Source organism: Augochlora pura, chromosome 4 (genome assembly GCF_028453695.1).
Source record: "Augochlora pura isolate Apur16 chromosome 4, APUR_v2.2.1, whole genome shotgun sequence".
Lineage (NCBI taxonomy): Eukaryota > Metazoa > Arthropoda > Insecta > Hymenoptera > Halictidae > Augochlora > Augochlora pura.
The window spans coordinates 6,656,531-7,763,741 of NC_135775.1; the positions used below are offsets into that span (position 1 = coordinate 6,656,531).

A 1,107,211-nucleotide genomic window follows, 5' to 3' on the forward strand; every position below is an offset into this window, starting at 1 on the left:
GAAACGGGTCTCGGATTGGTTAAGTGCATCAATCAGCACCGGAAGCATCCTCGGCGTACCAAAAGGATTTTCCTAGTGAACGAAGAGGGCCTATGTAATTGCGAGAGCGTGGATGCTGGGAGTAACACCGCGCAGGCTCTCATCCTGCTAAAGGTGAGAGAGAGAGAGAGAGAGAGAGAGAGAGAGAGAGAGAGAAGGAGAGATAGATATATATAGAGAGAGAGAGGAAGAAAGTGAGAGAGAGAGAGAAAGAGGGGAGAAGGACGCTGGACTTCTGGGAGAGGGAGCGAAGGATCCTCGTGAATTTTCACCAGTAACCCCGTGACCATCAAACCGTGCCCGGCGTGCACCGTTCCTGTTTAGTACTTTCGGCCCTCGGTAACCTGTTGCCCGACATCCACACCCGCAGGCAGCGTCCTGCCAGTTCGAATCGTTTGCCAGATTTTGACAGCGACCCTCTGTGACTGTTAGAATGATTTAGTTCTCTTCGATCGCCGTTGTTCCATCGACAGACCAGTGCGGTTTTTTCTTTTGTTTCCTGTCTTGTGAGAGAACGTTTGGATCTAGTTTCGGGGGATAGCAATTTTCTGACAGCGTGAAAGGGTTACTCGCTGGCGATAACATGTAACCTGTTGCTCGGCTATCCATTGCACTGGTAATTCGCAACGACGGTCCGTTTATATTCTCGCTAGACGAAAGTTTGAGGAATGGTAGTTGCGTTGCAGAATGACAGTGCGGCCGTGGGAATCGTGCGTATTGTGAACGCGAGCTGAACTGGCAAAGTTTATGGTGTGGCATTGCTATACGGGACAGGCGGAGTTCAACCGTCGACCACGCTGTGAGTATCGTTCTCGATTGAATTTGTTTGATTTGTTTGGTCCACTGTGGTTTCGTTTGCGTGCCAGCAGTGTTGTGTCAGTGCCGGATCGGACTCGTTTTCATTTGTTTGGGCTATCGGTAAAGCGAAAGTTGATAGAGGTGGAACACGAGACAAGAGAAATGTTAGATTTTTATAGGTGTTTTTAATTTTATATCAGTCGTCAGGGTAAAGATCTTGTTGGAATTAATGGTTCGAGGATATTCAAAGTGTTCAATCAATTTTGGGATATCCAGATCAGATTATTAACAATAACATGATTTTCTGACCACTGGGATCATAATTAAATAACGCGCAACTTTCTGGCTTCTCGCATAAGAATTCTTAATTAACAAGCTGTGCGAAACAAGAGCTTAGAACATTTTCTCTAAATACGAAGGAAGCAATTTAAGTGCTCGAGTTAATTATTTCATCAAGTCTAATCAAAATTGTTGTGTCAACTCTGAATAAAAAGTTGTTTCACAAAGTCTGAATAAAAAGTTATTTTATTAAGCTTCAACACAAAATTATTCCATTATTCCTGAATAAAAAATTACTTCATTAGGTTTGACTAAAAAATTATTTCATCGAACTTCAACAAAAAGTTGTTTCATGAAGTTTCAACAAAAAATGGTTTCATCAAGCTTTATCAAAAAATGGTTTCATCAAGCTTTACCAAAAAACGGTTTCAAGTTTCAACAAAAAACTGTTTCATTAAACTGTGAATGAAAAGTTATTTCATTAAGTCTGACTAAAAAATTCATCGAGCCCGAACCGAAAATTGGTTTTATTAAATCTGAACAAAAAATTGTTTCATCAAGCCAAGCATGCGTTGTGGGAAGAAAATTGCAGCGGGCCGTGCCGCGATGTGTTAACAGATTGACGCTGGTTCTGATAACGAAGGGATTAAGGTGCAGGGTAGCGGATAATTTCGAGATATACCTTGCCGGAAGTTCCGTCGTAAATTTGAACCGTAAAAAGATCCCCGAGTTCCCCCATTTTTCATAAATCGCACGGTAATCAATGGCTGTAACATTGCGCCGTGCGCCGTTGTTACGCTATTCATTACCCTCGATTAGCGAACTGTTCCTCGAAGTTATTAACCCGTTAGCCAGAACGCAGTCGTAAACGTTTTACAAATTGCCCTATGGAGTGAAATAAAATATCGATAGGTATGTAAAAATATAGTCGATCGATAAGGAATTCATTTAATTGAATGTTCGTAGAATGCAGCTATCTTGATTTTCCGCCTCGGCTGTATCCTGTAAATATCCGTTCGGAATCGTTTGTATTGAGCTATCAGGCGCACCATTTTATTTACTTGGTACATCGTGAGCAATTTATTGCACGAAGCTTTTCCTCGATAGTTGCGCATAGTAATTTTACTGGAAAGTATTGCGAAGACAATTAGAATTTCAAATTAGAATGCTGAACCGTGCTGAGAACTTTTATTACGAATCCGTCAAGATCCGCATATGAAATATTTTCAATATTAATTGGAATAAACAGGAGTTACTTTGAAATATCCGAGTGTTTCGATAGATACGCCGGTTACGATACGAAAAATGTGAATAATCTATAAGAAAATTCGTTTCGATTATACATGCGCATATGAATAAAATATTGATAGGAAAATCCGTTTCTGCACATATAAATAAGTGAGGAATCTAAAATGTGAACTCGTGGATATTGATGCGTGGAAACAGTGGAAACGGATAACCATGGTCGGACGTTCGTCCAGCATCTTTTCAATAGCACAAGCGTATCTTACGTTTGAATCATTTCAGCAAGCACAAAATAATGCAACAACATTTTCTAACATTCTTTTCATCCTCATTGTGACATACACTCGAAATCTGACACAGTAATTATTATAGTTTGTTTAATATTACACGATCCAGCACGAGATGATCATCCTCCAATTTGTGTTCCGCAATTACGTAGATAAAACAAATAAAAATCGCTGTCCTCGTTCGACGGTCTCTAGAAATCTAAAATATTACATTTTCCACTCGTGATGACGGATTTCCAATACTAACAATTTCGTCCTGGTTCGCGCGCGCGTTACTCGAGGCTCCGTGTCAGTGTACGCCCATCTTTGTCAGAACATTGTTGATTCAATGAAGGAAAAGAATTCCAGATCTAAAAATAAAATCTCTCGTTTCGCGCGGAATCGCGGCGAAATATTGAAACGCGTCCGGAAAAATCTCGACATCGTTTTTTTCACGTTCGCGTCGAAATAATAACATACAAAGAACAAACGAACCGGAATTCCCAAGAGCAGGAAGTTTCGCCGGTCAGAGGATCGTCTCGTTTAATCAGGCAGAACATTTTTAAAACTCGTTCGGGGGTGAAAAAAAAAAATAACGGGAAAACTTTTCGGAGGCAATAAATTGCGCCATCGATATCCATTAACGCCACCCTCGACGCGACACTCAGATTCGGGGAGAACCACCCTCGTCGAGGTTCGCCTAATACTTCCGTTTCCGGACCTCTCCACTCTGCGAGACGCCATTTTGTTTCCTTCGACAGCTTGCATCTTTCAATTTCCTTTCGATTACGCAGAAAATCTTGCTTGCAGTTACTCGTACACGGTCAGACCGACAGGAAACCACGAAAAGCTCTCTAAGTTGATCGTAAATCATCGGTATATACTAGGGTTATTAAATCATGGAATAGGCAACATTTTGGTAAGCCGGCATTGCTTAAAATTAGTGACAAGTCAAGGGTAATTAATTATTTTTGGACTAGTATTATTGGACGACTTTTATCACTGAATTCCCTTACGAATATTTGCGTAGTAACATAGTGTTTCCTTTAATAATTTAATTGTTTATATTTCATGAATACTGCCGATGATTTAAATACTTTGAACCGAATACGTGGGATACAGGATTATTTTTTCTATTACATCTTTCTACCTTCGTTAGGATCTGCAAGATGTATGAAAGAAAATAACTTTCCAATATTAATTCGACGAAATAAAGCACTTTAATCTCATGGAACTTTTGAAGCTTTGACGTGGCAGCGTTAAACGATTGCTCGGAATGTTTTAAATGCTCCCGAGTCTGAAACAATAGAGGGGTAAAATTACAAGCTCAAAAAAATCAGTAATGGTTATTTGAACAGGCTGGGATTCCTAAAGGAGTTGTCGAATGTGTTCAAGAACATTCGTATATGGGAGAAATCGATATTCAATTTCGAAGAACCACACCGTCTTCGTTTTACTCGGTCCTCGGATGGAGTCGCAGGTGCTCCTCCGCGGAATAGTGAAAAGTTAAAAACACAGAGCGGACCCCTGGAGGTTCGAGCCCTTGGTGGATCACGAGTGGATCGGGAACGTCGCGTGGAATTCCTCCACGGCGCGGCCGTGATTGATTCGGCGCGGACCGACACGACGATATCCAATCAGGATTTCTTTTCACCGGCGATTCCCTTTGAATTCGAACACTTTGTATTCCGCACGAAATCCAATACCCTCGAGCCCCCTCCAAGGGTGGCGCCTTTATTCCCCCAATGTTTCTTCAATCATGCTTGCGACACCCGGCCGAAACAAAAGGCCCCCTACTCGACCAGTCCTCGAACATAATAAAATAAACTCTGTTGTTAAGCTCTGTTGCTCGACGGAAATATATGCATAGCTCTTTAGCAACAAAGAACGGTGACTTCGTAGTTCGATCGTGATCCCATAGCTCGAAAAGACAAGAACGTTGAGAATTTTAAACGATCCTAATTTCTAGGCCGAGGACCGATCCCGGGCGATATTTTCCAGGGATATTTCACGAGTTGCTGCGTAATTTACCACCGTTATTCGAATCTCCAGTCTGGTAACCTATTTACCTAAAGCCAACCGCGTAATAATGCGATGTAACATTATACTTGCACGCAGCACGGTCAAGTCGAGCGAGAATAAACAAGTTGAAGTGAATAAACATCAGCTTTATTAAATTGGCGGTGCCGGAAACCCTGCGCAAAATTCTCCGGGACCTGGGCGAACCATGTAAAGCGTTATTTATTCATAAATGTACATATTGCTTTGTTAAATACTGTTGCAAAACCCATTTTTACGTATCGCGCTGCGCCTCCGCTATTGATTTTCTATTCGCATTTGCTTGGTCAATTATTACTGGGATACACATTTTCAAATGGATCGCAGAAAAAGCAAAAATTTTCCGCGTCGATGAGGGCAAACGGGAGACGTGGATTTCTACTCTTCTATTGTATAATTAAACTGATCTTTATTCGAGATCACAATTCCTGCATAAATTGCAGGTGAACCGTACCCTCTATAAGTGGAGTCATCCTCATGCAAAATAAAAGTCTCCGCATCAATTTGGCGAGGCAGATTTTGTTTCTACAATTGGACTCATTTGTATGCGGAATAAAAATTTGCCGCATCTGCTGCGAGAAATATCAGCCCGCCTATCTCTTCCTATACCGCCCTCTCCTGTATAGCGGCTCCGGAATGCACGTTGACACTTTCTCAAACAGAATAACTTTTTTCAAATTACTCCAAATTACTTGAATTTCTTTGCGAGAGATTTAATTTGCTAGATAATCAGTAATTTGTGGATTATGCACGATAAATATGCAAAACGTATACGACATTCATGCCCGAAGAATATAAAAAAAGAGAAACGAAAATATGTGAAATATGCATGATATTAAGTGTTAAATCTCATATTAAGTATCGATAAATATTTTACAGTTATTATGATGTATTACACTTCGAAATTTGGGTATGTTACATATTTGTTTCGATGGCGTTACGTGATGACATTTTGTCGGTAAAAGCTAATTTGCATGGAACTGATCGTGATATTCGGTTGTACTTTACACGTTTATGGTATGTTTGACGATAGATATTTTCTTAATTATTTCCATTAATATGATCGTATATGATCGCATTCGATCCAGTTTTTCGCTAATGAAATTCCAGATTTCCGAATTTTCGAAATTCTCAAATATTGAAAAACGCTCGCATAAAATTAATCCCGGCATTCCAATAATAAGACTAAACTGCATGATACCAGCGTTGACTAACAGATGGAATTAATTAAACAAGATAGATGATACCGACGGGCACGATGCACGCTTGTACGCGGCAAATGATATATGCAACGTGTCATTTGAAAACATACACAACATGCAAAATAAAAAATGTATTCTTAGAATCACTCGACCATAAATTTCTGTCCAGGTCCCATCGGTCTGTATATATTCTAAAAAAATATTTACGAGTGAAAAATTTCAATTGGTTGACATTTTAAACAGATCAAGAAATGATATTTTTGCAAGTTATTTATCCGAGCCTAAAACGATGGTTCTAAGACTGTGTTTCATAGATCATGATCATTCTAAACAACCGCAGTGTATTCAAAAACATTTTTACCCGCTACTTAGAAAACTATTTAACCTAACACCTTAAAAAAAATTCACGTCCTTTGATCCTACGTTTAATAAATTACATCCTTTTAAAAGATGTCGACATATATTCAGCGGTAACTGTAGATGACTCCTTTCATCCTTTCGTTCTCGACGGAACCGCACAAAAACTACAGCGTATGTAGTAGCCTAGTCATTAAAAAGAGTGCCCCTCGAGCATGTGCAACGAGCATATCCGCAAAGAGCAGTCGCTGATTACATTTTTGAAGATCGACAACGCGGCAGCGGCTTATCATCTTCTGCCCCGCTTCAGGAACTCATTATCCGTTTAACGAATCCGCCTGTTCCCTGTTGTTTGCAATGAAATCACCCGTGTTGGAGGCGCATCGATCATCGCGTCTCCCCTTTAACGGTTCCGTCCACGGAATACTCCAGTTGTCGTTCCCTCGGAAACTTAAGTGGCGAGGACGGCGCCGAAGGAGGCTTTCCACGAACGACAGAAATTACCGGTAAACAAAGACGCGACCGTGCGGTATCTATCGAGCTCCTGCACGGGCTACTCGAGTGATCGAGCCGAGATCGAATGCAGATGATTTTATGCGGAATAGCCGCATCGAAAATGTACGACGAGACCTTGGCGCGCCGACGCTTCGTTACCGAGAAAATTGACTTCGTTCCTTAAGGAAGCCGCCGCGCGTTAGATTTTAAAATATAGCGCTGACGTCGCGTAACAAGAAAGGCAAGATCACTTAAAAGCGCCGGCCTTAAACAGCTTGGCGAACGTGTTCGCCGCTTCCGGTTAGATGCAACGCGTTCGCCAGCTGATGATATTTTGTGTAAGCGTCGGACTCGTGTGATCAGGCGCGTATGATCAGGCGTGTGCGAGCAGACGCATGCGTTGCATATGATCTCCGTACGATGCATTTATATTCTGTATATTCCCGTCTATCAGATAGAACGACGCGTGTAGAGAATGTGAAATGACTTTTTGAAGAAGAAGATGACGAAGAAATTGTGCTGACAATTTTGCTAAAAGGAAAGAGAAAGGATATTAAAGATACGTACAAGAAGCAAAGAGGAATACTGTAGTATTTTAATAAGAAAATATTTAGTATAGTAGTTTTTTCGCTTGAGTAAAAAACAAGACAATTTCATTTCAAGATAATGATTCTTTGAGCTTTCTCATACGTTAACGTTGACGCGAACCGTGATACGTTAGCGTCTAGACTGCTACTGAAGCAGACGATCGTCAGACGCGCACGTCGGACGTAGACGCGTAGCACTTAAAAATCGTTTACAGGGAAAATTATTTTCCGTTACATCGGCACGATTAAATTTCTATTACATTTTCGCCATCCAGCTTTTCATGCGAGATCAGCCGCGCCTGTCGATAGGGAAATATCGCCACGCCCGTTGCAGGATCGATCGATTTTCCAGGGGTACATCTTTACCGGGCCGTGAGACGTCGAAGGAATGTTTAATCGGGAATCAACGTGATCGATGCTTAATATCGAGTGTCCGCGTCTCGGGAATTTATGTAAGAACGGTATTGGACGGATTGTTTTTTTTCTTGCAGAAATAAATGATGAGCCGGCCGGCGACATTAAGGCACAGTTATCGGTGAATTGCAAGAATCCGCGGAGCCGAACGGAGAATAATGGTCACTCGTTGCGAACCCTTCAGCGATAACGAAGGAACGCGATTTACAACGTGAATAATGGCGTGCCTAGCATCGGGTGATGGATGAATATCGGCGGAGAAGGGTGTTCTCGATCGATGACTGTATCTGGAAGCGAGCGGGAACCGCGCGGATCGACGCGTCGACTTTTACGTAACGCGTAACGGTCATCTTGGACAGTCAATTTTCTTCGTGACGGAAATAACGATCTCGTTACTTCAGCCAAGGTCTTCATTAAACAAGATAATGTTGAAAAATGTCTCTTAATTACTCCGCGAAGCCGCAATTTCTTCGATTTAAGAAGCGATAATGCGAGCGAGGTATCTTGTAATAGTCATTCGGGTCACTGCATTAAAGGAATTTCAACTATGAGAATGGGAACCTGCGGAAGATTTTGAAGACTCTCGTAGCTTCTTTACTTCAATTTGCACAAATATTTGCAATCTATTCGTTCGTGATCTACGCGAACGATTTTGCGAAATTTCAGAGACTTAATAAAAACCTATAGCTTATTTGGTAACCCTTTGTACTCGAGTGGCGACTCTGCGGCGCCATTAAAATTGTTGCAACACGTTCCAAAATTATCTTGACAGATATTGCCGAAGCTTAGATTTAATAAACTGTTGAAATATGAACTGTTATATGAGTCACGAGAATCAATTTCATATGCATAGAATGAATTTTGTTTTATAAAATGGAAATACCGGAAGCCAGAAATAATATTTTAGATTTGTAATTGAAATGGCTTCGAGCGAAAAGAATTAATATTGTACAAAGACCAACATTTAATTTCATTTTTCCATAAGTTTGCAGAAACGTTCTGTTTGTCGGCATTAACTATTCAATTTCCAGTAACGATGTGTAACTGAAAGGAACTTGCAATTCATGCTGTTTCTTCTTAAAATCACAATAATTTTGAGTAACTACTTGCGAAACTCCGGTTGCCTCTCCGGTTAGGAACAGTTAGGCCCAATATGGTCGATCCTCGTTGGGAAACGCCATTTTCATAGGAATCACCAGCGTGAGTGTGCGAAATCTTTAGAACGAGTCACGGTTATACTCTCTCGCACCGTTGGCCACGTCTAGACGCGACGTCATGAATAATTTATGCACCTGTCTGCGTGTGGGATCATGTTCGATAGATTCAATGGTGGTAAGACGCCATTTCTGCTAAACTCTAATGAGCCGAACGCGGATATTTGCTCGAATTGCCGTTTCCGAAACCGGTGCTTACGTTATCCGTTACAATTTCAATTTCTGTGATTATAAGGGATTTATTAATTCGGTAGCAAAATTTAGCAAGATTATCACTGACCGAAAATATAAATTGTTCTTAATTGATTAACGATCCTCGGTCGAAAATGATTACTAAAATTAGTGCTAGGAATATTTATGCAAATTGATATATTTATAAATTATTTGATAAAAACAATTTCGTTTTTTATCATTGCTTCTGCCGGCTCGAAGATTTCTTACAACTTCGTGTATACGGGTGAAAAATCCTTTGTTATAATATAAAAAGGTAAAAGAGAAGTTCTGTATACAGGGTATTCCAAAACTTTTTTACTTCCGGAAAATGAGGTGTTGCTGAGGTCCTTTGAAGTAACTTTCTTCTTACAACGATACGATACAAAAAGTACGAAATAGTGTGGTATATATTATAAATATATAATAATATCTAATAAATATAAAGTAAAAGAATATACAATATTAGTTAATAATAAATATATAATAAATACAATAAATATGTATAGTACAATATATATAATAAATTAAAAATTAAATAGATGTATTTTTGATTTTTTTGCAGCTATTTAGTTCAGAGGAAAATTATTATTGATTAGAAAATTCCTTACGGCAATACTAATATTTGATAACATAAATGCAATCACGAGCTTCGCTCTCCAATCGTTGATGTCTCCTAATGAGAAAGTATTCTCGCATTTTCACAGACACTAATCGGAGTTCGGATAACATCGCTGGATTAAATTGTCGGTTCGACCGTCGTCGCATGTCTCTCCGTTTCCTAAAACATAGTTCGCGTGTTATAGGTTCAGGACTGGTGCGGTCGCTGCGGCGGTGTTAACTCCAACGGGCGAGTAATTCGGCCAAAGGAAACTTCCATTTTTCGAGCACGCTGGCTCAGACGTTTGAACAGTGGACAGATCCCCTTTCAACTTTCGTAACTTCTCCTACAGCTTTAACGCGACGAAAGCCGCTTTTTCCGAAGTTCCAGATTCCGGGGAGGAGTTAGCCGACGCCATTTTGTCTTCGAGTTACCGGCGTAATCCACGATGTTTTCTCGTTACGTCCTGTTGTTCCAAAATTGGAGAGCTTACCGTTAGAATGCCCGGACTTTCGAGGCTGGGAGGCATCCTTTCGATACAGAAAGTTTCAGCGAGAATGAGCTATACATAATTCTGCTTTTTCCTCCTGTCACATTCGTTTCAATATTCGAGCAACGCCCCGAAGTTGGACAGTAAGAAATTTTTCTCTCACTTTTCCGATTCACAAAGATCCGTGATTCCGCCGCGTTACGGACGCCGGGACATTTGAAGTCGTTCGTCGTCCCGCAAGCATTATAAGTACGGTAATGGCAAAAAGATTCGGAAGAAAGGAGGCGTCTTATAAAAAAGGTAGCACGAGCGCTCAATAAAATTAACGAACTGAACGGAAACTTCTTCAACTCGTTATCGTCTCGAGGCACGGCTTGAATTATGATGGCGCGCGACTCGTGAATCTCACTAATGTAACTTTGAATGCGGAATTCTTTGACGCGACGTACAATAACAGAAACTTTTCTTTACAATTTAAGAAAAAAAAACTCATTGTCCGATTCTATTCCGTGTGCAGAAACAATTTTTCTATTAAACATTTCGCTGGTATCGCATTTCAAAATATTAACAGATACATAGCTGGATTGCAAGCGCATTTTCCACTATAATTACAGTATAATCATGTTACCGGACTCGGAATTTAATTTGCACTACATCGTCTTGTTCGAAAGAGTCTAAAGGTGTTATTATCGAAGTTAGAACCGTTTAATTGTAGCTTTTAAAAAAAAAATTTTTAAAGTTCTCTGAATATGTACACGTCACCTGTCCTTTGATCATTTAAACACGTTTCCGTACTCGTAAAGCGATATTAAACTACTTCAGCTTGCAGAGAAGAGTTTACAGAACATACTTACGTGGAGTAGAACTTTATAATTATTCCTATCAAACCGCAAAACACGTAACAACAAACATAGCACAAAAGTATGCATCCTTAAATTTGACTTCCTCATTGTCCAAAGTTTTCATTATCGAATATTTTATTCGATGAACAATTATTGAGTATTTGTAAAAAATTATTCTATTAATGATGAAAATAATTCAAATAATGATAATAATTTAAATAACGATTTCAATAAAAGTAACAATGAATATTATATTCTATAATGTTTATTCAAATCGATTATTTTTCGATTAATTCCTGTACAAATAAACTCGAATAATACATAACAACTTATTGAAATGAATTTTTATTCGAACAAATTGTTATCGAAATAAATATTTATTCGATTATATTTCAATGCACATCCGGCGAATTAAATATATGGTAATATTACTGTTTCGAATTGTTACCGGTATCGTGGGCCAGAAACAGCTTCGTCGATATCCTCTGGCATCTTTGTGCCGCATAAAGGAGGACAGGGTTTTAACGATTCTCGGCCAACAATGGCCTCCCATTGCCGTCGATGCAACGGAGGATGTCGGCTAAACGACGAGCATTTCGTCGGTCCAGTAATATATCGATCGCGGTTTGGCGTGTTTCTGTTAAAGGGTTCCGAGAACCGGTCAAAAGGTTATCAATGCTACGGGCAGAACGAAATCCTGGTCATCGATCGATCGTAAGTCGAAATATCAAACCTCTGCGCCACGCGCGGCCCGTTCGTACGCTCGTTAAACAGCACGCACCACGGCCGGCGGAGTTCGTACACCGTTTCCCAGCCGATTTCGCAGACAATTTCACAAACCCGGTCCGGGGCATCGTAAACATGCTTATTTTGTTTGCCGCTCGCCGCGCGTGTCCATCCGTCGTTGCTGCGCTTGCATTCGATATTAATTAACCGAGCGAGATTAATAAGCGCGGGGTCGAGCGGTGGCGATGTGCGAGAGACCTCCGCTCAAGCATTTTGTTAGGTGACTCGCGCGACAAATTGCTAGCGAAAGTTGAGCGATGAGCTGTAGAGATTTTTGACAGATTTGACGCGAACACACGTAAAAGAGTTATTACGGAAACCTTCGGAATAATAAAGGTAGAGCCAGGGGTAATGAGAATATTTATAATTAGATTGTTTCGAAAGAGACCGTAAAACTGCCTTTTTATATAATATACATATAATAATAAAATATAGATATAATATATAAATTTTCTGTTAATATTTCCAAGAGATCTCTTTACTCTAATATCGTATTATACATATAATATTAAGCCAGATTTTCTCAACAACATTTCAGTTACAAATTAACGTTGAACATACCGCGCCGGTCGTAACGTTCTTTACATTTGCTTTTTAATGTTGCCGAAATTATAAAAACTCTTTCATAGAAAATGACTAAGAAAATGTTCTAATATATATTGTAATCAAACTGGCGGACAGTAAAAACAAGTAATCTTACTTTCTAGATTAGAGATTATTTATAGAGATTACTATTAATATCCTCATAAATATAATTGTTATTCCGTTCTTTTAAGTCGGAATAAAATTCTGTCCTCTTGTGATCAATATTTCATTTTCCTTTATAAATTTCCTTTTCTTCCTACGAAATAATTACAATCGAAATGGCGTTTACCATTGTAACAATGAAGAAAATGATACGACAAGGGGTTAATTAACGCCGCACTGGAAAAACCGCGTCGCAATCGTTGAACAAGCAGGCGAACGCAAAAAAGAACCGAGTAAAACTTTGGTCATTTTACTAACGTGCAATTTATGTCGGCCGTGTTCCGCGGAGGACGAGTCGTTAAGCACGAACTGGGGCGCAGCTGAATCTGTTCGCGAAGCCTAAACCGTCCCCAAGCCGTGACAGCGCAACAAAACGCAACGAGCCACCCCCGGCAGAAAACTGCCCGGAGAACCGCTGGCGAACCGATGAAATTTTGAGCAAAAAATTCGCAACTGTCAGTCACGTCGCTCGCTGTCAGAACACCGGCGAGATATCAACTCCGGCCTCCGCGAGTCTTGTTCTAATAACGCACGCGTGCGCGAAGATCTGTTCGTTTCTTTGGAAATTTCGTGCGGAAACAAGTCGTCGAACACGCTCGGCTGTCGCTTTCTCTCTGGACGGGCGGTGAGGCGGAATAACGAAATTCTGTCGAACTCGATGTTGTTTTGCTGAAAATGAAATAAAGCGTTGATTTTTTTTAACGTTAAAATTGAAATGTTTCGGAATAAAGGAGACGCAGGAAGCATGTCATACGTATGGACATTTTTTAATTATGTTGAAATTAAACATTTACGTTAAATTTGGAGTTGTGATTTAATATCATGTACAGTTGATTCTTTTTCATTTGTTATGCATCATTTCTCGTAGGTTTCGACTCGCTGATTTTAAATTCGATCATAACATGTATCTGCCTAGTTAAAATTTTGAAAAAATCGATTTAAGCGAAAAAGCTAGGGATATCGTAGTTTCTTTCGTTGAAATAATATTTAGTAGCTTACTGATTTTTTTTTTAAATCCTGAAATAGTAAATCAATTTTTCGACAGCATTTCACAACTGTAACTATACGCTATTTGATAGATTGTAATTTTGTTGGAATATTTCATGTTCGATATCTTTTTATTTCAAATTCTTTGATTTCGAGCCTCGCATCGGGACGTGGTTGATCGAGAGAAAACACCGTGACCCTCCCAACAATTCCAGTATTTTCTACTATTGCGGCAGAGACCCTCGATTCTCTAATGGCTCTGTATTTTAAGGAGAAAATATCTTCGCGACCGCGGCAAACGAAAAATTGCATCGCGCTGCAGCAGCATCGCGAAACTAAACGTAAGTAATGTCTGCACGAAGATAGTTTTTCATTGGCGTCTTATAAAAATGTTGGGAAGTCGGCGGAGTTCGTGTCTGCGGAGTTTAATGCGCTTCTAGATTGCCCTTCGGCTAATGAGGCTCAGCGAAACGTGGTTTTCATTTGTTAACCTCGGCGTCCAGGCTTCGCGTGTTTCTTTCTTTTATTATTATCATCATTATTATTATTATTATACATAATAATAATATAGTATATAAATTTTGCGATTAACCGCGATCGTGATTCAGAATTATAATGCTCACACATGCACCATAAGTGCCCAAGTACACCATTTTTCAGCACAGCTTTCTCGAACCCTAGTCTTTTTTTAAAGAGCTCGCAGACTAGAAACATAATGTAACCCTTTGAAATGGCGACTTGGAGGCACTGAAAATTGCTATATGTCGGTATAAAATAATTTTTACGTTTATATTTCAAAGCTCAGTTCAATCAATCAGATAAGCTCAACTTCATACGCATGACATAGAAAAATAGTACAAAATAAAATATTTCACTGCGAAAAAAGTTTGATGTTTCACTTTAACCTAGATTTGAAACTACCGGTATTTATTCCAAACAAATTAAAGTCTTGCCTCAAAAATATCACTCGTTCGCTTTCAGTCTTGTGCAACAGAAACTATTATTTCAAGCACAAATCGCGATCGGCACTCGTGACGTTTAAAATGAAATCTGCCAGATAATTGGAATTGTTTCGGGAAGTTGTAACGCGCGTTTCCCACGTTTACACGCGGGACAGGATTTTCTTCAGCACTGTCGGTTAACTTTTCGAATGCAGTTTCGAATCCGTTGATTGAGACCGGACCGAAGTTATGACCGGCGGGAATCGAATTCGAAAGCATTTAAGCGTAACTTCTGAGTAGGTTATCGAGTGGTCCGCTTTAACTGTTTCGGTAATAAGTTTCCGTCGGCGATTGTCGTTTTAAATGATTTTGACATCGTTCGCGAAAAGTTCGGCCCTCGAAACTTTGCGGCGCGAATTCCGCGCTCACGCCTCCGCGGGTTGAATCGCCGGAAACAGTTCACACCTGACGCCTGTTTTCTATTGCTTTAGCTGTTGCTTTCTATTGCTTTAGCCACAGTTTCTATTGCTTTAGCTGCTGCTACTACAATTGGCGCGGAACGATGCAAATTTGAATTCTATCGGTGGGCAAAATACTACGAGCGCTCGCTATTGGATGGAACTTTTATTCTAATATTAGGTCAACAGAATTTTCTGAAAACGATTATTTGATTACCCATCAATTTTTGTTTCATTTGTCACTTTTGCACGATGAAATTTCTTGATTTCTCGCGCTGAAATGTCAATACGCACTTCTGACAAATGAAACAATGATTTACAAGATTACCAGTTTATTGAGGATCTTTGTTAATAATCTCATACAGCATGATTTATTTATTTATTTCTTATTTAGTTTTTGACTAAAAATGTTACGTGCATTACACCATTCGAGAGCAAAAGATTAAGCATTTCGGATGATCATCGGTAAATAATTCGTCAACAGAGAATATGGAAAACGACAGACAGAAACAGACGAAAACAACGCTTTAAAGTTATAAAGATGAAATTCGAACTTTTGCGCGACGTCAATAATGTTCCTCAATTCTTTGCTAACTCTAAAGAACCATAGAACTGTTTCAAGCAGTGTCTAAAATGCATCTGATGAAGTTTTGGTGAAATTTTATTTCACTTCGTTTCCCTCCGAATGTTTCTAACGAGATATCATGCCCGACTAAAACATCCTATTTATCCAACAATAATAACTAGCGAGGATGCGCGCGAGATGAGGAAAAAAAAAATTAGAACGTAAATGAAACACTCGTCGGAGTTCCGAGCAAGAAATTAGAACGCGCAGGAAACATACGTCGGAGTTTCTTCAGCGTCGAATTGGCCGTTTCTTGCGCCGAGCGGGATTAACCGTGCCGATTCGTCAGGAATTAAAGTTTAATGGAAACTACCGAACGGCGATACTAATTATCGAACTCATGTTTCACGGCGTGAATTCCCACTTGTCTGCTTCTCCGTCTGCTAACATCGTGAAATAGTTAGAGGGGCCATCCTCTTAAGCCCCATAGATTTAGTCACATTTGTTCCGCGTTGTTCAATTTTTAACACTGAAACTGCTAATCGCTAAAGGCGACTCGTATATATTCTCTATAATTAAACAGAAACGAGCGCTGTAATTTCAACAATTTCTAATGAAAATCTGTGAAAGGAATTACGTATAATTACATTGGAATTATGAAAATCATCCTCGGTATCTTTGCTATTTCAATTAACAAATTAATCTGCGATAGTACCGCGTTTAAAAATCATTTGTGCCAAGAGTGGCAATTACACGTTGCGCTTTTGATTGACAATACGCAACGGATTCGATTGGAAGTATTTGCACGTGATATCTCCATTCGAATTCAATCTTGAAAACGATCCCATTCAAACATTCAAAACCGATGTTTTATCCATCGTCTGCGCTTAGCAGCTGTTTGATTACGCGAAATACCTCTCCATGGCATACTTCGAATGTTTTTAAATATCGTGATGTAATATGTAACGCGCGCGAAACCGTGTACGCATCGCTGCTTTAGCGAGACCAGCGTCCGTGGAACATTAATTAAAACTTTATGTTGTAATGTTATTGGGCTCGAGAGGAAGCAAATTTGCGGATACACGTACTAACATGCTTTTATTGTCTTCCGTGATAGTTTACAAAACCGCCGATATTTCCTGAAGTTCTATATCGATATACTTGTCAAGTCTGTATTATTATTTCAGGAAGATTTCATTCGACTGTAAAAATTCGAGAAGAGTCGTCGGCTGTTAAATAAGTGTTTTGCCGCGATCATTTTTCTTCGGAGGCGTAAGAGTAACTTCAGATGAAAAGGGACCGATTATTCTCAGTCGAATACTTTCGTTCGAGTACATTTTTTTTCCATCCGCAATTGAGTTTCGTTGTAAAATAGTCCCGCCTCTGTTTCAATAATAGAAAAGAGGATTAACGTGGTCGTCATTGCAACATTAATGCGCTTCGGTCGAAGCCGAAAAAACATTTCGTCGGCCACCTAAACATCGCGAACAACCTAAATGGTTCCCTGACGATAAACCCTCGGAGATCATTACTGAAAATGTCCCGGCAAACCCGAGACGGGTCTCGGAACTCCGAGGGACTTCTTCGGAAACAAAACTTTCCTGATTTCTGTCTAACGAGACTACTTCGCGCTTGAGATTCGAGTTTCAGCAATGAGAACGCCCTACTGCAAAACTTTTTTTTATAAAAATTCTCCGGGTTTTTTTTTGCAACGAAACTTCAGAATTCCAACTTCGGCGAAGCCTTTGATCTCGCGAGAATTGTTTGTTTCGAGCTGGACGGGGGAACAAGTTTCACGTTCACTTAACGTTTTCCAGCTTTCGAAAGCCGAAAGAGTCGGGATTAATCAAAATGATTGCGTTTGTGCGACAGTTAACCCACTTGCCACGCAAGGTGGAACGAAGTATAATTGTCATCGATTGTTTTAGCATTATTTCGGTGCGTAAAGCTGCCGCAGTTTCCACGCTGGTATCATAAATGCTTATATGATAAGCGAACAATTATTTGCTTTCTGCGAATCTAAACATACGTCAAACAAAGTTGAATGGTTCGACAGAATTCACAAGATGCCATAAAGATATTTCTTCTTATGTTGTCTTCTTTAGATATATTATTATAATCCCCTTCATTTCGTTTGTATAAGTGTTCTTTTTCGTAATTTTTTTTCTATTTCTTCATAACGATAAAAACAGTATTTATTTAGATCCTCCGCCATTTAGATTAAAAATGAAAAATCTGCGGAACAAGTGAATTATAGCGGGCTCGGTAGGTTTAGTTCGAAACAGCTACGATAAGAATATTTTTCATTAGGAGTTCAGTGACTACAATTATTCTATATCATCGAAGATCAAAGTACATTTCATTTTCATACGGAAGAATACATTCATCATCGGTGAAATTTGTAATAAACATACGAATGTCGTTCAATATGATTTCGTATTTAAATTTCTCTGTCCATGATCTTGAATTATCGTTATTAATTATAGTTATTAAATTTCCAATAAAAGGGTTGTTCTCATGTAAAGAAAAAAACCTAGAAAATCGCTGAAAAAATAACAGGAAAACAAATATTGTTGAAGAACAATAAAGATATTTGAGATAAATATAGGATGAACCTTGTACACGAAGCATACGAAATAATTCTTCAATAATTCATGAAACACGAAATTCAATTCAAGAAACACGGAGAAAATGATTATACGAAATAGTTTCTGTTGGATATAACACTGTAGTATATTCCGTTCGTCGGCGGGAAAACAGAATATGCATCCGTAGTAAACCCGTCGCTGGAAATGAGAGGAATACACCTTAGGCTTGAGAATCTTCAGAATATAGGTTTCCCTGGTTGCTCTTCAAGAGATCATTGTAACATCTCGGTGGAAAGCCGTGTCGCAGGCTGTACCGAAGTTCCTCCCTTCCAAAACAGTGGAATAATGCGGGCGCGACAAACGTCGTTAAAACGTCGCACGTTCCCGTTTCCGGATTGTTACACAGCAGATCCCTAACTATTGTTCCACCACCGTCGCGGTAAACTCGTTGGTAATCGGATCGCGTGGAACCAACAATAGATTATCGTATCGTTTCCAATCGGACAAAACAATTTTTCTGGTGAACCGACGCTGTGAAATTCTGCGAGAGAAATTCCGGAAGATATTTCTGAATTGAAACAGAAAAATGAATCTTGGAACTAGGCATAGCATTAAAGTAAAAATGCCTAAATACGTGGTCCATGTTTTCTTCTTTAAATTATAATTTTCTGAAGAATAACGATACGTTGTAATCGATCCTAATTGTCAAAAAATTTGAATTTGAACCATGAATGACTCAATTTGAAAAAGACCAGTTCGTTGTAAATGAACGTAGGATTATAAATTAAATTTATAAATTCGGATCTTATGAATAAAGATTTATAAATACAGAAGAGTAAATGCAGAAAGCCGAGATTTATCCTATCATCCACTTTACGGAGTAACCTAAAGTCTTTAAGCAAAATGGCAGAGGAAATCTTGGCGGCTAAATGCTCTCACCTTAATACTGCGAACGGTATTACCAATCTTGTTTAAATGCGGAAGCTACGAAAGTCATTATCAATTTAGACTAAAGACTTTGTATCTCTCTTTTTTTCCCCGGACTGTAAAGTCACCAAGAAAAATGTCGCAAGAGATTTCGTTATGAAGAAGGCTCGTATAGCCTGGGAACTCTGAACGTAAAAACATCGTGAAGTTGGGAGTTCGAGTCCCGCATCACCTATTTGTTACATCCCAGTCCTTTTCTCCTCGTCCTTTTTTTCTCCCTCAAAGAAAGAATTTCCGCAGCTTTTATAGACGGTAAACAGTGAAGCTTCAAGGTTTATTCTTTTAGCCGGGAGCGCACGGTTTCCCGTGAATGAAAACTCTGCGGGAAAGGAATCCCTGAGTGCAGTAAGCTTCTTCATTTGTACGTCGTGGACGACTGTACACGCTCCAACCAAATTCTCTACGTGAGTTTAACGCTGTCTTCCGAAGTCCGCAAGAGTGCTCTCGAATCTGGACCAGATGGCGGGTCGCAGACACGATCGAATACACAATTTTGTACCTTGACGGAAACAATAAACGTCGTTCCGCTGTTAGTAACGCGTTGTTCGATGCAGCTTTATTCATAATAGACGTGTTCTAAACAATAATTCTTGCGGTAATAATTACGTGGTATTAATTCAAATAATTTGTCGAATCATGGACAGAGTTGTTATCGCTTTTGTGCAACGACAATCTTTTAATACATGCACAGTTCTCGGTCAGAAAAACTTTTGATAGCCTAGCCATCGAATCGAAAATCGATTCGCAGTCGAAACAAAAAGAAAATAGAACGATTGGCCGCCGGGTAGGATCTAGAACATTTTTTGCGTTGTTATCAATACTTGCAAAAGTACACAGTCGCGTTGGATTCTGTGTTCCCGCAGGTGCAACTGGCGCGGTGCAACGCAGACGTTTGATAGAACAAACAAAATTCGAAAAACTGGCAACCAGCGAACCGTTTTGAGCAAGCGATTCTAATGGTAACTGTGCTGTGACAGAATGATTTCAATTCGGATTGCCTTGGCGGGGATTATTCTATTTTTTTGACGAGAAAAACTCGAATCAAAACTCGAATTTTGGAAAGAAAGAAAATCTACTTTCTCGAAACTAAGTAGCAAATGGCTGCGTTTAATCTGTTAAAATTAATATATCGTTAATAACCTTGACACAATCTGAAAGAACCTGCTGGAAAAAACGGTAGACCAAGAAGTGTTCGATTTCACGCATAATGATCTATACGTGGCAGACGGATGAGACAGTCAGCGTGTCAATAAATTCGAAGGACAATGAAACGATGGATCATTTTATTCAATGCGTTGGAGCCCGTTGGTCTCGTATAAATCTCCGGAACCACGGGGTTCCCAATTTAGAATCCTCTCGCGGGTTGACTGCCCCGCGACACTCTTATTAGTATTTCCTGCAACCACGGCTGATTGAACGCAAACAATCTTTTCCAGGTCCAGCCCCGGGGGAGCACCCTCTCGGCGGGCAGAGGAGCGTAGAAGAGGGTTCGCGCTGGTCCACCCGAAACTTGGTAATCTTCATCGTATCCGTAGGTGTGGGAAAGGCGGCGGCGTTGTTCGTCGGCTCGGGGATCCTGAGGAGGTCGGGGAACCAGTCGTAGACGGGATCGATCCACGAAGGTTAGAGACGTCGCACTTCGTGGCCGTATCAATTCGTCACGAGTAGTCTTTGATGCGTCGTCCGTGGTCCGTGGGATTACCTACGCTAGGACCCGATGAAAGGATAGCACCATGGTATCTTGTGTTAAGAAGATCGCTGGCCAACATGAGAAGCTCTCCGTCCTCGAATGGGACGAACGCTGCGACGGCTCATTTGAAAATTTTTGGGGAAAGTTCGTTGAAGTTCGATCAGTATTCGCGTTATTTTAAAAAATTATCAAACGAATGAGGATTGAAGACGTGGGTTAAAACTGATCGGAAAGTATAAGGCGTTGAAGACTATATTTCGTAAGGCTAGATTTTAGTTCTTGTGTGCTATATTTTACCTCAACGCTGTTATATTTACAAAATTTATTGATTCCCAGCCAAGCTGCACAATAGCTTGGTTATCACTAAAACTCCATCAACCTAGCAGGAGTAGCTACATACTTAAACGAATAATTAGAAAACTAAGTGTGATTTTGGTACTTGGTTCAAAAATGACTTAGACACTGAGCTACGTAGTAGATTAAAGAATTGACATATTGAATGATAATTAATTACGCTTGAGCGAACGTTTGCTCTTTATCTCCGTGTATTGATCACTCCTACCTAGATCTTCGTGCAAGGAATTAGGAAATTAAACGAGAATTTGAAACCTGGTCCATAACTATTTAATTAAGAAGTCTAAATTTCGGTAGGAATTGAAAAAGGTTCAAACCTAACTCTGCCCACGATCAAAAAGTTCACCTGACTCTCCTTCGCGTATCGACGTCTGAGCAACGTCTCACCGAACCGATTTTTGGACATTTGAAAAGTTGAACCTACCAAGTATCTATTATCGATTCCTCGCTTTTCAAAGCATAGCGAACCACCAGTGACGCGTCGACCAAAAGAAATCAACCGATTGATTGGCAGAAGCGGGTTAGCTCGAGGCTGATTTATGGAATGCGGGAGTCCCGCGCGTCCGACGATCGCGAAACTGCTCGCGATATCCGCTCGGCGTTGATCCTTCTGGATCAAAGGAAAGAGCGTAGCGAAGCGAATAGAAGCTAAATGAATCGTCGGTATTAAATAGTCGACGTGAATGCAGATTTCCGGATTAGGGGACGGCAAAGGACACGGGAAACGCGACCTGGAAACGCCAATAATCGCGCGCGGAATAACATCCGGGAGGACTTTGGTAGGAGTTGTTCCCGGAGAGTTCTTCAAGGTCTAGGGTTTCCTGACGAGCCGCGAGCGAGGGAGCGCCGTCGCGAAACTTCCTCGAAGGGTGGGGAGGGCTCCGCCTGCACGTGCGGGAAGATAGAAAAACTTCGGAAGGACACGGGGAGAACACACCGCGTGGATAGAGCGGAATGCATCCCCGGCGCGTCGTAAGTTGCCCGTGGCGCGAACTTCCGCCGCGAGGTAATTCGCCGTGACATCGGGCAGATTTGTGTCGGGCCGCGAGGACAGGTAGACCGCCGCTGGGAGTAATAAGGGAAACGCTCGACCCCGAGGTGGTGCACAAGCCCAAAGTGCCGCGCCAGGCCGTGGCCAGGATATTGCCGAACGATTCGATATCAAGATCTTTGATCCCAAAGGAAGAATGCAATTCCTCGGAGAACGATCGAACGACATGCAAAACGTGACCTAGTCTCCGAGCTATCGCAAGACGGTATCCGTTCGTTTGATTCCGAAGATTGTTACCTCACGTCTGCCTCTGTCCAATGAGGAAAGCTTCGGGAAGCATCTCCGACCGTGGACGTAATTAGTGTCGTAAGAATAGGCGTGGATTGATGACGACTTTCGGATCCGCTAACTGGACGATCCTTCAAGCTTAGCTACTGACGATGATGTAGCAGCAGGATAAGCGGCGTTCGTGCGGCAAAAGTTCTGTAGAAACGATGCTGAAATGACACCGTATATATCGAGAATCATTGGATTGTGAACTAAGATTTAGGATCTACATTTTTACTCGTTCATTCTTCAAGTTCGGTGCCTGGTATTCTGGAATTCTGCCCCGAGGTTTTTCAGTAAAGAAGGACTGCGAGAGGAAGATGCTCTGAGTTAAGGAATATTGATTGAATCGGGAGGAGACTGCAGGGGTGAATTAACCAGTCCTCGGCGAACAGACTACAAATTAGGGTCGATATTTTTACGCCCTTAATCGGATCCTTGAAGCTCGATACTCTAATCCCATCATTCAGCCAGAACTCAATGGAAGATGAATCCTGGAAAGAATAAATTGATAAAGCATAAAGAGGCATTGATTAAATGAAAGGGGAAATGAAATAGCGGCTCATCTTTTTCTCGATAAACAGGTCGAGCTCCTGAATAGAGATTCGTATGCTCTCGATCTGATCCTTGGATCTCGATGCCTAAATCCGATCATTCCACCCCAATAGCGCCAGAAAAAAAAGGATTCTAAGAAGAATAAATTGAAGTAGGATAAAGTTGCTTGCATCTGGTGCACCTTTTATCTTTCTCAACGAGAAGGTTAAACTCTAGGATAAGGATCTTCGTGCTTCCACGCCGAACCTTAAACACATTAATCCAAAAAACGTATTGTTTGAATAAAGAAAAAAAATGGAACAGCGACTCGTTCTTCCAGGTTAGTAGACGAAACTTTAAAAGAAAACTTCCGATGCTCCCGGGAAGAAGAGAAGAAAACGGGACGATTTCCGAAGTAATAAATTCGTTCGGAAGGAGGATGCGTCGATCGAATCCCAGGATGCGATGCTCCGTCACGTCCTCCGCGAGTACACCTGGCACCGAGTGCACCTGAACGCAACCCTGCTGCATCTGAGGTCGCTGATCCGTCGCGTGACAATGAACCACTTGGAAAATTACACGGACCTGTTCCATAGGTGGAACATCACCGACGAGGACATCGATTACGTGAACAATTACAATTTCGAGAATCTGACCTCGCAGAAAACGACCGACGAGACCTCCGGCTGCTACTGCAACGGTACCGTCCGGAATCTTACCGTCGAATACAAGAATTATCACGGATACGTGTCGCTGATCGTTTGCTTGTTCGGCACATTGGCGAACATGTTGAACATTGTGGTTTTAACTAGGAAGAACATGGTCACCGCGCCGATTAACAAGATTCTGACCGGTCTGGCGACCGCGGACATGCTTGTCATGTTGGAGTACATACCGTTCGCCATTTACAAGTACATCGTGCTGCCCAAGAGGCCCACTTTCCCGTACGGATGGGCCGTATTCGTGCTGTTTCACATGCACTTCACACAGCTGCTGCACACCATCAGCATCGCCATCACCCTCACCCTTGCTATTTGGAGGTACATCGCTATCAGGTGAGTGGATAAAATGAATAAATAGAAACTACACATCTGCTGCAAACGATAGTGTAAAATGTATTGTTGTTGTTTTTTCACAAATCGATGCAGGTTTTATTGTAACAGTACTGCATACATAGTAGTACCGCATATAATACATTATTTCATTCACTCGGTGTATACATGGTACGCAAGATATTTGAAGTTCGAATGTAAATTGTAACTCGTACAATGTTATAAAAGTTGTTCTCTTTGAACCGTTTATTTTTTATTATATGAAGTATTGTTAAAAGCTGTGATTTTATTATTTGGATAATTTTCGCGAGTCACAAAATGCATTAAGTCATATCAAATGCAAATACTGTAGGTCAGAGAAAATATTTAGAATTAAAATGGTTCCGAGTGCGAACGATAAATATTTCTTTTGACAGTAAGAATATCTTAGCGAATAATTCCTGATCCTTGATTTAAAGGCTTGCACAACCTCGAGCACGAAATATCAAAGCTATTTTTGATCGACTTCGCGAGACGTTCAGTCTAACACGAACATTTTTTAATTTCTTTAAAAACCCAATAGAGAATCTGTCAGCTGCCTCGGAAATGAAATTTAACTCTTTGATATGTAATTCTAGAGGAAGGTTCTCCGCTATGCACCGGCTGGTACTCTACGATGCATCTAAACTGATCCACGGCATAGGAGTAACTGAAGTGCTAAAGCCGATCATACGTGGTCGAAACTGGCGAATAATAAAGTCGTTACTCGACGAAGATTGAATTACAGACAGTTAAACGCAGCCTAACTTGATCAGGAGCTAAATTCAATCCGCAGCCCGAAGTAACCTAATCGGGCTCTCGCGTTGTCGCGTCTGAATGTTCGTGGTATCGATTATTCGGTCAGTTTCTGATACCGGACATTATAACCAACAATTGTACGCTGTTAAAAGCAAAGAGTGGGCGCGTAAGCGTCAGGCTTTCAATTTTTAAAAAATCTTACCGAATCAAGAAAACCAAGAAGAATGGTCTTTGGAAATTTTCTTTTCAAAACATAAAAAATAAAATACTTTTTAATGGCAATACTCTTGAAATTAATTAGAAACGAATGCATGAAATGTCCGCCATTTTATCATAAAGTGACATCGCACAATTATTATCAAATTTTCAATTTCAAATGATCAAATCCACGTATTTTTAACGCGACATTTAGAAGAACAATCACAATTTTATCGATAAATATTTTCAAGCGCGACAATTATGAGCCACTCTCTGAAATAAGTCTTCGAAAATACGAAAACATTTTCTCGATAAAGTCCCGCGGTCCTCGGGATATAAATTCCTCAAGATCAATAACACTTCAGCCTGGTCCCAACCAGGCACGAACCCTTAATTACAGTTCCAACGGCCAGCCACACGTCGACGTTGACCGACGGTCGAAAGGTGTCCGTATATTAGGTACACACATGACATAATACGCTGTAAAGTAGTCGTCACTAATAAAACGCCACATTGAACATTGATTAACCGTCGCAATTCCCTGTGAAATCCCATTCAGTCCTTTGACTGGACGTGTATCCACTCTGCTCGACGAATCGAACGGAAACGGATCGGACCTCGCAATACATAGCGATGCTGCTTCACGGACACTTTCATTAAACAGAAAATCCTAATACGTTCCGAAGACTCTTTGAGCTCGTGCAAAGCTGAAACAATTTTAATTCGCGACGCTCACGCCTGAATATTCTACTGCACGCTAATAATATAATTGAATTTACGGTGACCTGTGATCGTATACTAAAGGGAATACACTCCTGGTCCTCGATAAAAAACGATTTCGAAAATTACCTAGAATTTTATAGTTAAAGTAAATTACTTTGATATACGACTTTGTAACTAACTGGCAGCAGACCTTTATTAAATGTAAGAGTGTAAGCAATCTTTAACACTCTTTGGGTAGTTTAAAAGCTCGAGAAATTGCGGCAACGTTTCCTGACCAGTCTCTTAAGTTTTCGTTATTTTACGATTTAGAAAATATTATAAAATGTGGGTGCAATAAAATTCGCGTAAAATTCTCGTGCGGCATACTGCGAACGCTATCATCGTCCTACATTATGCAGCAAAAAAGTACCGGAGGCTTTTAAATAAAACATGAACTACTTATTTATTCATGAACATTGATTTCGTCGCTGTCAAAGAAGAAATGATGAAGGTATAGCGTTCAATTTCTACGAATTCTCTTTTATGACTTCGAGCGACTCAAAATGCTTTCCCCAAATGGCAGAGTTAATGAAATAGGATAGGGTCACGCGGAGCCATACTCTTGAATTATTTGTTTCTTCTAAATCTAAAAATGATTAAGGACGAAGAAATGCTAATCAACGTACCGTGAAAGAGATCGTAGTCCAATTAAAAATATGACAGAACACTCTTAGGATTGACTGACATAAACAACTGCTACGATAGATAAAGTTTAATGACGTGGCGTGTCTACTGCGACATTATAATTTCGAACTATTTCTTTCGTGATAGATTAGCCATCAGAATATCTATATACTATGGGATATTAGTCACCTGTCCCGCTCGTTGTAGTTACAACAAAGCACAGGTGACGGTTTACACATGCATCGCAGATCCCTTTTCTACGTAATGTAAATCGCGTGTACAACGGGTGTTTATTAAAGCAATTTCATGCATGTATGCAACAAGTTCGAAGCGGTAAAATCGTGAAAGGAATATCTTTGGTCTTTGACGAGGTGGCGAGAATTTTCGAGAAAAGCAATTTAAATGCCGCTTTCGATTCAGCGAATTATTCGCAGACGATTCTCGAAGATCTTGCGCCGGTATCGATAATTGGAAAACTCTCGGCTGGCTCGCAATCTCGCCGATTCCGCGACCTCTGCTGTCATTAGGAAAACGCATTGAGAGAGTAACTAATTCCCTTCCACGGACTCCGATCGTCCACGCGAGCTTTATGCTCGACGATTAAAGGTCAGCTGCAATCCTTTAAATAAAACATGAAACGTCCGTTCGCCTCGAGTTTGTGGCCCTCGGCTGCCATAGTTCGTCGCGGGGAGAATTCTTTTAACGACATACTTCGCGAGAAAGCGTTGAAAGGAACCGGCCGACGCAATATCCCGGTTTAACATGATGTCCTTTTACGCTTTGGTTTCTTTGTTCGATTTTTACGAGCCACTTGGAAAACTTTTTTATCGATCAGAATTTGCCTGTAGACGTTTTCCAAGCGCAGCGCGACGACGATAACACACGCATACGAATGAACAGGACAGCTAAACTTACAAGTGGCCAAGCATGGAGCAGAAACTTGTACACGTTCGGGTAGCAGAGATTTCATTAGTTTGTTAAAGTATGGTGTCAGCAAAAGCTAACGCGCCCACGGTGATCGATACGTTACTTGTTGTGGAACACCATAAGAAACGAGAAGTTATTAATTATTAATTCATGGAATATTAATTTGTTTAACTACCACATCCTTCGATTTCTTTAATTCGTTTATTATTCGATCATGACAATCCTTGCACTTTATGCGGCTTCTGATTTATATACCTCAAGAGGATCTTCGATGTCTTGACTATGACGTTTACGATTTTATGAGTTTCAGCGACTTCCTATTATTTACTATATCGTTTTATGAAGCGTTCAAAATTTCTTCTACTGCGATTACATACTATTGTCTTTGCATTTCAAGTCCTGGACACGCTGTAACCCGGCTATGATTTAACTTGCGTAACCCTCTCTGTTTACCACTTGGGAACCATACCTCTAGGATTACCGTGGATTACAGTAACCGTGCCATGGTAAACCAGGTTACGGTTACTGTTACGGTTAGGATCAGGCACTGGTTAAGATCACTGGAACGCACAGGTCACGCTCCGGTTCATCCGCACAAGTATACCGTGCAGGTGAACTTTCGCAGGTATACTACGACGCGTATGACCACCTATGGCCACGCGGATTTTCTGCGCCAATGACAACGATAAGTATCTAAATTACGACACGGTTAAAGCAGAATTTCCGAGTCCCGTTAGTGTCAGCTTATCAACTCTTATCCAATCCTTGTTTCTGCAGTTTAACGATGAAAATTCAGCACGGTCAAAACCTCGGTTCGCAACTAATCAAACGATGTGCTGAACTTACTGTTAACCCTTTGCACTCGAAGCCATCTCAACTGAAAATCTTAAATAATTCTTCTGGTTTCCGGTATTTCCATTTTATATAACAAAATTCATTCTGCGCGTATGAAATTGAGTCTCGCAATTTTTTAATGCAAGCTTCGGCGATATCAATAAAAATATTTTTGTAACGTGCCACAAGAATTTTAATGGCACCGCTGAGTCGCCACTCGAGGGCAAAGGGTTAATTCGGTATTCGCGAGAACTGCGTCAAATTGATATAAGGAGCGGATAAGGACTAAAATCGTCGTGCTTTAAAATGTCATCGAAATGTCATCTTTCATTTTTACGGAAAACTTCTGTAGTTCATAGTGATTGAAATGTCGTAAACACGGACGGGAAGTCCGAGATTTCCAGTGCAAGAAGAAAGTTAGAATTGCGGAAGTTGTATACAGGCTGCAATTAACGGAACTTTTACGGGAAATTGGCTGGTCCGGATAGTTGAATTGAAAATTGGATTTAAAGCAAACGTGAGCAATGCTGCGAATGTTGTCTGTACTTTGACAGTTGTTAATTGTTTTGGTGGGACGGAAGTTGTTCGTTCTCCCCGTAAATGCATGAAATCTGGTGTCCGCAGTCTCATTGTAACATTGCATCAGTTGAACGAAAAGCGCATTCATAAATTATGTATTAAAAATTTTTATATCAGATATAGAAAAAGATAATTATTTTTTAATAACAATATATTGATATATTTTTATCGAAATAATCGTGCCTATTCTTTCAAAGTTTCCTTTCAGATTTTACGGTCTTATTGATTTTTGACGTGTATGCGACAGCATTGGACCATTAAGGGTTAATAGCAATTTCTGTTCGAAATAATAAACAATGTTTACAGTAAACAAAGCGGAAACAACAAATGTTTATAATCTTTGCCAGCAGGACGACGTTTCTGATTTACAATGTTTGGTGGGTAAATACAAGCAGGCGGTACAACAATATCAACACATAATTCTCAACCGTGCCGTCCACTGTACACTATGAGGATGTCGTGCGTCACTATAATAAACACTGTCGATAAAATGTTGTCTCTTCTAAAATTTACAAAACTAAAGTTTCCAGTGAAAATTTATATTTGTTCGATCCTGAAAACATATACTATCATTTCCATCATACTTCTTTCTTTTCATCCTCTTGTTAATAATTCATCACAATAATTAAAATTGTGTAAAGAAATTAATTCTACAGTAACAGAAAATCCGTTTTAGATCTACCTTATCACAGCCGTAAAAAGTTCCTGTATTTTATGAAAAGAATATCAAGTCGACAAAAATTCAACAGCAGCTGAAATGAGGATTAGATATAGCCGAGTAACAATCGTAGATTTCTCGGTAAATCCTCTCGTCTGGAAGCTAAGAGACGTTCTCAGACGCTACGCTCGGACCCTGGACTCGTGAACATAGATTTAAAAAGTGTTCCCAAGGCATTATGGCCGTACCCCGGCGCGGAAACGCGATCGAAAAGGCGCAATATCGCGGCGGTAAATACGTAGAAGCGCGGCACGATTCCGCGTTAAATACGTCAGCGCGAGGCAATACTTCGCCGACCGTAAATTGTGAACAAAAATATCGGGTATCCGTAGAACCAATATATCGATATAACACGCTTTCCTGAGGGCGGCGTTGCTTTTCGAAGCGGCGACGCGAATAAAATAAAGCCCCGGGCCCAGCCGTTGTTCGATCTAACTGTTTTCGCCCGTATTTATATCATCCCAATACCCAATATCAATTACCAACCTGGGAAACATTTTATCCGCGAAGTGCGTTCCCTGTTCCTCGAATTTCTTATGCGCGAATCCCGCGAGATTGTACTTTCTTACCGCGAGTTCACCCTTCGTTTGGATTGCTCGGGAATCGCGTGGGAAAATTGTCCATTGATCCTACTGATGGCGCTATTCGAATCGTAATTATCTTTCGCTTCAGTGTTACTTGCACGGTCCGGAGTTCAGAGGTGAAACGTGTTTTGGAAAGTTCATGAATAAATCGGATTTTGTTGATTTCATACGCGAAGTGCACAGTCACTCCAATAAATAAATAAAGTTTTGTAAGTACTTTAGAACAATTTCACGGAACAATGTCTGACTTCAGACTCAAGTCACTGACAATAGAAAAAAATAGCGAATCAAACACGCGCCGCCAGACGAATACACAACTGATAATATCGAGCCCGCCGACCGTACGGACTTCAAAAAAATGCGCCGGGTTGAACGTGTTAAATAAATACACATCGAAGAGAAAAAATACTTCACGGTATATTAAAGTGGAATATATAAATGTCAAAATACAACAAACTTTCAATTTCGTACAAAATGCTACCTACGTAATTGAAAAGCTATAAAAAAGCATCGAGTTTTCATGCCACGTATTTGTTTATGATCGGTGTCGTTTTATATCTCTATTTTATACGATTTTATGATTTATTTATAGTACATGTTTATTTTTGCTTCAACTTGTATAACTAAATTCTACTTATGGAAATGGATACTGAGACACAATACTTGCAGTCCGAAAGACAACGTGCACAGAGTAGGAATATTGTCTTCGCTGGCCGGCATACCTGTCACCAGTGGCGCGAATAATTTATCGAAGATTTAATTATAAACGTGGAGGAATATCGAACGTTTAATTAGGAAACGCTAAATAATAGAAGGTTTAACGGATACCGTCTGGAGACTTCATTAAAGCCGCCTACATATTTGTTGAATCGCCAATAATCATCGCGGTATTGGTAAATCACTGAACAATGCTGGGTAACTAATACACATATTTGCCGAGGCACTAATTAGGGGAGTCAGGAGGCGAGCCGAATTGCGTAAATTATAGGTGGACCAAAAGGAGATTGGGCTCCCGCGTCACCATAGATGACATTTATGTTGCTTCGAACAAAGTAGCTGGTTCTAGGTCGTCACTGACCTAGATGCAGTCCTAAACTATACACATTATACTGAACAACGTAACACGATCACCTCGAACGTCTCGTTTGTCCGAGATCAGGGACAAAAGGTCAGTGGAAGGCACGACGAGGCGCAGTCCTTTCAGAACGAATGTCGCCATGTTATCAGCAACAGGTTCGCGTATTTCATTGTTCGGTGAAAAAATAGATTTAACCCTTTGAGGACGATGATCTTGAAAAGTAGTACAAAATATGTTTCTTAGAGAATTAGATTTCCAGTGTTACGTTGATAAAATTATAATAAAAATACGTTGATAAAATTATAATAAAAATACGTTGATAAAATTATAATAAAAATACGTTGATAAAATTGTAATATCATTTAATTTGGTTCGTTTGATCAAGCAATTAACTCAGTAACATTTTGTTTAAGCTGGTTTTTAAGCGTAACTCGTTCTGAAAAGATTAATAAAAATTGATTATGAATACAGTTCTATATTATATGAATCATATGAAACAATAGAAGCGAGTGAAGGGAACAATATGAAACAATAGAAATTATTTCAACGGAATGATCAAAATGACGGTGGTGCCGGATATTTCCATTGCTAATCTCCAATTATTCGAATGTCCCGCGAAGGACGCAATATTAATCTGGTGTGACAACAATGAAAACCATATTCATTAAGTGGAATAATAACATTACGGTGGATTATATTTGTCTATTCGCGGTCTGCTTTGCTATTGTTGCATTATTCGCTAATTAAATACGGATATGCATAAAATGGTTCGAGAAACGCGAACGAGGGAAACCTTTTTTTTTTGGTGTTACAATCTTGACCCACTACATGCACAAAATTGACATTATTGATGAAATTGAAGCTGGTTAAAGATACAATACCATGGCCGTTACGTATTTATAAGTTATACATTTTAATTACAAATCAAATGTAATTTACGGATTTGTAACATACGGCATAATTTGTAAAGACTATTATGCTGGAATCTTTTGTGCTATTCCTGAGAATCCTACATGATCCAACCATTTACATTCTGGCGCATTGGAAATTTCTATAGCAATTTATTCATATTTAATGAATTATGTAATGTGGACAAACACGTTCGATTTCATACGAACCAAATTGAAACAAAGATTACGCCGGAAGGTCTGCGGTTAAAATAGCTTGCAATGCGGAAGGCTAAGGAACAAGCTTTTCCTTTGGAACGCACACGAACCGGAAACGCGAGATAAACCAATGACAATTCAAAATCCCGTCCATTCAACGAACCGCGAATCGGATTCGCGTAAGATTGCCCGTACATTCTTTCCGAAAGCATTATTCGACGTCAAACCAAAGCCAATCTTCGATTCCATTGAGAATAAGCTCTATATAATCCGGATATCGTACGGGACCAGGTTCGCTATTCGCGTTTCACCGTTTTGTTGAACCTGCTCGCAAAATCTTGCACGGTTGCGCGATCGCACTTCCGCAGAAAAAAATTGCTCCCTACAGGTTGAACGGAATACGCGGAAAGCAACGGGCGCGCCAATTTCCAAAAACAATATTTCTGTCTTTCAATTTAAACAATCGGGACTGCGCTGAATAACAATCGACCGTCCCCTTGAAACTAGAAACTTGTTCGGATTCGCGAAAAGCGGTCGTCTTCGAGAGGAAACGAAATAAACGGGGAAAGCTTTTATATTACATTTTCCTCGAGGCGCTTCCCGTCTAACAGGATTTCATACTTTCGCTGTAAACACGTTTTTCCGACGTTCTGTGTTACAATGATGCAGATTTAACTGGGATGTTATTAATAATTCTACGCTGTAACCCGGACGTCGACCAATGCAACTACGTAACATTCGTATGGGTATAAACAATATGGTATTGGATAATAGAGTCATTGCATATTAATAATTCAATGTCCAACTTGTTATTATTTACCATCGTCTTTTCATTTACTTCTTTGAACGAAATCGATAAACTATCTGCTTTATTGTATCTTAAGATGCATAATTGCATTCGCGATGATGGTAATGAAATCTTGGTCGCGTCAATTTTTTATTCGTTTTACATTATGTCCTTTGTAATTGTCCATAAAAATGTTTTAAAGCATCGCAGCAGAGAATGGCAACGCTGGCAAACAGCAATTACTAAATAATTACTTGCTTGTATAATGTTATCTTTCACTGGTTACAATACCTTTTACTTGGTCGTACAAAGCGATTGAAAAAAGGTGTAACATATTCCATTTAAAATATATCGAAAATTGTTGTGATAATATACCGAATACAAATTACCGCTCCAAGGTTCGTGAAATTCTACAACCGCGAGCCGAACTCGAGAAATTGGACGCTTTTAATTGTTGGCTCGCTGTGGGCGTCTACGCGATCCACGTTAAGAATAAATAAAGCTATGTGCAGAGCATCCCACGTATACATCGTATCCGAGTAAAAGAGATTGCCAGGACAAATATTATAAGAACGTTTCTCGAAATGGAAAGTCCGCGGAACATACCGAAAATAGATCGAATCAACAACGATTTCATTAAATTCCCCGTTTAATTCTAACGCCTTAAACGACGCATTTACCGGTATAATTTCCAGGATCGCGTAATTAAACGTTTAATTAGCAGTGTCCGCGAGCGATTAAAATGGGACTTGAGAATTTCAGTTTTGATGTATTTTTAACAGGATTATAATTGTAATTTACGTTAACCGAGCGATGGAACGACGGCGCTGTGCCCCCGCAGAATAAATTAAAACAAGTCAATTAAATAATTTAGCATTTAACATGAATGAAATCTCATTCCATGTAATCGGTGCGTCGATTATCGAACAAAATGGATGATCGAATTGGAAGCATAAATGATACATGAAGCGAGTGCCTCGCTAACGTTGCATAATGTAAATCGGTTACAGTTGGCCGCCATTTTGTTCGTAATTATTGTAGCTTCGATCCGGAAGCTTAGCTCGGAAATTGTCGTGGACGAAACGCAGAATGTGTAGCAGAAACTCGTGCGATGGCTATCCTCGCAATTATACGGAGAGATACGAAAAGCGATATTTACGCAGAATGGCGAACGGTTACACAATCGCGTGTACAGAGAACCTTGAACAATATATTTACCGTATAACAAAATCCAAAGAAATATATTCTTAATATATCTTTCTCTAAAATGTATTTATGATCAAAATTCCTTTTTTCGTCTTTATTGTTAATGATTACTCCGTTGTCGCTAATTTTGAAGATTTTCGTTACTACGAGGCAACAAAGAATTTTATTTTTGATACGTGATCGATTTAATGGGTAGCAAAACGAACATAAATTTGTTGAAATACTTTACTTAAATTATTTACAGGGGTCTGTAATTTGATGGCTGCCGTGAAATGCACACCGCGCTGCAGAATGAGAAAATCTATGCTGATCTCGGTGCATAGGATGCCTATTGACCGATTAAATCTCCCGCAATATGTCTATAAAGTTAACTGAACCGACGCGAATCATCGGCGGGTGTAACGCACGAATGGAATATTATGCGAATAACGCCTGTTCATCGAGCGTCGAATCATTCGTGATATGATAAGCATTTAAGCGTGTGCTCTAACGGCAGGCCAGACGATGGATGCCTGGAAACCAGACAAAACTTCCAATAGGGAATGTTATTAGATAAGATAATGGATTTCCAAAATCAACAGTAAAAAGTAATAGCAAATATAACAGATGTTCATAGACATATGCATTGATTTCGTTCTTTGATCATTCCAACGAGTTCGAAATAATACAACAGCGTCTTTAAATTCTTTTAATATTTTTACTGTTTTGTATTCGATCATTTTTGTGGTAAACGTATAAAATCCGTGGTCTGCTTATGGATTATGGTATGGTAATTTTTAGTGGCGTTTCAGCGTTGCCGTTTGAATATAAAAGTTTGAAGCTTCAACGTTGCAGTTTCCTTATACATTTATGAAATTTAAAGAGAGTCCACAATGTCTAAAGAAGGGACGCTTTTTTCTAACCTTCAATTCATCATGTTTAGGATCAAAATAACAAATGAATGATTAAACAGCAATTAAATGTGTCCTTAGTGGTAGTTCGAATTTTAAAACAGTATTTTATGAGATCATGTGAAAGTACAGAACCAGAAATTAATGCGACTCACAAATATGTTTTTCCTGCTGCCACGGTAACAGCGAATCTCCGTGTAACGCGGATGTTACAGGAGAGTCACGTTAAGGTTAATAGAGGAACGTCAAATATGCCATGGGATTACACGGCGACGGCGCTGTTTCATAAGTAGATTACACACATATCATGAATTTTAATTACAAATTTAAGAGGAGGATCCGCTTCCACCGTGTAAACAATTTGTTTCTGACAAGTTTAACGCTATCGCTAGATTCCAAGCGGCAGAGAGGTGATTTCGAGCCCGGTCGAATTTTGATACATTGGTCGACATCGAAGAACACGTATTTGAATATGTTTATTAACGCGAAGTTAAACCAGGTCAGAACGTTTCGCTTTGAGTCCGCGTTTTATCATTATGTGATCGTTGTCAGAATTACAATTTTATTTAGTTGTACGCTCGTTGCATTAACTGACGATATTATGCAGCGAAATTTGCTCGCGAACAAATTACATTCGCTCGCGAATTTATTACGTGAATTTATTTACTCATACAGCGCAGCGCTCTTATCATTTGCATACAGAAGTGAAACATATGGTCGGGGACATTTTATTTTGAATTAGACATAAAACAATCGTGCGACCAACGTATGAAATGTAATTCTGTGTTTTATGGCATTGTAATAAATTCGTTCGAAATAATTCTCCATTTCAAGTGCAGGGCACAAATAAAGTGATAAATAACTTGATGTAAAACGTTTAACGAAATCAATTAACCAACCGAGATGAATTTCTGTTATTAAAAACTTTGAAAAACACGTATGCTTGCTTTATTTGCTCGCGTAGACTTGGTAAACTTGGTGTCTGCGGGAGAGATTAATCGAAGTGAATATTCTATGCATATAGATATTTCATCTGCATAAAAATCAATATAAATGTTTTGTACGCGTGAAAATTGATACTTCGTGAGAATAAATATTATCATAGATATTTCATGTCAATAAAGATGGATATACATATGCCATGTGAATAAAAATCAATACCATCCTTTTGGAGGTATCATTTAAGTGAAAAAAAACAGGAAGTTAAAAAGAGAATGATAGATTCTATTAAACCTAGTGCTCTTTTCATGTTAAAAGTTAAATTGGCAAATTGCATTTTGACTTTGCCGATATATCTAAAGTAAACCACTTTCTCACTTAAACACTAATCAAATCGAACAGAAGAATTCTCAGACGTCGAGTCGATTGATATTCATGAATACGTAACGACATTTCTCCGTACTTATCGTTACCTCGCGCTATTACAGTCTTATTCTAACATGTTGAGCACTTTAGGTCGTTTGATTTGAATATCGTAAGTCGCGTGAATGGCCCTCGCATTGACTCGTATAGTAACCATAGAACGTGTCTGGGGATCGTCGAAATGGACGACTTAAAAAAGAATTTCTGAACGAAGATAATCCTGATCTAAATAGACGATCACATACTTTAGCCACTAGAATTAAAAGCTACAACTAATTGTAAGTAAACTAACTATGTGTTCATAATTAAACGAACAATAAATAATTATTTATTTATATGCGATCTGTAATCTTTGAAATAAAAACAAATTCTGCTGATTCAAAGTATGAAGCAAGATCAACTAAAACTCTTATTCCAATTTCGAAATCAGAATCGGACTGAATCAGGTTTCCCGAGAGTATAATGCTTTCAGAAGCACCCTTCCCCCCGGAGGTTAAGTATTAAAAAGAAAAGCCGTAGCCGAGGGGATTTCAACGTTGCTGTTCTCGGCTGCGTATCCTCGTAAGATAAAAGCACAATAGAAGCTTTCCCAAAGCCCGCAGAAGCGTTCGTCGCCACTGTCCCTCGGCATAATAGCGAACCATAAGCGGAGATGTTCTCGAAACTGGTGCCCAAGATGGTTTCTAACGCGAGGGGAGTCCAAAGATTCAATGGACCGTCGGAGCTAACGCGGTGCCGCAATATTTATTCGACACTTTGGTGTCCCGAGCGGCACGATGATCCCCTCGAAAAAACTAGGAACACACAGCGGGCATGGATGATTTAATTCACCGACTCTAAGTGTACCTCTCTCGTCCCGGAATATTTCCAGGTCATTTCCGGGAAACGACAGGACGGGGCGCTTTATGGACGCCTCGTTTGCCCAAGAGAATGGCGGAACTGAATTCAGGGGAACTGGTTCTCGACGAAAGGGAACCTAAGCATTTCCGACTAATTTAAAAATTTTTGAGGTTCGTTATCCGCCATCGTTACCGTCCATTTTGCGACACCAATGGAGACCACCGTTTAAATAAAGATATGCGCTAACCTATTTATTTTATACTGTGACGATAATTATCCGGCCAGTTTTGCTTCATACTTTAAGCGAACTTCGTCTTATTCGCAAGTTCATTGGATAAAGGAATACATTATTTTCAGGGATATAAAGCTGAAAATGAGCAGATTTTCACCGTGAATATTTTAAGGCTAAGTTCAGCAAAAGTGCATTAAAATTCAATCGAGATACATTGCAGCATAAGCGAAAGTTTGATCGAAGAATCGTTGATCTTTGAACTTCGGTAAATTCGTCTGAAAGAATCGTAAAGCATTCCGTCTACGTTCATTTTAGAGAGAAAAATGTTTGCTTCGATATTCGACTTACTTCGATTTCTATTATGATTTCTAATTATGCAAACCGCAGCAGCTACTTGACAAAATTACATTATACTATGTATACAAATCGAATAAAATTCGATAATTCAAGTAAGCGTAAAAAGTACAAAATTCAAAATATGTTATGAAAATACCTCATCAATTTTTATATAATTTTGCTGGAAGGTAATCCTGACTTAAAATATTTAAAAACTATCAAGATTACTACCACCAAACATGATTCAATTTTTCCTGTCTGCCAGCCATAGAATTTCTGTACCACACCAACTGAACTAGCTCTACTTTGGCTGTTACGCAAACATTGGCAAAATACCGTAAAAAGCACCGCAGCACCGTTGCTGATTTAAAGTTTGAAAATATTCTTCCGCTAGATCTACTACTACATACTTCAGGCTAGAAAGGTATCCAACCACATCGGAACGCTTGTTCATCTCGAGTTTACAGCCCTGCAAGGAATTTCAGAAGCCTCGCAATCTTGTTAGCTACTTTTGCTGCGGCACTGAACGGCTAGGCAAAAAAATTCACGTAACGTCGTTACGAAAGATTCACCACAGGACATATATAAATATCAGACCTGCGAGATAAGGGCCCAGCCTTGGGGACGACACGTCGAGTGGCCGCTATCTGTTTGCTAAATTGCATCTTTCTGCGACAGTTGGCCCGGGCTTCTGCAAGAATTATTGCGCAAAAACGACTGACTCGGTTAATCCGGTCTGGAGCATTGTTCGAGGGCCTCGTGGTTCGCTTTTTCTATTTCTTCTTTGACCCTGGAACGGTTACCGTATAGTTACATTGTGATTTCTGTGAAAAATAACAATTTTCTTCGTTGACTGTATTTATCTTTTCATTTCATTTATTTTATTTTCTTGAAAATACTGTAACAGTATTTTTGAGTTCTCTCAGCATTTTCATTGTCTCACGTACGAAGATTTTTGTCGTAACTGTATATTTGCGATCATCTTCGAGAAAATAGGGGCGCTCTGTTGTGGAAGATTTAGGTTATAGATCTTAGTTTATATTTCCGTCATGTCCGGCAGATCTAGACGAAAGAATAAAGCAAAGCGGATTTCCATGTTTCCTCGTGAACGGTGTATGTTATTCGTTGAATATGCACAGCGGCGCACGAATCATCTTATCGGCTGTAGGTCGATATCGAGGGAACTTTCGAAATATTTGTTTTACATTTAAAATCAAACCTTTCTCTAGCGTGGCTAGCAACGTTTTCAATATACTTGTGCCTCGGAAATTGTAACAAAATCGTTCTTACTCGTGCGAAACGACATAATTACTGCAACAATTCCACGTTATTATTTGCTTGATTAGAACGGATTGATTAATACGAAACGGCTAATACATTTGTCGCCTGTTAAACCGGTAGACTCATTAATAAACAATGCCCAATTAAATTATTGTTCTACTGAAATTGTTTCGAAACCGTGCGGTAATTTCTGAATCAACAGCGGAATAATATAACATTTGCGAAACGTTTGCTACTGTATCGCTTCCTCAATTTGTTATAGTACGCTTCTGCAGAAGTTCATTACCTATTATTTTGAATTAATTTACTTCTACCATAATTGCTAATATATTCCGAATTAATTGCTGATATATTTCGAATTAATCGTGCAGACATTTTTACATGTTTTACTGCGGGAGATTGAAACTGTTATTAACGCATCAACATTAACGCGTGCATTATCTTTCAGCAAACTGCTTCTAAAAATGTTCCAGAATGTTTCAAACAGATGAGTTCCACGAATTTTTTAAACGAAACAGTAAATCTGCTTGCAGCTCAAAAGTTTCCATTTCTTCTTCACGAATATATATGGACAAAAGGATTATAGAATTAATTATGTTACAATTTAAATATGCAATTTACGAAATGCTTCCACCAGAAAATAACGAAAAAGTAATGGAGTATGCAATAGTCAGGAGGAGGTTAAATTAAACGAAAATTGTGGACTGCTTTTACCGTAGGACGGCTACGTTTCGTTAAACATGTTTCTTTTGTGGCCACTGGTAGCCAAGTGGCATCAACGAGTCCGTTGTAAGCAGAGGATGGATAAAGGGAGAGCCGTATTACAAAAGAATTTCCATGACAATCGAAAAGCATTCCGCGAAGACGGCGCAAAATTAACAAATGAAAGAATAGCGTTCCCCGTGAAACGAGAAGGATCCTCAATGGCGGTCAGAATCGTTCGAATTGCGAAAGCAAAAACTCCGGTTTTCGAAAGACCCGGTACAATCGGTGAAATAATTCGGCAAACCAGGAGAAACGTCCGAACAGAAATACGAGATTATTGTTATCAGCGGTTCGGTGTTTACACAATCCTAAAACGAGTTCCGCCAGAATTCCCACGAAATATGGCCAAAATGGAAAGGATCGAAATTCAAACTATTTTCGTTTACCGGAATGTTGATCACATAGTGAAACCCAATCGCGAGCTTTTGCAAACAACAGCATCTAGAAATAATACAGCAATAATTTGAAAATGAGAAGATTAAGCAAGCGAAAATTGTATTTATGGCCTTCTCGAACGGTTCAATTGACGAATATCACAATACATTTCTCTCTTATCCTACTGTCCACCCTCTCAAATGTAATCGATCCTTGTTTCCCAATTTGAGCCAACAATTTGTAATTTTATGTAAAATCGTAATACGCAATGTATGAATAAATCGCGTACGAAATTTTAATGGTTTGAAAAAAAGGTGGTATAGATCGAGTGGAATTTTTTACCACCGTCGCTGAGTGAATAACGTGTGAAAGAAAAGTACGAAACAATTCCCTTGCCAGATAGAGAATATTGTTGTACAATTCGGTTCGAGGTGATCGTAGTTCGCGTTAATCCAGAATCCAGGCTGATTGCACCGGTCAGTCGTTTCCAGTAGAACGAGGGAGGCTTTGATCGGACACGAATAAATCCGATTCCGGATGCTCGTCACGCGTCAATCGACCATCGGCCAATGAAACTTAATAGCGCAGACTTTTCGAAACGGTCGTATAATATTCACTGCACCGACGAACGCTTCCTGTCGACTTTAACTCCTCGCGTTTAGAATAAAAACGAATAACCATACATTGGCCGGCTTAACTTTTTTCCAATGCCGTTACGGTACGGTTTTTTTTTTTTGTTTTTATTTCAATACGGCGTGCACTAAAAGTAATTGATATCTGCTTCGTCGGTGACATTCGAACTATTTTGATTTTGTAAAAATAAATCGCACGACCATCATACTGGATGCATTTCAGAGCTGTGTTTTTTATTTTTTAATCTCTACTTTCGAAATCAATCATACGATTCTATGCCGAGATATTTTATCGCGTGATATAATGGGTTCGATTTCAACGACACGTTTCATAGAAATGGAAAAAATGTTTATGAAAACATTGAAATGTTTGTAAAAAGATTGAAGCCTCCTTTTTATGTTGAGCCATTAATAACTGTTTTTTTTTCTAAAAACGGAAATAGTTCTCTGCGTTTCAAGATTATTTTCGATTGTAATAAGTTTGCGCAAAGCTGAATTAATTAGGATTTCCAGGATCTAAGAGGATTAAAGAGCCTCGCTAACCGAATTACTTCGTTTTCGTGGGTTCTCCCGGGGTGGTGGACCAACAGAAATCCACCTACTCGAATGCTTCTAAATTTCCTCGTTTCTAGCGGAAATATCTCGACAATCGTTGGATCAATTTGCTCCAAAATTTGCACGTCTATTTTTTCAAACATTAATATAGAATTCTTTAAGTGTATTTTTATCTGAATTTTTACTCCGAGAACAAAATGGACGAATTTTTTTGTTAAAGATTACGTTGTCTAAAAACAGAACAATTTACTATCTCCAGGAATGCGACATCAAATTGACAAAATCATGACGAACGTCAGTGAAAGAACGATTTTCCAAACACGGCATATATCTCCCGCGAGCTTTATCAATTTCAAATAAAAAAATTCTCGATATACGTGAAATATGTGCTTTACAAGAACCAATAACGTCTGTCAGAGGGAATCTAGTATTCATTTCCCTGTAAAAAGCTCGTAAAGCTGGACGCGCCTTTCGATTTCAATGCTTTATAATTAACATTGGAAATCACGCGCTCTAAATCGTCTCGTGAAGTTGAACGAATGAAAAGATTTCGTAAAATCACGGCCACGATCGCGCGGAAATTACGTCTTACATTGATTTAGTGTGGGAAATGGCCAAGGACATGTCCACGCGCTGAGAAGAAGCGATAACTGCGAATTTATCGGCCACGTGGAAACGTGTCGCGATAAAAGCGCGACCAATCGCTCGATTTTCCTCCGGGAATTTCCCACCGGGAAGAATCATGCGGCGCGGACCGACAAAGGGAAAACATCTCGCGTGTAGTTCTCGATATCCTGTGCACAAACAGTCGCTTTCCTCAAAAGGGCCGACAAAAGAAGAACACGTTTCGAAAAATGCAACAGAGCGCATCAATAAAATTCTCTAAAAACATTCGCTTGCTGAATTCCTGAGCCTCTGGAAATTCGGTCAACTTGTCCCGTTAACCGGATTTCTTTTAAACATTCATTACAATTTAAATTTATATTAAAAATAGATCGTTGTCTGCCGTAACAATTTTTTTGCGAGCGTTGCAATTACGTGGAACGTTAAAAAAAATTTTAAATCACATTTTTAAAATTTTATTTATTCTTTCTTTTTTTCTTTTTTATCATCACGCACAATTGCCACTTCTGCAAACATTTCTTTACTAATGTTGTTCCGATTTAAAAAGTGAGGTAAGCTTTGTTTTCCCTGGTACATAAAATGGTGACGGAGCAGCCCTCTTATTTTGTATATTATTTTGAGTCATAAAATTAGAAAAGTGAAATATTAATATAAGTTAAAAAATTAATTTAATATAAATTAAAAAATTAATAAACTACGACATTGTTGAATCTTTCAAGAGGAAATGGGAAACCGAGGTTCGTGACGAATCACGAGATCAAAAATGTCCGAGTTAGTTGACAGTGCGTGGACCTTAAGGCGAATTTTACTGGATCCACGGGATTACGGGGATCGAAGGTCGAAGATTATGGGGATTAAATGCAAATTTCGATGTTTATTGTAGAAAGTCCCGTGTCGTGGAAATCGCGTTTAGATCGATGAAACGTTGTGATCGGGAATTAACTGTTTAATGGGAAAATTCACGCACGAACAGTCTTATTAATCCCGTGTCCGTCCAGATTGAACAGAACAACGAACAGTCCCCGCGTATAGTACTCCCCGTGCTCAGATACACGCGTTTAATCTAACAAAACCGGCGGCCCGAACAATTTCGTTGCACCGACAACGTCCATTTTGATTCTACTTTCCTTCCCCTCCCGACGCAATTTCTAGAAAATGAACGTGACCCGCAGAGCTCTCTCTTTTCTGTTTCCACGTCGATGCTGGAGAATGAGCAACGTTGTGTCGGTCCTCGTGGTAGATAGACTTTTGTGTCATTCTATACGAAATCGATCGGTTCTCGTTGCCGACATCAATGAGATTTTGTTGCAAATCAAATGCGACGTAGATGCACGTGAGATCGAAGAGGTTTTTGTCACGTTTTATTGGTTTCGAATTCGTTAACAGAACACCGACCGCTGCATTTTCCAATTTATCCCGGCCACCCGTAAAAACTCCGTGTTTGTATGGTAAATTTATGCAGGCCGCGAGAATTGATCGAATAGAAATTTAATTTCAAATTTTAGACTCGCCGTGACATTCTTATAAACACGAATTTTAATGAAAATTTTATGCAGAAACATGCAGAAACGCGTAAAACAGTTTCACATTTTAATGCAGTGTTACGGAAAGTTATTAAATTTATCGGGGATTGAATAAATTAATGGAACTTGATTGAGAATTTTAATTATTTGAAAGTTGTTATAGAAGTAAGTTTCAATAAATATTTTAATGTAAATTCCGTGTATTTACATGAGAGATATAACTAACTTATAACTAAATATGAATATAATGTGTCAATAGAAATTGGAAATTTCACAGTGCTACACTCGAATTCCTTTCATGTTTTCTCCGAATCGTATTTCATCCAGTCATTTTGCCTGCACGCAGCCAACTGCGCCCGGTGCAGATTTTGATTTTAATAAATTTCATATTTAAAATCAGTATTACATTATCACTGTCCGCGAAATTCTAGCCACAAACCAGATATCAAAATGGCATATTCGTTCGAAATGACCTAGAAAATTTCGAATAAGAATTGAACAATGCGACGGAAAAATGTTGGTCGGCGTCGGTCGAAATCAAGGATTGCATGATGGTTGCTTGTTTGAAAATACGACCGGAATCAGAGATGGAAAAATCGCTTTTGGCATTGCGCGTGACTAGATTCGCGGATTTCCAAAAAATGGAACATGACATTCGAAAAGATTTCTATTGGGGTTGTTCAAAATTCATGATGCGGTTATTAATTTTTTAGAACCAATTTCGAAAACCAACGTCGCAAAAATTCTGTTTTACGTTTCGCCTGTGGTTGTCCAAGCCTACATAAACATTAAAAATTTCACGTCCCTGTAAAATTGATGCATGCCCTACTGTAGACTTTTATGAAAAATACAAAAAATATTTCACCCACGATAACGAAATAAGAATGAATCCTAAGACCAGTTGTCAAATAGAATTTTCTTCTTACAATAATCTTTATGACTTAAATAACTCTTCATATTTCCATTGTTTCAAAATTCACAGCTTAATCATGACAGAGTTTTCGGATAATTGAAAGGAAAAGATATATAATGTGTTATCTTATTAAATAAATAAGAAACAAACCGATGCGAATGTGTTTAGCAAGCAAGACTGACATTAAGAGATATAAAATGATTGGAATTCATAAGGAATCGTTTTATTGAAGCAGATTTCCGCAGAATAACTCATGGTGCACGCCCACTCGTTGCAAAGTGGCCCTCTGGAGCAGCTTCCTGGCGCCGTTCATCGCATGTGCGCCTAGCTACTTTGTGTTTGGCGTAAGTCTTCCATGGTTTAATTGTAGAATAATAGAATAATTGTAGAATAATAACCCGCTGTAAACAGATTCTACGAAACTTCGTCCGCAAAAGTTCCAATTCCACGTATACCTGTGCAAGCTGACATTAATTTCCAAGTTTCTGAACATTCAAGCAACCTCGCTGTATTCTGCATCTACTAGCGATTTTCAAAAGCCGCCTGAATAATATTTACTCGATACCGTACACTGTGTATAACTAGGACGATGCATGGACTAAATATACAGCAGCGAGCAAAAGTTTCGGGAAAAATATTTTTCAAATTTTAAACTTCCCTTCTGTAATCAAAATAACTCTGACAGTGCTGCAAATTCGGACTTGTTATTTTTGCAGAGACGTTTCAAAAACGATGGATCAAAAGATTATGCAAAATATGGAATATTTTTCTTTCCTTAGCCGTTCGAATGCCAACGTAGCAACCTCAAGAATTCAAGCCTTTATGACCATATCTAGAAACTTTGTGTCACGACACACTCGCAATACAGCAAACTGATTTGATTAGACTGTACGGTGTATTGGCTGTCTTTTAATCAGATTTCGGAACTTTGCGTCGTGGCATTCCCGAGGATACCAAATTTGATTAGGATTCGCCACGCATTCGCTGCCTTTTGACGACATTTAGAAACTTTGTGTCGTCACGTACTTGATCGAACTAGATTTGATTACAATTTGTGGCGTTGTTAACTGCCCTTTGATCAGATTTAGACATTTCTGTCGCAACCTGCCCGAACAGACTAAATGGAATCAGAATTTGTAGTGTACGGTAGGATTCAAGAAGCGATCATTCCTTAACTAAACTGTATCGAAATAATGGGCTGCTTTGAATAAACAACAGGTTAATATATTAGTAAGGATTGAGTCTTCTTGCATTTGCATATTCTATACATTGCAGAGAATGCAATAGCGGAGTCGGTTATCGTGAGATAGCCAATTGCTGCGCCCTTGGTTTATTTATTAATTTTTCAATATCAAATTTTTTATTCTTTAACTTTGTTTATCTTAGAATAGAAAAATTTGATGTGCTATTCAATAAACATAAAGTTAATTATATTCGAAAACAAAACACCACAGTAACCAGCTCCACTATTCTATGTTACCGCGAAGATTAATTTACAAATCTGAATAAATAATAAAGAGGCACGATACTAAAAGTGTGTAGGTTTAACGATACCCTTCGAACGAGATGTAAAGGGTGATGAAACGTAAAACAAGTTATCTCTATGATCGTCAGATAAGACAGCAGGCCCTGAATGACAATGGTACCGTGGAGATCGCGTACATCGTCGACGCGGATTACTCCCGGCACAAAGACTTCTTCTACCAGCTGAACTTCTGGGTGTTAGGTGTGGTCGTAAAGCTTCTGCCCTGCGTCATTCTCACAGTTATTAGCTGCTGGCTGATAAAAGCACTCTACAGGTAATCTAGCAATATCCCATTAATGGAGGAAATTGCTTTCCAGGAAACGAAATTCACAGGTCGCAGCGCTAAATCAACAATCTTAGTCGTTTCGTTCTATTCTGATTAAGGCCTGAGAAATAACAGGGATCTCCCTAGTTCGTCTAACATGTTAAAAATATATTCTTGAAATATACTCTTCCTTCAAACAATTTCATTTTGATAACAATATCACAGAAAATAATTGCTCAAGCTTGACAAAATTTGAGTATGCTACTCAGAGACCCCTTCGAATAAAACTAGGAAACTATGGTTGCCCAGAAATAAATTGCGGTTTTAAGATCAATGCATGTAATCGAAGTAACTTAAGTAGTATAACAGATCTGAAAACTTCGAGCCGCTTCAGGAACAATCTCTTAATTCCGATTTACCTTAATTTTGCGGTCCGCCTCTGTTGCAGAGCGAAGGGTAGAAAGCAGGCCCTGAAGAGCTACAACCAGTGTAAACCCGCAGTGATCTTGGGCAACGGTTTGCTTCCCCGGAAGCCGAGCAAATCGGACAAAAGAGCAGACAGGACCACGAACATGTTGGTGGCCGTGTTGCTGCTGTTTCTGGTGACGGAGATACCTCAGGGTGTCCTGGGTCTTCTATCAGGAGTGCTGGGCGATTGTTTCTTCCGCACCTGCTACCACAACTTCGGGGAGCTGATGGACATTCTAGCCCTGCTCAACGGCGCCATTAATTTCATTCTATATTGCTCCATGTCCAGACAGTTTCGCACCACCTTCGGCCAACTGTTCAAGCCCAGGATCATGAAGAAATGGCAGCAGCCTACCACTCAGCAGACAGATGTGCAGAGTACCTACGTATGATGCAGGCTGAAGGGTCTGGAGACCACGCGATTGTAGGCCTTGAAATAAGACAGTGTTAAGGGATACCGAGGTGTTTTATTCACCGAACTTGTGAACAGTGGATCTCGAAGAGATCTTGATCTAAGAAAAAGCACTTTAAGAGATTTAAGGGGAATCTTATATCCATAAACATTTTTTTACGTTGTTCGACATGCTCCGGTGGCACGTTTGCCCGTGTACTATGTCGTCCAAGTTTAAAGACACAATTCCAAAGAGCAACTGGACTGTGTCAAGGCTGTGTTGAGATCCCCTCCTAGGGGAACATAAAACAGTGAAAGTTATGATTGCACTGTGGACCGTGGGTCTTAAGCTAGCATGCGCCATCTGCCAACTGCAAATTAGCGAGAACAAGGTGGCTGGATTTCAAATTAATTTTTCTACTCGCGAGTTTCTACTCGAACTTCTTCGGAACTCCGAGCGAAACTTAAATCGTTTTCCCTTTCTTTTTTTTTCTAGGAAGCGTGGTAACGGGAAGCCTCGGCTTCGATTTCAATGAAACTTTGCTCCGAACGACAGCCAAATATTAGAGTTGTACTATTTAAAAACTACTTTTCGAAGTTCTATCCTTAAACAGTAGTTTTTGGACCGTCTCGTCGGAACTTGTTCGAACTGAGTTTACAACAGCGACTCCGAAGACGTATCATAGTTTACTTAATAAAATTTGTGCGACGGTAAAAGTGAGCTTGGTTTAACGCTTGGAGCTTCTATCTTTGTTATACATTGTTCGTCTTTTTTCTAAGATGATCGTGCTTAGCGTGGCTGAAGTGAAACTAATTCTTGGAGGTGTCATAAATTGTAACGCTTTCAGAAAGATTAGACCATTTTTCTCCTGGTTTAATGCATCATAGATTAGAATATTGCAGCTTCGTCTTTGAAAGAGTGTTTTCGAAATTTACGCACGATTTTTGTTGCTGTTTTCTGAAGAAGTAACGTATAAGAAGTTCAATTGTGCGAAAATCTTCGGTGAAATAAAATTGGTGGTACACCTTATGGTCAAAGTTCCAAGGACAAGAATGGAATCGTGTAGCACGTTGTAAGATATCATTGTAAAGAGGAAGATTCAATCTTCAAAGTTACAGTAGCTCCAACTACCGAGGAATATTTTCTAACGTTTTCGCAGATGTTTAAATCCGTAGCATTATGGAGAAAAATCATATCTTCAATTTCTCACCTGCTGTGTCGCGTTAATAAATCTTTCAAGAAAATAAATGATGTATAATAAAAGCAGGAGCCCCAAGCTTTAAGACGAGCTGCTGCCTTTCGCGTCGGAGAGAAAGTCGAAGAGAAATCCTGTTTGCAGTCATTTTCGAGGAGCGCTCGAAGGTTAATGTTAATAACACCATTATCGGATTATATACATTTTTCGCGTTATGGTATTTGCAGGAGCCATAGGGAATCGCCGAGATAATATCGCGAGCAAAGCGTTATTTAAATTCCACCGAGCCGACAGTTGTGATGTACGGCTTTACACGCGACTCGCGTTTCAGTGGAAGTCGGTGAGGGGCGTTCCCTGTGTGCTACACAAATTTTCATGAAATTACACCTGATCGACGGGTCTGGATATCGGCGTCAGTCCCTTTGTTCATTTTTGCCAGCCGGTCGATCGATATCGTCTGCACTTGACAACGAATTGTTAAGATTTTGGCGCGCCCGACGGCAGCGACCGAGAATTACCGGAACTTGTGTAAACGCCGCATTACAGTCGCGTTGATTAATGTAGCGCGACCACGCGAAATAACGGGATCGGTGTAGAATTACATATAAATACATACATATGTACTAGGAATACGCATATGCATTATACCGTGCCAACGCAAAACGTAGCGCCTGTAAATACGACGCCGAGCGACCGTCACGGCAACAACGATCCATGTACCTACGCTCGCGTTTAGTTTTGTATGATCAATGGAAATGAGACGATGGATTTTCGGCTAATGAGCCCGGCTGAAAGTCGATCGACTTCCATGCATGTAAACGTTAAGGACGAATTTATTTATATAGAATATGAATAAACATTTACGTATCAAACGCGACTCTGTTTTTTATCCTTTATATTATTCGCATACTTCTGCTCCTGGTAAATGCATCCTTTGACTTTACTTTTGCAAAGCTTTTCTTACGTAACATGATTTAAAATTTCACGCGGCAATATTCTTAAATAGAACTTCGATTACTTTTCTTCAACCTCCATATTCCTACATTCGCTTTCCAGTTCTTTTATCGAATAATATTGAGAATGTGTTAAGTGCATGAATATTTTCAGTGGCATGCTATTCGTTAAAAATGTTTTTAAAAATTGTCTAGTTCTAACCTTAATTTTAGCTTTCATCTGCTAACGCTCTCGTATGTAATCACCTTTTATTACACCCTTAGATTATTTATTTTTATATAGAAGAAAACTCGTCATAAGAACGTCGATGGAACTCTTCTCAATCTTGCAACTTTTCCATCTGTTATAGACATCCTGAATCTACGTGATCTTATGACACAGCTAATACATATAGCTGGATGTTATCATCCCGCAAATATTATTTCCTTTAATGTGGTCTTAGCTATGTCATCATAGTCTGCTCTGTAAGATTGAAGTTAGTTGATTTCCAACTCACAAGAATTGGATATTGATCTACGAAAAGCACTTTATAATATAGTTTTGCAACGATTGGATTCCAGTTTGCTGAACCATATTCATTTGTTGAACCAAATCTTAATGAAACATCGCCTGTATAATTCCCATTGATGTTTCAGTAGCAAGAAACCTATTCTCTAAATCTCCATATTTTACTATTAAATAACATTTCGGTGTTCATGACTCTAATATGTGAACAATGGACCTAGTTACTTGATATAACAGTTTAAAAGTCTGACATTTTATAATAATTACATCCTCCGCTAACGTTGCATTATTCTAATTAATTAATCCCTCTAGTATCCTCGACCTCGAAATTTTCAGTTTCACTGGTTCAATGCATCTCTATCGGAAACTCGCTCAAAGACGACCCAAGAAAGAAAAAAGACACCCTTCAAAAACGATTTCAGGGCTTCTTTGTTCTCTTTAAGGAAAAGTGGACCGTGAACGCTTCGAGCGATTACATACAGCCCTGGACAGCCATCAAAAAGACCATAATCAACCTTCAATAGCCTCGAAATATTCGCTAATACTATCCAAAACATTCTACAGATAATTTCTCGAAAATAAGCGAAACATAGTACACCATTTTTCAACAATCGATTGTTCAATTATGCGTATGAACGATCGATTCGATTTTACCCAGCCATAAATATAAAACCGCAGTATTTTATGTATAAAGGCCGCAACGTTTTTGTGCAGGGTAGCGCGCGTAATGATTTTCAGATATCCGTGCCCAAAATTATTTCTCGAAAATGTTTCGCGAGCCAGCCGTATGCCGCGTTTTATTCAATTCGTACGTCAACGGGTCCTAGTTTTCGCTATCAAAGCAATATCACTCACGAATTCACGTGATCGTGTTTTAATTAACGGAATGCAAGTGTCTACGTTGCTCCACACTCCACATAAATGTGTGACGTTTCCGAGCGAGGCAGAGGCATCTTTTTATTCGCAAGTATCACTCGAAACAATCGACCCACATAAAAAGGAACAATAGTTGTCACTAAACGGGGTTATGTCAAGGTTATATAGCGATCATTTTATGCACGATGCATTTTCCTGGCATTCGTTTAGGCTCCTTTTTGTGTCCGGTGATTAATTTATATTTATTGGGCCATCTGTTGTTGACTTGAACAAAAAGCATTGCATTGCATTAATTTCCTTTCCTTCCGTTGTTATTAAGAAAATGGAAACGCTTTTTATTATAATGTGTGATAAGTTCTTTCCCAGAACATAATTTGATTTCACTGGAATACTAAATAACTAGAGCATCGAACGAACTGTAAACAACTTCTTCAGGCGAAATAATTTAATCTTGATTACAACAAAGAGCAATGAATGACAAATTAAAATGTCCCTCATGTTTTAATTACTTCGTATTCTCCCCATTCAATTGAACCATAAATGCATCACATGGTATGTCTATTAATAATGTTCGAACGAAGTCGTGCTTGAGAGAAGCCTCGCATGAACTTACGTAATACGAAGTAAGTTAAAACATCCACTTCATATAAAAACGAAGTTGAACATGTGCTTCGCAATTTAAACGATTCCATAAAATTAAAAACTTCGTTGCTTGAATTTCTTTGCTCCTTCAAGCAAATTTACACAGATCGTGATTTTGCTAGAGAACAAAACTAAAAGTGGTTCATTTATTGAAGATCGCCGAACAGTTCAAATTACCGAGGGATATCTCGCTCGCCACATTCCCATGCGTTGTCATCCGGTCTAATACCCAAACACACCGCATGCAAATTGTGCTAAATATATTCAACGTGATTCTGTGATTCAACGATGCATTGGTTACTCCCAGAGCGCATAGAAAATCGTGTTGCTAAGGCACTCCCACGAACTCCACCGCCGTGAAAAAAAATTCTGCGAAAAACTCGTCCACCGAAATTTTCCGACGCATCGCTCAACTTTTCGCGTGCTCTATTATTTTGTTGTTGCAGCTTTTTGCGAACCGTGTTTTCGTACATCATTCAATTTACTGGCAAAATGCGGATCTTTTTGCGAAATATAATAAAGACTTTATAAACGAGGTAGAACCGATTGTAATTTGTAGTTAGTGTTACTGCACTCAATAGGATATAAATTTTAATTAACTTAATTAGTCTAAAAAACGTATTTATTAACAGCTCTGTTCGTGTGGTTAAGGGATTACTGTAGCTGGAACTCACCTATACATCCCCTAATCGATCAATCATCCCTTATCACCTAAGTTTCGAATGGTCTTCACGTGACATATAAATCTTGATGAACCTAGTTCCATGACAGCGAATGAGTCTGGATGATGACTATTTTATTTTTATTCTCTTTATTTCACAAAACAGAATAACTCTTCCTCCACGGCCCTTTCCCATCAGTCGATGCAACCCCTTTAGTTTAAAGATATATGATTCTAGATATTAAAGAAATTATTCAATTCCTATTTCCGATTACTGATGGTATTATTCCTTCTACTAATAATTTGTCAATAATATAGCAACTAGAATAATTGGTACGTATCCGTTTTGTGTACGTTATGCATATTCTATCACGCTGGAAACGATAACACAACCATCGTTTTCATCTAAAGTTAGGTCTGAAAACAACCTCTAGTTCTAGGTGTTCTCCGTCGATAAACATCATTAAGTATTTATGATTAATCAGAACCAAAGCAAACTCGATCTTTGAATTCGAAAATATTCTTCAGGTAAAAGAAGAACTTCCAACGGAGTATATTTCTTATCACTGAAATTACTCAGAATGTTTAAAGATACAGTCTTTCAGACACGAAATGATTTGCTGTTGAAAGTTTATTGGTACTTTAACGAAAAATTTCCAAAAACTGTGTTTCTGTCGTAACTGGAAATGGCCCTTCAAAGATAGTACACGCTAGATGAAGTAAGAGTACGAAAAAAACATTAAAGCGACCACCGTTACATATTCATGAAGATTAAGATGCATCTAAATGAACCTTATCCGCCAGAATTTCGATAAAAAGTGTCAAACAGGTGCTCGAAGATCAACTTGTGCGAACTTTAACTTAACAGGTACAAGATCATTAACGTAATCACGTGTTGCCGCGCGATAGATGGTAATCTGGAACAACTACATACTCGTGTACTACGTGCGGTAGGTAATCTAAAACGAGACAGTTTAATTACTTCCTTAATGCACTCATTCCGCGATCACGGCTCGATAAGCAAGCATTATGAAGAAGGGATGTCGAGGTTAAGGGTGGAAGTTTCGTGGGAACGAGGCAGCAAAAGGGCAATTAAGCGGGGTCTGTGTTCGAGATAAAAAATCAAAAGGAGTGTCCCCTAAACTACCAGGTGAGTTATCTGAGACGTATTTTTTCCTTAATAATTTTAACGTATTTTACTGTTATCCCAAATAAAAGAATACTGCTTCTAGATAACATTTTCGAACCTTGACAAAAGCCTTTGAAGGCAGTACAATTTTGTTACGGGTAACTTTGTATGCACTCATATAACGGAGGCATATTCACTTTCCATCTCAGGGAACTTGTCCTCGAGAATCTCCTTGACACTTTCAGAGGCACATCCTTCGAGACCAAGGGAATCGACGAGTCATGCGAAGGAAGTTAAATGAAAAAACTAGGTCCCCTTCACGCGAGGATGACTATACCTAGAGGGATAACAGTGGCTGATTCGAGAACTCGCAGCGGTCCTGAAGGGAGTAGAAAAAAAAAGTATCGAGGGTAAGGGAGAAGATCCCACGGAGTAGGTTGATCTTCATAAAGTCTTTGAAAAGAGAGTAAGTTGCGCGTGTAAGCAAGTTTTATTCGTTTCCATGGAAATTCTCAAGATTCTTTTCTACCGTTTCAAACTTCGTCTTCATTAAGGACCCTCGCGTCCTTGTTACTGGACGCCTTCTCCTGTTGAAGTTTCGTCGACAGCCTCTTCGCCATCTGCGTTATCTGGGGACACACAGAACCTTAGCATTAAGGAATACCTTCCTGTCTTGGCAACTCCAGAGCTGATTTTCCTTCTGTTCTATATACTTTCTTATCTTAAGAATTAATTAAATAGTTTTATATATTGATCTTAAACATTAAATAATTTTATATACTGCTAGAGAGACTCAGCCATGTTTTCTAGCTTCTACCATGTTCATGTTCATAGAATTTCCTGGAAGATCTTATTTTGAGGACTTTTATAATATATTCGGAGAACATATACATCCCTGGAATGATTTAGCTATTATCTATTAGCTTTTGCCTATCATTTCCTAGCATGCACATCTGTAGATATAGAACTTGCTAAAGGAAAACATAATTATACCTTTGCTAAATACATATCTAAAACGCTTTCTAGGGACTTGCCTGCTGATCCACGTCTAAAACGGCAGTGATATCGTTGAGGGCGGTCAAGAGTTCAATAGCAATGCTTCTCTTGTCCACTGCGTCCAGAACAATCGCATAATTAATTAGTACAAGTGGATCCTGGGGCGAGAGCGCGTGCGCCTTCTGCAGCACCTTCTCAGCACCTTCCAAATCGTCGAGTCGTTTCAATGCGACTGCAACAACCAAGATAGCGATTTAGCACATCGTCAACATAGAGGTGCTGGTCGAGTGCCGAAAGGAGGGGAGGCGCAGACGATACGATTAGAATTTCCTATGCGACAATGACATAGTAGTGTATCCGTATCGGCAAACTCGCTATCCTCTGTCTACTGTACAAGGCGGGGACATATTGCGATGGTAGTCGGAACTTGCGCCGCTATAACAACAGAAAAACAGGACAAATTGCGGGCCGAGTATGGTCGGAGAAAAAGTCGTGCGCCGATGGCTGTCGTTATAAATAACTTCGTGAGTCTGAGCCTGATCTTTCTCTTCGTTCCATACTAAAGACGTCTGTCTGATACATTATTGCCCTCGATATTTGAGAAATTCTTCAAGTGTAGCGGTTGGAAATTAAACAATTGTTAGAAACTATCCTTGATGGCTTGTTAACCGAACAGAAACTTGGTTTTTGGTATTGTTGCTTAGATTAATTACATTAAAAAATGATCTATGAGTTCATAATATCTACACACCATATCGGTGATTTAACGTACAACACCTGACACCTGACCTATGGTAGAGAAACTAGGCTACTTTCCAGAACTCTACTGAGTTTGGTGAACTTAGACAGATAATATTTACCCTGGGGCACCCGCTCAAATTGGAGTTTCAATCATCTCTGTGTCACTCATATTGCTGGTGCTTTCACTTTTGATTGAATTAACTGCACTAGCTATCCATAATCATTTGGACATTTAAAACGTTGCTATTACTAAACACGAACAGCGTATATGAATTTATCAGCGAAACAAGAAATCTTTGTAATAGCGCAGACTCTATTGATTCGTGTAAAAAATCGACTCGATCTGACAATTAAGATAACAATTCTCAAGCACGGACTGTTAATTTCAACTCGAAAAAGGTAATGATATTTCGAAAGAAAATAAAGATCTTAAACAAGACCTAGACAATATTAATATGGAATAACCCCTATATCATCTAAGCATCGCTTTCGTTTCTGAATAATGAAATATTTATGAAAATGAAACCACATATGTAAGACCTGTTCCAGGGAATTAACGATGCGGTGCCTAACTGCTTAAATATTTACTGAAGGCAAATACCAAATCCCGAAGTCGATGAAAAGACGTCGCACAACTCCGAGCCGCTATGCAGTTGCAGCTGCAGCGGCCAGAAATTAACAGACGTACACCGTGGGCTTCGATCGCATCGAATATTCGACTGCCTCCTGCCCCTTTTCGGTTGGCCGAAAATCAATCGAAGTACAAATTCCCCTTACGTCCTAGCAGTAGATACGGCATGGGGTTCTTGGGATCCGCGCTGACCGCGGCGCACAGATAAATAGCAGCTGAAGCTGGCTGTCCAGTGGTCAGCAATACCATGCCGAGATTATAGGCAGGCATGAAGGCCATCGGGCTCAGATAGTGGGCCCTCTTCAAGCATGTAATTGCCTGTAAGTAAATTAGAGCGTTAAACCGATTTTATTTGAAATTAATGATCCTCGCATGGATCGCGTGGGACAGTCGTCGGGCACGTAAATGCACGCAATTGTCTGATCCCCTCTGTGAATAAATCAGGATTTGCGAGCCGTTTTGATTATGCAACATGGGGCGATTCGATTATTATCACACGACCGCGGGTCGGATGATAAAAACGGAGCTGTCAAAGGGACCGAACGGGACGCGTGACCTGGCAACCCTAGTTTTTCTTATCCTCGTGTCCCCAACAACGTCCGTGAGTTCTTCTTATCGGCGACAAGGTAGCTAAAGCCGAGCTTCAAGCTTAATCCACTTAACTTCGGAACCTTAGCTCACTAACGCGTAACCACGTTCCGTGGAATGACAACGGACTGGATTAAGGAACTTCAGGCTCGCACCCTTGCATTCTCAAAGCAGATCCACTGTTTGCAAACGGTCCCTCTAACGTTCATGGTAGCCCAAAAATTCGGCAAAGTTGGCACAGTCGTTTTCTTCGTCAGATAAAACAATTATGCGGATCGTTTTGAACTGTTAGATGAATGTTTCGTTATTGAACGAAATTTTTTATATAACCTTAATTATCACGCTGTTTTTACCGTGTGCCTATGACATTTTTAGTACATTTCAAAATAGAACTTTCGTATTTTGCTATTCACGGTAAAATATTTCAGAAGCATCGTGCAAAAAGAATTTTCGCCTCAGACTGCACGTGCTAGGATAATAAATGGTGAATCTTTTATCAACATTTTCAGATTTCCGATTCGCTGAGAAACTTTATTACGGTGACGGAAATATTTAATCACGCTTTGCGATTTAATTCTACTTATCGTGTCGCTCCGACTCGATCAATCGGATGTTTTTCTCTGTAATTGACGCAAGGAGGACCACTTTGTCGGAGACGCTGCTTCGACTCTTTGAGATAGTTGGAAAGAAGCAATCAGTTCGATGCAAATGTCTCGATCGGCCTTCAGGCGACCACAGATGCTTGTCAATCATGTTGATTAATCTGTGATTATATGTTATCCACGCGATCGAGAAACACTGAACAGTGCCCGAAGCTTCGCTATGGATTCATTTCTCTCTGTCTCAGTCATAGCAGCTTACATAACATCGGCGCATGCAGTGACTCGCGACTAATAATAAATCGGTTATTACTGTAACTACTTTTTCATGCGATTCATAAACCGCGGTCCTTGGAATTAATCAGCTTATTGTAGTAAGACAATTTTAAAAAATCTAAACAATTTAAACAATTTGAATAATCTTCTTGTTGTAGAATCACTTCTGATTCCTTGGTTCCTTGATTCGATGGCATTCTTACTCGAAGACACTATGTTTTCTTCAATATTTCCACTTGATTATTCGTTCTACGTATTTACAACTAATTCTATTATTTACGAACCCAATGAACTCTTTCAAAAGTGCTTCCTTTAATCGAAAGGATGTTGCAACGAGCACTTAAAACAAATTTCGATAGAATCGATGCTGTTTAGCACAGTGGTATCGTTTTGTTCGGGTAAACTACAGTTCCAATTAGAGGAACCTCTCTGGCAAGTAATTTACATCACCGATTTTCTCTTAGTTCGGCAGCATATTGCAGTCGATGCAGTAACTGCATGCCTCTATCTTGTCGCCTAATTGAGTTCCTTCAGGACACAAGTGTGTCCCGCCCGTCATTCTGAGACCGAGCCGCGCGTGCACCGCCCTCTTTAATGGACTTTAAATTAATTATCGTCGTTAAATCCAAAGCAGTGTCTTCTTGTCATGGATAAAGAACAAGCTTATTGGATCACTTCCAACAATTAGTTTCCCTTTTGTGGTAGTGCGCATTTTACTCATTTCTTATACAGATTACTTTAATAGAATTTTTCTTGCAAGTGATCAAACGCTTTACATGCACCACATAACTGTTTTATTTTTCCAATGTAAAAAGGAAACTCTGCTGTAGCTCCCTCTAATGGTTTCTGTGCAAAAAATGTCTGCTCTCAATCTACCTTGAAAATGCCCGAAAAGCTAGTGCGTAAAAATTACTTCTCTCGTTTCAGACGTATTGAACGCGCCCACTTAAATAATTGCAACGATATATAAACATTATTATCTATAGAATCGGTCTCTGTACGAAATATTAGCTTAACCTTAACAATTAATGCTCCAAGAATTGTTACAATTAAAGTTTATAGAAATCCATCTGACAAAGAAGAACAGGTTCCCGAATCTTGGAGACTACAAAAAGAGTTGCAGCTGGAATATTGTCAATTGGAACGTAAAGCATAAAACTCGCTATATAATTTTGCAGCACGTGACAAAAAGATTATGAGGAATCGAAATGACGACTTGCATCCACCTTAGTTTCTCTATACCTAGAGATATAGCCAACACAATGTTAAAATAGGAAAAGAAGGTGTGCCCAACAACTGTGTTGTCAATCACGTCCATTACGGGATACTAACGGCAACAAACTTCTGTTTTCCATAGAAGCACATTCCTACGTTGTTCCACAGGGCGTGCGATTCTGGAATCGATTGTGCCGCCAGTTTGTACTTAGAAAGCGCCACGTCGTACTCCTGGTGATTCTAAAAAACAGAATGAATGTTTTAGCAACATTTCACGAACCGAATTCGGTAAAACTAATTAAATTTTTAATAAATATTACAGAAATGCCCAATATATTTTGTAATAACTTGCAGCGTTCAAAACGTGCCTATTACCAAAAAAGAAAATTTAGTTTGTAATAGCACGAGCAACAAATATTCAATGTGCTGCTTTCGAAATTGATTTTGCGTTGAAAGGCTTCAATCGCAACAGTTACCTTTAATATTGTTCTATTGACCAGCCTCTTACACGCTGAAAATTAATAGGAGAAATGATATTTGACACAATAGTTTGACGTATCTCATGTTCCTTGTGTTGTTTATATAACAAAAAAAAAATGGTTTCAAGTTTGTAAATTCTGTGACTATTAAAGCGTTTTGATGGAGATAGTGAACAACGATTGCACCGCAGCACATCGAACAATCCATTAAGCCCATTAGACAACAACCGCACAACCAATTTTCGGGTGGGAAACTATCGATAACATCAAATTTAGCTAATGCACTATTTCAATACACTTTGCGGAATGTTGTTACGCGTGGCATCGGTGTATGCTTGCTACGTGCACACCGTTTCATCGCTAAAATCAATTTTAAAACAGAATTTCTGCTGTTATTTTAAGACCTATGTAACAATATTACTTTTTAATCAAGGGAACGGTCTGCATCGCTGAACAAGCTATTGCATCAAATCAATTAAATAGGACCATAACAGAATCAAATCTTATAATTAGACTGTGTAGTTATGGCATGTACAGATTTTTAACATGCAAAGAAACACATCAATTAGCCAGGACCAATAGTACTTCATATTTTATTTTTATAATAAGGAACGTTTTTTTTTAGTTAAAAATGAGATTTCTCCTTAAACTCTAAGTATTATAAAATAACGTATGGAATCTGCATGAAAATACACATTCTACACGTAACAATAATTGAAACTTAAAGAAATCTACAGGTAAATACACAAATAAGGTATGGCTTGCGATTTCGGTATGCGTCTTCAACCGGTAGTATATGTATGTATTGTATCATATCGTTCGAAGTTGAGGGCGGGGTGAGCGAATGATCGTGTTACACGCGGAAACAATTTCTCTTCCCTTTGGAAATGTTTCGTGCTCGGCATACCGTACAGATCCGCACGCTCACCTGGATTACGTAGGCGATCGGCAGGATCGCTTTGGTGCAATTCGGAAAATGAGCAAGCGCGGTCCCGAATTGTTGAAACGCCCGTTGAACGTCTCCGGTTTTAAGATAGAGCAGACCCAATTCGCTCGCGGCTTCGATACACTCAGGATTCCCGCTGAAACCTCAGGAAAATCGGTCGGGAAAATTAAGACACGCGATGCGCGAATAACTCTCAGTCCCCCCCCCTCCCCGATTCAATTATCGGTGTCAACCGAATCAAATTTTTCGCAGTTTTCATACCACTGACAAATTCTGAGCAATCACTGATTTTCCCTACTGCTAAAATGATAAAATTTTAATTTTTTTAATGCGTTAATGTGAATATTTGTCGATTTATCTGGTTGACTTAACTTTACCTTTCACGAAAGCTAAACTAACTTTGTGAACGAAAAGTTCACAAAATTTCCTTAAAAGTATTCTATCAGAACGGACAAATGTGTCTGCCTCTCGTCGTCTTCTCTGAAGGAGAACTAGAATTTATAATTGTCAGAAGGTAGTCAAGCACAGATAACATTTGAATTTCCATTCGTTGGCATCTACGGTTATGAAAGGAGCTGGGAAACAACAATGGTAATCACCGCTGGGACAAATTATCTGCTGAACATCGTTTCTTTTTGCTCAACAAGTTCTTTTAACCCGTGATTCGACGACGAGAGATGAGAAGCAGAAACATAATACGGTGGAGCTTGGGTCGTAATGTCGTAAACAAGATCATTTGAGCCGACGCGATGGCTGCAGGAAATTAAATCCGCGCGTGCGAGATCCCCGCGAGGTCAAGCGCGCGTTAGTCGCGGGATGCATTAAAACGAACTACAATCTCTCGTCTCTCCTTCTGATCAGCCCCTACCTAAGAGCCGCAGAGTAAGCGTTCCGGGCCTCGGTAATATGATCCTCCAGAAGGTAGACCCGGGCTAAAGCAATATACGGTGACTCGTCCTTAGTTAGCTCCATCGATTTCTTCAAATGCCTTTTTGCTTCGTTCAAATCATTCAGCTTGGCATAACACTCCCCTGTAGAAAAGAGAATCGAATAAAAGCGGCTGTACGTTGTCGAGTGCGCTTCGATGATCTACGATTCACAGAATGGTCCATCGATGATGCCACCGTCGGTAATGCCTTCCCGTTGCTAAACGAATACTATATTCATAGTGCTTTTCTAATTGAATTCTCCAAAGCTACGAGAACAATCTGAAGACTATTGATTTTAGTCCATGATGAATTCTTAAAATTTTCATCGCGTAGCATTTTTGTTACCAGCAGCAAATCAATAGAATTTTCAGCAACTGTATTATTTTTTCAATAGATGATCCCGTATTTATTTTCAACAAATTTTCAAAGACTATTCAATAAATGTAAGTAAGCAATTATAAACTAAAAAAGCTTAAATATTTTCATCTTCCAATTAATGTCCTGCATTTTTCCATGAGTTTCTGTATCACTTTTAAGTGTCCCAAATTATTGTACAGAGAATTAATTATAAATACACGGTCAGAATGATGGTAATATTGATTAATTCATGCAGAACCTAATTGTAGATGGATGAAATTTCATGCTGCGAGCGATATAAGTATGTACTATACATTGCGAACTGTTCTCATTTATGTGATGTGCGTATACAATAATTTCATATCAATATGCATAGTTTAATTTCGCGCGTGAAAATATGTGCATCTTGATGAACCATCCCGTACGTTTTATCCTGGTTAACAGCCTTGCCTAGATTCAGATAAATTTCCCAGTCCGGTATATTGGATATCCTCTCAGCTTCCAGATACGCGTCGATTGCTCGTTTATGGCTGCCCATTATCAAACTGTAGATAACACAGTATTATTAGAAGTATGTCACATCAAAGAGATTAATGCTAGTAGAGAACATTATTTTTTAACTGTACAATAGTCATTTTAAATTTAAAAATGATTATATTTATATATGTTGTATAATTCCATTTTTAAACATACTAATGATGGTGAAATCTCGTAATAAAAAACCTTGAAAAATTCTACCCGCCATTGCATTCTATCCGCCTCTTGAAACAGTATAACTTCGTACTCAAAACTTGGCTTCAGTTTTCCCTTTGACCCACGCAAACATTTATACAAATATGTGTTTTAATTTTTTACTTGGATATAAATTGAAATATAACTCGACGAGTAAGGGTGATAAGTAACAATCCAATAAGATCGAGTACCGCTCGGCAATGTCCGAATCCAATTTAATCTGCATCACGTTGCTGAAATGTCATTCTCTTTACTTACAGTGACTTAGCTATCTGTTTGATGGTATTAACGTTAGTTGAATTGACGGTGTACGCCGCCTGAAAACAGTTCAACGAGTCCTGAACTTTTCCTTCCCTCCTAAGTATCAACCCCTATACGAAAGCAAAAAAAGAACACGTAGCTTGAATACTTCAGATTATGATCTAGCGTGAACATTTTTCATACTTTCAAATAATTCGCATATTCATTGTGTCCGTTTGAATTTAGCAGCTCCTGGTCGATTAAGCTCTTGCAGGTTTTATACTCGTGCCGCGTATAATGGCGATGCAGCAACCAATTGTTGCACTCTATGGCTGGTACTTCCGGTGCTGACCCAACAATCAGAATAATTATTATTTACCTATGTTGTGGTTAATCAATTATTAACTTGTCTGGTATCTTTGTATTTATAAAATTTAATAATATAATAATTATGGATTTTGACGTAATTTACTACGTTTCACGGTTTTTATTTCGAAGCCGGTAGCGGTAGAGTTAGCAATTGTCAATCAAATGTTTCGATACGATATCAACGAGTACTATACGAATTCCCAAAAATGATTTCGTCATCGTCTCATAAGTAAATTCTTATCTTTTATCAGCCTTGAATTTAATTCCACTTTTAATCCAGCCTTGTCAATCAAACTTTTAACATACATATGTACGCGCGATCGTTTCACGTATTACGCGAAAACAAAAAGAGAAACACCTTTCTTCCCTTTGTCGTTCCTGAGCCGTTGCGGAGCTGTCATTTGTTGTTGAATCCGACCATTACTAAGGATATTGTTTGCCATTGTTAGAACACTGAAATAACGTCGCACAATATACCTTCTCGATCTGTGCACCGTGTAGTAGCATGACATTAGTGGGTATGTGTTGCTATTCTTTGCCATGACAACCATTGCATTAAGCCCCTTTCACAATCCGACTACCTAATTAATTACCTCGATTCAAAATTATAATGAGACAAATTTTTAGATGCCTAATACGATACTTATCTGGCTTAACACGAACAGTGTTTACATTAACTTAAAGTATAACTTTTTACATATCTTTTGGTTTCCACTTACTTTCCTAATCTAATTAATTAAATCCCTAAATATTTGTTAAATCATTTGTGGAGACATTAATAAATAAATGGAGTAATTTTGTGTCTAAAAATAAACAGCAGAGCCTAATATACCTACTAGTGCTTTGTCAAAGGAAAACCATACAATAACCTGGAATGTCATCATAATAATAATTCTGACATGTCTGAATAAAAAGTGTATCGCGTAAGAGCTACGCTCTACAGACGCCAATCTTGTTAAAAAAAACTACTTATGTGACGATTAAGAGGAAAATGATTTATTACAAAAACCTGGTTGCATACTCGATTTAAAAGTCGGCTACACAAAAAGATGCACCGTGCGAGACTCGTAGCGCCATCGGGGTGATAACAAAAACTACGAAGCGTCTACAGCGCATCAACTTGGTTATTGGTGTAGTTTCGCCGACACGATAACGAGGGAAACATTAAAGAATTGCGACATTTCGATTGCAGGAGGGATTTTATCGTGAAAACTAAATTCAATCATTTCGGGGGTGTTGAAACTGTATCTCGTCGAGTGCACAGTGCCGATTGAACAGTTGATCGATGGGCATACAATGCTCGTGGTCCCGTGATAGCAAGATGTAGGCGAACTGCATAGATTAGTTGCCAGTGCTACTATTGTGAGTCGATTCTCTGTTGAACTTTCGTAGAACGTCACGTCCTGATATCATTGTTCACCCCCGTTACAATTTTTATAGGTTATCTTTACGATCCCACATATGCCGCTTATCCACCTGTTATCAATCACGAAACCAACAAACGCTTTTTTACAGATGCATATGTCCTCATAATTTCGATGTCACGTTATATCGAAACACCGTTGGACAGAAACTTGTAGCTGAAAAGAGAACATTAAAGTAGTGGAAACCTTGAACATTGTTTTTTTGCTCCCTGTTTTTAATCCATTGCTTCCTGTCTCCATGCTTTCTGTTGCCTTCCCCCAACATACACTCACATGATTTATGTGACAACGTTTTGTTCTTTTTCTATTGTGAGTTCTCGTTGTTCAATCATTATTATAAAAATTGATTCAATGTATTTAAATCATTTTTTCATTAATGTAGATAGTTTATGTTTTCTACTTTCTATTGCCACGCTTGACAAACAAGTCTGAACAGAAATTTGATTTGTTTTACGTTTTTAATGTTATTGTAAATTTAGGGTTTAAATCTCATAAATGTATACACTCAGTAAGTATGCTATATAACTTAACAAATCCTGTTAACATTTCAGCAATCAATTTTATTACAATGTCATAATCAAAGAAGAAGGGTTCTGGATACATCATGAGCTGCTCCGTAGAACTACGACAGCGAAGACAGCAGGGGATGGTGGAGGATCCTCATAAACTAGCAGCAATGATGAATAAATCTCAAAGACTTGTACTGGGACTTTTAGTTTTACTTCTGGTAGATATAATTTGGGTCTCCAGTTCTGAATTAACTAAAGTAAGCACTAACTTCAACATTACTATGATACATTATGAATTATACCTAATAATATATGGTTTACATTTCAGTACATTTATAGAGAGGCTGCATTTGAAAAGCCATTTTTTAGTACCTATGTAAAAACATCTATGTTTACACTTTATTTGCTGGGTTTATGTTTTTGGCCACCATGGCGGGATCAATGTAACAAACCTGCCACATATATGGTAAACTCACATAAAAATAAGCCTCTTAGAAAATTATATTTACGTTTGCTTTCTTATTTTCTTTTTTAGTTTATAGATCCTAATGTTGAGGATGATAACTTTTATTCAGAAGCCAATACAAGTCTGGTAAGCATTCTTTTGTTCACTATTGTATTATTAGTATTAATAGAAGCTTATAACATTCCAGAGTGATCCAACATTTGTTCCAATAAAAACACCAGATCATTGTGATCGTTCTTCAGGCACAGAAAGTGATGATTCATCAATACGTTCTGTCCGATTTAGTAAGTTAGCAGAAGTCAGGCATATGTCAGAAACTGACGCCACGGAAGCATTATTGGCGAGACTTAGTTACCAAGCTAGCTTAAGAGCTGGGGAGCATGTGAGGCGACAAGCCAATAAATTTTCTGTGCAAAAAGTTGCTAAGATTGCACTTATGTTTTGTTTACTTGTATGTAGCAATTTAGCAACTTACAGCAATTGTATAAGTATTGAGCTAACACTTGTCCATTATATTGCAGTGGTTTATGGCGAATTATACTTATCAGATCTCATTAGCAAAAACCGAAGCAGGAGTTGTAACAGTATTGTCATCGACTTCTAGCTTATTCACATTATTTCTTGCTGCTTTTTTCCCGAGCAACGGAGGAGATAAATTTACACTGTCTAAGCTAGTTGCTGTAACCATCAGCATTTTTGGACTAGTATGTATATTCTCATGTTTCGCTTAATCTTCATGACTGAGATAGTACGAATAATTTATTTTTGTTTTTCAATGTTTAAGGTATTAGTTGGTCTTTCAGATTTAACTATAGAAACAAATAGGATACCTACTGGTATAATATTAGCGCTAGTCAGTGCATTTTTCTATGCTGCTTACATTGTATTTTTAAAGAGAAAAGTAGATCACGAGGATAAGATGGATATACCAATGTTTTTCGGTTTTGTTGGTCTTTTTAACTTGACACTTCTATGGCCTTTATTCTTTATTCTTCATTATGGTCATTGGGAGGCATTTGAATGGCCAGATACCCATCAGTGGACATTTTTAATTATCAATGGTCTTATTGGTACTGTTTTAAGTGAAGTACTTTGGCTATGGTGAGTTCATGAAAGAATTTAAAACTATATATTAATACACTATTATATTGTTCTTTTATACTTTCAGGGGTTGTTTTTTAACATCGTCCCTTATAGCAACATTGGCAGTTAGTTTAATTATGCCAATGTCAATGATAGCCGATGTACTATTAAAGAAAGTCGAATATCCTTACATTTTCTACTTAGGAACAGTTCCGATGCTTCTAGCATTTCTAACTGTGTCTCTTCTATCCTATTATGATAATTGGGATCCAGTTATGGATTTAATTAAAAAAATTTACATCTGGATTTGTAGAAAAAACAGATCAACAAGGTACTGCCTATAAGAAACTCTAATTGAAGTATAATATTTACATGAATTTAAGTGTTAACATTAAATTGTTAACTTTGACATTAAAAATTTCAGAATGCCAGATCTTGAAGCAGAACAAACCGAATCGCTAATAGGAATAAATAGCGGTGAACATGAAGCTTAACTCGACAATAACTATGAGGAAACTGTGTAATAAATGTCCTTTATGTATGTATATTTCTACACCTAACTACAAATGCTTCATCGACGAGCATAATCTTCATTAATGTACTGTGTATACATCTTCTTGATATGAATATCTGTTTTGATGAAAGGATTCTGCATATTTTTTAAGTTAAATATTCTATGTATATTTAATTATGAAGCATTATCTAAAAGATAATGCCAAACAATGTCGTTACATAGTCATAATCTTTTGTAATGCATATGTTATTCTATTGATTTGCCATAAAAGAAAATTTAAATTTCGTTTGTATGCAGAATGCTACAAAACTGCCAGACAATAATTGCGCTTACTCGATATACACATTATTAGAGACAACAAAAATTAATCATTAAGCTTTTTTTCGTGTATATCGAATTAACATCATCAGCACGTTACTTTTTGAAAAAAAAATAGTAAATTGAGTTTGAATGCTTCTTTCTGCAACACAGAATTTTAGCTATTATGAGTTATAGTTAGCTTTCGTATTCATTGTATATTTTTCGATAGCATATTAAGCAAATAATATTAATTGTGATGTTTCAACTAACATGATGTACACATTGGTTGAAGGTATTAAGTTTCTCTGAGTAACATTATACGCTCCTCAAGTCACCATGCATTGCAGAACAGTTACATTCTATATGCTAAACTGTATCGTATTTACAGAAGCTTATAGAAATACCAGTGCTATATACACTATTTGTTTTTCCAATGTCCTTAGACAAATTACTTAATATATTCGTAATCGGAGTAAAGTCTGAGAAACAAAAAAATACTTATTTTATATCTTGTAATTACGTTAGAATTGTTATCATTATCATTTAAGTATTGTTTTGATAAAGTATTAGTTTATAAAGATCCCTCAGAAAAACTGTAAGCATCATAATAGAGCTTAACTTATATTTTTTGTTATATAATTTCGAGAAGGATATCCTAATCATTATTGTTATTTAAAAGTAGCTGTTAATTGTTACGTACTTATTTTTGGTACACAATGTACGAAGTATGCCCTCAATTCTAGGACAATGTCTGAGATATTTGTGCAATTTTTAATGATATAAGACAGAAATAATAAAGAATATATTTAGATTTTGGACCAATTTAAAATTCAATAATACTGTCGAACATACTGGCAAAAGAAAAAAAAATTTGAACAGTAATTGATAAATTTTATGGCATACAATTTTTGTATGAGTGATAACTATATCATCTTTCTCAAGTCTAGTCAAAGTAATTATACTGAAACATTCCTTTGTTAAAGTAGATTTTACATACATTACGATATCTGTAATTAATATATTTATTCACGGAGATACACTGTGCAAGTCATATACTGAATGAATGTGTGTACTTTATTATATTGAGTATATGATTTCTTCATGAAATACTAACTAGTATATTTTAACTAACAACGCGCACAATTTTTTTATTAAATGAACAGTCAAAAACGATTCTCAGATACAAGTGTTAATAAGTTCATGATTTTTAGGCAAACCTAAACATTGCACATATACTACTTACAAACACATACAGAAAGAAAAATTACATTTCTTAATTAAGAAAATTTATATAATATTTTGCAAATGAAAGATTAAAAAAAGCCACAACATAAATATAACAATATTAGCTTTATATTGTGATATAAACATTATGGTGCGCAAATATAATTCAATTTAGTGTATCATAAATCAAACTATAAATACTGATGTAGATCATAGTTTACTGTTCCTGCATCTACTACAGTTGTATATTTATTGTACATACAATATTTTAAAATTAAGATTATAATTATATACATATTATATAAATATATATGTCATTAATAAAAATGACTGATCACAATAACACATTAGCTCCTTTTGTACAGAGAACTCTTATTGCAAATAAAAAGAAATTTGTTTCAATACCAAGTATTTTTCATTGTATGTACTCAGAACATTTGACTCCAGGAAAACAAGTGTGATTCAACTTGAAGTACAATCCAAGTATTTTATATAACATGAAATTAACGTCAAGCCTGTACAATTTTTGCTTTTTTTATACTATTAATCATTTAAATAGTTAGTTTGTAAAGTATTTGGACAAATGTATTGAACAAAATATCAGAATGATTTGAAATGTTTGACTGCTTCAATATGGCATATCAAGATAAGCGAAATGCACTTCAGTTGAACATAAAAGGTAACAGAATTCAATCTGCTTATAGTTTTTACTAACAATATGATACTAAAATCGCATGTGTCATTTTAGTAAATAGTGAAAACTTATTACCACATCCACAAAAGTGCAACGCAGGATCATTGCGGTATAGTTTGTTAAATTAAGTCTCTAATGATAATGGAAGAATACGTTTTCTATCATTTTTAATATTTTCAGCATACCAGCTGATCCATCATGGCCAAAAATACCACAACGCAAATTAGTTGACGATTTCAGTGACACTGTTGAACCTCCATGTGTAATCACTTTAACTGGATCACCAAGAAGTCGTACTATAGTCCAAACACCATTAAATCAGTAAGTATTCATTTTACATTTTTTCAAGTTTTAGATAAGTGAACTTATATATTCAAAATTTTAGCTCTCCTAAATCTGCAGTAACAAAGGATAGTGCTTATTCTTCTTTTAATCATCAAAGAAATAATTCAAGCGCACACACATTAAAAAGACTCCCTGGTTATGTCGATCCTCGATTCAAAAAGTATTTTGTTTTCTTTCTACTTACAAGGCATAATTAGTTTAAAAAATTATTTATATTTTTTTTTATCAGAGTTACAAATATTAAAAGGAACCACGATCTACCAAAGATAAAAATAAATCAAGGAGACATGCAGACCTTAGACAATAAAAAAATAATGAAGATAGTGCCAGAGAGGGACATTAATCAGTACATATAATTTTTAATTGAGAATATCCTATTATGATTATGATTATTATTATTATTATTGTGTGATAATTTTTATACAGCAATTAATTTATCAATACAGAGATCGAATGCAGGAATTGAACAGACAGAAATTATATGATACAAGTAAAATTGAAGGTCTAAATGTGAATGTGGTAAGTAAAATATACTTAAAAATTAGAATTAATTAATTTTAACAATATCTTATCAATAAATTGCATAAAAGGCTATCATTAGGACAATATAAGAATTCTATAGCAATTAGAAATATAAATAGCAATGAAGAATCAATGTTAGAACAAAAGAAGAATGTGAACAATATGTTACAGAAAAGTGAAGACACTGAATTTGTAGACCAGATCGAAAATATGGAGAGCATAAGTTGCAATAAACATCAATCAAGGACATCGATGAATGACGCAAATGTACAAGTGGATGCAACTTCTTTACCAGTGCAAGTATGCATTATTTTGTTGACATTAAGAATAAATTTCCTTACTATTTCAATACGTTTAGGAAAATAATGGTCAATTGCTTTTTGTGATGGACTCAAAAGTACAACCACATCCTTTAAATGCAATACAACTTGACACGATTACTGTACCTCAAGAATATTTGAAACAGTTCTATAATGTGCAGGTTCCAATACTCGCTTACAAAAACATTCCAATTCCAATACCTACTGTAGGAACTAACAATGTAATGCAACAATGTGCGTCTAATTCCGAACAGAAAAATGAAACATTAATTGCATTTCCATTAAAAGAAGAAGTAGTACATGGTGTGCATGCTCCTGATAATAAATCTATAAATCAAATTAAACAAACATCATTGGGCCAAACAAAAGAGGCAAACAAACCGTTAGTTTTAGAAGCCGATAAAGTTATAATTGAAGAGAAACATACTAGTAACAGTAAGGCAAAGGATGCATTAAAAGTACAAGATACTGTAACGAATGAAAATAAGGAAAACATTATATATCCATCTAAGAATTTGGAGAGTTCAAAAGTACATAGAAAACTGCAAGAATCTAGTGATTCTGAATATTATATGCCAAACATAATTAAAAGAAAGATCCACAACGGCATATTACAGCATGCAGGAATAAAAAAACATGTTTGTAATACTAGTGGAGGAGAAACAACAGATTCGGAGTTCATTTTTCTAAAGAACGTTAAAAAAAAAGAATCTAATGATGCAAATAAGCTTTCAACGAAACATCACAAGATTAATGCGTGCAGTTATGAACAACCAAATGTTATATCAAAAGAAAGAAATGATTGTGTTCAATCAAATAAAGGTATTTCTGATCAAGATCAGTCAAACCAAGAACATAAGAAATGTAATTATGAAACAAAAGCGAGGAATAAATCAGAACAAAATTTATCTTGTCCAAGAAATGAGTGCACAAGGAAGCTTTATAGAAGCTCTGAGCCTTACATAACATTCAAGCAGAAGTTGACATCTAGGAAACTTTCTAGGAAAGCAAGAGTCTATCTTCAAAAAAATTCTCATTCTGCGTTAGTGGATTCTGATTACACGTCAGCGTGGCCCAATTGTCAATTCAATAAGTATAGATGTAGCCAAACAAATGTTCAAAAACATAACAATCGCAAGACAAAAAAGATGGATCATCATTCCAATGTCAAATTATCTGTTCATGAGAACCGTGCAATTGCACAAGTAGAGAATAATTTGAACTCTGTTGAACAAAGTTATTTTCAAAGTGATCAGAACCTAAAGACGTGTCGCAAATGTGATGTATCTCCAAGATCAAATACAAATGATACAGTCGAAAGTCCAAAAGGTATCCCTCCCAAAACCCAAGAATTACTGAATAAAAGTTATTGGGAATATTACAATAAATTGAAACATAAAATAAAAAATACGGACAGTCTAGAATCACAATATTTGTATAATTTAACAATGGATATACCAAAAGCTACAAATGAAAAGTCAGATGAAGTATATGATAAAAGTTGTCAAAAACAATTACCCTTGAACCCTGAATTCCAAACATTGCAACAATGTTCAGCTCTGTCTAGCATGATTAATAAAGCATTGTAAATTATATAAAAACTTAAGTTTTCCTAATAACAAATTATGTACTCGATTAATTAATTAATGATTTACGGTTTCCAGAGATGCAAAACTTCAATCCAATACTGTACAAACAAATCATTTATATTTGAATGGAAATATAAAGTCATCAGCCGATCCTTTGGTTGACACACAAAATATAAGTACAATTAATGTGGTTCCAAACTGGATTAACAATGATGAAACAGTATTTCAAAAAGTTAAATATCAAAAAACAAATGAAAATGATAAACAATATTTGGAACTTAAATCCATCAGTAAGTATTGAGTTACTATTATTTACAATACATGTATATTTAATAATTGATACATATGATTTCCAGTCTTTTTTGGTGGCATGATGTATATTTTAATCATATTCCTACCAATGTTGTATGACTACTTCAATTACGAAGAGTACGATGATTATGAAAATTTGAGTTACTTAGAATTCATAGCTGATTACATTTTATCATCATTCAAAGAAGCATTTGGTGGCATCTTCAGTGGTATAAAACAAATTTTTTTCTTCCCAGTAAGAATAAAAATAAAACTACAATAATATTTATGCTTACAGTAAATTAAACTGATCATATCAAATATTACATAATTTTATATCATTTTTAGCCTGCATGTAAAAAATGCAACAACATTGTATAAATTAGCGATGATCATCGTGCCATGCTGAAGCTTTAAAACTATGGTTTTGTTGATATAAGTTGATATCTGTTTTTGTAACAGACACATGTTTTTATAATTGCATTTTCATCCGTGTACCTGGATTTTTGTATCTATTTACAATTAAATTGTGTTTTAAGATCATTTATTTTTAACTATCAACCAATCAATCCTTACTGATATATACAGGGTGTATCAAAATTATTGTAACTCCGAGAAATGAGAGATTCCTGAGGTCATTTGGAGTAACATTTTTCTTAGCAAAAATGCAATCCGCGACTTTGTTTATGAGTTATTAACGAAAAACAGTAGCCAATAAAAGGCGGGCGCGCGAATTTTCAGCTGTGGTTATGCTGTCTTGCTCACTGGCTATTTCCTCTCTTTGTCATTGACTATAAGAGCAGCACTATTCAGATGTGAATCGTCAGCCAATCAGAGCACAGCAATTCGCTGCATTCTCTCAATCTAAGAGCCTCATTGCCCCCGGATGTGGTTCTTGAATTGAGAGATCAACTTTATCAGTCAATAACAGCAAAGATAGAATAGCTCCTTTACTCTTGAACAGAACGAACAAAACGCTGGGGGAGGATATTCATTATTATTTGCAGAACTTATGATTATCAACAAATTCATAGTAGCCACCTGGCATCGAACTATCAAACCACAAACGACAGCAGCGTCATCAGTATACGAGAAACGAAAACATAATTTACCCGCACACTACAAAGACACTGTACGCACGTTGATTTCGGTCATTTCGCCTGGCGATTCCGAGCGGATAACTACGGTGGGATTACCGTTGAAATATTTGTGCCAAAAGAACGTGAGCGGCGATCACTCGTACGCTAGTTACGTCTATCAATTATAATTTTAACGATTTTTAAAAAAAAAAGACTCGAAGTAATTAAAAAATCATACAGAATGGTAGACTATGTTATCGGCAACAAGAAACCGGCGGATGTACCACTACCGGATGACGGACTTTCAGCAACGCAATTATTTGCCAACGGTGACGGTCTTACATACAACGATTTCATTATTTTACCGGGCTACATTGACTTTACCGCCGACGAAGTTGAGTTAGTGTCACCGTTGACCAAGAGAATTCTCCTCAAGGCACCGCTTGTTTCATCTCCCATGGACACAGTCACAGAATCCGACATGGCTATTGCTATGGCTCTTTGTGGTGGAATCGGTATTATACATCACAATTGCACACCTGAGTACCAATCCAACGAGGTGCACAAGGTATATTCTATTTAAATTCAAATTGTTTTCCGTTTCTTCGGCAACAACCGCGCAACACTCCCATACCATTTTGTCTACCGCGTCTTCAATTTCATAGTCATATGGCAATACAGGTTTCAAAATTCACTAATTGAGTAACATTGATTAACATCGTTAATGTAATTGTTCGATGCACGCTAACGATTAAAAATAATTAACCATAAAATAGGATGATTCAATCGATCGATTAATGTAGTCGCGATTAGAAATTATAAATATTAATCGTTGATCACCGATTTAAAATATTAATTGCTAACATAACTTTTTATATTGTAATAACACAAATCTGTTTTTACGAAAATTTCTTTATGAAACAAATTCCGTTGGGCCGTTAGTGCATTTATTTTAATCTTATTTGTGACCACCTTTTTGTACGTAGGAGGAGATAAAAATAGACTTTGTAAACATTAGAATTGTTTGAATTTTGTATACTATTACTATTGTGTAGTAGACATTTTTTTTCAATTGTGCTTCTAGGTGAAAAAGTATAAACATGGATTTATTAGAGACCCAGTTGTTCTGTCACCTCATCATACAGTCAGTGATGTTTTGAATGTCAAGTCTGAGCATGGTTTTTGTGGTGTCCCTATCACGGATACAGGCAAAGTTGGGGGTAAACTGTTGGGTATTGTCACATCTAGGGATATTGACTTTTTAGAGAGTTCTCCAAATCAGCAATTAACAAAATTAGAAACAATTATGACAAAATTAGAGAATTTGATCACAGCAACTGCTGGTGTGACACTGCAAGAAGCAAATGTGATCCTTGAGAAATCCAAGAAGGGAAAGCTTCCAATTGTTAATGATAAAGGAGAACTAGTATCTTTGATGGCAAGAACTGATCTGAAGAAAAATCGGAGTTACCCAAATGCTAGTAAAGATGAAAATAAACAACTGTTAGTTGGCGCAGCAATAGGCACACGTAATTCAGATAAACAGAGATTGCAATTTCTTGCTGCAGCAGGTGTTGATGTAATTGTTTTGGATTCCTCTCAGGGAAATTCTAAATACCAGATTGATATGATTAAGTACATTAAGTCGGAATATCCTGAGTTGCAAGTGATCGCTGGAAATGTTGTAACTACTTCACAAGCTAAAAATCTTATAGAAGCTGGTGCTGATGCCCTACGTGTTGGAATGGGCTCTGGCTCTATTTGTATAACTCAGGAAGTTATGGCTGTTGGAAGACCTCAAGCAACTGCTGTATATAAAGTTTCAGAGTATGCAAGAAGATTTGGGGTACCCGTTATAGCAGATGGTGGCATTCAATCCATTGGTCACATCATTAAAGGCCTAAGTTTGGGGGCTAGTACTGTTATGATGGGATCTTTGTTGGCTGGTACTTCGGAAGCGCCAGGTGAATATTTCTTCAGTGACGGTGTGCGCCTTAAAAAATACAGAGGAATGGGTTCTTTGGAAGCCATGAATAGAAAAGATGCGCATGGTTCTGCAATGGATAGATATTTCCATAACGAAATGGATAAAATGAAAGTAGCTCAAGGTGTTAGTGGTTCAATAGTAGATAAAGGAACTGTTTTAAAATTCTTACCTTACTTGCAATGTGGAATTAAACATGGATGTCAAGATATAGGAGCTAGATCTATTTCTGCTTTACGAACCATGATGTACAATGGAGATTTGAAATTTGAGAGGAGAACACATTCTGCTCAGCAAGAAGGAAATGTTCATGGTCTTTTCTCATATGAAAAACGACTGTTTTAATTAGGTAGATATTACATGAGCGACTTGAAAAGGTACCTGCATTTAATGGCATATAATTTGTCAATTGTGAAGAACTGGTTGTCGAATTATATGATGTTATGAAAGTGTTTACCAGAAGCTAGACTAATATTTTAGCAAAAAAAAGTTTTTCTTAATAGTAGACAAGTGTAATGTATTTTATGATTATTATACATAACACACTTCATTTTAAATTTTAACTAGAATTCTATGTATAAAATGTTTTATCATGTACTTACATGACTTTGTTTAAAGTATAAGTACGTATTTCGTACGTATACATATATACAGGAAATACTACGCGATTTATTTTTGAGAAAGTACACTATCTATGGAAGTATGAAATTCTATAAAGAGTTTAAGTTACCTAATGTCTCTAATGTTTCAAAAAATTGTCACATGTACGTGTATATCATTCTTTAAGTAGTTTGTTCAGTTTACAAATTATACAATACCACAGCTACTATTCTATGCAAGAACAAATTGTAACTGTACAATATCGAGATATTTTTTCTTGCTGCATTCACTGTACCTGATTTATATTTCGAAAAATGTATAATTATTAAGGAGCCTCTAAAATTTCTAATTAAAATTTCTAATGATATCCTAATGAAAGTCTTTAAATCTTATAAGAGAACTACTTTTTGAATATTCATAATGCGGCAAGAGAAATATAACGTTAGCATATAGACAAATGTAGCAAATAGAAGAAATGCCAAACTGTGGGATCATTAAAAAGTAGATAGTTGATCAGGGTAATTACTTTTCAGCTGAATATTCATTCCTATAACACCATAGAACAACAAAACCAAACCACTTTCCTAGATTTCTATGTTAATTTATCATGTCCTATTAATCTAAACTATCAAAATATATTTTTATGAACCTCATTTAACATAAATTATCTTTTCAAGATAACAGACTTAGATCCAAATATTTAAACTAAGTCAATTAATTTTGTAGTTTTAATACACTGATTAACGAAAGTATATTACTGCAATCTTTTATTATCTATAACTCTGAAATTTTATACTGGTATTGTTAAAATAAATTGTATATTTGAAATAAACCCATTACTATCGTTGAAAGGTATCTATTGCGTTTCATCATAATTAACTAATGTGTATTCATTCCTTAGCCAAGGTTGTCTCAGTGAATAATAAGATTGTAAGACTATTATCTAGTACCTGCTACGTAGTTTTCTACGTCCTTATCCAAGGTTGTCTCAATTAATAGTAAGATCGTAAGACTATTATTTAGTCTCTATTACGTAGTTTTCCTTAGTTATATATTTTAATTCAAATTTCGCGCTCACTTCAAACATAACCTAACACTTTTTCATACATAACCTACGCCTACGATCGTCGTACATCAATACAAAAAGTTCAAAAGTTAAACGTATATAACATTCGCAACCATGGTTCTGTGTCCCGTCCAATGTTTAGAAAAGATTTCAAATTATTTGGAGGTATCACCAGTACAGTCAATAATGCATGACAATGTGAATAAGAGATTTTTATACAAATTGTTTTTGAATTTTCAAGGCGATTTATGTTATCGGTCCGTTTCATTTGATTTTTCCTTTTTTTTAGGTAGTTGGTATGGAACAAACATCTAATGAAAAGACTAAGACTGGGTTTAGCATGATGATTCAATTATTGACTGAGAATTCCAAATGCCCTGAAATATTTGGTAATAATAACGAGGAGGAAGCTTTATCGCGTCAATGGCTTGAGTATGCTATAGTCTGTTTTAATTGTGCTGACATTCCCGCTAACACGAAGAGGATTTTACAGGTAATATTGATCCGCTTATTTATGTAACTATAATGAAAGAAAACAGAAATTTTATGAAGTGCAAACTTGTTAAATATTTTATTGACACAGGAACTAAATATTGCTCTGAGGGACAACACATATCTAAGTGGCACAAAGAAAACTATTGCTGACATAACATTGTATTATTTCCTACACCCAATAATGGTAATAGAAATGAGCACTACATGATATGTAGGACAGGAATCCTTATAGATTACACAGATCAATCTAATCTATTTAACCTTCTTCTTTTTGTTGCAGCAAAAATTGACTTACCAGGAAAAAGCTCAGTATGTACATGTGTCAAGGTGGTTTGATAATATGCAACAAGAGAAAAAGTTAAGGCAACAATTAGACATGATCTCATTTTATCTGTTACATTTATTCATATGAATTTTTAAATAATTTAAGAAATATCCCAGAAAATTAATGCAGTTTACTTGGTATTAAAATATGAAAAAATGTACAACTTTTTGGACAAGTGTTTTTATTGCATATTCTCCTTCAAATAATTAAGAGCTGTGTTGAGCACTTAATACTTATCAGTTTTTAATAACAGTAGAAATGAAGATGAGAAACAATAGTATATAACAAAACTTTATATACTTAATCCAAGTGAAGTATAAGTGGATTATTATATGTGTACCACTGCTGAAAAATGCTTACATATCAATGTAATGCACTCCAAAGCTATTTATAACAATTTTAGGATTGAAGTATTAATTTCCAACAAAAGAATGGATTACTAGAAGTTTGTTTCATTCTTGTTTATGCGATAATTAATGATTGCATACAATGTATTAATTTGTATTCATAATATTAAATGGTCGGAGTAAAGAGTCAAGTAAAAACAGCATGGCACGGAATGTGTTAAATTTATGTTAATGATTATTTATCAATACACAATGTATATCAATATAACTAATTACAGATTTAGATACACATTTATTGCTTTGCTATACTTTAAATGTTGCAATGCAAAATTTATTTCTATTTACTAACGTGGCAAAAATTAATAGATCACATATAAATTCAGCTGCTGCATTTTGAAAGGTAGCACAAAAGTTTTCAGTTTCCTTACCAACAATAAGAAAAATAATTGGTCGATAACAATCAATCGATTGCGTCGTTGCACTTCTTATAGCTGTCGATAGATGACGTTAAACTGCCATTTCTACCATAAAGAACCAAAGATGTCCGTCACATCTGATTTCAGTTTCAGTCCAAGATCTGTGTAGTCCTTGGATTCTTGGACCAACGCGACTAGGATAGCGATTTTCCTTTCGTTATGAGTATGAGAGATGTTTGAGTGGATTTCACGGTCGTCTGTGCGCGCGTCCACGACGAAAAATGCGGAATTTTCACGGGCACCGCATATAATAACGCGTGCGCAATCAGAGTACTCGCGTATCGAGAAATTCTAACCATCGCCTAATTATTTTGGCCTAATCGCACTAGGTTCTTGTTCGTTTTCCCGTCGAAGTCACAAACGTTGTCACGTCTTAAAGAATTGCACAATAAACGTCGTTGAGATGGCTGATGACACAAGTGTACGCGTCGCCGTACGGTAAGTATCACAAATAATTTAGTACTGCTTGTTTTCAACAAATTTGAAAGAAGACGTTCTTCCATCGAGCAGGCCGCATTATTGCAGACTAAGATGTTTTACGCAGTGACAGCTTCTACCGCCAGCAATATTTGGTTAATTATAATCTAGGGACTGCCGCGAAATATCGTTCGAATTCAAAGTGTGACAATTTGCTTTTTAATTATCATCCTATTTCATGTCGATTTACACACTGTCTGGACATGTTTGCCCGGTATACCTTATCTATTCCCTTGTTTTTTTGTATGTTTTTGTATCGATACTACCGTTTTTACCAGTTTAATGAGTAGGGTTGCATCGTGTCGGCTCGTGTCACACTTTCACGATTTTAGAAAATTCTACTATCTAGACCGTTTCGCAATTTTGAAATGGTTCCGGGTTTCTCGTAACCGTAGCCGAATGATTATGCGGATTGCGACGCGGATTTTATATATACAGTTGTTCAGATCAAAGTTGCTGGCTATTAGTTCCGAATATTGACATCAAATCAAATTTGTATCATTGTCTTTAGTTTTGTTTTCCGATCTATTTTTCATGATAAAATATATTACTATTATTTGATCGGTATGTTTTCTCTGCGCAGTAGTTCGTTGCAAACTTCAATCACATAATATCTCCTTTTAAAGAGTCAGGTGCGTAGGCATCATTACCGGTTGTATAATGTACGCATATCCCGATCTTCGATGAATGAATTTTTTACCTCCCACTGCATTCTCCTTCGTTTTTGCGTAATCCTGTAATAGGCATCCGTTTGTTTGCATTTTTCTTGCACCTGTTTGTATCTGTTTTTATTTATTTCGCGTTGCGTATCCCCTCTTTCTTACCTTTGTGTGATTCTCGCGGGGTTTCCGTGAATGACACTCGATAACAGCTGATGCACACAATGCAGACTGTAATATCTTTCCCGTTATAAATGATATAATACGCTCTCATATAGCTACACCGGTCGATTGTACTTCTTATGCATAAGTTATGAATAATCGAAGTTGTATGACTAAATCCGTCCAAAAGCGACAGTAGTGGTTTATTAATATTTATCAATATTTCGAACAAAAATTTCTAATTGGAAATATTAATGCCTGATTGTGTATTGATAATTGATCTTTTTGAAATTACACTAAAATGTTCTATATTCTTAAAAAAAATATATTATTAAATAAAGTAACATTTTATTGATTTATAATTGAAATTAAAATACTATTTCAACTAGATAAATTAATGTTTTGTTCTTAATTACAGAATAAGGCCTCAGGTAGCACGTGAAGTGATTGACATGTGTAGAATATGTACTCAAGTACCTCCAGGAGAACCCCAGGTCTTTCTTGGACCAGACAAGGCCTTCACATATGATTATGTTTTTGATACTGGTTTTGGACAAGGCACAATTTATGACACATGTGTAGCAAGATTAGTAGAAGGTGCTTTAGATGGGTATAATGCAACAGTTCTAGCTTATGGTCAGACTGGTTCTGGCAAAACTTATACAATGGGTACAGGTTTTGATGTGGAAGTTGATGAATCTGTTATTGGCATAATTCCTAGAGCAATTAAGCATCTGTTTGATGGAATAGCAGAGAAGCAACAGCATGCTAGGGAACGTGCACAAATGCCTCCTGAATTTAAGGTGTGTAATAGTCTTTACTACTTTGTTTATTTAAAACATTGTTGATACTATAATTCATATTAATTTTCCAATAGGTTACTGCACAATTTTTGGAATTGTATAATGAAGACTTGAAAGATCTGCTAGAACCAGGTGGACCAAGAGGTGGGGCCCGCATTCATGAAGACACATCTGGCAACATTCACTTAGCTGGTGTTGAACCACGTGTTGTAACTAGTTTGGAACAAGCGCTCGAATATTTACGATTAGGAGCATTATCGCGCACAACTGGGTCCACACAAATGAATACTCAGTCGTCGAGATCACACGCAATATTTACTTTATACATAAGACAGCAAAGATGCGTTAAAGTTGAAGATCCGGATGCTGATATTGATACAAGCGGAACGGAACCAGCAAACGAGTTTGAAACTTTAACGGCAAAATTTCATTTTGTAGATTTAGCTGGCTCAGAAAGATTAAAAAGAACTGGTGCTACAGGAGATAGGGCTAAGGAGGGAATATCTATAAATTGTGGACTGGTATGGTTTAGACGGCTGTCTTATTTAAAAGAAATAGTATTTTCAATTTAAATAATTATTTCTTTTTTAAAAAATTATAGTTGGCTTTGGGTAATGTGATTTCAGCACTTGGTGACAAAACAAAGAAAGCTTTACATGTACCATATAGAGATTCTAAATTGACTAGACTACTTCAAGATTCTCTTGGAGGTAGTATAGTATCTCATATACAAGAAAGCTTATATTACATGAGTATCTTTCTTATATTTTTTTAAATTATGCTTGATATTTCCAGGGAATAGTCAGACTGTTATGATAGCCTGCGTGTCACCAAGTGATAGAGATTTCATGGAAACTCTAAGCACATTAAAGTATGCAAATAGAGCAAGAAATATAAAGAACAAAGTTACAATTAATCAAGACATGAGTTCGAGAACTATAGCATCTTTAAGAAGGGAAATACAACAACTTCAATTAGAATTAATGGAGTACAGACAAGGTGTTTACACAGAATATGAAATACTTAAAATATTATATAAAGCGATTATATTAACTCTAATCTGTTATATGTTACCTTAGGCAAAAGAGTTGTTGGCGAAGATGGTGTTAATGATGCATGGCATGAAAATCAAATGTTGAATAGTGAGCTACAAAGTCTACGTACTAGAGTCAAAGCTCTTTCAGAGACCGTTGAAGCATTAACTGCGAAGAACGTTCTCCTTCTAACAGAAAAAGCTGCTGGTAAGTGGATATCATCAGGTGGAAATGGGGAAGTTACAAGCTTGGTACAAGGATACGTTCAAGAAATAGAAGAACTGAGAGCACGTCTTTTGGAAGCAGAAGCTATGTATCAACAATTAAAAAAACGGCAATTGCAGGTACATTCAAATTCATAATTAACGTATTTAAATATATTGTATAACTAGTCATTTTATGATATAATTATTACTTTATGCAGGTTAATGCAGCAAATCCTTATGGTGACTCTGGATACGTATTTCAAAATGATTCTACATCAGTATTAAGCGACGCCAAAAAAGAGTTACAGAAGGAGATTGAAACACTGTCTGCATTAAAAGAGCAGCAAGCTTATAGCAGTAATACTGCCAATAAGGTGAGTGAGGAAGGAGAAGGCGATGATGGAGATGTTGTTCAAGACTCTGTGAGCGAAGATGACTCCGATGATGATTCTGATAGAAAAGGTATAACCCAAAACCTATCAAAATAGCAGTATTTGAATGAACACACTCGTAATAAGTGCCCAATATTTTGTAGAAGAAGACGAAGAGGAGGCAGCTATGGGTCGTGAGTTAGAGGCTCTAACATCGGATATAGATATGAAGCAGCGTTTAATTCAGGAGTTAGAACTTTCTCAACGGCGACTACAAAATATGAAACAGCATTACGAGGATAAACTCGCGCAGTTGCAGGCTCGCATTAAAGATACGCAAGAAGAAAGAGATAAAGTATTAAATTCTCTTCAACAACAGCCAACACCGCCGACGGAAAAAGTGAAGAAACTGCGTGACGAGTACGAGAAGAAATTGACCGCGATGCAAAAAGAAGTGCGACTTTTACAGTCTGCTAAAAAGGAGCATGCGAGACTATTAAAGAGCCAGTCTCAAAACGAGAATAGATTAAGAGGATTGAGAAACGAACTTGCAGAAATGAAGAGAGCTAAAGTAAAGTTGTTGAATAAAATGAGAGAAGAGGCTCAAAGACATAAAGAGAATGAGTTGAGGCGGAATAGAGAAATCGCTCAATTGCGTAAAGAAAGTAGAAAGAATGCAAACATGATTAGGACTCTGGAGGCTGATAAAAGGATGAAAGAAGTGGTGCTAAGACGTAAACAAGAAGAGGTTACAGCACTTAGGAAACGAGATAGAGGTCTCAGTCAGAAGGTAGCAGGTCGCGCGCCACCTAAACCGATTAATCCAAAAGCGTTGAAGCAAAGGTGGCAGACATTCGAAAGAACGATCGCGAAACAAGCATTAGCTAAACAGGCAGCTGCAGAAACAGAGAGAGAAATGGAAAGACTCCTTCAGGAACGCGAGGAACTAGGTAGAGAGCTTGAGAAACTCCAAAAACTCAGGAATGACTTAACAAGCAAAAGAGGAGATCCAAGTGATGTTGACGAAGAGATTGATAATGTAAAAAGTAAAATTAGTTATTTGCAGGTGCGTATTTTTCTTATATTGCGTTATTTGTTTCTACCGTATTCTTCAAGATATTTTCCACAGGATAGCATTTCCGAATGCCAACGAGATATGATGGAAGTGGGTGATGGAGAAACAGAGGGTGAACCAGGAGTTGAGGCTCTCATATCAACAGTTCAAACAGTGGATGAAGCTCAATACTTACTGCAAAGAATGCTGGCTTTCACTGTGGAACAAAGTTGCGTGGCAGCTCAGAAGCAGCTTGAGGTACGAGATATGGAATCACGGCTGAACCAAGTTGCACAAGAAAGCGATGTGCAGCATCAGTTATTGGAGCATGTACTGAGGGACAGAGATCTCCTATCCCTTACGAATAACCATCACAACAATACTATGAACTACAGCCCTCCAAGTTCGAGGAGCTCCTCACCGGATAAGTAAGTTATTTTACATGTCTTGATTAATACGCTAATGTTAATGTATGTGTATCGAGAATTGTATATTATTAATATTTCTATTGTAATTTAAAATATTAGCGAAAGTTATAGTCAAGTTATTATGGGAGAGGAAAGACAACGTAACAATAAAGTGAGGAGAAGAACTACACAAACTCAAGAACTTCTTTACGGAGTGCAAGCAAATCCTGACAATATAAAGACAGAAGAACAAAGTCAAAACCATAATCATCCACTTACGAGGGTACCTAGCGCGCCAGGTAGTTTGAAGTGAGTATAAATTTTCAAAAACGGAAAAAATTATATGTAGATAATATCTTTATAAAGTAACCGATATTCTTGTTGATTAGAGGATTGGTACTGACAAGAAGTCAGCACAATATTACTGGAGGATCTCCGACCTTAAGTCGACGAGATAGTACATCACCAAGGCCGCTCCGACGACCATTACATCCTGGTGGAGGCTCCATGTGAGTGATAACCCTGCAGCACATCTTTATATTTATATTTCTTACATATCTTTGTCTTGATGCTCTGTTCTACGCACTATTGGCAAAATTCTTTCCTTAAAAAAGATGTGTATCACTTGAAACAAGTGCATTTATCGGTGCCTTCACCAAAAGATTATACTTGTACTATACCTTGAACTATAGCCAAAAAAGTCATATTATTGCGACACAGTCTCTATCGCATGCATCGCAGTACAAAGGAAATATTCAAAAAGTTAATATATTTCTTTATTAATAATAAAATTGTTTTATAATTTGCACAAGGAAAATTCAAATCGTTAAGTTTTGTTTAAGTTAATGAATTGTTAAGTAAGATTACTAACTCGAGCAAGTTGTTATGTTAAGCAGAAGTATATGATTTGCATAAAAGTTGATACAATATTCAAAATTTTTTTTATTCTTGGGCAAGTTGCTAGTAATTATGATATTGTTTTACAATTATTATTTTAAGTGTTCTAATAAGTTTTACCTAACGAAGTACAATTCAATGTATTATATTTATATATATTTTTATGCATTTGCAGTATAAATATGTATAAATGTCACAAAGCTTCGTAAAAAAGTCGATAAAGTTTGTATATATGTAAGCAGATATTTTGTATACATGCAGTTAATAAATAAACGCTCAAATATTTAACGTGCACTGTACTACGGCAATACACACGAAGATCCTTCAGTGGATCACTGTTTGTTTGTTAAAATTATTTTATTACCTCATTGAATGAACCATAATTTATGTTTAATAATGTCTGATTAATATTCAGTACTTTTTTGTATTAATATATTACATAATACAAAAAATTACAAGCATTAATATACTTACCATTGATTGATGTTTTCACTAATTAAAACAATTTATCCTTCTGTCTCAGTACACTTGCATGATCCAAAATTATTTCTATTGAACCAAGATAACTTAGCCTGGTTTAGAATTGCCAAGAACCTGGCTAACTAACACGCTAACATAACAAACCCTCAACTAGGGAACAGGTAGCACATACAGATGTGTCATCACCTCCTGGATCACCGACCACTTATCGCCGGTTCAACAGTAGGGAAGAAAATGTATTCTCCAGACTGACAGCGAGTAGACAACCGGCGTCGACATACCCACAGCCTATGAAAGGAATCATTTCTCAATGCCAAGGCAAGGTAAAAGTAATAGAAGTCCAACAAAGTTTGTTAGGTGGTCATAACAAGTTGTCAAACTTTTCAGACGCCTCCGAGAGCCGTTTTGCAATGTACTCACGTAGCAGAGGGGCATAGTAAAGCCGTTCTAGCTATATGCGCGACAGAAGATCTATTATTCAGTGGATCGAAAGGTATAAACTTCAGAGTAATCAATACAAATTTCTGTAAATCTTTTTTCTGCGTGTTACAATGTGATTCTTTCAGATCGAACTGTGAAAGTATGGGACTTAAGAACCGGAATTGAAAATCTTACTTTAACTGGTCATCCTAACAATGTTGTTGCAGTAAAGTATTCACCAGTACAGAACTTGTTATTCAGCGTGTCTTCTGCCTATGTCAAAGTTTGGGATTTAAGAGCAGCCAACAATTGCATAAAAACTTTGTTCTCATCTGGCCAAGCTCAAAGTGGACAAATTGCATTATCAACTCAAGTTCCAATGGGTGAAACCGCTATCAACGATTTGGTACTTAGTCTTGATGAACAAGAACTGTACGCAGCAGCTAGTGACAAAGTTAGAGTATGGGATCTTAGAAAGTTGACGCACATAGGGAGATTGAGTACGCCTCATACGGCTGCAGTAATGTGCCTGGCTGTTGAGAATGATGGTAGAGTGATAGCTGGTAGTAAGGATCATTTGATATCGCTTGTTGAACCTAATATGTCTGGTCAGTCAGTGTGTTTGGCACCACCACATTATGATGGGGTTCAGTGTTTAACCGCGTGCGACTCTACACTTTTCTCTGGTACTTTCCATTATTTTTAGTTTCCGTTTATAAAATATTACCTCATTTAAAAGAAAATAGTACAGAACTGTCCTCTATTCCAGGCTCAAGAGACATGTGCATTAAACGATGGGATCTACAAAAAATGGAATTAGTTCAATCATTGAACAATGCACATAAAGATTGGATTTTGGGATTATGCATGATTAATAGTGGAACTATCATGGTCTCAGGTTGTCGAGGAGGAGTTCTAAAAGCGTGGTCTGTACCAAAGGAACAAGGTGGTGAGTGTGCACCAATTGGGGAAGTTCGGGCACATGGATCCGCTATCAATGCAGTAATAACTAATCAGCAGCATGTTTTTACTGCGAGCAAGTAAGTATATTTCATTAACTTTGCACTGTTCGATACATTTTAACTTCAATATCCAGCAGGCAATTCTTATGGATTTTGTTGCGCTATAAGAGTCGCCCATTACTTATTGAAACGTAAAATCGATATTGAACAGTGTCATTATTTTTATTCAACTGATCCGAAGCATACTCAGCAATGTAGATTAAATAAAATGTTTGCTTGGGTTCAGTGCCTGTAAACACTTTCTTGAATAGAATAACATCTTGAATGTTGGTTGCAGCTCTGGAGAGGTGAAGCTGTGGCGTGTCCCTGATTCCTCAATATCCATGTCCATTTCCGCAGTTTCCCTTTAACTTATTTTTTTATATTGCTGTATATACTTATTTTGCATTTATAGATTGTTAATGTGGTAATGCGCATGTTCGTCTAAATACATTTTGTAGTCCTCAAGATGTTGAGATTTTTTGTCGTCATTGAAAATAATTACCTAACTGACGGCTACAAATAACAGCAAATAAAGCTATCTCATTAATATTTACTATTTGGCTTCTTCATCTACATGATTTATGGATATTCGAAACATTTTAAACCTTAATGCATTTATTATTTAAGTATTCTTCAAATTTGTCATTTGATACAATAACAAAAATATGCAACCTAAAAGTCGTAAATGTAAATTGCATATTTACATCTATAATTTATTTTTTCCATTTCCGCCTATACTTGCTATTAACAGTTGATAGACGAGAGTATGTATATCTTGTTAAGAAACAGCACAGATTTAAAATTCCGCTCTAACATCTACTGTCCTACTCTACTCATTTCCATTTCTATCAAAACTGTGTGTATGATATACTGCTTTTTGAAACGTAACTAATGCCAGTTTGTAAGTCATTGATAGTGTGATTGCAGTTATGGATGTATCTGTATGTAAAAAGTGTTTTGTGCTTAATCGAATGAACTAGTTGGAGGTATTATCCTCGTAATAATTCACAAAGTTCTAGATCTATTAAACATGAGTTTAATTTAATTTTTTTGTTACTTTGCTTCTATGTTGTTTACACTCCAATATGGTGCTTTGCATGGTCACCGTGTCAACGTGAAGTGATGGAACGGTGAGACTATGGAGCTACTATAAGAGAGACGCAAGAACTTTCCAGAGAAGCAACTCGTTGAAAAGCTAATACATTTATTTAAATATTCATATTTATTTCATAACTATATATTTTTTCTATTTATTTGTTAATTTATTACAAAAACAGTGAATAACCAGTGTCGAAGAGTGATAATGCACCTGACTTGTTGCTTGCTGAGACATTAATATCGATATTTTTATGTTCCTGAACGTAAATAGTGTATTCTTATTTTTTAAATGTTTTTCGTTTTAACTTTTAAGTTTCGTGTTTACTGCCTTTTTACATATAGGCCTCGAATAAGAATAGAATTTATAAGTGAATGAATTTTAAATGATGAACCAGCAAATCTTTTCTATGTTAGATAAAAATATTACTTAATCCAAAGATGTAACAGTTTAAAATAAAAGTTCAGCAGTGATTCGTGCATTATCGTGAACCGCCTTAGCGTAGGATTTTAACGAATTTATTTAATAAGAATAACTTTGGTATTATCTAGCATTTATTTTATTATGAACATGAAGGTGGTAATAATTATATTTACTCTTAGTACAAACAATAATTGTTGGTTAATACTGTACAGTCTGAGGTCTCTGTAGGTCCCAAATGCTTGATATTGTCAGGGTTGGCTGTTATTTAGTTTTCTTCTAAAAAATTTTAAAACAGTATTATGTCTAATTATGTTTATAACTATGAAAGAATAAATGAATTAATAACCAAAATATGGGTATTATATACCTCTTCTTCTTTTTGTGCGCCGTCAATGATTCTTGCCCGCTATCATCGGCGCTCTCGTCTTCGGATTGACTACTACTGCTACTGCTCGAAGAACTACTTGATGATCCACTAGAAGAATCACTAGCAACGCCTGTGTCTTCTTTCACGTCTATTGTTTCTGCTAGGGCTGCCAGTTCTGGTTCTTTATCCCTGAGTACTTTTAACCATTTACGTGATAATTTTGGTCTTCCTCGTACCTAGAATAATTATAAAGAATTAGAAACATTTTCCAATCAATTTTAAAAGTAATCAATTACATTTTATGGACATATTTAACCCTCTTAGTGCCAGCTGGGCGATTTATCGGCCCGCGGTCCTTATGCGAAAAGTGCCACGGGCCGACTGCCTGGCGGGCTGAAATATATTTTATAACTAAAAATTTTGCTGCCCAACATTATATTCCATATTCTTTAAGTCTCCGAAGAACAAATAGTAAAATTTTCCTCCAGGAAATCGGATTTTTGTTCCTTATAAAGCTATTCATATAAGCGCGCATATCGAATCGGTCCGTGGCATTCTTCGCATATATTCCGTAAAATGCCTGGCACTAAGAGGGTAAAGATCTAAATATTTACCGTTTTATGCCAAACTACTGGAAAATTGGTACGAGAACAAAAGTTTTGTGTAACTGCTATAGTTTCATCAAGATTTAAAACAACATGCCACCAACCACCAGGAACGAACACAGTTTCACCAGGATTCTGTAAAATCTCGATTGGTAAACAATCCTGTGGCCAGGTGGATAACTTTGTGCGAGGATAGATAATGGAAAACCATGTGATGGCTTCATCCCTCTGTTTTCCACCCTCGGGTGCGGACACCTTAAGAAGTTCTCTAGGAGTGTGAGTAGGAAAGAGGCACCACCGTTTATGTCCTGAAATTAGTGCATTCCAAGCACTGGTCCCTAATGGATCTATGTGAATACCTGTACCTGTGATTATATTCATTAATTAATTTTATGAAACAATGAATTATATTTCCCTCAAACTATTAAATGTAGTAACAATACCCACCAGATCTTGCTGGTCCCATAACAAACCAGCGGTATGGTGGCCTTCGATGTTCTCCAGCATATTGGAAAAGATCATCACGAAAGTATATAGGAATAACATAATCTTCTAATAATTTCTTTCGTCTAGGATGTTCACCAAAGGAACTATCAAAGATGTACAAAGGTGAATCATCTTCATTATTAAGCATATAACGTACATAGTACTTCATTTTCATTTTAACACTATATCCCTCATTGTCTTCTCCACATTTAAACTTTTGATTCCTGTACTTCTTTACTAATCTCTGCAGTTCAATAGAAAATAACATTGTCAATAGATTTCTACAAGGCATCTTGTTTTTAAATAGTATGAATTGAGCATTACTACTTATGAACCTCTATAGTCCATTTGCATTGGGCTTTCCAGCCATTTTGAACACCTTGAATTATCACAGGCTTGTAGGGTTTCTCGTATTTCTCTATAAATTCTTCTGTAGATACTTTGGATTCCTCAATGCGATCTACATTATCGTTAACATTCCAGAAGGACTCGAACTTTTTATTGTAGCCATGTTGAGTCCATGCTGCTTTATCTCCAAGTTCTATGAGAAAGGATTTGTTTTGGAAGTAAGAAAAACAGTGTTCCAAAGCTTGGGTAAAGACACGTTAAGAACACAAATGTAAAAGCTCTATAGCATAAAACATTGAAAGTCTCATGAACATCCAAATTTGTTTACTTATTTACTGACATTACATGATAAAAAAATCGATTGATCGTTATACATAAGATTGAAACGATAAACTATTTACTTGTAAGCACGTCATGTTACAGTGTTACATATATGTTATCGTGATACTTTCAGTAAATTTGGAGTTACATCATCCAAGGTCGGCAAAGACAGTTTCGGTCTTGTGTCGCATTTTCCAAATTCAGTATATAACGACGAGCGTCACGAGAAGACAAACGGTGTCACAATTACTTCTAGTCATACTATCAATATAAAATAAATCGTGAAGAACAGTTGTTTGTTACAATTATTTCTACGCCCATTATCACGTCAACGTACAGGTTAGAAAGTTAGGTTATGACGTGTTTACCTGGCCTTGCCTTCCTTTTAACCTCTTTGATTCGTTTTTTTGCACGGTGGTCTAATTTCAGTTCCTCAGCCATGGCTACACGTTCGTTATATTATCTAATTAACCTAGTTACAATATATTTACAATTTACAAAGGAGAAATATGCGCAACACGTCATTCAACGGTAACTGTACTCTTTTAGTTCGTATAAATTCCGTGTGGTGTATCAAAACATTGGCCGATGATTTCATATGTTTGGAAAACATTTAGCAGACATCATTTTTCTGCTAATAGCTGCAAATACACGAATTTTTTTATTTCGATGTCATATTTGTAGTCCTCGTCGATCGCGCATCCGGCGTTCCATACACTTTTCCTCGTGATTACGGTGACACTACGGTCTTAATTAGTATTGAAAGTTCTATGTATCATCTACAGAGGCGCTGAGTCTTGTATAAGATTGCTTGCGATTGCCTACGTGACAAATACCATGTACATACATACATACTACCAATAGGTCATCCTGAAAACGTAATTGCGCTTTGCGCTTCTAGAAATATCGATATCGGTATATGTACTTATCAAGCATATTTATCGCACAGTAGGTAACACAGGTATCATAAAAAAAATCGATCGAACGAATTTTAACGATATGATTAGATCTATATTTCTAAATTTAATAGAACTTCTAGTTGCGAATACATAGTAACAACATTGTTTTTCTAATATAGTTCATTTTTATAATAAAACTAAAAAACTATAATAAAGAGGAGATGAATTTAAAGATTGTATTCCTATATAAATAGTAGATGAACTGTAATATATGTTAAAAGAGTTTTTGTATTGCGTTAGATGAATGAAAATTCTACTATACATGTGTATGTATATGTAACAATTTCATATTACATAGTATATTATACGTATATATATAATTACGTGAATGCAAAAGTTACATAAAAGTGTTGGTAGATAATGCGACCGTTATTATTGCTTGACAACAATAAAAAATCTTGTTTAAGTATTACATGCTCTTAGCAAAGTAGTAATTAATTTTTAATTAAAATAAAATTTTCATATAAAGATAAATATCGTTAAAAACATCGTATCAATCTCAACAAATTCCAAACATGATTTTTAATAATGTGCAAATATTTAAAAAAATGCGTGCCTTTATTGTTAGATAAAAAGATCGGGAACGAAGAATGAAACAACTGTCACAATATATAAAATATAATAATTATAAACAATGGCAACTATGTAGTTCAGTAAACAAATTATTTTTGGTAAGATATAATTATTTTTTTGTAGAATCTATTTCTGTAGGAGTCCATTGAAATTGTTGCACTCGTCGAATGCATTATAAAGTTGTATTAACGTAATAAGAAAGTTGTATCCGCGGTCGAAAGTTCAACGGTTCAGGCTGGCGCGTGCGCATTACTAGGTTGGCGCGGAACACCCGGATGTGCTGCCGCACGAGCACGACACGGTAGAAGGAAGAGGCATGACGCCATGTTTTGATGTCGTCATCCCCCCCCAAACCGCTGTTTCTCGAGCTAGCACAATAGTCTGTCAGTGTTTTTCTGTTGTGTGCGCCTCGTGTTCCGTGTTCCTGGTGGCCGTTTTCGGCGTGGCCCGTAGCTCAGTCCGATCGTCTCGACGTGGTTTGATGATTGGTTTCGCGGCCGCGACGCTCTCATCCTCGTGGGTCGACGGTCGCTGAAGGTGGCCCCCTTCGTCTCGTTTTCATGTCCGGGGAAGTGACCGCGGAGCGGGGGGGTCCTCCGCGAGCGTCGTCTACGTGGTGGTAGTGTCCTAGTGCGGGGAGGACGAGCGACAAAGATCCTCCGTTGCGAACGGTACTCGTTCCAAGTGGTTACGTCACGCGACCCTGAGAGCTGGGCTTACGGAGGAAACGGTTTGCCAGAGAAGTGGACGGCGACGACGACGGGGACGAGGACGACGGCCCTGCTAAAATGGAGCTGCGCCTGCACTCGCCAGCCGGAGCAGAACCGATCGTCTATCAATGGCCCCTCACTTCCGGATCTGGATCCGTGAGTGCAATTATTTAACTCTGTTTTTCTTTCACTTTTTCTTCCTCTTCGAATCGAACCGATGGCTGTACGTTAATGTGCCGCCACGAACGCCTACCGCCTATGACCCTGCCATTTATCCCCATTCTCACACAGCTGATCGTACTGTTCATCGCGCGATGCGAATTCTGCGGTTATAAACCAGAACAACATGTCACATGTTTTTACTTTGATGATGTCGCCTTAAGCCTTTTACGGTCTTCTCTCGAGAACTAGAAATGTTGGCGTATATCTCGCGAAAGTAAAGTGATCCTACTTCGTAGTTTAAGAAAAATTGTTTCATTCTAAAAACTTAAATGGATGTAATCATGGCATTTTTTTATTAGATCCAGGACCATTTAAATCGAATGTTTTTCTTCTTGATTTTATTGGGAAACATTATAATACATGCGCATGATTATAAATGCAACTGCAAAGAATTATTTTTTACAATCTAACTTTATTTTCATATGTAGATAATATTGTGTAAAATTAATTTTACATATGGAAATTTATCAAATAATTTTTGTTTGTAATTAAACAGAAATGAACATCACCAAGCAACACAGTGTAGTTATGCTGTTATGTTTACTTTCATTAAAGCTACTCATATCTTTTCCCTTCTATCTTGTAGTCATAAATAAATATAAATTAACTATATATGTGTATCTTATATACCTGTCTGTATGTGAATGAGAGAAAATGAGAGAAGAATATTTTAGGAAAAATAGAAGTGAAATAACATTTGTTTTTCAAATGGTAAATAATAAATAGGTTTGTTTATTGTAATCTGATAAAAGCATTGTTTTATTACATTCCTGTACAAATTTCTCTTCCAGAGTTACATAGTAGTAACATAGTTATTGATAAACAGAGATAATAGGTATACTTTTTGTAGGACATTTTTTTTCCATAAACAACATCAGGTGAATGGCACAGCAAATTTGTATTGTGGTCATAAATTTAGGTACTGTGATTAATGGCTTTAAGAAATGTCAAGAAGGAGAAGGTATAATTTATAGCATGTTGTAGACTTTTATTGTTATATTATTTTACCCTCATTAAAGACACCTTTTCTCTAAGAAACATCTGTAAAATTTACTGAATGGAAAAATTGTTATTGCTTGTGCCAAAGTATTGTACTAGCAATAAGTCTACTATTTTAAATAGAATATATCATTGTATTTAAAATAAAAAGAAATACTCCAAATCTAATAGCAAATTTTATTTAATATATGAGTACATTATATCTGTTAACCATTTATAGGACCGACACGATGGCGCACTTGATGTTGTTGAAACAATGCGATGGGTTTGTGAAGATTTGCCGGACTTGAAATTACCACTTGAGAATAATATTTTGTGTGATTATGATACTAGAGATTATGAGAGCATGAAAAATTTATGTGACAGATTCAATAGAGCTATTGACAGTTTAGTTCAATTGGTAAGTAGAATATTTAACAATTGCATAATTCAGTAACAATTTATTTTTTTGTTTGAAAAACTTGAAATTTACTTACTGCAGGAAAAGGGCACTAGTTTACCATCTCAAAGGCTAAATAAACGACCTAGTCGAGGTTTACTGCGACATATACTTCAGCAAACTTATAATCAGGCTGTAGTAGAACCTGATAAATTGAATCAGTATGAACCTTTTTCACCGGAAGTTTATGGGGAAACTAGTTATGAACTTGTGTGTCAAATGATCGATCAGATTGAAATAACAGAAGACGATGTATTCGTTGATCTGGGATCTGGAGTTGGCCAAGTAGTTCTTCAAATGGCAGCAGCAACATTGTGCAGAATTTGTGTTGGTGTGGAAAGAGCTGATGTACCATCAAGATATGCACAAGTATGACACTCTTTTAATGTGTAGGTTGTTTGTTTACAAATTATTGATGTGTACAAGCTTCTTATTTCTGTCAAACATTAGAGTATGGAAGTAAACTTTCGTAAATGGTTGAATTGGTACGGAAAAAGATGCGGCGAGTATCGTTTGGTAAAAGGCGATTTTTTAGCTGACGAACATCGTGAAAGCATTACCGGATCAACAATAGTGTTTGTTAATAATTTTGCGTTTGGTCCAACGGTGGATCACCAACTGAAGGAACGGTTTGCTGACTTGCGGGACGGTGCACGTATAGTATCATCGAAATCATTCTGCCCTCTTAACTTTCGTATAACGGATAGAAATCTCAGTGGTAATATATTTTATTTATGAACTTCATACAAATGAATGCTTAGAACTATGGTTACGAATATGAGTTCTTTGTTTACAGATATTGGTACAATAATGCACGTCTCGGAAATGTCACCACTGAAGGGTTCTGTTTCCTGGACTGGTAAACCAGTGTCTTATTATTTACATGTAATCGATCGTACCAAGTTAGAACGTTATTTTCACCGTTTAAAGAATAACAAACAAGGTGGCGATGAAAACTCTGATTCTGTGATAAACAACACTGCCAGCAGTAACAATAAGGTAACAAGTAGAGGCGAGAGAGGTGACAGAGCTAAGCGTGATCTGTCGCGGCAGTTAGAGAGTCCAAATCATTCGGAGCAGCAAGGGACAAATAGCGACTCAGATGTCGATGACGGTACTATTAAAAGTCGTCGGCAGCCAAATAAAATTCGTAGGAAATTGAATAGGAAAACAAACGGTATTGCAAGACCTCCTGCTAGAGGTAGGCAGAGAGGCAGAGGTGTAAAGAAGTCCAAGCCCAAGAAGGCAATTAATATCTCCGGCTTGGACCTGCTACACAGTCAAACGCTACTCAGCACGTCCCCACAAGCTCTAGGAAAGAAACCGCCTCCTGCGCCTGGTTGTGTAGATCAACAGCTATCTTCGTTATCACTCTCTTTGCAGTCACATTCCACCTCTGTACACGAAGAACTTAGCATACCACCTGCTCCGTCCGCCACTCCTTATGCTTTACAGATACTTCTGGATTTGTACAGGTATTGTTCATGTCTTAAGTGGGTAAAATACATTTATTGTTCATACTTTCATAATAATCGTTCTGTTTACAGGGACCAATTCATGCTCATGCTAGAATCAATGAGAACTCCGCAGTACAGAGTATCAGTAAATACAGACATCGCAAAAGAAAGGGAGAGAAATTCAAAGTTACAGTCAAGAGCAGCACAACTAGAAAAACAGATAAAAGTATTAATCGACGATAGCGTAGCTTTATTGAAAGCAAGAATGACTGAGCTAGGTATAAATGCAACGTCACCCGGAGACTTACTTGCCAAAGCTAAGGAGATAGTTCTTAGACATAAGCAGCTGCAAGCTAAGGCGAGTAAATTGCAAGCACAAGTTGCATCCATGGAAAGTGAGCAATCTAGACTAACGGCGCTTAGACACCAAGAGCTGCAGGAAAAGTACAATAGTTTGACAAATGCTAATGGTATATCAAATACACCTCAACCACTCACGCAGGATTATATATTGAAAGAGATATCAGCGACTCTTTCTCAGCGTAAAAGACTGCACTGCCAGGTATGTACTTAAAATTCATACGGACAAATGAAGAAAATACACATGATAATCTATAACTAGAACTTATTAAATAGGTATCCAAATTGGAACATGAGCTGAATGTATTAGAAAGAGCAAGTAATGAAAAACAAGCTGCAGCGTTAGTCCAACAGCAAAGGGAAGCAGCGGGTAGTAAGCATTCACAAAGTCAGCACCATCATCAGCAGCAAAATGGCAAAAGTGGGTCGACGAGAAAGAGCAGAGAGGGGCGATCCAGATCACAAGAGTGGCCGGATGTCCCAGACATCGGCAAGATACAAGAGAATAATCCGGAAATATTGGCGCAAAAAATTTTGGAAACGGGCAGACAAATAGAAGCTGGTCGCATGTTAAATAGGCAAAATACTAGTACAAGTAGCAATTCTAGAACCAGACTGCCACAAGCGTCTCTTAGCTTTTCTACGACTTCGTCATCATCTATATCATCTTCGTTACCGCAAACGAGTAATAAAGAAACAGCAAATAGGACCCAAGAGCCGCCCAGGGTCGCGAACTTTGAAGATAGACTAAAGAGTATAATCACAAGTGTCTTGAACGAAGATCAACAAAATAGAAATAAACAGCAACAAATGCAATTACAAAATCAGACTGAACCTGATAGAAAACGTATCGCGTTACCACAGAATGTTTCAACCCCAGATTATACACAGGTAATTTGTTGGAACTAGTGACACTATATTTCTTTTATAACCATTATTTGTGTCTTCATCAAAGAATCATAGTCCCAGGAATTACTCAAGGATGAATATCATTGTAGGTTTCACCTGCAAAGTTAGCACTTCGCCGTCATCTCTCCCAAGAACGCCTTTCATCTCACTTAACACCATCTGATAGGCCAACAATCGACTCCAGGCAACCGAGTCATGACAATCGTATTGTAGCAGGAGGAAATGGATTGCTGGGCACTAGGACAATCGGTGATTTGGTCAGTGGAGAAATAGAGAGGACGCTAGAAATTTCCAATCAATCTATAATAAATGCTGCCGTTGACATGAGCGCGATGATAAGACCGGAAACAGTGTATTCCCCCATCAGTAGACCTGCCAGCGCGGAGGGTGATGCTGGTTTATCAACCCTCGCGCATGTAGCAAGCTATGCACCTACTTCTTCTGCAGTGTCAACCTGCACACCAACTGCCACTTCAAGATCATCTGTATTATTCACCCCAGGAACACAGGCCCAGAGGTATTGTACATATACTACTGTGAACAAAAAGTAAGGTGAATTTGTTTATAAAATGTAAATTCTTTATTTATTCTTACAAATCAATTTCATCCCCTTCAAAGTAATCCCCGTCCCATAAAACGCACTTTTGCCAACGCTTTTCCCAGTCCTCGAAACAGTCGAAATAGTCTTTTTCCGGTATAGCCTTCAAGACCTTCTTCGATTCGGTTTTTATCTCCTCAATCGTGTCAAAACGGCGTCCCCGCATTGGCCTTTTGAGTTTGTTGAATAGCCAGAAGTCGCACGGAGCCAAATCAGGCGAATACGGTGGTTGCGGAACGATATGAGTCGAATTTTTGTCAAAAAAGTCGCGAACAACCAATGCAGTATGACATGGTGCACTATCGTGATGACTTTTGGTTGTTTACAAAAACACGTGTAACTCAGAGATAATTAAACCTTTTGACAAACAGACGCTTCGCAAATGTTATAGACAGTCCTACCAACCTAGGAAAAAAAAGAATAACTAAAGAATTTACATTTTATAAACAAATTCACCTTACTTTTTGTTTACAGTGTTATACCTGAAAATGGTTCCGGAAAGATTTCACTACAATTTACATCCTTTCCTATTTGCAGATACACACCGGTTCAATTACCTCGTGCAGATATTAAACCATACCATGAATCATACTTCACTGACAATCCTTCTCAAAATCTTGCACAATCCCATCCTCCGCCACCTTTGCATTCGTCTCAGACTGGATCAAACGGTGAAGTTCTGCCAGTAGAAGGACTGGCAGCATCCTTACACGCTCGCATATTAAACAATCATAACGCCAAAAATGAATCAATGCTTTCTACAAATCGAAGGTATTGCAACTTCTGCTAAATTTTTGTTTTCCTTTTTTCATCAAGTGGTTCACGACATTCAGAGTTTAAGAAGAGTGTATAACACATGTTTCCTTTGCTGTAGATTTCAACCATATCCTAGATATGCAACTAGTAGTAACAGTAATGGTAGTACTACTACGAATGGCATTGTAACGGCCATTTGTCAATCACAACCTTCGATGCCGGTGAAAACAGAGGCGGTCGTGTCGTCAATAAGTACAAGCGGAGCACCATTGAGTCCTCTGGTAGAACCACACTCGAATACATCTACACCACTAGTCGACGAACCCCAAATGACCACGCAAAGGCAACGAAACGGTATTGGCGACGATGGTAAGCAAAACAGCATCCCGTAATTTCACATTACATTTCCTGTAACGTGTTTTCCTACGATTGCAGGATTAGGAAATGCTTTGGAATGTATACACTCAAGTTTTTTTCAATATGCTTTTTGTATTGGCTGACCAGAGAAATAACAATATAAAGTTGATGTTACATGTATAAATAGATTGTGGATCTCTACGCATTCTTGTTTTATTTTTTATTTCATTTTATTTTGCCAAAAGATCCGTGATCTATTTATAAAGAAATAATATACTGGTTTTGAACAGTATAATGAAATAAATTACAAAACTAGTAATAGAAAAGTTTTTAAAAATAAGTTAAGCTCTGTATTTACCTTCTATTACCAGTAGTTCGATCCTACACTATAGTATAATTTTTTTTTTTCAGTACTCTTTTATTCTTTTCTATATCCTTGAACTTTATAAACCTTTTACTAAAAATACTCTGCTTTATCTTTTTTCCACACACTGTTAGATTCTGCTATGCATCTCCTATCATTTTTTTTCTTTGACGCACTAATGGTTTAAAATTGTTGTCTATGGTTTACCTTATTCTTATGGAGCTGGTACCCGATCTTTATTTATATTTATTTTTGTTGTTGTTTGCTGTATTTGTTAGATGCACTGTAGCTGTTTGTTGGTTAGCTCTGTCTGTCACATACTCAATCTCACTCACAACCCTTGAAGCTTGTTTTATTAGAGATTGAGACACAAATCAGAGGGAGAAATGAAAATGTACGGCAGCCTGTGGGTTGGTTCGTGGTTGCTGGTGAGTTGTCCCACAGGGGTTGTTCAAAATTTTTTTTCAATTTTTTTTCTTTAATTATCGTTATTACAGCCATTGCAAAACGTAATATTTTTATCCGCAATTATATCTCATAGAAGAACAAGGATACCAAATAATAGTAAAAAAAAGTATTTCCATGAAAATAAGCCAAAGTCGGACACACGGTCTTTCTGAAAAAAGTTATTTAACAATTACAGCATACTCGTACATATGAGAAACCCAGACAGAAAAAAAAAGAAAGCATGCTGATGATTTCCATGGGAAACAATCTATCTTAGTCAATAGGTTTTCGTAATTTTAGTGCATGTTCTTCTTGCATGAATATATTCCTTCCTTGTAAACATGTACATATGTAGCAGTTATATAAATCATAAGATATACTTTAAGTAAAGTTACATTTAAACAAATAAAACTTTTTTACTCTTACAATATTTACTTTTTTTGAATCTTTTTCTTCCATCAGTGCGCACAACAAGAAACACTATTCTTTTCTCTATTTCTTACAGATCATTCTTCCATCATACTTCCTTTTGTTATTTCTTCGATACAGAACATTATACAACTATATTTCTGCACATGCATACAAATTGATGTATGACAAACTACTTAACAGTAGACGTACTGCAATTGAGAAATGTTCTTGGCTTATTTTTATGAAAATTTGTCAGAGTATTGTGACGACTAATCGATGAATTGGCTAACTAACATGTGTTTTTCAGACGGAGAAGCGGATTGGCAGGATAGAATCAGTTCTGGGTTTGATAGATTGGTTGCATTCGCCTCTACTGAGCTAGACAAACGAAGAAGATCTACCGAGGGAGTGAACACGAGTCCAGACAGCGGACTAGGTTCTGATAGTGCTGTCACAGGACCTCCACCAGTGATTCCCTCTCCGGATGAAGCGCTAGGGCCTCCTCGCACTCCTTCACCGACCAGCCCTCGACCACCAAATCCTTCCAACAGCACCAGTAACAGTGCATCCTCTGTGCCGCTGAAGTATCAACGTCAACCCGACCCTGAACGGCATCATTTTAAGAAAAAATTTTTTCATAGAGATTGGAATAACTCTGGAGGCACCAGTAAGTTTCGTCCTAAAGGCAAGGATTGGGATTGGAATCATTCAGGACAGTGGCCTTCGAATGACGAACAATCTTAATCCGACTTTTATACTTGTAATCATTGAGTATGAAGCTTTTTAACTAAGGATTTCTCTTACGGTTGTTAGGTTTGCAGAATTGAGAGAATGCCGTCTGCGTTTCTTGATTGCGGATGATGTATCATTTCTTTTGATGATAACAATGTTATTACTCTCCCCTGCTCCCTGTAGTACGGTTAAAGTAATTTTTATTATCATTATTATTATTATTATTATTATTATTATTATTATTAAATAATGCATACAATGTTGCAGTACATTCGACACTTTACTTGAATGCGGACGAATCGCATTCAAATTTTATTAGATCTTTATTACGTGCTGGAGAACACGATGTCTGAGCTAAGACAAAGAGTTTGGTCATTTGTTTTATTTCTTTATATTTCATGAAGAAATATATATTTATTTCTGTGGAGAAAATTTACGAGGCTAAATGTACTGCGAAATTGAAAACCTATTTCAATGGTAAAGAAGCTATTTAATATTTAGCCGTATACACCCGCGTATATCGAAGAGACGTAAAGGTGAAGAAAAAATGCGAAGTCACACTGTTATACATTACTCACTGATAAGCATTTTAACACTTAATATTATTAGCTCATTGCAGTTTTCTGGGTGAAGCAAAAAAAAACAGATAAATCGAGTCTAGGGGATAAATATTAACTATTTGATATATGACATACGGTGAGAATGTGTTTGCCTTCGTAAATATATGCTATTATACCATAGAGATTATATTCCCAGAAGGATAATCGAACGGTTTGTAATGCGCGTCTGTAATTATGGTACATCACTGTCACACGTTTGTAGTGCAGTTAAAAAGGAAAGTAGAAGATAAGCGCTGTGCAAAAAATGTGCCATGTATTATGGATGCTGCACGTTAATGATAGTTGGTAAACGAAACAATGTGGACAGAAGCTACCAAAACCTATGTGTGTTCGTAGCAAATACTCGCCGTAAGTTTTATACACGCGGCTCTCATTAGAAGGCTGTTCAGGTGCTCTTTAGATTTTTATAAAACTTCATAGATTCTACTTAAATTATTTTAAATGTTTTGGTTTAAATACAAACCATTTGAAAATGTTGTAAAGGTACAGTTACTAACAGAAAATCAGTCAAATTCATTGGGTCCATCTTCTGAACTCACTATATTGCTCATCTAAGTAAGTAATAATAGAAAGGATAAGCAAAATTAAGAGCAAATTGTATATGTAAATTGCTCGATAGGGATCACAATAATTGGAAAAGAAATACTCCCGCAGGAATTAGGGGAATAAATAATGATAATAAGATAGATTGCAGTGGTAAAATGTGAGCACATCTAATCTTATGCCAAAAGTAGTAGTACCATTGGGGCGGGTTGAAATTCTAAATTCTGTACAAATGTTCTCATCCCAATTAGTATTTCAAATGTTTTATTTATTTCTTAATAGTAGCAGATAATATACAGTGTACGAATAATAAGAAAACTTACTGTACAAACATAACATTGTATTTTATATATGGATAGTGACGGAAAACGTCTGGTATACTTTTACGATATTTTTCGGTGGTTTGTAGTCGAATTGCAGAAGTATTCAATGAATACTAATTTTATTCTGAGATAACAATATAGAGCGACAGCTTAATAAAGCTCTTTAAAAATCAATATATCAACAATTAATGTTTTGCAGATCTATTCTTAAAGTTAATATTGTACATGTAGGAAGTTTTGTAAAAGTCTCATAGTGTCGTCTGTAATGGTCCTCCATCAACAATCTTCCATCGTTTCAGGAAGATTTTATATTCAAGTGTTCACTGCCGCTGATAGAACGTTACGGTGGCAGACAGTGAAAAGAATAGTCATTTCACCGAAAGTTAATTCGTTTTTTCATTTTCGGCACAAATTTACCCACTGATTTGTAAGATTGTGCAGAATGCATCCAAAGAATGATCTCTGCGTGTTTATCGAGTAGAAAAGTGAAAACAGGTGTTTTGTCGGCGGTGCTCGTTTGGATCGATAGCAACGATCGCTGCCGAATTAAAGAATGAATTTGTAAATAGATGCGACGCAACATCGACTATACGCGTCTATGTATAAAAGATTTTTTAGTCACTGTGTCGTATATGTAGCAGTATCGGAATGTTGTATAAAAAAAGCAAGGAAAAAGGAAAAAACGAGAACACAATTCCGAGCAATCATCATTCGATGAATCTTGTAAAAAAAGAATAACTTGACCGGCTCGCCGTATATAGTTGTAATTAGTTATCGAATTATTTAATAATCCTCTCTTTTCCCACCCCGATCCTCCTGACCCCCTCCAACGTATACATTAACACATAAAGGATTAAATAACGATGTAGGCACCTGCCAAGTTTAGCGTGTTATATACACTGCCGAATCTTCTATTAATTTTATTATTGATCATGATTATTTATTGTTTTTATTGAAATATTTTAATACTAAGGTTTTTGTAACAAGCAGATGCAGATAGTTTTCTCTTTCATTCCCATCTTCCCGGCGATTGTAATTATTATCACACAATGATACAGAATTTTACGAATCACGGTTACCTTGCGGAAATAAGAAAACTTGTGTGTAGTGTGCTAAACAGTTCTCTGTTTCGATTTCCATTTAAAGCGCGACGAGAAAAGAATCGACAAACACAAGCATAGAACGGAGGACACATTTTTAAGCGTATATCATCCATTGAAATGTTGTTTGATTATGCCTGTTGTAATCGATGCAATGTGAAGAATTTTGTTGTAATGGATCTAGTTACGTTTAGGTATAATAATTCATTTTTCATGTGAGTGAGTGACGACGAAAAATCTAGAAAAGGGGTAAAATGATATCTTTAGACATGTATGTATGCAGATACGTATATAATGCAAAATGCAGCAAAGTACAAAGTTCTACCTGAGAACAGATTATATTTCCTATAGCATCAGTTTTGTACGTCGAGCAACAAATGCATTCAAATATATTACATTTTTCACTTAACTCACTATATTCTTAACCGATCCATCACAATGAGCTCATTGTATTCTTAAAAATGTTTTCTACACTATTCTGGTGTTGTATAAAATCCTGCATTATTTCCATACTGGCGTAAAAATGTTTGTTAAATTATTAAACAATTTGTTTTTTTTTCATCTATTGTGAAGCAATTTTTGCGCAGATAAGAGAACGGATTTAGAGGAGCTGTGCAAGGAATTATAATAAACATCCGAAACGATCCGGAACATATAATTATATGCAGATTATGTACAAAATTGAAAGAGATTCCCATTTGTCAAAGTTAATTGTTTTGTATTTTTAGAAGATGGAATTATCCAAAATTCTTGTAAGACTATTATTTAGGAGATAAACCAGCTTCTGTAAATATGGTGCAATCATAGAAAATTCTATTAATAGTCTTCTCAAGTGATGCATATTAAAGATAACCGGTGAGGGTAAAAGTCAGTGATACATGCTATTCTAGAGCTCGTATAGTTTAATTCATTCAGATCTCGATGTGAACGACCCCCGTGATACAGGTGCCAGCATGCAGCTCATATTGTGCACGTTTTTGCAATGATAAACGACATACGGGTTTCACAACGCGTTATGCACCCACTCGAGTATATAAGAACATGTCCGTCATTCTTGCGCGTACTTGAACTTGAAATCTAACGACCATAATATGGCCTTCGCGTTAAAAACAATATTGCTGGCTTCTCTGGGTGCAGCAGCCAGGTGGGACACCGCGGACACGGAAATCGTTCTGCTACCATTATGGAACACGGAAGACAGTGCGGAGGTAGACGATCGTACTCATTAATAAAACATTACCACTGTGACCATTTAGGGTAAAGATTAGGACGTACGTACAGAACCAATGAAAACAAAATCTGCAGCGCGTAGTTTGTTTGAAGATAATTAGAGTACAGCTTAACTCGTGTATTTACCAATTTCCACTGTTATTTGATTTGCTATTTCTGAACACTTGTAATAGTATGGAGTTCTCTGCTTTCTGCTACGATTCAATAGTTCGATAAAGGAGAGAATGAAATAACAAATATTAAAAGTTTTAAAGAATCGTATAGTAAGGCTTATGCTGTAACTAAAAGGAGTTCGATGACCTTTATGGTAAAAATTTCTTTAAAAACTACTATTAGATAATATGTATTGAGATAATTTGTTGGTTTACAGAAGAAATTGCTTATTAAGAAATTCTTCGCTATTAACGATTGATTGCTTAAAGACTATTAAGTAACCGCCGGCAGATATAACGTTAAGTAATGGATGCTCAGTGGAAATAGTGAATAGTGCTTAGATCACTGAATTCATTCTCTAAAGGTTCTCGTTCACTTTTACTTCTGGGAATTCCCTGCGTAAATAAATTACAGGTACCGCTAAGTTTTAAGGCTTTCGATCGATCCATTAACTTGAGACTACGTAGAAACGATAAAATCATGGCACCAAATTTCCGTGTTTGGAAGCACAACGAAGATGACGAGTTAGAAGAGTTGCAGGATCTGAGAGAACCATCTTCTTGTCATTATTTGCACAGAAACGATTACAGTTCAGCAGCCATTAGTCTCTGCAAGGCGCGCGGCATGGTCAGTATTGCATTTTTAATGTCAAAAAACAAAATTAAGCACCGCAGATGAAGAAAAATGTATCTGACAGTGGTGTCTTTTGTCGCCATAGCATGGTCTGATTTTCCTGGGTAACGACACCTTTGAAATAACACCCTTGCAAACCGAGGATATTTCCTTCTTCAATGATCATCGTATCAAACAACGTTCGGAGTCACTCGGAGAACCGCACATCGTTAAAAGGGCCCAAACTCCGTCCATCTTCTTTGAAGATGAACTAATGCATAACAAGCGCAATGCTTTCATTAACAATATCCTCGACGAAGAAGAACTGCAGAAGATCAGAAACAACAACCTTGAAGAAACTTTAACTTTGGAACTGGCAGTCTTTTTCGATGAACCTGGCTACAACCTTTTCTCACCTTTTTTCGACAGGAACGACGAGGACATCCGGGATATGATGTTGGCTTACATAAACGGTGTTCAAGCAGTTTACCATCACCCCAGTTTAGGTATCTTAATCGATATCTCCCTCGTGAGGCTGGAGATTATGCAGAAACAGCCTCAAGATTTGCCCCATTTCAACGGCGAGAGGGGTAACTTGCTAGATTCTTTCTGCAACTACGCCATGAAGAAGAACCAGAAGGACGAATACCATCCTGATCACTGGGACATGGGGCTCTATGTCTCTGGATTGGATTTCTATGCTCTAGAGGCGGGACAAAAGAACAGCGCTACCATGGGTCTTGCAGCGGTTGGCGGAGTATGCATCGATCAGTATTCCTGCGTTATAGCTGAATTGGGTGTCACCAATCAGTATGGCAAGCCCTTTCCGTCCGCGGGATTTACATCTGTCTACATTGCCGCGCATGAGATTGGTCACAAGTAAGTATCGAATATCGTCTTTGAAATAAAACCAGGACAAACGATGATCTCCTTCCCAAAAAGCCTAGGAATGCATCACGATTCGACAGGGAACGCGTGCCCCAAGGACGGCTATATAATGTCGCCGAGCAGGGGCACCCACGGCGAGACAGTCTGGTCACAATGCAGCCGGGAGGTGGCCGAGAAGTTGACGTACACGAAGCCTTGCCTGAAAGATAGACCTTACAACCGGCCAAATAATCGGTTAGACCATGCGAGGTTCTTCGATCTGCCCGGAAGAGTGTGGACGGCAAAGAAGCAGTGCGAAGTGCTGTTGCGGGACAAGGATGCCACGGTAGCAACTTTATACAACGCTTGCGAGGCGTTACAGTGCAAGACGCCTCATAGAAGCGGTTACTACATTGCTGGGCCAGCTCTGGATGGGACTTATTGTGCACCTGGAAAAGAATGCCGGGGCGGAGAATGTAAGAATGCGTTACAGATCTCTTCAGGAGAAAATCCCTACGGTCCCGAACTGCCACAAGCGAGGCCCGTAGGATGGAGCGAATGGATCCCAGGAGCCTGCAGCAGCGGCTGTCTACTGAAGTCGAGTGGTGCCAGGAGTAGGCGCCGTTTCTGCAACAGCCCAACGTCAGAGAACGCGGAAGCAGACTGTCAGGGGCCGCGATACGACGTCGTCCTCTGCAGGGACGACAAGCTCTGTAGCAAGAAGAAGCGTAGGAGTAGTGTGGACTTCGCGACGCTTAGGTGCGCAGAGTTCAGCGAAAGCCTGCCAGAATTGGACGGCAAGGGTGGCGGGCTGCAGGCACCGCACGAGCCCGAAAGGCCATGGATGGCTTGCGCTATATTCTGTCGGCGAAAAGACATAGCATCTTATTACACGCCGCGTGTCGAATTAAACGACCTTGGCCTTGACCCATACTACCCGGATGGTACATGGTGCCATGCCGAGCAGGGACAAAATTATTTTTGTCGGCAGCATCATTGTTTGCCGGAAAACTTTCGTTTTGGAAAGACGGCGCTGAAGGGCCGTCTGTGGGACGATGCTCAGTTCGGGCCCCAGAACGCTCATAAAGACGGGCTGCATCTCACCGACCAAGTGATCAAGTATTTCAGCCTGGGGCCGGACGGCCGGCCACTCTTGACCTCTTTGTCTCGCGGTATTGGATTTCCACCCGACGAGGACGAATGGATCGATAAAGACTACGTCGAGTTGGCGAATTCGCCGCTGGAGGCTGACTTCAATCTGCAATACTTGAAGAAATAGCGGCGATTATTTCTTAACATGGCATTGATTGGTCTGATTCAAAGACGTTTTGTTTTTATTGTTGCACGTACGTATATTTAAGAATCAACGGTTCGTAACGGTACAATTATTTTGCTATGAAATTCGATTGGATATCATTTGATCGCGATTTGAGACCGTGTCAAAGGCTCGATACATGCGTATTTTTGACCTGTCCACCTACTCCCGCGTTCCGGTGTCCGAGTTATTATTATCTAACCCCATCCGCCGCTCGAGCATGCAGTGCAAGTATGATTACACCGGGAATTATACGCTAATCGTTTACGTGCGTAGCGCGCGCCAAACGAAAAACGAGGGGGAAACGTGAGTTTATATAAATACACGCGTGCACGTATTTTGCATTGGGATTCTACTGTTTCACCCATGCAACTGTGTGTGAAAGTATCTCGGGAGTCGGGAGATAGGACGATGACGTCACCCACTTCGGGGCCTATTTTAAGAGTGTCCCGACGTTATAACCAGCGTAGAAGCGAGAATCGGGAGACAAAAGGATCAAATAAAAAAGTACGGAACGTATCTATGGATTTAATTGTATCGATATTATTTTTAGCGTACAAATAATTAACCAACCATTAAAATTAAGAAAACGCACGACATAAGAAAAACAATCAGCTCGATATTACAAAGAGTTACTTTTTGACGCGCACGACTGCTTCTCGACATGACAGAACGTTTCACTGATCGTTGATGAACACGCAAATAATGCTGATTACATGTATTTTTGCTAATTTCACTTTTAAATAATTTAAAGCTATGGTCCTTTGGACTGTCATCATCTGGGGGCTTGTATTTGGATAGGAATCATAGAGAATGATTACGCTATGTAAACAATGATTGGACAACGATAGTGGTTCGTTTGTCATATTCCGCAGAGTTTGTCACTTTCATGTAGCTAGACATTTCCATTCATTTATGTTATGAACATAATACATACCATTCATTCATTGTCTCATTCGCTCCAACACATGCACAATAGACTACATACTCTGAATGTACAGAATGAACAAATTTAAACTCTCATTCACACGTAGTTGCACTGCAACAAACTCTCGCCGAAAAATCGCATTTAAATTAATGTAATATATTTAATCTTAGTCAGTATTTAGGATCTTTCTTTCTGCGTGAAGAGGCAAAGTACGTGTCATTTTACTAAGAAAGCAATTTATATCCCCTATCATTTCATATTTTTTTTCTTCGTTCGAGATTTCTAAAGAAAAAACGAACTTGCATACAAATACAAATAGGAAAAATTAATTTTCTTTTGTTCTTTTTTTTACATCTGACTAACGCGAAAATCACATGTTTTCGTAACCATGACACGAAATTATTATTATTTGCCTTGCCTCAACAAATATTTTTTTCACAGCTCTCTAATCACGCGTTATGTACTAGAACGTACACGTGTGTTTACTCTCATCAATCGGGACGATTAGAGGACTGTCGTTGTGATGACAATTATCCATATATGATTTTTGTTTCCTTCGATTTACGTGTTCAATTTGGCAGAGTATCGTACAATACTTCCTTAGCACTTTCCGTTAACTTATCGGGAAACGCGATATCGAACGAAACCAAAAGGTCGCCTTTCCTTGAAGGTTCTTTAGGCCATGGTAGACCGTGACCCTGAATCCTGTGGACCGTGTTCGGTTTTACGAATTTTCCCGTGAGATTCAAGGTGATTTTCTCGCCGGTTAACGTAGGAACTTCAATAACGGTGCCGCACAACGCCTGCTTTAAGCTGATCTTGCAGGTGTATCTTATATCGCTGCCCTCTCTTTTGAATAGCGGATGTGGCTTATCCCTGATGATGAATACTATGTCCGCTGGTACTTTTCCGCGGCCTTGGTCACCTTCTTTCTGAAAAGTGATTTTTGTTCCAGCTTTCCACCCTGGTTTTACATAAATCGTCAAAACTTTGTCTTCCTTCTTGGTGGTTCCGTCCTGTTGTACAACCCGCCTAGAGATCTTCATCTTCTTCGTGCATCCAGTTAAAATTTCCTCCAAACTGATACCTAAGTCGTGTTCTATGGGCGGATCTTGAGCGCGGTCTTTGGCTACACTTCTACCAGACGTTGGTCCAACAAAATTGAACGAATGTGATCTAAATGCTCCACCCGGCCCCCCGGCATTCGTTGCACGTCCTCGTGCACGCCCTGTTCCAACTCCCAGACCAAGGGGGTCATCGATAATATCTTCGTCGTGAAAACTGAATACATTGTTTCCTAATGGGCCAGTAAATTCGAAGAAAGAATTAAAAGGACTCGCGGAGCCAAAGAATTGAGCGAAGGTCGCCTTTGGATCTCCATGGAAGGTATATGGTGCTCCTCTTCCACTAGGTCCTTCATCATCAGCTTCTCCCTTTAATCCTTCTTCACCAAATTTGTCATACACCTCCCTCTTCCTTGAGTCAGATAGCACTTCATAAGCCTCTGCTATCTCTTTGAACTTCTCTTCTGCCCCAGCATTTCTGTTCTTATCAGGATGATACTTCAAAGCTAGTTTTCTGTAAGCTTTTTTGATTTCATCATCCGTGGCATTTTTTGTTAAGCCTAATATTTTATAGTAATCCTTCCCCATCGATTAATAATCTGCAACAATCAGAAAGAAGAATAAAATCGATATATTGCCTTTGTGACAACAAACACTTAATATGCGCATAAATTTGCGTCCAAGAACAATGAACCAGCTACAAAGCATACAAAGAGCCAAACCCCTTTCAATGAACCAAACAACAATTTTCTAATGAGCTACTCCGATTGACCATTTTGAAAATTCGAAATACAGAGTACCATTGTAATCTCATTGTTAAATTACATTAAATTACTTTATTTGCTATCCCTTCAAATCGATGCGAAGTTAAATTATGTGTACTTGCTCCAATTTATTTTAATTGTTTTTCGCTAAATCGTATACGGTTTTGTTAGACTTAAAGATAATTCGGGGTCCGGGCGTTTTTTCCTATCAAATTAAAAAATTATCGATTTCATCTGAGAAGGTTCCGAACATATCGAAATCACGACACAGATAGTATATCTCCTCTAGTCCCAATGTTGTTACATCACTGTATTCATATTTTTCGGGATCAGTGCGACATCCTACATCGACGATTTCGGAAACAGCGTTTAACGCAACGTGACCATAAAAGTACGGCTCTTTCAGAAGTTTCAAGTACGACTTCGACGTCATACGGCGAAGAACGTTTTTTTCTTTCATCTCATATGGATTACCTTCGGGCACGGAAATACGTATTTTTTACCCGCCTATGGTCACGGAAATTCTTCCGTAGACGGTGTTAAATTCCTCGTTCCACTAAAAAATCTAGAATCTTCCGTATGTGGCACAATTAGCACGAGACTAAAGTTTACCAACCTAAGATACACGAAATTTCTAATAGAGACCGTTTCTCTACGCTTGCTCCGTTTTCTCTCGACCGTGCTGGAACGTTACATCGACTGGGTGACTGGATTGCGCGACGTGTATCTCCTGTGATTATGAAAACAACTATATAATTACAAGCTAACGATATGACTTTTGCAGTTTCGAGACGTCGAGGAGACGACGTTTCTCGTGTCGACTGTCGTCCGCGACGAAACAGCAGCTTCGTTGTTGAGACAATCGAGCTGCATCCTCACGGAGTATATGTAGTAAGTCGATGTCAACGATTCACCACTTTTTTCCTCAATATGTGTATGGAAAAAGGAGCGCATGGATATCGTTCTAACGCACACCCACGTACATCTCTCACCGATATCTATTTCTGGCAATGATGAGCGCGTATGTGTCCGCTGTTACAAGCTTACAACGAATTCGAGCAAGCATAAAAATAAATTCATCCGTGTTCACGACACTGGTTCCGATTCTCCACCTTGAAAATCTCTTTTCCACTGTGGTAAAACGATACGTCGTGCCTACGCGAACGAATCCCCGCCACCCATATTTGTTCCCCTCCGTGAACATCTCACAGAATCTATCGATGAAATCCGCATCCCGTTGATCACATTTCCAGCTCGATACTTACTACTTTCGTTCCTGTAATCGTTCGAATTAGAAAATCCACTTGGCACTGAGTTCACTGGGCTCTTCGTGAAACGTAACTATGACCAAAGAAATACTCGCTTCTGACAGATCAGTCGAAACAACATTTAACACCTCTCGTCACGTACTAAAGTGTCGCGTAAGCTGCGCCGTCCATATATACAAACTTTCCTTCTGGCGGCTTCCGGAACTTTCGAGAATGGCTTGACGGCAGTTCCGTAGCGCTTATTTGATGACGTCAGTAACCCCTCTCTTGTAAAAGATCGAAACTGTCAGCATCGGCTGAGCGCGGTAAATTCGAATATTGAAATCGTTTTGCCGATGAAAAGTCAGTACTGTCGAAATTTTTAATTTTACTGGCAGAATTGATTTCTTATTCAGAGCTCTGAAATCATAATTTTGAAGAATTGTCGGTGAAAGTAAGAAATTCACGACGAAAGTTTGCTTCCTTTACAGTCTGAAGTAAGTTGACTGTTGTATTAATACATACTGGGTGAACGTAAGAATTCTACGCATATATGTATACAGTGTTTGTGAAATCCAACCGTAATAGAAAACTTGCACTTTAAACAATTAATGTGTATTACAGGAATCAGTAGTTTAAGATCATTAGTTCATTGAACGTCTATATGATCAGTGGAATCAATTGCTTACCTGCGAGAACTTTCTGTAAAGTTTTTGTTTTCTTTTTGCGTTTTATAATTTCTCGATTATATTTTGCTGGTTTTTGTGACACGTAAAGTGAAACAAAACGAGGTATCAGTTCCTTGCACTTTCACGGCGCTATCTGGTCCAAATGTGAAACAAAATTTAAGTGTTCCGAAATAGTTTAATCAATTTTCAATATATCACTTTTTAACAATGAATCGATACCTCTACCTTTTCACGAAATTAAAGTTAACAACAAAAGATCTGGTCACAGTCAATTTGGAGCGTATCGTATATAAATACTTCATTCGCAATACCACCGATTTATCAAGGCTTGTGCATTTATTCAAGAGTTTCAGGATTTTGCCACGAAGGGCAGCACTATTCATAAGAACGATATTTTAAAAACCAAATGATTTTTGCCGCCATTTGCATTACGTCTTATGATGAAGCTGACAAAAATCTCCATGGATTTAGTCATTGTATATATGTATATTTTTTACAATGTTCACAAGGGAACAATAAATAGTTAAATCTTATTTTAGTAGTTACACGAAATCAAACAAATTGATGATTTTATTTCGGCAAGCGACAAACGGAATCTCCGCAGTTGTTATACAATATAAATCACCTACAATAAAAGGTCACGAATTGTTCTAGAAAGAGTACTGTAATCGAAATTGCAACACAGTTAAAGATCAGATGGTAAAGTAGTAAGAATTATAATGCGATGATGTTACGCTGATATGATTTCATTAAATCAATATTGTATAAATGTAATTACAATGGTATTGTTGCGATAAAATAGCAACTGTTTAAGTTAGTATTTTGTATATTTTACGTGTATTGCGCAGAATCAACTTTCATCTATCTGCTCAGTCGTAAAAATAATGCATGTCTACATTCCTTTGAGTTTAGAGGCATATATTTGTCATAAAAATCCTGTATGAACTCCTCCACTTTAAAACCGAATTTCTGATACAAAATCAGCGCAGGGTTCGTCGCTGAAACGTGTAACGTAACATCCTTCCCCATACACGTTTGAATCAAATGATACAACATAAATGTCCCGATGCCGGATTTACGCCATTCGGGGCGTGTTAAAAAAAATGAAATGTACGCTTCATTGTAACCAACGTCAGGAACTAAAATCGCGAATCCTATGACTAATTTCTTGTAGAGCACGACGCAGCTAAAGTCAGGATACTGCAAACATTCTGTTACTGAAAGAAATCATATGTAAAATTGATGTATATATAAAAATAATTATTAATGATGCGACATCGTTACGCAATTGCTATATTTACTTACAATCGATGCCAGGCCAAAAGAACTGGCTGCACAGACTGTTAATCGCGGGTATGTGTTGTGGTCTAACGTAGGAATAGTCAATCGGTGCTGTCAGCGGCGGTTTCCACCTAGGATTCGACTTATTCACTTTAGTACGAAGTTCTTCCATTACTCTTAACCATAACGGACGGCAAGAAATATCTCTTCTTATGAACGGCTTTAGAAGTCTGTTGGTGTACGGACTGTGTACAGACGTAGGTTCGTTGTACCCTTGCAGTCTTTGCTCAAATAATCCTAAATCATCGCCGAAGAATCGGTCCAATACTCTGTCACATTCTTTTAATGATTTGTGGGATTCTTCTGCCTTAGATCCAAAATTATCAACGTCTAATAGAGGTAACCCGTATTCGCGTTTCAATTTTCTCACAGCTAATTTTCTATAATATCGCCTGATCTCTGGTGGCGCGGAATTGAGTGCAGACTTATTTACTTGCTGCAACAAGTAAGCTTCCTCTTGTGATGTCATACGTGGTACCTTTTCATCTGTAAAATGAAAAAGAGATAAATATAAATGTACAAAATTTCTGGGATAAAGGAAACTACAAAGTAATATATGGTTACCTATAATATGATTCCTTTGCCAGGGCCACGGACGTTGATTTGTTACGTTAAACAAGGAAGTTGGTGGCTGTTCCTGAATAGAGCTCATGCTATCGGTACTTTCAGCTTCATACAGCACCTCTCCTTCTTCATCATCTTCTTCTTCCTTGATTTGATCTGTTTTACAATTACTATTACTTTCAGATGTAGTATCTGTATTAGATACCCATTCAGTTGTAAAATCATCCAGTAATTGAGAGAAATGGAAATTATTAGATTGGTATTGGCAGTCCCTTATCAAATCTGATAAAGACGGGGTGTCGCTCTGTTCGTTAAGTATCGAATCATCTTCAATATCCATATCTGGAATTAAAAAATACTGAAGAATACATTTATAATTTATTCACCTTTATTTATGCTTTGTGCATATATATAGTACTTAGTTCATTCTCGTCGAGTAAGAGATCAAATAATGTCTTGTTAGATTGAGCATAGGGTTGAGAGTACACAGAGCACCCCTCATCTTTTGGTAACTCATTTCCACAAGTATTATCTTCACCAACTGATATACTTGATTCTGATGGAGTTGGACTACTATACATTCGTCCTGATGACTTTGTTTGACTACCAATTTGTTTCTTACGGTCTAATATCATCTTTTCATCTAGAATTGAATGTTACAGATTTAATTTTTTTTTTTAATTATTATATATAATAATACAAGTACTATAATTACTTTTGGCAATGAGAATTTCAGGTGGATCATTATCTATCAACCTCCACCATCCAGATTCTCCTAATTCTATTGTTCCTGACCTAAAAAAAATTCCACTATAATGGGAAAGTGTTCCAGATATGGTACCAATCCAGTTCTTTTTCCGTTTACTGGAAATATAAAAAGTTGAGTTAGTTGGTGCTTAATATATTTCACTGAAATATGCTTGAAAACTTACACAGTCTTTTTGAATAAGTAATCCCAATTACGGTCTACAAATGTACTGATATCAGACTTCCAGTGAAAATATCCCCTTTTACTGATACCACTTGATTTCTCTCGTAAATTGTATAGGGTCAATACAATTACATTTAGCCATGGCATTCTGTTACGTACTACCGTTTCCTCACCAAACGGACTACAATTAGAGCAATTCAATTCAAAGAATACATCTCCCACAAAGGACACTGGAACGCTTCCTCTTTTCAAACATCCTATATGAATTTTCCTCGAACATCCACCACATCGTAACGCAGGTTTTTTATATGGATCACACAAACTTTCACAGTTTTTACAAGTTTCGCCCTCGGAAAGATTAGCAGGTTCTAATTTGATTGTTTCTTCATCGGCTGTTTGAGACATTGTTTATTCACAAAATAAAATACAGATTATTACAATGTACAAATGTGCTCTATTAATTTAGGTTAAATGCTTGAAGTAGGACATTCTTGTCAGCTCGACATAAATTGTAAGTTAAATTCTTTTATTAATAAAATATTGTTAGGAGTTTCAAGAATTTGGGTACGAAAAAATTAAATATATTAGAAGAAAAAATTAGCATTTCGTGTGTTTGTAGGTTATACATCTGTATACTTTTATGATACAATGTGACAGCACCATAGATGATATACATACAAGAGTGAGTAATTTAAACGAACAATTCGACGCTGTACAAACTCTGAATAGTACTTCAAGAATTCGCTACAAGAGACGCCACTATTACTGGTGCAACTTACTCAATCGGTATTATTTGGCTAGCAATTTCAGCGTGTTACCGCTTACTAATTGGTGTTGTAGAAACTCTGAGTAGGAACTTCATGATTCTTAACGAATTTTATATTCTATCTTATAGCAATAATTATAAGAATAATTTTTAGGCAATTTTTTAAGAAGTTTAAGGCAGTTTTAAATATTAATACTTTTTTCTGTTATTTATTAAACTGTAAAATTACACAAATATATAAAATTACACAAATATATAAAATTGAGTACAATACATCAAATTGAGTACAATACATAAAATTGAGTATCAAATTTAGAAACAATAGTTTCATATACAGACAAAAACTACTATACTTATGTTATAAATACAATGATAGAAAATTATTAGCATGTATAAAAACTAATGTAATCTCAATGTTTTGTAAACAATTATATATTGATTTTGATAATATACTCCCTCAGTCTCAAAATCTCTGTATGGTCTTAAACCAGAATATGGATTCTGTCCTAAAAATGAACACTTTAAGTTACGATTTAAGACTACCTCAAGCCTTATTTGCTCTTTCCTTGCTTCCGCCAATGTGTAAGATGTTAAAATAAGTGGACAATCTTGTTCAGCAACAGTATGTAAAGATTGTGCCCATGTATCATTTTCAAGTTTAAAGTTTTCATATTCACTAATGCCTGCATTATATCCAACAATAAAGTTTGGTTTCACATATGAAGTACTATTTACATAATTTTTATAAAATACATTGTGCATTTGAACTGATAGGCGTTTCTTGTCCACCTGACAATTTTCACACAGATTTATTGACATAGAGTCTGAATATAATTCAGGCCCTACTAATACAATCTTAACTTCTGCTGATTCTGGTAACCAGTGCATTAAAATTTCCCACAAATGTATGCAACTAACTTCTATCATATTAGCTCCAATTACATGAATAGTTATATTTTTTTCCCATAGAAAAACTTTTAACTTCTTCATTGCATAAAAAAATGTCAATGGTCTTGTCAGATATTCTGAATCAATTGTTGTTTCTTCTTCCATTAACACGTGTAAAGACTTTCTTTTATTTACATAATGTTTTATACAATCCTCCATACATTCTGGCAGATCTGCACATTTTGTGTTACATGGCAAATTTAATTCTGGTATTATATTTTCATAGATTACTGAATTCATATCTAATTTGAAACATAATTTTAATTCATTACAGACACTTAGATGCATTGCACTGTTTTTATGCTTTCCACAGAAACTAGTTGCAGGACAATGTAGACAATCCACAAGTTCTTTTGCGTTTCGTTTGTGACACACTGTGCAAGATCTAAAGAATTTAAACATCTGTTCCTCATAAAATTTTAATCTTCTAGGAAGCTTCAGTGCTACTAATAACATGAAGTTCATTTTCATTTCAGCCCATACTTCTGTATTAACATTCTCTGTACTTTTTACAAAATTAGACATCTGATTATCATTCAAAACATTACATATTACATCACATAAATCTTTGTGCTGTGGCCAATGTTTTTTTTGATGTTCTTTACAGCAGTAAGCAATCATTGCACAGTTACCACATCTTTTCAAAGAAACTCTTTCACCATATTGTTTACAAACATGGCATGCGTTTGCATAAAAATGATTGTTGTAATGTTTTTCCAGCATTTTTATAGAATAATGTTCGTACAAAAACTTATAAATGCAACTTTATCAAAATCATAATTTTAAAAATTACAAAAACTCATATGAAGTATTTTTCCTTCTTGGTAAACACCGCTTAAAAGTTATTTTCAAAAACTTCTCTTATAAGTTGTTATTCGAATTTTCATGATCGTATAATGTTTAAATATATTTTTCGTTGACATACTTTTCTTGAATATATTCCAAATGTAAGTTGATACACTACGTTTTTAGCAGAAACTTATAAATTCTCGGGAATGAACCAGCACGTTGGTTTCTATAATACAAAATATGTTCTTTCAGTTTTTAATCAGTGTTGCCATCTGCACTAAGAAAGGCAGACTTTCGGTGCACTTAAATATTTACCGTTTCCTTTTAAATGGCTGGGGATTGGAGAATATTAAACACAGCTTAATGAAATGCGTGATCTGTAAAGAAACCGCATTAAGTAACATTTTACGCGGTACTATAATATTAATTTTCGTGTAAGGTACAGTTTCTCAAAAATCTCGAGTACATATATGTGATGACCTAACCTTAAACTATACTTGGACGTCATAAATGATATTTGTCAACAGAGAAAGCGTATTCAATACTGTAATATTTACAATTTGATATAATAACTTTCCTTTTTCGAACACAATAAAATGCCTTATATTTTTCTATTTTACTCGAAAATTATTATTTGGCAAGAATAACATGTTGTTGCATGTTTGACGAAATTTGCTTTTATTTGCATAAATTCCTAAGTAATTCAATTTTAATTATATCAGCAATATTATCCTATTACCTGTGTTATATATTTACAGATCTAATTGCAGAAAACATGATTACCCTTAGAGGAAAATTAAAAAAGGATGGTGACCTAGCGAACTCCAAAAATAAGGATTATAACAAACGTATTTCTGTTCGTGATAAATTACTCATAAAAGAGGTATAGTGTCTACTATAATACATAGAATTCTGAATTACATTAATCATTTAAAAATAATTGTGACTGACTATCGTATAATGGCTTAGTTAACACTGTTATTCTTTTTATCCATATAGGTTCAGGAAATGGAACAAACTTTACCTAGTACATGTCAAGTTACTTTTAATGATCCGCACTGTCTTCATGAGTTCACTCTTTTAATTGTTCCTGACGAAGGGTATTGGTTGGGAGGTCGATTTTACTTCCAGATTTATATACCTGAAGATTATAACATGGCTGTAAATACATCACTAATATCTATAACATAATCACTTACAACAAAGTAGTTACTAACAAACTGCCTTTACAGCCTCCAAAAGTCAATTGCTTAACAAAACTGTGGCATCCTAATATAAGTGAAGACGGTGATGTATGTCTATCAATATTAAGACAAAGTAGTATAGATGGAATGGGATGGGCACCAACACGTAAGCTTCAGGATGTTGTATGGGGCTTAAATTCCCTTTTCACTGTGAGTCCAAAAGCATGAAATTATAAATCCACAAATTTCCAGTTATACGAGCTTCATCGATTTTTAATGTTCTATCGAAAATAACTCATTGTTTTCTTTTTCAGGATCTCTTAAATTTCGACGATCCTCTGAATAAAGATGCAGCCGACCTTTTTATAAAAGATAAGGAATCATTTCGGAGTAAGGTGAAAGATTATGTGATGCAGTATGCAAAAAGATGATTGGAATCGGACAATAATGTTCTTATGATGTAATTTTACAATTATGGAGTTGATATCTGACATTGACAGACATTTATAATTTGATTGACAGTTTTTTGCGTTTCTTTCCTTTTTTCTAAATGATACGGATCAAATTCATATTAAATTTTTTGCTACTACCCTTTTTCATCGAGAAAGTGTATTCGTTGTACTTCCGTTTCATTAACTGTACGCGGTTTTTCGATTGTTCTGACATTTCATTGCGACCACGATACAATTTATACTTGTAATTATTGGTACAAGGAACGAGGACAGAAAAGTGTGTCATTTGTACATTATGCTTATTCTCTTTATAGAGCATTGTAACGATGGAAAATAATTTGTAAATAAATTCCATATTTAATAATAAGACATTTTTTAATTGCGTTATTCGTGAACACCATGGGACAATATTTGTGTTTGTTTAAATGTACATTTCCTCTGTCTTTATTACTTAGTATTTATTGGCGATGTTATTAGAATATAATTATAATTTTTGTACAATTTCAAACGGTTCCGGTTTGTACCTTGACTCGTTAAAACCTGGGGTGCCTTACGTTATATTCAAATATATCGATCATTTCTTTCGCCATCTTGTTCGTGAATCTTTCATGTTACCGATCTGTTAAAATAATTAAAAGTTGTAACAAATAAATAATAACAAAAAATGAGAACAAGGAGGCGAAAAAAGCTCTTGTGTTTCATCCTCCTTCGGTAACTGTTTCCTTGTCCTCCACAAGTCTGACTAGATATGTGCGTAAAGTTTTACGGTCACGTTAGGTAAAGAAAATTGGAAAAATCGTGGCTTAATCGTATCTTATTCGTTAGAACGTGGTAAGCAGTTCTTCCTGTATGCTAGTCGATCTGATCAGTTTCTGCGTCGAGCCTAATAGGCTTTCGCTTGCTAACGTTTGACTGTCGGATGCCACCTTCGACTTCTCTTCGTGGTACTCCTCACTGTACTCTTTTAATCTGTTGCCCAAAAACACAGCCCTCTCGCGTTTCTTGATCATGAAGTCAGACAGCTGAAGCCATCTGTGTTCGTGGCACTCTTCCACCAGTGGTCTTTTACTAAAAAACAAATACGAAATATATTTATAAACCGTGCAACAATAAATTTTCCCAAAAATATTTCTATCATATCTACGTACTTGGGTGCCCGTTTAAAGACCAGCATAAGGAATCTCGTGGCCTCCTGACTGAGCTCCTTGTACAGATGTTCAAATCTGTACCTAACGAACAGAATATTCTGTCTCGTTTCATCAGGGTCTTTGCCGCGGAACGGCGAGGTACCGGATAGAAGAACGTACATGAGAACACCGACCATCCAGATATCTGTCTGAGGGTGTGCCGGTTCCTCATTATAGACCTCAGGTGCTCTGTACTCAGGGTGGCCGAGCTTAGGCACCGAAGTGCCCAATTTGCTGACAAATCGGGCCGAACCTGTATCGACAAGTTTTATCTGAAGTGATCTAACAGTGGACATGACTACATTGTCGGGTTGAATATCCAGATGACTGTATCCTCGCCAGTGGAGATACTGCAGCCCATCCAGGATCTGCGAAATAGCTGTCGCCACACAGTTCTCTGTATACTCATGTCTGCTCGAGAAATACGTGAGTATATCTGCACCCTGCAGCTTCTCCAGGATGAATACCGCAACTGGAGCACCTGGTGACTTATACGCCGCTTCTAGCATTGCTATCCTTTCGTGTCTCAAGGAACGGAGAGCTTCGAACTCTCTGTTCACTTGTTTCTCAGTGTCCGAATTCAGTTCCAAGATCTTGGCTACTATCACTTGGTCCGTCGTTTTATCGAAGCCTTTCACCACGGCGGAGAACTGGCCTCTAGCTATCTCAGAGATGAAACTATACTTGCTGGTCAGATTCGTCTCGGTGGACCATTCGATCGGATGGTCCTCGATGGAGTAATCCATGTGCGGTTTATCTTCTTCGGGGATGATCACTTGTCCAGCTTCTGTTAACTCTTGAAGATGCCTCATTGCTCGCGTTATTTGAACCTTCGGGCACCCTGTTGGTCTGGTCTTGATCAGTTTCGAAGGTATTCCCTTCTCGCTCCAGCCGATGCGGTTGCGAGCCGCCAAACGGAAGTTGTAGCTGGAGTCCGGCTTCAGGTTCCTCACTAAGAAGAATTCGTGATCGATGTTCGAAGCAAGGTCTATCCACTCGATACCATCGCCATCCCTAATTTGGAGATTATAACACAGAACTGGAGAATTGCCGTCGTACTTGGGCTGCTTCCATCGTAGAAGGATCTCCGTGTCCGATAGGTCAGAAACCTGGAATACCAAATTGTTAGGAAAGTGTCATATGATTCATTGTATCTGATTAATTGTATCTGATACCTCAGGTGAGTCAGGACACGAAGGCACGGCTGCCTCTACTAGTCTGCATCGAACGACAGTCTGTCCCAACGTGTTCCTAGCTACAACCTTGTAGCTACCCACGTCGTGTTCCTTCGTCGAATTGAAGCTGAGTATAGACCGCCCGTCCTTATCTTCAGTGACCTTTATCCTGCTGGTCTCTTGGATCATTATATCGTTCTTGAACCACTGAATCAATGGTTTAGGACTTCCTACAGCTAGGCATACTAGCTGAGCAGGCTTTCCTTCTTCGATCGGTCTGATTTGCGGTTTCTCGCGGAAGAACGGGAGATGACCTTCTTTCTTGGATTCCAGCATCGCTTCAGCTTCAGCGTAGCTGTCCAGTCGCGTTCCCAATTCGCGTTTCAAACGCCTGAGTGTAAAGTTATCGGGAGCTCCGTATCTACTGATTCTGGCACGCCTCTCGTCGTCGATCTCTTCATCCATTACATCCGTGAAACGGCGACGTTCACGTATAATTGGCGCCTGAATTGAAGAAAGAACGAGTCGAGAATTGTCAGATAATGCCGTTGATTTGAATTAGGAGCTACTAATTACCCTCCAGTCGAAGTTTTCTTCGGCGATGGTACGGGAGAACCCTGGGCTGCGGTTGCAAGCGACCTTCATGTATTCGCGCAAACGTACAGGGAAATCAGTGTCCCGAAGCTGAAGAAGATAGGTATCTGGTCCGTTCTGATAGCTGCAAAGACAGATATGTATAGATTATTATTACAATGTAAGATTTAACTTGCAGCGAATATAAAACTGAGTCATTTTTTAATCTACTACTCACTGGCTTTCACTTTTGATGATTCCAATCTCAGTATCAATTGGCTCTCTTGAGGGTATCTGAGTGTCCCAAGGTTTCGCGGTTGGTTTCTTCGAGGGACTGTATATTCTGTCGTCGCTGGGCTCAGGAGTGTACTTATGACCAGGTGGATAAACCATTTTGGATGGATGCTCGAAAGCAGTTTCCAGTTTGCGTCTGCGGAACCATGTGCGGCAGGATGCGTTGTTGTACCAATCGCTGAAATAATTATACTCCGATTGAACAACGATCCGTTGGACGCGAATTATGGTATGTCATTTATGCTATGAAATTTACCGATATAGCTTGTAGTAGTTCTTCAAGTTCTCGGATGGTATCTTGTACAAATCAGTAGCGGACCTGTCAGCGTAACCAGTGATCCAAGAATGAGCAAGGGCAGCCTTGACGTCCATCCTCCTTTCGCAATTGTACATTAGTAGGAGACGAATGAAATCTCTCGCATCTTCGGAAATATTTTGCCAGCGGTCATCGAATTCCCATTTTCCGTCTCTAATTCTCAGCAGAGTCTCCTTGTCATTGAAGCCTCTGAAGGGCGAAATTCCAGACAATAGGATGTACGTGATGATACCAACGGACCACATGTCCGCGGCATAGGATACTCCTTCGTTGTTCGTCACTTCAGGAGCCACATACTCGGGCATCCCGTATGCCAAAGTCATCAGCTTGTTCTGAGTTATTCTTCTGGACAGACCAAAGTCACAAATCTTTAAGTCGTCGCCTCCCGTATGTGAAATTAACAGGTCTCCGAGCTGCAAACAAATTTTCGAGATTAAGACAGATCACGTTGTCGACATTGTATTGAACAAACTGACTGCAAAGGAAACAAACCGTGAGACCAAGATGAGCAAGGTGGTTGTCGTGCATGTACTCCAATCCCCAGAGCAGTTGCCTAATATAACCAGCGATTTCAGCCTCTGTGTAGTATGCTTGCTTGGTCATGGTGTCCACCAGTTCACCACCGGCAGCTCTAATATTTGGTTAAGAAACATTTCATTGAAACCGATCACGAAGCCGCTTAAAGAAACCAATAACAATGAAAGCAGAAGGTAATAAAACGATAAAAATATTTCTATCGAAGGATACAGTTCTATAATCAACGTGACGGTGTGGTCGGTCTCGTAAGCATCGTGCAATCGCAGCAGTTTCCTATGGTTTAGGCTGTTCATGATGTCCATCTCGTTGTACATGTACGGTTTCAGATCTCCTCTGCCATGCATGACCTTAGCCGCGTAATTTCTTCCAGTGCACCTCTCCACAGCGTGGTAAGTGACACCTTGGGTACCACGGCCAAGTTCGTCACCAAGATCATAGTAATCATCGTACGGTCTATCATGACGTGTTCTAATGTCGCTCTTCCTCTTGTACGTCCTGAAGCCGTACTCGTGCTCGTTCTCTTCCACGTGTAGCATTACGGAACATGATATCGAGCCTGCTACGTTTCCTGCGCTAATCGAATAAAGACCCTCATCCTTCACTATGGTATCGCTAATGATCAAAATCGAAGTATCCGGTTCTGTGAATTCGATCTGGAAGAGTAGAACCAATTTTTGTGAATTGAAGAACCTAAGTACCTAACCTACTGTAAATTAAGATTACTTTCGAACTGACCCTGATCCTTGAAGAGGAAGTCAGGGGCTTCCAATCTTTGTACCACTTAATCTCCGGGTAGGGTACACCGGTGACCTTGGCCATCAATTGTCCGGTTCTTCGAACCATCACGATCACCTCTTCCGGCCTCTGTATAAAGGACGGGTACTCTGCGATCTGCAAGCGAACTCTCTGTCTCGCCTCGCCGTGCTCATTAGTAGCTACAGCTTCGTACATCCCTTCGTCTCGTTCGAGCATCCTGTTGATGAACAAGGTAGCCTGTCCGTTCCTGGTGTAGCTTTGATCGTATCTTCCACCGGATTCTATCAGCTGATCGTTGAAGTAGTAAGACATCTTCGGCTTGGGGTAACCATAAACGAACCAGAACAGATTGCAGTTGTGATTCTTCACGCCGTACTGAGTGTCGTGTTCCTGTCGGAGGAACCTGGGCGCTTGGGCATAGTTATCGTGCGGTGGTCTCTCGATGTCAAAGTCCTTCGGGAAGTAAGGGCTGGTTTCCGGGCGGAAATCAATGCCAGGCGGCAGATAGGGGAAGAACTTTGGAGGATCGGGTTCGAGTTTGGCGCGGTACGTTTGGGCGAACGGCGATGGGTCGCTAAGCCCATATTTATTTTCCACGCGGATGCGGAACTTGTAGTCCCTGAAAGGTTCCAGGTTGCGGATATCGCAGACGCAACTGCGAATTCCTGAGCGAGCAGTGAACCAATCGCCGTCTGGCAGCTCGCACATCTCCACTTGATACGTGACCGGGATTCGGGGACCTATGGGTATGGACGGTTTCCAGGATAACGTTAAGTGACGATCCATCATCCTGCTAATGATTGGACGGTCGGCCAGCGGCAGCGGGACACCGGATTTCCGGTACTTGTCGAAGTCTGCGTACTGGTCTGCGAGCGGTTTCTTTGGACGGGGTTCCAGTGCTGAAGAGAGGAATATATAAATCAAATTGATCGGATTTAAATGAGGTTAAGAAGAGAAGATTCTTACATTCGTATATCAGCTCTGCCGTGCACGAGTCTGAACCGTGAGGGTTTACTATTTTCAGGACGTATTTGCCTGCATCCAGTTCGTCCACGTTGGCAATGACAAGACGCAACAGGCTGCCTTCTTGCTCTGTTCTAATCCTGTCCGTCTGCCAGATTCGATCGCCATTGCGATACCATTCGAACTCCGGCTCCGGATTACCCGTGATACAGGCGGTGAACTTTGCTGGCATTCCTCTATACACCTCGCAGTCACCGATCCTCTTCAAGAAGGATGGTGGTTCGATCTTCTGCATCTTTCCTCTGAAAACAGAATAGATAAATGACAAGCATGAAATGGAAACACTGATAACGATTGAATTGTTCCAAAGAAGCGTACATCTTATCAACCACAGCCAAGTTGGCGACGCATTCTGCTTCCCCGCTGCGGTTGACCGCTTTGCACTTGTACAGTCCAGAGTCATCGTAAGTACAGTCCTTCACATACAAGCAGCAAGCATCGCCGTCTCGTTTGATCTTGTACTTGTCGTCGTCTTGCACGATCTGCTTGTCGTTGAAGTACCAGCTGATATCTGGCCTCGGGACGCCAGCGACGCGAGCTGGAAACTTGGCGTCGAAGGTGGGAAGCTGCTGGAGATCCGTGAACCTCTGCGAGAAGCTCGGCGGTGTATAGACCTTTCTGATGTTAGCCGTGGCCTTGGTCGTGTCTTCACCGAGCGGATTGGCTACGCGACACTCGTAGACACCGGCATCCTTTGGCTCGCAAGGATTGATCTCGAGCTCGGTCTTCTTTCCGTCGCAGGTCACTGTCAAGCGACCAGAAGACGACACAGGCGCACCATCCTTGGTCCAGCTGACATCTGGCACAGGATTGCCAACGAACGAGGCGGCGAGATGCAAAGGTTGACCTTCCTCGACGTACACGTCCCTCATTGGGTTCACGAAACCGGGCTTTTCTTCGGGGACTCCCTCTTGCAGTTTGCTCATGATGCTGATGGTACCCTTGCACGAGGATGTGCCTTCCGTGTTACCAGCTATCACTTGATACTCGCCTGCATCTTCTGGCGTGGCCCGTTCGATGATCAAAGCTTGACTTCCGTCTGGTAGACTCGCTGTTTTTATACGTTGTCCATCAGGTTTAATCTAAAAATTTACGACGTTTCGAGGTCAATTTTATCGATTCCACGATTTCAACTGTAATCGAATTACCTCCTCTCCATCTTTGAACCACTGAAGCTGCGGCGCCGGTTTCCCTAGAACTTTGACCTCCATCTTAACTGGGAAACCCTCAACCACAGTCAGAGGCTGCAGACTTGTTATAAACTCTGGTCGCTTTTCTTTCTCTTCGACGGTTACTTTAGCGGATCCAGAGGTCTCGCCCAGCGAATTCGACGCTGTTAAGGAATAGGTGCCAGCATCCTCCGGACGAACATTGTCGATTCTTAAACCGATCAGTCCATTCGGCTCGTTCATGAAATAGATCTCCTTGGAGTGTCGCAATGGTAGTCCGTCCTTGAACCACTGCACCTGAGGATTGGGGAAGGCAACCACTTGGGCCTCCAGCTTCAGCGGTTGGCCAACTACTGCTTTGGTGTCTTCCAAGGGCTTCGAGAAAGATGGTTTCCTTCTTTGAGCTACAATGATAGTACAACAATGTATCATATTTTCTATTTTTAGACATTTTCTATTACTCACGTTTAATAGCTACAGCACAAAGAGACGTGTGTTCCCCTGTGGAGTTAGTGATCACCAACTTGTAAGCTCCGCAATCGGTGGGTTTTACGTTGTCGATGGTAAGCTTAATAGAGCCATCCGGAAGGCATTCAAGCTTCACGTGTTCATCAGGAACGATCTTCTCTCCGTCTTTGAACCAAGCGACGCTCGGCATGGGACTACCGTCAACTTTAGCTCTCAGCTCCAAGGGTTCCCCTTCGTCGACGTCCAGTGACCTTGGCAAAGATTGACCAAAGCTAGGTGTGATCAGTTCCATCTTTAACTGGCAAATAGTTTGTGCGCTTCCGGCAACGTTGGTCGCCTGACATTTTATAGTGCCAACGTCGCTTTGAGAGAATGTTTTAATAGAGTAGGTGCTGTCCACGATGCCGTCCACGTGAGTGCTGATCGTGTGACGACTGTCCTCCCTGACCTCTTGGTCGTCCTTTAGCCACTTAATCGTGGGCTTGGGGATGCCAGTGATCCGGACCTTCAGCTCCAAATCGTCGCGGTCCTTGATGGACGCGTTGCTCAGGGTTTTGGTGAAGATCGGTGTCTCAGCTGGAATATTTTCAAATTACAAATTCAAGAATTTGTGCAAGCATAAGATGATACTTACTGTGAGGTTCCAGTTTCGCTTGCGCGCTCGCTTCGCCAAGGTAGTTCTTCACCGACAAGGTATACACTCCCTTGTCTTCAACCTCGACGCTCTTAATGATGAACTTGAATTTATTGTTTCTCTTATCTTCTTCAAATTCGAATCTCTCTCCCTTCTCTAACTTTTGACCGTCTTTTATCCACGTGATGTCCGGCTTAGGGTTTCCTTTAACGATGGCTATCCATTCTAGCGAATCTCCAACCGATGCAACCATGTCCTTGAACTCTTCGATCTCCGGGCGTAATAGCAGGTTGAGGAAAGCCTGAAAATTAAAGCCTTTAAATTATTAATAAATTTGTCACAGTCAACGTACACCGTAGGTACTAATTGCTACTAACGCTGGCTTCCGCCTCGCCATATTTATTCTGCAACATCAACGTGTATTCTCCAGTGTCGTCATTGGAGCATTTAGGCACACCCAGCGTAATCGTTGATTCGGTTAATTTGTCATTAGCTGGTTTATTCTCGACTTTAATTTTCAGTCGACTGTCGTCCGCAGCGATTTCGTCGCCTTTGAAGAACCTGTTAGAGCAAATCGAATTTAAAACATTGAACGTTTTAAACAATGCAAGGTAAGGCGTTTCTATATTGACCTACCTAACGCTTCAATCTTTACGATGCAATAATACAACACAGCAATTATGTTTAATATTGAAAAATATTGGATATTGGAAGACTAGCGATTGTACTTACCACACCATTTCAGGAACAGGGTCGGCAGTGATCGTAGTCCTGAACTCCCCAGAATCACCTTTGGCCACGTCGACATCGGCCAAGGGTTCGATAAACTTCGGACGTCTCAATTCGTCGACGGTGCCGACGGTAAGGTATCCTTCGGCGGTGTCCTCGCCGAGTTTGTTCGTTAGCATGAAGGAGTAGACACCTTCGTCCTCGAGGATGGCTTTGTTCACTTCCAAGGTGTAATTTTCGCCCGTGCCGCTGATCTTTATGCGATCTCCTGCTCGCAATGGTTTTCCGTCCTTGAACCATTTCGCGTCCGGCCTCGGCAGACCGGTCGCTGTGATGTCGAAGTGGACCTTCTGAGTCTCGTAGATCGTTAGATCGGAGAGACTCGCGCTGAGGATGTGTGGAGGCGCTACACGAAAAATGAGAGCATCAGCATCGCTTTCATCGTGAATGACTCCGAGAGTCATTCATAGTATCTCTGCGTTTTGCCGTGCAGCTAAATGCATCTCGCTTACTACGTGCTGCTTTTGTTATTCAACAGTTTGTTAAGACACTTTTCGAATGCCAAACAATTTTCTACTTTTTCTTTTTACATATATTAGCAGTACCATTAAGTAAATAACAGTGTCGAAAAATGACAATTAAAACCTTGACAATTAGATATTATTGGATATCGATTTCGCATAAGACAGCTAATTACTTCTTGGCACACTAAATATTTGATTACTGTTTGCGTAATCATCTGTGCGGTAGGAACAAATCAAAATGGTGGCGATTCAAGTAATTACGCCCTACGTGACCTTAGTATACTGGGTTCAGCTGTAAACCATGGCAGTTTCGGGTATTTCAGTTTCCTAACGCATAAAGGATTCACTTCCTATAGTTACAGCATTCCAATTATCTGCTTACCTTAGGTTACCAACCTCCATAGCGTTCTGGCAGTGTTTTGACCGACTCGTTATACAAGCAGTGAGTATTGGGTGTTGGTCAGAAACGCTAACAAAATTTTCAGCCTTCCCAGGATCAACCATCATTCATCTTGCTTTCATTCACCCCATGGCGATCAACGATTATGACTCTTGATGTAAATTCAATTTTGTTAGACGCTTCCGACATTGACTGTTAACGTGCACAGGCGAGAAGCGTGTGCGGACATGTTAGGATGAAGTAACAAATCAGTTAGAACACATAGGGGCCAAATTGGGACAAACGTGTTGTAGAAATCAAAAGCCAGTGATCAACAATAAGCGAACAACGGCGAAGAATAACAGCCTGATCTCTGGTGCGTTGATCAATAAGATCCATTCTCGCAGCTGATATGACGGACCGATCCACTCGTACCTGAGTCTCTGCTAGATTCCTTCTCAAGTATATCGTCAAGGACGCTGCGTTGTCGTTTAACGCGGTCTAGAAGAGCCTCGAGCTCCTCGTCAACTTCCTCGTCAGCACTGAGGGCAGCCTTCAACGAGCTTTGCCTCGACAGCGACTTCTCCGATGCCTTCAGCGACTCTCTCGAGTCCATTCTCTCGATTCTCGAGCTCTGCCTCGACAGACCGTTCTGGACGGATGCTCTGCGCTCCTCTAAATTCGTTTCGACCGCCTTCTCGGCGATCGAGTTCGTTCGTTCTATCTTCAAGCTCTGTCTCTTCAGTTTGCTCTCTTCGATCGTCGGTGTCTGCGGTTGCTCCAGCGTTTTTTCGGTAACCTTCTCCGACGAAGGTCTCCTTTCCATCTTTTTGGTCTCCTTGGAATATCCATCAGTCAGTTCACCGTTCCTAGGCTCCTCCAACGTCTCCGCTACGGATTTTGTTGTCGACGTCTCCTCCAACGATCGCTCTTCGATGATCGTCTCCGTGAGCAGAGTGCCCCTGAATGGCTTCGCCTCGTCCTGAATCTTCTCCTCGATCCCGTTTCCATTGAACTCCACGTAGGACCCGTTCACGAGCTTCAGATCTTCGGACAGCTCGGCGCACTGGATGTCGTCAGTGCTAACGTCCCTGGAGATCGCCTTCAAGGTCGACTCATCGTCCGAGACGGAAACTATGGAGACACCCCGATGTACCTGAAGCGTCGCTCGGTTGTCCTCGCTGGTTTCCGAGTACTCCTCGATCAGAACACCGTTCTGCGGTTTCTGACTCGTCTCCTCATGTACGCTGTAATTGTACGAGGCGATCTCCTCGACCCGAGGACTCTCGGAGTACGATTCCTGACATTCGACCTTTGTCGCGGTCATCTTGCTGATCGTGTGGCTCTCGTCGGGACCTGCGAACGGCTTGGTACGTCACCGATATCCTCGGACGCTACTTTTAACGCTACTATTATAGACGAGACGCCATTTTTTTTCTCTTGCTGCGAGTTACCGGATTAGGCGAGAAACCCGCAGCCGTCTTTCGATATTTCAACGATGCTGTTGCCACCCACGTAACCGCTTTTACTCCGTCTGAGGCTCGTGAAAGCTTTGTTCGGTGTGGCGTTATCTGTTCTCGCGACGGCGGATTTGGCGACTAATAATCAGTGGAAGACGATACGGACTAGGCTATTTATTGCCAGGACTGGAAAGACTGATCAATTTTTACCAGTTATCGGAATTAATTATCTTTTAAGTTGTCTTGTTAAAAAATTATACGTTTAGCTGTTCAAATTTGATTGTATTACAGCTTCGCATTCTGATTTTGCTCGCGAAACCCGCCACCTCGAAGATTGTTACGCGTGCGTGTGCGATATTACCTGTGAGTATAGCTTCGTGGGTTGTCTTGGAGGCCACGGAGATCGTGATCGTGTCACCCTGGTCACGTATTACTTCCACACTTTGTGTCTCCAGCGTTACTCGACCTGAGATTTACACCAGACATAGTTTTTTCTGCTACGATCTAACGCTACGCTCAAACAGCCATCCCTCAACAACTTTAATCGCCGAGACTATCGTTACACATTGACGTTGGCGTCGACGGTGACGAGTTTTGTACATCGTATCGCAAGAATTTCGGCAGATAACGTGAACAAGAAGTGTGTAGATCAAAGTCAAACAATTAACAAGAAAATCGTAAGCCTGTGTTTGCGCGAGCTTCCGCTCAAGTGCAAAGTGTTCTTATGTTTCTCTGTGACCTTATTGCAAAACTTCAATTTTCGATCTTTCCGTTCAAACTTGATTTATTTACGTTCGATTCTTTTTTAAAGAAAAGGTTCTACGATCGTTTTGCATTACTGTCACAGGTCCATTTGTATAAAAAAATAAGCAAGAGCTTGAACAAAAAAGTCCCGGTGCGTTCAAAAATATCTCTTACCAAAATCTTGCGACATCGCGTCGATCATAGGACATAGATCGAAGCAATCGAAGCGTATCTATAGCATATTTAAAATCTCTCTATACAGCTCACTCGTTTTAGTACTCATCTCTTTAGATCTCTGATCGTGATTCCTGCGACAGATAGGATTACCTTCCGGTCCCGATTCCTCGGCTTGCTGTTTCTTCGAGTCCACTTCCTCCTCCACGATCTTTTCCTCCTCCTCGACCGTGATCTTCTTTATTTCCGTCTTTTCTTCGCTTTCCTCTGTTTTCGCTATGGAATTTACATAGACAGTGGGACACGGGTTTCGACAGAAACGTTCATAGTCGCGTCGTGTGTCGCGTTCAAAACAGGAGAAGTAAACACATGTCAAAGAGAAGGAGACACGGCGGAAAACGAGTTATAGACACGTGGAAACATAGAGAAATGCATGACACGAAGAAAAGAGAAAGAGTGTGTGAGTGATAGTAAGAAGTAAGGTTCACGTCAACTGTCGGGTGTCTGGCGCGACATTTCAATGTTTGTATAGGTTTCCGTGGTTTTGTTACAAAGAGAGTACTGTTGTGTTCTTGTTTCGTTCATATCGGAAACGATCAACAACAAATTGAACACGAAACTGTACCTGTGCTAGCAGTACTTACTGAACCTTGGAAAAACCCGGCGATTTGCTAGGGTTTCGCAGAAACTAAGAATACGTACGGACACGTTATGTATTTTGATGTATTGTTCCATCGAGACTTCACACTTTGGAAAATTATATTGCAAATTTGTCCGATCTTTTTACTAATCCCGAACTCTTGTTGATCAAGAGAATCTTGTTATCGATGGAACAGTGCAACAATTGGACCAAGAGGAACGCTTAGAGGTCTGCCATAATTCTTTACGTTTGGTTGAAATTATTGAAAGGTTCTTATTAATTGTATGGTTCTTATTATCACGACTAAAACAATTTCTAAGAGTGAATACAAAATTTTCTCATCTAGGATAGACATTCTGGTCCAATACCTAGTGCTATGTCAAGAATGATTTCATCTTTCTGAATCTACAAAGATCAATATGATTGACAAATATGGCAGACCTTAAAGCACCAATGATCTCTGAAAAATCAAATGGATCCTTACTCATGACGATGACTTTGCTCTTGCTGGTCACATAGCCGAGTTCATTCTCAGCTCTGACTTCGTAGACACCGCCATCAGCACCCTTGACCAAGGTGACCGTGAGATCGTAGCTTTCTTGACGCTTGCTGTCCCTGGATATTTTGATCCTAGCGTCCGCTGATACTTCCTGTCCGTCTTTGAACCATTTGACCTCTGGTTCCGGTGTACCAGCCACCTCGAACACCAGTTTCATGGTGTCTCCTTCTTTCACCCTCTGATCGGTGAGCTTCTTGATCAGTCTAGGCCGTGTGTTCACCGTCAGGGTCGAACTAGACTTGATCTCGCCGTACTCGTTCCTAAGTACGCAGCTGTAAGTTCCCTTCATCTCCGACTTGACCTCTGTCATCTGCAGCTTGCAGAAGTTCTCCTCCTCCGTGCGAATGTACTCTTTCTTCTTCTCCGTGATCTCGACGTCGCCGATGTACCAGTGGACGCTCGGTTTTGGAAAACCGTCGACCTCCACAGCGAATTCGACGTCCTTGGTACCCTCGTTCACTGTGACGTTCGTCATCGTCGATTTGAATCTTGGTATACCTCGTACCTGTGGAATTTATAGCATTGTTCGCAAAAATATGTATAGCGCTTTTAATCTTATATATATACGCGACTGAGAACATAAACGTTCGTTACCTGAATCTTTGTTTCATCGGATACAGTGCCATGCTCAGAAGACACTTCCGCTTTGTACACGCCAGCGTCCTCGCCCACCGTGCTCATGATCTTTAGAACGAACTTATTTCCTTCCTTCGCCATTTTTATACGACTATCTTGCTCGAGAATCTGTCCATCCTTGTACCATTTGATGGAAGGAGGCATTCTGGACTCAACGTCCACGGACAAGAAGAGGTTCGCGCCATTGTCGAGGATCTGGGGCTCGCCTAAACCCTTGACAATCTTTGGCGGACTGAGAACTCGAACTTTCCAGATTTCCGTAGTCTGATTGACGTCGTTGCGAGCGAAGATAGCATAAGAACCAGCATCATCTATTCTAGAGTTCTTTAATATCAGCTTGTAAATGTCGTTCTCCTCTTTTACGATAGTGATGCGACTGTCCTCTTTAAGCTCTTGTCCGTCTTTGTACCATTTTATTTCCGGTAGAGGTGTAGCCTCGATCTGTAACTTCATCGTTATAGTTTCGTCGACGGCGGCCGTCAGATCGGCTTGCTTCTGGATGACTTTCGGGGCAGATTTTACGATCAGTTCGATCTGCGTGGTGTCCTCTCCTAATTCGTTCTTCGCCAAAATCGTATAGACACCAGCGTCTTTTGCGGTGACATTCTTGATCACCAGGGACATCGATTCTTCGTCCTCCCAGAGATACTTGTACCTTCCACCAGCGACGATCTCCTTACCGTCTTTCGTCCACTTGATGTCTGGTTTAGGATATCCTCTGATCTGTAGCTCCAGCATCGCCGAACCACCTGCGCTCACTTCGGAGTGTCTAGTTTCTGAAGCCAACTTCGGCCTCTCCGGGTCTTTCAGGAGTTGATTCACTGCTCCTTGGACGGTCAACTCGGCGCTGCAGCTAATATTACCTGTTCATTCGAATCGGAAAGAAATTAATCACTCTTTTGACTGTTCTAACTCGAAACTATGACTTTAATCTTGCTTTAACTACCTGTGCTCGTTTGAGCCACGCAAGTGTATAGACCAGCGTCTTCCGGCCTCACATGTTGGAACACAAGCGCCAACGTATCTTCGTTATCCTGGAAAAGAACCTTGAACCTATCTTCCGGGTCGAACGGCTTTCCGTCCCGCAGCCAGTTGAACTGAGGCTCCATGCCGGGCTCGAGGAAATCTTCCGGGAGAAAAAGCACCTTCTCGTCGGTCACCGTCACGTTGGCTTCACAGGACGCCTCTCCGAAGCGGTTCTTCGCGGTGCAAGAGTACTTTCCGGCGTCCTCTTTCTGAACGTCCCCTATCACTATCTCGTAGAAGCCCTTGTCTGACTGCTCGCTAATTATCTTCACACGGGTGTGGCTTGCGTCGATCAGGGTGTCGTCTTTGTAGCTAAGATAAACGTAATTGTTAAAAGATTTGTTTTCAGATTTTTCCAATGGTAAAAGTATATTTTAACCGATCGTGGGCTTACAATTTCATTTCAGGGTTCGGATCGCCTTTTACTTTGACCATGAAGCGCAGGAAGGTGTTCTCCAAGAGTTCCGTGTCCTTCAGCCGTACAAGGAAGATCGGGGCGTTGGCTTCTGCTCTTGCTTTCTTCTCCTCCGGCGTCACTATGCCAGATAAAGTGATCAGTAATTATTTATTTAAATCACGTCACTCATCTCGACACGATCCAACGAAAAACTTACATTTCTGTACCACAAGCTGTGCCGTACAGGTCGACTGTCCCTCGCTGTTCATAGCTCGAGCAATATAAATACCAGCATCCGACTCGAGAACGTTCTGGAGGGTGAGTTTGAAGGTTTTCCCAATTGCGGATGCTGTTACACGATCAGCCAACTTGTCATCTAGCGGTTTGTTATCCTTCAACCACTGCACCAGCGTTGTTGAATCGGTGTACATCAGGGTGCACTCGAATGTGGCCGTTTCTCCGGCTGCTCGAAGAAATGGTAACCGGTCAGAAAATAATAATAAACGATGCAGACGAGACACTTTACCCTGTAGGCAAATTTTGTTATTTGCTTGATGGATCTTTGCCGAGGTTTGCTACACATTTATGTACAAGAGTATTCGATCTTTGCTAGAAAGATTGAGGGGGGCGGGGGGGATGTTCTACTGACAATTATTTCTCTGTTATCAGAGAGTCTTGGGGGAATTCTAAAATACTAAAAGAGTCTCGCTGAATGTACAAAGCTATTGTCTTCACGATTGATATATTACAATGACTTGTACTTTGGAAATCGGTACTCAAATGTAACTATTTAATTCTACGACAATTATGCATTTCGGTTCTAAACAAACTCTGGGAGCGACCGATGAATACTGATGTAGGAAATACGATAATAAAACAATATGTAGAAAGATAGTGGCTACGTAGAAAGATGTAAAGAAAAGAAGAGTGAATAGTAAAGCGTGTTCGTGCTAAGTGTGTGAGTGTGCAGAATGATTGAAACATTTTGTCTTGCGAGTACATATGTGCAGTGTGAATGTGATAGATCGACAACATCTAGGATTAGCAAATGAAGCTCAACCAACCGCCTAGTGGAACGTGTAGAAGCGTTTTACTCAGCTGGCTAGAAGATAAACAGGAGAACATAGAAAATAATATCAATGATACAGTACGATAGAAGACTGAGAGAGAAAAGTGCGCAGTACAGTGGATGATTCAGAATAGTAGGCAAATTGCGTGTCACTTTACCTACGGCGTTTATCAATTCCACGTTACTTTCTGGTATCGCTAGAACAGTAAAAATGCCTCTTATGTCACGTGCTCCGATCCTCCTGCTCTTTTTAACAATTTCCTCAATATTCTTAAAGTTAACATTCGAACGTTGCAAAGTTAAAGGATGCAGCAGCTATCCTGGAGATTCCAATATTAAACCTCTGACGATTGATCCGAGATTAAATGTTTTGTCGAACACTGATTTTATACCGTGTGTTGGAAATTAGGAATTGCTCGATCGCTTACGTTCAATACTGGAGCCTTCGATCGTTTTGACGAACACAGGTTTTGTTGTTGCGGCATCGGTGACTCTCGCCATGGTCGTTTTGGACTCGAGCGACGAGACATTTCCAGCTTGATAGCTCGAACTACTTTCCATTCTCATTGCGCTGCTCGATGACTCCACCGTTGTCGCAGAGACGCCATTGCGGCTGCTGGACACTGCAGAATACTCTGCAGAAACGTATAACATTAATATTACACCCTCTGTAACTTTGAGAAAGTTTATAGCGTTCTAGCGATCTCTTGATCCTGATAATTAATCATTGCAAGTGGAGAGTGTATCTTATTCCTTGCAGCCGATCATTCGATTTATTATGGGATATAATTAACTTTAGATTTATCAAATAAGATATACCAAATTGCTGTATTCTATTATTTTGCTTATTTTTTAATAAAAAGCACATTGAATTTTTGATTTATAAATAGATTAAAAGAATGTATCCGATAATTATTCCCGAAAAACAAATCAAAAGCACAGCTATCTGCTTCGCTACCCTAATCTAGTTTTCTGATGAAAGTACTCTTAGCACTTTGAAAAATTCTCATCCGCAAAGGGGTAACAATAAGTCGAAACATTTCAGTCTACTGGCACGCGAAAAGTCCAAATTTCATTATCTACCTTCCACAACTTTGGAGGAGCTGCTGTATCGACTGGATGAGTATCTGCGAGACATGTCTGCGGTTTCTTCTTCGACTTTAGCCTTCTTCGAGTCTGGATCCTCGGGATTGCCTGGATTGGCCCTTTTCTCCACGGCCTTCTCCTCAGGTCCCGGATTCCCTTCTTTCTTTGGTCCTGGGTTACCTTCCTTCTTTGGTCCCGGATTATCTTTGACTTCTTCCTTCGGCTCCGGTACTTCTGTCAATTGTAGATCGTCCGCAGCGTGCTCGGCAAGCGCTACCACATCGCTCGCGTACTGTCTGATCTCCTTCAGCCAGCAAGACTTCACAGGATCTTTGTGCGCCACCAAAGTGATAGGATAAACGGGATTTGCTGGACTGTGGAGCTCGAAGGATCTTATGTCTTCTGGGTGGTCCTTCAGCTCTACTTCTGGTAACTGGAAATCAATGTCGAAATGAGAGCTAGAACAATTGGTTCACTTGGTTTCTAAAATACACTTACTCGTATAATGTCTTTCAAGACGAAAACGGATCTGTCTTCCGATATTCGTCTGACTTTGCAGACGAGTATGCGAGCTTTGAAAAGAAACAGGTACCTTTCCTTGCTCTTCCCGTCCTTGTCAATCACCGTATACCATTCCTGTCGAACGAAGCATCGTGTACAGCATTCGAAATCGCTTTAATCGAAATAAACTTAAAATAACCAACGTGTGTGAGTAGTCTTCCAAGTTTATGGATGTTCCCTTTGTATCCTTCGATATTACTTATGAACTTGTTATCCGTTGCCCTATGGGGGATACCTAGCATCAACTCCAAAGCCTTTTGGAGGTCGTCGCAGTTTTCGCCTAGTCGGGTCGAATACTTCACCAGCTCCTGCAATTAACGTCCGGTTACAAGAAATATGACGAAAGGACGGCGTCAGGTGTTCTAGACAGTTTTATGCTCCGAAATGTTTGGGCGGGCCCCATTAATTTCGATTTCCGAGTAAGTTGTCTGAAAAAGGAGATCGCAGAGACCAGCTTCTGGCATCGATCTCGCTATAGATCTTCCGTCGTCCGAATAGATAACGTTTTTCCACGATAGATGAGGAACGAGCGAAAGGATAACGCCGTCGCGAAGACGACCCGTTTTTAGCTTGCTAAATCCGTACGACGCCCACTCCGCCCCACACCGACGTGGAACGCTCTGTCGCGATATTACAGCTATACATCGTCGAACTTTGTGGCTTTCCTTGATCTATATCCACCCCCTGCGGACCATGGGAACCGGAGGACTGTGTCGAGGTGAACGAATTCCGGATGATCCGACGTCATTCGAATCGAATATTCTTGGCGCTGTATAGAAACGATTTCTGTATCTTCACTGCCATCCGATCAATTCGCCGGTAGAGTTTCTTTCCACGAGAATCTCGCCGAGTTCCAAAAATATGTTGTAATATTGTCTTCGCGGTGAAAATCGTTGAATCTCCGTTAGAAATTCCTCTTCGAAATTAATTACAAGCGTCGAAATACCATCTAGATTCAATTCCTTGGGAATTCTCTGTGCGATAATCGAAAAGTCATTCAAGTCTGTCTGTCTGGTCATCTGTCGTAATTTATTTTCGTGTCTCGCGGTGTCTCCTGTCCAGCGCATCTCGTGCTCGTAATTCTTTTTGGGCAACGGGCCCAGAATTAAAGTGAACAACACGCTAAGCCAGAAATTTGCACGCAACAAAATCAGATCAACGGCGATCGTTGTAAATCAGGCGAGCGAACGATGTTCGAAGTTCCTTCGAACTTTGAGTATTATGAATGAAATATTTCCACGCTTTCTGAAGAATACGGTGGCAGTGTTGACGACTCGCTGCGGGCCGACGAGAGTGCCCTCCGCGAGGAAATAAAGTTCGACGCAACAATTAATCCGTCGGTATACGTTTTCAAGGCGAACCGGGAAGTATTTTAGCGCCGTGCTATTTTCATCCGACAGATTGAAATTTCGGCACGGATATAGGTCACATGCGGGGTTTTACAGGTCATCGTGTCTGGCTGCCGTCAGATCGGTTCTCTTTAAAGTTACATCGAGATTAACCACAGAGTAGCTGCGAAACGCCAGTTTTGTGTTCGTAAAAATTCGAATAGGTCAGATTCTTTTCGTTCATCGAATGGAGAACGAACGAAACGCTATTAGCGACTGGTTCAATGTCGGACTAACAACTCGGATGGCCTTGAAGGCTTGAAAACCATTTTCAAGATTTGCATCCTCGATGCATAAATGTTACAGGCGGTTAATATTTTCGCGGGACACGATTCTCTGATTTCATTACGTAGTTATTTTGATAGCATTTATCTTGGGATAAAGACCTTGATAATGTACGGGTCAATGATACAGATCCTACGGGATCTATATTTTATCGCAAAACGTGAATCAGGTCCGTAAATTCCGAGATTTCTGGCTTTGCAACTCAACTTGCGTCATTCGCACGCGGGCAGCATGCGAATCTAATAAATATTCCATGAATACGAAAATATTACAAAGTTTCTCGAGGGAGAAAGAGAACGGGTGAATGGTGGCTTTGGTGGTAATTGGGGATGGTGTAAAACTCGATGAAACGCGACGTAGCGAGACCTATCGAATTTCAGACGACGACGTTATATGACGATTAGCCGCGCGTGTAATTTATGCACAACTGCTGGAATGCTTTCAAGTGATACACTCGGCACGCTGTATTTCTGTCAAAACACCCTTGAAATGTATTTTGAAATGGATTCTTTTCGGAACGGGAGCAAGGAGCACGATAAACAAGGGGATAAGTCACGAGTTCATCGGCGAGCGTTACCTTAAGTAGGAGCTGGTAGTCGTTTATGCGTTGTATCGGAAGCTTCAAGTGTTCCGATAGACTTTTGTCGTCACGGAGAGTCTGGCTCAGCTCCTGCGAACAAGAATCTCAGATTAATGACCGTTCTCGCTAATTAACTGATTAATCGAGTCTACGTTGATTTACATTCTTGCGGACAAGCTTGAATGATCCGGCGTTACGTAAAATTTGCTTTTCGTCGCGATTCGTTTCGATAAATCACAGATCGTTTCTAACTCTATTAGAAGTTTTCGTTATATATTTTTTCGAAACTTTTGCGAGTTCCTTTTCAATTACTCGATGGCGAATCGTTTTGAAAGACCATAGTCTGCGATGCGCGTACAATTTTTAACTAGCCTATATTTGCGTTCACGAAATTGCGATTGATTAAAAACGATTGATCGAGATTGAGCGCCCTTCGTCCACGAATGCGTCAAGTTTGGTCCAGAAAAGGAAGACGCGCCCACAATATCTGTTGCATAGAGATTGGAATTAAATCGCACTGTCCGTCCACGTGGTGCCCGTCACTGTAATTCGACACCAAGATGAAGACTCGCGTATTTTTGGATGAGACTGGATTTTCCACGCAACTATTCACAATCAGACGAACAGTAAATCAGCAGAGTTCGACTAGGCGTTTTACGACGCGACGTACAGCTAGTTACAATAAATTGCAAAGCTCGTTGGTCGAGCAAAATCCTCGGCATTTCTCGAGAGTTTCCAAAGCTGCTTCAAAGATCTCGCAGACGTCTAGCAATCGTCACAGTTTATTTTTCAGCATTCTAGAAAGAACGATATTATTTTCATCGGACACTTCGAATCTTTTTATTCAAGACGTTAGAAAAATCTGAAACCAAATATTCAGATGTTCCAAATTAAATTATTAAAAGGTTTCGAATCTCATTAAATATTTCAGTGACACCAAATATGATATTTTTCTAGGTGGAACGAAGCCAAGGGTCAATCAATTTTCAGATTAACCAAGCAAGCCTACCAGGAGACGAACTATTTCCACTAAATATTTCAATGAACACCAAACTTACTGGAGTGCATATTATTTCAACTATTTTCACTCAACGTTTTAACGGCACCAAATATTATATTTCCAAGATGGAGGGAAGCCAATGGTCAACCAATTTCCAGATATCCCAAGTCAGACAGGATCTTACCAAAGTAGAACTATTTCAGTCGTTTTCACTGGGTACTCGATCGACACCGAATATTATATTTCCAAGACAGAGACAAGTCGATGAAAAATTTGAATATCTTATAATTAGTCGAACTATTTCAATCGTTTTCACTGAGCATTCGATTCGCACCAAATATTCTGAGAAGGAAACAGACCGATGATAAATCTTCTTGGTTCGAAGAAGTAGATTCCACGAGGATTCCAGGAAGATAGAACGAAGAGAAGTGATCGTGGAACGCGGAGAACGGAAGACGTGCCGACGAACCGGAAGGGCGGACGCACACCTTAGCGGAGGTCAAGGGAGGTAAACAACCGTTGTTCGTGTTTCGAGTCGTTGGTTCGATGAAGATACCGTGGCTGGTCGCAGACTGGACCAGGTCCCTGCTCCTCTGTCGATTCTCTTCCTCCGCAGTCGGTGGTTACCGAAAATCATCCGCCAGGAGACCAATACGGCCACGGCTATACTTAGACGCCGGACGAACTCGCGGACTGACCACGCACAAAAACAACGCGGACCGTCTCCGGATTGCTAGCACCTTTTACTTGAGACCCCGTCTTCTCTCGGCTTCTCCAAATTTTAGGAGTCACCCGGTATCGAGCCGGAAACGGAGCTTTCCCCACTATAACTGCTGATATTACGATAGAACCTTGATACTTGCAAACGTTTGTCGATATAGACAATCTGGTAGTAACAAAAAATTTGGAAATCAATATACATCAAAGAAAGATGTACATTGGACAAAATCAGTGGAACTTTTATTTTATTTTCATAAAAAGAAGTCCCGTTTGTGCTATTTAGTATAATTTTTATCCCCCATTTTTTGAGTTATATGATTTGTAAAATATATTAAGAAAGAATTCTGTTTGGTTCTGTCTAATGTTTGTTCCATATCCTATGACTTTTACAACATGACGGATAGACATTTGAATGCAGTAAAAGTTATACCACAATATACGGCGTGTTCCAAGTTTTTAATTTTATAAATGTATTCGAAGCCATTGGAAGCATCGGTTCGCTTGCATGTAGCTTCTTCGCGTTTAACGCAGTTTTTGCTCAGTGTTGAACAACAGGTTCTAATTTATTGCACTCAGACGTTGAAGGATCAGGCTTGTTCTCTCGGCACTTCGCCCACGGCCTCGTGTAATCGAATATTCGAACAGATTAATGGCTAACGAGATCCAGACGAATCATCCCATCGATGGCGGAACACCATCAACGGACCACAGAGACGCCTTTTCCATGTCGTTGACAATTCCAATGGTGGCTACCGAAATAACCCTAAATCGATTCCAATTAAAACACCGAGACAAACGGAAACGCGGCTCGTAAACACATCGAATCTACGAGTGTCCCGATGCACTTAGTGCAACCGAGCTTGAAACCGGACACGATTCGACCGATCTAATTTTAATGCCGTATCATTAAAACGGTCCCGGGAATCGTATGAAAATCTCGTCGAACTTGAGTCAAGTCTCCAGAAATAACAGCGCGGATCGCGTTGGAAAAAAAGCGAACAATGTAACGAAACACTGTGCAGTATAACTCTTGGCCACCCACGATTCTCGTGTATTATAATTATAATGATGAGTAACTACTACTGCGCGGTATCTAATTGGAACAATGTTTCGAGCGGGGCACGTTCATAATTACTTTCGATTTCACACTAATCCTATCGAGCCCTAAAAATAAATAATGTGTTCACTTTTCCAGAATGTCGAGATTTTATTTATCTAGTATTTATTTATAATATTCATTTATTTCTACGAAAGAATCTTTGTAATTTCAATAACTTTAGGAACTGGGCGTTTTAACTTGGTTTATTGTCCAGGTTTAGCGTTAATTATTTCCCAGAATCCACACGTATCTGGTTATATAAACTACGATTTTAGGGAGAATGCATAAATCGGATGTATCAATAATTTAACCGTGCCGCTGGGATTCCGCATCTGCTCTTGAGAAAATAAGCGATCATCGCGATTGTGCAAGTTTGTTCCTAACGCTCGCTGCTTTCTGTATCTTTCGAAAGATCTGAAATACATACACGATATTTGAAATAATATGAAACATAAATATACGAAATTCTGTACACTATTTTTCCAGAATATGCATCAAAATTAAATTACGAAACGCGATTGTTTATAGCACGAGAGTGTGCAATTTATTTAAACGTTTCAGCGAGAGAAATTTTGTATTGGTTCTTTCATTGTTTATAGTGATTCTTTGGCCTCTTTCGAGATGTTCGCACCAATAGATATCGACGTCGGTTTAGTGACGCTCTGCGGACCGTATATAGCATGCACCGGTGAACAGTGTTCTCCATCATCGGTGCGAGGATTACGCTGTCATCGCGTAATGACAGCGGCGCGACGTCACCGGCCGATAACGTGGCGCTTTCTTCCTTTTCTTTGCGGGGCATCAGCATTGTCGTGCATCAGCAAGAGGAGCGAAAGATGTTCCGCGCGTCGAGAATAAACCGAGCTATTTCGGGGGCTGGACAGACGCCCGCTTTTACCCCCGCTTGTTACGTAATCACGAGATTTCCTTCGATTCACATGGACAAGACCGGCTACCATGGAATAGCCCGGAACATCTTCCACCGTTCTACGGTTTTCCTGCCGTGTCGTAATTAATTAAAAATTCTCTTAACTGCAAGAACCGGAAGCTAAGATTTGATTAATAATTTTGAGATATCGGGGCATTTGATTACTTTTAAAAATGTTTATAAAACATGAAAGCGTATAGTAGAATGTCGGCCTGTGATTATTGGACGAGGATCTTTGTTTAAATTCGAAAAGAAACGACGCCAAAGTGCTACAGCCACCGGTGATCAAACGCGGAAATAACAAGATGGTGGACAGAGATCTTTCTTACCAACTATCGAGTGTTAGGAACATTCGGTTTTGAACACTTCTAATTTTGCTGCTTGATCGGAAACATTGCTTTTATTTTTTAGTTTTAGATGATTCAAGGGACTGACCTCAAAATATTCTCGTGCAGCGTTGTTCGCTTGTAGGAATTCCTGCGCAGCTGGCTCGTCCCTGCAGTAGGCCACGTGCTTGTCGAAGTCCCTTTCCTGAATAAAGAAATGTTCTACTTAAATATTAATTTTTTTTGTGCAGTAAAAGTCCGATTCTAAAATTGAATTTATGCTCAATTACACCCGAATACTTCGTGAATATTTGAAAATGAAATTATTCGGAAGCTTCAGCAAATAAATTTTTAACTTAGCAATTTGAGAAACAGATTTTTCTCAGGCTTCGCGTTTTGAATAATTTTGTAATGTTGAAATTTCTGTGACTATTTGCCGATTAGCAATACAATGCAAAAATCTCTAATTTAAATTATAATAAATTTTTTTCTTTGTTCAAAGTTGTTAGAAAGTTCCCAAAGACAGGGATTTTCTTATTTATTTTGAAGAAGTGTGCAAAGGCTTACCAATCGCAGGAAAGTCTTGCCCAGCATGCGTGGCTGATCCGCATAGTACTTGACGCCTTCGATCAACACCCTGCCGAACGATCTAAGTAAGGTTCGAATTAATTTCCACGCTATATCACACATCATGCCTACGAGCCTGGATCCGCTTCCTTCTTCTTTTCAGTGCGACATATAGGGGAGCAATTGCAACATTGACAGAGTCGGCGTTGTTAATCTTCACAGTTTGGTGCACCATTAGGATACTAAGTGTGCTGATTAAATAACAGTGGGTTTCGTCGAGTGTAAGTCACAGTAACATTATTCGATCGCCACGGCTACGAGATACAAATCTTTGGAGAAAAACTTGTTCTACAATCTTCGGTGGAGCAAAGGGGGATGAAAACTGACTACTACTCTCCAACGAGCAACGACACGGTTAAACACGATGCGAAATATTTTTCGGCAACCGTACGGAAAATAAGAGTTTCAGAACTGTCTTGTCTGCTTGGTTATTTAACACCGTCGTTTTCGTTGGACAAATAAATTTGTAAGGTCAATGAAAGCGTGCTCGCACATACTACGAGGGAGGTGCTCCAAACTTTCTAGGAACCAACAGTTTTAGTTCGACTACCGGATTACTTCAACCATCACGAAACACACGCTCACACAAACTATGCTTCGTTATCGGACTTACGCCATTTTATGATCTAAAGAAAGAGAGAACGTACGTTGGCGAATGTGTGCTGCGTGTATCGTGTACCGTGACGCTTGCTTTACCTCGACTCTCGTATAATTTTATTTCATTGAAACGGTTCGTGTCTTTTCTTTATTTGAACTACGATTGAAAATAGACATTCATTTTCTACGCCTAGAAAAACTAAGCTCCGAAATTTAATTATTTCATTTCCCAGAGAGCCTCGTGACTCTTCGATATAGACCCTGAATAAGCTACAATAAATAACTTTTAGGATAAAATAAGACACATATTTCGAGCATCGCGTAAATAATAGATTTGGAAAGCGTTTCTCGTAGTTTTTCCAAGAAATAAAATAGATAGGAATACTTTGTCATGTGAATCATAGAATAATAAATAGAATCTGTTCTGTCTGTAATGAATGTCTGGTTCAATGTGTCGCAGTGAACTTCGTTTCCCTTGCCAACGCGTTCATTATACGTACGTATTGTGGAAATCAGCGATCTGCTTCAGATTTGTGAAGATGATGTCTTTGTTGTCGCGCACGATCCGCGGAACTTCCGGATTGTCGAGCGGCTTCAAGTAACGTTCAACGACCAGCTGTAGGTCCCTGCCAAACTCCTCTTCGGTCTCGACCAGTTCTTTTACCACCGCCCTACGAAAAAACGATCATCATTATCTCTAGTAACATCTTCTAATTGTAAAAACTACGCTAACACGGTATCGCCAAAATCACAGTTCTAAAGTAACCAAAATGGCTCTTTCCCATACTCACTCCCTTCGATAATGCGAGTCCTCGGGTCGGTGTCCAGCCGCTGAGTCCTCGCTTAGGGCAGTTTGCATTAAAATCGACATGGGCAGCCATCCTTCCTTCGAGTCTGCTCTACGGACGTAGACTCTGTGAAAAAGTAGCAATGAGACAAAATGTTCTTTTATAACCTAATTCAATTTCACGGTCATACAAAATTAATATCTTTTTACTTGTAACGTTAAGGAAATGTTTAAACAAATTTTCGTAGACTGTGGATTCTACATATAAGATGGTAAGAAGATTAATACATTTTAAGGATAATGATTAGACTACGGATTGTATGCATTTATGATAAACGTGAATAGACGAAATTCGAAACAGTGACAGCTTTCAATCAATTACATTACGTTCATTAAGTTTACTATAAGAGGAAATAGATGTTACTAAGCTCTTACATAGGAGCTTAGCAAACCAATCATTTTTATTCCCCATAAACATCCGCAATCTAATAATGATATATTATTCGCAGCTTATTAAAATTACTGACAGAAAGAATTTTCTGTTTGACTTTTGGTTGACGCAATTGTTGCAGCGAATTTCTATTTTGCAACAAAGATGCGCAGTCTGTATATTACGTTTCCCAACTCTATAATAATAATCAACTAATGCTATCAACGAAAGATTACTAATAAATCTGAGGTACAGCGATCCCAGACATTTTAATAATGAAACCGCTTCAGCGACGAGTGCGCCAGGTTTCATATTCAACGTACGATTAACCGCGAACGTAAATTTAATACGAACATGTTCAGATCCTGCGCCAGTAATATCCACTGGCCCACTTTACATGGTACTGACAAATTCAAGGCCTAATGGGCCGAACGGATCGCCAACAAATTTTGCGTTCTGTTGAATGAACGACGAATACGAGAATACGCAGGCCCGTTGCCTTAGTCACTAAATTTAAATATAACTGTCGACCACCCACCCGCCTGTCTAAGTTGTCTTTCGTCATATTTGACGAAAGAAAGGAAAATCTCCCCGCGACGACGGTTACATCTAATTAATCCTGCGCTACTTCCGGCGAACGAGTAACACTCCGCCACGCGCAACTCCTCCGTTGCGCAAAACGAAGCGGAACGTTGGCTCCGAACATTTACTTAAACCATACATTCTGCTTGACAAATTTATAATTCACACGTGGTCCGTCGCGTCACCAGAAAACGCACAACAGAATTTCAGAATGTAACATGTTCGCGTAGCAAATAGTAAATAACTGGCGATCCATTGAACGGCGAGGCTGCCAAACCGTCGAATCGATGTTTCAGCGTGGATCCCTCCGCCACGCGAACTTATTTTCAGAACTGGCCGATATTTCGCCTTCCTTGGAATCGAGGTACCCTTGGCGAGCCAATAGAACGAAACGCAGCTCGTTAAATTATGCAACCGAATTTTATTTAGCCGTGCGACATTTCGTTTCGAGACGACGATGGCGAAAACGCCGCGTTCTCCAAAATGTCTTCCGAGCGCTGTCGTCGCGTCTTCGTTAACTGCGGATCGGAAACGTGTTTTATTTTTCGGGAGACGATTATCACGCTGTCGCGATTCCGCGAAACTCCTGTAGCACCTTACCGAACGATAATTTATATATTATCGACTCTGCAACTATTCTGGCAGCGGGCCAATCACGCAAAGTGTCTCAGAATATTATTGCCGTAGGGACGTTTATAAGCGTTTCATCTTCATTAACGTCGTCGTGAATTACCGTTGCCGGTATTATTGAACAGATACGAAACATCATCGATATTAATATAATTAATACAACGATACTCGGACACCATTGAACAGGACACTCTGGTGTTCGTCTCGATTAGACACGGGACTGCCGCGGTTTTATCCGAACAGGATTGTAACGCTTGTGACGCGCAAGTTTCGATCGATCACGTCGACCAGTCGGAAATCTAATTATAGTCGGATCGCGACGTTAAATTACCAGATTTTCCCGGTAAAGCGCGGCGAAACAAACGATCTCCTTCTCGTAATAGTTTGATCAAAGGGACTCTATCCTCGAAGAGAGAAATCGCCGCCGGTCTGCGAGCTATTAAATATAGATAATAACGGCGCGAGAGAATAAACAACGGGGATTATGCGTTCTCGTATAATCGAGTAGTATGATTAATGAGTAAATAGGCGTTTCCGTGGGTCCAGGGGGGGTTGAAATACGACCAGTTCATTGGCTCCGACGTCAACGTAATGCCCAGGCCACTGTTTGACCGGAGCACCTGTCGTTGCTATATTTCCTGCACGGATATAGTCGCGCCAGGCTACGTGAAAGTGTACTCGCATCGAGTCCTCGTCGTTCGATAGCGCATTTTACCTTTTCCGTCTCCGGCTCCCGACACCATTTGATCGCTTCAACCAACGTTTACACGTTCAACCTCTTTTTCATCGCTATGTCTGCCCTGGTTAGATTCTCGCGGTCTCTTCAGGACGGTAACGAGTTCGAAAGCGATTACGACTCGGGAACGGTCGAACGAGTGCAATATATTGCCCATCCAGCACCTGGTGAGGCAGTATTTCAACCACGAGCCCAACCTTGGGGTTTAACGATGACGCGCCCTTGGCGGAGTCTTCGGAGTTCAATGCGGAATGATGATCATCGTCGAGATTGGATCTTCAAGCTCTCTTGAGCACGCTCTGGACCGTGAGACTTTCGAGTGCCCCGCGATCGTGATCGCTGATATCTTGCTCGATTTTATTCCTTGATGTAACCAGATCCAAGGGGAATAATCAACGAGAAAGTTCTCTGTTCCAAACGGATATTGGTCTTCTACGTTCACGATGAAAATTCACTATGTTCGAGACTGGCAAAGGTACCTCTTTTAGTCTTCAATAGAGATTGCGCCTAAGAGCTTTCTCCTTATTTTTAGAGCTCTTGTTTTAATTTGAGTATTCACTCTAGTAGATTTACGTGTACTTGTCCATATTAAAAATTGGCAGAAGCTTTCTACTACTATAATTTCTTACCGTGCGACCGACGATAATTTACGTCGCACCTGGAGCTTTAGCTTTATCTATCACAGCTGTATTAACTGCGTGTCGCTACTAACATTGCGCGGAATCGTGAATAATCAATTTTTATAACTTGGCTGTTTCTTTTATACATATACCATTGCACGGTTTAAAACCGCTGCTTTCAACAGGAAATGAAATAATTTTTCCGTACCATTTCTGTATACGTTTCCTTTCGATATCTATGAAGGATTTGATCTTTCAATTTAACACCGTCCATTTGACGATTGTAGTAAAGAACAATTCTCGGTTTTCGGTTACTGCTTCTACAAGTTATCGCCTATTAATATCACTATTAATATCACTATTTCCTATCTTTTCATTTCCATGTAGCAATCAATATTTCAAATAGATCATCGTAATGTTAAATTATTCTACAAGTGATGTGACAAATTTAAGTGGCCGCATGATAGTCCGTGCGTAGTAGACATTGATCGTTGGAAACGACGCGAGATTGCGTACGCAGTACAGACATCGTGCTCGATGGGTTAACATAATTTCATGATCGAAGAGGTATGGTACAAGTATATTAGCCTGCTCTCGGCATGTCTCTCTTATTTCTACAGCTTTCGAGCTAGTCTAATTAGCGCTCACCGTTAAATGCAGTCTACACAATCTTCCGGCTAGTACGAAAGCAGGTGTTAGGTGCGTCTTGTCGGCTATCACGGCTAAACGGTGAAAGATACGATACCTCTGAAGGCTGACCTCCGAACTCGACCTTGAAACGCCTTTAGACCGAGGATCAGCGTGTTTCCGCCGCGGTCTGACCGATAGTTTGTGCCAAGCGGCCGAGTTATCCAGCACGTCGCCTATCTCGCCGATCTCCAGATCCGGATCCAGCTTGATCTTCCTACAACACGGCGAAACACCGAGAATAGAGGCAGCCATCGCGGGGCCTCATGGTTCCCGGTCGCGTTCCTCACGGTGATTTTAGACGGGCTTCATGCAGACTAAACATTATTCGCCGTTAATCGCAGCAAGCTTAGCCGTTGGTTAAACGCGCGCAGCCATTGCTGTGAACGCTCTCAGCTCCGAAACCAGGCCTGGTGATTTGTTATTCGGCTCGATCGCCGATATTCGCGGACATGCTAATCTATTCGTAGCTGTTAGGCGTCCTTCGTACGGACATTATGCGGGTTCCCTTGAACGTGCGTCCGTCGAGCCTCGATCATCGTAGGTGTCGTCGATCGTCTTATTTCCGTCGACGCGACGGCGACGAAACTGCCTGCCGAAGAACCGTTCGATGAACCGAGATGCTTTTCACCGACGAAACTTTCCATCTGCCGCAACGGTACAGCACTCGCGAGTGCTGTCGACGTATTTTATAAACGCGACCGAGATACGCTGGCGAAACATCGTTCGCGTAAAAATATCGTCGCGAAAATAAGCAAAGGGGGGCCGATCTCTCACTGTTTGACACGCGGACACGCCGTGCTTGAATCTTTCCTCGCAGATCTCCGGCCTGCCACGCGCAATGGCTCGAACTCACCCCCCTCGCTCCGAGCATGCATATTCTGGCGACATGTCAGAAACGTGCGGATCTATCGTGCACCAATGAGTGATCGCATATTGTAACAACATTGTAGGGAACAATAGTTGACAGGAATTTGATTTCTGGCGTTTGTTTCCTTTGGAAATTGTGAATCACTTATTGGTCCGCTTTTCCTTGCCTCGACGATTTCAAACAGATTTCAGCAAGCATAAATATCATTCAACAGTATAATTCTCTGCAGTTACCAAATATTAAAATGTCAGAATAAATATTCTTTTAACCCTTAGCACTCGAATGTCGCTGGCTATAGATCCTTTTTGTTAGCTCATTATATTATATGATACATTAAGGTGGCATATCTTTTTTAATTATTATTTTCTTTCCATGAGGTAACGTAATCGTATAAAATACATAAATAAAACACAAAATCTTTTATTCATTAATTCCTCTAAAATTTAGCAGCAATATAATGATTTTTATTCTAATTCAACTTTGCGTAGGAAAATCAACACAATTTATCAGAAAATCTTCCAAGTGCTAAGGGTTAATTATAAGCTGCAAATATTTTTCATGACATCCACGATGTTTCAACAAAAATCTTAAATAATTTCTCTATAATGATGAAAGAACTGTATTTGTTTAGATTATATACTTGCAAAAAATGTAATAGTTTCTTTGCAAAAAATTCCCTAATAAAATGTGAAACATGCGTCTTTACAGTAGACTATTCCCTTGAATCGTTTTCTATAAGTGTCAACTTTCAAATAAAAAATGTAAAAGCCGCTCTTTTGATCAGCTCGGTACGTTTAATGTTAATTAACATTTAAAAAAGCTTTTCCGACAAATTAACATCAAGAACGAAGCAATCACGAGGCACTCGTTGAATAGTTGCCGGAAACAAGACTACGTCCAAAGAATAAAATGGCAAGTAAGTAAGTAAAGCTCAATGAATCTTTTCATTCAGTGCAATGCGTTACGATAATGTGACAGTGAACAGGGTTAATGAAAGCAGCAGCTGTTAAACGGGAAGGCTGATTAGGTGTTCGTGAAGCAGAAGAGTTTTCCGAAAGTGACGGATTGCTAGCAACAGAGCCCGTCTCCCTCTGGCCATAGACTATATAGGGGCTGAGGATTATTTTCGGCCGCGCACACGTTGCACACACACGGAAATAGAATTTTAACGGCGCACGCAAATGCCCCGACACGCGGAGTCAACGATCCAACAAAACAAAAGAGCCGATCATTTGTTTTCCCTTCGTTTTATGAAGCTGGCTGGAAAGCTTACTTGGCTGGATCCGCGTATTCGAGGGCCTCGACGATATCGCCGACATTTACGGAGAAATTGTCCGCGTCGCTCTTGTAATCCTTCACGACGATATAGTTGTCCAGGGATTTCTGTAACAGAGGAGAAGAACAGGATGTAGGACGACGACCGTGACAGTTTTAAATTTTGACGAACAAATATATGGTAACCCGACGGGCATTTTTATCGCAACGTGTTAGACTTTTTTTTATTTAAACTCGGGGATCTAATAATAAAGTAAGTTTGACTGATGATCTAACAAAAATGATACCTTTCGAAAGCATTAATAAAATATAGAGTAGCGGAGACACCTTATATATCAAAGCCCTCTCCCTGAACATTACCCGCTCACAGCTATTGTCTTGCTGGATGCTGCTCAACCTTCTCAAGCTAGGCGTGTTCTCCCTGCTCGCGGAGTAACCGCGGGACCTGTCCGACCTGGACAGTACGACGCCGTTGTTCTCTTGTTTCTGACAGGTGCCGTTCCCGGAACCGTCGAGGCTGCTGGCGATGGATGTGGTACCCGTGAACGTGGACATCATCTCCACGTCCATGTCTTCTTCTTTGGCCACAGGACAACAGTACATTGAGAATCGATGAGCGGTCGGACGGTTGAGTCTCAGGGCGGAGAACACGTGCAAAGGTTCGAAATGGCTGATGCCATCCTCGTCGAGAACCGTATAGGCCACCTGACCAGTAAGCACGGATCTGGAAGCTTCTCTTGGCACCACGGCCTGCATGCCCTGCTTCAGGATCATAAAAATAGAAGACGATCGATGGCTTCTCCTCAAGAGGAACTCCTCCATCGCCAGACTGTTGTCGGAATTGAGCAGAACGCTGGGTACGTCTGCGGAGGACTGCAATGGCGCTTCTTCAGGGACGATCATCAAAGCGGCGCTCTCGCGAACGAGAGTTCTGAGCCTCGGGTCGGTTCTCGCCAATTCAGGATCGCTGCACAGCTGTGTCAGGGCGTTCATGAACGGCGGTCTCTCCTCTGCGAGCTTCCTCATCACCGTCAGTCTTTTCAGGACATCCAACGTCACCCTGTCGCTGGCTAATACCTGCGTCGATTTCTCGTCGCTGATCACTGCCAGGAGGCTGCTCGCGATATTGGCCATTCCCAGGGCTCTGGCCAGTCCGACTGCTTGAAGAAGCATCTCCCTGACGTTCTCTCCTTCGTCGTTCAGCAGTTCTTGCACTCTGATCTCGCTCGACTCGCGAACCGCGTGCACGATCGCCTTGTGAACAGTTTCCGCCGCCTCTCTCTCCGTTTCTATGGTGGACACCTCTTCGGACACTTTCTGGAGGACTTTGGAGACCAGTTCTGGATCGTTCTTGGAGACAGTTCTGAAGGCAGGGCCGACCAGGTCCGTTCCGTGGTCCTCCTCGAGAATCATCGATAATCTGTCGAGCACCACTTCGTCTTTCAAGGACTGACCAACCACGGTAGACTTCAGTATGTCTATCTTGTTGTTCTTGTTTTCGATCAGCTCCATTAGAGCCGATTGGCACAGATTGCTCCGATTTTGAGGGACCAAGAGTATCTGTAGGATCTCCTCCACGGATTCCTCGATGCTAGTGTTATTCTGCCGCAGGAGAACGTTGAAAGCTTCACTGATGGAGGAGTAGACGAAGTCTTGCTGCTCTTCGTTGCTGATATCCAAAGAATCGGTCGTAATCGCGAGAACAGCGCTAGACATTGCCGTTTTAATTGCGTCTCGCAACCACTCGTCGCCCTCGGCACCGTTTCGTCGATCTTCACCATTTTTGTTGCTGTTTACCGCGGCAGAAGATTTGTTACTCTTGAACACCTTAGAGGAAGCGAAATTCTCGTCTAGTTCCTGCTGCACCGCGATGTTCTTCGCCAGTTGAGCAACAGTGGACACGATTTGTGCCATTTTAACCGCAGTCGAGCCATGCAATCCCAGTTTCTCCGCCATCTCTAATGCGTGCTCGAGAGCCACAGCTTTCGGATCCACGTCAACGTCCACGGCTGGCAAATCGGTGGCAACCTTCCGTCCCACTGATAATCCTGCTTCGGACAATTGTCTCAGCATTCTGGCGTCGATGCTGGTCTCTCCTTGATGTTGCACGTGCGGATTGTAGTGTAAATGCTGCGGTCTCAGAAGCCTCAATTCCTCGGGAGTGACTTCGAACCCTTGGACAGAGAACTCCACTTCTCCCTCGGGCGTGTCGGTCAGGTCCGGGGCGACGAATCGCGGACCCTCTTCTGTCTGAACGATCTGTCCAGGCACAAAGGTTACTCCTAGCTCCCCGGACTCCACCACGCGACCTGGCACGAATCGGGGACCGTCTGGAGTGTCTACCACTTGGCCAGGCACGAATCTAGACCCCTCGTCTTCGGTGGAGATCACCTGGCCGGGGATGAAGGTGGGACCGACCTTGGTCTCGACGATTTGACCCGGCACAAAGCGAGGTCCGTCCGTAGTTTCCACTGTCTGTCCTGGAACGAACTTGGACCCTGTCCGAGTCTCCACCATCTGTCCTGGCACAAACTTTGGCCCGCTGCTGGTGTCTATCACCTGGCCAGGTACAAACTGCTCGCCCTTCTCAGTCATCACGATCTGACCCGGCAAGAAACCGTCCTCCGTCATCACGCCGGGCACGAACCTCGGTCCATCCTTGCCTCCGCGAACCAGCTGTCCCGGCACGATCCTCCTTCCTTCGGGAAGCTTCTTCGCATCTTCCGGGAAGAATTCCACGCCCCGCTCCGTCTGGACCATGTGCCCGAATATCTCGCTCTGCTGCAGAGAGACGTTCGCGGTCTTCGGGTCCACTGGTATGCCAACGGGTCCAGCATCGTGGAACATCACCTCGTCGAACTTTTTCGCGGCCGCAAACTCGAATCCTTCGTCGGTCAGCCGAGTTTGTCCTGGGAAAAATTTCTCGCCGTCCGATGTTCTCAATACTTGACCCTCGACAAACTTCTGACCCTTCGGCGTGTCCAGAGTCATACCTGGCACGAAAGTCGCGCCCTCCCCGTTGTCCTTGACGAGACCGGGAACGAAGCGACCCTCGCCGGAGTTGAGAGTGACGTATTGTCCGGGAACGAATTGCGACCCTTGAGGCGTTGGCATCGTCTGACCAGGAACGAACTTCGTCTCCCCAGTGGGCGACTCTATACATTGTCCGGGCACGAACTCCCATGATTCTCCAACCTGTACGTTTTGTCCAGGGACAAACACCTGCTCGCCAAGATGATCGGTGACCGTCTGACCCGGCATGAAGCGCGGTCCGTCCTGAGTCAGGATCGTCTGACCCGGGACGAACGTGCCGTCCTCTTTCACTTGACCGGCGACGAACTTGGGTCCCTCTTCGGTGAGCACGGTCTGCCCTTGGACGAACCTGGCCCCGTCGTTGGTGTGCAAAGTTTGACCTTGCAGGAACCTGTGGCCCTCCTCGGTGGGCAAGGTCTGACCCGCCACGAACACTGGCGTCCTCTTGTCATCCTGTTCTTGGACGGTCAGTATTTGACCTGGGACCAGAACAGGGCCGTCAGGAGTGTTCACGGTCAGGCCGGGAACGAAGGCAGGACCCTGAGGTGTCTGCAGCGTCTGGCCAGGTACGAAAATAGGGCCGACTGGCGTCTGCACGGTTTGGCCGGCGATAAATCTCTGCGCTGACTTTATGTCTAATTTCAGACCTTTGATTCGGTGCGCGGTTGTCTCCGTACCCCTGCCGATGTTCCGCACCAGTTCGGGGATCTCTTCCACCTTCGGCAGCTCCTCCAACGCTTGCTCGCCGGCCTCCAGAAGCTTCACGTTGACGTTCAATACTTCCTTGAGATCGCTGGCCGGCATGTTTTGTATGGCCGACTGCAGAGTAGGATCGGGTTCTATTTTTAGCGGCGTCAATGGTTTCACGACCGATATCGCCTCGAATCCACCGGTCTGCTCCGAAACAGGACTGGTGCACGCGGAGGAGGCACCCTGCTCGATGATTTGAGGGTCTATCTTGAGGGGAGTCGGCAGTTTGTCCACGACAGGTGACAACGTTGTCTTGGCCACCTCCTGGAACGAGTTCCAATCCAAAGTTTGCGGAAGAGACTTGGCTGCCTCTTTGAGGGATCCCGTTACAGAGACCAGCTCGCATGCCCTGATCCTGGCCTGCTCCAGGTCGACGCTCTTCCAGGTTTGAACCTCCTCTTCCCTCGTCTCCTCCTTCACGCTTCTCAATCTAAGTTGCTTCGTTCTCTTCAGCTCCTCCTCCTCTGCAGCTTTCTCCTTCTCCTCGAAGATCTTTTTCGCGTAGCTCAGTCCAGCTTGCCTCTTCCGCTTACGCTTTCTAGCTTCCGCTTCTTGCTTCTCTCTCTCTTTCAGCACGTCCTCTCTCGGACCCAATCCATCGTAAAGGTTCTCGAAGTTCTCCAAGTTCTTGAAGTCCACCGACACGTTCTTCCCTTGCTTCAACCGGAAGAGGACGGTGTCGCAGTCCCTGGACAGCATCACGTCCTTCACGTCCCCATCCCTGACTGCTGCCTCGAGCCGCGACGGGAACACCAGGCTGCATCTTCGCTCCTGAACGGTGTACACGAACTTGGCTATCTCTTCTTCGGGAGCCGGTTGCTTCGTGTTCAACAGGTCCCGCAGCGCTCTTTGTTGCTCGCCCTCGCCCTCTAGGACCGGGAACACGTAGCGATAATCCTTCAGAATCACGTGTTTCTTCTTCTCGCCCAGAACGAACCCGGCAGTGTAGTGGTGCGGCCCCAGCCCCGAAGCGTTCGTGATCCTGCATTTTGACTTGTCGTGGCTATGCACGCCCAGCAGAACTGGAATGTAATGATGCGTGGGCAGTCCATAGGATTTGCCGGTGATGCGACAGAAGCGTTTCGCGTCCGCTGGGCTGATCGGCGGCAGCAACGGGAAGTAGTTAGGCTTGGGCAGGCCTCTGCTCCGACCGGTTATCCTGCAGAAGGACATTGTCGCTAAAATTCGCTCACGCTCTCATCGATCCAACCCTGTCTTATATGTCCGTAGATTTGCGCGATTTGATCGATCGTCGGTGAAATTAGCGTCGCTCGGCTGCTAGAAGCTTGGCATCCCTTCGCAAGAACCCCTGTTCTCTACCACTGGCTCGTGACTTCCTCTTGGCGTCTGCGTCGACGTCAGTAAACGCGTGCAGCTGCGTCATCGCGCGTCTCGGCTCGCATTGTCCCTCTGTCGCCATAACTCGTCCACCACGTGGAGCCTGACCCAGACTCAGTCTCTCGTCCCACGGTTTCCCGCAGCTTCGCGCACGTCCGCCCGCGAACTGAGGCCGCCGCGACTCATTTACGCCTCTCCGGACCACCTTTGCATGCTATTCTTAATTTTTCTTTGGTTCGCTGGAAATAAAGAGGAACCGTTTCGCGGGACGGGGCCGTGCGTCACTGACAACCAGGCACGTTCGTAACCCAAATCGCTTCTGCTTCCCCCGAGGAACCCGTCCGCCGAGGGACGCGTACAGCCCCGGCAGGAATTTTAATTCGTTCGTCACGGGCGACCAGCGCGCCCCGCGGCTTTTCCCTCAGCCGTCTCCATCGGCTGCTCGTTAAAAAGTTTTCGTCGAACCCGCGATCGGCCCCCGCCGGCCCGACACCAGCCACGGTTTATTTTTACGTGCGGGATGCCTGCGAGGATTCCGTGGGAGCCCTCGTTCGTTCCGTTTCGCCTGGTAGCCGGCCAATTCGCCGGTTTCCTCGTCGTTGAAAAGAGAGTCTTCTTTTTCCGTGGCGACCGTTTCGCGTTCGCTGGCCGGCACCAAACCACCGATCGGTTCTTTTCGCCAGGTACGAGATTCTTGGCCGCCTCGATGTTCTCGCCGATTGGCAACCCGGGGCGTCAGGCGACGACAGACGTTAGCTTGACATATTTGCTCGCCGCGGTGTCAGACATCCCTCATCCTGTCCGACCCCGTTTTTTTCCACGATTTATCGGCCTGCGAGAAGCTCGGCTTTCCTCCCGAGTGTTTTTTCAGGTGTCGGTCTCCACCACCGTTGTATTATGACGCGCGGTGGTACCGACCGCGATCGATGATATTTATGTTGCCGATGACTCGGACACCAGCAGCCGTGAATTATACACGGCGGACGACACGCTGTCCTCGGTCCTCGCTAATTCACGATAACCACCAGCGGCGTAGCCCTATCCGTCTTCTCCCGGCGATTCAACGTGGCAACTGTTTCCACCTCGTCACTTTCACCGATCTTCACCAACCACCATCTATTTTCACGCCGGTGCACTGCACTCTATATCGGTTGTCAGACCGAAGCCGTTTCACGGAACACGATGCATTAGGGAGATCAGCTTTCTCCCTCTCTCTCTCTCTCTCAGAGGAAATACTGTGTGTCACCTGTTCGAACCACTTTCACCCTCTAGTGGTTCCCGGGCTTGGGATTCGTTGAGATCAATTGTGGACCCATCGGATACGATTAATCACAGATACGGTTTTCGCGAGGTCGAGAATCGAATGTGGAAACGTCGAGAACGCCAGCTTCGGCGGCGGTAAGCTTTCCCGGAATCTTGACGGATTTTGAGACGAGCGGGGCTCGACGGTCACCGCGGACCACGCACGGATCTATCTCCCTCGGATCGATGTCGTTTCTAGCCGCGTATCACTGCGAGGAGATACGGAGCCGGCACGCGTGTCATCCCGCGCTGTTCCCACCGAAATGCGTACGTATTGCGATACGCGGCGAACGCCAGACTACTCGATGTACGAAGTGGCTAAGAGCCGTTTGCGCGACGAGTCTCTCGGCTCCCCGCGACCAGAAATAGCTACCCTTCTTACAGTTCTCCAATACATCTTTAGAACGGAGTACGACGGCTCCGGGGAGATGCGCGCGGACGCGCGCGCTAAGGGTGTAGACGAGGCCCCAAGGGACCAAGTCTTTCCGCGTCATCGAGGGAATTCCCCAGGGGAATTCTCTGCTACACGATTCCCATCCAGATCCCCGAACTTTTTTCATCTTCTATTTCTTCACTTGGGAAAATCTTGGAGAGCGGTGTCTAACTTTAGCGGATTTTGAGCGCGTCAGTTCTTTTTCAACTACGAGCGTCTTCTCAAACTTTCGTTTAGATCCTGATGCAACAAATAATACTTTCATTTTGTTACATCGTAATTTTCACGTTTATTTTCATGTTTAAAGTAATTTTGTTTTTTGTTTTCAAGGGACAATGGAAGACGATTTTTTGATGTTATCCTGTCACGATTGGTTTGTTCCACAACCATTGTTGATAAATATTCGAACACCTCTTAAAACCTAATAATTTTTTTAAACTGATCTGACGAATGTTTTTTACGTTGAAGAGACTAGTATCTATATAATGATTAGAATACTTATTTAAATTTAACTATTACTAAGAATGACAAAAAGAAACGTATTTTGTAAATTTCAGTAACTTATATGCATACTGACAATTTCATCGAAATCTCTGTATTATCATACTTCATGAAATGTTTAATATGAGCTCATAGTGCCTGTAGTCCTACTACGAAACAAGTACCGTTTTATTGTTTGTTCTAGATCGATGGAAAAAATTCTAGACTGTACACCGATCAATTTTATCGACCGAGATGGCCATGGAGAACGAGATTTATTATTCCAGTAAACGTCGATAAAATAAAATGTAACAACGAAACGTTTTACGTATCTTGAAATGTCAAAGAATTGGAAATGACAAAAAGTTTTGTTGATGTTTTACGTTATAAACAAATTGCCGGTAATCAATCTTATCTTAACGGTTTGCTTAAGACTGTCCTCTCGTACGAAGTTCTACTCTACTTTCGAAAGCTGTACCTATCGAAATCGCACGTCCAGTGGATCGGTCAATGGAAACAGAAATATCGAAAACGCAATGGTGCAGCCGCTATTTAACAAACAGGGATGGAAAAGGGCGATGTTGATGCCCCGCTATTTAAAGCATGCCGATTGTTGCCACGACCGCCCACCGCAGGCCCGATTTCTTTCTTTAGGATCGGTTGCGTCATTATTTGATATAAATCGCGGCGCGCTTTTCCGGGCGGTACGCGCGTGAGAAACTATTCTCGACCTGATTACGCTGCGATATGAAATATCGCGTCTGATTTGATCCTCTAAAATTATCGCGGCAGCGCATCAGCCGCGGCGGACGCGCGCGAAAATCGTGGAAACCGTCGGAAACGAGGAAGCGGGAAGAGTGTATATGGAAAAAGGCGGGAAATTCGAATAATTGCGACGGGAACGGTCGCGGCTCGGTGATCGGTATTGTCGAGATAACTAATGTCGCCGACATGCGGGTTTATTTATTTCGATATGCGCTCGTGCAGCTTAAGTGATGTAGTGGGTGATAAATCTGGCGCGTACGCGTGTCACTGTACGCGTAATCTGCGAAAGATGAATAAGACACCTGTTACCATTTTTCAGTCACGCTCGCGTGCACCCCGTCCGCGCCCGTCTCCTATTATTATTGGTTTAATACTCGTTTCCAAAACGCCAGTAAATTTCGATAGGTGGGCACGCCTCGTTGCCAACAGATGCGCCACGATCTTGTCGCGAAATGTATGCGAGAAACGGTCGATCGCGATCGTCGAACGCTGTCTGCTCGCTTTCCTGCATCTTTTGCGGAAACGCCATAAACAGCGCGGAATAGATTCGAACGAACGATACGGGGAGCCTTGATGCTTCTAGGAATCGATAACGTCGGAATGACGGTTCTTGAAACAGGAATTCGGCTCGTTTCGGCTGTTAATCCCATAACGACCAGCAGACGGTCGCTACGCTGGCAGCGGTAGCTACGAACGATAATGTTTACGCCAAAAAGCGAGCGGTACGTGCCTCGGTTGGGCAGCAATCGGCACCGTTTTGAGATCTACGGTAATGAGAATGACAAACAATTTTGGTTCGGCGTCGAACTATTATAAGTCGGCTATAATAAGAAGGTCGGTACGAAGTGGGTTCGTTAGTTTTGCAGACTCCACTGTGAACTATTAATTGATACAGTGACCGAGTTTGGGACCAAAATGGCGACCACATAAAAGTATCGCATTTCTTGAACTACCCAGAAATCGATAAGGAAACCCCAAAATATGACATAGCAAAGCATATCAATTCACAAAGCATCGCAATAGGAAACACGTTCAAGAACGTTTTGTCACAATGATTGATAATAATGGTTCGATTTATAGCCACGTAATACCGCGCGACGATCCAAGGCTGATAGTGATTTATTTGGAATTGTTTCTGTCACGGTTTTGGCCGGTTCGACGGTGATAATTTACAAAAGCGACACGACAGCTCAATCCTACAACCGAAGAACCTGTCTTTCCAATGCATTTTACGTTGTATTATTTCTATACACGTTGAATAAATTCCGCGGGATAATGGAATGCATGCGAAAACTTAAGATTGTCGTAAATATCGTTTCCTATGGAAGAGACGAGAGAAAAACGAGCGCGGTTCACGTTGCTTCGGACCGCCAGTGGGACACGGCGGTTGTACAGTTTTTAACTTGCCAAACAACCAGTTGACAGGCTGTCGTTATTCACCGAGACTAAGTAGACGTTAAGTTTCCGCTCGAAGTAACGGCGTCGCGGCTTCTATTGGCACATTGACGCGTTCCTTTAATCCACCGCGTTGATGGTCTGCCAAAGATTACAAATTTCATCCTGGACGGAACCGAACGTGTTCGCGGCGGCGCCCGCATGATTCATCCTAATCGCGTCGAGTCGTTGACATTCGACGTTATCCTGGGACCGTCGTAAATCGTCCGATTATAATCGTCCTTCGGGATGGAGGAGCGAGCGATTCGCAGAGGACCGTCTTAAATCATTTGACGTGGTCTGCTCGCGACAAGAGTGGTGACGATAAATTAATTAAATCGTCCTCGGTCGGGGACGACTCGATAGAGTTATTCCACGTTAAGTGAAATATAAGTCGAGTCACCTTGAAAACCGACAACCGTGTGCAGTAATAGACGGTGCCGATGGTTTTACATACGCGAGCCGTTTCGAGAATGCTGTACCTACCATTCACGTGCGCTTCCTTGCAAAACACCGATTTAGTCGGTGATTTACGGTCAGAGGATCGCCAGTATCTAAACATAAATCCGGCTATTTGGATACTTGTCAATTGACTCCATTTGTACGCTTCAGTTGGCACGATGAGTCTGACAGTTTATGACGAGGGGATTCGTAAGATTCATCGCGAAGGAATTTCGCAGATTCTTGATGGCTTGGCGGTTCAAGCATCAGGTGGAAAGCTAGAAATACTGCGGGGCGGCTAGAGATCTCAAAGGACTCGAGAGTTCGCGCGATCCTTGAATCTGCACCTCTCGCGTGCAGTTTTACCGACACGGGGCATTCCTCGGGCGAGGAACGCTCCCACGGCAAATAAACCAAACTACACAGTTCCGCAATTAGAGAATCCCTCGCTGACAAGGGCCACGTGTGCGGTCATCGACACACAGAATCTACATTGTACGACCCACGGTTACCGCGATTTGTTTTCGCATGCAACGATGAATTCATAACGCTGCCACGGAACGACGACGAAAAGCTTTTGACTGTTTGTTCTGAACACAACGCCGCTCGCCGCTGGTTCTCGTCGACTGCCAGGACTATTAGTAAATACTGAACACTTTCTCCGCGAGTCAGGCGACGAACGACCATTGGCGCGGATCGGCCCGGTTTGATGTACTGCCAAAATCATTCGACTGTAAGCCCGATGAACTTTGATTCTGTAGGACTATCGAGGCTAGCGAGGGATCGGATGGCGATCGGGCACACGTGTTGACAGGATTCCAAGTAAAACAATTATAGAAGAAACAATTATCTTCACGAAGGTTGCGCTGGAAGAGAACTATTTCGTAATGAGCTACCTGCCGCTCTATTTTAACCCCGATATTTATGGGCATCTAAAAGCGCGATCGCGATAGATCAGTTCTGCGTAAAAGAAAGCGCAACGATTCCAATTGTACGCGTTTGTAACATTCGTTGCTACGTCGCGAGTGGAGAACCAAAAGGAACAAAGCGTTACTTAATCTTCGTCCCAATGCTTCGTCATCAACAAAACCGGGGTCCAGTTATTCTCGTTAGAGAAAGCCCGGCGATGGGACGATTTTTCTTGCGATCGCAAGTCGGCGCGTCGAGGGCCGGCAGATATTTTGCAATTAATTAAGGCCTAATTAAGAACGGATCCGAGACGTTTCGAAATCGGGTGGCATGCACGGCGTCTGCCGCGACGGATACTAACGGAACCGTTCTTCCAGGAAGCGTGAAACGCCGACAGAATGCGTTTTCGTATAAATCATGTCGTACCGGCCATGAAAAAAAGAATTTGCCCGTTTGAATTAAGGGGTGAGAGAGCCAGCGAAAGAGAACGACAGACGTGGAAGAGGAGGAGGTGAAGAAGGAGAACGATCCCCGAGAAGAATGAGGGACGTGTTCGTGCATTGCGGGAGTAGTTGGAATGGCGGTGAGTTCTTGGTTGTCTTCAGACTTTGGCATCGAACCAGATATTCTATCTACCTTCGTGGTGCGCCTTGGTTTTAGTTTAATTTAGATGGTGGTATCGTGACGTAACGTATTTAGCGTGGAGAGGCGTACGCGCCTTGTTACTTGTTGTTTAACCAATTACTCGAAAACGTTCGACGTTCCGCCCTTTATCCGCGTGGCCGTTCTTTTAAATCATCGAGTAGAAAATAGTTGCCATACTTGTTACCGGCCATTCCTACGGCAACCTCGTAAAACGGGTGTAAATGGTTAAAATTACGTTCATCGAACGCTGAATTGTTCTGTTTTCTTTGTTAATGCCGACTTTGACGGTGTTAGCTAATTATCGACTAATTTCTTAGAATTTTTCAATGTTTCATCGATGATAATTAAAGGAAGAAGCGTGAATAATACTCACTCGGCCTGATGACGCGACTGTGACTCCCTCTCTTCTGGTGACTCGAGTTATTTCCGAGACGCCTGTACACAAAGAATTGTTGATAATTTAAGTTCTTAATGGAATAGAAACGATGATGCTGTTCAAACGATCGAATTTACAATGGGAGGAAGAAATGAAAAGATAACTTGCCCTTTTTAGATGTGTTCGAAGCCATTGTAGTGATTTCCACATTACACCATCATTCTGAAATACAATAACACGAAGAGAAATGGATTAGCGTTTAGAGATCAATATAATCATCGTGATTATACGAAATTAATTTTATTCGGCAGGATTGCATTTGAATTTTCGTAACGGTGCTGCCACCTTAATACCAGCAACGACTTTCAGTATTCGTGGAAACTCTTTTCTGGCCTGACGGTAAGTTATCGACTTTGATACGCTCTAATTGGATCTCATAATAATATTCATTTTTGCTCGATTCTTCGATAAAACTATAATAATGTGCTATAACAAATTGGTAGATGTATTGTGCACAATAATTAAGGCGAATTATGCATCAATTTTTAGTCTACGCAGCAATTTAGAAAATTCGAAAGAAACTACCTCCAGATTCGATCTAGGCCGATGAAATCAAATTGATTCAATGTTAATGACGATGTTACACATTTTACAACGATATAATGTCGACGGAGTTATCATGATAAAAGCAGACGGTTTAAAGTAACCAAGGACCGACTAGGCCACCCAACGGTTCGATCGATTTCGTTGGGCGACAAATCGAACGATCCACGTAGATGGTTAACACGGCGTCGGTGGATCAACCTTTAGTTTAAGCGAAATCTATTTCCGACACGCAGCACCCGTATTCGTTCGTCTGATTGGCTGGCCCGTTAGCACTGTGCGGGGTTGGCCGCATTTTCTTGTGTTTCACTGCTAATCGGGTCACTTCCGCCATTGATTTCGACGTCGAGATCCATGCGGAGGTTCATATGGAGTTGCGAACAAATAAATACCACGATTTACGTTCACGCGGCCTGTAACTGCGAGATGGTGGGAGTATCGTCGATAATCCCCGTGCACCGGCTGCCCGACAAATATGCATCTGTTTCAAAAATTAAAATGTAAATTCCATTCTTCTATCTGATTTTTCATTCGAAATTGTTTAATACTATTCAAACGAGAATACATGGAACTGCATAGTTGATGAAAACAGTACCGGTTCTCCGGCACACCCCCGATCCCTAACTTCGATGACTCCTATTGCAAATATACTTGTTCCAGAAACCCAATTAAATTAAAATTATCCGATGATCCAAGTTAATCGCTAATTCGAAGAACGGAAAGTAGTTAACAAACGGGTGTTTGTACAAGCAACCGTTGCACATTTGGCGGCCATCTAGTTTTATAATTTCAATGTATACAAATCGATCGCGGATCTGATCGTTCATCGCGAAATCTGAGAATCTAGAGATGTCGTCTCATTGATTCGGAAGACAATTCTTCGCGATTAGAACCTCTTCGATTCAAAGTTCGATGATTCCGAACGTTCTCATCTTCACGGCCGTGCTCGTCCTCTCTCGATCTCTCGCGTGTAGTCATCTTTCCGCGAACCTAAAAACTTGGCCTTCGTATGACTGAACCCCACGGTTTGATTCACTGGACGCTCTCGACTCGCGGGGAAACTGTGCCAGTAAAATAGCACGGCTATTTTATGAGGCACCTTGAGCACGTAACACAGAATTTCATTTCGTCGCGATACGTTTATTAGGGGAGCGGACAATGTCATCGCGAAAAGCGGGTACGGCCACCGTGCAACCTTGTTTCTCCGGAACACGCCGCTTGGCAGACGGAAAGTTGCAACTTCATCTTTCCGGACATAGCAGCTTACTGCCGCGTGATCCATTTGTCTCTCGATTTCATTCATCGACATGCTCCTAATGGATTCGCGAGCTCGGATCGATACATTCGATCTTACGTGCTATTTCTTCGGTCTTGCGTATCGAGAAAATCATTAATCACTCTCGCACAATGCGAACCAATTAATCACAAGCGCGTCGGGACAACCACTGGAAGATTTCTTGCACCCTGCCCATGTGCTTCCGCGTGGCGATTTGACAGCATGTCATATCTGTCAACCTGCTGATCACCTTGATCAAAAAGTCGACGCGAGAGGTACAGTTAATTTTTCCGGCGATATTTCGATATTTCAAATTGCTGGTATATCTCTAGTTGGATATATAAGATCAAGTATTGTACTACAGCTATGAAGTTTCTAATTAGAAAATGCTAATCTTTTGAAAGCGACGACTTCTACACTAGAGATGTACCATAATCGGGATGCTACGAGTTGTCTAACTGCAACAGCAATGAACACATCATCGATGTAACCATTACGCGAGCAGTGCACGAGGATTAAATTCCATTCGGTGTTTATCGCGTTGATCGCAAGAGCGGCCCGAGGGCTTATGTCTATTTTAAAGACGAGCGCATTATTTCTCCGCGTTCGAAAACAAAAGTGGCGGGCCGCCGTGTTGCCGGTCCCAAGGCCGCACTCGTGAAGGTTCCAACATCCCGAGGGTCGCGTAATCGGTCACGATTTTTCAATTACGGGTAGATCACAGGTTCGCGATCGGTCGCGGTTCCGATCGAAGCGATGCCGGGCGAAGCTTGTCTCGCGGCATGTCCCGAAATAATCGGGTGAAATGATCGGGCACATCTTTGTCCAAGGCCAGGAACGGCGAACGAACGAAAAGCTGCGGTCGCGACCGGGGCTGCGCGGACCGGAAAGAGGGAGCCTCACCGGCGAGAGATCGAGGAAGTGGCGGCCGCTGGACGTGGATCGAACTCGATCGTTTCGATCCGGCGAACGCAGCCCGAGCACGGTGTTCGAATGCCGCTTGAATGCGTTCGACACTTGCACAACACTCACGAAAATAGCACGACGAAGAGCTGACACGGTGACGCCGCCGCGCAGAAAGAGGAAAGAGCGAGGCGGAAAGAGACTCAGGGAAATGATGGTCTCACCTAACAGCGAAGAAACGTTCGGGCTTTCTAGGAGAAAACTGGTTCTCTCGACGGGATCGAGGCGACCGGTGCCAAGCGATGATCACACTCTAAGCGCGATCGATCGATCGGCCACTGGATATATCGTTCACCACTTTGCGCTCGGAATCCCCGAATAAATCCCCCGAGGCGGCGAGGAAGCCAGCCGGCGGCTATCTCGAGACTGCTACCAATGCCAGCCGCAACGCGTCCCGACACCCTCCACGCTTCTCTTCTGCCTCTTCTTCTTCTTCTCTTTCTTCTTCTTCGTCTTCTTCATTGCCGTCGACGTCGTCTTCTTTCCTTTCTTCGTTTCTTTCGCCGCCGTGCGACGACCGCCGTCGCGACGCATCGCGCCGTCGGCCAACGGCGATCTATGTTGTTCGACGGTTATCAAGTTCGCCACCGGAACAACGCACCTGTTGTTAAACCCACGAGTTTCGCTAGACTGCTTGGTTTTTGTTTGGTTTCGCACTTTCTTAGATCGCGAGGTTCGTACCCATAGAACGGACGCTGATGACAACCTTAAAGCTTTTTCTTTTTCTTCCTTTGTATTTTCTTCTTCGTATTTTTCTTTTCCTATTAGGCCATTTGGCATTGCATCTTTATGGAAACTTCATACGTTTTAAATGGTGCTGTGGAATCAGATGAAAAACGTTAAGTATTCGATTCTTTCAAGTAGGAATAAAATTCTGTCCTCGTGTCTTCATTTTCTTTTAAATGTTTGTTGCAATCGAAATAATTACTGTAAATATTAATAAAATGGACTGTTAGATATAATAATGTGAATTCATCCAAAGACTACAGCGTATAATTTATAAGAAATAATTTTGAAACCTTACGTGATCAAAACGTGACATAAAGTGTCCAAATAAATTTCATATCAAAGTGAACAACGCATCTTTCTCATTCGAAGAATGCAGTCATAGTGACCTTTGGTAATCGTCCTAAAGTTCCGCTGTTGCGACCGCGCCAGACATTAATTGACAAAAGACCGTTACACAATACTGATTTATCGACGATAACGATATCTCATCCATTAGAGCCTGATTCCCGATCCGCAATAAATTCTGGTTTCCTATCATTGACGGGATTATTCCTTTTATGTTCTGATTCGCGTTCACAGAGACGTCTTCACACGCGCCAAGGCTTAATTGAATAATCAGAAGTGCCCATTATGCAATTAACAGAAATTAATCGTATAAAAATACTATGCTTTCCACGCCAATAATTTCAATTTTATAATATTAAAATATTTGATTCAATGACATTATCATTGAATAGTTAAGATGTACGACATAAATTATATTTTCAATGTTCTTACGTATTGCAAACCGTAATAAAATTAAGAGGAGTAGCCTAAAAATTAATTTTCAAAAAATTTGAGAAAATCATTCCATCACTCACATATGATTGACGCTGCAGACTAATTGTAAGCGTTGAACCGTGCCGTTTTCGTAAGCAGATTTGCTGTCGAATGACAGCTAACATCGTTATCGTAGTCGGTGTGCAGTGTTCGTTCCATTGCTCTGGCATGTCTGACTGCTGAAAGATCAACTCATCTTCATCAAAATAGCATCGACCGGAATTATTTTTGATTTCAAGTCGCTCCGCCGTCACGTGTTAACAGAATCGGTAATGCAGTCGATAGAATCGCTCGCTTTACCAGATTTTATGCATTTTTAACAAAAGTAGGCGCACGATATTTCAATTAGTAGAAAGATTAAAAAGAATTCATAATTCGCTACTTATTATACAAACAAGTAGGTAAAATTTAACATTGCAAAAGAATTGGAAGAATTTTAAGGATTCTATCGCGTTATTTTCAGTTTATTCAAATTAATTTCTTTCCACAGCTTGAATTAAGAAATATTATTTAGTTCTTGCGCCTTTCGATTGTTTCAACTAATTATTCTGCATAAAGATCTACAGTCTGTTCTTCGCCGTCTTCTGAAGCTATAATTACGTTTATTACAGGATATTATAGGACAAGAAAACGTTTGTAAAGGAGTCGGAGCAAGCGGAAATCTCACCACATGGAGAAATTGTGATCCAGAACGGCGAGGGTCGAGTTATCTTAGTCGTCCCATGCACTTACAATAACGTTCCCAGACGAACGTTAGATCGGTTGTACTTTGGCTGGTTCTAATAATAATCAATGCGTACGCGTCTCCAGGGATTTCTCTGCCAGTCCAACGCCAATATGTACGTTGTGTGTTGCGATCCGTTGTACCGACCATAATTTCTATGGACACGCTAGACGCTACTCGCGACTCGTCCTTTTTGCTGTACCCTCACAGCCGGCTTCTGTCCGGCGCCGATGGTACTTCGACGGATCGTCGGGAGTCTATTTGTGTTCTGACTTGGTTTTAATACGCGTATCGTGTGTACTTACTGCTTAAGTACTTGTACGACGGACGAAATATGCTTCCTCGCGAAACACATTATTCCTCCATCCCACCATTTTCGTCTCCTGCGGGGTACAAACGAACATTTCACACCTTTCAAAATAATAAATTGCTTTCAAATGTATGTATTTCTCTTTGTGCACCTAGCGCCACAGTTTCGCAGACCCGTGGGACGTTCACGATTCCCTGATAAATGCAGCTAAGACATCGTACGTGGCTTTATTCGGTGAGGAAGATGGCCATCAGTTTTCCGACAGTGTTCAGATGGTTTGTTATTCTCTCTCCAGGGTGATCGTTTATCTAAACAGTTCGTTAAAACCAATTCGTTAAACATTTTGTAACAAAAGTCATAAATGTTGCGTAAAATTTCCAGGGACGAAACTTAGCTGGATCCTCGGGTTAACAAAAAGTACCGAATTGCATCGTCCTCGGGCGATATTAGCCCGGCACATTGTAAAAAGGGCGAAAAAATGAAAGCACCACCACCGCAACAGACAGCTATAAGTTCATTTCCGTGTTATTAATGCTGAGTAGCCGTGTGTAGGACATTCATACGTAATATCTGACTAATTGAGGCCGACGCGTGTACTTGGCCCGGCTCCAAGTCACTTTGATCGCACGGGAATCGGCCCTATGCGAGAGATATACGCGCGCACACGCGTGCGTTGGGTGTCTCCGCGGATTTGTACACGCGCTAACGCTTCCCGGGAGAAACAAATGGAGTGGCGTCTTCGTACCCTTTATTCCACGTGGTCCTGAACGGCCACTTGTGTACGAGACGCGGGAGATAATTGTAGTGTGTGTGCCATTTTATTCGACGTGTGAACCCGGATTAATTGATCTGGCGAGACAAAAGTTGGTCGTTGAGAAACGAGCATCGAGTGTCGCGCGAGCGCCCTTTACGAACCTCTATCGAGGACATGTCACCGTGTGGGAGGGCATATTAGCGTAGAGAATATTTTCATCGGATTTTACGTGAACAGAAGTCGAAGGGAACGCTGGGATGAGCGTACGCGTTGACAAGTGAGGCACTATTCATTAGCGTACGTCGATTCGATGGAACCAGCGTCGATTTGCCGATCAATTCACCTTTCGGAGGAATGCTGCTAAGTTTATTTAGGTACGCGTCGGTTAATCGTCGCCGAAAGTGTGATATCAAGTTAAATGTTCATCGATTAACTAGGTTGACCATGATCGTATCGCTACTAATCAGCGCAGTCTGCATCGAAGCTCGCGTCGAATCTGCAGAGAGCAAAGCCGTGGCTGAAGGGAGGCGGGATGACCCCTTTGCGAGCGAAGATGACAGTGCTATCGAACGAAAGAGACATTTAAGTCGGCATAGCAGGATGCCCAGCGAACATAACTCGAGGCTGCACGGCCTGCACGCAATGGATGGCAGAGTCTCTAGATCCGGCAATGAAAATTTGGCAAGGAAGATGGCCAAGGATGCTCTCAAGTCTCCGAAGATGCAAGAAACCATGAAGAAACTGTCCCGGGGAGGGGATCCTAAGCAAAAAAAACTGTTCGTGTCAGTGAAGGTGCCTTCTTCTCCGAAGGGCAGTTCCAGATTGGCGGGAGACTCTAATCAAAATGGTCATCAATCGGACACGAAGGGCAGAAAAAAGAAGAAGAAGAAAAGGCATGCTTAAAGCAGTCGGAAAAATAATTTTGTACGATTGATTTTCTTCAATGTGAAAATGTAAAATAATTTTCGTTTACAGGCATCATCGACGACACAGGAAGCCGCATCCTGGCTGGCCGAAGAGTGGGTCTGCAAAGGTAGGTAAGCTTCGTTCTGCTTGTTTCTTGTCCCCTTTACTCTGTTGTTGCGATGTTTGACAAGCATCAGATAAATGCTTGAAAAATGTTCCTTTGATTAGAGAACGTTAACTAAAGGAAGGGAAGTTAGCGCAAAGAAATTGTCCGGAAACGAGGGCTCGCACAGCAAACGTAATCAGATAAATAAGTTTCATGCGAAGAGTGAACATTTAGTCTCTACTGACAAAATTGCCGCCGTTAAGGCAGACGACACCGATTACGTTGACGTCTCGACGACACTGAACGACAAGTTTACCAAAAACGATGATTCCGCGAAATTGCGAGAAGCCGAGACCATGATCGAGCGCCTCATGAAGACCACCACTGGAAATCCTTCAAAGGAGGACTCCGGCGATCAAGGAGTAGAGTATTCGGATTATTACAGCGAAGACGACGTTCTCCAGGATATAGTGGCGAACAAAATCCCAGTGAACGTGGCCGAAACGACGAACCCGGACAGATTTATACGGCAGACTCTAAACGCTACGTCCTATCAATGCCGCAATCAGATCCAGCCATGTTACCAGGCTGCTCGCAGCAGAGATTTCAGGCAGGCCGATTATCCCACCAATTCTTTCAATGGTTTTCAGCAGTATCCAACGGTCGAACGCCGCGCGACGTTGAACCGGAACTCTCGGCTTCACGGGACAGACGACTCCTCGCTGTATTATGATCCGAGTTACATGTCCCTGGACGATCGAATCGAGAATTCGCCATACGCTTTTAGCACCATGGTTCCAGAGTGGGTTCCAGGAGTGCCAGGATTGAACGATAACATCATGGTCCCTGAACTTCGCAATAATTTCGACGCGTCCGATCCGAATTTATTAAGCGAAGAGATCCAACGAGCCGTGGTTATTCCGCCGAATGCCGATCAGTACAATTTCTTGGATCGTAACAGCAAGCCTCTAGACGTAGTTGATCCTCCAGCCGTTCTACAAAGTCCAAATATTGTCGCGGAGGTTCCTCAATTGTCTCACAAGCTCACTACTTTCGAGTTGCAAAATTTGAACAATTATCATCGCGGGACTAGTCTACAACACTTGAATAACATCGATCAGAATGTATATAGTCAGCCTCAGTTGGGAGAGATTCCTACTGTGGATGAAAGTATTGGACATTTCCAGTCCAAAGACTATAATTTCCTTCCGGTGCAAGATAATAATAATCTACCTGCAGTAAACGTGCCGAACGCGATGAACCAGCCGCTGGGAAAGGTTCTGCAGTCTCTAGGGATTAATGTGCACATAGACTCGCCTGTTTCGAGCATAGAAAATAGCGTCTCTCCAACTTATCAAAACAATGGGGTGGATGATGCGAACGATGCGTTCTTGCTCCATTCTGAAATACACGATCAACCGGTGGATCACGATCTGACTAATTGCGACAAGGATGATACTCAGCAAGCGAATTACAAAAACGGTAATGCTAAGTTGCAAGGGAACCAGCGTAGAAGACATTTGGCTAAGAAAGGATCACAAAGTAGTAACTTGTTCTCGTTGCTAGAGGGTGAGGGAAACTCGAACAGTTCCGACACGGTACACGATACCAAAGAAATCGCTAATCAGGTACTGGACACGATCATGGAGGAGCTACAGGACCTGAAGCTGGATAGTTCGAAGAACGACAAGAAGGAAGGTAAACGATTCAGATCGATTTCGATTATTTAGAAACATCTATGCGGAGATTCTCACGCGAGGCTTCGCGGTCTGCAACTCGGCTGCCCCCCCACGGTATGTGAAACAAGCGATATTTTTAGGCTTACCTTGCCGTTTGTCAGGGTCCTGGTCAACGGCTCAGGCGGGCGTCAAATTGAACATGAAGGTCGTGAATCACAACATAATCGTGACGTTCTCGGACATGGCGCCTCCACGTTTTCACGAAAGCCTGCTCAACGGAACTTGGAATGTTTCCGGCCACGCACCGTTCAAGCTTGGCTCACCCTTCACTCTAACTGCTACAGACAACACCACCAACACCATGGCGGTATTTATCGGTACGTGCATTTTCTACGCACTTGCTTAAGGATATGGGTCTGAATTTCATTTTGACGAAATTGATCGCCCCCTCTTCGCGCCCAAATAATCACTAGACTAAGCTAATTAATACTAGGTTTTCAGAGCACTAAAAGCAGCTATTGTATGTTGTTTCATAAAATTTCGGATAATATGCTGATTTGATAATTGACGTTTAGGTGCATGCAAAGTGTGCCAAGGAATCGACACAATAGCAGGAGTTTGGTCGATCGCGCGATCTCCTAAGGACTGCAGGGACTTTCAGGTGGCCACCAGCGTATTCAACGATATATTCCGGAAGTCGAAACTCTCAAGTCTTAAAGAGACTAAGAACTCGAAGAACGCAACGACAGAGCTGAAGAAGAAACGGAGCTAGCTACTGTTGTCATCGGAATCCGTATGACGCGGAGGAATTCTCTGGAAACGAACACTGCGTCACCTTACTCGGACGGTGGAACTGATCAACGAATAATTGCTATAAGGCTACGATCAGTGTGACGCTTTTTGGTAATGCGTACGCAGATACACTTTAGACTATTTTGTATTATGATGTAAGTCGTTTCTAATAAACTCCAACTTTTCATTATGTGATTTTTAATGGTCATTGGAACATCACCGTTCGTTGGGCACAACAGAAATGTTCAGTTTTCCGTTGACATGCGGCTACATGGACATAAACAAGATTTTTGACGATCACTCGTCGGAATCAACCTTTTCTAAACGTTGGCGTATCGTGTCAACACCCAGCACTAATATCTGTGGTGATTAAGTAGAAGGAAGTATATTTTATAGGTCGATCGAAATGTTTTTTGTACCTTTATGAGGCCAATTTGTTCCGATTCATCTGGAGTGTATATTGGAACGGACGAAATCGTTTCACTTTTTCCCAACGCGAACTTCCTTATGTCGAAGTATGCATACCTGTAGTTGCATTTAAAGCCGCAATTTTCATTAAATTATACAGCACTGTAAAATGTTCGCTTTCCTCTTACCCAACTTCTATGCACTCCTTTGATTCGGTCTCCTCGGGAACGGGCTCACAGACAAGAATAAATTTTATTTTCGAATCCGCAGTTTCGTTCACCATTTCTCTCAGTATATTGTCTTGTGACCGGTGTTTCTTCGGGTCCACTCTGAACGCTGTAATTCAAGTTGTTGATACCATTTTTCCATTCTAAAAGGTAGCGCAATATAGCTTTATTTTCTGAGATTACTTTTCCGAAAGTTATACGTCAACTTCTGTTCAGGTGGCGTAGGTTTTTTCACAGAGATCGTCTCCATATCAGCACCGTGATACCCAAGGAAACAATACTCGACGTAGAGAAGCTGTATTTCGGGATTTTCCGACACAGAACATTTTGGAAACAGAATTACGTTTACAATCTCAATGATTATCGTGTTTTCCTCGATAGACTAAAACAAACAAACAAATTTAGTTTGAGCAAGAGAGCTGAAACGGTCCCGAAACATTGAAATTCTTACTTCGCTTTCGTGAGTCCCGTTTCCTTTAGTTTGTTGACCGTCCTCTTTTTCGTTCTGTTCTATAATTTCATGTTTAAACATATTTACGTTGCTTGTAATCCTACGACATGAATCGAAAGTTTTGTACTGCTTGCAATTAGAGTGCGAAAATATGTAACATTATAAAAAATAAATAAATTTCTGAGTGTAATTGTTTTCTTCGAGGATTGACATGAATAGCTGCAATCTAATAAGAAGCAATCCACAACTCTCGTATGACAAAGCTCGTAAATCGCGATGCCAATATTATTAAGCTAGTTCTACGTAACAAAACTTCGTCGTCGGTATTGCTGCCAGTTCTTTTCCAATAAAACATTGTTCACTTCTCGCATCGAGTCATCAGAGTCATCCTTGGAGACTGGCGGCTTGCTCGTGCCGTTCTTCAATATATTATCAAACTCTCGCACGCTTGTCGTCATAACGGGAATTCGATCCTCCGTCTCAGTCATCAGCGTACCGTTCGAAAGATCCCTAAACAGCAACGTGTTTTTCAATGATAATAAAAATAACATCGGAATGACGACGCAAAACTACAAATCGACTACACATCGTCCAGCTCAGTCCGGGAATCTCCTTTTTCATCGTCTAACGTGATAATCTCCTTTTTCGTTACTGCTTGCAGAGGTGAAGAGGTCAAGTGAAACTCTGATCCGCTCTCTTGCATTACGGTCAACGGATCTTCGCCGTTGAAAGGATGTTCATAATGGCGGCCCTGATGTTGGGATCCATCTTTGAATAAAATTATTCCATTTGGTTGAGATACAATCCCTAATTCCATTCGGTGTACACAAAGAAAGTCGGCTGTATAGCTCTCAAAACGTCGTCGTTTTTGCAATGTTAAAAATGTTGAGTCAATAATAATAATTTTTTTTTTTTTGGGCAGGGAAGTGGAAAAATCTTCCGCAAGATACGGCGGGGTGGGAATTCTCTGGAGTCAATAATAATAATAATTTAACAAAGAAATTTCAATGTATACGAATTAAAGCCGATTTGCTTTCTATACGCCTAACACAGCAATGAGGGAAATCTTGTTTTACTTGATGTGCTAATATAAGACATATTCTTGAACACCGCATCTCTGGCATCGTTAAACGTAAACTGATCCGGCAATTGTGGGGGCGACGTAGTATGAATTTTCGAGGACGATTGGTAAACTGGCGATAGTGATGTGCGCATCTGTGAGGGCCGACTTGATGACATCGGCGATCTCGGATCAGGATGCATCGGCAAGTTGAGTTTTTTCTTGAACGCCTCGACATGCTCGACATCACAGCTTAATCTGACCCACAAAGATAATTGTCCGAAGTTTATGCCTACCGAGCAAGGGAATACGCTGTGCATTGGGGCTACATAGTGCAGTTTGTTCTGCGGATAGTCTAGTATATCCTTGATGCTGAGTTTCCCTGAAGCCACAGTGTAGCTGGTGCCGTCGTCGCAGTGGACAAGCACATGAAATGTTACGAGCTCCGAGAAGACGTAGTTGAAGAAGCAGAAAAGATCGGGGATACGATAGACTATGGAAAAGTTGAAGTTTAACTGAGGACACTTGAGCGTGGGCGTGCAAGCTGTTTCTTGGTCCCATATATCCCAGCATATGAACACCGAAACATTGTTTATGTCGGCCTCCCGAAAAAGGATTTCCTTCGCCTGGACGTATTCGATATAAGGATTATATTTGCAAATAATCATCGCATTTCTATGATACTAACAGATGTTGAAAGTTGAAGGGACGAGACATGGAGTTCCATCAAGCCCTGGCCATCAGGTATCACCATCGGAAACGGATCGGACACTGAACTGACGTTATCACCGCAATCTCCTGGGCAATTGATACTGCACATGGACTCCGGAGTGGGCACTTCACCACAGCATCGCGGAAGTTCCAAGGCTTGCGTTATTGCTTTGACCTAAATAATATTTTCATTATCTACGTTTCAGTTTTCTAGTAAAAAGTTATAATTGTGTCACAGAATGGGTATATTCTTACTGGGATTCCACACGGACCATTTGTAGCAGGATGCTTGTCGATAAGCTGTTTACACCAATCTAGCTCAGTGATATACTCCTGCAACGCTGCTGCGTCATCCAATTCCTCATTCTCCTCCACCCCTGAATAACGGTTGTTCATGTCCCTCGACCTGTACGACCCCTTTTTATCCTCATCCAGCAGCTTACTTCAAAAGAATAATCATTTTTCTTTCGTGTAACCATTCTCCCCTTCCTAAATCGTTTATGGAAGATTATTTTTTACCGTGGCGAATGTATTGCGTCGACTCCATCCTGCCCGTTACTCGGAACTGTAGAATTAACTATGTTGTTTCTAATCGGAGGTACCTGTTCAGTGCCACATTTCATAACCATCGGTGGCAAGTCGTGTTGATTATTGTCGTTGCAACAACGATAGTCGCAATTGGAGTGAATGTTGCATCCAAGCGAGCTACTACAGTTGCAAAGATTATTCTCGGCAAATTCTGTAGTTTGTAAACTTCTCTTCGCAGTCGGAAAATATCCTTTTCTCTTCGATTTATTTTGATGTGACCTGCTACAACCTCTCGTACAGTACTTTTTTGAGCTACAACCAACTCGGGATGCTCTCAAGCCTCTACTTCTCCCATTCATGATGTCCATTCCACTTGTGTGAGACATGGTCTGTTGAAATCTTCCAGCACTATTCTTTGAAGCTCGAGGGCCCGTCGTATTAATGTTATTGTTACGATCAAGCAGATCGTTTTTTATTGCAGGACGATACAAACTGTTAGCCTCGTCTAGCACTTTGGCTGACAAAGAAAGCTCTTGAAAAACATTAAATAAAAAAGACATCATTTTATCGGTATCGGGTAATTGGCACCTCGTGGGACACGCATGGTTATCGTAATTCTGACGGTCATTTTGGGCTCGGTAATTTGGGATTTCTTGACTGAATCTTACCGCATCGCTGCAACATAATTAGTCGGTAATGTTTGGAATGGATATGCGGAGGGATTTTTAAAAATGTTATAAATTTCATGTAGACAATAAGTCTTAGGCAACTTTGCAGTTTCAATTGTTGTTATTGTGATATTGCAATATATTACAACGCAAAGTAACACTAAAACACATATACTTGTCAAATATTAAGAAGGAAACGTTAAGTAAAACGAATTCTTACCTAAATTAACTTCAGTCACGACAGCATTTTATTATGTAGCCTAATTATTTTAAATCTTATGAAATATAATCTTATTCTACCTCTTACGTTAGTATATTAAAATCTTAGATACGAATCTGGAAGCTCCTACTTGCTACTACACCTTCGGGAGAAAATACACCAAAATCAAAATTCATAACAAAAAATTAAATGACGCTTTAAAGAACCGCTGATAGCATTTGTCAGCAGCTAGTGTCACCGAAGAGCAGCTTTTCAAGGGAGACAACTTGCCTGTGCCTATTCAGGTCCAAGATGTCATTGCAGTTGACATTGTTGGCCATATCCTTTTGACTGAATCTTGATGCATCTGTGGGTATAGGAATTTGAGCTTGTTCCAGTAGCTTCAGCATCTTCTCCGGAGTCAATGGACTTCTTTCCATATCGTTTTCCACTATTTCTTTTATGGTATTCACCGTCGATGTCGATTTCTCTATTTTATCCGTGGTGATTATTTGAACGACATATTCCGTTTGCACGTGTTTGTCTGCAGATTGGCTGACAGGATGCTTCACACCCACGTAAATATTTTCCTGGAGATGTACATCTTCGGTCAATTCGCAACACTTGGTGCACAGTGCTATTTGGGTGGAAGATGTTTTTTGCGGTTCTTTATCAACCGCTGACGAAATTATGTTATCTGCCTGCTCCGCTGGTATCGGCGTCACTCTCTGTGTTTCCTGCTTCTCCGTTTGGCTTTGGAAGGACTGTAACATATTTTATTCTGATTCAAACCTTATGATTCTATTTACTATCCACTAATTAAAAAAACTCTAAACTGACCATTAACTGTACCGTTAAACTATCTATAGTCTTTTGAAGCTCTTCAAGCTTCGCAAGCAGTTGCGTGTTCGACGCCTGCAGGGCTATAATGTTAGCCTGCTCGCTATTATAGGCTGACCGCAAACTTTCTTGATCCTGCCGTTGCTCGCTGACCTTTTTCTTCAGTTCTGCGTTCTCGTGCTCGATTTCACCGTTCTTCGAGCTCAGTTCTATCAATTCGTTGTTATGCTGTTGCAGTATCTTTATCTCGTTCATCAGATCCCTTATCTGTTCATCTTTCTCTCGTAGAGCAAGCTCGCAGTTTTTCGCTTTCAACATCTCCTCGTCCAAATCGGTTGATCGCTTCCGTTCTTCCAGAAGCGCTGCCGTTGTCTCCTCACCGTTCCTAATTGCATTGTTATAATAATTCTTATATACTAGCTCAGTTCGTAAGTTCTACTACTTAAAACTATTATTCACTTAAAGTTAGCATTAAAAAACGTCACAACTTAATTTGTCGGAATTGACTTAACAAATTGTTTTATATAACTACAATAAACGACTAATGATATATATTTCACGAAGTGGATGTTTGTTTTATCAGACATCTTATGAAAAATTACAAAGCGCAGAAACAGGTGTCATTAGGGTAAGCAAAACTGTCTATTACAACGGAACCTCGGAAGCTGTACTCATGAATATCGTGGGAGACGTTGAGCATACTTTGTCGCCTCTTGAAGCATCCTCCTCAAATCGTTGGTTTGCGCGTTCAACGACTCGTTCGTGTGCTCGACGGCTATTAGTTTATCGTTCATCTGCTTCATTTGCCGCCAGCATCTAATGTACTCGACATTCTCTGCTACTTTCTCCCTCTGGTTGCAGACGGCGCGGCACGAGAGCTCTTTCTCCAGCTCCTCCATGCGATTCGCCATTTCTTTCTTTTCAAGTTCCAGTTCCTGTTCAAGAGGTTGAAACGTTTAACAGTTATACGTGCGACTTCTGAATTTTTTAGAACAAACTTTATTTCCTCCAAAATACCTATAAAGATAATTATCAGGTGTACAAAAAGATTTCATTAATAAGAATGCTTAGTTTAAATGTCATGAATTTAAGCTGATCTTCCCGATTTTTTCGACCTTCAATCAAAATTTAAAATGCAGGTTTTTTTATGATAAATAGGTCATATCGTACCACAACCTCTTTTTGTACATCTAACGCAATTATGTTGATCTTAGAACCTGGATTTTATTTCGCGCTTCGTTAACGTCGTCATCAATAGCTGTTTGAACGATGCAATGACAGGAGGGTATCTTAGTGCGGCTGCTGTCGCTTTGACTCGTTCTAAAACAAGGATTGCGACTCAGTGATCTATCGTGATTTGCGCTCTGTGAATCATAGATTGTCTCGGATCGCTTGTAATACGACGCTATGCACTTACGTGCGCGCGGACGACGGCCTCGTTTGGGGATTACGGCTTCTTGACGACGTCCTACTGCGTATCGTATGACTCAACAGTTGATTCCTCAGCACTGCGATTTTATCTTTCAGCTAAAATATCGATTGGGAAACGCCTGTTTTATTTGATTTTCGTGAGCAAAACGCATGGATCTACAAACTAGTTACAGCGTAAACCGAGTTAACATGAACAATAAATTGTCTAATAATCTCTTCTTTATTACTGTTTGAGAATAATTGTTTCGGATAATGATATTTTTAACGATCAGATGATACCTAAGTACCTTAGTATTTTCGAGTTCAAGGCAGATTATTCTATTCTTATCGTCGAAAGTGTTCAAACAACCCGGTGTCGCCCTTGGATTGGCGATCACTCTCATCAACTTTGTCGCCAACCGTTTGATCTTGTCTTCTTGACAATTTGACAGTTTCTTCAAACTGGTCACCTCGTCGAGCAGACGCAAATACTTGTCCTCCAGCACATAACGGTCGAGCTTGTAAACCGAGTGCCGCTCCCTGGGGTCTACAATTATTTTATCACTGAATCATATCTTCAACATTTGAATTTAAATCATTTAGCGAACATTATTATACAAACCTATGCTACTTCTGGAAGTATCCGCAAAGGAGCCGTCCTTCACGGGCAAAATGTCTCGATTTGGATCGTCCGCCATGTATTCAAATTCCTACTATTTTCGCAAGACAGTTACTGCGAAATTGAATTTCACGATCAGCTCAGTAAAATCAATAATAATTACTTGATTTTACAATCACTCTCATAATTTGTCAAAGTTCGGTCATTGAACTTTCAGTCCGCGTACATGTGGATTTAAAATATTTCAGATTTCGAGTTGAATGAACGGTTAGATTGCCATATATGGTAGTCCACGTATCTCGGGCGCGAATGCGCGGTACGATTACACCTCGAACTCGAACCCCATTTCTTTTTCATTTCGAGAGCAGTTCAAATTTTGGCGGGCTATCCGAGATACCCGGCGGCGAACTTTCAATGTAATGGAAAGCATGATTTCCCCGTGCGGTCGGTACTTTACACGAACGGACAAAAATATCCTGATAAAACGCGATATCGGCCAACACCAGAACCACGCCTGGTTGAGAACAAGCACGAGAGACCACGAATGCTATTCGAGGGTTATGCTCGCCAAGGTTCGTTGAACACAGTGGTTATCTTGGGCGCTGATAATTCTCCTCAGGAACTATCTACAGTTTGTTCTTTTATTCTTCCTCATATCAGAATATCATTTTTCGTAATTACTCTAAATTAAGTAAAATAAAACCGAATAAATTATAAAGTACTCATTTTGGTATACGCAGTTCCATTGTAAGCACCATCTATAATTGTTTATAGTAAACACAATACAAAGCTATACGTAATTTTCCACGCGAAGTAAATATTTTACTATATCTATGTATGTATTCGTTTCTCTACTCATGCAACAATTATCATGTACAATTTATAAAATATCATGCATGAAGTATGCAAATGCATTCTCGTGAGCAATTTCGAAACATTTACAAAAGATATGTGCGATAAGAAGTTGTTAGAAAGTATATCTGTTGTACAACACAGAAGTTCATAAAATAGAAATTGTTTTGACGAAGGAAATAAGGAAACTGTGATTTCCAGAGTCAATCATGGATTACGTGTCCCGTTTGTGATGCGTCACCGGGTATATGGGGCAGTGCTTCGATACGCCGGTACAACCTGCACTGCACTAACCTTGGTTTGACATCGCGGAGTGTGCGTGCTAGTGGAAAGGTAAGATGGCGGCGGACGGAGATGTGATTCCTGATCAAGAAAAAGTACGAATAGTTTCGGACTTTATACTACACTCGCCACCGGGCGAATTCAACGAGGTTTTCAATGATGTGAGAGTCTTGTTGAACAACGACAACCTGTTGAAGGAGGGTGCGTCCGGGGCATTTGCTCAATACAACAAGGATCAGCTCACGCCTGTTAAGGTACATCATCGACCTCTCTGGCGATCTTCTACGATTTTTTATGATAGTATCCGCGGTGTTGTCCCATATTTGTGGTAATCGTGGATCAGGGTATCTCAGGAACGCGCGGGATCAAATTTCAACGTCCAGTACAGTTCCTAATCGGGCGACACGCGTCCGGGATTTCGACAGGTGACGTTGACTTTATAGTGAAATTGGAGCGCGATAATGTTCATCTGGTTGGTGTGATTGTTTACTTAAAATATCGTCAATCTGGTATGAGGAAGTTCCACCGTGAAAATCGTCGTGATATTTCGATCGAAATCGTATGGCGCTGTAGGGTTAATTTTAGTTACACTTCCTGGTGGTTTTTTCACAGAAAATATTCAGAATCGATTTTTAATTTATTTTCTCGCGATTTTGTTGTTGCTTCGTTTTATTACATTGAAGCAGAGTGTACCTCATAGTTGAGTCAGTTTAATTCAGTTAAGGTTAGGCACTGGATTATTAGAAGAATATTTTGTGAGCAAATGTTACACGATAACACAAGTATCTTGCATTGTATTCACAAAGTTTTTCTTTGCTTAACTTCAGATTGAAGGCAGCGAGTATCCTGCACTTATAACAGAACACAATGATCTAGGTGCACAAAGGTTTTACGATGCTCGTAGTAAGCAAAGTTTTAAATATGATCATCTTAGGAAGGAGGCGCAAGATTATGAACCATATGAACCGGATCCAGTAGCTGAACCATGGAGGTCAGCCCTTCAGGATGAAATAACAACTTACACTCAAAGCCATTATAGACATGGTGCATGTTCAATTTTTGGAAAAAGTCAAGGAGGTATTATTATCTTCTAATATAGAATTAATACTTCTACTTTAATTTAGAACTAAAAATATATTTATGACATTTTCTTCCATACAGGTAACATTACACTAACAGCTTGCATAGAAGATCATCAATTTCAACCTAAAAATTTTTGGAACGGTCGTTGGCGTTCTGTATGGACTGTAAGTTTTAGTCCAAGTTCAGGAAATGCAGAATTAAGAGGTAGCCTTAAAGTACAAGTACACTACTATGAAGATGGAAATGTACAGCTGGTCAGTAGCAAAGAAGTAAAAGAAAGCTTACCAATCTCTAACGAAAAGCAGACAGCGAAGGAGTTAATACGTCTTGTCGAAGAATCAGAAAATGACTATCAGACTGCGATTTCGGAAAACTACCAAACAATGTCTGACACAACCTTCAAGGCCTTGCGAAGGCAGTTACCCGTTATGCGAACGAAAATTGACTGGAACAAAATTGTATCGTACAGTATTGGCAAAGAGCTTAAAAGTCAATAGAAATAGATTTTTTTATATAATATTAAGAGAAATAATTAAAAAGCGCATTTTGCTGCATGGGTGAAGTCTGGAGGTGTGATGTGCATGGGAGCAAATGTAACAATGCTATAATAATGTTTGGTTAAAGGTGTTTGACTGGAACTCATGCATGCCACTCAAGGTTCCTCTGGACCCCATACTGTATCTTATTGCAAGACCTCGAGCAATAAAAAAAAATAACATCACAGTCATATGCTGCTTGACAGAAAAAGGGAAGAGTATTGCTATATACTGTTTTCTTTCTTCATTAAGTTCTGTATTAACGACTTCTAATTGCTCAAAACGTACATTTACTACTTCGTATCTTTTTTTAAATGAATTCTTTCAGCAAATGTTTTGCCATAACTGATTTCACACATAGTAGGTTTGATATCCTTATTATAAAAACTTTGTTACTTCTTTCTGCATTTAAAATGTTGATTTACCCGTTTATCTTCAATCAATGGATCCGTGTTACATTTGTTTGTAAAATTAATAATATTTAATAATATACAAATTTGGGGTGACGGGGATCCTTGGTCTTACTTTTGGTAAGCATTTTAATTAGAATTATATTTAGTCAATCAAACCACGTTAAATCTGTAATTATTAGCAAAAATCAAATATGAATCTGAAACTTGGGAGTGGAATATTGGAATTCATTAATGCAATTAATGGATTCATTCAAAGTTTATCAATTAGATAGTAATCAATTTTGTTAACATTGGACAGATATAAAATAGCTAATTTATATTTTCCTGATCTCGTGCAATAATTAACAGAAGCCCGTTTGGTGAGTTGCATTTATTGAATTTATTCATTACGATTACTTATACGGATTATTGTCTTCTTGATAATTTGGATGAATGTATTATTCTGCTCCATAATTTCTGTACTATGCAATTTACTACATCACAGCTCGAAGTTGAAGCTACATTTACTACATCACAGCTCGAAGTTGAAGCTTTATACTAAAGAAAAAAAGGTTCAATACCTTTTTTAAATTACATCGATATTGTGGTGTTTACGGTCAAGGTATAGCATAATGAAAAATGTTGCACAGTGGAAAGAAAATAGCTGTCTAACATGTGCATGTTCGGTCAGCCTAATGAAATCATCGAGTTAAAATACTTGAATCAATGGGGGATTAAAATTTCAATTCGTTAGATGCACAATAATACAATCTCTTCTAACACATAAGCCTTGTAACACTTAAAAAGCACAATAACACATCTTGTACATCTTTAAACGAATATTACCGTACTGGTTTCGTGCTATGTACAAATATAATAGCATGCTGGGGCCACAGGTGATGTCAAAATATGTAATATCAAACAGAATAGGTATGTCTATCTTCAACTCACAATCCGGTACAGAATACCATTACGTGTTCATACCATTCAGTACACAAAGTATACAAAGGGAAAACTTAATTCTGAACAAATATTGGTGGGCAAGGCCTACTATTTTTGTCTAACTTTATATTTCATAAAGTATAAATTTATACATTTTTGTTAAGATGTATTGTTTTACGATAAGTATGTCTATTATGGCAGATACGTTGCAAAGTTTAATAATATTGAATAAAATAAATGTTAATCATTGCAACTTAATTTCTGTGTTAATCATATTGTAGTTGTATGGGTCATTTGTATCGAGTAATGATGTTGAAAAAGAAAAAGAAGAATCTTTTGGTGCTATCGCTTACCACACATTACACAACCAGACATGTACGCGAAAACGGAAACTAACAAAGTACATAATGCATTGTACATTGTAGAATGTAGCCTATAGCCTGCTGGAGCCTTAATCTGTTCACTTTATGTTGAGGGGGTATTATGTACATATGTTATTTGAATGAATGAATGCGACGAAGCACACTACCATTTGACTTCTCAGACTTTAGGATTCGAAACATGTTTGTAATATTATTCATATTTTGTAAGTTACATCGTAATTCAAAATATTTTATTTAACCATACCATTTGATAACTTTTGGAAAAAAATCTTTGGAGCAGACTATATGCACAATTTAAATATATAAGACTAAAAAAATCGTTTTATTAGTTGTGAAAAGAAATAATTAAAAAAGATGCAGGGATACGATACAAAGAAAAAAAAATTAGTATACTAAATATTGCAATAATGAAATTTTATATGTAAATATGAACGTGCATATTATTTCCACATTGTAATTTGTGTTACGTATGTAAATTACAAATGAAGCGTTGAAGTTTCGAATCTTATCAAACTTTACAGAAGAATAGTTGCCTATGATAATAAAATTAGGTATTACCTACAATCGAGTGTATCGTAAAATAAGAAACGCATGTCCTTATGTAAAAACTTAAACCAGAATACATTTATCAGTTAAATTATGTATTATTAAATGTTATGATTGATTAAATAAAGTGACACGACACTTTATATTTTGTTTGTCAACTTTTAAAAACTACACGATTCAGTGTAGGAAATTAATAGATTTAAACCCTGAAAAAATATGATTTTTTACTACTTAAGATATATACATATTAATGAATGTAGGTAATACGCTTGCAGAACAATTAAGGAAACCAAAAAGAACGAAAGACTTCAAAAATGTGTTAACTTTTATTTTTGTAGTTTACATAATGTAAACAGATGATAAGGAAGTGCATATAGAAATCTTTATTATGATATCATGGAAGATGATTTATTTCAACGTAAAAAGTAAGGCAGAAGACAAGCGTACTCACTTCATATTATTTTCTAACTATTTACTTGCAATTTATGTCATTAAGTTAATTTTTTCGTTGCTGTGCTCCAAATTAACGTGAGGTATACATGTGCTACCGTGTACAAACGGTAGTTGCAGTGCCAAATATGTATGTGGCTTTAATATGAAAATGCTTACCTTAATTTGTCGCGTTACAAGATTCTGAAATATCATTCCTGTCATGTTAAATCGAAAATTTACGCGTGTAATTGAAAGATAATGAAAAATCCGATTCCACGAATTTTGACATTCACAGCCATGTTTGTTTACAATGAGGCCGTTGCTAATGTGCCACGGATCACCGGTCACGTGACACTGTCATGTGATCACTTGCTTGATTGCGGGACGATGTACTCGTAGTAGTGCGTCGATTATCACAGAAGGTAGACCCGGTTAAAAACTGTTCTGATAGTGATTTGTAATTATTGGTGAAAAGAGCTGTGATCATTTCTTAACGATGACTCTAATGCCGAGAGAATCAGCGAAGTTGATAGCGAGGATGTCAAAGAATGTATTTATCGAAGACGAAGGCATTAAAAACCTTGCTTGCACGGTAAATAATTTTTTTCATTTATGATATTTTCTTTTAGTTATTCTGTAATTATACTTTTCATTTATACAAATTCTGTCTAACACATGTCAACAAATTAATATTGTGTTTTTGTCAGTTAACAAGATCATGAAAAACGTTAATACTTTCTAAAGATTAGTCTAAACAATGAATTTTCTTTACAGATTCTAGAAGGCCTTAAGAATAACAAAATAACAATGAATAATTATTCTCAATCTGAATTCCATCCTTGTATGAATGATGAAAGAGCTGTCGATTGGATATTTGTTCTGGACACATTAAATTACTCCTTTTGGAGCGAGAAGGATTCTGCAAAATGGTGGACTGTTAATGGTCAGAGCGGATATTTTGCATTGTGTACTGCTATTATGAGGGCCATAGATGTACGTCAATGCACTTTCATAATTTTAATACAGATCTAAATTATAATATCTTTTTTGCTGAAGAAACTAGAATATTTTACATTTGTTCATTTTAAGATTACTATGTTTAAGTTATTTTCATGTGTTCTCTAATAGCTTGACATCTACATTTCTCTGAAGGAGCAGAACTTAATGTTGTTTCGCTTGTATCTGTTTTCACAGTAGATTCTGATTCTTTTGTTCCTATTGATTCAACTTTCTCTTCTTCATCTACTTCTTTCTTCTGTTTTCTCTTTTTCTTTCTTCCTGCCTTCTTTTTACCACCTTTTTTAGTGCTAGCGATTTCCTTCTTTTTTTGCTTCTTTTTCTTCATTATCTTCTCACCTTCTATTTGCCTCTTCTTCTTCTTCTGTGTCTTTGTTTTCTGTTTTGCTTCCTCTTTTCCTTTTTTAGAAACATCTTTATCAGGATATTTTCCTGCCTGAGATAAAGTTGTTATCTGGTTATGTATATTTGTTTTCTCACTTTATCACTTTGGTAGAAGGAATTATAGACTTTACCTTCTTATCTCCTTTTATGCCACCTAGAGTCACGGGTGATGTCATAGTGCGATCCTGCAATATAATTTATGATATTAATAGAATCAATAACAACTAAATATGTGTATATATCTGTACCTCATCATCATCAGTATCTTCTACACAGCAAATACGTTCTCTACCACCATAGTGTCTTGCAAAATAACATTTCATGTAAATTTTAATATTTTTCAGAAGTTCTGCAAATATGTTATTTATGTATATTAATGTGCATCTATTAACTTATGTTTAGTATGTAATATATACTTTGCATCCTTTTTGTTTCATTCTCTATTTTCTCGTTGTACGTTTCTATGAATTTTTTACGCTGATCTTCTATACATTGCAGCAGAAGTTGTTCTTTCTCCATTTGTTTCTTTTGAAATTCTTGTCTCTCTTGCCACCTTAAATACAATAACAAATATTAATAATTATATACTGATTTCTTGTGTTATTTCAAAATGTACTTTTTCTCCAGTTTCTGGCGTTTCTCTTCTTTTTCATGGATCAATCTCATTTCTCTAGTCTTTTTACGTATACGTTCCTTTTTGGTCCATCCAACAAGGACACTAATTATTTTATGTCTTTCATGTTCTACTGCTGCTTTTTGTTTCTGTTGAATTAGTTCAGCTTTTGCTTTACTCTTCAAAAATTGCAACTGTCTATCTTCTTGCTTTTTCAACTTCAGAGCTATTAATCTTTCTTCTATTTTCTGTTGTTTCTCTTTTTGTCTTTGAAGTTGTAATCTCCGTGCTTGTTCGCGTTTCCTGATACTCGTTTGCATTATTTCCAGTAACTTTTCTCTCTTTTTTAATCTGATAAAATTGAACAATTACAATAAAATTGAACATTTAAATAATATGCATTTACACATTACACCATATGTGTTTCTGGTATATTACCTTTTCTCTTCATTCTGTGCTTGCTGTTGTGCATACAGAATAGCTCTTTCCTCTGTATCCCATTTAGATCTTCTCTTCAACTCCTTTTTTATATTATCACAGTGTATTTTTCGCAAGTACTTTCTGTACATATTATAATCACGCAAGGAACACATAGCATCCAAACTCTTTGTAACAAGTCCAGCTTTTATCAGGTGTCTAATATTACGTGGTCTAGAGAAGTATGGAACCAAATGTTTATCATGTAGTGAATCATAAGTTAGTTCCATCTCGTAGCAATATGGATCACTTAAGTTAAAGTCTGCAGCAGGTGCAGGGATCCATAATTCTTTTCCAAGTTTACGACGGGTGAAATTGTATGCTCCTTCTGGTCCAGGGACCATGGGTATCTTCGATTCTAATGGCATTACTTTCCATTTTGGTAAACCAAAATTTGGTATTGCTCCTTTTGGTTTAGGAATTGAATCCGCTAATTTGTCTAATCCTCTAATTTAAGCATAAAAATTACTTAAAAATGAAACAGAAGTATAACATATAAAAGCGATATAAGACAAGATAGATGTAGTGATGAAAGTAAATCTTATTTACTAGAGTACTCACGTGGGTTTTTTGAGACCAATTATATCGTTTATATATTTCTTGCACTCTGATTTCATTTTATCAATGAGGAAGGAGTGCTCTCACGTATATGTACATTAATAACATTCACGATAATATTTTGCATAGTGGTTACATTGAGATTTCATTCATTTCATTCAACTTTCATTCAAAGTCTACTCTCTTTTGTTTACAAACCATGTGTTCCCAATCAATAGATTAGTTTCCACGTGTATATTTTGCTCTACAATCCCCACTGCTACACGAGCTATACGTGGGTATATTATGTTTTCTTTTTTAATTTGCTTCGAACAGGAGGGGATACCTATAATCGACCCCAAGTATTATTCTCGCATAACAAGGTCCGAAGCCGAGCGAATATTTCGGGGCGATAATCAAACTAGTTGTATACCGCTTTTGGATGAAAGATTAAAGTCGTTGAGAGACGCTGGAAAGATTTTATTAGCAAAATATCAAGGTATAGGCTCGAAATCGTTTCCTGTAATTGTTCTATATAATATAAGGGGATACATATCTTGATTAACATGAAAAACAAGATTTTCTTTGAAGATACGTTAAAAGAAACTCCTGGGTAATTTAATTTATTTATAGAATGATTTATAAAACTCCGTTTCAAATTTAATGCAAGATATCAAAATTTTTAATTGTTAGAATCTGACAAGGGTATATGATTCCTTAAGTCTCGAGAATCTGGTACAGAACTTTACCGATCTTTGCAGAATCAGTGAATAATCTTCTACAAATATATATTATAAAAGAAGGGCCTCATTAAAGTCTGTTTGGGAAAGCTGTTATTCAGACTGTAAAGTTATACATTGGATAATGAAACGCTTTGTAAATATGTGTTTGAGCGTGCTTTTTGGGGACTAATCAACAAGCTCAATTCATTAGTCGTTAACGTTGACACACTGGGTGTTTCCAAAGCAGAGAGCTACGTTTTAGGGATGCATTTTACTCGGTGCAAACAATTTTCCACAATTGCATCGAATAGAATGTACGTCCGATGGTTCTTTAATGCCAGGCACACTGAGTATTAATTCAACCTTTTGATACAGTCTGATTCGATTGTAGGTACTTTTGCAGAATGTATCAAATCGTGTTCGCATTCGGCCGAACAGTTGATGAAACTCGTCGTAAATGAGTTTGAGTCTTATCAGGATGAGGCGGACTATGAAGGTCACAGAGGTATGTATAACAAACAGGTTGCATTGAGATCTGTGACACAGGTTTTACAGATACTCAGATACGCGGCAAAGGTTTAAGTTCGCATTTATCTGGTACACTGTATATTTTTATCTCGACTGTTTTTAAATAGTGTTTTCACCCCTTAAACTTGGATTTAAATGGTATTTGATTTTAAAATTCTAGTGCCAGCTACAGCTAATTCGACAAGAACAGCGACAAAAGTATCTGTAATGACCTGTGTTGGCTTTGATGTGAACTCATGAATTTGTTTCTGATAAGAAGCTAAATGACCGATTGATATTTTCTAGTCAGTTTTTATAAAAGAGCTCAAATACTGGTGGGTGACATTTGGGCTTGCTTTAAGGGCACGGGGATGGGCTATTTCCATGATATAGATTACATCACGATGTTTGCCGATTATCGAATTCCTCAGGTTCTTGTGTATTTTGGTGCGATACGTTACAGCAACCCGCTAATGAGTAGGTTGAAGTGTGGTAAGTCGTTTACGAAGCTGTTTATCGTCTTTGTAAGATAACGATTATAGTTGCCTAAGTTCCGTCGACAGTGTGAATTGATGCACTATCAAACAGTCATGATTCAATTAATAAGAACCGTCTAGTTAGATGGTATAAGATATAAATATATGTATTTTCAGATATAGAATTAGAAAATGGCGGGGACGATGAAATAGAGATTCGTGGTTGTTCAATAGAGGCTATCGAAAGGGTGAAGGACGAAATTAGAGCTCTGATCGAGCGTTACCCTAATCTAGAAATGGAAAAGTCCGATGTTAACGCGATATTGATAGATCACTTTTTATGGGACTATAGGCGAGAACACGTTATCGAGGTGGAGCACATACCGTTCCACAAAACCAGGTGCATATACTACTGATAGTCTTGTGTTTCTATAAAGACAGCTCAATCTACTGCGATGTATATCAATGCACGGATATTTTATAAACTTACACGTTTACATTGTACTCACATTTTTAAGACTAGGAAAAGATATATTCTTATTGTTAAACAATACTCAGACATAATACGTTCTCGTGATGTATTCCAAATTGTTCGAATAAAACTCAATAATTTTATAAGTTCTTCAGAAGTTCCTTGGTCCTGAATCCTATGGAAGTGTTCAAAGCATAGTATAATACGACGAGAGTTTTTCGTGTTTTTAATAATAAACAATATATTTATATAATGTCGATATAGTACAGGATTAGTGTACAGGCAACACAGAAATCGTTACAAATTTTGGTATTCGATTAAAGGACTGTCTCTGTTCACCAAAGAATAACACATTATATACACATAGATTTCGATATTAATAAATAATAAATAATATACAGGAATACATTGTAGTTCCCTTACACGCTGTTCTTGAAAGTGATTTATACAAATCTTTACCAATAGAGATTTATAAAAATTCACTTGGACGTCGAAACATGTATTGCTTATATTTTTTATATACATCAATAAAAATTTTCATATACAAGTTGATTAAAAGAGAAGAGAAAAATAGAGTGGACAGAATTTCGACTGTGAATTTCAGCTTTGCAATGCAGAAATCTTGTCATATTTTCTTTGGCTAATCGCGAGCGTGTATCATTTGGCACGAACGTCACCGCGTTATAGACGCGAAATGCTTTTACTTTTGTTGTCACGTTAATGAAACCAATCCATCGGTCGTGACATTGTTTCGCACAATTAATTGACTCCGTCTCGAACGGTGTTGCACACGCTTGCGTTCGCACAAGCGTGCCAATCCGTATAATATGCTTCCAAAAGCTTTTCACGGGTTGCCAATAAACAGCAAAGAAAATATGCGAATCCATCCAGGTCCTCATCTGAATTTCTTTCGCGTCTTTTAATTTAATTCTCCCGGCTTAACGATCTCATCAACAGGACGTTTACGAATTAATTACGATTCTTGACATGTCTACGATACGATTTCCTGGACTCGCGAGCAATTCAACTTTTCTTCTGCATCTGTTCCCAGAATATGATGTTCGACTTCAGCTTCCCCGGTAAAATGACTTTCGTATCGCTGGTCACGGTCTCACACTTCGCCGGGACCACTTCCGTTTGATTTTCTGGTATGTTGGTCTGTTCCATGGTTACATGACTAGCCGGAGGGGAGGTTACCTTATTGTGAATCTGCCGCAGGCCCTCCCGAAATTGTTTCGAAAGTGACCTGGCCGTCAAACTGTGCATCTGCCTCGGAGTTTCCACTATTTGTATCTCTGGCGTCGATGATCTGTCCTTGTTCAGGGTGGTTGTTTTATTTACCTGTAAAGCGAAAACCTGTTTCAAGGATTTATTTTGTCTACTTTACCTAAGGGGTGTGGTAAAGAAGCGTAACTGTGAATAAGAAAGATGCAGTAGGGCAGTGACATTAAAAGACTTAATCATTCCATTCAGTTGAATTAACGCTTAAATTATTGGAAACTTATTAAAATTCTGTTTAGTGGCTCTGTTGTATTTAAAACAAGGTTAAACATTTATTTTCAGACAACAGTTTGAAGAGTTGTCGATTGTATGAATGAAATTTCTGTTAAACAATGTATTAAGAAACTGTATTTTCTAATTTCTGACGTTTGAAAGTCCGATAGATAACTTGCACAATACATCATTATACATTTTTCATATTATTTATATTATCGTTGATTAAGTGAAGAGAAAAATAAAATTCACTTTCAACAAGCGCTCACCTTCGAAACGGGTGCAGGAGATGGCTCCGCCTGTTTGTTAAATGCCTGTGCCAATCTCCTAACAGACGGCAGCGGCAACACCTTGTTCTCAACGTTTCCGTCACCAGAAATCTTGTTCCCATTAGTCATAGACTGGCCCTGTTCCTTCTCAGAGCAATTATCTGTATCGATCTCCGATTCGTCGACGGAGGACACGCTGCTCTTCGCGTTGCTCTTGTCCAAGCTGTTACTGCTGGCTAGACTCCTGACAGACCCGTTCTTAATCGTTTCCAACTCCGAGTACGAATTTTGATTGTAGCTCTCGACCTCTTCGTCCTCCTGATTGCTGCTATTGTTCGAGAAACATCTGGCGATATTCGGCACCGACTTGGCGGACTTCAATCCGAAGCCATTGTACGGTTCGTCCCGGAGCTCGTTCAAAGTTTCCGAACTCTGGGTCAGGTTATTGTCTCCGGATGCCAGAGCCTGTATCACGTCCTGGTCGTTTCCGTAACCGTTGCGACGCGTCAGGTTCGACTTATTGGTGAGCCTCGGCTTGAAGTCGTCGCTCACGATGTTTAGATGTATATTGGACTGAGTCCGCCGGATGCCACCGTCGTAGCCGAAAGACTTCAAGTCTAATTTATTGACCACTCGGGGGCTAGATGTTTTCGTGACCTTGTTCGCTCGGAACGCGTTCTCGAAGCCGTATGCTTTCAAATCGATTCTCTTGATCTTCCTTTGATTGTCCTCCGAGTTCGTCTTCTTCGTCTCGATTGCTTCGTAATTCTCCTGGTTGTTCAACTTCGCGTTGATCTCGTTCTTACTGTTCTTTCTTTCGTTCTCCAGCATCTCTTCTATCTTCTGGACCTCCCATGTTTTCTGACCATTCGCTTTGGTCTTTTCAATCTCGATCGTGTCATCGTCGTTCCGCGAGGATTGGTACTTGCTGCTGTCCAGACTGTTGTTCCTCTGCCACTTCGCCACCTTCGATTTCACGTCGTTACTCTTGTTCATGAGGTACTCCGTCTCCTTGTACTGCGGGTCATCCTGAAACAGAAAGCGGTTCAGGTAGAATTAAAGATCGCGTAACTAAGCAGCAATCAGCTCCATAGTTCTCCGACGGATATTTGCGGTTATTAGCGGAATCAGTTTCGCAGCCGTGACGTAAAATCACATGCAGTTTATACTACGATTTGGATTAGATTGGTGGTAGCAATGTTGGAAGGTAATTCTCACCCGGAAAGAAATTGCTTCCTTGCAATGGACAAGCTAAATTTCTCGTTGAGAAGTAGGTTTTTTAAGCAAAAAAGAATAGCTTCTTGAAAAACAAATATTTTATAGAAAAGAAAAGTAACACTTTAGCAAAGAATAATATAGCTTTCTGATAGAAAGGCAGTTCTTTTAAAAATAGCGGCTTTGCTATTTCTGTTTTGAGGAGAAAGAAAATATCTTTTTGACAAAGAAGAGGCGTTTCGCAGAGAAAAGAATACATCTCCAAAAGGTAACAGTTTTGCCGAAGAAAGCAACTCTTTAGCGAAAGAGGAAGAATAGCTCTTTCACGAAGGGGAAAATTGCTGTCTCGTAGAACCCATGCATACGACCATTGCCTCCCAAGCTGTTCTCATCAATAATCCAAAACGAAAAAATCTATTAGTAAGATCGAGATACCTTGTATCTACATAGTTGGCGCCAGCCTCTTTTACACCGAGTAGCCTAGATAGTCCATTTTCCACCGTTACATGCACAAGCGAGTTAGTATTCCCAGCTGTTTGTTAGTCACCGGTGCATCGATTTAAGAACGCATGAAAACGGTACTTACCGAGCGCAGGATCGATCGCGTAGAGCGCAATACGCTCGGCCACGCTCCGACCTCGTTATCTATCGTATTGTTTTTGTCTCTACGATCTACATCTACTATGTTTATACAAGTCAGGTGAGGAATCGATTCATTTCGCTCGCACGAACGTCGACGTTACTCGTGCGCGCATCTACAAGAAACAGCCATAGAATCTTTATTTACAGAACTCGGCGGGAAAGGGATTGTTAACGGTCTGTTTAATCAGGATCGTTTTGTTAAGAGAGTCCGATCGATAGGTCCGACAGCCTGCACCAGTAGATTACCATGCACTTTCAAGTAAGGTCGAATCGTAATAATGAAACAATATATTTTAAAAATACAATATACATCCTCCGACATTCTTATGCTAACACTTTCACATGCTGCGCGAGCAATTACGTTCGTAGGTTTAGTAGAAAAAATATAGATTCTGTCCTATTGTTTCGGGATAAGGAACATCGTTGACAATATGGCACTGGTTTACTGTTAGAAAAGGAACATCGTGGAAACTGTACAGATTCGGGAGACAGATCATTATTTCGGATTAGTTTCATTCCATAACCGTGTTCACCACATAGTGACGCTGCTTAGACTTCTAACGTTCGGCTTTTTCTTCGATTCGTAGCTTTTCGGTTTCTTCGATTTCCTAGCGATTCGGAGGTCCTGCAGACTCTCGTATGTTCTTTCGACGACTTCCGGCACGATCGGAGGCTCTAGTTTCAAACTTTCGTTATCGTCGAAGAGACGATGCGCGTTTGGCGACCTGGCCTTCCTAGAATTGTCAAACAACTTTCTTCTAGAAGTGTTGAAGAAGTAGATAGGACTCACGGAGTTCCGCGAATTCGTTTTGTTGGAAACATCTTTCAGGAATTTAGCCATCACCGTTCTGTTCGGAACATTTGGATCATCGTCTTGCCAGTCATCGTCGGAAGAACACTGATTCGATGAGCAATCGATCGTTCGAAGTTGTTCCTTGTAAGACTTACTACTCTGCTTTCGAGGAGATTTCGGTTTAGACCGGTACGAGGATGGCGACTGCTTTGTCATCGAGAAATTGTCTTCGGGATAGTTCTCTCTTAACCAATGGGAATGTCCAATGATTCTGGGACTGTTATTACTATCGTTCTGCAAGTTGGTATCGCTTTGAGAACTCTTTGCGGTCTTCTGAGTTTTCGGGGATGGTTTTAACGTGATCTTCCTGTAGGTGGACACCCCTTTCGTGTCGATCTTTTTGCTCTTTTTGATTCCTCCAAAGGTTTGGAACTTTAGTTTAGCAAAATTGGCTTCCTCGATGTTCGAGGATTCGTCGGGTTCATCTTCGTATTCGTCGGACTCGACTAGGGACACTCGAGGATTCTTAATCCCTCCGAAAGTGTGGTACTTTTGTCTATCGAAGCTCCAGTATCTCCTCCCATTGGAAGTCAGGATCTGATCTTTGGACCAATCGCCATTTCTTAACCTCTTACACCCATCGTCTTGCCTCTTACTATCTTCTAATTCGTGCGGTTCGATAGAATACATTCCCGAGTCCTTCGAGTCACGATCCAACTTTGGCCTGTTCACAGGCGAAGCTAATGTCTGATCCAATCCGTAAAGTGGATTGTAAGCCACCCTCTCCGTTGTATTAAGGCTCCAGTTCGTCATTATCATGCCGGAATCATCGGCGTGTATGTGCAGAGCGTTTTCTAACTCTATCATTCTCCTTTTCGCCAGATCTTCGTAATCAGTGTCCCATAGTATCGAATCTACGGTGGTGGTATCGCTTTCCGCGGTATATCTGCTCGCACGATCAGTGCCAGCTGGTTCGTTATCATCGAGCTCCATACGTAGAAGAGGGTTGATCGCGAAGTGCGGACTGGAGTATGGATCGCGATAGGTCCATCTAGAAAGGCTGCCGCGCAGCGAAGCCTCCTCGAACTTTTCGAGCTGGAAACTCACCTGTTGTTCCTGGTCGGGCCCCGTCGAGCTCGATCCATGGGACAGAGAGCTGCTCGGTCTGCTCAGGGTGGATGCGGCCGATCTTCGCCCTTTCTCGTTTATCGACGATCGCGAGTCGTTAATGTAATAGTCCCTGCCGAACCTGAACATGAGAAACATTCGTACATTTGTATATATTATGATAAGATTAGGTGTTTAGCTTAGTCTCTCAAGACATAATTCAGCGGACAAACTTCGCATAATGATTGAGAACTCGAAGTTGTGCAGATCTCCAATGAGGTGCATTCATCGATAAATGATTGGAAAAATAGGAATGTTTAAATATGATATGGATAGTTCTTCTGAAGGATCTGATTACCAGGTGAAGGATTTTATCACAGAACAGTCATTCAGCAAGTTATATTCTTATTTACTAGACTAACATTACTAGACTAGATTCTTCAAAAGAACTCTCAAAAAGAGTCCAGTTGTAAGGTTCTTTTTATTATATTTCAAAAATTACCTTTTGATGTCCGGTTCTTGGGGCGTTAGAACCACTTCCAAATCCGTCCCGTTGCTCTTCGGCAATTCGGCGTGGATTCTGCGGAAGGCAATCGACGAATCAATGAACGATTCATTCCGTTTGTTAATTGTGTAATTTTAATTAACATTTACCCAGGAATATCGGACGATCTTCTCGAATATTGCCTGTCCCACAACCTCTTCTGGATATTCTCCTGGCTGTAGGGGTTGTTCTCAATGGGCGGAGCATTTTCCCACTTCTTGTGCTCCCGTTCGGCTATTGTGCCTTTATGGAAAACACGAAACTATTTTTACACTGCTCTGTATTCAGAAAAATGGCACATCACGCAATACTACAATACATATTCATAGTAAAGTTGACCGCACAAGTATTCGTCCTCTACCACAATCATTGTAGATAGAAGGTAAGATTATTTTGAGTATGATAATTGTGTATAGCAATAATTTCATTACCTCGTAAATGGACGAACACTTTTGCTTTCGAGTTTCCCACCATATTATTATACCTCATTTAATTTCCCGTTATATATAACAGTTATGAATTCGACAAAGTTTCATTGTATTTCGTACAATTTAAACTTCATTTCTGCTTTTTTAATTTGTAATTCTATCTGCATAGTTTCTTACTTTTACCTGGAAATACTCTGCGTACAGTTAGTGGATGAACATTTACGCGGCCGACTCTACGTATTCATTTAATTACAGTTTTGTTGCAAAACTATTGTGTTTACTGATAAAACAGTTCAATACTTTATGGAAGTGCGCACGATGTACCGTATAAACATTTGTTATGGGCGACTGTCGATATTGTTGGTTATAAATAGAAACATTTTTTGGTCACCTGGTCTGGGAGGAGTTGCCAGCTGTGTTTGCTCCTTTTCGTTCTGCAGGAACAATCCTGTAGCCGAGCTAGCCTTGGCGAGAGCCACAGCCTCTCGACACCTGACGCACAGAGGAATGTTGAAATAGGATTAAAATCTCATCCACAAGAAGAGGAACGCTTGGGGCATTTGGCAGACTGTCACCGTTCGCGTTGCGAAACGAACATTTCGAGATCAATGTTCGGGACGTATCGATAGGAAAAATAATCGAGAAGCAACTCGAGTTGCACGGTTCTTCAGACTTAACTTTTTGTGTGTTAAAAGACGAAGACGATGAAGGAATTGCGTTGAAAATTTTGACAAACGGAAAAAAGATAAAATATTAGAGATGTATGGAAAAAGCGAGATGAAGAAGGGTTATTGTAACATTTTAATCAGGAAACATCTATTAAATTATGAAGAGATCTATGGACAGTGTTTTAGATTGAGCAAAGAATAATTTAATTTTATCGTCAGTGTTATTGGTAATAATTCTATTCGTATTTTCGAATAGGTTCATGGAGTCCATTGTTTATCCCCACTATTTTTAACTTATCGTTGAATAACCGGAGTTTGCGTTTAGATTATTGTATCATATTCACCTGTCTTCGTCCTCTGGTAATTGATGATCAGCTTCGACATCGGCCGACTCATTTTCCGCAACAGGAATCTCAGTTTTTGTTAAACTGTCCAAGTGTCTTTGCGTCGCCGTGTCGTAATGCTCGGTGTATTCGCTCTCCTGTTGAATGTCTTCTGCTGCAACGATCAATTAAAAAATATATTTATCGTACCATTAGCAGATGATTTCGTAGATGCTTAATACAGTAACTGCCTCGACGATATATTTTATTTTTTCTTCGGGCAAAATTTTCTTTATTGTGTCAGGTTTCAAACAAATTTGAAAAAATGTTGGTATGCTTGTTAAAATTTCTACATTAATGTACAAGGTCAGGGAACCAAGTAGCTCGTCGCTTTCAACTTAAGAAGACCCGGGTTGCCGGCGGTGGTTTAATGAAACCACTTTGATTTCGCGAGATTTCTCGTGATGGTTCAGCAGTTAATGCATTAGTTCACCTACTAGAGCAAACATCCGTCAATTCCCTCGAATTACAGATGTGCAATCAAGGAAAATTACCGTGAAAGTCGTTTCTCCGTTCATCGGACTTTTCCTCCACCCCGAACGTTTCCAGAGCGTCTCCGTCAATGTCAATCGGTTTCTGAATACACTCCGTCGAATCCAGGACATGCTCCTCCTTCAAGGTGAACGTTTCCACGTCGCCAATGCTCTCCATGTTGACTTCTCTTTCGGAAGCAGGCGTGCCCTCAGGCGTCTTCTGCACACACGGAACTTTTTCCTCCAGACCATTGCAGATCGATGGATCATTCTGTTTGATTTCTTTCAGTTCCAACGAAGCACTATTCGTCGAATCGTTGAAATTCTGAACACCTCTCTCCGCTTTTTCCTCGAATTCTTCGGTAGCCGATCGACATTCCATCTCGATCTTCGGATTATCGTCAACATCGCTCGCGGAGTCTGGAACTGGTTTCGTCACGACTTTCTCCGAAGTTCCAACTTCCTTCTCAACTTCTTTGGCTTCGTTCACGACTTTCAAGGTTGCCTCTACATCGCCTGTTGCCTCCTTGACTTCGTGTTCGACGATTTTATCGTTCACCTTGGAGTTTAGAAACGCTTCAGGATCAGTCTTTTCCGTTTCTTCGATCTTCGCGACATCCTTCGCGCGGCTGTCCAAGCCGTTTTCGAATACCAGATCCGTGGGAGTCCGCGGCACTACGTTGTTTATGGCCTCCATCAATTCCTTTTCGATTTCTTCGTCGGACTGCGCCGAGGAACACTCGGACAAATCGGAGGTGTCTTCTGCGTCCTTGTCGCCGATCAGGACCTTGTAGTCGGCGCTCGGATTCGGTACCAACATGGCGACCGAATCTGCTTGGCTCTGGACCCTCTTCTTCTGGAACAACCAATTCTCCTCCCATGATTCTATGGGGGATACCAGACCTATGTGTGTCGTGGGTGTGTCTACCTCGTCTTGACTGTCCTCGGATTCTTGGGAAGCTGAAATATTACATTATTTATTAGTTTATTTTAATACAGGACTGTAATAGGTTGACTGAGGACGAGTAGGGTAGTGGAGCCGATTGCTGCGGGGTAATCAATTGTTGTGCTCTTGGTATAATTAAATTTATATTTATCGAATAAAACGTATTTAATTAATTAATAAGTAAGTATGCCCGACAATAACCTAAGTGGAGTTTTATTGTAAAGAAATTTTTAGTTAGTAACAGACATTATTCTATATCATAATTTATAAGAATGGGAAGTAGAAAGTGTAATTTTAGAGGAATTTTAAAATAGAAATTATTTTACGTGTAGATTATTGACGACCAAATTTATTTTATTTATCTAGCGAGTATATGTTCAGTGAAAAGTAAGAAACGTTGACTGTCGATATCAATCGATTATCACTAATGTAATAAACGTATTAGAGCAACAGGATACAGTCACCCTAGTCGCTATCCAATTAACGATGCTATGACGTTACTGTATCCTCACGCAAAGTTGAATCCCGTGATTAATGTCACTTGAATTCTAATCACATCACCGACCCCCGTCAAGCCGGAGATTGTTACGTATTCGATGATCATCTGTACGTGTCTGGCGTTGAAAATGCTACTTATATCGGACAGGTTCTACTAATTATTAGACACCGTATTAAAATCGTAATAGTTAATAAAAAAGAGCCCGTGTATCGATCGAGAATCCGGCGATCTTAATTAATGGGTTTTCAAGACAAGCCGGTTAATAACAAATAGTACACTCGCTCGGCGAACAAATGAAACGCTTACGATCGATAATGTCCATGCCAAGTTCCGGAAATGGCACTCGATGAGTGTTTCTAATGGCGAGGACATCGTTATCTCGTGGATCCTCGTCGGACGTGTACACCGTGGTTACCTCCTCGATCCGCTCCTCTATCTGGAACGAAAAGAACATGCGACTTTCTTTCATAAATTCTCGAAAACAGGAACCGGCTGAGCTCGTTTCCTGTCATTTCTGTTTCTGGAATCGTTTCAACGAGCAGCGGTCGTTCCAATTCCGTTGTTCATCGTCACCGTTTACAGGCGATCCAATCGTCTGCATACCTGGAAACTTATTCACGAAATTTTGCTTGCTGGTATCTTCTCTCAAAAAAACGTTGGCCATATTTTAAAATTTTGTACGTTATAATCAAATAATATTCATGCAAGCATTGTTTTTAATCCATTTCTTGCCTACCGGGTGGGTAAAATTTTGTAGTATAATCGAGCAGAGGGGATGACCCTACGTGAAAATATAAGATCCAAAATTCCGGCTCAACCTGCATAATAATGCGGGTAATTTTCAGATTTTTGCTCATAATTACATAATTAGAATATAAAATTTAGTATGATCTTAATTTATCGATTTCCTGCCTTCGTGGCTATTTAATGCCATGGATAAATGAAGGAGAGATAAGGGTTAAAGATGTTATCATCTTTAAATTATTGCTAAAATGCAACACTTGTACGATAGCCGCGCTGCTACATCGAAAACTGCATTTTGACCAACTATCTTGAAAAAAGTGCCACCGTGCGTCGTCACTTATCGGCAAAATCGCAAGGTACTTCTGTGTCGAATGCTCAACCACGCTTGAAATGTTTAATTGGCCTTCGGTTACAGGAATAGCATTCATCCTTGGGAGGACACTTCACGTTGGTCGTTTTACACCAATCGACAAGTCGATCTTACAGTTAGAAATACAATTTTTAAAACACGACTATTCGAGGCGCCGGCTATTACAGAAAATATTAAAGAGTTCAATAAAACGTAGGAAACATCGCGGAGAACCGTCCGTTAAACACGGATAACCATGGTCCGTTTGCTTGTTTTATGGACTCGCTCGAGCACGTTGCTCGTCATCATTCGTTTTAATGTAAGCATAGACCTTCCGTAATTCTGCTCAACTTTTCCTATCGTTTTTATTGATTGCTTTAAGATAAGAACTGTATACGTTCCTAGTCATCATCATATTTCTCCCCTTATTGACACGTGCCGATTCTTTATTTTGCCTGGAAGCAATATCTGCGCCATTTTTTTTGCATTTCTTTGTATTTATATTTCTAGGTACTCTATTACCCGTTCCTTCGTCCTGCCATCTATTTTCTCGTCTGCCCGTATTTTGCACTAATTACTTTCACCGTGCACCGAAGGGCTACCAGTGCATAAGTAATTATTTACTGAAGAAAACAACACTGGCAATCGTTCGACGTTCAGCAAATTATTTCCATCCGGAACCGCTCCACACATCAAACCTCGGCTTGTTATCTGAACGATCAGGAAGGTCGGATCGACGTGTTCGAATAAATTCTTCGACGCGTTGCCCAGTGGTCTGGGAATTCGTTTTCTGCGAGCAAAATTATTTTAGCGTTCTTTCGGAGTTGAAGATTATAGTATAGTAAGCCGTTCAATTCGGCTTGACGCCCTAGCATAAAACCTAGACACCGTCGGCTGCAGAAGGTTGTACCAAAATTTGATATCCTCTTTTTAGCAATTGTTTAAGATTTCATACAAAACAGGTCTAACGCTTATAATTCTTTACAGTTTTTTAAAACCCTTCACGAAGAATTATGTTTTGAATTAGAAAGCTTTAAAGAGCTTTGAAGAGTTTTCACTTTGTATCAAAACAAATTCCATTCACTTCGGCGCAGAGCGCAGGCCGATAAATAATCGTGAAAATCACCCACCGTGAGGGACAATGGTTCCGGTTGATTTCGCAGGTGCCTGGAGCAGGATGCGCTGCAATCGCTGCTGCACTCGTCCTGGGACAAAGGCTCCAAGCTGCTGCATCCTTCCTCGACACCTTCGTCGAGACCCGCTTCGATCTCGTCTGGGAGGAAAAAAGCAGAGGGAAATAAGAAAATAAGAAAATCGGCGTTCTCGCTTTCACCCTTCGCGGTCGGTTTCTAACTCGCGGACGGCTGTTTGATTATCGTCGCTTACTTATCGCATACTTGGCCGCTGTCACTGGTTTCTCGTGGAGAACGTTGCTATTACCGTCCACCTGTTCCTTTTGATACTTCTCGATGACCTAGAAAATCCAGTCATCGATTTATTCCACGAGTCGCGCGATCGCCACGGGACATCTCGAATTCCACGAACGGACACGCGGCCGTCTCGCCGTCCTCGAGACACGCGAGCACGCTTTTTGCTCACCTTGTTCAGGATCGCCGTCGCGAGCAGATCCTCGTAGCTATGGTCCACGATGTTCCGGTCCTCGCGAGCACTTCCGGTTTCGTTAGAGCTACCCAGGCCTGGCAATCTCCGGGCCTCGTCCACGGCCCGCTCCACGATCTCGCGCAGCGCTGTGTGCGCCATCGATGGCGAGTCCGCGCTGCGTTTGTCTGAAAATTATCATGTCAATATGATACTGATTTTTAAACGAAACTTTCGATATCCCACTGTAATCAGGCTAGATCGATGATTGAACTGAGTTTACTTGGATTTTGGCGAGACCGTAATTTCAGTTTTGTGACTGCCTTCGTCATTGAATTTTATATCGAGATCGATGTGATAGAAAGTGAAGGCTGCGTTAGATTTTGTGAAATTTTGTTACAAGTGCACGGAAATTTCGAATATTAAACTTACAGTTTTAGCGGAAAAATAACAATACACTGGTCAACGATGTTATTTAGCAAAGTCTTAAGAATCACTTGGTTTTGCTAAAAGAACTTTGCTTTGGAAACAGTTTTGGTGAAGTACATTCCGTACTGATCTTATTGACGATACTAAGAAATAATCTTATCGCAACACGGTCCAAAACCGATATTACTTTTCCACCACTGAAATGCTTAAAAACGTAATTAGTTGTCTAGAATCGAATATAATGAGAAACTTAGCAGAGTTTAGTAAGCAGACACTGGATGATTGTGGCAAGTTTTGTTTGCAGTAGATGATTGATGGCGGAGTGATTCGAGAGACGTGAATTGCATAGCAGTTCAATCTTCTTGGACATCGGTAATATAATTTGTCATTATATCAACAGTGCTACGGGCGTAGAATAAATGGCGATGCTTGGCAAGAAAGGAATGAAATAAAGCTGTAACGCAATGAGGAAATGAAGGAGACCTACAGCACTGAAAGCATTTATTACGCCACTGAATTATCGATAAAGCAGCTGTTCGTATTTATTACAAAATCAAACGGCCACTTCACGATGCAGAAGGATAGAAACATGAAACTGAATTGGTAACTATAATTATTTATTTAGTATGAAAAGAAGATAGTGCGTAAAATAAAATAAAGAAAATAATGGAAAGAAGGTATTAGCATAATAAAAGTTGGTAAAAGAGATTATAGTACAAAATATTGTAACGATAATTTCAGACTTGCTAGGGATTGTTCAATTATATCTGTTTTTGCTGATACCAGATTAGAAAGATTAATTATTCTGCTAATACAATTTTGTAAGCCAAAATACTGATTACTTTATCTGCAAACAAATATCGGTTATTTTTCTTTTATTTTGCAACGTTTGAAGATTTACATTTCTAACTGAGACTTCTCTATTATAGGAGACAGGAGGGTTGAGAATTTGTCCCGCAATCTTTCAATGTTATTAATGTGTGATTTATGATATACAGACTAAATAGTCCTGCCATATTTTACAAGTTCAGTAAAGAATTTTTAGTGTATTAGTGTTGTTGAAGAATGCGAGAACTCGATGAATACGTCTATAATACACGTTGACATGATAAGTTGTGTAATGAATGTTTCGATGAAATCGAACTGTTAAGTATCCTTTCTACCCGTACAGACTGATACAAACCATGGGAAAGGAACAAGATAGATACTCTCATAAAACTTTGATCATTTTTCCGCTATTTTTAACCTGTCACAAACTATCGACGTGATCTACAGAACTGGTATGCAAGAATCTCTTCGTAGAAGTATCCGCAATCTAATTAAAACAAATACAGATCGTCAGTGATATGTGGCGTTTCATAAATTTCTCCTGAACCTGTTAAATAAGCTTGTGCTCGCCGGCTACCGTAAATTCTGTTGAGAAGACGTGTCCCTAGAGTTTCCAAGCTCGATCATGCGAGAAACGTGTTCGATTGCGCCGATCGGCTCGAGGTTTCACCTCCTAGCGAAGAAAATAAATTCCCCGAAAGGGTTAACGAGTGTGTCGCGATGGGAAAACGCGATGGCGCACTTTCTTTGGATCGGTAATGGATCGGACGGCGAGTCCATCGTTCGGCCAGGCGAACCCGGCGACACGTAATTTCACCGACACGGCCTTGTCTCGGCCGTTCGTCATTCTTCATCTCCCTATTTCATCGGGTGAAATTCATTCGAACGACCCGGTGAACTCTTTCCTCGGAAAACTCGAGCCTGTAATAGGGTACGCCGCGATCTCGCGTGATACTCTCTTGCATCCACTATCGAGGCTCTAATGAGTTGTACAGGCTGGCTCAAGGAAAGTGTTACGAGTTCTATTCGAAACTTTTACGACTTCAATTTCCTTTTACATTAACCCACTGTCCCGTTAATTTTATCTGAAGTGCGCGCTCGACCTCTGCTGATCTGTCCAAGAATGGACGTTCACAAAATTCATATTTTCGCTTATCATCGATTAGAATCGGTAGTTGGATCGAGAATGTCTATTTCAACTTGCTGAGTTTACTGTATAATTAATATCAGTGTCACTTGGTTGTAATATCAGTGCAGATACATTTGCGAAAAAGGTTAAGAATCTGTATCGTTAACATTTTAACATAACTAAATACAGAAAAAACTAAAAATTAAAAATGAATAAATTATTGGAAAATGATGTTAATATTTTCATTGACACAATACAAATTGTTATGTTAAGAAGACTGTATGTGTGTAACAGGTCTCTTAATTTTTATCATTAAGTGTATATAGCTTTTGGATGTAGAGGAATTTTTTCATTTGGAAAACTAGAGATTTGATAATGTAGAAGAATTTATGAAGTGGAGAAAAGTAAAGATCCTGATGGTACAGGAAACCGAGGATGATATTGGCAGCAGTTGGAAATGTTCTGCGACGGTTTACACAGTCTCTCCTGTACAAGTTTCTTAAATGGTCGACTTGGCTAGGAAGATTGTAAGCAATACTTCTTAAGATGGAAGCTTCTCGGAACTCTGACACTGACGGCTTCTCGGAGGAAATTTCTTTTAGCAGTATATCGCGTTTCTGGGCGATGACGGAGAAGCTGCGGGCTGTCCTTAAGAGCATTCTATTCTTGTGACAGGGAGTTATGCAGAATTCTAATTGAATTACTCAAGGAAGTATAATTACAAAGTAATCCAATTACATGGTAATTCAATTACGTCGTTATTCAATTACATTGTATTTGATTTAAATCGTGTTGCAATTACGCTTGCGATTAAAATAAATAGCAATTGAATTAACAGAACTGGACTCGCGACGAGTGTAACAATCAAAACATTCTTAAATCTCGGTTCCTTTTACTTAAATAAGATAACATAAAATCGTTAGAAAGCTCGTTATTTTTGTCAGTTCATTATGCAAATTTGCAGTTTGATATCATTTTGCAAAGTTGATATTTTTGTCATCTTTCTTTTTGCGATCTTGATGCTGAGTTTGTAGCAAATCGGTCGAGAGCAATTTCACAGGTGTTTTACATGTGGTCCTTCGGGAGGTATGCTAATTCGCATTCTTCGCCGACGATTAGAAAGACAGCTTTTCACCTGGTCCGTGTACCAAACACAGCCGCCGTCGGCCAATGGGCTTTCTAACCCTGATCTTTCGCTAGAAGGTGAAGGTCGCCTAGATTTATTTCCTGTTGCCTCTCTCCCGCCGCTTAGCTATCTCCGCGGCCATTCATTAGTTACAACGTACCGCTCACTCGCCTTTCAATTAATTATCCCTCTATCGGCCTTCCACCACTTCGCAAGTGTTCCACATCTGATGGTGTTCATTTATTCTAATTCTCAATTTATCAGTCGATTTCAATAATTTCACTGCAGATTCGAAGCATACCAGGGTGGTAAATACAAGGTGAATTAGATCGCGCAATTATCTGCGCATTTAGAACACACGAGAGTGTGCAATAAATTATAAATCGGAACACTAAGTTGCTAATCGCCTGGATTAATGGTTAACGCGAATATAAATGACCAATATGGAACAAGAAAAAAAATAATAAAACACAAAATTATAATTTTATATTTTCAGCAATAGAATAAATTTATTTTTCGAGGGACAGATTAGGAAGCAATTTTTGCTTGCTACACGGTTGTAGACAATGTACACACGTAAAATTAATGCCTCTGTGTTCATAAAAAGATTAGGATTTCCGCCGTCATCGTTCTAGACAAGCGCAAAAAAGTTTCGAGCCGCGTCTATAAGTTTTTTCTTACGAAACTCTACGCGTCGGTTGTCACCCGTTGTTTTCTTACTTTCAATCGATCGCGCAAGCATGTATACATATATGTATTCATAAACTTACGTAATCGCCGGCCTCGTAATTAAACGATACGAGAAACGTCCTTTTGAATACGTTCGCACTTGAATGCACGCTCTTCCGAGAATACGATTAACTCGACAATCGGCTATAAATATTTATAAACACCAATGGATCGTCTGTCAACGATCGGCGAGCGTTGCTTCCTCAACCTTTCCACAGATTTTTATAATCTTCGTTCATTTGCAATCCGTTACGTACTAACAATAAACGGATGACTTCACTGGAGAGTGTGAACAATGGTGTAACGATAACGCGCAGACTAATTCGTTGCATAATTTCACCAACTTTTACATTCAAGTATCGAGAGAGAAAAACATAAAGTCCGAAAGCACGAAGTCCTAAACACATTTAGCCTACTGCACTATGATCTCTTTAATGATTGCGTTCATTAACACATCTTCGACTTTAATCCCTTGCTCTACCGCTCATTTCATGCAGTGACGGTTAGCACTTATTCGTATTTAATAATTTTCCTAGCGGTATAGGCAATTTTTGTTTCCTGTATTGTCTTTGTTTACCTTCGTTTCTATACTTTGATAACAGAAGAATTGATCTTTACTTCGATGTAGAAGAAATTAATAATATTCATATTTAGTAGAGCTTGTATAAAATCTTCACCAGGAGTCTTCACCAGGAGGAAAAACTCTGTTGCGTCAACATTATTGCAGCTTGAATTTCATTAATAATTTTTCTAATCAACTTTCTAGTATACCTACTTGATTAATGCAAGATTGTTAACAAAATTATAATTTAAAATAAAATTGTCGAGTTTCTGTCAGACATAGTTCAGCTATCGAAGAGCGTGGCTACCAATATGCAATTTGTAAAAGGTTAAACATAATAGTATGATTCCAAGCCAATAATATAATTTAATGCCAGACAGAACAAGTGCCTGCAACAGTCTAAATACTTTCATATTTAATCTATAAGCTATTTAGAAATTTTTCTATCGAAAGCTGGATGGAAAATGTGCAAATCCGCGGGAGATTTAAAATGCGTGTGATAAACACGACTGGACAATGGCGTCGAGAGAACCGTTTCGAAAGTTGATCTGTGAGATCGCGCGGAAAAACGGAATTCGATGGAGGTCTGACCCTTCAACATGCCCGAGTACGTGTTCCCACGTAACGAAATTATAGTGATTATCTGGCAGCTCGCGTAACCGCCGCGCGGAAAGGTTTCTCTCTCTGTCGAATCGGTTGGCAGCGGCGCAACAACTCGGGGGAAAATCGAGTTTCCTAGGAAGTTGACTCACTGTACCGCCGTCACCGTGAAATCCAGTGTCAATGGACTGGCAACGCGGCGAACGAATCGCCAAGCGTTACATGTATTGGATTCCCTAATGACAGTTTTGGTGAAAGGAACGATGACAATGCTCCGTCGACTTTCCTTTTTAAGACAGAATCAGTGACTCGGCGGTGGTTTTTTTCTCGTTTCCGATAAGTGCGCTTTCCGAAGCGAGATAAGATTGAACAATCTCGACTATTGAACTACCGTTGAGGCGATCGATCACGGCTTAGACACAATCGAATTATTTTAGCTTTGCTCATGGGACCATGATTCAGTTTCCGGTTTTCCCTCCTCGGAATTATAAAATTCTTGATAAAATAGCTCAATTAGTCAGGCATTTGAGTTGAAGAACTGAACTGATTTCAAAGAAATGTTGGCGAAAGTACGGAGAACGTCTCACAATGGTTTGCAAACGAAACATTCGCTGTTCACGATTTAGCATTGTTTATATAGGTCACTTTATATGAATCGTTGGATTCTTCTTAGTACAATCGACTATATACGATTGACTAATACGTACAATCAACCGAATTTTAATTTTAGAGATAAAAAAAGATAATCAAGAAATATTATTGAATATGTTCATCAGAGTATTCATAAGAAAATGAATAATTTTCACAGTGAGTGGTGAATGGTACTTGAAATACCACTCACTTACTAAACTAAACAAATTTGATACATTAAATCAATTTTATTCAAATCCATCGTTTTCAAATCTGATGAACATTTATAAAGTGATTATATAATTGATAAAAATTGATACGAGAAAGTTGATTTTTTAACAAACGAACACCTAATTCTTCGATTGGCGTTGCAGCAAATAACCTTGTAGAAGGCTAGCGGCGTTATCGCGTTAGCGTTGTCGCCCCTCGCGCGATTATGATCGAATAATCGAATCATCAGCTATAAATCCACAATGAAACAACCGAGGAAAGTATCGCGGCATAGCTAGTACAGATGCAGCATAGAAATCGGCGCAGATAACCGGCAGAAAAAAGTGAAATTGCGAGGCGCCAATGCAACAACAATGGAGTGAACGATTCTAAACGGATCGTTGCAACGTGTTCCTTTCGCGAGAAACGCGACCGACTGTTATTACGGAGATCCCTGCGAAACCGTAAATGGAGATGCGACGGATAACGATGATAGGAAAAGGTGGTAACAGCCTCTGTATCTCGCGACGGATTATTACGCGCAACCGTGCCAGGGACGTCCCCGGTGACAATTTACAATAATCGCGATGAATCTGTGCCGTGCACGGTGATGCTCTCACGACGGAATCTGGATCGCGATTTTGCAACCGGTTCTACACGGTGTATCATCGCCGATGCGATTATAGGAATCCTCGTGGACGAATTTTGGAAAAATTTTCTTTCGTGCCTCATTGGATCGTGAGTTAATTGCGAGATATAAAGTTATATTTGGACGGCTTAGAAGTCAATCGATGTAAGTCACTAATACTACAGAATATTTCATTATGATTAAGTAAAAAGAAATTAATATGAATATTTCACTTTTGCTTTTATTCTCTCTCTCATATATTTTTTTCATTTTGTTTAATCATTCCGTGGTCAGTGTAAGTGTTGCCAGCCGTTGTTTATTTATAGAGAAATTGAATATATTGATTTATCGACCGAAAAATCATACGATAAAGATATGTTTGTTCAGCGTAACTGATTTTCAAATAAAAATCAGTTTATTTACTGATTGGCTTCTGAACCGTCTACTTATCGTTCTCGTTATCAGTCGGTTTTATTTTTCATATAACCTTAATCGAGGCTATCTGTGTAACACGTATTTTGTTAATGAATGTTCCGAATTTTGATGTTTATTTGCTTAATAAGGGATTAGTTGAAATGGCATTTATAAGTCATACTCATTTCAGTCGGTAATGTTTCGAAATTATGTAAACCGAAGTTAAACTTTCGTTAATTATGGTCTTCGTGGCTACGTTGCAGGAAGTTATATTTTCAAAGAAAATCTATAGTCTGTGTGCGAATGAGTTATGTTAATTAATCGCTTTGAAATAACATTTTGCTTGTAACAGGGGATTCGCTATTTGAATTCTGTAAATTAATGGATCCAGAGTGTGTAACCGGAGAGATTTATTTGAGAACCATTTCCTGATTTCTGCATAGTCTGACTATAAAAGGGGCCATTCTCCTTAACCCCTTTCACAGCCTATTTCACTTTATCGGAAACTTAACTCGCTCATAAATATGTGTCGCCTTTATTAAGTTTGCAAGACGAACGTTCGGTAGAAGTATCTCAGCAAAGAATCTCTCATTTTCTCGGAACTATCTGGACACTTTATCTAACAACGTAACTTTAAATAAATGATCATTATGATATAATGCCAAGAGTTTCTACTTTCAAATATATTCGCCCTTCGACGAGCCTAATGAATTGTAATTCGAATGAGAACTAAGTACTATATAAATCATTATAATGAGAAAACTGTATGCAGTGTTTGAGTTAAAAATAATATACCCGTCATCGCTTACCTTTTGCGACACATCGTCGGTATACACTTGTCAAAGAAGCCGGAATAGCTAACTGATTAATAAATGAATTAAAAACTGAATGTCTTCGGGCTTAAATGTTTGTAGTTTTTAATAACCCGAACAGATCCGATGCTAGATCATTTATCTTAATCATGTTCGATGTACCGTAGAATGATTTATTAATAACGTATTTGCGAGCGAAGCGAACTCGGCAACGCAAACACCGATATTTACCATCTCTCCTGGTGACGAGAACGTAGACGAAGTAGATGACGATCAGTCCGCCGACCAGCGTCAGCATTTCTACGATGAGTTCCAGCAACATTTATCTCCTCTTTCGCATCGTATCTCACCGCGACGAACATTAAATATTTGTTCACACTTTCCACTATCCTGGAACGCGAATTCACTACGGCGAATCGCGTTTCGTCGAGGCTCCCGTCTCTCTCGTACAGTCTATCCTATCGTCGGTCATCTCGAACAGTCTTTGTGTCTCCGTCAATAGGAACTACGGTCGAGAAATGTTGGATTTTTCACGTCGAGCTCGGAAACAGAGGGAACACGACGACGATCCTCGGTTCACCGTGCCCGTTTATGATGCTAATGAACCATTTTGTCGCGCTGAACGTTCTCGGAGAAACGAGGAACGTTCCGGCAGAGTTATGCGAAAGTTTCGGGTGCTTCGGGCCGATCACCTGCGAACGCATCATTTCGAGATGCTACCTAGCAGCCGTAACTTTCTCGTTTTCTCATCATCGGTTAATACCGGAAGTTTTCGGGCGAGCTTCCCTCGACTGCCGTGGCTAACTGCCGGCAATTTCTGACGATTACGGAAAAAAATCTCGATGGACGGTGATATTTGGCTGTCCCGGAAATCGATGTTGCGCGCAACGATTGAAATTATTGACGGATACGTAACTTTTGCTCCCTGATTAAAACGCTTGTTTTCGGCATTATCACGGGCCTATCACCTTCTCACGGTACACCAGATTATTTTCGTACCGGCGAAACGAACTTCGTCGCTCCGCTTTTGAATGACGAGCGATCCCTTTTATTTTAATTATCGAAAATTGTAAAGAATCGAATATAATTATTATTCTGTCGGATTAAATATGTCTCTTTATTGGACAGAGGTCCCGAAAATTTTTTCTCAGACCGCAGCGTCGAACGATTTGACCCAAAATCGTCTTTACACGCTCACGCGATTTCCACCCATTGACGTAGTAGCGGTGTTACACCTTAACGACACGCTTAATTACGCGGCACCTGTACACACCAGCCAACTTAAAGATGTGTGGCGTGGACGTGGGGAAGCAAGAGGTGTGTGCGTCGGTGCGGACATGGCCTTTAAACCCTCATTTGAATAGTCGTCCGACGACGATCCTCTGAACTTTGAAATTTCTCGACTGACGACTTTTTATAAATCCGCACTGACAACCAGATTGTCGGTGCAATTGTCGTCCGTAATGATAGCACGTCGGTTTTCGCCGCTGGGAACACGCTGTTTCATACTCTTGGATCTCATTGTTTCAGGCTCTTATCTTCTCTTACAAAGGAAGATCGACAACCTAAAAATTCTGATTATTTTTTTAAACTGTGCAGGTTCGTTAACTGCTTTAAAAAGAAGATTCAAGCTATATTTATTACTTAAAAATTCAACAGGTTTTTTTATGTTTTTTAATGAGATATTAGAAAACCGATCCGAATTATTTGTTTAAATAAATATATACGTTATCATCATTCCTCAAAATAATCAAAATTTTTTCTCATTAAAAACTTCATTAGAAACGAAGACGTGTATGTTAAACTTATTGGATGAGCTGGTTTGTAAATATCCATCATTGCACTTCGTACAATGTCTCATCCGTTAACGTGTAGTTTTTTTCTCAAATCTAGCTTCATCAAATTACATTTAAATGCATGCAATTACGTGATATTTATCACATTTTTTCCAATACTATTTATAAACTACGTTGGCAGGTAAGTTTAAAATACGCATCTTCGTTTAGATAGAGGTTTTTAACGAGATTTTCAAAGTTCAAAGATTGAAATTTTTCTATACCGTACCGATCTAAATAACCGACTTTATATTTTTATTTAAAAATTGTTGAAGCTGCGAAGATTTTTTCGTAAGAAATGATTGAACAAACTTCTAAATCGAAAAATATATTCTAATAAAACCAAGGAGGGGTCTAAATAAATTCTGTCTGGCAATTCTGTCTTATAAAGCAACACAGTTCTTTTCCAGAGTTACTGTTCAATCGATTTGGCGTTAATAAAGGGACTAGAAGAAGAAGTAATAATTTTTTAAATATCTGTAATACGAACAGCAGAAAGCTACAACAAAATTAGAAAACTGGAGATGAAATTTTAAAGTCGACTAATTTTTGCAAGTAGTTCCTGGAACTTTCATTAGCATAGTACATCCTTATCAGATATTCCACCGCTTCCAGTGAAATGTATACTGCGCGGGATAATTTTTCTATTTCCATGCTGGGTCTATTCTCGTTTTTCATAATGTTAAGTGCCCACCCTCTCTTAATCAGTTTTAATGGCCGCGTAAATTATGCAACGCCCGCCGCGATTCGAACGTTTCCGCGAACGATTGCAGGTTCAATGAATTGGATTCGGACGAGAAGAAAACCGGCGATAGGAAATTTCAGGTTTCTCTAGTGATAAAACCTAGTTATCGTTGCGTTTTTTCCAGGCGCCACGGTGACCAGCTAAAATAGCTGCTTCCATTTTTTCCCCTCTTCTCACGGCTCCGCCGCGTTCTTAATCCCCGGCAATCGTCGTAATTATGGTTGCGCAACGCACTCTTTGATATTTCAACCGAGATTTAGCGGTACACCTCGGCTGTTTTCAGCGGGGACTGCGGTTATCGTTCTAGGGAAATGTTTCGTCGCCGTTTAAACGCTAATGAAAGCGATGATTGTCAAGACTGTGCACAGCCGTCTCGAGCCGCGTCACATTCGCTGCGTCCTTTCCTCAAAAAATGAAACGCAACATCTGACGTTCGATAGAAAGTATGCACATAGTTTCTCGTTGTCGAAGACACGGCGCTACGTCGCGATGATTCAAGGACATTTTCAATCGAAAGAAATCCTCTTTAGAAATTTAGAACGTTAAATACATTTTCTGGGGACACGAAAGCTGCTCGAGTCTAACGAGATACTGGCGAAATAACTGGGTTAAACATAGATTATTTCAAGGACGGAAATTTATAGAAACGAGTTCGAACGATTTGCGAGTCAACCTTGCAAAAGGCTGATTATAGGTTACGCTTATCACTGGTTAATTTTATGGGATAAAACCAGAGCTCGAGAAGTTTCATTAAAGGTATCAAGATCTATTCTAACAGAGCCCGCAAAGAGATTCATAAAAGGCAACTTTTTTCACCAAAGGATTAAAACTATTCTACGAGGATATTGTCTCCTTTAAATCCGTGTAATAAAACGAACCTACAGAAGGTACTTTGGAAGGCACGCGCGAACTACCTCAGCGTAAAGATTAACAGAGAACCATCGAATGGCTTCGTTTCTCCCCAGTTCCTCCCTTATCGAAGCCAGTTACTCGCCCGTGGTCGTTTATGCAAATGAGAACTCATTCAAATTATTTCTACAGATATACTACGGATCTTTGTACAAAATGAAAATGTATTTCAGCTCTAAACTATTCTAACTTTCAACTTATTAAGATACTAAAGATAATATTATAATAATCTTAAATTCTTGTAATATTTTCACTGTTTTATGTCTCGTTTATCCAGTTTTATTATATACTCATAAAATCCGCAGTCTATTTATAATTAAAACAGCGCTGAAACTTGTTCTCCCCCTTAATTATTTGTAACCTTTGAAAATACCGGATTGGACAGACTCGGGAAGATCCAGGATCGTATAGATTTTAATAAAATCCAATTAAGCTCTCTGTTCATCGATCAGCATTTTTTACCTTTAAACATGTCAATGTAAAAAAAAAAGAAAATAACGAAACGGCTGCCTCGTTCAAGTTTTACAAGAAAATGCTTTGAAAGTTCGCCCGGATAGTTACTCCGGTGTCCCCCTTCATTTGCGTACCCTCTAAATGCATGAAATTCAGTCCGTCAATTAAGTCCACGACGCAACACTGTAAATCGCAACGACATAATTGCAAAGTGTCCCCGTTCGTGTTGTACCACTGTCCGAACACGCTCGCAAAGCGGAGCATGCGTGTGCAGACGTGTTCGGCAGTAACGAGCGGTGGTTGTTTACATCGATTAGACCGATCGAAAGCGAGAGGGTCTCATTGCGTGCCAAATGAGGCAATTAAAACTCGTCCCGAGATCGCGGCAAGGCTGCCGGAGATTGATCCTCTCGATCGCGAGAGACGCGGCTTCTTGAAATCACCGTTTCCTTCGTCGCGTTATCTTATCTCTCAAGGGCGTGATTAACAGACAATTAGTACGCCCTGACGATAATTACGAGCATCCTCTCCGCGCTCTTACAAAACGACACATTTTTATTCGCTGCTATTAATATCCCGCTGTAGATCGTCGATAACCGGACCACGGTGTCTGAAGATCTTCGGAAAGGAAAAGAATTCAGAATCTAATTTTAGCGTGTGCTGTTTTCAAAATATGTTCTACGGTGCGTAGAAAGTTTAATTGATTTTATGTGTGCTGTTTCATATTAATTTATAAAGCAGGATTAAGAAATTATTCTGATTTTGAACGAGTGTTATTGTAATATATACCTCTAGCGCATGTATTGAATAAACAGGTCATAAATGTACCTTTGTAATTTGAATAATCGTAAATAAGTGTACCGCAAAAAAGATTAGTGACTCGCCGTTTTGACGGGTTCCGTAAATGTCAAAGTTTTAACCAGGTTATTCACTGACTTAGCATTTATGGAGCGCAGAAACGTACAGTGAATAAAACTGTTGTTGAGTTCAACAGAATTTTGTTCTTGGTTCGTGAAAATCGTCAACGAAAGAGTTCGTAAAATATTTCGATGAAACGATACGTTTTTAAAAATGTTTATAAAGAGCACACTCGATAAAACGGTGTAAATCTGGAGGCTGTTAAAGAGGAAAATAACGCCGGCGGTCGCGTTAATGCAGGAAATATAATTATATTTTGCCGCAGTTTCCCGATAATTGCCGGCAAATTCGCATGTAAAACCGCGATCGAATGGTACTGCACGTTTTTAGCAGGGGGTGATCGATAGTCACGTGGAAATTAGTTTTTCCTTCAATGGAAACCCAGCGATGCTCGTCTAACGGGAATCGATCGGCTGTTTTTATTCATTTTTTTTTCAGCCGTTTTTAGAACAACCTTTAGGATCGCCGTCACAGAATTTCATTCGCACGTATACCTAACAGCGAGAATTCGTGTTCCCTCGTCAGCCCGTGGACGAGACACGCGCGTTTCCGAATATTTTTCCTCGTCGTTATCCTCTCCGAGTTTCGGTTCACTTGGTCGTCACACTAGTCACTGAGGGGTGAACGTGCCGTGGGGTGAACGTGCCGTGGGGTGAAACGAGTCCGAGGACGGTCGAATTACCCTAATTCGCGGAGCGTTCGATGTCACACGATGCACGGTTTTCCGGGATGTCCGACTAGATTGTCACGGATAACACGGGTCGTTGTTGACCGGACGGATCTCGCCGAGCACACGCCGCGTGTGTGTGTAATCGCAGGCTTGCGCCGCTCGCGACTGAGCGTTTGCCAAAGCGGCCTGATACGCGAGCTACGTACCCCACATACGCCGCGGTACGGCTTCCTTTTAGTGGGGGATACTTTTGCAAGGGAACCTACATTTTCTAAAATCGTCAGACGCGTTCCGTGCGTTCGCGCGACGCCCAGGGAAAACGTCTCGCTTCACGGACCGAGTCCCGATCGTTTCAAACCATTGCCCCTATGCATAAGACACGCTTCATTTTTGAAAGAAATACAGTCTTTTTTACGAAAGTTTATTTTTTTTTTGCTTTGAGATTTCTTGTATTTTTAAGAATACTGCGAGAACGCTATTATAGTCTCACTGTTTACAGCAGCATCGAGTTGCATAGATCTTTGATGCATTTTTTTTTAAATGAATCATAATGTGTATTTAACTAATCCGAAATTCTGTGCAGGTATCTAATACGCTTTTATAAAATTTTAAAACTTTTGTTCGTCAGTTTCTTCGATAATTACAGCTTCACTGGAAGAAAACTGTCTACCTGGAAGAAAAACTACCAGTTCATTTAAAGCAAAAAATTGCAACGTAGTTATCTCTTGCGAGCCATGTAATTATAGTTTGTCCAACAGTCAGCAAAAAAATAAGTGTTTTGTAAGGAACGACAGGTATTCAAATTAAAGTTTTTAAGTTTACTGGAAAAATTGTCCTATCTTTCACGTCATAACTTCAGTTTTTAACTGATCGTCCATGGTCTCGTGTACAATTAAAACGATAATGTAATTGTAAATGGAATTTGAAAGTTAGACAGCGACTCAAGTTGCAAGTATTTTCTTTTAAATTTTCGCAATTCTCGTTTCGAATTTTTGAATTTTCGATTCTATCAATTTGATGTGTTAATGTTATTAAATTATTAAATGTTAATATTAAAATTAGTGCTGTTAAAATTTGAAATTTGGAATTTTTATTGTATTACAATGTAAATTAATATAATTTAAGTCAATGATTTTGTGAATTTAAGTCGAAGGTAAGGTTAGAAATTTAAATATGAAGTTCATACTCTTTTCAACTCAGAACATGGAATTAAGCTAACAAGTTAATATTATCACTCTTATGCACACTAATGAACGTTTCAAATGGTGTGACATATATGAACAAAAATGTTCGATTTTCCTTGTTCACCAAGAATTAAAGGAATTTATGCACTTCTTCGAAGTATTATTTAAGAAGAATTCTGAAGTTTCATGTTCGTTTTTTCTGTACTTATCCTTGTTTCATCGTGCCAATCTTTGTTGCTTTCATTTGCCAATATTTATTTCAAATGAAATTCAAAGTTGTACTCGATTCTATATACAGTTTCAAAGGATCTGAAAAGTGCATCGATATCAGCACAAAGAAACTATTGTTGTACGAGATATGATGTTATTTCGTTCTGAGATGACACAGACCATTTCTGCAACGGAGATAATAGTGGAGTGATAAGAATAGTTTCTTCTGTTGTGTCCATTACAATATTATTTTACAAAGTTAAGCGTTTTATCGTTTATCTGAGAAATAAATCCAGTTTCCGTAATGTATAACAATTATTTGCTAAACAGTAGATGAATAAAAAATGGCACATGATGGCGGCATACATATTAATTTTATTGTATTTTTAACTCAATAAAACACTTAATTTTGACGAGATTTCGTGTTTTTATGTTACAATATTTAAGCTACAATCGTCAACGTTATATAAATAGTAGAATAACTCGATGTTTATAAGATATCAGACCCATTTTAGATTTTCATTGCACAATAACTGAACTGTAAATCGCACCATTATAAAACTCACGCAATATCTCGTAAAATGTAATTGTAGGGAAGAAGAATGATAAGAAATGCTATCGTTCCTATAAAAAACGTCTGAATGAATGAATGCAAGAATGAAACTAAAAAGTCACTTTTCCGTGAATAGCGAACGAATAATGAGAGTAGTCTTGCCGCAGGTGGAATCGTACCGAAAACAACAGTCAGTTCTGTTTTCACCGGTTTGACGAAAGGTGTTACCTGAAATCCTCGTCCGCTGATAAAGTTTTATTAGTACAGACACGGTACGTTTGCTTTATGACCAAGATGAAGGTTTAACGCTCGCGAGACGTCTCCTTTTACCGTGGCACTGACCTTCATTGAAATTTTTTAATTTAAACGGATCGATTACAATAAAACAGCGAAACGAGCGGCGTCATTATATGCAAAGCGTAAATTAAAAACGTAAATTAAAAAAGGGTATTCAAAGCGTAAATTTATATTTATCGGAGGAAACTTCCGAGGCAATCTATCCATCGGCCGATATTTTGTTACATGCTTGGACGTGTTAATTTCTGGATAATTTATTGAAATTATTGATCCGTGTACGACCCATTTTCGAAGGCAATAATCGGTTCGTTAACATCTTTATAGATGGCGGACCTCGATTTGTTCCACCTGAGAACCACTTTGTGAAGGTGTACACCTCAAACTGGTTTTCACGGTTTCCATTATTATTATTATTATTATTATTATATACCGTATAAATACCATATAAACTCATTTTATGTGTTTCTGCTCGTTATGTAGAATTAATGTATTTGCAGTTTACACGTTTAGTATGTCGACAATGTCATAAGATAATTGCATTGATCGAATTTTGGTTTATACAGTGCTGAAATTTCCGTGAAGCTACCCGATATTTTGGTGAAATCTTATAATTATTTCATAACAATGATATGGTACTTTATTTATAAAGGAATGTATATTTAGGTATTTTACTGCTATTTTAACATGAACGAACCATCACAAAAATTACGGCTGTATTGCAACGTTGGTTTCTTTTGTTACAAGAGTACAGGTACACACGTAAATGTAAAATACAAGGAATTTTTCAAAGTTTTCTTTATTATTTTCGTAATCATCTATATACTATCATATGTAAAATATCAGGTGACTTTATTTAGTCATTATGTGAACTGAAATGTTTCGCGAATAATTAATATGAGAATCTTTAGTTTCGTAGTTTTGGTCTCATCAACCAAATTACGTTAAATTCGTAGATATTTTCGCGACAATAGTTCGACGGCCAATATATCGATATATATACTTTTAAACGGAAGAAATGCGCGTGGAGCGTTGAAATGGCAGACTAGAACGGGAAAATGTCAGAAACTCGTAAAATTTGCGAGCTTATCGCGCAAGAACGAGTCAGAAACCGAAGGTTATTCGCACAATTCTATTCCGAGCGGCACGTTTCTTTCCGGCTGTGAACATGTTCTGAATACAATGAGCCCGTGAAAGAAAATCATGCTCAACTGACGGAAAATTCGGCGTGATCTACGTTCTCGGCCAAACACGCGACGACTGCCCAATTAATTTCGGTTGATCGTTTCTATCCATCTTTTGTGACGATAACAAGTCACCTCCTTGTTTCTTGGAATTTCGATAAGGTTCTCGTTCTCCGAATTTCGAGTGATTCATTTCTTATGTAACCGACGAACAAGCAGGGTTTAGTACGAGATTATTGTCCCTCGTATCGTTGCAGGCTCCATTGTTGTCGGAGTATCGTCCTTGGATCGAAGAATCATGTATGATTCATTTCTTCGATACTGCGAGATCGCTGGATTTTCTTATCGAGGTCTATCTCAGTATTCTGTACAACATTGCAGATTATAATTCGCTTCGCAAAATTAAATTTCATGATATTGAGATTTGATGATGATGTGTAATGGATTTAACATTGGCTATTTCCTTTCTTGTTTTCTGCTAGTTTCTATATTCTTATGTAACCTTACGTTTATATTCTTTATAATTTATAGTACATATTATCGAAACTATTGTGTTATTCTTAGGTTTTCTTATTTTACAACATCCTGTCGTGACGACGACCAATCTTTGTACCATCCTCAATGAAAAACGTAGATGAATGATTCTTATTTTATGCTGAGTCGCTTTTGCAAACGAAGTGAATGATTTCTCCAAACAGATCAACATATTTATGCTATCTCGATGGTCCATGGTAAACTGTTGGCCTAAACAGTTGCAGCATATCATTATGACCGCGTTTAGCACAACCTTCACTGCTGCATGCAAATATGTGGTCAAATATACACAGTTGTTCAGGAAAGTACTGAAACGTTTAGGTTTGCTGTCGGTGAAAGATGTGCACTAAACTAAAATCATTTGAAACAATACGGTGTTTGCAGATAATAAGAAATTATATAATTCCATCAATATTTTTATAAAAGTCTAAAGAAGGAAATGATTTCTTACACCTGCTAGAAAATGCCTTATAGTCAACGTAAGATGATAACGTAATTAATTTCTGACAATATATACATCCAATTGCATTTCAAAAACGTGCATGTACCTTAAATGCATAAAAATCCGCAGTCTATTTGTCATTGTAATGAGGCTACAAATAAAACTATTTTTATCCAACAATTTGAATAATCTGCATTGATATTCTCATCACTTCTTTACTGCTTTTTAGACAGACAATAAAGTTTAATCACATAGCATTTACTCATTGTCAGACAATCCATAGACAATTGCAAGTCGTTTGATTATTTTCTAATTAAACTGTCATAGTTTCCAAACTTTCTCCTTGTTACAACTCCACCAAATGGCTCGAAGCACCGCAGTTTACCATAGCCATTTCATTTATATTTTACATCTATGAACGTCTGAGCAATTTCCAGCGCATGTCTCTATTGCTTAACAACTTATCGGAAGTGCTTCCAGCTCTCCGATTCCTGAAAAAAACCAGATGAAAACACCAGAGACCTCTTTGCTGCTCTGAGACCCGTGAACAAACGTTTCTCTCGTCTCCTCTACAAACATCGTGCTTCCTCCATTCCTCAGGATGCTTGAGTCATTCCGCTTAACCCAAACTTTTTCCACCGGATCACCGAGCCGAGAAAAAGCTCTTAACTCGGACTTACATCGGCGAAACGGCGTCTTCGATCAAGAGGGAGCCGTGCGAAATCGTCCCGACAGTTTCTTGTCTCTGCCGAACCATTTCGTCGTGACCAGTTTCACGAGTATTTGTCAAATAGTTGCAGTTTCCGTTCCGCGCCTCGCTCCCCCGTCGGCATAATGGCGATTCCCATGGTCGAACACGCGTTAATTACGATTTCCACGGAATTCCCCGGATTGGTGGGAATCGCGAGTTTCGCGAACTTTCGAGAAACGGATTGACAATTTCCCTCGCGTCGTGGGAAGGAAGAGAACATTTTCTTAGAGAAACTGTCGATTATGATTTCTGCGCCGCCTTATGCAACCCGTCTAGCTCAACTCCGTTCGAACGTAATGGAATTGCCAGCCGGAGAACGGAAACACGATCGTTCGTTCGTGTTCTAACCAGCTTTAGGCGACGTCTTCGCGTTCTGATTCGAAGATCGATGCTGTTGGCCTCGATAATGTGCGTGGTCATCGGTTATCGGCAGAGAGGCGAGGAAATTTTGTAAAAAGACACTTTCAGAGGTACAACTAGTGAAGCGATCGGTTCGTTGAACTCGCCACTTTGTATTTGTTTTAGAAGCCTGTTGTGATTGGTATCTGTGTTATGAAGATAGTTGGTTTGTCGAAGCGATGGTTCAAGTCTGTTTTGATCGGTACTTCGACAAGATCGGTTTTGCGAGATACATACCCGACAGCATAATTCAAGCATCGGTAATTTATAGTGAAAAAATTGTCAGCCTTAGAGCAGCTGTAACTCCGTTAACAGCTTGTTCGTCTGCGAGTCAAAGTAACGGTCCTACATAAAGGAAAATATAGTACAAAGCCACATTTCATGAACTTTAAGATAAACTAGAAGTTCGATCGTAAACGTCATTCAATTATCTTCAGCTGAAAGAAGATTCTGTTTTTGGAATAATCAATGTACCTTAGAAGAAACCTGAACTACAACGAAGATAAAATTTTTCTTTCTTGTATTAAATTATTTGTGATAATAAAATTCTTCTATTAATACACAGATTTAAAGAAATTAAGGAATTATCACTTTGTAATTTTGTTCATAAAAGTAACAAGCTAAGGCGAATAATGAAGCGCTTACGTCATTACCATGAAGCGCGGAGAGCACCTGAAACGAGCAACCCGTTCTACAGAACGGCACGAGAGTTGCGTCTCTGCTTATGTATTACGTTTTCGTGATTCATAAAATGAACGAGCTGGGGAGTGAACAACAAGGACTTACAATTAACAGTGCTAGAGAGGAGTATACATTACTGGAAATATTTATGGAAAATGGAACAAAACAAAACAAGAGCGAATAGACAAATAGTCTGTGTGATTGCGTCGGAAGCTACTTACTTGACAAAGACAATCGCAGAACCATAGCCATACGAGCGAGAGCGTCGACCAAGGGTACACTATGCTTTTCCAAAAGCTTGTAATCTGTTAATTGGCGTTAGTGGAGTAGTTAGTGGACATGGCACAGCGTTGGAATACGTCATCTGTCTCTAGATCGCTCCTTTCACGCTTCCAAACGAGCAATTCAACGCACATCAATCAACTAAAGCAAACTTGAAACGTCCTCTAGATTCATCAATCACTGGATCCTTTAACTCTGTATTCCCGGTCGCATGCCGAGCTTTGAAATAAGGATTTCACGAGCTTCTTTCGCGTTGCAAAGAAAATCATTCACACAGAGATAAATTGCTTCGATTATTCTTTCTACGGATGACTAGGCAACACGTCCGTGGCCCTGTAATTACAATGTAGCATGTCCCGTTCGTTCGAACAACCGTTTTCCATCGAAGCGTCGAAGAAGCCATTGAGGTGCTCCAGAGTTAATTACCAGGTGGGTAACGTCGCGTTTCGCGGAGCGATCGAGGGTGGAGATAATAAAAAAAAAATAATAAAGAAAAAAAATGAAAGCAACCGGTAATCGAGGCTGTCGAGAGTTAATTGTTAAGTGGGTAATAGATAGCGCGCGGAAATATCATCGGTGCAATCGTGAAACGAGTCGCGCCAGTTTTCGCGACGTTCGAGCGTCTTCAGCAGATGGCAGCATTTGTTGCTGAATCAACGATACGCCCGCGAATCCCAGCTCTCCGTTTCAAACGCGATGGAATTCTTTCCACGAGGTCGACGAACACGATCCCGACTTTTACTTTTTTTTCGCTCTTTGCTCGATTTAGCAGTGATTCGATCAACCCTAGAAAGACCGAACCATCTCCGTTCACAGTCATTTACTTTCGATCCTCTCGGAAATGTTACATTTTTCTTTAGATCTTGTTATTCGTTGTTGGAGAATTTTCACGCAAATTTATATTCCGACGAAGTATATCTTAAGTCATAAAGTAATATTATCGATAAATATTATCGATAATAAATCAAGCAGCAATACATTAGATCGTGGATTTTATTCTATTCAATTATGAACGTTTAACACGTTCCGTTATAATTCTAATCAGTTTTCAAAATCTATTTTTATTGAGATATATTCGGACAGACTATGTTTAAAATGCAAAAGAGTTAAAAGGTTTAAGTCATTACTCTCAGTTTTATTCATTTCGTGGACAATTTTGGCATTGACTTTTAGCACCTGGCATGTAAAAATTTTGTTTGTCACATGAACGATATGGAAAGCATGTGAATTATATCTTGAATGACTTTTGCATAATTATTATACAAATTTTCTTTAGGTCACTGCCATGCATTGTGTACTTTGACCCGCACATGTGTTAATGCTACGTTCAAGTACGACTTATCGGGTGCTAGATAAGATCTTTTTAGGGTTAACGTTCAGAAGGGAGGAAGAGAAATATGGAGCAAGCCGTAACTTTTTAACTTACATGCAGGATGATTGTACAGTCGACCGATCGACGCGTCGTCCACCTTTCCGATCAGACCCTCCACGATCTTTTCAATGAAGTCTCGGACGGTTTCCATCGCGCTCGCCTCTTCTTTCGGACGGGCCGCAGCCAGGCCCGAGCTGGCAGCTGCATTTTCCACTCCTGTAAAGATATTTGCATGTACAGGTCGCTTCATACACCCTGACATACGTGTACAGTGTCAATAAAAAATTTGGATCAGCGTTCTTAATTGCTCTAAAAAAACTCTTGTTTCTCTGCAGAAATCCGCAGTTGTCTATTTTGGATAATGTTTGTCACGTTTGTAAGTTTGTCACTAATTTCATTGAATTGCCAATGAAGCGGTCTTCTGTAGAGAGGGTTAACTCCAGAGTTAATTTTCTAACTTTCATCTGTATTTTAAGGATCGAACATCACGTCGTTCGACCGTGACCAACATTATACTAAACTATTTACATAATCTGCGATTCTATTACATTCTTCTGAAGATTCTTTTAAAGATTGAGAAATATGTAGAAACGATGCTTGCTTTTCTCCTAAATTTTCATTGTTATTGGAAGACGAATTTACAGCGGGACTATATAAACCAACGGCAAACTTTCTACAGACGGTGTATGGAAAAACGATTACACCGAGTTCCGAAGGCGGCCCGATGCAGCAGAAAACAGCTGTTCATACGTTGTCATTTTAAAGTGGGTCATCGGATAGGAGGGCCCCGGTGCGACATTAACATAACTTCCACCTTATCAGAGCGGCACATAAATATTCCCGGGTGCGGCGACACTTGGATAAGATACATGGGGAACCGTTCTACGCGCGGCATTAAATAGACCAGAACAAGAAATGGCCTCGGAAGATCCTTAAAAAGAGCGAATCGACCGGCCGATGCGACACGAGACTGCAATCGGTAGCAGCCTCTCGAATTCACCTTATTTCCACCGCCAATTAAATTCTGCGTCGCGCGTACGGCGTTAAACGGACGAGTTCCCCTCGGAAAAATAAAAGAAAGATCAAGAAGAAAATGAAAAAAAACTTACTCATTCATGCGGCAAAAACTTTCTCTCGTCAAGCACGACGTTTCTTCGTCCGGCGTGCCGCATCGCCGTTTTACATGTTTCGAAAACACGGTCCCGATCGGGGCCCCGAAAAATCGAGTTCGAGCGCGCACCGGGCCGCGCGCGTCACGCAGTTTCGCGACGAACGATGCACCGCGATCGCGAATCCCTGTCCAACTGACACGGCCGAGCGCTTTCTAAACGAAAGTATCGACAACCATTAAAGATCTACCGGCGTATTCCTTTTTTTCCATCGTGTTTGTAACCGCATTCTCTTAGCGGGTACCGCAAGACCGGTATACATTTATCAGTTATCACGGAGGCGCGGGCACACGTTCATCCTCGCTCGAGGATATTCTGCACGGTCTACCATGCCGTTGCCAGTCCACGGTCTTTCTCTCTTTCTCCTTCTTTCTCTTTCTCTCCCTCTTTCTCTCTCCCTCTCTCTCTCTCTTTCTCTCTCTTTCTCTTTTTCTCACTCTCTTTCGCTCTGACAGGGTCCGGAGGATCGAGGAAAGCTGTAGTTCAAGGCCTCAACCTTCTGACAGCGACTGTGTACTTATATCCAGGTCGCAGTAGATCGTCCCAGCTAAGTATCCTGCGCGATCTGGTGCACTTTAATTGGTTTCTAGGTGACCAAGATTCTTCCCATGATTGTTACAGTCGTTAAAATTGCTGCGCTCAAATGTTATTTACTTCCATCCTAAAGAAACGGTTTTAATCTTCGAATCCACTGCTGTTTTAAATGGCTAGCTTTATGCATGATTTTCGTTCGGCTATTAAGTGATTGAAGACTATGTCTAAAGATTATTCCTACGATTGGTTTCGTGAAAATTTTTGTACTCAAGTATCTACACAGCTTGAAAGAAAACTGAATACCATTTAAGTGGAAGCCCGGGCATCTAATTCTTACATTACTTCTAAGTAATTTCAAACTTCAACCTCGACGATCGAAGATTATCTTTAAACGTTTATCGACATTATTGTAATCTAAGCAGATTACTACGGTCAATCAATCTGTTGCCCGATAAAACCTAGTGTCACCTGAATCTTCAATTATACATCGCCTGTGGCTAACTTCGAACTTTCTCAACTTCGACGGCAGACTACTTGATGCTGTTTGAAAGGCTTCCAGTGTCCAAGATCTTTCTCTTGATTACAAACTCAGCTGATTCCTTTTAAATCCCTTAGAACGTTTCATTGCCTCAGGACATTCCAATGATTTTTCTCTCGAAATCAGTTTTATACGTTTCCCTTAGAAATCCGCGCATCCAGCAGATATGATCTGACTGTCAATTGGCAGGGTTGAAAAGACTACAATCCAGGATTGGTCCCGAGGATCTATGCTCTAGATCCAGAATTGTTTCTCCGAACGAGCTCGTGGAATCTGGCGCAACTTACATGGATCGCAGTTGAACAAGATCGATTATCGGATTCCAAACTTGGCTCGAGTTCTCCTCAATCTTCCAGAACGTTCAACTTCTACCTCTGTCGCCGTCGAATGATCGACGTCATCCTCGATTCTCCAAATTTGTTTCCTGTTGTTCCGCCGGCGGTGACAGAACTCGTTGAAACTTTCAGGGGATCTTATTTTCTCGTTGGCTCGTCGGTTTCACCGACGCAAGAATCCCTTTTTATGGAAAGAGTCTCCGGTAGACCAGATCCTAGTGCAAGATTACTCTCCGTCTTCCAGATTTGGTCTCGAATTTGCTTTCCGCGATTTCCAACAGCGACATTCCAGCGAATTCTTTACGCTTCACTTCGGGAATCCTTTGGATCGCGCGGACCTCTTTGCGCAGTCCCAGCCATTCTTCTCGCAACTTTTATCCTTCCCATCCCGCGCACAACATTGTTCAACTATAGATTGTAAAATATCCAACTATCACTGCTCCGGATTATTAACGAGACCCTGCGTCCTCGAAGATTCTAGTCCTCTCGTCTAGATCGCTCGCTTCTTAATGGAGCCCCGCGAGGATTCTCAGAGTCGCACGATCATTGTGACTCGTCCAATCTCGTGTACCCACTTTCCGTTCACAGCGAAGTTACTCCGAAGCGGTGGCAACCGGCACCGAGCGTTTTTTTTTTACCGATGCTCGTTTTCAGTCTTGATTAGGTATCGCAACTTTCGCGTGTTTCCCACAGGCCGTCGACGTCCTTGCCGGTTTGTTTCGCACTGCGCCGACACGCGAGCCGGTTATTGCATAAAATCGCCAATTATTCGGCTGAAAATATTATGGGAGCACACATTGCGTAAAAACTTCGCGTACACTGTCGTTTACGAGTATCGTGAATCTGGACATTTCTAATTGAATACTAAACCGATATATAAATCCGGAATACTAAATCTACCGCGGATGCAGCGAAGCTGGAACTTGTTTCAAGAACAGAGGGCGGTAATGAACGTATTACAGAGTCTGATATTTTTTAAATTGCCCAATCGACTCGTGAATAACTCTTTCCGAGGTTCTACCGAGTCATTCATTAGCACATATTCTTTATTCTGATTTATGTATCCTCTTCGCAATGTAATGAGATGAGGCACGAATTAAAGTCTACAGTACCACAGTTCAATACATCGAAGTGTCTTATTGTGAAAAACGGCACCGTTGAAACCAAAAATAACTGAATAAATGAATGCCAGTCCAGTTCACCGGAACGTGTCCTTTTCCGTTTGATGGGAATCGATCCTCTGTTTTCGTGCTACTCGATTATTAATGCGATCCCGCCCGGTGGAAACCGTGACCGTCACCTTGCACCACTCGCGTCTATTCAATCAGTTGGATCGATAGGTCATCGCGGAACGATCCCCGGTCACTCGTCGATCAGCGTGGCTATCACGCGATGCCCCGGCGACTGATGAAAATGATAGTGGATCGGGTGACTCCGTGTTCGAGTAACGGCGCGGGTACCCGGTGAAAGACAGAAAAGAAGGATTACGGGAGTGCGCGATGTTACTCCCATGAGTACTGGAGCAGAACTGAGGTTCGCCACCTCGGGCCCGGGAGACAATGAGACCGATCGCGCGCGAGTTCCGCTTCCAAGGGGACCGAAAACCGAGTGGAATCCGGCCCCAGGCTGTTCCCCTAATCGATCCTGGCGTGCCGTCGCCTCAAGATCATGGACGCTCCCTTTGACCCTCGATACACGTCTTACCTCCAGCAAAAATATCTACCCCCGTAAACATTTTCTCTCCAACGCTAGTTTCGTAAATATACCCGCTCCTAATTTATCCGAATTCAGATAGCGTAAATTGTTATTGCCTATAAAAAGTACCGAGTAACTAGTGTTATAAATTATCACCTAAAAAAGAGTCTTGCGTAAAAACGTGCCGCGCAAATTAAGAGACCTAATTAAGAGTGTACGCAACGCGATATATCGTTGTTGGTGACGGAATTCTCTAATTATTAAGCTTTACACAATTTTTGTCATTTCTTTCTAACATTTTGCTAAGATACAACCACCCAGGTTTATATTTTCCGCTCAAGTACACACAACTCTTCCGGACGTCGCTAAAAGGGTTAATGTTTGCAATTAAATTTTTAAAGCTTTCGATTAATTGTGAAACTACAGTAATTTTATGACCACTGTCTTTCCAGTTCCGAGAGAACTGCTATAAAGTGATTTAACTGAAACGTATACTTTATACTTTTATTATGGTAGCACTCTAATATTACAGTTACGATTGGGCTGCAGACCTTTTTGCAAAACGAAAGTAATCTATATCATTCGCAAGAAACAGAAGTTAGAAATTAGTTTCTCCTCTTAATAGGTTCAATTATTTAGAAATAGCGTGACTATATTTTTCAGATGTTTTTTGTCGTTTTGTGTTATCTCTTAAATGCACAAAATCCATAATGCAGCTTGTATTGATGTTTTTGTAATTCTAGATAACTTGTAGTTAAATATATAATTTAGGTGAAAGCAAAATTAAAAGTCAAGTGAAAATTACATTTAAAAATTAAATATCAAGTGAAAATTACTTTTAAAAATTAAAAATGAGTCGCCCTCTGTACAAGTGTTAAAAAATTACTATTCTTCTTACTGTATAATACGTAATAAATAATGTTGCAAACACAGTAAAAAAAGTCGATTTTTTTAATGCAGAGTCATCCCCTTTTCAGTTTTACTACTAATTCCAGTCCGCCCTGTAAATTTTCTGCAATTTTAATTTTTTTGCCATGTTCGAAATTTCCCACCATATCCGAAACATTGTTTCAAATATTGAAAAATAACTTTGCTTCGAACAGAAGGGTCCCTGGACATTGAGCGCAACATCCCGACGAACAGATGGCAAAACGGACAAGGTTTCAGATCCAATTAGTTCGCAGCACCGTGCTCCACTGTACGCCACCGGAAAAAATCGACGTTCGCTTTTCTGTTTCGGCTTGAATCTCGGAGGATCTGGTTTTCAGAAACCGCTGCCGCACGGAATGCGAGCTGTTCCGCGGCCCCCGCTCGTTTCCTAGAAGAAATAACGAGCGCGCATTTTTCGGCCCGCGAAAAACGAAGAGCAGAGACAAAAGTGTTCGGCACGACGCCGTCTGACCATGTTTGGCCAAAGTACTGATCCTTGGAATAGGCCGTGGTTAGCGGACGCTGAAACCTGATGCGCACCAGGGCACAAAGAACTTCTTTCGGATTCGACCCGCAGTTCATACGGCAGCTAAATCCTAATTGCTTCCTCGATATTTGGATGCCTTCCAGCGAGCTCTCTCGAGCAGAGAAATTTTCTATTTTCGCGTTCACAGCTCGAGAAATGCTCAACCAATAATTTATCGGAAGCTGTCTTTACGTTTACAGAGCTGTCCTCGTTTACTCCTTGTTTCTTTTTAACGATTTAATAATAGTTTTAGCATCGCGTGCTTATATCATGATAAGCGATAGTACTACACCGAAGGTTAATGTAATTAACGTTATGTAATAGCTTATTTTCATTTATTTATAATGTTACCATTAAATATTATTAATCACATTCACCTCCCAAATCCAACCGATTAGTTAACTAATTGGTAACATGATCTTCAATTTCATGAGACATGTGTCGCGTGTATAGTTTCTGCTCGTTACTGTACGTAACCTGATCGAACCTCCACGACATCGCACAGAGTCATTATTTTCGCCCAAAAAAGATCTTGCCTGTTCTCCAAAAAAGATCGCTAAACGAACTCGCGAGGTTTTAATTTACTCGGTGCATCAGTTCCGTTTTAATAAATTCTCAGAGACTGCGTTGTCGTGTCGTAATTAAAATTAATAATATTATAAAATTCTCAATTAACTGTGTATGTTGATAAATCAGTATTACCATGATAAATAAAGCGGATAAAGGGCTAATAGATCGCATCCGGCTGCGACGCGATAATTTTTCGCCGAGGAGAAGAAAAGTCGGTTTCCACGGAGATGAGGCCGTCGTATCTTCGCTATCTGGCGTTAGAGCGGCTCTCGTTCTCGATCAAACGGTCTGATACGATTCACAGGGGAAGATCGTAGGTTGTGCAGCGAACAATGAGCATTACGGGGACTCCAGCGTGAGATATTTTGCGGGCCGTTCTTATTGTTGCTCTTCCGTTACACGACTTTTCTGGCGGTGAACAAGGACGCCCGTCCTCCGGCCCGAGATGGCACAATGGGCCCGCGGGGCCATGCAAAATGGAATCAACGTCAATTAACATTTCGCCGGCGACTTTCTCAGCCTGTCGTCCGGGATAATCTTATTTTTTTCTCCGGCTCGTCTTCTCAGGCAGCGCGTGTCACGGACTCTCGCGTGCTCGTGTAACGTTTAAGCCTCGTTTTAAACATTTTGTCGGATCAGAGAAACTACACTCACCTAATTTAGTCCCACTTTTTTGTCCTACTCTATCGAGACAATTAGGACAGGACTAATAACTGGAATTAAAGATTGTTCGAACAAAGGTTGACTCATTAATTAAACGACTGCGTATTTTGTGCGTTCATAGTAACAACGTTGGTGTGCTAATTATTAAAACTGTCTCAGGGACGAATAAAATTGTACTTGATACATTTCGCATGCAATTGATGTAGAGTACTTGCTTTTTAAATTCTTTTTTTTTTATATAAAAAATTCATAGTTTAGTAGGCTATACTAGTCGAATAGCGACTCCATAAAATCATTTATGGAGTCGCTATTCGAAAATCTATTTTTAGAATTCGATATCGGTCAGTAAATTGAAACGATATACTTTACACGCATTGTAGCGATAGCGTGTTAATTTTTCAATCGGCAACAATATAACGGTGTCACCGATGTAAATCCCAGAATTCGTTGAATAAGATAATGACAAGTATCAGACAATGGTGAGTACGATATTGATATAGAATCGTAGAGATTCGGCTGTGAAAAATAAATTCTTGAGATCGCTTATCTATAGATTGTGTACTCTATACTCCATTGTATCGTTCACATACGTGTAACAATAGCGGAACAGCCTGGACGAGGTTTAATCACTTTTTTGCTTAATTAGAAGAATCTTCTGATCGCGAAGAAAGGAAGCGTCAAGAAACAGAACAGTTTGATCAATATCGCACTTGTTGCTCGCGTTCACTTGTAATTAAGACAAGCCATCGACGCGCAGAAAAAAACTACTCTTTACCGTTAACTACCATGCTTCTGTTTTATCGAATGTACATTCGATTCGACATGAGTTAGCTGTATGCACACTCCATTAACACGTTACTGAACTAAGTAATTAAAATATGTTACAACTCTAAAGCAATGTTGTCATCGAAATTAGAAAATTGGGACCTTTTTTACTCTTTAGTAGTAAACTCCCATTTTTTTAATTTTGAAATTGTTTAATTACTGACGAACCAACTTATGAAGCGATTGAACAAATTTTTTCAATTCGAAGACACCGTAATAAAAATGATAAAATGTCTAAACAAGGTCTTAATTATAATTAACGCCTATATTCATTTTAATTATTACTCTCAATTAACGACAAGTATTTTCTCTCCCCCCTCATACAAAAGTATAATAAAATAATAAATATGTGCCCTGTCTCTATCAATCGACTATTGACAATTAATTTCAACAATCTATTACTTCAATCCTTGACTTTTCGACGATGAATACATTTTCATTGATTATTTAATAAAGTCAACAATTTTAATTGATTGATGCCCAACGCTGTCGGTACAATTACGGTTAACAAGTCATGAAATGTGTACTGTATCCAAATAAAACGTGTTTTCGAGAATTCTATAGAGTAAAGGGTCTTCCGAGGTTCTCTCGAAAATGATGACCCTTACCGTCGACGCTTTCAGAAGCCCCCGCGAACGATTTTGCAAGCTCCGCGGAGATTCGGTCTCGGTCGGTCGACAACCGTGAAAACTCGTTCGAATGTTTCGCGCAGAGCGACGCAATTAATTCCGTTTCGCTGAATGCACGGCGTGCATCGATCCGTCGATCATTCACCGCGCCCACGGACTCCCACCTGCAAATCAATTCGCCCGAAGGGACGAACAATTGACCGGGTGTCGTCCTCGGCCCGTGTTACCGCTTGCCCGCGACCCAGGACAATATTTTTCCCGTCGTTTCTTACCGGGGACCGCATTAGAGAGGAACTCGTAGGAATGTTCCAGCCTGCGCCGCCTTCGAGGCTGCATTATTTATAAGGGATCGCGGATCGTCGTCGTTGCGATTGATTTCCACGACGCGATGGATATTTTCGTATCCTCGAGCTTCTGTCTCCTCTTCGATTTCTCGCGGCACGTCTTACCGTTTTCACTCGGAAAACGATACTTAGATTGGAGGACATTGAACTAGATGATCTTCGATTCAAGCATTCGCGAGACGCTGCGAATAGAAGAAGTCGGTGCATCATTATTCGGTGTATAAGGGTATATTTAAAAAACTTTGAATCTCTTTGTGAGACAGAAATATCTTCCATGTTAACTACAGGAAATGGTTATTCCTTTATATATCTTTTGGTCATTCCTCTTTATTAACCAATTCAATTTGCAGACCGTGCCTGAATTATAGTATGCAGACTGCGAATTTTATGCGACAGAAATAGAAATCTATAAATTTAACAAATATGCGCAAAAAAATCCGCAGTCTAAAAATAAAATAATATAAAAATATAATACAAAGTCATAAGAATAAATAAAAAAGGATATTTTTTCTATTATACTGTTTCATTTTAATTAGCATGGGACGAATTCAGCTATAAAGTCTTTTGTAGGAAATGATTGAATAAATTGCTAAATTCAAGCACATGTATAATGTAATAAAAATACGAAGATATCTCAATAAATTAAATCTTGTAAATTTTATAAAGCATAACCACATGTGAAGCATTTTCAGTGTTCTGAAAAGAAACTAAGTTTTTTAGAAGGGCGTAGCAGTAAAAATAAAATAGTTCTAAAACTGTTTTGGAATATTAGATTTTTCCGGGGAGCTCAGTGTATATTTTGAATCGCGAAAAGTTTTTAATTTATGATGGTTGAAATTATTCTTTTCCAATAAAGTTTCCTGTTTTTTTTCAGGCTTTGGGCGTACCAATACCGCAGCTTGCGGTTATGCGCACAAGGTCGTATTCAAGGATATTGCTTTCCCATTAGAAAGCTGTCATCCTGTGTAAGCCTGCTGTCGCGGCGGGATTTTGTAAGTCCTACATTCTCAGTCTCCACAAAAATATCTACGTCTTTAAATTTCCATTGCGTCATCCAATTATAATTCATGTCGCTATTATCTATCCGTGAACGTTTATTCATATACAGTAGCTAAAAGGAGTTTTCGGACATTCTTCAAAATAATTTTTCTAGAAAAGGACTACATGATTTGAATTTTTTAGACATGTTGGAGAAACTAGTTTACTGTAAAATGACCAAAGTGACTTTCTTTTTAAAAAAAAAGCTTGAGAATAAAATTTTTAGCATGCATGTAAATTGTCAAGATTTACAAAACACAGTTTTTAAATTTTCGTTATACGCTTAGATAAAAAAGTTGAAAGAACGTGACTTTCGATTTATTTTTGTCATTTAAAATAACAGCAAAAGTAGATGAAGTATTCTAGTCATTGCAATAATATAAATTAATCTTTCAACTGACTTCAACAAATTCAAGTCGTTTAGTCCAGTTATCAAAAATTTATACCGTTTTAAAAGATATTCGAATATTTTATTTTATTCACTCTATACTCTTTTTTACTTTGTGACGAGCATTTAAATTGTTCATCAAGAATCTAGGTTTAAAATTCTACAATGTAATAACGCTAATTTATTTCACGATCGTTAGAGGTTTCCTGCTATACATATAGGTTGACAGCGGGATCGCTTATTGAATACAGATCATAATTATATCGGATAATGAAATTTCGAAACAAACCTGCAACGTAGACCCGTGATTTAGCCGTATTGAAGTATCGGTGTAGATCCTTCCCCTCGATCGATCCGTTGGCAGCCTCGGTTTTATTTAACCAGTGCCTGGCAAAGTATTTTCTCATTAAAGCACCGTTAGAATGTTTTCTGGCGATAATTAAGTAACGTTTTAGTGTACAGTTACTCCGCGAATTATTATTCGGTAGGTCGTTAGGAGGAGTTCATCGCGAATGGATCGCTTCGAAACCGTGCGCAACGTGATATACCTGTTTTCGAAAGAAAGGGGCCAGCCGTCATAGTAACTGCCCGTTCCACTATTTAATTCACTTCAAGTGTTAACACCGAACCTATCACTGCAAAGTCGTATTCTATGATTCTAAACTGAGGAAGTATCCCGCGCGCTATGGTTTTAAGAACCACCTTAAAAATATAATTAATAGATTGTGGATTTTAGCAATTTATGTCAAAATTGAGTAATTGTAAAGTAAAATAAAGAGGATTAAAAGAATTTGAAGCTGTCAATGTATAATTTTTAAACTATTAAGATTATTACACGATGGAGCATCTGGCTATTTAGTTTATATTATTGTAATCGATGTTGACAATTTTTATTTTGCTCAAAAATCCACAGTCTAGTAATTAGCACCTTAAGTAACTACCATTTAAACTAGAGAGTTTAAATGTATCACGGTGAAGCGTATACTGACAATAAAATTAAAATTTATATTTTTGCATCTGCTCGAAGAATGTCTTCTTAATTTTTTTTAACCAAAAAATTGGTAAACGTTGTTGAAACCTCACGGAAAGATCTCAAATAATGTTAAAGAAAAACGCACTTTGCACTAGAAGTACCCACTTAAAAACTAGCCAATAACGAGCGTTACCGATACGCGACCGACGCGGCACTCAACGCGTTATTGTTGAATACGGTTTTGTTAGGAACCTTTGCTGACGACAGAAGATGCAACGCCAGGACTTGTCAGTGTGGTTCCAGCGACAGCAGCCCTTCCTGCAGGATCTCGCGCCGCAGTCCTCGCAGCGGACCCCGCGAGTCAGCACGAACGGCTTCAGACAGCACGCGCAACGATTTTCGTCGACTGGTATCTGCCAGTCCCCGTCTTCCTTCGAGCCCCCTGGCTTTCTGTAAAGTGGAATACAATGCACTGCAGAGATGACACTGGGATCGGAAGGTAAAACGTGAGTCATTCTTTCATATGAATCATTCATAGGGTCTCCGATGTTTACTGATTAGCGTTAAGTAACCGTGTCTGGCTACGGCAGTCGATAGCCAGTTAATCGACAGTATGTAGGTGGTATTTTCACTGGGCATTTATTATTCACTCCACGGTGCTTGTTACTTGTTAATCAGTGTTCATATTTCAATTGTTGCCTGCTGCTAAATTGCAATGTTCATAAGGTAAGTACCTTCACATTGTCTTATTACACTCGATCGTATCAACGACCGAAGGTAAAAGTTTACGTAATATCAGCAGGTTAATTGATACCTTGCTGCCATTTATTCTTCTAATTGAAGTTACTGGGCAATTTGTACCCAATTAAATAAAACACATTGCTACTATATTAGGAACAAGGAAAAGTTAATAGGTCTGCAAGAAGTATCTGCAGAAATATATTTTTAGAAACCAGTGACTAAAACTAAGAATGATTATAAGTATTGTTAATTGTATATTTGTGAATTTCTGGGAGGAATTAATATAATTGGTATTGCTTGTTTTTAATGATTACCTATATTGTTCTGCAGTTTATATGCTGCTGACTAGTGCGTACTACTATTCACGCATTGCCACCTGTTGCTCGCCGTTCTCCCTCCTTTACAGGTGTGCGGAGGTTAATTGAATATTTGATGCCGATTAAAAGCAGTATTCTATATAGTTTCTACAGCTCTCTATTGAATCAAATATTATTTACCACTTACTATATTCATCTTATTGTCGTCTGCTTAACACTAAACCAACCGGTCCGAGTGAAATAACCAGTTTCACATGTTTTCCTCCAAAGTTGCACAAATTGTAGAGTCTCTTTCGTAGGAAATAATCGAACAAATTTCTTATCCCGCGCATATATTATAATGAAAATGATGGAAAGTTCGGAACGAATGCAATCTTTTAATTGTTATAAAATAACACGCGTTAGTAAGTTTTAGAACATGATAGGTTCAGTGTCAGTAAACTTGACGTTTGATGACTGTCGACTCCTCACCGCTTTCGAAATCAATATTCAAGGTTCCGAATTCGCAATCGTTAATAACCATTCGCAGAAATTATTTTTCAAACAGAAACCGCTCGCATAACTTTTGATCCGCGCCTCGTTGTGCAACGAAGACATTTTCAGGTTTGAAAGAACGGAGAGCCATGTGTGACGAAGATAATTTTATTCGACGATCGCTGCGCAGCTATCGATCGTTCGGTTTTCATTTATTTACAATGATCGCGTACAAACAATCGCGCGCCGGCCGGTTTAACTGCATGCACGCCCAACTGCGACACGCGCGTTCTAAATCGAAACTTACGCGCGTCGTAACCTCTGCTTGTAACCGAGCGCATGTAACGCCGCGTTACGCAATAACGGGTTTAAATAAATACGCTTTCGAAATGCTTTCTTGTGTTTAATCCAGCCGACTTTCCTGGACCGCTCGGTTGCGCAACGGCTTCTATAAGAAGATGTTTCAACCGGTGATTAATCGAATCGAAGACACGAAATTATTCGATATTCGGTAACATCGATACCGCCGATCCGCTCCTGCGACGGTCGCGATCATTTACGAGCTCTATGCATCGAGAGCACACACGCACACACACCATCAATATTTTAATAGTCTTCTACATATCGACGATTAACTTAAAACCTTTCAATGGCAACGACGATTATAACTGTATAGTCATTCATCCAGTTTCCACGATTTACTAAACTCATCCCTAAATCACAATAATCGCAACCCAAACCGCACACATCTGCATCCGATCACATTGCGACCGATGCAATTTGAAATCGATTCCGATCAAAATATGAAGCTCCGCAATCTCTAACCCACTTTCTCACCAGCAATCCTTTTCGCGGCTACAGAAATGAGTTTCTATTATCTAACCCAAACGTAATTTATCGTAGTCTAACGTGTATTATCTAACGCAGCGTACCATCCAATCGTTATATAAGAAATTCACTACTCTCATGCCCGCCGCATTTCATGGCGATTGCCTGTCTTTAACTCTACCTCTCTTCCGGTAGTTATTAACCTTTAACCGGATTATGATGGCCGCAACGGCCCCGTGCAACTTCAAATGTGTCATCGTGAATACGGGTTAATGTAATTATTTAAAAATTCATACGACCCTCTATTTAACTTTGCGGTTAAGTTTGCACTACTTCGACGCAAATTTATTTGCACTTTCTAATTTGGGTACATACAGTGATTACTGAAACAATAACTGTCAGCAATTGACAGTCCGGTTAATGGTTAATATATCTCTCAATGACTTTGTGCAACAAGAAATGGCTTTGTAATTGCTTCTTTAAATAACGAACCTAACAATTATCCTTATCTCTGAGATAGTTTAATGGATCACAATTTTTATCCTGTTTCGTATAATCTTGCGAACGCTGACATTGATTCATGTAAGTGCGGTTGTAAATTCATCAGCAGACAGACAGACCGTCCAAGCCGAATAAGAAATAACAAAATAGAACTGAATTTTCTTCTCCCGGGCTTGGTCGGTCTTCCGCTTTAATGACGGCGAACTATTTTAACGAACGTTTCGAAGGAGAAAACGATGGGTGCCGATCAACTTGCTCGCCGGATGGCCGACGACACCTTTTGCTTCCGTTGCAACTTGCGAAACGACGCGCGACGCGACTGTCATCCTTGGCGCGTCGACTTTTGTTCATTGTTCGCGCCGGTCTCGGTCGCGGCGAACACGCGTGCGATCAATTATTCATGCGGGTTCGACGGATTACGCGGTTAATAGCCGTCTCGCGCATGGATTCCCGTCTCTCCCGTGGTGCGAGCATGATCGTAAGCCGAGAACCAGGAAGACAAGCCTCGTTTTCTCCTCGACGTTTCCTACTATTTTACACGGTTTGGTTGCGTTTTGACCTGCTTTCCTCGCTGCCCCACGCATCTCACGCTCTTGATATCGAAAGAGAGTCCTCGCGAGTCTCGAAGAAATGAATTCCAATTTCCGATCGATCGGCTTGGCGATCTCAAGATGACGCACAGTGGTCGATAACAATTAACAAAAGGACAAGATTAAGAAAAAAACTTTATAAATTGAAAATATTTGTGTAACTATTCATCGCTGCCTAGTACGTACTGTCGGTGTAGAAAGTATTGGTACACCTTTTCAAACGGAATAATTTTATTATAATTGGGTCAAGAGAGAGAGAGAGACATCTTTTGTTTAAGATGTTGGAAATCCTGGATTTTCTTGCAGGTACTGGTCGAAAGTTGTGAAATGACGTTTCCAAAAATTACTTCGCACGCTTTGCGTTACGTTGGATCTCGTTATAATAGGCCTCGAGTGATTTTCTTTGAAAAAAAGATCATTCCGCTCAGTAATGACGTAAGATCGCTTTTTATAATAATCGACCATTGAGCGCCGTTTCTTTGACAATGTGAAATAAATTAAGGTGGTCGACAACGTGTTCAACAAATCATCATGATATTATACAGTCATTAACTACGGAAATAGCAGTAAAAAGAAGATTCATGGTTGATCATTAAGAATTCGGAGTTGTCATGCAGTTATGTAATTACGGATCTTTCCGTAAAATAAGTATTTTTTATCGTAATTATTTTAAATTTCATACGTTTGGATTAGATAGAAAATTTCTCTGCCTTTGCATGCGACAATTGCGCGATAAAAATCGCAGTTTAATATTTAAAGTGTCAGGACACTGTTTTATATCTTACTTTATGAATTATGAATATCGAAAATGATCAAACATTTTTTTAACAGTCGTATCTACTCGTGTTGATAATATGATACGACTAATTTAAGTTCAAACGTTTTTTCTACCAGCATTTTCAGTATTCACTCCGAACCAAAAACTGCTCCAAAAATAAAAGCAACCTGGCACCGTGTACGTACTATTTTTTTGTTACAATTTCGTTTCTGGTCTTTAAAAAACAATGAAAATCTTAATGCAGGTTCAATAAATTTTCTGTTTTATCCGCGCTCAGATAAAAAGTGAATGCAATGAATTGACAAACCAATTAAAATTAATTGCCAGCCGAGGGTGGAAATTTCAGGCCACGTAAAACGCCGCAGTACATTCGTAACGGATTACAACATTATCTTTGCAGCCGGCCAATTAAAAATGCAATTTTGCGCTGCAGTCGTCGCAGCGACAATTTCGATCGGCGCCGAGGTAATTCAACAGTGTCGGACACTGTCACCGACCCGCTAAGTGATTCAGCCCAGCAGGATCCCCTAATTATTCCGCGTAGTGTGATTTCGCATGCCGACAGCACTCGTTCCGCTGGCCGAAACCGACTCGCTCGGCATTCCACTTTCATTCGCTTGTCACGCTACAGGAACATTAGCATCCAGAAGAACCGGGCTCGGAACGACCCGCCGGAACGATCGAACTCCCCGCAACGTGTCGCGAATCCGCCCGCGAAAATTTTGAACGGAATCTTGATCGACTTGCCAACATCTCGATATCGTTTCCCGGAAGTATCGATTTGGCACAAATAGTAATAAAAAGCTTGGAAAAATAATTTACCTACATCGACTTGCAAATCATGTTACACGGACGATTAAATTGCAGATCATCGACGGTATTTTGATAATCAAAATTGCAAACAAACGCGCGGTTGACTTCTGGATGACGCGCTAAGCTAAAATTAATCCTCTCGATCGAAAAAGGTAGCGGCAGCTCTCAGACCCGAGTGACTGTCCTCGTCGCGCTCCATGTCGGCTGTGACCACTTTGACGACGACCACCTCGATAGTGATTAGCAGAAACAGGACCATGAACGTTGCCATGTTATATTTCTCCTGTCCCGTGACCACCTTCTCACCCTCCAGGAACAAGGTGGATATGATGCCTGACACCAACGCCAACATGGTGGCACGGTTTTCACTTTCGATTCCCTGGACTTCCGCCACATTCACCTCGATATCTTCCCTCTCGAGTTAGCCTCGAGGGATACGCGCGTCGCGTCACGAATGGAAAAACGAACGGTAACTTCCGCGGAACAACGTGTAATCCATCACACCGGGTTAATTAGCCGGAAAAAGCTCTCCTTCTTTGCATGCTGGTTGCCTCCCGCTTCCGACACGGACTCTCGAACCAACGATCGACACTGTCGAAGAGATTCAACGGATGATTTTTCGACAAAACTGAAGATCGATTATCGTGTCTTCGAGGGTGGTTTTATGGCCTCGCAAAGTTTTCCCGCCAAGTTGTTCCGACCGTGCACCGGTCGCGCGGTAGGCATGGACGAAAGCGGTGCTGGAGAATTGCTCATTCAGCGGAGTATTTCGAGCGCGAGTTTCCGGAAACTGTTATTTCACCTACTCACGGTCTCCACGTGGTTGTTCGCGGCGAGAGCTACTTTGCTCGTGACGCCGTTTGTTTATTAGCTCGACCTCGTTAGCTTCGCTTCTGCCGAATCAGAAGTCAACCGGCCAGTTGACATTTCAGGCAGATTATTTTTCAGCGCACGGATCCTTTCTCTTCGGAATCTGTCGTCTCCGTGTTATTTAATGGTGACCGGCCGGTCGCGCGTCACTTTTTCTCGTTCGTCTAACGCTCGAGGTCCGCCGTTCTGTCTGGCGATTAGATACCCAACCGTGATTGGGGCCGCTGGGAGGAAATCAGAGTCCGCCGAGAAGGCGAGCTGCAGATTGTTCCGTGGTCATCGACGCGGACCGCGGTTAGATCACTGTAATCCTGCTGCTCCGCGAAAGAAATCACGCTGCTGGATCCCGAATGCGGTTTTATTTCTCTGTTTCCTCTCGCGCTTCTCTCGCTCCGCCTCGCTTCGCTTTGATCTGCGTTTGCACGGGAGTAGCGGAAAAAATAGACTGTGATATGATCAAAGAGATCCGATTTTATACCGTGGCTCCAGCTGCGACGTCGCGAGATAAATCCGCAGGGTCAATTGATATTATTATTATTCGGCTGGCAGCTGAGTTAACATTCCCCGCGCATCCAAAGCTCCAGCGAGGTATAAATGATTCCGATGACATCACTCCTGTATTCGTGACTGACTAACGCGGCTTTCCAAGGTATTTCACAGTCCTACCAAGATTCTTGAAGGATTCGCAGTTTTGTTCGAGGAAGCCGTACGGATCTATTCGATCTGAATGCTATCGAGTGCCTTTCCGATGTTCTACTTTTCACCAAAACTGTTTAAATCACTCGCACGAAATTCTTTGACGAATCCGGGCACGGCTGAACACTTTCCAAGAGTTTCGAAGAGCTTTCAAAAGGATTCCAACACAATTCTTCCAAACAGGTCGAACAAACTGTTGTACTTCTCTCAGGATTTGCCAAAACACTTTTTAAAAGTTCCAAGAAGTCTTCGATAATGTACAATCACAGTTGATTTTCAAAATGGCCACTGACCGTGATGCGTCTCTCCAGATTTTCCAAAACACTGACCATGAATCTTCCCGAGTGGTCACGAATCCGAACAGTCAAGTCCTGCTCGCTTCTTCGATGAAAATTGCAGAAAACGGCAAGCTCGCAGGATTGTTTTTAATAGCCACATTAAACACCTCGAAGGATACAAGGAGTTTGGTAAATCGTCGAGCTTGTTGCAAACGTGCAAGCGATAGTCAAAACCGTGTCGAAAAAGATCGCTCGTCCCTCTACAATGGTCTGTCAGTGAACCATTTTTGTGGACACCGTGCCGCGTTGCCGGTGCTCGTTCCTTTGTGTCGGGCTGCCGGTTTGAAAGTGACAGTGGACTGGTTGCGGGGAAACTCGGCGTTATGCACACGAGCCTTCTCCGATGGTAGGAGATTTCTGGCCAGGCCGCAGCCACAGTCATTTCCCCGGGGCGCCCGGTTGAGCACCGCTGTTTCACCAATTAATGTGTACTTTCACTGGATTTCGACCGTTGTGCCGTTTCGCGGACGCGACGCCGCCGCGGCTCGGCCGGCTAGCGACGCCACGGCAACAGCAAAAAGAGGAAGAAAGAAACGAACGCGGACGGCTGCGGAGGCGAGACCCCGCTATTTGAGATTGACGAAATCGTCGGCGGGCCCGATCGTTGTTATAGGTCGAAATCGAAAACCGAGCGACGTGACGTAACTTCGAAAGCGATTGTTACGTGGTCCATCAACCTTTCACGGGACTGTCTACGGTTACCCACTTCGCACCGATCCGGTAGCTCTCCAGCCTGTTTCCATCCGAGTCCCATCGAATTTCTGCTGACCGACTTCGATACTTCGCTGTGCCCGACTCCCGCTCGCAGCGTCAATATTCGTTATTTTTAACTTCTCTCTTCGATCGAATTTGTTTCTCATTTTTTCAATGCCATTTCTGCGGGACCAATTACTCGAAAATGCTTATTTTCGAATTTCTCTTATTATGTTGAAACATTATAATCTGCAGAGTTCGATTGCTTGTCAGCGATATGTTTGGAATGTTTCTTCTTCGTTTATCCATGTAATTGATTTTGCACAAAACTGCCTCAAGGTGATCTATTTAGTATTTTCTCTGTTATCTTCAAATATTATGTTCCGCGGAGCCCGCTTGTTTGTTTCAGTTACTGAAAGCAAATTTAAATAATTTTGTATAGCACTTTTGAAATAAAAATCTTTAAAATGCGGTTCAATTATTTTGCTATATTTAGAATTCGTTTGCTTGTTCGATTCACATATTTTGTTCTGCACAGTCCGACTGCTGGTTGGCACGTATGCAATGGTTCTTCATTTATCCGTGCAACAAGTGTAAATAATTTTTTCGGTAGCACTCTCGTGAGAAAAACATTTAGAATCACCTCAGGGTGAATGAATATGAATCTTTTTTTTCTGCGGCTCAAACATTTCGTTTTGCAGACGAGTTTATTGGTTAGCAACAAACCTGCTGCAGTTCTTCTTAATTTATCCAATCAACAAAATTCAAATAAGTTATTTCTGTAGCAGTTTTGTGAATAAAATGCTAAACATTACTTAGGATTATTTGGTTTGCATATATCCCGTCCAATTTAAATAATTCCCCGTTTAAAGTCCGTTCGTCGAACTCAATCGTTTTCGAACTCAATCGTTTTCGAACTCATTTAATATCATTTTTATGCTTGCAGTTTGCAAAATAGCATCAGTATTATTCAATTCGTGGCTGATTTAAATATTTTATCCTCCGATGTCTGCCTTTCGTCGTCGCCGAGTATACAATGGTGATCTTTCATTTATTTATGCAACCAAATTTACTTTCATTTTTTTTTCTGTATAACCTACGTCACTTTTTTATTCATGTCGAATTTCTGTTGATTCATTTAAATACTTCGTTCGATACATGTCGCAAATATGACGCAATGTTCTTTAAAATATTATTTTCGATTCTATATTTAGTTTATGTAATTGTGTCATTTAAAACGTTCTCATTTCAACCCTATGTAATTGAAACCACCTCGCATCTGCCATCTTACATAAAGTCACTTTCAATTCAGAATTATCGATAATTGTTTCGTCCTCATTCGTTTCGTACTTCAATAAAGGGATTGCAATGCAACTACTTTCTTAAACCGATTTACACAACGTATTTATTTTACGATAATACGAAGAGAATTCATGAAATAATCTAACAAAATCCATTGTCACTTAATCGTTAATGTAATCATAAAAAACTGAATATTTTTTGTATTAAATGAGCCCTTAATTACAGTGAACAAACTGCTCAAAACTATTTCCTGAAACGTTTACTTTAGCTGCCTATCAATTGTCGTTTTATCACTCCAGAAAGATTTACTAGATACGTAGCGCGGCCGATAATTTTAGAACCTGATCACCGATAAGAAGATCGATTGTGTCACGCTGCTGATTTCTGCCGAGACTCTATCGTGCGATTAACGTCGTCGTCGACGGTCACGTCACGTAACGGAGATTGAACAGAAGAAATACCTCCAGAAACGCATTCGACCACGGCCGTAAAGTCGCAAACAAATATCGAAGGTATGCAGGCCGAAGCAGGCCACCGAAATATGTCCCTTATCTTTCCGATAATTATGTATACCACATTTTGAATATTTTATTCAATCTATTGCAACTTATAGCAGATACAAAAATTCATATGTAGATGCTTGTAGCATGACCTTTCTCTCAGAGTTGACTTTTGACTCATCTAAAGATGAGTTCAACTATTAAAAATTTTATGAAATTATAAAATAATTTAAAAGTATTACTTGGGAAATAATTTGTTCTTCCACAATATTACTATCTAAAAACTATTCGAAATGAGCCATGAGCGGTTGTCCTATAATTAAAAGCAAGGAAGATATTTAAGTGGTCTGCTTCGATTTGGACACCTAGTATATGGTCACCCTTTAAAAGAGAATAACTTCCTTAAAATTGAACTAAACGATTTAAATGTTTCGAGATGTCGGAGAAACTAGATTACTAGACAAAAATTATTAAAAAAAATTCACGTTTTTCAATTTGTTTATCCGAGCATATATAAAAATTCAACGATGCACTTTTAGGTCTCGATGATTTATATGCATGCTGAACATTTTATCAAAATTGATTGACGTACAAACAAGTGACAGGCATCGAAAGATAACAAAATTCCAAAAGTCGTGAAACAATGCGATTTTCGTAATCTTTAGTTGTTTGTATTACGCAGCACAATCGACCAAATTCGACGAAATTTTTTGAACACATGTGAGCTACAGATACCTAACAGTTGCATACTTTAAAATTTTTATTTATTCTCGGATAAAAAAAATTGAGGAACTTTTTTTATAGTCCACCCAATTGCAATGTTTGAAAAAATTTGCGAACAAATTTGTTATCGTCTCAACAAAATAGTAATCGTTTGGTGCAATTTTAGAAATGTTTGAAATGTGGTCACATACAGGGTGTTAAAAAAAGCAGTCAATATTTATATGGTATATGGGATAAGCTTAATAAAGATGAGTCAAAATAAGTTAACTGTTCCTGATATATAAACGTTTTCGTGTTGCAGCATGATGATTGACAATAACCGTGTAATACTATTAACATCCAGAATCGCTGATTCACAATTGTCTGACTCCCGATGAGATCTACTGTCGGCAATTGAATGAGGACATTCAGAGCACGATTTATGATCACTGAAGTAAACATCGCTTACGATGGAAGCAAAAATATCAGTCACGATGCTAGCAAATCGAAATCTTTAGATCTCGAGAACGGTGGACTTTTTTAACTATGTTCACAAGACTTTTTTACTCGATACACTGTGTCCTATGTACCGTATAAATATTGATTGTCTTTTTTTCATCATCTAGCACATTTGTCCACGACTGTATATCGCAAGACCGAGAACACCGCTAACAGGCAACGTAAATTGTTTGTCGTTCGCTTATTTGAAAATATTATTGGCAAGAGCGGAACGTGTTTTCGCGGGGCAAAGTATTTCCGACGAAATGTTTGTTTACGAACCTCATGAAATATTCCCGTGAGATTGTTCACCGTAAGGGGACTTTCGATTCGGTACGTTCGTGTTGAACAGAAGTCAACACACATTACTCAGCGCCCGGAAGACCTCTGCCGCTTAGAAGACAAGCTTGGTCACGTTTCGCGTGCATAAAATTAAAAAGCAATCGGTCGGGAGCCGAAACGTGCAGACTTCTGACCTTTCCGAGACTTCTTAAGGAGGCCTCATTTGCAACTCCGGCAATGCTACCGGCGACACAGCCTAAGTAGGCCCTGGTAGCGCCGCGCCGGAGCACTCCCATAATAGGATTCTAGGCGAGGAAAGCCTATTAATCGCCGTGGATTGATCGGTATCTGATATATACGACTGAAATAATTTTATCAGGCCGTGAGATAATAGTGGATCGCGAATTATGTGAAATCATAGAACGATTCTCTGGCATTAAATCTGTTGAATAAAATCAAACAATAAAATAGCCGCACATTGAAATAAAATAAAATTTCACGCGATTTACGTATCCTTCACTAAATTAATAGTAAACGATACTATTTTTCAAGATCAATTACACAGTTGAATATAATGCACAGTTTGTACCGTATCACGTCCCGTTTGAAGTTCACACGAAACTATTCCTTTCCATCGCAATGCTTATCAAAACATAACTCACGATAGCAATTAAACGAGATATTAAATTTTAGAGAGACATTTACGTTTATATATGGTACGTTGCATAATAAATATATGCATAAATGTCTAATGCAAGATGGTCCTACAATAGACTAGAAAGTTCTAATTTATTTCAGGATAACTTAATAAATCTATCCAACATCTGATGTTATCCAATCTTTCCTTTAACATTCTTACGAACGGTAGATACAACAAAGTCGGCATTTTATTGCCGTTGGTGGTTATAAATGAATCTGTGGAAATCTGAGTTTATCGTTCGAATCTAAATGTTATTAAACAGAAGAAAATGGGTTTCGCCAGAAAGTGTGCTTTTTATGTTTGCATTAATCTCTTTAATGATAGCATCAATTGTTAATAAATTGTCGACAAACGCAACGATAAAATATGTGTGATATTACAGAATAAAGAGAATAAATTCTGTAATAAAATATGCTATCACAGAAGTTGTTTGGTCAGAGGACAAAGTAAAACGGAAGATACTTCAATGACATATTTTAATTATTACATCTTCGACGAGTGAAGAGACAGATTAATTTTAGGGAAGTGATGCAAAGCAAACTCGAAAACTGGTATACGAGAATCTAATTAGAGCGAGTGGCTTCCGGTTTCGAAAACAACGTGATCGTAGCGAGAACGATTGCGTGCGCCGCGACGGTTTCGTGAGAACACTCCAATTAAGAACCGATCCTTGCCAGTAAATAATAATACGTGTCACGTTTACGGGGTCTTGTACGCGCGGAAATTGATACGTCTCGCTTTTCATTTCCGCGCGATTTCGCGATTCCGTGTTTCCATTAGCAAACACCGTAAATTCTCGTCCGCACCGGCAGACTTTAGCGTTTGCTTGACCTCGGTGTCCCGGATTTTCGTGGTTTCCACGGACGGCATACTATTTGAACTGTTATCAGAGCAACCGGCCTGTAAAAAAGCACACCGCTTTAACTTATTACGAAGCCTTGAACTCTGCTCTAATGCACCGGAAAATCCAATTGTTTCGCGGAATTGTCGCGGAATTTTCATTAACCGCGCGGATAATGAATGACGTCCGCGATGATGTTGACTTTGCATATCCGCAGCTACTTGCCGCACAATTTTCTTCATAGTTGTGTACACAGCGACAGTCTAAGGTATTCGCGTATCTTACGAAATCTAATAACCTCTTGAAAATTGGACCGAACGACTTCAATTTTTTGGAGATGTTAGAGGGACTAGTTTACTAAAATACTTCTATTTAATTTTACTGTTACTTGCAATTTAAAATTATTGAATTGAATTTCACTGGGACGTTTAGGATGTTAAAGAGTTAAAATATACTGTTCACTATGATAAATTTTATCTTTCCAGTTTCAGTTTAATTAATCTAGGGCTTTAATTTAGAATTTTTAGGGCTGGTTTTCTGCATTTAATGTATTTAATATTGTTGTTAAGAGAATAAAATTGTCTTCCGTCCTAAAATCAAGCATATAGCTCGAAATACGTAGATAACATTAGCTGATGTTTTTTAGATAATTGAAAGATTTTAGAAACGATTTAGAATTAAAATTGAAAATCTAAATTAATTGCAAGGAACTGATACAATAAAGACTCCGTTATCCGAATATTTATTTTCACAATATTCTTTTATCCAGACGTTCTATTATCTAATCATTGTATTATTTATATATACTATCGCCTAGTGGAAAACTTGAATAAAATTTTTAGATAATAGTGTGTTTTGGTATCAGGATATTACAAAAATAAATCTTCGGATAAGAAAGTCTCCTGAAATGTCTAGGCGTTAACTTATAGAAAAGTAAAATTCGCGAGAACTAGTTGATATAAATTTGATTCAAAGCAAATATTTACTATAACTTTTGCTATAGACCATTACTCCAGATCATTATGGAAATTTTCATTTTTCTGATGAGAATGAATAAAAAATGTTAATGCGCACGTTTTTCAATATTTCAGATATTTGCACATATCGCAAATGCGTCCTGTTTCGCGACTGCATAAATTCTTGTAAATGAATATTTGATAAATAAATTTGTTTGTAAATTATGCATAACTTCGTTCGTAAACGAATATCGGTACACGAAATTGTTTGGAAATAAATATTGGCACATGAATTTGTTTGGAAATAAACATTGATTCACCAATTTATTTGAAGATGAATATTAACACACATGAATTCGTTTGTAAATGAATGTTGATACAAGAATTTGTTTATAAATGAATATTTGTTTCGCTGAAATTATTTATTTCCTTGAAACACAAATAGGTCTTTGAAAAACCAATGTCCTTTGATAGTGTTAGTAACGTGAACTTCATCAATCTGACCTGTATATATCCATCAGCCTGATCCAATATTTTATTTACGAATTAATCTGGCAGTATTTTCGTGGCCTGAAGTTCCCCGTTCGTTTGCGAATCTCATAATCAAGGTGTTCGTTTAACATCATCGGCGACTGCGGCAGCGCGTTCCCCGTTCAACCTGCCGTCGACGTTTCACAAGTCCACGTGCTGAAGTAATCCAGTTACATAACGGTCATGTAATTTCTTCTCTCTCTCTTGTTGTTCCCCGCTTACATAATAAACACATTCGCGTATCGAAAGCGGCTGTCGTCCGCGTTAGACGCCAGCCGGATAACGAACGGTCCTAACAGGGATTTATAACGCTTTCTACGATTTATTCGAATGTCGGTAATCATTTTATGGCGTCCCAAAAATCGGAGGTCCCGTGATCCTCGTCCGAAGAGTCGAATCTCCGAATGGAAAAATTATGAACCTTCAGACTGTAACTTTCCAACACAACTGGTAAACACTGTACATTTTTCAACCAGGAATTTGGCTTCTGTTAATATTAAAATTTCTCTTTCGCAAAATTTGCATTTTTGTAAATTGAACTTCTAATATGTAGTCAAACTTTCAATGCGGATTTTAAATCGAATGCGTTACACGTGAAAACGAATAACGTCCTCTTATCACTTTATACTTTATAGCAAACGCATACGCGCATTTACGACGGTGTGAAATCCGTTTCTATCCAGCAAATTACTACCCATAAAGTAGACAAGTGGTTGCGAAAGCAATCATAAAGCAATACACAACAACGTTTTAATCATGCATGAGAATTTGCGAAATACAAGGATTAGATAAATAAGCATCAACGACGTTTCTACTCAGCTTCTATCGCAAGAAATCTTCCGGCTACACGAAAAAGATTTTCTCGACTTTCACAGAGTGGTCTGCGAAAATATGAATTTGCATACAGATCCGAAGACCGGGAACTGCAGCAGTAAAAGTGATCTCGCAGGATGGAAATACATGTATCCTTAGAAATTTTTTCTTCGCGTGTAACTATCGTCTCAGCATCGCTTTACACAGTGGACAAATGTTGACTAGATATCTCGAAATTGCCGCACGTGTTTCCAATTTATCGTGTTTTTCCGCGTGGGCGTTTTTGTCCACGGAATTAGTACGCTAATCGAACGATTACCCGCAATTCATCGGATAGTACGCGGCGGAACATCGACGGGTAGCAATGTTTGCGCTGCTTCGGTCAACTCGATGTTGATTGATGGATCGTTAGGCGTGCGCATTAGACGTCGAAAATAGCACGGCGGGGGTTGAATTCGCTCGTGAAAAAAAGTCTTCCGGCGGCGGAGGTTCGTTTCGTTACCGGAAGTCCGTCGTACGGTAATTGGGTTTCTAGAATCTTGATTAAAAGCGTACGCAATCTTCCCCCCGATTCAATGTACGAATCACTGTTGAGGAATAAACCGTTTGTCGAATTAATAAATTCGCACAGGAAGATACTTTAACTTCTTGCTTGACATTTTTTTCACAGTTAGGTGATGATTAGAACTTTTCAATTGGAGTCATTTCTTGAAATATAAAATTCTTATATGAATGCTTGAATATTGATGGTACGAGAATCAATTTTTTTTTATTTAAAAGAATCGAGTCACATTCGTTCTTAACCTCTTCAACTATGAGTAGGACTCGTGACGAAGATTTCATGCATGATCTACGATTGTTGCACATTTTTTCTAAATCGAAACAAAATTTGCTTCTTCTCTTATCGAAAATCAGAAATTAATATAAATGAGTATATGCAAGAAGATAAAATTAAAAAGTCACGGCGAGAGTTGTATAATTTTCGTGCAAAATAAAAATTGCAAAAGTCTGCTAAAAATATTTTGTCCTCGTTAACGATTTTAACGAGTTGACCGTACTATACTTAAATCTTCCAACGCCTTAAATTCCAATTATCCGTCGCGACAATTAGGGGATAAATGCGGCAGAGAAGTTATGCGCGTCCCCGCCCGAAATCCGCAGTCAACTTCCACTTTCGTCCAATTTCATATTGACCGCAGACAGCTGCCATCGCGGTCGGTTCACGCAATCGACTCAAACATTCATCGCCGGTCGGCGGGCATAATTGCATCGGACAAGAAACGTGCGAGCGCCGAGCAACCCAGTGAACTCTGTGTCCACCGTATATCTTCGACGGCCGAGCAATTAACATTCTCGGCTCGGTGAACCGATGAAACTGCGAACACGCCGAGTTTAGAGCACCTCGGGCACGGCCCGATTCGCTCAGGCTCACCACGGCCGATCCCTCGGTATCGCAGAAAACCGTTAACCTCGATCTTCTTGCGATCGATAGAAAGTACGGGCGCGTTCGCGGCCGGAATCGCGGCTCGATCGATCGGCTCGGTGTGTCCGTTCGCTGTTTCCGGCGGCCGGATCGTCGTCGCACGGTTGTCTCGAAAGAGGTTTCATCTATTTTATTTAATCGCGCGTTACTCGACGTAAAAAGTCACCCAGTTCCCTCCTTTAGGTGCCTCCAACTTTGTTCATCTCGGAGGACGTTTTTCCTTCACCTATTGCCGCGGAAATAGACTTCTACTTTGGCGATTAAGTTGAGTCGCGATCAGAAAAAGACGCAGACAAAGAAGTTGATAAAAGATCGCTTTTCATCTTATTCCAACCAAATGTAATGTTTAACATTTTCTGTAGATATTGTATAGTAAACTTTTTATAATCTTAAAGAAATTCTAGACGTTTGGTTTATTTCTAAACCAGTTATTTTATTTTAAACGGTGTTATGAATACTTTTTGGGGTCAATGTATCTGCGATGAGTAGACTGCAGATTTTATGCAATTGCAAAATTTAGTAGATCACACATACAACAGTAAAAACATTTCAAGGACATCAGAATATTGCTACTTAGTTGCAGTTAAATGAAATTATTCAAAGAAGGAAGAATTGTCTGCGTAGCTTTTTCATTCTGTAGTTAATGCAGTCAATTTTTATTTTGTATAAAAATTCGCTGTTTAGCGATGCATATTTTGTTGATTTAACTATAAAGGTTAAGGATACATTATACAGGGCTATTAGGGCTATTAAATATAAATAGTCTTAATACCATTATTAGGGCACTTTAATAGCCCTATTATATAAGGCTATTAAAATGATTCAAGAAAGTAGGTAGTTTTAAAAATCTCGCACAATGAATTACGCTATGAGATATAATTTATTGATTTAATGACGAGGTGTTAATTGGACTATTAGAGACTGTCCAATTCGTTAGAGAAAATCGACAATTGCCTGAGATCTGTCGTAATGACTGGTTGATGTAACGTTACACATTGCAACAACAGTCTTTTTATCTTTTTCAACCACATCAACCTTCAATAAGTTGCATAAAAATTGAAAAGCTTGAAGCTATGAAACGCAAGAGAGTACCGGTTTCCTTATAGCTCCGCGAACGAAGTAAATTATCGACGTTGAAGTTGGCGAAGTTGAAAGTGAGACCAGTTATTTGAACGCCGTAAATGTTGCAATTTTAAAATATTAAACCACAGGTTTAGTCTTCGCTGCATGCGAGTGGCGATGTGCGCGCGTTTGAGACGTAATTGTTTAATTCACGTGCGAAATAATTCTCCGGGCGAATTGGCTGTCCCTTTTTCAAATGGATGCTCTTAATTTTGATCATGGATAAGCGGTTTCCAGACCAGCGAGCGTCGCCCCCGGGCCCTGTTCTTACCGTTTCTCGCGCTTTCTCCGACACAGGATGGTCCGTAGCAGGAAAATTTTGATCAACCGTCTCGTCTCGCCCGATTTCATGAAGCACTCGGGAACCTTCCTTTGAACCAGCTAACCACCGATCATCCAGAACACGAACCTTCGCGATCCGAATCACCACCGATATAGATCTTAACGAACAACACTGTTTCAATCTGTCCCGACAATCACTGTTGCCAAATTCTTTAACACGCTCGCTATCGGTGCCACGTATATGTAACAGCCACTATTCCGCATTCTGTGCAAAGAAAGTTGAAATTACAACCATCTTAATCAGGTTTCATTGAGATCATATTTCGTATTTAATGCATTGACCTATCGAGATATTGGCCATTGAAGAACCACATAAACTAAGTAATCTACGGTACGAAAGGTAAGTAGAGAGGAGAGAGAAGTTACAGTTCTATCCAGCGATTTCTAGACTACATGCTTCTATCTGTATTAAGCATGAGACATTTCCATTATTCGTACTTTCGTATGAGACAAATAAAATCATTTTCAAATTCAGCTACGCATCGGCTACACATATACGTTAGGCTACAGCGCCAGCTATACGCGACCGATAGTCGACATGTTAGCGAAATATCGCAACCACGACAACTGTTACCAAACCAACGGCGGCCGCGTCAAACGACACCAGAACTCCTGCACATCGATCCTGCGGTTTTTCCAAGGCGGCGGAAACAACGCTCGCAAATCACAGACACCGTTGGCCGATCGATTTGCGGGTTTTTTGCGAGCAAAACAGAAGAAAAAAGAACCGCACTCTAACGGCAACAGATGTGGCAGAACAGAACGGCCGACTGACTATCCGCGACACGTAGCATCTCAACAATGAGGCAGCTGTTGTTCGGCTCCCCGTACGGTTCCTCCTCTGCTTCCGGTCCCCCTACATGCCGCGCCGGTCGAACCTATTGTTTAATATGGTTTGATACGTCGGCCATTGTGTAATGACGTTTTACCATTAACGACACCCGTTTCGCGGCTCTCGCCTACCAGTGATCCTACGACACGTTTCTTCGCCTTTACGACCATCCCCCTTTCCTCTCCCCACCACGTCGCCTACCTTAGTTGCTCATCCTCCGGGTCGATGATACCGTCGAGACACGCATCACTAATCGGTCGACCGCACATGCGAGCTTCCGGTCCTTCTCCGGATTCACGAACCGATACTGACCTCACGTGCGCGCCGAGGTTACACGTGGACGCACCTGTCTGCGGGCCGCGCCACGTTCGGACACAGGTAAGGCGCTGTTTCGACTGCAGTGCACTCTGCTTTAGTCTTCACGCATCCAAATGATTAGGTTGTTGATCTTTGAGCCCTTATGTTCTTCGCACCCCCGTGTAAACGATTTCTCATTACTTAACTAGCTGTTGCGCATTTTGCGTTTGCTATTGTATCTTTGTTCGTTGATTTTCATTTTAATTTTTTGATCTCACTATACTAATATTTTTTCGCCAGTTATAATTATTTTGTTACTTATTCATTGAACTTTAAAAACTGATTACTTGTTAACCATGAATTTCTTAGTAATTGAACTTTATTGTATAATTGTACCTTATTGTGTAATTATACCTAATTGGCATGACTCTGGATCCATTTACATCTGAATAAAATTTTTTAGTATTACATAGTTTTCCATGAAAAGTCTGTAAATCATTTTTAATTGGGACAATAGGCAATCATTGCTTCGATCGTAGCTCCATTGAAATCAAATGTTTAAATTAAGGAACGATTTCCCAAACACGTAGTTGCGACAGAATTACGACAATAAGCTGTTTTCTGATTGTTGATTCGTCGATGTTTATCTAATCGGTTTATACAAGCTTGTACTACTAGTCGAAGTCGTGTAGGACGTATTTACCAACTTCGTCGAGTATGTACCTCGTTCCGAAGAAAAAGTTTACCGTGTGGGAATTACAGCTCGTCGAGGATGAATACAATCAATTACCGACGCAACCCCGCTTTCACAATGACATCGATTTTTCTAGGACAAATATACCAAACCTAGTCAATCGAATAAAACAAGAAAAATTGCAGAGGATTGTCCAGTCACTGGCCAGGCACTCAAAGATTCCGAGCGGTGGTTCAACCGTTCGAATTTAATATTCATCCACCGGTTTCCGTATCGTTCCACGTAATCGTACAAAAGTTGCTTCTTACAGCGGTCCTAGCCCGAGCCTGTATCTCGTTCTGCCAGCACTGGCAACAAGTTCTTCGCAATTTTTATTCGGTGTAAATATCGCCAGCAACAAGAAGAACATCTTTAGCCGTCCGCGAATCCTTGGGTAAATGGAGTAATAACTCCCACGGACGGGATTACGCTCATTAAAATTCATGTTATCAGCCGCTTCCTCCGTTTCCTATATTACGTCGAGGAAGCGTAGGGTTGGATAACTGTTTTCGTAACGGCCGTCAAATTTCAACGAACCCGCCGCGAATACATTACGATCCCCGTGGGCGTTAGCATACATCGACCGCATTCTTAAACGCCTCCGTACGTCGTGCACGGGTTGCCGTGTAAATTCCCTCTCATCTGTGCAGCATTGTCCACGGCCGATTAACATTATCGGTATTGACGGATTGTGCAACGAGATACACGCGTATTTCGTGGATCGATTGCCGAGAATTTTCGCACGAAAGGGCGTTCTTGAAAGCAGTATCCGCGAGGAACGACACTCAAGGTATTAAATGTTTAATCAATAAACCGTTTTTCCACTTGCTTTTTACTTGCTTTACTTTACGAATAAATATATTTTAATTATTGCCAGCTGATATCAGACGATTATAGAAGCATAAAAGATTAAAAATATATCTTACAAGCAATATAGAAAATTGAAACATTAAACAGGTGAATTTTTACTTCGATGAACTGTATGAGATTTAAATGTACGTCTAGATATTCTATACATCTATTAATGTATTTCTTAATGTACTTATATATTTAATACATTTAATACATTGAATATATGCATCGATGTCCATCGAGCAATTAAAGAAGAAATTATTTATAACGCCGCGTTGGAACAAGGGTACACTCTGTCATTCACACCGTCGCTCGATGACTATTGACGCGTTCGAATTGCAGATCCAATTTCATTGGATTTGACAGCAGCCTGATAATTGTCACAAATGGTTGTTCCTCGCGCGTCGCGCGTATCGGTAATTTTTGCGTCACGCGAAACGCCACTGTCGGGACGCACAATAGAAAATGGAAGAGATACTTGTTAGCGCGGACGTCAATTGGGAGGCAGGGCGTCAATCACGGGCGCGTTGTTTGACAGCGGTTTTCGCGGGAAACGGACCACGCGCCAACGGCTTCAATTGTTCCTGGATGTGTGTCGGAGGAACGAGAACAACACAGGGGGATCGAGTACAACGTGGTAGATCGTGAGAGCGTCGCGATCGGAAGACGAAGCTGATAGAACGCCTCGCAACGCTCGCGGATCGCGTCCCACTGTGCGGCGAACTACAATAACTATTCTTGACGCGTTGAAGGTGCTTCGGGACGCATCGACGATCTGCAATAGATAATCCTTCAACGAACCGTCCGCGGTCGTTACCAATCTTTCGCACTCGAGTCGTGAGTTCGAGTATTATCCATTTAGATTGCATTATGTGCCGTCTGACATAATCAAACTTTCATCTGTAACATTATTACGTATTATCGACAGTTCTAGAGATATTCAGCTGGATTAACCGGAGGGAAAAAATTCGGGAAGAAAATTAGTTTTTCGAAATCTAAAGTATAAATTATAGCCATTAACACAAGGATCTGTTTTATAGTTATTATACATATATATCAGAAACGTGCGAGGCAAAATAGAGACGACAAAAGAATTGCTTCGTGTACCTGTGACAAAATATAAATATTTGCATATTACATAGGCAAATGAAGTTTACTTTTGTCAAGGCGTTCGGCACAGGTAGACGAACGTAGCCTTGAACGTAGCCAGAACTATTGTTCTACAGTTAAAAAAAAGTCATTCAGTCTGTTCCATTCATTTCTATCTGTCGAAGGTTTCTTTCTGCTTATCCTGCCCGGTATTGGCGATGCGGTATTACCGTTCGAAATTATGGATGAGTTTTCATTAAGATTCCGAGACACGAATTTCTAGTCGATGCATCGCCATTTTCCGTGGGAAATATCTTTGGCGTTTGGGAAAAGATATTCGCCTGGGAAAGGTTGAAACTGTCTCAATTCAGCATTCAAGAAAAAGAGAAAGTGTCGAATCATCTTGTCAGAATGAATATTATACCGTTGCGTTACGCAATCGTTTCGAGTTAGAACATTTTCTTGCCATGTGCTCTAACAAATATCTATGGTCACCCTGTAATCAGAAAGTCATTGTTCCTGCAGGCTGACGCACTGCTTTCTAGCTTTCCTTTTGTAATAATATATTTCTTGTGACGTTGTTTATTGCGCGTACGGTACCAATTACCGGCTATAACCGAAATTAACCCTAATTCACGAAAACAGGAAGAACTTCTTGCTATTTTGATAATCACTTTTGTTAGCCAAAAGAAAGCAATTAAATCTGTATTCAAATTTCTTTACTCTCTGTTTAGTATTTCTTGTTCAATAGTGTACAAAAGCTATGAATATTCTTAAGTTATTAGTAAGTTATATACCCAGGGGTTGTACTAGAATTCAAGCGCATAGCGTTTGCATATTATCATTTTGTTCGGATCAAAAGTTCAAAAGTTCGGAAAATGTCATGAAGTTGAAGTATTTTATACAATCAAATTAATATTGAAAAATAAAGCTATCTAGGATATTTTCTGCTCGACAAATTCGCCGTTCCGATAGCAAGAACACTCCCCTCCGGCAGAAGCGCAATCGAATATCGAATAATACAACGTTCTCCACGGAATTATTTCATTGCGATATATATACGGTTACTTTGATTCGCATTATTTAATCCGTCGTGCAGCTTTAATACAGACCTGTTCCAGGTTAGCGAAGCATCGGCCGTTTATCGGACGCGAATTATCATGATTATTAACGGTACCAGAAATTCCCCGGCCCCGTTCGCAACACACCAACGCATTTTCCGTGTTTGCACGAGCCCCGGCATCTGTCGACAATTTGCCCGTGAAATCGCTTGCTGCTTTGCATTTCATCATGCGTCGCAGAAATCCGCGGTTCCTCTCGTAAACTTCCTCGCTCGTCCCTAATTCCCAGCACGCCGACAGCCGACACAGTTTGCATGAATTTACTTCTTCGTGCCTCGCGTTTCTTTGGCCTCCACTTTTATTCCAGATTTTTCTTTTTTTTTGCTATGCTTCCTCTGTTCCCGTGTAATTTACGGTGGGAGCATCCACTATGATAAACTCATCGAAAGCAATTCGAAAGAGAAACGGGTAATAGGAAGAAATCTTAGATAAGACGTTCCAATTGCGCGAAACAATATTTGCATTTAATAAACGTTTGCCGTTGCGGTTTTTCCAAATGTCGATAAGATAGGCGAGCCTTTTGTTCTTGTGTCTTTCTATGCGATCGTTATGTTTCCGTCGGAGAGAAATTCACTGACCTAATTCGAGACGGCCAAGACTAAGCAATTCCTTGTGCCTTTGGGTACGCAATTTCAATTTCTTTTCACCGCGCCATTATCGCATAATATATTTTCTCTCGGCGAATTGTTCAGCTCTCTCCGATTTCATTTATTTTTTTCGAACGCCTCGCTATTATAAATTTGCTCCAATTCATTCAATTATAGTTTAGCGGAACGTAACCATCTTTCCTCGAATATGTTTTCTATTTTCCAATTGTAAAATTTAATTTTATCGCTTCACGTTCTTCAGCTATGTTCATGATGATTTAAAGGATAATGCGAAAGTGATATATATAATCAGATATACGATATTTGAAATATAGTATACCACATAAATCGAACTCTGTATAATACTCTTTGCCCTTGTTGTTTATTTTATACGCGTTCAGTATTTAGTTTTAATAAAAGTATGTTAAAAATTATGATTTTCAAAAAGAATGGGTCCGATATAGTATTTTCTCTCTACTATAACATGCAACTATTGCTATTTACTTAGGCCGTAAAAGAAGTTGCATCACTGCCGCAAAATAATTTCCGAAAATCGAGATCCATAGGAACAGTCGAATACCATAAATCCGGGGTCCGGAAACCGCGTAACAAGACAATCTCCGGGAAGATCGACTAAACCGAGGTCGACTAATTGTGGCAGGAAATCGAAGCGACAAACGTGTCCGAGCTGAATCCCGGCCGATGAATAATGGAAGGGCTGGCGAGAACTTTTTATCGCGTTGTTTACGGGGTCCGGTGAATTATTGACAAGAATGTCGGGGCTCGATCGGAAGGTGTGCACATCCTCTTGGCGTTTATTAACGGGCGCGGATGGTGCGAACGGGTTGGCGGATCGGGCCGCGCCGCGCCGCGGGATTATTTGCTCTCACGGCCGGCACGCGTTCTCGCGGCCGGTTCACGCTCGTTGAGAAATTACTTCTTCATCTGGGTCAACTTACGTCGAAACAATGCACCGGGCTCGTTACCTCGGGACGCGGGCCTGATATCGATCTGCACTGAATCATTAAGGCTGGAGGAGCCGCGCGGAAAGGAAACCGCGCGACGACCGCGAGAGATTCGTTGCCCCGGCGATACGAAACTTCTCGCCATTGACTTAATTAACCGTGCGTAACGACGTTACGGGAGGCACGTAATCACGGTGTTATTGAAGGTGACGGTCTCTATGGTGGAGCGTCATTTGCCTAGACAATGTTTGGCCCAATTAATTTCGTCGATGCGCACGGCTCGCCGGATATCTTGCTCGAACCGCTATTGTTTGGACGGTGAACTCTGTCCGGGCGTGTTTTAACAATGCGTCTGCCACGCCAATCGTCTACGAAATTTCATAAGAGTGGAGTAGCGTGTTTAACACTTTGACTGCCGCGCCAACAGCGTAAACAATTTCATAAAATTCTAGAATATTATTTAATTTAATTCGAATTAAAAAATTAAGTAGTACGATGTGAATTAATTTTCTAATATTCCTATGTTCTATGGATCTTAACAACACGGGGAAGACATAATAGATTTGCGTACCAATTAACTTTGACATCTGAAGCAAATAGTTCGGTCGCCCACGTACGGGTAACAAATTATCTGTAGCTGTCAAGAAGACGACGCTTCACGCACAAACAAGCTGCGGAGAAAAAAATCCAACTGTTCGCAATAGATATTAACGCTTCTGAAATTTCATTTGAAATATAATTATCGACGTTCAATATAATACGATTCTCTCGTTTTAACATAATTCGTTGCCTAATGGATGTTCGAGATGCGAGAAATAAAGTCGATCTAGTTATAACGAGCACGAGGTGGAACCATTGATGACTTTAAACACGAATAAGAGATCGAGTAAAGTATGGCGTGTTCGAAGAGGAGAAAGTTTGAACTTGAACGTAAGGTTTAAAATCGTTGATTGTTGATATTAAAATGACCGATTCCCAGGAATGAGTGATTGTAAGAGCATTAATAAGAGTTATGAATGAGTATTATAATAAAAATTGTGAAATGTCGAAATAAATTCAGTTAATGCTCGGTATAATTGGTGTTAATAGTTTGCGAGCGATTTGCCGAAGTATTTCAGAAAATATGAGCTCATTATGTCTTTAAAACGATTAGGGGCGGTTGCGTCCATAAATAAATCGAGCGGATGAAATTCAAAACGATCTTCGGATATAGTTTCGTTTCGTATCAAGATCTGCGATCTCTTCATACGAATGGTATTTTATGAATGCTATAAAACGTGGGAGCTGGTTCGTTACCTAACAATTAGCACGCGCGATCTTTGATAGATAATCGCCTCGAACCGTGGTTTTGAGTGCATACCTAGTCACATGTTATACAACCGTTTTCTTAATGGAAGTTTTATTACTCGTCTCTGCGTTATCGTTTTCGGAATATTTTGCCGCAGATCGAATTTTGCGTCGATGAGAATCCGTAGTGCAAGAAGCTGAATTACTGTGATAAAAAGCTAAATTCATAGAGTTTGTACGGAAATGGATTAGCGTTGCCTTGCTAAAAAAAAAAAACGAACTAGTTAACTCGTGACACCGAGAATATGAATTATTTAACGGTAACAATTATTGACGAGTAACGCATGACTAACTGATATTGTAGCACAGTGCAGGAAAAGAAGGCAGGTGTTACAAATTCTTTGCGGGCATGGTATCGCCGGATGCCGTGGAATTTCTTGGCCACAATGAGTAGTGGACATCGTCGACCTGAACAGCTTCAGTTGAATATTTACTAGTGCACACGGTGGTCGGGATTATTCAGAGCTCTTCTAATATCTACGATGACAGTGAGTAACATTTCGACTGACTTTAAGTAACGTATTTACTTCGCACTCGCTTTTACGGAATAAATTGCCTCTTATGCGCATTAAAACATTTTCATCAAGGAAAATGACTCAATATTGGAAAATCTAGTCAAGTGACTTTTTTTATCTCTTTTTTGTTCATTGCTTGATAAGGGGATAGGATAGTCACTGCTGTGAGCTGACTAGTTGCTGTGCTCTTGTTTTGTTATCGAGTATAATTAGCTTTATATTTATCGAATAAGGCAGATTAAATTGTCTTATTCTTTTATTTTGCTCGTTTTTTAATACAACAGAACGTTTTAATTGATAAATATAACGTTAATTACGCCAGGAAACAGATCTAAGGTTCCTCTAGCCTATCTCTTTTCAATAGTTGTTATTGAACAATTATAACTCTATGGTTAAAACAATGAAACGTAATGACAAATATAAAAGAGAAAGATATAGTTAAATTCACCGTCACTTGTCTATTTATAACTCGTTATTTGTAAGCTGTAAAATGTTCTGACGCTTTTCGGAAAATTCAGCAAACACGACGTTGTCAAAGAAATTTTCAATCGCGGGTGAATAAATTTCTAAACAATTTCTGAATAAAACTTCACCGATGAATTAAACGAAAAAAGAACTAATTAGCAAAGCTGTACTATAGGAATTTGATCTGCTGCTTTTTCTGAATGATATCAGGATAAGAAAAGGTTTTCGTTCGCCATAAAATGTAATAAAAATGCTAACGGACGCGATATTGTCGGACATTTTTTTTAGCCGAAATTCTTCGGCAATTTAAGGTCAATTTCAGTCTACCCGGGACCTTAGCTCCTCCCCTCGTCAGGGGAAATCGCCGAAAAGTAATTTACCCGGTGTCCGGCGAAAAAAGGAGAATATCGAGCGACACTCGTCCGACTGGTCAGAGGAAGAGAGTAAATAAAAGCGGGTCCTGCATACCAAACTTCACGTTGCACGGCCACATATTTGGTACACGCGGGGAACATATTCGTTTATAAACAGGAGCACGTACAGGGCGTTGCAAAAACGGACGAACGCTCCTTTTTACCGAATTTTATGGTTGCTCGGACATGTCCTCCATCTTGATTGACGCTTTCTAGTATCCGCAATAATATTGCTTCGATGCAGCGTGAGAGAATTATCCTCCATTTTCTCACAATAACGCAGAGATTACGATCTTTTTGTACACGATTCAAGAATTCTTTTCAATGACTATATTCATTTAAAAGATGTACTCGCACGAAAGCTAAAATATTCCTTCGAATACGAAGGAATTTTAAAGAAAGGGAGGTCGGTTAAGTAACTAGTTAAATATTTTTGAACATATTGTGTATCTTATCGTATAGGATGGTTTGAAGTGTGTTCTACGTTTTCAAGTCGATCTTTAACACTTTCCAAGTACGATCTATTAGAATACTTCGCACAGAGAGTTCTCTGAACTGTACCGTATGTTTGTCAACTGATCTTGGCACTTTCTAAGGTTTTGCTAGAATAGCCTCTTAGAAATTTCTATTTACCTTTGCCTATACTTGACAGCCATTGTCTGGAGGGTGACAGAATTTCTGCTTCAACAATCACTTAGAAAATTTACTTCAACAAACAAGTTTTGTTAATTTCGATTTTATGAGCTTAAGTTTATCATTGAAGATAATGTCATTATTTAATTTTAATATTTACTTAATCTACTAAATTTAATACATTTTAATCGCCTCTTCTACGTCGAAATTTGTTTCTTTTTAAATATACAAGAAACAATAATTAGCAGAGCATTCACTGAGAACGAGGAGATACTAATCAACGTAGCTATAAAAGTAATTATAGTGATCAAAGGATCAATCTGTCATGTTTTACTCAACATTTACGCTGACGTAGAACGTAGGTAGACCAAGCGCAGGCGTCAGAGATAAATGTAATTATAAGTTTATCGGCGATTCCAGTGGCAATAAATTAGTCTCCCAGATAAGTAAAACTTGTAATTTCAAGTGGAAACAACGTATAATGGATTAATTGTCATTGACTGTGCGCGAACATACGGCGAAGGAATGCGCGTATAGCTCGCGGGTCATAACGGCCGAGGATTCTTCTTCGAGGCCTTTGCCCGGACTACTTTGCCCAGCGGAGTCGAAACCGAACCGAGAAATTCCAACGAGATCGTTAAGGAACCGGGCGGACCTCTCAGACGACTCGCAGATGCCCGCGCGCTCCCGCCATTATCAGTGTCAACGGAGATCGAAAATGGCCATCGACGTGGCCTCCGGTCTAATCGCGAATGTCACGCAGATAATAGTTATTTGCATACAAACGAGTCGAGCAGGCTCGCGAATTCTTGCTCGTTAGCCAACGTGCGTTAGCTATGGTTTGCATGACCCGCGATGCGTTAGGCTATAGCCCATGATTAATTTCAGTAACGGTCAATCTCATACTCTCGGATCGTGAAAGTGTCATTCCGCAAATTGTGAAATATATTCAGCGATGAGTAGACCACGGATGTTTATGCATTTGTGATGTATGCGAGTTTTTAAAATGCAATTAAACGTATATTTTAACAAGACTGATTGCGTTATCATTCTTCGTTTAATATAAGGAGATTTTTAGGTGATATAAGAAATTGTTCCCCTCTTCCGATTTTTATAAAATAGCTCGTGAAAATAAGAGTAATATATTGGCCAGATCAGAAGTGAAAATTAGGTGCTTTTGAAGTCGCAAACCGATTTCCTCTGTTTTTATAATCTAATTTCATAGAGCCCGATTAAAAATTGTGATTTCCAATATCACATATCAGAGAAAAATCCAGCTCTTTAGATTTGTTAACTTGTTCTTATTTTACACGCAATGATTAACATTTGATGGTTTCCAATTGCATAAAAATTTGTATACTCACTTAAAAAGTTTGAGCTATACTGGATTAAACATTAGTTTTATCAATGACATCAGTACGTGACCGGTTTTATATTATAATTGTTTTAAAAGCATTCTTACGAATTTCGAAAAGTTAAGACCGACACAAACATATTTTAAAATTCCGTCAGAGTTTTTCTAGCTGTCATTTTTTCACAAATGTAGAGAAAAACCATTAATAATATCGATAAAAGCTATAATACATCGATGGAAGTATTCTTTTTTGATAAGCCGAAAAAAGTTATCGTGCAGCTCCTTTTCATTGAGGAAGTTGCGGGTAACCTTGGATTGGCCTATCAACGGCCTCCTAGCTTTCCCCACTCGCTCGCAATCATTTATCTAGATTAACATGGCACATCGGGTTAAAGATCTTGTTTGCCGTTAAAATACACCGTTATCGAGTTTGCGTTCACCGTTAATCAACGTCCTCTCTTCTTTTTTTTCTTTCCTTCATTTCATAACAAAACATGCACCGAAATATATCGCGGAACGTTCGTCAAGATTGCGTCACACAATACGTTCGCCAGCTTATTCGATTCTCACGATGGAACGCGATCGTTCGTCGGGTTCTTTTTGCGTGGCGAACGAACGTTGGCAATCGAGCAGATTCGCGCGATAAGAAGAGACTGGCGTTGATAAACGATTAATCCCTTCGAATCCCTGAATTTGTACGAGCCGAATTTACCACGCGTCGTTCCTGGAAAGCGGTTCGACTAGTTGCCCGGTACTTAATGTACGAAGATCGAAAGAAACGGTGCGAAAAGATCGCGAAAAGAAATGAGAGGAGACACCGACGAAGCGGACGAAACGGAATCGATTAAGATCGTACCGCGATTTCTAGATTTCATGCTGCTCGTCAACCGGTCCGTTTATCGATAATAATAACGAACTCCAAATTTTATCTTCATTGCCGATTTTTATCTTAACACTCGTTTTTACCGATTATTTCTCGTAAGTGGAATCGAGGGTTATAAAAGTTATTAGTTCAAGTTTATCACAGAGATAATTTCGTCGATCTTATTGGGTCCTATTCATCTAAGTATTTTTATAAATACGTTATGGCAAAAATAAAAATGTTTAACACGCCGAGTTCAACGTCGATCACATACGAGTGGCACTAATTTATTTCTAGATTTTGGTCAAATTGATCGTTACTAGGATTGTTTGAACAAGAAAGAGTTAACAGTATAACAACCATGTCGGCCATAATGACCGGTTTCACATTCTTTACTTTCATGCTGATGAAATTATAAAGAGCGTTTCGTAAGTAATGATCGAATCAATTTCTTAATTTAGCCAGGCATTGTACCAAAAGTAGCAAGATGTCCAAAAGAATATTCACGTTTGCAATTCTTACAAAGTAAGACTAATATCTTCTGTCTTTTAAAATAATATCTGTGACCAATTTTAACTTTCTAGTTTTGGTTTTAGTGAATAAATGACTTCCATAATGTGAGAACTTTTGACGTTGTTTCTCGTACTTGTTAAGATAAGGATAAATTGAACATTGTGTCAACAAATTAAAGGGTTAAAGTAACAGCGGTGTAAGTCACATTTTGTCATTACGAAAGACAAGGAGTTTTATTGTTTATTAATATGTCCATTGTTTGTTGATCAAACTTATTGTTAAGATAATTTAGATTTAACTTAATTTCTTTCAACTTTATCTTTTATTGTACTTCTCTTTTTAATATTTTGGTATATATAGATTAGATTTTAGGAAATAAGTGAAAATGATTACACCTCACTCATATTATCAACGTGACATTTAATGTGTTAACGAATTTTTAATTAAATTATGCTCGAGTGTTCAAGCTCTGGTTCTAAACGTCCGATTAAAGATTTCGGGTTTATAGCTTTCTCCCGAGGATAGAAAACAGTTCTCCGACATTATTTTGTTATCCCACGAAAACCTGATGGCAGTGCAAGGTAAAAAGTGCTCGTAGAAGATCGCGACGCGTCGCAAACAAGCCGAGCGTGTGCTCGCGCTACGTCACGCGTCATTAACGTCTGTCTGCGATGTCTTCAAGGTTCGCGAAAGTGAAGTTTTTCCTGCACGGCTGACAACAGGATCGTACACGAAACGATCTCTCCCGATGCCGAATAAAACCGATGGAAATACTGATATTTCATCGGTCAATCTTTTCCGTTTTCCTTTTTAAGAAAACAGATAACGCGATTTACCGAGAAACGATCACTCCTTGCTTATTCGTCTCGCCTCTGCAAGAAATAAGAATAATTCTTTCATGGTACTCGATGCGATGTGCACTTTTTGTTACGTTTAATTATCGTCGCTGTTATATACATATTCAGCAACAGCCTCGTAACACGCCACATAATTAGCAGCAGCTGCTCAGACGAATGGCAAAATGAATTCGCAAGAACCGTAAGAATATTGATTTCCTTCCCTGACGAATTTATCGAATGCATTTTTTAATCGCGTTTTGCGAATATGTACTTTCACACAGTATTGTGCATAAAATATTGCTACTGATATTATCTTCACTTTTAAAACGCAACGATAGGAAATTGTAAACCGTGTCAGTTTGTCGTAGTTTCCCAAAATACGGGGCAACAGAATCATAATGATTTTTACATAAACTTGGGTAAAATACCACATCTTTATGTATTTACGTTACATATTTCGATTTACGACATACCAAAAATTAGCTGCCGATTTGAGTCTAGGATAAGAATTTCGAAATGTTTTTAATCAGATTAAATTTAGAAGAGCACGAGTCAAATAGAGATACGACAGATAACTCATAAATTTTGAATTCAACGAAGAATGAAAAAAACTTATTTGAATACATAAATAAATTATTTGCATATTTTTAATTCTACACATTATTTTGCTAAATTGAAATAAAATTGTTCATCCCCAAGTACTTTTATTCCGACAAAAACGAATGAAATCGTTTGGAACAATTTCTATGGTCAATTATTCCGCTGTATGTCCGTCGATTGCAAGTATTTTTAAATAAAGAGAACACGTGTCCATGGCTTGTTAAATGGAACGTGAAATAAAGTCCAATAAAAATTATAACAAAAACTGTGAAACCATGAATTAATCTAGCAATACTTGCATATACTGTTCACATCGATGAACCATAAGGAAAATGTGGCATTCGCAAAATGTCGTAATCGCTTATAACTCGTGTTATTGATTTATGTAATACGCAAGTATTTCGCGGTACAAGCGCACGTGTTCATTACGAGGAATTTATTCTGTGTCTTTCCCGATTCTGGAAAGTGAATCCCTGAAAATAAGCGTAGAAATAATACGACGCGATCTGTTGCCCGGCACAATCGTGCCCTGCGATTGTTAAAGTTCGCGATCCTGGTTCGCGAATTGACGATTAAAAATTTCCCCGAGGAAATTATCGGGAAACGGCTTCCGCCGATCACTCACCCCTTGAGGATGCTGCTCAGAAGGTAAAAGCAGATCCCGGAAGCGACGCCCGCCGCTAGTATGCTGATGCCTGGTGACGTGATCATTCTTCCGCTCTCTGAACGCTTCGAGATCGATGCGTATCGATCGCGGTGCACCGTGTCACCGCGCGTTTAATTACTGCTGATGGATGCGGAGGGTTCGTCCGCCTCCGCCGCCCACGAATTCCATTTCTTCTCCCCCCTCGTATCGATGCGGCAATGCCTTCTTTCGTGGTTCGGATCACGGATTAAACGCAGCGGGATTTCGATGGCACACTACAGGAATACTGGAACGATCGATCCGACGCACTCGATGTTGTACACCTGTCCGGCACTGGGCGGGCAGTCGATGACTGATTTCTGAGCAACGATCGACGGACGCTTGGCTTCCTTATCTGATACAGTAGATAAAGGCTCGATTGTTGATTGCGGAGGACGTTGATTCGGATCTCGCGAGTTCGGTAAAGCGCGTCGCGATCTTCTCGGTTGTTGTTTTGGACTTTACTTTTTGCACGATTGTTGCACGGCGCAGAAGCTCGCTGGATGTGTCCCGCAAATTTTCTGGCAAGCTGCTGAGCAAAAGCTGAGTAACTAGTTGGACTTCACTTCGAAGAATGTTGTAGAGTAGATGTACCGGTTGTGGTCAGTGCGTCGTTTCTGGCGATCTGTATTGCTAACCTTATGTTTTTTATTTAAAGCTGGCTACAGACCTTGGCGATCAATGGAACATTAGACTAGTAAATGTTTACTTCCTAGTAGACACATGCAAATGAAAAATACATCTTTTCTACGCCGCAAGGTATTCTTGGTAAAGAACCAATGGAGGTCTGTGTTTATTTACGATGAACGTAGGAAATATGTAGAATTACGATATGTGTAACCTGAACGTAATTTCGAAAAGAGGAAGAAAGAAACTAGTGGAAGAAGAAAATGCAATGCAAATCAAATGAATAGCAGAAAAGATAAAGTAGGCGAGAGTAGAAGAAATTAAGAAAAACGAATTAGAAGCAAAGGGAAGGAAAATACGAAGAATTAAATAAACGAGAGAAACATAGAAAAGCAACGCAAAAATAGTTGAACTACTTTTATATAATTATATATCATCATATGTCGTAACGCTATAAAATTTTCAAATACCGCTAAGTAGAATATAAAAAAGAGAAATTTTTGGAAAATTATGCTGCATTTTGATGACTTATTAGAAATGTACGATACGTGTAATATTTAATTTTTGAAGTAGCCAAAAATGGTATTAAACTGCGAACATTAGAAAATGCCTACTTTACTATTATAGAACTGTAACTTTAATTGATTCGTTGGTCTATTGATAATTATACATCAAAACTGAAACTCTATCTATTAAAACTTGCAAATTTCTGATATGACAAAAGTCTTTAAAATTATTTGTATCATAATTTTTTATGTGGTACATCTGCCCTACCGTATTCCTTTCATTCGCACGAAACGAAACGAATAAGAAATTCATACCAACGAGCAACTTTGATCCCTCTGGCAGTAAAATGATTTCTATCTGTCCCTGTAGCTTCTCTCCTAACAGTTGCGCAGAAAACTATCAACCGTTCTGTCCATCAAAAAACTATTCAGCCTCTCTTTCTTGCAACACCAATCCGTCTGTCATGTTCCACAAATCAGACGCAAAGTCCAATCACTGAGAAAGCATCACAAGCCACTAAAGAAACGACACTGATCATTCAGCCTGCCGGAGCCCTCGAGCCGTTCGATTTCCACTGTCATTCGGTGTTTAATTAATGAGGTTTAAAGACCGAAGTCCGTTTCTCCATCTCATCGGCTCGATGCTCAGCCTGGTGCAGTCCTAATCGGCCGCTCTATCGGATGCAGATTAAATCATTCTCGCGTCTTCGAGGCATCGGCGGCACCGATTAGTCGATGGCTTCTCTGCGTATAGATCTCGAGGTGACAAAACAAAACACGGCGTCGGGTCGTAGTCTTTCGATAAGTCCTTCGACGTGAAACAACAAAGATGTCAGTAGCACAGAGTCACTCTGGAAGGACCGTTTGGTCGCCTGTGACGTCGTCGAAACTTTCACGCACTTTTCCCTAAGGAAATTTCGAAAGGTCCGGGCCACGTAGCCGACGCGCCGATTCCGTCGTGATTAAAATGGTAACTGGGCTATCCAGGAGATGTGAACGGACCGCACGATAAGATTGAACTGAAGCAAAGCCATGGTAACCGCGTGTAGACACGCGTGCACATTCACGAGATCGTCGCGCACCGCCTGATTGCGCCTCGACGCGGCTCGCTTTGACTAGGATTCGTTTCGACGGGACGTCACGGTTTGGATGATTCGCGAAAGCACAATGATTACCGGCTCTTTCTCTCGGCCGGGGGCCCGCGGACCGTCGTTCCGCGGTAATGGGACGCGATGAGGTCTGAATCAAAGTGTCCGAGCGATCCGCGGAATTATTAATTCGGGGAGAAAACGCGGCTAACTTTGATTTTTGTTTGCTCATCGTGGTGTACGATTTATCGCAAATTACTGCTGATAATGCTGGTTCCGCTTGGTGTTGGAATAATATCCGCGAGGTTCCTGGAAGCCGTGAAACTTTATGGTTTCGCTGTTCGCGGAGATTGAGCAGCGCCTTTATGCTCATTTTTATGAACCAATTTTCGAAACCAGTGGTCGCCGAGAATTAGTCTCCTTCAGCGGACAGTGATTCGTCTTTTCTGAAACGTCGTTTTATATGTATAGTATAGATGCATAGACGTTGCAGTTTCAAGGAATATTTATTTATGATTTTAAGAGACTATAAAATGGTAAGAAAATTTTATATGACTGTCTTTTAATGAAGTGTGGAATTTTAATTATCCGGATTGAGCTGAGTGACGTGATTGCTCGGGTAATAGAACAGTTACTTAATTACGTAGCCAAGTTTTATCTTTCTACAAGTTGCTTTAGAGTGTGCTAATACATTTTTGAATAAATATTAAAAATTTCGAGTTTATCTATCTTTAAGATTATATAATTAAGAATTATGGTTAACATAAAATGAAATTGACGAATAATATATGTAATAAAGGTATAAACTTCACATTGTGCGTAATGTTAATACGACAGTTAATGTATCTACTTAATACACTTATTAATAATTCTCTATTTGATAAATTTTTTGTATTAAATATATACTAATATATATCACTTATACTCATCTGGTTTAATAAAATGTTATTATTATTAATACAGTGAAAATAGTAAATGAAACAAATATCTTCGTATGACACACATCCATGTACATGATTTATACATCTGTTGGAAAGTCGAATATACCAAGCAGATAAACATCAAAAATAGAGAAGTTGTAACGGTCGTATCGATTTTGCCGCAGAAGTTCTTTTATTTCGACAATATATAATTTATTTATTTAAAAAATCCTGCAACGAATGGAGGGCACATGTCAATCGCAAGAAGCACACGAGCCGAGTAAATTACATAAAATATAGGAAACGTGCAATCCGTGAAACCCATGAACCGTGCGAAACAGATGAAGCAGATGATCCACTTGTTACGCGTCAAATGTGTGAAAAGTATTTCATAACTCTTTTTGTTCCACTACGTTAATTATACTTGACGTTGGCTTCGGTGACAAGTGTAGCCAGCTCCGCTGTACCCGTTATTAACTTTAAACACCTCACGTTCTTTGCGTTCTTTTTTCCTTAACCAGTCTCCCAATCAGATATCATTTGCAACTCTCTGAGAGACGATCTGTAATTACTAGACTGAAAAACTGTGGGTGCATTTGCATTTTGATAAGCAGCAATAGCAGGCCCGATATAAATTAGAACGTTATCTCCTGTAAAAATAATTTCCCCAATACAAACTTGCAAAACGGAAAATTGCTTTGGTTTAACAAGTAATTCGTTATGGTAAATGTTAGTTAAAGTAAATACATCTTTGTATACAAATATATAAAACGAGTAAGTCGTATATTTATTTGTGATACTCTAATAACATCAGCAATTTTATTTTTTGGTTCTTTTCATTTTATTAATTTTTAAAAGTAGGCCCATCTTATTTCAGAAATAATATAAGTGCGCGAAGATCCGCTGTCTTCTAATAATATTTACTTCGATATTAAAAAGCTATCTCGAAACTGGAAAGAAAAGCGGATTTTCGACGGACTCGGCAGCAATTACGTAGCGTTTCACTTAATAAATCAAATAGAAGATTACAAAGGAACGTAGATAAACTTGACTGGCATCTTCAGACTTCTTTGTTCACGTTAAAAGTCAAAGATTGAACAAATCAGCCGGAAGAAAGTCCGTACTTTGCTCAACGTGGGAAAAAAAGAGCGAGAGAGAGAGAGAGAGAGAGAGAGGCCCGGAAGAAAAGATTTTCACAGGCAGAGATGCATTATCATTATCGTGAACGGTGAGGGCTTTCCACTAAATTCTTTTGAATAAAAATCGCGCGATCAATTTAGCGTGTGCTCTCGAGGATAGGAGGAGGAGGCAGAGAAGAGCTCGAGAAGCGAGGCGGAAAAGAGCGGGAGAAAAAGCGGCGGAAGAAACGAAGCACCTCTTTTTTTCGCGCAGAAGTGCGTCAATTAAAGTGGGAATCGCGGAGATGCTTATACATAGAGACGGGAAACGTTTTCTCGGAGATGGGAGCCGAGGCGGAGAGGAAAACCGAGCGAACCTTATGTAACTTTCATTCGAGGTCGTTGCGTCACCGTTACCTCGGCCACCGTCATTCGCGAAACCAACGAAACGATTCGTGTGTTTAGTAGAATGCCGCTGATAAGAAACGGGATTGTTCGATTCCCACAGTACGGCCTGCCCTCGTCGACCGATTGTGGAAAATCTGTGGCAATGCACCGGAAGTTGCACTGGAAAAATGGTAGCTCTATGGCTTCGCATAAGAATTTAGTACAGCTTAACATTATGTCTGCTACGTGTGCAACCTCAGAAATGTCATAAAATTAAAGTATTTCATAAAGTATTACATTTATTGTATTAAAATCGAAAAGTTAACTTTTGTGGAAAATGATTAAAACATAATCTATTAGTGTAGAAATTAATTTGGTAATTTCTGCCAGTAACGCCGTCACGCACATATAGGCGAATTCCGGTAATTTCATCACAGGTTTCTAATGCTAGTTTGTAAGATGTTGCGCGTATTACTGTTCATAATTGTGTAGAACATGAGAAAAAAACAATGCAGCGGCTTTTACGATGGATAAATACTGGACTCTGATTATTACATCAAATTAATCACATATTATGCATGCGTATTAGCGTGTACGTAAACGTGTAATACTCGTCACGAATGATTGTAATTATCAGAAAATTATCGTGTAATCTCACAATACACCTGTTTCATGTGATTGAATAGCAAGCATTTCTGATCGTACTTCTTCTAGTGTAATATGTCTGATATTAACTCGTTCAATAGCGAGTTTCTTGCGTTGATTCTGTAACACTTATTTTCACTGAATTTACTTGTAACCATTAAAGGTTAATTATTATCTCCAATAAAAATATAAATGTATCTTCCCTGTTTTATTAATAACAGTAAATTATTATATGTAGCTTAGACGAACTCCAAAAACATGAAGGAACTTCCAATTAAAAGAAAAGAAAAATCTAGTTGACCATTTTTGCTATAGAAAATTTATTATTAATTATATTTAAATAAATAATTAGTAGATTATATTTTTGTTTAATATAACTTGCAAGATTTTAGCAATTACCAGAATAGTGCACGAAAAGCAGGTTTAAAGAACGCGGTACTATTACAGCATTTACCACGCCGTTCGAAGGAGGACACGGCTACGTACTTGTAAGCCTGGCTGCCTACTGATTAGGGGTGTCTGAGTAACACTGTCGGTAACCACTGTCAGCAGTCCGGAGATCTGACCGTGCTAAACTGGATGTCTCTACTTTGAGATAAAGTCGCGCCATGGTGACAATAACAACTGGAATGAATCCCTCGGTAATCAATATTGAATGTATCATTTGTTCATAATTCATAACTCGATTTACGCGTGAAATTTGTTTTTAATTGTTGCTAATTAATTTTTAGCGGACATATGCGTGTTCTTCGACAGAATTACTTTTTTTTATTAAAATTTATAAATTGAAGCATTTAAATTTTTCAACTTGTAAATTTTCAAGAGATCGAGTTTATCAACGGTCACATGTTCAGCGAGCAGAAAAACTTCTCGCCTCTTCATGTAAGCCACTTGTTCTAGTAATTTATCAGTTATGTTGAATTACCGGCGCAAAGTTGGTTCACTTGGAAACGGGGTCAGAACTGCAGCAAATCATTTCGACAGTACCCGGATCACCCGCAACCTACTTCTACTTTCGATGAATCTTCACAGACATTTGTAAACAGATCAACTAGTCACGTAACTTGATCCCCATCAAACGTTCGTTGTTTTCAAAACGTCTGACACCAAAAGCATTCTAAACATATCTTGCGCTACATTTACGCCGGGGGACCCGTATCATATTTCAATTATTTTATTAACCCTAAACCTATCGAACTCGGACATCGGCTACGCGTTTTGCTTTACAAAAATGGCAAGACTAGGCTTATTCAGACTTTCTGCCATTTGTATTATAATTTTGTGCTTCAATCGTGATATGCATTTAATAATTTCGTATGCGAAAGACTATAAACAAAAATTTATTATCTAAAATTTATAATCTAAAAAATTGTAAAAGAAAAAGCGTGGAATCGCTCATCTTGACCAACTTAGTAAGTTTAGTGTTAACGTCGAATGTACTTATATGCACATGTGCCCACATAGGTGTGGGATTCATTGACATTGATAAACGATGTAGCAGGAGCTATTCTATATTTTTAATGCAGCGAAAAAACATTTAACGTTTGGCAAACACTCCCGTCTATTCACACTCTGTTACATCGGTTTCGATAAAATTCGATAACGAGCAAAAACTTGTGGTCCGACTGTCACGAGTACAAATCAGCTTATTGGACACACGTCCAATTAAGACGCTGAAAAGATATCGCTTGTAGATTAGGCGATTGCAATGTCGCACCTTGTATGCGCACGGTAGATACTGAAGAGCCATTATGTAGTGGTCGTGTTTTACATACAACATTTATCAATTATTTTGGTAGGTGGTACCGAGTAAACACCGATGAAGCTTCGTTATCATTCAACAGTGATAACGAAACCCATTACGTTTCTTAACCATAACACATTACGGTTTATCATTTGTAATTATTACTCATTAAAACTGTCAAGTGAACTCACAGTTGTAGAATAAATATTTCGTTTCTGAGGATATTTTGTTCCTCAACGAATTCGCGTGGACGAAATAATTAATTTTTCAGAAGCAATAATTACACCACTGGTGCGCGACGTTATTTTGTGGACACGCGGATACTGTGCGCTATCTAGTCACAATGTACACCAAACACGGTGCTATTTGCGATCGAATTTAGCGCTCCGCCACATCGGAAAAGGAAAAATTCCCTCGACATAGTAAGACCCCGAATATTCGCCAAATATTTGCTCGCGTTGTTAGTCTGGGTCGTTTATTAACGCGGTCCATGAGTATGGTGCCAACGAAGCGCCGCTCAATTAGCAATGAAATCAGTGTCCGATAACAGCGTCCGATACACGGGAACGCATCGGCGCGTCGATAGAGCGTCGCAGTTCCGCGATTCCGTGCAACGCGGCGTTCAATCGCGAATCAGCCGTATCGCCCGATTCGCGCGTAGTCGTTTCAGCTGCGGCAAACAACGCTTCCTTAACCGGGGAAATTAATATATTCCCGCGCGAATCCGTCTCCGGTAGCGGCCCGCGACGGTGCGAACGCGACGGCAACTGTCAATTAACGCTGCTTAAACGGCGGGATACGCGGCCACGGTCCGAGCGCCGATCGCACAACGAACGGCGTCCGCAACCCCGAATTGCGATAGTACATTCTTTTCGAGATCGATCGACAGTGTCGGCTCCGTCGTTCCGCTGACCCCGAAGTGACAAAACAATCTCACAGACCAGAGCAGGTTGTAAGTAGCCGAAAAATAATCGGTCGCTGAAGTGTAACTGAAAATACATTCGAACGAACCTTGAGACGAGAATTCAACTGCAGCGGAAAGGAACAGGTCACGGTTTCTTCCGAATACAAGGCAGATCGGCTGAACAGTTGAGTAAAGTTATAACTTCAAAAATTTAGACGGAAGTGGTTGGACAAGTTGCAAAGAGAGAACTGAGAAACTAAGCGAAGCGGTAGATAATTGGACGATTTTTAGAAAAATTGTCACACGGAGGAGACCATAGAGGTTGCCGAAAAGATCGAGGATGAAGATCGAGAACCATGATCGAGGAGTCGACGAAGAAGCGGACGTTCTTCTGCATCAGGGTAGAGGCCTGTCACATCGACCGGTGTCTCGCAATCAGGTATGAGCGGTTTCCGTTTCGGTTCTTCGCGGATTGATTAGATAACGGCTCGCGCAGTAGATAGTCGGCCGAATAACTTTCCTCTTGGCTGGGAGCATTATCGGCGCGCACGCTGATGATAACTAGCCTCCTACTTTCCGCGGACGATGCTCGCCAAGGGAACTTTCCTGTCCTTTTGTGCCACCGGGTATCCGTCGATACGATGGACCCCTCGATCCGGTTCGCCCTGCTATTCCTCCTGAAAAGATATCGTACCTTTTAATGGTTTTTGCGCCGGCGTACACTCGACGGTCCACAAAGAAAAAGAACGTCTGGTCGCTCGGACTGAAACATTATCGGCTCGCTGGAGGCTTTGTTATCGGAATGAAATAAGCCCCGGGTGGATGATAAATGTTACGAAACGGGAGCGAGATGATGATGTCGCTAAGCGAGATCTAGGTGTTCGTCGATCGGCTGAATGCTGTGTCAGGGATCCCGGGGACATCGAATTTATGTTCTTCGTTCGGGAGACCAAATTTTCCTGACCTGACAGTGGTTCGGGTTCAACTGTGCCATTTATTCTTGACTATGTTTGACTATGTTTGACCATGTTTGAAGTATCTGCGTTGAAATTAGACATTTCGCAATTTTGGAAATAGAAATTATATACTTTATAGGTGAAACGAGTGTTCATCTGTTTTCTAAAGTTTGACTATCTATTATTATACAAGTTTTTGAGACGTTAGAATTTATTAAAGAATTGCCCGAAGAAATGTTTGCGAGATTTTTGTATGCACATACGTTATCGATCAGAGTGTAATTATTCACAAATCAACAAATTACAAAATATTTTGTATTCTTTTGCTGTATCAAGTTTAATTTTTGCAAAATGTTTTTGGTGATTGTTTAGTGAACTAAACTCTCTAACATCTAAAAAATAATTTAAGTCGTTTACTGCAATGTTTTGAAATATTTTTATTACGTACAACCTGCAAATTGTCCCAAGAAGAGGATACTCGAGCTTGAACATAATTCGACTAAGTTTGATTAAGCCCGAGTATGAAGTATCTAGACGTCGTGTCTTGGGTGCGATTTTTGCGTCGAAGGCTGCGGCATTCGGGAAAAAAATCGGGACGATTTCACGAGGTCTCTTCGAGGCAGCGCGATACGTCGTGCCATTGATCAAACATTTAGCGGCGATCAGCATTATCTATATTATCTCCGCACCGTCTATTACACGATATAAATTATGATGCTCGACGACGCGCGGGTCGCCACGAACGCGCTTCGCGTTATGCAACGCTTGTCGGCGCAGATGCATGTAAACTGTGCACAGAACGTGTTCCATAAATATTAAACGTGCGGATCGTGCTTAATCCTCGGTCATCAGGCAGTCTTCAAAAGGATGCGCGGTCACGATCGCCTTATCTGGCTCGCGTTGTCTTTCTTCCAGGAAAATGACAAATTAAAATATACGGATCCCTCCAGCCTTTACGTGAATTCTGAAGAAGATTACGCTTGTTGACCGTGTACGATCGCTGATTATCGGCTGATCTGATGGCTCTTTCGAGGAAATTTATTAACCGTAACATTGCCCTGCCATCTTGAAGCTTATCGACGCGATCATCTTCCGTGCACGCGCTGTAGAACATCCAATACTTTTTACTTTTTGCTCAAATATCGTATGATCGCGCAGGCAATTAAACGACTCCTTTTGGTTATCTTAAAAGATTGACGTTTCTAGGTGATACGATCGGATTATTTTTAGCACGTCCCGAGATTTTCGAAGACGGGACTTGAGAAATGAAAATGACAAATCTGCGACTTCGATGGCACACAATCCTGTCGAAGCTAATGTACTACGTTTCGCAATCTTATAATTTGTAGGATAATTGGTTTAGGCATAATGCGCATTCGATCGCTGCAATCATAGTTTTTCAACACATTGAGTGCCAACAATCGATCACTAAAATCCTCACACAGTTAAAGCAATATAATTAATTAAAGCGAAACTAGAAAGTTAATATTTATCCTACGGGGTGGTATCAGAACTCTTTCTTATCCGAAACATTTTAGTCAAATTCAATTTGTTCAAACATATTACAATATAAATGAATTTTCAAGATCGGTCAGAAATTAGTGTCACCCATATTTGGTGACGCGGCACTCAATGTGTTATACGTATATATCGTCGATATTTATCTCCAATAAATTAAAATCAACGAGAAGTTTGTTTACCCAAGGATAATGCAGAAACTTTCCTGCTCCTACAGCGATGCTAAAGTTTTTCCTCTTTTCATGGATCCTCTAATAAGAAATTCTTTCCCTGTTATACAGAAATTTCATGTTGACGTGAACGCAGAAGAATCTCGAATGCCCCTCAAGTATTTGTAATTTTAACAGTCGAGAACACGAGGCAAACATCCTGGAAAGACAATCAATCAATCTGGAAATAAAATTTGTAGAGGCGTTCACAAAAATGTAACTAGGACGCGCAGTATGATCCAATATTGACAATGAGATTGATTGTGGCGAAGATAAAGTAGTCACAACAGAGAGTTTCGTTTGCTTCGCGGATCAATTGTTTGGATTTCTCGATGGAATTTCTAGAACGATCACCAGCACGTCTCTAACATTTTTCGAGCGTTATCGACGATCCGTCCGACAAAGCGGTTACATCATTTTTTTCCGATTTCCAGGAATCATTGAAATCACGATAAGGAAAGAAACGATCGCAAAGTTTTGAGAGAATCGAAATAAGATGTTCTTTCATCGTCGGTTTATATTGAAGCTGCAGCGTTACATGGGACGTCATTAAAAATCGATCAGGACTCGAATCCTCCATAATTCAATTCAAACGTCGAACGATAAGAAAGAAATGATGGGACATCGTTACGTTCTAGGAACGCCACGAATTATTCCGTCTCTGGATTTCGTCTAAGATAAGAGAACGTTCGATCGTTACGTGCTATCTGCTGATCTCTAATCAACAAGTTGTTTCGTATTAGGCCATTTACGCGTAGTGAACTAGATTCTGGCAATTTTATTTACAAGCTCTGACGCGGAATCTTTCACGAAGCAGATTACATCGTTGTTTTATATACAGGTGGTAGGAGATCAATAATTGGTTGGAGAATTCTAGTGGGCACTTCAGCGATCACGAGGGCTCATTTATTTCACGGGCGAACAGTTTAAGAAGAATCAAATGCGTATCATTTTAAATCGTTGAGTCGGTTCTTTATACTCTGAAGCACATTTTCTTTATTATGTGTTCAACCTTCCTTCTGTGTGAAGTTTATTTCAACGTGAACCGGCCTGACATTTCTATAATTTTCTTGTACGGCAGAAAAGTGGATATACTGCTGGAACTGCAGTGAACGGCTGCGTTAAGTTTGGCCACAGTGCTGTAAATGAAAGCAGCATTCACCGACGGTACGAGAAATTCTAAGATCGTGATGAAATTCTCGTAAATGAAGGATGCGAACGACCAGAAGCGACCACAAAACGAAGCTTCCTGTCACATTGAAATAAAGAAGGGTTGCCAGCTCGTTGGCCAAAGACGTTTCTTTAGAAAACAGTTCCGTACGTCTAAAGTCTCTTCAATGATTTCACTGAAAATTCAATCGCTTTGAAATGTATATAGGTAACGGAGGATGCTGGCGTATCTGACAAGAGGTATCAAACACGTGAAATACCAATTTTTATACGTTCTTGCCGTGACAGCGGTCGAAAAAAATATTCGACGCGTGTTTTCTCATATCTGCTATCGACCACTTTGAAAGAGTACAAATAGTAATTAAAAACTTTCACGTACGCGGGATGAGTATTTTCACTGAAAATTCATACGTTCCTTTTTTTTTTTTTCATTTCGCTCGCAAAATGTTGAAACATTTCTATACATTTCTATCTAGATACATTGTTAGTATTATAAGTAATACATATTATGAGTAAATCAAAAACTAATACAATTTTCATTGCAAAATTTTATACATATAAAACTGTTATCACAATATATATCAATTGTTATTTGTACAAACCAAAATGACTGTTAGATAACCGAAAGTAACTTTTTGCTTGACCTTTCTAAACGTAAACTTGTTGTTCATTTAATACCTTCAAATATTTAATTAGGGAAAATTTGTAGGAGTCGTATTAACGGTATAATTGGTTTTCCATTAGTAAGAAAATGAAACATAGACACTGGCATACGAGTGAGTAGGAGTCAGAGTTACGTAACACATATTTTCCACGTTGTGAGAAACAAAAAGAGTTGCCTTTTCACTAACAGCTGTTAAAATAATTTGTTGTTAATATATAGTAACTTTATAATTTATTTCACTTGTCTTTTTAATATTTCGTCGCGTATAGGTTATATTTTAAGGAATACGTCAAAATTTTCGAAAATCTATTTCTGACTCTCTCATTTGTGAAAAATTGGAAACGGAGAAGAATGTAAAGAAAAACAGAGAGTGAAAGGAATAGAAACTTATTCAACAGAGGAGAAATGATAGTTTGATTTAAAATCGATATTGTATTTGCCGTGGCGCAATCGTTCTGGGACTGTTGCAATACTTTCCCTGTTCTCAGTTTTTTATTAATACCTCGAACATTACTTGTTACAAACTGAAGATACTATCACTAAATAATGTCAAATAACTAGATAACACGTTGGTATGAAATTTTTCGTTGTAACCGTAACAATGTTCGCGTAATCGTAGTCCAAAACTAAATTGTTACCGTCGATTCCGGATTCGCCTATTTCTTTATGTCACGTTAAAAGCGCATGAAAGAAGTCAATTGTCATTCGACCGACTCGGTCCGTAAGCCGAGCATATTCTCTGAAAATTTACAATGCAAATGCAGTTTAATGCGCACGTATCTAACAATCACAGCTCCCGTTGGTCTATTTCCGCCTCTCGCATTATTATTAGGTGACGGTTCCCGCGTTCGCGGTAAGTTATTAATTTACGATCAGCTCTCTAATCGTCGATTCGAGAATCCGCCGGCCGTAAAATCGGATCTAGGGTGGCTTAAGTCGTATTCTCGGAAGATGGTGTTTGCGTTTGTCGTTGTATCACGCTCCGAGCACGAACCGAGCAATCGGTATCATCGTCACGTTCCGCACCTTTCGGCAGCCAGCTGTTGCATGCTTATTTTTTCACTAACGAAAGTCGCCACGATAAAACGCGATAAGTTCGCAACGGGGATACGCTCCGCGACATTTTCTTCGAACGGTTTACATCGATTAACGTCGATTAACTCGATGGCGTTTGAAACGGTTCCGCGTCCAACAAAACTGCATCCGCGAGGAGATAAAGCACGCATTCGAAACAATTTCTCCGAGCGTTTCCTCTTTCGCGCGACAGCATCAGCGACCAGGAAAATGAGGTTTCTTAGCTCGGTACACGACACTAGGTATTCGCAGAAACATTCGTGGTATGATCGTTCATTCTCTGGCGCGTCGCGCTGCTGTTTCAGGCTCAAAGTAGAACCGTCGTGACTTTGGTCAGACAGCCTCGCTTGCGCGAACTGCACGGAGTTAAGGGAGTTTCCGCTTTCTCCGAATACGAATTCCAACGAATTGTACGTCTCCTACGCCCGGAGTCTTCCGAGAATTTCAGTCGATTCGTAACGCGTTTTGGATATTTTCCAGAGCAGTTTGTAGGAACAGTTCTTCCGTAGTTGAAAACGAATCGGAAGATCTTTATATGCATTTAACTGATTCGCATTGTCGCAGCTCTTCCGCTTCGAAGAATTCCCGCAGATTCGAATAATGCGAGATATGAATGCATAAGGATTCACGTGTTGCATTCGAAAGGCATTCTTTCACGAATCCCGCGAACAAAGAAGTATCTCGTACGTATCTACCTCTCTATCGAAACTTTTAATGGAGAAGCGAAGAGACAGTTTTCCAAACTAGGTACGGAATTGTTTTACTGGAAAAATTCTACTCGCTCCCTCGCCGTTTGATCGCTCCGCACGATACTCGAGTAAATCAAAGTCCAAGCAGTTCCCGTCCTCTGCTCCAGATTATTTGTTCATCGAAAGTTGCGTTACATCCGCGACGGTCTTGCATCCGCTGTGTCGTTATCGCTGCACGCCATTATCTCAGAAATGGACTTTTTCTGTTTACGGTTATGTTGTCGTTAACGCGCGACGTCCTCTTCTAGCGAGCATCTACGTGGACGTGGCGGGAAATTGTACCGCACGAAACGATGTCTTCGAACTGTAAGAGTCCGATCGCCGATCGGAACAATTGACAATATGTGCGAAACCCTTATCCCGCGCTATTGGACGATCGACTACTCCGTCGATTGACAGAATATTTACCAGGGATATCAAAGAACCTTTTCGTTACGATGGGGAGAAATAAAGTAACGATCGATCATTTTTGGGTGAAGGAGTTCCATGGACGATACCCATCGTCGTGATCTAGTTTCCACGAAATGAGGAAGTCTTCGATGTATGTAGGTCGGATAAATCGTGACAACGTTAATCTTCGATCTTCCAGGTCGGAAGATTGAGTATCGACGGTCAAACTGGAATCGTAAGATTCGGGACAGCTGGTAGGGAAGCACAGAAACAAATGCGAACTTTGATGCCTTACTTATCAGATCGTAATCGCCGCACTAATTTATTATTAATCTCTTGCACAGATTAAAACGTTATCCAGATGCTCGCCGGACCGATGTTCCCAAAGTTCGGGACCGAATTCGTTCGAACGCTTTAACTTGACCGTCGGACATTGATAGTAATTCAGCGTGAACTGTCCAAACTCTGTTCTTACGATATTTGCGCTTCGGCGAACGGAAACCTTTCAGACCATAACTCGATCACCGCCCACATTTACATTCGCGAAAGTAGTTTTTCTACGGGCGACAGCTGGAGCAAACAAATTCAAATTACCCGGAACTTCGTGCTAAACAAGAGCGAGCCGGAAGGACGAGGAGTCGCAACCCTCTGTAATTCGAACAGGCTGTAGGCCATGTTACGCTGCGGTAGCCTGCCTAAAAAAAACCAGCCAGGATTTGTAACTCCATACGATTTTTATGAAAAGTACACCGAAATTTTTGAGCTTTCAGTTCGAATGCGTCGTCGAAAATGCGAAATTAAAAAGTGCAAAGTCAGTGGAATGTCACTAATTTCTTGATATTTTCCTATAGTAATGCAATTAGAACGTAACATTTAAAGTGACGATTTTAGTTTTAACTCCTTCAACATTGTTTACGGAGAATATTGACTGGCATTTTAAGCTTGAATATTTTAAAAGCTGGCAAAATTTTTGGATCGGATATCATAATTGAAATCTTACATTAACACATTTAACTGCGATTTTATTATCATGTCTTATCAATTGTATTTGGATCCGCAAGACAAGAGGACATTTAAGAGAACAATTGATGACGTACATAACTTTTCGATTTTAATTTAATTGAGTAGATTAAGATGCTTTAATTCGATTGAAATACTTTAATTTTGTAAATTTTTTGAGGTTGTTGGTCTGACAGTCGAAGTGTCGAGCTATGAATTTTATTAGAGCGGGCCTCTCGATGACTGTCACAATTATTTCTCGAACATGATATGACGACAATGGCAACAGCACGAGACTTAATTCAAAAATATTTTGCGTTTTTCGCGTGCAATTTTCATCTTTATAACACATATTTTAATCGTAAAGTGTTCTATTGGTTTCTCTAAGGATGAACTTTAACTAATCACATGAAAGATTCTACCATAGTTACCTCTGTTGTCACCAACCTATATTTTAAAATATTGTAAAGCCATATAGTTAGAAAATTTTAACAAAAACAAACATTAAACATAGGGGAACATTATTTATTAAAAATATTGAGGAAAGTTTAATATTAGAATAATAAAAATATTAAGAAAACATTTCTTCAATGGCATATAGTTGTACTGCTCTATAAGGGTTCGAATATCACGAAGCAACAAATTTTTGTATGTTATATGTATATTCGATATACATAAAATATACACTCAGTAGACAATGGCTGCCGGCACATTTTAAGATTGAATAACTTTTTTTAAAATTAACTCGGACGACTACAACTATTTTCATATTTTAAATAGATTAGTATGCCAGACAATGAATAAATACTGTTCCCATAAATTACAATTGGTTGGCGCGACAACAAATATTACAGAATGGTGTATTTTTAACCTTTTTATCTGGGCTTGTGACGACAATTCCAATAATATATTCTGTAAATGTCTGTATCTGATACGCATGCAGAATATTTCATCAAAATTGTTCAACCCTGTAACAAGCTGCGATCAATCAAATACTGTAAAAATCGCAATTTATCGCATTTGATCAATAATTGTAACAGATGTAGTGATTTTTACACGTGTCAACGTATTCCGCGTAAATCGCTTTTGACATTTGCGGGATGCATACGCATTACCCAGACCTACAAAATGCAACTTTAAATTTTTATAAAATCTCAGGGAGTCCTGCAAAAATTGTTCGAGTGACTTCCCAGTGAACTAGTGCGTCTATCAACAAAAAATAATTCGCGTCGTCTGATCCAATTTAAAAAACGTTTTCAATCTTAAAAACGTTTTCAATTTTAAAAACGTTTTCAATCTTAAAAACGTTTTCAATTTTAAAAACGTTTTCAATTTTAAAAACGTTTTCAATATGAAAAGACGTGCGCAGACTTTTTCTAATAACGAGTGCACGCACTGCAGCTGTTTGCTGCTACAGACTTTAAAAACTGGCTTTCGACGAACACTGTTGGGAAAGGTAAGTCTGCACTCCGCGTAGCGGCCTTGGCGAATTAGGCAAAAACCGTGTCTCGGTTTCGGGCTGTTATCAGGCCGCGTCTAATCACAGTGGCGGGCTTCGAACCATCGGGAATCTCGCGCAGAAGCAATGGGCGACCCGTGGTCGGACGATGCGCGAGACAAGCCGCTATCAGAGGAAGGACGTAGGTGGTGCGAGCCGCGCCGAATCCATCGGATTTAGTTAATGTCCAGCGCTCCGTGGACTCGGATGTTGCATACGGCTGCTGCGAGCCATGACAGAGAGACTTGTGCACGGCTGACATCCCTCTTGTTCCTTGTATCGTCGACGAGCCAGCGTTTTACACACAGTCCCCTGTAACCCCGCGACTGATCGATAGGCTAGAAAGAGAAAGAGAACGAGAGACCGTGTGAAACGACAAAGATAGACGAAAAGTTTAGACGTCACAGATCTAGCGGGAACTCCTTGAGAAAAGCTTTTCCCACGGAACGGCGCACGTTCGCTCGACAAAGGAGTCCGATGAGTAACTAGATCGATAATCCTCGAGCTTGATCGATCGATCGTTGATCGCTCGGCGGAGCTTTATCAAGCCAGGCCACCGACACCCAGTTGTTTCGATAGTTCCGCGCGTGTTTCGTCGACGGAGAGTCGTCTGTTTTGATCGTGTGGCCGGCTTGGATCGAGCAACTGCGATCCACGTGGACGCGTTTTGCATCGCGATCGGCCGCGCTCCGCGAGGATCTAGCGGGTTCTAGAGTTATCCTCGGTTCTTTTCTTTTTCGGTGTGACGGCTCAGTGTTTTGTCATTTATGAGATACGGTGAACGGCGCGCAAAGAGGGTCGAGAGACGGGGATCTCTCGTTTGGAGATCGAGGGATCGGAGTCGCTGGCTCTTCGGAACCAGGTAAGTGATTCTTTTGTTCTTTCGATGTTGATTTTCCGGGCAAATGTTTCTGCGATAGCGAACGAGAGCGTAATTCGAATCGATCTGTTTATCCGCATTTGTATCTGGATTTGTGCTCAATCGGGGGCAACGAAAGTAAACTGTAACGAATTTCGTCTACTTTGAAGAATAATGTCTTTTAACAATAAACCTATCGAATAGTAAAATCGTTTGCTATGCATTGCCTGAGAAAAGTGAAAAGATCCAATTTATTTCGTGGTACTTGTTCCAGTAATGCAATTTATGATTTTCCATGAAAATGTCTTAATTGTTCTTGTAATTGTTAAATGAGAAACTGGGCATCGTGATACCTTTTCGCGTTAACGAATGAAGAATCATTTCGAGAGCAAACAAATGCAAAATAGTACGCGCGCCGATCGAGGACTAATTACGTTTGAGCAGACGGTCCTCCAATTATTCTCAACCACACGAAATGTCCTAAAAGGGACCGACCTTGGGAATAATTATAGACTCCTCTCTCGTTCATTATCTCCCAGAAAACGGTTCTTTAACCACAACAATTCACGCAGACAAATTTGTCCTCGTTCGGAAACCCGATCTTCCAGACCCCTCGCAACATTTTCCGCGAAGGCTGTTTATTAGCTGGGTATCCAATTAGCGGCGCACAAAGCACGTTTTTCTCGATTCTATGGTCGAAATCGATCCGCGCGATTAATAACGAAGTAGCGAGCGTTCCTTTTTGCCGATTTTCTATTTTCTCGTGTTCGTTACCGAGAACGCAATTTTTTGGGAACACTTCAGTTCGACGGCGAATCGATTTCTTTAATCGAATTTTCAATCGAACGATTCTTCGAGGTCCCGTGCCTCGCGTCCGCTTCCGGCGCGATCCACGCCGATATCATTTTCCGTGAGATACCGCTGGACAATCGCGGGTCAATCGAAAGAGTCGATCCATTTCGAAACCGGAAATCGAATGTCGCTACTACGGGAGCCGTAGATCCAAAGGTTGTCGAGATTATTACGACGATAATTCGTTCGGTAGCATTGAATCAAGAGGAGAAACAATTGGTTTCGAATCCGACAGGGAAAGTCTTGTTATTCCACGGGGATCTGCCAGTGACAGCCGCAGCGCTGGAACGATCCCGGTTGTTCCGCTCGTGTTTATGGTCCGACGCAGAATGCCTAGCGTTTTCCTCGGGGAGCTATAAACTTAACTGATAATTGATAGTGATCCTCCGGCGACGAGCGTTGCGGAAACGTTTCATTTTGGATGCTCGTTTCCACGTGCTGTGTGACTCATTCGAAAAACGCTACGAAACTTTTCGTTTTTCTGCTCGTGGCTTTTAGCCGACAATTTGCCCCTTTCCTGGAAATTGCCCGCTTTAAACTGTATTTTATGAAGCAAACTCGTCGAGGAAATTACTGACAAATATGATGTATGTATCATTAACTTGCGCGAACAGTAGATAGATTCATCTAAAGAGTTCACTCTTGGAATATTTCTGCAAGGTGCGTGAACAGTTTTAGTACCTTTTTATTTATGTTTTATTTATGTTCGTAATATACTTCGTAAATCAATGTATTTTATGTTTCTTTCACAAAAGATCGTTTACTTTGATCACAAAATTCCCGTGGTTATTGAATCGGCTGTAAATCTGAGGTGCATCCTCGGCGCATAAGTAAAGCAATTTTCCAAATTCTGAGCAGAAGATAAAGGCACTGCAATGTATAGATTTATGTAGATGAATAAAATTCATACAGAATATTGCACGGATACGCTATAACCGTAACAGAATAGTCAGATTCGAGATTATGGATATCCTGTCGTTCGGTACGTATCCTATATGCATCGTTTACGGTCGCTCGAACGAGAGATTTTACTGTTTACTCAGTTTCGGAAAGCCACGCTATAGCCGCATACGCGGATGCATCATACACTCTGCTAGATCCAGAGATTCCCGATTCAAATTTCGAAATTGACGCGCTGGAACACAGCTTTGTTTGAAATTCATTTCGATCGCACGCGAAAAGCGTGAGCGAGTTTCATAGGGCGAAGTGATATTAACCTTTTAGATACTACGCGCCACTATAGTGGCTTTCGCGAATGGCTCGTGCTTTACTCAATTGTTTTATTATTTATTAAAGCAAACAATTAAAGTGAAAGTGTGTATATACAATATATTAAGAAAAGAATATATGTTATTAGTACTATATGACCCGTCCAGTGCACACATCGATTAACTCCACTTTTTGAAAAATCTTAAATTTAAGTGTCAAAGCACTTGGTATAGTAATAACTTTTTATATTTATAATAACTTTCCTGAATAATAAAGATTAACACCATTAAACGGCAAATTTTTTTTTTTTTGGCTATTCTTTCTTATTAATTTTATACATTAAATAATATTAATTTTATACATTAAATTATACGTTAAATGAAAGCTATTTATTCATTCTACATTATATATGTGAATCTATGTTATAACAGGAATTTTAAAAATCAATGTACATCATTCCATCGCGTTTCTCGACTTTTTGTTTTATGGAGTTAGTCGATGTGTGCACTGAACGGTTCATATATAGTTATCCGGAAAAAATATATATTAAGAGAAGATCGTAATTTAGTTACGAAAAACTTTATTTGCGCAGAATCCTGCCGTATCTAAAAGGTTAATCTTGCTCGAGCGTTTATACATATTTAATTCCCAACTTCGACTGCCCAAAGCTAGTGTGCGCCTATACAGGGACGTGTTATCGAGATCGTGACGTGGTTGACGAATAAGGCAACGGTTCTTACAAATTCATGGTCGTCGCCTATTGCCAGCTGTTCTTCTTTAAATATGTACTAACACCTAGTTCTTAAAAATACCGAAACTGCCCGTATGGTAAATTCGCGTGTCCTCAACAGTTTCTAAGAATAGACCTTGCTGATCTATAGAATTCTTAATTCGACGCCGAGGTTTGCAACTGGTCGACAATTTTGTACATTCATGTCATACACACGCGTCTTCAACTTCGTCTCAGGGTCGACCTGACATTTTCGAAGCTACTTACGGCGGACATCGACTCTGTTAATAGAAGGTGGAGTATCCTAATTTGGGATCGTTTGTTTTTTGCGTTAAACTCGTGTCTGTTAACACATTAAAGGCGGGGGATCTTGACGAAAATGTGCTAGGTAACGCTTCAAACGACAAAACATAATAAATACAAATGTAGTGCGCATCGATTGCGCATAGATTGCGCAATGAGGTTGCAAACCGTACTAATACGACTCCCGCCTTTAAGCTACAGTCGAGATAAATCGTATTACTACGACTCCCACCTTTAAGCTACAGTCGAGATAAATCGTAGTACTACGACTCCCGCCTTTAACCTTTTAGGTACAGGCAGGATTTTGCGCAAATAAAGTTTTTCGTAACTAAATTACGATTTTCTCTTAATATATATTTTTTCCGGATATCTATATATAGTACTAATAACATATATTCTTTTCTTAATATATTGTATATACACACTTTCACTTTAATTGTTTGCTTTAATAATTAATAAAACAATTGAGTAAAGCACGAGCCATTCGCGAAAGCCACTATAGTGGCGCGTAGTATCTAAAAGGTTAATGTGTTAATAGGAAGTAGGATATCATAACTCGTAATTGTTGATTTTTGTAAACTAATTGGACATCTGGGAAAGTGAAGACAAATTGTTGACGATGGTTGAGGGGCTGGAGGGAGGTCGGTAGAATAGTTCGACGATGAGAACAGGATGAGAAAGTGTTTCATGGAAATAGGGAGAGGCGATACAAATGTGCCTGACGCTTGCAAACACCATGGCACAGCCTTGTCCCGCGATCCTTGACCGTAAAACCTCGAATTCTGCGGGGGAACCGAGCGCTGAATCCACGATCGACCTTCCATCGATTTCCTATAAGTTCGCCACGGTTGCTGCGAGGCTCGACCTTCGCAGATCCTTCTCTCCAAGGACTCCGAACGTCGCTCCTCGCAGCAATCGCAGAATCTGTACCGAATGAGTGTTGAACGGAGAGGTCGGGGATTAAACTTCTCAAAGCAGTCACCGTCGGGATACTGTGGACTTTAGGAGCAGAGGAGCAATAAAGCCGAAACTTCGATAATCCCTTTACAACGTAATCATTTTATTTCTACTTCGACCGAATCGTCGGGGAAATTTCATTTCTGATTCAGTCTTGTCGACGAAGTTCGATTTATGGAAAGCGTTTTACGCGCGCTGTTTAATTACCGCGATCGAGTAATTTAATTTAATTTAATGCGTCGACCGCCGACGTTCTCATCGCGGTATTGAAACGGCAAATGTGCACGATAGAAGTATTTTATCTGTCTATGCACCGATCCCCGATATTTTTGTTTCGAGTGTGCATTTTTTTAATTGTTTCGTCAAAACAGAATAACCGTTTCTTTTTCTTTCGACGCGCATTAATCTAACACGAATTGCATTATACAATTTTTTGAACCGCGTTTGACACCTCTAACATAGTCAATTGTCGGTTTCGTGTTATTATTAACTGGATGAGCTGGCATTTTTATCACTTATCGCTGCACCATATTATTTTCTTTTACTCGGAAGTGCTCGGTTACCGTGCCGAAGAGTTTTCAGAACAGTTAACACGTGAATTATCCACAGCTACACAGCGCTGGATTTATATCTAACAAGACCGATTTCAAACGGAGCTTTTAAGGATTGTTAAATGTAGAGGAACGTGTATGCGGGTAGTCACATTTTTCAGATAATTCGTGAAAGTGATTTTCAAATTCCAATATCCCTTTTTTCAAATTTATTGCTCGGCGTAGTTCAATTTAATTGGGCTGTTGTCGCCTGACAAATACTTCAGACTTCAATGAAATAAAAAGGATTTTTAATCTCGATGAACGACTTCTAGTAGATTCGACAGTGATAAGAGGTTTCAATCGCCAGAAATTGGGATGAGATAGTCTTTATCCCAATCTTCGCTTTAATTATATAACAAAACGGAATGCTCGATGCGATTGCGTTTATCTGTCGCGAAAGATAATACTATTTTGTGTTCGTACTATTCATACGCATAATTAACATGTCATTGTGTTTCTCTGCTTCAAATTCCTAGACGGTGAAAATGATGAAATTCGAGGACATGGATACGTGAAAGACTTCTTCTTTTCAAGAATAAGTTATCTGCAAAATAGATTTCAATTTTGACAAATTCAGATAAAAGGATTGAAAAATCATCGCTTTTCAATTTCATTATCATCCCAACCGATTGCAATTTAATCTGACAAACTAATCTCGCTAACGTTCCGAACAACTTTAAATCGCTTGGTCCAACTACAAAGAGTTATTCGATCTTAAAAGGTGTGCGAATACTTTCTGCACCGACTGTAGGTTCAAAAGCCATGTCCAACAGAAAGGTCGTTCGCCGTTTTCACTTTTAACGAACAGACCGAAAACTTTCTTGGACCGTTTCCCAAAGCTTGATCCGTTCCGCACAAGCTCCCAGCAGAGAAGCAACCCTATAAACGAGGGTGTCGAGAGGATCCTCGAAACATTTTCACAGCCGTATCCCATTGTCCACGTACCCGTTGGCCAGTGACATTGTATCCCGGCCAGAATAGAACAGATACAGAGGAGAAACCTTCGCGCCGCTAATTGGTACTCTAAAGCGTCTGCGGAATCATTAAGAATTCCCGAAGCCCGAGTTCCCTCGAGAAGATCTCGAGTCCCCCTTTGGGGAAACATCATCGATGTTGCATCGCGTCTTTTTCTTTTCCTCTACGTTTCGTTCTCCTTTTTCAGGCGGTGAACTCGGCCGGAAAAACCGAGCGATTGATCGAGGTTGAATGAGACCGTGTTAAAGAAGAGGCGTCGGAGAGAGTCTCTCTTGTAATTGATCCGAGGCAATCGCGACGTCGGTCGCTGCCGTTTCCTCCTCGGATTATGGAGCAAGGACAGGAGGTGAAAATGTCGAAAAGTTCCGCGGATTACGTTAAGGCCATCGAGAGCGGTGTGCAGCTGAGCCAGGTGACTAAGGAAACACCGTTTCCGGAAGAGGATTTACGAGATCGCTGCTAGTTCCTTCGGCTCGCGAATACGAACGCGAACCACGCGCAACAGTTTGCAAATTGCGCTGTCGTTCGAATGGAACGCGAATTGACAGCCGCCTTTGCATTTGTATCGGATCGTGCCATAAACTCGATCGTGTTCAATAGCTTTTATTTGTTGAGAAAATACAGAATCTTTGACTGTGATTGGCTTCTTGTTTACCCTTTGAACTCGAATGTCCCGTCTCAGAGACCATAAGAAAGCTGCCAGTAATCGTGGTGTTTTCAATATTGAGAATTTTTATTTTTTAAAGTCATTTTATCAATCGTGTTAAAAAGGAAATTAAAAGATTAACGCAAATCTCTTCATACCAATTTCACGCACGCAATCTAGACACATGACAATTTCAAATCGCCTCTCACTTCGCATTCGTCATTCGATTATTCGAATATACCTAAAAATAACCCTATAATTATCTCCACCGCTCCACCATCTTATATTTTCCTTGAAGCGTTATTTATCCACGAATAAATACATTCGAGTTCTTGTAAGTGATCACATAATATCTTCGAGTGCAAAAATTCAATCACAGTTATGTAGATATACAGTGAACGTTTTTAATGTGGTTAGATATAATATATAGTATGTTTCAAACTGTATTATTATATTATTTCTTAATGAAATCATTTTTAAGGACAATTATGTTATTTGTTCCTGCGGGTTGCACGTTTACCAGGCCTGAAATTAAATATACGAAAAATAGAACCCGATTTAGTGTAAATTTATCAGTTGTAGTAAATCTTTTATTACCATGCAATATCTAACTAATCCATTGTCTATATCGTTCATTGATACACCATCATCGAACGTTTGCGATTCGAGGTGTGTAACAGGTGTGTTTCGATGCGCAGGTAGCCGAGACGAAGGTGTTCAAAAGACGATGGCTGAACCTGATAATCTTCGTGCTGTACAGCGCCAGCAACTCGATGCAATGGATCCAGTACAGCATCATCGCGAACATCGTCATGAATTATTACAAAGTGTCCAGCTTTTCGGTGGACATGACCAGCATGATATTCATGATAACCTATATTCCGTTCATATTCCCGGCGAGCTATCTGCTTGATAAATTCGTAAGTACTAGTTCGTTCAGTCTTTGTTGCGTTCGCGTTAGCTGACTACCGTAGTTTAATCGCAACAATTGCTATTGTTCGCTTTTAAGCAGAATCGATTGCAACGCGTGCGTCACAAACTTCTCGCATTTATCGTAACCGATCGAAAGGTTCTGCAATTTCTTTCAATCAATTTCGTCGTTCGTCGATCGAATAAAGTTCCGCGAACGGTATGCTACCTAGAAATTCATAGCAATTTTTAAATGAATAAGTTAACATTTTTTTTTTGGCTGCGCGAAATTGGGTTTTCGATTTCAATCCGTTGGAAAAATGTTCAATCGTCACCGGTTGCGACGCGAAACCGTCAAAGCCTTTGCGATTTTAATCAACGTAATCTGCACTCGAATAGTTCGTAAAACAATCTAACGAAGAGATTGTAATTCCATTGTATTTCTTTGTTGAATCGTAATAAACTTTCTACCAATTGTTGAAACGAGAGTATCGATAAAGCTCCGCGAAATAAATTACAGTACTCAGACGTTGATCCGAGAACGTGTACTTTCACGTGAACAATTCTGTTCCGCGTATAAACTACAAATAAGACGACACTCGTCATTAAGTAGCCGAGTTTATCAAATCAAACTTGTTAGCGGCTCCGATCGAGCGTCGACGAACTCTCTCGCGTCAAGGATCTCCGGTACGATGCTTGCATCACCGTTTACAACTTATTTACATGTTGACACGCGATTATACGCCGCCGTCAACATCCCGTACATGTATTAATTAAAACCGATCCCGGTAATCTAATCGGATCCCAGCATCATCGGGACGAGCGATATCACACGCCGCCGCCGGCACGAAACTTGCATCCCTGGCCGCGCTCTTAGAAGGTCGTTTGATAAGAGGACACTGGAAAAAAGAAAGCAATAAAATCGTATCGAGCGACAAACAGATTGCATGCAACGAGCGCCGAGCCGATTGTCGAACCAGACAGAGCCGAATCGATGCCTGGGATATCGAAAAATTGAACTTTATTCCGTCTGTTTTCCATCGTCGTGCATCGGTCGCGCGTCACGCTCGTAATTAATCGTTTGATAATTAATTCGATTGATGCCCGTCTAGGAGACGAAGAAAAGTTTTCCGCCTCGAACGGTTCGGAACTACCGGAGATAATTTGCTCGTCGAATTAGCGAAGTTAGTTTCTCAATTATCATTTCGTAACTATAACGATAGAGGAACTCGTTGGAGCAATTTTACACCTTCCTGTCGCCGTAATTGCATCGCATTTAACATTTTCTGATGTCGTCCGCGGCGCCTTTGCGAGCTGTTTCAGATCTATATGATAATCTCGTAACATGTGGAATTGCTTTTCCCGAGTATAATAAACAGTTCTCTCGTGAATGCCAAATTAACTCACCTGGCTCGGTTGGAACGCGTGCGTAATAAATCTCATCAAAAGTTGGTTAACTCGGTTAAAAGACAAGAAACCAGTTAAAAATGTAGCGCAATCTCTAGAACTCAATTTTAAAATGAATGATATCTGCCTACAAGAAAAGAACATTATGACAATCGACGTCCACGAAAAGGCACTACTTTTATATGTGATTGCTATGATGATCTGCATCCACGAGAAAGCGGTATTTTTATAAAAAAAGAAAAATACTATGACAATTTACGTCTACTCTTACGAAAGGGTACCAGCTGTCTGCAAAAATCGCAAATTGAAAAAGTTCGCCGACAGGTTTCGAGGCAGCGTGGCGCGAAATAGCTAAACGAAGAAGCGTATTCGTGGTAACAAGTGGTCGGATCAGGCTAGAGCTATCAGGTTCAGGAACAAATGGTTCTGTTTCAGGGGCTGAGGTTCGCCGCTCTGTTCGGGGCGATCATGAACTGTATAGGAGCGTGGATCAAAGTGTTCAGCGTCAGCCCGGACCTGTTCTGGCTAACTTTTATCGGGCAAACAGTGGTCGCCGTGAGCCAAACCTTTGTACTGTCGGTTCCAGCGCGTTTGGCCGCCGTTTGGTTCGGCCCGGATCAGGTCAGCAGCGCGTGCAGCATCGGCGTTTTTGGAAATCAGGTCAGTCACTGCTTCGTTCGAAACTTTTTCAACGAGCCTTTCCAATATAGCCGGCCCGCCCGTCATCTTGCCATGCATCGGCGCGGTACTTTAATCCGACCGCCTATGCATATTCATGGAACAGATATTAAATGGATCTTGTCTGAAAAATCGTTGTAATAGAGTGCGGTATTAAAACAAGCAATGTATTACCACATCGAACAAGATAATTAACTCTCCTTGATTAACGCCGCCCCGGCGAATTTAAATCGCAGCGAAGTTCCATCGAATCAACCTGCTCTGCCCGCGTTTCATTGTCTCTTTGTGCGAATTGATCTGTCCGCGACGCGTGTACGCATAAATCCACACTCCGGCCACGTGGAAATTCGTTCGACAATAAGATAACAATACGGGTAGGATAATAACAACGTGTATTGTTCACTCTGACAATTTCTTTGAGGCCACTTGTCTCATTTATCGCCCATCTCATTAAACCTCCTCAAAGAGACGTCAATTGGTGCTCTCAGGGTCACATTTCTTGAGCACACCAGCGTGTTATACTCCATGCATAGATACAGATCGCAAGTGGAGAGGATTCCGGCTGTTGTTTCAGAGACACCATTTCACTTCTAAATTGCAACGGAAGAAACGGTGGTATCGCAATATTTCTATTTGCCGTCCGTTTCTTCGTGCAACCGAATGAATTTCAACGCGTTTCGTAGCCGCAAATGGGACTCGAGTGCACACTACCTGCCGGCTAAAATTTTCATTCGTGGGACAGGGTCGTCCGCGAGTTAAACTGTTGGGTGATTAGGTGGGAAACCAATCCGAACGGTGCACCCACGATTAATTTCGCGGCGAGCGCAGGGGATCGGGCCCCATCCAGCGAATTAAACCGTCGTATTTCAGTGGCTGCCATTACCGTGCACCCCGTCGTCGGCCCTTCTGATCTATCCCAGTGCGTGAAACCCCCTCGACGGTTTCATTTTCTGCTTCCGCATTAGACAACCAGATGCTACGGAATTAGCATTTTATGCTAGAAATCGCGTAACGAAACGCGTCGCCGCTGTACTTTGACGTTTTGCGCGAGCTGAGCAGATAACAGCTGAAAGTGATCGTTGGATCGGTAATCAACGATCGAGTATCGGGTGTCGTTTCACTCTTATCGATGTATTATTAGGTGTACGGAGTGTTTATTTGAAAATCTTGCATCTAAATATAATTGAAAAAACAATGTATTTTCGAGAATAATATTAACTAAATTAAAGACAAAAGTTGCTCGATCAACGTTGCATTTCCTAGTTGAAATCGAGTAACTTTTGTGTTTAACATTTCTCTCGAAAATGTTTTGCTTTCGAGATATTTAGATTTCTAGTTTTAGACTAACTTCTATTCGAGTCAATGTAGATAGATAACGATTCAGTAAAATTTGTGGATTTAAACAGCAGAAAAATAAAATTTGAATCTAAATTCAAATCGAGACTTAATCTCAATCTCGTTAGCTATTCTGTTGCATTATTTTCCAGTGAAAGTTTAATTTGTTGCTTCCATTATAATCAAACACTGAGTAGGAATAAAACACAAAGGGGTTCTCGTCATTGTAAAAATCATCGTGCCAGTCAAGGGTTAAATTCGAATCGAGGTTAAAAGATGCTCGAAGGGTCGGGCAAGAACAGCATCCATTCGAATTAGTGTCACCGCGATGCTTAACGCACGCGTTACTGAAAGCATAAAACGGACTATTGACGGGCTGTTGACCTTGTGGACGAGGATGCGTCCAGCATGTCAGAGAACTTCGCCGAGCTTTCGAGAGCGGAACTCTCGTTGGAATCGCTCGTGATGAGCTGAAAAGAATAATGATCTGTCACTTCCTTGAAGCGAGAGCTACTACAATCGCGTAACAACATTCCGGTCCTCGGTAATTTCTCTCAGATTCATGCTGTTCATTGAAGCGAATCTACGGAAACTTTAACCGAATCGTTTCCGTGCTATCCATTTGCCGCGTTGCTTTATTTTTCAGGGATTCGCCGGCGAATCTCGCGAGACGTATGAATCATTCTCTGACTAATGTTGCAGTGACCCAAAAAAGTGTGCATGCTTTTATCTCTCAAGTGAGGATGATATTAAAACGCGAGAATAAATGTTACGACGAAGCGAATATACTTCTCTCTTTATTGTATTTCATTAAACTACCTGGGTCGCCATAACCGCCAACCATATGGCCATTGGGGCAATTTTTTTATTTGAATAGAATTTTCATTACGGTAAATGAAATATATAGATCACTGAATTCTTTTTGTACACTATCAAGATTCAAATGTAACGCTTTACTACTATTATGATCCTATAGATCTGTATAATTATTGTATAATGTACAGATTCATGCATAGTCATTGTATTATAATATTTAATATTTTTAGTACTAAAAGTTATATATCTAATCGATACATATGCAAAATAAATAAATTATATCGTGTCATATATATCTAATCGATACGTATGTAAAATAAATAAATTACATTATGAATAACTTTTCTCTTTTATAGTTGGGCATCGCCATCGGTTTCCTTTTCCCTCCCATGCTGGTCCCAAGCAGCGACGATATCTCTGTCATGGGTCGAGGGTTGCAAGTCATGTTCTACATCGTGGCTGCCTTTACCACAGTGATTCTAATCCTCATAGTTCTCTGTACGTAATTCAGCCTGCAAATTAGCGAACCGAGCAATTGTTCTCTTTACGTTCTCCAGCCTCGAATAATCTAAACCTCTAAGATTCTAATTGGATTTGTCTGCAGTTTTCAAAGCGGAGCCACCGCTGCCGCCAAGTCCGGCGCAAGCCGTGCAAAGAGACTCGACGGAGCCCACGGAGAATTTCTTCCAGTCTGTGAAAAAGCTAGTCACCAATACCGGCTACTTGTTGCTTCTGCTGAGTTATGGTATCAACGTCGGCATTTTCTACGCTATCAGCACGCTCCTGAATCAAATCGTTCTCACGTACTTCCCGGTAAGTCAGCTGGTTTTCCATTTGCATTAATTACAATACGAAACGGTTCTCCGAACAAGCGATAATATTAATCGGCCGATAAGAACGGGATCGAAAGTAACATTCTTTTATTTTATTTGCTTCTCTTCTGGATTTTTAGTGCATAAATAATGCAAGTAACCGGGTGGCAATTAAACGGAATCCGTGACGTATGGTACTGTTTAGATAAGAGGATTTTTAATAATGCAGTAGTCGATAGTGGGAACGAATTGTTTTTGTTACTGGTGAACGAGAAATGTCACATATTTTTGTCTTTTAATTGTCACGATTTAAAAGTAATCGGAAATAAAAATTTTCTAATCGTATGCTGCATGAATGATGTTTAAATTTACAGCACCATGAGAAGGACGCCGGAAGAATAGGTTTAACTATCGTCTGTGCCGGAATGTTGGGATCCGTCGTATGCGGGATTGTTCTTGATAAAACTCACAGATTCAAGTAAATAAATATTTTTGTAGCACTTTACTAGTCTTAAAAGTGAATTTAGTGTTAAAATTTCAATACTATATTTCGCGTAAAATGTTTTTACAGAGAAACAACGCTAGGAGTATACCTTCTGTCATTCATCGGCATGATCATCTTCACGTTCACCCTCAACACCAGTGAGATATACGTCATTTACATAACTGCTGGAATATTAGGGTAAGTCTTAAACGATTTCATAAAAGTTTTACTAAATTTGTTCGTGCAGGCGTGAGCAAATATATGTGGACGCCTTTAAAACGGAATAATTCTTCTATAATAGCTTCAGACTTATATTGTTTATCTTAGAGATTGCTATACGTATATTGTAGATGTTAGAGATTTTATCATCTTTCACTGTTTTATTATGCATATAAGTAAACGTGGTCTAAAAAATATTATTTATTATACACACGTTATATACTCGGATAAAGAAATTGAAAAATGTGATCTTTTTCGTCATTTTACCCAATTATTATATTTGTAAAAATTTGGTTACATATTGTTTAATAAACCAGTCCTCTAACATCTCAAAAGAATCCAAATTGTTTGATCTACTTTGAAGAAAGCTATTCCCTTAAAGCGCATATATATTTATCCACATCTGTACGTTCGTTTGTTTATACCGTTTCGACAAGTTCTGTCGAAACAAAATACAATAAAGTTTGAATCGTTCGTGTCAGATTCTTCATGACCGGTTACCTGCCAGTCGGCTTCGAGTTCGCCGCTGAATTAACATACCCAGAACCGGAAGGGACGTCCGCCGGCTTGCTGAACGCGGTCTGCCAAGTGTTTGGCATTGTCTTCACGATCGTCTACGGTTACTTCCTTAATTTATGGGGCGACTTCTGGGCGAACATTGCTCTCTGCGTCACGCTGGCCGTTGGATCGTTCCTGACAACCATCATACCGAACGATCTCCGGAGACAAAATGCTAAATTCTAAAGAAAATTTGACTTTTATTCGCGAAGAATCGAGAACTCGAGAGAAATTCGAGACGAGTATGTTATCGATCCCGCTTCTCGATTCGTTGGTGCAGATATTTTCTTGTACAGAACCCGGAGTGAGCCAATACGAATCGTTATCAATATTATAGAATTTTAAACGTTGAATATTGCTATTCGCGAGAATGTCGCGTGAGATCCTTTCGGACATTGTTATATCTGTTGTTAATATTATTCTGACTTGCCGTATCGTACGTGTTATCGGGGAGCATCTTGCAATCCTCGCGGAGCAACTGGAAAATAAGTTTCGCGGAAATATAGATTAAGAGAGCTATATAGCGAAGATTGCGTTAACGCTTTCATGAAAAAGTGTTTAGTAATATACATATACCTCGCTGTTGATGCATCTTGTTTGCACGCAGACGTTAACGCAATTTTCACTGACTCAAGAATAACGGCAGCGTCCGACCTAAAAAATTTCCTCTTTATTTTATGCAATCGGTGCATGATTGATTTAGATTTTAAAGATAGAATCTAAGAATAACCACAAGAAGAGCAACACTATTTTTGTCATAAATAAGCCGACAAATTCAGAATAATAATAACAACAATTGGAAGAAGCAATGCGTGGATCGTCGAACAAGATCTGAAATTCTATGGAAATGTTTTACTCGTCGTCGATAACGTACTATTTCGAGTGTGTACCTGTAAGTGTAGGTGGCTCGGAACGTGCTCAGGTAGTCTTTCGTAGAGTCGAGAAAGGAACAGAAACGGTGATATTCATGATAATAATATTCTTAGCCTTAAGTCCTAACGAAGAGTTTTGAGATGCTGTGAATCGACTTATAAGAATGCGACGTAGAAATAGAGATCTTCGCGTCGAGTCTTCGGTGTAACGACGACTACAATGCTTTTTCTATAAGCTCGACGCGCCGAAGACATTGAGACGATCGAAGGCTAGAATGGCCTATCTGTTGGAAAATAACCGTGCTTCTCCATTCCCATTAATGCACGACGAGCATCGTCGAACGAACAAATGTTACCCCCCCGAACGTTAATGTTTCTACTATAAAGTTTAATTTAATCGAACGTGTAGGAGTTAAGATAGCGCTTTTAACGAGATGTAATTTTGTAGACGAGTCGCTGATATTGACATACGCGAAACTATAAATCTTGAGATAGTCTATTTTTTAGTAAACGAAACCAATGCGACCCGTTGATCGGATGAAACCCCCCCTAAAATACCGGATTGTATTTAAACACGGTAAATACGAACTCGTTTAGAAACCCCAGCGACACGTAGACATCGTAGCTACATCATGCCGAACAGTATCGATTAGTGCAGCTCGTGCGAATTCCTATAAAACGAGAAAGACGATGAAAGACTGTTATTAAGTTCGAAGAGAGAATTGAACGATTAGGCGCCACTGATGAAGCGCAAAATTGAATCTGAAAAAGGATTTCGAATATGCTTTGTTCCCCGGACTTGGTTGTCCCGGTGGGAACTTTTAATGGACCACGGTTTTTCCCCCGAACAATTTTCAATAATTCGATGACCCAGAAACGGCTGAATCATGCGGACACGTTGTTCCCTTAGCGCCGCTGGAATTTCATTTGCGATCTAATCCGTGTTCCGGTCACGATTAACAAAATTTATCGGCTGGGAACGGAGCCGTGAATATTCAATTATCGCGACAGGGCAGCACGAAGACCAATTTAGACGGGAGAGATTACTTGAATTTTTGATAATCCGCAGACTTCGCTTTTAGATGGTCGACAAACAACGCCGTTGTTTGACTGTCCAATAATTGAATTCGGGATGCGTCCCGAAATCAATCTCCCAGCAACGAGTAATCGTGTCAACGACGCAAGACAATACCTGTAATATTTCGCGTGAACTGTTACCAACGAATTAACATATTCTTCTAATCGTTAACTATTGCAAAGTCTACAGTTGTGTTAAAGAGTATCCTGCACTCGATTGGGCTCGGGCATCATTCGAATAGCATACTTCCAAATATAAACATTGTGAACATCCACGTTACTTATTGATTTGTTTAAATAATAATTGAATTAACTCGTACAAGAAATTATTTGAATTTCATAGAAAATGGAAATTTTGTTGAAATAATTACCAACTTCAAATTGTCAGTTTTTATTTTAGTTGAAGTATGAACTGCCCGAGCCTGCAATCGATACATTCCAGTGTTTGACAAAGCTTGTTGAAGCCTCCAGGAAGAGTCTAGGAAAAGATAGTCAATTGATTGTTACGAGGTGAAACGAACGCTCCTACAATCGATAAAGTTGAACAATTGCAGAGTTTATGTGTTAATAGTAGCGTGTATAGATACATGTATATATTTTCAGAGAATCGAATGTTAAAAGATATAATATATTAACGCGTACATATGATATATATATATTTGTAAAAGTATATTCCTTGAGATCGATAGCTGGACAATAGAAAGAGAAGTACAATTGAAAGAGTGTTACGGAGGGGATAGTTATCACATTTTCGTGTAATACAAAAACATTGTGATGTTTCTGTCTCTGTTGAAATTGCATTGTAAAATAATTTGCGGGAACTTCCAAGAAAATTTGTTAACATAAAATACAGTACGAGATTCGTTGACCAATATTTTTTGATTCCGCTTCTGCGGAGCGGAATTTGAAATTGAAAGTATAAACTTCCCAGTAAATCGATTCCCAGAAACGAAAAATCGCAGATTATTTTACAGTCTCACTTATGTAACTTTGCTGTATCAGCAACACGTTGTGCAAACGTATTCACATAGTTCTAAGAATTCCGTCAAACAACGCATAATTTATAGCACGAAGATTCATTGCAATTCTACCTCCATTTTATTCTTCAACTCGAATCGAATTGTTCTTCGTTTTTATTTTGGTAAGGTAGATGAAATGATTTCTCCCCGACAGTTTATACAAAAAGAATACAACAAAACAAGCATTTTTATCCAACGATTTTATCAACAATGTATGTCCACCAGTCTTCCGCAATTTCTAAATTCTACATTTTCGAACGATTTAACAAATTCGATGTTCCCCGTTTTGTAAATAAATTGTGACGAACGCGACGTATTTTTCGTTCTCTTGTGAATTTGACGACACAGACCTATCACGTACAGAGAATAAAGTATCTGTGATTTCTGACAATATTTCCGCGTTTAAATTATCGTCTAAGTGTATATGTCGATAAGAAGCTTCGAGGATTTGAAAATCGTATTGTTGTCTATATCGTTGTAATGTTGTAGCGCGTAGCTTGGAGACAAACGAAGGTATAAAAATGTTGACAATATTTCCGCGATTAAATTACCGTTTAAGTGTGTACAACAATAAACTTCGAGGATTTAAAGAACGTATCGTTGTCTATATCGTTGTATTGTTAGTATGTACATTGAGAACTAACGAAGAAATAAAAATGTTGAAAAATATTTGAGGAAAATTGTCTACTCTATAAACAAAATTTCGTTTTAAAACGTTTGTCATCAATCAGGATGTGTAATTTTGGGACTATTGATTCTTGGTTATTTATACAAATTATTAAAACATAAAAAAAAAATTTTATACTTGGATGATTCTTATTAAAATAAAAATCCTAAAAGTATACAACCTTCTCACACCTTTCCTATTCTCTTCAAGAAATATAAATAAATTAGAATCAATAAAAGAGATCCCTAAATAAATGATTTTTCGTTTTATGTTTCAATATTGAATATTTCTATTTTGATTAATTAAGCCGTCTGTTCCATAAGTAGAAATATAAATTTCCGGCGCGAATATTCTGCTTGCTTCAAAGCGCCACTTCACACAGTGGCGAAACGCTCAAACTGTTAGACAAAATCAACTGTTGACAATACAGACACCAGTTTCATTGTTTTATCACTATGAATACAGAATAAATCTGCACAGATGCCATTCGATACACCGAAAACAGATATAGGATCCACCATGACATAACACATTATGGGATTTTCTATTGTAGTGTTGGAGAACTCTAGAGCACCCTTACCATTTCATATCGCGAACAGCAATATCGGTAATTCACAAAAAATAGGTGCGTTAGCAAGAAGCGAATATACTGTATTCTATTATGTTTTTAATCAAACGATAGTTTTTATCGTACGTTGGCAATATAGATCACTGTAATTGTTGTTTATCGTTTGTTATCAGTAATATAGATTTTTATATTGCGAAAATTAACGTTTACAGCCAGCAACATAGATATTATAAAAAGCGAATTCTGATGTGGCGTCGACAACGTATGTTCGAATAAAACTAGAATTCTCATTTACCGTCGGAAACTTAGATTTCTATACATTTACTAAAATTCTGTTCCAGCTATAACAATTTTTTCTTAAGACAGGTGAAAATCCGCTGCTCGTTTAAAATTCATGGAAATAATGCCAGCTAATCTATCGCTTCTCTTTCCTGAGATTAAAAGCCGATTTTAATTGTATAAATCTATCGATCCATTATTAGATAGAACTCCTTTCATTAATAAATGTATTATTTCTTGCATATTAGTATTTAATAAAAATTCCGTTTGTCAGAGATACTCACTTCTTGCTAACGCGACTATTTTTCATTAACTATCGGTAATGTTTATTGAGATACGAAATGGTAATGGTGATTTCAAAAACTAAAACAGAAAATTCCATAAGATGCAATGTTAGTACGGATTCTAAGTCTATAGTAATAGTAACGAAACTTCTGAAGTTCCAATTTTAAATGATGAAAAGAAATTTAAGTTGGGTGCTAGTCTACTCCTCGCGTGTGCCTATACCTCGTCTGTTTCTATACTATGTTCGTGATACAATATTTTTACGTATCCTATATCGATATAATAAAACCTAGAATTCGACATGATCCTGCGCTGCATTATACAGTTCCACAAACTCTTCACAGATGGCGCAACGTAACCATCCAACAAGTGCTGCCCCCTGCGGCATTAGTTGCAAGTGCCTCGGATTCAAGTTCATCGGCCGAAGTGCGTTTAAGTAAAATCTCGTCTCATTTTCGCTGCTTAATCCTGCCATAAATCATAATTCAATCTCGTCTACACGTGACCTACAACGAGTAATTAAATTAACCATTCATCTTGCATCATTTTTCAACTGCAATCTCTTATCATGATTCATTGCTCCATGTTTTCAGCTCGCCTCCAGAATTCACAGGAAAAGATATCTGACCGTCATATATCAAGCTTGCAGCCTCGATTTCCGGAAAGGTACGTGTTCGCTCAATCATATTACCATTCCATTGCGAAAACGTTACGCATGCGCGACATTTCTCGCTTAGTACTGCTTTTCCTAACGCCACTAAACTCTAACGCGCAGCTAAGTACAGTTACCTAAAAATATGGCAGCCTTAGTAACACCTTCACACTGGTCGCCATGTTTTTTTTTTAAACTACCATTGATAAAATTGCTTCCAGATAATTTCATTTGAATGACTGGATAAATTTACATTAAACATCTATTATATTCATTAAAAATTATGCAGGTTTACCTAGTTAAGTAAAGACAATTCTACTATTTCAAATGAGTGTGATAACATATTCTTAAACAATCTGGATCATCCAAAATATTGAAAACCGAATTCTTCTAGAATTTCTAGAATGCAAATGAGATAAATTGATATATTCTATGGCAAATTTTGACTTTCTAGTTTCGTTTTCATTAATTAAATGACGTTTTAACGCATTGATCTCAACTAGAATGTTATATTCCTCACATATTAAACAATGGATTCTCAATGAATCATTATTTTTACGTGAAAAATCTTAATAACTCCTAATAGTCTTTTATTCTCATTTTGTCCCTAAATGTTTCTCCAATTGTCAACCAGTCTAGAAAAATCTACACAATATTCGATGGAGCTCACAAAAATTGTTTGAAGAACTATTCCAAGCAATAAGACCAAGATCGAGTGGATCTTATTCTACGCGTCTACAAGTCGCGTAATTCCGCCGCCACCTGTATATAAGCATCTCCCCTGGCAGCGCGCGCAATATTTTCCTGTATACGCATAAATATCTCGAAGTAGCAGGGAATCAACAGGTAGCTTCTCAGCCGCGTTCCCCGTCTCCGCGGTGTAACTTAAGTTTCACGGACATTCATCATCGCGGTCCATTACCCCGGGTCGTAACAATCGGCATTTCCTAGACGCAGCAATTACAGTAAAGTTTTGCGCAGCTTTCGGGAACAGCGTCGTACGCGCCTCTCTAATAACACTCTCGCCATCCGCCGGCTTCCCTGCCGGCTCTAATGAATTATTATGCAACCGTTCCATTAGTTCCCTCCGCCATCGCGATCGCCTCAGCCGCGCGACGAATTGCTAACTCAGCTGTGTCAATCATCCTGGTCGCATCGGTTTTCTGAAGGTTACAGGCATCCGTAACCTACATATCGTCTGGTCGAGAACCGTACGCGATGCTCACGAACTTCGTTAACCCTTCCACGAGGATCGCTCGAAAAAATTCTGCGCTAGAGTTAGGAGAATCTTCGATGCGATCGAGAGGGAACGTTTTATAAAATTTAAGTTTCGAATTTGAATAAGAACCACGTCAGCATGGTATTCGTTTAGGAAAAAAAACATTAATATTCCTAGGAAAAAATACAAAAGATCAGGTTCTTATTTAGTCCTTTTTAATCTGTAGATGAATGCGTGTCGATTTTATGCATTATCCTGAATCGATCTCTTTTGCCCTATACAATCCAACTATACTTGACGAAGACAATTGTTGCCTACGATGCAAAAAAATCGTAGACGTTTTAATCAGTGAATTTTAATAATTTCTTCTGAGAAAAAGAAAAGTATTTATCGTGTATTTGCATGAATGCTTAAATATATTATCAAGAAGAAAATAAAATTGTATTCCAACTGAGAATAATGAAGTAACATTTTTAACTAACAAGTTATTACTAAAAATCACCATCACGAGTTGGACTTATCAAAGTGCGATACTAGGTGAATATTGTTCATAGACAAATCCATCAGAAATCCTTATTGTTAGAACCCGTCCATTCACCAAATTTTTATTAAAAATTCAGACTAAAAGTATGAATCATTTCATATCGTCAATTATTCGATTTCTCAATCAATCGAGCATTAATTTTTCAAATAAATCTGAAAGAAGGGACGCTACCCATTGAAAAAGTTCCTCTGAGAAATGACGGTGCACCTTCTAGTAACCGTTTCTTCGAAAAAGCATCGCCTTGCATAAATAGGTTTTCCCCGATAATCCCCTTATTACTATGCAACAAGCAATACGCATCGTTCGGCCATGTATCAGCGCGTGTTGCACCGCGTTGCATTGCGGCGCATGGTTGCGAGCCGCGTGCGCGTCGCGAGAGCCATCGCGAAATAAAAGAAGTTACATAATGCGGTCGCATAAATGCGCATATCGATAAGGTTCCGCGGCGGGAGCATCTGGCGCCCGGTCAATTAAAAACGAATGGAATAACCAATTATAAAGGAACGCAATTACCGCTATCTGCCGAGGAAGCCATCGTTAGCATCGCTACAAGACGTCGAATCCGTCTCTCTCTCTCTCTCTCTCTCCCTCTCTCTTTCTTTCTCTCTCTCTTTCTCTTTCTCTTTCAGTTTCCTTCGCGAACTTCTAATGCGACCGATTTGAATTATTGACAATAATCGAACTGCTTTCATAAATGTTTAAATGTTTTACCTTTTTGCGAACTATAGAATTATTAATTAAAAATTTTACGAACTGTTTAAAGTTTAGTAGCTCCTATATTCTCAGTCAGTATGTCCTGTCTATGACAATCATGTTTCAGAACAAATTTTAGCGTGCTCTTTTACAATCTTCATGTACGAATTTCTTTAAAATAAAAATTAATTGCATCCTGTGTAGCATTGTATTACTGAAAATTATATACAGCGATATGTAGATGTATAATACATTCTTAATACAAAATAATCAAAACCACAGAATGATGAATGAATATTATACATACAATGGTTTAAATTCTTCTTAGTTATGATGTACCAAACACTATTTAATATTCGTCGCTAAACTGAACATACTTATGCAAAAGAAAAAGTGTCTCTATCAATTTCAAAAAATTAAAGTTGAATGAGAATATATCTGTAATATACATTTTAATGTTCCATACAAATGTAAAGGTTAATTCAGGCAAGAATTAGTAGAGTATATTTAGACTCAATGAGAAAAATTCTACAACATAATTCCTCAAAGAACAGTTATTTTGTTCAAGATTGTCGTCTGGTGATAAATATACTACGAATTATACGCGTTCGTGAGAAAAATGATAACGAAAATTGGAACTAATAAATTGCGTGATATATTTTATCGAGCCCTAATGCTCCAGCAACTTTCTCGAATACTAATGTTCGCATTTTTATAGTTCACTTATCGATTGATGATATCGCCGTACAATTAGTTCAAAATCAGACAACGACTCCTCGATGTTCGTCCGCGGCAGGCCGCGCGGTGCGTATCGCGGCAATTATCATTTGTATCTCTGAATTCGATGGGAGCAGCTGGACGTGTCCGGGCGATGCGCGTTCGACGTCGACGACGGTAAACATCGGCCGCGAGGCGATTCGGCCGCGTTAACGGCCGAGATAACCGAGCGCCGGGCCCCGTTGCCGGGGCCCGTTCCCGGCGCTATCGTCGCTCGGCATCTCGGAGGCTGGTCCAAGAGGAACCGAACAGGCCCGGCTTATAAAAATCCGCGGCGACGTCCTTGCCCGCCGGTTTGCAACCTTGTCGCGGGGCTTCCTACGCGCGCGTACCCGTGTCATCGGCGAGCTTGCAGCGGGCCGATCGGGCCAGGCCGGCTCGTACGTGTGCAGTGCGCGCGATCTGCTACGCCGTCGCCGTCGCCGCCGCCGTCGCCGCGCCGGGCCGCGCCGCGGAGCGTGGGTGATCGGAGAGGGTTGCCGCTAACGAAGGAGCACGTTCGCCGGAACAGGACAGGCCGAGCCGTCCGGGAACGTCGAAGAGAAGGACAGCCAGTCGGCGACCGAGTCGAGAAAGAATGGAAAGGAGCTATCGGGAGTAACGGAGAGGGAAACGAACGGAGGAGGGAGAGAATCGCGATAGAGGGGGGAGTGATAGGGTAGGCGGCGACCGTTTCAAGCGGAGGAGTGCCGTAGGGGCCGATGGGAGCGAAGTCCGGCGAGTTTGAGGCGAGCTGAGTGAAGCGCGGGCGTCACGACGACGTCGGCATCGTGGCTGGCCTCCGCCAATCCGTCCCTCAGCGGCCATGTTGCTCGTGCACCTGGGGCGGAGCGCCCGTTTTGTCGTCTCTCTCTTCCTCTTTCTCTCTCTCTCTCTCTCTCTCTTCTCACTCTCTCTCACTCTCTCTCTTCACGCGGGCTTCGCTTCACTTCTACTCTTGCCAGCTTTCTTCGTCTTCTTCTTCCTCCTCTTCTTCCTTGTCTTCGTCTACTTCTTCGCGACTCGCGCGTTTTCTTGTTCTCCTCCTTCTTCGTTTTCCTACAGCTTCGCTACTACCTCCACTCTCCTCACCCTGCCGTCCGTCCTCTGTTTTTCGTCTTTGTTCCCCGATCTTTTTGCTCGAGGTTGCGTTACGCTGCCAGCCACCTATCCCCGTCTCTCCGGGACTACCTTCTGCGGGAGCGACCGTGGTCCCGGCAGTATTGCACCTGTGACCGTTGACGTAATCCGGTGATGTGCCGACCTTGAACCCTTCGGCGACTACAGAGGGACTGCGGGCTCTGTAGATTAGGCGGGACGTTCGATTAGGGCTGCTAGAGCATTTATAGAGTAGGAATGACTGTTTGCCATAATTAACCCTGTATCGTATCATTTTATGTTACAGTGATTAGAACTTTTCGATTTTAATAATATCATAGAACATAGAAAATTAACCACCCGTCGATTAGGATTCTTGAAATGACTAAGAACATTTTCCTCGAAATTAAAGCAATAGGAAAAATAAAACTAATCTTTTATTACCCGAGTATAGAAATTGTATGTTTCTATCACCTAAAATAAGATCTACACATTGTCCTGACGTCGCTATATCAGCATTATAGTTATCGTGCGGCAAAATTTACTGGAATGTTTAAATAACCGCGATAAGAAAACGCATTTTGTTAGATTCAGAAGAATTGTATAACATTCATATTATTGTGATATTCATATCCACAGGTCATTATTATAAATATCCATTACGATTTAAGCTCACGTAATTACGAAGGGAATAATTCATTCGCTTATTTAATAAACAAGAAAACCCTTTGGATTAAACGTTACGGATACATTCGCAGATAAATGAAGCACAAAGCAACGGCTGTTCAAAGCGATTCAAAGAGCAGAAAATATAAAACTCAACAACTCCACAGTAACGAAGACCCGATTTACATAATTCAGTTCGACATAAAGTGTACGTCTTTTTCTTATGGAAGAATTATTTTCGACCTAATCGAAGTCGACGAGCAACTTAAACAAGATAACGTCAATAGGTAATTCCGGTGAGGCAATTAAGCTATTCAGTAGAAAATAATGTCGTGTATCACGGCGTCTCTTTTCGCACGGTAAGAGATTAAACTTGGCTTGGAACGGTATGTAATTGTGCTGAAACAGTAGTATAGGACATAATGGAGAATGAGCGTATACGATTGAATGGACATCGTTTCGTCTGATAATAACCCTGTATACTGTCGGATGCAAATGCAAGATTACAGAAACATAGGAGACCAGGCCTAGAGAGAGACGTGCTCCTTAATTTAATTAGACTGCAAAGCGTTATGTCCTAGCGATACTCTTGATCGACGATAACGTACCCGAACAATTAGTGCTACGATCGAGCGTCGCGTCGTTTCGACGGTCGAGCAACACCAACGCTCGGGTGTTTTAGGTGGTAGTGCATACCTCGGGGAATGAAAAAATTCACGGTTCCGGCTAATAGGAATCTCCGGCGCGAAAGAGAGTGCCGGGCGCTGGAGTGAATTATCTGCACCCGAGACACGCGCAATTATTAGGATATACTCTTACAGCCGAGTTTCTCTCTCTGTCCGGCTCGGTGGCCGCTGATTTACGGCGCGTTCGCCGCGGCGAACGTTTCGCGGGGCCCCGGGAATAACAGCTCCATGCTTAGCGTTTCGTTTTACGATTACGCGAATCGCGTGTAATTGCCGGCTGCGGGACCCGGCGCAATTGTATTTCGCCTTCGAGAACGCGTCAACTGTCCCATAGATCTTCGCGCGGCGAAAGAGAGCCGGGGGATAATTGCGCGTACGCGGTCCCGGGGCCGAGCGGAGCCGAGCGGTGCCGCGCCGAGCCGCGCCGCGCCGCGTCGGGCTGCAATTATACCGCGTAAACGTTGCATGCGTACGGTGGGTCCAGCTCGATTGGAATTCGTTGTTACGCTTACAAATCAATCGGCCCTGTGTACCCGCCAGCCCCTTGGGAAATCGGGATCCTTGTCGCCACCGGGGACTTGCTTCTCCTTCTGGACGTCTAAATAGAATTATCTTTTTCTAGATCCTAATGCAACTTGCTGTGGAACTAGAATTTCCTAGGCACTCGCAATTTACCGGATCGAAGATTAGTGCTGGTTTGCGGACAAGGATGTCTAAACTAGTGTTTCGCAATCTTGCTTGAACCATCAATGATCTCGATTCCCTTTCTAAAAGAATTATAGTAAGCCAAGCGCTGGAGCAGTTTAACACGTTGATTGTCGTAACCAATGAACGGCCAAGCTGAGATTAATTATAGAAACATAATTCGTAGTGCCTTGAAATTGTTCAATATTATTATCGTTACACATAATGAAAATTTAATAAAAAAAAAAAGGAAACATATTTTCAACTTTATTCCCTTTATTGTTTTACGTCACTGCTGCAATGAGTTTTTAATGAGATACTATACGATATACAGATGTTTTTTATTCTACACTATATTATATTATACACTAAGTGATTTGTAGCACTAAGAAAACATTTGAATAAGAAGGTTAGAGTAACAATAATTATCTCGCAAAACTTGTTAAAATAATCATCGCAAAACCTTTTGTTCCCTTTGTATTAAACACAGATTCAGTTTACTCTTACTGTCTAGTTTGCAAAGCACTTGCCGCTGTCCCGTTTCTTTGGATAATGTTCCCATCATTTTCTCGGAACGCTCGGATTAAACCATCAATCATATATCCCCGACAGTTATTTTCTAATTGCCAATCAGAATATTCAAAATTGCCTCTCGCCGGAGCACTAATTCAAACGGCGCGCTTACGTTTCAACGATTGCGTCAAGGATTCCGTGCAACCGGGAATGGTTCGGCATAATATATAGAATTGCAATTGAACGGAGTGTGTAATGCGGATTTTATACATTCGTCGTACGAGCGCGCAATCGCGAATCGAAAGAGTAGAAAGCGTGCAAGCCTCCGTCTACGTATTTCGATAATTAAGGAGTGTCTTTTGTTAAATATCGTCGAAAAGCATTTTTAGTTAATCCGAAGGGGAATGCGGCACGGAATACAGAGTTTACATTTACGTGCAGCTTGCGCGAATTAATTTGTTTGTATATTAAATGAAGTTGATTCCCGTTGGCGCGAATTCATGGCTCGGTTCTGCCATGGAAGGCCCTTCGGGCGTGTTCAACGGATTCGACGGCAGAGCTTCGCGGGAAACGTGTATTCGTATCGGAGCTTTTTCATGAATCACGGAATTTCGGGCAGGTTTTTTGAAATCGTAAGTCATCCGTGTAAAAACGCCCGGCTTTGACAGAATAGAGAGGTTACAGCGGGAAAGAGCGAGAGAGAAAAAGAGAAAGAGAGAGAGAGAGAAAGAGAGGGAGAGAGCCCGATTTCGGGAGGTGGAACGGCAATTTGCCTGATGGGCAAAACAGATGAGTTATATAGGAAATAATAGTTCGAAGATGGATGCGTTAGCGTTCCGGTTCCAAACTGTTTGATGCACGCACCGATGGGGGTGGGGGGCCCCGGTGCATGCAAGTACACGCGAATGTACACAGGGCTGAAAAAGCCTCGAAAAATGTTTATTTTTGTCCGCCTAGCCGCCTAGACGATCCAACAAAATTTCTAACGGCAAAGAAAACAAATCACTCCGAATTCGATCTGTATATTTTACGTCCGGTTAGGCAAACAGCCGTGTATTCGTGAGCTCGATTTCCGTCCACGGAGTGGACGACGAATTATATAGTTGTCGTTCAAATGTTTTCCCACCCGATAATTACACTTAATTGGTAGCTAATTGTGAACACGTTGGAACGAGAACCGGGAAGAATTGTCCGGTCGACGTGTCGTATCGGCGAAACTCGAATCACGCGAGAGCTAGAAATCGATGCAGTAGCATTTATTCGGTATTAATTATTACATTACTTTTAGCAAGACATTTCACGGATGTCGAAATTGTTACTAAGAGAAATGAGGAAGAACGAACGCATCTTTCATTTGAGACTGATAAATGTGACATTCGAACAGTATAAATTACAATGATGAGATGACCAGGCGTGTCTTTATGCGTGTATCAATTTATTAAATTTCGTCGGGCATTAATTGTAAAATACATAATTAATTCACACGAGCGAACAGTTCTTCGACTCGGACTCTCGCGGACAGGATTGTTGAAACGAGATATCCAAGCGTGGAAAATAGCTACGAAGATAATTAAACAAGAGTCCGAGAGAAACATCGAAATATCTTTGTAACAGCGTTCCTAGAACATTTAAACACGAATGCTTTTATAATCGAACAGTTACTTAGCCGCGGTGTTTGATTGAATCTCTGCCGATTTCTACACTAAACACTGCGGCTTCTGACTCACGGCCGATTCATCCGTTCGCGTGTAAAGCGTGTTTAGATGATAAAGAATTCAGGGAAGACTGATGATATAATAACAGAGTAGCGAAGCGTTCCGTTCCGTTCCATTGTCCGACGTTTCTACGGCTGGCAATCGTGGAAATCCGGACGTTGTTCGATTCGAAACCGGCGCAAGCGTGATTTCGGCGCGATCGCGTTCTCCGGCGAGCACCTGTCGCCGAAACAGGGGTTCCTCGTTGCGGGTTTCGGACCGAAGCGTCGGGTTTCAGGGTTCACGGGGTTCTAGAAGTCAGGACATCCGAGGGACGAGATCGCCGACGGGGGTCGGCATCGGTGAGAGATCCTGGGTCGATCTATGCTCGGCGGGGATGCTCCGAATTCCGAAAACGAGACCGTGCTCCTCGTGGGCGGATCGTGGCCCATAAATACTTGCGGTGTAAACACGAGTCGCCGAATGTTTGGCCAGCCCGGGCTCGGCGTACCGTGCCACGGATTCGATCGTCTGATGTAAACCCTTTGGTTAAATAAACTCGGTTCTCGTGCGAGCACGTTGCGCTCGCGCACGTTCTCTCTCTCTCCCTCTCTCTTTCTCGCTTTCCCTCTCTCTCTCTTTCTCTTTCTCTCTCTCTCACTCTTACTCTCTCTCTCCTTCTCTCTCTATCCGTGTCTCGCTTTTCCCCGGCTCTTTCCTCGTCGCGACTAATAACGAAATCGCACGAGATACGCCCGTGCAAATTATTAATAAGTCTATTCTGCTGCTCCTGCTGTTGCGAGCTGTATATACACTCCGTACAACGGAATGCATGGGTTTAATTAAACGTTCGCCGGGAGAGATCGTTGGACGTACGGATTTGGTGTACTTCGAAACTTCACTCTGAAGCGAAACTTATTGGCAGATACGATTTATTGGGTCGGGGATAAAGCGAGAGAGAGTAAAGGAGGGCAAAACTTGTGTTTTTCAATCGAAGCAGTTGGCTGTATCTCGTGAGCTGACTGTGGATCTTTGTGCAACGTAAAAATTATCTTCGATAATTGCAACGAAAAGAAGTCGGACGGAAATTGCTTTCCTTTATTAATCGTTTAAGTGAATTGAAAATAATACGCGGATGCTCTTAAATTCTTCGTAAATTATTTTAATCGTTGTTTTAGATTTGAATTACTCATTTTTGTTATATATGTGTGAAAAATTCGCGGTATAGTTATGACACTGTAAATTTCTTGGAAAACGAACACTAGGCTGTGGATATTATGCATTTATGTAAAAAGTGAGTAGGCATAATTTAAACGAAAATATTTAAAGAAACTAAGAGTCTAAACGTATCGATATGGACTTATTAAAATTATTATCAAATTATTAAAATTATTATTCAATTATTAAAATACAGAACAGTGAAGATATCCGAAGAATTTCAGAAAATCGTTACATTATCTTCAGTCTACTAAAACAACAAAAGATTTCTGATAGACTTTTGTGTTTTTCAATATAGATTTAGCCTTTATTTCCTATAAAGATCCGTTGCCTACTCGATACATCTACACGTTAAATGATCGAAACAAGAGAACATTTTCACCGCAATATTCAAATCGATCGTACAAAGTCGGTCGGCAGCATCTCATTGCTCCGCTGTATCAGAAACAGTAATTCGCGAATTCGGCTTTATCTTTACAATCTGCGGCTCTTATCTGTTATTCGGCGAACCTCTACAGAGGAGCAGTAAATCATCGAACGTCAGGCTAGCAGCTAATCGCGCGCCCAGAGAACAGGTTCGGTAACGTTTCGGATAAATGGAATTTTACCGTGTCGAAAGAGCAGGATCGATCCTCGCCGATTGAACTTTCGAGCGGATTACGAAAACTCCGAGGGCGGTTCCAAAGCGTCGTCCTTCTTTTTCCACGGAACGAAAGCACTCGATTTCTACCGTGCTTTTCTCCATGCTCGTTTTCTCGAGAGAAAAAAGAAACACTCGCGCGAGGGTCGCGCGTATTATCGTCGAAGGGCGTCCATAACCCGCGGTCGGGCCGTGAGTGTACGCGCGAGCCGGGCACGGAGCGGGTTTATCGCGCGATGTGCGTCGGGTGGGCCGCGCGACGGGGGTCTCGCATCCCGGACGTGTATTTATGGCCGAAAAAATATTTTATCATAATAATGCGGAGATACGCAGTCGCGGTAGGCTCCCTCGCCGGCGATGGCACCGCGGCGCAAATGAGCGCGAGAGGGTATTCGCATAAAGAGGCCTCGAATCCTCGCCGGCCCCCGGACACCGTCCCGCCCCGCCTCGCCGCGCCTCGCCGCGACACGAGGTCCGGTACGAGGCCGATAGGTTACCGTGATTACCAGAAAATTATTGGGATATCGATCGAGATCCCCGATTCTTCCACGGTTTTTATTCGCGGCCGACACTCGCCGTGCCACCGTGGCCGCACGTATCAGTTTCCCCGCGGAACCCATCCGCGCTGTAATGTCCGTTAACGAAGCATAAAGTGCGAAAACGAGGGAAGCTCCTAGTATCGCGGTCACCTTTCGCTTGGAACCCCTGGAATGCTACCGAATGACCGCGGTATTCGGAGATACGCGGAGTTTCTTATTCTTCGGCTGAGAAAGTGTTCAATGCCGTGCAGAATTTCATTCGAGCGTATTTATGGTGCGAGAATGCTATCATCTTTTGGAAAGAGATTCAATAAAAGAGATAATAAAATTTTAATTTTTAATTCTGGTGCATAAATATTGGCAGTCAACTGGCAGTTAACACATTGAAAAGATATTTAATCAGTTCCCTTTTTCTCATTTTGCTAGGATATTGAATTTTACTAGAATATTACTAGGAATGCTATTTCGGTGGTATATTTTAACTGTCTAATTTTTAAATAAATTTTGACTTTGAAGTTTAATCAATTAGCAGTAAAAATTCCTTGGGAAAGTCTGCAAGTTTCAGTAATTATATTGTGCATGCTTGCTTTTCTTCATATTTTATTTAACGCGTTATTTCAAATCATTTGCTAAATTCAGACAATGACAGGATTGGATTTATACAAACTTTTTAGCATCTCTATTACAATGTAAGCTTGCTTAAAGAAGGTTATCTAAAGATTTTTCATGCAAACGTTATTGTAATGTCAGGAACTGTTAAACGAATGATCAGAAGCCAGCCATTTATGTAATCCTAGTTCTAGTCATAGTCCTAGTGCTAAATGCAACCCTGTTATAAAATGTATAATTTAACAAAGAATATCAAACTGTATATCCTTAACTATCTAGTCAAAACCATTCGTCAAAGAAAGGTAACTGGTTAAATAAACATCTCGAAATGTCCGAATCTTTTAGAGCGTCGTCTGAGTAATCAAAAATCTTCAGAAAAAATTAATTTCTATATGCTAGAAGCCTGAAGTTATTTTCGAAACCGTATCAGGACCCGACGCAAGCGGCCGCGTATTGTCGAGGTCGCGGGCCAAGCGTTCTCACCCCCTGTCCGGCAGACGAGGGGAGGTTTAATTGTCCCTAAATCGTTGGCACTGCTCGGACTTCTCCGTCCCGGCGAAAATAAAGCACGCGAGTCCCCCGTAGAGCTCGATCGTATAAACGCCGCGGCGCATACCACTTAACACATTAGCCGAAGTGCGCCGAGGGTGCAAAATATCCGCGTTTAAAGGTCGTCTGGAGAGAGTTCGCGGTATCGTGTACGGTTACGGAACGCCTCTTCTGCCAAGTTACGATACCTTGACCACTGTTGCAGCCGCGACTCTAATTGCGCGATAGCCGCGTCTCGCCGCTTGTATTTGCATAAACGGAAAATATCTCCGGTCGCGCGCGTATGACGCTTATTAAACGACCCGGGGAAGCGGTCACCAGAGTGGCCGACCTCCAGGTGGGCGAGCACAAGCCGTGGCAGACGAATCGGCGCGGCATCCTCCGAATTTTTGGGCACGTTAACTGTACTCCTCAGCGGTAGTTTAATTAACCACATGCCTTACTTTGAGGAGTCCGAGTAGCGATGAACATTTGTAGTAATAACTTGATATATATTCTCGGATGGAATAAAAATCTTGTCGTTAATACTTAAACACTTCAATGAATACAAGAACACAGTAAAAATGAATTTTCTTCCTTTTTAAATAATCTATTACAGTCTATGAAGTTCTAGTCCTTGCAATTGTGAAGTAAATTAACGATAACTTTACGGAGTACTGAAAGCAGTAATTTTGTTTCAGCGAACAATAATTTTGCTTCATGAAAATAACAAGCATAAATTCTTTTACCCTTTTAGCAATTTTTATTATAACATGTTGCTTGTGAAACAAAATTATTGAAGAAATTCCCCATAAATATGTCTCTGTAATTTTGTATCTTAATAGTATTTTGTAGAAGCGATGTCATTGTGACCCCACGTTGAGCGTCAATTCGTAGAATGGTGCAAGGAATTCCCTGTTTTATAATTTGTGGTAGATTAAAAAAGAAAGAAATACACCTTGTTAATTAAGACAAGTATACTTCGTTAATAGAGATCAAAAATTGTGTATTACTCTGTAGTACTCTCAATCAATGGCAAAATGCAGGAAGTTAAAAACAATGTTGCCAATGAATTGTCTCATAGTATTATGAAATGGGACAGAAATCATCGCGTCATCGCAAACTTCCGGCCGGTTGCGTGTTGCGACGGTCTGTTCTAAGAGAGATTTGTTAAAACGGCGTAAGAAGATGTCAGTGATCGTTAAACTTCCATTTATAACCCGACCAAGCGGATCACAGTTTGGCGAAACCCGATGAATAGAGTTGTTTGGGTTCATCCTCCACGATCCGATGATACGGCTCTCTCCGCTGTATCGTGGGAGTATCATTAATCATCGTTCGTCGAAAGAAAAAAATAATTTACGGTGTATTGCTCTGACTTCGTTTGCCGAGGATCATGACTCGAGTGCGATGCCCTTATAAATTGGAGAAAAATGAACACTCGAGACAATAGTAGTCTCGAAAAGATGCAAGTTTTATAGATGGTAGAGCTGCTGTCTCTGCTGATACTATATTCCGATTATGTAATTAGACAAACTATATTTTTTATAAGTGGAAACAATTAAAATCATCTCCACGATACAATTTCGAACTAAACATTCAACTTCCCATCGAAATACACTTTATTTCAACGACATGTCCCATAATAATTTAGGCAGCGAATTTCCCAAAAAGTTATAACAAGATCAAAGTAATTTAATTAATGAAATCAGGATACGAAAATTGACCACGGTCGATGGTATTTTAACTATGTTGCAGTCTCAATGTCCTAGTAAAATCAATTCATTCGTGTCTATTACAATACAAATGAATCTTGAGAACATAATAAAAAATTAGTTTAATAGTTTTAATAAATTAAAAATAATATAACGATGGAATGAAATTCTTTTGACGTTTTCACCGATTTCTATTACACTTGCCACACGTCACGCGCGCCTAAAATCCACGCACTCACGATGACGTTCTAAATTGGTCGGAGGATAAGCCGCTTCGCCAATGTCGGAAGTATTTCGCCTCTCCGGTGTGAAGAAGAATAGTTCGCGACAATGATGAATGAAGGTGGATAAAGATCCCGCTTCTGTCGAGTTCGGGATATCAAACGCAACAGATTTGAATGCATACCACGGTATCAGAGATCCAGGAACATTCGGTCGGTGTTGATCGCCGGCCGAAGGTCCCGGCGCGGCGGCTGCGGCGGCTGCGGCGTTGGCGGCAGCCATTTCAGGCGTAAGAAGCTAGAGAGAAGGATCGAGATCGGGAGCCACGGGTAGGTCGAGATACGCCGATACGTCGGAACATCGCATCTTGGCGATCCGTGGTCGGGCGCACGACTTCATAGAAGGATACAATGCGACGGACGATGAGAAAAAAGGCAGGGACGAAAAGAAACAAAACGGTTGCTGGCTAGGTGGGGATCGAAGGGGAGCGGGATGAAAGGAAAGATGGAGAGAAGGGTCCGGAGAGAAAGCAGGACCGCAGGGATCACCCGCAGAGCTGAATAATGCCCGGCAAAATGCGGTGGGCCACCCTTTGCCACGCTTTTTAAAACTGCGCGAGATCGAGGGGCTGGTCAGAGGGGGGAGTGCAGACAGGGAGAAAGCGGCCAAGATTTCAGTTTAAGTGCCCAGAGGTAACCCGCAGCCGTCAAATGTGGGCGGACGGGGCGCATTTCACCTGCTGTCAGGGTAGCCTCCCCTGCAGCCCTTGGATTTCACTAATTCTTTCGGGCGAAACCCCGTCAGAGTCGACTCCGCCGCAAAACGACCAAACCCGTCCGCCGTCCACGGTCTCTTTCCCCGGTTATTATGTCGATCCTCCGCTCTTCGACGCTAGATCGCGCGCGGGCTATCGTTGCCCTCGCCTAAGGGTGCCCCGCGTTCATAAACTCGAACAAAAAGAAGTTACCGGCGGTGGGGGGGAAAGGGATACCGCGCGCGCGCGCGCGGTCCGATCGGTTGGCAGATTGAATTTCGCCACCGATCGCTCCATTATGAACATGTCAGAACGATCTGTCCGGTTGTCCGCCTTGCGGATCCGCTCCGGGCCCGCGTTATTACGCGAGGAAACTGATACGCGCGAATAATCGCGAACCGCGCTGGAACTCCCCGCGAAATGGGAATGCTTTTGAATTAACTCGGAATATACGCGCCACGGAAATTCCGTAGCGACCGTGCCAGATCGACGTTCATATTTCGAACGGCATTATTTTTCGAGGTAACTTCCGTCGGAGAAACGGTCTCGCCGCTGCGGATTTTAACCGCTTGCGATAGAGAGACAACTGGACCTTCGATTGTAAAACGCACTAACCCGGAAACACGAGCAATTTCCTGTACACTGTAAGCGTGACTATCGTTGCGGCTAACATAATTCACGATTAATAATGTGGTATCTACTATAGGCCACCGTGTACGAAGGTGGACCGATTATGGTTCACCCGGAACAAAATTTCTGAGACGTTAAAAGTTTGCTTCGACGAGTTCTCTGCTGTCGACGTTAGCTGATGCATTATTTTATTTCTGTAAATTCGATTTTCTGTACTGTTTGCCGCACACGTCGAAAGACAATAGAAATTCTCACCGGTAGTATCAAAGTTTCATAGAACACCTGGCAGTCTGTAGCAAAAATAAACCTTTAGAATCACATCGTTATATTCATATATCATAGAAGAAACTTCCTCGCTAAATTCCTGAGCAGGAATAATGATCTGTTATGGAAATTTTACCAAAAATGAGCAGCGAATAAAACGGTCAGAGGAATCGAATAAATTGTTAAAGTTACACACAGTGGAAATAAATTATCATCGATTTCCTGCTTTACTTTGCATAAGGATCAAACGTCGCGTCAATTTGTCAAGATTTTATACCATCCTATGAAATCAGAAGTTGATTGAACGTTCGACACGATATCAATGGCGCCAGAAGAGAACGTTCGCGAGCATTTCAAGAGTTCAATTTCGTGAACGTTCCAGACATCGTTTATTCACGTGTTCGTTTATTGAAACGGGACATTATTTCATGCCGCTCGTAAAACGGATTGAGCAAATATCGATCCTTCATCTTGCCAATTACACTTTCATCGATGCTCAATTACAGGCGGGGGGGGAGCACGGTAAACATAAATCGGATCTTTCGGGCCGGTCGTGTAACTCGTATCGGGAATGGATTTCTACATGGGAATTATAATGAAGGATTTGTAACACGTGAACCGTTTCGGGTTCTCCCGTTTCACCGGTTGGAATCCGAGAAACGACTGAAAATCTAAAACGACTCGTATAATGAGATAAAGTCGGAATAGTCGATGGGCCACGGAAGATCTTTCTCGACTCCGAAGGAAACCTATAATTACCGATTACTCCGGGCGGAGGATGGGTCGCGGGGCCATCGAGGGGGAGAGAGAGAGAGAGAGAGAACGAGACCCGGTAATTCTCCAGACCGACGAACGGGCGCACACCTGTTGAAAACACGTCGTCGCTGTGTCTAGGAATTCCTCGAGTTCCATCTTCGCTTGGCAGCGTTGCCTGGGAGGGAGCAACAAATTATATTCGGCCTAGTCACGGCGAAAAATTAATGCAGCGATCCGCTCGCCGCTTGTAAATAACAACCGAGCGGTTCGCTGCTCTCGGATATATCGGGATATCGGCAATTTCCATATGTAATTTCGGGAACTATTAATTATTATGGGTATAAAATAATGAGGCCGATTAATAATCCGGTAGGAAGCGGGGGAAAAAAAAAGAAGAGGAGAGACAAAATTTCGACGACTCGGAGACACCGGTGTTTAACATACTCGATTATCGCTGTTCCATTCCACCGTTGCACGGCCGATTAACATTTCTAAATTATGGCTGCCTGTTTCGCGCGTTTCTCGAAATATCCCGTGGCCGGAGTCGCCTTCCTGCACCGGGACATTAGAAAACTTTCTTATCGTATTCGGTGCGGCGTTATTGCGAACGACACGATTCTTTCCAATTCTGTTGTTCAGCGTGCTAAATCGTAGACAAATAATACGAATCAAAATTCTCGTCGCAGGACATCTTGATTTTAGTAAAACTTTATAGGGTTAACTTTGGATTATCTGTAATGGTACACTTTACCGATCTAATTAATGTAATAGCTGATTTTTCGACGATAAATATTTTATAACGAGCGATCGACGATTTATAACGTCAGTCGCTTAAATCGAACGTCGATTTTACGACAAATTGAAGTTTTTAACTGTTCGCACTCTCTCATTAATCTTAAACATCAATCAATCAATGAAACTAGAAGACTGTGATATTAACAGGATAAAAAACAATAGTGACATACTTAACCAGTTAAATACTAAACCTATTCATTGGAATTTCTTTAAAAAGCGTGCTTATTATTGTAATTATACTGTATACGTTTGATTTCCTCAACACATTAATTTAATTCTTAATGATTTTCTTAAATAAAACATTTTTATAAAATACATAATTCGATCAAAAATGTCACGGTATTCCTTTAAACCTTTTTATCCCTCAATAAACTGTTTTTGACGAGTATACTTGTCATTTTATGTTGTGAAGAGTATACCCGTCAAAAAGAGCTAACGGGGTAATGGTCTGTTGCATGTGTCGGTCTTGTTAAACGATCACAAGAGTTAGAAATTACGGTAATTGTCAAGATTGGGAAAAATTCTTGTAGAACACCGAACGCCTGGAACGTATCGAACTTCAACCGAGGCAATCGTACCTGCATTTAACCTGGGATTACCTACGTGAAAGTCTAATGCTAGGAGTATGTACCTGCGTAAGGGTCTAGTGCCGGAAATACCCACTTGGGGATCTGGAGCCGAGAGTACTTGAGGTCGAGTGCCGGGGATATTCGTGGGGGGGGGGGGGGGGTCTAATAAATTCCTACAATCGGCAATTTTTTGCATAATTTAATAACAATAAATAGTACTTTTTTCATTGAAGGCCCTATGAATATTCTGCGTAGGTAATTTCGGACTAAATACCATCTCAATTTCCTAAGCGTCGCAGGGACGAGGGACCGAGTCAAAAATAAAATAAAAAGATAATAGAGAATGTCCCGTGTTACCGATCGGCAGAATAGACCTTTCCTTGGGAAATCCTGGACTTTATGCCCGGGGCGGTCAGTCTTCCGGTCAGGTAAAAGTTTGCAATAAGGGGTGAATTGCTTGTTTACAATGGCGGCGCGGGGACTTGCCGGGCGCGTTTAAAGCGGTTAACGGTGCGCTATAATCCAATTTATAATTCGAATTGCAACCCGCCTAATCCCATTATAAAGTCGCATTTCCGAGAGGGGAGGAGGGGCAGGGCATACGTGTCGGCCATCGGCAACTTTCACCCGACAGAGAAACGTTTTACCCTCGCTAAGCCAGCTAAAGCCGCTGCCACCAAAAGCACTCGATATATTGTTCTCCGCACCTTCGGAGCAATCAGCCGACCTACGGAATTATTGTCGTGAATTAGGCAAAGCCGCGTTCCACGAGTCACGCGCTACTTTCCGCGGTGTAATGAGGGTGTTTCCGCTCCGAGAATGGATCGATCATGACAACGACGAGTCGAGAAAACGTGGCTCGTGGACGTTCTTTTCAAACTTGTGACTTTTATTATTCACTGGTACGTCGTAATTTACACTGTGGTGTGAGGTGTCGAAATCAAAAGTGATCTATAGCAAAAGATTTAAAAAGGTCGGGGAATCGGTATAAAACTTGTGGGTTTTCAGTCTTTTCTCGGGCAAATAAACCTACTTCGTAAATCTAGGCGGTCTCTACTTATTTGCTTAAAAATTCAGCACTTAACTTGAAAACTAATTCCTGAACAACTACTTTTGTTACCCTCTTTGCCTATATTTAGACGCCAGTATCGATTGCCTGAGTTTCTAGTAATAGTTTTCGTAACGAAAGTAAAACTAAAACTTCACACTGTAACATGTATTTACAATGATTGACTAGTCGACTGACCCGACAAGGCTGTCGTGACAATTACTCGATTAATTCGATAAGTATATATTGAGATCACAAAGTTTCATCTATTATTATTGTAGTACATTTACTGTCGCACCGGTTGTATACTGGTAGTACTATTTTTCTTATTATCTCAAGAATTCATTTCTATTGCGATGATAGGAGAAAATTAAATTTGATTCGATACCGAGGTGTTACAATAATAATCGTCGCGTTATAATTATTGTATTAGAATATTTTGATTCTATCTATCTCGTTCCTCTACTTTCCTCAATTTCCTATATTTGTTTTTAATTTTCATTCAATCTCTCAACTATTAAGCTTTGAACAGCGTGGAATGATTTATGCTCCCTTCAGGGGTAAATGCAGGATAGTTCAAGTATGATATCCAGACAGAAAATATCTCAATACACTCTTCCCGACTACAAATAAATGTGCGGATCGACGCGAGTAATTCGACGGCGAAGAGAATGTTTTGTTCGGTGCAGTGTGCGGAGCGTTGCCGTTTAAGGGGGGTCCGTGGAAAAGAGTGCTCCCGCCATTACTCATTGTCGGTGCTGTTTAAAGATACGGCGCGCGTGAAATACGGATGGAATCGAAGGTCTTCCGCAGAGGAGGACAAGGAAGACTTCTCCGGGCAGGGGTTTGTCGTGTTGTGAAAAAAAATGAAGAAGGAGAGCAAGCAACCCCTGGTGCCAGCCAGGAGGGGGAGCCGTGACCTGTAAGCGCGTGACCCCTCGAATTTTCGGGGACAATTAATCATAAGATGACAGGGAGCAACATGCGTGAGAAATACGAGACAACGGCGTCGCTTCTGCTCGCTCCATCTGCGGAACATACTCTCGAACGTCGGAGTCCCGAGGAATCTCGAATAACCAACGACGGAAATTCGATGTTCTCTAAACGAAAGCAATAATCCTCTTAAACGACACTCACATTTTTTTAACAAGTTGATACATGAAAAAAAAGTGACAAGCTATTGACTCTTAAGTGCGCATATTTGTTACAAATTGTCTCAAAACATTCAAAATAGTTCGTAACCCTATGATGGTCTTAATCATAGAAGATTTAAGATTTTTTTAAGGGAGGATACTGTTAAATAATATATTTAGGTGCGTATTAATGCGAAAATAGCATCAAATTCATTATAAAGATTTTAAACATAACGTACTCACTATAAGTAAATGATGTTCATTTCTTCTGAATGGGAACAGTTCATGATTTTTTCTATTACGAAAATTTAAAAGTGACAGTAAGTGAAGACATGCAAGAGAAGGAATTGTCTCATTTAAGTGTAGCAGTAATTTTAAATGTTGGAAGCAATCGCTACAAATAAGAAAAGGGTGCGTTGGAAATAGAAGACGATTGTATTTTTAGACACATTTACAGAAATAACTTATTGAACACCCTTGTACTAATAATAATTTTCACATACATAAAAGGACAAATTCTTACGATACGTTAAAAATACCAAAAACTCAACATAGACTAAGAGTTTCGTAGATCCTCCATGAATCTTTCCATTGGTTTCACCCACATCTGCGTAATCTACGCAGCGCAAACACGCCGAGGACCCCTGACTCGTACAAACTTCCAATCCCTGATTAAAAGCGCAGAGCAAAGACGCCGGAACAAAAGGCTCTCTTTCCTACAGGCACCTCCAGCAACCCTGTTTGCGAAACTATAAAGCGCCATGCGTCTTCTCGCGCGAGCGTTTCCTCCGTGAGAATTGATGACGCGTGACCCCCTTCTCTTTCTCTCTCTACCGGCAGCGTTCATTTTTCCGCCATCGGTGCCGACGCCGAAAAAACGAATCTTATCTACGGATAGCGATAGAGCAAACAACGTAGAATCTGCGAACGCGTTCGTTTCCTTCTGCCGTTCAAACAAAACCGGGATCGCTTGTACCGGTCCCCGCTTGTTCTCCCGGTGTCATGAATAATGGGAGATCCGCAGCCCTCCCCACTTTGCTCTCCTTTACCCCCCTACCGGGCCACGCTATACTCCTTCCACGGAGCCGACTTTAATCCCGCATGAATATGTAGAAGTCCCGGAGAGTCGAGGCGAGTCCCTTTCTTCTGCTTTTTCACCGGTGTATCATTCTTTGACGGCGATCGTCGGCCGACACTCTTTCTATCTTTGATTCGGTATTAACATAAATTCGTAGGAGCGTGTGGAGTACGAGGGTGGGAGTGAGCTGGGTCTATAGACGGTTACGCGATGATTGTTTAGTCCCCGTTTGGAAATCTGTTTTCAGCTTTGGTGAAGATTGCGGTCGGTTTCTAACCGATGTCGTTATACGACCAGTCGGATATGCGTGTACATTAACGATGTTCCTCGTACCGTACTCCTCGCAATTACGACGCGCGTGTTATTTTCTTGGCAAGCGTTTTAAACATCTGATGGCAATTTAATCTGTTAGCCGGGGAATTAACGCTTAGTCGACTCGTTTCACGATGGGGACATTTTTCTTTGCAATGAGGAGTTATATTAGCACGTTCGGAGTAATAACAAAAATTGTTTTTTACTTCTTGATTTTTTATTTTGGCGACATGTCGCTTGAAGCAATTTTGAAATAGTTATTCTATCTTAACCTGAACTTTTTATGGACGAAGTGTTCTTGATGTGTTAAGAGAACATTTTGTCGAGAGAACTTCTGCGTCGAAGACATAAATGTCATCCTAAAAGAGCTACAGTTGGTGCGGAAACAGGCAACAATACGTACGGACATATACATCGGTGCTTCTTCTAATTATGGAAAGAACACATTGATCGAACGATGCACCATAACCCCGGAACACAAATCTTGCGAGCCGGGGACCCCGCTAACAAGATACAAATTCGCCGAGCTCTATCAGCCGTTTAATTTAACTTGACCCGTTACGAAGCCGCAAATCACCGTCACCGTTCTCCTCCCGAAGGCGTGAAAATCGTCCGCAGAACGTTTCTTCCATCTTCCACCTAATCGACGGCCCTTCCGAAAGCGCATCCCCGGAGATTAATCGTAAAGTTCCGAAGTTACAGCGTCCATTAACGGTGGGCGCTTCGAGCGTCGGTCCCTGGCACACTTTTCATTCCACTTTTATCCCCGCCCCTAATAGAATTATTCGCGTTACATTTCGGAAGGGGTTGCGGCGGCATCCTCCACTTAATCAAATTTCCCCTAAAAGTACACATCCCTTTTCGTCCGAAGACCTACGCGCTCCTTTAATCCCGGCGCGACTCCGCTCGGCTCAGGTTCGCGCCGCGAACGGAGTCCGAGTATCCACTCGGAGCGGAATTTATGGACGCGGAGGCCCTTAATAGAGACTTTCGAACTCGCCCCGGTGGTAATGGGAGGTAAGCAGGCATTATGCACTTAGCACTTAGCGGTGTATATGGCCGCGCGTAAACACACGGAACGGTTTCTCTCTGCTTCGGCCCGTTTCGCGCTACCGCACGGCGAGCGTAACGAAAGACGCGAAACTGTTTCGGGTCCGGAGCCCAGGGGACGACGGTTCCCGTCATAAAAGGGGTGACGGTTGTATATCACTGCGGGAGAAGCGTCGAACGAGGAATGGGAGAACTCTTGTTCGACGAGGAACGGTGGCGTGATTTCTCGTGTCTCGGAGCTACAGGTGTACCTGCGGGGACAAGATAATAATTAGTCCCGATGTCGGGACACCGATACTCCTTTCTGCTCTTCTTCCTACGGTTTTTTTCCTCCTCTCTGTGCCTTTCTTTCTCCCGCTCTCTCTCTCTCTCTCTCTCTCTCTCGCCGTTGGTCGACCAGCCGGGGATAATAAAGCGGAACAACCACGCGGAGTCCATAAATAATGGCGGACCACGCGCTCCGTTCCCCGCGAGATGCCACGATAATTGTTTTTTATTTATGCGACTAATTTCGCGACACCCTTATCGTTACTCATTGGTCCTTTCTTTATTCAGCTTTTGTTGATTTCTTCTCCGTTTTTTATCCCGTTTATCCGTCTCTTTTTCGCCGTTCTTTTTTTTTTCGATCGGTATCTTTGATCGAGCTTTTTATTTGGCTCGCGCACGAACGAACGGCGATTGGCTCGCCGTTCGCTTCCGCGTTCGGTATTTAAAACAAACGCCGGGATCCGATACACGCCGTTTGTATCAACTTATTAATCGCAGGGAATCGATTAAAACGCCGCGCCGGTTGCATCTGGACGGCGGATCTTTCAATTTCCGACCGCCGCGATACTTTATTAACTTTATTGATTCGCATCGGCTCGCGGCCCGCTGCGGGAAGAGGCTCGACTTTCGCGCGGCTCCGAAGGAAACCTACCGATGCTTGCGTCGTTAACAATAGTACCGCCGTGCTCGTAACGAGACCAATGCACATTATTTTATAATAACGGCGAGATTGGATTTATTTAAACTTCGTGCGATTTCTACGATAATGTGAATAAAGAATTTTATTTAAAAATTTGTTCTAAAAACATTTTTGTTGCGTCATTTACCAGGAATGGATAATATATAAATCATAACCTGAAAATCTTATTGCACCGTTTTAACCAGAGGACTGGTCGAAAATTTGATGACGGTATAACACAGAAATTAACAACTCGCTGCAGACTGTACTCCGTAAGCCACATAACCGACTGCAAATTGGAATTTATTGGATTCTCGAAGTTCGCCTGCAATGTAAATATACTACCCCTCGAAGAAAGTCCCCTTGGGTCCGAAAATATCGGTGCAGAACTTCTCGACAGTTCTAATAGAATCAATTAGGCCGACCGGTTGTTAAGAATGTTTTCGCTGCGGGGAAAACGTTGTAGCTGACCGAGGACATCGCCGACAAAAGGCGAACGCCAATTAACCCTCGAGGTGGTAGAAATCCGGCATTGTCGTCGTCCCCGTGGAAAAAAAAATGCTGGTGCTTACGGCTACGGTGACGGGAGTCCCGGGTCTCTAGGCGTTTAGGGTTGCATCTTGTCGGCTTTATGACTCCGGGGGACAATCGTGTCCCGGTTGAAGAGTACGGGGCAATGCACCCGTGAAAGAGAGCCAAAGCAATTTAGTTTTATTGGCAGTGGCGGCGGACGCCCCGAACAAGATTACCGTTTTTACTCACTCCTGACAATGTTTACATACAAGATTTGTCACAGCCATTGCAACGTCGTAAATTATATTAAAGGCGCGGACTGCACGGCTGCCGAGATGGAAAAACAGCACCCGGAGAGAGCACCCTCTCTGTGGGTCAATTCTGCCTCTGCTAGTTAATAGTTAGGCACACTTTCCTGTGCGGTTATTTCTGTTTATTCTATACTTGCTGAGCAGTGGAAGTATTTAACGTGTGTATTTGTTTGATTTTAATAGATTCGTAAATAGGGAAGACTGATTACGTACATTATTGAATAAGTGCAGAAGTTACAATGTTCTTGAAATAGATCTGCAAAAAAACGTCTGAGATAACGTTAAATTGGTTAAATATTTCACAGTAATTATTGGTTAAAGTTATATATTACAAAGCCATATATTAAGAAATTATTATTAACATTTTCGCCTAAATTTAGTGGCACTGCTTTGATATATCGATTCCCGAATTTTTAGGCACAGCGAATTGCTAACACAAATTTAAAAGTTTACTAATTCATAGACTGCATGGTTCAACATTGGTTGAAACAGACAGGTGCCAAATAAAAATGTCCCGTTACCTGTACCTTCATTCGCAGTTTTCTAACTAATTTACATACAGCATAACGAAAGAAACTGTTGCAGTACACGGTTTCAGTAGCCAATGAAACAAGACCCTCGTCAAATTCCCTGTATCGCCGCTATCGATTACGTCCACCGAAATTCGCATTCGCTCCGCGCTCCGCGATTTCGGATAACCCCGAATTAATTGTAGAATGATATTTTACATCAGATTTCCAGAGACAAATGGTAGCCGACCGTTGTTTTATTTCAGCCTTCATTTTATCGATGCGAGCGCGCGCGCGCGCGCGCACGTGCGGTCGCCGCTTTTAATGGCCACCAGAGGCAATTAAAATAATGATACGTTTTCCGTGTATATTTCCGCGACGCCGCGTTGTGTGTGCTCCGCCGCCGAATTCATTAGAATAAACTCCGCCGTCTCGAGTTTATTCGCGCGCAAACCACGGTGAAATAGCGTTCCAGATAGTGGACAGGAAAGTCTAGAAAGTTTATCTCGCGCATACACCGCCCCTATAAATAATATTCCGTACCGACGCGCGCGCGCGCGCGCTCGCGGGACCCCGCGTGCGCGAGTACGTGCGCGCCCCGGCTAGGCGAATAAATTCGCGGAAATATTTGCTACTTACTATTTGGTACGTTATTTAAGATTCGATGGAAGGCCGCGAAAGGTTAAATCGTCGGTTCTCACGGAGCCGGCCGGGCGACGCCGCGACTTGGAAACCCGTACTTTCACGGAACGCGAGGTTACCTCCGCGGAGAATGGAACTTAATTTGTCGAAAATTGGATAGAAGTAGAATAAACGGGGGAATACGAGGGGAGGGGGGGGGGGGCGGCGAGAGGAAATACATGCCGGATGCACGAAGTTCGCGCTGGAAATCGCAGCCCGTGGGAATTAACGCTACACGCCCGACTACAGAAACGCGCCCTGAAAACGACGAGATCATGGAAGTTTCGCTCTCAAGATTTTTTAGTAAAAGAGAAATATCGTCAATTTATTAATATCGCCGCGTTATTAAGATACCCTCTGTTATAAACACTAATTTCAAGCAACACGTCATTTTGACACGTTTCAAATGTTTGAATTTGCCATTATCGAAATTAGAAAGATCCATTTATTGGAAATTGCTTCGATAAATTTGTCACCACATTGGACTCAGTGTCGAAGAAACGGTCCAAGCTGGAATTGAAAATCGAACAGAAAATTCCGAGAGAAGAATAGGTTTCCGAGATTTGCAAGACCAGCGTTCAGGTTTCGCGCCAAAATCCACAGGACCTCGATCCTCGGATCATTCGTTTCACGAAATAAAAGGGAGACACGATCTACATATTCATGGAAGAAGGATCCGTGGATCCTGGTGGCGAACGTGGAGGCTGGCTCCCGTGTTGGAGGGCGCCTCGTCTTCCCCGTGGCGGACAATTATTTAAAGGGGAAGCCGAAATCCAAGGGCGAAACGAAACGAAACGAAACGAAAGTAAAGGAAGGGAAAGGAGAGGAAACGGACGAATGTGTGGATGGAGAGCGAGGACCGTGGGCAAAACGAGGAGTTTTCTGACTGGCACCGAACCGTAGGGACACGGCGTAGCCGGGACGGAGGAGAGAGAGAAAGGATCGGCTGGAGACGAGGGCGAGCAGGATAGCGAGCAGCGAAGAAGGGAAAGGAGAGAAAGGGGGGGGGGGGGCGAAAAGGGAGAAAAAAAGGAGCACACACCACCACCCGCTGGGTTGGACGAGACGCATGCGTGCGATCCCATGCCCATGGCGTTCCACGATATTCCCTCTCGTTCCTCTCTGCCCAGATTTTTCGTTACCAGTCCCCTCGCCCCTCTTTCACCTCCTCTTTCACCGACCGATTTTCCTCCCGTGAAGTTTCCCCGAAGCCAGAATTCCGTGAAACAACCGCGCGCCCGATACGGGGAAAAGAAAAATCGAGGGTAGAAAGTTCTCTCTTGTCACCCCCGTCGTGCCCCTCGTGAACCGTCCCACCCCCTCCTGTCCCCCACACCCTTCGCTGTTGGTCCTTTTTCCCGAAGCAGACGAACCGATCCGGCGCGTAGGACGCGAACGGCTTAACCCGTCCGCCGGATCGCGAACGGACGATGTCTAGATAAAAAAGGCATTTACATATTTTTCGAACGGCCGGCTGGGAACTTGACGCCCCTCGGTGTCCGTAATGGCAGACGCCATTGTTGTGGATCGCCGTGCTCGTTTTTCGAGACGCTTCCTCGTAATTTTTCGTGCCGGCGCGGCGCGGCGTGGCGCGGCGGCGTGCCCGAGACGCCTCAAAGACTTTTTGATATCGGATTTTTTCGACTCTTTGGATCCGCCGGAGCCTCTCGTTCCCGCCGGACAGTTCGCAATTGTCAATTACGCTATCTGCCACCTTTAATTTCATTAATCCTTCTGCCGCGTACCGGACCGTTTTCGCTCATGTTTTTATCCTTGTTACTTCGAAGGCGCACAAGAGCGAAACCTCCGTCCTACGTTTAAACATGGCTTGTAATAGTGTTTCTGCTGGGAATATATGTTCCGTAATCACCACTTTTCACCTCTCAGCGACGTCGCACGTAAGAAATATCGTTACAATGTTAATAACATTAACATTATGACATTAACATAACCTTATTGTGGAAATGCACGAATAATAAATTATACGGTATTATTTATTATTATATGATATAATCACGGTGCATTATTTTAGGTACACTTAGCTTTCCTTACATGGCTCTAGTTAAAGATCACATCAGCGATGTAATCTTCCTCTTCATCGAACGAGAGGAAATTGATTACTTTTCGTTTTGTTCCTTACAGTATACGTTTCTCTGTTTATTCATCTCACCATGCTATTCTCGATTGTTTATATCAACGTAATAAAAAACGAACAGTCGTATATTATCTACATTGAACTGCATACGAAAGAACTGAAAGAATAAGTATCGGTAAAAGTTGTTGGGGGATATCCTAGAAGCATAGGAGAAGTATACAAGAATTCGTTGTTCAGTATACAGTCGATGCCAGTCGAAAAATTAGGCAACACAGGGCTAGCGTTTGTATCCGATACATATATGGAGGAGCACGAGCACCGTCCGTATTCGCAGCCCTCCCATTTCAAACAGACTGCACGCGCAACTTCTACACCTCCAAATTCCAAATGGCGCTGGTCTCCCGCTCGAAGATCTACGGTTACTAGTCGCCGCAAAGAATTACTGCGGAAGGCTTGACAAGCATCACGATCGAGGGATCTCGCGAATCCCGACAGGATCGCGCCTCCTCGAGGAGTCTCCCACGCTTGGCCGGCCCTATTAATTCCTCAAACCGTAGAAAGGGTAGAAAAAGAGGAGCGGGGAGTACCGTAAAGAATGTCGACGAACTCAATCGAGATTAATGAAACGTCGAACGATCGAGGGAAACGGTGGGAGGGGGGGTGGGGAGGAGGTAGAGAGAGAGAGAGAGAGAGAGAGAGAGACAGGGACCGATATTTATCGTCCCGGATGGATCGTGTGCGGAGGCAGCGGAGGAGGACGCGCGGCGACGGCGACGACGACGACGACGAACGGAGAGGAGTTTCCAAAAATATTCGACCGTTAAATCGAACACGGGAGGAGGATCGAAGATCGACGGCGGGCCCCGATGTGCATTCTTCGGGCGTGGAGACGGATCAGAAACGAATCGAAACGTGAAACACGCGGGAAGAATGGTGACCCGAAGGTCCCTTCGCGAGACCGGGGCCCCCGACTCCCAGAGGCCTGACAAAGGCGAAGGTGAGCGCGCGCGATTCACTGGAAGCGGCGGAACAGACGAGGACAAACATAATTCAGAATTATCCCGCGAGGCGGTCCCGTCTCACATATTTCATCTCCGGAAAGGGGTTTTGTCGGGACCGGGGTGGAGACGAAGGTTAAAGCAGTTCGTTCATCGCGTGTATACACAGCGCTGCGCGTAATCTCGTGATTTTTAAGCGCGCAACGAGAAAAAAAGAAGTTTGCTCCAGGGAGAGAGAAAGAGAGCAGAGGCGCGTGGTGCCCGTGTCCGAGCACATTCCGCGGAAAGCTCCGGCGCGTGTGTAAATACCGTTCCTCGCTCACAATTCACGCGTGTTCCAGCGTCGAGATCGAGATCTGCTCCCCTCGACATCCCGAAACGCTGCAATTTATTCCACGCGACACGCAGTGGCTGGAATGCATCTAGGAAGACCGGAATGAAAAATTCAAGCATCCTGCGCAGACAGCGAAGTGCGTTTGCCCGCCGTACTTTTCGATTCATATGCTGGACTTGTGAAGATGAATTTGGATTTAGTATCGTATCGCGTCGATAGTACGACGATGGAATATATGGCGAAGAAATGGAGAGATCGATAGGTAACTGTAACTGAGAACAAAGAGATACGCTGGTTACAAGAGGAAGAAAAAGCAAATATTTAAAATAGGAAATAGTCGATGAATATTTTTAGCTTCTAATGTAATATAGAATTTGGTAAATAAATTCTTTTTGGAATAGTAGTTGCAATGGTAGTTTCAAATACATTTGAAATGCTATTTCCATATGTAACTACCACTTTCTGAATTGATAATAAATATCTGATAATATTTACAGTTCATTTACTATTTCAGAAGTCTATTTTCCTTAAACTTGCCATTCTTAACCCGATATGAAGGTCTAGGTTTTTCAACTATATTCTCTTTGAACTTCCGAAATTGTATTCTATCCAACTTTTTGAAAAAGTAGCGGGTCGCGTCCCAACCGGAAACGCAAGTACGATTCTTCAGTGGTCGCAACGGACCGCGGTCGTCGCAGCGTTTCCCGGATGGCGTGATTAAACGACGATCGAATCGAACCGGCCGAGCCGAATTAATTAAACGTAACTGTTCGGCTGATGTTGAGGAATGATCGCGCCCGGCCAGATACACCGATAACGACCGTCCCTTACGTGTCCGGTTATCATTCCCGCGCGACTCTTAGGTAGGTCGACGTCGATCGATGGGTGAGGTCGTTTAAATCCTGGGACAGGTGTCGCCCGCACCTGTCATTCCCGGGACCCGGTGCGCCGCGCTGGCTCCCGTGTTTCCTCGGCGACTCGCCATCCAACTTTGACCTCTCCGCGTCGCGTCGCGTCGCCTCTCTTTTCCACCCGTGGCCGTTTCCTTTCTCGCTTTTTCTTTTTCTCTCCTTTCGATCCGGGACACGCAGCTGACCTTCGTTGACTCACGATCAGATAGACCTTAACTTTCCTACCCGCGGCCGCCTGCGCCGCGCCGCACCGCGCTGCGCCGGCGAACGTAACCGTGCGCACGATAAACGGAGAGAGTTCGTCCATTATATTCATTTCCAAGGGAGCGCGCGGCGGTGTCGTTTATTTGCTTCATTAGGCGAATTCGAGGCGTCGTTCTCGAAAGTTAACGAGGACAGCCACGATAATCCGCTCTCCGCGAGACACGTTAACCTCGTTTGCGTACCTATTACAGGTGAGCCCGGCCTGTAAGGTAAGGCAAGCCTTCCACGGCGTGTCTCTCCGCCCGTGCCTCGTCGTTCCTCTCTCCTTCCTGCTTCTTTTTCTCGACTCGTTTTCCGTCTCCCCACCTATCCTCCTTTCTTTTCACGTCGATTCGGAACCGGGGGCCCTCTTACACACCGGCAACACCCGCCGACATCTGCATCTGAAAACATAGGCGACCGCCACCAATGTTTGCGCCCGGCAGACGCGTCGGCGACCGTGCGAACGCTACGCAACACCCCCACCTTGCCGCGAGTCTATTTTCATTGCCTGTTAATTGTGTTTTCTCAGTTGCCGTGTAACCTCCTGCTCCTACAACGCTACACTTTTAATTTCCGCCGTTATCGCGCGAAACTGATGTCATCCGTGTTGACTGTTTTAGCATAAACTCCGGCCGAAAGGTGCTGCAATTAATACAGCCATCGAAATACCGTGTCTTCCCAGCAAGCCGATAAATTATCGGTCGGCGAAGTCGACGCGTTTTCGTCGAACGATTATGTATGTCGGCGTTGACTAAAAAACAACGATGTCACCTGTCGAATATATCAGTTATTAGTCATGCCGAGATCACCACGCGAATTCATTATACCCGTGGACGTTGCACAGAACACGACGATCATTAAACGTTTTATCGTACGTGTACATTTCAATTTACACTGGTACGTATTTTATATTCTGCTCGGGGGATGCGAGTGGCGAGGCGGAAATATTTTCGCTCGGGAATACTAACGGTCGTCTTCTAACAAGATGAACAGCTATTCATTAGGAACGCTGCGCAAATTTTGTTAAATAAAACAGAAAGTATGCGAGACGTCAATGATTCACTTGTATCAGTTTCAAGTATATTTGACGGTACACAAAAGCTATGTTAGATGCTGCAAATGCTCTTTTTATGAACTTCTTCGGAAAGCTTTTCGACCATAAATTGTCGCATCGACTCTGTCGAGTACCTTTGCAAAACCGCTGATCCCATAAATTGCGGTGGACTTCGCGGAGGAAGCGACGCATGAATTAAAAATTCCGAGATTAATTGAACAATGTTTCGAAGGCCTGGGAAAGCAGGATGTACCGGAAGGGATCTCGTTCGAAGGGAGAAACGTTGGTACGAGGTATGAAAGAACGCGTTTGTCCATGCGCGTTAGAATCGAGCGGGGTGGTGCGAGTTTAAATACGGCAGCGGGCTCCGCGACGGCTTTACCGCTCGCTGTAAAACAAATCCTAATCTCTTGACGTTGCTACCGTGCCACTATCTGCTTCGCTTGTTTGCGCTAGAACCGGCTATGCCGGCGACAGACACGCTGTGTGCAGTATAATAGTATGGACGCACGAAGACGATGAACGCGGAGCTTCAACGAGTTTGATAAAACTGAATTTAATCTTGCTGGAGGAGCGTGGGAGCGGAAGACCCGGCAAGCAGGTTGGGAACTATGATAATCGAAACGAGAACGGAATTTTAGGCTGCTGGATCTCGCCTTTGCTTTCCGAAGATTTTCTTGCTGTAGCTCCTGTCTCCTGCAACAGGTGACGACAATTCTTACGTCGCCTAAGAGCATGAGAAATATCAAATTCAAACGCAAATAGATTTAAGAAGTATGTTTTGAAAAATGGTGCACGATTGTTTCTGTGACAGCTTGGATAGTTTATATTGGAAGTTTTATTTATTTGGAAGTTTTAATAGGTTATCACTAGACTGCGAAGTTTAAGCATTTATTACACAAATGTATACATCACATTTAAAGAACCTATATATACTGTTGTGTTCCTTTCATTTCACTAAAATTTTTTGAAAAGCACAGTTCCTGTAACTTGCGATCAATACAGTAATAACTTTATAGTAATAATTGCTATTGAACTTGAGAAATAAAGCGTCGAACGCAAGAAGCGACTTCCCAAGTCGCTACGCACGGTAGCAGTATCCCTAGTGTAGTGATATCGGTAAAGTTTTCGAAAAAGCGTGATCGGTGCCGTAGGTGCAGGAACATGGTTCAAACCGACAAAGCCCGCAGTGGAAACATTCGCGGGGCCTCGTTGCAGTCGACGGATTCATGCAGATGAGCATGAATCCAGCGTGCACGGTAGAACCGAGAGAATGGGAGGAGCCGTCCTCTTGTTCGGGACCCTTCTGCGTTGCACCGACTACCAAGATGTTTATGTAGATGAGAGAACGGGGCCTGGATCGTCGTCGTCGTCGTCGACGAGGATCCAGCGATCCCGGCGCGAACGCCGCGGCGCGGCGTCGGCACTCGGTCCAGGACAGGGAACAGGTTGTTTCGCGTAAATATCGAAAGGGACCGGGACCGCATGAATCTTCCGGCCGCAGGCAAAAAAGGAACCGAAACGTTTATGCCGGCTGAATTAACGTTTAATTGCCCTTCGAACGTTTCATAAAGCGCCCGCAATTACGTATATCAATTGAATCGCCGGCGAATCGAGCGCACGGAGCTTTATGCCGGTCGTGAAGTTTCGTGGGTTTCGGTCGTATTTTTTTTTTTCGGCGGCGGTAACGGCGGCATTCGCCGTTGCAAACGCGCGCTTCGAATTTACATTCCTGGAGTTACGCTCATTTTACAACTTCTTCGGCCGATCGCGACGCCTCCTCGTCGATTTGTGCGACGGGATTGAATTCGTGCGTCAAATGTTTGAGATCGAACGAGTCGTAAAAACCAGCGGGGAAGATTGTGCGCGCGATTCGTTTTCTCGAATCTTTGCGACTCCGCGTATTTTAATGTAGGATAATGACAGGACTGAATCTAGCTTCACTTTCCGCCATTTTTATCGTGATATGTACGGAGAAAAGAAAGTGGCCTAAGTCTAATAATTTTATAGTTTAGATGTTTAAGGATTTTAACAGAAAACATATTTCTAATCAGTTCACCCCTTCTCTGTTAGTGTCTTTCTAACCTTCTAAAAACTGTGTTCTAGAGGAATGGTTGAAATGACATTATACAGGGTGGTGCAGGCAACATCCTTAACCTTTATTAACCCCAAACCTATTATATAACAAGTACTTTTCCGACAGTATTCCACTACTTTTAGATTTGTCTCACTTTCTTTGCTCTAAAATTTTATTTCAAAGTGAAGTTCCAACAGCAAATGTTCGTTCCATTCTGCTGAAATTTTCGTCCGTTTTAACGGGGTTTATTTAATCACATATCATAATCTTCCATTAAAGGCGAAAGTTTTTCCCGGACGCTTCTTCAATTTGTTGGTCCCTAATAAAATCAGGAAGTGGCCAGGACCTCGTTCCGGATGAACCACCGGAGAGAGGACCACCAGACGATCCCTGTCCCCGGGTGTCATGCCTTACACCCGTCGACCGGCCCGTTAAGTGATTCGGCTAATTGCGTCGTCCCGGTGACTCGGCCCCTCGTTCTTAATCACCCTAATCGCCGTCCGCTAATTATTCGCGGCGCGATTAAAGAGACTAACGTGGGTTCGTGCTGTGTACCCGATCCGTTCCCGCGGTTTCCCGACGAAATACAACAGAGTAACGTGAATTTCTTTTCCTTCCCCTCGTATTTTCGTTTTTCCCTCGCGCCGAGGGGATCCGGACTTAACGAAATTCTTCCGCGTTCTTTGCACCCTCTCGAGTGAAAAATTAAAAGGATGCCTTCGCTGGCAAATTATTTGTACGCCGAAGAGCGGTAACGATTTTGCGCGGATAAAGGATGAAAATCATTCGAAGAGTTAAACATAAATGAATCTGTTTTTTCTTTTTGGCATTTAGTTGCACACCGTTTTGCTTTGTTTCATCGTGGTTCGTCAAAAAAAGTCGGTAGCCCGGAACGTAAGCGTATGCGTTGTGTCTGCGTTCATTTAATTCAGCGAGTCAATTCATCGAAACGGCTGTTCGGAGCGAAATTATCTAGTTAACAGGTTCATAAAATTCGAATTATACGAAACGGCCGCCGAGTTTTATTCGACCGGCGAGCACTGCATCAATTAAATTGATAAGATTGGTCAAGATTGTTGGAATTATCATACGCGGAATGGAGCAATTAGGTGCAGTAACGAGCGCGGCTCCATGGGCGAGCTGTAAAACCGTGGTCTCGTAAACTGCTTCACGAGGCGTGTCTTATTTTTAATCGGCTTTTAATTCTTACTTGTCGGCTGTCCGGGGACTCGCCGACACCGTCTTTGGTTCCTCGCACGGAGGCGCTTCGGGATGATTTTTTGTGTCATCGATTAAAAAATTGGAAATTTATATTCTTCGAGCGTTTAAAAAGAAAAACCTTGAACGGACTCGGTTCCTTTCGGCTCGATGAACGGCTTGCGAGCGACCAAAGGGGTGGAAGCCGGAGGAGGAGGAGAGGTGGCGGGGGAGGAGAGGGATATTCGAAAAACAAAAATCTTGACGGGCGAGTGTCAACAGTACGATAGCCTTCGTCGTAGACGCGAACAGGACGCGATTAGCATTTTCCATTTGCATATTGACGGGATTTCGAAAAGTTATGAATATTTTACGACCCCCGTCGGCTCGGAACATCCGACGACCACGACGATGTTGCGTTCATTGTGCGAGAACTGATCGCGGCAGAACCGCTGATAACGTTATCCGCAGGATCTCGTCGCAGGATCGCTCGAGGATATGGTCTCCTCGGAGGCGATTTTTCGTAAATGCTTGGCGCCTCGTAGGCAAGTTCGCCTCTGCCGACTATTTGTCATCGGACCGGTTCATCATCGACCGAATATGGTCGTGTGCCACGTGATGGACGTACGATAAGGTCAAATTCTTGAGTGGGAATGATGACCTCGCCACCGCCTTCGGGATGATAAGGGTGCCGGGAGATATCGGCTGAGCGCCTCTGCTTTCGTCGCGCGACGAGAGGTGGCAGCAACATACCCTCTTTCTGCTGATCTTGAAGTAAATTATCGGGTTTAGCGTTAAACAATCTCTATTGCAACGCAAAATATATTAATATAATTGCATAAATTGAGTACATGATGTAAATACTGCGAAATAGGTGTAGGAAAATGTCTTTCCGAAATAGAAACGTTTTTAACGTGTTGATAAAAACGATTATGCTTTTTACTGAAATGTTAGATGAATTACTAAACAATATTTTCGGAAAATATCTTAAATCGATTGTTTCCTGTGTCAAACCATTTTTGTCAATCATTGTCATCATTTAAACGTTCCATTCTTTACAATATGTACTACTGTGAACAAAAAGTGAGGTGAATTTGTTTATAAAATGTATATTCTTTATTTATTCTTACAAATCAATTTCATCCCCTTCATTTTATTTATTCTCATTTACTTCTTGTTATATCATATCTTTTATAATTTACTCTATGTAACGAAGAGTGTTCCCTTGACATCAATACACTATTACTATCATTAGAAAATGTACATTTCAAAAACTAATAAAAGTCCTTTTGACATTATTTCATTATCTATATCCGAAAAAATTAAAACTCTAAATTGCGTGTCACTGAAACAATTATTCTATTCGTTAATCATATCTCTATGTTGTGAGTAATATTATTTAGATTATTCATAAAATTTTGAAATGAATGAAAGGAACAAGACATGCTACGAAGCGATTAAAGCACAGTCTAAGTGTGCTCGTTAAAATATTTAATACTGCGTGGTCGAAAATATTCTAAAGTGTGAGAATATTTCCGTCTAAGTGATAGATTACGTATCAAAGACTTAAATGACGGTAATAATGGTTCGGCTACGAAAGAAATTCAGTCGTTGCACACATGTTGCTCGGAGTAACTGTCGAACCTTTTATTTAGATAGGCATGAAAGACGCCCACTAATCAACGTCGTGGTCGCCGATAATTTTGGAATGTCATTACCTTCGCGATTGTAAAACGTTGGTTGGTCGCTTGGACAACCTCAGGAACAGTCTACGGGTAAATAGAGTCATAGTGGGCGGCGGTGTTTATGCGAACGGCAACCGTTGCGCCGTGAAACGCTTATAATTAATGGAACCTTGGCCGGCGGTGGACGCGCGCCTTTGGTCGCACTCACCGCGGCGATTCATCATCCCGGGATACATTGAAACAAATTCTCCGTTTACATCTAGATCGTGGAAATGGTCGAACGTCGCCAAGAACCGAGCGGCGATCTAACGAGCCGGATCGTATAGATTTCGCCGCGAACGGTATTTCAATTACGTCCGGCATAAACAAAGATGATCGATGAACACCCGGTTCGAGAAAAGAAGCTACCCCGGCTCGCTCGGCCACGAAATATGCCAGCCGCAAGAATAATCTCGCCTCTCCCGGAATCCTTTGAATTAAGAGATAGAACAAATTCGAGCGACTGCTCGCGACGTCGAAGGGGATGTCGCCTCAAAACAAACGATTTATCTTTTCTGCTCGCTGAGCCGGGCCAGAGAGAGAGAGAGAGCCGAGCCGAAAAGATATTGCCAACTGTCACCGGGGACCCGAGAAAAAGACGGAGCCGAGAGCCGAAGAGACCATGTAAACGCGAGACGCCAGAAAAAGCCCGGGTCGACGAGGAAATGGTGAACCGTCAGGTGCTGCCACCTAGCAGCCAGGATCGAAGACGCCCGGAGGATCTCCTGGCCGAGTTCTCGACCCCTTGACTCTTTTTCTCTCTCTCTCTCTCTCTCTCTCTCTCTCTCTCTCTTTCTCCCTCTCTCCCTCTCTCTCGATAAAAGCCGAATGATAACGTTGTGCTACCTGTCGCAGATGAATACAACGATCAGTCGAGACCGAAAAGAAAAATACGCAAGCGGGAATAAAGCCGACGGCGATACGTTCACAGTGTTCACATCGGGGACAGCTTGCCGGTCCGGGATAGGTCATTCATTCTTTTCTTCTGCTTTTGTGTTAAAGGCTCGATAACGATCGCCGGCCAAGATTTATTCCGCTCGGCGGCGGCGAACTCGTCATTTTCCTCTCGATTAGGCGCGATAATGTCGCCTAACGAAGGGACATGCGGCACAAATCACCTTGTAACCAGAAACTGGTCAGGTGCGGACCGGCTGATCACGATCTCTCCACGATTATTTTACCGGTAGGAGTTCCTCCTGGATCCTCGGGCTGGTGTACACTTTCTTTTTCTAGAACTATGTGCGCTATATTTCAAACTGGGATAACTGATATGTACACTGTCTTTGGAATTAACGTACACGTGGTCGGAAGTAATTGGAAATTATTCAAAATCTTCTACTACTGCAGCTTTCATCGTAAATTTTGGATGTATTATGTAAAACTATTGTTGCAAAGTATACGTTGTTATTTTAATTATATAGGCAGCCATAACTTCATTATACCCTGATGTAACTTTTTCTTGATAGCTCGCGATTGTGATCGCAATAACCTGCAATTACGAAGCTTCCGCTGTGGAGGTTTCTGTTGACTTTTATTGTATAAATTTATTTCTTTTCTTTCATACAATATGTTTAATTTTAAACGCTAATTATTAATTTATGTGTTATTTATACATTTATATTATATGTTATTCAGAATAGTAGACTAAATGCGCGTGCTTTAATATTGGATACTTAATAATTTTCACTTTTACAAATAAAACAGCTTGGGGCTTTCGGTGAAACATATATCTAAAAATTAACGTTAGCAAACACTATGTGTCCAATGTGGACATTTTGTCTACTATACAAATATCCACACTATTTATGAACACACAATATTTTATGATATTTATGAACAAATAATATATCCGTCGATTGTAAATTTGCTTTCCCACTCGAAGTTACCATGTCTCGATCCCCACTGTGGGCTAGACCAAAGTCAAAACCACGTGCGCACGCAGCTCACTTAGCATACCGTGTTAGGAGACAAAAATTAGGCTCGGAACCGCAGAAGCTGCAATTTCCGAAGTGGAGTTGTCGTTTGGACAGCGCCGCAACCCGGGACGACAGTGGCCATGATTTTCATCGAAGAATTCCTGGCCAGGTAGAAAGAGATAGGTCACGGGGAGCACGAGTTGCAGCGGGCTGCACACGGGCTCCTTTTTTTCCCCGGTGTGTTCTGGGGCGGAGCACTGTCCATCTACCTGCCCGCGCGACCGGGCCACAAACGCGCATTCTAATAATAATCTATGGGAACCCCGCTCAAAGGCTCGCTGAACAAGGTGGGGGGGATCGTGGGCAGAGATCATGACGCAGAGGGGGCCAGAGGGGTCAGACAGAGGGAGCAGGGGGTGTGCGTGTGTATGCCGAAGGACCAGGGAGGACGATCCGCCAAGAGAGGGTACGGTCAGGTGAAGGTACGCCGAGGGAAGGAGAGGAATTAGAGGGGCTTAGCTCCGTAGAGCCTATTATGAACGCAGCGGGTGTGGGTGGACACGGATTGCGGCGTGGATACGCCGTGGTAGGAAGGGGACGCGAACGGGATTCAGGCATTTTTCTCCCGATTTCGCCGGCTCCTCGGGCCCCGCTGAAAGCCGCCTGTCGATATTTAATGCGATAATGTCCCGTCGCGTGTGACCAAACGTCCCCGTTGACTGACTGTTCCGCCGACCGGCTGACTGACTGACTGATGTCCGACTCTTCTTCAAGCCGCTCCGAGGCTTGTCCGCTGAAAGACGCGGGAGGGTTCCAGCTCTTCTTCTTCTACAAGCCGCGTTTTTCTGGCTCCTCTTCCGCACCGCGTTCGTTCCTCTTCCTTGACCCACGCGATCCCTTTTTGTATGTGTTCGACGACACCTCGCGCCGTCTTCAAGATGGGGTAGTCGAGCTGGTTACTATGCCTTTGCCATTGCGGTGCCTTCCGGTACGTTTCCAAGCATAATTAATCTTATATCTCTCGAATAAAACTTATTCAATTTTGTTATTTTTTTATTTTGCTTATTTTTGAATAAACAAATTTAATATGTACTACTCGAGAAATATAAAGTTAATTATGCCTGAAAATAAGAAATTCGTTTCTTTATCAGACTGGCGTCTTTTATTATCGCGTTATTTATGAAGTTATGGACGATGTGTTTACGAAAGAACAATCTCTCTTATAATAATCACTTACAATGAAACACGCCTGCATAATAATATATCTTAATCGTTAATACGTGACAAGAATATATAACAATAACCGCTAACTGCTATCACAATAGCAAAAGAGATCTAGCAATTATCTAATTATAACATTGTCCTGTCATTGGAGCCTTAATAATTCTTCAGGTTGCGTGGACGTAACTGGTACCTCTTACAATGTAAGACTTACAAGCCGTACTCAACACTAAATAACTTACGTAGATCGTTGCGCGTCGAAGACCTTTATTAAGTCCCCGAGTACAGGATAAAAGTTATGGAACATCTGCGCGGTTCTTTAGGGGCTGCATTAAGTTACTGCAAATAAGAATATGATTAAATTAGTTATAATTATAGAGCGATTAAGTACAAACGATACATTCGGATTGAAAGCCCCTGGAACAGTTCCGCAGCCGCGGTCGCCGTGTGCGTTCGGATGTACAATCAAAGAGAAAATTACGGCGACACGTATCATCGATCAAACGGGAATTAAATGGTTATGAGTCGAACGCTGGCGAGGCCTTTCGTCGATACCGGCGTAAGGGTGGTGGTAGTAGTTCATCTTCCAGGAGCAAGCCTCGGCGTTTTTACTGGCCGTGGTGGGCCGTGGCTGCAACGAAAGGGCAGGCACGGGATGTGTGGGGTTTTAAAGAATGGTTTCCCGCGGCGCATCACTCTTCCCCGCCGGTTAAGTCTCTCCTGGTCCTCTTTCTCCCTTTCCTCTCTTTCTCCCTTTCTCTCTTCCTTCCTTTCTCTCTCTCTCCCCCTTTCACCATGTCTCCTTTTCACTGCCCCCCTCCCTCCGTCTTCTCCTCGTCGTTTTATCGGCTGTGTTTACACCGGGCCCGGATGGATCTTTTTCGGGAAGAACTTCCGCGACGTGTCCGTGTCCGAGAAGAACGATCGTCCCGCCGTCGCAGATAACTCACTTGTCCGGCCGCGTCAAAACAAAGGATCGTGTCACGGATGCAGCGTGGACCCGGCGGCAAAAAAGCCAACGTCCCGGGCTCCTTCTTCGTCCTGCGTACGTCACCGAGGACCCGCGCAAATCACCCCGGTCGCCTTGAAGCCCCAAGGACGCCGCGCGAACTTATTCACACAGGCCCCGGCTCCGTGTGCCGGCCCTGCCCTAAATTTCACGCGGGGACCGCTGCCGACGCCCGTCGCGGTCGAAAAAGCGTCAACGATGACGCTACCGAGTTCTGGACTACCCGTTTCTTCTGGCCGGGTCCGGCCGGGTACGCAAGCTTCGTTGCATAAGTGACTTATAAATGGCGCCATTATAGGGAACGGTGCCATGAATGCCACCATCTGTGCTCCGATCTCCGCTTCGTTTTGTTGTTCGCCTACCGAGATGTTGAGACTCATAATTGTTAGCGTCCACTTTCGGACACTTGAACCCGTCGAGAACGAATCATGGGATATCTGTTCGTGGCTGCTGGCGCACTTTCGGGATGCGCGCTCTTTTATTTATTGCTGTTCGATTCCTCGAAACGATCGTGATTTGTGTCTGCTAATCAATCGTAACTTGGATAGAGTTCGATGAATGTCTCAACATTTTGACTGGCACGACAACAGTCGCGATAATTGTATACATTTTGAGTACCTTGGTAAAATTAAGAGAATATAGTAGGTTAATAAAACGAGATCATTTTCGTTTTCTGTGTACCTTCATTTACTTTCATTCCTAGAGTTTGATTTAGAGGAAATGAAAAAATTCATATTATAAAATTTATGGTACAAAATGGTATACGGTTTTCATCACAGGGTGGTACCCTAGGTTATGCTGAGCAGCGAAATCTATTAAATTAATATATTAAATTAATACATTACCGTTCGAGTAACTAGAAATAGACATTTTCTCGACGGCTTGTAAAATGTCGGTAGATTTAAAATAGCGAAAACTTAATAGTCAAAATCTTTATTCTTATTTTGAAAATAAAAACCACCCTCGGATATACCATAAAGTTTTCAAACAAGTTGCTCGGACCGCATTGTGACAAGTTTTACGTAAAGACAGAAAGACGAGCAACACGAGAAGCACTTGAGGTTGTCCGAGAGAACGAGAACTCGCAATGGAGCATTGAACGTCGCGGATCATCTGTGCGCCGAACGTCTCCGGTAGATCGGGGCCGCGTCGGGCCTAATATATTTATCATTTCCGTATCCGATGGCAGAAGTTACCCCCCGTGTCATCGAGGGGAAAGGTATCCCCGGGTGCTCCGGCAGTAACCGCGGCACTCGTGCCGCCATAACTCACCCTCGCGTAATTACAGGGTGTCTATCGGTCCTCCCCCTCTCCGGCTTTCCCCCTCCCACGAGTCCGCGTTCTCTCTTTCGTCCTCTCGCTTCGTTTCACGTTCGCCCGGTCGTTTGTAAACGTGGCTGCGAGGCCGTTTACCCGCGGCAGGTATAGGGCGCGTGTCACCTGTCCCGAGACATCTCGTAAATAACTGAAATAACATCTTAAGTCGGCTACGCGATACAGATCCTTATTGCGGACCCATTGGTGTGCCCGCGAACGAACGCGTTCGATGTTTCTGCGCCTGTCCGTCGACCGTCGGACGATCACGGGTACGATTTATCGTCCTGTTGCGTCTTGCTGGGGGTGTCTTCTGGCCCCGATCGTTTTAATCGCCGCCGAAAACTCGACGGAACATAGATTCGTGGTACACGGATCGATAACAGCGAGTAAATACGAGCGACACTCGTTTGCTTCGGTTCTCATTCTTTATTCTTATGCAATTAATTCTTTGCAGTCTAGCAGCGACTCAAAGGCATCATTAAAAATTTTAACATTATCGGATTTGTTTATGTTTGAAGAACTGTTAAAAGCGTAACTGCTGCATCGGTCACAAATTCAGTTCAATGTGTATAAAATTCACTAGGTGGTCGAAAATAGGAATAATATATACGTCAGGGAAACTATTTTGGATTTCGAGTTAAAATGGCTCTGACTGCAGAGAGTTAATGAATATTATTATTTAATTAACTAATATATACTTCCTACTACTATAAATAACTATGTTAATATTCAGATGGTGTGGCTCATCCGAATAGAAATATTGTTATATGACTATCTGGTTCTAGAGAATTAATTTAAATAAACGGGTACAAAAAAATAAATATAAATAGGTAAGCTAGTTTATTAAACATCAATGACTTGCACTAAAATTCGTGTCTATTTTTATCAGTATTGGAATTCTTTTAGATTAGCGTCATGTCGAATTTATTTTCCCAACGTTTTGCAATGATACTGTCCAAAAGGACGATATTTTAAAGGGTCAACAAAGTACTAATAATAGACTTTGCAATGAACTAATTATCATAGCATTTGATCCTAACAGATTCAGCAAAAAGTAACTATTTCCTATCTGCGTAAATTTATATCGTGTAAATTATATTACAATTTACGCATAGAAAAGGGACGCGCATAAATTAAGAGACAGGTGTACACCGATCGTGAGTACGGAAGCTAGTCAAACACTTACGCGACCGACAGTAAGATCTATAAGTTCGCTCTGTCTTCTAGAACCTAACACTCATCTCGCATAGATCGTAAATAATCCGTGTACGCGTGCACGCGTAACTTTTAAATTGATCAACGCGATTATTGATGAGTCCCATTTTGCCATAACTCTGTCCCGTGGCGCAGAATATCCAGTCGCTGCACAGCGCGTCGTTTACCATAAAATATTCCTGAACGCGGAGCGATGACAAGTCGATCCGTGGCGCCGGAATAGAAACTCGGACGACAATTGAGTCGTTATTCTTATTGATTTCTCAAAGGATAATTAATAACGCGACGGGAACGAGAAAGAGCGCTCGGTAGATTGAAACGTTGTAAAGTCTCACCTACGCAGATCTTCGATCTCTCCGACGAGCGACAGTGTCAGATCGATGGATCTGTAAATGCCGCGTCGGATTGTCTAGGAGAGGAGAATCGGCCCCGGTCTCGATAACCATGGGAGCGTACCAGTCAGGATGAGTCCGCGTCTTTTCGAGACCCGAGCCGGAGGAGCGCGCTAAGTGGTTGTCGAATGCGGATCGAACATTTCCAAATAAAAGGGGGCCTCGTGGATCTACCGAGGGCCAGGGCTCGCTCAATCGTAATCTACGATCGCATCGGGCATACCACCGACATCAGGTCTTTTTACCGGCCTTGGAGTCGTTGATCTTAATTATCCGATTATTCGACGATCTAACGCAGCGCATGCTCGTATCGATCTCGTCATTTCTCATTTATCGATGCGTCACTCGGTTCTTGCAATCAATTGCCGATCATCGCTCCGGAATAGAACTTATTTTAAGTGAAAATTTTATTCAGAGACGGAAATTGTGTAATCCAGTAAATCAATTTTGTTGTTTCGACGCAGATGTACGCTGTTCAAAAAACAACTGAACAAGTGTGTCCGAATAAAATACTTTCTCGTAGCTCAAGTTGCATTGCGAAATCTCGAGAAAGTTTATTTCCGGCAAAAAATTTGTTAAGATCATTCGGGAGTCTTCCTACGTTGACCATCGACGACTTCGCGAAATTCTCGTCTCGCTGTCTAATGAAGATCGAGCCGCGAAGAAACTTAATTCGGCGAAAGGCAGAGACTTCGGGAGTAGTCGATTCCCAATGGATAGCCGTGCCACGTGTTTAATTAACACGAAGGTCCTGGGAGTACGGTGTATCGCGCGGGCCACTCGGATCTGCGGAGAGAGGACGGTCCCTCGCAATTGTGTTTGTTATTCGACGTCGTCGGGGCCGTCGCACGTACAATTTCTATGCATTTGCAAGTGACGACAGAGCGATGCGCCGGGACCGGGATTTCTCGCGTGTCATCGCCCGGCACTGTTATGTATATGTATGTAGATGCGTGCGCGTCTTCCATTGTCAGGCAAACGACACTCACGGATTTCCATTCCCGAAAGAACCGTATTCGTTTTTCCGAATTCCTCGTCCCCCGACGATCCTGATATTAAAACCACCGTTCTCGTCGACGAATCCTTCTTCCAAGCAACGACAAGACTTATGGGACTTTTCATTAGGTACTGCTCGAAACGTGGAACTTTCTTTAGAAATCGTCCTCGGGTTTTGGGAACAGAATTTTCCACCGATGGAGAAGCCTTCATTTGAACAGAAGTTAGTAATTGTAATAAGTACTGTGCACATTCGTTCCGCGAAGTTTGTTGCGGAGCTCCTCTTAATACAAGTTCTAAAATAACATGGCTTCAAGGAACTTTTATTACACAAAGTGTGAAATATCTGTGCAACGTTTAGACCGTCACACCGACTACCTCGAAAATGTTATAAAACTGAAGTATTCCGTTTAATTACAGTAGATTTTGTAATTTAAACAAGAAGACGCAATGGATACGCGAAGAATGAGTTTTCTAATAGTTGCGACGCCCGTGTGCGTATGGGTTAATGAGTGCACTTCGAAGGGACTTCTAAAGGGAGCATTAGCTTGCACAAACATTCCGTAAGAGCGTCCTTCTTTTCTCGCACTTCGCGGCATAACGAATAGGATGTTAATGCGAAGTCACATTAAGCAGCATTTCCCCGCAACGAGCGGCGTTCGAGCGAATTAAAAACAAGTGTTGCATTCTATTAAAGTTCGCGTTTCGTACACCAGCCGACGACTTTTATGCGCTGTAAATTGTCCGCTAACGACGGCAAAGCTTTTTATCAGTTATTGTTCACTCGAAATCTTTATCTTTATTTCTCGGAGTGCGGAGGAACCGTGAGAACAACACGCGAACGTTGAACGCGGACCGGCGCGGCGCGCTGCATCAAGATCACCGCGTGTCTCGTAAAAGTTTCCAAACAATTAAATTCCTTCTTCTCCATCGACGAAGAATAATTGAGATAAGAGATAGGACAAGCGATCGGCGTGCGTTGCCGTGCCTGTGCTCTCCCACGCGGACGGCCAACGGTGGAGCCAACAAAAGCCGAAGGTGTACGCAATCGGAGGCGATCGGTCGGAACGCGAAAAATCTTTTACCGGGTATCGCGGCCGGGACAGAAATTTTGTTCGGCGTCAGGTAGCCCTCGATATGACGGCCGCGGCGAGATAAAGTGTATAAATATATTTCACACCGGGGAAAGGCGGCGGCGGCCGGCCGCCGGTGGGCGAACAGACAAGAGGTCAGGTAATACGGTCTTTTTAGAAAACGTATGGGCCGACCTTACACGAAACGCATCTAACCAGTCCGCGCCGGTCCACGGCCTCCAGTCGAGATAAGGTAGCCTACGAACGGGCATTACCGTCACCAGAAACGAACAGAGTGACCCAAAGTGCCGGTGAAGAGGGGCCCCGGGCTCCTTTTTCTCCCTTTTCACCTTTTCTCCGGCCTCTTCGCGTCCTCCCACCTACAACCCGGGGCCAGTCTTCTTTCACCGGACCCTCCTTTTCCCTTCGACTCCGGGCAGAGAGACTGCTCGCTCGGCCGCTTTGACAGCGAGCCGAGAGACGTAATGAGAGTGCCCGCTTGCATACTGAACGCCTCTTGCCGCGCATCGAGATTCAGATCTCGCTGCGTCGACAAACAATAACGTCCGCGCCGTGTCGTTCGTCATTTTCTGTCGTAAATCGGAGCACGCGCCATCCGTGCGACAACTCGTCCGCTCCGTATCCCGGGAAAACCGTGGAGCAATTAGTCAAACTCTTGAGACGTCCCCGTCTGCCGAATTCTTCCCGGGTGTAACAAATAAACGATGATCGGATTACCAGTATCCAATCTTATATTTCAGGATTATTGAAGGTGCAAAGATGCTTTTAATTTCCTTATTCAAATACATATTGCAATAAAAATTATACAAAGTTTAATTTGGCCATCGCTCTAATATGCAAACGAGAGGGGCGAAAATTAAAACATACTCTTGCAGATAAGTGAAGCATCTTAACCCTGAAAGAACAGTCTCAAGCCATCTCGATGTGCCGAAGAAAATGGCCAACAGTCGAACAGGGGAGTGCAATACTCAGCGGAGCGTACTCGTAGGTATTTCGCCATGGTAGAGGAATTAATCGTGAAACAAATAATCCTGCATCGGGTCAAGCAGGCCGGCCTTAAAAAAACAACGACTCGGCCGCTCTCGCATCGAATTAGCCTCCCGCGCAAAATTAATATCGCCGGCTAATGTTCTCACCGAGAGGCGTTCGACGGTCGGTGGCTATTCGGCGTGTTGTTCCTCGGATGATCGCCGCCGCGATGCATCATCTCCCCGGCTCTCTTTTTCCGTCTCCGGCCCCACCGCAGGCCGCTCTGTCTCTGGTCGACGATCTTTTTAAGCGGGCAAGGGGAGTAGAGAGGCGGCGGGGAGGACACGGAGAGAAGATCTTCCGATGGCGATACCCGACGCGACCCCAACCCTCCCGCTGCATCCCGTATGCAGCCGGCCTGCCAGTCATCCACGGGGGTTTAGTCACACTGGAATTTCGTTTGAGGATTTCTGCCCCGTCCTTTGGCTCGATCGGGGCCGCGCGAGGCGGACCGGAGCGGACGGCCGCGGCCGAGGCGCTTCGGAACGCGCCGAGCGACGGAATTCCTCGTCCCTGCGGTGCCCCGTGGAATTCGCCGTGTTCCACCGGCCACGAAATCGTCGCTTGATCCCCGATCGAGATATTCGGGATTCGTTAGCCCGAACTATTCTGTTCTGATGCGTGTGCTGGTGCCGTGGGCGCGATCCGCTGTCCAGAAGGTGGCTCCGAAACTCGACCGTTTCGGGCACACCGAACGAGACTCGCCGGCGAGGTCACCTACATGCCGAAAAATCTTCGGCTTCGTCACCGAGCCGCACGCTTTACCCAACAGTCGTCTGGAGTGGGGAAAAATTGCTTTTTCTGAATGCTGAATGCAGGACAGTTGCGTTAGACAATTTAATTTATCTTCTTAATTTAAGTGATTGGCAAAATTCAAGATTATAGTTTAAATATTGCTTACTAGTTTTCTTTTATTAATCAGTTTTCTAAGTTTCTCTATTCTTGGAGAATTTAAATAAATAACATAGCCTTTTTATAGAATACTTGCTTTACAGAATGCGACAAAATGATATGAATCTATTTAATGAATTAATTTCACATAAAAGAAAATCTACTCTTGATACTCTGTAAACCTAATGTCAAAGAAAAATATAGAACCAATTATAATAGAATTTCAATTTTGTGTACTCGTCAAGAAACAACCTGTTCATATATCTAAATAATAGTTCTTATGTTAGAAGTCGACTGACTGGCCTCACTGCTTGTAACTTTGCGTTTAAATAACTAGAGTTCGTATTCGGATAAATTTATCCAATCATATGTGCGTCCGCTAAACCAATTAATAAAAATTTCATAGTAAATGATATCCTACTATACTTTGATTAGACACTTACGGGTTTAAGCACCGCACAAAGTAGTGAAATAATCGCAGGAGGGATATTTAGAAGGATATCTAATCTATGATTGCGAAGAAAAACGAATGGTAGCTGTTGCCGCAGGATTTCGGAATAGGTTACAATATTTAATTATCCGAACGTTCGGTAACCCGAGAATCCAATCTTTAGGCAGATCCGAAGCCTGATGGGAATTCGAAATTTTTCAGAGAACTCCCTCCCGGTCGCGACCTTTCGGTAAATATCGAGCGTATTGCAAGCGATACAAAGCGAAGTGATCGGTAAATGAACGTGCATGGATCATGAGGTGATTACATTGCACGGATGGTGGACACACGCTCTCGGGAACTGCTAACGTCTGACGACTGTCAAGAAATTATTACCGTGACTATTAAGGTTTTTAAAGTACCCGGGTCTCGAAGGTCGAGTAATTATCGAATTTTTATGTCGACTGAATTACACGCGACTGATGCATGAAGAAGATGGACATCCTTAAAGCTTGCATCTGAAAGTCTTTATGAGACCTGAGGAAGCTAAAAGAGAGGTCCAAAATTATTCAAAATACTACGGTATACCTCTGCAAAACAATTACGGGCGAGGGTCTAAATTTGACATTACGAGCGACCACTAGAATTAGATAATTAATAAGATTTCCCACGGACATGTCGTTTAAGAATAATTTCCTGTATCGAGCTTATTTCTTATCAACAGATTTAGTATTTGCATGCACACCGTGTGGACGACGTATCTCCACTTTATTACAGAATTGTTTAGCCATAGCTTGAAATATCTATTTTTAATTTAGTTAAAGTATAACATAGTGAGCACATCCGCAGTGAGAAATGTCTGAAGTACGAATCGGTGTTTTAGACAAGTGAGATTCCATTTTAAAGAATCAAGTAATCAACTAAAAATACATATCTCCGGTCTCGTACATGTTCAGTTTAGCAGATTTGCTATAAGAACGCTAAATCTCGTAATTCGAGAAGGTCTGTCAGCGAATCGCCATCTTGTGATATCAGTTTTGCATCGGAAGCTGCTTGTTAAATAGCACGTTGCCGAATATTACAAATTACTTCGCAGTAACGTAAAAATAAAGATTTTGAAGAAAGTATGTACATAGATTGGATGTTTAAGAGACACAGTTCCAGTCCCGAATTGTTCATCGCGATATTAAAGCGGAAATGTTACATTTATTGCAGTGTGAGTATAGAATCACTGTATTGATTTTCCACACCCTTAAGATTAGGTTTGCGGAGTACTAAAAAAATAACAATAATATATTTACTAATAATTAATAACATACTCGTTAGTAATTAATAATATATCTCTTCGGATTTTTGCGACGTTATTCTAATATCTATCTCAGCTAACAAACATGTTTAACAAATTTCCCATAAACGTATCTTTACATTCGCAACGGGCGTAAATGAAAAAATTTGGTGTCCGTCATTTTGACGGGACCCGTGAACCCAGTGTCACGTTAATCGTATCCGCGTGTGCCACCGAGATTGATATCGACGACTCGTATCCATTTTAGCGAAAGATAATTCGCTCGGCTGCGAGAAATTGATATTCAATTTCGTCTTGGTGGCTGCTTCCGAGGAATCGGCTTCGGCGTAGCGGCGAATAATTTGCTCGGCCACTTTGGCCTATACATACTGGTGGTAATAAACGCGTCGTAAACGAGGCGGAGGCATAATCCGTGAACGCAACACGCGCGGAACAGAAGACGGGACGGCGATCAGAACCATAGCGAAGTGTCGGCGTACAGCATTCGAACCGCGTGGAATTCCCCGCGAAAAACAATTAGGGCCCGTTTCGTTCCCCTCCCAGCGGTCGTAGGAGGATCCGCCGAGCGCACCTCTCACGGTCGTTGCGTTAGCGATAATAGTGATAGACAGGGAACGGAGCAAACGTGGGCGTCTTAGCGACGGACTCGGCATAAATTACCATCGGGAATGAACCTCGGAAATCTGATCTCGTCATTAAACGCTCCTCCGCGATACTAAAATTCCCTTCCTCGATAGGCCGTAATTGCGCGCCGCGACGCGACGCACAGTTGTTCGATAACCGCTAGGAACGATCGAATAGGAAAATAGTTGGCGCAACTTGATTTAGTACGGTATAATATACGTACAATTGGCAACTGTCGCTTTGTTTGCTCCGATTACGATCGTTCGTAAAAGCGTTGAAATAACTTTTCAAAATGAAATAACTTTCTTTAAATTGTATCGACCAAATCGGCGATCTAAATCCTTTTTTAAACGATTGAACGATTTTTCAACATTTCTAGCTCAGCTTGTTAAGAAAATATAAACATTTCATTTTGTAAATTTTTCGGTTATTAATTTATTTGGTATCAGTATTACTATTACAATTCAAGGCGATCAACGTGTTCTTTTTTTATTGGCAGAAACTCATCGTTGTCATCGTTTCAAATATTTAGAGATTTAACTTCCGTTTCATTGTTAGCGCAAATTCCCCCCCCCCCCCCCCCGATATATTTTATTTACTTCGTTTTCATGCTGATATACGCTGCAGCATTTCGTTAAATTTTGTCGACATTTGAATGCTCGTTGAATGTTCGGATCAATGTCTACATCAATGTACAATGGCAGTTTCGAAACTTTTTTTCACTAATTGAGGTGCTTTACAAAGATTTGCTGGACGCGTGGAATTGAGGTTGCGCAAATTAATATCGCGTATAAAACAAAACCGCATATGATCTTTTTCGTTGAAAAGGTCATTGGGCGCAGCAACGATGCCAAATCATTTACAGCGACCCACCTATCAACGATGATTGATAGATCCATTTAATTATATTGATTTTTGCGAGCGTGTCGCTTCGCGCCGGCAAAAAGAGCCTGTAAAGAAAAATGCTCCGGTTCGGTAACGAGCGCTTACAAAACGCCGGGTCTCGTTCCGGTTTCGCGTTCCAGTCAACAACTCCTCCTCGCGTACAATGTTGCCTTATCGACCGATCCTTTTCCCCTTCTGGCATCGTTGTTCTCGCCGCTACTGAAAGCTAATTTTTCCCCTCCTTGGCTTCGTAATTTTTAACGACCCACCAGTTTGCAGCCGCGATAATTAATCCGGCACGGACGCGTAATCGCGAGCACGAGGTTCCTGAGAAGCCAGCTGGAGGACGAAATTCATACCGGCGCGCCAGTGAAAAGCGTCTGGAAAGCGACTTCCTGCGATCACCGCTCGAGATCCTAACGTATCATTTGCAATAATTAAGCCGCGGATTTTAGGCACCGATAGGAAAAATATATAGTTGAAATATGAAATCATGAAGACGTAAGAACAATTTTTGATAAAATTTTTAACAGAGTAATTAAGCTTTATTTAATCTCTACGCCTTCTAATCGTCTTGGAAAATTTATGAAATACACAAACTAAATTCAAGAACATATGCCTGTTAATTAATTCGCCGCAAACAGCTTCGTTGATGTAGGAAACGGTTTCCCTTTCTCAACTTTCGTAAAATGCTTAATTCGCCATACTCCGAGTTTTCTATACGGGTATGCAACATTTATATAATTCGAAATCAGTAAATTTCAATCTCGAGATAACTATCAAAAGTTCTGTGTAATCACACGTGTAAAGTGAAACTTGAAGATTGCGATGCATAACGTATTCAACCACAGCAAGATGAAACTAGAAATTAAATAAGATCGACACCTGATAAATTTGTACGTGACTTCGGAGTTACATTGAGTTGCAAAGGGTTTGAAATGTGGAATTTGCATAAAGATCCGCAGATATGATCTGAAGACAAAATTGCAAAGTTCTGAGCGGAATAAAATGCTTGAAGTAGGTGTTCATTACATGATACCAAAATAAACGACGGTTTCGCACCTGTCCGCAACTGGTATAAAATATTCCTTTACGTTACACGTGCTTTTTAAATTTTTATACAGACCGTGTTATATCTCACGCGAGTCGAAGAAAATATCCACGCGTCAGCGTTGTCAGCGATCGCAACCCTCACCGCTCTGGAAAATTATACGCATTGTGGCAGAGACGGGGGACACTCATTGCTACTGTGTTTGATAGCCGTCAGTCCGACCGGGCATTAATTTATAGCATCGAATTATCGACGGAATCGATCGTGATCGTGTTCGTTTAGCATCGATGTCCAGAGGTTTTCCAGACAATCCGCTCGAGATATGCGGGATTCGCTCTCCTTTCCCTCTTTTTGCGTAATTACCGAGCCCGTCCCTTCGCGTATTTTTCTCCTCGTCCTCGCCACTTTGCTCGTATTTGCACAGTACACATTTTATTATAAAGAGGCCGTCTCCTACGATGATTCGTGTCAACGCCTGTTCGTGTAAAGATCGTGATGGTAATTGAACCGATACGAATTAATTTGCCGCCCGTGATACGACCCTCATGGCATTAAACGTAATCATGTGACGTGGGGTAATGATTAGGTCAATTAATTGAATTATTATGTAAGTACCTTGTTGTACGCGTAACTTGGAGGCTAATGATATTAAATTGATACTTGCTGATAGTTGCGTGCGCGCTTCGTTTACACCTGAGACAAGTCGCAGTCGATTTTCTTATCCGCTTCCGTATCTTCGACCGATTTCGGTTGAATCAATTAGAACGCTAAATTCTACGTCTGGAACCTGTTTAACCTGTCTCTACGTATAGTCGGAATATTTCATAAGAGGACGAAAAGGTTTATGTCAGTCAAAATCAGGAAATATCAATCTTTTCGGAGAAAAGATCGATTTCAATGAATCTTTCAGCGTGTATGTAAGTTACCGAGTTCTACTAAATATATTTTTTAAATCTTCGTTATAGAGTCTGATAAAAAAGTTAAATTTTAATTTTAGTTTTATAGTTATTCCAACCGATTGAAATTTAAAAAATTCTATTCACTCACTCTCTTACAATGTATACTCGGTCTGACAGCTAAACAAAATAATGTGAACAGTTTTTTTTTATTAAAATGATTGGTTATTAATACCAGAGAAATTGAATTTAGTTAATGTCCACCTGAAAGACGAATGAAGGTATCGTACATGTCCGTCGTACAATTAAGTGGCCACTTAACTCTATTGTTCCGCCGTTTCCAACCCCCCCCCCCCCCCCGAAAACCGGTGACCGGTCGCAGACGTCAAGCATCGCGGATTACGATACAACCGAAAACGAGATTACAGTCGGAAAGCGGCGGCCATGGCATTACGCTCAATTATTTAGCTCCGCAGGCAAAAAAAAAAACACCCCCCGATTTTCGTCGGCCGATAGAATCTTCGGGGTAGAGGGCCGACTCGCGATGGATGCGCGCACGTCGTTCCTAAGGGCGGGCTTAATGGGGCGCGGATATGTGTTCGTAGGGGTGTCGCATTCACCGGAGTGATCGATCACGGGTTATCCACCCTTAGTCTGTTATAATACGCCACCCCGTATACACGCGTACCGGCCGCCGGGACGCGCAGGCCAAGTTCCATCGGAGATCACGCGTGCAAGATGATAAATTCCTGAAAGGCATCAGTCACGGTGCGTACCGGTGACTATGCTCGCCATGAATAAAATTTGTATCGTTCGGCGACGTGACTTTGCTGCCGTCACGGTCCCATCTGCATAAGAAACGTGCGAATCAGGGACAAGAGCGCGAGGGCTTGCGAAGAACAGGTTAACAAGGTCGACGGTATGATTATTTGCAGAGCTTGTAGGACCACGGTGGTGGATAATTAATCCTCCATAACCCGTATTGTTTATATAAATCAATATATAAAATAATATACGTATACGTATATCACTGCTGGGTATAAAATAGCAACGAATTTATAATTTTTAAGATGCTTGATCTTGGTGATAAAAACGAAACAACAAAATCAAATACTTTTACCACATATAAATTACATTATTACATATGACTTCATAGCTAAATAAAGCTATAAAGTGTTGAATTGTAGCTTTATGTTCCTACTGGTGAGACACAGCTCAATGCTTCCGTTGAAGAGGGTAGTACCAGGGTGCGAACTAAATGGGTATCTTCCTATGTAAAGAAAATTCTACTAAACTCAGTTACGTAATAAATTTCTATTCAGCGAAATCATTTTTCGTGTGCAATCAGAATAATCATTTAGTATAGTTAAGTTGTTATTATGTTTCAAAATTGTCTTTATAGTCATCAATAGAGTATCCGTTCCTGTTTTAGAAGAACTTAGTCGTAGAAAGCAGCACTTACCATGGTCTACTTGTTGAAGCACAGCATTAAAATGAACTTGAAAATTGAAACGGATAAGTACTCTTATCACGAATGAGATTACATACATTATCTATAACACAAAGAGCGCCATTTGACTAAACAATATACGATAACCGCTAGCTTGAGTACATTTTCCATCATCTTTATGTATATAAATTTCCATTTGCGTCACGCAGCTACACCTAGGTCGTGGTCGACGTGATACCTGTTGGTGCAGCCCGCCGATCTCTCCCATTCTAGTCGCCGCCGCTCTATCGTAATCGGCAGAAGAAGCGTGGAAGCCGAGCTGGCAGCATTTAATGCTCGTTCAGAAATCCGCGAACTTCTTTCCGTCCCTTTAACCCGAAAGGAACACGATACCCCCCCGTACACCACTACACGTACACCGAATCTACGGGACGGACCGCAACCGCACGTTTGCTCCGATAATTTTCCAAGAAAGCCTAAAAGACCGCAGGTCTAACTCGGCTGCGGTCTGAAAAAGCCAAGAGGGCAAAACGAAAGAATCGAAAGCCGGAGGGAAAAAGAACATAAACTCGCCGTGCTTCGATCTTGTTTCCTCGAACCGGCCAGGAGAAAAACGGAGACAAAAAGAGCTCGCGGTGTACATACATACGTACGTTCATGGGGTCGTGCTCGAGCAGGGGGGGGGGGGAAAAAAGGAGGCCTCAAAGAATTACGAATGAATGGTCAATGAACACACGCGGCCTCTGGCAACTTGCAACCCGCCACGGGCTGCAAACGACAAACAGCCGCGGCTCTCGTTCATGCACTCTCGAGGCTGGTTACGTTACAAGCCGCACGGCGAACCGGTGTTTACTAACAGACCTTTTTTCTCACGACGGAGAAAGAGAGAGAGAGAGAACCGAACCGACAAACTCCGGCCGCGAGCACCACGGAATCGTCCGCAACACCATAAACATCTAATGGGGGTGGTGCGCTCGCTCGAGTGTCGCGGAGCGCCTCTGCTCCCACGAGCCGGACGGCCGAACGGGAAACAGAGACCGGCTATTCGGTAATTCGAGAGCCATAATCGGATCGGTGTCGCGTTTCGCGAGCCTAACAAATCGCGACAGGACGCCTTCGGATCCTCCTGGCCTCGTTACTTCGGATCAGCTGATTTTACACCGTCCCCGATCCTCGCGCCCCTGGAAAATCCACGGCAGTTTCGAATCATGCTAATTGGGCAAAGCTGAAATTTAAATTGCCAACGGTTCGAGGCATTTCCTCGTTAGCAAACGATACGAGTTCTTATGCAAATGGTAAAAACAGTATTAGCACATTTTTCAGATGCGATAACTTTTTTTTTCAAGCACGACTGAACGACTAGCCGAACGATTGTAAAAATTGCGTGTCTTCTTAATTGACCCACGGTGTTATGTTATTTTGACTTCTGTGATTTAATGGGTCCTCAACCTCGACGACCCTACCTCAACCCCTCAGCCATTCTCTGGCTGCATAATATACGCGCGTTAAGATTTACGACACAATGATGCCCCACGTTCGGTCCTCGAGTTAGAAATATTCGTTTGGATCCGCGTTTTCAGCCCGGATTCGAACCGATCATCGGATTCCATTTCCGAAGTGACAATCGCATTTTGACCGGCGCGAAAATCGCGTGTCAAATCTCAAACGATTAAGTATAATAATTCTCTTGTGTCCATAGAGCTTGTATTTATAACAATCTATATTTTAGATATAAAGTTTTGCAAGGTATATCGTACAATCCTAACGTTGCTTTATTTATAAGCTTGAATACATATCCTCTTATAATATTCGCCGAGATTGATTTCTACTGACTCATTTCACAGGACATATGCACTCATTAACAACAATACTTATATATTAGTAAAAAGTAAGTTATATTATTATAAAAATAGGTGCTGATTTTTGTAAATATATGTATAACTAAATTAAATTAAATATAGCACGAACCATTGGGAATGTAAGCTCCGATCTCTTATTTTATGCCTAAACAACTTGGCTTCGTTCCTCGGCGACCGCGAGTACGGCCGGGAAACCAAAAGAAGCTCCGACCGGAGGGGCAGAGTTTCCCGCGGAGCCGAATTTTGGCTCGATGCCGGCGGATCGGGCGAGAATCGCCTCGAATCCGTGATTTAACGCCATTCGTAGGTTTCCTCGAGGCCGTGAAAAAGCATACCGATCGTTTGCAGGTCAAACGACGCGCGTCCCGAATCATCCATAAACAACGCCGCGAATATTTTCGATACAAATTACAATTTTCGGCGTGTTGCTCCGTCTACGTCTGTTTGCCCGCGTGTACGAGCATCGCATTTATTGATCGTGTCTTCGCACCGCGTGTCACACGAGTTTTCAACGGGGAACTATATGGACAATGAGACGACACTCTAGTCTTCAGTGATTATAAGAATATCGGAAAATGTTATTTGCGAATGCTTGAGACATTTTTGGTGATCGTCAATTAACTCGCTAGCATATCTTTATTTAATTTTTAATACACATACATATTAGTATAATTATTTCCGATGAATATTAAATTTTATATCGAAGATTAATAATTATAGTTTCTGTTTAATGTTTGTTAGATGATGTACAGAAAGTCCAGCGTTTTTGTACATATTACGGTTTTGTGTCATTGTCTTTGTTGAGAAGTTATAAGAACAATAAATTCAATAACTCATAAACTAAGACGACGGTCAATTTACACCCTTGCTTTATATTCATCCTTCTGACTGGCTGCGCTATTGTACAGCCATCGGTCGCTATTGGCCGAAAATGGTAACGAAGATCGACGGCGGTCAATAGCGACCATTGCTTGCGGCAATGGAGCTATTGATAAGCAGAGCAATATAAATATAAAAGTACCTTCCAGTTAAGTGGGAATTATAAGTACAGTTATTTTACTATAAGCAAGAATTATTTTTATATTCTTGTCAGAAATTCTTGACAAAGCATTTAGGGTCTTTTTATTATATTACATTTTATATTACTTCTTCTTGTAGAATAATCTATATATGAAATGTGTACAGAAAAATGCGAAGCGCTCTATATATAATTAAGAAAACGGTAACCTGACAAAAATAATAATTTCTCGTTCACAGTTCCTTCTCCATATGCTTCAGAGATTGACCGCAAATAGCATACAGTGTAAAACGGCACGATCTTCCACGTTGTTAATTTATAATAAATCGGATGTCAAAAATGCAAATTGTAAGGTATCTAACAAATATTTTCCTGTATCGCGGATGAAACGAGTTCCCTTACCCACGGCGGTGTTTAAAAACATATCGGTCTTTCACATGTATATCATTGCCGATAATGGTGCGGCTAATATGCATTGATAAATACGTTAGAAAAAGTGTTACGGAATATATTTACCGCGCGAGGCGTGTTACCTCTAAATTAGGAAAGTCGCTGACCATCGAACGGGGCAAGGGATTAAAGCGATCCTTTAGGGTAGTTGGGGGAGGGGGAGGGGGAGGAAGAAAAGATCGAAGAAGAGAGGGCCAGGTCGGGAACTGTTTCAGCGAAGACGAATAATTGGTGTACACCGCGTACACGTTTCGTCGACGGCTTAACGGTATAGACTTTGACATTGTTATGCCCGGAGGCACAATAGAGGAGACACAGTAGGGTGTTTCGCAGAATTACGCAGGGACAACGGACGGGTTAGGTAGCGCGGCCCATTGTATCAACGCCTCGGTTTCTGCGTTATACCTGGTGTACAGTTCGGAACGTCTTCCATCTTAATATGATTCTATTTTCACGTGTTGCCGTGCTAGGTGCGTCCGAACTTGCGCAACCGCGTATCCAGGTGCGATCCTGTCCGCGGCGAACTTTCGGCCTGACTAACGAGCGACCCGAGGATCGGCCGCTGCGAATCTCTTGTTCGCTCTGCATACGGCAATAATCGAACGAGACTGTTCAAGACGCTCGCACACGTGAGTAACGTACAATTTTATGAATAAGAATCGCGACGATTCAGTTTACTGCCTGCGATAATGAGTTCCAGCAGCGATTGTGGCTAATTAATTCTTACGCGGCAAAGAATTTTAACCGTAAATCGAAAATAGATTTTCTGACCTACAGTATTTCCGTTTTACGAGACCTATAATTTGTGCAGTTAGTCATTTCATGCATATTGAAAATGATTTTGGAATAAGATATAATAATTTTGAGTAATGCCTCAGAGTTGTCACTCGCGCGCAAGGGATTGACTATTGCCGATAGAAGAATTAAATTTTATTTTGACCTAGAACGAATTGATAATTAAATTGCGGATTTTACAAATTTATGATAAAAATTAGTATGTATATCGAATTCAAAACTATGCGAACATTTAAAGAATTTAAAGACGCTACGAATATTGAATGGTCCTCGTTAAAATGATTAAGAGGAGAAACAAATATCGCTGGTCACAATTCTTACTTTGCATAAAGACCCGCAGTTCATTAATAACATTTATATTTAATGAATTATGATTGAAATTATAGGGCAAGAGGTTCGACCACAAACATAATATGCATAAATTTGTATTACACTGTAAATCGAATGGAAATTTCAGACGTTCGTTTTAAATAACTGATATAGGTTAATTGGTATACGTTTCCAGATTATTTCAAATTGATTGTAAGGGAATGAAAGGTAGTCGGGCGCGCGGTAGTCTGCGCGTTACGTAAGAATCGATCATCTTCAGGCATTACGCGCAGTTTAATGGTTCGTGGCTGTTTACCCCGGGAGGGACCGAATCGGACGGGGGCGAATCCCTCGTTACTATCGACAAGCTCGGTTCCATCTCGCAGTGTGATTTATTGCCAAATAACAGGCTCGAAGTGTCCCGTGCCAGGTAAAGCCTCGACAATGTCCGGAATACCTACGAATTAACCGGATAAATGGTGTTCCGAGCGGGAGAGATCGTGCTCGGTGACCGTGCGATTTTCATCGACTCTGGCGTCGAAAGACGGTACTCATGCCGCTTATGGATTTTCCATTACCCCATACGCACTGCACAGACTTGATTGAAACTCCAAACTGTTTAGTCTCCGTGTTCGCGTGTCCGATATTATTTATTAGGACGGATCTGTTGAAAATTACCGATCGTAAAATCTTTGAAATAATATATGCGAATGGTGTGGAGAATTCAAGCTAGATCGTAAACTCGTATAGTTTAATCGAGCAATAACATTCCGAAGTAACTTGTGTCTTTATAAAAATTTTAGTAATCTCTTATGGTGCCTTTTGAGCGATCCAAGTACGACAAATAATAGTTTGCGATAAACATTCATTTTTTTTTAGTATAAACCTTTAGGTTACTGTAGAATAAAAGGGGACAATTAAATAATTATTGAAGATGAAATATGGCCTGCAATTATATTACTTGCAAATGAAATATCGATAACTTTTCTTCTGTTATGCAATTATAAAAGATTTGTATTTTTAAGTGAGTTTTCATAGTCATGCGCTTCAGAAGACATACAATATACTGCATCTACGATTAAATTATTATGGGCTTTCAACCCGTTCATTAATAAATAATAATAATTCAGTTTCTGCATTCGTGACGAACCTGCAAAGAACCGATGAGAGATTGCTGTCGATTGACAATTGTGTTATTTTTCGAAATATAAATCGGATTCGTCGACAGTAATTATTGTTTCGACACACTGAATCATCAAAGACACGATCCATTTCATGGCACGGTGTTCACAAGCAGCTATTTCTTAGTCGAAACTATAGACACGCGGCGGCAACGGTCAACGTTGAACTACGACCGGCCTCGCGCTTGAAACAAGTTCGCGAAAAGAAACTATAAAAATAAAGGTTAGCGAAAGCAGGCGACCTCCAACTTATCGAGAACAGTATCCGCGGCAAAGTAACAAATGCATTTTCCACGTGGCACGGCTAAATATTTAATAAAGTAAAAGTCGGATGGTTCGCGACCGTAAAATGTTTCTATTTCCACGGTGCAAGCCACTCGTATCTCTAAGCAAATTTAATAGCTGGCGAATTTACAATACAAAATACCGTCGGCCGCAAATAGGATTATTATACGAGCGACTTCATAATAGTTAGCCCGGCCTTCGGCCGTTTTATAAAAGCGAGCGACAAGTAAAGTATTACTAATTTATGCCCGCGCCGGCTTAACATTGTTTAACAATGTCTCTTAAGACGACTTTATGAATCGCAAAACACGGTTTACGGTGCCCCGCGCTCCAATTAATCGTCGTCCCGTTTGCTGCGGGACGTATAATTATCCTATTTTCATCGTGAATCCGGCGGACTCGTTTAGATAATGAATTATGCACTCGTAGATGTTGCGGTATCAATCCAGCGGATAATATACGGGCATTGTTCGAACCTTTTTACACTTTAACGGGTGGAATTGTGCAGCTGTAAACGCAATTACGTAATTAATGCAGGCTAGTTATGGGAAATAAATATTCCGTTCGCCTGACAGTCTGAAATTGTCGCGACAATATTAATTACCATCATGCTGATCGCATGCTTCGGGTCTTCGACGCCGCCGACTATTAGATCATTATCCCGTGGAACGTCCGTGAAACAAGGATTATTATAATTCCAAGTTTCTCGGACCTATAAAATTTCATTAATCCACAGATTTATTTAATCTGGATGTTAATCTCATGGGAATTCTTTTCCTGGTCAGGGTACAAGACGGTATACATTTATTTACGAGGCTGCTAAACATGGTCCGCAAAATGAAACTGTCTTGAGCTGGATAATGGGTAGGTTATCATTTGCGAGTTGCGCTTGTTTATTATTAACTCGCGTGCTTTTATTTAGTCCTGTTCTGTAATCGAAGTCAATTATTGATTATCAAAAAAATAATGTCCGCTAAAGATGTCAGAAAATGCCGACTGCATATTCATGCGAAATAGTTGCACAATCGGCGTTTCTTCCAAGTCTACGTACGAGATAGCCTAAGTGAGTATCATGAAAATTCGATCTGCGCAATTAACTTTATAGTGATTGAATAAGACATATTAATTCTTATGTCAATAACTAAAATTGTTGTTGTTCTATAACCGTGTAAATAACCCTACGATGAGCTCCTATATTGCATTAGTGTTTTATGTAATTTTTATATACTTATAGAAACATTAATTTTTATTTATTAGATAGATATTAGCGAGTTATTAGGAGAATCTCTACTACTCACATTTGCTATCCTCTTCTCCTATGAGGGTTTCCGGGTAGACTCGAAATAGACAACGATAGGAAAATATTTTGAAAAGACTGTGCAAAATGGTACCCGGTTACGTGATTGTTGCACAAACATATACCAAACTTTATCATCTAATTTTAGTACCTCTGTGATATCGGAATTGCAGACTCGAAACAGATGTTGATAAATAATGTGCTAAATAACGACCACCTGGTCGGGTATTTTTTACTGGAAACAAGAAATATTTTGGAAAGACTGTGCAAAATGGTACCCGGTTACGTGATTATTGAGCACACGTATACCAAACTTTATCGTCTAATTTTAGTACTTTTCTGATAATGGGATTGTAGACTCGAAACAGATGTCTATAAATAATGTACCTAACCCGGCATTTTTTACCGGGTACAGAAAAATGTTGCGGAGAGAAAGCGCGAACGGGTACTCGGTAATTCAGGTAAGAGTTAAATTTGTTTACGGAAAGATAAATAAAATTGAATATGCCTTATTCGAGAAATATAAAGTTAATTATGCCCGAAAACAAATCAAAGGCACAGCAATTGATCAGCCCACAATAACCGGCTCCACTACCCTTGGCCACGTCCTTCCATATTTCACCGATGACCGCATCCATCGGCCCTGGCTCCAGCATCGCGCCGAGAGCAGCAAGAAAGCGGAGAGAGAAAACCGGCCGGCGAAGAGGAAAGGTAGAAAAGGTAAAACTGACGCAGCGATTCGCGACATCGCGCGTAATCGAGGGGAGACGCGTGGTGCGGGTCGGCAGTCGCAACGATCGGGGGTGAAAGTGCGCAGGGGGAGAGGGATGAGAGAGTCATAAAATCGAGCGAAGTGAACGCCAGGAGGGAGACACTGAGTGATGTCGGTGACAGCCACCTCTCTGCCCTCCTCCGCCTCCGCCGCCTCCTGTCGCTATTACTCACCCAACGCCGAATACCATTCAAAGTTCGAAACCGCACGTTCGCGACCCAATTCCTGCGTGGAGTCAGCTGTTCGTTCGGTTCATTCAAAGCTCGATCGACCACCGCCGCCGGCTGGCCGTTCCGCGGCCAGACACGTTGAATTAATAACGGAGGAGAAGAAGGAAGAGCAGGCCGGGCGAAAAATAAAAGGAGACGGGGAAGAAGAAGAAGAAGACGAAGAGCCGAGAAGAGTCGGCGCGAAACAACGCGAAGTCGACCGCGATGCGATATTCAGCGACCAGAGCCGCCCTTTCTGGGAGGCAGGGAGGACTGAATAGGCTCTAGAGGGTGCATCGACGCCACCGATTTCGCCGCAACTTTTTCGCCAAGGTTCTTCCCGCTGTCCCGATGACGCACGGACGATCGAAGACGGCCAACGAGCCGTCCGACGGCCAGCATTTAGCGGAACGCCGTTATTTGTCAGGATCATCGGCTGCATTATTTAAGACGGGCCAACGCGACCGGCCAGCTCCTTGCCAAGACGCGTCCCTGCCTATTCTACTATTTCTGGGGTTTCTGGCTTGGCACAGGCACGCGGAAAATTTCAGGGAACCGGCGAGCAACGCCGTCAGACCCCGCGGCGGAACGCACGCGGAAATTGTCGTCTTGCAAATTGCGAGCACCGGTGTGGCGTCGAAGTTTGCGCTGCCAGGATTAGGGGTAACCGTGCGTTATATTAGATATTACGCGAGCTTCTAATTCGGATCGATACCGGTCTCCCGTTTCGAAACACGCCGGAGATTATCGTAGGTCCTGTCCTGCATCCGAAGAAAAGATAAGCGCGGCCCTCGCCTCGGCTTGCTTATTTGTCTTTGTGGGAGCCCGAGCGAGGAACATGTGTCTCAGTCAGCTCTTTGTGGTTACCGGAGTTTCCAAGTTCCAGAATCGGACTTGGACCGGCGCTTATTGTATCGCGACGGAATCTTCAGATGCGATTCTTCAGTTGTTCCATGTATTTTTTAATTGGAGTTTTGATTGCGGTGACGCAAATGTTTAATATTTTAATAAGAAGCAGAAATTTGAAAAATTTTAATAAGACAGCAGAAGGATTTTAGAAATTTATTGTATTTTTGGATGAGATGTAAAAAAGATTGAAGACAGTTTCCCTGACTCTGTCGACCTGAAGAATTGTTAATTAGAAATAACAATGAGTTAACAAAAATTAGCTCAGGATTAGAATCGTTCAAAATTGTCTGCCTTCGTCTAGACGCTCTGAGAGAAACATCGTTCCAATCCGAGCCCAGTGAAAACTTATGCAATTAAAATGCTGATAATAATATCAGTAAATCAACAACGAAATCCCGGTATCCCAGTAAACAAGTACGATATCGTATCTACAGTTTTCTACCTTCATCAGCAATTAAATCGTCGCAATAAAAAGAGCAAGCTATCGACAGGAGAGGGGTGTCGGTTGCCACGATACAAGTTCGAGCCCTGACGAGGATCGTCTATATCAGCCCCTGTACGCGTGCAACATAGAAACTCTGATTCCACCGTTTCCGTTTTCCTCTCCCGTAGAAACGGAAGACCGTGTTCTCGAGTCTGCTACCGTCCAAGGGTTCGTCGGTCTCACCGTCGTCGTCGTCGTGGTCGTGGTCTTGGTCGTCGTCGGCAACGTCGTCGTCGTCGTAGTCCGTCGACGGTCTCGTTGGTAGTGGTGTAGCGATGGCGGAGAATCCCGTGGTTCACGGTCTCTCCGTTGGGGCGCTGCGATCACAGTCGCGGAGTGGGGATATGGGCGGAGCCAGGGGACGCATTGGCCGCGCTCGATGGGCGTGACTGCGCGCCTCCCACTCCTTGGCGTAGCGCGGCGCTGATTGACAGTTGGCGAACGACTGCGGACGGCGCAGGATCTAAAACCGCGCTAGGCGCTGCTCTCCACGCTCGCTTCGGTCCGCACTTCTCTTACCCGTGGATATCTCTACCCGGTGCTTTTTCGTGGGGGAAGAACTCGAAACACGCATATTCCCGTGGCTGCCTTTGCCCGCCGGCCCGCGCGCACACCACACACAACATATACACCGACCTTCCACCTTCTGTCCGCCGGAGTTACGAGTGGCACACGCAGTAGTAGTTACGGTTAGGGAGGAGGGTCGCCCGCCGTCTCGCGGACAGCTCTCTCGCGCGTCACCTCTTCTCTCTCCTCAGCGTGCGTGACCGGTTGGTTGGTTGGTTCGCCTCGTTCGTTCGTTCGTACGTTCAGTAATCGCCGCGAGGAGGAACGCGCTTCTTCTGTACACGGCTCGGTGGTGACGCGACTCTTTCGGTGTCGTCGAACGACGCGCTGTGTGCCCGCCGGTTCGGTTTTTTATTTCGTCCACTTCTGACCGACATACATCTCTCGACTGTCGTTGAGCCGCGCGCCGATACTCGACGATTTTTCTAGGGTGATCGTATACGCACGACGGACCACCCCATCGACCCACAAGACCCCCCTCGTGTGTGATCAACCGTGTCGACGAAAACTAGAACGGCAACATCGGGGATCTATCGGAGCGCGGGACGACCCGTCTGAGTGCACGCTAGTGGCAACGCCGCCTCCTCCGTCGCTCCGACACTCGCTCCAGCATTTGCACCGTGGCTCCCGACTCGGAGCAACTCGAAGACCGCATCCCCCGTCGATCACGGATTTAACGAGGGCACAGTGTGGACGGAGCTTTGCCGTTTAACCGTGCCAGTGGATCTCGACCAGACACCGGACACCACCCGCAGTCTGTGCTCTCGGCGTCTGCTCGCTGCGAAGAATAATCAATCCGTCACACGAGTTGCCCCGGTCCTCGGTGTTTATGCATCTCGCCGATCCACCATTGTTCGAGACGCGCCGCGATCATCCGCGCTATTAGTTGACGACGGCCGCCACGCGAACGCCGCCGTCCTTCTAACCCCCGCGAGTGGAAACGAAACAACACTGTTGACTTCGCGCCAATCACGGGAAGGATGTGAACCGTGCTCCGTCAGTGAACATCGTCGCATAGTCCCTCTGGTGTTTTTTTTTGTTTTTCCTTTTCGTTTCCGTTGGGAATACATAGTCCCCGCTTCGTGTCCTCACACTGTGTGCGAAACATCCTTCGATGCTCGAACGACCAGTGGACTAAACCGTAAAAAGAAATATATACATAGAGAGGTATATATAACGAAAGCGAAAGAGAGAGCGCAGCCTAGATTCGTGAATACAATATCTTCACCGTGAATTCGTAGTGATATCCGTTGTTCCGCGTTGGTTCCGAGTTGTTCAGTCCGTCGCTGAACGTTCATCAGTCGATACTTTCCGGATTCGATTTTCGCGCGCTTCGACCAGTGGACATCTGACGCGTTCCGCGCGCACCCGTCAACCGAGAGGAAAAAGGAATCGTCTTATAGCTAGCGAAGAAGCATCTGTCTATGAGCGGCCACGTGCTCCACTGAACCGAAAAGAGAGCATCGAGCGTATGATGTCGCGGTACTGACATTATCGAGAGGCCAAGCTCCTCCCGTCTGGTCAGCGGGTACTTCCGGCGTGGTGACCGGGACGATGAGGAAGCACGTGTGTCCGGCCGTAGCCGTGGTCCTCCAGCAACGTTCAAGCGCGCGTCCCGAGCTCTGCTGACGCTCGCTTCGACTCTTCGCCGTGACAGCGTCTCGTCGTCGCCGCTCGACTCGGATTCGGGAATCGTCGAGGGCCGACGGAACCGTCGAAACAGTAAACCGCCATCCAGTTCCGGCCAGGCCGCAGCTCCGCACGCCGTCGGCCGGTGAACCGTGCCGGCCCGACCGTCTTCTTCGCCGACGTCTCAGCCATCGTCGACGTCTACCAGCCGAGGACAATCACCGACGGCCCCGGTGGTGTTATCCTCCCCTTGTCCCCCAAAATTCCTTCTGAACCCTGTGTCTCTCGGTCGACACCGATAGTGCGACAAGCAGGGTGAATAACACCGATCATCGCCACGATCAGGCGAAACAGTGAGCGTAAACGGTGTGTGAGTGAAGTGTTACTTGCTTTATACTGTGGGAAAATACAGCCGCTACGGTGGCTCAGCACGCAGAGTTCCCCGGCGCGGCCAGGGCGTTCATGGCGCAGCCAAGGGTACGTTGATTTCCTATTATTTCACCCGTCTTATCCGCGAGTTTTACCGGTCAGGATTGACCCGGCGTGGATCCGCGCGTCGACGCGCTCGATCGTGATCCCTTCTTGCGCGTTTTAAGCTCTGTTTGAACGGAAATGAGGCCCGGGGAAACGTCTCGCCGGGCTAGGGATTTGGTTCGTTAATTTTTCACTTAGCCGACTCGTTACCGAGTATGGTCGAACCCGGCTCGAGCAAAATAATTGGACATTGTTCTTAAGATGAAGTCGTTGGAACGTGGGGATTTATTTCGTCCTCTTATCTGCCCGAATCTTCGCCATGGGAGATCAACATTTAGAGAATATTCCCCGACGGAGTCTACGTGCTCTGGAACCGTTTTGCTTGGAGGGAAAAATGTGAAGCAGTCGTTTAGGTTTCTCTCGCAAGTCTGGAAAATACAGACAGCTCGCTTAGTAGGATCTTGTACTCTGTAATTACCGTTTCGTTGCGGTTGCGTTCAAATTCTTAAGAATTTTGATGAATATTCAGAAATTGAGAGAGATGCAATCTAGCAACAATGAACAACAATTCAAAATTGTTTCGGAGAAGCTCGTCGAATTTTCATCATTCATAGACAACCTCGAAATGACTATATTGTTTACCTGGAGTGTCATCATAATTGCCGATTTCTCGTAGTAAACGCTCGACACCCGTAAAGTCCGACGGTAACCATTGTCTGTGGGGCCCGATTCATAAATACTGTGCTCCATTCTGAAATTGTGTATACTTTGTGTTACTGCGAAACGCTAAATGTTTTTGCCTACACGTTCCAAGCATTTGGGAATTTTCGTTATATTGATATTCCACGCGTGTTCTTCCTCCGGGGCTTCGAACACTTCGATCTTCGAGGAACCGATCACGATTTCGGCCGAAACATATTTTCGTTCACGCGAGCCATCGGTTGCAAGGTGGCCAAGGATTGCTCCGATTGTCTCGGCTCCTTCGTGGTGAAACCGAGAGCCTGGAACGATTTCAACGCCGGGTCTCGACTGTCCGTCGGACGCCGACGCCAAGCGACTCCTCCGATTCACGTCCCTATCTCGAAGTTTATCTAATATCTCTGTTTAACGTCTGCTGTTTAGATCTCGTGATTTTTTAGCGATTTCTAAATCCGTCGGCCTTCTGACAAATTTTTGATAAAATTCCACGCAGCTCGGACTCCGATTTCCATTTTAAACAACTGCCATTACCAGGCCATACATTCCGTTTTATAATCAGGGAATAAATTCAAATATTCTTATTTTATAACCGGCTCGACAGACTTTAAAAAAAAGAACTCTTATTATCCAAAATCTGACATCTCTTCCTCGTTTAACATTTAAACCTATCGCGCCGATCGAAATCACCAGTTTTACATTTTGTATTTCCAAGTCGTTGAAAATTCATGGACTCTTTCATAAGTACTGATATAATAAATTTGTTAATTCAATCATGAACCGTACTAAAACTGGTGATAAGTCTAAATAATTTCAATCTTGTCATTCTCGTAGAATGAGACGTGTCAGTCAGTTCCAGTGCTCGGCAGATATGTGTTAATCTGTACTGTCTCCCGAGTCCGACTTCTTTTTCATTAATCTGTGCTACAAAGTGCTCCGCAATTTTCCGAGTGAAGTGTCCGCGGTAGAAACCAGTGCTACGATTGAATTAAATGTTCGAACAGCGTGCAAGCGGCGTATTCTCGGCCGCACGTGAACAGTGGAAAACTCATTGTCTACATAAAAAAAAAAAAGTCGCGATAGCTTATCAAAGTGAAATTCCGCGCCAGCGTGCAGTGAATATTCTGTCGATGATCGCGTTACAATTTCGGCTCGGACACAATATTATCGGGTTTAATGCCGTGGGCCGCGCTTTTCCACCGGGTTTTTCGAATTTCAACGTTCCGCAGTTTTATTGAGCCCCGGCCAAGTGAAAACGGTATCGGCGCCGATAAAGAGCTTTACGAGATCGCCGATAACCAGCGATCGCTCGCGTGCCCCGCCGAGAATCGACTGACGAAGCGTCGAGACGCGTACCGTCGGCCTCCTCTTCGCCGGCGACACTGATATCGCCACGAAACGTTTCCGTTTTCCCCAATAGGCTGCTATCGGCCCCTGAATTTCACGCTCGTCCCCGACGCGCCCTGCAATTTCCCTTTTATGTGGCCTTCTCCCCGGAAAATTTCAGCCAGCCACTCGGAAAACGCGTCGAAACCTCTTCCGGTCGTGCGAGACTGTCTTGGAAAATGCTCCGAAATGAATGTCTCGATTCAGTGTGCGTCAAGTTTTAAGGAATTCTGCGATTCCATCGTCCCGGGTCTAAAAATACCAGCAGAAATTTGTTATCTGAACGTGACCGACAGAATTGTGTACACTCGGATTTGAAAATCAATTTTTGCTACGTCGAGTGCACCGAGTTCGAAATCTGTGACGCGAAAGAACAATTCATTACTCGATTAGGAGAAGTTAGGTACAGTGAAACGTGTGAGAATTCAATTGGTCAGTGTTCGAAGTGCTCCAGAAATGATAATCGATGTAAAAAGTGACAGTGAAATTCCTTCGTTACGGTGCACAATGTTGTGCCGTGTTTAGCGCGAGCGTTTTCCCAGAAGTGATTGTGAATTTGCACTTCGTCCAGCGAGGTTCCGATTTGATAAGAGTCTGATTGGAACGTGGCGGAGAAAAAGAAAGAGATAGTATCGTATGCAAAATTAAAAATAGACGTTCCGATCGTTCCGTATACGAATCTTGATCCGCCGTATTCTCGATCTTCCCGGTAATTCAATAGTCTTCGCGTTCTGACGATGTATCCAAGAAATTCCTCCGTACGTTCCTCTTGAACCCGGAGAATATTATACCATTTTCGGAGCATCGCTGTGCTCCTCGGAAACCGCTCTGTCTCGCTCGCCGTTGAACTGGTCTCTCGAACAACGATAGTTACGGAGCGAATAGATTTTCGTTACCGTGCTCCGACATCGATTCTTCCACAGTCATTTGCCCTCTAGATAAACCGCAAGCTTTATGCTCTCCGCTGCCTCTAAGTATCACAGATACCTACCATGAATGAATCATTTTAACGTGGGTTACCGGCAATTGTAGAGAGCCGAGATGAACTATCAATCATCCGATGCTATGACAGCTCCCGAGCTATTACGAAAATCTTTCAATTCGTGATCGAAATTATATCATTTCTCTACCTTGTTTCCAAATATGCGTCCTAAATGGCAGGATTTTAAAATCATTACACGAAGCAAAGTACTCGAATTAGGTGAAGATTTCGTATTATTCGCATTTTTTATTCGACAATCTTTGTCAGCCTTTTTATAGTATAGTTTTGGTAAAGATAAAAAAAACGGCACAGAAATATTAAATATATGAAAATGGTCGCTTAGCCACTCTAATTGTATAATTTTAATAGTCTGGTGAATTTCTGCTTTTGTTGATGTGAAAAGAATGAATGTTAGGCAGCGACTTCGATGGCACTGTCGGTTTTAAGAGTTCTAATATATAGGCAAAATAATCAATTATGCTATTTATAGTTCCCGATAAAAAAGAACAAATCCGCGATGGTTCTTTCGTATTATTTACGTTGCCCGTGTTTTACATAGTTTCCGAGCCCGATGAAAAATCTGACGCAGGAGTAAGACGGAGTAAAAAAAATGCGAAAAAACGAAAGTGTACGCGCGAGCCCGTTGCCGGGATTAAAAATTCTTGGGTCGGTGAATAGCGTCGATTTTTGTCCACCGCTGTACCACGAACGAGCCGTGATTATGTATTTATGGGTATCCATCAATCACTTTCGCTCTCCCGATTGCCGCGGATATCGGCCTTTAGCCTGCCGGATTAAAGTCGTATCGATTTCTCGTCGTTCTATTCGCCGTGTGTGCTCGATGAGACGATTTTTAGTTCTTTTTTTCTCCCCCCCTCCCTCCCTCTCCGCGTCTCTCCTCCTTTTATTCCTCTGTGGTTTTTGTGTGTGCGCGTGTGTGTGTGAGCTCGGTCGGCTTTCAGCGGGACGAGGAATCTTTTTGGTAACGGTACATTAGCCGGACCGAGGAAAACGAAATGCGCCTCGCGTGATTCGTCCGGATCGAAAGTTGCCGGCCGGAATTTCTGTTTGTCACTTTTCGCGGCGGGATTTGAATCCGGCCGCGCGGCGGCGAAGAGTATCGGGGCGCATGTATTCTCTATTTCGGTGCTGCGTGAATTATTGCCGCCAAGGTTTTCCCGTCCTTGGAGCGTATTTCGAGAGTCCTTGGAATTTTCCGTCGAGAAGCAACCCCGCGTCTCGTCCGGCGGTCGTGCACTTTCATCGATTAAGGCGACTCCGCCTCGTCTTCCTCGCAGTCTAATTACCTGTTTGCGAAACGATGGTACTCTAATTACACATTCCGTGTGATCCACCTGAATTGAATCCTTGCGTTGTAGCGAGCCCCACTGAATTGTGCAGAAGACGTTTAGCTCTGCGTAGCGCGAACGAGCGCTTAAGGAGAATCGTAAATTTCAAGGTCTGTTTCGTTCGAAAAAATTAGACGGGTCTCGGAATTCCGAAAATGATTTCTCCACAGGCCTGTCAAATCGTTGCAGATCTCTGGTTTCGGAGTTGCAAACGTCTCCGCGGTATGTTCCAGCTGCAAAAAAGTGTCCCCAGTTCCTGCTTTGATAAAAGTCCGTAGATTAGCTCGACGCAATAAATTTGCACGATTTTATGGACACGGACCAGCCTGTCAGCTCAGCCTGATTAGCACAGAAACTAAACTGTATCTCGAATCTAACATCGGAAACGTTCCTGCCGTCGTCAAATATTGCTCGAAAAGTTTCCTGGTAGTCGCCGTTACAATATCGTTCCTCGTCTGGGCATACTTTGACTCGGTTGTAATACGTTCCGACAAATTAAAGCAATTGACCGGATTCTTCCAAACAGTCGATACGATTGTGACGCTTCAGAATGATCCAACTTCAACTACGAAGTCTCTGTTTTTTATCTTCCGCTGAATAAAGAGCGTAATCATCAGTGGCCAGGAATAAGATTTACATAAAAATCTCTGCTTACAATGATTTTAATAATTCGAATATATCATAATTAGACTGCGGATTCTATGCATTAATAGCGAAAATGGAATGATAAAACAAAAAAGAGACGATTGAATGAGATTAATAATATTGATGCATTAGTTTCAACTCATTAAAATTACTTGAGAAAGAAATAGTAAAGTATTTGGCTGATTTGTCTTGTGTTCGATGCAGATAATTTTTATTTTGCATACAAATTCGCAGTCTAATCAAAACCAACTGTGTTGATTAAAATAACTCATCTTATATTTTTTCCTTTTAAATTGTTGAAGTTATGAAGAGTCTTTCTTAGCAAAACATTTGAGTAAATTCCTTTATTCAAGCTTACATTATCGTAAAAATAGTAAAAGGTCTAAATAATTTTTGCTTTGTCATTTAAGAGTGACATGTAAATTTTTATAAGTAAAACAATACACGCTGTTACTTATTTTTAGAGCTCGCTAGGTTTAACCTTTCGCATTCGTTATTTTAACTCCAAAACCGAGATACCTCTCCTGACTCATAGTGTTTCAATTTTATATGATATATTGCATTTTATGCATACGACATTGAGCCCAAGGCTTATACATACCTGTGCAACATATGCAAATATAAAGGTTAATATTTGCCTTTTTATTAGCAGTTACTAATGTCCGTTTTAGTTTTACAAACCGACTCCAAAAAAGTAGTTTCTAGGTCTGTTCACGAGCATCAGGCATTCTGATCTAAACGCACTGTGCGTTAAGGCCGTTTCGAGCGAAAAATCAAACGTTTAATTAATTCAGGCAGGCTACGAAAGTAGCCCGGAAGACGTTTCGTCCGGCAGTAGATACATGTAGTTCTCGTTCGGTTTCGTCGAATCTTGGCGCGATTCGGGCTCGAAAAATCGGCGAACCGTTCGAAAAAGAGCGTACGATGACGCGGGTGCACGATGCACCGGTGCACGATGCGTCCTCGAGATAGGCGAGGCACATGGCGCGGTGTCCCGGTGCATGCGTGTACGTCGCTGTGTTTTCCAAATGTCGACATCAATCAGAAAGTAACGAACAGTCACCAGACTCTGTCCTCCTCCCCTTGCCTCTCCTCTATCGACCCCTCTCCCAGCTTCTTTCTCTGTCCCGGAATTCCCAGCCGCGTTCTGCGAGGCGAACAAGACGACCTTAGGCACCATTCACAATCGAATCTTCTCTGTAATTTTCCTCAGGTCGATTAACACGTGGAACATTGAGAATTAATTCACAGAAGCTCTCACAAAATCGAAGAAATTTATTTAATAGAACAGAAATCGGAAGCTCGAACCCGAAAAAATAAAATCGTTTCAAAAATTCGCAATACGAAAAACATTTTCAAGGTGATTAGGTTAAAAAATCATTAACGTATCGACTGACACGCTGGTGATGTCTTATTCACACGATTCTTCGTTCTTCTTTAACACTTTAAGCATCGCACAAATTCTTACAAAATCTAATTAATGGAATTGAAACTAGGATGTTCAAGTTTTCAGTAGAAAATGTTCGTGAAAATACTAGTGATAGTTCTAGTGAAATTTAGTTTATTTAAATTCATTGCAATGTAATTGTGTCTCGAAAGCTAGTCGAAGATTAGTGTCGTCCATATGCTTGAAAGTATCACTCAGCAACCTTGAACTTTATACGTTTTCTCTCTTACGATTGTTGTCGGTCTTGCTTTGATGATTCACGCATACGTTTAAAAGCAAGATCGACAGATTCGATCGGCGGAATAATTAATGGAGATTGTGGGAACGTAGCAAGGGTCGCTGGAAGAACTCGGGAAATCTGGTTACCTGTCCACGGTTTATGTTTCTCGATGTGCGCGATCAGTTTAAGGACTGATTTTCGATCGATGGATCGCTAGGATTGCTCCTTGGAACGATTGGAGAGAAGCGTTAAGACTTAATAATATTCGATTTCTATGTATAATAAGTTGCACGTTTTAAGACGATTTTATGTGCGAGACTGATGGAAGTGGATCGAAAGAGATTACGGTTTGGTTGCCGGATTTTGTGCATCTACGGCTGGCAGTTAACACGCTTACCTAAATTTTCAGTGTAACGAAATGTTTAATGAGGTTTAATCAAGTTCTTAATTGACTCGCGACCGTGTATAACGAGTGGGGTTAATCACGTTGTTTTCTATTCGATTTCAGTCGGCGTACGTTCGTTCGTAAGACTTCCATTACCGCATATTAATACACGATCTGCTAATGATCTAATTTTGCTGTAACCTTGGTGTCTTGATACTACGAGCTCCGATGATGAATAAATTTTGCATTAGCGAAATCATGAAATCGTAATGTAACCGTGATCGACATTTTCCACGCGAAAGAAGCCGTTATATTAATACTCCGTGTAATTGATGTTTCTTAAGTTCATTGAATTTAGATTGAAACGAATAGGTTTGAATAATATAGCGCAGATCACGGTATAAATATTCATGGGACGACCGCACGCATCCTTTAATCCTGACAGGTTATTCGTTTCTAAAAAAAATTAATTGTTAATTGATGTAATGGATTACGGAATTTTTTAAAAACATATTTTCATTTGTATCAACTACGGGCCAGTCTGCCGTTAGCGCAAAAAGACGCGATTACCATAAATCCGCTGAATTTCAATTGCGCACAATATTCTATCCTGTTCGATCGTTCGACGACCATGTTCGACTCTTTGCATCTAGGAAAGTTTTCTCACATGACATATTTATTCGCGAAACAGCAAGTAACTCTATAAATATGAAATGATGTAATATTGGAAATGATTACGCTGTGTGACACTTATGATAGTTCTTTTAAGCTAGGAAACATTGGGAATTAAAACTTTATAACACTAATACTTAATTGTTATCGCGTATGCTCCTTCATACCATACCATACCATAAAACTTTTGTTCGAAACATTTTGTTATACAACAATTAATTTCTATTATAGAATAGCATAGAATAATAACGCAAATAAAAATTAAAGCAATATGAATACAATACGCGTAGCAAATAGAAACATCCTAACCTCTGTTAACATTATAAATTGATTTTTATATATATTAAAACTATTAATGAAGATGTCTGTCGTTGGTCCAGGTGTTCAGAATCCTATTCAAAGGATAAGTAGTTTACAAGAACAATGGAGGTGAAAAATTATTCACCTTGTATTAGCGTGAAAAATTCATTGTACGATATAGTTAAATGCATTGCTTGTATACGACTGACACTGTAGTGAACGCGTTAAAATGGAAGAGCAGAATCGGGTTTACCTGGGCTCCGAGAATTTTCGCCGTCGGCGTCGCGCCGATCCTCGATTTTCGTTGGTCGCCATCTTGGCCGCGCTGTCGACGGATATTTGCCGATCTCTACGTACACATTTCCGCGGTATGGGCGGAGGTATTGATCGAGAAAGGGAATCCGCGTCTTCCGCCCCCTTTCCCGGCTTTCTTCGGCCAGTGATTTATATCGGGGGCGTTTAAGCTTACTCGGCTTGCCTCGCCTTGACCTATCCGCTTGTAAACGAGCCGCGTTTCTCGGTCTCGAGGAGATGCCCTCCTCGAATCGATCGTTGATTCGCGCCGCGAATTTCCGAACCGGCGCGGCGCGGCGCGGCGCGGCGCAGCGGGGACGAATTCTTCGGGACCGTCGTCCGCTCTTTAATTGCGTTATGAATATTTCATCGTGGCCGTGCAGCTGCGCTTCGCGCAATTTATTCCGGTCGATTTGTCACGAGAAATTCTGCGTACGGGATTCCGGCAAATGTTTAACTAATTTTTCGGACGATTTTTCTTGCCACGGTCCCAGAACGATTCGGCCGGAATAATCTCCCCTCTCCCGGGCCGCGATCAGACCCGGCGAACGCCATCGCTCCGCCGGGATCCAAGTCTTCTTTAATGTCGCTCTCCGTATCCTTCGATCTCTCCCGTTTCAGATATTCTGCTCGATCGACCGGTGATATCTTCATAGATCCGCCGCGACGCGACGCGCTGAATTATTAGACGCGTCCTCGCGTTCTTCGACCCTTCTTGCCGGCGGAATTCGTTTCTTCCATGTTCTTCCAAGTTTTCTTTGCGAGAACTTGCTTCAGCGAATCGAACCGTAGCAATCCGCGATCGACCGCCTCCGGGGCCACACGTATCTTTTCAATTTCTCACCTTCTGACAGGTAAATGTAGTCGTTGGCAACCAAAATTTCTCGATTCAATCGTTTAACAGGAATTTAATGTTCCACAATTTAATTTAATCAGGTAGCTATTTTTCGATGTCTATAGTCGTCACGTAGAAGTGGTAATATTTCGTGTTATGAGAAGTATACTCGTTATTTGCTGCTTAAATTGCAAATTTATTGGTAGCTAAAATATATTCGCGACTATTGAGGTATTTTGAATATTCGTGGACCAAGACGGAGTAAAATGACAAATACAAAGTGTAAATAATTATTATGAAAATCTGTATACAATATCTAGGCCTGGGTTAGTTTGAATTTTAGTTTCTAATTTTTAACTGATTAATGTATAAAGAATGATAGAAGAATCCGAGAAAGTAACGCGAACGACGTCAAAAAGTCGGTTCTCCGACAATGATCGCTGATGTAATTTCGTGAATTCGTTCCGCGAATGTTATCGATAATGCATGGAGGATCTCCGTTCATTTGCAAACGGTACAGTCACACAGTCGATTTTTACGACGAAATCAGAAATGCCCGGAAACGCTTACGCGAGCACAGGCCACTTACGTACAGCGATTGAAATTGCAAGAGGCAGGGTGGAATGGAAGTCTGTCTCGAGCATTTTCGTTATGTCACCTCGGTTAACGGTTGTAATTAAGGATTCTCGATTTTCCCGAGCGCCGTGTTCCCGTTCATTTCGCGAAAGCCGCGCGCGTGTCGCCTCTCGATAACCACGAATTCGCGTGTTTTTTGTGTACCGCTGTCGCCTCTCTTTTTTGTTTCTCGTTCTCTTTTCGTCGTTCTTACGCGTCCCTGTGCCGCTCCCGATATCTTTTTTTCTCCCCGTTCATTCGCTGTTTCCATGACAAAATTACCGACTCTCCGGGGCTCGGCGGTCGAGCGACGTAATTAGCGGTAATAATCGGCGTGCTTTCGTTTCCGTGGTACACCATGACAAGGTACAAGATGCGACGAGTCAGGAAAATCATTGGCTTCCCCCCCGATCGATCCGCGTGCCGCCTCGATCCGTCGAGAGACTTCAACCTCGCCTGTCGATACGCCGTGGAATTTGTCCGTTCACATTCCGCGGCTACGTCGAAATTTGCATTTCCCCTGTGCATTAACTTCGCCGGCAAAGTTTAACTACGCTCTACCGTGCCGCTGTAATTAACCTCAATCATCCCGCGGGTTTCGTGCGATTTTTATTTCCTCGATCGATCACGATACTCCACTTACGGCCGCTAAATCACGATACGGTCCTTTCAGCGGCGACCTAAACAGTTCTCTTGTGCGTTTCTATGGGAAACTTTAATCACCGTGTCTGGTACGAATGGGGCGCCGATCCTCGTTCAGCGAAACTTGTAAAATATTTTAATGGCTCGACGAAGAAACAATTCTTCTGTTTTTTTCGAACGATAAAAGTGACGAGAGAAATTGGCGGATATAGTTGCCGAAGGCTTGAATTATTCCTTGGATCCAGAAAGTTGCATGTGTATCCTCATTGGAAAATATATTTATATATAACAGTAATAAGCTGCAGAATAATCGCAATAGACAATTCGTTCGTTTCATCAATCACGTTTAACTAAATATCTACCACGGTTAACTTCACATTTTTATCATTTACCAATTTATTTCCTCACGTTTATTCATTCATTCATGCATTCATTCATTCGCTTGTTTATCCCTTTATCTATTTATCTACATACTTCTACATATATTTCTATTTATCTACATAGAAACAAAAACCTAAGGATATATTCATAAGAACTTATTAAAAACAATTACAACAAGATAAGAAATATATTAAAAGAAACCATAGTAAAATTTTTCGATATTGATGACTATACAATTAATGTAGTTACACGAGCTAAACGCTTGTACAAACGTATAATGTTTCCCCGCGGCCATGCCGGCATTACGTGTTTATAACAAGTTTCTGCAAATTTTTCTTTCTCGTCGCGTTAACGTCGAGACATAGCAGCGCTACACAGTCGGCTCTATCAATTTCATTCGAATCGAAATTCATCTTCCGAGACAGAATCCGTGTCCGGCCACCGAGAAACATCTCCTCTCCATTAGCAAAACGAAAATTCGAAATTCCTCGATGTCTCCGACGGTTTTCGTTCATCGAATCCCCGCGGCGTAAACAATGCCCGCTTATTTTCACGCGAACCATTTCGTGTCGCTCGGAGCAAGGACAGTGGCATCTATTTTTACTACCTAAATAACCGCGGAATCGATGGCGGCTAGGATAAGCGTTGAGAAACCCGGGTGACACTCTACCAACCGAGTGCGAACCTCGGAACAAAGGTGTGCGCTGGCACGGCCTTTCGTATCGGACATTGTTCGTCCGGTGGGTGTCTTAATCGACGAGGGGACCTGCCGCGATTATCGCGCTCCTGGAGCCTATAGTTGCGCGCCGGTGGCCTCTTCGTTGGAACAATAATTCAAAGGTACACTTGCGCGATCGCCACCTGAGAAAAAAATATATATATTTTTTATATTATAAATCGCAAACCAGGCATGAGTAATGAGCGCAATTTGCCTTCGGGAACAACGCCACGGGAATCAGTGACGTCAAGTTTCGAGGCTGCATCTCGTTCTCTCTTTGCATCGAAGACGTGTACTTCTCGCTCTTCGAAAAAAAACGCACTCGTTTGTAGAATTATTCTAGGATTTCAGTCGTCGCGTTCGTGATTCAATCATTTTGCAATTGTTTCGATACTGGGTCAGCCGAAAAGACTTTTCACGTCTTGTAAGATTTAAAGAAAACTATCGATTATTAAATGAATTTTTCCCTGCAATCAGATCGGTCCAAGGCAAATCACATAAAACGACTTATTGACGATAAGACATTTATGTCACTTTGCTTAGACCGGTCAGTCGAGATTTTACCGTATTGTTCTATTGATTCGAAACATTTGTTTGCACTATATATCATATCATCGGTACACTGATAAGGAACGCGACGGGGCTTTGTGAACCGACCTAATACATGTGAATTTCGAGAGCGAAGTATTTTCTTCGAAGCGAGTCTATGACTTTGCAGGATCTTCCTTAGTTATCTTAGTTTACTCAAAGATACCACGGTCATAGTTGTCCAATCTTTCGACACAGGGGTGGCCCGAACACTTGCCACTGATCTGATGTCTCCTTTCGATGAACAGATTAAATCGAATCGAATTTATTTGTATACGGGAGAATACATAAATAGTATGCATAAATAATAATATAAATCGCGGATATGCGGGTTTATATACAAATAGCTAGCAAGTACATGGTAGAAATGAGTGAACTGCTAATAAAGCACAGGGTTTTCATAAAGACGCTATTACTTTATAAGTAATATTACTAATACAATCTTGACGATACGATGTCATTGCAGAATTAATATATCATTCTTCAGAACGGAGTAACTTTTCTAAAATTATACCAAACAACTTGAATTTAATTGAGATGTTAGGACCAGTTTACTAAATATCTGATATGCGACAAAAATTTTGTAAAAATTGTAACAAAATCAAACGTCAAAACCACAAAACAATTATGTTTTTAAACTGATCTGTTTGTCGAAAGAAGACACCAGTTCACCACTGTGTTTGTGAGTCTGTTGGGCGGCCAGGTATGGCGTCAGGTACCTCGTCTCGAAGAGCAGATAGTTGTCGGTGAAACGATGATGTTGTACGATGATGGATCGCTGATTTTGACTGATTTTCGTTGTTTTTGATTGCAGTACGACGATGGCGGGCTGCACGGGGGTTACCTCGAGGGAGGAGGTGGCGGCGGCGGTGCAGGGCTGTACGATCCGCACGGGAGCGCCCGAGGGGTGCCGGGCCTCCATCACAGTCCACACCTGGGGGGTATGGGACCAGCAGCACACCCGCAGTACCCACCACCCCCGCCGCAGCCACCCCAACACGTTCTCGCGGCCGCGGCGGCGGCTGCTGCGTCCGCGGTGCCGGACGTGCACAAGCGTGACAAGGACGCGATCTACGGGTAAGTTCACTTACGCACGTTCACTCTAGAATAATAACTAAACGCGGAAAATCTTGCTCAAGTAAATTAATTCTTTGACGCTGGTTATTTCAACGGAACGCGCCTGTGTTTATGCAAAGGAACTGAGGTTATTATAACAACGCGTTTTATTTTCTCTACAATAATGCAACTTTCGAAAATACTGAAATATTATTTTCTCTAAATTTTGTACTAATATATATTTAAAAAAAGAATGAAATAAAATATACATAAATAAGTATAACAAAAAGAAATCTATAGACAAATACAAATATTTTAATATCTCAACATTTCACCAAATATACATAAAGAACATGGAAATGTTAAAGTATTACAGTAGAATGATCTCCAAATCACGTGCTTTATTTTTAAATGTGTTAAACAAGAACAGCGCCATGTGTATCGGTAAATTAGATTTCCAACTATAACAAATCCGGAGATCTAGAAAGCTTTCGTCAAATCATATTTTATTCTCCGCCGAAAGTAGGCGAATTTGATTCCTACCGCGATAGTCTATCTTTCCTAGAATCATTGTAGTTGCTGGTCAGCGTTATGAACATCTTTCTCCTAGTGTGTTTTCCTAATTGATCTATGAATTTCGACTTTCAAAATATTCCACCGCGACTTTTCGTCCTCAGAGTGATACTGAGAAACGTTGCACGCGTTTCTCGGTATAATAACACGAGATCCAGACCTTCGCGTAATGAACGTATACAAGGCAGCAATTTTGCAACGCGCACATGTACGAATAAAAAAGTCAGCATTGCTAATACACTTTCCAAGACAAGAAACGATGAGAAGCATTAACGGCTGAAGATATCTGATAGTCCGCGCCACATTCCCGACCGTGCAACTGCATTTTATTAGCATATTAGGTGTTTATTCAGCTCCGTTAGTGCAGGCAAACAAAGGGAGGCAACGCCGGAGTAATCAGCGGAGGAATCGGAATCCGAATCAGAAAATAAAAATAACGCCATAAAAAGGCGGCGGTTCGGAGCGCGCGCGCGCGCGCAAAGAACCCGGACCGCGCGCCGCGATCGCAGCCATCCCCATCGCAATAAAAGTCGGTCTCTAAATTCAGAACAAGATAAAAAGCGTTATCACGGCGGAGGCAGGGACGCGGATCAATTACACACCGAACAATCCTTCAATGTTGCTGTTAATACGGCTGTTTCTCTATCTTGTCGTTAATCTGGCCGTAACTCCGGGTCGCGGAATGCGGCGCAACAATGGGGGTTTGATAAATCCTAATGGCCGCGTGATTTACATGAAAATTCATGACGCGTTGCGAGCGTTATTTCTTTATCCGGATTGGCCGCGCTTCGGAGCGAAGCGCCGAGGTGTGTACGGCCGTAGCCGGCGCGGCCGTTCCCGCGTTGATATTCGGCTCGAGACACTTTTTTTCTCGGCCAAGTTTCCCGTCGCCGAGGGAAACTTCTCGGTAGGCGGATCGAATAAATTTCGTGGCAGGCGCGCGCAAACGGTGTGATTCATGATTGGCCGCGCCGAATTCGGATGATTTAGCACCCGCGAACCGTTCATTTCTCACCGTCGGCCGACGCGGACCGTTTCCTTTTCACTTGGACAAGACCGCGCGGGCACACAGCTTTCGATCTTTCGCCGTGCGACGACCAGTTTTCTTTCGCGTCACGAAGCCGCTTTTTACCGCGCGTCCAGCGGAATAACATTATCGCGAGGTTAACGTGGTCGATAATCGACACGTTTTCCACCGACCACGGTTTTGCATTCCACATGAATAATCGCGAGTGCGGTTTACGACGCGAAATTCGCTTTTAGAGACGCGCACCGAGCCGCTTCTTTTTCTACTCCTCCAAGACCTTCTTCTATGGTTGCCCACCGATATGTAATATTTATTTATTTAATCAACGAAACGTTAATTTATACATTTATATTATATATAAATAGTATAGTTGAACAAATATGGATGAGTTAAAATAATTGAGCGCATCTCCTATCGAGTTAAATAAAAAATGGAGAAAATAATAAGGGTTGATACAATATGAGACCGTGGAAGTAAAGTGTCAATTAAAGTAAATCATCCAGTGTGCAGCGTAACATGGAATATCTTGTTTCCAGCAATCGGTTATGCGTGGCATTGTCGATACTCGAGTAACAATGTATTCGCCAGGTTAGAGATGTAAATTAATTGTAATGTATGTTCAGCCGTATGCATGTTTCCGACACTAGGAAAGACGGTATCGGCTCTTTAATCGAAAACAATAACTTCAGCTGCGTCCACTTTTGTCTCCCATAATTCTTTTTCCTTGTGCCTTTGTACCGATTATCGTGACACTAAAAAAAGACCGCAATTCAAAATTTATCCAGCGGGTGTTAGTACGGTCGTGTTTACGAGTTCTTTTGCATAGGTCGTGAAGTAACGTCCATAAAAAAGTTCCGCTGCCGTTTACTATTTTGTGTCGTAAGGACAAGGAAAAAAGTATTACCAATCGCATTGAACTTATGCAATATAGGGTGGTGGAACCGGTTGCTGCGGGATGTGACCAATTAACTTTACATTTATCAAATTGAACTTTTCTTTCGAACTTTTACTGAGGATTGCACAAAATTAAAGGATGACCGATTTTCTCATATTTTGACAATTAGGCGTCCCACAAAAAAATGGCTATCCTAATTGAAAAATCAAAATGGTAACGTGGTCGAATCGTCAATTTTATGGATTACCATTTTCTTTCTTTGGATTGCCTAGCACGCGTTCGATTATCGAGTCTATTTTTATCTCGAAAACGCCAAATCTCGGTGCACTGGACGCCCAGATAAGGTCACCGGAGCGTTCTCCAATTGTTCGGAGCATCGCGTTGGGTTTCAAGTTCGAGTTTATCGGTAATCCGGACGTCGTATACGATACATCGCGGTGGATCTGCAAGGTAAGAAAAGATCAGCGTCGCGGAGACGGTCTCGGACATGGTCGGGCCCGGTGTGCCTTGTGGCACGCTTCGTCCGAGCCGGGGCAGAAACTCGTCAATTGGCCGTTTTACGAAGCGGCTTCGGCCGTGTTCCGTGTGATTTATAACCGCGAGATGGCCCGATTTCTGGTGCACACATCCTAGAACGGGAGCCTCATTATTTCGCGCACCCTGTAATTTGTCCACTCGTCGTGTGCCCCGGCCGAACCCCGAGCGGATTCCAGCACTTTCTCGGAACGGTCCCTGGAGCAAGAGAGGAGAGGAGAGCCGGAGGAGAGGGCCGTTCCGAGGCGGCGTTTAGCTCCGTGCCCGTTCATTTCGTTCGCAGTTGATAAACTCGTGTTTACAGACCGATCGTGTACGCTCGCTACCCCGGGCCCGGCCCGGCCCGGCCCGGCCCGATTGAGTCGTCCAGGTGAAATCGAGACCCGTCGTCGTTTTCCTCGCGAGTAGTCCCCCGCCGTCGAACTGGGTCCCTCGGCTCGCAGAGACCCCGCGTTGATTTATCCGGCTAGTCCCGGACGATTGATGGCCCCAGCCCGCGAATGGTAATGCGCCTTATTTTATCGCTTTCCAGTTGGAAAATCGCTGGAATATTCTGTCCCGGTGACGGCGAGACGCGGCCGCGGCGCGGCCTGTCGTGTCTCTCGATGATTCCCTTCGAGCTAGAAGCGACCGTGTAATTGTGACACGGAATGAGTTGTACTACGCTCGGCTTTTTCTACTGCATAATTATTCCAGTTTCTTTTCCATCCTGCTTTTTTGCGATCCCGCTCGTCCGATAAATTGAACAACACTTTTATGGGACTTTTTTTTTTCTACACGGATTCGTCCGTCGCGTCTGGGAAATCGTGATTTTTCCCGGCGGAAGACGGACAGTTGTGCCGGTTCACTGACGGAGTGGGCGGCTCGATACCGTGAATTATCTATACTATTGTTTTTATCTACCGATTTGCCACTTCTCCGTGTGTTTTAACTCTTTGCTGTAATTTGACGATTATGACTCGCGACGAAGATTTCCAGCAATAATCTGCGAGGCGTAAATGTTATTCCATTCATATAAATGTCGTGATATAATAAATGCAAATTATCTTCTTTTTCTATAAAATGATTACAATTAAATACAATAAATCGATCGAAAATATACTACTTCATAAAGTTTCAAACGTAATTCCATTTATTAGCTTTTACTTATTTGGAATTGATCTTACACGTTTAAAGTTTCCTTTCTTGAATGATCAGAAATATTACATAGGTTAATTTAATTAAAGCGGGCACCAGATAAACATATCAATGTATTTGTTTAACCGGTCGAGGAATATTCAAATACGTATTTAGAATATGTATTCTGTTCCTTCGAATGCAGATTTTATCGATGTAACAGTAGATCGAATACAGAGCAGTAAAAACATCTATAATCCTTGGCAATACCGTCGCTTTACCTGAACTTACGAGAATGATTAAGAAGCGAGAGCGTCTCCGCGCTACACCTGTATCTTCCGATTAACGTAGACAGTTTTTCTGTTGCATAAAAATCCGCAAGTCTGTTCATTACCATTTTCGTATCTCCTCCACTGCTCCGCGATATCCGTGGCCGCGCACACTGCCCGCGCGAAGCGCTATCCAACACGCGCGGCTGGACTCACACATGAAATAGAACCGTCTATTTATTTATCCTGTTCGAGCGAGCAACGATAAAGTGGCCGACGGTGAGTGCTTTCGCGAAAGAAATCCTAGGTGCACGGGGTTAACAAAATCCATTAAAAGCGCGCGTTATCGTCGAAAAATCAATTCCACTCTGCGAACGTGGCGGCAGAGCGAGAAAGGGAGGACGGGGGGGAAAGATTGCTCGCAGCGATTCTTGCCGATTCCGCGACCGCACGGAAGGGTTTTACGTAAGCCGAGCGAAGCGGAGACGTAACAGGCAGGCGAATCTGCCAATCACGGGGACCTCGGTTCCTTATGCAAGGAGTATGATTGGCCGAGTCACTTATGGATTAGACGTCTTACGCAAAGCGCTCCGTGCCCGGACGGGGCGCTGAGCAAAGCGTTGCGAAGCGTTGCGAAGCGGTGCGGAGCGTTGCGGAGCTGCGTGGTGCGTCGCGGAGCTGCGCGCGGATCGTCGCGGAGCGGATTCGCGCGTGTTCCGAAGAAACCGAAAGGTGCGCGCGAACGCGGCGGATATTCGATTCGAGCGCACGCACACACGCGGCGCGGCGCGGCGTTGCTGCGCGTTTAATATTCTATTTTTCTGATCGACGATAATTAGTGCATTAGCGTGACGTTTCAGCAGACGAGCGAGTAATGAATATTAATGCACTGTTTAATGGAACCGATTGGTCGAGCGCCGGTTCGATTACATCACGCCGCGCCGTGCTCGCAGAGTCGGACAGCCGGCCGGGAAAACAGGATCTCGGACACGCGTTTTATTTGGCGGCCAACCGACACGCTCGCGTTTTCCCTTCGCGGGTAATTGAGACGGCTCGAGAAAGCCATGGAATTTCTGATTCTTTTTTTTTTCTGGTTCCACGCCGCGATCGGGAAAAGCGAGCCGATTGCGGAATTAGAAGTAGGTTTATGGAAATACCGTAGAATTTATTAGAACTCGGCTCTCGTACATTAATCACTTCCGTTTACATGCCGCGAATCGAATTCGCAGCGGTCCGTACCACGTGCTCGCCGTCGGTCGATCATGGTCCAAGCGGCAGAGATACAACGCTCGCGGAAAAACACGCGAGGAGTTTTAAGATCGACCGTAGCGCGCAGAGGCGAATTAACTGGTAGATTGTCGGTCGGATCGGCCAGTCGATTTCACGCGGTTTTCGATAAATACGTGTTATATCGGCCGGCGATTCTCAGGCCGACACCTTTATCGGTTATTATCGGCGCCGCACGTTCCCGTTGTTTTTATTTCAACCGCGATAAAATTAACATGCAAAACCGATACGCGGGCCGGAGTTCTCGCTTTCACCGGGTTCCCGGTGGCGTGGCCCCGCCGCGTTTCGATATTTTAATTCAGCTTCGGTGTTCATTAACGCCGGTGTTAATCAGTATTTCTGCCGGCCGGCGAGGAGAGAGAGAGAGAGAGAGAGAGAAAAAAGAAACAGCTGAAAACAGCAAGAGAACCACGCGAGCAATCTGTCTTCCGTTTTTTGCATCCGTGTAGAACGTCGGTGATCGATAACGAACAATGTACCCATTAATCGCGGCGTCTGCCCAAGAAACCACGCGTCCCGGATAGTTCTTGTTACGTTCGATCGCGCCGAATCGATTTCGATAATCTCCTCTTAACCGATTCGAACTCCTCTCTCGCCCGTTCGATATTCGGCACTAATTACGCCGGGAACTTTCACTAGCAGAGAAACGGTTCAATCAAGCTAATGGCTTCAATCCTCGGACGACTATTCGTAGATACTTACTATCGCGATCGATCCGCCATTTACATGTCGGTTATTAAAATTACAGTCGTTTTCGTTACAGTCTGTTCACGTTGCCATCCACTCTCGCGAAATTTATGGGACAATCCGATTAGCGCGCGCTTCGTTAATCTCGGCGAGCTCTCCCGAAATGGCTGCCAAACTTTATAACAGTACCGTCTTCGTTGTTAATAACAGTAACGAGTAAATTTCAAATGAATCTGAGTAGGAGCTAATGATAACAACGTAAAAGCTACTTCGAATCTGTAATTATGCGTATCGCTGTATTAAAGAAGCCTAAACGTTGCTGTTTAGAACTAACCCAGCAAAACGAAGGTAGAGAATGCTATGGGATTCGAGAAGGAAAAGAACACGATTTCTGCAAAGCCGAGCAGGTATGTCAAAACATAAACGATGCAGAGTGTCAGAAGAGAAAATGACGGTATAGATAAGTCTATGCGGAAGCAATAAATCAGTCACAGGGGGGCCATTCTCAGGGGTGATTAACCCTAAGGGTGGACGAATATAGATATATATGATAGAGAGAAAGGATGAAGATTGAAAAATTAAAATACTGGTCAGATCGCATCGATTCTTCCAATCGTAGTGTTAAATTGCTGATAGCCACGAATAAAAAGGGTCGGCAAGGGAAAGGGGTTAGAGGAGCGTCGAGTCGAGGGCGGAAACCGCAAAACCACAAACGTTCTCCGCTTCGCGTCCATCGGACAATCATATCATTACCTTCTGCGGTCCCGTCAGTCTGACACCTCGTTTCGACCCGTCATTTGTCATCGACGTTGCACTTTGCTGCACCGCGACCGCTTAAGGAACGTGCACTTAAAACGCAGCACCATTCATACGGGCCCCGTAATCTGCCGGCTTTCCTGATTGCGCGGGAAACCGACCGCGCCAGGCGATTTTTACCATAGAAACGCAATCGGGCTCTCGAATTCCCCGTAATTTTTCGAATTCCTCGAATACCGGTACACGCCAATTACGCGCGGTCCTACAAATTTCGCTGGACGCGTTGCTCTCCCGGCTTAACGAGCCCTCGACGTTCGCGTCTTAATGAAGACAAGTAACGAGGGACGGTGGATTATCAAACCGAAAACGAAAGTGGAAACGTTTCTTTTAATTAAAAAATATTTATGCGGACACGTTAGCGTTTCGGTAAGTATGTAACGCTCCGCGTCGCTAATTAGTCCACGCCGCTGCGTGCATTAATTTTTGTTGAATATTCGATTCGTTGTTCCCTTCGTTTTTAGTGCCGCCTCTGCTTTTGTGTTTGTGTTTGCGTATGCGGTGCGTGTGTGCGCAATCATGTGGGCATTTATAGCTGCTTAAAACACGTCGCTCCGTTGCCCGCGACGTAATCGGAATCGATGTCATCAATCTTTGAAGAACCTGCCTCAGATTGCTGATGTATCGCGCGAATACATCAACGTCTGAAATCCATTACGTATTCAACTAAAACAAATAATCGATTAAATCTGCTTTAATTACCAGATATTCGTAAAACGGGTATATCGCGGGCGACAAGTCGGTTCCCTTGTTTTCCTCGCCTGATGTCTCGACGACCGTCTTCCGATGAATCTTTCGCGTGTTTCGCATCTTGAACAACGTTACCTAAAATACTCAAACGCGGTAAAGGATATTTTCTTAATAATATGACATAGTTACTGCTGATTTTTGTTAGTTTTTACAATGGATTTTTATATGCGAGGTCTTATCAACTAGTATAATAAATAAAATTCATATTTTAACAACACTTATAAATTAAATTATGATTATAAAATAAAACTATTAAATATGGAGGTCTGAAGGCCAATTTACCTTCAATTTGTATATACCTTCAATACGTGTATACTACTGTACACTTATGAATAATGAATTAAAAATTAAAAGAAATTAAAATTAACGTTTATGAATAATGAATTCTGATAATATAAATATAATTTGAGGAATATAAATTCTAATATTGTTGTGCATTTCAAAAAGGAATTCTTGAATTTTGTATTCCATTAACTTTTAGACCGGCTTCTTACAGAACTACCTAATAAAAAACGAACAAAAATAATGTTGCACACGGATGTTAAATTAACCAACAGCATACCGTCTTTTTCCGTACAAAACGGTACCGCTTACCGCTTTTGGGTGTCTCTGATCCCATACTGCGCCGGCAGATGCAACCGAACGCATAAAATGTTCCATAGAGAAAACCGAGTTTGGAAAGGGCTACGGGGGTTGGCGGGGCGAGGTCCACGGTTCGTCGGCAAAGAGGAAGGGGGGAGAGGGGGCAGCAGCGGAGGGCAAGGGAGGGTTTTTTGTCGAGTCCGTTAGCTCGGCTCGATTCGCAGAGAGTCGTTGCTCGTGGCGGCCACGTCAATTTGTCGAAATTCGTTCCGAATCGTTTTATGTCTGCCACACCGCGAGACGCGACCCGCTACCATGCGTACACAACGCCCCGGCCCCCATAGCGCTACCACACAACCTCCGAGCGAGTCCCGGTTCCCGAACCGTTTCTTCGATGATTCGTCTCGAGACCTCTAAGGACACATAAACATTTCTTTCGCGCCGCGAAGAACGATTTTCGAAGGCCGGCCAATTCTTTTTTAGTCCCGCTGCATCGCCACCGCGAAATCGCTCGGTTCCCCCCACCTCCGGGGGCATTATTTTCGTTAATTTGACGATTATACGGGCCCGCGGCGGTCGATTAATTAACGCGGCTCACCGTGCGGCGAGACGAAAAAATTGTTCATGCATTCCGCCGCATTTTACTCCGCTCGAGTTTCATTCCGTATGAAACGATTCTCTTATCGAGCCAAAAGGTATTGGACAGTTTCGCGGCGTTATCGATTTCGACTTGTCCGGCATTGAATTTACTGTCGTCGCACGATTTCGGGTATCGTGCCGGTGACTCACGAGGAATCTCTATGTATTCCTGAGTGATTAGTTTGTAAGAACCTGGGTACTCTTGATTTTTTTTATTAAATCTAGCACCAGTATTTCTAATTCTGAAATTGTTTGGAACCACCTGAGCATTTCTGATTTTACAGTTTGACAATTTAACAATTCAACCGGTATCTAATCTTCGAATTTGATTCGTTCGTGAACACTTTAAGTATGCCTGATTTCTCGATTCAATCTGTTCATTAGCACCTGAATATTTCTGACGTCTTAATTTAATTTATTCGCAAGTACTTCAGCATTCCTGACTTTCGAGTCCAATTTGTAATCGCCTCGGTTATTAAAATAGAATATACAATGACAAAGATTATATTATTTTAAGAGTTCTCGAAGATTCTGATCAGCGAACGAATCGCCAAAACAACATTTTTTCCCGATGAATCGACGCGCTGTGCCGCCACCGACAAATGAATTATAACGCGTTCGCTTTTCGAGTGGCTCGGTCGAGGTTCGCTTACTTTAAATCACAAGTGTAGTCCCCTAGTTGCAGCGTGGTTGCACCAGCACCGGCTAATCTTATCTTATCCGGTGATCCTCCTAATACCGCGGCAACCGTGGCCCGTGTGTAACACGCGTTCGCTCGGCCGCGGTACAAACGTCTACAAAATATTCTCGCGTCTTTTTAATAAAATCCTCTTTTCGATTCGGACCGAATAATCGCCAATTACTTGCGCGTACCATGCCAGTGCAATTTTGATTACCGTATCGTTGGATGAACTCGTGGGCTGGCAGCCACAAAACACGATTGCACGTACATTGTTACAATAATAACGGACTACAATGTTGCCGGAGTTACACGGGTAATTAATTAGCCTCTACGGGATTCCAGAGCTTGTATCTGTTTCGTTCTATGGTTACATGATGATCCAAAACCGTTAGACAAAAGACGATACGTGCTGGAAATTTCAGTCGGTTCGCAAAGCGAAGGAAAATAATAAATTGTTCGTACATTTAATAATACTTATTGTACGGTATAATCTTGGTCACTGCTTGCGACGTCTTGTCAGCGCGGTGGTAATTTTCAACGAACATTTTTGATAAATATACGTCTCGAAAGGAATATCTCAAAGTATTGAAACTTTAAATGACATTATCGGACTGAAATTTCCGGTAAACACTAATTAGTTTCTTAGTGTTCGCGACGTCGCGAATGTATTCGTCGATAACGTGTATTCTACCTTCGATCTACGTTGTGTCAAGTAATCTATGAACATGTAAATTTGCAGAAAGTTGTTAACAACGATTCTCGGAAACGCGAACGTTTTGAGAAATTATTTTATTAACCGGCCGGCCTCGGTGGCACGATCTCGACAAATGGCAACGTATGAGAAATGAAATTAAGGGCAACGAACGTGGAATTCGATCGACAAATTGGTGGCCGCGGGAATGATTGCTTGCCGTCGGACCGCGGCAGGTTGGTCCCAAGGTTCGGAAGGCTAGAAGCAAACATTCGCGTCCTTTTTCGGTAGAAATCTCCGCACCGGTCGTTCACTAAATAAGTAAAAATCAATCGCGCGTCCGATATGATTAATTACAATCGTTCGACAACAATAATCAAGTTTACCTTGGTAATCGAGGCCGCCGTTCTTGTTTCAAGAAAGGCACATTGATACCTCCGCACAGGGATGTTCCAAATATGCAGCGAGACATTTCAAGAGACAGTAAATCTGTTAACCTGGTTTCACAATAATAACCCGACTGTGGATTTTTGTACAAAATCAAAATTAATTCTAAAAAGCAGTAGCCAGTTAGAGATTTTTTTCTTCTTTTAACAATCTTAATAAGATCAGAATAATCTGTCGAATTTTTCTAGTAATATTTTTGCTCAGTTTGATCAGGAATGTATAAAATTTGCAGTACAGTAATAACAGCTTGATGTTTTTGAGGACATAGAAAAACTGATTCGCCGATGGAACTACGATGCAAAATATCAATGCGAGTGTTCGGGGCTCTTTAGTTGTTGAAATTCGAGATGCACTAATAACGAGGTTAGTCCACGCATACAGATACAGAAACCCAAAGGACTGGATCGCGCTCAGCTGTTCCAAATGACCTAGTAACCTATTCCAGCCTAGGAGTGCACATGGTTTACGACGAGGCCTCAATTGAGCTCTGACCCCGTCATAAACCTTTCGCAAAAAGATAGCGCGAACCTATCTACATTCACGGAAGCATTTTGCATTGCGCGGCAAGCCATCCGTCGTCCTCATATTTTCCAGTATTGTTCTGCATAATTGATAGGGTTGACGGTGATCTCTACTCGTTACGAGTCGCAAGTGCATCGTCCCAGTGACTCCAGGCATTATTCGTAGTTCTTTCACCGTCAAAAGCTTCTAATTTATACTTTCTGGCTGTTCAACTGAACAATGCAGAAATGAAAATTGAATTACCGTTAAACTTACGCGCAAAAGGACGACAATGCTGCCGTTTACCATTTTTATTACAATAATATTATTATAAACTTCACAACATTTACAGTAAACGTTTTATCCATTTCCATTCAAAATTTAATCGAAGTGCAAAAATGACGAACGTTACTAAACGGTCATTTTTGAACGAGACGTCTGACCTATCAGTGGTTCACTCATCTACTATAAAAGAGTCTGGAAATTGAAAATCAATGCCCGCGCTTATCCATTACACCTTCATAATTCTCGGTGGGACTCGCAAAAAGTAATAACGTTGGGAAAGTAATTGATCCGATCATTCACTGTTAATTCGATTAAGTAAAATACTTAAATTTGATAAAATGTCCGAGGTTACTGGCGGTCGAATAGTTTGAACGCGGGTACCATTTCTGCGAACGTTTATCGAGGCAGCGGTATCCTCGCAACTGGTTAAGATATTATTGGAACGGCACACACTGCATCGACGTTAGAACGTTTCAAGTTTCGTTCGGCGTCCCCCTTGAAACGTTTCAACGTACACCTGCGACAGACTGTACGCTTTAACCATATCCGCGTATCTCTTTATTCCCCGATGCGAGAGGTATCTCGAGGATCTCGCGTATCTTCTAATCGGCGGGCAATTAAAGCCTCAGAATCCACAGAATGCTGCTGCGAAGGGGATAACGCCGGGCAATTTATTTCTCTGGCCGCGGAGGACACGTTTCTTCTTCGAACAAACGGATCCCGTTCGCTGGCGCTCGCCGTTTCCTCCGCGCATCCGCGTCTTTGACCGTGTTTTAATCAACGATATCGCCGGCCGACTGCCGGATAAACCGCCTCGAAGACGAATTCCCGTGTCCGTAGTTCAGTTTAGAAACTCGCGACGCTTTTCGTTTGCACCGCGATACTTGATATCGATATATGAATTACACGGTTCTCCGCATCTCTGACTGTTCTTTTTTTTGTTACAGACACCCCCTGTTCCCGCTTCTCGCGCTAATCTTCGAGAAGTGCGAGCTCGCAACGTGTACGCCGCGCGAGCCTGGTGTCGCCGGCGGAGACGTATGCTCGTCCGAGAGCTTCAACGAGGACATCGCTGTCTTCTCCAAACAGGTAAGGCTGCGTGACACGGTTTCCTTTGATCTCTTGGCTTCGATCGGGATTTTCGGTCGAACGATTCTCGAACGCGCGCGCGGTTGCTCGCGTCAGTTATTTACAGCGGAGGGCAAGAGATCGTGAGACGAACAGGGAAATGTCTCTTTAGATAAGTGGAACAACGAATTTGCAATTTCTAATAACAGGAATTTACTCCGATGGAAGGAGTAACATTGAACAATTGCTATATACACCGTCTCCTTATGTACTGAAAGTATTACTGTATAACCTTGAGAAGATGGAATTGACCTCTACAGATTTCTCCATTTTTATTGTAATATACGCTTGAACTAAGAAATTGATTGAATCATTTCCAATGAACGAGTCTTCGCAATTTGAACAATTTTAATAGAGAAAAGGGGAGAACGGTCATTTCGACCGGTTTGGTAGGTTCAGCGTTAATTATAGTAGAGAGAGAAATGGCACAACATTGTGTGGCTGTTAATGAAACGAGCAAACGTTGATTAATCAGTGTATGACTTTAAAGTTATAGTGATTTATAGAGTACTAAATCAAGTATGCAAAGTAAAGAGAGTGGGTAAAATTCGACAAGCATTTCAGTGGATATCAAGTAAAAATTAACCCTTTGCACTCGAGTGGTAACTGAGGCACCACTGGAACGTATTCATATCACGTTCTAAAATTATTTTTACATTATCAAATGAAAAAGTATGTTAATTTCTAACATTTCCAAAAAATCATGTCGTCCAATTTGAAAAAAGTTATTCCGTTTCAAATTGCAAGGTGCGACGATCGCTGCTCGAAGCGCTCACGGAAAACCGACGAGAGGCTGGAGCGATTTCTCGGGTACGAGAACCGAATAATCCCCGGGCTCGCGTCGAATTCGCTGTCAGGGCCGAGAATAGGAATCCTCGAGGATCGGTTCGCAATACAGAGCCGGAAGAAGACGGCTCGCTCGCGTCGGGAGAGTCCCCTTTCTTCGTTCGGCTCGTCTTTTTCTTTTCTTCTCTCACTTCTCGCTCTCCCCGGGCAGCTCACCTGAGGCGAGTCCTCCCAAGGACACGCGTAGGTAACCGGAGAACCTATACGCGAGCCATGCGCCGCGAAACGATTCGGCTCTTTTAAAAACCCACCGTTTCGCCGTCTGCTCTATACCTAAACAGTGCCCGGGTGGATCGTTTCGGGAGCACGTTTTCACAGGTATATATACCACCTCTGTGAACACCGGCGTAGTTTCCTCGTTTACCTTCCATGGAACCGGATCGGCGGCCGCGCGGCGACTCGTCGCTTCAAAGAATTGATCGATTTTTCAGCCGTGCGCGCCGTGCCGGTTTTCACGTGATCGCGGAACGATTTCACCCGTGGAACAGGCATCCGGCGTTCACCGCGCGAGTGCGCGCGCGCGCGTGCACAAAGAACCGAGTTCTAGCCCGACAGGACGGACGATAAAAATGTTGCCTTGGTGGGCTCTTTGCGCGGCTAGTCGATGCAAACGAATGCAGCACATTTAGATTGAGGGATATCTGCGGCTGCGGGTATCGCGGAGGTAAATACCCGGCCGTGCTCGTTCCCCTGGTTATCTTCGCATAAAATTGTACCACGGCGACCGGGCTCTCCCTTTTGGCCGTCTAATTGCCCGATTCTTATTAACCCTGCGAAGACTAAGCGGAATTATCTGCACGCATAAACATTTATTGTCGGTCCTCCTTTTGGGAAACTAACATCGTCGGAACGACTTCTCACTACCGATCCCGAAGACGCGAATTCCGCACCTTGTTCAGCGGTCGATGCAGCAACTTCAATTCGAAGGCAAGAAGTCGTTAATGTTCGTCTAATTACTAAACTACGGATTCTTTATGCAGAATAAAAATTGTCTGCATCGGTTATAAGACGTAGAACACAATCGCGTGTTTCGTTATTTTTCTTGAATCATTTTAATACATGAACGTTCTTACTTTTTTCAATGTTGTCATTGCTTTTAATTATACCTACTCGTCGTTTTCATAAATTCATAGAAACCGTGATTTACTGATTTTCTATCTTACACGTCTGAAACGGAACCGTTCGATTCCGACTTAGCGTATACAAGCAATTAAAGTAGTGATATCTCGAAGCAAGTTGCATAATTTCAATTTAATTAACCAGTTCGCTGTTGTATTCTTTTTGAATGGTGTGCAAGTCGCTGTAATTACGTTGTACGTGTCACGTTTTACTTAAATGTAACATTTTTATATGATAGGTAATTATCGATAATTATAGATACGTAATTAAAGATAGTTGCTTTCGTCGTGTCTATCCGTTACAACGAGTCTACTCATCGAAGACGGCAAACTGGTTAAATTAAAATTGCAAAATAACGTTGTACGGCATCAACGGCATCAACGGCATCTTCGACATTCTTTCGTGTTGCGAATCTTGATAAAATAGATTAGCTTGCAAATGAATTCGAATTTTTCAGTTCGCGTCGATAATTCGGTCACCCACATACACACGGCTGTGACGAGGCGGCCGAAGCGCGTTCGTAGAAGAAATTAATTCGCACGAGTCAGCCGACGGCGGTATCGCTGATACTAGAGATACCGATGTCCTTTATTTGCAGATCGTATAATTAGCAACAACGATCCTGTATCGCGTGAAATCGAGCCGAACGCGAGATGCGCGCGATTCGCGTCGGAATAAAATTTAAAAGACCACGGAGCCGTTAAACAAGGCAGCGTTTTTATCGCGAGAAAGTTCCGCGTCGAATGGGCTCTAAGCGCGCGGGTAGACGAAAAAGGAGCAAGAAACCAGTTTACCGATAGTTTGCCACGTGTTCGGCGCTAGAGTGAAACAACACGCTGGCAGCGATCATCAACGGAGGATCAGCGCGGGCTCCGATTGCCGATCGTGAACGGCACAAAAGTCATTTGCGATCAGGTGTCCAGGAAATATAAAGAAACGGCAACCTGTTCGCGCGGCCGTTGAAACAGCCGCAATGAAGACGCGCGTCGACGTCTCGTAGCCGGGGGAAATCTCTCTCTCTCTCTCTCTGTCGATCCCTTTTCTGCGTTTTCTTTCCTCGAGACCGGGCTCTAAAGCGATTCCGGCCGATCGTAATATCTAAATATAGAGCATCGGTAACACAGTAGCAACTGCTTCCAACACCGCAATGCCAAGATAACGATAAGAGTTAAGCCTTGGCGCGAGGTACGATAAGACAGCAGAGGTTGGTGGTCCGCGGCTCAATTTGAACGCATCGCACGTTTGATAGATTCCAGAAATTGAACGGCGGCACGGTGCGCGTCGCTTGACGCCACCAAACCGATCCGGATGGATCGTGAAACAGATCGAATAACAATGACTGGACGTATTCGGGGCGCAGACTCTTTCGTTCAGCTGCCCAAATTTTTCACTGTCCGTTGTCTTAATTTCTTTTTTATTCGGTTACTCTATTCTATTGTTTATGTTTATTTTACGCGAATGACACTCGATTACTTTACAATCGAACAAAAATGAATTTGAATAAGATTCCGTTCGAATAAGAATTTATTCGTGGAGAAATTCATCCGGACAATGATCGATTCGAATAAAGATAATAGATAGATTTAGTTCTTTTTTCATAGTTCATTGATTTATTCCTTCCATATTCCTTTCCTTAAAAACATTCAAGAATAATTATTTAGAGAATTATTTCCGATGTTATTCGAATAAAATATTCGAGTATAGATTATTATTTTAGATGAACGTTCGAGAAAATTCGAACAATGCCCGTCTCACATAGAATCGTTTCTTGATCGGTTGCACTACGAATTCGGACCCACCCTACGTCTATGATTAGATCCTCGACAGATCGGCGTCTCAAAGATCTGACGCCGAATGAAAATATCGATTGGCTGCGCCGATATCTCCTAGAGCGTATACGACTCGTTGGTTTATTTTCGTGCCGAGGGATTTTTCTGCAGGCAAATCGGTAGTTTCGACCATTGCGACTCTCTCGCGATCATTCTCGTTACGCCGCTTGCACGTTCTATTATTTATCCGCGCGGGCATGTCGACATTATGCCGCGAGACAACTCCGCGAACCGTTCGCAGAGAGTCCGTTAGAATTGCGAAATTGACATGACATTTGCATCTTAATAAGGCGCATAGGATTACCGTGTGCACGGGGCTCTCCGTTGTAGGATAAAGAAGGACACCCGACTGCTTCGCGACGGTTTTCTCTAGCCGGGCTGCGTATCGCAACGTAGTAAATCGCGATGGCAGACAGTCTGTTCCCTTTTGCCAGCTGCCTTTTTACGCGGACCTCGTATATCACCCGCATTATCGATGCAATTCATTTCTGTTGCCGCTAACGAGTCGCGCGAGCCGACGATGAAACATCGCCTCGCGCGCGCGATTATCGTCCGCGAGGATCGTCTCCGGGACAGGGATCCTTCGGAGCGCGCGGCCAGGAAGTGTCACCGGGCGTTAATTCTCAGATTACCGCGCGACCCTCGAGCGGGTAAACAAATTGTCGGAGGGGACGCCCCCTGTGTTACAATGCATCTTGATCGAGGGTGTCGCGGCGGTGAGCGCGCTCTGTTTTATTTTTCTTCGCGCCCATTCGGAAACGCGCGTTGTCCTCGGGACGATTCGCGGACGGATTACATTCTGGATTATCGGGGGGTATCTGCGCCACGCGATCCTGTCTGCCACCGTTGAAACGTTAAAACGCCGACTTAATTGGGTCAAGGGACGCGAGGGTTCGCTTGCAGCGCTTCGAAGCGCGTGAAAATAATTGACGAAGCGCCGACGTAAACGCGGGAATAAAAAAACCTATAAGCAGGAAAGGCATCAGACACGCAAGATAACAGAGCGCCCGAAAATAGAAATCACATTTGCATTTCGTGTTTTTGGAATAATTGTTAATATCGATCTTTAGCAATGTCTACAGTTTTAAGTTGACGTAACTTCATTTGCATGTCACGCGACGTTCTACATTCTTTTATTTCTGCGGTTTACGTTTGTTACGTTGAACTTTTGTCCTCTTACTTCAAGAAATAAATAATACAAATAAATATTGTTTAATAAATGCAAGATATTAACGCTAACCATACCGTGCGTTACAAGAAACTCGTCTGTGTAGTTTTATACAAATTACAGTATTGAATTTATTTAGATTTTTGCTCATTTTTATATTAATGTATGTTTCGATGAATAAATTTACTAAATGGTTTTCGATGTCTATATAATTTAAAAAATCGTGGAATAAGAATTGTCAAACCTGATATACATATCTCTCTATGTAAAGATAACTTTTGCACAAAACAACTTTAATAGAAAAGAAGTTTAAAAAAATGACTTCCGTGCAAATATGTATATTCATTTTGGTTTTAGCTGTGTACATATAGTTGAAAAATTCTAACGGGCAATATAGGCTAATAATTCTGAAGAACATTTATTCACGTTGGGAGAATAAAGGCAATGATTTTTCTGGAAATATATTAATGAATTTTTATTAAAATAAATATTTTTCTTCCATATCTGAGTCAAAAATGTTTAGTATATAAGTTTAGACTTGGTGGTAGGTAAACTTGAAATTCCTTCTACCAAAGGTATTTCAATTCCACCAAAGGTAAACACAAGCGAGAGTTATATTCTGTGTATAAATTTGCAACACGTCTGTCCAAAGGAGATTTAACAGGAGAAGATCTAAACTAGATCAACTAGAAGATCTCAAAGAAGAAATCAAAAGAAAAGCACGACGAATGCGGGGTAAAAATTCGACGGAACACTCTTCTAATCATGTTCTCGTGGAGATTTAGCAAGAATGATCCCTGTGAGTAGCGGATGACGGACCTCGAAAAGCTAAACAGGTGACAATCCTCTTGCGGCGATTTGGGATGCGTGTCGGCTTCATTGGAGCCCCTTTACACCCCGTGGATGGTGGATTGGTCGTCGCAGGGCCGTGATCGCGACAAAAGGGACGGGCGCGCGCGAGATCCGGATTATTCCGCGTTTAATTTTTGGTCGGACGCATGCGCCTCGGCCAGGTAACGCATGCGTGGCCTCAGCCGCGGCGTGACCACCACCGCCGTCGAATCGTGAGAAGCGGCGAACCATGCCAGGAGGGGGCAGAAGGGGTGCAGGCCGGAGCCGGTGGAGCGGTGCTCATTTTCTGCCATTGTAAATTGATCTATTCAATGGGGCCCGGCATTATCCCGTGCGGTCCACGCATCGTGTGCCCTATGGGGCCCGATACATTCCACGCAAGCCCCGTCTCCGCTCCCTTTTTGCGCGCTGCCCCGACTCTGCCTCTCTTTCTCTCTTTTTCTCTCTCTCTTTCTCTCTCTCTCTCTCTTTTCCCTCTCTGTCTCTATTTCTCTCTCTCTCTCTCTCACTTTCTCTGTCTCTGTCTCTCTGTCGGGCTCCGTCTGTTTCGACTGGCAGCGACGTAGCAGCGCGCGCTGCGCCCCGCTGCGCCACGTTACGCGCGCATTGTTGTGCCCTTTTTTACCAGATGGATCGGCCGTCCCAGTTTTCGTGCCCATCGGCAGGCACTCCGCTGCGAAAATTTCGCTTTCGTCGGCGTCCCGGCGCGCCGCGTTGCGCTCCGTCGAGCCTAAATTAATCGGCCGCCTCGAAAAGAGCATCCACGCTCTTTTGTGCCGATCCGATGTTTTTCAAGGGTTCTCCTGCTGGCTAGGTGGACGCGAGCCAGTGGAATCGCCTTGTTCGGCGTTGCATCCTCGATGCAAATCCACGTGGACTTCCACGCGTGTGCCCCTTTACGGAGCCGCACTCCATCTTCTTCTGTCCCGTGAAATTTGAATGCGACGGAGAACGGGTTCACGGGATCACGAAAAAAGTAGTATCCTCGCATGACGGATACCTTGTTCGCCATGTAGCATTTCATCCCCTGCGGAATCGCGTGCTGTCTGGACTGACACGTGGTCAAAGACTCGCAGCGTGCAATGATTTGAACACCAAGGACAGTAGGCGAGATCATAGTGATCATAAACAGATAATTCTAATAGTATGAGTTATGTTTTGTCTCCTCTAGAGTAGTATAGTTGACTATTGTAATCAATTGCTGTTTGGTTCATCTATATTTTTTAACGAAAAAATTTTATTAGTCTTATTTGATAAAGTTAATTATTCCCGAAAACAAAGCAGAGGCACAGTAATTGATCACTCCACATCACCCGCTCCACTAACTTATATATTCTTCTACTATAGCTTGCTATAGTGTAAAGGTTTAAAGGCCCGTCCAAAAATTGCGACCTCCGACAAAGATGTCTGGCACATCGCGCTCCAGAAATTCGTTCTACAGGTTCCCCGATGTCCCCACGGGGGCATCGTGCAACTTTCTTCTCCATTTGTTCCGTTCTAGCCTTTGAGCCGCCACTGGCCAATAGAATATAACCGTCGACCGTTATGGAGGTTCGAAAGCGGAAAACGTAGGCGTGTGTATAGCCCATTCGACGGAATTCCGCGCGTCCAGCCCGGCAGAGAGCGAGCTTTGAAAGGAGACGAGCGGCGAAGGACCCGTTGGGATTTATTGGTGCAATTAGAATGCACCTCCGGGGGCATTAAACCCTTGTAAAACGTTGGCCCCCACACTGACAACCTGACTAATAGGACCGCGAGAGACGGCCGTGTCCTCCGCGCACGCTACCTGCTTTTCCACCTCGAAGGTGTGGACACGCTGTTGCCTATGAATCCACGCGCTCGCCTTTTTCTGCGCGCGCGAACGCGCGAGTTGTCTGCCCGGTTCGGAGTACGCCTGCGATTTATGGCTTTTACACGATTCTTATTTGTCACGAGAATCTACGATGAACTACTTCGAACAATATACGGTTTTATTAATTTTCTTTCGCCTCGGGTATGCGGTAATTTCTTCGCACGCATTTTCTAAAGCCATTTTTAACTCATTTGTCAACTCGAATGACTGATGGGGAGATCCTTCTATCTTCGATAACGATCATGTTTATTCTTCTCTTTTTACGCACTTCTCTAACTTCTTTTTTCCGTGACGGTAGTCATAACAATGTTGATGCATTTCATTCCGCCCCTTTGTGCAATTCGCTAATTGTAATTCGTTTTTTTATCGCTTTTCATTTCTGAGCTAGAAGGAGATCGAAATGTGTACAAACAATATTAAGAGAAAGAATGCTAAAAGAGAAAGAGTGCTTTTTATAAGGAGGGTCAGAGATTCCTCCGCACCCTGGATTTAATCTAGTACTAATTTGATAGGCTGGCTTGTATGCTGAAATAGGCGAAGTAAAACAACTGTGTAGCCTGATATTTCGCTGGGCTTAATACGATCAACTAAAAACGTAATAACAGGGGAAATGATTAATGATGCATTTGATCGGCGCGGTTGCAATATAAACTATCAGGTGAGAAGTTATTAGGTGAGAGGCCGCGATTTTCCATATTTCTTGCCGCTAAGTAGCGCTCGATTTAGAGCGAAAATGGAACGAAAAGAGATACCTGTCCCCAGCCGCGCAAGGTAGAGAGCGCAAAGAAGCGCAACAGCCGGATTATCATAATCGCGATAACGACGGGCCGGCCGCGCCGACGACCGTTTCGACGCTCGGCGAGAAGCGTGATCGCGAAGTCGATGTATCCCGGTTTACCGCCACCCGATTTCACCGACGAGAAAGTTTCGATTCGATTGTCCGTCGCGAGCGTCGACGGTTTCACGAATCTCGAAGCGCGGCCGAGGGGGGAAAAATTTAATAGACCACCGGTTTATTGGCCGGTTTATTGGTCGCTCGCGAATCGATGCAATTAAACGCGATTACAGAGAATTCCGCGGCAGGTTGAACGATCCAGAACCCGATACCGGGCTATCGGTGCCTCTCGCGAACCCTGCTCTCTGCTCGATTCGAGGCTAATTAACGAAACGAAACCGAGCGAAGCTCGCGCCGAGGAGTTACCCGTGGAGCCCGTTCCGCTCGAGCTTATCCACCGGCGAGCGAGCCACCACGGCGGCGGACCGGTTTTCTTCGTCGCGTTGCTCCTCGTTGTCGTCGACGAATTGTCTGTCCGCTGACCTGTCCGGCTGCTGCCGATCGTCTTCTCCCTCTTCTCTCACCTGGCTCTGCCCGCGCCGAAACTATGCACCGAAATCGCGCGATCCTCCAATCGTTATCTCTCCTGTTCGCTGCCATCCATGGCCTCAACGCTGGCTGGCCACCACGTCGGTCATGCATGTATCTGGACGACGCTGTTCTTCGATCAAATGCAGGAAGGTGTCGTGACATATTCTAACCAGAGTATGACACTATAGGAATTGTTTCCAATCAATTTTTATCTATTAATTATCGATTTGATTTCGTTTTAGTCAAATTTTCTATCTGTATAACAATTGCATTGTTATAATTATTTTTTTATTCGAGTCATTCTAAATTTTTTTATTAGGATAATTCTCCATTTTTTATTTGAATAAGTTATTCGAATAGAGATTCCGAAATTTTTCGGATAAGTATAACGAGTATAACTAAATAAATTCAAGCTTAGAGATCTAAGTAATCCACCCTTTGCTCCCTTTCTCCTTCGAACGGGACTCGTCACTCTAATTTTTTTGTAATTTACCCGTAACATTTCATTCACTGTCCAACGGTTCATGTTATTGCATCATGTTATTGCATCGTTAGCTCGCGGTTTAAGATGTGTCATAATTACACTGCCGATCGTTATGCATTTACAGCTGCTAAAGATCCTCGGAGAAGAACGGAATAGTCATTCGACTGAAATTTTATCCTTCTTAATATAGTAATTATCGACTCGGAACCATCGGGGTAGCGAATGAAGTTGTATTTTATGTGGAGCTAAAGTTACTTGATTTTAAGAACGAGAATTTGCATAGGCGTCCACGAGACGATTAGAATATTATACGACTTGTTAAGGAACTACGAGAGTGATCATTGACAAAGAAGGTGTCGAAATATCGAAAAATACCAGGAGCAAAATAAAATGCGTAGTTTTTAGTATCCTTGGCTTGTTGCATTTCATAAATTTCATGAATTTCATACATTTTAAAAGATCACGATTATATCCCTTTTGAAAATTGCAGCCGCTGAACGACACGGACTCGTGGCATCAATGCCACTTTTCGTTGCGTCTCAGGCTTCGGGCTTCGCTACCCTAAACAATTGCTTCGTACACTTGCAATTCGATTAGGCGTCGAAGAATTAAGGAATATATTCTCCATTATCGATCGCCAAGTTATTAGCATCTGAATTGAATGGACCCAGCTGTCCATAGGATCCGAACCCGTATTCGATGCACGAATATCTTCACTCGTTGCTGCAAGAATGCGCCGTGTGCTTTACCCTAACTGTAGAATGCCATCTGCAATGGGCATTCCCGCGGGCACCAATTACGCCACCCTCCACCGTCATAAACGAAAAATTTCCCTTTACAACACCGGTCGCATCGGGCCCGGCGAATCGGTCGACTCCGTCGTCGGCATCGTCGTCGGTCGCGCGTCCTATCCGTCTTGTTTTACGACCGGTCGACGGCGTGGGTCACCAAGGACGCAGGTATCGGAAAAGTCAAGGTTCCCCCCGGTGGAAGTCAACTATAACGTTCCAGAGTTTCGAACCATCGGAACACGCTCGTAGCAACAACCGAAGCGGCCACCGGTTCGACAGGCTGTTGTATTGTTTTATAGCGTGCTTTCCCGGCCTGGAGGAAAGTACCATTCCGCCTCTATTTCCACGGGGCGATCCGGCACCTCGGGCCCGGAGGATGCCGTAAAGTTTACAGGGCACGCAATTCGTTTTACTGCGAGGAGACAAAATCCTCCGCGTCTCGGAGATGCTCTTCGGGAATACTCTTCGGGGCTGTGCCTGCGAACGTTGCGATAAATGACCATTTTATAATAGGCGCGCAAAGATCGTACATTGTTTCATCCTACTCGTAGCAGATTAAATTATTATTTTAGACCTCGAATTAATAGTTTTACGATACGACCACTCGTTAAAGCTATATAAATATAATTATACATACGTGAATGATATAAACTGTGTAATTGTTGTATATAAAAATATATACAAATTATACAATCATAGATAATATAAATATTTAAATATTATAAAATAAGTTCGGTATCAAATTCGTGATTAGTATGGGACTGGTACATTTTAAGCACTGATTTCTGTCTACATAGTTAACGTAATTAATGTATTATTAATCATTACGTACGCCATTAGTATATTGCGGTTGCTTATGCGGAAATAAAAGTTGTCTCCATTAATTATAAGATGCAGGAACTACATAGACATTTAAATCTTTTCTTAATAAACGTAGCAAGTTGGCAAAAACACGATACCTTCAAATTCTTCAACCGTGTTTGTTATTTCGCATAGATTTATAAAATCCGCAGTCTAGTCATTACTCTAAGTAAATATTCGGGAAAAAGGATACATATTACGGAAGATATATGGTATTTCCTGGCATGACCCCTTTCCATCTAGAATAGTCACTCGTCCCATTGTACAGCGCACCTTGGCTTCGCGAGCCGTTTCATACCGATTCGGCGGAGCCTGGTGTACGGAGGGATTATATAATTTCCGCGAGCATCGGGAAGCGAACCGAAAGGAGAGAGAGAGAGGGCTTGTAGCAACATCGGCGGAAGCCAGCTGCTTCGTATATCTCTCGGCAGGATCGTCGCGCGCGGCACGATCTCCTCTGCATTAGACGGCTCGTCCTAAACAGACGCGAGGCGGGTGCCCGGAACGAGAGCATTCTCTAAATATTATCGCACAATATTTTTACCCCGCCGGATAAGTTACACGTATACCCGACCACCTCCGCCACCGTGATCCCCGAAGACCAGCACTCCTGTCCCTCCCGTCGCTATTTGTTTTCCCGCGGCGCTGCTCTGTCTCCAGTTTTTTCTTCCGTTTCGAAAATTCCGCTTCTTCTTCTTCTCGCGCCGGATTTATTTTTACGCCGGCGAGAGGCGATCGGAATTCGGCCGGCCAGCCCGGAAGAAGCCGAGAATCCCGAACACGAAAATGTATTTTCGCTCCATTCACGCGGAGCCGAGCGCGATAAATATGGACGATCTGGAATATTTAATCGGGAGTATCGTAGCATTAATGGCGTTTCTATTGCTTTATACATATGCATGGGCTCAATTAGCTGTCACTCGGGGCGCCCCTGGCCTGTTCAACATCTAATCGGCGCGATACGCCGCGCTCGGGGCCGCTATCGGGACTTTCACGTGTCTGTAATCGTCTTTCCGGAAAAATTAGTGGCCGGGTGTCGACAGAGAGCCCATTTTCTTTTTTTACCGAGATCGCGGCCCCGGGTTACTCCGCGACGGAAGTGGGATTTAGTTCGACCGGCTGAGAAACTTTAAACTGGACAGTTCGATCGCTCGATATCACGTTCGGAACGAATGACGCGAGAGAATTCGGTTTCCCCGAAAGGCTGTCGCGTTCCACTGGAATAGCTGACCTTTTGAATCAGCTCTCTGAATCATCGAAACTTCGGGATGCAGAGGAAGTTTTTGTAGCCGGGAGTCGCGAGACTGGTTGGAACGAAATTCCGTGGAAGAATTTATAAGATGAAATGCAAAAAAGCTCTGTCGTTGCAGCTAGTCGTTAATTTATTCATATTTTATTACGGACACTGGCGATTACACTGGTGAATTAAGGAGTAACTTTTTTTTCGCTACGCTTGAGCGCTGTAATGGGCGATACTCGCGACATACTAAAATGAAATACTGTTACAGTATTATCGACTTATTAAGATTATTCCAAATCGGATAAAAAAGTGTAGCTTGCTGTAGAATTACTGAAATACTTTTTTCAAATTTAGTTACTGTTATTAATAAAAGAAATAAAAGAAATTACGTTCTTTAAACCTTTTTTATCCGAGCTTAAGACGAAAATATAAAAATTGTGTTTTACACATCGTGGCAACTTATGCTGAACATTTTACTGAAATTCATTGGGAACAACGTCATCATACTTCGATAAAATGTTCAGAATGCGTATAAGTCACCGAGATCCGAAAAAACAATTTTAAAAATTTTCGTATAGTCTCACAACAAATACAAAAGTTTCTAAGTAATAGCAATACCAAGAAAATAAATATTTTAATAATTGCACGGTAAACTAGTACCTTTAACATGACTGAAAAATTCAAGTAATTTAGTCCAGTTTTAAAAAGGTTACGTCACTTTAAAAAGTGTCCGAATACTATTTTACCCTTTTTATCTTTCTGACGTAATTTCCAATTTTTATTTTACACACGCGGTCTAACGATCTTCTACATGGAACTCTGCACTTCTTGAACTTTAGACACTGCTCCGCAGCTCTTTAATGTTTTCTGGCGGGTTAACGTAACCTCGGAATCGCAGGGAGCGACAGAAAGATCCTGACGCGAATGGAAACGATACTACGATGGTTTGGGTGGAGAGCAAAACGCGGAGACGGGTCTGCTTACAATTTGTAATCGACGTGGCTACCTGCACGCTCAGGGATCGGCGAAAAAGCACGGTGACAGGACCCTGCAAGAACTAGTTCCCCCCTACGAAGAGTTGACAGTATTTTTGTGCGGCGTACGAGAGACGCCTTCATTACCTATACACCCGATGCGAGCGAGAGGAACTCCCATTCAGAATTCAGACTCATGAATACGCGCCGGGTCCCGTTCTCAGAAATCGCGGCTCTGTTTCGTGCGCCGAGTCTCTTCGGGGTCCAACAGCAGAAGCAGCAGCAGCAGCAGCAGCCCCCTTACCATCGAAGATCGTAATTCGATTTTTGCTTTTGACTCGTTCTTTGGGGTGGGATTGCTTTTTGCCGGCGCGGCTCCCTTGAATATTCTAGCCGTCACCGGAGGAATTGAGACCAGAACGGTTCTTCTATCTGTTATTGGCGACGCTGGACTTCGAAGCAACGAGATCTGTTTTTTTGGATCGCCCGGAAACGGTCGGATGTTTATTAACTCTTTGTACGCGAGTGGCTACTTCGAAACGCCGCTGAAAATTTCTATATCACATTCTGTAATAATTTTGACATTGTCATATTTAGTTTATATGAGTCGATAGGCTGATTTTTATACGAACAAAGTGCTGCAAATCGAATGAAATGATTTAGAACTGTGATAGCTTCGAGTGCAAAGGGTAAATTCTCTTGTCACACCATGAAACAAGAGGCACTAAAAATGATAAAAAGTGCCGTTTTATAAATGCTCATAAAATTAAAAATAAAGAAAACTACCTAGATAATTAATAGAACATTTGGGTGACATAACATGGTACGTTATATTTCCTTCTGATTAATTATTAAGACAGCTGTTGTTTTCTTAATTTACTGATGGAAATAAACTAATTATTGATGGAAATAATTATAAATCATTCTCATTAATTTTTTTACAACTGATTACTTGTCTGAGAGTAATTGTCAATCGTTGTTAACGGTAATATTTCAATCACTGACTACGATTAATGATTGAAAGGCATGTAATCGTTGACCGCGATCAACGATTAACGGTAGCAATCGAATCGTTAGTCGTCGATTGATTTCTTGCCCAATTTTGTACACTTATCGGCAAAGTAATTCCGTGCAACGGTTAAAATATAGCTGCCTACGTGAAAATTAATTCGTAGGGGTTCTAACCACGTCGGGGATCACCGGCGTGCCGAGATAACCGAGAGCGATCGTTTCGATTTGTTTTTCGGAGAAACTGGTTCCCGCGGAACAGGATTATTCAGTATTTATAAAGCTGTTCGTATCGGCATTAATCTTCAATTAGATGCCAGCGCTTGATAGACAAGGACTAAGTGACACTAACACACGCTCCGCCTAACTCTTAATGCATCGGCGACTCGATTAATGCTAATTCATGCAAATTGACCCGTCATAGAAGCATAATCTACGGAATCGATACAAAAACCTCCCAACGAATAATGAATTTATTCACCCGAAGTTCAAGAACAGTCTGAAGACAAACTCCATAGAGCGACCGGCGGATTCTGCGCCGGGGAAAATTACAATCGCGTTTACGACCGCTGAAAAAGAGCTTCGCAGCCGATTCCTTGGACTGTCGTTCACTGGTTCCGCGCAAGGTCGTCGCTTTTCAGCTGTCGAATCTCACGTGATTCTCGCATTAGGTCGCCGCGACGAGTTCCAACGGATTCATTCAATAACCCACGGTCGACGGGGACCGGCTTTTCCGTGCAAATTGATCTTGACTGAATTATCGACTACGCTTCAACGACTTCGAAAATCACGCGGACACCAACTCGGGAGGATTCCCGTATCCGTCAGCCTCATCGACGTTCGTCGTTCGCCCGGCTCCCCGTTGGCGCGTCGATGCGAATAGCTCGCGTTTCCAGTAAGAACTCGCGGGTCCAATTAAGAGCGAGGCAACCAGTCGGGCGGGGATGCGCACCGTCTCCCTTTTGTTTCCATTTTGATCGGCACTGCGCGGCGCCATGAAAATGCTTGAGAATCCCGCGGTTAGTTTCTTTCCGATCTCTCTCTCTCTCTCTATTTTTCTCTCCGTTGCGCTTTCGTTGCTGTTCATCGTCTGCTCGCGGCTAAAAGAAAGAAAACCAGAGAGAGAGAGAGAGAGAGAGGGGTGGGGGGTTGAGAGAAGAAGGAGACAAAGAGGGAGAGAATTCCATCGCGTTCGCCGACGCGTTTCCGTTTCTATACCGACGAATTGAACAGTGGGGGTCCAATTAAGAGGAAGCACGCGAAGGAAATCGCTTAGAGAAAGACTGGCTGGAACGGCGAACCGTGAGCACAGGCGGCCCTCGTCGACTGCGGGGTAGAAATGAAACGACGGAAACGGGGAGAGAGGATTTCGAGCGGTGCAACAGAGATCGAGGAATATATAGAGTGCAAGGCGGTCGGGGCCTGTGCACGCGTACTCGGCGTCGGTGTGTGTATGTGCGCGCGCGTGTACGCAGGCATCCGAGATACGATCGTTTCTATAGTTTTAATACCGCAATTACCGAGTCTAATTATCAAAGCTTTTAACCGTGTGCTCGTCTGTTACAGATCAGACAAGAGAAACCATATTACATCGCGGATCCGGAGGTGGACTCGCTGGTGAGTATTTCCTTATTTGCCCCTTGCTGTCGCGAACCCCATTGTACTCTGCCGCGCTCCCCCCCTCTCCATCGTTCCTTCGTCGGTTTACCTACCGGCGATGATTTTTTTATTTGTCCCTTTCCTCTCTTTGCCGGGGCTCCTCCTCCTTCCTATTCGCTCGGCCGCGAAACGCGGGCTCGCCTCGTTTGCGCCTAATCATTCAATTTTATCTGAGGATCGCGCGCGCCAGGATACGTTCGGCCACCCGGCGCGCGCTTTTGCGCGGCAGCTCGAGGCGTGCGCGTTCGTTTTCAAGAATGACGATAGAAAAGCTGTCTCGGATCGCCGGCCCGAGACGGGAAGCGTTTAATTGTCGGCGGAAATTGCGGGAATACGCGCCGGAAAATCAGACCGGCCGACGCTTCCATGGACGCGAAACATTGTTTCCGCGATTGCGCTCCGAGATCCAGATGAACGGAACGTAGATACACGGACGCGGAGCAAATGTTTTTGTAATGCAGATTCGTTCGTATAATATACCGTTCTTTCTCTCTCGCATGCTTCTCATTCGATGGCTCGTTTGCCGCGAGAAAAGCTCGCGGGGATATCGCCATCTCTGCGTCGAAGGGGCTTGCGATCGTTTCGAATTGAGTCGCGATCGCGAAATTGTTTCAGCGGGTGTTCGTCCGTATGCCAAGCCTGTTGTTCCGACGCGGCTACCATTAGCTCCGGTATCTGCGCCGCTATCTTTTCAACGAGAACCAACGAACGCGGAGGTTGGTTGCGTATCGATCCCCGGCTAATGATTCTCATCGCGAGCTCAGTCTCTGTGACTGACCCGGCGATTTCAACGCCGTGGAGCCATGCAAAACGACATCCCGGTCATTAGACGAAAGAAACGCTGGGTAACCGCTCAGCTTTGTTTCCTTCAGGCGGCCGTTCGAATGGCTAGGCCTTCGAGACGCCGGAGGAAGAAATACTTCAAGCTACTCTCCGCGGTCTCCGATCGAGATAACGGATAGCGGGCCTTTTTAAATAACTCGGGTGTGTATTCCCTGTCGGGCAAGGACAAGAGCCCGTCGATACTGGCGCTCAATGTCGATCCACCATTACCGACTCTTCCCCGAGAAGCTTTTGTTCTTGTCGGAAGCGGACCTTTGCTCCATTACCGCTCCTTATCTAGTCGAAATAATTATCGGGCTTGCACCGACCGTCGCACAATGTGGGAACGTACGGCAACGAAACTTTATCGGTAAATTACTTTCGAACTCTATGGAATCTCTGATTCTGGGTTTATTCTTCGGTTCATTGAAAAACGAAGGGATATAATCAAGATGTATTCTTCTAATCGAGGAGTACAGGTAACAAAATATATTGTAGAAATACCTATCAGTTTAACGTGCATCCAAAAAACAAAATTATAAATTCAGTTTCAATCAGTTATATTTTTTTCATGTCAAGATATTTATATTAAATAATCGATTATTAAAAGATCATGTTTTGAAATCTATGTTTTGGTGCACTAATTTTTGCTTTTGTTTGATTAAAAATGAATACATAGAATATTTCAAATAATACATACATTTCTGTTTATTTTTCATAATTATTCTTTAGAATCAATTATTTATAGATTAATAAGTATTATTACCGTTTTCGTTAATTATAAACGTATTCATCGGTAATACAAATATGTTCAGCTGGGTTATTTGATTTAGTTAATTGGAGTTATCGAGATATATTAGTTACGCAAATGCGCGTTCGAAATTACGATCTCCGGTATATACAGTCGGTCCGACGACAGGCGATCTTATTTTCGACGAGGAGGAGCCGGGAGAGTTTTCGACGTCGACTATAATTCAAAATTGGATGTATCCGGGTGTGTTAATGGTGAACCGGTGTACGAGCGTTTCGTTTTTCGTCGGTCGGCGGGTCGGGCGGGAACGGCAGCGCGAAGGGAGAAGGAAAACGAACCACGGGGATGCATTTCGTTGACGTTGTTCGCATCGTTGCCCTCAATTTTTCAAAATGTCACGCCCGTTATCTGAGCTGTCATGACGGCATCGGTCCGCGCGCAAACGTCCACGGAAAGGTGTACCCAGACTCTCGCATCTAGCGCGCGTTCCCTCCCACTCTCTCTCTCTCTCTCTCTCTCTCTCTCTCTCTTTCTCTCTTGTCACAACTGTCGGTCGGTCTCGATCTGTTGAAACAACGAATGAAAAAAAGGGACCCGTCGAAATAAAACAAAAAAAAAAAAAAAACAGAACGAAAATACCGGGAAACGAAAAACCGGAAAACACGAGAACGCGCCGCGTCAGGGATGCAGGAGGAGCATTGCGCGGTTGCTATGCGGCAGGTTGCGCAGACTATTATGCATCCGCAACATTAAATACGATATCGATGTCCGGCGTACGCGACGCGCGTTCATCCGCCATCTGAATTCGAAAGAGAAACGCGGCAGGCTACGCAGCGCCGGCGTGCTTCGTGAAACTTCGCGCGAAGACCGAGACGAGAATGTTTTCTGGAACGTGTAGCAGCCTCTCGGACGATTAAATTGAAAGTCAAAATGGGAAAGTCTCGTATCGGAGAGGCTCGTTAAAAAAGTCTGCCGAGAGTTTCACGAAAGGATGAGCACGATTTTCAACGCCCAAATTATCCACTAATTGGCGTTTTATTATTTCATAGTTTCAGTTTATTATGTTTAATGGTTACGCGCGTAAGATCGGCATCAGCTCGTGCATAGGCGTCAGGCATGCTTCGAGCAGACCGTCTGGAATGTATTAACAAGCGTAATTCTTATTTCGAGTCGCACGGAATGTCTTTCTCCGCGCGGAAGGCCGAATTTGTCTTCTATCGAATCTTGCTAGCCGATTACCGAAACTAAACGACCACTCGCTAAATGAGTTATGACCGCCATCATTGATCCCGTTTATAGCTACTATCGTTGCACCTGTTGCTAAGAGTGCGCGGTAATTCAAAGCGCCTCGCATCGGCGGGGAGCGGCTGCTTTTTAATAAACGTATCCTCGTGATTGCGCCTGCATAAATACGAGCCTCCGACAACGATCGAGCAATTACCGAGCAACGGGTCAGCTTCTCCCAGGAACTTTCCGAAACCGCGTTGCAAGCTCCTTGGGGCTCGATCGCGGCGCGAGACCACCGCCGGCGAGGATCGGTTGAGAAAAAGCAACGGCGCGGAATCTAATCCTAAGCTGGAAAATTTACGAACACCCGAGGTTGCTATGCCGGCACGGCGGGGAGAGGTTTCTCGAATCAAAAATCGCAATCACGGGACCGCAGGAGAGCCGGGTTCGCCGCGGCGAGCCGAGCCGAGCCGAGCCGGTGCCGCGCCGCCAGAAGCTGGCGTGGCTTCATTACGTCCGTGGCAAATCGCAATCTACGAGCAATGAGCTTCTATCGTAAAGAAGAGGCACGTAACGCTTGCGGTTTTTGCTCGGGCCAGCCCTTCTCCCTCGATTCTTTCTCCCTTCGTCCCACGTCCCTGTCTCCCCCCTCGCGTCCTTTGCCCGTACAGCTCTTTCACTCTCTCCGTTCTCGGCGCGTTTCTTCTCCGGTAGCACGGCGGCGGCGGCCGCCGCGCAGTTCCTATCTCGAACGGCCGTCGATCGAACCCGAGCTTTTTTGCCGATAATTTCGCGGAATGGGAAAGCCGAGATTGCCAGGCGTTCCGGAAGTCTTCGAAGGATATGACGGGGCCCCGATGGCTCGAGGATATTGCATAGGTGGAGGGTTTCCAGGGGCTAGAAGATGTCACGGTCCAGCGAGCGAAACGGCGAGAGCCGTCGTGGAATTCGGAGCAGCTGCAATTTCGGGGACCAAGGGGACGGTGAAATTTTGCGAAAAAGGGGGACTCTCCTTCGAATGGAAACTGTTGCGCGCTAAACGCAACCTCCTCTCATTGTCGCTGAGAATCGTGTGATTCCTGGCTTATAATCGGTCGTCGAATCGATTGGCTTCGTTATTCCGTACGAATTTTCTGCCACTCTGCTATTCATTGTGGTCGCTGGTTCCGTCGATAAATTATCCGCTATTCCCTTTTGAATGTCGATCATTCGGTTTCCAGGGATATACTAAAGAAATTACGAAACGATGCCAGCAGTTTAATCCATAGACAACTAGGACATTTGATTTTCCAGTAGCAATCTTAACGCTCGAGTACTTTCGTGGGATTACATTATATTTTATTGTGTTCGTATATATATTACTGTATTATTTTCCTTAAAACAATTATTCTAAATATAAATTCTGCACAGATATTCGCAGTTCCCGAATCATACCTGCGAATTAAGCCAATTTTTGACCCTAGGACACATTATATCAAAAATTATTATTAACGAACATACGTGATACGGTTCAATGTTTCGTCAATGTCAATGTAAATCCGAAAAATACACGCAACTTCATTAATGGTACAGATTGCGGTGGAACTATCCCATGCTACGGTATGTATCGACATCTGCCGTGGCCAAAGGGTTAAGATCGCAATAGAATCTTTTTCATAAACAGCTGGCACTGTTTATATCCTTTGGATATTAAACGTGGAAGAAACAAGTTGCAGAAAAACCGCGGATCAGTTGAGTTTTAGGCATGTCGGAATGCGAGGCTCGCGGTGTCTCGATTGTCTACCACGGCTCTCGCTTTCATTAAGCATTCGCGTCTCGTTCTTCGATTAAGACGTGAAGTAGAATTCTTTGAGAAGTAATGGTTTCATCCTGCGAGCAGCCACCGTGAACAGCGTTCTCCCGTGCCTTTAACCTTCGGCAAGAAGAAGCAGAACGGGGTCGGCGTTGTTCCAGGCCGAAAGCGGCGCGTACAATGGCGGACGAGGTAAAATCGTGTAGCAAGCGGCTCTCCTTCTCTCTCTCCCTCTCTCTCTCTTTCTCTCGATCCATCGAAGGTCAAGGGTTTCCCCGGGGTTAAAAGCGAGAAGAATCCTCGTCCGCCGAGGGCGAAGTCTTTTCAGCGCGGAGAAAGCGCTCCATTCTTCGGTGGAATCCGTGTTTTCCGTTGGCGCGCGGATCTTATCTGGGACGCTCCGATGGAACGATAATGTCCTGTTTTCTAGGGGACCTTTTTCGGCCCTTTCTTTCCGCGGCGGGCTGCATCGGTGCTTCTCGAACTCCCATTTCGAACGGATGCGCGCCATTTTGTCCGCGATCCCGGACGCGTTCCGAGCAAATTTTCTGTCGGTCCTCAAATTTCACCAGTGGTTGCATCCGATTGGTTTCCGAACTTTAAATTCTCTCTCTCTCTCTCTTCGCTTGGAGTTCGAGAGCTTGAGATAAGGATCTGACATACTGTGGCCAACTCGATTTTTATTCAATGCGGCGTCCTTATCAACAGCTGCACCAAAAGTTCGAAAATATCGAATAGTTCATTTCCTGTTTTCGTCGTTTGATATCGAACAAACGAAACTATGTTACAGTGATCATTCAAACTTGATGTTTTAAGTGACTTTTTCTATCGCTTCATTTTTCATAGAATAAAAATACTACGTTATTTGGCAGATCATTTTATAACAGAAAGTAATGATGGACAGTTTTAGCACCGATGCTTCAACTTCGCAAATCACTTAACGAGTTGAGACTGTCACAGAAGCGCAATAAACAAACCAGTTCCTTAAACGAAACTTATTACCATTTAATTATTGTAACTATCTGGCATATAATTTAATTGTACATAATTTACTACCATTTCTATGATCTATTTCATTATCAGTGTATCTCAGCAACAATGATCGAATTCATACTACCAATCGCTCGCTCATTCGTCAGAGACGCTCGTTGCACTGAGCCTCATTCACACCTGCTTAAGCCTATTTCGCACGGCGTCCCCCCTGACAAAGACGAATGCGAATAAATGCCGATTGATTGATCCACGAAGATGGTGGATTCTAAATAAATTGGTTACAGAGTGTTTCGATCTGAATTTCGTCGCAGTCTTTTACCGATTTCCGCCACAAGGATCGTCGAGCGCGTCGTAGGCGGACGAAACGACGACTCTCCGGTTTTTTTCGGGGACGTCGTAAACGAAACGAGGGAAGGAAAGATGGTCGAACGGTCGACTTTTACCGCTGGTACACGTCGGTGGAACCACGCGAGAGCCTACCGGGGGCCCGTTCAAGGGCCTCCCCAGCACACGCGGGGATTATAACACACGCTTTCATAATATTCGCATTAGCATAAGCGAGAAATGAACCAATGAGATGCTAATTGCCGCTCTTGCGTTTCGAGAATAATTATTACCAGGAGGGCGCACTCGGCTGCCGGCGTTCGTGTCATGCGGATCCCCTCGAAACCGAAAAGAAACCTCTTCCCGCCGTGATTCGTCTCGGCACTGACACGAGCATCCCCGAAATTATATAATATTGAATTACACTATACGGCCAACCGAACTCCTTTCCACGGTATTTTCAATTTATTTAGCTACTTGCTTAGAATCATTCATTCATAAGCTGCTGGATCACTTGTAAAAAGACTGCAGATTTTTGTACAAAATGAAAATTACCTGCATTAAGTGCAAGAAATAGAAACTAAATGGTAAGTTCAACCTTACTCGAATGACTTTAATGGATTAAAATCAAGATAATTGACATTTATAAACTCTTTTAATCTTTCTTCCATTTTAAATTACAATCATCCGATTTTGTCACAAAGGCATAAAAACGGCTATAAATCTGGTTACAAAGCATAGAGTGAGCATTTTTAGAAAATTAATTGCAGTAAGTAGGAACTAAGTAGCTAGTTCGATTTTACTTGAATGACTTTAATAGATTAAAAGCGAGATATTGGCATTTTAAAATTATGCTAATGTTTCTTCCATTTTAAACTGTAACCATCTAATTTTTTCATAAATGCATGAAATCTGCTGGAAATCTAGTTACAAAGAATAGAGTGATAATTTTTAGAAAATTCCTAGATCTTGGAGAACATTCATTTGCGGCGATATTTTTAATTATGGACAACTCGTGGGTTAAGATAGTAGATAATTTTCTTTAAGAAGCGACGATAGATTGCATTTTTCGACCGATCATACCGCTCTACTACAAGTAGTAGCTCAGAAGAAAGACGTCAGTCCGCCGCCGAGCTTTCCAAACGCTTCGGCCGATTCTTCTCCAGCTCCTCTGCAAAACTATTCGCCGTCACCCTACTCAAATCGAAGCAGTCATCCGCGATCTTCCGGGAACCGTAGAACCCGATGACCGTCGACGTACGAACACACACACACACAGGTGCTTGCTCCCGTGAAACGGTTCCACGGTATTCATTCCGATTCACTCTTCGCCGCGTTCAATTTTCCGCACGTGAACCCGGGGCAGAGTTTACCCAGAATTCGCGCAAGCCGCGCTCGCAACCGTCGCCGCTCTGTCACGAAGCTCGTTACGGGGTTTTACGCCCTCGTTAGAACGCGCAATCACGTGGATCACGGGTAGCCCCGGCGCGGCATCTCGATTGCCGGAGCGATCGGCTCGGGCCCTGCGCGCGGACCACGAGAGAGGCGGGCGGGCGGGCGGGCGAGCGAGCGAGGCAGAGACCCGTCACGGAAATCGCCGCGAACAAGTATCGCCGAGTGTATAATAATCCCGTGCCTGGTTTTCGAGGAACGGAGTCCGAGGGTTTGCAACAAAATTGCAATAATCGGCCGGATAATTCGCCGTGAAGGAGTCCAGGCCCTGGGAACCGCGCGCGAACACGGTCGCGCTAATCGTGCGCCGAACGTGTACGAGAGGCGACACGCGTGCAACGAGTAGAACACGCGATGCAAAAAGGGGGTTGGCTGGGGGCCGAAAGGGGGGGGGGGTGGGTGCGGAGCGGCCGGGGGCCGGGAGAGAAGGACAGCCGGAGAGAAAAGGTTTCGTTCGCAGAGAGATATCCTGCGCTCACTCGCGCGCGCGCGCGCGCGGCTCTCTTCTTCGGGTATCCTTGGCTTCCAGGGTACCGTTACTACCGGGGCCTCCTCTCCCGGGTACACCGGCTCTCCGAGAGCAGGATGCGTTTTGTGGGTTTTATTGGACCCTCGGCTGTTCGACGCAAGGTTGCAACGCGCACTCTCCACCGGCCGTCGCTCGCCGGGACACGGAGTTTATTCATGGAAATGGAGCAGATACGAAACAAAACGAGAGGGTATAGCTTTACTCGCCGGTGAAAAAGAGGCTTCTAGTGTTTCCTGCCCTCCTCCCGCCCGAAACCCTTTCTCCTTTTCTTGCCGCTGCCCGGCCCGCCGCGACCGCGCGCCGATTATTAGGTCGTCAACCAAGTTTCCGGCACTCTTTGTTTCTAAACATCCGTTAATTCGTCGCCACGGACCTCTCGAGATATTGTTGCCCTCTGTTCAAGATTTACCCAACCGGTTGCGCGACGACGAAACCAGATACGACGCAAATCAAGATTGCCTGATAAGATCTGTGACACTGATTGCCCTATTTACCCCTCTAGCGCAGACCAAGAGGTTGTGCACCTGAGGAAAAAAGTGGAGTGACCACAGTGAAGTGAAAGAAGCAAATAAGTAACTTGCGCTTCATTGCAACATGAAGGTGAAATTCACTGGATTTGGTGGCATGAAAAATTTATTACATCGTTATGTAAAATTTGATAAAATTTGTTCGATTAAACGCGTCATTTACTGTGTCACTCGCCCTTGTCAAATTTGACTAGGAACTATATGAACATAAAACAATAATGACCAAGATAAAGCTTTGCCGTGTCAGTCCTTGTTCCATTGAATCAACGATTTCGAGTTTATAATATTTTTATGATAGCCAGCCCGTAGGTCTACACGGTAAAATAACTTCTACGCGAATACAGTATGAATTTACACGCAGATCGCATGAATTTTCCACCGACTTTCCGGAAAATCCGGAAATTCCGCATGCAACTTTGATCTACGTCGCGAACGAGGTCTCGATTAATAAGTATGAAATCGATAGAGACCGTGACTAATTGATAGATCCGACGGTAACGGGCGTATGCATAAAAGATCCCGGCCGGAAGCCATCATCGGTTCGAAGTATAATTCACGGAATGTTTAATACATTCCAGAGAGGGAGGGGGTGGAGGCTTTCTTCGCGGATCGATCCGCCGCCCGATTAATTGCGCATTCTCGATTATCGCTCGCAATTGGCAATTACTTTTGTGCCCCGTTCTTTACGGTTTCGCTCGGTGGTGGAATCGCGTCTCGGTCGGTTTCCCATTCAGTGAAAGTTTACGGACTCGCGTCTCCTATCTGGCAAAATGCAGTAAAACAAAGATTTTTATGTAGTTTACCGTTTCATGTACGAAACGAGCGCGATAAAAGCCGCGGTATAGCCACTAAAATTCCGTCTAGCCTTATTTTTTTTATGAATTAGCATCCGCGACCGTAAATTTACAAAGTCGTCCACGGTTTAGTTACGACTCCGGTAAATTGGGCGCCATCGAACGCGCCGCTATTAGAGATAACGATCTCCCAAGGTAATAGAAGACGTCCGTCCGATTTTCTGGACACGGCGCTCCGGATAATACGATCTAAACGCTTGCCAGTTTCCGGCTAATTGCTCGAGACCGCCGTCGGATATTCGACTTTCGACGCTGCTCCGGCCACCACCTCCGCCAAAAATCTCGACGCCCACGCGAACGTCGGCGCGTCCATGTTCGCCCGGGGCCCCCGGGTCCCCGCGAATTAGAAATAAAAAGCTGTCCGCGGGATCGTAGGAGGCGGCCGTCGTGGGGACTCTTCGAACATAGTCGGAAGAAAAAGAAGCGTCCCGGGCGACGAGGTGGGAGAAGCATGTGTAAAGTATAACGTAACCGAGGGCCTGGCGAACGCTTCCACGCTGGTGGTCCATTATACCGGTCTTCTTGGCGACGAGGAACGGGGCTTCTCGCAACTTTGTGACGCAAGATGCCACCGTCCATCTTGCCAAGACACTTGGACCCGGATTCGTGGATCTTTGTTTTCCTCCTCCTTCGGGAATCTGCCTGGCTAATGTTAGCGCGACGTGTCTCGTACCTTCCACAGGAACCGACCGAACATTCGACGCAATTTCTCTTCCATGTTCAACGATTTTCTAAAGATGCATCCGACTGGTTGTTAGGCACGCCATTCTCGCCTTTTCTCTATTTAAAATTTCGTCATTGTAGTTATAATCATTTATTAGAAAATAATGGATAATAACTTGTTGACTTCATCCACAATAATTCTAATTATATCACAAATTTTTCTCCTAATATCGCTGTCTCTTAAAATGGATAGTTTTCAATTTTTACATGACATTAATATTACATTATTATTTTGTTAAATATGTATTAAATACATTTAATTTTATTTCCATGCTCATCGTACTAGATTTTCTAATTGTAAGAAATTTTGTCCGTCTTCAGAAAAGGAAATCTGTGAAAGAATGGCGTAAAATTGAGTCCTAGTTTTATAAACATCAGCACGAGATGCATACTTCGTTTCTTAAAAAGCAGATCTCTCGCAGACGTAACGATGGTATAATCAGCTCGTTTAAATATTTAATTTTCCGACGGACGCAAACAATATCATACGGAAACTGGCCGACAAACTGAGTCTCCGTCGATTAATTAACACCTGGCGGTAGACGCAACGCGTCGAGCGTTTCGTCGCGACGAAAACAAGCCACTTTGCGCGTCGAGCTAATAACAAAATCATCGCCGCCGAGTCGTTTAATTATTCCAAGTATTTTCGTAGCCGATCCGATCCGCGCCCGAGACTTCCCTCGTTCAGAGCCGTTTTCCAAGCCCGGAGACCCGTCTAATTTCGACGCGAGCGTGGCTGCCGGGCGTTGATTAAATTCCGGTCGATCGTGCATGAGCGCAGCCGCTTGATAACGGCAGATAAGCGATCGCGGGGCCGATTTGCTCGCCGACATATTTTTCCGCGCGTTGTTTACCTTCATCCCGGTGACGTTGAAAAATGTATTCCCGGTGTGCCGGCGCGCCGCCGCCGCCGTGAAAAATGCGCTCCTCGGCCTTAGACGCATGCAAATCCTGGCGAGCTCGCTTCGCCGTTTTTCCGTAACGCGGGCACGATCGCGCGAGGAAAAAGAGAAACGTGAGAAAAACGCTGGACGTTGCACGACTCGATTGAGATCGCGGTGCCAGATCATTTTCCATGCTGCCTGCACGCATTTCGGGAACAACGCCGTCAACCGCGCGATGAAGATTTCAAGCTGGAAATGTTGCGCGTTTCCTTTCAGAAATTCTGGTCGGCTGGCGTTCGAATTCAAATTAATTTAAATATATGGTAAATAAAAATTTTCCTTTTCCTCTATGAAATTATTGGAAACGTAGGAATCGTCGTGACCATGATGAATATATCGTGTAGCAGGAGTTTTATCTTTTCAACGAGGAAATAACTAATAATTAGGCTAACATTTATGACGAAAATTTTAATAACCTGAACTGTTAATAAAAAATAACATTTGAATAGTATTTTCGTCGTTTCGAGTAGAAGCCGACCAAAGTTTCATCATCTTCAGATTAATTTATTATTTAGTGATCATTTCGTTCGTTTCCCAACTAATCCTTAGCTAACAGTTCTTTCTTTTCATTTATCAAAGGAAGAACGTTCAAACGCAGTTTTAAAAGAAATATTCCGTTTCCGGCGAACTGGAAATAAAAAAGAAACTGCATTAAACTACTAATTACGACGATGACATAGTGCAACGATAAATTAGAGTAGAAAGCGTGTAAGATAAAGTTGCTTTTTGGGGGTCGCGAGCGACCCAATGAATGCCGGGAGGTCGTCAACGTCGTCGTGCCGCATTCACGCTTGCATTCCTAAAAAGCGCGACGAAAAACAAAGAGGGATAGGTTGGCCCCGTGGTTTTGTCGGTCGTGGTTCTTCTTTTTGGGGTTGTCGCCGGCCCTCGTTAAGCCCGTTAATGCGGCCAAAAATATTTCGAAAAACGCAGGTGCTCCCCGGGACCAAGCAGGCGACCGCGCGTGGCTCGTTACACATATTCCGGCACGGTTATCGTAAATCAAGCGCCGATTAACGTAATTGCCCGGCTGGACGAGCAAACGCCGCGCCGGCAGCCCGCGCGAGCGCGCGCGCGCGCACGCCCCGTATCTCGTCGCTCTAATCTGTACGAATGGGAAATTGAAAATTTGCGAAATCGACGAAAAAACGGTAGCCAGACGATTATTTCTACCTGTACAGATGACTGCGCCCCGCCTTTCGCTGTGGGTTTTCAATTTTGTTTCGACCCTGCTGCGCCGCTCGTACACGCGTTAACCAGTCGTTTATACGCAATTACACCTTCAAATTATCTCTCGACTTTCTATTCAATTATCGCTCGTGTTGGCTCGATTTTTACTGTTTGCCAACTACTGATTGATTCCACTCGCAGTCACTAGTTTTCTACTGCCGCGAATGCATGACGAATTTCTGTGTCTTTTGAACGCGCCTTTATTTCATTGTAGTTTAACTGTGACTTTTTTAGACACCTATTTTCAATTGTAATATAACAGTAATATTACTGTAAATTTTTGTAAATGTAAATCACTTAGTAAACTTCGGTTATTTTAAATCTTCTTTTTATTTTAATTTTCCGGAGATTAAAAATTTTCTGCTGTCCAGTGTATTTATAATCATCCTCTAAGACCAGAAAAGGGCAAAGTTCTTTTTGACAATTCTTGACAACTTTGACGCATGTTCTTTTTGAAAATTCAATTTATATCCTATTTCGTCCAATTGCGATCGAATTACCAGCTCCAGAAATAAACGAGGGGTTGCAAGTGTTGGACCGATATTATGTTGCGGGAGTCGCCGGATAATTATTTACAGACTCCCACGGGGGACCCGCGGAGGTTGTAAATACAAGGAAATCTGTGCCGAGCCAATATTTACGTTAACAGGAAAAATGATTAAAGCAAACACCGGGATTGGGCAACCAGCATCCCCGATCTTCAAGTACGCCAAATTAAAATTCTTTCCCGTCCAGGTTCTCGTTCTCCCTCGTCGGGACCACCCAGGGTAGGCGCGATAACTTCTTTCCTCCCTTTCCTCGATTTTCTCCTTTTTCCCCGTCTCCGCTTTCTTCTGTCCGTTTCTGTTTGGGACCGTTGCGGTGGCGCAAGACCTTTCCCCGTCCCCGTCGACCTCCTCGTGTTTCTGCCCCGCGTTTCTCGTCCCTCTGCGCACACGTACGCGGCGGCACAGAGACGCATACACGCGTATGCATACACCTCTCGCAGCCGTTCTTTCTACTCTCAGTTGGGTTAGGTTACGGCGGACTAGGGCTGTGTCTCTATCTTTCTTGCTCTCTCTTTCTCTCTCTCTCTCTCCCGCTCTCTCTCTCTCTTTTTCTTTCTCTCTCGGTTCTCTCCGGCCGGTGACGTTGCGTCGACTCGTCGGGACTATAAATCTCCGGCTATTAAGACGGCGGTCCGCCGTTTCGATGGCCCGTGCCAGACCGCACTATCATCTTAATACTTCGTTACGCGCGCGAATGCGGCAGCGGAACCCTCCTGGAGATCTTATGGCTCGCGAACGTTGTCCTCCTCCGTTGAACGCTGATTCTCCTCCGTTTCCACCACCCAGTGATAGTTTATTGAACTATTAACCCTCGATGCACCCAGATGCTCCCGACGATTTCATAGCTGGCGCGGTTCGCTGAAATTCTTTCGTGCTTTTCAACCGACTTCAGCCAACGATGATCTCGTTAGAGCTAATAATTTGAACCGGCCAGGAAACTAAAATTTTTTGCGGGACGTTTGTAACTCTCGGTCGAAGTGTTTCATGTTCTCGGCATTTTAACGAGATATCGACGTCGTTTTATTAAACCCTCTGAAGTTTCTTTTAACACGTTGAATGTCACGCCCATTTTACAGGAATTTTCTATTATGCGATACATATAATGTCACATAATAAAACTATATTTCATGTATAAATAAAACTATTTTCAGATTTTTTATAAGGCATTCATTTCCTCACACCACTACATCAACGATGATAATAATAAAAAAATTATAAGTATTGTCATTTGTTTAAATTATATATATTTTCATCAATTTGAGCGCGCCGGTCACCGGTGGCCCCTATGGCGTCACTGCCAAGTTCAGCGCCGGTCACCGGTGACCCCCGTGGCATTCAACGTGTTAAACCTGTAAACCTCAGGTGCTTGGGATGGGAGATCGGAGAATTGCTATTTTTTCGAGACAATGCGAAACCAAAATGATTTCTCAATTTTTAAACATCACTCTAATTTTATAAAAGCGTGTATTTCCGCGCAACACCGTTCCTTCTCGTTCAATTCCCAAAGACCGGCGCGATGTTTTTTTTTATTTCGTATGGCCGGTAATAGCACCGTAAATCATCGCTAGTTTAAACCACTGTTAAATTTCATTCCGCCTAGCGGGTTACAGTTCTCTGAAAACTTTCATGGGCTATAAATGCATAGTTGCCCGCAGTCTGTTAACAGACTGCGAAATGCATGTATGCATGGGGAATGGAAATGCGTTACGGAACGAAAGTTTAGACAAGAGCTGATGAAATTTTTATACTTCAGTTTGCCACTTAATAGATCCATTAACTTTTAATGCCGCCGTATCGCGGCTAATGACTTCGATAACATAATTATACTGTAACGAAAGTAGGCAGTGCGAGATACGGATGTAATTTCGCGGGCATTTCATTGTCGGTACCTCCCTGCGTCGTTTAGCACCCTTTACTCTTACCCAACGCACGGTGTCGGACATAGATATAAGACACCTTCTATTTTTTCGTATGTTTTCTAACTGTACCGAATTAAATTGATTTTGGTTGAATAAGAATAGAGGATTCTCTTTTACAAAAATGTGTCAACAGCTGTTATATTAATATTGAGTAAGACTTTCTTTTTGTTACAATCATAATTATCTAATATATTGCAATGAGAATTGTCTTATAATAATTTATTTATATTTTAAAATTGTATTCCGACCGCGTAAATTTTCTTACATTTAATTCGCACGATTCCAGAACTTAAATTTGCTTTGAATTAAAAGAACTGCCTTATATTCTCGTATATCTCCATCCGTAAGACTAAGGAATGACAATGCTCGTCTGGATGCTCCTCACTCGTTCGCCTCTATTTAGCAAAGTTTGCCCAGTATGTTTTCGTACACGTCGAGTCGTTGTTTCCCATTCGGTGGCGAGTGCTCGAGCGCGGAACACGTCCTCGGTCAAACGAAAACGCGTTTCGTGGCATCGATATTCGACACCGGCCCCGTGAAATCGGCGAGAGAGAGAGAGAGAGGAGAGGAGAGCCGCCGCCGCCTCGTGTTTGTCGACGCGAGGGTATCGCGCGGCTTAACAATATTTAAATATTGTCGCCTCGAGTGTCTCGCCGCGGCGAACGTGCCAGAGGGTCGTAGATAAACCGTCCCTTGCTTGCACAACGCTCTCTCAGCTACCGTGTGCCGCGCAAGGTTCTTCAACCTTTTTCTTCTGTATACAGAGAGGAAAGCGATGTCCCTCCGTACCAACGGGGAAACTGCCATCGTGGGCGCCCGCACTCGAAACGGCCATTTGTCCTGGCCGCGCGGGCCCCACCTATTCCGCCGACTACCTCTAGACACCGGGCTTGCCTTTCTGTCCGAGCTGTTTCTTAATTGTTTATTAAATGTCAACCGCAGAGGCAGGCATTCCCGCGAGGCTCGACGGTGCTCCAATCCCGACGTCGAATCCGAAATCATCTGCATACATACTTCGATTTGTTTGCGCGCACGGCTTTCGGTAGGGTTTCGTGTTAATATCGGATCATCCATAGGCAACTGTAACGAACTTATTGTCCAATGTACTGGGAACCGTTCTTAACTCGTTGTGGACAAAGAATCCTAAAATATTAGGTTGGTGCATATGAAACATATTACATTGTCCTTCAAGTCATAAAAAGACATTTAAAAACGAATAAGAATATATTTTCCTGATATAACTAGATTACCAAAGATTTCACTGATAACAGAAATGAACAGCATATATCTGGATCGTTTATTTACACGAGTGAAACTTCTGCAGTAGGATGCACAGTTCTGACGTCATCGGAACCCTTGTGAACCACTCAGATTCTATTCGGACAATACAAAGCAATCAAAAAATCCGCAGACTCGAAATAAACGTACGTAATGGCACCAATTGTTTCCAATTTAAGCCATTAGTACTCCGTGGTCCTCGATCCGCCATTTTCTTCTCTAAAAATCATCTCCGAATCTCATTCAAAAACCATGATCTCGAAATCCAAGAATAAACTCGCAAAAATCACGACGGTTTTCCAAACGTCCCGAATTCCGTAGAAAATAGGAGGTTTCCGTGGAACCTGGACATCGTTGGACGTGCGAGAGTTGGATCGTAGCAAATGGCCAATGAATAAGTCACACGCGAACGTGACAGTGGTTCGGGGGATCGGTGGTTGGAAATTAATTACCGCGGAGGCGAGGACGACGCCGGTGGCGAGGCGTCGCGCGGTATTTTCGACACGAGGCAACGCCGATAATGAAGCGGTCGGACGTCGAGCCGGCCGCGATTCGGCGAGAGGAGTCTCGGGAATCGTTCGCACGAGAAAGGAGGCCGTCCAAGGAGCAACAGGAAGAGGAGGAGGAGAGACGGAGAAGAGAGAGAGAGAGAGAGAGAGAGAGAGAGAGAGAGAGAGGCGATGGTTCTCCGGCTCGTAAATCACTGGACATCGATAAGAGTGGTCGCGGCGTCCGCGCGATGTCCCTCGTTAATAATTGATACAATTAACGACCATTCATTAGAGTCGCCGCTCGTGCACTCTCGCGTACCCAGGAGGACCGGAGGAGGTTGCAGCCGGCGCTGCGAACTGCTCCACCGTCACGCGATTCGGTTCGGCGACCGATTTTTGGCGGCTTCTAACCGGACCCTGATAACGTCGCATTTCGCTTCTGATACGAACCGTTCATGTCTGCGTTTCGCACAGGTAGCACAATTACATGCATTTAGGAATTCTTCGCTGATGATAAATTCAAATCAAATATTTTCTATGTTGACTTGATCAATGCACTTCAACCCCTTGCACCATAGCAACGACTCAGACTCGCGATGATTATTTGATGCATAATCTAGTACATATAAACGTTATTCACTTTGTTGGTGGTATTCTTTGTGAGATTCTTTTATTAATTCTTATCTATTTCTTTATCTGTCATTTCCTGAATATGAACGTGATTAATTTCTTATAAATCATAGCAGAATTTGGATCTTCTGCTAACAGAGTCAGGAATGAAAATAATTGAAAATGTACAAGTAACAACAATCGGGGATATTATTAATTCTTTGAACTATTGGCATACAGAATTTCAATTTGACATGATTTATTTCATGTTAAGCGCGTGACGTGGAGATTATTGCTTTATAGTGATGTTTTAAATATAACAGAAATTAGTAGTATAAAAGTTCTGTCGGCACGTATGCAGTTTATTTCGAATGGCGCTACACAGTCGTCACTCGAGAGTGAAGGGTTAAGGGCGAATAAGTACTGCATAATCGACGCAGTTACGCGAGAACGAGGGTTAAACCGCAGACTCGTTTAAAAAAAGCATGTAAAGTCGAGTCGAGCGGTTTGTCAGAACTCAGTTGATGATCGTTTGGTGGTACTATTGGGGAACGTTCGTGCGAAGAAGGAGAATGCATCGTTTTTAGTCTTGGACGTGACCGCTCGAAAAAGCATCTGGCGGGCAGCGTGCTTATTCGATGCCAAGTAATTTGTACGAATTAAAGAGAACGAGACGGATCGCGAGCCATCAGAACTAGACACTCGGCTCGAAGTAATTAGGGGGTTTCGGCCGCTGTCCGACACTCGGCGGTTTACGTGGCGGCGGTGGTGGTGGTGGTGGTGGTGTAAGTCTCGGGCGTGTTCTCTTCAATCAGAATTCCCAATTAACGGGAATATATCATTCCACGTAAACACGCCGCGGCCGGCCGTTTTAATTGGTATTCGCAGGCAGTAAATTAGATTAATACCTAATCAGCCTTCAAAACGGCCGCATTTAACCCGCGCAACGAAACCGTCCCGCCGAAAATCTTGCAGCGTCTCGCAACCTCGCCGGCAGTATCGCGCTACAAATTACCCGCGCGACGCGTCAATCTAATTAAAACACGTCCCGCGAGACGGCCGTAAATTACATATCGCGACAACGCTCGTTAATCTGCGACAACGAGGTTCGTCATCTTCGAGCGTGCCCGACAAAGCGCGCGCCAGAGAGACCAGCCGCGTTTCGTTTCGTTCCCGCGTGAACCGGCGAGACAGAAGAGGGTGGAAGAGACCGGACAGTGAATCGGGGCTTCGTTAGGAAGAAACCGCAACAATGTATTGTATACAATGATTCGCACCTCGAACAATAAAAGTAGCGCGGTGATTTCGGTCGGATGAAAAATGTTATTCGTTCATTACATTTTATTCTTATATTTATGAGAAAACCGTTTAGTACAGAAGAAGATAATACGCGAGAGAAAACAAAATAAAAATTATAGAAAAGAAATTGTTATTGCTATAGATTGATAAAAGTAATTGTTCAATATGCTGCAAGCAGGGACTGTTCAATCTGATTTTTTAAGCTACGAATTTGAATCATTTTATTAATACAATATTGAGATCCATATGTTGTGTGATGGTTTACGCTACGGAATAAAATAATATTCGATCACTTGTACGTTTCGTTTGAATGATTATTGGAGACGAAATATTGTTTTATCCTCTGATTACATCCAGTGCTACCCTTTTTTAATATGCAGCGCTCGAAGATTTGTATTTTTAAGCGAGCCTTCACGGTTACGCGAGTCAAAAGGCAAAATAACATCTTGGCAATGGTCGCATAAACACTTGTCTAATTTCGTACTAATAACATCGCACGAAATTGTTACGTATCGCTGCCAAAGAGAGTACATCTCGAATTCTCCTTAATCGCCAGTGATTCGATGCTCCCCAATCTCCTTTAGCTTGCTGCACACTGAAAAGTGTCCGCTATCTTGTTCGTGTACAAAGTGCTCAACGCAATTGAGGAATCCGACACATTACTCATTTCTGAGAAAACTGTGCACCGTCGTTGGCCGTACGATAGCTCGAATGACTAATAACGCGTCGATAACGGACGAGTTCGCTCCTCGAGGCGCATCACGCTCCCGAGTGTTCTCTCTCTCCCCTATCCCTACTTGGCACTTTCTTTCGTGCCTAATAGGCTGATCCCGGCGAGAACCGGGATAAATAAAGAATCGCGTGAATTGTAGTCGATGGAGAAGAAATCGACGGCTCGTGCCTCGATATTCAACGGAATTTCCAGCCGAGCGAGGATCTACGACGTCGTAAATCTCCCGGCGACGCGGCGCGAAACCGATGCGATACTAAATAGAAATATGGATAACTGGCGCACAATGCGAAAGAAGCGAAATAAATTACAGCAACCGCCTCCTGTCGCGGCGAGCACCGACCGGCGAAAGGAGCGCCGATGATTTAATAATTGTTGCCGATAAACGAGCCATCGAGCGCCGCTAATTGAATCGCGCGCGCGCGCGCGCGAGCGCAGAAGCCGCCCCGCGATCGGCTCTCTCCCGAGCGGTCGCCGAAGAAACGCGTCGCGTTCCGCATGAAAATTGAGACAATGGACGGAACGGCGTTTTATCGGGACATCGAAAACCGCGGATAAAAGGACCGAGAGTTTATTAACCTTGCATTGTTGTTCGCGGATCTTTTTTTATCGTCGACCATATTTCATGCCCGAAGATTGGTCGGTAGCGTGTCTTCTTATGAAACGACCGGCTGGGTGGAGGCCAACTTTCTGTCTGGGAGGAACTTAGCGATGGTCATAAGCGATTCATCGCCTGATTGCGACGTTTTCCCGCTGAAACACTACACGCTCTCCTCTTTACCGAACGGCTATTATTGTTTATTCTCCTCGTCGGCGGTCGCCTGCATCGACGAATCGAAAAACGAATGCGCAATCGTGCCGCGTTACCGCGGAGACTTGATACGGCGAGTACAAAGAACATAATATAATATTAGGTAATACCAGTAGTTTCTGTATCATATAGCGATACTTGCGGGTTTAGGAACATCTTCTTCCTAGGATTTACTTTCAAACATTTTCAATTTTCATTTCATGACAGCAGACCACAGCAGTACTTTCATATTATACTGTCATTATAATTTTCGTACAGTAAAAGTCGTCGCGAGGCTAATTACTATTAAATGCTTATTATCTCTCGTCCATCTGATCGTACATTGTCGACAGTGACAAGCGTTTCACGGTTCCATACGCACGCAGTAATCTCTAATCAGAGACCACCTCCGCCCGTGAATAAAAATGTTCGTCTCGCCGCGAGAAGTTCTCGAGCGTGGACTCGCTTGGCAACCCGTTGATGCCGTGCTAGCTCGCCCATCAAGATTCCCAGGGGCTGCCAATCTCAGCGAACATTCCCAGTCCGCGCCTGCTGGAAGGCGCGGCCCGGTCGCGGATTCGCGGAGCGTTAAAGAATCCTCGGCGATCCGCTCGGTCTCGATCGGCCGGCGTTCGAACTTCCCCGAAGGGGTTACCAAGCGGGGAACTGGCGGCGGGTGTTGGCCGAGCAAATGAAGAGCCAGCGAGACAGAAGCGAGACAGGAAGGCGGGCAAAAAGCGGGCGAAATCAGTGCCCGTGAATCGCCGGGCCCCCGACACGCCGCTCATTTACGCGCGTACGCGCGCGTCTCTCGTATCTCCGGCACGCATCGAATACGCGGCCACGGCGTGGATCGGGTTCACGGTGCGCTGGCGCTCGCGCTCGCGCGGAGCGGAAAAGGGACGGCGCGATCGGGACGGAGCGGCTCGGAGCGGTTTTTCGAGCGCGTTGCGGTTGTGGGGAGAGCTCCGTCGTCGGGCGTCGCTTCCGACTGCGTCGTCCCTGCCCGTTCGCTTATAAATAACACCATCTCCCCGTTTCTTCGCGCGTTTCGCAGTTTTTCTCTTCCTCGGCGCGGCGAGGGCGAACCGGCTGCCTCGCTCGCAAGCCTAATTAATATCACGTGATGAGCGATCGCGGCAAAACCTCCGGCTGGCCGAGAGATCGAGCGCGAACGCGCGCGATAAAGAGGGCCAGCGCGACTGGAACGCGCTGCAACGAGCAGATACGCGGCCGCGATCCGAGACAGAGACGCGGGAGCATAGAGGAGATATTGTTCCGCTGTTTCGGCCGGAATGTTCACCAGGAAACTACTGTCTTCGCCCATAGCTCGACGGCCATCTTTGTTTTGCCGGAGAACTCGTCCGCGTTTCATTCTCCGCTCTGTCCCTTGCCCGAGGCTGCTATCCGCTTCCGATAGATCCAACTATAATGTCGTTCAAAATTTTTGTCTCCTGACAATTCACAGAATTTTTGTATCATAACCTCTCCAGATTACATCCACTTCGCTCGGTATTTCTCGCTTAGATGTAACATTGCACTGAAATAGTTGAACGGTCCATGATCACGAGGCGAGTGTTGAATTCGCGACGATGCCATTGAAACATTTCGTTAGAACAGGCTAATGGAATACCATGGGCGGTTTGTAGGTTACTAAAGTCGAGGAGCTTCGAAATGGAGGACAGTGGGAACGTGTCGCGGTTGCATCCGCGATTGCATTCGATTAGCGATCCGCGGCAATAAAACTGCGAAGGGAACGCGAGGATCGAGTAGGCCGTAGTAGATAACGGGTCGGGTCGAGACAGAGAGAAAGAGAGGAGGCGGCGGCGGCGGCGGCGGGAAAGAGAGAAACGGAGCAGCAGGTCGGACGGAGCAACAAAACCGTCGGGATATAGAGGACACATTGTACGCGGAGGCCGGCGAACGAGAGCAGAGAAACACGTCGTGGCGAATCGACTCTCGCACCATCTCGTCAACGAGCACTCGGGGGCTGCGTGTTGTGTGTTCGTTACTGGCCCGATAGCATCTTCTCTTTTTCTCTTTCTTCTCGCTTCGCAGCGGCGTGCCCGGGCTGTTTTTTTTACCTTGTTCCTTCGACATCGCCGCCCTTCTTTCCCCCGACGAGGACGTCGCCGCCGCGCCGGGCTCGTGAAGTGTCGAAGACCCGACGGCTTCCTCCGCGTCCCAGAAACCCGTGGAAACGAAAGAATCGCGTTGCCTCGGATGAAACGAGTCGCTGTCGTTGCAGCAGTAGATTCATACGGTAGTCCGTTCACTTGGACGACAATTTACTCGACCGACGCCGAGCTCCTGCTGCGAACGCAGCGATCCACTTAGTCGAACTTTAATTACTTGATCGAAAAATTCTCGACGCCGGGGAGAATTAAGCGCACTTCCATTACATTAACGACTCGGTTACTGCTCGGTCCTAATGAACCGTGAGTTCTACTGCAGAACTATTCGAAGAGGTCGCGGAGCTACGGTCGTGACTATTGTAAAGATGACAAGGTCGCTAATAGACACTTCTTCGTGGTTTGGCTCTGTTCTCAGGTACATTTCGACCCTGAGTGTACATATTGTTGTCTGGATTTCTGGGAATTAACTTTGCTTTTTCACATGTTTGCTGAAAATTTGAAAAAGATCTAAAAAGGCTAGCTTACAAAATATGTTCAGGTGTAATTTAGATATAGGATAATGATAGTATAGAACAATTAATTATAAATAAAAGAAATTCATAAACATTCTCAAAACAGTAATAGCTCCTTTAGCCAGTTAAAAGATACTCGCGTAATTTTCGTTTATTCGACAATCTCAGGGATAACCCAGGTACCCGAAAACTCCATAAATGAATCATCCGCAAATTTCCACTTTTATGGATTCACTGTAAAAATCTGAACATGAGAAAAATTTATTTTCCTGTCAAAATAATTTTGTATGCTTCAATCATATTTCACAGCCCTGCTAGACACTAGAAGACCAACAGGGTTGAAACAGGAGTATCACGGGTGTCGGACGCGGTTCGCCACGCGGACCCCAGAACCGCCGAAGACAATCGCGCAACAGAGCAATCGCTTTCGGTTGTCGGCGCGGCGTATAGATCACGCATTCAATTCCATCGATCCCGTTCGCAGATCACCAGCGACGAACAGTTTAACAGGCAGTTCAAGCCCGGGCCAAATTGGCTCCCGATTTTATAACCCCACCGCGGCAGTTGAACCCGGTATTTACGGGACGCGTAACCGGGTAGCGCGGCCGGGGCACTTTTCACTTCGTTATCCGGCCCCCTGCACCCAGCCCGCGCGATCTCTTTATTGTCCATCGGGATTGCTTTTATCTCGCGCTTCGGACGATACGTGTCGACTTCCAGCTGCTTCTAATTATATCGTTCCCCTTTGTTCGTTCAGATAGCCGCGTTGAGAATCGTTTGATGTCGACTTACGTTGACATCCGCTTTGTGGACGGCCGGTTATTCTGATAATAGGTTCTTACAGCTCACGCGGGCCGGATCTTCGCGGCGAAGGCTCCGAGTTCCTGGCTCCGCTCGCCAGAAATCTATTCTGAACCGCCGTTCATGGTACAAACCGATCGCGTTTCTGAAGCGGGGCACACGTAAGGCTTGAATCAACGCATTTCTGACAAGTCGGTGGCGCGTTTATAAGATTACGTTCGTTTTGGATGTTTGATGTAACCTGTAGCGTACTGTACACAGTGCACAGTGTAACACAGGGGCTCGATGTTTCAACGTTGCCGTACGGAGTTCCAAAGGTAACTGTACATGCTCTTCGCGTTGTACACGTGTCTCGAGTTCGTGCCGTTTACTGTTCTCACTTTCTTTAAATATCTGCGGACAGACGATTACGCGGTGTTCAAAGTTACAGACATAATAAGTTTCACGTTTCGTCCGCACTCGATTAGGAATCATGTTCGCGTCTAATTCATTTGTGGGTCCGAAACGCGGTTGAGCTGACAATTATTTCTGACAAATGTTGCTGCATTATCTTCGCGCATCCACTGTGTAAAAAATGAAACGCTTATGGTATATTAACGTTCCCTGCCGAGTGCCCACTTCGGAGTGAACACGATCGTTTCGCTTCTTTACCTTCGGTGATCTATCCCCGGACTGCGAATCTTTATACGAAACATCATTTTCCAGAACACAGGAGTCAAGCACCGTTTCTTTTCTCCGGTTATTAGTTTTAATATATTCAAATGAATGAATCAACGTTCTTAGTCTCTTTTAATCTTTACGCTGTTTTAAATCGTACCTGCTCACTTTTAGCATAAATGCATAATAGCCAGTTTGCTTATCATTTTGCGTGTAGAAAACGCGCCGCGAAAAGCGCAGCCATGTTCGCGACACGCATCTATGGGACGACCTGATAGTTGCTCGAGATTTTAAATATTTGACCATTGTGAAGTACGCTTTGAATCATGCTTCGTGTCGTCGAAGTAGCAGAAAATTCCTCGAGTTCGAACGCCGGCGTAGCCTCCGCCCCAGAGGTTCTAAGATGGCGGGACTGGGCTCGTTCCATTAGACGCTGATTGCGAATTGTTCCTATCGCTTCGTGCCGTATCGAAACGCGCTCGATTCGTTGTCAGTCGGTTGGCAGCGACCTCCAGCCAGTTCCATGCGTGTTCACCTGGACGACGAAGGTGGAGGTGGGGTGTAGAAGGAAGGAGAGAGACCTCGTGTGTGTGTGTGTGAGAGAGAGAGAGAGAAAGAGAGAGAGAGAGGGAGCGAGGGCGGAGGCAGAGCGCGCGGAGCCGTGCTTTCGAGGAGTCGCTATCTGAGGGAGCACTCATCGCGGTCGCTTCGTTATCGTCCGCGCGGAATCATAATGGACCATAATTGCATAAATATAATGTTAATTAACAATTAAGATTGCCGCTTTGCCTAATTGAATTGCCGCTTCTGCTACCACCGGGGGCCGTAGCCGGGGCCGACCGGGGGCCCGGGTTTCCTCCGAGTCTGTGCCGTGAGGGTGGAGTGGGGAGGGGGCCGGCAAGAGATTGCGGGGGCTCTCTCCGTGGTGGGTTTAAGCGTTACGGCGTATCGGAAAATTATGCCGATGGCCCCGGCTCGAGTATGCACGTCCGATACCTGGCCTCGTCGACAGCGAACGTGACTCTCGTTTAGAAAAACGTCGTGTAGTATAGCATTCGGAGAAATAAAGGAGGGTGGCGCGCGTCCCCCGCCGCCGCTCCCTCAAAGCGGGATTCCGCGGCGATAGCGAGAGAGAGTTCGTGAAAATAATGCCCCGAGAAAATTACGAGTCGGACCCGTCCGCTAATTATGCCCGAGGGAAGGAGGGAACGCGCGGTTTTCTGGCGTTTCTGCCGCCTGTTCCGCGATCGACGACGACGGGGGGGCACCTTCCTCGAACCGGCCAGCCTCGAGCAGTCTCGGCCCGAGGTCGTTGAACCGGTCCATCGATGCCGCATCGATCGTGTTCCGGCCGGAACACGGAATCCAGGGACGCAATTAGCGGCGTGCAGATGCAATAATAATTAATTCCCGTTAATCCCCGCGGAGTGCACCGAGCCACGGCACTCGGCGCGATACAAATGACAAGACCGATACACACGCTCGACGCCGATTCTTCCGCCGTGGTCCTCCTCCTCCTCCTCCTCCTCGCCCCGTCCTTCGACTCCTCTTTGACTCTTCTCAGCCGACCCGCGCGTCCCCTTTTGTATCCGACCAACAGATTTCACTCGATTCCTTTTTTTTTCGTTTCAGATGGTCCAGGCGATCCAGGTCCTCCGGTTTCACCTCCTCGAGCTCGAAAAGGTGAGTACGCACTCGACGATTGCCAGACACGGGCCCATTCTCGCCGCGCGACGTCGCGCGGACAGGCTCGATGGCGCAGCGTGACCATGAATTTTTCCGTTATTATTGAACGGTTGTTTTATTCTGGGATCGCCGGTTATGTTCCCGTGGCTTGTAAATTAAGTATCGCCGAAACGTATTTGGATGTAAACGGAAGCCGCGCTTGATTTATCCATGATACATGCCGAAGATCGATAGCCGTGGCAATAATTTGTCCCGATGTAAGGATCGGTGGACGTGGCTCTAGCTAAATGCTCGGGGACAATCAATGCGACCGGCACAAGACCGCGACGTTCCTTGTTCATGGTCGAAGGTTTTTATTACCATAGATCCATGGAAATTTAATGAAATCCGTCTTTGCGGTTGCATTGGAGACACCTCAAGGTTCGCGCGCTACCTAGACCAAAATAATCAATGCTACGTAGACATAATCAATTGGCCGTTCACCAGGCGTCGACCGTCCACCTGACGAAACTGTAGAAACGGCGTCGTCGACGATAGCCTCGATCGACCGCGACTACTCGGTTCGTTGTCCCAGTTTTTGAAATTACTCGGAGGTGTCATGAGCTACGAAAAATTGATGACGTCGATGATCGACGATCGTCAGCCCCCGACGTACGCGGCACAGCGACCCTGGTGCCAAACGAACAGTCAACAGCTCCGCGTACTCCCGCGTATTCTCGCGTTCGCTCCAATTGTTCGGGATTACCGGCGTCGCGGTAGATAAGCCGTCCGTAACGCTTGAAAAACAAGTGTTACGAGCGGGGCCGCAATTTCCCGTAATTGTAGTGAAAGCTCGGCACCACCCGTCGTCGTTGTCGTCGTCTATGGTATACCTCGCCGGCCGGCTCGAGTCGCCTTCTAGCGTAAGTGGTGTCATTTAGCTGTCCAATGGCCGGCCAGCCGGACGGACACGTTGCTCCGCAGTTGTTTGCATCGGGTCGGCCATCTTCCTCACCTGGGCTGCGCGGTTTTTGCCTGCTTTTTTCCTCCGCCTCGTGGGAAATTGACTCGGCCGTTTCGCTCGCAATTTTTATCAATGAGCAGGCTACCATCCTCCATGTAGGAAACTCTATCAGCATTTCGGTGACCGATGGATACTTAGGTATCTACATTTTCTATTCACGCTTTTCAAGCGGACGCAGTTCATTTCATTTTGCTACTACAAGGCTCATCTTTTTGTACGATTTGCCGCAGTACTTCGTCACGGTTATTGACAATTATAAATTATAATTATGAATTCTAAATGCCCATGAAATTTTTTAACGTTCTCGAGCTGCCAATTTCATTTTCATAATAAATGCAAAAAATTCTGAATTTCTTAATTAATTGAAACGGCAACGGGTCCTTTGAATCGAAGGGAAAGAAAATGCTGCTTTGGCGACGAGTTCAGGGTGCGAGGGGTCGGACTTAGTTGTGAAAGGAATATCGCCCGGCGCATAGGACTTTGCAGATCTCTTATCGCTTCCGTGGTTTAATCGACGACACGGTGAATGGGGATTAATTGAAGCGAGCCGTTCGGTTAATATTCCGCGCGGGTATTTCGGGAGCACGACGGATAAATATTGCATTAGAAGGCGGCGGTTTCGGCTCGTTTTTCTCTCGGCTAACGATTGATAACTGTTCGACGAGTAAAGTGGAGGGCATCGGAAAGTTTTCGAAGGGGGTTCTCTTTGCGCGGCCGCTGAATATACCGGGGCGGGCCCCGGCCGGCCAGGCGGTTTTTGCGGCGATATTTTATCATACGAAATAGCGGACATCCATCGCATTTCCATCGAAATGGCAGCTGACGTGGCGGCAGCCATTGGCTCCGACGGGCAAGAGGCCGCTCGCCCCTCGGTGCTCTCCCTCTTCGACAGGCCCGCCTGGATCGCATCCTCGATCCTGCAATTTCATAGCAATTTTCCTCATTTGCCCCGATTACATTATTATAAAGGCCTACCGGCGAATTTCGGGGGCCATTCTCCGCCCATCGATCCACTCTTCGTCGATTCTCCTCGGTGTCCTCTTCGCCTGCACTTTGCCAACAAGAACACGAATTAGTGCGCTGCATAAACTGCTCGCGTTTACGATTTTAATCCTTCCGTATAAAAAATAACAAAGCTGTAATTCTTTCGGTCTAAATGTTATAATAACAATTAGAATACACGTCTCATTGTTATTTTTATAAATTAATATAGAACAGCTATCAGTGCTAAGGCTAATATAATACTAAGGATATGGAATCAATTGTCTATTTTTCTACGAATTTGTCTTTTTCTCCATTCTTACATCGTCTTTTTTCGAACATGTCTACCGTGTAAAAAAAAATTGGGTATCTTTCTATGAATTTGGTAAAACTAGGGTAGCATTATTATAGCCGGTACCGTACAAATACAGTAACAATAGTAGCTCTCAACCACGTTACAAAAGTTTCATAGCGCAACCAAAAGCAAATCTTTAACATCACAAGAATGGGGATGAAGTTGGTTCACCTGATTTTCCTACACCTTCCTGCATCATCCGAAACGAATTCATCGTTTCAAATTTACTTTCAAGTTGCTTAATAACATTCTAGAATCGCGCATAACTTGTTCGAGCAGACGATCGCAATTGCACGGACGATAAAAATGAACGAGCGCTTTTCGGTGCCGTCAGAATCCAGCTTCCTCGGCGAAATTGTGTCTCCCGAGGGGACAACAGGGCCGTATCCGATCGTGTCCCAGGACCGCGGGTCGCGCGCTCGTAGATTTCGAATTCGATGGGCGATTTATTTCGGCGATATCGGCGCTGACCGGCGAAAAGCCGCGACAAAACCTGGCCGCAATTTGGCACGGTGCGAGTCGCACTGGCATCGACGGTAATGAAGATTGAAACGTTCCCGGGTCCCCGGGGCCCCCGGAGACGAGACGAGACGAGCCGAGCCGAGAGACGAGAGAGAGACGCGGGCCGAGACGGGCCGGGCCGGGCCGGGACGCGAGACGGGACGGGATGGGACGGGACAAGACGCGAGCGAGCAAAGCGGAATGCAGCGAACGCGCGATGAAGAAGATTCCATAAATATCTGCGCTCGGGGCGCGGAGCGCGGGGGGTGGTTGTCCGGTATGGAAGGGGGAAGGGAGGCTGAAGCAGCAGAAGCAGAGAAAAAGATGGAGGCGAGACGATAGAGAGAGAAGGACGACCAATGGAGGGAGAGGCATGGTAGCCCGCGGTGCTGCGCTTCGTGCATTTAACATTTTCGAGCCAATCGCGTATTAGCATAATTACGTTTTGCCGGGGCCCGGTGCGCGGAAGGAAGGGCCACTTCTCTTCCTTTCTCTCTCGCCCTCTCACTCTCTCTCTCTCTCTCTCTCACTCTCTCCCTCTCTCACTCTCCCCCTTTTCGTTTACCTTCTGCCAACCTCTCCACCCCTCTCCTTTCCCGACCGTTTCTCTTTCCACGTCGGTCTTTTCTGAGTTGCAGCTCATACCACGGCATCTTTGTCTCTCGCCGTAGCCCTTCCTCTCTCTCACCCTGTCGCTCGTTCTCCCTTCGACCTGCACTCGTGGCCGGCGCGGCGTATGTACACGCCATCACCGGTTAGAGAGCGGTAAATTTCTTATGGGGTATTATGGCGCACAGTGCATACCAACGGGATTCATACTGGCGCAACCCGCGGACAACCCTTCTACCCCTCCCCGCCCCGGAGGAAACTGGTTCTAACTTATACCTAGGCATCTTTCTCAGCTAGGGACATCCGCGTGCTTCCTCCTCCTCCTTCTTCTTCTTCTTCTCCGTTCGTTCGTTCGTTCCGACGTTGCGCTGACGTTTTTTGCCGGTGTCCCCGGGGACATCCGGGTTAACCGTTTCGAGGATGCGCTGCGCCAGCCGGAAGATCACGGATCGACGGAGCGACCGATCCTTTCGGTCTCTGCGTGCCGGTCGATTCGGGGACCCGCTTTTGCTCGGTCAGAATTTCTAGGAGTCGCCGTTCTTACTAAGTTCGATGCATCCGGAATCATAAAAATATTCGGAATTGTTCAGGATAAAATTAACTGATTTTATGCGTTTATGACAAAATTGGTAGACTCAATGCAAAATGATAAGACAGTTAAAAAGATCTGAAGATATTGTATCACTATCAACTTGTTAGAAATATTAAGGAAAGAAATAAGTGTTTATTGAGCAGTTCTGGCAGCTTGTAATTATTCTTTTGCTGTCACACGGGATTAGAATGTCTCACATTTTTTCGAGACCGATATTGTTATGTGAAGAATAGATTTATCAACTAATTCCATATGTAATATTTGCATGTGAGGTATCGAGTTAATAAATAAGACATGTTCTAGAACAAGTAAATCATACCTTAAAATTTTTGGATCTCAATATTATTGATAAATTTTGAGTAGAAGTTGTTTAAAAATTAAACCATATTTAATTCATGTCGGAATTTTGACAGTGAAAAGTGAATGGAAAATGTTTCTTTTTTTTAATGTTTATCTTTCTAATATAATGAACGGTAGCCCTAGAATACTTAAACTTCCAAGAATTTAAATTTGGATAAGCTTGGACAAATGGTAGTTGAGTATCTAGAAGCTTGGGCGGGAGGATGACGACCGGGCTAACACCGGGATTCCGTAAACAATTGGCGCTGATCGTCGAACACGAAGTCAGATCGGCGGGAAATGGAGAGGGAAGGAAGCGTCTGGTGACACCCGGTATATAGGTATCCCTGTGCGTGCGGTAAGGGATGGTCAGGTTGTGAATCGGGAGCACGGAAGAGGGACCGAGACAGACACCCCGAAACCTTCATTACCTTCGGCTTCAAAGGAGCCCATTGTGCCGTAAATGGGGTTCGCTCTGCGCTCCTTTTTTTCGTTCCTTGGTTCGTACGTACCCTGGATCCGTTCCATTCTTCGCCGTTTGCCTTTCCGAGAGCCCGTCAACAGAGGGAGGATGGCGGAAGGAGAGCGGTTCGTACAGCGCGCGGCGCGGCGCGACGAGACGAGAGGGGGGGGGGGGGGGGGGGGGGGGCGGGGGGGGGGGGAAGGGGGGGGTCGGAGGATGAGTAGGGGGGGGTAACAAAGGGGGGGGGGGAGGAGGGAGACACTTGTTCGCCGGTTCCTTCGTTTACCTAAATTCTCGAGTAATTTCGGGGGTCGGGATGAAAGGGAACCACGCGGCGGTATAATGTCGCCTCGTGCGGAACCTCCCCTCGCGCGATCGAGGGGGAGGAGGGACGAGAATAAAGACGGGGAACAAGAGAGCCGGGCGAACCTTCGGGGCCGTTTAAGAAGTCTTTGAATCGAGAACTCGTTTCGAGGCCTGCGCGCGACCGCGGCTTCGCTTCCCGCCGCGCCGCGGCGACAAGTTTCTTCGTCACCGTTTAATCGCGTCAACTCGAGAGAGAGATTTTTTCGCCCGTAGGAACACGAGGAATTTATCTTTGCACACGTGGGACGACGACCGAGCAGTTCACCCGTTGTGCTCGCGAGAAGGAACAAGTTAAAGAGAAACAGCGCCGGAGAGAGACAGAGCGAGGGGGGAGGGAGAGGGAGAGGGAGAGAGACGGAGCCGGAGCGCGTATTCGAGGAAGAAACAAGTCCGCGGGCACCGGGTGAAATCCGGCCGACAATTTCTCTTCTGGCGCGCGTACAAACCGACACCCCTGTCCGCGGAGCTTGTTAAATCGGCCATAAAATTGGAATAATCTCGAGTTACAGCGTCGCCGGTATCGCGCGGCCATTGAGTTTCTTCTGGCGCTTGTACACACACCGAGCGAAGCTACCTTCCGGTAATGGCGTTGCCTCTGGTGTCGCATGTACCCACGGAGAACACGAGAAGCGTTCGCGGGGACGTAATGAAAGCGATACCGTCCCTTTGCCGCTCTCCACCTTCGCCTCTCCTCTCGCTCTCGCTCTCTTTCTCTTTCCCTCGCTCCTTCTTCTTCTTCCATGCCGGTGCTTTTATTTCGGGACGCTCGAGGAAATTTACGCCCGCCTCGCTCTCGCGCGGAAATTAAATACCCGCTCGGATAATTCCGCCGATAGCAGTTCTCCGAGGGGCTTTCACCGCCGGAGAAAGAGAACTCGCGATCGGGAGGTCGCCGGCTGGAAACGGCGATCCTTTGAGACACTCGATATTTTCCGTGGCCCCCGCAAACCTCCCCTCGCCGCGTCCCTCTTCCACTCCTTCTTACGGTTCGTATCAGAAAATCCGAGAAGCACCGGTCCCCGCACGGATGAATTAGATACCAAAGAAGTGCACCGCGCTCTCGCTGCTCCGCCTAGCGTATCCTTGACTCTAGGACCGTGGTGTACAGTGTCAACCGTGCGGCCGTGCGAACGGTCAAACGATATGATACATCTGAAAGAGCGGATCTTGGTCCTCGACGTCGATTCGTACGGTACCAGTTGATTCCTCTTCCTTGCCGGGATCTTCGGGGACCCCCCCACGGCTCCTATTGGAGAACAGTTTCGCGCGGTGTCCGATTACCAACCGATCGTAGTACTCCGACTTTTCATTTTGTTTTCGTTTGTTCCCCATTATTCCGTATCGTCAACCAGAGAAGAACTTGGAGATCGCGCGAACTTCATGCACTTCGCAGTTCCAGGGTACATCCTTGATCACGAAACACTTTAATCTCTATTAGGGGAGGGATCTAGCTTTGGTGTCATTAATCATTGCCATAGACATCGATATCAATTTTTATTTTATTTTTTAAGAAATGATTAGGTACGAAACAGTTCTCAAAATCGAATAATGAGATGATAAAGGATTATTTATTAATGGTATGGTTTGAATGTCATTTAAAATATACTATTACATAGTGATGTGATATTAGATATACTAATGATAGATAAGACATTCAATACAATAATATTACAATGATGTAGCCTTAATGACTGGCACTCAGTATTTTCGTCATTACATAATTTTGTCGTCGTTCTTTCTTGCTGTTAGTTTCCTTATTTTTATTTATGACTTGTTTATATAACGTGCTCCGAATCTTAAATAAATACATTTATACAATAGATATTCACATTTACGATACATATAATGATTTAATTGGAAAGCATATCGAGTAAATTGCGTTAGCACATTTGAGAATAATAGAAAACGTTGTTGTTACAAGAATTTACATTTTTCCTGATTTCGTTAACGCGATTGTACCGAGCTGACGATTGTACACAACGGATAAGCGTTCAGCGCATCGTTCTCGTCGTAAGATAATGATTTTATAGGGGGGGATGGTGGGCAGAGAAGGTCGAAATGTATTCGCGCGCTAAAAAATGGCTCGATATCCGTGTTCCCGCGCGCAAGAGGTACACAGTGGGCCTTGTCGGTGTAGGTGAACATTCTGCTAGCGGGCCCCTTTCGGCGCGGACGTGGGGACGCAGGCGGAGAGGGGGACAACGATGGGCCCCGTTTCTTTTCTTCGGTGAGCATTGTCGGCCGGTTCGACTCGACTCCCGGTGGATCAAATTCTAACCAGTCCGGCATTATAGCCGCTGTCCTTCGGGGTCCTCTCCGCCCGCTCTCCGCGCCAGTTTCGTCCCCGCGTTAAAGAGAGTCTAGTCATCTCGTGGAGGCATTGTGTTACCTGCCGGTGGCCACGGAGAAAATTCTGGAGAAGTCCGCATCGGCATGAGAACCGGACCGTTCTACGCGCGCGTTGTCGTTGTGTTGGCGATGTATCGGTCTTTGTCAGTTCGCCACGCGGAACGCGATTTTCCCATGAAACGAGTCGAGGGTGGAGAAAGGCGCGCGCATCGAGGCTGACCAGGACGGGGGGGTACCGTGAAATATCGTATGCGCCGTTCGAACGTCGCGCGCGGCGGCGATCTCTGGAAAGAGGATCGGGTCCGTGCATCGGTTACCTCGCGCTCGATCAACGAGCCTTCCTTTCGCATACGCTTAACGCATGATAAACGCGTGCATTGTCTACGCTCGGTGTTAGCCACGACGGTCTTCCACCATTGGACGGTGCCGCCTACGGCAAAGATGGCCGTCTTCTCTATTACATATAAATGCCTAATAAGAAGAACGCCGTAAGTATCTGGCTAGGTGGATAGGTTGCCGTGAGGCAGAGTAGAGAAGCCTCGGTATCGGTGAAAGAGAGACGGCCAACGAAAGCGAAAGAAAGAGAAAGGAGTGGGAGAGGAATGGACAGATAGGGGGATAGAGGGAGAAGGAGAACGGGCTAGGTAGACCGAGCGCGTACGCGCTTGCAACGAGAGAAGACACGCCGCCTCGTAATGCGCCGGCCTTCCCCCGTCATTCCCCTCGACCCCCCCGTCCGTCGATTTACATATAACAAGATAACCGTTTTTATTTGCTTTTGCTTATATAATACATTTTTTCTAAACCGAATCAAGCGGCAAGTCGGTTCGGTTCGGTCCGGCGGCCGGCGGGGACGGGGACGGGGTCAGGGGAGACCGGGGAGGAAAAGGTACGGGAGGGGAGGATGAACCGTGAGGAGGACGCTGGAGGACCGAGTATCCTATAGGCCTGTCAGACCTCATTTGCATACATAACATTCTGGTCGACTGGACACCGGTCAGACCTCCTCTCTCTCTGTCTCCCTTCGATCCTGTCCCGTGGACGCGGCCAGTCTTGTCTCTCGCTGCCGGACTGCTTCCACGGCCTCGAGATGCAACGAACTCCTCAACGGTCCTCTCCTCCATCTTTGTGTATCGATACCAACGCTCGTATCGGCCGGATCTTTTGGTACCTTGGTCCGAGGTGAAAATACCGGGTGAACGGTTTATAGGGAACGGGAGAAGGGTCGCGCGTGTCGCCTTGCTTGTCCTTGCGGTCTAGGGTGCCCTAGGGGGTGTCCCGCTCCCTGATCGTTTTATGCTCGTCGCCCTCTCGACCTTGAGAAGCGTTCTCGCGGCCTGTACGATATAAACTAGAAACAAGCGAGATCCGTGCGCGGCGCCAGAATTAGTATACGTTGTAGATCGACACTCTTCGGGCGATGAGATATCGCGGGAGCCGGGAGTGGGGTTCAAAGCGGTCGTTAAAATGTCAAGCGTAAAGTTTAGAAAGGCGTCGAAACCGAACTCGGGAGCCGAGGACATTAAAACAAGCGCCGCGGCATCAATTAAAATCTTATTTATGACTTCCCTTATCTCGGGGCTCCGGCCCGAGCCGCGACAGCCCGTCCCGGGAGCGTCACGCTCCTCGGCAGGTCGTTAGTTTTAATACGGTGTTCCGGATCCGAGTGGAGCCCGACGCTAATTCGATTCTAAAATTTTGTGTTTCAGGTGCACGAACTCTGCGACAACTTCTGCCACCGGTACATCAGCTGTCTGAAAGGCAAGATGCCGATCGACTTAGTGATCGACGACAGAGAGAGCTCGAAACCGCCCGAGATTGGCAACGGTCTGGACGGTGGCGGGCCGAGGAGCACCGCGGACAGCACCAGCCACACGGACGGAGCCAGCACGCCGGACGTCGTGAGTACCTCACCATCGTCAACGTCTTATTATCCGCACGACGCGATTACCCCCCATCACCACCATCACCACCACCACCACCACCATCACCACCAGAACAATAATAACAATAATAATAATAATCACGCCGGTATCGGCAGTACCGCCACTACCACCCCCTTGCAACTGAGCCAAAACCAAAGCCAAAACCACCACCCTGCGCCGCAGTCGAACACCACCACTACTACTGCTATTACCCCAAGTAGCGCCGCCACAACTCCCAACTCCCTAAAGCGTTCGCACCAACAGATGATGATGGCAGCCGCGGCGGCATCCGCGATGGCCACCTCGCCGCACGCAGCCGCATCCGCGCCCCCAGCGCACGCGCACGCCGCCCTCGCCGCCTACCACAGCATCAGCTCGGCCGTTTATCCGTGCTCGTAATAGACGCGACTTCCGTGCCGATACCGCGAGACCTTTTCTCTTCTTATCACCGTGACACCCTCTCTGTTCTGTTCTGTTCTGTTCTGTCCCCTTTGCCGCTCTGCGCCGTCTCTTTGTCTTCGTCCACCAGCTGGCAAAACCCCCTCGTACGCGCGCAAGTCTGGCGTGTCTGGTGTCTTCGTCGTCTTCCGCCACCACTCTGTCGTACCCCCCCACGCAACCGGGTCACCGGAAATCGTCTTTCCCGAGCGTTGTTCGCCGGTCGCGCGCGCCTCCTCCTCTCCTCTACGTTTCCGAGGGAGCCGGAACTTTCGCGAGATTTTTGCGAGATTCTCTGCGAAAGTTTCGCGAAATTTTCTGCGGAGCCTCGCCTCGCCTCGCCTCGCCTCGCCTCGCCGCGATGCGACGAGCCGTTCCGGAGGGAAGCGAGTCGGCGAACAGCGAGTCACTCGAGGATACATATGTCTGTGTGCACCGAGCAGTCGGGTGGCTCAGCGGTCTCTTCAGGAGACCCTGGCCGTGTATTACCTTTTCTCCGGCGTGTCGAAGAGTCTCGAGGGGTTGTGTGTCGTCGTCGGGAGGGTGTCTCGATTGGGTCGTGGGTGACAGTTTGCCGCGCGATACCGTTGGACTGGCGCTACTTGACGGCATTTCCAGTACGTTGCTAGCGAGAGTGTCTCGTACTGCTCGCGAGCAAAGAACGAGTGTTACTTTGTTTGGCACTTGGCTGGCTTTTTAAGTTACATTCACGATTTCTATACTCTCTCTCTCTCTCTCTCTTTTTCTCTCTCTATGTTTCTTTCATTTTTTTATTATTATTTTTCTTCTGTCATGTTTAATTTCTCTGTCTCTTCACTTCTCTCTGTTGTTACATACATACACGGATATATATCCACATGCGTTCTCTGTTACTCCACTTGTTAAGTGTTGTTGCTCAAGCCGTAGAGAAGAGAGAGAGAGAAAGAGAGAGAGAGAGAGAGAGAGAGAGAGAGAGATCCTGTACACAGTGTGTACAGCGAATTCCACACGCTCGTTGGTAACGGAGGCGAACGTTTCCCGAACTGGTCGGCCAGATCGACGGGCACAGTCCATTTGCCCGGTGGCCACGCTCGATTACGCAAGATCGCGGCGTGCCCAGCGGTGAAGAACGCTTCTAAATTCGTCTCGGAGCCAGACACCGGCCGACAAGACACCTAGAGACTTTCGGCCAGCTTTCAAAACACGATCCTCCTCGGCCCCGAGTCCGACTTTGGACCCGACCGGGTCGCGTGGTACGCGTACACCGTGTTCTAGCCAGCGAGCGGACGACGTTACGCAATTTCGATTCAGCGTGTCGTCGCGGCCGCTCGATTCGCATCCTTTTCGTCGCGATGACACCGTGACGACGACGACGACGACGACGACGATGACGACGCTGACGACGACGATGACGATGACGGCGATGATGACGATGGCGACGACGATTACGATGACGATGACAACGACGACGACGACGACAACAACGACGAAGACTACGACGACGAAGACGACGACGGTGCAGCACGTGGTCTTCTCGCACCACGTGGTGCGCCGGCGACACACGCCGAGACCCCTCTAGCCCCCCGATACATCCCACTGTTCTGTTTCCTCCAAGGTCTTTCGCGGTCTATGCGGCACAGCGCACGGATTCGTTGGCGTACTAGCGGGCATTATGGGAAGGGCGAGACACGACGCGTGGCCCTTCCCGCTGGGGCAACACGGTGAGAGCTGAGGACTAGTGTTAGGCGAGAAACGTTGATGCGGAACGTTTCGTTCGAGGGAACGGGCGCGGGTCAGGTCGGTTTTTCTTCTTTCGTGTCGCGGTTTTCCGACCGGCACACGACACACACACACACCGCGTATTCTTTTCATCGGTCGACAGAATTGCGATCGTTCATTATCGTTTTGATTCGCGATAGACTCTCGTCCGAGAGGACGGATTTTTATCTTAGAATCGATGGTTTTTGCCGGTTTTTATCATCAGCTGGTCGGACCGCCGAGAAACCGTAGCAAACGGGAGCACAGGAACGTTCGTCTTCTTTTTCCCTCGTCTCCCAGATAATGATCGATACTGATCTCGTCACGCGTTCAGGGCAGATTTCGGTGTAGAACGCGGGCAAAAGGCGTCTAGGACCGTGTACAGCTCGCGAGATAGAGAGTGTGTGAGAGTGAGAGATAACGGAGCCGCTTCCGTGTATCGAAGCGCGAGCGATACGATTAATTGCTAAACGAACTATTAACCGTGATCAGAATATACGTAATAGGATTAAGGCTTCTAAGCGTGACAAAATGAATTTTGTGTCTATTTTTAAACGGAACGGTTCGGATCGTTAATTTAAGAGTCGCGTATATGCGGGTGCGAATGAGCGACGATTGCGCGAGAATGAGAGACAGAGAGAGAGAAAGAGAGAAAGAGTGAGAAATCGAAAGAGAGAGAGAGAGAGAGAGAGAGACGAGTGCGAATGAACCGACGTTCGAATTCGCGAGATCGTAGCGAAGGTAGACGTATAGTTTTTAATTTATTGAATAGTAGCTTCGACTAGTGGTAAAATCGGACGGATAGGACGTCGATCAAAAAGGACACGAAGGATTGTACGTGGCGTGCGAAAGATACGCGCGTGCGCGTCCTGCTCGGAACGCTGCTCGATCGAGAACAATCTCCTAGAATTTTAAATACAAAGACTGGTTCCCTTGCGTTACGTATACCGGACAACGAATCTTTTTTCGCCATTCTTCGCCGACTGACAGAGATTGAGCACGAACCAGCGTTCCGAGCAGAGCGTCACGATCGGTCCCGCCCGCGGACGGGATTCACGCGATCGAACGGTTCGTCGCGGAGACCGTGAAAATGCCGGAGAGTGAGAAAGAGAAAATGGAAAGAGAGCACGGAGATTCGAAGGCGCGATACCCACAAACCGTACGCGATCGAACCATCACCACACTAGGTCTCGGTACTCGTAACTAGGGAGTTGTGTGAGGTACAAGTCCTGGCCGGCAGGGCGCGCGAGGTCCACCCCCAATCCCCGTACTTAATAACCCTTGTACTCAACGATAAAACCTTGTGCAGAACGTGTATCTAGGAAGAGAGCGAGCGCAAGAGGCGAACGAGCCCCCCAGCTGGTGCCCTGACCGAGCCTCGGTCTCGGGGAGAGCTCCTTGACCCTGGAATTAGCATTTCTTACACGCGAAACCAGCGCACGCAACACTAACGTACACACGGATCAAACAAACAGGCACGCATAGACACACACGCATACATACACACACACAAACACACACACACACACGTGGACGAACGGGAAGGGCACACACAGAGAGAGACGAACGGTCAGGTATATGTACACACAGTCGTCATGAATCATAGCAGTACACGGGACTTTTACACACGACCGCGAGCGTTCGAGCCGAATCGCGTGCAAACCGCACACCGATTCGCGCGCGGCCGCGCAACATGCACGGGGCACGCGTCGGTGTGTGCGGGTCAGGGGCACGGATGATTCTTGCCGGCGCAGGAACAGCGAAGCGGAGGCTACCAGCCTGGTAAGAATCATCCGGGCGAATGATGCGCGCGCGCGCGCGCGAGCCCGTGTACACACAGCCGCCGGGCCACGTGAAAAAGTCGGGACAGAGACACTCGTACCCGGAGAGAGAACAGTATATATCACACAGGGAACAAATGTCGGCCCCACACGACAGGTACGTAACACGGAAACAGGGTGAAGGGCGCGGGGCACCAGACCGGAGGAGATGCTCGCCATCATGGGCTCCCCGATCGTGAGATACGCCGCTGCGATACGCCGCGGCGGTGCGCCAGATCGCAATCAGAGAAATTGAACGAACGAAAAGAAAGCAACAAGGGTGTACGGAGGTCGGAAGGTGGGCTTCGGCACCAGCCGGTCGGAACCCTAGTTACGAGTGCCGAACCTAGGGGTCGAGAGACCTCGTACGAAGGTCTCTCGGCTTTCTTCCTTCGCCCCCCTTATAACCCCCTCCCCAACTGGTTAGGGCCCCAGGAAACGACACACGGTGGAGTGTCGAACGGGGCTGGACTACATGCAACAACCAGGAAAAGGAGAGGATGGGAGAGAGAAAGATAAACCGGAAGTTCGAAGGTATGCACGACCGACACGGTGAACGCGTACGAGAGCGCGCGCGCGCGCGCTTTCGAGCGAAAACGCCGATCGAGCGAATCGGTCCAATTTTGCGACCTCGACATATATATTTTTGTTTCGCCTGCGCGTTGCCGCGGAAATTGTACATTTGTATTTGTGATGATTGAGTTCGTTGTTTGTTGCGTCTTCCACGTCGGGACTTCCGGGGGACGAACCGTCCTCCGGAAGAGCGTGTCGCGTCGAACGACACGCGAACGGGTTCTCACTTTTTATCCGTCTCTCCCGCGACGTTTTTCCTTTTTTGTACACGGTTCATTTTATTTGTTTTCTTTTTCCATTTTTTTTTTTTTTATTCGATCGTTCGTTGTTCTATCGAGACCTCGAGCCTGTTACTTATCGCACGCATCTCAAACCGTCCGAGGATTCGGTTCAATTACGCTTAGAGAAGATACAGCTCGACTGGACGCATCGCGGAGCGCTCTCCTCGAGCGCGGCGAGAGAAAGAGAGAGAGAGAGAGAGAGAGAGAGAGAGAGAGAGAGAGAGGAAAGATACACGCGCGACACGAAACGGAGAAACAGAGACTAACGTGAATACATAGTGCCATAGGTGCAGAGCAGGCGCTCGCGTGCGCCCAGACTGTGTACTTAATTAATGATAATCGAGGAACGAGACGGTTCGGGCCGGAAACAGCCTCGAAACGTATTTACGCCGTTACCAGATCGGGAGGTTCCGATATTTCTTTTTTTCCTTTTTTTTTTTTTATTGCGGTTTTGCGGACGAAATCGCGCGATCACGTCTTCGCCACGATCGCCGCGACAGTCGGGGTGTTCCCTCGATACTTGAGAGAACCGGTAACGAAGGTCTACCGTCGTGGTTCCATTTTTCGAGACGGATATATTTGTCGGTGGACAGCTGGAAGAGATCGAGTCAAAAGTAGATCGCCGATTTATTGACAAGAAATGAAAATCTTTTCTATCGATTTAGAAAAACAGAGTTGGATAGAGACGTATTTCTCTTCTTAATAATTTTAGTTATTTTACTAAAACATGACTATGGTCTTAAACACTTGAATTTTTGCTTGACAGAGGGGTCAGTTTACTAGACCGAAACTAGAACGCTCTTTTAAAATTTTTCTATTATTTAGAATAACAAAAGAAAATAGGAACCTCATGTCCTTTAACTTTTTTATCTTAATATATAACAAAAATTTTAAAAATCTGTTTTGTATATCTTTAGTTAACGCAAAAATAAATTACAAAAATCGGGACGAAACTGCGATTCTCGCGATGTTTAATTATTTACAACTCATACCACGATAAATTGATTTCGGTGTAATTTTCGATATGCGTGTAAGTAAGATCTACAAAACTTTAAATTTTCGTCATAGGTTCAAGTAAAAAAGTTAAAAAATGAGAGTTCCTTTATCTTTGTTTGTTATTATATACAATAGCAAAAGTTAGATAAAGAGCTTCAGTAATCGTCTAGTAGACCGGTTCCTTTATCATCTTAATAAAAATTCAAGCCATTTAGACCATTTCTGAAAAGTTATTGCATTTTAAAAGATGTTCGAATATTAACAGGAGTATATCGCTCCGACGTTTTTATCGTTCTGTATTTTATCGCGGCTCTCGTGAATGTTAAAAATCCGCGGTTCTCGTTTTTAAGTGATCGTTTAACGTTATATTTTATGACCATAACTGGACGTCGCGTTTCTATCCAACACCTGCGACACGTGCTTTTCTGCGCAACAGACAATTCTTACGACTCGCACTCTATTGCTCAATGTCCAGAAGATTCGATAAATCGGCCGACAAGCTTCAACAAACGTCGATGGAACACCGCGCAATTTTTCTGTTCCCATCGATTTCGTTGCTCGATCGTTATCGCGACCGTGGCCGGAGTCGTTATCCCGCGCAGACAATCGACGACGTAGTTTTGTGTCTCGCGTACTTTGTACACTTATTATTTTTTCGCCCGATGGGATCGCGATCTTGATCTCGACGAAATTTCTGTTGGCGATCGATCCGCGCCGGGCGGGAACGCACCGTTTGTTGAGCATGTCGCGGTTTTTCTTGTCGATAGTGTTACGTTTTTGTTTCGCAATTGTTTCTACGGTTTGTTAACGTTTGTGGAGGAACGCGGCGTTCCGCGCGCGATTCTTCGTAGCATAGATATCAGAGGACAGAGTTCCGACTCGCGTACGGACGCTCGGAATGAGAGAAAAACAGCGAGAGAATGATAGAGAGAGAGAGAGAGAGAGAGAGAGAAGGAGAGAGATAGAGAGAGAATGATAAATAGAGAGTAAACAGAAGGAAAAATGAGAGCGAGAGAATGGAAGAGAAATAGAGAGTGAGCGAGAGAGAGAGAGAGAGAGAATGACAGAGAGAAAGAGCTGGTGCGAAAGAGTACGCTCGCGCATACACACACAGAGAAGTACACAGGCACGTATACACGCAGCACACAAACGCACGGGCACACCGGCGAACCGACACGCACACGCTGTTTCAATTAACCGAGGTTGCGTAATTATAGACGCGTCGCGCCACGCCGGGTGAGACGAGTCCTCGAGTACACATCGTCACGGACATTTGTGCATGTATGTGTGTTTACGATACAACTTTGAAAACTAGGCTTAAGCGCAATCACGATGGGTGAACGAAACACGTAAGAAAGAAAAGTGAGAAAGAAAGAAAGGAAGAAAGAAAGAAAGGAAAAAGGAAGGATAACGATTACGACGAAAATTCAGCCGAACATTGTATACGACTAGCATTACATAGCGATAATATATTACCGATAATGATACTTGTTTAAACTATTGTCTCAATCAACGTATTTTCATTATAAATAAATGTTAGCCTTGTTGAGTTAAAACAAAAAAAATCACCACTAAACGACTGACTCTGGTAATTTCCACCGGAACCGATACTCCAACTGCACCAGGCGGAAGATCTCCGCCCGAGATAACGGAAGCCTAGCTCTCCTTTCCTCCTGCATGCAAGAATACCTTCGTGTCCTTTTTATAATTAAACTGTTAACTGGGCCCCGGATCCAGTCTTTCGAAGCGTTGTCCCGTCTCTGATAACGCGAGGCCGATCGCTCGCTGGCCGATAATTGCCATCGGATTAATTAAACATCGTCGCAAACGGGATATCCAACGGCGGACCAGCAGACCAGGAAGCAGCCGTCAACGATCGTCGACGTCCACCGAGCCAGAGGGAGTCGCACGATGAGCAGCCGATTCTTTGGAGCGCCGCAACGCATTGGCTTTGAAAAATTGAGCGATCGTACAGCTCGCTTCGCAGATACGTTTTTCGCGTTGCCTCAGTTATTCTATATTATTTATCGTAATTGTCGCACGGCATCGCGTCGCATGAAAAACAATTCTCTTATCATTTGTATCATATAAATCTCACGAAATAAATAATTTAATAAATTCGAAAAGCACTTTTGTAGTGTTACTTCCTATAAAAGAGTCTCTCTAACGACGACAATCTTTTAATAAAAAAAAATTTTAAACCCGTCAGAACCACCGTCATGTTAAGTTTATTGTAAACACGTTCGTACACGTGTTCGTTAGTGGATCGCGAGGAAGAGGCGTCGCCTAAAGATCTGCGATGAAATTGCACACAGCGACGGGAACGGAAGCGGCGTCTCGATGCAACTCGTAGAAACGCGTGTGTGCACAGGCGAGTGCAAAACGAACGGTAAGCGACCGCGGGACTCGTCGCCGATAGGAAGCCGATCCGCGAGAAATGTCCTTGATGAGCAAGGCCGAGCCGCTAATCGGCGCAATGACGGGATCGATCATTAGGGAGCGAGACGGAGGAGCAACGATTCCCGGAGGGCCGCGCGAGCGCGCGCGCGCGCCACGCCATTGCCAGGGAATATTAGCCGAAGAGCGGACCTAACCTGCCGGCAACGCGGCCCATAAATCTCGGTTAACCCTCCGCTAATAAATATTTAACCCTTTAAATTTGCAACAACCCTCAGCGTGTTGCCATTTGCATAAGACTTCTATTTCATTTACACATCGCATAATTGAATATTTAAATTCAATTGCCCGCCGTTACGCGCTCGCAATCCCGAGCCGCAAAACTGTAGTAAAACTTGTAACGGGGCCACTTTACTTTCCCCCGCCCCTCCCCCGGCCTCGAGAAGCCCGCTTACACGCCGCCTGCTGGAAAACCATCCCCGTTCCAGCGCCGGCTGAGGCGACCACCCCCGATCAACCCCTGCTCCGTGAAACTGCTTCGGGAATATTTCGCCGAGACAGATTCTCCTGCGTGCCTTCGGCGAAATTTATTATTTTCCAACGAATTCGAAGTCAGTTTGACGTTGTCTAGTGCATCTGACTCTATACGGTTCGTCTTGTCGCCAAGCTGTTATTTCCACATTTTTGTAATACTTTGTATTACCGATAAGCCGAGCCTATAGACATCAGGTGGTTTTGTCTATTACATGGAACCGGTACCCGGAGTCAAAAGATAACAGTTATAGTACTAACAGTTACGAGACTTCTTCGGTTCTCTGTAACTGTTTTGAGAAGCGAAACCGATAGCATGACTATTTTCAACTCCTGTGAAAAAAGCCTCCTCCGACGAGGTATAATTTGAGTTTATGAAACAGAAAAATATCATAGCATGCCCACATTTGAGGTATTTTAGAATTTGATTAATACGTAGAGATTAATACTAGTCTAACACTTGCCAGCAATCGTGTGCGCAATCGTGTACGCAAAGTGCAGAGCTGCATAGAAAATCGTCGTACAGCATTTTTCAGTCTCGCTTGTCCTTAATTCCTCGGCACGTTGTACTTTGCGCATTAGTGCCTTTATACCGTCGAGTATCAATGTGCTTTCATTGTTCCCCGGGCTTTCGTGTGCGTGCTCGCCGCGAAACTATCACCGGATACGAATCTACGAAAAAGGGGGAGGAATCACGAACAGCGATCACGAGCACGAGGGTAAGTTTCGTGTAAGTTCCGCGACGTTTTCGCAGCGATCCATAAAGCAGCCGCGAAAAAAAATTCCGGATTTTCGGCGGGCCAGGACTGGAAAGCGAGAGCGAGACGTCGCCGCGAATCCTCGGGTCCCGATGGCCAAATTAAAACCGAGCCCACCCGGGCCTCCGCAGTATTCGAAATATTTTTTTTTTTTGGTCTCGCATGTGCCCGGCTCTCCGTGGCGTTGCTAAATATTTTTAGAAGCATTTCATCGGGTGACGAGCGCATACGCGCCACGTGTCGCGGCTCGTTCGTGTTCCGTGGTGAATGTCCTCGCGTCTTCTTCTTCTTCTTCTTCTTCTTCTTCTTCTCCTTCTCTTCATCTCGCGCGTTCGTCTCCGTGTCCCCGGCTCTTCGGGGTCTCTTCTCTACATTCTCGGGACGACATCTGGCGTCCCGGCACGTATATGGCCGTTAGCACTTTCACGAAAGGGATTACCATTGTCACGTTATTCATGCTAACGATGATCGGCCGAGATCGGCCGCGACGATAATCGCCGTGTCACTAAAATCGAGGAGGCGGTCATTGTGAGCGACATACTGACAGCATAATAAATTATCCGGTTCTCCTTCTTCCACCGCGGTACGGAGACGGTCTCTTCCGTTTCTCTCGCTCGCACCCGCGGCCTTCTTCCCCGGTGTCGCGCGCGTTTCGCCCCTTCCTCTCCGACCATTTTGCCCACGAGACCGCGCAGCGACGTTGTACCGTCGTAACGCGATACAAGACGTTCTGGCACACCCGTTACTGGACGATAATCGCGGAGACAGCCCGCGATTACGACGTCGCGATCGCGTCGCTCTTAGAAACATTGTTTACCGCGACCTGCCTCAAAGCTTCTCCGCGAATCGACCGATTCGTTTCGAGGAAACGGCCTTCGTCAAAATGAGACTTCTCCGAAACTTTAGCATAGCTGAAAATTGAATTCCTCCTTGTGTATGCACATTTTTATGATACTGGAAATCTCCTTATTTCACAATTCTACAAATTTTATAAAATCTAAATTAATTTAACTCGTTTTGTTACGTATCAATAGGTTTAGTGTTAATACACACTCTTAAATAATGATCATACGATACTCGAAAGGGTTAAAATAATAATAATAAGAAGCAGGTTTTTGCATGAAGAATATTTATACCACACTATAAAATGTTCACTTATTTTGCTGTATCAAGACATTTTACTCACTGTTAATACTGTACTTATTGAAAGCCATTACTATTATACACAAATAATTGGTTGATAAATTATTAATACGTATAAGCACTTCGATTTTAACTCTACATCGACATCCAAAGCTCGTACACATAATTTAGAATCGTCACAGTCATTTGTATTCACTTTTAAACCCCGTTGGTTTCATTTAATATTGAGTCATTCAGAAAATTGTTTTTTTCTTTCAAAAGGTAATAAAAGACGATTTATCTTATGCTCGTAGAACTTAATTTTCATTTGAAAAATATTGAATAAGGTGTTTCCTTAACACCTATACAGAATACCTTACTTTTATACTGTATCATTATATATTCTATATATATTTCTATTATCATTCTTATTCTTATTATACTCGTACGATGGCTGTATAAAATCTCTTTCTCTTATTCCTCCTTTTATGTCCGCATACAACAATAAATTTTTCCTCTTCTTCTTATTATTTCAGAACGAATTTTGTTCTAAACAAAACAGCTTCGCGAATGACCCAATAATAAAAAAAACAGACGAAGATGAAAACCCTCGAACGTCCTATTTTTTTTTCCGCATGCCGACCGCAACCGCGTCGAAGGAAAATCCGTGGCGGCTCGAGCGGTTAGGCCGCAAAACCGCTGTGCAAATGGCGGGTGGCAGGGGCCAGGGCCGCGTTCCCACACCCACGACTCGCAGTGCGCGCCTGTGTTTCTCAAGGTGCGTGGCCCTCAGACGCTCAGGTGCACGCCGCGATAAGTGTAACGACTCCGTCGACCAATTGCGGGCCGCGGTATTCACCGCGTTGGAACCGCCCATCCGTGCGGACAAACGACGGCTGACGTCGCCGACGCGGCCCGTCGTCGTCGTCGTCGTAGTTCACCGTGATTCGATGTGCGTCGACGTGTCCGCCACCCCCGCGCCGCGATCCCGTACGCAACGTCCGTGCACGTTGAGCGTCGGGCGTCACGCGATCCTCGTAATCTACCCGGCTCGTGGAAAATAACCAGCGACTACTCGCGGATTCCGCGTGGGTACACGTGGCCTCAGATCGTCGCGAAACGGCGAGACTCCGTCGAACATGGACAATTTTTGATTTTGTTGTTACGCTGTTTGTGTAGTCTTCACGGTTGTCGAATGCTTTTTTAATTTATCTAGAAAAATTCGATATGATAACGATGATGCAATAATAATAATAATAGCAATAATAGTAATAATAATAATAATATAGTAATGATAATAATAAGAATGCTAATAAGATAATAATAAAATGAAAATAATGGTTACAATGGCTACATTCGCGTATAAAACAGTTAAAAACAAGAACCGAACTGAAAAGTATTAGGCCTTCCATAGAATATGATTACAATATACAACGGAAACTTGAACGCTGTAGCTTTTAACAACATTTTTAAGTTGATTCTTTTAAATTGATTAAAATCGTTGAAGAAGGAGTGAAAGTCGTTAGTATAAGCGTTAGTCAAAGTGAGATCTTGACGGATCGTTACACAGAATTTGTTGCACTTCCTTTAAATCGAAATAAGGTTATACTGTTCCATCAGAAATATTTCGGAATTTATTAATGACAAAGTAGCACCAATTAATTAGGTCTATCGTTTAGGTTTTGAATATTCCGAAGGAGTTATGCCTCTAGGTGTAGTATTACTAAAATTATTACGACTTTGTTGATGACGATCGCCCTACTATTTAAAATACAACAAACTGCTTTGTAAAATATGATATAAGTAATTTATTGCTTAAATAATACAATAATTTGATAAAATAACGAACACTGCCAGTTAAAAAATATCGTCCACCTGCAATTCGTCAACGAGCACCAGCTAGAAAATGGTCACCGTGACGAGTGTAGCCGGCCTGAAAGAGGCGCCGCTAATAATGGAACACCTCGTGCAAGTGAATTACGACGATTCCGTGGAGAGGGTGGCAATTTTCCGGAAGCGGTGGCAGTGGTAGTAGCGAGAGGCGAGCGGAGGCTGTGTGCCCCGGTAATCCCATAGGAAAACTCATTCGATCCGATAACCCCGAAGAATTTGACGCGGGGGTCGGCCCCCTCCGGCCTCCCTTTCCAGAGTTAATCCGAGCCATATACGCGAGCGATTACCGTTAATTATATTTTCCTAGCGGGCTCTCACGAGCACGCAAGCTTTGCTTGTTGTGTTTGTGCTGTGTTCCTGCCACTCATCCGTGGTCCCGGCGCGGGAGCACGTGGCGTCCGCGTACGTACACACACACACGAGCGCGTATCGCGGTGCGTGGGTGGATGTCTGCGGGTGTAAGCGCGGGCGCGGCTGTTTTCGCCGGTGGAATCGAGGGGTGGCGAACTCTCGCCGCGGATAGGAGCGGCGAGGTGGGGAGCGGGGTGGAGCAGGAGAGGAGCGGCGAGGAGCAGAGCGGCGTGGGAAGGTGCGGGAGAACTCTAGCGGATCGGCCACCCTCGGCAACCGGCTCTCTCTCTCTCTCTCTCTCTCTCTCTCTCTCTCTCTCTCTCCCCGGTTCCTCCCTTAGCGTTAATACAGGCTACGTCGGGCGAAGGGCAGGATTAAATTGGCACCAATTACCAGCAAAACACCCTCCGACGCACTTTCCCCACCCCCTCGTCATATCCTGCCCTCCCTCCCGACGTCACGGCTCGCCCCACTGTTGACGCCCGCTGTGCCTGGCATCCGCTCAGCCACGGCCACCCCTCCTAAAAAGAAAGTCCACCCCTAAGTGGTGCAACGATATTACATTATGAAAATATACATCCCCAGATGACGTAGCTGGTCTCGCGTTTCGGTGAACTCTCGATAAATGTACCCCCGATCGGGAGGTGCGGTTCCCCATGCTGATTCAAGATCGTTTCCACGGCGACCAAGATCTGCGATGACCGCGCAGATTTTAGAATTTAATTATATTAGCTCGGGTAGACTCGGAGGTAACGCGTTAGATGGTGATCAACCTTTCAGTTTTCTTGGGCCATAATGAAAGGAGACGAGCTGTTTTGTGTAGCACAAAATATACCAAACACTAGTTAACATATTTAAGTAATTCTGACTTTATTAATTGATGTTTTAATATGAAACAGTTTCTTTCGTTCTTGGGCAGCGTGGTTGTGTAGACAGGTTGAATCGAACTTCTGTTCGATTAGAAATATCTATTCGAACATTTTGAAGTAAATATTGCAAAAGAAATAAAATTTGCTACCAAATTTGAATATTTTTACGTCCATTAACGATAATAGGGAATTTTTCATTATACCAACTTAGCAGCGTATCGCGGGGCACGTGACTCGACGTTCAAATAATTTAACTCCAAATAAACTCGAGTAGGGACGATCCACTGCTAACGAGCACCATCTCGATCCACGATCCTCCGATCGCCAAGGTCACGGTGGACCTTGAATTCGAGTCTTCTCCCATTGTTCCACGGTTGGATCGGTTTCTGGCCGGGAGTCTGACAGACAAAGTTCCTCGCGAGTCCGAGTCCGAGGGACGAGCCTTCTCTGTGAGGAGAAGCGGTAGGAGAAAGAAAGAGGGAGAGAAAGAGAGAGAGAGAGAGAGAGAGTAAAAGAGAGACGAAACCGAAAGAGTCGAAGCGGGAATAGCGGCATAAGCGGGTCGCGATGGCGACGAGAAGCGAGAGGGACGTACGGTGGCGATCGGAGGATCAAGAGGGACAGGGAACGGGTTGGCCGAGGGTGGGGGAGGGGAGAGATGCCAGAAGATCTTGTATGCAAATTCCCTCGGTGCATCTCCGTGGGATCCTGCCGGGATCCGTGGAGGATTAACGGGCCGGCTTGCATGAAAGGGAGAAGAAGAAGAGAAAGAAGAAGAAGACGACGGCGACGACGACGACGACGACGACGAAGTAGAAGAAGAAGAAGAGACGAAGCAGCAGCAGCAGAAGAGGCAGAAGCGGAGGACGAGGGAGAAGAATCATCCTCTCCGTCTCGCCCTGAACATCCACGATGATCCCGTCCCTTTCTCCCTGGACTCTTCCTCTAGCCTTTCGTGTCTCTCGTCCTTCGATTCGCTCGGTTCGGCCGGACCGCCAAATAAGAGAAGCGAGCGGGCGAGCGAGCGCGTTTGCTCGCGCGCCGCGCCGACCAGCCCGCGAAAAATAGAAGAAACGTTCTCTCTCTCGGCGTCCACCGCCGCGCCGCGACCGCTCCCAGAGCCGAGCGGAACGGAGCCGAGAGAAGAGAAGAGAGATGCATTCCGGTGCGCCGATGCCGATGCCGCCACCGATGTTCTCTCCGCCTTCCGATCGGAAACGAGAAACCGAACCGAACCGCGACAAGCTGCGACGGTACTTCTTCTTCTCCATCCTCCCCGGCCTCGGTATCCCCCGCGCGGATCTCTCGCGCAGCCTGCATATAAACGTTCTCCTCTCGGAGGCGCGAAACATCTCGGCATCTCCGCGGCGAGCCGCGCTCTCTCGCTCCCTCTCTGTCTTTCTCTTTCTCTCTCCACGCCTAACAGCCGCTCGCCGAGCGAACCGGGTGAGAGGAGATCGCGGCCGGTAGGCGCGGCAAAAGAGGTGCGAAGAAAACTATTTGCCGAAGATTTTTGCCGGGGACGCGCCGTTAGATATACGATCGCGAAAGAACCGCGTGCGGCTACGTGAGCGGATTACAAAGACCGCTCTCTCTCTCTCTCTCTCTCTCTCTCTCCTGAGAACGGCGCGGTGGTCGGTACCCCGGGAACAGGCGTCGCGGGATTTTATCGTTATTACCCCGTGGACAGGGGCGAGAACGGAAGAGGGGAGAGGCGCGCGCGCGATTTTCTTCCAAAAGAATCGTGTTCGGTGTTCCACGAACGCGTCGCGCCGTTTTTGCAACCGCGAGTAGATTCCGCGGTGGCCAGGTTCTCCTTGGGATTTTTCTGTCGGCCACCTCCCCGCGCCACCCTGCCGCCACCCGCTGGCTACGAGCCGTTTCACGCTCTCCGAGTGCATTCCGTTCCTTTGCTCGTCCGCTTGTCCTTCGTGTCGTGTCCCCTTTTTGCCGTCGCGCCGCGTCGCGTCGCCGTCGCCGTCGGTGCGCTACCACGCTAAATCGAAACTCGCCACCTCTTCGGAAGACCGCCCCCTTCGTCACGTTTGCCTCCCCCTTTCTCTCGTGTCCGCCCGTTGTTCCCGGTAAGTTCGCTGCCCCCCGCCCCCCGTCGTCGCGGTCGCCGCACCGCCTCGCCCCCAAACCCCCGCGTTACGTTTTTCTGCCGGTTGATTAATCGAACGTCATGTCGCGAAATTAACGCGACGAATGCCGCGCGCTCGGTCTCCTCTGCCCCGGATCCTTGACCGCGGGTAATCGAGCCCGCTCGCATAAATCCTATTAGAGGATCAGAGGGAACCCAGCGGACGCCGACTGGTACGTGCGAACACGCGTGTCCGTGGGCCGCGGACCGAACGCGTTCCGCACGCACACCAGCCGACGACCGTTTTGGGATCTTGCGAAACGGACGTGTGTCGTTCTGCGCTCCGCTTTGCTCTTCTCCGCTCCGCTCCGCGCCGGATGCTCCCGGGTAAATCGACCGCGAGAACGACTCTCGAGGATCGAGACGCTACACGACTTCCGGAATGGAGACGGACGGCTTGGACACTCGATTCCCGCTCCCGAAGCTCGTATCGCTGAACCCTCGCCGAGAAAGTTCAATTTTGGAGGGGGGGGCTCCGTCGCATTCTTCTTCCTTACCGACGCCATTTTACACGCTTACTGTTCCGTTTCCCCGCGGAGGATCGGTCTTATTCAATGGTGTCGCTCGTCGCTGCCGCATGCACACTTGTTGCAGGTATTTGTTGACACTATTCTTGTCTTAACCAGCGGCCCGCGATTACCGATTCGCTTTGACCCAGTGTATTTAATCCTTTCAGTGCCGACTTAAATAAGTGGGTCTACTAAGGCGAGATATATCAAATATGTTTGAAGAAATAATGAAACTGTTGATAATTAGGATTATTAAAGAAAACATTATTTTTTCAAGTATATCAAGCTATGATGTATTGTTGTTTAGCATTAAGATAACCAAATTCAATTGAGAAAATAATAGTTGCACTAGAAACAACAAAAAAACTGATAATAAAATATGTCGAAAAATGTGGTTAAAAAAATTGATGAATAAAGTTGAGAATTGTTGTAAATATTGCCAATTGTATAGTTTGAATAGTGATCCACCGTCCGGGGGTTAAACCTATGCTTAATCCTGTCTGATGCTCCATGCACATATGAAATAGTTAGATCGCTGTAGTAAGCGTTAGCTTGTAAGCTGCAATGTGCATTCATCGAGTATGATAACAGAGTCTAGATAAGTAAATTTCCTGAATTCCGTATCTATACCTTCTGTTTCTGGAACTAGACCGCTCTCTTTCACAAGTTATCACCTAAAATAATATAATCAGTCGAACTAAAGCCAGCCGAGTTTATCCAGCAGCCACTTTTGCCCGGGGGTTGTGAAAGTGCGGAACTTCTTACGGGCCCAGACAGATATTTCGGGAATGCTGTCGCCCCGAAATTATTCTCGATCCGTCTGATGTTCTCCCCGGAGCACAACGATAACCGTAACCGTGTTCCCTGAGTGACTAGCAGTGGCTTCGAGAGTCACGATGAGTTCGTTCGTTTTTCGACCTCACCGGTCTAAATTTAACCGGGGCCGGTGCCGGGCTTCAGAATTCGTTCGGCCTGAAAAAGGGAGCGAACAGGAGAATCTCGAAAACCGTGAGCACGCGCGCGCGCGCTCGCGTCCCTCCGTCCCGGGATCCATCGGTCCTCTCTCTCACGCATTTTCCTAGGTCCCGCGGATTTCCCGCGAATTACCGTCGAGCGAACGCGCGGCACACCGTCGTGTTCTTATTCCGTGGATTTCCCGGGTTTCGTTTTCTCGTGCCCGTTTAATCGATCGGATTCCGTGCGAGTCGATCGCCGAAATAATCGGCGTGTCTCGAGAGCCCGACGACGTCCTGGTGTTAAGTGCTACGTGTGCCCTCTGCGTGGCGCTGTCTTGTAACACGTCAGCGCACCCTGATTTCACGGGTGGAGTTCAGGCAGGCGTCGCGACGGCCGTGTGTCAGCCGACGCGACGCGACGCGGCGTTCGACAGCGGCGCTCGTCGATTTGCATTACGGTACCCGGCCGTCCGAGCAAAACGAAAAGCTCGTCGATCACCGGGCACGATCGCGGCGATCGCGCGACCTTAGCCTTGAGCCCGGTTTCGCGAATAGATGCGCCCGCAATTGACTCGTCGCTCTCCAATTGTCTTCTTTCTACGCTTTGCTCCTGTGTCTCGGATGCTTGTCGTGCCTTCTACCATTCGACGCCGATGTTTCGGTATTAGAAGCGCTCCCAACCCCGCGATACCCTTTTCTAATTTTATATTCATCGTTTGGTCACATCCCGACGTCCAGATTTTCGTTACTCCATATTAACCATTTGGCAGACGTTTTCAATTAAATCTTATTGAATTTATTTTTATACGGAGTTACAATCTCTACTATACATAAATAATAAGAATACACGTCTAAGATTTATGGGTACGATATAAATATATTAATATCTAAGAAGTATATGATAGAAGTGTGATGAGAGTATCTCTAAAAATAGAGTAGGAAAAGAAGTAGTGTAGAATAATTATTGACATTTCATATGCACATTAAAAGTGCTTGCATGAAATTTGTTATATACAATTCGTAATACAGGCGATATAGAAATAAAGCAGTCATATAAAAATAAATGGGTTAGAAAAATATAGAAGAAACAAGAATAATGATAATAAGTGAGTAAAAAGCAAGAGATCAATATAATCAATATAAATTAGATCAAATAAAGTGGAACAGAAAAGTAATCGTAATATAGTTGATAACGTTACAATAATACTAACAATAACAATTTTTAATAAAAAACCACGAAAAAGACACTTGAAGTCACACTCGAGCAACATTAAAAACCTGAATAGTGAGATCAGTTCTCTCTCAATTATCTAAATTGCGCGATTGCAAAGAAGATCAACCAATGATTCCCTGAGCGAGCTTCTCAAATCAATTTCCCAGCAACAAGGTCTCGCTGATCTGTTTGCCCCGTGGTCCGCTCGCACCAAGAAATTTCCTGCAAATCTCCGTCGAAACGTCGAAGAGAAAGCTCGGTACCAATTGTCGATCATGTAATCGCGACAAGATCGCCGCAGGAGACGAAGTCAGCCGTCGTCCCCGTCGCGATTCGGCGACAAAAGAACGAGGCGGAACGTGGCGTCGCGCGATGGCAATCAGCGTTGGTCCTCGCGCGTATTGAAAGACGCGCCGCTGAGAGGATCAGTCACTCGGCGTGGTGCGAACCACGTCCACATCGCGACACAATCTTTTTCTTTCTCTCGTCGTCGCGTGTGGGCGTGGATCCCCTTTTTCTTCCCGTTCGGAACTCGTTTCTCGTCGAACCGACGCGCGACGTCGCCGGCAAGGACACTCTCCTCTCTCCTCGATGGCTTCTCTTATCTGCTCCCTTATCTCCTTCCTTTATGATAGCCAGCTCCGTAATTCGATGGGATAGGGCGCGGTGCTTTCCTCTTCGGTCGAGACTCCGTCCGTTCGACGTCGCGCCTTGGTCTCTTCGGTATCGGAATCACAATTTCGACGACTCCGATGTCGGAATAATTCATCGAACGCGCGGAGAAGAATATTTCTGAAATTTTTGGAGAATTGTTCGGTTTCTTGTGCAAGGGAATATCTTCCGGTAGAAGTAATTGGGAACGAACGTGGAAGGTAAAGATGAGCATCGCGGAACGTCCCTTGGATTTTTCATGAGGCGGCGGGCGAGTTCACTTCCCACGGTAGCTGCTTCCTTCGGAAAGGGAAGAGGGACGTGCTCCCGATGCGTCGCGCAGACGCATTTGTCATTCACGAATTGGCGCTAGATCCCGGGTGGTCATGAAAGAGAATGAAAGGGACGGGCGGTTGTCGAAGCCTCTTGCCTCCGCTTATCTCCTTCGACAATGGGCCGAGGATCTCCGATTAGGTCGTTAACGGCTTGCGCCGAAGAGATTCGAGAATTTGTTTCTTGCTCGCCTCCTGCCAAACGTGCCCAGCCTCCAAAGGGCGATTGGAAAGAGTCGGCCAGAAGGGGGGAGACTTTGATTCTCTTTTAAGCTTCCCTCATTAGCCCGTAACGCCGCCTAATAACCAGTCGATTGAAATCGAGAGCGAAACCTCGGAAAATTAACAAGCGAATTGTCACTCTCTATTGTTCTAACAATCTGTCTTCGCTTCTTATCGACAATCTAGTTGTTTGCAATTAACAAAACCCGGTTTGTAAAATGTCGCCGAGTCGTCGGAGCAGCTCGAATCGGATACTTGCGACGAACGCCCCGATCCCGTCCGAAATTCTCTGTCGCAAAAAGCATCGTCCGCGGAGAACAAAGAACGGAGGAATAAGGAAACGACGGCGGCGACGCGAAGAAAGGGATTTCTGTTCCCTCGAAGAAGATAGCAGCTCGGACACCGGCAGGTAAGGCCGAGCCGAGCACACCGGCAGGTGTGTCATCGGCTGTTGAACGAAACAACGTGCTTCCTCCTTCTGGCCGAGACGGCGCGTTTTGTTAACTGCTCGTTCGCGTGACACGAGCTTAGGATAAACTTAGCCGCAACTTAGAATGCCCGGCCGTCTTCTTAACTCCTCCGACAGAGCCGCGCGCGTGCATACGCGGACTCGCAGCCTCTCCGTTCCTCGCACGCCGGCTCCTCTCACCGCCGGAGATCGGCCTCGCGATTTTCTCGGACCAGCACACGCTTCCCTTTTTCCGCGCCGACGTTCGCACGACACCATCTGCCTACGAAGTTAGCGGCTCGTTTCATCGTCTCCGCGTCGCCTCCCGTGAATCATAAGTCCCTGTTAATTGAGGATTTATAAGCTTGCACGGGAATCGTTGACCCCGCGGTTCACCCGAGAACCACTGGATTCTTCTAGCGGCCTGTCGTCCTGAGAAAACGCCGGTCTGCCGAGAAGCCGGGGCTGCGTTGCCTCGATAGACGAGCCTCGATCGATCGCTAACTCGATTAAATACTCATCGATCGTAGCCTTTACCGTTTCATGATTGCCTCTGCAACCGGTGGCACTTGACACAAATTCTGTACATGTACAGTAAAACAGTCCGCGTAGCTGGGTATAATTCCTGGAAAATGATATTCGAGATTTCACTGAAATTTTTCAGTATTCATATGTTACCTAAATCTGCAAAATGTATTTTTTACATTATCGTTTCAAGTTCAGATAAAAATGTTAACAAGTAACAGTTTCTTTTTTGGTAACAATAATGGTAAAATTAAAAGAACATTTTAGTAAACTAGTCCCTTTGTTATTAAAAGGAATTCAAGTCATTTAGTTCAGTTTTGAAAATGTTGTTGCGGCTTAAAAGGTGTTCTGAGCTGATCCCGCTCAGATGCGTGGATTAATACTAAAGATGAACCTGCTGACATAACCCGGGTCCCTCAAAAACTAGACATCGATGATAATTTCGTTCGCATACATTAAGTTCGGTTAAATGAAATTCTGTCGTAGTAATTTTCGATATCTATCACGTCCTCTTATTTCGATCGACCAACGGTTCACATCCCGTCGGTAATCGAAAAGGACGCCGTCTCTCCCTCGGGTGTTTCTTCATTCACGAAAGTTTGACTCCGGACCTTCGGGAGCACACAATGGCCCCAAGGAAAATATGAATCGGTGGTAAGATAAACACGGCGGAGGACGTCGTCGGATACATAAATCTCTGATTCATTCAGAACCTCGCGCTTCTCCATTCATCTTGGCTAGGCTGGTAAACTCGTCGCTCTCGCCGATGGGTCGCTGAAAGTTGTCACGGGGAACAATCCTAAACAGATCGACGCCGACAACGTCGGCGACCCTTGTTATTCTTTGGGATCGGTACACTTGTGCGATCCCGGTATCTAGAACTATTTCATCGGGCTCCCTTGTTCAACCCGACTTCTAAATCCAGACACGGTGCTCAGCCTCGCAAGATCAAATTCTATCCCTTTGTGAGATTAATATCCGATAACGGAGAGGATATGCGAGAACTTTTCTCGTCGGAGACTGGTAGAATCGAGGTCGACGAATTATCCGAATGGATCATCGAGGTTTAATGGAGAGAGAGCTGGACGAGCATAGGTTATTCAATTACTTTATCCTGCTCTCGATCGTTCGAGTAATTCCTAAAACGCTTCACCGCGGAACCGGGCTCTCTCTCTGCCGCGTCCGTGGAATATTCTCTGCGGCCGATCCCGCGGCGTGCCAGCGTCAACTCCATTTTTATCGTAAAGTACGAGGCGTGGCTAATGCAAGAGCCAGAAGAAGAAAGACAGAGGAAGCTCCGAACGAGATCATCGAGCTCACCGGCGATGTCTATATGGAAGTGTGACATCCCGATGGTTATTCCTGGCCGCTTCGGCGTCTGCCCTCTATTAACGCGCGCGCGTTCTCTCGTGCGACTTTCCCCTTTCTCCCCCACCTTCGTCGGGGGACACCTTGGGACCGGGTCCCGGTTGCGGGGAGGCGCGCGGGGGGGAGACGCACGGTGACGTGGTTGAAGGCGCGGGGGCAAGACGCCTCTCGTCAGAAATAGTGGCAGTTCCCTGTCTCCGCGCCAGCCACCACCGATATCTATTCCGGCGCTGCAAAACAACATCTAGCGCTGTCCGACTAGCCAGCCCGGTATCTAGCGAGACAGAAGACACGTGGGCAAATATCCTGGACCCCAGAAACCTCTGGAATTTACCCGGTTCGCCGACGGGTCCGGCAATCCAGTCCACTCTGCCCAGATAGTCTTCCTTGCCGCTAGTCCTCGCAACTTCCGTCTAACCAAGCGCGCTGTTACCACGTTGTTAGCTCGTTCTGCGGTTTGTGCTTCGGACAGCTGGTCGAACGTCGTGGTTGCTTGAAATCTTCTAAAGGCCCTTCGTTAACACCTTCTCTTCTATACCAACAGTCTCAACATTTTCATGAAATTAATGTGCTTGATTGAGTCGCCGTATAATCGAAAAGATCCTAGGAAAATAAATAGGAAGGAAATGGGTATAAAGAGGAAGAGATTTTTGCTCCTGACAAAATTCTAGCTGAACGCCTTCCAGAGCGCAATCATTTTTGTAAAAGACAGATCGTTGGAACGCTTCTGAATTACTAAAACACTTCTTATTACTTTGCTGTTACTTCAAATGAAAAGAGATAAACGACTCCAGCGTTTTAACTTTTTTATTTGAGTCTACAATTAAAATTCAGTTAACAACGTGAAATATCTGACCAAATATAGAGATCGTTTGAAATTAAAAATGTCGAAAGATTGAAGAGGTTGCACGTACACGGTAACGCTCGAGGAATGTTACGCCGACGATGGCTGCGATCGCGCGTCACCAGCGTCCGATATTTTTAGATTTCTTTGTTGATCGGTCCCGTTTGGCAAGTAAAATGAGTTATTTTCCGCGACGCGACTCTTCCGGAATCGTCCGAAAGGACCAGGTTGCGTCACCACAAGTTTTCTTTCTTCGTTGGCTTTTTTCCCGTTGCCGGGTACAGCTGCGCCCGCATACGAAAACAGAAAGGTGCATCAGCCGAGCCGAGAGTTAACCCTCGGCTGGGTTTCTCGGCTTTCAGCGCGGTTTTTTCGATGACACGAAGCCAGGTGCGTCGGCGGCGACGGCGGCAGCCGACTCGGCCGAGCAGTCCTCGCGCATAAAGGAGAAATACCTTGGCAAATCGGACGCTACGAAACGGCTGAATTACGACCGGTGTCGTCGTAAAAGAGACCGCCCGTGTTGCAAACGGCGACTTAATTGCTCGTGCCGGGCCGTTGTTTCCCGCATATTAGCCACAATTACGGGGAGTCGCTTGTTAAGCGAAATGATCGAATCTCAACCACCTTTGAATCGGAGCAGGAACTGACGTACTTCGCGAACCCACTTGCTGGTAAATATGAATCGTCCTCCTATCGTGCGATCACCCTACTTACGCCTCTCTCGTTAAGAGATCATTGATGTTTTATATCACCTGTAACCTAAATTGTTCTAAGAATGTTCCGCGATTATTCTACCGTTCCGTGGCACGAGATGATTAGACAGTCGTAAGGATTCTTTTATAGACGAGCTCTAACTTCGTAATTAGGGAGAAAGGCTGTAACGAGCTATAAAACTTTCGCAGACAATTTAACTGCTAGTTGTTACAATCAGCTAGTAAACTGTCGCACGTTGTCACTCTTAATTCGCTTGCAGTTAGGGCTACAGATATTGCAAACCGAAAACAGGATTCCTAGGTCAATCTCCCCGGCAAGCTAATAAATTTCGTGCCGCCACTTCCGAATTACCCCCAACAATAAATTACACGACGAAGTCCGGATCGTTTCGTGCAGTTCAAGCATATAACGTCGGAAACTTTCGACCGAAGGATGTTTACCTGGGGCGGATCAGCCTGTACAGGTACTGAAACACCTTTTTCCGTTTCCCAGCCGTCTGCCGTCGTTCATGTACCGTTCCGATCGGCCGATCGTTCGCCGGTCTTCCACCTGGAAAGACGGTACCCCGTTAGGCGCGCGAGGTCGAGGCCGCTGCGAGCAGGCACGAGCGCGTAAAGAGAAACCTAGCCGCGCGGGGGAAACAATGTAGGTAACGCGGCGAAGGTTAGGGGCGCCGTAAATCAAGGGAACGAGCATCGACGCCCGTAAAGTCATCGGGCACGATCACTTCTATCGACGGGCTGGTGGGAGAAACGATTAGGCCTGAAGCGGACACGCTCTCTCTCTCTCTCTCTCTCTTTCTCTTTCTCTGTTTCACTCTCTATTTACCTCTCTCTCTCTCTCTCCTGCTCGACCGCGAGAGGAACACCCGGAGGCCAAGCCTTCGTGTTCAAACATCCTCCTTTATTGCCCCTCTAAACTAGCCAGGACGATCCATGCGATCGGCCGGATGTAAATCTGATCGTCGCTTCTGACAGGCCAGGGTCACGCCTTTAGATGTCCGGAGTTTCTGGGAGCTGTCCACGAACGGCTTCGGGGGATGGAAAACGGACAATGTTCTACAACCAGACATTATAGACTGTACTTGCTTGGTGGTTCTAGATTACGTAGACGATAACTCGAGGGATATAGAAGAAACTGTATAGAGGTTGTACAGAGCTGATGGTCGACGGTGGTACGAGAAAACATTTAGACTCTCCGTGACCGGTTCTTTCTACACGATTCTATTTTCTTTCTACGCGCGCGAAAACCGTGCTAGTTTCTCAGCTCGGACGTGTGTTTATGCTCGAGGCATTCCTTCGTCTGGTTTCGTTGACCAATCTTTTCTATACGCTGCTACTCCTCTTTCTTTCCTGTGCTCATAAAGATCGCATTTAATATTCTTTACTATTCTGATACTTCTTCTGTAAAATGTTCGTAGAAAATGCTATTTTTTCGTAGTCTCGCATCGCGCGGATTGGGGACGGGGGTGGCCAGGGACTGTAGAAGCCGAGCAAGTCAGAAATTTCGCGCGATATCCGGTGGCAGCCGGCTAACGATATTAAGAGGCCCGAGCGGGCTGTCATCGTTCACGGTAGCCGCGTATCCGCGTAAACAGCGTCGAATTAATCGAGCACCGTCACTCTTAGGAGGGCTCGGGGGAGGGCGGCGGCACGCGGCTCGAGACAGATACAAACGGGAACCTTGGTGCGCCAGAAATCGGCTCGTTTAATTTTATCGCCGGAAAAAGGGAGTTCCGCGGCCGAGCTAGCGTCGCCGCTAGCCGGGCACGGTAGTAAGTATGTTAATGACTCGTAGGCGACAGGCTTTAGATCTAGACGTCTCTGTGCCGGTGGCTTTAAGCGCGTCGGCTACGCGATCTTTCCCCTTGCCAGCGGCCGCTCGCTGCCAGCGAATAGTTTAGCATCAATCCCGACGTCTTATTATAACGTTATTAAAATAACCGGCCCTCGCCAACTTGGTCCGCGATCCAGCCTCTGCTCCTCCCGGTCTCCTCCGTCGCTGGACGCGAGAACGCTCCGTTTTGGAGTCCCTTTGAGCCCCGTTGCTTCCGGACACTTTGCCAGCTCGTTCCTAATTCACTGCCTCCGCCGGTTAATTGGAAATTGTTGGGAAACTGTGGTCGGCATGGTTCTGGCGACACCACGGTGGAAAGAGTTTCCATCGACTGTCCAACGACGCGACGTTAATAATATGCAAATGCACAGCGCCTCGCGACTATACCTGAAAGGAGCATTTACATCGATTCAGCAAATCCTCTTGCCTAGGCGTTCGTCATGTCTCCGTCAACGGCAGTGTTCACACCTAGATCAGCAAACAACGTGGCTAAGTAACTTTCAAACTCCGATACGAGTGTGCCTGGTCAAAGCGATCTGTTGATGGCTCGTTTCATCCACGAGACACAAAGTTTTGATACGTATATCATTCTTCGATCTGTCGCCATTGTAAATCCCGATCCGTGATCCACCTTTCGTTTATTCAGTACCGCTGTATAGTCGGTGCGATCGCCTTCGTTACGTATTCACAAAGTCGCGATTACGTATTCCAGAAGAGATCCAACGAGCGATTCGCATGACACGCGAAACACCTCGTGGCCGTGGCTATTAACGGACCTTGGATCGCCTTTGATCTCCGGAATCAATTGCGCGTTTCTCGGCGAACCTCCGTAATCGTTTCCCTTGTTATCGTATCCGATGCAGCAACGAGACGTAAAAATTCATTTCATTGTGACCCGCCGTTCCGAACACCGCTCGTGACAGCGTTGAACCCGGTGAGAGCACGGTGCAAGCCCCGAGGTCGGCTGGAGGGGAAGTTATCTTTTCGCGGTTGATTGCGTGTCGTGGTCGGGGTGTCGCGCGAAAGGCCAGGAAATTTGCAATATTTTTCAATGGAAAAACCGGAGCAGACGGCAGGGGGCGAGATCAGCGAATGAAAGGGAAGGATTTTCTGGAGGGTTGCTACGGGCGGCCATTTACTCTTTTCATCGCCGCTTTCCTCGGAAAATCTCGATCTTCCTGCGAAATAGGCTCCCTTATCGATCACATTCGCGGCTGACGCGTATCGATCCGAACCAAATCATGCGCTGCGATGGATTCCGGTACCTTGAATTTACTCACCGCAGTAATTTAACGCTCTTTCAAAAATTAATAATTCAGTCGTTTAGTTAAACGTTCTTTCCCAATGTTCCTTTTAAATAATTTGATTTAATCGACGAGTCGTATTTATTTAAATCAACTGGAACATTCGTGAGCCATAGAGCAATTTTTCCTCTACTTGAATAATTCTGATAACAATTTACCGTCTGCGCAATTATAGCATTAAATAAACTCTTCGATGCAAATTGGAGATCTTCCGATTCAGTTGCAAGAAGTAACAATGAACAGAAAAATTAAATCTTTATTTAATCCTTATAACACCGTTATCTTTACAGTTACAGTAATTCGAACTACCTTGATTGGAATAATTTCTTAGAGGGACATACAAATTGATATTTATCGTGCTACATGAACTTCAATTTTCAAATATTAATGACGAGAGACTATTTTATCGAGACCTAAAAGAGTCAGTGTTTTTGAACCTGGGCTCGGTCCGTGCATTTACGAACGCTTTGGTCACCGCTCGAAAATTTGGTAGGTTTTAGTATTTTCTTGGTAGGCTCCTTTGTGCCAGTCTGCTATCAGCATGGCCGTTACGTGACCAGTGTACCCATAAACGTTTCCGCGGGGCCGAAAGCGGCGCGTTTTGGGGGTGGTTTCGTGCACGAGCCGCCCTTTAGTCCTCGCAAATCGTTTATCCCGTCGGTACCAGGGCCCGCTACACGTTGGATATTGTATTACAGGGTTGAATATTTAACGAGGCCGACGACACTTGCCACGAGGGGCAGAAGAAGTTCCCGAGGCCTCTTTCCTTCCCGAACGTATACCCGCCGCCCCTAATTCTTTTCGCCTCGATTTTCCCGATAGCCTAGGGGCGACCCACCCCCTTACCCCTCTCTCTCTCCCTTTATCTTTCTCTCTTTTTCTCTCCTTCGCGGTAGTCCTCTCTATTTTCTTACGAGAAACACCGCCCGCGATACTTGTCTTATCTCCTGCTACGTGTCGCCAACTTTACACCGGTACTCGATGTTTCCAACGGAAGGTTGGTAAAACCGGTGAATTATTAACCGCGACATTCCTTCGGACCACACCGTCGTCGTCGTCGTCGTGGCGTTTCGTACCTGTTACCATATTCGAGAACATTTAAACCGTCGTGGTACCGTGCTCGCTTATCAACGGCATCGCGATGACGTTAAATTTTTGCCATAACAGCTATAGAAACGCGATACTGACGTACTGCAATGCTAATGGCTGACGTCTAGCGCGCTCTAGAATAATTCTTCGAGACCTACTTTTACAATAAATAAAACCAGTTCGCACCGAGCCTTGTTCTGTTAGCCGCGACACTGACGTGTTTCTCGCGATTAAATGGTGGAGTTAGTTACAGTGGAATAGCCGATTACTGTGCCTTTCGTTTGCTTCCAAGCATAATTAACTGTACATTTATCGAAGAAGACGTATTAAATTTCCTTATTTAAATTCAGTGAATTATTTATCTGTTAAAATTAAATATGTAAAAGTAGGAAGTTCTTAAAATATCACAAAAATTGTTTTATTGGAGAAATTTTCTTTAAAGCTTATGAAAAAGTTTAAGACAGTATTAAATAAGTGAAGATCAATGTTTAATAAAGTAATTATATTAAGATTACGAAAAAACAAAACAGTGATTATTTATCTGAATTTTATATTTTTAGTTTCAATTTCCGTAGTTCCTCAAATAGCAAAAACGCCTGGTGTCCCATAATTAGCTTTTCTACCCTATTTCCAATGTCACAGAGTGTCTCCATACGCGCTTCAAATAACCACCAAGATTTTACAAAGAAATTGATTCCGCGGCAAGGGTGTGGTGACCGATAGGTGCCGAATAAGCTGACCCAAATCCCTCTCGCGACCGTAAATAAAAAGTAAATTTACTTTCCCGAATTTATTCGATGTTCCCGAGAGCGATCCCCCCGTATTTTCCCGCGGTGCGCGTCACGGGCTTCACTTGTTTCACCGTTTAAAAATAATTCGAGAAGGCCGCGGGCCCGGGTAGAAAAAAAGCAAACGTGTCAGCACCGAAAATATAATGCGAATCCCGCGGAGGAATATCGCGAGAAGAGGAATCGAAAATTCGGGTAGCGCTCGGCGGGAATTAACTCGGGACAACGATTTGTCGTCGTTGCCGGGGCTCGCGCCGTCGTTCCCCGGTCCCGGAATAATATTTCTCTTCCGTGTAATTTTCCGCAGTAGTAAAGTAAACCTTGCAAGTAATTTCGGTCCATCCTTCTTGCCTTTTTCGCCGGTAGGGAAAAGAAAGGGCGGCGCGGAGGAACGGCGGGGCGAGGTCGAAGGCGACCGTGTCGCGTTCTGCGAGCAGCCCCGGCATATCTACACCCCCGACGTTGCCGCCGCCGCCGCCGCTTCTGCGTCCCCGAGCCCTTGCAACGCCATAAATCACCTCGACAAATTTAATTATCCTGCTGTCTGCGATAAAGCCCGGCGCGCATCCTCCTTGTTGTCTAACTTCACCTATCTCGCAAGCCCTTTAAGCCTTCGACTCCTTCCTTCGGCCTGGTTCCGCTACGTTCTTTGCGGAAAATCCATGGGGAACGGGCTGAAGATCCTGCGAGACTCGCTCGCAACATGTTTTTCCTAAATTGAAAGTCTGTTTCTGTCTTTTTCTCCTTTTCTTTTTTTTCCACGGAACGGAAACGCGGCGATCGATTCGCGCTGCTCCGAGAATAATTTCCGCCCACTCGCGCGGCACATTTCTGATTTGCTGTTTTCTTCGGAGAATTTTCGAGGGAGTGGAGGGGAACCGTAACAAGCGCCTCGTTCGGTTCGAATAACGTAGGATACGGCGGAACAATTATAATTAATTGGAAGGGTTGTTCCGTTCCTTTTTACACCGCGCCATTTACATCGTATTATTTAATCTCCTTTCGCAGAAAGTGTACACAATTAGAAGAGCTTCCAACGAATCGTCGGCTAAATCCTCTAATATAATTCGGTAAACCGGCACGAACGCTCCGCAGATTAACCCCGGCCCATTATTATTATAGTATTATTGTTTATAAGTTTCCTTCGGCTAATGAAACGTTCGCGGCGGAACGTGATTTCCGGTTTCATCCCCCAGATTACACGGGATCCCCCGTTTATTCGGGCACAACCGAGATTATAACAACTTGTTGTCCCTTCGATTAATCGAAATTCACGTTTATCCCTTTCTTGTAGTATCCGCCCCGGCCGTCGTTTCTTACCGTCGAGGCTTATCTAGATCGTAGATACCCGAGTAGAATTTACCGCGGCTCACCCTCGCGGCCGAACCCCTCTGAAAAAAAAGACCAACGAAAACGAATCGAGGATTGGATTTCTCATAAAATCGATCCTCCTTTATTTGCCGGTATTACTCGCGGGAAAAAGATATCCGGGTAGAGACATTTTCCATCGATTTCTTGCACATTTCGTAATGCTTCTATCAACGTTTAACTCTAGCACGCTGTTCGGCTAATTACCGCGTCGATATTCTCTGCATTCAATTATCTTCAACGGTTTTACAAACTGGCATCGATTATCTTGACGCGATCGGTGTATATTATTTTATGACTTACATATTTATTCTTGATGTCTGTCATAATTACGGATCTTTATGCGAAATACAAATTTTCTACATTCACCGCAAGTCACATAAGTCATTTTGGAATTTCTTCCTATAGGATTTGTACAGGAATGATTGCAATATATTCACACGCTTCTATTCTTTGAATCTTTCTATTGTTTCAAATTGTATGTACAGTAGAACCTCGATTATTCAGTTCTCCAATATCAGAATTATTTATCACGTAATTACTCTTTGTATGTAATCAGCACAATCCAAGGCAGTCAATCCATATGCAAAACGATTTTCTAAACAAATTAATAAAGATGAAAACTGGCACTGCATTGGAATGGCTATTCAATGTTCGCATATTTATGCCACTCTAGTGAATAATCTAGCTATAACCAAGGTTTCACTGGTCTCTGTTAGAAATGCTTACAATCTGCAGTCTAATTTCAATGTGCACAGTCTCATTGTAATATATAATATGTAACGCAGGAAGTTTATTCAAGAGTTTATTAAAATAAACAGTCGTATAATTTCGGCATAGTGTAAACGAAAATACGAAAAACGAGTCGTTGTTAAGTATTCGGTGGTTCTATTGTTAAAAGTCGCTCGGAGGAAACAGCGTTAAGGAAAATTAGATAGCAAGCCACCTTGTGTTTGGACAATCGGGGAGTACACTTTCTGATTTGAATTTTCCGTTTGCGGGGCGCATCGCGCCGGGAATTCCGACGGTCGAACCGAAGTTTCCGGGATGCTCAGGTAATAGAACGGCGGGGACGTGGCAACGTGTCCAGCAGCATCGCAGATAAGACACGCGCGATTCGTCCTGGCCGTACCTACACGGAGGGTACCGCGCGTGTCCTTTAATCGCGTGTCCACCGGAGCAACGTGGAAACGAGAGACGTACACACATGTGACGCGTGGCGGGACGCTCTCCCGCTGCAACGGCGCCGATAACGGAATGCACTATTTGCACGAACCTAATCCGCGGACCCGGGCGAAATTTATCTGGCGGCGGGGCCAGATAAGAACCCGCCGTCCGTGGTTTATCCCGGCCCAGTTAATAGTGATCTCGGTAAGCTCTCCAACGAAAGGTAGGTTAAGCGTCTCGCGCTCGTGCATACGGATAAACGTGAATTTCGATTAATCGGCCCGGTAAACAGCGCGCGTGTAACCACGGAGCGAAAGCGGGCCCCGGAAGTCGAGTGCCGGATGGAATTCCAGCCGCTTGTCTCGAGGGCCTTTCGTTCGCTTACCCGGGGGTGGTTTCGTCGGCATTTTTCGTCATCGTTGCGACGCCAGCCCCTTGACTTGAAGCTCCAGTGCGCTCTCTGCAAATTCGAAATCGATCCTTGGCTGACAGGGATTTTTAATTGAATCGTTTTATTAATTTATAATATATGGGCAAATATCTAGTTTTACGAAGGCAAAGCTTAATTTATGTTGAATGGCGATAAATGAGTGAATCATGCGAATAGTTTAGCTACGAGTATGGCAATCTTATCGTTACTATTGTTAATGAATGTAAATCTACCGTAAAGCAGAATTGATTCTTTTAAGTGCTTAGAGCATTTTCTTTCAAGTACTCGGAAATTTTACCTATTTTTAAAGTTAATTTATTTATACTTGCGTCTATACAACCGACGATATGTTGAAACATAAAGAAAAATTTGTGAATCAGACGTGGATAAATCATGTCCTCTATACATCTATCATAGATAGATCATCAATTAAATAGACATCATCTCTTTATAATTTTTACCTCTGATTAAATACGAATTTTATTTCTTCCAAATGAAACCAAAATATGATAATACTGTTATCAAAATCTAGAATCGAAAGAAATCCGTAAATCAAAAATAGTCTTCCATTACGAAAATTATACACAACGAAGGAGCACTAATCAATGTCGATATGAAAGTAATGGCAGCGGTTAAATTAAAGTGAGCCCATCGTATGAAATTCTGCTATAAGAATGCAGCGAGATCTCAGCTAGAGCGGTATCGAAAGGTGAGCAGAGTCGGTTCTGCAGCGAACTCTTTCACGCAGTTTTCCCTCTCTCCTCGTGGTTCCGTTCCTCCTCATTGAAATCGTAACCGCCTCCGCGGCGAGATTGGCATAAGGCAACTTGACCGAGCCGCTCCCTCATTGTCGAGCGTCCCGGCTGCATTATAATACAATTTTCAGTATAGTTGGACCCGTGGTCGGCGAAGTATACGCTGCGCTGGCAAAAAGAAACGACACGGAAAGGGGAAAGAGAGAAAGCGAGCGAAAGAGAGAGAGAGAGAGAGAGAGAGAGGGTGGAGGTAAGGGAGAATGAGGGACAGAGAGGGTGGAGGTCGTAAGCGAGTGTGCGCGCGGACTTACAGGCGCGCGCGCATACATGCAGGCTGCCGGCAAGCACGCGTACCTGTGTGTGGAACGGGGGTATAAAGTGAACCGGTGGCAGCGATCACAATGCGCCGCATCAAACAAAGCTGCTGCGCGCACGGGGCCTCCATAGAAGTGTGGGTGGGTGCGCGAGGTGTAGTATTACTCATTCAAATGATCCTCTCCAGAAGCTCGCTCTCTCTTTCTCCGTTTTCCCTCTCGTGCCCGATCTCCCCCGCGACGCCCTCCCTCCGGCCTCTCCTCGCCACGGTGCTTTTAATCCACGGCCGGGCATTCATATCTTCTGTGCTCCGTTTAAATAAAGAGTCCTGGCTCCAGGCCTGTTGCATGTGCAAACGCGGACCGGACGACCGAAAGCCCCGCGTATTGCACGCACGTACGCGGCCGAACGCGTACGCCGGCACACCGAGAGAGAGGCGCGCAGGTACGACAAGGGTGGCTAACAACCCCTTTTGCCTAGATTTCATTTCGGAGAGCTCGAGAGCTTCCTCCGGCGTCCATTGTGCCCGATCGTTCCATCCCTCTCTCTTTCTCTGGCCGTCTATCGTTCGCTCTCGTTCCCGAAACACCCCTTTATTCGAGTCACATATCGAGGACGCGCCATGGGACTGATTTTCGAGGCTCTGTTTTGTCGAGGAGACAGGGCTGCCTTTCAGAGAACGATCGCGCGGGCGTATTGTAGAACGCGAGCTTCCTTTATGACGGCAACGAGATTTCGGCAGGGCACCGTCGCTTTTCTTTTATTTATCCTGCGCCCTTCGCCATTGCCGCGCTGCGGATGTTTGGACATGTTCGCGCGTTAATGCGCAGGCTTCTTGCGTTTCACCAACTTGGACCGACGACTCTAGTATTTTATTATTAGTATTTATTAATTAACGGACGCGAGCCCTTACTATAAGAAGAATCGTCAGACAGACCTCGTAATGACGCAGAATGCGTAATAGGTTGTGTTTAAAATGTATAGAGATGTACAGGATAGTCATTATATCCATTCTTATATTTTACAAATTTGGCTACTTGCGAATATTTCTATTGCCTTCTTTTAAATCGGGATAAAATTCTGTTCTCTTTTCACCATTATTTAAACATTTATGCGAGTATAAGCACACGATACTTTCTGTTTTTCTTCTAGGTTTTTGATAGTATGGCTGTTATGCATCACGAAACAAAGGTAATTTTAGTTTGGCTAGCGATCTTATCGTGTAAGATAAAATTTAATGCAAATGCTTAGGGCAAATTGAAACTCGGAAAGCGAAAACGGAATTTCACGGAAGCAGCGACTGGAAAGTAGATCCCCAGAAATTCCGGTTACGTCATTCCTCCCCTTTCTCAATTTCTTTAGCATCGACTTCCTCTGCACCCTGCGGAGCTCCATTGACGCGGTCGGCCGGCCCGGACACCGACTCCGTTTGGCCACGTTGATCGGTCGTCACAACACACGCTGCAGGAGTGAAAGACGCGCGCTTTCGCCCCGGCTCTACCGCGAAAAAGCGACTCTAAACGGATTTTCCGGCACCGTTCTAATGCCATTGTGCGAAATCGCTGGCTCCTTCGGTCGCGTCCGGCGGTAAAGTGTTTCCCGATTCTCTGTCGTCCCACCGTCTCTCGTCTCCTTTTCACCGGATTGTCAACAGTTGCCCCGGGGCCTCAGGGGTCTCTCTCCCCCTCTCTGTCTCTCTCTCTCTCTCTCTCGCTCTTTCCCTCTTTTCGGGGTTTTGTCGTCGACGCAGCCAGCTAACGTCTTTCCCCCGGCCATTGTCAGCCGGAAAATTCTCGGAAGGACTCCTCGGAAAATAGACGGGTCGAGAATGGACCCCGACACACCCCCGCTGCGCGTCCCATTGTCGAAATCCGCACTCGCAACGGGGCCCTCCGCTTTCCGGGGCCGGGTTAAGCCGAGATCTCGAATCTCGGAAAGGATTTGGCCCACGAGCCGCGGCCCCTGTCGCTTTTCCATGGGACCGGCAACACGAACCCGGGACCACAGTCCGTTCTTGACTTCGGATCCAGGCACGGTTCTGCATGAGAAAGGGACGGCTTATTAAGTCCTCGGGGCTGGAACTGACGGTGTCCTGTCCGCTCGGATGGAAGAGATTTGTGCGGAGTGTGGGCCGAAGTGCCACCGAAGTGGGGCGGACTTTCACGAATAAGCGTTTCACAGATTCCCGCGAACCGTTAACCCTTTGCGCTAGAACAACGAGTCAGGCTCGTGACGAAGATTGCATAGATGATATATTAAATATAAGGTACATGTCCTAGTGCTTGAACTGGTAATATTTTTATAATTGAACTCTTATTGCTGTTTATTAGTATTTATTTGAAAAGATGTTTTTCAAAGCGACAGTCAGAGCAAGTAAAAATGAATTAAATATGGACATCGATTCGTTTAAGTACAACAAAATTTGATGTTAAGGATAAAAGTAAATGTAGGACAAACAAGAAGCAGAAGTTATCTCGCTCTACTATAACAATTATGATAAACGAAGAAATGCTAATTAACCACATGCATTCGAACGTCTCCTATTAGGTGCTACTAACAGAACAATTTTTATTTCAATACACATTTTAACAATATTTTATTAAATTCCATTTAAGCAATCTAATCATTTTCAACGTATAACGTTTTCAAATTTTCATTAAAACCTCCCTCACTTCTTCGCAAATAAATAAGACGAATTTATCGGATTAAATACACAAAATTCAAAATCCTTAGCCCAGAGTCTTGCACATCGAAATCAGACGTTATTGTTCTTCACGGATTAAGTGCATTGATGGATTTCCCCAATCGTGCAATACAATCTCGATCCGGTTATCTTACTTTTTAATCTGCATATTTTTCATTTCAGTTCTAATCGAAACTTCGCGAATCTGTTATTTTCTGACACAGAAAGTTCTTTGTCCCGTTTTCTGTCAAAAGCTGTCGCCTACCGTCAATCCCAGTTTATTCTTCTTATAATTAATAAATTAAACAGATGAATTACCCTTCAGGTCACGAAATACAAGCAGTGATTTAGTTAAATGTCAAGTAAATGTCGTGAAAAGATTTAAGAATCACAGAAAAAGTCTTGATGTCGTTGCTATAAAAATTTACATTTTTAATCATTCTGCCATTATATTAACCATAAAGGGTGCGGTGTCTATGGGTACTAAGTATGCACGTGGTTACAAAATTAGAATGCGGATCATCAGAAAATCGATCATCCACAGGAATAGTGCGGAAAATTTCCAGGAAAAGAATTTGCAAATAGTTTGTCCCAGAAAGGGGGGACACTGGCGTGCGAAAAACTCACAAGTCGACCGATCTCGCATAGACACAGTCGTGTGTGGCTCGTGGGTCTCCTAGCTGGCCGGATTATCGGGGGTTGAGCGCGCACACGCGCGCCGCGATTATGTACAGGGTGGTCCATTGTCAGGCGGAAATTACGGAAACGCAAATTGGCCGGTGTGACTGTGACGGGCGCAGACGTGAGCCACGTGCTGCCACCGCCGTCGCCGCCGCTGTCGTCGTCGTTGCTGCCGTTGCGGTTCTGTAATCAGTAATGCCAGTGCTCGGGGTGGCGAGGGGGGGTCGGTTCGAAAGGGGGATGGCTAGATCGGGGCGGATTTCTAAGCCGTAAGCCCCGCTATTGAAACGATCAGGCCTGAAGGCTGTACCTACGGGCGCGCAACGCATTTCGGCAATTACGCGTTAACGATGCGCGCCCACCCCCGATATGAAATTGCCTTTCTCCCCCGCGATACATCACCGCCATTTTGAATCCCGTCTACCGCTAGCTGGCTCCGCCGAGGCGCCTTTACGCGCCCGTATTTAGCTCTTAAATTGCCGAGAACAGGTCGAAGTAAATTCGTACAGTTCGCAATGGATCGATTCGTCGCTTGAAAATTTGAGTTACGCGTTTCCGAACGGCGTTCTCGGAATTCTATCTTCATCCCGTGGAAAGTCCAAGAATGTCGATATCGAAGTATTCGCCGATTAACTTCCATCTTCGTTGTTTTCGATAAAGATTTCTATCGCGTGGCCGAACAACGCGTTTATCACGTTGTTGTTTACTGTGCAGTATGCAGTTTTAATTAGCGGAAGATTACGTGCTTATCGTGTCCGTATCACGGGTGCATCGGGTTCGGGTTCGTTAGTGGCTTAAACGATTTTGCGGTTTGTTTTTCGGAAAATTATCGGCACCTCCAGAATCATTGTCTTTGCTATCGAACGCCAGAGTTGCGCACTAATCCATTATTTTTCCATTACTTTTGTCGTTGATTAAATCAATTTATCTTATCTGATCAATGCCAAATTTTCCAGTTAATCATTATCAAAATAATAGTCAGCACGTGATTACTATATTAATTATGATTAATGGTTACATTTTCTTTGATTACTTAAATTATTTGTTAGTCATGATTACCCGATTATTCCCTAATCGTAATCATTAATCGTGGACATGGTTTCACGTTTGTCATAATTAATTTCCTATCGTTCAATGCGATTTAACGGTACCAACGGCAACAATATTTCTTCTCGCAGTAATTTTTGTTAAAGTGTTGATGAAAATATTCGATCAGCGTTGTGAAAAATATACTTTATTCCATTAGACAACAACGCGAAATATTTACACTTTGAGAACTTATGCAACAAGAGAGACGATTATATGCTACATACGCATCTTCGTTAGATACACACATATGCACGCATCACACAAATATCCTGAATGCAAGGACATGAAAAATCATAATTTTTATGAAACCGGTGCACGAGTAAAACGAGGGATGTGACAATTACCACAGAAAGAATAACAAATAGAACGGACTTGATCGATTCGGGAGGACCGTCTACACAAATATTTTTCAAAACCCCCATAAAACGCGGCGTCAACGGGAACCGGAGGAATAATGCCGCGGGGGAACGCCTCCGAAAATTTTTTTTCAGCCACCCATTGTCGCGTCTCGACATCGATTCCGGAAAAACGCGCGTGTTTTACCGGTGTTTACGAAAGTCACCGACAGAGATAACTGGGGCGGCGCGTGGAACAACGTCGCGAGCGTCTATCTCACACAGGGTGGCCCCATTGTCGTTGCCCTTGGCTCTCCCTGGCGTGGAGTTTTTTTTTTCTCGGTCCCAACCCCCGGGGCAAGCCACCCCTGGTGTTTGCGCAGCCACCCCGTAACGTGTATCGTCGATCGCATTAGCCCGGCGCGACTATGAATTTCAGAATGGCCCATAATTGTTATTGCGTCATTGTGGCGGTGTCGCCGCGCTTCTAGGCTGTTAGCGCCGCAAACAAGAATCGAGCACCGCGGAGAATCGAGATCTCGAGCCTGTCTTCCGGCTATTTATGTTCATCGTCGTACCGATAATTTGTAACCGAGGATAAACAGACGATCAACAACTTATACGCGGTTCAACCCTTTCGTCAGCATCTGGATACTATATGTTTTCAATCTTTTTGTACGATCGTTGTGCAATATTATTGTAACAAATTTTATTTTTAATATTCATTCTGTCTTAATAGTACAACGCTATGCGCATTTAAAAACACACAAATATTTCATGAAATTGGAGAAGATTTTATTCAGTAAAATTAGAATTGCAAGGGAGCTATATGACATTAATTACTTTCTCAATATTCTTACCTTATCGGAATTTCAATAATATTAAGAAATTATGACCAGTGAGCATAAAAATTAAATTTTAAAGAATTCTGTCACCTACGTATCAGTTACACAGAAATGAAAGCACTTTCTTAATAATGCAAATAAGATTTTGTTAATGAATTAATTAGAATAAATTTGCTTAATAATATAACTGTGATATACTTTTTATGTGATTTTAATAATTCAAATTTACACGGAGTCGTGTGCACGTGACAACGATGTCAAAGCGTTGATAAAGAATTTAAGAAATTAAGAATTTAAAGAAATTAAAGATATTATGATGACTAAGACAGATATTACTTATTTAGGTAGTTCTGGTGTTCAAAATAATTCTTCTGAAAAATATTTCCCTTACATTTACCGATTTCGGAAAGTTCCTCGGCGTCTAATTAAATCGGTTATCGCTATTGTACTTTATTGAAACTATCGATCGGTCAGCGACGAGATTTTCGCGAACTTAGCCGTGAACGATAAGCGGAGAAGGCTACGGATATCGAGGTCCCGACTATCATTACGATATCTAATCGAATCGATAATCGGAGACGTCGACGCCGTGTAATCGCGAATCCAAGGTCACGGTGCCGCGATCAAATTAGATCGCCGAATACGTCGATGAGCGCATCGGGCGTGGACAATTTTATCCGCTTCGAAAACAGAGCGTTATCGATCCGCGTTTCCTGGTGCAACGCGATCGACGCAGCAGCTGCTCGATCGACCAAAACGAGAAACTGATTAATTCTGTAGATAATCGATCGAAGTGCACGATGATGGTTCACGGTTCTTTCGCGGCGGTCTTCCGGGTTTGTTTTCGATGGATGTTGTCGATAAATGTCGAGCACCTTTCAGTATTCACCATTTTTACTTGTCCTGTATTTTCACTAACCGATTGTCAACGTTTATCGTTAATTATGACAATTTTTGAACTTCTTTGTGACAAACGACGCTGTATTATAGTTTCTTCCTTTATTTATATATCATAATTATTCTGAACATAGCACAATTTTTCTGACATCATTACTAAAATTCACATACTCTTTTGCACCCAATTAACGTGTTATAGAGATATAAAGAAAGTGATCATCACAAAATATTATGTCTCTAAGTACAGTATCGTTCATAAGTATCCAAACGATATTATAAGTTGGGAAAAATCCACGTCTATTGGATAATTTTAAGAGGTAGTATATAATAATTATAGTTATTATCTTTTTAACATTAAATTAAACGCCTTTCTTTCTTTTCTTTAATTATCATCAAAGTTTAATAGTAATTTATTCGTACCTCTGACTATTCATTGTTACGTGAATATGTAACATTTACTTTTATTGTAACGTTTACATGTTTAATTTTAAAAATTAAGCGGAATGCAAAATAGATATAAGTAATAATACATGTGGAATCGTTCGAACACTTGTCAACGGTGCTGTGTGTTATTATTACGTTAGGTAATTTTTACTATTTTTGTTGGCACCTCCTGCACATGCCGTAGATACTAATCAAATAAAACTGAGAAGAAAGCAAACGACGCGGATCGTCAAAAGTTACAGACTGCACGGTCAATTACCGATTCTTACTATTTAATCGTGGGAGAGATCACGGCCGAAGGTTGTCAGAACTTGGACAGAGTCGCTCGGATCGCAGTTTGGCAGCGTCCGCGTCCCGGTGATTTAGCGAATTGTAACAGTATCAAGCTGACCGAGTATAAATCACCCGCACGACCGAAGAATCACCGCTCGCATAACTCACGGGACAAGCTTGCACGCGTTCCTCTCTCTCTCTCCCTCTCTCTCTCTTTCTCTCTCTGCCTCTGTTTTGCTCGTCTTCCACATCCACTTTTCGGGCTCTGTTCTCCCGGCTGTTCGAACACTTGAAATCCCGCTGCTATCGGGTATACCTAAATATAGCTGAAACAACGTATCGTCTTACAGGGCAATTTACCTGCTAGTCAATAATTCTCGAATTATATTCGAAAGAGGGGTCGAGGAACGAACGCGGTCTTTCACATTCGCAGAAAATTTCGGGTTCGATTTACGAGGACGCGTGGGGGTTGCTGAAGAGGGTGGGGGTGCAAGTGAGAGAGAGAGAGAGAGAGAGAGAGAGAGGGAGAGAATCTAACCGAGTGGCGGAGCGGAGAAGCTGATTCAATCATGATAATTCCTCGAATGAAATTTACCGTCGACCATCACGCACGTAGCCAGTAACGTAGCACGAGACCGGCTTCCGAGGGTGCTTGGTAACCGAGGGATGCATCTCACTCTCTCTCTCTCTCTCTCTCTTTCTCTCTCTCCCTCTGGCCACCCCCCTCGGCTGCCAATCTAATAATACCAATTGACTCGAGCGGCCGGCGAATGCTCGATTTGCGGTCGTCCCTCGTCTTCTTCGCGGTCTACGCTCTTATCCTGTTAGCCGCGACGCTTGAAAAGTGGACGGGCCGGGCTCGAGTGCCGCCGCCGCCGCTGCCGCCTCTCGAAAGGGGTTTCATTCGATTTGAATGCGTTCTTCGGGAAAATACGATTTGCCCGAGGCGACGCTGATATCGGATACGCCGCGCGGGCCGTCTCGTTGGTTAAACGTACCGCGAAGTTTAAACGCGGCGCGCGCGATTAACTCGTTCCCGGCGATTTTTCTTCGCTGCCGGCGGTGTCAACAAGTTTTTGCCGGCCCGCGTTCACGGCTCATTTCAACCTAATTTTTACTCCGGCTCGGAGTCGTCGATCAATTTAGCTCGACGCGCGCGGCGTCGTCGAAACGTGGTAACGGCGTTTCAAAATTCATTTTCCGATAATTTCGAGACGACTTTTCTATCTCATGCTAGATCGTTCGTGAAGTCCGCTTGAAATTATTTATACGTATTCAATGAAAGAAATTCTATGAATCATCGTCGCGGTGAGTTTGGAAATATTCATCGGTCGATTACGATTTAATTATCGCGATTCTTTGATTCTGGCGGTCATTGCGCATTCAGTTTCATTATTTAATTGAAATCCTATGCGACCAAGACTTGACAGTTGACTTTTTAAGGGATTCGTGACATCCAAGACACTGATCCAGAAATGCTGTAACATGTAACGTAGTTTCGTATTTAATGCAAAGTGGAAAAATAGATGAAATAAAATTAAATATACGAAATATACGAAAGCACGATTCCGCGCGGCGATTGGTAACAAATTAATTCCAGCTCCGGACTATACATACTTAATTTCATCCGGAAAGAGATTCCTAGTCGAGCGTTCCCCGCTGACGATCCATGCCCCCCCGTAACCACCCTTGTTGGTCTCTTGGTTATGCACCCTCGGAGCGTCTCTCTCGACATGTTGCGCGCATTGTCGATAGTCAAATGCATAACAGGGTACGGTGTAAAAGCGGCACGCATGGATGGTCCAGGGTCCCAGGCACTGCCAGATGGGTGACTGATGCGACCAGTAGCCCTGCGTCAACGTTGAAACGACGAGTCGAGTGACAGGGAGGACCGCCCGGGACCACGGCTAGGGTCAAGTCGACACGATATTACATTTCCTGCCGATTTATTCGAGACTAACGAAGTGGAGGCAACGACGCCTGTCTTCCTCTTCCGACGGGGCCGGCGACTTCCGCTCCGACTGGGGTGTCGCGTTCCTAATGGTCCGAGGACTGACCGTTTTTCTATTTTCGGGGGTTGCCCTCGACGAGTTCGATGAACACTGGGAAATATTCAGAACGTGGTATCGATTCGACAAAGTCCGCTTACTCTTTATTAGTTGATAAGACTGTCGATTTTTAGAACTCATGAAACGCTGTTCCTGGATTTATTTCAACACTTTGACCGTCAATACAGCAACTTTCAATTTCTATAAAATTAAAATAATTGATTCACTGAAATAAGAATAGAAAAGTTACCCTTTTGCACACGAGGACATTCGACTTCCAGAATTTTAAACATTTCCTCCAACGCAGACAATTTATATTTTTATTTAGCATTTAGAATTGATTCGTGTCACGCTTGAAAATTTTAGCAATTTATTATACACTTATTTTAAATCTGGAAATTTAATTTTCTACAACCTTACATTACTTACAACCAAATAATAAGTGTCCCAAGTAACTATAAATTGGCGTAAATTATGTAGTAATAGTTTTACAGCCTATTAAATCCATAGAAATTTAGTACCGTAGAAATTGTTTGAAATTACATTGAATATATCAGTATAAAAATGTTTCAAATCGCGACAAATAATTTTATCGTTTACAAATGTATAATAAGACAGTCATATGCCAAGACTTAAATTTTGCTCGCAGAAGTATGAAATTCGGTAGAGAGGAGCATCACGACTTCGTATTCCCAATAAATCATCGATTCGCAGATTTTCGGCCCGCCTAATAGTCGTCGCGTTGTTAACCGTCCCTCACCCTGAAGAGGGTTTTCTCCACATTGTAAGCGCCCATTGAAAAGCTCACGAAATGTCTCTGCCTGCGAGAGATCCGGGACAACGTACCGCCGTTCAAAATCTAATCAAATCGAATTCTTTCCATTGGTGCCGTCATCCCCCTTCCATCGTAAACGATCGAGCCACTCGAATGCGGAGGATCCAGTGATCCCGTGATTCGTGTACCGCAACCTTGTACCACAGAAGGCGGCGAGAAACGCGTTACACGCTCGCTTTCCGCGGTTCGTTTCACGGGCATTTCCAAGGTACCCTTCGAGTGTCCGCAGCTGTCACGGAAAAGTCGGTTGCGCCGGCAAACATTCCTTTTTTCCGGGGGCCCAGTTGCCATTGTTGCGGCCCGGGGTTAGAACGCGAGCCCCGGAGAAGAAACGATTCCGTTCTGGTCCGCGTACGATTCTCTGGCGAAGCGCGCGCAAAAAAGAGAGAGAGAGAGAAAGAAAGAAGTAGAAACCGGGCCCTCCCCTTTCGCCCAACTCTCCCTTCGGGCCCCCTTTTCACGTTCGACGAGGTAACACCTTCGATGTACACAGAGGGGGATACGGACGGTCTCGCGCAGGGTTGAAGGCACCCTCGTTCGCCGTTGGTGGGGCAGGTCTGGCCTCGGCTCACTATAGCCGTGGATCCCGCTATAGTTGCCCGCCGTTCTGCGGTGCCCCTGGCGCAGTACGCGAATAATGACGTAACAATGGCTGCCGTGAGCACACTACAAAAACAGCGGCCATTGTGAGGCGGACGAGCGGCGTGTTGTACCGGCGGCCGCCGCTCCTCTCACCGCGTAATGTGATTACACGAGCGTGTACCTCGCGTCGCTCCGCCGTGGTGCTCCAGGCGATTGACAGTCATCCTCGTTAATGGTGTTTTTAAAAACAATATCCACGTGCCCCGGCACCCGAGGAGTCAAGGGTGCTCTCGGTTACTTATTCGCGCCTATCCGGGCCAGCCTCGCCGGATTTTCGGCTAGTCGGGAGAGCATTTTGTGCCGCCTTTTCTCTTCTTTAATCGTGCACTATTATTTGTTTTTTTTTTCACGTTTTATAACTGAAATTGTTCTCTAACACTAGAACTGTTGATCCTATCGTAATTAATATACTAAATGGTTTTCAAAGGATAACATCACACTAAGGAGCTGGTTACTTCTCTTATCAATAATATATTATCATAATATATTATCAATAATAAAGGGGACATCAGAAGACTTAAAAATGAAGACATTAGATCTCTGCAATTGTTAATCATACACATATACAGTCTTTCTCTTGATCCGTCATGCTAGATGACATCAAATCTGTTGGTTATTTTATGGAAATTATTTGATTGAAATTAAAGAACGAATAAAACACTTTGCTGTTTATTTGCACTTTTTGTGTCATAATGATGATAGGACTGAATTTATTTAGACTTTTCACCATTTTTAACATAATATACGCTCGAACGAGTAAATATATCTAATCGTTTTCTATGAAAGAATCTGTATCATTTATAATCTTATTAAATATATTAGGACTGCCATGTTAACATGGACGATACATTTAGTATTAATTAACAGTGTTAACGTTGCGATAGTAGAATGTATTTGTAAGATTTTACGACAAAGTTAACGTGCAGTGTACGCGCGAATAAATGGGTTCGCAATTTCCCATTGATACGGGAGCGGCATAGAATTTGATTGGTCGTGAAACGAATAGTCCGATTGCCTCGATTAAGAAGTACTCGTTCACTGAAGTAAGAGTAGAAGGTACATTACTCGAAGTACCCTGATATAAAATTGTGCTCGTATCGGTCAGAGAATATTCTCATTACAGAGCGAAACTTCACAAAATTAGTCCGCGAATGGGTTAACGAAGCCCGCAATTTATTCGAGACTCGATGGAACTCTAAGGAGGGTAAACGAGCGGTGGGCCCCCCGAGTACCTGCGAATCAGTCCATGACAGTTTATATTTGCATAAATATCCGGCGTCTACCGATTGCTCGATGCGTCCGAATAATTAGGTACCTACCGGGCTGCTTAATTTAATGAAGTCTTTTAAATGAAAACCCGCATTGACGTCTCCGGGTAATCTTGATGCGGCGGACAAGCGATATTATGTCGATACGTTCCGGCCGATATCGCGGTCGCCATCGAATCCCTCGATGCGCCATCGTTAATGAGACAGCCCGTATACAGGGCAATTATGTCTGAACTTTCGCACTCTCGCGCGACGCGATCTGGCACGCCGCTCCGCGACGACGACGTACAATTATCCAATTACCGCAGATTTTCTCCCGATTTGGCGGCGTTGTCTCTGCGGCCGTTCCGCCGGCGAGACGGACACGCGGCCCGGCGCACGGCGGCGCGCACCGTCTTCTCTCCTCCGTTCCGCTCGCGGCCCTCATTAGAAATCTCGCCGACAATGCTCCGGATATTAATTTCCCTCCGCTGTCGCGTTACACCTGGCGTCCAACAGAAAGGAAAGTCGTCCCGGCGAGGTCGGGAGCGTGCTTTCCGAGATAATCGGCCGGGTCGAGCGCGACGCCGAGTCCGCCGCGATTAATTACCTAACCGAAGGCACGCCCCTTACGTCTTCATTATGTAGGCCATTCCGTTGCAGGTGCCTTTCCCGGCGACCAGCTTTTCCGCGAATGGAGAAAACGCCGCAATAGGGAGACCCGGCTCCGATCACGCAGTCTCGAGCGCTCGCTCGTTTAGAAAATTCCGATAAGCCGATTCGCGCCGACCGATCCTCTCGCGCCCCGCGTCCGCTCCCTCTCCCTCGCCGACGCGTTTTAATTACGCCACGGAGCGGACGCTCGTTTAATTAACGTTTGCATTCTTTCTGTCCCGCTCCGACAAAGTGAAATCGACGACGACGATCCTCCGCCCGTTTCGACGGAGACGCGGCCGGCCGTCTTCTTCTCGTTGATTAGTCTTTCTCAAGTCAAAACGCAGCCAGGAAATTAATCGGAGAATTCGTTGAGCTCGCCTATTGGACTTTATATTCAGTATTCTTCTAATTGCGCGATCTCTTTTACGTTTTACTTTGCATTAGTTCCTCGTCGATGATTCTCGATTTAGTCGAAACGACGAAGATTTGTTTCGTTGCATTGCTTTATTAAAAAATGAACAAAATAGTGTGTCTTATTCAAACGTGAATAAAATAAAAGCATAGAAAAATTTGTTTATTTTTAATAAAAGAAATGTAACACATCTCATTTGATAAATATGATTTATTAGAAAACAGACAAAGTAGAAGAATACATTTTAATATCTCTTATTTGAAAATGAAGGAAATAAATGAGTAGAAAAATTCAACGCGATTTATTCGACCACCCCACAGTAACTAGCTTCACCACCCTAATTTTGTTATCATTTTATAATAGTGATCGGTGGTTAATCAACGCGGAAAAGCCACGAGCCTGCGCAGTTTCCGTTTCGCGGTGATTCTTTTTCTACGAGACCTAACCGAACCCGTTCACGCTCCAGGAAGCCCGGCAGTCACGTTGGGGTAATTTCCCGTGCCCCGTACCATAATCTTCGTTCTGCTTGCCGCTCCTTTCCTCCGAGATTCTTATGGTTTGCGCGTCACACACGCGTGTGATTGGCCCGCCGTTGAACTCAGCCGTGTCCCGTTTCTTTCTGCCCGTGATTCCTGTGATTCTAGGCCTGCACCGCGTAATTTCTGCGAGAGCGTTGACCAATAGCTGCACGCGGCTGCATCTTTGCTCGCACGACACTGAAAACCGGCTCTATCCGCAAAACGTTTCCCCTTTTTTTTTCTTCTTTTCATTCGCGCGGCCTTTGCCTTCGAATTTTCTTGGGTTCGACGGACTTCGATCTCATCGTTTTCGTAGCCGACCCTGCCAATGCCAAGTTGTCTAGATCGGAAGACTGGATATATACGACTTCGTTCTCCGCGCGCAATTCGTTTCGCGACTCGCGTCCGATGCGATTTCGAAACGGCGGGTCTCGCCGATGCAGCAGAGCATGCAGCCGCTCGCGAGCGAGTTCAGTCACGTATTTACACGCGCTGTAAACTTCGGCGACGAACGGGGAAAGCTTTATTAAGACGAGCCTCCCTTTCCACGTCGCCGAGGATAAATCTCTCGTTAACGCTGCGGGTTTCTGGTGATTTGTGACCGCCGGTTAGGTTATTACCGTCTTTGTTGGGTTTTTAATGTATCGCGGACCGGGACCCAACGACAAGTGTACTTTTATCACGAAGGTCGGCTATCAGGATTCAAAGTGGTTCGAGTATAATATTCTGAATAAAAGCGTAGTTAAGTTATAATTTTGACAGACTATTTTTATTTTGCACGAAGCTCTGCGTTTTATTAATCATGGTTAAATGATTTCAAAACGATATTAAATTACTGTGCTATGCCATCCTATATGATGATCTCAAACGAAATTATTACATTACGTTATTAGGGACGACTCGATGCCACAGGATGCAAATAATTGTCACTATAGAATTTATTTAAAAATCAAATCAATTTAAACTTTATAATTGGCAACGGAGATTTAAGACAATCAGAAGAAAATTATGCTTAGGCTTCACAGTAATTTTTATCAGCATAATTAAGATCGTTGCATTTGCTCTACAATTGTAACAATTTCTGCTCTATTCGAAATAATTATATCAGAGGATGATATAGGAAGGCGGGAAAATCTGGTTAACGAAGTTGCCAAGAATTGCTGCGATATCCGTCTTCTAATTCCGTGCGTAGCCGAAGAAAAGCGATTCTAGAGATTATTTCTGCCGGCAGCGCGCAGACCTCTATCAATAGCAAGTCGATTCGAGAAAAATGCCAGGGGGTCTGGAAACCGCGGCGACATCGGTCGTTTGTTGATTCAAGAAGGAAGAAGAAGAAGAAGCGGGAGCAGCCGATAAGCAGCGGCTTCCGCGAAGTGAACCGCTCCGTTCCCGGGTTATAAAAGTGAAAATTCCAGGCTCGTTTGTTTGCGGGCTGGCCGGCCGGGCCTCGTGGAAACGTTCTTCTACGGCCGATCGCTGGAATCCTTTTATTGTCTCGGTCGAAATGAAACGGCGCGGCCCAGAACGATCTCGTTTCGGCTCGCTTTGCGGCCCGGGCAAGACACTCGTCGCGCGTCGTGTGTGGCCGGTCGTTCGTGGCTCTTTATTGGGTTTACACGGCAATACGGACACCGAAAGAAAAATATATCATCCGCGGCCACCACTATAATCTCCCTTCGTGAAAACCGCTCCGCGATCATCGTTTTCCCTCGAAAACCTGGCGACCCCCGCTCCAACGTTCGCTCCGATGAATCGGATCTATTTCGAGAGTACACCGATTTCCGCAAGCAACAAGCTTCGTGGGAATTTTTAATGTTTTTATTAACTTCTGGTCTTATCACTTTACCGTTTGTAATTAACTAGATAAATTAACACGTGCAATTCCGTGTGGCCAACAGGCAAGAATTCTTGATTATGTGTGGGAAATTAAGATTAGTTTTAGATAGTAGTAGATTGAATTTAACAGAAATCGAAGAGCGCTTGAAGCAATTTTCTATCGACATATTTAGATAAAGAGACTTTTATTAAGACTTCTAAGCTAATAAATCGCTAAAGAAACATTCAAAACTTATATTCGCTTGAAAGAGCTCAAAGGCATAATCTAATTCGCAAACATTTCCGATAAAGACGTCTCGTCGTAGACCGAGTCACGGCGGATAAATAAATACTCTTTAAAAAAGATGATACAGCACTCGATCGGCTAACCTTCCGCAGCATGATGACACGTTTCACCGTTCGCGGAATCTCGGCCAGCCATCGATCACTCTCCGGTGATCGACGCGTCGCGTCTCGTCGCGCAGCCGCGATGAATCGCGGCGCACCGACCAATAAACCGCCACACGGAAATTAAATATCGCGATATCCATCTGGCGCGTTTAACGCCGGCGCGGCCGGCTACCGGAAACACGAGTCATCTCGCGCGGTGTCTCCGCCCCGGGTATCGGCGCCGGGATTAACAAAACGTGTAACGACCGTTTGGCTGATTTCACGCGCGTGCACAACTCGCCCCCCGCCCCGCCAGATTAAATGTCCTAGGAGAGTCCCCGCCGGATATGGGGCCCGGCCCGGCCCGGCGTAATAATAACGCGAGAAGCAACCCGCGGCGAGTGGCCAACACGCGGCCGCCGGCGCCGCACACAATGCTCGGCGGCGGGAGACCGCCTGTAAAATGCACAATATCCTTGGATTTCATTATCGGCAATAATAATGCCGGCCTGATTCGCCTTAGGACCCCGGCTAGACCCGCTTTTACCCCGTGTCGCGGTTCGCTGCTTCCGTTCTGCGCTCAATACCGCACCCTATGACGTCCCCGGGGACCCACGTGGGTCGCATGCAGAGACCTGGATCGAGTGTCGTGGATTGCTCTTTCATGTTGATCTTTTGCCGGTCGCTCCTTTGCAGCGGGCCTGCGGGATGAACAACGTTTTTCGAGTGTTCTTAATTAGAGCTGCACCGTAGGTGCCGTTTTCACGGTAGCTATCGTCAACCCTTCGAGACGGCTGCGCGTTCACTTCGGCACAGGTATATCGGCTCTAGCGATTTCATTTTCTCAATATTTTTTTTAATAAAAATATTAAAGTTATTACGATGCGCGAAATAAGAATATATAATCGCTTTGAAGAAACTGCTTTTGTTAAATTATAGCTAAAGGTAGAAATAAATTTAAAAACATACTAAATGAATGAGTGACAAGTCAGGGCTATACGAAGGGACAGGTATAAAAATAATTTTTTCCGATACCGTGATACCATTTTATGCAATCTAGATACATTTAAATTCAAGAAGGATCCGGGAAACTATTTTTAACGCGTCCACTGCCGAATCGGTTACACATTAGTGACACTAATTTTTAACCAGCTCCTGAAATTCACTTTTATTGTGAAATATTCGAAGAAACTGAATGTTGCCAGAGATTCTGGAATACGAAACAGTTACACTAATAGTTAATACGGTAAACATTATAAATTATATATTCTAAATATGTAAAAATATATTCTCGGTTTCGTTAATTGAATCACTTCGATGTTGAGAGAATTTTGAGATTGATGTTCGACACTCGACGCGTTAATATACACGTCCCGGGTTGCGAATTAGCTCGATCTGGTACGATTTTAAACAAGTTCCCGCGGAAGTAACTGAATTCAAAGTCCATACGTAGCTCCGCGGGGTTAATGACCGCCGCGAATCTATAGAAGCAGTCGATAATCTGTTTTTACCAGTCGATACAATTCAAACGTTCTCCTATATTTCATATGTTTGCCGATGTCACAACAGCTGTCCACCCCAGCCTCGTCATCGAACGGGCTCCGAAGCCTGTAACGCTTCAATTGGGCGGGACAGTTATTACGGCTACACACCGATATGTGTATAGCCCGGTTTCTTTCCGTAAACCAGATAACAATCAATCGCGCCGGCCGCGGCGCTGCGGTGGATCGGTCGCGATTCTCGCGCACACGCGGACACTAACCATCCAAGAAAACGGGATTTCGTTTGTCGGAAGCCGCGCGCGGCCGATTTGTTTGCACGCAGGCTCGTTAGACGGTTCACGGAATCATTTAGCGGGTGCGCGTATGTAGGTTGAAGCCGTCGAACCGCGGGTTAATTTCGCCGGTCGCGCGCCGCTTTCCCGGAATCGGCGGCGAACCGGTAATCGAATCGTGACCGCTCGATTTTCCAGTCGGAATCCGAGCGATTTCCAGCTGACACCCCGAGGGGCAAGGGAAGAAGGGAGAAAGGAGATCGGAATACTCGAGACGTCTGATCCCGACGCGGTCCCGAATAGGGCCGGGAATCACCGGTCATCATCAGCTGCTTTCCTTGCAAATTCCAGGCCCCGGAACGGGCGGGGTCGCAAAGGAAACGGTCGTTCTGCCGTTTTAAATCGATTTAGCCGAGTTTTTCCGGAGGGAAGCCAGGTAAGCCGGTCGTTTCTACGGCGCTGCTGGTTTATCTGGCTGCCGGAAAACAGGCTAACAGCGCCGCGCGTGCGCGCGCGCACCACCGCCGAGGAACCGTGCAAAGAACCCCGAGGGAGAGAACGAGAAAGGAGAGCTAGGGAAACCGGCAGCCCCGTGTACTTTTGTGTACACAAACACGCTGTCCCGCGCTATCGGCAAGATGTTTAATGTTTCGAACTGTTTGAGAATAATATTTACACGGAACGAGCGTGTACGCGCGCTCGCGCTCGCGCGCAGGACTTCGGCTATAGCTGCTTCCGGTTTATGCCTGGCCGCCCGCGCCCGCGCGCGCTCGCGCGACCGTTCTTATCGGATCGGAACACATTTTCCAAATAGTCATTGGTCATGCACGCGCGTGCCTCGTACCCGAGAGCGTGCTTTCATTATTAATCGGCCGGCCGGTAGGCTCGCGGTCGCGCGAGGACGACTGCCCGTTCCCGCCGATTTAATCCGGCTTCGGATACCGAACGCGCAGCCTTCGTGCCTCGCCGATCGTAATCGACGACGCCGGATTAACGGTGCCTGGGTGTTTCGACAAGCACGCGGTGGTGCCTGCCGGTGAATTTTCTTGGACACATTCCGAGGAATATTGAGTTCTCGCCGTTTAACCGGCCGACCGTTTATGAGTTATTGGATAGACGCGGAAGAGGACGAGAACGTCGCGATAAGCCAACGTGGGAAACTGTTTCAGCCTGCTCGCGGGACCGGACTGGAACTATTAGAAACGTGTCCCAAAACGTAGCCACTCCAGTCTGCGATATTTTAATTGGACGACTACGCGACCCGTTAGAAATCTCGAATCCTCTAACTGCCAACAGATGACACGGAACCTGATCACCTTGCGAACCAGGTGAAAAAAGCTGTGTCTAGTACCATGTGGAGTTAATTATACCTTGAACGTTAGCCATTCACAAGTATATAATTTCAATGAGGATACGTGGTGTTTTATCGATTTTATAATAACAGTAAACCTTACTAAAATAACATTAATCTTTTAAATATAAACAGGTCTTGTTTTCTTTATAACAGAGTATATAGTTTTAAAACCACTAAGGTTAATATGATTCCACATGGTTCGTGGAGTATTAAATAGAATTTATCAACAACTTTTTAAGTTGCTCGAATTACGAAGACTCTTTTATAGAAAATAATCGAATCGATTCCTTGATCTAAAAAATGTCTTAATAATGTCACTTATTTTCATTTACGCACCGAATCAATGCACCCGATACCAACAGGGACAAAATGCTATTCATGTTGCATAAAAACAGCATTTAGTTAGCAAGGGTATAGTTTCTGGGTTAACCAGAAGTTTCCGTTCGAATAATTCACTAGTTACCGTTCCGTTAGTTTCCCGCAGTTTCAGCGGCCGAACGTCGAATTGTTCTAAACATAAGCAAGTCGGAGTGTCCCGTCGATCGAAACCGGCGCGGGGTGAATAGCAACAAAGCCGCACGGCAACGTGTCGGCGTCCTGTAGGTGCACCACCTACGAGCAACCTTCACCTATGAAGCCGGGACGCACGCGAAGTAATGATCGCGCGGTGCAATTACCCTGCATGACTTGCTTTCTTCACCCTCCGCCAACGCGGTCACCCTCCGCACTCTCTCTCTCTCTCTCTCTCTCTCTCTCTCTCTCTCTCTCTCTCCGTTTGACAGCTTGTAACGCTACCGTGGCCTTTCACGAGTTTTCGCAGCCGCCCTCAGACGCCGATTTCGATCGGACGCTCGCTCGCGACGACACCGTCCCTGGATCGTCGAATAAATTCGTGTCACGCGTTTTAACCGACTCGAATGGATTTTCCCTTCGTTGTCACGGATCTCTTCTATAGGGCCACATGGGGGAGCAAAACGTTTCGTACGGAGAATGAATCTGCAGAGAATGCATTTTCAGCCTTCGATCGAAGAATATCGTCATCGACGAAGGGTTAGAATTTGACCACATTTTTAATGTCGTACCTGATTCGTATCGATGAGCGAAGGTCCAAATGAAAGAGCGACGGTTTCGGCAGGTGTCGAAGCAATGATCGACACAACTCTAACAAGTCAAAACCGTTGCCGATAGCTCCAGCCATCGATAGCCTACCAGCCATCGGAATGTCCGACAGTTTTACGAGCTTGGTTGCATCGGGCAGCTCTAAATCATCGCAGGTGTACGGGATCTCCGTATTATCCCCAATGATGTCTCAGATCGGAAGCATCGGTGGTCCCACGCGAGCACCGGTTATAGGAAGACGGAAAAAAGTGCGCTTAAGAGGCGACACTTGGTGTTTACACCCGAGGAACGAGCCCTCATAAAGTTTATCGTCGTGACAGGGAGAGACGGGGCAGGTTAGCCGCTCGTCGAGAGAGAGAGAGACAGAGGGAGAGAGTAGAGGCCTCTCTTTCGCCGTAGGATTGTCAAAATAGCCGATCTTTATGTCGTTTTTATAGCCGCTCGCTCGTGGTCGTTACGAGCGTGAAATCCAAGCTCTTCCGGGGACAGACGGCTGCCGTGGCTGGCTGGCTGGCTTCTTCTTCTTCTTCTTCTTCTTCTCGGAGACTTTTACGAAAAGTCGTGGCCATGCCCACCGTAACCGCCCAAGGACCCTCGAGAGAGGGCCTGCCAGCCCGAGCCGTGTCGGAGGGGGTGTCCTCGAACACATGGCGCGCAAACGACCGTCCTGGAGAAAGACTTTTACCCCACGGGGGGCCCACGTGGCTTTTCAACGGTGTGTGCGCGCCGCGCACCGTTCCGTCGCCTCGGCTCGGGTTACGGGCCCTCTGGGAGAAAACTCGAAAAAATGCTGGGGGACCTCCTGGAACAATATACAGAAAATTTGGACCGGCGCCGGATTCCGTTCCGAGTTAATTAAAGCTGTTACTCGGCTGACGAGGCTGACCGAGGAACCGTAGCTCGTCATTCCGCGTTAATGGCGGAGAGCATAAAGCCACCCTCGTCGTAGATGGACTTCTGCTTTTACGGGTGTTACAGTTAATTGCAAGGGATTAGGTTCCACGCCTTAGTGTTTTAACGTAACGCGATTGCCGACTTTATTCCCACCGCAAAAATTTCCTTCACATTTTCCTCAACATTCAATTTACAAAAGTTCTGTTCTGTGATTTTCAAAGCTGTTTGATTCTTGAGTCAAACAACGCTCGAAAATTTATAAAGCTTTAACACTATGCCTGCCACGTCATTCGTATGCGGGTGACAGAATTATTTCCTCGCCATTAAGAATTAATTGTTACGCTAATCTGTTACGTGTTTCTAATTTTATTAGCAAAAATAAGTTGTCGAGACGTGAGAAGAGTTTAAGATATAATTTACTCTTGTTCAATTTCTGTTCCTTGCAATCGTCCTTTTTAAATTTTTATTTCTCATAAAGATCCGCAGTCTGTTGACTTATTAATCTTATTTTGATTCAAGAAAATGATTTAATTCCGTGAAAATATTATGGTTGTGCGTGGCCGTCGAAATGTTAACGAGTATAATTTTACCGAGCCTAGAACCGCTGAGTTTTCGCACGAGATGTTCGCTCGGTAATTGGACGAAACATCGAGAGGCGTAATTCTAGATAATGTTTGACATCCTCCAATGTTGATCTTCGTGTTTTCGCTCGTTTATGGCTCGAAGATTTCCCGCGATTGTTCCGCGTAAAATGTAACACCGTTATCTGACGAGTGTATGATCAGCTTCGAAGCCACGAGAAAGCAAACACACATCGGGAGCCGTGTAATCACGGCGAGAGAGGTTCCCGCATCGCGTGTCCTTTGTACACGGTTCCTGCGGACCTTTCTCGGCCGCCCCGGACGTTGGTCCCGTGCCTCGAGTTGGAGGAAGGCGCGTGGCCAACCGGCAATTATTACGCGCGGCTCCTTTCAGGCGTCCTCGGACTGGACCATAAAAAATTCTGTCTACGGGCGGAAGCTATTGCAGGCACCCCGGAAACGTTCTAATTTCCGACAAACAGCGTACAATACCGCTTTTTGCCCGGCGTGTTGTTTCCCTTTCGCGCGACGCCTGCCGGTTTTTGTCACACGCTCGCGGACGAGACCTACCTGTTATTATCGCGTGACGGTCCACCGGTGAGAACATAAAGCTGTCGGGAGACGCGAACACGAAAAATAGGGGAACGCCGGAGGAGAGTTTGAATTTTATTAACCCGTGTTCTCGGTGTACGAGGAAGCAGATACGGTTTAGTGACTGGCGCGTAATGACTGGTGGAAAATTATACGGGTCTGGATATTTCGAACTTCGACGGAGAATTCGATATGGGACCGGGTGTTCTGAAATCTGGGATTTGGAAATAGGGTGTAGGAGATATGGACTAGGATTGATATAAGTGGAAAGACTGGGGAAGCTTAATAAAGAAGAAAAGAGAATAGGAAGAGGTCTAATAATAGGGCTAGAGAGAAATTAGGGGATGGATGGTTTATAATAGATGGACAGATTAACAAGATAGCTGTTATCTCGTTGTAACATACAATTTTGCCCAATTAAGAAGACTATATATTTTTATATATTTTATTAAATTATATATTTCATAAACGTCATGTTTTATCGAACATATACGGTATAATTATAGAAACTTAAAACAGCTAACTAGTTAAAAGAAGGAGAGACATGAAACAAATATGAAAAGGTCCCCTACAATTTAATGTTACAATACAAACGTAATCAAATACTACAACACAATTTATTCAACCGGTTATCGTCGATCGATCATTTTACTTTACTATATTTCAACGAGTTTATGCATGAACAAAGAAGAACAAGAAATAATCTCGCATACACGTGAAACGTTCTTCGTACAGCAGCGACAAGGTTTTCCGTGTTACTTAATCCTAGTACTGGTCTGGAAGTAATTCTCGTTTCTCCATCCAGAAGATTACTATCCCTGGAAAATACCTTCACTCGAGCCCCTCGACGTTGCCTTATTTTTCTCGGGAACGCAGCTATCTTTAGTTTCCAATTTCAGCCGCAATCTTCGACGGAAAATCGAATGCACATAAATTTCATGTGTCACCAGCAGCAGAAGGTTCGCGTTCCTTGGATAGCAGACTTTCTCTGTCGCTCTCTCCCCTCTCTCTTCTCTCTCTCTATCTATTTCTCGCTCGCTCGCTCGCGTTCTTCCGCGCACATGCACTTCCGTTTACCTCGGTTTCGCCACGTAAACGCCGGGGGAACGCAAATTCGATGATCGGACGCAGTTATCGACTCTATTAAAGGGGACCCGGGGCGTTCCGGCGAACACCTTCTCCGCGGTGAAATGTCGGTCGTTACAGATCAGGTGGATCGTAGCAGGATGGGCGCGCCTTTTGTTCGCCGCTGTGCAAACAGCAAGAAGCGGATAAGATCCGAGGAGCTACGGCAGGTGTTCCGCGAGTTTCATTAGACCGCCTTTCCCTGGGCACGACCGGGTGAAATCATTCGGTCGCCGACTGACGATACGGCGACGTTTCCCCTCCGGCGTCCCGTCGCGACGCAAAACGCTGCTTCCGGCGGCTCTTATATCTTGGCTCGACGCGTTTCCGTCGTTGGCTGCCGTCCCAGCCCAGTCGCTGCCACGTTCTTCTTAGGCGATCCCTTAAACCTTGGTTTTTAATTCGGCCGGCCATCAGAAGCACGGCTCTCCTTTTATTCTGCTGCAATTAACTGTCGCGACCGAGATTTTTCGAACTTCCAGACGGTAGTTGAAAACTCGACTACCATCAGAAACGAGGTAATCAGTTTTACTTTATTCTCCGTCCGGCATCGGAGCAGGCAAAAATCTTTTCCCGCGGTAGATAATAATTAAATACCGAGCAATTATCCTGTCCTCGCGACGATTAAATATTAAATGCAAAAATGTCATAAAGAACGTCGAGGATGGTGACGTCATTCTGACGTTACATGCTAATGTAAAATATTTTAATGAGACGTCCTAATTATAAAGTCGCAATAACGAAGCGTGAAAAACGAGAGCCGCCGTCCAATGGTCGTGACGTGCTCGTGAAAGAGAAATTCCTGGAACGCGGCGCAAGAAAGAACAGTAGCGCATCGTACTACGTATCATTATCACCGGATCAACTCGGCAATTAAGTTCCACGTGCGCGGAATTCAGTAGGCGGTCGACGCGTCGCCGTCGCGACGATTCGCGCGCGATTTCCAGCTCGAAGCGGATTTTAATCGGGCCGACTCGCGGGATCGTCGCGCCTCCGGAATTGACAAAGCGGTTTCCCTTTTACAAATGGAGCCGCGGAGTCGGCCGCGCGCGGCCAGGTTGCAACCTGTTGCGCGCGTGCGGCTCGCGCGCTCGATTTTTCTAAATATTTCATCGGGCCGGAAAACGCGCGGTCTTGGCCGGGCGGAGGCGACGTGCGAGCAAGCGAGCGAGCGAGCGACCGACCGAGCAATAAACGGGTCCGTTTGGTCGGCGCGTGCCCGTCACTGGGGATAAAACACCTGTCCCCTCCCCCAAAGTTATAAACGTTTACAGCGCAACATAAACTTTAATTAATTCCCGATTAACGCAGTGTAGAGCTGAGACGCGAGGCCCCCCTCCCCTCTCCGCGGCGGCCCTCGAGGCGGCTTAACGAGCCGGAGACACAAATATGGCCGGGGATCAGGACCGTCCGAACCAAAAAACTGACCCGGTCTCTCTCTCTCTCTCTCTCTCTCTCCCCGTGCAAATTTCAGCGATCGACAAAAAACTGTCGCGCCTTTGATGCGGCTCGTCCTGGCCGTGCGATCGAGCCGGACGATCGCTGCGCACCGTTCGGTCGCGGAATGCATAATTGCGTCGTTAAGGTACACGCTGCGCGCAGAAAAACCGGGGAAAAGAGTGTTAACGATCGCGAAACCCGCGCCGTCGCTTTCGCCGGCCGCAGACTCGGACTCCGACCTCCGGCACCCACGCCTCCGCCCGAGTCTTCATCATCTGCCGCGTTAAACGCCCTGCTTGTAAACGTAAAACACCGCGGCCCCTCTAATTGGAGATTCATCGGAGTAATTGAGCAGCCCTTTACTGGCGAGATACGCCGAACGACCGACGAGCCACCTTTCCTGCCCGTTTATGGCGGAAGGAAAGCAACCGTCGACGTCGACATCCCCCGGGTCTGCGATCCCCCGTGACTTCGAGCCACCTTGATGCCATCGAAACCGATAACGAACGGGAAAACAAAATTCACCGGCGTCGTTCTAAAAATTGATTCCGTGGACCAGAATTTCGCAGGTTCTAAATTAACTTATTCGCGCCTCGCTTAAAATACCGCTGTTGGAATGAATTTTGTAGTCCGAGCGAGGAATAGCAGCGCGCTGGATGGACAAAAATATATTCAAGAAGGATCAATTCGTATTTTCGGACCCGGTAATTCTCGCGTTAGGGGTACCAGCACTCTCATCCATTAACCCCTTCGGTAGTCTGTTCTCGGCTGCGGCAGTTGCAAATTCCTTGATATTAGTAGCTTCTTAGGAACCGAAAGAAATCTGTGACATGATTCACCGATTTAATCTTACATCGATTTATTTTAAATAACATTATACTTAGTAGATTCTGCTGAATCAGTTAGCTGGGACCAGTGTACTCGTCGTAAATGAATAGAAAATTTATTAAATTTGTAAAAATGTTAATAATAAGGACGCAAGTTTGTATGGACATTTTTCACCTATTTGACAAGTTTGTTCTCTATCATTCGGAACACCCTCGGTTCTGAAGAATCGAAACTTTTATATCCGTAATTGTCATCATATTTTCTCGATTTTTATAACTGACTTTTTCCGAATTTTTCTCAAAACCCGAAAACGATATTATAAGTGTTTTCAACCCCTATCTCATACACGAAGTTCGATTACGGCCGTGAACCAGTCGCGCGAGGCCTCCGCGCCGAAAAAGCGCCGCGTGTTCCCATGAGATTAGCATTTTCCAGCGCGGTGTCGGCGCCGGGAGGGGAGGGGAGGGGGGCACGGGGGCTCCGAGGCAAATTGACATGCTCTAGAAACGGTGTTTGCCCGCTGAAATCTCGATTATCTGGCGGCGTGGCGCTTCCAGGTAGCATCGACATGGTTTCTTCTCGTGCCCCCTTCTCCTATGCCTCCCGGTTTATTGGCACTGCGGCGCGCTGTTCGAGCTGCCGAGAGGGAAGACGGAACGGAACGGAACGGAACGCATTGCCCACCCGACTATGTATCTTCGGATTATAAGCTGTTGCAACCGGTATTTACTGCGGGGATACGAGCCGGCCTGATAAGGGATTGCGCAAGTTTAGCTCGGTAGCCGAGCCTCGACTAATCCAGCGGCGTATGTAAACGACCCACGTGGATGCTCGTCGACTCCGCGTCTTCTTCATCGCCGTGAAACTTTTCGGCGAGGCCTCTCCGACGTTAATCGACCCTAGCTGCGATCTACGATAATCGATCGAGCTGATAAATATGGAAAATCTTGACAGCCTCCACGGATTTAAGACGTTGGGAGTCGTGCCGATCACATACTAACGACGCTAATTTCTGTCTATACAGCTTCCATAATTCATTTTTATTGCAATATATTGAAGAAACTGAATTTTATTAGAATGTTTAATTCACTACGATTAATTTTCTAGTTTCATTTTTATTAATCAAATTATGTAGATTTTGAATACGACAAGTATAATATATAACTGAGTATGATTAGATTTATTTTCTATTTCATTTGACAATCTTCTGCAATCTCTCATAGGCCCAAATAGATCCGAGCTCGGTCGTTCAAGTGTTAATGTGTCAATAGTCTCAATCAAAGTAATGATTTTGAAGGCTCAGAGGGCTTTATGTTCCAAAAGTCTTGAAAGCTTCAGAAGTATTGATGTTACTTGCGATGTTCGAGGTCAGAGATTGTCGAAAATCTTGACAGTTTGAAAATTGTCTCGATAAGCCTTGATAAGTCTTAACAAGTGTGACGATTCTCGTAAAACCTACAAAATGTTGAAAGTTTTACGCTTCAGAAGATCGTCTTACTGGCATTCCTCATCTGACTCATGCAATCTGGGGTATTACATCGCTTTCACGATACATATAAATCACATCAGCTTAGTTCTTTCAGATCTTGATTAACACAATAAATTTTCTAGTCGTTCCCAAAAATTATTAATACAATCTGCCTTTTGCTTAATCCATTACCAAAATTTCAAGGTGCTTGAAATTCGAATGAAGAATTTGAAGTGACACAGAGTTTCCACCGCATTGTTTTAATTCAGTTCAAACGTATATCCATCGACCCGATCAATTAAATATATATTTATTGGAGGCCGATCGTATTTTAATGGAGACGGTCAGGTGGAGGCAGGTTGTTGGATAAACAAGCAATTCCCGAGCCCGGGCCTCACTTATCTCACGGTGTTTAATATTTTATTGAGTCTGCCTACTTGCAGTATCATAATTCAATATTAGCCGGGGACGTTTATGGTCGCATCGTAACATAGTCTCGGGTGCCTTGTGCCCGCCGCCGCGCCAAACGACGGCCTTTCAGTTACCGTGCCGTGATCGGAAAGTGTCTCGACGAAATTATTCATTCCCGGTACGGTGTTTACCGGCAAATATCCGCGCAGGTGTATGCTCCCCGCTGCGATACACATTGCGATCGAAAGGTGACTGCCACCGATCGCTTCTTTAACCTGGGAATCGTCGGCGTTGCCCATTTTTAGATGCTTCAGAAATCTGCCTAAGTAGACCATTTGGATTTTAAAGTATTGAAAATATGCTTTATAAACTATTCCTGGACTAACCGGTTTGCGAACGAAAATTTACAAAAGCGTTAAGAAACATATTCCATAGAGAGCTAGGTTATTCTAACTTAATTCTTTTTATTGAGAACCTTGAGGTTAATATATCAATTTGAGGTTAATATATTATTTTGACATTAGTTCAAAATATATAATGCTATATATATTCTCTATGTTGAGCAATATGATTCCTAAAGTTAATTAATAAATTATAAATTATTTCGAAGCTGTTTTCATACCTCGAATAAGAGGTCAATATGAGAACACAATCTATTGGCTATACTTATATAGTACTGACGTATGTTTAAGAAAATGATATCCCTGCAACTATAGAAATAAATTGTGCAGTATGTCAATATTTGTCCTGAAAGGGTAAAATCATTCTACGACCACCGTGGAGGAAATTCCTCCGGGTTGCTTCGAAAATAGACGGAAGGGGTGGCGGCAGGAAAAGTCGCGGGGACCGAGCCTAATCGTATGCCGGGTTCGTGGGAGGAGAATAAAGAAAGCGAGACAACGGAACGGGTTGGCGAGTCGCGAGAGCGTAACTGGTATTCTCGGTTAAGTGGGAATGGGCGATGGTTCGTTAGGCAGAACAGTTTTTCAGGGTTCGCCCGAAGGAGTTTTTCGAGGCAGCTGCAGGGCGAGAAGGAGGCCGGCGTGAAGGGGTACCCTCCAGCACGCCGATCCTCCGGCTCCGGGCCTCTTCCTCTCTTGCTCTCTCTCTTTCCCTCTTTCTCTCTTTCTCTCTTTCACTCTTTCTCTCTTTCCCTCTTTCACTCTTTCTCTCTTTCCCTCTTTCTCTCTTTCTCTCTTTCTCTCTTTCTCTCTTTCATTATTTCTCTCTTTCTCTTTCTTCTTCTCTCTTTCGCTCTGGCTCTCCCGGTCTCCTCGGCTCTCTCGCTTTCCTGTTCCTCCGGCGTCGAGAGGGTCGACATATGGACGCACACGAAGGACGCCTCCTCCGGTGCACGCGAAAAAGGCCTCGGGAGTCGTCTTCGAGATTCGCTTCCCTCGTTAAACCAACGAGAGAGACTTTGCATACCGCACACCAAGCCTTCTTTCTCCTCTTTTTCTTGGACTTCTTCCTCGCGAGCTTCACGCTGCTGCTGCTGCCTCCTCCCGGTGTTCCCTTCCTCCTCCGACGCGCTGGAATCCCGCGATTAACGAGAATCGAATCGCAGTTTCTCCAAACGGCCTGGAGAGGAAGATTGAGGAACACTTCGATAGAATCGGAAATGTAATTTTAACACGTTCAGCGCCGCGTCAGTCAAGTATGGGTGACACTGATTTCTGAACAATTTTGAAAATTCATTTTTATCGTAATATAACTGAATTGACTAGAATGTTTCGGATTAGAAAGAGTTCTAATGCCGTTCCCTATGATAAATATTAATTTTCTAGTTTCTCTTTAATTAATTAAATTGCTTTAACTATGTGGGGTTTTTAGTGGCTGATTTTCGACGCTAGATGTGTTAATCGTCTCTATTTCAAAGGTCCTATTAATTAAATTGGAATTATTTTGATAACAGATATTTTGTTAGTTTCTTCCATAAGGGTTTAATTCTGACTCCATGTTATTAAAATTAAGTAAATTCTTTAATAAAACAAGAGATCCGTACCAACTGTGACCAATAGAATTGTTCGAATAGAATTTTCGTTACTCTATTATCTGAATCACCTATAATGATTCTGTGGTCCTACAGTGATTCCATATAACATGTCTACAATTTTTGCGTAATTGTCCTACCCTCCTTTTAAATATCCGTCGTACACTAAAGGATTTACAATCGATATATGTAAATAAATTCTAGCTTCTATTTTTCTGCGATAAGATACTGAAAATTATTGATAATTTGTTTATGGATACCTGCGGGTGCGTATTGGCACTCGTCGCAGAATGCCCACATTAATTCTCAAGGAATGGTTCCCAAGTCGTTAACTTTGCATATCGGTGCGCTCATATGCACGGCAAGACGTATAACCAGGTGTTACGGTGACTTTATTAAAGGCTGCATAGTTGATATAATAATCATCTGTGGCTGATATAAATGCGAATCGGTATTGGTAGCGATAGCTCGTAAAGTTTTAAAAATGGATCAACCGTATCAGTTGAGTCGATCATTTCAAATTACGGTAGATTTTCACGGATTTATGGATAGACGTTATTAGTATTTATAATATACTATAAATGAAACGCGCAGTGAACTGGTTTGCTGTGATTCTTAACCTGTCCGATCTATCAGCTGGCCATTTATTAATTACAGCAATTTTCATAATATGTAGCTAATGGAGCCTGCAGTATATAAATTATGACGCACACGTGACTGTTGAAACGATGGATATAGATTCGTATGCACATTCTAAACAGTCCGTGCCTATTTAAAGGTATATCAACAATATGTACGTCCCATTCGTTTTTAATCGGTTCTATATCGCGGACGTCTGCTACCCGAACTTCGCAAAGCTGAATTAAGCTGAACCTATTTCGAAAAACCAATCGAACCGAATACATTATACTCCTTGAAAAAGAAACTCGTTCTACCCCTGGTTCGTCATAAACGATGCCTCCTAATTAGGCCTAAAAAGGCGCATGTGGCTGAGATTCTCCTCCGCTCGCCTCGTTTACATATTTAACACCTCTAGATTTTATTTGACATTGATCGTCGGAAGCAGCGTTTACAGCAGATTTACGCGTCTCGTGATAAACCGTCGTCGCCGCAAAACAGCGGATTAACTACGGCAACGTACAAAAATCTCGCGGGATCTCTTGCGCATAAACGTTCGCAGCAATTTCACAGGTAATGACAAAGTTTACCGGAACGCTGCCGCACGCGGCGATTATACGAGACGAAGACGCTCGTTAGGAGGGACGATTTCCAAAGCAAATCCGCGACGCCCAAAGAACACGTGGTCTGAAAGGAGCGTGGGCCTGCGATAGCCGCGATCGTATTCCGAAGAAAATAGGAAGCGGGAGCCGCGCGCTGCGACTCGGCCGCGTCACCGATTTGCATAGGCTAATGAATATGTTAAATCAATTTCGCGAAACGAGCGAAGCCCGGGCGTAAGTGGGCAATGGTCGCGCGCTCGCGGAACGAGCCGCGGAGGCCTGTTATTATTGTAATTGCCGCGCGTGTAAAACCGCGTGTGGAAAATGAGCCTAATGTGACGTGTGTGCGGGCGGCTGCCGAGGCTCGCGAGTAACCAGGCCCTGCTTTCAGCTCGCTCTCTGCCTTCCGCGATAACCATCTCCGCACGATCGACCGTTCCCGCCTCGGATTCGGACGACGAATGAACTCTGTCAACTTTCGGAGACACGAGATTTCTCAGTTATTTTCTTCGTACACTTGAAACGAGTGCGCCGCGGATCGGTGAATTTTTAATTTCCTCGAAGACTACATCGAAGTCGATTAAATTAATCCTGTGACTGCTGCGGGCGCTTTGAAAATTGCTTCTGTATATTTTATATTATTTGCGTTAATTGCAGAAAATAGAGGTCACCAGTTGTTTTGATTTGTTAACAGTTCCAAGAAGTTAAAATTAATATGTCAAGGTTCTTAGCTTCTTCTTATATTTTCACTGTATTACATGATGTTTACTCGTTTTTGCCACAAAATGCATAACAACCGTAGCCTATTAATAAGTGAAGTAGAATTATGCAAATTTCTATTTTTATTTTAAAAAATTTAGTACTAAAGAGAAGTCTTTTTAAACAACGAAAAAAATTGATCAATACGAAAGAGAAAGAAATGCCACCGAGCCTTGTTAACTTATTCACGTTTGAAAATTTGGTATATGCCATAAGTGCAAGCGACCAGCAAATTTTATCAAAAATTGAAAGGATTAATTCGGTGCAAAAACCGGCAAAAATTTTAAATTCTTCTAGGAAAAGGGTTGTCGCAAATAAATCTGCATGCATATCTTCGAGCAATTGAAGCGACTCGTCTCAATGTTCTCGCATCTGTGGCGAAGTCGCTTATCGGAAATGAATTTACATCGGCATGGTCGGGCTAACGATCGGCTCGATTCGGCGTAGAAAATGTGAAACACGCGTTCGCGGAGAGCGAAAGGTGGATTCGTCACAGCGCAGCCGTGTGTGTATCCGCGGGAAGTATCTGCGGAGCGTGATTCAGCGGGATCGATGGAACGCGGTTTGATCCGGCAGCGATGGCCGCACATTTATTAAATCGCCCACGGCGGGAGAGGAGAATCGTAAACGATTATTCGCCGCGGTTTACGAGACTTTCTAAGAAAAGGTACGGAGGGGGGCATTAGAAACCGTCTGGCCGAGTTTACGAGCCCTTTACGAACGATCCGCGTTGCGAAATAAGAGATCGTTCGCCGGCTGCTCCGCGGCGGACAGCTCGTTTCCGATGGGCCCGGTGATTGCGACGATCTTAGAGAGCCGGTATACACGGGGGCCCCGCGTCGTAACTATCGAGGCTTTCTTTTGTCGCGTTCTTATTACACCGCGCCGTGGAAAAACGTGGGTACACGATCCCCGCGAGAGAAAAGCGCGGCGTGAAATCATTAATCGAGTCCTCGAAATAGAATTTCCATCGGAGCGGAGATACTCTCGGCGCGGGATGGCCGGCGCGCAGCCGGCGGGCTGATGTACGTGTCGAAACCATTATGTCGGTCGACCGCGTCATTATATCGTCATTAAACGCCGGTGCCGTCCTGATGCGTCTTTTCGGTAACGACCCGACTCGTTCCTGGCCGAAGGGAAAACCGCCTGTACGAAAGTCGCGAATCGCCGCGCACAGTCGATTAAGGTTAATGGGAAGAATTAAGGGAAACGGAGCTCGCCGGCGGATTTCGCGGGTGGCTCGGGGCGGTAAATTTATTTTAATATTCGAGCTTTCGCGTGCGCCCGCTTTGGCACCGCTTCCCGCTGCCTGATTGATGGGAAACGAACGTCCGCGATAATTGTTTCATCCCGAAACGAACGCCGTTGCCTTACCGCTAGAATCCCGTGCGCGTTCCTCGATTCAAACCACCGGCACAAATCTTCCGCGTGAATCGACCAAAATCTTTCTGTTCTCTGAAACAATTAACCGTTTGAAAATCTAACTCGAATCTTCTATGATGAATCGTTCCGCGAAGCGCGTGTCTCGTCAGTCACGTATTTGTTCTTATAGTAATATATTCGAACAAATTAAATTTTACTCGGATCTATAGAATACGAAAGAGTTAACATTCCTGCGAGCATGATTAATTTCTGTCATTTTTCGGCGCTCGGAGTATTAACGTCTCGACTGTCGCGTCACCCATGCGTTAGCGAGGATGCTACTTGCTCAACGTTGAAAGTTGATCCGTACGTTATTGTATTTATTTTGGAATTTTAATTTAATTACGTAGGATTCTTAATTTTAAGAAACTGTTAATATAGTTACTACTCTCATAGATATCTCATCTTTTGTTTCAATATTTCATCCCATTGACAGAATTTTTCTTAATTTTCTCACTCGAAGTGCATCACAAATTTCTATAACAAACATGCAATATATTTCGTGCTACAATAACGTTCGCTCTGGAGATGTTCACGAGACAGATGTTTGAGACTGTGCGAAGGAACGATTTTTGCAAAAAGTACGTGGGTAACAGAAGGATGATTCTACAAGCGTAACCCAGTGACCGACAGTGATCCGCAGTGGGAAAGGGGGAGAGAGAGTTCGCGCCAACGACAGCCGAGACGGAATTGTGGGACGCGTAGACGGTTGGGCGGATGCGTCGAGTAATGTACTTCCGGTTATTGAGCGGCGTCTGAAGGCTGACGGGAATTTCGGTGTTCCGCTGTGCTCGCACAGCCTCCTCTCGCAGCTAGTCTCGCATCCAGCACCTGGACCCGCTTCGGACCTCTCGACGCCGGGGAACGCGTTGCCAGTGTTCTCGGCGCGGTCCTGATCAAACAGAGCCTCTGGGAAACATCTGTCTTTGACAGATTTTCCATGGGGAGGGTATCGATAACGAGGACCGTTTAAACATTCATGCCGCAGTCATTAAGACGACTGAAATAAGTTTCGCGATGCGTGATAAACGGTTTCTTTTTATTGCTATTTGGACTTTAGACGCGAAACAAAATTTCATGTTTGTAGAAATCAATTTTTCGCTAGATTTATATGTAAAACAATTATTATTAGGTTACATGTTTTTATTAACTATTTTTCTGAAAGACAACAGATATTATATTATAATGATTGGGGGAGAGGAAAGTGTCGTTTGCAATGGTTTAAGGTGAAGAAGAAAATGTTGTAAACTCAAATACGTATATATACAGCTTCCTTGCTTGTTGAGGAATTAGCTGAACGAGAAACATGTTCAATGGACTGAGTTACTAATACACCACGTGACGATCACTTATTGATTGGTTAGTTCAAGAGAGGTCGCGATTAGACCAATTACATGTCTCCACAGAAAGCAACAGATACGCTAACTTGATTACAAAAATTGACACGAAGCCTACGCAAGAGCTAAAATGACTTTTCTCCTTGCCAATTTAGCAAACACTAACCGTTCTAGACGATCACCGCTCAGAAGTTGCTTGAAGGTCCACTCGGGCAAGTGGGGGAACTGAATCAGCAGCAGACTCGGTCATTGATAATTCTCCGAGTCGCGTAAAAAATTCGGGATCAAACAAACCGAGCTCAGTCAGGCCACGGTTAAGGACGCGAGAACGCAGTTTCCGTTGGCGAACCGTGCGACGTACGCATTATGCAAAGAGCGTCGAATAATCTCGGAGAAATTAATAACCTTATCGTACGTTCGGCGGTAACTGCACGCTATCGGGCCCATTTTCTACATAGAGCAATAACAATTCGGTTTGACGATCCGCCGTATAAACGGAGCATAAAATTCGACGAGGAACTTTAATCTCGAGAAATTAAGAATACACGAGCGGCAGACGGTGCGCCGTTTGACAGATCCACTAAAGAGCGCCAATTAAAAAATCATCAAATTAATTGGTCCGCCGCGAAGAGAGAAAGAGCGAGAGAGAGAGAGAGAGAGAGAGACAGATAGCGAAGAGAGAAAAGAGAGAGAGAGAGCGCGCAGAGGAGCGGCGAGATCGGGCATTCTGCCCACAATGCTACAATTATAAACCATTCGAGTCGCCGAGCGTGTCGGCGGCCAATTCTGGTCCCTCGAGGCTGCGCGGACGGGGCACACGTACGATATTATTAAGATAAAAATCGGCGGCCGAGGAGGGCCCCGAATGTGTCGTCGCCCGGGCAATATCCGACCGTTTCGGGTCCTCGTTTGCGACGATCGCGACGCGGCGGTCCGCGCGCTTCGACTTCCTTTTTAATTGCGCGCTTGTCGCTCGATCGGGAGCGGCGAAATAACGTTTTCGGGGCGCCTTAATGAGAGGGAATGCTAAAAACGGCCGCGGATCCGGGGCCATTTGCTGGCCGAAAATTGCGGAATACCGCGACGAGAGGAGACCCCTCCTCCCCCAGAGCGGGGGGGACCTACACTCGCGTGAATCCCGCTCGGAAAGATACGTTCGGGCGCGTTAATGTTTGCTCCGTTCCACCCCACCCCGGGCGCGACCATCACGGTTCACCTTTCGCAACGACATTAAAGCGGAGGGGGGAGAAAAAAGGAAACACGGGAATACGGGTGATAAGCGTTTAAAGAAGTTCGAGAACCGCCGCGCTATCTGCCCGAAGGATATTAACGCTACGGTGACCGCCCACACCGCTTCTGCGGCCGGATACCATCTCTCCGGCGATGAATCGCGAGCCCGTTGGACCAGGCGATTTCGCGAAAATTATTGGATCGATCGATGGATAGCCACTTTACGACCGCTGGCTATGGAATTTGGCGAACCCCCGCCGACGTGGGATACTTTTCTAATTGGACGACCGCTAAAGTGCGCCTCGATAGGTTTTCTTGTTGCATTTTCGAGATCGCCATTGTTTCGGAAATGCAATCAGTGAATACATGAATTTTACGAAGTTGCATCTTGGTTATTTATTACAGAAAAATCGATGTTTTTACGCGTTGCTAATGTTCGTGCAATCTTCACGCACTTCGTCATTTGAGACCATTAATAAGGGAGAACCTAGACATTGAAGATTATACTGTTTTAAAAATCACATGTAAACTCTCATAAATTTTTTAAATACTTCTCGTAAGCTTGAATGTCCAAAACAGAACCTACTACGTGAAAAATACAAATTAGGAAACAATGGAATTGGAATTTATTGAAAAATTCAAAATCCTGAAATGGTATTGCAATGATAATTAAAAGAAAGATTATAATTTTTTCTAACTTTTTTTTTCGTCGATCTAGGTTCGTGTCCCGGTGTCTCATTTAATTGCAACACTATTTCCGACTTTTCCACGGTCCGGGGGATGACGAATTCGAATCGGGTAGAGAACAGAAGTGAACGGTGGCGCACCGAGGCACGCCGAGACGGCAATAAAGCAACCGCGGTTTATCAAGCCGACGAGTGTGTTTGCTCAATAATAAAAGCCACCGGTTGCGGTGTTGTAACGCGGCGAGCCGAATTATCGGCGTGTCGTAACAATCGCTGCGGGTCGATCCGTGGAATTTTACCGTGGTGCATCTCCCTGTTGCCGTGCGCGCACCTCACCAGTGCATTAGACACAGTTCCTCGCGAGCCAAACGAAACGCTTCGGAATCGGCGACATTTGTCACGCAGTGGACACGGTTCATCCGAAGTGTCTGGAATTTTTGAAAAATTCGTGCGTACGTTCAAACTTGCATTCTCTAACGAGTTTCGACATATATACGAATAAACCAAATCGGTTCAAGATCGAGGACAAGATCGTCGGAAGAATGTCCACAGATACCATCGCGTCGTCATCGCGATGCTGTTTCACCGTTTTCGACTTCTTTACAATAAATCCACCGTAAAAACGTTTTCCTAGAAACGAACAGTAGGAAGTGTTTTCACCCAATAAAAGCGGCTCGGATCGTAATCCATAAAATCGAGGGGATACATCGTTCTCGGACCGGGTTAGTTCGCCGATAGAAAGCCCCTCGTTTCGTGGCTTTACGTCGTTGTAAACACGAGGCCGGCCACTCCGCGCCGGCTCCGGAGACGAGTACACATTTAATTAGAGCCGCGCCGGACCGTAAACATAATCGTAATATGATAATTATACGGCCGATCCGTGTCGCTACCGTAAACCACCGAGCGGGCATAAAACAGAAAACGGTCCCTGAATTCTCGTTCGCGTGAAAGATCTCTCGTTGGACGGGTTTCATGGCTCCTGATGGATCGGCCATCTGCGTGAAACTATTCCCGGACGAAAGGCGGAGAAAAGGCGTCCGTAATAAAAGTTGAATCGGCTTTACGACCGTTTCGAGTCGCATCTATGCATACCGGGGGAAGTCTGTGACACTTCGCTGTATTCTTATCCACGAATCTCTGAAAATGGAATATAATAATAGGTCCGCTATTAAATCGTGAACGTTCATTCCTGTTGAGCGCTCTATGGTTTCCGTACGACTAATTACCGTGTTACGAATTTAACCCCTTGTACTATAATAACGAGTTAAACTCGCGATGAAGATTTTATGTAAGCTCTACTAAATATGAATATTATTAATTTCTTCTGCGTCGAAGTAAAATAAATTCTTCTGCTGTCAACCTATAGAAACGAAGGTAAATAAAGACAATATAGGAAAAAATATTGTCTGATCCTATTAGGAAACTTATCAAGTACGAATAAGTACTAATCGTCACACCATGAAAGGAGCGATAGTGTAAGAGGTTAATCGTACAGCAAATCGTGCTGGGGATGATTATTCTTGCCAATTTGGAGGTACAAACTTTCCAAATCAATAATTAATTTTATTCTTTATATAGAACGAATATGTAAACGATTGTACAGTAGAAGAATACCAAAGCTATCGAACGATGTACGAGACAGAATTTAGAATTTGTGTCAGAAGAAGTTATTCCAATTTTCGGGACTGTGTTTCACGAAACCGAAATCCCACGTTGCTCGAAACGCCCCGAAAAGCTGAGGTCCTAGCGATCGGGGCGCGCGTCTCGATCGCGGGATCGATGCTCGTTCGTCAACCGGTCGCGCGGGAATCGTTCTTGCCGTTTTTTCTCGCCGCGGTCGTGGGGCTCGCGTCGTTTTTAGTAACGAGCAATCGACCTTTACATCCGCGCTGATATACGGCCACTTTCCTCCGGTTGACAGTTACGGTGGTCGGTACAGCGGCCGCGACCAGAAGCGCTCGTCTCTTTCTCCTCGTTTACGCTTTTTCCGCCCCGAGCGGAACGCGCGCGCGCGCGCTCGGCCCGCGGCGGCTATTTCACCTGCGGTGATTCACGCGGGCGATTAAGAAACCGGGAATCGGGGAAAGATCGGGACAGTGCCGATCGATCGATCGATCGCCGATCGTCGTTTCTAGCGCGGTTCTTCCATCTCGCGCTGACTTATTGCCAGAATCCGCACCCCTCGTTTCCTCGTATCTTTACGGTTGCTCCATTCGCTTTCAGACGGTTCACACTTCCGGAACACGAGTACACGAGTACTCGATCGTAGAAAACGCAAGATCTTTTTCATTAAACGTGATAAGTTGGTAGAATAGGGTAGTTGCAGTGTTAACACTTTGTCAACGAGGCTCGTTTCCATTTGGATCTAAAAGCTGAGAATTGTTATTTGAATATTAAGTTATTTGGAACTATTTGGAGTGAGTAAAATATGCTAACAAGATTAACAAATAAAATCACGAATGATCTTAAATATATTTTTGTGAGAAAGGTCCGCCATACAAAGGCGGAAAGTGGCACCGAGTCACATTTGACCCAAGCTCAGACAGTCTGAAAGAAAGATAAAATCTTTTGTTGTCAGAAATGACGCGGCACCCCTGGCGAACTATTAACCTCGAAATTGACGTTGCCCAAAATAAAACAACATTGAGCGTTGTCTGCGGTAACCTATCGCAGGTGCAACATACGTAAACCCACCTCCAGAAGAAATCATATCTAAAAAGTTCGCAACAGATGATGAATGTCGTCGTAACTTTGCAACCATTTTGACTCGCGACATAGTTATTTCGTCGAAGAAAGTGCGCAGCCACTTTTCCATCGCTAGCGCGCCGCACTCTCGTACAACAAGTCCTGGAATACATTCACAAACGCGTTTATCTATCGCAGCAGGCGAGCAAAAGTATTTCTGCGTCCTCGACATTGCGGCGGTACGTTCCGGCCGAGCTCTCGGTTTCCCAGGTGCTCGGGGGCCGCTTAAAGGACCGTTGACGCGGAATTATCAGCTGATTGAAATCTTTTTGGCACGGGTAGTAAATTGCAGCAATCCGAACGGCGGTATCTACCCCGTTCCAGGATCGCCGGCGGTTCGAAAGGTTCCGTTATCGGAATAAACGCGGACGATTGGCCGCGAGCGGAGCGGAGAGCGAGTCGGGTCGTTAGGAGGAAATGCTTTTTAAAAAAGGGAGTGTCGGCACGGGCGGGGAAAGAAAGACAGAGAGAATGAGAGAGAGAGAGAGAGGGAGAGAGAGGGAGAGCGAGAGAGTGAAATGGTGAGGTGGAGAAGGAGAGGGTGTCGGGGCTGTCCGCTTTCTCGCTTACCTCCTGTCCTTACGTCTGTCACTGAAGGCACGCAACACACTCTCTTGCATGCCACGCTGTTATTACCGACCACCGACCACGCCGACCGCCCGCTCACCCGCTCACCCGCTCGCGAGAGATCGCGGGCTAGCGCCGCGCCGGCCAACCGAGAGAGAAAGAGGCGGAGAATGCCGGCAAGAAAGCCGCAGACCAGGTAAACACCGCGGGACTAACAGGTGCACGGCCGCGGCGCATTAATTCAATTTCACGTGCCCGCGATCCACCGATTTGCTGTGAAATACCGCCGCGCCTAATATGCGTCGTTACGCGTCCGCTCGCGCGACGATTCTATTTTCTTCCTGATCCGGCTCCTCTTCCGAGCTTCCAGTGAACACGTACGGGGGTTTGCATCCCTTTTATTGCCACAAGGATTTTCCATACTACGCGACTCCCTTTACACAAACTCCGCTTCAACGAAATTTTAGCAGCGTCTGGTTAAACGAACTGAAGCGAATTCTCTCGTACAAACTCCTATCGAATGAATGAAAAATCGTAGTCGGTGGTGGGAGACAGGTGGATACGAACCATCAGATTACGTGAATCAACTTCACAGATTCACGTAAATGGAGTTCTTTTTAGTCACTGATTGGGTCAATGCTCCGGGAGTAACATGTCTAAACCAGTTAGCTGCTTCTGACGAGTATACTCGCTCCAGCTCTTTAGTAATCTTCTTAATTGAATGAGACAGCTTTTATTCCTCATGTGTGTGTGTCTCCACTTAATTTCATTCTTAAATTTTGGGAACAAGTTAAACGTATTTCCTTTCGATTTAGGAGAGATCTTCTTGTTTTAGCGCAGATTGAAAGGGGTTATTAAGAAAATGTGTGTCCGACTATTTTCGTTCCCGACGATTTATTTTGGCGAATTACGAAGTCGTTGTAGGAAACGGAAACGTTCGCGAAATTCTCACGAAGGTCAGACCGAGGCGCGTTCTCAATTACCGCGACGAAACCGGAAACAGCGGTGGGCCTGTTGTACGGCGACGGTCCATTCATTCGTGTCGCAGCAGCAGCAGCAGCAGCAGCAGCAGCAGCAACGACGTCGGCGCGGACCGAGATCCCTCGGCCGGTTTGTTCTTCCTTTGACGCTCTCGCCTCGAACTCGACCGCTCAATTACCGTCTTTATTATTAGCGTGCTACTCCAGTCGACGCTCATTACGCGCCGCTCTTCAACTGATAACGAAACGCATGGGCGAACAGTAACGACCGTTTATCTTGACACTTGTGTCCCGATCGACTCGATCGCGGGATACATTGACTTCCCGCACGGACGAGACACTGAAAGCGCCGCGGCGCGAGCTAAGTGATTTTTAATTGTTACGTCGTCGCTCCGCCGCAGCTGTTCCCGCCGGATCGTTCGTTAACGATGAAATTACCGAGCGGGTCGATCTAACCAGTAATTTCCTTTTGAAACGATAAGAACGTAGCCCTTCGAAATCATCACCGATATAGTAATTTCATTTGCAAATTCGGTGCAGTAATTACTCCCTTGTTTACCGAGGCTTCAAAGGAATTTTTATAAATCAGGTCGTAGATGTTTCAGACAGATCTTCTTGCAATGGCTAGTTAACCCTTTCATCGCGAGTAGGTTTTGAATTTTGCGATATGACGTCGAAGATTAGTTGTATTCGTTGCATCTAAAGAATTAGATTTAAAGAGATATAAAAGGGGAAGTGAAAAAGATAAAGAAATTGTTTTAGTTGAGTTTCCTTTTGCTGAATTTTACAAAATATTTAGAACGCGATTTTGATTTTTATAACACGAATATAACGTTGCGTGACGCTCATATAATATAAATTTATGAAGATAATATAACAAGCAATATTTCTTCCGTTGTACTTTCTGATCTTAGCTCAGCATTGAAAGGGTTGATCCTGAGCTTTAGCGAAAATTAAATAGGATGTTTCTAATTTCTGACTAAATATCGAAAATAGTAGAAACTTTATGATTTTCAAATTATCCATATTGTAAAGATACATTTATGAGTTATTTATTATATAACACTGGTTAAAATTCAGAATAAAGATTTTATTCTCTAATATAAAACAGCTGCTTGTAGTGTCCTATGAATCTGCTGTCAGACATTCTCGTCAACGATTTACAAAATTTTCCAAACAATTCGAAATCGTTTTTTTTTTCGAAGCGTCGCCTAGGGTGGGTCCGCCGTAGGGGTTGATAGAACGCTGACAACGAGATCACCGAATACAGTCGCGTTTCGGTTACCAGAAAAGCAGAGCAATCCCGCGGAACAGTCCATAACATTTTCATAGGAAAAGCGCGAGCTCTATCGCGCGGAGTCGCGTTGCGTTTCGAAACGCGACAGGTGAAAGCCCCTCGCGTTGCACGAAATCGGTTCCGTCCCTCGGAAATAAAAAAAAAAAAGAAAAAAAAATGAAAAAAAGAAGAAGCCTACCCACATCAGAGGTTACAGCATGGTTGATCCCACACGGGACCGTTGGCACAGTGACACAAGAAGAGCGGCCCCGGCTCGCGGCTTTCCGAGTTTTCTCCGGCTGGGTACGTGCCTTGGCAGACGCCCGTAAGAATTTGCATCGCGAAGGTTCGCCCGACCTCGTTAAATATGGATGCATTTTACGTATATGGATCCATATTCCGAGAAAGGGGAGCGCGATCAAGGGAGCACGTGACACGGGTGTGGCAACCGGTGAATATCCCGGACGTGGACGAAACCGAGTGACAGCCAGCGAACCGCATGTCACGGACTCTCCCGGCCCGCCTTATCGCGCCTCCGTATCAGATCCACCCTCCGCCAAGGGTTTCCCCGGCTTCCTCGTTCCCGGAAAATGTCCGAGTTTGCCCCAGTTTGCTCCGCGCGCTCGCCCCGATAGAGAACGCTCTTCGACAGACTAATTGGGTTCTCGATAGTTGCGCCGTCTAATAACGCGATAAACAAATTCCCAATGCAGACCGTTCTACTCGTAGTTAACCCCTACGTCGATAACCAGTTTTCGACGACGACGACGACGGGCATCCAACTTGTACGAAGCAACATTTTCCATTTCACTCGTCGATGTTCTTAAGTAGAAGGTCTTCCAGTAAAAGCTTAAATTTTCTTATGAATTTTTAATAGACACTTAAATCGTAATAGCATTTTTCATAGATATTTCAATCGTATTAGAATTTTTTATAGACGTTTAAACCGTAATCGAATTTTTCCTAGACATTTAAATTGCAATAGAATTTTTCATAGACATTTAAATTGTAATAGAATTTTTCATAGACATTTAAATCACAGTAAATTTTTAATTCGGAATTTAAATAGTAGGAAGAATTTTTAATACACGATTAAATTATAATGGATTTCTCATAGATATTTAAACTGTATCGAATATTTTTCATAAATGTTTCATTTGTAACATCGTGCTTCAGAATTGGAGTACTATGTATTAGCGTTATCCCACGATCCGCAGTCTAATTATTAGAATAGCAGAGGTTCCTCGACTTTCCGTTTGTTTATTACTCGCAAGAATTACTGCTGTCGCGTACCCTTCCAGCTGATGGTGCCATGTCGGACGTATCGTAAAGAAATTGTTTTAGTTGAGTTTCCTTTTGCTGAATTTTACAAAATATTTAGAACGCGAATTTGATTTTTATAACACGAATATAACGTTGCGTGACGCTCATATAATATAAATTTATGAAGATAATATAACAAGCAATATTTCTTCCGTTGTACTTTCTGATCTTAGCTCAGCATTGAAAGGGTTGATCCTGAGCTTTAGCGATAATTAAACAGGATGTTTCTAATTTCTGACTTGATATCGAAAATAGTAGAAACTTTATGATCTTCAAATTATCCATATTGTAAAGATACATTTATTAGTTATTTATTATATAACGATTCGTTAAAATTCAGAATAAAGATTTTATTCTCCAATATAAAACAGCTGCTTGTAGTGTCCTATGAATCTACTGTCAGACATTCTCGTCAACGATTTACAAAATTTTCCAAACAATTCGAAATCGTTTTTTTTTTTCGAAGCGTCGCCTAGGGTGGGTCCGCCGTAGGGGTTGATAGAACGCTGACAACGAGATCGCCGAATACAGTGGCGTTTCGGTTACCAGAAAAGCAGAGCAATCCCGCGGAACAGTCCATAACATTTTCATAGGAAAAGCGCGAGCTCTATCGCGCGGAGTCGCGTTGCGTTTCGAAACGCGACAGGTGAAAGCCCCTCGCGTTGCACGAAATCGGTTCCGTCCCTCGGAAATAAAAAAAAAAAAGAAAAAAAAATGAAAAAAAGAAGAAGCCTACCCACATCAGAGGTTACAGCATGGTTGATCCCACACGGGACCGTTGGCACAGTGACACAAGAAGAGCGGCCCCGGCTCGCGGCTTTCCGAGTTTTCTCCGGCTGGGTACGTGCCTTGGCAGACGCCCGTAAGAATTTGCATCGCGAAGGTTCGCCCGACCTCGTTAAATATGGATGCATTTTACGTATATGGATCCATATTCCGAGAAAGGGGAGCGCGATCAAGGGAGCACGTGACACGGGTGTGGCAACCGGTGAATATCCCGGACGTGGACGAAACCGAGTGACAGCCAGCGAACCGCATGTCACGGACTCTCCCGGCCCGCCTTATCGCGCCTCCGTATCAGATCCACCCTCCGCCAAGGGTTTCCCCGGCTTCCTCGTTCCCGGAAAATGTCCGAGTTTGCCCCAGTTTGCTCCGCGCGCTCGCCCCGATAGAGAACGCTCTTCGACAGACTAATTGGGTTCTCGATAGTTGCGCCGTCTAATAACGCGATAAACAAATTCCCAATGCAGACCGTTCTACTCGTAGTTAACCCCTACGTCGATAACCAGTTTTCGACGACGACGACGACGGGCATCCAACTTGTACGAAGCAACATTTTCCATTTCACTCGTCGATGTTCTTAAGTAGAAGGTCTTCCAGTAAAAGCTTAAATTTTCTTATGAATTTTTAATAGACACTTAAATCGTAATAGCATTTTTCATAGATATTTCAATCGTATTAGAATTTTTTATAGACGTTTAAACCGTAATCGAATTTTTCCTAGACATTTAAATTGCAATAGAATTTTTCATAGACATTTAAATTGTAATAGAATTTTTCATAGACATTTAAATCACAGTAAATTTTTAATTCGCAATTTAAATAGTAGGAAGAATTTTTAATACACGATTAAATTATAATGGATTTCTCATAGATATTTAAACTGTATCGAACATTTTTCATAAATGTTTCATTTGTAACATCGTGCTTCAGAATTGGAGTACTATGTATTAGCGTTATCCCACGATCCGCAGTCTAATTATTAGAATAGCACACAGGTTCCTCGACTTTCTGTTTGTTTATTACTCGCAAGAATTACTGCTGTCGCGTACCCTTCCAGCTGATGGTGCCATGTCGGACGTATCGAATCCAGATGGACGAAACGTTTCCCGGGTGACAATTTCCCGTTTCGAAAAGTGGTGTTTTCATGGTCCGCCGGATTTTGGGACGCTTTTGGCGTTTCCCCCGTTCGATCATGTGCTCGCCGTATGCGTGCGCTGGTATGCGTCACGCGACGCCTGTGTGAATGCGTTAACATATGTGGACAGAGCGGTCGCTATCAAGGCTTCGTTCGTCCGGTTCGTCTCTTCGGCTTTCTCTGTCTCTCTCTCTCTCTCTCTCTTTCTTTCTCTCTCCCTGTCAGACAGTGGTTCTCACGAATAATGATCTGACCTTCTATTCGTTCGACAAACCATCGAAATTTCAATTTGACCCTAGACTTGAAGTAGAGCACGTCGATTTTCATCCATCTTGCATTTCCGTGATTGAAATTTCACCTTAGTGAAACATTGTCATCTATGGCCTCGAATCTTTGGCAATTAGAAGAGCAACATACTGCTCAAGAGATAGTCGAAATGATAAACCCGGAAACGCTGACAAAGGAAAGATCGCGACGCATTTTATAAATATGTTGCTGCGGAGCGCTCGTATTTCAACGGGTCCGATCGAAGCGATTTTTTCAGTGGAATAATTGGAAGCGCAGGAACCGTTAGCCGGTTTTATTACGGGCGCCGAGCTCCACCGTCGGAGACGAGCGAACTATCAAAGAACATCATCTCGTCTACCGGAATGGCCAAACAAGTGTCCCCGTTCTCCAGGTTCTCTATCGCTCGGTTTGCCCCCTTTTAACGACTCCGAAGACTCCTCGCTCGGTCGCTCGGCGAGCACCGCTCCTGAGCCCTCAATTATTTTTCGCTAACGAACAGTATATAATAGCGGCCGGGCTGGGTGTCACTGTCCAACGCTTAATGCGATCGCCGTTCACGATAAGATGCCTGCCTCTTGGCAATCGTTAGCAGTCCGCTTGTCTCGTACGCACGCGCCCCACCGCCGCACGGTCCCCGTTCGCGTTCGCGTCCGAGCACCGCGCGCGTTCGCGCGTGCGATAAGAATTCGCGGCCCCTCTCGTTAAAGTCGCCACGACGGGGACGATCGCGTCCGATCGTCGCCCACCGACCGATAACCGAGCGATTTGCATTGTAAATCCGTCGTCAGGTGTCGATCCGACCGCTCCTATCCGTTCGGGGACGCGAAATCGTTTTTCTCGAAACGCGACCACGGTTCGAACGATAACGAACGAGCGTTTAAAATTGTTAAAACCATAAAGATTCCATCATGGCAGGGAGTTTTCTAAATAAAATTATTCTCGTATTTTTTTAAAGCCACGCGAGCTTTTCAGTTTTCGTGCGACAGGAGGTTTAACATTAAGATACCTAGTTTCGAAAGTCTCGAGACTGAGCACAATTTCAACCCGACCCATTCTATTCTACGATGAAAGAGTGTAAATATATTCATTGTTGTCCTTCGCTTAGAATCAAACGTGTCAATCATTTTTACTACCCGGTAGATTTAGCGTTGATTTCGGCAAACAGATTAATATTTTGAAAGGCACAAGCTGCTAGCTGCGTACTTGAACCGCGGCGAATCTAATAGATAATCGGAGCACGCAAACAATAAATCGGTAGTTATTGGTACCGGCAAAGAACAAGGCCGGAGAGCGCGCGACCGTTAAGGGTCTCCCAGATTCCGCGAAAATTCCGAGCCGCAGGAATCTCCGCATCGGTGCCGCGCGCAAAATCATCAATAACGTCCTCATTACCGAGATCGGCTTTCCGTCGATTAAGAAAAAATAGAAGCCGTGAAGGACGATGGGGAAGGCAGCACGCGATAGAACAAGGGGGCGACCGGGCCGAGGGGAGGCAGAGGGATCGTGGTCGTCTTATCCCGAGGGAGACGAGGGCAACACGGGAAACCAATTAGCCGAGGAACGCCGCCACCGTGCCACTAGATATGAGTCCGAGGCTTCGTACCGTATTCGCTGCCGGTTTGACCGCGTTGTTACCGGCGGTCTGGCTCCCGTTATCGTTACCTGCGAACCCCGTAGACGCAGCGTAAACCTGGCTCGATCGACGTCGCTTAAAATCCTCTTCCTTCTGCCAGCCTCGAGATTACCGGCTTTATATGTCCCCTTCTTCTTCTCCGCCTTCTTCTCCGTCTCCGTCTCCTTCTTCTTCTTCTTCTTCTTCTTCTTCTCCTTTCTCCACGAGAATTCTCACGGCAGAGACGTTTGGATTCATCGAGTAATAGCAATTGTTATCTGTGCTACCATTGAAGCCGTTTATTTGCTACTTATCTCCTCGGCTCTAGAATCGCTCGGTTTCGCGAGTGGACTCTTGAACTCTGAGAGAATCGGCCGAGAATGTGCACGGCTCCGTGATGAGAATTAAACAAAGTATGGTCTGTGTATTTATTAACATGTTCGTTAGCGGCGTCCTACCTGTGTGACGATCACAGTTCTGGATTTTATATAAAGAATATCAAAGAAATTTTTGAATGTAATTATTTGAAACTGTAACGCATAGCATGATATTCTGAGAATTTATATAGTTTATGTAATTTATCGTATGTTATAAGATATACTGACGTTTTAGAGACTATGCTTAATACACATACAGATATCTGACAGGTACAGTTCAGTAAAATATGCAAGTAATTATGTAGTTACCCTAAATCTAGTATGAAACATCGCACGAAGGACAAGTCGTCTTAATTAATTACATTACTTACAACTAGGAACTAATAGCAATTGGATACTACATGTTGTTAATTATATACATTACTATCTAAGACTTATTTGCTAAACCCATGGTCTCAAATATATATTGCTCTCATATGGATTCTATTTACTTCGTGTTTCAACTGATCATAAGAATTTCGATGCTGTCATATTTTGGTTACACCTTAGTCACAGTCTTCAGCGTTACGATTAGGTTCTCCGCCTTCCGACTTCTTCGACTCTCGGCCGCTTCCCGCGACACGAAGTCATTTAACCGTTCAATTAATCCCATGAATCTAAATCGTCTTGGCCGCCGATTAAGCGGTATTTGTACGCTGTCGCGCGAGAGATTAAAGAGTTTTCGACACCGAGCCGGTCCGACGGTTATTGGAATTTCGTAAAAATAGCTGTCGCTGCGTGATTCACGGTTCCCAGCGATCTCCGTGGCCCGCAGGAGCCGTAGCCGTAGCCGGGGCGGGGCGGGCGGGGATGGGACCGGCGCATTGTAAATCGAGGAATTCGATTTCGAAATCGGCGACGGAGGATCCCGGTTTTTCGTCGCGGTTTTTGAGCCGGCTCGATCATTTGGAAGTCTAATTTATACGGCAGCCAAATTAAAACGAACACGTCGGCCGGGGGAACGCGTCTGCAAATCTCCGTCGAGGCCCCGACGGCTCGACGAGGACAGAAAGGTCCCGCGCTGCTCGAGGAAAAGAGAGTAAGGTATATTGTGATTAGGCAGGAATGTTGATTACATCCATCAGCTGGTCGAGTGTCGGCCCACCCTTCCTCGCCCGAACCTTCTTGAAGCGTTCTCGCTTGACCCAGAGCCTCGAGTCCTCTTCAGCACTCTCGAGGTCCTGCTCGAGTGGATCGTACAAACTCCCGCGCGATTAAGTTCCATGAAAATTGAAATCTCTCGCGGCCGTGCGACCGCGCCGACGGAGCCTCCTCTTCGCGTTGAGGTCGACCGGCTTGGGACGCGGCGACGCGACTGTCAATCGGTAATTGCTCTGGCATTCGTCACTCTCGCTTCCTCGTCGACCGCTCGCGCAATTGGCGACGATAAGAAAACGAACGCTCTGGAACCAGCACGAATTGCCTCGTGGAGCAGGAAGTAAACCACGCCTACTTGGAACATTACCTATGCTGGAATTGCCCGTTACTTCGTTTCGTTTTCCACCAGTCAGCATTTTCTCTGTTCCATCCGTTGAGTGTTCAACACTGATTATTACGATCACGTATCTTCACATGGTTGTCCAATATCATTGGGTGAGCATAATTCTGACTTATGCTTTACACTTTCCTCTCTTCGAACATGCCATATTTTACTAGATCCCTTATTTGCGTTAGAAGTCATCAACGAGTCCATCTCTTGTCCGCTGTTACTAGACCTGTTTTATTTTATCTCACCTCAAACAGACAACATCCTATTCGAAAACAAGATTTCTTTCCGTATATAAGTAAATATCGAGAACGGCAGCTATCTAACGAAACGATAAAAACTCTGACAATTTCTAGAGGCCATCAAATGTAAGCTAGACATAAAGATCGCTGCTCTAGCAGAGACAGAGGGCAGCGGCGAGACTTCTCTAGCGTTGCCGAAAATGTGCTCTCTCTCTCTCTTTCCGTCAGCATCGGGAGGAAAGAGTGGCCTCGGCCGGACCAGCTCCAGATGTATCGCGCGAACAAAGCGGTCTATAACTCAAACAGCGGAGTTGCTAATGGTTGTCAGAGCGGCACCGCATTAAATCCCCAAAGCCAGAGCAAATCCTCCAACCCCTCCCCCAAGAATCCGGACACGCTGTTCGCGGCAGCGACGTGTCTAGAATTCCATTACCAAGGAAATGTAAATATAATTGTGCGGTGCTGACATAACGGTAAGATAGTCGTTCGCGCGCGCGCGGAGGCGCTGCCTCCGCAATAAATCGTAATTTATGATCGCGGGCACGGCAGGCCGGGTATCGCCGAGAAATTCAAGACTGCGCCGGACAGGGAACCCGGTCTTCTCCACGGCCATCTCTGTTCCTCCTCGGCGGATCCTCTCCGCGTCCGCCGCGTTCGCCGCGTTGCCCTCGACCCTCGCTATCGGAGCCGGAGCCCGCCTCTTCGACGACCCGAGAAACAGAGAGCCCGAAGGAGCAGCAGCCGATCGCGCCTCCGCCTCGATGGCCATACTTATGCTTTCTCGCTTCCATAATCTCGCTGCCGCCGCGCCGCGCCGCGCCGGTCTCTCTCTCGGCCGCTCGCGCGACGCCTCTACGCTTCCCTCTCTTTCTGGCCAGCACCATTCTTCGCGCTATACCCTCCTCCTCCTCCTCTCCCTTCCTCTCTCTCTATGTCTCCTCTCGTCACCTCTCTGCTCCGTTCGGTCCTCTTCGGCTCGTTCGTCGATGTCCCGACGCTTTTCTCCGGGCACCAATAAATTAATTACGGAGATTTACGTATCTCGCCCGTAAACCAGTCAGCGAGACTAATGCCCGCCGCTAATTACATAATTATACGGCATTATGTTACGACGACCAATTAATACGTGGGTACAATGACTTCGAGGCGTAAGCCATCGGTTCGCGATCGTCGCGCGATACTCACCGGCGCGGCGCGGCGCGGCGCGGCGCATCGCGGCGCCACTTCGCCACCGGGATTGTAATTTATCGTCCGTGCCCGTTGACGCCGCACGGCCGACCACCATTCGTCTTCCTCCCGGGACCCGCGATCGGACACTAAACCCGAACGACTTTCGAACCTTGAACTTTCCGCGCTACCGAGAACCACGCGTTCCCCGCCTCCGGAGACTTTCGCTCGTTCTGACCAGACGCGCGGGGTGTCCGATCATTTACTATCGTTATACGCGCGCGCGCGCGCCCGCTCGCGCTGTGGCTTGGAACTGCGAACTGCAGAGCAAAGGGAGCAATGATCCAATTGAGCCGAGGGTAGTCTTTGTTAGAAGCACGATAAATTATTGGTCGCTGAGATGATTACTGAAATTGTTGAAATGCAATAATGGCGTTGCTTTTAGGTTTAGGCGTTTAGGCTTATGTAGCTGCTTGTTTTATGTCGCGATTAAGGGTTTAACGTGGACGGAAAGCAAACACCGTCATTGGTTCAGAAGAATATTGACAGTTTTACTGTTCTTGTGTGCACAAGTCTTATAAGTTTCACCTATTTTCATTATAATAAGTACATACACTCTCCTGAGAAGGTTTTAGAACACTTACTTATTTATTCCATTTTATTTATTTAAAAAGTGTGCCAAGTTCATTTCATACCATTCGCTCGATGCGTTATTTCTCGATATACTTTTTTAATATGTGGAATATGGAAGTAACGAAACAGATTAGTGCAAGAAGTAATTAAAAAGTGAGATGAATATATTAATAAAAAGATTATTTAATTTATTTAAATTGTCGTTATTTTTATTGCAACGTAAAATATACATAATGTATACTTGTTACAGTTTGATACAAACAACTTTGAAATAAATGTAAGACATTATAACAATTTCCTATCGGTATGTCAAATTTACTCAATCAATTTGTAAGGATCCTAATACCTTCAGGTTAGAATGTATAAAATGTATTCATTATTTTTGCACATAACTCTTTTAAATATTCATATTATTTGAATATGAAAGCATGTAACTCAGTTCACCTTACCGATCACCTTACCATAATCGTACGTAATTGCACGGAAACGTGAACAAAATCGGTCGGGGCATTCCACCGAGACAAGAGCGAACAATGAACGTATTCTCGGTCCACAATCAGTCCACCTGAATGAGCCTTGAAGAACGTCCCAGAACTCCCTTTCACCGGGTGTTGTCGCCTAGGTGCCGCCCTAATTTCGTCACCGATCACGTTCCTCTGAAATCCAACGTGGCCCGGCGTCGCTCGGTTTTCCAGGACGCCGCGGACGCGTTCCGATCCGATGTTTTTCCTCGTGGACAGGGTTAGAGAGGAGAACGCGTGGGGGAGTAACGCGGCAGCGAGCAGGGGTGGAATATGAGATGCGGGCAACTGATTTATTTAAGGGGCAGACCAGACATCCGGTTTGTCGAATTACGCTTTAAGAGCGACTGTAGACGGAGCGCGGCGGAGGCGAGCGGGCGAGGAGACGAGAGATGAGAGAGGAGAGCGAGAGAGGCAACGAGGTGGAACGAGACCGCGTAGCCCGTCGACCCGTTAACCGTTTATCATTGCATCGACACAAGTCACGCAGTGGACCCTTGCTGTCCATTTAAAAAACGAAAAAGAGACGGGGCTTTAGTAGGAAGTGACGTCACCGGCGTCGATCTGCCGTGACCGGTGTGTCCTCGCGGCGCGGAATCTGGATCGAGACTTGGTCCCCCTTCTCTCTATCCTCTAATCCCACTGTCGTCCGTTCAATCGAATCAAAATGTCAGTTGAAATGTATCGCGTTCGTGCCTAGTGATGGTTTGTTCCTGACGTCCAACATTAATGCTCTCCTTGTTTCACGATCACTAAAATCATGATAACTAGACTGTGGTATTTTATGCAAAATAAAAGCAGTCCACATCAATTGTAGCAAATAGAAATTAGCTAACAAATTCGTTCCTTGTTAGTTCTTTTTAATAGATTAAGTATAATATATTGTGATTTTCAAATTTTTTTAATCCTTTTGCTATTTGAAATTGCATTTAATCGGTGCTTAAAATCTGCAATCTTGCAATAATATTTAGAAATGGCAATTAAATGTAATTTCTAATATTGATATGAATCGAAAGTTTTCTGTATAAATTATTCTCGTTAATGTACGAAGTCCGCGGTCTAATAATTTGTGTAAAAGATGCAAAGCAGTATAATTTATGCGTTCGTACGTTAGAAAATAACGTGGCAGAACCAGAAATAGTAGAACTGGTTTTTACACGGACGATCGTTGGTTATGGGATATGGTCCCCGGTTGCGAATCGACAGTAAATCCGTTCACGTTTCGGTGACATAAGAACGTGCAATCGATTCATCAGCACGCCCGGCGTCTTCCACGCAATTACTCGATTCAAACGATTGCGGCCAACAAGATGATCTTCACCTCGAAGGTGACAATGACAACCAGCGCCCTTTGTTTCGTACTTGGTGCTAGTAGGAAGCAATCCAGCGACAACCGATGCATTATTAATGTCCCCCCTTCGCTTGTTACCGCTCTTGTACTCGCTCGCTCGACGTATATCCTCTGCGTGTCCGGGACAAGTGATTGCCGAGCCGTCTAATGAAAATTAAGACGTTCGGGGATGGGAATTATTTCGAGTTAATTAAATCGCGCGCGGCTGAATTATTTAGCTCCTTTGGAAATCGAATTCCGCCGCCGCGCTTGTCACGAATCAAATCTTCGCGATGCGAAATACATCCGAACACGTTTCCGGACCGATCAACAAGCTTTTACAAATTCATAGTTTACGAGTTTTCCCTGCCATCGTCGACGCTGAACAATTTCATCGAGATTTATTTTAATCAAAGTTTCAATTCGAACGTCAGAATTCATCGGCAAAAGATTATCGCATAATTTCCAAAAAGAAATTGCTACAGCACTCTCACGGTAAATCGATCGTTGTGTTTGCAGACGATGTTCCGATAGGCGGAACGTAGAAAATTAAATAGGATAGTTTCTGCAATTGAATTCCAGCCAGCCGGAACACTCACTTAGGCGAAAATCTCGATATCGATCGCGGCTCGAGGTCATAGGATAAGAATCCCGTGGCTGATATCACGAAGCGAAATGTCTGGATATATCACGTCTGCCGGAGCAACAATGAGTGACAGCTACTCCCACATGCTGTCATAGGCGTCATCTTCGCGATAATATACCGACTCGCTCCCTCTCTCGATTGCCTGCTCTCGTATCTGGTTAAAATCGTTACACGGTCAAATCTATAGGACCTTCCTGCGCGGAGACGCATAACGAGGACGTGGAACGTCGACGAGGAGACCGGTCGAGACTTCCCGACCCGGCTAGCCGTCCGTCCGGCTCTCTCTCTCTCTTTCTCTCTCTTTCTCTCTCTTCGCGACCGCTGTTATTCACCTTGGAGATGCGGCGACGAACATTGAAATTCCGCGCGGCGCGGACATTTTCTGTCGAATGGAGATATCTGATTTAAACAGCTTCACTTCGGCCAGTTCGAGAATTCGCGATCTTTCTAGCGTAGCAACAACATCGGTTTTTCAGTTAATTTTTATCGTACCGGCGATTCCTCGATCGGACATACCGATGACGTAAGGAAAATAGGAATGCCCGTGTCTGCTCCGCGTAATCGCGATCCGATTTATAGAGTCGAACGGTAAAGGCTCGCGCTCTTGTGTGTAGGCTAGCCTTGCTCGGAGCTAGATATAGAAACCCATACTTCCATAATGAAATACACTTTTATTTTGCTGCATTTGGAATTTCGCAATTTTGTGAAATGATTAAAGATGCCTATTGGAGCGATCACATGACACGAGCATCCTTTTAGTCTCGACAATTACTTGAACGTTCAATTGCTTATAGAAACTCAGTTTGCGTTTATTATTGATTTATTTTTTCGAATTAATTTTACTACTATTGATCTAAGTGATCTATCATTCTTAATAATCGTTTCATATCAAAAGGTACCTTAATCTGTAAGCGGTCATGATTATTTTAATATCTTTAGTGATAATGCGACGCCAATGTGACACTGTATCAATTGTGATGTCCTGACCTTGAATAAACCCTTTCTAATAATGCTGACTTGACATAAAACAAACTCTATAACAATAATGGTATCACTATCGATACGAAATTGACGTAAAGTCATCACCATTAATTGGTACCGAGTCAATTTCACCTTAAGTCACCAATATTGGTACGAAGTCAATTTGATATAGAATCGCCATTAAATTCACATCGAAATAATTAGGCTGTTATAGCGACACGACGTCAATGTACCATTACTATTGTAATGACACGAAGTCAAATTGACAAACAAAATTAAAAATATCTTGCTCCGTCGAGAGTAAATTCTTGCCGGAGCCTCGAGTTTCGTGAACCAATTCCGAGCATCCTGGAACTATGCGGGGACCTCGTCGGAACCGGTAGGCGTTAAATAAATCGCAAACTAATGAAGCAAAAATACCCGATAAGGTCGGCGCGAGTTGTCCGACGTGCCCAGCGTCGAGCATTCGAGTCCGGCCGAAACAAAAATCCTTCAGCGGGTGCGAAAGACGGGGAGCCCGGGCGTGGAACAATTAGGCCCGTTCCCGAAACCGGGCGGGCATCGTCGATTCCTCGCACGGGTCCCGCGCGGCGCTTTGCTCGCCGTTTTTTCTCCGTGCGGAGAGAGGACCCGTGATTATCACACGGCCTACACCCGCGGAATAACCGAGCGCGTAGCGAATATTCCGCTCGGCCGCGGGGCCCCCGTCGCGTCGATTTGTAGGACGCGCGCGTCGCCGAATCATTTATGCCGCGGGCATTTTCGAGGAGTGGTACGTGTGCTCCGTCTTTAATCGAGATCGAAATCGGCCGGCGTGCCGCGCGCGGGCTCGTCAAATGGTATTCCGTGGACGCGCAACGGGACCGTGTACACCAAGGATCGTCGTGCACAGGCATCGAACCAGCCACCGAACGTGACGAGCCTCGATCGGGATCGCGGAACGATCGCGCGTCGCCTCTTACGCGGCCCCCGGCGAAATCGAAAGTGTTATGGACAAGCGAACGCGACTTGTAACGACCGCCGATTTTCTTTGTTGCAGAGGCCACCCTCCTCGTCGCTCTCGTACCCCGGCGCGGGTGGCAACGACGACGCTCGCAGCCCCGGCAGCGGGGGCACGCCTGGACCCCTCAGCCAACAAGCACCCACCAGCCTGGACTCCTCGGACCCTGGTGAGTTTCACCTTTCATTTTATCCCATAGGAGAAAGTAGATTGATCCTCCGGAAGTTCTATCGTTCAGGACATCTTTGGCTCGCTTTAATCATTATCACTGTTTATTAATTAAACATGCCAAGTAGCATATAGAATACAGTGCGTTTGGAGCTCACAAAAAAATTTACATTGTTCCCAAACAATAGAAATAGAGTTTTTGCCAGTTAATGCTATTTTGCTTAATCTAATTTTTTCATTATTATATTTTATATAAATATGCATTACGTTCGCACAATCTGGTTTTATTAGCTTTAACAATCGATTGGTTCAACCGATAGATGCTCTATCGATAACACGTTTATTTCGTCCAGAGGTTTCATTGTAACGTTTGATTTAATGGTTTTCGCACGGCGAGTCGTGCTAAGTGGATGAAGGATATTTATTATTCCGTGAATTCGGTAGTTGAATTACATAGATCATCATGGGCTTGCACTGTGCTAAGACACATGTTCTTCTGGGAATGAAGATATATTGGATAGCATCCAATTCAATTATACTAAAATGTGTTAGTCTTTCGGGTTCTATTGTATTCATGTTGGCTGTTTATATCGCGTTGCCAAAGAGCGTTCTTAATGTAATGAAAAATTGGCGAATTTACGCGACCTTCGATGAAGTATTAATTTTATTAGCGTATACTCCAGAATGTCCAGAATGCAATCGTTTCAAGTTTTCTCAGTTACTACGGTTAGGTCGTTAGAGCTACTTTCTCCTACGTTTATTACAGCATGTAATATATGCCGACAGAAAATTAGTCTTTCGTCTAGTTTGCGTGCAATTCCGTCTAAAGTATCCAAGGACGTTAATAATCATCGCTCGAAAGTTGTCGGCAAGTTTTCCGAAATAGAAGGTTGTATATTTCGCGCGGGTCGATTTCATTTCGGGTAGAAACGGGTGTCGGTGCTTTGTCATTCGCGGCTACTCCATTTCCGGGTTTCAATCTCCATTAATCGGTAGGAAATTATACGAGCTGTTCGGTCGCATCTTTCGCTTCGCCTGAATCGAGACGGTTATCGAACCGCGATTGCGAAAACATCGGCTTTTTATGGACCGGTTCGCGGAAACCGAATTCTGCTTTCGCTGAAAAATCGATGAACAAGTTCCCGCGCACCTTCGTGCCTCGGACACGATCGACACTTTCATTTTGTTCTACTTTAAATAATCGGCGACACGGTGAAACAAACGGACAACGGTACACTTTCTTCCCGAGCTTTCTATTAACGAAAGGGACGATCTCTTCGCACGAACGTTACGGAAACGGTTCGAGATCGCGACGACCCGTGAGAAGTTCTCGAATCGATCCGCCGACACCGATCGATAGCGCAGCCTAAGTGGGTCTCGCTCGTGGAAAGAGGCGACCGTTCATGGGCTAGGCGGGCTAATGACAATATCACGCGACGAGCAACGGGTTGAGGACAATCAAGACGCGACTCGTCGAGACCCCACGGAGCTTCTGCACGCCCTTCAAATTTTACGAACACCGACGCGGGCGCGCGCGCGCGCGCGCGTCAACACCATCAAACCCGCGGCAACGCCAGCGTCGGGGCTAATGAGCAACCCGTCGCCATTGGCGTAGCAAATGCTCCATTTTTTTTTTATTCGTCCCGCTGCTAGTCTAGAAATTACTCCGGGAAGTCGACGTCATTCGTATACAACTTACTTATCTATCTGTCCATCTATCTATTTATTTATTTACGGACGAGATACCTGTTGGTTTACGCAAATAGATTAACAAGCCTGACGCGTAAGTAGTATTATTACAAGAAAGTACTGGATACGGGATGATATAGTGGAGGAAATCGTATGTTCAGAGACGCGTCGCGAGCAAGAGAAATCGACTGATTTGTAATGGTAATTAACAGTTATAAGATCGCAGTTTACACAGTTTTGTTGCTTTTATGATACCTGATACGATTCAATAGAAAATCCACATCCAGTTCGCAGCGAGATCGCAGAAGTATTCTAGTTTCAATAGCCTGAAAATCTCAGGGTTTCATCAGTGTTCCCGATCAGCGATTCTTGTTAATCTTTGCCGAAAGATTTTGTTCTTGTTTGCAATACTGGAACGTGTTTATTAAAATTCGTTTACCAGAAACTTCTTAAAAATTCGTCGATTTGTTCCATACTATACATTAATCTCCTGAACATGAATAAAAAATTCTACTTTTACATTCTTCGAGATTGAATACATCTTAAATTTTTCTTATAGTTACAACAAACTGAAATATGGAAGGGAAAAACATAACAAAGGAAAAAAGGTATAAAGAATCATCTGTAAATGTGCACCCTTGAAAAAATATTTAAGAGATAAAGCTGAGATTTCAATTTTGTATTCTTAACCCTTTAAATATTCTTAAATATTCTTATAATATTTTGTAATGTAATATATTGCAATAAATCTCATTTCCTAAAATAGAAAAGAACCTTGTAATGTGTGTAACAAGGAATCAGACTCCTTGTACAGATTTCGATCATGATCACGTAAATACTTATTTATTTTTCTGAAATGGAAACAAGAAGATTCCTTTGTTATGTTTAACTCTTTTGGAATAAAAGCAAATGTAAACACGTAAGACACAAAAATTGTCTCATTCTGTCACAGAAATGATCAAGATCAAAAAAGCGCTAATCGACGTAGCTGTGAAAGAAATCGCAATATAAAGAGTTCATAAATTCAACGAAAAATAAAATTGCGCTCTGTCCTTTGTTAGTCTCGCATTCGAACTTGAGAAGAATCTTTTAAAACTTTCTCAGTCACTATCACGAGCCTCTGACAAACCTGCAAACATGGTTAACAGTAAATTTCCTTCGGTTGTTGCGTCGGTTCGTCTCGCAGGAGGTTCAGCGCTGCGGAACGCGGTGAACGATTTCGCGGTGCAGAAATCGGCGGCGGAGTCGCGCCAATGGTTAGCGCGGTCGGGTTCAGTCAGTCACCGGAGGGTATACAAGTTCACGACACCATCCCATAAAGATTCATTAAGGTCCGCCGTCTCTATATTCGCATGTGTCGTGGCAGCGTTATAGAGCCGCGTGGCATGCCAGCTCGCCCGCGTCGGCGTGTGTGCAATCGTATATAGGTGTGCCTCCGACTCTTCGGCTCGTTCTCTGACTTTTCTGCGTGCGTGCGTGCGCGTGTGTGCACGCAACCGAGAGTCAAAACGGTTGATCAATAACAATCAAAAGCGTGCGCTGACCTGGGTCGGGGGGTACGGGCCGGGGAACGGAATGAATGGCTTCGGAAACGGTGCCGCGGAACGTTTAAGCTTGTCGTTGCTTCGCGTCGCGTCTCGACTCGTCTCGTCTCGTCTCGTCTCGTCTCGTCCCATCGCGTGTCTCGTCTTTGCTCGGTCGATGGCGCTTCTCGCAGATTCTGACGAAGTTACTGGCGATACAAAATATCGGAGTCATTGTCAACACTAAACCTACCAAGTTTTAACCCCTTGCCGTACTATTTTGTTCATAGTTACAAGGATGGGCACTTTTTCCACTATAATAATTTCTTAGAGGGAACAAGAAAAATATTTATTGCGTCTGTCTAGATTTAATTAAATGGTCGAATACCGATGACAAGAGGATAGAATTTTATTCCGGCTTAAAAGAACGGGATAACATTTATACTTAAGGAGACATTAATAGAAATCCAAAATACGGCTTAATGCCTACAAAGTGACTAACGTGTCTTATAACGAGGGAAAGATTGCATCTATCTATACCTTCTACTATTTTTTTTAAAATGTATACTTTGATTAAGAAATTTCTTCTACCAATTTCTATCATTTTCAACAACCTTGATAAAATAAATGTGAAATCGTCTAATCTGATTAGCTCGGTAGGTTTGTGTTAATAATCTGCAAAACGGTTTGCAAAGTGAGCAACGTGATTGAGATTGAGGAAGCTGTAAAATCGGAATAATAGATGCAAATAGCTAAAGCGTTCCTGCGAAGTTAGAGAACCTCGCGGAGGGTTAACTTAACTTCGAGATATCCAAACTAAAGTGTGTAAAGTATAGAGCACATTGGTTCTGCATGAATAATGTTTGCTTGAGAACTATTCCGGAAGGCTAGATTTGCTTTCGAACAAAATAATGTTCACTGGAAACGCTATTCTTCGTTTCCCAGTAATTACTAAATCAGGCAGTAGATTAATTGAACGCGAAAAGAATTTGATCGGCAAGTGACTGATGAGTACAGTCGATCTAATAAAAATTCCGTACGTAATGAGATCCGCTTTACGATTACGTCCATTACTGTTGCTCTCTGCTCAACAGCTGTTCCGATAAAGAAAGAGAAAGATAGAGAGAGAGAGGGGGGGGGAGGAGAGTAGAGAGAACGAGTCGCATTCGCAATTGCATGTCAACGGAAAGAATCGCAGTAGCATTTTCCCAAGGACAGAACGATTTCATAAATCCGTCTTGCCCGTAGGTGTCATCTACCTGTAACAGCTGTGACCGCATATTTGTCGTCGGATTTAAAATTCATCGCATGAGAAACGTCGCGTTCGTGACGAGATTTCGATCGGGCTCGCGAGCGCCGCGGTCGTATTAATTAAAGTACGTTAAACAGTAACGCAACACCTCGGATCGGCCGTCGTCGCGTTTCCATGCGATCAGCACGGAATCGGCGAGCCGACGTGGTCTATCCGCGGGAGCATCTAGCACCGCGCTGCTAGAACTATCACGATCGTTATCCCATTACAGCATCGGATACAATGAAACGGTCGCGAGCGTAACATTGTTCCCGCGTCCCCGATCGTCCGCTCGGCTCGCTTCGATCCGCGCTGGTTCGTGAGCAGATACCGATCTCGCGGCGCGGTTCGATCTGTCGCGAGCCGCGCGGCTCGTCGACACTCTTGCCTCGCGCTCGCCACCGAAGAAAAATCGACGTCGAATCCGTCCGACCGGATAACAGGAATTTTTGCGGGTGGAAAGCGTCCACAGAACGGATTCGAGCGCCTAGAAACGTCTACCGATTCACCGCTTTCTCTCCCGCGATCCAGCGGAAGCTGCTACGAACGGAAAATTGTACTGTGCCGCGGAAAAAAGGGGTTGAAGAGACCAGATTCGGTTTAACTGTCCACTAAGATTATGGGAAATTGGTTTGAAATATACTCGAGGTAATATTTGGACAGCTTCTAAGACAGAATAACCTTTTTAGATATCGGTGAGATGACTGGTATTTTGCTGAGGTGTTTCAGAGACTCGTTCACTAATTAATCTCTACAAAATTTATTTTAAAAATTGTTATATGTAATTGATGTTATAAACTATGAAGAATTTGGGATCGCGAAAATCAGGTTTCGTCTGAATTTGCAATAAATAAGTCAGAATTATCTATTATATACTTATAGAAGATTGGACGAAATGACAAAATAGACTTAATAAGCTCAACAATGTATAAAAATTGATCACTCGTAGTAAAATATATCGTACATATTTCCGGATAATTTATAACGCCATCGATCAGTTTACGTGAAAACATCAGTCCAGTGGGTTTCTACTTATTTTAAGAGTCTAGACGTTCGTATCTCGTGCTCGAACGATTAGTTCCCTTTTCGTTAGGATTTTTCGCCATCGTGCAATCGGCTTCGGGGTTCGTCCACACGCTCGAGAGGATCGTCAACCCGCGCGTCGCGAGCGTCCCCGGCTCGGTTACCCGACGTCGAGATGGTATCGGGCCGGCTCATCGAAGTTGTCACCGTCGGACAAGGCATTTGCTCTCGGAGCCCTTCGAAGGCTTTTCTCCGTTGTTTCGGCCAATCTATCGGCCCTTTTCGTCGTTTCCCTCTCGTTCCGAGGCTCGTTAACGTGCCGGCTTGTTTGTCGTCAGATATCATCTTTGACGTTGCCCGTGGAACCTCCGGGGCCCTAATTTCTATCGTCGTCGGGAGACGCCGGTGTCTCCGTTCCCTTTCTCGTGTACCTCCGTCGTTCCACTTGTTTCGCCGGAACTTTTCCTCCGGGAAAAATACTGCTGCGTCGGTAATGACGCGAACGAGCTGTAGACCGTGATACGAGATAACGTCCAATTTATTCCTCGGCTCCATGGATTTTCGGTTCCGTCGCTTTTCCATTCGAAGACGGAGAATTGAACTCGTAGATTGACGCAGTGGAAATTGTAGCATTTTGTTAGCCAACCTTGTAGATCGTTTCTTCTAAATAGGACACATAATATCCTTAAATCATATTTAATGGTTTATTTGATATTTTTTTACTATAGAAAGTTAAAGCTAGAACGTGGCTTATATGAAAGAGTTGTATTAATGCTTTATGTTACTGCATTTTACAGAACTTACGATTCATCTCTCAGTAATCACGAATTAATTTTTGGCTCACACTATTTCAGTAATGAAAACCCGAGGAGATGTCATAACTGCTATAACGACGTCGATCTTTCTAAAATTGGCTTCGATTTCGGTTTCTCGGAGAAAGAAACGAATCGACATCACCGTAATAGTTGTAACATTATTTGGATTCTGGGTAAACGTTCCGAAAATCGACTGTCTTTAATCCCTTCGTTATAAATGTTTCATTCTTTTCACGATTTAAAACCCATTCTCGCGTGATTAGCATGGATGACAGATTAACCATGTTTGGGTTAAGATTAGTCGTTGGTTCAGCATCCCGGTCCGTTCATTGAGTTTGTAAAGAGAACATTATTAACACGTCTCGAAATAGCGGTTCCCGCGTGATTAGATTTTACTATATTTAGTGAAATCGCCTGTTAATTTAAGCGTCCGGTTATTTTGATCGGAATCCACGAAGGGATACCTACCTGGCTAAGGTCCTTTTATAGTTCCGAGCATCTTTTTGTAGCCTGATGCGACCAAAGTCAGCAATAGCGTCGAGCAGCACTCATAAAACGTTAATCTATTCCGCGGAACGTCTGCGAAACTGTGTCTATTTCGGTCCCCTTCGCCTTCTAGAGGAAACCTTGGTACAAGGTGAGGTAATTCCTTGACTTTGCCGCGGAACGTTCGACCGCGAGTGGATGACGATTATTCTCTATTAATATTGTTGAAGCCCCGTGACGCTCGTGTTTGCGTATAATCCCGGGCGTCGGGCGGAATATCTTTCCGGGACAAGCTGCAAACGCGTGTTAGCGACACGTGGGAAGAGCTCACCGCGGACATTAACATATCGTGTCGCAATCGCTCGCGGATAAACACGTACACCTTCTCTCCCGTCGCGAGGCTAGAGGAGATTCTATCTCGGCTGATCGATCGCGATCCGACCGCGCCGAACAAAACGTTCCGCGTTAGGAAACGTGTAGCTGTTTTCCGTGAGAACTCGTCAATTTGCCCCGCGATACTTTGAATCCTCGTACACGACCTTATTCATCGACCACATTTCTACGAGCCATCTCGTGTCCCTTCGTACATACTTCTCCGGTGCACGTGGCGAGTCTATGTTTTCGCGAAACATCTCGAGAAACAGGATTCTCTACAGTAATACAAGAGATATCATTTTCTGTTCGATCGTCGATCCAGAGTCGATCAGGATTCACGGCCTGATTACTGAAAGGACACCATAGCTGGACACTTTCTTGAATGATACACTTGTTAAACTTAGCTCTTCGTTGATGTGGATTTTCTATAATTCGAAAGAATATCTTTTTTACATAGTTAAATTGTACGACTTCTGGCAGAGCTTACAACTTCTGGAATAAGACGCAGTCTCCTGATTTGAATGTGAATTAAAACTTCGTATACAGGTTTAAATCTTTTAGTACACATTAAATAACAACACAAGTTACATATACAAATGTCTAAGAAGCGCAGGATAAAAATTTTATATTTGAAACAGGAATTAAAAGGAAGAAAGTCAAGTGGACAGAAATGACCACCAACGTCTCACGTTCGCAATAAACATTTAAACTCATCGGAACGCCTTCGAGCTTCATTAAAATCCAAACACGAAACTAAAAGCGAATAAATGCGGTCGCAACAAATACGAACGTGATCCGACATTTCCGAGTACCGCGAAGCTCCTCGAATCTCTCGCAACAGATAAATTAGCGCCGAAACTCGGCGGTGCAAGGCGACGGATTTTTCCGCAAAAATTGGGATCGTCCGTATCGAGTGGCGGAGTTCGATAGGTCCGGGCGACTCGAGTCGCAGGAGGCTCGTTAGCTTAACAAGCCATCGATCTACGATCTAAGCCGTGGAACGAACGCAGTTCTCCAATGCTGGAAACAATCTCGGGGTCCTCTATCGATCCGTTTATCTCGGTGGCGCGCAGCCACCATCGGATCGGGACGAAAGGGGTCCTCTCTCTCTCTCTCTCTCTCTCTCTCTCTCTCTCTCTCTCTCTCTCCGCCTCCGATCGTTTTTTCCTCCGGCATCCACGGGCTTTACGGAGAGTAGATCGACCCTCTCGATTCGGCGGGAACGAGTCCTGTCAACCCGTGCCCCGTGTCCCTCCTCTGCCTCGCCGAAGAAGAGAGGAGCCCCCGCCGTAACAACCTTTCCAGTCGGTCGCAGTTTTCGTGCTCCCCCGGCTCCGAGGAGAGATCCTTAATCGACGGTTCGTCGAGCCTCGTCTCCGGTCCACGGGTCCGTGTCCCTCCCCTCTCCCCCTCTCTCCCACCCATCGGTCCCCGCGTCCTCTCTCGTTCTTTCATCTCGGTCGAACGAGGAAAAAGTTCCCGGTGACCAGATATCCGCCGGTTTCTGACAACTATCTGCCCCGAACGGCTGAAGAGAAGGAGAAAGAAATAAATGAAGAGAGGATCGAGGAAGCACGATACCACGGCGAAGAGGGGTGAAGCGTGTTAAAGCGTGTACCCGGGGACCAAAGATCACGGGGGATTCCTGGAAATCGGCGCACGTGCGAGAGGGAGGCAGAGAGACAGAGCAAGATAGAAGTAATGAGGCTGATTCTCTGTTTTCTGTGTTTTCAGCGAGCCCCGGTATCGGTCGGTTATCGGGCCGCGCCTTTTTTCTCTCGATCTCTCCCCCTTTCTCTCTCTCTCTCTCACACACACACTCTCTCTTGCTTTCCTTCTCTCTCCGACTCTCTTCTCAGCGCGACTCGCGTCTCCCCCGCGCGAGCCATAATGAGGCCTCCGCGTCGCGTCGTGAACTCCTGCGCCTTGTAACCCCTTTTTCTTTCCTGTGTCCTGCGTAAAACCTCGCCGAACACGGCTCCCTTTATTCTTTCCTCGGCCGGCTTTTCGGCGCGGCTTCGATCCGCCCTCTTAGATCCTGCGATCCTCCAACAGGACTGTATCGGCTCGATCTAGGGCCTGGCAAATGCGAATTTCGGTCCCGCTGTCCCTCGACGACAGTGAAATAGTTTCACAGCGAACCCGGTCGAACCATTCCGATCTTATTTTGCAAGCATTGTCGCTACGACGATGCTTTCCTTTGTAGTCGGAGCTATTTCAATTTCAAATCTGAGATACTTGTTTCAATACATGGTATCGCGGTTCTATAGTGTTTCTGTTAACAGTTTTGACAGTGTCATTTCTTCCATTTCTCAATATTTTATCATTTATATTTTTTAATAACTATACCATTTATCATTTTCGGAATATAAAACAGCGAAAATACAAAGTTGTGAATGAAATTTGTTTTTCTCTTTCGTACACGTTTACAGACGAATGACAAAGTTAGTGGCGTTAAATACCAACCAGATTAATTATGTAAAATTGACTTGACTTAAATCTTCCCGATTTCGTCATACGTAACTAATTTCCGAGATCTACATATGTTTAGTATCAACACGACAATGATCGTGGAGTTTCTGCAACAGGCTCATGCTCGAAAGAATTGATTGCTGTTTCCAGTGTTATCGACGACCCGATAAAGCAGACGACGTGGGGGCAGAAATTTCCGAAAGTGTCAGAAATAGGATCTTGAGCAAGCCGAGATTTGTCAACGTCGCGCGGAAGGTTCTTTCGGCGTCGCTATCAAGCGGAGACTATCTCGTATAATCGTGTTCGTCGAATCGTTTTTCATTGGGACGAACACGGTCGAAAAACCGGGCGAACGATAACGCCACATGCTCTAGCGAGATCGGTTCTCGTCGGGATCCGGTGGACGCTCGTGTAGTTAACGAGCGAAGCCGAGCGAAAGTGCAAAGTGTCGGCCAAGGCACCACCGACATTGAAGTTAATTGACACGTTAATGAATAATAAACTTGCGTCACTGGCGGGCTATCGATGGCTGCCCGCGGGACGGTTCGATAGCCGGACATGACAGCCGGTGGCACTCTCATTAATATTACTGTTTACTATGTCTTTAATCGCTGGTTTTTCCTCGCGCCGCCGTTCCGGCTGCCGGCTGTCAGGGTTCATTGATTTGAATAATTCGCGTTATCGCGCTTCCTCGCTCGTTTCTCGGTAAAGTCGTCGGTCTCTCGCCCAACGCCGGCCGCTGAAAAATCCCGGCCTTATCGGACGCGAATCGGTAGCCAAGGGATTCTTCGGTAAGTGGATTCCAAGATTCCCGCGGTGGGAGCATGAATGGTCAACGCTCTCGGACGCGTCTCGAAACGCGATTATCCTTCCTTTTTTCATCCACCCGGGAGCGTGGACAAACGATTGGACAGAGTTATTCGATGCGGACGTGTCGTTTGACCGGAGGCGAGAACGATCCTGCAATAAAACTGCGCTCTGTCATCGCTGGTCTCTCCGGCTCCTCTGATTGATCTCGCGCGGGTAATGAAACTCGCAATTAAAAATTTCTGAAACGATAAGCTCGTGGAAATTGCCATCGAAGTATCATTTTATTGCTTTCGTTCGTTTTGTTGTTCGCGATGCGTTGATACGCGTGATTCGCACAATGCGACGCGTCTTTTGAATTTTTCTCAGGACAAGCGTGGAATAAATGCCGCGTTTCTTTTCGCAGTAAATAAAACGATTACGCTTCTGTTTGTAATCTATACACATTGAAAAACGAATATTTTCAATGCAATTAATTGACTACATTCTGCGTCTAATAATTCAAAGATGTTCGAAGGGCGCGGCGCGAAGGGCTTACGAAACAAGTTCTAATCGTTATTACCGCGACGATAGAAGTTACTCCCGGACAGGTAGTTAGCAGTAAATCTGGCCGCGCGGAAAACGCGTGGATCCAACGTGGATCCGGATCGTCGGCGGGATGCGGCGCGTTGCGGAGCGGCTTCGGCGCGGTTTGATCGTGCGCGCGAGATAACGCTCTCGGCCGGCAATAAAAACGGAACGACGAATGAAAAAGTGACGGGCGACGCGGCGTGGCGTGGCACGAGAGAGGATCGGCAGGTGAAACCGGCGATGGCGGCCGCCTGGCCGCTCGATAATGCGGCCATCGATACCCCGGCTAGATTTGGCAATCGCGCGTAATTGCGCCGATATTTCACATAAGCGGCTTAATTGATTTTTCTCCGGCGGCCGTCCCGGTCCGGGGGCCCTCTCGTCGGCACGCGGGACGCGGAACGGGCGAGATCCGTATTTACGACTATTTTTAAATCAGCCGTCCGGGATATAACCCGACGTTTATTAGGACGCCAATGGTACGGCGCGCGCCGGTACGCGAGGCGCAGGTAAATATTCTGAAATTTGCTCTTGGCAAACAGCCGATAAATAATGCAGCGGCCCGCGTATTTAGTTTTGTTAATTATTGGGGCGGTTATCTGGGCGCGGACCGAGCGGGCGGACCGGGCGCGAAGCGGGCAACGCGTGCGCGCGTGCGATAGCGGCGGGAACGCGACGCGGATATCGGGGCCGGTTCGCGCGGACAACACCGGATGCGCGGTTTTTTTTCCCCTCGGAATATCAACGCGCGGGCGAGATCGCGTGAAAAATGATCGGCTGCCGGCAATGAATGACGACGTTATTGGATTCCGCGGCCGGTACGCGATACCGTTTAATGTTTTCGCTCGGTCGAAAAGTTTACCCGGGGGGTTCCTTCGGTTTCGAGAGGCTTTTCTGTCACGGGATATAAATGTTTTCTGCGGCGAGAAAAAAAAATCCCGACGTACGGTTCCGACGCGAAAGAGGAAAAAAAGAAAACGCGGCGATAGTTTTCGGATCGGATCAAATTCCCGGTAAACCGTTCGCGCGCCGGGGAATTAATTTTAACCGCTTGAAAATAAACGCGGAGCGGCGTTTTGCATAAATGTTGCGCGGATTTGCATAAATGTTGCGCCGCGCGTTCGTCCGACACGCGGCGGTTAGAAGACGCGGCTCGTCCGCGCGGTCTTTTACCTGGCCAATGATAATTTACCATTCGAGAACGGTCGGACGCCTAACCATCTCTTTCCGGAGGGTTTCAAACATTTTATACTTTGTATAATGCACGGGCCACATAATTTCCGTCTGCGGGCAAGCCGTGTTCGTTCTCGCTCGAGAATGTAGCAGGGTAGCCGCACGCGTTACCTCGAAAACGATGAAAATGATCGAAACGGATCGTCGACAAGGGCTGGCAAGCATCAACGTCCCTGATACAGAGTCGTTTAAAACGAAATCGCGCAGAGAGAAAGGGGTGGATCGCATGCAGGAAATTTGCCTGCTTCAAACTGTTCGATCATCACGCGAGACTACGTTCGCCGGTTTCGACCAACCCGGGGAACGACCACGAGAATCGGCAGAATCGAGACGGTATTTCTTAGAAATCCCATCGCATCGCCCAAAAGAATCTCTCTCCTGCCTCCGCTGCCAGACGTTTGTAACTCTTTGGTCGACGCGGCGTGTCAAGTTAGCGGAAACAAAGCGTCCACGTGTCGCAGGTGCTTTAACCTCCAACGATTACCTGGCACGCAGACTGCTTCGTCGAACCTTCAAAGTCTTGGATTTTGCAGTTCTACAATTCCTTATCCTGTTATTATTTTTAATTGAACTTGTATATAATAAGAATATTATATTTATTTCTCCGAGTTGGCAATCATCTGTATAATTATAGTTCTATCTTATAATTATCTCTTACACGCATGTTTCTCCGTATCTGTTCTATTTACATACATATAGCTGCCACTTTTCATTATTAATAAATTACATTTCTTTTTTCTGTTCTTCTCGCAGGCTCAATTTCTTTTCTCGTATTTGAAAACGCTTCAAATGATACATTGGAAATGCTGTTAGTAAATAAGTAGCAATATCTGTTACCTCTCCTCAAATGGAAAATCGTGTTTGCAGGATTTTCGTTCGTTTTCGAGAATAATTAACTTCACTTTCGAACACAAAAATTCTATAATCTCCTTTATCTAGAAATATTTATTATATTTTATTCGGTGAACATAAATTACGCCACCCCACTTTTATGAACATATTTCGTTATTTCTCGCTACGACGATCGAGCGGCAGCTGGCAAAATCGTCTCGACCAGTTTCCTTTTATTTCGTGATGACCAGAGGGGGAGATGACAGAGACAGCAGATGAAATGTCGAGCAAGGTCGCGGCCGTTTCGCGGAACGCCGTCCAATTTCGTCTCGCGATTTTTGTCCGCTTTGTTGCGGATCGTGCCTTCCGAGAAAGGAAGCCTCGTGTCCCTTGGCGCGTGTAGCGTTGATTAACACACAATGTGACAGCCACGGGGAAAAAGAGCGCGGGGCGTCCCGAGGATCGCGGACCGCGCATGTGTTATCGATCCGTTGGGGAACATCCCCGACGACACTTGCACCTGTACGCTCCGCGACACCGTCGGCCGCTTTGATCACGATCCGTGTCTGTCCCGATCGTTACGGTATCGTTGAGAGCGCCTGTTGTCGTTAGAAAGTATAATGGCGGAGCAAAGCGATACAAATAATGAGAACCAGTTGTTTCTTTCATTGCCGCGAGATCGGCGGCCACGATTTCTAGCTTCCGTCTTCGAAAAATTATGTCCACGATCCAGGGATTCTCGATCCCGATCTTCTTCAACGCCTTGGCCGGTCTGGGCTGGTAATTTACACGTACCTGGTTTCGCGATCTATCTTCGGAGAATATTCACTTTTATAGCTTCTCGCAAAATTTCCCAGCTTTCTCGATGTTTAAAAAAGACCTTTATTATGTTACTGAAATAAGAAATCGATCGGGAGCGTTTTAAAAAATTTGTCTTTATTTAAAAAGAAAACACGAATTTTGAAAATTCTCTGTCTTTTTGCGAAACAAATAAAGCGATTTTGATAATTTTGGAGAATATTATAAATAAAGAGAACATCGTTTATGAAACATTAAATATAAAAATTAATTACAGTGTCATCTCAGTACATTTTCCTAATAAACGTATACTTGGTATCCACGATATTTTTAGGAGCACTGCCATATATCTTCGGTTAAACAATGAACCTACCTGAACTCGAGATCTAAAAATCGTCTAGCATTAAACCTCAATGATTTCTACTAAAGTGCATCAGCAGCGAATGATCTGGCCGACCGTGTGGAGTCCAGGTGCACGATGTAGAAGAAAGTGCTCGTCGAAAAGAGTTCAGCTTCGGTATCTCTGGTTCGGAGCGACGCGGTCATGCTTCACCAGCCGGATTAAGGATCGATCCCATTTTTCACCGGGACAAAGCGTTTTCTAATGACCGGATTAGTCTCTGCGGTGGCGATAGAGGCTCGATCACGCGATCCTCGAAAGCCCGTAGCCGCTACGTTGGCGTTCGCTCGCGTTCGCGTAGGCCCGAAGCCCGGCCCGATCTATCTCGATGATTTATCCCGTCGCGGTTGAGCACCTCTAACTGACAGCTGCTCCGAACACGTAAGATAACCTAAGCTCTTCTCCTCTCTCCGGCCTAGCGCTCGCGTGCGTATTGACGTAGTTTGTATTTTTTTAAGTCGCCACGCCGAAACGAGCGGCGGTCGGTCGCCGCGCCGCGCCGCCGCATCGTTGCGGGGCCAGCTCCCTTTTGATTGTCTTCTAGGAAGCACAGAGATTCTTTCTTCCTGTCAGCCGGTTAGCAGATCGGTCACGAATTACCGGGAAACTGCGACCGGCGGCCCCCCCCCCCCTTCTTGCTCAAGTTCCCCGAAAGCGTCGAGGGAATACGAAAGAGAGGAGGACGGAGCCCGGTGAAATTGGCAGTCGCTCGTGAATCGGTCACGCCGTGAATGGAAAGATGTATAGACTTTGAGCACCGCATAGAGGAAATCCTGCATCTTTCACGGGACTCATTGACTGGCGACTTGAAACTTCGAAGAGCTGTTCGGCGGCGGGATCCTGGCCACCTGGAATAGTCGAAATAGACTCTTGTAAATGAAACTTCGCCCCAGTTTCTGCTAGACTAGTACGCCGCTAGGCTCGCTTCGCTAAGCCAGCCCTTTATCCGCTGCGAGCGCAAATAGCAAAAAGAGCAGAGCGTCGAAGAGAAATCGTCGAAAGCACTGAGCTTTGATTTCACCGAGAATCCGGGAACCGTGTTTTGTTTCTGAAGAAATCCAAAGCCTAATGTAATCTCAGCGATTGTCACGCATTGGGCAACTCGTATGCGCTTTACTAATTGTACCTATGAATTCATGTTATCGATTCTGGGGTCAGCTGCTCTTTAGCGTTGAAAAAAACCACTTGTATTTCTCCGCCTACGATGGGCTTAATGGTCTTGTCGACTGTTATGTTGCAAGAATCCAATACAAATGCACCTGCAGTTACACTAAGACGCGAATTCCTGAAAGTTAAAAATCACTTAACAGATTTCAATCAATCGTTTGATCATCGACGTGATCGATCTATACTTCTCTATTGATCATTTCGATACGTCAACGCATGCCATAGAAGAACATTGAATCTGCATCTCGTTATAACTGAACTGAAACTTGCGCCGTCTATTAGAAATCTTGATGTTTCTATACCCCTTTGTGCCAATGGTTTATACCGTTTAAAAGCTATAAATAAGTAAATGATATTCGCTGGCACAGGAGCTGCTTTGAAATGCGCGCCGCGGCGCTGTTCTATCAGAAGATAGCATTCCGCGCACAAAGGCTTAGTTTATGGAAAGAAATCGGCAGCCGAACGTAGCAGCGTTACTATCCACCGGCGGGGTATAATGCAAACAGTTAATTAACATCGATGTTCACAGAGAATCGAGCGTCTACGACGAGTATATCCCTTGTATCCGGTGGAACGGATGGGTATAGAGGCCGGGAACCGATAGAGGGGACGGTGAATTTTCCGATTTCGACTCTAATTAGCGTCGAGTGGCGGCAAAGCGTAAGGCGGCCGGTACGAGACCGCCGCTGCCGCCGCCGCCGCCGCGATTGCAATCACGCTCGAACGTTGCAATCGATTCCCTAATTACCATATAAAACTCGGTGCATGCGAGCGTTTCGTTTCCTCGCGGTGTACACCCGAAGGAAAAAATATTGCATAACCCCGGCGAGTACAACTCGAATGCTAATTATATTAATAGCGACCGCATCTGCGTCAGTGCGCTTGACTCATTAGCATTACGATAAAACGGACAAAACACATCCGTGCCCGATCGCCGGGCAGAAACGATACCAAATGGTCTTGGCGTGGAAATAGACGGGAGGAAGCGCGCGCGTGCCAAATGCAAAATTTTGCGGCCGCGACGCCACCATTTTGTCCAGCTTGTTTGCGTCTCCGGGAACGTTGGGTGCGTTTCGAGCAATTAGCGAACCGCCTCCGTTGGTGTGGTTCAACCATCTGAACGAAGAAAGAACGTCAAAGTTCCAAAGTTCCGCGACAGCTGAACGTAGAAATGAAATCCCAATTCGTCGTCTCGACGCTCGGATACGGTTTGCCAAAGCGTTCGAATTAAGTAAGAGAATTCAGGTTTCTCTAGATCCGATATAAGAACACCAGAGAGAGAGAGGATGAAATAGCTCGACGCAAGCGCAATAAATAGTTCGTCGAGCGTTCCGTTCAGTCGTATCCCTCGTTTCTCATTTCTTTTTTTTTTTTCATCCCGGCGTCCCGTATCAATATTTTTCTGCCGGCGCGAAACGCGGGCAACAATAGCCGCTGTAGCAACAGTACGACGATAACACCGGCTGAACGGTGTCAACGATCTCCCCCGTCTTGTTACACAAGACGGAACAATCCGGTCGCGACTTTGATTTAACGATTTCTTGCGGGTAACCTTCTTCTGGCGCGCGTGTTCTCCGGCTAGGAATCGTCACGGATACTTAAGACGCCGCTCATAAATCGCCCGCCGGTCCTCCAGGGACTCCTCGCGACACCTCGTCGAAACGTATTCTTCTGGAGTTTATGCCCGCGGTGGCAGTAAAATCTTATCCGGCCGAGATACCGTCTCGCGAACTTAGCTGTTCTTCGATAACCGGCGACCCGTCGCGCGAATATACGCCGACACTTTCCATCCGGAACTGTCAATTTCAGCTCGCTCGCTCGCTTCGTTAGATTCGCATGCACGGTGGTCAGTTTAACCTATTTTGTAGAGCACATTCGTGGGTATTCGTGAATTTTTTACGACAAATTTTTCCTTAGAACCTTTCATCTCGTATTTTTTGATTCGACGAATATACTTATTGCAAAATAAGTAAATCGGTCGCTTTTTAGTACTTAGAAGAAATAAAAGTATTCAGGCTTTTTAAATATTTATCATAAATATGGATAATGTGGAAGAAAATACGTATCATTCTGGGCATTAGTATATTTATCGACAACACTTGGAGGTGAAATATAACTTAACGATAAATCATAATTTCACATGTTAAATTATGAAATGATATAATGCCAAATCAAATGAATAATTGATTTTTAATTATTCAATTCACAGGATTGAAATAACTAATTTAATATTAAATCGTGTAGTGTCATTTATATCGTCCAACGCCGTCATTTAATAAATAATAGATAATTGATAATCGTCACGAAATAAATTGTTCGCGTAAAAGAATTTAATATTTGCTGTTTGATCGGCCAGAAAGGATCAGAGCGATGCTAGTCGACGAGATTCGGAATTTTCCGAGAAGCTGTGCCTCATCTTCGGGTACGTGGCCCGGGTTTCGGGTTGATTTTCGAAGGAGCAACCGCAAACAGCGTATCGTTCCGAGAGGGTCTGAGTCGCTGTAAGCTTTTCCGCAAGGATTCACCGGTCGGGTTTCGGGCGGTTGAGAGTGGTCCACCCCTTTTCCCGTGGTTCTTTCGGTGGCAGGCTCGCGCTTCTCGTACTCTCCGTCTTGCTCTCCGCACCGCGCGACGCTCCCCGACGCGGAAAGAGCCCCTATCTATACTTCCATCTTCTCTGCATTCCTTGGGGTATTACTCGGACGAGCGTAGCACGATTTTCCTCGGAAGCTTCTTCGCGAAGTCGACGGTTGTTCCCGGTCTCCCCGTTCTACCATGGCTTTCGCAAGTCGCGAAAGGCTGGCCCGGCGCAGGCCGTGGCGAACTCGTTCAAATCCCGATGCGGCCCCGGGAACAGCACAAACCCATTACGGATTCATCGTGCGCCATTAGCTAATTCTTCCCTGCTCCTAACGTCTTCCTTTCCGCGCTCCCTTTTACCGTTACCGTCCCGCTGCGGTTTCCCTCGCGTCTTACCTCCCGCTCTCTATCTCTTACCCTCTCTCGCTCTCTCTCTCTCTCTCTCTCTCTCTCTCTTTCTCTCGCTCTCCACCCACTCTCATCCTATTCGAGTCTCTCCCGGAGGAGCACTCCGTCAGCTCCTAGGACCCCTTTCAGCGAGTCCTCCCCGGTTTTCCCGCGGTCTGGGAAACGGGAGTACTTCGACTGTTCCTGGAAATAGCTTGTTTTCGGCGACCGAAATTCAAACTTAGAGACTTCCTTTGGACCTCTGACCTCGAAGAATGCGCCGATTATCGCAGGAACCATATTCGGTACATGTTCTTTAGCGTAACCACAGGGAATGTTGTTCTTGGAACCAATGCGTTCGTCAGCAGTTCCAGGACTGCTTCATTTAAATAATTTCCACGTTTCTCGTTCTCTTGCGCTTATGTAAGACATTTGCATTCATTCGTCTACTTTTTGTGGATCTCCGGGTATCCTGAACCAGTTAGCTGTTTTTGTGTACCGGTAGACTTGTAGTACAGAGTGGCGCTACTTCTTGTGTTGCATTTAAATAATTCTCGTAAAATGATTAGAACGAAAACTGTGTGGTACTTTAGTTCAAGGAAATTGAAAATATTTGTGTTAAAGTTAAAAATACAATTATCCCTCTGAGAGCTGCCTTACCGAATTTTTATTAACGAATACGCGCCTTTGTTCTGTATTTTTCTATGCAATTTTGCTGATAAGTGCAGTCACTTTTAAAGTTGTCTTTCACCATAATATACAGAACAAATATTCCGTTTCTCAATATTTCGTCTAAATATTAACTATACTACCTCCCATCCAGCGAATCAGAGTATCCGTTACGGTTTAACCCCTTGCCGCACCGTTTTCTTCACAGTTACTACGATTAGGAATTTTTCAATTGATGGGACGGAACATTAACATTTATTCCGTGCATGAATTTACTCGAATACTTAAATATTAATAACAAGGGATTAGAATTTTATTCGAATTTTAAAGAACAGAATAACATCCATACTTAATAACTTATTACTAGTAATGTCCATCGCGTGTCGGACTCGTTAAGGTACGGTAAAGGGTTAAGCAGACCAATTTGATGGCAAGAATTCAGATCTCGCGGTCACGAGGTATTTCTTTCACTCGGAGTAGCACGATAACACCGTGTCAGGTTCATAATCGGCCGCGGAAAATTGCCCGCGAAGAAGGATGAGACGGCGGAGGTAGGCGGCGAAGAAGGGGGGAGGAGGAGGAGGAGGAGGAGGAGGCATCGGCTCGTAAAGATGCGCGGCATGGCTCGAGCAAACCCGACTCGTCTCGAGACGCACGCTTTAGCATTCCCGGAACGACCGAGGACGTGCCAGATTTTCTATCGTGTGTACGGCCATCGAACAAAATTGCTTCGCCGGAGAAAAGATCGAGGCCGCGTGGGTGAGGGCAAGAAGAAACAGGAAAACGGGGACGTCGAGGAGCCGGGGCTTGCCTGCGAACGCGAGAGGGGGGAAGGGGGGAGGGGGTGGGGACGCGCACCCCACCCGCTCACGATGGAACGAAAGTGCAGTCACCCGGAATAAACGAGGAGGAGACCCGAAGTTGTTGGTCGAAGTTCAGTCGGAGGGGTTGGGAATGAGTTTGCGTCGCGGCGGTGATGAAACTTTGCCGTGATGAGAAAGAGGGGTTGTCACGCCGTTCGCCTCTAAACCCACCCCATCCACGGGCTCCGCCATTCCGCTTCCGCGAGTCGTTTCTGCGCTTAAACGAACGACAGCGAGGGACTCCGTCGCGATTTTCAGGGAGGTTTGCTGCAATGATCACCTTCTCACAAGATGGACCAACGGATCTTCGTGCGAACCCTGGTCTTCGGAGTACGTACTCGATAGAGCTGCAAAGCTGTTTGAATGATCTCCACTTTCGGTCGAGATGGACTGTCGATCTTTATACGAATCCCAGATTTTCGATTGTGTGTCCGAAGTAAGTTGACGGTTGATAATCTCTGCCTCTCTTCCTTGATATGCAGCAAGTGATATTGAGCACCTTGTCTGTGCAGTCAATGTGCACTTTTTTACACCATGTTGCGCTATGTTGCAAATAATTCGAGATTTTAAGATAGCTGTGTTCTGTGTCGATTACTTCGCGTTTTCGATTTCTTTGTCTTTCGTCCTGGTTCGTGCACCATTGTCTCGGTTTTTCTGTAATTAGTTAAATTTGTATAACTTTGACATCGTTACCGCGATTTATTTAACAAGGGTCTCTGATGTCCACATGTTTGAGTCGTGAATGTCGATTGTCGATTGACACAAATGTTCGAACTGAAAAATCGGGTAGAACTTTAGCAGCTAATAAAACCTTCTAATAAAATAATGGGAAGCCAGTTATATTTCATTGAGACTCCATGATGATGCAAAGGGTCTAAAGCTTGATAAATGAAACCCAGTAGTTAAGTGCCTCGAGACATTCCTGCCATTTGGTGATCAAACTTGCAGCCAGAATACAGAATCTGATCTCTGAGAAGCCTTCAGTAATCCTTCGAAACGGTGTCTCGATGAATAAAATTAGTCTGCCCCGATCTCCCAAGATCCGCGACGAAATACCCTAAGCAGGATCCCAACACGCTACTCGCAATCTTATCTACAATGACGTCCCGATCAACGGAACCCGATCTCGATCTTGCCCAAGCAAGCGTGTCCTCAGTACCCGTGGAATCGCACCCACTTTGAAGTTCGTAGCTCTCCGACGGTCAGGTGATTCCAACGAAGTTCTGGGTAGGAGAGGCTGGCCGCGGCTCCGAGGGCTTTACGGCGGACCACACATCACGGCATGAGGATAAAGGGACGGGCGCATCGCGGCGCGGATATAAAGACGAGTATGACATATTTTTGCGGGCTCGCGCGCGGGCACGGGCATCGGCGCGAGTACGCGTCTACGAGCGTCTAAATATAGAGTGTGAGTCACGGAGCGGCGAGGAGAGGAGGAGAGAGGAGGAAAGTAGCCGTGCAAAAATACAGAGAGCAGAGTGTCGTCCTCTTCGCGAGCGTCATAAGGAACTCTCGTACGCGTAACCTCGGCTCGTCCTCCCTGCGTTCCCGCCTCCACCTTCGCGGACAGTTTCTGCTCGTGCGTAACCTTTTCGCCTCGCCTCGCCTCGGCTCGCTCGCTCGCTCGCTCGCTCCTCGCTGGATCTGGCTCCGAATATCTCGCCCGGATCAGCACGATTCCGTTCGGCCAACAGATAATCGGACGCGCGTCCCATAAAAATCTCTGCATCTCGGACGGCCGGGATTCTTGTAATTGCATCATTTCATAAGGTACATTTGTCAGCTCGTCCAATAAAATGTCCGGGTTTAAGGCCTCGCATCCGGGCCCTGTCGAGCGACCAGGCACGCAAGAGGTGCACCGACTACGCGTTACCAAAATTTCTGTCTCGCCGAAAGCTTACTTTCACGGATCCCTGCGAGAGGTGATAATGTTTCTATCGTTGCTCAACGATACTTTCTCAATTATATTTGTACAAGCGGGGTACTGCTACGGTACTGTTAACGTAATTGTTGTTACGGAATAAAAACTTCCATCGCTAATACAAATGTTTTATAAAGCACCTAGCGGACTATATCAAAACGATCCATGTTACTGGGAATGAAGTCAATTAAACTGACGCACTTAGTCCGCTCGCGACGTTTCTTTTATCCAGAGCGTGAAGACTGAGCACAGCTTCCTTGGATTTTGCTGTTGATCTAGGCACAAGATATGCAGAAATATTCAAAGATCCGCGGATCGATTACGAATCGATTACTAATCGATTACGAATCGTCTACCTGATTGCTTTTCATCAAAGCCGAGAAAAAAGTAATCCGACCGATGATTAATAATTACAATCCGTCAGTTATTGTAACCAACTTATAATAATTGATAGCGACTACCGAGTCGCAGTCTTTAACCGTTAATCGGATTATTTTTTAGCGAACTTTTTTAGAAGAACTGGTTCAAGAACGATCGAGTCTAAATCGCGTAATCGGTTTGCGGCGTAACCGAGGTGTTAAGTTCTCCTTTCACCGGCCAATCGAGTATCGATCGCGCTCAACGGGGAAGTCCAACCGGTGTGTCCTAAAGGGTATCATCGCGCCGCGTCCCGAAATTCGTAACCCAATTCGCGGAAGAGTCCTTGATTCCCGACATCCACTTCTCGATCTCGGGGACGTGGCTCTCGAGCCGGCGAAACGAGATCCACCGATACCCTGGCGGGTGTATCGTATGGCAGCGTATCGGTGGAGGGTGGAAGACGAGGTCGGAGGGTCCATCCTCGGCTATCTCTCTCTCTCTCCCTCTCTCTCTTTCTCTCTCCGGCTTCGACACTCGAAACGACGCGGCGCTCGCGAGGATCGGAGCGGGTACCCCGTGGCGTGGAACGACTCGAAACCGCAGAACGATTCGATTCTCCGAATAAAAACGCGACGCGGATGAATAAGGTGGGAAATAAAGCAAAACCGACGTAGGTAAACGGCAAGGGCCGGCGAGGGGGGCGGCAGGGGGGGACCCGTGGGGGATTCTTTTTTCCTGCTGGCTGCGCCGGGAACAGACTTCATTCTTGGTTTACAAGCGTGCGGTCTACAAAGAGGTTGCCACGTTGTTAAAATAACCGCAAGAGCTCGCCGCTCGCGGGCGTGTGCTCGCCCGCGGACCTGCGTGTGTGCGTGCGTGATTCCGCTCGGCCGGTGCCGGGTACGCGCAAATAGACACCCGCGTCTGGGAACACGCGCGTGTACGGAGCTTGAGCACGCGCTCCGGGATCCGATTCTTTCTCCGCGGAAACTCACTCTTTGTTCGGGTTTCACCAAATTTTCTGCGTTCCTGCGAAAGTTCCAACGAAAACCGGACGAATTTGGACGAGCGCTTCAATGAGACACGTTTTACAGTGTTGTGAACAATTGTAGACTAGAACGTTTATGTTTTCAGCGATATTTAAGCGAAAACTTGATAAAACATCGTGGCTAAATTGTCCTAATTAATATTTCTGATCATTCAAAAAATGAAGCTTTAAATTAATAAAATCATTTCTAGTGAGGACAGATGGATTGAATTACATTTGAAACTATATGGAGTATATAGAATATTCAAAATATTTTCAAGTATTTTACAAAGGAAAAATTAATGGGTAAGACATTTTAACTAAGGCTGGCATTGTATTTTTGATATCAGAAATAATAAAAAATAGAAATATATAAATACGACGTTTCGTTATGCTTTCTTTAGATATCGCTAAAATCGTAGAAATTATTTTGATTCTACTGTCAATGTTGTATATACATACCTTTCTTTCTACAGAGTACATACCTGTGTCTGATCTAAATTAAACTTCATCAAAAATAAGTAAAAAGTACTCAAAATTTGTAAAAAAGTTTAATCGAAGTCATAGAAGGATTTATACTAAACCAGATTTTCAATTAGTGACTCTAAAAACGTATTGGAAATAAAATCGTAAACAAGGCTTGACAAACGTCATTAATAAAGATGATCTTTGGTCTTCGAAAGGTATTTGTCGCAAACAAGCGTGTTGAATCGCACGATTATTAACATTTGCCAAAGTCTAAGGATTGCGACGAGATTGCGTTGCTCCAAAATACTCGCGTTATCTTTGTAAAATTCAAACAATAAAATATGAGTAATGCGATTGTTCTCCGAAATCTCGATTTATCTCTTGATAATCTTCAGGTGGCTGTATCATTCTCGTATCAAGATTCATTTCTCGATTCTCATCGCGAGTGCAATCGTTTGCAATATTGGCCACCGTGGTCGTAATTCTTGCGAGGCGAAAGAATTTTCGTGTCGACCGGTCGCAGGCCGGGTGAACGTACATAATTCGTGTACGGCTTGCGGTTCGGATCGTGGCAACAGAAAAGTAATTGTAAGGTTCTTTAACGCGCCGGGTAAGGCGATAATGCACCGAATTCCGATACGGTGGCCGTTAATAGATAAGATGCGCGGTCATTTCCCCGAGAGAAGCGCTTAATGCCGGGCCGCGAAAACAAATTGCTCGGATTTCGAAATACGGAAGGCAGGAAAGATAACCCAAAAGACAAAGTTCACCTCCCCCACGATAACTCCCGGCATTGACCCGAGATAAGTCGGATTCTCTCGGGCCGCGCGCGGTCGAAAATCATTCAAGAAAAAAAATTCCAATAACGTAGAAAAACACTTTGCACGTAGTAAAACCGTTGGTTAACGCGCCGCCGTGTCCTTTGTCCGATTAATTTTCAATTTCGGCAAGACTCCGGGGGCGACAGATGCGACGCGGAGAAACGTTATCAGGCAGATAAAGCATTCAATTACTCGAAAAACCGAGCGTGTTCGGACGCGACTCGCAGCGTCATCGAGTATCTACGGATATGTTAAGGATGCTTTATTGCTGTAAACAAATGTAGCCGTTATCGGATGATAAGCGCGAAGTAATAATATTAGAACTATGTATAATCGGGTGTACGTAGCTCCGTCTTTTCATTGGCAGCGAAAAGGGTGACGATAAACTTGAAAGTACAGCGATTAATCATTTCGAGACACTGTTGAGTTTCTCCGGTGTTCATTGTCTTCTCCGTGTACTTTAGCCGTAATCGAGCACCGGAAACAGCCTCTTACGTTATTTCAACCAAAATACGTTACTGATTTATAGGCAGATTCGCGTGCTCCGCTAGGTACAGTCGACTCTCTTACAACACTGCATTCTCAAAACGTTTCGTCATATTCTGACACGGCTAATACTGAACCTACCGAGCTATAGCACTAAGCTCATGCCGCTTTACAGGAATAGAGCTCTTCATTTTTATAATAATAATAATATATTTATTTGCAAGCTGAAGCTCTTTAGCTACGATTAAGTAAATTAACTATAGCGTCGCAAGATGTTTATATGACAATATTTAATTAGTCCTAAATATAATCTGCTAAAACGTGCAACATGTACAATCGAAATTTAATTCATTACAATACCGATTCTTATGACAAAATTTCTGATAAAATTGACAAAAAACCCCTAAGAAGTCCTACACATCCTCGTTACATGCTTGCCCTCAAAATCTTATCGTTAGCTATATTAATGCTAAATATTTTTTAAAATGTAGTCTTTTCCAAACTTCGCTGCTTCTCTCTCGCGACATTTCAACGTATCGTTCAACGCCGATAAAATGAACCGGATTATAATGGGCCGGCCGTCTGTACGCGCACGATCAGCTTGTACGTAATTTAAAAATCGCTGTTCTCACGAACTTTCAAATTACCGTTACCACAAGCTCCCTGCCAGCGTGAGCCTCGTCTCTTAAAAAAAGACTGGACCGTCCGGGGCGTCGCGATAAAAAGTTGTTCGAAACCGCAACGTAACATCGGGGTTTCGTTTCGGTGAGCCCGGGATCGTTCCGTAGCGACTCGAACAATTTCCCGAACGGCCGGGATCGGTTTTCCCCGACCGGTGTGCGGAGTTTCCGTAGCGGCGCGGCGGTCGTCGGCGGCGTGCGGCGCAAGAAACTTCGAAAACCGCAAAGTACTGTCGTAAAAGGAGGCCGCGCGCGCGCTTCCATCGAGGGGCTGCTGTTCCAGGCAGTTGAGAGAGGAAGAGAGAGAATAAGAGAGAGAGAGAGAGAAACAGAGGCCCAGGGTGTTCCTTGGCCACGGGCCGATATTTTTTGCCGTCCCTCGTCGCTCGTCGACGTCGTTCCCGGCGTGACTTTTATTGCGTGTACGACGTAAACGCGGCGACGAGAGCCGGCCGCGGCTTTATCTCGTTAAGGTTGCACTGTTAAATCGAAACGGCGGGGGCTAACGAGTCGATACGCCATCTGGAGCCGTTGTCTCGCGAGCGGAAGCGCCCGGGTCTCCGGAGGAGCCTTTGCGGTCGCCGGGCCGATCAATGCGGACCATGTGTTCGCGATAATTCGCAAATGATACGGTCCGAGCGATAGCTCGTGTATCGTCGGTTCTAGCCGTTGAATTACAGTTCGAAGGATTGGCCGCGGCGAGTATTGTCCTGGCAAATCAGTGCTCCTTGCGGTTTAGGGGTGGGCAAATGAGGGGTTGCGGGAAGAAGGTGTGGCGAGCTTGCCAGTCCATTCATGGACGTGCTCGATCATTCTCGATAGTTTCCTTTTTATTCCATCGCCATCTTTTGTATCGTAGAAAGCCACGGCGTGCTTGAAACATGTGAAAGAACGTATCACAAAATATTATTTCCTTCTCAGAGAAACGCGTCTAAAAATATTATTTCTGTATTTATTCGTTGATCGTGGTTTACATCGTGCGTGAGCACGCTGCGTCGTGGATTTTGATTTCCTTTTTAAGGGAATGGACGATGATTGATAGAATCTAGTGCACAGATGCATTATTTGTTCTACACGTCGGCGAGCGCCTCGGAAACTTATTTCTAAGACCGTGGTTGGACAATTAGGCGGAAAGCCACTCCTCCATGCACACGAGGGGTGCGAAAGTCGACGGCAGAAGTTGGCGATGCGACACGGCCTTAATTTACTCGGACAGCGTAGTTATACCGAACGCGGACGGAGGGTTGGACGTTTATCGATTGCGAGGGGACTTATTACTCGTCTGAACTAGCCGAGAGAAAACTGGCCCCGGAGAAAGGAGAGCGCGGCGAAGAATGCCTCTAAACTCGGTAATAATGAAACTCACTGATGTGTATGATTGAAAACGCCGGGATACCCGGTGAAATGGCCCGGGGAGAAGGGTCGATGCCGGTGAAGGGGCGGCCGAGGAGCCGCGGGCGCGCCGCCATTGCGTTCCGTAACGCTGTTACGTAATTGCGTGTTTTTTTTTTCGCCGCGGAATCGTCTGATAAACGACACCTCGTGCGTTCGTAGCCGTGTTCGGACCGCGTTCCGCAACGATACGGAATTTCGGAATTATTTCTTCGCGTGAACGACCGCCGTGGGAAACGAAATTCCCCGAGGAAACAATCGAAATCCCCGGGTCGTTTTTTTCTGAGCAGATCACTTGTCAGCTTCCTTAGACGGAATCGACGAGATCTCCGACGGCTCTACTTTTCTCGATCTTAAATAAACAGAGCGGAATCGCGTCCTTTTTCCCTTGCACGGGGAACCAGCGCTGCATCGTGAGACGTCTTCCTTTCACCGGTGCCGAGAGGAGTCCGGCTAAAAATCGCGGCCGCGCGAATGAGAATTTCATTAGTCACCCGGCTTTTTCGCCGGGCCCGTTTCGTCGGGCGACTTAACGCGCGCGGGGGGAAAAAAAAGTGGAAACGTCGGCCACCGGTCACAGCTCGTTTCCCTCGATTGATTCGTGACAAGGCGCGAACAAACGGACTGCTAAACGTCATCCCGCGGATCGGATCGCGGCGGCGATCGTGCGGGTAATCGCCGGTTACACCGTTTCGCCGCGGTGTAACAAACCTCGGTTCCGCACCGCTTCGCGTTGCTAGACAAGAAAATGTTCCGCGTCTGGTTCGCGGAAATCGTTAGAAAATCGTTCGTTCTTAAGTAGTCGCCTGAGAGGTCGTACAAAGAATACGTTCGCTGGTAATAGTGTCGCAGATTTCATCTCGGTGTACAGATGGCGCACGTGCGTTGCGTCTATTCGGACCTCTTTTGTTCCGTTTAGAAAAATAATTCTGTAGGAGACTGTAAGATACTCAACACTTCAAATTGGCAGATACCACGAAGTACGCCATTTAGCACTGCAAATAAAAATAAACCGTATCTTTTACAGTGTCTATCAAAGATGATGGATAAATTTGTAATACTTTATTTACAGATAGTTTGGCGACAGTTCTTTTAAAATCAAAGAAAAATGTCTTACGAATTCATAATTAAGAAATTAAGAAACTAAGAAATTATTTAGATTAATAGGATGAATTATTATTTAAATGATTTAAACATATTTCGTTAGACAATATAAGTGCATCTAGTACACTGTTTGGTCGCAATTTTTTAATACATGCAGCTGAGAAAAGCGTTTAGATATGAAGCTTACGATAGATTAAAACAAAATATAAAGTAACACAAATCTCGAGCTATCCAGACTATCGGCTACGGACTTTTTATTAAAAGGCATTTAACTCTTAGCACGTGGAAGTCTTTGCATGATTACCGTACAACCTGAAACAGAACAATAATAACTAAAAAGAAATTCTATTTAAATACGAATACATGTATAGTATTGTCCTATCGACGCTATCCGAGAGCAAAGGTTCAATAAATCTGAAAAAATTGAAGCAATCACGCTTATAGATCGTGCCCCTCTCCAAAGTGGTTTTCCTTCGACGAACGGAGGAGGAGCCCGGATCCGATCGGATCCGAAATTAAAATCGAATTTGGGGTTCGTTCGTATCCCGTGGGTGGCCTAGGCGGAAAAACAGGCGAATCCGGTGACTCCTGACGGATCCCCGCGATCCGTCACATGCAGATCCCTTTCTATGCCAGCTTCGACCCGCTCTTACACAACGCGGATCTCTCGATACAATGAAGGGGGAAGCCACCACCCAGTCGGTTCTGGCCACGCATCAGCGCTCTCTTTAAAGCGACCTGCTTCTTCTCTACGCTCTCTTGTCTGCCCTTTTTTGGCCATTCTACCTCCCTTTTTCTCCGGCGGAGGTGAATGGTACCGAGAGAGAGTCGAGGGTCCAGGAGCGTAGGGGGACGAATGGGGGACCGAGGCAGAAAGAGGGTTGGCGATACCGGGGCGCGCTAGGCTCTGTCTGGCCGCAAACGTTGCATTGTGTCACTTCTTCATTCATTTCTGATTTTGCGGTCGGCTTGCGTAGCGAATCCACAAAAACTGCGGCCGCCCCACCCCTTCGCCGAGTAGTCCTTGTCAGCCCTGGAAATTCTTTCTTCCTCGGTCGCCTCCGCGGCGTGTCCTCTTCTTCTCTGCCCCTCTTCTCGAGGATCGTCCCCCTCTTATTTTTGCCGCTTAGACTGCCTCCGATAGATTCTCGCTCCGCCTGTGAGAAAGCCGTGTTCTTCTCCGATTATTTATTACGGGGTCACTCGACTTATCGTACGAGATGTCACACAGGATAGTGGAGAGACGGTTACTGTGGACGATCACATTCGTTTTGCTTTTGGTTTAATGCTAACATAATTAAGTCTTTAGTTCCTTTTGTCACTTTTTGTTGTTGATTGCAGTAACGCAGATATCAGTCACTCGATAATTGCTATTGCTTTAATAGGAATTGTAAAATTAACGTATAATTTAATTTCTTTTATTTTTCTTTGAAACGCAAAGCCTTAAATACCTGATACATTGTCAGGTCAATTTCGAAATAGATGAAGAAATATTTAAAAGTATTCTAAATATATTATTTGACATTATTTATAATCTATTATTATTATACTTAATATAAATATATGAAATATATTAAATATATTGAAACTAAATACATAAATATATTAAAAAGTATTAAATTTTTGTAGTCGTTTATTTCGTTTACTTTTTAATCCAAAAAATGTATTATTAGGTGAATAGAAAATTGGTTATTCCTGAAAGCAGAACAAAGGAACAGCAGCTGGTGATTCTACAGCAACCAACTCCATTAGCCTAGGTGACGATGGTTTCAAGTGCCCGGGGATACAGGCTCTCGAATTGACAGCTTTAATATTCCAGAACAGAATTGCTAGCAAAGAAGTGATACTTTCACTATCGGCCCACTCCCACCGCGTTTTTCCCAGCTGAAAACGTTCCGCAGTTCGAGTCGGCGACCGTTTAACTTGCCAATCACTTATTCAACGGAAACTGAAAACTGGAGATTTATTTCGAGAACGGTAATTACGTAATTAGCATTGGTTGCGCAACCCAGGGCGCGGTCGCCACGGTTTCGATCGTTCCCGCCGGAGTCGCCGGAGCTCTCTCGTTCTCTCGATCGCCGGACAAACGTCGCGATGTTCCTTCGCCGGGAACCGGACGACCGCTCCCGCGAGAGGGACTTCTCTTCGACGGTGTTTGTTGCGTCGAGTGGATCTCGTCGGGTTTGCCTTCGCTGAGAAAACAAACCGTGAATCTGGTCCGTGTCGGCCGTTTCCCCTCCCTCGACGGGTCTCCCCCTCCGTCCCCGAGGCAGACGACACGGGATCCCGACGACTGGTGATTGGGTCCATTGAGGGTTTTCAAGTGCGCGGACGATCCTATCCCTCTTCCGATCGTGGGAGACGACGGTCTCGAGTCCCTCGGATCGAGGTTCTCCCCCCCCGGCTCTCTCGGGCCGGGAAATGTGGGACACGGTCCACTTTTCGAGACCCCTTTCCCGTGGCCCGGACGCGATCTTCTTATGTTAATCGCGGGCTTTTTATTCAAATTTCGCCGGGACCTGGCGACGGACGGGAAAGATTACTGAAAATCGCCGAGCAGCACCGGGAGACCGATGTTTGCACAACGATCATTCGATAATTGCCGGCTCATGAATATTCTTTCGAGCGGGACGGTAAATCAATGTCGCGATCGATTTGCATAAGCCTGACGGGAAAAATGGGGCACTCTTTAACCGGCGATTCACGCATTACCAACTCTAATTGCGTTCTTCGCGCGTTCTGCGACGTCGTAACGATTAGAGCTGAGTTATCGTCGCGACGCCGATGATGAATACGTCTGTCAGTGATGACATTTACGACGTTCCGTGCCCACTCTCGATGACGACTCGCACCTAGCGACATTGTCTTTGAATTAATTTCTCGCACGTGCTCGCGTCGCTCGTTTCCTCGCGCGTCCCGCCCGAAACTTCCCCAATCTGGGAGGTCGCTTCGACGAGGTTCGATTGGAATCTTAGATCGTGGCTCAGTTTCCAGTTCTTCGAGTCTTTCAAGAAGCTTTCAGAGAGCCCGACATTTTTTACAATCCTCTACTGACCTTTTCGGATACCGATCTACGGGGGACCTCTTTAGTCGCTAGATCTCATCGGCTTCGGATACCTGTGTTTTCTAGTAGAACTCGTTAAACTCGGGGCACGTCAGGTGTCTGTTGGCGATGCTGCTTTAGACAATGGTCTTTATTCAGATGTTTAGATGTCCTAAAGATCGTGAAGTAGGTAGATTCAAAGTTTAAAAGGTGTTTCCTAAGATAGACATTCTAGTTTAAACTAAACAAAACTATTAAGTACATAAGTTAATATTACATTCACTAACTAGTTAATTATTGCAATCTTTTTCAAAATGTGTAAGTTTCTGTCATTATATTGTATATGTTCTATTTTCTGCATATTTTATTTAAATTAAGTTTTACTTTATCTCTTTTATTTTTGTTTTATTATATTTTTTGTCCTTAAAAGAAACTGTTCTACTATGGACTCAAGATGCGATTCAGCTTGAACGAATGTTCTCCAGATCCACTGGTCTCAAACCTGAAAATATTCTAATTCCAAAAAATCATACCACGACGCTGAGAAAACTTCATTTCCGCTAGAACGAAAAACCGCGCAGCCGAGGTCTCGCTTGAATACGCGCTCCCATTCATGGAACAGTGGCGTGGCGTGGCCCGAGCTCGCAACCCTCTCGCGGCAGAACAGCGCGATAAGAATGAAACGGCCGGGTTCACAATGAAGGTGTCGTTGCAGGAAATTATACAGCAGTTAGAAGAGCTGGCTGTCTCTCTCTCCGCGAGCAATTGTCTCTTAGGTGGGCATTGTCTTCGGCAGAACTCGGTTCTTCTCTTTCTCTCCCTATCTCTGCTCCTTCCTCTCGCTCTCTCTCTCTCTCTCTCTCTCCTCCTCCTCCTCCTCCTCCTCTCCCTCGCCGTGGTTCGCCGTCCTTGGGAGCCTAACGAACCGCTTGTCTGACACCGAGCGGCACAATGAGAGATCTAATCGCGGGTAAAGTACTTAATATCTTAAGGTCGGACGGGACCTAAGCGGGCCTAGGGTAGTCCGAGGGGATGTCGATGGAAAGAGGAGGGCGCGGCGTGTTACTCGCGCCGGAAGACGCGAGGTGAAAGGACCAAGGAGGGAGCTATCCGCCTCGGTTACTGGGTTGCTTGAATCCTCGTGTCGCGGTATCTGATGAAGAGGACGCCTTCGGATGACAGCCAGTCTCCGGCAGGAATAAGATGCGGAACTTGCCGGCGCCAGCCACACTCGCGCTGATAACACCACCTCGTGACCTTGATCCCGCGCGATATCAATTTTCGCGCCCAAACACTCCAGCCTTCGTACCGTCGACATTCCATCTCCGTGATCCCGCTTTTTCAAACAGATTTCAATTGTCAATTCTATGGTGAATTCATTTTGATACCGAAGAAGCGTCGCAAGTTTACGATACTTGAGCAATCAACATTTTTTGGTATACGTCAACCAATAGTTCTAAGCCATCTTCTGACAGGAGATCGTATTACTATTGCTAATATTACTGCATCTTTTAATGATTGTTTATATAAAAATATAAAATTCTTATATTTTAAAGACTGTGAATGTCTACGAATTATAGATACCTTGCCTGTTGGCAAAATACGTTAACCAGTCGTTTTATGTTAAAATCATTACTTATATCTTTCTATTTTATTCGAACCAGTTGCAACATTTGCAAACAGTGTTAGACATACTCTTAAGAATAAGAATTGCCCTAGCATCTCAATTCTGGTCATTTAATCTTAGAAAGCTACCGTGTCTCCAAAAATTGCCGAATATTTATTGTAAATGTTAAAACCCACTCGTTTTCGAAAATGTTTCTGTAAAACCGAGGAACCCAAAGGAAGCAGAAAGAGGATATTTTATTTGACACGGCGAACCACGGCAATTATTGCGGGAGAAATATTCAGCGAATCCCGACGGGGTTGATAAATCGCGATCCCGACGGATGTCAATACGTTCTATCGTAATGAACTCGTAGGTTTTCCTGTTGCGTCCGCCGAAGCGGCGTCGAACGGTTCCGAAGCGGCGAGTCATCGACCACGACCTCACACAAGAACCGCGTGGCCGGCTGTAAAAAGGCCGCGGATGATCCCGTGATTACTCTGCGTAGATTGCAATCACTGGCTGCGAATTCATCGACAAAGAGCGCTTAATGATCGCGCAGTAAAAGGGCTTTTTTCGCACGGTTAATTACGCGGCCGCCTCCTTTTTCTCCTCGTTGCCCTCTCGCCGCGGCCTCGCGCTCGCGCTCGCCCGCTCGCCCGCTCGGACGGGGGCCGTCGCGATCTCCGCTCTTCGCCTTCCGGAAAGCAGATGCGGTCGCGCGCGCACGGAGCCGGCCCTCGAGAGAGGAACAGGAAAACAGAGTGACTCGTAATATCGACGAGCCGCGAGAGGCTGGGCAAGGGGGTCGGCGAGGAGAGGCGGAAGGACCGAGGAGAGGAAAGCAGTTTCGAGTCCTTTGGCCGGCCCGTACACCTGCCGCCTGGCAAATGAACCCTTTGTCTCTACTCGGCAAGTCATTAGGTGTACGCCGCAGGCAGTCGCGGCCTTAACTAGTCGGCTAACTGAAAGTAATAAAAAGCGAAATAGCGGGCGTAAAACAAATCGCGGACGGTAACGATGATCTCGTAACTGACGCGTGAAACTAATCGAAATCGGCCGGTTGCTGCCGGGATCAACCCCGGGGTCGCTGCCGGCTACCGAACCGACCGGCCCGCAGGAATTCGATCGCTGGATCCTGGGATCACTCCTGCCACTCCTGTTAGTCGTGTCTGTCATCGCGCTTTACGATGTTTAACCAGTCTTGCCCGGTGTACAGGATTGATCCAGTCGTTCATTTAGACAGAAGACGCGTCAAGCAATTTACGTTCTCTGAAACCTAAACATCTATTTATCTATTTATTTATTTATTCTTTCATTCATTTATTTGTTTTTTTTTATTTATTTATATATGGGCGAAAGAGAGACTATACTTAAATAGAAATATAAAGTGTATTGGATATAAACTGGATAAACTGGATATGGATTATTACATATTACTTGTTTGAAAGTTGCGGAAATTGTGAGATCTTCCTCATAGAGAATTACTTCATTTCTTTAATGCGCGTAAGCATTTTAATTAACATAGTGAAATGCGTAAATAAGTACAGTAATGTTATTCTTATAAAGCAAACGGGCGTTAGTTACGTTTAGGTTAAAACGATTTGTATCCAAGTAAAAGCCGCGTGGCAACGAAGCGGTAGATTTTGAATTTGGAGGGGGTGAACCGCGCCGGTAAGGACGTCATCAGCTAGCAGGATAAACGAAAAGCGTCTTCACGAAGGTGGAGGGTGGCGACGACGGCCGTTAATAAAGTTAGAATTGTTCCGCTCAGTGGGGAGGATGACTCGCGGCGAAGATGGCAATATAAAGTCGTCGTTCGTCCCTGTAACGATGCTTTATATAACTGTATCAAAAAGAGCTGAAGCGGTGGCGGGCGGGAGGGACGGCCGAAGGTGGGCTCCGTGGGGTGGTTCGTCGCCACTCCATGGAATATTTAAGCTTCAATTTCATACCTTCTCGCGGCGGGTGTCTCGTCGCGCATATTAAAAAAAAGAAAGTAATAAAACCGGGTCGAAGGCGAAAGGTGAGGGCGGCGTCGGCCGCTTTCGAGACGGAAAGAAATTGCGGTGGGGTAGGTCGAAGCGTTTCGCGCGGGCACAATGCTGAGCGGGTGCATCCCTCGCGGCGGAGGGCTTCCATCGCCGCGACATTATGTGCGATTATTATTCATTATGTGGTGTCTCGCTCGAGTCGAAGGAAGCTCGACGGTGCCGACGAGTGTTTCGGGCCTCGCGAGGCGTTGAATTGCAAATCGAGCGACGCCGTGAAGAAAAAAAAAGAAGAGGGAACAAGGGGGTGGCTTTCTGGGGATGCGAACGCTCGGCTAAAGAAACACGGCAGACGAAAACTGGCCTGTATTGCGGATACACGCGACTTTGCATACGCGGGAAACCAACCCCCCCTCGCGAGCCACTCGTAGCTCTCGCGCTGGCGTATCGTTATGGTTATGATATTAGGCATACAAGGCAACCTACAAACGGTTATTCCATCGGAACGACCCCGCGACCGTTCTTACGGGAAACGGTTGCCGCGGCGATAACGAAAAGACGAGAGCGGGAAACATCGTTCGAATTTTCCGGCTCGGAAGACCGAAACCGTTACGGGGTTCTTTCATGACGGGAAGTGAGATTTTTTCGGCAGGATAGCGTCGCGCTGCCGCGGAGATGGGCGTTCCGAGGAAATAAAAGTTCTCGGGGAGCTCGAGGGCCGGTCTGGACAGTTGGCAGGGTGAAACGAAGGGGCTACCATTTGCGTTACACGTATAAGCAAACAGAACTTTTAATGCGGACGCAATAAATTTTTCAAACTAGTTTTTAGCAATATTTATTGCGCAAGAAATTTAGAAGCAATTTATAAATAAATACGATCTAAATTATGTTACAATTTTATATTATATTATTAATATATTATTAATATAATATTATAATTTATCACAATTTATTCAAACCGTAAGATACATACTAATTGTATACAAATATGCAAACAGACATTGGTTGTCCCTCCTTCTTTTACATATCGAGAACAAGGAAAATTTGCTAGTTAAAAACAATTTTTCTTGTTTTAAAAAACGAGTAAAGTCGATCAATGTCCGTATTTTAAACACACGTGTGGCTCTGGCCTGAGGTCGCAACCTGACTCATCAAGCTGGACGTATATTTTTAAGAGTAGCAGCCACTGAACGCACACATCGCATACCATAGAGAAGAAAATAATTGAATCTGTGAATACCAAAAACAATCGCACAGAACAACGTCAACATTTCTCTGGTATGTACAAGATGTTTCGATTATTCGTACCGAAGCTTGTACACGGATCAGTTCGAAACTATGTCAAAAAACGTTGGGAAGCGTAAAAGTGCGAGCGTGGCGACGAGGGTGTCTCGGATCTGAATAATAGATGCGAGTCGCGAAAGCACGCGCGAAAATAACGTAATCATGGGAAGCGGGACGTGTGACACGCGTGCCATTTTTTCCTTGGTTCGCGGTTGCCAGCCGGCGAAAGGCTTTTCGCGGAGCTTTTCCAGCCGTCGTATCGGCCCCCCAAGGACCCTGGTAGACCTGGGTAGACCGCGGTACTCTTTCGTGGTCCCTCAGAGGGATGAGAGCGAGCGAGCGAGAGAGAGAGAGAGAGGGAGAGAGAGAGAGAGAGAGAGAGAGAGAGAGTGAGATAGAGAGAGGGAGAGACGGAAGAGAAGAAGGAGAGGGTCGGTGGGAGACGGCAGCGACGTATACTGGCAGGTGGCTGTTAACGTCCCCCGAGAGCCTCTGATAAAAACAAATGGTGGCGCGAAGGCAAGACGGAACGAAGAGGGTTCCACGCCCTTGCACTCCTGCCGGCGAAAGAAATAAAGAAATTACTCGGTGCCGCGCCCCCGTGTAAACAGACCCGATGAATGGGCGAGGAGAGCCCCCGACCTGTTGGGGGAATTTTTTTCTCCCTCCTCTCTCCTTCTCTCCCGAGGCCGGCTTTAGTCGCGAAACGCGAAATTGAGGTTCTTCGCGAACCACCCTGTCCCACCCCCCGTGTCCCCTTTCCACCGACAATGTCGTTTTTACGGCGTTAATCAAGCCGCGGTCGGATCGTCGAACGCTTCTTTGATCGAACCGGTAGCTGCGGGTTCGACGGAGGGTCTTTCAACCCTTAAGTTGGGGCGGCGGAAAAATATTACCCAATCAGTGGGAATATTGTCAACAAGGTGCTCTTATTATAGCTAGAATTATTCGTGGAGCAATGGGTGAAAAGAAATTGCGTCGTCGCGTGAAAGAAGTGGTTGTAACTGTTCGTAGGCTTCCTGTGATACCTTCTTCATAAATGGGAAATATAATTTTCCAAAGTCAGTGTTAACTCTTATGACTCCAATTACTTAGTGGGACTATTGATCGGCAACACTTGTCTCGTAAATAATCATTTTACTTTCATTCTATTTGAATCATTTAATTTAATTAACTTAACCATTTCACTCTTTCACGGCCGCGTCAACAACATCTACAATTTCATAAAATTTAAGTATTCCATTTAACCAAATTAAAATTGAAAGTTAAATTGCGTGACACCAACTATTTTTTCAGAATCCTTATCTTCTAGGTAATGCGACAGTATAAATGTTAAAAATATTTTTGCATATACCAGAAAATAATCTAGAATTATGAAATCGTATTAAATTTGATCGAAGTTAAGATTTTGATTATAATAACACTTGGAATAGCATGACTGAAATTAAAGCTAGCAGGAACCTTTGAAGAGATAAGGGTTGGAATCAATTTATGAATAATAACGAATAATTCCTTATTTACCGGAAATGGCCGATTCCTACGAGCATCGTTCGAGGCAGCGACCGAAAGTGGGTCGTCGGGAGGATCGTTTGTTGCAACAGCTGTTCGAGGTTGCTTAGATTCGATTAGAATCGTTAGGTCGTAAATAGCCCTGGCGATAAGCGAGACACCTTCCCGTCATCCGACGTGGCTGGTTTCAATCGCGATGATTGAACGCGAGCCCCGATCGAACGCATTTGGCGCTCGCCCAGTGTCAATTAAACTGCCGATCGCAGCACCCCGTTCGTTAAGAGACTAAAACCGTGGTTTGGCCGTCGAATTTACACGCTGGAAGAATGCCTGGGCGCAATTACCGGGCGACGAGAGCGTTCCCCGCGAACCGAGAAATTAAAATTCTCTCTCGCCCGCGCAGGATCCCCGATGCTTTACGGTGGTCTCCCGCTGCAGCAAACAGTGAAAAGATGGCGGACAAACCGGGAGGGTGGGAGGAGGGGCGGAGGGTGTACTCGAGGTCCATTAGGAAACCCCCAGGGCAACGAAGAAGACAGCGGTCGTGCTCTTTCGAGGGGAAAGAGAAAGGAGAGACCGGGCTCCCTCTATCTCGAGAAGTGTCACCCATGATGAATAGTTGGCATGAACAAAAAGAATGCTAACCGCGTCCCTCTGACGTTCAAACCACCCCGATCCTCCTCTTCGAGGAAAAGAGAGAACGTCTCGCTTCCTCTCTCTTTCTCTTTTTCTCTTTTTCTCTCTATCTCTTTCTCTCCCCTTCCCTCTCTCTCTCTGTCGATTTCCCAGAAAAGAGAGCGGCCAGGGGCGACAAAGCGGGGACGATAGCATCTTAATTAAAAGTTGCCAATTCATTTCGCCCGCCGTTTCCACCCCGTGAACTCGCCCGCCGCCTAGGTGCTCGCGGGGGGTGGGGGGCGGCGACGATGCTCGCCGGCTTCGTCTTTGTCTCGCGCGGCGAGAGAGGAACGCCGGGGAAAAAAGGCCGGCACGCGAAAGAAGCGGGAACGATAATAAGAAGTTTTCGTCCGCGGAGGAAATTAAGTAACGCGAACCGCCGGCCCACCCTCTTTTTAAAATGTTCCGCTCTTTTGTCTCTTCCTCGATCGTCTTCGGCTGGCGCGGCCGCCTCGGCCAGGGGCGAACGGTTTAATCGCGAGATTTCCCCCGTATCGGATTGCGATAAAGAAGGACCCTACGCGGCGGTTTAATGAGCTGTCATGCTCTCTGTTTTACTCGTTCGACGCTGAAGAATATTTACACGGTGCTGCCGAGGGTTTTACAACGGATCGGGTTTGCTTTCGAAGCGGGGCTCTGGTAACAAATTGCGGCGGCAGAAGAATGTCTTGATTGTGAAACGGAGGGGGGGATGAAATTCGAGGACGCGCGATGATTTATAGATCAGACGCCACGTGTGTTTTAGAAGATCCACTTGAGTATAGATTGCAAATTTGATGACGACAAGAAGATTTTTTGGATGAATGTGGATGGCGAAATAGAAATGTCCAACGTAAATTGTAAGAAACGAGAGTTTAATAAAAATGCGTCTTCTTTTGATAGTTTAAAAAGGTTGGAAATAGTGTAACAATACATTTCTCTGACATCTTCACTGATCTGCACTTCACTGATCCGTTTCTGCCATAAATAAATCAAATTCGCAGTCCAGTAATAACCATGTACTTACTATTTTCTCCACAGTTACAATATTTAGTTGTTCTTCGATTACTATAATTTCTTGGACGAAGAAAGAAAGTGTATATAACATTTATGACGTGTCTATATTCACTTAGATATTGATGCAAGAGTACAGAATTTAACTCCGATTTAAACGAACGGAATAACATTCGTATTTAACATGCTTCTTAATTAGAACTCTACATCACGAGTCGCACTATGAACGTGTTAATTGATAGAGCAAGATGACTTAAAAACAAACTTATCACATACATTATTTAGAATAATGTAATATAAGAATGAATTTAAACTGGAGAGAAGTGTCGAATGATAAACGGATACACAGGAAATAGAACATTGGTGTATCGTTGAAAGTTCGAAGCCGGTTTGAACTGCGAGCAGCGCGACCACTTCGAGCGAAGTGTCTTAATCGTAAAAGCTGTTTCTGCTGACCGGAGCAGCGACTGAGAGGAGCGAATCCCGGCGAGGAAACGATCGGAATCATCGTAACGAATCGTACGTGTCTGTTAATGCTTCGTTTCGCCCCCGAATGCTAATTAGTCCATTCACGCGGGCCCCGAGGGCCGTAAGGGACCGAGGCGCACGAGTAGCAAAGGGCAGCCGCGATTAGCCACGGTTTACGCGCGAGAAACGAACAATGCTGCCATACGGTGGCGCGTAAATAATTAAGAAATAGCTCCGACCCTCCGCCACCTCCGACCATCCTTTTCGTTTTTTTCCTCTCGCGCCTTGTCCCCCCCTTTCTCTCTCTCTCTCTCTCTCTCTCTCTCTCGCGATCTCTCGCGATCTCTTTTTCTCTCGCCCTTAATTCCGGTACCTGTTTCCCTTTCCAGCAACGTCGCCGCGTTTTACCTGCTCTAATTACGAATTTTTCGCCGATCCCAGCCGCCAGGTAATTTAGTCCCCAATTTATATAAAATATCACGCGGCTAATGAAGCAATTTGAGGCTGTCTGCGCCGCTAACGTATGGAGTCCGCGGCTTGCTCCGTTGTAATGGAGAAGAGAGGCTGGATGGGTGGGGGGCGGGATGATGGGGGAGAGAGCTTTACTTACAGAGGTACCCCATTACCGCAGCGGGCATTAACTTTCCTCCCGCGGCGCGTTTCCTCGGGCGAGATGAAAATCTGAAGTCGACACTCGCGGTTATACGAGCCCACGCGATACTTGCGTACGCCGAGGGGATCGATCCTGCTCCAGCTTCGTGTCCTTTGAATTTCCTGATATTTTTCTGTGCCCCGTCGATAATTCTTTCCGCCCGTTAAACACTTCGCCGAAACGTCGAATTCAGGACCAAATAATTTAACCCAGTGATATCCGTTAAATTCTACGCTGATAATTGACGCTTTGACCACCGCGCCGCCCACATCTGACTGACGGAATTATTAGCTTCGATTTGTAAATTAATTTTCACGCCGGCCTACTGTATCTTCCCAATTACATTAGGCAAAAAATAGGCAACGTAAAATATAAGAATGTCGACAAAATAATCGATGTCGTAGAGCGTAACTTTTCAGTCTTAATTTGATTAAATAAAATACTTCAATCTTGTAAAATCGTTGTTAAGATCGTTGGTTAAATCGCTATTCTTCTGTATTTTTGGCGCAAACAATTTTTACGATTTATTTCGCAATATAAGAATTTGTATTTTCCCTTCTTGGTTTCGAATAATTCAAGACTTTAGAAGATTGTGCTAAAAGGCGGAGTTACCCTGTTTTTGCAGCAAGGCGGCGTCCTGCACTCTTTGGCATCCCCGACGAATTCGATCGGAATTTTTCAGCCGCGATCGATCGCCGCGGGTTTTCCTCCGACCGCGGTTTCTCGCGTAGACGATGCGGGTCACTTAATTGAGAACGAAGCCCCGGGGCGAGCTGTGCGCGTGACAGCGTGAATTATTTATGCACGCGTAAACCACGTGCCGTCATTGACGCGGCCGTCACGTCGACGGGCCGCAAGGAGCCGTTCAAAACGACGAGAGGTGCTCCGCGCCTCCTGCCCGTGACGTTTTCATACCTTCGAGTGCGGCAAATAAAAATAGTCTTATGGCGAAAATCGCTGGCCGGTATTACCTCTTCATTACGACCCCATCTGATACGAGTGCACTCCATTCACCTTTCGCGTCTCTTCCGTGGACCGGCGGGATTCTTGAACGGAAGACAGGAACCGAATCGAACCACCAATAGCAGCATCGTTGAATTAAATCGCAAGAGGCGCAACATTTAAAAATCTTACAATATAAAATGGAACGAACGCTCCCAAAACTAAGACAATGCTGTCAATCAATTCTTTTTGTAATAGTATTTAATCTTTGGTTGAATGTACTCCATGTAATGATCGTACGTATCATGGTTGCTTCTGAAGACACCATTAAGCAATATTTAATATGTAAAAAATTGTAAAATGATGGACATTCAATATTTTTATTAAGCTCTTAGAATTTTTAATCGAAAAAGACCCTCGTTCTTGACGTTAGAATAGTCGAATTACGAAGAAAATTTTTCTCTGCCCCGAGTTCGATGATCGGCGGAATTTCTACAGTAATTTTCACCTTTCGGATGAAAGTTCGAAGTTCCACCCTCGCGGTCGCGTATATCCAGCATCGTTGCGACATCACGGGGCTGGTTTATGCGGCGGTCGTCAAATCGAGATTAACGCTCCGGAGACATCGGTTATCTGTATAGACTCGCGGCTAATGGAGTAGTTATGTCATTGACGCGGGGACGCGCGAGAAAATCGACAGCACGAGCCGCTCCGTCTAACGAGACACCAATTCGCGCCGCGTCCATATACATCGCGACGCGTACCGCGCGAATCTTTACGACGCCCGACGCTGTTGCATAATTCGCAATTTATAATCCCGCCGCACTCCGATGGGAACTGCGTTCAGAGATAGGAGCACATTTTTCAAAGTACCGCGAACTCCTCGACCGCTGTTGCGGTGGCCACCGAATTTTACGATCCTGTCGTTTACGTCATTTCGGTTTGTCGTTTGACTCACTTGCGAAAACCTTTGATATTCTTTACTAAATTATTTTTAAACAAAATATAAGGAAAATTAAACGTATACGGTGTAATTAATGGACCGCGAATTTTATCCATTTATGGCAAAAATGCATAGGTTTAATTTAAAAGAGCGAAAAAATTAGAGGCAACTAGGAATCTTGTTGTATTAATTTGATTTTCTTTAAATGATTTAAAAAAGAAACAGACTTATACGTGACTTTTATGTTCTGCAATTGATGCTAGCAATTTTTTAGCTGACTGATTAACCGATGTGTACGTCATTATTGTCGCTCAGGAATAAATATATGATCATTTGCACTATGCTTGATCATAGAGACATCAACGAAGTATCTTAAATAAAGGTTGAAACGATCCTACGAGAAAAATGATTTTCAAGGGTCCTGACCACGTTTTTGGCCCGTGCCACCCTAATACGCGGCGAGTGATTCGTAAACCATTCGCGCGCACTCGGATCCACCAGGTTCAAGTGACCCCATCGTCAAAGTCGCCGACAGTCGTCGGTCCATAAAACAGAGATCGTCACGGGGCTGTCGTAGATATCGCGAACGGCTAAAGCGTCCGCTCGTAAACTTGATCCCTGTATAATTTTCAATCGGCCCCCGGATTTGACGACCTCGTCACGGTCTCCCGTCTCCCTTCGGGCGCTCCGAGACACCGAGATCCTTCTTCCCGGTTGTTCTTCGGTTTTCGTGGGGGGTCCCCGAGATAAGGGAGGAATGACGAGGTCGCAACGACCGGTAAAAAGGTGATCTCAGCCGGATAATGCCGGAGACTGGGAAGGTGGTACCTCGCCGGCAAACTCTCTCCGAGAGAGAGAGAGAGAGGGGGAGGCGAAGGCGGCTCCCCCAGGCGTTAGGAAACGCCGCTGCCTGCGGAGGCCGTAAAAAGACAATACCGTTCTCGCGCCGCAAAAGAGTCTTGCCACCAAGTACCATTACCGAGGAAGGGAGGCGCGCGTCCCGCCTGCGTGTGCGTGCGCGTTCTCCTCGCAAGGGAAACCGCCCATCTTCTCGGTACCGTTCACCCCCCCGAGCCCGAGACCTCGAAACCCTGGAGCTCCCCGCGATGCTAGTTTTCCCTCCGTTCGCCGATGAATTGAATTTTATGCGCCGACGGTTTAGTCGTCGAGGCTGTTTCGATCTGATCTGCTCCTCGCGGCTGCTTTTATTGGCTGAAATATGTCGCGGAGCTCCGAGCACCTTGAACACGTAGGGGTTGCTTCCAGCGACCTTGAGTGGGCGACACGAGGAATGCTCGTAGGTGTTCCGATGTTCAGCGAAGGAAGCTTGCTATTTATTGGCGATTCGGTATCTTGGTGGAGGTTTATGTATTAATATCACGAGGATTGGTCAAGGTTGTATGAAGTCATTGCGACGTATTTTTATGGGTTTCCGGGTTTTATCGGAGCCGGACGGTTGCAGCTCTCTATATAGCATAGAGATCGGATAGTGTACCGTTTTGTTGGGAACACCGTGTCGAGCATGGCTTTGGATGGGAAGTAATCAGCTGTTTAGAAATTCGACGCGATAATATGTAGGTGTGTAGCCGCGTGATTTTTGCAGAACGGAATTGCACGCCAATTAAGCCGCGTGTTTCGCTAGATGAAATCTGCGGCGTCGGGGCCGTATCTACGATCGCGCAACTAACCAAGTAATTCTCTTTTGTTTCAGGTAAGTGTGAATGACTTTGTTCGGAGCTGGCGTGTCGTGACTCCTATGAATCGTGAGTACCTTGTTTCGGTGTTATTACAATTGGCCGTAACACGCTGATCGCCGCACCCACTCTCGTGCGCTCCGGGCACGCCGCCTGCAATCATATCGTTAGCCGGCCGCGATATCCAGCCGACTTTATAGAATTCCACGGAATTTGATTGCGGCGATTGGCTAAACGGTCCTCCGCCCGGACGGACCCGGCCGCGCTGGCCAACAGAATCGAATTCGCGATTCCCCGTTGATTCAATTCGGAAGGAAGAGAGGCGCGCGCTCGATCGGAGACCCTCGAGCGCGCCGTATCAATTTCCATGCGAGCCTGAAAACGCGCGCACAATCGAAATCGAAATTCCGCCTTGGTAGAGGAGGAGGGACCGGTTAATCTACAACTTTCATCAACTAATTCCCCCGTTCGTCGTCGAAAGAAGAAGCCGGCGCGATCGACTTCCCGTCGAACCCCTAATGGCAGTCGGAAATTAAAATGCGATTCGAGCGTTTCCCTTCGCGCTCCTTCACGGGGCGGGCACCCTTCTCGTCGTCGTCGTCGTCGTCGTCGGGCGGGAGCGAGAACGAGTGGGGAGGGGTGGGGGGCAGGGCTGGGCCTGATCGCATTTAACTTGGCCGCTCATCCGTTGATTTCATTAACCGATAACCGACGCGCAACTTTAAACCCGGCCGAGCGCGGGCGCATACGAAATCACGACGCGACACGGGGGTGGCAACGGCTGATATAAGGGGCCGGGGGGGTGCAGCGGGGCCGGTTCCGAGCCGCGAAACGAGGGCGGTACTGAATACCAGAGGCGATACATTAACGACCCGTAATGACTTCGGCGAGAGGGTGGCCAGATAAAAAAGACATTAGTCATTCGGTGTCGTTGGAGCCGCATCTAAACTTCACTGACAGCGATTTCGATTAATGCGCGTCCCGGATTTAAAAAAAAAATCGGCGTCACGCTCTACCCCGGACTCTCGTGGCGCGCTGTTATGATTTTTTAATTAACACCTCGAGTGCGTTGGCGTTAATGCTATTGTCATACATTCGAAACTATATGTACACGAAAATAGATGGTTATGGTTCTGGCTTATCGAAATAGATTTATGTACTTTTAATATCGAATTTTGTCAATTTTACCTCAAGAAGGTGTCAATTAGGAAAAGCTTCTTAGTACGCCAACATCAGTGGTAGTTTTGTATTAATAAATAAGTTAGTGAATTTAAATCCACCCTAATCGATTCTCTCGATTTGCTGTTTCGCGTAATATTACCTTATATAGCTCCATAGGCTCCTAGTATAGATCCGAAACACCATAGAAGTGTTAATTCATTTCCATAATTGAAGAGTTATGGGAATAAATTATCATTTGCATATAAAATTAAATAAATGTCTCCGCTTCCCTGATGCCATTTCAAAGTCATGCAATTAACGTGAACGCCGGAAGAGTGGGTTCTGTTATTTTCGGCGATGATTTTCGCGCCTAACACCAAAAAAACCAATATAATTGAAAGCCCGGAGCTGTCGATTTTAATTCGCCCCCGTAATATTTCATTCGCACTATCTTATCGATCGCGTACGGAGCCCGGGGATGGCAACGGAGCCATCGAGCGCCGGGAATTAAAACGCGCCGCGTAGGCTCGATTAACGCGGTTTTTCGCGCGGCGGGCACCGGCTTCGTAATTCGCGCGCGCACTTGCCGCGGATCTATCGATCATCGAACGCGGGGCACCTGGCGGGCCGACGGGCGCCCTCGGCACGGCCGGCTAACGACGTTGTTAGCGGTCCTGTTACCATTATTCCGTCACAATTCCGCGGAGATTTATCGAATTTCGTCTTGTCCCCCCTGGTTGCCGTGGGTGTTCGCATTTAAATGTTAACGACGCCGACGCCGGTCGCGTCCAGGTGTCGTTGTCGTGGCTCGGGTAATTGATTCAACCCACACAGGATTCTTCGCTTCGCTTCGCGGCGCGAGATCCTCCCGGTAAGAGCGTACTCCCGCGTACACGCTCGATTCAGGTGTAGCATCGCCATCGAGCAAATCGCCGATCTGTTCCCACGTTTCTCGACGCGCCGCGCGCGCAAGCGTCCTCCTCCTGCATGGCCGAGACGCGTGTAGGACGTTGTCGACGTGCAACGTCCTTTCGGGATTGTGGTTAATCGGTTCGTACCATTTGCGAAGCACCGGGCTCGTCTCGCAGGACGTCTCCGTTTTTTCGCGAGGGGAAACGCGACGCGACGTTGGCTGACGCGCCATTGTCAACCGGCGGGATTTCGTTTCTAATCGGTCAACGATCGCTGCGGTTCGCGCCTAGAGAATTAACACTTCAGCTACCGACGATTGTCCTTCGCCCAACTACCCATTCTCTGCCGGGAATTTCTTAATAAATTCGCTTCTCCGGAGCTTTGTTAAAGGACTGGAATTTTACCGTGTTCTCTGTACCTGAGTTCTCGAAGAAACGTGTTGAACACTGTCTCGACGTATACGACATTGTACATGCTGATTGTATAGACTGTACAGGCTGATTTAAATTGTTCGAACGAACAAGATTCTCAGATTTTACGTAGACTACGTTTTCACATGATTCGTGACTCGAGAAACAAGTGCGCAGATTTTTTCACGCGTTACGTGAAATTCGCGTACGTGATTGTTTTTGTAATCATCTAATGGACGTAGATTATTGATTAACCTGTAAAATGAAACCTTTTGGGTTCGGCACTTATCGGCGATGATTTGAACTTCAGCCATTATCTACCACGATAAATCGACAAGTTTTCCAACGGAATAGCGGTTCAATTTAATCGAATAAAATCGTGATATACCGTTTCTATTGTTCGAGGAAAATCGCGTCCGTCTCTGGTAGTCCCGCGGTAGCTGCGCCATGCGCGCGGAGGCAGAGCCAGAAAGCCGGCTAATAAATTATCCTACGCTCGCATAGATGGGCGGAGAAATCGGACCAGAGAGGCGCGTCTGCCTCCGAGCTTCTCCTTGAAACGTGACTGCCGCCGATCGCGATGTAACGGAGCCCGATGTTAATTTAATTGGACGGCCGGCTCGCGTAAACAGTCATCGATTTACAGCTTTCGTCGTAGGCAACATAGCCGCGGTATTTACGCGCCGGCTAGTCTACCTGTCCGACCGATTCCCCCTTGCTTCCCGGATTCGCTATCGCCGACGCGGGGCCGCTCCGCGGCGATAATGATTTATTATCGATTAAGATCCGCGCCGCTTCTGATACGCTTCTGTCACGAATTAGTCGATCGGACGAGTTGTTTATCGGGGCAATTACCCGCGCTGATAAACTGCGCTCCGCTCGGCTGAATGGATCGATGGGAAAACTAGTCGCTCGCATATTACTTCTTATTCGTGCCTCCGAGGACGTCGATCTCAGATATTGCGCTTTCGAGTGCGTATCTAGTTGCCTGCCACCGACTGTTCACCGCCTGTTCGCCGATTATACCCCAGAGATACCGAACCTGGTCTGGGAAAGCTGGACTCGCTCGTTTCTCTTCGGTCCTTTTTGACATCAGTCATTTTTAACTGCATCCTTCTTTTTAAATAAAAAAACATGACTTTGCCCATGTAAACATAGTCTTTCATGTAAGTTTCATCGGCCGACACTCATCCTTCACCTTCCAGCGTTAAAAGTTCGTAATTTAGGATTTTTCTTTGACACGTTTCCAAATCTTTTTGAAATTTCTATATTTGGCGGTAATATTTTTTAATATGATAATATTAATTTTCTGAATTTTTCAAGTTTCCAACACCAGTTTATTATACGTAGAAATCTCATCCGTGAATGTTCTTGAATGTTTAACTCCGCGACACACCAGGTTTTAATTTTCTTACCCTGCGTATTGCATCAAATCAGTAAAAAGTTGACGACAGCGCTTTTCTTTCAAACAACAAGGATCTATACGAATTTTTTAGTTATTCTTTAACTTGCGCTACAATCGTTGATTATGATAATTTTGTAGACCGTCGGTCGAACTGTTGTAAAGATTTCACGGGCGAACGATCGACTCCAGATCTTATCGAGACCAGCTTTCTTCGTTTCTGTCTCGTGGGGACCGCGTTACGAAGAAAGGCTTGGCCGGCACGTAAACGGCCCGGTTGCCCTGGGCGAGAGGACTGCGGCGACGTCACCTGCCCGGCCCGTGTTCGCAGGATTAGCCGGCTGGTAATTACGACCGGGATTCCATTGAGTCGCGGCTGCGTGCCGAGCGCCGTGAAAAGAAGCATTAGGACGATGGACGATGCTTAGGAGTTACTTAGAGCGAGATCGATCTTAATCCAGGAACAGAGGTGCCACTCCGCCGTATCAGGGTATTAGCTTCCATCATTCGTCGGATCGGACGGGCGAAAAAATGAAGAGGCGAGGCGGCGCGAGCGAGAGTCCGCGCCACCACCACGCGTTGCGTTACCAGCGAGAAGCACATACATCAGGCTCCTCGGGGCTAATCTGATTCCCCTAACAATGTGCACGCGTCGGAATCTTCTTACATCGCCCCCATCGCTCCCCTTCTCTCTCTCTCTCTCTCTCTCTCTCTCTCTTTCTTTCTCGTTTCTTCGGCGTCTCGCTCCCCAACACACCCCGGCGGCTTCCTTATTTCTCTTCCTGGAGCGAAGAGGGTGGAGACCGTGGACCGATGAGTCGATGCCTCGACCATGCCCGGGATGTATAGATTTTGGATTTGGCCCCTGCCAGGACCCCGGTGCCAATCTGAGCGCAAACCCGCGTAATCTCGTGCTAATAACCGCGATTTATACTTCCCTCCCCGGTTCGAGGCTATCTTCGTTGATCGGGGCGTCGATTAGACCGGCCTCCGACCGTTCGTTGGGGTCCGACGAATGCCGGATGATGGAAAAGTCTGGGCACGGAATTGTTTCACTCTCCTCTTCTACTTCTTTGTCGGAGACGCGGTGCACGTGGTTCGACGGGAACTGCTGCGGACGGCAGAGATTGCAGGAGAAATATGGGAATGTAATAGGGTGCTGTCGGAAGTAGATTTTTGCAAGCCTCGTAGTTGATGACCCTGTGCTCATTGATTTCTCTGTGCGTTATTTGCATCGTTAATGTTATAAGAACGAATGTCGATATACTGGCATTGACAATTTACAGCTAAAGCTAAAACTTTAATACACGTTTTGCTAATATTTTAGGTACTATAAAAAATGTAAGACGGAATTAAATTCAGCGGTTTTTGAAATCGTAATATTTTGTTACAAGATATACGAGAGGAATAATTATTATGGAATCCTTTATTTTTAAAAACATCAACGCACAAGTAGTGGAGATAATCAGCGGATATAAATAATGTAATGCGTATATTATCAGCTTAATAGTCGTTATTATTTTAACAAGAGTGGACTTGAGTCACTTTGAAAACTGACGACTCATATGGAACAATTACTTTTTATTCAAACCGAACAATTAAAAATCGCGTAACCGAAACGGGATTTGGAAGAAATGAGTCGGAGAGGTACCCGCGTACCACTATCCTCATCCGAATGTATTTTTTCGGCAGACTCCGTGCTCCATTCGTCCGAATTGCTGCGCGCGAGGCGTTGTCAACGATAAATAGCAAAGACAACGGGTCCGGTGCGAAAACTAAACCAAAAACCCCGAGGTTTCTAAAGCGATGGAAGCGGCGCGGCGCGACGGGGCCGCGTGCATTCAGACAGGAGGAAATTTCATGGAGACGCAGCGCCGGCTACCCCCCTCCCTTCCCCTCGATCCCAGCGGAAGCTCATCCCTCCGAGACGCCTTCCGCCCGAGATCCAACGTGGCCTCCGACCCATTCACAAGACCGGGACCATTCTCACGGAAACAGGGCGCGAGATTACGTCCGTTCGCGGGGATCCCGTAGCGAAACAACGACACCTTTCTCCCCGTTTGTGTGCCGGCAGGCTACGCGCGGGGCCCCGTAAACGTAGATTAGATAATCGCGCGTCCGTGGCGCGTCGGGGCGCGCAGGAAATCGTCGCTTCCCGGGGACGTAGAAAAACCGTGTTCATTTTTTTATCGTCTCTGTTTTCGTGAAAGGAGGTCTTTCATTAATGGAGCACTCGGGGAGAGAGAGAGAGAGAGAGAGCGAATCGAGCTCTCGTTCCCCGGGTCCTCCGCGGCTAGAAGCTGGCTGTTAGATGATAACGCTGCTCGAGGACCCGGCCACAGGTACAAATATTTGACCGGTTAACTGGCTCGGTGTTTGCCCTGTTCGCCGGCGCTCCTCGTCGACGTTGCTCGACGGCGACTTCCTCTCTTCCAGATCCAGACTCGTCGGTAGCGGTCCGCGCGACGCGTCGCGCCGCGCCGCGCCGAACGGAATCGCGTGGGACGCGCGTGTGCACCGGACGGATAAACGCGGACGGACCAAGTTAAAAAGCAAACCCCCCGAGGGACTTGTTTATCGATCGCGCCTCTGTAATGCTTTTTTGTTGCGAGCGGATAGTCTGGATTGACCGGCGCCGCTTGTTCCCGCGCTCGAATCCCGTTTTTCGTGTTTCGGTACTCGTGGGACGGAGCCCGAATTAAAACGCTGTCGGGGACGTCCTTGACGATCCTCGGCCGCGAGATTCGGCGAAAAAGGAGGACACCGACCGAACAAAAGGGAAAGACAGAACACGGCGCGGACAAAAATTCGTAAAAATCGACGGCGGCGGCGTCGAGGTGTTTATATCCGGAGCCCGGCCACGGCCGACCCGTGGATCATCCCGTTCCCTCGAGCACCGAGCAAATATGTTCAAACACGCTCGAGCGACACTCGACCGTGCGACGAACCTTCTCCCGCGTTATCCTAACCCAACAGAGACATGCAAAGTGCTCTTCATACACGGTCTCGTGCCTCGGTCCCGTAACGAAACAGAAACGTGACTTCTTTCGATCCGGCCGCGCGCGAGCGGTCTTCGTGACACGCTCGGCGAACCAACCCTCTTCTTCTTCGGCTGCTGGCTTCTCTCGCCTTGTTTGTCAGCCGCCGGACGTGTGGAACCGTGCGCGCTCCTCGAGATATACAGCTCGGACCAAGGCCAGTTCAGGTTTTAACTAATTTTTTGATTGGTTGTATGGGGCAAACACACTTGTCGCGGGACACGCTCGCTTCTGAAGACACTCGGGCTCAACCTCTAATCCCAGACGTGCGGTCCCGGAGATTGCCGCGTTAATGTGTTCAACAGGGTGAAAACTTTCGAATAGTTCTTTCTATAATGCTGTTCTGTCGTGGCTGTTTTCATCCCGCTTTCCGTAATTTCCATGCTTCCTCCCGAAATTCGCAATTGCCAATTAATTGAATTCTGTTGTTTTGTGTCAAAAAATCTAATTTATATAAAATGATTTAAATACAGTAACATATTATTTTACAATAGTTACCACAGTTTTATTATATTTAATTATTCATGCTGGCTTTACAATTGTTTCTACAATATCACGTTATGAATAATCATATAGATAATAAAAGAGGCTTGGTATTGCTTGTAGATATAATTAGTCTAAGAAATAATGTTAAAAAGCACATGACAGATGCTAGTCATAATAACCTGCTTTTTTGCAACTATATGCTACTATGCTGAAGATGAATTTCAAACGATTACATGTGAGAAATCGGGAAACGGGTAATCGTAACAGACGTCTGCAGAATTTTCACATTGTTTCATCTACACCGGAGTGTTTCGGATACCGAAGATCGGATCAGGTTGCCGGAGTTTCGCGGGTTTCCTAAATCCGTAGCCGCGGCTGCGGTCGATCTCTCATCGGAGTCCCCGGCTAATAGAAATCGTTCGGATGCTTCCATCCGTTCCCGGAGCGTGAAGCCATCGCTATTAATATTCCGCCGATATTCTTCCGCTTGTTTCCCACCGTGCGGAGCCGGCTCGGCGTTATTAAGCTCTCAGGTCTCCGCGCACGCGAAACTCTTGCGAAGACGGCGAGCAAGAGAGAGAGAGAGAGAGAAAGAGAGAGAGAGGTACTGATCTCACGGAAGCGGCGCCTTTCGCGCGAAACTTGTTCCCAAACGGTGAGAAAAAGTCCGGAACTTCGCCCCGGCCGTGTTCCATGCGCGTCTTAACATGGAAACGTACTCTCACAGGCGCAGGCCAGATTTAATCAAAACGCAAATGCCGCTTGGTCCCCGGCTCGTACGCCGCTCGAGAGGCCGCATGCCTCACCTCGACCGTACCTGTCTTCGAGCTGCTCTCCCGACGAGGAAGTCTCATAAAGAGTCTCGCGCCGGGTCCCCCGGCCGTCTCTGGTTATCGCGCGCGCTACATTCTCGCCGCTCCTCGTCGCGGAACGACGATAATAATTAAGGATTCCCGGCGAATCGGGACGTGCATACGCGCGGACCGCGCCGAGGCGAGAATAATTTTCGTCGGACCGACGTGGACCCGCTTCGCCAGCAGCGTAGCAACCGGGCTAACCGACAACCACGGATCTCGATTGGCTACGCTGTTGATCCTCCTCCATTCGCGACAGGAAAGTCTTTCAGCACATCCGAGTACGTACACGGATTTCGATCTAAACCAACAATTAACCCCTTGAATTAACCCCTTAGAAATCTTCATCGCGAGTCAGGGGTGAAGATGTTTCTAGATTGAAGTCGAATTAAAATTCTCGTTATCAGCACTTAATCTTCCAAGTAAATGTGCGAACAGGATTAATATAAATTATCTTCTTCTTCTAAGAAATAATTACAATGAGACGATTCTTAGATATGGCATTCTTTATTAACAGACTGTAGATCTTTGTGTAAAATTAGAATTGAAGGATGTAGGGACCGCAAAGATATTTATCTATTTCCTTATTGATTGTAATGGGATGAACATTACACAAGAGTGTTTTTAAATTCTTTAAATGTTCACACTGATTGCAATTCGAATCAAAAATTTCCCTTGGCAGTAAAAAACAATGTTTCTCTTACCGGATATATATTCGTCTTACCATCGGTATTAAACATATTTGTGAAACGTACTTGTACGAGGCATTTTAAAATAATTTTCAAAGTACTTGCTGAAGGAAACTGCACATGGCATAGTTGTTAAAATATTTATGAATTTGGTCTGAAGGTTACAGGTTAATAAGAGCTTGGTATATTTCAAGTCTGCGAAGAAACTGATCAGTTCTTCATGAAATTTGTTTAATATGCAATACACTTGCAGCGTATGCATCGAGTCGAGAAGTCATCAGCTTAAAACGGGCAGACTTCGCGTCAGAATAGAAAAATTCGCGCACCGACGATCAACGCGCTAACTAGACAGACGTCTTATCAACGATGTATCTAATATGTAATTTTTAATTTTCATTCGAGCAAGACGATCGTGTATATGAAATTGCAAATCGCTGCAAGAGAAGTGGTTTAGCAAGTTAGATCATACCCGTTCCAAGAAGAAACAAACACGTGACGCGCGCCGTTTACTTTCGAAGCTCCGCGAACGGGCTCGAGGATTCCTCGCGCATGTACCGTGTTCCCTTTGCCGGCGTTTTGCCCGAAATTAATGTAAACATCGCGGTTTATACGGTAGATTGAGAAAGATGCCCGGCGCGCAGACCGAACAGGTTTAATAATTTACTCGCGAACGACACGGCGGAGACGCAACCCGCATGATTCAGATGAAACCTCGGGTTTAGCAGCTGCGCGGACAGCTAATTGATTCTTACTTCGGTATAATTGCATCCTGCTGGAAGAGCCCGCAAAACGGTTATTAAACGCTAATCGCCATTATGAGATTCTCTTAATAGAAGTAATCTCCTGCGCGTTGGAATCAAATTATGCAATTGAAGCCGAAGTTGTCCCGGCGTCTTGGAAGTTGAATGCAAGATGGACGGTAATTTCAACCGCGGACTGGTCGTGCGAGTAATCAGTCAGGGGAACTTCGGCGAGGATTCAATACTCGTTTTGCGATGGGAGTTCGTAGATCCGCGATGTCCATAGATCAGTTTTATATCCGCGAACGTGCTAGATACGCGCGGACGCGGCACCGCGAGGAAACGCGCATTCCTGCGTCCGCGAAGACACCGGCGAGCCTTCAAACAAATCAAATCGTGTCTTCAGTTACGCCAGTGGTGCGCGTATCGTCCCCGTACCGTTACGTTCACCTGGCCATCCAGGGAGAGAGAGAGAGAGAGAGAGAGAGAGGGAGACAGGGAGAGAGAGAGAGAGAGAGAAGGATGACGGGGAAGAGATCGCACCGGTGCTCCTGGCGCTCGTTATCGTTCGCAGGTTCATGCCAGCGGACAGTTAAGGTCCCTGCTCCGCTGGATGCTCGGCGCTATAAATTCGGCTGATATAAAGAGAGACAGGGATCAGCCGGCCGAGAGGCAGAGAGGCAGAGAGCGCGGCGTGAAATGATTCGAGACTGTTAAACGGAGAGGTGTGCCAGAACCGGCCTACCTTTTAACGCTCTCTCGCATCCACCCCTGCGAATGGAACACGCACGAGGCCCATTACTGCGAACACCTCGGATCGCTGGGCCACTTCCTGTCGGCGATATTCGTGGCACGGTACTCCCGATATCTCCCGAGGAACTTTAATCTGGAACACTCGGCCGCTTCATCCCCCAAAGTCCTCTCGCAATCGCTTTCGGAGTTTCGGACATGGAAAACGTGTTCCACCAGGGAACAGCCTGTTCCCACGTCCGGCTCCTCCGCCGGTGTCTCATCGACGTTTCAATCTCTCCCGATCTCCGGTCTCATCCACCCACGCGGACCGGGTTAAGTCCCGGTCGGACATCGGCGAGACGTATCTTATCCTCCGGTAAGCACGATCACCCGAAGAAGATGAAAGCGACTCGGACCCGTAATCGACACGCGAATGAAGTTCTTAGGCGAGACGGAGCGGCGAGCGCGATCCACCGAAGGTGTAACCGCAGCCACGCCCCAATTAGGTTCACCAGACGGTTCACGGGCGTAGCGGGGCCGGTATTTATGATGAGAATGTCCGCACCTGTGGTGACACTCGCCACCGAGCAGCCAGCAACCCCTCCTGGAGCAGAGCGCGAGTGTTTTATGGCGCGCAGATAGCCTCACGCACACCTTCTTTCTCCGGGCATTAGCTACGGCCAGGTGATATATGACGCGTATATTGCTCTTGGTGAACGGTGAACCGCCGCGAGCCGCTCTATCCCCCGTACGATCCCGTATCCACGACGCCGCGAGCCGCTTATTTCTACCGTAGCCATCTTGGAAAAAGTTCCACCGCGTTGCCCGCCCGCCTCGCGTTCCGTCGCCGCGAGGAATCGAAAGAAAGGAAACGCGCGGGGAGACGGATGGCCGGGTCCAGGATTTAACGAAATTTCCTTAGCACAGCCACCCCTATTTTCGAGATTTCACCTTCGAGATTAAGTGCTCTTGTTGCTGCGCTGTCTCCCGGACGACCCTTCCGTCTCGTCAGCCCCCGGACAGAACTTATCGCTGGTCTTTACTTCTTTGCGACAAACAGCTATTTAGGAGGCCCCGGAATCGCGGGAGGGCTGCAAAGTGCTTTCGCTTTCGAGATGGAATTTCCCGGCGATGACGTCACGCCGGGCTGTCTGTCACTGTCAGGGCGGGAACACCCCCCAATCTATTAGGGAAACGAAATCAAGTCGCTACCGCCGGAAGAAACAAATACTTCTCCCGCGAGTTTGTCTCTCGTCGAATCTTTTCGATCTCTGAGCTTAGCGTCGCCAGCGATATCCGTTTCAGCTTTTGACAAATTCTTGCCCGCGTCTTGCGTTCGCAAACAATATCTACACTATCTCATTGTATTTTTCAACGTCACTCGATTCACTCAAAATAAAAGATAAAGTAAAGATAATTTCCTAAATACATAAAATCCTAGCGAAATTTAATTTGCTTGAATATATTCTTAATATAAAGTTTGTGTCAACTATATGCGATCGATGTGACACTCCACGTGTTAACGTCAACCTTTTATTAGAAACAGCAGTTTTTCCTGAATTGAATGTAATTGTAGACCAATTTAGGAAAGCAGTTACAATATTCTTATTCTTCACGCCTCGCGACTCATCGTGTAATGCAATTATTCGATAACAACTGTCCCTCGTTTGCGTCGCTCGTATCCACACTTTATCCTTGAATAACCAGCAACTACACATACATCCATGTAGATAGAATCCTTAATTGATCAAGTAACAGATTTTAAACATTGTAGATAATAAAACTAGTAAGAGAAACACTTGGGAAACATTTCCTAGCTTGATTGGGCCAGCATTCGGGCTGTTAGAGGCTGATAGGCGATTAGGTCGGGCGAAAAGTACGACGCGCGTGGGTCAACGAGAGAATTTTCAAGCAGCTCGGAACGGTAGTCCCCTTGGGACAGCCAAGCAATCGACACGGCGTTCCGCGCGACTCGCGCGATGAATCACGCGTGTCGGCGTCCGCGCGGGGTTCCGCTACAAGTTGCAATTCGATTTCGCCAGGAGGGACGTCGGTGTCGGCGTCGAGCGTCGTTTTCCATCCGCTTCTACGGAGTATCAGCTCGGTGTACGCGCTTTAATCGCATTCGGACGCAATGTCGTGGAAAATTTCATTGGAGCGGCGGCGGCGGCGGCGGCGGCGGAGGAGGAGGAGGAGGAGGCCTCCCGGCACCGTCGAGAGGAAGAGACGAGGATCGAAACAGAGTGGATCCCGCTGTGACTTTGTCTCGGCGTTGCGGGACCCCCAGCCGCGTTCCCCGAGGCATTTGCATATCCACCGCTCGCCGCGCCGTTCGCGAATGCAATCGCGACGCCGCTGCGCCAACCTCGAATCTTTTTACGGCGCCGCGAATTATGGCGTTACGATACCGTGCGCGCGTACATGCCCCTGATAAATGGATATCGCGACGCGCGCGCGCTTCGCCTTACGATATCTTCCGCCCGCGTTCCGCTTCCCGCGCCGTTTTCGCGATCGTTAACGATCCGACGATCGCGCCCGTCCTGAAATCACGACACACCGCGACGCGTCGCGCGAACAACACGCTCGCTTTCAATGCCGGTGACTTACTCCCAGAGGTGCTTTTTGCGACCTCGTTACTCTCGTTGCAGTCGATCCGCACAGTTATCGATTAAGGTGCTTGGAACCTGTCTCTACATCATAATTAGAGATCGCGGTTTTGGATCTGTGTTACCGGTGTATCTCTGTACATGCGCACTCACACGTCGACGCGCAAGGAAGTTCGCGAATTATAACGCGGATATATAAATTACACGCACACGCGGGTCTATTAATTACACGTGGACGAGTGTGTTTTAATAGATGCGAAATTGGTATCTCTAATGATAATCGATGATCGTTACTTTCATCTTCCGTGTGCTAGCAAAACAGACGAGTCGAATAAGAAATATTCCAGCCGCAAGCAATACTTGTACGAAAGCTTTTTATTTATTTATTTGGCGATTATGGCAGGGAAACCGTCTATTACATAAAATAAAGGAGTGGGCGTTATTAATGGAATTGATAGACGTAGACTAAAAAATTATAACTATATCCGTTAAAATGTTAAGATAAGTCTGTTAAATCGTTTAAATATGGTTCTAAAGGAGGTGAAAAGATTACAGTTAAAAATTAAGCGATTTAAATAATTGAAAGGAGCGTAAAATTATAATCGTAAAATACTGTTTCCATTTTCACCGTTTATGTCGCTTTGTAAAAGCCTTGGGTCTTATCAAGAGTTGCGAAATCGTTTTCGAAGAAGAAATTGTTGCAGCGATAGTGAGAGGCCTGCCCGATCTCGAAATTCTCTCTGCGTCAAATCAGCAGATTGCGAATACAACCTCGATGCATAACGTGTTCCACTCGTGCGAACTTTGCCAAGGAGACGGGTTGCCGACATCGCGCGGCCGGCAACCTTGCGAAAAGCCCCGTGTATCTTTATGGCCGATTGAAAAAAAATACAGTACGTACGCCGCGACCCGATAGAACTTCGACGGAGGAGGTCATTTACATTGTTAAAACCCGCGTATCTCGTCGAGAGATATTTCACGAGCGTGCACAATCGCGCGGCCAGAGGCGGGGAGTGTTGTGCCACCGTTTCTCTTTCACGAGCGGCTGCGGGAGCGCGGAACGCTTCAAAATCGAGCCTGCGTTCTGTTGCGGCACCGTTATCTCCGCGATCTGGCGAAAATCTCGGTCGCGAGGGCGTGACACCGGCCCGACATGGCCCGCGTCTGCAAAAATCCTCTGGAACTGGTAATTCCAGACGCGTCCGCGTTACGTCGCGACCCGAGCCGAGCCGAGCCGATCGAGGACCGTTTCGTCATTATTCGAGCCGCGTGCCGTTTGATGCCGTCGTTACACGTCGGAGCAATGAGACGTAAAGGTGTGGCCGGCTGCCAGTGGTGCGTGCACAGTCTATTTGTACACAGTGTTTCGTTTCGGGCCGACACACGCGCTCGGTGGTAACTCACCTTAACCGGGCGTAATTGCGCTCGTAAGTTCCGCTTCGCCTGGACGCCCTCTTTTCCTCGGAGGATCGCCAGCGAAATAGACAACGGTCGGTTTGCCATTTTGATTTAAGCGATATCGATCTTGCGTGGATGCACGGTTAATTGGGCTTTGATTTTTGAATGCTGCGCGTGAAACTGGGGCGAGTTTAATTGGATATTCGTTACCATAAACGTGATACCTTTGAAATTTATATTGCACGAAATCTGTATCAATACAATCTTGTAACAAATAATTATATCATTTTATAGATAATATAAATTCATAAATATAATCTCAGTTACAAATAACACTATATAAAATTCCATGGTTTCTTCTTGAAATCAATCTCGGCCCTCGGATGAGAAAAATATAAATTTCGATCTGAGAACAAAGAAAAACAAAACTGTGTTACTGAAAGTATTAGATCATAAAGTTTCATTTATACCGTTACATAGTAAAGTAACCAATTAGTCGAAAACATACCGATCGCACAAATTCATCCACTGCTTGAATTCTTTGCTATTCTTATCGAATAACTTTTTCCATGTAAGCAAATAACTTGCGAGGAGAGGATCGAACGGGTCAGTGCGAAGACTTTCGTCGACGTTGCTAAACGCGCTGCGAGTCGACGGTAAACGAGTGTCGAAGAATAAAGGGTTAACGACGTAACGGTACCGAGGGTGTGAGGCGGTTCTTTCCTCGCGCCTTGGAGCAAATAAACTCGCGATCCGAGGGCCGAATGGGGGAGAGACCGGGGGATGTAACAGGCCGAGTGGGCCGGGCCGGTGCATTTACATTTACAACGAGACTGATTGAATCTTGATTGAAAATCCACTTAATTAACGACGCGAGCCATTATGTTTATCGCCGGCGAAACTGGCCGCGCGCTCTCTCGCTTGCGGACGCCCCCGTGCTGCGTTTGCCAGGCCGAGGGGAACCGGCGAAATGTTTGGCAAATGCGTAACACGGCCAATCTTCGATCCAAGCGCGTCATCCGGTCCTCTCCCGATCCCGCGTTTCCTTGGAACGATATTTACGAGCGACCGACTCGTCGTTTGACGAGGACCGAGATAAACTCGTTATTTCGGGGACGATCGGCTGCTCCACCGCCGCCCGTTGTTTTCTCGTAGACCGCCGCTCATTTGCCTAACAATCTGCGCGAATGGAGCCTCCTAATTTGATTTCGTATTAATTCTTGATCCACGCTTCCAGCTGGTTTCTTCCTCCCTTTCTCTTTCTCTCGTACGCAAAACTGGGTGTTCGTTTTCATCCTAAAATATTGGAAGTACCCTTTCTGTATCTCTTAGGTCTTTGTTCGCGTTGATTAAACACTCAAGTGACATTAATTGCGAACGAATTAAATAGCTAATTCTTCTTTCATTAAATAAAGGAAACTGTGCCATTTATATTTTTGCAATTATGGGACGACTTGGCAAACCAGTTAACCCTAGGACGATCACTTTCTATTTGACGGCGCTATTGTACATTTTTCTTTACATACCTCAATGTTTTAATATTTATTAACGCGTTGTCGCGGGCAACAATAAGAAATTTTTAATCCAGTTTCTTGATCTTCAATTAGAAAGACTCGTCCTTCGCCCCATACGGGATTAAACTCGACAGAGTAGAAAATTATTTTAGCTATACTTTTGAAAGATGGCGACTGTCAGGGATATGCCTAAGATCCACGAAACTCATCCAAGATCGCGAAATACGAGACGGTGAAAGATGATCATCGGCTAAAAATCGTCGGAAGGCATGGGGTAGCGTGGAATAGAGTCGCAACGGCCGGCAAAGGTGAAGAAGCAACGCGTGCAGGTTGCGCGAGAGAAATCTGGTCTCGGGCGTCCCGCTATGGGAGCGGAGGACTGTTCGGAGGAGCGGCACCGAGGAATATCGATCCATCAATACCACCCAATGCGGTGAACGCGGCATGGTGCGGCGCGGCCGAGATCCGCGGACCGCGATCGATCGGATCGGATCGATCGATCGTCGGAGCGGCCGGCCGGTCGCGCAATTTGCAGGATCGATGCTCGTGCATGCCCCACCACCGCTCGGTATCCGGCCCGCGGAGCGGAGCCGAGCGGAGTCGAGCGGAGCGGCGCGGCGGACCAGCGAGGGGCGCGCAAAAAATCGGTCGTTAATTGGGATCAAGACGTAACCCCACGAGCACGCGGACGTATAGGGACATGCCGCGGTAGTTACACGTATCCCACAGGTACCGCGGGTGCCTTCTGTGGATCACAGGCCGCGCGAGCGCGCGCGCGCGCACACATCGATCGTAGGCCGCGCGCGTAGCCGCTACGTAAGCGCCGCTGCCACCAGAAATAACAAACGACGTGCGATCCTAATTAATTACTTGTCCACTAATTACTGTAATTATATGTTGCCACACCCGCTCGGGCCCGTTCGTATCCTCGAGCCCTCTCTACCTCCCCCCCTTGCCCCCTCGCGCCCCTTCTCCTACCCCGCCGCGTCCCCCGCCTCTCCTCCGCCGATCGTTGACCAGCCCGCTGAGGGGAAGGATTCGTAGCGGCGCGATGTTTATTTTCAGCCTGCCACTCGCGGCAAATCTGCTCGTAATTTCTCTCGCGTGTCTTCGCGCGCGCGCGCGCGCGCCCGCGCCGTTTCAACGTTTCCCCCGGAGCTATATCACGCCAAGGCACGCTAGATACCGGCGTAATGACACCTGGCTGCCGGTGATCGTTGTCTCGCAGTGAAAACCGTCTTTCGTTCGCCCTGGAATCGCGGTGTCTTCAGAAACAAAAAACCCGATTCGTACTTGCACTTTGAATTCATTCGTTCTGGTTTATTCGATAGTTGCTCCGCTGTTCATCGTTTAGGTTCTTTTGTCGTTTCGTGCACTTTGAGAATGGAGCTGGAACTGGTGTCGCAAGTTTGCGTTCATACTCTCGTGACATTTTCGAAATTCCGCCCGGCTATTTTACAAAAGGACGATCATCAAATTCTCATCGAATAATATACCATGTATGATAACTAAAATGATCTCTAAACGAAAAGCAGATTTCAAGATTGACGTATACAATTTCTCTAGACACGATAACGTTGCCACTCGGATGCATCTTGTCACAATGAAGCGGTCACATCGAAAGACGTCCCAGAGGGACACCTCTATCAGAAAGAAGTATCATCCCTCCGTTCTACCGGCAGCGCAACTAGCTGCCAAAGCGTTCTGACGATCCCGTGGTCCTCGAATCCATCCATAATAATTCCGTGATTTTCTTTGGTGCCCTCGGGAACGCGGTGGAAGCGCGCGGTGCCCGGGGTCCGTGGGTGCGGGAACACGAAGAATTTTTGGGGGGTTTCGATGCGGCGGGGTCCGCTAAATTGGCCCGTCGTGCACCGCGCACGGCAAGAAATATGACAGCGGACCGGGGCCGATGATCGGAATAAAGGATCGAGGGCGGTTGGCCGAGCGACAGGTGACACCGGCAAAAAGCCGCCGTCTCCAGGATTACGAAAGAGGCGGTGCGTTTCATACTTGGCCTGATGAGAGACCGTCCGATCATGGTAGAGGCCGCGGCGTCCGCACCGGAGGATCGGGTTCGACGCGGCTCTTACGTGAAAACAAGAAGACGAGCGCCGGAGAAAACGTGAGACGGCCGGCGAGAGCGAACGGAAGAAAGAAAAGAGTTGTCCATGCTCGGCCTTTGTCTCCAATTAACCGACCTCCGCGGACAAATTAGGTCGCGTCTGCTACGTGGGTATAACGATCCGGTGTACGTCGGTTTCGTCGCGGGATCGGCCTCTGCCGGACCATCCTTGGCGAACGCCGATAAGAGGACGTCGGGGGGGAGCGAGTCCTTCGAGAGGATCTCCCGCATCGACACCAGTTCTCGGCTGCCAATCTTCGCAGAAGCTGTGGGATTCAGTCTTGTTCTTCAAGTTTTCTTCAGACCGATTTAGTTAGGACAGTCGAGTACTGAAAGGAAGTTCCGCACGGTCTTAAACCTGCGGAGAGTCAACCGTTTTCACGATTTGATCTTGACCATGGTCCATCGATGACCACAATTTATGTACGCTCTCCTGAGTTCAGAAGAATTATAGCAGATGTTTTATGTATAAAGACGTAACATGTTATGACAAACAATCCTAATGTTTCACCGCTTTTAAATTTTATGCTGCGCCTCGTTTTACTGACTGAGCTTTGCCCTTTTGAACCTCGCAGTACTCTTCTTCACCATTTAAGTTACGCTTTCATTATCGTAAGTAATGTGGGCTTCCACGTATATATACATAAATGAAATTAAATTAAATCACGGATGTGAAAGTGCCATACGCAACGAGATCGAGGGGGATTCGAACGATTTTGTACGGTAGCTTAGGTCCTCTCGTAAGGACACGGTGATCGCTCGGGTTAGGTAAAATTTTCATAGAATCGCAGAAAGAAAGCAGGTGGAGAACCATCCGGCGGACAGTGCGACACGCAGAGAGCAGTATGCCCACGATATTAACCTCTCGGTAGTGTGTATGATTGGACCAGCAGATGTCACTCGTTATGTAAATGGCCGAGTGTTTACGAGGGGACACCTTCGGTAACTAGCTGCTCCACTCGCTGCTTCGTCGTAATGATGCGCTAGAAATGTCTTTTCGTCTTTTTGTCCGCCCTCCTGTTCCTCGTATTGCCTCCTCTGCTTCTTCTTCTCCTTCTTCTTGTTCCTCTTCTTACTTGTCTTCTGGTACTCCCCCCGCCATGTGTTCGTTGACTCGTTCGTCAATATTCTTTGGCGAATGGGTCTGGCTGGTCGCTTTTGCTCTGGCTCCTCGCGAGCAAAATAATCGTCTGTCCACTTGACAGCGAAGCCCGGCGGAAGATTCATTTAGTTCCCGCGTCCGCGGTGTTTACAACTCTCGACGCGACTGCGTAATCGTTACCGAAGAGAAGCGATTCAATGTCAGTTTCCAGTTTCGCATCGGATCGTTCTATTTTCCAACCGCGAAAACCTGGAGCAACGACGCCGGAGCAACCGCGCGGCCCGTCTTCCCGCGCGAATTTAACGTCCGACCATTTTATTATTCACCGTCGTGGATCCCCACGACGTTGCTTCTCGGAATCGCTCGAGATCGAGATCGATTCTACGCCGGCGAACATCGGGCAACTCGAGCAGCTCGAGTATAAACATCGTTCGATCAACATTTACAAGCGTACTTCCGTTTCTGCTGATCCTTTTTCCAGCGCGGTTAATATGTTTCTCGATATCCGCGAAAGCGTAAAAAGTGCCGCGAAAGAAACTGCCGACAAGAAGTCGAGCAAGATCTTCGCAGCACCTCATTCATCGATCTGATGGCCAGGTGACGATGCGGTTTATACGATTTAAGCATGCTTGCTAGCGATCTGCTTTCCTCTTATTTCAATCGATTCGCTAATTGGCAATTTCTCATAGAATCGAAGCAATTTACTGGATGAAGTAAAAATTAGAAAATAACTCGAACGTTAATTCTTCCGATCCTAGCATCGAACGCGTGTCTAGCATTCTCTTCTGGTCATCAGAAGGGCAATTCGTGTCACACAGATTCTTTATTTTGTAGGAACCTAATGAATGCTAACTATTCTTTAGACTACTTAATATTACTATTTACGAATAGTAATAATAAAGAAAAAATTTCAGTGAACGGGTTAAAACGTCTACCGAGTCGAGCATTTTCCGCGACAATGAATACGTCCATTGTTGCTGGATGTTTCAACGGCGGATTCGTAATTGGTCGGCTGTTCCGGAGTGTTCGTTCTGCCAATCCGACCGGCTTATAGAGACGCATCGGTAGATCCCACGTTAATTACCCCGAGTTGTGGCGAATCGCGTCGAGTTCGCTTCGCATCTTCGACTCCGGCAGTGGCAAGGTCGCGCGTGTACGGCTCCTCGCTGTCGCGAGATCGTATCTGGCCGATGACGCGGGCAACGATCATCGCTCCGCGTACGCGCTGTATCTTGATCTCCGCGAGACAAGGCTCCGGTTATTTGAAAGTTTTTCGCCTCGCCTCGCCGCCTGTCCGGCCGCGAGGCGGACGGAACAACGCCGGCCACAGTGGCCGCAAAAAATTTCGGTACCCGAGGGACCGGCCCGGGGAACGACGATTTTACGCGGAGCCTGATCAATCTTATCGACTACGATCGATTAATCTTCCATGTTAAGCGTTTTAATTGCCGACTTAAGTATACACGATTACAAGAAAGTCCCGGAACACGCGCAATTAAACGCGCTTAATTTATGTCCAAGGATTTTCGGAAATCACCGAACGCGTCGCGCCCGACGTGACGCGAAGACGCGCTCGATAATCGACATTTCTCTCCAAACTGTTTTTTTTCAACTTGAACGCGTTCAATTTATTGTACCGTCATTTTCGAACGGTGAAGTAATTGTAGGTTTTTGCGTGGAATTGACAGATCCAATTCCTTTAAGTAAAGTTGTACAGCTGGATCCTCCGGTCCTGGAAAATGAAAATTCTCTATATATCAGTTAACAATCCAAGCGAACCTGTATGTAATACTTACGTGACACATGTGAAATACTATACAGATTAGTAAAAATGCGTAGAAAGCGGACAGAAACGCCATTGATTAATATAGGACGCTCTTACCAAACACAACAAACCTACACGGTGAGACAGACACGCAGCACGCGAAGCATTCTTTGATGTGCATGACTTACTGTAATATTGAGTAAGTTGTTAGCAAGCTTCGCACAAGTCACGTATGCACGGAAATAAATTACACTGTGAAACAGATGTAAATACAAATACTCCTAGCCATCCTCCTGGTCCTTGCATCCAACAAGATGGAATCTGACACTGCAACCACGCGAGTGTTCTGTTATTGGAACATTCCTGACACTCCGCTTGGATGATCGAGGTTTTACTGGATTTTACACTCGATTTCGAATTTGGTGCGACCCCTTAATCTAAACTAGATTATAGTAATTGAATGAAGGCGCATCTGTAAACGCAGAGGGTACTTTTATATAACACCTTGGTTCGAGCAAGAAGATGCTGACCGGGATAGGAGAACGTAGGAAGATCTGTGCTGCGAAACGAGATCAGCTCGCTCGATCGCAGGTCGCGCGGATTTCCCAGCGCCGAGGGGACAAAGAGCCGCTGTTCCGCGGAGACAAAGGAAGGGCGCAGCCGCCGAAGAAAGCGGGCTTAATCAGCGCGGCCGCGGCAGCCGCCTAAACAAATCAAAGTGAATTAACCCGGCAGTAACGTGTCCGCGTAGAAAGCCCGGAGAAGCAGGCAATAAAACACGAATTTTCAGATAAACGGGAGAATGGAAACCTTTATTGCGGGTCGCGCGGCGAGCAGGACCATAAATAAAGCCGCATTGTGCGTGAACAGTGTCGCCGCGTCGGACCCCGAGAATGGCAGAAAACCGGCGGAGACGCGAAAGCGAAGAGAAACGGGATGCGAGAGGAGAGGAAGAGAGAGAGAGAGAGAGAGAGAGAGAGAGAGAAGGCACCGAGAACGGAGAGCGGCGAGAGAGTTTGCTTTGTGGGTATCTTCTCTCTTCTCGCGACTCGGTGCCACGTAACAAGACTCGGGACTCTGCGTCTAATTGCGTTAGATAGCGCCGGCCTTATTAATAACCCCCGCGACGGAGGGATTATCCTGGCAGGAAGATATCCAGGAACGAAGGAAACGAGTCCTGGACGCTGCGGGGACCGCGTGAGAGGCGAGAGATAGTGGACACGGCATTTCACTTAATGATAACCCGTCGTCTCCTTTCGCCCGCCCCTCGGACCCCTCCTTGGCCGCCGCCGCTCGCCTCTCCTCTCCTCTCTCCTGTCCTCGACGGTGAAAAGGATCGAGAGGATCGCAAAGGAGGAAGACCGGACTCTTCTCCGCGCGTCCTCTTCTCTGACTCCCTCGCGTTCCGCTTGTCCTTGCCTTCTATCGTCGGGCCGATCTGAGCGACGGCACCGGTATCGAGGAACGACAGTCGCCACGAAAATTCTTTATAACGTGCTCGAACCCACTCGGTCTCTCGCGTGTGCACCGGGGATCCTTTCGTTCAACGAGACTCTCTCCGGAGACCGTGGTTCGTGTCCCCGGGATCCCTCGGTTTCCAAGTTCCTCGAGTTCTTGTTCGCAGCGAGAGGATCACGACTCGGCGCTGTTCGGGTTCTGGGGTGGTCCAGAATCCTATTCAGAAAAGTCTGCTTGAAGTCTAGCTGCTACCAAAAGGGGAGACACGTCTGTGAAAACAATGTTCCAGATCCCGCGACGAGATTCTCTTCGGTCAGAGAGCCTCTTTTGCTAATCTAACCAGCGGACTAACAGCGAGGCATGTAATACTCCGCGGCTCCGGTTGGATGAAATGCCGTGGATTGTCATCGGGATACCGGTTTCGCGTTGAAAAACGACGTTTCCCACGCTCCGACCGGATAATATCTATCCGAGCATAAAGCGAGGCGTGTAGACAACTCGGTTCTCGTTTCTCGCTCTCCTCCTTCCCCGAAAGGATTCTTTCGTCCTGGCGAGAGGAGTCGACATAACTCGATGCTGGAAGGGGATTTGCATGCGCGTGCGAAATCGCCTCGGTGTCTCGTTACAAGCCGGGCGTCATCGGCGTCGTCATCGTCGTGGTACCTTCTCGCTGACCGGCGCGACACCGACGCCACGTTTTGCCACGCTTTGCCACGCTTAGCCGTCCTTTGCCACGCTTTGCCATCCTTTGCCACGGTTTGCCACGCTTTGCCATCCTTTGCCACGGTTTGCCACGCTTTGCCACGCTACGCCACGCCACGGCGACGCCGCGTGTATGGCCGGGCCCTTACGGATCGCCGATGCAACATTGACAAACTAGGTATGCAAATACCTACTGCAAATACCCGGGGTAACGGCCGGCGATCAAAAGTCATGTAATGGTATGGCCACCATCAAGGCGAATGGCCGTGGCGTGGGTGTAGCGGAACGTTCGCGAAGATAAGACGGAGATAGCCGTGGACGGAACGAGAACGCCGCAGCCTGGGTACCTCGAACACGTTCTTTCGCCTCGGGATCGTTTCACGGATGCGTCAACGCCGCTCGATCTCCGTTTCGAAAAGAATATACCTACAGGATTGCTATTACAAATCTTGCTAACGAAACTGCGACCCGAAGCGTTCGCTATGCGCCGATGCTTGCCGGGGAAGTCTTGCGAGCACGATGATTTTTATGCGTTTCGACGAGTTATTGCTCGATAACATATGGCTAGCTTTCTTTTTCAACGATTCTTGATTTCGAAGGGTTAAGGATAATCCCATGGACCAGAAATAGTTTAGGAATCTCGAAAAGGATGGTTAAAATTTATCCAGTTTAAATAATCAGCCACTGACATTGGATCTACATTTCCATAATAAGTACAATCTTATATAATTCCTCAATTGTATAACAATAAAATTCTATATTTTCATCAGCAATTTTTAGTAATACTTGGCAAAGTATCATAAAACCTTTCTTGTTTTTCGTACACGTTTCGATAAATGTTCCGTTAAGAATGAAATGAATATAAAATATTCTAAATAATTAATCTTCAAATATTGTGGAGATTTTGGTTGCGCAGACGAACGTTATAATTGATCTAATTACTACTATCACAACATTATCAATCACTATCCTGTGAAGCTTTTAAAATTGTTGGACACGCTGTAATCTGTTGTACCTAATAGAAGTGCTATGAATACACAAGGACTAGCAGCCTATATTGATAGTTTCGTCAGACTCGTTAAGTTCGTTCTGCGACCGCGGCTAATTGCCAATCGAGCATTCGAGGGCGTGGACCGATTGGCCTGGCGGAATCGTCCCCCGAAATCATTAGTATACGAGGTGCAAGTATCCCGGCATAACTATGCGGACGCGTCTCCGGCGTGGCTGACAGTCTACGCGCCACTTACCGGACACATGGCAGATAATAACGCGAAGAAGAAACTAGCTGCCCTCCCTCCGAGTCCTCTCGGCGACCCTGGTTACCGGCTCTCTCTCTCCCCGGGTACACGCTCTCGTAAGCCGCGCCGCGCCGCGCGGATTCCTCGCGCTGAGAAGCGGTTAGCGCACGCAGACGCGTCCGGAATGCTAGCAAAACCGTCGCGCGCGATGGAATCGTGCGCTCTAGGTGACCATTTTGCTGCGTCCTCGGCCCCGCGGTATTCCGCCGCGGAGCACACGGATCGCGGCGAATCCGCCGCGGAAATTCGGAGTATGCGCGAATACTAGCGATCACCTTGGTATTTTCGCACTAACGCTGCTATAATTGATTTCTTATTTACCGCGGCGACCGTTCCCGGAAGCGGCGGGCTCCCGCCGTGGCAAAGACCTCTTTCCGGCGAACCAGTCGGCGAGATCGAGCATCGTTCCGCGAGCGATCCGAAGTGCCGCGGAATTCCCAGTATTCCGCTTCTTCGTCGATGCCGGGCTTCGGGTGGAATCCATAGTACACGGCTCGAAAGAATCGAATGAGTGTTGCGGAACATCCAGCCGGCAGGAACGATCGCTCTTTGCTCTGTCTACGCTCTTGCCTGCGAGTGCTGCGATCTTAAAAACGGAGGCAAAACGTTGGATTGGTCTAGGTGCTCTGGATTTCGACGGAACCGTTCGTCGCAGACGGTGCTTGCGCGGGTAGACCAGGAACTTTGAATCTAGATCTTGATCAAGAGAATGGCTGCAAGAAAACCGACTAAATAATAGCCCTTTGGCTGCGACAGATTTTGATAGAGACCGTGATTGCAGCGCAAGATAGTTGAGAAGGCTGGAACATGGAACAGTACTGCATAGGTTAGTTAATAAAAATGATAATAGTGTTAATAGATAGACTGCGGATTTTTATCCAAACAAATTATCTGTCTTCATTGCACGTCATATTTATGTCGTTTCTTCATTCATTTCAATGAGTTAACATTAATACAATACAATATCTTATTATTTTACATTTCACCCAGTCATTTTTAAAATAAACACAAAAATCTACGGTCTATTTATACGCTAAAAGTTTGCTTTCTACCGACCGCCAACAGTAGGCTAAGGGTTGAAAGCAGAGATAAGACATCAGATCTTGAATCTAGATCTTGGTGAAGCAGAAATCGACTAAGTATGAACGTTTAAAAGAGCCGCAGAGGCGAAATTTGCATAATTCTCTCGCGACTTTCAGTGAACTAAATGTTCCAATCGTACAGAACGCGAAAGCTCGCCGATTCGATGCGAGCTTAGAGACCCGGCAGAATTTCCGTGGCGGACTCGCGGAAACGTCGAGCGGAATAGAAGCGAGCTAGTGGAAGACAAAGAACGGTCGAGTGCGTCCAGAGGCGAACGGAATCACAAATTAGGCACGGGGTCCTCGCGGGTCAAAAGATGTCCTGCTCTCCGGGGCCTGGCTCGCATACCGAGCCGCAGCCGCAGCCACCGCCGCCGAGCAAAAAGTACAAAACTGGTGACCCGGCTGCGGGGCCCCCGGTCCTCCTGCCGTTCGCCTCGGAACCACCATACTTTTTGCCGACACTCCGCGTACGAGAACGAACTGTGTCCGGCGCGAACGTCAGCAGAATGTAAAATATGCAACACGCCGGCGCTGCCTCGCTCCTGTTCGCCGACAGTTCGCGCAGGAGCCACGGAATTGCGAAACGCGGCCGACATTAGGACCCTCCTCCCCCCCCTGACTCTGCGAATATTCTATTCGTAGGCTCACGAAACCCCGATTTCGATGTTTGCCAAAATTTGCCAACTTCGGAACAGAGCTAAAGCCGCTATTCGAATTGTTTGGAATGAAGAATTGGTCTGAAACAATTATTCGAATTAATTCGATTTCGTTCAATATTTTATTCGAATAACTCATTACTTCTTATATATTATTGTATTTATTTTAGTCAATTATTTGAATAATTCTTTGTTCGAGTTTGTTATTTTATAAAAATATAATTGTACATATAGATTCAGGATCAATTGAATTTCAATCAGTTATAGAATTAGAAAATTGTCGATGCCTTCCTGTGCGCTTGTAGAAAGATTATTTATCAATTTTATCAGAAGTAACAAACTAATACGAAATAAATAAATCGATAAATTATGTCCACAGACATTTTTGCACTCTACAATCTTTACTAATCTGGATTATTTTTCGTATGAATTGCTACGTGAATTCTTATTCGAGTGAAACCTTAGTCGAACAATTAAAGTAGATTTATTCGAATAAATTTATATCTAGATGAAATATTCTTTATCTTTACTTCTGATACATCATCCGAATAAAATGTTTGCCAACTGCACCGAAAGCATCGAGCACTAAAAGAAATTCGACGGTACCGCTTCTAAACCTCGCGAAAATAACGAGGCGCGGTTCAAGAAAATAAAAATCCCAAGAAAGTATTTCAAAGTTTTTCCGCGAACGTATCGCGGAACAATGATTGATGTTTCAAGGTGTGTAGATGATTGCGCGCCGTAAGTTCAAAGTTAAGGTCCGCATACCACCGCGACGGGCGGGTTCGAGTAGACAATGTTCCTCGGTGATCGACGTCCTTTCTCCTCATTAATATTTCCCACGCGCGCGTAACCACGAAGGAATTACAATCGAAACAATACCATTACTCATAATTTAGATTGGAATCTTTCCCTCGCAGCGAAAGAACCCGTCGATCGTAATCAGATATGGCTGAACAGAGCGAAGGTTCGCGGTTCGCCCTGCTTGTACATACAGTTCAACGCGTTCGTCCCCGGCCGATGAATATTTCATTCCGTGTTCGAAAGCGAAAACGAGGCTCGCGTCTGTTCGACGGTGGCCGTCGATTCGAATGCTTTCATTAATAGTTCATCGGGAACGGCTCGTCGAAAAATTCTGTTCCCGCGATATTAAAAATAGACCGTACCGAGAAGTCCTGCCGATTTATGGTCAAAGACGGCAAGAACGCCTCGCTAAACTTAGCATACATATTTCAGAATCACTCGGACATCCGCGAGCCAGTCTATAAATAAAACCGGCCGTCCCGAGGCTCTTGCCTCTCAGGTAACAATTACAAGCTGATTGCCAGAAAAACCGTGAATAGTATACCGATCAGCGGGCAACGTAAACTACAAATGATCGCGGTTAATGATCAATTTCGCGATCGATATCGAGGCAGAAAACAATCCCGGCCAAAGAAACGCGAGCGAAGGCAGCTCCGCTCGGCGTCCTTTTCCACCACATAAAGAAGAATCACGCCGCCATAAAAGAGAGCACGCGGCGCAGCCGGAAAGTCATTTATCCGTTGGATGCACGGCGTATCAAGACATATCCGTCCGGGTAGTCACGTCCCTCGATCGCGTCGATCTTCGAGGATCGAGTCCGCGGTAAGCATTCGGCAAATGTCGGTGGCCGAGGGGGGGCCCTCCCCGGCCCCGTTCGTCGTCAAAAATTTTATTTAATATGAAATAAAACGCATTCCCGCGTGCTGTGCGTGCCAACGGCGGAGGAGAGGGCATCGACGCGGCCGCATCCTCTCGCGGCCATTGTGTTTCTCCTGTTCGCCGGCTCCCGGCCGTAGGTATCCACGGATCGTCGCGCGGGTTCTCAACTTCTCAGGCAACCCGGCCACGGCCGCGCCGATCCGCCGGCCGACGAGATCGGTCTCGTTTTTCGCCGAACAATTTTCCAGCGGTTCCGCGCGATCGCCGGCGAAAGGGGCGCGCGAGAGAAGCCACGGGGAACCGACCATTTCGGTTCCACCGCGGCCGGAATTATGTGCACGCGAGCGAGCCCCCTGCACCTGCCGTGACGTGCCGCGCCGAAAGTTTCCGTGAACCAGGCTTTTGATGCCTCGAGCCTCTCTCGCGTTCCTCGATCGCCGGAACACACGGACCGTTATTTCGATAATGGAACATTCGACGGCGCGGAATCGTCCGCGGTGGAAAACAAAGGTGACGTCGCCGGAACGAGCGGCGCCGCTCATGGCGGGAAAGTCACGCCCGGTGAACGGTCGCTGAGGATCCGCTGATTTGTTACTTCCGGTTTACTTTGCGCTTATCTTTTTATCGCCGTGAGCACCGTTCGGAAGCGTTGAGAATTCTTTGCCGGATTCACTTGAAATTAACACCACGATATCTCAAAGTACTTTCAATTTTCCAAAAATACTCTGTGTAAAATACAAAGCATTAATACATATTTCAAATCAAAATTTTGGTGTTGCGGATTTTAGTATTTGATTTAATCAAATTGAAATTGAAAAGCTGTGTTGTATGGCAGCAATTGCTTTTTCCATGTCCTCCCGTTTTGGAAAATCTAATAAAGTTAAGAAAATACGATAGACTGGAATAAAAATTGATTTTCAAATCTTGCAAAATAGTTTCAATTTAAATATAATATCTCCAATTGTTAAAGAAACGAAACTAAAATAGAAGTCATTTTGAATGTACATATGTTGTTAAGAAATATTTCTCTGCACGCAATTTTGTACGACAAACGAAGTCCCCGCCGGAGAACCACTGACCGGTTGACGTTTCTTCGCGAGAGTCGCACACCGGTGCAAAAGGTATACGCGTTGCGTATCTCCGAGGACACTGTCGCCACAGGCAAAAACACTATTGAGTTAATCAACTAATTTATAATTAAAATTCCACGGTGGGAGCCGTCGGGAGTCTCGGAGCCCCTTCTGTCTCGCGGCACGGCTCGGCTCGCCGCGACTCGCAAGAAGCGAGCGCATCCACTGTCTGGTCCCCGTCGTTTCGCCGTAATCGCCTTCAGATTCATAGAACACCAATTAACCGGTGATCGACGCCCTACCATCCGCTGACTGCCATTCCCTCGGCCGTCGTGGCCGACCGTCGAAAAAGTCGACCTAGTTTTACGCTCGAGTTTAGACTCGTTCCGGCTAGCGGTCCGTCCGGTTCCTTCCTTTTCGTCGCATTCCGGGGGCAACGATTCTCTCTCTCTCTCTCTCTCTCTCTCTCTCTCTCTCTCTCGTCGATGCATCGTAATCCGAACATTCGAGTCACGAAGACTAAAATATCATCGATACGGCAGACTATGAAATTACTTGCATGATCAACATCCTCTTATCAAGATGAGACGCTGCGATTTAATGTTCAGACATGAATTCTCGCTTCACTCTTATTCAACGGAGGATGTATTTTTTTTTGTGCTTGTGATAATATTTACTATAAATAGTACAAGGATGAAGTTATTATGAAGAATGGAAAAACATCAGAACATTATAAAATAATATATGTATGGACGGTTTAGAAGTCAATCAGAGTAAAAACACTTCTCTTTGATAATGAGTGACGCAGTGTAAACACGTCTTTATCATAGAATCTTCCTGTTGATAAATCAATATAGCCGATTTCTTCATGAATAAATAACAGATCGCAGCACTTATATTGTCCACGGAATGACTAAACAAAATTGCTGAATGAGAATTATCTTTTATAAAAGAACGTTGTCATTTTGCTTCTGTTTGTTTTTTGGTTCAGTTCATTTCAATGTTAAATTATAATAAAAATTGAGCTTTGCATTATTAGTGGAATTATCATTTTTTTTATAGCTAATTTGTAAAATTCTTATTTTTCTCAATATTAATGGTCTTGCAATGATTGTCTTCTGAAATATCCTATCGTTCGTGGTAAGAAGCATCATCAACCTCAAGGGGGTTGTAATAATTAATCGTTAACAATTTTTTCATCGGCAAAATACTTTCATCAATCTGAAGAATCTGCATTAATCTGAAAAAAGATACATCAACGGTGATGTATAATTGTTTTAATCAACTGTCTTCGAGATACTAAATTACAATTATTTTCTGTCGTAAGTCAGACACTTTTTCTGAACACAATTATTAATATCCACTAGAAACGAATTTCTGAAAAATTAGCACCACGCTAGAAATCGTATCTGCCACATGCAGTGCTTGTTTCCTTTGGATTCCAAAGGCTCCGGTTATCATGTTCGCATTTTGCCGTCCGAGCGGCCCATCGATCGCGACCGTTCACGCTTTCTTTCGCGGCATCGTGCATTTGAAATGTTCACGGAGGATTAGCGGCGTCGTCGGCTCTCCGATTATAATTGTAAAAGCGACTGCGTCGATCGCTCGATATGGTCGCGGTGGGTACCGCGCGGGCCCCCGTCTCTGTAGCTCATTTTAATCCAACAGGACGGAGTTTGTAAGACCGGTCGATTTGAAAAATCCGCGAAGCTGTTAGAGTGTCCGAGAGAAGGTAATGAAGCAGCAATACGAGGGACGCCGCTCATAGAGTCCTTGTCACTTGTCATGCTCCGTCGGCCACGCTCGCTAGATCGCATTAATTACGCGTATTAGAGCCTCCCGTTTTCTTCGTGCTGGTGTCACGCCACCCACATTGCCGGAACAGATTTTTATTCCTCGGCCGGGTTGTCAAGGTCCTTAACCTAACGACGGATTTCATCGATAGAAAATAAACATCCCCTCGTCCGCGAGTTCCCTTTCAATGTTGAAAACAAAAAAGAATCGGAATTCCCTTTTCGCTCGTCACACGTTCGCGTTCAAACTTCCGCGTCGTTACGCTCAAAGAGCCAACATCGGAACATGCATTTCGAGTACAGGCTTCGTTTCAGGGAAACCGTCGATGCGTCAACGCTCCCGAGGCGTCCATTTGATAACTTTTATTTCCCTCCAGTTGTTTCGACTGGCCACTCTATTCGCAGGGCTGTAGCAAGGAACTGCGAGCCAACTGTTTATTATTGAACTGTTGTTTTACTGGCGTGATCCATTTGAATGACAAGTCGTATGCGACATTCTTTAAATCGTATCTTCGTTGCATTATCTATTGTTATAAGTTGTTTGGATTTCAATAAAAACAAGAGCAGAAGACTTGTAATATCAGGCATTATGAAAAAGCAGGTTTTGTTGTCAGAAATGACTCGACACAGCTGACAGACCGTTAACATTGCAGACTTTTTTAAGTGAATTTTACGAATAAATTGGATCAAGTTTTATGACAAAAACTTTACAAATTCTAAATGAATTCAAACTATTTATTTCTATGAAGCATCAGTTGCTAGGTCTAATGTTAATCTGTCGGTAGGTCTAATGTCAATAGTTTTAATTGATCGCAAACTGCATTGAGCAATGAATCCTCGAATCGAAAAATATTTGCAGGGCTATTGTCGGTATTAATCGATAATGAGTTATACGTTAGTTCGAAAATTGGTTGCGCCCCCTTACCGGTTCGACTTCTTACACGTTCGGGATACATTAGTCTCGGAAACGTGAATCGGGCGTGACAGCAGGCGTGTGAAAGTTTCCGCTCGGTTTCCGATCGTATCGAACGCGAAATATTCGCGAAAAAGCAGCAGCCAGGTGGAAAAGCACCGGCGAAATTTCGGAGCGGAAAGGGGGCGATGTTCCAGCGCGACCGTTCCCCCGAGGAGTCGGGTCCGGCGGGTCGGGGTCCGGCTGGCCGGGGAGGCGTCGGGCCCCGAACGGGCATAACGAGTTTTTGCCGTTGGAAATTTGTTAAGGGGAATGTAAAGAGAATAAGTGGCGATTCCCTTTCTCCCGTCCCTTCGTGTCTGACCGGCTGGGTTCCCGTGGCGTATATAGGAGTCGCAGCCGGTCGCTTGTGACTCGGTTGATTGACTCCCGGGAATTGGAGGCACGGGATACCAGAAACGAGCGGCGCTAGCTTAGCGAGACTTAAAAAGGAACTGGAGCCCGAGGTTCGTCTTGGTCTTTTTGCGATCGCGGCGACCCCCTTTAAGCGCGCGCGGATCGACGTGCTCCGTTCCCTCGTCGGCTCGCTCGATCATGAGCGTTTCACGGTGTCTTTCGGCCCTCGGAAACGATCCGATCGGGGACCGGCTCTCTTTCTCTCTCTCTCTCTCTCTCTCTCTCTCTCTCTCTCTCTCTCTCTCTCTCTATCTCTCGGTACCTTTCCTTCGCCGACAGCGTGGACCGGCGCGGACCGGCGAGGCGTCCCGCGGATATCTAGAGCCGCGTGGCCGATCGGATCCATGCCGGATCCATGGGAACCGACCCTAATAACCGGCCGTTCACCATTTCCACGGTTATCCGGCCGGATCGGCTCGCTCGGAGTCACTTTGGCGGACTCGAAGATCCCCGGACTCTTCCGAGGAATCGACGCGCATTAATTAACCCGATTAATTGACCGGTTCTGTTTGCGCCGTAGCGGCGAAGTGTCGCGGCGCACCGGGCCAGGCCGATCGCGCGCAGATCGTACAGTAGATCGAAGTGAGACGTTAAGTGCGCCTCGTACGTTTCGCCGGTCACACAAATTCCCATTAGGCGAGCGCCACGACCGCGGCAGCCGCCGATTCTTCGGGAGTTCGGGACGGTGTTAAACGGTGCCCGAGTTTTTCTTGGTATCCCGCCGCCACGCCGTGTTGAATTCGGCGGATTCCAGGCGTCCGGAGCGAGCGAGCGAGCGGCTGCCTTGGCCTGGCCATTGTCACCGTTCGCCTCGTATTAGCGGCGGCTTCACGGCCCGGGAGGGGCCGTGGAGATTAATTAGGGACGATGTTTTAGCGGCAAAAATGAGCCGGGGCAAGAACCGGGCACCATCAGCAGCCGCCTGGGCTCGCGCTAACTAACCGGTCGACGCCAGCGAACGATCGAGCGGGGGCCCCGGGACTCGTCACCAGCCGCCAGAACGCAAGAACGTGCTACAAATTAAGCCCGGATAGGCAGGAACCATCTCGAAAATTCGGGCCGCGTCCCCACGAACGATCGTTCTGTACCGAGTCACTTTGCGCGCGGCCCTGGAATTCCGCCGGTCAGATCGAAACGTACGATTCGAACGTTTAATTGGCCCTTATCGGCCGCGTATCCGCCATACTTGCCACCGTTGGAATGCCCCGGAATTGTTTTCGGAATGTAGAATGCGATCGCCGGAACTATCGTCCAATCTGCGGCCCTCAAAACTCCTGTTTACGAAACGGCCACGGGACTTTCTGAAAATTACTCCTTGCCTCCCCAAAGACCAACTAGCGTTCGTACGGGGAAAGTTAATTGGAGCCACACACGCTGAATGACCGAGCGATAGAGAGTAACAAAATTTCGCGACGGCGTGTCACTTTGATTTCTTCTTATTTTACTTGGAAATATTATTAATGCATATTTTTCAGTATCATGTGGGGAAACAACATCCCCTGGAAGATCGCCGACTGATCCAGTTCTTTCAAACCGGTCCATTAGGTTCTGAATCATGTTATCGTTATAACATTCTCTGATATTCAAATGCTATCGGTATTTTCTCCATTCTTTAATCATTGATTTTTCACTGGAATAAAGAAATTCGGCGCGTGGTTTAATAATGTTTGAACCACTATACAATATTCTATAATTTATAAGAAAGGAAAGAAAAAATATTGGAAAAGATTTCAGTGGTCACTCTATAGATCATTTTATTTTTGAGCGTTTCAAGGAATAGAAAATCAAAGCAAATAATGATAGCAACACTACATTTATACTACGATCATCAAAGAATTAGATCAGAGACGCGTAATCCGGTTAATACTATATACGATCAAGGACGTGAGATCGCCAGGACCGAGTAAGAACACCTGGTATTGTCCAGAAGCTCGGTAGCCTTCGTTGGTCATCCAAAAATACAGCGGCCCGGTACTCGCCAAGGCTTAGGTCTTCGAGGAGTGGCACGAGGCGACGCCGGACACACCGTGTATCGACCTCGCCGGGCGATTTCGACGGTGATTTCGAAACAGTCGGTCAGAGACGATCCATGAATACGTCCGTCGCGGTACGCCGCTTCGACGGGGGGCTTCTCTTTTGGCAACGCCAGAACGATTACCGTCGGATTTATCGCGCTCGTTCCGTGTCATCGTGTCATTCATCGCGCGGTCTATTCGTTCCGGGCGCCGTTTTATAGACCGGCCGTCAATTTTCACCCCCGACCTGTCTCCATAATTTGCGCCTATATTTGAGACACTGTCCCCCGGTATTATAATTTACGCATACTCGGCACCCGGTCTTCGTTTATCCTCCGAACAATCTCTCGGATACCTTTCCTTTGTGGGTGCCGAAATACGATCCGTTCAGCTGGCCTTGGACGAGCCAATTTGTTCCTCGTGAAAATCGAACTGCTACGGTACGAACAGCTGATTCAATCTTATTGGAATATTTTGAGGAAACGACCGAGCGAGTTTAACCCTTTTCCGAGGCCGATGCTTTCTCGAATATTGCGATTTGGCCTAGTTGGTGATTTATATCGGTTTGGTGAGATTAAATTAGAGCGTTTAATGTAATGATTGATAGATTTTAAATTGGTAATTGATTCGAAAGTTAATAATTCTTTTCGATTTCAAACTTTCTCGTGTTCTGTCGATTTTGGTTACGTTACATTATTAGATCTGTTCTGTCCTAGCTGGTATGTACAAAGCTTAATGGTAGACGGGAAATGTTCTATTTAGTTTATAGGCGTGTTTGACATGATTTTACAATTATTTGGAGCAGTGTGAAATGGCGAGCCTCCACACACGACTTCCCGCCTTGCTGGACCTCAAAAGTTGCCCTTAATAGAATTCAAACGACTGACAAACCGATCGTTCGAATAACTTCGAAGCTGCTTTTAAATCGGGAAGTTTCCAGTAGACGATGTTTGGTCGTTCTGAATGGACACGGGTAGAAGCTGCGTAGAGTCGCTTCTCTCGGCCAAGGAGGATCGGTTGCGCAGCGCCGTCAGGAAGCGTACCGCGTGGCGCTTTTATCGATCGATTTGCCGTGTCGATCGGCAGCCGAGGCGCTAATGGGTTAGTCAGCTTGAACACGACTCCGAGGCACGGCTCCGTGCGGCGAGCGTGCGAAAAATCGGTGCTCCTTCTCCCTCGGCCGGGACTTAGCCGTGGCTGCAACATATGTAAATGCCGGTGCACGCGGCCCGGAGAACGCACACGGGCCCCGGCTCGCGTGTTCCCGGACCCGTTCCTGGGCCCGTTCCTCGAGACCGGGCACGTTGCTTGTACAGCCCCGGAGAGCTATCTCGCTCGCGGAGACACCGAGTCGCGCCTAGGAATAATAAATAGAGATAGACGAACGTAGATAGCGACGAAGGGGACGGGGCGACCGCGTGTCCTGCCCACGCAAAGATTATCTCGAGGAATTATGAGTGACCGCTCCGGCTTCTAGGTTATGCAAAGCCGCGGCTATCGACGCCGCTCGTCCGTGAAATGGACGACTTCGAACGGTCCAGCTTCTGGTCACTCGGGTCGCCGTGGCTGGATTAACAGCCGCTGGGAATGGCGCGTATCTGGAACGTATGAACTCTGGGAAAGTGTGTCTGGAGAGGGAGATTCCTTTGCGCTGCTCGTAGCGTCGAAAGATGCGAATTACTTGGAACTTGGTGTTGATCGCTTTCTGACGATCTTTGATTTTCGTGAACCGAATGGGCGAAGACTTTTAAGCGATAACTGCTAGATTGGATTCGTAGCGGACATTTTTTAGAGCGCGCTTGAACTGTAGCAAAGTCAGAGACAGAATAAAGACTATTTAATTCTCGATCTACTGAGGTCCCCAGCAAATACATAATTTCGCGTAAGGTACCTGTTAATTAGTATTGGTTTTTAATTATTTACCACTGACGTTTAGTCTTATATTAATTATAATTCAAGAACTCTTTACTCTGTCTTAAGGGTGCAATAGTTTCGTACTTCCCGGGACGCTGTCTATACGTAACACAAATATACAAAACAATCACTCAATCAGCAAAAAAATAGTTGCGAAGATTATATCAAATGTCCACAGATCGGCTCCAACTTCGTCGATTTACATCGATTAAAATGGATCATATAAAGTTAGCAAAACGTTCTCAGGACCTTCCGAAAAGCGATCTTCGCTGGTTAATACGAACAAATGCAGCATTGTTCCGAATCACGACACGTTAAACGCTAATCCGTCGCGCGGGTCGCTCGAGCGTTGCAGCGTGCCCCGGCGTTGATCGCTCCGACCGCTTGTCTCCGCGTGGTTTTTTTAATTACCGTAATTTATGGATCGCGTCGATCTCGCGCGTTGCCGAGCGCGATCGCAACAATGGCAAGAAGCCGTGCACAGTCGTCCGTGAAATGCCCGCGGATTTCACGGGGACGGCGCGCGGCGCGGAGCGGCGTGTTTAACGCGACGCGCGGCACGCTCGTGTTGCGCCGCCTTTATTATTCCGTCCTGTTCCCGCGATCGGGGCTGGCTCGCGCTTATTTTGTAATTGCTGGTGTCTCGCGCCGGTAATCGCACGGTAACGATCGCCGCTCAGCCGGCGAGCGGAGCGTTGGCTAATCGCCGGGAACGCGATTATTTCCGCGGCCGGCCTCTCGCGAAGCAGCTTCCAGTTTCCATGGATCGCTTCTCCGATCTCCTCCCTCCCGCGCGGATCAAAGGACGACGAGTCGCCGCGTTATCGACTAGATTCCACGGCATGAAAAACGCGCCATGAAATGTCTTGAAAAATGTTGGAACCGATGAGTCGGAGTCATAAAAATGTTCCGAGATCTTTGAAATCGTTACGCTTGGAACTGCATTTGCAATTAATTGTTAGAGCTATTTGCAGTTACTATTTAGTTTCTCGCTCATTCGCCGTTCTTTTAAATACGTATTTTATTCTAATATTATTACGACGCGATTAGAATGTGTCTTGAAGTGAACGCTCCGGCAGCGTGCAACTTTAAACAAGACATCGTTAATATAGGTTAAGGCAATTATTTAAAAATTCATGCAATCCTCTCTGAACTCATCAAGTTTCCAATGTTTCAACGTAAATCTACTTGCGCTCATTAATTTCGTAATATGCAATGGTAACCTTGTTGACTGGTAGCATCAATTTCATTAAAAAACGGGTCATTAATTCTTGTTCTAATTTCTCTTTCTGTATAAATCAACATTAACAGTTTGTGTTCGTGTTTTCGCTGCAAAATACCGTTCCCAGCAGTTTTCTTACAGTTTTGCAAATACCGGCCCGAGATTAGGTAGTTGATGCGAACGGGAAATGCCCGACTTCCTGAAAGAAATGGGATCCAGTCTATTGAGCGGCGTCTCGTACGTTTCAATTAGAGGCAACAAAAGGTATCCCGCGCGGCCGGACCGGATTTTCGAATTTTTGCGATCGGCGACGTCGTAACCAAGTAATTGTCGCCTCCATCCGGCCGTATGGCGCACCGTCCGAGAAGAATGCCATTCGTGCTTTTAATTCCGTTTTGCGCCGGCCAACGGAAAGTGAGTTTTTCGTCGTGAAACGCTCTTTAGCGCCGACCGGGCAATTAGCTCAGAATTATCCGTGCATTCTGCCGGCTGCCTTCGCTCCTCCTCTTCTTTTGTGCCCGCGAAGTCGTACGGCGAGCACTTGTTCCGCGGCCGAGGCGAAAGAGAGAGAGAGAGACCGGAAGCGATCCTCGCGAGCCGTCCTCGGGCCCCGATTGAAATTAGTTGGTAGAAAATATCGATGGAAAGTTGCCTGGCACAAATTCGACTAAAGCTTCTCCCTTTCTTTTTGTTTCAGACGCCATGGGTAAGTGGACAAGAGTTCTCTTCTTCTTCCTCCTCTTCTTCTTCTTCTGCTTCTTCTTCTTAGTCTTTTCTCTTTTCCTTCTTCTTCCTCTTATCGTCCTCTCTGCCCCGTGCAGGGTAACTGACGTCGTCGGTAAGCTCGACACGATCAAACCGATCCTTTCGGCGCACGGAAATCCCTCGTCGCAATTGCCGCGCGCGCGCACTTTAATGATCGTAATTAACGGAGCGGTGGTTCGTTACACTTGTAACTCCCGCGTCGACCGCTCGGTTTTCATGCCGTGTGCTCGGCCCCGTTCGAGAAAACTCGACCGGACAACGATTTAATCGCCGATACCGGAGACACTCGTTCTGTACAGTTCGCCTCAATATTCTTCTTTACCTCCTGACCGTAGAACGGGGACGTTCCACTGCACCGCGATCGGTTCCATTGTGCCCGGACTCGGTAGAAACGTTGGGAAAGCGCGAAGTTGCAGCCAAGAACTGCCACAACGTTTTACCTATCGACAATCGCTTGACAGTCTCTCGAGAAGCAAACATAAATCGATGATTTCTTAATAAATTTCTCAATAGCAACAGCCGATTTATTCGTGAACCAATAGGTTGTCTTGTGCAACGCCATTCAATGATTCCTTCCATAATCTGTGTGGATAAATGATACACAGATTAGCAAAGACAGTAATAGAATCTACTGATGCTGTTGCATTACCGTTGCTGTATTAACATCATTGAAAGAAAAAGACACGTTTTTATCTAACTTCTGTTTTACGCAATCGTCGAGTGAAATTTTTATTTTTCATAACGATCCGCAGTTCAATAATCAGTAGAAAAGGCTTTCTAACACTTTAAGGAGAGTTGTTTTTTAATATGGAGAAATAAATTGTAGCAGTGATATATTCGGTGCATTAAATTACAGTAAAATTGTCGTTCAGTTTTTGATAGGAAGAAAGAAACAGTGTCTGCTTTCAGTCTCGTTATCAGTAGCTTGTAATGCTGCTCGGTAGTTTTATTCGCAACTTGCTCGCGTAAGTGGAGTGCGCAGGACGCGTCGAAGTGACAGCTGTGCCTGCAACCGCTTCTGCAGAAATGCAGTTTTTGGTGCGCGTCAACTTGGAGTCATCGGTGACTCCGAGAGCCACGAGTTGAACATCCCTGCTGTGGAGGGTCGTCGCGTCGCGGCGACGTTATCTGTCCGGTTTTCGGCCGATGTCCACGCGGCGAGATCAATTATTCATTGTAGATTCGGGGCGTATCGATGCGACTGGCCGGACAGAATTCATGAGAATGATTTTCCACATCGGAGAGGATCCATTATTTATTTACCACCGTGCGTTACACCGCGATGCAAAGGCCCAGCGTCCGATAGTTTGCTCGGAGCTGCGGCTCGTGACTCTTCTCTCTCTCTCTCTCTCTCTCCCTTTCTCTTTATCTCCCTTTCTCTCTCCCGTTCTCTTTATCTCTCTATCCCTCTCTTTCGCTCGCTCTCTCCAGTTCGATACCCGCGTCGAATATTTTAGCATAGCGTTCGGTCGGTGACGTTAATTTGTCTTCGGGGGAGGAAATTGCGCGCTGTCCACCGAAGTGAATGATAGGAGAGAAAGAGTGAGGCCTTCCATTGAGACGCGGTCGCTCGTGAAGTCAACTGAAGTGAACTCTCGATATGAAAAATTGATTCGAGTATAAATGTCAGAGACACGGTCGTCGATCTAGATCGTCCTCGCGGAGCCTGTCAGGGACTGTACTCTCCAGCGATCGCCGAACGATCTTGCTACCGATCCGCTTCTCTTCCCAATGGCCGTTTGCGGACATTTCTTTCATTCTCTCTCTCTCTCTCTCTCTCTCTCTCTCTTTCTCTCTCTTTCGAGCGCGTACGGCTCGCGCGCGCCGCAGTAACGAGCCGCTACGCCGGCTTAATTAGATTAATTAGATTGCAGCAGAGGCGGATCACGCTTTCCGAGATCCGACCTGATGCGGGATCGACTGCTCTGACGTTACGTTTTCATTTCTGCGCGGATCGTACAAATTGAGGATCAGACGAGTCCACCGACCGCATACAACGGTAATCCGTGTAAAATTACGATGAGAAAATATTTTCCCGATTGCATCGATTGATTGCAAGTGCTCTCAACATTCGTGAATTTAGGCAGCACGAATTCATCTGAATAAAAAAATCAGTGAAAGATAAGCAAGATTTATTTATTCTATTTTATTTAAGTGATGTGAGTCTTTGCTACAAGAATAGCAAGAAAAATATATGATAATGTCCTGCCTAAAGCATGCAAATAAAATAAAATTGATAATGAAATTCCATTGAAAACTTGATACGCAAATAGTCAGTGAGAGATAGCGCGACGATGCTTCAATGAAAGAGAATTATTTCTAGAGCATTTAGTTAACCTTAGATTAATTCATGGACAGGAATTCATTGAAAAGTCGGGAACCGAAAACTTAGATATCCGTAATCCGGTAATGGGGTATTAGTTTCTCGTCAATAGCCACGCTCAAGTTTATAAAATGCTATTAGATTTTCCAACAGTTTTCCCTCGTCATCAGGAATAAACAGAATCATGTAAAAATTATATAAAAGTTCCTCGATAGCTGAGATCATTTTAATCATCCCAATTTCGCTAAAACGCGCCACTTCTCATCCGTTCGGTCGCAAATAGGTTTTTCGATCCGTCGTATCGCGGCTCGTCGGTCGCATGCTAATTTCCCGAAATCGTATATCAAAACCGTAATCTACCGTACACGGGGCGCCGTGGAATCCTTAACGATGTAATTAATATGTAAACTGTAAAATCTGTCCGGGAGAGTCAGCTCCTATAAATATGTATGCGACAGATCGGTCGGGGCGCATTCTTCATTATAGATCGCGCCCGGTACGGCGCTGCGCGGCGTCGATCCCCCTCGCGGAGCCACTTTTTTTTCGGCTCGATCCGCCGCTAGTCGCGATCGACAAACCCCTCCCTCTCCACCGATTTCCCAAGCTTGTCGGGGCAGCTTCTTTCTCTCCGAAATTAACGCCGATAACTTAAATCCTCGACGAGCATGAATATTAATGCAGCGTCGCGCGCGCGAGCGAGCGCACATTGTAGCAATTTCGCGACATCAATTTGCCGTAGTTGCCGCTCGCGCGCGCGCGCGCGCCCGATTCCACAGCAGTTTCGACTTTTTTCGGAATCGCTGAGACACGCCCCCCTGATCTGGATCACGGATAATGGCTCATTTTTCTCAGGCTTCTCTGATTTGTTGAGTCTTTGCTGCATAATATGGGCGTGATGAAGATTTTAAGCTGCAAACGCCTACCTGTGTACGTCTTTCTCTTATGCTAATAATTCTTTCGTAATCTAAGAATTAACACTCGTCTGTCCCTTGTGTTATTTGGACACTGCTTTTACAGATACTGAAGAAATAATTAATAGTCAATAAATCGTTTTACCATTTCTGAACAATGTGAATAATCAACTTACTGAGGAAGGATCTTTCGCAATTAATTATTTGTTTTTCCATGTTGTACATTTATTACCATTATCTCAATTCGGTTTCAAAGCACAGATAGAGCTATGGAAAAATATAGAACTGTCGAGGGTCCAAGAAATTTGTAAATGTGAAAATTATTGCGACGAAAATCGTGCAGAGATTCCACGAGTTTATCGCGATTCTTTCTGAATTTCTGATGCATGCAAAGTATGATAGAATGTCGTTCGAGATTTCATTTTAATAACATGAAATTATGGGAGGAACAATATTTTGGATCTTTGAAGGGTCGTCGACGAACATCGATGAAAAAATGTTTCGACATGTAACATCTCGAAAACGTAATATCGGCCACGATACACGAGTGACCAGACCACCGTGCTACAGCGCGGTGTTCGAGGATTTCGAGTGTTCGTTCGCCTTTGTCTTCGATTGCGCGTCCGATACATGCTTAATTCGGATCCCGCGGCGCGTCGGGCTCGTTCCAGGGCCGCGCGAAGTAATTAATATATAAACGAGCGAAAGCCGGTGTCCGGGCCGCGACCGCCTATAAATATTAATGCATTGTATTATTCAGTCGGTGAAACGAGCCGGGTAACGACGCGGCGCCGCGCCGATCTCGGCGAACAGAGAAGCCGGATAATAATTTGCGGCGTGGAAAAAGGAGCGGTCGCGCACGACCGCGAGTTATCGATCCCTTGACCCTTCTCGCGCGCGTTTCCTCGTGCCCGTTATCAGTGTCGCGGGGACGCGTGAATCCGCGCGAGCAAGTAACCGGCCGTCGCGATAAATATCGGCCGCGGGCTGAATTATTTTGATTGCGGTGAAATCGTGTTCGCGGCGCGTTGCGAGGCGTCGCGCGCGAAATAAAACTGGTGCCTCGATGAGGTACGATATATAGCGGCAGCGAGCCGTGAGTCTCGATATGCAAATTCCTGGCGGGCAATTATTCGGAGCTCGGTCCTCGCGAACCATCGACTCTCGTAAAGCCTCAATGAAGTTATTTCGGCGGCCGATGTCCATCGAGCGCGCGCGCCGATCCACGGATTTTCTAATCTTATCTGAGCCCGTTCGGCCAGAAACCGTTCGTTTCAATCAGGATCTCGACGAACGGTACACGATTAAGACGGCCGGTGAGGAGAGCAGATAAAAGACGCTTGTACGCTGAAAAATCTCGCGCGACGTGGCCGACCGGAGACGCGACCTGCTCCGAAAGCTTCGCTCGGTGCACTCCGGTCGAGACTGAACACGATCTCTTTCGGCTTCTCCGTTCCTCCATCGCCCCGACTCTCTCCCCCTCTCTCGCTCTCTCGCTCTTTCTTCTGGACCAGTGCAAAAACCTTCCCCGTTCGTGCTGACTTTTTGGTCGTTAATTAGTTGCATTTTTTTACGATCCCTCACACACGTGCAGCGCGTAACAGCTCCACCGGAGGAACGAGATACGGCCGAGAGAGGACGTGAAGGTAATGGAGGAAGGAGAGGAGGAGGAGGAGGAGGAGGAGAATCGCGGGGTTGGTAGCTGCGAGTTAATTTTTGAACTGGGACGCGTATAATGTTCGGCATTGTGCGTTCCCGGGCTTTTCACTCGCGGCGCCGCTCCACGCTGTTCCGCACCGCGCGGCGCGCGCTCCTTCGACAGACATATGCGGCAATCAGCGCGAAATACGCTCGCCATGTGGCGTCGCCCGTTTAAACGTAATTGCCGGTCGTGCCTCTAAGTATTCATTAACGCCGTTGTCCCCCGTGGGGCCGACAGGTTAGATCGATGCAGGCGACTCTTCTGCATTGTGCCGGATCACCGGCTCGATCATAATTCTCGCCTCGAGGATAATTCGAAGACCGTTTTAACCGGCTGATTCTTGGGGAAAATAAAGTCGACTCCGGAGTCCGCGCACTTCTTTGCGGCAATCCGGAATCGGTGCGGCGCTTTAGCGGCATACGTTTAATGTCGCCGCGCTGACTCATCGATGGCAAATAATTCTCTACTTTGCCATTTTTGAAACGATTTTATCGTGGCGCGATACTTCTCTACTAATCACGTTGGAATCCGTGATTTTGACTCTGTTCGGGGTGTGTCTTAATCTAATCTCGCAGATTCATTTCGTGTTTAATTTACCGTCTTATCCGACTTTGACCTGTTTAGCCAATAAAAGCATTCGATTAAGATACTAAAATGATGATATTATCTGTCGTGACATTTGAGCTCGCTTCAGATTAAATACGCCGATGTCACCTGTTTGATGTATACATTTCCTGTTTGCGAGACTCGCCGCGTTTTTTCCTCTGAAAACTGCTGCATGAATTGCGCTGTATCACAATGTCCACAAATATTCTAAATCGGTCGACTTATTCTGTTCGCCGACTACTTTTGGACGAAACCTGTGATTCAAATCAACATTTGTACGCGAAGAATTTTATCAGTAATTAAATAGATAAATTACAGAAAGAACGTAGGAAATTTTCATCGATGAAGTTTGCCTTTGTCAACCAATCTACAAGTTTTGTTTATTTGGATGCGTATGTGGTAGTATATAGAAGAGTTTAACAAGACTTTTGTCTCGGTTGGAACCGTTCAACGAGATCGTAATGTTAATTAAAAATAACTTCATCGGGAGCTGCGCGTGGCCCCTCCCACAGCAACCCTCAATTACGCCGGAATCTGCATCGAAATCTATTCGCGATCACCGTGTACTTTTTAGCCCGGCGAATGGGTCCAAGACACCTGCGGATCCGTCGGGGCTAATTCCATGGACGCCGCGTTACCTTCCGGCAGAAACAAACTCGATACACGGTATTACCTTAACGCGCCATAAAATCTGCATAGCGGAAGGCCGGCCGACGGCGTGGCGGCGCGCGGAGGACGGGTTAATTAAAAAAAATTCAGTAGCCGGGGGTAAATGAGGAAAATTAAATTTTATGCCGGGGGCGCAGCGGTTAATCCCGCGGTGCGCGTGCGTATTTATTGGCTACCGGCCCGGGACCGCGGCTGACGTAATCAGAACAATTTTTGGGAAGGATCATCGGCCAGATAAGATAAGCATCCGGCGTCGTCGATGCCGTTGCCACTTTTACGACCCGGCCGCAAACCCGTCGACGTTCTTCGACACCTCGACACCCATCTCCGGCAACCCGTTCCACTCTTGCGGCTCCGCGCGGCTCCGGCAATGGCCGCGCGTGTGTCTGTCGGATCGCGAAACAATTAGAATGCAAATCTATTAGCTCTCGGACGCCTGTAAACTTTTACTCTCCGTCGATGTCGGTCGTTCTCCGTCGCGGCCAGCACGCTCCGTAAAATTCGGGAGTCCGCATAAATCTGCGGGGATGAAAATTGGTCCGGATTTAATGAATTCGAGCGCGATTATGCGACCCGGTGTTTATAAGGCCGATTGTAGATCGCGGGTAATTACGGGCGGAGATTTGAAGTTCGAGACGGCGACGGTAATGGCCGGGCGTCGTTATGAATACTGTTATTGGGCTGTTTGCGGATCAGGGATTCTTCGGGCAATCTTGGCCGGCGCGGTCCGGAAAGGTGATCGGAGTTTTACGGTTGTTAAGTGTCGATTGCGGCGGCGCGCGAGGTATATCGCGGCCGATGAGGATTAAATTGAGGAGTGATAAAACTGGGAACGGAGAAATTTGTGGCAACGGTTATCTGTGAAAGTGATTTTAAGTTCGGCCCCGGTGACCGTATTCCGCTGAAAGGGTTCCACCCGGGGGATAATCATAAAGAATCGCGTGTGCCCGCGAGGCCCCGGTATCCAGTACGAGGCCGCAATGCCCCGGGAGAAACAGCCCGAAGATACAGAGATTTTTACGAGCGGAAATACGACAGTATTAAAGTCGGTTTTACATCGACCAGGAATGGATACGAGCCGGTTAACGTCGATCGTACCGGGGATTTTCTACGCGCGGGTATCACTCGACCCCCTTGGATCTACCCCTAATAGCGATTCTTACGAGTTCCGAGACACCGCGGAGTTTTCCGATCCGGGAACGGTCCCTTAAACGACTGTTTGGCCGGTTTACACACGGACCGGCCACCAAGTTGCCTTTATTCCGCTCATAATATTTATTACGTGATAAAGACACCAACGTATTCCGTCGAAACCAAAAACAACATCCAGCACCGTCGGAATTCCTTCGACTTAAAGTGGATTTTTCATAATAAGCTCGTTAGTTGGATTCGACGCCTCTTTGGATTGTAAGATCGTATTTTTTAAATAAAACAGGCTTAACTATATTGACGACAGTAGACAGGATTTTATTCCGGAATTTTATTTCATCAGACTCGTGAAAGTATGACAAAGAGTTAGTTGAAAAAATAAAACATCGCCTCTTTATTGCAACAATCCTTTGGTACTTTGGTAACTTGTAAATTATGACACTAGCAGACTGTTTCCTGCATTTGTAATAGAAATGAAGTGAAATTTACTACAATTAAATTCCCTCCATTTCGATGCGAAAGATAAATTTAATAGCAAATATTCTTGTCTCATACAATACGCTTGTGAAAATTTCTATCAAGATTCGCTAACCCCTATGCTATTCAGATTTCCTCGAAATAGCGTATAGAAAGATGTAAATTAGTATAAAATCGTTTATCAGAGGAACGTCTCCGCTCGGATCTCCCGAAGAAGAAAATGGCAGCACGTTCGGTTCTTGGCCGAGGTTCCCTTGCATGTTCGAAGCGGTGCACGCATCATCCCCCGCAGATGAAGTTGCGGTCGCTCAACAAATAGATTACGTGCCCGGCGAGGGTCTTCCGCGGGGGTAGCTCGCACATGCCACTCACGTACTCATCCACCGTCGGCCCTTCCGTTCTCCTTGCCGGCGTTCTCCTCTCCAAAAATTGCAGCGCGTTAGCTCGAGATCCGCTAACCATTCCATTATTAAATCTACGCCCGTATTACCGTATGCCGCGCGAAAAAGGGTGGGTTCGAGAGGTGGGCGCGCAGAGGGGGGCTCCCACGAGAAGCACACCCGGCATTGAGATTCAACGCGCGTCGCAGCCATCGAAACGGCGGAGACGGCGAACAACACGGACTCGTCGCGTCGGGGAAGAGGACGGAATAGATTAGCCGTAATAACTCGGCTCGCATTGTGTGTATCGCGCGGCCGCGTTTAATCGCGCGGCGATAACGCATCTTAATTGGTATACCGTTTACCTTGTTCATTTTTCCGGCGGCGCGGCGCAATCGCGCCGCGGCATCTGGTTTAATCGCGGGACACGGCCGACAGAATTTTCCGGGAAATTTGAAGCATCGTGCGACGAGCAGTTTGAACAGTCGATAAATATCTGCAATTTCTTCTTCGACTTTCCAAATACGGTAAGGTAACTAAGCCGGTTACTGCGGGATCACCGATTTTTCTGTACTTTTGATTTATTTTCGAGCATGTACTAATTTCGATGATTATGTCGATAAAGAATAAAAGAATTAACTTTATGTTTAGCAAGACATGTGATAATCTGTTATTCAACACAAAATAGAAGACTACAATTATTGTTCTTACGAAAGAGGTTTCAATGTCGCGGCACAATTTCTTCCGCCACGTTATGAAAGCTCGACGTCGCGCGAGGCTAATTAAAGCAGTTAATTGCAAGGTAGAGCGCAAGCAGTAATCGCCGCGCCCCTCACGGACACGTCACTGACTTCTCCATCGGATTTCACTTTCAAATGATCGAGAACTCTGTTAGGGTTTTCTGTGGTCCCCGAAACGATTCTGTTTTCCCATCCGCCGCGGGAAGCTTTTGCTTTCCAGCCTACGAATTCCTGAAGCAGCTCGGGGCCGGACTATAATGAACGCGAGCTACCCCCGAGTCCCCGAAAATCGCAATCAAGCGCATTCCACCTGTCGGCGAGCGGGATAAGCAAAATCGCCGCGAGAGCGGGCTGGAAAAAAACGCGGAGCTTGGTCCCCCTATGGGACAATCACCGTTCCGATCGGAGCTCAAATTTGACAGGGCACCCGGTGGCGGCCACGGTTATCCCCGATAAATCTCCGCGGCCCTCCACACCCCTGTCCCTCGCTGGCCGTCGTGTCGGCGGGCCGATCGGCATGCCCGGCCCCGGAGAAGAACAGCTCGAGCGGCACGATTTACCGGCAAAACGAGTGGAACCGACGCGAAAAACCGGAACGTTCTTGACGGACGGGTGACTAAATCGACCCTAAAGTAGTACCGTCGCCCGGCACAAAGAGACACGAGGCGACCGGTATCGGCCGGGTGAACCGAACGAGGAAAGAAGCAGAACCACGAGCTGGCGGATCGGCGCTGAGGAGAGGGGGGGGGGGGGGGGGTGGTGGTGAGACGGAGAATGGGGGATAGGATCTCCTTGGGCCGTTCTTGTCGCGGCCCCCGGCTCCCCGTCAGAAAAAGTTCGCGCCTGTGATCTCACCGCGCGAGAGGATTTAGAGTTGTTTATCTACTTATTATGTCAGCCCGGGCTAATTGGGCATATTTGAGGATCGGTCCCGGAGCGGATGCTCGCACGTATCCCGTATAAAAGAGGTCGGGTCTCCTCGAGCTGGCCTTCCGCCGCGCCGACGTGTCCGACACACGGTTGCTCCCCGTTCGTGGCATTTCGCGGGGGCCACGATTACAACAGGATAATATCTGCCCGCGAAACCAAGAGTCCCCGGGCTCCTCTTCGTCCGGGGCCGCGGCAAGAACGGTCGCATAACTTTCGGCGATCATGACTCGGCCGCCATCCGTCTTTAGGGAACTATCGCGCCATCAAGCATCCCGGCCCTCCTCCTTCTCATCTGCTCCCTATCTCTACCTCTCTCTCTCTCTCTCGTCTTTGTTTCATTCCCTCCGCCTACCGCCGCTCGTACCCCGTTCTTTTTCCGGCCTGTACCGGTGCGCGCTCTCTCCGCCTTTTTCTGCGTCTTCCCTCCGTTTCGGTTTCGGCCCGGCATCAGCCTCGCCGAAAGATGCATCGCTTCATTCCGCGCCACCGGACGCAGATTCGCCGCTACCGAGGCCAGAACGAACGGAATGTCCCGGCGCTGCGGCTAGCTTTATCGGTGATCGATCTTGAAGGGTGCACTCTTGCCCGAGATCGCCGGTGATCCTGGAATCGGCCGGCTCTGATACCGTTCCCGCCTGTTCCGTGGCATTCCTGCCAGCCGTTCACGCGCGGCCACGGTCTTTCGAACGATTCCGTTTTTCGGGCGCAGGCAACACGAGAGCCGTGAGACGATTCCTCGATCCGTACCGGCCGACTTCTGACTCATAAGCGGTTCCTGCTACTTCGATACCGTCCGCCAACCGACTCGTTCGACAACGCACCGATCTCTTATGGCGACCAAAGTGTGATCCCGAACATTCCTCACACTGCGTGGTCCTTTATTCTGCGGCCCTTGGTTCGAACTCGCAGAAGCTTCTTCAATGTTTTCAGAATATTTATTTCGTTAAGAAATCATCGTGTCAGGTGTAAACTATCAAACGTACCATGGAGGTATAAAATCGGTAGTCTAGTGAACAATAAACGATAGTCGATATGGTCAAAACTAGCTTTCGTATTAACAAACAAAAGAAAATGTTTTGAAGATAATTGAGGTTTTGAAGAAATTGATAATTACTCTGATAGCAGTAATAATGTGTATTCCGTGTGTCTGAAACAATTGCAGCTACCCAATTACAGTAAATGTAGTCTTCTTTCCAACACAGAAAAAGTTTTCACTATTCAAACACACATATTCCTGGTCTACTACAACTGAACAATGTCACTGTCGCAAGAATCAGAAAAATATTGCATTGTCTGTATAAATCGTGGTCTATGTAATTCCACGAGCATTCGCTATAGCGGATACCTCCGCCGCCGTTCGTGTCTACCAGGTTCCGACCTAATCGCAGAAACAAAAACTATCGAAGTTGTGCCGTAATCAGATTACACAGTCGTGTACAAGCGACCTCGAATTCTCCGTTTCGGTAAGCAGCGCCGGGTCCGATAGCATTCACTTACCGAAACCTGGTGGTTTCTACGGACAAAAGAAAGCCGCCGCGTAAAAAACACTGGTTTATCCGTAGGCGGTTACAGACGGAACGTCAGAGGAGCACGATAGCCGAGTCGCCGGGTACTATATTAACCGTCCCGTTCGTTCTTTCATCGAGCAATTTACAATAAGCCCGGCGCGAACACGATAAATCGCGTGACGCCGGGCAATAAACGCGCCGAATCTCGGTCCGCATCGCGGCGTCGCGGCGCGTAGCGTCGTGGAACGTCCGCGCGAGACCTCCGACCCGCTCTCTCTCTCCCTCTCTCTCTCTCTCTCTTCGGGCATAAAACGGCTGTTGCACGGCGTTGATTGAGTCGCCGAGACGGTTCGCGAGCACGAAGTCGCGACGTCGAAGATCGACGCGGATACACCATGGTGGCGGACGGTACCAAACCGGTCCATCGGTTATGTGCTACCTTTTCGGAGTTTATGCTCTGCCGCGTGGCCGGATAAACGGTGCTAATTGTACGATAAATTGTCCGCGAAGTAACAGTTTGCTTGCTCTCGATCACGAGAGGATCGACGAGCCACGCGGGCAGACCGGGCCCCGAGCACTCGCGATAAGAAAGTCGTTAATTCGCCCGCGGATAATGGGGGCCGATAACGCGTCGCGCGCTCCGTACCATCGCGTGGACCATTTCCCAGGGATGCCCGAGATTGGGCGAATGCACCGTTGCGCCCGCGGTAGTTAGCTGCAGAACCAGCTCCTCCGTCTCTCGTGGCCCGGCGGACCGTCCACGCGAGGGACTCGTAAAAATCCGTCTGGTTTTATAAGAGCAACGGTTCGTGAGGATTTTACGAAATTTTTACGAGGCCCGGCTTCGCGGCCCGAGGGAAGGGCCTGATATCTGAATGAGCGGGGTTACGCGGCTTGCGATGCATTTCACGGAGCACAGAGTTGTTAAATCTCAAGGCTGTGCGCGGCAGTCATCGAAGTCCGGTGAAATAAAAGGGAAGGCTCGAACGTACGTACGTGGAACGCGCTTGTAAAATCCATCCGATGACGGGACGCTAGCAGACTCTAGAGAACCGTCTTCGTCCCGAGCAATTTTGTCAGGCGTCTTGTGCTGCGATAGAAGAACGCCGTGTTGTACAAATCTCTCCGAGTTGTACAACTCTCGATGCAAACAAAAGTCTCTCGCGTCGGCCGTACCCGCGAAGCCTTTTGCCTACTTGTTTACGGCGGAACTCTATTTATATGCGCCGCGTTTATATGAATATGATCTTTTGCAGTGCCTGGTTAACTTCTAATAAATGACCAACCAGCGGCAGTTCATATAGTCGGAGGAGCAACCTGGTTATGTGAACTTACCTTTCCCTTCTCCGGTTCATATAAACTCCGCTGTATTCAATAAACGAGAGAACCTTTAGGAATAGGCGTTACAGAAGCGTTCACAGATACATAAAGCACGAAGAAATTGTTGCTTATGATGATTAACCGCGGAGATAATATCGAATGTTTCGCAACAGATAGTAAAACCGACGATTCTGTTCGCCATAACATCGTAGCGAACGGTAGTTTTCTTGTCCAAGAAGACTTTTCGACTTCGCTGGAATTAGGACTCTGGAATCAAATTGCGAAAGAGAAAGATCGTTGGAGGTAGAGGGCGTATAATAGAGCAGTTCGAATATTAGCGAAGAATTTGTGGAACGTGCGAGGGTTAAAGAACTGAAAGTTCGCGGATCGATTACGATCAATTTGATTTCGGTGCAAGCCGTAAAATTTCGCGACACGGTTCGTCACGGTGTCGAGGAAAGGGCTGCGCCGGTCCCGTTACAAAGGGCGCCGAATCAACGACCGATCGGTTTCACGGGCCTGTTGTTCCAACCCACACAGATCCCTTAAAACAAATGCTCTCGCGGTTAGGCAAAACAAGGATCGATCGATTCGACACGACGCGAGCCGTTGCGGCGCGACGTCGGAGCCGGAGAGCGAGAGAAGGACCTCGAGCAACCACGGCCAGAACAGCGAGGGCATTCGCCTCCCCATAAATCATATTAATAAACTGTACCGCCTTGCTGCACACGTTCTATCCAGTGCCGGATAAGACTCTTTCTCCCACCTCTCCGGACCGCTGTTCCCGCTGAATACGCTTTATTCTCTCTCCACCGATCCGCCCTCTCCGCGTCCGTCTCTCTTATACCTCCGTTCTCTTTTTCGTTCACAACCCCGTCGATACCTAGACGACTTAATCGGTGCACCGTATCCTTGCGATGTCTTAATTGCGAGGGTATCGCATTCCCACTCCTCGCGAGCTTTCAGTTCGACGTTTTAACGACGCACCGCGGATACTCCGCCATGACGAGCGATTTTTCTACTCGCTGAATGGTTCAACCCTTGCACGGACGATCGAACAACCATTTCCATGTTTATTTATGACTCTTAGAGATCGTCGTTGACCATATCGACTTCGAGAAATAAATTTCCGCGAAACATTTTCAGCAACTAAGTTTCAAACCTGTTTCTCCGCTCGTTGTGCAACCGAGTGTCGGTATAAAGCAGATAGTATTGCAATATGTACATGTTTAGTATCGGACAAATTTATTCATACACTCTTTGAAGCGCAGTATTTTTTACAACTTGGACTAACCGACTATTTTTATGCTATCATAAACCAAAATTATGATCCTTGAAATAATTATAAAATTGAAAAAATTGTCGTAGTCTTAAGCTGTGAAAACAAAATAGATTGGGAACACTGTTTGTCCGTAAAAGCTTTTATTGCCAATGTAATGGTTAAATTTGAATTGTTAGATTATTTCTGAAGAACGCATCAGTGTATGTTAACCCTTTGCAGTATCTTAATCCTCACAGTAACGATGATTAAATAAAGAATTATAATAAATAAAATAATTGATATATTTCAGAGCTTAAATATTAGTGATAAAGAAACAGAATTTTATTTCGACTTAAATAAATAGAATAGCATTCATACTAACAGATTGTTATTAGAGTCAATCGACTATCGCCGCGATGTCCCCAATTAACGGAGGACTACGTGATTACTTCCGGTTGTTTCGCGCAAGGCACCCGTAATGAGTGTAGTAATTCCGAGTCATGCCGAATTCTTAAATAAACAAGCGATCAGGTGGCAGGAAAAATTTATAGCTACACGAAGTGACTAGGAATCGGGACGGGACGGTCGTAAACGTTTGAGTTACGATCGATTCGGCCGACCCGTTCAAATTCCTATAAATTATATTTATAGGCCCTGGGCAGATTTAATCCTGACACGATAAGTGTAATTCCCCATAATGTTACTTACGCGTTAAACGCAATTTTTTTTTCTCCCGCGACGGAAGATGAAAGCGGCACGGTCGCGACGGTAGACAAAAATGGAACCCGAGATATCGGAAGATGACGCTTTCGGCCGCTTTTCTAAAAAAGGAGAACAACTATAAACACGATCATTTTATCGCTGTATCGATAAATGTACGGTCAAAGAAATATAGATGGCAATAAACTTATCGGGAATATAAAGTCCTTAGTCGCAATAATCTTTTTCCTCGTTAACGCTTGTAAATGACACAGTTGATATTTTAATAATACGGCCACATTAAATCTACCTCTTAAGCTACTCGCCTCTGATAATCAAAGCAATGCGTTACACATAAATACCGCCATAGCTAGCTTATATAATATTCGATAGAAAGGCTTTCCACTTTTTCAATTTGGGCATTTAACTATCCCATGACCGCCAGGTATTTATGTACAGAGGTATATCTTCGCGTTCTCGGGTAATAATGGCGTTTATAATACTCTATTCCAGTGCAAAAGGTTGATGTTAAATAAAGATGCATGCGGAACTATGAACAGCCGTCGAGTTTGTATAAGACGACCGAGCGGTTTCTAAAAATGTCGTCGACAAAATCCGCGATAATTGTGTTTGCTGGTAGTGGACCCGATGGAAACACGGATCCGAGAGCGGCGCAACAATAATTCCGTCGGTCGGGCGTAGACCGCGGAGCGGGTCGAGCCGGGTCGAAGCGGGTTCTCTGAGCGTGGACCACGTACGAGGAGCACGTATGTACCCGGCGAGTCTGGGGATGGGGGGTCAGATCCGCACGAAAGTGGCGAGTGGTCAGCGTCGAATACGAAACGAACGACTGTCCGCCCTGCGGATGACGGTGGCGTGCCGTACATAAGGTATGATCGTCCGTCGACACGAAGAAACCGCGCGACGACGAGTCGGTCGGACGAGGACGGAGCGCGTTTTTCGCATGTGCATCCAATGGAGAGAGAAAGAGAAAGAGAAAGAGAGAGAGAGAGGGGGGGAGAGGAAAAGAAAGGGAGATAAAGGAATAAAGAGAGAGAGAGAGGGAAGGGATAGGAAAGGGAGCACGCGACGATCGAGGAATAAAAAAGGCGGAGGAGAGGCGGAATCGATACAGCGTTGCATCGTGGCCGGGGTCCACGTTCCCCTCGGGACCGGAACGGACGATTTCCTCGGGCTCTGATCAAAGGGAAGGCCGCGTGCACGCGTAAATTCTCACCGTGTAATATTTCATGAGCCGTTTCGCTTTGTCGATGGCCGTCCGCGCGAGGAATAGAGAATGCTGCTCCGAGCGCGGCGCGCACCGTTCGCCACCGAGTCTCCCGATAGGCACTCCTCCGCCCGGCGAAACCTCTCTTGAAAACCAGGCGAACCAAGAGGGAACGCTGCAAGCCGCAGAGGGGAACGGGGCCCCCGGTGGGGCGCGGGGGGATAATTGCACCGGACACGATCCACTGTCTCGAGGTCTCTCACGCGAGACAGGAAGGCGAAGGAGGAGACGAAGGATGGAAAAAACAGGAACGTCGGCCATTCGCGAACGCCTGTCGCGGGATCGTCCTACTCGGCTCGCGCGGGGCCCACGATCGAACCGGGCCCCGATTAGTCGCCGCTTCGTACGCGACTCTTATCTCCTCCACTTGCTCGCCATTTTTATCATTCGCCGGAACGACTTTCGGTTTTAATTTCGTGACGAGAGGATTACCATCGTTAGTCGTAGCAGATTCAACCGGATTACAAATCGAAGGAGTGGGGTTAAGTTACGCGTTCGACTCCGATACAGAGGAGTGGGGAGCGTTATGAGAGTTCATTGTAACTATAATTATAACTTATGCTCAATGGTCCTTTCAGCTGTCGCACCTGTATATTTGCCAATCATTGTGGCACTTCGATTGACTTTTTCGATTTTAATATTGATGTAATCAATATCACAAGGGAGATTGGAATGCTTATTTCTTTAACCGTTCCGAGTTTCTATTTTATATTTATTAAAATTGTTTTTTTACACGTTTACTATATTTTCTTTGACGTATACTCGCCACTATTGCATCTATTTTGTTTCGATTCGTTTCGTTTGATTTTGTAATGCGAATGCACCCGTAAATAAATAAAATAAATTAATAAACTACAATTGCATAGGAACCACCATTGTGCTCCTCCTCTGTAATGTAACCGTCACGTAACCTACGCACATTCCGTCGCTTTTAAATCTGGTTCAATCTCCTGCGTACACCGATTACCACGGTTTTCACGGAAGTCGATTCGAATGCGTTCGACAAAAAATTGATACCGGTGAATTTGAGTTCGGTCGGAGTCTTAAATCGTCGGGTAAATTCTGAACACTCCCGACAGAAAGATTAAATTCTTTTGAAGAGGCCAGCAGGATGTCTTGACGTTGCGTGCGAGATCTCTTCCGAGACCGGCAGGTTCAATTAATTAATACCTACGGACCGAGAGCCGATTATACTCGTTCCCTGTCCGCATTAATTCAGCCTGGGATTCCTGCGTTTACCCGTATCGGTATCAATACAAATCGCGCGGTTTTTACGCTCCTCTAATTGCACGATCGCGAGCATTTGCCCCCGGAGAAAAACCGCACGGTTAATGGGTTCAAATTACCAACGCTATCTTGGCAGACGGATCGCGAGAAGTCCTCCGCGGCTGCCAAGTTAAACGGGGATTTCAATCGCGTTGGCTCCCGACGCGCGAACACACCGCGCATCACAATGGCGTTGTCGCCTCGACGAGGTATATATTAGGCGCAGCAATAAACCGTAAATAATATAATAACCGGTCTCGCGCGGTCGGGGCTACGCGCGTGGTAAGCGCGCCGGGTCCTCGTCATTCATCGGCATAATGCCGCGATTCATCCGCGTGCAACGCACGTCGCCAGGTGACACGGCGTCGGCGGACAAGCAGCGCGCGAGATAATCGTGCCGAGCTTTAGAGACGCTCGCGGATAATGAGCGCCGCCCGTCTAACCTCCAACGGCGATGCCCTAACGAACCGAGCCGATCTTCGACAAAAGGAGCGCACCGTTCGACGAGATCATTAAGCGCCGGAACACTGCGTTATTCTTGCCTCTGACCGACCTTTCTTTTACCGCTCGGATTCCTCGCTCTAGTCGCCGTGGAACTGCCGAGGCCCGATTCTCCACGGCAATTTTTAATCCGTCGCGATTAACGGTCGAGCCGGTATCGGCCGTTTCCTTGACCCTTTCTGAGTCTGAAGTCCTCTCGTACAATGAACATTTTTTTATGCCGGTGGAAGATTTCCGACTCTTCTTTCGACTACGATTTGGAGTAGCTTCGCTTATTTTTCCGACAAAATAAATAATTTCTATCGACGTTCCAGTATTGTAAATTGTAATATTTAATGAGGCAGAATAGAAATGATCCTTCTTTTAACGTCCTAGGTTTTAAAGTAAATAATACATATATTTTATTACAGAAACAAGTAGTGGAATTATTGGGAAAGAATTATTACTTTCTATAACTGTAAATCATTTTGACCACAATTATAAATCCACTCTTCGAGAATTAATGTCTTCGAACATTAGATGATAGGAGAAAACTGTGTTCGATATAGTTTTAGTGAATATCATCTCGAAGGGTCTAATTCCCTGTTTCTCAATCATTGAATTGTTCTCATTAAATATGATTGCCAACCGACTGTGTAATTTCTCTCCGCAACGCGCTGCATCGCACCGGATAAATTATGGGTATTTAAATTGTATCAATCGTATGATCAGTGTCAACCTTTTGTACACGAATATTAACATTTCTGGTCAATCAGTGGCGTGCTTGAAGCAACAGTTGCGGACTTCGCTCAGATAATCGACAATCCATTACAAATTATTATTGTCGTGAACTTTCACTTCTATTTCTTTTCTAACAATGAGTTAATCCTATGAATAAATTTATTATTACTGTTATTATTATCATTATCGTAATGAAGTATCTTTGAGCGTCATCGCAAGAAATCGTATTTAAAAAGTTTCCATTCAAGGAAGGTTTTTAAGATGGATAGCAGTTTTGGGGGTCGTTAGTTTTATAATTGTCCGCGCAAGGTCGTCGATTTCCTCAATTTGAATTCTGCCTCGCTGCCGGAATTTCATTCAAATTCTCAGCAGTGACGGCCTCCGAACATCTGGCCGATCGTGCAGCTGGAAGTCGATGCATTTCGAGAGAGAAAGAAAGGGAGAAAGAGAGAGAGGGAGGGAGAAAGAGAGTCGCGAGATAGGTCGAACGGAGACTCGATAAAAAGCGAGAAGAACCGGACGTTTTTAGGATTCACGTGGCACCGTGCTCTCGGGCCCCATAGAGGCTCCCGTGCGTCGCATCCGCGAACATTTCGCTTCTTTGCTCTAAATCTGCCGGTTGCCCGGATTCTCGACCCTCTCCGAGCGATAAATCTGCTCTCCGTGGATGGAGATGGATTCAGGTTCTGTTTCCGTGTTTGGTGGATGTCCGCCGCGGACGCTTTGTCGTCACAACTGTTCCGCCACGTCGATAAGGAAGCGAAGAATTTCGAGCGCTTGTAGTTCGCGTGCGACATAAGTACCCCGAGCATGAGAACTTCGATTTACATTTCGGTTCGAATGGAAATGCGAATTCCTATTCCACTTTCTTGCGCCGATGCGCTTTTCGAACGCTTCCCATTCAATCTCGCTAAAATTCTAATCTCCAAGTATTTACGACGCGACTAGTTTCTTCTGAGTATCCGTCTCAGCGCTATGATTTTCAAACAAAGTCATTTGCATGGGATCTTCCATTCCTGATTTCTTCAGGCTTTTAAAGAGTCTCACAAAATCTTGTGGTTTTTTTGAAACAAGAGAATAATGTCACATTATGCGGTGATAATAACACCTTAAAATTTCAATAATTAAATACTCGTCTGTGGCAATAACACAACCCTAGGAGAAATTGTAAAAAGCAAGAACGTTTTTAACAGACTTGCTTCTACTCAATCCAACTAGAACCCCATCATTATTAGTGTGCAAAATAAGGACAATTAATTTTCATTTTGTATTTAGCATTTTTTTGTAAATAACAACGCAATGAACATTAGCAGTTTGAGTTTTCATAGGTGTAGAATTTAGTAAAAACATTTGGATTCATTTCTTCCGCGTTGGGTGCATTGTCTTCTATACTCGTACAGTTAACTTCTAATTTTCTCGTTCGTCTCCTGAACGAATTCTTCTTCCCGCGAATAAATAAATAAATAAATAAATTGCATACCGTTCTTTAACATATAAACGGTATTTGAGTGAAACGTACACATCTTTTCGCGGCGAAAATAAAAAGCTCGTCGGAAACCTGCAAAGTCGGTTGCTGAACGACTATTAGTAGTCAATTCCTTGCAGATCGATTCTGCTCGGTCGATTCGAAAGAAGCACCGGGGAACATAAGCGATGGCCGTCCGGGATCCATCACTGGAAATCATCGACCGCGGTCGATGAGCCATCCGCGGGACGAGCCCGGATCGAGCACCGGAACCTCGGCGAACACGGCCGGCACGTCACCGGCGATCGTCAAGGTTCGCTCGTCGGATTTTTACCTCGCGACGCGGCATCGTCGTCGGATCGGTTCACGTAACGCTCGATGCAAATCACCGAGTGACAGGTGAACGTGCACCGCGAGGTGGATTCGATTGCACGGGAGCGCAGCGTGACGCGAGCGGTTCGAGCTCCGATCTCTTCGTTACCGGATCGTCCGCGAAGGGGCCGACCGAGGATGATGCACGGGAACCTCGAGGAGGACGAAGCACGAGGCGAAGAGGCGGCGGCGGTGGAGGAGAAGGAGGAGGAGGAGGGGGAGGGGGATGTGGAGGAAGAGGGACGGGTGAGACGAGGAACGCCCGGAGGACAAGAGGGAGGGAGGAGGGCAGAGGGTTAGAGACAGAAGACCGAGAGACGCGTCACTCGTTTATTTCTGCAGGAGCACGTTGCGCAATTCGATGTACACGACGAGGTAAAAGGGAGTGCAGTGACGCACTCGCGGAGAGTGCATCACGGAGTCGATGCATTGGATCGCGGCAGTTATCGGAGATAAATCACTTACGGCGTGCACCGAGTGTGCGTCGGGGATCCGTGCGCTTATTGCGAACAGGAAGTGCTGGCGATCTTAAGTAGCGGGAGAGACGGAGAGGACACGCAGAAAGAAAGACGGAGAGAGAAAGAGAGAGAGAGAGAGAGAGAGATAGGGGGAGAGAGGGGGGGCCGTAATCGATTCTTATCGTTACGTATGCGCGCAGCAGATACGAGTAATGGGGATTTATTATAATTCCGTTATTCTCCTGTACGTTGTTCGCTCCTTCTGCGGCTTGCTCTTTCTCGCGCCAATCGATTCCTCCTCGGTTATCCGGACTCGCTTTTACGGCGGACGAATTATCGCGGCTCGATACCTTCAGCGAACCGATTTGCATCCGCTCGGCCGTTATTGCTGTATTAAAAGTTAACGATGACACGGCGTGTTATTATATTCCGTTTCAATAACGGCAAGCATTAACCGCGGTAATTCCCTCGGAATTAATTAATCCCCGATAATCGTATCGCCGCGCCCCGACTTCGGGAGAAACGTTCTCCAACGTCCGACGAAAACCAGCCGGCCGCCGAACGATCCTGCCACATTGTAGGCACACCACACCATGGCCGGCCGATCGCGTTTTAACGATCCGTCGCATGTCTCCGCGATAAACGGCTGGTCCACACGGGTCCCACGTGAAAATTAAATCGCGACAAGCACGGCCGAACGACCGTTCTTAACTGGTCCCTCCGAGATGCGCCGCTGCCGACCTGGCTGCAGATGCAGATGCAGAAATGCAACCGAGAATTTCTGTCGTCGACTGGATTTCATGTGCCGCAAGTTCGATGTTTCTAGACTCGCCGTGACATTGGCGATGATTACCTGCCTGAATAATTGAAGCGACTCTCGTATCGGTATCCTATAAAATAACTCGTTTGTAGATGCACGTTTCTGTTCAATCCTCCATGGGTCCATTATTTATATATAGACAACTTGCACGGCGTTTACTTCGTATCTCGGTTCACTGCTTTCGAGGTTACTAGAAATTTTACACGTCCCCATAATGTGTACAAAAGTTAAGCAATTCAAATCCTTTTGTTAGACTGATGGAGTTGGTTACTGACTGTATGACCAACTGCTCTGCTTTTGACGTATTTTTTAGTATAATTAATATTATATTTACCGAATAAGACATATTACATATTTTTTCCTTTTCGTTTTGCTTATATTCTAAGACATTTCATATATCAAATTCGATAAACGTATAAATTTAATTATATGCAAAAGCAAACAGTGCTTGGTCATACTAAAGACACGGCAAGACATAGCAATTGGTCATACTAAATCGCCATAATAAAATTGTTCTTGCGTGGGAATTTTCATATACTGTCCATAGTTTATCGATATTTGCATCGAAGTCTTAGATCAATCCTTAATGATTCATATATCTATTAGTAGCCTAGCTCTTCAAATGATCCCCATACAGTCGAAAGTGCAATACATTCAAAGATGCAACATCAGTTGTAAATCCAGCTGAAATAAAGCAAGCGCAGGATTTTAAGGAACTTCTGAATGAAGTTGATCCCTAAGGATCTATCCAGATCCGGCAGCGGTCACGCCCAGAGGATAGGCTGCAGTGTCTACGCGTAGCGCGTCAACGAGCCGTTCGTAAATTCTCGGTGGATAAACTGGCAAGAATAGTTCGCATAATTCTTCAAGGCCTACCAGTTTTGACGGCGGCAGGCGGCCTATCTTGGCACAATCTCTTTCTCTCCGCGTCCCTCGTCCCAGCTTTCTCTCTCCCTCTCTCTCTCACTCTCTCTCTCTCTCTCTTTCTCTTCTGCCGAGCCGCGTCGACTTGTTCGTTCTGGCCCCCGTCTTTCCATCTTTTCTCTCTCGTCCCTTTTTTTCGCCGGCTCTCTCAGCCAGTACGTCGGCAAGGCTCTCGCGAGGCGAGCGATGTAGGCTCTCTCTGGTCCCGGGATCTTCGGAGAAGAGAAGGAAGGAGAGGCCCCGAAGAATGCAGGGTCCGGAATACATGCACGCGGATATGAGCTGGGCCCGGTGAAAGCGGATCGTTAGCGCGCGGTGTTCGCGTTATCGCCGCGTTGTCGCGATAAAACGCGGCGGCGCGGAATGTAGCCGCTTCACGTCTCGTCTTGTCGCGTCCTCGTCGCGTCCTCGTCTCGTCCGCGTTCCGTCTTCGTCCCGACGCGTCGCGGCGAGGCAAACGACGGAGTCGCGCGAGACCCACGCGGCGGTAATTAAATCGTTCCAGAAATTAAGAGGCTCGCGGTTTCGCTCGCGGTCGCCGCGGCTCGATTAGAACCAGCTCTCCTCGGACCTTCCTATTAGCCGGTTGCTATCGATCCTGATCGCTGACATTTCCAGGAACCGCCGGGATTGCGCCTCGGCATCGCTTCGTAGACCATCCGATCTATTAGAACGCGCGCGGACGGAGTTAATTATCGATTAGCTCGAGTTGCTCGAATGTGGAGCAGAGATGATCGTTCACGGTGGCCCGTGTGTGCCACGTGAAATCCGAGCACCGGGGTTGTTCGCGGCGCGACGCTCGCCGGGTCGTAATGTTTTCATGTCTCGCCTGCCGGTTGGCACTCCCTGGATCGGGATCGAAGGTTAGGTAACGAGTTCGAGGAGATCAAAGAAGGAACTCGTGCGCTCGTGGGAGATTGCCGCCCCGGGCGGCTACCGATCGAAGACTCATCCGCCAGGGAGACATATAAAGGGAACCAGGCGTCTAACGTTCGCAGATTTCTGCCGGCTCGCTCCCTTTTATCTTCTACTTTATCTTCCGCTGGAATTACGGCACCGGCGCGCCGCAAATCTCGCGGCGTTCACTTAATCCTCGTTTACTTTCTCGCACGTGTCGACGCGTTTTAATTGCTGAAATCGACGACCTCGATCTTTCGAATCTCAACATTGTCGTTTCTACCCTAGCACCGAGTCTGGTCACGACTCGACCGCAGTTGCTGTTTTTGCAGGCCTTCGATAATGTTCACCCGATGGACGACATGAAATAGAAATCTAATGGACATTGACTTATACTTGTAACAAGCAGATGATCTTATACTTGTAACGAGTCCTGATCTTTGTGCAACACAAGAATTGCCCGCGTCGATTGCACGAAACAGGTGTTAAATAGAAAATGATCACCTCCGGTAATAATTTGAATAGCTCGTGCACAATATCATTTCCATTACAAATGTTTATGTAGGTTTATACCTCAGGCTACCAGTTTGCCATAAAACCGCAAAACTCGCAGTATGCTTGTTCAGATTTTTTAACGTTTAGGACCAAGAAGAAATTTTCTGAGTAATCAATACAATTAGACTGATTGCGTTTGAATTATGGGGATACAGTGAAATTCGTGAACGGCGTGCACTGGGTACGCGTATAGAAAAGAAGGTCGGCGTTTGGAGGAAGCAAAAAAAAAAAAAGAAATTGTATAATCGCGTCTCACCTGGACGCTGATGAGTTATCGGGCCCGTTCGACGTTGTTCGCGGAATCGGATTAAACGCGTCACGCGCCGCGGCCCGTGAAGAGAAACGCGAAGCCTCGGCGGATTTTAATTGTGCGACGCTTTTTGTCGCGGCTTTTCGTTACGTCTCAACGATTTCCATGGTAGAGTTCGATTTCTCTGCTTGGCTTCCCGTAATCCTGTAACTATCGTTATCTACTTACCGACGGAATCCCGAGCGCTCGCAGCTCCGGTGTCGCGCAAATGCGTCACTCGCGTAAATTAAAAGCTTCTTGGTATTAATTGTATTAATTGCATAGTAATTGATCGTACTCCCAATTTCTGCAAAGTTTTTTATATACCGGAAGCAATTAGCTGGCGTGTAAATTAAAACGAAGGCGCGGGAGACGTCGCCGGTATAATGTAATGAATGCGTTTCGACCATGTTCCTTGAACACAGCGATTCCAAAGTCTAACGTTGCTTCTGCCGAAGTCTGAAACGGGTCTATACCATGAACCTTCTCAAACATACGTCTTCCAAGGTTCAAGGATAGACGAGCATTTTCGCGAAGAACACTTCCTGCGGATGATGTCGTTGTCACTGGCTGATCAGCCGAATGGCGAACGTAAATGTCAGCCTATGTACAGACGCAGCCTCGTTTGACCCTGCTCGGTTGAACTCTCGTCGCGTGACACGTTGTAAATCACCGGGGCCCACCGTAGTAGCGATACGTGCCTGACCAGTTTGATGGCCGCGGCTCATTGACGCGGTTCCTCGTCGCCCCTCCATTCACAGGATCCGCGGCAGCGTTGCAGATTCCGGTGCATCTGGCGGTTTTGGCTGCCTCGACTTCTGCCGTTGCGAGCCAGAACCCTATCCAAATAAATATTTCTCCTTTCGATCGAACTTTTTCCATTCGATACTCTCGTCAACCCGAACCAACTCGGCACGAAAATTCCTGCTTAAAGTCGATCCTTTAAATTATCTTTCTGTAGAGGTGTTGCAACATTTAACCCTTTGGCTATGAAGGATTTTCGTACACACCGTGCGCGCAGTATATGATATTTCAACTACGAACTATACTATTGCAATTTATTGCATACATATATTACATTATTCCTCACATGGGGTTATTAATATTAGTAATAATTTCTGTTAAAATATGGACGACAATGTTTTAAAAAATTCTACTCGAACCGACTGCCTTTTAAATATTCCATAACTCGTGAGGACGGCGGCCATTGCGCCGGTTGTCGAAAGATTAGCATGGAGACTTCGCAACGATAGGGCGCCGCGTCACCCGAGCCGGTCCGCTTTAAATAATTTCGCGGCAGAATAGGTAAGCGGTGCCTATAATGTATTCCAACCGCGTGGCTTATCAACCGTTCGACCGAATGAACTTATCGAGGAACTAGCTCGCGCGCGCCGCCGCGGCCGCACGGTGCCGCGAATAATCCCGGCCGGCCGTGAAATATGGCGTTAATTCCGATCTCGGCTACTGATTTAGACGGCACCGATTTGCACCGGTAATTCGTTCCACGGTGTGCATTAACCTTACGAGCTCGCTGGGAATCGTTTATCCGCCGCGCCGCGCCGCGCCACGTCGATGCCACCGTCTTCGGCGCTGCCACGCCGATTAAACTTCGCTCGAAGGTCGCCGAACTTTTCTTCGTTTCGATAAACACGAGTTATGGCATCCGGCTGTACGGCGGTCTGGGACGATGGCGGGCCCAGATCCGCGGTTTTATGGGTGTCATGGGCGTGTCGCGAACGTTTTTACTCCGTCATTTCTGTATTACACGGGGTTCGTTTAATGAATGAAAATCAATTCCTTGTTATCCGCCCGTGCCTCGACTGGAAGAAGGTGGAGCGCATTTGGATCAGTCAGTCGGTATGCCGGTATCTTAATCCGATCATACTTTATGAACGACAGTAGGCTGGCTGCCGCCCTTGTTCACGCTGCGGATTTTACGCGCTCGGCCTCGACGGAGCGAGACTCGTAACTTCACGCGTCTCCACGAGGTTTCGCGACCCCTCGCCTTGTAATGGCTCGGAAACGTCGCGAGCGCTAAACATAATGATATGCTTTAATCTGAGACATCGTTAATTCTGCCGTGGCTGCGACGGATCGTTCGAGCAAAGAGCCAGAAACCAGCGTCGGCACGAAAGCCCGCTCGCGTCGGATCATCGCGCAGTAAACTTCGTTGGCGCTCGCTCGCGTAAATCCAGGAGTCGTTTCTTTAATTTTATTGCCGAAGCGAGAGCCATTAACAGATCGTGTAAATCTCGGCTCGGCGGCGTCCATAAAAAAGAAATGATTAACATATTGAGCGCGAAGCGTGCAGCCGCATCGGAGTGCGTTCTCGCATGCTGCAGGGGCAACATCGAAGATCGGATTCCGTCGACGGGTGTGTGATCCGATCTTTTCAGCCGACGATAAGAGCTATTCGTATCGGCCACGCCGGGAGTTTCCGTCGGCATTCTTGCTCGAATCCTGCGAACGGCAACGAGCTGCTGAATCGCGCTCGGCTCTTCTTTTTGTCTCGTCGGAACCATTACCTACCGTGGTCCGCCTACTAGAGTAGCGACTTCTACTCTGGACGCTGAGGGCTCGGTACTCCTGCGGCCGGGCCCCGAGATCCTGGATAACAGTTATTAGGGGCTTTTTATAATGCGCGCGGCCCTCTCTGTTTCTCCGGCGAGGAGGTCTTGCTCTTCGTCGCTCTGCTTGCTGCTTCGTTCGCGGCAACCACCTACCAGAAGACCCCGGCTAACCATCGGCGAAGCCTGACGCGCGAGACCGAGACAGGGCACCTTCGCTGCGCGCTGAAGAGGCGAGCAAGAATGAGAGAGGGAGAGAGAGAGAGAGAGCAAGAGGGAGAGGGGTCCTGCAACGTTTACCCGTGCAACCGCGGTAAACGTATGCGTAGGACACTCCCAGCCGCTTGATTATATATAATTATCGGCATTTTAATAACTAATCATTTTCCCTGGCTCCTTCTTCCTTCCTCCGCAATTCCGAGGAGAAAGGAGCAGCTTCCGACGACGACGAACTCCGCTACCGTATCTCCGGCTCTGCTCGCTCCTCCTTCGCCGGCGTATGCATAGTAATAACAGGGATACGTCTTTGTTGCTTCGAATAAAATGAGATACGACGGCGGGCAAACAGCTCGCGGTACTCTCGAACTGACTTCGGTAAAATGGCGCCCGCGACTTTTAACTATTTCCATAGAAACGCGTTCGAGTTGTCGCCAAGCGGCCAATCGGTTTCCCCCGTTCGCAACCACGGTTCCCGTCGCAACCTGTAATTTCGTTCTGCCGCGTTTTCGGTAGTTTACTACCAATTAGATCGCGGCGTGCTCGTGTAAATTCACGGGCTCGGACGGTAATTCGCAAAAACAACGTTTAAACGTGCATCAATCTTCAACGAATGAAGTTGCACAACCGTTTTATCATTCTAACTCCGTGCTTCTGTTTTACGGCGTTATGCAGATTAACTGGTTCTGTAAACGCGTATCATGATCCTCGATGATGAATCGGCACTCCTCCGGCGAGAAAGTAGATCCGTTCGGGCAGCCTCCGATCGAAACTGTTACGTCGTACTCAACGCGTCGCGCATTAATTGCCGCCGCCCGCTGCCATAAAGTACCTGTAAACTTTCGAACCGGCAATTGTTATCGATACAAATATCGCTGAATGGCGTCCGCTCATTAACGTTTGCGTTCGCCGCGCTAATTGAACCGCGGCCCAAAATCGCGCGTTAACGCGGTTTAAAATTGTAAGTAGGCGATGCGATAGTGCAAAACGATAAGGCTCGGCTGCATCATTGCGCGCAACTTTGCTGAAATTGCATAGATAAAGAGCAAGTGAACTACACAGAACTTTTGTTCCGACACGTATAAATAGCATTATGCTCGTTGAATACATGCGATTTTTCATGCTGCGGCGACGCGTTGCTGCAATTCCGGTCGAAATGCAAAGCGCGTACATGTTTTTCGTAACTGTTTCTCGGTGATCCAATACATAGTAAAATAACGAAGATATTTACGTATTTTACTTCTATTTCTCTCAACTTTTTTCGTCTTCCTCTTCCGCATTTCTCTTTTCGTCCTATCGAGAAACTCGTCGGCTGTCACATTCGGTATTTCTGGAAATCTTTTAATACCTCCAGTAAAGAAATCTGTGTCCAACACGTCTATATTTGAACCAACCATTTCACGTCAAAATTCTGTTGTTAGAAATTGTCCGGTGTACTAGTCCAATTTTAACGCTACGAGATGGTGGTTATGTCAAAACGAATTTTAACATTCTTACATCATCTAATTTCGGAAGGACGTTTAGAATGATAGCGAACGAAACTCTAGTGAAATTGTACACGGGAATTAAATAAGGAATAAGAATAAACCATTGACGAACGAGCAACAATGCTTGTGTACAGCAGGCTTAAACGCTCGCGGCGCGTTAATTAAAAGGGCGCGTCGTTCCCCGAATAAGAACCTTCCATTTTCCCCGTCATTTTCCCGGGCTCCCCCAATATTTCTTGGAGGGCGCATCGATCACGTTAAACGCCGAAAAAAATCGCCGATTCGGCGGAACCGCCTTCGATTATCCGGCCGGTGCCGGGCGCCTGCGGGGGTGGGCAAGAAGATCCGTTGGGGGCGAGCGCGATAGTCGGGTCGCTCGTAAATATCCGGGAACGTAATTAAAAGCTATCGATTTGTCGTAAACCGCGTAATTGCACGAGTTACTACGCGCTTCGAATAATCGCCGTTCCCGGCCGGGAAACTTCGTAGGGCCGCGCCGCCGGAGATAACGGAATATTTACATATTATCGCGGAGCCCGCACGATCCACCTACGGTTACCCCGCGCGCGCGATGAACCCGTCAGCCTCCCGCCGGGCCAGGGGAAGGGCCCCCGGGTATAGGTATCGTGTCGCGGATTCGAAATCCGCCGCGGGGCCGAGATCCGAAGAAATTGATGGCTCCGAATCCGTTGGATCCGCCGGAAAATACGATTCCATGGAAGGGAGCACGATGTTCGAACGATAGACCCTTCTTCGACTATCGACGCCAGCGCGCTGCTCGGCGAGCGTACAAAATTCTCACCAAAGTATTGCGAATCAAACTTTATATAGGGAAGATGTCCCAATTTTCACGATCCCGGCATAAAAACGTATAGAAAAAGAAAAATGTTGTATATAAATTAATGATCTATTTTTTTTTTACCTATTAATGTGTAAAATTTAAGGAAGGGTATCTCAATTTTCGTAACAGCTTTCTTTTTTGTCAATGCTACATAGAATTTCGTTTATAATATTTTGGTATCAATTTTCTACACTCGCGAGCAGCGATCATTATCTCTTAATAGTTAGCCCAACTATATTAGAAGAATTTTATATAGCACTTGTCCAATCTAACTTTTTAAATCATATCTTCTTCGATGTTAAAAATTTTAAAACTTTCGCTGATTTTTCTATTTTATTTGTACATTTTAAACATAATCTCATTATGTGCTTGTCTAATAATTCGATGCATAAAATCCAAATGAATTATTCACATATTATATTATAGAGAGAAGTAATGTATAAAGGAGCAACGGCGCGTTATTCGTTCGTTTCATTTATTAAGAGAAATTGGTGGGAATACTTGATTTTGTGCAAATATATTCCACTACAGTCACGCATGTCGAGCTGTCGGTAGAGGGTATTCTGTTTCGAATTGTTCTTTGCATTAGATTGCATCGATAATCTGAAGTGTCTCGTTCGGGAAACGAAATAGTAAGAGGGAGCACAGTCTGTCCGGCTGAGTGAGTCACTTTATCGATTATTCTGATAATTCTGCTGCTTAACACTCCGACTGCCACGTTACCCACACGTGCGCGGCGGAAGTATTTCCTCAGGTTACAAAATTGATTTTCAATGTATTGCATCTTCTTAATTCCAATAAGATTATCGTTCAATTATAATTCGACAAAATAAAATATTTTTAAAAAATCTGTTAAATTTCAATGTGACAGTGAAAGTGTTGACTCTTAATGGGCCGAAAGTTTTCTGCTGATTTTTGTCTGCAGACAATTTACAAGACGTTCGCTTTGATATTTATATAATTAAGACGTATACCTCATCTTGTGAAAAAACTAAAATTATTTCATAAAAAGTCAATATATTAGCACGCGGCCCATAGAGGGTTGAAATCCGCCAGTACGCACGCGAATACATACATTTATTCGATATTGCCGACATTATTTATTCTCTGGAGATAGATAAAGCACCCGTTTACTGAATGTTTTATTATCAAAGCGAATGGAGTTGATTTACCGTAAATCATTCGCTTCGAAGTACGCGTGAACACGAATCCATGCATTTTATTACCGTTAATTACTGACGGACATTCCAAAGGATATATTATCTGCCGATGATTTATTAACCGAACTTCCTTCACGAAGATGACGAACAAATGCTATCGCGAAGTTCACCTTCGAACGACAAGAAGTGTAAAAATCGCGGTGGCGCCGCTCGGCGGTGGCTCGCCGAGAATTTTGCGAATAGTCGTAGCGTTCTAACGGTTAATTGCATCCCCTAGGAACACGTAGCCGATCATGCTAGGTGTCCGGGTTCTCCGGGGGATTTCCTTTCCCGCTTCTTTACGCTCCCCTCTCTCGCGGTCCCTGCTTAATGGCGAGGCGGTTCGTTGCGAGTCGTAAAACACGAAGATCCCTTTCGCTGATTAAAAGCCCGTCGACAGTCGTGTCGTTCGTTAGGCCCCGGGTTCCGTGATCGTCCCGTTTCCTGTGACAGTTCCAACGTTTCTGTTTTCGTTGCTTGAGCACCGCCGTGGTGGGGAGCAGGGGCCAGCCGAAGGGACCCCGGGGCTCGTAGGACACCCGACAACCTCGAATCGTGTAAAGTCGTAGATTTTTGCGTTCGATTCCGTGGCCGGGGTCCGGGAGAAAAAACGGTGTCCTGTCGTGCGAGCTGGCTGTAAGTCGACGAGGAAACGCGATACGCGAATGGAAGGAGCGCGGGGGTGGGTCGGTGAAGGTCATATAGATTTCAGGACACCTGATACCTCCGAATCGACCGGGGGGTGGAGTCGTATCGCCCCCGACATCTGAACTCCCGGAGTCACTGGCCCGATGATCGCGAGAAACACGTGTTGACATTTCGCAGTGTGAACGAAGCGCACGAACGTTCCCGATTTTTTCGCCCGGGCCGCGATCGTCGCCTAGGATCGGTCGAGTCTGGCGCTCGCTGGGAACCAGGGTCAAGGTCTGCCAGCCCCCGGAGTGCGTCCTCCTCGCGCCCCCTTCGTGTTCCTGCATCGGTCGTGAAGACAGATTACGAGAGCGGTGTGTCCTGTACACGCGGACTTGTTCTTCCTCCTTTTTGAAACGCGACGGAGCGGCTGGCGTCGCGTGATACCAGTCAATCATCACCGAAGAGGACTCGACGGCCGAAAAGTGCGCCGCCAGCTTCCCGCCTGTGCGTATGCGAGCCGGCGCGGTGCGACCGAGTCGTCTCGGAAGTGAACGGTCTAATTAGTCCCCCCCGGAGCTCGAATCTGCGTACAGTTCTCGCGCTCTCAGCCTCGCTCGCGTGACGCGCACGCTAATTGCCGAAATATTAATGGGTCCCTTCCTGCCGGGGGGCATCTTCTCTCGACTTCCTCTTCTTCGGCTTCCTGGTCGTCTTTCGCCGCACAATGGAGGCCGGATGATGCCGGTCGCGTTCGAGGGAACCGTTCGGTTCGGAATAAAAACACCTCTCGGCGAGCAGATTAATTTCCCTCGCGATCGAATCTTCTCGCTGACTGCTCGGTTTCCGCGGGAAAGAGAGAGAGAGAGAGAGAGAGAGAGAGAGTAGCTGCTCGGGAAGTTTAAGGGGGCGACGATCGGCGCTCCGCTCGAGCGACGAAGTGGCCGGAGCTTTATGAAGCACACACGGTAATGGTTACCTTCGGCGAGGGGTGGCCGACGGGGGGCCGATCCGAAACGCTCGGCGTGTGCAGTTCCGCGCGCATTTGCGGATCCATGGATTCGTGAACGGCTGTAAGTGGACGCCCTTCTCGTAACGCGACGGTGAAGCCAACTCGAGTGAAGTTAAGGAGGGGCTTGGATGGCTCTTCCTGCGGGAATAGGAAGTCCAATCCACCCAGCGCTTCCGTCCCCCTTTTCCTTATACCCGAGGGCGCATAAATCACTCGTTCTCTCTGCCGCGAAACCTCGGGAATGTTTGCTTCACCGACGCGGTGCTATTTCGTTCACTCTTGGTCAACCTTCCGAATTCAATCTTTCGAATTTGCTTCTGTTTGGAATTGGTCACGCGGATCTGAATGGCGTTAGTCACGTCGCTATCCTTGTCGCGTTCAGCAAGACATTTTCTGAGTGATGTGGCTACGCGACGAGTGACGGGGATCCTTCTTGCACCTCGCAATCGTCGAGCACAATTCCCTACGTATCTTACTGAATCCAAAACGTACCACGTGTCTCTGTCATTCTTGATGTGCAACGTCACGGTACCACACCGTTGTTACATTCTTCAGTTTGCTTATATTCATCGTTACACTTTGTGCTCGATGAAATCTTAAATATTTCTCATTTCATTCTTTTTTCACTCTTCTCTCCTACACTTCGTGCTGTATAGTCTGATGACATTCGCCCGCTTGTCTACTTAACAAAGACAATCCAGGCAACAACACCGTACGACCATGCACTCGGGATTCCTCGTGATCTCGGTAATCCCTGTTCACGTCCTCGCCTCGGCCGCGCTCGTGTCATTATACGTAGGTATTGGAAATGAGCTCGTGCGACGGTCTAGCACGCAACGCGTCGAGAACGACCGGTAATAATTGATAAATTCGTTTGAAATTCTGTTTGTCGCCACCCCTGTCGTCCGGCCGGCGGAGTCAATGAGAAAGAAGAAAGGTGCTGTTTAAAGTGTCCGTCTTGTCACACGCGAGCGAGCGAGCGGGCGAGCGGCCCGCGGTTCTCGGGGCTCGCGGAGGAGCCGGTGTGCGCCTGTACGTGTTCTACATAGGGTGGCGAGACGGGGGCGGTTGGTAAATGTAAGCAGTAAGCCATTTTCCAGACGATGAGGCGCGAAGCCCCGCTCGGCCTCTTAGCGCGGGTAATCCCTGCTTTACCAACCGAGCCTGCCGGGGGAAGCCCGCCGCAGGTGCGACCCCGGGGCTTCTTCCCCCGAGGCGCAGCCCATATTTAATATCGCCCGTTCTTGTTAGACCTCGGGCATCGGCGGGCCGGGCTGCCGTGGAACTCGTTTCCTTCGCGTCGCGTCGCGTCGTCGCGGACCTGGGCCCGGGCCAGCTCGATATCGTTCGCGACCGATCGACGTTAATTACGCCTTAACGTGTCTCGATAAGCGAGCAGTATCGATTAAAATTAGCGGCGCGATAAATTAGCGCGCGACGAGAAGGGAAATCTCGGGGCCAGTACCCGATCGGCGAGCTCGCCGGTAGATCGATAAAATTAATTGTTACCCGTCGCTCCGCAGCCTGACCGTACAATAATAGGTGTCCCCTGTTAAACTGGCTCGCATCCTTCCCGGCTTTTCCTCGGCGTGCTTTCGCGAGGCTCCGTTCGGCAAGGATCGGCGTCAACTTTCACGCGTTCCGCGGCCTCAAGGTCTGTACTTGACTGCGACCAGACAGGCCGAGTCACGTCCGTGACACGAATCCACGCTCGGTTTCCTGTTTCCAAGTCAAGTTCACTTGTTCCTGCCAAGATCGGCGATCGTCCGCGGAGCCGAAGTCTCTCGGAGCAGCGAGGGGCTGCCGCAACGAGAACCGTGTCCTTTTCGATCTCATTACTCATTGCTATCATTGCGTACTATTTACCCGTGGGCAGGTGATTGATGATCGCGCGTTGCCGCGCGGTGATTTTTCAGCTCGCCCCGGCTTCGCGTCGGACTGGAATTCTGCATCGTTTGCGCTGCCTTATCCGCGCGAGCAGACCGAGTCGATTTCAAACAAACGGAGACGGGATAATCCAGCAGTTGGTCGCATTTTCAAATGAACGAAATTATAAATCCCTGGAACGTATCGTCCTCGCGTCGCCTCGAGTCACGCGGAGTATCCACGCGGGTTCCTGTCGCGAGCGTAAATCGTTGTTGTTTCGCAGTACAATGTATCGCAATTAAAGCAGAAGAACGGTGACACGATTTCCTGAGATGCACAGATCCTGTCCGCGCGCAGCTCGCTCCGCTCGCAAGGGAATCCTGGGTCTCGTTCCCGTGGTAATTACGAGGGAGACACAGGTGGAGACAAACGCGCGACTTCGTTAATAATACCGTTCCGGCGGGGAAGGCAGCGCGAAGGAAGCGGTGGAAGAAGTTTTGCCAACCAATTGGCCGCGACGCGCGCGATAAGAACTCAATTACCGTTTTATCCAATTGCGCGCTCCTCTTCCTGGCGCCATCCTTTTTTTCCCCCGCGCTCGCGATGGGAACGGAAAACATTCCACCCGGCTCTCGACTCGGCGCACAGACTCCCGGCGCGCCCGTTTTGTTAAGCGTCCTCTTTTTCGCGCGGATTTAATGTCTCGGCGCGCAAACACACGCGCACGGCACACAACGTCACGGGCCGCGACGCGTCGGGAAAACCGTGATCGGACCTCGCGAGGATTCGAAAGTCGACCGACAAGCGAGATCTCGATGTCGAACGGCTTTCCTCCTGCTCGCGGTTGGAAATTTAATTAAAACTTCGAACCGGCCGCCCGGAAATGGAAATTGCGTTTACTTATTTATTATTTGGCCGCCGGTAATTTATGCGCCAGTGCCACGAGTAATTCAGGACCAATTACTTGAATCCGGATATTCCGCGATAATGAACGTTTACAAGCGTTGCACGAGCAACAAGCCGGCGAAACGAATAAACACCTCGTCGCCGTCGCAGTCGTCGTCGTCGGCTCGCCGGGTACAGTGTTCGTGCAATGCCATCGGCCGCGGCCGAGGCTGCATCATTTACCGTGGCAGCCGAACAATACCATATCTTATTCAATCTCATCGGCCAGCTAACGTTTGTCGGCGTTTCTAAGAGGCATTGTTCGGCATCAACAGTTAGTCCGATTCTAAGCAGATGTTGCCCGGCCATCGAGTGCGTTGCCACGTAATTAGCGGCGCGTAATCTGGCCGCGTGGCAGCGGCAACGACGCCATTACGGCTCCGACGGCCGCGAACAATGAGAGATACAATAGCAACGAGACGATTGCGAGCAGCGAGTGGCCCGCGGATCGAATCAATGCGCCTCGTGAATCCCGGCGTGCGAGCGAGCGACGAAAGCCGACAATGTGTCCTACACTCGCCACGCCCTTCAATTTTTGGACTTCTTAGAGCTAACTCGGACACCTGCTCTCTAGGACGAACAGCTGAATAGTAGATCCGGCGATCTTTCCCTCGAATAGGGGCTTCCTTTAAATAGAAACCTAACGACAACTTTGTGTCCACGAAACGAGGCTTCCTTTTTCGGCCGACTCGAAGCGCGACCCGTCAAGTCACTTATCATCGAATCACCCTTTGTGTCCCACACCTGAAACCGTGGGACGCTCCAGCGACATTCCAACTTTGGACGCGTTTACTTTCTTGTAACCTTTGGTATTCTAGATTCTTTTAGACTCGGTTCCATTTCAGAGTCAATGCGTTCCACGTTTATTTGATCTTCTAACTTCAGCATCGATTAGGAAATGGTACTAGAAAACGTTGTCACTCGGATCCCTTGATCATTCGAAGGCGATGAAACGCGACAGAACGTTCGAACAGATGGCGGTTGCAGATGCGCGTATCGGAGCGTGTTCGCGGGACGCATTAAAGTGACGCGCGCGGCCCAGGAAGATGCATCAAATCAAAATGCGCTCAGGACTTTTGCAGTTCGATATTGACGCCCCCGTCGCGGAAAGGCAATTTTTCGTCGAGGATACACGACTATCGCGTTAACGTTGCTCCCGCGGGATGCTCTTGTCGAAGGGGTGCGCCACTATCCGCGTATTTCAGCCACCCCCCCGTCGGCGGCACGAGGGGCGGCCGAGAGAGGGAAGGGGGTAGGAGGGGAGGGCAGGCAGGAGGCACGAGGCTGAAAGCACCACGCTCCACTATCTCGCGGACAAACAGATTTTAATGAGTAAAACGGCGCGGCGGAATTGCATCATGGCGTTCCCGTGAATTTTACGGGCGTCAAACCTTTCGGTTCCACCTCCCCTCGCCGGCCCCCCCCCCCCCCCTACCGCCCGACTCCCAGGTCCCCACCCACACCATCCCGCCCGTGTCTCTTCCGCCGGGCTCGACGTTACACCCGCCATAGTCATCCATAGTTTATATCGCACGAACACGCGGCCCCCGCGTAATGGCCGTCCGTAAAATATTTATCGCGGAAATTAGTCGCACGATGATGTATACCGCCGCGTCCACGCACACAGCCGGCCGCGGCGGGCGCGCGCGCGCGTGTGCGCACCTGCCGACACGCGTGCAAACGCGTGCGAACGCGTGCAACTCCGCGCAGGCTAGATGGAAACGTATTTGCGCGAAATCGCCGCGACCGCACGCGCTGCGGGCGAGTCGCGCCACCCTCGCGCCATCACCCGACCGCCCCCGCGCTCGCTCTCTCTCTCTCTCTCTCTCTCTTACTCTTTCTCTCTTTTTCCTTCTTTCTCGCGCACCCCGCGGGACAATAAGCGTCCCAGTGTCGCATCGGCGAAATATCGATTCGCCGGTTCGACGATCGATCTTTTCACCCTCCGGCGGGCCAGCCCCCGTCATTACAACCGTAACGGGTTATAGACTAAGCTGAAACAGCCAATTACCGACCCCTGCTAATTTACCCCGTTTTTCTCTTTGTTTCAGGTAAGTCCTGCTGCCTCGCGTTCAACGAAACAGATGCTCGGTCGCGTAAGTTCTAGCACTAAGCAGTCGTCCCTACCGATTGGTCGGTTTTCCGGGTAATGATTTGGAAAAGTAAATTTCCGCAGTCCGTGAGAACGTTTTCTATAAGGTCTCGAACGGTTTCCGCTCCCTGTTGGCGGAAGGGAAACAGAAACATTATCCAACCGATCTGATGTTCCATGGCTCCCGATCGTGTCCTTGGATAGGTGTCCGATGATCTTCGGGTACGCGCAGCCAGGTGTGCTCGAAATCAGTTCGCGGACTGGCTGAAGAAATATGAGACTTCGGTTACGAGATACGACTGGCGAGGACATAGATGAATGTATAATAAAATCGTCACGCGACCAGATTATTAGATAGCGTGATTATTCCCTGCGGTGGATGATTCATTGATGAAGGTGTCCTAATTAACCCCTTGACGCGTGAGCTTTCCCGATAGGTATCAGGCAACCCATTACCCATTTTTAAGGCTATTTCCAGCCGGCTGCTAAATGAAAATCGATATCGTCGAGTAGCGTCCTGCCGAACGGAAGACACACCGTTTGCGGGTCGCGCAAGTGGTCTGTTGCTTCGAAAGACCCGAACGCCGATCTTTAGCCGCCGACAGATATGCGGGTATAAATAGACCGCGGAGTTCACGCGATCCCATCAACGCCTCGCTTCATATATTTTTCACCCTCCCGGCTGAATTATTAATGGCTACAACAGGTTGAAGCTTCCCGATAACCGAGCGTAATCAGCGGACGAGCCCCGATCGATAGGAGCATTTAAGAAATCAGAATTGATAAAGCTCGCGACGCGACTCTCGGCGAACGGGCGGCCTCGTTTCCCTCGTACGAATCGAACGTAAATCCATTTTCCCACAGTAGCGTGACGTTCGATGCTCCACGGCATTGTGTCCGCTTGTAACACGCTGTTAAGCGTAATGACGTGTGTTTACGCTCCTGAAAAGTTCCCTTCGATCCGAGTTATTCCGCAGGTCGGGCCTCCGCGCCGGCAGTCATTATCTAATGTAAGAGTTGTTATTACGAAGCGCGCCGAGGATAGAGTCGTGGATGCGACCGCGGTAATGCCAGGTTGGTCGAACGTCGCAAATTACGACGGAAGACACACTATTAATTAGCGATCGGACGTTGTTTACCAAGTCACGACGACGGCACCGGTATTGTGAGCCCGAGCTTCTTGCTCTAGCCGACTTTTGCTATTACATGCCATTTAGCTAACGGTCGGCGTGCACCGGCTTCCATTATTTTTACGACTGTGCCAATGCCAAAGCGTGCGAGCCCGGGGACCGAGTCTTCGTCCTCTTTGCCACCGACGTCGCGGTTCTCAACTTTCCTCCTTTTCTCAAGATCCTGCAACCTATTCCGAGGCAACAACGGGTAGTTTGCAACTTTGCGCTTTCCTTGCGCTCGCGAGCCTTTCCTGGAACTCTTTCAGATTTCAAGAACACCTTATTAGATAAAATATAGTCTTTATTCATTTATTTTCATTTATTCGTGTACTTATTTGTTTATTTATTTATAAACGAGAAAAAACCTGCTACATTACATAATAGAAGATATTAGTGTCGTGATTAAAATAAATTCCCTATTTGATTTCGACATAGATACTTCAAAAAGATCACTTACAGTACAGTATTCATTTGCTAAGATAATAATTCTTATTATAGGATCTGATTACAGAAATTGTGACGTTTATATATAGAAACTAGGGACAAATTATTAAATCGCTCAAACATTTAAAATGAAAAGTAATGTCATCAACGACTCTTCTAGATTCAAGGGATATCACTCACATGTCATGTGGGTAGTTATGCTCCTTACAAATATACGAGACTGTTAAGTTTCATTTTCTGTAATTGAATATAAAATTTGACATGTACAATTCAACTTCCCAGTATTTCGTCTGTCATGTAGCGTTCGTTGTAGCCAAGCATTAGCAGAGTTTTCCGCGTCTTCTTCGGCGGCGCGCTGTCGATTTTACGTATCGAATTTCGTGAATAGTTCCTCCGATTAATTAGTATACAGGTGCCCGTCGGTGCGCGAGCAAGCGATTTTTTCGAATTATCCGCGTCGACGCGGATTTCGTTCATAACTCGGCCGGAATGAAATTCGCGTCGTCGGATTTCCGTTAATCCCGGGAGCCGGGCGCGCGTTCCGTCCTCCCGGCAGAACGAAACGAAATTAAATCGTGCGTCGGCTGCGTTAATTAATACGCATTGCCGGCGTGTCGATTCGCGCGCGGCGATAGGTAATACGCGCGCCCGGGCTCGATTCCGCAATATGTAGTAGTTTCTAATTAACGGGAGGCATTGCGATCGATCCAATAAAAGTAGGCAAATAAATCGTTGATACCCTGTCAGTACGGTCGACACGATAAATCAGTACTTTCGAGCAATTATACGGCCGGGCCCCGGTACCCGGTTGCGGTACGAAAAACAAATTTTGAGTAACAAGCATCGATTTTAATCTCGAATTTATTCAACGCTGATTAAGCTGTATCGGGATATACGTCCGCCCGTTTATATTCGTCGGGGATCGCGTTATAAATGACCGTTACCTGTATAGGTCAGTCCGCGCGTTAATCCCGGCCGCCGTTAATGTCCGATTAAAAGAAAACACGGTGAACATCGAAAGGATTACGGGCGAACGAGCGAGCTACAACCGTTCGGGATGCTGTTACGAGCGATCCAGACGGAACAGAGGAATACAATTTGAATAACTAAGAGCCAACGGAAGCGCGGCTGCGGAATCCACGAGGGACATCAACTTTTCCCAGCGTCCCGACGCTCGCGGTTACCGTGCATTAGCATCGGGAAGTGGCAGAAGTTAAGCTCGCCGTGTCATTTCTGTGTCTCTTTAGCTCGGCCCTCCTCGCCCTCCGCGTCCGCCCTTCCAGCTCCTTTTTCTTCCGCCGGCTGGTCGCGTTAATCCGGATCGCAGACCTTCCGATGCATTTGGCGAATTGCGCGCGACCTTCCCCGCCGATGCATAAACCCCGATGAATTAATAAGGAGCAGTCGATGGCGAAAGGGGCTGTTACCTGAACCAGCCGCCTCCCGCTTTTAATCGCGTATCGGTTAAACTCCTGATCGCGTCGAGCAGAAGACTCGCAAGTCCTCTTCTACCTGGTGCAGCCAGAGGCTACGCTGTTTCCGGCTTACGTCGAGAAGCCTCGACGAGCTAAAAATCCCCTGTCCGATTCCGCGTGGTTGGATCGGGCAACGATCCGTTCGCTTTAAGCCACCCCCTCTCGGCAACGATTTGCATCCGCGTTGTTGCTCGAGACGCTCGAACAACCGACGATTCGCGCGACGGAATCGCTGCACTTTTGGAGCTCGTCTCGCGAGACAGCCGAACGAATGTTCAGGGGAAAGGGCGAGCGGATGGCAGAGCTTGGTCGCGGGGCGAGGAGACCGGGCGAAAGGTGGGGTGGTGCACGGAGGTTAGTAGGGGGTGCAAAAGTTGGACGTACCTCGAGGAGGAAGAGAGGCTTGGGTCGTCGAGGTGCAATGACGTAGGGCGTCGGAGGCGTTGGTGGCGCTGGGCTCCCACCAGCGTATCGATTCCTCGATGCCAGGCAAGGAAACCAACCTCCACACCCCCTCCCTTCGGCTTCCACTGCCTTCAACCACCCCCGGGCAGCCGTGCCGGCTAACTCAGCCCTCTCTTTCCCTCTTTCCGCCCATCCAATCGGCCCAACCACTCGCCCATCCACCTCCGCCACCACCTTCCTTCGCTTCTCTGCCACCCCACCCCCTCCGTCTTCTGCCCACCTACAACCCCCCTCGAGCAGCCCTTCCTTCCTCCACCGTTTCTCTTCCGTGCGACGGCCAACTTTCCAGATATGAATTAACAGAGTTACGGAGCTTCTGTGGCGGCCGAGCTTCGAGTTACGCGGCTTACCAACTCGAGGAACGTCTTCTGGGTCCCCGTGGTCCCCACTTCGGCCTCCCTCTCTCTCTCTCTCTCTCTCTCTCTCTCTCTCTCGACTTACATCCGCGTTCCCCGTGACGCGAGGCTAGGCTCGGCTACCATGCCACACTCGTCGATACGTCGATACTTTGATTGTCTGTCGCAGGATTTATGAGCCGTGGAAGAACAAGTGCCCGGCTGGGTGGGTGACGCGTAGCCGAGGTTTTTTGCAGGCCCGGCACGCGTGGGACTAATGGGGTAATTAAGTCGGACAGCGTGGGAGTGGTGGCTCGTCACGAATGCTGATTGTCGCCGGTGCATAATCTGTCACGAGATCTGTATTCGATGGAATCCCGGTCGTGTACATTCACAGAACCTCGCATTACCTTCTTCCATTGTCTCATCGGGGCATCGCATCTAAATCGATCCTTCTGCTGTCCCGCGTCGAACGTTCGTTTCCGTCGTTTCTGTCCGCCCACGATCTGCTGTTTCGTCATCGGAACACCGTCTCCTCGTGTACGCGCACTTAGGCGCGCGAAATACCAATCTCTCGTCAACGATCTCCGCTCGATCCGGCAAATCGACGTGGTTCGTTCGTGGAGAAGGTGCGCTTACATTCTAGACACTTGTTAATCTCTCGCCTTAAAACGACGTCTCGGAGCGATCGCGGCGGACATCGTTTCAACTTCTCATTTTAACAGGTGTTATGGAAACTAGGTAACTTCTTCGCATAAGGTGGTTGACAGTTAAACGATACCGGGGGGTCGGAGTAGTTAATTACTGTACGTCGTTCGTCACTGATAGAGGGCTTCGCAGTTTCCGAACACGATGGCCCATGAATCGTCACCGGCGGCGCAGCGAAATTGATGCGTCCTTCAAACCCTTTCTGGCCCCGGACCTCGTTTGACCCTTGCACGGTCATAGAAGCATCCGGCTGATAATGCCATTCCGCGGCACTGGGTTAGTGCAAGCACGCGGGTGCAACGTCGAGGAGAGAGGAGGGGTTGGCAGCAGAGAAACGTGAGGCTGGAGGGAGCAGGCGACGGGGGCAGGGGGGCGGGGAGGAGGAGAGGAGGCGAGCAGAGGCTGCCGGTAGTCGACCGAGGAGGGGTCGGTCGTAAGGGGTGCGCGGGCGGTGGCGGCGGAGGCGGGGAGGGAAGGGTTTGGGGTATTAAATCATAGAGCCGGAGCGCCTGCCGCCGGTTTACTGCCGGATAAAACGCAGTGACTGTTATGTTATGGACCACCTGTATGCCTCGACCCTGAACTCTCTCCCTCTCCCTCGCCCTCTCTCTCTCTCTCTCTCTTTCCGTTGCTTTGCCGACTGCTCTCGAGCCGACTGAAATCTATATAGATCCTAAAACAGCCCTCTCGCCCCCAGTGGAAACGGAACTTTGCTCTAGATTAGTTTCTCGATGCTCCGAAAATTACCCGGCTCGTCGCGGGTGCATCGAAATTCGGACGTGCGCTTGTCACATTTGGGCCGTGACACGAGCTCGGTGTCGCGCAGGTATCATCATCCTTGGCGCTCCCCTGTCATTGGATTCTGTTGAACCGTATGAAAAGAATTTCGAATATTCTTCGACGTCGGACTAGTTCAGCAGAGCGGTCCGATGTGAACCATGTTTCATTGGCACGTTAAATATTTGACACGATCCATCTCATGGTTTCACTTTTAAAGATCCAGAATTAGTCCTCGAATAGTTCTCGAATCAGTAAAACTACATTTATGTGAATTTATCGGAAAACAAGTAGTTTATATAATTAGATGATTCATATAATAGGAATCGTTTGACTACTCCCACTACTTGCAACTTTGTGTTTAAGTTGACGGTGTTCCAGTTTAGATAGGTAAATTCAATGATATGACTGACATTGGCGAAAATGTCGTTCGCAGAAATGTAATTTACATAAACGAATTTCTACTGTACTTTAGAAGGTCGCTTTCCTAGAAGTTTGTCCAATACATGCAAAAATATTGCACAGATATTATACTTTAGTAAGAATAAATTGTATACAACGAGGAAAATACGTTTTGCCCACGTAGGCGAAGAATGGTTAGGGTTACTTGCCTTCGCAAGCCATCTTGAGCAGTATTATGTTATACATAACTTATATAAGAAGTACCTACGCGAAAATAAATTTGAACATCTGGATATAGATTGAAAAGATGGAATGAATGGAGCATTCGATCCTTACACCTGAACAGTGACATCGGCTCGCCGGCAACATCCATCCAATTCTTTGGTTCGATAATTTGTCAGAGCCTTCGGCGCGAATGAAAAATAGAGCAGGATCACGCGAGCCGCGAACGCCTCGTCAGCCGGCGTGCATTCTCGCCGCGCGAGTAATTAACGCGTCGTCCTGGACAGGCCTGACGCGGCGGCGAATGCAGGCGCGCGCGCTCTTCGGAAAGGAATTCGCGACGGGAAGCAGCCGATTCGCACCTAGCCCGGCCGGCGCGGTGGCAAAAACGGTGCACCGACCGCGGCTCGTGGAAAAGAGGGAAGAAACCGGGTTGCCCGGAGTCCTTAGAAAGAAAAGCGGCGCGTTCCGCGTCCGTTTGTTCCCATATCCCGACACCGTCTCTCTTTCTGAACCCTTTCGGCCTTGGGGTCGAGTTTTTCGTTTCTTCGCGGAGATCGGTATCCGCGATTATATTATAAATATACATGTAACTCGGAGCGACGAGGGACGGTCCCCTTCGTCGGGCGGACGCACACGAGCGCGGGCTTGCACCGGTGCGGCGCGGCGTTCGTGGTGTGCGCGCGCGCGCGCCCGCGCGAAAGATACCTGCCGACGCAACTGCGCAACGGTGCACTCGGTGCAGCAGCGTGGTCACGTGTATTGTATATGGCCAGCACCATATCTGCCTCCTTGGTTACGAACGAAACCCGGCGCGCTGCCTCTCGCAACCTTCGTCTTATCTCGCCTCCTCCCTCGAGCCTCCCCACACCTCCGAGAGCTGTCTCCCTACCTCGAGCGTTCCCTCGTGCCCGCGGTATTAAATACAATAAAGACATTCAATGGGAATTAATCGGATATCTACGTATCTACCGTCCACTCGGGGCGCATTGTTGCGCCGGTGCCGTGACGGCGCGCGCGGCCGCCGCCGCCGCCGCTCTTTTCTTCTCGTGCCCTCCTCGTTTTTCTTGCCGCCGCGGCGCGCCGCCTCCTGCATCTCTCCGGCTCGTTGTTCGTATTTCACCTTTTTGCCCGGCTGCGCTGCGCCGCGCCGCGCCGCATCGCATCGCGCCGGGTCGAATGGAGATATTCCGCGGTGGAATAATATCGAGCCACGTTTTTCGAGACGCGTAACGCGAAAGGCGCAACGCTCCGTTGCGCGCCTCCTCCTGCGGCCGCCGCGGCTGCCTCGAGCGGTCGCGCGTTCTGCCGATCGACGATGGCTACCAAAGCGGAGCCACCCTCGTTCGCATTCTCACGTGACCACGTACAAGCACCGGCCGGATACTTAACGAACCTGTCCCGAGGTTTTCGAGGCGACTCGGTTCGGTTTTTCTGGCCGCCGTGAAAGAAACGACTCCGGAGAGCGGCTTCGGCGCGGCTTTCGCGCACAAGCTCTGTTTGGCCTGGCACTCGCTCTGCTGCTCTACACGCCGATACGCAACGTAGACGGGGAGATTTTAATCGCGATCGGAGAATTAATTTGGTGCCTTGTAGGGAATTGCGCTCGAGGAATCGTAACTGTCTTTAATTCGATTATCGGGTGCTCCCTATCTTTCCAGGGGTCGCATTGAAATTCCTTAATGTTTTAATTATCCCCGGTAACGAGGGCGTTCTTGTTTACGCCGGCCATTGTTCTTCCTCCGCGGCGTGGCGGGGGCACGGTAATCGCTGCGGCGAAACGACGCGTTTATCGCGGAATTTATCGCGCTGCCCGCAATCTTGATCCCGGCGGACAGTTATTAATTGATTCGTCGGAGGTGCGTACGCTCCATTGACCCATGACTTTTCAGAGCGCGTCTTTCGGGCTCAGGCTAGCCCGCGATTGAAATTCGTTTGCCCGAGTTCCCTCTTGCAAGGAAGCTACCGGCGCGGAAAGTTTGAAAAAAGAAGTTTCGCGCGTTCAGAAAAAAAAGTTTCGCTCGTTCAGCGTCCCGTAATAGCAACATCTCCGGAACCGGCTCGCGCTTTGTCCCATAGTTGCTACTTTTTCCGCGTAACCCAACACACATTGTGCGCAATAGGTCGGGTAACAGGGTCGCACCGTGCAGCATAAGTTCGTCAAAACTGTCAGACCTATCCGGACACGGAGCTCCGTTCGGCATTAAACTTTTAACCTGTTCCGATTCTTGCGGGGTTTTGCGAGCTTAGTCCGCGGAAACGTATCGATTGTCATTAGTGTCGCGGCTCGGAAACTTTGTCCAGTCAATCGACGTCACATTGTATACCTGGACGCGCGGAAGCAAACCCGAGGAAAGCCGACGGCATCTAATGAAGCTATAGCTAGGCAAGGCAATTCAGGGGAACCGCGATTAATGATGAATGCGAGCCGAGCCGATCAATGGACGCGCGCGGTTGCATTAAAATGCAGCAACGATCCGCGGCCGATCTCCCGACCATTTCACTATCAAATCGCGCGACGACCATGAGAACTCTGACGCGGCCTGAGTTCGCCGAGTCCCGTGCACTTTAGATAAAATCGTTTTGTTTCTACGACTATGTAGCAAACTGCTCATAGGGGAAATTAAATTGCACCTGTGCAACCCGCTCAACGTGCTCCTCGCGGTTACATTAGGTCGTTTCAAAGGTTTTTTTTCGCAACGTGTGCAGCTGATATTGTTAGCTACGGCAAACAGATATATGAATAGCGATAAGCACCAGTTGCTATTCGAAATTAGCATTACGCGTTTCTAGCAAAGCAATAAATATATCTGTTAGCTCAGGGTAGACAAATTTAAATGCTCAACCTTTTTTACATTTCAGTAGAAACTTGCATAGTATCTATTCTTCGTTATTACATAAACCACACTAAGTGTTCTGCCCAGGACGGTAATCGTATTGAAAACAATTCCTGTTTGCATACTTGGGTTAATCGACGAGCGTTTTAACCGTGTCGAGCAATGGCGGATTCCGCCGACGAGCGTCTTCCATGACAAAATGGATTCGTCGGACAGGGTAGAAAACGTTCGGGTAATTGCGAGGTAGCCTCGGACGTTGTTGCTTTATCGACTAAGCGTCCTCCCTCCTCCCGGTGTCTGCCCCCCACCCCTGCCGTTACAATTATTATTCATCTTATCTTGGTCGATTTGCATTATATTTAAATTTAAATACACGGCCCGGTCGTCCGAACGGTCTCTTCCCCACCTGTCGGCCAGGTAAGCCCTCCTCCTCGCGTTCTCGTCTCGTTGGAAGTCGCGCCGGCAAACGAGCGAGCACACAGGGGTTACCTGGAGTAGCCACCCACCGGCCGTAACTGCATCGGTCTAATTGCAGGCCGCGCGCGAAAACAATGCCGAAGTCGATACGATCACGTGACCAGCTCGAAATAATTCGTGGTCGTTTTCGTCGCGAGCGGAGGGCCGAGGCCGGCCGAATCGCTCGCGTGGTTCCGCGTGAGAGTTCCGTCGGCCGGAGCTCCCAAGATTCGATGCCTCTTTTGTTCGGTTCCTCGGGGTTGAACGGTGGCTAATTAAACGAGGAGTAACGATCCGGCGTGTACGCGGCCCTACGCGTGTATTTATGCGCGTAATTCAGGTTCCTCGTGAATTCTCTGGGCCTTTTTGCAAAGTACGAAGGAAGCCGCTTGACGTTCTGTGAGAAAGTCGACGATTCCGATTCGTACGCGGTCGCCTTCCCGAGTCTAACTTCTCTCCACGGTCTTCGTGGGACCTTTCCTGCGTCGTCTTTCACCGATCGACGCCCGATCCCGGTAATATACCCGAACCCTCGGCCGACGTCCTCATAAACATATCAAGCCGCAGACTATCGTCCGGACCTGCCTCAACTGAAACGTTAGCGGCGAAACGGCGTCATAAATAACGTCTTAAGTGTAGCGTCACGGCGTCGACCCTCTGCCGGGAGCGTGACCGACCTACGGGAAGTCCTTGCACCTAGAGTAACGAGCAATAAAAAGAATTCGTAATAGCGTTCCCGACATTGTGATCGTAATTCCGTGCAACAAAGCGTCGAGACGCGCCCCGGGAAGCCTCTTCCTTCACTCTCTCGCCTTCCCTTTGCATATTCCCGACCGTGTTCCGGCAACCGATACCGATCGCGAGCCCTATTCCTCGCACTCTTTTCGATTCCACCGATCGGAACGCGAGCTATCGTTTCCTTCTGCCTGTTTTCCCGGGAACAAGCGGAAAGAAGAAGGTGACGCAGAAGGGCGTCGGCGATAAAGGTGACGTAGGGCGTCGCGACGTCCGTCAAGCCGCACCGGTTGGTCCACCGACTGCTCCTTTCCTCTCGCTCGCTCCCATCCCCTTGTCTGGTCTATCTTCTCGTTCTCTCTCCCTCTGTCTATCTCTCCCTCTCTCTCTCTTTCTCTCGCTACTTCTCCTCGCCTCTTCAGTTTGCTCTATGCGCTTCGTCGGAGAGAATCTTCCACCTCCTCCGCGTTTCCCCCGTCCTCTTTCCTCGTGTCTCTCGGCTGAAACGAGCGAAATGCTTCTCGCAGGATCAAGGAAGAGCGCAGACTCCAAACGGCACCGCGGCGACCCCCGTGAATGGCGACCCTCACAAACCAATCGTATTCCCGTTTCCATCCCTCTTCGCTGCCGGAGGAGACTCCGACGGGAGTTTCCCTCCGCGCAACCCTGTCGACGTCGTTACTGTTACCCGGTCTGATCCCCTCCCCGTCTTCGCTCCCTTTCGACCCCCTTTTCGTCCCCCTTTCGATCCCCTTCCACCTCGAGACTCGTCTCCACCCTTTCCAACCGGCTAGACGATCCGACGTTTCCAGCTTAATGCTGGCGATTTTCACGTTTTAATCGCGATCCAGATTATGCGGATCAAAGGAGGACTCGCCGAGCTCTCGAGAGCTCCCTCTCTCTCTCTTTCCTCTCCGCCGAACCGGCGAGTTCTCAGTTGTCGCGGGAATCGTTCCGGATTTGACGCGCGACCGGGCTTCCGGATCCGAACGCGTCGGATCGGTCAGCGTCTACGTGGCGAGAGCGAGCCTCGTGCTTAACGCGATCGCTTATCGGCCGTTACATAATGGAAACGTTGCCGCGTCGCCCGGCCATATTATTCGGATCTTGATCGACGCGGCGGACACGGTCACCGGCTACGATTTGCAATTATTGTCGGCGCCGTTATCGACGCGCACCTGTCGCGTCGCCGAGCCGATAGCAGACGCGCGACTTAACGCGCCTGCACCGCGTCGCTCGCGTGACGAACCATGGCTCCCCATAGAGACCGTCGGCCGTCTGTTCTATCGTCGCTCGGACGAGAGAATTCGGCTACGGCCGTTTCGCGACCCACATATTTAAACGTCGGAACAGGCCGCGCTGGGTTCAGCGAGCGGAACCGCTGAATCCGCGGGTCTCCCGGCGGCGATACCTCGACGCGATAGAACTTTCTATCGATAATTGTGTTCCGCAGGAATTTATTAACGGGAAACGGCGGATCGTAAAGCGGTCGCCGCGAGAGAAAGGTTGTATTTTTAACGGTATTTCTTGGGGAAATCGTTCGCCGCGTTTTTCCTCCCGAGCAAACCGAGAAGCCCGGGAGCATACGCTCGACGGTCCGTGGCGTTTCCTCGTGTATGACGATATATACGCGCCGGCGTGTATAGCTATTCGGGTAGAAAACGGGCGCAAGCGGTGTATCGGGGGCGATATCGGGACGCGGCTTCCGGGCAAAGAAACATAAAGAAACCGGAGGGGTTGGGGCGGGGGGCGCGCCTCCGGGACAAAACAGCTGACGCCATGGCTGCCACCAGCCACGTTCCTCCGGTTCTCTTTTCTTCTTTCGTTTCTCCGCACTGTTTCTTTTCCCTCCGACGAGCTTCCCTCCTCCCTCTCTCTCTTTCTCCTCGTCGTCCCTCCTCTTCCGCACCGCTCCGCGCCGTGCCGCCCGAGGGATTTAACAACAATTTGGTAAATTGCATCCCAGCCGGGGAAGAGAGAGTAACGGAGAAATCGGACTGAAAGAAAGCAGATGGTGGGGGTGGAACGGTGGGCTGGCCGGGTGGTGCAGCCGGTATCGTCGTCGCAGCGATATCGTTCCGGATCCTTTCTGCCACGAAAGTAATTAATGCCGCGGAAGATACGAAGGGAGAGCTGATTCCTCTTTCTCTCTTCCCGTTCCTCCGTCTCCAGGGCTGTCTCCCTCTGCGGCCGCCTTCCGCGCGGACGGAACGAGAAACGTTAGAAATCTCGCGACCGTTTTTAGATCGGGGAAATGGACGTGGAAGTATCCCCGTGAGTTCCGGTGCGCCGGGATCAAGACCAAAGATACCGCGCGGAGCAGTGATAAAGCGGTCCGAACTATTTGTACCAGCGGCCCCGTCGGGAATAAATAGCGTTCGAGGTTTTCCGTCGCTGGAAAAAGCGGCTCCTAGTTAAAAATCGTCCCGTTCCGGCAAAATAATCTGGGAAACGACTTACTGTCCCGCTGACGCTGATAGACGTTCCAAGTAGCCTACTTCCGGTTCGCTCGCCGGCTACGCTCGACTCGTGGCGATACGATTCTTATGGTTGCACGTCGAATAATTTATTCATAAAGATCGTGGAACGTCGTCGACGTGCTCGCATTATTTCCGCATAATGTGACGCGTCGACTGCCGTGTCGTCGTCACTGATATTCACCACGTCTCGAAATGCATTTTTACGTTAACGTATTGGGGAAAGTTCAATTTTAATAGGATAAAAATTAATTTATATTGATTTCGGTTGTTTTCTAAATTATTTCAACGTTGTTGCATCTCCTTAAATAAGTCACACTCTGTATACAGTGCCTCAGTTTTAGTAGTAAACAAGTTTAATGATGTGTGTAAAGAGCCGATGTCTACGGCTGTTAGGACTGAAGAACCATGAATGTAATTTTCCCCGATGCTACTTTAGGAGAGAACCTTTACGTCTAAATGTCGTTGCATATCGACAAAAGGCGATCAACCAAGTGTATCCACTTAGCAGCTACGGCACAGCATCTACGGTGGTCAATTTTCCTTTTCGCAGTAGGTGCCATTTGCGGATACGTCGAGGCAGGTCCGACGTCATTCAGGCGTTGTTAGATGGGCGTCGACCATAACTCCGGACGGATCGTACGCGATTACGTTGAGTCCCGATGTTTATAATGTCGATGGAAAGAAACGGTCGGGTGCAATGTAGCTGCGGTGCGCGAGGCTTGAACGGTATTACGCGCGAATAAATACACGAAAGCAGCGGCGAGGCGAATTGATTGGCGGGTGGGCCTAAGGGTGAGCCGTAAGAATGCAGCGTCGGCGAGGCCTTTGTGTCTCGCGTTTTAACAAGCCACGGTGCATAAATTAATCCAGAAGCCCGATATCGTTTGATTCGCCGCTGCGCCGCCATGTCCGTCGTGGTGCACCCACCTCTCGCTCCGTCTCCGTTCCTCTCCCCCTGGCCAGTATTTACCCTCCCCACCGGCTGCGCCGGTTACCTGCCAATGCACGCTGCACTTCGTGTGTAATACCTTGCGGAGCGTGCATGCACCTTATGCACCCACCTCGATATACACTTTTTATGGCCGCCGTGCTACCTTGAATGGTAGTCTCTCCCTTTGACGACGGGGCCGCCGTCCTTAAAACAGGTTCACCGGTTTTTTCATAATATCCGTTCTATAACATTAGGCCTGCGGCCTCGGCCATCCATGCTAGGAGGATCGTCGAACTTTGTGAGAAAAAAGAAAAAACAAGACAGAGGCGCGGCCGTGGTGGAACGTTTTTCGGAAAATTCTCGTCTATCTTGTACAATGTCCGCGGGAGTGTCCGATGACATTATACCATTCACAATCCCCGGTAATCGATTTCTCCTCGAAACGATAAGCTGTCAGCGGCCCAATGAGAGCGTCTGCCGATAAAACCGTTCGGGTCACCCTACCGGAAATTGAGTACCGTCTTGTCAGACCTCGTCGACGAACGTTTCGGATCGGCCCTTTTTGCCGAGATGTTTACCGGTTCCGCGGTACCGCGGCGACGTTACATGTTCATCAAGCCGCGCGTTTATCGCCGGGGAAATTCGCTGATAGAGAAACACGGGCAACGATCTCGAGAATCCGAGGGAAACGTTGTCGCGCGGCGCTTTTTGTCCGGTCTCTCCTCGTTTCCGCGTCTCTCTTTTTCATCCCGCTGGCCGGCTCGTTCTTTTCTCCTCTCTCTCCTCTCTCTCTCCTCGCTTCCTCTCTGGCCGACCCTACCCCCTCGCTCGACCGTTCCCTTCCGCTCCGGCAACGTCGTGGATCAATACACCGTGTGGCAAAACGACAGTCCCGTAAACGTGATTGTTGCTCGATTTCTTGCGTCTTAATTGCCTCGCTCTCTTAACGACGCAATTACCAGAGAAAAAAGCGACCGGCTCGCCCGGCTTCTTGTCCGCGACCCTCGCCTCTCCACTCCCCTTCTCTGTCTCGACCGTGAGCTGCCCACGATACTCGTCTCCGTCGTTGGTCGCGCGGTTCAAACGATCCCGCCCTGCAAATTCATGCTCGGTAATCGCCGATAGCTCGATCCTCGTGGAGGAGCATCGAGGAGCATCGCGACAGTTCCACAAAACGCCGATACGCGGCGCTCAGGCTGGAACAGTCTATGGTTGCCGCGGTCGCCATCAGTTGGCAGCACAGGGAAGGCGCGTTTCAAGTGCTCGGCAACGTGCGGTGCAACAAGAATCCTAATGCAACGATTTTTTATCATTTTATGCCGATGTATCGACCCTCCGACTCCGTCATCCTTCGATTAATTCTATCTCACCTGTGGATTCATCAAATCCAAGGTAATTTGTTTCATAAACTTTCGTCCTGGTGCTTAATTTCAGGGAAATGGTTTTCATCCATCTTTGAAATTCTTCTCAGGGCTATGCTCATTGCGATATGATACAGGATCTGCTGTGATTAAGAAAAATGCTAATATATAACAAACTGCGTACAAGAAATTGCAAAAATATATCAATCCTGATATAATTATGGTAACTTCATTTGAGATAATTGCTTAATTAGACGCTCAACTCGACTGAGTTATGCTTGGACTAATCTACTGTTTTCAATTATTGTTTCATTTAATTGCTGCAGGTTTTGCAGTCGTTTTAATGAAATGAATTAGTGTATTTTATTCCTACGATATTGTTAAAAATATCTAAGAGACTTTCAATTGTTAAGAACTTCCTCAATAATGGACACAATCAATTTAGGCTAAGTCGCAGTAACGTTTGCAGTAGAATATTGTCGTAAAATATTCACAATCAGTAAAAATAACATTCTGCTGACAATAAAATCGTAGGAATAATTTCTACTGAGAAGATTATCGAATGATAACATTCTTCGAAGTTACAAATTCAATGTAACCTGATCTTTTACAGAAAGAAAGCACCACTCACAACAATACTTTGCTATCAATTTTATTTTAATCTTTAAGCTTTGTCGTACAAATAGCAAAATTGATATATATATATATATATATATATATATATTTCTACTAAAATTGTTTAAAACGTGGAAATGCATCGACTAGAACGTTACTGAGCATAGCAAAAGATTGCAGATACCGTTACAAGATTTAATAGAGCATAATCGGGTTGTAGGTATTTTTCTGGACAATTCCAAACCGAATCCCCTAGACGATCTGGTCCGTATCCCCCAGCTTCCGCCTCCGTCCCTTCCGTCATCCCTGTGCACGACCGATCGGTCGTCCCTTTGAAATATAAACACAGTGCATTTGCATGTTTTCCGGATTTAATTAGCTCCGATGCGATTATTAATTGCTCGTGGCCGCGGGAGTGGTCGCGCGTCGATACGCCCGCCGGCTCGCTCGTATTTACAATTTTCGTTCGTAAATAACAAACCGTGGCGACGCCGCGGGTCGGATTTTAACGAGGGAATTAATAATCCGGGAGGAAGAGGGAGCGAAGGGGGCCACTGACCGGCCGGCTGCCGAGGGGGGTATCGGGGTGGGCGAATTGCGAATTCGAGCGGGCAGCGCAGAGAAAACGGTCGCGATTAGACCAGAAGTTCATCGGAGCAGCTCGAATTTTCAAAAAACACCAACAACGTTTTAATTGGCGTTGATTATCGCGCACGGGGGTCTGCGATGGTTCAACATAAATTCCAAGTCCGGTGGTCGTCGCGAATCTCGGAAACTGGGAGCGATCTCTGGATCGTCGTGTCGCGCGTCTTATTGTTAGCCAGGTTGATGTGTTTTGCTTGTTCGCCGAGCGACGAGTCGTTTTACTTTTTGGCTGTAATTCAAGCCGGCGCGCAGGGTCAGTCTACAGGGACGGCCAAGATAGTTTATCATCATTTAGTCCTCCCGACCTACCGTAACATTTAAAAACTCTGCTATCTCGGCCGTGCGTCGCGCCGACCTCAGCCGCCGCGTATGCTCGCATCAGCTCGTAGACGCATTCTCGGTTGTTACGCGAAAAATCACGGTTACTTGAATACGTCGAGAATCACTCCCAGCACTCTTCCACCTATTTCGTCTCGTCAACCAACGTTCTGCAAGACCGAAACGAACTCGTAACAAAGGATACGCTGGAACAATTTTCCGTCCCATAAAGCGTCGACGATCGGATCACCGGAAGGATCGATCAAACTCCGAAAAAATTCGAGCTCCCCGGGACAAGCGGTCGATCGCGTGAAACCGTAGTAAAAATATATCGTCTCTGGCGGACTTGTTCGTCACAAATTCTCCGGCTCCGTTTCCACGTAACATTAATTCCAGGCCGGCTAGAGGAAAACGCCTCGACGATCGGTACGTAAACGAGATATAGACGCGATCCGGCTCGCATCGGTGGAAGGAGGGCGGCTCAAAGGGGGAGGAAATTGAGGGGTCTGGGAAAGGGGACGTCAAGCGCCGTCGATTCGCCCTGAATTTACGCTAAGTGCACCGGTGTTGCAGCGACGGGACCGGTAATTCGGAGAACGTGGTCCCGGGGACCGGGGCGGGTCGTAGGTCGCCAGGCAGAATGCCAGAAAGAGAGAAGAGAATCGTGGCTGGGAACAGGGAACACGGTGGTGGTTTGCTCGAGCTTTGCGTCCTCCACCGTCCAAATTCAACGTGCTCCGTCTCCTCCTCCTCCTCCTCCTCTTTCCCGCTCCGCGTTTCCACCTTCTGGTTGCACATGCACACGAATTCGGCATTGTAGCGCTAATTAAACCAGCGCGTGTCACGAGTCACGGGCTGACGTCACCCCGTGATTCCTGACCACCTCCGACCGCCCCCTCGTCCACCTTCCACGCTCCGTTCGACCCCTCCTAGCTCCATTCTCCTCTTGCACTCCGCTCCTCCTCCTCCTCCTCCTCCTCCTTCTCCTCCTCCATCTCCTCCTCGTCCTCCTCCTGCTCCGTCGCGCCGACTGGCTTTTGGCTGCCATCGATCAAACGGCCTCCGTTCCGAGCTACGTTTATAACTCGGCGAACAATCGGACGCGGATACGATAGGGTACGAAAGCGGCGCGGATTCCACGAGAAATTCCCTCGGCCTGCTTTCTTCCGTCGACGCGACGATAACTCACCTTTTCGTTTGTTGCTACAATCGGCCCGGCCGCCGCCGCGTCCAAGCGCTATTACTTGGACCCGACACGCTGGAATAGACTCCGTTCAAGAATACCCAAATTTATGAACAGAACTAAGAATTTGGCTCGGATTGGATAAAACAGGCCACCTGTGTGCATCGGCATTGCACGGTCCTCGTCAACCTCTTTCGTTTAGCCGAAAATGATAGCTGGTTTAGAAAAATTGTTTTAGATTTTATATTTCTTCAGAAAAATATCTGAATGTATCATCAATAGACCGTAGTTTTTATGCATTTATGATAAAAACGAGTTGGAATAATTTAGATAATATAAAATAATCAAAGAATACTGATATATTATTTTCTGTCTTGGTAAAACAATTAATGGAAAAGTTAAATGCATATCTGGCATCTATCTCCTGCAATTGGCGCAAAAATTATTTGTTTTACATAAAGATCCACAGCTTAATCACCGATATCCATGTCTGCTTAGAATTTGTCTCGAAATGTACGTTTAATATTCATGTCTGTATTAGAATTTCTCCAAAAGTACATCAAAGGGTTTCTTCAACATCCAAATCGGTTTTATAGTTCCTACAAAATTATTGCAGAATTTGTCTATAAAATCCATGCCAGGTTTAGAGTTTCTATAAACGCACGTCAAGATGTACCTCTAACATCCACGTCTGCTTCATAGTTTTTTCAATAACTTAATGGTAAAGCTTTTTCATGTTTTATAGACATTAGCAGCCGATTTAGTTTGAGAATCAATGCACTTACCTTTTTCTACATTAATCTACTATAGGCCATTAATATCATCGCTCTTAGAGCATCATTCATTCCACGTACAAGAATGTGTTTCCTTAATTGCAGCATCCAATAATCAGCTCGTTCGACAGCCTATTTGTCACTCGCATCGAAGTCTCTAGAAACATGGTGAATGCGGCCTGATCGAACAAGACGTTTCCCCTTCAGTTTTCCGCATCCAGTTTCCGAGCGCGTCGTCGCGCGACTCCCATGTATATTCATCGTAGCGAACCTGCCTCGAAGGTTCACGAAGCGGGTCACCGTGCAGAGCGGTGTCCGGTTAAAACGCGTCCGAATGTATCGGGCAGCATCGGTGCTAAGTGCCAATGTAAATTCGAGCGTCGCCGTTGGGAAGAGTGTTAATTGTGGATTTGCGTTTTATGGAGGAAGTCGCGGAAGCCGACGTGTAGCAGTGCGGGCAACATCGAAGCCCGGTGCTCTCACCTGTCGCCGTTGAGTTACGTTAACACCTTTGTTCGATCTTATCGCCGGTTGACCAGGTTCCTTCGGGCCCGTTTCCATTACGCGTTTAATGGTAATCGCGGGTTCGCGCGACACGCCGAGAGAGAGAGAACCGTGGCTCGTTCCAGCGTTTGTCAGCCGCGCCTACGTGCGAGGAGGAGGCTTGTGTACCTACGCGCCTACGTAGCCGAACCGAACCGAACCGAAGCGATCCGGCCCGGCCCGGCCCGACCCGGCCGGTTCCCGGGGCTTATCTTTATTCCTCTTAATAACGTTCGTTTGGTTCGGCGCGCGTGTCGCGCTATCGCCGTCCTATCGGCCGCGTTTGCGTTTTCATTTCGCGGTAGTTAACTGCCTCGTTTACGCCGTGCCCGCCCCGCCGTCGTTGTCTTTTTCGACGCTGCGCTCTTGCGTTTCGTTGGCTCGCGCGTTGCGTTCGCGCTCCAGATCTAGCGCGATTATTCTTTTTACGACCGGAGGAGAGGAGAGGAGAACCGTGGGGCAAAGCGACTACACGGTTCCCTGGCTTTCCTCCCGCGGTGCCGGCGATCGTTTCATGGTGAGAGCCCTCGCGCGCCTCCTAATTGAATTATCACGGGGCTGCGAGTCGCGCGATCAAAGAGCCAAGGCGACACGGAGATCCGCCCCCTCTCCGGGCAGCGTTCCGTGCGCCGAGGGTGTCTTCGTGATCTCACCGGTCACGTGGAGAACGGAAGATGAAGACCGTGCCCGGCGAGATAGCGAAAATCGTGCGGCGTGCTGCTTAAAATTAATTACTATGCCGGCCGACGGTCAGTGAAGTCGTCCAGTTCATCCGACAGCCGGCTGTCCCGTAACACCGCAACCCACCGGCCATTACAAACTGCGTCCTGTTTATCAATTTGAATGCGAAAGACGAGCCGGGAGACGACGAGTCCGCGGCCCGCAACAAATTACGTTTATCGGCCGCCATTAATCACCCGGCGTCTCGAACATCTGCGAACGGGGCAAGCTCCCCACCCCCTGTCGAGAAAGACACTGCTCCCAGCCGCGAGCGGAAAATCGAACCGATCCTCGTGAAAAACTCCCGTCCTCTTAGACCACGGCTTAATTGAACGCCGCGCGCGCTCCCGCTCGCCTCCTCGCGTCTCAAACTTGCGAGATGACAGCACCGTGTTTATCTCTTCGTCGAGCGATGGCTACCTACCGTATAGAGGATACATACTTCGAAGATCATCGAACGATCTTATCGCGCAACGTTCGTTTTTCCTTGCGCGATTGAAAGAAAGGCGAGACCACCGTAGAGGAGCATCGATAAAAATCATTCCGAGCACCGGGTAAGCACGCTCCTCGCGCTCCGTTCGTTGGCCCGGGGATTACTTTGGAAGAGGCGGCAGAAAGATAGGGCATGCCCATCTCGAATAAATTTCGAGCCGGTGGGTGGTACCAGCTGAAAAGTTAAGGTTAGACGGAGGCTAGAGAAAGGAGCAACGACGGAGGGAGGGAAGAGGGGGCGGAAAGAAACGAACGGAGAGAGATACAAGCGACGGCAGAAGGAGAGCAGGTGCAAACTTGGCCTGTCAGGAAGTCGCTTACAGCTCGAGGACAAAAGCTTCCCGAGGGACTCGTGCGCGTCTGGAAGCGGGACTAGGGACGGAGGTCGGTCTGGATAGAGAAGATGCCGGCGAGGAAGGAGGTTGAAGGTGCCGCGGAGGTGGGGTGGAACGAGCCTAACTGTGAAATAACACGGTGGCCTCCTCAACCCTCGTCCCGAGGATACGAGTCTCATACGTCACTTCCTTACGGCGAAAGAGGGCGGTGTCTGAGGGTGAAAGCAGGTTATATTGATTTATTTATACCGAGAACGCAACCCTAATACGATGGGGTTATTGGGAATGTATCTGTATCTGGGATGCGACCGTCCGCTTTGATAACGCCTCGATCCTTATCTGAACTATCGTGCATCCTTCCAATGTTACGTCATTAGATACATTCAAAAGTTCCTGAGGCTACTAGTTCGCAGATACAAACTGTGTGATTACCTCTTTGCTAACATCTCATTATATCCCAAGCATTCAGTGCTGTAGCTTACATTCAGGTTATCATCTCAAGATCTATAAGTTCTGTGGATACGTGACGTGATTTCGCTTCCGTCTTTTCACTCTGATTTCTCTGATCTTACAGCGAATACACGTTTTTGTGTATCTTGTGTATATCTGAAGTGTCTTATTTAAGGAATAATGGAAGAAATTTGAGTACCGATTTTACTCTGAGCTTATATGCAGAGCGAAGCAATTCACGGAGGGAAATAATCCGAGTTGGATGACCACGAGTGTAAGACGAATGTCAGCCTCCCAATTGAGAATATTCGGAGCCGGTAGCGAGGGTCCCCGAGGGACTAGGTCAAACGGTGCAGTGCAAAAAATGTGGCAAACAAAATAATTAGAAGTATTCCGAAACCGATGACGGCAGAAGGAAGGGACAGAAGCAGAAGAGGCTGATGGGACCGCGTGGAGATGCAATTGAGGATACGCAGGGGACCAAACGAAAGAGGTTCAACGAACCAGGGCGGTTGTTAACGCGAGTGAATCAGTCGCGGACCCGATACCGATCCGTCGCTCGAATTACGTACCAATTTACAATCGTCGAGCATGGTAATCCGTAAAAATAAACCGGCGCGGCTCGGCGTGGCGCGACGCGCGGCGCGGCGCGGTCGCGTGCGTATCAGGCTCGGATTCTCGGGTTCGTCCACGAGTCGGGTTCGGATGACGCGGTCGCCGATTCGTGGCCCGATCCTTCTCGTCCTCCTCTCTGGTTTCATCTGCTACATGACTCGACCGCGTGGCATGACTGTCGCTAACACGCGAGCCCCGAAGTTAACCCGCAATTTAGCCAAGAGAGCGATCGTTCAAAAGAGACGTCTCACTTGATGCCACTTAACGAATCGCCCCCCGCCACCCTTTCTCTCTCTCTCTCTCTCTCTCTCTCTCTTTGTGATCGTCTCTTTGGCGCTCTCTCCGTCGGTCTCTCTTTGTCTCCGGAGGAGCGGCGACGGCCGACTTGCGCTCGTTTCCAGATGCGACGATTGCTCTGCTCAGAACACGGAATCGGCCGTGATTAAAGTTTCAGGGGCGGAATAATTCATGACGCGGTTTGAGCGCCTCAATGAATTCGGATCGTCGCTCTCCTATCCGCTCCGCGGAGTTTCCTCGAATTCAATTACACGGCGGTGGCTCGCGCGCCGCGCTCCCGGGGGCCGGCGCGCGTTCTGCGCGATGTTCAATTAACGTCCGCGTCCGTAACTCACCGCCGCGATCATGGAATATGAAAAAAAAAAAAAAGAAAAGAGGAGAGAGGAGAGGAGAGCACGAACGAGCGAGCACGGGCGAGCTTTCTTCGCGGAAACCGGCGCGGTCTGGTGGACGGGCCCCACGGAATCCACGGCATCCGAGCGTGGACATGAAAGGCATTCCAGGACGTCTTTCGGAATTCCCACGATAAATCACGGTTATGGGGTTGACGGGGTGACGCGTATGATTACACCCTGTCTCTTAGCGGCTATAAATTTCTTGCCGGCCGGCTCCACCTCCGCTCCGCGATCCTACAGGTATCCGGAGTCCCGTTTCATCGTGGAACAGTTGTGACTCACGTCTAATGGCTCGACCACGAAACCGAATGATCCCGAAGCATCGTTCATCCGCAGAACGTCCCTTTACCTCCGTGTATCGAAGGCCCGTAACCGGAGTCACGATCCTTCTCCATCGGTCCCTGCCTCCGCTGAAGTATTGTCATCAACTACGGTATCATTAAAGATTCGTCCCTCGACGTTCGGGTCATTGGTCAGTCCGATCTCGAATCCCGCCTCAACTATATACCTCTCGGAGCTGGCGGGCCCTGTCATTTGGCCAGGCCACAAATTAACCTGGCTAACCATAACCGTGGCGACGATCCCGAGCGCACCTTTCGCGTCGGGCCCCGGAATTCGAGCGCGCGGACCGCGTTTTTAAATCCATTAGCCCCTGCCGGGCATTAAATCACCGCGCCAACAATGTCTTTTTCCTGCCGAATATCCAGCTCCATCGACACCGTGCGTCGCGCCGCAAAAACCTGGCTCCCAATTAATTAAGGTCCACCGGTCGCTAAACGTTCCGGTGTATCACGAGGGAACAGCTGATACGGCGACACGCCGCCGCCGCTGCCGCTGCCGCCGCGCCGGTGCTCCGGGCCGGCCACGAGAACCGAGGAAGCAATCTCCCGCTTTTCAAGAATATAATTTTCGCTCGGAGGATGGTCGCTATATTTCCAAGATAAGGCTGTAGAGCTCCGGCGGATCCTCCGCCGCTAGACCGGCGAGACCCTACTCTCTCGTGTGAAATTACTTCGCTCCGCGGCTTACTCTTATCCCCCGGTGCCACCCTTTCTTACCGTGTATCCTCATTCAGCCGGGATCTCCCTGGAAATAAAGTAGATACCTTTCCTATTTTCGCATCCGGAAAATTGCAATACCTCGGCTACACGGGACTGCCTGTCGGTCTTATAAATCAGTCCCGCCGCTGCAGCGTTAATCGCGTCGCAGCTCGTTCGCTTTTCCCTCGCCCCCTTCACCCCCGGTGTCTTTGACCCTTCCGCACGGAAATTTAACGTGCAACTACGTTTTGATCAATCGTCCCGTTTTCCCCTTCGAATTTATTAACACCGTTGAATCTCGCGAAATCAAAGTAATTCGGTTCGCGAGACCTAAACTGCGAAGATAAAATGTATCGCTGGCTATCAATCTTTCCGTAACGGCGGATATATTGCGACAAAAATTAGCTGCGAAAGGTGGACGAGAATTGTTTCATTCGCGCACGACAGACCGGACAAATTCGAAGAATATTATTCAAGAGATATTTTATCGTCCCTTTGACTATTATCACGTTCTAAATTCTCCTCGGCTGTAACAGTAAACATATCGTGCTCTGAAAACGATCAACGCGTGTCTCTCTATTAGATTTGCAATAGTCAATGTATCTGGACTTTTTGACAGTTTTATTACAATGCTGGCTTAAATGATGGGATTTATTCAATCATTTCTTAAGGATAAATTTTATTAACTTCAACAGCTTCATTCTTTCCAATCAGAAGATTTTTCTGATATTAGACAGATTATTTTAATTTACCTACCAGCAATTCGAAGCAAATTTTTCTACAAGTCGAATTCAAATAATTGAATGCGCTGCTCTGAAATTTTATATTTTGATTTATCTATTTTACGTGATTAATTTATGTGACGTGAATATACATACAGTGTCGTCGTATCGACGACATTCGAGAGTTAAGAGTTAAAAGTGAAACATGTAATTACGATTATTTTTACCGCATGATAAGTTCAATGTCGTATATCTGTAAAGTTAAACGAATATGTAGATGCCCCCAGTGACGCATCCAACGAAAATTAGTTACCGCACGGAGCCTTAACGCACTAATACGCAATTATATCCTCGAATTAACTAGAACCAGGTGGGCCAGGGTTAGCCTCGGCCACGCAGCCGTCGACGCGTTTTCGTATCGCCGTGCCGGCGTATCCGCGAATTAGCCGGGACGTTGTCGATGCCTGTATCAATCACGTTTAATTGAGAAATATAATCCCGGCCAGACCCGCACCAAATCCGCGTATCCGCCGATAAGTTTTTGCGCCGGTAGGCGGGTTGCGCGCGCGGTTTGAGCGAGTGCCGGCTCTTAACGCAACAAGCTCCTCGCACGTTTATCTAATTATTATAATTGCACGATTATTCTTGGTCGAACGAGGCGAGTGCACGGCGCGGCGCGGCGCAGCGCAGCGCGCAGGGGTGAGATCGCATGCTGGCCGTCGTCCGGCCCCGGCGAAAAAGAACGAAAGAACTAACGGGATATATATGGAGCAGCACGCGATAGGATCTCCCGGTCGAAGTCGTGATGCAAACGATCACGAATTCTTTGCTCCCTTTGTATCGGCCGTTTCTGCATTCTTTCGGTGCAACGTGCCCCTCAGCGCCGCCCGCCGTTCACGTAATAGCCGCTTCGCCGCGGAATTTTTCCGCGGGACCGTTCATTTTTCCATAGGTGGACCCGGCTGGGTTATTGGCCGGCGACTGGACTCTCCTTTCCCCGCGAATTTATGTTACCTCATTGGTCGGCGTAGACTCCGAGTCAGCCGAACGGCCAGCTTCGATCGTTTGACCCCTGTGTGCGGGTTTAGTGTGGTGTTTGCTTTAAATTAGAAACTCCCCGGGAAAAAAAGGATGTTGTTTTAATTTTTAACAATACTTTATTTTAAATATAATTCTCATCAATCACCCTTGAATGATAATAGTAATTATCTACACATACATCTCAGGGTATGCGATCGAAGTTGGTGCTTAATTGTTAATTACTCTCGCCGTTTGCTAAAAGACGAGAGTAATCTGCTGATTTATTATTTTGAAGGGTTGTTTTATGAATGAAATATTATTCTTATTATTAATATACATCGTTGTCAAATTTCGCAGAAGTTGCATGTTTTTTGGCGAAATTTTTTCGATTATGTTTCAATTATTACGGACGACTGCGCTCACACATCGTGAGAGAAGTAACGTGATTTAAACACTGTACCCATGTTCTTATTTTTGCATTGCGGTAGAGTTAGATCACGAGGTAGAATAAGATCTAGAGCTAGTTGTAAGTTCATGATGCGAATTGGATCGCGTTGACCGCTCGCTGCGTGTCGCGCGCGATGTACATTCGCGTTGTGTGTTTGATGAATGCAGGTGTTGAACCAAATTTGTTTGTTTTTGCTTCAGGTAAATGGTGTCCGCGTAGGGAATGGAGTTCTCCGCCGGACGCGCAGCGAGCGGCGAGCGAGGCGCGTCGTGGCGTTCTTTACTCTTCCGTCTTCCTCGGTAGTCCCGGTAAGTCTTTACGAAAGTTCTCTCTTTGCCGCTTCAGCTTCGAAACTTCCAACGCCCCCACCAAATTGAATATCTTCGGGAAATATGGCCGCGAGCTCTTTCGCCGCGCATTCCGGCAGCGCGGTGCTCGGCTCGCGGGCTCAAACTCCCGTGAAATTTCACCACCCGTACGTTATCCTTAATTAAACGGAGCGCTATGTCTGTTTAACCGTGGTCCCGGGTTCCAGTTCCCGCATTAATCGCGAATAGAGATTCTCCCCTGCTTGTCTTTCGCGCCTCTTTGATCGCTCTTGGATTAACCAATAAAGTACGCAGCAACCCGAGTCGGTTTACTAGCATTCTGTAGATAAGCCTTTTTCGTCTGTGGTCAGCGTTTTTAAGGGTGCAGCGTTTTCTTATGGTTATTCCATAAGGTTCGATAACAGTGATCTGCTAAATTTCAATAACTTTTTTACTTTTTTACGCTGATGACAAATATGAAATCTGTTTTCTATCACATGAGATTGTTGAATGACGAGAAGATCGTTATTCAATAATTATTATAATTTTATGTATTTACAAAGTATGAAACATTACCTAAAAAGTGATACTTGTTGATTTTCTTTTATAGATAGATATTAGAATATATGGTTTTTGAAACATCTCGTTGGAGTGATCAAAAGTAATCTGCTAGTATTATTTAAAAAAAAAAACAAGCTTTCGGGTTTGGATTAAGCTAGCAAAAATGTATAAGAATTAGTGTAAATATTCTCTTTAGCAAAAATCGTGTTTACTTGTATAATACTAGACAATTCATTGACATCTAAATGTGGGAGAGAATAATTATAAGGTAGAATAGTGATAGAAATTCAAAAGTTGTCTGCAAAGACATAACTAGATTACCATAAGATACATTATAAGACCAGTAAATATAATAACGATAAGAAAGTAATTATTTAGATTATTAATCAGAATCCTGAGAATCATAATAAAATCTAAGAACCGGAAAACTGACCCTTCATGAAACATAAGTTACGTCCATCGAATATTTTGCCACGTGTATACCGAAAAAATGATTTCACCAACATTTGGGAATCGGTATGATCGACAGCGAGAAAGTTGGAATCGAGACAAGAGGGAAGAAGACTAGAAAAAGAGGATCCCCGCGTACGTGTCTGTAAACGCGAGGCGCGATGTACGCGGACGCCGCGGTGGGAGGAGCGCGATCGTCCGCGGCATAAACAAGTTTTAATCGTGCCTCGGGCATTCGTCGCGTTGAATAAATATTGATATCGGGTGACGCGACGGCCAATCAGAATCGGGGCTTATAAAACAAGCCGCTTACACCTCCGCCTGTCTATCGCGGCGCACACACGCGTGCCCCACCTATCCCGTCGCCGCGTGTTATTTCGCGACCGTTCGCGCCGGTGCCTGTCGCGGCGGGAATAGGAGAAAATAGAGAACGACGAAAGAAGAAGACCCGCCGCCACCTGGAAAACTCTGGGAAGCTCGTCTTGAAACGAGCCGACCATTTTTCGTTGCCGGTCGTGCGCGTCCGTGACGGTCAGCGGACAGCAAGGTCGGGCATTCCGATAAGCATCGGGGGGAGGGCTCTCTCTCTCTCTCTCTCTCTCGGTGTCCGAGGCCTGGTGGAAACGATCCGCGGGCCCTGTCGATCCTCGATTTCTCCCTTAATTAAATTACGCGGCCGCCAAGGAGCTCGCCGATAAGAGGACGTAAATCACTTTCAGTCGATAACTAATCGAACGATTCCGAGACGCGTCTTGCCTGCCGGGTCCCTCTCCTCGTCCTCGAAGACGGGGAGCACCGCGCATGCGCCTGTTTTCCCCGTCCCTCTTGCCACCCTTCGTTCCTCTTGCACTCTCTGTGCCCTCTTCCTCGGCGCTCGAAGGAACGGAGGGAATATGAGCGAATGCCAGAGGTAGAGAGAACCTCGCCGTGCCGGAGCGAGGAGAAGACCGTCGCGCCGGGGAGCGACGGGAGCCGACGCGCGAGGCGGAGGAAGAGGAAGCGAGAGGGAGCGCTGCGAGGGAATCGCGGCGGAACGCTCGGAGGAAGAGGGACGCGCGTGCTGGGAGAACGAGAGAGACGACCAGAGGGCGAATCGCGCTGGAAGAGAGAGAAAGGAGAGCCGTCTCCATGGCAACGAGGCGAGGCGGGAATGCGACGGTAACCATGGCAGCCGCGGGTTACTCTCTCTCGGACCGACCTGCCTGCCCGTCTGTCCCTCTTTCTGCTCCCTCGTCCTCTTCGTTCGCCTCTCTCGCCTCTGGACCTCTTCCTTCCGCCCACGGACCGAGCCACGAGCTCGGATCCGCAAAGAGAAGGTGGAGCGGTCTCTCGGAGCTGCGCTCTGGAGAAACGTTCCACTTCCTTTTCGCTTTTTCTCTCTTTCCGACCTCCCCTCTCTCCGTCCGCCCGTCTGTCTCTCTCTCTCTCTTTCTATTTCTCCCTCTCGTTCTCCCCCCCTCTCTCTCTCTCTCTCTCTTCGCCCTGCGGCTTCACTTTTAATAATAGTAATGCGTTTTTGGCGGACTGCTTAAGACACGGGCAAACGCGCAGGGTGTCTCCTTGCACTCGTTCTGCCAAACCGTGTCTTCTTCTATCGAATACAGGAAAAATTTTGATCGAATCAAATGTGCAAGAATAAGCAGATGCCGTGGAATAGAATTTTCTTATTCGTGGCGTAGTTGTGACAGGTAAAACTTGCAGATTCATTTGACACGAGTGCTGGTCAGTAGAGCAGGCTGTCTGTGTATGATTTACCCTTTCCACTTCTCGAGTTGTTCGCGCAGAGAAGCCGCAAGGCGATCTTCTATGTATGAGAACGTAGATTATACTTATAATGTACTCATTATGATTTACACAAGAAACGAACAAATTTTTGTGTACGCAAAATAAAAATTGCCAAGACGAAGAAGCTATGCAGATATTTATTTTGTTTCTTGAGCACTTTAATAAGCTGAAACTCGATGAACAATATTTTTCGATTTATCCTAATCTTTTTATTATTTCGTATTTGATCAACTAGTTTTTCCTATAAATGCTTAAAAATATATTACAGCGCGATAACGATCACTGTACCTTGCGCGACGATTTTCTTGCCGCTTCTGTACCTGCCTTTTGCAAGATTCCTTTTTTGCGCCACCACTTGGCGTAATAATAGTTTAGCTTATTGCATCCCTGCAAATGGAACCGGACCATAAGTGGAAACACACTTTCCTACGTTCTTAATTTCTTGGAAAACAGTTGCAACGATAAGCGGAAAATGCTTTTTCCTGTAACGGCGCTACTTCGCGGAATTATTTTCGAAGAATCGCCACTGTATTCGTTCCCGATTCGAAACTTCCCCGGACCGGTGTTTATCCAGCTGAGGATCGATCTCGGTCCGCGTATTTCCGTTTCCGGTCTGCCGGGGCAGTTCCTACAGTTTCCATTTGTTAGAGTGTCATGCCGGTTCCGCGGCGGTGCGTTAATGTTGTTTTTAAAAAGGTCCCGGGGCCGTATTAATTAATCGGGAATACGGAAACGGGGGATAAATTTTATCTCGGCCACGCAGCCCGACTGTTAATAATGAATCGTTAATGCTAATTTTTGATTTATGCGTTCATAATCTTTCCCCTCGTCGCGCGTCTCGCCGCGGCCACCCGACCCCAGGACCCGCGCACGTTTTTGAATGTGGACCGATATCGGTGACTGAATTAAACGATCGGCCGGATGCGCGGGATAAATTTCGTCGCAGGACGTGCCGGTTATTAATAATCACTATTTCCTAGCAGTTCGTTAATAGGCCCGATGGTACACCATTACGCTTCGCGATTTACGCGATTCCTACTGTTCAGCCACGAGTTTAGCCGGTTCGAAGAGCACACATAATGATTTTTCAGCAGTCCGTTTCTATCATTAACTTGTAGAGCTAAGCTAATTGTTTTATTTTTAAAATTATTATATGGATGTCGAGATCATAAGACTGACCGTCATGACTCAATATATTAACTTTGCTACCCTTTAAAAGTTAACACTTAAAAGAATTTACATTTTATATTTTCAAACTGTCAAAATACTTTAATAAATTCCTCCGTACAAGATTACACTGTAATGAAAGTAGCGAAACAATTAAATAAATTTAATCTTGACATTTTTACAAAACAACGTATGATAACAACTTTAGAACTCGGTATATTTTATGTTAACACAACAAACTGTTTGCAAGTTTAAAGTGTTTTATGATAATTATCATCGATCATCGGAGACTCTGAATTCTTGCTGCTATCCTTCTCCACTGCACAAATCTGTAGCTATACGACATATATTTTACCGTCCACAGTTGAAATTTTTTCGTACGTTCTCCGCGTATCTCGAGGCCGAAAGGAAGTTTCTGTTCGTCGAAGCAGGCGTGCGCCTAATGGAAGAGTTCTCGGTAGGTCCGCTTTGAATTTTCACGGTCCGAGAAGCCTCGAAAAACCCGTGACGGCGACCGGAGCGTTTAGCGAGCACGTAGCGTAAAAGCTATCGACATTCTTCGACGCGGAAACCGGCCACGCGGGAAGACCGAATCCTAGATGGAACAGCAGGGCTGATTATGTACGAGCGCCGAGGAATCTCCGGGATTCCGAGCGACGTTCAACTCCCGATACGTCGGCTGTCGCGTCGCAGAGAATCGAGTTTCCGCGCAGCCGACGACGACGACATTAACGCGTCTACATTTTCCTCGGCCATATATTCTCGTTGGGTCATCCATTACGGGCACTCCGTTTCGGGCACACCTCCGCGCCTGTTATTTTCAGTTTCGCGGAGCCGCCCGAGGCTGAAAGGAAATCTTTCGCCGATCTCGTCCGGAGCGGATCCGATAGATCGCCCGGATCCCCCGATCTCTCCCTCTCTCTCTTTCTCTTGCTTCTCGGCCGGAGACGGATCCCGTTTGAAAAATCGTTGAAACCCAGACACTTGTTTTGCGACCTCGTTCCCATTTCTGCCGCCCCGCTGGCCATCGACTGGGAATTTTTCCCCCGGATCAGATTCTTGACGTCAATCTCGATCGTTCCGTTCGTGCCCGACGACGATGGACGCGCCTCGATCTCCGGCGAGAAAATAGACGCGCCGCGGAAGAGGGAGAAATGGAAAATTCCCCCGCCCTTTTTTCGCCGGCGTCGATCGCGCGTTGTTCTCACGGGTTCCTCGAATTGGGTCAAGCGTCGCCGTGGCGAGGCTTAGGCGAGTCGATGAAATTTTTCTCGAGTCCGAAATAAATTCGTCGGCCGCCGGGGAACCGCGCGACCGCGCGTCCCTCGCGCTGCCCCTCCTCGCGCCCCTTTCGCGGTGGAATTTCAGTGTCAACGAACGGGGTGCGACAAAATAAATTACCGCGCGGTCACGGGACAAATTCGTTGAAATTTCGTCGAAAAGCTACTTGACCGCTCACTCGCGGCAGATCTCGTTATGGTTCCGGTAGGAGGAGGGAGGCTTGGGGGGGAGTGGGGGTTCGGAGGGTCGGAGGGTCGGCACGGTCGAGAGGTATAAGGGACACGAGGGAGGCACGAGAAGGGGGCGAGCCGGCGAAATTCTCTCGGTTTGGTTTTTCGTGGCTCGCATATCACCCCCATCCCCTCGCCGCGCGCTGGAACCACTGCTCTAGGCTAACCCTCTCCTCCTTCGCCGGCCTCCCCCCCCCCCCACGCTGCAATGGCACACGGCATGGCTCCCTTTTCCGGCGAGTGTAGCGTAATGTAAGGGTTGCGCCCGCGTCGGCGGTGTTTTGGGGTGAGAGAGTTTAAAACCCCTCGGGGCTTGAGGTCCAGGCCCGGTTAGATTTATCGGATGTTTTGGTTGGCGGCCATTGTTAACCGCCCTCTCTCTACCCTCTTTCCCTCTTTCAGTGTTCTCCACGGCCAGTGGCGTAGTCGTTTCCGTCCAATAGCAAAGCACTTTTTACTCTATTTTTAACACAATCTTTCTCTTTCTCTTTCTCTGTCTGTTTCGCTTCCTCTCCACCCCCGCCTCTCTCCCTCTTCGTCGAGCAGCCCCGGATATCGGGATAGGAATTCTACGAAGCAATAACGCTAAGAACGCGCCGCTGTTTCGCGCTGTCCTTCCGTCAGAAATTTATTATCATCGGGTTTCTGGCAATTGTTCGCCTGATCTTCGGGGTTGCTTTCAGAACAACGCCGGCGGGATGAAGTTTTTCTAGCCGAATGGAATCGAATCGAATCGAGTCGAGCCGAGCGACTCCCGAAGATTTTTCGACGCCGCGTTATTGCGGCGACTCATTGTTTCGCGTGCAAACTCTCTCTCTCTCTCTCTCTCGTCTCGTTTCCAGGAGATCCTCCTCGCAGCCAGGCTCGCCCGCAACCCCTCCGCTATTGTGCACGGTGGTTTGAACGATGTTCAAGCTCACGGGCCACGACCCTTCGGTTCAACCCTCCCGACCACAGTTCTCTCCACCCGTTCTAACCGGTACATCGCGATTCGTCGAGGAAACCCCGTGAAACCCTGTCTCGTTCCGCGATCGATCCTGGTAATTGGCTGGCCTTAAAAGGGGGCTTCCACCGTTTTAATTGCGCCCCGAACACATAGCCGAACATAGAAAATTCTTCTTCCCTTTGGAAAAACGATTCCTTCGGTTCTGCCCGGGCCCCGGGTCTGACAACTGCGTTCCTGCCCTTTTCTACCAGAACGCGTTTCTTCGTTTCACTGGCTCTTCATGCATCCCTATTTCTTCTGTGTCAAATTGTTTTTACTCGACTCTTCACATTGGCTATTTGATATTTTTTGCTAAAACTTCATAAATTGTATGTAAATATTAATGTTTATATGTATAGCAATAATACGAACTTATTACGACCCAATCTTGTGATAGAAATTAATTAAGCACTAAATAAGCATGTATAAGAGGAAGTAAATATATCCAAAGTATTCAAGGAAATTGCTACACCACTTTTAATTTATGAAAAATACGAAGTAAAGAAGTAAATCTCTGTCAATTAATTCTCGAAACTAGTAGATTAATTTTACTGTATGTCTGTTTGATCTTCTCGATATTCGGTTTGAATATAACACTTCCCTAAAATATATAATTTAATGAAGAATATCATAGTATATATATATATATCCTTCTAAATTTAACTGTTTCTTATGAGTATATTCGTCATGGAGAAAATATAATTAACTTGTTAATAATTATTTAGACACAATCGTAAAGTCTATACAACGAAGGAATCAGTTGATAGTTCAATTTAAGTTGGTGTAGCAGACCGTTTCGACGAAGGAAGTTTCGAATCGAAAAGATCCGTCGGCTTTCCGGAAGGAAATTGTTTAAACATTCGTCCAGAGCAATCGAAAGTCTGGTCCACGGGAAGAAGAAGAGCCGAAGGAAAGCAAAGTCTCTCCGGTGCGGCCGCAGAGGGCCACCTCGTGTTCTTCGATTAGCAGGAGACCGACCCGACCATGACCTCTCTCCTCTCCTCTCCTCGACCGCGGCGCACCATGCCATAGGTGGAGAAGATTCTCTCCCTCTTTCGTTCCCTCTCATTCCCTTTTCGTTTCTCTCGTGCTCCATCTCGCGGCACTGATTGGACGATCCATCACCGTGGCTCGTCTCTCTCTCCTTCTCTCCCCCTTTCTCTCTCTCTCTCTCTCTCTCCTGTCCCACCGTCCACTCTCCCCTGCGCTTCTTTCTCGCTTCCTTCTGTCTCGCGTCCCTCTCGTTTCCTCTGGAACCGCTTTCGCGGAGGAACCGGACGAACGTTCGCTCGTATAAGCTCGTTTCTCGTTTCTCGTTTCCGATTATTTCGATGGGCTAAATTACAGTCGGAATTATATTATTTTCGCGCCACGGACCGCGAACTCCGTTAATTATAATTCACGCGTTTGCGTCGTCTGCTGCGCTGCGGCTGGAAAAATGCGATACCTGTTATTAGGTCGGTGGAGATTATTCATGAATTTTTGGCGATGCATCTTTTTGCAACTGAATGAGAATTTGTATTAGATCGCTAGTTTTGTACATAATTTTTATCTGAACGTGGAAAATTGTAGCTCATTTTTATCCGTATTTTTAAGACGTTGAAATGTACCGAATAATTACAATGATACGGGATATCATACGTTAACAATGACAATAATAAACATAGCATTGGTGTATAATAGTAACAGTAGTGGGTAAATAGCAATAATAACAATAATATCAAGGCTTTAAAGATGGTTCTAAACAATAGCGATTGGCAGAATGTTTAAATGTTCTATAAGAATTACAAAAGAAATTAAAGATGGGATGTAAGAAACTTATGCTCGAAACCAATGTGATCACTTCGCCATAGCGTTCGAATCAGCTTCGTCTCTCACTTATCTTATGAATAGACGATCATATTTTTCTGGAAAGTTTTCGATCGTCGGACTCAAAGGATCTCGGCGATCTCGTAAAGGCAATTCGACACATAGTTGAGCGTCGCGTTCGCGGCGCGTGCACTCACGCAGCTCGCGGGCGCTCTTTCTCTCGCTTATGGCAACGCGTGTACGCAGTCACTCAGCAACAGGAACTCCGGCGAGTCGCATACCGACGACCATCGCCCAGAGGGGCGGCCATTCTCGCAAGAGAGGGTGGGAGAGTAATTGGTTCCCATGGAGGCAGAAAACGCCTCGCTCGAAAAACTTCTCGTCGAAAGTGCACGACCTCGGCCGTGATGCAGTGTCGAAGGGAGGTGGAGACGCGGGGCACGAACGAGACCGGCAGGAACGAACTAAGAAAATTTGCATCGATCATCAACAAAGTGCAGAGCATACGCGTGCAGCCTATCGCTAGCAATCCATAATCTCCTGCTTTCTATAATTATTTCCGTTGCGGCGAAAATTGGTCGAGTTCCGCCGCGTCGTTGGCTCGCTCTTCGATTATATTCGCCAGTTAGCTGTCTAAATAACCTGTAATATATTTGTGAAAACATTGTTGCTTATTCTGTTGGTTTAGAATTGCGTAGAACTGTTCCAATTAATTACTGGACCAGGAAGAACGAGTTCGAAAAACTGTTAAAGAAACCAAAAAAATTCAACCACCCTCGGAGTTGGATTTTAATTTAGTTCCAATTTAATTTTAATTTATTTATCTTTGCCCGTAGAAAACCGCTTTTACAGTAACAGAAGCAGAACTATATTTTATATTTGATGATAAAGACTCGGTAAAGTAGCTAATAAAATATGTCTATCTTATTGCTATCGTCGTTAACGAATATAGCGAATACAATCTAGTCTTGATGCGCAGTCCTAGACCTAGCGCAACGGGAAGGTGCATAGAAGTTAACAAGACAGGTAACGGTAGGATTATTGCACAACTTCGAGCATAAAACATGGATCGGCAATGATTCTTCCGGTCTCAAGAGATTTTCTGGCCAGATCGGGAGAAGGGAAGAAGGCGAGAGGCCGATGGGATTAAACGCGGAGAGGCGATCGGATAGGGAAGCGGAATGGCGTAGCGGTACACAGGGAGGACGCCAGGAACAATCGAAGTGTCACGTGACAATACGGCGAGTTAAAAGGGGGAAAAAGAACGGGGCGGGAAAGGAAGCAAGGAGACGAAGAAGGAAGGCGACAGGCCGATAAACGTGATACACGTCGCGGGATATACACAGGCGTGCCGCCATCGCCGCCACCGCCGCCACCGCCGCCGCTATCCACGGTCCGTATTCATTAGTTCCTTACTCAAAGGCACGGAAATAGTTCCGGAGTTGCGGGAGGCACAAAGCACAAAGCTCTGTCGCGGAACAATGAGAGATAGCGGGGGGAGCGAGAGAGGAGCGAGAGGTGGAGTCATACATAACAGTGATAGCCGGCGGAGGAAGAGAGAGGGAAAGGGAGAGAGAGACTGCAGATTTCATGAAGTCGAAGATAGGCACAATGGTTTAGCTCGTGAGAGTACTCGATCTCACTTTCTCTCGTCTCCTCTCTTTCTCTCTCTCTCTCTCTCTCTCCGTCTATTTCCCTCTCTGTTCCGCGCGCGCGCGCGCCCTCTCGCTCCGTTTCCCTCTGCCCTCTGGTTCTACTCTGCGTCCTTCCTTTCGGTATCTACCCCGCTTCTTCCGTTCCTCTCTGCAATATTCATATGTGTTGAATATATTAATGCGCCGAGAGATATGTAAAGCGTGTGTGACTCCGGTCTCTCGCTCTGCCGCGGCGGCTGGCCCCGCTGCAATATTACTGAAATGTGTCTCGGAGCGTGCCCATGTGCGGCTCCGATATTAAACAGCAGCCGTCGTTGCATCTGCGCTACCCGTCTCCGCCGCGCCTGTATTTCCCACCTAGCCTGCAACACCGGAGACCCGCGCGCGGCCTCCCCGAATTTCAGCTCCTCCTTCATCGACTGCCTCCTCCTGTCCCGTCTTCTCTCGTTCCACTGCACGCCGGGCACCGCGCGCCGCGCAAGCAACGCGAACATCTATTGGCCATCGCCGCGTCGCGCCGCGCCGCGCCGGGCGATATTTTCCGAAATATGAAAATCCCGGCGACGGTAGTTCGTCATCGGGATTGTAACACGGTTCCGCGCCAGGTGCGCGGAATCGGTCGGTTACATTGTTCCCGCGCGAATGCACGCCCACCGCCTTCCATATTTCTTGAAAGCGATGATTTTCCTTGCGGATGGAATCATCGTTTGGTCACGGATCGTTCTTGAATCTTTATCTCTCGCTGCACGAGTCATTTCGCAGTTGCGACGTCTTCGTCCTCGACCATTTTGCTAGAATCAGAATTTATGATGTGTAGGCTGCGAATTTTATGCATTTCTGAGAAAGGTAGGTGGATGTAGAAAATATTGGAAAGTTTGCAAGACTTTAATGTCCCATATTCTGTTTGAAAAAGTGATGTTACGAGAAGAATGCAATTAACAATTATGTCAATATATTTGGAAGTAAGATATTAAAATTAAAAGTACTGCATTATTTTACTTTAGTTTGTAGCAATTGAGGTGGCTGCTTTTTATTTTGCACAAAGATCCACAGTCCAACGATACAGCGTATTTATTTGGTAATTTTTCAAATTGACTTCAACTTGAATATTGTACGAAGAGAGGTTAAGGAGCTGGACAACGAAGCCCGAGGTCGTTTAGCATTTATGCCGACGGTGGCTGGCCACTTTCGGTTGCTGTCTTTGGCGCGGCTCCGCTGGATCGCTGGCGCGTAAAGAACAAAGAAAACACGGTGGAATAATTAAAACACAGAATTTACGAAGGGGTAGATCCACGCGCAGCCGGCTCCGTTATCGGGGGACAAAGAAGAGGACGCTGGGCCGGCGGGGCGGCGGCGGGGGAGAAACGCCGGGGAAATATACACGTAGAAGCGAGGAGACAAAAAAAAAATTGTGGAAGAGACGAATATAGCTTGAAAGTGTGCTAGCGGAGAGGGTGAGTCGGGGGCTATATGGAATAGAGGACGGCCGGCGAGGGGCAGAGAGGGTAGTTTCTCGATGTAGCACGGTACAGCACGGTACAATCGGCGGTACCGGCACATGGGCACACGCCAACTTCCTCTCTTTCTCTCTCCCTCCCCCTCTTTCTGGCGGCGCGGCTATCCCTGTCCCGTCTTCTCTACATCCTTCGTCCTCTTTCTCTTTCTCCACCTCTACATCCACATCCACCTCGAACGTGCCCCTGCACGAAGTTCTCCCAACCTACGGGCCAACCCCGGCAGCAGCAGCAGCACCGCCACCCAACCCAGACCCTGGGGCTGTCAAACGCAGGCCGAATCTTCTTCTGCTCGTGACAGCCTGGAAATGAAGAGAGTGCCCCCGCGTGGCGTATCCTACCCGCTTTCCTATGTACGTTAACGTGCGTCCTAGGAATGTACGTTCTGTTCTCACACGCGTGTCCACGTTATCCCTTTAACGTGTACGTGGTCCGGCCTGTGTTACGAGCCGGCGCTCTGCTCCGCTCCGCTTCGCTCCATTCCGCTCCGCACCGCTCCGCACCGCTCCGCACCGCATCGCGCAGCGCTGGTTCAACGGAGGTCGCCCGGTGTGTTCCGCCGTCTCTTTCATCCCGGTCGTTCTTTCATTACCCCCACCCTCTAATTTCGCCCGCGTCTGGATTGATTCATTTTTTTCGGTAATTCGTCTCTAATTGTTCTCCCTGTCGATTCGAGTCGGCGAAATTGATCGCCGAGCCCTCCGACGAGTTTTTCCACCCCAGGTCCTTTTCTCTTCGTTTTTTCTCGTCTGCGATGCAGCCCGACCGTTTATGAATACTCTAACGGCGGCGTTTCTTCGCCGGCGTGCCGGTGCGCGTGCAACAACGGCCGCTGCCGCTGCCGCTGCCGCGCCGCGCCGCGCCGGTCCCGGGAGCTCGTTTATTACCGATTGCAACTTGCACTTTTTCAAGAGATCCTCCGAGCCGCCCCGAAACTTTTACCGTTCCCGCGGGCACGCTTTCAAGGATCGCCGTGGCGCTTGAAAGCTCTCCAACCGGCGATTACGAAGCGCTTTTCGAGCGTGATCATTAGCGCAATTATTATTGTGTCCGGGCACAATGCGCGCACTGGCGTCCCCGGCCACAATGGCCGGCGAACTGGCGAAGGAGACAGAGAGGGACTGCCGTTTGGCCAGCTGGGACACCGGGCAAGGTGCATTCTTTGGGATACGATGATAGTCGTCGGATCTTCGTGCAAAATCGATTGTAACCATCGCTGGCTAGTCAGAAATTTCGTCCTTTCTCGAATGTTTAATTTATATTGCGCTTTCATTATTGAACACTGGAGTTTGGTCTTCGTTTTATTTTGCATTTTAAATCCTAAAGGATAAAATCTATTCTCTGACAAACGAAAGCAATTATCTAAGTAGCGAAACAATAGATGTCGCATTAATACGATATTCTAACACTAAGAATTCTAATAAAAATAATACATTGACATTCTTCTACACTATTGCTTGTGTAATGTTAGTACATTCTCGACTTCAGCAACTCATTTTTGTTATCGACACATAAAACCCGTACTTTATCAATATTGACCAGGAATCGGTTGACGAGTTTGGGCATCGCTTACCGTTTCAACTTCTCGCAAGCACCAATGCAGACGCGCATAACAATATGTGCGTCTATAAAATCGTCCTTTCTGAAACCTGAACTTCGAGTTTTATTGAAATATACCCTATTTATCTTTAACAACTTCCTCTTTTACCAGAGGAACATCATCATTCATTATTCAATGAGCAAAGCTTGAATAGAAATTTGTAAACGGGAATAAATATTGAAACTATATCGATTTTTTAATACTAAATATATCACCTAGGATATACGACTGGCATTATGTACTAAAGGAATTCTACTCATAAATAAATAACATAGAATCTCGACCATTCCACAATACTGTCAAATTTCGAAAATTTACCTCGACGGGTGTCCAAACCCCGGAAGTTGATTTTCTGATAAAGTAGCCGCTCGAAGGTATCATCGAGCAGGGACACCCAAGACAAATAATCAAGTTTATCGTCGGCAGAATCGCGGCAAAAGTTCTCGGTATAAATTTCGCGGTGGAAACGCCGTTCTGACGTTGCCCGACAATCTACCACGGAGATACTGAAAGGGATTCCAGCGTATCCTTCAAACTCGCTGCGGACAGCAACAACGTTTTCAAGAAGTAAGCACCTACGGGGATACTTCGACGCTGTGTAGAGTTCTCGGGGCCGCATCGAATAGTCATTCGAGTCCCTGTTCGACGTTCGGCTAAAGTATGCCCGATGCTCATTGCCGTGGTGAACGCCGTCCCGGGGAGAGGGTATATCTATTAGAACGTACCGCGGCACTTGATGCGTTTACATCGTGGTACACAGGCCCTCGCATATACCAGAGCCGATATTACCGGGTACGCTCGTCGTGTTATTACGGCGTTACATTCCGTCGTACACGGAATCCGTCGCGTTCGATCCGCGGGTACAATGATCCCCGTTGTTCTCCTGTTTTTTTCGCCTTTGTGCCGGCCTGGCCGTTACGGACAGGACTCCGGCCGTGCTTTCCTTTCTTCCCGGCCACGGAAACCCGCAGACGTCGCGACGTGTACCCTCGAACTGGACACTCCCTAGTCGGCAAAAAAGAATATAATCGACGATCGACGTCGTTCCCGTCGAGGTGTAACCGTGCGTACGTCAGTCCGCTTTCCGTCCGTTTTATTATGATTTTACTGCGCGCGGCGCGGCGCGGCGCTGCCGCACTCTCCCCGGGGCCTCGCCCATATCGATAAATCGAATTTCTTATTAGAAACGGCACTCGTGGACGTAACTTGCGGTTCGATACGGCTGATTTAAGGCCGCGATTTTTCGCTTTGCTGCTCGTTGTGAAGTCACATTGTTTCCGAGTCAAGCAAAATTCAAGCCTCCGCCGGTCTGGTTCCGATTGCGGCAGCTGGTCACCACTCCTCGATTCCATCGGTCCCCGTGATCTGATAAGCCGAGCGTACCGAATCGAGCTTACATTTTTGGGATTTTTCACGCGAAGATTTAGTACGAACAGTCTCGTGCGAATTTAACGCTAGAAGTATCCGTGCTCTTAACGATATTGATTTATAACAGAGGCTGGATTCGATTTGTTTAAACCTCGAGCGATTTCGACGATAATACGTGCTTGAATACAGAAGTTCATTTGAAACCTTCACCTAGGATATTGTAAAAGAAATGATCAGAAACGAGTCAGTCTGAGTAGTTCGGTAGTCCTAGTATTAACAGAATTGAGTATATGTGATGCAAAACTGTATAGCGATTCAAAGTAGTTAGCCCTTATTATTAATTATTACCAATTATTTGTGCTTATTTTACTGATTAATTGCTTCTCCTCCTTTTTGAGTGGGAAATAAACGAACCGACACGATTTAAAATTGCTCACGATGCAAAAATTGAAAATATGATTACGTATTACTACATAATTTACAGAATGGGACGAATAAAAGCAACATTTACGTTATATAAATATTTCAAAATTCATTACGTTATTTAGAAGCATCGAATAGTAGTATAAATATTCAACAATGACTTTTTTAAGTTGCAATACAGTCTTTCGAATATTATACATATTATACATAATATTGCATATCGTACTTGGCTAAACGTTTCGTCTGGTTATCGCCGGTCGCGAAAGCGTTAATAATATCCTCCCGTTACTTCGAATCCGTGCCCCGCAGAAAATTTGTACTTGGTCGCTCGCAGATCTCGGCGAACCTCTCGCGAGTGTCGATGGACAAATAAGAGGACGCATGCAAATTATTACGGCGGCCAGATGGGTCCGGCCGCTTATCTTCCCCCGAGTTGTTCCTCGCCTCGCCCTATTAGTTCCCCGTGTCCCGTGAATCTACACGGACTTGTCCAGTTTTTTTAGCAGCCGAGGTGTCCCCGCGGCTGGTCCGAGCGACACGCTCGTCGCGCGACCAAGGTTCACCGGGCCCAGGTGAAATACTGCGACTCGATTTCAACACCTCGGCGTCGTTAATTAGCCCGAGCCACTCGACTTTTATTCCGGCAGCATCAGCGCCGTTTAATTACAACCGGCGTGCAGCTGAAACACCGCAGGGGCGGAAAAGGGGGAGGGGGAGGGGGGAGAGGGGCGAGGGAGAGAGAGTTGAGAGGCCGAAGAGGGCAGAACGCGCGTGTGCTACACGCTCGCCGCTACCTGCCGGACGTGACACACAGTGTGTCTCCTCGCGAACTAACACGCGCTCCCGCCTCGTATCCGCCTCGTATCCGCTCGGTATCGCCGCTATCAGCGGCGCATACACGCTCGCAGGTAGACCAGTTCTCTTGCTCTCGGGTCGGCCCCGCGCGATCTCCTCGGAGATTCGGTAATGAGGTTGTGCCTTGTTCGAGCAAGGTGTCGGGCCTTGAAGAATTTAAGGGCGCAATTTGCTGTCTCCCTTCGCCACGGCCCCCCTGATCCTTTTATTAACCCGCAATCTCGCCGATAAACTATTCGCATTTAAACAATCCGCTAAATTGCCGCGGCGTGTCTCACGGAGATCGTATCGACCGAGAATTTATACTTTACGCGCCGCACGTAATAAGGTCTCGGATAACTTTTCAATGCGATCGATCGATGCATTAGACGCGCGTTTAGATCGCTTACACGACGACATACGCTGTTTTCACCCGCGTAAATTGTATCCAACTTTATGTTCTTTGTACGATTGTTCAGCTTGAATAACTGTTCCCGTGATTCGATAACTAAACTGCGAACGTTTACGTAAATGTGGGAGTAATGTACAGAATTTTGATACTACGTTCAGAGAATTGTTTCCGTCTTCGTCATATTTTTCCTATATAATTCAGTAGCTCTAGTAAATCGTTACATCTTGTCCTTTTATTATAAACATTAATACTTGCATCAATATACAATTTTAATAAAACATTTTATAAAGGATAGCAAAACGATCTCCCCGGAGAAAATGGTACTATGGACCACTTTCACCGAACATCACCACTTGCCCGCATATTTTCTGCACCCGCCGGTGTTGTTCCGACGCGTGTTAGACTAACGCGCAGCCTCTCACGAATCCTGCGTGGTTGGTCCCCCTTCGAGTAATCGGTCTTCTGTTTGTTTGTTGTTTTGGTTTAATTCTTTCGCGAGCGGTATCGTGAAGGGGTCCGCGGTATAGGTCAATGGGAAACTAATTGTCGGCGTTTCGAGGGTGCGTGCAGGGCCGTGGGGTTTCCGGCGGTGTTCCGAGGGTCGATTCGAGGGTGGTTGAGAAGTCCAAGCACTCGACGAGAGCCGACGTGGAGTAGCGGAGCTGGACGATGAGACCAGACGGAGTAGAAGGGCGAATGAGAACGCTCGAGTGGAGCGGAGGCCCCCGACAACGTATTGCCGCCGCGGCGAACAAAACAATGCGATTCTTCCCTCTGTAGCCCTGTGATTCTCTCTCTCTCTCTCCCTCTCTCTCTCTTTTCTCTCTCTTTCTTCCCGCGACACGACGATCCATCGAGACCTTCTCCCGAAATCACGGCTCCATGCTCGTCGTCTTCGAAAACACCGTTGCTTCGTTTTATAAGAGTTATGAAAACGATGGTGTTAACACTTTATGTCCGGGAAAGCTATCAATAGACTTTCGATTGATATAATACTCTACAGATATATTCATCGTTTAAATATTATCAAGTAATATTACATATTATTGAGAACTAAAAGGGGGCACGTGCGTCGCTTTGTAGGAATAACAAAACTGAATTTATGTAGGCTTTTCGCCACTTTTATGATAATATAGACTTGAGTTAATAACTTTATACAATTATTTTCTATGAAAGTGTCTTCTATTTTTCCTTTTTCTAGGTATATACTCCTAAGATCTATACTACTTAATTTATATCTTTGTGAAGACCACCATAGTCCGGCACTTTAATTTTCTTTAGACAGAACTATATCTTAATAAAATCGGCCACAGTCAGTGTGGTGTTTCTTGTTACAAGAATAGCATTGCAATTAAGGACCTTTCGTATCCCGTTCCCACCGTCAATTACCAATGTTTGTTCAACGTAGAAATATCCACGGAAATTCCGTGTGCACATCAAAGGACGCTGGGAAGATACGGGGCGTGGTAATGGAAGGAAGCTACCATCTGCGCCACCCCCGTATTATTTCTTGCCGGGAACGTAGGCGGCGTAAAAAAATGCTGAAAATTGCGCGGACCTCGCTCGGGGCCACCACTTACCGCCTCGATCCGCGCAACGTGTAAAGCACCGATATTATGTATTTATTATAATGCGATCCGGGTCCGATCGGCCGATCGTGTTGTACTCGGCCTATCCGGGGGCCAGGCCGGCCGCGACGCGCGGGGAGATAATCAATTTATCACTGCAGGTGCCTCCGCGCATTTGCATACGCGAGGACGGCGCGACGGACGCAGCCAACGCCGTCGTTCTCGTCCTCGTCGTCGTCGTTAGTTCGTTGCTCAGCCGTCGCTCTTTTCGCATTCCGCGCGCGGCCGCCTCGCGCCGCTGCAAATTGCCGCTCGAACCCGATGCAAATTTCCTTTAATCGCTTCGCGGCGTCGATCATCTCGGCGCTCTCCCGAGCGCGCTCGAGAGAAGTAATTTTTCGCCGTGCCTGAATATTCAGCTCGATCAATCGCGAATCGAGTCGGTCTCTCTCTCTCTCTCTCACCGGGATCGGAGTTCTTAGAATTGAATCTTCCTGGCGAAGCGATGACCTTGCGCCCGCGCGAAATCGGAGCGCGTATAAATCCGTGGTCCTCATTAATCAACCGGCGAGACAGGGGTCGCGGCACGAAAATAACTTTTATGTAACCTTTGCCGCGCGGAGCGTCGACACGCCGAGAGGATCAACGTCCTGAATCCGCTCCGCTCCCGGTCCGGTCCGGTCCGCGTCGCCGAGGCTCTCCCTCTAGCGCAGAAGATCCCGCGACCGACGCTCCGATTACGTGGCGAGGACCATTAATTCTTAACAACCGCAAGCAACGGCCGGCCAATCGAAGGTCACCCGGGCTTCTACTTAATCTGCAGCGGCGAGAAGCGCGCGCCGTAAAACCGGCGCTAACGCGGCCGCAATCTGAGAACGCGTTGATTTACGAGGTCGCGCGATCGTCTGTCCACGCGCTGTGATCTCCCTGTTCAACCTACTTCTTCGATGGTCCTTCTAACCCGTATTACGTGTCTCGGTGTCCTAGCCCGGGCAACCTGAGACACGCCTTCGCGCGCCCGTGTTACGTGAAACACAATATAAGTGCGATGCGGGGATTCGCGAAGTCGCTGTGTGACTCATGTACTCGGTTTTAGAAACAAATTCCATATTTGTCCAATCCCAGGCGGACCGATCGTCAGATTTGTCATGGTAGGTTAGGGTAGGTTGGGACATTTAGCGGTATCACAATGCTCTTCAGGATCTGCATGACACAACTCATCGACAGGGATCTCTTGACAGACCGAAGAACACTTCCTCCAAGTTTGCCATTCCTGCAGTTTGAGACCAAAACTAATTATAACATACGATAATCATCATGCAAATTTGTCCTCAACCAATTAGAACAAAAACATATTATTTATTTCTTAGCTGCGGACGACGTATACACACGTCATAAGCAACTGACAATTTTAGATTTTACAACAAAAATACTTCTACGATTTAGGTTCAAATGCATGTGAAACATTAAGAATGGTAAAACATTAAGAACGGTAGAATACGATACAACATGACACAGAATAGAACGTATTACAACGCAATATGGCAAAGATCATTTTGCAACACGTTCTCTTGGATTTATGCTTTACACTGTTAGATTCTTGTGTTACAAGTACATCAATTTCTTACCAGACAAAAAGCACAATAATTTCATATAGCTCCACAACTAATCATCGCGAGCAAGCGAAACAAGTAACAACAAATATTGTACAAATTTTGCTAACAATGCATAAAAATCGTAATCTGCTACTCTCAGGATCGCGATTCGTCGCATCCATTGTCAGTTTCGTTTTCATTCATATTGAATCGGGATGGATTTCGAAAAATGGTTCCCGAATTATTTAACTAATTTGCGGAGATCTTCAAGAGTGGGTGTCCAGTGACACGCGTTTCTGGGATCATCGAGTGGCCTGAGCTGTCGCAGCCCATCATGATAAATCTCATATTCAATCAGCTTGAAACGAAGCAACAATGTAGTCGTTGATAAGCGGTTCTCTTAATTGGACGCCACGTTCGATTCCGCTCGATCCGCAAAATATTAACAGAAGAATGACGGGAGTTGACCGGGTCGAGGGAGCAGGTAGTCATTCGGCGAGTCAGCGATGATGCGGGCCCGTCCGCGCCGCGTCATGCCCTAATACGAGCAAGCGGAAACATCGAGCGGAGAGCGTATAAGGGGGCCCCGGTGAACGGCGCGATTCGAAAGCTAGCTGGAATCCGCGACGAGCGTCTAATCAGCCGCGGCGCGATTATTATCTCCATTTGAAGCGAACGCGGAACGCTCGCCGCGTAGAAGGGGCCATATACAAGCGCCTAATATGGCGGCCCGTCTCATTGGCTGCCTTAGGTGGATACAGATCGGCTCGAGTGCGGCGCGGCGCGCCGGTTCGAAAGCGCGCGCGAGAGAGTCCTCTTGGCACAGGCTGCTCTCGCGTACACACGTTTCGCATCGGTAGGTGGGAGAGAGGTGCTGAACATCCGAGGAGGAAGGGTCGGAAAGAAGTTAGGGGAGGGCTGTATGCGGTTGGGATGGAGGCAGCATTCCATCAAACCAGACTCCATCTTATGTACGTCTAACCCCCAGGCTACGTATCTTCGTCCCATCTCTCTTTCTCTCTTTCCACCTTATTCTCTTTCTCTCTTTTTCTCTCTCTCTCTCGCTCGCTGCTTCGCCTCTTCCTTCTCTTCTTGCTCGTCTCAATTTGATCGAACGCTTCGTCTTGCTCGTTTTTTATGAATAGTCGACTTTTTTTCCGCGCCGTGCCCGCGCGAGATCAAGGGACGCCGATCGAGGGGAGTGCGCGATCAGAGATGATCGAAGTTTCGCAAATTTTTAACTCTCGCGCCACCGATGCAGGATCCTTTTCACCTGACTGCAGCTGTTGCCGAATTTACATAAAGAGTGTATAATGTAGACAGGATATTTTGAAAATATTTATCATCGAGAACTTACAAGTTATTAACTGTAGAACGGTCTCAGACTGCGTGACACCTCAGCAGTTCCTTACATTACTGCTCTCCTTCATTCGATGTTGCTATCTCTAATACTCTAGCTACAATTTCTTGAATTTATACTTTTACGAATAACAGCCGATTTTCAAGAATAAGCAAAATGAAAGAATAGAAACATGTAATGTGTCTTATTGGAGAAATATGAAGTTAATTGTGCACGGACATGAACCAAAGACACGGCAAATTGATTACCTCATAGTAACCGTTTCTAGTACCCTATAGAAGTAGCTAGCACGAAACTAGAAGTACATGCTTAGGGTTAAGATAGCAGTTCAGACGATCTCCTTGTTCTTCAGCTTCCGCTCGAACCGAACAGGAAATTTAGACAGCGTTCTTGCGACGCTAGACGCTGACAACAGTCGACTAGAAAGGACACCGATTAACTGGTCAAAGTGAAGGGAAGAGGGGGCGAGCGGCGACTAAGTACGTTCGCGACGAAATTCCTCGTTAACAATGAGATCGTCACTTCTGGAGAAAGGTCGACGACGCGACGGCGAATGGGCGCGTTGACGCGTCCCGATGGATGCATTTTTAACGGCACGAAAATAGCGACAAAAACGCGGCGGGCCAAGGGAGAAGCCCGTCGCAGACAAAACAGCAACAGCTGCGACAAAAACGAGGACGATGCGAACGGCCACGACGACAAGGAACCGGTACCAAATTTCGCTCCCTTTTTTTCCACGGCCGTTTCATTTGCATCCTCCGGCTCTCTCTCTCTCTCTCTCTCACTCTCTCGTTCTCTTCTCTCTCTCTCTCTCTCTCTCTCTCTCTCTCTCTCTCTCTATGTATACGCCGTTATGTCTATCCTCTCCGCGCGGCCCTTCAAAGTGGCCCGCTAGCGAGATTCACAGCCGAACAATTCCGGGGCCGTCGTAATGGCCGGCTCTTGTCTTCTAATGGACGTCCGTGATGAAAGTGAACAGCCATTTGTTACGAACCACCGTCTCGTCTGTTCCTAGTTTCAAAGTTTCGCGCCGTTATCGTCGTCGAAATAGACGCGCCCGACTTTTCTAATTGTTCCCTCGTAGTCGCTTCTCAGGCACTGTCTGACCTTAAGACGCGTGCATTATTCCGTTTCGACGGTGGATTTCGTGTTGTTACAGTCGTCGAATCATTGAAACGTAACTGAGACTTCGACTTTTGTTGAATTGTTGATTTTGTACGAATCTGATAAGTTAATGAAGTGAGAACAGTTAATTTATATTCGAGACAAAGCATCACGATTTTTAATGTGTATTGAGGATGATTTATTAGCGCAATACTACTGCTAAATTTTTGTAATTTTCTTACAATTTTGTATTTGACCTATTCATTTTTGTGATGCTAATGATTACAATATCCATGTTTTAATTCTAATTCTTTGCAGACGAACATGCTTTACGACTAAACAGAAAATTAATTGATTGAAGTATATCAAGAGATTTTATTATGTTTGTTCAATTTGCAACTTATCAATTATACATTTAATTATATTTATTTTATTAACGTCATAAGAACATCTAGAAATTCAAGACTGAATTAGCTACCTCGCCAAACTTAGGCCATTGACAAATAGAGCAATGATAAGAATTTCGTGGAACAATTTGCGGTTTGGTGCAATTATTTGCTAATGTATTACGTCAATAAACAAGGTTTTAACAGTATTCAAAACTGTTAATGTAAGAGCACTACTTTCTAGACGGAATCGACATTCACGGTGGAATCAAAGCACCTGGATGCAGGGTAATAAACCGAGTCGGTACTTTTATATGTAAAAACGCGCGACGTCGGTCGAAGGGTTCTTGTATCGGGGCAGGAAAATAGAGGAAAAGAGGATATCGGGTGCGAGGGTAAAAGTTCGCTCGACCGTCCGGTCGGGTAAATACAGTCGTCGGGGAAGCGAGTACACCACGTCCGCGGATCTAGAAGTCCCGAGGTCAGGCGAACTCTCGGAGCGACACGACGACGATATCGACACCCGGCCTGGCTCGTAAACCTAACCCCTTATGGCGGTGCGGCCGGGCTCGCACGGCACGTCGCTATCTCACGAGAGGCCAAAACGAGTAAGCCGCGCGCGAAAGCACGGGGAGGAGGAGGAGGAGGGAAGACTCTCGTGCCGGCCGATATGCAGATAGAAGAAGTAGGTGGTAGGGTATGTAACGTCGCTCGAGAGACCCGTCGCGTGGGCGAGTCCTTCCGTTACTTTACGATTATTTTACCGCGCCCGGCTCGGCTTGATGTCGCTGAAATCGTCGGGGAAAAATGGAGGAGATTCGCCGGGCCGAAGCGGGAAACACGGGAAAGATGATCGTTTACGACACGTCCGAATGCCCGCGCCGGATAATCAATATCGCCGGAGTGGATTTTATTCGAACGCGCGCGCCGTGCCGGCACGACGCTTCAACGGTAAACGCACAGCCATCCGGCGAATTCATGAAGAAATATTACTCCGGCGGATCCGTGTAGCTTCGAACTTTTTATAAATTGCCCCAAGAGTGTGACTCCACTTCGACCCCGCGATGGCTGTTCTCGCGGACCGCCGGATGCCCGATGAAATCTTTCCGCGCCTCGAGCACGCTTAAAATTCCGTAATAATTTACCAAAATACTCCGAGTGTGCTGTAAAATTCAAATGCTTGAAAGAGACTGAAGAAGTCGAGTGTTTCTCGCGAGGCCGTTCTAGTAGACGCGACACCGAAGCAATCTTAAACAGCATCGTGATAATTTTACGCATTGTTGACAGCAGACAATCGCACAGTTGGCATACAAATGATAGACAAAAGTCGCATCTCTGGTCGTATGGGTTACTCCGTGATAGGTCTACTTAAACTATTTTTTATTCATTCAATTTATTACATCTGTTTTAATGCGTACGTTTAATTTATTAATCGTTCTCAGAATAATTCATGAGAAAGACACATAAGACATGAGAAAAGCGACGCTCAATTTACCATGCTCCATTCTTCTTTTCAACGTTTCCATTGTAGCTCAGACGTCTTCCAAAATTATTATGAAAAATTACGCGAGTAAATTCTCTCCTCGAGCAAAAATGCTTGTCTATTCCACTGCAGACACTTCAGCTAATTGAATTTGTTATTACATAAACTAGTACGTTAATGCTACTTGTTAAAATACTGCTTCACCACAATAGTCAAATGGAATTTAGAGAATCTTTAAGAAGCTCTCAAAGATTCGGGATTAAATTGCGCTTGTCGTTATCAGAATTTTTTTGAAAAGTAGACTCGACGCAAGAGTATGTTTAGAGACGATTAGGATTGGATATTCGAATTTTTCAGGAAGAGATTATTCACCTCACCAGCTCCGTGCTACCTCGTCCCTGAGCGTCTCGGTGATCGCAGATCGCGTGCACCGCAAAAACTTTAATGGCGCAAAATGCGTCGCGCTCGCCGACCGATCGGCCGCGATCTCCTGCGAGCAAGGCTATATCGCGCGAGGCATTGTTCGATGGAAGCCGGGGTCCAACGAGATACCAGATCCGGGAGTGATAAGCGCTCTCAGGATGATGTATCGTCGGCGATGCTCCAGTGCGCCGGTTGATCGTAAGTACCGGCTCTCCGAGTCGGTACCGTACTGTTTTCCGACGAAGGACCCTCGAGATTCGAGGACGCATTCGATACCGGTACAAACTGTTCCATAAAGTACCTCTTTCGAGCCTGACTACCCTGCCTGGGAACCCGTCCACCTTCTTGCCGTGTGCTAGACGTCGTCGTTACCCGGCGTACCCGAACATTTATTCGGAATTTTCGAACCCGAAGAAAGGACGTTTCGAGACAATTAAGATATAAGTAATGTCTAGTTCTCGGTACTTTGTACAACATCAAAATTGTTTAGTGTGATTGTAAAAAACTTAAATTACGTGAAAATGCATTCTCTTTTTTTAACAAATGTAACAATTTGAAAATACTGTGACTTAAATTCTTCTAAAGTTTTAGTTTAGTATTTGCCAGACTTTTGTCATAAATGCATAAAATTGGCAGCGTAGTAATTGCAATATCCCGCACTATAATGTCGTGTCACATAAAAATTTCGAACACAGTCTATTAAATCTGAATTTTATGTAAAACAAGGGTGGCCTATATTAAGTATAAATTATCTTTTTTATCGTATAAGAATTTCTTTGTGATAAAGAATCATTCAGAGAAGAAATTGTAATGAAAGAGGCTAAGGCAGGAGTAACGACACTATTAAAAATGCTACGAAGCATCACCGACGACGGAGAAGTGGATCCAATTCACCATTCCGCTCGAGCATATTTATCCCGTTCGTTGCAGTGGCGTCTTTTCCGTGAGCAAGGGAAATGTATTCGTTATTTTATGCGACGCCAGCGTCGGCGCCCTTTCTCGTTTTCGGCGAAGTTTCCATTGTGTGTCCGATGGCTGACGGGTCGGCACTCGGTCACGCCCCCTTAGCGCGCCCTTGCCCCAAAGGGATGTAAGTCACCGGAGCACTTAAGCGCGTCGGGACGAGACTCGCCACTAAATAACGCGGCGCGTCCAAAAGTCGAGCGACCGACTACAAACTGGCTTTTTGTACTCTTCCCTCGGACTGCTTCCACCTCGTGCCACCATGTATTCCACGATGCAATCGATAAAATGGCACTTCGCGCCGCTATAATCCTCGACGATACGATTTTACGTCTCTTCCGTGCTATCGGGAAAGACAATTCTCGAGCGGCGAACAAAGAAGCCTTGAAAATGGAAACAGCGAACGCGAATCATATTTGCAGTGGTAATTATCGACGATTTTGCGAGAAATTGAAGCTATCGAGGCAAATGGTAACGAAATCATGGCGACGTCATTGGTGCTGTCCGTCGTCTCGGACTTCCGCTGACGAATTCCGCGCGGCGGATTTGTTGCCGCGTGTTTTATTGTGGGATGAAATTGGCGAACCGTTCGCGGGTGGCTCGGTAATAAAATGGACGCGCGCTAAACGCGTCACTCAACGTCAGAGGTGGATGCGCCCCGACTTCAGCGCGATATCGAGCGCAACGCGTCCTTTGATTCGCTCCTGGCGAAAAGGGAAATTGTTTTCGCGGCAGTTGCAGCCCGAAAAGTCGCGCCCCAACGCCGGGTTTCGCGCGGTGGAAATTTTCCTTTGCCTCGAACCAGAGACACGCGTTCGCGGCCAATCGGCGGCAATAAATAACCACGGAGTCACGCGTGTGAAATTTATCCCTCCCGGTGTTGAACGTGTTATCTACGGTCGTGGATAAATAGAACTCCGGGCGATTTCCTTCTGCTTGGGAAACGTCACGTACGGTTTCGTTAACGTTAATAACAAGCGTCGTTAAGAGCTGGAGGGGACGTTGAAGTGTTTAAAGATGCCTAATGGCAGCTAATGCTCGCGTTCTTTGGGTCGGTTAGACACGATTTTCTCGTGTGCAGGTCACTTCCTCTAGAGACACATATAATCTTATATTTTGGTACTTGAAAGGCAGCGAGGAAATGGGTTTAAGAATAGACGTCTTTCACTCGATGTAATTTGATTTACCGTACAATAACGTGCTTTGACTAATTTTGAATGATCTGTTCTTTAAGTGTTGAGAATACATGAATTTCAATCTTCCGTCCGGAAGTAGCAAACACGTTTAACGACTTCTAAAAGCAGTTCGTCTGTTTCACCCTGCGATCTTTGGCAACTTATTGTGTTGTACAGAAAAATGAGCGAAGCATTTGGCAGCAGTCGCGTGTAGGAAGTTGATTCGGTGTCGCGGCTACGTGGATGAAAATCGGGCGGCAAACACCTCGAGACCTTTCCAGCGATCGAGAGATCCTCGTGACCTTGTGACATTACAGACGCCCCTTCCGTGCAGCCGGATAGTTTACGATCGCTCGTACTCGGTGATACGAAAAGTCGCAAGGCGGGCCTATCGACCAAACGGGTGCCGACGCATCCATCCCCTCGCGCCCTATTCCGGTTGATCCGGCTAAACGGCTTCCTAATATCGTCCAGCCGAATTCACGGCCTGGCAGCCCTAATGGCGACGCGTCGAACGAAAAGTCGAAGCCGCCGCTACTCGCCGGGCCGGCTCCGGCTCCGGCAAAAGGAGCGTGCAGCACGAGGGCAAGAGGCATGGTGGACCGGCCGAGCGACGCTGACGGTTCGGCATGAATAATGTCGACTCATTATTCTTTCGGCAAGGGCTCGGGGTGGGGGCCGGTAGAGGGATTTATCAGGTCGAAGTACCGATAACGCGCTCTTTTCGTTGGGCCGTTCCGTCGGGAAGATGCGCCCGAAGATAGCTATGCATTTATGCGCGTTGGCGGAGGCTCGGGAAACAAGGAAGGGCTGAGGGTTTCAACTCCTTCTTTCACCGGACTCCTTTCTCCCTCTTCGATCTAACCCCCCCGTCTCCTTTGTGGCTCGCCTCTCTTTCCGCGTGTCTAGTCCGCTCGTTTCTTTTTTCGGTGGTTGCTCGTTCGGTTTCTGTTCCTCATCGTGGATCGTCGTCCTTCCGAGAGAGAGAGAGAGAGAGAGAGAGAGAGAGCGAGAGAGAGAGAGAGAGAGAGCCGCGTACATCGATAAAAGCGGACGGTATCATAGTTAGGAGAGGTCCTCGGTTTCTGCGGGGCGCTAACAAGACGGGCCTGCGGGCCAGGCTCGTGAGTTATGGGCCCGCGCGTGCACGGCACACAGTCGACCGTGAACGTGCACCAAGCTCCGCGCTCGACTCCGCTTGTGTCGGAGAGTTAGATGCGAGAGACGGTCGCATAATATCGCGCCTCGTCTCGTTGGGATAGAATATAGAGGGCATAGCGGAGCTGTCGCCAGTTTTCTGGCTCATTACTGGCCACCGGCGCCCATTTCTCTTGAGCCTTCTCTCCGTCTCCCTCGCTCTGCCGCTCGGCCCGCGAGCGTTCCGCTCGCACTCGCACCGACCGGCCAGCGTTATTGGTCTGGATTTCGCGTTCGCACGATGATACGGGCCGCCGAGCGGATACGCTACGCCCGAATTTCTCCCGGGTTGATGGATCGTCGATATTAAGACTCGCGGCTTCGTGACTGCCGCATCATTAGACTCGCCTCGGAACACCTTCGTCGCGATAATTAGCTGGTTAATGGGCCGCTAGGCCGATTGCCCGTGTCGCTTTCGATCCCGCCGAAAACACGGACGATCTCGTGAAGACGCAGGCTATTTGGAATAACTGACTCGACGCCGATTGGTGCTAGGACATTTGTTAACCATTTTCCGTCGGCAATTATATACGGCAAACGATGTCGAAGACCTGGTTTTTCTACTTGGAACTCCAACCAGCGCAACCTCAATGAAACGTAAGCTCGCCGCGAGAAATCTGATACGAATGACCGCGGCGACGCGGTCTATCAATGATTATCAGGTTCCGGATTTAACCTGCGACGATTATAACCTCCGTCTAGGGAGGCGTTTCGACGCGTTCGCACCCGATTAGGTTATAAATACGTGTCCAGAGGGGCCACTGGAAATAAACGAGAGTTAACGCATCGTGATGCATGACGAAAAGTTGAAACGCGTCGCGGCGCCGCACACGGTGACAAAAAGTAAAGCTCGCCTCTTCCGTCGGCCTTGCCACCACGAAAGCCTCTCATCCTCTCATCTTCTCCCTCCCTCTCCCTCTCTCTTTCTCTCTTTCTCTCTCTCTCTCTTTCTCTCGTTCCCGGTCTCTCCGCTTACTAATTCCAAGGCGAAAACCGATATGTACCAGTTCGAGACACGTGCTCATCACATGTACCGAAAGCCATCCAGCGAACGTCAACCAGGACGACGGTGGAAGGAAACAGATGAGGAGGAGGACGGCGTTGAGACGGCGGGAGAAGGTGGGGGGAGAGCGAAGGAGAAGCAGAAGAGGAAGATCACGAGAAACGCGTCGACGTCGGCCAACGTATCCACCGGTGGCGCGTTGCCATTAACGCTTTTATTTCCACGATGCGTTAAGACGACAGCCGGTCGAACGACCGATTTTACTGTCGCTTCCGCGAATAAACGGTCGCAGCCGAGTGGGTATCGTGCGAACGTTTACATGAACGTCGCCGAAATTAAGTACCGTATTTCGCCGCGGCCAGATCAAAAGAGAATGAACGGCCGAGGACACCGCGGAGCTACTCATTACTGTCTCTTTTAATTATCCAGTCGCTGTTGGCCACCAGTTTGAAATCAACTGAAATCGTCGTACGCTTACCTTTCCGACCGAAGCGCACGCCTCCGGCCTGCGTAGTTCATCCTCGTCGTGTTCCGCCGAGTTTTGTCTCGCATCGGAACGAGGACACCTACAGTGTTCCCGTTTCCAGAAATTCGTATAAACTGATGCGTCGCGAGAGGTTACCGTTTTCGTCGCAGCCGGTGTTTTAAATATTTTATTGCTCCCTGGCGGATACCACCGAAGTTCATCCGCGCGATCATAGGATCGCCAAGAGACAAGAGATCTCGTCGAAAAAGTAGGAGAAAGCAGCGTGTAAAATGGGTATGGCGAGGTCGTGGCTGCGAGCGATCTTGCGGGGAGCGAAACAGAACTCGTATTCAATTTTTCCGGCGCGATCAAAGCAATCCCCGTTAGCATAGAAATCCCATTCGCTTAATGAATGTTGAGGCGAGCTCGTGGTCTGGCCGCCATCAACGGGGCGACTCGAAAGGGAGCACCAACGGCGCAGAGGTGTCGCGAAAGGGGTCATCGTTAGTGTCGCGTTATTAATTCGCTTCGGTAGTCCCAATTAAGACAGAGCCTCACGTTCTGCCGGTAATTATCATAGTAACAGCGTCGTTCCTAGCGGCAGCACATCAGCGAGCCCGTACCACCGGCCTCTCGGTCCCCGTGGCATTAATTAGTACAATCTCCGTACGTGCCTCGTAGCTGGTATCGGGTACGTTCTACCCCTACCCCTTCCGCGCTATCTCGCGCGTTTCTACGTTTCTCCTTCCGTTCCGTTCCGTCCCGTTCTGTTCCGTTCCGTTCCGTTCCGTTCCTCTCGACGCTCGGCGTCGCCTGTTTGACGGACGCACGCTCGGCAAAGGCGTCGCGACCCCGCATTCGGCCGCGGCATCGGACGCGTTCGCGATTCAATCGCTCGCTCCAATTAGCATGCTGCGATCGTGTTCCTGTCGTCGTCGTCGAAATGGGAATATCCTGCTAGCCTCCGCTCCCCCCAATTACCCTCGGCTCGAGACAATGCGATCGTCCACTTGCTTTACACTTCTTTCAGTTGAATGAAACACGTAAAAGAAATTCATTGCGGAATGCTCTGAGTTGACGAAGACTTTCTGGAACCACGTCGATCGCGTCCATTACTTATGGGTCACACAATTTTATTGTAACATACCTGAACAAACGATGCAGCTAGGATTTTTAAACTACAAAAATTGAAGTTATGGTATGGTAAATTTTTACTAACTACTTTCGGTTACATTAGTTAAATGACGTTGATATTGTGGGAACTTTTCGGGTTAACGTTCGGCAATTAACGTGTCAGTTGGTTGTCTATGCTGAATCAGGATCAATCATTCTCATGTCAGATTTATAGGGCAGAAGTAATTACTAGGCATGCATGTGCATGCGTTACAGTCCGCCCTAGTAGCGTTCTCCAGTCGCATATTTGTTTTTTATTTTGTTTGTAGGGTATCAAAATCAATTGTTAGATATTTCAATATTTGAAGAAGCGTGTAGCTATTACATGAAGTGTATTAAAATACTCTCAGGTTAAATTATGAAACAACCCACTGATTAATCAAACTAAATACATTGGATCATAGATCATGGATAAAATTGGATTTAACGCCAGAAATGACAAGATGAGTAGAATGAATGATTTCCAATTGTTTCTATCTGACACCAAAATTGTAAAAACGTTTCCATGAAAAATTTGTTGATAAAATTCATTATTTTAAGATTACTTTGCTCAAGTAACCGGAGTCTGGTCATTGTTGTCGAGTGCAACTAGGTGTAATCCTCCGTCATAGTAAAATGAAACGAAAGAATAGTGTATCAACGCGCGTTCCTTTCGCTAAGGGTTAAGCGTTTGCCGCGCCTAATCTTCTCGCTCGACCCGAGTCCGGGTTGCGCAACGCAGCCTCCCCCTCGCTGACGATCGTTATTTACGCGGCGCGTATAAATCTGCGCGTCGACTTTTATGTTGATGCGGCTGCCGGTGACGGGTCTCGTCTTCTCGGTCTCCTTGAGCACGCGAACGATGCGTTACACGACACGACGCATTCGTCAAGCTGCACAGCGGCGGCGGCGGCGTTGTTCAGCTTTCTCCCCGCGGTGTCGAAGCGCTTTCTCGGTTGCCGATCGAGGGGGCCGCTTCCGCGTTCGTAATCGTAATCGGCGGGCCGTCGCGACGGCACCCGGCGCAGGACGACGAGCCGAGCCGGGACGACGGGCGCGACTTTTCCGTCCTGTCCTTTATCGCGTCGGATCGGCTGAGACACCAGGCGTCGATACAAATCGGCGATTTATCACGTAGATCGTTACCGGATAAGCATCGCCGCGAATCCCCTCGGAACTGGTACCCCAGGTACGCCTGATGAATCGTAATGCGATGTTCCCCGCCGATCGGTGTCTCCAACGCGCGCAGCATCGGCCAACGCTCGCGCTACTTCTTCGCGCAGCTATGTACGTGTTGCTGCGCCGCCGAAGCGTGCGCGCGTAATTGATATATCCATATACGAGGAGGCACCTATGATCTCCTCGGGCCAGTGGAGTCGATGCTGCCGTTGCCGCTGCCGCTGCCGTTGCCGACTGCTGCCACCGCTGCCACCGACGCTGCCGCAGCGCCGCTGTCCCGCGTCCGATCGATCTGTATTCATAGGTCGTACGGCATAAAATATACTCGGCATGTCCATGAATCAGATAACTGTCACAGCCGTTCCGTCGATGTCTCAATCAACCGAGCTCGTTCCTCCTCTCCTTCTGCTAAGCGACTCGCCGCTCCGCGCCGCTTGTCCCCGACCGCTTTCTTTCCTCCTCGCGACTTTCGACCGGATTCTCGTACGCTCGGACAACGTTCCTCGGGCCGCTCTTGCAAATCTCCTCTTATCGATCTGCCGTTCTTTTTGTACTCCACGCCGGTCGTTTGCCGAGCTCTTGCTCCCCGTCCGGCTGAATAGAAGACCACCTACGGTACTCTGGGAACGCTCGTTGCGTCACCTGAACGTTACGCAGTTTATTATTTAACGCTTCAAATATCCTTGCGTTAAAAGCTACGAACCGCTGCCCCGGGAAAAGTAATGACTGTTTTGCACGATTTTTGTTGCAGCAGTTCCTCGAGAGGCTTGCAATCTCGGTAATTCTTGGTTCGCTCGGATGACTGTTCTAGATTTAGATCTTCCGAGGACTTTCAGTCTAATACTTTCCAGTGGCAAAATTATTGCGACACTTTATAACTCTCGCGGTTCTATGGATGCGCATATTGCATCCAGCGAGAGCTATTTCATCTTATGGATCCGACATGAAATTATTTGATTCTTGACTGACGTGGACAAACAATTAAGGTAGAATATTGACTGTACTATGTACAGTTGTCACAGAAAGTCTCTGTACGTTATAATTGCGTTTGTCTTTCAACAATTATTTTGTAATATAATATATTACGATTGCGGCGATTTTAACTCATAACGGTCCAGAAGTATTTCAAGTAAGGTCCAAGCTGTTTTTCGTGAAAGAACAAATTGTGCAGGAAAGATTCTTGTATCAAGCATAGAAAAAAATATTTATTTGATAGATAAATACAGATAGATAAATATATTTGATAGACGAAATGATTTTTGTTGTAACATGCGCGGTATTCGATCAAATAAGTGCCATGCAGCGTATATCGTCGCAATGGACAGTAAAGAGTTAACTTAACCATCTCCGAGTCGAAGAGATAAAGGAAGTTTTCCTTTTGCTGGGACTCGTCGAACGTCGGGAATCGCCTACGAATCATTTCAACGATTGCAGATGCACTCCCTATTTTACAGGGTCTATTAATAGTTTATATTTTGACTTCGTAAATAAGTGGCGAGCCGTCGGACGTTTATCGTTGACGAACAGCGTCAGGTGTCGAAATACGTGTTTCTGTTTCAACCACTTCGACGTCGGTTCGCGCCGTTCGACCCGAGTTTTGTGTAAACAATCAGGCCGCGGAATCGCCGGCGCGTCCGATCCACTTCTCCGTCTGAAACATTCCGAAAAGTCCAACGGCAAAAAAGAAACGTCGGCCACACGTTCGCAGCGAGGCGAGGCGAGGCGAGGCGAGGCGAAACGAGAGAGAGTTCGAGGAATCCGTCGGTTCCTCTCGTTAATCCGTACAAATTCGGCATCGCCGCCTCTTTTTTCGTCCCTTCGGCGCTCGCACGCCCCGACTCATTTGACGATAGGCCGGTATTTTCGTCTGCTCGTGTTGGTCCCCGGCACTCGGCGACGCGTCTTGCGTCACCACGGCCACGGGAATTTCACAAAAGCCAGCCTCTCCACGCCGAATCGACGACTCGCGCGCGTCTCGTTCGACTTCGACTCACGGCTCGGCCAACTCCGTTGCGCAACTTTTCATCGCGACGCTGCGACACACGGTCGCTGTTCATTTTACTGCTTGCACCGTCGTCGCGACTCTTCGTTTCCTAATCCGTTAGCGTACTCGGCGGTGAAAGGAATCTTCGAGGTTTGTTGCCTGCCGTAGCTAACATTAGTCAGCTCTGGGCATCAGTTTCGTACAAATTGTAGCGACCAGCTTCCGAGAATCTCTCAGCGCATCTTTCGAAGAACGTTTCGTTTTCGGAGATTCTGACATAAAACACTGGTCTAAGCAATGTTCCAACAAAATATAGCATTTTTCATATTCAAGATCGGACCTCGTGCTTTGAAGTGAAACTGACTATATATTTGTCTATTTTGCGAGACTTTGATTTAATTGTACTTCCACTGTCTAGAATAATATTTGATTTCTGGAGATTGATCAGTATTATGTTTACGCATCCTACAAAGTTTCCAGAGACACACTTCTGAGATATTCATTCGCTTTCTTTGCAACTCGATGACCAATGAACATCATCGTTCAACCAATAGATGCAACCGCCTTCTTTTCTCGCGTTCATAGACGAGGGTTCTCCCTAATATTCGCGATCGACGAGAAATTGTGCCAACTCCGAAGCTTCCATTGTTACTCAGTTTCGACAAAGAAGGGTAGACCAGTTCCGAAGCCCCGTGGAGGGTGTCCTGCGTGAGCGTAGATAAGCAAAGCGTAACGAGCGCATCGGGGTGTCGCGGAACGAAAGGTTAGCGCGGGAGCGAGCCAGCTCGGGCGAGTGCGAGCGAGTGCGCGTCCGTAGCATACTAAATTATCCCCGTCGCTCGGCTCATTTGTAAGACAAACTCCTACAAAGTGTGGCCGCCGCTGGCTGCCGGCTGTGAACGGCGATTCCGTTGCCACGGGGGATACCGTCACGGCGACAGGACACACAGCTCCTCATCGCGCCTCATCTCTCCCACAATCGCCAATTAATCTTTCGGTTAAGCAGATTCCCGGATTAAGCGGGCCGCTTATGCGGCTGTCGCGACGCCTCGTCTCGCCTCACCTCGCCTCGCCTCGCCTCGCCTCGTCTCGTTGTCCTCCCGGCGCGGCGCGGCGCGGCGATCCGGCGAGATATACGCGCGCGCCACGGGAAATCGAGCGAGGCGATCTTCGCGCGCGCGACACACGACCGCCGGAAGAGGGCCGGTCGTCGTCGTCGTCGTCGTCGTCGTGCGGCCCGGGGGGAAAAAAAAATAAAGGAAAGCCGGGGAAAGAAGCCGCCGAGGGTGGGGCGCGATCCGTCGAGCTGCATTTCATCGCCGAAAATAGTTTCCGAATCGACGAAGAGAGCTGGCTCCGCCGGTGGCAACTGGTCGAGGCCGCCGCTTCGAGCGGACGCCAGCCAGAACCGACAACCGACGTGTTTTGGTGCGTTGAACCTTTCCAGCCTCCCCCACCCTCTCAGCGATTTTCAGCCGGCCGGAACCCACCCCCATTTTTTAATTTTGATAAATGGACCGCCGGTCGACGCGCGGTTGCTTGATGCGCCGAGGAAAGGATGGGATCGACCAGTGTTCGCGCATCGTTGATACACACACCGTTCCTCGTAATCTCCGCGACCCGAGTGTCCATCAGCCGGGAATTCGATGCCGAGTAGCTGGAAAATACAGCCGAGGAAATTGTTTAATATATTTTCGTTCTTCTTGGGTGTTTCGATTGTTATGACAGTCCGCGTGATAAATCACGGCTTTTATTCGCCGGGCGTAAATTGCGCGTGCCCCATGAGCATAAAATCGGATACCATCAGTTTTAGCGTGAATAGCTAGAGTCTTCTGCGTGGACGGCGATATAAATCACACTGATTTAGACTGCATGTAAAACTGTAATAAATGCAGCGTGGAAGTACGTGCGAATGAAGCCGAACGACTCGAGGTGCCCCATCCTAAACGTGTGCAGAATTCGCAGACGGGAAACGTTCGCTTCTGCATAATTCGTCTAATGAAAGCTGCTTACCGGCGCGGGAAATTTAAGCGAACAAAAAAAAAGCGTTCGATGCCGGCGCGCCGCGTCGCGTTGTACGGTTCCGATATAAAACAAACCGGCGGGGATGACTTTATTTTATAGTTTCTGTCGCGGGAAAAATCGCGCGAAAATAGTACAAACGTTTATTGCAAATATTACATCGTATATAAACACGGGACATTAAATTTTCCACTTAACGGCGCTCACGCTTTATCGTTTGTTATTGCGCGACACTCACGGTGTGTTTTGAAAAATGAAATACATTTTCGAGGGCTTGATTCAACTCCGTTCATATTTCACGCGCTCTAATATCGATAAACAAATCCCCGGCTTTAACGGGCCAATATTTTGTCAAACTTCCACGTCCGTCCTCGCAATTAACCCTCGAATAATGCACACGCGACGTCCGCGAATGCGACTAAATTATTGCTACAAATAACTTCGTTTATCCGTTTTTTTTTCACGACAATTCCGTGCTAGCCGAAACAAGTTGAGAACTTGGGAAAACGATGTCCCTAAGAATTTGTTTTGAAAAAATTCACGGCGAAGCCAGCTATGTCTGTCCTCTGCCGACTGTTTCCACTTAGCCCAGCGCCAACAGCGTGTTACCTCTTTTTCGCGAGGCCCGCCGCACGGTTTTATCGTCGAAACTCGGCCGAGACGACTGTCAACGTTTATAATCATCGACCGGCTCAAAACCAACAGGCTGCGCGGCCAAGCACAATATATTCGTCAAGTTTTATTAGTAACAAAGATCGCGACAGAGGGACACGTCCCTATCCGCCGGTACGTTTCGTCACGGGGAGATCCGCGTGTCCCCGACCAAATATTTCTCCAGCTACGAAGGTACAAGACACCGCCACCCAGAAATAGAATCCCGAATCCGTCGAACACCCCGATCGAGGCACCCTAACCGCGCGTAGGAGTCCGTCCATGAAACATGATATCGACGAGACCGTGTAGGACGATTCCCGCTTTTTCCCTCTCGCTTTCCCCTGAGATGCTCCGCACGGATCCCCGTCATTCCTCGGCGAATAAATGTCTCGGTGTCCGGCGCGATCGCAGCCTACGCGGATGGAAGGTCGCCGGAGACCTTTACGATCGCCTAACTAGGATTCGGGGTACGGAAATCGTCGTGGAATTGGAAATCGGAGCATATTCGCTTCGAGAAAGCTTGATATTCGCGCTCTTCGCAGCTTTGGCGAGGAGATTTGCTGATCACGCTTCCAGCGTTACAGTAGCGCGAGTGTTCTATAGCAAATGTTTATGACAGCTTTGCGCTGTAACAAGATCTCTGAAGCGTTGAGCATTGAAGTCGTATTCTTTAATGTCAATAAATTTGCCCTATCTTATCCGATTACTTTCACTATCTGCAGTTTTCAAAGTGTGCGACTAGACAATGAGCTTAGTTGCTCAGATTTCTGCCCTTACATTTATCATACTGTACATGGGCTATACAATTGTCTTGCACAATAATTTATGTGAATTAATGGGATTTTTTTTCGATTACAAATAAATGATTTCGCATATTGTTGATTAAATATAAAACGTACTCGAACGTCCTTCTGTATAAATCTGATAGTATTTAAACACAGACTCGATAATCTAACAAAAATGTTTGTAAGCTGAATGCAGATACCACAGATTGCATCCGCTTTGCGACATCAAGCGTTTAGTGGTAGCTAACGCGATTTCGAGAGCGATTTCGAAAAGTTTGGCCGTCCTAAGCCGGAGCTCGGGGTTCGAAGCGGATTTGAGACGAGGAGGAATGCGGCGAGGTGGCTCTCGGGGAGGAGCGAAGAAAGGGAAGAAGGTGGAGTGAACACGGTCCTCCGTTCGACGGGATGGGAATGAGGAGTTTATTTTCGGCGGCCATATGCGCGGTTTATTTCGACGATCCGCGCGCACGGCCACCCTAAATAGAGGTAGGGGTCTTGTCTCGCTCCCCGACGAAGACGTTTTCGGTGGTCGCGGGCTCTCTATCATAGTCCACGGGCTCGTTCGAACGATTGCTCGTGAAAACGACGCCAGCCAGCCAGCGCGTGACGTTAATTGCTACCTGTTCCCTTCGTTATTATTGCGTTATCGGGCCGATTAGGCCCGCGGAGATCTCTCGTCGCTCCCAGCCGGTCAGCGAAGCGCTAATGACCACGTGCGTCGTCCCCCCATTCGATGCTACCCGATTATGATTATTATTACTTTCGCCGGTGATTACGTTCGCCGATTCAATGGACGTTACTTGCGCGTCGACGGGGCCTCGACTCCCATCGGTGATTGCTTGATTGTATCCTATGGCCGGTATCAACAGCACCGCCGGACTTTGTACATATTTATGAAGACAGGGACGAATCGTTCCCTTTGTGCGAGCGTTAAGCGTCCGTCTTCCACCGACAGGAATTGCCTCTTGATGGAAGACGCTTCTAAATACGCTTCGAATAAATAAGCGTGTATGAAGATGTCCGAAACGTAGAATGCCTATCGGAACCATTGAACGCGACGCGGGCTCGTAGCTTTCTTCGCGCGCTATTACGACGTGAATGCGCGGTCCTTTAACAGTATTTACGACCGAGACCTGCCGCTTTTTAAGACGATACGAAGCGAATCATTCACACGCGGCTGCAACAACAAAAATTGCGCGATGCCCGAGGGTCGAACTTCAGCTACCGCAGTCGAAAAGGGGCATACATTAGGTTGTCAGGAGACTTCCGAGCGTCGACATTAGCTGCGCAACCATGCGCTAATCAAAGTTAGATAGAAAACGAACGCATTTGCGAGTGGTTACGTCTAAGAACGCTAGCTTCCGGATAATACTCTTCACCTTTTCACGAGTCTCATCGTGATCTCGACGTTGCGAACGTCGTCGAACAGTGACAGGACGCGATGCTCGCGTTTATCGAGATCCAGCGGTTTCTCGGCGCGGATCGACGCGAGACCGCGTGTTTCGGCTGTCCGCTCGCGGTCTCGAAATAGCGTATAGTCAGGCCGACGTGGGACTTCGCTTATTCTTGACCCATCGGCTAAGTATAGTCCGCGACAACTCTTCAAGAAAGAAGCTCGCCGAGAAAGAGGAGATGGGGGCGAGGCAGAAAGAGAGCGACGACGAGAGCGCGACGCGCGACGTCCGCGTTGGTCGCGGGGTCCCGGTCTCGTCTCGAGCGGAGCGGAGCTGAGCGGAGCGGAAGGCGAGGAGAGCGGCGCGGGGCGCCGAGCGTAAACGTATAATTGGCTGCACTTAAATCTCTATAACGCGGCAGTAAAAATGCGCGGTGCGCCGCGTAAATCAACACGAGGACGATATGGCTCCCACACCGCTCGCGCGCGCCTCGTTCCCTCGCACTCGTAAACGCGGTCCTAGGGAGCAGAGCGGAGCGTACACACGGGCGAGAGCCGACCCGTGCCCGGCACAATTTTCGCGACTTTCCGGCCGCGATTTATCGCCACGGTAAATTCGAGCTTGATTCGGGGACCGTTTAATTCTCGCGGCGCGCGACCCGCTGCGCCCGGACACTTGTTTCCGCTCGAGCGGTACGCGCGATCGCTACCGGCAATCGTGTCGTTGATCTCGATCCGATTCCCGAGCAGAGAAACGACTTTGCCTTATCAGCGACAGGACGTGGGCTGTCGGTCACGCGCGAACGACGACGCACCCGGATTACCCGCTTCGGCGTTGCTCCTCGAATGGCGCGCGGGTCCTTGATCGCGCGAGTCAATGCAAGCCTTCGAGAATAAATCTTGGATCGCGTTGCGGAACTGGGAAATATTGCGTCGGGGCTGCGCTCCTCTCATTTTTATCGCGTCGCGATCTCCTATTGTGGTGCACTGTCCGCTCGCCTTATGAATTTACGATTGTCTAATAAGACAGCTTTATTCGATCTGCAGAGAAACGGTGCACCATTTGTCTGTATTCTTTGGTTCTCGAGAAAATTTACAAAATATTGAAACGCGTCGACATTTGAGTGGGTTCGAATCATTGTAAATCACATGCTCGAAAATATTGACTTGTATCTTAAAGTATCATCTGTCTGTTGAAAAGAGACGAGAAATAAATTGTAGCTGTAGATTAGGTCAGTAAACAGTACACATGTTGGTAAAGAATATCACTCCTCGTTTCTCGCAACGAAGGAAATCCGACTTACGCCACTATTACTTTGACCTCCTTGTATGCACATTGAAGCATTTCCCAGAGTCTGCACTTTATTGCAGCCAGACTGGCTACAAGGATCCACCGAGGAAGCTGAAGAACTCCAGAAACGAATCGAAGCAGTCAGTCCGTAAAAGGAAGTTGCCAATATACATTCTTCATTGCAGTTTTCTTGTTCAAGTTCCTTTTTGCTAAAGTTCTTTCCCCGCGTAAAGTCATGTTTAACTCAAGTTTTTTCGGTATTTATACGAATAAGTATACTCCTGTCCGCAAGCCACCGGATACTCGCGACGTTGTAGACAATTACAAAACGTTCGGTGATTTATGGAGGTGATGCACATCGGACTAGAATACCGGAAACATCACCGTAATAGTTATTCTTTAGATAAACATCCTCCACTTACCAAATAATGTTATTCCAACGCGGAAATTACACGAGGCGCGCGATTCGAAGCTCCCGCGCGTCACAGGATGAAGAGTGAAACGAGCGCATTAGGCATTCGCGAACGTGTCGTGAATGAAACGCGACGGCAACAACGGGCGGCGGTGAAACGTGGACCGGCAAGAACACCGTTCCCACAACCGGACAAATCAGTGCAGACGCGCAAGAAATTAATAGACGCGAAGTTAGCACGTTGCCCGACCGCTAGATAGTATTTTTCCGGCGTGTCGCGCCGCCTCGTCGTCGTTCACTTTTCAAGAGCCGTGTAATACACGAGGCTTCGCAGCGTCCGTTCACGGGTTTCTTGCCGGCGGAACACGGTTTTTCGGTGGGATTAGTTTCTCTCGCGGAAATGAGAAATTCCTGACGAGCGGGAGGGGGGGCACGCTTCTTCGGCTGATACGTCAAGGCACAGTAACGGCGCGACGGCGCGCGATCGGCACGCTACATTAACTCGATTCACCGAGTAAATTAACTGCAATCAGGGGGACGCTCCGCTGGCCATTCCGTTATTCCGCTAGCCGGCTGCCGGCCGTTCCGCGCGCTTCTAGACCGCTCTATTCGCTCGCACGGAATCGCCGTTGTCCCGGAGGGACAAGGGAGGACGAGGACCTAACGTCGTTTTTGTTGCCCGTACAAGGACCACCGCAAACGGCTCTTGTCCGACGGACGAAAACAAGGCCGGGAAACAGGGCGCCGCCGAGGCTCCTAGCTCCTTGTGTACCCGACCGTGAGGATTCACGCTGATGACGTGATTCCTTGCCCGTTATTGCGACCGCTCTACACAACCCCATTACTATATATATATATATACATTTATTGGTTTTATCAAAAACCCTGGCGTTCGAACATGCTGCGACTTTTTCTGTAAAAAAGAAGACGCGTGACGCAGTTTCACGGCATTGTTTTTTGGAACTTTTCAGACTTAATAGTTGACAATTGAAAGCCTTAAAATTCACAAATACTGGCTTGTAATTTATTAGTCGGTCAAAATGAACGATTCCATGTTTTTTGTTTGAAAGTTACTCTTTCGCAGGAAAAGCTTGAATTTTCTTCATTCAAGCATGCGCTATAACTAATAGTGCGTTTGATTTAAACGAATAAACCCGTCTTTCTTGTCCAAACTCATCAATCTTTGACAATCACATTTTTACTGCAAAGCGGTCTCCCCCGATTTTCGCAGCAGGTTCACGAATTGAAATTCTGCAGTTCCACGTCGTTCGACCATCCACAGTCTCCACCCTTGATGGAACATTTCTCGACCATTATCTTCGGAATCCGTCAGATCTCCAGCAGGAATCTCGTCTGTGAATCGAATGGCAGGTGGTCAAGCTTGATCGAAGTCGATCGACCCACCCCCCTACAGCCGTACGTCCACCCCTGAAACGGTTCGGGAAATGGCGGAGAGAGGGTATACGTCTAACGTGGGTCCGATTTCCATCGATCTCCCGTCGTTCCGGTCCGTCCGCTCCTGCGACGGACAAATTTTTCGTCCTCCTCCGGCGACCTTCGATCACCGGCGTTTCGCCGCTCGGCCCCGTTCAGACGAATTCAAAGTTAATCTCGGCCACGAGACCGTTCGTCCTGTCTCGTAGGGGTGGGCCGGTGGCGCCCCCGGGCGACCTGTCATCGTGAAACCCCTGGGAGCACCGGGCTCACCCTGATCTCTCTGTTACGATAGAACCTTGGGAACCGGAGCCTTGGGCAGCACGATAAGGCTCGGTCATTTATAATCCGTCGGCGTAAGTAGCCTGCCGTTCTCCTTCCGCGCTGATTGAGAGAGAAAGGAATAAAGGGAGCCTCGAACTTCCGGCCGTTCCAGCGAGATGGATTGGCGAGGACGCCAGGTGAATTTCTGATGATGATGTTTTCGCTGCCGACCGACACGATTTCGACGCTTTAATCCCGTTCGACGAGCATGCCCTGGTTTGTTTCGCCTCGATCCGCGGGGGTTAGGAGCCACCCTATCGCCCATGTAACCGAGGTGCTTTGTGTCGGATTCGGTTTTCGACTGCAACCGTATTCCCTCTAAAATTCAGCAGAGTATTTCGATATTTTGTTGTTGAGATGCAACGACTTTTAAAAAGGCACGCCATAGATCACACCTTAAGAAGTTTTCTCTATCACCGGATGACGTTATTTCCTTTTTGGTATTGTTCCGTGCGAAAAAGATCATGTCGTTCACTGCAAGAAGGTCGTAGACATGCTACATCATTTTTAATAAAGACATTATCGCTGATTAGATAAGGATTTCTAAAATAACGTTACAATTAAATGAAAATAGGTTTCACTTATTGTCAACATTCGTTCTCCTTCATCGATATTTAGGGTAACTACGGATATATTAGCCACTCTCCACTTTCATTCCTCGATAAAACATTGTACTGAAATTTATTCAAGGATGTGTCACGAATAACAAATTGTTTGCGTCTGATTCGCCGCGATATCGAGTCGCCAGTCGTCAAGGTGTTAAAACTTCCCAGCCGGTTCATCGCCTGCCTACTTAATTAATGCGAGAAACGGTTCTGCCGGGGAAAAAAAAGAGGGTCGGCGTGTACATGGTGCGCGAGCTGCGGGCCGATAATTTATAAAAATGATATTTGCCGCGGCACAGCGTGACCGTAAGCCGTCTTAATATCTCTCATTACCGTCCCGCTCCTCGAGTCCCCGGTGACCGTGCAATTAAAAAGCTAAGATTGATAAATGACGGGGAATTAATGCGTTGGGGATGGAAAAGAAGGGATGAAAGGGGGCGGCCTCGGGATCGGGGGCTGGAACGTTTAGAGGCCAGCGAGTGGAAGAGGGACAGGGTGATTGCGGGTGGCTTAATGGTGTTTGTATGCATGGGAACCGGCTTTAGGGGCGAGGTGGTTATCGCTTGGTACAGTTTGCACCGAAAATCGGGACCCGTGGTTCGTAACGCTTAAAACTTTTACCCTCTCGACGCATATAGTCCAACAGGCAGGCAAAGAACAATTCCTGGCGCGCCTTATTTTTTGTATGATTGTTAACGATGAACGAATCAACGTTTTGCATATCATGTATCGCGGATCGATTTTTACAATATTATCAATATATCTAAAATTATTGGGATTCGTTTAACGTGTTAATTGTCGAATATCAAGCCCAGCAATTTCAATAATTCCAAAAAGTTTAAATTTATCGTAGGTAACATTAATTTCGCTCACTTTTAAAATTCTATTATTATTCAGTATTATTATCCAGTTTGCTCAATTTATTCCAATAAAAATTTATTTAAAAATCTATTTAGAAATGATTGTGACCGACGCAATACTCACTGTTATACTCGCTGTTATACGAGCTCTAGGAACAGAGTTCATGTCTAAAAAGTGGACCAGAATTGACTGTACATTTCGAGAGAACTTGACTAATTAATTTTCTAATCCTGCTGTCTCCAAATTACGTTCTTCTAAAACGACGCTGAAGCAATTTCATGTTATCAAATTATTCAAAAATCGAACAAGTCAATAACGTGTTCGTTTGATATGGTTACAGGTGACGCGAGTAACGCGAGTATCGGCAGCGGCGAGGGCACCGGCGAGGAAGACGACGATTCGTCGGGTAAGAAGAACCAGAAGAAGCGGGGTATCTTTCCCAAGGTCGCGACGAACATCCTCAGGGCGTGGCTGTTTCAACACCTCACGGTAAGTGTCTACACTCGTCTATCGTCGTGCGGCGCTTGTCGACGACGTTCCTCTGTCCTCGGCGGATCGTCGCGCCACCGTCTCGCCGAGCGACGACCTCTCGTCGTCGTCGTTCGTCAGCGTTTCTCGTCGAGACGCACTCTCGCGCATTCTTATTCCACGGCCACGAAACAAACCGAAAAGACACGCGGCGTTGGAACCGCCGCTGAAAACAGAGAGGCAGAGAGAGAGAGAGAGAGGGATTCTGATCGTGGAAGCCGCGCGCGGATCCACAATCAGTGACTTATCAAAGCACGCTTAACTCGAGACCCGAAGATAAACGACGGGAGCGAAACCCGCCGGCAAAAAGAAACATTTCCCAAATTGCTTTTGCTCCGAGTAGAGCGACGCTCTGGGTAGGACGCGGCGGGGCGAGAGGGGCGGGAAAAACGAAGACGGAAAAACGCGTTCGCCGTTGGGGGCAGACACTAATCTCCTAATGCCGAGATAAGGAGGCCGGGCGCGCAACCCCACCCACCCCACCTCCCCCATTTCGCCCACGGACCACGATCTTTCTCGATCCTAGCGGGACATCTAATGATTCACGGGTAATCTGAGCCGCAAAAAGCGCAACGCGATTAAAGGGATGAGGGTTGGAAGAGTGTCGCCGCGTTGGCCGGCGACGCCGACGCCTGTAACCGCGGTTGCGTAACGTTGCGCAGCGATTCGGAGCACGATACATTGTCCCTCATACTACGGACACCCCATAGATTTCGGGTGTGATCAGGTTACCTTGCGAGAGCGGTAATCATATTGCAGCTCGGTTAATGCCATTACCGCACCGGTGGAAGGGAGGGTTGGCAGCCACCCTCGAAACCACCCCGCAACCAGCCCCCGTGTACCCTCGCCGCTCCGCTCCGCTCCCGCAGCCTCCTCTTCGCTTCTCTACCGTCGGCTTCGGCAACCCCCTAACAACGTGTATTGGATATGACGTCGGGGATAGTGGGTTCATGGTTTAATGCATATACGCTGTTTGCACGATGACGATATCGCGCGCGCCTCGTGAAAAGACGAGCGAGCGGGCTTGCAAGCGCCGTTCCTCTTGTTCGGTTAATCGCGTCCTCGAGAGCTTTCACCCAGCTTCGCGGCGTCATGCGTGAGCCTAGGCTTGAAAGGATTTTAATGTAAGTCGGCCCGGCCCTTAACAGTCTTCCGTTGCCTTCTTCGAGGTCCCCGGATTCATGCTTGATCTAGCTAGAGACCAGCCGCAATTTCGCGCAACTCTTTAGTGATCAGACGAGCTTTTTTCCAGAGGAAATACTCTGCTCCGTTAATTGAATTCAATGTTAGACCGCAGTCGAGAGGCTTAGCTAGTAATCATTCCATGTGACAGCAGTCAGTAGACTATATTCATTTGTCACAAAAATAGTGGATCCAATCTAAGACAATAGTTAGTCCAAATTCACGTTAAAATTATTCAAGGGAGAAAGAAATTTTGGTTCGCTTGCTGTTAATACTCGCCTTGCACAAAAATACCCAATCCACTTAATGAAATTGATGATGTGGTATCGTTTAAGAACTTCGAGCCATTTTCTATGTAACCATAAGTTCAGTAACGAGTTAAGTTTACTCGTGTAGCAGGTGGTTGATCGACAGCGCTTGGTTGCACAGGTTACAAAAGTCTTTTGACTAGATATCTGTGTAATAATTTACGTACGAAATTTTGTATACTACTGGATAGATCTATATTTGGACCTCTTGCTTGACAAGTGGCGTAAATTCAAAATTATAAAAAATTTACATCAACGTTATGTTCGTTAGCAAGTAAATTCTTGTTTCTACAGCTATGAAGAGGAACGTGTTGAAAATTCCATCGATTCATCATACACTTTTTCAAACATTAGAAAGCACCGGGAATGTAGAAAGTGACAAGGAATTCAGCCACGAATGTGTTTCCTTAATATTATTATAATAAATGAGATACTTTATGTAATAATATACTCTTATTATTATACGGATATACTGTACTTATTGGAAAGTGTTGGCTACTTTTCTTGCAGCACTTCCAGAATGTGTTAAGATTGATCACTCTTTTTACAAGAAAGAGATATCACGCCTCGGTGAAGTAACGTTTCTACATCGTTTATCGGTACAGTCTTCACATTAAATAACGTGATTATAATTACTGCTATTTCACTTTCTTCCTTTACAACGATGCTACATTCTGTTCTTAATTTTTTTGTAATTTACTACACGAAGGTGTAGTTTTCACGTTACTAAATTACGTCACTTGTCAACGAAGAGGATGATTCACGATTCACTTGGCCTGCAGTCGCGTGGAACGACGAACCATCCGTACGATTCGAATAATAATGGTCGAAAGAATCTGCGGCGCGAAAACACGAAGGAATTTTGATCGAGGAAGCGCGGATATAGAATCCCGACCCAGAATCTTCGGCGGAGGTTTCCCCGAGTTCCGCGGACCGTGGACCGTGGACCGCTCCCCGGGCGATAAATTAGGAACAATTACAAGGTAAAAATAAGCGCATCAGCGGTCGGGGATTCATGGGTCCGTGGCCGCGCTATTACGCGGTGTATCCACTGCCAGGAATTACAGCAGTTTTTCGCGACGGTCGTCTCGCGGGCATTCGTCTCGGCGTTATTACGAGCGATTAAGCGACTGCACCGTGAACCGGAATTCATTCGGCGCGCTGGATACATATTACGCCTTAAAAGAGTAAGTGACTCGACGCCAACTGTGTATTCACTCGGCTGCCAGGGCTCTTTAAGAGAGCCCGGCGCGTCCCGACGTTCCCTTTTTCCGAGCAAACGAATTACGGCCTCAACAGCCCTGATTTAGCGTCCTAATCTTTCTCCCGCGATGACTTACGGCCGCAACAAGGTCTACCGTTTCTCGGTACTCACCCCGGCCGCGCGAACTGTTTCGCCCGGTAATTATTATAGAACAGATGTCGGTAACGGTGAATGTAGCGCAACTTGACTGTAACGTGTTTCTTCCTCCCCTCCCCTGTTGCCGGTGCCTGCACACTTAATTGGTCGAGGATAAATTGATAATAATAATGTCACGTTTACACCAATTTGTACGGTTACTTGTTCATCTCGCGAACGGAGACACAGAGGTTTCGGCCGCTGGACGCTCGCTTTCAACGTTGTTTATTGCAGGGCCAACCGCTACAAAGGCTCTCGCAATCTTTTGAAGATTTGATCGCCGGACGCGAATAGCGCTGTATTTCACCGAACAGTTATTCGCTTTAAGAATGATCGCACTATCAGTCTCGTAAATTAATTTGCGTTTCGTTCAACGACGAACTTTCAACGACGGTAGTTGCACAATTTACTGTCGAGTTACTGCCTCTTGCAAAAAGACAAATTGCACCAAAGTTTCGCTCTTGGTTCTCGCCGGAGCCTCCTACGTTCGAACACGTCCTGATCAATGGAAAAATTTGATTACCTACTAGGTGGAAGAGATAATCGAACGAATTTGTGGAAAAAGATTTTGCTTGGGTAAAACTTTCTGTTCGTCGTAAAGATCGTACGTTCTGTTTCTTACGAAAACATGGTTTTTAATAGAGCTAGATAAAGAGCTCAAAATGTTTGTGAGAAATGAATGTTGCTGTAGCAATTAGCATTATAATTGCAATTCTGTCAAAATGCTTGTACAAATTGTAAAGAATTCCGTAGAAAACGCTTCTGCAGTCTCATCCTTGTAGATTAGCTAGGATAGATATAAAGAATAACGAGACTTGACTATTAACGCTACTTACAGCTAAGTACTTTGAAGTTAGATACATGTTAGTTAAACCAAACGATAAGTTAGTAAATAACTAATCTTTTGGTTCCACCTTTACACTTCACTTTAATGTTCAAATATCGATAATTAATTCCACTCGAGTCTAATTTCGGTTCAGTTCGAAATCTTCATAACCAGACTGACAGAATATTATAGACCAGGCGGTTTCATAATTGTAACAATTTAAAAATAAACAGTGCGGGAATGTGGTAGGTAGTGTTAGAGTAAAAACGCCGGTAAAAAGAAACGGTGGAAGTTTTGAGGGGCGGGTGAGTAGTCGGTTGAGTGGCCGCGTCGTCGGGACGCGTCGGCGACGACTAATTCGCGAGCAAATCAGCGCGCGGCCGAACTTGAATTCCGGGCAGCGCGTAAAGGCAGCGTGTAAATTTATCAGTGTGAAAGCGAGCGCGTGGTCCCGTCTATTCCTCGTCGGGTGTCGTCATCGCGGAGTTCGGTAGCTCGGGCAGTCGTTTCACCCCGTCGGTGAAACATTTCGGAATCGTGACGGCCCGCGCCAAGGAATTCGCCGGGTCGCGCCAATAACCTGTCCCCGTTCGAGAGTGCAGACGCCAATCCGCGGTCGAGCCGCGTTCCGCATTGACGTAGGGCAGCGGGGAAACGACGAGCATAGTTTCCATACGCCTATAGACAGATCGGCCGGGCTTCGGGCATTCGAGGAGAAGCCGCGCGGCGAGGCGAGGCGAGGCGAGGCGCGGTGCGGCGCGGCGAGCCCCGCGGTCGTAGACGGCAAAAGAGAAAAGGAACGGGGCTTCGCCTTGACGTTAGATCAAAGGAGACGAACGCGCTGCGCCGGAGAGAGCAACACAAGGCCGGGAGACAGAGGGAGGAACGCGCGGAGCTCGGCATCTCGGACGGCCGAGTATAAATTAAATTAATTTGATGGAGGCGGCGCTGACTCCGGCGTGCATTCGTCGGCTCTCGTGACTGCGGTTGCATTTTTCTTTCGCCGCGCTGCACCGCGCTGCACCGCGCCGCATCGCGCCGACAGGGAGGTCCGCGCTCCCGTGAATCCTGGAAATCTGCGCTGGTTTTTACGGCCGCGGAATATTTATCGGTCGCTGAAACGATATCAATCTCTCTGATTCATGCGCCCATCGACCAAGATTTACCATTTAGGCCGTCGTTCGCGGTGAAATGGATCGATGCTAATTCGACATAAATTATTGAAAGAGCGCCCGCGTCTGTTGAACCGTGAACCATGAAAGTTTCACTTTTAACGGCGACAGACACCGCGCGTTTACCCGCAACTCGATTCGCGAGCTGAACGACTGTTTTACGCGTCGATGAAAGACAAATAATTCCTTTCGCTGAAACCGCGCGCCTCTGGGAAGTCACGAATGCCTCCGGAGAATCACGAATACGTTCCCGATTTTCTCACGGGGTGAACACAATACTTCGATAGAAAAATTCATAATCGAATGCGAAAGCGACGAGAAGGTAGTTTGTTGTGGCACAATATCCTCGTCGGTGTTCGCCGAGAGGTCGACGTCTTTCTTCTCCCATTCCGGGCAGGTTCCGTCGCTTTCGCCCTCGTTTTCTCTTCCTCGCCGGTTGTCATTTTGAAAGCCATCCGACGACCGCCCCTCACCGTCCGTCCGTTCGTACGTCTGTCCGACCAGCCAGCGTACCAACCAGCCAACCAACCAACTCTGTGTGACCCTCCCCAAGTTTAATTAGACGGAAGAGGAGCATACATCATGGTCGACTCCGTGTCCCGACCTTCCACGGCAGCCAACTTGGGCTTTCCAGAATTGTGGCCACCGACCTACTACCACTCCTGTCCCGCGCCTTCCTTGCGCACACCTTCGGGAGCGATGTTTCAAACGCTGTCTCTCTGCTGGGATTGTTCCGGCAGGATTCTGCGTCGTCCAAGGGAAAACCTACGGTTCTGATCGCTTAAAATATATTTCCCCTTCGCCCGGTCGGTTCGGCGCGACGAAAATTTCGCCTCGAGGATGTTTCGAGTCCTATACACTGTCTGCTCTTGAAAGCTACGGGAATTCCGCAGACCTTACAGACATTGTATCTGAAATGTCTAACGGGTTCCAGCATTTCTAGTCTTCGGTAACCCTGCTCGCCATGCTTCGCAACTATACCGGTGAAACTAGCTAGGATCTCTCCTCCTACATTGTCGATCAAACGGAATGTTCTACTTGGCGCGAAAAAATGTTTCCTCCTTCCTCGAAGCAACGAACAATGCACGAAAACGGAAACTTGCGTTAAGATTCGCAGTCCAGATGCAATAGAATCTCGCTTATTCGCATACTCACGCGGTCGATTCTCGAATCAACTTTCTCTCGCCGCCAGTTTTCTCCGATTAATCGTCGGCAAAGTGCGCTGTCGAAAAATCGAGAGATGCCAATCGCTCGGTTGTTAGAAATTTTCTGATTACAATTAATTATATCTCCGGATCGCGAACAGGCATCGAGACCTTCTTGGGCACAGGCACGCAATCAATCAGAATCCCGGCGGTACGGCGGAAAATTCATTTCGAAAATATCCCGGAGCTGGTAACAATTACGCGAGACGGCGCAATAATCCGAAGACGGGGTGCGCGCCGGGGGAAAAGAAGAAAGATTGAAGATGGAGTCGACATATATAATCCATTTTAATTTACTCGGAAAGATATATCCGTCTAGCTTGCAGTTTCCCGCGACTCCGCCCTCCTTCGGCGGCGGTTCCCTTCGTTCTTCCATTTTCTACCTCTGCCGCTTCTTCCCGGCACGGCTCGGCGTCGTCCTTATCCCTAGATACCGTAGTCTTCTTATATCAATGGAAACATTTCGCGAAATTACATTTGCCAGTTCCGCGCTGTATGCCGCTCCGTTTCACGTATCGAGTGGCGCCGCAGAATCTCTCTCTCTCCCTCTCTCCCTCTCTCTCTTTTCGTATCCTCTCCGCTCCCTGCCGGCGAAATAAATTTCATCGTGCCAGCGGGAAACTAATTTCGCATCAAATCCTTTTTCTCGGCGCGCCTCGAGTTCGGACCGGTATGAAAAAGAATCTTAATTGAATACACGAATGATTCGGCTCGCGTTCTTTCGCCGCCTGCCACTATCGCTTCGAAATTATGGAAACGAATCTAATTCGGGCGAGGCCGGGCCGCCGACTTTGGTAACGACTCCTATTCGATATTCCGTGTTGTAACACGAGCGCCGAGCGCGCTGCCAGGGCAATCAATAAGCCATCTAAGGCAGGTAACGCAGCTACGGTACAAACCGCAAACCGGCAATGCCATTATCTGCACGTACACGTAGCCGCGGAGAGAGAGAGAGACACGGACGTGTGTGCGTCCGTGGATCGGAGGGGGGCCCGCAAGCTGAGATGCAAGCGCGGTTTCATCGAGATCGATAATGAAACGCGTTTCATTTAACGTATTGCGCGTTGCCGTTCCAATATATCTTGCCGCGATCTTTAATTCATCCGTATCGCGCGAGCCGATCGGAACGGGACGCAGCGTGAAGCTGCGAACAAAAACAGCGGATCGATCTGACACGTGGCGGCATTCTTCCACGTTCCACTCCGCTGTAAACGCCATAATCCTTTTACTCGCATAAAGTCCTGACGCCATTATTCGCCGCGGAATTTTCATCGTTCTCGCGCGCCTCTTCAACCGTTTTGACCGTTCGACCGACGCGGAAAATTACGGCTGAGGGGATATAGACTTTTGAAACTCCGGGAGATGATCTACGAGTTCAGTTGTGATCGGAATAATGATTTATTTATTTATTTATTTGTGACAGGGTTAAACATTTTCTTGCAATGAAATATAGGTAATAAATCTTTCTACGTGGTCGTTATATAAATAAGAGGGAAATGAACAAATTTAGAAATGTCGTGGGTTTGTTGTCGAGGTTATTGGAATGATCATAATTGGTTCTATAAAATTCTGGTCGAAGTACATTTAGATAAAACATGGATGAAATATCGGGACACCTGTAGGCATCATCTAAAGCTTTGAAAGCAAAAAGTAAATTAAAGAGTATTGTACGCCGCTGCGCGATAATGCTTCCCGTATACTCATCTGCATTGCAAACCAGCTGCTTTAGTTCCGTCTCGATGTACCATTTACGTGGCAAAATAAATTGTACGCTTTCTTCTGGCTTTAATAAAACGATCGACGGCAGACGAATCATCGACGTGTACATAAAAATTCAAAAAATGCACTAAATAACCGGTTACATATTTTTTTTCTTTAATATTTTTTAAATTATACAAACTCTTTTATAGAAATATCTCGTTAGTGTCATTTAGATAAAACAGTGCTTGGTAGATTCAGTGTTAAAATCAACCGATTAGCAACATAAATTACACCATTGAGAAATTGATGTATTGAAACTCAATTTAGCTGTTGCTGGAAGCGCACAAAGATGCAGTAACCTCGCCGGTTGCAGCTTACAAGATAGTCGAGCGACTGATACTTCGAGAGCGATGTAATTTCAATGACCTCCGCGAAACTTTCGACTCCATCTTACCGTAAGACCGTTAATCGCGTCGTTCTCGTTAAACGGTCGATCGGCGAATGAATATGCAATGTAGACGGCCAGCCCGAAAGGGTGGCATCCCTTAAATCCCGGGAACACCGATCGTCGTCTCCAGGATTCACCCCTCAGATATCCTTATTGGTAGTTCTCGAGCTGGCACCGGTGGTTTCCGCGCGGGGAGGAGACTCGCAAAAGGCGGAGAACGGCCTTAGCCCGGATATTTTAAACAATTTGCATAGACAATCATAGCGGCAGTTTTTTCGACCGTAAAGGGGCTCCCGCCGGCACTCGAGTCGACTGCCACGACCCTGCCACCAGCCAGCAGCCAGCAGCCAGCAGCTGGCTGGCTGACTGGTTGGCTCTGCCCTCCCGCGCCGCCCCCTCCGCCTTGACTACTGCCGCCACGCCGGAGCGGAGTCGAGCGGAGTGGAGCGTTTTATGCCGCCATAACCGTAGCGCGGCATGGCCCACTTAGATCTGCTATCTCGGCCCCGGCGTGGTGTCCGCGTACCGACTGATATCTATTGTCCCCTTGCCACCCCTGGACCAGTCGTTGAACCGCTCCGCTTCCGGTACCGGCTGCTCGTCCTTGCCCATTGCTGGGTCAAGGTCTCGGAGGCGGCGTGCCGCGTTCCCTCTCGCGGCCTGGCGACGTCCGACGACTGTTTGATGAGTCCGACGCTCGGGTCGGCAGCCTCCGTCGGCTTGGACAATTGTTGCCCCGCGGGGAGGGTGCCGCCGAGCAGACACGACGCGCCCGTTGTCACCCTATCGGCTCGAAAGGACGTGGAAGAGACGTTTGCATACATCGACCGGCAGTTTTCCGCTCGAACAAATCCTCGCGCCGCGCCAGGTCTCCCGCGCCCTTCCTCCACCGAACCTCGCCCGAACCCCCGAACCCCCCCTCTCCCCAAGGCAAGTCAATGCTTTGCTCGATCCCAAACGGCCGCCGACCCCCTTCATCCCCGTGTTGCCGTTCCTGACAATCTGCGCCGCTAGTTTTATTCGACTGCGATTCACCATCTTACGATCTGCCTACGCGGGGATCCGCAATGCTCCGAGATACGATCCTGTTCGTGGCGTGCTCCGCGGGGATTGAATCGAGTCGGCTCGATTCAATTCTTCTGCATTTCGTGTTTCGTATTTTCTATTTCGCAATTACTGCACTCTCTATGCTGGATTTTCAATTCTTTCTTGGTCGGAGGAACATTTAAGCTGTGTTTTCAACATATTTCTGTTTATTTTAATAATACCTGTAAATTGAATATTTGCGTAGTTGGACAGATAACCGAGAACTTTAGATGATCTCCTTACAAACTAGTTGAACTCTAAACTCTTATAGTTATTGAAATTATATCGATGTTATATTTAGGCTTTCTCCTTTTCAATTAAAGATCTTAGGCTATATTAACTGCATATTACGATTTCTGTTATTTAAAATAAATTGCAGCAGGTGTGTTATTCTCGTCAAGGTTATCTTTCCGTGCGTTTCCTATTTTATATTTTTCACATAGCACATTATGTCTCGAGTATGATAAGACAATTTGCTCGATCGATTTCGGTCAATTGAGATTTTGTTATCTTCCAAAGGGATGAATACAGTTTATGCAAAATTCGCAGCGCCGAATTTTGAAAGCAATGAGTGCATACAGAGTATGACGGAGTTAATGGTATTCCGACGATGCGGCTGGCCGAAAAGAAGCGATGGAGAATTGAAATGTGTAGCCCAGGATCGCTTTCGAATTTCCTCCGCTTTGAATGGTCTGCGAGGATCCCTTTGCACTCGGAAGCAAGAGAAAAGATCGCGGAAGCGCCGGAGGGTTCGGGCCAGACGACGTAATTTCCTCTCTGGGGGTTAATCCGCGCGAAGCGAAGCGACGTTTCTATGTGCTGCCGGTTCTCTCTGCTGTCGTCTTGCGAAAGGTAGTCGCATATCCGAGGCACGTCCCTACGGTCAACCTACAACCTTCAACCTCCTCCGGCCGGCCCCGGGGTACGGCAACCCCTTTTGCCTTTGGTCGGTGCTCTCACTGGCGCCGCCTCGGCTCGCATTTGAATATAATACTTGGCCCTCGTCGACCGGAGCGTCCCGGCAACCGAGGCGAACTGTAATTATGTTGATGCGCAGCCATTGTTGCGTCCATCCTGGACGCCCTGCTGAATGCCGAATCTCCTTCCTTCCCTCTTTGGAGAGGCCTCTCCTCTCTCGCCCACGCCGCGCCGCGCCGCCATGGCGAGAGAAACCGAGACGATTATTCTTGTATCCTTGATGCGTTTTGCCGAAACCGGACAATGAATGGGGAAAAGGTGGTCGGGAGTCATGCCGGAGGTTCAGACACCGGCTGTGCTTAGCCGCGCCGCGGATAAAAACAGAGGCGACTCGCCCCGCCGCCGTAACAATCGATCGTCCAATTCCCGACTCGAAACGTACAGATCCCCGTGCGAAATTAATAGCAAGCCCGAAGATTAACCGGGAGAAGGAGGCAGCGCGCACCTCGCGGTTAGATGATTAAAAAAAGGAACAGAATTCTTAAGAGCCGCGGAGATAATTGCAAAAACTACGGTTACCGACGCTATTCGCTGTATACAGGAGCGCTGGCCATCGTGTACAGCGGACGCTAGAGAAAGAAAGAGAGAAAGAGGGAGAGAGGGAGAGAGAGAGGGAGAGAGGGCTGGAGAGAGACCCACCCCCATCTACGTGAAGGGGGTGGCGCGCGGACCCAGGATTAGACTGTCGCCCCACGACAGGGTAAGCCCCTATTTTTGCGAAATTTATCGCCGTTAATCCCTCACCCCCGCAGCCTGCCCTCCGTTGTTCTCGTTGTCCTCTCCGGTTTTGCTCTCTTTCTCCCGCGCGACCGTCCCTTCGCGCGCTCTCCTCGCCCTCGCTCGGCTCGAAGCCTCTCCCCCCGTTGTCGATATGAAAAATAATAAAATTGCCGCGTCTTTATACTCGCGGGCGCGGCGACCCCCGAGCCACCCCTTCTGCCCGGGCTCTGTCTCTCTGTCTCTCCGTCGCACAGTAGACTACTCGTCGACGGTTAATCCGTCCGGGATTTAAAACATTCGTATCTTGAATATGCATTCATAGGTTTAAACCGGGGCTGGCCTCGCGTATATCCCCGCGCGCCTCGCCGCGCCGCGCCGGGACGCGCCGAGTCGAGTCGAGGGAAAGTCGTTGCGCGGCACGGACTGCGAGCGAGCCGGCTCGGCGCGGCGAGCGCTAAGCGTCGGCCGGAGAGCCCGGTATTAACTCGGCCACTCATTAGCCTTTCTGGTCCTACTTGTCGCTTGGCGTAATCTCATGTCCGTCCGGACCCCGCCTGGCCAGGCTTAATTTTGACGCTGACGCTACTTCCGGAGCTATCGCCTTGGTCCCCGAGATCCTCTCCCGACACTGATGCTCGTTACGGCCGAGCAGCGCGCGCCCTTTTATCGCGGCACGGGATTCCAGCTGTTATCAGATCCTTCGACGGACCGTCCCGAACGGACTTTCCTGAAATGAGTTATTCGGCTAACTAAGCGTGCAACGGCCGGGCCCGTGTGATCCGTTCCCGAGCCGTCAACGTTTCGCGCCGCAACAACCGCCGGCGTAACCCGATATACCAAGGTACACTCCTCTCGGCCGGCCTATCGGCGGATGTACGCAGGTGTGAAACACATCGCGGATTCGTCAGGGACGGTGCTTTCGTTACAGTTTAAATTAATCCAATTATGCATGCCGAGCAAAGCGAAGACCGGTCGAGGCTCCGTCTCTCTCTCTCTCTCTCTCTCATTCTCTCTCACTCTCTTTCCGTCTCTCTTTCGCTCGACTCGGACCCGGACTTTAAAGGTTTAAGCCGAATAATGGACGCAAGGTCTGCGCCGTCATCCATATGCAAAGCGTCCTCGCGGCGGCTCGGATTAGTCACGGCGATTTCGAAAGGATCCGCGTCGGAGAAATTCAACGGCCCGACCGTCGACGAACACCTTGCGGACTGATTTCTTCTCCGCATCCCCGTTTTCCGTTCGACCAATTACGGCCCTGCCGAAGGCGCTATTCGAATTTGTCTTCAGCGATCCTTGTTAATTGTACTCTCGGTCTCCCTTCTGCACGACGATGCCCCGCTCAGATACTTATTCATTTGAATCTCAATTTTCTTCTATGACAACTACAGTAGAAATCTATTCATGTGAACTAGTTGGGGGACAAGCATTTCATGTAACTAGGTAGTTCACATAAGAGTCAATTAACTGCTCCGACTAGTTGCTACTTTGCGTTGAAATAACTAAATTTTGCGTTTGGATAAGTGGATTCAATCATTATGTCTTGCTTGGTCCTTGGATTATAGCAATAGCTGAGAGCCTTGATTTCCGGATAACTGTAGTGACGTTTGATACCAATTGAGATAATAGAAATTAGGGTTTGCAAAAACGAGAGGTCACAAAAATTTCGTTGGCATAAATGGTTTAAAGGATGGTGAAATAAATAGAGTTCTCCTGTATAGATTTCTCTAGACGTAACCGTTCAATTTTACCACAAATGCAGCGCGCAAAAAGTAGAGAATCCTTTACGGGGTCACGTAGATCCAAACTCGGTTGGAGGGTTAAGACCAGCGACAGGTGTTTCGATTTCCGAGATTCCTTCCCGTCTAAGTCGAAATTTTCTGCTCGTAGCTCGATTACACCTAAGACCCGGTTAATAACCGCTTAAAGTTCCGTAGTTATCGCAACTCCGGCCAGTCCAGTCTTGTCCCATGAGAGCTGACCGAGAATTTATGGGGCAGAGCCGCCTGTCCGTGAACTAGGCTGCGTTCTGCGGACAAAACGCGACTCCGCCTCGGCCGCCGCACTCTTCACCCGTCGACGTTAATGATCGTTCTGCGAATGCCGATCCCATTAAGGCGCGAAATCCGTGATCCCTGGCAGGCCTCGAAACTTCTTCTATAGACCTAGCTTTCGCGATCCGTGACACTGTCTCTGTAACGTCCCCTGATTCGAAAACTCGAAGACACGTTTCGAAGCAGTGGAACACTGTTTCATCATTCTTGTCATTGATTCTTTACTTACAAGTATGACTAGACTGTGGATTTATGGGAAATATGTAAAAATGTTAATAGGAAATATAATATATAGAATATATATTTATGAGAAAAATAAGCAGTTGAAATTGCAACGCTACAGACATTTTAGGATTTGAGAGTTAGTATCGCAATGATTTGAAATTGTTAAAATTTTTTTTAGGACGGAAACACATGCGTATTTTATGTATTTCGAAATTAGTGCAGACAATATTTATTTCGCATAAAAATCCACAGTCTGTGTATTCGCGGACGCCATAATGTATAAAGATTCGAAGGCCGGCAACGATTTTTCGCAAAATCGTGGTACGTCCTGTTACCGTCTTGTCCCATTCAACATCATCTCATTAAAACTGTACCTATTGTTGTCATCTCTTGTTCCTGTAATCGGCCTATTCATGCCGGATGGAAAAATTCGTACCCACTGCTGTCTTGCATAATTAGAAGACCCAATAATCCTAATTGGACGTTTCCACGCTAGGTTTTCATTGTGTTACATCCGGAAGACCGCTGGCTTTCGTTCCGTCTCCATTGTTCGACGATTTTCCTTTTTTCTAAAAGGCGTACGCGCTATTAAAACTGAAACGCGACGTTAGGGAGGGAACGCGGCCGCGCGGCGTGTAGGAGGCGAGCACGTAGGGAACCGGTGAAGCCCGTGATCCTTCCGCAGGATGCCTGGCTCGCGTTTACGGTTGCTTATGTGCATGTATGTGTGTGTGTGTGTGTGTGTGTGTGTACGTGTATTCGAGAACGTTTCAGCGAGGGAGGAGGATATCCGTGGCACCCCATTAAGGAGAGTGCTGGACATCGATGCGGCGTGTGTACCTAGCGGGCATTAGAGGCTCGTAGCAAGCCGAAGGGACATCGGTGTGCACGCGCGCAACGGTGTTGGTTAGATATTGACGCGTACCTGTGCGTGCACACCAGTCAAAGTGGCATCAATACTTGATGTCTCTCCCGTTCTTCCGGATCTATCTGTCTTGCTCTTTTTGCCGTCTCCTTCCAGAGACCAGGGTCAGAATACTGGATGACCGTTGCGCGACCAGGTACGGAGAGGAGGGCGAGCAGAAAAAGAAAGAAAGAGAGAGAGAGAGAGAGAGGAAGATGGCTGATCGATTATATTATTCACAACACATTGAACGCTTTCAGAGCGGACACACTCTTTCCTCTCTGCTAGAGAATGATTCGAGCCCGGCCGACGATCGATAGCCGGCTTCCACGTAATTGTTTTTAGCGATCCTTGGGCAGAGAGGTCCGCGCTCTGCGCCGAGGCACAATGGCGTCGCCGTATCCCCGCGAGCGGCGCATTAATTACCGAGCCGTTAACAAAATATCACCGAGTGTTTTCAATCGATAATAAAGGCGGAGCACAAAACTCCGTAGCCCCGAATAAATTATTTACGGGCAGGCGAGTCGGCTGCGAATTATGCCGGCAGGCTGGACAATCTCGCCCCGCGAACGTCTATCGCGCGTAATTAACGAAATGTTAATTAATAATCGCCGTACCCCGGCCCCCGGCCTCCGACCCCGCGGTTCGGAGCGGACACGGACCCGCGAACCCCGGACCGGATCGCTCGTTACGGCTCGTTAGAAGTTTTCTGTTCGCGTGATTTCTTTTCGCGGAGCACGCGCGCCGCTCGGAACGGCCACGCGATTTTTGCGGCACCTTTTGCAGACCCGGCACGACGAGGCACCGTCGTCATCGCGATTGGACGGTTAACGAACCGGCCGGCCACGTATCCACGTACCCACGTAACACAGCCGCGCCGCGCCGCGCCGCGCCGATTCGCCACGCAGCGAGTCTCGTCTCGCGATTCTCGCGCCGCGCATCCTCCTTTTATCGGATTGCCCGTCCAGGGGACAGAGGAAAGAGAGTCGCTTCAGCGGCTGAACGGGGCTTAGAGTGGATCCGGATTTCACGGTCTTCACCCGGTATCGTTCCTCGTCGCTTGCCCCCTTCTTTTTATTCGTTTCGCGCCTCTTTCGTCGTACCCGCCCAAGTCAGCCTTCTCCTTCAGCCGAACCGCCTCGGCCTTCCGTCGCGCAGGTATTTTGAATGCGACCGCTCCGATGCATCTCCGCTGAAGAGACCGTGGTAAAGATCCTCTCTCGATTCTGCCTTTTTTTATTCCGAAAAATACCGAACGCGATTTGGGATCGCGTCGTTTAGCAGGCGGTCACAACTTTCAATGTTTCGAAGGTGAAACTGCGTAGTCAAGAAGGATTATAATATTATCTTAATTTTCTCACAAAGATCCACAGTCTAATTATAATGAAGTATATCGCATAGTGTGTAAAGCGTGTAACTTATTTTTGTACACGTCTATCGAGTAGCACCCAGGAGAATTTTCTAGCTTCGTCTCTACAGCTTTGTCTTCGCGCAGCGGATCGTTTGGACCAATTTCCGATGCGTCGAAGTCTGCGATCCGGTTCGGCAGTTTCTTACGATGCCCACGAACGTTTGGTTACACGTAGATGAGCAGTCGCCAAGGATTCGCCTGAATCCGTGCGATAGAAGTCTCGGGGGGTGGTCGGAACGCCGGTATCCTCTCTACGTCTCCTCGAAATGGGAGTTAGCCCGGGTCCGCAAGACGCTTCAATTGCGAGAAACAAGCCCGGTGTGGGTCTCTCGCACGCGTCCGACCCGACCATCCTTTAATTCAGGCTGACAGGTGAATTCCTCCCCCACCCGAAGACCGCGGAGCTATCCCTCGGGGTAAGATAGATCCGTTCCCGGGATTTCCTACGGGATCCACCGGATCTTATATCACCGACGGCCATCTCTATATAAGCAATCCCGCCCTTCGTCCTGGTTCATCCGAATTGCCGGTAGCGTTGGCATTCGATCTGCTGGGAATCCAGAAACATTTCCTCCCGGCTAATGTGCCGGAATTACGCGATCCGGGCTACGCGTCGCTCCTCTTTTATCGCGGCTGCGAAATCCGCCATGGAAATTGGAACGGGTCGATCGGGTTTAGACTTTTTTCTTTCCGCTTGCCGAATTTCTTTGGTATTCCATTTTCTTTCTCGTTTCTGGTCTCCACGGTTCGCTGAAAAAATATATTTCACCGTTGGTTATGTGGATAGATTAAATGGAATTTTTATTACAACGGTTTCAGGATAAATATAATACGTATATAATGGAGTTAGGTCAAATTAGATCTACACGTAGTGCTATATGGAGGTGTTCCTGTAGTCTGGTGACTAGGTGGTTACATACATATTCAGTGGTTTACTCTAGGCCGGAGATTACAGTCGCTACAGTCTCCTCTAATCTACCAGGTATAAGTAATCGGTAGACTGCAGAGTTTATGCATTTATCACAAAAACGTTTGGGTGAAATTTAAAACAATGAGAGTATTAAAAATGCGCAAAGACATCCACGTATTATTCTTAATTCAGTGAAATTTATGAAAGGGGAGAGAAAATCTGACTCGTGCTTTTTACAATTGTTATAGAAAAACCGTAGATTAATGATCAGTCTTTCTTATTATAATTTTCAGTATTTATTCTTTCGATAAAATTTATATATTTCACTATAGTTAGACATGTGATACAGTACATCAGCTCCGCCATATTTTATATGTATGTAATGCTCGATGTCGAAGAAAAGAATCGCAACAACTTCTACATACTGTCTTTCTTGAAAGCAATATTGTCTTTCTCGAAAGGACGATCAGCAGTGCCTTCGAAATACGCGTCCGAGGGCTGAGATCATTGCACGAGAACTTCCTACGTGACTCGAGACCAGTTCGCCGACCAATTGGCCAGGGCAACGCGACAAAATCGACGCTTGTCTATTAGATGGATCTGGACCGTGGTTCTCGAGCGTGCACGAACCGTCCGTCATCTTACCTCGCGATAGACGCGCTACACGATGATCCCTCGCGAGAGATTCTAGATCGCGAAGGATCGAACCCGTCCGCGGCGCAGCCTCGAACAGCCTCTCGCGCACGCTCGAGCGATACGGCGAGCGCAGCACCGACGTCAAATTGCATTAATCGTAATATCGCGGGACGCAGAGGGCCGGCTCTCGGGGAGATTACATCGGTAAAAGATTCCGCGACGCGGTGCATGCTAATTGGACAAAAATCTCTCGACCGGGCGCCCCCGTCCGCGCACCCCGTCGACTTTCTCGGGGCCCCGCTGAACGATCGCAGGGATCGCCGGGCGTAGAGAGAACACGCCGAGATAGGGATCGGCTTTCGCTCCTCGTGAGCGTCACTGTAGGTAAGGTACGCGTATACAAGCCGTGGCTAACCGCCGGGGAAACGAGGAGTAACGATTTTACAAAGTGCCTATCTCGACGTCGAGCTCTGCCCCCGTCCCCCGTCCCCCGTCCCCCCTCGGCCGCCCCTTTCCTCCTCGGCGGCCCTCCTGCGCCGCGCCGTCTCATTCGCTTTTTCTCTTCGCACGCGCGATTATGCCGGCGCATTACCCGCGTACGTGCGCCTCGGCCGCGCTCTCGAGGTGTGCGTGGCGGTTCTTGGCGGTTCTTGCTCGCAGAATGCGCGACCTATCCCTCGCGACGACGAGACCAGCCTAGACGAAAAAGGGGGGACCCGGAGAGCGCCGGGAGAGCGGAAGAGCGAGCGAGAGACCCGGCTCGGTAAAGAACCATTAGTCATGATTAGGCCGTTGACATTGACGCTGTGGCCGGACGCGGGCTTGTAGCTCCGGGCAGATGGAGTCCTTTGATACACGCGAGCGGAGCCGCTCGCAGACGATCTTCCTTCTTATCTGCGAGCTATCTGCCAGCACCGGTCGAAGCCCCTATGATTTAGCGGCGTTATTCGGTGTTGCGGTTCGCGGAACTGAATCCGCGGAGACTCGTCCCAGCGTCCTCCAGGAAGAGGCTCACTCTAACGCTATCGCGCATCGCAGATGCGATCTTTCGGATAAATTACGGAAACCGTTCCGAGATTTCGCGTACACCTTGGTTCCGCGATCGTAAACCATCCCTGGTCGTCGGTCCCGTTTTCCCGCTCCCGATTATGTAATCGTGCCCAGCTCGAAACGAACGGGGCCTCCTCCTTCCTCCAGGCGCGGCGCGCGCTCTTCTTTTTTCGGATCGTTCTTACCGATGATCTCTGTCGCCGGTTCGAACGAGTAACCCTATACAGCCCGGCAAAACCGAGATAGCTCTGCCCCTTGTGCAGCCTCTCTACATTATATTACACGAACCGTGTCGGATTACGGCTCGAAGTGACTCCGGCGTGTCGCCTATCGTTCCCGTCGAAGGTCCGCGCCGGTGTGCCAGCATCGATCGCGGTCAAACGCGTCGCGGATGCTCTCCGTCACGCGTCATCTTCCGAGATACACCCGGAGGATGATCTCTCCTGCTGTTGAATATCTGACAGCGCCGCGCAATCTTACGGAGTAACCTTCGATTGCTCGAAACATTGTCTCCTTGCCTCGGCGGCACGAGTTTTTGAGAATTATACTCGTGCGAGAAATAGTAAATATTTAATACTAAATCTACTTCGTAAAATACTTGGAACGCTTATCATTTGTATTACAATGTAAGCTAATCGTTTCTTAGGCAAGAATTTTCATAATTTCCGTAACTCCGGTACCAAAGATATAGTGTTCAATTCAGAATACGTTTTATCTAACCCTCAAGTATCTCCGCAGCCAACATTTACGTATAAATTTTTTAGATTACGGTTATATACTTTATTTATTTAACCGAATGAAAAAGAAGCAATATGATCCTTGAAAATCCCCGCGAAAATCCTTGAGGGTTAAACGTATACGAAATTATCCACATGCACGTTATTCAGGATGCACTTCACTCGAGCAAGGGTATACAAAAAAGATGAATTCAAGCTATATTATCACTGCATGGCAAATCTCACGTACCCGCGACGTTAGAATCATTAGAAACAAGTTTCGCTTGTCTCCTGTTTCTTGCAGGCAATTCAGTCGAATTTTATTTCGCATAAATATTCGCGAGAAACCAGAAACGACGGGCCGTTCCCAAAAGGCAGTATTCCACAAATTCCGTTCGCGACGCGAGCCTCCGCGCGAAGCAAGTTTAATTGCGGCTCCCCCGAACAAGATAAGGCGTCGCGTCGCTCGGTTCGGATTCGTGTTTCCCTCGGAAATCCCTCGACTTCCAGTAATCGAGACGTTCGCGATCGTTTCTTCGATCGGCCGATGAAACAAGAGAAGCGCCCGGGCAGCGTTCCCTCCGCGAGCCTCGAGACCCGGGGAGCGTTGAAACGACGCGACGCGACGCGACGCCGAGGGCCGAGTTTTTGCGGTCTGGTATAGCGATAGTTGGGCCGGCGCGGACGACTCGGCGAATCGCATTCCGCTGTCTTTCACGGGCGAGAATGAGCAGCGGGCCACGAGGGCCCGAGAGAGAGAGCGCGCGCGAGACCGTAGAAAACATCCGTGGCCCGCGCCGGCTCATCAACGCCTCCGGCTCCGCCGCGGAACCCATTGGCGCCCCGGGACAATGCCATCTGCATTCCAATCCTGCGGGCGAGAAAGCCGACCGTCAGGGCGATCCTGGGACCCGGCTTTCTTACTTCTTGTCCTCTCGCGCTGTCCAAACACATTTTGTCCCTGCCCTCCATCCGCGCGCCACACTCTTCGCGCGCGTCCCGACCTCTCGCCTCGCGACTTCTTCGCCGACCAGCCGCTCGATGCTAATCAATTACGATTCTGACGCGGCCACTGCCGCCTCTGGTGTACGACGCGCGATTCGTTCTGCAGGAAATTGTATGCCGTTGAAGGATAATCAATCCACGCATTTATGAATAACGTACGATAGACAATGAAGTAAGCCAAATCATTCGCATACGACCATTGCATTCGCTATGACCTTATTGCTACATTCGCACTTCCATAACCCGTTCTTGCAGCGCTTAAAAATTAATTTCAATTGTGACGCAGAAAATCGCCGCGACACGTCGAACGAAATGTGTTCCGTCACTACAATGACAACGATTCCTTAAGCTAGAATTTCACATCGATACCCTATGGTCCCGACGAGAAGGATCTTTATGTTAAGCATTAATATGTGAAACACTTCAAGGACATATTCGCACGGTTCCGCGCAACGACTGCTCCGATAGAAACAGGATGTGAGAGGAAACTGCCCAGACAACTGCAGACAGTCTCGAGGACTAGACAGTAGATAGTTGGACTGGAAACTGTCGAACAGTTAGTAAACGCCATGGTCTCCGTCCGCGGATTAGCATGGAAGAGGAGAGTTGGCCCGCAAAGTTGATAGCTCTCGACCGGCGAGGCGCACCATCCTCGAAATCCAAAGTACAATTCGGCGGTGCGAGGGGGGGAGAAGAACAAAAATGGAGAAAGCCGTTTGCTCGCGCGGGAAGCGTTTAAGCCGCGCCGCGTGATTTATCGGCGCGACCCGGTGTCGCAGCCAGTGAATTTCGCCGAGCGAGCGTAAATGAAGCGTCTAACGACAATCTCGCCCCGCGATGAAAGGCCGCGACAAAAGACAGACGGGGGTGGCCGGGCCGCTCGTCGTTTTCTTTCCGTCTCCGCGGGTTTACATCGTTCCGGCCGTTTTTCGTCCGCGGCTTCTTCAATTTCCGCGAACAAGTAGGAAGATTACGGTTCCGGGAAAAGCAGCCCGCCGTTGCGAACGGACGCGGGGATGCTGGAGAATTATGCGTTCCCCGTTTATTTCGCCGTGAACGGCCGGGACTGCAGAAATGGACGTTCCGTGTCCCCTTTTTCCTCATCCCATGACCCCGAAAGTTTGTCCGGCTGCTCTCGGGTCAGAAGCGTTCGTACACGGAGTTCGAATGAAGGAAAGAATAATAAAAAGGACGGAGGAGGAGATGAGGAGAGACGCAGAAAACGCGATGGTGTAATGAGGAAGGAAAACCGAGGCGAGGAAACGTTAAGAGGGAGAGAAAGAGGAAGAGCGAGAGAGAGAGAGAGAGAGAGAGAGAGTGAGGAGGGTCTCGAGCGGGTGGTAGGTGGAAACGCGAGGGGGCAGCGGGGCGGAGGGTGCTCGCGGAGATTTATGACAGGCGTTAAGCAGTAATGAAATTGCTCGTTGCTCGTTCCTCGAGGGGTGTGGAAGGGGATGGGAACCGAGAGTGGGACCCACACGGGGGTTCGACGTTGTTGGAGGCGCACGAAGGCTCTCCCGGTGGTGGTGGTGCTGATGGAGAAAGGTGGAATGGCTGAAGAGTGGCGCGCGCGGTGGTCGGCGAGGGGGGCGGAGGGGGCTGAGGGGGCTGGGGACAAAGGGGGTTGAATGGGCGAGAGTGGGTGGGTGGGTTAGTTGGTTGGTTGGTTGGTTGGTTGCTCGGTGCAGTGTACAGGGAACAGTCACGTGGCGCAATTACCTCTCGCCAGCTGTGTATCCACGCTATTCTCTGAAGGACTTTTAATCGCGCCACCCTTTCCGACTTCTTCCTTTCCGTTCTGTCGTTTATCGCGTGTCGTAAAGATACGAAAATGCACCGTTCGCTTAAATCCACCGGCGCGATCTACCGCCGCGCGAACGTGTAGCGAAAGTTTTATGCCGTCCGCGCGGAATCGAGACCGCGGTTTCGGACCTGGCACGATCTCTCCTCCTGGCCCCCGCCTTCGCAATTCCGCGGCCCCCCTGGTCTCCCCGCCGACCGGCCGGGGGCTGTATCGTGCCAGCGAGCACTTGCAAACGATCGCGTGAAAACTCGCCCTCGCGGTAAAAGTGCTTGTCGTATTTCAGACCGGATGAGGGAGTAATGTCATCCACTTTATTTCAACACTTTGATTTAGAAATCTTACCGAAGCTTTGCCTCGCCCACACGCGAGCCACCCTTTCCATGCACGCTCCTCGCTGCAAGTATTGCAACACGTATATACTTCTCCCATTTTCAATAATGCAGTTTGATACGGTGAAACCTTGAGTGAGGACAGCGTAATTGCTGTCCACTTTCTCTCTACAACACTAGCTTCTACATCGATCCCTTCAGTGACGAACAAGTACATCGAACTTATCTATTATGATAAAATTCACTTTAAGAAATCTGTAATTTCGATTCTGCACTCGGCGATAATTTTTCTCAAACTCCGCCAAACTAAACTGCCGCGCAGTCTGATACATCCGAAGCCTGTCTCTCGAGCGTGTCGGACGATTTGTTGCCGCCGATTTCGAGTGTCTTCGGGGGCCTCTTTCTCCCTCGTTCCGCCCGCGGATCCGTTTTCATCGATCGCTCGGGAGTTCGGGTTACGGAAACGATCCAGGAGTATCCGACCGGTGTTCTAGACGGAATTCGACACGGGGAACGGGTTGATCGATCATTGGGTACACGCGGGCGCACGCTCTCTCACAAAACAACGATCAAGTCGGGCTGGGCCCTCGCCGCCACTCGGCCGTTCGAGCACCACCTGTTCCGTGATCCGCGTAGTGTCATGCGGCGTTGTCGGTTCCCCGGATCGTCTCACTTTTGTGCGTACGACACGAATTTTTGTTGGGACAACTGATCCTTTGTCCGACGTTGATCCGCGAAAGGGGAACCCTTTGTACCTCGCCACGGGCTCGAGCCGCGAGCGAGCGCGGGTATCGCAGATATACCTTCCCGAATAGAACACCGTCTCCCGAATCCGCGTTCACGTTTCGCTTCGCGAAATTTTCCGTCACGTATCTGTCCTATGACAAGAGTATTGGCTGCCGGGTAATTATCGCAATGCTTGAGCTTTGTGTCATTTCAATTCTCGATTTCACCAAAGAGGGGGAAACTTTCTTTTGTTCGATAAACGCTAGGTAAATATCCTCCTTCGGTCTTTTTTGTTTTCACGTATGTGCGAAACTCCAAAAGCTAAGAGACAAGTGCTTTTGTTCTATCGAAAGTGAAATCTATCCTCGGAAGTTTATCGTATGTCGACAATAATTAGAGGTTCTCGTAAAAATGCAGAATATTTTTTAAATCAAATTATCGCCAATATAAGAAAATGCGTGTCGATTAGTTTTTTTTCTTACTACAACGTATGCGAAAATGAAAAAAATAAGTGAAGAACACTTGTCTAGTATTTCGTGTAAGAAATTCGATGCTTAGGTGACGTTGGAAATTAATTCCTGACATAGGGCGGCGTACAGCCCTTTAACAAGTAGCTGACGAGTCGCGCAGCAGTTTTCGGGAATCGGCGAAGCTGACGATTTGGACAGCGCGCAGGAATTCCGGCGTGCGGGGAGGTCGAAACGAGCGACACCCTCCGGATATCAAAAACTGTTATGAGGGCGAGAACGCTCGAAAAAATTCGCCGAGCCAAACGGAATACATATCCGCATCCGACCGCAAGCTTCCATTTCCTGTTTCTGCCTCAAGCTGGCCCACTATATTTCCGCGACATTTATCCTGGTTTATCCCGAGCTCGGAGACGGTATCGGGAGGGGAGGGGGTGGGGGCGGGAAGGGTGGAGTCTCGAGGGAGGCTTCTCGGCGATAGATCTTCCAGCGCGGAAACGCTTTGAGTCCCTGGAACCGGTCAACCCGACGGACAAATAATTTATTTATTTCTCGTGCGGAAACCGCTGCCCCCCCCCCCCCCCCGCCCGTAAAATAATACCATAAAAGTGTTTTAACACGATAACCATCGCAATCAAGGATTTGAATAAAAGATTAGCCCGAACACGCTTCGAGAATTATTTATCGTATAAGCGAGTCAAACATTCATGCACTGTTTTAGAGTTCGTTTAATTAATGAACTGGCCAAGACGCGTTCGTAATTAGAACAGCGGGGCGCCCCCTCGAGATTTCAGATAACGGATCGATCTAGCGGCCGCGGTTCGCGCCATTCTCCCTATCAGGATTTAATGTTCCGGCCTATTGCGCGGCTCGATAAGAGAACCCGGCGATACTTTCATTAGCATTTCTATTTTTGCGTCGCGAAAATTTCTTAACGACTCTGTCACGCACGTGCGTGCGCGTTGGAACGGAACTGCGAGGAAAATGGAGGAACCGGAGAGAGAATGGATACGCGTGGGGACAGACGTCCGGGGGCCAAACGCAGCGCCGCTCGGCCAGCCAACTTCTCCGCGATGCTTATGGCAAACGGCCAATCAAATTCCATTCGAAGAAGTCGCCGGATCACGTTGGGCGAATACTTTCACGATTCTTGCTTTTCTTTCGGCGAAATCCACCGTTAATACGCTCCGTTTCGAAGTGGGCTGCGCCGAAGAAAACGCTCTTTAGAAACGGTTCTATGTGGCACGAAATTTCTTTTCGCGGAACGCGTTTCCAATTTTGCTCGACCACATTTATGAGGCATATATCCTGACGAAACTGTATCTTATTCTTCTCAACGAAATTATTAACATTGTTTTTTTTATAAGAGATTGAAACGTTTGGTTTCGATGATACTCTCTCGTCTCGATCGACTCCATTTCATTTGCAAAGCATCACTGCACACATTACTTGAACAGCATTTAACAGGAAACCTACGTAGACATGTGCCAGTTCTATTATAATATATGTTCGAATTAAGATATTTATTCATTTCATTTCCTATGAAAGTGTATTCGTAATGAACTTGTGACAGACAATCCTAGCATTACTTTGCTTACTTTAATGCTTCACTTAGTTCTGCAACAACAATAGCGATAATAATTTTACGCCCTTCAACAAAAATTATACTTCACTATCGCTGTTATAAAAATAGGTATTTAACCTCATATAAAAGTTAATAAAACCAAATAAATTAACCGAAATCTTTAATTCTAACATTTTTAAAATAAGAGCTGCTTGATAAATTATTTGAATGAGAACAGTAGGTTTAGCGTTAGAGATCGACGTATAGAACGCTCAAGGAACAACGATACGGTAGAAAGAATGCGCACACCCACAAACATAATCCAGAAGTCGCGATCCCAACGGAAGAAGAATATCTGTAAGAGGTTCTCGGCGGGTAGGGCAGGTGAACGGGTTCTGGGACCCAAAGTGTCCGCAGCGCCGGACAGGCCGAATCGGTGACGTCCCTCGTTCGTGTCGGGCCATTCGATGCATCGGGAGCTTTTGCGGGAAATAAATTTCGAAAGCGACGCGGCTCTCCCTCGCCGCGACAAGAGAAGTGGATGTTTTCGAGGGCGTCGCGCGGTGCATTGTTTGCCGTGAGAACCCGCCGCGGAGATGCGCAGAGAGATATTGCGAAGAGATAGAGAGACGTAGAGAGAGAGAGAGAGCGAGGGAGAAAGAACGTGATGGACGGAGAGAGATCGAGCTAGAGAGACAGACAGAGAGAGAGAGAGAGAGAGAGAGAGAGAGCGAGAGAGAGAGAGGGGGAGAGAGAGAGGGAGAGAGAAAGGGAGGAGAGGTTGAGAGATAGAGGAGACAGCGGGGAGAGAAAGGAAAGAGAGGAACCGAGAGGAGCAAGAGGAATGGAGAAGGGAGAACAGAGCTCTGGCATCGATCTAGTCGTCGGTTCGGCCGGGGGCGGAGCAGGGACACAGGTGCTTCTCCGCGTCTACAGGCTTAGTGTCTGAACCAGCCCCAGAACCACCTCTGCGAATCAGCCTTGATAGCGGCCACCGGCTGCTCCAAATAGTCAGGCTGCGGACTCGCGTTGGAATTAGGCGATACCGTCCTCCCCTAAGAGACGTCACTCTCTCTGTATTCCACCCGTTACGTGATAATTCATTGTTCGCTCGCTGTGCCTGCGGAAGCAGCTCTCCGCAGAGACTTCTGCTCCTCTGATCACTGATTCCTCTTGCACTTTTTGCTATTCCACTATTTCGACCGGATCTTCGTCAATATGAATAAGATCGTGGATTTAAAATAAAAACAACGATTCAAAAAGGAAAACTTCAACTCGTCGCTATACATTGTTTTTCTTCTCTCGAAAAGAGCGTCTCTCAACGTTTTTCGTATTATTAGGAACTGTTATAATATAATGATATTTAATTAGGCCGGCTATAGATTATTTTTGCGTTTTAATTTTTTTAAATCGTTCTATACGGGCAAGACCACATCGTTGCATTGCTAAATTAGGATAAAGTTCTATACGAGAACTGAACATTCTTTTAGATATGGGTTTAGTATTGCAGCTGCTTTCTAAAGGGCTAACTTTAAGAAACCAAATCATCTGAGCTAGCAACTATTTCTAGTGGAAACTGAGCTCTTAGAACACATTTCAAATACTCACACGTTCTCCAAAAATTAACATTTCCTCTGATGTATTCAAAAACATGAAAAGTAGGTAGGACGTAGAAGGATTGAGGGATTCGACTAAATAGCTTTGAACTAGCAATAGTTATTTGAATGGGCACTTCGGTAAGGCCAACGTTCTTCTTTCCAAAAATAGTTTCCGTTCTCACTTGCTGAAAATGGGATCAAGACGACGAAGTCGAGAAGATTTTCTTTATGGGATCAAGCAAGCAAACACCAAATTACGAAATATCTCGAGGTCTCTTGATTTCGCTGGCTCCATCGAAGGAAGTTCGGTGCCTCGTTGAAACAGCCATTTGGCGCGAGGAGCCGCAAAGTAGAACCACCGGGTGCCCCGAAGTGGTAGAATCGCGAGAGGCGATCGCCGCTGGTAGCAGCGTCTTAAAAATCTCTTTTTTCGCCGGGTCGGAGTCCCTTCGAGCGAGGATCGCGACAATTACGGGACGCCCGAGAGATTTATAGGCACGGGTTCCGAGGGGGAAAAAGAGCGTAGAAACGCGGGGGGCGGCGGGGCTTGGGCGCGCGAGGGGGATCGAAGCGGACGGAACTTTCGTCCCGAAGAGTCGTCCCGTGAATAAATTAGAATTCGAGTATCCGCGGTGATGTATAATGTAATGGATACCGAGGCGAGGGCGGGAGGAGGTACGGATAAAAGAAAAGAAGGAAGCGGGAGGAGAGGACGACGACGACGACGAGGCCGCCGGCGAAACGGCTGGGACGAGAGAGAGCTGATTAATTATTTTTGTTTAAACCCGAAACTAACAGCCATTCGCGGGCCGACCGGGTTCTCGGAACAGAAGAAACTTCGTTCACGATATTTGATGCTTCCACTTTGCCGTGGTGGACGCTTTCTGGTGATCGCTCGGCTCGGCTCGGCTCGGTTAGCCCGGGCCCTTGTAGTCCCCGGGGTCCTGCCGGTCCCACGATCCGTGTCTCCGATTGGTGATGGAACGATGATGAGATTTGGAATCGGGTTCCTCGGCCGTTGCTTTCCGAGGATCCGATGGAGATCGTAGATCTCTGCCACGGACGCGTGGAATCCTTTGTTCCTCGTTTTATCGAAGTTCGTCGAGGTTCGCGCTCGGCTTGTACGTCGTGAGCCGCTCGGAACTTCCACCGCGGACTATCGAGCGGCCGGATCTCGCGAGATTCGAGCCGAACGGATTGAAAAACTTCCGTAGTCTCGTTGCCGAACGCATGAACGCGTATCTAAGACGAGAAAATCCGTGTACCAACAATGTTGTTAGACTTCGGGACCGTAAGCGCCATTGTGTTCGTAAATCGTCCTATTCTTCTCCTCTAATTCCACTTTCATGGACTTTCCAAGTTATCGTTGGATTCGATACCGTCCTGTCTCGATCGCAGAATAAGTTATCTTTACACGGTCGAGGAGGATCGGCAGGAGCGTTCGCGATGTTTACGGGTTCGTCTTTTCCGTTGCTTTGCGACGTCGACAACGTCGTGTGTGAAGGCTCTTTTCAGCGAGGCGCGGCACGATTCGTTGTTTCGTTGCGTGTACACAGCGTACACAGTCGACGATATTATCCCTCGAAGGGGCACGAAAGTGGCGCGTTTTTACGAACAGGCGGAGGCGCGAAGCGAGCGAGCACGGGCCTCTGAGAAATGATGGAGTTGCTCGGGTCTCCGCGCGCGGAGAAAATAAGGAGTCGAAATAAAAGGAACGACCGGGCGTGGAGGACGGGTGGAGAAAACTGGCGGAAGAAGCGGAGGAAGAAGAAGATGAAGAAGAAGGCAACGACGACGACGACGGCGGCGGCGACGACGACGACGAAGAAGAAGAAGAAGAAGAAGAAGATGATGATGAAAGAAGAAGAAGAAGAGGTGGCAGAGGCAGCGAAGAAGGACGAAGAGGAAGGAGGGCCGAGGAGAACTCGACTCGGAGATCATCTGCCGCTATAACAGGCTGCCAGCTGGCAAAAAAGTCAAACGCGAAGCTCCCTTCGCTATGCGATGCTATGTTGATGGCGTGTCGCTGCTTATTTTCAACCCGCTGCCTGCATACCTGGTTAGATCCGAGAGGGATCTCCGAAATGTTCTTGGCTCCGATCCGAAATCATATACTACTGCTTTCATCCCCCTCTCTCCTTGCCGCCCCGGCCACCCTCTTCGTTTCTCGTCCGGCGTTTGCTCTCGCCACGTGTCGCGTTCGTCGTCCCCTCGGCTCGCCGTCGACGCCGTCGACGCCGACGACACCGCGAGCCGCGGTTTTCTGCCTCTTTCCAGCGGACGGACTCGCCTCGGCTTGGTCTCTTTGCTCGATGCGTGGCTCCTCGTCGAACCGCACCCTGACACGCTAATTATAATCCTCGATAGGCCCGATTGATCGCGAGCGGTCCGGTTGCCGCGCGCCAATTACAGTCCCGATCGCGTCACCGGGAAACCGAGGCTCGCCGCGATTTTTCCCGTCGCGCGCCGATCGTTTCGTCGGTTAATTAGCCGGGCACCGAGCGACGAAGGCGATAATTGCGTTATCGCCGCGGCCGCGCGGTCGTTTATCAGCTCCGGCGAGCCACCTGCGCCGCCATCGAGACAGGATCGCGCGACGTCATCGCGGACAATAACGCGCGCGGTATCTTCTCTCCCGGCGGGTGCTCCGGCGCGGTGATCCGGCCCGGATAGAGTTAAACTATCGAACGGTTCGTGACGGCGCGGCGCGGGACTGTCCGGCGAGAGTATCGTGACAAGGCTGGCCAGAGCTCCGCCGATCAGAATGCAAAAACCTATTCCGCGCGGGTTTCGCGTTGAAACTCTAACCCCTTCGGCCGGCCGCACAATCTTATCGTGGTTCGCGGCTTTCCTCCTGCTCTTGCCCCCGAGGGGAGGGTTCCGTTGCCTTAAGTTCAGCCGGGGAACGGCCAGAGAAATCGAGGGATGACGATAAAGAGGGAGAGAGCGAGAGAGTGAGAGAGAGAGAGAGAGCGAGGAAGGAGGTACGGCAGGCAGTCAGGCAACCCTCGGCTTGATCCACGTTGTACCCGCTCAGGAACGACGGGGTTCTGGATGGAAAGGGGTGCGGGGCACCCCCTGGCTAGGTAGTAGAAGGGGTGTCGTGATAACGTCACGCTCTGACAGAGTGCCGCTGCTATCGCGCCGCCACACGCCGCCAGAGAAACAAAATGGAACCTCCGACCGACCGACCGACCGACCCTTCCCGCGCCCTTCGCCTTCCCGTTTCATCCCTACCGGCTCGGCGCAACGGCCAGAGCGACGGTGTGTTCCGTCCTCGGCGAACTTTTCTCTCTCTCCTCCTACCTCGCAGAGGTGTGCACACCTAACGTTCCGCGACGAGCGCCGGAGACGCCGAGGGGAAGGCTCCCACTCGGGCAGCCCCGAGAGCCATCGACGCAGAAAAACTCGAGCGAGAAAAAGCTGAGCGAACCAGCGCCACCGACACCGACGTGCCCACTCGTCCTTTTCCAATCGTCCCGAGGCACTCGAGATTCGATTCGGGAGATTAATGATCGGACCGGAGAGGATCCGTGCGATCCTCCTGGAGCGCCCTCGGGCAACGAGACCGGGACCGCTTCGCTCCTCCGCGCCAGGTCGCGCCGCTTCTCCGCACGCCTCGTCCTTCTGGAACGAAGGACACGGAGATCTTGTCTTGCCCCGAGTGCCGGAGATCGGGAATGCCGGTGATATACAACCGACTCGTCCCCTCCCCGACGCTGCTCGATTTGATTCCCCGATCGCCAGAAAATGATAGTCTTTCGAAAAGATGCTGCTCAATCGATTACACGGCGGATCCCCGGCGCGGCTCGCCGCCGCAGATCGTTCGCCTCGCCGATCGCTGTCGATGCGCCGCGGATCTGCCATTCAGGGCTCGCGTTACCACTCGGATTTACGAGGTTCCAGAAACTGTTTGAACAGGTGTCGGATAACGTCGAAAGGGGGGGCAATGATTTCTTGCGTTGCCGACGTACCGTGCTTTACGCGCCGGCAACCGGAGAACTTTCGTTTCTTGTTCGCGCATTGTTTCGGTGCTTTGTAAAATGTCCTTCCTCCTGAAAAATTGTGTTAACAGACGGATGGAAGCGCGAGCGTTAACAGTTGGATCTAGCGTTACTTTTCCTAGATTCGACAACGATATACGTCTGCCGTGCTGTTGTACTCACAGTCTTTAGTACAGCACAGAATTTTATCATGATGTTTTCTCGACTCATCGACAATGTCTCGGCCTGCAACGGTCGGAGATTTAGGTAGCCCACGTCTATGAGTTGCTATAATATTAATAAGTATATTTAGAGCGAATAGACCTAATAGAGCGCTTTATTCAGACGTGTCGTTTTAGACTGTGGACAGGAAAAAGTTCAATCATAATACAGTGAAGATGTCGGACAGTGATCCATCATCGATCCGTGCATCGGTCAACAAGTTTGGTTCCTGATCTCCTGTAGGACATTTTTGGGCAACGGGGAGACTCGACGCCCCAAAAGTTCGCTTCCGCTGCTTCGAAACGGGCGGTATCGAATCGGTAACCGAATTTCGGCGGTGGCGCGGCGACACGCGTCCCGATGCGCTTAATCGTTCGGCTACAAAGGAGCAGCGCCGCGGGGGCTCGGGATCGATATGACAGGAGCACACACACGCTGTTCCTGGCGGAGCACACGCCGCGGTCAGCTGCACACAAGGTCGCGCGCGTGAAGCCGCTCGCGGAAATCCGGAGCGGATCCGGCCAGAGGTCCGGCGCAGGTTCGTGCGGCCGCGCGAGTTCGCAATTTTTCGACGGCGCGGAGCGGCGTGGCTTCCGGCGACGCATGCCGCGCGGATCAAAAGCGCGTAATAAATAGAAAGTGCCCGATATTAATCCCGTTAATTGCGCGACTCGCGGCTCCCAGGCTAAAAGCCCGCGGCTGTTCCCTTGTGGTTGCGAATAACAGGTGCGCGCGCGCGCGTGCGTCTATGAAAAGCTTGATTTTTCGAGGCGGAAGTACGTGTGAACGGAGTACGGCCGTGTGCAGCCGCTTGTTCGTCCGCGCGCGTGCTCCGCGCGGAGAGAGCACCGGGCTCGGCTAATGGCGGAGAGAAGGGGTGGCGAAAATAAAGAGGGTGGCCGGGCGGCGGAGGCTGTAATTAAAACAGGAATGTTAATTACTCTTTGCATTACCGAAAAGCCTGTTATTGCCGGCGGAGCTGGCGCACGGTCGCGGGGGCGTAGCCGCGTCACGTGGAACGCTTTAGCCGGAGCTTTTCTCCTTCCTTTCCCCGTCGATGCCCCGATAATCGTCGTGTAATGCTCGGCTGTCGAATTAATTGCCCCTATCTCGAATCGATCACGGGAAAGGGGAGGTTTCGATGAATCAACGATAACGAGGAGAATGCCTTATGCAATCGTAATTACCGCGTAATCCGAGTGCCATTTGAAAACGTCTTATTTTCGCTTTTCTCAGACCGAATAAGGTGGTCGTGTAGTTTGCGCGCGAACCAGCCGGATTCCCATGCCGAAGACTTGTCCGACTTCTTCACTCTCTATTTTATTTATTGGAAAACAAATCCAAGCCGAATAGAATATACAGAAAATCGTAAAAATATAGAACGTACGCAACACGTGTTATACAAATGTAGACAATGCCACCAAAAATATCGATTTTATCCGTAATTACGTTAGCAATTTATTTTATATCTAGCTGCAGCGAGTACATAGTGTTGCACGCAGATTACGCGCGTTGGTACTGAATTTGACTAAATTGAGTAACGCTGGATTAATTGCTTTAAATGTGAAAAGCATTTATCTTTCAATAAATCGTTTTCATTCTGCTTCATAAGAAGACCAAACAACACTTGCGAATATTACATTTCTATGTATCGTCACCACTGGTGCAACTCAATTTCCCAACGGCGCTGTTCGATTGAGACGACGATGGAAACTGCTCGTAGCAGCGGAGCAGACAAATTGTAACGGCGACTTTATGCTCCGGTGTCGGTCACGCTTCTGTTTCGTACATCGACGTGTCCATCAGTGTGGTAGCCCGGTCGGCGCGTCGAGAGGAGTCGATTTCTCGTTTTGGAATATTCAATATCCGTTCCAGGAACCGGTAGTAAAGCGGATCCGCGATGCCGGTAATTTATGTCGACGACAGGGGCCGGGCCCCGGGTGCAGGTCCCGCGGTCCACGAAGTCGAAACATAGTCGAAATCGACGGAATACTTTGTCGTCGTTAAACGATCTCGCATTCGGGTACAAAGGAGTCGGGCCGGTGTCCGGGCCTAGGTCAGCCGGCTGGCTAAGGTCGAAGGGTCGTAAATACGGGGCCGAGTTTCGAGAGACCGAGATGATTTATAGAAACTTAAATCCCCGGGGCTCTCTTGTCTCACCGGGCAGCTCGTTCGCCGGGCTCTCTTAGACGCGGACAACGGGAACGGGGACGAAACGGAGAGGAGAGGAGCCGCTCTCTTGTCTATCTATCTTTTCTCCATCAAGCGGTTCGGAGCCGAGGCGACGGTGCCGGAGATCGCGCAGAGGCGGGCAGTAGATGGAACCGCGAGAAAGATTCTTCGGGTCCCGGCATCCTTCTCCAGGAATATTTAATTACAGCCTTCGCCGAGTCGAGAGCGGGAAGAAAATAACGCGGCGGGGGCTCTTCGAATGGCTCCCTGGTCCGAGGGCACGCTCCTCTGTGTTTACCTCGTACTTCTAATTGCTTCGGCCTGGTCCGAGTCTGCCATTACGGCCGAACGGAGATCCCGTATCTGCCGTGTATGCAGCGGGCCACGGATGCAGACCAGACCTCGTACACGCTCGCGTTTATCGCCGGCCGGACGAAACGAACGCGCCGCGCCGCGCCGCGCCGGTTCTAACCAGAGCTCCAAGTAATAATTACTGAACAAGCCCGCGTCCGGCCAGGTAAGCTTCGTTTTCGCTATCGTGCGCGATTCGCGGATTCCTCCGGCTGCCTCCGCCCGGTAACTCTATCCGTGTCGCAATGATTCGATCAAACGTATCTGGAAGAAATTCTATACATTTTCGCGTCGAGGAATATGTAGTCTGCATCATGTTTCGAACCGTAACTTGCAATTTGTAGTACCGCCAATTCTCGAAAACGCACCACTGTTAATTGCACGCGTTAATTGTAGGAGCCTGGAATATTATTGTTCCAGTGACTATTTATAGAGTTCCACCGAAAGAGCAGAGTGTATTCAGTCTTCGAGTACCTCCAGGAGATGATAAAGGGGTAATGGAGGCTTTCTTCGCGCCTTCTCGAGAGCCATCTTCAATGAAAATTGAAATAGGACTTGGACGATTCAAAGATCCTCGAGAATAGAAGCTGTCCGGGCACCGAGGGTTAGAGTATCCCGAGGCTGTACAGGGTGGTGAATCGAGGGCTCCGCGTAATCTTTCTTCGGGGTCCGCGGATCTCAGAGTCATCCTCGATGAAGATAGAAATAGGGTTTAGAGAGCGAGGATCCTCGAGCTGCCCGAGAATAGAAAGCGTAAACGCATCTTGGACAATAACCGTGCCTTCGGTGAAGCCGTGCAGACACCTCGGTGGGTTGCGTTAACGCGACGTCGGTGTTGGTGAGGAAAAGGGGTACGGCCATGTTGGTGAGGTGGCCAATGGCGCGCGGAGCACCTGCCTCCCGTCTCTCTTGTGTTCCGCCGGCCGTGTGGGCGTGCGTTCGCACGCGTGTGTGCGTTCCCGTGCGTGTCCCCGCGTGTCTGCCTGCCTGCATGCGGAGACCTCGTGGCAACGAGCGCGCGCGCGCGTGCGTACACCTTCGCCGCCGCATCGGCCGGCACACGTACACGCACTGTAAACAACATTACCCGCGTACTCCTTGATGGGCGCTTGGCTCGCGCTGTTGCCATTCCCGGGACAATTGAATCGGAATCGCCGTGTCGGCGCTGCTTCTTGCTTCTGGGAGGGTTCACCTAGGCGATCAACTCGCAATCAGCCTGAAAACACTCGGAAACTTACCGTCCCGGCGCCCGGTATCGAATACAAATCGTGATTCGTGCTCGAACACTTGTATCGGAGTCCTTGTAACACTTTCCTTGTGTCGGTAACCGAGCGAAAGACCATTGCGCAACGCCGAAGAAAATAGAGTTATAGAGCTTCGACCATTGTTCCATCCGGCGGCGTGCTTTTTATCGTAACGTTACTTTTTTAAGCACGCGAGCCGTCCTTTGTTTCCGCGGGCGTAGGTGTTGTCTCTTTTCTCGACGAAATTCTAATTTCAGCGAGTTTTACTTTCCAGCGTCTTTCCGTCGTCTGCTCGAGTGGTTATTTGGAACGCGATTTACATAGCAACGAACGCGTATCTCTCAAATTCTGTCACGCGAACACTCATAAACACGTTATCCTTCGATACTTTGATATCTGCAGAGTGTTTGGACAAAGCTTACTTATCGAATTATATCGACTTGAATCAGAAATGTTTCTGATCGATGTGTACCAAAATAAGTTTATACACTTTGTACGCTATGATTACTTCGTTATGAGAATATTCAAGTATATATCTTTTCATCACGATTGCTCGAAAAATTTGTTATTATGATAGTAATAATTCTGAATAATTTTTAGAAAATCTGCAGGTAGTTCATGATTAAGTGGAAGATTTGTGAGAGAAGATATTACGCCATTACGAATTACTGATTTATTCTCGTAACGATTAATTGACAAATGATTACAATGACCGTCATTACTTTTTAGAAAAGTAATCAGAAAATAATCGAGTACTATCCAGTTCTTGCCTAACCGCCTAAATTTCAGAACGTCGTTATCGTCGCATCTCAACGGTTGTCCACCTTCGTGTGACTTTTATCAAAGCCTGCGTGTGCGGCATCGTTCGGCTGGGAACTAAAACATTAACGAAAGGTAGAAGACGCGGCAATCTTGTATCGCCGCCCCCTCTCCCGACCCGGTCCCAATTTGTTCGGCCGGAGGCCGGGGGAAAAAAGAAGGCCTGCTTTAATCTGGAATTCGAAGGCGGTCGATAGGATCGCGAACGAACGGCGCCGTGACACCTGCAATTATCCGCGCGATTTCACTCGTACACGTAGATCGGCGCGCCGTAAACCGCCGCGACGTATCCTCCGGAGAGAGAGACGCTCGTCTGCCGGCCGTGTCGTCATCGCGATAATTATATGCGCGACCCTACGGCGATGCCGCGGCGCAGATATCGTTACCTTCGGCGAGCACAAAAGCCGCCATCGCGCGCTGGAATTCCACGGGGATAAAAGCTGATTCGGTGCGTGTGCAGGCCGCTCTCGCGGTCGAACACGCTTGACAAGGTCGACCTCCACGATGACAATCTTTTCCCTGGTGCCGATATCGGCTGGCGCCAATTACGCTCGCCGTTGCTGGAATTTATGCACAGGCATCCGCCGCGAGACGCGCCAATCCGGCTTGATTAGAAGGGCGGCCAATACCGAGGGAAGATCGATCGGTTGTCTTTGACCCACTTTTTGCCCGATCGAACGTCTCTCCGCGATGGTCCCTGATCGATGCTGTAGATGCTCGCGTAGCTGACCGACGATCGAGAGCTCTTGTAACGGCTGCTTTAGCTCTTGTTTTCAAAACATCGTGTAACGCGTGATCGCCGATGCACGAAGCCTGGAAGAATCGTTTGCTTCGAATAATCTTGTTCCGAAACAATTTGTAGATATAACCATTTTCACCTTCTTTTCTCGTCTGTTTCACGACAGTACAGTTGCTCTATAATATAATACTTGAAAGAACGACGCGCTTCAGATATAATACAATACTTTTAAAAGAGCAGACCATGGACCGAGCAATAACGCGGGCGGTAGCCGGCGATTCGTCGAACGGCAATTGGATTTCCATAGCAGCGTTACAAACAGCGGGACCGGTGAAAAATTATAGTCGGATCGATGCAATTTGCGCCCGGCGCGGCGCGAGCACCCGTGCGGCTCGCTTTTAAATCATCCCCCCGTATATTGGGAATAATTTCGCTGGTTCCGGTCGTGCCTTAACGACGCGGCAGATTTATCGTAATTACCGGCGATTAATTGCCGGAAAATAGACGCGATTCTTCCAGCGGCCTCCGCTTATTACTTATTTCGAGGCTGGCGCGGTTATCTTGATTACGCAACCGTCGGTTTGCGGCTCGCGCGCAGCCTCCTCCGGTGCGTGGCCGGGGCTACACCTTTTGCCGGGCGCAATTTCCGTGAACGTTCGCCGGTATACAAATAACGGCCGGCGAACGCAGCCTCGCCGGAATGGCCTCGGTAAATCGTTTTCGAGGATGCGAGCGTCGGCGAGAGGGGGCGGGAAGAGGGAGTGGTGGTTGAGGGGCTCGGGGGGAATGATAGAGAAAAGGGAACCAGAAAGAAACAATAACAAAAAGAGCGAGAGCCGGCCGGCCGGCCGGCCGCGGCCGGTCGACCAGCCCGTGAGGGTACCAGTTAAAATCTTCATTGCGGTCGGCCATTCTTCTCTTGGAGGCCTGTGTGCTCTCGTCTCGTCTCCACCTGGTGCTTTCGCGCGGTCTTTCTCTTCCACCTTCGCTTCGCGCTCGTTTCGTCGGTTTCGCTCGTCCCGCCGCCGCCGCCGCCGCCACCGCTACGCCGCCGACGCCGACGCCACCTTTCCCCCGGCCGCAGGTCCTCCTCGATCATTCGACCGATACGACCTAAGGGCAACGATGCGTGTACGCGAAGGTCAAAACCTTCCCGCACGCGGCCAGCCCAATCAGAACGCGGCTTCGACAAGGCGCCTGGACCCGGGATTTCCCACGGGGACGATGATTGCACGCCGCGCGGACGGAAACCTTGCCAGCCTCTTATCCCGCGGCTCAGACAACCGCGACCGCTTCATCCTCATCATTCTCGCGACCTTACGCATCTTTACGCTCTCCTTCCTGCGCTCGGCTTCCCTCTTCGGCTTTCTACTTGTCTCGATGTAACAGAACTTGGTTATTTACTCTGCCTTTTGGACAGTGTTCATTTGGCCTGCCTTAAATTACTTGCATTTCCATTAACCCTGTAAGTGGCACACACGTCTCGTATAACGCATGCATGTTGCACAATCAAATTAATTAGGATTCCAGTCGTGTACATCAGTATAATAATATAAAAATGATTTAAGTAGATTATAAGAAATGAAATTTCGATGGAAACGTTTCTTTTCTTTCAATACTGTTAACAGAATGATTACAATGTTGCAATATTATTAAGTCTTTCTAATTCTTTTGCAATTTTGTTTTCCATTCACTCATTCATATCTAAAGTTTATAAAATTCGTTACTTTTCATTAAATAAAAAAACACGTTACATAGAGAACTAACATTTACTAACAGAAAGACGATAGATAATTCCTAGACCGTAATTAAAAGATTGTCCGATTGTTCGCAGCAAGCGCCATTAACAATCTCCATGATTTACACTCGCTTGCCTAGGTAATCATTTCAACACCCAGAATTCTGGCCGAACCGAAACGAGATAATATTTCACCGGGAACACGCGAGGGTAACTAAAAATCAAGGCAGCGTTCTTCGCAGCCGCGAAACGGATGCAAGACAAGCGATAACTTGATATCGTCGCGTCTCGCAGCCACTGAAAGGTTACTCCTACCGTATCCGCTGACCGGTTCATCAATCAGAAAGTAAATATTATAACTCACAGTCGAAGTTCCCTATCATCCAGCGTAACCGGCCGCAATCGGTCCCGACGCTTCCGCGATCGATTTATTAAGCATCTCGTTGCCACAAATCTCTCGGCGATCAACTTTCCCGGATTCCATCATCGACTGCGCGCCGCTCACTGCCCGTCCATAAATAATCGAGTTTATTAATTCAGCCGGCTACTGACAAACAGCGCGTCACTATCCCGGTGTGCGATATTCTGATAGGATTCTGGTCCGCGATCGCGGTCAGACGACGACGACGATGACGACGGGAGCTTATCGTAAAATCGTGTCGAGGCGAACGCTCCTGCGAATGGAAAACGGTACGTAAAGAGCGTGCTCGTTAACGGGGCCCGGCGGAGGAAACGAGTCGATTGTCGGACGTCGGCCATTAAAAATTAATAAGAACAGCACGACGGTCGCGCTGCGCCGCGCCGCGGATCGATCCGATTGCTCTAGCGTAATTGGACGCCGACTCTCTCGTAAAATCGTCCGCCTGGAAAACTCTGGTGGCGCTGGATAGAGAGAAAGAGAACGAGAGAGAGAGAGAGATGGAGGGAGAAAGAGAGAAAGTGAGAGAGAGAATGAGAGAATGAGAGAGAGAGGGAGAACCAGGGCTCGCAAAACTCGGCCGTGGCGCGCTTCTTCGGCCGTGCGTTAGCGACCACCATAATAATTCCCCCGTGATTTTTATTTGGTCCCGTTTCATTGCACGGGATGGCCTATGGGCAGCCAGTACGGTCTGTTATTAGCGTCTGGTGCTCGGCGTTATTGCCGCTCGGCTATACGCGCGGCTCTCTCGCCGCCTATCTCGCTCCCGCTGGTGGGTTCTCGCTCTCTCCCGTTCTCCACCGGCGGAATGGTGGTGCACGAGGTACGGAGAAGAAGAGGGATTGGTTGGATGGGAATCCTTCCGCTGGAATCGACGCCATATTGGACGTGTCCGTTGCGGATCCACCAAGACCCCGTCGGGTCACGCTACGCTTGCCAAATTGCACGTCGATTTTTACGCGTTCGCGCGTCGTTTCGGAACACCTCCACCGCCCCGGCATGGTTCCGCGCGTTTCGCGCAGAGTCTAGGCGCTGAACGGAGACGCCTCGGGCGTTCGTTTCCCATCGGTCGCCAGGTTTTTCAAATATCCGCGGTGTACGCCGGTTACCGGGCCGGCGCGAGGACCTCGGCTGCTTTCCAGCAATTTACGACCGACGAAATGAGAAATATGGATCATAAAAGAAAGCGTCGGGAATATATTATGCGAGTTCGGGGGGGCGCCGGGACCCGGGGATCGGTGTCGGCAGAGTCGCGCGACCAAAAAGGAGATCGACTCCGGTGATCGAGAGCAAAGAGGTCTCGCGAGTCGTTTGGTAGCTACCGCGTTCCCTCTACGAAAGACATCAGGTTTGTTTTACGGCGCAGTTAAATACGATTTAGGTTTTAATTAAACCTAACTCGCAGCGAGCGAGGGGGCGGGCCCGCCGACTCGGCCATACGAGACTGCCGGCGATAAAATATATACGTAGGTATACACGAACGTTTCACTGCCCGCGCTCGTCCCTCCGTTTCGGCTTCCTTTTTTTCCTTCTTTCTTTGCCTGTGGCGTTCGATTAAAAAAAAAAGAAGGAACGCACAAAGACGTGGTGCCGGGGGGAAGGGGCGAAGAAGGCGGAGAGGGGTAAAAGAAAAAGAAAGTGCTCTCCGCCGTGCCGGTAAACAGGCAGGAAAGCTCGTAAAGACGGTTTACTGCCGGCGAGAGGCGGCCACGCTGCCAGAGCTTCCATCACTCGCTCGGCTTAACGCACTGCGCCGATAAGCGTATCTGGTGATCGATGCCGTGACGTCGGCCCATCATTACCGATCGTAATTCGCTGAATCGGTCACGGGGATCCCGCGGTATCCGCGAACCACCGGAGATCGAGACGCGAAAGCTCTTCCGAGTTTTCGGGCCTAGAATTCATTCGGTAATCGGTTCGCGTGACCAATTTAATGATTCGATCTTCGCTGCTTCCCCTGAAACCTTATAGGACAATGGAGCCGCATTATAAGACATTTTAAATCTTTTTATTCATTTATCTTGTTTACCTTTGCATGAAAAATATTGTAATATTCCTTTATTTCGCCTATTTTCTAATGGAAAAATTTAACACATCTTAAATTCTAAAATCTTAAATTTAACCATCTTATTTGTTAAAAACGTAGCAATTGGTTAAACAATAATAACCGGCATCTCTCTAGGATTTTGCCAAAATATTCTTAGATAGTTCTTCGATTTTTTGCGATGGCCCAACAATATTGATTTGCATAAATATCTGAGTATATAACTAGCATTTATCTCGAGTTACATAAACTGCTACAAAATAACTGAACGCGACGAAAACCAGGGACATTTCAAAGGAAATGAATCACAGCATAAATACGTTTCTCGTTTACAAATTCTCTTATAAAACGGTAATAGTCTAGTGTAGCCGCAGTGACGAAAGATCTTTATTCATAGAGGAGAACGCACGCAACCGTCGATTCCGTGGATTAGGATTGGGTTTAATCAGGGTTCGCTCGTTAGTTTCGGCCGTAGACCGCAGCGTCGAGTATCGCGCGCGTTGTCCAGGTCAGGGGAATTTTCAGCGGTGGGTGTTGATAACAGAGGCGATCCCTTTTCGGTGTTCTTGGGGTACGCGTGTTTCGGAAATGTTCCAATAACCGGCGCGGCCGAAATTACTGGCGAGGTGGTGCGATCGGAACGCAGCCAAAGTCCTCCGACAGTTCGGGGTTTAAAATTATATCTCCGGGGGTGAACGGCGGCCTAGAAGCGCGGGGGTGCAGCCGACAGGGGTGGTCGGTTAGTCAGAGGCGCGAGGTGACCGCAGCCAGGGCGCAGGGTTTGGCGTAATGCACGCGTATGACGTGTGCGGATAATTGCAGTAGTTGCAGCCACGACCGTGCAGCCGTGGTGGCGACGGCGCTGGCTGACTGGTCGGTTGGGGTTGCTGTGGCAAAGGGTGTCACCAGTCTGCCCCCGGCTCTACCCCCCACCCCTCCACCCACCTCGATCCCCCGGTTTCCACCCTGCGTTCACCCCCTTTTGCACCACTAATCAAATTCAAATGCATATACCTAACAACCGCTGCGCACACAGTCGTGCCGTTGATGAAATTATGGTCGACTGCACTCTGCACGCCGCTGCCGCGCCGCACCGCGCCGGAGCGTTCCCGCGTCGCGGACCGGAGCGCAGTCGACGACGTCTCCTCGCGTCCCCCTCGGAAACACCTTGCGAAACCGTTGGAAAGATCGGTGACGTACTCCGCGCAGCCGCCTGCTTAATATTCCGACCGCGGCGTTTCACGGATTTCCTAATCGTCCGGTGGTTCTTGATCAACGTCGCTCGGGGCTTATCGGGCACGAGGCTGCTGCTGCTGCTGCCGATGCCGCGGACGAGGCAAGAAGATGAACGCGAGGAAAAACGGCTCGGTCTCCTCGACCGGCGGCGCGAAAGAATAGCGCGCGCGCGCGCGACGATATGTGAAATAATGTTGCGGGCGCGACCGAGAAAGAGGCACGGAGGATAGAGAATGGGACAGGGAACAGGAGGGAAGTGCATCGTCGGCGATATTCTACCCGTCCATGGTCCGGCATGGCAGTGCACGGTGCAGTGATGCACATAATGGGCGGGATGTGCACTTGCCGCAGGAGCCAATTATTCGATACGGCGGTCGGTCGCTATACGTGCCGCCGCTATCTCTTGCACGCATCGCGTATAGGCCTCTGGCTAACTCCTTCCTTTCCAGCCTGATTTCGCCCCTCTCGCGTCCACCCCCCTTGCTCAACCGTCTCTCTCTCTCTCACTCTCTCTTTCTCTCTCCTGCTCTCCCTCTTCCTCTCTGGTTCACCGTATCGTCACGGTCGCCTTATTGACAACGGCGCGCAGCGAAGACAAAATGGGAACGGTTCGAATGATCGATCGCGGCCGAGCGTTTAAGCGAACGCGAGAAAAAGACGGACTAGCCGAACGGAGTTAATTGAAGCGACCGATATGGAAATCAAGCTCGCGAAGGGTTGAACGATTCGCAGGGAGCTGTTCGTACTATAAGTCAGCCAGGCAGCGTCGTTAATGGATATGAGAACCCGCGGAACGTGCGAATCCGGCCCGTCAGCTCCCAAGAAATCCAACCTGATGCCCGATCGACGGGGACGAGCTGCCATTACAATACCAAATTCTGATTCTCCCTCTTGCTCGGCCCCACCCCGCATCCCCTGCGCTCTCTCTCTCCCTCTCTCTTTCTCTCCCTCTCCCTCTTTCCCTGATCTCCTTTTTCCGTGCGGCGGCGGACGCACCGCGACGACGTCTCGCCACGGGGGCAACAATGGCGAAACCCCTTCAATTGTATTGAAATCCCGGCGAACAAATGTGCGGCCAAATTCGTCAATAAATCTACAAGTCAACCAGGCCGCCTCTTCCTTCTGGCCGGCTCTCGGGCAGCGTCTTTCCGCGCCCTCCGCCGCGTATATATTCACGTCCGCGTATGCATATACGCGCGGATCTTGACGTATACACGGACGTGCCTCAGGTGTACGGTCGAGAATAAGGAACACATTAAAATGCAGCCGCGTCTACCGACCCACCCCCGCCGGCCTCCTCCTACCCGACGCAACGCGCCGGTTTCTCACGCGAACAGGCGGCGACGATAAGCGCCATTTTGGTTGACGTCGATGCGCCAATTCTTATCCTTGCATCTGCCACGCATGCATTATGCATCCTTCTTTTTCCTCGGCGTTGCGCGAAAAATGAATTTCTCCGAGTGACCGAGAGGACATTTTATGAAACCGTAGGATTCGCAGTCAGGAGGCTGCGATACTGATTTTTCCGTTGATCTGGGACACTAGAAGCAAAGTGTTGAGTTGTTCTTACTAGTATGTTTCTTAACTCATTGTTAATAATTCCTTTGTTTCGTGTTAACTTCCAACAAAGCTAACGAGAACTTTAGCTGATCTATTATCTGAAATATAGAATTTTGTGGGGGCTAAACAATGAGCCTTAAAATAGATAGTATTGTTGTTATAATAGCACATCTGATTAATCTAAGATAGTCGTTGAAACGACGGTGACTACAAAAAGATAGTGTTAAAAATAGTGTACGGAGAACGGTATTAAAGGATTATGCTTATAAAGATGTACGCACAAGGATTAAAGTGGGGTTCTAATTTCCTGCTTTTAACTTCGACGATCACGACCCGCCGTGATCGCCGCCGTTGCGTGACGCAGTCGCTCAATCCGGAATTCACAAACGAGCGCAAAGCCAAAAACCGATTCCCGAGGAAGTTCGAGAAGTGCCCCCGCTAAACAGCTTACGCATCCACGAGGAGGGCTCGACGCGGAACCCGCTGTAACAGTCTCGTGAGTCACGTTGAGCCACTTAATGTAACAAGTTCGATACGTCCCGCGTGCCCGGCGATCTCGTCGCGACGCCGACGGTTTATAAGCGGAGTCCGTATCCAGGGAAAAGTGTGCCGCCGCGTCCTGCAGGACACGCGCGTCACGGTCCCCCCGGGATCGCGCGCCAGAGCGTTTCCTAAGAGCTGCTTATGCAATTTTGATGACACCCCGGCCGATTCCTGCCACCGTTCCGGCGCCTCTCCGCGTCTATGAAGCCACATAAACGCGGCTGCGTGGATCGCCCACTGGACCCCGTTCCCCGCAAAACCATTTTCGAGCCGGGGAAAGTTTTGCTGCCAGAAGCTGCACGAGAAATTGAATTCTCTTCCGATCCTCCGGGAATCGTTTTTCTCATTTTCTGCGGCTTCCGATATCGCTGCTTCGATGAAATATTGATGAAAGTATTTAAATTCGCGTGCAAGCCCGGACAACGGAGTACATTTTCTCTGACATGGATAGGTTTGAGATATTTGATAGACATTTCATTGACTTGTTCGAAAAGGTGCTTTATTTTAAAACAATTTCATTTCGTAAGGGTGTTAAAACAACTTTTGATTCAGTAGAAGATTCGAAAGTTATTAGATAAATGTCAAAGAGATCACTTTCTCTTTTTATACTTAAATATTAAAAAGTCGTATTTCTTTTTCTCGTGAAACAACAGAACAACTTTTCGACATGTAAGAGATTCAAAAACGCAAGATCTTGATATTTATATCATATTACACTCTCTCAAAATTCGTCCAAACGACTTGAATTATTTTGAGACCGTAAATGGACAGTTTGCTAGAAAATGTGCGAATCCATTTTAGCAAAGTAGGTCTAACATCCAAGAAAAGTTCGTGTCGTTTGGTCCGGTTTTTAAAAATTCACTTCGTTATCGACAGACATCGAAACTTGGTCCGGAGGATTCGAAATAAATTCAGAAGATTCTGTGTACAAGTATCGGAAGAAGGGTCAAAAGTTTCCCGTCTCGTTCGCAGGATGGGTGACTCGTGTATCTATTCGCGGCGTTTCCAATCATTGTAAAACCCCGGCAGAAACGCCAGCCCATAAACCGATCGGGGAAACGATACGGGGTCGGTGCGTATTATAGAGAAGGAGGTCCTGCGTAGTAGTTACAGATATGCATAATGTAAAATGTAAGAGCACGCACGCGCGCGCGCGCGCGCGCCCGCGCTGGTCTACAGGCGAAGTCCCGACGCGGATGCCCGCGTCAGATCGTAATGGACGCGATGCGTTATCTGAAAATGGTTTTACAAGGGCGACGCATCGCCCCCGGCTCCCATAAACTTAGCATAGAGTAACTCGTTTCCCGGTAGCGAGCTGCGAAAGGGAAGCGAAACGGCAGAAGGAAGAGGTCCCGTCGCGGCCGAAACGAAATCTTCGAATATAATCTTCCGGCCGTTCCACGATCCCCGCGATTCCGCTTTCCCTGTCTACCGGCCCTGCAATCGCTCCTCCAGGACAACCGACGGCTCTCGAGACGCTCGTACGATCCCGCGAAATTGGTTTCCGCGACGAATATACAGAATCACAGATTCGGACGAACTGGTTGTTAATGTCAGGAGACGACTTCTTTCTTTCCTACGGGGACTGAATCGTTCACCGTTCAATGGAAGATTAAATAGTGTATTAACTATTGATTTTTTGCTATTTTTATTTTACTTGTAGAGTTATTTTAGGACCTTTCTACTATTTCAAACTACTGTATATTAGACCGCGCTTATGACGAGATTTATTCAGCAATGTTTCAAAACAATTTTCGATATATAGCAATTTCTATTGTTTCAGGGCTATTAGTCTTTTTCTTTTATTTTATTAATACATTGCGAGCCTGAAGTTTTGTTGGTAGCATTACCAAGTAATGTTTCAAATTACTCAAGAATGATAATAATATAAATTCTCGTAATTAGCTACAAACTATAGAACAGAAAACACAAGAATTTTAGTCATCCATCCGCAATGTGTTAAGTGAACGATTTAAATACTCCCCAAGAAACTAATACGACAACCTGCACCATTATCGTGTCCGTGGCATAAAAAACTCTGTCGAATGTAACGATGGTACTTCGGGATTCGAAGAAGTCCGCGAATCAATGGCGACATCGATGCGAACGACACCCGTGGCACGTTCGCCGGAACGGGAGTCCGTTTAACGAGCATAAAACAAAACCCGCCGGCTCTTATTAAATTCGTCGGGACAAGTTCGCCGGGCGGTAATTGCACGGACGCGGAAACGGACTCGTAATCAGGCCCGATCACGCGCGCATTTGTCAATCGCGGCGTCGCTGCCGCGATAAGGAGCGTTTACAAGCGCGAGTCCGCGGGGTGTCTGGTAATCCAGCGGCCTCCCGAACACCCAGACGAACCGCGGACGCAGAAGAAACGTCGAAAAAAGAGGATGCCCGGCCGACAACATGCCGGTGTACCTGTTTCACGGAGGATATTAACGAACGTACGTGTACTCGCGGCGATCGCGAGGCCGAGAGCAGAGAGAGAGAGGGAGAGAGAGAGAGAGAAGAGAGCTCAGCACGCCTCCGAATCTCCCCGTTCTCTTTTTGCGAATTCGAACGAAGGCATCCTCGATCGATATCGTGGCCCGTCTCACCCCCGATCCACCCCGCGGCTGCCGCCGCCCCCCCGCCTCCCTCCGGCCCTCTTTGTCTCAGATCTTAATTTACGGGCCGGGTTATCGACTCGCAGGATTCCCCGAACCCGGGATCGACTCGATCTCTGTCACCGAGAGCTGTCGGTGTCCGTAATTATCTTCGTTTTTCTGAAGACAGCTCGCCGATCCGTTTCTCATGCCCGGGCCCCGTGTCACTCGCACGCGTGTGGTCCACGATACGCTGACCCAAACAAGCCACGACCGCTTTCGCATAGCGCCCCGTCACTCCTCGGACGCTTATCGGTCGGCCGATAAAGAAACCGTTCCGGAACCAGTTATCCTGTCGGCTCTGCGCTCCGCTCCGCTTTGTGCGCGCGATTCTCTGACGCGTTCGACTGGTCCGGCGCGGTTCCGTGTGCCTCGACGGTCGACCTTACTTCCCAGCCGAAATTCACGTGTCTAAATTAAACTTTACTCTTGTCCTATGCAGCTACTTCGAAGAGAATGAACAGTCTTATTGTGATTATTATATCGTTGTGAAGTGATTACAGTTGTAGTGTTGTTTTGGTAACGATGTCGTAACAGGAATAATGCAGGAATAAAATTGTATTATACCTCTCATTTCTATACATATTTCAATACACTTGTCTTTTATATTATGTCGCACATATTATCAATTTCGAAGCTTTGAATAATTAATTGTGCCTGTATACCAACGACTCGTGGATCTAGATGTCTAAAGTCGCGTATTCTTTAAATAAATATATATTCACAGCTTCATAGAAAAGTTTTAAATGGAATACAGTTTCATATTTCACGCTTCAGGGAAAAGTGCAAATACTTTGATGATTCCTAGATAAGGGCTGAGGACCCAGCACCGTAAAAATTATATCGTTGGAAAGTTCAGCGGAAAACTTAGAACACGCCGCAACGATGTAAGTTGCAGCCGAATCGCAACTTGGTCGCATTTGTTGGCCGCGTCCGGATCATCCCCGTTTCCCGAGGCCTCGGACAGACTATATTCATTTTCCAGGAGGCCGGGACGTTATCGTCCGGACGAGCCGTTCCGTAAAAGCACGGCGTGTTTCGTGTCCTCGGTTTCCTTCGTTCACCGCTTCCTGCGTATGAATAAGCCGGGGTTACACCCTCCGGCTGCCGTGAGACACCCTTTGCGAAAGCACAAAGCTCGGCCGGGCTCCTAGCCGCCGGAAAACTCGTCGTGTCCCCGACGTCCCTCTCTTTTCTCGTCTTCCTCTCCTCTTCCGTGATTCGTTCACTCGCATCAGGAAGTCCTCCCGCTTTTGATTTACCGGCGGACTAGCGGCGCTCGTTGTTCGCCGCCCCGTCTACACGCCACACGCTCGCTCCATTTCGCCTCTCCGCAGGCCCGTCTCGCCTCTCGCCGCTCCGCGTAAATGTTGCTGCGACGAATGGTCCAACTCGTCCCTTCGACTTCTTCCCCGCCACCGGCCTTTGAACGGCGAGATCGCTGTTCGCGGTGACGCGACTCGCGATTCGTTCGCTCCTCTCCACTCTTAGATAATCTAGATAATGTCGTTCAACATTGACAAATGCAAATTTATGAAGCCTAGTCGTAAAGCCGACCCTATCTCGTGTCAAAAATTGTTTGGATTATCCGCGTCCGTGATTTCTGCCGTGCGTGGTTTAAGCGAAACATTTCCGTCTTCGAATTTTTCCCTACGAGTTTTAAAGATTCTTAGTAAGACATATTGGTGTCTTGACTTCTTTAACAGATGTATATGATTTCGAAAATATATACAGTCTAAGCTTGCTGTATCGTAGTTCTAATTCTAATGGGAAATCTATTATAATCACCGCTCTAGTACCTTTCATTACGTATTCCAATAAGTTTCTTTCCTCGCTTAGAAATAAATAAATATATAACTTTTATTTTACCGCTCGATCGATTTGTTCCTCTTGCCTAATTTTGAAGATTTTTAGAATACCATGGGTTTCAACTAATATCTCCAGTGGCAAATTTTGACATTATATTTTCAATTTCTTTAATTAAACTACTTTGATCTGATAGTACCAAACGTGTTAATTGTTTCGATTATCGACGAGACAGATCAGAACGTCGCGAGAAGATTGGAAGACTACATAGTGTCAGTACTTTCGTGTTCGCTTAAAAATGCAGGACTTTTGGGTGTTCCATCGAAGCCGAGTTCGTGTCGCGTTATCGGGAGGACCGCGCAGCCGCGGCATCTGATTCCTTTTAATAATTTAATTACACGATCGGCCGGTTGTCGAGCGTGCAGGAGGTCGATATTGAGGCACGAAGTTTAATTCGCCGGCACGATTTACATCTTTCTTGTCGATCGGGGACTTCGTCCCGCGTACAAGAGTAGAACGAGCGCACCGGTCCAACAGAAAACACCGAGTTCTGTCCTCGCGGAAATTAGCATACCGGTTTATTAATTACGCCGTGCGCCCTCCGCAGCGCCGCGGCGGATCCTCTGCACTCGGACCCGGTCGGTACAAGATTTCGTTCGCAATTCTTGGTACAAGCGGCGGTGCTTTTTTCATTCTTTTCTCGCGACATAAATCTCCCGTCCTTCTCCGTTGAAGGGCCGACGACGACCTCCTTCTTTTTTTCTTTTCGTCGCGGGTACATGTACTCGCGTCCGCACCTGGTTATTACAGAGCAACAAGGTTGATAGCGAGTTATTATTTTCGTGCACGAAGGACGAGGCTGCGAGCGTGCGCGGGTTGGACGGAGAGAAAACCTTGCGACAAACCCTTGTATTGTTGGGTATCGTAGGCCAAGCCGATTGTTTGCGACTGACCGGGGATCTTAATAGCCAGACATTATGAAAAGGAATGAAAAAGGTTCTGTTGTCAAAAATGACCCGATACCACTGGCGAACTGTTAATCGAGCAAGCATTCATTCGTATTAAATGTACTTCAACTTTGACCCTGCTTTGGAGCACAATTTAAACGAGAGATGCTGCTAAGAAATCCCGAGAAGCTCGTCTCGAATTTTCGATGACGGGAGCGCTCGTCAATTTGTTGAAACTCGGCCCGAAAAGCAGCTTACACGCGGCCGAGAAATAAGAAACTTGTTTGCGAGGAGTCGTTACGAGTAATCCCCTTTTCTTTCTGTTTCAGGTGAGTAGCAAACATCCAATTTCCAAAGTCCCGTGGGACGGGGATCGAATTTCGCATACATATACGAGGGCACGTAAGTAGAAGCGTGAGCGCGGCCGCGCGCGCGCGCGCGCGCTCTGATCAGCGTCGTTCAATTCTGCCGAATACGGCCGAGAGCCACCGATGCGAAAAGTAATCGGGACGCCCTCGGCAAATCCCAGCCCGATCTTCACGGCGAGGATCGGCCGGCTCCGGTCGCCCGCGTTCCGTTTCTTTCTACGGCCGTGAATCTCCCTATATCCGAATGCAATCTAGAACGCATTTTGCGGCCGTCCTGCAGGACGTATACATCTCCGGACGTATTATGGAATAGAATGGAAGGAAAACGGGATGTAGAAACCGAGTGGAAAGAGTAGGCCTCGGAGGCTCATAACCCCATCAGGGTTCGTCCCAGGGGTGGCATAACACCCCCCCTAACCTTTTTCCGCCCTCCGGTCGCGGCCCGTGTCTCGAAACCGCCTCTTGCGGTCTCTCGGAAAACTCTTCCTCCCTGTTGGGTCGCGTCCTCGAGGAAACCGTCGTCCCGGCCCTTGGAAACTCGTTCGCGGGGATTGAAAAGAGGCCTTAGTTACCCACCAGAGACCCGATCGTTCGCGAGCCGAATGAATTCGCGTATTTTCCGCGGCCCCTCCGAAACTCGTTATTAATTTCCCGTTCCTCGAGCTACGCCGCGCCGCAGGGAACTTAATTCTTCGCCTCGGTTTACGATTTTTTTTTTCTTGCCGAGAGGGTCGAACCGGGGTTCCCGATCGACGGAAGAAATTCGGCAGTTTCGAGGCGCAAAGCGTTCGACGACGGGGGCGGCGGATTCGTTCGTGTACATTGTTATTTGATAAATATTTGACCGCGTCGGAGGCTTTCGTCGCATGCGGGATGGGGCTCGGCAATTTTCGCACGGTAGCTTCCCGCCGAGCAGCTCCTCGTAAATTTATTTAGAGCGAGGTCGCTATCGATACCGGCCCGGCCGGACATCTACTGAAGTATTCACGAGCCACGGGGCGAAACAAAAGACGGTCGAAAGGCGACGGATAAAGACGCGGAGACCTCCGTTAACCCACGTAGTGTCTTTGTCTCACTTTCTCTCTCTCTCTCTCTCTCTCTCTCTCTCTCTCCTCTCTCCCAGTTTTCTTGCCGCCTCTCTTAGCCGCCTCCTCCCTCGTCTTCGCCGTTTCTTGGGAACGCGATAGACGTACAGACGGTCGCCTTGGGACCGGCAAACTCCGATAATGGAGGCCGCTAATAAATTCACCCGTTAATATAAAATAATCGTTAAATGCACTTAGGACATACTTACGACGCCGCTGGCAACGGTGCCCGCCATCTTTTTTTATCGAGACCACTTCGTCTCGGCGTGTTCTCGACCCTGCCTCGACGCCTCCCGCGATGGCAACGGAATAAAAGCTCCGACGAAGGGAATTCATTTTTTCGCGGAGAGTGTAGGATGGAAGTGTCGTACGTTATCAGAATTTATTATGATAGAACAATATTGAGGCGATCAGAAAACCTGGACCCGGGGCCGAAAGATCCCCGGCTTCATCCCTTGCGGATATAGCGATGCTTTCTTGCCAAACCACAACCCGCTCTGTACCTAGTGGCTTTTGTCACGGATATAATTTCATACTGATCTTCGAGACGCTCGTGTAAGTTTTATTTCTATATCATTTTCTAAATTCGTCTTCACTTCATCTGTTTAACAATTGTAGTTCTTTAATAAGTGATGAATCACGGTTCAGAACAAATGTGTCAGATAGTCAATTTAAACAAGGCTATCAAAATATTCCCTCTAATTGGGGAAGCGCGAAAAATATTTTGTATGTTATTTGAAAAAAAAATATTTTTTTAAGATAATTTTGTTCAGAGTCTACATCTCTCGCAATCATGATACTTTCCCGGTGATCTTCAATTTTTTCAATATTTGTGTCAACCGCATCACGGTTCAATTATTAATCTTATTGCTGGTCAAATTTAGATGTAGTATACACAGTTGCAATCTTACAAGGAACGAAACACGATCCCTCGATTCTGCATCAATTCTGCGACGCAGCTTAAAACACCGCGCCGCCGTGACAGCGCGACTGTGATCTTCAACTTCCGTGACGTTTGTGTTGAACCGCGTCACGGGCCCGAACAAAAGCTCCTGTTTCTGCTTTGTCCGTTCGGACAAGAAGGTTTCATAACTTTCAGAATTCCCTTTCTTGTGGGATAGTCCGCGTGACAAAGCGTCGCGGAATCAAGTTGTACCGCAGCCCATAAAGCGATCCGGCTCCAGGAACGGCTCAAATTACGGCCACACGGGGGTGTGACGAGCCGGCACTACCCGGAGAACCAACTGGCCAGTACGGCCTGGACGTAACTCAACCGAGTCGCAGGATTCCGCGTACCCATAAGCGTTCTTTTATTTGTCGCGCTCGTTGGCCGCGGAAGCGGGCGTACGCGCGGGGCGTCTATTTCCGTTTCGGCGGCGGTCGCCGTTGCCGCAGCCCGGTATCGCGTCGTCGACATGATTAGCGGTCGTGTAAACTGAAATGTTAAGACATGACGGGGCTCCACGGTGACACGCCGTGCTACCGACTCGTCGCAATGTATCAAGCCGTACACGCATCGCTGGCATTAGACGCCGACGCGTTCTGCGCCCTGCGACCATTACCGCCAGCCTCTGGCCGGTCCGCGCGCTCGTCTACGCCGCTTCCTGTCTTCTTCTCCATCCTTTTGTGCGGTCAAAGCATCGTTCCTGGCCGAACGATCTTCGTAACCGTGGCCCATCGCTCCAATAATCCTTCTGTAAGCAAATTCTTAAGTGGCTTCGCGAGTCCTGTCGCCTCTTCCCGCATCTCTTCCGTGGAGACGTCTGTTCTTTGATTAAACGATATTTCTGAGCAAAATATACTTTGTATCTTCTGGAAAATAGCCTCTTGTTTCCATTTAAGAGATCACGTTCGCATGGTCTTTGTAGATTCCATGTCAAAACAGTAGTTGGATCTTTCTTAATCAATTTTCTTCTACAAAACCACGCTACATTGTCGAGGTCTAGAAAATTTTTTCACAGAAACATGTTAATAATTTTCGTTTGAATAACCTTACCACGCAACCAATTCGTACATAAATTTATTTATTTAAATCTTTTTACACCAGGCAAATGAGGAATTCTATCTAAAATTTACATTGAGTTTTCCCGCTTGTTTACGGGCAAAGTGTAAATCAACGCGATTGTTTTTCACGGCTGGATACGCGCGAGATCAGTCTCGATTCCGCAATTTCCTCGGGCACGGAACCCCGCGCGGCATAGTCGCGGTGGTCCGCGACGTCGACGCCGGTTTTCGACGGTGAAAAGGAAGCGTCGCCCCTCCGTCAAAGTTAATCCCCGGCGTGTCTCGAATCGGCCGACGATGCCTCCCAGAGCCGAGAGCATAATTCAGGGATTCGTAACTTTACCCCTTTCATGTGTTCCTCCCTATCGTCGTGAAACTCCGTGGGGCAAGTAATTTCCGGATGACGGTGATATATAGGATGACTCCGGCACGGAAAGTTTCCGCGCTGGAAAAACCGATCTCTCCTTAATTATGATCGAACGCGATTCCTAACGAACGGCCGGCGGAGCTCCTACAGATACCAGCGATTTAAATGGATCGTAGATCTTTTTAATAGGTTCGAACTTCGAGCAACTTGCCCGGAAGCCGCGGACTCAAATTGTATTCGGTGTCCTAATAAAATCATCAATTATCATTGAGGGAAGATTTCTCAACTCGCAAATACGTACCAAAAATAATTGCACGATTGGTAAAAATGATTTCCAATGACTATGCAACGGGTATCGCTCGTCCTGTTATCTCGGACACCCTGTTCTTAGCATCCTTCTCTTTGCATGTCTCCGCGCAGAGAAAGCTTGCAAAGAAAATTGGAAATTCCGCGCACGCGTGTTATACGCAAACTGTAAAATATAGTCCCCCGGAGAAAGCAAGGAAATTGATACCAGGAAATTTCTCGTCTCACCGTGGATTCCTGTCACGTATCGCAGCGCGGCGGGTCGCAGAAAAATCTGATCGCCCGCATGCTGGAATCGAGAGCTCTTAATTAAACCGTAGGCGATACAAGAGGCCCTCTCGGCTGCTCATTATTCGCGGCTAATCAAGCGCGAGCACTGCCTGGATAATGCACGCTGAGTCACCTGCAACAAGTCACACCTCGTTGTCCCCCGGTGTTCTAAATATAATTCGCTTGCTCTCACTCTCGAACTCCTCTGCAGTTTTGAGACTATCGACTAAGTTCCCTTAACTCCGCTGCGAGCTGAAGGTTAAGTAGAATAGGAAAAGAATATAAGAATATAGTATGAATATTTTATGAGCTTGAAAATTGATGTGAAACTCGAAACGTTTCAATAAAATTATGATTTATCCAATAGCATGTACAGTTTCGTTTTTTATAACATATTGTACATAATTTTACGTAGATTTTCATACGGAAAATTCAAATCCTATCGTGAAATTTATCTACCGCTTCACGACTTTCACGAAAGATTGATATCATTAATTTTCACGCTCTTATTGATTTTTTCAAAATTCTGAAATGATTGATTAATTCGGCGACCGAATTTGGAATTAGCGTGTTAAAATCTATCAGAAATAAAATCGTTATTATCATGTAACAATTTTATTGGAATATTTCGGGTTGAATATAAATTTTCAAGTGTATAAAATATTTATCTTCTCTATTTTGTCTTATTATGCAACATTGTAGCTTGGATGTAAAGTAGAATGGTCGCCTCGTTTGATTTTTACTAAAAGTTCTCTCATCGCGACAGAAATTTCGTTACTTTCTCCGCTGTGCGTCGAGCGAAATAGGGGTAGGCATAGTAATCGAAGAAGGGACGGGAACATCGTGTAACAGGGACGAGGAAAGAGCAGGAGAGCCTCGATTCGCGCCTCATTGCCGTCTAAGCGAGAGCCATATCTCTTTGTGGAAACACGAGCCCATGCATCTCCCGCCTTCACCCTGTTCATCTTCCGCGATCTCCTGGTAGGGGCCCTCTAACGAACTCGACGTCCACTTAGGGGCCCTGAAAGGAGCCCGGTAACGAGCCCCGGCGAACCCCACCCCCGCGAAACTCGAACTGCGGCCAGCTCGCGCCTCTTCGACCGTGCTCGCATGGTCGTCGCAGCGAGCGAGCGAGCGAGCCGGTCGGAGCTCGCGAGGCGAAGCGAGGCGAGCGCTCGCGCGTGCGGGGGAGGAAGGAGGAGGCTCGAAAGCTCGCCACGGGCTGACCCAATATTTTAATAAAGCGGAGGGCCGCCACCCGTAACTAAACGACTAACCTGTGTCCGACGGAGATGCGAGACGAGACGAGACGAGGAGAACCGTGCTCGGCCCGACTCTGCTCCGCTCGGTGCATCGTGATGTACGGGCAATCAGCCGCATTAATGCACCGCGTGCGCTGCACGCTCCTATAAAGCATATTTATAACACTTCGTACCGCAATATATCCCGGAACGTATCATGCGGGGTGGCCGCCGAACCGGGGCGCGAGCGGGGGTCTATCGAGAGGGTTCGAGAGGGTTCGAGAGGAGGTTGAATGTTGACCGATCGGCACGGGTGTGCTGATTATGTGAAAAGTCCCGGGATCGCTACAAGGTAGATTCTGTCCGGTTGATTATCGATGAGCGTAGGACTGCTACGGGCCGCGTCGGGCCAGCTCGGCCACGGGCGCGAGCGCATTCGTTAGCACGGTCTTGTTCGGTCGTTTAAAAGTAATGAAATATTAGCGGTAATGTAAGCGCAGCCGTGCGCCACCTTCTAGCATATTTATGAAGCGGTTATCGGCGTTACGAATCGACTAGCGCGGCGTACCGACTCCGCCGGCATTCAATTCAGTTTCTATATCACGCGCCGATCCAATTACACCGTTGGTAGCCCTACTGAAAGGGGCTACCATGCGAAGCCGATCTCCCGGCGAAAAAATTGCACCCCCTCTTGCGGACGCCATTCTGGCGAACGAGCGCGCGCGCGCGCTCGCCGATAAGATCGACGACGATGTTGCATTTTGTCTCATTGATGACACGCGGTCGCACTGTGCGATAGATTCTCGACACGTGGAGATGATTAGACGGCATTCTATCTTGATTACCCCGCTTGATATTTGACACTAAATCTATCGTGTCGGTAAAATTGATCGGTCTCACATTTTTTATTTTATACTCAGCAAAATGGCGCTTGGTGTAATAAATTCAGTCCTGTCAGTATCATAATCCTAGTGATCTATTTTTAAAGCTCGGTAGATCCATTATTGACATTCAAACTGGGAGCCTGAAAGTTCGGTTCTACGATCACTCGATAATTGGACCATTGACGCGTAGAATTGATCAGGTGTCACGATAAGTTGACGAATTTTCATCTTATTCTATTACGAGCAACGAACTAACCGAAAGCGAAAGCCCGGCAGAAAAGTTTGCCGAAAATTAGCATTTTCTTGGAACACCAGCCCCAAGTTAGGAAATCCTGGCCGCGTGTCGAGAGAGGACTAGACACCGATCCGGCTCGGTGATCATTAGAATATTTACCCTAGCCGACTCGGCCACTGGCCGATTACAATGGGGACCATGGGGTGACTATCGCTATAGATACCGCTAATCAGAGCGAATCATGCCGTATCGCGGTCTCGCACTACATCATGCTCGCGGGTCCGCAGAGGGAACCGGGTTGCCGGGGGTTGACGACTGCGGAACGACCGGCGGAGGTGGTGGGTTTCACGTTACGGCCGAACCCATTATTATTCATATATTCCGTATCACGTCTGTTCGTACAAACCTACAGCGAGCGTCCGCGAGCCATAACAGCTCGTCGTGCCACCCCCGTAAATAGCCTCAGGTATACCTACATAGCAACCACTTTGCGTCGTTCCGCGAGATCGCGCGTACCGTTCGCCGTCTTGAATATCTCCCCGGGGTTGTTCGCGCAGTTTCGCGATGACAACAAGAGGGTGTCGTCCTTTTTAGATAGAGTTCCCGGCCGCAGTTCATCAAACGGTAGTTCGGTCATTTGTAAGCAGTTGTAGAACCACGGCGACCTTAACCCTCTATAGTTCAACAGTTTTAAATGGGTTCGAAATGATTTATCTAACTTAAAATCAATGGATTTGGAAACGCAAGGTTCATATGTATTTTTTTTTAAATTAACATATGAAATATATAGAATAATAAATAATTGAAAAATTGGAATGCATATCCTGTTTGATTATGATAACAGAACAATTTAAGACATTGTGTCTCAGAATGAAATGAAGTTAAAAATCATTGATAAATCAGAACGTCCTCGTTGATCATCAGTTGAGAACTATAGTGGTTAAATGATCATATGACGGACAACACGCGTGTTAGACCCATTGAAGCGCCTAACGAAAATACAGGTATAATTGACGCCATTCACTTCCTGACGGTGTCCTACTTCTCAATCAAAACTTTTTTTCATATAATCCATTCCAATTAAAAATAGCTGCATTCCTCCACAAATATCCATCATTAACTAATCACAGAACAACCGATATCGGACAGTGCATAACGAGAGACAAACTATCTTCAAACATATATCACATCTGAAATAGCGAGTCACTTGTAACATTGTATATTAACCTGTACATGGACTCGAATTAGTACTACCTTCGTGGACAGGATCGTTTAAATTTTTTAATACGTTTACGATTCTCATGAATGGACCACAGATTTTACAAGCGTACGACGAAAATAGCACGTGCAATTTAAAGCAATAGAACAATTAAAAAATCTATATATATTTCATCAATCTGTATCTTTAATTCATTTAGAGATAGTATTCTGTTCGTACGTCCCTTCAATCCACCATTAATTTCATGTTTACCTGATTCAATATTTCAAAGGTACCATTCTCCTCGTCATCCCGATATTCTCTGGTATAGCAACGAGTGAGCGTTCAAAGTCCGTAGCGTTCAAAAAAGATTTTGCTACTCGCGGGTGGGCGTTACTCGATCGACGCAGCAAGAATCCCGCGTGTACGCGTCCCTGTACTCGAAACAGCCACCCTTTTACGATAAATAAGATCGAATTACCATTCGAATTCCGCTACTTGTCTATTCAGTGGTCTCGCCGGTTGCGCGTGTCGTCATGCGACCCGATGTTCGGCCGCGATGTCGCGGCCGAGTCGGGAAATGTGTTCGTGCTGTACGATCGCCGTGCGTGTGCGTGTACTGCAGCGAGAGGTCGAACGTGCAGTTCAGGATGCAGGAGGAGGCCGTGCCCAGCGGTAATTGCCGTAGAGACTGGCCAGAGCCACGATTTGCCGGAGTCCAGACCGCCCGCACGACTCACCTTCTTCTCTTTTCGCCCGCATCGCTCCTTCTCCCTTGCTCCCCGTCTCTGCCCCTCTCCCTCGCTCTCCACCCTTTTATATCCGAGTCTCGCTCCCCTCCACCGGGGCAGTTACTAATTACAGATCACCGGCACCGGGTCCCGACGGACGGCTGTCCAACTACCAAAATTGCGCTCTGCGTGCACACGGCTCCTTCCGACGGATCTTCTTCTCGTCGCTGAGCCCGGTCTCTTAAGTGTTGGTTTTACTGCGCCTCGGGAACGATTACGATGACTCGAGTTTCCTCCCGTTCGTCCTCCGGTGATATAATTATTAATTAGAAATTGCCGGTTTCAGCCTCGCGGGCGGCGCGCCGCGTCTCGCTTTCTACGCGTCACCCGTCGTTTTCGGTTAAAACCACCTGATCCAAGCGATTTCGATCTTACGCTCCGCGAATCCCGATTATGCAATTATCTGTTTAGCCAAGATTTTTATCAGGCGGTTCGGATCGTTTAATGCTAAACTCGCCACGGAATAAATAACCGGTTTCTTATTTTACAACTGCACGAAGTTTAGAGACGTTCTCGTGGGAAATGCTTCGGTAAATTATTATGAAATGCATAACTGTGATTGGTTAGTACTTAGAACAATGTTAATATGTATACCTTCATAAAGATAAATATGCGACAGGACATATTCCTCTTCAGCATTTTCATGTGTTTTATCTTTATAAAACGCCACAAGTCATAGTTTCAAAAGATTTAAGGTAATGCATTCATGGAACTATTGTCTATACGATTTAAATATTTATCAGAAAAATACTTAGAAGTAAAAACATGTGACTTGCGGCGTTCTTTCTCGCAGTCCCAGCACTATCGCATAAACGTACCAGATTATCCTGTATTTTATTTTCTGGAAATCAGATTCAAAAGAAAATCGCTATAGTATCCGCTGCTCTCAAATATCCTGTCTTTTGCCAAGGGTAGTTCCGATAATTAAGGATTCGGACGTCGTCAAGGCATCACGCGAGCCTTCGGCAAACCGTGCTCGGAGCGAGAGCACCTGCTCCCCACGAAATTCTTTATCCAGCCGCGCGTCTATAAATCGAGACCGGACGAGGCAGGAGTATCTTAGATCACCGACAGAGGTGCGCGGCCGAGTCTTCCGACAGAGTTACAGCCCGGGGGATGGAGCTCGCGGGGTCCGCCCGAAGCCCGGCGGTACAGTTTTCATAAATTCCAACCCCCGGTCCCCGAGTTAATTAAAATTATTCGGCAAAGAAGGCCGGCGGGAGAGGGCCCCGGCTTTTAATTATCCGCGTAAAACGCCTCGCTTTACGCCGCGCTGGCGATTCCAGTTCCTCGGCCCCCGAGGACAGCGGTTCTCGGTTTTCGGGCGAATTTACAACGCGTCGAAACGCAAATTACGATCCGCCGAGTCCCGGTCCTCGGAGCCAGTTCTCCAATTGTCCGACGACGTACGTTTCGGCGAACGTCTCGCGCCGACGCGACGCGACGCGACGCCCCGAACACGTTCTCACGGCGTCGTCACCGGGCGTCGTAAGTTACGCGACTCGAATCCGATCTTCATCAACCGAGACGCTCGTTCCCAGAGGGGTGTAGGTACGGCGCGTAAAACGTCTGCGGAGCCATGCAAATTTCTGCGTGGGGGTCTTTGTTGGCCGGAGGATACGTGTTAGGTGGATACCCTTCTTTCCGGCCCCGCAGGGAGATAAATAATGGTAACGCGACTCCGCGCGATTCTGTCTACCTTGCGTCCGTCTTGTTTGCATAACCAGCCATATTGGTGAAGGTGTGGGCTGCGCGGCACGCCGGCTCGCTGCGACCAAATCAAACCGTCCTGGCCCGATTATTCTCGATTTCTTCTTTGTTCCACGATCCGCTCTCGTTCGTCGTCGATCGCTAACGCGGCAGTCGAATTCGAGGAAGAATTTTACTAGCTGCGTTCACTTGCTGTTTCCTGTACAAGTCGCGCAAGTTCTAAGTCACTGTTGTGTGTCTTGATATTAGTGAACCTATGCTCGCACGCTGACGTATTACGTTGTATGAGGAAGAGATAATAATAATAATGTAGACTGTCGACTTTAACGTTTAGTGACAGTGCTAACGAACAGCGCCTTGTACCTGAGCTTAATATATACAGGGAGACCTAAGAATATTTGTATCAGATAAAATGGGTACCTCGTGAAATTATTTGAAAACACTTTTTCTTTAGCGGAAATGTCCTAAATTAATTATAAGTCCGTATTCATTAAATAAAAGTCCGCATCATAATCGCTCTGCAGATATAACATTTATATAGACGCTGCATTGTCACTAAAAATTCACAAAGTTTCAGTCAATAAAATCGATTTTTCCCAAAGGAGTACAATTTTTTTGACAGTAAATTCATCGAAATTCGATTTTCGTTTTGGAGAAATTTTGTCCCAGTTCTTCGCAATTCCACTGTAAAGGTTACAACAACCGCGCCCGGCTTTTTAAGGGTGTACCGCGAGCATCATCCGCGATCTCAATCATTATCGGTCCATTAAATATTTGCGTTGATCACGCGAGGTCATTTGAAGAGAGCCATTGTTGGTGTTTATGACCGCAGCGCGCGCGGTGAACCGCCGAGAGGTCTGGAGCGTGTACCTCGATCGGGGAAAAGCATCATCTGTCAATAACCGAGCCGCTAAAAAATGTCGGGGCGAGAAAGAGGGGCTGCGGATGAGAGAGCGAGGAAGATGGAGCGCGTTGCGAGTGGCGCGTTTGGCCCCCCGCGAAATTTTGCTAAAACGCGCGCGCCATTCCGCTAAATGGTCGACGAGCACAGTGCACGCGCGCGCGCGCGCGAGCGTTGCACGTACACCGCGCACCGGCGCTCTCGCGTCGCGAGATGGTGCGTCGGGGGACGCTGGAAATTCGTGCATTACGGGTGACGTCACCGCAGACCGCAGCCATAAAACAGTCCGCGGATTATCGAATGGGGCTTCGCATAAAAATATCCGGCTGCCAATCCGCAGCCGTCGTTGCCCGCCTTCGTTCCCTTCTTAACGTTCGTTTTAACCGGTTGCTCGTTCCACGGGCTTGCTTAATAATATAATCTTGCGGTTGCAAAATCCAGAGTTTCGCCGATGCGCCCCGGCTAATGGAGCGAACAATTTTTAAGCAGCCGACCAGGGAAGGTCGAGTCAATTGTATGATGGAGCGCGTGATTTATGTAACTAGAGACGCGATGCCAATAATCGGATTTATTAGGAACAACGACTAAATCTTTTACGTAAAGCTTGCAAAAAGTACGTCATTGTACGACTTTGAAGCTAAAGCGTGCAAAAGGTGTAATCTCCAGGTGGAAAAAATGATCATTTTATCTGAAAATACTTGTGGAATAAATGCAACTCGAGTCATACATCGACTTAATTTAGCATAAAGTATTTGCTGTAAAGGAATTGCACATTTTTATAGCTTAATTAATGTATTTAAAATTTAACAATTTGTTATTGACAAGCCAGGTGAATATAGAATTGTTTAATCAGTTATCTGCCTTTGACGAGTATACTCGTCATAACATAAATTATTGCCATTTTCTCATGAGCATAGTCGTAAATAACAGCAACTTGTTAAGAAGGATAAATACTTTGATTTTATCAATTAAATTATGTATTTTATAAAAGTGTTGCAACTATAGAAAATACGAAAGAAATCAAATATATACATTATAGTTACAGTAGCTTGCACACTATTCAAAGAAATTGCAACAGCTAACTAGTCAAATAAATATAATTCTAAAGGCTAAGCACTTATGATTATGATATTGCACGCCGAAATAGATAAAAAAAGCATTTTTCCAGAACCGCAATAACCGGAACAGCATACAGAAAGATAAATCTCGGAACTCACAATACCCATATTAGAAATAGCAGCAAGCCATAAGATCAGGATTCCCGGCCGCACGAAGGGCTCGCGAAGACGACTGATCTTCCCGCTCGCAAGCTGACGTAATGGCTCTGAATTACCCCTGGCAGATATTTGAGCGCATAAATCCGCGGGGATCGACCGGTCATCGAAATAACGATGATTCAGTGCACGGAGAGCGAAAAACCGCGTGGGAGCGTCGCTCGCGGCGCAGAGGCCGCGCTTCTCGACCCGCGCCACGTACGCGACAATTCCGTTTCCCATCGTGGTCCGCTTGTTATGGCGTGGCTGGAACGAGAGCGGAACGACATGGCTTTTTCCGTTCGGACGTGTTTTTACGCGTTTAAATCGCGCACCCGACGCCCACCATCCCGTCCCATCCCATCGGGTCTCATCGGGGCCCATCGCGGCGCGGCGCTACGCGACGCGGTTTCTTCGTGGCGGACGCGAACGCTTCTTCGTCCGTAACGATTCCAGGCCCGGCATACCGGTAGTAGATATATAACCCGCGGCTTCGTCGTCGGAGCCTCTCCCGAACCCCCGGGCCAATCCCGGACGACGATAATTAAACCATCGCATCGTCCCGCCGACTGCCACCCTCCCACCCCTTCGGACCCGCGGCCGTATCGCGCCACGATGCTTAATCGGCGCAAAAGGTCGATCGTATTCGCTCCGCTCGGCCGAAAGAGAGACTTCAAAGCTCTCCCTTCTGGCTCGAGCCGGCTACCCGGTCTCCCCCGGGCCGGCAAAAAGCGCGGAAAGCAATCCGGCCGCGAGGCTGCGGCGCGGCCCGAAAGCCGGAATCAGTACATAAACAACACTCCCGAGTGGCACGGCGGGACGCGCTAATGACCGGGATATTAAATAACGATAATGACGCCGTCAACGGGCCGGTTTTTTGCCCGTCCCGAATCGCCCACGATGACTGGGCCCCGGCATCAGCGCGCGAGCCAGCGCGCCGGTCTCTGTCCCTCGTCCACATCCGAACCCGCTACGACCACGGAACCCGCTCACGCGAGTTTATACGGCGAAATTTCGCAAACTTAATTGACCGGAACATCGGGCCGCGGGTCGAGCGGTGCGCCGCGAAATAATCGACTTCCTTTTGCGGCTCGGCCCCTCTTCCTCCCCATTGTTCTTGCCGGTGTGGATGGGATCTATCGATCTCGGGTCTTGAACCGTGTCGGAATCCGCCGGTTGTCGTCTTTCGTTTTGCGCCCGATTTTCGGATAGATAAACGAGCCCGGGGATAGACCGAACGTTCGACGCGTTCCAAAATTTCCGTTCCGTTTCGTCATGTCCTGGGCATTGTTTGCTTCAACCATGGGGCACTGGAAGAAACGTTTGCGACACGCGGTGCTACGTGTTTCACGATCGACGATAAATTCAGTAAATAGGAATCCTACTTTCGTTGCGCAAACTTGTTCCTGAATATCATTTAGTGTTTCATTTCATTCGTTCATTTATTCAAGGAAAAATAAAATGCAATTTATACGAAAGAAAATATTTTTGCTTATAGTAGTTAGTAAAGCGATTATTGAATAACATGCTGCAACGATAGCTTTAGAATTCGTAGAGATTGTTGAATTATTTATATGTTTGCCTGGGCGATTGTTTAAAGATTTTGACGATGCGTACAAAGAAAACGACAATTTTTCTCAACGATAAATCCTAGTTCTCAACGATTGCACTAGAAGCAACAGAAGGAGGAAATTGCAGAAGAAGGGAGCGAGATTGCGCGACGTTGGCAACACTCAGGCTTGCGATTCCACGCGAAAGATATGAAGTTATCGTCCACCAATTATCGGTAGAAAAATGTTTAGGGAGAGCGCGCGAAATCGGCTGCCGATAATCGCGTCTTAACGTCAGGCCGGACAGAGATGGGACATTAGAGTCGAAACGGATTCGCCCACAGATTACAAGCGTCCCCGTCATGCAACAGGAAGCGGCGTCTCGCTCGAGAATGCCTCTTTCCTCCATGACCAAAACGAGGCAGGATAATCGAACTTGTCTTGGGCTCCTCGTCTGTTTTTAGTAATTATTCCGGCGTTCACCGGCGAGACAAGATGATCGATCGATCCGTGCACAGCGTCCGCGCCGTCAGCCGCTCGGACGACGATAATCATTACTCGCGAAACGCGTCTCGCGCTACTCCGAGGACGTTTGAATTATGGATCGCGTGTAATTAAGTCATCCCTCTGGACGACGCGCGCGGGATACGAGTTCCCGATGCTTTTATATGGATATCGCCCGCGGTACGAGATGATACTGCGATCAGGAGCGGCAGCTTATCGTTCGCGCCAGCCACCTTGTATTCCTCTTCCCTACGGCGTTAACGCATCCTGCGAACGTTTAATGCCGTCTCGTCTCGCGGTTTAACATCCGACGCTTTCCACGAAATTACCGCGCGTAAACTTGCCACTTCCTCCCGTCTGAATTTACGGTTTCCTCGAACGCGGAACCCCCGAGTGGCCTGCGACCGACTCCTGATCGTCCTGACGTTTATTCTTTATCGTCGAACGCGGAGATCTATTCCTGGTTTTGTCATTCCACCGGATTAGTTCGCTCGAGGCGAAATCGAAGGGAGAAGCAGATTCGGTTAGAATCGGCAGTTCCCTTCAGTAACCAAATTTATATTCGAAATAAAGAGTAATTGACGAGTTCTCTTTTATGTACACTCTATGCCATTTTTATTATCATTATTCTATGCCATTTATTATAGTCTGTTCTAACTAAAAAATTTATTCACTCATTGTCGATAAAAGTTTTCATGATTTTAATAATTTTAAAATGAAAAATGCGGTACCAGAGATTTTGATAGCTATGGTAAGTCTAGCGTTAATATTTCTTGGTCATATTTATTGAAATCTCTTGAAAAAGGCCTGCAACTGTATACAGTTATATTTAAAAGGCAGGAAAAACTAATGTTAAGTCTAACTATCTAAAAGGAACTTCTATACTATCACAACATTCCTCTTTGCAAAATCGTAGGGCTGATTCGAATAGTTTATGCCTAATAATTTCGATACAAACGGATCGCAAACGTCTTGTCGTTCGAGTCAGTGATCGTCGAGGCGCGTTTAATCAAGTTCGATGTCGAAAAGACGGGCTTTAAAGTCGCATAAATGGCCCCCACGTGACGGCAGCGCAGCGACGGCCTCGTAGTTACGATAAAAATTCATTTCCGCGCAGGTTCGTCGAGAGCTGTCCGCGAATCACGGCTCGGAATGCCGATAAACGCGCGATTACCGGGATGAAAACGAGCGGACGCAACGGGACGTTCGCGCAGCCGGTCGTGCAAACGTGCTGGCGAGGCCAGTTCGTAAAATCCAATGGACTGTCGTTTTTATATCCGGCGCTACGCGCCACTGAAAGCGTTTAATTTTCCGCGTTATGAAGTCCGCCGCCGTCGGACCGACCGGGTCTCTGCCGCGTGATTGCGAAATCATCGTTCCGATCCCTCTTTACGCGCCGTTCCTTAAATATTTTAATTCGGCCGCGATGATTATTACCGATGTTATATTTTAAATTATTGCCACTCGGCCGTTTATTATCGTCTATACGGCCGTATCGTGCCTCGTAATATCGTGCCGGGCGATGATACCCCCCTCCACTAACGATTCTTGATTGTCGTCGGACGGAACCGATAGTGTCTCAATCTTATCGATTATTGAATACTTTCGGCCACTTTCATCCTTTCAACTAGCGGTAAACTTCGCTCGTTACGAGCCTCCCATATTCATTCCTTCAATTATACGTCTGATCCGCCGACGGTATGCGGCTTCTTAACCCTGCAGAGGTCGCGATGCGCATCAACGATGCAAAGCCGGTCGTTTAAAATCTGTGCTACTGTACTACTTCTCGTAAAAGAACTCTGCCGGTCGTTGAAGCATCTCCGTAGCAATTTAGAAGAACGTCGGAGTAAGGAAACTCACGCTGGTGGAAACGTTTCGCTTTATTAACACTGAACGTATCAAGTCCTAAAAATAACTGACGTCGTAAATAACGACGAAGAAGTTGCATTCATTTGGATCATTCGTCACTTTCATTACAATGTAGTTTGGATTAAAAGCTTCATTAAATCATATACTTTGGAAGAATATTTTCAACTCTGGCAATTTTAACGCTTTCCATACTTAAAACAAATTAAATCGTAGCTGTATGGGATTCGATTGAAAACGTATGTGATATTACGGATATTATTATCTTTAAAAACAATATCTCGAAATATTCAGAGTTCCGCGTTTGTTAGAAATTCCCACGAGCCCTCGACAGTCCCGGAATCATGCTCGATGCTAATTTCCCGCAAATGTGCTGGCGCAGCTTCTATCGATCGATTTTTTTTCGCTGAAATTCGACCATGACAACAACCGGCCCGCTCGTCACCGTTTAATTACCATTGACAGCGAGTTTTCGTTGTTCCGGCGCGAACCGCGGCTCCACGAAGATCTCGAGGCGTCGCCGGGAGCACTGACACTCACCTGTCCGAGCTGCATCCAGCGTCGGCCGACTTGCAGCACCGCCGCGATGCACAGGTGTGTACGGCCGGTACCTGGTCCAATGGATCAATTGTCCGGGGCTCGTGTAACTTCGCCGGTCGAACGGCTGGCAGCAGCCCTACGAACCCGGCAGCGCCGGAAGTTGACATTCGTCACAAACTATACGGACGCGTCCCCGCATGTCGACAACGGCCGGGGCCGTTCCGATACAACGGAAAAACTATCATCGGTAGAAACGGGATCGATCGATCGTGAAACGCCGCCGGACGATCTGCTTCCTGGCCCCGCGAAACGGCCACGGCGGATTTAATGCACCCTTTGAGCAATTGCTCCGAGGACGCCATGATTAATGGCCGCGGCTTTAGACGTTGTCCGGCTTGATGGAGTGCGATGGTGTTGCGCGCGAATCGATTAGATACGAATTAACGATACAAATGTCACTGACTAATTATAATTAATATCCCGGCGCGGCGAGGGACTGCTTAGAGTCTTCTTTATCCATTAACCCTCTATCATTTGACTTTTTCATCGCAGGTGCAAGATTAATGAACCTCGAATCACATCACCCTTCGAATCGCTTCAAAACTCTTGAAACTTATGATACGCTTCCAACGTGAATAATTGTCATAGTTTCGGTGGTAGCAATATAAAATACGTTGTAAAGAGAATGTGCTCTCTATACCAACGTTACTCCATATCTAAACTGAACATCGATACTCGGCTTCCTGTTCTTTATCCAATTCAATCATCTCATAATCTTTCACAAACCAATGATTTCACCTTTGACTTCAACTCAGCCTCATCCTCGACCTATATCTTTGCCGCATCGTAGGCAAACCCGAGTATGTTATCGTCAGAACTCTGATCTTATCATACTAACCCCTACAATTCTTAAATTGCCACCACTATAGTTTAGAACTTTCATATAAAGTGAGTGGGTTAACCATTTAATTTAAAGAGTATACAGGGCAACAATTAATTCTTTTTATCAAAGTATGAGAATATACACACACGTACGAATGTACACAAATTCGCACACGTTCCCTTCGATCACCTTCAGATCTATATGTCAGTCAACTTTCATTACATTTGACGAATAAAATACTAAAATAAGAGAATGCAACGATAATTTGACAAATAAGTGTACAGCAGAAAACGGGGTCATAGATCTCTAGAAATACCTTCCCGCGGGTGTCTTTCGAAAGTTCGTCGATCCAGCGTAGTATCTTTAAAAAGCGCCGTCTCGTTGATATTTACGATCGGTCGGTCGGCGGCGTGGCTTTAAAAAATGCATGCCGCGCGAAAGAGAACGAGCGGCGCGAGGGAGACAGCGGAGTTTGTTCCTATTTGTTTGAAAGCGTTATGCAGCTGTCAATGGGTCGGCCGAGCCGCGTATGTTCGGCCGGAACGAGCGGTCAACACTTTTCTCCGCGCGCATCACGATCTGTTCCATCCGATCGCGTCAATCACTCAAACTCTTCGACGCGCGGGTTATCGATGCACTGCCACCGCCCCGCGACTCGAGCGCCCCGCGCTATCTAAACCCGTTTCGATCCGATCCGCGCGGCCGAAGTCCTCATTATGAATATTGCATTTTATGATGGGCCGCTCGCTGCTTTCTTCCCGCCGCCCCCGCCGCGCCGCGCCGGCCCCCCCCGGCAATCCACCGTCGAGTAATCACCGTTTTTGCGGCGCGGCGCGTCGAGACCGATCCGAACCAGCGTGTTAATTCTTCATGGCCGGTGTGTGTCTCGATCCGTGCCCGAATTCGGCCGAGCTGATCCGAGTGAATCGCCGCGATTATAGCCCGAAATTATTTACCGAGTTTCTCTCTCTCTCTCTCTCTCTCTCTCTTTGGTTAAACCGAGTGACGTGCAAAAGTTGAGCGTTGACTCGTGTTCCGATATTCGGTGTTTTCGTTCCGCATTAGCGGCCCGATCGGCTTATGCTAATTGCCGTCTGTTCGCCGGCGAGCTGGCGTCCGATCGAACGATATCCTCGAGGTTCTGGAATCGGATCGGAAACGAAGGAGCTTCTTCGAACCGGATAATTTATGCCAGAGTTCGGTGGGCGCCGGAAAAATGCCGGCGATCGATTTCCTCGTTCGTCGGACGGTTTCTCACTGTCAACCGATAGAGACGTTAGTCCCGGCATGCATTCGGCCAGGGGGGGGGGGAGCGGCGGGCGCTGGAATTAAGGCGGCCCGGCGGGGGGGGGGGGGGAAAAAAAAAGAGTATCGTTCGGCCGCGGTATACGAAACGGTGCTCGGCTAAATATTCAAATTAATACGGCACGCTCGCGATACGGCCGATAGCGGGCTGTCCGACTTTAGCGATTCGGCTTATCGAGCCTCGGCCGCTCCTCGCGATGGATACGAATGTTTGCGTGCTTATTCATGAAAGGAACGAGCGATAACGGCCGCCTCCTGTCATTCTTTATCGGCGGAGTCGCGCTGTTACCTCGGCTTCAATAATTCCGGGCCGCTGTCGTGGCCGGCAACATTAACATTGTCAGGTAGGTGTTTTCTCAAGTACGTTCTCAGCGTTTCAGCTACGTCGCCAGGGGCCGGCCACGCGGACGCGAAAGAAAAATTGCAAGCGCGACATTTACAGTCGTCCCGATTCCGAACGGAAAAACCGTTCGCTCGCGTTCCTTATCGGCGATCTGGTAAATTATCCCCACCTTCGCCGCCTCTGTTTGATCAATCCACTCAACGTTTGACGCGCCAGGAGAAACGCCGCTCGAAAATGTTTGAAAATTGTGCATTTGCATTTGTCACACTTCGCCGTGATTGCCTGCGATACGGATCTGTGTCGCGGCCTAACTTTGTTTAAGAACAAACCTCGCCGTGTTGTTTTCCAGGCAGAACATACGCGATTGCTGTTACGAGATAGCAGGGAAATATCGAGGTTAAAGTAGCGCTTTTAATAGAAGCCACTTTGGTAGAAAGCGATCTACGTTTTTAATCCGTTGGCTTTCGACTTAATTTGCGACCGGACAAGTAGAAATTACATGGTCGTTAATACTCTCCGGTAGGGTAGAAAATTACACGTTTCCAACGAGCGAAGCACATGATCGAAAGTCATTTTCTCCGACGATGTTACTGAAATAAATATAATAACAATGATCAAGTTTCCTATTTGCGATATCGATTTAGTAAAATTCTGCACTTCATCATACTCGTGTCACTGTGATTACCATACAAATTTTAATTGTCTTCTAGTTAACTGAAATCGCTGTGGACTTTTTCTTTATTATCTTCACAGCTCATATCCATTCTTCGGACACTCTGCCATTGTTTCGGTTACCGTTTACTTTCGTTTTAATTTATTCATCCCTCATTTTGATTAACCTTTCTTTCCTACACTACTTCTTACTTTTTTTCACAATTTTTGCATCATTATGTATTTCTTTTTCTTTTTATCGCGCACATGTGACGACTACACAAAGCCTCTTCTTTTCTATTCCTTTTCTTTTAGTGACAAAAGGCAATTTTTACCCGTACACATGAATAAATTTGTCATTATTCCCACTACTTCTCGCGCGTATGCAGGATCCTCCGAAGTATCCCCAATTTTCATCCCCTTTCGAAAACCGCCCAAGAAACGTACATCGCCGGGAAGCCGAAGGGATCGTCGCGGAAAATGAAAATCTGTCTCGCGATCGGGTATTACACGCGGCGAATTGCTTCGGCCGAGCACGCGCTAATAAAATGCGGGGGTGGGGGCGTTTGTACAGGGGGCGGAAGGATGCAAAAAGAAACGGCCCTGGTATGGGGGATAGGCCCGTGGATCCGCTTGTAACCCGTATAGCCCATTTCGGGCTCTCGTATATGACGCTATTCGCAGGATACCCGACGACTAAACGAAGTCACCCCACGCGGAGCCGGCCGAGGGGCTGCGGAAAGGGGTTGGCTGGCCTGTGCGAGGTTACAAGACGAAATAAATACAATATTATGCAAACGGGCGGGACTGATCGCGCTCGGCAAAGCCTCGGGAATCTCGGGAATCCCGAATAAATTGACACTAAACGTGGAAGGGTGTGCGCCCTCTGTTCCCGCCGCGCGATCTCGTCCTAGACCGGCTCCGAGCGACAAGGAGCGCCGGAAATATATATCGATGCCCCCGCAACACGCAGTATCCCAATATCACCTAACAGCTATTTCGTTTATACGGGCCTGAGGGGGCTGCCGAGGCTCCGACGAGAAAGGGGAATCCGACCGGGAACGTGTTTTTCCGGAATCTATGCATTGCTACCGTCGAATGACGGAGGGTTGATCGCGTCGTCACACTGCGTCGCCCGTCTTTAAACATTTTCTTAGTTATTACTATGTACAACACACATTTCGTCCGCAAATATTTTTTCGTACATATTTGAGATGTTTTACGTCATCTATATGTGTAAAACCAAGTAAAAATGTATTTAATGAATTATGAACAATATAGGCCATAGAGAGAACAGAATATTAACGCTACATTCAACAAGTTTTAAAAGTTACTATTTTATTAGATCTTCTGCTATTTTTAGTAAAATGTCTGCCTCGATTAAGGGTTGTTTTCTATGATTTTCTATCAAAGTCTTTATAATTTCAGTTACTTTAAAACAGAAAATGTGAAGCCGGTCTTTTTTATCTGACCCGATAGGCTTACTATTTACTCGACTGTTCGTCAATATGTAATTTTCACTCCATGTAGAAAATTCATCCGTTTTATATTCTTAGCAAAGCTTTCGACTTCTCCCTATTAGTTAAAGATTGTATTCGAAGTACGGAGCACAATTCGATGAAAGATCAACCTCTGATCATCGACGTAGCTCATATATTTCCGAGGCTCATACGAGTACATTGTTGCAGAACGCTATCGATGATTAGTACAGTACTCGGTCGTTTTTTGCTCGCGGCAGTTCGTTTCTCAGGAGCAACAGCCGAATGGCAATCCGGCCGTGGTTGCAGAGGAATTTGTTTCTTGCGAAGGGACGAGCGGCGCTCCTCGTTATCTGGTCAGATGGTAATTTGATAGAAAGTTCGGCCCGTGTTTGAATACGTGCCCGTAATTTATCGGCGCGCGGACGTTCCGTCGTTCGGGGTGGCTCCTCTTCGCCCGTAATTCCTCCCATTTTTCGCCCGTTCCCGTGCAGTGTAAATACCAGAGGTATCGTATAATCATCTAAATTACGATCTCAGCGCGGAGCGTCCGCGTCGTGCCGGACGTCCAGCTAGAGGAGGAACGCTCGCGATCCGCGCGTCGATTCTAATCTCCCTCCCTCTTTATCGCGCCACCACCGCGTCGAACCTTCGGCCAGACAGTAAACCTTCGAACGAAATGGCCCTACGCGCGAACCGTATCCTTGTTACCGATACCGGTAACGACGAGGACGGCCATTCCCGGGGCTGCCAGCATCGACGCGTATATACGCTCCACTCCCACGCTTCCTGCGCCCCGTCTACATTCCGCCGTCTCCTCTATGGTCCAATTACTCGTTGTTTCTCCTTTCCTTTTCTTTCTTTCTTTTTTTTTCGCTCTGACCCGTGACGCGTGGAAACGCCTCGAAAAATAAACGCGGGATTCAATTTCGTGTGCGCTCCGAGGGTTTCGACGCGACCGACATCGTTCGGATATTCGGAGCTTGTTTCGCATAGAGAAGTTTCGGTATTTTGTTCAATATTTGGAGCTGTACGTGCTACTGGTTCAGACTAAGATCTGAAAGACTGTTGATTTTGTCGGTAATTTACTCTTTCCGTTCACAACGTTTATAAGGTTATATTTAATCTTTGATATTGCTTCGTTTTATTTTCATGTTTAACTAGTTATGTATAGGGTGGGTCGGACATTGTGGTACAGTCGAGTATAACCCACGCGAAAAATAAGAAAATAATGTAGTGTTATATTTTTTTACTCGGGGCTCTGTTCTTGAGAAAACTGACTTTAAAATTTGTTTATCTTCGCAGTGAATTTTTGTAGAGGACCACAGTTGCCTACTACTAATATTAATATTATATTATTGTATAACATATTAATATTACTGCTTAATTTGTATTAAAGACAAATCTAGGTTAGTATGTTATTTCATACATACCGAATTCGAATTGGCATAATTTCGTCAAGAAAACGCCGTTTGGTTCATCTCGCATTTCACCCAAAATATTCAAATTCCTGCGAACAGCTTACAGAAACAACCGCGACGAAATCTTGATCTACCGGATCGGTATACTGTTCGTCCGACTGGCATAATCGCGATCCCACGTTCGCCCCGGAACGATCGCCGACGTAACGCCGTTTTCCCCGTGTTCTGTCGCTGGCCGGGGCCCCGATCTCGGCGACCAGGGCACGAGTGAGAATCGGTGCCCCATAGCAGAAGATTATACGCTTTAAATGGATAATTAAATAGCAACGAAACTGACTGAAAGACTGACTGGGGATGATTGCCGGGTAGCGGCGCGAGCATGAGCGTGGAATTGCAGCCCGGGGGCCCCTTTGAAGAGGAGGAGGTTTCGTTATTACGCCCCCCGTCCCTCTCCACCGCCACTCTAACCGTCCCACCGTGTCTAAACTGAACGGAAACGTTATAATTATCTCGATTCCCACAAGTCACGAGCGCTCGGTTCCGATTGACGTGGCGAGGAAAAAGGGGGAGGGAAGAGGATTTTGTCAGTGGAGCGGCGATGACGATAGCGGTTTCGACGTTCCGGGGCTCGTCGTTCCCGGTCGTTTCGCTCGGGCTCGATTCACTTTTCGTTTCGTTGCATCGGAAGTCGGCGAAAACGATGATCGACCTTGGCTGTTTGATTAATAATACGGCGACGACGCGCGGAAGACGAACCTTGGAAACCGTGTAATTCTATGCGACTTCGATGTTGGATGTTGAATTCGCGTCGCTGGATTTAATGTTCCGCACTTGAGAGTATCGGCAAATTCGAACGAGACATAAACGTTCGATTTAACGACTCTATTCAAATCCTACGTACCAGGAAGCCAATGATTGCCGGTTTCCACCTATGCACCTTTATCCAGTTAGCTGTTTTCGACGGATATATCGTATAAAATATTGCGAATTTTTCATGATTAGTATACTCATCGCACATAGTTAACTGATTCATATAGGAATATATTTTGATAGTATTCATTAAATTATTTATTTTACAAAAGTATTGTATGTAAATAAACTATAAAAAATCACATCTATAGGGTGCTAGAGTTGATTACTTTAAAGTGACCAATTGCTGTGCCTTTACTTTGTTCTCGGACATAATCAACTTTGTATTTATCGAATAAAATATATCAAATCTTTTTAGTATCGCGCAATTGGCCATTCGACACTAATCGACTCCGTTATCCCGTAGTATAATTCCAGTAACTTACACACTTTTCGAAGAGATTGCAACAGCTAACTGATTAAAAGTCCGGGATCCGCTTATAAAATAATGTTCCGCGAAGTTCGCAAAGGCGCCGTTCATAGATTCCGGAAGCTCTTGCCACGGGCGATCGATCATCGCGCGAATGGAGGTCCAGCAAGGTCACACAGCGTCGACTTCCGAGGTCATTAGCCGAGTGAGTTAATCGTGTCGAGGCGTCGTGGATCCGCCAGTTTCTCCGTGGCCGCGAGATTAGTCCAGGGTAACCGTCAGTCGTTTCATTAGCACGGTCCAATCAAGCCGGTGGCCCGACTCGTGGACGATCCTTGCGGCGCGGAGCGGCGAGGCCTAATCAATGAAATTGGGAGACAAAGCCGGGTCAGTAGCCGGGGTCACCGGTCATCGGTCCTGGGGACGATTGAGCCGAAGAACCTCCTACTCTCGAGGTCGGCCGAGAGACGCGACGGCACCTCGAACGACACAATGAGGTAGGTGTGTCGCACAGCCACGCTCCTAGGACCTCCTTACGCACCCTTCGTGTGCGCCTCGTTCCCAGCGATCGGCCGGATCGCACGTTCGATCGTGGGAGATCCGAACACGCGCGCGCGCGCCAGCTCCAACGCAGACACGAACGTTCCGCGGAACAGACGTCGATGTTCCTCGGTGTGCACGGAGGACGCGGGTAGACCCCGTGGCAGACAGGGTCGCGTGATAATGACAGGCTTGGGCGTCGCACGGTGATTGAGGTGGCCGTGTCACAGAGACCCGGTTTGACCACGCCCTGCAGGTCGCCGTACCAATTCGCATCGATTCCCTAAGTCACCCTCGCCGAATGCTCCCCCCGATTTGTTTCTGTTGCATCGCCTCGTCGCCGACGAAAGTCATCGACGTTTGGTCCTGCACGAATCAGCTGACGATACATCGGGCATGATGTTTTAGGGAAATATTTCAAGGTGGCCAATCAAATTAATCGATGATATTTCAACGCTTGTAACACATATTTGTCGTTATAAGCGTTGTCCAATTCTTTCTGATTTTGTACAATTAAAATCTACAAATTTCTTCAGGATCTGTTCGAAATTCGGAAACACTTGTTCTCTAAATTCCTAAATCGATCGGTGACTTGCTCAAAATTCTCTACTCTCGGCTAAATCAGGGTATAGCTCGCTGGTAAAGTCTACTGATAGCTTCGTCAGCGCCTTCAATGAATTTTTGTCCGCCGAAGCAAAGTGTCAGGTTCGTCGCAACTGCAATGGAACTGCATTTGTGCGGCGCCCGGCGAATTTCGAAGAAACCCTGGCGAGTCCAATTACGCGTTGCTCCTGCGTTCGTCAAGGCAGAGCGTCCGTTAATAAATCAACCGGTTCGATTTGGATCCCGGCGAGCGCGTTCCGACGCTCCGAACACGCCTGTCAGCTCGACGTCTTACGGATCCGCGGCGTTGATTAGAATCAGTCCGGGGACACGCATTCCCTCCGCGCGAGCAACCCCGCGCCGAGCGTAGACAAGCCGCTCGCGCGTCCCTTTCGGTGTAATTACAGACGAAACACAATGGAATGTATGGAGGTATGCGCGAGAGGACGCGCCTGCAGCCATTCGTGCCAAGCTCTCGAACGATACGAGATAAGCCGAGCCCAAAGATGGTATGCCGCCGCGATGTCGACCCGCGGTGGACGACGTCGAGTCGAACAGCACCGCGACGGCGAACGCCATCCAGATAGATATCGTTCCACTGAATCCGCCTCGTCACTGCGACGGCCTCGCTCGCGTTCAATAATCAGTTATGCCGACCCGCGTTCCTCGCCCGCCACGGCAAAAAACCGATTTTCTACGATTGCGATGTGACGTTCAGCCTGCCGACTCAAGAAGCAAGAATTTAATCCATCTTTTTGTTGATTTTCCGGTATAAATTGAACGTGGCTCTTTACGGATGGAGATTATTTTAAGTACTGGTAGTATATCTCTAAAAGAATTTATTTATTTGCCATGAAGGGATAAATGCCTTCTTTACTTTTCTACAAAGAATAGTTATATTAATTTAGTTTTAATTCAATTATATGGATTTAGCTGTCACGTCACAATTACATATATTACAATGAGATACGATTGAAATAACACTAATTGGAAATGCTTCTTCCACGACTCGAGAAATGCTGGCCTTGCCGAGATAAAAATTTCGCTTTCCTCGGTCGAGTCGTTGTCGATGTCTGCGAAACCCATGGATTCGAAAGCAACCCCTTAAATCTCGTAGACGGTCCTCCGGCAAGAAATCCAGGAGAGAACCTTTCGGCTGGTGTCGGCCATTACCTTGCCGTGCGCCCACCCCCGCAGCCTTCAGTCTGCAATAACGGCACATTAAAGGATTTTAACGCCGAAATTGAATAACCCGGGAGAGCGGTAACGAAGTTCTGCCGGCTCACCGGGACACAGCTATCTGCCGATGGTAGGGGACAGTCGGAATGAAGGTATTAGGGATGACTGACGCGCTGACGTCGCCCATTTTGTCTTCTTCCCACCATTTCCTGCTCGTTTTCGCATCAGCGGGCCGCTGCCGCCGCCGCCGCCGTCCAAATTGGCCCGGGCCCGGCCCCGGCAATTTTACGATATTTCGTGGGTTCGATCGTGCGGCCAGCGGACCGATCGCTCCTCGCTCGAGTAGATTCTGAGTTACTGCGACTTTCGTAATATATCGTGGACGCGAATTCCACGCTGTCAGCTCGTTTCTCGCGGGCACGGTAGTTAAGACGCAACGGGGACCGGTTTCTTGGAAAGTCGCGGCCGGCCACGTCGATGACAAATCTCCCCTGCCGCGATTAAATACAATTTCATTGCACCTGTCGGTTATTACACCTTCGGAAGATCTACGATCGCTGTAAATCCGTCGGAGCGCATTGTACGAGTTTTCCAGGGACGGCCGGGATTTGAATATTCCCCGTGACAGGGACATTTCCCGCGTTGGAATTTTTGCGCACCTTGTTCGCGGACGCGACAGGTTATTGTCCGGAGAATTTAGCTACGTTTAAACGAGAAGAAACGATAATAACATTCGCAATCGATTTTTGTACTTTCGAATTAGGTGTATTTTATATTCCGACTGGATGTTTCGTTTTATCAGAGGCTTTCGTAATGCTGCGCAGCGTAAAATTCTATGGTTCGCCGGGATCGAGGACAACCGAAGTTAATGTATTCCACGTAGGTTTTGTAACAAATGAATGTGCCGAGGAGAAAATTTTCTGGTATCATTAATACTCGCTTTCACGCGTTTTCTATCACTAAATCTCGCTTACCGATAAAATTGTTTCTAGCAGCTTTCTACGCCGGGTCATCTTACTTTTTAGTCCCCGGATGTTCGAATAGCAAATATACGATCATTTTTAACTCGCCTGGAACTACTCAATATTCATTTGTACGGACTAGGTAAATGGAAATCAATTATTTGCTTCGCAGCATCGACAGCATACTGAAATAGTAAAACTCCACTTAGATCATCACTCGTAGCAATACTGTTCTCCCAATAGTTCACTCGACGTGTCTGCTATCAGCATCATTCATGTATGACATACACGACTTTGTACTTTCTGTAATGAGAATGAAATTACCGTTATGCGCGGAGATTATTTCCCTGATAAAAACATGAGTGGATACAGGTAAAACAGATAGAATCGATGAACAACTTCTTTCTCTTTGATCAGCCGTTGCGATTTGCTCGCGAAAGTAAGTCGTGAAAGTAAGCGACGCAACGATAACTAACGTTGTTCGTTATCTAAAACTATATACATTTTCTTCATAACAATTATATTTTTTTAATTGTACGATTTATTTCATCCCGGCCTCCAAATTAGACAACAGACAGTTGTAACGACACCCGTCGTAACAAAAAACATTGTAATTTCTTCGTTCAGTATACATGTTCGAAACAGCTAACTGATCAATAGTTAAGAAAATCCAATAGTCGCACGCTGTCCGAGCTGCTGTCGCGAAACGCAGCTAGGCGGGGTGTCCCGGAGATCGAAGAAACTGCGAGGACCTTCCGATCTGGTCTTTCGGTGCCGCGGAGGAGGAGGAGGAGGAGGCGGAGGCGGAATCGCGTCGTGTGATGACGAGGCACGATCTGTGGCGGGTCCCACGCCCCGACCGCCCCGCTCGTTAGTCGCAGTCAGCATCCGTCGTCATCGACGTGTCATTCGGCACCGAGAAGCCCGGTTATCGAGGGGACACCCTTGCCCGGGTCGACGGAGGACACGAAGAGGTGCATACCGGGTATAACCGAGGTCCGACGCGCGCCGCAGGGAGAGACAGACCGAGCCCAGACCGTACGCCCATTCGACATCGACGGCCTGACGCAGCGCATCGAAACCCGGCAAATTGTCGTGCTCGCGGGGACGTGGCGCGATTGTCGATCGTTCCGCGTGGGTAGTGTTGAGAGACGCCTTCCCCGTGACAACCGGTGTCTGTATCGTCTCGTTGGATCGTAACGAGGGGTACGTGCGCAATTGGTCTGATCAGAGGCGGCCGCGTCTCACGGGGGTTGGGGGTAGCACCGCTCCGGGATTGGAGGTTGGGGCGCGTCGTTATCGTTCCGCGACTTCGGCAATTCCGCGGGAACGGGTCGCTTATCGACGCCGATTAATAATAGACTCGCCCGGTCCCGGCTCCGCTATGATTTATCGAGCGAAACCGGCCGCTCGCGGTCCGAGCAGGTTACAAGTTGAAACATTGCAAGATGCTAATGCGAGTACATTGAATATTAATGGATATCGAAGTTGTTCGGCCGCGTCTCGTCGCTTTAGCGGGCATCAGCGTCTTCGCGAGAGGCTATCGATGTGGCGTTTGACTCCCGCCCCGGGGCCCGGCGACGCGATCCTTCAATTAATCTGACGGAGGATCGATTCCGGCTAGAAGCGCTCATCTTCGCTGTTTCTTGCCACGATCCATCACCGGTGACAACGCTTCGAGCGAGCCTCGGCCCGATCGGAATCGCTTGAATTCGATTAACCAGCGATTTCTGCGGAAGCTTCCGCGTGGGCACCTGTGGATGCTGGGGCTTCCGGTTCCGGGGCGGAAGAGTTCCGTCGAACGGAGAGCAGATCCCCGGCGGAGCTCGGGTTCATTTGAATTTGGGTCACGAAGGGTCTCATTGTCTCGAGAATTGTCTTAGGGAGTGGTTCGCTCCCCGAAAGGGCCACGGTTATTTCAGCTACGTCTACGGTATCGAGGTGCCGGCTCGTGGGTAAGGTTAGCGCGCCACCAAGAGGGGTCGTCTCGAGGCAATCGGGCTAAACTACAGACTCATTTACACACTTAGCCTGGCTTCCGCCTGGCTCGTTTCTACCCCGGACCAGCGTCGAGCACAAATGGTTTTCATATTGTCTTTTTATCGCTCGTTCTCATTTTATCGCTTGTTTGGCGCCGACTCGAGTCCTCCGCCTCGGTGATCCCGCTTCCGTTGCTCCGATCCGGTTTACCATACTCGAATCGATTTTTATCCGGTGTTTCAATTCCTCGAACGCCGAGCTTAGGATTGTTTTGCGCCACGCGAGGGACAATTTCGAAGGCGTTTACAGTAATCGAGTCTATGGGTTCGGTTCCAATTTCGATGCTCGCGATTGATCCAGTTAGGCACAATTATTAGGTTCAATTAGGTTCATTGTCGTATATTAATTCCGGAAGCATTAAGGGGCGTGTTCATGCCATCTAATCGTTCTCACCCCTATCGTGCGTGCCGGACGTTTCATTTCTTAATCGAGACGCCGCGCCGCGCCGCGGCGGCCGGCAGAGACGTCCAGGAGATTCATTCAATTCGCGAGAGTGTTACCTGCAACTTTCTCGCGATAATACTTTTACCGAGTCAAAGTTGCGCATCGTCACGGGTGGCCCGAGGGGGTGGACGACCCTCGTGGAAAAGGCATCGGTCGCGTCGGGGGCGGAGAGGCGACTCGGAACGGACCGCCGCGAGCACTTAAGACTATTGTTTTCAATGTAATTGGATAGCTGCTGCTTTCTCTCTTTCTCTCCTTTGTCCCTTCCACTTCCGTTCGCCGTTCCGGCAGCTACCTCGATCCCAGAAGAGGGTGGAAAGCAGTCAGCCAGCCGGTCCCCATGTAGCTTCAACAATTATCTTGATTGTTTTATGCATACACCAACGAGACCGAGCTGACTCGGCCGAGAAGGGCCAGGTTCCTTGGATTTCGGGACGAAACCGACCATTGTCGCCTTCTTTTGTCGAACCTATCAGCTACCTGTAACGCGATACTTTAAAAATTAAATTCGGTCATAGTGCAGCCGCGAAAACCAACAATCGTTAGGACTCGTAGGATATTAAAGGGTTCAAGAAGTAATTACTGTGATAAACTTTGCTGTTTCTATTTCGTCAATTAAATTGCTGCGATTACAACTCTAATTACCGTTCTTTAAGCATTTATGCCAAAGAGAATATAAGAATATGCTTCAATAATGTTTTAACTGACGAAGGAAGCTTTGTTTGCTTTTTATAAAATATAAAAATGGGACGTCATAGATTCGTAATTATTTTCCTCGGAGAACCAGATTATGTATCAAAGACTCAACTAGTGAAGAAAGTGAACGATATATCTTAATCTTTCGTTAAACATATATTTCATCTTCTGGAAGGAAATGTACAGCTACCACGTGGTCGGCATGTCGACGTTTGCCTCCAAATTGTCAACGAATGTACATATTCAATCAGCTCCTTTCTTCCAGAACTCTCGGAAACGATTTTCGCGATAAAACAATGAAGTAGAAACTAGAAAACGTCGGCGAGCAATTGGTAAAACAGTTCGATTAAAACCAGATTTGTTGCATCGGATAAAACGGCGCGCGACTATTTCAAGGTAAGATACCGTCCGGAACGAGATGATACGTTGCTCAGATAATCATTCTTCGAGCACCGTGTCGCGATAACGGGCACGTCTGGCAGCAGCCATCAAGATCCATCGGGAACACCCGAAACCGCCCTTAAAACGGAGCGGCCGCCGTCAGCCGAGATTGCGAAGGCCGAATTACGGGAACCTGTTGTCGCCGGTGGCGTGACACGACCCCGCGATCCAGATCGCCGATCGATCCCCGTCAAATCCGTTTCGCGGCGCGGCGGTAGTCGGGATCCTCCCCCGGTGTTCCCCGACATGACGTTACAGAGGGAACGGCTAGGTAGCCAACCCGAGAGATCCGATAGAAACTCTACGCCCAGACAATGCTCTCGGCCGATTTAATTAGGATAAGAATCGCTTGGATCGCGTATACACGGCCGCACAATGGGCTTTCGTTGGCCGAACGGGGATGGGGGGTGAAGAGGAAGGGCAGGACACGAAGCCGCGCTCCTGATGCGTGTATACCGTGGCTCGCCTCCAAGAAACATGATATAGAGGTGGGCGAGGGGAGAGGGGGGATGGGTCGGCGGAGGATCTGCGGGCCACGGCGGTTTCCAAAAATACCGCAGGCTTCGGCAAAAAGTAACATGGCGGGAAGGGGTGGAGGGTGGCAGGAGGGCCCGTGGAACGTAATACCGCGAGCGCCACGTGCTAATTATGTAAAAATATGATGCGGTCCGGCCGCTTGCGGTGCACCCGCGGGCTTTTATGCGCAGCCGGATCCGCTTGCGCTGCGACCAAGCGCTGCGCGCCGCTTGGCACCGGCTCGAGCGGGCCCCCGATTTTACGTCAAATTTAATACCCTGAATTATAATCGAGCGTGTCGTCGCGGTCGCCTAAACCTGCGCGCTTCCCCGACGACTCTTCTGATTTAATCGACCGCCGTCCAACGGCCGCGGAAAGGCGCCCGATAACGACGGCCCCCCGACGCTTATCGGCCGAAGGAAACGACCGATCGGGCTAATCGCGTCTAATCGAACGGGCGCCGATTACGACGCGCCGCGCCGCGCCGCGCCGCACCACACCGGATTAATTGAGATCCGCGCGATGGAACCATCGCCGGACGATTAATTGGCTATGATCGGACGCCGGTAATGAACGTCTGGAGGAACTTCGGGGTACGGAGATTTTCACTCGGTCGGCTGCGCTCGGGGATCGCAATTAGGCCGACCTAACGATCATCTTCTTTTGTGTTGATACGCTTGTAACCTGTAATTAGCGGGTTCCGTAACGGCGGCTAGTTAATATGTATGCGCCCGCATCGACTGGTTGATCACGCGGACATTGTTTGATTCTCTTTCCGTTAGGTTTCCAAATGGATACGAAAATCGATTAACCAAGATTCGTTAATATATTTATTCCAACCAGCTGAATGCATCCAATGGATTGATGAAATTCGGAAAAGTGGAAAATTGATGAGTAACTAAGTTAATCGCTAATTAATATTACGTTTAACGGTTTGCCTGCAATTGTCTGTAACGCAGCTGAAAGGAATAAAACTTTCCAAAGTGCGAATACATCGTTGACAGAAAATTGGTTCATAGTCATGATCGATGTTGTCGCGAATTCCTTTTTCCATACTTAAAATGCATCGCGTTTAATGATCAGTCAAAATATTGCAAAGAAATTCGAGTCACGTCGTATATATATATATATATTTCTATTAAAACAGACGTTTGACAAATGATCTACCGAAGAGGCTTCTTCCTAATGACTCGTTTCCTGATGAAATATAAATACCCTCTCGGTCGATTATTCCAAGAAATTTGATCCTGTTAGGGGCTATAATATTTGTTCATCAAACAGCGTACTTGCTAAATAGAAATCCTTACCACGGAACAGAGATTGATGGAGTCTAGCTGCGATGTTAATTAAAAAATTATGATTTACAAAGCAGACAGTCGGCCATAATTTATCTGCGGCAGCTCTCATGTATAAAAGAGTAGTCAACTACGCCTATCAACGGGATCGGCGGTCTCACGTGCAGCAACCTAACATTTGCCGAGCCGCGTTCTTGTTTTATGCATCCCTCAGCGATAGATAACGCGTCCGCGATTTGTCCTGGCCTGGCGACGATTACGTGACTCTAATATCGCGGCGCTAGCTAATAGGAGATGAAAATTAAGATGCGCGTCGCATCGTTCCCGTGGGGTCGCCGTTTCGCGCAGCTCGTAATGTAATTAACGAGATTATCCGTGGATCGCGTGCGCCGCTTTTTTTTCCAACGTTCCGGGGAACACGTCGTTTGTCATTCGCAATCCAGCGAAGGATTGTGTCTCGCCGTTCATGGGTGTCGCCGTCCCTTTCGGGTTGGATTTCTCTAAACTCGCTTAATTAGCGAGAAAAATTTCTCCCCGGCCACCGTATCGCAGGAAAAGCGACGTCCACGCCGACGTCTACGTCTACGTCTACGTTGGCAGCCATTGGCAACGGCTCAAAGGCTGCGCGGCCTCGAAACTGGAGCTAGATGCATAAATGATGCACTCCTCGGTTATTCCATCGGTCTTGCCGGGCGAGTCCATAAATTCGTGTATAAATCTCATCGTTCTTCCAGGGAAGTTACGGCTCGCATTAATTTCGCACTCGCGGCGAGACCGGGATCCTTCGGGGCCCCGCCTCTCCTCTCTCTTTCTCGCGCGCTCTCTCTCTCTCTCTCTTTCTCTCTCTAGCTGTCTCGCTCTCTCTCACTCTCTCTCTCCCCCGCACAGATGGGTGCCAAGCTACGGGAAGACGAACGACACGCGTGCAAACCCGCGCGAGAGTGAAAACACGCGTACGAAACTTCTTTGCTCCCGGCTGACGTTAATCTACTTGTTGCGTCGCGACTAATCGCGATCGGGTTCTCATGAAAGCCTGAAATAGACTCTCAATCTTCGTGTTCCGGCCAGTTCTCGCGCGGAGTAAATAGATTTCTTTGATACCGCCAGATGATTTAAGATCCGACGGAAGACAATCTCGCCGAGGACGAACAAAGAGGATTTAAGACGCGCGCGGAAGCGTTTCGTGATCGAGCGGCGAACGTTTGTGCTTTTATCGTTAGAAATCAATTCGTAATAGGAGATTCCAAGATTGATCGGGGGAAGATTTATTTGCAAATTGAAACAGGTAGAAGAGAGAGAGAACAACGTTGTTTTGTCTAATGGCTGGTGTAGGCCATGTACAAACGCGTTGCTTGAAGCGTAGTGGTTCTTTATGCTTCTATAGATTGTGTAAACTTCTAATATGCAGCAACATTTGTTCAAGATAATTATCTGAGTGAATTCTTTTCTTTCGAATATTATTCGAGCAATAATTTTTTATCTATTTCTATCTATTTATTTCTATTATTCGGTGTTCAATTTCAGCTACTTACATGGTTATAAAAATGTCTATGCCTTTGTCTGTAATTATAGAATAAATAATCGAATGAGTTATCCCAAAAGTGACAAACATTTTGTTGCAACATTTGAAAAAGAGAATATGAAAGAAATGAATCGATAAACGATAAAAATTATTCTTATTCGAATAAAATATTCATTCGATAGCGCTGAAAACTGTCATCTGAAAAAGTTTTTGCCCAACTTAAACAGAAGGAGCTGTTTAATGAAAAAAATGAAGTTCATTTCATTTGGCATACTGATTTTTGTGAAATATTTTATGAGAAGTGATAAGCACTGCAACATTCGCAATCTGAATGATATATACTTTGCCTTATTCATCATTAATCGAACGAATAAAAATCGATTGGCTCTATCAATTGTACCGAAAGATAAATATCTCTGACCAGTTTCCACTTCCCGAAAGATTTTAATAATTTGAACTACCGCGTGTTTTGTTAAGGGAACATTTCCGGTACAAAGTGGGTGCCGCGAGGCATTGCACGGATCGTGTACGTTCGCGAGGCGAGGGGATAAAAGGCCGGTGGGAGAACAACTTGTAGACACCAATGATGGATAGCGAACAATGTTGCGAGCCTTCTCGCAGGTTCTAAATCCCTTGGACGTCGCAGCGGCGTCGGTGTCGGCGTCGGCCGCCATTTCGCAGCGCACCAGCCGATTTCTTTCGATGATCCGCGGGGCGCAGAGATTATCTTGTAAACCGGCGATTCGAGGCTCGTTCCTTCGCCGCTGTCCGCGGCTGACCTTTCTCCCGTATATCTTCGGTGGCCCCTCGTAAAGTCTGTCTTTCGTGAAAGCCAATACGAGCGTCGAGGACGGATCGTCGTCTCCGCAGAAGCGCATCTGCGCCGATGCGACAGCCCGATAAAACGCACTCGTCTCCGCCATATAGAAACGCTTTTTACCGCGCGGTCTCGCCCCCGCTCGCCGCCCTCCTCCTCCTCCTCATCCTCCTCTCTCTCCTCCTCCCGCTCGCACTGTCCAAACTGTTCGCCGCTTTTTCCCCGGTCGTCCTTCTTTTTATTGTTGCTGTTGCCCGGCAATAAATAATATTTCACAGGTGCGCCGAGACGAGCGAGCGAGCGAGCGCGCGCGGCTCGGCGCCTGTAATGCGCCTGCCGTCGCGTAGATAAAAGTTCCCGTGCATCTATGCGCACTGTGCACTTACCTGTTACGCGATAAATCACCCGATAAATTGTTTAAAAGCACGGACCCCCCGACGAAACACGTGAAACGCGCCGGGGATTTTCCTCGTCGAACGCCGCCCGTAAATAATGCAAAAATTGCTCGCGCCGCGGCTATTCGCGCGATCCATGGAACGCGACGGGGAAAAGATCTCCGAGCCGCGACAACCGGGATCAAGCGTTCTCGCGTCGAGAGAAACGGCGCGTTCGTTTTAAGCCCCGCGAGTCGCGATTTCTCTCGCCGGTTGCGCCGATAAAAGCTGTCTCCCTGCTAATAATACGCTGCAGCAATAGTATTCGAAGACTCGAGGCGCGCGGGGCAAATCTAGAGGATTACCGCGAAATTATTTCGTGCTCGATACTGTGATGTGAATTTCAAATATCTGTTTCGATTTCTGTTGCAGCATCCGTACCCTTCGGAAGACCAGAAGAAGCAGTTGGCTCAGGACACGGGGTTGACGATCCTTCAAGTTAACAACTGGTGAGTACCTTGACAACTTTATCAGAAACTCGTGACACACGAAATACCGCTGGACTTGTCGCCAATGAAATCCTGGTTTTAGTAAGTTCTCGACACGACGGTCGGTTACCAGGATTTTATAAATATCCCCTATAAATTGCAGCAAAGGGTCCATCAACGAATCGGGAAGTCGATAAAGTATTTCATGTGTTACAATCAAGTTTCATCGACGTCGTCTGCATGCAATTTGCGACTGGATTTTCCGTTAACCCACGTGCATTCTTTACACAAAAATTACCTTCGTATATCGAACCGAACGTTTGATCGTTGCATAGTAATTTCCGAACAATCTTCAAACTCGCTGTCACGTTCTACGCGACCGGCAGAAAATTAGCATCGAAATATCACCCGCGGATATATTCCGCTCCGCGAGCAGTACCGCAACACGTGCGATCTACGCGAACAGATTTTTTCAACATTTTTGTAACGACGTAAAATCGTTCGTAGCGCAATATTTCGAGCGTAGCCGACTCGAACAGTGCACGAGGGTCGGCGGTAGCCTTGGCAATTATCCCCGCGTTGATTATAAGGATCTTAATTCCCGCGTGTGCGAAAGTTCGGAGAACCTATTCGTTTCTTGCCCGCGCCGGGATAATTATCCCCGGCCGGTGATTACGCGGCGACAGGAAATTCGACGTCATAGTCGCGTCAGGAATCGACGAGCCTGCACCACGTTCGACACGTTCACCTGGCGACAGGTTCTCCGCGCGCCGTCTCCTCGCGGGGCTGCGTGCCCGGCTGGAACGGTCTCTCCGGCTCGGCCGGATACGGCGAGCGCGTGATACGCGGATTCCGGACACGCTGAAATTACTCTCGTCCGTCAAACGAAACGAACCGTGCCGGCGGGCCCGCGACAAGCTGATTATTTCAGCCCGCGCCAATCACGCGAAATACGAGGAACAACGGGAACGGTCGCCGCGGGGAACGCGCGCTAGATTTCGAAATTCCCGCGGCTCCTTCTGCCCCTTGTCCCGGCGTTCGCCGGGCCTTGCGACATTCCTGGCGTGCCCCCTGTCGAAGATAAAATTGTCGTTTCAATGGGTTTTCGCGACACATTCCCGGGGAAACGGATTTCTGTCGGGAGGAGGAGAATTTATGTATACGGAGCGGCCCGAGAACGTTGCTTCGCGCGTAACAGTCGCCTGCGTTCAGGATTTGCCTCGTTTATTCGCCTCGGCCACCTGATCGAGCATTTTCGAATTCTTCGGCTACGGTTCTATATGATCCGACTGTTACGCACCGAGATAAAAGAAAATTATTCGTGGGATTATGCAATCGAGGTGCCGCCGCATCCGTGACGCTTTTTGCCGCGTTGCTCGGCGGTATCCTGCGCTAGAAGTGTCCATTAATTTCTCAGAGACACCGGGGTCTCATTCCGAGAGAGCCGAGCGAAAAAGTCTGTCGGCGTTCCGCCCATTTCCCCGAAATTGCGCGACGTCCGCCCACTTCCGCGTCCACCTGTGGGATTGAATTTTTTTTCCGGGCTTTCACTTTCGTCCAAGGAATCCCGCGACCTGTCGTAAACACCGCGAAGTTACGGTTCATAAGCCGGGGGGAACGTCCTTTCTTTTATGCCGGAGTAAAATCCTTATTAATGGCGGTGCTCGAGCCTCCGCCGCCCGACGAGTTTCATTATTTTTCCAGGAACTGTTGCGTTACGAATTCAACGCGTCCGACGTAGACCCACATAGATGCCGGACCGGGTTACATTGTGAACAAGCAACATCGATGTTTACGAGCCGTCGTTCCGATTGTTACGGCCGTTTGGCAATCATTCCCAACCACCCACAGGCATTCCCTAATTTCAGCGTTCCATTCGACTCGCGTTTCCCACGTGACGTTGTCGAATCCGCTGTCCCGTTCGAACTTTCTCTGCCGTAAACCTTAACAACCACCGTCGACCATTTATCCATTAAAATGAACTGTGGATTGCACCCAGTGTTTTTTGCCGTCCGTGCTAGGAATGTTCGCGACAATGGGGAAAACCGATTTATTCAACAGCCGCTAACAGACTGCGGATGCAACTCTATTAAAATTAATGGTGTAGTTTTCTACAAAATTTTAACAAATCCGCGGTATTAGCATTTATATCCACGAGATAAACACCAGATCTACCGAGCACTGTTTTATTGATTTAATCATTACTTTCATTTCTCTACTGAGATCCATTTGTTACCATTTGTTCAATCCGACTGGTATCATTATTTTAATCTTAATACGCAAAGAGTTCTTCTCCTTAAAATATCGAAATGGATGAATAAATAAATTTGTGTAGCCATGGTGGTCTCGAGCTAATTTCCGCTTCACAATTTTACCAAGCTGTGAGAATCTTTTCGGAGGCTGTCTTTGTTAGACTTTTCATAAAAATGGAACGGAGGCGGCGGCGGCGGCGCATCGGCCACACGCGCGTGCCGTAACTCGCGCGAGGCGACGGAATAAAACCGTAACGCTGTCGAACCGCTGCTGGCAGCGACGTAACGAGACGTTTAAAATAATATCTCCTTCGCGCCTGGCAGCCAGGTAGGCGAGCAGCTTGTAAAACGTTTACACCAGCCCGCTTTACGCACCTTTAATCTCGGTGCGAAGTGCCGTACCGGATTATACTAGCCGCTATTATGTAGCGACTTTACGATTTTCGTATCTGGGCCGTCGCGGGTCGGAGGGAGACGTTGCGAAGAGGGAAGAAAAGAGAGAGAGAGGAAAGAATCACGACGCGGAGCTTTGTGTTCGACCGATTTCCAGAACCGCAAATCGTGGCCACCGCTTCTCGGGGCGACGTTCGACTGTATCGGGAACGGGAACACCGTAAATTCCGCGAATTTTGACGCTACCGATAAACGCACTCACGAGCGCGTGTACACCGCCGTGATTTTCGGTTCCGCTCGCCATAAATGCGATAGCGAGCGACGCGCGCGATACCATTCCCTCTGTTTCTCTGCCTTTTTTTCTCCTGCCGTTTCTTTTCTTCGTCCGCCGAGAGCGAACTGGTCTCGATCGCGAGCGAACAGGTTAACCGAAGGCTCGTAGGTGGTTGCATCCGCTTAGAACGCGGCTGCAGGTGCGGCTGATAAGCGCGATACCGCGTCCATTGCGCTCCGGAGCGTTCCGAGTGGGCACGATGGAGCGGCGTTTGATATACGTAACCTCCGGTGCTCGTAACTATGTTTATGGTTCACGGGTGTACACGGGGGAAAAGTGTTTCGTGAATTATAGCGGCCTGCTTTGCCGAACGGTTCCTTTTTTTCGCCCGATGAGTTGTAAATGCTTCTGGTTAGTCGTTACGCGGATCGATGGCTGTGAAAGTGTTCCGGTTGGTCGGCGCTCGAGCGGAGATGCACTCCAGAAATTATTAACCCTGTCTTTCGGTAATAGATAGCCGGCGACAAATGCACAGAGAGGCTGCGGCCAGAAATCAGTTTATCCTGTTGAGTGCTCTATCTAGTTCCGAGCTAAATGATAGTCGTACTAAATCTTGTGAAACGTTACACCGTATCGACGTTCAAACAGTCGGTTATAAATGTGTAAAATCCGAAGGCTGCGCGCCGCGCGAGCAACCGTGGTGGCAATTCTGGTAGCTTACCACTTTGCCGGAAGTTTTGACAGGAAATGATCTTCTTCTTTAAGTGGAATCGCGCCGCGACTAATGCGCGAGCACGAGGGTAAGTCGGGAGAGCATTCTTCCTCGCAGGAACCGTTTGAATGTTGGATAAGGTGGGGTTATTTCTAGTTGAATCACGACCTTAATCCCGCTACCTGGGAAAATTAGATGTCCCAGACAGGTCGAACGAGTCCGAAACGAGTCCACCGGAGTGGATTGATCCTCGGAACCGTCGGAAAACATCCGACGACGAGCTCCTCGAAGACTCGCACGTCGTAGAGAAAAGTTAATTCAGCCCGATCCGATGGCAGACGGAAAGGGTTAAGACGAAGGGAACGCCGTCGTGGAAGCTTAGTGCCTCCTGTCCCGTGAAATCCCCCGTTTCTTCGAGTTGATCCACCGTTCCGCCCCCGCCCCCCGTACCGTTCTCTCTTTGCAGAGGACGGAACGTCGTCCCCCTTGCCGGTATCTCGCTATCTTGATAGATGTTTCCGCGTAACACCTGCGCCAGCATCCGAATTACAGCGGCCCCTGTTTACCGTGATGTTTAAGCACGGGAGGTCGGCTGCTCACCCCTTTCGCCCCTTCCGCTTCCGCGCGAATTCTCTCGAAATCCGCTTCGTTTCTTCTATACGGCGCAGTTTAAATTGCGGCTGAAGAGTGCAAACACTCGTTGGTACACGGCTTTGAGATCACGCCACCCCCAGGAAATATTCAACCTTTGTCCGAATCGTTTGTCGACGCCTTCATCCTCCCCGTTATTAGTTTCATAAATATTTTTCGGGCTTACTAGGGGGTGTTTAAAATTTTTTTAAATACCGACCATTTAACCTTTTGCATTAAAAATTTAATAACATTATTATACCAAGGTCAATGTATTCTTATTTATACAAGAAAGATGGGAGAAGCAATCTTTTTTTGATTGATGTTCTAAAATTCAATCTGTATAATCTTTTAAATTACAGCTGCCCCTTTTTATCAGAAATACGAAATAAAATCCGCAATTTACTCATAAGCGATAGCCTGACAAATCCGACCTACTTACAGTTCTCTCTCGCTCTCTTTGTAACTTAATCCCCATGGAGGTTGCAACTGTATAACTTGCAAAATGGCGCGACTTTCACAGTTACAGTTTCTGCCGGCGCAGTCGATGAATTTACCAGAATCGAAATAATCTGTGCGTTCGAGGTGAATCAGCCGGATATAAAATGCGAAACGGATTGCCGACGCGTCTCGTCCGCCGCGTCGCGTCGCGTCGCCGCGGCTGGTCTCGCGATGTTCTCGTTGCGTCGCGACGCCGCGGAGACGCGGGTGGTTTGCGCCGCGTATAAATAAAATCGTCGCGAACGTCTTCGCCCGCCGCGGCGTCTTATAATAAGAGTGGCCGGGGGTGGAGGGCGAAGAAGGTGTCGCCAGCGGGGGTGGTCGGCCGGGAGGAGTCGCGGTAATTGAGCACAAATCAAGTTTAAGGAGGCCTCCGGCGAGCGGGATTTTTTTATTGCCCCCGCGCAATATTTATTTCGTTCGGTGCTCGGAGCGACGCCCACGCGGTGCCACGATAATTGCGTGGCGGTGTCCCGGCCGTCCGCCGAACGGTGTTAATTGCGTCGTCGCGGTGCAACAGGGGAGACGTATGTATCTCCTCGCCGCGGAATTTTTGGCAAGCGTCCGTGTTTACGCGCCGGCCGGCACCCCGCGCGGCAACAATATTTTCTCAGGCATCTGTCCATACCGCTGACGTCCGCCGCGCTTTCGGCCTCGTAATTAACCGGCCGTAACCTGTGCCCACGCGCAAATTAGTAGCGCATAACTTTTCGCCGGTCTCGCGCGCGGTCCTTCCGAAATAACTTCCCGAGCGCGATGTCGTGGCGCTAGCGACTCTGGGTTAATTAGCCCGCTCCCTCGCATCGCGCGGGGCTGTTCCGCGCGCGAACGTTTCCGATAGAGTAGCTATCTGCAATCGAACAGCCTCCAATAGCCCCACGATTCTCGATTCGTTCAAAGATACGCTCTCTCGAATCATTAACACGTTATCTACCGGCTATAACAACTGCTGTTAACAATTTTTTAATGGACCGTGTTACCAGTCGTATTATCATACGAAACTAGAATTTTAAAATAAATCATCCGACATGCGATATAAATAAAGTCTTAGCATGCGATGAGAGACTCGGCTCCGACTATTCAATGTATACACTGCAACGAAGTAATATTTCAAAAACGTTCTACTTTACCCACAAGACCCTAATTCCGGGTTTCCATCGAGCGTCTACTCGAATTCATCCAGGCATTTTCACGAAATTTCCTCGACGAAGTGCACTCTCCCAGGGTAAAGAAGGCGTGTGCTCCTTTTTTTTTCCTTTTTCGCGCGCGCCGAAAGTGCGGCCGGTGATGTATGCTGCGCGTGGGTGGGCAGGTATAAGGGCGCACGTAGGCGGGCCCCGGAGCTTACGAGGCTTGCACTTGCGCCGAACTGCATGCGAGAGCCACGGCAATTTCTTCGTGGCGCGATAAGTTTCGTGATATATTTCGCCGGGGGAAACTCATGTTTCCGTAATGCAATTAGAGCGTGGCCGTAGCACTGCACCGTGGAACGTTACCTCGGGCGAGGGCTGCGTTCAGGGACGTCGACGTCTGCGACGACGGCGGCCACGACGACGACGACGACGACGACGTCGACGGCAGTAGGTAACGCAGCGCTTAGAAGTAGCCGGTCTAATTAGAATACTCGAGACAAATGAAATAATTCGCGGATAAAATAATTCCGTCCGCCTACGTGCTGGAAGAAGTCCTCGCGCGCGCCTCCCCTTCTTCTTTCTCTCCCCCATTTTTCGTTTTCTCTGCTCGCCTTTCTGCCGCCTCGCTCCGCGTCCTCCTCTTTCCCTCGCGCCCCTCGGCCACAATTTTCCGTCACATATATCAGCCCGGACAGTAGTTAGAACCGGTGCCAGCTTGTTACCGCGTGTAACCCTTCGCGAACCTCGCAGAACAGTGTACACTGGCGCGCGCAGTAACTTACGGCGGGGATGAAACCGCTGTCGAATGAGTGCAAGATGAGATACATCTATTCGAACCACACGACTCCCTCGCCCCCTCGCCAGCTCGATCAACTCGTTACCTTCGCAGAAAGTAGACTTGGCGAACTGTTCGCTTACTTTTCACCCGAGAGACGGTAACGCTTCGAATCCTGTGCGCCCCGCGATTTCTTGTTCGCCCTACTCGGAACAACTCCATCGCTACTTCCATCTTGAACAGCCGAGTTTCCAAGCGCACGCGAGCAAGTGGCACAAATGTGTACTAACATTCTCGCTAATTTCACTTCTCGCCCTACCACCCGGCCCCCCCGGTTAATAAGCGAGAGGTTATTTATCGGATTGTCCACCCTCCAGTCGGCCTTCTCCCGACCCCGCTAGTCACCGGTCCCGTCGACTGCCACTTAGGCCGTTTATTTCGACGCCGCGTTTTTCTTGCCGCGATTTACTCTATTTGAGCCACAGCCGCGGGCCATTCATTCCTCTCCACGTCGTTTCTCATCGCCGTGAGTTGCAGCCTCTTCGAACCTGGAATAAGTTCATCAGTCTACTCGATCACGATGTTTGTCGCACGCATTTCATTCCACCTTGTGTTAATTAATTAATATCGATATTAGAAAGAACCGCAGCTGACATCGTCGATAGGACGAAGTATATACCATTGCCGAAAACGCGAGACGGTTAGCATTGTTCTTCCCGCAAACGAAACACGTGGACGGAATTTGTCGCCTTCGGCCGGCTGCTTTCGAGGGTTTTGCTTACCACGGTTCCGAAATAATTTTATCGGTCGAGCCATTTATTCCCGCGACTTCTCCCCGTTGCGTTTTTCTTCGCATACCTGCTCGATTTGCTCTGCTTGAGCGGAGGTCGAAATAATTTTATCACTTACAGCTGCAACGCCTTGCGCCGGGCGCCGCGCGCTGCGGCGGACCGGTGTCTTAAGAGGATTTCGATGTTAACGGAGACGAAGAGCGATCTCGCTTAAGCCCCCGAGACGACGCTTAATCACCGGACGAAATTTACCGTCCTCCGGCCCCGGCTGGTTCGCCGGCGGGAGGAAAAAGGGAGAGAAAAGCTTGGCAATCGCCGGGACGCGACGCCTCGCGATTCCCTCTTTTCCCCGCGAATCGTCGCTGACGATATTGATTTTTTACACGGCCGCACCGACTATGAATCGCCGAACGATTCTCGCTCGATTCCGCGATACAAGGGTGGTGTGGGGGGGATGGGGAGGAAGCGACAGGGTGTACACAGCGACCTGTCGACGAGCGATACGAACGGCATTATTGATGACACTAATGAACCTAATGCGATTATTATCGGCGCGTCGCGACGTTACCCACCACCTATCGAGCGAGATAGTATACTTTTTTCCCCCCGTTCACCTTTCTGCTTCGCCAGCTACCTCGAGCACACCGAAATTGTCGACTTGGGTGCAGAAAAATCTCCCAACACAAAGATGATCTCAACATATTTGTACTATGCATATATTTTTAACGATCCGCAATAATCGTTCAGATACTTTCGAACTTTTTTCACGCAGTTTTCTACCAGCATCGAAAGGGCTTTATCGATTAAAAACATACGAAGAACGTCATCTAACAATCAGTGGCATAATTTTTACTCTACTCTGCACGATCTCAAATTGCATGCCTCTATTCGTCGCAGAAGGAATCTCATGTTCTCTCTCAATTTCCACTGCACTCTTTACGACCGACTTAATTGCCTATATCAATGGCTTCTTACTACAACCACTTTCGCGATACTCTTGACTTTTTTTTCAATCATTTCTTCGCTTCGTTTAAACGCTCGAATCTTATTGCAGCACGTTAATTATCGTAGAGTGTCATAATAAACTCGGATCTTTCGCTTGCCGGGTGACTGCTTTAACCAATTACGCTATTCCGGCCGACCGACGCACGTTCTCTCTTTCGATATTTTATTTTCCTATTGACATCAATAAACTACTACTACTACTATTATTATTATTATTATTACAAGTTGAGAGAGCTGTAGCAGGAAAATGCTAACTGCCAAAGTATGAACATCTACTTAGTAAAGCTGCTAAGCACTCGCCATGTCCATCTCGCTGGCACACAGACTACCTGTTAGAGAGTTAATTGCCGCAGCGTAGCGCAAAACAGTTACATGAGTGCAGTGAGTTTCGTAGGAGTGGATTTTACGTTTCGTTCACCTGGATCGGGCACGCTTCGATCAAGCTGGATCACCGAACGGTAAAATGACCATCGAGGATCCTCTTTCCCCCGTTCGCGCGACGTGACTCCTCGAGCGGATCGTTAACATCATAACTGCACGTCGCCCGGGTAATTTAGACCGCTGTAAAACCGCGGAGCAGTCCACGGCGTCCCCGTGCGTTATAAACATAGGCTCGCCTGTGCCGGTCCACGTACGTGTGCACGCGTTCGGCTGTAACCGACTTGCTAACGAGACATTTCGTTTTACAAAATCGTCCGAGACCCGGGAGCCACGCGAATGGGGCCGTAAATCCCGGGACCGGATGTTAATATCCCCGGCCCCCGGACATCCCCCCTCGCCTCCGCGGCCCCACACCCCCACCACGGTGTTTGCAAATATTGTTGCGCCGCGCGGATGTCGCAGTTTTCAGCCCAATGGCCGTTAAACGTCACTTCTGCGGCCGCGGCCGAACTAATCTCTTTTACGCGTTCCGCGAAAACGTGTTCCGCGGCCTCCGCGCTGTCACTGTCGCGGAATCATGGCTGCTAAATCATCCTGGGAACCGGCCCCGTGTCTTCGCGAATTCGACGAGACGCCGACACGATTCTCTCGACCATCCCGATAACGGCTTTATCAGGTTCCTTTCGGCTTTTAGATCCGGCAATCCGAATCTTTTTTCCCTCGGCTTCCTTTTTCTGTTAGGGCCGGGTCAGAGGTGCGCTCGCCGGGGCGCGCGCAGTCGTTTGCATGCCAAGTAAGGACCGATTGGATTCGAATCCGGCACAGATTAGGGCATTCGATTAGCCGTGAGCAGAGGAGAACACTCGACTTGCCGCAAATGAGCTCGTTTCCGAGCAGCTCTTACCGGCAATGGGAGCTTCTCAGTCTAGTCGGCTTCGCTGTTGCCCGTGGTACTCCGGGCTCCATGGTTTTTGATTGAATTTACATTGAACCCTATAGACGTCGCGACGAATTTATTGCTAATCAATTTGAAAATGTAATAGATTTCAAGATTTAATGAACCTCAAGATGTAATGGAACTAGAGTGAACAGAATAGAAAGAATCGGAAGACATATTTTAAGAGAAACAACTATACCACGATAAGATAGAAATTAGAGACAAACGATGAAATGGTTCAAATTTTATTCGGCAAATACAGTTTGATCATGGCAAAAAGAAACAATACTGACGAGTAATGATTACGATTATTATGTAATCAAGTAACCGCGGATAATGTATAACTTATATAATCAAATGGTTTATTCTAGTAACGATTAATCGATGAATGTGATTATTATTTTTCTTAACCAATTACAAAAGTACTCGTATAATAATCAATTACTGGCAAAGCGTGCGACGATGACAAGGGATGTCAATGGACAATAGGAACGCGGCCGGGGTACAACGACCTCTTAATTGTCTGGAGTGTGCGAGGCCCAGAAAACACGCGTAGCCGGGCTTCCGGGAATCGCGTTTGAATTTCCTGGAGATCACGGTAGATCTCGATCCGTGACGACGATACGGGGGCACGGGATCGTTGCGCCGTCGCTTCTGAAATTCTGGAGGGTAACCGAAGCCCCGTGCTCACGCTCGGCCGAGTCGAAAATCTTGGGAACACCCGTATAAGGCGCAAGAAAGGGCCGCGCGAGAGGTGATGGAGTGACGCGATACGAGCAGCGCACCGGTGACACCGCACACCCGGCTGACTTACGGTCTCCGCCATCACCTGCTCACCCAACGTACAAACGAGCCTGCACACCGGCGAGCTTGATCCGAAACGCTTTCGACACTCGCGAACTATCGCCCGATGCAACGGTGACCCAGCGCCGCCAGCCAATTACTTCAACTTGATACGGATCCAATTGATCTTGTCGTTTTTAATTATTTCGCTGCGCCGAGCGTTTCGTGAATATTTTAAGGGCATGGAACATGGTGATTTTTAACACTTCCACTTCCATACAAACAACCAAAGATATTGCATAAATTAAGCATTTCATTTAATCAAATTTAAATTGCAAAGTGGTAGGACACCGCTTGATTGCGCATCTTTATGCAAAATAAGAACTTCCTGTATCTTTTGCGCAAGATGAAAGTATCTTAGAATTGTATTTTATTTAATAATTTTTTAAACTTGAAAGTAGCCTTTCTTCCGTTTCAAATGATATATACTCATTTTCTTCATCAGTGCATAAAGTCTGCAATCTAGACATCACTTACATTTTTAATATTCTTACGTTATGTGGATTCTAATCAAAATAGAAATATACAGCAGATTAATATAAAAATTAATTGTCAAATTTGTGCAAATAATTTCGTTTCCCACATTTTCTTTTAAGTAACAGTTTCAATAAAAGCTTTAAAGGAATTTCAAAATACCGCGCTTTATATTCAAATTACGATTCTTGGGAGAAGAAACACGATTTCAGAACATGTAAATGCAATCTACTGAAAAAGACAAATGTTGATCAGCATAAGAAATTTCGCACGCCAGATAAAACCTAGAATGCGGAACCGCGATAAAGAGAGTTAGACACAGAAATTTAATTGAATATTCTGTAGCTGATAAGTTCGAATCTTATGTCCCAGAAGCATATCGAACAATGCCACAGTTTGTTATACCAATGAATTATTGGCTCGGTTGCGCGGGCTTTCTTTCATCGAACGCGTGTACTATCTAATCTAGGTATTTCGCTACACAAGAATTCTTAATTCCTGCACGCAAGATTTCCATTTCGTTCCGGGCTTCGTCGGCTCTTTACCAGTCGATAACGCCGAGATTTGTTGTACAGAGCACTCTACACTCCCGGCATTAATCTCGACCGAACCCTTTTACCCGAAGCTAGTTATTGCCACAGAGTCAGTTACGGATCAATTTTCCTCGCCGGATCATAAACCAGTCCGGGCTCGCTGTCGGCTGATCAGCGAATTTGATTTGAACAAGTCTGACCTATTGCACGGTCCCCGTTGGAAAAAGGGAAAACGGATCGGCGGCTGCCGTGATATTTCCGCGATATTAGAGTCAATGAACCCTTATTAGCCGGTCGTCGAAACAATAAGAACCGAGAGTGATACGTCACCGGTGACAAACGACGGAGCACGGCCCCACTGGATCACGTTCGGTCTCCACGAAATCCGAAATCGTGTAGTACACGCCGGTGATTCGGACTCATTGGCTGGCTTCGTGTAACAATCTCATTTAGCCTTGCTACACCCTGCGCCCTCCCTGACGAGTGTCTCTCTTTCTCTTTATCCCTCGGCTCTCTGCTCTCTGCTCTCCTTCCCCCCTCTCGCGCTCTCGTTCTCTGTCTCTCGTGAACCCAGTCGGTTGCAAAGTCCCCTCAGCGCTAGGACCACCGCCATCGCCGCGTCCCGTAGCGAAGCAGGAAACCCTCTGGGGGCTGTGGGGTGGGCAGGAGTCGGATATCTAATTAGCGGGGGCTGATCGGTAATTACTACGATTAATCAATCCGTTTTCCATTTGTGCAAGCCGTGCGCGTTCGCCTGTGCGAAAGGGAGAAGAACCGTGGCCGTCCAAGGGACGACTAGAGGAGGGGGGTCGCAGGCGGCGGGAACGCGAGAAGAATAGGCGTTCGTGTGACGACCGAGGGTGGAGGCCCGTGTACACCAGCGAAAGGGGTACCCGGAGTCGAGGGAGAAAGGGGTTCGCGGTGCCGGATCGACGTTGTTCCACGATTCCGGACCGGTCGTACTTTCGAGTTCGGGATTGTCGGGCTTCCGGTCAATTAAGTCCGTACAATGAGTCGGCGTAGACCTCTCGGCGAAACTCTTGGAAACTGGAGTCCCGGCCCCTTGACACATTTTCGGCGCTGTAAAGTTTTATCTTTGCCCTCTCGATCTGCTCGCTCTGAAATATACCGCTGACTTCGGTTTCTGCGAGGACGATCTTGGAAAATAGAATTTGCTCGAGCAGTCTGGCAACAAAGTAGCTCCGTTTATTGGGACGCTTAACACCGAAGTGGTGGAAATGACCGATTACACATTTTTTGGTTAAAGTTGCCGAAATTATGGTGGTCCTGTCAGCACCTGTTAAGTGCTTTTTGTTCAACTCGTTTTACAATTAGGTCTTTGCAGCGAGATGTTTCATCATCGCGCTTAAAGTAACGATAAAAGTTGCTTTCCAATTGTTGATTATTTATTTTAACAAAATGTCGTGCGACATATTTGGAAAATATATAAATCAAGTATCTTAAATGTACAACAAAATTAAAATAATAATTTTAATCTATGCAAATTCGCAGTGTTAGCCTACTACAGTCACGCTAGGTTCCAATAAGCAAGAACATAGTACTTTTAAACATTTTTGTGACAGAAAAAGTCGTCATAGTATCCGATAAACAGGTTAATGGATTTAAAGATAATTTTTAAAATTATTCGTAAGGGAGAGGAGAGAGTCTAGACAGGACCTGTAAATCGAGTTAAATGCGTTCCAATGATCGCACCTACGCGCCAATGTGTCGAGGAAGTAGTCGCTTCGAGGGGTAGGAAGGTGGAGGAGGAAGATCGGTAGCGTTACGAGATTGACCGGGTCAATATGCATATGTTTCGACCCACTCGGCAAACTTTTATTGCGTTAGGCTCCACATGTGCGTTTGCCCCTTACTCTAATCGGCCCGGTTCGCTTTACACTCGTTGAAGAGAAGTATTATCACTGGCGTAGGCAGCGCAGACGTTTCGAGACTCAATCGATCGCTAATATCGTTACAATTGTCTCGTCAATTACGTCCGTCGAAACTATATAAATTCTTAAAAGATCAGTCTCCCAGAATATGAACTGTTACTCTTGAACAGAATATCTGTTACATTTTTAATATTTCAATCGAAATAGGGCTTTAAATAATTTTTTAACAATAATTATTTTTGGATAATAGTAACCACGACTACGAATTTTTATTATATAAGAATATAATATAGAATAAGTAATAAGAATATAAGCAAAATACTTGTCCTTTTTATAAAATTCTTAACACTGCATGCACCATCAATTTTCTATTATTCTTTGCAAAATCAAAAATCAATGGCTTCGAGTTTCTGCAAATATCGTACAAAACGACAATATTATTATCCCTAATCTAACAATTTATTCGGATTAATATTATTAATAAATAAAGTCCTCTTAAAATTAATATTTAGAAGACAATTGTACAGCTACTCTTAGATACAGTTCATTCGTTAAAAAGGCTTCCATTAAATAAAATGTTAAAACAATTATATTGGCACTTCGTGTATAGCAGATGAAATAAGGATCAAATATCGACAGAATCGTGCAGGGATCATACGCCACTGCGATCGCGCTAGATCCGGTTAGAAACAGTACTCTAATGTCGTATCGGGAGAAAGAGATCCGTAGACTGTGTCTCGGGCTAGGAGGCATATGGAGCGAAATCTCTTGATGCCATTAGCCTCGACTTTGTAAATAGTTTTCGCTGGAAGAATAACAACGCCGGCTACAGAGGGGTTGTAACCCTAAACCCCAGCGCGCGGGCTTCTATTCTCTGCGAGCGTCAACGTTGCAAAGAACGCCCCCGTACCAAAGGAGCCGATTGTGATTGATCATCGGGGATTGCTTTCTCTTTCCTGCGGACCCTTTCTGCCGGGCGAAAGGGTTCGAGTCGCCGAAGGGCGGCTGCCGGAGCCCCCCTCCCCGTTATTTGTTTTGCGCGAGAAGATTATCGCGTTATTACGCCAGCGCGAGTCAAGGGTCCTCGAACCGGCCCTCGAAGACACGCAAACACTTCGCTCCTCGAATTACATTCCCGAATTGCCGCTCGTAATCTTCGTGGAAGCACGGCGCCGGAACGGACACGTGTCCGACAGCGTCCGCCGCAAAGTGGACGGACTAATTACTCTTTCGGTGATTCGGGCTCGGTGCGAGCTGGGAACCGACTAGTCCATGTAAGGTAGTTCCTGATACTAGTTGAGATGTCAAGAAGCATGTACGCGGTTTCCTTTTAAACCTCTAAGTCACGAGGATTACGTTCCATTTTTCGCTTTACATTTTCTATATCGATACATCAGACATTTTACAGTATCCTTGTTCAAATAAATTCATTCACGTTCGCTTTTGATAACCCATATCTTCATTTTTGGGGGAAAGACCAACGTAGCGCGTATTTTACGCTTTATCTGAAATTTTAATGCTTGCGTTTATTCTCACGGTTCTCGGATGTCGTCCTTGCATAATTTTGAAACAACAGATAAGTGAATTAAGTGGCAATACGATAGACAAAATGTTTCGTTGAAACATTTCGCGTACTTTCGAATGGACAGAGAGAGATAGTGGAGGACAGGCTGATTCGTTCAGCTGCGCCAAACGGCTCGAGTTACACGACTTAGAAAGATGTGGATCCGGACGGATTTGTTAAGGTCCGCGTAATGAATATCGGTCGAATGCCGGAGTTAAGCACCAAGTCACCGAGAAATTATTCGAGAAGTGTGGCGGCGCGCGATCCACCTGGAAGGGGCGACAGCGAAAGAGGCAACAGCGATGACAGCGCGAGTTCGAGCGTAAAGTTCCTCGTCCCACTTGTAAGGATCGGAAGCTCTCGTGGCTGACATCCCGAGTCACCTCGTTGGCGAGCGTCCCAGTTGCCCGAGCTTCGAGGGCTCCGCTTAAATAATCTGAAACGTCATCTGAGCGGCAACGTAGAAACGAGAAATCGGACGTAAAGGAAGAAGAAGCGCGGAGAAGCGGTCGGCCGGGGCTTGATGGCGAAGGCGGAGGAGACGGGCCCGGCCGCCTCGAAGGCTCGCAGAAGAGCCGTTGAACAGGGACAATGCTTTCATCATTGCCGCTCTTTCTTTCATTCCCCCGCGTCGGAGAAGACCTTCCCACTCTCTCTTTCCTCTTCTCCCTCTTCTTCTTTCTCTCTCACCCTCCCTTTCTCTCTCTCTCTCTCTCTCTCTCTCTCCTTTTCTCCCTCCCTCATTCTGCCTCTCCGCCTCTCTTACCCCTTTCTTTTTACGCTTTTTTGCCCGCAAAGGATCCATTGTCGTCGGGTTGTAGGTGGGTACCGTCAGCCGGTAGGTATCAGTGTCTCTACGCGGCCAGGGGTTGGGGGATGGATGAGTTTTGTAAAAGTCCCTTCTTCCTTTCCGTCCTTTGCCGGTTCCACCTCCTACCACCGGCGGTCCGTCCGGCTTCTCCCGTCCGCCGGTGCCGCGCTTTTAAAAGACAGAGGAACTGGTGTCCTCCTCCCCCTTTTTTTCGGGCCAGGTCGGGCCGCGGCGCGATTACGTGTGCTTCAGGTAGATGACGCGCACGAGCGACCGGCCGTGGAATGAGCACGAGGTCTGCTGAAAGTCGGCGGACAAAGTCGTATCAGTTGAAAGGAAGAGGGTCGCTTTTCATTCTAATTCGTTGTCACAATACCGGCGTTCCTGCCCGCCCAGTCGACTGTTCCTTTGCCGGCCTCCGACGAGCCGGTTCTGATCATCCTCTCTCGGTATCGTCCCGAGATACAGGCCAAGGAATCTCCTATCTGCCATACTTCATTTATTTGCACCCCTCGCAATTTCTTTGATCGAGTTTCGAGACTCGAGGCCGTAAAACCGACCTCTTGTTTCGTTGGGTTTTCACGCCTGTAGTAGCTGCTGCAGAACTGGAACGATTCTTCGAATTCTGCTTCATCGAAATGACTGCGAGATATTTGCTGCAACTTCAATCTTAGCGATCTTGACGTGCAACCACCCCGTCGCGGTGCCGTAATCTAATAATTCCTCCTGTCGCGATTATTCAAGGCGATTAGGCCTCCGGAATTGATACGGTAATTGAGAGGCCGATTGACAGGCCGCGGCCGGGAAAACTGTTAACGCGATTCTTACGACGGCACGTCCTGTCCCGATTCCCCCTTCCACGAAATCTCGCAGGCAGCCGCGCGGAACCACGCTAATCGGCCCGGCTCGTTTATCATCCGCGGCACGGTCCCGGCCAAACGAGTCTGCCGTTTTCATTCGACGGCCCCCCCGAATGAAGACATCTTTCGGCGTATTACCTCGCGATTGTAGGATGATTGTCGTCGCGGAGCCCCGCGGGAGGTCGGCAGATGTTTCGCGGCGACCCAATCAGACGACCCCCGAAGCGGTGCCGCGACAATCAACCATCAAACAATCTGCCACCCTCTGTGGGGGTTGGTTGCTTGGATGGCGAACCAAAACACACGGAACCCTTCAGCCTTTTCGTGATCTGTCTCAAGTGAGCATATGCCTTCGTGGGTGGAGTGATTATTTCGCACCGGTCGCACGTGTTGTGCGCGCCGGGCTGCACGTGAATGGTTGCGCGACCGCGCCGCCACCCGGTGTCGCACGAGGGTGGCCCTCACGGGGGAGGATGCATAAATTCTAGACCTGTCCCTTTACGATCATTAAAAATAGCGGTGTACTAGACTGCTGAATTATTGCACGGTGTCTGGTGAACTGCGAGTTTCATTGCGCGATGCATCGATAAATGTAATATGCTTTTCCGTGGTGGATCTCTTTTTCTAATGACAGATGTTACGGAGTAGTCGCGGAGGTGTTTAATCGATCCACTTGACACTGACAGACTGGGCTCATGAATTATTTTGCCGCGGCAATTTTACTTTCCATTCTCCACCGCTCACTTCTGCTTGTCTCTTTTACGGGCTCTCTTTTAGTATATCAAATTACTAAGAATTTATAATCTATTTACTAGTTATTTATATACGGGTTCTAAAGCCTTTAATATTCAAAATTTTTTAAAAATTATACATTGTATTCAATAATTTAATTAATGAAACTGAAACTGGAAAGTTGAAATTTATCATGATGGACGGTATTTTTACTTGTTCGCTTCTTGAACATTTTAGCAAAATTCAGATTATTCGAGCGTAATGCAATAACGAAGAATTTTCAGACGAGGTATTTTTCCTTATGGATTCCGTTTTGAAGAGTCTATGTCCAAAGTCAATAAGCTCGAATAGAATCGATACGCGCGAAGATCGAAGATAGATGCGCGCGGGTGGGAGATTGTCGCCGGGAATGCAGGGCGTATCCGCAAAGTTCACGGGCAGCTGGGTAATAACGGTTCCCCGGTGCGTAATAATACTCCTAGGCGGAGTCTTTAATATCGCGAAGATGACGGTAAACTAGGTAGACAAGCGTTAAGTCAGCGAAGTCTGGCCCCGCTCCGCGAAGCAATATGAAGTCCGAGCAGCGAAACTTCCGCAATATATACGCGGCGGAGGAGGTCGGAAATTAGAATCACCTTTCTCCGAAGGAAATTAAAAGTTACTCCGCGGGAAAGGAAGAGTTACGAAGCAGCTTAGGCACCGGGAGGCGAAGTTCGCGTCCCCATCCGGCGAAATGGAGCCCGGCCCGATAGAACTCGCTTGCGCCAATAAGAAAAGATTAAGGCGGGACGGCCGCGGGGCGAACGGGGCACGAGGAAATCGAAGGTAAACGCGTTTATCTTGCGCAGGGACGGTTAATAGAAGACTTAAACGTGAAATTTTATCTGGAACCCGGGACCCATCGAAATGTAAATTATATTTACTGCCCGAACGATCTCCTTCGAATTGCGAGCTTACTAAATCTAATTCGAAATAGCCCGATCGCTGGCAGTTTACTAGAATAAAGGACGATCCTTTTGCAAATTTAGACATAGTTCAGCGTGAAAGAGAAATAGAATTTCTCCGCTGGCGGAATTTTTTGTTTCACCGAGCCAGCAGGATAGAGAACGGCCGCCGTGCCCACGTTCCAGCAGATCCCTGATAACCCACGGCGTTCTTATTTATAAAGTAATCGCGCGGCTAGATTATTCTCGCTCCGGTGGCGGCGGGTAATCTTCGATACAATGATTCCGAAAAGCGCCGATCTAAATAGTAACGCGGCGGTGTCCCCGTTGTCAGAAAGTTCGGAAGGACTGCGCGGCACGACGGAAGCCGAGAACGGAATAACAACCCCGACGTTTCAACCCCTATAAAGGACACCGAGACAAGAGCTGGTTAAGGATACGCGTATCCGGGACGAGAGGATAGCAGATCCCGTGTTACGGCGCTGCTGAAGTCTTTGCTACGCCATTCGGGAGCTCGTTTGATGGCCCGTGCCGCCGTTATTGTCTCGAGACGACATCTCGTGCCGTTAGCCGGGTCCTTACAGCGCCGTTGACCACAGCTCCGATAACGACAGCCCGGGAAATTGTTAAAAATCCAGCGCGCCCACACCCCCGCGGATCCCATTCACTCTTGTTCCGTTCGGATTCCGTTCTCTTTCACCTGTTCCTATGCTCTCTCGCTCGCTCGCTCGCTCGCGTCTACGGCCGGGCCATTTGCGAGCGAGCTACCCGGCCAAGAGATAACTAACTTTTTATTGGACCGTATATTACGCGGGCTAGCGACGGCTTCCGTCTCGGCGGCGTCTCAGTTAAGCGGATAACAGTATATTTTCGTGGGAGGATCACGCACCTGCGTTCTCTCCCAGCCCCGTTTTTCTGGCAACTTTAACCTCTCGCTTGTGAACCTGCTCGCTCGCCCTCTCTTGTTCAATTTCTGGGTACGTCTCGCGATGGAACAGTAAACACGAAATCGATGCTATTTATTACACGAAGAAAAGGCCAAATAATCACTAGGATGCTTCTACTGCATTGGTCGCAATAAAATGGTCCATTGTTTTCCTAGTCTTGAACCGTGATCAAAAAATTAACAAATAGATGAATTATATACTATTTTTACTATTCCATGAAACATTAGATGTTAGTAAAAAAGACGAAAGATCGAGGAACTATCAGGTAAGATACTGGAGCTTGTTCAGAGTTCAACTTCTCTACGAATATATTGGATTATATGGACAGAGATTTAATACCTTTTCATATTCTTTTCTCTCGAGGTAGCTACCCTCAGCAACAGATTTGTAATACTGAAACTGAGAAACAATTTAGTATCTATCTTTATTGGTTTTATCTGATAAATATGTAGAAATTACCCTTCTATTCTTTGTATTCTTATCCAAGACTTAAATTTTCAAATTTAAGATTTGGTCTTCATCTTGGCTGTTTATAATAGGATCAATAAAGTCTGGATGCATGACAACACAAAGACACGTCTTACTTGTTCTTTAAAATAAAATCGTAATTATAACGAAAAAGTATTCCGCGGTATTTTATTTAGTAGTTTCATTTTTATTAGTTACTATATATCTAATAGTAACTATAAATAGGAGAACGAGATTTATAAGTGCACGAATTCCGAACGAAATCGGTGATTCTTCCTGTTAGTGTCTTCTATTCTTCTCGATTCCGTTTACGAGGTAAATTCCGGGAAGGCGGTGCGATGAATCGCTAAAAAAGTGAGGCGCGGAGAGGATCTTCCTACGGAGGTGTTGCGCACCGGGAAACCCGGCCTCGTCACCCCTTTCACTCCTCCGGTTTTATTAATTACCCCGCGCACCCGGCCCGGTCGGGCGCGCCGTAACTGGATTGCGTTATATTAAATTTATCATAGTTTTCACCTCCCGCCTTGGTATTAGATCCTCGAGCCCTCTTACTGGGAAACAATTTACGCTAATTACAAACGCTGCCTAATTATACATCCTTCCCTATCCTTCCTTCAGCCCCAAATCTCTCGGCACCCCGGCGCACCGGCACCGCTCACCCCCACCGTCCTTCGAACTTCGCGATGAGGGAAGCCCTCCTCCGGCTCTTGTTGCAGGAAGCGCAGAGGGACGCCATTTATAATGAACGTTCCGCGCGTGTACGAGCGGCGCGCGCGCGCGCCCGCGTGCACCTGGGTTTACCTAGGTCTTCCGGGTCTTGGTTGGATGCTGAAATTGCTACGTACCCGCTGCGAGCATGCTCTCGCCGTCCCATAATGCCCCGGATTGCTCGACCCAGTTCCATCGATTCGATTCTTTCTTTCTGTGAAACCGGGCGACCGCGTCGAGCAGAATCTAACTTTTTTAATGGTTCCACTCGCTGGAAGATTCCTGTGATTTACGTTGCATGCAAGTTCTTCGACTCTCTTGAAGCGGGATAGATGTTTTTCGACGTGCCACTTTTTAATTTTCGATTAAGTCGAGTTTCAAAGATTCATATATGCTTCATTAATGGATAAGTCCAGAGGGAAATCGCAAGTAGAACATTAATGTAAATTATTCAATATCAATTCTTTGATATTTCAGCTTACATAAATAATCTTCTTATTACATTTCTTCGGTGTTTATTGTAATAATAAATCTTGTTTTTCTTGGCCGCCACCATCCCCCAGTCGACGCTGTCGATATCGACAAAAAGCGAAACGGAGTATTTTTCATACTAAATTTACACGACGTGTAAATCTAAATCCTGTTTAAAATAATGCAAAATAATGATAATTCTTTAAGGAAGGAACAAGTCCTGCTAAGAACCGCGTCTACGCAAATTTTCACGCTCAAAAACAGCCGGAACGCCTTCGTCGGCACGGTAACGATCACCGCGCAGTCGTAAAAGCTACTCCATTGGTAAATTGATGACTGGAAATTATATTTCTGTTGACACTAAAATCAAGGATCGCATTTACGACGATAAATCGATGGTATATTTCAACGTTACTACTGGCCAGCGGATCTTTATGCAGTTATATTGCCTGCAAATTAATAAGATACAAGAAAACGTTCGCATTAACAAGCATTAACGACGTGCTTATTTAGGTAGCACGAGAGAACAAGAAATTCCTGTTCCGCGCGCTGTTCAGAAAACCGTCGAATCTATTTTCCGCATATTGTACTCCGTTCGGTAGAGGTTGTTCCGAACAAGTTTCGCCGCGGCTATCTTCGGTGCCTGGTTCGCGGCCGAGAACAAGAACCGTTCTCGCGGTCAAAGTAACGTTACCGGGATCGCCGGAGTGATTATTCATGGCAGCTCGCGGATTATCGAGGCCTTATTTATGTAAATTGATTCCGCCGCGACATCCTCGAAAACGAGAGAGGCGCTCCGAGCGCAGTCAGGTACGGCGGTGTACCTCACCGGAAGATATAGCCGGCGGGGTATCTCGGCTCCCGCGGGACTTTGCATGCGAATATTTTCAGATTCGGGAATATGCAAAATCTTCCCAATGCCGGGGGATTTTCGCGGTGGGATCCGCCCGGCGAGGGGGGCGGCGCGGCCGGGGAGGGAGCAGCCCGTTTATAATAAAGCGCAATATCCGAGGATTTCCTTAAGTTGCATATTCAATGATTTCCTCGGAGACTTCGGTCTCCGTTCTTCGTTCCGAAGCGACGCGACGGGGAGGAAAAAACGGGGAACGGGAAACGGGAACGGTGAAATTGGAATCGTTAAAACCGAATTATTCCCGACCAAGTTCTGCGAGCTGCTTCCTCCGCCGAGTGCATTACAGTTGTTACGAACTCTGTGTCTGCCGCCCGGTTCCCTAATCTTTTTATTCTTGTTATGAATTGCTTAAACATCTTCTCGCATTTTAATGCAAGCATCGATGCGAAAATGGAACGACGAGGTTCTATGCATTCGTGATAAATCTTTAAAGTTCAGCGGTCATGGTGGGGTTGTTCTTGGACAGCTAAATGCCTCGGCTGACTTTGTATTACGATCTCAATGATAAGCGCGTAAATTAGTGTAATTATTCTGTACTGTACTAGTTACATTGTTTAAATATAACACAAGTATACAATATCATAGAGAATATCTATACTGAAGGAATCTATACTGATCACGAGGACTTGGCAACGTTTTGTGTTATCTCGAGTATTCTCGTCAAAAAGAGATAATTTTGTAACAGATGAAACAAAAAAGTGGACTCTACTAACAGTTTAAATAAATAAAGCGATAGGAGATTTTGTTCGCAACGAAATGTGAAAGTAACTTCAAAGCTAAAGTGGACACTGCCGCAGAAAATCACATAATTATAGATAATAGAGAATCTTTACGAGTCGCGTGTGGGTTCAGTTGTTACAACAAATGCGTGTCATTATCGATCGAAAGTTAGCAGGATCGCACCACATGTCACGGGCACTCGTAATGGGTCACCGTAAAAGGTGAATCCAATTTGTTTTGAACGGGATACACAGGTGCAGAGATATGTTCAAAAAGGAGGATACTTTGCGGACAGCTCTCGTAGATCGAGTATCGCGCGCCATGTGAGGGATTACGAAAGAGCAGGCCCACACGGCCGAGGCCATAGATCATCGAAACGGGACACGTATAGTCTTCCCAGAGCGATCAGCGGACGAATCGACGCGGTCGAATCTCGTCCAGGAATGATTATGCATAGGCTGTCCGGGGTTGACCGGGCACGGTCTGCCGTGGGTGGCACCGGAACTCCAATTCACCGTGGCCAGGGGCCCCACTGCATGATAAATATTGTTTAGCCTTGTCGGACGTGAGCCGGTAAGTGAATCCCGGGTTCGTCGTGGCCTCCGATGCCACGTAGGACCGGGTGAGTGATGTCCAGGCGCGCGCCTCCCGTCAACGGGATAGGTCGGCGCGAAGGAGAATGATGATGACATAATGACGTCCCGGTGGGCGAGCAATAGCTGACATCCGCCACCGAATATTCTAAATCACTTGCTCGTCGTCGCCGCCGTCTTCTTCGTCGGGGCCCCGTCGTTCGTTCGTCCGTCCGTCCGTTCGTTCGTTCGTTCGTTCGTTCGTTCCCGCTGTCGTCGGTGTCATGTTCGCGTCCTTGTTCCACGTCATTCCTTGTTTACGAGTTCACGACTGCCGGTGCCCGCTTCCTCCTGCTTCTCCTGCTGCTGCTGCTGCTGCTGCTCCCCCCGTCGGCCCTGCACCCAACCCCTCATCCTTTCCCCCGGCGTTCGGTAGTTGCGCTCCCGTTCCCTCGTCCCGAGTGAATATTTCATCGCGAATTCGTTGGATTGCTTTGAAAATATTTCATGGACCTGCCTCCCGTACTTTCGCGTCTTCTCGGGCGAGGCATTGGGGCCAAGTGTGATTCCGCGACCGCGGAAAACGCGATCCGGATCGGTGCTGCGGCTCGCCTCCCGTAGCGTTCAATTTTATTCGGAAATTCTTTTTTTCTCTGGCAACATAGAGATCGTTTGTTCGTTTCTTTTAATAATTTAACGGCGCTGTAAATTTAGTATCGCGAAAGTATTGCTTCGAATGTCAAAAGCGTTGAACGAATAAAAATTGCAGAAAGTGGTCGTCTCGAAAGCATTCTATTTTTAATTAAAATTGTGTGCATAATGACGCTTACTGTGAAGCTTTATTCTTTTATTTCATTTATTTCTGTTTAAGTAATTTAACGTCTTATTCGATAATTATGTTAATGTAAGTTAATTATGCTTTAAAGCAAAACCAAATAAACTATTATTATATTATCGCTGTAAAATTATATAGTATTAAATTTCGTTGACTTGGAAGCTTCAGATATAACGATACAAATTTCGCAAGAAGATTGAACATCTTTGTGTGTATACATTTTCGCACATGCGAGAGCCGCAGATACGAGTAGGAGGTAATTCGTCATGAAACCGCGTGCACAGCCGGGCGATTGCACACGGCGTGCTTAATGCGGAGACTATTCGGAGAAAGTGCACCGGTAGCCGTGGTTCCGTTGAACCGTGACGACCGTTAGCGACGATGACGCGACGTTATTGGTCGACTCGTTGAAAAGTGGCAACGCGTGGTTCCCAGTGGCGTGGAATAAGGGCGCCACTCGGCTGCAGCCATTTTCTCTCTCTTATCCCTACCACGGTTTGCCGGTGCGAAATGTGTCGAGGGTTCGCGGCGGTATCGTGAAAACTCACCCTCATCCCCGAAGGAAGGGCCGCGCGGCGCCGACCGAAGGGCGCGAGAGACGGAGAGCAAAGAAGGAGGGAGAGAAAGATCGGGAGAAGGAGAGCGGGGTCTATGAAAAATGATGACGCGGCGCTTGTAAAAGAAATGAAATCGGGCTGCGCGAGGGTTGAAAAACCGAAGGATCGACGGGAACGGGGGAGTGTATTGCTTACGTTCGAACGGTAGAACAAAGGAATCGGGGGCTAATTCGAAACGGCAGCGGAGCAACGCTTGGGCCGCTTTGAGAAATGATCCTCGGTTTCGCAGCCATCGATCGTTCCTCGATCGGCTCGAGGGCCGGATCGTTCGCCGGTTAATCGTTTACCCGGGGCTTGGAAACTCGCGGACAACGTCCCTTCAGATGCCTTTACATTTCCGACACGTCCGGCCGCGGCGTAAAGACTTTAAGGGCGGACCTATTTCCCGTAAAACGATCACCTAACCGGACGAGCGGACTGTAATCGGCCTTCGTGGACTCGTAAACACCGCGGGCTACAGCCATAATCCAAACCCTTACAGCTGACCAGAAACCACCGGCGGACCGGCGAGACCAAGTCACCCCTTAATGGGTCAGGTGGCCGACGTTTCGATTCCCACCGGGGTTGTTCACCGTGTCCTCCGTGACGTCATCGAACTTTACGAACTTCTCGGAGCCGGCTACATCCAGTTAGAAAATGTGGTTAAACCGCTCCCCGTGCTCCCATCTTGGCGAAGCATTCAAGAAATCATTGAAAACCATCGTGCACGATTTACGTTTCAGCTTCGCCGCGGCTCGAGCCTCGATACGGTGTTCGACCACATATCTTAAATTTCATTTCGACTGTGATAAAGTTTTCCACGATCGCGACGAGCCTCTCGAATTTAGCACGCGTCTGACAGCCACTCGCAATTACTCAAAGTTCTGGCTCCGTGAAATGACTCCAATAATTCTATCTTTATGGGCGGTGTGCTTAAAATATTTACTGCCACAGCGAATCGATATTTGAAATAACAGGTCGCCTGGCCTTTCTTTTAAATTGTAGCGTTGCCATGCGTGTCACTCAATCACAAAAATATTTAAATATTTTTATTACCGTGAATTCTACCTTTAGCTAATAGAGTAGCATGCAATTTATAGGTTTAAAGTTACATTTGCATTTTTACCGAAACTTAAATGAGAACCAGGAAAAAAGATCTATAATTGCATATTTCTATGTTCTATTATTTTAACTAAGAAATATGCAGACACGATCTTTGTTCAATTATGGAAGTGGAAATACCGAGTCAAAGTAGAAATGTACAGTCACGATCAGACACTGCAGGTGTCGCTACCCTTAAAAGCGGAGCACCGTAAAAAGAATCCTAGACTACAGTTTAGGGTTATTTTCTCTCGTAGAATCACGCCGTCCCGATTCTACCATGAATATTGGCACATAAATACACAAGACTCGGCTCTCAAGTGCCGCGAGACTACAAGCCGATTTCCTATTCATATCGGCGTCGAATTTCAGCCTCGCGGCTCCTCCGCGTTCTACAAAACCGTCTGCGGCCACGCTTAGCATAACAATGAGAGCGAGGAGGACGGGGCGGCGAGAGAGCAAACCGGCTGGGGAAGAACGAACGTGAGCGGCGCGGCGCGGCGATCCGCGTTTTGACAAATCGTCCCGTTCCTCGGGTTCGTTTCGGGCTCCCTTTTTTCGATCTCCTGCCGCGGTCCCGCGTCTAATTCCCCGGAATGTTTTCGGCCGGTGTCTCGCTGCGCTCAGCTTGCCCCCGTCCACGAGAGACTTTTCTTCCTCGGCTCCGTTTGCCTCGCCCTTCCGCTCGCCCTCCCCTCTGCCCGCCCCACCCCTTGCCCCCTCCCCCTTTCCCACCGTCGAATTTATCTGCGATTCCGCGGATAGATACGTCCGACGACGTGGCCGCGTGTCGGCGAATTCCACGCGTTTCTCGAAATCTCCGGGGCATTATAGATCAGACAGATATTCGAGTTTATGAGCGGCGTAAATGCCCACGATACGAGGTTTCGTTAATTTAATAGATCCGGATGCTTGTCCCGGGGCTCCTTGTTCGGTGGATGCTTGTAGAATTTTATTGCTCATCGGTCGCGACATTTGTGGTCTTCGGGGAAGATGTGCGGCGAGCCAACTTTGTTGAAATTCTGTTTCGGATGCTGGGCTACGGACCCGCCGGTGTCGAAGATGGACGACGATCCGATCTCGAATTTTTGCGGTACTCGTGGGCAGTTGACTTTGCTCGAATGTGGTTGAAATTCGTGTTGAAGATATTTTGTATAGACTTAATAGATTTCTGACGTTTCTCGTGGTGATACGTAGGTGGCGGATTTATTAATTTATGGCAGAATTGGTTAGATAGAATGCAAAGCTGCGAAGACGTTAGAAGGATATTAAAAAATATTGTTACATTATCGTTCATGTATTACGATTACTGAACGGGGAATTTGCATTTTTATTCAGCTACTGTTTCTTAGAACTGATACAAAAAAGATTTCTTTTCGTAAAGATCCTCAAGCTAGTGATGATATGTTAAAGAGTTATTCCATAGATAGTACCATTTTCTTCACAGTTACAATAATTAATAATAATTTATTCGATGGAAAAAATTATATTTATTAAACAGATTCTCACACTTATAAGAAATCTCAATCACAAAACAGACTCGTTAAAGTACGTCAATGAGTTAAAAATATAAAATTAAGTAATCTTTCAAACAAGCAGCTAAAAATAATTAAGAACTACAAGGAACCTATAAAAATCGTATAGCATGTAGCTTGGTGTAATTTCCGAAACGATCCGGCAGAAATGTGCTCGCCGAGTCGTTTGGTTGCCACGTTATCACGGGGCGAGCCGCGCGGTCAATTACAAAGAAAAAAGATCGAGTCGGTCGGCTGGTTTATCTGGAAGGAAAGTTTTCAGGAGAGGAAACTTGTCGTCTCCCCCATTTTCATTTCCCGCGGCAATAGTTCATTAAAAAGGTGTTTCAGGGGCAATTCCGTGAGCTATTAGGTAGCCTCTATCACTCCTTCGGGGGCCATTTCTTGCCTCCCTCGCTGCTGTGCTGGCCGCGAGCCCTCCTCCCTCCACCCCGCCGGCGGGACTACGGGTTCAACATGGGCATTACGACGGCACGGTTCGTCCCGTGCAGTCGGAAACGAGGAAAAGAAGACGTCATATCGTGGAGACGTCTCGCGTACCGTTTTCCGAGTCGACGTCGTTTCGTTCGATCGAAGGACGAAGGGAAATAACATGTTACGTTATTGCCCTACTCGATGGTCCAGATACATTGGATTTTCGCAATAGCGAACGCGATCCAGCTGTCGTGAGTCTGTATTAAAGACGACTGAATGTGTTTTTTCAATATACGCTCCTTTTTTTTATTTGAAAACCTGATTTATCATAAAATTTTACAAAACCGGAATGAATTCTCATTTTTATAAGGCAATATACACCAGTTACTGTTACTAGTGATAGGTCTAATGTTGACGTAAATGAAACATGTCAGACGACTTAATACTATCGACCCCAGACTTCGGTAACGATTCAACTCACTTTCCAACGGAACTCGCATTCTCTCCGTACCTCGAGATTCATTTTGGAAACGTTACGAGCCACCCTCCTCGCCGCGTATGCACCGGGTATCCCTTATCTTCTGGGTTTCTCGTTCGATTGTAGCAGGCAGCGAGCGGATCGAATCTCCTTGGCTTCGTTATCGGTAGTTGGAGTCGAACTTAAGAATTGGACGGAATTCGCGATCTAGGCGGACGAGCGAAGAAACAAACGAAGAAAACGCGACCGTGAGTGCTCCGGGAACGAGTTTCAGCCGATATTTGAGCTCGGTGCGGATGGAAGCGAATTTTCAGAGTGAAATGGGGCGGCGGGATCGCTAGAAGGGGATGAACGAGGAGGAGAGTAGGTGCGCGTCCGAGTTGATAAGACCTTCTCGAAGGACGAAGGCGAGGGTGGATGGAACAAGGCCATTTATCACACGGTGGGACCAGGTGGAGAGAAACCGAGGGAGGGAGAAAGAGAAAGAGAGGTCGGCATGAACGAACCAGCCGAAGCAATAAAGCCTGAAGGGACTCGTTCGAAGAATGGGCATGGGAGGCGCGACTCGGGAATGTAGATCGCCTCGCGCCTCGCGGAACCGCCGGATCATTCGTTCGGATATTACTTTATACAAATCGCGCGATTTAATACGTTCCCCGATGAAAGACGAGCCAACATTAATTCTCCTCTGTCCCCGGGTCAGCCGGGGCTCGAGAAAAATTTAATTACACCTCGCGGCTCGCGGCTCGCGTCCGCGAGAAGAATATGTAAAGTGATCCCTCCGCGTGTATTCCCGCTTGCCGGGGCGATAACGTTCTGCCGGTAAATCTCGACTGGTTAAACGCGACAACTAGCTTTCGTCGTTTTATCTATTTTCCTCTGTCTTTGTACGTTTAATTTTAGTTTTACACTCTCGGCAGACGGTTATCGGATTCTTTCGCGCGGCTTGTTAACGCTCCACCTCGCCTGTTCAACTGCTACGGAATTATTTAAGCGCCGGTGTCTAACAATTTCCTTTATGATGGCTCTTTTCGATGGTCTCGCGGATGGTTCGGTATTTATGCTTACCTGTCTTGTCCAGAAACCAGACGATCTTTAATTTAAAGGGAACGAAAATTACAAGACTACTGCGGATCTTTATGCAAAATAGAAAAAGATGAATTACTCGTAGGACGTAGCAAGCAAGTGCAATTTTCGTTCTGAAAACACGCAATGTTCTTAACTTCTTTCAATCTTTTTACTATTTGTCACTTCATCTATCAATTTTTGCCATAATATTTAAAATTCACGGTCTACTTTTAAGGTAGAATTCTATTTCGTTCTCAAAGCAAGAATATTCGAATTTGATATTCACGATCACAATGAACTCTTGTTACAATCGCCATACGAAATATTATTTCATGTTAACTAGGCTTGTTAAAGACAACAATAAACAATAGATCTTTGGCTCTGTTCTATTCTTTGGAGCCTATCTATTGGCTCCAAACAATCAAGCTCTAGTAACATCGTTTGTTGTTTTTTAATATTGTCCTCTTTCAAAACTAAACAAAATTCATCTCTCCTACAAGTTTCGTCTTCTGGAATTATGAAAGAACCAGCCAGGTGGTGCTTTCCAAACCAATTTTTCTATAAATCCTCGAAACGCGCCAAGATCCAGCATAACGAGGCGATTACTCCCACCTCTCTGTCCACCGTGGTTTCTTCTCCACCTGGAAAGGGTCCACCTGCGAGGATTTCGGGTAGGCCGCACGAGGAAGTCGCTCCGGGGCAATAACGCGTCATCTCCGGAAGGGGCGTGCGTGTAATTATACGGTAGCTAGCGACTGCCTCCTCTCTTTACCTCATCTCCTCGCCCTCTCGACTCCGCTAAACCGTAAACTCGTTGGTCCCACCGGCTACCGGTCTTCCCTATAATACGCCCTATCCCTCATAACGTAATAACCGCGCGAGGGAGCAAACGAGTGCCCGTAACTTCGTCTCCCTGCCGCGAATTTCGGTAATTACTCAAATTCGCCGGCCATTTTGAGCGGCTCTTGATGCCGGCCCCGGCTTACCGTCTTCCTTCGACAACCGCTTCCCCACGATTTCCACTTCCGCGAACTAGCTTAAGTGGACAAACTTCTGCTCTTATAACGAGATTGAATTTATTTATTTACTTATTTACTTACTTGACAGGGATGTTTCCTTTATATACAGACAAAGTTTTAAACGTACATAGGCACATGTGGAATAAGACTAGTACAAGGGGGAATCAAGAACTATAATAAATATAAACAAATTATCTTTATATTGTTATTGTAAAAGTGTGAAGTGTACTTGTGACATTATGGTTACTTCGAATTCGATTAATCTGAAGACGATAACGTAACATGGTTCACTGATAAACTAAAAAATGAAAGTAAGCAAGAACGATACAGCGTGCAATAACTCGTGGACACGTTTCTGGAGTTTCCCGAAGTAATCTGGGAAATTGGTACGTCACCGGAACTTCTTTCGTTATGGACGTGGGGGTAGATCGCGAAAGGCACGCAAAGCGGCTCCAATAAATTACCGCGCGTATCAACCGTAGGATTAGACGACGAAGGACTAAGTACCGTCGAAAAAAGAGAGACTCTCCGGCGCAGACTAAACAGATGATATAAATTTTAACTTCGGCCGAGAGCCTGCGGCGATGAATCAGACTAATCGGCCGCCTCTTAAACGCACTTTCGCGCGTTTCTATTTGCGGCTGTTCCCCCCCTGGTTGCCCGAACCGCGGTTTTCAATTATTCCCCATTTATATAGAAATTCCTTCGCTTCTGCGGCCGATGCTCGATCGATCTTAATGCGCCCTGATGCGCGACCATAACGCCGGCTACTATTTTACTAGGATCCAGAAATATCCGATCGGAAGGTTTCTGCACCTCGCCGTCGCGTCCGCGATGTAAATCACGATTTCGCATCGTCCAATTGGCGATTGCAAATTGCTCGGTTCTCGCGGCGATTATTCTTGCCTCACTAAAGATAACCGGTAGCAGGCGGTCAGGTATCGACCTTTCGGCGTCGCGAGGAGGCCACGGAATGGGCTGGTGGTTCGTTAAATCGACCGGAGGCACCCCCGGCCTCGTATTGTTGCAAACTATTTCGAGATCGTGTGATCTCGGGCGCAACAGCTGCGCTATCTATCACCAACAATGATTCAGTGATCGTGTAACGGCGCCGCTTCTGCTGCTCCGTTTATAGAGTGTAAACCGTGGAAACGACGGGGCGAGGGACGCGGGGAATGGCGGAATGAGAGAATGGAGAGGCTCGTGCCAGGCCTCTGATCTTCAAAGTATAGGAGGAGAAGCTTTTATCCTGCGCGCGCGGGCTAACCTGTCGCGCTGACACCTCGTCGCGACGACGCGTCGTTTGAGAGACCGTATCCCGGATCCGATTTCGTGCGCCGTGCGGGAACTGTGCGCGCTCCTTTCTCTCGCTCTTGTCTTCGGGTCTCACCTCTGGCCGACTGCAAATAGAAGTCGATGCGAGACCAATCTCCCCTGTTCCTTCCGACCACTAAATTCTCGATTGGAGCGGCGCTGTTTCGGTACAATGTTATTTAGATCTACCGGTGTATTACTCTAGATTGTATTTATCGTTAGGAGCTCGCAGTTGGCGCTGCCATTGAGCGAAAGTGTCGAGGAGAATTCGATGCAGCATTTGTCAAGAAAGCGTCTCTGTGCAAGTTCTTAAATTGTCAATGACGTGAAATCATTCTTCCAGTAGAAACGGTAAGTCTGGATCAGACACCAAGATTCGCAATTGCAGTTTTGTGATTAGGAAGGGAATTTTTGCGACGCTTAAGCAACATTCTCTCAAATAGTATTGACAGCGTTATGGAATGTTTATGCATACTCGATTTTGCGAATTTCAACATCTTTTTACAACGAGTATAAGATTCATAAATCAATCATAAGTATCCTTTTCTACTCCTTCGAATTTCATTGTATTAGTTTAGTGAAGTTAGTTAATATCATTAATTTTATATAATCAGATTTACATTTATCGAATAAGATATTGAATTTGTGCAGTCTTTTACTTGATTTATATTTAATTACAAAAATATTCGATTAAAATAAAGTTCATTAGAAACGAAAACAAGCTAAAGGCACACTAATTAGTCAATCCAGAGTAATCAGCTCCATTGCCTTAATTGAGTTTATTCTGCCGCGTGAATAAATAAATAAACGCCGATTCCTCGAGATGAAATTAGTTGGATTACCGGTGATCCTCGGTGGCAGTCGGCCCGGACAGTCAACCCCCCATCGCGGCGGCGGCGTCGGCGGTCGGAAACTATTACCGCCGCAGACTCCGGCATTAACATAGAATCCCGTTCCTCGCCGCGAATCCAAAGAGTAACGTCAGACCTCGTCGTATTTTTCTCTTTATTAACCTTCTCACGATCCAGCCCCCTTTTCTTCTTTCCGCCGCCCCCGACGGAGGGCCCTCCTACAGCCGGCATCAAATCTCTCCTTCGCAAGGGTTGAAATACCGTCGGATCGAGGCGTTTCCTCTTATCGAGTGGAACGAGACTCCGCGCCAGGAAAGAAAATGTAAATCAGACCTTGGGGTTAGGGAAGGACGGCGCGGAGCCCGTTCGCGCCCTCCGCAGGGCAACGAGAGAAGAAGGAGGGGGGAGGTGGGGGGTCGGTGGTGGTGGTGAAGTGCCGATCGGTGGCTACGTACGTGGCCCGCGACGGTGTCTGTGTGTTCGTGCGTCCGTGCGTCTGTCTGGCCGGGGGTCGCGTCGGTGTGTGGGAACGTCGGTCCGTCGATGCAAATGCAACTCTCGTCGGGGGTTGGTTGTTTCGTCGCCCGGTGATATATCGCCCCTCTTGCGCACAAAACTCTCTCTTTCTCCTCTTTCCGCTTCTTCCTCTCCGCCCGGCGCGCGCGGAGAGCGAGCCGAGCTCGACGTATTTTCGAGCCCCGGGGGCCGTCGCTGCCGCCGGACTCGTCTATTTTTTTTCTCTCCCTTCCTTTTTTCGTTTTTCCTTTTTATACGTCCCTCGCCGGGAGCAGGCTTTAGGCGGAGCCGGAGCCGGAGCCGGAGCCGCCGGCCCCGACCGTCGCCTCCTGTATTAGTTTTTACGAGGATAATACACAACGCTTAAAGGGATAAGGGATTAAACGGGCCGACCAGCTGACCACCAATCCCTTCGCGCGTATATATCGCGACGCCTCGGCGAACCAACCAACCAACCCCTTCGGGCCCCGCGGCCGCGGACACCGGCTACTACGGGTCTGCAAGGCGGACGATTTTCAGCCGTGCCTTTTTTGCGATCGTTATCCTAGGATTGTAATTAAGCGAAGGAGCTTCTAGTTTTTGCGAGCCGGACCGAGGCTCCCCGGCCGCGGGGGGTGGGTTTTCGGACGCGCGATAATCTCCGCCGGCTCTGATTCGCGGAAACTACTTCTGAGGTTTTGTTTCTTCGCGAGGGGGGAGGAGCTTCAACTTGCTTCGCGATATTCCGCGTTTACGTAAATTGTTTAGCGCTAAAAGACAGACGGGGTTAGGGTGTGCAAGAATGTGGGCGATAGCTGCGGCATGGCGCTGCGATGCGAAACAAAGAATATCCAGTTGTTACAGAATTCAGGATTTTGTAAGAATATTCAACGATACTATGAGTACTATAAATAATTTATAAAAAATTTCTTTGGCTGCTGTGTTGGAAAACAACATGATCTTTTTCCGAGAAATACACTCGGTAGTAAAGTTGGTTCACACCCTTTAACACCGCCGTGGTTGCCACGGTAACAACCCTAAGAATTTTACGCAATTAAAATTTTTTTCTTAATCGTATTAAAATCGAACTTTTGTGACATCAATTACTTTCTCGACGTCTTTACGTGTTGAAGATCTTACAAATTTAGGAAAATATAATAAAGTTTAACTCTAGCTCAGTTCAACAATTAATTTTAAAATCTGAGCAAATAATGCTGTCATTTATAATAAAAGATATTGCTCGTCTTATGTTCTTTATCTGAGCTAGAATGCTAATTCTTCTAAAATTTTAAAACAGCTGAAATTATTTTGGCCGAGTGTTAAGAAAATGATTTCGCTTTAAATGGTGTACTCCGTCTTTTTCTGCCGGGGGTGTGTCCAGCTCGTACTAACCAAAGCATCGTCGAATTTCTGTAACTTTAAAAATTCCATACCCACTGCTACAGCGACCGTATTACACAATGATAAATAATATTAGAAAGCATATATATCTCTTCCTTTCCTTCACCACGAAAACTCGAAAGCTAGCGGAGCGGCTATCATTGCTACGCGGAATCGTCCTCGGACAGCCTCCCTTCGGTTTGCCGGAAGCATGATCGCGCTTTTAGGCGAGCCGCGGTGGCTGAGCGGGTTCGGCTCCGCGCAGAAAGCATCATAAATAACGTCCGAGGTTCGAATCTACTCTCGTTCTGTCTTTCAACGGTTCCGTGGTCGCCTCCGGGCAGCCGGGGTCTCTTTTTGCTCGGCGTCGTTTCAACCCGACGGATATTCAGCGCGCGGCTTCTGATCGCGCTCGCGCGCGCGCGCGCACGCGGCGCTCGTTGCCGCAGCCTCGCGGAATATGAGTAAAAACCGCGGAATAAGAGGGTCGACGGTGTGTTACATTCATAAATAACGGGAAACGTGACAACCGAGGCGAGGCGTGGCGAGGCGAGCGACGTTGCTCGTATTACAGCTCGCGCGGTCGCTCGCCCGCTTCGCTGTTTTCGCGCGGATCGTCCGTGGGGGGGATGGAAGCCGACCCACGGGAACACCCGGCCGGGTTTCCCTCGCGTGCAGGGAACTCGTGGGATGTTTCTGACAGAAAACCTTGTCCTCGTTTTGTCGGGAATTCGGCTACGATATTTCAACTATCCGCCCCTGCTTCGCGGGCTCAGTTTTTGCGATATGCGAAATTACGGCCTCTGCGCCGCGCGCGTGTCAACGAACGGAATGCATGTGCGAGTCCTTCCTTCGCGGACGTGTCACTGCGAGAATAAATTTATAATATGTGCCTGCGTCGCGGCTTCGATCGTTAATGTTGAATGAGCGGTAGTCTTCTTCTCTGTTGATGCGTTGGTTACGGTGACACGGGAATCGGATATTTCGTTGTTTGTTTATATCATAGTTCTCGCATGCATTTCCTGAATTATGCAGCGCTGGTAAATAGTTTATCGTGCATCGGGTATTGTCACCTAACCCAGATCCGGGGCATCGAAATAAAAATGAGTCGCGAATCGTTTCTCCGAGTCTTGAAGTTTCTCTGACGATTCGACGAGTTCGAGGACAATCGGTTAAGTTCAGTAGCTGTAAAATTGAGATAAATAAGAATGTTTTAAATTAGCTGTATCTAGAATTACCAACTCCGCTAATAATGCAAAGTATAATATATATTTGTATTATTATTAGAAGAGAAACAACAGTAAATTATTAATGGTGCTTTAGAATATACTATTTCTTCTGAGTGACGTTGTTTAATCATTTCGCTATTGTGGAGGTATCATATTAATAAACTATATGATCTAAATATTCCTACTCAACAGTTTTAATTTAATTAAGTATTTCAATTACTAAATTATTCCTGTTTTAGATATTTATGTTCATGAATTACTCGTTGGTAGAAAACAGTAACAATTAAATTAATATGTATATAGTGGCAAAAACTTCATTAACATAGTTCATAAACGTAATCAATATTATAAATTGTCGATAAAGCAGAAGACATTAATTAACTACATCTGCCACCTTGTCAACATAGATGCTGCTATTTATTGTTTATTTCTGAAACAGTCGACTGTATTGATTGATCGGCCGAAAGATCGCATAATAAAGATGCGTTTGCACCGCATAACTCATTTTCAAAGAACAGCGGACTTATACCGATCGGCTTCCGAACCGTCCAATTATTTCATTGCTCGAGGGAAACAGATGCGCGATCCTTAATGGAGTATCTTACAGTATTGCTACAAAGAATAAATGTTCCTCCGTTTTTCAAAGTTCTACCGTATCGAACTCTTCCAGCGGGTGTTTCATATTTTACCCTTTGTTAATCCACGAAACGTAGCGCAGATATATCAGATAGATCATGCGCAAAATGCTATCAAAAGTTTGGAATTACTAGAACGCTTCTTGCATCCAGGACAGGATATCGAATCAGAGCAAAGCGGTTCTGTGACATCTGTGATTTACTGTTCCTTGACCAAATTAGCTTAAAGATACGTGACTCTGTTATCCGTGCAGCCTAACACCGCAACAATCGTCGACGCGATTGGGGAACGCAGGGTTAATTACCCCACAAATTTCTGTACCAAAGGATGACCGTAGTGACTCGAACCGGAGCTAACACATACCTCCCGAAGTTCCCGGTCTATCTGGTATTCGTACACATGTTCCGTATCACCTGAGAGGGCCGTACCTGCGCGTGCCACGTATTTCGGTGTCACGTGAGAGGCCGATGCACGAACAGCGCGAAACAACGCGGGCTTCGGATATGCGCAGCATGCACGCCAAGCCCGACCCGCTATGCCGCGAAATAATATATGCGGATGGTAATGCATAGACGTTAGCTCGTGCCAGATAAAGGTGGCTTCGACTCCTCTCCTCTCTCGCTCTCTCTCTCTCTCTCTCGCTTTCTCTCTCTCGCTCTAACTTTCTAGCCCTCCTTCTCTCTCCTTCTTCCTCCCGCGTTCCGCGTTCTCCGTTTCTCTCTGTGTATACTGTCTCCGCGCTGAGTGCATACTGCAATATTTACCCCCTCGGTTCGACTGCTTCTCGCGGAGAAACACGCTCCACGTGCACGGGAAACGATAAAGTAGCGGGCGAACTTGTCAGATTCCTTGACGTCGCTGCACCGCGCCCGGGGAATAATTTAACTCGCCTCTGGAAATGTTTCGCGAGATTGATTCCGTGCTCCTGCGGAGCCCGCCGTGTTCTAGCTGTATTTTTCGCCTCGCGGTGTACCGCGATTACAAACAACGGCTTCCTATCTTCGAATAACAACGAAACGATGGAAGGAAGAGTTTGCCCGGACATTCGTACGGATAACGATTTTTTCCGGATTAATTTATGGACAGTTTTATAAATGATTCGCGTCGTCTGGTTCTAGAAAATGAAAATGAAACCCGTAGAGTTTATGCGAGGGGTATCTGGCGCGTTCGGATGTTTATAACAACTGTCCACCCACTTCAGTCATGCCAGACTGGCAACATGTGGATGATGTGCAGTGGGCCGGGCTTAGGAATAATATAAATAGAGAATTTCACCTGTGTAGCCAAGCCTATCGTGCGACACGTCTAGCTAGCCGTAGATACTCGATTAAACTGCGATAGTTCCGTTCTGAAAATATGAATATTTAAATAGTGCACGGTGTCATCCGTTTGATAGTTGGTTGTCTGAGAATTTTCTGCATTCGTAATGATAGACTGCGGATTTTACGTATTTATGACAGAAATTGGTAGGTGTATCCAACATAAAAAAAGTGGACAGATTAATAGGAACTAAGAATAACGATACGTTAATTTAATCTTAAAATTATTTAAGAAAAAGAAATATTTTGCATAGTTTCCATGACTGGAACATAATACAGAAAATTGTTATTTTGCATAAAGATCCACAATCTAGTAATTAACTTTCCAGGTTGAACACCAAACTCTATTTTTCTTACATTTTCTCCAATTTGTTCTAGATTTATTTTAATAAATTTACTCCATTTATATTAAAATTTTTCTAACAGCTAAATGTGAAGAACATTCATTTCAATTTAAAATATAACATCGATATATAACAGACTACGTTCGAGGTCTTCCTAGCCAGTTTGACACGATACCACGGTACAATGGGTTAAAAGGTGAATCCCGGTAATTAAACCCGCATGCGGATAGCAAGTCGATACCGAAGGCCGCCCGGGAAGATTATCAATCAAGGCGTATACCGCAACTTCAGCCTACTCCCATTCGAAAAGCGATTTCCAGAGACCGGCGGTCTCGCAGTCGGCTAATTTGCTGGAAAGGCATTCTTCGAGCTTTTTCTGGCTCGCAATCAAGAGCGGCGTTCGCGGAACGGACTAGGCCGTGGATCGGAACAATGAGGAAGGAATTCGTACGGAGAAATCTGCGCCGGACGGGTGATTAGTCTCGTCAGTTCGTTTGCGGCTGATCGTCGCCCCGATAAAGAGAGAGTCGCGCGATGCAAAACGCTGCTGCGCTTCCATGTAGGCGTGCTCTCGCGAGCACACTCCTCGAGCGAGAAAGAGAGACAGAGAGAGAGAGAGAGAGAGAGAGAGAGAGAAGGGTTCACCGTTGCTCGGGTACAGGTCCCTGGGCTTGTATAATGCGAGCGTCGATGTAAGACAATGCCGCGATTATCTATCCGGCTGCCTTGTAAGGGGAATGTTACCACGGAGAGAGTATCCGTGGCTTGTCGACACGGCCGCGGCCACCTAAGACATTATATTAACATGCGGGGTGGACTCTCGAGTGTCCCGTTGCGTTCGGCCCTAGCACGCGGGGCCCGATCACGAAAAATCGAGATAGCCGGGACGCGGAGCAACCACGCGAATCGTAACGATCCCGAGGCGCTCGTCTCTCGACTAGGAATCGATTGTCTTCGAGGCTCGTTACCGGCGAGTCAAAGGTCCGCGGAGATCCGTTGGACACTGATGAGTAAGCAGGGACAGGTATGCGGTACTAAATGAACCTACCATTGTCGGGGAACGAGCTGCGCTGTCTGCTTGGCAGCGTATGAATCGTGGATATGCATTTACGGGCAACAGTCATGAAACGCGTTCGTGATCGTACATTTTTTAAACGACTCCGACGCGTTCCGCGAATTAAAATTCTTCTGCTGCGATTTAAAGAAATCGCAGCCTATAAAATATTCACGTGCGCGCGTTGTTGAAAATTTTATTCGGCTTCGAACAATGCAGAACGTTTGTCGACATTTGTAGGTGCTGTAAAATCTGTGGTCGAAAAAGTTAACGTTTGTTGCTTTGGACAACGATGTAACGATTCTCTTAATACTTTTAGTAAATGGAATTCACTAAAGTAATGATAATAAATTGATAATGAAATAATTTTTCGCTCACACCATTTACTCGTCGGGAGACAAGAAGTACATATAACTAGATTATTATTGAATATAAAGTTCACGTTCAGATGGATTCGATTGTATGAGTGGGTTAGAATTGTAGTACGTGGCAAAATGTTACAAAAACAAGTGAATTAAATAATAAATATCTCATCATCAATTTACCCAGCACTTTTATATCGTATAACAATCGTAGCAATAAATTTGATCATTAAACAATATATGCACGTGTGAATGATTCTAACCCACTCGTACATTTCTTAACAAAACTGATGCAAATTGATAAAAATTTCGTTCGCACAAATGGAGATCCACAGTAAAGTTCGTATAACTTCTCTGTCTGATTTTTCGCGAAAAACGCGGATGCCGAAAAATCGGTGGACACCGACTCGTCGGACAATTCCAGCCCCGTTCCGGCGTCGCGGGTCGCGGAGCGATCGGGGGTCAGGTTTGAAAGGGAACGCTTTTGTTCGACGATTTCGGGAACAGACACTTCGATATCTAAATTGCGCCGGTCCGTCGCGTTATCGGATCGGCAGTCAGGCCGTTTGAAATGCAGTTTTCGAAGCGACGTTCAAGCGGCCGAATCAATTTCAATAAACGTTAGACTTCCGTCAATCCGGAGGCGTAGAGGACGCCGCGGCATCGTGGAAGCGGCGCGGCCGGGAATCGGGAGCACTCGGTGAAATTACGCGAATGACAGGGCGAACAGAAGACGCGGGGCAGGAGAGAGGGGAGGGGGGAGGGGTGGTCGCGGAGGGCCGCCGATCGAGGGGGGAGAAAGGAAATAGAAAGACACCCGGGGCACGACCCCGGCTACCACTTTCGCGGCTTTCTTTGTCGGCCTTTTGTCAGTCGGTGAATTAGATCGCGTAATCCTGTTTGTATACGAAATGACACCGTCGCTTCGTACGGCTGACATTTAGGCAGCGCGCTAGTCCAGCCATTGTCAGCCTGTAATTGACTCCGATTGGAAGATTGGATTTGGATCGTCGCAACCTACCCGGCAGGGGCGCGCGCGCGCGCGCTACTCGTTTCGACGACGAATTCGTTTCCACGCTGCCAGACACTTCGTTAAGTTCAATTATTCCGGAAGGGGTTATCGATATGACTGGCGTGCTCGAATTTCAATCCACCCGCGCGGAATCCAGGCAGCCTCCCCCACCCCTTCGTCTTTGTTGCCATCCCCAGCCGTGCGTCTTTTAAATTACGTGTTTCACAAATTTCAGAAACAATCGATCTTTGATATTTGTTACAAAAGAGTAGTTCGATGTTCTATTTTTGAATTGCCTAAATTGATTTAGCAATCTATTCGACTAAGTATATCCGTCCGTAGACAATAAATAACAGTTGGTCGTCGTGAACGACCTGCCGAATTATTCTCTTTTTCTAATCGGTTCGCTGGCTCCCGAGTATATCAATCCGTCTACAGTTTGAAAATTGCGGCAACTCATTTTTATCCGAAACGCGCACGAACAGCAGTCCAAGCCGTAAGAGAAAATTGAAGAAACTATAATAAATCGATTCGGCCGGATGACAGGGCAACTTTACTCTCCCGTAAGAAGATTGGATCGATAATGCAGCATTGTTTGGCAAAGTGCAATAAATCCGCGGGGAATTTTTCCAGCAATCAGCAGATTTTCGGAGACGCCGCGGCACGGAATAATTTTCATTTCGCGGGCATCCGTCCGCGAAATGAGACGACGAGGATCGATAGAGTTTCGTTCCGTCCCCGTAACGCGACCGGGCTCTTCCTGCACACGGAACATCGTTCCCGTTAAATATTCACGATCCCTTTCGCGTAGGCACGCAATTAGACAGTTTCGCGGAAAGCAACGAGGCCGTAGCGCCGATCCGGCGAAATATCTGAGATTCCAGCGTCGCCCGCGGCCGTGTTTCATAAGATCGTAAAACGGGCCGCCGTTAAACGCGAACACGCCGCCGCCCGCGCGGTCACGGTTTCCGTTTTTCCCTGAAAAAAACTTGGTCCGCCGGTTCTGCGGTTTTCCTCGTCGAGCGTTTTCGTAACGTCGCCGCGGAATAAGACCTTCGAGAGCCATCGATGCTCGAGGGTCAGCGCGCGCCGCTGCGGTCTGCGGATTTTCGGCGCGGTTCCCGCGATTTGCCGCTGCGGTTACGGCCCTTTGAATTTTGCGGGCCCTTGCAATTTTTTGGCGCAACCTTCGATTACAGCGGGCAGCGTGCCGGTAATCGCCGAACACGACAGTATCGAATGTCGGTTAATTCAGGGGACGCTCTAGAATTCGGTTAGCGACGTCAACGGGCGATCCATCAACGAAGAAGGCAGCGATGCAGGTCGAAGCGAAGTTAAAGAGCAGCGAATAAAGAGCTAATCGATCCAGCAACTATGCAGCAGATTTTCTTCTGTAGTTCCATGCATAGTTTTTCAATTAGTTACATTTCGGATCCACGAATACAGTGGGGTTTTTAAGCATTGGTCGCAAACCTGATGCCAAAAATGAGTAGATCAAATTTAAAACGGTGAAAATATTTAAAGAAACTAAATATACTACTATAATTAAACTTAATAAATTAAAATAATAATAAAGTGAGATAAAAGTCTGTTAAACTCCTGAATTCTGCAGACAGTGTGGATAGTTTTTATTTTGTACTAAGATGGCCAATTTAATAACAACAATTATATCGCGCCCTCGCTGCGAGGAGAGCAACGATTTCCAGTAAACCGGTTTGAAATATTTCCGAACACGTTGATTTCACGTTTCGTTAGCTTCACAGCAAACGAACGATCTACAGACGCGATACAACGTTCATCGAAATAAAGATTCATGTATCCATTTCGTCGGCGGTGATGTCTTTCCATCTCCGTTGAACGAGCGCCATCAAATATTTCATAAGTGGATTGCAGGTCTTATGCATTTATTACAGGCTCGATGGTCCAGAACTCGACGCAATAAAAAATTGAGCGCAGTCCGATTAGCTTCGCATCTGCAAAACTCCGCGGGAAGAAACGGATTTTAGATCGGAATCGAAATCCGTCGTTTACTAATAAAGATGTCGCGTTAAATGACCGTAACCCGTTTAATCGTGGGAACATTTCGAACATTTCCTCTCCGATGGGACGCGAAATAATTAATCGAGCGGCCCCCAGATAAAAGTTAGGCGAACACGAGGCGTCCCTCTTAATTCATTCGTTACCGTTAAACGAAACCCTTTCCCGACGCGGATCGAGGTAACGAATATCCCGCCGATTTTCCCATACGTTCCCCCCCGTGGAACGGCTCGCTCGGAGCGTTCGCCATTAAATCACGCAAAAACGAACGCCATTAAAGAAACGACCGGCTAAAGAGTCCAGATAAGAAAGTAATTAAAGCCCCCGTAGCAGTGTCTTTAGCCGGCGGCCGGTCGGTTTCATAGCGCATTGTGCGCCATCGAACGATTCTTTCGCCTCGGTTAATCGAGCCGATCGGGCCGCCATTAGCGTTTCTTTCGCCGGCACGTGGACTCGCGGCACCGATTATGCACGGCACCTACGCGAAACGTTCCCGGCATAATTAGCGATTCGCGTAGAGGCGAAACAATAACCGGGACTCGCTTTTCCCGCGAGATCGGGATCCCGCTTTTGTGCTCGGTCCGCCTCCGGTCCGGATTTTGTCGCGTCATGGTCCGGCCGCTTCCGTCGCGTCACGATCACCGTGAAGAAATCGATGCCGCGAAAATATCGCGTTGACCTAGTCACCGATTCGCGCGACGATACACGGGGTGGATACGAAAAGTCTGGCACGACGCGTTTATTGCGGCATCATTAACAACATTGCAAAGATGATCGCGATTCTTTTTTATTATTTTATAATAAAAAAATGAAATGTTGAAAGGTTGAAAATGTTTGTTACAGAGATAAAGAGAGTACGTTAAATTCAAGGTTAAACAGTAACGTAAAAGTGAGATAAGATAAAAATGGATGCCACAAGATTACAGAAAAGTTAAATGCGTTGTATAATGTTCATGACTGAGCGTTTAAAATCAATAAATCGAAAGTCTCAATAATGGTTAGCATTCATATATTTAGACAGTAAAACAATGGTTTTGCAGGATTTCCAAAAACGCGACCAACTGATTAATGATTTTTTCTATATAAACAAGAGGTGTGCTCTATATAAAGTGCACGCCCGGTAAATTTAATTACGAAGCCAATGCCAAGTTTCCTAAATCGACCGCGACAAATAAATTAAGCCGAAGCCATCAATTTACACATGTGACGTTCGAGCCACAGCGAAACTTTTTCCTCGATCAGATTCGGCTGCCTTAATTCGCGAAATGTTAATGCAACCGCTACCTGAGCAGATCGGGAGGGTGAAAAACCCGGAGACGAATCGATCGGACGAAAAAGCCGGCGTTTTTTAAAATATGCGATTAGTCCGCGTTGAATGGGGAGCGGAATGATGATCGAGCGATTAATACGTCTCCGCGGAGTTCAGGGAACAGGCATCCGGTCGAAAGGGGGTCGGCGAACAGGTCTCCGATCGCTCGGGTCGATAGGCGTTCCTTTCGGTTTCTTGCAAGGGCCCGGCGCATTTTTATTGGGCTCGTGGATCGCCTATGAGATCGGCTCGGGCAAAAAGGAAGTCGCCGGCGCAACGAGGCTGCAACGAGGCCTGCAACGAGCGGTCACCGGTTCTCGCCGGCGCGCGGCTCAGCGAATCAAGTTGTGCGTGTGTCGGAGTTGCAGCGGGGGGTCGGTGGCCGACGGTATCTCCGCCGGTGCATCGTTTGCATCGCGTTACCTTCGGGACGGTCGCGAAAACTGGCGGGGTCGTGGAAAAGGAGGGGGGGCGACGGGGAACACCTCGCTCGGACCGCCATCAATAACCATTAGAGGCTGCCAGCGCAATTATATCGGCGCTACGGAGGCACGAGGAATAATCGTCGCGCGCGAATTCGGCCCGCGGAAAAGGGCGCCGCTCGCGCAGGAGGGCACGCGCAATCAATGCCGACGTATTAATAAAACGCGAACGTATCGAAAGGGGTGGACACCGCCGGTCCGTGGCCGGTTCTTCTTCGCTATTATTGCGCCGGGCATATATCTTGTCGTAGGTGCGCGCAGACGGGGATCGCGCGCGGTCTCAAATGAAAATTTATGAAGCACGGATTGCCGCGGAATGGAAGCGAGACCGGCGCGCACGCCGCTGGACAAAGCGGGAGGCGACGTCTGCCACGGAATTAAGTCGCTCTCCGCGTGAATTATGACATCTCGGACAGCCCGGTGATCTCTGGCACGATAAACTAGACGCTTCTGCGGTTTCCGGGTTGATTGCGCACCGACCAGGCCCGCGACGCTGTTAGGCTCAATCGCGGTCGATCCGTCAGGCTAAAATTTAAATACACTAAATTCTGACAAGTATAAAAACAAGCTGCAAGACTTGAATAATCGTATCTACTATCCCCGAATTACCCATGTTTGTTTGCAAGATGACGGACAATTGAAGAAAATTGACGGTACATTTTTCTCGATTAGATACTAGCAGACCAAATATGCTCATAGCTATTTCGGGTGTTAGTCTCATCAGGGCCCAATTGAGCACGCTCTTGACCCTCTAAGTATCCATTCAAAACTTCGGCAAAGAAGAAACGCAACGCGTAATTTCCGTCGATGGTTTTAAGTTATATAAAAATTCGCATTTCCAACGTTAGATAACTCATTCTTTCAGCGAAACTAATCGCCACGGTCCGGTGAAAAGTGAATAAAATCGCGAATAGACAAAGAAGTCGTTATTTCGGTGGAATAATCGCGGGAGTCGGCGCGCCTTCTGCGAAGTTTTCTGCGCGGTGAATTTCCCTGGAACAATTAATCCGCTTATCATCGTGGCCGCATAGCGGTGGCGGTTCGCATTACCGAGTCACCTGCACCCGAAGAAAGGATTATTCCGTCGAGTGCGCCGCGCAAGAAATTTCAATCCCTTTTTGCCGCGCGTTTCTGGCCGGATCCGCGTCCACGCAGCAACAGCGGCGCGGCGTGCAGCAGCGTGCAGCGGCAGCAGCAGCCTTCGAGTTCCATTCTAGCGATCGCCGGAGCCCCGGCCACGCTGGCGTCAGGTGGATTTTTTGGTAGGACGAGCCAGGGGAACGGCGGATGCATCGTTAATAAAGAATACGCCTTGGGCACGCATACCATTGGCGCTCGCGAGACCAGCATCTCGTTATTCGATATTAATAACGAGCGAGCGGAGAAGCGCCTCCCCCGGCCGCTCCTCCCGGTAGATTCGAATCATTATAATGATCCCGCTCGCTACCGGTTAAAACTTAAAACATTCCTGGCGGCCGGAGAGGAGAGGAGAGAGAGAGAGAGAGAGAGAGAGAGAGAGAAAGAGTGGCGGGGAGGGAGGGGATGGCCAGGACGGAGAAGGACACGCCGTGGATCGTTCTTTCTCGATCCTACCCTCTCTCGCTGGCTGCCGGTCATTTCGTACTTCTAATCACGTGCCTCTCCGCCGGGGTTATAAATGACCCTTTGCTTTCGTCTCGTGCTCCATCTTGCGTCCCCTCGCCACTTTGTTTTTTCGAACGGTTCGATTCGTACCGCTGTCTCCGGCTCGCGGAGATGTATGATCGCGGCCGGTCCGATGGCTCGTTACGTGTTTGTTATTGTTGAGCGGAGATTAGTCGTTCGGGGAACGTGGAACCACGAGTACAAGAACGACCCGCGAAACCCCCAACAAAATTGGGGACCCTTTTTCTGGCGATTTTAGTTCGCATTCATATCTTTATGAACTATATATCGCATCGCTCGTCATTCGCTTGGTCATGCTTGTTTTTGCAGAGCTGCGAGACATTTCTTGCTGGGTGCACTCGAAGTTTGTAGATTTTCTCATTGTTCAGCAACTGTGTTCCAACCGTAACAAGCGCCCCTTACGATAACCAGTATGCAATATATCACATGAATTTTCTTGATTAAAGTAACGAAAAATGTTTCTCATTAGTAAATTGTTTCCATTAGTCAGGAATAAGATAACTGGGTTCTCTAAGTATGTCAAAAATGTAATAACTCGAAAGTAGCGTTAGAAATAAGCTTCCTGCGGAAGCAAGTTGCTCGCTGTCCAAGTGAACCACAATTGCCGATGTTCCGTCAAACAACGGATGTGTCATCGAGCCACCGGGACCGTCGAATCGGTAATGGTGCACCCCGAGCATCGAGGCGAAGCTCGTCGATCCACACACGCTGGACACGAGGTGCACCGGTCACATTCCACGGCGCATTATTTCCTAGCTCGCACCGTCGACCAACAAAAGGCAGCTCCTTTCAAAGGGAGCTCACCCCGGCCCCCTTTCCGCCCCCGTTCGGCGTCTTTTCTCTGCCTTCCTCGTTTCTTCAGCTCCACGGACCAGGACGGTGCCTCATTAATAGTATTCACCGGAGAAGATTCCAGCTTGATCGCGTTGTGTGCTCAAACGCCGGGGCGATATCCTCCGGTCGTCCCCCTTTCTCTTCGCCGCCTCGCGTCGTTCGGATAGCATATTTAAAGTTTCTAACGAACTTCGGATGATACATGGGTTTGCCGGATTAGGCGGCCGCCACGGGACACGCGGTCCTTGGGATGCGCGTGCTGCTCTTCGTCATCCGGATGCGTCGCTGAGTGTATTTTCAGCTTTGGTATTTTCTTTGTCGACTCGGCGTTGTCCCGCGTCTTGGGAACCAGCGCTCTGCTCGACGAGGGCAAAGTAGGTTGCCGCGAACGAATTGGTAAACGTTTCTAGATTTTTGAGAAAGAGACTGGTTCAAAAGGTTGCGCGATGCTCGAGATTTTTCTTTCCCTTGGGAATGGAATTGTTGCGAGAAGGGAGAAGATATATACGACTTCCATTTTGTTTGAAAGCGTAGCGTTTGTTCGGGAGATCGCGAAGAGTCAAAAGATGCAAGATGTTTCTGCTTGCCTAAGAAAGTCTTGAAAATATGTTGGGTAACAAGAAAGCCGAAGTACAAAGAACGAACGAAATTTCTTCGTGGAATTAAACAACGAACCAGAGTTTGCCTTTTACGGGTAACAAAGTTGAAGCACATGTGGAGTTTCACCGTGTTTCTTTTGATACCCAACGTGTTACCTCTCCCCCTTGTTCCACACTGTTGCGTAAAGAATTCTCTGTGTGCGTGTTCCGGCAATTTTCTCGGAGCTTCAGCGGTTTGTACATTTGTAGCGGGAACTGAAAATAGAAGCCTAGAAAAACTGAGAGAAATTGGATAAAATTAGAAGAGAGTTGTGCGTGGTGCGGTGGTCTCCTATTGCACCGTAGCCCCGGTACCAGAGCTACCGATCGTTTTTAGGTTTAATCCATTAACTATGTAGCTTCACATATCGGGCGGGTCTAAGATAATATTATATCTCGCGCATTAAATTAATCAAATGAAGTATCTATTTAGTTCGAGCAATTCAATTTAATCGGGAGGTACGAGGAAATATAAACTGCACTAAACGTATCACTCGGTACGGACTATTTTCGCAATGTACGCTTCATTCCATTACCGTGGTAGTCGATGCAGTGGTTGTCAATGATCAGGATAATATTATTAAAATCTAGTGTAAATGCGGAAAATTTATGCAGCATAAGAATAGAGCTTGAAAGAACTGGAATCGCTATCTGTAGGTCTTGAATTAAGCATGTCTCTAATTGCCCGAGCTTTCAGGTTCAATTCAATTTTAAAATCTTGCTCTGGTTATCAAACTTTTCGCAAGTTTCAACGATTGCGGCGGCAATGTGAACTCTCAAAGATAGTCGCGAATAGACTCAATTTCCTGGCCAATTGCACGGTCACCAGTAAATGCAGCACCGCGACACGGTCCTCTATTTTCATCGAGCAACCACCCAGCTCGCCGAAAGAATCTCTCAAATGTATACCCAATCAAACATTGACCCGAGCGAAGAAAACATCCTCGGGATGATCCACCAGCACCGTGGCTCGATCCCCTCCGCAGAAGGTGCACCGGGCTCTTCTCGTTGCAGCGTGTATACCGGGGGTATACACCCACATGGTGCGCGGCGGGAAGCGACGGGGGGTCGCGTGATTTGTGGCTGCCCCGAGAAGTCACACAGCGGCTGATATATTTTACGGGCTGGCCTCCTCTCTCCGCCTCGACTTCTTCGCCTCGTTCTCAGCCACCATCAGCACCGGCAGATTCCCTCCCCCGGCGATCCCGGTTCGCGCTGCGAGAGAGATTCAGAAGAGGAGAGAGAGAGAGAGTCGCCGTGGCCCGCGCGAGACGGGGCCAGCAGCCGACATTGTGCCACATACACGACCGGTCAGCCGCCTTTACACGCGGCTACATCGTATTTACATGAGAAAGGAGTCGCCTCCTCCCATTTCCAACCCCGACCTCCGTCTCCCCCCTCAACCTCCCCCCCCCCCCGACTCACAGCCGCCCCCGCGGACGCCTGACGAGGCGCCCCTCGAAGCTCCCTCCAGTGTAAACACGGTTCATCATTATCGCCGGGGGAGCCTATATTTCAAAGGCCACGGCGCTCGCCTCTTTACGCTTGTCCCCCGTCACTTCAGACACGGCCCTCCTCTTCCGTCCTTCGACTACTTAGAAACCTCCCCGGCCCGGCTAATTTCTATGTCCGGTCCGCACCCCGCCGCGGAACTTTGCTCGCGTGCAACAAACTTCTCGGAAGTCGTAGACCCCGGCCAGAAGATGCAATAATAGCAATTCGTCTTTGCCGAGGACTCGTCGCGAGATCGAAATGTCTGGGGCTTGTAAAATGGTGTCACGATGGCAGGATCGTTTCGAAAGGAGATTGGCGGAAACTGAGAGCAACGATGTTGCTGTAAACGTTTGCCATTGTTCAGGATTGTTCACAGTCGCTTCAAGCAGGACGAATTAAAGCCTATGGTATAAAAAGGACAAGTGGATCCACTTCTATAATACTGGAAATTTACTCTCATACTTGTTCGGTACACTTATTATCAAATATATTAGTACACTACTGTCGTAGTGTTACTATAGCAGTCACTGCATACACAAACACCCGATAGAAACTCTCACCGATGGTACGAAAGTTTCATAGCGCGCCTAGCGGACTATATCAGAAGGAAACCTTTGAGTTCGCAGGAGTAGTGACCTCTCCGTCCTGCGCCGTGATAAAGACATCGGACAGATCTCTTAAAACTTGTTTGATACGAGGAAGTAGATTCGCCAACGTTCGCGTGATTACAATCAGCGCCGAGGCCTGTGCAAAACGTGAGGCATCTAAGAAACAGAAATTATCCTTCAAGCGTTTGAAATGTTTCGCGAATCGTGCAATCGACCATTAAGCTTCGGAAGAAGCGAAAGCCCGTGCGGAACGGTTAGCATACCGCTGGAAATTCGGAGTGGCGGTGAAGTAGGTGGCGTTATCGCGGATCACGGCCGTGGATCCTGAAAAAATACAATGAAATGCGTGCAGCGTCGTAATCCAGCGCGAGAACGGAACGGAACGGAACAGAACGAAACGGAACGAACGGACGGTTGCGGTCCGGCCGAGCTTCACGCTCGTCGATTATCGTTATCGCGGCCGATGCGTGCTCCCTCGCCGAGCAGCGGAGAGCTCGAGGGTTATAAAAGAATTTAGACGCGGCCGAGTATTATCGGGATATCCACGGCGAGATAGCGGGGGGAACGGTGTTGGAAAGACAGGTTGGTCGCCGCGGGGGTCTACCGCGAAGAACGCATGCAACCAACGAGCAGGAGAAGAAGAAGAAGTGGAGGAGAAGAAGGACGATGAAGAAGAAGAAGAAGAGGGTAACCGTACGAAGAAGAAGAAGAAGAAGTAGAAGAAGAAGAAGAAAGAGAAGACAAGCCAGCGCCAGTCTCGCGCTCGGATATACCTATATAAGCTCACCCACACGCGAGTCGCGTGTACACACGCGCGAGTATGCATGCACTCGCGTTTTTGCCTCGCCGCTTTTTAATGCTTTTATGCCCACCGCGGACGAGCTATCGGGGATCTCGCATCGTAAGTCTGGAACTTTATGTTTGCGCCGGCTAACCTTCCTCCTTCGCCATCCCGCCTTAACTTACGGTTCTCTCGCACGCCCGTCGCTGCTCGGCCGAGCCTTGCTTGAGACGTCTCGCGTCGTCGTCGTCCTCTTCTTCGTCGACGTCGTCGTCGTTGCCGCCGCTGCCGTCTTCGACCGCCTCGCACTCCCCGTCGATGCTTCTGTTGTCGTTCCCGGCGACACCGGCGCCCTCGGCGAGGATGCACCTCCACCGTTCACCGCCGTAGATTACCCGTTTCGTTCGCCACAGGAAAATTACTTTCCTACGTAATTTACGGGTTTGTTCGAACACTTTACCCGCGTACTCTCGCCGCAGTAATTCTTGACTCTTTTCGGATAGACTTCTTACACCTACTCTTGATTTTAATGGTACGATCGAGCTATAGATCCCTTTACCCCTTAAAATCAAGTGCTACGTTCCTCCGATGGAGATTCGATCCATGATACTTTTCAATGTGTGTCAAGTTCAAAACTGTGAGCAAACAAAATTGTAATCGATAAATTGCAGTTTGATGCCCTCTCGCAAGATCAGAGCAACGAACGATTTCTGTTCAAATTATCCTGCTATTTATAGCCGGCGAAGACATTTTTGCTGATTGTTCCCAAGTCTCAGAAAAAGGCTGGACTATATTCGACCATTTAATGGACCAATAAAGACACCGCCAGTTAAATTAGCCATGGAATGAGCGGATCTGCTAAATCCCGGCTCGTAGATCGTGTCTCAGTTTCGATGGAACCCCGAGATATCGATAGCCGGTCGCGACGAGGACGCTCGAGGTTCGGAGGAGGACAAAGAGACGAGGGAAAGCTTATAGACACCCTCAGCCATCCGCGGAACCACTAATGTATGTAATTGATCTATTGTGCGATGCATTAGCCCTACGGGCACCAGATAGGTTATCCACGGCCCTCGGAGGGTTGGAGGTTCCCCGAAGGTGGAGAGCGTAAGGAATGGAAGGCCCTTGATGGAGCGAGGAGGGAAAGGGATCCCTGAATGGGAAACGGATTCGGCCCGCTCGCTTATTAGTTCTTTGCGTCATTAGATTAGGCTAATGCACCCCGGGTTCGGGTTCGAGCTATTTTCTCCGGGAAACCTCGCCCCCGCCCCAGTCGCGCTTCCTCGACGGAGACGTTGAATGGCATTGTCAACAAGCCCTTTCGCGTAATCACGGGCGAGAAGGCGAGAACTGGGAAAACAGGGGTTCTGAATTTTTCATTTCAAGTAATTCGAGTTACCTGATTGGGACGTTCGCGGGGCTGGAAGGGCGGGGAGAGGAGCGAAACGGTATTGTTAAGTGACAAGACAATCTGCAGGATCGAGCACGGAAAAGTGCTGCGCTAAATGTTTCATCGGGACAACCTCCGAGAATCAACCTCGACGACTGCTGGTAGGTGCAAATCTTAAAAGCAGCTAGCTTAGTTAGCAAAGTGTAGTTTGCGATGCAGACAGTTTGAACACACATCGGGCAAACCTCTTAGCCCCTCCTCGGCGATTATCGAGCACCGGTTAGACCGCAGCTCGCGGTTTCCCAGTTTCTTACGCCTCGATTGCTCTCGTCCGGTACTTCTCTACTCGCCGGGGCACAAATCGTCCCCCCTTTTTAATCAAGACGACGCCGCGACGGCACGGTTAGGCCTGTCGACACGTCATCTCGCATGACTCGAGCCAGCCCCCCGTGTTCCCCGGGATTGGAATCCGTACGTGTAACAGCCTGTGCGGTCTACCGCAGCCAGAGCCATTGACATATTTTGACTTCGTCTCCGCCGCGTTTTCCGGAACCCTTCCCCAATCTTCGATCAGGTTGCGGTCGAACCGGCAGGACGGACCCGAACGTACACGCGTGAGCTCCTTCTGCTTACCGATCGCAGGATGGAAAGCGTGTGTAACGAACAGGTGCTCGTAATTGGAACAGGACATCGCAAATTAGGACTGTCTTAGAGCGAATTAGCGGTATCTCGACGACGACGACGACGACGACGGTCGATCGGCGGTAGAAAATCGCCGGAAGCTTTTTGTTTTCGACCGTGGCACGCCGTTTAGATACACTAGAAGGAACGTCGATCCGGAGAGCGTGCTCGTCTCACGCGAGCACTGTTTTCTATAATATTTCGGCGGTTCCGTGGGCGAAGTTGCTTCGGGATCGGCGAACCGAGAGGACTGCCGGAAAATCGAGGGAAACTGCGACAACCGGGTGGAGAGCTTGGAATTCTTCGCGACCGGAAGTCGTTGAGAGAGCCGCGGAGGCCCGGGGCTATCGGACCGGCCGAGAAAACTATTATCTCGAGTTGATTATGATTGCATGACTGTGAAATTGCTCGCGTCGAGGGCGGCCGAGGGCGGCCGAGGCCGATGCAGGCGGAAGAAAAAGTGGGGCGGGGGTGGCGGAGTCGGCGGCGGCGGCGGCGGCGGGCTTGCATGACTTCGAGTTTCTCGGCAACAATCGTAACTAGCTTTCGGTAGCGGGCGTTCCGGGGTGGAACCACGCGGCGTCTTCCCACGTCAGCGTGACGGACAGACAGGCTTGACGGACTGACAGACAACGCGACCGGTAGCTTGTATTTTATTCAATGGCCCCGACGACCGAACAATTACGAATGTTCCGCGTTCGGCCCTACGTGGCACGCATCGCACAGGATGCGGACGCGGGATCCGCGGCAGGATACTTCGATTGTGTGCGCCCCGGTAATTATCGTCGAACGATCCGGGAGAGACGAATCCACCGGGGCGAGACACGGCCCCGATCTTTGCCCGACCTTTTTTTTTCGCTTTACTTCGACCGGGACTTTAAACCGGGAAGTCTACCAGCCAAGAATCACGAAGTTAACGCGTTGTCCGTTCTCGTTTCTAATTATGTTCGCTGTTTCTCAGTGATTGTAGTTGTACAACATCTACGATGTCCAATGCAGCGAATATTTTAACCTTGAGTTCTATTAGAGAAGTTATTAAAATCGAAGAAACGCCATGCGAAAACTAATTTATGTTATATCATGTACAAAAGGAATAATTTACAACGATCAGAACAATGCCTGATGCCAAATCGTTCGTGTCCGAGGAATTTCCGTGAACACGGTAAATCTCTTTAATTGTGCCTCGATAGACGCAATAAAAAGGTTCCATAGATTGTTTGAGAGCACACGAGCCTCCGCTTCGTTTCCCGCGCGGCGCATAAAACCGCGTCCATCGCGCGTGTCAACTAATCCTCCCGACACCCCGACCAGTTCATAAATCCAGAAGTTTATGACTCGTCTTTCATTCGGCCGTTCCCGCGACATACGGGTTTCATGTTCTCGGCGATCCGCCGAAAACCTATTCGCGTCTCCCTATCCGTGGAAACGGGTGCTCTTAATTACGCTTCGAGGAAACGTCGTGCGAGGCCAGCGGCTAATTTTCTTCGGAGACAGCTCGCGTCGACGGGCATTGTGCTCGCCTCACCGGTGGCCGACAGCCGGGAAAAGAGAGGATTCGAAGCGGGCGGGAAAGAATATTCGGCGTATAATCGGCCCGCTAAACGGATCCTCGCGGAAACTCGGTTGCTCGCTGCGCCGCCATTCGAACTCCCGCAGGATCCACCGGCGGGCCGCGCCTTTGTTCCCGAAATTAGGATCCGGAAGCGGATTCCGCAGCCGGCGGTGGGCTCTTAGGCGGCCGTCGTACCGGACCCGCTGTCTTTTTCCGCGTCGCGTCGGCACAATGGGCGCGCCTCCCCGCGACGGCGGCGATGAAATTTCCGTGAATGGGGGGCGGATCCGTTCGGCGACGCGACGCGACGGTTTAATAAAACCCGCGAAAATCGGCCTCGCGGCAATTACTTTCGAGTCGAGGCCGCGATGGACGAGTTTCCCGCGAGCTTCTTCCCCGCCTCGCTCCCCGTCCGTCCGCCCTCGCATCCGGGCTCGGTCGCGCATCGCATTCTTCTATTTCACCGTCGAGAAAACCAATTTCCTGGTACCTAAATTACGCGCGCTTCCGCGTCCGCTCCGGGACCACGGCGCGGCGTGGGCGGGGAAGAAAGAGAGACGAAAAAAAGGCTGCTGTAATATCGCAAGTTTCTCCCACCTCTAACCTCTTTCTCTCTCCTCTCTCTCTCTCTCTCTCTCTGCTCGGCTAGCTTCGCGTTGAAGCGCCGCAGGGGGCGAGAGGCGAGGGCAGCCGACCGGGTTCGTTCGAGGCCCGGCAAAAACGTTAATTTGAAAACGTCACAGTTTAATTTAAAATTACGTAAGTAGGGAGCTGCGAGCCCTTCGCCGCTCCGGCACCGCTCCCCGTTTCCACTCCTCTCGCAGTCTCTTTCTCTCGCCTCTTTTTCTTCTCCCCCTGCCCCCCCCCCCCCCCCCCCCCCCCCCTCGTCCACCCGGCCGGGATACCCCGACCCACGGCTCTCCTGGCATTCTTGCGATCGTGGTAATAATAGACGCGAAGTTTCCGCCCGCGATTCCGCCTTCCGTCTAACGGCGGCTGCAATTATTCACGGAACGAGCGGAATTCTCTCCGGTAGGAACGCGCGAACTCCGAGCGTCGAACGTTCGCTCGCTCGGGGGTTGGCACGCCGGGACTCGAATTCGATGTCTGGTCTCGATGAAAGCTTGTCGAGCTTCCCATTTCTGTTGCTAGATTAACACTTTGCCGTGCTCCCTCGCACGGAAAATGTATGTATTTGATTGCGATCTGCGAAGTAAATTGCAATAAGTGTACGAAGTTGACACTCGAATTTTTCTTTCGTCAAATAAATTACTTTGACGTATGTTGAGGGGAATTTGTTGAAGTTCTTGCGAGGATGTTTAATCTATTTAATTAACGGCGGAAACATATTTCCATTGCAAGTAGAATTTTAATCATTACGCACCTCAAGATCCTTATCGTTACGGTAAAGAATTAAAACAAAATAATAATTAGGTAAAATATTCATCTTAAAACAGTATCTAATGCAAAGCAGAGAAAAATATATTGCCAGGAAATAGGTAAAAGGAAGCTCAATTAATTTCAAATATGTTTAAAGATGGAGATTAAGTTATTAATTAGCCTTAATTACTAAAATGGTGCAGATCTGAATAACAGATTAACACTGTATAAGGTTTGTCCTAAAAGAGACAATGTCATTTATTAGGAGATCTCGCCAATGATTCGACACCTGCATTCAGCTTCGATGAGACCTGTTTTTCCCTTTTTAAAAACATTTTTGACAATGTTTTCCCAAACTGATTAAAAAGTTTACTTCTCCTTTACAATGCTATATTGTAAGGGCCATCCAAGAGTGAGTCACCACTTTGACAAAACTCGAAGCCAGACAAAACCAGTTCGCGCCTGGCAAGTGTCTAACGATACCGCGCGTCTCGCGACAGTGATCGATTTTTTCCGAGCCGGTAGGATTCGAGGGTTCGAAAGGGCAGGAAGGGACCTCCGGTTGTCGAGTGTCAGTAGCCAATCTACGGGCTCTCGTCCTTGTGCATAATGCAGAGGCAGGTGAAAGGTCCCGGCACGGGCAACGCTATGATTCTATCGACGAATTCAAATGGAAGAACGATCGCGTTTCACAGCTGTCTCGCCGGCCCGAGTTTAACAAGCTCCTCCGTAGGCGAGGAATCCTCCGCGAGGCACCGTCCACCCGGCCAGAAAATATTAATGCTTCGTAGAACGCGGAAAGGGCCCCGGCACCTACCTCGTGGAAGGGCCACGTGTGCGCCCTCGAGATTATCAGAGGACAGCGCGCAGCCTGCGTTCGACCAGAGTTATAACGCGAGCCGCGGGAATTTAATGCGGCCGTGGAGCACCGTAAATTCGTGCCGGCCGCGGCCATAGGCGAATCTATGAATCGCAGGAAACGCTTGTCGGTTCCCTTCGCGCGACGATACACGATCTCCAGTGCCCGACCGGTGTCGCTTTAATAGATAAATAATGGACGCGCCGCGATTGAAGACGAGCCAGCCGCTTTTATTCCGGCCTGTTGCCGCGGGCTCACCTGCGGGGCCAATATAAATGGCACAATTTTCCGTCGACGATACACTCGTTCGAACACTCGTCTGTTTATGCGATTGGAAAGCTTTCGTCGATAATGTTCTCTGTATCGTAAGCGACATATTACTGTGGTATCGCTTCAAACTAAATGCTACCGAACATGCGACTTGAACTTTTCCGTTCCCGTTTGTTCGACGAATAAATTTCATTTTATTTGCGCAACGTAGTCATATTGGGATAGACCATATTGTACTTACTTTTGCCTTGCGTCCTCGTCGTTAAAAGCCGCCTTTATGTATCGTAAAAATGGTATGGATTTAAAAGAACGGAATAGCGGGTTGTTAACAGAAATCAAACTCGCCATGTCCAACAAGAGGTTGAAATATAAAGAGCGCACGACAAATAACAAATTGTCCGTCGCGCGATTCGAGAGACAAAAGAACGTTGGATTTACTGAATTATGAAAACGCCAGCATTTTTCGTGCATCGAGCGAGGCGCGCCGGTTCTACCTACGAAATTTCACGGCCCTGGAACAACAGGATACGCTGGTAGAACACGATGCGGGGAAAACGTTGCTGCCGACGGGATACCAGGCCGCGTTCCCGCCTCCTGACATATTATTTGACACGGACATGTTTATTCTCACCCCCCGCGGAAGCAGCGTGTAACACGCGCAACCCCGTGCGTCCTGTTTCTCTTCCAGTCCTATTACAGCGACGACGAGTGTGGTATAACGCCGCTGTCCATCAACCACCGCCGAAAAGAAACACAACGAGCCCCCGGAACCATTACCGCGAACACGTTCCGTTGAAGGAACGCTTCCGGTCAGCTTGCCACGAATCTCGAGGATTTGAATAGAACCGGACAGGGTAGTCCGAACACGCGGTTTCACGGTAGAATTTTTTCTCCGGACGGCTTAAGTCAGCCCGGAAGCTACGCCCAACCGAAAACTTTATACACAGACCGATCGTCTCACGCGGCTGCAACATTTTTTATGGAAAACTGTACTAAACACTAGATCATTGGTATACTGTTCCCACAAATTAATTCGGCGCCTTTATGTTTATCTAAATATGTTTAGACCCTTTTCTTTGTATATTTTCAAATTGGACCTTGATGATTTTTTGGTTGGAGCTTTAGGACACATGGTTTTTTTTATTTTAGATGTGCACTAACTTTAGAGACTCTTTTACAGGAACTATTTGAGTAGACTATATTATGGAAATAATTGTTTTTAATTAAAAACTGTGCAAAATCAATTTGATCTTCTCACTTCTATGAAGCAATGCACGCCAGTTGGTAGATTTAGCGTCAACCCCTGTTACTGCGACTGCTTTCACAGCTATGTTAATTAGCACTACTTTGTCTGTAAAAAGCATCTACATAAGAAAGAGAATTTATAATTACCATATATATTACAAATCGAAGATCTTTTGTGCATTTAAAGAACACGAATATCATCTGTAATGAATAATGTTCGCAATCTCTATAGTAATATCTCGCACGATATGATAGGGTTAAGGAAACGACACTACCGCGACGGGTCACCGAAACTTTTTGATTCCGGCATAACGTTGCCCCGGCCGCCGGTGTTTTTCGAGGGTGCCGGTTAGCTTCGTGGAAGACGTACACTTCGGCCGGGCCAGATGGAATGTCGAAGATCGCGATAGGCTGGTGTACCTACCGCGCCGTGGAACCTGATACGAGAATCCGCCGGAGGGGCCAGGCATCTCGCGAATTTGCCGAAGTACAACTCTCGAAACCCTCTCCTTTTTTCTGCGCCGTTCCTCCCCCTCGGGCACGGCCGATCGTCCGCGTGTCCCGGCTCATTTAAGCTCTCCGGCCGGTGTGTCGAGGAAGGCGACACGCTCGCCGAGGCACTCGTAAAACTTCCTCGGGGCTCCGTCAAGGGAGCCGTGCCGTGGATCGCGAGCCCCCCGGGCGAACCGTCGCGTCGAGGACGAAGTCACCGGTGTCCTTGACCTCCCTTCTACCTGCACGAGGACTCCTGACGCACGTGATCGTCCGCGTTGCATTCCCACCGATGAAGATCTTCTCCGCCGTGCCCCAGGATTGCCCCGCGAGCTATTTGTCCGAGCACGTTTGCTTAAAGAGCTGAGAGGCGGCACGTTTGCTTAAAGCATTTTGCGACGGGCGACGGCGAGAATTGACTTGTAAGGGCGCTGAAATTAGAATATTTCTAATTGTTAGTTTTCTATTTATTTTGTAAAGACGCCTTCCTGGAGCGTTATGCAAAGTATGATATGGTACAAGAAAGAAAAGTGAATCGACACAACTCTTTCTCCTGTGATGCTAATAAGTTAATTCTAGTTTGCCTGGCTAGGTACTCTAATCGGCAATATGTCCCACTGATGTTAGTCACGACGTAAAAACTACGAAGAAAATATCACCCAGTATAAGAACACATTATAGATGTATCCGTCACGTTCACGTTTTCTTCTTACAGAAGAAGACATGTAAATGACCTGTACATTTCTTCAAGGAAGTCTTCGCGGAACACCAAAAATATTGATCGCGAAGTCCCGTCGTCTCGTCCGCTAATTTAACGAGCGGAAATTTTGGTTAACCTTCAGAGCCCGCAACAAGCGTTCGGCCAACAGTGTTTCGAATTGTTCGGCGCATAAAGGCAGCAACGCCGAGATAGCACATCGGACAGTATGTTCCCCGGCTGTACCATCCTCTTGGCACGAGTTATTCGTTTTTTACCGCACGGTACAACTCTTTCGTTCGTTCCGTACGTTCACGCTAAGAAAGTGTCTCCCCGGTTGTCGTAAAAAGGGATCGAGATCTGATCTGACGGCTCCGGGGACCAGTCGGCCGGTTTTATGCTTCTCGGAATCGCGCGGCGCGGACCCGCGACCGGCCCGGAAACCGATAATCGGCCCTCGTTACGACGAGTTTGGCCGAAGTGTCGGTCACACTGATATTGCTCCGCCTACAGTCAGTTAAAAAGGCGGTTGAGTGATAAGAGCGTTTGCCGATCCGGCGCGCGAGACCGTCGTCCCGCACGGTAACGCGTCCGCTGAGTACTCCCATGAAGATGAAGAAAAATTATTTGGTGTTTCATGGCTTCCGATAATGCGAACGAGGCGTGATTCCTTGTAACGCGTTTTGGAGCGCTGTTACGCGCATCTGGAGACCGTTCTAAAGCGACACGCTCTCCGGGTAACTGGTCCGGTTAACGTGCACGCTATAAAAGATTCGTTCTTATTGGGCTAAATAGCTCGTTTATTCGCTACAAGCTTAATCGTGCATATTAGTTGAGTATCTCCATGGAGACGATTCTTGTTAGCGTCAGATTTATGAACTGACTGGAAATGCTCGCTGGAGAGTTTCCTTATGCAGCACAAGAGTTTTCTTTTCGCAAGAAACGATAGGTGGATCAAAATATCTCCTTTGCTGTTGTACATTTTGTCTTTTCATAGAACCGGTACCTTTCCTCGGTTATATGAGGTGGTCGGATACTCCAGTACTCGCAAGACATCCTGATAGAGCAAAAATACTCGGGTTTATCCTGAGGTAGTCAATTGCCCGGTTATCTCATATGACAACCGAAGAACCAAGTATCTCATAAATAAGATCTTATTAATTTCTTTTACTTATAATTAAAGTTGATTTTAATTAAAATTAATTTTCAGCAGTTGAATTCTTTCTCAACTCTTCTTTTAATAAAAAATGCGTTCAATCCATAATCCACCGATCGGTCAAATACTTCTAATAATAAACCAGCTCCGTTCGAAATTCTAATAAAATGGTAAATGACAAAAGCGAGGTGTCGTTGGTCGGCGGTAACGGCCGCGCGAAACAGCTTGCGCGACTCGCCTGTGGAAACATAATATTCCGCGCGGGTTGCTCGTCCTCGGCATTACCGGTCCCGCGGAATCGTACAATGATCGTTAAATCGGGCATGCAGCAAACAATCGCGCGGACCGGCCCCGTGAACGACTACGGGCCGACCCGCAACCGGCGTCCGCTCGTCTTCCGCGCAAACGAGCACCGCGCGAAACGGTCCGGCGAGCATTTGATTGCGCGTGCTGCCTGCCGCGTGTTCCGCAATACGCGGCCCGTTCACCGTTTCCATCGACAGGAAGCGCGAGATCGGGAAATCGGCTCGAGGCTCGTGCGCCGGTCCGCGCCGGGCCGCGGCCGCACCGGCTGAAAACTGTATCGCGAACGGAGAGGGTCGGACAGGGGACGATTGATCGCTCTCGTCGAAAGCTGGCCTACATTTTGCGCATGAAATTCCGCCGACACCGGGCTTGAAATACGGTGCAGAGGAGGATCACGGCGCTAATGCGCCTGGCCGACGGAATTTACTGGAATTCTGCTGACGGAACACCGTTGTTTCTCTTTTTCGACGACTTCGACTGCTTGCGAGTTCATCTTTCTCATTCGATCGAACTTTTAGACTGACGCTTCAACCCATTCAAGGGAAATCGCACGATTGGTCAGACCTAATGTATAGTGCTACGTGGGACGTGATGTAAGCCTGATAAGAGTTAAATTCTTCTATCATTTTTATAGTAAATATATGAAATCCGCTGTCTTATAATAATTATGGAAAATATAGAAATGATACGTTGAAAGATCAAGAGTTCAATTGGTATACATAACTAGATTCTGAACTGTTACGGAACAATTAACTGCATATTTATATCAACACAAGTCTATGAGAAAGGTTTTCCATTTGGACGCACAGTATAAGTATATTATCTTTAGATTATTCAGTTTCTGACAGCTTATTAAAACTAACGTGTCTGAAGAGATTAGCTTAAATATACATAGAAGAGATTGATAAATAAAGTCGTAAATGATCCTAACTATACTCAGTTAGTTAGTCCATCAATAATCCATCCTGAAATTCTTCAATATTAAAACTGGACGAATTTAGCCTGAAAGAGGCTGCCGCTCGAAAACGGGATATTCTCGCGGGAAGTGGGATAGTAATATTTCTCGCGGCAGCTCGGCGAGACACTAACTCGGCGTAAGGTCGCGAGCAGTATGCTCGCGTTTCCGTCGACGTGTTCGAGCGGCGGAAGAACAACGAAGGGCACCGCGATGATTCAGAGATATTTATGGGGTGCGGAGGGTTTGCCGCGCGCGAGCCGAGTCAAGAGAGGGCCCCGATCCTCCGCGCGGAATTACACGATGTCGGCGATGATATAACGCGTTCTCGGTCTGGCCGCCTCGCTCCTATTTTCCCCGCGCGTAGAAGAAGAGCGTCGGAAATCGGCGTCGGATTCGACGCGTTTTGCCTCCTCGCGGTGCCGGCCGTTAAATCACGCGTCCTCCCACGACATCTGGCCCCGGCCAGCGACGTCCCGGTTGTACTGTAAAAATTCGGGAGAAATTAAAAAATGCCGGGCAGGGCTCTCCGCTGCAGGGGTGAGAATAAATCTCTCCGGGAGGGTCAACGTCCGCTCGTCGCTTCGTGGAATGCTCTCCGGCGTACGCCCCGCCGGAGGAACTCCAATAACTTCGTCCCGAATTCCTGCCGGCCCACCCCCGCCGCCCCGAACGAGGCTCCTGTCGGTAGATTTGATCTAGGAAATTCGAACGGGCTGAAATGTGCTGAACCGCCGGATTAAATTAATCTCGGCCGGCTACGCTCGACGTGACGATGTTCAGCGCCGCCGCCGCCGCCGCCGCCGCCACCCCCGCCGACGACGCTCCGACGCGGCTGTGGGCCGCGACCCAGCCCCGGAGACAACAATAGCGAACTAATAAATGACTAATGGGCGTCTCTCTGGCCGACTCGAGCCGCTCTATTTGACCGGCGGACACTCGGCGAACGGTGATTAGCTGGCGTGGGTGGTCACGCCGGATGCTGCTCCGCAAAAATTTCAGACTACTTTTGCCAAGGAGACACATGAAGACGTAGGAGGAATCCGTTCTGGCACATTTAGTGCCGCTCAAACGGAGAACACTATTATTCTTTCAATTGTTTATCGTTCGAGCCGTCTAATATCGGAATCTCACGACACGGCTGTTATGCCGTAAGATGGAAAGGCATGGAAATTAAATACTCTTCTTTATGGTAATTAAATGCTTATTGTAATAGGTCATAAACAGATACAAAAAGTCACGTAACAAGGATTGCGTATTTGGTAAATATAATTCTGGAAACGAGAGTAAGGCTCGGTGAAAGATTATACGTATAATCATCTCACAAAGGGACTTAGAATCCATCGTTAGCTATGTCACAATCCACGTAAGCCTGAGATCAATAGGCCAAATATCGGACTCAGCTTTTGGGCAAAAGGGCGAAGATGATGTTGACTCAGCTTGTTTTGCTAATAGCTTATCGTAAAGGATGATGCAGCACGACAGTACCTACATTGAATCCTAGATAAACTAGTATAACTAAATTTCGCTATACAGTCCTGTCCAGCATCACAAAATCGAGAAACAAGATTGAACCATCGAGCCCCTTGCTCGACAGATAGATCCACAGTGAATAAACTCGCCATTAAGAAAACTTTCATCCCCGGGACTCGACCCCGGGCCAGAGCCGACGTTATCCAGTGCACGAAACGGTCGAGCGGAGCAGATAAAAAGCCGTCGAAAATAACGTAACAATCCTCCGAGGACTAGGCCGACTCGTGGGACAAGATGTACTTTTTCGGAGACCCTCTCGGATATCCACCGATTGGTATCCCACGTCGCGGCGATTTGTCAAAACCGGCGTGGCGCCTGTCATTCGTCTCTTTACTGTGCGATCGTTAACGGTGAGGGGGAAGGGCCGCGCGGGGTCGGGGAGGCTGGACAGGGAAAAAAAAGAAGAGGAGACGAAGAACGGACTTGGTTCTTCCAAAAGAAAGACAAAGAAACACGGGATCCACCACGATATTATCTCTTCTATACCGCGGCGCAAGTTCCCCGTGGCACGGCCGTGGCCCCCCGGCGGGCGCTGCGTGTGTTAATTTGAATCGAGAGAGATTACGCGGCGACACCCCGCGGTGAGCAGCCATTTTGTATCAAAATGTCGATAAAGGAAGTCAGTGGTCGACCCTCGCGCCCGTATAGGCGTCCCTAGAACTGTAGCTCCTCTTCTAATCGGCCGCTCCTGCCTGCTTTCGTTTCACGTTTCCCAAACCAAAACGAAAACGTGCCGCGCGGAACCAGAAATGTTTATCGTCGTGTCATTTGTTGTTTATTCGATCGTATTAGAGATTCGTACGACGCGATCGCTGAACTCAATAAATGAACAGTGTACATACGTATTTGAAATGCAATCTTATTTTTATATATACTAAAGATTTTATAGAAAACAGAGGACCAAGTTATGGGGCCTTTCTCTCAATACTCTTCACTAGATGCCACAGCCATACTTACAATTATTTATGATACATAATACATATATTTTAATATTTGAAATTATCAACGACTTTTACTGTAAATGTAATAATATTAGGATATCAAGTTTTCTCGTGTATGTATTATTAGTGCGTAACAACAAGAAGGTTTATATGTATTTATACATTTATTACTATATGGCTTATGAATCAGAAACGATTTACAGCTGTTTTTCTTTTTAAGTAAGAAAGAAAAATACATGCAAGACACTGATTAAAATTAAATACTTAAATATCTTAAATATTTCTAGGATTATTTTCGTGTCCCCATGATCAAGAAGTAACAATCTGTAAGATTCTCTGATAGAAGTCTAATCGCCATGTTTCCAACAAAAATTGTAGTTCACGACATAAAAATTTGTTCACGGAGAAATTTATAACGTCTTATATGTGATACGGTCTCGACGAAAAATCCTATTCTAAATGGAATGATAGATAAAAGTCGGGAGGTTTACGAGCAGTCGGTGCGATGAAAATCTCGGCTCCGCCGGTGGTTTTAATGGGCGCTAGCCGGCGGGAGGGCAGGGGTGGCGTTGTTTGCGCTCGCAAATCGCGTAAATAAGATCGACGCGGTAAGGATAAATCACGTTTCATAAACTGCACCTGCGATCGCCGCGCAGTCCGTGTACACGCGGGTGATAGATCGTTGCCAGGAAGAACTGTCCGGGAATAAACCGCGGCGTCAGCGTGATTCGGCTGATTTCAGTAAGCAAGTTTCCTCTGGCTGATTCCGATCTGATTCACACTGTAAAGGATCTCCGTCGAATTGATTGCGACTGGCCGGACACCCCGTAAGTCAGCACGGATTAATTTTCAATCCTAACCCCGTCGCAATTAATTCTTTTGCGCCCTCGATCAAACAAAATCCTCTTTTGGCGGTTACAATTAGATGCTTTGGAAATGAACACCTTCTATTTTCGTAGCGATAGGTTCGATGAAATTTTAATAAAAAAAGAAGACACGGTGTCTTCGCAATTCGGACAACATCGATTCAGTTTCTCGTACCAGGCTAGACGAGGATTAAATATAAAATGAACCATTGAAAGTATAAACGATGCGTATCAATGTGAGTTAAAGAAGTTAATTTATGGGTAATAAAAGATAAATTAAAAGATTTGTCAAATGCAATAAAATAAAAAGTGGTTGATCTTTCGTATATGTCGCTTTGAAACTTTAACTTAAAATAATACAGAATATGAAATAACATATTATTTAATAGTATATTATTATATTCTTTATATTTATATTATTTAATAATATTGGCATTTTCCAAATGGTACAATCTCTATGGTTGCAGATACCAGTTAGGTAATATCTTGGCGCAAAATATCGCGAGCTTCTTGTTCCATTTTGAAGAAGGTGTGGTGGTAGAGGGCAACGGAGATTCCCACGAACAATGGGGCACAACTGTTTTACATCCACGCGACAGATAACGGTTCCGTGATATCTGTTTAATTATCTAAATTGTATCGTCCCTTGTTCAAGACCCGAAAGCACGCGAGTTGGTCACCCCTGAAGTTGCGAGTTCTTCGTTCCTACCAATGAAGGGAACACGTCATTGCTTCCCTCGTAGTGACTTTCACAATTCTCCGCCGACCTTTTTCCTTGCAATTATTGGAATTGTAAAGCTACTCTCCCGAGAAAAATGGAAATATGAAACGGTATTCGCTACGTTGGAGTGATATTAAAATGATAATCTCCTGGAACACGCTTCTGTAATTTTGCAACGTTACGAGCGGAGTCGGAGCAGCGGAGATGTGATATTTGAAACGATACAACCAATATGGCCATTGGTTCCGTTCGACGGTATTCTCCCCGTATTTTCCGAGTTACGTGTCAAAGCCGAAAGGTCCACGGATTCCAGCGATTTTTCCGTGTCGGCAGCCGGTTCTCGTAGCAGAAAATCGGATCGAGTCGCGCGGACGGTGCGGCGGCGGTGGCGGGGGTGGAGGTGGGGTTGGGGGGAGGGGTCGGAGGTTGGAGACGGTGATCCTGCCCTCCCGGCGGTTATAGGACGCCGGGATTTGTAATAAGAATGTCGGCGTATAAAACTGTCAATAAGCGCGCTGACCCCAAACGTAATTTCGGAGCGTCTCCTGGTTGCAACGGCGCGCGGCGGCAGCTGCTCTCGGGGGTGGCGAGAGGATCGAAATAGAGGAGAGAACACGGAGAACGCGGCGCAGAGAGGACGGGAATGGAAAAAAAGAGAGAGAGAGAGAGAGAACGAGCGGAGAAAACGGAGGTGGATAGACGCGGAGAGCGAGAGAGGGGAGCGGTAGCTGAAGGTACAAAAAGAGAGCGAGAGAGAAAGAGAGAGGGGTTGACCGTACGAAATGGAGGAAGGTGGTGTCAGGGCGAAAGGGTGGAACGAATCGGGGGAGAAGAGGAAAACGAATCGAACAAATCGAAAGAGAGGAATCGCGGAGAGGAATGGCTTTGCCGCTGGCAGGGATGGCGGGAGGGATGGAGGGCAAAAAGAGAGAAAAAGACGAGCAGACAAAAAGGGAAGAAATGGAAGGAGGGAAGGAAGGAGAAGAATCCGAGAGTAAGAGAGCGGAGTGATGCGCGCGAGAGCGCCTCTGCCGGGGTTATATGGAAATGTTGGTCAAATATATCATTCCGGCTTGACAGTGCAATTCTCTTATCTGCCTCGTGCCGCCTGCCGCTCTACCCCAAACCATCCGAGCTCCAGGGGCGGATGGAGCTGCTGGTGGAGGCGAAGCCGGGCTACCGGGAATGGGGATGCTGGATCGGGAGCTGAAGCGGCCGATAGAGGATCTGCAAACACGCTGTGCGCTGCCCTCCCTTCCTCTTTCTCGCGCTCTCTCTCTCAACCTATCTCTCTCTCTCCCTCTCTCTTTGCTCCTCTCTCTCTGTATTCCTCTCTCTCTCTCTCGCTCTCGCCACCCTCTTCTACCGTCCTAGCCACCCTTCGCGTCCCGTCCGTTCAACCTACGCTATCCGCGAATCTTCCCCACCCACGAGCATCATCCAGCTTCTCTCGCTCTCTCACTCTTCGTCCCTCTTCGGTCCTCCGCCGTTTCCTGCGCTCCCTTCGTCGACGTTCATCCCGGCTCCTACGACCGACTGCGGATTCAACGAGATGACGAACTGCCCGGCAGAACGGAACGGAACCCGAAACGCCGAAAATACGCGGATTAAATCGTAACCAGAGGCCGGCACGTCGAGTCTCGAGCTTTTCGCTCCCGATCCCGTTTCCTGTTTAGACTTTTTTCCCTCTTTTGCTTTCGGCTCGCCTGTCTGCCGGCGCTCTCCTCTCTGTGCGTTTTTTTCCAAGTCTGCTTCCAGGGCTGCGCGACTCTCGGCGCACGCTCGTCCGTGCCCGATGTACGCGCGCGAAAATTACCCGCTCGCCCCCGTGTCTCGGCGAATTAATCCTCATTACTCGGAGACAGCCGCGGCCGCGAAATTAAACCGGCGCTAATTTCGAGACAAAGCCGCGACGATTTGTTTTTTTTCGACGCGGGTCCCTGGTCCCTTTCCGTCGTTTCCAAGGAATAACGATGATTACTGCGCATTTAATTAACGCACCCTGTCCCGAACTTCGCTGGGACGTTTCTTGCGACTCCAAGTTGTCGGCGAACGTTTCGTGCCTCCTATAATGTAACACGATTGGCGATTGATTAATATTGTAGAACAATTTTCTATTCACTTTTCGAGCGGCGTCCTCGAGAGATAACTGTTTCGGCTGCACCTCTACCCGGCTGATAAGAATAATCGATCGTTCCCCACCCTCCGGTAGCAAGCCTGGAAGCCAAAGTTCCCAAAAGAGGACGCCATAAAATTCCGGGATCGAAAGAAATCCATTCTTCGAGGATTTCCCGTCGATGGCTCGCAATCTCCTCGAGTATCTTTCCCGCATAAAATTCCTCGGCCGACGTTCCTCCTCTATTATAAAAATAATTCACACCTCTGCCGCGCCGGCGGGCGGTCAGAGAGCCCCGGCACCGCTCGCCGGCGATAATCCAGCGGAACGTGAAAACTAATTCGACGCGCTGTCAGTCGTCGTTCGCGTCGATTATTCCCTCGATCCCCGGTTCCCTTTCGATCCCGAGCCGGTCGAGTTTCTGTCCGAAAGCGGCCGCGCACGCGACTTATACATAAACATGCTCGCACGCGGCTCGCAGCGGAGGGTCGCGAGCGCGCGTTCCGCACGCTGATGTATTGCCCGGCACTTCATCTCCTCGCGGGTAAACACGAAAAATCGGTCGACGCCGATAAGGAGCCGAGGGACCTCGGCTGAATTTCTTCGTTGCCATTTCGTGTTTCTACCAAAGGGGGACTTCCGGAGCAGTCGACGGAGTACGGGGTGGCGGTCGAAAGGCGGGGGGAGGGAGGGAGGGAGGTTAGCTAAAAGCCCGGGGCTCGTTTCGGGGCCGTGGAAATGTATGCACGTGGCCGTGTTTGCCGGGGCGGAACGTGACGGTGACGTGATCGATCACCAAGGCTCGTGAAAATTAGGCCCGAAATGCCGGCGAATTCGGGGATTCGCTGACGCGTTTCCCTGGAAGAACGAGAGGGTTGCTGTTCCAGGCCACCCCTCGCCGCCCCTCTTGGGGCGCGGTGCTAGATCCGTAGACAAATAGAGCGACGGAAGGGAATGAATTTTGCCGCGACAGACGGTTCCGCTGCGTTTCAGCCCAGATGCAACTGTTGTGCGCAGATTCGGTGCTTCGTTCACTCTGGCATTCCGAACAATGTTAGAGGCACCGCCGGTTCCTCTCGTGCCGATGCGCTCGCTCCCCGATATAATCTTGGCCAGCCGCGACTACTCGATTCTATTGCCATGTTCCTTTATACTTTTCGTCACATTTGCTCCAAACTGTACAAGCGAAACAGGACACACGGCACTCTTTAATGAACCTAACGTCTTAGTCAAAAGCTTCTGTGGAAGATCAGAGAAACATTGAGGATAATGAAACAGCCGAATAACATGAACAGAAACAAAGACTATTAAAAGTCTGTAGCCATAAATTGCCCACTAATAAGTAGACCTATTATATTGATGCATGCAAAGAATAAAATTATTTTGCAAAGCTTTATTCACTTACATTTTACCTTTCAAATTATCAATACGTTAATTGCCAAGAATCAAAAAATTCTCACAAAATCAAAGTAACTGAATTAAAGAAACGGAAACTAGAAAATAGGAATTTATATGTTATTGCATTCTAAACATCGTAGCAAAATTCAGCTTCTTCGAATTACTATAAATATGAATTTTGACCTAAAATTGCAACGCCGTTTTTTTAAACAAATCTGTCGGGTACATGTCCGTAGTTGCGCAGCACCGTGCCTAAAATTTCCCGTTCCAATTGTCACTTGTAATTTATTTACGTCTCGGCGGCGGAATGCGGCGAAGGCATCGGCGGAGGAACGACGCCGAACAAGTTTCATTGTTCGGTCGGCGGCGGCGGCAGGGCCCCGCTTATAGACGAGTCGCGCGTTACTTTCGATTTCCCGCGTAATTACCTACCGGGCATAGTTCCGCGACAGTCTTGTTATCTCGGCCGTGATAGATAGCGCAAATAAACATCTCGCTGCAAAGCCAGAAGCGACGCGCACCTAAGATGGCTAACGGCGTCCCGGCCAAGAATAGAAACGCCTATTATTGTGGGGCCGGGTGAACACCGAGGAAAGAGCTTTTGTCGTAGTCTTCGCAACTTCGCCCTCCCTCCCCTCCCCCCTGCACCCTGCACCCGCCTCCGTCGCCGACGCCGCCATTGCTCCCCCCTCGTCGACCGCCTCACCTCCTCCCCCCCTTCGTGTGACGTCGTCCTGCACGAAATCGCGAGGAAAGTTCGCCGTTTAAGTTCCACCCGCTACGCTGGAAGAAAAAGGACCGCCAGGATGCTTTTACCGCTCCGAGGGCTGTTCCTATTTTCCAGCCGGAATAAACGGAAAAACCGGAGCAGGAAAGGCGACGGGGTTTGGGGCCGGGGCGAAGCGTTCGAGCGGACGCAACGGAATACAGAAGGAAAGCGATCAGTTTCCCTTATCGGTCCACTCGTATTTCCTTGTAGTCCGCTCTATAATTGCCTCTTTTAACTAAGATTACCGGATTTAACTTCTGAATGGATGCGTGAACGGCAAGAGAGAGAGAGAGAGGCTGGCGGCGCGGGGCCAGCGAGATTTTTAAATTGGTTCTTATAACTTTTGAACACGGGTGGGGGGGGGGGGGGGGAGCCTCGCGCCGAATCAAATAACAGCCGTCTTAAAAGTTTCGCGTTATCTTGTGCTTCCGTGTTTCTTCCGACCCGCGTTCATTCTTTTCTGAGACGGAATCGAGTCTTGCCCGGCGAATTAATTACCCTCGGATACTTTTCCCAGAGTCGTCTGCTGAAAACTGAAAACTGTATACTGTAACGCATAAATGATATATATTCGACTGATGTTATATATTGATTTTCGTGCTGGTACATTGAGTTGATTTCTACTGGCAGTAGATGTAACAAATCTTCACTAATTCAAGGGAATAGAATCACAGTGGCGTAAATTCATATTTTCGGAAATGTTCACTTTTACTTAAGATGTAATCTGTACATACAAATATATCAGAAAGATAAATAAAATCAAATGTAGTGTTGCTATAAATTAATTCAACAATAAAACATGTCGTTTTTTACAGTGACAAAAATGTGACTTAATCCAACAATTTCAATAGTTCTAATAAAATGAATATAGTAATTTTTTGTCATCGATGAATAACAATCAACTGCTCTTCTGTCACTAAAAACTTACATCATACTTCAGACAAGTCCACTTATCACCGAGATAGTAAAGTTCCATCTAAGGGACAGAGAATTTGCGTGTTTACCCAGTCTCAGCAGCAAGAGCGTCGATTTCGAAATGCCCTCACGATCGCCGGTCCCGGTGGACGTGGAATAAAGCAATCTCCGAATAATTACCAAAAATCCGGCGGCGTGAAAAGCATCGTGGTCGGGTCCGGCTGGCGGATCGGCAGCGGGTCGTCGCCGATCTGACAGACCGTTGACGCTCACGAAAGGGTTCCGTGACAGCGTCGTTATCGCGATCCGATTCCACGAAGCCAGCCCCGTCGACGAGCCGGGCGCTCGGATCGGCTCGGCTTGTTTCGAGAATCCTTCGAGTCCGTCCGTGTCCGCTATCTACCCGGCAGGATGAATTACCTTCCTACCAATTTCCTGGCGGCGCTCGGAGCCGATCGAGGTGGAGGCGCAATTAGAGGGATGCACTCCTCGTGCATGGTAATTCGGTGGATCCCGTGGATCGAGACGGGGTACTGAGGGATGGGTAGAGAGGGAGAGGGACAGAGAGGAAGAGAGGGAGAGAGAGAGAGAGACTGAGAGCAGAGAGACGAACGGAGGAGAAAGAGAATCGAAGAGGGACAGGAGCAGACCGTCGAACGAGAGGAAAGAGGGCGGAGAAGAATGAAGCGCGACGAACGAAGCGCGATCCTTTCACGGTCCAAGGTATATCGGGCCATTATTTTCTGCAGTATTTTAACGTAAAACCCTCCGGATTCCTGGAGCCATCGTATCGATTCCCGCGGAAGGAACCGGGGGCGAGGCAGAGGGGGCAGAAAGGGGGTTCAGAAGGGGGAGGCAGCTTCGCGCGGAGCTTTTCCTGCGATGCAATCTTTGAAAGGAGAGCCGCGTCATTACGTCGTGGCGGTGGTTCACGGGCCATTGCCCCACCTCCCCTTTCGACTACCCTCTCTCCCTCCCCTCCTTTCGCTCTCCTCGGCCCACCCCCGGAAGACAGGCTTTTCCTTTTCTTCTTTTCGCTGATCTCCGGGCCTCGTTCCTCGTCGATTCCGGCCAACGTCGGGGGGAACCGTACTTACCTCGGTTTCTCGATTCCGAGCGGCTCAATGACACATGACTCGACGCGCGACAACCCCATGCATCAACCCGCAACACCGCCCCGCATCTCGCCCTCCACGTGACGCGGAGACCGACCAACCCCTTCGTCGACGTTATTCCACGGAAAGCCGTTTGGTTCGCGCTTGTTCCGAGAACGCCGAGTGTTACTTAACTTGTAATGTGTAATTGCAACGGGTATTTGTTAGAGTTCGCAGACTGCGACGCGTTGTTTCCCTTCTCGTTCAGACGGCGGGTCTGCCGTTTCTCTTAACCCACGGTTCCCTCTCTCGCATCTGTGCGCTCGCGACGCTTCGCAGCGTCTGAAGAAAAATGACTTGACGTCGCGTCCACCCGTACGAAATCTTTCGAATTTATTTTTATTTGTTCCATCGACGAGTTAGTTAGCTACAGTCGATGTTCGCTTCGTTTATAACTGACGTCTCGAAATGGTTCGCGGAGATCAGTGTCACAGATGTACGGGTCGTGTTCTTTTTTAGTTTATGATAGAGTGTCTCGGCAAATTTGTAAATGGACTGTACTGTTAAACTGAACACAACACATCGGATTTTAGAATGTTCTTTGTCTGGAGATATTTACAGTGAATTATTTATTTCCATAATTGCAATTCTAGAAATATATCCTAGAAACAACCACGTCAAATAAGGACTTATTCATCGCTGACTATGATTTACTTAACATAACCTGGTAGCGAACGTGTTAACAACCTTGCTCGGAGATCAAAACTTTTTGCAGAGCCCTGGCAACGATATTAGAACAATACGCGGAATATTCTTCGCGTTAGTAATCCCCTAGGAGAGTTCACCGAATTTCCCACGATCCGAATTCCAGGTGAATTTCAGTGAACGCGCGCATCGCTGACCGGGATCGCGTACCCCTTTGGTGGTATCACAATAGACTCCGGGCGGCGTTCCTCGCCGGAACCGCGGCTTTATCTCGATAATGAAGCCACAAAGGAGAATCTCTATTTACCCGCGAGCAAGCGGGCGAGCGAGCGAGCGAGCGAGCCGCGGCCCCCGGTTTCCCCCGCCGCTTCTTCTCGTTACTGTACGCGTCGGTGTGCACGCTCCTCCGGTTTCTGGGTGGTGCGTCGCCGGGGATATCCGTGCTAACAAGGTCCACTTGGGTGGCGCGGCCACGGCTTACCTGGTCGTTTGCTTCGGGTAATATTACCGCGAGACGTTTCGCAAGCCGACGGAGAGATGTTTAGTCGCGGTGGGTGGAGCGGCCTGCGCAGAGCCGTGCAAAGTCGCGCGGGCTTTGAGGCGATCCGCTCGCGCTCGGAATTTCCGCTTCGATCCGCGCCGCGCCGCGCCGCGACGCATCGCATTCGCGCGGCGCAAGATATTGCCGGTATTAGCAGGTATGCGATGATGGTTCGAGCCTTGCCGTTCCCGCGCCGGTTCTCCGCCGGTTTTTTCCCTCGTTGCTAGCGGAGAGATAGAAAGAGGTGGAGAGAGGGAGTATGTGCGTGTATGGTGTGAGAGAGGGAGAGAGAGAAAGAGAGAGACGAGCTCGTGCACGGCCGAGTAACGAGCGCATGCAAATCGCCGGCCACGACCCTATCAGTTATTTTTAATGCCGGCTTGATGCCGCGCGCCGACCCGCCGGATTTATTCGTCTCCGACCCGCTCGGCTCGCCGCCGCCGCGCCGCGCCGTGAAACTTTATGAAATAACGTTGCCGATGGTAACGATTCCTATTGAAAAGGGCCCCGAGAGGAGCCGATTTATGGAACGCGAGCGCGGACCTCGCCGCCGACCGCGTCATTGTTGCGTCCGCGGACGCGGCATCCTCGAGGCCGGCGCGATGGCTGTGATCTATGGAAATGCGCCCTTCGACGTCGTCACCGCGGATTATTCGACCCGCGACCCGTTGTACGGGGACGTTTTATTGTCGCTCGGAATGGACGCGAGTGGCGCTCCATGCCGAGCCGAGCATCGCAAGAACCTTCGCCGAATTTATTGCTCTCGTATCGCCGATGCGGATGGATCTTTAATTCCGCGCCGGGTATTTGTTTATGTTCATGCCTCGCCGGGTAATAGCGTGCACTGGGCTGGGATTATTGTAGGATATCCAGATTTTTATATCAAGTCGATGGAACCTCTTGTGAAGATACATTCTAGCTTTACGAGACATCTTTGAAAGATTCCAAGGGCTTGTCGAGAACATTCAGACTATTTCTATATGTTAGTTATAAAATTATCAAGTGACAGTTTGTCTTTAAACTTACCTGAAAAGTTGGGGGAAAGTTCCTGGACGGTCGAATATTTGAGAAGTGGTATCATCCAGCCTGTAGCCAGACAGACGTACTTCGCTTATTTTCCTCAATTTCCTTTATTTCATTAGCTTCAAATTTGTGTGCACGTAACTGTAAGCTTCAGCCATCTGTGTTTTTAACAGGTTAAGCGCCATGTCAGTCAACGCTATTTGACACTATATTTTCCGTTCGGACCGCGTCAATCACCGGTGATTCTATTTTATCCTTTCATTAATAAATTTTAAATAATTTGGAGATCATGAAATAATGCACTTAAATATTACCAGTTGCCAAAAACATGCTAGTCAGTATTATTAAAATATGGTATACAAAAACGTTGGTTCTTTGCAAGTTAACATTACAAGTTATGATTACCAAGAAAAAAGTGTCCTCTAAGAATATAATCTCTCAGAAAAGTATCGTAATGGATTTGAACAATAGAATCCACGTATAATTCCATTAATTTCGAAGGTCCGCAGCGAGTTGCCTCGAAACGAGTGTTTCCAGTCGCGATGATCGAATATCGCGGACCTCACCCCGTCGCACGCGGAAGTATCGTTTTAAAGCGGCTGATTTCGCGGTTACCCGGGGTGACGGTCGCAGGAATCAAGGTCAGAGTCGTAAAACCGAACGACACCGTTGCGAGAGAGGAGGGTAAAACCGGCGGGGCCGATCGATGCAATCGTTTGCGAAGACGTCAACTCTTCCCCATCCTCCGCGTCTCTCGTGCCGTTCGCATACCATAAACGCAGTAGTGGGCCCCGGGTGCAAGCTTCGGGGTTTATTATCAGGCTGGGCTCCCAATTAAGCGGCAGCAGCTGTGAAAATTAATGGAGCACAGCTTTTAAGATGTAATTGGGCACATTCATAACTCAGGGTGGGAAGGAGAGACCGGGAGAGAAAAAGCGGGGCCGTACGGCGGCGCGAGAGGGCGAGAGAGAGAGAGAGAGAGAGAGGGAGAGAGAGAGAGCGAGAGGGGGAGGGAAAAGAGAAACGGGAGAAGGCCAATCTCCCTTGCGCGCTCGCGCACCGGAATACACCGTTGTAATTGATACAGCTATATATACGTCGGCTTTTTTCGGCGAGTAAAATGTGACCGTGGCCGGCCGAGGCGTTTCCAGCCGACAATCCATTCCTGCCGAGGAACCTTTTAAATAGATACCGTAGCCCGGTTAAAGGCCAGTCGATTGGCACAACTAATAAGGTACCAAGGTGTGGAAAAGGGAACTATAAATTCGGGGATAACGCTGCTTCAAGCCGATGGGCGGGGTCGCTCTGGGAAGGAGTCGTTTGAGACTCTGATAATTGTTAGGTACACCCGTGACCGATCCAGGACTTTACCCCCTTGCGACCTACCTCAACCCTCTGCGCCCTGAATCTTCCATCTTCCTTAATTTTTACAAAGTCTATTCATTTATTGCAGATGACAATAATTATTAGTTTACTTGTCGCTCGACCGGAAAAATGTAAAAGCATGCTGTGAATTGTTGTTTAAAATTAACCATTAATACATGAAACAAGTATCGTATATCTACAGACTAATCGTCCTAGACCTCCTTCCATTTTTCGGCTTAAGTAACATTGTACGATTGCGAACGTATAAAATCTGAATACTTAAAATATTATTTTTAAAATATACAAGACCAGAAACTCGATTCATATTTTTAGATATAGAATTTCTTACATCGGCACAGAAAATTATTCGTTAGCAAACGCAGCGCGGCCGAAACAGAAGTGTGCGAGGAAAGAAACGGGAATTGTCGAGGATGGTAATTTCTGCCGTGTCGACGCGAAAATGTAAAAGAGACCCGTGCAGGCAGAGGAATGAAAACGTTCGACTGTGAAAATGCGACGCCGCGCGCGGCGCAACAACAGCGGGGAAAGATGGAGCGCGGAAAGTAGAGATAGAGAGTGGATTCGGTTGTCCCTGTTGCTTCCGCGAGATGGTGATAGCGACGATGTAATAATACCGAATGACGCGGCATTGTGCTCCCGAAGGGTACCATCCGGGGGGTGGCGGGGCCGAGCCGGGGGCGTACGCCCCTTCAGACGCTCGTAAACATTTCGTAAATTTGCTCCACAGGTGTGCCATCGCGGCAACTAAGCCATCCACGCCCGACCGAATTCGCCTATTTACTTGCGCGACGTACACCCCTGCGCACAGCTATCCCTTTCTGGGGCTCGTTATCCCTTCCGGCGCGCTGATCTTTGTCCCGTAATTGCGACGTCTGGGCGTTTTTCTTCTCCCGCGTCGCCTTCTCTCTCTCTCTCCGCTTCGTCCCGTATCCTTCCTACGGAACACAATTGCGATTCCGCTATGTTTCTTTCATGGGGAATGACCTCCAGTCCTCGAACAAGAAGAAGAAACGAATCTCTTCCCGCCAGACGTGTGCTTTATCCGAGACTCGCCGACATTCATAGTACTCGCCCGCACCGTTCTGTACCGGTTAATCGCGGATATCGACGAAACAAATTCAATCGAAAACTGATCAGTTCTATTTACGGCAGTTATCGCTCCATTAATAATTCATACCAGCCCGATGGCGTGTTATTTTTGCCCTAACATAACGTAAAATCGATTCGTTGTATCGCTACTTTAATCCAAGTGTCGTTTCTCTAATTCCCCGCTAATTTTAATATTGATCGACTTTTCTAAAACTGGCTCCGCGAATTTGTAGGATCTGCTTAACAATATTGTCAGCTATTCTCCGTGCCAACTTTTGGAACATAAGTCGATAAACGTGGAAGTTACTCGAGTCTATTAACCCTCGGACAGCGGACAATTCTGACAACTCTACTATCGTTTCTAACAAATTCGTTTCAGTAATTTTTGAAAAAATATTTTTGTACATATTTCCTGCAGACGTGCTAGCTTTTCTGATATTTATAAGGTAACAATAATTTATTTAATTGCCGATAATTGAGCAATTAAGTGAACGATTTGAATACTTTGGGTCAAAATTAACAAAGCTGCCGCCTTGCGAGGGTTAAATCGAAATCAAATTCTACTTTTCTGTTACCCATGTTGTCAATAAATTTCCTTTTTTGAGTAAGAATTAATTAATAACAGAGAAGTCCTAATCAACGTATCCGTGAAAGAAATCGCAGTGCAAGGGGATACATGGTGGTCTATTCATGATATAGAAATGAGTTTTCTCGGATTCGTGTGATCGAATGGATGGCCACCCAGGCTTTGCAGCAGCCGCAAAGGTCAAGCAATCCGCGTTCTTACGCGTGTACCGAGCTCCCGTGGATTTAGTTATAGGTGGACCATGTCGATGGTGCATCCATTGGGTCCGGAGGTGATCGTAGGAGGAGTGCGCGATGGTGGTGGTGGTAGAAGAGGTGGAGAAGGACACGGCGGAGGGCACCGTTCCGGAAACTGCGCGCGGATGTTTGCTACGTAGACGTCGTGCGAGCAATGGCGGCGTAACCCGCTCCGCGCAGAGTGATGGAGGAGCTTCGTGCTCGGGATACCGGTTTCCGGTTCGGTTCTTCGCCGATAATCTCGATCCAGCCCCACCTGTGCTTACTCTCTTTCTCCCGTTGTCTCTCTCTCCACGCTCCATCCGTGCATCGCTTCAATCGCGCAAAGCTACCTTCAACAAATATGCAAAACACTGTCTTTTGCATTTTCTGCATACTGTTCTCCATTTTTGACTCTATCGATCTATCGAAATTATTTCACCATTGCAAATGAAAGATAGTAAACCTTCAAAAACAGAAAGAAAGAAAGAAAGGCAATGTTCACAAACAAGAACTTTTTTTATGTTTTTTATTGGACGATATTACTCATATTTTTCTAATATATTTTTGATAGTATGACATATTTTGTAATTTCCTTCCCGGAAGTAGACAAAATATTCAACAATTGCAACATTGTCGGTGATTATATCTATAATCGATAAAAAGAAAATTGATAACGTCCGTTCTCTGTACCTTGTAATATACTAAGATAACACGAAGAACCATTTTGAAATTAATTTTTAATTTTAAAGAAACATTTTTAATTTCTTTGAAGAAGATTAATTGAAATAAGACGTCTTAAAGACGTTCACCGTAGGTCTTTTATTTGCGCCAGAGTGTAAAAGGTGTTCATTTATTTCACACTACGACCCCAGATCACTTATTCAATCCTAATCAATATACTACGTAATTTTAAGCAAGATAAAAATTTTCTTCGTCAATTTAAAAAATTGAGAATTGACTAAACACGCATCTTTTCTTTTAATAATTTTATTCATTTAAAAATTACATGCGCGTGTGCTTTAATACTTCGTCTATTCATCCCATTTTATATTTCACGTTGCTATTGTTTTCATAAATGGATAAGATTCGCGGTCTGCCGATCAGAAATCAAGAGTTTCGCATACGTTTCCCAATGTCCTTAAGCTTTCTCTATCCGATACTCTGCAAGTGAATCGGTGAATGGAGTCGCTGCGAATTCCCAAGCCGACCACGGCATTTAAACAATCGCGCTCAGCCCCCGGGAGAGCATCTCGGCTGTCATCTCTATTATCAATGCGTGTCCCCCATTACGCCGTCCCGGATGCAGGCTCGTCGACGCACGTACACAACGCTGACGGAAATGTAACGTTGAAGCCGGCATAAAGGCCGCGTCCGAACAGCCATTCGACCGGCGTGCGTTCCCCCGTGGCCTCTATTAGGAAAGTGTGATGGAGTTTTGCGAGCGCGATTACACCCAAATGAGAATTACCCCCCTCTGTCCGCCTCTCGCCCCTGCACCCCTCGTACGCCCTCTCTCTTCCTCTGTGGCGACGCCAGGAGCAGGGGTCGCGTTTCAACCCTTTCGTAGCCGCGCCGTTACGCGTCTCCGCTCGAGTGTGGGATAGGTGTTGGGCGTCGCGTCCTCGGATATAATGGCTGCCGAAGGGGAACAATGGATAGAAAATTGCTTTATGCTTCGCTTCTTAATATGTCCGGGGCTGAGGTACGATATCGAACGGAGTTGTGTCGGATTACCGCCGTTTTTCACCTTCTCGGCTGAATTAGCGTTCTCTCTGTAATACAAGACCATTTTTACCGTTTCGCAATGGTAGAAACAGTTGCACAACTCGCAGGCGGCAAGCGTGCAATATTCTCTCGGCTAAAGTGGAACACAACTAACTTATTTCCATAATTTATTTCCGAAACAGTTTTCGCAAAGTGGCCGATGCAGAATTCGCGCATATAAAATTTCATAAAATCGTGCACACATATCTTGTCTCGCAGAACACAAAATGAAAAAGATTATAATCAACTCGCAAAGAAATTCATTAAAAGATATGTTCGTTCGAGTCTTGCTTGACTCAAGCTTCGCCTTCGTTCGTGCCTCCTTATTTCCATCTCGTTAACCGAGTAGAACCACCTAGCAAACCCGTCTACGGTTAAATACCGTGGCTCCGGGGGACGCCAAAAAGCCAGGAATTCCTCGAGTATGAAACTCGGTCGGTATTTATGCGAGGCTCGGCGTTCTCTTGGCCGGGCAGACGAAGACCGTACCATCTCGAAAATAGTGTATTAGATTTATGGCCGGCCGATGCAAATACCCGACCCCCGCAATTCTTTCCTCGCGTCCACCTAATCCCTTTACGACGCTGTTCTCTCTCCGGAGGATTGCGAAACAGGGAGGAAGAAGCCGGTCATCGACGACTTCCAATCGCCTCCGTCGAATCTCAAAGGCTTTGGCCCGCATATTGGCCGACTCGTATCTCCCACGGAAGCTCCAGAGCTTTCGTTGTCTCACACCGTTCCGTTTCGCAGCGTGTGCGATCAGGCTCGTGTGTGCTCCGTCGACCATGTGGGATGGCACGTACGCGTCGAGTAGAAACGAGCGTTCGCCGAGGGTGCAGAGGGGGTGGGCCCTCTCTCTCTCTCTCTCTCTTGCGCGCGCGCGCGTTATTTAGCGACAATGTGTCGAGCATAGAAACGGCCTTAAAGCAGCCAATAAACGCCGTTACGCGGCCGTCCCGGCCCACCCCCGCGCGCCGCTCGCCCACGGCCTTGGGGGCCAATTTCGTCAGATTTCAGGAAATTGTTGTTGCGTCCAGAAACGGCGTCTGGTGTCGCGTGCTGAATCAACAAACGACCGACTGGAATCGCGATCTCGCCGTCTAACGTATTGGTCTGCCGTTCGACGAGTCTAGAATTTCGCTTTCCCTTTAATTGGATACATTCTTGTCGGCGTCTTTCATCCTACGATTCTTCATTTAAATCGTCTTATTGTCGATCTTCCCCTTGCGTCCGTACATAAACAATTTTTCTAGCTAGCTATTCAAAATAGAAGTGCATCTTTGTTTAGCTGTATTGGCCTTAGATTCCGTGTTCTTTTTACAACATTTTTATGGAACCTTTTGTGGATATTCTTGTGCTAAATAGTTGATAGAACAAAATCGCTGGGCTGCGGACTTGACGCTTTTCTAACCGATTTCTAATCGATGTACAACCTTTTGCGCAATATGAAGAAGTTTTTAGTTAACAGAACAGATTACTCTGAAAATCTAGTGTTCGCGGAATGAACAAAACGTCCAGATACCCGTATCTTAATAATCGCGGCGGGCACGTTCGCAGGCAGCAGCACGTGCCCCTAAATCCTCCGGAACGAAGCGTCGCGGTGTTTCCCAAGGAGGACGATGTATCACGTCCAGCCAAATTATCGAAACAGGAAACTATCGATCTCTCCCGCAGGAAGATGTATAACGAGGAACGGCCGGTGGTCGTGATTCCTGGTCCTGGCGAATCACCTGGACCACCGAGCGAGGCGAGCGTGTACGCTGAACGGGAATAGGGAGCGTGGCGTAACGGAGCCAAAAACGAAGCCGCACCCCCAAGGGCCGGTTCCCCTATTAACTCCCTACGTGCCGAGACGGCTAAATGTTCCCCTTTACGCGGAGATAATGAAAATTACAAATAGCCCAGCGGCGTACGTGCGTGCACGGATGTATGCGCGCGGCGTGTGGGCGTCGGGCGGAATTCAACGTCGAAAGTTTCCCCGTCAGACCGGACCAGAGCGAACGCCGGACTTATAGGAAATTGTCGGCCGTTATATTCGCCGCGAGGGTGCGGGTGGCCGACGGGGGCAGGAAGCAAACCATCGCGTGGAATACATTCGAAGTGCCGATAAGTAGATTGGCTGCGGACCGCTCCACGACGCGCGGGCTGATTCCGTGGAATTGCGGTCCGTTTCGTTGTTATCTCGAGACAAATGCCTGGCGCCGTCACGGGTCGGAGGTTCCCGGCGAAGCTTCGATACGCCGGATCAACCCCCCCTTGATTATTTAGGTTTTCAGACCACCTCCTACGTCCGGGCACATTAGAAACGAGATTGAATCGTTTTTTTTCTGCCGAGACTGTCGGAAAAACTGCAGATTTAATACCTGGGGTGGGTTCAAACGATTACGCGAAGCTTGTACGAGATAGTCAACATGCGAGGTACTAATTATTCCTGCAATCACGGTAGGGTGCTATTAAAAATATTTAGTTCCTAAAATCGACCCAACGAAGTAACTCGATGGATGCAACTGAATTGTATTTACACGGACTTCTGTTCGTAGAAAAAGCGAAGCACGCGCTGCAACGTCCTTTTCGCAACTAATAATTTCTTTCTCCAAGTGCAACGTAACACCTGCAATGAAAGCGTCTACAAGGGGGATGGCCAAGTGGTCGGGAGGGGTGCGGCACCGGGGGGGTGGCGAACAGTAATAACACGCGCGCGCATCGGTGAAATTAGTTTTCCAGATAATCATCTCACGGTATTGTGTGCCGCGTCTCGTAGTTTCCTGCACGGATGCGGGGGTGGTGGATGCGAAGGTGGTGTTGCTCCGGGGACGGGGCCGGTGCAGCTGGTTCGCAAACGCGGCCAGTGCACGCGGCTTAATATATAAGAGCGGATTAATGCGGAGTTACGAGCTCGTGCTCGATAAGGAAGGCAATTTTCGCATACCGTACGGAGAACTCATACTTTTCTTTCTTTTTTTTTTTACTTCTTGTACCGTTGCCGATGCGAGCATGGTGTTCTTTTTTGCGGGGGGCGAGTACCGCGCGATCAATTCTGCTTCGTATTTTCGGAATGGCTGATCATTAAGTTATTTCGCGAGGTGTAGTCGCATTCGGGGGGGGAATATTATTTCGTAAGTAGACTGGAAATATTTCTACTTCGAAAACAGATTTAAATATTTGAGAAATATTTCGCGGAATTCATAAAAATTAATTATATGAGTATATTGTAGAGACTTTGGCAAATTTTCAACCATTTTCGGCTAAATATTTAGTCGGACTAGTGACGAAGGTTTTATATAGAATTTTTTTAAATGGACATAACAATCAATTACAAGAATTTAAGCATAAATGCCGACATTACAGGTGAATTTGTAATTATAAAATTTATGGGTAAAGTCGTAGGTCAAGTGGGTAGGGTCAACTTCTACAAGAAAAATTGCGTTTGGAGCACAATGGTGAAAAGAAAACGGAATCTTAAGTAAGAGCCGAGCACAAAGGGGTCGTGCGAATCAAATAATCGACAATCCCCCGGCTGTGTTGCATTCTTGCACGGGAGCCGGGATAAAGGAGAGGAAGCATGACGTCCTTCGGTGCGTCGACCCTCCCCGGTGTTGCGCCCCTCTGCTTATTTCGTGGCGTTCCCGGTGATTAATGTTGCCGAACAAATTGTCTAGAAAAACATGTCGTAGCCGGGACATTTCCCGCGCGTGCACTGCACCCTTTATCTGCACCCTTGTTCCTCTGGAGCGTGGAGGAAGCGCACACCGCTTGCCACCCCCGTGTCCCTCGTCTCCCGACGCACCGCTCCGTGTATACATGCCTGCATACATACATTACGCAGATGATATCCGAGTAATCCGATTTACTTCGACTTCGCTATCAACGTCACCGTCCTCCCGCCGTCCCTTGCTCCACACCCTCCCTCCCCCCTCAACACCACCCCGTTCCGAGTAATTATACACCCGCCTGGTCGCTTGCACCACCCTCTGCATCAACGACTGACGCTTAACGAGAGATTAGATGATCCGATTTCATCGAGGTTCGAGACGATCGATTGACTTTAGACGGACGCGGCGAACGACACGAGGGGAAACGAACGATGGCTATCGGTGCTCGAATTTCACGGAGGGGGATGCGGTTCTGTCGATAGTTTTGTCGAAAAAGAAGGCTTGCACGCTTTTGTAACGCGAGGCTTGCCAAGATACAAAGTCGCTTTTAAATTGCCGTTGAATCTGGTAGCGATCTTTTAACTGAACAATGCGTATGTTTTTCAATTTTTGCGAAACAATCTGCAAAGGTTAATTTTACCCTGGAAGAATATGCAGGCAATATAAACCTGCAGAGACGATATAACTATCCGTTCTTCAATATTTGCCTAACGTAAAACTAAAAGGAACATCAGGGTAATAAATAATTGAATTTCTAGCAGCAATTCGCAACGACTCATTTTCGTTACAAAATTGAATAAGCAGCCATCGAGGCGCAATAAGTCTACGAGCCTCCTGCTCGAAGGACGAGGCAGGCAATCGCTAGGCAGGATAGCAAAGAAAACCGCGTGGAAAATTCAACCGGTGCATACTAAATGTCGTCTCGTTAAAGTCACGCACGACATCGGTACATCGTTTGCAAAAACCCCTCGACAAGCCACGGCATGTCTGCTCGTTCGCCGCACTCCTCTCCACTAAATCTTCCCGGTATCTCGCATCTCTCCGCTTCCCACCTGCGAATTACAAATTACCGGAGGACTCGCAGAACTGCACCGGCCCCGTTCCTTCCCGCGTCATTCCCTGCCCCCTCCCCCCTCTTCCGTCGGAATCTTTTCGCCGTGTGCATTGCGAGCATACCGGAGCCGAAACCGAGTCTCTTTTTCCATTTAGTCCGAAACGAGCAACAAAAGTGAAATACTGATGTTCCAGTAGTTTCCTGAATCTTCTCAAATAATAAATGTTGAACTCGTTTTTTTATCTCAAAACGCATTATCTATACGATCTGGTTTGTTTTTTTTATAATATAGTAATGTATAAGGAAAGTATTTGGATAAATTTCAAAAAAGTATTAACCCTGGTATGCTTAAGGGAGGGTCAAAAAATGTCTATGGAATTCTAAAAATGTATTTTGTAACGTGTATCTGACAAGTCTTTTATAAACTTTTTGTATTGTAGTTAACAGTATTTTATAAGTGAATAATGTATATGAATTAATATACCTAGAATAGAAAAAGTAATGTTTCTTCGAAAGATATAATATGACCCTCGTGAAAATATTAGATCACTATTTACACTACTTTTACATATACTTTACCTCGGTTATTTTAAGCTTACGTTTTCATCCTAATCAGCTGCTTTTCCATTAATCCATATGTTTCCACATTACCTTAATTATCGATGCAATCGACAAAAATTCGACGCATTTTTACATGGAAAAGGAAATCGTGATAAGATCGATTTTAATGAATGCAGACGACTAGAAAGTTTGGTTAAAATGCGGACCGCGGAACCGGCAAAATGGTGTACAGGCGAATCCGAAGCTTGCGACAATCTCATAAAGCGCGGAAGACAGGGGATCGCTATCCGCCGAAAATGAAGGGAGACGGCCGGCTCGATTAATCATAATTTCGAGCCGGTTTGCCGGGACCGGGGGAATTAAAATGCAGAAAATAAGAAGTGCGACTGACGGATAGAGCGAGACGGAGAAAGAGAGAGAGAGAGAGAGAGAGAGAGAGAGAAAGGGAGAGGGAGGGAAAGGTGGACGGAGGCTGGTAGCAATTTCGTGGTATTATTTACATCTGCCGTGCGGGACGCGGTGGTCAGCCGAGTGGTCACCGGCGCTTTATACCTGATCAGCGACACGACTGTATAGGCGGAACGTACCTGTATACATTTCACCTTTTCGTAGGTAAATGCGCGCGGGCTGCAGGAGCGCGCGCGACTCTGCCCGGCCGTCGCATAAAGCCCGGATTTTATTACAAGAGGATTCAAATTCCGCGCACACGGCGAGCCCCCACGGCGCGGACGGCGAGCCCGTGCGCGCGGAGAAACGAGAGAAAAGACCATAGGAATATAAAAAATGCCGGACGGACCCCGTGAATCCTCCCGCGGCGTAAACCCATAAACCACTCGCGTATTCTATTTCTCGCGGATACAAATTTCGAGCTCTCCCTCCCTTTCTCCTCTCTCTTTCTCTCTCCCTCTCTCTCTCTCTATCCATCTCTCTCTCTCTCTCTCTCTCTCTCTCTCTGTCCCCAGTACACCTACCAGATTTCTCCTTCGACCGTTTCATTCTCTTGACGATTATACTGCTCCCGAAGACGTTTAAAGAAATTTGAAACCTTGTGCGAGGTTTCTCTGATGTCGACTTTCTGTTTGCCACGCGCGTTTTACTGTCGCGGTTCGGTGCGACGCTTGCTTCGTCTCATTAACAGATATTTTGATAAAATCCAAGAGTATCATAGTGATATGAAGCGCCGGTTACTTTGAGTTCATCAGGATATCCGAGATACTGTTCGTTCAGCTTCTTATGACTCGCTCGTAACTTTGGAGACCTCGATTACAATCATTGACACTTGAAAGTAGATTTCAGACTAAATTATTAGAGCATTAATCGAGAAATACCATAATGATTGCACATAAGAATAAATTGCGGATTTTACGCATTTTTAGCACTGGAAGAATTTAAAAATATAAAATGTTAGCGTCACGAAAAATATATCACGATGTAACTTCTGGCTTCTATAATCAACGAAAATAATTTTTATTCCGCATAAAAGCCTGCAGTCTAGGAGGTAGTAACACATTCTCTCCATAAAATCTGCGGCCTAATCATAATGCCTGCCTGTTCAATCCGAACCCATGTTTGCTCATCTGTTGCTGCGCGTCATAAAAACTGAGGAAGACATTGGAGCTGTTTAAAGCAAATGGAACACGCTATATCTTTGTCCGGTATATTAGGCTGCGTATAAGTTAAAGTCGAAATTGCGGCATATACGACTCGCTACGCGTTAAAGCAGTCGTACGGGGAGATCCATGAATCCCGAAGATAGAAAACTATAGCCCGGGTTCCGCGGTCGCAAACGACGGGTTTTCTCGAGTCCACGACGGGGGGAAGAGGATTAAGAGACGGGGAACGGAAGGAGAGCGGTGCGCGTAACGTTTCCACATGCGCGGAGGTCGGAGATGTAGGGAAGAGATTTGATGGCGCGGAGATGGTAAACGGGACGCTTTAGGGCCATCCTGAGGACGAGTGGTCAATCTAAACGACCCCTTATCTGGCCCGCGAGCAGTGCCTCTCAGACAGCCTGTTTTCTCCGTCCGTGAAATCTGAATAAAAAGCGGTCGCACAGAGAGTGAAACGCGGAGATCGCCGAGATCCGGAGTAATGGGTTCCTTTTCCTCGGGCCACCGCCGCGATGGATGGCACGAGCGCGTTTTTAGACGTCTAAACAACCGCATTTGCCTCGGCAACGGCCTGGTTAGCGGCGCGCTGTTTTATCGTCGCCACGTGCCCCTAAATTCGGGCACGAGTGGCGCGAGTCAACGCTTCGGCTTACCGTCTTGCACCTGCCTTTCCGAATTCTTTCGTTTACTCCTAAACTTCGTGTGACTCGTGTTGCAGTACTTTATAAGACACTGTGGCAAAACGTAGAACAAGTTGCGTTGACTAATTTTCGTTCTTAATTTGTGCAATCCATAGCGCTGACAGATCTATTTTGCACTGTGAACTTGGATCTTTGGAACGACTATATTAGTTCAGACTATATAGTTTAGATTATCATGCGAAATGGATTTGTCTTTCGCATGTTCATCGACTTTACGAGTTACGAATTCATGATGACTGTATATTTTCGAGCATGCATAACTATGACACGTTACCATGTCAGTGATGATGTGTAGACATGACTAGTAGTACAACTGGGAGGAGGGTGAATCTTCGTGCAAAGATAAGACAAAACTTATTATTTCATTTAAGGCTCCGTTTTCGAGAAAAATTAGTTCGAAAAGTGATACTATTGAACAAGAGTTTTTATTCGTCTTGTGCTTGCGTATGGAATGACTGTTTTCGGTAGCATGACTCGCGACCACCGTATGGAAATGAGTTTCTGTCGGAGTCACCTGAAGGATCTTCTTAACTTAGGCTTCGTTAAATAAATTGCCTGGAGCTCGTAGATCCGTCGAGGAGTCTCTCGAAAGAAACAGATATCGGGGCTCGTCCCATAAAAATCAAGCTGGAACAGGTCAATAAAGGTCGTCGGGTATCCCGTCCCGGTCCTTTCGGCCGCGTCCCCCATATTTCAGGCCGTCGAATCGGGGCGAACGAAGTCGGCGTGACGCGTTGATGAAGCTTCCCGGAACACGGCGCTCGCCTCTTCCGCCGTGTCAGGAGCCGCGTTAACGCTCGCGCGAAATTCGGCGGATCGTTATTTTCCCGTTTGCCAAGGTGGTGCGTCTGGTCCCAGGATTGCCGGCGGGGGCCAGGGCGCGTGGGGGCGTGGGGGCGAGAGGGGGTGGCTCGGCGGCAGTTTATAACGGCGTCAGCAGTTGCTACATATAGTGGCTCCGGTGCCCGGAGTTTAAGAGACTGTTACAAGCTGACGCCTTCGCCGGGGCCGACGGAGATGGGGTGAAAATCAGGCTATAAGGGGGTGGACGCGGAGAGCACAGAAAGGGGAGGAAAGTCGAGGAGACCGGGGTGCTGCCGTGCAACCTGGGGGTATCAACCCTCGACCCTGCGACGAGATGAGTCTGACCCCGAGGACGAGGTGGCCGGTGACAATCGGCTCGGGCACCCACCACCCCATTACGGGGGTGGGCTTGCGACAGCTGCGGACCCAATAACTTGCTCTCGCGGATCCAGCCGCCTCGGCCTTCCAAGGGTTCCGAATGGAGGCAACGTGGCCCGGTGTCCACACCCGCGCCATTACGATACCGATGTCTGCAGACGGTCCACTCTCCTCGAATTAGTTGACTCGAGGTAATCGACGCCCGATGTCGCGCTTTCCTTATCGCCGCAGGTCGATAGCGCTGCGATCTTCTCGACTTTCCCTAACAGTGACGCGTCGCAGGGCCTTGCCCCGACTAAGTATGATGACGGATCGATACCTTTGGCGGTCCCCCTATTCTCACTAATGCGAACTTTTAATTGAGCAATTCGATCTGCTGTTTTAGATACAAAACTTTTCTAAGACTGTTATATTTTATTTCATTGAGCAGTGTGCTTAGAAACGATAAGATAAATATATGTATAAAATAAATATAAAGTCACTGACTGAAATTTACAGACACTCTAGAGCAGTAATGTTTATTGAGAATTTGTGTATCGTTAATCCTATGTTATATCCTGGTACTTGTTCAGTATTCTTGTTATAAATAGTTAGGTCGTAGTTAGATACACCGTCAATAAATGTTTCATCAAAAAGATCTAGCAAGATTACAAATACCACGTAGCCTGAACATGAACGTGTAAATTCCAGTAAATTCCGAAATCGACGTGCCGCTAAAGGAACAATACATAGAAAAATTAGCATCGAAAGAGTACATTCAATTATTTTATTGAACAAAGGCGATGAACGATGGTTTGGCTCTGGTAATTAATTATTAGAAAACAGCGTCGCTGTAAAATCAACCAACGAGCACATCGAACGCCGTTCCAAATCCGCGATCGCATTAATATCACTACCAAAACAAAGACCGTTCTCCTTCATAACACTCGATCACGCGGGCACCGAAAGCACGCGTGAGCACCCATAAAGCATAAATCGCGGGACAGAGCGCGTCGTGGGCACACTTAGCGTCGCATACCAGCGTAGGCTATTCAGCGAAATCTTTTCAATCAACCTGGGTCGATCGCCTGGTCCCTATCCAGAGGGAGAGGAAGAGATAGAGAGAGAGGGGAGGGGGTGGAGGAGTTAGTTCCTGCAGCCTCGGTGGAAAAAGCCGGAAAATAGAAAAGCCGTTGAAAATAAAAATACAAAATACTGCGCGCCGGTAAAAATCGGAAAAGAGCGGCGAAAATCGTGGAATTGGGCTGCATCGGACGTCGAACGTTTTTCCCCGGATCCTTTTATTGGCGGGATCGTCGAACCGCCCATCAACATCAGCGCGAAACGACGCGCCGGCGCTATCGCGCTTCGGAACACGATTTAGTGGCGACCCCGGCAAAACAATTATATAAATTCCAGAGAGGGTTGGCGGCCCGGGGCCGGGGCCGGCCTGCGGGGGTGGGAGCGCTCTCTCGCCACGGAGGTCGGAATTTTCGGAAAAACCGTTGCACCGGGGCCATAGATTAAACGCAGCCGAGCTGCACACGTCGAGCGGGCCGCGTCGATGCGACGCAGCCGCGCGGCTGCGGCGGGAGCTATCAGTGACACGTCGCGTGTTAAATCGCTTTGTTGACACACATAACCTGTCTACGCGTATCCGATACGCGCGATCGCCGAGCCGAGCTGCTCTCTCTCTCTTTCTCTCTCTCTCTCCCTCTTTCTATCTCTCTCTCTCTCTCTTTCGCTCTCTTCTCTCCGCGCCTATAGCCTGACCCTCCAGCTACGAGAAATTCCCAGCGATCGAGCTGCGCATTTTTTTCTTCCAAACGCTCACACGCTCTATTAGCCCCCTTTTTCGACCTCTTCTTCTCTGTGTCAGGAACGGTCGTGGTTTATCAACTCTTTGACTACCTCTTCCGCCGGGTGAAAAGTCGCCAAACTGGAATTTATTAGCTTCTTAACTCGTTGTTTGTCGGACAATCGTGACTGGAGTTATATTAGTCATCGTTAACTTAAGTACGCCTTGTTTAGATTAACCTTGTTTAGATCTATAAAAACTAAGAAAATATAATTGGACTAAAAAGAAAATGGCGCCGATATTTTCCCCGGAAATGAACCACGACACAGAACGAACGAAAGAACAATTAAGTAACTGTTGGATCAACTATAGGCGTCGCAATAACGATCAAGAAAATCGATGACCGTAATTTGGCCAGAAACAATGGCGTCGATGTTTCCCCAGGAAATCTACGAAACAATCGTAGAAGCGGCGCGCGCGTTTTTCATTATCCGACGGCGAGAATGGCCGTTAAACAGATCATAAAGTACCGATAAAATCGCAGGGCGGGGGAGGGGGGGTGGGGTTGGCCAGCCACGGATACAAATTTTCGATGTGGCCGGGCGCGATCGGTCCAACCCCTAAAATTCGAGTCACGCGGGGGTGGCGCTGCGATTTTGCCGGCAACGCCGCCAGGAAACCCGATTACACGCTGGAAGGATGCTCACGGTCTACGGTGCTCATTGAATTTGTCGAACTAGAATTATGTATCACTGGTAGGAGGAACAGTGGCCGTAGTGAGTCGAGTGAGGGGTTGGGGCACCGAAGATTCGGGGTCCCGTTGCGAACCGATCGCTCGAATACATTACAATGAAATCACGATCTCGAACGAAACAAGGACGAAACGAGTCACAAGATGATAAAGGAGGAAGAAAAGGAGCGTTGAAAGAGTGGGACAAAGAGAGAGAGAGAGAGGGGGGGAAAGAAAGAGACGAACGCCGCGCGAATCGAACAAGCATTATATTCGGATAAAATGATTTTATCGATCGTGAATGCAGCGCCGACCATCTCAGGCTTATGAGCGTCTGGATTTATAACCGAGCCCCTTTGCCATCCTCAGCGTTCACGTGAACCGAACCTGTTCCCTTTAACGCGATAACGTCCGCCCGTAAACGGAGCTATTTTTGTTTATCTTTGGAAATATTCGATATTCCTGAACTTCCGATATTTCAAGAAATCAGCATTAATGGATGGCTCGCCGATATAGAGAAACATTTCTTAAAAGAGATATACTTATTTTTAACCTAGTGGATATTTAAATGATTTAGCAGTACTTCTATTTTGCCGAAGCTATTAATAGCAACAGCTAATAATAAGCTTGAAACAAAATTATCTTTCACCTGAGCTTCGCGACTCTCGGATATGAAACTGAAGAGTTTGCAGAATGATTTCTCTATGACATTGACGCTTCCGATTATCTATATTTGTATAAAAGCTATATTAAAATCTTCTCGCAAATGTTACTCGTGTTATCGATAGACGGATAGGATTAACGATCGCAAAAAAAGACCGGTGCAGTCGACGGAGTATTTTTGTTCGTCGGATCAGAAAAGTTCCGCGGGAGCGCACGGTTTACAGGCAGCGCCAACACCCCCATTCGATTCATTTTGTAATGGGCAATGATCACAGTGACGCCTCTGCGATCCCCGCTAATGCGAAAGCTCGCCGTTCGCGTCGCATTAGTTCGCGGTTCTCTGTACAGCGAGGAAATTGATTACCAATACCGAGCCGCGGCCTGACTCCCGCGTTCTCGTGTCCGTGCAGTAATGATGTTTTGATGCGAGCACCCCGGTGCACCGCACGTATCGACTGCAGTTAACTAATGGAAGCTCTCCGATAATTGCGAGCGCCGACGGAGAGTAAATGTTGCCAGCGCGACAGTAATCATCGTTACTGGTGTTTCTGGTGCGCGGGAAACGAATCCGCCGCCATGTCGTTCCGTGAGGGTGTCAATGGCGGACCTCAATCGAGCGACCATTGACTCGGACGCCGTGAAAATGATCTTCCACCTCTACCCGGCAGCGATATCTCTCGATATCTGGCCACTCGCTCCGACTATTCATACGTAAATTAGATTCTGTCTCTCTCCGTTTGATTCATTGTAATCGCCAGACTGTGGATCTTTCTGATAACATTTTTGAGATTCGGTGCACGACGTAGATATTACTTTAATAATACTTTATCACAATTATGTTGATTAGCATTTGTTGAAAGGACATGCGAGACAGTCTATATTTATTGTATACTTCAATGTTTAAATAGTAATGATAAAGGGACAGCACTTTATTTCGAATTAATAGAGTGACGTCTATGTGAACAACTAGGAAAATTGCATCACATTAAAGTATTTTGTATAGTCGAGTTCAAATTGAAAGGTTCCGACACTTAGCGGATCCTAATAAAATTATAAAAATACAATACAATATAAAGTATCAAAGGACATTCACATTTAGTATATCACCTGGTTGACCGGGCGAAATATCGTTTATCGCATTTTAACTTATCCGAGTTCAATTTGCTTCAACAAAGTACGAGAGAATTATACGATCCCGATTCTCACCACTTGTATCTTACCGAATATAAATGATATTCCACGGAACGATTTCCCACTGTGCCACTACGTTTGCGGTTCCTTTATCATTCAGCAAGATACCCGATTCCCGCGATTCAGCCATTTCCCGCAAGAATCCACGCGGCAAACGACCACTCCGGTCATTCGATCTCCACTCGATCCGAAGCGTTTCGAAAAACCATAAAAATCGAATCCACGCAGAGCGTGTGTATAAGCAAATTCAGGCATTATTCATGTATGCGCCTCGGAGCGCACTAAATTTCGTTACGGCGCCGGAAGGTCATGCGGGAGACACCCCCGTCGTAACTCCGGCTTTTATGCCTTTTTTCGTGGCAGAACCCTGTCATATGTTCTTGCCTCCCACCCCTCCCCCTCCACACCTCCTCACCCCGTCACCATAAAAAGTAACGACGAGCCCCGAACCCGACCGCCATGAGTATCAGCGATTTGTCAATCGCGCCGAAACGTTTCCGGACCTGTCCTCTCGAGCGATCAACGCGACAAGTAGGTTAACAGAGTTGCTGACCGAAATTTTGTAGGGGCTGGAACGACCCGTGAATGGAAACGGAAATCTCGACTTAATCGATACTACGGATTTTCCAATATTCAAACGAGATTCGAAGCTTCGGTTCATTTAGTTTTCAGTTAGTTTCCGAGTTCGTTTAATTTATTTATTGCCTTTGCAATGCTGATTAATGACGTGTCGTTGTCCGCTACGCTTGTGTAGAATACGAACCACGATGTTAATCTAATTTGCTGAAACTTGCTTACATTTGTGCACGCGACGAATGCAGAGACAAAAATGTGACTCAATAATAGTACTGTTTAAATTGAGAAAATTAGAGGATTTAAATTTAAATTATTTAATCTTGTATTACATACGAAAAGAGAATGGGAAGAATTAAAGATCACCCTTTCATGCGCAAGAGAAATAATTTATAACATCGATGAAAACGTGCTTACATTAGTAATAAGAAGCAAAAAGTTAATTACAGAGAGCAAATGATACACGAGTGAAAACTCGTACAGTGAAAATTCCGTAATTGCAATTGTGAACTGGGAACGATAATCATTCAATGCGAGCGGAATTTTTGAAAACAATATCCCCGTCCGTCCACTCGCGCCGCCATCCCCGAAAACTGTTACTGTCTCCCGGCGTCTCGGTGGACCGGCGAGAGGGTTTATTAAACCCGTTTATTAAATCGTCCTCGCGCGGACGGAAAGCGTCGTGTCGGGTTCCATGAAAAATTCAAATTCGGAATCGGAACGATGACGAGGCGGCGAGGGCCGGTGTTAGCAACCCCTCGCGTGACGGGGCGCGTTTCGTCGGGTTTGTTTCACGCCGCGAAACCGAGATGCGCCCTCTCCCCCCCCCCCTCCCCCTCTCCCCATCGGCTTCATAATCAAAACTGCATTAAAATCCTGAAAGCACGAGGAGGGCGCGGTGAAAAGTGTTTTGTCATCCAGGGGTGGTTCCTGCCCGACAATATGCTTCGGCCGCCCTCGGGGAAACGGGGGTGTCCACGAGGGGGGGGGGCAGGGGCGTGACGTCGGATCCCGCGCTGCATCGTAAACCGATAATTTTAGTGGGCCATTACGATAGCGCGCGATAATAAACCCATAAAAAGCGCATCTCGGCGAGCGACGGTTTTCACGGTGAAAATAGAGCCCCGCGTTTAATTGCAGCCCGCGTAACTGGCTCCCGCGATTTTCGCCACCCCCCCACCTGGTCTGCTTTTTAATCACGATGATAGAAAGCCGTGGTGACGTGCACCTGCAACCAGCGGATAAAACGTGCTCGTGCTGGCGAGACGACACTGGAAAAACTTAATTTCCAGGGAAAACATGGCTTTCTCATTTGTATCAGTCGAGCGAACTGCTCGTTGATACCTAACAGGTAGATAGATTAACCTAGCTTTTAAATATTATTCTTGAAGAATAAACTTCACACCCAGTGTTTAGATTAATTAGAATTCAAATTTTCTATCATTTATTTGCATACATAGACGAAACAAACATTTTTCATACTGTGACTATAAAAAAGTTATAATAGTATAAAAGAAAAAAAGTAAGAAGGACAGTAATATAAATACAATAAATAAATAAATAAAAAATAAAATACGGGACGAAGATAATATCAATAGTGGTAATAAGAATAGATATAAAGAAATATGAAAAGATAAAATAACGACGAAAGGATTCATAGTCGTTTTCTACGATACTTGGATGAAATTCTTATTTCGCAATCATTTGTTCATTGGTTAAAGAATATCGTGCAGCTAGATGGGAAAACTCAACGGCACGTTATGTCGTTCGTTGAAAAATTAACGCAGACCTCGCGCAACATCCTCGGGGTGGGTGGTCGATTTTAATGGAGGGTCGACAAGGTCGTTTGCCAGCCGCCACCTCGACTGTAAAATTTTATCCTGTCCGTTTTCTGCACGGCGGGGTTAAGTTTTCCGGTAGCGAAGATATTCGCTGGGTCCCGTGTAGAAAGAGAGGAAAGATTGGGCAGTTGCCACTGCTTTTGGCTTTCCCTCTCTCTCTCTCTGTCTCTCTCTCTATATATATCTATCTATCTCTCTTTCTGCTTGCTCGTCCCGTTCTCCTTTGGCCAGGGGCTGCGCGCCATTGTTCGGGCGATATTTCAGCCACGGGGTGGTTGCCAGGGAGGGTAGCGCGGGGGTGGGTCGACGGTAGTCAGCTGGCTGTGACACGCTGCCTACGCCGCCAAAGGGGAACCAGAGGCGTTTAGGAGTATCCGGGGGCTGGGAAGGGGCCCTCGGTTTATACAAGCAGGGATACTCTTTCATCCAACGATAGCCGAGGCCTTGACTTTGAAGGGAGCCGGTTGTTGCGATCCTCCTGCCGTTTATGTACTCGTTCGACTCGTTTCTGGATGACGGCCTGCTCTCTATACGTTCCGTCGACGGTGCGTCCTTGATGTTCGTTGAGCTCGGGGGTTGTAACGGCCCGGCAAATTTGCAATTCGATGGTGTTTATGTTTGACGGTGCGTTCACTCTGCTCGCGGAGAAAAATCCTGTCTACGGAGTCACGCGTTTCTGATTGACGCTTCCTTGTAATTGTTAACGTGCAGCTGAAGAGCTTCGCTGACACAGAGGCGATCCAGTAAGGAAACAATTGACCTCTTGACGAGTTGACAATTGTTACAATTCTATGTTCGTAAATTGTCTAAATTCATTGTGCGAAAAGAACGAAAATAGTGCAACAATATCCTTAAATTCTTGATACGTGAAATTGACCTACTCGTATTTCTAACTAATGTATAGAGTTCTCAGTCTAGTAATCAGTCCAGTTCTCACTCTATGTTACTTTGTATTACACCCAAACGTTTTTTACCCGTTTAATAAATAACTGAGAACACTTTCTTCTATAACATAACAGAAATCTTAGCGCGAATCTTTAGACGTTATAAATACACTAAGATTTACAGAAAGAACGCATCCAGACGAGAGCAGCTGTTATTTAAATCACGACCTCCTGTTCCGCCATATCTGCTGTCGCGTTCACAATAATCCTGCCACAATATCTTGCCGAGGCCAGTGTCTCCTTGTCGTCTTCGGATGTTCCACCCCAGTCCACCCTGCGCATTACCATCGATATCGATACAGCCGTTGAACCGTGCCCAGGCGCGTTAATCGAACGCGAAGTCCCCGTCAGAGTCGGTCGGCTTCCGGCCGGGCTTCGTTTGCGTCCGAGCGGCGGAACGCGACCGGCTGTGGCGAGACTTTGATAATTATTATTCATAAGGCCGAGAGGAGCGACTGGTAGTCGTCCAGGAGCGAGCCCGAGCAAGAAAGATGCGCCGCGAAACAAGAGAGGGGTTGCATCTGCCTCCGTTCCGTCTCCCCTCTCCCTCCCCCCCCCGCGGCCGCTGCCCCCCCCCCCCCCCCCCCCCGTCCCTCTGGAGCATCGTGGTTCTCCGCGATGAGAAGGGGGTGTGCTCTCGAGTCAGTCGAGCAGAAACCCAATCACTTCCGGCGTCTGCGCCCATTAGGGCGCCGCGACGCTGACGTCGGCTGACGTACGCCCTTTCGCCTGTCTTCGTTTCGCCCCCGCTTCGGTTCTACGCCGCCGAACCCTCCCCTCGAGTCACCATCCGCCCCCAACGTTGGACCTCTCCCAACCTCGAAATAGACCGCAGATCTATTGTTTGGAAAGCGCTCGCACGGAAGCTCCTTCACCGTGGCTAATGACGTATCGAGGATGCTGGCTCGCTCGCTCGCTCGCCCGGTTCTTGCCGCGTTCCGCTCCTACGACCGACAGCACGCCGCCCCCTTTTTCCTCGTTGTTAGCGAGATAATAGGTCGTACTCGGGTTTCCGACTCTTGCTCCAGGCTGCCACCCCTCGGCTGCTTTTCCAAAAATTTCCTGTTCACGCTTCCCGGACGAACGGTTTTATTATCCTGATTAGGCATCGATCGCCGGCTGATCGCACCACTTTCGATTACTGTGTTAATTCGTATTGGTTTCGAATCGTTGAACAATGACGCCAGGTTTTAGTTTTTTTTTTATTTTTATCTGAAAATTCTTTGTTCTGTCTTAACGGTGCAGTGGTCTTACTTGCTCCATGTCTCGTTCTTCTCAGCATACTAGAAACAATAATACCTAAGTATTAAAGAACAGTAAATTTTACATTATAATATTCACAGATCAATTCATACTTTATCGATACATACTAAATAGGATAAGACACGAATACAGTTACTTCTAACAATATGTATTTGCTTTTCAATTAAATGTATATATTTTCATCGATCAATTTTATTAAAATCTATTTGACGCGATAACTACCCAAACTTCCTTTAAAAATTTCTCACGGAAACATTTTTATTATTTCGGAAGAAAAAGATTACTAACTAATACAATTATTTACTTAAAGTAGTTAAGGATTTTTATACAGCACGATCGGATATAATAAAACCAGCAGCGGGTGTATTTAGGAATATATGAAATTGCTAGGTACTGGGAGATTCCAGGAAACTGTTTCAGTAGTACATGCCTGCGACTGATCAGACACAGTCCAGCCTGAATGTTGTATCACTCGATTCAATGCTATTGTCAGAGAACATCAATAGTTTGACATGAATGATTTGCATGTATAATTATAGTATACACCGTGCGAGTTTAAATTAATAATTCCATAATGTATGCTAATGTAGTTTGAAGATTTTAGTTACACCGACCATCTCACTATTCAGCTCCGGATATTATGTATTTATTAAAAATATCAGAATATTGGACCCATTAAAATTAACACAGGAATTAAATAGTTTCTTGAAACTGCTCTAGAAAACTTTAAACTATTTTTTTCATACTATGATGCAACATGGATTTTCATCAATCCGTATACTAACACTTAAATAAATTATTTTAGCGTAAAAAAGAAATTCTGTTTTAATAAACTGCATGCTCCTTTCACTTCTTATGAGAGTTCTTGAGATTCAACCAAGTCTCCAAAATTTCTTGGAGAAGCCATTTGACATTGGCAATATTTAATGCGATCGCTGGATGAAGAGCAACGTGACTTTGACATGGACGCAAGTAGGATCGATAGGACGAGTTCTGATTGGCCGCAGTCCCGCGCACCTGTAGCCCTCTTTCTCCCGTGCATTTCGCTCGGCCACTTCGTCAAATTAACATACACGATTCGGCCGGAAATTACGTCCGACAATTACCGACCTTACGCCGATGAAATATCGACGGTGCCGCCCCGGCCGGCCAAATTGAGATGAACGATACATCGACGTACGTACGCGCGTTCTGACCGAGCTTTCGACCTTATCGCGGCGATCGCCTAATGCCCGCTACCCGTGATCCACTGATCTACATAATGAGTCATGAATACGTCTGGCCTACCTGACTCGAATCGTTATCTCTGATTACCCGAATAGATTCCTCGCTACCAACGCTGGACAGAGATTTACATAGTTCGCGGAACTAAATGACTGAGCCTCCATTTAGATTATCTGCTGACGCCGACCCTTCACTGTTCCGTCTTCTTCCTCTGGAACAAGTTGTTCCTCCCGTGTTCCAACGATTCTCCCAAAAGATATTTACCGAACTGTTCAACGGATGAAAAGATCGCCCATTTGTGCTTCTCTTCTCCTATATTTCTATAAAAACAGAAGTACCTGACATGCACAATGACGAGGAGCTTTTAATTAACCAACTAAAAAGATACGATCGAACTAAGTTAAGTTGGAAATAGCTCGTTACCTTATGAATAAGGTTTTAAAATTTCAGAATCGCTCGCTACCTTCCCGACGCTTTTATACGTCAAATGAAATATGCAACTGTTTTATGAAGAATTTACGGTGATTCAAACTGATCATAAATGTCTAGTTCGCATTAAGGAAGTCTCTAATCGTTTCCTTGTGAAATAAGAAGGAAGCTTCTCTTTCCGCGTACGACTTACCGATGAATTGAAATTTCTATTTGCATGCTGTCCTATGGTTTATTAATTGTGGGCATTTCCTTTGTTACAGGTTCATCAACGCGAGGCGTAGAATCGTCCAGCCGATGATCGACCAGAGCAATCGAGCCGGTAAGACGAGCCCCATTCTGTCAACAGATCCTTACACACACACATACAACACCGAAGACGCGTATAATTTCATGTCACCTGTGCCGGGCATGCATCACGGATACGTTTATCCGGCTTATCACGAGGGTTACACACCCGGTCCTTATCGCTTGACGTAGATCGATGTGCACGTCGAAACGAAGGAACACTAGCGGTCCAGATAGGACCGCTCGTCGAATCGGCATAATTGTCCTCGATTAAGCGAACTTCCATTCACCGGGGAACATTGTGCCTCCTTCCTCTTGTCACCGTACCTAGACATCCCGTAAATATTGTAGAATCGTCTATCGTTTACTATATGCTTTTATAATCCTTTAATCTTTTTGTAACGTTTATGCGACTATAATCATGTTTTGTTAACATTCTTCATTGACTTTAAGAATCCTTTAAATATGTATGTAGGATGTTATCATTCGTTTTAAGCATTTCTTCTATTAACCATATAAATTTTACGAATAGCAACAGTTTTATTCATTTTAAGTATTCTCTCTACTTGTAGTTATAATCATTTTACGTATAAATTGGAGATTTTTATTTGTTTTAAGAATCTTTTATATAGGAGGAAAATTTGTTCTATATATATAAACATATATATATAAATTGTTAGTGTAATATCTTTTATTAATAATAATACCTTTTACTGTTTTATGAAACAGTCAATCAGATAATTATTAGTTTAGGCGACTGTATTAATACTTTTATAGTTTAAACGTAGTTCTCTGGATTGGTAGGGAAATCGTATTGTACTGTTAGGGTACGAGTCCCGTTAGATGTAAGAATATCGCGAAAATGCAAATTTTGGTAACTGGCAATCACGTCGCCCGTCAATTCGACTTTTATCACGGGAGAATCGATCGCGACGTGTTGCCCGTGCAATTCATGTAACGGGTGCTTTGGAAATCATCGCGTTTGCCAAGCGCCGCAATCTCCTTGACCATTTATCAATAAACGAATCACTGGAATAATACGAAATCGTTGCCTGTTCCTTCGGCGAACGCCGATCACCCTGGTCTCGCTTAGGTTCGTTCTCTGACATGTGAACCCCCATTTCACAGCAATTGGACCCAGCGCTAGAAATACATATCTACATTCGTAAATGGTAACAAATCATAAAAATTTCAGAGAAATTCAGCGTCTGCCGATTTGAGAATAAAATAAAAAGAATTCAAGCAGCTTTCGCTAACACTCGTTAATAATAACAGACCTCGATTAGATTCTTCTGTGCCTTTGAAATACTAATTGTAGAATCAAGTATTAATGAAAGATGAAATATTAATTTTGGAATCAACCATTCCGTGGTCCGATATATTAATCTTGAACCGCGGAGAAATATCTCGGCGTTGAATAACTTAGGAAACGGAGTTCTGAGAACAGAAATTGTCATCCGATAATACCGTATACCATAATAGATACATAGTTGCTATTTTTGTCTTCACCGGTTCAACCTCGTCTGAGATGAAATTCGAAGTAGCCTGGACGTAGAAGAAGCGGCGGCGGGGGATGACTTCTCCGCGCGGGTTCCGTTCGCAATTATACCGAGTTAAATAAAAACCGCGGTATCGGCGACCGGTCGCCGTTGGAACAAAATAGGGGCGGCCGCGTTACAACACACCTAAAACCACCCGACCAATTTAACGCTACACGCAGGCCCGGGGGTGGCGTTCAGCCACCAAAAAAGCAAACAGGAGGGAAGAAAAGGCAGCAACCCCCGGCGTATCCGGGCCGTGTAATCTGTAAAGACGTCGCGTTTACGAGGAGGGAATCACTTCGTTTGCAGTAAAAGGCGACAACAACGGTTACCTAGCCGGGGTTAGGGGCTGGAAGTAGCGTCGCTCTCTCGGCCGGCCCTCTCTTCGGGGGCTCAAGGGTTCGCTTGCGATTCGGATGATGGCGGGAGGGCTGTTTCGTGAAGGCTCCGGGTGGCCAGAGGTGGATAACGTTCCGGATAACGTTCGGATAACGGCGGGATAATTGGTGCCGGTGATCAGACCGAGTTTTACGAGCCGGCAACACACCCCCGCCGCCGCCGCCGCCGCTGCCGACCACCTCCCCACGGACACACTGTCTTTTTCGGGGGTTTCTTTGTTTCCACGGAATCGGAGGCAGGGCCTCGCGATGGGGTGGTCCGGTTAAACGGTCGAAACGGGCCGCGGCCGGGGCTCGCATTTTTACGAGCGGCTCCCTCATAAACACTCACTGAGTTACGGGTAGTTTGCTACGGCCAAGCCGAGCTTTAGGGGTGCTTTTCTTGAAGGTCCGACGGAATATTTTGTTCTCCGACCGGTCCGGAAATCACTTGTCCGTTACGCATCCGAAAACGATGGACTCTCGCCGAATAAATCGTGTGCTGTTTACCTTCTTTTATTAACCCTTTCAGAATGACGTTAAATTGTCGTTTTCTTTCTATCGTTGCTGTACAATGTTACATACATTATCGTAATCTGACAAAAACAGAATATAATTGAGATAAGGAATTTATCGAATCGTTTTCTATGACAGAGTCTTCGTAATTTCAATAAGCTTGAAATAAAAAATGTAAAACTGGTCATTTTAAACTGCAATAGATTTACTGTTAATAATTTCAAACAGGCAACATGAAACAAATAGATAATTAATGAGTGGAATTTCTTTACAACGATAATACACGTACCCACCATTTATAATCAAACGGATGCTCCGATCAGCGATCAGGCAGTCACGATCGCGGCCCCCGCGGTCTGTGAAGGGGTAATTTCGAAAAGTGGAGGGGGCAGAGGGAGAGCTAACGAGCCGAAATGTTGTCGTCCGTGCCGCGAGTAAAGTGGAAACCCGTGTACGTTAGATTGTCATCCCGAGTCAATCCTGATCAGAGCTCGCTCGCGAAGAGAGAGAGAGAGAGAGAGAGAGAGAGAGAGAGAGACGGAAAGAGCAGTCCCCAACCACCCCCGTTTGCTTCGTGCCTCCGACTCGCCCTTTCCGGCCCTCTCCGTCCGGGGCTTTGGCCCTCGATTGAAATCGATGGGGTTACGTGAGAATTCCGTGGACTTTCCAGGTCCGTGAGGCGTTCTCGTGGCGATAACCGGAGCCGCGGCAGAGAAAAATTCGCGAGAGTTCACGAAGCCGGCCGAGCCGGGCTCTCGTGCCCGGCCATTTTTCCAATTCCTCCGAGACCGTGTCCCGGCTGCTGCCGAACCCCACCCCGCGCCCTTCCTCCGACGATCAGCAGTCCATTAAAGCTTAATAGCCGAAGCATTAGGCCCCAGGGCAGATTTTGTTCGAACGGAAGCGAGATAAATGTGTCTCTCAAACGCTCACGGTCCCCCGCGGACCGGCCAAACCGATGTTCCCGTCTGGCCTCGCTAGCTTGAGGTGACACGGTTTATGTCGAAAGAGATCGATTAATCGCTGTTTCGACTTTCCAGCAAGCTCGGATACTTGAAATCTATCCTACGAAAATAATGCTGCATTTTCGGTACGTTCTTGTTATACGGTAGAACTCGCTTCATGATCGTAATTTCATATTTCGTTTAGATTAGTTTAATACATTATCGGAATCATAGTCAGTGGCAGCATATCCTATATGAACCATCTCATTATGTGAATCAATTTGTTTCGCAACAAATTCATATAAATGCAGTCATACTGTTTATCTATTACGAATGAAATCAAAGATTACGACGTATTAATTTTTAATCTTTTGCACTCGAAGCCATTTTAGCTTTAAATCTAAAATAATTGCTTCTTGTGACTCCTACCAATAGTTTGACTATTAAGAATTTTTTTAATGTAAACTTTGTTAGTATAAAATTTATTTTGGGCCGTGACAGAATAATTTTAGTGGTGCCTTAGAGTCACCACTCGAGTGCAAAAGGTTAAAGAAAATTTTAAATGGTCCGGTTCTCTAAGACCTAATAATACACTGTTTTTTTAGTATATGTATCGCGTATGGTTTTTGTCTACTTTCATTGTTCTGCATACAAGATTAAGCGTTATACACAAAGAATTTTAAGTAATCGATAATATATATTGTATCCGTAAAACGTTACCTCAGTATTCTCGCAACGTCTTGGCTAGGTGACCCGTTCCCATCAATCATAATTGCAGGATCTTTGACTCCCGCGATCATAGTTGCAAACTGACGTCGCCTGACAGTTGCCGTTGCACTGTTCGCAGTGGTCAACCTGTTACTCCGTGTGATCTACGCGCGAGTCAAAGTAGCTAACCCCTAGGAGTTCATGAAGCTCAAACGCACGTTGACAGCTTTGGCTTAGGTGGTTGCCTACCGTACGTCGATCTTTTATCATGCATCACCTATGCATCGGCGCATTTGTGCAGCGGTGCAAATTGCATGTCGTTAAAGTATGCCGTTCCCACTGTAAAACCTCGTTGACCCCTTCCAGTGCCATTATCGCCATAGTTACAATGACTAGAAATTTTTCGATTCTAATCTTTACCTGCAAGAAAATTAAGGATATTTATTACGCGCCTATGTGTATTTGTATGCTACAATATTTATAATAAGAGAACAGAACTTGATGTCGACTTAACCCTTTGCACTTGGTGACACTGAGTCAATACCAAAATTGTTGTATAACTTCTCAAGATCATTTTTATACCTTACCATCAAAGTTTATATTTAAAAACTATGTTAAATAATGAAACTATCACAGGGATCAATTTCATATACATAAAAAAGCACTTTGTTGTATAAAATAAAACTACTATAAGCCAGAGAAGTTACTCTAAATTCACAGTTAAAATTGTTTCGAGTGCAAAGGGTTAATATCTCGACTTTCTAAAGAATTTCATATTTTATTGCATCAAATTAAACTTGCAAAATTAAATGTAATTCTCAATACTTATTCGTAGTAGACATAAAATTATTTATTCAATATTCCTACGCTTTGCTGCTGTTAGACGTAATAGATTATCATAGAAATTAATTTCCGTAGCGTTGAAAAACGGAATAATACTAGAAGTGTTCGCATCAAATCGCTGTCAGTGTCTTAACTTACAACATTTGATCGACATTGGTTCGCCGATAATAATAATTAACCGACCTTATGAAATCACCGATAATGCTTTGATCGACACTCGTTTCACCAACATTGACTCTATGTTTGCCTGCCAATCGTACTGAACGATTATTATTGACAGGTAAACATGGAGTCAATGTCGGTGAAACAAGTGTCGACGAAAACATTGTGATTTCATCATATCGGTTCATTAACATTGTCCATGAAACGGTGTTGATTAAGACATTCTCCGTGAAACAATTGCGAGTGATTTGACAAAAGTGCATGCTAGAACTCGTTAGAGTAGAGCAACTGGTTCAGTAAGAATTTTGCAATAACTAGATGTACAAATATTTCCTTAATCTCTTCGTCAATCCTTTCAAATATAAATGAACAATAGAGAATGAGAATTTCTTTGCTTCACCTGCCAGTAAATAAAATCTGCCTACAAAATCACAAATCGCTATAAATGTATTTTCACGGAAATAACAAACTCGCGTGAAAGTGTGTTAGAGGCTGTTACTATAGGATTGATCTCACGTCTGGAGTCCGGTGTCTCAGAATTTCGTGGCCGAAGAGTCCGAGTTTCAGAATCTAATTTCCTCTCCGACCGAGCTCGGCAATCACGGAGTCGCTTCAGGTCCGCGCTGGTCCCCGGCTCCCAGCATTTAAATTATCCGCGCACGAGCTGCGTCATTGCTCATATTCTTTTATCCGGAAATATTACGTTTACGGGACGGGGGGAGCTTCGGGGATAGCTCATTCGAATTATATTAAGCGACGCTGCCCGCTAATTCAGAACACGTTCTCCGGGAACGAGCGCATCCTCCTCGTCGCGCTTCTTCGCGTCGAGCTAATGACGCGCGTCGGCCCGATCATCAATCACACTTTCATTACGCGGGATCGCAGCTGCTCCGCATTGACTCCGCGTGGCCCGCGGCCTATTGTTATTATTCCCAAGTCCCGCAGCACCGAGCGGGCCCCGTTGACGAGCTTGTTCTTGCTACGTGATAACGACGGGCTACAATCAGTGATTTCATGCGCGACTTCTGCCCGATGATGATTCACGAGTTGACATCGCGGCTAAATCTCGAATATCGTAAAGTGTTATCTGCGATTTCGAAGCCGGGTTAGGGCTGACGTTCCTTGTGAAATATGAGGCGAGACCGGGAACGCTTTTTCTGCTATCGAAATGTTTAATGGCCGACGAGGTTTTCGACGCCGTTGGAATTATTTAACGCCGCGCGAACGGAGCACTAAAAGCAGCTGTTTTATGTTCTGATGTTGCAATAAAATGTGTTGTAATAACAAGCACATCTTTATTCGGATTTTCAGTGATCTGTATTATGTCTGTTTTATTATAATATTTGTGATTTTAGTAATCGTAAATTAAGTAATGTTGAAACATTTTTAAATATTATTTCATACAATTTTCTTTAAAGCAAGGTAATCTACTAATCATTAACTCTAAATCTTGAACTCTAAGAATATTTGACATGAATTACTTTATAAAAATTACAACCTTGAAATTAATAATTAATCTTATTATAATACGTAATATAATAGCTGTATTATGAGTGCTTGAATTAAGGAATTTATTCAAACATTTCCTGCAAAATAATTTTTATAATCTCAACAATTTTAAGATAAAAATTGTGGATCATATCATTCTGACTAGTATGGTAGCTTTAGTGTTAAATATATATACTGCGACCTACAAATTTTGTTATAGTTTCAATTGCTATAAAGATTTATTTTCCTTAGCTTTGCCTGTTACGAGCCTCGTTCTTAACTAACAACTTCCTTAATACAGCAGAATCGAATTGGCAAACGATTCAGAAAATGTCCGATTGGGTTTCTAAATAGTTAAGGAGATCATCGTCGAAAATTAGTGTAAAATTAGCTACGCACACGCACGATAGGGTAGAGCACTAAAGCGTGGCGCGGGGTCCTAGCTGGTTCTAATGCCAGCCATAAAACCGCGATCCCTTTTAAATCCTTCCCCCATTGAATCGCGGGTATAGTAAACAGGCGGACGGCCGCTCGAACTATAAAGTATAAACTAGCTGAGTATCGTTTTATGACTTACAAGATGCTTTCGCGTCGTCCACAGATTCTATTAGGTTTATACCGTACGGGGGTTCTCCGAGCGTCCTCGCCATCAAAACGAGCTCGCGTCGTTCCTCCTCCTTCGGTCGCCAAAGCGCGCGCGCGCGCGACGCAGCTGGAAACTTTTTAAAATTTGATCTTCGGAGTCGCGAGTCCTCGTGAAAATCAACAAAATCCCGAGGAATCCCCGCGAACAGAATTTTCGCAAAACTGTATCTCGCCGATAATTTCGCGTGACAGCGACCGAACGCATTTTTTTTCGCGTCGCCCCGCCGTCGAAAGCGTTTCAATCAGCGGATTGCGCGGCGCTGATTCCGCAAGCCACGCGGACGTTTAATTTAATTTACACGGGCTGACCGTTCCATTTGAAAGTGTAATGTAATATTTTCAAGGGGGTCCCGTGTTTTTGAACAACGTCCCGGCTACATCCTCTAATGGCAGTCGGCGGCATGTTCCAAAAATACACGGGCCAGATCATAAAGCAGCAAAATTCGGCGCATTGTGGCCGCGCAGAAATTGGATGGATTCTGAGAAACGCTGCGAGGAGCGGAATCGACGGAGGTGTATCGCAGGGTACTAAATGCCGCGATACTAAACAGAACCACCCTCCGAGGGGTTCCGCGAAAATCACATAATTTCGCCACTTACGCGTAAATATTTGACTGCGCGCCGCTACTCTAGAAACATTTCACTGATCCTGCTTGACTACATTATCCACTGCATTATCTTCGCCGTTTCTTCCCCTTCGTTGTAAATGATTGTATTCAGCCCAGAAAAGGTTCAACCAGTTGACTTAATACATTCAGTAAGAAACGATTTATATAGCTGTGTTTCAAAGAAAACATATGAAGAATTATTTGCACACTGTTGTGGGATCAATAAAAATTGAAGATCGCATAAAAACTTAAACAATCGAGGATAATATTTGTTATTTGAAACATTCGAAAGACTGTAGATTGTACACGTCTATTATAAAAATGAATAAACAGGGATTTTGGAGATAATAGAAAAATTTCAAATATTGATCTGTTCGATATTGAACGAAAGTGAGATACATCGGCGAGGGGAGAACTTACAGCAACAGCAGTTCCACGTCTGTGTTGCAGCACTGTTTGAACGAAAAAAAAAAAGAAAAAAGGTAGAAAGACACGAAAGTCGGCGAGCGAGGGCGCCCTATAAAGTCGGAAGTTAATTCCTGGGGCCGGGAGTGCGAAAAATTTTCGAGAAACGCTGTTGCTGTTTCTGTTCCATAAATTCGAGGCGATTCGAAGTCCCGGCGGGTTCGGGGATGGCTGGTGTGCTCGCCGGGGTGGCAAGAAGCCGCGCGTTCTTTATCAAAAAGTTTCGCGTGTTCCCTTACCTTTGAACCGTCGCCGGGCGTACCGACGCCAAGACGCGAGAACGGTACACAGTTACTGCCGGCGCACCGGTAACACCGGTGGAATCGCCGTCCCTTCGCGTGTTCCGCGGAACGACGCAGTAAAAACGTAACAGCAGCCCCGAAGTACCGTAAAGCTGTGACCGTACGGTGCATTTCGTAACGATGCCGCGATAAAAGGCGTCAGCCAACCTCTATGGCCGAGTCGTACGAGTCCCGGTCTTTCTTGACTCCAATATTCACGGGGAACAAGTTGTTCTCGATAGCGCGCGACTTCGCCGGGAATATTCGCCGGGCGCTGCAATCGAGCGGACGGCCCGCAATTAATTATTTTATCTTTCACGACGGCCCGGAGGGAAACGAGTTGCCGGAACGCTTTTTTACGCCGTTTTAATCTTCGCGCGCTCCTCGGAAATAGATACGCGAATAGACTGCGGATTTTATGCACTTGTTACAAAAATGAATCGACGGAATTTAAGACCGCGTACTTTATGCACTTGTTACAGAAACGTATCGGCGGGATTTCAAACCTTCGGGGAATCGAAAGTGTTTAAGGACGTCGACACGTTGTTTTATACTTGTTGCTCCTGTTTGTTGCAATTAGTGAGAGATCAGCCGATGCGAGAGAAATATTCCGGTGCTATTTAATCGAACGGATTTGGTTTGCATTTTTCGTTTCATATTTCCACGCTTTCAGAACCATCGCGGATATTTTATAAGACCATGTCTTACATAATCGAATTAAAATCGAAAAAGTTATTTCGTACGACATTAATCATTTTTTCAATATCCGTTTTGCGGTTCCCGGTGAAATTAGGAAAATACAGCGGATCAACTTAAATTCAATATTCAAATCCGCGTTAATAATTCCGTCACCCACATGTGGTTGACGCGGCATTTTGGAGTATTAAACGGATACATCGTAATCAGAAATTAATTGAATAGTTTGCTTGTTCATCGTGTCGCTGCGTTCGAAATTATTTATAAGCGCCTGTGAATTTTGTACGCGTTGCCAATTATCGTGGAAACGGAGTCAGCAGAACGGCGAACAGAGAGCGGAATCAGCGAGATATGTGGAAAAACCGATCGGTGTTGCGATCATCCTGTTTTACGTCCTTAAGTGCGGTCTATCGACAACGGAGACATCGGTCGTTAACTCGCCGGTTCGCACCCGACGGCGTCATCAATTACAATCACAATATTCCGTGTAATAAAGAAAGCGAGAAGATCGCAGGGATCGAGAACGCCTCGGCGTCCATTGCGCCTAATGAACACCGCTGACCCGAGCGATCATCGATTCCTGGTACGGGGGCAGACTCGATCGGGCAACTCGCCGGCGTAATAAACGATTTACCGCGAATCGGCCGGCTACAGTCCCAACAAACATCGGCCGCGGCGGCGTTCCGCGCGGTTTACGAGACCAGCGCCGGGACTCGGTTCGATTTACGCGTACGGAGAATCGCAGGGAAGGGGTAAGGGAACGAAAGTAGCCGGGCCGCGTCGAAGATATCTTAATTGCCGGTTTTGCTTATTATTCCCGGCATTCGCCGGTAGCCGGGGGTCAACGCGAAGATATGAGAGTTCAGAGACGTAGATCACTCGGAAAGGTCGGCTCCGTGTCGTCCTCTACCCCGCCTTCGAGCATTCCCATACTTGTCTTCGTTTCCTTTCCTTGCCGTAGCGGCGCGCGTTTACTTTCACGGGGGCTCGCGATTGTCATTCACGATCGGGTGGATCGGTTTCCCATGCGATCGACGATCGACGGGAACGTTCGTGACCGAATAAGCCGTGGCTCTGCACCGTGTCCAACTGCATCCGGCGATTAGTGTTCAATTAGGCGGGCGGTTTTTAATTCGATCCACCGGCGCGTGTGACCCGTGATTGCGTCCGAACGCGATCCAGATTGGATCAGGTGAGCGCCGATGACTCGACTGATTGATTCGTGCACGCCGCTCGATCGTTCGACCCTTTTTCCTGCGGGCTTCGCCAATTTTGACTTTTTTTCGATCGTCAGTGTTCGTTTGTAAGCTGTGAACTTTGTGCGTTTACGACAAGTATTATTACAATTTATTCCAAGTCGTTCATAAAACTTTAAGAATGGCACTTGATATTAACCTGCTTTTAAAATGAATAATTTTTACGCGAGCAAGAGTATATCACATAAAAGCTAAACTATTGGATTCAATAATTCGAGAATTTAATTTGAACCTTCTACAACTCGATGTTTGACTTCCTAGTATATTAATTTAATTATTAATTATGTTTTTCCGACGACAATATCGCTGATTCGAGAAAAGAAAGCATTTCGACCAATTGTGACAACGGAGGGTTAAAGACACAGCTTCGGTTGCTGAATTATAGAGCAGGCGGCATAATCGAGATCGCCGAACCAGCCAGCGCTTGGTAACCGGCGTCAGAGCAATCCACTGAACCTCCGAAGCAGCGTAGCACGCAGGATCAAAGATCGCCGTCCAGTCATCGAATATTCCAATTGTATGGCACAAGCGGGGACCCTTGCGGAACACCTCGCGGACCATTCGTCACGCACTTGCTGAGAGGTCTCGGTTGATAACGCCTGGTCCGGCCTCCCCGATCCCGTCAGCTATCGTTTCCCATTATACAGAAGCACGTGGAACGGTATCCGAAGGTCCCTGGGCTTCCAGGGTCCGGTTTAGCCGGCGTACACAGCGTCCACTCCATCTCACTTGGCCGGGATCCCCTTGCTCCGTGGCCGCGTCGCAACCCCCTTGGCCTCCCTTCGACTCCCCTTTTCTCCTCGTTCTTCCCGGCGCTGATCCTTCGTCCTCTTCTACCGGATCGACCGTGCCGGGCGTCGTCCCTTCCGCGCTGGCCATCAATCAAGCTTGTCAATTTGTAATGGCGATTCTCTGTGTCCATCTCGGGAGAGGTCCAAACACCCCCTTTCACCCCCCACCGACCGTTTTACCCCTCCCCGTTCCTCCGTCGCTTCTCCACCCCGTGGTGCGGTTCGATCTCCGTCACGCCACTCTATATCTGGCCAACTCCGGCCCCGGCCCCGGCCGATCCAGGAGCCGGGGGAAAGGAGATCCTCGCCCGGTAGCTCTGGACACCAGCCCGCTGTAAACGTTCCTACCGTCGCTGATGGGATATCGCTAGATGGAGAAAAAGAGAAAGACCCTCGGCCGCCGAGTTTAACGTCTCCCCCGCCCCGCGCCCACCGTGCGACGGTGCGCTAAATAAAATGGATGTCCCGGGGACCGGGAATCGGGAGAAATTGCGAATGTCACCCACCCTCCCTCTCCGACCCCGGTGACCCGTCGGAAATATCATCGGAACAGTCCTGCGATGCTCGCCTCGACGCGTCTTGGTTTCGATCCCGAGGATCAGAACTTCTCGATCTTCGACGGGGCAGAACGCTTCTGGAACCTTTAGCAGATTTCTATTGACCTCATTTACCCAGGGTAACTTTGCGATGATTAGGCTGCGGGCTTTATTCTTTCGTGGGAAAGTGAATATAGGATAATATATGACAAGATAAGATCGTAGACAAGGGAAACATTGTTCTTTTAATGCTGAAAATATTACAATTATATCAAATTATCTTTTGTGTGCAAGTTCCACCACCATGAATAATTTTCTATAATAATAAGACAGCGGATTTGATGCACTTATGACTAAAATAAATGTCTAAAAAATTTAAGTTATTGAAAAAATCAGTGTATTAGTTTGAACTTATTAACACTAGTTCTATATTAGTTTACAAGAGTGACACAATTTAAGCGACGGTCCGCAGCCTAATTGTAACTGTTCGTCGCATGCAATAATCTCCCAAGCGAGAAAAGGATTTTTCACCTTAGGGAACGTACGAGCACGAGCGAATCATAACCTGTACTATCCGAGGAAAATTAACTCCGTCCACTTAAAGAACCCACCGTCCACTGATAAATTGCGTTCGCCACCCTCGCCGAAACACCTGCCACATTAGCCGTTATTGTTTACCAGGTCCGGCGGCACATTGCCCGACAAATAAGTGTAATATTTCACGGAGTCCTCCGCGGAACGATCGAACACGAGGGGACAGTTGAAAGAGACGATCCCTGGCCCCTTGTCGTAGAAGATTTTTTTCTGCCTCCGCGTTTCGTGTCACGTAGACGTGATATAGAGTTACTTAGAGAGCCGATCCCCCCTCCCGCGCATTACGGTCCCCATCGTTTGAAAGGTGCTGGATACGGCTCCTTATACGACATAGATCATACGTTAATTGAAATGGGGTGCATGCGCGCCAGTCCCCGAATACAAACGACCGACTTATAGAAATGTTATTATTTGCCAGAGGGCGGCGACCGGAACGGACGACCGGCTTAATGGAGGAAATTGCATTCCGTCGTGTTAACGGCAAATGTCTTCTTCGTAGAAGTCTGTAGTTTTATTCTAAAAATTGTTTCATGTATATGTTGGCTACTACTCTCGCAAAATTTTCGAGTCGATGTGTCCTTTACATGTACCACTAATGATTAAGGGACCATCTCGAAATCGAAGCTCTGGTCCAAGTGTTATCCTGAATAAAATACTTTATGTTAGTTTTCTTAAAAATCTTGAACATTTCCACAATTATCGAAATGATAATTTATTTTTACAATGTCTTGATACCAAAATATTCTGTTCTTTAAAGAATACAAATAATATCTAAATGATACAATGATTAAATAATAGAACATTTGGAAACTAGAATATTGTAAAAGTAGATGTTGAAAAATGGAAGTCTAGAAATAAATATATTTAATTGGGAATTAATCAGCGAACGACGACTGGACGACCGTGAAAAGTTCTATCCTTTCGGCCAAATTAATCTGGGAACCACCTCGAGGGATAAAGTCATCGCACCATTTTCCCATCACCTGCGCGGCATAAACTAATTTCCTCGAGCGAGAGGCGGCACACCGAAATCCGTTCCATGAAAACGAGCCAAGAGGTCCATTTCGTTACCCGTGGGTACATATAAACTGACGTTGGGGTGGTTCCTCGAGCACGGAAATGAAGTCTTGGACGGTCACGATCGGTATGAAAAGATAAGGTCCGAGTTCTCGAGGGCGCTGGACACTGCCCCTCGTCTCCCCCTTCCCCCTAGCCGCTCCTACTCTCTCTCTCTCTCTCTCTCTCTGTCTCTCTCTCTCTTTCTCTCCGCCTCGGGTCGTTCCATTCTCGTCTCTTCCAACTAGATTTTTCATGCCGTGGATCGCGTCCGGTGTATCAAGCCGTACCCAGAAGGCTGTGCCATGACCGTGGTGGCTACCACGTATCACGGAGGGTGGACCTATCTTATCGGCGTAGCCATAATGGCCTGTTCTATCTCATCTCGAGTCTCGTTGACCGTTTGCCCCTAGACCACTTTCGCCATCAAGGCTCCGCCACGGTAATGGCGAGCAGGAAGAAACCTGGCTCTCGCTCGGTTCGAGCCTGTGCTTCGAATCTGAGGCTATTGGGGGCCGAAGAGGGGGGGGGGGCGGTGGGCGCAGAGAAGTCGGAGGGGAGCCCATGGTATCGTGGAAACGCATGGACGCCGTTGCCTCGGCTGTTAAGTCGCTTTATCGCCGATCGGGTCTCTTCGATTTTGCGTCGCGGGATCGACGGGTACGTGCCACGTACCGGTGTTCTTCGCGAAACGTTCTTCCTTCCGCGTTCTTTTTTTTATTTTTCGTACGTAGCTCGTCGCTGCTCGATTATATCCCGCGGCTGCGCGTTGTCGCTGATATTGCTGCCACGGTGTCATTCTTCATTGGAAACGTCGAGCTATGGTTGAGATTAAAGTTTCACGCGACTTCGGTTTCGGAGAACTGATTTTCCGTGGTGATCTTTCCACGTAGATCTATACTAGTAGATCGAAACCTGTCCTTTTCTTCATTTAACATTGTCTACGTTTTCTTCACCACTGTGTATACTAGAGACAGAGACTACGAAATCATAAGTGGAAATGCTTAACTCTTTATGACGAGTCAAACACATGATGGAAGTTGATAGTATTAATTTGATCTGTACATTTGGCCCTTAACTATGGATACCGAGTTTCACAGACTTTACTATAAATATTATTTCTTACTGTTTCTAGCATAAGTAGATTATATGTTATTACTTCTAATACATTCCCCTCTTCGAGCCAACTCCGACATGAGCAATGCGTATTATATTTAATTTTTATGTGAAATTCATTTTATGAAGAATATATCTTAGCGAATAGTTTTCTCTTCTCTTTAAGAAATTGTTGAAAAATTCTGATCATTGTTACTGTGAAAAAATTAGTACAGCAAAGGAATAAAAGGCATTTTTACGCAGCGCTGTCAAACTCTTATCTACACATTGTAAATTTGTATTCAATTCAAACTAATTCGATTAGATCGAATTTTGAGGAAATAGAAAATTATTATCTCAATGAAATTATTGGCAAAGGAAGCAAGCGTCGTTATAACTTCGGCCTTTATATGGAAATGCCTTCAATTAGAAACCGCTCGGGCAATCGATTGTGAAAAGCAGGAGAGATAGCCTCGATGGGGTTACGTACTTAATAATGCCTGCGGAGAACGGACGCAGATACGTGAACAGACGGAAAATTTCCGTCGAACGAGCAGCGACGGAATTCTATTGCGCGGGAGGTCCAAACCCGGTTCACCCGGCGGAGTTAGTTCGCGACATTTAAACGACCAGCCAGCCGCGGCTCGGCTTATTTATGTCTGTCGTAAGGAGAGACACTTCCGACGTTTGTGGCTCTCATAACCTCCGTTTATTGACACTGTTAAGAATGCTTTCTGTAATCCATTGACGGCGATCCTCCCGGGGGCTGTTGCATCCGCCTCGTTAAATTCGTAATTTCGCGTCCATCTTCAACAGGACATTATTGTTCGGTTGCCCACGCCTCGTCGCGTTCGATGCTCAAAGAAACCCGTGGCTCGTCCCTTGCCCGGTTCATTACGTTTCACGTCATTCAACGGGCCGGTTCATTGTCGATCTATAATCGAAAGCGATCCGAAAAAGAAGAGGTCGATTGTCCGGCTGGTTTACTTTTCGGGCACCTGTCAACACTATACCAGCGGCAATTAGGCTGTGAATCTTCATGGGTTCGCAAGACGCGCGAGTATACGTCTATACCAATCAACGTGTTAGTATAATTTGTCATACGATTTTGATAACGCTCGGTCATCTGACAGGAAATGTATTAAGTTGCTGCAACTGAAATGAACGTTTTTGAATTTTTAATTTAAAATTTTATTTCACAAATTTAATAAATATCTCTTTAACCAAAATAGACTTCTTCGACTTGATTTTTCTCAACGCGACGCAGGGATAATAATACAGTTTTGAAAACAATCAGAAGAAAGAGAGGCAATAAGTTTGTTAAATGCAAATTTTTTAAATTTTTTCTCCGAACAGTTTTCCAGTCAAAAAGTTGAAATCAAATATAAAATAGTGCAAATAAATTATGCGAATTTCTTTTGTTTCCTTATATTATTATTTGTTATATCTTACAATACATATATATATTAGACATGTACATTACAAATGATGTAAGTACAACAGCGTTTGCAGCGAAGAGACTGTAAAGGAGGGAAGTTCGAAAAACCGGCATTTCAATTGCAACACTCCAATATTATTCGAACATCCATCGAAGAGATAACCAATCTCCGGAGCAGAGCGCACTGATTGGTATTTTAAAAAAATTCGAACAATATGTGACACAAATCCCGAGCGACCGCCATATGTCGTGGATCGATCGGGACCTCAGAAATTCCTGAAACGCGTCTCGAATGGTAACTATCGTCTCGAAATCGATCGATGACCGATCGCGTCGCGCACATGTCGTCCCTATTCCGATCCCGAGGCCGGCAAAACACCGCGAGCTGCGACTTGCGGCGTGGGCAGACGACTATCGTGGCTCACCTCGTTCCTCGGACAGTCTAATTATCATAATTTATAGCCAATCGGTTAATTAAAATATCTAAATACCGTATAGGCCCGCATAAGATCCGATAATATATATCCGAACCGGGCGGGGATCCCCCCCTCCTTCGTACCTTATAAATATTAATTGTTTTATGGTCTCGCCGATGTATACTCTCCCTTTCTCTCTCGGTCCCGACCGCCGCCTCCGTCCTCGTCCCGCGATCATTAATTATTTATCGCGTCAACTAAGGAGCCAGTCAACCGCGAGCGCTCCTCGGGTTTTATCGAATCGCCGCGCCGACCAGATTTAGCGAATCCCGATCTCTCCGGCGCGTCTGTCCCGCCGGCAGAAATTTATGTGGTTTCGACGCGCGTCCGGGGGCGAGGAATCGAGGGGTTGAACGCGGTGGAGAAAAAAAAACACCGTCCCGGCTGAAGAACTGGGTTAAAATATGCCAACCCCGCCGCGGACTCTGGTGGGGGGTAAATTAATTTCGGCTTGTCACGGCTGCGACATCCATAAATGCAGTAGCTTCTTTGCCGGCCATTCCCTCTTTCTCTTTTCTCCACCCTCGGCGTCTTTTCCTCTCGGTGCTCTGCATCTTGTACGACAAAAATCTGCCGTGTAATGCTCGTTGCTTATGCATTCGTAAATAAGTACTTCGGCGAACAAGCGCCCCGAGCGAATCGATACGCTGGTTCTCGCCACCGAGCCGCTCTACGGCGCAAACATCGTTCTGTCGCGGTCCACTTTGTTCGGGAATTCTTTTCGTAATAGATAGATAAAACTTGCCAGTTTACCTGTAGCTGAAAAATCGAAGCGGAACAGTAAAATTGTTTACTGAAATCTGAAGCTTGTGGGGAGAGTAGGACGATAAACGTTAAGTTTTTGTATAAGTATAAACATAATTTATAAATAATGATTATAATACAATAATTATTCAATAATTGTAAAGATCATACGATATTTTGCAAAACACACATGTGCTCTCCTAAAAATTTGCTTGGAAACTATTTGTTCTAAGCAATTTCTTGCTACATAATGAAGTAGTCAAGAAGACGTCGAATTTCGTTTCAAGTGAGAACGTTCCTCGTACAAAAATGCACGAAATTCTAAATAATAGAGACTCGATAACTGTGCTATTTACTTCTGCATACTCGATCCTTCACCCCCACGGAAATCTTCCCAGGAAATTCTCCTCGAGCAGCGAGTTCCCGAGCAGACCGGGAGAACTTACGATCCCGGGACGGTGGAACCGATCGGATCGGCGAGTAGGCGTCGCGAACGATCTCCCCGGATATCCCGGCTGCGTTCTCGGCGCGCGGATCGTTCCGGGCCATCCTCGGGGCCCCGCTAGGAGAGCCGAGAGCCCGGCGGCGCGGCATGGCGCGCGGAGGTCGATCGATGTCCGTTCCTGGATATCCGAGGCCAGGAACGTAGGAAAGAACCGAAACGGCCGGGCGGGGTGCACGTTAGGAAAGGGAAGTTGCTTGCTGGAGACAGCGGAAGAAAAATAGCGGAAGTCATCGACCTCCAAGGGGCTATATATCAGAGGTTCGCAAGGGAAGCTTTGTGTGTGGCCGTTTCCACTCTCCCGTGTACACACCGCGCCGGGGCTCCTCTCGCGTGCGCGTCGTACGCGCGCGTGCATGCACACACGGACGGGCTGGAAAAAGGCGGGATGGCCGAGGTCTCCGGCTGGGAAAATGACTGGGGAACGCCGGTGAATCTAGGATAGTAGTCCTAGCGTTTCATCATCCGCGAGGACAACGGCAGTCGGTGGCTCTCCCCGTCGTCCAGACTGGGTTTATCTTAAATGAGACTCCCCGAGGGCTTAACTCGGCTTGGCAAGGTTAGCCGGCACAGCCTTGTACTCGCGCTAGGATATATCTCTGATTGATTAAATTCCTGCAATTACGTCGTGTCGTATATCATGGCCAGCACCCCCCGAGAGGCGTTTTAAGTCCCATGGACCTGAGGCGCATTGTTTCGTCACCACGGTCCTCCGGTATCCCGAAGTGCCGCGTCTGGAAATTCGTGTCTTACACGGGCTGAACTGTGATCCTCCGACACGCGTGTACTTGTTCGCTATAAGTTTCATCGGATCCTTCAATGGATTAATTATAAACACGAGATAAATACTTCTGCGGATGGGTATATGTATAGAACGCGTCCTCGCGTTCGTGAACGTAAATCATCGCTCTAGCCCAGGTTTCGACAATACGATATAAAGCCGGAGCAAACGAGGCGCGACCATGTCAAACGGTTTCCGCAATTGTTTCCATTAGCCGTTTTAATCATAGCATTTGCGATCGGGATGCGCGAACAATGGTAACGCAGCCGAAATTCATTGTAGATCGTCACAATACACTGTGCCAGCGTCGATGCTGCTCTCTCCCTCTCCCTCTCTCTCTCTGCTCTCTTTCTCCTTCTCTGCGTTTTGCCTCTCTATCCATCCCCCGTTCTCCGCGCTCTCTTTTTCACCTCTGTCCGGGCCTCGCCGACGTTATCTTCGATCGCCGTCGAAACGAACAATGCTAGGAAACGAACGGCGGCCGACGCGAGAAAAAGAGACTAGGCGGCGTGGCAACCAAATGGACGAGAAAAAAAATAGATTACGAGTGAGACAGTCGGCGGGCGAAGGGCGACAGCGACCATGAGTGAGGGAGGAGAGCCAGGCAGCAGGCGGATGAGTTATTAGATCCGGCGTATCCGGTATTGCGTCGCGGATGACCAATAGTTTCATCGAGGGATTGTTGAAGGTTCCGGAACACATTTCCGGTTTCCGCTCGACGAGTCACCCTTCCCTTCTCTTCTACGTCTTCCCCGTGTCTCGGCGACGACCTCTCGGAATTTGCTTGCCCGTGAACCGTAGGGCAGAGAGAAATAGGCGGGGGTAGGAGGGGGAGCTTCTGGCTCCCTCTGGTACCCACTAACCGTGACGATTCGACGTCGACCTCTCTATGGCTCCTTCCTTCGGACTCAAGGGTAGTTTGGCTCTCGATGGATATTACCGTCATCCTGTAGCCTGCTTCGATCAGTTTCACCGTGATCCTCCGTGAACTTGAGACTCGAACGTCCTTAACTACCTCCGACTATACCATCGGAGATGCTCGATAACCGTGATAACTTGCCGGGCTTGGGAAAGGCTTCAGAAATAGTAAAATTTGATTTTCAGCGATGGTCGTTGCGATGAGTCAAAGATGGAATGAAATTGCTGTCGCTCTTCAACGATTCCATTAACAATTCCTTCCATAACCAATTTCTTCGCTAATCTCCTAGAAGAGGAAGAGTTCACATTTATTTGAATGTTTAACCTTTAATCGCAGTAAATACTTTACGCAAATTTAATAGTAAGTTTAGTAATAATGAGATGTTTAGTCTGATTTTTAACAAGAGCTATCGTAATGTTTGGAATAACCGTAAATTACAAAATTAGTGAATTAAAAATTCATGGAATCCTCTAATAACTCATCGTTATTTGCATTCCGGTTACGGGTTAAAAATTTACGAAGCAAGAGCCGCGCTCTTGAAAGAAACGGGTGACGTTACGATTTTGTTAGGTTGAAGATTTGTAATGAATGCACTATTTAAAAAAAAAAAAGCGATTTTTGGCGACCGAGTCCGTCTGAGTCGCTTAAGGCAGAGCTAGATCGGTCAAAAATTTAGTAGGAAAGGCATCGAAAAGAAATGTATTAACGAGCAGACGGAAGAGTAATTCCGGTCGGTGGCGGAGTACGGGAGCATTCACAGTTCGTGGGCATCGCTAATTAAGTCGTCAATTCCGGCCGGGTCACGGGGGTTGGTCCGCCAGTTGCCGCCCCCTGCCCCTCTAAATCTTGCCGGAAGTTCGTTACTAGACTCGGCCACGCCGTGAACTCCGGGAACTGATGGTTGTTACTTAGACTGCTCATATTTATCACGTTCCTCGGTCTTTCTCCGGCTTCCTCCGGCTCGCGCCCCTTCTTCCGCGGTTTTCACACCGTTCCGCCGGTGAAAGCCCCCGGCAAACTCGGCGACGCGACCGGGGGGGGGGGGGGGGGGGGGGGGGGGGGGGGGCGAGGATGGGTCTGCGCGAGCCAACCGGAGGGCCAGGGGAGAACGAACTCACGGCGAACTACGCTGGAACTACGGCAGAAACTCGCGGCGAAACGCTCGCTCGCCGTGTCGCCGGCAACTAACTTCAGAAGCTCCCGGCTCCTTCCACCCTCGCAAGGATTCCACGCTCGTCTAGGCTCCGCCGCCATCGCCGCCGCCGCCGCGGCCTTACACGCTTCCGTACCTCCGGATCTCCGTCTGAAACGCAGCCAGGCATCCAGCTAGGCCGCAACCATAAGTTACTAATGTTGTTCCCGTGTTGGCGCGCGGCAGCCAGCGCGAGGACCCAAGAGAGCCGGAGAAGGCGAGAGAGCCGAATCACCCCCTCCGCAAAACGGATTTCGAAGTTTTACCTCGTTTCCGAGGGGATTATCTTCCTCCGTATAATAGATACGCTTTAGTGGCTGCTCGAAGGTGTCTTTCCGTGTTTTGCGGTCTGCTCCGGCCCGCTGATTAAAGGTAATCGCGGTGAACGACGTGCCCCGCGGCGCGCGAGTTGTTTCCGCTCGGAATTGATGGGGGAAATATGACGACGGGGGTATCGTGCTCTTTTTGGCTTTTTGATGGCTCAAGGTAGATTAAGAAGTGGCTTTTCTTGTTTACTTCGCCGAGAACGGAACGATTATGGATCACTGTTTCGTCGAGACGAAAACGCGGCAGCCTCGGCGTGCCGCTCCTCGGAAGCGACCCCGATCGATCGACACTTCATCCGCTCACTTTTTCGTTCGATTTCATTCAGCCGGCGCGCGGCTCTGGCGAACGCTGCCTGTCATAAATATCGCCGGTGACCTTTGCGCGCGCGGTAGCCCGCATAATTCATCCTCGATTATAATGATGCGTTTAACGCTCCCTTATTAATCAATTCGCCGGCGATTTATCATCCGGCCGGCCAATTTGTAATCGTCGCTAAATCAACCATTATTCAATCGAATAAAATACAGGCAGGGCATCCAGCGGGCGCTCGCTTCCTTTCGAGCGACGTTAACGCTAATCTACGAGGAACGCGGTTCTCGATGGACAGACTACGCTGGTCGGATACGATCACGTGGCTCGCGAGCGTCCTCTTCCTTCTTTCGCTGCGGACTCGTCTTCGAGGCCGAAGTTCCCGCGTCGACGGACATACTTTGCCGCAACTTACCGCGTCGGCGATTAACGAACCACCACCTCCGGCTGGGAACGCAGCTAAATCACCGGCCGGGGCGGTATTGCCGGTAATTTCGGGTCGGGAAGGGTCCGAGAAACCAAGATGCTTTGCGGATTTACGCGGACATGCCCCCGGACCGGCTTTATTACGTTACACCGAGTTTTTCCCGCGGCTCCGTCGTTACGGTGTGACCCGGCCCGGCCACCCCCGTCCTGCTGCCCCTGCCCCCCTTGGAAAAGTAACGTCGGTTCGTGATGAAGGAACCGGCTAACGAACTCCCCGTACGACTCTAAAGTGCTATCTCGACGAGACTCAAAGGCGCCGTAAGAAGTGCCATTAAGGCGGCGATCATATCTATCCGATGGTTCGTCTTCGTTTATTAAAGCGCGACGAGAGAGACGCGCAGCACGCCGCGGTCTTTTTGCTGCCGGACCGGACCGGGTCGATAGGGGATCGCTCCTCGGATCGATAACAATCTGACGACCCGGAGAGATACCATCGATTCTTTTGTTCTTGTCGATAGCGGTCGAGCGGTCGAGCGGACGGCCGCGAGGATACTGGCCGTGTAGGTTTAATCGCTCGCGGTATGATATCGGTCCCGGTGGCACCGTCCCCCGTTCGAACTTAATTGGAGGCCAGCTCTCGTAGAACGACTTCATGCATTCGAAGGCAAGCTCGATATTGTTAGCGCTCGATATTGATTTATTTGCACCTTGTACGCTGCACAAATAATCCGGGCTCTCGCGGTCTTCGACTTGCGCCGGCTGCACGACGAAATTTAATTAACGAGACGCGAGTCCCGACGTTTTCGAATTGCTGTCCGCGCTTCTTTTTGCCGTGTACGAATTCTGGATGCGCGGAGCTACGTCGTGCAAAGTGATCTGTGCCCGTGCCGGCGTTCGTTAAAACCTTCGACGCCAGAAGTAAACTTCAGTTACTGCTTTTTAATTTCATTGTTAAACCCATGCTCGAAGTCGTGCCATTTAATTACCACCGACAGGGCTGTCGACCTGTCGAGATTTACAATCGCCATCTGCGATCGTTTCGCCGCATTTTTCACTCGGCGGAATTACATACCCCGATTCTTTCTCTTCGGGAATTAAATGTTTCTTAACGATAATCATTCCGCATTCTACCCACTCGTCGAGACGAAACAATAAAAATCGTTGGAAGCCGTGAAACAAGCGTATCGACTCGCGGTGATCTCTCTGTTCGGTTCCGCCGACGAGGAAAATATCGCTTCGGCCGTGCCAACGACCGAAGCCACGCGCATAACTCCGATTCGCCGACAATTTTACAGGGAGTAATCGCCGGGCCGGCCGATCGGGCTCGGTTTAACGAGGCAATTTGCACGTACAGAAGGAGACAAGTTCGCGACTCGTCTTGAAAAGATCGCTCCCCCCGGGCCTCGCGATTTCTTCGGCCGCGTCTCCCGTGCGGCCGATTCCTTAATTTCCCATATTGTGGCCCGTCCAGGCCATCCCGGGACGCCCCGCTGCGTTATAGCACGGTTTAATCACACTACAAGCGCACGTCCCTCGTTAGTGGGATATCGTAGCGGCCATAATACGAGGCTACATTCCACGGCGGAGCGGACAGGCCGCGGGAGAGACAGAGAACGAGAAGGAGGAACGTTCCTTTCGCGAGAGCTGCACGCAGCCTGCACACAAAGGTTTTATTGGGTCCGCAATAATCGTCCGGGCTCCCGTGATTGGTGGAAAATGGCGCCGTTGATCCTTCACGCCGCGGGATCGCTCGCGCACACAGGAAAATGAATTACATCTCGATGCGCTCGTTTTTCCTTCCTCCGTGGCTATCGGGATATTATTCTGCCCTCCGGGATTCAAGGAAACGATCTGTCGCTCGTTAAACTCTGCACCGTCTCGTCACACGATCCTTACGCAACAGTTTTTATTCATTTCACCGACGCGGATGGCTCCGATTTCTCAATTAGCGCGTGCTGCAATTTGATGGTTCTGTTTCAAGCATTGCCCCAGCGTGCAATTACATACGCGCATTGTTGTAAGTGGCTTCATTACGCACGCGGTCTAGCACTCTGGTTCGCTCGCGAATCACATTGTAACGATTACAATGCAATGTCTTTCGTTAGAGTGATCCAGCGACGGATGAGTAACCCCGTTCGAGCTGCGACTCCGCCAGCTTAAAAACTGCTGTGATTGACCAATTTTTGGAATTCAAGAACTACTATTTAAATTTTTATTGAAATTCTTGAAAAAATCTGTTATCGTTGAAATTTCTGTCAAAAATCTACTATAATCTATGCTTATAATAAAAGTTAATTACAATTAAATTTCATATAAAAAATGTTTTATAATCGACGTTACTCCTATTTTAAATCGATTCAATTAAATTTCTATTAAAAATGTATTACAATTTGAATTCTACATCATCAATAATTTGAAGTCAAAAATATTTCACAAATTACAGTCACATGTTTGTATTCTCTTGAATATTTTACAAACAGTTATTAAATCTTAAATACAATCTATTAAAATTACAAAGTATAATTCATTCACCATCCACTGCATGTAATATAAATTACTGATAAAACAGACAGACTATAAATGAAGTATCGTCTGCACAAGTGTAAGTTATAAAATATAAATTTCTGTCTTCAATTATATCAGATCATGTATTTGGAACTCTCCGTCCAAAATAACAATCATATCTTGTCAGAAGTTCATAAAATTCGCAGTCCGTTCGCGCATCCACGGAGTCGTTCGAATCGACGAGACAGAATTCGGCAATTCCGATATCGAAACGCGATATTTCTATTCGGGTGAAAGACGCGAGCGAGACGAACTGGCATCGTGCCGGCAATAAACAGCATAATATCGTTCCGGTGGAGATAGTCCATCGGGGTTTAGCATAAGAAAGGCTTAGAAGAGTGCTCGACAATGGCTTGGTGTTCAGGGTACCGGCGTGTTCGGGAGATTTCGATGACGCCCTCTCCCTCCGTTTTCGTTCGCCGGCTTTGGTATTGGTGCCGGAGGGTAGGACGCAATCAGTGCCCTTGATTTATCGCGGCAATATACATTAAGATACCGACATTAAAACTAGGGGAGCCTCCTGTGGATCCCGGGCTCCATTACCGCTTACGAAAAGAGAGAGGAGCTGTCGTCGCGTTCCGCTCCGAACCGCTCCGAGCCGACGAAGATTGAATCCCTCGGCTCGTCCTGGCATCGTCCTGCTACGGATTGCTGGCGCAGCGGGTCCGTCGTCTTCCGGTCCGCGTCTACTTAACGATATTAGGGTCTTGGACTTTGATTTACGAATTTCCACCGATTCGTACTTCCGCGAGCGAACGGACCGTTGGCTGACATGAATGCGTCTGTCTGGTCGGCGTCATGATGTTCGATGTATCGCTTTTCGCGTTTCGTGTTCTTCAGTTTACGCAGACAGTGTATTTTATTTGCTCCTTTAAGGTCGAGGGTTTTAGACGAAGCTACAAGAAATCACATCGGCGGACGAGAGGATAGTTGGAACATTGTTCGGTTGTCATCTGTATGCAATACTGCTCGTCTATTGATTGCTTATTTTCTTCGCTTCTTTTTATACTTGTATTGAACGTTTGACTCATATGTCTGTCCATTGCAGTCTCTTTCTACTTCTAAAGAACACCAATGATTTCATATTTATCCTGTACGATTGTGTCTACTGACAGTCTGTTTCATCTTAAACTTCACTTACCTTTCTTTTGCATCGCAAAATTTCATCTGCAAATAAATAAAAATCTTGCACCGGCTTTACAAACTCTAATAATTATTCACCCTAATAATTTTGTTAAGATATCAGAAGATTATGCTCTGCTTGAGGACGGATAATTTTATATGCATATAAAAAAGGTGATATATACATATTTCCTGCTCTGGTCATATTGATTTATACAATACCTAGAAGTAATACATTTAGGTGCCAGTGAACGCAAGAAAATGACAAATTTATAAAATGACATCCTTAAAACATGTTCAAAAATCCGTGGACAATTTAGCATGCTAGGTTTAATGAAAACGTACTTCTAAAATAAGCTTGCCTATTTCGGGAGCACGATCCCTCGCTAATGAAACCCGACAAGGGACAAAAACCGATCTTATAAGGAGCGATCGCGGCGTCGACCGATCACACAACACAAACACAGCTCGTCAGACATCCGAGTCGACCCATCCTTGAGGCAGACCGATGGAAAGTTCCTAGTAACACGCAGAGGAACACCGAAAGGGACCTCGAGGATGTTGTCGAGAGGACTGACGAGCTTTTCCAATACCCGCTTGCCAATTATGGAACAGAGATCTAACCGTAGTAACGTGTAGTGTTTCCACCATTGTCCGCAGGTCCGAGCGGGGCATACAGTCCGGATGCGACGATGGGCTACATGATGGACGGACAGGCGGCGGGCATGATGCACCGGCCGCCCGGTGATCCCACCTTCCACAATCAGTACCATTACCCGCCAGAGTACTATGGACATCACTTATAAAGGTACGTGGGAAAGTAGCGTTGTTCGCGGACCCGTTGTTCCGGCCGGTGACACGGAGACACCGATACCAATCGATTCCATGAACATTCCGAATGATGTCCACGGTGATCCGAAACTGTACAACATGGGTGACCAAGTGTACGTGGGTACAATAAATTGTTCCCAATTGTCCCTCAGCTTGGAAACAAAAATGGACAACTTGGGAAGAAGGGATACGATTATTCGAGTTTCTTACTGTACTTCTAAAACTCAACATCAAATAGAATGAAAATTGAAGCTAAAGCATAAATTTTAATGGCTGGTTTCGGATCATCCTAAGCAGTGCGACACTTTCCAAGCATTATTGTAGTGTCTTTTGGAAACTCATTAAAATAGGAATTTTAATAGGAAGTTTAATTTGCACTTTCAATTCCTCTAAAGTTTAATCGTTCATATTCGCCTTGAAAAGAGAATGAGTATTATGTAGTTACTTGTTCCAGCAACTGAAAGATTTCGATTTTGTAAAATGTCAAAAATAATTTCCACGAAGTATAAACGCTACAAAAACCTGTACTAATGATCACAAAAGACACTGCATTAATATAAATGAATTATAACAACTGGACTGCGGACATCTGCGAGCTTATCGCAAAAGATTCTCAGCAAGAAATTGCAATTTTCATGTTCGGCCTTTTTATCGCGGATTTTATGCATACAAAGTCATGACATAATATATCAACAGTGCCATAAAGAGCGCGATATCTCCGTATTGAGCGCGAGAGATCGCGCGTCGGCATAAACATCCGCAGCCTAATTACAATGGCAATTAATCCGAGGATCTCGAGATTCGTCGGTGCAAAAGGGTTGCTCGCGTGAACGTCCGCAGTCCAGTAATAACGCTGACAAAGCGTATCCGCGAGTCCCGGAGGAATCGCATTAACCGGCGGCGCTTTCTCACGTTGCAGCAGTAGTCGCGAGTGAAGGTAGACGATGGAATGACGGTTCTTGCGGAACGGGAAACGTAGAAGCGTGACGGAAGCACCGTGCCCCGAGCGGCGAGGAACGGATCGCCGGCTCGCGGGCAATCAGCGGCGAGGGCACGAGAGGGAACCTCTTTTCCCCGCGTTGCACGCCGGGACCCGTGCTGCCGGATACTCGAGAGCCCAGGTGCGCGGGATGCGGTGGATTCGCGATGGCGTCGGTCCGGTCCACGTGGAACAAAAGGAAGAAGGAGTCGCACGTGTGCGTAAGCGAGTCGAAGGGTAACCGAACGAGCGACACGCCGAGTCAAGACAAGATCGCCGAAACGAACTGGAAGAATCGTGGTAGAGGAAGGACAAGTGGGTGAAGAAGAGGGACGGAGGAGAGCGGGACGACCGACCGGCCGGAGACGTCGAGCGCGAGAAACCGGAAAAGCGAGGAAGATGGGTACAGAAGAGCGCGGCTCGGCGGGACTTGACGAGAGGGGGAGCCCGCCGTGGAAATTCATGTGATTGTTCTGTGTACAAATGTCGCGGTGTAATATTGTAGTGATCGAAGAATTTAAATGTTAAATTTTAATACGGTCGCGATCGAGCTACGTTTACGATAGATGGAAGACAGGGAGGCGGATTAACACGAGTGATATAGGTAATTTAGCGCGGGTGTGTACATTAATATGGAGGAGAAACGGGGGGCAATCGAGAGAAAAAAAAATACGAAAGGGAGAGAAACGGCGAACCCGGTGCTCGCAGGGATCCGTAGTAGTTAGGGATGCGTCGATTTCTGCAAGAGAGATGCAACGAGGGATGGACGATGCAGGCTGGTCGAGGAACTGCGACGTGGACGACGAACGGAGTCGAGTATGTATAGAGACGTACATACGGTTACATACACGCGCGGGCCACAGACCGTGCCCATCGGCACCGTACGGTTCATTATAAATAAATATAAATAGAGAAAAGAATTTTAGCGGCGCGACGGGCCGCGGTCCGCGGTCGAACGCGGCGGAGATCGGCAACCGATCCGGCCGCCGGGTTGACGTGGACCCACCTCGCGCGTACAGAGAATGAGTACGAAGGCATCCGTCGCGGCCTGAAGACGAGGGACACGAGGCGAGAGAGGGAACCAGGTGGGATCGAGGTAACGTTTAGAGAAACGGGGAATGGAATCGACGCGTGTGTGCCGGACTCGAGCGTCGACCACATTCACTTGCATATAATTCTATAGGTGACATTGAAATTTGTACAGTTATTAATGATAAATGAATTTACTAATTAAAGGAGGAAGTAATTATATATATAAATATATACATAACTGAAGTAACACGTGGCCCCGGTTGTAATATATACATAAGCGAGCGTTTTAATTGGACTGCGGGAGGACGATTATTATCTCGTGTGCGTTCCCGTATTTCTCGGCAGGCGACTGTGTGCGTGTGTGTGTGCGCGTGTATGCGTGTCTGCGCGCGTCTGTACATCTGTAAGTGTGCGTGAGGTGGTGGCCGCGTGGAACCGGGAGGGAAACAACACAAATGAATATACGAGAAACACAGTGCAAGAGAAATAGAATGGTAGCGAGCAAGTGCGAGAGAGAAAGAGAGAGAGAGAGAGAGAGGCAGATCCCCTCCACATCCCCCAATTCCTACCCCCAAAAGGGTACGAGTGTGCGTGAGAAAGAGAGAATTAATTAACACGCGAGTGACGGCGGTGAGGGACTATATATATAAAGAAAAAATATATATATAAATATATAAATATATAAATACAAAAGTATAGATACCTGCGAGAGGATCGGACGCTCTTCGTCGTCGGGTCCCTCCAACCCCCACCTGAACCGACACCAAGACACAGTGACAGATCTATACACAGAGAACACACCCAAGCATACACACAAACACACACGTACAGACTGGCCCACACAGAGGATACAACAAGTGTACACGGAAGCGCGCGCGAAAAAGAGCGTTATTATCCAAGCCCTGTCTCCCACACCGTAACGATAATTAAAAGAACCTAAACGACAAAAACATACACACTGGGCAATGGAGTACACGATTACGGTTTATTATATAATATATTGTGTATAAATAGTTAATTGAGCCGCGACGAGCGTGGACAGGGAGAGGACGGACACATTCGATTGGGAGGGCGACACGGTATTTCGCGAGCACGCGCGCGCGCCCAACTCTCTCCCGCTCTCTCTCTCTCTCTCTCTCTCTCTCTCTCTTTCTTTCACTCTTTCTTTCTCTATTTCTCTCATCTTTCCATTTCCTCCCGTCGCTCCTTCTTTCTCTTCTTCTGTGCCGTGACTCGACGCGACAAGCTCTGGGGAGGCCAAAGGGCTCGATAATAAATGGAGAAACTGCGGACCAGTCAGAACCTCGACACGTCAGAGGGTGAGAATCGTGAGAGGCGAGAGTTAACGAGCACGATCGAGAAGGACGTTTTCTTTCTTTCCTTCTTTCCCTCCTTTCCAATCTCTTCTTTCACCCTGACCTCCTCCTGTCGAAAGTCACAGATATTTCGCTTAACAATGGTCGTCGCGTTTACTCGCTTCTGCGATTTGAATCTGATTCGAGCCTCGTCTTCTTTATTCTAATTGGTTTGATACAGCTCGCAATGAAAGCATTTTTTATCTAATAGCAGATTAGCCAATAAATCATCTGTCTGTAGTTAATTATACAGAAAAAGCGATGAACTATTGGTTAAGAAAATGAAAACGTCAGACAAATTTATAAGAGCAATTCGACAGAGAGAATAATAATCCTTCAAAAAGTTTTAAGCGCGGAATGTTATATCAGCTCGAGGTAGAATGCCGACGAAATTACAGTCGAACAACACTCGGAGTAGAACGATCGGAATCTAACGAAATTCCCCTCGATCTTCGCTATCTACGCAGAGCGAACGACGTCATTTGGCAGTGTTTCCAACGGCTTCCGAGTAGAATCTCGGGGATGAGATGGAATATCGGCGTCCGAAGGATCTCTCGACGGAATGGTCGATCGGTGCACAGAGCCGATCGAAATTCCGTCGAGTTCTGGATTCGACGACGCACGTAAACGAGATATTGGGCATGCGCGATCCTCGGGTGCGTAGTGCAGCTTGTAGAACAGAGTCGAATCTGTCGAAAGTCGTTGGTCCACTTCCGTTTTCATATCCTGGAGAGCATACTTTTAGCAGAATACTACGAGTCCGAACGTTACCAACACTTTCCTCCTCTCCTACATTCATTTTTCCTATCGCGATCCGATTTGCCGTTTTACAATCGAAAACATTGATCATTTGTCAGGGAAGCAAGAAACGCGAGCAACTTCGTTACGACACTACAGGAAGAAAGTAGCGTCTGTATTGAGAGGGGTTGAGTGAATATGTGAAAGAGAGAGAGAGAGATAACGCGAGGACGTTGAAAAATTTCATGAAATTAGCCGTCGATAATACGTCAGAGTCAATCGTCGCGAATGCTCCCCTGAAGCGCGCGCGGCAAGTTCGAAACAACGGATCCTAGGGTGGGTCGAATCGCGACGGATGATCGATTGGAGATCGAGAGGTAACGGGGGAGGCAACGGGACACGAGAGAATGAAAGGGAGAGAGAAAGAGACATCGTGCAAAAGAGAGAGAGAGAGAGAGAGAGAGGGAGAGAGAGAATGCAAGGTGAATGAAAAAAAGAGAGAGAACGAGGCTGCGAGAAAGTGAACGATCGAGAGAGACGCAGAGCATACGAGAGAAATTTTATCGATATTTTCAATACGCCCGCATACACGCAGATCTTCTATAAAAATTTTAAATGTAAACACACTGCTCTTGTCGCGCGTCCTGCTGATCAGAGAGGAACCGGGCCGCGATCGTTTCCCGCCGATCGGGCACGAGCGACGGATCAAAATGGCAACGTGAAATCGCCCGGGGGAACGATCTCCTCCCCCGATTCCTCTCGAGCCGGCGCAGCGGCGTATTAGTATACTGAAAGAAAAAAAAACGATAACCCACGTATACCGAAAGACTCAGGTGCGAGAGAAGTCAGCTTTAGGTCCTGGTTAATTGGAGAAATCTCGGACACTCGTCGTGAGACGCGTCGCGGCCGATCAGAATCGTTAAAATCGGCCGCGTGAGCGCGCGCGCGCGCGCGCAATTCGTCCTCGCGAGCGCGGCAATCGATCGTGTGATCCTACGCGCGGAATCTCGAGCGATAAACCCGGTCGAGACGACGACGATCAACCGTTTCTGTTTCCGTTGTTGTTTTCTCGTTTTTTCTTTGGAGCGCACCGCCGTGGTTGAGCCGCGGTTGAAGTTTCTCGACGACCAAGCTGCCAGGATACATGGTATACGCCGCGAGCGGACCGCGCGGGCAACCGATCCGCGCCACGGACCGTCCGCGGGACATCGACGCGGATACTTTTAAACGTTTTAAAACGCGACTGGCGGGCCTCGCCCGGGGCCCACCTGATTTTAAGGTGGACGCTTTTTACCACGGGGACCCAGAGAGTTTTTATCCGCTCCGCCGCCAGCAGAGCGGCGGCGTGTTCCGACTGCTAGAGAATTTTTAAGATCCGCGGACGAGTCCAGCGGCCTACGGACGGTTCCCCGCGCCCGATGCTCGCTCTCGAGAACAATCCTACTTCGCGAATCGAGGAACAAAGTGATTATCAAAGTACGAGACAATCATGGACACGTACGACGGGACAAACCGCGACGGGGGCCGCGCGCCGCCGACGACGGCCCGCCAAAGAGGCGTGCGGGTTTTTTACGAATTCTATTTGTTGAACGATATATTGTTTAATTTTGTTGAGGTACGCCTCCGCGGTCGGCCGTCCCCGACGACGCGCGCACGAGCCCTCGCCGCGTTCACGAGAAATTTCAACGGGCCAACGCGCGCGGTACCACCGATCGAGCCTCCGATCGATCGGCGCGGTGTCTAAAGAAAGATAGAAAAAAAAAGAAAAATAGAAACGCCGAACCGTCGTTCGATCACAATTTTTCTATATCATTTGCAACCGCGCGCAGAGACACGCTTGCGAAGCGGCCGCGGGTCGAACGATCGTGGACAGACGCAGGCATCGGTGGTTGAATTATTTTTTCACGCTGATGAGGAACGACGGTCCGGCGGACTAGGTCAGGAAGAAGGGTCTACGCGAGCCGCGGCGCGCGCGTTTCCGCCCCGCTCTTAGGGTGCAACGGACCCTGGCGGCGCGGACGAACCTGCTCTCCGTCTTTTTACCCCGGTCTCCGACGCGACCAGCACCCCGTCCGGCCACCCCCGCGGTGCCGGTCGGAGAACCGGCGATCAATATTTTCGTAGAAATGCCCGGCGATGCGTCCCCGCAAACGCGAGCAACGCCAGGATCGCACGAGCGATTAACGAGACCGTGGTGTCGTGCCGGCTGGGCGGTGTCCGGCGTGGTGTCCGCCGCGATCCGGCGGAAGGGGCGCGAAGACGCCGGCGAACGGACGACGTTTATTGGCTGTTCGTTTTTCTAAATGAGTTCACCCGATTGAATCATCGCCTTAAAAATGTATACGAAGTAACAGTAAGGTATCTAAGTAATAATCATGTTAGAGGGTAAAGAAACTTAAAACAAAGATTTTATGAGCGGCGACGAGATAACGAGCGGTTATATATGTATAGGGCTGGAGATTGAGTGCGCGTGTGTGTGTGTGTGTGCGAGCGAGAGAGAGAGAGAGAGAGAGAGTGCGCGCGCGTGCGTATGCGTGCGAGTGTGCGTGCTGTGTGTCTGACAGCTGACGAGAAAGTGGTAAAAGTAAGAAAGATGAGGCGTGGAAGATGCGGGAGAAGCGGCGCGAGCGTGAAACGGAGCACCGAAGAATCCGCGCGTGCGTACGAGAGAGGGAAAGTAATGTATAATTATCGTGTAATTACGGTGAAAACGATGACGTTCGAGCGACCACCGTCGCCGTGCAAATGGCGGCGATGATCGTAACGACGGGAAACGATATGACGACGACGCCGGGCGTCGGCGTCGCTAGCTGTATTATTCAGAAGATCGGGCGTCGTTACGATCATCGAAAGTGGCGGAACGATTGCGATAACGCTGACGATATGAGATGCTGATAAACCACGTTACGATGGTAATTACGAAGATGGTACGATGATGATGATGATGATGATTATGATGAGAGTGCTGATGATGATCACGATGATTACGATAACGATGATTATGATGATGGTAATGATGATAATTATGATGATTATTATGATGATGATGATGACGGTGGTAATGATTATGATATGCTGACGATGACGACGATGTGTATAGTAAGCTAAAAATTTATTATATCGGTATGGAATCAGATTTTTTCAACTGTTTGCGTATTGACGACCTATTGACACCCTTAAGTAAAAAAAAAACAAGAGGAACGGCAAATAAATTAAAAAAAAAAAAAAACGAATTAAATCGAACTGTGTTCTGTATTCGCCGACTCGCGACCGGTCTTCGATCATCGATCCATCGATTGTGATACGACGACGCGCGATCGGAAGAGGTCTCCGGTCTTCTCATTTTCAAATTTCTCGCGGTCGCGTCCTCTCGGAGAGGGGTTGCCCGTCTGTCGAATATCATCCCCTTGATTGCGCGGTAATCCTTGCTTTCGCGGAGCCCGGCTGCCGCTAGACAATGATTACGATCAGCGAGTGAACGCAGCGAAAGAAAACGATACCTGTCGATGTAAAGTATTATTATTACGGGGGTCGGCGCGTGCACACGCCCGCCGTGCAATCCTGCGACGATATCGCGCGCGTGCATGCGCGTCTCCCCGGCGCGCGCGTCGAGACGCCATCATGAACGAATTCGACGCACAAAACACGTCTCGAAACACGGAACGGGGAACAGCGTCGATCGTCTCGCGGTAATCGGCTTCGATCGATCCTGTTCCAGAAGGAACACACTTAGGATCGCAGCGTGATGACGATGAAAGGAAGGACGATGTCAAAGGTGGTCTATGTTAGAGAGTGTCCATTGTATAGTGTTTTTTTGAAACGTGAGCATTAAATGCTACATCTTGTGTACGCCCTCTGTGTCTGCAGCCTTTTATTTGAACCGCTCGCGAGAAAATCCGCCGACGCGAGTGATGCTCGTTCATCTTGTTTACTTTTCCTTTTTTATCTTCTTCTTCGCCACCCCGAGCGAGGATGTACCTTATCGTTTGCTTTTTCTTGTTTCTTTTTTTTTCTTCTTTCGAGTAGCTGTCTTTCTTATTCGTCGATCGTACCAAGAGTGGAGTCGTCCTTCGAATTTCGGGAGCATCACGCGTGCATCGCGTTTTATCACGAGTGCTTGCCGATCCAGATCCTTGAATCCCATCTGCGGGAAACTCGATTAATTATTTTCGATATGATCAAAGTATTGTTGAAACATAAACGGAATCGAGAAGATCGAAGTCAAAAAGCTTTGAAACAATCAACGACGATTAATTGAGTTTCTCACTTCGAATTACTTGAAGCTGAAACGTATTCCTTCGCATTCGAGCTGTCTCGATTTTCGTCGATCCGAGAAAGGTAAGTGAGGTATTTCTATTTTACTATTCTTCTCATAATTTATTTCTCATTTATTATTAACCCGTGTTTCAAATATTTCGTAAAATTTAGTGAGCGAAATAACTTTTTAATTTATACTTGTCATACACTCACTTCCAGTTGGAGGTTCAACCATAAACCCATCTTGCTGGTGAAAATTATGCATCTTGCATTTTTCCTCTTAAATTATTATAATTATATAAACACTTTCACACGAAATAATTCAATACATACCCTAATTCAAGAACACATTCTGACAGAAATAGCTTCCGCTCTATATTAATTCAGTACTTTTATACTTATAAAGCAATAAACACTATTAATTTTCAATGCTCGGTAGATTTCGTATTAATATCGAAAATATATTACCAAATATTTCCCTCATTATTTTACGTAATGTCTAAGACAAATTGCGATTGCGTTTCCTGATTTTCGAAGAAAAGCGTAGGATGTAATCTACAGGATATCTCCTTAACTAGATCAGTGATATTAACGGAGGCTCGCGTCCGCTGTCTCTCCATCCAAAATAAAGTTACGAAAATTCTAAAAATATTCCGCGTCGACAAAAATAGCTACCGGCGGCCGCAATCGGCGAAATAGAATCCCGTTGGAAACTGGAGTGAACACTTTATACGTCGGATCTTGGCAAGCCGGACAGAGGGTTGTTAGCGAGCTGTCGATGGCTCTTCGTTATCCGCAAAGGTCACCCCCTTCGGTCGCGTTGAAAAAGCGAAAGGGTGCCGTCGCTGTATAAAACACGCATTTGCGATCCGCGTCGCGGACTCCCCTGGACCGGAGTTCCTCTTCCTGTCTCCTTTCCACCCCCTGCCGTCCCTCCGCGCACCCTCCCGGCCGGCGCGTCCGCCTCTGGCCAGCGTCGTTCTGAAATATGATAGGGGCCGCGTATCCACTGTAGGTGCCAATTACCGCTGATGGTTATTCCATGGAAATGGACCTTGTTACGCGAGCAAGTCGGGAATCAAGGGGAAGGCACCAATTATTTCTGCTAGCGTCGATGCTTTCTGGCGGGGCGTCTGCGGCGGAAAACCGCCGACGCGGCGCTGCCGTCGACGTTTTCCAGCTTCTAACGAGACAAATCGTGATCCCGGAGACCGGCGCTGCCAGGCGTCTCCTTTTTTACCCCGGCCCCGCGAACACACCCCCGGCCGCGACGGATCGCTCGATTGTTTCCTTTTTCTCTTTTCCAGCTCGTCACGCTCTCTCGACGCTCAACCATCGAGACCAGGAGCTGACTCGAAATAATAGGAAATGCTCGCACTCGAGACGCGAACTTTCGTCCGGGATTTTCACCGGAAAACCAGGCGCGCTGACAAACTCCTGTCCTGCAGACGTTGGCTCTTTTCCTGTACCCTTATCTACCGTTTATTATTATTTAGAAGATACTGCTACTGTTTTCATTTTATACCTATCATTTTTATAAAAATAGATTTGAAACTCATGGTTAATTGTTGAAATCTGTTAAAAATGTTACTGTAATTATACCGTATACGTTTGACAGTTCTCGCATTTTGTTCAAATACAACACTTTTATAAAGTATGAAAAAATTACATTTTATGTTATGGCGACCATACTTGCTAAAACAGCTAGCTGGTTAACAGGTAGAGTATCGCGTCGATTACATCTGCTGACACTAATTATTGACTCATTTTCCTTTTGAAATTAATTAGGATATTTAAAATACGAAAGAGTTAAACTGCTATCCATTGCGATACAATTTAACAGTTTCAGTTTCATTAATTAAATCGCTCGAATTTGGTAGGAATCCTAGGGGTTGGTTTTTGCCATTTAACGTGACAATTCCGGAAGATCCATTTAATCGTGTACGGACCATGAATCTACTGTAAAGTTTGCCGAAAGTCCTCAAGTTCGTCACGATCGAACGCGTTAGGAAACTGGCAATACATTAGACGGAAGGCCCGTGAGCAAACAATCTCGTAATGGCAGCTCGGCACGGCTGACTGGTGGCGCGGTAATGAGATATTAGACTCGAGGCTGGTCTGCCAGAAGGGAGTGGCCACTTCGGGGTAGTAATGCGCGATAGTCGGCCGTTTATGCCGTACGAGCTCCGAGGGTCATTATTAGGGAGCACTGCTAAGGGGCTGGTATCGTTTTCTCTCCTGGGACGCGATTACGATGTTGTTCTCCTTAGTATTCCTGGTGGGCCACGGGGCCGCGGAAGTCAGGAAGTCGACACCGTGCTCGATTTTTTTTTCCGTCAGATGATCGCTCACTTGCGACAGCCTGCGTCCGCTTGCCTCAGCGCGATCTCTTTTCGCCAATTTAGTCGTCGAATGTATTTCAAAATTGATCGCAGAAGACATTGGAGCTCCTTTTTTGATAAAGCGCAATTGACGGTTGGATCAACGGGCAACCGGTACGTAAAGCGTTAATAAGTTCCTGTTCGAGTTGCGTATAATTTGTCGCCCTCTACTCGATATCGATAGTTCGGTAAAAATGGGAAGCCGCATTTTATTGTGAATTGCACAGAAGATTAATTTTTGGAACGAAACAAACACGATTGTGTCATTCGGCGACAGTCGGCGTATTATCAGGTGTCGTTGTAACCGGACAGTTACAGATAAATTTTCAGTCGCCGAATTAACAGAAAATCGAACCGCGTTTAGCAGCGATGTCAACACGGTTAAAAACTCATCGATTCGTTCGTCGCGTCGGGCGGATCGCAAACGAAAACACGCTGCGGTCCGATTAATCCCTTCGCGTAAAGGGCAACTTCAATATTTACCCGCCCGCACCGTCGACCCATACGTTTATAAACATCGATATTTTACAAGCGCATCAGTGACACGAATAAATCCCGACCGATGTTGCGCAGCGTGTGTTGCACAGGATTCATCTCGGTCGATGGAAAACATAAAGCCCGCCCCCGATCCGGCCGGCCGGCCAGGCCAGGCCGGGCTTCAACAAATTCTTCCGAAAATTTCAAGCCACATCGACAGTCGTTCCAACAACGTCCGCGCATAATAAAACGAGAGCAGAGCCGTGCTTCCGCTGCCCCGACCATCCGCCAGAAATAACGAGGTAAACAAACTCGCAGGCCAGCCAGCCATTCCAAGATTAAATTCATCCCCTAATTCATTACTCAGCGGCGACGGTGCGCGCGCGGGCTCGCCGGCTCGCATCAACATTTTCCACAGGCGCGGTATCAATTACAAAAGATTAACAGTTAACCAGCCAGCGTGGCGCGTATCGGTCGCTGCGATCGCTGCGAACGGTCGTTTCACGGTCTCGGGGACGTGTTCGGTCTTTTTCGGACTGCCACGAAGCACCAAATTGTTCGCACACCTTTCACGACGCTGCGGCGACCATTGTCATTCCTTCTTTTAGCGACTATCGCTTATAGCAATTTGTACAGTAAATATAAATGTATCCTGTGCTCCTTTAGTCTACGGTATCCATCAGATTTCCTATCATTCTTCAGAACGTTAACTATCCATCTATTTCGGGCTAACATAAAGCACCATACAGTTTCTAGAAGGTGGATTTCGTTTTCATACATTCTTATATATAATATAAAGACATCGTGTATTTTCGTATTCTGCAGTATTCTCCTCTTTACTTATGGCTCACGGGATCACTCATGACCCACCCATTTCTTTCCAGTTACCATAAAGCACCAAAATACAGACTATTGTTTTCGTACCATCTTTCACCAACTTAATTATTACTTGTGATTAATATACAAGTATAGCGCGTTCCTGTATATTACAATAGCAGTTTACTCATGCCTCTCCTGAAGTCAAAACCATCCATTTGCCGGCCACCGCATCCTAAACAGTCGACCTACTACGGCGGTCGTTTCCTATCTTCCCGGCAGTCGCATCAATGACCATTCCACTCGACTAAGGCGATCAGCAATGATCCGACGGCCGGCTGTTTGTAGCCGAGGAGGAGGAGGAGGATGGTTAGACACATGTTCGAGCCGCGCGTAGTTTCAGGAACCCGTAAGTCGGGCAGCACTCGATTTCGGGGGTGGCGAATAGTAGGCCAGAAGTGCGGGAAACGGTAGACGCCGGTCGTAGGTGGCGGTCGTTTCTGGTTCTTCGTTCGCCCCTCGCCTCCCCCACCCCCGCGCATCCACCGGCCCCGTCGCGCTACCCCGCGCGGACAAATGGGTGTCCCTGCATATGTAAAAGCGGCGCTGTGTTCGGCTCACCCTCGGTCAGCCATTTGTCAATGTCAAGGCGCGAGCGCCGTATCCATGGAAACACCCCCGGCCAGTCGGCGGTGGTGCGAGCGAGAGAGCGAGCCGAGCGGAGCCGAGCGGAGCCGTGGGCGACCCTCGGTTTGCGCGACTACCACCCCGTCGGCGGGACGCAACCCCCGGGCTTCCACCACTACCGCGACGCTGGGCTACCACCCTTCGTCGCTCCCACGCCGCCCTCTCCGGTCTCAACCCCCGCCGACGTGGAAGCGACTCGTCGCGCCACCAACGCCTACGCAGGCGCGCCAAATCCGGTTCGCGTGGGTTCACGGTTTTGCCGCCCTCGAAACTGGTGGCGCCTGAGGACGCGCCACGCTTGATTCCGACGGCCGGCCGACGGAGATTTTAGTTTCGCGAGGATATCTGCGCCGGAAAGGGTAGTTTGATGACGAGATGCTGCGGCTAGAGGTCTCATGATGTCGGGGCCAGTGGTGCAATGGAACAGTGCCGGGGTGGCGGTTTTCTGGGACACAGCAGGTCGAAGATTACCGAAGGTCGTCGCATGTTGTTGACCACATGGTTGTTTTTCTGTGTCGTTCCAGGGTGACGACGATGGCTTTTAATAAATAAATGTAAGAAATGCACACTGATCGATATAGTATCGAGTGTACAGAAGGAAAATCATCGTACTTTCGATACAGTACGCCGATAGCTTGCTATTTAAGCGACGACATATTTTCATCAACAACATTAAATGTGATATCGAGCTGAAAAATAAAGTAGAATTCATCCGTAGTGCTTTGAACGATACGGTCATTTAATTTCTTTAGTCAAGCCTTTCATCTTGTAGTATCCAGATGTGAAATGTTGCACGTTCCATGCGAACGTTTAAGAGCTTTATTTTGAACCTCCAAGAGAATGTAATTCGTTTAAACGCGTCCGATATTGAGGGATGATATCCTGTCGTTCTAAGAGATCGCAGGTATGACGGACCATTCACGATTTTCCTGAATCGCCAACGTCTTTCCCCTGGACAGGCACCAATTCCGCGTCGCGAAAGAATTCCAGGAACCCGGTTTCAGCGAGAGATTCTTTCAGCGCCGGGCGACAAAAGGGAACCGCGAGAGCAGAAGCGGACAAAGACGAAGCAGCAAAGCATGCGCGTCTGTGGAGGGTGGGGGAGGGTTGGATATTGGGTCGGCGATGGTGGAGAACGGTCGTGGAAGCGGTCGGTGTTGGTGGTGCGGTCTGTGCATAGCAAGACAGCTCGCTTAAATATGCAGGATGGGCGGCGGCGGCGGCGGTGGCGGGCAGCATTGTAGCGTGGTTGTAGCGCGGAGTAACGGGGTGAACTCGCTACTGAGGGAAATGAAGGGGATGAACGAGCCGGAGAGAAAGCGACGGAGAGGGACGAGCAAAAGTAGCGGCCGAGGGAACCAGACCAAACGGAGAAAGGGAAGCGAGACGGCCGCGGGAAGGGCCGAAAGGGAGAAAGAGAGGTCGGCCGGCGCGGGGGGGTGGTCGCGGGGCCGCTCGAAGGGTGGAGGAGAAGGAAGGTGGTGGGTCGCAGGCGCTTGCGCAGCCCGTAATGATTGACTGGCTCGCTGGCAGCCAACAGACAGACGTTCGCCCACCAGACCGACCGACTCACCCCCTTTCCCCGGTGGCTCACTCCACCCCCGTGCCCTCGCCCTCGCCCTCTTGAAACAGCCTCTGCCGGCGCTAGCGTGCTCTGCCTTCGTCCCTGGAGCAGGAGCTCCGCTCAAAAAGCTCGCGATACAATGCGCGACTGCCACCCTTCGCCCATCCCTCGCCCACCCTCTGCACCCTTTGGCCGGCCACCCCCGTGGCTTCCTCTTTTCTTTCGCGGACCGAGCACTCCGGCCGGCTATCCTCTCTTATCGCCACCCTTTCAACCCTTTTTCCACCGAGTTCTCGATGCACACGAGCACGACCGCCGTGTCGTGCGTGTGAATGCCGCGTGCGTGAGGACCCGGCACAAAAGCTGTCCGGTTACCGGTGGATACCGTTGAATCTTTAAAGCTCGACTTACCGGCGGGCGTAACAGGCTACGCACTCGACGAGTCGCGATTGGTCAAGGTTAAATGCTGGTTAACCCACTCGAGGCTACGACTTTCGAGAGCCAATTTCCAAAAACCAAAATTTCTATTTTCTTCGACGTTATTACAATCTTGCGTGCAGACAGAAAGATTTGATTTAGCAACTAATATTTCTATGGCCACACGTTCGTGCTTTTTCGTCGAGCACCAAGTATAACGGAAATATAATTCTCCACCTGTTTCTCGATACCACTTCGGAGCGATCGATCGTATCTCTTCGTACGTGAAAGCAGAACTAAGAATCGAACAATACACCGCGCTATAAAAGGGTTTTTGCGGTTCAGCGTTGATACCGTCGCGGTGAAACTCGATGAGAAATCGTCGGGGATTTCGTCTGCGCGGGTTTTTTTTTTCGTTCCGCCGAGGAAGAATGGGGGCGTGAAATTAAAATTCAAAATAACTCGATGAGCCGGCGCGAAAGGAGCGGCGAATTTATCGCCGGATTACCATGTAAATATAAAAACGGTTATTCGCAAGTTGTCGGCGCGCGCCGCTGTCACCGGATCCCTTGTCGCTCGCCAAACATTACGAGAATTTACGCGCGTTTAACTATGAACGCGTCCACATAATAAAATCGATGCGCGCCACGCGGTAACGCCGTTTGCAAAAAGAATTATTCACGTTTGTTTAAAAATCGTGCGCGTTGTTCCGTGCATCGGATTTCGTGTCCGCCCCCCCCCCCCCCCCCATCCCCCGTCATACTTTTACAATTATTCGGCTGTTGCATATACAACCGCCGCGTCCCGCTGATTGCTACTTTCGCCGTGAACGAGAATGATCGAGGGAGCTCCGTGTTCGCATGTTACGCTAACGCGCGTATTTTGTTCAGCGGGAAATCACTGGCTGCTCCAGGCGTTGAATCAGCTGGAAATTGTTCACCGCCGGCTAATTGTAAGATGGATAATAGTCGCGCTCGCAATGGTAATTCAATTTTATTGCGGGTTGTTTCAAGTTTGTTTAAAACCGATTCGAAAACTTCGATAGATTACGTGGAAAATACGACATCGAGCTCGCCGAAATTATTATCTGCTTCGTAAATCGAATATCTCGATTGATATGCATAGAATTCTGTGTGTCGCGCTGTTTTACAATCATTCGTTCCTTAGTTTATTTCAAACAATGCATGTCGATACAAAAAAAAACGTTTCAATCCACTTGCATCCGCACGCGACGGCTGTCAACGACCGCCAAATAATTTATTATTTACAAGATTTACCTGGATTACAAACAAATTTATGAACAATTGCGTTTTATGTAAACTATTGCCTAATTTGGGACAGTTGACGATAATAAAACGCGAAATATTATGTTTACGGATGCAGAATTCCTAACAAATTCGTTGATGAGCAAACACAGTGAATCCAAAGCGCGCGCGAACGTGACATAACTCAAAGAGACCGATCCTAACCGAACGCAAATTGACATCGAGAAGTGTACCGGCGCGGGCTGGACAAGCTAATGCGCGGTCGATGCGGTCGCGTCCAGGCGAAAAAGTAGCGCCGATAAAACATTTCGACCGCTTTTATCTGTTCTCGCTCGCGCGCACGCTCGCGAGCGCTCGCCGCACGGAAAGTCTTGCGGGGAACGGGAGAGAAAAAGCGGCGGGCTGCTCTCTCGCCGGCGCTCTCGTCGTTATTTCCTTTCCTCTTTTTTCGAGGCGTTTAATCCAATACCGGCCAGGCGTCCATCAAGCGTTCCGGTCGCAAAGGTTTTGTCCCCGGGGCCGGTATACGCGGGACTCGGCCTCCCCGTAAATTCGCGCGGCCGCGCGCAATGTTCCGCGTGTCGCATAAAGCGTAAAACCAACGTGAATTACGGTAGGATCGCGTTACACCGGCCGCGCGGCTCGCCGCGCGTACACGGGCCCGCGCGTTCGACAATTCCCCGTGTCCTTTGCCCTTTAGAAATTCATGTAATTTTTTGCCGGCCGAGCGGACGCCGAGCCGAGCCGCGCCGAGCCGCGCCGCGCCGCTAGCCCGCCGGCCCCCGACACGCCAATTTTCCCACGGACAACCGTCGCGACGATCGCGAAATTTAAGGCCGAACGGGACGCCCGGTGTCGCGTTGTAAAACACGCGGCTGTAATGTTGTAACGCGGACTCCGCGCGATGCTCGTCGGATCTCCTCCTTCTTTTTTCTGTCTCCCTTAGAATTTCTTCTTTTGCGCCTGTCCCACTGGAAATTCAGCCGATTTCACCGAATATCCGTACGGCTTCGGGAGGGTGTGCACGATTTTGCACCGTTCGTTAGTTTTCGTATCAGGCGATTTAGGATGGTTGTGTAAATGCTATACAATTGCTAGATTGAGATATAGCTTTGGAATATTGTTCGTAGAAGTTGAATTGAACTTAGATACTAGAATGACAAGGATAATAGAATGAGGAATTCGTGTTAGCCTATGTTCCATCTTAATCCTAGAATTCGTCATATCTGACTGCGATGTTTGGGGTACTCGACGATTCCGCAAACGCAGGTGTCATCGAACACGGTCTTGGCATGACTTCCACAAACGGCTCGTAAAACTTATAATTTGTTATTGATAGACAGAATGACATTTCTACCGACATTTTACCGCTACTCCAACCGAGACTGTTACGATCACGTCTATAAAGGCAATTACGGTCAACCACCATTTGAATTAATCCACAACCAATGAGGACGAAAACTGAACTGACAATGGACAAAGACCAAGCGAAAAGAACTCGAAAACGTCACCAGCAAACGCGAATCTGTACCACGTCGGTTAAGCTCTAAATAAAGTATGAAAATCGTCAAATCAAGCTTCTAAACTTGCTTCAACGTGGCGTTGTTATTATCCGCTCGCGGTCTTTAACCTTTAACCAGATTATGATTATCGCTGCCTCAAAACGCCGCTTTAAACAATTAATAAATAATAGTGTAATAATTTAGAAATTTACGTAACGTAAGTCATTAAGATTGCAATGGTTCAATGTAAAGTTATTAATTTGCACTTATTAATTTGGTAATATGCAATATTTGTTAGAACAATAATTGCCAGCAATTGACAGTCCAGTTAATGGTTAACCTTCGAACGAGGGTTATTTTCTACATTATACAATTGATGATGTTTGTGACAATTTTCAGTTTTATTCAATTTATTAGTCTTTTTATTGTTCTTAATGTAGCATGCATTTATTTAATTTAATTCTCGAGAATTAATCAATGAGTAGACTAATTAAATACAGTGCGTCGAACTAACTCCGTAACTATGCTCTAGGATTAACATTGCGGGTCTTACGATCACACTAATTTCTGCGTTTGAATTTTCAATATGAGAACAACACTATATATTTAAAACAATGCCTTTATGTAATCCTAAAAGTCCTCATTGCACACATGTTATTAAAATCCTATCGTCAGTTTTGCTAACGATAAAAATGAAATATAAAATGTTTTTTAAAAAGCAGATATTTTCAACAACTGTTTTCCCCCATTAAATGCGAGCAAGTTATCTGTGATGCACATATAGCATGCTAAATATCATTGAAATGGCGATTGGCACTAAAACATGTGTTGCTCACATGATACAAGTCTGAAGTAAATGGATTAAAAAAAAGATAGCTCAGATTGTGTATCGTCGTTTGTCTCGTAAATCTTAAATCTTCATTTTCAGGCGGTGAAATTTCGTTCGACGAAAGTGACTCACGGTGTCCGTGTCAGTCCGAGATCTTTGCAGCCGACGCATCCCTCGAGGCTGGCGGCTGCCTGGCGAAAGTTCGGCGACGTGGTTCGCAGCGAGGAACGGTGCACCCGCGGCGCAAAGAATCGCCGGAACGGTCCGAGTTGTCCCATTTGATTACGGGGTCCCATCGGGCCTGTTCCCGGGGACACGCCGCACCGGGATCCCCTTTAATCCGACGGTTATACGCGGACGGGCAATTCCTTGCGTCGGCAGACACGGAATCAGGCAATGCTCTCACGAGTAAATGCAATTCAAATGCCGTTTCCGTGCCGGTTCTACGTGCTGGTTCGCGCTCTCCGCCGTTACCCCGGCCCGTTCGAGGAGTCAAGGAGAGGTCGTTGCTAATTGCGCCGATCCACCGAACACAAGCGGACGGAAATGGAGAAGAGTTGTCGCGGGTACGTAGCCGCGCGTGTCCCCCGGGCTTCTGGGTCTCGGGTTACGTGGCCGTTCCGTGGCCGTTCCGTGGCCGCTTCGTGTCCGAGACACGTCGGCGATCGGGCTCGAAACGACGATCTCCGGATCGCCGCGCGAAACGCCCGCTCCCGGGGCCCGTTTCCGTGCTTTCTCCGCTCGCGGGAGAGCGCGCGCGCGGAAAGGCCGATAAATCCGCCGCGAGTGCCGCCCCGATGAAATTTAAGTGCGAACGAATTTGTAGGGTCTCGCTTACACGGGCCCGAGCCCCGGCCGTAAATGGCCTTACAACCTCTCGGCAAGTAGCGGTTGGCAATTAATCGCGCGGCATTAAGCGCAAATGAACTTTCGCCCCTCGCGGCGACCGCGCGGCCAGGCGAGGATACGCTCGGCGCGAAGCGGACCGCTGAAAATCGACGGGAAGATTGGCGTCGGCCCCGGGTAATCGACCGTGAACCATCCCTACCACGGCACCGACGATTTTTCATGTTTTCTGGGTTAGTTAACGCTGCTGGAACCACTCCGCCATTTTTTACTTTCGATTCTCCATTTCGCATCGCTTTCAGCGACGAATCCTTCCGCAAAATTATTCTCTGCTGCGATATCGCGGATAAAATGTTTGGCGATGGGACAGACTGTTCCTCGAAAAATTCATGACTAAATTTGGTTTCATTAATTTCAATTAATTCCATTCACTTGGTAAACGAGGCAACCCTTTGAAGTTACCGTGTCATCCGCAGTAAAATACCAAACGCTTCGCAATAAATACTCGCATAGACGAAGGCGCGACTGTTCTGTTCGCCATAAAGCGTGCGACAGCTTTCACGTCCAATTTACACCGATTCTTATGCAAACACTTTGCTATTTGATGTTTGCAGCGAGAATTAACAAATTGTAAATTCGCGATCGTGAAATTACGCGAAGGTCGATAAGCGCCGTTACAGAATTTTACCGTAGCCATCGATCACAGAGTACACGGGTCCGAGGTTTTCGATGCGCAGAGCCGACTGAATGGATTTCAACCTCAACGAAACGAAGCACCGAGACGTTAAGCGGCAATCAAACGAGGTACGAATACGTATAACGCGGAACGACATAAGGGTACACCTTAGGGCTCTTTCTTACGCTAATGACAAGGCCGTGTTGCTGCCGCATTTTCGATGTAGGCGTTGTTCGAATCGGCCATGTAAACAGACAACAAATAGTCCAGGAAGCCCGGATAAGCCGCTAACATCGTGCGGTCTGTGTTCAATGTGGTAATTAACGGTACGATGTCACATAGGGCCCTTAATCTCTTGGTAACGATTCCCGTGGCCGCGAAGTTCCTTGAAAATTAGCATAATAATATATCGTCGTCTATCTCGGCCAATTAAACGGCCATAAAGCCGGGTCGGGCTTTGGCGACGGTCCGGACTGCCACGACGTCGTGCTAGGCTAACTCGAGGCGGAGCTATTAATGAATGCTGGTTCCACGTCGGGGGTGACGGAGACCCATAAACTTGTCCTTCGGTGGCTGGACAAACCGTTCGACACTTCCATTCGCGTCTCGGGACGGAAGTGTTTCGAGTAAGTACCTTGTGCTACGATTAACATCAAAATTCCATTACAGCTGCGGCGCGGCGGGCTCTAGAAAATGCTTGACCGTGCAAGTGTATAATCGTTTATTGAAGCAGCTTCCATTTTAGCTATTTTAAGGTTCTGTCACGGTTAGAAAATATGCTTGAATGTTTTCTAGTTGCAGTTTAACCTCCAACTGCATTATGGTGGCCAAACATCAATTTGTACAAAACATACATTGATATATGTGAATGAAAATATTTCGAAATACGTGTAATGCTCTATTGACTCGTCAAGTTCGTAATCTTTCAACGCATTGCTTGCACTTGTTAATTTGGTAATATTAGCATTTACTGAAACAATACTATCGTCTGACAGTCGGGGTCAATTCAGTACTAAACGTAACATACGTGAAAATGTATATAAAATCGATTAATTAAAAAATATTGAACTATTTGCAATAGAATTAGTCCTTTCTCTGTATCATTTTACGTTACATTATAATAAATAGGAAATAGTTCTTTTCTTTTAAATCGGTGAACCTGGTATACCATATATGAAATCGACAGCCCGGTTGAGGAACAAAATGCAAAATGTTGCAAGCTCTCATCCACCTGGGACAAGGTCTTGAGATTTCGTTACCGACGATCCTTTCCATTCGCTGGAGCGCTAGTTCCTTATCCGTAACGGGACAAGATGACAAAGCGGAGGGTCCTATTTTTCACATCCATCAAAGTAACCGATAACCATCGCGCCAGCACTGTCCATACTCATGGGACATTGCGGTTTTCCCGCTTGCCACCGCAGAAACGGTAGAGCATTCAGACCGAGGCATCGTTAAACGATCGTTAACCGGCCGTTCTCGAGCCGAAGACAGTAGAGATGGAACGATTTGTCAGGGAGCCTGATGGGGGTCCTGAGAGGGCCGTTTTTAGGCACTGTAAAGTATCATGGATAGAATAGTATGCCATCGCGTAGAATTTTCACCCCTCAAAAGTCACGAAAAGCGACGAAACTAGAGTTTTTTTGCTACAATTTTATATTTCTTAAATTCTTGTCACATTGCACAGAGTGTCCTCCAAGTTGTGAAATAATTTATTCGTTTCAGAATAGTTGAGAAATCGAGCTCGAAAGCCTGCCGCTTCTACTTCCGTGGAAATATTTCTTCTGTCGAAGATTTTCTTGAAAAGGTAGCATTGTACGAATAAACTTCAATTGTTCTCTTCGACTTATTCTAGGATGTAGTATAATACTTGGTTGATGGTAGCATGATTTATAAAGTACTCTATATATTTTAAACCTCGTCACTATTATAAAGCAATAAAAAATATAGCTTGTATATAGAAGTATATGGCGTTTTTCATTAAAAGTCTCCCTAACCATCCTGCTACCTCACCTTAATTTGTCCACTGATCTGTTACATCTGCCTAATTTGCTTAGAATCCGTGAAACATAAGTAATTCATGTTATATAATTTAACTTCTCAATTTTAATTTGCTTAACCCTTGACCCGACTTCTAATTACTAGCAGCTAATGTTTCAGTAAATATCGCACGTTACCAAATTAGTTTGTGCATGTACATTTACGTTGAAATAATTATGTAGCACCGTTACAGTCACTGTAATGCGATTAAAGATTAAACAAAATGTTTTACTTTTCTAAAATTGTTGAGATTGTAAACGCCAAGGCGGTAAAAATTCAATCTCAACAGAGCAACGAAAATCATCAGAGCTCGCCGATATAAAATTCCTCGAAACAGTCGCGTACATTTGCGCGCAGTTCGATCGGGGGGATTGGGATCTTCTCGAGAGTGAAACATTTTGAAACGATAACGATTGCCAGGAGCGAGCCGCGCCGAGTCGTCCGACGCACCCCGTAAATAATTCTCGTCTCACTCGGAAACGCAATGTGTCGAACGGCACAAACATCCCCTATCACGCGCTGGAACTTCTCCACCGGTTTATCTCCCTTCCGACCGGTGGCCAAGGTGCTTCCGCTATCGCCGGCCGCACTGTCGGCGGGCATAAATTGATACAGATGCGAGTTAGCCGGAGTTTTTCGCCTCTATCCTGCGGGAATACCGGGCGCGGATGGAAAGCAACTTCCCGAAGGCAGCGCCGCCGACGGAATCGTCCGACGAAGTTGCGGATCCGCCCTCCCACCGGACACCGCCGGCGAAAAATCGTCCCGATCGCCCCCGGCCGAGATTTCCTTTCGGAACGATTCTTGCTACCGGGGAAAAACGACGGGGAATCGTTGACCCCGATAGAACCGATCGTTCGTTACGTTCGTACGGCGGCGGTACGCGACGCCGGGGCACACCGGCGCAGCCCGAGAGCGAGACCGGGTCGAAGGTAAACCGATAATGGCGCCGCGTGCACGTCGGACTTGTAAGTTAGAGCGCCAGTTATGAGTAAGTGCAAAATGGCCCGGAGAAAAGTGGCTTTTACAAATTACCATTACCCGGGACTAATAGTAATTTAATGGCGGCGGGACGCGCAGCCCTCCGACGACTTATTGGAAAAAGCGCGGCGAGGCGGGCCCCTCTGAATGCGAAATTTTGGACGGCGGGCTGGTCCTCGGCCGAGAACAGAATGGGGCGTTGTTTAGTCCAGACGAAAATGGCGGGGGGAAAGGATGGGTCGTTGGTACAGATAACGGAAGAAAGAAACTCAGAAATCGCAAATAATGCTACTTTGATATAAATGATTTCCATTTGCTAAGTATTCTTAGGTGTTCTATTTTAAAAAGAAATATGTCCGAGAATTGTTAATGTTATCCGATGTCAACTACGAATATACGTTCTCTCGAGTTCAGAAGAATTATTGGGAATCTATATTATACGTATCAAGTTGTACATGCTGTTACTCATCATCTTTACATCTCGTTTTGCAAGATCAGCTATCAGTATTTATCGAGATCTAGTTTGACTAACCCATTTTACAGGCATATACGTTTATTAATAATAGTGTAAGATTAATATATTTGATAAAATTGATATTAAATGTTACTAGATTTAAAATAATCCTTTTTAAACTGTTTACCCGATTGACTAAGATTTGTTTGTATTATGAAGCCATTTAACATAGCTTATATTTTTGTTCTCGTAAAAATGGATATTCATCCGTATATACAAATCAAATAATTACATAAATTATTCAAACACGATTGATGGTAAAAGTTAGAAGAATCTTAACTCTACGAAAACGACAATTTTTAAGAGTGTACTAGAGAAAACTGTATAATATCTAACAGGATAACATATTATATACATTTATATGTATATGTTACAGCGATTCAATTAAGGAACACAACCAACATTTGATTGACATATTTTTTAAATATATCACAAAGCATTCTACCAAAATAAATAATGGGAAGAGAAATTTCTTGTATCGCTTTAAGATTTCGAAATGAGACGAGCAAAAGTTATTCGCCCGATTGACAGATTAAACAGTGGCTTCGTAATGAAAGTAAAACGCGAGGTACGATAAAATTCGTTCGGAATAGCGCGGCGCCGGTCGAAGCCATAATGAACAGCCTCGCCGGCAAAATGCCGACGATTAATTCCGCGATTTCGTCGTCACTTCCGTGCGACTTGTAGCAACCGCCGCGAGATACCCGACCCCGAAACAAATTGTTTGCGCGGTCTAGGGTGGCGTGTATCCGCGTCCCTGGAATGAGTAATGGCGGGCTGGCGGCCGACCGACCGACTGAATCTACGACTCTAAAACCCTTTGGAAACGACCGTACTGGAACTGCCAACTGGAAACTGGCTGAGGGGCTTTAACGTAACAGAGTAACCGCGATTGGCGCAGATGGCGTGGGCCCTCCACACGCGACAACCGCGTCCTACGTACACACCGTCAAGCAACACAGCCACCCTTCTCGGAACACCCTTCCGCAGGCTTACGCTACCGGCGAACCGTCCTTCACGAAAACTGCGCCCGGGAGTAATTTACTCGAACTCTTTCCCTGATCGGGTGCAGCAGGTGTTTCCCGGTCGCCGGCGCCGATATATTTTTCTTTCATTTTGATCAACGGGATCAGCGGGGACATTTTATTGCCGGATCCGGAATTAGCATTTTAGCCCCGCCAAGACAGAGAGACTCTCGCCCTGTTTAACCCTCCTCGACTGGATACATTGACGAACCCGCGGCAAGGGTATTAGAATGATTTATGGTCCTTCTCTTTCGATTCTATCAACCGATACGACGGAACAGAACGAACTTTCGAGAGAAGCGGCCGCCCGAGGGTGGACACCGCTGTTACGTGGCTTTATTTATATGTTATTGGAACGCAATTACGCTGGTATCGTTTCTGCGGTCCTCTGGAGTCGAGGAGGGGGGCTCCGCGTAATCAGGTTAACGGAGCCAGAAAGAAAGGCAAGAAGGACAGGTGATGGCCGCAGAAATTAATGGACGGGTATCATGTGTAATCCTGTATAGGACGGTAAACAGTAACGGGACTCCCTTTCGCATTCTTATACAACCATAAATTATGATCAAAGCCTACGGGGATTGTGTGTCCCCCCCACGGGATTACCGATGCTGTAGCGTAAGCATGGTGGCGCGCTGTGTCAATCAGGTATTTACCAAACTTTTTACCAATCTTGGTTCGTACAGACGACAATAGCCGTTCTAGCACTCGACTGTTGTTCGCTTCATTTCTAATTGCCACAAATTATACATTCAGATGCTGTTACATTTACATATACAAAAAACCAGGAGCGATTAATTAAGGTAGCTTAAGGGTTCTTTTAACCCCCTCACGGTAACTCGTTTATGATCGCGAGTGGCGGACACATGATCTCATGTATACAAGCATTTCGAACTTAAATCTCGTTGTTCCATTATTATATTACTATTATTGGTGCTATTATTATTACTATTATCCTACTAGATTTTTTTACATAACAATTACATTTATTTCTGTATTTGTTGTCATTGCTTTAGTATAATGAAACGGCAGACGGTATCAAGTGTCAAACAGTCAAGACAAGCCTAAGGCTACGAGTACGAAAAAACCTGGACGTGATACAGCGAGGGTTAACAATCATTCGCTATTGTTAAAACCCCTTGCACTACAATAACGAGTCAGACTCGTGATGAAGATTTTATGCAGGCTCTACTAAATATGAATATTATTAATTTCTTTTACATCGAAGTAGAAATAAGTAAATAGGTAAATAAGTAAATAAAAACAATACAGAAAACAAAAATTGTCTGGTCCTATGAGGAAAATTATTAAGTACGAATAAGTACTAATCGTCACAGCATGAAAGGAGCGGTAGTGCAAGGAGTTAAAAGCTCAACGACGCTACTGCATTATACCTTTCTGTTGGGTCACTCATCTAAAGACGGAGCAGGAAAGTGTCTTTACTTTACAGGGGACAGATGCCGCAACCCTTTCAGGCATCAACAGCATTGCCTATGTCACATCTCGAGGAAGCAGAGCTGTATCGGGACCCAATTAAGGTAGCAAGGGGATATCCCGAGGAAAGCCGATCGTTCTCGCGATCATCACCTTGTTCGCTGTTCATTATCCATCGAACCGGCGTCGAAACTCTCCATTCATCCTCCGTGAAACAATAACCAACTCATATTAGCAAGTACTGGTTCGGTACCTTTCGGTCGCGGCGAGCCAGTATCTCCCGGTTAATGAACGCGCGGCAGCAACAGTGGGCCCGATAGACCGAGACAACGATAGCTGGATTATTAAATGCTGGTACGTCATTGCGTGACGTCGGCCCCGTGGCTCGCAACGACGCGTCGCGACGCCTCGGGTGTCCTCGCACCTAGGCCCGATACCGTAGCCCGCGTGCATTACGAACGGACGATTATGTCACTTCGATAACGAGGATGGAAGACGGCCGCAGTCATTTGTAACGTGACTCTGCGGGAATCACGGGAACGAGAGGAACGGTTCCCGCTAGCTTCATCTCCCTTTCGTATCCTTGATTCTCGGTCTCTTGCCGTCTCTCTTCCTCTCTATTTCTCTCTCTCTTGCTCTCTCCTCCACCCCCGTCTTTCGCCGACGAACACGATCCATGCTGCGTCAGGTCCCGACTAATGGTATTAGCGTCATTGATAGTTGATGTCCTGTGTGTCGAACAAATATGTATTTATTGATTCTCGAGGGCCGCGACAAGGCGAAAGGGTTGCGCCGGGGGGCGATAGGCGATAGGGAGCGAAAGGACCGAGGAAAAGAACGCGACGATGAAGAATGGGTGGAGACTTTCGAAGGAACCCTGTGTAGGTGGTTTCCACGGAATCGGCGGGCAAAGGGTTGGCTGTCTTGCCAGTGCGAGCCCGAACGGCTTTCACGCTCGCCGATATTAATGGCTTCCAACCGATTCGGGCCAAATGGAATGGCTAACGTGTAAATCGAGAATGTTTGCACTGTCCTACGTGAGAGAGCACCCCCGCGTGGGCATACCGTGCGAGCTGTCGCTAACGGCGAGCGGGCGTTCGTCTTGCTATCGTGTCCAACAGCCGAAGGGGCTTTGATGGAATGTCGGCCTCTGCCTTCGGCTCGGATTCCTGCGGCGAATTTACCGAACCAAGGATTCGGGTCGCGGAGATCATTGCTTTTCGACGTTTCCCCTGTACATGGGCCGTGCATTCGATGCATTTATGAAACGAGCCGGTGAAATGGAAAACTGACGGTCTCGTTTCAACACCTTGTACACCTCCTGCTATTCGTCTGCAAGAAGGGTAAAGGATCCATTGCTTCCACTTGTCACCAATTCCCGAAATAGCTCGAAACGATCGAATCGAAATCCAGGCAGATCGTCCAATCGATCAGCGGAACCGAAACGAAGACCAAACACGGGATATCGCAACGTGTCGGAGCTCTCACGCGACTCGTGACATTTCGAAATCCGAAGTTAAGCAAAGGTTGCGCCTATTTCGAAAGTCCGCCGTCACTTTCGCGTCTCAAAACTGTGAAACGTTACCTTGGAACACGTTCAAAGCTCGCACGAACGATAACTCACAGTACCATTCTCGAACGATGCTCGCCGAATGAGTTCGGTTAGCGTTCCGTCCTCTTGGAAGATCAATCCTGTTCGCCGCGAGGAGAACGTCGAAAGGGGACGAACGAAAGAAGAGGGGAAAGGTCGGGACCGCGTGAAGGAGCACTTTGTTGTTCCGGCTGCAGCGCGAGTATCAGAATGGTAAACGGGCTCGTGTCCATTAATCACGTTTATAGCAGCCCACTGTCGCAAGTCACTGTCGTACACTGTGTAAACGCACGCGTGTACGTTCCTCATTCTTTCTTACCGTCTTGCTCACTTTCTCTCTTCTCTCGTCTCCTTTCGATTTCTTTTCCTCTCCCTATCGCTTTTCGTACTCAAGCTGCTCTTCAATCGGACGGTTAATGGCGGTATCGGTTCGTAGATTCATTCAGAGAAACGAAACGCTCGGGATCGCTGGATGACTCTGCAGGTGTTGCTCTCGGACTGTTGTTTTCGTTGCAGTTCGTATTTTTCAGGTCGTGTCTGGAGGATTTTTATGAGACTGGAGACTTTGCCTCTTCTTAATTTTCCACAATTATTAATTCATTTGAGTGTAATTTATAGCATTGGTACCTAAATTTTGTTTGTCTATGAACATTAACTTAATCGTGATATTTACAAGACACTACAAATTAAATAGAAACTGGTTGCAAACTTTACTTAACCAGTTATCTGTTTTGAAGAATATATACTCGTCATAATGTAGTCAACTTTTCATGACCAAGATAGTCATCAAGAACAAGTAACTAGTTAAGAAGGATATACACTTTGATATTCGTTATTAAATTATGTTTTATAAAAATATCATACTAAAATAAAATATGAAAAAAGTCATGTAACAACAAATCAAACCCAGGCCGTTGGTTTCGCGGACAATTTATTAAATAAGAATAGTATGCACGTCTCTTGAAGCGAAAACTATTCTTGTCTTCACGACTCCTCCGTTATCAAAATCTCTAACCCGATCGCGAACGACGACGCGCAACAAACGAAACAACCCCCGGCCAGGACATGATTTTCAATTCGCCTAACGATCGGCGCGTTGGGACAGATCACCGGGCAACTTTTCCCCAATAATTCGAGGCCGGCGGCCGTCGGCGCGCAGGTCGATGAAAACTGTCGAACGAGAAGCGGTCCCCGGCTTATCCGGAAAAGGCTTACAACGAGTCGGCGGAACGTCAGCGTGGTTTTCGGATGGTGGGTATTGGCGTTAGCCGTGGCCCGTCGACAATGCGTTCTTGAAGCTGGAACACAAAGGTACTCCACCCTCGCGCGGCGATAAGTAGCGCGGTGCCTTCGCGCGGGACGCTTTAGAAAACCGGGATCCGACGCCGGGACGCGCTTCCTTTCTCTGCCCTGGCAAAGGGGCGGGGGGTAGAGGGGGGGGGGGGGGGGGGGGGGGGGGGGGGGGGTGCAGGTGGAGACGAGGGTGGCGCCGAGGGTGGCGTGAACGAGGGCCGAGGAGGATGCGGGAGAGGTTACAGACGCGCGAATTTTCCACGCTCGTCGGCCCCGACGGCAGATACACGTAAGAGCGGCTACGGGCTGTCAGTCGCCGCTTTGTCGGCGCTTCTCGCCGATGTTGTTTTATTAATAAAATTCATAGAGATCCAGCGACGGCTGGTTTCACCCCCGTAGCCCCGGTCTGGCAGCCATGAAACGAACGGAACGGGGGGACGGGAGCAGCGCGAAGCCAACAATAACAGTGACAACTCTGATTCAATAAAGCATAATATCTGGACGGGGAGGGCGAGCGGGGTGCGTCCTTCGGCGCGCTGGAGGGGGCGAGAGGGCGAGCTCTCGGCGGACGGGACGACACCGAGGGGTTGCCATTGATATCAACATAAATCACAATAGGAATTTGTATTACAGTTACAGAGAGGCTGGTGGATAGGAAATAAGGAATGTAATAAAGAAAATGGGCGCCGGGGACGGGGCTGACTCGTCCGAGGGAGTAAGAGGGAGGCAGAGAGAGAGAGAGAGAGAGAGAGAGAGAGAGGGAAGGAGTGTGTGCGTTAGAAGGAGAGAGAAAAAGGCCCGGCGTCGACTCGATCTCGCGTGAGATATTTTTTGGGGCGGGTCGTCGGGGCCCTCGGTGGTGACAAGGGCTGAATCGGTGAATAAAGACACTTCGGGATGCCTCGGATCGTTTAGATTGATATCGTTAATTCGGGACGTCGGTGGTTAGTTTGGTATCGATCCCGCTCTGTTCTGTATCGATAACGCGGGGGAGGTTGGTTTTTCCGTCGCACTTATCGGGCAAGAACGACGAACGCGATCGATATATGCATAGTAGTCGTCGAGCCGCGTTTTGATATATCTACGATGGCCAGGATAAACGCGGGATTTATCGGCCGCGCGTATATTTATAATTTACGGGGGTGTCAGCGATTGGCGTAACCTTTGGAATTTTGCGCCAATATTTGCCCACAATAAATTCCCCGTAACGTACTTACCGCCAAACATTATCTGTCACGGCAGGCCCTCGATATCCAATTTAAAATTCTCTCGCGTCGGAAAACCGTCCCGAGAACACCCTCGCCTGCCCTCTGCGATCGTCGAACGCCCCCCGTTCACCCCATTCGCATTCTTACGCGTCCAACGTGCCTCCGGTACGGCGGACGATTAAGCGGACAATTAAAAATTAATATTTTTATTAGCCTACGTTCTTCCTCCTCGCGGATGAGTTGCGAGGGTGAAATAGGTTGCGTTTGCGCATAAACCGGCGCCGGTGTGGGTGAGGAACGTTGCGTGGGTAGGGCGGGTAGGGGGGTGGTCGGGCATAGGAAAAGACGGAGAGGGAAAGCGAGTAAGCACAAACGCCAGAACCCTTCGTTGCTCCCGCTTGCAGAAACGAGACGTTCGAGGGCAAACGGGGCGAGGGAGGGGGGTCTGGTAGGGGATGGGCAGCGGGCGCGCGGGAAGGGGGGTCGGTTCGGAGGCGAGGAATGGGGAATTGTAATGAGCAGCCCGACAGTTACAAATGACAGGACGGAATTCGCGAACTGCGATAGAACCCAGCTTCTGCCTAAAGGCCGCTTTACACGCTCGGACGGAAATGTTTCGTCCGCTGCAGGGCAATTCGACCTTACCCAAGGTCGTAACTTCATCCTCTTCAGCACGTACCGTCGTTAATATTTCCTCCCACCCCACCCCCTCCCCCTCCTACTTTTTCAACTTTTTATCCGAGTGACGTCCAAGGAAATTGAGAAGTTCGTTTGTGCCGCTTTTAATACCCCGGAAAATTCTGCTTCTGCCGTTTATCGATGCCGCATTTGGTTCTTCCGGTGGATGCGCATCGAGCTGATACCAGCGAACGCTGGAAGTCACTTTTCCTGGTGCTTCAATGGACTTTTAGCAAGCGAGGAATCGTCCGATTGGTCTCGCATTGAATTATTGCTGTGTCTTGTCCGTGGTTACATGGCACATCACGTTTCATTGAAATTCTTGGTTCTTTACACGCTGTTAACCCCTTGCCGCACTTTGACGAGTCTGACTCGTGACGGAGAATTCTGATAACAGACTCTTAACCCTTTGCACTATCACTTCTTTCATGCTGCGACGATTAGCACTTATTTGTACTTAATAATTTTTCTGACAGGACCAGACAATTTTTGTGTCCTGTATTGTCTTTATTCACCTTTGTTTCTATACTTTGATAACAAAAGAATTCATTTTTATTTCGATGTAGAAGAAATTAATAATATTCATATTCAGTAGATCTTGCATATAATTTTCACGACGAGTCTGACTCATTATAGTGCAAGGACTTAAGCATGAATGCAATTTGGAATAAAATCTGTTCTCTTGTCATCGGTAATTAATTAAACCCCATCCTCTACAATTTCTTGAATAGCTATGTTAATTTCTTGTTCGTAATAATTTACTTCACAGAACAAGAGAATTTTTACTCTTTGTATGTCTTCACTTTCTTTTAAGCTTTTGATTCTGATAACGGAATTCGATTTCTAAAACTCGAATAACATTCATATCGAGTAGATTATGTACGAAATCTTCGTCAACAAACGATGTTACAGTGTAAAGATTTTAGGTTTCCTTTCTTTCTTTTGCTTAAAAAGCGATTTTACAATGGAAGGATATCGAATTATTGTCGCAGAGAACAAAATGGTGTTGATAATGATTAAATGAATTTTGTTATGAATCGTACTTTCTTGCCAGTCAATATGAATCTCAGCCGAGATTTCAAGTGCTAAATAAAAGAAATCGATGAAGAAACTTCCATTTATCACTATCTATCTGCGAACGATACGTCAACATTTTATTTTGCATAAAGATCGACCAGCTACGCCTCCACCAATACGATTAATTCCATCTGACCTAACAACACCATACAAATTCGCGGTTTCTCCGAGGCTCGCCGAATCTTCGAAACAAATAGACGAAATAATCCCCCGAAATTTCATGATTCCGTTTAATCGCGGGGGCGTCGCGCGTTCCTGAGCCCGCTCCGACAGTTCCGGAATGTCTCGGCCTTGCGGGGAAGCGGTTCCTGGAGGTGGCAGCCGACGGAATCGCAAATTCCTCGTAGGTACCGGGACCGCGGCATTTTGGCGGGCCGAAGACCGGCGTCGCTCTCGTCGTCGCATTAACTCGCGCGGCCACGGCATCGTTAGCGGCATACCTTATCGTTTGGAGCGGTTCGAGGGGCCAGGGCCGTTTGGAATGCGCAAACACGAGTCCGTTACTTCGAGGATGATTTTGCGCGCCCTACCCCACCGCCACGTATTAGCCGGGACAGGAGAACGGCTGTCGTTAAGTCGAGTTTACACGAGGAGATTGACAATGGGGGAGCGCATGAATCATCCGACGTTTGGACAGGCCGATTCGTTCGGCCGCAAATTATTCCGTATCGCGTACCTTGCCGTACGATGTGCACAGGACCCATGGTGTTTGCGATCGGGGAACGCGGTTCGGAGATCTGCGATCAAATCAACCGGTCGCTTGAAAGTCATTCGAAGTCCTATGGAGAACAAAGATGAAAATTGGTACATGCATAGACAAAAAGGATCTGTATATTGGGAATTATATGAAGTAATTTTATAACAATTATATTGATAATATATAATGTTGGTAATTATATAGTATGATTAATTAAAATGTCATCCAATAATTGAGGTTCGATGTCGATGAATAAATGACCCAATATTGAATGTAATATTGACAATAAAATAAATACATGTGCATGATACCTCATGTGCGATATATAAAATTTTTATACGATGTGTAAACAGATTAACAAGACGGTTATTGTAAGTAACGGAGTTACTACCCCGTCGTAGTTTATAAATGATATTGCAATTTAACTAACTCGATGTCCGAACAGAATTCAGTGAATGATTCGCAAAGCTATGTTATTGATAAAGAAGACCGTCAAAGTACGTAAGGAGTTTATGTAATTGAGAAATGTGAAAAATGTTATTAGTATTAAATTCACCCATTTAGTTGTAAAATCACGTTCGGAGGATTATGGGGGAGGGGTTTATTGACCAGAAGGCGGGGCTAAATTTTGTGGGGGACATATTCTATTGGCCAGAGGTCGTTGCTTATTGACAAGTGGACGTTGCTTATTAGCCAGAAGTCGTGGCCTATTGGACCGGGATCGTAGTCTATTGGTCAGTGAACGGGCCCTATTGGCAAGTGGTGGGGCCTATCAGCCAGGGGCAGGACCAACTCTCCAGGAGTCATTACCTATTGGACAAAGGTGTGGCCTATTGGCCAGGGGGCGGAGACAACTTTAAGTAAAATATTTTTCAAATTTATATCAAATATTTTTATATTATTATATTTACTACCGCTGGGTGTATATGTACATATCTAATATACTTTTCGTTCAATGAAGACACCTATATCGTTTTATCATCTGTTCGTAGCATAAAATATTCAACTTTCTCAACATTAATTCAACAGCTTTTAGAACCCAGTTAGTCACACGGTCCCATGGCTGCATAACTCGGGGACACGAGCACGTCGCTCCCAATTCTCGCGCAAATGAAAATCCACCCTCCGCTATCCCAATTCTCAGACAACAATCCTCGCTAAAGACCGGCAGCCCGAACGCATTCTTCACCCTCGTAGCAAGACATCCCGGTCCGAAAACAGCGGAAAATTCTCGATCACGTACCCTATTTTTCCGGATCCCGATTCCGAGCTTCCCTCGCCGATTCCTTCCTCTCCCGAGGACTACTAGCGCGAATAAGCGAGCTCGAAGAGGACAGCGGGCTCCCGGGCGGAAGAAAGCGAGAAGGAGGCGAGACCTAATCCCCCAGGGAACGGAAGCGACGTCATACGAGTGGATCCGGGATCTGATTCGGAATAAACGGCACACGAGGAGATATTGTGCCGGCGCTCAAGAGGGAGAGAAAAAAAAAGAAGGAAGACCAGACACATTCGGGATCTCCCTCTGCTAGCTACCGCGGGATATCCCGTGTACACGAGGAGCTCATGGTTACCCGTAAGGGGCTTTATCGGCCTGGACTTGCGGCCAGACCTCCGGTGCTCTCTTCGCGGTTTCCGAATAACTTTATTCTTTTCAATTCGATGCCTCCTGCTCTGCGGCTCCTGGAACTGTATTAAGAGGACCGCTGGCTGTCCCCTTCGGAGTCCGTAATCTTGCCACCGTGAACTGCTACAGTCCGTAACTTAACTTTGGCTGCAATTAGCAACGTAATTCGGATTCCGAACTGTTCATTATGTTGGGTCGCGAGAATTTATAAGCACGGCAAATCCTCTTGTATAGTCACTCAGTTTTTGAACAAAAATAGACAATTTTGGAAAAGGAAGTACGATTATCCTAGCCTCGCGGCTCTTTTATTTTTTTAATTTTAACGCCTGCCAATGTTATTGTATGTTAATTATAACCTCATTTTTAAGACGTTTGACAACTCTTGAAAAACGATAAGAACATTTGAGGTGCAAACTTTATTTAACCCATCCTGTATTGGGACTACCATACTTGCGAGAATTATATAAAATGCCTGTGCTTTCTTTCACCGACGCGAAGTCTAAGTGGCCCCCTCCCGCGAACAATATCATTATCACGGTTCCTATTTCGGCCTATCGAGCGTAAAACAGGTTGAACCCGCTGTAATTGGATGCAAACGGTAAATAGAGGGCAACGAATATAAAACCGTCGGCCCAGAAACGAGGTGGAAGGCGTCATGGTGCACGGACGCGGTCGAGGAACAGGACAGGGGAGCAAAAAGCTAGATTGGCCGAAGAGAGAGGCGCAGATGGAGCGAGGACGATGAAGAGAGAGGTGACGATCGAAGGTTGCGGACGAAGGGGCATGGTTCGGTACGTAGCAATATACGGGAGACTTAGCCGTGATAAATCCTTATATATGAGGCCGCACCGTGGCGGCCCTCTATATGAAACTCCCTCCGGAGCACCCCACGGGATTACCCTTATACCTTTGGACGACCTATACCCGGCGAAGAAAAGTCACTACGTTGCTGTGCGCAGCGGCTGCGTCGCATAGTGGTCTACAGCGTCGTTTTAAAACTTCAAATGGATCATTTATTCACTGCCGAATCACAGAGAATTAATTCGGGGGGAAGCAACTGTTAATAAATAAAACTGTCTTTTTGTATGCTGTATTTATTTGTATTTTTTGCTTGTGTAATAGTAGCAGGTTGAATATCATAGTCACAGTTATTAACTGGCACTGAGTTTGTTAGCAGCTCAGTGCGAGTCACCAATGACCGGCGAAGCAAAGATGAATAAATTGTAATGCTTTAAAAATTTGCAATATTACTTGCGTTACCAAAATGGTGCGAAGACTACGAGAAAGGTAAATGTATCAAGCGTTATTGCAAAATTTAGCTCGTCTAATAAAAAATGTATGTTGGTTAGATTAAATTAAATTACGTATATTACAACTTGTCTTTTGCTACTTTTAGCGGCAAGCTAATAGTCACGCGAGTAGTATTATACTTAGAATAAATTTAATAGATATGGGTGAAGAGTTAAGAGCTAAATTAAGTCAAGATAGTTTCGCGTTTTAGCCTTCTTACTATACATATAATTAAACTGATACAGATTTACGGTCTCCAGCTTTAAAGACAAATGCATATTGCAAAAATCAGTTGATAGAACAACATTCTAAAAATTTAATTTGAAAATGATCTCACTCAAAAGGTACGCGAAAGTTTTCTCAGTAACCTCCACTTGCTTTTCAAAGTTCGGAGAATTTATGAATACAAAAAAAGAATGATGGAAGAAAGAGAGAGAAATAGCAAAATACAGAGAAACTCTTCACTTCGTTTTCTTGTGCAAGAGGAATAGGGAATTGATTAGAGGGCGCGTGAACATCGGCCGTAATTGACGGCGAACGGAGAGGAAAACGACTGCTTGCGCGCGACGCAATAAAACAAAATACCGGCTCGCTTTTGTGCGCGCGATACTGCGGGGTTACGCAGCCGTTAAGAGTTAACGACGTAACGATTATGTCGCCATCCTGGATAATCACTATCGCCGCCGATACGGATCTTTATAACTTCAAACGCACCGGAAAACACGCTGGAGCACGCTGGGGGAAATGCCGGAAAAGTCTGTCACTTTCCATAGACTTTAAGTTCGAAATCGAACGTCGATGTCGAAACATCGCGTTTCTCTTCTTCTTTTATCGTCGATACCGTCGGGAAGCTGAGGCGAGATTCATTTCAGTTGTACATGCGATATGTTCGTATTCACGATCAAAATTTCATGATTCGTTAATTTTCCTTGCACGTGTACAATTACTTACACATTAATAATGATTTTAATAAAATGACGAACTCAAACGAGAGTTAGATGAAGAAAATGGAAAAGCGGTTCTAGGATCGAAATTAATCCTTTCAGTTCGAAGTATTCCAGTCAGTATTATTCTATTCAGAATTATTCCATCAGAATTATTCTGTTCATAGGAATAGAACAATGTTTATTATAACTATTATTTTTTGAGTTATTAAGGGGACAACAATTTTTGTTTTTCAATTTTGTTTGTCAATTTTTTAATTTTCGTTCCAGGCTCAGATAAAATAATTACGAAACATTTCTTATTTTTATTGCTATTCCTACCAACTAAAATTTTGCAAATTTTTGATTAAACACAGAAAGCATTTGATCGAATTTTTAAAAAGTTATACATTTATGACACTGAAAGAGTGTAAATAGAAATTTTTTCCAGAGGATTCGCCACAGGAATAAAAGTATCGAACTAGATTTCCAATTTTCCAAATCGAAATCACTAGCGGCGTGTATACAGGGGAGTCGAGTTCGCGAGTTTCCCACAATTTAACGTTCTTCGAGGCGAGCGAGCCCGGGGTGCACCGGCGTATAATAATCGCGGCGTTATCGCGTTTTTATCGCGTATCGACGCGCTCATCTTCAGCCAATAAAAATGTCCGGCGATTCGGTTCTATTAATCAACACGGTCACGCCCGGTCCCGGCCCGCTTGTTTTCCATAAAAACTTATCGCGCGGCACGTAACGTTTGTTAAGTGATATCCGAGCAGCGTGCCGCACAATGCGCGCCGTGTAATATTTCCGGCTGTGCCAAACGCAATCCGCGCGCAGTAAACATTCATCGGCCGATGCCGTGAGCCCAGATAGAGGAGGCTGATAGAATTGATAGATCCCGGGCAGCCTGGCCGCGCCATATCTGCGCCGCTTGGATCGCGAATTTCGTGATATAAGAGCTGCTGGATGTCGACGTGCCTTCTGCCCCGTTATTTTAACCCGCGCAGCCCTCCGTTCGCCGGAAACATTCGTTCGCGCGCTTCATGGTACGTGTATTACCGATCCGCCTAATCAAGCGATTAATACTCTTTTCGATAGTGCTCGAAAATATTTTTTTCTGTCATAGATTATTTTACCAGGCTGTGAATATGTCAAGTATCGTGGTCGGATGAAATGTGGACGGTGTTTTTATTTTAGCAGAAACGTGTGAATTTTTAGACTGCTGGTGTGATGCTGTATGGTGTCGCTAATATTGTACCGTATTTTTTAGAATAGATAGCTTTCTCTCGTCCGACTCAATTTGTGCGAGAACATATTTAGTGAGATAAATTATTCATGTTATAGTATACACTATCTGATAACATATTAAGATTCCTAAAAAGTTTTTCTCACAAATTGAATCAACCACTTCTTCTGCAAAACGCGGCAGAATATTAGTGACTCCCTATGGAATCATGTTTATAAAATAGTCTCTGTAAAATATAAAGAAAAATTTTACTTCGCATGAAACTCTACAGTCCAGAAATAAAAATAGATGACGGTAAACAGGGGTCAGTATTTTTCCATACTTTCGTAAGTCCAGAAAAAAACCAGTTTACACGTATGGGGATTGTTTTTGCGAAAAAGTGAACAGTTAGAAATGTAAAGCACGCTGGGAAAATGAAAATGCCGCTTATCTTTGTAATCGAGAAACGGTCGTTGCGGAACGCGGAAAGGTTAAAACGTTTATCAACGCAAATCGAAAATGATCTCGCAAGTGTCCGCCGGAAGCGTGTCCGGCAATCATTTAACCGTAGCGATCCCAACGGAGTACGTATCTGCAAATAAGGTATCGATGGCAGCGCGGCAACTCGTTATTCGCGTTGCAAATTTTGCATTTGTCCGAATCCCTTCCGGCCTTTTTACGGACCCGAGGCGGGATAGGACGAGCGTATAACGGCACCCATAGGTACATACACGTCGCCGATTATACGGCGACGCCCCGAAATCGCGGTCGGTCATTAATTTCGGCGCATAAAAATCAATGAACAGCCCATAAACAACGCCGGCCGGTGTACGCTCTCTCCCATTTTCCAATTTGCAATTGCGAATCGCGTTTTTAATTATAACGAACACAATGGCAGCCGGCTACCGTGCCCCACTCTCCGCACCGCCACCGATTTTTCTCACCCTCTCGCTCCCACCCCCGCGAGCTTCGTTCCCGTCCCTGTTCCACCATCTCCCGCCTCTGTTGCTCCGCGCCCGATCCTTCCCATCCTATTCCTCTCTCCCTTTCCATCTCTCTTTTTCGCTCTGCGCACGAACGATGCGACCGGGAATGACATCCGGCTGGGCTCTCCCAACCCCCTACCGCCGCCATCCCCCGGTGCATCCCTTCGTTGCCCAGCGAGATATTCCGTTTTCACGATAATTATTGTCGTTCGATTTCTCTCTGATTCCATCTATCCCCTCCTCTCCGTCCCTCTCCCTCTCTCTCTCTCCCTCTCGCTCGTTTTCGCCCAATCCTCTTCACCCTGGCCAGCCCCTGCTGCCCCCGCCACCGATTTTCCACCCACCCACCGCGAGATCCGTGTACCAAAAATCGCAGCAACGCGCGATAACCGTTCGTCCGTCGCAACGGCAAACATTTTACGCGTTGATGTTCTCCACCCTTTCCTACCCCTTTTTTCTGCTTGTTTCGTTCTGTTATTTTTCCGGGCCTTTTTTTCGTTCCTGTTTCGTTCGTCGAAGCACGCAGCTTTTCGGCCCTCCTCCCTCCACCCGCGCGGCCCTCCCCCGCCCCCCTTGGCACCGAATCCCTCTTTCCAAACGCCGCCGCGCGGACCGTTTTTACGAACCGTAAGTGTTTCGAACGCGAACGCCGAGTGAATTTTACAGCTCGGTAATTTTTCTGATAATGCTCGACGATTAATTTCGCGTTCTGCCCTCCCCTGCCCCGGCGCCCCCCCGCTTCCGTCGACGAGATAACAATGAGCTGATTTACTGCGGAGTCGAGCTCCAGGAAAAAATAATTAGCTCGGCCTGAACTACGCGAATTTGTTAAATCTTGATGCAATTTTGTTGCGTTTTCCTTTTACGATGTTCTTCGCGTCTTCTTTTCACAGCGACGCGATCTTTTGTAACCCTTAACTGTGGACTCTTCTTCACTGCGAATATCACAGTTTATTATTTCTAGCTAAAGTGGATCTAGAAGCAATTAATCGTCCCTAACACACGAAATATAGTTGTTAAAATTTGAATGTCCACAGTTAAAAGTTAACTTGAAATTTTGAAATTTTAAGATAATCGTGGTCTCGAAATGGAACTCGAGAGCAGCGTAACCATGCCTACTCACAGTTACTTTTAGTGGCAACTTAACCCTTTGCACTCGAGTGGTGACTCTGAAGCACCATTCAAATTGTACTATCACATTTCAAAACAATGTTTATGCTAACAAAGTGTGGATTTAAAAAATTCTTAAAAGTAAAACTGCTGGTATGAATCGCAGAAGTTAAGGTCATATGCATAAAAAGCATTTTGTCACATAAAATGGCAATACTATAAGGTAAACGAATTACTTTAGATTTAGAATTAAAATGGGCTCGAGTGCAAAGGGTTAACATAGTCTGCAGGTCTCAGCCTCTCGCGTGAATGGACATTGAAAGAAGCTCTCGGTCCGTCGCTCTTTAAACTTGACCATCACAATACATTCGAACGCAGGCAGCGATTTCTTCGCCAGCGATTGATCTGAGGCTGGGGAGGCTATGCTTCTTGAAAACCTCGCGGAAACCGCGAGACCATTAATGACACACGGTGACGTCTATTCGAACGTATTATCGGCTGGGAATTGTTCGGTAATACGTTGCGCATTTTATATTCTACATACGTCATACGCATCAGCGGGCACGGAAATTTCACCGAGGCTATCCGGCCGGAGGGGTTTGCCGGTTTTGCGGGGGCCCGGGCGAGGGGTGGCGCGGCGGTGCAAGCCGACGGGCTGCAGCTCGACGGAAAAGCGAATCAGCTTACAAATAAAAACGTCGAATTCACACGCGCGGCCGCGTCGAATGCATCCTCTATAATTTAAAACGGCTACGCGAGCGTTGAAGCATCAAATAAAAACAATCGCGCAGCGGGATGATGTAATGAACGATATCGGATTTTCAGCTAATTTTTAATCGGCCTTGCGGAACTGCATTTTCCCGTGCTTTTCGGCCGGCAACGTGGCCGCCGCGCGGAAAACGCGAACAATGAATCCGCCATCGGGGGAACAGTGTGCTCGGCCAGTTTGTTTAAGTATTTATGAAATTCCTTGCCCCGCCGCTCGCCGGCCGCCCTCGCGTTAATCGCGGCGCCCGAACGCTCTCTCTCTCTCTCTCTCTCTCTCTCTCTCTCTCTCGCTCTCCACCCCGTTCCCTTATTATCGTGCAAATTTTTTAGTGTATATTTTTGCATTGTTACGCGAGCGGAATCCGCCGGCCGTGATAATAAATTCGTTTGGGAGCACTCGATACGGTCCATTGTTTTTTACGCGAATAATTCAGCAATGATTTAATTAATTATTCCGAGCGGTTTTATTGCGCGCCTTGTATTCATAAATGGCCCGCCGGGAAGTACAATCGTATAAATCAGTTTTATACACGCTCTTCTAAACGCAGAGACATGTCATTAGACCCGACCGGCGGAAATTATCGAAAATGCTGCGGGCGCGGCGATTTCTGTTCGTGCTGAATTTGTTTCCGGAAAACACGTAAGCGTAATCTTTTATGATACGTTTACACCTTCGCGACGGGAAACGTAGTCGACGTTTTTTACAACTTCCTTATCTGAATAGAAGCATTTATATACTTGTAAATTTATTTGTACAGTTGGTTAAACAAGTATTTCTTTTACACGTATTTGTAATCTTTACATTTTTTAAATTTTGTAGAACAAGTTACTATAAACCATTATACTAAAATTTAATATTTCTCATATTTCACATAGAAATAGTATTACAAATATGACAGGTGCAATTTAAAATAGATTAGATATCCTTTTTAATAGCTCATTTCCAGATAAAATCTACAGGAATGTAATATCATAAAGCACCTTAATTTCTTTTTATATCAACAGTTCCTAATACATATTCGCGTGGAAGATATACTACCTTCTTTCGAAGTCAAAAATATTTCGTTACGCCATCGAAACAACTTCAATAAGCATGACGACTATTTTCGCTGTATATAGAGCGATCACGTATTATCACTTTTAATATGCACAGTTTAGTTTCAAACACCATTACAACGTTCTTTTATGTACAATACAGTAAGGACATCAGGATACATTATTAAAAATGTATAGCAACTAACTGAATCCACAAGTGTATTTAAAAATTCGATAAAGAGGCACTGGAAATATTCGATTTGTATATTTTCTAGATGTGTCATAAAATATTCTGTCACAATAAATTATCAACAAGTGAGAAGCGATTTTTGTTATTAATTTATGCGTGATAATAGAACTACTTACTACAAAGAAAAGGTCTCCATTCTTTAACGAGTCGAACAACAGTTATTTTCCAGGTTAACAGGTTAAGTCGACGTTAAGAAAAATTACCAACTAGTGGAAATCTCTGAAAAAACAAGCCCCACATAAAAAGAGCAAATATTAGTTGCGAAGGTAAAGGGACGAATCAAGAGCGTGGACGAGCGTTTAAATTCTCCATCGGAGCAGACCGCTGGGCACGGTAGCTCCTAAGTAAGTACAAATCCGGATGATGGGCTCGTAAAAAGAGACGACGTTTCCCGCGCCGTGGTTCGTAGCTAGCCTAAAAATGTCCCGAAGGGACCACGGACCGTCTTCCGCGGTACCCGGGCCTGGTCGTCATCGTGGACGGACGCGGTCCGTGTTCACGTGTCACGTTACACCGCGAACTTATGTCGCTCGGATGGCCGAGTTTTACGAGCCGTGCCCTCCTCGCGGACGAGCGCGTGTGTCCCCGGTACGTGCGCGTACACGCCGTGGAATCACGTATAAATATGGTGGCGGTGGTTCGCCCGTGGTCCGCCCGGATGGCTCGTTTTATTGTATCGTAACCCGTGGCGGCGACCTTACGGCTTTCTGATTGATAAGACTGCCGGCGGGACCGGTCGTTTCGCTGCCTACGGCCCTCCTCGAACGCTGCGTCATACAGCGCCGAAGCTTTTTAACGATGGCCGCGGCTAAGCTTTCCTTTCATAGGATTTTTCATTTTTTTAGCTTACTTCACTGTCCCGGAGAACTTACCCGTTCAAAATCTCCACTCGCGGTTCGCGTTCATTTTTGGTGTACTCTATTTATTGTCAGCGATTCTTGCATCTTCAGCGTTGTTAAGAAAGAAACTATAAATCATATGGAAGTCGATAATGCAGGATTGGTAATATATATGCATATCAGCTGTTAATTATGTCATTCGTTATTTATATAATCGGATTACTGTTTTTTGTACGTATATAAAATGGGGAAATATAAGGTTTAGACGTAAGGAGACTATTGAAGCATAGATTGTTGTGATCCATTGTTATATAAAGCTCTTAACTAAGTTTGTGATAAATTAGATGTAATTTTAAGAACTGAAACCACTGTTCATTAAACCATAATATTCAACAACCCTAATGAATCTCTGGTCCGTTTTGATTCGATGTTGCACACTCTCTGTTGAGTGTATCGTTTGACTGAAATGGTTATCAAGCTACTTCAGATCTTCGTTGATAAAAACATCGACACAGGTACGTTATTATTATCCTATTACTTCTTAATGTTATAACGTTTTTCATACCTTTATTTTATACCTTTATATATTTGTGCCCCTCTCCACTGCATGTAGTTAACTAAACGCATAGGATATCGGAGACGTTTATTCTTTTTTTGATTATTTTCAATATTTATCAAAATTTAATATATCTTATTCAATAAATATGATACAAATTTAGTCCAAATAAACGAACTAAAGGCACAGCAATGCTCGACTACCCTAATGCGCCGTATCCTCAAAACAGAATCTAAAAAAATCGACGTTATTATACTATAATAGTGAGTAGAAATTCTTCAATGCTCGCCAAACATAAAACAAGAGGGATCACAGAGAAAATTGTCGCAAAAATAAGAACGAATACCTGTCTCTCGTAGAAGCAGCGAACCGAGTTCGGGTTCGTTTCAGCCAGTCGGTGAAAAATATCGCGGAATTATCTGTGCGGGGGTGGCGGGCCGGTTCCCCCCGCGCGGCATGACGTTGCTGAAATTCAGGATCACCGGAAGTGAAAGGAAACCGAAGACGCAGCCCCGGTGAAAGCACTTTTCGCGGCAAATGTTCCGTGACGGTGAACGGTCGCTACTCGTCCCTTAGACGTCCACCCCTAAACAAATTTACGTTCGACCGACAAATAAATGTTCGCCAATAGCCGAAAGCCCTTGCGTATTCCATCGGCGGGAAGCTTGAAAGTCGCCTACGTTGTACTTTCCCGCGACGCGGGCACATTATGCTTTCCGCTCGGTTAACTCCACCTGATCTCCGTCTCCGTCTACTCGGGATTTTTTTTCTCGCGGAGCCGATTCGTCGGTTAACGGCGGCCGGCAGTGTCCAAGTTTTAATTGAATCAAGCCGGGACGAGAATTATGGCAGATTGAAATGAAAGTTCCATGTGGCGATAAATAGGCCGCGGACAGTCCAAGCATTTTCATAGGCGGCTCCGCGGTGATTGGAACCGCGGAATGAACATTATCTTCGCCGGTTATTTAATTTGCGATAACGTACGCGATTGAGTCGCCTGTTTAATTGTGCCCCGCGTATTTATAACTGTTGCAGGCTCGTGACCGTCGCAGTTTGTCGATAAGGATTACCGGGAGCGGTTTTATCGTAAAATGTGGGGCAAAGTCTGCTTGTAATCAAAGTCTAGAATATTAATTATCGATACCGATATTTATGCACGTGTCCGACGTAGAACACTTAATTAAATATCGCGTTGCGCCAAGTTGTATCGGCGACTTGAAATGTACGGTTGTCATACGTACCGAGACTGTGCGGCTTTTCGTACGTTTGATTTTATAAGATTGATTTACACGGCTCCGAAACGCAGCGATGTTACTTCGACGAGTCTCCGGAGGATCGCTGCTGCGACGAATGCATTTTTCTTCGGTTATGCAGACGCGAAACGCGGATAACGAATCCTATACCCGTGAGACAACGTCCTCGCGCTCGAAGGTGATTCATCTAATCTCAAATCTTGTCCATATAGTATTTCTTCGCGTGTATCGAGTAATTTCTACCTGTCCGTCGGAAACCTTGTGTTTCTCCCAGCGATCGTGTGACACCATCCTCCGCGTCATCCGGCATTCAGTATAAATCACGAAATCCGACGAACGACAATTCCGTGTTCTTTGTATCGCCGGTCCCGCGATCAGGCGAATTATCCGTACACGTCGACCGAAACACGCTCGCGAGGCTCGCGTTGTAATTAATAAACGTAGTTTCGAACGGCGTCGTGCAACTTTGACACGACGATAGCGCGGGAAATGGTGGAGGTGAATATTGACTACCGTGAAAATAATTATCTAAAAGAATGCCACGAATATACCTCAGACCTTATTTTCTGTCGAATCCATCTACCACGAAACTAATTACGATATTCCGATTGACAGCCTGCCCATTGAATTTGGCAAGCTACCTGATCGAAGTGTTATATAACGTTAATTGCTTCGAGGAAAATGTACAATATTGGTATCGGACGTGGGAGTAATTATGCAAGGATGTTTCTATAAACAGACTATGCTGGACAATTGCTGAGAAGTATTTGTTAATGTAAAAGACTGTTAATAGTGAACTGGAGGCTAATTTAATCATTCGTTTCTTAGCCCGTAGAATATACTGGCAACGCAAGGAACGTTTCGATTCTTATTGGGCAGCAAAAGTGTTAATCAAGAGTAACAAGAAGATTCTGAAACACCACGAAAGCGTACGCTTTCAGTCTTGGATCACCGAGGATAGGATCATTTGGTTCCGAACAGTTTCTCCTCGGCCTCTCCGAGTAAGGTGTACAGAGACGTTCCGCAGCAGAGAATTTCGGTTATCGACATAATGGCGAGCGTGTCCGCGTCTCGCCGCGGGCAGAAAGATCAATCGGTAAGCACGCGAAAAATCGCGGCGGACACATCGTATCGGGGGGAGTTAGGGGGTAGGGTTGACGTCCGGTTGAAAAACTGCACAAAGGACAGGGCGGACAGGGTGACAACCAATCACAAGTGTCGTCGTTGTAATGCAATCGGGGCCGGTGAAATATTGGCGAAGCGCTGGGGCCAATACCGATTTTAATTTGCAGCTGCCTACCTGGGTAGCGGAACAGGGGCACACGTGCGCGCACGCACCGCACCGAGCGGCGTCGAGCGGCGTCGGGCCGAGCTGATCGGAGGCCGAACAGAGCCGCAAAGAATTGCCGAACAGGACGTGATAATTATTATCCTCGAGACAAAGGATACGGACGCCGATGCCAGAAACGGTCCCCCATCGACACCGGGGCTCGCCGCCGCAGTGCCGGATGCAGCGTGCCGGCCGTCCGGGCTCAGGATTGGGGGCTTCTTTGATGTTACAGAGAGAGCGGAGTGCCGGCGAGGCCTCTCTCTGGCAAACTAATTTTCTGAAGCCTGTCCTCGGCTGTCCGCGGACCGTCGCGTCCGCCCGCGATTACGTATTTTTTCCCGGTTCACCAATCGAACGTCCTTTATTTCTGGCTGTCTAGCGGCGCCGGTTGACGTACGTGCGTTCGGTTACTTTATAACGACAAAAAACGATTCCCAGACACGAGGGTCCGAGCGTGGAGAACTGGTGGAGCGAGCGGGGATGAAGAGACAGAGAGAGAGAGAGAGAGAGAGAGAGAGAGAGAGAGAGAGAGAGAGAGAGAAAGAGAGAGAGGGAGAGGAAAAGAGGAGGACGGTAGAGCGGCTCTCTTGTCAGGAACTAATTAACGGTAGAGCTCGACGTTCTCCATCGGCGGAAAAGGAAAACGTCACGGTTTATATTCGAACCGTTAACGGTCCAGCAGCTCGCGGAAGATTCCTATCGCCGGTGTATAGATTTATCGGGCCAATTGTTGTGTCTCTCATATGCGCTGACGCGGACCGAACTTCGTCGACCCGCTCTTTTTTTTGCCGTCCTGCCAGAGAACGGGCGAGCTAGAAGAAAGTCGGACGATGTAGAAATTGGAATACGATACTGCACAATTGCAGGAAGCTCCGCGTTTGTGGAAAATTGGGTCGAAAACAGTTTCTACAATCTGCCTTTAACATTGCTCGTGTAACAAGTACTTGCGGAAACACGGAACAAGATTGCAAGAGGAAAGAAACTTGAGTTAGGCTCATCGAATTGCCAATGTTGTTATTGGTAAGTTTAGACGTAAAAGGCTTAATATCGAAAGGGCCTGAATAGGGACGTATAATTGCCTAAGGAAAAGTTATATTCACTTTTTCCATTTTTACTCGTTTACCTCTAAGTACTGGTACACGCAGGTACATTGAACGATTTGTAACAGTTTCGCCCCTTTTTTACATTATAATGAAGTTATACAGTTTATAAATTGTTATTTGTAAACGTATTTCCATGCACGCCCATTAACTAAATTACAAAGAATTTTTCGCCCTCCGAAGCTAGCCCAGAAAATATTTCGTTCTATCAACATAGAATAAGTGAACGAGATCGTCGTGTATCAAGTAGAGCAACGGTCTAACGAGTTTCCGCTGGACGAATCCCTAACAAGATCAACCGAAGATTTTCTGAATCACTCGCCCGCAATCGTGATCCCCGTTGAAGCAACCGGCGCGGCGGCGGCGGCGGCGGCTCGCCATCTTCGGTTATTCCGCTCGCGTCCGGCCGTTTTTCCCACCGCATCGATTAACGCCTATTTATAGTAATTTGGCGCGGAGCCCGGGCTTTCCTGGAAAAGGAGCCAGCCGAAGATAAGGGATCGTCCTTGCCTCGGCGCAGCCGGACCGTCGTCGCACGCATTCGCAATCGTCGCTGAGAGTGGATCCTTCTTCTGGTCCCTCTCTGCCCCCCCGGATCGGCCGATCTCGTCCTCGTTGCACCACGTGCACGCGGTTTCCGATCTTTCTCCGGTTCTGGGCACGCACAGACGCAGCCAGAACTTGCGGATTCGCGTCATGCGGCTACCGGGAAGCCAGGCGACGTCCTGCATTGCGATGCGACGTGGTGCACCGTCGTCCGTCAATCATCCAGAGACACGTCCCCGTCATCGCGCACTCTGCATGTAATATAACCAAACACCGCCGACTGCCCGATCGTGTAAACAATCCGTGTTCCGCGCTGCTCTTTCGGAGCCGAGGTATCTGTCCCGCACACCCGCGCGGGACAGTATCGCGACAGTGGTTCGCATACGTCGGTCCACTTAGGGGTAGTTTCTGCACAGGTATCGGCGACCGACTGCTATAGTTTCTTCACGCATAGTAATCAACTACTTACATATATATGCTATCCCAGCATCCTAAATACATTTTTAAACTGACATGGATGTGAACACAAGATTGACGTCATTGCATTTGATATTTTCGGATTTAATAAAATATGTATGACTTGATATTGTTTTTTTCTTAATTAAGCGTGATTTCTGTTATATAACGTAAATCAACACTAAACCTGTCAAGGCGAACGATCATACATTTTTTATTTTCGAACTGTTAAAATTGTAAAGACTCTTTTTTAGGAGACATAGAATGAAATCCCTTTTAAAAGTTTACAACACCAGAAAAATGTCGATCAATCTGAATAAAGCCAGATTTGTTGTTTTAATAAAGCAAAAATTGAATGACACAGAGCAATGTACTTAATACAATGAAGACAGCGAACCAACGATGGAACATGAATTTTCAACTCTGAATAATAATTGTAACTACAGTCAAGGTTCAGTTAAAATTCTTAATAGAATCCTAAAAAATTCCGTCTTTGATAGTAATCGTGATACGGATACCAGCATTCGAAAAGATGCGCTTCTCCATTTATTTTATCCGAAGCAACGGAGTTGATTAATCTCGCGCATCCTGATCGATCCTCGCGCGCTGCGTAACCGGATCGGTATCGACGAGAAAAGGAGCATCGAGGTGAGTTCACGCAGTCAGTGTTCCGGTGTTTTGAGAACACGCGAGAGTCTATTGGGTGGAGCGATCGGTCGACGCGGATGAAAAGGGACGGGGGTAGGTGACGTGCAACGCTCCAGGTAATTTTCCATCGCAACGGGAAACAACATTCGCCGAGCGACACGGGGCCATGTGTAACCAAATATTGTCATGAACGATCGAACCGACGGCGGGGGGGCCGCGTGTTTCACCCTTTTCATCATCCGCTCGTCTTTTTTCGCGTGCCCCGGGACACGTAACGCCCCGCGCGCCGCGCGAAGCGAAGACTGTCGGGCCGATCGAACCGGGTGACACGAATCGCTGCCGCCGGCAACTTCACGGTAAATTCGTGCCGCGCTGCTACGTAGCTCGCCTGACACGATCGACGCGCTTTTAATTCGCTACCTGTCGCATTTCCGCGATTAATCGGCATTAATCCGCGCGAAGCAACGATTCGACGCTGGGGCAATTTTGCTTCGCTTCTTTGCGTTTTCTAGATGAAGAAGAGGTGTTCCCATTGGTCGGACATTATAAAGATTTATCGACGGGTATTTCAGTTAATAGAAAATTGTTACATTGACGTGATTAATCTCTTGCGTTGGAATACGTACTACACACGCCATCTTTAATTAGTAACGAGGAGATAAATAACTAATGAAACTGGTTGGATACTCTCAAGTAGGTATAACAAGTTTCGTGATATTGGATATTTTGCAATCTTGTGAATAATTGTCTTAAAAGAAGTGTTCACAGTCACCTTTGAATAAATTTCTAGTGGGAGAGTTAACGAGCGAGTCGTCTTCCGTGTCCTAGTTGAGCCAGTTTGACCCAAAACCGGATCTCTTTATATCTGTGCTTCTTCTTGTCAACATATGTGTGCATAAATAAATCAAACACCAGCAGTCTCTATACATTGCACACTTGTGAACAACGATTCAATTTAATCCCGGAAACATGACTATATTTCTTGAACAATGATCCGTAGCAATGTGAAATTGTCCTCCAACGAACATCCCTTAATTAAGGAATGGCAAAAGGGTTACCACTACTCTCGTTAGATCTGAACGAAGCAAGATTGCAAAGAGTTTGTTGCAGAAAGAGAAAGTTCATTCCAGCCATTTTTAAAACAATCGCATCCTCCTGCACCCTATCGGACGACCAGGGATCATCCCTCGCAGGTCGGGTATCGGGAACCGCTGGCCACAGGATCATCGGTCCAGTAATGATACCCTTTGTCCAAGATCCTGGCGGCCCGGACAAGAAGGGGACAACGCGACCGCGACGCGAACCGAAGCGGCCGGACGAGGCGGGCAAAGAAAGTTCCGAGGCAGGAGAGGCTGGGTGGAGGAAGAGAAAGAGGAAGATCGGGCGGGAGGGAGAGAGAGCGAGAGAGAAGGAGGTCTCGGGAGATGGTATCGGGTTGCGGGCGAACGGAACGTTGTTACATTCAAATTAGAGTGGACGACGGTATGCGTGGCCGAGAGTCGCGTCGGGTCGTTGTCGTCTCCGGGCTGGACGGACCCGGTGTGTATACGGGCGGTTTCGCTTCTACACAGCGCGCGGCGAACACGAGGACTTACGGACGGTGGATCGTATTCAAAACAGCGGGAGGCTCCCAAGCCCTCGAGCCGTCATGCGATCTTGTCCTTCCACAACGACCGGGTCCCATCGCGCTCTGTCTCGAGGCGGAATTTCAATACACTCGTATATTTAACGAACGTCCCCTCCCTGGGCCCCCTTTGGCCCCGTTCTCCATCTAACCTCCCCGTGTTCTCCCTTATCCTCGAGGCCCCCGGTCCTCTTCTTTTCCTCTCGTCCTCGAGGCTTCGGCCCTCGCCCTCTCCCTTTCCCTCTATCCCTCTTTCCCTCTTTCTCTCTTGCGCTCGCCGCTGTCCCCTTTCCTGATCGCTTCTGCCCTCTTCCACCACCCGGCCGTTCCCGCCACCTCGCCGTATTCCTTTTTCCTGCTCGGGGTTCCTTCGGGTTCCCCCGATACCCGGAGAACTCGTCCGCCCGGCCGCGGAATCGGCTTTTTATATTTCCCCGCCGCGAATCGGCCGCTCGAGGGCTGCTCGAGCAGAACACGGGAATTTATCGCCGGTTAAACGGCCCTGGCCCTGGCCCTCGGCCACCTTATCCCCCGCTGAAGCTTTCGACGTCGACTGCTGGCGGGATCGCTGCCTGGCTGCCTGGCTGCCTGCTTGCCTGCTGCCTGCCTACCCGCCTGCTCTGACTGCCTGACTAGCCTCCGGAAAGACGTATTGGCGATCGGGTAACCGACAGATTCGGGGAAGCAAGCTCGAGAGGGTTGCGCATCTCCGCGTGCGTCACGATTCCCTTCGGGAATAATTGCCGGTCTTTCGATTCATTCGCCGTTGATTATTCGAGTCAGTCTCGGTCGGTTAAGTGATCGGCGACCGAAGAGGTTTTAGCGTCCCACTTGCCCTGCGACAAACAGCGTTGAAACGATTCTGCATCCTGGACACTTTTTAATAGTATCGTCTAAATACACTTAACTTTCTACACTTGCAGCCATTTTAACTGTAGCTCTGAAATAGTTCCCTTATTTATAGTATTTCTATTTAATATGATTCATTGTTGTCTCATTTTGTGAGCATGACGTTAAGTCTGGCGATGCGTACAGCATTGTTTGAAATGCAAACTTATTTGATAATGTAAGAATTATTTTAGAACGTGACGTAACAATTTTTGTAGATGCCAGGAGTCATTACTAGAGGGCATAGTCACATATGTCTTACTCCTTTGAACAGATTTTATACTTTCCAGTGTCAATTGCTGAATTATAAAATCCCTGTCATACAAAATGGATGCTTGTTAAAATAACAGCAGGTTATAGTAAGGGTACATTGAATTGGAGTGCAGTCGAGAACGTGTTGACTCTCTGTTGTCACACTGGGTCAAGATAACCCACGTGTTTCGAGATAAAGATAATGTTAAAGATAACGTTGTCCTAGAATGTTTAAATTATATTCTCAAATTTTTTGACCACGATAATATACCTGTCTTTTTAGTGAAAGTTGTTTGAAAATTGTACGACTATTATATAATATAATAAAACGTCTTATTTCCTATGTCCAGTTTGGAACACCTCATCATCCATCCCTCATCATATTAGCCAAATGGTAGATCAAAGTCTTCCGAGGTCAAATATCCTGAATGTTCTCCATCCGAATTCCCGTAGCGAGATCCGAACCCAATCAATCATAGCATCATCAATGCAAAATAATCAGATGCGTCAAGTGGAAGTCTGGAGGGACGTGATCGCAATGAGAAGAGTCGTTCCTCCCTCTGTAAGAAGGTTCGTCGCGTTGTCGTCCTGCTATTCGGCCATTACCCGTGCGTTGCCCTCCGCGACAATTAACCTGCGTACGTTACATTGTCCAGCTCGTAAAATCCGTCTCCTCGCGTGCCAGAAGTTTCCGCGAAAGGGAGAACGCGGTCTGCATGTCGTCGATCGACAAGGTCGTTCCTTCGATCGACGAGCTCGTCTGGCTTCCGAGCTGTTCGCGGTGTCTCGACGTCGCCGCCGTCTGCGGAACTTCCGTTCCGTGGCGTATTTCACGCTCCTTCGGCCACGTTTCCGCGCAGACTACATCATCCGACGGCGCGTGCACCTAGAGCCGCGACTTCTGCGGAATTTTCTCCGTTCATTGTGTCGGGGACACGATCTACAACGAGAGTGGAAAGCCTAAGGAACGGAGACCCGCGAATCGGGGTTGCACTCAGGCGGTGACGGTGTTTATTGAACTATGGGCTCTGAGATCTATTTGGACATGTGCACGTCAATTTTTGTTTAGGTATTTTTCAATGTACTTTTTTAATAAAAGACCTTATATCAGTGATAAGAGTTACAATTCTATATTCTCACTCTTCGTCAAACCTTATATATTGTTGTACTACTACTACTAATGTACATGTAGGATAATATGCCCGCTAATAAATAAATAATCATAGTAATAATTATAATAATAATATTTTCCAAACACATCTCATATGCAATGAGATAAGAGTAAGTAGTCCATATGCAAAATGATTTGCTGTAGAAATTGAAAGAGAGGACATGTAACACTATAGCTAAGTAATTATATTAATAATTTCAATAGTCAATTAGAAAGCTAGAATTTAAATGAAACAATAAACATATCGAAATAACATTAAATTTCGAACTTTGGATCAATGTGCATGTGAAAGATAGGTGCATGTAATTATATCCTTGCACTCCACTGTCCAAAATTGCGAAAGAAAATTCAAGTTACTTGTAAGTATTTAGTTCTACGACGTTCTAGTTGATCATCAAAGGAAATTGAGCAAGACATGCTTTTTAAAGATACATAGGATTACATAGTAGTGCACAATGCAATTGTATTTCGAACGCTTCCATATTATCCTGTCGCAATAATCTCATTGTAAACTGTGGTTTCGAGAGTCCACTAGACGATTATTCATCCTCGTTGCTCCTCGGCCACTCTTAACGATCCCGTCAAGAAAAAAGATCGTCGGATAATAAAAAGCAGATGTTAATCGCGCGGCGCGTGAACATTTTACAAGATTATCGTTTCTTTGACCAAACGGCGAACCTAAATTGCACAGGCGCAAGAAACCCGATTGAGAAATAAATGTTGGATCCAGGAATGAAGAGATATTTGCCCGAGGATGATCGAGAGGGTTTTTTGCGTTTAAACGTGAAAACGAACACCGTTGCCGTCCCGATCCTGAACGTATTTCTGACAGAGAACATTACGAGCTCCGGAGCAAAAAGGAGCGGAACCGCGTTGGAGGAAGAGTGACGCCCCTCGAATAAAGTATGGCTCTGTTTACCCGGAGCTAATGGTCGTCGGATCGACCATCGTCTACCACGTAACTCGACTCACTACTGCGGTTCCTGCACATTTTATACGTCTGCCTTGGTAACGAACGCCGCGGGAACAACGTGTTTCACGAAAACAATAGGAAATTTGTACAGGATTCCTCGACTCGAGATAACGACCATGGTGCAAAAATATCAAAAGGACGGAAGTCACTTGCGACGTTTCCCTGGTGAACGGAAACGAGGCCACGCGATCGAGACTAGTTTGCTGCCGTAACGAGAATATAATATTTAACTTGGAACGACGGTAAAAACTAATTAATGTTTCATTGTAACTGCTCCGGCGATCAACTAATTCGATTTGGTCACTGCTTGGCGAGGACTTCACTCAGTCTACAAGACGTCGAATAATGAGTACAGGACAGTGGGGTAATATTATTAGCTAAATAGAGAATTATGTAAGAAATCGATATATTACTCTGTTATACTCACCCCTGTCTAATTATTGATATAAAAATTACTCAACTTTCTAAATTTCTAGGTTCTTTTTATTGAAAGGATTATTTTTTGTCCTAAAAATTATTCGCTACAGAATCCCTCAGCAATACCAAAAAGACCTCATCGAATTAAATGAAAGGGATGATAATTAAAAAAAGGAATAAATTAAAAGATTGTTCTTTCCTATAAATATTCATCCCTGAAGAAGTTAAATTAGTAGTACACAGGACGTTCAGTTTTCTTATGAACCTATAATAAATAACAGTGTCCAATTCATGGTAGTTCTCCTCTTCCTTAAATCGCGTAGGAATTAATCCAGTAATTGCAACCACTGTAGAATAGTTATACGTATCACTAAACGTAAAATTAACATTTAATAACAGTAAAACGCTTAATTGCAAGAGCAAGACCCGATAAGTGATAAATATGCCAAATATAATATAATAACAAATATTACGTCATTACCTAGGTATAGTACTCAAAAAACAAGTTAGTAGGCTCAATTTCACGTCTAATTGCACCACAATTGTAGAACATGTTATCAGTAATCGCGCTTAGATCGACGAGCCGGGCAACTAACGATAATCGTCGATCTCAGTTTGCAATAATAATTGCGAATAGTAGGAAACAGTTGAAAAGCATTCGACATTAAGGAAGATAAAATACAACAGTGATATGTATTTATTTCGTCATGAATACGTTGCTATAAAGACCAGTCGTACGGAATCGCATTCTCCTCGAGGATAATAAATTGTGATTGACGAAGGTATCTCCAGAAGCGGAATCCTCCGCTCAGGATATTCACGTTCTGGGCGTTGTGATGTCTCTGTCCAGCGGCGCCAGGGGCGTACATTGTCTTCGCCTTCATCTGGTCACCTCTTGACCCGCGTTTCCATACGATCACGTTCGTATTTCGCTGGTCGCTAGCTAGTGAAAGGTACGAACGGAAATGCAAGCAGAAGAAACGGCTGCGATTTACTTTTAGCGAACTTCCTTCGACCTTCTCAGCACCACGGCGTCTTGACATCTTTTTGTCTGAAAATGTTCCGAAAATTATTGTCAGTCTCGATATCCTTGATAAAATGAAGAGAAGAGTATTTTCTTTAGCGAATAATAATATCAATGATAATTAATAATTTTGTTTGGAGAACTGAATTAGGACTATTGTTTTCAATCGTTTGACATTTATTTGAAAGAATTAATTCCAAGAAATACGTATTGTATTCTAAAATAATTAAATCTGCCATAAGAAGGAGCAGGTCCGATGGTTTTAGGTCGACGGCCGCGGCGGACAAGTTTTTCCGAGCCGGACGAACAATCTCTCGGTACATTCATATATCCAGAACGCGGAATCCGTGCCCGGCGACACGATGAAAACCGAGAACGGAAGACGGGGAACGAGGAACGGCGGGATATGCCGTTTGTTTATAACTTTCACTACCAACACGGGCCGAGTCACCGAATGGCAGAGGGCTCTTTGCATAACACCGGCTGCGAGGAGACAAATGGCGATCGTTTGGACGCGAAACGTCGGAAGTAATGGCTGCCCTTCTGGCCCTCTTTTTTCAGCTTTTCCAGGCCAGCATTATTGCGCGGGCCGCGCCTCCTCCCACGCGTTTCCCCGTCGGCCACTCGCGTTTCCCAAGTACGAAATAACGAGCGTGCACGCGGCCCGCGCCGAAACCGGCCGACCACCAAACAAACCATTTGTTATCTATAATTGCGAAGGCAACGTTTTTCCTCGTCGCGACGCCGCCGGAATTAAAAATATGGAAATACGGCGAATGCAACGCGATGTAATTTCTGTGTTCCGCCGGGGCACCGGCGACGTGTTCAGCGGTTATTAATTCCCTTCCGGTAAGTTCCGGCAAAAGGAGCAACGCTCCTCGACTCCGAATTCCACTCACGGTTTTACTTGTCTCTTGCAAATACGGCCGCGATCGCGGACATTTTCCGATAAGCTGGAAACTATTCCGATTTCCATCGTTTTCCTTTAAGTAGAAGTTTAATTTTGTTGAATGATTCATGAATACCGTCTATTGGCGCAACGTTACCATTTCCATTCTTATTACCAGACAACAGGTCTTTATACGAAATTAATATGCAGAATATATGCACTACTTATGCAGAAACTTGATCAAAATAATTAATATCGTTTATCGTAATTTTCATTATAGTATGTAACTCTAATGGGTTCTAAATTCGTTTATGGTAAGTTGATATTGTTTTCCGATACAGATTAATAATGAAACTGAAAATGTTCTTTCCATATCAGAAGAATTAATTGATGGGCGTGTGTATTTTTTTTATTTGTACTGAGTTTAAATAAAATCTCACACCTGAAAATTTTTTAGGACTTTATTGCATTCACCTCTAACTATATTTCCACAAACACCAGATATTCGTTCTAGTTTATGAATGATGTCGATTCTACGTATAAAAATAGTATCACATAACTATTCTTCGCATTTACAAATATCGACAAACGCATACATAGAATTGTGTGCAATATACTTGGAATATGGAAAGTATGTGAAATAAAAACTATATTTTTAGAATCGTGGAATGACAAACAAATATCAGTCCAACTTCCATCGATTTACGCATGTTCTAGAACAATATACGTTTACATTGCAAATTATATTTAACAAACATTTCTGGATACAATACACGTTCCTATTGCTCAGGGACCAAATACGAAAATGCATCCAATTTACAAAAGCAAAAAACGTAAAGCAGAAATATAAATATTTTAATAGCATCGTGTGAACTCCGTTGAACCATTCCAATTGTTCTTACGGCATTTCACGTACCTAAAAACAACAGAGGTGCAAACGTTGGCTGACTCACCCTGTATATCGCATAATCCTGCGAATCGACATCGCTTACATCATCAACAATAAAAGATTCTCGAATTCGTCGAATTACGTTTTATTACACGGACTTTCCAACAGTAGCTCTGGCTTCGAGCGATTAAATCAGCCAGCGAAGTGCTGCAATCGCGAAGCAGGATGCGTCGACGGGCGATTAGAATTGATATAAGGGGTCTTCGAAATCGGCAGGACCTGCCTGGAATCGCGAATCCAGGGTGAACTTTCCAGGAACCGAAGTCCATAGGTTTCGGCTTGATGGCCTCGGCCCGCGCGAACAAATCGTTATAATCGACGCGGCGGTGCTGGCGGCGTGGCGGCGCGGTAAGTGCGTCGGCATCGTGACAAGATGTGGCAGGATAAGGATGATACGTGTCTCATTGTGCCGTGACGCCGGCACGGTGGCCATCGGAGGGGCGCGCGGGGGCGCCCGGATCGCCGGATGAAGAGGCGATCGGCTCGATCAAAATGCGCGGCGCCTCCCCGGGCTCGATTCGCAGGGCGCGGACAGGCCGGACTGTTTGAAGCGCGTGATACCTGGCCAGGCCAGCTCCCGGACACCTGCACGTCGTTGCATTAAATCACCGTCGTCGAAACGCGTTTCGAGAGTCTCGCGCACGCCTCACGGTGGTCCTCATCTCCATGCCGGCTCTCTCAGCTCTCCGTTCTGCCTCGCTCCGCTTTCCTCCGCTCTGCTCCGCTTCGCGAAAAACACAGGGACACGCGCAACCAACCACCGGCCTCTGATTTATCGCGATGCCAATGGAAGATTCTCGAGGGGGTGAATCCGCCGAGGCATTCGGCTCCGCGGCCGAATACCGGGGGCGGGGGCCGCTCTGCCGAGAGTTTGTTGTTCGCCGGGTGGCGTGACTTCGGGGATGACTTTGTTTTTGGAGAGAGATTTATTGGACCGTCGGCTTTCCAGCCTCTTCTCTGCGGTCTGTCCACGGCGCGCGATATCGTGGTGTTCGTGACGATGCCTAGATTGTTTTCACCAGGATCTAATCGTTCATTCTATAGTGGGCGTTTTTGGCTGAATAGGATGCGTGATTGGATTTCATGGTTTTCGAGCGAGCTTCTGCGGGGGACGCGACATCATCGCGCTGGATCGCCGTTCACCGCGGTTGTTTATGCAAATTCCGGCTCGGGGATCGATCGGTGACGTCCGGAGCGCTGACACGAATTTCAATATTTTTCGATTCTATTCTTTCAGTTATTGTTCGGAATAATGAACAAATTATATTGACGACAATCCTGGCTGCATCGATCACCCACGTTTAAAATTTCAGTATGGATTCAGCGATAGGAACTGCCTGCGTGAGAGAAAAAATCCAGCTACACGAAATTGGGATGTTTGAATTGTAAGGTTAGATTCTTCCAAGAAATCGATGCTAGATGAATCAATGCGGTAATAAATTCCCTAAGAATTATCATAAAGCAATCGATATTTATTTATTCTTTTAAAACTTGCATAGTCCTTCATGCAATCAACAGAGTCATGGGTCATCTATTTTTGTATAATTTGAGTTATGTGCCAGAATATATAGAAGACAGTATCAAGCAGTCTGATCGATCCTTTTACTAGCGACAATTAATCCTCCTGAAAGTCAAAGAATCGATTCCGAGGAAAATCGAATGTCAAAAAATCCAAAAAGAACGATTCCAAAAGACTGAACATCGCTGCAATCCCTGCTAATTTATATACTGCCATATAATAATATAAATCAGTCTGTTGTACGGCGGTTGCTAAAATACGATGGACGAAACGTAAAAGTCCTCCATCACCCCGACGATATCATTGTTGCATCCGCAAGCTTTCGCAGCTCAACACCCGCAGCATCGAACGAGCAGACAGTGAATACAGTCTCGTAGACTTGGCAATGATAACGAGCGCGTAAATAGCGGAAAGGAGCGGCGACGGGGGAACGTAGCCTCGATGAGAAACAGCGCGGGTCCCACGGTGGTTGTTCGGAAAGTGGAGGGGGAGGGGTCGGTCGAATTCAAACGGCGAAAAGCGATCGCTTCATAAGTCAACGCCAATCAGGGAAACGCGGTGACTCGCTTGGTCTTGGCGGATAGTGGCGGCCGAGCAGGCGAGGAGATCGGAGCGGGCCAGAGCGGTGCGGAGCGGTGCGGAGCGGTGCGGAGCGGTGCGGAGCGGACCGGGGCCGCGAATCCGGAACGCAAGAAGAAATATAGTACGGACTGCTATTTCACTCGCTAAAAGAGAACTGGCAGGACGCCCGGCTGTCGAAAGTGGAAGGGAGAAGGGTCCGGATATAATGGCACAAAGCTTCTTTGAATCTTAGAGCCTCGCCGCGCTGCTCTCCTCGCTATCGGCGATCTGCTGCATCGTATGCAAATCCTCCTCCTTATAAATACATCAGCCTCCGCGGATCTTAGGTGCCTCCGAGGCAACCTCCTTTCTCCTGGCTCCGTTCTGTCCACCTACCCGCGTTCCCGCTGTCCACGCATTGACAGTTGACTGGGACCCCGGTGGCTTGCGCCGACCGGGAATGAATATTCGGATGGGGACTTTGTGACCGGGGTACCTGGAGATTGATCGTTTCTACCGGCTACCGGCGAACCGATACAGAACCGAGACACTGCCAGGACCTGGGAAATTGTCCGACGGTCCTCCGGAGGCTTCGAAGTGTCCCGAATTTCAACAATGTTCTTATACAAGGCGATCGTGTAAAAACAGCGGTAATCAAACCTTTTGTTTGCTTCCACTTGAAAATTCTTTGTAGAATTAAACACAGGTGTCTGCAGCTTGTGGTTATAAAACATGTGTCTGATATTGTTGAGAAACTGTGAATGTTATGAAACTTATTTCAACAATCGTTAGACTGTAAATATTCACACGCGATTATCTTTTATCGGTCGATCTACAGAATTAGGAATTATTATGTAGTTTCTTGGTTTCGCTCGGTGTTGAATAACTACTAATCTGCTCAATCAGACATGTATAAATAAAGAAGAAGTTAACATCTTCACTGCCGCGTCGTCTAGGATCCTGTGAAGACACCGCGTTGCCATTTTGCAAGACTTCTCCAGTCGCCGCGTTAAAATAGTTGACACGAGCCGAGCAACTCGCGGAACATCGGTTCTGGATGTTCGCTAAAAAAATCCGAAATCTGAATGAAGCTCCGGAAGATCGTATCGGTGGATCGGTATCCGATCACAAAGAGGAGCAGATATGGTGCCGACCTCGTCCTTCGACTAGTACGCGGCCGTGCACGTTCGGTGGCAATTAAGGGACGGCTAATTAATGGGTAATTAACGGTAACACTGCGAAAAGGAGACATCGACGAGAGGCTTGGCTCCCCTATAGCCGATCGGGGGCCGCTGTTCTGTCCCTTCTATCTCTTTGTGCCGGTATCTCCCGACTCGGTGGATCCCGTTGATCAAGGTGCACCTCCTGCGTGCCGGTCCTTCTTCCTTGCCGCTTCGCCTCTGCCGACTGGCATTGTTAATTGTTTGATCGACAAGATAACGGCCGCGTCTTACATGCACCGCATCTCCTTAACTCTTCCACGCTTCCCTTCGGCCGACGTTACTCCCACTCCGTCCCCTTGTACGAGATCGGAGCCCGCTCTGGAAGCCCGCCCCCGCGGTCCCGATATCTCGATCGTGCACATCCTATCGGGCACAGATTAGAGAACTACCTGCTATTTATCTAGCCGAGGGAAACAGCCGTCGTCTTTGCGGCTCATCGAGGCATCTTCATCTTCACGGTAATTTCAAGATTATTGTCCGACACCTTTTCTGGTCGCACGATTATTTTCTCGTAAAATTGAACAGTACATCGAAATAGTGGCATAATTTTCGGTTTTAATATTTTAACGAAATTCCGGGAAACTTATGGACGTTGAGAAAGCAATCGTTGTCATACAACTTAATTGTCCGAATTTTCATTGTGGTATGACAATCAAAGGAGAGGCCATCGGGGAGGTTACAGGTGATTGATAAGGATCGAGAAACGTAATTCCAGTGAATTTCCATGCCGAATATCGTTCAATATTACATCCGAAATAGATCGCACAACATTATATAATAATAAACTACACATAACGAGAAATTCGTAATGATCGGACGGGCGAACCATGCTAAATTATCGAGGCAATTAACGCGTTAATAAATTGTTACGGCAGTTCAAGGAAGACCTGCATCTACTGCTTAACAGTCTGAGGAAACATGCAACCACGAGAGTGGTACTTTGCGTAAACAACCGCACATTTATCCGTCCGGTAAATTAGCAAGATCCTCGGCTCCAATATTTTAATGAAGTTTTTTCGCGGAGAAAGTCATTCGACCACAAATTGTCACCCGCGGCGCCACGGAGACCAAGACAAACGGTCCATTACGGAGGCCAGCGTTGAATCTCCTTGTGTGCCGGATCTACGTATACGCGATTTACGCTCGCGTCAACGCTCCTCCATCAGCCGGCGTCGCGCGGCAACGCGATCCGTCCGTCTCCGCCGATTGCGGCTCAATTTCTAGATCAATTAACGTCCGTTAATTACCTATGCAGCACAGCGCCGGGTCGTTTCGGTTTCCGCTTTCGCCGAGGCAAAAAGGAGTCGGCCGATAAGAGCCGCGCGACCGGTAAAACGGCGGAAGATCGATTGGCCGGCGTTAATTGGCAGGATCTTGGTCCGGCGGCGGTCGTAGCCGGGCTGCGTCAATCGGAGATCGATACCCCGCGGTGTAAATAGATCTGGCCGGTTAATTAGCCACGTGAAACGCACGAGTCGATCGTCGGCTGGTTGCGTGGCGAGCCCGAGAGAGAGAGAGAGAGAGAGAGAGAGAGAGAGAGAGAGAGAGAGCGAGGCGAGGCGGGGCGAGGTTTCTCTGCGGGCGACTCTCATTAAGATATTCGCCGGCCCGTTTCTTATCGGGCCGGTGACAGCGGTCAATCAAAGAATCAGACCGGGCCCCGGCCTGGCAGCCTCGCTGTCAATCACTCCCGGGGACCTCTGTTCGCCGTTCCTCGCCGCGAGGGTCTCTCCCGTCTTCTCGGCAGCTTGCGACGTTCCCCGGCATACGTATCTTCATCCATCTAATCGCAGAGTAATTGATATGGATGAAGATATCCCGGCGACGATCTTCGTCCCCGCTTTTGTTCGCAGGACCGTCGCTCGTCGAGAAAAGACGAGAGGAGAGGCGATCGGAGGAGTCCGGAGAGGAGACGAGGAGCAGGCCGGACGAGTCGCGTCGCTCGACGGATTAGCCACGACGTTTCCTTCTTTATGCGAGATCGCGGGAAAGGGTGGAAGAATGCCCGAGCGCCCAGGGCCCCGCCGAGCGGATTGATAGGTTTCATGTGGTAATTAGGCGGACGGATTGATCGGTGGAATCGCGGGGGACGACCGTCGCTCTAAAGCCCACGGAAGTTCCGGAATTCTGACGAATTGGAAGATCGCTGTGTTAGAAGGGAATTAATGGCCTCCTACCGAACGGCTCGTTGTCCTCTTTGCCTTTGCAAAAAAGCCGGCATGATTTCAATGTCCGATCAAGGTCCAGGAATTTCTTTCAACGATTAGAAAAATTCTTTCGGTGAAAACGAATGAAAATGTCAGAAATGCATAACGATCCACGGTTTGGTAGTCAGTACCTTCTCACAACGACAGACATTTTAATCGCGGGCCGACGAGTCGACTCGAACAGCGTCGAATCCTATTTATCAAACTGCTTGAAAGACTTTCCGGCGCAACTTCTGGCAGCAATAAGTTCCCAAAAAATACTGTCCGATTCATTCCCAGCTCCGCAATAAGAATCCGCCGGGGTGGTTATCAGCCCTCCCCCGGGCAGTCGTTAATTACACGAAATTTCATTCGAGCCTTCGCGATCCCTTTCCGCCTCGACGCCGACCGAAGGAAGAAGTTACGCCGAAGGGGGTCGGTCGGTAGGAGGGCGGAAAGGCTTGTTAAACAAATTTAATATTCCCGGTCGCGTGAAAATTTTCCGTGGACTGGCTGCTCCGGGAAAACTTCTGGGAAACTTGCGCCGGCCCGGAGGGCACATCAAGTGGGTCGTTCGCCGACGAGCTCGGCTCGCGCATGCAGCCGCTTCGCAGGGCAAGTCAGCCCGAAGTCGTAGAAGTCGTCTCGGCTCTGCAACCCCGTAGGCTCGAAGGAGGCCTAGAGGAAACGCGACAGCAACGCTCGGAGTAGCTTTAACCGGTTGGATAGCAACACCTGGGCCTCGAACGGCGTCGCTCGCCTCTGGAAGCTGCAAAGCTGAAAGGGGATAGCTTGCGGCGTGGAGCTCGGCTCTCGGTTCCCGGCTCCCGGCTCCCGGCGCTGGGATGCAGGGTTAGACACGGTAAGGTAATACTCGGGGCAGACTTAGGAAGTGGCGTCGTCGAGACGCCGTAACTTCTGCCACCCTTGTGCCAACCTGACGCCGCGCGGCCTCCCTCAGGATATGCATGTAAGTTTCCCCGCGGAGACATGTACCCTTCCCCGCACCCGGCTGTACCGACCCTGTCCTATCCTATCATATCCTTATCCCACACACCTACCCTTTGAATCCCGACCGCGGCGAAGTTGCTCATCTCGCTTCGAGCACCGGGGACCTTCGCCACTCTGGACTCTTGAACCCGCCGCTGGAATGCCGACGCGAGATACCCGACACGATATTACCGAATTCTAGATTTTCATTAGATCTTCGAGCTTCAACGTCTAATACGTTTTAATCAACGCGCGCTCAGCCGCCCATAAAAATTCCACTTATTTAACATAGTTTAATCTTCGGATGGCGAATCATTTTCACAATCGTACTGTTGATTATTTTATCTTTATTCTTATTTTTATTTTATCTTGTATCAAATAATTTTTCAAAATAATATTTTTAATAGCCCTTCTGTTGTTCCTAATGCAACAGCAATTTATCTGATTGAATTGTCTACTTAAACTGGATTTAAGAGCCAATTGAAATTGGAAATACAAAATTAATGGAAGGGTTTGCATTTATAATACTTTTTGAACGAATGTTGAAATAGCAATGGTACAAATACTATATGTCTAAGATGTTTCCCATTTTCCTCACAATTACAATGTGAGTCACTATGAGTAATTAAAAAATTTATATTCCTTGTGTATCTACTTTTACCTCAATGTTAAGTTAGTGATGACGTTTACACTTATATGTATACATATTCACAGATGAATATATCGATGCATATTTGGAAGAACTACGTTAAGAGTAATTAAAAATAAAACATTAAGGACCTTTGCGTACATTACCACTTACATACCTTATCAAAATTAGAGAAGAATTGTCATCATCACTGTTGATTAGTACGTTTCCTGCCTCTTCGAAATCTGCCCGTGTCCCAAAAGGGTTCTGGGGTTAAGAGCATCGCGACCAACAAGAAATAAAATGATGGGACTACCGTCCGCGCAGGTAGCACCGCCGTTAAATCCCGCGAATTTATTTTTACCGAGCAGATAGTAGTCAAGATTGTTCGCACCTCGGCGAAGCGGGTTTAAGTTATAAGCACGATAGCGCGGCCGAGGATGGATCGGGTCGAGGGGTATCCGTATCGGAGCCACCCCGCAACCGCCCCACCGCGTCAACACCGGCTAGTCGCCGTCTAGGCAAACCCTAAGCCCGGTTTTGGTCCGTTAGCAACCCGGCGTCTTATCCGCTCGGCATCGTCATCCACGGGAACACCTCACTGCCACTCGGCACGCAATCATCGCGATGCCTCCACGCGCGGCGAACGGAATCGTTGCGCCATTGTGGGAGTTATGTGGGCGTGCACGATCGCAATTCGCCGCTTGCCAACTTTATTTACGAATTGGATCGCTCGCCGGCACGGAAGCACGATCGCGAGACCCGGGAACCTGTTTTCTTTTAGCGCGGTTTCTCACCCGGCCGGGCCGCGCCGCGCAAATTTCTGGCGCCCCTTCACCTTTCTTTCGGACCAGAAATTAACGAGCTCTTAACGAATCGATGTTTATTTCCTCCGTCCCTTTGCTCGGGATTTTAAACGTATTAGGTTCGCGAGTTATAAGGATTTTTATTTCTCTTGCTAGCTAATAAATTCGCCGTCTGAGAACCGGACAGATTTCCGTGGCGCCTGCGGATTTGGAAAATTAACGAGTGCAATATAAGTCAGCAAATCAAATGAATTAAAATCACTGACCCTTAGTAATAATTTCATAAATCTCACTATGAATGTTACTCTGTTCTTTTGAGTCCGAATAAAATACTTTTCTTGTCATCACTATTTGAAACGAGTGTCGCGTCGATCACATAATGGTGATACTAATTTTTTAGCAGTTTCCAAAATTTATTTTATTACAATATATTCGAAAAGACTGTATTTACTAGTATGTTTGAAATGCAAAAGAACTAAAGTGTCATCCGCTATGATAAATTTGAATTATCCAGTTTCACTAATTAAATTAGTTTTTCTAAGAATTGATTGCAATCAAGAGAGGTTCTAATCATTCTAACTGTAACAAAAATACTGCAGCAAGGGGTTAAAAATGTCTTTCCTTTGTAATTGATGCTAATAGTTTTTGTTTCAAGCGAAGATCCATATACGAATATTATAATTTCAAATTGTACAGAGCAAACACAGTTTTACCGGTATTTCAGCATTGTGTGCAATTAATAAAAAAAATTATTTATATTTAAGATGTACAATTCTTTGGCCACATCTGAGAGTAAACTTACGAAGGCGCTGGAATGTATTCGGCTATCGCCAGAAATTGCGTAAACATAATGGCGATCTTCACGTCCGACAGGTGTTACGCGTTCCCCAGCGTCCGTTTACTGTGAAACGGCTTTCAGGTCAATGAATTTCGTAAGCAGTAACGCGCGGCCAGTAGAAGAGCACTTAACTATGCCAGACTGTTGGCCATGTTCAGAATATCTGTATAGTAGGTCGGACTAGGTCTGACTATGCGAGGCACGCGAGAGGGCGGCTTGTAAATTCTCCCCGAAATGAGAGTGTCACCGCTCCCTCCCCGATCCCCACCTCCATCCTCGCGGCCCCGTATCCTACCCGGGTTTCTCTTCTTCTCTCCGTTGCGAGAGGATCTTTCCCCGGCTACGGCAACCAACCCCCTCCCATCCCCCTTCGAACCGCCTCGCCCCGATAGGAGGATCTTCTGTTCCTGGAGTCCTGGTCGTACGTACCGCATGAATTCTCAATGAGATTCCGCATCCTTTGCCCGGGCTTCTTTCTCGTCCGCTCGTTTCGCACGGTCACCGCGAAGATCCGCCCTCCGTTTTTGGCCGCAATAAATTCGTCAGTCGTCGGCCGTGCTACCGCAACACCGGGGGCAGACACGTGGAAACCAGCAATCCGTCGATGAATGCTGAACGGATTGAGATCGTTCGGACCGCTGGAAATCTGGGGAATGTCAAATGCCTCGGGAACGTCTACTGAATTTCTAAGATTAGCGGCTCCTCCTCTCGACACCGCTGATCCTCGAATAGGTCCAGGTTCGTCTATTCTCGACGCTGACCTTGGCCGTGACCAAGACAATAGGCACCTTCGAACTCGCTCTACAACTGCGATACTTTGCGGCGTCAGACCTTCGCAGCGAGATGAGCAGCTGGTTCTGAGAAAGAATAGTATCATTTTGAACCGCGTAGACTTTCGGAGTTCGATTTAAGACGGGAGGATCTAAAGAAACTGATTTCAATATCAGCGATCTCTTTGCTATCTCGGTAGCATAATCTATGAATCAAACAACGCCGAAACTTTCTTCCGCCGCGGAAAATTCTTGGCCAGCGACCGCTAGCACGCTAACCCACATAAAACCGACCGGCCCGTCGAAAAATTGTTTAGTTCACAATGTCAACGTGCCGCGTTTCACCCCGGCAGAACGAGGCGCCGCGCCGCGTTCCGCCATTCAGCAATCGATCATCTCGTCAATGTCGCGACACGGTTACTCGATACTCGATACCGTCGTTCATCGTCAGCCCCGATGATAGAACGGCGGCAAGAGGGGCCCGGGGCGGGCTGCGGGGGAGGGGCAGGTAGGGTAGTCGTTCAGCCGGCGCAGAATGTACCCGGCATTCATCACGTTATCAAGTCGAGCGCACACGCAGCGTGTTGATACACAATTATGCGTGGCAACGTGCACGCCGCGCGCGACGACACCCCGCCGCACCGAGCCGCCCCTCCGCGCGTCACGAGCCAACAAGTGAGCCAACGTCTGCCGGGAGACGTTTCCCGAGGAAAGAGGAGCCATCCGACGTTTATCATACGGCAGCCGTGGTGCCACCACGGTGATCCATGACTCCTCGGAGAGCACCGTGCAGGAGCAAACCCGGAGTTAGGGAAATAGGTTTGGGAATTTGTTTGCCTCCCCCCGTTCTCCGCGTTGTCCGGCTCCTCGGCTGGAATATAGAATCGCGAAACAGGAGACGACGGAATTGCGTCCAGGAACGGTGGGGACCCTAAGCCGAGATCCATTTTTCCGGAAGCTTTGTCGTTGAAACGCTCGGTTCAAACGGTGTCTCGTATTTTCGTCGCTGATCGCCAGACTAGGGGTTCTGCGCGCGATAGAAACGTTATATTATTTACGATTCACTGGATGTAGTAGCAGTAATACATTCTCAAAAGATTGCTTCTGGTTCTAGAATACTTATAAGGAGCTGTTTCGAGGACTTAACAAAATTCATTTGTCCACCATTCTCAATACTAATCTTTAACTTTTCTACGGTTTTTCAGATATTCATAATCCAGACGGTGTATCAAGCTTGTGTAACTTTTTTAGGCATTACATTATACAGACAATTATACTGAACTCTGCACATGAATTTTTACTTCTTTTTATATATTCATATTAAAAATTACTGCCTTACATATAACAATCTTAAAAACATTGTATTATAGTGCGGTTTCCAATATTATTAGCATAAGATTTTATGAACACTGTGAGAGGATTAAAAACGTACCAGTTGCATAATTAAAACTAAATCTACCGAGTGATAAATCTAAAAAACTTACGTTGCTATATAAGATTGACATAACTGAATTCGCTCGAATTGTTCCTCATTTTGATTACAACGTATGCTCGGAGTCAAGAAATTTTGCAATAACTTCCTACGAGAAGATCTTTACAATTTCAACAATTTTAAAATGAAGTTTAGTGTTAAAGATTTAAAAAAAAGCTGCCAAAACCCGTGATTAACACGTAATATCTCGGGAACAGCCTAAATGAAGTGAATATCTCAGGAACAGCGTAAATGAAGTTCCCGGTAGAAATCGAACGAAAACTCGGTGACCAGCTCGAGCTTCCTGAAAACCTTGGTATCCCGAAAAAATGGTTGAGCTCCCGCTGGCTCCGGCGAATAAGGACCGTGAATTACACGCGATCGCGGACGATCAATCAATCCCGATGAAGAGGACACAGACGGTGGCGTCGGGGCTCGTTTGTCCGATCGTCGCGGAGACACGGCGTCGGTACGCAACACGGGCATACACGAGGCAGCCGGAGCAGTCAGTCCCGAAATCGAATTTATCTCTCGCGACGATCCATTATCGAGCATCCATCCCGTCCCTCTCACCCTTTTTCTCGAGTCCTCTTACCGGTGGCGGCAGGCGGTGGAAAACCGGCGGTGTGCTCGCGCACGTCTACACAGCGGAGAACAGCGCGCAGGTAGGAGGAGGTAGGTCGGACGAAGAGCGGGCCGGGCCGGGCCGGGTCGTGCCGGGATGGGCCATGCATTATGTATAATACATCACGTTATTGGTTCTCTCAGTGATTCCACCCTTGCCAGCCTTATCGTGTACCGCGGCACGGCCCGGCCTAGTAAAACATAAGCATCGGGAAACGATAAATAAGGGAAACGTGGGCCGCATGCCGCGCCACGCTCCCGCAGAAACCGTGCACGACCGGAGGACGTGCTCAACCCCCTGTGCCCACCCTCTTCCCTCTCCCGTCTCTCCCTCGAATCGTCTCTTTTTAACCTGGACCGTTACAGCGAGAGGGTAACCACCCCCCTTCGAAGAGGCGTCGTCGAGGCTTTCCACGGGCTCGCGCGATCCCTTAAGAAACGAACGATCGGGAACGATCGAGAAACTAGCGCCGCTCGATCCCGACCCTTCGACCTATCACATATGCGCGCACCCGGAGCCCGATCCGCGACGCCTCTTTTCGATATCGCCGGCAAATTGTTTAGGTTATTTGTTCGGATTTATCGTGGGAATTCCGGGGCCGGTTCGCGGCGCGCCGTTGGCCGAGGGTTGTGCGCGCCGGATTCGTTATCGTTTGACCGGCCCGTGAATTATCGCCGCGTTTTGTTATCGGCCGCACCGTATTATTAGCTAGTGTAATGTTAATGAGCCGGCTGAAAATTATTGTTTCGCCGTGAGATATTCTAAATAATAGCGGCCGCCGGATCGCGGGCAACGATACAGAAAGACCGACCGTAATTTCTGTTAGAACTGATTTAATGGGCTGGCTTGATCGGTTCCGCTACGCGTTCCCGATTTCCTTGTCTCGTTACAACAGCTCGTTGGAATTGCTGACACGCTGATAGACCACTATGTTCTGTTGTCTGGGAATTTACCGATCCGATTATTACCGGCTAGAACGAAAGAAAAATGCGAGAGCGGTATTTAAAACGGCTGGAACATTGGAGGCCGCCTTATACATAACTTCTCTCATGCATCTTTTTCACCAAAATTATCACAAAAGGCACGACATATTTCAATCGCGAACATATCGTTTCGTCCTACCATAAGTTCGTCGACCATTCCATATGGCTAACAATTTTTTAATATGATAAATAAAAAGTCCTATGTATAGCATATCAATGTTATTTGCTGCGTCGAGTATCCGCCTAGGAAACACGGCGAACATTTACGCGTTATACGAATGCGGCGGTGCCGCGATTGCTTTTTAACAAATTTACATCACATAATTTAAACTAGAGTACATCGGACCGCAATCGCGGCAAAGGGGCGTTGCCTGTAAAACTGTGGTGAAATTGCACACAACGTGAACGGTCGCGTCGCGCCGCGGCTTGATAAAACACAGGCGCACAACGGGCATAATAATACAGAAATGAATTCGTGATGCATACAACTTTTGCGTGAAGCCGTCCAACGATTCGACCGAATCTCGACACGCGAACGTATCGAAGATCTTCGTGTCCGACAAAGAGCACGAGGAATTTAATGAAACAGCTTTAAGTATGCATCGCGCGGCGCAGCGCTCTACCCCTCAGCGTTTTTCCGGCGCGATAAATCAGAATTCGCGGCCCGATCAATTTTCATTTATCCGGCCGCGTTTCGAATCGTTCGCCGCGCGAATCATCCTTGGGATTGACGGGCGGTGAATCATTGATGGATCCGTATCGATCAGCCCGTGCTCGAAACGTTAAAATCGCGGGGCAGTTGCTGAATGATTCAGCGCCGGTCCAAATTCGATCGTAAAATCCCCGGCGAGCTTTAACGCTCGAACACGTAGAGCTTCTCGCCGATACGTTAGCCGCGAGCATTCCCGTGGATCGAGGAAGAAATCGTTTTCGAATAGTTCCCTCGGCGGGGACCGGAAGCGGCGCCGCCGCCTAGGAGGCCACTGCGGCGGCGAAATAGCTTTGCATTCGAAATACTTTAATATTGGCGAACGCATAACTCAAAACCGTTCCCTAAATCATAGCCTCGGCTCGCCTCGAGGCGGTGGATGTTTCAATTTCCTTGAGGCGCAATCTGATGGTCCCTATGCCGCGGGTAACCCGGAAAACAGGACTGGAAAAATAGGGATGGAACGGGCTCGGCAAGTTCCCGGGTTAATTCCTGTTTGCCAGTCTATGGTGTTTTCGATTAACCAATCTTTTGACGACTATACTTGTCGTGATACGAAATATTGCCATTTTTCTATGACGAGTAAGTCGTAAAAATAATTCGTCGTTAATATATTCTTAAATTTATAAATATATATTTAGAAATATGTAATTATAAAGTTTATATTTTATGAAGGTGTTACATTCAAACAAAGTGCAAAGAATATGAAACATATACATACAGTATAGCTACGATTAACTTGCACATTTTTCAAAGAAATGACAACGAATAACTGGCACCTGCTGTTAATAAATTGCGGCTTTATGCATACATAAATAATTATGGACAATTTGGAATAAATCAGAATTGAAGAAAACTGTGAATCTCTAAATCTTTATGAGCAATAGAAATGGTCTAAGTCATTTATGACAAACTGAAGTTCAGGACTAAATTGAATTGAATATTTCGTGCAGTTTTGATGTGTAATAAATTGTTAGACGTATTACAATATTCTGTATTTTTATCTGCCCACACGCTAACAGAATTTGATCGTTTAATCGCGACGATTCATGCGTGGTGACGCTTTGAGCTGTAATTAAATTATCTTGCTCGTAAATTAATTCTAGTTTAATTAATCGCTACTATAATTTTCGCACCACAGCCGCCCTTCAAAATTCTATGATTCATTAAACCATTATGCATGTACGCTAGATGTACAAGATTCGATTTAAACAAATACGGACTCGTGATTATGGAAATACACGTAACTGATAAACAGTTCGCGAATTTTCGTACATTCGTATCTACTAACTTACCTGATATTATTGCACGAAAAATAAATATCGTCCATTGGTAATACAGAATTCGAAGCATCGAAACAGAAATGTAACAAGATGATAGAGTCTCGTGATGAAAAAGTTTGGCGCAAGGAGCAGAGAGGCCGGTGTAAATTACGATCAGCAAAGATTATCGAGCCTCTCGGATCACCGGGTCAAGCAAACGCGGAGGCGTAGTCGTTATCATCGGGACAGGCAAGTTTCATTTGCGTTATTTATTCGAAGCGAGATGGCGGGCACGAAAGTCGAGTCGCTGCGTAATTATGGTGGGTGACGGGGCGAACGGGCGGAGAGAGGGTGCAACAGAAACAAAAAGAGTTCAACGCTGGAAACGAGGGAGAGCCCGAGCCTTCCATTAGCGCACCCTTGATTACTTTTTCTCATCTCGGCATCTAAATAAATAAAATATCGGGCGTCGCGGCGTCGCGGCGACGACGTCGGCATCGCGACGGCCAGATAAGAGATAATGGAGGACGGAAGAAAGCGACTTTATTTAATTACACCCCTCCCATGTTCGCCGGGGGGAACGGATGCGCAGTTATCTCGCGTCTTCCTGTCGTTAACGTCGAATTCGTCTCGAGACTGCCGACGCGATCTTCCCGAGAAATGTTCGGGTAACCTCATAAATGTTGATTAGAATTTCTTTATGCAGTTGCTGTTTCGTAATTCGATGTCGACGGCAAATAATTTCATCCGAACTTTCGATAATCGCCATTTAGGTTCATACATAATCCATTGCCGAGCTTACGACAAATACAACACAAGTAGAATCGACAGATCGCGATAAATAGCGAAAGGAACGAAAGGAACACTAAATCATGATCAAACGCGTATCTGTACCACACCTACTAAGTTTGAGGTATAGTAATGGTAATCTATTATTAAATGGAAGATTCTACGCGCACTTGCGACTGCCTCAAATTCGGAGTCGTATGGAAAAAGCGACACATTGGAGCCAGACTAGAATTTCATAAGCTCTTGCTCGTCGTTAGCGAGCCAGTTTCATCAATCTCGTTTAATTAGCGCCAAAATTATCCGCGTCTCTGTTTCCCGACCCGTGCAATTTTTTGCACGTAGTGCATGAATCACCGATGCCTCCGATCGGCCATCGCGTAATGGCCGGGCGCGATTTCGTCGATCGGTATGCAAAGTGGCGCTAGCCTACCACCGTAAATCACAAGCGTGGCCATACGATTCAGCATTCTTTCGTTCTGCCCCGCTCCAATTTCAGCTGGAACGCCCTTGCCGCGCACCCCCTCCGCCGCTGCTCGCGAACCCCCATTATCACGCCTGGCAAAAATAAGGCAGCGAGAGCCTTTTCCTCTGCCCGGTTTTAACGAGGCCCGGGCGATCAGTGTAGACTCTTAAACACCCCGATTAGCTGGCTGTCACGAGCAGCCCACCCTCGGCCCACCTCATTCTTTTCTTTAATTCGTTCTTTTTTTATCGGGCCAGAGGTAATTAGGGTGGCATCCCCGCAGTCACCGCGCTCCCTCGGATGCGTCGTCAGATTCCCAGCGACACCCCCGAGCCTCCCTTCAGCCGCTTCGTTCCTCCTCGGCGAGCCGAGCCATCCCCTGGCCACCCCCCGGGGGCGAGTTCCGCGTTTTAATGAGATTTAGGACTCTGTTGCTAGCGAAATTTTCATAAGGTCCCGCGGGAACGTCCGATCACTTCCCTTTGTCGCTCTTCATTTCGCCTGTCCGCGTCCTTCCGCCTTTGATGCGACCGCTGGTTTCTTAATTTTCAATTTTTAGGTATTTTCGTAGGCGATGATACCTCTGACTTTGCTTACGAATTAGAAAAGATTAATCAGAGAGAAAAACCGTAAAAGATAGAAGAAGAATCGAACTAACATCTCAAGGATTCATGGAACCCTGAGACGTTCGTCTTTGTCAAACAATGATAGTGAACTGAACGCGACACGACTCAAACGCCTACTTCATTAGCGCCACAAATTTCTTGTTAAAGAATTACTCTTATTCATAAACTAAGGGATGGTATTTAAAACTGAACAACTGGTTCGTCGAAGAGCGCTTTATCGTGAATGGTTTCCCTAGTGAAAATGTGCTTGTTTTAATACAATCCTTGGGGACCAAGAGAGCAATGGAAAACTGGTTACTTTATAAATATTACGATGTAATTCATGAGCGAACTAAATTATTAAAATGATTTCCACGCTGAAGCCATACGTAACTAAGTTATTGCAACATCTTCCTAGCGATCCTTATCTGTTTTCCGGAAGGAGATGCAACGCTGCACGGTATCGCTCGGCCAACACGTCGGGAGAAATCAGTGTTAGCACGAGTGACCCCTGCTTCCCCGACACGGTACGCGTCTCCAGAACATGAGTAAGGTCTAAGGCGGGAGTAAAGTGTATCCCAGCGAACAAAATCTGAAAGACAGAATTACGAGTCGCTGAAACAGCGGTAAGTGGCGCGGATACCGAGCGCGTCTAGCCCATGCTAATGCACGGGAAGAGCTTTCCGGGCCGGGCCGGGCCGGGCCAGGCCGAACGAGCTGCGCGGGGCCCTGAATGGATGAAGGAAAGGCGAAAGGCAGATTAGGTGCGGCGTTGGCATTAGCAAGAAATGCTGCCGTCCAGAGGAATTCGTCTCGCGGCTTAACAACCAGGAGACTTAAGGCAGCGACGACCGCGGCGACAGAGTCACCCTGCATCCCTCGTCCCTCTTTCCCTCGCCCTCTCTCTTTCCCTCCTTCTCGCTCTTCCCTCCTTCTCTCGCACCCTCTCCCTTCGCCAGGATGGAACGTATCCGTCGTTTCGGCTCGTCCTTCTCTTACGGACGTTCGCCGAAACACAGAGCCATGACAATCGGCTGCAAATGCATCTCCCTCTCAGCCAACCCCGTCCTCTCCCTCTTGCCCTGCTTCTCCGCCCCCGCAGCCAGCCAGCGACGTTCAGCTCGATGCATCGGCGATGTGTCACGCCGGATTACCGGAGGGCCGAAGCTCTGCACGACTGCTTCGAGAACCGCAGCATTACTCCGGGCCCCGGCCGCGTGTTTATCCCAGAAAATCTCCCGATGAAAATGTCACGCCGCTCGTAGACGCGGCTAAGTGGCTCCGCCGCGCTTTACTGTCCATTAGGAAAATTAAGGGGCGAAGATTCGACGCGTGCGCCACGCTTAATTGCCCGACGTCTCAGAGTCGTGACCCGAGCCGGATCACGCCGATGCTGCTCGAAACCTCGAGCTGCTCCTGATCTGTGCTCCCGTTGTTGATCGACCATCCGCAACCCTTCTCCAGAATTCGCGATACGCAGCCGCTATTACTATCTGTGACGTAGAAACACGAGCCTCTGGAATACTCAAGATTTTTGATTCTAGTGTTTCACCGCGAGGGATGTGTAACCAACCGAAGTGTAATTTCGAAGATTTTCAGGAGTTATTTGAAAACCATTTTCGGGATTAACCCTTTGCACTCGTAGCCATTTCAACATCAAATATAAAATAACTTTTCTGACTCGTAGCATTTTCGTGCTGCATAACAAAGGGCAGTTTATGCATATGAAATAGAGTCTCATAATTCATACAAAAGTTAAATTTTCAACAACTTTTTTTTGAACTTTGGTGATATTTGGACAAATTATTTTAAAACGTGGTTTAACCATTTTAATGGCGCCTTGGTGTCGCCACTCGAGTGCAAAGGGTTAACTCGTCTTCGGCCTTTACTTTCATGTCCGTATTGCTCACGTATGATTTTTGCAGTAACTTTACCAGAAAATATTTGAGACGGTCGTTTCGACCAGCACGATAAATTTATCGTTGAATTCTAGCTTCTAAATGGTGTACATACCCAAGATAACGTTTCGCTCATTTCTGCTTCGCGCTTGAAATCAGTAAATTGTTTTTCTCATCCCTGTTATATCGCCGTGAACCCATACGAAGAACGTAACGCGGCAGCAACGTGAAACAATGCTCATCGATAGCCGATATCGAATCCGAAATGGAACAGGACAGCGGTGGCAGACAGCAGCGACAGTAGCAGCAGCCATGGCTCGAATTTACTGCGTCGAATTTCACGGTGCACCGGTTGCCGGAATCGTCGGGGAAAGCTTTTCCTTCTTGGCTCGGGCTCCTCGCGCTCCCTCGCTCGCCCTACGCGCCCTCTCGGTCCCACCCTCACGGTCCCACCCCTTTACACCGCTGTGTACTACTCCTCTCGCAGGAAGAGTTTCGCGGGGCGACAGTTTAAAGTGCAAAGCAGAACCATGCCGCCTGTACATTAGCATTCCGCAGCTGCGACGACGTTTTTCACCGAGGCTTGACAAAAAGGAACGCGCCGCGCGGCTACGCGACGATCAGCCGCGTGAAACTCGGCTGCGACGGCGGAGAAACAAACGCGGTATATCGGCAGGCATCTCGCCTGATTTTTTCCCCTCTTACCGACGCTGCGGCCATCTCTCTACCCCTTTGCCGGTGACAGATTTTGATATGCGCCGTGTTCGCAGCATGTGATACTATGCTTTCAGAAAAGCATTCGAACACCATTTAAAACGCAATAACTTTTCAAAGCGACTAATATATTTTGGAGATGTCAGAGTTTACTGTACAGTAACTAAAATACTTTTTTCTAATTTTGCTATTACTTGAAATGGTAATAAAAACGCTCGTTTTTCAAACTTTTTATCTGAGCAAACAAAAATTTAAAGAACACATTTTGTAGACCTTGACGACTCATATAATTGTTTATAAATCACAACAACGTTTCTCAAAACATGTTTTTCAATATTCGTTATAGGCTTAGATAAAGAAGTTAATAAAACGTGAGCTTTCACTTTTTTTGTCGTTCTAAGTAATAATAATAAAAATGACATGTTTTAGTTAATGTACAACTCCGAGAAATTCAAATCATATAAACAGTTTTAAAAAAGTTATTGCGTTTTAAAAAGGGTTCGAAACTATTTTTCCAGTTGCAATTCAATCATTTTCTACAATATAGCCAATGTGCACGTATTTCTCAGATTTTCATTGAAATGGTCGAAACAGTGAACCATATTGCATACGTTCGTTAATAATAACAGCGATAATAATTTCTGATAAAATTTCGTTGCAACAGCGTATCGAAAGCAAATTTTGCGCAGAGCCATTATGCGCCTCGAGTAGTAGTCTAGGGGTTAACTGAAACGGGTAACCGATAGCCTCGTCTATCGGCGAGTCAAGTTTCAGAGGCACACAATGCACCGTTTGTATGCAACTGCAGTTTTAATACGGTCTTGTTAGTGGCCGATGTCATAAGCGACGGAAAATGACTCGCGATAGAAGTTTATACGACAGGAAGTTACGAGATCGTTAAACGTGTAACTGCAGCCCTGTTTTACGGGACATAGACGTTTCAAGACAGGGGTTGAAAGACATAATAATTTTCACTATCTCTTTAAGGGTTAAACACCGAGATCCTCGACTTCTTTATCCTGTTCCTCTTCATCTTTTTTTTCTAAAACTATTAACCGCGCCGGTCCAGCATTAAGAAATCCAAAGCGATCGCTCATCCGGCTGTCACGACTAAACTCTTTCAAGGACGATCCAGCGGAACAGGCTACCCGAAACTTTTCCATTTTCCCAGGCGATAACAGCAGGTGGAACAGGGGAACCGGCAAGGGCAACAACCCTGGCCAGGTCGGCGTCAAACTGTCGCAATGCGGTACAGAAGATCTCGTACGTGTTTTATGGTCGTCGTTGTGTAAACCCCCGTATCGTATCAGTATAACCGGCCGCCTTTTGCGCGACGGTGCACGGGGGTGTAACGCGAGGGTGTGGGGGCGCGGGGGCGGTCGGAACCGCGTCTACGACGATGATGCCCGTGTTCCCGCGGCGCAACGGGACGAGCTGAAACGAGAAACACGACGGCTCGCCTGGCGTGCACGAGAGGGCCGGACGAAGGCTCCGGAGGGGTTGCGGGCGGAGGAGGCGCCGGCGTAGGGTGGAGAGACCGGGAGGCAGCGCGGGATGATAGCGAGGTCTGATTACGTATTTACTAGGAGCGGAGGCAGAAACGGAAGGGAAAATTCGCTCGGTTCCGCGGTTCCACGGACGGCGCGACGGCGGCGGCGGTGGCGGCGGCTGTGCGACTATTTGAATTATGCATGGACACGGCTTGCCTACAACGTGTATTGTTTGCGGTACGCGATTCCGATTCTTGAGGCCGACGGTGTACGTATGACGCCCGGGGAAACCGTGGTCCCACGGTCGCCCGATCGTACATGAAATTCGAATTTTAATTTCGGCCCGCCCACCTGTTTTCCCGACCGCCGCAGCCGCGCACTGTCTGCTCGGTCACAAGAGCTTGAAATTCGAAAGCGTATCACGCTTGCTTCCACCCTCTTCTTGAAGCTATTTTCAATGTGGTTTTGAAAATGCCGTTCAACAAAGTGCTCGAAATCTTCAGTTTTCATCGAAAGGTTTTAATTCAATGGATTGCTGTTGAAACCCTTTTATAGGAAATAATAAATAATATTCAACATTTTGTCAAATTCTTGGGTCTATCAGGGTAGTGGATTCGGTACTACAATATATGCTGGCCAATTGTTGTGCCTCTGGTTTGTTCTGGTATATTATATAAGACATATTAAATCTTGTTATTCCACGTTTTAATAAAAAAAAAATTAATATAATATATCTTATATAATAAATATAAAATAATTATCTCGGAGAACAAACCGGAAACACAACAATTGATCACTGTACAGTAATCAGCTCTACTACCCTAAGCTCACGTGCAAAGTTTCATCAAAATTGGCGTGTATCTGGCACGCATATCCCATTATTAACATTGGCATCCTCTTATAAATCATTCCACTTGACGTCAATTTACAATGTGCATTTCCAGACGTTTTTAAAGCCACTAAACATCCTCCACGAATCAAGTCGTAAGCGACTGTACAAACAACAGCGCACGGGTTATTTTATAGGCGAACCGAAAGTTTTCCGCCGCCATAACACCGTACGTTTTTCGACCAAGTAAAACACCGCATAGAGAGAATTCCTCGCTTCGGTCGAACAATCTCGTTCGATGGGCTCGTTAGTGGCAACTTCTCTGTTTCCTCATGCTGTCGTTACCGAAGGCCTGATCGTTTGAAGAATCGTCGAGCGACCGCGAGAGATCCGCGCCGCGGCTCGGCTGCCGGATCCATAACTCCTGGTCTCGCATCGGGACGTTTATTCGGTCCGCCGGTTTCGATGCGGAGGTATTAAACTGCCGGTAGGTGGTCTCCTGGCACCCGGAGGATAAAAATGTAGACGGTCCAGGAGGTTATTGGCAAACGTATATCGGAATGAGCGAACGTCTCTGGACGCGGTGCTGTTCTCTTTCGAACGACGGACACGGCGAACGCAATTCTCATAGATTTCACGCCATGGAACGAAATTACGACGATAATTATTTGCGGGAAAGTTGAGTTCGATCTTTTTAATTGGCTATGTAACTTTGCACGCGCGCTCGTGTATTTTTTGGTCAGGTGATAAGCAGTAAACAATATTTCTTGAAAGTTCTTACCTACCACCGCTGTAAAGCTGTAAAGAAACTGTCATGGCGGTGTAGATAAATTTATATGCAATCTTGGAATGTTAATCCTTGCAGAAAATTTTTGTAGATTACTTTACAATTAGGAGTGCTCTAGACACTTTGTAAGTAGTATTAGAAGTTTTGCCTATTTTTACAGAGGCGATATCAAATGATTTCTTGCCAGGTGGAAAAAGTCCACTTTTAAGGGGTTAAATACGGACTATCAAAAATTTCTACAATATTAAAGCCATTCAATTAATGAAATAGAACCTAAAAAGTTAGAATTTACCACAGAAAATATTAGTGTAACTCTTTTGTATATTAAAAATCCTAGTAACACTAAATTTTATCAATGCATTATAATAAATATGAATTTCAAAATCTACTTACAAATTAATTCCATTACCTATTTACATTACAGAATAGAATTTGTATAACATCACTAGTATAATAGTATTTAAATGGTTGTATTACTTCTTTATATTACAAAATGATACGAAAATTAGTTTTATCAATTTCTTATATCACAAAGTAAAACAAATCATTCGCTTATCTTGTCCATCTTTTTTATGTCACACGAATAAACAAAACAAAAAAATGAAATCCTCGTTAATATTTAATTTATCCACGTGCTATAATCGACAACGCAACCGTGTGACAATCGCCCCGCAGGAGAGCCGGTTCGGTAGAGCACGAGACGGTTCCGATCGGGTACTATCACCTGAAGTTAATGTCACGGAGGAAAGTCGCGGGGGGTTTGGGTAGGCGAGCGCAGGGAGGTCGCGTATTTCACGAGCACCTTTCGCGGCGCGCCGGGAAGGCTCCAGAAGGAAGGTTATCCCGGTGTATATGTATATGCGCCGCGAGTATCTGGACTTATGATGGAAACAATTTAGAGGCTTTGGCTGGGAGGAGGACGTGTGTGCGGCCGGGTCTGCGCCCGGGTCCTGGATGTGGCCAGGGTGCGAGCGGATCGGCCACAGGGACGGGGATACGACGCGACGCCGTGTGTGCCACGGCTGGAGGGAGTTAAGCCGCAATAAGTCGAGGGATGAGCGCGAGATGTGGCCGAATCGTAGCTCGCATACTGATACCGTTTCCCGTGGATGCTGCCGCTGTGCGGCCGCCGTCGCTGGCCAAGAGAGAAACGGATATCCAGGAGAACCTTTCGCCGCCGCCGCCCTACCCCTCGGCGTTCCGCGGCCAGAATTTTCAAGTAATTTCAGTACGGCCATCCCGAGTGTCAACAGTCCGGTTGTCTCCCGTTCAAGAGGAATCCTCGGCTTCGAGAGGCCGAATAATGCTCGGTGAAAGGAAACGTTTCGAGCGAAGTACGGTGATCGATTTTGCTAAAAAGTGGGACAAAGATCGGTGACGCTTGAAATCTGCCTTCACTGGCAAACAGTATTGTTCTCATTTTGCTAGGTGAGCACTGCTCTTCCGAATCTCATTCTACTCCTTTACAGTATACTTTGACTTATCGATGTCAGCAGCGATAAAATGAGCATATTTGCAGCCAATATAAAACCAATTCTCTGTCAATATTAATTCCTGTTCTTTATTGTAAAAATTGATGTTGTCTTATATATATAAATAAATCAAAATTAAGTTAAATTAAATTAAATATAATTGTTCACGTTGTTAAGCAATTTTTTTCACATTCGTTTCCCTTCTCAATTGTTATCTACCGCTGTGCTTTGCGCGGCAATGTCCGCTACAAACGATTTCATGATCGACTATACAAGGTTTATCCACCTTCGAAACGACTCGGCGTTTTCACGTTTATATGCGAACGATCCGATCATTTCTGTTCTTATCCTTTCCACGAACTTAGGGCGGTCGCACTTAATCGTGATTTCTTGACCACCGATGAACTCGTCGTCCTTAGACCGTCATAGGGACTCCTGCTTGGGAAACTGGAAATCTTTACGATGGTGCGATTTAGCATAAACCGCCGTTGAATAATAAAGTATTTCGATTGCCTGTCTAATAAAGTGAAGTAGTGATAAAGATCGGGGAAGTTCTTCCCTATGCGTGCGGTGGCTATGGTAACGCGGCTATCTAAATTGGTATTGTTACGATTTTCCATAATACCGCGGAGACTTTTAAACCACCTCGCTGTGAACGCATTACTTTATTAACCAATATAATAATCGTTATTTCAAAATTAAATATAAATTTAATGGAGGGTCGTTTTATGCGTTTGCTTTCCACGACGTTTCCCATCGAGCTTTTGACGATCAGAAATTGCAATATGAATTGCGAATAAAATGGTTTACGTCAAACTATCCGTCACTTGATACGTCGTTTCACTTTGAACGACTTAGCGCATGTTACACATGTTTCCTTCAACAAGTTGTATCCCTTTGACTGACAACTCACCAGCCAACAGATAAAATTGAAGTCACTTGTTTAATAAATCAGAAATTGGAAATCTATTACTTATAACATCGAACAATCCGTCAACTTTCTTACATTTTGCTGATCCTCGTTACTATCCTGAATATATCATCACGCAACTAAATCTTTAATTTCAGGAAATAATTCTGTCGCCCATAACGTTAAACGTGTTCCATCGAATTGAAGTTATTTCTGACCGAACCATTGAGACTATTTCCAAACGCATACCTAAACAATTAATTCGCGGCTAAAACGAACGAGCCGAAAATCCAGGGAGCCGCGAACCTCGTCGGCCATTTCGTGCGACGGAATCCAACACCTGCGATCCGGCAGGAGGAGGCGACGGAAAAATGTGTTCGGTGCGATTTCCGAAAACCGGGAACCGCATGGCGGACAATTTACACGGTGTTTGCGGTGTACTTCGAGGACACGTGATCCCCATCGTCGGCAGAAGAGAACCGAAGGAGAAAGACGTCGGTTCAGCCGCTCCCCGTGGCGCTCTTGCCCTGGACTTTTCGAGTGGTGGAAGGGCGTCACGGCGAGTGAAGACGGACGTCGCGACGCTACCATAAATCCTGAGCTTACCCGCCGACGGAGAGCGTCCTTCGTTCTTCCTCCGGCCTCCCTCCGCTACCTCCTGCCTCCCTTCTCGCCGCGGCCCCGACTGTTCTCCGTTCCTCGCCTCCTCCTCGTCACTCCGGAACGATTGCCGCTCTGTCTGTCGGTATTCCTCGCGACGACGAAACTACGACCGGCACAACTCTCCGGGCTCGTCGCGGGAGGTTAACTCCTGGCCGGTCGGAAAGTTCGACCTCACTGTCGGGATTTTACGGGGCTGTGCACGGGCGTCGATCTTGCGAACTTGATACTCTTTGTTGCGCCTGATGCTTCTCTTACTTCCCCTTGTCTTATTACCGCGCTGCGGATGTTTACGCGGCTCACGGGTTTCGACAACAAATTTTCTATGGTCGATGCCCCACGGAAAGTTGCTGTCCGACCAACCGGAGCGTGGTTTATTCGTTCAATCAGCATTGTTACGGCGTGTAGGTCATTGTATAACGTCGAGAACAATCAGGGGCTCCGCGTTCGCGATCGATTTGCTTCTGCACCGATTCGATCCTGCTCGGTACGAACATCGAGCGGTACGTTGCTGTTATTCTCAATGCTGCGAAATATTTATAAAAAAGGAAAATTATAAAAATTATAGAAATTCTAAGAATTATGAAAATATAAGATTAATTAATTAATTGGATTAGCATTGAAACTACCGAGCAGCAGTAACTAGCTGCTTTATAAAGTTGAGGAGATCGAATTCACTTTAATTTTCTGAACATTTTATTACAACGATTACATCGATAATGTAATATATGAAACATTTCCTTTGAAAAAGAGGCTATAAAATTTATAGAATTCCAACATAAGAAATCGGCCGTTTTAACGATAGTTTTAATTACGTCTCTAAACTTCACGTAGACCGCTTAAAACAAATAGCAAATATCACGTCTGGTTTTCCACATTGTCCTAAAATATTTGTAAACTTTTGCTGAAGCGTTTATATTTGCGATGTTAAAAATTGATATATACAATCGACCAAAGTTAAAGGGATAAATCCAGAGAAAATAATCTTGCAGGATATTGCTAATAACCAATCGCCATCGAACAGAGCAAGCAGCCAGGTAATAAATTTAGCACGCTATGCTCCACCTTCTGAAAATATACTGTGTAAAATTTTTTAATAAGGTTTCCATGGTGAAATAAACGTTCATTGAATTTTGTTTCAATATCCCTTCAGGAAGGGCGCAGTCAACGAAAAATATATGAAGTTCCGTAATATAGTACTTTCTTTATTAAGTCGGTTTCACAATTTATATTTACCGTTGCCTCTCTATTTAAAACAGAGATTTTCAAGAGCGCTTTGTTGCAGAAGCAATTCCACGATCATTTACGATCCCATCAGTTTTTCACAGGGCCATTGTTGTTCTGCAACAACGGCGGCCATTACAATTTTACATTACTCGCTCGGAAAAACTTCATCGGCCCCCGGATTCAATGGGAAATTTAAACCAAAAACGCAACAAAGTCGCGTGAATTAAAACGCAACCACTTTTTATCGGCGATTGTTTCCCGAATAAATGTCAGACCCCAGCGAAATATTTGTTCGCGAAATTCATTTTGCAGTCTAAGTTATTGCGACTACACGATTAAATCGTATTGTTCCGCGGCGTGGCTGTAGCTTGATTTCACGTTCACGTCGCGACGTCCATTATTAATCGACGAGGTTCCGAACCGATAGAAATTTTGCACGTAAAGCGATAAATTATCCGGGAGTAAGCTTCTGATAAGCACGAGCACGGTCGTTAGAAATTCTTTCGACGAGCTTCGGGCAGTCGAAGCGTAAACTCGTGCCACACGGGGGAAGTCAAAAGGTATAATAAGCAATAATTTGTGTTGCGTAAAATTCGCGGCATTTTTCACGGAAAATTGTAATCGTTGGATTCGGCTGCACAAAGGGGTTGATTCTTTATCCGAATGCTGAGAGATAGCAAATTAGGGTAACCAGGAGCGATAATCCACGCCGTGAAAGAGACCCATCCCCGAAGCGAGTAAATTTAATCAGCCCTTTTTTTCGGGCCGCGAGGCAAGGATAAGTAGCCGGGGCGGGATGGAAAGCGGTGTCAGTGCAGCGGATAAGGATGCGTTTTTAAGTGTAAAGTAATCTCCGCGGTTAACGGCCACCTCAGGCCGGCCTCTCCCCGTTCTGCGGAAAGTTCCCGGTGATGTACACGTCCCTGGAGTGCCGGGAACTCAGCGACTGTTCATGGTCTGAATATTATTCGGGACGAACGGAGATACGCGAACTATCCGCCGCGAAAGGGCTGGCCCCCGGTAAAAATACCGCGAATTACGAGGGCACGCCCCCCTATTGCGAAACAAATTAAAAACTAATTAAAACAAGTACGCCGCCTCCCCCATCCCTGCCGCCGAGCCCTCCGCCGGCAAGATGAGCGCGCAACGATTTTTCCTTCTTTCTGCCGCGAGACAGATAAATAACCGGGCTAGCGGAGGTCGAGAATGAAAACTCTTGATATTCGATGAAAAATAAACGCCGATGGTTTGTTCAAGCGCAAAAAATGTCTATTGTGCATCGAGTGCATGGCGTACCATCAATCTTCTAACCCCTTGCCTTATAATATCGAGTCGAACCTGCGATGAATATTTCAGACAGTCTTTATTAAACGTGTACGGTATTAATTTAATTGCAGTCGAACTGATATTATATTTAAATCAATATATAAGATGATTAGAAAATATACATTTCAAGTTCGTTAAGTTTTTCGATTTTTATAGACCAATCCTGTGTTCGTCGTTTAACACGTTCAACGATACGCGATGTCTGGCTAATTTAACAAATTCATTTTCGTTATAACATGTTCGAAAGAAATTGATTATTACAACTTTCTAGCATCAGTTTCATTAATCAAATCGCCCAATACTGTGCGAATTTTTTGGGACTGATTATCGACACTTGACGTGTTAACAGCCGTTTGCTGCAGACACCCGCATCGATTACGCGAATATTACTCAGCTGTTTGGCACACCACAGCGAGATCGTATTCCAGAACTTTTCGCGAGCTTAGCACAGTCTTTCAGCCGAGTTAGTCGCGTTGATTTTGATCTCGGCTCTGTTCCTTGAAGAATTGTTCAGAGAAAAGCTCCTAAAAATGTAAAATGTACGAGGAAGTGCGGGTCTCGGTTCTTGAACTGGTTTTCCCAGCGACGGATCGTTGGTCGTGGAGAACCGGCAACGCTCGATGCGTAATTTGACCGACGTTTTCGCATTTAAAACGGCGGAACGGGGTTCCATTTGATCGGCCGTAAATCGGTTTTCCAGGTTTTTATTCTCGCCCCTCGGCGGACGTTTCGGATATCTGCGGCCCCCCGTAATTCGCGACAACGCGCTGAACGTCATCCCCGCGGACCGGTTGAAGAGCGGCCGGAGGCGAGAAAAAAATAATATACACATTGTGCGCATTGGCGGTTCCGTCCGTGTATCGAGCCGAACGGGCTACGCGTCCGCGCGATTTACAGGGACGCGAGAGGGTGTCGCGGGGGGGGGGGAGGCGTGGCAAGGGTGGCGGGATAAGAGGCGAGAGTATTCCCTTCAGCGTGTGCAGTCTGCGGCGAGAGAGCGGAGAGCGTTTCTCGCTCCGCTAGGGACGATTTAATAACGACACGGTAAATTAAAATGATAGACGTCATCCCCCCCTCCCTCTCTCCCCTCCTCCTCCCCGACTGGCGGCCACTGAGAGCCCATCAATTAATGGGAGCCTCTACTTCATTTGCCTATAAATAAATAATCGTCGAGTGCCTCCGCTCGTACGAGAGGTGTCACTCGGCGAACCGGGGCGAGCGCGCGCCGCGCGCGGCCGTAGAACGTATTCGGGGGTTGGGGGACGAGCCGTGGCTATGGGATGAGAAGCCACCAGGAAGATGGCTTTCAAATATTAACGTCGTCTCATGGACGTCACATACGTTACCCTTGCTCCGACGTTCCCTGTTCGAGCAGATGCGTACTCCGGCCTCGGCGTTACGTTTTTCTCCGGTGCCGGGGAAAATCGTACACCATGTGGTGGTGCGCCGAGCCGGATGAAATTGCGATGAGCTGCCTGCCGTCGATCGAAACTGGGACGATGGAAAAAGTAATTATTCCCTTGAAAAAGTAATGAGCAAACGCCGGTATCTATCGAGGAGACTCGCAAAATCCGGGAAATGAACTTTATTCGATACAGTTTTTTTTTTTTTTATTTACATACAGCCTGATGAAACGTGCAACGAGGGCAGAATTTTTGCGTAATTACCTTTTTTGAGCGCAGACTTCGAAATGTAAATATTTAAACTGGTTGGCTTTGTAATTGATATAATTTAATTAACCATTTTGTCGTATTTTCGATCGTGAAGTAGATTTCGAGTAACTAGCCTGTTAACTGTGTATGTCATTATATTGTGTAAGAGTTACGAAGTTAAATTGATCTAGACAACTTGCTATTTTTATTACGAAGCATCATTTAGAACGTTTATTCAATCCTTTCGAACGAAAGAAACTTTAGTTTTAAATCGCAACGAAAATCATTAGTATCTCAGAACTTGATTAAATATAGACGCACCAAAAATATGTGTCTTATTCTTAATAATATTACAGCAAAGGGTTAAACGATACCTGCATAATCTAAATACACAATACACAATGTGATCTGAAATTCATAGTGCAATCAACCAGAGAGCGATTCTGCTTGCAAAAATAAGAAACAAATTCAGTGTAACACTTTTTAATCCGGAGTTCTGTCTTTGAGTAAATCAAAATCATTTATGTATAGGATATAGCTGTTGTCTATTCTTCTGCCGTAGGTGTCTCTGACTCAAGTCAGAAACATTCTATAGATCCGACATAGATCCATAAATACATAGATCCAACAATACGATATAAAGTACTCTTTCGCACTGCCAACACGACTTTAATAACGCAACAAGTACATTCTCGCCAGAGCCAATACATCTTCCTACAACCACAGTAATACACGCAAGAATAATCGAACCTGCTTGGAAAAATCGAAAGTGGTTTCACAAAATCTACCTCGACGGTGCTTAAAGAACCCTAATTATTGTCAGAAAATTCTCAAAGAGTGAAATCGCCCTGCCACTCGAAACGCCACAAGCTCCCGTTAGACGAACGAAACCGTTGTCACTTTTCAGCACTTTCCACCCCAGTCGGCGCTCGATTAAACAAACCCCCGACGAGAGCGTCGTCTCGCCGAAGAAACTCTCGAGCACCGCGGGAAATCGCAGAAATTCAAACTAATTTACTAAATTCGTCACCGTCCGAGGAGTCGAGAGAGAGAGAGAGAGTGAGAGAGAGAGAGAGAGAGAGAGAGAGCGGTGGTGAGTCGGCGAGAGGGGTGGTCCGCGTGCGGATAGGTGTGGGTAAGGGGTGGTCGGAGAGAGGCGTCCAATGACACGCCGGAAATATTTGGCAGCTGATGGCGAGTAGTTGGCGCGAGGGAGGCCGGTACCTCCGGCTTGTAATTAAAAATGTCTCCCGACCCCTTCCGTCCGCCGCTCTTTTTACCCTCTGCCGCCCACCGGCCGCCACCCTCGACGATCGTTGCGTCGTGGCGGCCTGTCTAACAGGAATGCATCGCCGGGACTAATGAAAAACCTCATCGGCGTATGTGTGACGCTAATGAGAAAGACTGCCAGGCGAAGCGCGACAGTGGCGATTGAAATTCGCGAAGAAACACCACCGCGGCGGATAAATATCGGCACGTTGAGAGACGGACGCTTTTCACGTCGCCGGGACAGTTTTTATGGAACAACGGCGTCGTCCTGGTTCCCCCCCAATCGCCTTCTCTTCCCCCTTTCTCGTCCGCGGACTGACAACGATCCTGCAAATATTTATCGGGGTTCGTGTCGCCGACTGAGGACGTCGGACATTTGTAAGATCGAGGCCGGTGCCGCGGCCGCGATCATAAATCCCCCCGCGGTCGCGTTCGATGCGTGCGTGACAATCGAGTTTTGTCCGATCCCGGTGTGACCCGCGGCTTTGTTTTTATCCCGAGCGGACCCGTACAGCCCCGGGATATTAATCTGTTAATTTCGGGCTGGTTCGACGGATCCCGACGGAATTTATAGCAACGAACCGAAGGGAGGATCTTTGTCCCAACGTGACGGCGTGCTCCGGAACAGAGGAAGAACCGATCCTCTTTTTGTTGGTAATATAGACCGCGGATCAGTCCTCCTGGGGCTCTTATTTTGCAAGTATCGTTGGATACGATATATTGACCATTCAAAGCGTGGCAAATTTCTGTCTCCCGGAAAATATACGCCGGCGACCACCGGTGTCGAATGTACGTCGGCGTTTGATTTGAATGCGTCGTTGCTGCTTCTTTACGATGGCCGGTTTTCGAAATTATTTCGGATCACATTTATTTATTTATTATTCAGTCTCGTGTTTCGGTGGAAATGAAAAATACAAAGATCGTACGACTTGAAAGTTAAACAAAAAGTTATGAAAAAGATTCACTGCATGGTACATACTGTAGAGATAGCCTACGTCTTTAAAACGATTTCAGAGCAATAGCTAACAAGATAAAACATTTCTGCGGGCAGTAATTGTTTCCAGATCTCTCAAGACCAATCCATAGATCCATTAAATTTCAAATTAATCCGTTTACTGGTTCAAAGAACGAAAATTTTTCAAACATCACCCTCCACCCTTAGAAAGTACGGTAACACAAACCTCCATTTTGATAAATCAGGGAGAGCGAGGAGGTGGAAATTAAACCGTGTAGTAGGATCTGGAGCCTATTCAGAACACGCGGGATCGAATAACCCGCAGATTCAACCGCGCTAATGAGCCAGTTTTAATTCGCAAAGCCGGAGAGAGGGAGAGAGTCGGCCTCCCCACCATCGTGGGAGCCAGCGAGGCACAAAGAGGGTGTCCTCGGCCAAGTCAGGGCATCCTGGCAGCGTTCTGTGCTCCACGGTGAATGATGCGGAGGCGGTAGTGACGTCATTAGCAATTCCGATCTCGTCGGGCGGAAATTATGTCCAGCGCGATGCGACTCGCTCTCAATATCCTCCCCCCTGGAAGGGGGCCGCGGAGGGGTGGGGCACGGGGGCGAGGGGCCTGCTCTCGCACACGTTCACCGAGGACGCAGAACCGAGGCGAAACAGCCGCAGCAGCCGCATACGTACGCGTACGACCGCCACGTACACCGTCAGCCGAGATTCCTTCGCTTCCGGTTTCCGGCACGGGAACGGCTCCGCTGTGATTGGCTCCCTGACGGACCCTGAACGGCCAAGCAGCCCAGAACCGCCGGCGATATCGTTGCCCCGATATAGAAGCGCGATTGTCACTCCTCGTCTCCCGTTTACCCGCGACTGCGACTCGCTATCGACGGATAATTAGATCGGACCTAGCGCACCCCGATCGATAGTCACCGCTTCCGAGGCATCGAAAGAGCTCGACCGTTCGCGACAGGTCGAGGACAACGCTCGCCATCAGAGCCAACTTCTTGGGGGGTACATTGTACGTGACGAATACCATGACACAACGGATGATAGCATCGTTTTTCGCTATTTAATTGTTAACGCACTCTACCGCTCTGTGAAAAGATTTGTTCTTCGTCAGTTTTCTTGGAGATATGTCTGTGCATGGCTGACTGATTCTACTTATTACGAATGTATGGCTATGAATAGGCAATGCGTCTTTATGCAAAGTTAAATTCCAATAAACGAATATCAAATAAGAATATATTTCCTTTGTGAAAAAGTTTAGTAAGTTGAAATTAATATAACAAAAATTCTTAAAATTTATTTATGAAGATAAAACATTTGAAGATCTTATATATATAAACTTAATGTACTATAATGAGAGTGTGTGGAAACGGATGTATGTAGAAAGAGACGAATGAATATGACTGTGTATGAGAGAAATTGAAAGAAAGCGAAAAGGATGGATATGTGTGAGATAGATACAGAGAGACCGGAAGAAGACGAGCGATTTTGCAAAAGAGGAGCGCATTGAATGTTGGACGATCGTTGAGGATTGACGCTGCAAGAGAACGTGGATGAATTTCCTGATTTGACGAAAGAGCTGCTTTCAATTTAATTTTCCATATCTCATAATTATACGCGCTTTTATTTGACCATGTCGATGGAGCAGATCGCTCGCGCATTGATATCAGAGAAGAATGCATCGCTTGAACGAGAAACGATTAAATGCAAACGAATTCGCGTCATTTCGTAGGACAGCAGTCGTTTTAAGTGCTTTGCTATCCAAGCCGGACAATCAGTCTTCGGAAAATTGCCAGAACGTCCCTCATCTTTCCCCCGTGACACACGAGCCTCGAACTAGCTCTTTTGTTGTGCCATTGTCCGGCTTGGAAGTGGCACGATGGCCACGATTCGCCGATCCAATTATCTAGCGACAATGTCTCGCGTCGCATCCTGTAGGCGGAACACGGGCTGACAATCACGTTTCTATCTGGGAATGTCGACGTGGACGTTGCCTTTACACTGCCTCATCGGTTCCGATCGAATCGTACCGGCTCTCGATTTCGTGCCTTATTTGGCCGTCCGTACACCGTCAACCGAAAGTCTGAAATCGAGTACGAAACTTGCGCGGTTTACCGCACAGCTTCGCACAATCAAAACCAGAAATCATTACTAAAAGTACCAGCTTCGATTCGAGAGACGTTTTCGATTTTGTATAATTTTTATAAAATCTGCCATCGAATTCAAAGTCATCAGTAAAAATTCAGTTTTTTACTCAGAACCTGTGTTATAAATTTCACATTGTCTTTGTTCACATAACTTTTTGTTATAAACTGAAACGGCTATATACATAGCATTCGATTTATCAGATGTAAATCCGATAGAAAATATTTGGAATTTGCTAAAAATTCTTGCATATTCATCCTAAAATACTACGATAGCTAATTTAAAAGAAAAGATATTTGGCAAAACAGCAAGATATAAAACACATGATACAACGATCTATAGTTAGCATGCCAGAAAGAATATAAATTCTGGTAAAAGCAAAGGAAAAACACTCTCGTTATTAACATGTGTTTTGTGCACTTCTTACTCATGATATTAGACAAACATTTCATGAAAATTACCTTCAAATTTCATTAAAAGTATTGAAAAAGTTGAAAATTTCGGGTGACTGAAATATACCAAATATGGCCATGAGTGACCAAATATGGGTGACACTAATTTCTGACCAACCTTGAAAATTCATTTTTATTGCAATATATTCGAATAAATTGAATTTAACTAAAATGTTTCGGATGCGAAACTAAATATGTAATGCAAAAATAAAAAACGAAATCTCATTGTTATTATATTTCACCGCCCAATAAGCAACGTCCTGCACTTTTCCCGCGAATATAATACTGCGTAGCATTTTCTAAGCGTAACAGAACCTCTTGGTTATCACATCTGAAACTAAGTTGCAACATGAATTGCTAGAAACTGGATACGACGACGTCAATGGTCGTCGATAGTTCCAGTGTCGAACTGTCGATCCCTCGTATAGCAATCGTGGATCCCCCGGGAAGGGGCTCGAGATTTTGCGGGGAATATCTTTTTCTCTTTGCATCCTGCGATTTTAGAACGTCCGACATATATTACATTCGGCATTCATGTTTTCGCGCGAAAATATCATTCCTCCCTTGGGCCAGATACGATAACTCACTCCCGTTCGAACGACTCGCCACTCTTTCTTTACCGAACACGCACTGGGATGCGACAAATCAAATGTCTCGCGCGTGTGTATTTATCATCCTCGTCCGCGACTTCATTGTTTAACACAAATCCTCGATCTGCGAATGTACCCGTCTTCTGAACACCGCGGTTTTTCGGTGGAATATTAACGCGAGTAGAAATCACTTGATTTGGACATGAAAGACGGAATAATATAGACATAAAATTGCGAGAGCTACCAGAACTGCGTATAGTATCGTGGAAACATTACCGTCTGTGGGTTTAATACATTAATCTTAGAGCGTTCTTAATCCTAGAACGACCCCCTTTCATTTTTCGGCATAAATGACATCGCGGGGTTGTAAATGACTCAAACTAAAATCTGAATAAGCCAAATATTAGTTATTATTTTCAAAATAGAAAATATGAAGTACCGCGTGACTTATTCTATAAAATTTACCGTATAAAATAGTTCGGCTAACAATTAAATAATTCTGAAAATAAACGCTATTCGCTGTAAAGATGCGCCAGTGACAGAAGTCAATGACAACGGGAACCCTTGTCCAGAAAGGGCGATTTACTTTTCAGTTTTCCTTTCGGTCCCTCGTGATCGTCTGCGGAGGGCCCCGCGAAAGAAAGGAAGATATCAGGCGTTATCGTCGGCGGCCGGTGGATCGCTCGAGTTTGCGGAACACCGCATGCAAAAATATTCACCGTCGGCCTCGCGGGCGAGAGAGACCCGTGAATTCAATCTACCGAATGATTAAACATCTCACTCCCGGGATCAGCCGTGCGCGCGCGCGCGCGCTCGACCCACGGTGGAACGAAGAAACCCGCGGAATATCCGAAGACGGAGCAACAGGGAGAGAACAGCGGTCGGCCGGTGTTGTGGGGGCCGGGATGAGACAGCCAGAAAAGGTCGGGGTGCTGCCGCTGCTCTCCCGAAACTTTTTCTTCGCTCCTCTCCTTTATTTTTATCTCGGAAACCGACCGCGTCCCCGTACAAATTGCCTTTCGTCCCGCTTATCTCGCCGCGGCCCCTCGCCCGCTCGCGCGCACATATTTAATTAGAATTAATGCTCGAGCCGCGTGAAAATTAGCATCGTGGCCCCGCGCGGCTGCCAGCCCCCCCCTGTCTAACTCCTTCCACCGGGCTGAAAGGATCGTCACCCCCTTTCCTCCTCCCTCTTACATCATTACCGGAAACAACCCGGCTCGGCAAGGTGCGAAAACTCGGGTCGCGCGAATTCTACTGGCCCATCGTCAAGCGGCCGTTGGAACGGGGTGACCTTATGCGGAAGGTTCGATGGACGCACTTTTGCACTTTGCATTCCACTTTTTTCCGGTTTGGAGGGAGGTGTGGACGTGGTATAGCGTCAGCAAGCTACGAATGTCTGTTCGAGTGGCATCAGCAGTGAAAAGGTAAATTTACTATCAAGCAGTCATGAGTTCCTATGGATTTTCGTATAAATATTTTCTATATATGTTGTAAGATCTAGAGAGCTTCTTCTTTTCTCAGAAAATATAGAAGCGTTATTGGAAATGGGGTTGAAATGAAATATACGCTGGTTCTATGGAATATAAAGACGGCGTATGAACTTTGCCAACGACTGCAGTCGCAACCTTAATGTATCTCCCTACTGTTACTATTAGACCTCACTCTCTTGATATCTGTTATAAAGACGTTTCCAAGAATCTCTAATTATTTCCGCAGACGGGCAGTAACTTACAGTTACGTGTTTAATTGAATAAGTGTAAATGAACCCGACGAACATCCTCGTGCAATCAGTGGAACTGCAAACTCATCGAGTCGTGAATAGTTGATGCCGTTTCGAAAAGCAATCTCACGGTAAAACATTAGCAGAACAAGAGTAACAAGCCAAGATACTGCAACAAGATCAAGAAAGTTTGGCACAGTGGGCCACCCATGCAAGAATATTCGCCAGAAGTCAGATCTCGAAGCCGCAGCTACTCGTTGCAGTTCGGTGGAATGTTCTTAATGGTTAGCGCGGTAACTCGGCGAGAGAAGCAGAAAAATATGATCCGACGCGGCATCCTAGATTCTCGAATCAGGCAAAGTGGACCGAGCCGGGGAACAACGCAAACTGAGTTAAAGGCGAAACCTCTCTCCGGAAATCCCGGTCCTCGCGGACCCAGCGAGCGGCAACTTCCAGTTTCTTCGTCTCGTTCCAGCTCGCCCGGGGACGGAGGAAGTCGGCCGGGGACGCAAGAAGTTCGACGAAGTATCGATCGTCCGACGGGAAAGCAATATCCGACTGACCCGACGAGACGATATATTAATCCGTGGCTCGTTATCGCGCGGATTCCATGGATTTCGTTTTCCCGGGCCGACGCTGCCGCCGCCCTGCTACCCGGGGACTGTTTGCCGGGCCACGGCACCGGCCAAGACGCTAAAATATATACATACACAGATATATATTGTGGGCGTGGGGCACGGCAGCCAGTTGGTTCACGGTCGGTAGGTCGGGAGAGCATTGAGTTACAACTTCGGCTTATACGGCCACCGGCGCGGCGTCTCCGCAGAGCCAGCAGCAATAACAACCGGCGTTGTTACGCTGCTACGTTCAACCCACAGATTGCATGGCCCGTCCGTTTCTACTTGGAAAAACAGCGCCAAGTTGCGCGAACCTAATCGCGAAAAAGAAAAGGATCGACGTTTCCTGTTGCGATAGCAAACGCCGCGGAGTTATCGGTTCCGTGCTGCTGGAGCCGAGCTATTCCTTCCCGAAGACGACTTTCCGCTTTTTCTGCGATATAGATTTCTGCGTTTCTGTGATCTTTGTATCTGTAATCGGGAGAGGTCTCTGTAAGAAACGATATCGCATTCAACGGGAGGAGTAAACGTGTTTTCAAACTTACAGTTTCCACTCTTACTCATTAGTGGGAACACGATAACAACATTCTCTAATCGTTGCTACAAAACTCTCCACGGTTTACGGCGATGAGATCGAATGTATTAATAGCTGATGGCATGTTTTAGCACCATGGAAAATGCGTTCATGATTTCTTTTTAAACAGTGTGATGTTTCCAAGTAAAGCGAGTCATGTACTGCGGTTTTCTGTGTAAAATAAAAATAATCTAAGCTAATTATAAGTCTAATAAAATTGTCTTCCCGGTTTTGGTCATTTTAACATTGTTCTAAAATTGTTCTAAAATTTTGCGAATCAGGAGTGAGCTAAAGTGGATAAATCTGAAAGAAATAAGCATGTCTTTTATACTGTAGGTTGCGGTTGAAGTATCATAAGTTATATGCCTGGTATGTATGAAAAAACTGCCATAACCAAAATTTCAATCTTGTGACTGTTACCGGAAAATATGTAAGACTTAAATAAAATCAATCATAAAATTCATTTGACTTCCTCCGGTATACTTTCTAATCATTAAATATTGCACTGAAAACCACCGAACGGAAAACTTCATCGTACAGTGATCATTTTGCACACTCGCACCGCGATCCTAACGCGCCCGTTCCCACCGCGAAGCAGAAAGGAAGGCGGGAATTCCTCGGAGCCTGAAAATTCTTTTGATCCACGTGCTCGTATATACCGGGGTTAAAATAATTCCGTAATTGAATCCCTCGAAAGTCTGTAACGGATTTAATCGGGCCCCGGCACGGCCCGGTGGCGCTTGCCGAATCATTAAATAGAAAATCGATAAATCACCGTGAAATCACCGGCGCGGATCAACTTAATCCGCCGGGCCACTCCGGTCGGCTTCATTTCCGAACGGGCCGGTACAGGATAAAGGACAAGATAAGGGGCAGGAGGGAGGGAGAGGGGGGGAGCTAGATTTCGCCGCCGAGAATATTTATGGATCGCGGGTTTTATCGATCTCGCCGGACCGTAATTTTTCCGTTCGCCCGGTTACCAAGCATTTCGAGTATTTACAACGTTCTGTAATTACACGGCGGCAGGGGCGACGGCAGGGGGAGAGAGGGTGGGAGGGAGGGAGGGGGGTTGGCAGAAGGCGGGGGAAACGAAAACGAGAGAATTCAGACGCGAAGGGAGCAGAGCGAAGCAACGGAGTTAATTTACCGGGATGTCGCGAATCCCTCCTCCACCCTTCGGCTCCCTGCCCCCCGCCGCACCCCACCCCACCCCGGCAACTGGGCCCACCCCCTTCCCGCCATTCCTTTTTATCTTTCTGCTACGTCGAACCGGCTGCGTTTCCCGCGATAAGATCTCCGGGCTCTTTCTCTCCGGAGATCGAGTTGCAGGAGGTCGAGGCAACGAATGCACCGAACTGCAGCGACAGGATGCAGGTTACTCTCTCGCGACATTGCAGCCAACAACGCCGCCGCCGCCGCGCCGCGCCAGCAGCAGCAACTCCTGCGGTAGCCGGCACGGTTCGTACCGAAGATGTTTCCCGCTCTCTGTGTCTCGGGCAACATGCATCTCGATCTTGATACCGCCGCGGAAGACACCTAAATATTATCGGATTTCCAACGCAAATAATTTACAAGTAATATCGCATTCGCAATTGTTGCTTCGAAACGTTGCTTCTTATGGCTTCGTTCTTTTTCCAAGTGCGATAATCTCGTGGATGATTCGACCGTAGGTTGACATCTGAACTCGTTTTTATCCGTGCATAATGATAATTAACTATCACCGATTGGTTAATTGTTTATAGGATTGAACATTCAGTCAGGAAAATTTTTAGAGAATTCCTCAATTGCTGAGAATTGATAATCATCACGCGTGGATTATTCTGCTTGCGGTTGCTAATGGGTTAAAATTGACGTAGTGTTTGCTAAATATTCTAGAATAATTTCAATGTCACTCATTTTTACAAAATAATTTTATTAGCTCTCGTTTAGTATCTTATACGATTCTATTAATGTACACGAAGAGAAAATCATCGTTCCGAAAGTTATTTATTTCATCGCGAGAAATTGAAAGACGAATTTTTAATGTTTAAAGTAAAAAAATAAACTCTTAGATATCCTTTTGGTAGTTTTGAAATGTCATGTACGAGAAAGTCCAATCTTTTACTGACAAAATGCTGAATCTGGTTCTCTTTCAACACTCGTACGAAGCAACATTTCTTTGAAGAACAAATCAACTTTTCGAACGACCCAACATTTGAGTGTCCACGACGATTCCAACAGTGTAGCTAATTTACCAAAAATTGGATTGTTACTTTATGTGGCAGAAACGGCTGCGCAATCAAAGAAGGAGAAGAATCCGAACGTGTGGCGTCAGGAGTTCGAAGGAGGAGCGAAACTCGACGACTTTCGCGGAGAAGTGCTCCGCACGGCCTCGCCAGGACGCTCTGTCTCCTTGCTTTATTTTTAACCAGCCAACCCCCCGTCTCTTTCTCATTCGGTCGGCATCGTTACGCTGACTTATGAAGACCGTGGAATACGATTCTTATACGGCCTTTACCGGCTTTTATTTCTCCTCCTCGGCGACCGAGCATATCTGCGGTCGCGTCCCCGGACGAAGACGACAATGTCTACGCTCGTCTCCTCGCCGATACACGCTTGTAATGCCATGGATTTGTCGACGTAGAGAGTGTTAGACACACGTCCCCCATGCGCAAGATACTTTTGATAATATTGATTGGGTTTCGATAAAAGAACACAAGGATCGGAATGGCCCCTCGCGAATAACTCGAATGTCCTCCTCTGCATACTATCGACGATGGTAATTGCTTTCATAATAAAAGATTTCATAATGAAATGATTCATAATAAAAATATTCGACTATTTGTGTACATTTTGAACCCTAAAAATATATGAAAAATAGTTCTTTGTAACACCAAACCTATTAAGTTGTGAGAGTAATTATAACGCATTGCTCTCTAACAGGAACTATTTAGACCTTTCGCCATTGTTATTAAAATGTCTCCTTCGTTTCAGAAACTTCAATGATTTTCTACGAAAGACTCGTCATAAATTCAGCAACTTTAAAACAAAAAATGTGAAAACTATTATTTTGACCGGTAGGTAAATTGCAAATCTGAATCCTAGTTTCTTTATAACAGTGATGCATGTAATTTAGTTTCGTCTACACATTTATCACTATACTAAATTTAATGTTATGCATATGTCATAAAAATGACTACAAATAATTGTAAATAGTATAAGTACTATTAAAAGCATTGAATAACATTAATAAACTAATTAATATTTACTAAAATGATTAAAAAAGGAATGATACTTCTAAGGCGCTCTCCTTTCTCGCAACAGATGTGAATAATTTTTATTTTGTATAAAAATTTGCAATCTGTTTATCGCGATACACCTCGATATCTCTTCCAGCTGATTAAAGCTGCTAAAGCTGTCAAATACTCCACGACAGAAACGAGCCACGTCGTCGTTCGCGAAGCGAAACGAAATAATCGCGCCAGTTTCACTCGCCGAGAAACAATTGGAGTAAATGTGCGCAGCGGCGCGGCTTCGGTTCTAGAACTCGGCGGAAGAGTTTTAAAGGATCTGACCCCCCTCCGGGGGTAGGCCTTTGTCTCAGTCTCGCCGCAGTTTCGAAACTCCAGAAATATTTCATCCCCCGTGAAGCCCGGCGAGCTCGCGGTGGAGGGAGGCATCAGGTTAGAAAAGAAATTCCGCGGGAACGTATCCGGCATGAATAAAATTTACAAAAACGAATGCGGCGCTGCCGGAAATACGACGGATGTATTTTCACGCTGCAAGTTTTCCGCGGAGCCCGATGCTCGGCATAAAAGTCGCTCGAGGATGCGGGATCCGTCTTCATATTCTTATAAAACAATTTTACCATACGTTTGTATACCTTGTCGATACTTTCGTTCACTCTCGGTTTCTTATTTGTTACTGTTGGTTACACGAAACTCATTTTTATCTGACAGTAGAAGATTCAACTGGGTATAGAACAAAGCAAAACCTAGGTCTTGTAATTATTGAATTGATTATGCATTGTATTTATTAGAAACTGTATTGATTATAGTCGACAAAACATTAAAAGGTTATTGTAAAACTTTATATCGTAACTTCACTTTTGGTTGCTTGTATATTTCAGTTAAACATTCCCATTGTTATCTGTAGCTAAAAGAGAAAAAATCAATTTAATGCCTAGTAATTTCTTCGACTAGAAATCGACGATTTCAAAATCGAAAAGACATTGAAAGATTACTGGAATCACTTTTGTAACACCAGGCCCAACAATCTCTCTAACCAGGAGAATAATACACTGTTAGATCGTTAATCTTGTTATTACTGTTTGACACAGTTTGGCAAAGTTCCGAAAAGAAGTAAAAATATTGTAAAACCTTATAATTCAAAAATCGAAACAAAGCATAAATCAGGAAATGAAACTATCGTTTATTAAAAATATGAAGAAGCCGAGTATCTCAAGCTTGGCTAACAACGATGTATCGTGGTTCGGCATTAAAGGGGTTAAGAAAAGGAAATGGAAGTCGAAAGCGACTACGACACCGACATTCTTGGTCGCGATGGTATCGCGAGTCTCGTAGTTGTTTCTTCCATTGATCTCTTTACAAGAGCGTTAATCGGGAGGATGGTTCGCAGGGTCTGGAAGAAATCCGCTCGGAAAGGTCGCCGCGAATGCCAAGCGTGGAAAAACGAAGCAGACGCCGATTCCCCCCGCACGGCGCTCGCTACCGTAAATTCGCATCATCTCATCGCGGATCCGGCTGCTGCTTTATAATGAGGAGCACGCACCTCTCGAACGTCCACGGACTAGTTGGTATTTGTTTCTCGTCAGAACTTTGCATACGGCCGTGTGTGTCCACCGCGACGTTGCAGTATGCAAATGGCCGCGTAGAGGTGCATCGGGAGTCAAGCGCGGTCCGTCGTCCTTCTGCCAAGATAACCAGGATTACCGATCCAAGGCGCGTCAACTTATAAGGATTTCTCCCTCCGCTGAATCGAAAATCCTTCTTTATACGACTGCCGTCCGAGCTTTTCATTCTTCAATGTCTTCTTTCCTCTTTGTGCCGGGCGCGATCGCCTCCGGAATAAGACGGTTAATTATCGCGACCGCATTTCCACGGAACGTCGTTCGACGATCAAGGGCCTCGCGAAATCCGTGAGGTTTACGCTGCCGCGTTTGCCGGATTTGCGACGTGCCGCTTTATCGCGTCGAATCTTCTTTTTTTTTTAGCGCAAATCTTTGCGCGAACAAAAATTCGTTCGAGGCGATCGCATGGAACAGGAGCCGATACCCGTTCCTGCTATTATTTTTAGTCAGCCCGGAGCAGCATTCTGAATTCTTCCCAGGCATTAACTGGTTTGTTCTTCACGCACTCATTTTTCTCGGGAACGGGTAGAATCCGCGGTCTAATCTTATCCTTCGCGTCTCGAACGTGATACGAACGTGCTCCGAACGTGTCATCCAGTTACAGCTTCCACCGGTGAACTTCAATCTAAATCCATTCGATTGAGTTCAACAAGATGATCAATGCTTTGGTAAATTTGATCAGCTATGTAGCTCTGACGACTTTAAGTTCATCGGAATGCTATTAGAATGACATTGTTTAATAAATAAAATATACTTCTTCAAGATACGCTATTACATTGGTGATTCGTGTATTGGAGTGCAATTTACGTATATAACTACAGAAAATTGTAGAAGAATATAACTTTAACAAAAAAAAACTTTAAGAAACATTATTTGAGCGCGAACGAGTGTATCTTCGAATATGTTCCTGGGACTTCTTTAGTGGTTCGTTTCTATAACTTTATATTTATCGATTAAGACGTACTAAATTTTTTCATCCTTTTCCGTTTATTTTTTAATACAAATTTAATATGCCTTATTCAATAAATAAAATCAAACAAAACAAAGATATAACAAGCATGCCAACAAATACGAGATCAGGAACTACGAGAAAATATTAAGGTACCAAATCTGTACGATATTTTACATTGCTAACGACTCACTTTTGCCATTTCCATTGCTACGGTCTTCGAACACAGGATAATGAATCGAACGGTCGAGCATCCGAATAATCGAAGCCCCGCACCACGACTCGACTGGAAGTCCGCGAAACGGAAGTCCCGCGCCGAAAATTGATCTGGATTCGTGGTTTAGTATCGAGTCGGTCGGCATCCCTATCTATCACCGGTGAAATATCCAGCCATCGGAGCCGGCCTCCGCGCAAAGAGGGCCGACGGGAGCACAGAGGCCGGTGTCGCGTGAGATTTACAACGATTAATTCAGGCACGCCAGCTGTGTTTCCTGATCGCGTTGACGCCACCTTTGGCGCGGTGGCTCGTCGCCACGAGAAGATCGGGGCCAACTTCAATATTTGAGAAAGCCTGGAATCCCGGGCGCACGTTATCGTGTTCGGGGTTACAAGGCACACGGAAATCGTGCGATCCTCTCCGCGCCGCTCCGATCCGCGCGCGCGCGCGCGCGCACCCGGCGCAACCGTCCCGTCCTCGCTTCGCCTAGGCTCCTCCTCGCTGACTACCGAGATTTACAATGAGTTTCCGGTACAACCTGGAAGGAAGTTTGCTCGCGCCAGACCGCTCGTACCAACCTCGCTACATAAACGTTATCGCCGACGTATCGCGCATTCGGATCTCAAACAGCCCTTCCGCCAATGCGGAGACGCCTTCGTCGCGGCGGCACGCAAAGAGACGCGGACCTCTCGCGGGCCGCACGCCGCCCCCGACTTGCAAAAATATATTGTTCCGCTCGAACGGTCCGACTCGATCTTTTATTTCGACTGCTGACGGCCGAACGAGCCATTCCGCGTCGTACTCTTACTTTTTTCGAGCTTCCCCCAAAGTGGTACCTTCTCTCAAAAGATCGGCCAAATATGAAATTTTTGAAATTTATAGCGGCAAGAAGCTTCTATGATACATATGCTGCGTACATTTAGGAGTGTCAAACGCCGTTTGAAATTTTCATATATCGCGCCTGGTTGCTGAGGTAGAGATCGTTATTGATGATTAATAATATCGCATAGGTGATAACAGGATGTTGATACGTCAAGATAATTTTTATACGGTCCTTAAAGGACCGACTTGTAGAACATTTGAGCAATGTCTATTATATAGACGGACGCGAAGTATTTTTACAATGTAATACTCCGCAATACTTAATACTTCTCAATATGTCCTTAATCGTTGTCATATCATAGTGCAGAAGATTATTATCATTTTTATAATATCATAATTTGATATCCAATATTATTATTGCTTTTATCCTAATTTTTAACTTAAGTTTTACGTCATTAGCAATTAATTTCACATTTTGAATTTACCATTTTGTATAACAGATTTAACCCTTTGCACTCGAAGCTATTTCAACTGTAAATCTAAAATAAATTTCTTGCCTCGTAATATTTTCATTCTACGTAACAAATTGCATTTTAATGCATAAGAAATTGATTCTTGTTACTCATACCAATAGTTTCACTGTTTAACAATTTTTTAAACCTTAACATTGTTTGTATAAAAATTATCTCGAGACATAATAGAAGAATTTTAGTGGCGCCTCAGAATCACCACTCGAGTGCAAAGGGTTAAATTCAGCAACCTTAAAAACATTAGAGCGCCACTTCACATAAACATCGTACGACGTTACGAAATCTGGCCAACATGCTTGCAAAAGGTACGTAATGCCGACTTAATTGATCATGGCAGAATTTTTCATTTCGCGAAATAGCAGCGACAATTGTGTATAAATTACAGTCGAAGATTCAGCGAGGTGTGCGACACGATGTACCAATGCTGTACAACGTTCCTTAGCAAGTTGTCGCGCAAGATGCGCAGTGTCGGCGTTGCTTTCCTCCGAGTTCCCATAGTCTAAACATCTCTCGAAAACATCCATTTAGGTGTCAAATGATCGACCGGCAGATAGAAACTTGCGTGAAAAGCCCAAGGGAAAGTGTTCAGGTGTCGCCGCATGCTTTCCACATGCTTCGTCGCGACGGTGCGCAACCTTCGCCTCGGCTGCATCAAATGCTACTTACGGTTCCAATAAACGTCGGCAGAGGTTGAGCGAAATGTCAGATGGTGGAAGGTTAAATGCGGAGGTCATTAAGTATGTAGCATCGAACGGTTGCACCTACGTTTTCCACGGAAAGGTTGTAGCAGCCGCGCAACAATATCGCAACAGTCGATTCCTTCGTCGAGTCTTCGGTTGACGGATGTGACGAGCCGAACGGCCAGATAATTCTGCGCGGACGAAACTTCGATTGAGTTGCAGCGACTTTTAATGACGGTGCAGTTTCTGCGGCGCCGGGCAAATTACGGTATTCATGCATCATAGTCGCATTGAACGCGAGACGATTAGTGCACACTGCTGACTATCAGCCGGTCTAATTATGTCATCATTTTGAAATTGTTTGTGCAAGTGACAGTTCGAACAAAATTAATGAATCGATGCATTTTATGCGTTTATGACAAACGTGAGCAGATTGAAAACGAAACGATGAATGCAGAGCGTGAGAACAATGCTGTTAGATTATTTTAAATCATTGGAAATGTTAGGAGTGAGAATCAATTTTTATTTAACTCCAGTACAATGCTATCGAGATAGAGAATTTTTAGGCGAAATAAACATTGTCTCACACTTTCTTTAATTATTTTATTCGGTTGCAAATAATGTAACAATATTTTCGAATTTCTTAAATATTTTTACCGTCTTGGGTTTTATCTGTTTATTTTCGACATAGATACGTAAGACTGTTCGTCCAGTTATCACTCATAACCAACGATCGAACGACAATTCCTCCCACGCCAGAAAGATTTTATAAAAGGTAGAAAGATACGGTCCAGACTTAAATGCAGATTTATCCCAGGACATAACGGTTCGCCTAGCAGTTAAGTAGGCGTGCTGCAGCATTTGAACAAAAATTAAGCCGGGAAGCAACAAGGACAAGGCTTCCGACAAGAAGTCAAATTCAGAAAACAGAAACCCGTCGTGTTTACAAGTATAAATTTATTACGACACGGGGACAATGATCACACCGAAGGAATAAATCTCCGCCGGCTGTCCACTGGCTAGTCAACGTTTGTCATTGACACAGCACTTATGTTCCGCGGTCCGATATCCTTGCCCGTTTTATTTATCGTTCCAGTGAAAGCGAGCGTTGACGTCTCGGGCCGGGTAAGTGAATTATGAATTCTGGAAATAAGGCGGCCGCCCAGGAAATCTATCGATCGATCACTGTCGGGATCCCTCAGGGTCAATGCTCAAACTGTGTCTCCCAACACGCGTTCCCACTCTGATTTCGCCTAATCCCCGTCCTCCCTATTTCCGCAACTTATTCTCTTATCCTGCTATTAATCTTTGAAATACATCTCATGGGAACCACGTTCCAATTATTTTATTAGAATATAGAATTAATTCTGCAAGCAATAAGAAAGTTATAACTACAAACAAAGAAAAAATAATTAAAAGAAAAGAAAATTAAAAGAAAAAAATTAAAAGAAAAGAATTAAAGTAAAAGAAGCGATCGGAATTGCTCATTCTAAAGCTCGCAGTACGTGTGTCGAAACAATTACTGCTACGTGAGTATGCACCATGATACTCGGTTTTGCCGCAGAGTTCGATCGCGTCCATCAGCCATCATATTTACATCAGCCGTTTATATTGACCAACCGCAGATGTGTTGCGCGATTTTTAGAATAGGTCAAACGAAGAATTCGTCTCAATTTTTGAATTCTTAACGAAATTTCTAAATATCGCTTGGAAAATAAACGCAAAACCAAAATGTCGCATCAGTGACCCTAAAAAGTTATGGTTAATGTGAGATTTGTTCAGAGACAATTCTTGCCTCAAATTGCACACGTTGATTTCGCTACACAAATTTTTTACTAAACTCGAGCACCGTATTCGCAAGATATAACCCTTTGCAAATTTTGTCTGTTTTATAAACAGAAATTACCATTTCTAGAGGAGATTTTGAGTCGACTGAAGTCACACAAGAGAATTCGCAGAAGAGGTTGAAGAACAATCTTCCTCAGCGTTCGAAAAAGATATTTAAAAAGCGACGAAGCAAATTTCGATGAATAGATAAATAATTTGTGTTTCATTAATAAATTTCGGGCGCATTTTCTGCACAACGTACGTTCACCGAAAAATAAATCGTGTAAGGGCTGAAGATCACCCGCGACTGCGCCGAATATATCATTGTTTGAATTAGCGGTTTCAACATATAAATTTCATACGAGAAGATTCATGGAAAGCACGGTATCGCAAAATAATAGTGTCGGTTTCCCTTCTCGCTGGACAATTTTCTGCATGAACTCGCGCGATAATAAAGTATAACAAAGTAATGATAAAAAAGTAACATTTGCGATTGGAGCGCGGCGAACGAGATAAACCGCCGTGGCGCCGCATCTTATAAATATTGTTCGGATTATCCACAAATAATAGAAGCATACGGGTCAGGGCGCGGATGAGCGGTTCGGTTGTCAAACAAGCATAGCGCGCGATATTTCGCGTGTAATAAACTGGCCCTTCGTCCTCGTTCCGGTAACGAGATCGCGATCCCCGGCCCGCAGCTTCTTCATTTCCATTTCCCTCGTCGCGCGACATTCTTCACGAACTTCACGATCCCGGCCGTTGAATTTATTCCGCAATAGAGTCCGCAGAAATACGATCCGCCGGCTCGCGCTGATTCGAGGGCCGCGCTCGAAATCGCGGAAGAGTTAATTAAAGCCTGCCACGCGGAGAGACGTATCCAGCAATCTCTCGGTCGCGCGTATCTAATCTAGAAATCTCGAAATAAGCCTCGAGACGAAACCACGGGATTAGCGACGCGGCAGACCCGGGTCGACAGTAAAGAAGAATAACGATCTGGTCGATGTCCTCTCTCTCTTTCTCTCTTTCTCTCCGTCCCACCGGTCCGCCTCCCTTTCTCGTCGCGCCGCGCCGCGCCGAGCCGCGCCGCCGTTTCGCTCGCGAGCCGGATCGGCGTTGTATCGGTCGAACCAGTTCCGAGCGGAACAAAATTACGCTCGAATTTCACGGTGCCGCGTAAACGAAAGGCGCGTGTCGCCGATGGACGAAGAAAGAACGCCGGCGGAGCTTTTTACGAGTCATAAAGCCACTCGTGCTTCTCACGAGCCGCTTCCGAGGAGCAGAACACCGACCCTCTTCTGTTCTTTCCTCCCTGGTCCTCGACCTTGCGCCGGCTAACTGATAGTAATGCCACTTTTATTGTACAATAACCCTTAAACGGCCCGATAAAACGTCTCTTTATGACGCCAAAAATGAGCCAGTTCGATGCGCGTCAGTTTGCGGGGGGAATCGAACGGAACACGCTAAAATCCGAGGACTACACCCGGCCATTATTCGGGTGACTGTCCTCGTCAGGCGGGGATCGCTTAGTAATGATTTATTTTGGAGGAACGATCCCCGCTCAATTACGGACTCGTCTCGACGTCTGCACCGTAACAGTTGTTCCAAAGACAGACCATTTTACACTTCGCCTAATACCGTTCCCGAATTAACGTTAAACATACCACCACCGATCTCACATTTTTTATTTGACAATTATTCAAACGATGAAGCTGCTTCTATTGGAAATCGTTAAACATATTTCTTTACTCAATCACGCTCCGCCGCAATTATTCTGAAAAATATTAATAAATTCGATCTTGTAGTTGTTACAAGCCGATACGTATCGGTTACTTTTAGACCTCGTTATGTTCAGCGTGGAAATAAAATTAATTAGACTTCGTTTGCATGTGGCAAAAAGAAATATCGGAATCTCCATTTCAGAGCAGAACGGATTGGTTCTATATGAATATTAAATCAATCGTTGTAACCGGCAATTAAGTAAGAAAGATAATCAATAACCCTTGAAAATATTTATATCGCCCGGTGCTGCATCGAATCGTCTCATATTCAACACCAATTCCACTGCGAAATGAAATTGCGATCAGCATTAAATAGTCGACAAGGAGTCACTTAATATCCCATTTACATTTAATCTATTCTTAAATTGTTGCAGAATCGCCTCTGCAGATGAGTCGCGCCGACGCAATTGTAAAATGCATTTTCGTAGCGATTTGCATCCGATTCGAACGTATCCTTTTATCGGCTAATATGACGTGGTCTCGCCACGATTTTCAGGCAATTTATAACGTTATTAATCTAATTAAAGGCTAAACGATATTCGAAGCGATACCGCTCGCTACATCTCCCGGCACCCGATGGAACTATGTTCCGTTCGCCATCGCAGCCGCGTCGCTCACCGGCTATCCGCGGCACCATTTTTGCCGCTGGTACAGCGATTTATGCGATAGCTTCGTTAATACGTAATGAATATTAATTATTTGCCAACGGAGGCGACCGGCACGACGACAAGGGGGGGAGGTGCCGGGTACGCGACCGGTATCGTAATTTGTAATCTGACGGCGTGAAGCCGCGTATCCACGCGGTCCGCTGCGTGCTCTCCGCATCGACGCCTGCCGTCGCTTCGTTAACGTGTAATAAACCGACGCGCGAGGACACGTTTCGTGACGATGACAAATTTTTTTGTCGAATCGAGGAGCTTCGCACGCCATTTCGTTGCTTGCCTTCCACCCCTGATATAAAAAAACAACAAACCACGCAACGTGGTAGGAACGTACCTATCAGACATCGAAGAACATTTTTCGCGTGGACAGGATTTACCTGGCTGCATTAATAAATGCTGATCAGCTGTATAATCTGACTATTCGATTGTAAATATTTCTTGGAAGACAGGGACAAATTTTTATCGCGTGTCCACATTCGCATAAATGCTGAAATATTCAAAAACAAGATAATTATATCCTGGATTGGGAAACGAAACGGAATTTATAATTAACATCTGAATTTTATCAAACAATTTCTTTTACTAACTAATTTAACAACTTTGTACTGAATTATTTAGTGCAATATGTAGCAAAAGCCGTGTAATATTATATCGTATTAGGTTGGCCAAAGAGATCGTATGGCTATTGACAATGTCATTTCTCTTATCCGTCAAAGTACAGCATGGACTTTTTCAATAATCTATCACAACCATTCGTGCTGTAAATAATAAATGCAATTAAATAAAGGATAATATAAAAAATGAAACGTGTGAGGAAAGAAAGAGGAACGCTTCACCCTAATTCCAGATTAAACATCTTCAATCCGGGAACCGGCAATCTAAATGAAACGCGTTGAAGAAATTCACCGAAGCCGAAACAGTTCCACAAACTCAAACTCATTCAAACAAAATATTTTTTATCGTTCACCGTGTTCCCCCTGCTATACTAAAAACTATCCACATAATTCTCCACCTCCAAGAGAAAGAGAGTTGGTAACGAAGGGGGTGAAGCATTTCGACCCCGCTATCCGGCGAAAATCTAATAATTGATCCGCAGATAAAGAAGAAACGCGCGAAAGCGAACGGAGGCAGAAGAGAAGAGGAAAATGAAGCCGGCGGAAAGGCGCGGCGGAAGGGGAGGGAAGCTGGATGATGGAAGAGGAGAAGAGAAGACAGCAACAACAGCAGCAGCGGCGGCGGCGGCGGCGGCGGCAGCACGGGCCAGCAGTTGGTGCTCGGCTGTATTTTAATTATACCGCAGGCTGCGCGAGAGCCTCGTCCAATCTCGTTGCTCCTCTCTCTCTCCTTCCTCTCGCCTTTCGGTCCTCATCTCTCCGTGGCTCTTCTGGTTTCGCAGGCCGGCCACCGAAACGCCAAGAAACAAAAGCAGAGGAACCGAGGACGGCCCACCGCTTCAGCCCCTGAACCGTGCAGCTCCGCGCGTCTTGCCGCCTCCGTTCGTTTCTAGCATTTTGCTGTTTCCTTTCTGCAAAGAATTTATTGCTCGGCAAAAAAGAGGGAGCTCGTCTTTACGGATTATATTAAAAGCCGCGGGAAATAGAGGGCTAGAGCTTTGCGGAATTTCTGAACGCAAATCCCGCCGGGTCGTTAACTTTTACGGGATGCTGTGCGTTCTTCAATGGAATTGAATGGAAACACCATTCAGTCAATTACTTGTTAAATCAAATTTTTAGAAGTGTATGTATAGTTTAGATCTGTTCTGTATAGTTGACTAGAATATTACTGCACCACCTTTCTATTTCGAAGATAAAAGAATCAAGTTCTGTTAAAGAGTAATACGAAAGTAGGTACTTTCAGTCGATATTAATCAGAGTTGGACGAAGCGATCAGCGAGACAAATCGAGTCTTATGTAAAACTTTTTCTATTCAAATACCCTGCTTGCTGCTTCAGCAATCGTACTTCAAACACGTATTGCGCTATAGACGAGAGTAAAATTATGATATATCGAAATAAAAGAGTGAATTTCTTGCACCAAAAATGATAACAAGTCATGTTTCTATTACTTTACATTTAATTCACGCATTTTTTGTTGAAAGTACCTAAAGTCTTCAGTTGAATTTTCTTATTTTAGTATGTATCGACATAAAATGAAAAAAATACTATCTTAAATATCATACAAAATACATGAAGCTCTAAAAAAGTTCAGAGTCATATTCCACACAATTGAACTTCGAATGGGAGGAAAGAGAATTGTCAGGAACGAAAATAATTTCATTACGTTGCCGCGGCTGGCAAAGTTTCGTTAGAAGTTCTGTAACGTGCCGGGAGTAACCGTTGTCAATTCCAGCCGATCGACCGAAATCCGCTGAATATTCACCCGACGCAAATAAGACAAACGAAGCACTCGAGAATCTCTCGAGTCGAGATGCCAGCGGATAGCGTCCGAGGCAGAAAACCAGACAAATTAGAACTCCGCCGGGAGATCGTGTCGAGTTCCATAATCATGTTACGTTCGTCGTTTGACTCTAATCGACGATCGCGACGCGAATCCGATATAAACCGAGGACCGGTTGCGCGAACGTTGCCAGCGCCACGCGGTCCGATCGATTATGAATCACGCTCGGATAATTAGGCCGGTCGAATGAATGATCCAGTCGCCACGGCGGTATTCCGCAATGAATCCTCGTCTATTTCTGTAGCCGCGGAAGACGCGACCTCCATTAGCGGCCATTAGCCTCCTTCGTGTTTGAATTTGTCCCGACTGTCATTCGCGGCCTTGGCTCGGACCGAATCACATCGGGCCGGACCTGTCACGATTGTCTTTTCCGCGGGGGACATCGGATGGTCCAATTTGGAACGTTTTCCGCTGACGAATCCCGTCACTCCTCCATTTTCTTATATCGCCTAATGGAATTCCGCTGTACACATTGCTTCCCGATCTTAATTGAAGGAATAGAGATAATACCGTTCCGGGGTAGAACGCCCAGAAATACGAAAATTAATTCGACTAACAGTGTGCCCTCTTCTGCGCCGTTCTACATACTCATTCTCTCGTTTCACCTCCACTGGCGAGCCTTCTTCGTTCATATTTCTTTCTCGAGTGATACTTCCGTCCTGATACTTCACCTAGCAAATCATTTTTTAAACTTCACACTTTTTCTTTCTAATCTAAACACTGACAGATTTCATTCGGAAATAAAACTACGTATTCGACGCATTCACGATGAAAACGAGTCCGATAGAACTCGGCGGGAAACTGTCAGTTCAGATAACCGGGTAGGTTCATACGAGTCCGCGGATTATCCCTGCTACTTGCAACTTTTCATTGAAATAACCGGATTAACTCGTTTCTCAGATGACAGCAATATTTCAATCCTAGGAGGTCGCATAATTGGAGTAACACTCGACAGTATAATAGGCCAGATAATAGAAGTTCGTCAGGAGTTCACTAAAACGGGTATTGCTCAAGATTTCGTTAAATAAATAGACTATGGATCTTGGAATTCTACTGTAGCTGCTAAAAATTAAAAAAAAAATTCCTACATGACTGTTTTCCAGGATTATAAAATTATTAGCAGTGAAATGTCTATCGCGTGTCCCATTTTCTGTTTACTTAGAACCTTGGAAAAATGTCTAAAAATCGGAGAGATTGCCGATCGCTGTCCTTGTACAGTCGTTGGAACGACTTCGCGTTTCCCGCGGAAATTGCAGCGATCCTGGGCCGAACGGTTGACAAACCGAGCCGACGCGTGATTCGGAGACCACTGACGCGGTGCCTCGCTTCCGTGCAAGTTTACAAGTCCGTCCGGCGTGTGATTTATCGTTTTTTCATGAGCGAGCCGCGCCGCGTTTGATACGACGCGGGTACCCGATCGAAATATCTGGACCGAGATATTCTTGCACGAGCCGGGCGCGGGCATTCACGAGCAGCGTCGGGTATAAATCTTCGTTGAATTACGGTATACGTAGACGGCGACGTACCCGCGGCGTAAAAGCCAGCGACAGCTCGAGAGCGGGAACGCGGCCCGGCTCGACTCCGCTCGGCTCAGCGCCGCGTTCCGCGCGTGTGTGGCGGGGCTTATTATTTCACGGTCCGTGCATACTCATTATACGCGCTTTACATGGCGGCCCGTTACGTTTACTGGCCAATTTGGTGGTGAGTGGCCTCGTCTTCTGCCATCTGGTCGCCTCGGCAAGCAGACAGTCTCGTCCGCGGCGCGATGCTTTAATCCGCGAAACGAGCTCATTTCGGATAAACTCCTCGTTTAAGTGAAACTCTACCCGAGTCCCGCCTTAAGTACTCACCCTCCTACGGCTTCCTCCGGATACCGCCCCCCAACGATCCAACCCTATTCAACTACGGATTCGAGATTTCCATTGATCATTCTACCCGGCTTTGGGATTAACCGATCGACGACTGAACGAATGGTCTCGAATTTCGAAGACTCTCTACTCTCAGATATTCTACGATGAATGAGATTCTTTGTAATCGAAAATATTACTCTTCTGAGTCTGGTAGAGCAGTCTGCTATAGTGGTAGTCGAGTTTTCTTATAATTTATCTACCTCAACGCTGCTGTTAATCGTTAAAAGAGACCACAGTTGGGCAACATTTTATTCGGATGATACATAACAGAAAATGTCAACGAATTAAATTTCATATTACCGAGTATAGATCCAACTGAATAGAAAATCTAGACGAAAAGGTATCCGAATAAGAATTCATTCGAATGTGAATTTATTGGTATAAGATAATTCGTACAATTTAAAACAGTAAACTCAAATTATTGAGATAAGTATGAAATTTCAAGATCTCCATTGTTTCCAGCAATATTTATAATAATTGTACATAATCGCTTGTATTCATTATTAAATCTTGGTAGCTGAATTTGTTACTTTATCCGGTTAACTGCAGAGAAAGTCTGTTTAAAGAAGTATTTGAACACTCGTGTTTTTCCGTTTCCCTTCGAGCGACACGAGCGAATTCCGACGGCGATCGCGGCGGACGCATTAGCGCTAATGCTTTCATTCAGTCTTTAAGAAAGATTCATACGGGGCCGGTGAAAGAACAGGGACTTTTTTTCCCCGGTGCGAAGATGAATCCGCCGACTGAAAATGATATACAGTGGTTTGGCAAGGTGATACGTGGGATCCCTTTCAAGCTTGTCGTCGTCGGTTGTCGTCGCGCTCTCTTTACAACGCTTCTACAACGCGGTCGACATCAATCTCGTCATTAGTCTTCCTTTTCCTCCGTCTCTTCTCGCTGGAGTGTCTTGCTAGACTCTCGCTGAAGTTATTGATAATTTGTCACAGAACCTCCGACTGCGAGCCATCCATCCTTCATCCGCCGCGGCCATGGACGAACCGTTATTCTGCGATAACTTCTGCCAGATCGCTGAGCGGCGTTTACTTTTCGGTGACCTATTATGATGGACGATCGAGCGATCCGCGGGATGATCGATCCGCGCCACGATCGCTGCCCCTCTCCCCTCCTCTCCCCTGTTTTTATTCCGTGTCATCGCGGAGATCTTTTAACGTTAATGGAGAAACGATCGGTGAATCAGAGACTCGACATTTCGAACTTCCCCTTTCGCGTTAAAACATTCATAGGCTGTCGCATGCCAAGATTTCCTGTGTTCATGGTGATCAAAAGAATTATTGTGAAATGATAGGTGTAGTATTTAGTAAATGATGATTAATTAAAAGACGAATACACTTTAAAGTGTCGAAAATGGAGAGCCGGATAAGAAGATGTTATATCAAATTTATTTCTGATTTTGTCTCGTAGAATCTCCCTCTGAATTACGTTTCACCCTCTATAGTAAAACGATATGTCGGTAAGAAAATATTAAGTAATATTTAGTAACAAACTGTTTCGTTTAATTTACAATTAATTACACGCTTCAAGCGGCCGGCCGCCTTTCTTCTTTGATTTTCTGGCACCTTCTTAATTCTGCCGGATTACCTATTCATCTATTCTTCCAGAGCCCCCATTAATTGTCCTGTCTTCACGGAAACTAGAGTCAGAGGTGTTCGCCGATAGACTAAGAAAAAAGGGGGGCACGAGAACAGCCGGTGAACGAGTGAATACCAGAGGAAACGAGTTCCCCGCCCCGAGACGCCTCCTGTCCGTCACCCCGTCATCCCCCCTCCGTCTCATTTTATTTCCCAGCGTGACCTCAACGATTTTCGCTCCGTTCCCTCGCAGCCACCTACCTGGACATAATTACAATTGACGAAACAACCGCGTGAAACGTATCTTTTCATTCCCCGACATATTCTGTTATTAATTTGCTAGACGGAATTGATCCTCGGATTCCACGCTTGACAGATTGAATCTCGACGTTGGAATTAATCTATTAACGTTTCTAATTCTCCTCCTCCGACTACGGCGCTTTGTAGCGTTCAAGTAAGAAGAACTTGTACATCGTCGCGCTCTAGTTGGAAATTGTATCGGTATTGGCATGCGTCGAGGCATTTGCATTTAGCATAATAATTTGGGCGTTACCGAAACCATTGTAAGAATTTTGTAAGTTCCTCTTTGCTCCTTTTGCAATGCATCACTTTAGGCTTTCCTCTACAAGGTTTCACGGTGCTTCACGCTTTAGCATGAAACGCTTATAATTAACTCGATTATCATTGCACGTATCTTCGCTAATTATACAGTCGCAGCAGTTTATAATCTTAAAATGATAGATAACCTGCATACACGCCAGCACAAAACATACTCGATTATCAGATTGCGGATGTCCGTGCAAATTAAGATAACTCGGTGTTCTATAGGAAATAAGTTCTAAGAGAGCGAAGGAAATGAATGAATATTCTTGCAAGCAAGCAAGATGCTTCGAACGCTGTAGAACCACAATGATACGAATGACTCGAGGCCGGACATTGAGGTCATTATTTGAACTCTCAAACGAACCTCTGTTATCTGTGCCTGCTGAGTTTGAGCGAACTCTTGATTTTATCGACACGTGTTTTATGTGGGTCACTGATATATTTTGCTTTCATACATATGCAGCTGAACGCAATTTACGACAGGATACCATATCATATTTTCACTACCATAGTATAAAATATTTATTCTGCATAATAAAACATACTTTATTCTCTAGCTTAATAGAATTAAATATGAATTTATTTTCCATCATACTGTCTCTCATGATAATTATCACAATGCGTACCTGTAATTCTATTGCTAACTTTACTCAATAGTCAGGTATGTTTTACACTGTATATAGCAACAATAAACATTCGAGTATTCTCATGATTGACCAGAAGCTGTTCTAACAGCAGCGACAATAATTAAATTTCATTAGAAAGCTTCGAGCTTGTAAATTTCTTTAAATTATTAAGGCATTGTGAATCAGCTGCATTAGGTTCTGATATAAATTATTTATTAATTGTCATTGAAGCCACTGGTGCATCATTGTCAGGAGGAGTTGACCCGATATAATTGTTGCAAGATGTTAACCTAATCCAATTCTGTGAAAAGCAACTTGCACCAAATACAAGATACGAACAAACGGGCCACTGTTTACGAACGTATCCATTACCTAAACGATATCAATGGTGGGCATAGCAATCGACCTCAATTAACTGAACATAAGAACCTATATTATCTCAACCGCTCGGTTGCCTGACATGCTCTGCCCTCTGAACGATTCACCCAAACGAGGCTCTACCCGTAGAAACAAGGTAGCACGATCTTCTTCGAGCGACGAATGTTCTTTAGAAAAGTCGTGCTACGATTTCCTAATAAAACGATCAAAGGATCGTTGTAGCAGCAGTGTCGAAACGTTCCAAGGATCAGGAAATACCGGCGGAGCCCGGAGTGCAAGGCTGCGAAAGGTGGTGAGAAAGAGAGAAGCGGGCGATTCTCGTTCCACGATAAGCCGGCCTGGTGCCCCTCGATTTCATGATTTAGGGGATCGCCTGGAAAGTACCACTTTTATGCCATTCCGCTACCAGCCGATCCCACAAGTCATTTCCACACCTAGGCATTAGGAGAAACAAGCCGAGCCGAGCCGAGCGGAGCGGCGCCGAGGGAAACAGGGACGAGGAGCCGAAAGGGAGGCGAAGCGGGCGCGCGAGCCACGAGCGCAGACTGTCCGTGTCCGTGAACGGATCACAGCTGCGCGCCACGAAATTGCAGCTTACAAAACCGGACCCGGGAATCGTTTCGACCGTTTAATCGCGGTAATGGTAGCCCACGCGCGACGGAACAAATTTTCCGGCCGCGAAGATTACGATGCCTCGCGCGCCGTATAAAAGTTGGCCGCCGATCTTCGGCCCGTCAACTGTCGCTCGGCTATGATTAGGCGAGTCGTTACTGGGGATTTCGTCCAACCGCTCCTATGCTACCGTTCGCGGTCCCCGTTCGCCCGGTCCGCCGAACGGACGCGCCTCGTGCAGTTTTATTTATCGGATATCCATAGACATCTAAGAAATATCGTCTATTTGCATTCAGCCGGGCTGTACAATTAACGTCACGCGCCGCGATATTTATCGCTAGACAACGGACGTTATAAATTCATAACGCTGGATAAATTCACCTCACGTCCGAGTGCGTGAAACGTAATGAAATAAAACCCCTAACGAGAACAAATAGAACTTTTATGCCGGTACCGAGTTAATAAAATTCTTGGTTTACGAATCGGGCGGTTTCGCTCGCCCGAGCACCGCTCTGAAAAATCATGATTCATGTAAAACATTCACGGACGTTTACGGCTCCCGACGGCGGAAAAAATCTGATGTCACGAGCCACTTAATAAACGTCGAGACTGTCGCGTTTATAGAGACCAGACGTGTCGGTGATTTATTGAAAATCGTGCTCGAAACACGGGTACAAAGGGCGAGATAACTGCTTGTCGATCTCGTCGATGAGATCGATCGCGCGGAAAGCCAAATTCGTGGAAGCATCGGACAAAGTTGGAAGATGCGGGTCTCGGTACCGAGCCGAGTCGAATCGAGGATCGCAAAGGACGGACAAAAACGAGCACGAGGAGGAGGTTACCGAGCTCGGGGGATGATCCTGCAATTTTCCTAAAGCGATTACGCGACACAGCGCGCGTTTTAGCGCGACGCGGCTCATTGCCGATGTAAACAAACTCGCCGGACAAATCCGCAAAGTCGCCAGGCCCTCTGACGAAGCAGAAAGCCCGGTCTAATGATACGGAGCCGGCTCTCTGGGCTGCGCAGGCGGCCAGCGTGCGGACCGAAGGAGGACGAGAAGATCCAGAAGAGAAAAAAAAGAGGAGGGCGCGTCGGAGGATCGGTTTCTTTTCGACGCGAGGCCGCGGATGATCAGCTCGCCCTCGATGGTCGGCGGGGTGATCAAAGATCCCGGGCTTGTGCTCGTAAGAGCTCGTAAGAGCTCCGGCTGGGAGGCAGAGCCGGGACGAAAAAGAGGGAACGGGAACATGAAAAAAAGGACGGAGAAAAATCGAAAAAATATTGCGGGTGTCGGGGCTGCCGGTGGAAGGGGGGGATCGAGGGAGAGAGGTGCACCGGAGGATCATAGGGTGAGGCGACAACCCGTGACCAATCTGACACTAAATCAACTGACGCGCGCTTCGTGCTCGATCACCTGCGCGCGTACCAGCCCAGAGCCAGTGTAAACGATATCGCGCGATGCGAATACGCTCGAGAAAGTATCAGGTGAAACGGGGCGTCGCGCACGATTCGGTCGGGGGCCGGGGCCCCTGAGTCGACATTTTGTTTCCTGGGAGCAATCGGGCCGCAAAACTCGTGGGCTCTCGCGTTTCTTCCGATACGTTGACAAATTCGAATCGGTTTTCTCCTGTTCCGCACTTTTGTCCTGTGTTTTTTCTGCGTGAAATATTGAGCTGTGTTTGTAAGCCAGTTGTTCCGTATTTTTGTGTTGGATCAGATCGGTTGTCAGTACAAGCGGTCGAGTATTGTTGTCTATACTTATGCAATTGAACGCACGCGACGATGATAAACGACGGCGAAACACAGATAAGAAGCTTTTTACTGTAGATGAAATTTCGGTGAATGAATGCAGCAGGAATTGCAAACGACTATGATGGACAGTGTATCTCGACTCTCCATTTTGTAAGTCCGTGTTTTAATTGCGATACATTGCTGCAGCACGAAAAGTTCTAAGAGTAATCATCTTCAGTGACATCGATCACATTCCTTCTGTTTAAAGTTCTGTTGATGTCGATTTATTATTTGTGTACGGTGCAACTAATTTTGGCAATGCTTTCATTTCACATCAGTCTCTCACTTTTAAAGAAAAAGTTCTATTACAATTAAACTTTATATTGCAAATCTATTACAATTAGTTTTACCGCTATCTAAAATCAATTACAATTGAAATTTCTATTAAAAATCTATCATAATCTACACTTCTGTTTAAAATTCGTTGCAATTTTTCTATTGTATGTTGATGCAGATTTATCGTTTATGATTACATACGCGTGGCCAACCTAAAAGTAACCTGTTTCTTTTATAGTTGCTACTGCCATAGCATAGATCATATAGCAATTACCGTGAAGCAGCATTTTACATACAAGAATTCTACGATTTTACAACCGTAATTTGAATTAAGATAATTGACGATTCCCATCAACCGCCTTCGCGCGTTCGAGAACCCCGCGGAAAAAGTTTGAAAACACCGCTAACAAGCCCGGCATGTGTGCAGATGCGGCTGTGCTCGGAAACATTCAGCGCGCCGTCCATTTTATTATTCCCCGCGCGATCCCGTGTGCGAGCAGCGCGGAATATTACCAAGCTTCAAATATTTGCCCGCACGTTCATACGGAATCCCCGGTCGGACGGAATGATAACCGGCCGGGCAACATGAATATCGGCCCGCGGATGCGCGGTCCGCCATTTTCTTCGTTCTCGTTCCACCGCGCGGAAACGGTTAATGCGTAAATTATGGAAAGCGGGCGCAGTGCCGAGGCGAGCGCGCTCGCGAGCTGGTTTGAAATTGAAGCAAGGGCCGGGGCCTTGTTAGGGCTGATCTTCCCCGCGAATGAGTCAATTCCTGAGCCCGGCTCGCCGGCTACCAGAGATCGGTTTGTCGTGATTGAGTCCCCGGGAGCTACGAAAGCACAGGAAACGGTGTAACGTTGATCTAAAACCGATGGGGAGGAAGACGCCGCGGCGGCGAACGAGAAGCAGGAAGCACGGGCCGTTGGCCGTGAACGTGAAATCGGATCCGCAGTTAATGAACCCGATAAACGCTGTTTTACGGAGGCTTGTAAAAGTTAATAACGAGCGCGTTGTATTATCTCGTTACACCGTATACGACGCGATCCTTTGAACACGTGATCGAATTCATTACGGATGGAATTAAATACAGCGTACAAATGGCTGTACAAAGTTTCCCCTTCGAGTGCCGCGTCGAGTCGATAACTCTTTCGACAGGTCAAAACTAAGACATCGAACCGGGGTCCCATCGTAAAAGCTACGTACTAAGAGGTCGCTAAACTTCTCGACCGGATAACAAATCTGCGCAAGCTCCGAGCCGAATTCCCCGATCCGAGTCCGGGGTCGAGCCATTGCTCACAATTTGTCGGCCATTACTTCAACATACACCTAATATTATTTACAAAAAGCCGCGATAGCGTTGCGCCGGGGAAAAAAGGATACCAGCGGGAGCACGAACCGCGGCGCTTATTAACCGGCCGACGTATGCATCATCGCGGAGCGGAGGACCGGGCGCGCATTAAAGATAAAGTTCGCCGGTAAATCAGCGCCGGCCGGGATGTATGCTGACAATCTCGGCCGCCGTATAAACCGTAATCGACGTTTATTAATCAGAATCCCGGGGTCCGTTGTGGGACAAAAAGGAACGCGAGCAAAAAGCGGACCGTCGGCGTTTAAACGAACGCGGCGATTCCTCCGTTTCACGGGCGAAATTTGTCCGGAGCGCGCGCACCGCGACGCTTCGTTCGCGCGGAATTATGGTCGGTCCGCGGTTGGCGTCGCGTAAAAAATCAGCCCCGCTCCTTCGACAATTTGAAACGTAAATAAGCTCCGCCGGGCTTCGTTCTCTTCCCACTCTCGGCGCCCTCCGATTCTCGAAACTTCGGCTGCGCGTCCGCGCCGCGAAAATTACAAGCGTCGTCTCCCGCGGCGTGCCGCGTCGTCGCGTGGGTCCGCGGCCATCCTCCTGGATTATTATTGCCAGCCGAACGAAGATGAGTCACGGGATGCTTCGGGGCAGCCAGTGGTCCCGGGTTACACGCGAATCCGCGGAATTCGGCCGCGGCAAGGAACGCAGAAGCGTTTCGCGTGATCGTCCGATAAATTAGGGGACCCCCGTGTCTTTATGGACTCGCCGTTCCGAGTATCGCTGTGGGAGGAGTTATTATGTTGCCCGGTGTAATTTGTGTTTCGATGGGAATTAGTAAACGCCCGGATCAGCTGCGGTTCGATCAGTCGGAGGAAAAATTGAAACGTTTGGCGGTCGATATTATCGCTTCGGGTTTTTGGGATTCGTGAGTTTCAGAAGATTTTTTACATGATTTTAATGAAATTAGTCATCGGGTGGTTTCATTGCTTGTTGATTAGTATGAAAGCAGATTACTCTATGGGGAACCCTACAATCCGACGATGCAAAACTTATGCTATCGAGCGATTTTTTTTACGTTTTTACGCAACTTTGGATTCCGAGATTCCTAGTTGATGAAATTCTTAATCTTAATAATAACATATTTTCCTTTTTACACAGTCAGAAAGTAACCAGAAATAGCGATTAGTATGGCCATGACGTTTGTATCTATACGAGGCCCGCTGTACACGTGCGTCTCTTCAAGCTGCGGTGACGCTGCAAAATACACACCTACACTGCTCCCGTAGTAAGAGCTCAGCACCTGCTATCCCTTCAGTTTCGTCAACATTATCGTCTTCATCGACATCAGCTATTGTGTCATCATCTACATCTTTCACCATGTTAAAAAATCATTCCAAGTTCTAAATAAATGACTCGAGTTAATTTAGTTCTAATTCAAAACTTAAAATCAGTTACTTTTCTTGTTTTTATTTTATGTTACGTTTAGTATAAAAACAGATTTGCTTTGAATTTATTAGTTTGTATGTTTTAGTGATATATGTATTGGATTTTTTTACAAAAAATAAGACTTCTTCCGGCAACCGCGTTGACCATGATGTCTCTTTTGGCAAACGTAATCATGCCTCCATCCATAATAGACAAAACGACATGCAATCGTCTCTACAGAGGAGACAGCGCTAAGCACATGTAGAACTTGCTAGGAAAGTTTGATTCAAGGGGCCAGCGATACGAATACACATGATCGCGGGTCTGATCTCGCGGGAATCGAAGGGATGAAAGGGCGGCGGAGAGGCGAGATTTGTCAAGCAAGGCTCTCACTAATTTTAAGTGACGCGCAATAAAGGCGTCGTCGAGTGTATCTCACGGAGTAAGGAGGGTTATTTATCGTTCTGGAAATTGCGAGGTGCTTCTGCAGAGTTAATATCGTCAGAGTATAATTCTATCTTTATAATGACGACGATCTTTTCTCGCGGACGAGTCCGAGCATATTGCCGGTAGTTTATTTTCTGCTGGGAAATTTACGTTCTCTCGAGAGAGAGAACCCTTGGCCCCCTCGCCCGGTATTCGCTGGAATTTTCGGTAAACAGTTTCTCATTACGTTTTAATCGTTCGCTTCTCTGTCGCAGAACATTTCGCACCGTTGCATTTACCTCGCATTCGTTTCTCGATACCTTCGACCGCGTATAAACGGACCCCGCGAGGAATTCCAATGATAAATGACTTCGCCATCCGTTGACAGAGGTATCACGATCGAAAATATCGTTAATGTCGTCTGTTAAATGAAAACCGGGAATGCACGGCGGAATTTTCGAGCATCCCTAAAACAATGCCCACCACCCAACAAAGAACACGGCACGCTGCGGCTAAACAAGCTTGTTCGCGGTCCTTTAACGAGAACCAAACTCTCCGATCCCCCTTTGGCCGTTCCCCGTCCACCCCGGTGGCACACCCTTAGCGAACAAGCAACACGGTGCCATTGGCACGATTTTATCTTCGAATTCCGTAACTCGATAAACAACGTCGAGATGTCACGGCAGGTCCCGCGCGCTTCTTCTCTTTGAGACCCGAGCCTCGGCAGCCCCGTGTCTCGTAAAGATCCCTCTTTATAGCCGCCCCTCTCGTTTCCAGTCCGCTTTTATAATTTCCTTTTTGAAAAATCTCCTCGAACCGTGCCGAGCGAACGGCCTCAGCCTCCTTCTCTCTCCCTCTCTCTCTCTCTCTCTCTCTCTCGCTCTCTCTCTTCGTTTCCCCCCATCCCAGCCTCGATCCTTTCGCGATCGAGCGTTCCTCTTTGCCTCTTCCTTCTTCTCCTTCTCCTTGTTCCGAGCCGCATCTTCGCCATCGCTTTTTTTCCCCTCGCAGGAGCAACGACGCCGAGCCGGGGTGAGAAACAAGAAAGAGAAATCGTAGACACGTTCTTTCATTCGAAAATTGCTCTCCATTCAGAAGATTCTCCCTCGATATCCCATCGGGCGCGGCCTGCACAGTGTTGCGATCGTATTAAGATGCGAGCTTCGGGACTGCAGTCCCGTTGATCCGAATTTATTGCGACCGATGCGCGCGGATAAATTCCAGTCTTATCGGCTGCAGTTTCGTGAGGCTCGGGGAAACGAATTTTTGGTCCGCCGCCGCCGCCGCCGCCGTCGCTCCGCGCCGGTTTACCATGCGCGATCGGCTCTCGTTTCCTCTTCGATCGCTCGACGTCGCCATTGTGATTATCATCTCCGTTACCGGTTGCCGTACGATATAGAAGCTCGGGAATTCTCTTATTTCGCGTTTCGCTCGTACAATTCATACTCGTATTATGCAGTCCATACTGTTCGACTTTGCTATCGGTGGTATGTCCGTCCAATTAAAATTTTATAACACTATTTTTAATAGAAGCTGTAGGTTAATTAATTGTGGAAATGAAAGGATTAAGCAAGTAAAATAATTTCATTATTATTGGCAGTGCCAGAAATCGTTTGCGAAACGAACTCGACGAGATCAGCGTATACGGAATTGTACCGATTTTTTGAAAGTAAAATTGAGTTAGCGGTTGTCGTATTCTTATGCATGTCTGCGTTAACGATTATTATACATTCTTATGATATATATGTTCGCGCGTTCCTGTAGTTCGTGTGCAGTATGAAAAATATATCCAGAGTAGAATGTGAACGAGCTATGAAAGGATGACGGCGAGAAAGAACAGAACGCGCGCGTGTGCCTTAGGGAGAAGCCGTATTTTCAATTTGTAATCGACATGAATACATTTTCTCCTTTTCGTTCATACCGAAGCACCCTTTCCCTCGTACCTTAATTCCTTATTCGTTCAATATTTAGGTAAGGCGATTATAGAAACGAGCGTTTTAAGCTACAGCTATACGACATTTTAATTCCAACGGTGATTTCCGTGTCGTTCGCGTTGCCGCTCGCGATTTTTTGAACAATGGCACCGCCTTATTTGGCACAGACGCTTCCGCCGCGCATTCTGCACAGTATTTCTTTCCACACCTGGTCATCCATTTCTTCTTCTCCGGTAGCAGCTTCCGCCGCTTCTCCCGGAGGTTTCAAATTCCACCTGTACGTTAATTTGTTGCGAATTTTTTTTTCCCCCCCTCGACTCTCTGTACCGTAATTCTTCCTATGCTCCACTTTTATTTCGCGTTGCGCCGCCGAGCGTCGCTTTCTGTTTGTCCTTTTAGAGGTTTCAAATATTTCCTTCGTTTTAATTTATCGCTCCTTTCCACCCCGGGTCCGCGGCGGCTACCGTTTTTTTCTTGGGCAAGCCTCAAATTCTTCGAGCACTCGAATTTATTGCGATAGTTGCTTTGTACTTCTTACAATCCACCGCGTACTTTTTTGCTCCCGCTTCGAATGCTTCTTCTATTGCCCCCGTGATCTTCGCTTTATTCTTTTCGTACTTCCCCGTTATCTTTCTTTTCCCTTTGCTTGGCTTCCTTCTTCGTACGGTGCTTCTCCGTCGATTTTTTCTTCATCTTATTTTTCCTCTCTTCTTCTTCGTCGTCTTCTTCTTCTTGCGCTTCTTCTTCTTCTTCTTCTGCTTCTTCTTTTTCTTTTCGTTTTACTGGCGTGGAGATGCTGCGGCCGGTGATCGTCCCCGTGGAACAAGAAGGCAGGAAGGGTGCAATTACATCGGGCAGAATTTATTGCGATCGATGCGCAAAATAGCCAGATATCGCGAGTTTCGTTCTTGTTTAATCCCCGATTACGATCGTGAATGGACGCAAGAACGCGCGGGAAATACTGCCGCTAATGGCGCTGATTTAATTCGGTCTGGTTTCGCTCTCGGATTTCGAGGGGCACTCGAGAAATCCGATGTGATCCCCGGCTTCATTTATACGGGCGTCGAATCACTTAACGGGCGAGCAGACTTCTTGCGAGCCGATCGATGAATCCTCGACGTCGATACCATTGCACAACGCAAACCCGCGCCGATTACACGTTGCCCGCCGCTAAGTGCCGATAAAACGAGAAAGTCACCGTTTACGATCGCCGTTGTTGTCTGCACGCCTCGAGCGCTTCACGAAAAACTGAAACCCCTTTGCTCGATGAGGCAACGCTGCAACAAACGTACCGGACGCGGACCAAGCTCACGAAACTGTAATTATCGGACTGATGCGTTTCAAATTGTTCAGGCTAGGAAGTGTAGCAACAAGACTACGATATCTCGCGCAAAATGAAAGTTATTTTATTTTAACGCTATACATACGAAGACCTAAATAAAACTAATATTGCACCGTTGTTATGTAAGGTAATCTAGTTATGTCTGGAATAATTTATTGCAATTATGCAGGTCCGTATTTGACACGTACGTTGTTCTTAAGGGATTAATGACGATGAAATAATTGTATTTGGACCTTTCACAATTTTTATTATAATATATGCTTATATTAAGAAATCTATTCAATCATTTAATATAGACAAAAGTTTATAATCTGACCACTTACAGAGTGATTGAATTCCGTAAATTAATTTCGGAAGAAGCATCATGTCAGCTCTCCGTGCACTCCCATACTTTGGATCAATGGAAGATAATCTGTAAAATAATAACCAACTAAATAGATATTACTAAACGCCGTGAAGTAGAATTCTCTTCCGGTCGCAGCCAGGAAAGAAATTTTCGCCCGTGGCCGCGCGAGTCCAGAATTAACGAGGACAAAAGTTCTCGGTTGCGAATCGCGGGTCAACAAGAAAACGAAGGAAGACATTATTTTCACGTCCCGACGCGACGGTAATTCCATGGAAGCGTAGAAATCGACTGGGTCGGTCCCACGCTCGCCAGTCGACGAGGCTCGTTCTCTCGTAAAATCGCCGAAAGGGAGATTTTTAATTGGCATAGGAGTCGAATGGAACCCGGTGCACACAGGACGGGAGAGAGAGAGAGAGAGAGAGAGAGTCCAGGGAGGTGGGGTAGGAGGATCCGACGGGAACGAAGGAGGTGGAGACGTTAGAAACGATCATCGTCGCCCGGGCCCGATTCGTGGGTCCCGGACGAAACCGACGATTCGGTGGATCCGGGCTTCGATATTTCATATTTACGACGACGTAGCCGGCGTATAGCGTGTTCGTGGGACGAGGACAGGGTCTTCAGGAGCTTTAATAACCTCGGTCCCTCTTCGTATCGAGGGGATTATATTCCGTGGATTAACATATTGACGCGGTGTTCGTGGGCCCCGGAGGCCCCGGGCCCCCGGGTCCACCGGCTTGGAAAAGAAACAAGTTAACAGACGAGTTACTAAATCACCTGTAGCTCCGCCGCAGGACCGTTCACCGGGAGGAATTGTTATTAATACCGGTAACCATTCTCGGCTAGCTGACAGACGCGACTCGATTCCGTTCGTCGGGCCCCTCGTAGACGCCCGGGCCTTCTTAATGGACGTGAAAGGTCGGGGACCGGGATTGGTCCTTCTCTAATTTCGAACAATCAGCTGTTGATTGGATCGATTCGGAAAGGCCTCTGTCCAACTCAAATGGAAAAATTCGGGATTGATGTTGACTGGCGATGCCTTGGGAATCAACCGGTCGTAATCCCTAATAGGGTTAATTAGCCGGAGGTATTAGGTTGACCAGAATGTTCGAGCGGTCTTTATCGAGTAAATACGAGTCTTTCTTTTCATGTAAAAAGATGTCTATCAATTATGTATTAGCCGTTTTTATATTCGATTTCTTTCCATATTTTACATAATTCCATAGTCCTCCGTATATAAAGATCCCCTTCTCTTACAAAACAGAAAGCATGATCTTAGGCTTCGTGTAACTTTTAACGTTGTGTTTGGTGGTCTACGTTTCTTCATCCGTCATCATCCGTTTCAAAAATGGATCATCACGTGCCCTGTGAAAATCACAAATGGAGATTCCATCGATGAGATTTCATTCGCTTTATTGGTGCAGAACACAAACTGTCGTTTTTGATATGTAGAGCACGCGTAAAAATTCTCGTATCGTGTAACGAAGATTGTTATCAAATAGACACTTTATTTAGACATTCTCAATCATCTGTACCATCTCTCTTACCAGAATGTACTGAATCCTTGGGCGAAAAATCTCCGGAGCCATTTATGATACATGTGTTCCTGGATTACATTTCCCCCGATATAACATGTCGAAAATGTCGTTCTTCGTTTTCCATCTTTCAATTTTCGCCGAACTGGTCAACTGAGCCAGATTACCAAAATCTTTCAATATAAATTGAGGTAAAAATGTTCCCTGTCAAACTGCAATCTGCTTTGGACAAGCGGTGGCATCTCGAAACGATTAACCGTAAGAAATGCCGAAAACCGCGCGAACGTACTGGCCAAACTAACTCGACATAGAATATTTACCTCTGCCGAAAAGAAAAACGCAACAGCCCAGTAGAAAGAGAAAAATTCGTTCTTGTTTTCTAAATCAGTTTTGCATTTCGAACAAGACACGTTTCAGTTGGACCTCCGAAAAATACACGATGTATCTACTTCTCTAAAAACGGAGCACCTTTTAAAAACTTAAGTGTCGCGAATATGCAGAATTGACGTGTACTTTAAATTATCATGTATTTCGGTCCCGTAATTGCGGTTTCTTTCCAGTGTTTCTGGTTCGACGAGGAAATGGGAACGGGGATAGAGCTGACATAAAAATCGAAGGAAAGAATTCGGCGGAACGGTAGGTTCGGTGGTCGCGGAATATGGTAGCGGCGTGACAGCAAAGAATTTCTTGCAATTCATTGAGATATCGCAATAAAAATATAACGAGGAAAGCGTAACCAGCCGCGACAGGCTACTTGCATTAATAACGAATGATGCTCGAAATCCTCGTATCATCCCGGCAGACAGTTTCGGACGTGTTCGCGATAACCCCGTCATTTCCACTTTGTGTTATCCGGCTGTTACCGTAATATCGGTACCGTGTTACTCAATCCACGAAACATTGCCCCCTTAAATAAATAAAGCAGATTCCGCGACTCGGTCCGCGATCCGATAATTCGTTGTTCGGACTCGATGTCGCGAAATAAATAAGCGATGCGCGAAGAACTAAAGTTGGCATTCGGATCATCGTCGTATCGTTATACTTTTTTTAGGTTTATGGATCTTCGTAGGATGGCGGATGATTGCTGTTTTCCATGGTGCCCCCCGGAGGCACACGTCGTACTTTCCAGACACGCCTATTTGTTTTACGAGGTCATAGTAGAAAAGGCACGTTGTTAATCTTCAAATATTCATAGGTCATAAAAATATCAAGTAGCAGACACATTCGAATAGAGTTTGATACAATTTTGACGTTAGCTTATCGAAACGTATCTGCGGAGGTATAAATTTTCATAAACGTCTGCAGTATATCTTCCAAGCTAAAATATAAGATTGTGCTTCCTCTCCGAGTACAATGAATGTTGAATAATTCACGCGTTACGACTCTACTAGCAATAAACAAAATTCTAGCGACTACCGAAGGAAGTAGAAGATCGAAGAGAGAAGTAGGTATTATAAGCTATCTTGCTTCCTCTGCGTAGATTCGCCTATTTGCAATTAAGTGTTCCATTGGTCCTACCAGCCAGGCCAGTGCCCCACAGGGCAACCTGTGTCCCTGGTCTGCTGTCACCCCTAACCCAGATACCACGAAGCAACCTACGCTGAACTCTTCGGGGCCAGCTTCACGGTCAAATTAATACTCATCCGGGTCCGTCGAAAAGTCGGAGTGACGCGAGCCGAATTCCGGGCCGGACAGAAGAGGGCCCGGGGTACGAGGCTCGTTTATTCGTATTCCGAAGAGGCCTGGTCAAGAAGACTAACGGTCTCCGGTCGCGGGGAGCGAGAGGGCAGGGCGAAAAGTGTGCGTGAAAGCCCGGTGATAAATGATAGGACGTACCGGGAGGGCCTAGACCCGCAGACCCAGAGACCCACTGAGAGCGCCGCGGACGAGCGGATAAAGGACCAAGCTGCCTTGTCTCGGCGCATATTAATGGACAAACATAATCGCCGCATCTCAGCAGGAGCCGGCAGCTGAAATATCCGCTCGTTGCCGTTGCTCTGCCTCCTCTGCTTCACGCCGGCTGCGGGCGGCCGCAGTTCCTCGCACGAAGCCAGGAGGCGACGTTCCTCGCCGCGGAACCGCGCGCTCCGTTTTCCGCGAGCGGAACGGTCGCGACTCGCGCGAAACCGTGTTCACCGGTTTGTGTGAAAGTGAGTGTGCTCGGCGAAACAGTGGCCACCGCCGGTTACGGCGTTTTCACATTCGTGCTGACAGTTCGAAGTCGGATACTCTATGGTGCTACGGGTCGCGACGAATTCGAGGATTCGCAGGACACCTGCCGCAGGACGAACAGCGTCTCAGCGCTCGTAAAGTAGCGTGCGCGCGCGCGCGCGCGGAAGGCCGGCGTGGCAGAAAAACGCGCGAGAAAGTCACGCCCCGAGGCGATCGGCGTGCTCGTAAACCTGCTCGAAGACTCGATACCGATATCGAGCGTTTATTGCGCAACGCGAGACGGAATTACGAGGGTCTCGTAAGCGGGCCGACTTAACGTCGTCCGTAAAAACGGCGCGACCGGAGGGCAGCGCGCGCCCGCACGATTCCGGCCGCAGTTTCGGCCATTATTATGCCCATTCCGCGCGACGACAGGCCGGCTCGCATCGAGCCGAGCCGACGCGACGCGACAAGCCCGAGCCGCGGAGCCGGAGCGACGGGCGTTCGCCATCCACGAGTAAGCGCGCGTCGCGATAACGCTCGACGTCGCCGGCAAGTGCCGTTTGATTACGCTGCCCGCTATCAGCCGCTATAAAGTCGATGGAAGGCGGGCGTTGAAGCCGCCTCTCGGGCCCGCCTCTACCTCCTGTACACGAACCCCCACCGTTTTCGCCGTCTCTCACCGGGAGACGCTACCAGACCCGCCGCTAGCCATGAAGTTGCTCGCCTCGCCGGAACCGAGGCCTCGGACGGAACGCCATTCCGTCGTCCGCATGATAGCCCGCGTTTTTCTACAACTCCATTCAGTTTTCTCTCGTTTCAACTCTGCCCTCGATTCAGATCTCCTGCTCGTAGTTGCAGAATTTTTGGGGAAATTTTTCATTGAAATCAGTACGCCTTTCGCAAAAATTCTTAGCGCAACATAAAAAATATGACCTCAAGCATTTCTCGATATTTTTCGTTACGAAGTATTAATTATTGGCGAAGATATAGCTACTCCGAGACAGAAAGCTTTCTTTTAAAAGCGGTCACTATGATTGTAGTTACTTGAATTGATATTGCATAGTCATGATCATTAGACTTTACAGTTAGCAGATACGTTTATGCATCTGGGTGTTCTTTGATAATCGATCTCCTTGGCGATACATTAGAGGGAAATTTCGTTAGCATCAGATTGATACGATTTAGTCATGACTGTAGCCACTATGACGAGTTTTGACTTGTCAGTTTCTACTTGATAGAATAAATCGTTCTGATTTTTTCGAATTTTTGTAAGAGCCAGCTAGCAATTAATACGGTGCTAGCTTGATTAACTGATCCTTCAGGAACACATTCGCAGACTTTATTTGTTACAATAATTTAACTATTTGGTTCTAACGTGTCCTCGTTTATCTGCCCGACTTTATTGCATCGATACGATTAAAGTCACTTAAACTTTCTGGTTAGAATTCTGAAATGCAGGTATAGCCTTTTAATTTCTGATACTGTCATTACGCTTCGATCCTTTTGACCTAAGCTAATAATTTAACCGTTCCAATTCTAATCGAATGAGTTGTGTGTATCTGAGCGAGAATTTCCAAACCGGGCTGACGTAGTTTGATAAAGTTACAGGAACTTTGTGCAAACTAATAATTACAAAATTAACCCTTAACTACGAACACGGAGTGTGGCAGACTCTATTGTAAACAGTATTCCTCATTAATACGTTCCTTTCCCGTGTAATTTTAAGTTTCTTATATGTAACTATGAAATATTTTGCAATAAAAATATACAATACATGTTATATGTAATTTCTATGTAAAAATTAGTATATTCATTGTGTAAACAATATATTTGATCGATATTCTTACAGACTCCGTGTCCGTATAGTTATTACAAAATTGGATGTCCGCAGCGAAGGGTTCAGAAACAATCGTAAATTAAGAAATAAAACTGTGACTCGTTATAAATTTTAAGAAAATATTTTCTCAAGTGTAATCATTAACGATGTATCGTTGTACGCCACTGCAAGTAAAATTGGTAGCAATTCTCGCCCGTCTATGATCAAAGAATAACTTTCTAAAAACCTATTACGCGTTCTAAAAAGCTACTGGCCTCTGACCCAGATCGCGATGCACAAACATCCCCTATCGCAAAAACTTGTGCCGAGTCCACTTTGATTCTGAAAAAGGTTCGAGAGATCACGGTGCACTTCCAAATTCATACGAAATCCACTCGAGACGTTTCTCCACCTTCGCTGCCCTTCCTCCATCAAGTTCCCTCTCCCTGTTTCTACCCTTTCCACCCCTCCCTGCCGTTTGCACCTTTCCCTGCTCGGTCAGCCCTTCGCCGGCGTCCCGTTCGCTCGCAGGTGATCACGGCTCGCTCGTACCTCGTCGGGCTTCCTCGAAACCGCCTTCGTGCGAGCCACGGCCCCGTGCAAACGCGCCTGTATGCCCGCTCTCGCCTTGCTCGGTGTGGGTTCGCGTTCGCGGCGAGTGCGTCAGTGCGTGCGTGCACGTCCGGGGGTTTAATGGGCCCAGCTAATGACTATTGGCCGGCAGACCTGGGCGGGACCCAACAGAACTTGTCCGGTGCACACACTGACGCTTATGTGGGGCAGAGAGCTCGGCTTTCGAGCGGGCTCGGAGAAACCCGCCGTTCCCCATCGGCCGATCTCCCGTGGGGATGAAACACGCCTAGGATAGACCCGGCCGTTCCCGTCTTCCGTTTCCTCGCGAGGAAACACGTGTCCCGCCGGGACGACGATGACGAACGGAGCCCGGTGTTGATTTTCTGGTAAACTGCCGCCCTAGACGTGACTTACCCGCGTTCGACCGAGCCGACGCCATAATGGAGATGATTGCGCTCGGCCCGGGAGATTCACAGATGTTTCTAGTTTTTTGCCCGTGCTTGCTTCACTTTTTACTGGCCGGCAGCGAGGTGGCGAGTGACTTCCATTTCGGAAAGAGCTGGAGGCACTCGTTTCAAAGTATTTACGAGTCCTCTGCTTCATGGACATCAAAGTTGTAGTTTTAAATGAAACAACGGTAAATGTCAACCACAATACTCACGCTAGTTATTTCAAAATTGTCCGTGTTCTTTCTTCTGTCATAATTACTATCGTAATAACTATCGTAAGAAATAATCATCGAATGTCGGAGTTCCGAAACAAAATAATCGCGAATTAACTTTCTCGTGCCCACGATTACGCAAACATCTTCTGCGCTGACTTTGCTGCGCTCGCTATAATGTGTATTTTCTCAGTAATATAAGTTCCCTGTATCAACGAACGATGTCGTTTTCTTTTTCTTTCGAAACGGCTTTATGTAGATAAATTACGGTTGTCGTTTCGTAATGGTCGTTCGACGTCACGCATTTTACATAAACTTATAATAGCATAAATACATTAATATCACTTATAGAATACGTATATCTGGTTACATCCAACCGGAAATAAGTTTCATTTATTCTTATACAGCACAAAGAAATTAGCTCTCGTCTCCAGACAGATTCTAACAAAGCAAAATATTTTCATACCAACCGTTCGCCTAATTGCAAGCATTTCCACCCATTTGACGAGCTCTCCGTATTTTCGCAAATCGAAAGGGACGCGACATCAAGTTTTCCACGTCGCCGCGCCTCAGCTCCGGTTCTCTTGAGCTAACAAGACCCTCCGAGCAACATTAATATCCAATTTCCATAAATCTTGGAGCGGTTACACGAAGGACCGTTCGGCCTTATCAATAACAGACCATACAAACGTTTTCGCCGCTCGCGCTCCGACGGCAATATCAATACCATCAAGCGGCCAACAATGCCGAATGGGCGATAGAGGGATTGCAGGAGGAGAAAACAGAAGGAGAAGGAGGGGGTGAATGGGAATAAACAGAGGGAAAAAAGGAGGGCGGGGGCAGCAGCGGGAGAAAATAAAAAGTGGAGAAGAGAAAAAAGGAATCGATATTCAAAGTACACGGTCCGCCATCGGGCCGCGCGGCACTCTAATTTCCCCCGCGATCAAAGTGGTCGTCCGTTTTAATGTCGGGCCGCGACGTTGTCCTTTGGAGGAGGACCGTAGGACGTGTAGGGCCTCCTCAAGGTCCGGCGGTGGTGTCGGGTCTTTTACGATGTGATTTACATAGAATGGCCGACTGCTCGGGCGTATATCGGCGGCATTAGAGTTCGTAAGGAGACGGAGACGAGGATGAAGAAGAAGAGGAGGAGGAGGAGGAGGAGGAGGAGGAAGAGGAAGGAAGGGGGCAGAGACCGCGGAGAGGGAAGAAAGGGACGACGTGTCTATAGTTGCGAGCTCGTAAGTCAGTAATGCGGAGCAGACGCGGAGCAGACGCTGAAAACATCCATCACGCTTGCGGGGCCTTATCTCCTCCCGTAGATCTCCGCTTCATAATTACATTCTCGCCAGCTCGAGGAGACCCACCCCCTCCTGCCTTCTGCTTCTCGCTCCCTCCTCTCTCGCTCACGCTCTCTCTCTCTCTCTCTCTCTCTCTCTCTCTCTCTCTCTCGCACACACACACAAACACACACACATTCGTTCTCTCTTTCTCTACCCACCTTTTTCATTCTCTCTCGCGCGCGCCACGGTATCACAAGATACGTTGGATCGCACCCCCATTGCGAACCCACTTTACCGCGTACGTGCCGCGATTAAGCGGAAAAATGTGACATACGTGCGCGCCAGCTTACTTTTCGTGGACGTTATTAGAACGCCGCTTTTATTTGCCGGCGAGAGGGATTCGCGACGGACGTGACTACCCGTTTCGACGTGCCTTTTCGTTCGTATTCCGCCACGGTTGAAACGCGGACGACCCGGACGTACCGTCCGCCTCGCGCGCTCGCTCTCCGCTCCGCTCCGCGTTCGCTCGCGCCGCGCCGCGCCGCCGGGACCACCGGAAGCGGGTCGATGCCAAGCTTTGTTCCGCGGCGAGAGCACCCGTCTCGCAGGCCAGGCCAATCGGCCCGTTATTTTTCTACCGTGTTTCCTTTCGCGGAAGCTTTAATTCCGCAGCTGTCGCGAACCTCGATTACATTTTCGGACGACCAAACCCCGCGCTACCTGTCGCTTCTAACCGAGCGGCGGGCTGCCCGAATCGTGGAAAGAAGTGGAATGGAGTCTCAGAGCTGGCATTGCTGCTAGTCAGCGTTGTTTTAAAACGTAATTTTGTCACGGACGATCCCGTGATACGCACCCGAGATCACTGCTGTTCGTAATAGGTTCTCTGCTCTCCTAATTGCTCTTGTAATTGTAACTGGTATCACTCAGTTAAGTCAAAAGTGTGTAGCTGACATATGAACTGTGAACACGTAAGGAGAATTTAATAACTTTATTATAATGATAAAAAAGCAACAAATTTTTGTTTCATTTCCATTCGTCGCAATCGATTCAAGGAAATGTTCTGGGATGCAAAAGAAAGATTCGTGTAGTGTCAAACGCGAGAATAGTCTGTGGACCAACAAAAGCTCTAGGAGGAAATGTGTCTACATATTTTCTTGAGTAGAGACAGTTTCAAATAAAGTTAATTTGTTTCGTCGTTCGAGCAGTATGAAATGTTGACTTACAACTGGTAGCCGGTCTTTCTTTATTCACAGCACGCGCGTGTCTATAAAGTGCATTAACCAGTGAATGAAAATGTGGATCCATGCTCGGTTTCGCTTCTATCACTTGCTTCGACAAAACAACGTCGACCGAATTATTCGAATACACGAATATCAAATTAGTATTGAACGACCGCGAGCAGGAGCGCCCGACAAAAAATAGAATCAGAGTTTGATCCCGTCATCTTGGCACTCTTCGATGAACTCGCAACAATGGCCGGGTCTCCGCGGAACGTAACAGAATAATTCTCGCTGAGAGGGGCGATTAATCACCTTGAATAAAAGAAGCGGCGAAGAACGATGATCCAATAACGACTCACTACACGATAGTGGCGCGGCGATAAGCTTGCACGCGGATGATTGCATCGCGGCGATGCTGCGATGCGCCGCGCGGTTCCGCGATCGAGATAAATGATAGCGGCGAGATATCTCATTATGCGAAAGGCTAATTTAAGCGCTGCGTCTGAAACGTTGTCGATAAATTGACGATACCGCGGCCGGTAATTACCGGTAATACGTGTGATTACTTAACCGGCACCGGGGACGATTGTCGACCGTCCCCGGTAATTGGATTGGAATGCGCGACATCCCCGTCGAGTAATTATCGTTCGACGCGCAACGCGTTTCTTAGATCCGTTACTCGATTACGCGGCGGATCAAGAGACATTACGAATTGATAGGAGCGCGCCGTGCCGGCGTGAGACGCGCGAATGAAATCGAATCGGTTACGGGAGAGGGACCGCGGTTAGATCTGATAATTCTAAGGCGGCCTCGGATCGAATCGGATCGCAATCTGCTGCGAGATTTTACGGGTAGTTTATGGGTCCATTGTAGCACCACGTGAATTCGTAATGCCCGGGCAATATAATTTGAATAATGCACTCGGTGCCTTTTAATGCGGCCCGCGATACTTCTGAGGCCGCCGCTGCCGCCCCGGTCGCGCTCTCTGTGTTCTAAATTATAATCGGTTTGACGGTGTCTCTTGCCATGGCGGATGCTCTTAAGAAAATGAGCAGCCAGTTATACCGATGAATAGTGAATAGGACGTGAGCGAGTATTCTTTGGTTAAATTGCGCCCCAGCGTTTTTAATAATCGAAAGTGCAACACGCCCGCCGAAAGAGTAATCGTCCTGATGAGACCTTGAACCGGCGAATTGTTAAGAAAACAACGCCGACACGTTTTCGGTTCTATCGATTACGTAATGGCACGTTCGTCGAAGTTGCAGCGCGCGGAACTTCGGCGACGTTCGGCAAGATAGTTTCGCTGAACTTCGGTGAATTCGAGGCACGCACTATGGGAGTTTGACTGACAGTAACCGATCCAGCGATTACGGGTGTACAAATGATCCAGAAATTAACGTTCCAGCGGATCGTGCCGTGAACGCGCGCCGCCTGTTCACGAAAAGTGGCGAACAGAAAGCGAAGATTCTTATCGGCGTGTTCGCTGGCACGTTGATTAGTGGTAACCAGCACTGACACTCTCGCTACGTAGTAATTAAAATGTTCATGTCACGGGGCAGCATTCATTTATGTAATTATTCTCATCGTTGAAACCGCGGGAATGGGAATCGCTGAGCACACAACACCGACCGGCGATGAGATATTCGATTCGCATGAAAATTTTGCGTGCAAACGTGTCGATGCCGTTGGAGCAACGCGCCCCGTCTAGCTAAACGAGGCCGTTAACAAATTCGTGCTACTAGTTTCGCAGCTCGCGATCGAACCCGCGCGAATTTCGCCGTGGCTAAATATAAACCGGCATGGTAAGCGATCGTGTTCACGATTTCGTCCGCGGAGAAACTGTTTCATTATCGTGATCACTTTAATGGACACCGGGCCGGTGGTCAGCACCGCTGAAAAATGTTCTGTCAGGGCCCCGAGACTCTGCTCTTCTCCGTTGTCCGGCGCGGCGCGGCGTGTCGGAAGAGAAATAGGTGAAAGGGAAGCCAGGTGAAGAAGCCGATTAAAGTTTCAGCGACTCCGCGACAATAACTACAACGCGAGAGAGCGAGAGAGAGAGAGAGAGAGAGAGAGAGTGCGCCAGGTGCCCCCGCTCATCTAACATTAACATTGCCGGTCGATAACGGCCGGCACCGAAAGAGGAAAGGAAACCGGGGACAGCGCGCGCCGCTAACGGGAGAACGAGAGGACCGAGCCCACGGCGTGGGCGGAGACAATAATCGACTGGATAACTCGTTTGTCTTCCCGGCCGGCTGTTCGTTAGGGACTGTCTATCGCAAATATCGTGCGAGCACGAACGTGTTTACCGACGTCTCGGATTGGAGTCGTGAGTTCGAATCCGCGCCGGGGCGAAATGGGAAAGCGAAATGACGATCGGTGGTGCCTGGAACGAATGAAAGGAGGATTGCAATTTGCATTGCCCGTGCACCACCGCCGACCACCGCGAGCCGAGCCGCTCCATTCCGCTCCGCGCCTCTCCCGCGGCCGCTCTATACCGCTCTGCTCCGTGCTCGTCCTTTTTGATTAATTTAAGAGTCACGCGTACCGCCGTGGCTCGAGAAGAATCGTTTCATTCCGGCCGTCTATGAACCTGCGGCTTTCATTAAATTCCCACACCCTATCCGGCTTTCTACGCTTTAATGATCTACTTTTTAGCTCCGCACTATTTCGCAAACGCGCAATGTTTCTGCAAAACATGATGTTCGAACAGCTGACTACTAATTAGTGCACGCACAGTGATACATCAAAGTGGAGAAAAATAGAGCTCGTTTCTAGCTTCATTCTAGTGGTCTTTGTGTACCAAATGGTTTCTTAACGAGGTAATTGTTTCTGATGAGTATACTGGTAATAACTTAATATAAATAATATATAAAGTAATTTATAATATACTGGTAATATAATAGTATTTATGACTTTATATAACAGTAAAAGTAATAGCAGTGTACAATAGTATATTTGTACAAATATTATACTTTGATATTAAACTATATATTTAATGAAAGTAGTTAAATGAAACGTGAAGAAAATCAAACATATGCCGTATAATTACACTTTGCAAAGAGATTGCTACAGCTTAATTTTATTTAGAGATCGATGAAAGTTTTTAGTGCGAAGCAATAGCAACATTTTCGCGTACAGAATCGAGCTATCGAATCAGTTTGGTATTTGATTGAAATTACACAGATCTTCGGAAACTATCAATCATGCCTTCCATCACTGGATAAAGAAGGCAGACGCTTCGAACACATGTAATTCGTTAATTCCACGCAAGTACACTGGCACTGGAACGCCGAGTCGACGTTAATTGTATCGGCCAATGAAAAAAGAAAGGCTAAGATCTAGAATTCTGGATTCCGCGCGGCTCGAGAAACACGAATCCGTTTCCATTCCTCTCTCTCTCTCTCTCTCTCTCTCTCTCTCACACCTGACGATTCAACGTCACGAATAGGTGGCTCGGTACGTATTCCCGGTAAAAATACACGCGGGAAACTGTTAACAACCGCTTGTCGAAAATATTTCACCGTCGAGAAGGCGGCCGCCTTCCGCCGCGCGTCCCATAACCGAGTTTCTTCGGGTTCGTTCTTTTTCAACGTCCACAGGTGATTTCCTCTAGCGTGAGCGGCAGCCATCGCGATCGCGGCGCGGGCGAGGGTTGCAATTTTTGTATTTGCAGGAATATTTATAGCGGCACCGGCGGATTACCATAAACAACACGCCGAAGAAACTCAGAGATTACTGTATTTAAAGCGCGAAGGGGGAATAATTACCGCTACCATCCGAGACGAAAAAAAAGGAAGACCAGGAGGGCGCCTCCGGAACCTCATAGAAAGCCATGGCGGCGATCCTTTTGAATAAAACGCGGCTCGTTCGTTTATGCGAACGATGATGGATCCGCCGGAATGAAATCGAGATACGTAACTCGCGATCAAATTATAACCGCCACCCCTTTTTTTGTCGTTTTCATGCTTGTTACAGCCCGAGGTCATTAACTCTGATATTTCCTCTAATAATAGGATCATAACGGAAAAATTGATGGTGGTAAAGATAAAATTAACGAGAACCAGAAAGCGAAGCTATTCGACCGGATGTGGGTTCATGCATTTATAATATCAAGGAATGGGAGATATAGAAAACTTTGACACTCGATTTCTCTGGGTTCTGTTTCTTAATCCTTGTATTGGTATAATTAACGATACATCATAAAATGATAAATAACGATATACATATAAAATATTGTCGTCTTGATGTTTTTAACAAAAAACCATTTGATTTAATAATTTATGTTCCTTATCAAATGTCCCATTAGTCCGGTCTCACAAAATGTCTATCGTTTCTTTGTGAAACTTTACAAATTACACTAACCAAATCTGCTTTTTTAAATTAAATCTCTTACCTCAGATACATTCGTTTTGTCTAAAGAAATTTGAAAACGCTAAATGTAATTGGCGCCAGAAAAGTTCTACTTACCATCGAAGATATCGTATCGTTGACAAGATCGTTCCGTGCGACAAGTACGATAACGTCTCCCCGGGAATTCTATTTCGGAGACGGAAGAGTGTCGCGGGTACGGCCTCCGCCGACCCCCAATTTGTCAAAGCGCTGTTTACCCGGGAAAAAAATGACAGGTTGCCGTTAAAACTGCTCGACAGCCGGTAGCAGATTTAATAAATGCCTTGCCGGGAACCAGGAAACGAATTCGGGAAGAACTCGCGTAATCGCGGCTCGCTGCTAAATCGATAACATCGAGTTTGAAGAATTAATGTCAGCCGTTACGGCCGCCGTTCGGGATCAATTCGAAACGAATCCGAGGAGCAAGGTATATATCGGACGAAACAATAAAGATTTTCGATATTCTAATTAGGTGGTGGCGGAGAGGTGGAGCGGGGAGAGGAAAGGAGATAGCGGTCTTTCCGTGCTGAAAGGTGGCGAAGCTCGCCGAGAGAAACGGGGTACAAAGGTCATTGAATCGCGGACCTAACGAGCGGTAGCCGTAAAAGGTATAAATTCGCTTTAGGTTCGAGCCACGGCCGAGTCACGCAGCGCGCGGGCTCTCCGCCGGCTTGATGATGATGAACTTCGCCGGGCCGCCGCGCGGCGTTTTGCCTCGCAAGCTCGCTCGTAAAGTCGAGTTTAATCTGGCGAGGGGCAAAAACGACGCCGGCCAATTGTTCGCGTTATTTCGCGCAGTTACGCGCCGCCCGGAATTTTCTAATAACGCTCGCGCCGAATAAGTAAAAACAGGCCGCGCGGAATCTCGCGGGACGGGAATTAAACGCGAATGAAACGCGTCCGCCGCGATTCAAATTTATTCGGGCGTAAAACTTCAACGCGCAATTACATTAACGCCCGCCGAGCGTTCCGTCATTCGCTGAATTCACGATTTTTACCGTCGGTCCCCGTCCCTAACCCCCCCACGCGGCCGCCCGGCCCCGCGTTCCGAATATCCTCGCGAATCGACCGAGAGCGTTCGCGCGACTTCCCGCGCGCACGAATTAGTCTGGTCGGAAAATAAAAAAAGGGAATATCCAAAATATTTTTTGTCAGGATTTGGCAGTGAATTTTCCATGACGGTGACGGCAAGCATCGAGTTATAATCGTCTGCGATAATTGGAGAAATTCTAATCACGTTTATACCATAACGGATCGATGTTTCATTTTTACGGTTGCTAGTGAAAATGAACGCGATGATTATTTTACCAGTTTCAAGTTTATTCGAGGACGTTGTTGAGGCAAGTTGTAAATCATACTATACGCGAACTTGCAGAAAAGTATTACTTAATAATAAGTGACGACAGAAATACACGTGCCGTGTAACAGTTATTGAGCTTAATAATGATTGAGGATAAAATTGTTATTAATTGTGACACTTCTGGACCAAGATAAATCCGGAAAACCAGAGTGAAAGTTGTTTGGCTCTTAACGAGTTCCTGCTCGAACGGGTCCACTGTTTAATTGATAAACTAACGGATACCTGTGCGAATTTACATTTCCTGAGAATTATCTTGGACAGGAGTGAAGCAGAAATTCATCTTCCAGCAAGCAATTACTCTAATTATAGATGAAGGCAGGAAACAGTGCAACTTCACCGGTTTTAATACTTTCCTTCGATCTTTTGAAAGCGGATCGCAATTATGGTAGTGGACTAACAACCAATCCGGAGCGACACAACAATTATTCAACTCCTTTTCGATATGACGCAGTCATTAAGAAGTTAATCATTTCTTGGCCTGTCGCGTCAGTTATATGCGGGCGACACAATTCTTCGTCTAGACGAAAAAGTACTTTACATATGTAATAACTTATCGAGCGAATCGGATCTTTTAAGCCGCCGATATCTCATCTGCTCGGCTTCTGGTTTATGCACGGTGCAACGATGATATACCAAGTTCCAATGAACGGGTTATCGAAAAAGAAGAGGTTTCACAAAATCTAAGTATTTCATTTAAAATCATTTCAAATTAAAATTGGAACGTCATGTTGTATGATAACAAATACTTTTTTAACATTCTTACGTTATGGGAATCCTACATAAAAGACTTGCTTTATATTTTTGTAAAATAAGGTACAGTAAATTATTTATGTAATAAAAGAAACCTGTGTCCTAATCAATTTACAGTAGTGAACTGAATATAAACTTATTGAAATAACAGTTCTCTTTGATAGTCAGAATAGGAGGAAATTAGTCTATTTTACATATTTTATGAAAATTGCGATTAGAATTATTAATACATGAAGAATATGAAAATTATTGAGCAATGCTTCTATTTCCTCAGCTAGAAGATATACATCGGATTATGTAAAGTTCAAGGCAAGATATTACTCTGTATGTATTTTAATTTTAATACAAAAAATTCCGCGGCATATTAGCATTAATATGAACTTTAAAGTCTGAGCAAATAATTCCACCAGCCATATATGTACCTAGCAAGCAAAGTGTTAACGACAGTAAATGAAATGGCGTCATCGTGATCCTAGAATCGCAGTAGATGTTGATCGTACGTGCAAGATTTTCTGTCATCGGTCGCCTAAAATTATGAAACGACCATAACCGAACGAAAGATGACGAAAACGGCACCCGCGCCATGTACACGTACTGATCTCGATGAATTAACGTCAACCTTATCACCTCTCCGCTCTCAGTCACCGGCCGCAACGGGGCCGAAGGGGGGGTAGACGCGTACGCCATTGTTATTACCTCCACGATTATCTTCGGCCTCACTTCCGCCATTAGCATGATCGACAGCATTATTATTCCCGGCGTGAATTTTTCCGGCGAGTTCCTTTCTCGTTTGCATAATTAGTATTGCGTAAAACGCGCGCGCACGCGCGGACTATTCGACCGTTTCACATGCGGCCGATGCCACGACTCGGAGAAACAGATTTCTTGCGCAACCGATCTTTTTATATTAACCAGCCTCGCACGGCTTTACTGCCACTGATGCAATTTTACGGCCCCGGCGCCGCGCCGCGCCGCAACGATTCAAACTCGAGACGAGGTTTGGCCTTCTGCTGCTTCTTGCGGTCTCTATAGCGATTAATTTGGCTGATTTCTCCCGGACGAGTATCCGTTCGCGATCGGCGAATAAAAGTTGATGGGAATTTGCGGGATTACTCTAGAATCGACGTACTGTAATCGAGTACTTGTTAATTGAATGTACAAATTTGTCGATATAATATTGATGTATGTGCTTACTATGGAAATGAGGAGTGATTTAATACTACGACTGCCACGCGATCAAAAGAGAACGTTTTATCATGCATTTTGTTTAATTCAATGAATAAGCAAATTGGAATCGTTATTTGGACAATAATATTTTAATAATTTTATTAGCGCAGAAAATTGTATGAAACGGATTGCTGAGATTAATTGTTAACCGCATTAAAATTGATAAATAGCGTAAAAAAGATAAGACGCAATTAAAACATCCTGCTACATATAAACGAACTACCCTGCAATTTTTATTTTGCATTCAAACACGAAGGGCCCCATGTATCTCTACATCTCGTGAAGTTTTTAAGAAAATAAGAAACGGCAGGCGCGTGACACCGAATGATATTTCTCGAATCATCAACGCGGCTCTGCTCGTGTACGTACGAATTACGAATTGAAGCTGAAATCGATTACATCGTTTCTACCTTTCTCCCGGGACATTAAGCGCGCAGACTGTTAACAAATTACGTCTTATCATACCACCTGGTAATTCTATATTCCGTCGACATCGAGCGGTATTTGTGCAGCACGCCGGTGCGCCCGATGCCGGTTAGCTGGTGTGAAATGATAATTGGATCGCGGTGCATAAATTCATCGCGCCGTATCATTAAGCACGCTAATAGATAAGTAGAAAGTAATGCCGGCTTAATTGGGCCCCGAAAAAATATCTCATTAAAAACCGTGCGACACCTGTTAACTGTTAAATAAGTCAGATATGTAAATGCGACTTCGCGATAATATCCGCCGTTATAAATTCGGTGCAGTCGATCGATCAACGAAATATAAATACTGCCAGGGAATAGCGCAAGGAGTCGGACGTTCGAGGCATTTCATACCCGCGGCAAATATTCATTACGGAAATTATGCTAAAGCGGCTCCGATAAAATCTCCCGATCGAGAAAGAAGAGAAGAAATTGCGATACGTTTCTATGCTCGTGGCCGAGGAATAATTCGAGTTGGAACGGGACCGTGTCGGGGGAGAAGAAATACGTTCGGATTTGGGACGCGTTTTAAAACGAGACCCCGAAGAAGCGCGCCAGAGAGGAGGATCCGCTCGGTTCGAGATCGGGCCCCGGTCGATCGATAAATTTCGAATGCTTTCGACGGTTCCCGCTTTCGTTACGGGCCGAGCGTTATCGATGAATATTTATGAACGCAATTTGCAAAGTGGTGCGTCGATACGCGCCCGATTATAATGAGTAATGCTTTTTTATTTTAACCGCGCCGCCGTTTTTTTTTCCTCCGCTCGCAGTTTTCCTTCCTCCGGCGTTTTTTTTTTTTTTTTTTTTTTTTTTAATCGGCGCCAAGTATTTATGGCGGTGTTATCTGCTGAGTGAAATTGAAAAGCTTCATCATGCGCGACAGTGGTGCACCGATGACGCGAAACCGCGTCGCGAATCGATATTTATTATTATATTTTACGCAATTAAATATCGAGGCTCTCCATTAAAACCCGAACGGACCAGCGCTGATCCCCGCAGATAATGTTACCCTCGTTTTTCGTGTGTGTGTGTTTTTTAACACTATTCGGTAAAATGCTAGGTAAAAAGGGTACGAGAGATTAATGCGTTTATCGACTAGACCCTAATCGAGTATTCTCGACAGCAGGTAATTGTCTGCCGATACCCGATCCACGGTATCGAATATATTTTTCCATTAGAAACGTAATCGATCGTCGACGATACAGGCGACATTTACGCTCGCAGATTTCGCTGGCCGGGGAAAAAAAAGAGCCGGCTGTCGATCCCGCCTCGTTATTGACAGTTTATTAAATTAAATCTTACACGCTGTGCAAGCGGCGCGGTGTCAATAAATGCGAAATAGATACGACTTAAATTACGGCAGCGACAACGCTTCTTTCCCGCGTTTTCAACGGGAAATGGAAATCGATCGGTTCGTTACTGAAAAAAATAAAACGCCCGGAAATGCGTTTCGCTCATCTTAACACGTCCTACAGCGAAGATATTTTTAACGATTTTCATTACGTTCTAATTATTACTGGTACCCCATAAGTTATCACGTTAAAGATCAACTTGCATGGTGTTAATTATGGTGTCTTCCTATGCGAATTGCTCGTTTTTTATATTCACTGACAATTTGTTGAAAAAATGTATTGAATTGTTCGGAAAGTCTTCAGAGATGTTAATTGTATCTTTATCCTACCAACTTCATTCTAAACCTTATTGTCATTATAAATTTTACGGTTAATTTTTGAAGGCTTACTTGGAGAAAATTTTGTATGATTCTATGCAAATTACTTTTTTAGGTGCACCATTAAAATCATTCTTGCTTGATCAAAATTCTCATCCTTTCATTTCCTCATCTTTCCAAGAAGGTGGCAATAATGATTATTTAATCGGAATGAATATGTCATTACTTATGGTTAACTCTAATGTTTTCGAAATGAAACTATTTTCCTTTTAGTAATGAACGATTTAATCAGAGAAGATGGAAACTTAATCTTCCCATGTGCAATAAAAATAGATTTTATATTGTTCGATACACGCGAGGCGACAATGAAAATTGCAGTAATTCGCGAGTCAACGAATCGCTGTATTAAATCCTTCGGTTACTTAATGACTGGCAACGATACTCTCTCATTGATAAACGGTCTTTATGTCGCGATAGGTCTCACGTGGCCGCTTATCAATCGGTCCTCGCGATTATGTCGTTTTTCGAGTCGCCGGTATTCCGTCACACGACCAAACACACACGACCGGCGACGCTAATTGCGCCTGAATAAACCATCGCGTTCAATAGCGCATGAAAATTTATCGAGCGACCGCAAAGTTGTTCATTAAGGCGTCCCAAGCGTCTCGTGTATCGGCCCGCGCGAACGCATAGACGCTCGTAACCAATTTCTTTCGCGATCGTAAAACTTCGATCAGAAGTTTAATGCCATTTATGCCGACGATTGACGATTTCGAGTATATCGTCGAAATATTTTTACCGGTGATTTTACGATATCGTAATTTAAATATTTGACGAGGATCGGCACACTCGAGTGAACGCATAAATTTTCTCCGGGATATATTGCAACTGCAGATTTCATCAATTAGCTCGACTATGCGTACAGTATATTCTTACATTTTACGGCTCGAGACACCGTCATCTCTCCATTAAGTGTATGCACCATCTTCATTCAATTATCTCTGCTACCTTCAATTAAAACAAGTATATTTTTGGATCCTTAACCATCGATTCACGAACAACGCAGAATTCGCGCTAAAATTACTTTGCGAATTTTTGTTAAAAAGGCCTGACTTAAAGAAGTTTTTGTTCTCTTTCGTTTTCCTTTTTATAATCTTTTTATTCTAATTCTTAACTACTAACTAAATAATGAATAAAACAAATCCGATATTTCAATCCGAAAAATTAATATAATTAGACTACGGATTTTGTGCATTTATGACAATAGTGGGTGCGATGATATCAAAGAAGAAGAAAGATTTCAAGAGAACGTAGGAATTCCAGTATACTATTTACAATTTATTGGAACTATTCAAGGAAGAGATACATTTCAATTTAACATTTGTTCTGTATAATTGATGCAGGATATTTTATTTTGCATAAAAGTCCACAGTCTAGTTATCATGTCAGAAATTGACTAATTTAAAAATAAGCACCATCATCGCTCAATTATCTCTATGTAAAATTGAATTTATTAAACTTTTGTTTCTTAAAAAATCTACACGACTTTCTCTTTCGTTCTACACGGATCTCTTTTCGATTGCAGCAAGAAAATCCTTAACAGAAACCAAGTTACAATGTTAGGAAATCGAGTGAAGAAAAGACGACAAATTTAACTAGTAAGTTAGAAGCATTCTAATGACTATTTCCATCCTCCTAAATATAGGATTTATATTTCGGATAACAACAACGCATCGACGTTAAAAACACGCTAGCGGCCAGCCGCATCGAATCATTTCAAAATTAAGAACGAAATACGATCGACGAGAACCGCGGCCAAGTAAGGTGCAAGAGGATAAATTATCCCGCGTGTCGGTGTATATAACGTGGGACGGAAACGTCCAAATGATCGTAATGCCACGATGATCGATGGATCCTTGAATACCAACACCGCTGCGAGCGCCGTGCAAGAAGTTTCTATCGCGTGCGCACGATTTCTCGCGAGCCCTTGTGACAGAGATATAATTCGATCTAAGTGCGCAACGAAAGTGGCTTGTACAGCTAGAACACAGTTTTCTAACCCTTCCCTGAACACTGTTTGTGTAGTCCCCTGAAATACTTTTATTAGCCAAATTTCCAAGCGCGGTTATACGTGTAATCTTTTAGTTATTAGGTTCAGAATAAAGAAGATGGAATATGGTAATTAGCTATTTTCTTAATTCTTTTCTTAATTTTATTTTAATTAGCTAATTCTAAAGCCAGTGCATTAGACACCGTAAACAAAAGATCACTATAATAAAGAAATGTTAACTATTTTAATTATTCTAAGACCACGAGATTAGTTTCTCCCTATCCAAGCAACATAAACCATCCACCTCTCACAACATAATTGAACTCTTATTTCATTCGGAGTTTCCCGAAGCTTGAGGTGAATACAAAATCATTCTTACAGCAGGGTAGAGAAGACGGTTACTATGGGGGTGATTAATTACTGTGCCTGTGCTTCGCTTTCGGGCATAATTAATTTTATGATCATCGAACAAGATATATACAGTCATTTAATTTCTTTCTCGATTAAAAAAACCTTTGTTGGTTACCTACAATAACCGTTTCCGCTAACTTGAATTATACCAAGAGGAAAACAGACATTAATAGCTGAATGCGATTGAAGTTTTAACTTAAACGCTTCGACCGGTGATTTGATGTAGTTAGAACGAAGTCGAAATTGCACACAAATGAGTAGATCCCGACCGGAGTTAATTCTGTAAAAGGGCATAGGGTTTCCCCAAAGCCGAGCGACCAATTATAAATTGGAATTCACCCCCTTGGAAAATTGCGGGAAGTCGAGCATGATATAAAATCAAACTCGGCGTTATTAAACTAGCCTGTAAAAAGTCTTTCGGTCTGTCACCGAAGGATGTTCTAAAACTATTCGAGACACGCCGGAGGCTTCCTTGAAATAACGGCCCCGGGGAAGATGGTAGCCGTGCCGAGGGTGGTTCGAAGGAAGCCTGGAAGCGGCCGGGGCGGCAAGTGGGAAGAGCCAGGAATGTAATCACAGGATTCCCTTGCGATCCTTCGGGATGCAGGTGGCCATGTTGGATTCTTAGCCGGCTGTTCGCCGCCTTATATATATTGTTCATTAGGCGTTGACAGTGACAGCAAGGCGAGGCGAGGCGAGTCTAGGCGAGGCTAGGAGAAGAGAGGAGAGGAGAGGAGAGGAGAGGAGAGGAGAGAGAGAGAGAGAGAGAGAGAGAGAGAGCCGGCCTTCTATTTCTGAGTGCTCACGTGGCTCCCTAAGCTGCCGTTCCCGCTCCCGTATATACCTTCCGGTAGTCTCTCGAAATCGCTTACTAGCCAGACCATGAGAACGGCTGCGGCCACGAAATAAGTGTGGCAGGGTGAAGAGGTTAAGGTAAGTTTCCTGTTACACGCGCCGGCTCGTATATGACCGGGCGTAAACTTGCATCGTGTTCCGTGCAGCCGACGCGGCCGGATATTTAGTACCCCCTAACCGTCCGCCAGACGTAGTCGGCTTTCGTCGCCCGGGATTTTTCTGTATTTTTGTGGTACCCTTCGGTAACGAGTTTCTTCGGGCAGCCCTCTCTGTATCGATCTGGAACCGTACGATTCGCGTTCTTATGAGCCGAGCCAGGCCTGCCGCCGATATCGGGACCCGAGAAACCTGACTGGATACCACTCCGAACACCGAACTCCGCAAAGCCTTCATCCCCCTTCAGACATCTTCCCGCTCTTCCGGTACTCGATGCTTCTTCTTTATTAACACCATCAACGCATAAGTATCATTCGTTCGGTCCACTGTGCATTACGGGTTGGACGATGACGATACTAGCTGCTCGATTCGGAACCTCTCGGTTTAGACTACAATCGAATTCGTGGTTAAATCGACGATAAATTAGTCAAACTGCGTACGATATTTTATGTTCCATTTCGTACAAATCCTATCATTAAATTCTCAGGCTAAATCAGCTAACATCGGCTACTCGATTCTAAAACTAGTAATAATATAATTCGTTGCAACATGAAAATGGTGTTTAACATTATTCGGATACTGAAAAGTTAGCTGAGACTTGTAAATTCATTTTAGATGCGAGTATTGATATAAAAGGGTTATATTTACAGGATAAATCGGTATTAAATGTCTTCATTATATGAAAAGTTTATTCTATTTAAATGAAAATCAGCCATTGATGAACGAATGAATAGAAATGCAATGCACACTGAAATATGTCATGTTATCGGGATATCGTTGGAGTAAGCAAGTTTCATTAAAATTACATAAACGATGTAAATATCGAGTGAAATGTATAATCAAGAAATGATGAAGCTGCGTTATGTCTAAATAATATCAAAGGGTGAAATGTTTACCTTCTAAACCAGAGTATCCCTTTGCTCAGCGAGATGTTCTATTTCCCCCAGAAACTTGTTCCACTTCCCAAGAAAATTAAGTTCCCTCGCGATGGAAATAATAAGCTAAACGTAGCAAAATGACCGACTATTAACAATTGTAAAATGCGAAAGAAATACGCGGAACGAATGAGCTAAGAATTCGTTCCATTGACTGAGCTAACGATTGGAAACAGTAGTTGCGTGTACTTCCTCGTCCGCGTTAGTTTGTCGTTCGAGGAAACGACGATCGGGATATATGAATCCGGTTTTCTCGGATCGCGGAATTTCTCGTTCTCTCGCGCGCGGAACGCGTTTCACCGAAGTTTACCATTCCGTTATCCGACGCATTAATTAGATACCGACAATCGTCCGCTTAAATCCATGATTCAATATCGATTTCACAGAAAATTAATGTCCGCCCCGAAGAGCAGCATTTGTAATTTCCGAAAACTTTTCCTAACGTTCGCACGTTGCATAAAGTACCATTACCTTAAAAGCGAGGCATTACACGGCAGCTATAAATAATTTTTAAAAAATGCCTGTCATCCAAGTAACTGTTACTCCCTATACGCCGGTGAACCAGTACCGAAGAAACCCCGCGATTCGCGTTGCACTCGTTCGAGAAACGTTCCGACTATCAAGTACGGGATTACGGGAACCCCTTCCTCGGGCAATATCGGCAGCATGAGAAATACCGACGATTTCGTCCAGATTACCGGCCGATTTTTCCGGGACGCCTGTATCCCGTGCCGTTCGAATAGAAGAATCCGGAGCCGGCGAGGAGCGGTAATTTCATCGTACAACGCTCGGGGAATTACCTTATTTATAACTCGCATAACGAACCGTACGGTTCTAAATGAGCCCATTAGCATCTACAAGGGTGCAACGATCATATAGAAAATATAAACTAGCCGTACGGTAGCCGTTCAAAAATCAATGTCCAATCGCGAGGCGTCTACCCGGCGCGCGTGATCCCGCGGGATCACGAATCCGCGGGATCTCGCTTAATCCGTTTTTAATTAATCCTCGTCCGCGTAGCCGGATTACGGAACGGCCCCGTTCGACGACCGGATAAAATTGTTTATTCCGATGGTCCGTGCCTCTTCGTTCCCGTCCCCCCTTCGCCGCCCCCCAACCGTCGCCGAATATCGGCGATTTTCAACCGGGGTTCCCAGCGTTTTTATTAATTAGAGGGAACACGGTGCTCGCAACAAATTGCCGCGATTAAAAGGCCGTTTCGCGCGGCAACGATCGTGGAAGCACGGCCCCGGCCGAAGAATAATTGTTCCTTCGGTAGCGAACAGATTTGTTTATCAGCTTATCGACCGTTCGTTTCTACCGTCGTAAGTTATATTGTAAAGCGAAACCGGTTCGGAACGCGGGCCCGGAATGCACCGGACTGCCAGCCCCGGCCCGGGATGAAGTTGCATTCTCCGGCTCATCGATGCATAACGCTGACTGAACCTCGATCATCGTTACGTCGCGTCGGTATCGGGCCTCGTATAAATGAACGGGTGACTCGGTCCGCGCGGAAAGGTCTTCTTCTTCTTCCATCCGCGACCCGGTTTCCCCGGCCGTAGACCGGAAATCGATTAATACCACGGTGAACCAGCATGGCTGCCGGCATGTTTATTGCCGACTGGTTATGTTGTTAATGATTAATAATACACGCTGCATTGTCAACCGAGATCGAGGTGCCGTTCTTGTACTTACGTGGCACGTGAGACAAAGGGTTCCTTGGATTTGCGACAAAATGGATTGGCTTCAGGTACGATGCTTGTTAAATAAATTGTCCCTAGATCCAGGCAAGTGTCATGTTGTTAGATTTAGTTATAGGAGCGATAAACTAGATTGTAATTATATTCTAAATGCTTTGTTACCAACTGTGTTCAATAATTTATCTTTCGAAGTACGTTACGAAAAACTTATTGAACGTAATCTCAGAATTCTGGGCCTTATTTATGGAGCTTCCAAAATTTTTAACAACGCTAATGCACTTTAGAGTTCTTTACTGTTTTCTGGTAAGAGAATAAACGGCAATATAGTATTATCATTTGGTCTCTAAACTGTGAATTATAGTTGTTCCGTGCTCTTTAACTCACGTTTCTATGAAAACTTACTTAAAACTACGAATATTCAAATATTTACCAATAGGAGAAAAATTGCCGATATTTTATTTGTTTATCTTGTCAAAATATTTGATTCGCACAATATTTTATTCTGTAAACCATCGCACAACATACGAATCTCAAAATTGTATTAATAGAACGATTAATCGTATTAACCCCGTACTCCCAAAAATAGGTATAATCGAACAGTCCCTAACAGGCTTAAAATCACCGTTGCATTCCATTGCACTAGAAGGGTTATCCTGATGAATAAATAAATGTCATAATCATTTCCGAGAGGGAGTTAATTATACCAGAATAGGTATTAGAAATGCAACCTCGGTCGATGAATTATTCATGCGATACACTGAAATATTAATCGATAAAAGTCGTAAGTGGACTAGATGAATAATAGGCAAAGGCTGTTTCAAATTTTATGGGACATTCGCGGTCCTCTAAATGAAAATTGCACGAGTGAAACACAGGCCTTTGACCACAAAAGAGTTTAAAGCAGAGAAAAATCTTGCCCGACCAAGAATCATTTCCATACGCTTTATAACCTAAAATCTACGTTAAAATGTATTTTATGTAAAGAGTACAGAGTAGAATAGCCATTGTCCGGGTATCAAGAGCGTCGCAAAAATTATAGCCTACTTCGGAAATCCTAGGCAAGTGCACTAACCGAAACGCGGTGCCCCGGTGGAAAGAGGAATAAATCATCGAAGAACACGAAAGTATTCGGGCGATGGTTATTGTCTTATGATCCTCCATTCTTCGGAAATGATCCACGGTCAATAATGCAATTGAGAGGGTTAAGAGCAGCAGCAACACGCCGGCCTCGGCGACGGTGTATCTCCGGCCGAATATCCAGCAAGACGACGATGACGTTGGGGAAAAATGTATCTCGTAAAGAACCGCGCAAATATGCATGGGAATAGCGTGTACGGGGGTGCGGGTGGGTACGCGAGGACGGGGGCGAGCGCCGTAGGAAAATGGGAGGCGCGGAATAGACAGGAACAAAGAAAAAGCGCGGAGAACGCGGGGCCGGGTGCAGAGGGGAGAACAACCCTCTCGAGCTTTCACGAACGGCTAAAAACGCGGTGCATGCTCGCGCGTTAAAACGGTGCACCCATAACTCCGAGGATTTTTGTCGCCGGCTTTAGTCGGCGCAACTTTATGGGAGCGTAGCTGAAGAGATTCTGAAAATTTTCCCGCTTAGCGGACACGCGCAGCTGATGATCAGTAGCTGGCTCGCGGGCTGGCTCCGGGGACATTCTGTTTCAACAGTGAATGAATTTCTTTCGAAAAATCTCAGCGCTGAAAACAGTATAATTAAAATTCTGTTCTCGAATGGTCTTGAACCGAATTTTAACTACAGGTGATAATAATATTAAGCTACATTATGTAGAAAAGTACTGAGAATTTTAAATAAAGTGCTGGCCACTTCTTTGTTCATCAAAATTGATTCTGTCACATTCAAAACAGGTCGCGTAATACTTTTGCGCAATATTCTTTATTTAAAGCACGATAATCGAAGGACACTGTGAGCATGACATCGATGACGCAGTCTTTGGGTTTCGTTCGTTTCGATGACACATTCTGAAGATCGTTGACATGTTGCATACAACTCATAAACCCGTGTTTCATCTCCAGTTAGAATGCGTTTCATGAATTAGTAGAGTCACGAGAAGTCGACTTAAGAAATTTGGTTAGAAATGCAAAAATGAAAATATTGCTACAGCGCTGGTTACTTTCATAAAAATAAGTTATTTCAAAACAGGTACTACGTGGCTATAGAGTAAGAAATTTCCAGTGCCCTTTTTACACAATGTAAATTTCGGTTTACGTTCGCAGCAGATGCGAAACAAATTGTGGTAAAAATACGAATCTAGTACATCGCGGGTAATTTTGAATCCAATTTTTTAAGCTCGACTCCGCGACGCATCCTGACGATAAAATTCCCTGAGACCGTCGGGAAGATAAATTGTTCCCTGAAGTATTACCGGAGCGTTGTAACCACCGTATCCTATGGAAACATCGGCCGTACATTCCGACCGCGATGAAAGTCTGACTAGAAAAATATAATCTACGCGGCATAATAACCTGAAAGGGGCGTAAAGTCTGTAACACAAGCTGATACGCGAAAGCAAGACCATCCCCTTTCACGCACCTCCTTCGGCATCCACCTTGCCGTGTATCCGCGCGCCGTCTACACCGGCCTGGCATCGTTCTATGAATATTTCAGTCGCGGTAAATTATTAACGCAATAATTGCCTCTCGTAAAACCGTTCTTTTCACGGCGTTAACGAACACGCGGCGATACGCCGGGCCCCGGCCGCCCGGTTCATTATGTCTTTGTACAATTAGCGTCCGTCGTGCGGATCCCGGCGGAGGAAAATACAGCCAGCTGATCGCGATAAGAACGACAAAATCATTACTGCTTTTTCAGCGCCATAAAGTTCGGCGAACAAGCCAATGATTGCACTGTCCTCGGACGTTGCACAGGCCGTGCCGGCGTCGGGCTGCCTTCGGGCTGGCAAAGAGACGTTCGCCCTTCGACGATTTTATTAATCCGAGATATTTGCAACGGCGCGTGGACGGCCGATCTATTACCGAGGAATCGAATCAATTAGGAGACCAAGGAACGAAAGACGAACGATGAGGAAATATTTCGCAGCGGGACAGGACGTTTAACGCGATTGTATAGAACGTTTACATGAGCGCGGCATTATTATAACGCGGCCGCTAATTTGATAAAATAAAACCAGTTACAACCGGACCAATTAGAAAGTACTAATTCAATCGTAAGCTACATTTATGTAATTGGTCAGTAATTTTGCTCGCCGGCGAGCCTTGTCAGTCCATCAGGCGCAACAGTCTAGACTACTTTTTAACGAGATGCCCGCAGTATCGATCTAATTACAGGCCTGAAGCCCATTTACGTTGTAAATGGACGTAAGCCGGTGCTTCCGGGAGTAGGCAAATCATGGCGGCGGTACGTGTCATGGCAGCCAGTTACAACACTATCGGTGGCGAGTCGGTAGCTGTTGGACGCGGTTCGTTCCCGAGCTCGAGCCCGAGCCCGAGCGAGCGATGAACACAACGCGCGCCGGCTGCATCGGTGGCCCATATCTTTATTTAATTAGCGAATTACACGCGTCCCGTGGCAATGGTAGCAGTCGTTTTTCGATCAGATAGCAGATATTTATTTGAAACGGATGCGACTGGTCGAAGGATTATGAAGGGATCGTTGCCTCCGCGTACGAATAAATATGTAACGACGAAACGGTTGTTGCAATGCGTGCCTTATTGTTCACGACGTCGTGTTTTATCGGACCGTCCTTGGAGCAGCGTGAAAACGCGTCTTACTATAACCATGGTGGTCGCGTTAATAACTGTATTGTTCGCAAAAATTTATGGGGCTTAATCCGCGGCAAACGGCTATCCAGCGCGATCTCGCAACTCTTTCTGTACCTGTTTCGTTGGCTTGTTAAGGAGCGCTATCGATGCAGATGAATTCTCTCGCAGCTTAATCTACGATATAGGATCACATAACCTTATGATTGGGTTGTTCATCTTGTTGCTTAATATTCCGTCTTGTTATGCATGGCTTCTTTTTTATAATTTGATCGCTCTTCTAGACTTGTATAAATTATCCATTTAATGTAAGTATTCTCGCTAGGAAAATTTTCTGAATATTGACAAGGGAGATATCTATCCATAGATATCTTTCTCGTTGGAAAGGTTGTTTATCCGACACACTTGATTCCATTTCTAAAATATCTTTTCAGTATTCGTTGAATTACCGTCTTTTGGACACAAATGTAACTCGTTAACAAACCGGAATTTCCAGTCCTACGTACCATCGATTTTCTCTGTTACTAATGACGTATCAAAGCGGAACCTATTAATTTTATCTATACGATAATTATTAGACACTTGTAAGAAAATTCTTATCGTGTTAATATTTCCGAATAATTTTATGAAGAGAAAGTGAGAATGGTTGACGTTAACGGTCTTTCGTAAATCATAAGTTCGCAATCATTACGGAGATCGGTAATCCGTTTAATCCGTGCAATTAGTGCTCGCGCCTTCTTCGTTTACGCGCGAAAATCGTCCGGTGGATGAGCGTATGCAACGCTGTCGGGCTCATAAGTGAAACACAGGATCCCACGATCGTATCTCTTAATTCACACCTCGATTCCAGGTCCCGGCGGAGCGAAGACAAGGCGCGGAGCGTGTGCCGAAGACAAAAGGAAGTGGATGCCGGGCCGTGGCCGGGTAAGAAGGGAAGTGTAAACAATAAAAGCCGGACGGGAGGGTTGCACGCCGGTAATCTTGTTACGGTTATGAATCGGCGTGCTCAGGATAATGCTGTCTACTCAGCGGCGGGTTAATTATATTCTCACCTCGTCGCCCGGCACCGATGAAGTCTTTCTCAGGCGTTAACACGTTCGCGATATCCCGCGGAAACTTTTCCATCCTCTAGGAAGACAATAATTAGCGAGCCGCACGAGCGGCTTCCGTCCTGCAGAGCGGCGCATTCGGATCAGCGTGCATTGTCCCGGCAACCGAGTCAGGTCATCCGTGGATCTCGATCGAAAAATCTGCATCTGGCCGCTCCCGTTGATACGCTAATTGCTGAACGCCGGCGGAACGTGTTTGTTTTGTTGCTAATTGGATCGTCGGGCCGTGTGCTTAGGGCGGCTTAATTTCCCGATTATCTAACTAATCGGGAAGTAATAAAGCAGGGGCCCGTAGCTCCCGTGTTTGATGATGGTGTGCCGATGCTTTTTATGCGCAATGTGTACGACTTGGACATCGACGCGTGACTCGCCGCGCGGCTTGGTACTTCGGCTGGAACGCCAATCTCCTTCTCGTTCCGTTCGAGAATGTAAGGCTGCGGAGAGATCGGCCGTGATCTTATCGCGGCCGGCCAGTGCTGTTGAAGTTAATAAACTTGTACACTTCCGGCCGTGTGTATTTTCTGCTTGCAATTTTGTTGGGAGTGGCTGCCAGCATTCTAGATTCGCCCCGAAGCTCCACCCACATTCCTAACGTCCGCGTTCATTAAGGCGGCTTTTAAGCCTACCACACGCCGAAGAGATCCAAGGGAATTGGAAAAAATGCAAATGATTTTTGCGCTTTCTGAGATATGGGCATGCATAATACAAGCCCGCGGAATGTTAATGCGGGTATCCACGAATTTGCAACCTCCGGCAAGAACGGGCCGAAAGTATTACAATAATGGACTCGTTACCGGTGTTGTTACGTAGATCATTACTTTGGGACATCGGAACCAAACAACTCAATTTGTAAGCGACTAGCGATCCTCTTACTTTTTTCACCTGGAGAAACTACAGCCACCTGCATTTCCATTTTTCGTCTGTTTCGGTTCTATCGATTTTGTTCTGGATTCCATAGAATTTTCAATTAAGGATCTCAGTGTAATTGTTCTTGCTCATTTGTGAGATTAGAAAAATAGACAGAGAGCAACATATGAATTTATTTGTACACTCGTGTCCCACTCTTTTCCAACGCCCTTTATTAATACAGCCCTAACGCTTACCACGCAAATACCGTGATACCATATACATAACGAAACGCGAAAGCTATTTTCGCTGATAAATGCAATAGAATAGATCTATATCTTCATTATCGTATATTAATTCCTTGTCGCAGGATATCGACTCCAACTTGTCTTATTCTTTCCTCGGTGGCCACAATGAACCTCTCCCCCCTTATTATTAATATCCCCGGCCAGGATAAATGCGCGCCCACGACGAACGCAGAAACCCTTCTGCATGCGAGCACATCATCAGCGACAACTTCAGATTGCACAGTTGTAAAATAAATCGCAAGGCAAGGGATTCGATCCAGCGACGAAGCCGGCCGACAGCAAGCAGCGTCCACGGTCGGCGGCCAGCTCTTCCGCGCTCAAAAAATCGAGCTTGCCCTTTCATTCCGCTCCCAGTTACTTCGGCCGCGGCTTACATACCAACGGATCGATCTCCTCGCGAGGAGGATAATCCCGTAAAGAAGCATCCGAGCGGTAGGAAGCAGAAAAAGGCGGAGAGGAAGAAGCGAGAAAGACTTGCGGCCGCGTGGAGCCAAGGGCTGCGCCCTTCCACGTAGAAGAGGAGCCGTTCTCGGGCCTAGCGTTAATTAGTTTCGCCTGAGTTAATGACTTTTTCCCTCCTAATCAGGTAATTCCGTATCTCTTTAAAATAATCTCGCCGCCCGTCCGCTAATGAAATTCTGAACTCGTTACTTACGCTCGCGGCCCCCATCCCACACCCCCATTCCATCCCGCTCGCTGTGTTCTTTTCCCTTTCGTATCTGCCGCCTCCCCGCGTTCCTCGTACTCCCTCTCTCTCCCTCTCTTTCCTCTCTTTTCCTTCACCGTCTATCGGTCCCCGCGAATGCGACGGCCCGCGAACGAGCATCTGCCCAAATTTTTCTTCTCGCCGAGTTTCCGCTCTGCCCGCTCGCTCCACCGGTCTCTTTTTCTCTCTCTTCCTCGGGCCCACGAAATTACGCCAGCCGGATACTGATGAAAAAGCGGCGGATTTATGAAGCAATGCCGGACCATTAAGTGTTACTTTCTACGGGCACGCACGTGCCGCGATAAGTCATGGAATGCCGGTGATAAAGTTCTTTTAACGGCTGGACAGCGGTCACTGTCGGCTACTGACAGCGAGGGGTTGTTGCGCGACGGTAATTGTCAGCCCGCACTTCTCGAATGGCTACATCGGGATTTTAGCTGTTCCTAGGCCGTAGGTGAGTTTACAGGGGAATGGTAGATGGTATGGTAAAACCGTGATATTTTGCTGAGCAATGCTATCTGTTAACCAGTTAGCTGTTGCAATCTCTTTGTAAAGCGTGTAAGTTACTGTATATGATTTTCTTTGTATTTCGTTTAAATACATAATAAATAACTAACCAGCCAGCTGTTTTTGACGAGTGTACTCATCGTGGAGAAATGACTACGTTTTGTATTATGACGAATCTACTCGTCAAAGACGGAGGGTTCGTCAAGACGTTTAACCCTCGACGACTTTAGCAGGGTAGATTTCTACGGACGCGTAATATTAGTATACATAACTTCAGTAGTATCGTTGCTTCTTGGGTAAATAAATAAAATATGGAATCAAGATAATAAATATGATATTTTACTATATTTTATTGTGTTCGATGATATATCAGTCTCTTATTTTACCTAAAACAATTATTTCTAAATATAAAACCAGCTCAGATATTTACACTTTGTCGGTATATGTTAATTTTTTAATTTTATACCGTATTATTATCATTATTATTGTACACATTTGGTTAGCTTGTCGCCTACATTTAATTTTTCTGATATTTTAACACTAAACCTACCAGCGCTAAAAATGTATTTCATGTTTTACAAGAACAAAAATACGTCAGTTATTTCATCCATTTTTATTATGTACGTTCGACTTAAGAAATTTATTTAATTATGTCCTACTGCAGTGTCTCTACATTTCCAGCAATTTTAAAATGAGAAATGTAAAATCGATCATTTGACCACCATAGTAGATTTAGTGCCAAACAAACCAGTCTCCGTACTTCTATCTCCAAACTCGCGATAATTACAGTGTTCCTCAGCACAAAATGACGATCCTCCAACAAAATGATGATGTACAATCTTAAACACTGTTTTGCTTGAACAGAATAGGTCTGCGAAGCAACAGTGAAAATAAGTGGCTGGAACAAAAAGGTGTACCCAAGAATCCTGCATTCCAGAATCGATAAAAAAGACAATAAAATATCTTCCCCTGACTAGTTGTTTTTTCAAACCCTCCTTCTCTCGATCGCCAGAATTCACCCAGTCATCGTTCCCAGGAGTTTCTTACTGGGTCACCATGATTCGTTCCAACCGTTCGCGAACGTTCAACCGCGTGGGCGTCGCGATACCAAGAGTCTGTCGTTTCCATCGACATCGGTTTCACCTCGCGCAGCCGCAATAATGATCGCCGGGTTAAAGGAACAATTCGAGGCACGGTAACGACGCGTCGCGCCGAGTACAAAGCGCACTTTTCTCGAGAACCCCACCCAATGTTCGCGTGACTGGTCGCGTGATCGATATAGGTCCAACCATTCGGCTCGTCGCCTTGGAAAGCGCTTGAAAAACTTCTTGCCGGTTGTGCCTTGTGGATTTCTCTCAACCTTCGGAACAAAAATTTATCAAATCTCGCAGCGTAACCCAATTTTGCCAACAGTTCGGGCAACGCTGAATTTAAGAAAACGAATGGAGATAATCGAAAAGGAATAACCCTCTTCGCTGTGAATAAGAACGACGCGGAGATATTAAAAAATGAAATTGCTTGCGTACGAACGCGCATGAAATCGCTAACGTGATAGAAGAACGAGACTGATCGTCGACGGATAATGCTTCATACTTTCTCCTTCGGGTAGGCATCGTCGTAAATTCCTCGTGCTTACGCCGGATTAAATTTAATTTAACGGCCGTTCGGCGAACAGGACCGTCTTTTAATTAAAGTTCAAGGGGCAGCGGTGTTCCGCGCGGGGTCACGATAAAACATGATTATTTGTGCGTTACTTTTCGCGTAACAAGACAGTTACACGCAGGCTATAATGTACACGGGCCGGGCACGAGAGCCCTGACGATCGCCATCTTGACCGAACTAACCGCGTACACAGAGGTAAACGATGGCCGCGCAGGTGGTGTGCATTATCTGTCACTCACACCAGCGGATGCACAGAACCGTGAGTTCACCATGGCTTCCCGCGCGAGCCCCATAACGAGCCTATGATTGCCTTGGTTGGTCGGTTCTCTCGAAATAATCGGCCCCAACCCCCTCGGGGCGAACCGAGTCTACACCCCCTTTTCGATTCGTCGCCAGGTGATGGGATTCCGGACCTCGCTGTGATTGTAACAAGCGCGTGACTTATCCGCTCGCTCTAATACCCTTCTAAACACCGCTATTCGAATCACATAACGATTAATTTGGCATTTGAAAGATTTTTCTAGTATACGCATCACCAATTTGGAGTATATTTTGCTGAAATTGTAATTTTATCATACAAAATTGAACTGAAGTAACAATCATTGTACTGTTGTAAAATTTTATAGAGATTAGTAAATAAATTATAAATTACAAACAGAATGTTTTAGAATTTTATTTCAGTTAATTTCAGCTAATGATTTATACCAAAAAACATTCTGTGCAGGGTGCTTAATCCCTTGCACTATAAGAACGAGTCAGACTCGTGATAAAGATTCCATGTAACATCTGCTAAGTATGAATATTATTAATTTCTTCTTAATTGAAATCAAAATTAATTTCTTTGTTATTAAAGTCTAGGAACGGAATTAAATAAAGGCAATACAAGAAACAAAAATTACCTTGTTCTATTAAGAAAAATATTAGGGACAACTAAGTGCTAATGAAGACAGTGTGAAAGGAGTCATAGTGCAAGGGGTTAAGCTTCTTCTAAGGACAATTTACTGAATCGTCGGAGCCAAATTTTTGTTTACCAAAATTGCAGCAACAAAAATGTTACTTCCTCCATCTTCCGGAGCAAGGAAGACCTCACGGCACCGGAGAACCATACCTTTTACGACGGGTCGAGAATTTACGAGGATCCGCGGCGGTACATCGCGCGAATCTCCAGCAGGGGCGTCCCGATCGCAAAAAAGGGGCTCAAGTTTTCGTGGCTATGAAGATTCAGCGCGCCAAGCGACGAGAGAGACTCGTCGACCCGTCAATGTGAAACATCACCGAGGCGCACCGCAAATAGAACCGATGGGATTTTGTTGCCGCGTACTCGAAATACGCGTGTCACTCCCGTAGACGTTTACAATTCCCCGCCTCGGGAACGACATCTCAGTCCTCCTTCCCGTTCCCCTTATGTTTGCGCGACTAAACGCGAGCCCGGCTCCTCTTCTTCGAACATAGATAAATCAGAGATCGTATCCTCCGCGATGGAGCAAATGCGATAAATTTAGTGGTAACGCGGGCTACGTTGAAGTCGGTATTCAGCCTTGAAGACCCTTATTACGCTGTCCGACGAAAGGTCCCGTATCCTCTGAAATCGAATTTCAAGCCGAGACAGAAATGCCATTTTCAATCTCTTCGTCGCGGTTTCACTTTAACGATAGATCTAATCAAATTGAATACTAGTGTTCATTTATAAGAATGTTGAGACTGATTTTATTTTGATCTCGCACCGTTCTTGTTGTACTGTATGCTTAATTAAGAAATTTATTCAGCTATTAATTGTGAAGGAATTGTTGCAATGTCTGCAATTTTAGAATAAAAATGTGAATTCGATTAGTTTGGCCTGCCTGGCACGTTCATTCTTCAAACTTAGCAGCAAATCTATCAGACACTAATAATAATCAACGTGTGTTTCTTTATAAGAATAAGAAGACTGAATTTCTACAAACATTTCGTCACTTTTATCATACAGCATGCTCAAATTCAAAAGATAGTTCTATTATTGATATTCTATAATGAGCAGTTTTAAGAGAAAAATATGGAACCAGTCATTTTGACCAGCGCGTAGGGTTGACATGAATCTTGTATAAGGAGTTAAAATCATATTTGATTCTTTGAATATTGTATATCATTTATAGTTAATATCGTGGTTGCATCGTGGTTGCATTTACTAAAAAAAGATGCGAAAAGTCTGCGAATGCAAAGGTATCTCTCATGTTTGCTATCCTGAAAACACACTTTCCACGGTGTCATCAACTTTGACTATCTAAGCAGTGCTCGTATCGTCATCGCAAAAATTAAGCGACGATGAGAGCATCACCTAACTCCAGACTACATCATCTTGTCTTCCAATGATTAAAAATCTTAAATTTTACGAACACGTTCTAGTGTTTACTAAAATTGCAATTTACTCAGCAAATTTTTATACACGACGAGTATACTCGTCATGACGCAAAATATTGCCACTTTTTCGTGACGAGTGTGCACACGTGAGAACGAGGTGACTGGTTAAGATCCTGCGAAGCCTAGAGCATCCTCTTAACGAGAATCCTGACACATAATGGGCCCGCGAACCTCCTCGCCACGGGATCGCGCGAAATTCCGAATGAAATGGCTTGGCGTTTCGCGGGACCTGCGAGGGGGAGGGAGGAGAGGGAAGGAGGGAGGCAGCAGGGTGGCAAGGGACAGGCCGAAAATTCTTCTTCCGAGTACGTCAGCGTAGTTCCGTAAGTCGAGGCGCGGACAAAAGAGAGGAGCGTCATCCGCGGCGGGAGGCGAAAAGGAACGCGGAGACGGGCGAAGAGGGAATGGAATTCCGCAGCGACGAATTCCGGAATTCCAGCCGGCGTCTTCGGCGTCACGGGATACGGAGAGCCCGGCCGGCTCTTCTCTCTCTCGCTCTCTCTCTCTCTCTCTCTCCCCGTACATGCACGTACGAGGACGCGTCCCGAATAACCGTTTACCGTTCAGCTTAGGAATGTTACGAACCGTGGCTCGGAACCGTGGCGCGGGCTTGCAAATTGTTCCCACGTTGCGCGACGCGCCGCGCCGAGCCGAGCCCGAACCGAGCCGCGCGCCACGGCAGCCGTTGTCAAGAAATTTCCCAGGGGCCCTCCTCCGACGCTCACTGGCATACTGAGCGACCGGATCCGCGAGGTTCCGTCTAGGCGACGGAAAGGCGACTATCTTCTGTCCGGCGCGCCGCGTGTTGCTTCTCCGTTTACGCCGAGGACCACATGATAACCCTTGTACCACAAAATCATCCGAATTCGGGACAAAACTCTCATTAAAGGGCTTGGACTGAGTAAGCAGGATACACTTTCGATCTTCTAATTTTCAGTTTAGATGGCTTTACCGAATGGATCTGCCGAATACGGGCCAGCACCTTAATTTAGGACCCAATTTACTTTATACTCGAATGATCTATTTGGTGATGAAAACCCTTAGTTATATAAAACAAATAACATTTTAAAAGAATTAGTAGACTTAGTCTAGCAGCCTGTACCAGTGACTAAGATAAAGGAGATGATTAAAATGTTAAGATAAGTCTCGGATAGATCGCGGACCTCTATGCAACATAAAAGCTTCCATCATCAATTTCAAGAGATAGGAATTGGATAAGAATGTACTTCTTGTCTTCATAATTCTAATTCCTTTAGAAATAGCATGCTACGTTCGTCTGGTTAATGCTCTTCCTATTTTGTGTTTCATGTTACCATTTTTCTCACAAATGCATGATATCCGCAGTCTAGCCACGAACCTCAGCGATAGATGAGATAAAAGAGCTACTACAGAAGTCTGCAAAGAGGTTAAAATTCATACTTAAGCAATATATGCAATTAAAACGACCGTACAAATTGCCCTGGAATTCAGGAAATAAAAATGATAACGTTCACGTCATCAAATCATACGAAAATAAGTGCATTTACTAATGCCACATGTGATATTTTAACATTAATTAAATAGAACTAGATTCCGTCTGCACTTGAATTCAAAGGGCTAACACCGCCAGAAATACGACAAACATGTGCCTTTCTCAGGACAGGCGTTGACAACTTAGAGGCAAGACCGACTTCAGCAAGTCGCCTCCGTAACGTCCAAAAAAATATGAAGATACTTGATAAATTAGAAGTCGACAAGACTCGGTTATCCGTTTCCCGTAATCATTACGAACAATTCTTCCTCCTAAAGATATGCGAACTGGTCAGAAACGGAACCTCTGGAGAGTCCGACCTGAGAAGAATCAACGCATCATCATGGGCCAGCGACGAGGAGAAATTACAAGCTGCGAGGACAAATCAGTCAATCAACAAGGGGGAAAGCGAGACGAAAGTGGTTCTTTTAACGAAGCGTGTCCAGAGAGACGGGCATCCATCGTCGAGGCAAGGGTCCTTCGTCCTAGAACATGTCGCCACGGTGTCGCCGTGGCCGTGCCCGCGCGAGCGCGATATAACGGATTGTCGAGCCCGGTAGAAGTTAGTGGTAGCTGTCCGAACGGTTGAAAAGCTTATATAGGCACTCCGGATTGCCATTCGGTCGTCCGCGGCCAGCTAATCGGGGGGAATTAGATGAATATCTTACCTGGAAATCGGGACCAAGAGAGGCCGGCACGAGAGGAGCCGGGAGGAGGAGGAGGAGGAGGAGGAGGAGGAAGAGAGGAGGAAGAGAGGAGGCGAGAGGAGGCGGCCGGATCGGCGGTTACGCGACGGAGACGGAAACGGCGAAAGAGAAATGGACGGGGAGGAGGGAGGAGTCTTTGGTCGGTAATATAGTGGCCGTGGCGATCGCAATAACTTACTTTGAATAAATGAAACGCCGTCCCCGGGCCGCCGCGCCGTTCCGAACGCGAGTCAGGTTTCGCCGGGAGAGCGGCAGCAGTCCTTCAACAGGACAATGTTTTAAGCGTTCGCCAAAATAAACGACGTCGCGTCGCGATCGCTCCGCTCCGATCCCTGCCGCACCGGCCAGTTTCGCCTGTCAACGTCGTTCGGTCTAGGATACCCTAACGTCCAGAAACCGATCTGGAATCGCGGCCCCCGCCGCTGACAGCAGTTCCTGTCGTTCCTGGTTTGGATACATGGACTGTCCGCGGGCAAATTTTCGGTCGAGGTTGCGTGGGATAAATCGTTCGCAGATACCACTAATAACTGCTATTACCAACGCGGTGGATGGCTGATACATTGGCTGCGATTTCCCTAATGATACCAGCGAATTTTTCTTTGTCCTTCAACATTCACATTTGAAAAGTGATGAGCTCGGCGCTGTCGATATCCGTAGTTATACGAGAATATACGCAAGTTAAATATTGAACAAATAAATAAATGATTTCTGTATGACGCGTAACCAAGTTCCGTGGTGGAGATAATTGAATGGCCGTCTAGAAGAAGGGAGAACGTGGCAGCTCGTAGATTGTAACTAACTACAGAAGCGCTTGTGCACCATGATCCTCTCCTTTTGAGGAAGAAATAATAATAATAATTCAATCGTTATTTGGAACTCTGTACCAATTTTTCGGAAGGTACCCATCCCATTTTCCTATCGTCTCCGTATCGATACCTTCCCGTTGCGCGAACGCCTTCCGACGAAATTTGAGAAAGGGGACGACGAAGGGACTCGTGTCCCGTCCTTTTGTAATCGATTACTGTCCGGCAGTCCCTGTCGAAACGTAAGAGCGTCGAAGTTCGCAGCGCCCAGATTTACGTATAGAGCAGCGCTGCCTGTCAAAGTAGAAACAGACTGTGCCGGTCCTCCGTAAATTACGAGACAGCCGGGGCCATCTTTTACATGCAACAACGCGCAGGATTTTCAGCCATTGTATCGGCCGAGGCCTGCCCTTTGATAAGTCACTGGCTGACTAACGAAGCCTAAAGGTGGTTCGCCGGTTTTCACCCGTCCCTCTCGCCTTCGTCCACGTCTCCCTCGTCGTACCCTCTCGCCGTCTTCCTATTTCTTTAGCCCCGTCGTCCCCTGTGCGAGACGACTCCGTGGTCGTCTTTAATCGACCACCGCTGATTTAGATCCGACCGAGCGATCCCTGACATCGGGACGAGTAATTAGGATTCAAGCTCGTGCGTCGATCGAGACTTTTAGATTACGCCGGGACCTGTCCCCGGATTTTTCAGCGAAACCGACCCGGGCCATTTTGTAAACCGGTGTAGAATGGAAACTACCTTCCCGAAGAATGCGCTTGATATTCACGGTACCCACCGACCCTCGTACGTTCTCCAGAAAATTCAGACGTTTCCTATCTATGCGGATACTCCGAAACTTTTCCCCCCCTTTCTGCTCGTTTTCTAGGATTTCTTCCTTTTCGACGTTGTAAATGGAGCACAATTTGTCGATCTTCCAGAGTTTGCTGTGTAGAAATTTCTATATATAACTTGCTATATATATTTTCTTTAACATTAGAACAAAGATGCTCGATGATTAATATTTTCTTTAACATTAGAACAAATATGCTCGATGCTTAACCTTTCATTCGCACATAGGCTATTAAATAGATGCATCTCATGTGCCGAACTCCCGAAAACAGTTGAGACTTTTTTAAGTATATTGTTAAGTACAATACTATATTTTAAGTACGTGTTGCAGCCGTATTCAAAATTGTCATACCCTTCTCCAATGCTAACATCGACGAATTGCATTAATAGGATCATTAACAGTGTCAATAATGATTCCAGTTCATTTGACTTCTTTCTTCCTCATTGCAGATGTAACCTGATCATTCTATCATATTCTTGCTAAACGTATGTACATATATTTATCCATATATCTGCGATTTATGCTATTATTTATATGTACTAAAAGGTGTACTCCCGCATGTGAATGATTAACTTGGAATAAATACTCTTATATCTAAAATAAATAGTATATGTAATAGTTCGGTGACTTCTGAATAGAATCGAAGTCACAGACGTTACGAAGCAAACCTGAAGAAACTATGATTTCATACATACACTCCTATCAACAAGAGTAAGAACACACAACTCCGATTCTCATGCACATATTCCCCGTCCGGTGCCAGAAGTTTCCACGGTTCTCCTGCAAACCGTTGGGAGAATCGTGGTATTATCTTTCCGTCTATCTCCGAACTAGCATCTCCTTGTTCTTTAAATATTACCCGAGTATCCCGGCATACCCCGGGTCGGTCCGTCTAACTCCACACGAAGGCATGCATCTGACCCGATCGGTTATCGGGACCGCGTTGTCTCGAACGGCGATATTAATTCGCGATTCCATTTAATTTTCTCTCGGGGGACCACCGCAGCGCGGTCCCGTCATCGCCAATCAATATGCTAACGAGCGAATTCGTGGCAAACAGAGAGAGAGAGAGAGAGAGAGAGGGAGGAAGAGAGACGGGGAGAGAATAAGAAAGAGAAAGGAAACGGGCAGCGCAGGAATAAAACAGGGGAGACCGAACGGAAAGAAGAGAACCGATCGGTAATCGAAGCAGACTCGCCGCTGGGGAACCTTCCACCTTCGTTCCGGGTATCTCTTTTGAATGTGCGCCGGCCAATTAAAATAATTAGCGACGAAACGAACGAGACCGAGCTTAACGGCCGATTCTAGATACAGATACCGGGAGGGAAAGAGATCGATGAACGGATAGAGAGACTGGCAGTGCCGGACGGGAAAAGGAAAACGAAGGGTGGACGCGTTATTTACCGCGGAACTGATTTAATATCCGCTCGAGTAACGGGCAGCTCGTTACGCGCGGCGCACAGAGAGGAAAAGTGGTAACCGGGGGGGCCGATCTTAATGAAAATGGTGTCCGTTTCGTGTGACGAGAGGCGAACGCTGATGGATCTTCGCCGGTCTCTCCGCGCTGCAAACTCGTTACAGAAGGCCTGCTCGCTTTTCATCGCGTGGTAGTATTGTTACGGACACGTTTAATGTTACTTCGCAGGATTTTTCGAAGCGTTCCGGAACGTACTGGAACATTCTGCACGATTGTTCAATCACCGCGTGCTTCACCAGCAATGGGAGCTTGAAGTATATGGTGTAAAGTTCTGCGAAATGAGTTTCATCGTATTTCTACGGTACTCGACTCGAAACACTTTCTATTTAACATTTGCATGCAAATTTCTATACCGCGGTTGTGAACGTATAACAATTTGAAAGTTTGCTATAACTTAATTGTGGAACTGTGTATGGTTTGCTTAAGGGAGGCTCAATTGGTATCCATAAGATACAATTATACGTACGTATAGATATTACCTTTTATCATACCTTTAAGTACATACAGAAACAAAATGTAAAAATTTAAATGTAAGAGTGGAATAATCTCTAAAGAATTTCACTCAAGATTTATTGAAATTGATCATTATTGAAAATTACGGTAAGAAATGTTTGGTTGTTATAATCGTCGGTTCTTAAAAACATTATTAACTCGTAACCAAATTATGGTAGCCGCGGCGATCCCATACAACTCCAAACAAATTATCATTAATACACGTTAATGTAATTATTTTAAAATTCAAACAATCTTCTGTTATCTCGCCAAGTCTGCGGTGCCTCGATGTAAATTTACTTGTCGATTATCCCGCCAATTTGAAAATATGCAATATTTACCGAAACAACCACTGACAGTAATTGGTCGTCCGGTTAAAGGTTAAGTAAACGGATGCGACGTTAAGTTAAATTTCGATCCGGTTGATGGAACGATGATGCTAAGTAAAAGTCATTCCACGTCGGGGCTTTTAATAAACGGCTCTTGCCCGAAAGGCGTTTATCGAGGGCGAAACGGTTTCTAGCGAAGGATGGAATCCAGAAACCGACAACCGGTCAGGAAAGGTTTCGCAGTGCCGCAAAGAAACGAGACAAATCACCGTTATTAGTGGGTCCCGTCGGAACGGTTTCATTTTCGTTATTGCCGGGCAATTTTACAGTAGTAAAGTGAAATTAAACGGAAACGCGTCGCCGAGGGCGATCGTACATAATCCTTTAATATTTTCTAGTAGCCCCCTCGCGTCAGAGATGACGGCAACCCGAGCAAGACGGAGAGCCAAGGTATCGGGGTATCGTTCGAGCATCGGATTAAATTCACGTTTACTTTAATCGTTTCTGACACAATTTTCTCTGGTAACGATATCTTTAGCGTGATTACACCTCTGATACGTAAATAAATCATGATCTGCCCTGTGAAGAGACTAGATCCGTTCAGATGTGCCGATTAATTATTAATCTAGTTAGTCAGCTTCCTGCTTCGTAGGAAATAGAAGAGATTAGGCTACATTGATGATGATAGTCGTTTCCTTCAAAGTTTTACAAAGAGAATTCCTAACAGCTACATGCTATCGAAATTAACCCCTTGCACTATTACGCCTTTCAGAGCTACTTTGATTACGACTTCCTTGATGCCATAAGATGATTCTAGTGTCCCGGTTGTCCTCATTTACGTTCATTCCCAGATTTCGATGACAGGGGATTCAAATTTTGTTTCGATTTAATAGAAATAATTGGTAGCCATATTTATCGAATCGTGCACGAAACGTTCGTCACAAGTCTGACTCGTTATTACAGTGTAAGGGGTTAATAAGACTCTAATTTCAATGTATCGGTACATAATATAATAATAATTACGTCTCTCTCCTAACAAACTCCAATGAGATTCATACACCATAAGGTGTAGCTCGAATAGTTGTATAGTTACAAAGACTAAACTTGAATATGGTTAGCATAAAAGTTGAAACAGCCGCCCATTGTCAGATGAAACACAGTGTCGCGTCCAGGTCGGTGAACGCGGCAGAGGTACCGCAGGTCCTTCGTCAGCGGTACGATACGACACGAAAACTGAGCTTCTGGTTCGATTACAAAGCGTTACAGGTGTACGGGAGCGATTCCCGGCGAGGAGAGCCCCTACATATTTCACTATCATCGTCCAGTTACCGGCGGTGTCTCTTCGGTGCACACGGCGTAGCAACCCTCCCCTGTATCTCGTCCAATCTCTTCGCGCAAACGTCTCAACTGGCGGCAGGCATAAATCTTAGTTCAGCGGTAGTGGAGCCGGAGGTCTGAGAGGCAGCGGGTAGGACGTCGACGACGACGACGACGACGACGACGACAACGACGGCGAGGAGGATGAACGAAAAGGAACAGCAAGAGGGGGTCATGGGGAGAGACAGAAGAAGGAAGAGAGAGAAGCGGCGAGTACGACACAGAGGATTTCACGTGAAGCAAGAAGGGGAGTCGCGAGGAGGAGAGGATCGAAGAGGAAACAATCGGCGATCACGTGGCTGACGGAAGACGATCTCGATCTCGGTCTCGGAAGTCCTCGCCAAGCCGCGCCAGGACGACCAATACGAACGGGAGCGGCGAAACCGATCCACAAAGCTCGAGCTCCGCCTACGTGGGCCCCGTTGCTCATCCTTCTCGTTTCCCTGCCTTCTGTTCTCGTTGTTGCTGTTGTTGTTGTTCCTGCCGCTGCTGCTGCTGGCCGTTGCCGTTCGCTGTTGACCGGAGACGGCAGCACGATCGGACAGCCGCCACCCGTTGTTTTCGTTCTTCTTACCTTCCCCGTTCTCTTCATCGGACTTGGTCCCCCCTCGCTCGAAACAGCATTCGGGGCCCTGTTCCTCCTCCTCCTCCTCCTCCTCCTCCTCCTCCCCCGCCCACCTCCCGTTCCCTGCCCTCCGCCTTCGGCTCGTGTCAATTAATGTCCCTCCGCGTACAACGTTGCGCGGCTACCTTCGCCGCGTCGCTTCCCTCTTGTGCCGCCTTCGGAGAGGGCCCCCACCCCCCTCCCACCCTTTTCCCGACTCCCGGAGATTGATCGATGGCCGCGGACCCCGCGATGAATTGGGCCCCGTCGCCGCCGTATTTTTCGGCGACCTCTCCGCCCGGCCGTTACACACGACGAAGGTTGTCTCGCTCGACGGCGCGCCGGACGCGGCCCTTCGCGGGGCCCGTCCACGTTCCACGCGGTGCACCGCGATAATTGGCGGTCCTCGTCGATATTTAAAATCCGGAGAGCCATGCCTAAATTCGTGCCGCGCTGTTAAAAGCCGGTGAAACGAGACGTGACACCGATGTGGGTGGAACGAGAGAATTAGAGGAAGCGACTCTGCTGATTTCTGGGAGCGAAGACCACCCTCGAGGTTGATGGTTAACTCTTAACTGAATTATTCATCTACTAACTCATCATAATTACAATGGTGCAAGGTATAGTTACTTGCACTAATTACAGTAATTGGCACTTATGATTAAGAGTTAAACATACTTCTCCGGGTAGCGAAACAGACATAAAATAATTAATATTTCAAAAGAATAATTGAAATATGCCTTATTCTACACCCAAAAACTTGGCCCACTCTCCGTAAGTAAATGGATACTTAAATCAACTCAATCCCTTACACGCTTCTCGTATGAAAATCCATCTCTTCCCCAGATCGTATCGGCGCATTCGTTTTTCTATCGAATGAACGCGTTCTCTGCGAGAGTAACTCGTGACAAGTGTGTCGTTCCCGAGAAAAAGATGAAGATGTCCGCGTCCCGACGATCCAATAAAATTGCGCAAAGCATTCGGAAGCATCGCCTAAGGGTTTTTGTCCCCTCCAACGCAGGGAATTAGCAGCACCGTTTTAGGAAAGCTACGAAAGAAACGGTTCCGTTCCGGGGTTGCGGCGTCCAGCCAGGCACCGCCGGTTACGCTTTTGCGGATAAACCGGGCTAATGAGGCAGTTTGGCTGCGTCAGGGGCGCCGGTTATATTTTTCTTTGACGCATCGAGCGGTTGTCCAACTGTCCGTCCATCCATCCGTCCGAGTCTTCGTGGTCCGGCAGGCTCACGAGCGGCACCGTGTCCGTGAACGTAGAAAGGAGACAGCGCGGCGGAGCGTAGCGAGCGGGAGATTGACGTGGCACGTTGTCCCGCTTGACAAGAATGTGACAAGAACTAAACTGACTTCGCTGTCCCGCTCGTCCCGGGGCACCAATGTAGGCGGCGTTCGTGCCGAAATTGCCTGTTCTTCTTATTCCCCCGCTCACCGGGCGAAGAAAAGATCGAGACGGTCCCTGGAGTCGCGCATCCGATCGTTCGAGGGTTCGACGGCATCCACGCTCGATCCCGACGATGCGAATCAACTCCTAAATAGTCCATCCGTCCTTCGATCTCGAAGATCTCTACGAATCGATGAATCCACGTCGACGAATAATACGCGGGACATCTGTTCCGGATGATTCTGCAGGATCAGCCTCTGGAGAACCCGATCGGGGGTATCCGCAGTCGCCCCGCTTCCGGAAGTCGAGCACGAACATCTATCTCGACACCGGTCGACAGGATCCGGCGAGGATCCCCGTTGATCCTCGGACAGGACACGGCCCCGTAGGATCCGATGTTTACACAGGGGACAAAAAGCTCGGGCACAATGATGACGTTACAGTTTCGTTGTCGATCTGTCAGACACGGTTACAAGCCATAACCTTACCTTCCCCGGGAATGATTAACCGGTCTCTCTCTCTGTCGTGATCCGATCGACGGGCTGTGATCGCTTTCGGATGAGGATTCGGTTGGTAAAAAGGGGAAGGAAGGATCGGCGAGGGAGGGGAAAAAAAGGAGCGCGTAGAAACTTGGTGAGGGTGGGGGAGGGGTGGTCGACCGGGCCCCCGGACTGCCTCTTTTGGAAAGATAAAACGCGCGGCACCGGCCGAATCCTCGAGCTACCGACGCCGCGCCGGTTCTGTACGCGTAAGTATAATGCTGGAACACAAGCGGAAAGGGCAACGGACGGAGGGAACACGATCAGAACCCCGCGGTGCAACGCCGCTCGATCCAATCGACGAGCAAGATTGATGGTTTCTTAATAACCGAGAAAAACCGGCAAAACGATCGGCGCAACGTCGCGCAACGGGTGGTCGCAATGCGCATTACACGCGAACGACACGGTTTTTCATCGCCGACACGACCGATCGGGATATTTCCTCGGCCTACGTCTCTGCTGACTCGCCCTTTGCCGCGTTTCTGCTGACACCACGGCAGCGAGTGACGTTCGAACGCTCAATTTCATCGTGACAGTTGACTTTTGATTTGCCGAGTCAAGATTTTCGTTTTCTTCCGGGACGCTTTGCTATCACAGGCATTCGAGTTAATCTCTTTTTACCCGTGCTCTGAAATAAGTCTGATTTGAGTTAAAATTCAGCCGCATCACTCAGTTATCAAATAAGTCGTAATGGAACACGTTATACGAGAAAAGTATCTGAAATTTCTCATTTTAAAGCTCCGCGGAGTATGTACAACGCTCAGTTCGATTGCAATTCCATAAATCATTATGTTACTGCAGCCGTTTACGTCAGTCGATCTTAAATGTTTTTTACGATTTTTGAGAAAAGCTGTGGCGCAAAGAATTTCTCTTAAACTTTATATTTCTAACAATACTTCTCATATCAATTTTTAGTAATTCTAAGTTCACGAAATGCATCGCAACTGGTAATAAATTACGCAACTATCATGAACAAAAAATGAACGAGAACCGAAACAAAGTGTCACAATCATTGTTTTCTTTCATTTTCGTGATATTGTTTAGTCTGAATTCTTTTCATATGGACAAACAATCGATAAAGAACATTATCTGAGTGCCGTGAGGTATTTGCGTGGAAATAAACGTCGGTAAAAGGCAGATTCGTGCAAAGATAATTCGTAGATTTTGCACGACGATAATGCTTAATCGCGCACGTAGATCTTGATATGCATATTTTTGGTCAAGAGCTCAACAAATTTAATCAATCTGACGTCGTACTCAACAAGATAGTACTGTGTAACTTTGTACTATTTCGTGAATTAAAATTGTCACTTCGAGAATTGTATTTTGAGGCGATCGAAGTCATACAAAAGAATTCCGTCGAAGAAGTTAATCTAAACAGATTTTTATGTGATTAAAAATTGTTTAAGAACCTGCAATGGCGTATACGCACTTTTAGAAGAAATAAAACACTTACAAAAAATGAAATAAGTATGAAAACCCTATAGTAAAACTGTTACAGGTTTTCAAATTGATTTCAAAATTAATTATATATACAATATATAATTCTTTATTAGTTATAAATTATATATATATACATTTTACGTTGTGAAATAAGAATAAAAATAACCTTAATTTGATAACGATTAAATCTTTGTCGTCAATATACTCGTATCCAGAACGTTTATAAATTATTTCTCCGACCAATTTCTGTGTCCGATTTATTAGCTAGTCTATTATTTCTTATTCCGTTCGCTTTTTCGTATTTTTTAGTATGTTCTATGTATTCAGAAAATATTCCGTTTTCAAGGAATAAATTAATTGGATATATTATAATCTGAACAAACTTTTACTTAATATGTACTTCCGACAATGTGGAGCCATATTTCAGGCTTTCAGACAATATAATAATAAGTACACTATACAACTATAATAATAACTATACTATAGAATAAGATATTAGAATTTATATTAAACAAGCTGATGTCCTAATACTTTTGGAGAAGGGAATGTATGTATTATCTCCCATAAAATCTATTTTGACGTCGAGAAAATAAACTTTTGTGAATAAACAAGTAATTCAAGTCTTATTTAAAAATTCTGGATACTTCTTTTACGTAACGTATAAATTATTAGCTGACTCTACCGCGAGGATGTTTGTCGATCGATTATCTCAGCCACGCAACCGCTGTACCCACAAGCGTTTCCTTTCCAGTACCGCACGATTTCGGGAACCCTGTTAAAGATATTCCACACACTATCGGTGGCTATACGATAACTCGTCACGAAATTACACACACCGATTATCGATAATAGCATCGTTTACACCGTCACGTACACGTGTAGCCGTGGCGCACCGAGGGAATTTCTCCGGGGACGTCCGAGACGTTTAGCGATCTCGCTACGTGACAGGAATCCATCATCCGCGGCGGGGCCCGCAACGACGCTCGGGCCCCAAACAGACCGAAAAAACGTTCCCCGGTTTCCTACACGGAGTATCGTATACACGGGGCGACGGGTCGGTGTCACTTCCACTCGTGTCACCTGTCAAACGTAGCGCTCGCACCATGAAATTAATCGATCTACGGCTCAGATAGCACGGTCACGCGATGCAGAATCCCGGTTTCGCCGGGAATCGCGCTCCCGTTACGAAATAAAACAAAAAGGCTGGCTAGGGAGGAGGACGAGGAGGAGGAGGTGGAGGAGGAGGAGGGGAACGCGAGCCAAACGAAGGATAAGGGATCGAAACGAATTCGTAGACACCTGAACGCGAGAGGATCCCGGCTTTCCGCTCGATCGAAGAGGCAAGGACACGTGACGCGAATCCATCATCCCTGACGGTCCCGAAATCGTATCGGAGGCAGGAGGCCGACGGGGGCCCGCTACGGGGCCCAGAGGAGGAGCGCCCGAGGCCGCCTCACGACGCACGATTCCTGTCTTACACAGGACGGCTGTCAATTCGAGTCATGTCAAACGTCAAACGACTTTCGCCCGGATCCGAGGCTAAGGTCTCTGTTGCTCCGTCGCTACCGTCGCCGGGGCCTGGATTCCATCGGCGCGGGCCTCCGGACGAATTTCACCAGGCCCCCCCTTTACCTCTCCCCCCTTCTTCGTTCGTCCACGGCAGCCCTCGACCCGTGGTTCCACGCAAAAAAAGACCGCCCCGCAGCTGTAACGAACGGCGAACGGTTCCGGCGAGACCCGCTGGAACGAATCCCGTGCAACACGGGGCCGACGACTCAATCCGACGCGACGGGAGGATCCGCGAGTCTCCGCGACGCGTATTAATTGCGGGCCGCGGCGCGTGTAATTAGTTTCGTTGGACGATAATATCGGCCGATGGGGGCGATCCGCGGCCGATACCCAGCGTCGCGGAGCCCACGGGCCCTGTAATTATTGATATGTGTAATTAAATACGGACGGCGCGGATCGAATGGACGCGGTTAAGTCGGCCCGTGATTAACCGTTCGTTAGCCGGGGAACAATGCGGCCGTGTACCAAGTGGCGATCGCGGCTTGCTAGATTGCTT

General features: G+C 45.4%; 23 protein-coding genes across 66 annotated transcripts; 14 read left to right on the plus strand and 9 right to left on the minus strand.

Annotated features, from left to right (window-relative positions):
* The first annotated feature begins 23,420 nt into the window (after nt 1–23,420).
* Nucleotides 23,421–49,280, plus strand: LOC144468412 (G-protein coupled receptor dmsr-1). Its single transcript, XM_078177856.1, has 5 exons — nt 23,421–24,107; nt 44,848–44,956; nt 46,227–46,411; nt 46,851–47,653; nt 47,758–49,280. Exons 1-4 carry the CDS (start codon nt 23,518–23,520, stop codon nt 47,260–47,262), a joined length of 1,296 nt encoding a protein of 431 aa, XP_078033982.1. The 5' UTR covers nt 23,421–23,517; the 3' UTR covers nt 47,263–47,653; nt 47,758–49,280.
* A 3,625-nt stretch (nt 49,281–52,905) lies between these two features.
* On the minus strand, nt 52,906–62,822 carry Bbs4 (Bardet-Biedl syndrome 4). Its single transcript, XM_078178957.1, has 10 exons — nt 62,680–62,822; nt 62,157–62,299; nt 61,971–62,083; nt 61,431–61,525; nt 60,563–60,725; nt 59,677–59,830; nt 58,387–58,509; nt 55,738–55,909; nt 54,258–54,451; nt 52,906–53,852 (listed from the first exon to the last, which is right to left on the minus strand). Exons 1-10 carry the CDS (start codon nt 62,762–62,764, stop codon nt 53,757–53,759), a joined length of 1,338 nt encoding a protein of 445 aa, XP_078035083.1. The 5' UTR covers nt 62,765–62,822; the 3' UTR covers nt 52,906–53,756.
* Nucleotides 62,823–63,358: 536 nt separating this feature from the next.
* On the plus strand, nt 63,359–67,779 carry LOC144469002 (solute carrier family 35 member F5). Of its 2 annotated transcripts, none has more exons than XM_078178842.1 (9): nt 63,359–63,683; nt 64,297–64,511; nt 64,583–64,720; nt 64,790–64,846; nt 64,908–65,102; nt 65,242–65,424; nt 65,505–65,821; nt 65,889–66,134; nt 66,228–67,779. In XM_078178842.1, exons 2-9 carry the CDS (start codon nt 64,350–64,352, stop codon nt 66,295–66,297), a joined length of 1,368 nt encoding a protein of 455 aa, XP_078034968.1. In that variant the 5' UTR covers nt 63,359–63,683; nt 64,297–64,349; the 3' UTR covers nt 66,298–67,779. The 2 variants fall into 2 exon arrangements, with proteins under 2 accessions (XP_078034968.1, XP_078034967.1); XM_078178841.1 differs by having other exon boundaries at nt 63,363–63,683; nt 64,908–65,171.
* On the plus strand, nt 67,776–72,135 carry LOC144469003 (uncharacterized). The gene is given in 10 exon segments (XM_078178843.1): nt 67,776–68,520; nt 68,590–68,644; nt 68,716–68,856; nt 68,921–69,040; nt 69,110–69,226; nt 69,327–69,702; nt 69,761–71,307; nt 71,387–71,601; nt 71,668–71,858; nt 71,951–72,135. Coding segments are annotated over 10 exon segments (2,859 nt in total). The 5' UTR covers nt 67,776–68,456; the 3' UTR covers nt 71,984–72,135.
* Nucleotides 72,136–72,741: 606 nt separating this feature from the next.
* Ras (Inosine-5'-monophosphate dehydrogenase ras) lies at nt 72,742–76,102 on the plus strand. The gene is made up of 2 exons (XM_078179835.1): nt 72,742–73,249; nt 73,766–76,102. The coding sequence occupies exons 1-2, from the start codon at nt 72,923–72,925 to the stop codon at nt 75,008–75,010; spliced, it is 1,572 nt and encodes a 523-aa protein (XP_078035961.1). The 5' UTR covers nt 72,742–72,922; the 3' UTR covers nt 75,011–76,102.
* On the plus strand, nt 74,516–77,697 carry Aimp3 (aaRS-interacting multifunctional protein 3). Of its 3 annotated transcripts, none has more exons than XM_078179839.1 (4): nt 74,516–74,645; nt 76,621–76,824; nt 76,915–77,010; nt 77,107–77,697. In XM_078179839.1, exons 2-4 carry the CDS (start codon nt 76,630–76,632, stop codon nt 77,236–77,238), a joined length of 423 nt encoding a protein of 140 aa, XP_078035965.1. In that variant the 5' UTR covers nt 74,516–74,645; nt 76,621–76,629; the 3' UTR covers nt 77,239–77,697. The 3 variants fall into 3 exon arrangements, with proteins under 3 accessions (XP_078035965.1, XP_078035964.1, XP_078035963.1); XM_078179838.1 differs by lacking the exon at nt 74,516–74,645 and adding an exon at nt 76,319–76,496 and having other exon boundaries at nt 77,107–77,696; XM_078179837.1 differs by lacking the exon at nt 74,516–74,645 and adding an exon at nt 76,319–76,529 and having other exon boundaries at nt 77,107–77,695.
* Nucleotides 77,698–78,056: 359 nt separating this feature from the next.
* Nucleotides 78,057–87,598, plus strand: Klp31e (kinesin-like protein 31E). Of its 3 annotated transcripts, none has more exons than XM_078179832.1 (16): nt 78,057–78,412; nt 79,691–80,075; nt 80,150–80,596; nt 80,677–80,785; nt 80,871–81,074; nt 81,155–81,453; nt 81,534–81,777; nt 81,851–82,752; nt 82,816–83,168; nt 83,268–83,456; nt 83,537–83,656; nt 84,679–84,847; nt 84,912–85,017; nt 85,091–85,630; nt 85,714–85,984; nt 87,069–87,598. In XM_078179832.1, exons 1-16 carry the CDS (start codon nt 78,378–78,380, stop codon nt 87,145–87,147), a joined length of 4,452 nt encoding a protein of 1,483 aa, XP_078035958.1. In that variant the 5' UTR covers nt 78,057–78,377; the 3' UTR covers nt 87,148–87,598. The 3 variants fall into 3 exon arrangements, 2 of the variants coding, with proteins under 2 accessions (XP_078035958.1, XP_078035960.1); XM_078179834.1 differs by lacking the exon at nt 87,069–87,598 and adding an exon at nt 86,244–86,413; XR_013493984.1 differs by lacking the exons at nt 85,714–85,984; nt 87,069–87,598 and having other exon boundaries at nt 84,679–84,842; nt 85,091–85,228.
* A 10-nt stretch (nt 87,599–87,608) lies between these two features.
* On the minus strand, nt 87,609–90,360 carry Psr (bifunctional arginine demethylase and lysyl-hydroxylase PSR). The gene is made up of 6 exons (XM_078179836.1): nt 89,963–90,360; nt 89,261–89,466; nt 88,887–89,169; nt 88,449–88,804; nt 87,835–88,070; nt 87,609–87,743 (listed from the first exon to the last, which is right to left on the minus strand). The coding sequence occupies exons 1-6, from the start codon at nt 90,033–90,035 to the stop codon at nt 87,716–87,718; spliced, it is 1,182 nt and encodes a 393-aa protein (XP_078035962.1). The 5' UTR covers nt 90,036–90,360; the 3' UTR covers nt 87,609–87,715.
* Nucleotides 90,361–91,302: 942 nt separating this feature from the next.
* Gpp (DOT1 like histone lysine methyltransferase grappa) lies at nt 91,303–102,875 on the plus strand. Of its 5 annotated transcripts, none has more exons than XR_013493848.1 (12): nt 91,303–91,992; nt 93,278–93,457; nt 93,539–93,865; nt 93,947–94,214; nt 94,293–94,971; nt 95,044–95,515; nt 95,590–96,204; nt 96,312–96,739; nt 97,358–97,591; nt 97,695–97,945; nt 99,463–100,423; nt 100,497–102,875. XR_013493848.1 is itself a non-coding variant. In XM_078178307.1 (12 exons), the coding sequence occupies exons 1-12, from the start codon at nt 91,915–91,917 to the stop codon at nt 99,980–99,982; spliced, it is 3,906 nt and encodes a 1,301-aa protein (XP_078034433.1). In that variant the 5' UTR covers nt 91,303–91,914; the 3' UTR covers nt 99,983–102,875. The 5 variants fall into 5 exon arrangements, 2 of the variants coding, with proteins under 2 accessions (XP_078034433.1, XP_078034432.1); XR_013493847.1 differs by having other exon boundaries at nt 99,463–100,080; nt 100,155–102,875; XR_013493849.1 differs by lacking the exon at nt 100,497–102,875 and adding an exon at nt 98,576–98,725 and having other exon boundaries at nt 99,463–99,598.
* A 596-nt stretch (nt 102,876–103,471) lies between these two features.
* Stl (ADAMTS metallopeptidase stall) lies at nt 103,472–107,160 on the plus strand. Of its 2 annotated transcripts, XR_013493865.1 has the most exons (5): nt 103,472–103,681; nt 104,271–104,483; nt 104,575–105,347; nt 105,411–106,956; nt 107,036–107,160. XR_013493865.1 is itself a non-coding variant. In XM_078178505.1 (4 exons), the coding sequence occupies exons 1-4, from the start codon at nt 103,565–103,567 to the stop codon at nt 106,612–106,614; spliced, it is 2,307 nt and encodes a 768-aa protein (XP_078034631.1). In that variant the 5' UTR covers nt 103,472–103,564; the 3' UTR covers nt 106,615–107,160. The 2 variants fall into 2 exon arrangements, 1 of the variants encoding a protein (XP_078034631.1); XM_078178505.1 differs by having other exon boundaries at nt 105,411–107,160.
* LOC144468794 (dnaJ protein homolog 1) lies at nt 107,159–111,078 on the minus strand. Its single transcript, XM_078178507.1, has 2 exons — nt 110,672–111,078; nt 107,159–109,241 (listed from the first exon to the last, which is right to left on the minus strand). The coding sequence occupies exon 2, from the start codon at nt 109,228–109,230 to the stop codon at nt 108,148–108,150; it is 1,083 nt and encodes a 360-aa protein (XP_078034633.1). The 5' UTR covers nt 109,231–109,241; nt 110,672–111,078; the 3' UTR covers nt 107,159–108,147.
* Nucleotides 111,079–111,339: 261 nt separating this feature from the next.
* Nucleotides 111,340–114,863, minus strand: Atac2 (Ada2a-containing complex component 2). Of its 3 annotated transcripts, none has more exons than XR_013493867.1 (7): nt 114,180–114,863; nt 113,963–114,111; nt 113,666–113,890; nt 113,248–113,589; nt 112,648–113,169; nt 111,568–112,559; nt 111,340–111,471 (listed from the first exon to the last, which is right to left on the minus strand). XR_013493867.1 is itself a non-coding variant. In XM_078178506.1 (6 exons), exons 1-6 carry the CDS (start codon nt 114,581–114,583, stop codon nt 112,204–112,206), a joined length of 1,998 nt encoding a protein of 665 aa, XP_078034632.1. In that variant the 5' UTR covers nt 114,584–114,863; the 3' UTR covers nt 111,340–112,203. The 3 variants fall into 3 exon arrangements, 1 of the variants encoding a protein (XP_078034632.1); XR_013493866.1 differs by having other exon boundaries at nt 111,340–111,475; XM_078178506.1 differs by having other exon boundaries at nt 111,340–112,559.
* A 92-nt stretch (nt 114,864–114,955) lies between these two features.
* Nucleotides 114,956–116,648, minus strand: LOC144468797 (uncharacterized). Its single transcript, XM_078178514.1, has one exon. It carries the CDS (start codon nt 116,613–116,615, stop codon nt 115,344–115,346), a length of 1,272 nt encoding a protein of 423 aa, XP_078034640.1. The 5' UTR covers nt 116,616–116,648; the 3' UTR covers nt 114,956–115,343.
* A 299-nt stretch (nt 116,649–116,947) lies between these two features.
* LOC144468798 (NEDD8-conjugating enzyme UBE2F) lies at nt 116,948–118,658 on the plus strand. 4 transcript variants are annotated; one of them, XM_078178518.1, is made up of 5 exons: nt 116,948–117,120; nt 117,452–117,564; nt 117,681–117,842; nt 117,914–118,075; nt 118,180–118,655. In XM_078178518.1, the coding sequence occupies exons 2-5, from the start codon at nt 117,457–117,459 to the stop codon at nt 118,294–118,296; spliced, it is 549 nt and encodes a 182-aa protein (XP_078034644.1). In that variant the 5' UTR covers nt 116,948–117,120; nt 117,452–117,456; the 3' UTR covers nt 118,297–118,655. The 4 variants fall into 4 exon arrangements, with proteins under 4 accessions (XP_078034644.1, XP_078034642.1, XP_078034643.1 ...); XM_078178516.1 differs by having other exon boundaries at nt 117,440–117,564; nt 118,180–118,652; XM_078178517.1 differs by lacking the exon at nt 116,948–117,120 and adding an exon at nt 117,209–117,227 and having other exon boundaries at nt 117,440–117,564.
* A 98-nt stretch (nt 118,659–118,756) lies between these two features.
* On the minus strand, nt 118,757–156,787 carry Obsc (Obscurin). 5 transcript variants are annotated; one of them, XM_078178509.1, is made up of 37 exons: nt 150,962–156,787; nt 150,600–150,709; nt 148,514–148,672; nt 144,775–144,897; nt 144,484–144,654; nt 143,327–143,396; nt 142,869–142,964; nt 138,684–138,776; nt 136,577–136,741; nt 136,371–136,508; nt 135,870–136,305; nt 135,215–135,421; nt 134,945–134,983; nt 133,935–134,180; nt 133,715–133,856; nt 133,241–133,632; nt 132,253–133,157; nt 131,584–132,163; nt 130,613–130,735; nt 129,903–130,007; nt 128,517–129,437; nt 127,182–127,584; nt 126,827–127,010; nt 126,450–126,750; nt 125,813–126,391; nt 125,327–125,751; nt 124,497–125,260; nt 124,122–124,420; nt 123,135–124,054; nt 122,610–123,052; nt 122,355–122,493; nt 121,803–122,275; nt 121,491–121,724; nt 121,256–121,397; nt 120,680–121,183; nt 119,466–120,613; nt 118,757–119,385 (listed from the first exon to the last, which is right to left on the minus strand). In XM_078178509.1, exons 1-37 carry the CDS (start codon nt 155,555–155,557, stop codon nt 119,139–119,141), a joined length of 17,022 nt encoding a protein of 5,673 aa, XP_078034635.1. In that variant the 5' UTR covers nt 155,558–156,787; the 3' UTR covers nt 118,757–119,138. The 5 variants fall into 5 exon arrangements, with proteins under 5 accessions (XP_078034635.1, XP_078034634.1, XP_078034637.1 ...); XM_078178508.1 differs by having other exon boundaries at nt 143,327–143,408; XM_078178511.1 differs by lacking the exon at nt 148,514–148,672 and having other exon boundaries at nt 143,327–143,408.
* Nucleotides 156,788–170,053: 13,266 nt separating this feature from the next.
* On the plus strand, nt 170,054–172,148 carry LOC144469320 (uncharacterized). The gene is made up of 3 exons (XM_078179447.1): nt 170,054–171,395; nt 171,517–171,753; nt 171,952–172,148. Exons 1-3 carry the CDS (start codon nt 170,054–170,056, stop codon nt 172,146–172,148), a joined length of 1,776 nt encoding a protein of 591 aa, XP_078035573.1.
* Nucleotides 172,149–172,428: 280 nt separating this feature from the next.
* LOC144468352 (uncharacterized) lies at nt 172,429–181,931 on the minus strand. Its single transcript, XM_078177764.1, has 19 exons — nt 181,792–181,931; nt 179,293–179,403; nt 178,979–179,217; nt 178,678–178,787; nt 178,478–178,580; nt 177,963–178,195; nt 177,273–177,645; nt 176,712–177,184; nt 175,545–176,228; nt 175,281–175,467; nt 175,003–175,200; nt 174,331–174,940; nt 173,907–174,022; nt 173,568–173,823; nt 173,255–173,391; nt 172,987–173,185; nt 172,765–172,912; nt 172,588–172,693; nt 172,429–172,528 (listed from the first exon to the last, which is right to left on the minus strand). Exons 2-19 carry the CDS (start codon nt 179,366–179,368, stop codon nt 172,466–172,468), a joined length of 4,311 nt encoding a protein of 1,436 aa, XP_078033890.1. The 5' UTR covers nt 179,369–179,403; nt 181,792–181,931; the 3' UTR covers nt 172,429–172,465.
* Nucleotides 179,755–184,448, plus strand: Cpa (F-actin-capping protein subunit alpha). The gene is made up of 4 exons (XM_078177707.1): nt 179,755–179,861; nt 180,343–180,677; nt 181,251–181,500; nt 181,585–184,448. The coding sequence occupies exons 2-4, from the start codon at nt 180,480–180,482 to the stop codon at nt 182,001–182,003; spliced, it is 867 nt and encodes a 288-aa protein (XP_078033833.1). The 5' UTR covers nt 179,755–179,861; nt 180,343–180,479; the 3' UTR covers nt 182,004–184,448.
* Nucleotides 184,449–184,914: 466 nt separating this feature from the next.
* On the plus strand, nt 184,915–201,633 carry LOC144468309 (queuosine 5'-phosphate N-glycosylase/hydrolase). 3 transcript variants are annotated; one of them, XR_013493796.1, is made up of 8 exons: nt 184,918–185,329; nt 185,512–185,730; nt 188,102–188,264; nt 188,879–188,992; nt 189,301–189,486; nt 189,648–189,870; nt 201,007–201,399; nt 201,484–201,633. XR_013493796.1 is itself a non-coding variant. In XM_078177704.1 (7 exons), exons 1-7 carry the CDS (start codon nt 185,234–185,236, stop codon nt 200,711–200,713), a joined length of 1,152 nt encoding a protein of 383 aa, XP_078033830.1. In that variant the 5' UTR covers nt 184,915–185,233; the 3' UTR covers nt 200,714–200,849. The 3 variants fall into 3 exon arrangements, 2 of the variants coding, with proteins under 2 accessions (XP_078033830.1, XP_078033831.1); XM_078177704.1 differs by lacking the exons at nt 201,007–201,399; nt 201,484–201,633 and adding an exon at nt 200,563–200,849 and having other exon boundaries at nt 184,915–185,329; XM_078177705.1 differs by lacking the exons at nt 201,007–201,399; nt 201,484–201,633 and having other exon boundaries at nt 184,921–185,329; nt 189,648–190,073.
* On the minus strand, nt 185,424–187,757 carry LOC144468311 (uncharacterized). The gene is made up of 6 exons (XM_078177708.1): nt 187,190–187,757; nt 186,755–187,102; nt 186,555–186,691; nt 186,387–186,487; nt 186,270–186,323; nt 185,424–186,190 (listed from the first exon to the last, which is right to left on the minus strand). Exons 1-6 carry the CDS (start codon nt 187,594–187,596, stop codon nt 185,837–185,839), a joined length of 1,401 nt encoding a protein of 466 aa, XP_078033834.1. The 5' UTR covers nt 187,597–187,757; the 3' UTR covers nt 185,424–185,836.
* Nucleotides 190,178–269,335, minus strand: LOC144468306 (uncharacterized). 13 transcript variants are annotated; one of them, XM_078177691.1, is made up of 18 exons: nt 268,627–269,326; nt 267,119–267,707; nt 235,018–235,215; nt 234,082–234,179; nt 223,663–223,824; nt 222,176–222,259; nt 202,096–202,283; nt 201,883–201,970; nt 201,627–201,769; nt 199,710–199,839; nt 197,980–198,918; nt 197,447–197,600; nt 196,826–196,926; nt 196,117–196,249; nt 195,965–196,042; nt 195,463–195,604; nt 191,706–192,734; nt 190,178–191,283 (listed from the first exon to the last, which is right to left on the minus strand). In XM_078177691.1, the coding sequence occupies exons 2-18, from the start codon at nt 267,202–267,204 to the stop codon at nt 190,966–190,968; spliced, it is 4,071 nt and encodes a 1,356-aa protein (XP_078033817.1). In that variant the 5' UTR covers nt 267,205–267,707; nt 268,627–269,326; the 3' UTR covers nt 190,178–190,965. The 13 variants fall into 13 exon arrangements, with proteins under 13 accessions (XP_078033817.1, XP_078033814.1, XP_078033810.1 ...); XM_078177688.1 differs by lacking the exons at nt 190,178–191,283; nt 191,706–192,734 and having other exon boundaries at nt 193,836–195,604; nt 197,447–197,597; nt 268,627–269,335; XM_078177684.1 differs by lacking the exons at nt 190,178–191,283; nt 191,706–192,734 and having other exon boundaries at nt 193,836–195,604; nt 268,627–269,333.
* Nucleotides 260,684–301,970, plus strand: LOC144468308 (choline/ethanolamine transporter flvcr2a). Of its 5 annotated transcripts, none has more exons than XM_078177700.1 (9): nt 274,854–275,301; nt 275,409–275,556; nt 292,167–292,388; nt 294,220–294,444; nt 296,970–297,111; nt 297,218–297,426; nt 297,800–297,903; nt 297,997–298,107; nt 298,611–301,970. In XM_078177700.1, exons 2-9 carry the CDS (start codon nt 275,458–275,460, stop codon nt 298,870–298,872), a joined length of 1,374 nt encoding a protein of 457 aa, XP_078033826.1. In that variant the 5' UTR covers nt 274,854–275,301; nt 275,409–275,457; the 3' UTR covers nt 298,873–301,970. The 5 variants fall into 5 exon arrangements, with proteins under 5 accessions (XP_078033829.1, XP_078033826.1, XP_078033825.1 ...); XM_078177702.1 differs by lacking the exon at nt 274,854–275,301 and adding an exon at nt 291,010–291,234 and having other exon boundaries at nt 275,470–275,556; XM_078177701.1 differs by lacking the exons at nt 274,854–275,301; nt 275,409–275,556 and adding exons at nt 284,569–285,206; nt 291,010–291,234.
* A 65,882-nt stretch (nt 301,971–367,852) lies between these two features.
* Hth (Meis homeobox homothorax) lies at nt 367,853–938,293 on the plus strand. 7 transcript variants are annotated; one of them, XM_078179825.1, is made up of 15 exons: nt 367,853–370,077; nt 383,044–383,306; nt 396,011–396,152; nt 412,148–412,198; nt 437,810–437,860; nt 447,131–447,322; nt 481,245–481,283; nt 535,306–535,435; nt 617,372–617,380; nt 680,136–680,243; nt 723,477–723,625; nt 808,850–808,926; nt 907,339–907,397; nt 933,406–933,574; nt 934,517–938,293. In XM_078179825.1, the coding sequence occupies exons 1-14, from the start codon at nt 370,063–370,065 to the stop codon at nt 933,570–933,572; spliced, it is 1,452 nt and encodes a 483-aa protein (XP_078035951.1). In that variant the 5' UTR covers nt 367,853–370,062; the 3' UTR covers nt 933,573–933,574; nt 934,517–938,293. The 7 variants fall into 7 exon arrangements, with proteins under 7 accessions (XP_078035951.1, XP_078035952.1, XP_078035954.1 ...); XM_078179826.1 differs by having other exon boundaries at nt 934,520–938,293; XM_078179828.1 differs by having other exon boundaries at nt 933,427–933,574.
* The last annotated feature ends 168,918 nt before the right edge of the window (nt 938,294–1,107,211 follow it).

Coding starts and splice junctions, on each gene's coding strand:
- LOC144468412 (XM_078177856.1), top strand. CDS start 23,518: ATGCTCCGTCACGTCCTCCGCGAGTACACCTGGCACCGAGTGCACCTG. Junction 24,108..44,847: donor TGGAGGTACATCGCTATCAG/GTGAGTGGATAA, acceptor TTATTGAAGCAG/ATTTCCGCAGAATAACTCAT. Junction 44,957..46,226: donor CTAGCTACTTTGTGTTTGGC/GTAAGTCTTCCA, acceptor TATGATCGTCAG/ATAAGACAGCAGGCCCTGAA.
- Bbs4 (XM_078178957.1), bottom strand. CDS start 62,764: ATGGCAAACAATATCCTTAGTAATGGTCGGATTCAACAACAAATGACA. Junction 62,300..62,679: donor GAACGACAAAGGGAAGAAAG/GTGTTTCTCTTT, acceptor TTGTTGGGTCAG/CACCGGAAGTACCAGCCATA. Junction 58,510..59,676: donor CGATCGCCTACGTAATCCAG/GTGAGCGTGCGG, acceptor TCTGTTTTTTAG/AATCACCAGGAGTACGACGT.
- LOC144469002 (XM_078178841.1), top strand. CDS start 64,350: ATGAGCTGCTCCGTAGAACTACGACAGCGAAGACAGCAGGGGATGGTG. Junction 64,512..64,582: donor CCAGTTCTGAATTAACTAAA/GTAAGCACTAAC, acceptor TTTACATTTCAG/TACATTTATAGAGAGGCTGC. Junction 65,172..65,241: donor CACTTATGTTTTGTTTACTT/GTATGTAGCAAT, acceptor ATTATATTGCAG/TGGTTTATGGCGAATTATAC.
- Ras (XM_078179835.1), top strand. CDS start 72,923: ATGGTAGACTATGTTATCGGCAACAAGAAACCGGCGGATGTACCACTA. Junction 73,250..73,765: donor AATCCAACGAGGTGCACAAG/GTATATTCTATT, acceptor TTGTGCTTCTAG/GTGAAAAAGTATAAACATGG.
- Aimp3 (XM_078179837.1), top strand. CDS start 76,446: ATGGTTCTGTGTCCCGTCCAATGTTTAGAAAAGATTTCAAATTATTTG. Junction 76,530..76,620: donor AGTCAATAATGCATGACAAT/GTGAATAAGAGA, acceptor CCTTTTTTTTAG/GTAGTTGGTATGGAACAAAC. Junction 77,011..77,106: donor ATTTCCTACACCCAATAATG/GTAATAGAAATG, acceptor TTTTTGTTGCAG/CAAAAATTGACTTACCAGGA.
- Klp31e (XM_078179832.1), top strand. CDS start 78,378: ATGGCTGATGACACAAGTGTACGCGTCGCCGTACG. Junction 80,786..80,870: donor ACTTCAAGATTCTCTTGGAG/GTAGTATAGTAT, acceptor TGATATTTCCAG/GGAATAGTCAGACTGTTATG. Junction 85,631..85,713: donor CGACTCTACACTTTTCTCTG/GTACTTTCCATT, acceptor CCTCTATTCCAG/GCTCAAGAGACATGTGCATT.
- Psr (XM_078179836.1), bottom strand. CDS start 90,035: ATGGCTGAGGAACTGAAATTAGACCACCGTGCAAAAAAACGAATCAAA. Junction 89,170..89,260: donor AATGCAAATGGACTATAGAG/GTTCATAAGTAG, acceptor ATTGAACTGCAG/AGATTAGTAAAGAAGTACAG. Junction 87,744..87,834: donor GCGCACAAAAAGAAGAAGAG/GTATATAATACC, acceptor AAAATTTTTTAG/AAGAAAACTAAATAACAGCC.
- Gpp (XM_078178306.1), top strand. CDS start 91,915: ATGGAGCTGCGCCTGCACTCGCCAGCCGGAGCAGAACCGATCGTCTAT. Junction 94,215..94,292: donor AACGGATAGAAATCTCAGTG/GTAATATATTTT, acceptor CTTTGTTTACAG/ATATTGGTACAATAATGCAC. Junction 96,740..97,357: donor CCAGGAACACAGGCCCAGAG/GTATTGTACATA, acceptor TCCTATTTGCAG/ATACACACCGGTTCAATTAC.
- Stl (XM_078178505.1), top strand. CDS start 103,565: ATGGCCTTCGCGTTAAAAACAATATTGCTGGCTTCTCTGGGTGCAGCA. Junction 103,682..104,270: donor ACACGGAAGACAGTGCGGAG/GTAGACGATCGT, acceptor AATAAATTACAG/GTACCGCTAAGTTTTAAGGC. Junction 105,348..105,410: donor GCGCATGAGATTGGTCACAA/GTAAGTATCGAA, acceptor CTTCCCAAAAAG/CCTAGGAATGCATCACGATT.
- LOC144468794 (XM_078178507.1), bottom strand. CDS start 109,230: ATGGGGAAGGATTACTATAAAATATTAGGCTTAACAAAAAATGCCACG.
- Atac2 (XM_078178506.1), bottom strand. CDS start 114,583: ATGTCTCAAACAGCCGATGAAGAAACAATCAAATTAGAACCTGCTAAT. Junction 113,891..113,962: donor TGAAATTCTCATTGCCAAAA/GTAATTATAGTA, acceptor ATTCAATTCTAG/ATGAAAAGATGATATTAGAC. Junction 113,590..113,665: donor ACTCGACGAGAATGAACTAA/GTACTATATATA, acceptor TTTTAATTCCAG/ATATGGATATTGAAGATGAT.
- LOC144468797 (XM_078178514.1), bottom strand. CDS start 116,615: ATGCTGGAAAAACATTACAACAATCATTTTTATGCAAACGCATGCCAT.
- LOC144468798 (XM_078178515.1), top strand. CDS start 117,340: ATGTTTGACGAAATTTGCTTTTATTTGCATAAATTCCTAA. Junction 117,380..117,451: donor TTATTTGCATAAATTCCTAA/GTAATTCAATTT, acceptor ATCTAATTGCAG/AAAACATGATTACCCTTAGA. Junction 117,565..117,680: donor ATAAATTACTCATAAAAGAG/GTATAGTGTCTA, acceptor TTATCCATATAG/GTTCAGGAAATGGAACAAAC.
- Obsc (XM_078178508.1), bottom strand. CDS start 155,557: ATGTCCTTCTGCAGGATAACCGGTCGGAGCAGAGGCCTGCCCAAGCCT. Junction 136,306..136,370: donor TCTTGAAAGACATTATACGA/GTAAGTGTATTT, acceptor ATTGATTTCCAG/TTACCAGAAGTAGAGCTGAA. Junction 123,053..123,134: donor CTTCCTCTTCAAGGATCAGG/GTCAGTTCGAAA, acceptor CTACTCTTCCAG/ATCGAATTCACAGAACCGGA.
- LOC144469320 (XM_078179447.1), top strand. CDS start 170,054: ATGATCGAGCGCCTCATGAAGACCACCACTGGAAATCCTTCAAAGGAG. Junction 171,396..171,516: donor GAAGAACGACAAGAAGGAAG/GTAAACGATTCA, acceptor CGATATTTTTAG/GCTTACCTTGCCGTTTGTCA. Junction 171,754..171,951: donor CACCATGGCGGTATTTATCG/GTACGTGCATTT, acceptor ATTGACGTTTAG/GTGCATGCAAAGTGTGCCAA.
- LOC144468352 (XM_078177764.1), bottom strand. CDS start 179,368: ATGGCGGACGATCCAAATCGAGACATTTTGCCCGTGAAGGACGGCTCC. Junction 175,468..175,544: donor GACGCAATACATTCGCCACG/GTAAAAAATAAT, acceptor ATTCTTTTGAAG/TAAGCTGCTGGATGAGGATA. Junction 172,694..172,764: donor AAGGAGTGCATAGAAGTTGG/GTAAGAGGAAAG, acceptor ATGCAACTACAG/GTATGCATACTTCGACATAA.
- Cpa (XM_078177707.1), top strand. CDS start 180,480: ATGGCGGCGGACGGAGATGTGATTCCTGATCAAGAAAAAGTACGAATA. Junction 180,678..181,250: donor ATCAGCTCACGCCTGTTAAG/GTACATCATCGA, acceptor GCTTAACTTCAG/ATTGAAGGCAGCGAGTATCC. Junction 181,501..181,584: donor TTTTGGAAAAAGTCAAGGAG/GTATTATTATCT, acceptor TCTTCCATACAG/GTAACATTACACTAACAGCT.
- LOC144468309 (XM_078177704.1), top strand. CDS start 185,234: ATGACTCTAATGCCGAGAGAATCAGCGAAGTTGATAGCGAGGATGTCA. Junction 185,731..188,101: donor CTATTATGAGGGCCATAGAT/GTACGTCAATGC, acceptor TGCTTCGAACAG/GAGGGGATACCTATAATCGA. Junction 189,487..189,647: donor AATGAGTAGGTTGAAGTGTG/GTAAGTCGTTTA, acceptor ATGTATTTTCAG/ATATAGAATTAGAAAATGGC.
- LOC144468311 (XM_078177708.1), bottom strand. CDS start 187,596: ATGCCATTAGAATCGAAGATACCCATGGTCCCTGGACCAGAAGGAGCA. Junction 186,692..186,754: donor CGCCAGAAACTGGAGAAAAA/GTACATTTTGAA, acceptor ATTGTATTTAAG/GTGGCAAGAGAGACAAGAAT. Junction 186,488..186,554: donor TGAAACAAAAAGGATGCAAA/GTATATATTACA, acceptor ACATATTTGCAG/AACTTCTGAAAAATATTAAA.
- LOC144468306 (XM_078177684.1), bottom strand. CDS start 267,204: ATGATCACGTCACCAGGCATCAGCATACTAGCGGCGGGCGTCGCTTCC. Junction 235,216..267,118: donor CTGAGCAGCATCCTCAAGGG/GTGAGTGATCGG, acceptor TCCACTTTACAG/AAAGCCAGGGGGCTCGAAGG. Junction 196,043..196,116: donor AGATCGTCCGATATTCCTGG/GTAAATGTTAAT, acceptor TGCCTTCCGCAG/AATCCACGCCGAATTGCCGA.
- LOC144468308 (XM_078177699.1), top strand. CDS start 275,458: ATGAAGATCGAGAACCATGATCGAGGAGTCGACGAAGAAGCGGACGTT. Junction 294,445..296,969: donor TCGGCGTTTTTGGAAATCAG/GTCAGTCACTGC, acceptor TCTCTTTTATAG/TTGGGCATCGCCATCGGTTT. Junction 297,112..297,217: donor TCTAATCCTCATAGTTCTCT/GTACGTAATTCA, acceptor ATTTGTCTGCAG/TTTTCAAAGCGGAGCCACCG.
- Hth (XM_078179825.1), top strand. Junction 396,153..412,147: donor TCGCTGTCTTCTCCAAACAG/GTAAGGCTGCGT, acceptor CGTCTGTTACAG/ATCAGACAAGAGAAACCATA. Junction 412,199..437,809: donor ATCCGGAGGTGGACTCGCTG/GTGAGTATTTCC, acceptor TTTTCGTTTCAG/ATGGTCCAGGCGATCCAGGT.